The sequence below is a fragment of the Phyllobates terribilis genome, unplaced genomic scaffold, assembly GCF_046119375.1.
Source record: "Phyllobates terribilis strain yellow unplaced genomic scaffold, ASM4611937v1 Scaffold_2__4_contigs__length_985480577, whole genome shotgun sequence".
NCBI lineage: Eukaryota > Metazoa > Chordata > Amphibia > Anura > Dendrobatidae > Phyllobates > Phyllobates terribilis.
Genome location: NW_027362762.1, coordinates 767,413,873 through 768,479,117, shown reverse-complemented (window position 1 = coordinate 768,479,117; position 1,065,245 = coordinate 767,413,873). Strand labels below are relative to the sequence as shown.

Genomic DNA, 1,065,245 nt, shown 5'->3' with positions numbered 1-1,065,245 from the left:
ACCCGCGGGTGTACCCCATCCGGGCCCGGGGATTTGTCAACTTTAGTGATTTTTAGACGCCTCCGTACTTCCTGCTGGGTTAAGCAAGTGACATTTGATGGAGAATTTTTGTTTCCACTGATCATTAGTGTTGAGCGAGTATGTTCTGTCCGAGTATGCTCGCGCAGAGCTCCGAATATTTATAGCTGCTCAGTGATGTGTTTGAATCGCTCCCCTGTGCATGATTTGCAACTGTTTGACAGTTTTATTACATTTGATGAATGTGAAATAAATAGACATTCCTCACATGTAATAAAACTGTCAAACAGTTGTAAATCATGCACACGGGGAGCGATTCAAACACACCACCGAGCAGCTATAAATACTCGGAGCTCAGCCCGAGCATACTCGGCGAAAGGGCTAATAGAACATACTCGCTCAACACTACTGATCATGTTTTCTGTCATGCGATTATCTTGTGTACGGTAAATACCGTTGAAAAAAAATCATTTAGCATATTGGCTTTTTCCTCATCCTCATATACCATTTCACCCAGACTGTTTTTAAGGGTAAAACACTATCATTTTTTAGTTTCTTACTATTTATGTAGTTAAAGAATATTTTGGGATTATTTTTACTTTCTCTGGCAATGCATCTCTCTGTCTCAATCTTTGCTGCCTTGATTTGGTTTTTACAGAATTTATTTAATTTTCTGTATTTATTTAATGCCTCATCACTACCTACTTGCTTTAGTTCTCTAAATGCTTTCTTTTTGCACTTATTGCACCCCTTACAGCTCTATTTAGCCATAGTAGTTTCCTCCTATTTCTAGCATGTTTATTTCAATAGGGTATATATTGTGCACAGGTCCTATTAAGGATGCTAATAAATGTCTCCCACTTGCTTTGTGTAGCTTTATGTCTCAGGATATCGTTCCAGTTTATTGCACTAAGATCATCTCTTAACCATTGGAAATTTGCCTTCCTGAAGATTAGTGTCCTTGCAACCCCTCTGCTACACATCTTATTAAAGGATACATGAAAACTTATTATTTTGTGATCACTATTACCCAAGTGACCCCCAACTCATATATTTGATATGCAGTCTGGCCTGTTGGTTAATATTAGGTCTAGCAGTGCCCCTTTCTTGTTGGGTCCTGAACCAGTTGTGAAAGGTAATTGTATCTCATAGTTGTCAAAAACCTATTACCTTTGCTGAAACTACAGGTTTCTGTTCACCAATGTATTTCAGGGTAGTTGAAGTCCACCATAATAATGACTTCTCTTTGAGTTACTGCTCCATCTATTTGCTTTGAGGATATTCTCTGCTGCTTCCATTATTTTTGCAGACTTATAACAAACCCCTATCAGTAACTTATTATTTTTCCCACCTCCCCTTATCTCCACCCACACGGACTCTACATTTTCATTAGATTCAAATATTTTCTCACGCAAGATGAGTTTTAAGGATGATTTTACATATTAACACACACCCCCATCCTCACTTGTTTGTACGGTCGTTTCTGAACAGACTATAGCCCTGTGAATTAACTGCCCAATCATGGCTCTCGTCCAGCCATGTCTCAGATATCCCCACCATGTCATAATTATTTTCCAACAGAATTAATTCTAATTCCTCCATTTTGTTGGTGAGGCTTCTGGAATTAGTGTACATGCATTTTATGTATTTCTCTGTACCTCTATTCCTTCTTACTATATTGACTGTTCTAATCCCATCCCCAATTTCTTTATTTGTGCCCAGGTCACTATCTGCACTATCTTTCCTACCTATAAAATGAATACCCTCCGCCCCAATCCCTAGTTTAAACACTCCTCCAACCTTCTAGCCATTTTCTCCCCCTGCACAGCTGCACCCTCCCCATTGAGGTGCAACCCTCCTTAGCGTAGAACCTGTAGCCAACTGAGAAGTCGGCCCAGTTCTCCAGGAACCCAAACCCCTCCTTCCTACACCAATTCCTGAGCCACTTATTTATCTTCCTAATCTCCTGTTGCCTTTCTGGCGTGGCACGTGGTGCAGGCAGTATTTCATTGAATGCCACCTTGGAGGTCCTTCCTTTAAGCTTGCAGCCTAATTCCCTGAAATCGTCTTTAAGGACCTTCCACCTATCTCTAACTTTGTCATTTGTTCCAATGTGCACCATGACCGCTGGGTCCTCACCAGCCCCTCCCAGTAATCTGTCAACCCGATCAGTAATGTGCCGGTCTCGAGCGCCAGGTAGGCAGCACACTGTTCGACGATCCCTGTCTTTGTGACAGATTGCCCTATCTGTTCCCCTAATAATTGAGTCACCCACTACCAGCACCTGCCTGACCTGCCCTGCTCTCCTATTTCCCCCCTTACTGGAGATGACACTCCTCCGGCTTTCAGAGGGCATGCCTTGCTGCAACAGTGCTACCCCTGTACTGACACCCCCCTCATCTGCCAACTTTGCAAACTTATTGGGGTGTGTCAGATCAGGACTAGCCTCCCTGGCACTCTTCCCTTTACTCCCCCTTCTAATTGTCACCCACATAGCTGCCTCACTGTCCTGCAGCTCCATACTACCATCCTCCCCCACATCTACCCCAGTGAGCAGCTGCTCAGTGAGCAGCATACTCCTTTCCACATTGTCTATGGATCTCAGTGTTGCCAGCTGCTCATTTAGATCCAGTACTTGGGCTTCCAAACGCACAACGTGCACTCATCTCGCATAGCAGTATGCACCCACGACCAGCTGTTCAAGGATTGCATACATGTGGCAAGATGTACACTGGATAGCATTGTCAATAATGGAGCTCATTTCCTAATGGGGATTGCACTAGACAGAAATGTTAAATAAAAAGAAATGTAAATAATTAATAAAATACAGACAGCAATTCAGCCCAAATTACTCCCTTCCAAACTCCATGAATCCAAAGTCACTGAATCACAAGTCACACACTTACTTCCGTTCGCACCTACTCTCCGGTCACACTCAGCTCATTCACACTCGCTAAGGAAGAAGATTTAAAGAGTTTTTTTTTTTCCATTTAGCAGCAATCCAACCTACAGCTCAATGCACTACCAAAGGACTGGAAGCCCCAACCAGCTGCCACTTATAAACCCTTAATTATGACCCCTAACCCTTAATTAACCCCTTGTGAGTATAGCTACCCCTCAGGATTTAAGTGTAATGTAGTTAACCCTTAACCCCTTTCTGACGTATGACCTAATAGTACTTCATGGTGACCTGGGCCGATTGGACCAATGACGTACTATTAGGTCATACGGCGATCACACCCGCACATAAGCGGTGCAGGGCGGTCGCCGCCGGGTGTCAGCTGACTGTCAAAGCTGACACCCGGTGCTATGTTCTGGGAGCGGTCCCGAATTGCTCCCGGCACATTAACCCCCTCAATGCTGCGATCGAAGCAAGGAGAGCTGTTCGGGATACTCACCACCTCTTCCGGACTCCAGTTCTGTCTGCCGCGGCTTCCCGGATGTTGCCATGATGACCCGATGTCGTCATGGCAACATCCAGGTCACCAGACAGCAGGACGATTCTTTGGTCATGCGCAGTGCATGACCAAACTATCTTCTCCCTGTGCAGCACTGACTGTCTGTATAGCACAGGAATGGTGCTGCATACCTGCACTATACAGGCGATCAGAATAAAAAAAATGCCTCCTGCCAGGTAAAGACGCCGTCCCCCTTTCCACCACGATCCTGCACCGGCATCTTCCGGCCTCCTTGCAGCGGCTGCTGGTACACACAGCTTCCCTGGCTCTGTGTTTAGGGCACGCGCGCTCCCTCCCTCTTAAAGGCGCCGTGCGCCCCGTCCTAAAAAGTCCCCGGCCAATGGCCGAAGGACTTTATAAAAGGCACCTCCTCCAATATGGAGGTGCCCGTGCAAGGTTGTTGCTCTGTTATACTTACTTTGCTTCAGCCCTCAGGTCCTCTGCAAGTCAGTCCTGTCCGCCAGTCTGTTCTTCAGTCCAGTCCGCCAGTCTGACTACTTTCCAGCCCGACAGTCTGCCTACAGTCCAGTCCGCCAGTCTGTCTATGGGCTCTGCCCGCCTGCTTACCTGGAAGCACCTGCCTGTTACCTTCCGTGCCCGCCAGCCTGCTTACCTGGAAGCACCAGCCTGTCACCTGCCGTGCTCGCTTGCCTACTTACCTGGAAGCACCTGCCTGTTACCTGTTGTGCCCACCAGCTTGCCTACCCGGAACACCTGTCTGGCTATCAGCCGAATCAGCCTGACTACCTGGAACACCTGTCAGCCTGCCTGCCGTGCTCTTCCGTTGTATCGGTCAGTTCCTGCCTTCTGACCCGTGGGAGTCACCTGCTCTCATACAAGGTCGGTCCCAAAGTGGCACCTGGTCCCTCTGCTCGGTCCCTCCCTGGTTCACGGAGTCGACTGAGCCGCCGTGCAACCTTGGTCAAGCCGAGTAGATACTTAGTCATGCCCCTCTGTTCTCTCCTTGCACCGCAGCACAGAGGTTACACCGCCCGGATCCGTAACAGTTTGCACGGACCATGGAGCCCTGTGGCACCAGATTCCTTCGCTTTCTGACCTGTACCAGGAGGTTTCTCGTCAGAGATCCCAGCAGGAAACTATCCTGACCTACCTGCGGTCTGTCAACTCCCACCTGGACATGCTGTCCATCCCAACTGTGCCCATCTTGAGCCGAGCGGCACCTGCTCCGGTGGCGCCTCATCCTACTAATGCTATGGCATCCGGCCCTGGTCCCCGGCTCTCTGCGCCTGCACATAGCCTTAGGGGTGATCTTATTACTATGTACAAATATATGAGGGGACAGTACAAAGACCTTTCTACTGATTGTTTTACTCTGAGGCCTTATGCCGGGGTTTTCTAAACCAGTGCACGCTGCACTTTGAACTTCTGGCACATCAGTTTCCCTCTGACCGGGCCAAGGTGGTGTTCATCATGTCTCACTTCACCGGGGAAGGATTGGCATGGTTAAACCCTCTATGGTAGAGAGGGGATCCCCTGGTGTCCGATCTTCCGGCTTTCCTCACTGCCTTCCGGAAAATCTTCGATGAGCCCGGTCGAAAGACTTCTACTGCCTCCACTCTTCTCCGTCTCCGCCAAGGGAGTCTCACCATGGGCCAGTATGCCATACATTTCCGCACTCTCGCATCTGAGCTTGCCTGGAACAACGAGGCCCTGGTGTCCACCTTCTGGGAGGGTCTTTCCGGATGGATCAAAGGTGAGCTAGTCGGTCGGGACATTCCTTCCACCCTGGACGATCTGGTGTCACTAGCTACCCTGATTGACATCCGTTTCTTGGAACGAGTTAAGGAGACTACCCGGGAGAGAAGATTTCCTCGTCTCGCTCCTGTATTCCAGAAACCTGCCTCCCAACCAGCAATTCCCTGGGCACGCTCGCCCGAGCCCATGCAGATTGACCAGACTAAAATGGTCAAGTCTCGCTAAGAGATGCGCCGAGCCGAGGGGAGCTGCTTCTACTGTGGCAGTAAGGAGCATCTGATCCATTCCTGTCTGGTGAAACCGGGAGACTCCATTGTCTAGGACCTCTCGGAGAGGTCGTCCTAGGCAAGAGTAAATCCTCTCCGTCCTTGACTCTATCCGTTTCTATTTCCAGTGGTGAGACCCGCTTCTTTGAGACCGCCCACCTGGATTCCGGAGCCGCTGGGAATCTCATTTCTCAGGCCCTTGTGGAGCAGTATCAGATTCCCACCAAATGTCTGTCTGAACCATTGGCAATCGCTTCCGTGGATGGGAGACTCCTTCCGGAGACCATCTTGCTCGTCATCCTGTAACCCTTCAGGTGGGATTGCTGCACTCGGAGAGGATATCCTTTCATTTGCTATCCGGACTCTCCCACTCCCTTTTGCTAGGTCTACCCTGGATACAGAGACATGAACCCGTCCTGAATTGGCAATCTAGTGAGGTGCTCCGTTGGGGGCAGGATTGCCATGAGACCTGCCTGGTTCCGGTTCGTCCGGCTCGACCTCTGTCTACCCCGGCTAATCTACCTGGTCTACCGGCACCCTACTGGGCCTATGTGCACGCCTTCGACAAGAAGGAAGCTGAGACTCTACCACCTCATAGGCCGCATGATTGCCCCATTGACCTGGTACCTGGTGCCTCTCCTCCCCGCGGGCGAATCTACCCCTTGTCGCTGGCTGATACCCGGGCCATGTCTGAGTACATCAAAGAGAATCTTGCTAGGGGATTCATTCAGAAATCTACTTCCCCGGCTGGAGCAGGATTCTTCTTCTTTAAAAAGAAAGACGGCTCGCTGCGACCATGTATCGACTACAGGGTCCTTAACCAGATTACGATCAAGAATGAGTATCCTCTGCCTCTCATTTCGGAGCTGTTTGACCGCCTTAAAGGCGCGAGGGTCTTCACCAAGCTCGATCTTCGTGGGGCATACAATTTGGTCCAGATCCGCCAGGGAGACGAGTGGAAGACGGCATTGAACACCCGGGCGGTCACTATGAATACCGCATGATGCCCTTTGGTCTCTGTAATGCCCCAGCCGTCTTCCATGAGCTGGTTAATGACATCTTCTGTGATTTCTTGTATTCTTGCATAGTGGTGTACCTGGACGATATCTTGGTCTTCTCTCTGGATCTGCCCACACACCAGAGGAATGTTCGTCAGGTTCTGCTAAGGCTCCGGCAGAATCGTCTCTACGCAAAATTTGAGAAATGTCTCTTCGAGCAGACTCCCCTTCCATTACGTGGATATATTATCTCCGAGACTGGTCTTCGGATGGACCCCGAGAAGGTTTCTGCCGTCTTAGAATGGCCCCGACCGGAGGGGTTGAAGGCGATTCAGCGATTCCTGGGCTTCGCAAATTATTGCTGCCTCTTCATCCCTCATTTCTCCTCCCTGACCGCTCCCATCTCCGCGCTTACCCGTAAGGGTGCAAATCCCAAGGAATGGACTTCCGAAGCGGAGGAGGCCTCCGTCTCCCTAAAACAAGCTTTCTCCTCCACCCCTGTGCTGCTCCGTCCAGATTGCAACAAGCAGTTCTTCCTGGAGGTTGTTGCTGCCTCCTCCGGAGCTGGAGCGGTGCTCACCCAGAAATCCCCGTCCGGGAGAATGGTAACCTGCAGCTTCTTCTCCAAGCTCTTCTCCTCATCCGAGCGCAACTACTCCATAGGAGATCGGGAGCTGCTTGCCATCACACTGGCGCTGGAGGAGTGGCGGTACCTGCTGGAAGGGGCTCTGCACCCGGTGATCATCTACACTGATCACAAAAACCTGGCTTATTTACAAAACGCCCAGAGACTCCGCGTCAGGCCCGGTGGTCTCTGTTCTTTACCCGATTCTGCTTTACTCTACATTACCGCCCAGTGGACAAGAACTTTAAAGCCGAATCTCTATCCCGCTCATTCCTGTCCTCCGACCAAGAGGAGGAGCCTCTGCATATAATCGACCCCTTCAGTGTAATGACTGTGGCCCCGTTTGACCTGTCTTGTCTTCCACCCGGTAAGACTTTTGTAGCTGATTCGGATCGTAAGAAGGTTCTTCTCTGGGGTCATTCGATCAAACTAGCCGGCCATGCAGGCCAGAAGAAGACCTTCCTGCTCATTGCCCGGCATTACTGGTGGCCTTCTCTACGCAAGGATGTTGCGGATTTCCTCTCGGCTTGTTCCTCCTGTGCCCGTAACAAAGTTCCCAGGCATCTTCCCGACGGCCGTCTCCTGCCTCTCCCCGTACCTTCCGCTCTGTGGCAACACATTGCTATGGCCTTTATTACGGATCTCCCTGTTTCTGCCTGTTGTACTGTCATTTGGGTGGTCGCTGACCGCTTTTCTAAAATGGCCCACTTCATCCCTCTGTCTGGTCTCCCATCCACATCTGTGCTGGCTAAGGACTTCATCCATCACATCTTTCGTCTCCACAGCCTACCCCTCCACATTGTGTCTGATCGTGGAGTCCAGTTCACTTCGCGCTTCTGGAGAGCTACGTGTAAGCTACTGGATGTCACCCTGGATTTCTCCTCTGCTTATCATCCTCAGTCCAGTGGTCAAGTGGAACGTATCAACCAGGTCCTTACCAGCTTTCTCTGGCATTTCGTCAATGCCCACCATAACGATTGGGTTGAGCACCTACCTTGGGCCGAGTTCTCCTATAACAACCAAGAGAGTGAGTCTTCTTCCAAATCCCCGTTCTTTGTGGTGTAGGGTCCACACCCCCGGATTCTTTATCCCATCTCCGCTTCTGTGGACAATCCTGCCGTTGAGTCTCTGGTCAGTGAATTTTCAACTATTTGGGAAGACACTAGATCCACACTTCTTCTGTTCTCTGAGCGGATGAAGAAACATGCCGATAAGAGACGTCTGGATCCTCCTCAATTCCATCTGAGAGACAGGGTCTGGCTCTCCTCCAAACATGTTCGGCTCAAAATACCATCGTATAAGTTGGGTCCGCGGTTCATCGGCCCGTTTGAGGTTCTCAAGCAAATCAATCCCGTGGCTTACAAACTAAAACTCCCTGCCACCTTACAGATTCCCAACTCCTTCCACGAATCTCTCCTCAAACCAGTTGTTCATAATTCTTTTTCTGACGATCCAGGTACCACTCCAGCCCCAGTCTCCGCTGAGGACGTCTATGAGGTAGAGAACATTTTGGCCTCCAAAAGGGTAAGAGGAAAAACCTTTTTTCTGATGGATTGGAAGGGGTTTGGCCCGGATGAGAGGTCTTGGGAACCCAGGGAGAACATCCATGCCCCTCTTCTTCTTAAAGAATTTCTTGCTGCCTTAAAAAATAGGGGGTGCAAAGGGTGTACTGTAACATTGGCATCCCCCTTACCTCCGCGGTTCTGCTCCAGCGTCTTCCGGCCTCCCTGCAGCGGCTGGCTCTGTGCTCTGGCTCTGTGCTTAGGGCGCGCGCTCCCTCCCTCTTAAAGGGGCCGAACATGCCATCCTAAAAAGTCCCCAGCCAATGGCTGGAGGACTTTCTCTATAAAAGTCACCTCCTCCAATATGGAGGTGCCCGTGCAAGGTTGTTGCTCTGTTACTTACATTGCTTCAGCCCTCAGGTCCTCTGAAAGTCAGTCCTGTCCGCCAGTCTGTTCTTCAGTCCAGTCCGCCAGTCTGACTACTTACCAGCCCGACAGTCTGCCTACAGTCCAGTCCGCCAGTCGGTCTATGGGCTTTGCCCGCCTGCTTACCTGGAAGCACCTGTCTGTTACCTGCCCTGCCCGCTTGCCTGCTTACCTGGAAGCACCTGCCTGTCACCTGCCGTGCCCGCTTGCCTGCTTACCGAGAAGCACCTGCCTTTTACCTGTTGTGCCTGCCAGCTTGCCTACCCGTAGCACCTGTCTGGCTATCAGCCGAATCAGCCTGCCTGACTACCTGGACCACCCGTCAGCCTGCCTGCCTTGCTCTTCCGCTGTATCGGTCAGTTCCTGCCTTCTGACCCGTGGGAGTCACCTGCTCTCATATAAGGTCGGTCCCAGAGTGGCACCTGGTCCCTCAGCTTGGTCCCTTCCTGGTTCACGGAGTCGACTGAGCCGCCATGCGACCTTGGTCAGGCCGAGTAGATACTTAGTCACGCCCCTCTCGTCCCTCCTTGCACCGCAGCACAGAGGTTCCACCACCCGGATCCATAACAGACACAGAATAAAAGTCCAAAAAGTGTTAAAAAATTTGAAAAAAAATGTAAAAATATTTTAAAAAAATAAAAAAATAATAATCCACCAAAAATAAAAATATAATGTTCCCATCAATAAATATTATTATGAAAAAAAAAGCCAAAAAAACAATAAAAGTACGCATATTTGGTATCGCCACGTCCGGAACGACCTGACCTATAAAACTGTCCCACTAGATAACCCCTTTAGTGAACGCGGTAAAAAAAAAAAAAAAAACGAAGCAAAAAACAATGCTTTATCATCATACTACCAAACAAAAAATGAAATAAAATGCGATCAAAAAGACGAATATAAATAAAAATGGTACCGCTGAAAACGTCATCTTGTCTCGCAAAAAGCAATCCGCCATACAGCTCCATCAGCCGAAAATAAAAAAGTTATAGCTCTCAGAATAAAGCGATGCAAAAATATATTTTTTTCTATAAAATAGCTTTTATTGTGTAAAAGCGCCAAAACATAGAAAAATGATATAAATGAAGAATAACGTGACTCACATGACTCTGTCAGCCAAAATATGGAAAAATTATAGCTCTCAAAATATGGCATTGTAAAAACTAGATTTTGAAAAAAAAAGCGTCTTTTAGTGTGTGAAAGCTGTCAATCATAAAAACCCGATATCATTCTGGTATCGCTGTAATCACACCAACCCGAAGAATAAAGTCGTCTAATCACTTATACCGCACGAGGAATGGCGTAAAAAATAAACTCTAGGGTTAGGGTTAGGGTTGTGTTAGGGTTAGTGTTGTGTTAGGGTTAGGGTTGGGCTAAGGTTAGGGTTGGGCTAGGGATTTTTTTCAAAAGTAAAAAAAAAAAGATAACGATATGGCGACTATTGTTGAGCGCAAGGGCTCGCTACTTGAGTTTGCATCGGGTGCTCGGGTACGCACTGAGTATTGTGGGTGCTCAAGTGACATACTCGAGTCTCTGCCCCATATGCTTCGTGGCCATAAAAACCTCGCGGGGATTGCCTGCCATGCAGGAGCGATCCCCGCATGTTTTTTTTTGGGTGTCTAATAACCATGAAACATGTGAGCGGGGACTCGAGCATGTCACTCGAGCACCCGTGATACATGGTGCATACCCTTGTACCTGATGCAAACTCAGGTAGCGAGCACTTGATCTCAAGACTAATGAAAACGTATTCAATATGATGACCTAATGTTATCAAATTCTGTGTCATACCTCTGGATTCAAAATGTTCCCTATACCCCTTGATAAAATCCTTGAGGGGTGTAGTTTCCAAAATGGGGTCACTTGTGGGGGGGGTATCCACTGTTTAGGCTCGTCAGGGGTCCTCCAAATGCGACCGCTCTCAATTCCAGCCAATTTTGTATTCAAAAAGTCACACAATGCTCCTTCCCTTCTGAACTCTGCCGTGCGCCCAAACACTGTATTTTCCCCCCATACTCAGGAGAAATTGCACAACAGTTTTTGGGGTCCATTTTCTCCTCTTACCCTTGTGAAAATAAAAAAATTGGGGCTAAAACATTATTTTTGTGGAAAAAGTTTGATTTTTTTATTTTCACGGCTCCATGTTATAAACTTCTTTAAAGCACTTGGGGGTTCAGGGTGCTCACCACACATCGAGATAAGTTCCCTGAGGGGTCTAGTTTCCAAAATCGTGTCACTTGTGGGGTTTTTCCCCTGTTTACGCACATCAGGGGCACATCCGCTAAGTATTCAAGCAAATTTTACAATCAAAAAGTCAAATGGCGCTCCTTCCCTTTCGAACCCTTTTTTGTGGGAAAAATGTGAAAATTTTATTTTTACTGCTCAATGTTCTAAACTCCTGTGAAGCACCTGGGGGTTCAAGGTGCTCACCATGCATCTAGATAAGTTCCCTGGGGGGTCTAGTTTCCAAAATGGTGTCACTTGTGGAGGGTTTCCACTGTTTAGCCACATCAGGGGCTCTCCAAACGCAACATGGCGTCCGCTAATTATTCAAGCAAATTTTACATTCAAAAAGTCAAATGGCGCTCTTTCTCTTCCGAGCTCTGCCTTGCACCCAAACAGTGGATTTCCCCCAGGTATGGGGTATCTGCGTGCTCAGGGGAAATTGCACAACAAATTTTGTGGTCCATTTTTTCCTGTTACGACTGCGAAAATAAAAAAAATTGGGTCTAAAGTAACATTTTTATGAAAAAAGTTAAATGTTCATTTTTTTCTTCCACATTCCAAAAATTCCTGTGAAGCACCTGAAGGGTTAATAAATTTCTTGAATGTGATTTTGAGCACGTTCAGGGGTGCAGTTTATAGAATGGTGTCACTTTTGGGTAATTTCTGTCATAAAGATCCCTCAAAGTGACTTCAAATGTGATGTGGTCCCTAAAAAAATGGTTTTGTAAATTTTGTTGGAAAAATGAGAAATCGCTGGTCATCTTTTAACCCTTATAGCTCCCTAATAAAAAAAAAATTGGTTCCAAAATTGTGCTAATATAAAGTAGACATGTGGGAAATGTTATGTATTAACTATTTTGTGTGACATATCTCTCTGATTTAAGGGCATAAAAATTAAAAATTTGAAAATTGCAAAATTTTCAAAATTTTTGCCAAATTTCCATTTTTTTCACAAATAAACGCAAGTGATATCGAAGAAATTTTTACCACTATCGTGAAGTACAATTTATCACAAAAAAACACTCTCAGAATCAGCAGGATCCATTGAAGCGTTCCAGAGTAATTACTTCATAAATTGACAATGGTCAGAATTGTAAAAATTGGCCTGGTCATTAACGTGCAAACCATCCTCGGGGATAAAGGGGTTAAACACACAGGTTGTAAAATAAGAGACTATAAAACTGTAAAGAGAAAATAGGTCTTAAAAAGCCCAATAAAATTAAACAAAGTGCTGGTCTTTTCCTGGACTTTCTGCTTTGAGCTTTTTTGACCGTGCACTAAACATGTGAACTGAACTACAACCTTTTTTCCATTCAGTTGAAATGTATTGTGGCGCAGACACCTGCCAGCTCCTTGCACTTGAATACACACTTCCAACCAATGTGAGGCCAGCAGCAGACGTCGGCATGCCCATCACAGGGAGCTCATGGCAGTGACATCATGCCCCACTTGTGGCAGGCACGGCAAAGTCAGCTGCCGGCCATTGTGCTGTCTTGAAAGAGGACACTGTACATCATGGGATCGGGAGAAGGTAAGAAGAATTGTTTAATTTTTTTTCATAAATGTGCAGGAGAAGAGCAGAGAACATAACTACATGAATTAGCCCAGGATGGAGGACATTATAAAACAAAGGGGCCTAGGATGGTATGCATTATACCAGGAAGGGGCCTAGGATGGTCTTCATTATACCAGAAAGGGCCCAGGATGGGGAACATTATACCAGAAAGGGGCCTAGCATGGGAGATATTATACCAAGAAGGGGCACAGAATGGTGTGCATTATACCCTAAGGGGCCCCGGATGGGGTACATTATACTAATAAGGAGCCCAGGATGAGGGACATTATTACAGGAAGGGGCCCAGCATGGAGGATATTATTACAAGATTGGGCCAGGATGGAGGACATTATACCAGGATGAGAAGGTTATCACATAATGGGGGCGAATATTCATGTCCTTATAGGATATAGAGCACTACAAGAGCCCATACATCCGACCAACATGCATTTGGGGGCCCAGGTCCAAATTTTGTCTTGGGGCCCACCAGACTCTAGTTATGCCATTGCACACGGATGTCAGACACTTCAATGGGCGAGTTTGGTTTGCACAATGGACATTTTCTGCAGCCAATCCACAAATATCCGCACAGAAGACAGCAGAGGCAGATTGGAAAGGAAAGAAAATATGTGTATCTTGCTATAGATTTTCCTGTGGAATAGTATCATGTTTGAAAAAAAAAGATACTACCGGTAATCTCTGCAGGTGAGTCTCCCGTCCCAGCGCATCCAAACCTCCTGTGTTAGCGTTCCATCCTGTGTAATGTCTCTGATTGGCCGTACCTGCCACACAGGACGGAACACCTGTCCAGGAAGCCGGGATGTGATCAGATGGGAGAAATCATGGCAGAGAGGAGAATTATTTTCTTTTTTTAAGTACTTATTTAGATGTCATTGATTTTTCTGGTACGTAAAAAACTGAAGAATTGTCATCAGTTTTTGCTTAGTGTCACAGTTTCATCACTTTTTTTCTGTTTACGATAAGTTTTCTCTGGCTTCTATCAAGCAAACATTAAAATTTGACAGCACACGGATGGCTCAAGGATGGCATGCGAGCTGTCCTTTTTTTTATGGATCTAATCAGTCTACAAAAATACACAGACATGTGAACAGCCCAGTTGACAATAATAAGTATGAGATCTGTACATTAAAGGGCGCAATCAGACTTCCTTATAAATCAGACCGAGGTCGAACCAAAATTCAGGGACTGGCCGGCGGCTTTCCCTACCCGAGCGTAATTGCCTCACATGCGTATCACGCCACAATAATAACCATGTGTCAGGTCATCTAATCAAAAGAGGAGGCATGGATGCCATCAGGTATTTTTTGTCCCACTATGGGACTTTTACAAGTGACATATAAATCATTTAAATATCTATTTATGCCGACGCAATTATTACTTGTCAGCGGAAAACTGATAGGCAACTATAAGGTTAATAGTGTAGTGGCCTACAGTCTATCAGTCCACTGAAAGGGACATTTAACCTTTTAAAGAAGCATATTTAACCCCTTAAGGTTTTCAGGATGAGTTTTAGTTTTGAATGACACCATTAATTCTATCATATAATGTACTGAAAAACGGAGAAAAATTGCATGCATGTGCATATATAGAAACCATGGAGCCCCTTAGCAAAAGTCATAATTGAACCCCCACCCAAAATATATATATATATATATATATATATATATATATATATACACAATACACTGTGTGCAGAATTATTATGCAAGTTGTATTTTAGAGGATTATTTTTATTATTGATCAACAACTATGTTCTCAGTCAACCCAAAAGACTCATAATTATCCAAGCTTAATATTTTTGGAAGTTGGAGTGGGTTTTTTTTAGATTTGGCTATCTTATGAGGATATCTGTTTGTGCACGTAACTATTACTGTGCAGAATTATTAGGCAACTTAATAAAACCAAATATAATCCCATCTCACTTGTTTATTTTCACCAGGTAAACCAATATCAGTGCGCAAAATTTAGAAATAAACATTTCTGACATGCAAAAACAAAAACCCCAAAAATTAGTGATCAATATAGCCTCCTTTCTTTATGATGATACACAACAGCCTTACATTCATAGATTCTGTTAGTTGCTTGATCTGTTTTCGATCAACATGGCGTGCAGCAGCCACCACAGCCTCCCAGACACTGTTGCGAGAGGTGTACTGTTTTCCCTCCCTGTAGATCTCACATTTTATGATGGACCACAGGTTCTCTATGGGGTTCAGACCAGGTGAACAAGGGGGCAATGTCATTATTTTTTCTTCTTTTAGACCTTTACTGGCCAGGCACGCTGTGGAGTAGTTGGATGCATGTGATGGGGCATTGTCCTGCATGAAAATCATGTTTTTCTTGAACGATACCGACTTCTTCCTGTACCACTGCTTGAAGAAGCTGTCTTCCAGAAACTGGCAGTATTTCTGGGAGTTGAGCTTCACTCCATCCTCAACCCGAAAAGGTCCCACAAGTTCATCTTTGATTATACCAGCCCATACCAGTACCCCACCTCCACCTTACTGGCATCTGAGTCGGAGTGGAGCTCTCTGCCCTTTACTAATCCAGCCTCTGGCCCATCCATCTGGCCCATCAAGAGTCACTCTCATTTCATCATTCCTAAAACCTTTGAAAAATCAGTCTTAAGATATTTCTTGGCCCATTCTTGACATTTTATCTTATGTTTCTTGTTCAAAGGTGGTCGTTCTTCAGCCCTCCTTACCTTGGCCATGTCCCTGAGTATCGCACACCTTGTGCTTTTTGATACTCCAGTAATGCTGCAGCTCTGAAATATGGCAAAACTGGTGGCGAATGGCATCTTGGCAGCTTCACGCTTGATTTTCCTCAATTCATGGGCAGTTATTTTGCGCCTTTTTTGGCCAACACGCTTCTTGCGACCCTGTTGGTTATTTGCCATGAAACGCTTGATTGTTCGGTAATCACGCTTCAAAAGTTTGGAAATTTCAAGACTGCTGCATCCCTCTGCAAGACATCTCACAATTTTGGACTTTTCAGAGCCCGTCAAATCTCTCTTCTGACCCATTTTGCCAAAGGAAAGGAGGTTGCCTAATAATTAAGCACACCTTATACAGGGTGTTGATGTCATTAGTCAACACCCCTCCTCATTACAGAGATGCACATCACCAGATTTACTTAATTGGTTGTTGGCTCTCAAGCCTATGCAGCTTGGAGTAGGACAACATGTATAAAAAGAATCATGTGATCAAAATACTCATTTGCCTAATAATTCTGCACACAGTGTATATTCAGCGTCAAAAAATTGCAACTTCAAAAAGGAAAATTCATGTAGCTATGGAAATCACAGGGTCAATAGACATGTTAATGATATGTAAATGAAAAAATGGAAACAAATTTGTTATAACGTCAACACTTATTTAGTATGACGTATGAGTTCCATGTGCAGGTTATTAATGGTTGTCTGGGAAATGTTCTGACATACTGAAAACTCATGGACACTCAAATCATTAAGATTTGTGGATGGCAGCTTCCTTAGCAATTGTCAACCAATGATGTCCAAGAGGTACTTGATGGGAGAGACAACAGGAGATGCTGTAGGCCTTGGTAGCACATTTAAGCCACACAGGCATTGTTGTGTTGAAAAACAGCTTCTGGGACACTTTGGTGAAATGGGCTTAACACTGATATCACCATGAAATCAATGTAACTCCAAGTTGTTAGTGTACCTGGAATGAAGACTAGAGGGGTCCATCTACCATACCATGCCATATCACACCATAATCCCAAGAGCAAGACCAATGTGACATTTCTCAAGAAGGCCATTTCATGTCATTGCTAATGTGGTCTCATACTAATCTCTGGCTATTATTGCAGCCAAGATAAAAGTGGGATTCAATGCAGAAAAGCATAAACCTCCATTGCAGCCTTCATTGCCATCTTGCTCTTCACCATGATAGCATTTAACAACTGTAGTGTGAGGTCAATGAAGAGACTTTTACAAGGAGTCGTCACACCGATCCTATAACCTGGATTATGATGTGTGGTGGCATAATTTAAGGTAAACATTCCCCACCAATCTTTACTACAGATACACTAATAGCTCAATATTACATTGATTTGGTTGTGGAATCAGTGATACGGCTATTTCTCTGAAGTGTCCCAGAAGGCATTTTTCAACATGACAATGCCAGGCTGCATGTTGATTGTTCTACTATAAAAATGTGGCCTAAACATGCTACCATGGCCTACAGCATCTCCAGACTTGTCTCCCATCGAGCACATCTGGGAAATCACTGGTCGGAAATTACAAATGGAGCTGCCCGCAGTCGAATTTTATGATTTTCCCACCCAAATGGCACAACATTCCTCAGACAACCATTAATAATCTCATTAATAGCATGCCGAGGTGTGTTAGCGTGTGTTCTATGTTTCTGCATGTGGCGCTCATACTCGGTACTGAATAAATAGAGTTGTTTAAAAAAATTGGTTTTAATTTTTTTTTTATCTTTTACATAGAAAACTGGCAAAACCTGTTTGATGATTTTTTTCTGGGATCTTAACACAGCCTAGCTCTGTGGTATTATAAATGCAGTAGCTGAGAATCTGGAATTTTGATTTGTATATTCAGATTTCTATGCGTAATTATAGTTTACGCTTTATCTTTCTCTTTAAAGCTTCTCTCCCTTGTGTTTAGGAAAAAAAGAAATCATTTGCATAGATTGTACATGACATGACAAATACTGTGCATATTCAGGTGATACAGGATGGTTTAACCTAATAATCCTTTTCTCTGTGTACCAGCCACAATATTTGCAGTTCTAAATGTCATCTGCTACTCTGTGAAAGGCAATATTGTTGACAGAATAAAATATTTGCCATTCACACACTCAGCTTTAGTTAGATTGTATAAAATAGAATTAAATATATAACGTACAATAAGCCTCATAAAAAAGGTAGCTGAAGGTATTATCTTTAGCAAATAATCAGATTTTAGCTGACATTTCCCAGTGAAGATTGGGAAATGAAAGGGGTTGTCCCACAAAGACCACCTGGGATCAGCTGTTGGGATCATCTGTTATCACTGGTAAAAGCTTTGTTTGACTAAAATATTTCTTTGTAATGCTTGTAATATGCATTATTGACACAATTTTTGTCACTAATTGATGTATAAGAAGATATCACATGGTTTGGAAAGGTCCTGTTACACATTTTTCACTAAGGCACAAAATCAGTGAGGTAAGTGCTATTTGATTCTCATAGGGTTCTAGAGAAAAAATGGTGAATTTTTAAGTGATGTGTCCTTCATTTTCTGACCCAAAGATTTTCAAATATCCAGTCATGTTCTTAAAGGGGTTGTCTTTTCTTCAATCTTCAGGAGCACCCAGCTTCCTGCTTTTTGTCTTGGGATGCACTCCTGCAAATGACCAGAAGCATTGCTGCCCTGCTGTCACGGGTGTGTCGCCACGAAGATCGTCACTAGTACACAGCCTGACTTCTCGCAGCTGACTTGTTGGTGCTTTGTGTTTTTCGGCAATGAGGGAGTTAATTCTCTCTCTCTCTGTGCTAGACGAGGTCCAGCCTCGCCCAGCTGCAATCAATACTGCTGTAGTGAGACTCCTTCAAATGCCTGCTGGTCTGTTTGGGAAGTGTCGGTGAAAGCATTTCATTCAGACTAACAGAGCGGATCGTGGTGTTTGGAGTTTCTGAGATAAGTGTATTTGGAGTGTTTTTTCCCTTCCTCGCTTTATCATTTATCTCCTTTCCCGTTGGTGTTCCCTCTGTTGTAGTTGTGTAGTTGTTGTATGCAAGGTGGTTTTGGTTTTTCCCTTGTACTGTCTCGTTCGTCTAAGTACTGTGTGTGGGCATATTATTACTTGTCCCCTTTTGTTGTGATCGGGGTCCTTCTCAGGACTAGATTACTTAGGTGCAGGGATCCTCAGGAGGTAGGGGTTACGCTGGCGGCCTGGACCTCTGTACCTTTAACAGTACCTCCAGGTTGAGGGACTAGTCAGGGCCCCAGCTTAGGGTCAGCTTAGGCCCCCTACCTCCAGTATACAGAGACAGCGTGACATTTTCACCGACCCACTTAGTTTTTCTCCAGCTACCATGGATCCAGTAGCCGGTCTAGCTCGGCAGTTGCAGAGTTTGTCCATGGAGCTGGCGGACGTTAGGTCCAAGGTTTTGCATCCTCAGGAGCAAGCCGGACCAGAACCTAAAGTATCTCTCCCTGACAGGTTCACTGGGGGGCGGGACAAGTTTTTTGTTTTCCGGGAGGCATGCAAGTTGTACTTTCGGCTGCGGCCTCGGTCTTCGGGGAGTGAAGAACAAAGGGTGGGAATTGTCATCTCGCTCCTACAAGGGGACCCACAATCTTGGGCGTTCTCTCTTCCCCCGGGCTCCCCGGCTCTCCAGTCAGTGGATAGGTTTTTCGCTGCTCTGGGACTCGTATATGATGACCCAGATCGGATCTCCCTTGCTGAGTCTAAGTTACGTAGGATCCAGCAGGGAGATCGTCCGGCAGAGGAATTCTGTTCGGAGTTCCGTAGGTGGGCCACGGACACCCAGTGGAATGACCCGGCTCTTAGGAGCCAGTTTTGTCATGGTTTATCCGACAAATTACAGGATGTGTTGGCACAGTATGACTCTCCCGCGTCACTGGAAGCCGCTATGGCCCTTGCTATTCGCGTTGACAGACGGCTTCGGGAGAGGTGCGGGATAACTCTACCCCCTGTGATGACTCCACCTCCTACAAGGTCCCCTCACATGGTGGTTCCCCTGGTCAGTCCAGAGGAGCCTATGCAATTAGGAGGGACATCATTTCGGGGGAGGGGACCGGTGGTGCGCCATAAGACAGGAAGGTGTTTCTTCTGCGGGAGAAAGGGACATTTTATTGGGGGGTGTCCATCCCATCCCTTGCAGAGTGAAGAGTCGTCGGAAAACTGTTGATCCCAGGTTGTGCGGTGGACGGCAATCTGGGAGTAGGTATTTCGTCCCTAGGTTCGTCTCAGTTTCTCGTACCGGCGGAGGTGGTGGTGGGTACGAGAACTGAGAGGATATCTGTTCTTCTGGATAGTGGGGCCGGGGCTAATCTGGTTGATGCTCGGTTTGCCCGGGTTCAAGGTATGCGATTGAGTGAGTTGGCTAAACCCATCCCCATATTCTCGATCGATGCCAGGCCTCTCGGTCAGGGAAGTTTTTTGCAAGCTGTGCATGACGTAAAACTTCAAGTGGGGGCGATACATAAAGAACTGTTGTCTTGCTACGTGTTGGAGGGTCTTCCCACTCCTATAGTGTTGGGCCTTCCTTGGTTAGCTAAGCATAACCCGGTTATTAATTGGCAAACCAGAGAGATAAGCCAATGGAGTAAATTCTGTAATAAAAACACAAAGCACCAACAAGTCAGCTGCGAGAAGTCAGGCTGTGTACTCGTGACGATCTTCGTGGCGACACACCCGTGACACCTGCTGGCCAGAAATGTATGCTCTCTCATGCTCTATATGAGGTTGCTAATCCTCTGCAGCATTGGAAGAGAGCAGTTTCAGAGCAGCACTGGCAAGCTATATAGCAAAGACCTTGCACGCATTATGCGCCTTGTGTAAGAGACCTGCTACCTCTGCTAGGCTGAAGTAGCTGGTAACTTAAGCAAAAAGGTCTAAATTATACAACTAAAATTCCCTCTGTTCTTGAAGAATTTTTAATAAGAGGTAAACTGCAAAGTTGTTTGAATTTACAAGAGCTTTGCAATATTACACGTTTAAGAAAGCGATAAACTAAACCTTTTTAAAGGCATTATCCAGAACTACCATATTTATGACCTATCTTAGTGTAGGTTACCAATATCAGTCCGATAGAGATCTGACACCTGAATCTCCTTCCGATGAGCCATTAGCAGGTTTCGGGCTGGAGGTTCATAGTATTCAGAGCTGGAACACCACAGCTCCCTACACTGTGTAGTAGCCATTCTTGGGTACTGCATTAAACTTGTGAATAGGAGCTAAGCTTCGGCCCCCAAGAATGGCCAATATGTAGTATGTGGAGCTGTGCTGATTTACCCCATTTACTGTGAGCTACCAGCAGCTGCTCTATCTCTTAAAAACTGAACAATTGGGCTGCAGTTTGATAGATTTCGATATAGTATTCAGGATCTTTCCTAAGTATTAGAGATGAACGGATCACGCAGCCCTGGTCCACAGTCAAAATCAATGCTCTCTGACTTTAGACAGGAGCTGCATGAATTTTTTCTGAACTTCATTTGATCCGCTGGCCTGGCATCATCTGTATGGCATACGACACATATACACTGCTCAAAAAAATAAAGGGAACACTCAAATAACCCATCCTAGATCTGAATGAATGAAATATTCTCATTGAATACTTTGTTCTGTACAAAGTTGAATGTGCTGACAACAAAGTCACACAAAAATCATCAATGGAAATCAAATTTATTAACCAATAAAGGCCTGGATTTGCAGTGACCCACAAAATTTAAATGGAAAAACACACTACAGGCTGATCCAACTTTGATGTAATGTCTTTAAAACAAGTCAAAATGAGGCTTAGTATTGTGCGTGGCCTCCACATGCCTGTATGAGCTCCCTACGACGCCTGGGCATGCTCCTGATGAGGTTGCGGATGGTCTCCTGTGGGATCCCCTCCAGGATGCCACATCAATGCGAGCTGTGGCAAGAAGGTTTGCTGTTTCTGTCAGTGTAGTGTCCAGAGGCTGGAGGCGCTAACAGGAGACATGCCAGTACACCAGGAGAAGTGAAAGGGGCCGTAGGAGGGCATCAACCCAGCAGCAGGACCGCTACCTCCACCTTTGTGCAAGGAGGAACAGGAGGAGCATTGCCAGAGCCCTGCAAAATGACCTCCAGCAGGCCACAAATGTGCATGTCTGCACAAATGGTTAGAAACCGACTCCATGAAGGTGGTATGAGAGCCCGAAGTCCACAGATGGGGGTTGTGCTCACAGCCCAACACCGTGCAGGACGCTTGGCATTTGCCACAGAAAGCCAGGATTGGCAAAGTCGCCACTGGCGCCCTGTGCTCTTCACAGATTAGAGCAGGTTCACACTGAGCACATGTGACAGACGTGATAGAGTCTGGAGACGCTGTGGAGAGCGATCTGCTGCCTGCAACATCCTTCAGCATGACCGGTTTGGCAGTGGGTCAGTAATGGTGTGGGGTGGCATTCCTTTTGAGGGCCCCACAGTCTTCCATGTGCTCGCCAGACATAGCCTGACTGCCATTAGGTACCAATATGAAATCCTCAGACCTCTTTTGAGACCATATGCTGGTTCGGTTGGCCCTGGGTTCCTCCTAATGCAGGACAATGCCAGACCTCACGTGGCTGGAGTGTGTCAGAAGTTCCTGCAAGATGAAGGCATTGAAGCTATGGACTGGCCCGCCCATTCTCCAGACCTGAATCCGATTGAGCACATCTGGGACATCATGTTTCGCTCCATCCACCAATGTCACGCTGCACCACAGACTGTCTGGGAGTTGGCGGATGCTTTAGTCCAGGTCTGGGAGGAGATCCCACAGGAGACCATCCACAACCTCGTCAGGAGCATGCCCAGGCATTGTAGGGAGCTCATACAGGCACGTGGAGGCCACACACATTACTGAGTATCATTTTGACTTGTTTTAAGGACAATACATCAAAGTTGGATCAGCCTGTAGTGTGTTTTTCCACTTTAATTTTGCGGGTGACTCTAAATCCAGGCCTCCATTGGTTAATAAATTTGATTTTCATTGATGATTTTTGTGTGATTTTGTTGTCAGCACATTCAACTTTGTACAGAACAAAGTATTCAATGAAAATATTTCATTCATTCAGATCTAGGATGTGTTATTTGAGTGTTCCCTTTATTTTTTTGAGCAGTATATATATATATATATATATATATATATATATTGTAATGCAGCGGCTTGCGGCATTACTGTAATGGTCCAGGGTGTGTTCAGGCTGACCATGTACCTCTCCCTCAGGTGACTGATCACATGACTGTGACATCAGCACAGGTCCTGTGCACACAGAAGGACTGATCACATGACTGTGACATCAGCACAGGTCCTGTATGCACTGAAGGATATATAAATCTTGGTGCTTTTGAGACAGTGTGAAAGGCGTGAGGCCTGTTCCCTGTGTGTTGGACACCGTTAGCCTGGAGAGGCTTAGTGAGGCCCAGAGAGGCCTGGTGAAGCCTGGTGAAGCCTGAAAGGCAGAGGCTGGATCCTTCTGTGTAAGAGATGCCGGTAGCCTTGGAGGGCAAGAGGCTTGGAAGACAAGAGTCTTGAAAGGCAGAGGCTGGATGTTAGAACCCTCCTGTTAGTTTTTGCTATCTTGTGTTTTGCGGTCATGTGACCAGCTGCCTATATATTCCAGCTCCACCCTTCTGGCTTTGCTGGACTTCAGTGTTTTTTGCCTGTCTCTCTAGCCAGGTGCTTTGGTGCCTATCTCTGTCTAGTTTGCTTGGTCCTCTGGGACCTCTAGTACTTTTTGTCAGTTTGTCTTTTTGCTCTGCAACAACCTCTGTTAGGAGGTGTCCCATTTTTGTCCCAGTCCTTAGTTCTTTTAGGGACCCCATGCCTTTATTCTATAGGTCTCCGTTCAGACTAGCCGAGGACGAAGGCGGGTCTGTTCACAAGGAAGAGGCTGCCCGCTACATCATAGGGATACAAAACACCAGGCAATGTGAACTGAGGTCTAAGATGGTAGACATGCAAGAAATAGGAGCATGTTCACACTAGCAAAAAAGAAACAAAACCTACAAAAACAAAAGACAAAAATATATCTCATACCCTACCATCATTATATATAAATGTAAAGCAAAGTTGCATAATAAATATAGGGTACTTAGTGAACTATTTTTGATCAAAAAAAGTATACAAGCCGTCCCACCAGCGGCAAGGTGACCCTAAATTGGGATGGTACCTATACTGCCTATATTAAAAACCTTACTGTATATCAAAGTTGAAATAATGCATATAAAAGGGTAGACAAATAGGACCGGGTCCCAACTCCAGACCACCCAGGCCCGTGGTAAGCTACATATATACCAGTCAGCTCAACAAAGGGGATGCCACACCCTTAAATTGCACAGAATGCAAACAAGACAAAAAACCAGGCAATGTGAACTGAGGTCTAAGATGGTAGACATGCAAGAAATAGGAGCATGTTCACACTAGCAAAAAAGAAACAAAACCTACAAAAGACAAAAGACAAAAATATATCTCATACCCTACCATCATTATATATAAATGTAAAGCAAAGTTGCATAATAAATATAGGGTACTTAGTGAACTATTTTTGATCAAAAAAAGTATACAAGCCGTCCCACCAGCGGCAAGGTGACCCTAAATTGGGACGGTACCTATACTGCCTATATTAAAAACCTTACTGTATATCAAAGTTGAAATAATGCATATAAAAGGGTAGACAAATAGGACCGGGTCCCAACTCCAGACCACCCAGGCCCGTGGTAAGCTACATATATACCAGTCAGCTCAACAAAGGGGATGCCACACCCTTAAATTGCACAGAATGCAAACAAGACAAAAAAACAGGCAATGTGAACTGAGGTCTAAGATGGTAGACATGCAAGAAATAGGAGCATGTTCACACTAGCAAAAAAGAAACAAAACCTACAAAAGACAAAAGACAAAAATATATCTCATACCCTACCATCATTATATATAAATGTAAAGCAAAGTTGCATAATAAATATAGGGTACTTAGTGAACTATTTTTGATCAAAAAAAGTATACAAGCCATCCCACCAGCGGCAAGGTGACCCTAAATTGGGACGGTACCTATACTGCCTATATTAAAAACCTTACTGTATATCAAAGTTGAAATAATGCATATAAAAGGGTAAACAAATAGGACCGGGTCCCAACTCCAGACCACCCAGGCCCGTGGTAAGCTACATATATACCAGTCAGCTCAACAAAGGGGATGCCACACCCTTAAATTGCACAGAATGCAAACAAGACAAAAAACCAGGCAATGTGAACTGAGGTCTAAGATGGTAGACATGCAAGAAATAGGAGCATATTCACACTAGCAAAAAAGAAACAAAACCTACAAAAGACAAAAGACAAAAATATATCTCATACCCTACCATCATTATATATAAATGTAAAGCAAAGTTGCATAATAAATATAGGGTACATAGTGAACTATTTTTGATCAAAAAAAGTATACAAGCCGTCCCACCAGCGGCAAGGTGACCCTAAATTGGGACGGTACCTATACTGCCTATATTAAAAACCTTACTGTATATCAAAGTTGAAATAATGCATATAAAAGGGTAGACAAATAGGACCGGGTCCCAACTCCAGACCACCCAGGCCCGTGGTAAGCTACATATATACCAGTCAGCTCAACAAAGGGGATGCCACACCCTTAAATTGCACATAATGCAAACAAGACAAAAAAACAGGCAATGTGAACTGAGGTCTAAGATGGTAGACATGCAAGAAATAGGAGCATGTTCACACTAGCAAAAAAGAAACAAAACCTACAAAAGACAAAAGACAAAAATATATCTCATACCCTACCATCATTATATATAAATGTAAAGCAAAGTTGCATAATAAATATAGGGTACTTAGTGAACTATTTTTGATCAAAAAAAGTATACAAGCCGTCCCACCAGCGGCAAGGTGACCCTAAATTGGGACGGTACCTATACTGCCTATATTAAAAACCTTACTGTATATCAAAGTTGAAATAATGCATATGAAAGGGTAGACAAATAGGACCGGGTCCCAACTCCAGACCACCCAGGCCCGTGGTAAGCTACATATATACCAGTCAGCTCAACAAAGGGGATGCCACACCCTTAAATTGCACAGAATGCAAACAAGACAAAAAACCAGGCAATGTGAACTGAGGTCTAAGATGGTAGACATGCAAGAAATAGGAGCATGTTCACACTAGCAAAAAAGAAACAAAACCTACAAAAGACAAAAGACAAAAATATATCTCATACCCTACCATCATTATATATAAATGTAAAGCAAAGTTGCATAATAAATATAGGGTACTTAGTGAACTATTTTTGATCAAAAAAAGTATACAAGCCGTCCCACCAGCGGCAAGGTGACCCTAAATTGGGACGGTACCTATACTGCCTATATTAAAAACCTTACTGTATATCAAAGTTGAAATAATGCATATAAAAGGGTAGACAAATAGGACCGGGTCCCAACTCCAGACCACCCAGGCCCGTGGTAAGCTACATATATACCAGTCAGCTCAACAAAGGGGATGCCACACCCTTAAATTGCACAGAATGCAAACAAGACAAAAAAACAGGCAATGTGAACTGAGGTCTAAGATGGTAGACATGCAAGAAATAGGAGCATGTTCACACTAGCAAAAAAGAAACAAAACCTACAAAAGACAAAAGACAAAAATATATCTCATACCCTACCATCATTATATATAAATGTAAAGCAAAGTTGCATAATAAATATAGGGTACTTAGTGAACTATTTTTGATCAAAAAAAGTATACAAGCCGTCCCACCAGCGGCAAGGTGACCCTAAATTGGGACGGTACCTATACTGCCTATATTAAAAACCTTACTGTATATCAAAGTTGAAATAATGCATATAAAAGGGTAGACAAATAGGACTGGGTCCCAACTCCAGACCACCCAGGCCCGTGGTAAGCTACATATATACCAGTCAGCTCAACAAAGGGGATGCCACACCCTTAAATTGCACAGAATGCAAACAAGACAAAAAACCAGGCAATGTGAACTGAGGTCTAAGATGGTAGACATGCAAGAAATAGGAGCATGTTCACACTAGCAAAAAAGAAACAAAACCTACAAAAGACAAAAGACAAAAATATATCTCATACCCTACCATCATTATATATAAATGTAAAGCAAAGTTGCATAATAAATATAGGGTACTTAGTGAACTATTTTTGATCAAAAAAAGTATACAAGCCGTCCCACCAGCGGCAAGGTGACCCTAAATTGGGACGGTACCTATACTGCCTATATTAAAAACCTTACTGTATATCAAAGTTGAAATAATGCATATAAAAGGGTAGACAAATAGGACCGGGTCCCAACTCCAGACCACCCAGGCCCGTGGTAAGCTACATATATACCAGTCAGCTCAACAAAGGGGATGCCACACCCTTAAATTGCACAGAATGCAAACAAGACAAAAAACCAGGCAATGTGAACTGAGGTCTAAGATGGTAGACATGAAATAGGAGCATGTTCACACTAGCAAAAAAGAAACAAATATAGGCAGTATAGGTACCGTCCCAATTTAGGGTCACCTTGCCGCTGGTGGGACGGCTTGTATACTTTTTTTGATCAAAAATAGTTCACTAAGTACCCTATATTTATTATGCAACTTTGCTTTACATTTATATATAATGATGGTAGGGTATGAGATATATTTTTGTCTTTTGTCTTTTGTAGGTTTTGTATCATAGGGATTCAGCTTAGTCTTACTGTAGGAACAGCTTTTCCCATTCTTTCCTTAGTTTATGTTGCAGATCCTAACAGTAAGTCCAGCCCAAAAAAAAATAAAAGGAAAGAAATTCGGGGATCAATATGGTTTCCGTCCAGGAGTTGGCTCAACGCCTGCAGGGATTGTCTCTGGAGGTGGCCAAGCTTCAGCAATACGTGAGTAGCTGTCCTGGAGCGCATTTTGTGAAACCGAAGGTAGGACTGCCTGATATTTTTTATGGTAAACAGCAAGATTTTTTTTCCTTAAAAAATGCTTGTTTGTTATATTTTCGTTTGAGACCGAGGTCCTCTGGGAATGAATCACAGTGCATTGGTTTTATTATATCACTTTTGCGCAAAGAACCACAGGGGTGGGCCTTTTCTCTCCAACCTAATGATCTGTGTTTAAGTTCAGTTGAGGAATTTTTTTCTGCTATGGGGCTATTATATGACGATCCTGATCGAATCTCATCTGCTGAATCAGAACTTAGACATTTGAATCAGGGGTCAGATGATGTTGAAATTTATTGCACACACTTCAGGAGATGTGCTTCAGAAGTTAAGTGGAATGATTCGGCGCTGAAAAGTTTATTTCTTGCTGGTCTGAGTGAAAGGGTTAAGGATTTGCTAATTGCATTCCCTGCACCTGAGACTCTGCAGGAAGCTATGCAGTTAGCTGTGCGTGTGGACAGGAGAATAAGATCCAGGGTCAATGATGTAAAAACTCCTGTAACTTCAGGTCCTAGTTTCCAGAAAATCTGCTCTGACAGCGGAGAACCAATGGAGGTTGGGGCGATGTCACTCCGCTCTCGAGAAAGAGATCGGAGATTCGCTGAAGGTCTGTGTCTTTATTGTGTTAAAGCTGATCATTTGATTAAGTATTGTGAGCGTCGTTTAAGTAAAGAAAAAAAAAAGGTCAGTTACGCCCGTATAGCTTGTTTACGCTCTGCAGGAGTGTTCCTTTCTGGGTGTACTACTCTGCAGGGAGATTTGATTGAATTTCAGATATTTGTGGATTGTGGTTCAACACTTAATGTGATTGATAAAGGGTTTTTGGAAAAACTTAAATTGAAATCCAAACCTTTGTCATCTCCTATTTCTGTGGTTGCAATTGATAACACTCCTTTGAAATGTATTACTCACAAGACTGCTGCATTTCCTCTCACTATCAATGGTGTTCACCAAGATATTTTGGACTTGGCTGTTTTGGATAATTTGCCCTCTCCAGTTGTTCTAGGATTGACTTGGTTAAAACTGCACAATCCTTTGTTGGACTGGTCTACTAATGTGATTAAGTCTTGGAGTCCGAAGTGCTATGATAAGTGTTGTAATGGTGGCATTGCGGCTGTGGAAAAAGGGGAATTACCAGTACCTATCAAGATTTTTGGAGGGTTTTTTCGGAGGAGGAGTCGCAAGTTTTACCTCCTCATAGGGATTATGATTGCGCCATTGAGTTTGTTCCAGGTGCTACTCTTCCCAAAAGTCGCTTGTTTAATCTTACTATCCCTGAAAGAAAGGCCTTGGAGGAGTACATAGAGACTAGCCTGGCTGCTGGTCACATTAGACCTTCTAAGTCGCCTGTGGCTGTCGGATTCTTCTTTGTTAAAAAAATGACGGCGGTTTACGTCCATGTCTGGATTTTCGTGAACTTAATAAGATTACCGTACGCAATTCCTACCCATTGCCGTTAATTCCTGACTTGTTTAACCAGTTAGTGGGAGCCAAGTGGTTCTCAAAAATTGATCTCCGAGGGGCATACAATTTGTTACGTGTGAAGGAGGGTGATGAATGGAAAACTGCTTTTAACACTCCGGTAGGTCATTTTGAGAATCTGGTGATGCCCTGCGGTCTTACCAATGCACCTGCATTTTTTCAGAACCTTATTAATGACATCCTGAGACCTTTGATTGGTAAGAATGTAGTTGTGTATTTGGATGACATATTGATTTATTCACCAGATTTAGAGTCCCATTGGCAGAGTGTACGTGAAGTATTGCAGTTATTGAGTGATAATTCACTTTTTGCTAAGCTGGAGAAATGTGAGTTCGCTGTGCAGAAAATTAGTTTTTTAGGCTACATTGTCTCCAGCGAGGGCTTTGAGATGGACCCTGTGAAGGTTCAGGCTGTGCAGGAATGGCCTAGGCCTATTGGTTAGATATCTATACAGAGGTTTTTGGGGTTTTCCAATTATTACAGGAAATTCATTAAGAATTTTTCTGTAATTGTTAAACCTCTAACCGATCTCACCAGGAAAGGTGCGAATACGACCCAGTGGACTACTGAAGCCATTGAAGCGTATGAGTATCTCAAAGAGAGGTTCAGTTCTGCCCCTATCCTTATACAGCCTGATGAGACCAAACCTTTTTTTGTCGAGGTCGATGCTTCATCGCTGGGGGTCGGAGCAGTTTTGTCTCAGGAGAACAAGGGTGGAGTACGTCCTTGTGCCTTCTTTTCGAAAAATTTTTCGGAAACCGAACTGAATTATGATGCTGGAAATCGGGAGTTGCTGGCTATTAAACTTGCGTTTGAACACTAGCGTCATTTTTTGGAAGGCGCTAGATTTCCTATTCAGGTTTTCACAGATCATAAGAATTTGATCTATCTGGATGCTGCCAAGCGCTTGAATGCCCGTCAAGCTAGGTGGGCACTTTTTTTTTCTCGGTTTCATTTTTCTGTTACCTATATCCCTGGTACTAAGAATGTTAAAGCCGATGCTTTATCTCGCAGCTTCTCTCCTACGGTCGGTACCGAGGAGGAGGAGAGCATTTTGCAGAAAGGAGTTGTGGTGGCGGCATTGGACTCCAATTTGGAGAATGGGATTCTGAATGCTCAAGATGATGCTCCATCTAACACTCCTCATGGGAGGTTGTTCGTGCCTAGAGCCTTTAGGAGAGATTTGTTTGTGGAGTGTCATGAGTCTCGGTTGGCAGGTCATCCAGGCATTTCGGAGACTAAGAGACTTATCAGTAGCAGTTTTTGGTGGCCTGGATAGCAGAATGAAGTCATCAAGTGGGTGCGTCAGCGTACTGTGTGTGCTAGGTCAAAGGCTTCACATACTCCTGCTGTGGGGTTGCTTTGCCCTCTGGAGGTTCCTAGTGCGCCTTGGACGCATCTCTCTATGGATTTTATTACTGATCTTCCTGTGTCTGAGGGTTTTACTGTCATCTGGGTGGTCGTGGACCGTTTTAGTAAGATGTGTCATTTGGTTCCATTCATTAAGTTGCTCTGCGCCAAGACACTTACTAAGGCGTTTGTTAAGGAGATTGTCAAGCTTCATGGCGTTCCCACGGATATTGTTTCTGATAGAGGACCTCAGTTTGTGGCTCGCTTTTGGCGTGCTTTTTGTGACAGGTTGGGAGTCCATTTGTCATTTTCGTCTGGTTATCATCCTGAGTCTAATGGACAGAATGAAAGAAAGAACCAGGATGTTGAACAGGTTTTGCGTTGTTTTGTGGCGGACAATCAAGAGGTGTGGTCTGCGTTTCTGCCTCTCGCAGAATTTGCTCTGAATAATCGTACATCATCCTCTGCTGGGTGTTCTCTTTTTTTTTGTTGCACTGGGAGACATCCGTCTTTTGGTTCGTTCTCCAAATTGGGGTCGGCAGTGCCGGAGGAGGAGAATTTTTCCGGTGATTTGGAGAGAGTTTGGACTAATGTATATTGTAACCTGCAAGAGGCTAACAAGAAGTCCAAGAAGTATTTTGACAGGAAACATAAAGAGGTTTTGTTTACTGTGGGTGACATGGTTTGGTTGTCCTCGAAGAACTTGCGTTAGAGGATTCCCTCTAAAAAACTGGGTCCTAAGTTTGTGGGTCCATTTAAAGTGCTTCAGGTTGCTAACCCATCTGCTGTCAGGCTGGATGTCCCTACTTCCTGGAAGATTAATTCTGTGTTTCATGTTTCCTTGTTGAAAAAGGCTGATGTTTCTAATAGGGACGCCACTGTCACAGTTCCTCCTGTGGTGGAAGACGGTGAATATGAAATTTCTTGTATTTTGAATTCAAGATGGCATAGAGGGATATTACAGTATCTTGTCTCCTGGAAGGGTTTCGGTCCCGAAGAAAACTCCTGGGTAAGGAGGGATGATGTTTCTGCTCCTAGGCTTGTTAAAGCTTTCCACAGAGGTTTCCTGATAGGCTGGGGCCTGGAGGATCCGGAGGATCCTCATGGAAGAGGGGGTACTGTTAGAACCCTCCTGTTAGTTTTTGCTATCTTGTGTTTTGCGGTCACGTGACCAGCAGCCTATATATTCCAGCTCCGCCCTTCTGGCTTTGCTGGACTTCAGTGTTTTTTGCCTGTCTCTCTAGCCAGGTGCTTTGGTGCCTATCTCTGTCTAGTTTGCTTGGTCCTCTGGGACCTCTAGTACTTTTTGTCAGTTTGTCTTTTTGCTCTGCAACAACTTCTGTTAGGAGGTGTCCCCTTTTTGTCCCAGTCCTTAGTTCTTTTAGGGACCCCTCCCTTTATTCTATAGCTCTCCGTTCAGACTAGCCGAGGATGAAGGCAGGTCTGTTCACAAGGAACAGGCTGCCCGCTACATCATAGGGATTCAGCTTAGTCTTACTGTAGGGATAGCTTTTCCCATTCTTTCCTTAGTTTATGTTACAGATCCTAACACTGGATCCCTGTGTGTGTAAGAGATGCCAGTAGCCTTGGAAGGTACGAGGGCTGGAGACCCCCATCTGGGAAGCTGTAAAGCCACAGCTGTGGCAAAACAAATCTGATGGAAACCGCTAGACCCGGCAAAAGGTAAATGCGGTGCTTTATATGGACATTGATATAGTTACTTTGCTGAAGGCTGTAGCTGGAGTCAAGTGGGCCTGTCTGCCACTTGAAAGGCTCTTTAATGTTATTTGTGTAAACATGCCGATGAGTCACTGAGCTGGACTGTGTGATAAGCAGTTATGAAGTGTAATAAACTGCTGGATTGTGAAATACCGGAAAGACGTTGCATGTGTGCTTTAATTCACCCGGTGAAGCGAGTGTCCCCCAGCGTGATGAATAGCGCTGCCTTACATGTGGTTGGAGAATGCGGGCAACTGCAGCCTGGTTGCTAGGGGCAACTGCAGCCTGGTTGCTAGGGGTAACTGCAGCCTGATTGCTAGGGGCAACTAAAGCATCTTGCTGTAACTCGGCGGGGTTACGAAAATTGTCCTTGCACTCAAACCTGGTTTGCTGTGGCTCGGCGGGGTCACGAAGATTAAAGCATCTGGCTGTAACTCGGCGGGGTTACGAAAATTGTCCTCGCACTCAAACCTGGTTGCTATGGCTCGACGGGGCCACGAAAATTTTCAAGGGGGGGTTGTGAAGTGTCTAGTGTGAATAGTGTACCGCGATGGCTGTGAACGGAGCAGCAAATGAAACTGAAGCTTGAGCAATTAAAGTGCCGGTTAAAACCACAGCAGGTATTTGAGAAACGTCTTTAGGACATGGTGCAGGAACGGCAGGAGCTGTTGGCACCGTATAGAATGGCTGCAGTGGACCATTCTGTGAACTTTCCGGGGACGCCGGTATTGTCCCAGAATGCCCGGGGAGGTGGTAAGAGATGTTGTGAACTGGGTCCTAAGACTATTGCTGCCTTTTTTTGTAAAAATTCCCCTACAGGTGTGGGTGTCCAAAAGGAGGCGGAGTCTCAAAAGGGGGCAGATTTTCAAAAGAACATGGAGTATTGAAATCCAAAATTTGTTACTGGTTGTGGGTTGGTATGGCCTAAAGGTGACTTGTTGGTCCACGACACCATGGGGAGTGACACAGACCCAACAACTGACGGTGACACTATGAAAGTAGAAAGAGAGTTCAGTCAGGAGGGGCTAGACGAAGGGAGAAGTCTCCCTCTCGTCGTCGACGGCGCAAGGGCCACAAAAAGGTTGCTCCTGTAGTCTTTGCTGAAAGTGAAAATAAAGAAAATGTAATGCTGTGTGCCTTTGTTCCAAGTGTGGATCCGCCTTTAAAGCAGAAGAGGAGGTGACGTTGCCAGTAACAACCTCCGGTACAGTACTGAGACAGAAGGATCAGGATCTGACAGCCCTGAAAGAGGAGGTGGCCAGTCAGGACCAAGAGCTGGAGCCTATCAGGCAGCAGTGTCAGAGTGACGTGCAATTACTATGGGAAAACCTCTAGAATGTGTCCTCAGACCAGCGGAGCCTGGAGTCTGAACGGCAGAAAATATACCAGGTTGTGAGGAACTTACAGCGAGAACTGGAGGGAAGCAGCGAGGAAGTTAACCAATGGAAGGAAATGTTCCAGGAAATTAAGGAGGACCAACGCAAAACCAAGGAGGAGGTTTTTCAATTGGAGATTGACAAAGCGGAGTGTGAAGATGAGTTGTGCGAGGTGATAGATTGTTTCACCCTGTACAGTTAGAGCTGTACCAAGTGAAGAAAGAGCTGTGTTAATCCAAGAAGGAGTGTGGTGAACTCAGTGGGGAACTGCAACAAATTAGGAGAGACTATGAGGATCTCCTCAAGGTTAAAGAAAAACTAGAGGATGATAAGGCGGATGCAGACCACATGCGCCAAGTGGTTGAGACTACTCTGCCGGACACACGTGATGAAAATAATGATCTCCGCAGAATGACCCTAGATCTGGAAGCTCAGGTGAAGGAGCTGCAGATGTTCTGTGATAATCTCCAGAGGGCAGAGATGTGCCTTAAGGAAAGAATCAGCAAGATGGAAGCTGAGCGGAAAAAAATGGAGGAGTCTATGGGAGAAGCCACAGACCAGGGCCAGGACTTGGTCACTAGAGATGGAAGGTATGAAACAGATACCTCCTCGAATAATTCGAGCTCGGGTGATTCGGTGGATGGAAGAGCCAAGATCAAGGAGCTCAAGGAGTCGCCACAAGCCTATTTGAAGCTTGAGAGACTGGCTGTTGAGAGCCGAGTGGGCGCATTGGAGACAGGGAAGTCTGAGAGAACTCTACTTTTAAAGGAGCAGTTGAAGCAGGAAGAGCTTCAGACATGGGCTGCTGAGAAGCGAGTAGCTGAGCTAGAGGAAGAAGTTTTCGAGCTCAAAGGTCGCCTAGCAAAGTATCACTCAGTGAACGAGGCCTCCTTGGAGAAAGAAAAGGGCAAACAAGTTGCACTTACTCCTTTATATCATGAGAAGGTGGACCTGAGGAGAGCTAATAGAGTGTTAACAGAAGATAAATATGAAATGGAAGTGGTCAAGACGAAAATTCTTGAATTTGTAGCTGTGAGTCAGCTCAGGGGAAGCATACAGGGTGAAGAAGCTGAAAGTCAGTTGTCCTTGAAACCTGAGCAGGTTGATCGTCTGGAAACCACTGGTGAGACAGAAACGTCTCGGTACAAGTGCCTCATAGATGTACCCGAGGCTTTGAGAGAAGAATGCACCAGTGAGTCCGTGCATGAAGAGTTTAAGAAGGCCGTGGGAGCCTGTAAGGTGTACTCGACCTCAGAAGCTAAACATCTGTTGGTCCTGTCCACGACCGAAGTCACAGTGAAGAGGGTGGCTATCCTAAGTGACATGCACTGGCGATGTATTCGCAAAGAAACATTTTTTTCGGTTGAAGACGGAACAAGCCATTAGAAAACTGGAGCTTATGAGAAAAGCTCAAAGTCTGCGTGAAGAGGTCAACCTGGTGCCTCATGCTCTGGTAAGAAAGCTCATTGGGAGAAATGGCCGAGCCATGCAGATGATGGTAAAGAAGATTGGTGTGATGAAAGTAAGCAGTCCACGTGATCGACAGGACTGGATACCAGATGAAGACGGCATGGTGTCATTCTCCGCTGTAGGAACGGAAGAAAGTCTTGCATATATACACATGTTGATGAAGTACCGAGTGACCTACCTGCGAGATGTAGAACAGTTGAATCTCGCTAGACTGCGAGTGGAAAGACAGAATCGCCTGAGCAGCAGAAGATGGCAGCTGTCTAGAAATTGTGAGACCAGACAGAGAAAGGGCCCTTCAAATAATAGAACGGCTACAGTAGAAGTTAGAGACTTTCTAAGATATCCTGAGGATAGTGGGCGTGGGTTTAGAGGTAATGAGACCTCCAGTAACTCAGCTCTGAGTGGCCCATACAAACGACCGTATAGAATACGGGACAGTACGGAGTCGAACTGGACCTTAGATACCAGGGCATGTGAGTCACACTGCTGTATTGACCGCTGGGAGCGGGGGAGGTCTGACAAGTTTACGACTGACCGCTGGGAGCAAGGGAGGTCTGACAAGATTATGACTGACCGCTGGGAGCGGGGGAGGTCTGACAAGGTTACGACCCGGAAATGTGACTTGACGAAGTCAGTAACAATGACAGATGGTAGGTCCCTAAGGAATGGGCTAATGTCGATGACTAATGTTTCAGGGGCTGAGCAGCGCAATTGTCAAGTACATGGTCTCGGTGTGAACTGTGGGTTATAATGTGATTGTGTAATATTATGTGTTCAACCCCACAAGTTTGAACAGAGGGGGGGATATGTAATACAGTGGCTTGCGGCATTACTGTAATGGTCCAGGGTGTGTTCTGGCTGACCATGTACCTCTCCCTCAGGTGACTAATCACATGACTGTGACATCAGCACAGGTCCTGTGCACACAGAAGGACTGATCACATAACTGACATCAGCACAGGTCCTGTATGCACTGAAGGATATATAAATCTTGGTGCTTTTGAGACAGTGTGAAAGGCGTGAGGCCTGTTCCCTGTGTGTGGGATACCGTTAGCCTGGAGAGGCTTCGTGAGGCCTAGAGAGGCCTGGTGAAGCCTGAAAGGCAGAGGCTGGATCCTTGTGTGTAAGAGATGCCAGTAGCCTTGGAGGGCAACAGGCTTGGAAGACAAGAGTCCTGAAAGGCAGAGGCTGGATCCCTGTGTGTGTGTAACAGATGCCAGTAGCCTTGGAAGGTACAAGGGCTGGAGACCCCCATCTGGGAAGCCGTAAAGCCACAGCTGTGGCAGAACAAATCTGATGGAAACAGCTCGACCAGGCAAAAGGTAAAAGCGGTGCGTTATATGGACCTTGATATAGTTACTTTGCTGAAGGCTGTAACTGAAGCCAAGTGGGCCTGTCTGCCACTTGAAAGGCTCTTGGATGTTATGTGTGTAAACATGCCGGTGAGCAACTGAGATGTACTGTGTGATAAGCAGTTATGAAGTGTAATAAACTGCTGGATTGTGAAATACTGGAAAGATGTTGCATGTGTGCTTTAATTCACACCAGTGAAGCGAGTGTCCCCCAGCGTGATGAATAGCGCTGACGTACTATATATATATTGTAAGGGTGCAGCCGAACAAGTAGTGGACGGGAGGTATGTGTCCCCAAGGTGCCAAGCTTTGGTGATGTAGGACTTGGAAAAGCAGGCTCCAACAAACATAGTGCTGGGAGGCGTTTCATGGGCCCTGATTATTGGACCGGGTTTTATGAGCAGCTGAAAGAGTTGGGGGGGAATCAGCTGCTCACTTACCTCCAGTCCAGGTCTTGAAAGGCCTCATTTGAGACAGTTGTGCCTGTCTCAGTCTGTCTGTGTGTCTTGCAAGGTGAGCAGGGCCTTGCATGTGCTGCTCTGACCTGCTGAAGTCCAGGAAAAGCACTTCATCTAAATGGCTGAGGCCGTGCTGTATATGGACTTGTTATTTTGAGTTTGGTTCTGTTACATCTTTTTGTGCTGGAAAAGGCTGTTTTGTGTTTGCTTAATGAGCATTTTATGTGGTCAAAATAAACCAGCGTGCATTCTCTGACGACCTCAACCGAAGCCGAGTGAGTACAAAACCCTAAAATTGGTGCTAGAAGCATGGGCACAAATCCCAAGGGGCAGTGTGACTGCTACAGAAAACCGTATATGTCCTGGGTGAAGGCCAATAGCCAGCGAGGGTTGTCTGGCAGCATGTAGGAGCTGATAAAGCAACTGGTGCAGGCTAATCTCCAGCAGCATCAGCAGTGGCAGTGGCAACAGCAGCAGCAAAGGCAACAGCAGCAGCAGATGCAGCAGAAGCACAAGCAGCAGATAGAGCTCCTAACCGAGGTGATCTGTGGCAGGGCAGCCTCCCCACCTCCAAGCCGAAGCAACGAGACCCAGGTGAGGAAAACCGTGAGAGGAGCATTGCAAAAGATGTTCCTGCCATGTTTGAGAGGGTGGCAGACCGTGAGAGACTACCACCAGAGCAGTGGGCAGAGCTTTTAGCGCCATATCTAAAACTTAAGGCTGAGATCCTGGCATGGCTAGGTGTAACCCTGGCAGTCAGGGCACAACGAATCCACCTCTGGGACTTCCGCAGGGACAAACCTCCCCAGTCACAAATGTTTGACCTTCTGCACCTGGTCCACAAGTGGCTGCAGCCAGATATTTGTTCCCCAGCCCAGATGGTTGAGAGAGTGGTCATGAATCAGTTTATCCACTCTCTCTCAAAGCCAATTCAGTTCTGGGTTGCCCAGGGAGATCACCAAAATGCAGATGACCTGGTGGGCCTAGTGGACAGATAGCGGGCAGTAGAGGGTTCCCTGAGTGGTCTGGGGTTTCGAAAGGGGGGATGGCTTAAAAAAGAAGGGGACTAAATCCTCACTGGGTGGGCATCCAAAGTCCCAGGAGGCCACTGAATCACAGCTGGGTAATCAGTCCCATTCCATCCTCTGTTGGAGGTGTCATGCCTCTGGCCATATAGCCACCCAATGTACTTTGAACTGTGAACCGATGGACTGCAACATAGGCCGTCGTTGCTTTTATTTTGCCTACCTCGTATGTAGTGCGGTTCCTCAACATGGCGAGGACCATCAGACGTGCTCAGTGTCCGTAGACGGGGTGAAAGTGTCTGGTCTGTTGGACTCAGGAAATTTGGTGACCCTGATAAGGGCCACATTCCCTCATCGGCTAGTTCCTGGGAAGGTGGTGGGTGTCTGGTGTATCCATGGGGACGGTACAAACTATCCTGTTGCCCGGGAGGATGTAAACACGGACTGTGGCACCACAGCTCAGGAAGTGGGGGACGTTAAAGACTTGTTGCACCCGATAATAATTGGATGGCACTGTGCATTATTCTGGGACATGTGGGGGAAAGTGGTGACACCTGGATGCTCGGATGATAGCCAGAATACCCCTGAAGAAACCTCGCCACAGACCGTAACCAACAAGTTTCCCATGTGTGTGTGGGCAACATCCCTGAGCTGGAGGTGTCTGAGGGAAACTTTGGAATTGCCCACCTCCGGGATTTAACTCTTAAAAGGGCTTTGATAATGTGTCTGTACTTAATGGTGTTGCTCAAGAGCCGGGGGTAACACCAGATACCCATAGTTTGCCGTCAATGGGGACTTGCTATACCGAGTCACCAAGGTGAGAGGGGAGCTCGTCGAGCAGTTACTGGTGCTGGGGACATACAGGCGTAAGGTATTAGACATGGCCCATTCACATGTGTTAGGTGGTCTTCTGGGGGTAGAAAAGCGGTAATCTAAACTTACCGGTAATTGTATTTCCAGGAGTCCATCCTGACAGCACTATGGAGGACATCCTCCTAATCCTTCCAGGGACAGGAAACATGAGGGATTAAACCCCCCCACCTCCACCCTCCTGTGTTTTTTCTAAGTACCACACCAGGATGGATGCAACACATTTATTAATCTCTATAAACACATGTTATTTCACAATGCATAGACATTAGTGATGAGCGAGCACTAAAATGCAAATTGGAATGCTCGAGTGCTCGGTCCGAGTAACGAGCCCAATATAAGTCTATGGGAAAATAGAGCATTTTTCTGTCGCCCCCCCTCCACCCCCCGGCGGTCTGCAGAGGGCCTAAAATTTTTCAAATCGATGGGAACAGTGCTCAAATGCCATGGGAACAGCATGGGGAAGACCCTTGGAAGCATTTCTGACCTGTCAACAATGTTGTCAGAGGTATTACGCCACTTTTACGGACTCACAATAAAACATACAAAAACGAAACCGAAATGGATTTTCCTGGGAATATGTTAAGGAACATCCTTTCCAGGGTAATGATTTGTATATAAGGCAAAATAAATATACAAAAACCAAAATGCTCCTCCACACCTTGGGCTATGTTCACACTTACCGTTTTTGATGCGTTTTTGCACTTTTGCAATGCTTTCAACCAAGACAAATGCATTCACCGGGAAATGTCATTTTAACATTTTACAACCTTTTCTGGCCATGTGGTGTGTGACATGGGAACAGCATGGGGAAGACCCCTGGGGCTGGAACCATTTCTCAGTCCCCTGAGTCCCAGGGCACTGCCTAAAACTGTGGTCATCTCATCAGACGTTATCCTATATTACTGCGGTAACAATACAGACAATTTTGGCAACGTGACAAATCTTAAACTCCATTTAAAATGGGCATGGTGTGTGTCAAGGGACGGGGAAGTGGACGTTATGGTGATGGTGATAGTGCACGCAGAGGCCATGGGCAAGATGAAACTGTGCCTGCTGAGGGAGCACAAGAAACACCCACGTCATGTCGAACTACCTTCTTGTCCCAATTTTTAGGGGGCCGCGGAACATCACTATTGAAGCCAGAGCAGTGTGAAAAGGTTGTTGGTTGGATAGCAGATAAAGTTTCCAGTCAGTTTGCCACTACCACCACCCTGTGTTCCACATGATCCAGTCTCAGTAGATGTGAGTCTGGATCACATTATTATTATTATTTTATAGCCATTTATTCCATGGCACGGGAGAAATCTTGTATGCGATTGTGGGAAAAGGAGATAAGAGGGGAGTAGAGAAGGAGATCTTGTGAGGATCGAAGGTTATGTACAGGTAAGTACCGGGAGATTAGATCACAGATGTATGGAGGAGACAGTTTGTAGATAGGTTTGGGTTTTGAACTGGAGTCTCTGGGTAATGGGGAGCCAGTGAAGTGATTGACAGAGAGGAGAGGCCAAGGAATAGCGAGGGGACAGGTGGATTAGTCGGGCAACAGAGTTTAGGATAGATTGGAGGAATGCAAGAGTGTTAGAAGGGAGGCCACAGAGCAGGAGGTTGCAGTCGTCGAGAAGGGAGATGATGAGGGCGTGCACTAGTGTTTTTGTAGATTTGTGGTTGAGGAATGTGCGGATCCATGAGATTTTTTTACTTGGAGTCGGCATCTTCCTCACCCTGCTCCTCCTTCCTCCCACCATTTTGTTTGCCCTGAGACAACTGATCCCACACTTAGACACTTCGACGAGCTGTTTTGTTCATCTTTCCATTTATAGATTTTGGCCTCTGGCTCAGTCCCCTCGGAAGTGGAAAGAGCTTGGACATGTGGTTTGAAGGAGAGATTATAGTCCAGGGTTTCCCTAAGAGCTGTTCACTTTTCCATTTATAAATTTAGGCCTTTCGACCAGCCAGCTTCGAGCTGGGCCACACAAAATCACATGTACCGATTTAAGGAGCCACTGTGGGAAAGTGCAAATACTGTCTCAAGAGGTGGATAATGATGAGACGCAATGGGCAGGAAGTCAGACACAAGGTGGGCAATAGCTTCCGGGACACCAACACGACAGAAGTTGCTAGTACAACTGTTAGGTCTTCCTGAATCTATTTTAAAGACTGTTTAGATAACCCCAAAAAGGCTATTTGCAACATCTGCCAGGCCAGCATCAGCAAGAGCACCAAAACTACCAGCCTGACCACCACCACCATGCTCAGGCACATGACAGTAAAGCACCTGACATGCTGGGCCAAACACCAAGGTCCAGAAATATTGTCTTCGGGTGACACCATTGCCTCTTCTGCTGTTGTGCATGCACGCCAATCCCCTGTCCATAGTGCATGCGAAGATGCCTCCCACCCTGCACCTGTCATTGCAGACTTGCAACCATCACCATCCACGTCCTTGTCCCTTTGCAGTGTTCAGTTGTGCCTGCATTCCCAGAACTGTGTTAAGGACAAGTATACAGCCAGACACCCACCCACCCACAGGCCGCAATACTAAACTGCCACATTACTGGACTGCTTGCACTTGAAATGTTGCTTTTTAGGCTTGTGGAGGCGAAAGCTTTCCAAAACCTCATGGCGGCGGCAGCTGGGTGTCCATACTCGGTCCCCAGCTGCCACTATTTCTCCCAGTATCGTCTCCGCCTTCCACAAGCGCAGATCCCAGAAAATTACCCGTGCCCTCCCCAGTGCACTTACTGGGAAGGACCGCCAATCCACAAACACGTGGACAGGTGAATGTGGTCAGAGACGGTTCAGAGCCAATCCACAGTAAAAAAAAATAACAGCCATAGAGTATCCGGGAACCTTCCTACACACTTTTCTTATCCAGGGCTGCTTCTCGGCAGTGTTGGACGGGCCCACCAGAGAACCGGAGACTCCTTCGGTGGGCCCTTGCTTCTCCATCAGGAGAGTTCATAGTGCCGAGGTGAGGTTGTGATGGTGATAGAGGCCACCATCTCTTTAGCTTGCTACTGGTAATTTTCTATGGGAATCAGCTTGGCTCCAACTAGCCTGGAATATTTCCAGTGAACTATGGCACGACGCCATGGTATTAGCAGTGTCCCCAGTACCAGTAGCGATGCCATCCACAGTTTCCATCTCAGGAATTTTATTTGGTAGACTGAGTGGCTGCCAAAATGCATTAGTTTCTCACAAAGGAGCTGAAGATACTGAGTGGTAGTAGGTGCAAATTTCTCCAGCATGTTAGATAGCAGAGGGAGAAAAGAGAGGGCAGCACAGTGGCTCAGTGATTAGCACTGAACCCTTGCAGCGCTGGCATCCAGGGTTCAAATTTCACCAAGAACAACATCTGCAAGGATTTTGTATGTTCTCCCCATGTCCAGGAACCTTCCCACACACTTTTCTTATCCAGGGCTGTTTCTCGGCAAGGTTGGACAGGCCCATCAGCGAACCAGAGAATCCGGTGGGCCCTGGCTTCTCCTTCAGTAGAGTTCATAGTGCCGAGGTGAGGTCGTGATGATGATAGAAGCCACCGTCTGCTTAGTTTTCTGTTACTTGGAATGCAAGCGCAAGTATGCAGCCAGCCAGACAGGCTGCAATCCTAAACTGCCACATTTCTGCAATGTTTGCACTTGAAATGTTGCCTTTGAGGCTCGTGGCAGCGGCCAGGAATCCATACTCGGTCCCCAGCCGCCACTATTTCTCCCGGTATCTTCTCCGCCTTCCACAAGCGCGAGTCCCAGAACATTACCCATGCCCTCCCCAGTGCACTTAAGTGGGAAGGACTGCCTAACAACAAACACGTTGGCAAGTAAATGTGGCCATGGACAATTCAGCTCACTGATGCATTCCACTGGGTTAATATTGTGAAAGCCAGGACCCAGTGGGACCCTGGGACGGAACACGTCCTCCCGACGCAGAGGATTGCGGGCCCTGGGTCAATCAGGGTTACCCCTACGTTCTACAGCTCTTGCACCACCTCCTCCTCCTCTTCAGCCTCCATCTCCATCACTCGATTCATTTTTTCAGGACATATTCCAGATTATTTACTTAAACTTCGTGTGTGCCAATAACAATAAACAGGACTGTATGCTTAGGCAACAAACCGCACACCGTTGCAGAGTTGTTGAAAGCTATATCAGAGAACCTGGTGTCAGCAAGCTCGCACATGTACCATGCCTGGCCCATGTGCTCAACTTAGTGGTTCAGCAGTTTCTCAAAATCTACACGGATCTGCCAGAGCTGCTTGTGAAAGTATGCCATGTGTGTGCCCATTTCAGAAAATCATCTACAGCTTCCTCCGCCCTGGCAGGGCTTCAGCAGCGTTTGCAGCTTCCAGCTCATTGACTGATGTGCGATTTGACTACGCATTGGAAATCAACGTTGCAGATGTTTGGAATGATTTTGAGCATCAAAGAGCAGTTGTTAAGTACCAGCTCCAACACGTCCGTCGGCATTCAGGTCAGCCTCCGCACATAAGAGCTGATGAGTGGGCATGGATGTCTGACATCTGTGCCCTCCTCCAAAACTTTGAGGACTCCTCCAACATGGTGAGCGGCGATGACGCCATAATTATCGACACCATCCCGCTTCTCTGTGTACTGAAACGCTCGCTGCTCACAATTAAAGAGGAGGCATTGCAGGCGAAGCAAGGAACTGTACAGGGTGATGCTACCCAGCCCAGTCTCATCTCAGCTCGGATTGAGTGATAATGAGGAGGAAGAGGAGGAAGAAAAAATAGACAGTAATACTCTTGGTGAGAACAGGGAAGTCTTGGCTGTTGACAGTCTGGCACACAAGGCCAACTTTATGTTCCCCTGCTTTTACCATGAACATCACGTTGTATGCTTTTTGGGTATTACAGAAAACTGGCATGGCATGAGAGAATTCTTGGAGACAGAGGTGTGAGGTTATGATTAAGGAGGATGTCTGTCTTAGAACAGTTGCAGAACGGAGTGCACAGGAGAGGTGGTACACAGAAATGAGGGAAGAGATATAGGCCGGTGCAGAACTGTGGACAACTTGGTGGGTGAGAGAGATGAGTTTGTATTGTATTTTGTAGTGATTGTTTAACCTAACCTGTGCAATGACTGGCACAGGGAAGAGGCGTCGGTGAAGTGGCTTGAAAGAAATACGACCCTGGCTGCTCCATTCTGAAGGGATTGGAGAGGAGACTGTTTGTTTAGAGGGAGACCATTTAGAAGACAGTTGCACTAGTGAATAAGAGTGACAGTAAGAGTTTTTGCAGTATCAAAGGTGAGAAAAGGTCTACTTCTGGAGAAGTTTTTAAGGTGCATGTGATATGAGCAAGTAAGTGATTTTCCAAGCTGAATAAAGGAAAGTTGTGTGTCAAATATGACTCCAAGATAGCAAGCAGGCCGAGTGGGAGTTATGGTGGCAGCACCTAAAGGAAATTGTAAAGTCAGGTATACTGTAGGTAGGTCAGTAGAGGGAGGAAACTCAAAGGAGTTCATATTTGGAGATATATTTAGTTCAGGCTTTTGTTGAAGAACTATAACAAAAAAAAAATTCCCATCTGACAACACTGGCGGCAGAGGTCACAATCAGACAGTTCATTGGACAACCAAGGAGTACAAACGAGGAAGACCCAAATCAGATGCAGCAGAGGAAGGAGAATGCTGTCAAAGATCTGGAACAGTTTTCTCAGACCCTCACAGCTCCCAGGCCCTGATACACGGGGTACTCTGACAAGGAGGGAAAAGTTTTGAAAGATGCAAGCTGGACACGTGGCATGAACTGTCTTTCTACGCCTTGGAAGTCCTTACCACTAGTGTTTTGTCAGAGATAGTTTTTAGCGCCACTGGGGGCATTATAACTGATAAAACTGATAGGCGCCTCCGCCTGTCAGCTGAAAATGCTGACAGGCTGACTCTTATAAAAATGAACAAGGGCTGAATTGGGCCAGACTTCTCAACACCACCAGATAATAACATAAACTCAAATCTAGTGGTTATTTTTTGGTCGGTCTATTACCATGCACCCCTTCACACCCAGACATCAGGAATTGTTCTATTTTATGTCACCCTCCTCCTTCTCCTCATCCTCCACCACCATATTACCATGGAGACCATGATGGTGCACCCACATATTTTTTTTAATTGTGTTTCTGATGAGAGATGAACAAATATTTCAATATTTGTTTCGGATTACAATCGCCGTTTTTGCAATATTCGCCCATGTAATTGTCGAATATTCACCTAACATTGCTAAACTCCATTGGATTCAATGGGTGCCAAAACCAAACATATACAAGACACCTTCAAACGCGACAAAAAGCTGCCAAAACATATCAGTTTAGGGGCAGTCACAAGGAAAGTTTCATCAATTGACCCAGAGTACAGGTGGTATAATTATTATTATTCATTATTATAGCACCATTTATTCCATTGCGTTTTACATGTGAAAAGAAGTCACTGACTGGTGCTAGAGCAGAGAGGACCCTGCCTGTGAGGGTGCACAAACAGGCAATAAGGGATGGGGGAGGATACAGTAGGTAGGGTACAGCTGTTCGTGCAGCAGTATGGTGGAGCGAGGGTTACTGCAGGTTGTAGGCTTGCCGGAAGAGGTGGGTCTTCAGCTTCCTTTTAAAGGTTTCAACAGTAGGCGAGAGTCTGATATGTTGGGGTACACAGTTCAAGAGTAAAAGGGATGCACAGGAAAAATCTTGTATGCGATTGTGTGAAGAGGAGAGAAGACGGGTGTAGAGAAGGAGATCTTGTGAGGATAGAAGGTTGGGTGCTGGTATGTACCGGGAGACTAGGTCACAGATATATGGAGCAGACAGGTTGTGGATGGCTTTGCATGTCATGGTTACAGTTTTTAACTGAAGTCTCTGGCCAATGGGGAGCCAGTGAAGGGATCATAGATTGCAATCTTATAGATTGCTGGAGCCAGTCCACAGTAAAAAAAAAGCAGCCATAGTGTGTCCAGGAACCTTCCCACACACTTTTCTTAGCCAGGACTGCTTCTCAGCAGGGTTTTACGGGCCCACCAGAGAATCCTTGGGTGGGCCCTGGCTTCTCCATCAGGAGAGTTCATGATAACGCAAACTTTGCAGCTGCTATGAGGCTCTTGAGCAGGGGAGAAAGGTGGGCCCTCAAAATCAAATCCTCTGGTGGGCCCAATGTTTTTCACTGACACTGCTTTTTGGTGAGAGTTGTATTTCACCATAGCCATATTCTTTAGCTCAGTGAAAGCACTGACATAGAGGGAAACCGTATCTACTCCTGTTGTCATTTCTCCGCCACCAGGTTCCGCCAATTGTCACACACAACCATGCCTGGCTGTATGTTCAGCAGTGAGAGCCACAGATCAGGCTGCTGTGTTACAGCTTTCAACAACTCTGCAGCGGTGGGCGGTTTGTCACCTAAGCATTAAGCATATTATCTTTAGCACAGCCTCTTGCCGCTTGGCCAAGGCAGTGCTGCAGTGCTTCCAGCTGTGACTGATGTGGTCATTTTGGAGATGGAGGCCGAACTGGAGGAGCAGGTGCAGGAGCTGAACAATGTGATTACATTGACATTACATTGGTTAGTCTGGTTTTTATACTAAAGGAAGATCCTGCTGTTTTTTTTATTTATTTTTATTTTTTTACGTCTCTTCAAATGTGTATTGGAGTGCGTCCTAATTTTTGGCAGCCCTTGAAATTGTTGCATATGCAATTACAGTATAGGAGACACACCCCTTAATAATGGGAAGTTCAATTCATATAGATTCTATGTTCTAGAATATTAACTGTCTTATCTTAAATTCTTTTACGAGTGAGGTATCGCAGTATGGATAGCGTATTACACCGATCCAGCCAGGTATTATTGCCTTATACTGTTTGCTGCTGGTGCTGCCTCAAAAAAATGAAAATCTATTATATTCCCTATCGATAACGCTGTCAGATACATTTAGAATAGGAACAGGCGCTGCCGCTAGGTGGTATCATCACCAGCTACACATGAGCGTTCATTCTTGTCGCATAAATGTCTTCCACAGTCCATAACTTTTTTTTTTATTTCTTTGGCCTTATAGACAAGTCATTACCCTGGAAAGAATATTTCTTAACATTTTTATCCATTTCAGCTTATTTTTGTATGTTTTTTTTTTTTGTCAGTCAGCAAAAAGTGGCGTAATACTCTGACAACATTGTTCACAGATTTGCTATTTGTCAGCGGTAAAATGAGAATAGGTTTGAACCCTCAACTGCAATACTTTAAATGGAGTGTAATATTTGACACGCTCACAATAATTGCTGGATTATTAGGGCAGTCATATGGGATAACATCTGATGGCCACGGTTTCAGGCAGTTGCCTAATAGTATGGTATTTGTCAGCGACCAAGTGTCAATTGGTCCAACAAAACACAGGTGGCTGACTATAAAAGGAGTGGAAAATTTGGTATGCTCCACAAAATTTCTGCATTATTACGGCATTCATTTGGATCACGTGCATCTGATCATTGAAAAAGTTCCTCTGCTTCCACAATACAGTACTATGAATAAAACTAAAAAAATCTGTCTGTATTCTGCGAACAAGCAAATGTAGCTGTAAAATGGTGTGCACTGACACACTGCTACAATCTATAAATGGAGGACAATATTTTCCACGTTCTCTACAAATGGCTGGATTTGAACCACAGCTATATGTGATACGTCTGACAGAAAACCACTGTTTTAAATAGCAGGCCTGTAATTTATTAATATTATTCTACACAGAGATCTAGTGTGAATAACTTGACTGACACACTGCAACAAAATGAAAATGGAAGAAATGGCTTATTTTGGAACACTCTTATAGGTGATATGTCTGACAAAGAACCACGGTTTTAAATAGCAGGCTTGTAATTTACTAATATTATTCTACATAGAGACCTTGTGTGAATAGCTTGATTGACACACTGCAACAGAATGGAAAAGGAGGTCAATAATTTCCACGTTCAATTTAAATTTATGGATTTTTATCGCTGAAATATGGAACAGATCTGGCTTTATTTTGCAGTGAGAACAAGCAAATGGAGCAGAAAAATGGTGTACTCTGAATTGCTTTTTAAGCAAATAACCAGGATTAAGAAAAAAAATAAATTTGCCCTGCCCCCTGATATCTGGGGCAATGTCTACAAATATCTGTAATAGCAGCAGCAGACAGAACATTCAACGGACCCTCTTGTGCGGTATCATACTCTGCAGTCTGCTACATACACTGCCTGCCTGCCTAGCACTGATTATATGCAGCTGGATTAGTACTCAGAAGTACTGTTAGTTCAGATGGATATACAGTACCGACCAAAAGTTTGGACACACCATCTCATTTAAAGATTTTTCTGTATTTTCATGACTATGAAAATTGTACATGCACACTGAAGGCATCAAAACTATGAATTAACACATGTGGAATTATATACTTAACAAAAAAGTGTGAAACAACTGAAAATATGTCTTATATTCTAGGTTCTCCAAAGTAGCCACCTTTTGCTTTCATGACTGCTTTGCACACTCTTGGCATTCTCTTGATGAGCTTCAAGAGGTAGTCACCGGAAATGGTTTTCACTTCACAGGTGTGCCCTGTCAGGTTTAATAAGTGAGATTTCTTGCCTTATAAATGGGGTTGGGACCATCAGTTGTGTTGTGCAGAAGTCTGGTGGACGCACAGATGATAGTCCTACTGAAGAGACTGTTAGAATTTGTATTATTGCAAGAAAAAAGCAGGTAAGTAAAGAAAAACGAATGGTCATCATTACTTTAAGAAATGAAGGTCAGTCAGTCCGAAAAATTGGGAAAACTTTGAAAGTGTCCTCAAGTCCAGTTGCAAAAACCATCAAACGTTACAAAGAAACTGGCTCACATGAGGACCGCCCCAGGAAATGAAGACCAAGAGTCACCTCTGCTTCTGAGGATAAGTTTATCCGAGTCACCAGCCTCAGAAATCGCAGGTTAACAGCAGCTCAGATTAGAGACCAGGTCAATGCCACACAGAGTTCTAGCAGCAGACACATCTCTTCAACAACTGTTAAGAGGAGACTTTGTGCAGCAGGCCTTCATGGTAAAATAGCTGCTATGAAACCACTGCTAAGGACAGGCAACAAGCAGAAGAGACTTGTTTGGGCTAAAGAACACAAGGAATGGACATTAGACCAGTGGAAATCTGTGCTTTGGTCTGATGAGTCCAAATTTGAGATCTTTGGTTCCAAGCACCGTGTCTTTGTGCGACGCAGAAAAGGTGAACGCATGAACTCTACATGCCTGGGTTCCATCGTGAAGCATGGAGGAGGAGGTGTGATGGTGTGGGGGTGCTTTGCTGGTGACACTGTTGGGGATTTATTCAAAATTGAAGGCATACTGAACCAGCATGGCTACCACAGCATCTTGCAGCGGCATGCTATTCCATCCGGTTTGCGTTTAGTTGGACCATCATTTATTTTTCAACAGGACAATGACCCCAAACACACCTCCAGGCTGTGTAAGGGCTATTTGACCAAGAAGGAGAGTGATGGGGTGCTACGCCAGATGTCTTGGCCTCCACAGTCACCGGACCTGAACCCAATTGAGATGGTTGGAGCTCTTCAAGAGAATGCCAAGAGTGTGCAAAGCAGTCATCAAAGCAAAAGGTGGCTACTTTGAAGAACCTAGAATATAAGACATATTTTCAGTTGTTTCACACTTTTTTGTTAAGTACATAATTCCACATGAGTTAATTCATAGTTTTGATGCCTTTAGTGTGAATGTACAATTTTCATAGTCATGAAAATACAGAAAAATCTTTAAATGAGAAGGTGTGTCCAAACTTTTGGTCTGTACTGTATATATATATACATACATACATACATATATATATACAGTACAGACCAAAAGTTTGGACACACCTTCTCATTTAAAGATTTTTCTGTATTTTCATGACTATGTAAATTGTACATTCACACTGAAGGCATCAAAACTATGAATTAACACATGTGGAATTATATACTTAACAAAAAAGTGTGAAACAATTGAAAATATGTCTTATATTCTAGGTTCTTCAAAGTGGCCACCTTTTGCTTTGATGACTGCTTTGCACACTCTTGGCATTCTCTTGATGAGCTTCAAGAGGTAGTCACCGGAAATGGTTTTCCATTCACAGGTGTTCCCTGTCAAGTTTAATAAGTGGGATTTCTTGCCTTATAAATGGGGTTGGGACCATCAGTTGTGTTGTGCAGAAGTCAGGTGGATACACAGATGATAGTCCTACTGAATAGACTGTTAGCTGCTTTTTTCTTGCCATAATACAAATTCTAAGTAAAGAAAAACGAGCGGCCATCATTACTTTAAGAAATGAAGGTCAGTCAGTCCAAAAAATTGGGAAAACTTTCAAAGTGTTCCCAAGTGCAGTTGCAAAAACCATCAAGCGCTACAAAGAAACTGGTTCACATGAGGACTGCCCCAGGAAAGGAAGACCAAGAGTCACCTTTGCTTCTGAGGATAAGTTTATCCAAGTCACCAGCCTCAGAAATTGCAGGTTAACAGCAACTCAGATTAGAGACCAGGTCAATGCCACACAGAGTTCTAGCAGCAGACACATCTCTTCAACAACTGTTAAGAGGAGAATTTGTGCAGCAGGCCTTCTTGGTAAAAAAGCTGCTAGGAAACCACTAGGCAACAAGCAGAAGAGACTTGTTTGGGCTAAAGAACACAAGGAATGGACATTAGACCAGTGGAAATCTGTGCTTTGGTCTGATGAGTCCAAATTTGAGATCTTTGGTTCCAACCACCGTGTCTTTGTGCGACGCAGAAAAGGTGAACGGATGGACTCTACATGCCTGGTTCCCACCATGAAGCATGTAGGAGGAGGTGAGAAGGTGTGGGGGTGCTTTGCTTGTGACACTGTTGGGGATTTATTCAAAATTGAAGGCATACTGTACCAGCGTGGCTACCACAGCATCTTGCAGCGGCATGCTATTCCATCCGATTTGCGTTTAGTGTACCATTATTTATTTTTCAACAGGACAATGACCCCAAACACACCTCCAGGTTGTGTAAGGGCTATTTGACCAAGAAGGAGAGTGATGGGGTGCTACGCCAGATGACCTGGCCTCCACAGTCACCAGACCTGAACCCAATCGAGATGGTTTGGGGTGAGCTGGACCGCAGAGTGAAGGCAAAAGGGCCAACAAGTGCTAAGCATCTCTGGGAACTCCTTCAAGATTGTTGGAAGACCATTTCCGGTGACTACCTCTTGAAGCTCATCAAGACAATACCAAGAGTGTGCAAAGCAGTCATCGAAGCAAAAGGTGGCTACTTTGAAGAACCTAGAATATAAGACATATTTTCAGTTGTTTCACACTTTTTTGTTAAGTATATAATTCCACATGTGTTAATTCATAATTTCGATGCCTTCAGTGTGAATGTACAATTTTCATAGTCATGAAAATACAGAAAAATCTTTAAATGAGAAGGTGTGTCCAAACTTTTGGTCTGTACTGTATATATATATACATACATATATATATATATATATATATGTGTGTTGTGTAATATCTATACTAACTATAAAGAAGCAAATCTCTCCCTGACACAGCGGCCCCTCTCCCTACTCTGCCTGTTTCCGGGGTACACTGTGACGAGCATAGTGGCGCCAGGTCTTATATAAACCTGACGACGCTGTGCGGCCAGCCAATCACTTTAATGCCCACAGCCAACATGGCTACTGCATTGCTGTGCATGGCAGGCAATCCCTGCATGTTCATTGACTCTCTAAAGAGCACCAAACATGCAGGAAGGGAACCCGAGTTCCCGCCCGAGCAACCCAGAAATACGCGCCAAGCTTGTCGAGCACAGTGATGCTCGGGCGAGTACCAAACAGTGGCGAGCACGTTCGCTCATCACTAATAGACATCAATGAGGAAGGGAAACTAACTGTGCTGTTAGGATGGACTCCTGGAAATAATATTACCGGTAAGTCTAATTACCGCTTTCCAGGACGTACCCCTGACAGCACCATGGAAAATACCAAAGTATTTCCTTATGGTGGGTCTACCGCATGGAGAACCTTCCTGCCAAAAGCTACTCTCTGACCTGCCAGGACATCTAGTTTATAGTGCCTAGAAAAAGTACTCAGACTTGCCCATGTCACTGCAGCGCATATCTGTTCTAAAGTGGCTCCACCTCTCTCTGCCCAAGGAGTAGAAACTGAACTGGTAGAGTGAGCTTTCAACCCTTCTGTGGGACTCTTCCCCTCTGCTGAATAAGTGAGACCTATCGTGGATCTAATCCACCTGGCGATGGTCTTCTTAGATGCTTTTTTACCCTTATTCTTACCCTCATATTGGATGAACAGGTTATGATCTATTCTCCCATCACGAGTGGCCTCAAGATAATTGATGACCAACTGTCTCACATCTAAGGAATGGAAAAACTGTTCTTTTGGATTTTTTGGGAACTGGCAACTCTCGGTTGATATTTTTTGTAGAGACTACCTTGAGTAGAAAACCTGGTTTTAACCTCAGCACGATTCTATTGTCATAAATCTTCAAGTATGGATCTTCCATGAATAATGCCTGTAGTTCCCCCACCCTCTTAGCATTGGTGATAGCAACTAGAAAGACTGTCTTAGGCTATGTGCCCATGATTCATTTTTTAAGCTTTTTTGCAGCTGCAATTCCGCTGCAGAAATGCTTAAAAAACACTTGGCAGAAGGCTTGCCATGTTCCCCAATGATAATCCGCATGTGCTGTGCACATGCTACGGAAATTTCCGTTGCGGATTATCATTGCAAAAGAAAACGCAGCACTACCAATTATTTTGCGGAAATGCTGCGTTTTAGCCGCCATTGACTTGCATTGGATGACGCATCACTGCATCTGTAGATGCGCATTCCATGCGTTTCAATGTGCGGCTGGTACCCGGGTCTGGAGAAAAGGAGACTCTCCTCTGGACCCGGGTACTATAGAACCTGTAAAAAAAATAATAAAATAAAAAATAAATTTTATACTTGCCTTCTGATGGCCCCCGGTGTCCTTGTCTGTGCTTGCCAGCAGATCGCTGTGGACTGAAGGACCTGCCCTGACTTCATTTAGTCACGTGACGGGTCACGAGATGCTGACATTGGCTGTTCCTTCAGTGTAATGCGAGCTGCCGGCAAGCTGAGACGCATTGAATAAAGACACCGGGGGTCATCATAAGGTAAGTATAGATTTATTTTTTATTTTTTAACATTCTTTCGGTCACACTATATAAATCCATGCCGTTTGCATGGATTTATATAGTGTGACCAAGTTGTCAAGCACTTTCCAAGTGATGCTAAAATCACTTGTAAAGCGCTTGTCAATCCCAATGTGGAAATGCATGTGAAGAACACTTCACATCTGCATGTACCTGGCAGGAAAAATGCATGTACAATCCAAATGCGTTTTTTCTGCCAGGGAGATGCAGAAATGCTCAGGAAAAAATCCGGAGCATTTCTGCATCGTGGGCACATAGCCTTAAGGGTAAGATTACTGATATTTATTTCTTCGGCTGGCTCATAAAGCTTCATGCATAGGGGATTAAGCACCAAATTAAGATCCCATGGTGGAACGGATCTTTTTACCCAAGTCCTTAGCCTCTGAACTGCCTTTGCAAACCTGGCTATCCATGGGTGCGAAGCCAGAGTGGTGTGAAAGAATGCATTTAGTGCCAAGATCTGAACTCTTAGAGTGCTTGGCCTCAGACCTTTGTTAAACCCCACCTGCAGAAAATCCAGGATCTTTGGGATATTAGGACTTGTTATATCTCCTGCAGAACTTCCACTTTCTAAACAGAACCTCTTCCAGATTTTCCAATAAATAGCTGAGGTGACTGGTTTTCGACTCGCCTGTAACCTAGTTATAACCTGATCTGACAGCCCTCGGGATCTCAGGATCTGCCTCTCAGGTTCCAAGCCGACAGATGTAGACTGTCCATGTTCTGATATAAGACTGGTCCTTGGAGAAGAAGATTCTTTCTTACCCCTTTAAAGCCCAAGATATATTAATACTTGTCTGTGCCCTGGGCGTTAAGAGCCTGACCAGTATTATTACTTCATAGCGATCGTGCTCGCACACAGGCTGTGCGGGCGTGATCGCCGCCGGGTGTCAGCTGACACCCGGTGCTATGTGCAGGGAGCAGCCCCGCACCGCTCCCGGCACATTAACCCCCGCAATGCTGCAATCGAAGTCGATCGCAGCATTGCGGTGGCTAAGGGGAGGTGATCGCAATACTCACCTCCTCTGCTGGCCTCAGCAGCTTCCCGGATGTTGCCATGACGACCCGATGTCGTCATGACAACATCCGGTTCACCAGAAAGCAGGAAGATTTTTTGGTCATGCGCAGTGCATGACCAAACTATCTTCTCCCTGTGCAGCGCTGACAGCCTGCATAGCACAGGTATGGTGCTCCATTCCTGTGCTATGCAGGCGATCAGAGTAAAAAAAGTGAAAGTCCCATAGTGGGGCAAAGTATAAAAGTAAAAAAACTGTCAGAAAGTGAAATAAAAGATAAAAAAAAAATTGCAAAAATATTTTAAAAAAATAATCCACCAAAAATAAAAATATAATGTACCCATCAATAATTATTATTATGAAAAAAAAAAAAAACAACAATAAAAGTACACATATTTGGTATCGCCGCTTCCGGAGCGACCTGACCTATAACATTGTCCCACTAGTTAACCCCTTCAGGGAACACGGTAAAAAAATAAAAATAAAAAACAAAGCAAAAAACAATGCTTTATCAAACCTCCAAACAAAAAATGGAATAACACGCGGTCAAAAAGACGAATATAAATAAAAATGGAACCGCTGAAAATGTCATCTCGTCCCGCAAAAACCAAGCTGCCATACAGCTCCATCAGCTGAAAAGTAAAAAAGTTATAGCTCTCAGAATAAAGCGATGCAAAAAAATATTTTTTTCTATAAAATAGCATTTATTATGTAAAAGCGCCAAAACATAGAAAAACGATATAAATGTTGTACCGCTGTAAACGTACTGACCCCAATAATAAAGCTACCTTATCTATTTTACCTCACGCGGAGCAGAATAAAATTTTTTTTAAAAAAAAAACAATTCCTGAATTGCTGGTTTTTGTTTATTCTGTCTCCCAAAAATCAGAATAGAAAGTGATCAAAATGTGTCATGTGCCTGAAAATGGCACCAATCAAAACGTCAACTCATTCCGCAAAAAACAAGCCGTCACATGACTCTGTCGGCCAAAATGTGGAAAAATTATAGCTCTCAAAATATGACGATGCAAAAACTAGATTTTACAAAAAAATTCGTCTTTTAGTGTGTGACAGCTGTCAATCATAAAAACCCGATATGATTCTGGTATCTCTGTAGTTGCACAGACACGAATAATAAAGTCGTCTAATCACTTATACCACACGAGGAAAGGCGTAAAAAATAAACTCTCGGGTTAGGGTTGTGCTAGGGTTAGGGTTGGGGTTGGGGTTGGGCTAGGGTTAGGGCAGGGCTAGGGTTGGGACAAGGCTTGGGCTAGGGTTGCGGCTGGGGTTAGGGTTGGGGTTAGGGTTAGGGTTGGGCTAAGGTTAGGGTTGGGATTTTTTTCAAAAGTTAAAAAAAAAAAGATGACGATATGGCAACTAGTGTTGAGCGCAAGTGCTCGCTACTTGAGTTTGCATCGGGTACTTGGGTATGCACTGAGTATCGCGGGTGCTCAAGTGACATGCTCGAGTCTCCGCCCCATAAGCTTCGCGGCCAAAAAAACCTTGTGGGGATTGCCTGTCATGCACGAGCAATCCCCGCATGGTTTTTTTGGGGTGTCTAATAACTGTGAAACATGCGGGCGGGGACTCGAGCATGTCACTCGAGCACCCTTGATACATGGTGAATCCCTGAGTACACGATGCAAACTCAAGTAGCGAGCACTTGCGCTCAAGACTAATGTCAACTTATTCAATATGATGACCTAATGTTATCAAATTCTGTGTCGTACCTCTGGGTTCAAAATGTTCACTGTACCCCTTAATAAAATCCTTGAGGGGTGTAGTTTTCAAAATTAGTCACTTGTGGGGGGTTTCCACTCTTTAGGCACATTAGGGTCTCTCCAAACGCGACATGGCGTCCGCTCTCAATTCCAGCCGATTTTGCGTTCAAAAAGTCACACTATGCTCCTTCCCTTCTGAACTCTCCCCTGCGCCCAAACACTGTATTTTCCCCACATAAGGGGTATTGGCGTACTCAGTACTCAGGAAAAATTGCACAACAGTTTTTGGGGTCCATTTTCTCCTCTTACCCTTGTGAAAATAAAAAAATTGGGGCTAAAACATAGTTTTTGAGGAAAAAGTTTGATTTTTTTTATTTCCACGGCTTCATGTTATAAATAGTGTTGAGCCACCCCCGTAGTGTTCGAGTTCGGTTCGGTTCGTCGAACACCCGTGTGTTCGCCGAACTGTTCGTCGAACTGTTCGTCGAACACCTTCGAACACCGTTAAAACCAATGGCAGGCAAACAAAAACACATAGAAACACATAGAAAACACCTTCAAAGGTGTCCAAAAGCTGACAAACTGCTCAGAAGACATAACTAACACATGGAAAAGTGACAAGTACATATAGTCATGCGAAAATAAAAGAGGTGGAGGAGTAAAAGGAGGGGGAGACACAGATATAGGCATGTCATGCCCTTCTAAAATCCAAAAAGTGAGAAGCCGACACGGCCAGTCCGCTCCTGCCTGTGCCACCTCTGTGTCGCCGGGTTTGTGCCAGAGCCGCAGTGAACCCTGACGGCCAGCCCCCCTCTTCCAATACTGGTGCCTGTCCGCTGGTGGGTCGAGCGAGCCCCCCTGTGGTGGAGGCAGCTCTAAGCTTTTTAATTTAAATTGTCTCTCTAATTTGAATGAATACACTTTAAATCCATTTACAAGGATCTATTGGAGGGCAAGTCTCATGCCAGCAGCCGCGGTAATTCCAGCTCCAGTAGCGTCCACTAAAGCTGCTGCAGTTAAAAAGCTTTTATAAGGATCGAGCTCGGCTGTCCACCGCAAGGCATCCTACTGCCAGTCCCAGCCCCTATGCCTTGGGGTGCCTCCTGATGCTCTTCACTAAGTATCCCATGGTCCCGAAGCATTTCCTTTGAAAAAATTAAGTGTCTAAACTACAGGTGGTGTAGCTTGCTTAACAGCCGGGATAATCCGCTGACTAGCAGACACTGCTACTAGGCACAAAGTATTTCCTGGGCTAGATGCAGTTAAAAATTTGTAATTAGATACTCTCGTTGGATGCTGAGAAAGCATTCCATAGAGTCTCCTGGCACGCCATATATGATTCTCTTAAAAAGCTTGGGGTAGGGGTCTAAGGGACCCTTTTATAGCCAAAATCACGGCCCTGTATCGCAATACGTCACCTAGGCTGAAGATAAATGGAACTGTATTACCCTGAGGGCTCGGTTGCTACAGACGTATTGCACCTCACCCAGAGGTGTGATATCTCACTCTCAGGTAAGGATGGAGTGTGGATCAGGACCCGACACCTGCATGCATTACACCACATTGCCGTGGGGCAGGGCGACCAATATGCCCCTGAGATGGGCACGACAGTCCCTGTCCCTGGTTGGAGTGGGGGAGGGAACACTGAGGAAGGGGAACTCTGTAGTGCAGGAGCAGGGAGGAAGCAGTTCCTGGGTGCATTGAGAAGGGAGTATAAAAGGTGGGCACCATCTTAGTTCAGTGCAGAGAAGTCTGAGCAGAAGTGGCAGGGAGCAGGGGCTCTGCATGAGCTCTGCTCCGGAGGCGGGCCTAGTAACAGAGGCCCAGGCCTGGAAGAGGGAGAAGGAAGGAAGAGGAGCGGAGAAGGCTCCAGGAACGAGGAATGAAGGGATCCCAGGGGTGCGGACGGGCGAGTCGCCACCGCACGCCCGAATCCACCTGCGTGGAGGGGTCAGGCCAAAGGGGGAGACCGGTCCCCGAACTAGTGGAGGCAGGAAACGACCCTCAGCTAGAAACCGGAGGCTCTGACATTTTATGTGGCGCAGCCCCTCGCTACACCCGCTAGGAAGGCACCACATAGGGTCAGGGAAACTGGCGCCAAGTTTACCAAGAGGAGGCCCGAGGCAGCCGGACAGAAGTGTTGGTAAGAAAGGCCAGACAAAGGACACACAAAGGGGGTCCTGTGAAGTGCTCCAAAGTTATCTGGGAGTTGTCTGAGCCCCTCACCTGGTGAGCACAGTACGACGTGGGCAGCCGTTACCTGCAGACGTGGTCTGGATAATAAGAACTGTGAGTAAAGGCCCTGGACTGCATCACTGACTCCGTGTCGTTACTGCTGCTGCCCTGCACCATCACCCCCATCCTCCGCATACACTGCCCTGAGGCTATACTCCTCCCGTGGGGAGTTATGCTACGCTCTGCTGCACCCACAACACCAGCCTCAGCGGTCTGCCCTGTAGCGGCGGTTCACTCTGACCGCAATCCACGGGTGGCGTAGTCGGACATTTAAACATCAAAACCACATAAATAGTTCCGCCACTGGTTTGACCGCCCTGAGCCACGGAACCGGGTCGCCGCCACGAAGACTACAACCACCAGCATCCACCAAAAAGGGTCCGGATCCGGGTGTCCCAAGGCCCAGGGGGTGCGTCAGAACATTTTCATCACCTTTCACAATCACCAATGGGACAAGGCAGGGATGTCCTCTGTCCCCTCTCTTATACATCCTAGTGACGGAGCACCTGCTCTCATCAATTCGCCATAACCCCAATATTAGGTGGATTGAGGTGGGAGGCACCGAGTACAAGTGCTCTCTATTTGCTGATGATGTCCTAGTATATATCACTCAATCACATATATCCATCCCTGCTGTTATGGCTGAAATAGATCACTTTGTTACATGGTAAAATTTTAAAATCAATGCAGCGAAGTCTGAGGCCCTCGATGTCTCCCTCCCCAAATCCATATAGGATTCCATCCAGTCCAACTTTCCCTTTGCCTGGCCCTCACAGGGTATCAAATACTTAGGAATTCCTATTCATAGAGACCTCTCCCATCTATGTTATCTTAATTTTGGGCCCTTTATTGAACAATTCCATACAGACCACGGTTGGCAAGTTAGAACTGTAAGATTCACTAAGTGAACCACTGGTGTTTTGTGGAAAAGCACATGTACACTGCGTTCCAAATTATTATGCAAAAAGTGTTTAGGAGTGATAAGGGAAGAATTTGTTTGTTTGTCAGTTAAACTCATTCATGGTGATGTGTGTCAGGGCTCTTTATATCACTGTAAGCAATTGCAGACACCTGTGCTAATTAGTTTGGCAGGTGTGTCCAATGAAAGGCAAGACTACTTAAGAAGGCTCTCTCACATTATTAAGCAGCCTACATTTTCTGCCAAAATGGGAAAGAAAAAGGATGTGTCGGCTGCTGAGAAGCAACAAATTGTGGAGTGTTTAGGTCAAGGCATGACTACAATCAACATTGTGCGATGATCAGGATGAAGTGTCTTGGCAATCAAGAAGTATGTAGCTGATTCACAGTACACACGTGTGCGTGCTGATAAGGGCAAATTGAGGACTCTTTCCTACAGGCAATTACGTCAGGTTAAAAGAGCAGCGGCAAGAAAGCCTTGTCATAGCAGCAGACAAGTTTTTGAAGCTGCTGGTGCCTCCAACGTCCCCCGAACAACAAGATGCAGGGTCCTTCAGAGGTTTGCAGCTGTGCATACGCCATCCTGTCGACCTCCTCTATCCACTTCACACAAGCAGAAAGGGCTCCAGTGGGCCAAACATTACATGAAGACTGATTTCAAAACTGTTTTGTTCACGGATGAGTGCCGTGCAGCGCTCGATGGTCCAGATGGATGGAGTGGAGGACGGCTGGTTGATGGACACCCCACGCAAACACAGCTACAGCGCCAACAAGGAGGAGGTGGAGTAATGTTTTGGGCTGGAATCATGGGGAGAGAGATTGTCGGCCCCTTTAGGATCCCTGAAGGCGCTAAAGATGAACTCCATAATGTATGTGGATTTTCTCAAACAGCACTTCCTGCCATGGTTCAAGAAGAAGAACCGTGTATTTCACAGCAAGATCATTTTTCTGCATGATAATGCACCATCTCATGCTGCACATAAAACATCTGCATCTCTGGCTGATATGGGCATAAAAGGGGACAAACTTATGGTGTGACCCCCATGCTCCCCTGACCTCTACCCCATTCAGAACCTTTGGAGCATCATTAAAAGGAGTGTCTATGATGGCGGGAGGCAGTTCACATCTAAGCAACAGCTCTGGGAGGGTATTCTGTCCTCATGCAAAACAATTGAAGCAGAAACCATCCAAAACCTGACAAATTCAATGGACGAGAGAGTTCAGAAGCTCCTTTCGAACAAGGGGTCCTATGTGAAAATGTAACATCACCTAGAATAAAGTTTTGAGTTGAAAACTGTTTGATTTCAGTTTCTAACAACCTGCTAATGCTTATAATTTCAAAAATGACCATTTTTTTGGTCTTTATTAAAATGAAAAGGTTGATCGAAAAGTTTGGGGGATCTAAGAGTGTGGCAACCCAGTAGTCATGATTACTTCGAATTCTGACAATATGAGGGTCATGCTGCAGGTAGTGCAGCAAGAAGGCACTTATGTGTCTTGCGCATCTCGGAGCCCCAAAATTATTTTCCGGGCTAGATGCAGCTAAAAATTATTTTTAATTTTAAATCTGGTGGAGCTTATTATAGATGGCCTAATAGGATCAGTGCTGCACACTGCTACAAAGCCCAAATTATTTTCCAGTCAAGATACAGATAAACATGATTAGTAATTTGAAAGCTTAAAACGGTTGGTAGGGTGATTTTAACCAATCATCAAACTTTTACTCTCCCCAGGATGACACAGGGGTAGAAAAGTCGTTTCGGATCCATGATTTGTTCATCTTTATGAACGTGAGTCTGTCTACATTATCAGTGGAGAGCCGCGTGCGCTTATCTGTCAGCACACCACCAGCAGCGCTGAACACACGTTCAGACAGAACGCTGGCTGCGGGGCATGACAAGATCTCCAAGGCGTAAGTGGCTAGCTCCGGCCATTTATCCAGATTGGAAGCCCAAAAAGAGCAAGGGTCCAGTGACACAGTCGTGGCTTCAATGTTTACTTGGAGATACTCCTGTACCATCGTCTCTAGGCGTTGACTATGTGTCAGACTTCTTGTCTCCTGTGGCCTTGCAAAGGATGGGCTAAAAAAGTGGTGAAATGATTCCGCAAAATTGATGTTACCAGCAGATACTGTGGTTCTGTTACGGTTTGAGTGCTGAACACTTGACGGTCCCATGGTTGGCAAGTTGGAACTGTGAGATTCACTACGTGCACCACTGGTATTTTGTGGAAAAGCACATGTAAGATTCTGCAACAGTCTCTGCTGATACTCCTGCATGCGTGCATCCCTTTCTATGGCAGGAATAATTTCTGCAAATTTACTTTTGTACCGGGAATCTAACAGTGTGGCAACCCAGTAGTCAGGATTATTTCTAATTCTCACAATTCGAGGGTCATGTTGCAGGTAGTGCAGCAAGAAGGCACTCATGTGTGTTGCGCATCCAGGAGCACCAAGTCCCTGTTGTGTTGGTGGCTAGGTAACAATCATGCTTCCTTCCTCTGTCCTCTCCCCCCAACCTCGCACAACAGAAATGTGATCAAGGTCTCCCTCATCTGATGAGTCTTCCATCAGTTCGTCCTCCACTTCTTCCTGGGCTACTGCACCTTCCTCACTAGTTTGGCTGCTACCATGCGCCCTGGTAAAACCATCTCCCCCACCCTCACATGCCTGCCGCCTTGGTGCTGCCGACCGTCTGGACCTTGCAGATGTTAGCCCTTCCGCATACAACTCCTCCTCCTTTACTTCCTCCACTTCCTCTTGTGCCACCACCTGACTCCGAATTCTGTTTAACATGTGCTCCAGCATGTAAATCACCGGAATAGTCATGCTGATAATGGCATCGTCAGCACTAAACATCTTCGTCGCCATTTCAAAACTGTGCAGAAGGGTGCATAGGTCCCTGATCTGAGACCACTCCTCCAGCGTGATTTGCCCCACCTCTGAATCTCGTTGGCCCAGGCTATACGTCAGAACGTATTGCACCAGGGCTTGTCGGTGCTGCCACAGTCGCTGCAACATGTGCAGAGTTGAATTCCACCGGGTAGGCACATCGCATTTTAGCCGGTGAAGTGGCAGGCCCAACGACTTCTGTAGAGATGTAAGTCGCTGAGCTGCGGGATGCGAACGGCGGAAGTGCGCACACAGCGACCGTGCCCTCTGCAGAAGGCCATCTAGTCTGGGATAGTGGGCTAAAAATTGCTGGACAACCAGGTTCAACACGTGAGCCATACAAGGCATGTGTGTGACATTGCCCCGGCGAAGGGCCGCACCCAGGTTTGCAGCATTGTCACACACGGCCTTCCCTGGTTTCAGGTCCAGTGGAGACAACCATTCATGAAATTGGTTCTCCAGAGCTGACCACAACTCCTCAGCTGTGTGACTCACATTTCCCAGACATTTCAAAGTAAAAACTGCCTGATGACGTTGAGCCCTACTGCCAGCATAGTAAGGAGGTGTGCAGGATCCCTTCTGCACAGTTAGAAAGCTTGTGGCATGACCAGACAGGCTTTGGGTGCAGGTGGAAGACCGAGAGGAGGTTGAGGAGGCAGAAGCAGTGGAGGAACTTTGACATAAAGAGAATTGACGCACAACTCGTGGGGACGGCAAGACTTGGACAGCAGCCCCTTGTCCTGCTGTCACCATAGTTACCCAGTGCCCAGTCAGCGACATGTAACGCCCCTGTCCATGCCTACTCGTCCAAGTGTCTGTGGTGAAATGCACCCTGTCACACACAGAGTTTCTCAAAGAAGCGGTGATGTTGTGTGCGACATGCTGGTGGAGCGCAGGCACACCTTTCTTTGAGAAGTAGTGCCGACTGGGCATCTGGTACTGGGGCACTGCGACGGACATAAGGTCTCGAAAATCCTCTGTGTCCACCAGGCGGAAAGGCAGCATTTCTGTAGCCAAGAGCTTGCAGATGGTGAAATTCAACCTCTTAGCTTTCTCATGGCTAGGAGGAAATGGTCTTTTACTTGTCCACATCTGAGGGACCGAGGGCTGGCTATTGTGCTTAGACGGGGTTGATAAGGGTGTCCCCGGCAAACTGCCGGTCTGTGAAGAAGATGCAGGCGGACATGTTAGGTTGCCTTGATCCAAAGGTGGTGCTATCGATGTCGGACAGCGCTCAACACCAGCTGGTGTTACCACCTCCAAAGAAAATGATGACCTGCCAATCACGCTGGCTGTTGCGGGTAAAGAGGTGGCAGGTCTGCGCCCCAAAACAGGTGTGACTGCTGTCCCCCCAGTCACAGAGGATGAAGAGGCCGCGGATGCACAAGATATGGCAGACGGTGGTTGGCCCGGCCGGCTAGGCCGCATTGTAGCACACTGAGCTTCCCACTGCAACTTATGCTTCATGTCCATGTGCCGGTTCATGCATGAAGTACTCAAACTATGTATTTTTTGGCCTCTACTTAGATTTTGCTTACAAATGTTACAGATAACACGAGTTGGGTCATCTTTATCGATCTGAAAAAATGCCCAGGCTATGCAAGGCTTAGCACCCATGCGACCTGAAGAGCCACCACGACTTGTGGTGAGAGGCAGAGTTGTGTTTGAGGATGCAGTTGTTGACGTGCTTCCAGTACTACGTCTCTGTCCAGGAAGGTGCAACCTGACCTCGTCGTCACTAGCATCTTCCTCCACCTCCTCTGCTGACCTCATCTCTTGGCTGACTGTGGGTTGACAGTAAGTGGGATCTCCAACGTCATCATCATCACCCTGTGTGTTATCACACCCGTCGTCCTCAGAGCCAACCTGTTCCTGCCCTGACAAAAAACTAAAGTTGTCGCTCCAATCAGGTATTTGAGTCTTATCATCGTCTTCCTCATTGTCTCCACCAACAGGAGTTACAGTTTGGGAATGAGGGTCTACATTATGGTCAGAACCTTCTGCGTCTGGTCCTGGATCCGACTCATAAAGATTCTGGGCATCAGTGCAGATCATTTCCTCGTCTGGATTCACAGAAGCGCTGGAGTCAACCTCAGATTCCCAGGCTATAGTATGAGTAAACAGCTCTGCAGACTCAACCATCTGTTCTACCTCATACTCAGACGGGCAGCTGGAGATTTGGGAGCTGTGAGGAAGCAAGTGCGATTTGGGTGACACCTTTGAGGACTGGAGTATTTGTGATGTTGAAGTTGATGTGGAGGAGAGCCCACTTAAAGGAGCACTTGATATCCGTTGAAGCACCTGCTGTTTTTGTGCCTCATCTGGAATTTGTAGCGATTGGCGTGGCCGTAAGAAAGGGATCCTATCACATTGTCCGCTAAAAGAAGTAGACATTTTAGTTTGGCTGGAAGATGGTCTTTCTTCTGCAGATGTTACTGTTGCTTTAACACCTACCCACGGACACAACCTTTTTTCCCCTTCCCAACACGCCTATTCCCCTTTCCACCAGCAGCAGGCCTTTTTCCACTCATTTTGGTGGTTAACTAATTCACAACTCTGGAGTTGTTTGCACAAAAAAACAATGGATGGTAACCGAGCAGAGCTGAGTGGCCAAACTGTGGTATTAGGCCAAAACTATTGGCTGGGTTAGATGCAGAAAAAAATTATATTCAATTTGCAACCTGATGGAGGTCAGTATAGATGGACTAATACAACAAGTCCCACACACAGCTAGAAGCCCAATATTTTTTCAGAGGTAGATGCAGAAAAAAATATATTCAGTTTGCAACCTGATGGAGGTCAGTATAGATGGACTAATACAACAAGTCCCACACACAGCTAGAAGCCCAAATATTTTTTCAGAGGTACTGTAGATGCAGATAAAAATTATTTTTTATTTGCAACCTGATGGAGGTCAGTATAGATGGACTAATAGAGAAAGTCCGACACACTGCTAGAAGGCCAAATATTTTTTCAGAGCTAGATGCAGAAAAAAATTAGATTCAGTTTGCAACCTGATGGAGGTCTGTATAGATGGATTAATAGAACAAGACCCACACACAGCTAGAAGCCCAATATTTTTTCAGAGGTAGATGCAGAAAAAAATATATTCAGTTTGCAACCTGTTGGAGGTCAGTATAGATGGACTAATACAACAAGTCCCACACACAGCTAGAAGCCCAATATTTTTTCAGAGGTACTGTAGATGCAGATAAAAATTATTTTGAATTTGCAACCTGATGGAGGTCAGTATAGATGGACTAATAGAGAAAGTCCGACACACTGCTAGAAGGCCAAATATTTTTTCAGAGGTACTGTAGATGCAGATAAAAATTATTTTGAATTTGCAACCTGATGGAGGTCAGTATAGATGGAATAATAGAGAAAGTCCGACACACTGCTAGAAGGCCAAATATTTTTTCAGAGGTACTGTAGATGCAGATAAAAATTATTTTTAATTTGCAACCTGATGGAGGTCAGTATAGATGGACTAATAGAGAAAGTCCGACACACTAATAGAAGGCCAAATATTTTTTCAGAGCTAGATGCAGAAAAAAATTATATTCAGTTTGCAACCTGATGGAGGTCAGTATAGATGGACTAATACAACAAGTCCCACACACAGCTAGAAGCCCAAATATTTTTTCAGAGGTACTGTAGATGCAGATAAAAATTATTTTGAATTTGCAACCTGATGGAGGTCAGTATAGATGGACTAATAGAGAAAGTCCGACACACTGCTAGAAGGCCAAATATTTTTTCAGAGGTACTGTAGATGCAGATAAAAATTATTTTTAATTTGCAACCTGATGGAGGTCAGTATAGATGGACTAATAGAGAAAGTCCGACACACTACTAGAAGGCCAAATATTTTTTCAGAGCTAGATGCAGAAAACAATTATATTCAGTTTGCAACCTGATGGAGGTCAGTATAGATGGACTAATACAACAAGTCCCACACACAGCTAGAAGCCCAATATTTTTTCAGAGGTAGATGCAGAAAAAAATATATTCAGTTTGCAACCTGATGGAGGTCAGTATAGATGGACTAATACAACAAGTCCCACACACAGCTAGAAGCCCAATATTTTTTCAGAGGTAGATGCAGAAAAAAATATATTCAGTTTGCAACCTGATGGAGGTCAGTATAGATGGACTAATACAACAAGTCCCACACACAGCTAGAAGCCCAAATATTTTTTCAGAGGTACTGTAGATGCAGATAAAAATTATTTTGAATTTGCAACCTGATGGAGGTCAGTATAGATGGACTAATAGAGAAAGTCCGACACACTGCTAGAAGGCCAAATATTTTTTCAGAGCTAGATGCAGAAAAAAATTAGATTCAGTTTGCAACCTGATGGAGGTCAGTATAGATGGACTAATAGAATGATGCTATGCCCAAAAGATTTTACTTCACTAGGTGCAGTAAAAAAATTGGTATTCTATACACAGGTGGTATATCTTGCAACACAGATAGGCTACTCCACTGACTAACACACTCTGCAATAGGCCAAAAAGGATTAGCTTTGCTAGATTCAGCCAAATGCTGTGAAAAAAACTTGCACAGCACTGGCACAGACCTGCCTGGCAAAAACTGATAGGAACTGATGTAACCTAGTCCTGAAAAGGACTCCAATTACAATTAGTCTTTACTCCCACAACCTATCTATTTAAGAGCACAGACCTGCCTGATAAAAGTCGTAGGAAATGCTGTAACCTAGTCCTTAAAAGGACTGCAATCACAACTATTCCCTACTCCCAAGCTATCTGTATATTTGTGCGAAAATTGGCTTGAAATTAACAAGGTATAGCGCACACAGCAACAGCGGTGCCGTCTAACACGCAGCTGCAGCAGTGAGAAAATGGTGGCGACGGGGAAAATGGCTTGGTCTTATAGGGCAAGGACATGTGACATACACTGCCAATGACACATGCCCTTGCTTGTGTGAAAAAAAGCACTTCGCTCCGTGTGTGCGCTGCTGATAGGCTGACAGATTGCACCTCCCCACTGTAAATGCGGGAAAGAGAAAAAAAAATGGAGATTTTCATTGTTCCTGCAGAGATCCATCCCCTGCCCCTCCCCCCACCCCGCTGTACACTCAAACTGCGTATTAACATTAATTTTCATCATTACTGAGAAAAAATCCAGTTATGATTTTGGTGCACGAACAGTTATCGAACATAACCTCGAACAGCCGAATTTTTCTCAAATTGTTCGTGTTCGCCGAACGGCTCGAACACCGCCCAAAACAGCTCGAATTTGAGATTGGCGAACAGTTCGAGTAGAACAACGCTCATCTCTAGTTATAAACTTCTGTAAAGGACTTGGGGGATCAGGGTGCTCATCACACATCTAGATAAGTTCCCTGAAGGGTCTAGTTTCCAAAATGGTGTCACTTGTCAGGGGTTTCCACTGTTTAGGCACATCAGGGGCTCCCCAAATGCAACATGGCGTCCGCTAATTATTCAAGCAAATTTTACATTCAAAATGTCAAATGGTGCTCCTTCCCTTCCAAACCCTGCCGTGCACCCAAACAGTGGTTTTCCCCCACATATGGGGTATCTGCTTACTCAGGAGAAATTTCACAACAAACTGCATGGTGCAATTTGTCCTGTTACCCTTATGAAGATGCAAAAGTGGGGGCTGAAATACATTTTTGTGGGAAAAATGTGAAAATTTTATTTTTGCGGCTCAATGTTATAAACTTTGGTGAAGAACCTGGGTGTTCAAGGTGCTCACCACACATCTAGATAAGTTCCCTGAGGTGTATAGTTTACAAAATGGTGTCACTTGTCGGGGGTTTCCACTGTTTAGGCACATCAGGGGCTCCCCAAATGCAACATGGCATCCGCTAATTATTCAAGCAAATTTTACATTCAAAAAGTCAAAAGGCGCACCTTCCCTACCGTCCCTGCCGTGCGCCCAAACAGTGTTTTTTCCCCACATATGGGGTATCTGCGTGCCCAGGGGAAATTGCACAACAAATTTTGTGGTACATTTTTCCTGTTACCCCTGCGAAAATAAAAAATTGGGTCTAAAGTAACATTTTTTGTGAAAAAAGTTAAATGTTAATTTTTTTCTTCCACATTCCAAAAATTCCTGTGAAGCACCTGAATGGTTAATAAAGTTCTTGAATGTGGTTTTGAGCACCTTGAGGGGTGCAGTTTTTAGAATGGTGTCACTTTTGCATATTTTCTGTCATAACGACCCCTCAAAGTGACTTCAAATATGATGTGGTCCCTAAAAAAATCTTTTTGTAAATTTTGTTGGAAAAATGAGAAATCGCTGTTCATCTTTGAACCCTTATAGCTCCCTAATAAAAAAAAATTTTGGTTCCAAAGTTGTGCTAATGTAAAGTAGACATGTGGGAAATGTTATTTATTAACTATTTTGTGTGACATATCTCTGATTTAAGGGCATAAAAATTCAAATTTTGAAAATTGCAAAATTTTCAACATTTTCGCAAAATTTCCGTTTTTTTTCACAAATAAATGCAAGTGATATTGAAGAAATGTTACCACAATCATGAAGTACAATATGTCATGAAAAAACAATCTCAGAATCAGGGGGATCCGATGAAGCGTTCCAGAGTAATTACCTCATAAAATGACAGAATTGTAAAAATTGGCCTGGTCATTAACGTGCAAACCACCTTGGGTTGTAAAGGGGTTAAGGGAAGCAGTATTGGATCCTCTAGGGCCATCTTGGACAAAAGGGGAAACCAACTCATTCTTGGCCAGAAGGGGACTACCAGAATTATACTTATCTGATCCTCCTTTATTTTCCTTAGGACCCCCTGAATCAATGGTAAGAAAGGGAGAATTAGTAAGAAAGACTATCTGACCATGCCTGGGATAAAGCATCGATTCCCGTTGGATTGTCCTGGGGATTCAGGGAGTAGAAATTTTTGGCCTTCGCATTTTTCCTCGTTGCGAACAGGTCTATCTGTGGGACATCCCATCGGTGACACAAAGTGTGAAAAACCTCCCCATTTAGCTCCCATTCTGAAAGTAGAACTTCCCGTCTGCTCAGAAAATCTGCTACCTGATTGTGAGCCCCTTTTAAGTGGACTGCCGAGATTGATAGGGACAACTTTTCTACCAAGACAAATATTTTTGGCACCAGACCCTAAAGTATTGTGTGTCTGGAGCCCTCCTGATGTCGCAGAAAAGACACCGTCGTTGTGTTGTCCGACAGTATCTTTATGTGTTTGTTCCGCTCCAGGTGACTGTTGAGCAGAAGAACTTCCCACACGGAACTAAGTTTCCGGTAGTTTGATGACATAGCCTGAACCTCCAGAGACCAAGCCCCTTGAAAATATTTTCTTTCTATGTGGCCACCCCAGCCTGACTGATTTGCGTTGGACGTGATGACTACAACCGGAGAGGTAACCCAGTCTACCCCCAGCTGAAGATCTTCCGGGACTGTCCACCACGCCAGACTCTCTTTTGTTATCCATGACAGGGGCATTAACTTGTCTAGGGACAGTTGCTTTTTGTCCCATAAAGACAGAACTGATTTCTGCAGTTCCCTTGAATGAAATTGACTCCACCTCATGCAAGGAATGCAGGCCATCATTAATTCAAGAATCTTCATTGCTGACCTGATCGAGCAACAACTTTTTGAGAATTAAAGTACCTTGTCTATTATCGCTATTTGTTTCACTGTGGGTAAAAATGAGGTTCTTAGACGGGAGTCTAAAGTAACCCCTAAGAAGACTTTTCTTGTTCCCAGGATTATGTCCGACTTTTCCCAATTTAACCAACCTCGATTTTTGATGGTGGACACTGTAAATCTTATGTGTTTCTGCAGCTCTAGCTGAGAACCGGCCACAAGTAAAAAGTCGTCTAGGTAAGGGACCACAATGACTCCTGTTTTCCTTAGGTAGGCTGCAATTTCTGCTACTAACTCGGTAAAGACCAGTGGGGCAGAAGCTAGGCCGAAGAGTAGGCAACAGAACTGGAAGTGATGAACCTGATCGCCGGATCTGATGGTGAAACAAAGGTACTGTATTTTTGATACGTGTGATGAATGGGGACATGATAGTATGCCTTTCTTGGATCCAGTGTACACATCACTGCATCTTTGTCTATTAGAGGGATAGTTGACTTGATCGACTCCATCTTGAAATGCTTGTATATTTCCCACCGATTTAACGGCTTCAGTTTTATAATTACCCGCGTTTCTCCTGATGGCTTTTTTTATGGAAAACCGTCTAGAGTAGTGACCCTGAAACTGTTCGTTTTGGGGAACCGCAACTATCGCTCCTATTTGCAGAAGATTCTAAACTTCTGACCATATGAGGAAAATTTTTACTGTAGGCTGGGACTCAGTTAAAATGAACCTTTCCGGTGGGTACTGGAAAAACTCTATCCTGTACCCTGAACTCAGAGTTTTTATCACCCACTGATTTTGAGTTATGGCCTGCCTGCCTGAGATGAACTGACTCAGACGTCCCCCTACACGAATGACGTCATTTTTTCCCAGACCCAGAGCAATAGGGAGGGCCTCTACCCCTACTTCATTTTGGGTAACTCCATCTACCAACTTTTCCTTTCCCCTTATACTCTCGCCAGTAGGACGAGGATGAGAAGGGATGAGTTCTATAAAAGGGCTGATATTTGGTCGATTTTTCCTCGGGAAACCCTTTCTTTTTGTCTGTCTGACTCCTTCTCTAGAATATCATCCAGAACAGGCCCAAACACTCTCGCTCCTGAGAAGGGGATTGAACATAGTTTGTTTCTTGATTGACTATCCCCTGATCATGTCTTTAACCAGAGAGCTTGTCTAGTTGCGTTTGATAACGCTCTATTCCTGGCTTCAAATCTGACGGATTCTGCTGAAGCATCAGCCATGAACCCTGTCGCCAGTCTCAGTAAGGGAAGTGATTTTAGGATAGTATCCCTAGGAGTCTTAGATCTTAATTGTTCTTCAAGATCGTCGGCCCACATGAACATAGACCTGGCAACAGAAGTTGCCGCAATATTAGTTTTAATGATAGCTGCTGAAGTCTCCCAGGTCCTTTATAAAACGCCATGCGCCTTCCTGTCCATCGGATCCTTCAGGCTAGAAGAGACCTCAAATGGGATTGAAGACTTTTTAGCTATCTTGGCTACCAGAAGTAAATCTTAGGAATCTCCTCCCATGTCTTAATGTCCTCAGGGTCAAATGGTAGGCGGAGTCTAAAGTCCCGTGGGAAGACTAGTCTTTTTTTGGCGTCTTCCCACTCCTCCAAGATCATAGCCCGGATATGGTTATTAACTGGGAAAACTCTGTTTCGCTGCGACCTGAGGCCTCCAAACATCTCATTTTGTATGGAATAAGATTTCAGAGTCTCTTGCACCTGCATGGTGTTTCTGACAGACTTCAAGAGTTCGTCCGTATAATCTGATGAAAACAGGTATCTCTTTCCTTCTTCTGGTGCATTGGAAGCCGTGTCATCTTCCTCGTCGACTTCAGACCCGTAGGATTGTGGCTCATCCTCTGAACTAAGTTCCATCTCCCACCTCGGCCTCTTTGCTCTGGGCCCTGGTTGGACTGCCTGTGAAAAAACTAGGCCAGAAATGAAGGCTTCAACCTCTTCCCTAATCATGCATCTCATGTCTGCCAGAATGGACGGCTGTTCCTCCCGAACTATCCTGGAAGTGCAGCTCTCACATAAGTATTTTCCATATGCCAGGGACAACTCGGTGTTACAGATGGCACATCTCTTAGTCTTCCCATATCCCTTTCATTTTCCTTTTTAGCTGTCGTTAGTGAATTAGTGGGAACCCTGTCCTATAAAACATAAGGGACATCGAGGAATATATCATTTATTTATGGGGGAAAACTATAGCTAGAATCACCCTGAATATCCTGCTCCATAGGATCATTCCTACTCACGTGCACCACGGAAGGCTCAGATGGGGTCTCAGTTTTACCAGAGTCCTCCATCCTTACAGTCACCAGAACAGCAGATATACAGGACACAGGTAAGCCTTTTATACTACCTGTCTTGGAGTCTTCTCTGCTTCATGCTTTCCAGCCCGGAACGCATGCCGACTGCGCCTTTAAATTTTCAAAAAGTGCGTGCTCCCATGCGTACTGGAAGTCGTCATCGGAAGTGCATCACATCAGTTCCTGGAGGCATTGTGCTCAGGAGAGCTGCACTGGAGCCGAGAGCCCTCGCCGGAGGGAAGTGGCTCCGAGGCCAGGAGCTGCGCTACACTGGCCCAGGCTGAGGAACTCCCCTTGGGTGGAGTCCGCCTGTGGCCATTTTCTCAGGGGGAAGGAGAAGCTGGGCCGCCTGATCCCTCTGGGTTCGCCAGGTGGTAAGATCTTTGGGTCCACGAACCCCTTGCTCCTCTCCTGTTCCTATCCTCCCAGGGACAGAAAAAACACTGTAGGGTGGAGGGGGGGCTTTTTACCTCTCGTGTTTCCAGGCCCTGGAAGGATTAGGAGGACGTCCTCCATGGTGCTGTCAGGGGGACGTCCTGGAAAAACACAGGAAAGAATCCTCCAGAGGTTCTATTGGCCCGGTTGTCATCGAGAAATTGTGAATTATTGTAGGTCATGTCCCACCTGCCAGCTGACCTCCCCAGTGACACACCTTCGGAGCCCCTTAGTGCCATTATCTATCATTGAGGTGCCGTTTGATCGCATAGCCATGGATCTGGTGGGGCCCCTGGTCAAGTCCGCCAGAGGGCATCAGTATATCCTGGTGGTGCTCGACTATGCGACATGGTATCCGGAGGCTGTGCTGGTATGTAACTTCTCCTCCAAGTGTATAGCCCAGGAGTTGGTCAATATTTTTTCTAGAATTGGGTTACCTAAGGAGATCCTAACGGATCAAGTGACCCTATTTATGTCAAAGATGATGAGAGAGTTGTGCAAAACTCTGCCAATCACACAACTACGGACCTCAGTCTACCATCCACAGACGGACGGCTTGGTGGAAAGGTTCAACAAAACCTTGAAGGCCATGTTAAGGAAGGTCATAGAGAAGGACGTCCGAGACTGGGACTGCCTACTGCTGTACCTTCTCTTCTCCATCAGAGAGGTACCACGGTCCTCTACTGGATTGTCACCTTTTGAACTATTGTATGGCCGACACCCCCAAGGACTCCTGGATGTGGCAAAGGAGACCTGGGAGGCAGAGTCTACACCCTACCAGAGTGTAATTAAACACGTGGCCCAAATGCAAGAGAAAATTACCAGGGTGATGCCCTCATGAAAGAGCACCTCCTCAAAGCACAAGAGGCACAATCTAGGGTGTACAATAGATCGGCAAGAGTGAGACATTTGGGGATTGGGTACTGGTTCTGGTATCTACAGTGGAGAGAAAAGTCTGGCGAAGTGGCAGCGCCCCCTTCGAAATAGTTGAAAAGGTTGGCGAGGTCAACTATAAAGTCCACCAGCCAGGGAAAAGGAAGTCCTACCAGGTATACCACGTCCACTTGATTAAGCCATGGCGAGATAGGGAGCCCGTGGAAGCTCCGTGTTTAATGACTGAGGCTGATGCCGATGTGAAAGAAGTCAAGGTGACAGAGTCGCTGTCACGTGCTCAAAAGCAACAGTGCAAAAAGTTGCTACAGCAAAATAAAGACCTGTTTTCGGAGTTGCCAGGACTCACTCAGGTCAGAGAGCATGAGGTGCTTACAGAGCCTCATGTTCACGTTAACCTAAAACCGTATTGGATCCCAGAGGCCCGCAGAGAGGTGATCTCTAAATAAGTGAAGTGGATGCTTAACCTGGGAGTTATTGAAGAGCCCAAGAGTGGCTGGTCCAGTACTATAGTCTTAGTGCCGAAACCAGATGGAGAATGGCGGTTTTGCAACGACTATAGGAAGCTGAACGAGTTCTCGAAGTTTGACGCCTACCCAATGCCTAGGGTAGATGAGCTTATCTAAAGGCTAGGACCCACTTGGTACATCACCACCCTGGACCTCACCAAACTGTACTGGCAAATTCCCCTGTCCAAAGAGGCCAAAGAGAAGATGGCCTTCTCAAAGCCAGACGGATGTTATCAATACGTCTGAATGCCGTTTGGGTTGCAGGGAGCTCCAGCCACCTTCCAGAGAGCCATGGACCGGATCTTAGCACCCCACAAAAAGTATGCAGTGGCCTACCTAGATGACTGGGTCATATTGAGCCAGGACTGGGAAAGTCATCTTGGCAAAGTTCAAGCCATACTTGATGCGTTAAGGAAGGCGGGCTTTACCATCAACCCGAAGAAATGGGCTATGGGGATGGAGGAAGCCAAGTATCTGGGCTACATGTTTGGTAGAGGGGAAATAAAACCACAAATAAATAAGTAACCAAAAGATAGACACATCCACCAAATATAATAATAAAATGTATCACTTTTATTCAATACTTGATAATAAAAACATAGTAAAAACACACAAAAATATTAAAAAAAGGGAAAGGTGATAAAGGCACTCACATACAGAGAACACTTCGAGTAAAATATTATAAACCTATTAATTGGACAGGTATCACATGCGAAAAAATCAAATGTATCTTACGTGTATACATCCACAAAAAAAGTGCACTGTGCCATCCTGAACTGGCCGCAGCCCCTCTCGAAGAAGCAGGTCAGGGCATTTCTAGGCATCATGGGCTACTATCGAAGATTTTTCCCTAACTTTGCCCTGATAGCAGCCCCGCTAACGGATCTTCTGAAAGGGACGAAGTCGGCTATGGCTAAGTGGTCCCCAGAAGCTGAAGCGGCCTTCCAGGAATTAAAACTGGCCCTCTATAAACAGCCAGTCTTGGTGGCGCCCAACTTCTCCAAAAGAGTTTGTGGTCTAGACAGACGCATCAAATTTCGGGCTGGGAGCAGTCTTGTCCCAGGAGATTAACAGAGAGGAACACCCTATAATGTACCTCAGTCGGAAATTGTCCACGTGCGAGAAGAACTACTCCATAGTGGAAAAAGAATGTTTAGCCACCAAGTGGGCGTTGGACACTCTGAGGTATTACCTGTTAGGTAGAAGATTCAGGTTAGTGTTGGAACATGCCTCACTGAGGTAGATGCGAGAAAAGAAGGGGAACAATGCCCGAGTAACTAGGTGGTTCTAAGCCCTACAAGATTTTAGTTTCCAGGTAGAGCATAGGCCTGGGAAACAACATGGGAATGATGAAGCCCTCTCAAGGGTCTATTGTATGGTGGCAGAAGGTGCCAAGCCCCCCCCGGCTTTGGGCAGAGGGGGGGTATGTAAAGTGGCAGCCGGATAGGTCATGGACGGGAGGTATGTGTCCCCAAGGTGCCAAGCCTTGGTGATGTAGAACTCAGAAAAGCAGGCTCCAGCGCACATAGTGCTGAGAAGCATTTAATTGCCCCGGATTATAGGGCTGAATTTTACGAACTGATGACATCTTGTTACTGAGAAAGAAACATGTCAGGAGTCATTTTTTCAGGGGTAAACATCATGAGAGCTATACTAGGGCGGGAGAACATGTATGGGGCACGACAAGGTACATATGTGTGACAATTGATTTTGGCTACCAGTGGAACCCCATGGAAGGTGACATCCCTACAGCTCAAGTGGATGAGAGCTTCACTTTTTTATGCACTATGGCACCATGCATTTGAGGTTTCCTATACCCACACGATATCTACTAACATAGGTTTGTTATTTATTTATGTAGTAATGTAGGCCCTATTTGTGGATCATTGTTGTTGTTCTTGGTCTATTCTGACCTGGAGTATTTCTGATTTTATAGTTATTAATAAAAATTATGTTTTAAGGAATCTTTTTATGCTGTATAGTTCATTTACATGTGAGAATGAGGTCCAAGTGCTGTTTGATAATTGTGGCTCTCTGATTAAACACAGCCGCTTTCGATTACATGGAACTTTGTTGTATTTCCCTTAACAGTAGGTGACCAGTATCACCTCTATGCAGGATATATACTGAAGAGACTTCCGTCCCTTCATTCTCTTAATTTCAAAAGCTCTCAGTATTGAGATGGCCCCTCATGATGATATTACAGCATGATACAGCAATATGCCATAACATTTTAAGATGGTAGTACCTCTTCAATAATAATTTATTCTACAGTTTTCCAAATGGTTACCATGGGAGGATGTTTGAAATCCACGACAACAGATTCTGCATGTGCTACCTTGATACCGTTTTCATTGACAAAATTCCTTAAATGTTTTCAAGAAAATCTTCTGTAACACAATTTAAGCTATCAATCATGAAAAACCATAGTAGAAACTGAATGCATAAACAGCACTCTTACTGCTTCTTTTTGTAGTTCTTTTTGTGTAGCGCTAACTAATAAAATACGCCATTAATTCTTAAAACACTGCAGAGACAGTGTATTTTTATTGATAAATAGTTTTAAGCTTGAATGGAGATACAAGTCATTCTAGTTCAATCTATAACCTAACATGTTGATATAAAGGACGGCAAAAGTCCCATGAGGCAGATGATAACTGACCCATATTAGGGAAATAATTCCTTCTCAACTTCACATATGGCTCTCAGACTATTTTCCTGGATCAATATCCCATCTCCAAGAACAAATATTCATAAACTGTTATATTATATTTTTCAAGAAAGACATCTAAGTCCTTCTTGAATTTATTCAATGAACAGACCATTAAAAAATGGTGCTACAGAGAGTTCCATAGTCTCACTGCTCTTACAATAAAGAATTGTCATCCGTGTTGATGTAGAGAATTATCCTTTGTCATTTTTGCAGTCCAAAGTATAGAAGATATCATAAGAAAGATCTTTATCCTGTCTATTCATATATTTGAACATTGTAATTCCAAACTGAATGAACCACACATTCCCTTGATATAATTGGTCGTTTTCTTTGTATCTGCTCTTGTTCAGCTTCATATACACTGGAGACAAAGATTTTAAATGGTATTTTAAGTGTGCCCTTACTAGTGAATTGTTTAGAGGCAAAAAAAAGTAAAACATCTCCTGAGTTTATATGCTTTCGTAGCATCTGAATAGCAATGGTCACTAAAGTTCAGAGTTCGGTCAACTAATACACCAAAAGTCTTTTTCATTGCCAGTTTTAGCTGGTATTTTACTATTTAGGACATAATTGTACATTTTCTTACCTCTGCCCAAAAGGCATGACCTTATGTCTATCTATGATAAACTTTAGTTGCTGTTTTTCAGCCTATGGCCACTATAGTGACAGTTGGTTAGTGTAACGGGTCTGGGAGGTGGAACCTCTGAGCTACTATACAAAGGGGCAGTCCTTGTAAGGAAGCGGGTGGCTCCCAGGGAAGGCGGGCAGGTAGACACGGCAAGTGACAGGAACAGTCTCTGGGTAGAGGGGCAGGTGGTCACGGCAAGTGACGGGGAAAGTCTCTTGACAAGTGGGTGGTCACGGCAAGTGACAGCAGGGTAAGAGTCTCTAGACAGGCAGGTGGTCACAGCAAGTGACGGCAAAGCCTCCAGGTAGGCTAGCAGGCGGGTAGCAGGTGAGTGCTCCCAGGTGAGCGGGTAAGAGTCTCTCGGCTGGCTGGCAGGTGGTCACGGCAAGTGACGGCAGAGCCTCTAGGTAGGCTAGCTGGCGGGTAGCAGGTGAGCACTCCCAGGTGAGCGGGTAAGAGTCTCTCGGCTGGCTGGCAGGTGGTCTCAGGCAGGTATCAGGCAGGTATCAGGCAGGTATCAGGCAGGTGCTTCCTGATCCGAAGGCGGACTGTTCCATAGACAGACTGGCGGATGCTGGTAGACAGACTGTCGGACCGCAGGGAATGCAAGCAGGTAGACAGAGCTGGAAAACAGACTGGCAACGGGACCTGAGGGCTGAAGCAGAGGTGAAAGGCTTTGCAACAACTTTGCTCAGGCACCTCCATTTTGGGGGAGGTGCCTTATATATGGGAGCTCCACCGGCAATTGGCCGGGGACTCCTTAGGACGGCGCGCACGGCCCCTTCAAGAGAGAGGGAGCGCGCGCGCGCCCTAAGCACAGTGCCCGGGAAGCAGCGAGCGCCGCCAGCAGCGCGGGAAGAGGACACCGAGGACGGAGCAGGGAGGTGAGGGGAACGGCGTCTCTACCTAGCAGGAGGCAGGGACGCCGACGCTACAGTTAGTTAGTTGTTAGGGGTCATAATCATGGATACCTAAGCTACTGCAATGCCCTACACATGGGGTAAGTGACATAATGAATCAGAAGAACTATGCTACATTTAAATACTAAATATTTGCCAATATTATTATTATTACACATACTACATATTAGGATAGGATCTTAGAGATGGGAATACCCCTTTAAATATTAGAAATAATGGTCTATCATGGTAATTAATTCTTGTAGAACTTGGTAGCGTATTTCATTCAGAATTAGTGTTTTGTTTACTTTAGTGTTTTTGAGATGCTGCAGCACTTCTTGCTGGGATGAGCAGATGATGTTTACCCCCTTTGCCCAAAAGCCTGTTTTCACCTTTCTGACCAGGCTAAATTTTATAATTCTGACCAGTGTCACTTTATGTTGTAATTACTCTGGATCTCTTCAATGAATCCCAATGATTCTAGGAATGTTTTTTCGTGACATATTGTACTTTATGTTAGTGGTAAACTTAGGTCAAATTTTTTTGCATTTGTGTAAATATCGGAATTTCGTCAAAAATGTTAAAAATTTCTCAATTTTCAAAATTTTAATTTTTATGTCCTTAAACCAATTAGTCATCAGCATCATTTTTGAAACATAATTTATTTTGTTAGGAAGTTGGAAGGGTTAAAAATTTATCAGCAATTTTTCAAGTTTCCAACAAAGTTGACCAAACCGTTTTTTTAGGGACCACATTATGTTTGAAGTGACTATATGAAAGAAAAAAAACAAAAGTGGAACCATTTTAAAAACTGCACCCCTCAAAGTGCTCAAAACCACATTCAAGATTAACCCTTTTAGGAGCTTCACATTAATTAAAGCAATGTGAAAGGAAAACATTAACATTTTTACCACAAACATGTTCATTTAGTCTCAAATTTTGCCTTTTTTACAAGGTTAACAGAAGAAAGTAGACCATACAATTGGTTGTGCAATTTCTCCTGAGTACCCCGATACCCCATATGTGGTGGAAAACTACTGTTTGGGCGCATAGCAGGGCTCAGAGTGGAAGGAGTGCCATTTGACTTTTGGAGCATAAAATTGGCTGGAATAGATAGCGGACACCTTGTCATGTTTGCAGAGCCCCTGATGTGCCTAAACAATGGAAACCCCCACAAGTGACCCCATTTTGTAAACTACACACTTCAAGGAATTTATCTATGGGTTGGGTGAGCACCTTGAACCCACTGGTGCGTCACAGAATTTTATAATGTTGAGCCATGAAAATGAAAAAATAAATTTTTCCCACAAACATTTTCCTTTTGCCCCCAAATTTTAATTTTCACAAGGGTACCAAGAGAAAATGGGCCATACAATTTGTTGTGCAATTTCGCTTTAGTACAAGGATACCCCCATATGTGGTGTAAAACTACTATTTTGGCACACGGCTGGGCTCAGAAGAGAAGGAGCGCTATTTGACTTTTGGAGCGCAAAATTGGCTGGAATAGATAGCAGAAGCAATATCGCGTTTGAAGAGCCCCTGATGTGCCTAAACAGTGAAACCACCCACAAGTAACCCCATTTTGGAAACTACAACTGTCAAGGAACTTAACTAGAGGTGTAGTGAGCACCTTGAACCCATAGGTGCTTCACAAAATTTTATAATGTTGAGCCGTGAAAATGAAAAAAAAAATATTCCAGGAAAAATGTTGGTTGGACCCCAAACTTTTCATTTTCACAAGGGTAACAGGAGAAAATGGACCATACAATTTGTTGTACGAATTGTTCTGTGTACACCAATACCCAATATGTGGTGAAAAACTACTGTTTGGGCACACAACAGGGCATGAAAGGGATGAAGCGCCTATTGAATTCTGGAGAGCAATTTTGGCTGGAACAGATTCTAGACGCCATGTCACATTTGAAGAGTCCCTGACTATACCTGGAAACTACACCTCTTAATGTAAAATTACCATTTTTTCCACTAAAATGTTACTTTTACCCCAAGTTTTCAAATTTCCAAAGGGATAAAACGAGAAAATGGACCACAAAATATGTTACACAATTTGTCCTGAGTATGCCAATACATCATATTGTAGTGCACATTTTGTTGATGGTTAGAGAGTGCCATGTTACATTGGCAGAGCCACTGAGGTGCCAGAACATCAGAAACCCCAACAAGTGACCCTATTTTGGAAACTACACCTTTTAAAGAATTCATCTAGCAATGTAGTGAGCATTTTTAACCCTCAGGCTGTTCAAAAAATTGTGTAACATTGAGCTGAGTGAATGGAAAATTACCATTTACTCCACTAAAATGTTACTTTGGCCCCAAGGTTTCAATTTTTAAAAGGGATAATAGGGAAAAATTGACCACAAATATGTTACACAATTACTCCTTTTGAGGCACAGTGCAAATCTCAGAATGGAATGGAGCAACATATTGTAGTGCACGTTTTACTGGAATGGTTTGAGGGCACCATGTCACATTGTTGAAGCCCCCAAGGTGCAGGAATTGCAGAACCCCCATAAGTGACCACATTCTTCAAACTACACCACTCAATGAATTCATCTAGGGGTGCATTGATCATATTGACACCACATGTGTGTCACAGAATTTTCTACCATGGTGCGTTGAAGAAAAAATAATTTCATTTTTACCACAAAAATTTTGTTTTAGCCCCGCATTTTACATTGTCACATTGTGAAATATGTAAAATTGCACCAAAATTTGTCACACAACTTCTGCTGAATGTGGCAATACCCCATTTGTGGCTGCACAGTACTGCTTAGCCACATGGCGTGACTCGGAATGGAAGAAGCGCTATATGACTCTTGGAGAGCAAATTGTTGTAGAATAGTTTGCAGACTCTATATACAGAGCACCTAAGTGCCAGAAGAGCAGGATCCCCTCCTCAAGTGCCTTTCCCTTTGAGAATTTACCTACAGATGTAGCAATGATTTGACTCAATTGGTGTTTTCCAGAAACAAGCAACGGTGAATATTTCTGAGGGAAAATTGCAATTCTGCTATTGTAGTGCCCATACATTGCAGTGCCCAGTACATTGTAGTGCCAAGTACTTTTTACCCTGCTCATGCTTTTGACGACATGCACCCTGTAAATTAGGTGGGCTCTAATCGCTACAGAAATGTCAAAAATGTGGATGCTAAATGTGGTTTAGACACACTGGGGCTCAGAAAGGTGGGGGCATTTGGATTTTGGAGTGCAGAATTTGCTGAATTTCTTTTGGGGGGAGCCATGATGCTTTTCCAGAGCCTTTGTACTACCAGTAACATTGGAGCCCCCTATATTTTTGTTAATAGATGACGGACCTGATTGGGAACTTGATTTTTTTTATGGAATGAGTTGAAGCTTTTATTGGGTACATTTTACCTAACATTTTGGATCAAGTTTATCCTGTGCTCTACTCTGAGCACTTACATCGTGGTTTCTATCGATCTCCAAATTATGTGATTCAGATTACATGCCCAATCGCTATAATGAGGCAGCAGAGTTACATTGGACTCCGTCTGGCCTCTATTCAGTGTTGTTATTCTTTTCAGAAGTGCACAAAACTTTGGCCGACTGCACTTTTATGCACACTAAAAAGACGGACACAGCCGGATCATAGACCAGACAGCGTGCACAGTGCCTCAATCTGCCTCACTATAGGCAATCTTCCGTTGGGGATTCCTTCTGAATCACGTATTTCAGAGATTTACACAAAAATTCCAATGTAAGAACTCAGAGTAGAGTGCAGGATAAATATAAGCTGAACCTTACTGAGATCTTTGGGAGGCAGAATGAACAAATCAATAGTAGGTCAAGAATTGGTTTTATTCATTTTTTGCGCCGTTCCTCATGCGTTATAAGTGATTAGATGACTTTATTCTTAAGGTCAGTGCGATTACAGTGATACCAGATTTATATCTTTTTTTTTTCCTGTTAGGCTGCTGTCACACACACTAGAAAATGCTTTTTTTTGCAAAGACAAGTTTTTGCATTGGCTTATTTTGAGAGCTATACGGATCCTATATATCTGCCAACAGAGTCATGTATAAGGGCTTGTTTTTTGCTGGATGAGTTGGCATTTTTATTGGTACAATATTCGGTCACATAACATTTTTTGAGTGCTTTCTATTCCGATTTTTGGGAGACAGAAAAAACAAAAACCAGCAATTCAGGGAGTGTTTTATTTATTTATTTTTTATGCTGTTCCACGTGCTATAAAATTGATAAGGCAGCTTTATTGTTCGGGTCAGTATAATTACAGTGATTCCACATTTATATAATTTTTTTATGTTTTGCCGCTTTAGCACAATAAAAACTAGTTATTATTATTATTTTTCCTCTGATGGAGCTGTATGGTGGCTTTTTTTTTGCGGGACAAAATGTCGTTTTCAGAGAAATCATTTTTATTTACATTCATCTTTTTGATCGCGTTTTATTCAACTTTTTGTTCAGCGGAATGATGAAAAAGAATAGTTTATTGCCTTGTTTTTATTTAGTTGTTAACGGTGTTCTTTGAAGGAGTTAACTAGTTTGACAGTTTATAGGTCAGGTCATTGCAAAAGTGGCGATACCAAATATGTGTATTTTTTTTTACATAAAAATATGTATTTGTGGGTATTATGTATTTTTATTATTATTTTTAAAAAAATAATTTTACAATTTTTTTTACTTTCTTACTTGGTCCCTTTATGAGACTTTAACTTTTTTCACTCTGACCGCTGGTATAATGCATTGCAATGTGCTAGCATTGCAATGCTTTATACCTGTCAGTGCTGCACTAACATAAGCCTTTTAGACCATGCTCTGAGCATGGTCTGACAGGATTTCCATAGCCTGGTGACCCGGATGTCATCATGACAACCTCGGGTGGCCATGGCAACAATCAGACCTTTGCAATGACGTCACGGGGGCGCTGGTCAGACGGGAAAGGGACCCGCTTCCCTCTCCTAGCAACCTAAATGTTTCCATCAATATTGATCACAGCATTTAGGGGGTTTAACAGCCGGGGGTAGTGCGGGCACTGCTCCTGGCTGTGATAACTGGGTCTCGGCTATCATGTAAACTGAACTCCTGGCACAGCCCCTGTGCCCGCACGATAGCCATGATGTACCCATAAGTCCTAGGTCGGGAATCCCTTCCCAACCAGGATGTATGGGTATGTCCAAGGTCATGAAGAGTTATTATTTTTTTATTATTATATATATTTTGTTTATTTTCTGACTTTTAAAAAATATTTTTAAATTTTTTTTTACTTTTTTACTTAGTGCCTCTGTAGTACTTTAACTTTTATTAGTCATATCGCAGGTATAATGTATTGCAATTCCGCCAGTACTGCACTGACAGAAGCCTCTGCATGGGCTAATAGGCTTTCCGTTGCTGGCTGACCCGGAGGTCATCATGACGAATTCGAGTTGCCATGGCAGCGATCTGGCCCTCATGATGATGTCATGGGGGCACCGATCTGAAGGAAGAGGTAGCCCCTCCCTGTCCTAGTGTCACGCACAGTGTAGGAAAGACAAAGTGCAACACGAAGGGATGAAGGGAAGGGAGCCCAGACACTAAGGACAGAGGGGGGGTGGAGATTTGATTTGATATCACCCTGTCCTTCCCTACTGTCCATATATTGGTTGCTCACCAGTCGCCAGGCAGGAACCTAAAACCCATTCTCTCCCTAGAGCTATGGTCTGGCTAGGGAAAGAGGTGGGGAAGAGTGCTAGTCAATCCCCACTAACACTAATGACAGCAAGGGGAGACAGACACAGGGGAAGTAGTTTAACTTGAGTCGACTTCAGAGAGATTGCACACACGTCCTCCTAGCACCAGGGAGGAAGTAAGAACTGCACTTGCTCCAAGCCTTCACAAGAGGTCATGTGAATATCACCGGTGCCTCCCTATTGCAAAGTGAAGGTATTTATACACCCAGGCTAGGGTGTTAATTAGCAAGAGAAAGGGAGCCGCTGGGTCCAAGAGTGATACAGATCTTAGAAGGTGTCTGTAATGCCAAACAAAGAGATCTCCTGCTGCCAACTGCAGGGCGACTGTCTGTCACATCTGACATACCTTCTAAATTCTGCGATCACTATCGATCGTGGCATTTGCGGGTATCACTCGCCATGACATCAATTTACGTCATTTTGCTGGAAACCCTTCCCGACCATGACGTAAGCTTACGTCAAATGTTATTAAGGGGTTAAGTCCAACCAAAGACATTGTGTGCATGCATGAAATTTGTATGTTTTTCCCATGTTTATGTGAGTTTCTTCTAGGTATTCCCATTTTCTAATTATGTATTGATTGGGAATTTAGATTGTAGCCACCATTGGAAACAATGTCTGTAAAGTGGCTTGGAAAATGCTAGCACTATACAAGCAACAGAATAAATAACTATTATAATTTATCTAACCATATCTATATAAATATCTATCTATCCACGTGCGTTAGTTATGCAACACCGACATAATGCCCTATGTAAAACTAAATAACTGGCTCAGCTATATTTTTTTTCCTGAATTTAGTTAAACAATTCTAGCAGAAGCAAAACATGTGCGCTCTGCGTCCTTACTTATTATACCAATTGCAGAATCATTTTCCCTGAGGGAGACAAAATGGCTGAGCATGTCAAAACTGGTTGCTACTAATGATTGTGGGATAGAGGAAAGAATATCTACTAGTATTTCAAAAGTAAATGTCTCTGTCACACATTAGAGCTGTGATATTGTATAAATCAATTATGGCCATTATTTAATTACAATATTAGGAGGATGGATTTGGATGTTTGGATATGGTCGTAGCCTCTTGAATTCAACTTTTTTTTCCTTTGGACAAAATGCATTAAAATAGTGACAATAAATTTCTTGTCAGTGATTGAAACAAGTGAACTTAATTGTGTGTAGCACATGCATTTTGTAATGTCAGAAAGTACTGTAAAGCTTAATGATGGGTACATTTGTGCAGAACGTTCTAATTTACTTTTGGAATTAGTGAAGAGTAATTGGATACACTGATACTGACTCATTCACCAATAAATATAAGTCCTTGGATTGATTTCCACGAATCTAACCCCATTTTATTGCTAAGAAAGAATGGGCAGGCTACAGTATACTGTACATTCCTGTTACTCTAGAAATTCTGTATAGCTTGTAGCCTTGGATTAAACTACCTGAAAAGAAATGTAAGGTATGGGATTTTGAATACATTTCATATTTTATATTTTACGCAGAAAAGAGTACATCTCATGCACATAGAGCTTTAATCGCCATTGCAAAAGCTTAAAGAGTAACAATTGTTTTAATTCTTATTTCTTTCACATAAATCAATAGTTCAAGTGAAAATATTAAACTTTGTAATATATCTTATCAGAGAAATGTACTTCTTTCTCCTTCTGGACTGATCTTTCCTTTTAAAAATTCTCAATTCAGGGATAAAACCTGTATTTAGTGAAGAAAGACTTTCCCATTACTGAGATAGGAGATGGCAGTTATTATTAATTAGATTCTAAGTACAGTAGACGGGGTCATTGCTTCAAGCTCCTTCCCCTTTCCGTCTACTTGAAATTAGGCTGGAGAATCTTTCATAGTAATGTCTTGCTTTCATATGTATTCTAAATTAACTCCTGGACTCTCAAAACAAACAAGACATGTGGGCACCACTAAAACGATACAAACTAAGACGAGAATTTTTTTTTCTCAATTATATACTTTTGCTCCTAAGATAGTCAAGCCTATTGTTATGTACTTCTTCTGGCTAGGCCAGGCTTGTCTCCTTCCCCTATGGCCACCGTTCTTTGCTGTGCTCCACATCAAATTTTACAAGTTAATCCTAGCAAACATTGCTTAAACTAGAGAAAAATATAAGAAGTATATATTTTCTTGAATCAGCAACATGATTTTATTAGAGACACCAAAAGAGACAAGACATATTAAAAAATATGAATAGACATGATTAAAACACATATGATAAAAAAGGATTCCGGTGCCACAACTTCCTGTCACATTGTACTGTGACATGCTGGGGAAGGGTGTGATATGCAAATTAACACAGGAGGCAGACTTTTCTTCCAGGCACCTCACGCCCCAGAGCCTGGAAGAACTAATTAACATAAACGATTAAAAGTCTACTTCTCAACAACAATGTGGCATCCCGGTACCCGTTCTACTACTGCTACATGAGACAGTTGTAGCATTGTATTAGATTTGTTCTATTGTGTGCACTGAATCAGGGAATATAATACATTGCATTGTAAATTGTACTTTCCTGCCATCTGCTGGCCAATGTGTGAATATGAAGTAATGATTATTCTCCTCACAACAAGTGTTGGCCATAGCAACGGCTGTGAGGAGTCTCCCAGCTCAGGGCTCTCACTTTGACTAGAGCGCTGGTACAAACAAGTTGTGGGTGGTTCCTGCTGCCTCAGGAACATTGAAGAGAGACATTATTCTCTCAGAGAAGTTTTTTCAATGCCAGTCTATGCTGAGGGGACATTTTTCCTCACATAATCTCCTTCACAAAAAGAGTGAAGTGTCTTTTAGTCAGGAGAGAGAAAGCTGTACATGGACTCTCCTGCTCTCTGGTTATCCTGATCTCTTCTAGCCAGGACCAGATCCACGTGGCTGCCACGCTACCGACTTTGTTTAAACCTACCCCCTGCAAGAGGGAACAGTGGGATAAAAACTGTGAGTACGTCCACACTTTAGTGTGTTTCCACAGAGAGACAATCTGTGAAGGTCTCTCCATCAGTTTAATATTTCCTGGACTGTGCATAGCATTGCCTCTACTAGCAAGTGAAGAGCACTCTTCTCCAGCCGCCCTGAGCGGCCATAACAATGCTTGTCTCATGAGGAGAAATCCATTACTTCCATATGCACAATATACAGTGAACTTTGCCTTTAAGTGAGACTGTACCCCGTTACCTCCTTCAGTAAAGTTGTTATGTGTACAAGTTCACCTGCGTGTCTGTCTGCGTGAGATTGCACAAACATCACGGGCACTCCAAAACCTGCACCCAGACTCCACCGCTACAGCAGTGCCCCAGGGGGGTCCTATACCATCCACAAGTGCCTCCTCCCACTTTTTAAATTGTTGAGGACACAAGGGAAGCGTTGTGGTGTCCAGAGACCCACTTCAGCTGTTGTGACATCATTATCTGCTGCCAGTAAGGCTACACACCCCAGCTGGCCCTTCTGCAACATCTGGCGCCTCCACAGTGGCCCACCACAACAAGACAGAAGCTATGAGGCATACAGGTAGGACTATTTTAACAATGCTATCACCTGTATGCCCATAGCAATAGCTTCAAAGTGTCCCAGGTGGTGATAGATTCCCTTTAATGCCCAGTTAGAAACACACCCTTATCTTAGTATTGAGACTTAGAGTTCAGTTGTTATTTTGAGTTCTCTACTGTCCATTTACCCTGTGCAGTCATCTTCTGTGACTCCTGCATACCTGAAGTCCTGTTTGTTAACCCTCTGCTTGTTACCTCCAGGTTAACCCGTCTGCTACGGTATATCACAAACTGTTATTGGCTTCTGTTCATATTGTGGATTCATTTTTGCAAAACTCCTGTGATTTTTTTTTCTTCTTCTGTGTCCTGCTTTCTTCTCTTCATTTGCCCTTCTGACTTTGTGGTTTCCAGTATGTTCAAGTCCTCGCTGTTCCACGTGCCCTCCAGCTTGCTGCGCCAATGCCTTGAGATGGTGTGTTCACCATGACCTTCAGATTCTCAAATTCACCTCACTTCAACAGCAATGTTGTATGCTCCCATGTTGTATACTGTATAGAACTTAAAATTTGCAATATTTACAATAAATACCCGAAAGAAAGGAGCAATTTTGGTCTCAAAATTCTCCATTATTCAACTAAAAATATTGCATTCCAACTTCTAAAAAGGGTCCAATATAAGGAGAAATCTTGCGCCCCTGCGAGTCCAGTCGCCACAGAGGTACTGCATCTAAGCCAGAGGTGTGGTACCCCACTCTCGACTAAGGAGGGAGCACTACTCGGGACCCACACACCCACATCCAACACCACATCACTCCAGTAGGGAAGGGCTAGATTGCTCCTGAGGGAGAGCACAGTCCCTCTCCCTGTCTAGAGGAGGGAACTAGGAAGAGGAGGTGGGTGGAGGAAGTAGTTTAGGGGAGCACACAAGCAAGGACTGAAGGTAGAGGGGACCACGTAGAGTGACAGTTTGTGATGTGGGTCACATGGCAGGTAGTATAAAAGGAAAGGTAGAAAGATCTAGAAGGGTCCTAGGAGCAAGAGCGCAGTGAGTGAGGACTGTTGAGGAGTGGGGTCCAGTCAGAGGGTCCCAGTAAGAGAAAGAACGAGAGGAGCAAGGGAGTCAGAGAAAAGGGCTCCAGAGACAGAGAATGGATCTTAGGGGCACGGGAAGTGCGGAGTCCACCCGTGCGCCCAAGTTCACGCCGACCGTGAAGGGATCAGGCCACAGTAGGGGACTGGCCCCAGACTAGTGGAGGACTGCAGGACTCAGCTACCAAACCAGAGGTTGCGGTATCTCTAAATGCCGTAGCTAAAACGACACACATTCACTGAAATGGTGGCCATATAGGACCAAGGTGACTGAGAGAACGTCGCCCGACAAGGCCCGTGGCTACTGGCTCGGGACACTGTGTGTGAGGCGCAGGGCAGGAGAGCGAGAGCCAGCGCAGAGAGATGACCTGGGAAGTGCACCCAAGTTATCTGAGAGTTGGCTGGATCACTTCTGCGGAGGACACAGGACTCGGATGGCTGTAATAACATGGCTAGCAGTTGTAACCTGTAGCACCGTAAAAACTTGAAGACTGCATCCCGCTGTGTCTTTGACTTAATTGCTGCGTCACATTCCTTGCACTACACCACCATCAAAAATTCCTATTTAACTGCCCTGAGGCCTAGCTGAACCATCTCTGCTGCTTCACCAATGGCCCCAGTGGATCTGAACAGAAGTGGCCGCCACCTATATTTGCATACCACGGGTGGCGTCACAAAACTTTATTCCCTTCTGTTCTTTATTTTATTGACCACCCTGGGCCATGGACCAGGTCACGCCACCTTGACTACCCCAATAGAACCGACCGGCCCGGCTTCCGAGTACCCCACGGCCCCAGGGGGCGCGTCAGTAAAATAAGGTGGCATCTTTAGCGCCTCGTAGAATCTCCTCAAACCCAAATAGGGAGTGTCCATTTCCTTACAAATTACTTTCTCACCACCAGTAAAATGACGCAATGGAGTCACACTTAAGAGGCCCCTTTGACTTCCTCAGGCCTCATCCGGGCAGTGGATATTTATTACTATTAGATAAAAAACTGTATCCTATTCGATTTGATTGAAGAATCCAAATTGCTCCATGTAGGTGAATTATTTCTCAAGTCCTTATATTCCATTTATTTCTTTTTTATTTATTACCTCATCTTCACAAATTCAAAATCTATGATGCGACAACAAACAAATCAAACTACCAACAAAGCAGACGTGAAAAAAATCTGCCATACCAAAGTGATGTTATAATATTGTAACCACATTAACACCACTCTACTGATAAATAGTTATGACTAAATCTGATAGGTGAAATTATATTATAATGATAGCCTTGAAAATTAGAAGTTCATTAAACTTTGACTATTAGGTCAGCTATCTTTGCCTGGTTATATGTGTGAAATGTTGAGAATTTAGCATGTTTGAGAAAATCAAAGCAATATGTGGTAGAAAAATAAATGAAGAGGGATAAAGGATGCTGAAATTGCTAATAGGCAAGCCATTTGCATAGAAATCACAAATTACCATTCTTTTCTTTGCAGTAATAGTACTCTTAACTGATGTGTATAAGTTGCTTAAATTAAATCAGTCTACTGAAATTTCCATTAAAAGGAACCTGTCACCTCAGAAAATGATATTTATCTGTAGATAGAGGGCTAATCTTTAGTTATATAGGGTTACAATGCTGGTAGGCCACCTTACTGAAAGAGTGGCTACCGGAAAAAAAAGAATTTATTTTCTCTGTGAACGTCTAACATTCAGTCATGGGAGTGTGCATGAAGCGGCTACTGACAACGCTCACAACACTGTGAGTGGCAGCTGTAAGCACGCCCCGGCGCCAGAACTGATAGAACTTGTGATGAGCTGACTTGTTGACTCCCGATATTTTGCCTGGACGTCTACCTCTTGGCTTTTGTATGGATGGACAGACTTAATTTTGTATTCTTCCAACTGTCATGGCACTCACATGATGAAGTTTGGCAATTTTCATGGCCGAGAGACCACTATCAATGAGCTGGATGATGCTGTTTCTCTTTTCTTGGGAAATCTTCTTCATGGCTGCTCGTCGATTTCAGCCAGTGACCTCTCACTTGGGAATCAACCTATTAACACACTGAGCTATTAGGAGATGTGCGGACAGGTTGTAATTTGTAGTATACCGAAAGAAAAAGATTTTTCCACCACCAGGACCAAGATGATTGTCTATAAAATGAGGGTAGTCTCACATTTGAAGCAGTAGTGGATGGTGACATATGTAGCCTTGAAGTTAAAAGTTCAAAACATTGTTACCCTTTTGCTTGTCAGTGTATAAATAGTTAGCTCACTAGGATGGGGCTACCCACTCTTTCATTAAATTTAAAGGGAAGCCCCAGATTGGTGATAGATACTCACTAATAAGTACTGTGCTATAGACTGTAACTGTTGCTGCTGATGACTGCCTGCTGCTTACTATCAGTAACAAGCAAGCTCTGTGCCTCTACTCTCACTATGCTCTAAAAACCAAGCAATGTGAACTGAGGTCTAAGATGGTAGACATGCAAGAAATAGGAGCATGTTCACACTAGCAAAAAGAAGCAAAACCTACAAAAGACAAAAATATATCTCATACCCTACCAACATTATATATAAATGTAAAGCAAAGTTGCATAATAAATATAGGGTACTTAGTGAACTATTTTTGATCAAAAAAAGTATACAAGCCGTCCCACCAGCGGCAAGGTGACCCTAAATTGGGACGGTACCTATACTGCCTATATTAAAAACCTTACTGTATATCAAAGTTGAAGTAATGCATATAAAAGGGTAGACAAATAGGACCGGGTCCCAACTCCAGACCACCCAGGCCCGTGGTAAGCTACATATATACCAATCAGCTCAACAAAGGGGATGCCACACCCTTAAATTGCACAGAATGCAAACAAGACAAAAAACCAAGCAATGTGAACTGAGGTCTAAGATGGTAGACATGCAAGAAATAGGAGCATGTTCACACTAGCAAAAAGAAGCAAAACCTACAAAAGACAAAAATATATCTCATACCCTACCATCATTATATATAAATGTAAAGCAAAGTTGCATAATAAATATAGGGTACTTAGTGAACTATTTTTGATCAAAAAAAGTATACAAGCCGTCCCACCAGCGGCAAGGTGACCCTAAATTGGGACGGTACCTATACTGCCTATATTAAAAACCTTACTGTATATCAAAGTTGAAGTAATGCATATAAAAGGGTAGACAAATAGGACCGGGTCTGCATTCTGTGCAATTTAAGGGTGTGGCATCCCCTTTGTTGAGCTGATTGGTATATATGTAGCTTACCACGGGCCTGGGTGGTCTGGAGTTGGGACCCGGTCCTATTTGTCTACCCTTTTATATGCATTACTTCAACTTTGATATACAGTAAGGTTTTTAATATAGGCAGTATAGGTACCGTCCCAATTTAGGGTCACCTTGCCGCTGGTGGGACGGCTTGTATACTTTTTTTGATCAAAAATAGTTCACTAAGTACCCTATATTTATTATGCAACTTTGCTTTACATTTATATATAATGATGGTAGGGTATGAGATATATTTTTGTCTTTTGTAGGTTTTGCTTCTTTTTGCTAGTGTGAACATGCTCCTATTTCTTGCATGTCTACCATCTTAGACCTCAGTTCACATTGCTTGGTTTTTTGTCTTGTTTGCATTCTGTGCAATTTAAGGGTGTGGCATCCCCTTTGTTGAGCTGATTGGTATATATGTAGCTTACCACGGGCCTGGGTGGTCTGGAGTTGGGACCCGGTCCTATTTGTCTACCCTTTTATATGCATTACTTCAACTTTGATATACAGTAAGGTTTTTAATATAGGCAGTATAGGTACCGTCCCAATTTAGGGTCACCTTGCCGCTGGTGGGACGGCTTGTATACTTTTTTTGATCAAAAATAGTTCACTAAGTACCCTATATTTATTATGCAACTTTTCTTTACATTTATATATAATGATGGTAGGGTATGAGATATATTTTTGTCTTTTGTAGGTTTTGCTTCTTTTTGCTAGTGTGAACATGCTCCTATTTCTTGCATGTCTACCATCTTAGACCTCAGTTCACATTGCTTGTTTTTTTGTCTTGTTTGCATTCTGTACAATTTAAGGGTGTGGCATCCCCTTTGTTGAGCTGATTGGTATATATGTAGCTTACCACGGGCCTGGGTGGTCTGGAGTTGGGACCCGGTCCTATTTGTCTACCCTTTTATATGCATTACTTCAACTTTGATATACAGTAAGGTTTTTAATATAGGCAGTATAGGTACCGTCCCAATTTAGGGTCACCTTGCCGCTGGTGGGACGGCTTGTATACTTTTTTTGATCAAAAATAGTTCACTAAGTACCCTATATTTATTATGCAACTTTGCTTTACATTTATATATAATGATGGTAGGGTATGAGATATATTTTTGTCTTTTGTAGGTTTTGCTTCTTTTTGCTAGTGTGAACATGCTCCTATTTCTTGCATGTCTACCATCTTAGACCTCAGTTCACATTGCTTGGTTTTTTGTCTTGTTTGCATTCTGTGCAATTTAAGGGTGTGGCATCCCCTTTGTTGAGCTGATTGGTATATATGTAGCTTACCACGGGCCTGGGTGGTCTGGAGTTGGGACCCGGTCCTATTTGTCTACCCTTTTATATGCATTACTTCAACTTTGATATACAGTAAGGTTTTTAATATAGGCAGTATAGGTACCGTCCCAATTTAGGGTCACCTTGCCGCTGGTGGGACGGTTTGTATACTTTTTTTGATCAAAAATAGTTCACTAAGTACCCTATATTTATTATGCAACTTTGCTTTACATTTATATATAATGATGGTAGGGTATGAGATATATTGTTGTCTTTTGTAGGTTTTGCTTCTTTTTGCTAGTGTGAACATGCTCCTATTTCTTGCATGTCTACCATCTTAGACCTCAGTTCACATTGCTTGGTTTTTTGTCTTGTTTGCATTCTGTGCAATTTAAGTGTGTGGCATCCCCTTTGTTGAGCTGATTGGTATATATGTAGCTTACCACGGGCCTGGGTGGTCTGGAGTTGGGACCCGGTCCTATTTGTCTACCCTTTTATATGCATTACTTCAACTTTGATATACAGTAAGGTTTTTAATATAGGCAGTATAGGTACCGTCCCAATTTAGGGTCACCTTGCCGCTGGTGGGACGACTTGTATACTTTTTTTGATCAAAAATAGTTCACTAAGTACCCTATATTTATTATGCAACTTTTCTTTACATTTATATATAATGATGGTAGGGTATGAGATATATTTTTGTCTTTTGTAGGTTTTGCTTCTTTTTGCTAGTGTGAACATGCTCCTATTTCTTGCATGTCTACCATCTTAGACCTCAGTTCACATTGCTTGGTTTTTTGTCTTGTTTGCATTCTGTGCAATTTAAGGGTGTGGCATCCCCTTTGTTGAGCTGATTGGTATATATGTAGCTTACCACGGGCCTGGGTGGTCTGGAGTTGGGACCCGGTCCTATTTGTCTACCCTTTTATATGCATTACTTCAACTTTGATATACAGTAAGGTTTTTAATATAGGCAGTATAGGTACCGTCCCAATTTAGGGTCACCTTGCCGCTGGTGGGACGGCTTGTATACTTTTTTTGATCAAAAATAGTTCAGAAAGTACCCTATATTTATTATGCAACTTTGCTTTACATTTATATATAATGATGGTAGGGTATGAGATATATTTTTGTCTTTTGTAGGTTTTGCTTCTTTTTGCTAGTGTGAGCATGCTCCTATTTCTTGCATGTCTACCATCTTAGACCTCAGTTCACATTGCTTGGTTTTTTGTCTTGTTTGCATTCTGTGCAATTTAAGGGTGTGGCATCCCCTTTGTTGAGCTGATTGGTATATATGTAGCTTACCACGGGCCTGGGTGGTCTGGAGTTGGGACCCGGTCCTATTTGTCTACCCTTTTATATGTATTACTTCAACTTTGATATACAGTAAGGTTTTTAATATAGGCAGTATAGGTACCGTCCCAATTTAGGGTCACCTTGCCGCTGGTGGGACGGCTTGTATACTTTTTTTGATCAAAAATATTTCACTAAGTACCCTATATTTATTATGCAACTTTGCTTTACATTTATATATAATGATGGTAGGGTATGAGATATATTTTTGTCTTTTGTAGGTTTTGCTTCTTTTTGCTAGTGTGAACATGCTCCTATTTCTTGCATGTCTACCATCTTAGACCTCAGTTCACATTGCTTGGTTTTTTGTCTTGTTTGCATTCTGTGCAATTTAAGGGTGTGGCATCCCCTTTGTTGAGCTGATTGGTATATATGTAGCTTACCACGGGCCTGGGTGGTCTGGAGTTGGGACCCGGTCCTATTTGTCTACCCTTTTATATGCATTACTTCAACTTTGATATACAGTAAGGTTTTTAATATAGGCAGTATAGGTACCGTCCCAATTTAGGGTCACCTTGCCGCTGGTGGGACGGCTTGTATACTTTTTTTGATCAAAAATAGTTCACTAAGTACCCTATATTTATTATGCAACTTTGCTTTACATTTATATATAATGATGGTAGGGTATGAGATATATTTTTGTCTTTTGTAGGTTTTGCTTCTTTTTGCTAGTGTGAACATGCTCCTATTTCTTGCATGTCTACCATCTTAGACCTCAGTTCACATTGCTTGGTTTTTTGTCTTGTTTGCATTCTGTGCAATTTAAGGGTGTGGCATCCCCTTTGTTGAGCTGATTGGTATATATGTAGCTTACCACGGGCCTGGGTGGTCTGGAGTTGGGACCCGGTCCTATTTGTCTACCCTTTTATATGCATTACTTCAACTTTGATATACAGTAAGGTTTTTAATATAGGCAGTATAGGTACCGTCCCAATTTAGGGTCACCTTGCCGCTGGTGGGACGGCTTGTATACTTTTTTTGATCAAAAATAGTTCACTAAGTACCCTATATTTATTATGCAACTTTGCTTTACATTTATATATAATGATGGTAGGGTATGAGATATATTTTTGTCTTTTGTAGGTTTTGCTTCTTTTTGCTAGTGTGAACATGCTCCTATTTCTTGCATGTCTACCATCTTAGACCTCAGTTCACATTGCTTGGTTTTTTGTCTTGTTTGCATTCTGTGCAATTTAAGGGTGTGGCATCCCCTTTGTTGAGCTGATTGGTATATATGTAGCTTACCACGGGCCTGGGTGGTCTGGAGTTGGGACCCGGTCCTATTTGTCTACCCTTTTATATGCATTACTTCAACTTTGATATACAGTAAGGTTTTTAATATAGGCAGTATAGGTACCGTCCCAATTTAGGGTCACCTTGCCGCTGGTGGGACGGCTTGTATACTTTTTTTGATCAAAAATAGTTCACTAAGTACCCTATATTTATTATGCAACTTTGCTTTACATTTATATATAATGATGGTAGGGTATGAGATATATTTTTGTCTTTTGTAGGTTTTGCTTCTTTTTGCTAGTGTGAACATGCTCCTATTTCTTGCATGTCTACCATCTTAGACCTCAGTTCACATTGCTTGGTTTTTTGTCTTGTTTGCATTCTGTGCCATTTAAGGGTGTGGCATCCCCTTTGTTGAGCTGATTGGTATATATGTAGCTTACCACGGGCCTGGGTGGTCTGGAGTTGGGACCCGGTCCTATTTGTCTACCCTTTTATATGCATTACTTCAACTTTGATATACAGTAAGGTTTTTAATATAGGCAGTATAGGTACCGTCCCAATTTAGGGTCACCTTGCCGCTGGTGGGACGGCTTGTATACTTTTTTTGATCAAAATAGTTCACTAAGTACCCTATATTTATTATGCAACTTTGCTTTACATTTATATATAATGATGGTAGGGTATGAGATATATTTTTGTCTTTTGTAGGTTTTGCTTCTTTTTGCTAGTGTGAACATGCTCCTATTTCTTGCATGTCTACCATCTTAGACCTCAGTTCACATTGCTTGGTTTTTTGTCTTATTTGCATTCTGTGCCATTTAAGGGTGTGGCATCCCCTTTGTTGAGCTGATTGGTATATATGTAGCTTACCACGGGCCTGGGTGGTCTGGAGTTGGGACCCGGTCCTATTTGTCTACCCTTTTATATGCATTACTTCAACTTTGATATACAGTAAGGTTTTTAATATAGGCAGTATAGGTACCGTCCCAATTTAGGGTCACCTTGCCGCTGGTGGGACGGCTTGTATACTTTTTTTGATCAAAAATAGTTCACTAAGTACCCTATATTTATTATGCAACTTTGCTTTACATTTATATATAATGATGGTAGGGTATGAGATATATTTTTGTCTTTTGTAGGTTTTGCTTCTTTTTGCTAGTGTGAACATGCTCCTATTTCTTGCATGTCTACCATCTTAGACCTCAGTTCACATTGCTTGGTTTTTTGTCTTGTTTGCATTCTGTGCAATTTAAGGGTGTGGCATCCCCTTTGTTGAGCTGATTGGTATATATGTAGCTTACCACGGGCCTGGGTGGTCTGGAGTTGGGACCCGGTCCTATTTGTCTACCCTTTTATATGCATTACTTCAACTTTGATATACAGTAAGGTTTTTAATATAGGCAGTATAGGTACCGTCCCAATTTAGGGTCACCTTGCCGCTGGTGGGACGGCTTGTATACTTTTTTTGATCAAAAATAGTTCACTAAGTACCCTATATTTATTATGCAACTTTGCTTTACATTTATATATAATGATGGTAGGGTATGAGATATATTTTTGTCTTTTGTAGGTTTTGCTTCTTTTTGCTAGTGTGAACATGCTCCTATTTCTTGCATGTCTACCATCTTAGACCTAAGTTCACATTGCTTGGTTTTTTGTCTTGTTTGCATTCTGTGCAATTTAAGGGTGTGGCATCCCCTTTGTTGAGCTGATTGGTATATATGTAGCTTACCACGGGCCTGGGTGGTCTGGAGTTGGGACCCGGTCCTATTTGTCTACCCTTTTATATGCATTACTTCAACTTTGATATACAGTAAGGTTTTTAATATAGGCAGTATAGGTACCGTCCCAATTTAGGGTCACCTTGCCGCTGGTGGGACGGCTTGTATACTTTTTTTGATCAAAAATAGTTCACTAAGTACCCTATATTTATTATGCAACTTTGCTTTACATTTATATATAATGATGGTAGGGTATGAGATATATTTTTGTCTTTTGTAGGTTTTGCTTCTTTTTGCTAGTGTGAACATGCTCCTATTTCTTGCATGTCTACCATCTTAGACCTTAGTTCACATTGCTTGGTTTTTTGTCTTGTTTGCATTCTGTGCAATTTAAGGGTGTGGCATCCCCTTTGTTGAGCTGATTGGTATATATGTAGCTTACCACGGGCCTGGGTGGTCTGGAGTTGGGACCCGGTCCTATTTGTCTACCCTTTTATATGCATTACTTCAACTTTGATATACAGTAAGGTTTTTAATATAGGCAGTATAGGTACCGTCCCAATTTAGGGTCACCTTGCCGCTGGTGGGACGGCTTGTATACTTTTTTTGATCAAAAATAGTTCACTAAGTACCCTATATTTATTATGCAACTTTTCTTTACATTTATATATAATGATGGTAGGGTATGAGATATATTTTTGTCTTTTGTAGGTTTTGCTTCTTTTTGCTAGTGTGAACATGCTCCTATTTCTTGCATGTCTACCATCTTAGACCTCAGTTCACATTGCTTGGTTTTTTGTCTTGTTTGCATTCTGTGCAATTTAAGGGTGTGGCATCCCCTTTGTTGAGCTGATTGGTATATATGTAGCTTACCACGGGCCTGGGTGGTCTGGAGTTGGGACCCGGTCCTATTTGTCTACCCTTTTATATGCATTACTTCAACTTTGATATACAGTAAGGTTTTTAATATAGGCAGTATAGGTACCGTCCCAATTTAGGGTCACCTTGCCGCTGGTGGGACGGCTTGTATACTTTTTTTGATCAAAAATAGTTCACTAAGTACCCTATATTTATTATGCAACTTTGCTTTACATTTATATATAATGATGGTAGGGTATGAGATATATTTTTGTCTTTTGTAGGTTTTGCTTCTTTTTGCTAGTGTGAACATGCTCCTATTTCTTGCATGTCTACCATCTTAGACCTCAGTTCACATTGCTTGGTTTTTTGTCTTGTTTGCATTCTGTGCAATTTAAGGGTGTGGCATCCCCTTTGTTGAGCTGATTGGTATATATGTAGCTTACCACGGGCCTGGGTGGTCTGGAGTTGGGACCCGGTCCTATTTGTCTACCCTTTTATATGCATTACTTCAACTTTGATATACAGTAAGGTTTTTAATATAGGCAGTATAGGTACCGTCCCAATTTAGGGTCACCTTGCCGCTGGTGGGACGGCTTGTATACTTTTTTTGATCAAAAATAGTTCACTAAGTACCCTATATTTATTATGCAACTTTGCTTTACATTTATATATAATGATGGTAGGGTATGAGATATATTTTTGTCTTTTGTAGGTTTTGCTTCTTTTTGCTAGTGTGAACATGCTCCTATTTCTTGCATGTCTACCATCTTAGACCTCAGTTCACATTGCTTGGTTTTTTGTCTTGTTTGCATTCTGTGCAATTTAAGGGTGTGGCATCCCCTTTGTTGAGCTGATTGGTATATATGTAGCTTACCACGGGCCTGGGTGGTCTGGAGTTGGGACCCGGTCCTATTTGTCTACCCTTTTATATGCATTACTTCAACTTTGATATACAGTAATGTTTTTAATATAGGCAGTATAGGTACCGTCCCAATTTAGGGTCACCTTGCCGCTGGTGGGACGGCTTGTATACTTTTTTTGATCAAAAATAGTTCACTAAGTACCCTATATTTATTATGCAACTTTTCTTTACATTTATATATAATGATGGTAGGGTATGAGATATATTTTTGTCTTTTGTAGGTTTTGCTTCTTTTTGCTAGTGTGAACATGCTCCTATTTCTTGCATGTCTACCATCTTAGACCTCAGTTCACATTGCTTGGTTTTTTGTCTTGTTTGCATTCTGTGCAATTTAATGGTGTGGCATCCCCTTTGTTGAGCTGATTGGTATATATGTAGCTTACCACGGGCCTGGGTGGTCTGGAGTTGGGACCCGGTCCTATTTGTCTACCCTTTTATATGCATTACTTCAACTTTGATATACAGTAAGGTTTTTAATATAGGCAGTATAGGTACCGTCCCAATTTAGGGTCACCTTGCCGCTGGTGGGACGGCTTGTATACTTTTTTTGATCAAAAATAGTTCACTAAGTACCCTATATTTATTATGCAACTTTGCTTTACATTTATATATAATGATGGTAGGGTATGAGATATATTTTTGTCTTTTGTAGGTTTTGCTTCTTTTTGCTAGTGTGAACATGCTCCTATTTCTTGCATGTCTACCATCTTAGACCTCAGTTCACATTGCTTGGTTTTTTGTCTTGTTTGCATTCTGTGCAATTTAAGGGTGTGGCATCCCCTTTGTTGAGCTGATTGGTATATATGTAGCTTACCACGGGCCTGGGTGGTCTGGAGTTGGGACCCGGTCCTATTTGTCTACCCTTTTATATGCATTACTTCAACTTTGATATACAGTAAGGTTTTTAATATAGGCAGTATAGGTACCGTCCCAATTTAGGGTCACCTTGCCGCTGGTGGGACGGCTTGTATACTTTTTTTGATCAAAAATAGTTCACTAAGTACCCTATATTTATTATGCAACTTTGCTTTACATTTATATATAATGATGGTAGGGTATGAGATATATTTTTGTCTTTTGTAGGTTTTGCTTCTTTTTGCTAGTGTGAACATGCTCCTATTTCTTGCATGTCTACCATCTTAGACCTCAGTTCACATTGCTTGGTTTTTTGTCTTGTTTGCATTCTGTGCAATTTAAGGGTGTGGCATCCCCTTTGTTGAGCTGATTAGTATTTATGTAGCTTACCACGGGCCTGGGTGGTCTGGAGTTGGGATCCGGTCCTATTTGTCTACCCTTTTATATGCATTACTTCAACTTTGATATACAGTAAGGTTTTTAATATAGGCAGTATAGGTACCGTCCCAATTTAGGGTCACCTTGCCGCTGGTGGGACGGCTTGTATACTTTTTTTGATCAAAAATAGTTCACTAAGTACCCTATATTTATTATGCAACTTTGCTTTACATTTATATATAATGATGGTAGGGTATGAGATATATTTTTGTCTTTTGTAGGTTTTGCTTCTTTTTGCTAGTGTGAACATGCTCCTATTTCTTGCATGTCTACCATCTTAGACCTCAGTTCACATTGCTTGGTTTTTTGTCTTGTTTGCATTCTGTGCAATTTAAGGGTGTGGCATCCCCTTTGTTGAGCTGATTGGTATATATGTAGCTTACCACGGGCCTGGGTGGTCTGGAGTTGGGACCCGGTCCTATTTGTCTACCCTTTTATATGCATTACTTCAACTTTGATATACAGTAAGGTTTTTAATATAGGCAGTATAGGTACCGTCCCAATTTAGGGTCACCTTGCCGCTGGTTGGACGGCTTGTATACTTTTTTTGATCAAAAATAGTTCACTAAGTACCCTATATTTATTATGCAACTTTGCTTTACATTTATATATAATGATGGTAGGGTATGAGATATATTTTTGTCTTTTGTAGGTTTTGCTTCTCACTATGCTCTGCATATCTTTTCTGATATACTCATATGTCACGAAACAATGGCCACTTCTAACAACCCTTTGCAATACATGTCAGCATAACCCTTGTAAGTATGACTCCTTACATTTAACATACCGTGTATATAGAGATGTCAGTGGATGTCAGTAGAGGTTAGCAGTACAGCATACTATTTTGCACTTGCATTTGCACTTTTTACTGTTTTGCACAATTGAGTGGCTGCACTGTATACAAGACCTACACGAATTAGCTTGATAAATGTATTAATGCAGGGGTTAGTTATTTTTCTGGGGAAGTCTCTGTAATTTTATTATGTGACCTTTTTAATATGGATGAAATAAAGATTGATCTATTTTAATAATAGTCTATGATATCTTCCTAAGAAGGACAGCCTTATGAGTGCTATCTTTTGTTGTGGTTATATCTTTTCTGATGTGCTACTGCTTAGCTCTGTGCTTCAGAAATAATGTGTCACCACTAGTGTAGAGCGAGTATGTTCTATTAACCCTTTCGCCGAGTATGCTCGGGCCGAGCTCCGAGTATTTACAGCTGCTCGGTGATATGGTGGGATCCCTCCGTGTGCATGATTTGCAACTGTTTGACAGTTTTATTACATGTGAGGAATGTGTAAGAAATAGACATTCCTCCCATGTAATAAAACTGTCAAACAGTCGCAAATCATGCACACGGGAGCGATTTAACCTTATCACCGAGCAGCTATAAATACTCGGAGCTCGGCCCGAGCATACTCGGACAGAACATACTCGCTCAACCCTAGTCACCACAAAACCTTGTATGATCATTTGTGCTTTCATTGAGAAACTGTACAGTATATTATGGGCTCACCTGGTGAGGTTTATTTTTTAAGTCGCAGATCTAGATAAGTAATACTCATCAGAGGAGAAAGTGCAGAGGAACCGTAGGCCAGATGTGGATCAGTACAGCAGGGTATGCAGGACAGCAGACAAACAAGCAGATGCAGCTCAGATGAAGCAGAGCGAGGAGTGTGTATACACATGGTAACAGTAAGACCACTTGCATGCATCAGTATTTTTGATCAGTATTTCATTAGTATTTGCATGCCAAAACCAAGAATGTCTCCAAAACACAGAACAGGTGTCAATCTTTCAATTATAGCTTTTCTTAGTAAGTTCTGATGAAAAATACTGACATGTGAATGAGGCCTAGCTGTATAGGAAGATAGTATCTTCTGGCACTGAAACAGTTAATCACAGAAATAGCAGAGAAGTAAATGCACTCTGCCATCTTCTAGCAGGGCAATGGTTAATAGAAGCAATGTATGCAAACTGGGACTTGTATCAAGGAAATGGTTAACTGCAGTGAAATATAGGCAACCTGAAGACTCAATTAAAGAAATGTGTTAATTTGAATACAGAGGTCAGTTGTGAACAGGACTAAGAACAATTGAAAGAACTTGGTAACTTGTGTGCTGATTGATAAAGTTCCTTGAAAAAGTATTCATACAGTGTGAAGCTTAGGTTTCCTTCGCAGGTTAGTATTTTCAGTACGTGTGGTATCTTTTTTTTTATGGATGCAGCACATACCCATTATACCTATGCTGCTATGCACACATCCGAGTTTTTCCCTGTCCGTTTTTTTCCAGCAGCACAAATGAAAAGGGCCAATACAATTCTGTGGGTCTGTGAAAAACATGTGCAGCACATGGATGGCTGTACGGGTGCTGACCATGTTTAACATTGCAGAGTGTAGGAGAATCTTTGTAATTTGTTGCTTTCTTTATCCTAAGTGGAAAAACACTGTTGACACACTGATGGTTAAAGAGGAGAAATGGATGATACACTGATAGAAAACACTGATGAGACTGGTACTGTTTTTTCACTTATGTGTTTTATACAGACGTGTGAAGGAGGCCTTAAATGTATTATATTGGTATTTTATGTGATACCTACATGATCTTGACTCTGGGGGGATGAATACAGAATTTTCTTATTTATATTTTTAAATAATAGAAAACTATGTATGTTTAGTTTACCTTTACACTTCACAAATACTTGCTACTTTGTGTTGGTATATCACATAAAATCCCAATAAAATACAAATAAGTTTGGGGGTTTAATGTAAAAAAATGTGAAAATGTTCACGGGGTGTGAATACTTTTTCAAGACACTGTGTGAGCAACCCCTCCCAAGCTGGACTGAGCTTGGAATTGAGACCTCGCTGAAATCAGCATATAACTCAGACGAATGCTATTCAATGTTTCAATTGTTATTCTATGGGGCAGTGGAGATCGGCGTTTTTTTTCTCATGGCATGAGAAAAACATTGCAGCGTGCTGTGAGTGGATCTGCAAATCGGCTGACGCTCACCCATACAAGTCTATGGGGGCGTGTATAACATTGAACTGCACCTGGATGTCATCCAAGTGCAGTCCGATTTCTGCCATCTCAGGAGATGGAGAAATTAAGTTCTCCATCTTCTCCACACCGGTAATACGATTCTCTCATCCGAGAGTATCAGATCACACTAAGCTGACACTCTAATCAAACTTGGAGCAGAGTTTGATCGGAGTGTAATTACAATAATCGATCTGATTCTCAGAAAGAAACATCGCTCTTGTGATCCCGGGCATAGGGTCATTATGTCAGAAAGGTTCATCGAGTTACCCAAGAAATACATTGTGGCCTACCACAAAGGGAGGCAGCCATAGGAGAAGGGAGCAAGGCCCGATGCTGGAGATAGGGGAGGGGAGGAGTCCTGAGGAGATAATTTGCATATTCCCACTGCATTTTGGGGTAAGTGAAGAGTCTCCGCAAGCTCAAAGAACACTGGATTTTGGCTGTTGGAGCTGAAAAGAGGACATCGGTAAACCGCGCGCCTACCGGCGCCCGCATTTTGAAACTTTTTTTTTTTTTAGGTTTTTTTCACTGTTTTCAGAACATTAACAGTAAGAACATGGAAGAGTCCAGGAGCCATTTGGTGAGCTGCATATCCTGCTACATGTTCACAGACTTGCCAGTGGAAAAGCCAAACTTCACATGCCAGAAATGCAAGCTTGTGTCCCTGTTGGAGGAAAAGTTGCGAAATCTAGAAGAGAGGTTAACTACCTTGAAAATCATTAAGGAAGGTGAAGAGTTCTTAGACAGAGCAGAATTATCTCTTCATGATTCAGAAAGAGAAGAAATTCGAACTGCACCTGACGAAACAGAGGAATGGAAGCATGTGACCCAGAGAAGTAGGAGGATTGAGAGGCAGTCAGCACCCATACTGCTCAGGAACCAGTACCAGGCTCTCACGCAGGAGAACCATGAAGAAATACAGCAAAATAAGACTTTGCCAGCAATGAATAACCTTGTAAGCCCTCAGAATCCTCCTGGATGGAGAAAGAAGAATGTTGTGAAGAAAAAACGGAGAGTGGTGGTCATGGGGGATTCCCTGTTAAGAGGAACAGAGGCCGCTATCTGCAGACCAGACATAACCTCAAGAGAAATGTGCTGTCTTCCGGGAGCAAAAATTAAAGATGTGTTTGACAGGATATCAAGACTCCTCAGACCTACAGATAACTACCCATTCCTGCTAATACATGTGGGGACAAATGACACCGCAAGAAAGGACCTGGAAACCATCTGCAGTGACTTTGAAGACTTAGGCAAGAAAGTGAAAGAATTGGGAGCGCAGGTGGTCTTCTCATCCATCATCCCAGTGGATGGCCATGGAACAATGAGGTGGAATAAGATTCTACAGGTGAACAACTGGCTAAGTCGATGGTGCCGTCAACAAGGATTTGGATTTCTGGATCACGGAATGAATTACCTATACGATGGACTACTTCCTAGAGATGGGATGCACCTTACGAAGACTGGAAAACATGTATTTGGAAGTCGCCTTGCTACACTCATCAGGAGAGCTTTAAACTAGAACAATGTGGGAAGGGAAGCAAAAGGCCAGAAAAAGCCATACAGCTGACAAATACTATTGAGATCTCTGCTACTGGAAGTGGAAAGGAAGAACAAAGACAAAACAATTTAAATAATAAAAATATGGGAGGAAGAGAAACCAATCACAAACTAAAATGTTTTTATACAAATGCACAAAGCATGGGCAACAAACAAGGAGAATTGGAACTACTAACGCAGGAAAAGGAATATGATGTTATTGGAATCACTGAAACTTGGTGGGACGATACACATGATTGGAATAAAAGGCTAAAAGGATACAACTTATTTGCAAGAAACAGACTTGATAAACGAGGAGGAGGTGTCGCATTGTATGTTAGAAAAGCGTATATCTGCACAGAGATTGAAGCTTCAGAGACTGGGAGTTCTGTGGAAACTGTTTGGGTAAGAATACAAGGAGAGAACAACGGAAAGGACACCATTGTAGGCATTTACTACAGGCCACCTGGGCAAGCTGAAGATATGGATGAACTCTTTATGTATCAAATGACCAAGTTCTCCAAAAAATATGACGTAGTGGTCATGGGAGATTTCAACTATCCAGACATTTGTTGGGAATCTCTCTCAAGTAAAACTAACAGGTCAAGCAAATTCTTATCCTCTCTTGCTGACAACTTTATCTTCCAAAAGGTAGGGGAGGAAACAAGGGGATCTGCTACTTTGGATCTAATCCTTATAAACAGGGAGGACATGGTTGAGGAGGTAAAGGTGGCTGGGACGCTAGGAGGCAGCGATCATGCTATTATAGAATTTTGGATAACTAGAGGAGGAAGACATGTGAAGACTCAAACTTCAAGGTTAGATTTTAGAAAGGCAGATTTTAAGAGACTCAGAAAGAGAATAGGAGGGATCCAATGGCTGGATGTCCTTAAGGACAAAAATGTCCAGGAAGGATGGGAAATTTTTAAAAAATGAGATTCTCAAAGAACAATCGTTAACAATCCCGAAAAGTAGGAAGAATGGGAAGCATTTAAGGAAACCAGGATTGATGAACACAGAACTTAAACACATGCTAAAAAGAAAGAAAGAAATGTTTATTAAATGGAAAGAGGGAGGCATATCTAAAGAAGATTATAATGCAGTCTGCAGATCCTGCAGGGCACGTATCAGGTTAGCTAAAGCTGACAATGAATTAAGGCTTGCAAGAGATGTCAAAAGCAATAAAAAAGGATTTTGGGGGTATGTCAAAAGTAAAAGAAAAGTCAAAGATGCTATAGTATTTTTACAGGATGAAAATGGAGAAATGGTAAGAGAGGATGTTGAGAAGGCCGAACTTTTTAATTCCTATTTTGCATCTGTTCTCTCTCAGAAAGAAAATGTAACATCAACTGATCTTCACCGTCCTTTTAAAGGAATAGAGGAATCCAAGTTATCTGTAAACAGAAAGATTGTGAGGGAATATTTAGCTAACATAAATGAGTTCAAGTCTCCAGGTCCAGATGAATTACACCCCAGAGTACTGAAGGAGATCATAGAAGAAATTTTAGAACCACTCTCCATAATCTTTGAAAATTCTTGGAGAACAGGAGAAGTCCCAGAAGACTGGAGAAGAGCAAATGTTGTTCCTATCTTCAAAAAGGGGAAGAAGGTGGACCCAGGGAACTATAGGCCGGTGAGTCTGACTTCTATACCAGGAAAGATCTTTGAACAAATTATTAAACAACATGTATGTAAGTACATGGATAAGAATGAAGTGATTAACCAGAGTCAGCATGGGTTTGTAACTAACAAGTCATGTCAGACTAACTTAATTTCCTTCTATGACAGAATCACTGACTGGGTGGATCAGGGAAATGCTGTAGATATAGTATATCTTGACTTCAGCAAAGCATTTGACAAAGTATCTCACACCATCCTTATTGAAAAAATGACCAAGTATGCAATGGACCAGGCAACTGTTAGGTGGATTCATAACTGGCTTAGTGATCGGACTCAAAGGGTGGTTGTAAATGGCTTCACATCCAGCTGGATGAATGTCTCAAGTGGGGTACCACAGGGCTCCGTCCTGGGACCTGTATTGTTCAACATCTTTATCAATGATTTAGATGAAGGAATTGAGGGTAAACTGATTAAATTTGCTGATGACACAAAGCTAGGAGGGATAGCTAATACTAGAGAAGAGAGAGAGGATTCAAAAAGACCTAAATAAACTGGAGCAGTGGGCAGCAACCAACAGAATGGTTTTTAACAGGGAAAAATGCAAAGTACTACATCTGGGCAATAAAAATGAAAAAAGCATATACAGAATGGGAGGAATAGAGCTAAGCAACAGTACATGTGAAAAAGACTTAGGTATACTAATAGATCATAGACTGAACATGAGTCAACAGTGTGATGCAGCAGCAAAAAAGGCAAATACAATTCTGGGATGTATTAACAGAAGCATACAGTCTAGATCACGTGAAGTCATTATCGGTCTTTACTCCTCTTTGGTCAGACCTCATCTGGAATACTGTGTACAGTTTTGGGCACCACATTTTAAAAAAGACATAGACAAACTGGAGCAAGTTCAGAGAAGAGCGACCAGAATGGTGACTGGTCTGCAAACCATGTCCTATGAGGAACGGTTGCAGGATTTGGGAATGTTTAGCTTGCAAAAAAGAAGACTGAGAGGAGACTTAATAGCTGTCTACAAATATGTCAAGGGCTGTCACATTGTAGAAGGATCATCTTTATTCTCATTTGCACAAGGAAAGACTAGAAGCAATGGGATGAAACTAAATGGGAGGAGACACAGATTAGATATTAGAAAAAACTTTTTGACAGTTAGGGTGATTAATGAGTGGAACAGGCTGCCACGAGAGGTGGTGAGTTCCCCTTCAATGGACGTCTTCAAACAGAGGCTGGACAGACATCTATCTGAGATGATTTAGTGAATCCTGCTTTGAGCAGGGGGTTGGACCAGATGACCCAGGAGGTCCCTTCCAACTCTACCATTCTATGATTCTATGATTCTATGATTCTATAGGACAGTTGAATAGCACATTAACCGGAGAGATAGCAGTCACATAGGGCTGAACACAGCAAGCTACTTGTCCTGCTTGTTACCAATACAAATCAATATAGCTGGAAGCCTTTAAAAAGTGATGGTGCACCCAGTTGTTTACCAGGCACTTATCATGGCAGGTTTTACATGTACTTATGGATTATGTTGTATTTCCAAACTGTTGTCCTAAATAGTTTTGCTGAAATCTCTGGAAACATACCTTAATAAATAGACATTTGAAATGAGGAATTAGTTATTTGAGATTTCTGTCATTGGTCTTATTTTAATTACTGTAAATATAAAACTCTGTTTAATACCATTATAAATTTCAGAAGGAGCAATTTCAAGTAGTTTTCTTGTCACATCAAAGTCGATCAGCAGTTTAATTTTTTTTCCCAATTTAATCATGTAAAATAAGAATGATGTAATGCCCTCAGCAACGTGGAATTACTTTGGCAGCCTGAAAATGCATAACAACCCCATTATCAATTGCTATAATCATCAACCATAAAACCAACTTGTCAACAGTTTAAATCTTTTTAGGGAAATAACAGCCGTACTAGTCTAATGATCAAACCATAAATTCCTACTCCTTTGGCCTGAAATTACACGTGATATGAGTCCTCTCTGAAAACTAAAAAAAGTGCTTCCAATTTGTTAATCATTTCTGAATTCAACCATATCCTTGTGGTGTGTTGTACCGAACTCATCATTTATTAAAATGCTCATCATCCATTAAAGACGCTCCTAGAATGAATATCAGACATATAAGCGTAAAGTACTTACTATAAATGAAAATGAATTTGTGTTGGCGTGCAGTATGAGATTTTCCTGGCAATAGGTTCACAGAGAATGGCTGTATAATTAAAAATGATTTGTTGCATGGCATTCTCAAAAATGCTAGTATCATTTGGATCCATTCACTGTAAGCAGGAAAAATAGGTCCTTGTTAAGAACCAATTTGCACAGGATTATATCATGGTAAACAAGTTCATTTTTTTTTTACCCCAGTCATAAAGAAGCACCTGCGCTTCCATATTAATAATCTAGGCCATTGAAAGATCGAGTAGTTATTAACCACTGAAGTTCTTTATAGTCTCTTTTTGTTACAAAGGTTCTGTGATAATCAGCTGTAACCTACTGAGAAATTTAGCTGCAAATGTTCAGTATTCCAACAGCTCCGCCACAGGTGAAATGAAATATTACATTGTTCCCTTTCAACCTGTTTTCTAAAATTGATTAGTTTAAGTTACAAGTCTGCAGTCTATGTGACTGTAGACTTGTGAACCCTCACATCATGCGCACTGTGCTCTGTGAAGAGCCGCCGGTGGAATGAGCGCCATACGCGTGAATGCTAGTATGTGATTTGCATGCATTTGGTCACATGCTGACTAGATGGGTGCAGCCTCGCTCAATGCAAGTGTATTAACTGAGGATGGACAAGTCTACTCAGAATATGGCTGGAAGTGTGCAAATCGCACACTTGTGGTCACTTGACCACCCGCTCCCAGCAATGGCACCAGAGAAACTTCTTAGCATGTAATGCGCATGATGTGAGTATTCACAAGTCTATAGTCACAGTGACGGCAGACTTGTAGCCTAAGGTTGGGCAACCCCTTTAAAGAGGGCCTTCCACTAGTTTTATTCCTACAGGGTGCCTATGAAGCTGCACAGGTTAATATAATATGTACACTATTGCAATAGAAAGCATACCACAGGTCAGATGTTATGCAAGCAAAACACTCATTTGGAGGTAAGAAACCGAACCTAAAATGATCATTTTCAGCAGCCCATCTCCTGTAAACAGGAAATGTGTTACTCACAGTATGAAAATTGCATGGGGACTGGGCCTTTATATTAAGTACTGTCTGGTCCCTGTACAATTTGTGCAAAAGGGCCTTATATTGGGGCATGTTGCCTTATTAAATCATGGATCCGCGCTTGTTATGGACAGAAATCTGTTTTTGTTTAATCATATTAAAAGGAACCTGTCATTTGCATTATGCAGACCGTAGTTCAGAGAATCAGTCTGGCTGCAAAATTGTAGCCTGGTTTGGTTTTCTCTGAAAAGCGTTTAAAGAAAAACATAACTTGAAAAGCTGCCGGCTGACTTTTACTCACCTTGCACCACACTGTAGATAGGGAGAGACCTGTCAATCATTTGGAGCAGTGTGGGAAGAAGCCATCTGGGGCCTCACCAGTCTAGTCAGGTGCCCAACTTTTTTTCAGGCTGTTTTCTCTGAAACATTGCAGCTTGTCAGAGTAAAACAGACCTCACTGCAATCATGCAGCCAGGTTCTGATGAAAGCAAGAATCTGGTGACTCTTGGTCCCTTAACCACTTCGCGCCAGAGCCTGTTTTTGCCTTCGTGACTGGGCCAATTTTTTCAATTCTGACCACTGTCACTTTATGAAGTAATTACTCTGGAACGCTTCAACGTATTCCCCTGATTCTGAGATTGTTTTTTCATGACATATTGTACTTCATGATAGTGGTAAAATTTCTTCGATATAACTTGCGTTTATTTGTGAAAAAATTGGAAATTTGGCAAAAATTTTGAAAATTTTGCAATTTTCAAATTTTGAATTTTCATGCCCTTAAATCAGGGAGATATGTCACACAAAATAGTTAATAAATAACATTTCCCACATGTCTACTTTACATCAACACAATTTTGGAACCAAAATTTTTTTGGGTTAGGGAGCTATAAGGGTTAAAAGTTGACCAGCGATTTCTCATTTTTCCAACAAAATTTACAAAAACATTTTTTTAGGGACCACATCATATTTGAAGTCACTTTGAGGGGTCTTTATGACAGAAAATACCCAAAAGTGACACCATTCTAAAAACTGCACCCCTCAAGGTGCTCAAAACCACATTCAAGAACTTTATTAACCCTTCAGGTGCTTCACAGGAATTTTTGGAATGTGGAAGAAAAAATTAACATTTAACTTTTTTCACAAAAATGTTACTTTAGACCCAATTTTTTTTATTTTCACAGGGGTAACAGGAAAAAGTGGACCCCAAATTTTTTTGTGCAATTTCTCTTGAGCGTGCTGATACCCCATATGTGAGGGAAAACCACTGTTTGGGCGCACTGCAGGGTTCGGAAGAGAAGGAGCGCCATTAGACTTTTTGAATGTAAAATTTGTCTGAATAATTAGCAGACGCCATGTTGCGTTTGGAGAGCTCCTGATGTGCCTAAACAGTGGAAACCCCCCACAAGTGACACTATTTTGGAAACTAGACCCCTTATGGAACTTATCTAGATGTGTGGTGAGCACCTTGTACCCCCAGGTGCTTCACAGAAGTTTATAATATTGAGCTGTAAAAATAAAATGTTCACATTTTTCCCACAAAAACGTTATTCATCCCTTAATTTTGCATTATCATAAGGGTAATAGGAAAAATTGCACCATGAAGTTTGTTGTGCAATGTCTCCTGAACACGCTGATACCCCATATGTGGAGGCAAACCACTGTTTGGGCGCACGGCAGCGTTTGAAAGGGAAAGAGCGCCATTTGACTTTTTGAATGTAAAATTTGTTTGAATAATTAGCGGATGCCATGTCGCATTTGGGGAGCCCCTGATGTGCCTAAACAGTAGAAACCCCCCACAAGTGATGCCATTTTGGAAACTAGACCCCTTAGGGAACTTATCTAGATGTGTGGTGAGCACCTTGAACCCCCAGGTGCTTCACAGAAGATTATAATATTGAGCTGTAAAAATAACATTTTCACATTTTTCCCACAAAACCGTTTTTCATCCCTTAATTTTGCATTATCATAAGGGTAATAGGATAAATTGCACCATGAAATTTGTTGTGCAATTTCTCCTGAACGCGCCGATACCCCATGTGTGGAGGCAAATTACTGTTTGGGCGCATGGCAGGGTTTGAAAGGGAAGGAGCGACATTTGACTTTTTGAATGTAAAATTTGTTTGAATAATTAGCGGACGCCATGTTGCATTTGGGGAGCCCCTGATGTGCCTAAACAGTGGAAACCCCCCACAAGTGACACCATTTTGGAAACTAGACCCCTTAGGGAACTTATCTAGATGTGCGGTGAGCACCTTGAACCCCCAGGTGCTTCACAGAAGATTATAATATTGAGCTGTAAAAATAAAATTTTCACATTTTTCCCACAAAACCGTTTTTCATCCCTTAATTTTGCATTATCATAAGGGTAATAGAATAAATTGCACCATGAAATTTGTTGAGCAATTTCTCCTGAACACGCGGATACCCCATATGTGGAGGCAAATTACTGTTTGGGCGCATGGCAGGGTTTGAAAAGGAAGGAGCGCCATTTGACTTTTTGAATGTAAAATTTGTTTGAATAATTAGCCGACGCCATGTCGCATTTGGGGAGACCCTAATGTGCCTTACTAGTGGAAACCCACCACAAGGGCCACCATTTTGGAAACTAGACCCCTAAGGGAACTTATCTAGATGTGTGGTGAGCACCTTGCACCCCCAGCTGCTTCACAGAAGTTTATAATATTGAGCCGTAAAAATAAAATTTTCACATTTTTCCCACAAAAAAGGTTTTTCATTCCCTAATTTTGTATTATCATAAGGGTAACAGGATAAATTGCACCATGAAATTTGTTGTGCAATTTCTCCTGAGTACGGCGATACCCCATATGTGGGGGAAAACCACTGCTTTGGTGTACGGCAGGGTTCGGAAGAGAAAGGAGCGCTATGTTGGCTGGGATAGGCAGCAGACACCATATCACATTTGAAGAGTCGCTGACATGCCGAAACAGCAGAAACCCCCACAAGTGACCCCATTTTGTAAACTACACCTCTCAAGGAATTCATCTAGGGAAGTAGTGAGTATTTTTTAATTTTTAAATTTATACCATTGGGCAGTGAAAAAGCATAATTATATTTTTACCACAAAAAAATGTTTTACCCTCAGATTTTACATTTTCACACAGGGCAATGTGTAAAAATGGTACCGAAATGAGTCACACAATTTCTTCTAAAAGTGGCAATACCCCATATGTGGCTGTATCGTACCGCTCAGCCATACGGCGAGATCTGGGGGGGACGGAGTGCTATTTGACAATTGGAGAACAAATTATTGTAGAATAGGCATTTGGATTTGGGAGCACAAAATTTTCTGAATTTCTTTTGGGGGGCAAGGGCCATTTTGCTTTTCCAGAGCCTTTCTGCTACCAGTAACTTGGAAGTCCCTTATATTTTTAACAGATGACGGACCTGAGTGGGGACTAGCTTTTTTTGAGGACTGAGTTGAAGCTTTTATTGGGAACATTTTACGTAACATTTATCCGGCGCTCTAGGCTGAGCACTTACATCGGGGTTTCCATCTAAATTTCCAAGTGATGTAATTCAGATGAAACCCCTGCGGGATCCATTCACTGTAATGAGGCAGCAGAGTTACTCTGGACTCCGTCTGGCCTCTGTTTAGCGGTGTCCTTTTTTTCAGAAGTGCACAAAACTGTGGCCAACCGCACTTTTATGCACGCCTAAAACAAATGACACCGTGGGATCACAGGCCAGACGGCATCCACAGTGGCCTATATCTGCCTCATTACAGGGAATCTTCCGTCATGGGTTCCGTCTGAATCACGTATTTCAGAGATTTACACGGAAACTCTGGTGTAAGCGCTTAGCGCAGAGCGCAGGATAAATGTGAGCAGAGCCTTACTGCGATCTTTGGGAGACATAATAAACAAATCAGTAGCAGGTGAAGAATTGGTTTTATTTATTTTTTACGCTCTTCCTCGTGCTGTATAAGTGATGAGATTACTTTATTCTTCGGGTCGGTGCGATTACAGAGATACCAGATTGGCACACACTAAGAGACGCTTTTTTTTGCAAAATCTAGTTTTTGCATCACCATATTTTGAGAGCTATAATTTTTCCCTATTTCGGCCGACAGAGTCATGTGATGGCTTGTTTTTTGCGGGACGAGTTGACATTTTTATTGGTACCATTTTTGGGTACATGACATTTTTTGATCGCTTTCTATTCCGTTTTTTGGGAGGTAAAATTAACAAAACAAACAATTCAGGAATTGTTTTTTGAGGGTTTTTTTATGCCGTTCTGCGTGTGGTAAAAGTGATCAGGCAGCGTTATTCTTCAGGTCAGTACGTTTACTACACTTACTGTATATTTTTTTTATGTTTTGGCGCTTTTACACAATAAAACAATTTTATAGAAAAAATTTTTTTTTTTGCATTGCTTTATTCTGAGCGCTATAGCTTTTTTATTTTTCGGCTGATGGAGCTGTATGGTGGCTTTTTTCTTGCGGAACAAGATGACGTTTTCAGCGGTACCATTTTTATTTCTATTTGTTTTTTGATCGCATTTTTTTCCACTTTTTGTTTGGCGATATGATGATAAAGCATATTTTTTTGCTTCGTTTTTTATTTATTTTTATTACGGTGTGCACAGAAGGAGTTAATTAGTGTGACAGTTTTATAGCTCGGGTTGTTTTGGACGCGGCGATACCAAATATGTGTACTTTTTTTTGGTTTTGTAAAAATATACGGATTTATTGGTTTAATATTTTATTTATTTATTTTTATTTATTTTGTGATTTTTTTAACAGTTTAAAAACTTTTTTTTTACTTTTTTTTACATTTTTACTTAGTCCCTGTATGGGGCATTCATTTTTATTTTTCTGATCACTGATCTCATGTAATGTAATAGACATGTATTACATTACATGAGATCTTCGCTGACTGTTTCACAGTCAGTCTCCTGCCTGGCTTCAGCTGCAGGCTGAGCCAGGCAGGACACCATATATGGCAATGCTGAAGGCGGTCATGTGACCTCCAGCTGCCATAGCAACCCCAGGTCCTGGAAGCTATCAGGGGTCGTCGGAGAGGTAAGTAAGACGACCCCCTCTCCTCCTTCTATCTTCTATATGCCGCGATCACTATAGATCGCGGCATATGGAACATAGCAAAGGGTTAACATCACTGGGACCTGATCCAATCAGGTCCCGATGATCTCCCCTGTCAGAGCTAATGCTCTGCACTGGAATCGCAGCGCTTGCAGGACCCTGGGGGTCCTGAGCGCTGCAAGACCACCCACCATTTTTAAACGTTGGCGCTGCACAGAGCCCAGCAAGCGCCGACGTTTATCTACAGTGGGTGGTCGGGAACCGGTTAAGAGTATGCTTACCTGGAAATTTTTGAGGACTTTTTTTTGCATAAGATCTGCTCCAAAAAAATCATCTAAAGAATCTCTACATAACCTCTTGAAAGACTCTTTCTATTTATTTCTATCTTAAAACCATTTTGCTGTTCATATATTCAGTCTTTTGAGATTTTTTTCTGCTTCAGGTTTTGAAAACTGCTTGATTGGAGAAAATAAAGTGCATGTCACTTCTTGGAAGCAGCTCTTGATGTAATCAGTTCCAAACTAAGTACAGACCTATCAAGGCTAAAAAAAACTGTTTTAGTGAAAAACTCATCCAAAATGCTTTAAAAATGTTCAAAACCATCCTAAAGAACAGTATTTCTTCAAGCAGTTGTCACTAGAAAACTTATCGTTTGTGACCACCTCAAAAAAACCTCTGTGTGCACATATCCTAAGGTGTACTCAGAGTATCCTTTAGGCCACGGCCCGACTGTCAATATGTGGGCAGTATTAGGTCAGTATTTTTTCTCAGGAGTGGGAGCCAAAATCAGGAGTGGGTGATAAATGCTGAACTGGTGACTTGTTTCTATTATACCTTTTCTCTGATTGTTCCTCACCTGGTTTTGGCTCCCTCTCCTGAGAAAAAATACTGAATGGACACTGACCAAATACTGATAGTGTTACCATGTACTTAGTCAAAGCCTTGGAAGTACTCTGACATAACTTACTGTAATATGTAGAACCTAGTGGTAGAATGCTGATTTTACAATGGCTTATTCATTGTTAATACAGTGCATTGTGAAAGTATTTGGCCCCCTTGAACTTTTCTACCTTTTGCCACATTTCTGGCTTCAAACATAAAGATATAAAATTCTAATTTTTGGGGGAAAAATCAACAAGTGGGACACAATCGTGAAGTGGAACCTATTGGAAAACCTATTGGATATTTTAAACTTTTTTAACAAATTAAAAACTGAAAAGTGGGGCGTGCAATATTATTCGACCCCTTTACTTTCAGTGCAGCAAACTCACTCCAGAAGTTCAGTGAGGATCTCTGAATGATCCAATGTTGTCGTAAATGACTGGTAATTACTGTTGAGCGAGCACTAAAATGCTCGGGTGATGGAAGCTCGGGCCGAGCTCGCCGTGATACTCGGGTGCTCTACCCGAGCAACGAGCCCAATGTTAGTCTATGGGAGACTCGAGCATTTTTGCGGTGGCACCCCCGGCAGTCTTTTAAAAGCCTAACAAGTGCCCAAAACGATAGTGACAGTGCTCAAATGACATGGGGACAGCATAGGGATCGCCCCAGGAAGCATTTCTGACCCCCAGGTCACTGCTGTCAACAACGTGGTCAGAGGTATTAAGCCACTTTTACAGGCTCACAATAAAACGAAAGTGAAACTTTTTTCCTGTGAAATATGTTAAGGAACATCCTTTCCAGGGAAAAGACTTGTGTATAAGTTAAAATAAATGACCAAAAACAAAAATACTCCTCCACACCTTCGGCTATGTTCACAAGTAGCATTTTTTATGCGTTTTTGCACTTTTGTATTGCTTTCAACTATGACAAATGCATTCACCGGGAAATGTCATTTTAACATTTTACAACCTTATCTGGCCATGTGCTGTGTGACACATGCATAAAGTGCTGAAAAGACATGGGAACAGCATGGGGAAGACCCCTGGAAGCATCTCTGACTCCCAGGTCACTGTCTAAAAGTGTGCCCATCATAGGTGATCCTTGCCGCATCAGAAGATGCAGACTTGCAACTATCCCCATGCAAGTTCTAGTCCCAGGGCAGTGTTCAATTGTACCTCCCCCATTCCTTGCAATACAAGTGCAAGTATGCAGCCTGCCACCCACCCACCCCCAGGCTGCAATACCATACTGCTTGCTTGCTTGCACTTGAAATTGGGCCTTTTAGGCATGTGGAGGCGGAATCTGGCCACCACGTCATGGCTGTGTTGGCGGGGTGGAATCCATACTCATTCCCCGGCGGCCGGGTGTCCATACTCAGTCCCCAGCCGCCCCGCGCCCGAGTGTCCACACGGTCCCCAGCCGCCTGGGGGCAGTCGGGTGTCCATAAACGGTCCCCAGCCGCCCCCATTTCTCCTTGGAACATCCCCCCACACACTTTTCTTAGCCCGGCCTGCTTTAGGCAGCATTGAACGAGCCCACCAGAGAACCAGACTCCTCCGGTGGGCCCTGACTTCTCCATCGGTGGAGTTGAGAGAGCCAAGGTGAGGAGCATGATGATGATGACCGAAGTTAGCATCTGCTATGTTTTCTTTTAATGCAAGTGAAAGTGTGCAGCTTGCCACCCACCCACCCCCAGACTGCAATTCCATACTGCTAGCTTGCACTTGAAATGGGGCCTTTTAGTTTAGAGGAGGCCAAAGCTGGCCACTACCTCATGGCTGCTTCGGCAGCGAGGTATCCATACTCAGTCCCCAGCCGCCCCTATTTGTCCTGGTGTGCCTTATACATAAGATTAAGCGCGTATACCAAAACATTACCTGTGCCCTCCCCAGTGCATTTAGTGGGAAGGAGAGCCTATTCCGCTGTAGTTTGTGCATGCCAAACCCCTGTTCATGGTACATGCGAAGATGCCTCCCACCTTGCACCTGTCGTTGCAGACTTGCAACTATCCCCATTCAAGTCCTTGTCCCAGGGCAGTGTTCAATTGTACCTCTCCCATTCCTTGCAATGCAAGCGCAAGTATGCAGCCTGCCACCCACCCACCCCCAGGCTGCAATACCATACTGCTTGCTTGCTTGCACTTTAAATTGGGCCTTTTAGGCATGTGGAGGCGGAATCTGGCCACCACGCCATGGTTGTGTCGGCGGCCTGGTATCCATACTCAGTTCCCAGCCGCCTGGTGGCCGGGTGTCCCCGCTTGCTCCCCAGCCTCCAGGGGGTGGCCGGGTGGCCATACTCGGTCCCCAGCCACCCCTATTTGTACCGGTAACCTTTCCCACACTTTTCTTAGCCTGGCCTGCTTTAGGGCAGCATTGGCCGAGCCCACCGGACTATTAGACTCCTCCGGTGGGCCCTGGCTTCTCCATCAGGGGAGTTGAGAGTGCCAAGGTGAGGAGCATGATGAGGATGATAGAAGTTAGCATCTGCTTTGTTTTGTTGTAATGCAAGCGCATGTATGTAGTAGCGGCTAGGCCTGAGGAGGTCAGCGTTTTGGCGCATATCCTACCTCCTCCGAGGATTGCTGGATGTTTTCCTGCTACTATCCAAGTTCTATGACTCCCGTTAAAACAAAGCTTCAGGTGATAAATGATGGATGAGGTAGTGGCAAAGGAGAAAGAGCAGGAGGAACAGGGACCATTCACATCAATATCAGGCCAGTCAACCAGATATGTGTTGTAGGATATGTTTCTGTAACAAAAGGAGCGGTTCGGCTACACAGTTATAGGGCATACAGTGAGTGCAATGCCTACAAAAAATTTCGAGGCACTCCAATGCCCCTTGGAAATGACATGGAGGTCAGTGGGCGTTAACTAAACCTTTTTTTCCATTTATAGCAATTGGATCTCCTGTGCACTGTTGGCCTAAGCAGTGAATGGAATGCTTTCCAAAAATTATGAGGTACTGCAATGCCCCTTACAAGAGCCATGTGTGGCACCCCAGGGGTCTGGTCACCACAGTAATAGAGATTACGTCGGAGAGCAAGTGGGAGGTTTCCTGGTCAGGATCCCTTAAACATTCAACATCCTCCTGCCCCAGTCCTGGGAGGGGAGAATTCTGCCCTTATAAACTGGATCTGGGGTGGGGTTGAGTGAGTCAGAGAACAGTCAGAGTCAGAGTGAGAGCAAGGGAAAGTAACAGCAAGGAGCTCTGTAGGAGCTAGGAGCTAAAGACGAGGGGCAGGAAGCTGAGCAGAGCTCGCCCTGGCAGAAGACAATAGGAACCGGACACAGGAGTCCGAAGCTGTGAGGACTTATATATCCAACAGCAGAAACCAGCCGGCAGGTGATTTCAGGTCCTCTGGCCATAGAAGCCCGGAGGCTCAGTCACAAGCAAGGGACCAGCACCTCCGTCGTGGAGCGGAGGCTAACAGAAGGCCCCAAGTCACCAGCCATACGGGTGAGCACTACACGGTACACTCAGGGACGTCGGCTACTTCTACCCGCTTACAGCAAGGTAGCCAGGAAGAGTGCAGACAGACGGGGAGGCCTACAATCCACCTGGCCAGGGGAACTCCTGCTTTCTCACAGACTGACCAGGCCTCTTATGCTAGCCAGTACTCCCGGGAGGGTCTACCTTATAATCATCAGTAAAGACCCTGAACTGCACTGCAAAGACTCTGAGTCATTCCTGCTGCGCTCGTGCACCATCACCCCCATCATCCACACTCACTGCCCTGAGGCTATACTCCTCCCGAGGGGAGTTATCCCATTTTATGCTGCGCACACAACACCAGCCTCAGCGGTCTGCCTCGCAGCGGTGGTACTCTTTGACCGCAATCCACGGGTGGCGCAGTCAGACAATTAACCTCAAAACCTAAGAAAGATTGCCACTGGTTTGACCAGCCTGAGCCACGGGACCGGGTCACCGCCACGGAGACTACAGACCCCAGATACCCGGCACCGGGTATCCCACACACGTGTACACACGGCCCAGGGTGCGCGTCACATGCAGTACAGCATATTACAAACATAAGTCCCATTATTGGGGAGTGGGTGTCCCATAGTATTTGCTTATGCCTTGCAAGCAAAAGCTGCCAAAAATTAGGACGGAGCAACTTGCAATGCCCCTTACAAGAGCCATGCAGTACAGCATATTACAAACATAAGTCCCATTATTGGGGAGTGGGTCTCCCATAGTATTTGCTTATACTTTCCCAGCAAAAGCTGCCAAAAATTAGGACAGAGCAACTTGCAATGCCCCTTACAAGAGCCATGCAGTACAGCATATTACAAACATAAGTCCCATTATTGGGGAGTGGGTCTCCCATAGTATTTGCTTATGCTTTCCCAGCAAAAGCTGCCAAAAATTAGGACGGAGCAACTTGCAATGCCCCTTACAAGAGCCATGCAGTACAGCATATTACAACATAAGTCCCATTATTGGGGAGTGGGTGTCCCATGGTATTTTCTTATGCTTTCCCAGCAAAAGCTGCCAAAAATTAGGACGGAGGAACTTGCAATGCTGGCACCCTGGTGGTATAGTGGTGGTGGAGGCTGAGGATAAGGAGAAGAAGATTAAACAGCCAAAACGAGGAAGCGTATACCCATGTGTGGGTGTGAAGCGGTGCATGTGAATACACCTCCCGAAATAACACAGTGGATTTGACTTTATGTTTCTCTGCTGTCGTTTGGTGGTGATGAGAAGTCTGGCCCAATCCAGCCCTTGTTCATTTTGATAAGGGTCAGCTTGTCAGCATTGTCAGTTGACAGGCGAGTGCGCTTATCAGTTATAATTCCCCCAGCGGCACTAAAAACACGCTCCGATAACACGCTAGCGGTAGGGCAGGCCAGGACCTCCAAGGCGTACAGAGCGAGTTCTTTCCAAGTGTCCAGCTTGGATACCCAATAATTAAAAGGCACAGAGGAATCACGGAGGATGCTGGTACGATCGGCAAGGTACTCCCTCACCATCTTTTGAAACTTTCCACTCCTTGTGAGAGTACCCCGCGCCTCAGGGCCTGTAAGCTGGGCGGGTGTCATAAAACTGTCCCAGAATGTTGACAGTGTTCCCCTGCCCCTGCTGGATTGGAGTTGCATCTCTCTTGCCTGTACGCCTTGGTTGGGCAACGAACTGTGACCTCTGCCGCTAGCGTGTTCAGATGGGAATTTTTTTAAGAGTTCTGCAGCAAGGGCCTTCTGGTATTGCCCCATTTTTGTAGACCTCTCCACCTCAGGAATAAGAGAGTGAAAGTTCTCCTTGTAGCGGGGGTCTACAAGTGTCACCAACCAGTAATGACTGTCACCCAACATTTTGACAACGCTAGGGTCACGGTTAAGGCAGCGTAACATAAAGTCAGCCATGCGTGCCAGACTGGTAATGGGCAAGATTTCCGTGTCCTCACCAAGATGACGACTGACCATGCTCTCCTCCTCCTCCTCCTCTTCCTCCTCCCCCCTGTCCACAGGCTACCCACGCTGAACCGACGGTATGACACTTGTACAGGTACTACCGTCTACAACGCATAATAGCAGCTCCTGTTCTTCCTCCTCCTCCTCCTCTCCCTCATTGTCCCCCAATGCACGTTATGATGAGATGAGGCTGGGCTGTGTGTAATCGCCCGCTACGGCTTCTTGATCCATCTCATCATACTCTGGCTGCAATGCCTCCTCTTTAATTCTCTGCAGAGAGCGTTGCAAAAGACAGACAAGTGGGATGCTGACACTAATGATGGCGTCATCGCCACTCACCATCTTGATGGCCTCCTCAAAGTTTGTCAGGATGGTACATATGTCAGACATCCAGGTCCACTCCTGAGGTCTTATGTGTGGAGTCTGACCTGAATATCGACGGCCTTGTTGCAGCTGGTACTCCACAACTGCTCTCTTCTGCTCACAAATCCTTTGCAACATGTGGAGGGTAGAGTTCCAACTTGTGGGGACATCACACACCAGTCGGTGTGCTGGAAGCTGCAAATGCTGCTGCAACACAGCAAGGGCGGCGGAAGCTGTAGCCGACTTGCGAAAATGAGCTGACAGGCGGCGTACTTTCACGAGCAGATCTGGCAACTCGGGGTACGATTTAAGAAACCGCTGAACCACGAGGTTAAGCACATGAGCCAGGCATGGTACGTGTGTGATCTCACCTCGCCTCAGAGCCGCCACCAGGTTACGGCCATTGTCACACACGACCATGCTAGGATGTAGGTTCAGAGGTCTCAGTCACAGATCTGCCTGCTCTTTCACAGCTGTCCACAACTCACAAGCAGTGTGAGGTTTATCACCTAAGCTTATGAGTTTCAGCACAGCCTGTTGCCGCTTGGCGGAGGCAGTACTGCAATGCTTCCAGCTTGTAACTGATGTGGTGATATCTGAGATGGAGGCTGAACATGAGGAGGAGGAGGAGGAGGAGGATGCGCAGGAGCTGTACACTGTGGGGGCAACTCTGACTGACATAGGGCCCGCAATCCTAAAAGGCAGCATTTCCAATGCAAGCAGTCGTGAAATGTGCGAATTTAGGACTGTGGCCTGTGGGGCGTTAGCTGCGAATTTCCGCTTTCGTTCAAAGGTCTGGGATATGGACAATTGAACGCTGCGGTGGGACGTGGACGTGGACGTTGATGCTGTTTCTTGAGAAACTGCCATAACAAGTGAAGACTGAGAGGAGGGGGCATCTTTACATGCAGTATGGACAGGGGATTGCCTTGCACACACAACAGGGGGTTCTATTGCACGCACAACAGTGGAAGAAGCAGTGGTGACACCCGCTGACACTAGTCGTGGACCCTGGGTTTCGCCCCACAAAGTCGGGTGCTTTGCTGCCATGTGCCTTATCATGCTGCTGGTGGTCAGGCTGGTAGTTTTGTCACCTCTGCTGATGCTGGCATGGCAGGTGGAACATATGGCCTTTTTGGGGTTATCAGCAGAGTCTTTAAAAAAATTCCAGACTCTGGAAGACCTACCGCTTGTACTGGCAACGTCCCTCGTGTTGGTGTTACGGGGAACGGTTGCCTGCCTTCTGTCTGCGGCCACCACACTGCTTCTTCCTGCCTGTTGGGATACTCTGCCTCCCTCCCCCTGTGTGCTGCTGGCCTCACTCTGCATGTCCTCCTTCCACGTTGGGTCAGTTACTAGATCACCTCTTGTCGACTTACTGTGGCCGTGGCTGTTCAAATATTTGGGCATCGCAACATGGGACTCCTCTTCCACCACTTCAAGCGTATCAGGCGAGGGGCCCAAATATGGAAATGGACCAGTGAACAGCTTTTCAGAGTGTCCAAGTGTGGGATCACTTGCTGTCTGACGACACTCGGCATGGTGGGAGGAAGGAGCATCAGGGTGAGGAGGAGTATGCGGTCGAGACTCACGGCTACTAAGAGTTGACCGTGTGGAAGACAGACCGGAGGTGGTGGTGCCCAGGTAACTGGAAGTATTGTCTGCTATCCAATTAATAACCTGTTCACACTGATCAGTTCTCAATACTGGTGTTGTTCTGTGCTTCCCTAGTAATTCGGTCAAGAAGTGGGAGCGAGAAGATGTGGCTGTTGGTTGTGGCACATTTTCACCTTGGCCACGGCCCCGTCCTCTGCACAAACCATCACCAGAACGTCCACTTCCACATCCCTTGCCACGCGCCTTGCCCATTGTAATTAAAGTAAAATAGCTTAAACTTGCACTATCAATGGAAAAAGGGTAATAGAGAGTAGATTAGAACCGTGGAAGAGGAAAACCACAGTTATTGTTTACTGGGGTATACCACACTTTTTTAAATAGAGATATTTGCGGCTGAACAGTGAGCGACACACTCAAACTGCTTTTTTTTAGATACCAAAGGCCCAAAACTGGATAGTACAGTGATTTGACCCGTTGAACTGCGAAACCACACTGGGATGTCGGGCCTACACAAGACTGTTTTCAACAGATATATTTTTGTGTCACAACAGTCAGGAGACACTACTGTTTTTCTTTACGGAAAAAACTACCAAAACCTGAATAATAGAGATTTTTTACCGTGGAACAGCAAAACCACAGTTATAATTTACTGGTGTATACCAGGCTTTTTAAAATATATATATATTTGCGGCTAAACAGTGAGCGACACACTCAAACTGTTTTTTTTAGATACCAATGGCCCAAAAGTGGATAATAGAGAGGTTTGTACCGTGGAACTGCAAAATCACACTTGTATTTCTCGGGCCTACACCAGACTATTTTCAACAGATATATTTGTGTCTGAAAAATCAGGGAGACACTATTTTTTTTTTTTTTTACAACAAAAAATGCAAAAAGCAGGATTATAGAGATTTTTTACCGTGGAACAGCAAAAACACACTTCTGACTCTCTGGCCTACACCAGACTATTTTCAACAGATATATTTGTGTCTGAAAAATCAGGGAGACACTATTATTATTTTTATACAGCAAAAAATGCCAAAAAACAGGATAATAGAGATGTTTTACCGTGGAACATCAAAACCACAGTAATAATTTACTGGTGTATACCAGGCTTTTTAAAATATATATATATTTGCGGCTGAACAGTGAGCGACACACTCAAACTGTTTTTTTTAGATACAAATGGCCCAAAAGTGGATAATACAGAGGTTTGTACCGTGGAATTGCAAAACCACACTTGTATTTCTCGGGCCTACACCAGACTACTTTCAACAGATATATTTGTGACTGAAAAATCAGGGAGACACTATTTTTTATTTTTTTTTACAGCAAAAAATGCAAAAAGCAGGATAATAGAGATTTTTTACCGTGGAACAGCAAAAGCACACTTCTGTCTCTCTGGCCTACACCAGACTATTTTCAACAGATATATTTGTGTCTGAAAAATCAGGGAGACACTATTATTATTTTTATACAGCAAAAAATGCCAAAAACTGGATAATAGAGATGTTTTACCGTGGAACATCAAAACCACAGTAATAATTTACTGGTGTATACCAGGCTTTTTAAAATATATATATATTTGCGGCTGAACAGTGAGCGACACACTCAAACTGTTTTTTTTAGATACAAATGGCCCAAAAGTGGATAATACAGAGGTTTGTACCGTGGAACTGCAAAACCACACTTGTATTTCTCTGGCCTACACCAGACTATTTTCAACAGATATATTTGTGTCTGAAAAATCAGGGAGACACTATTTTTTTTTTTTTACAGCAAAAAATGCAAAAAGCAGGATAATAGAGATTTTTTACCGTGGAACAGCAAAAGCACACTTCTGTCTCTCTGGCCTACACCAGACTATTTTCAACAGATATATTTGTGTCTGAAAAATCAGGGAGACACTTATTATTTTTATACAGCAAAAAATGCCAAAAACAGGATAATAGAGATGTTTTACCATGGAACATCAAAACCACAGTAATAATTTACTGGTATATACCAGGCTTTTTAAAATATATATATATTTGCGGCTGAACAGTGAGCGACACACTCAAACTGTTTTTTTTAGATACAAATGGCCCATAGAACTGCAAAACCACACTTCTATTTCTCTGGCCTACACCAGACTATTTTCAACAGATATATTTGTGTCTGAAAAATCAGAGGCACACTTTTTTTTTGGGGGGGGGGGCACCAAAAGGTTAATAAGATGGGTATTTGTACATTGTGAAGGAGGAAAAAAAAAAGAGGATTTAGATAAAAAAAAAGGATTTTTCCTGGCTCCCGGGACCTGGAGCTAAGTCCAGCAATTTCAGCAACAGGAGCAGCACACAGGACTGTAATGCAGCGTTTGCTGGTATAACCACTGCGTCTCCTTTACAGCCTGCCTGCCTGCCTGCCTGATATACCTGGGATGGATATTAGTCCTGAGAAGGACTGTTTGTTTTTTTCTGGCAGCCTTTACAGACCCTACACTAACTATTTTGCAGGATATATCTCTCCCTAAATCAGCAGCGCTGTCCCTACACTGTCTGATCCGGAGCGACTGTGTCCAAGATGGCGGCGCCTGGTTTTAAATACTCGAGGTGACGCTGTGCGGCCAGCCAATCACTGTAATGCCCACAAACAACATGGCTGCGGCATTACAGTGACTGGCTGGCAATCCCTGCATGTTCATTGGCTCTGTAAAGAGCGCCAAACATGCAGGGCGGAGACCCGAGCTCCCGCCCGAGTAACCCGGAAATGCTCGGTGCTCGCCGAACATCCCGAGTAGCGTGATGCTCGGGTGAGTACCGACCAGTGTCGAGCATGTTCGCTCAACACTAGTAATGATAAATAGAATCCACCTGTGTGTAATCAAGTCTCCGTATAAATGCACCTGCTCTGTGATAGTCTCATGGCTCTGTTTCAAGTGCAGAGAGCATCATGAAGACCAAGGAACACACCAGGCAGGTCCGAGATACTGTTGTGGTGAAGTTTAAAGCCGGATTTGGATACAAAAAGATTTCCCAAGTTTTAAACATCTCAAGGAGCACTGTGCAAGTGAACATATTGAAATGGAAGGAATATTAGACCACTGCAAATCTGCCAAGACCCAGCCGTCCCTCTAAACTTTCATCTCGAACAAGGAGAAGACTGATCAGAGATGCAGCCAAAAGGCCCATGATCACTCTGGATGAACTGCAGAGATCTACAGCTGAGGTGGGAGAGTCTGTCCATAGGACAACAATCAGTCATACACTGCACAAATCTGGTCTTTATGGAAGAGTGTCAAGAAGAAAGCCATTTCTCAAAGATATCCATAAAAAGTCTCATTTGAAGTTTGCCTCAAGCCACCTGGGAGACACACCAAACATGTGGAATAAGGTGCTCTGGTCAGATGAAATCAAAATCGAAAATCGATGTGCAAAACTGATAGAGACTTACTCCAAGCGACTTGCAGCTGTAATCGCAGCAAAAGATGGCGCTACAAAGTATTAACTCAAGGGGGCCGAATAATATTGCACGCCCCACTTTTCAGTTTTTAATTTGTTAAAAAAAGTTTAAAATATCCAATAAATTTCGTTCCACTTCACGATTGTGTCCCACTTGTTGATTCTTCCCCAAAAAATTACAATTTTAAATCTTTGTTTGAAGCCAGAAATGTGGCAAAAGGTAGAAAAGTTCAAGGGGGCCAAATATTTTCACAATGCACTGTAAGCATTTTTTAAACAGGATATATTTATGGGAAATTTCATAGATTGTAAGCTTGCTGGCAGGGCCCTCACTCCTCTTGGTATCTGTTGAATTACTGTACGTGTTATTCTGTAATGTCTTTTATTGTCTGTACAACCCCACTCTGAAGTGTAAAGTGCTGTGGAATATGTTGGTGCTATAGAAATAAAAAAATATTATTATTATTATTATTATTATTATTTTCAGCACTGCTATGTTATTCTGTCTTGCACAAAATTGTTATGGTATACTTATTTTTCAAATAAAAATCTGAGACTGATATCTGCAAAAGACACTCACAATAAGGACAAATGTACAGTACAGACCAAATGTTTGGACACACGTTCTCATTTAAAGATTTTTCTGTATTTTCATGACTATGAAAATTGTACATTCACACTGAAGGCATCAAAACTATGAATTAACACATATGAAATTATATACTTAACAAAAAAGTGTGAAACAACTGAAAATATGTCTTATATTCTATTTTCTTCAAAGTAGCCACCTTTTGCTTTGATGACTGCTTTGCACACTCTTGGCATTCTCTTGATGAGCTTCAAGAGGTAGTCACCGGAAATGGTCTTCCAACAATCTTGAAGGAGTTCCCAGAGATGCTTAGCACTTGTTGGTAGAGATGAGCGGTGTTCGACTAGAACTGTTCGCCAATCTCAAATTCGAGCTGTTTTGGGCGGTGTTCGAGTTGTTCGACGAACCCGAACGATTTGCAAAAAATTCGGCTGTTCGAGGTTATGTTCGATAACTGTTCGTGCACCAAAAGCGTGTCCTGCATGTCTGGTGCTATTTAGAGCACCAATCATGCAGGGATTGTCTGCCACTCACTGTAATGCCACAGCCATGGTGGTTGTGGCATTACAGTGATTGCCCAAATCGATGGGAACAGTGCCAACAGTGAAACATGAAAAGCCGGCAATTCAGCAGCGGCATACACCTGTACCCGACAATTTAGAACCGAAAGAATAGAGCTTCACACATAGATTAGATAGATATAAACATGTCAGCCACATATATACGAAGTACAGTGAAAGTGCTGCTTACTGTACTTGTCATTTAGCGTAAAGGATTTATCAAAAAAAATAATAGTGTTTTCATGCACCGTCTCTTTAAAAAAGCCGGCCGGCAATTCAGCAGCGGTACCCGACAATTTAGAATAGAAGGAATAGAGAATCACACATAGATTAGATAGATAGAAACATGTCAGTCACATATATAAGAAGTGCAGTGACAGTGTTGATTACTGTACTTGTCATTTAGTGTAAAGGATTTATTTAAAAAAATAATAGTGTTTTCATGCACTGTCTCTTTAAAAAAGCCGGCCGGCAATTCAGCAGCGGTACCCGAAAATTTATAACAGACAGAATAGAGCATCATACATAGATTAGATAGATAGAGACATGTCAGCCACATATATACGAAGTACAGTGACAGTGTTGCTTACTGTACTTGTCATTTAGCGTAAAGGATTTATCAAAAAAAATAATAGTGTTTTCATGCACCGTCTCTTTAAAAAAGCCGGCCGGCAATTCAGCAGCGGTACCCGACAATTTATAACAGACAGAATAGAGCTTCACACATAGATTAGATAGATAGAAACATGTCAGTCACATATATATGAAGTACAGTGATAGTGTTGGTTACTGTACTTGTCATTTAGTATTAAAATAAAGGATTTATTATTAAAAAAATTGGCGTGGGGTTCCCCTTAATTTTAGGCTCTAGCGGAGGTTAAGCAGACGGCTGGGGCAGATGTTTGAAGCCTGGGAAGGGGGTAATACCCACGGAGCTTCCCAGGCTACTAATATCAGCCCCCAGCTGAATACATAGCCTTTACTAGCTATTAAAATGGGGGACCCCCCCAAAAAAATGACGTGGGGTCCCCCCTAATTTAATAGCTAGCAAAGGCTAGGCAGACAGCTGGGGGCTGATATTAATAGCCCAGGAAGGGAGCCATGAATATTGGCCCCCTCCCAGGCTAGAAACACCAGCCGTCAGCCGCCCCAGAAATGGCGCATTCATAGGATGCGCCAATTCTGGCACTTAGCCTCGCTCTTCCACGCTGCCCTGGTGCGGTGGCAGGGGGTAATAGGGTTGGGGTTGATGTCAGCTTATAATGCCAGCTGACATCAAGCCCAGGTTAGTAATGGAGAGGCGTCTATAAGACACCCCCATTACTAACCCCATAGTCAAAGTTAAAAAAAACACAAACACCCAGAATAAAGTCCTTTAATTGAAATAAAGACACAATCCTTTATTGTTCTAAATTAAACCATACTTACCGTCACGCCCATTCCAGCTGAAGCCAACGATCTCCTGCAATAAAAGAAAAATAATAAAGCAACCTCATCCTTACCTTTCCATGGTTCCCACGACAGCTTCAGCTCTGCTACATCGAGATGACAGGCTGGACCGCAGCAGAACGCTGCCATCCAGCCTCTCATCCCGCAGACACTGAGAAGCGCAGGCTTGCTTGCGCTGCTCAGCGTCTCTCTGTGACGACATCCAGATGAGCCGAGTTCATGTCCAATGAACTCAGCTCACCTCATGCACGTCACTGACAGCGTGGGAAAATTCTCAAGCTGAAGCGGTGAGTGCAGGAGAATTCTCCCACGCTGTCAGTGACGTGCATAAGGTGAGCTCATGTCCAATGAACTCAGCTCACCTCCTGCACGTCACTGACAGCGTGGGAGAATTCTCCTGCACTCAGCGCTTCAGTGTGAGAATTCTCCCACGCTGAAGCGCTGAGTGCAGGAGAATTTTCCCACGCTGTCAGTGACGTGCATGAGGTGAGCCGAGTTCATTGGACATTAACTCGGCTCATCTGGATGCCCTCACAGAGAGACACTGTGGAGCGCAAGCAAGCCTGCGCTTCTCAGTGTCTGCGGGATGACAGGCTGGATGGCAGCGTTCTGCTGCGGTCCAGCCTGTCATCTCGATGTAGCAGAGCTGAAGCTGTCATGGGAACCATGGAAAGGTAAGGATGATGTTGCTTTATTATTTTTCTTTTATTTCAGGAGATCGTTGGCTTCAGCTGGAATGGGCGTGATGGTAAGTATGGTTTAATTTAGAACAATAAAGAATTGTGTGTTTATTTCAATTAAAGGACTTTTTTCTGGGTGTTGTGTTTTTTTTAAATACTTTACTAGAAATTCATGGTGGTCATGTCTAATATTGGCGTGACCCCATGAATTTCGGGCTTAGGGCCAGCTGATAATGCCAAGCTGGCCCTAACCCCTTTATTACCCAGTGAGCCACCGCATCAGGGCCCTGGATGAGTTGGGTACAGCGCCAGAAGATGGCGCTTCTATGAACGCGCCATTTTCCGGGGTGGCTGCGGACTGCAATTTGCAGCGGGGGTGGCCCAGAAAGCTTGGGCCTCCCTGCGCTGCGGATTCCAGCCCCCAGCTGCCTAGTTGTACCTGGCTGGACACAAAAACAGGGCGAAGCCCCACGTCAATTTTCTTTAAATTATTTCATGAAATAATTAAGAAAAAAAGGGCTTCCCTATATTGTTGTGTCCGGCCAGGTACAAATAGGCAGCTGGTGGTTGGGGGCAGCCCATTCCTGCCTGCTGTACCTGGCTGGACACAAATATAGTGCGAAGCCCCACGTCAATTTTTTTTAAATTATTTCATGAATTTCCTGAAATAATTTAAAAAAATTTAAGTGGGGCTTCGCACTATATTTGTGTCCAGCCAGGTACAGCAGGCAGGAACGGGCTGCCCCCATCCACCAGCTGCCTATTTGTACCTGGCCGGACACAACAATATAGGGAAGCCCTTTTTTTCTTAATTATTTCATGAATTTCATGAAATAATTAAAAAAAATTGAAGTGGGGCTTCGCACAATATTTGTGTCCAGCCAGGTACTGCAGGCAGGAACGGGCTGCCCCCAACCACCAGCTGCCTATTTGTACCTGGCCGGACACAACAATATAGGGAAGGCCTTTTTTTCTTAATTATTTCATGAATTTCATGAAATAATTAAAAAAAAAGTACGTGGGGCTTCGCCCTATTTTTGTGTCCAGCCAGGTACAACTAGGCAGCTGGGGGCTGGAATCTGCAGCGCAGGGAGGCCCAAGCTTTCTGGGCCCCCCCCCGCTACAAATTGCAGTCCGCAGCCACCCCGGAAAATGGCGCGTTCATAGAAGCGCCATCTTCTGGCGCTGTACCCAACTCATCCAGGGCCCTGGTGCGGTGGCTCACTGGGTAATAAAGGGGTTAGGGCCAGCTTGGTATTATCAGCTGGCCCCAAGCCCAAAATTCATGGGGTCACGCCAGTATTAGACATGACCGCCATGAATTTCTAGTAAAGTATTTTAAAAAAACACAACACCCAGAATAAAGTCCTTTAATTGAAATAAAGACACAATTCTTTATTGTTCTAAATTAAACCATACTTACCATCACACCCATTCCAGCTGAAGCCAACGATCTCCTGCAATAAAAGAAAAATAATAAACCAACCTCATCCTTACCTTTCCATGGTTCCCACGACAGCTTCAGCTCTGCTACATCGAGATGACTGGCTGGACCGCAGCAGAACGCTGCCATCCAGTCTGTCATCCCGCAGACACTGAGAAGCGCAGGCATGCTTGCGCTCCTCACTGTCTCGCTGTGACGGCATCCAGATGAGCCGAGGTCATGTCCAATGAACTCGGCTCACCTCATGCACGTCACTGACAGCGTGGGAAAATTCTCACGCTGAAGTGCTGAGTGCAGGAGAATTCTCCCACGCTGTCAGTGATGTGCATGAGGTGAGCTCATGTTCAATGAACTCAGCTCACCTCCTGCACGTCACTGACAGCGTGGGAAAATTCTCCTGCAATCAGCGCTTCAGCGTGAGAATTTTCCCACGCTGTCAGTGACGTGCATGAGGTGAGCCGAGTTCATTGGACATGAACTCGGCTCATCTGGATGTCGTCACAGAGAGACGCTGAGCAGCGCAAGCAAGCCTGTGCTTCTCAGTGTCTGCGGGATGACAGGCTGGATGGCAGCGTTCTGCTGCGGTCCAGCCTGTCATCTCGATGTAGCAGAGCTGAAGCTGTCGTGGGAACCATGGAAAGGTAAGGATGAGGTTGCTTTATTATTTTTCTTTTATTGCAGGAGATCGTTGGCTTCAGCTGGAATGGGCGTGATGGTAAGTATGGTTTAATTTAGAACAATAAAGGATTGTGTCTTTATTTCAATTAAAGGACTTTATTCTGGGTGTTTGTGTTTTTTTTAACTTTGACTATGGGGTTAGTAATGGGGGTGTCTTATAGACGCCTCTCCATTACTAACCTGGGCTTGATGTCAGCTGGCATTATAAGCTGACATCAACCCCAACCCTATTACCCCCTGCCACCGCACCAGGGCAGCGTGGAAGAGCGAGTCTAAGTGCCAGAATTGGCGCATCCTATGAATGCGCCATTTCTGGGGCGGCTGACGGCTGGTGTTTCTAGCCTGGGAGGGGGCCAATATTCATGGCTCCCTTCCTGGGCTATTAATATCAGCCCCCAGCTGTCTGCCTAGCCTTTGCTAGCTATTAAATTAGGGGGGACCCCACGTCATTTTTTTTGGGGGGTCCCCCATTTTAATAGCTAGTAAAGGCTATGTATTCAGCTGGGGGCTGATATTAGTAGCCTGGGAAGCTCCGTGGGTATTACCCCCTTCCCAGGCTTCAAACATCTGCCCCAGCCGTCTGATTAACCTCCGCTAGAGCCTAAAATTAAGGGGAACCCCACGCCAATTTTTTTAATAATAAATCCTTTATTTTAATACTAAATGACAAGTACAGTAACCAACACTATCACTGTACTTCATATATATGTGACTGACATGTTTCTATCTATCTAATCTATGTGTGATGCTCTATCTTTCTGTTCTAAATTGTCGGGTACCGCTGCTGAATTGCCGGCCGGCTTTTTTAAAGAGACAGTGCATGAAAACACTATTATTTTTTTAAATAAATCCTTTACACTAAATGACAAGTACAGTAAGCAACACTATCACTGTACTTATTATATATGTGACTGACATGTTTCTATCTATCTAATCTATGTGTGAAGCTCTATTCTTTCTGTTCTAAATTGTCGGGTACAGATGCTGAATTGCCGGCCGGCTTTTTTAAAGAGACGGTGCATGAAAACACTAATATTTTTTTTAATAAATCATTTACACTAAATGACAAGTGCAGTAACCAACACTGTCACTGTGCTTCTTATATGTGTGACTGACATGTTTCTATCTATCTAATCTATGTGTGATGCTCTATTCCTTCTTGTCTAAATTGTCGGGTACCGGTGTATGCCGCTGCTGAATTTGCCGGCCGGCTTTTTTAAAGAGAGTGTCTTCTGAGCAGTTTGTCAGCTTTTGGACACCTTTGCAGGTGTTTTCTATGTGTTTCTATGTGTTTTTGTTTGCCTGCCATTGGTTTTAACGGTGTTCGACGGTGTTCTAAGGTGTTCGACGAACAGTTCCTCGAACATCCCGGTGTTCGACGAACCGAACCGAACCCGAACACTACGGGGGTGGCTCAACACTACTTGTTGGCCCTTTTGCCTTCACTCTGCGGTCCAGCTCACCCCAAACCATCTCGATTGGGTTCAGGTCTGGTGACTGTGGAGGCCAGGTCATCTGGCGTAGCACCCCATCACTCTCCTTCTTGGTCAAATAGCCCTTACACAGCCTGGAGGTGTGTTTGGGGTCATTGTCCTGTTGAAAAATAAATGATGGTCCAACTAAACGCAAACCGGATAGAATAGCATGCTGCTGCAAGATGCTGTGGTAGCCATGCTGGTTCAGTATGCCTTCAATTTTGAATAAATCCCCAACAGTGTTACCAGCAAAGCACCCCCACACCATCACATCTCCTCCTCCATGCTTCACGGTGGGAACCAAGCATGTAGAGTCCATCCCTTCACCTTTTCTGCGTCGCACAAAGACACGGTGGTTGGAATCAAAGATCTCAAATTTGGACTCATCAGACCAAAGCACAGATTTCCACTGGTCTAATGTCCATTCCTTATGTTCTTTAGCCCAAACAAGTCTCTTCTGCTTGTTGCCTGTCCTTAGCAGTGGTTTCCTAGCAGCTATTTTACCATGAAGGCCTGCTGCACAAAGTCTCCTCTTAACAGTTGTTGAAGAGATGTGTCTGCTGCTAGAACTCTGTGTGGCATTGACCTGGTCTCTAATCTGAGCTGCTGTTAACCTGCGATTTCTGAGGCTGGTGACTCGGATAAACTTATCCTCAGAACCTGAGGTGACTCTTGGTCTTCCTTTCCTGGGGCGGTCCTCATGTAAGCCAGTTTCTTTGTAGCGCTTGATGGTTTTTGCAACTGCACTTGGTGACACTTTCAAAGTTTACCCAATTTTTTGCACTGACTGACCTTCATTTCTTAAAGTAATGATGGCCACTCATTTTTCTTTACTTAGAATTTGGCAAGAAAAAGCAGCTAACAGTCTATTCAGTAGGACTATCAGCTGTGTATCCACCAGACTTCTGCACAACACAACTGATGGTCCCAACACCATTTATAAGGCAAGAAATCTCACTTATTAAACCTGACAGGGCACACCTGTGAAGTGAAAACCATTTCCGGTGACTACCTCTTGAAGCTCATCAAGAGAATGCCAAGAGTGTGCAAAGCAGTCATCAAAGCAAAAGGTGGCTACTTTGAAGAACCTAGAATATAAGACATATTTTCAGTTGTTTCACACTTTTTTGTTAAGTGTATAATTCCACATGTGATAATTCATAGTTTTTATGCCTTCAGTGTGAATGTACAATATTCATAGCCATGAAGATACAGAAAAATCTTTAAATGAGAAGGTGTGTCCAAACTTTTGGTCTGTACTGTATATCTAAACTTAACGCTCAAAACATAATGTGAAAGGAGCGTAAAAGCCACAATTACATTTATGACCACAGATACATACACATGTATGATAGCAGAGGAATCAGAGCATGGAGCTTGTGTCTGTTGTGCTCGTAGGACGGGTTATGTTTCTATCATCAATGAGAAACACTGATGTATTTTCTTGTCTAATACGACCGCTGTGTACAATTGGCTATGTATGATTGTTTGCTCTGGAAAGTTCAATATACAATAAACAGGCAAAGTTCAATTTTTTCTTGCATGTAGCAAGGTGACATAAAAAAGGTCATTTTCATCTCTTCCTCTATATTCAGAGACAGATATGCCAAAGTCCATTACACTCAAAGATGTTTGCAAAGAATCAACATGTCTGAGTGTGCAGGACGGCAAACAGAAGTGGATATTATACAAATGTGAACAGCACTGCTGCCATTTGGACATACAGGCTAATACAATTTTACTGAAATTAGGCCCATAAGGAAAAAGTTCTCATGGTTTCATTCACTGTTCATACATAAGACCTAAGTTTACAGAGTGATTTCCGACTGAAACATAGCAATGAAAAAATTCACGCACTTCACCAAGGAAGCGAAAAAGAAATGGATACAACTTGTATGGGAGAAAATGATGTGTGAACAAAAGATGGTGCAAATCAATTTGCAGAACACGGTGGGGCGTCCAGGTAAGTAATATGTGGCGTTGAACGAGAGCCATGCAAACTGCCTCTTACCCAATGGGATCTCCAGCTCCTTATATGATTAGGAGGCCTGATGCGATCTCATTGTTGCGGTGTGACAAGCCTGTTATCACACCAGTCTGGCAAGTCAAAAGTATAGCCGGGGTTGACGTGATGAAGTCGGTTGTCAAAGCTCCCGTTCGACAGCCACAGATCAGTGACCTTCCACCCAGACCGTGTTCTGAGAACTGACATCTAGTGGGAACGTGTCTTTAGGCTTTGTTCAGATGTGCCATTTTTTCTGCATATCTTCATTGCAGATTTCCCATTTGCCATATGAAAATTTGGAATGAATTCCAGTATGAGCAAAATCATTAATTTTTTTTTAAAATAAACTGTGCTTTGAATTTTTAAATAACGGAGAGTGACTGTTCTTTTTGTGCTTTTAGCGTTTACTATACTTTTGTTGTTACAGTACTGACAAACATATGCACCTGTCCAATGCAGTCCAGGACAATACATTCTGTAGGCAAACACAAAGCCACGTCTTTATGTAGAAGATTATGCTGGTAAGTAGTTTTTAAGCTGCATTATCATATTGTGTAAAGGGTGCCAACTTACCTTCTGCTATCATATTATGATGATAGCTTTGCCACAATTTTAATTAAAATATATATTTTTTGAAATGATGATAACAAATGCAAAAATCTTGCATGATTTCCGCAATATCTTAAAAACACAGCAGAAAAACACAACTGCAACATGAAAATGCAGGTGTGAAAATAGCTTCATTTATGTGTACATTTTCTTATTATTCTGTCAAACCCAGTAATCATAAAAACAGTAGTGTGCTCACATTGTACAGTTGTTACCCAAGATGAACAGTGCTCTACTCAGCTGGCGCTTAAATTCTCTACCAGAATCAAAAGCACCAAATTTATTTTAAACACATAAAATGTATTTACTACAGATGAACGGATCAATCTGCAGAGGATTGAGTTTGCGTTGAATTTCCTGAAATTTGCGGTTTCACGCAAATTTGAACACTCTGGGATTCGATTTGCAGTTCACAAAAAAAAAAACTTGCTTGGCATCATTTCCCACACCATTGAAACATAAAAGAGCAGTCTAACATAATTATGCATGGCTGCTTCCCCAAAATGCCCTGCATCTATGACATTAACATACCTTGTACAGTGGTGGTCAGTACCTGGACCATCACAGATCAGAGGTTCTCAGTGGAGCACAACTTATATGGCAGAGTCATTTTCTACAGTATCTCCAGAGTCACTGGGTGTCTCTCTCTCCTGTAGAGTGTAAGCTTTTATGATCAGTAGGTTTTTCTCTCTCCTGTAGAGTGTAAGCTCTTATGGTCAGTAGGGTCTTCTTTTTTTCCTGTAGAGTGTAAGCTCCTATAATCAGTAGGCTCTTCTCTCTCCTGCAGAGTGTAAGCTCTTATGATCAGTAGAGTTTTCTCTCTCCTGTAGAGTGTAAGCTCTTATGATCAGTAGGGTCATCTCTATCCTGTAGAGTGTAAGCTCATATGGTCAACAGAGTCCTGACTTTCTATAATCTGCAGTGTGTAAGCTCTTATGATTAATGGGGTTATCTCTCGCTCTCCTCTCCCCCACATGTATTTTCCACATAATTTCAAGCTTTCCAGTATTGAGATTTTCGTGAATTTATTCGCAGAAAATCAAATTGTTTGGAAAAATTTTGTCAAAGCTGGCGAATATGTATCTCAAAATAGCCTCTAAATTTGTGCCAAAATTTTAAATTTGCATCTGTTTGCAATGACAATGAATTTTACAAAAATCTATTCAAAACCACCCCACAGTCTCAGGGGTGATCTTATTACAATGTTCCTATATATGAATGGACTATGCAGAGATCTTTCTAATTGACTTACACCTAGGCCTGTAACAATGACAAGGGGGCATCATCTATGGTTGGAAGCAAGAAAGTTTAATCATCATCACAGGCAGCAATTCTTTACTGTTAGAGCAGTGAAACGCTAAAACATTTTGCCACAACATGTTGAAATGGTTGATTCTCTAAAAAAAAGTTCAAGTTTGGTCTGAATGCTCTTGTTGAAAAAATATTACAGGTCATGTATTCTGGAGATGGAATATTGATCTAGAGAACTAGTCTGAATGCCTTATCTAGAGGCGGGAAGACTATCCCACTTATTAGACTTATTACCAACATTATACGTAATCAACTTAACCCCAAAACATCACGCTAGGTTTGTGAAACATACATCATGCAATTTTGGCAATTTTTGAAATCAGTATGTAATGGCGGAGTACATTGTAAATGACAAATAAATAATGTCTAATCCTCAAAGAGGTTGTCCGGTCTGCAGACACTCTTGGTGACTTCTGAATCCCCCCAGCGCATGCACTGTGTGCTGCGGGGATTCACTGGTTTCTGAGCCGGGACTGGAGGGTATGTATGCATTATACATACTTCCGGCCACAGCCCGTCCAGTAGGCACAGTCTTGCTCCATAAAAGTCAGCCATGCCCACTCAACTGCCACATCAGTAGATGGGGTGTGGCCTTGCTCAATAAAAGTGTATTTAAAAGCCCCCGGAAGAAGCTTGCAGTGAAACGCGCGTCGGGGTGAACGGACGTGGACTTGAGCAGTTATACCGCACCATTTGGAAGCCTCCACTAATAGGTATGTCCTGGGTACTTTGATTTGTGCATCTATATTTGTGGTTCCTCCATAGATTACTACCATAGCAGTGTTGACACTTTGAGATATTCCTGTGTAATAATGTGAAGTATATGGGATTGGTTATATTCACCTGTCACTAGTTAATACCATCAATTTGAGGGTTTTACACAGAGGTAGTGGGGTGGAGACCTCCTTCTATTACATTATTTTGGGATATTCGAGTTGTTACAGTTCTACATTGTACCACCTTAGGAGGACTATTAATATTACATCCTTTATTGATTGTTTTTTATTGTATATTCTAAGAAAAGACAAATTTTCCTATGAGAGAGCTACCTTGCTATATACACTGCTCAAAAAAATGAAGGGAACACTTAAACAACAGAATATAACTCCAAGTAAATCTAACTTCTGTGAAATCAAACTGTCCACTTAGGAAGCAACACTGATTGACAATCAATTTCACATGCTGTTGTGCAAATGGAATAGACAATAGATGGAAATTATTGGCAATTATCAAGACACCCTCAATAAAGGAGTGGTTCTGCAGGTGGGGACCACAGACCACATCTCAGTACCAATGCTCTCTGGCTGATGTTTTGGTCACTTTTGAATGTTGGTTGTGCTTTCACACTCATGGTAGCATGAGACGGACTCTACAACCTACAAAAGTTGCTCAGGTAATGCAGCTCATCCAGGATGGCACATCAATGCGAGCTGTGGCAAGAAGGTTTGCTGTGTCTGTCAGCGTAGTGTCCAGAGGCTGGAGGCGCTACCTGGAGACATGCCAGTACACCAGGAGACGTGGAGGGGGCCGTAAGAGGGCAACAATCCAGCAGCCGGACCGCTACCTTCGCCTTTGTGCAAGGAACAACAAGAGGAGCACTGCCAGAGCCCTGCAAAATGACCTCCAGCAGGCCACAAATGTGCATGTGTCTGCACAAACGGTTAGAAACCGACTCCATGAGGGTGGTATGAGGGCCCGACGTCCACAGATGGGGTTCTGCTCATAGCCCAACACCGTGCAGGATGCTTGGCATTTTCCACAGAACACCAGGATTGGAAAAGTCGCCACTGGCGCCCTGTGCTCTTCACGGATGAAAGCAGGTTCACACTGAGCACATGTGACAGACATGACAGAGTCTGGAGATGCTGTGGAGAGAGATCTTCTGCCTGCAACATCCTTCAGCATGACCGGTTTGGCAGTGGGTCAGTAATGGTGTGGGGTGGCATTTCTTTGGAGGGCCGCACAGACCTCCATGTGCTCGCCAAAGGTAGCCTGACTGCCATTAGGTACCGAGATGAGATCCTCATACCCCTTGTGAGACCATATGCTGGTGCGCTTGGCCCTGGGTTCCTCCTAATGCAGGACAATGCTAGACCTCATGTGCCTGGAGTGTGTCAGCAGTTCCTGCAAGATGAAGGCATTGAAGCTATGGACTGGACCGCCCGTTCCCCAGACCTGAATCCGATTGAGCACATCTGGGACATCATGTCTCGCTCCATCCACCAACATCACGTTGCACCACAGACTGTCCAGGAGTTGGCGGATGCTTTAGTCCAGGTCTGGGAGGAGATCCCACAGGAGACCATCCGCAACCTCATCAGGAGCATGCCCAGGCATTGTAGGGAGGTCATACAGGCACGTGGAGGCCACACATAATACTGAGCCTCATTTTGACGTGTTTTAAGTAGAGATGAGCGTTGTTCTACTCGAACTGTTCGCCAATCTCAAATTCGAGCTGTTTTGGGCGGTGTTCGAGCCGTTCGGCGAACACGAACGATTTGAGAAAAATTCGGCTGTTCGAGGTTATGTTCGATAACTGTTCGTGCACCAAAATCATAACTGGATTTTTTCTCAGTAATGATGAAAATTAATGTTAATACGCAGTTTGAGTGTACAGCGGGGTGGGGGGAGGGGCAGGGGATGGATCTCTGCAGGAATAATGAAGATCTCCATTTTTTTTTCTCTTTCCCGCATTTACAGTGGGGAGGTGCAATCTGTCAGCCTATCAGCAGCGCACACACGGAGCGAAGTGCTTTTTTTCACACAAGCAAGGGCATGTGTCATTGGCAGTGTATGTCACATGTCCTTGCCCTATAAGACCAAGCCATTTTCCCCGTCGCCACCATTTTCTCACTGCTGCAGCTGCGTGTTAGACGGCACCGCTGTTGCTGTGTGCGCTATACCTTGTTAATTTCAAGCCAATTTTCGCACAAATCTACAGATAGCTTGGGAGTAGGGAATAGTTGTGATTGCAGTCCTTTTAAGGACTAGGTTACAGCATTTCCTACGACTTTTATCAGGCAGGTCTGTGCTCTTAAATAGATAGGTTGTGGGAGTAAAGACTAATTGTAATTGGAGTCCTTTTCAGGACTAGGTTACATCAGTTCCTATCAGTTTTTGCCAGGTAGGTCTGTGCCAGTGCTGTGCAAGTTTTTTTTCACAGCATTTGGCGAAATCTAGCAAAGCTAATCCTTTTTGGCCTATTGCAGAGTGTGTTAGTCAGTGGAGTAGCCTATCTGTGTTGCAAGATATACCACCTGTGTATAGAATACCAATTTTTTTACTGCACCTAGTGAAGTAAAATCATTTGGGCATAGCATCATTCTATTAGTCCATCTATACTGACCTCCATCAGGTTGCAAATTGAATATAATTTTTTTCTGCATCTAGCTCTGAAAAAATATTTGGCCTTCTAGCAGTGTGTGGGACTTTCTCTATTAGTCCATCTATACTGACCTCCATCAGGTTGCAAACTGAATATATTTTTTTCTGCATCTACCTCTGAAAAAATATTGGGCTTGTAGCTGTGTGTGGGACTTGTTCTATTAATCCATCTATACAGACCTCCATCAGGTTGCAAACTGAATATAATTTTTTCTACATCTAGCTCTGAAAAAATATTTGGCCTTCTAGCAGTGTGTGGGACTTTCTCTATTAGTCCATCTATACTGACCTCCATCAGGTTGCAAATTAAAAATAATTTTTATCTGCATCTAGCTCTGAAAAAATATTTGGGCTTCTAGCTGTGTGTGGGACTTGTTCTATTACTCCATCTATACTGACCTCCATCAGGTTGCAAATTGAATATAATTTTTTTCTGCATCTAGCTCTGAAAAAATATTGGGCTTCTAGCTGTGTGTGGGACTTGTTGTATTAGTCCATCTATACTGACCTCCATCAGGTTGCAAACTGAATATATTTTTTTCTGCATCTACCTCTGAAAAAATATTGGGCTTCTAGCTGTGTGTGGGACTTGTTCTATTAATCCATCTATACAGACCTCCATCAGGTTGCAAACTGAATATATTTTTTTCTGCATCTACCTCTGAAAAAATATTGGGCTTGTAGCTGTGTGTGGGACTTGTTCTATTAATCCGTCTATACAGACCTCCATCAGGTTGCAAATTGAATATAATTTTTTTCTGCATCTAACCCAGCCAATAGTTTTTGCCTAATACCACAGTTTGGCCACTCAGCTCTGCTCGGTTCCCATCCATTGTTTTTTTGTGCAAACAACTCCAGAGTTGTGAATTAGTTAACCACCAAAATGAGTGGAAAAAGGCCTGCTGCTGGTGGAAAGGGGAATAGGCATGTTGGGAAGGGGAAAAAAGGTTGTGTCCGTGGGGTAGGTGTTAAAGCAACAGTAACATCTGCAGAAGAAAGACCATCTTCCAGCCAAACTAAAATGTCTACTTCTTTTAGCGGACAATGTGATAAGATCCCTTTCTTACGGCCACGCCAATCGCTACAAATTCCAGATGAGGCACAAAAACAGCAGGTGCTTCAACGGATATCAAGTGCTCCTTTAAGTGGGCTCTCCTCCACATCAACTTCAACATCACAAATACTCCAGTCCTCAAAGGTGTCACCCTAATCGCACTTGCTTCCTCACAGCTCCCAAATCTCCAGCTGCCCATTTGAGTATGAGGTAGAACAGATGGTTGAGTCTGCAGAGCTGTTTACTCATACTATAGCCTGGGAATCAGAGGTCGACTCCAGCGCTTCTGTGAATCCAGACGAGGAAATGATCTGCACTGATGCCCAGAATCTTTATGAGTCGGATCCAGGACCAGACGCAGAAGGTTCTGACCATAATGTAGACCCTCATTCCCAAACTGTAACTCCTGTTGGTGGAGACAATGAGGAAGACGATGATGAGACTCAAATACCTGATTGGAGCGACAACTTTAGTTTTTTGTCAGGGCAGGAACAGGTTGGCTCTGAGGACGACGGGTGTGATAACGCACAGGGTGATGATGATGAGGTTGGAGATCCCACTTACTGTCAACCCACAGTCAGCCAAGAGATGAGGTCAGCAGAGGAGGTGGAGGAAGATGCTAGTGACGAAGAGGTCAGGTTGCGCCTTCCTGGACAGAGACGTAGTACTGGAAGCACGTCAACAACTGCATCCTCAAACACAACTCTGCCTCTCACCACAAGTCGTGGTGGCTCTTCAGGTCGCATGGGTGCTAAGCCTTGCATAGCCTGGGCATTTTTTCAGATCGATAAAGATGACCCAACTCGTGTTATCTGTAACATTTGTCAGCAAAAGCTAAGTAGAGGCCAAAAAATACATAGTTTGAGTACTTCATGCATGAACCGGCACATGGACATGAAGCATAAGTTGCAGTGGGAAGCTCAGTGTGCTACAATGCGGCCTAGCCGGCCGGGCCAACCACCATCTGCCATATCTTGTGCATCCGCGGCCTCTTCATCCTCTGTCACTGGGGGGACAGCAGTCACACCTGTTTTGGGGCGCAGACCTGCCACCTCTTTACCCGCAACAGCCAGCGTGATTGGCAGGTCATCATTTTCTTTGGAGGTGGTAACACCAGCTGGTGTTGAGCGCTGTCCGACATCGATAGCACCACCTTTGGATCAAGGCAACCTAACATGTCCGCCTGCATCTTCCTCACAGACCGGCAGTTTGCCGGGGACACCCTTATCAACCCCGTCTAAGCACAATAGCCAGCCCTCGGTCCCTCAGATGTGGACAAGTAAAAGACCATTTCCTCCTAGCCATGAGAAAGCTAAGAGGTTGAATTTCACCATCTGCAAGCTCTTGGCTACAGAAATGCTGCCTTTCCGCCTGGTGGACACAGAGGATTTTCGAGACCTTATGTCCGTCGCAGTGCCCCAGTACCAGATGCCCAGTCAGCACTACTTCTCAAAGAAAGGTGTGCCTGCGCTACACCATCATGTCGCACACAACATCACCGCTTCTTTGATAAACTCTGTGTGTGACAGGGTGCATTTCACCACAGACACTTGGACGCGTAGGCATGGACAGGGGACGTTACATGTCGCTAACTGGGCACTGGGTAACTATGCTGACAGCAGGACAAGGGGCTGCTGTCCAAGTCTTGCCGTCCCCACGAGTTGTGCGTCAATCCTCTTTATGTCAAAGTTCCTCCACTGCTTCTGCCTCCTCAACCTCCTCTCGGTCTTCCACCTGCACCCAAAGCCTGTCTGGTCATGCCACAAGCTTTCTAACTGCGCAGAAGGGATCCTGCACACCTCCTTACTATGCTGGCAGTAGGGCTCAACGTCATCAGGCGGTTTTTACTTTGAAATGTCTGGGAAATGTGAGTCACACAGCTGAGGAGTTGTGGTCAGCTCTGGAGAACCAATTTCATGAATGGTTGTCTCCACTGGACCTGAAACCAGGGAAGGCCGTGTGCGACAATGCTGCAAACCTGGGTGCGGCCCTTCGCCAGGGCAATGTCACACACGTGCCTTGTATGGCTCACGTGTTGAACCTGGTTGTCCAGCAATTTTTAGCCCACTATCCCAGACTAGATGGCCTTCTGCAGAGGGCACGGTCGCTGTGTGCTCACTTCCGCCGTTCGCATCCCGCAGCTCAGCGACTTACATCTCTACAGAAGTCGTTGGGCCTGCCACTTCATCGGCTAAAATGCGATGTGCCTACCCGGTGGAATTCAACTCTGCACATGTTGCAGCGACTGTGGCAGCACCGACAAGCCCTGGTGCAATACGTTCTGACGTATAGCCTGGGCCAACGAGATCCAGACATGGGGCAAATCACGCTGGAGGAGTGGTCTCAGATCAGGGACCTATGCACCCTTCTGCACAGTTTTGAAATGGCGACGAAGATGTTTAGTGCTGACGATGCCATTATCAGCATGACTATTCCGGTGATTTACATGCTGGAGCACATGTTAAACAGAATTCGGAGTCAGGTGGTGGCACAAGAGGAGGTGGAGGAAGTAGAGGAGGAGGAGTTGTATGCGGAAGGGCTAACATCTGCAAGGTCCAGACGGTCGGCAGCACCAAGGCGGCAGGCATGTGAGGGTGGGGGAGATGGTTTTACCAGGGCGCATGGTAGCAGCCAAACTAGTGAGGAAGGTGCAGGAGCCCAGGAAGAAGTGGAGGACGAACTGATGGAAGACTCATCAGATGAGGGAGACCTTGATCACATTTCTGTTGTGCGAGGTTGGGGGGAGAGGACAGAGGAAGGAAGCATGATTGTTACCTCGCCACCAACACAACAGGTGCTTGGTGCTCCTGGATGCGCAACACACATGAGTGCCTTCTTGCTGCACTACCTGCAACATGACCCTCGAATTGGGAGAATTAGAAATAATCCTGACTACTGGGTTGCCACACTGTTAGATCCCCGGTACAAAAGTAAATTTGCAGAAATTATTCCTGCCATAGAAAGGGATGCACGCATGCAGGAGTATCAGCAGAGACTGTTGCAGAATCTTACATGTGCTTTTCCACAAAACACCAGTGGTGCACGTAGTGAATCTCACAGTTCCAACTTGCCAACCGTGGGACCGTCAAGTGTTCAGCACTCAAACCATAACAGAACCACAGTATCTGCTGGTAACATCAATTTTGCGCAATCATTTCACCACTTTTTTAGCCCATCCTTTGCAAGGCCACAGGAGACAAGAAGTCTGACACATAGTCAACGCCTAGAGACGATGGTACAGGAGTATCTCCAAGTAAACATTGAAGCCATGACTGTGTCACTGGACCCTTGCTCTTTTTGGGCTTCCAATCTGGATAAATGGCCGGAGCTAGCCACTTACGCCTTGGAGATCTTGTCATGCCCCGCAGCCAGCGTTCTGTCTGAACGTGTGTTCAGCGCTGCTGGTGGTGTGCTGACAGATAAGCGCACGCGGCTCTCCACTGATAATGTAGACAGACTCACGTTCATAAAGATGAACAAATCATGGATCCGAAACGACTTTTCTACCCCTGTGTCATCCTGGGGAGAGTAAAAGATGGATGATTGGTTAAAATCACCCTACCAACCATTTTAAGCTTTCAAATTACTAATCATGTTTATCTGTATCTTGGCTGGAAAATAATTTGGGCTTTGTAGCAGTGTGCAGCACTGATTCTATTAGGCCATCTATAATAAGCTCCACCAGATTTAAAATTACTAATCATGTTTATCTGTATCTTGGCTGGAAAATAATTTGGGCTTTGTAGCAGTGTGCAGCACTGATCCTATTAGGCCATCTATACTAAGCTCCACCAGATTTAAAATTAATAATAATTTTTAGCTGCATCTAGCCCGGAAAATAATTTTGGGGCTCCGAGATGCGCAATACACATAAGTGCCTTCTTGCTGCACTACCTGCAACATGACCCTCATATTGTCAGAATTCGAAGTAATCATGACTACTGGGTTGCCACACTCTTAGATCCGCCAAACTTTTCGATCAACCTTTTCATTTTAATAAAGACCAAAAAAATGGTCATTTTTGAAATTATAAGCATTAGCAGGTTATTAGAAACTGAAATCAAACAGTTTTCAACTCAAAACTTTATTCTAGGTGATGTTACATTTTCACATAGGACCCCTTGTTCGAAAGGAGCTTCTGAACTCTCTCGTCCATTGAATTTGTCAGATTTTGGATGGTTTCTGCTTCAATTGTTTTGCATGAGGACAGAATACCCTCCCAGAGCTGTTGCTTAGATGTGAACTTCCTCCCGCCATCATAGACACTCCTTTTGATGATGCTCCAGAGGTTCTGAATGGGGTAGAGGTCAGGGGAGCATGGGGGTCACACCATAAGTTTGTCCCCTTTTATGCCCATATCAGCCAGAGATGCAGATGTTTTATGTGCAGCATGAGATGGTGCATTATCATGCAAAAAAATGATCTTGCTGTGAAATACACGGTTCTTCTTCTTGAACCATGGCAGGAAGTGCTGTTTGAGAAAATCCACATACATTATGGAGTTCATCTTTAGCGCCTTCAGGGATCCTAAAGGGGCCGACAATCTCTCTCCCCATGATTCTAGCCCAAAACATTACTCCACCTCCTCCTTGTTGGCGCTGTAGCCGTGTTTGCGTGGGGTGTCCATCAACCAGCCATCCTCCACTCCATCCATCTGGACCATCGAACGCTGCACCGCACTCATCCGTGAACAAAACAGTTTTGAAATGAGTCTTCATGTAATGTTTGGCCCACTGGAGCCGTTTCTGCTTGTGTGAAGTGGATAGGGGAGGTCGACAGGATGGCGTATGCACAGCTGCAAACCTCTGAAGGACCCTGCATCTTGTTGTTCGGGGGACGTTGGAGGCACCAGCAGCTTCAAAAACTTGTCTGCTGCTATGACAAGGCTTTTTTGCCGCTGCTCTTTTAACCTGACGTAATTGCTTGTAGGAAAGAGTCCTCAATTTGCCCTTATCAGCACGCACACGTGTGTACTGTGAATCAGCTACATACTTCTTGATTGCCAAGACACTTCATCCTGATCATCGCACAATGTTGATTGTAGTCATGCCTTGACCTAAACACTCCACAATTTGTTGCTTCTCAGCAGCCGACACATCCTTTTTCTTTCCCATTTTGGCAGAAAATGTAGGCTGCTTAATAATGTGAGACAGCCTTCTTAAGTAGTCTTGCCTTTCATTGGACACACCTGCCAAACTAATTAGCACAGGTGTCTGCAATTGCTTACAGTGATATAAAGAGCCCTGACACACATCACCATCAATGAGTTTAACTGACAAACAAACAAATTCTTCCCTTATCACTCCTAAACACTTTTTGCATAATAATTTGGAACACAGTGTACATGTGCTTTTCCACAAAACACCAGTGGTTCACATAGTGAATCTTACAGTTCTAACTTGCCAACCGTGGTCTGTATGGAGTTGTTCAATAAAGGGCCCAAAATTAAGATAACATAGATGGGAGAGGTCTCTATGAATAGGAATTCCTAAGTATTTGATACCCTGTGAGGGCCAGGTAAAGGGAAAGTTGGACTGGATGGAATCCTATATGGATTTGGGGAGGGAGACATCGAGGGTCTCAGACTTCGCTGCATTGATTTTAAAATTTGACCATGTAACAAAGTGATCTATTTCAGCCATAACAGCATGGATGGATATATGTGATTGAGTGATATATACTAGGACATCATCAGCAAATAGAGAGCACTTGTACTCGGTGCCTCCCACCTCAATCCACCTAATATTGGGGTTATGGCGAATTGATGAGAGCAGGTGCTCCGTCACTAGGATGTATAAGAGAGGGGACAGAGAACATCCCTGCCTTGTCCCATTGGTGATTGTGAAAGGTGATGAAAATGTTCTGACGCGCCCCCTGGGCCTTGGGACACCCGGAGCTGGACCTTTTTTGGTGGATGCTGGTGGTTGTAGTCTCCGTGGCGGCGACCCGGTTCCGTGGCTCAGGGCGGTCAAACCAGTGGCGGAACTATTTATGTGGTTTTGATGTTTAAATGTCCGACTACGCCACCCGTGGATTGCGGTCAGAGTGAACCGCCGCTCCAGGGCAGACCGCTGAGGCTGGTGTTGTGGGTGCATCAGAGCGTAGCATAACTCCCCACGGGAGGAGTATAGCCTCAGGGCAGTGTATGCGGAGGATGGGGGTGATGGTGCAGGGCAGCAGCAGTAACGACACGGAGTCAGTGATGCAGTCCAGGGCCTTTACTCACAGTTCTTATTATCCAGACCACGTCTGCAGGTAACGGCTGCCCACGTCGTACTGTGCTCACCAGGTGAGGGGCTCAGACAACTCCCAGATAACTTTGGAGCGCTTCACAGGACCCCCTTTGTGTGTCCTTTGTCTGGCCTTTCTTACCAACCCTTCTGTCCAGCTGCCTCGGGCCTCCTCTTGGTAAACTTGGCGCCAGTTTCCCTGACCCTATGGGGTGCCTTCCTAGCGGGTGTAGCGAGGGGCTGCGCCACATAAAATGTCACAGCCTCCGGTTTCTAGCTGAGGGTCGTTTCCTGCCTCCACTAGTTTCGGGGACCGGTCTCCCCCTTTGGCCTGACCCCTCCACGCAGGTGGAATCGGGCGTGCGGTGGCGACTCGCCCGTCCGCAGCCCTGGGATCCCTTCATTCCTCGTTCCTGGAGCCTTCTCCGCTCCTCTTCCTTCCTTCTCCCTCTTCCAGGCCTGGGCCTCTTGCTAGGCCCGCCTCCAGAGCAGAGCTCATGCAGAGCCCCTGCTCCCTGCCACTTCTGCTCAGACTTCTCTGCACTGAACTAAGATGGTGCCCACCTTTTATACTTCCTTCTCAATGCACCCAGGAACTGCTTCCTCCCTGCTCCTGCACTACAGGGTTCCCCTTCCTCAGTGTTCCCTCCCCCCACTCCAGCCAGGGACAGGGACTGTCGTGCCCATCTCAGGGGCATATTGGTCGCCCTGCCCCACGGCAATGTGGTGTAATGCATGCAGGTGTCGGGTCCTGATCCACACTCCATCCTTACCTGAGAGTGAGATATCACACCTCTGGGTGAGGTGCAATACCTCTGTAGCAACCGAGCCCTCAGGGTGCTACAGTTCCATTTATCTTCAGCCTAGGTGACGTATTGCGATACAGGGCCGTGATTTTGGCTATAAAAGGGTCCCCTAGACCCCTACCCCAAGCTTTTTAAGAGAATCATATATGGCGTGCCAGGAGACTCTATGGAATGCTTTCTCAGCATCCAACGAGAGTATCTAATTACAAATTTTTAACTGCATCTAGCCCAGGAAATACTTTGTGCCTAGTAGCAGTGTCTGCTAGTCAGCGGATTATCCCGGCTGTTAAGCAAGCTACACCACCTGTAGTTTTGACACTTAATTTTTTCAAAGGAAATGCTTCGGAACCATGGGATACTCAGTGAAGAGCATCAGGAGGCACCCCAAGGCATAGGGGCTGGGACTGGCAGTAGGATGCCTTGCGGTGGACAGCTGAGCTTGATCCTTATAAAAGCTTTTTAACTGCAGCAGCTTTAGTGGACGCTACTGGAGCTGGAATTACGCGGCTGCTGGCATGAGACTTGCCCTCCAATAGATCCTTGTAAATGGATTTAAAGTGTATTCATTCAAATTAGAGAGACAATTTAAATTAAAAAGCTTAGAGCTGCCTCCACCACAGGGGGGCTCGCTCGACCCACCAGCGGACAGGCACCAGTATTGGGAGAGGGGGGCTGGCCGTCAGGGTTCACCGCGGCTCTGGCACAAACCCGGCGACACGGAGGTGGCACGGGCAGGAGCGGACTGAACGTGTCGGCTTCTCACTTTTTGGATTTTAGAAGGGCATGACATGCCTATATCTGTGTCTCCCCCTCCTTTTACTCCTCCACCTCTTTTCTTTTCGCATGACTATATGTACTTGTCACTTTTCCATGTGTTAGTTGTGTCTTCAGAGCAGTTTGTCAGCTTTTGGACACCTTTGAAGGTGTTTTCTATGTGTTTCTATGTGTTTTTGTTTGCCTGCCATTGGTTTTAACGGTGTTCGAAGGTGTTCGACGAACAGTTCGACGAACAGTTCGGCGAACACACGGGTGTTCGACGAACCGAACCGAACTCGAACACTACGGGGGTGGCTCAACACTAGTTTTAAGGACATTACATCAAAGTTGGATCAGCCTCCATTGGTTAATAAATTTGATTTCCATTGATGATTTTTGTGTGATTTTGTCAGCACATTCAACTTTGTACAGAACAAAGTATTCAATGAGAATATTTCATTCACTCAGATCTAGGATGTGTTATTTGAGTGTTCCCTTTATTTTTTTTTTAGCAGTGTATATTTGTCTATTAAGTCTTATGCCCCCTGTTATGGCATTTTGCTTTTTTAATGTGTAATCTTTTTTAATTAATTGTTAATAAAAATTTCAGGATTTTATTATTGATGGATCTCTTCTTAACTCAGAGGTAGGTCTATTTGTTTTTTATGATGATGTATGTATTTGAAGTGCCTCTGTAAATGTTGGTGTACATTTTTGGTGGTTAATATGTATGTACCTAGTCTTTTGACAGTGACTATTATCACAGAAGGGGGTGTGGTAGGATGACTTATGCTAGGATGACTTGGTAGGATGACTTGGTAGGATGACTTATGCATCAGCTAGTCACAGCATTGATAATGTCCTAATGATAACGCCTTCATTGTAAGTAAACAACAGCATATAGCCTGAAAAGTGACACATCTTTGAATTCAGTGTTTGAACCCCTATGGCATGTTGTCCTCAGATTACATAGCAAAAACCTTCTGACAGATTCCCTTTGATCCTTACTTATTGCCACTGCCACGGCATGTACACTGTGAGATATGCTGCACATAGACAATGTGGGACTAATAGGATAGATCACATTTAAGATCTTATACATACTTATACATAATTAATAAAAATAAAATGTAGTTTTGTTTAGTTTTTGTTTTTGGAAAATCAGTGATGCACTTTTCATAGACTTATGTAGTTGTAGCAAAATATTCCTATCTAACTGCTATAAAATCTACAATCATTTATCATTTTACACTGTGATTTTGGCTTCATTTTTTAATAATCAGTGTTAGTATTACGAGTTCTTAAAAAAAGCTAGTGAAGGACTTTAATAAGTGTATCTAACCTGATTGTAAAAAACCCAGTTGGTTCTTTTTTCTGTGTGAAGATACTCATTGATAAGGTGAACGCTGGGAATATAAAAGTTAGCCGCTCTGTAGGCATCAGGAAAAGGTATGCATGCTGTAATATCAAAACAAATCAAAGAATGGGAAGCCTCAGAAATTTCTGTGGCTGAGAAATACAAATGTCTATGGACAAAGAACTGCGAGGCTCATACTATCTGTACCAGTATGAGTTTCAGTATGGAAAACTTTACAGAGATGCGTTATACTGTACAGACATCAGTATATTTAAGAAGTGGAACATCACAGAATATTCATATTTAGGATTTTCTCTTGTCTCTAAAATAATAGAGAAATAATAACTGTTAACTCCATTTAGATGAGAATATATAAAAGAAAACAGATTTACAATGTAAGATTACTTTGGAACTCCAGTTCTGATTAAAGTGTTTGGACACTTAGGGTTTGATTGATCAAAGCTTTTATGCCATGATGCAAGCATAAAAAGCTTTAAAAAGTTGCAAAATATGAGCAATGTCGCACCATTTTTACTCAGTTCTGACAAAGTAGGCAGAGTGAGGGTAAGAAGGGGATTTGGGATTTGGCAACCCCCGCTCATCAAATTCATGATGAGCAGTGGCGTTTCTCATGGCACAAAATATTATGCTTTGCCTTGACTGGAGTAGGATTTGTGGCAAGGCACGCATGGAGACGCACTCCACTTACCAAACTCATCATATTCATTCTTAAAGCATCACTTCAGCAGTTTTTTTCTATTGCAGCGCTGTAGTGGTGCTATTAATCTAAGGTTCCAGCACCTAGACTTATACATACTCACTGCCATCTTTACTTTCAATCTCTGCGGTCGGTCTCCAGCAGTTTGTGACCTGCCAGATTGCTCTAGGATTTGCTGGTACAAGCCGTAGGTGAATTTTCAATTCAAGTTTATGAGAGCCTCATTTTGACTCTCATAGACTTGCATTGAGAGCTTGTGACCATGCGTTCTGACTTCCAGCCAGTCAGACATTGAGGTCACAAGACGGCATCGCGGGTCCGAAGCATCGCCAATAAATGGTGAAGATGATGACAGGTAAGCATAAGACTTCTGTCAGGAACCTTAGATTAGAAGCACCACTGCATTACTGAAAAAAAAAAAAACATCGCAGTGTTAGTTAAAGAAATCAGGAGTCTGACTCTAGCACGTCCCCCTCATCAAAACAGTTTTAAAGAAATAATCCGTGTTTCAGATCCTGAAGATTCAGAGCATGTCCTATTCTCATCTATTTATATAGATCACAGTCAAACATTAAAGGGGTTGTCCCATCAAAGGTGATAAGTCTTCAGTCACTCTGTGTGACTGCAGACTTATGAATCCCCCCAGAGCAGGCAGTGTGCGCTGTGGAGATTCACCGGTTTCAGACTAGGTAACGAAGGGTATGTATACGTTATACATACCCCCGGGCTGCCGGCGTCACCGCGCTCCATACAAGTGTATGGAGAGAGGCCATGCCCCATCTAGTGATGTGGACAGCCAGTGGGCAAGTCCAAATAGAAGGCGTGGCCTCGCTCAATACAAGTTTAAGGAGAGAGAGGGGGTATATATAATATACTGTATAGTGTGACGGAAAGAATGGTAAAAAATAAATATTATACTTACCTACTGATGGCCCCCGATGTCCTTGTCTTGGCTTGCCGGCAGCGCGCGGTAGACTAAAGGACCTGCCGACATCAGCGGTCGCGTGACCCGTCACATGACTAAATGACATCACCGCAGGTCCTTTAGTCTACCGCGAGCTGCCGACAAGCCGAGACAAGGACACCGGGGGGCCATCAGAAGGTAAGTATTATATTTATTTTATTGTTTTTTATGGTACCTGGGTCCGAAGGAGAGTCTCCTCTTCTCCAAACCCGGGTACCGTCCGCACATTGAAATGTATGGAATCCGCATGTACAGATTCAGTGATGCGGATGACATGCGTTCCAATACCAGTCAATGGCGGCGAAAATGCCGCGCTTCCGCAAAATAATTGGGAGTGCTGCGGATTTTTCCGCAATGATAATCCGTAGCGGAAATTTCCACAGCATGTGCACAGCACATGCGGATTATCATTGGGGAACATGGCAGACCTGCTAACAAACATTTTTTAAGCGATTCTACAGCGGAATTGCCGCTGGGGAAACACTTAAAAAACACATAGTGGGCACACAGCCTAATACATTTCTATCAGCAAGTGCCAGAAAATTATATCCCCAACATACTTGTTAACGTAATGATTATATGGCCAATATTCCATAAGAATATTAGGAAGCTTTTAAAATATCACTAAAGTGATAAGTATGACTGACGTCAACTCTGATCTTTCCATTGGCAGAATAAGAAATCCCTTTAGTCTAATTAAGAAACACACATCCAGCCAGCTAGATAGGCCAGGAATTGACATTAAAGAAGCCTTCACTACTGTTACTTTATATCAGAACATATTTCGTCGATATTAATTATCCTGTTGACCTTTACCCCATTGCTAGTTAAATATTTCTATTGTATGTGTATGAGTGAACTTTACTCAGAATAACTGTTGGAATAAAAGAAACACAGGCTAATTAAGGTAATACAACCCTCATAGTTATAACTATTAAATTGAATCCTTCTGTTCATAATTGTACTTGCAAATTTGTACAAGGGTGTAGTAATGAGCATTGCACTGAAAATAAGTTTCATTGCAGAGGTTAAAATATAATCCCGTTTTCTAACTCTTTTTGCAAATGTGCTTTAATTTCAGCCAATACCTATTGGCACAGAGAGTGTATAGGAAAAAATGTGGGATATGGAAAGAGATGTACATAGTTTTTTCAGTTGGATTCCTCATGAGCCCATCATAAATTGTGTTATTTGCCTTCAGAATTCATAAGTACAGAGATATAGGGGCGTGCAAATCTTCTCAGCTCCCGACATTCCCAGCTCTTCATTTCATTTGCTAGGCTGGCGCAACATCGTGTGTGTATGACACCGCAATGATGACATTTCGTCAACTCAGCTAATCAAAAGAAGAGCTGGGAATGTTGGGAGGGGAGGAGATTTGCAGGCTTCTCATCCAGTGGTCATTGATTACTGACCTGGCCAACACACTGGAGTCCTGCGAATCGATTCTCATATCTGTAATTGGAGCACATCTAGAAAAAAGCCTGCATGGCGGTCCTCAGGACTATACGAGCTGTGTAGTTCCATGCACTGCCATTTAAAGGGGTATTCCCATCTCCAAGATCCTATCCCAAAATGTAATAGGTGTAATAATAATAATATTAGCAAATACCTCCAATTAGAAATGTAGTATAGTTTTTCAGATTTGCTATGTCTCTTTTCTCATGTGCAGGCATTGCAGGACCTTAGGTATCCATGGTTACGTCCACTGATATGGTGACAGTTAGTTAGCTAGTTGCTAGTGGTCGTAACCATGGATACCTAAGGTCCTGCAATGTCCTGCACATGAGAAAAGAAACATCTGAAAAACTATACTACATTTCTAATTGGAGGTATTTGCTAAAATTATTAGTATTACACCTGCTACATGTTGAGATAGTATTTTGGAGATGTGGATACCCCTTTAAGCCTTGTGCCAGTGTGCATGAGACCTAATTGTTAAAGTGTATCTATATTTCAAATTGAGGATAAGTGATCAGTTTTGTATGCAGGAGAAATAACACTATTTCAAACCACTTTATGACTCGTATCTGGCATTTGCATCAGTTTTCCTTTCAGTTGACTCTATGGCTATGTTCAAATGTTGCGTTTTTGCTGCATTTTATTCCGCAGGCAAAACTTGCTCTCTTGGAAGTAAAGAAGCAACATCAAAAAAACAGGTTTTGAGGTTTTTGCAGCATTTTTTACTGCATTTTTGTCAGGGTACATTTGTCTTTTGTGCATGCTAATAAAGTTTAGTGCATAAAAAATAACCTGATTCCACTTCCTCTGGTTTTGGCACCAAAAACACAGCAAAACCTGATACCTGCACCTTTTGCTGCGTTTTTGCAGCGTTTTTGCACTACCCATTGCTTTCTATGGGTGAAAAACACGACAAAAACCCTGAAAGAAGTGACACGCTGCATTTTGCAAAAACGCAGTTCTTTGACAAAACAGGATAAAAAAAAAACGTGTGTGAATGAGATTTCTGAAATCTCATACACTTTACGGATACTGTAAAACGCAGGTGAAAATTTGCATAAAAAAAGCTGCAAAAACGCAATGTGTGAACATAGCCTATTTCTGTCAGTTTTCCCATAGCTCATCAACAGGGTGGTGGACACTGGATGCTTTAATGTCTCCAATAGAGTGCACACATAGTAAAAGAGATTCTTTCAATCAGTGGAAGGAGGCTAATTATCAATTTGTTGCCCCTTGATTGTCCCAATCTAGTCATTTCATAATTCTGCAAATAAAACTGTATAAAAATAGTTTTATACTTCATGCCACTTTAATCTTAAGAGGCTTAACTGACCCTATAAAAGAAAGAAGTATATTATATAGAGAAGCTGGATCCTAGATATGTGGCAAGCTTTTGTCTAGGAAACATATCTAAAAATAAATCTCCTAAAATTTTGAATGAAGAAATCCTATGCAATTTTATGGCAGAATAAATGAAACAAGGTCCTAACAGTGGTAAGAAAGTCAGTTGCCTTCTTTTGTAAAGAATTACTTGATGACGCCCAAAGAAATAAACATTATAATAAATGTATTACTTAAAGGGGTTGTTTCTTTTCAATTAAGTTTCTACCTTGATTGCAGTTTGATAGAAAACAACCAAATGTTCTGTATTTTCCTTCACTACGTCCTCCTGCTTTGTCTGACATTTGCTGTGGCGCAGACGTCACTTTTGACAGTGCGGCAGCCAATCAGTGAGCTCAGCCGCTCTGTCAGTGTAGACGTAACGCCCCCTTCAGAGCCGATGAGCTGTAAACGTACTGTCAGCACCACAGCCGATGCAAGGCAGCGGAGACTCACAAGTGGACCCAAGGAAGTAACCCCTTTAAATAGTATTCCCAAAAGGGAAATAGGCAGATAAGTCATCCTTGCCCATATTCAAAAGTAGAAGGTTTTTTTGGGGTGAGGGAAGCTATAAATAAGGCAATAAGAGGAGCTACATTAATTTTCCTCTCATAATTCATAATCCAGAAATTATCATTTCGCTGTACATTCACTTGCTTTGTCACAGTCCAGTAAATCTACTATCAGTAACTAGTGTAGAGCATTCTGATACTGAAATATCGGGTATCGACCGATATTCGCGGTATCGGAGTTCCGATACTGAGTTCCGATACTTTTAGAATATCAAATACCGGTATCGGAAGTTCCCATAATGCCTGCGCTCTGCAGTGTCTCTGAAGGATGACAAGCTGGATGGCAGCGCTCAGCTTACTGTACTTGTCATTTAGTGTTAAAGGATTTATTAAAAAAAATAATAGTGTTTTCATGCACCGTCTAAAAGCCGGCCGGCAATTCAGCATCAGTACCCGACAATTTAGAATAGAAAGAATAGAGCATCACACATAGATTAGATAGATAGAAACATGTCAGTCACATATATAATAAGTACAGTGATAGTGTTGATTACTGTACTTGTCATTTAGTGTTAAAATAAAGGATTTATTAAAAAAAAATTTGGCGTGGGGTTCCACGTAATTTTAGTCTCTAGCGGAGGTTAAGCAGATGGCTGGGGCAGATGTTTGAAGCCTGGGAAGGGGGTAATACCCATTTAGCTTCCCAGGCTACTAATATCAGCCCCCAGCTGAATACCTAGCCTTTACTAACTATTAAAATGGTGGACCACCACAAAAAAATTACGTGGGGTCCCCCTATTTTAATAGCTAGCAAAGGCTAGGCAGCCAGCTGGGGGCTGATATTAATAGCCCAGGAAGGGTGCCATGAATATTGGCCCCCTTCCACCAGGCTAGAAACACCAGCCGTCAGTCGCCCTATTTTTGTGTCCAGCCAGGTACAGCAGGCCGGAACGGGCTGCCCCCAACTCCCAGATGCCTATTTGTACCTGGCTGGAAACAAAAATACAGGGACGCCCTTTTTTTAATTATTTCATGAAATAATTAAAAAAAATTTGCCGTGGGGCTTTGCCCTATTTTTGTGTCGAGCCAGGTACAGCAGGCAGGAACGGGCTGCCCCCAACCACCAGCTGCCTATTTGTACCTGGCCGGACACAACAATATAGGGAAGCCCTTTTTTTTTTAATTATTTCATGAATTTCATGAAATAATTAAAAAAAAAAATACTTGGGGCTTCGCCCTATTTTTGTGTCCAGCCAGGTACAACTAGGCAGCTGGGGGCTGGAATCCGCAGCGCAGGGAGGCCCAAGCTTTCTGGGCCCCTCCCGCTGCAAATTGCAGTCCGCAGCCACCCCAGAAAATGGCGCATTCATAGAAGCGCCATCTTCTGGCGCTGTACCCAACTCAGCCAGGGCCCTGGTGCGGTGGCTCACTGGTTAATAAAGGGGTTAGGCCAGCTTGGCATTATCAGCTGGCCCTAAGTCTGAAATTCATGGGGTCACGCCAATATTAGACATGACCGCCATGAATTTCTAGTAAAGTATTTAAAAAAACACAACACCCAGAATAAAGTCCTTTAATTGAAATAAACAAACAATTTTTTAATGTTCTAAATTAAACGATACTTACCATCACGCCCATTCCAGCTGAAGCCAATGTCTTCTGCAATAAAAGTAGAATAATAAAGCAACCTCATCCTTACCTTTCCATGGTTCCCAGGACAGCTTCAGCTCTGCTACATTCACATGACAGGCTGGATCGCAGCTGAAAGCTGCCATCCAGCTTGCCATGCCACAGACACTGAGAAGCGCAGGCATGCTTGCACTCCTCAGTGTCTGACTGTGATGGCATCCAGATGAGCTGAGTTCATGTCCAATGAACTCAGCTCACCTCATGCACGTCACTGACAGCGTGGGAGGATTCTCCTGCGCATGCGGTGAGCGCAGGAGAATTCTCCCAAGCTGTCAGTGATGTGCATGAGGTGAGCTCATGTCCAATGAACTCAGCTCACCTCATGCACGTCATTGACAGCGTGGGAGAATTCTCCTGTGCTCAGCGCTTGAGCAGGAGAATTCTCCCACGCTGGGATGGCAGTGAGATGACAGACTGGATCGCAGCTGAGCGCTGCCATCCAGCATGCCATCCTTCATAGACACTGCAGTGCGCAGGCATGCTTGCGCTCTGCAGTGTCTCTGAAGGATGAAAAGCTGGATGGCAGCGCTCAGCTGCGATCCAGCCTGTCATCTCAATGCCATCCCAGCGTGGGAGAACTCTCCTGCTGAAGCGCTGAGCGCAGGAGAATTTTCCCACGCTGTCAGTGACGTGCATGAGGTGAGCTAAGTTCATTGGACATGAACTCGGCTCATCTGGATGCCGTCACAGCCAGACACTGAGGAGCGCAAGCATGCCTGCACTTCTCAGTGTCTGCGGCATGGCAAGCTGGATGGCAGCTTTCGGCTGCGATCCAGCCTGTCATATGAATGTAGCAGAGCTGAAGCTGTCCTGGGAACCATGGAAAGGTAAGGATGAGGTTGCTTTATTATTTTACTATTATTGCAGAAGACATTGGCTTCTGCTGGAATGGGCGTGATGGTAAGTATCGTTTAATTTAGAACAATAAAGAATTCTGTGTTTATTTCAATTAAAGGACTTTATTCTGGGTGTTTGTGTTTTTTTTTAACTTTCACTATGGGTTTAGTAATGGGGGTGTCTTATAGACGCCTCTCCATTACTAAACTGGGCTTGATGTCAGCTGGCATTATAAGCTGACATCAACCCCAGCACTATTACCCCACTGCTACCGCTACAGGGCAGTGGGAAGAGTGAGGCTAAGTGCCAGAATTGGCGCATCCTACGGATGCGCCATTTCTGGGCCAGCTTACGGCTGGTGTTTCTAGCCTGGGAGGGGGCCAATATTCATGGCACCCTTCCTGGGCTTTTAATATCAGCCCCCAGCTGACTGCCTAGCCTTTTCTAGCTATTAAAATAGGGGGGACCCCACGTAATTTTTTTTTGGGGTCCCCCATTTTAATAGCTAGTAAAGGCTAGGTATTCAACTGGGGGCTGATATTAGTAGCCTGGGTAGCTCCGTGGGTATTCCCCCCTACCCAGGCTTCAAACATCTGCCCCAGCCGTCTGCTTAACCTCCGCTAGAGACTAAAATTACGGGGAACCCCACGCCAATATTTTTTAAAATAAATCCTTTATTTTAACACTTAATGACAAGTACAGTAATCAACACTATCACTGTACTTATTATATATGTGACTGACATGTTTCTATCTATATAATCTATGTGTGATGCTCTATTCTTTCTGTTCTAAATTGTCGGGTACCGATGCTGAATTGCCGGCCGGCTTTTTTAAAGAGACGGTACATGAAAACACTATTATTTTTTTTTAATAAATCCTTTAACACTAAATGACAAGTACAGTAACCAACACTGTCACTGTACTTATTATATATGTCACTGACATGTTTCTATCTATCTAATCTATGTGTGATGCTCTATTCTTTCTGTTCTAAATTGTCAGGTACCGGTGTATGCCGCTGCTGAATTGTCGGCTTTTCATGTTTCACTGTGAGCATGGTTCCCATCGATTTGGGCAAACACTGTAATGCCACAACCACCATGGCTGTGGCATTACAGTTTGTGGCAGACAATCCCTGCATGATGTGAAAAAATCCAGTTACGCTTTTGGTGCACGAACAGTTATCGAACATAACCTCAAAAAGCCGAATTTTTTGCAAATCGTTTGCGTTCATCGAACGACTCGAACACCGCCCAAAACAGCTTGAATTTGAGATTGGCGAACAGTTCTAGTCAAACACCGCTCATCTCTACTATTTTCAAGCATGCTCTCAAGCTAATTTTTTTTTAATAAGGATATCTGTGATCTCCTTACCTTTATTAGGCATTTGGAGTGATAAAACAAGTCAGCTCATTATAGTGCTTAATCAATTAACTTAGTCTAAAATGGTGATATATCTTAAAATGACGGCAGTTGCAAGGCAAACACCTTCTTATCCCAAAGGATTAACATACTGTATATTCTCTAACACCTAGACATTTTTTTTTTTTATTAGAGAATCAAGGTAACAAAATACTAGATCTTTGTCCTATAGCAGATTTGTTTAAAATAAATTACAGCTGCTCCATATATAGAATTGGATGTTTCTAACTGCCATCAAACAGAGAATTTAATTACCATATTTTTTAGACCATAACACGCACTTTTTTTCCCCAAAATTTGGAAGGAAAATGAGTGGTGCGTCTTATGGTCCGAACGTTACTTTACTTGGAGGAGTGGGATCACAGGGTCCTCCGGCGGCGGCAGAGGTGAGATGCTGTCTGCGGTTAACTAGAGCGGCTGGAGCCTGGGCCTGTACCTGTGCTGGCCGTGGCTGGTGTCGGGTGGTGAAGCAGAGTGGCTGGGGCCTGGACCTGTGCCGGGCTGTGAGTGGCGTCAGGCTGTGCGGCAGAGCAGCGTGTGCGGCTTCCCGTGGTCACAGCTGTGAGCTGTGTAAAGCTGTGATCTACAGGAAAATAGCCGCCGGAGCTCCCCGTCTAAGCATTCGCCGGCTCAGGAGTCCATCTTCCTGTAGATCATGGCCTCAGGAAAATTGCTGCCGCCACCGGAAGCCGCACACGCTGCTCTGCAGCACCGCCCAATGCCGCTCACACCCCGGCAGGCCTTTCTGCTTCACCGCCAGACACCAGCCATGGCCAGCACAGCTCCTAGGCCCCAGACCTCATACACACCCCAGACAGGCCCCAGACTCCAGAAAGGCCACAGACCCCAGAAAGGCCACAGACCCCTGACTCCAGACAGGCACAGGTCTGAGCGCAACACCAGCCAGACCACAGGCCCCAGCCAGACCACCGGCCCCAGCCAGACACTGGCCCGCAGCATCTCACCTCTTCTGCTGCCGCCGGGTTCCTGAGGCAGGGAACGGAGGGCCCTGCGATCAAGCTCCACCACCATGGCAACTCACAGCTGCTGGAGCACCGGCTGCTCGCATCCACGGTCCCCAACATTCCTCCACTTCGGCTGGGCCGGTATCCTGAAGGACCCTGCCTCCTGTTACCCCCGCTCCACCACCCCGCAGGTAAGATACCGTACCTATTCAGACTATAAGACAGACCCCCATCTTATAAAACATATTTTTTTTCCCATTTTCCACCCTTTAATTTGGGGTGCGTCTTATGGTCTAGTGCATCTTACTGTCCGAAAAATACGATAATACATTTTTATCCAAAGTCTCTCACAAAATTACTGTACAAACTTTAACATCAGCTATGAATACTCAAGAAGAAATTGCTTCATTGAAGCCCTAAACTGTAAGCCTCTGACACACCAGAATAGCTTACCAAACTTTATTACATTTAGAACATCACTCTTCTATTTTTTGCCCCATTACACAATACTTTCAAAAAGACCTCATGATGCTCATGGTTTGCATGGGTCACTTTACCTGAATCATGGAAAGAAATGGCAAGACCCTCAAACTTTTTTCCAATTTCATTACTTAGTTCCACCATTATAATACATGCAAACATTTTACTTTCCCACCCAAAAAAACATGAAGGTTCATTAATATAATAATAGTGGCTGAGGTCTCTCAAACATCTTATCCTCTTCTTGCAATCATAGAATTTTAGAGTAGGAAGGGACCTCCAGGGTCACCTGGTCCAACCCCCTGCTCAATGCAGGATCCACTAAACCATCTCAGACAGCTGTCTGTCCAGCCTGTTTGAAGATTTCCATTGAAGGAGAAAGACTTCAATTGAATTGATGCAGATAAGTCATTTGATAAGATTAACTGGGATTATCATCCACACTGGAAAAGGTCAGCTTTCATGGTTTCTTTAAGTCAACTAATATACTTGTGCATTGTATTTCTTCGATCCATCTGCTAAAGTGCTAGCATTAGGCTTCTTCCTGGACATCTTAATGAGTTCAAATGGTATGAGTCAGTAATAACTTATTTTTGTACATCATGAAAAACAACATGGAGCACTTCAGTCGTAAAACATATTTATTACATAAATAAAAGTTCATCTGAGGATGTCAATGGCCTACACCCTGATAACATATTTCTTTGTGCAAAGATCCTTAATTATACATTTAGATTAGCTTGATGATAACTGAAAGAAGTGGAGTAAGTGAGGAGTACACACGAGAGCGGGAGTGGTCTGCATCACTAACGATGAGCTAGTGCTGCTGGGAAATGTAGTTTTAGCAGATTAGTATAGGACCACTCCTTCAGCTATGTTAAGCTGGATGTGCAGAGGAGCAGTTGGACAAGACAAAAGACCAAAGGGTATAAGAAAAAAACTTTTTATTGGGCTTAATCTATGTATAATATACAGTGCCTTGTGAAAGTATTTGGCCCTCTTGAACTTTTCTACCTTTTGCCACATTTCTGGCTTCAAACATAAAGATATAAAATTCAAATTTTTTGGGGAAGAATCAACAACAAGTGGGACAAAATCTTGAAGTGGAATGAAATTTAATGGATATTTTAAACTTTATTAAAAAATTAAAAACTGAAAAGTAGGGCAAACAATATTATTCGGCCACTTTACTTTCAGTGCAGCAAACTCACTCTAGAAGTTCAGTGAGGATCTTTGAATGATCCAATGTTGTCCTAAATGACTGGCTATGATAAATAGAATCCACCTGTGTGTAATCAAGTCTCCGTATAAATGCACCTGCTCTGTGATAGTCTCAGGGTTCTGTTTCAAGTGCAGATAGCATCATGAAGACCAAGGAACACACCAAGCAGGTCCGAGATACTGTTGTGGCAAAGTTTAAAGTTGGATTTGGATGCAAAAAGATTTCCCAAGTTTTAAATATCTCAAGGAGCACTGTGCAAGTGATCATATTGAAATGGAAGGAGTATCAGACCACTGCAAATCTACCAAGACCCGGCCGTCCCTCTAAACTTTCATCTCGAGCAAGGAGAAAGAGTCTGTCCATAGGACAACAATCAGTCGTACACTGCACAAATGTGGCCTTTATGGAAGAGTGGCAAGAAGAAAGCCATTTCTCAAAGATATCCATAAAAAGTCTTGTTTGAAGTTTGCCCCAAGCCACCTGGGAGACACCCCAAACATATAGAATAAGGTGCTCTGGTCAGATGAAACCAAAATCGAACTTTTTGGCCACAATGCGAAACGATATGTTTGCCGTAAAAGCAACACAGCTCATCACCCTCAAAACACCATCCCCACTGTCAAACATGGTGGTGGCAGCATCATGGTTTGGGCCTGCTTTTGTTCAGCAGGGACAGGAAAGATGGTTAAAATTGATGGGAAGATGGACGGAGCCAAATACAGGACCATTCTGGAAAAAAAACTGTTGGAGTCTGCAAAAGACCTGAGACTGGGATGGAGATTTATCTTCCAACAAGACAATGATCCCAAACATAAAGCAAAATCTACAATGGAATGGTTCAAAAATAAATGCATCCAGGTGTTAGAATGGCCAAGTCAAAGTCCAGACCTGAATACAATCGAAAATCTGTGGAAAGAGCTGAAAACTGCTGTTCACAAACACCCTCCATCCAACCTCAATGAGCTCGAGCTGTTTTGTAAGGAAGAATGGGCAAGAATTTCAGCCTCTTGATGTGCAAAACTGATAGAGACATACCCCAAGCGAATTGCAGCTGTAATCGCAGAAAAAAGTGGCGCTACAAAGTATTAACTCCAGGGGGCCGAATAATATTGCACTCCCCACTTTTCAGTTTTAAATTTTTTAAAAATGTTTAAAATATCCAATAAATTTCGTTCCACTTCACGATTGTGTCCCACTTGTTGTTGATTCTTCCCAAAAAAATTACAATTTTATATCTTTATATTTGAAGCCAGAAATATGGCAAAAGGTAAAAAAGTTCAAGGGGGCCAAATACTTTCACAAGGCACTGTATATACATTTACAGTGTCTTGTGAACAATAATGTGATTCTGGAAACAACCCTTTAATGATTAAAAATAACAACAGCATACCTATACAATGTAGACTTAGCAGCAATGAACACAGAATATAACAAGGCTAAATTGTTAAAAACTAAACGCTTTGGTGTGGAACTGTGAATCATATTTCTTAGGAAGAGACTGTAGTTTCTGAAAAGCAATGTGTCCTGAAGTAATTTAATAGAAAAAAAGAAGACGATCAATGTTTCATCAACAATATTTACTTCTCTCAAACGTAAACTTGCAGTTTAAAGTTCTTTGTAGTGACACTGAAAGCAACCCCTGGAGGCTTCTTATGTTTGCTGTAAGGTTATAAATGAGATTAAACAACAGTATCTAGTTCTTTGAAGAAGCGATAGATGGCCAGTTTTGTGTCTTCATAAAAGTCGTCTGAAGATTTTATGTGATGTTAGTTAAAACCACTACATGTTCATTGTTGGGCATAATTCAGCAACTCTGAGCATCTGAGCTCATGGCTATGGAATTAGATGAAAATTCCTTATTGTTTAGGTAAGAATAGAAATGTTAGAGAAAATACTGTATCAGTAATCAGTCACAATATCAAACCAGTATAAAAAGAAAAGAGTAAGAGTTTTGCCTGCAGTATCATACTATAATAAACCACAGGTAATATCAGATGAGCACAGACAGACATAAGCCTATCTATAATGGCTGTGTTTAGGTAGACACAATTCTAATTAGAGACAGATGGATAGAACCCAAACTATGCTGCCGCTAATAACCATTGTCATGGGCATCCTTCCCAACAGATCGGCTCTGACTCAAAACAGATGTGTGGATAGGATTTCAAAAAGTACTGACTTCAGAAATGTTATTTGTCCCAAGAAGAAATTATGCTATAGCAATCCATGAATTCATAAAGTCTACAGCACAAATGCTGGATCACTATTTTTTAAGCTGGCATCAATGTTGATAATGATTTTGATCAGTAGTACTGACTAGTGTTTTATTGAATTGCTTAATCTCTATCTATTTAGTGCCATAATTTAAACTATTTTCAAATATACCTGAACTACAAATTTCATATAATTCCCTAACTACAATATCTAGCTGATTTTCTTTTTTTTCACTTCCTTTTTGATGAGGCTTTGTTTCAGAATCCTAGTGCATGCTGGGATACCCAATCAAAGCGTCATCAAGGGGCAAAGTTGCAGTCACTGCCGCATCCTCTGCCCCCTCCCAGAAGCGAAGCATCATCAGTGATGCTCATTTCAGGGACTGAACTAGTCCCTGCACAATGTGCAATGTGTGATTTTCACAAAGGCAGCGCACTCTCTCACCGGCTCAGATTACCACTGTAAGTGTGCATTATCAGAATATCCAATGTTTATAGACCTAAGCCTCCCCCCACAAGTCACTGGCTTCTGCTCTGCTGATATGAGCCAGCAACAGAGAGTGCACTGTCATTGTGCACATCACAGAGTGCATATCATGCTGGGACTAGCCCAACCCCTGAAACGAGAATCACTAATGCTTTGTTTCAGAGAGGGGGCAGGGGCTGGGTCTGTGACCACAGCCATAGCCTCCTGATGATGCTTCATTTGAGTATCCCAACATGCACTGAGATTCTTAAAGCATCATCAAAAAGGAAGTGAAGAAAAAGAAAAGCAGTTGGATAGTTTAGTTAGGGGAGGATAGGGATTTTTTTTATACAAGTACATTAGAAAATAGTTTAGATTACAGCACTAAATAGATAGGGAATTAGGAGGAAAAATACTTTGGACTTTGGACCAAGCATTTAAGTAAAATGCCATAAAAAAAAATTCCTAGATTTGTTTCAGTGGTCGAGAGCTAATTTGAACTCTGTACAGCAATATACAGATTGTTGATTGGTACATTAATGACAGCAGAAGTTCATATTACCTAGCAGTCTAATAAATTCTTCATTACTGCTGCTGACCTCAAAGCAGAACTTCGAAGCCAACCTTCGCTGATTATCTCTCTTCACTGCTTATTGCTTATCTTTCCCTTGTCTAATGTATTAGTACCTAGCTTTTTTCTTAGTTGTTGTCCTGACTAACCTTTAGAATAATTGTAAGAGGAAACCAAAAAGAGTTTCTTCAAAACTCCCTCAAAGGTAGTTAAATGGCGAAAGTAGTTAGGAATAACTTTAGAATAATTGTGTTGTGAGGGGTAATATGTGGTGTTGAGGGGAAAGCTAATTGAGATCAGACAGTATGGAGATTTCTATGTAGAAGTGGGTGTATATGTACAATCTAGTAGGAGGGGGGGTGGTAAAAATTGAAGTGTAGACGGTAGATGGGTAGATAATTGTGGGTCCATTTATTGGGCAAATGAGGGAATGGCCACTAAGGGAATAAGGTATCAATCACTGACATTATTGCATGATAAAATTTGATTTGCATCATTTACTTCTAGACTGGCACCATTACTTTAGCTCTGATACCATGAAACAGTGATGGCTTAAAAGTGGCTCATACACATTATATGAAAATTGGAAGATTGTTCATTGCCCCAACTTATAACAGTTTATATCTGGACAATAGCTGAGGTTTTTCTTGGCCTACAATGCAGCCAGTTTTGATCATCAGTTTGAAAAGTTCAACTTGCCCAACAAATGTTTTGAAAAATCACTATTGTCCATCGGTCAAAACATATGATTATTTATTTCACTTTTATGTAAGGTACAGGTGCTTCTCACAAAATTAGAATATCGTCAAAAATGTAATTTATTTCAGTTCTTCAATACAAAAAGTGAAACTCATATATTATATAGAGTCATTACAAACAGTGATTTATTTCAAGTATTTATTTATGTTAATGTTGAAGATTATGAATTACAGCCAATGAAGACACAAAGGTCATTATCTCAGTACATTAGAATACTTTATAACATCAGATTGAAAAATGTTTTTAAAAGCAGAACTATTGGCCTACTGAAATGTATGTTCAGTAAATGCACTCAATACTTGGTCGGGGCTCCTTTTGCATCAGTTACTGCATCAAGGCAGCGTGGCATGGAGGCAATCAGCCTGAGGCACTGCTGAGGTGTTATGAAAGCCCAGGTTGCTTTGATAGCAACCTTCAGCTCGTCTGCATTGTTGGGTCTGGTGTCTCTCATCTTCCTCCTGACAATACCTCATAGATTTTCTATGGGGTTAAGGTCAGGCGAGTTTGCTGGCCAATCAAGCACAGTGATACTGTTGTTTTTAAACCAGGTATTCTATCAATGTTTACTTTTGGCAATGTGGACAGGTGCCAAGTCCTGCTGGAGAATGAAATTTCCACCTCCAAAAAGCTTGTTAGCTTAGGGAATCATGGAGTGCTCTAAAATTTCTTGGTAGACGGCTGTGCTGACTTTGGTCTTGATAAAACACAGTGGACCTACACCAGCAGATGACATGACTCCCCAAATCATCACTGATTGTGGAAACTTCACACTAGACTTCAAGCAGCTTGGATTGTGTGCCTCTCCACTCTTCCTCCAGACTCTGGGACCTTGATTTCCTAATGAAATGCAAAATTTATTTTCATCTGAAAACAACACCTTGAACCACTGAGCAACAGTCCAGGTCTTTTTCTCCTTGGCCCAGGTAAGATGCTTCTGGCGTTGTCTATTGGTCATGAGTGGCTTGACACAAGGAATGCGACACTTGTAGCCCATGTCCTGGATATGTTTGTGTGTGATGGCTCTTGAAGCAATGACTCCAGCAGCAGTCCACTCCTTGTGAGTCTCCCCCCAAATTTTTGAATGGCCCTTTCTTAACAATCCTTTTAAGGCTGTGGTTATCCTGGTTGCTTTTGCACCTTTTTCTACCACACTTAACTTTCCATTAATATGCTTGAATGCAGCACTATGTGAACAGCCAACTTCTTTAGCAATGACCTTTTGTGGCATACCCTCCTTGTGGAGTGTATCAATGACTGCCTTCTGGACATCTGTCAAGTCAGCAGTCTTCCCCATAATTGTGGAGCCTACTGAAACAAACTAAGGGACCTTTTTAAATGCTTAGGAAGCCTTTGCAGGTGTTTTTTTGTTAATTATTCTAATTTACTGAGATAATGACTTTTGTGTTTTCGTTGGCTGTAATCCATATTCATAAACATTAACAGAATTAAACACTTGAAATAGATCACTCTGTTTCTAATGACTATATAATATGAGTTTCACTTTTTGTAATGAAGAACTGAAATAAATTAACTTTTTGATGATATTCTAATTTTGTGAGAAGCACTTGTATATATGCTCCATTAGAGTGGATCTTTTGAACACCTTTTAATATTTAGAGTTATATTTAGAATTTTTGATGGATTGTTGGCTGGGAACAAATGAAGGGCTTTTGGAGTTCTTCTGTACATATATGCTCAATAAGTCTTTCCCTATTGCAATTATGATGACCATCTCAACAAAAGTAGCTAATTGTGAAGCGAACCATCATTCCAGTTCATGTTATGTATATCTGTCATTTGAGGTTTCCAATTATTTACAGTAAACTGTAACTATTAGCAATACTCTATGTCCTGGTTACATTTAATTATTAACCACCAATATTTGTCAAAAATTACAATTGATAAACTAGTTATGACTATTACTAAGGCCAATGAACTGTTTCTCTTTTTAAAGGCTCTTTTTAAAGGCTGATAATCAGTCCAATATCAGATCGCTATGCACCGTCTGGCCACACATCTCTTGACCCGATTATCGTTACTTCTTATATTTTTATGAAGCTATCACGCTCGGGTCAGGAGATGTGCGGCCAGCCCGTGCATTGCTATCCGACATTGGACCGATTATCAAGAACATCTAAAACAGCCCTTAACTGTATGAAGGCCAGACTTAATGAGAATAAATATTATTCAAAACTATATGGCAATTTTAATCATATATTTACAACAATTTTTTTTACTTACGAGTAACAATGAGGTATATATGATATAAAAACCATGTGGATAATTAACATCCACATAAACTCATTAGAACAATAAACTTCTATAACACATATTGGAGATTCCACATTATCAGACCAATGTGTGAAATCTAATGACTTGCAACCATAAGGGGGAGTGAAGGGACCCATATGTACATTTTTATAGAGAAGCCCATATAATTTCTGCATATTTCAATCTTGAATTTTGCATAAAAATTAGACTATCTAGCAATTTTGTATTGCTATAGGGTTCATAAGATCATTTGTTTCAGAATACTAGATTATTCTTAATATTTTATCTTTAATGATCACTATAATTTCAATAAATTTATAGTCATATGATGGTCTGTGCAATGACTAACGCAATTGAAAAGTAATTTGTTTATCCAAAAAATCCCTCTAAAGTGCCAGCCATCAGGTGTCTCCCTTTTGTATAATTTGCTATCCTTTGCCTACTGTCAAGTGTAATCCATCTCAAGCAGTATGACTGAGTGTAAAAAGAGTATTTAGAGAGGCACAGATGGTCAGAGGTTCACTAATCTGTGAAAAATTGCATCTAAAAATTGTGGTAAAATTTCAGAAAAGTGTTCTTCAACGTAAAATTTGAAAGATTCAGAGATTCTGGAGAATCTTTGTGCAGAAGGAACAAAGCTGTTGATTAATATTGGATGCTTGTGATCTACGAGCCTTCAGGCAGCACTGCATTAAAACAGACATGAGTTAGTCATATGCAAAAAAATAGAAAAAGTGTAAATTCATCTCACCACTAGTGTGTTGGAGATAATTATCCCAGGAGGCTTCCAGGGTAGACAGTTTGTGGTCTGGTTCTTATGCACGGAGCATGCACTGGTCTGACTTCCAGGTCAAATAGCTCTCAATGGTCCAAAAAGGGATGTTCTCTTGCACCAAAGGAAAGTAGTTTAAACTTAGCTTTTAATCACATAGGATAAAAAATTGGGAGAATGTGCACATATTAAAAAAGAAAATCCATAATGCTTATGTGTTTCGAGTAGAAAAACCAAAACGTGTAAGAATTATGGATTTTCTTTTTAATATGTGCACATTTTCCCAATTATTTTATTCTATATGTGTAGCAGAGATACCAATCCCCTTACTGCCGCAGCCATGGTCTGGCGTCCTCCGCTCCCTTGGCTGTGCGTGCCCGGGGTGCGCGCACCACTCTCAGATCCCTAGGCACTGTGCTTAGGGCGCTCTCGCGCGCGCTCCCTGCTTCTTTAAGGGGCCATGCATGCTGTCCTAATACGTCCCTGGCCAATGGCCAGAGGACAGCTGATATTTAAGGCACCTCCGCCAAAATGGAGGTGCCTGTGCAATGGTGTTGTTTGCTTTCATTAAACTGCCTCTCCAGTTCTCAGGTCCCCCTGCTGCCCGCCAGCCTGTCTATCAGCCGTGCCCGCCAGCCTGTCTACCAGCTGTGCCCACCAGTCTGACTATCAGCCGTGCCTGCCTGCCGGATTTCCAGCTTTTACAGCCTGTCAGTCTTCCTGCGCTGCCAGTCCACCGCTGTGCCTGTCAGCTTCGGCTGACAGCTCCGTGGGAGTCGCCTGCTCTCGCACGAGGTCGGTCCCAAAGTGGCACCTGGTCCACCCTTCCGATTCCTCCTTGGTTCACGGAGTCGACTAAGCTGTCTTGTAGCCAGGGTCGGTTCAGGTGGGCACTTAGTTATGCCCCTCTTGTCCCTCTTTGTACCACGACACAGGGGTTCCAACATCCGGACCCTTAACAATATGATTTAAAGCTACATTTTAACTACCTTCCTTTGGTGCTGAAGAACATATTTTTTGGACCATTGAGAATGATTGAGTCATACAAATCACTGCATAGGTTCAAGAATACTTCCAGAAATCATAGTCTGTCAACACACTTTGCCATGCAATTCACAAATGCAAGACAAAGCTTTTTAATGCAAAGAAAAAGCCAAATATTCACACAATCCATAAACACTACTGTCTTCTCTGGGCCAAAGCTTATTTAAAATGTAAAGCTGTGTTATGGTCAGATGAATCAAAATTTGAAGCTCCTCATGGAAACCATGGATGCCGTGCCCTGCAGACTCATGAGGAGAGGAACCATCCACTTGTTATCACCTCACAGTCCAAAAGTATGCATCTCTGATGGTCCAGGATAGCATGATAGCCTATGGCATGGGCAGCTTACACATCCTGAAAGGCACTATAAAAGCTGTGCATTATATAGAGGTTTTAGAGCAACATATACAGCTATTTCAGCAAGACAATGCTAAACCGTAAACTGCATTCATCACAACAGCATGGCTTCACAGAAAAAAAGTTCAGGTGATGAATTGGCCGCCTAGAGTCCAGACCTCTCACCAATATAAAACATTTGACGAATTATGAAATTAAATATCTGTCAAAGGACTGTTGAGCAGCTAGAATCTTACATCAAATAAAAATGAGGCCGCACTTCTCTCCTCAACATTAAGCCATTGCTTTCACTTCCTAGGCATTTAGAGACTGCTGTAAAAAAAGAAGAGGGAATGCTACACAATAATGAACATGTTCGTGTCCTAACTTTTTTGAGATGCGTTGCTGCCACCAATCTCTAAATGAGATTTTTTTTCAAATGAAATGGAATAATGTCTAACTTTCAACTTCTGATCTGATCCATTCAGGATTTTTTTGTACTTTTAAACCTTAATGTTTATACACTCTAGTATCTTACTATATCATATTTTCCAAAAATATGAAAGATAACAAGCTCATGTCAGGTAAATACAAATGGAATAAATAGTTTTAGGTTTTAGGCTTCCTTTCTGATAAAAATCAGCAATTTTGAATAAGTAGTGTTAAAAGAGGAAGAATATATGTATCTCTATCCACTATCATAAGATATAATAATTAACCTGCTACTTTTTGGATTCTTTATATGACGAGCTTATACTTTCTGCTTTAGGAATGCAATACTGTACCTAAAAGTAAAAAAAAAAGAGTATTGTAAGAAAAGGCCACAAATATATGGAGCCCACTTCCATTCCTATATGACATAGAACTACCTTGCTTGGGCTCTACTACAACCCTTCATGCTTCAGTTGCTCTAAAATTCCATGATTAGTATTCTTGCAGTTGCTCCACGTTACCCTTGACTATTCACCTGATAAGGAAACATTAAGGTTCCACGACAGTTACTGTAACCTATAAGTTTGTTGCAATTTCACTTAACCAAATGTCATTGCAGCCTTATCAACAATTTTAGTTCTTACATTTTTTTTTCTGATTTGCAGTTTATTCCAGGCTGAACCCAATCCTGCTGTGAGTATATTTTAAATTAAAAGATTGAAGTCAATAAGAGAAACAAATAGCAAAAATTATTTTGTAAATCACTGCTTGAATTACACTTCTATGTTCTTACTGCCTTACATATGTCATAATTAGTACGCGCTCAAGCTAACCTGTCACTTTTTGAAGAGTGCAATTCTCACCTTATGCTTCCTGTCTGCAAACCACATGCATAAACATAAAGCTCTGTAATAGCTCCATCATTCTGCAATTATGGAATTAAAACACATTATTTCTTCATGTTAAGCTTGATTTAAAAAGAAAAATGCTTCAGTTATGAGTTGTGAATGGCAAAGTATTTAAAGAAGATTTGACACAGCAGTAGATCTATGAGTTCTAGAGAAAACACAAATGTAATGGCTTGGTCCGTATTACTGTGGAATTGGGTGCCGTCTTTATAATTGATTAAAACGTACCATAATGTTTTCTCCACATGCATTAAATATTTGCTCGACAAATCTGTGTAAATAGAAATTGCCACTTTTATACTCTGCTTCATTATTTACTTGTTTATTTCAGTTTTATCTGCTTACAAACATTAGTTATGTCTTCCTCATAAAATTTGGATTTTTTTTGTTTACAATGACAGTCAGATTCGCCAGGAATATATTACAGTGATTTATAAATCTTTTGAGAAACAAGACAGATGGTATGATCTACAGTGGATAAAAGTGATTTAAAAGGGATAAGATATTCAAAGGGGTTCAAAGGCTGTAAAGCTGTACACCAAATTCCTACAAGTCCATGCTACAATGCCATAGGCTATGTGCCTCCATATAATTAGAAAGATAGCCCAAGTACTACAAATTGAGTGTGGGCAAGGGAACAGAATCCCCCCCGACACCCTCAAATACCGACTCCAAGGCAACATTTTTTTACTAGGAGAAAAACAGAGTCATCATGGTTTTTAAAAAAAAGACACATATTTTATTAGCAATCAGTTAAGACAAGTGTTATAATCAAAAAACAAAAGGAAATTAATAAAAAGCAAGTGAAAAGCAAGGTGGACAATGAAATATCCACATAAGCCCAAACAGACCTGCCTCAATATTAGATGCTTAATCAAAAATAGACACAACTCTTATGACTGGAAAAAAGGGATTTTTCCATAAGAGTAGAAAGACGCTGCACCTAAGATTTTCAACCAATACCGTGAAAATTGCATAAATAATAAGCCAATAATTTATCTCAATGGAATATCAAAATTGAAGAGCTGTCGTTAAACTAAACACCTAGTGGCGCACTATAGTATACTTAAAAAAGAGAACAAGCATCAAAGACAGACCCATCAATTAAGGTGCAGCGTGCATGTTAAAATAAACTATAGAGTTGGACAGATAGAGGAGCATCTCCACATATTCCCTCCCTTCCCCCAATCTCCCACTCCTACAAAATGAAAGGAGGGGAGAGTGACCTCTTAGGCATATTCACATGAAGTGCCAGAAAGGGCATGTCACTCAAATTGGCAGTGGGGGAGATGTGTTCTTACCAGGGGTGGTGGTGGGCAGTCAGTGGGCTTTAGGACAAACCACGTGCGTCCCCGACGCGCGTTTCGCGTCGACTACGGCCGCTTTCTCAAGGGGCGGTGAAGATAATGGGAAGCAGGCACCCTTTTTGAATCATTAGTGCCGGTCACGTGAGCGATCACGTGACCGGTCACATGTGTGATGGGGGCGTGCACTGGTGCCCTAGCGACGCGAAGCTGGCGCATGCGCCCGCCGTAACCCGCGCCAGACCACGCCCCCAGGCCGTCAAGACACCATCGCGCACGCGCGGGCACGCCGCTCAAAGAGCGGAGGTGCCCGACCGTGCGCGGACGTCATACAGACAGCCGGAGGCGCGCCCAACAGCAGGGAGGCCGGCGCATGCGCACCACGTCCCAGGGCTATAGTGCACGCATAGAGGTTACATATACACAGAACCAGGAGAGACAGAGCAGGAATTAAACAGGGAATTTCATATCATGACACCATATCCACGACAATTTGTCCATCAAGCCCTTTTCTTTGTCTTTTTCCATATTTCTGTCATCCCATCCTTAATTTCTATGGAACATCTGCATCACACAATCATTTGGAGTAAATAAAGATTGATCCAATAAGGTGCAAAGAGAGGAGTTATGTTATTATCTGAAAAAAAGCTGAAAAATGTATACAATTAAAAACAAGAATTAAATTAAAACCAACACAAAAACAAAAAAAGGAAAAACGGAAAAAAGAAAAAACAAAATTAACCCCAGACTAGACATATATATCCCTCGGACACAGTGAGGGTAACAAGGAGAGGGTAATTGTATGAATTAAAATTAACCAGAAAAAACCCAACATCACAAGAAGGAGGAAAAAGAGAGGGACTCATTTAGTCCACGGGGCGACAATGTCCCAAGTGTCACTATCCACTTAGCTTCGACCTGCGCCAAAACCTTTTTGACATTGCCGCCCCGTGCACCCAAACGTATCACGTCTATCCCCCGCACTTTGAAACAGAGAGGGTCGCAATTATGGACAGCCCTAAAGTGCCTAGGAATACTTTTGAGTTCGCTAACGTCGGTCGTTGTCCTGGCCGCACCAATGTCGCGCACATGCTCACGCACACGTATTCTCAGTTCCCTAGATGTAAGTCCAATATAGATTAGAGGGCAATCACACATGGCATAATAGATGACATTACTAGTGCCACATGAAATATAGTGTCTTATTTTAAAGAGTCTGTTGCCATCTGAGGACGTAGACGTGTTGCAGCGCGCGACATTGGTGCAGGCAAGACAACGACCGCAGGGAAAAGTTCCAAGGGTCGGTCCACGAGAGCCAAAAAGATTTGGTTGTGTCGGGACATAGTGGCTCAACACTAGAAGGTCTTTAAGATTTTTGGCCCGTCTCGGTGTCATAAGGGGACGATCCCCAAGAATTGGTCCCAGGGAGGGGTCGGTTGCCAAAATGTCCCAATGCTTGGTCATAATCCTCCTCATATTTTCCCACTCATGGTTGTAATCCGAAATATACCGAATTTTTACTTGTCCAGTCTCCGATCCTTTAATAACGTTTGAGTATAGTAAGTTGTTACGTGGGGTCCATCTGGCCCTATCATATCCATGCTTGATACATCTGTTGCTGTACCCTCGTTGTTTAAATCTGAGCCTCAAGTCCACGGCCTGACGCTCAAATCTAAGGTCAGAGGAGCAGATTCGCCTCGCCCTCAGGAATTGCCCGACGGGGACGGCCCTTATAGTGGTGGGATGGTGTGCCGTATCGGCATGTATTAGGGCATTAACTGACGTAGACTTCCTAAAAATGTCGGTCTGGAGGCACCTCCCACCATCAACCTCCAGCTCGACATCCAGGAAGTCAATTTTAGTAGTATGAGATCTATATGTCAGTTTAATGCCCCATGTGTTCTGGTTCAGTTGTGCCATAAATTCATCGAGCACCGTCCCTCGCCAGAAAAACAAAATATCATCAATATAGCGGAGCCAGCATAAAATTTGGTCCGTGGCCCCCGCGCCCTCATCGCCAAAAATATGTCTCTCCCATGCTCCTAGAAAAAGGTTAGCGTACGAGGGCGCGCAGGCCGCCCCCATCGCTGTGCCCCGCCTTTGCAGATATACTGCATCTTTAAACAAAAAATAATTATGGGTCAGGACAAATTGCAAGAGCTCGATGATAAACCCACACAAAGGGCCGCCCAGGTCGGACGCCCCGAGGAAGAGACGGACCGACTCCAGACCAATGGTATGCTCAATGCAGGTGTACAGACTTTCCACATCTGCTGTAACAAGCAATACCCCACTATCCAAAAGGACGCCATCGACCCGCGTAAGGACGTCCGCCGTGTCTCTGATGTACGAGGGCAGGGTCTCAACAATTGGCTTCAAGTAAAAGTCAATAAATCTGCATATGGGTTCACATAGACCACCCAGACCTGACACGATCGGACGTCCCGGCGGGTCGACGGGGTCCTTATGGATCTTGGGTAAAAGGTAAAAGGTCGGTGTTTTTGGAAATCGAACAGTCAGGGCCTCCACCGTTTTCTTATCTACAATCCCACCCTCACAGGCATTGGCCAAAATCACCTGGAGTGCTGCGGAGAAGGAGGTTGTAGGGTTGTAACAGAGTTTGGAGTAAGTATTAGCATCCTTTAGTTGACAGAATGCTTCTTTCTCATATTTCTTGCAGGGCCAAATCACAATATTTCCCCCTTTGTCCGCTGCCTTGATTACAATGTCACTATAGGACTGCAAAGTGCTAATTGCTTTCCGTTGAGATGCTGTAAGGTTATCAAATCTTCTAGAGGTAGACAACCTTCCAAAGTCCTCAGATACGAGCCTAGAAAAAATTTCCACAGCCGGGCACAGGGACAAAGGGGGAAAGCGTGTAGATTTAGGCCTAGAACATGGGGGTAACCCACCTTGTTGGAAAGATCCTTGCTCCTGCAATAGTTCCTCCAAATTTGAAAGTACTTGGGCTATCTTTCTAATTATATTTATTTCTGTGGCTTACACAGTTTATTTCAGGCCCGCTATGGACTTTCGAGCCCGGGACGGAACGTGGCTCTCACAACTTAACGATGCATGCAAGGAGGACAATGATAGTAATGCAGGAGGGGGGGTTCTGTATGAATGAACATACTAATAAATTTAATGTCCTATAGTGACATTGTAATCAAGGCAGCGGACAAAGGGGGAAATATTGTGATTTGGCCCTGCAAGAAATATGAGAAAGAAGCATTCCGTCAACTAAAGGATGCTAATACTTACTCCAAACTCTGTTACAACCCTACAACCTCCTTCTCCGCAGCACTCCAGGTGATTTTGGCCAATGCCTGTGAGGGTGGGATTGTAGATAAGAAAACGGTGGAGGCCCTGACTGTTCGATTTCCAAAAACACCGACCTTTTACCTTTTACCCAAGATCCATAAGGACCCCGTCGACCCGCCGGGACGTCCGATCGTGTCAGGTCTGGGTGGTCTATGTGAACCCATATGCAGATTTATTGACTTTTACTTGAAGCCAATTGTTGAGACCCTGCCCTCGTACATCAGAGACACGGCGGACGTCCTTACGCGGGTCGATGGCGTCCTTTTGGATAGTGGGGTATTGCTTGTTACAGCAGATGTGGAAAGTCTGTACACCTGCATTGAGCATACCATTGGTCTGGAGTCGGTCCGTCTCTTCCTCGGGGCGTCCGACCTGGGCGGCCCTTTGTGTGGGTTTATCATCGAGCTCTTGCAATTTGTCCTGACCCATAATTATTTTTTGTTTAAAGATGCAGTATATCTGCAAAGGCGGGGCACAGCGATGGGGGCGGCCTGCGCGCCCTCGTACGCTAACCTTTTTCTAGGAGCATGGGAGAGACATATTTTTGGCGATGAGGGCGCGGGGGCCACGGACCAAATTTTATGCTGGCTCCGCTATATTGATGATATTTTGTTTTTCTGGCGAGGGACGGTGCAACAGCTCGATGAATTTATGGCACAACTGAACCAGAACACATGGGGCATTAAACTGACATATAGATCTCATACTACTAAAATTGACTTCCTGGATGTCAAGCTGGAGGTTGATGGTGGGAGGTGCCTCCAGACCGACATTTTTAGGAAGTCTACGTCAGTTAATGCCCTAATACATGCCGATACGGCACACCATCCCACCACTATAAGGGCCGTCCCCGTCGGGCAATTCCTGAGGGCGAGGCGAATCTGCTCCTCTGACCTTAGATTTGAGCGTCAGGCCGTGGACTTGAGGCTCAGATTTAAACAACGAGGGTACAGCAACAGATGTATCAAGCATGGATATGATAGGGCCAGACGGACCCCACGTAACAACTTACTATACTCAAACGTTATTAAAGGATCGGAGACTGGACAAGTAAAAATTCGGTATATTTCGGATTACAACCATGAGTGGGAAAATATGAGGAGGATTATGACCAAGCATTGAGACATTTTGGCAACCGACCCCTCCCTGGGACCAATTCTTGGGGATCGTCCCCTTATGACACCGAGACGGGCCAAAAATCTTAAAGACCTTCTAGTGTCGAGCCACTATGTCCCGACACAACCAAATCTTTTTGGCTCTCGTGGACCGACCCTTGGAACTTTTCCCTGCGGTCGTTGTCTTGCCTGCACCAATGTCGCGCGCTGCAACACGTTTACGTCCTCAGATGGCAACAGACTCTTTAAAATAAGACACTATATTTCATATGGCACTAGTAATGTCATCTATTATGCCATGTGTGATTGCCCTCTAATCTATATTGGACTTACATCTAGGGAACTGAGAATACGTGTGCGTGAGCATGTGCGCGACATTGGTGCGGCCAGGACAACGACCGACGTTAGCGAACTCAAAAGTATTCCTAGGCACTTTAGGGCTGTCCATAATTGCGACCCTCGCTGTTTCAAAGTGCGGGGGATAGACGTGATACGTTTGGGTGCACGGGGCGGCAATGTCAAAAAGGTTTTGGCACAGGTCGAAGCTAAGTGGATAGTGACACTTGGGACATTGTCGCCCCGTGGACTAAATGAGTCCCTCTCTTTTTCCTCCTTCTTGTGATGTTGGGTTTTTTCTGGTTAATTTTAATTCATACAATTACCCTCTCCTTGTTACCCTCACTGTGTCCGAGGGATATATATGTCTAGTCTGGGGTTAATTTTGTTTTTTCTTTTTTCCGTTTTTCCTTTTTTTGTTTTTGTGTTGGTTTTAATTTAATTCTTGTTTTTAATTGTATACATTTTTCAGCTTTTTTTCAGATAATAACATAACTCCTCTCTTTGCACCTTATTGGATCAATCTTTATTTACTCCAAATGATTGTGTGATGCAGATGTTCCATAGAAATTAAGGATGGGATGACAGAAATATGGAAAAAGACAAAGAAAAGGGCTTGATGGACAAATTGTCATGGATATGGTGTCATGATATGAAATTCCCTGTTTAATTCCTGCTCTGTCTCTCCTGGTTCTGTGTATATGTAACCTCTATGCGTGCACTGTTGCCCTGGGACGTGGTGCGCATGCGCCGGCCTCCCTGCTGTTGGGCGCGCCTCCGGCTGTCTGTATGACGTCCGCGCACGGTCGGGCACCTCCGCTCTTTGAGCGGCGTGCCCGCGCGTGCGCGATGGTGTCTTGACGGCCTGGGGGCGTGGTCTGGCGCGGGTTACGGCGGGCGCATGCGCCAGCTTCGCGTCGCTAGGGCACCAGTGCACGCCCCCATCACACATGTGACCGGTCACGTGATCGCTCACGTGACCGGCACTAATGATTCAAAAAGGGTGCCTGCTTCCCATTATCTTCACCGCCCCTTGAGAAAGCGGCCGTAGTCGCCGCGAAACGCGTGTCGGGGACGCACGTGGTTTGTCCTAAAGCCCACTGACTGCCCACCACCACCCCTGGTAAGAACACATCTCCCCCACTGCCAATTTGAGTGACATGCCCTTTCTGGCACTTCATGTTAATATGCCTAAGAGGTCACTCTCCCCTCCTTTCATTTTGTAGGAGTGGGAGATTGGGGGAAGGGAGGGAATATGTGGAGATGCTCCTCTATCTGTCCAACTCTATAGTTTATTTTAACATGCACGCTGCACCTTAATTGATGGGTCTGTCTTTGATGCTTGTTCTCTTTTTTAAGTATACTATAGTGCGCCACTAGGTGTTTAGTTTAACGACAGCTCTTCAATTTTGATATTCCATTGAGATAAATTATTGGCTTATTATTTATGCAATTTTCACGGTATTGGTTGAAAATCATAGGTGCAGCGGTGTTTCTACTCTTATGGAAAAATCCCTTTTTTCCAGTCATAAGAGTTGTGTCTATTTTTGATTAAGCATCTAATATTGAGGCAGGTCTGTTTGGGCTTATGTGGATATTTCATTGTCCACCTTGCTTTTCACTTGCTTTTTATTAATTTCCTTTTGTTTTTTTATTATAACACTTGTCTTAACTGATTGCTAATAAAATATGTGTCTTTTTTTAAAAAACCATGATGACTCTGTTTTTCTCCTAGTAAAAAAAAAAAAATATGTGCCTCCATATGTAGTTATCCTCCTTAGAAACATTGCTTCCAGTCAAGATACATTTAAGAATATGACATCTAATGCCAAGGCGTTTTTTTTTCGAAAAAAATATTATATCTGTGTGGCTAACTGAAAAGATGGTAACAAATTGCAAGCTTTCGAAACTACTCAAGTTTCTTCATCAGGCATAGTATAACACAAAAACTAAAGAGTCACATATTTATACACAACAATACACAGAAATAATGCTCCTCAGACCTGTGGGGGCATCACAGCCCCGGACCAGACTTTAATCACAGGATAATAAAACTTTCAAACTCCTTATCTGCGAACTATTCCAAGTATTTATATTCCTCCCCCATAGTTCTGCTTTATGTTACTTATCTCATCCATTACATCATTTCCCTGTCTTGCTGTGTATAAATATGTGTCTCTTCAGATTTTGCGTTATTTTGTGTTATACTATGCCTGATGAAGAAACCTGAGTAGTTTTGAAAGCTTGCAATTTGTTACCATCTTTTCAGTTAGCCATTAGAAGGTATCAACCACTGAGGACTCTCAAATCTAAATATTTTTCTATCTACTGGCTAACACGGTACAAAGATATATATTTTCCTATATATCTATATGCACAGAGGCACAATAGTACCATATAAAAGCTTAAAGGCTCAGAATTTGCAATGAACAGTAATTTGGTCTTCCATATGAATCTAAAATATGAGAAATGTCAATGGGGTTCAACCAATGCTAGCTATTAAGTACATGTAGGATTTTTCCACTTTTGCACTCGTGTTTTCCTACCTTTTTTCCAAGAGCCATAATTTTTTTCTGTTAATATATCAAATATTGAGCTTGAATTTTTATGTGGGAAGTTACAGTTTTGAATTATACCATTCACTTAACCATATAACGCACTGTACTTTGTTTTCATTTCACATTGTTCACGATTAAGCTAAATTGATATGGCAATATGATTCTTAAGTTCAATATAAATATGGAGGAGGCTCAGTTGTGTTTCGGTGGTTCTTTGCTGTAGCTGGCACAGGGTGTCTTAGATCGATGCAAAGTACAATGAAATCTCAAGACCATCAAGGCATTCTGTAGTGAAATGTGCTGCCCAGTGTCAATAAGCTTGGTCTGAGTTGCTGATAATGGGTCCTCCAAACAAGATGATGACTCAAAATAACACAGCTAAAAATATCCAAGAATAGCTAAGAGCAAATCATTGGACTGTTCTGAAGTGGGTTATATGAGTCCTAAATTAAATCCTTATGAATATCTATGGAAGGAGCTGAAGCATGTAATCTGGAAAAGGCACCTTCACACCTGAGACAGTTGGAGCAGCTTCCTCTCAAGGTGTGTGCCAAGATACCTCAAGAGTTACAGATATGGTTTGTTTAAAGTGATTGCATCAAAAGGTTTTGCAACAAAATATTACATTAATAGAGCCAACATTTTTGTCAAGACCATTTTTAATATATATATTTTCTTAATTTTCTGTTGAATCCACAAATCAAAAGCAATGTCTGATTTTCATAACTCGATACTCAGTAAATTGAAGTGGAACATTACTTTTGTCAGATTCAAGATATTTTAGTGATAATTGTGAGTTTCTCTTACTTTAACAGTAGGGTACCAACAATTTTGTCTAAGTATATATATATATATACATACAGTACAGACCAAAAGTTTGGACACACCTTCTCATTTAAAGATTTTTCTGTATTTTCATGACTATGAAAATTGTACATTCACACTGAAGGCATCAAAACTATGAATTAACACATGTGGAATTATATACTTAACAAAAAAGTGTGAAACAACTGAAAATATGTCTTATATTCTAGGTTCTTCAAAGTAGCCACCTTTTGCTTTGATGACTGCTTTGCACACTCTTGGCATTCTCTTGATGAGCTTCAAGAGATAGTCACCGGAAATGGTCTTCACTTCACAGGTGTGCCCTGTCAGGTTTAATAAGTGGGATTTCTTGCCTTATAAATGGGGTTGGGAACATCAGTTGTGTTGTGCAGAAGTCTGGTGGATACACAGCTGATAGTCCTACTGAATAGACTGTTAGAATTTCTATTCTGGCAAGAAAAAGGCAGCTAAGTAAAGAAAAACGAGTGGCCATCATTACTTTAAGAAATGAAGGTCAGTCAGTCCAAAAAATTGGGAAAGCTTTGAAAGTGTCCCCAAGTGCAGTTGCAAAAACCATCAAGCACTACAAAGAATCTGGCTCACATGAGGACCGCCCCAGGAAAGGAAGACCAAGAGTCATCTCTGCTTCTGAGGATAAGTTTATCCGAGTCACCAGCCTCAGAAATCGCCGGTTAACAGCAGCTCAGATTAGAGACCAGGCCAATGCCACACAGAGTTCTAGCAGCAGACACATCTCTTCAACAAGTGTTAAGAGGAAACTGTGTGCAGCAGGCCTTCATGGTAACATAGCTGCTAGGAAACCACTGCTAAGGACAGGCAACAAGCAGAAGAGACTTGTTTGGGCTAAAGAACACAAGGAATGGACATTAGACCAGTGGAAATCTGTGCTTTGGTCTGATGAGTCCAAATTTGAGATCTTTGGTTCTGACCACCGTGTCTTTGTGCGACGCAGAAAAGGTGAACGGATGGACTCTACATGCCTGGATCCCACCGTGAAGCATGGAGGAGGAGGTGTGATGGTGTGGGGGTGCTTTGCTGATGACACTGTTGGGGATTTATTCAAAATAGAAGGCATACTGAACCAGCATGGCTACCACAGCATCTTGCAGCGGCATGCTATTCCATCCGGTTTGCGTTTAGTTGGACCACCATTTATTTTTCAACAGGACAATGACCCCAAACACACCTCCAGGCTGTGTACGGGCTGTTTGACCAAGGAAGAGAGTGATGGGGTGCTACGCCAGATGACCTGGCCTCCACAGTCACCAGACCTGAACCCAATCGAGATGGTTTGGGGTGAGCTGGACCGCAGAGTGAAGGCAAAAGGGCCAACAAGTGCTAAGCATCTCTGGGAACTCCTTCAAGATTGTTGGAAGACCATTTCCGGCGACTACCTCTTGAAGCTCATCAAGAGAATGCCAAGAGTGTGCAAAGCAGTCATCAAAGCAAAAGGTGGCTACTTTGAAGAACCTAGAATATAAGACATATTTTCAGTTGTTTCACACTTTTTTGTTAAGTATATAATTCCACATGTGTTAATTCATAGTTTTGATGCCTTCAGTGTGAATGTACAATTTTCATAGTCATGAAAATACAGAAAAATCTTTAAATGAGAAGGTGTGTCCAAACTTTTGGTCTGTACTGTATATATACAGTATTTTTTATATACAAAGGGATTTTGGGGACTATGTATAGGTTGCTGGACTTCAATAAAGGAGGCATTAATTTTTGTGGCTTTAGCTTATGTTGGGAAAACCTGGAAACATGTTCCATTTAAATAAGTTATATGTATGAATCCATATTTAAATCTTTATAAACATTTACATTCATCATAATTTTCATATACAGTCATGGCGATTCCCATCATTCTAATAATAATATATTTGTATCTGGAGGGCATTGTTAATGAGTCAGTTTCCAAGTAAAAACAACTGAGTGAAAAAATAGGACACCCAAGATGACTTAGCGACAAGGTTATGTAAGGCAGCGCTAGTCATCATACTGGAGGATACTCGCTGCACCAGTTCAATTTGTGCACACCAGCAAAGTCTTTTCAGTATTTCAGAATGCATCAGTTTATTATTTTATCATAAACCGCAGTTCACACATATAATGTCCACCAGCCCCAAGTGGCAGACAGGCCCACTTGGCTCCAGGTACAGCCATAAGCAAGGTAATAATATAGCAATGTCCATATCAATGTCCATATAACGCAGTGTACTACCTTTGCCGGGTTTTTAGCTGCTAAAGTCCATTTGGTTTGCCACCACTGTGGCTTTGCGGCTTCCCAGATGGGGTTCTCTAGCCGTCGCTCCCTCTAAGGCTACTGGTATGTCTTTCACACTTGACATCCAGCCTGCGCCTTTCAGGACTCTTCACCAAGCCGGCTTTCCCTGCAAGGCCACTAGCATCCACACACAGGATCCAGGCTCAACCTTTCAGTCTGCCAGGCTTCACTCGGCCTCACCAGGCCTCACACGAAGGGTGTCCCACACACGGGGAACAGGCCTCACACCTATCACCCTGTCTCAAGACTACCAGGGTTTATATATCCTGTAGGACACACACACATACACAGACAGGACCTTAGCTGATGTCACAGTCATGTGTTCAGACCTTCTGTGTGCAAAAGGACCTGTGTGATGTCACAGTCATGTGACCAGTCAGCTAAGGGGGAGGTACCTGGTCGGCCAAACATACCCTGGACCATACAGTAATGCCAAGCACTGCGCTGCATTACATATCCCCCCCCCTCTGTTCAAACTTGTGGGGTTGAACACATAACATACACAAACCACTATAACCCACAGTTCACACCGAGACCATGTACTTGACATTTGCCTTGTCCAGCCCCTGGAACTTTAGTCATCGACATTAGCCCATTCCTTAGGGACCTACCATCTGTCAATGTCACTGACTTTGTCAGGTCACCTTTCCGAGTTGTAACCTTGTCAGGTCTCCCCCGCTCCCAGCGGTCAGTCATACAGCAGTGTGACTCACATGACCTGGTATCTAAGGTCCGGTTAGACTCCGTACTGTCCTGTACTCTATTGGGTCGTTTGTATGGGCCTCTCAAACCTGAGTTACTGGAGGTCTCACTACCTCTAAACCCATGCCCACTACTCTCAGGACATCTTGAAAGGTCCCTAACTCCAGCTATAGCTGTTCTGTTATTTAGAGGGCCCTTTCTCTGTCTGGTCTCACAATTTCTAGACGGCTGCCCTTTTCTGCTGCTCAGATGATGCTGTCTATCCACTCGCAGTCTAGCGAGATTCAACTGTTCTACGTCTCGCAGGTAAATCACTCACTGCTCTATCAGCATGCTCATATATGCAAGACTTTCTTCCGTTCCTACAGCGGAGAATGACACCATGCCGTCTTCGTCGGGTATCCAGTCCTGACGATCACGTGGACTGCTTACTTTTACCACACCAGACTTCTTGACCATCATCTGCATGGCTCGACCATTTCTCCCGACGAGCTTTCTCACCAGAACATGAGGCACCCGGAAGACCTCTTCCCGCAGACTGTGAGCTTTTCTCATAAGCTCCAGTTGTCTAACAGCTTGTTCCGTCTTCAACCGGAGAACCCGCTTCGTGCGAATACATCGCCATTGCATGTCACTTAGGATAGCCACCCCCTTCACTGTGACTTCGGTCGTGGACAGGACCACCAGCTGTTTAGCTTCTGAGGTCAAGTACACCTTACAGGCTCCCACGGCCTTCTTAAACTCCTCATGCACGGACTCACTGGTGCATTCTTCCCTCAAATCCTCGGGTACATCTACGAGGCACTTGTACCGAGACGTTTCGGTCTCACCAGTGGTTTCCAGATGATCAACCTGCTCAGGTTTCAGGGACAACTGACTTCCAGCTTCTTCTCCCTGTATGCTTCCCCTGAGCTGACTCACAGCTACAAATTCATGAATTTCCTTCCTGACTACTTCCATTTCATATTTATCTTCCGTTAACCCTCTCTTAGTTCTCCTCAGGTCCACCTTCTCATGGTATAAGGGAGTGAGTGCAACGTGGTTGCCCTTTTCCTTCTCCAAGGAGGCCTCGTTCACAGAGTAATACTTTGTCAGGCGACTTTTGAGCCCAGAAACTTCTTCCTCTAGCTCCGTCACCCGCCTCTCAGCGGCTCGTCTCTGATGCTCTTCCTGCTTCAACTGTTCCTTTAACAGTAGAGTTCTATAAGACCTCTCTGTCTCCAATGCGCCCGCTCAGCTCTCAACCGCCAGTCTCTCAAGCTTCTCTTGCTTCCAATGGGTTTGTAGCGACTCCTTGAGCTCCTTGATCTCAGCTCCTACATCCACCGAATCATCCGAGCTCACATCACTCGAGGTATCTGCTTCATACCTCCCATCACCAGTGGCCAACTCCTGGCCCTGGTCTGTGGCTTTTCCGATGGACTCCTCCATCTTTTCCCGCTCAGCTTCAATCTTGCTCAGCCTTTCCTTTATGCATTTCTCTGCCCTCTGGAGATTATCACAGAACGTCTGCAGCTCCTTCACCTGAGCTTCCAGACCTAAGGTCTTTCTGCGGAGTTCACTATTTTCACCACGGGTGTCTTGCAGAGTGGTCTCAACCACTTGGCGCTCTTGCTCTGCATCCGCCTTACCCTCCTCTAGTTTTTCTTTAACCTTGAGGAGATCCTCATAATCTCTCTTAATCTGTTGCAGTTCCTCACTGAACTTTTCATGCCTCTTTTCTGCCTCATGGTCGTGACCAGACACTTCAACTTTTATTGCCTCTTTCAGGGTGGATAGCTCCCGGTCTCACTGGTACAGAGAGCCCTCCAGATGCTCCTTCTCCTGCATTAGAGGCTTTACTTGGTCCTGGAATTGCTGCAGCTCCCTCATGAGTTCACCATACTCCTTTTTGGATTCACACAGCTCCTGGTTGAACTGTTTGCGCAGTCGTTCTAGGTTTTGTTCACTCCCAGAAACTTCATCTTGCTGCGCCTCCTTGAGGGCAGACAGCTCTAACTGTTCCAGAGAGAAGCGACCTTTCACCTCGCACAACTCCTCTTCACCCTCTGCTTTGTCAATCTCCAATTGAAAAACCTCCTCCTTGATTTCGCGGCGGTCCTCCTCTATTTCGTAGAACGCTTCCTTCCATAGGTTAACCTCCTTGTCGCTTCCCTCCAGGTCTCGCTGCCAGTTCCTCACAACCTGGTATACTTTCTGCTGTTCAGACTCCAGGTTCAGCTGGTCTGAGGACACCTTCTCCAGGTTTTCCCTCAGTTGCTGCACATCACTCTGATACTGCTGCCTGACAGGCTCCAGCTCTTGGTCAGGACTGGCCGCCTCCTCTTTCAGGGCTGTCAAATCCTTCTGACTCAGTACTGTACCGGAGGTTGCTACTGGCAACGTCACCTCCTCTTCTGCCTCGGAAGGAGGATCCACCCTTGAAACAACGGCACACAGCATTATATTTTTTTTATTTTCTCTTTCAGCAAAGACTACAGGAGCAACCTTTTTGTGGCCTTTGCGCCGTCTACGAGATGGGGACTCTCTCACCCCGTCTAGCCCCTCCTGACTGACCTCTCCTTCTACTTTCGTAGTGTCACCATCAGCTACTGGGTCTGTGTCACTTCCCATGGTGTGGACAAACAGGTCACCTCCCACTTTGACGTCACCCCCTTCTACTGGAGCTACCCCGTTATCAACGGTCACATTGTCATTTTTAGGAGGCACCAACCCACAAACAGTAACAATTTTCACTTTTCTACACTCCTCACCTTTGGGAAAATCTGCCCCTTTTTTAGACTCCGCCCCCTTTTTAACAACCACACTGTCAGAGTAATTTTTACAAAAAAAATCAGCACTAGTCTTAGGACTCAGTTCACAATATCTCTTACCACCTCTCCGGGCACTCTGGGACAATACTGGCGCCCCTGGAGAGTTCATAGAATGGTCCACTGCAGCCATTCTATATGGTGCCCACAGATCCTGCGGTACCTGCACCATGTCCTGTAAAAGTTTCTCAAATAACTGCTCCGGTTTTAACCGGCCCTTTAATCGCTCAATAGTTTCAGACAAATCTGCTGCTTCGTTCAGAGCCATCGCGGTATGCTGTTCACACTAGAACTTCACCGCTCTCCCCGGAAAATTTTCGTGGCCCCGCCGAGCCACAGCAAACCAGGTTTGAGTGCGAGGACAATTTTCCTAATCCCCGCTGAGGTACAGCAAGATGCTTTAAGCTTCGTGACCCCGCCGAGTCACAGCAAAACCGGATTTGAGTGCGACGACAATCTTCGCAACCCCAACGAGTTGCAGCCAGATGCTTTTATCTTCGTGACCCCGCCGAGCCACAGCAAGATGCTTTATCCACACTCGTCATCCTGTGCCGTTGACCCTAGCAACCGGGCTGCAGTTGCCTCTAGCAACCGGACTGCAGTAGCCCCTAGCAACCGGACTGCAGTTGCCCCTAGCAACCGGACTGCAGTTGACCGCATTCTCCACTACATGTAAGGCAGCTCTAGTCATCATACTGGGGGATACTCGCTGCACCGGGTCAATTAGTGCACACCAGCAATGTCTTTTCAGTATTTCAAAATGCAGCAGTTTATTATTTTATCATAAAACGCAGTTCACACATATAATGTCCACGAGCCCAAAGTGGCAGACAGGCCCACTTGGCTCCACGTACAGCCTTAAGCAAGGTAATAATATAACAATGTCCATATCAATGTCCATATAACGCAGTGTATTACCTTTGCCGGGTTTTTAGCTGCTTCAGTCCATTTGGTTTGCCACCACTGTGGCTTTGCGGCTTCCCAGATGGGGGTCTCTAGCCGTCGCTCCCTCTAAGGCTACTGGTATGTCTTTCACACTTGACATCCAGCCTGCGCCTTTCAGGTCTCTTCACCAAGCCGGCTTTCCCTGCAAGGCCACTAGCATCCACACACAGGATCCAAGCTCGACCTTTCAGTCTGCCAGGCTTCACTCGGCCTCACTAGGCCTCACACGAAGGGTGTTCCACACACAGGGAACAGGCCTCACCCCTATCTCCCTGTCTCAAGACTACCAGAGTTTATATATCCTGGAGGACACACACACATACACAGACAGGACCATAGCTGATGTCACAGACATGTGTTCAGACCTTCTGTGTGCAAAAGGACCTGTGTGATGTCACAGTCATGTGACCAGTCAGCTGAGGGGGAGGTACCTGGTCGGCCAAACATACCCTTAACCATACAGTAATGCCAAGCAAGGCGCTGCATTACAGTTATTAGAAAGTACCACCCAAGGAATGGATACAAATTTAAACCAGTTATTAAAGTGGAAAGGACATGGCTTCTTTATAAACCTGTTGAGGGCATGCTGTGATCGAGGTGGACATTACTGAGAAAGACCATTAAAAGATATATGACTTTTACAATGAAAGACAAAGGGTTGTAGAACTATTATATAAAATAGTGCTATTCCTTAAATGGTCAAGTATGAAGTCATACTGTGTATCACCAGAAAATTAAGGTACATTCAACAATGTTTTAATCATAAGGATTTGGGCATGGATCATACAGATTCGAGAACCATCATCAGATTGTGAATCAGAATGCTTTACATGTGGATGACGTTTGCACAAATCCCATTACATTAATTCAAAATTTTCTATTCAGATTTTTGCTCAACTGTGAAAAAAAAAAACAGTTCGTAAGTAAGTATGATGTTTTTCATTACTTGTTGGCAAGTGGCAAAGGTGAGGATTAGCTACATTGAAGAGAAATTCTCAAGTGGAACAATCCAAAGATTAGTCTTGTTTTTTTCACGTCAAATACACTAAGGATTTCAGGCTGTTATGTGAACATGACCTAGGTGGCTGAAGCCACTTTGACTACAAAGTGGCACAAAACCAGAAAGAGATGATAAGGGTGCATATTCCAATCCTGGAGCTTATTTGTGGTAGCTGTGCTTTTGAAATAATACATACAATAAAAAACATGTCAACTTAACTTTTTATATGTTTCTTAAGGCGTTTGGAGAACAGTTGCCTGTGTGCATCAGTCACATTGATATGAGATGGAGGCAAAAAGAGAAAGGAAATGAGTAAAGCCGCTCACAAGTATAGTAGCTTTTCCCTAGTGTATAGCAAAGATGAATACTACATGAGGCATGATAGGACTAAGAGTCTACTCTTTAGGGTTGAAATATGTAAACAGACTTAACGATTTTCAATTGCTTAGAATAACATTTGGATCTTTTACATCCTGCTGTGCTAGCTTCCTTTTAACTTTTCCACCACTGAAAAAAAACAAATGTGACTTGTCAGCTACAGTTTAACAAAAGGCATATGAGTTTCGGTAAATTTCTGTGTTTTGGCTTAAAGGAGATTCCAGGCCTTTAAGAATGATTATGTAACATACCTGGCGGCGTCCTTGCATGGTGGTCCATCTCCCACTGTGCAAGAGGGCGCACTTGATCTCCTGTCCAGAATGTCTCTCTGGCTTCCCTCCATGCTGTCTGTTTGTGTCTGTTTCTGCTGCTTAAGGGCGGCGCCCGATCACTTCCTGCCTTTTGTACCTGCTGTGGGTCACACCCCTTGTGCGTCCTCAGCCTATTGCTGTCTGTCACTTGGTATATAGCTCAGCAGCTCCCTTCTATCCCTGCCTGAGCATAGTGTTTCCTTCAGTGTGTGCTTGCACTCTGAAGGTGCCAGGTCCCGTCTCTTCCCTCCTGCCTTCTAGGGGCCGATTACCTAGACCCGTTCCTGTATCTTGTCTGACCTGTCTGAACTCGCTCCTTGCCTGTTCCTCTTGCCTTCTAGTGGCCGATTTCCTAGACCCGCTCCTGTGTCTGGTCTGTCCTGTCTGAACACGCTCCTTGCCTGTTCGTTCCGCCTTCTAGTGGCCGATTTCCTAGACCCGCTCCTGCGTCTGGTCTGTCCTGTCTGAACACGCTCCTTGCCTGTTCGTTCCGCCTCTCTGGGGGCCGTATTCCCAGACCCGCTCCTGTATCCCTCTGCAGTGTCGGTCTCCTCCGTACACTCAGTTCCAGTCTGAACTCTCTCCTGTCCTTTACCTGTTTTGCCTCTATGTCCGTTCCCTTCCTTTTTCTGCAGAGTCTGAACTCGTACCTAACTCCTGCTTGTTGTCTCTGCAAGTACTGTGTGAGTATCTGGCTCTGTCTTTCCCTTCCTGTCTGTTCCGTGTGAACAGAGCCCTGTCCTCCCTGCTCAGCCTTGTCTGCACTCTAGCTGTGCTTGCCTGTAACCCTCTGCCTGTATTGTTCCTGAGTCCCGGTGTGTACTGGGTCCTATCCCGCCTGTGTTCCTACCTGCTAGTGCCTCCCTGTCTGCACTCTAGCTGTGCTTGCCTTTACCCCCCTGCCTGCATACCCGCCTGCCTGCATACCAGTCGTGCCTGCCTATACCCACCAGTCTGTGTGCCAGCCTACCAGCCTGTTCCTGTATTCCCCTGTGTGGGTCAACAGCCGTGTCCGGGGTCTGTCCTGGAGTAGCACCTGGTCCCTCTGCTCGGTTCCTCCTTGGTGCACTGGCGTCGTATGCCGTCGTGCGACCCTGGTCGGATCGGGTGAATACTTAGTCACGCCCCTCCAGGCATTCACTCTCCGGCACGGTCCAGTGGAATCACTACCAATCACACGCACACGCCGCTTAGCCCGGGCGTGTGCATAACAGCATGCTCAGGCCATGGTTCACGTTGAGCCCCACGGCCTTCGCTCTTTGAGAAGTTTTTCCAGCGAATACATGCATTAAAATAAAATAAATACATTTTTTTTTCCCCCTTTAGCTGAGTTCCAGGCGAGTTACGCACCCGTCCAGATGGATCTATCAGCCCTCGTTCCTGCGGATCCGCCACGTTACTATGGGGATCCAAGACAGTGTCGTGCATTTGTGGAGCAATGCATGCTACACTTTAAGGCCTACCCTCTCTATTTTCCTTCCGATTGGGCTAAAGTGGCCTTTATGATTGACTACCTAGCGGGTGATGCCTTGAAATGGGTCACCCCCCTATGGGAAGCATGGGATCCTGTCATCCTTGACCTGCAGGCCTTCCTGGTGGCCTTTCGTATGGTCTTCGAGGACCCTAACTCTGAAGCCCCTGCTGAAGCTTCACTTCCCAATATCCCGGAGCAGCCCCGACGGGTAATGTGTGTGGGTAGCGCAATAGTCCTCCAGCCCAATGAGACTACTGCCCACCCAGAATCCTCACAGGGTGACTACGCTTTCCGGAATACTTCTCTCAACCTCAAGAGGCAGTCCAGACGTGCTAGACTTAGAGGCAAGCCGTCACGCCAGGGTCTGTCCTCCCTGAGACCTCCTGACCCCAACCTTGAAGTCCCTACTGAAGCTTCATCTCCCTGTATCCCGGAGAAACCCCAATGGGTAATGTGCGTGGGTAGTGCACCAGTTCTCCTGGCCGAAGAGACTTCTGCCCATCCAGACTCCACACAGGAGAACTTCCTGCACCCGGCATCAGATGCTTCTTTCTCTTTAACCGGTGTGCATGTCCAAGGATGCTCCAAAGTGGTAGTTACCTCCGAGTCTCTACACCCCTCCGACCAGGCGGAGGATCCCCTGTTGCCTCCTGAACCCTCCGGGATACCACTCGATGACAAATGGAGAGAGACTTCTCTACACCCGGTACTCAATACTTTGTCCGCTTCGTCCTGTGAGCCTGACAATGGGTACCCCAAAGTGGTAGTTACCTCCGAGTCTCTACACCCCTCCGACCAGGCGGAGGACCTCCAGTTGTCTCCTGAACCCTTCGGGGTGCTACCTGGTAGCGAAAGGACAGAGACTCTCCTATACTCTGTACCTGATACCTCGCTCGCTTCGTCCAGTGAGTCCAACTTAGTGTACTCCGAAGCAGAGGTTACTCCTGAGTCTCTACACCCCTCCGACCAGGCGGAGGACCTCCAGTTGTGTTCAGAATCCTTCGGGGTGCCACCTGGTGGTGAATGGACAGAGACTTTCCTATATCCTGGATCTGATACCTCGCTTGCTTCGTCCAGTGAGTCCGACCTAGTGTACTCTGAAGCAGAGGTTACCCGTGAGTCTCTACACCCCTCTGACCAGGCGGAGGACCGCCAGCTGTCTCCAGAACCCTTCGGGGTGCCACCTGGTGGTGAATGGACAGAGACTTTCCTATACTCGGTACCCGATACCTCGCCTGCTTCCTCCAGTGAGTCCGACCTAGTGTACTCTGAAGCAGAGGTTACCCGTGAGTCTCTACACCCCTCTGACCAGGTGGAGGTCCGCCAGCTGTCTCCAGAACCCTTCGGGGTGCCACCTGGTGGTGAATGGACAGAGACTTTCCTATACTCGGTACCCGATACCTCGCCTGCTTCCTCCAGTGAGTCCGACCTAGTGTACTCTGAAGCAGTTGTTTTCTCTGAGCCTCTGCACTCTTCTGACCCGGCGGAGGACCTCCAGTTGTTTCCTGAATCCTCTGGGATATCACCAGATAACAAAGAGACAGTGACTTTTCCTCATTATGTACCTGATAACCCGTCTATTTCTTCCTGTGAGCTTGACAAGATGTACCTCGAAGCAGAGATTACCCTTAAGTCTCTGTCCCCCTCCAACCCAGTGAACGACTGGCCCTCGAATTCCCTGCGGAAGATTCTGGCAGGCCTGAAGAAGAGGGGGCGTAAGGGGGGAGGTACTGTAACATACCTGGCGGCGTCCTTGCATGGTGGTCCATCTCCCACTGTGCAAGAGGGCACACTTGATCTCCTGTCCAGAATATCTCTCTGGCTTCCCTCCATGCTGTCTGTTTGTGTCTGTTTCTGCTGCTTAAGGGCGGCGCCCGATCACTTCCTGCCTTTTGTACCTGCTGTGGGTCACACCCCTTGTGCGTCCTCAGCCTATTGCTGTCTGTCACTTGGTATATAGCTCAGCAGCTCCCTTCTATCCCTGCCTGAGCATAGTGTTTCCTTCAGTGTGTGCTTGCACTCTGAAGGTGCCAGGTCCCGTCTCTTCCCTCCTGCCTTCTAGGGGCCGATTACCTAGACCCGTTCCTGTATCTTGTCTGACCTGTCTGAACTCGCTCCTTGCCTGTTCCTCTTGCCTTCTAGTGGCCGATTTCCTAGACCCGCTCCTGTGTCTGGTCTGTCCTGTCTGAACACGCTCCTTGCCTGTTCGTTCCGCCTTCTAGTGGCCGATTTCCTAGACCCGCTCCTGCGTCTGGTCTGTCCTGTCTGAACACGCTCCTTGCCTGTTCGTTCCGCCTCTCTGGGGGCCGTATTCCCAGACCCGCTCCTGTATCCCTCTGCAGTGTCGGTCTCCTCCGTACACTCAGTTCCAGTCTGAACTCTCTCCTGTCCTTTACCTGTTTTGCCTCTATGTCCGTTCCCTTCCTTTTTCTGCAGAGTCTGAACTCGTACCTAACTCCTGCTTGTTGTCTCTGCAAGTACTGTGTGAGTATCTGGCTCTGTCTTTCCCTTCCTGTCTGTTCCGTGTGAACAGAGCCCTGTCCTCCCTGCTCAGCCTTGTCTGCACTCTAGCTGTGCTTGCCTGTAACCCTCTGCCTGTATTGTTCCTGAGTCCCGGTGTGTACTGGGTCCTATCCCGCCTGTGTTCCTACCTGCTAGTGCCTCCCTGTCTGCACTCTAGCTGTGCTTGCCTTTACCCCCCTGCCTGCATACCCGCCTGCCTGCATACCAGTCGTGCCTGCCTATACCCACCAGTCTGTGTGCCAGCCTACCAGCCTGTTCCTGTATTCCCCTGTGTGGGTCAACAGCCGTGTCCGGGGTCTGTCCTGGAGTAGCACCTGGTCCCTCTGCTCGGTTCCTCCTTGGTGCACTGGCGTCGTATGCCGTCGTGCGACCCTGGTCGGATCGGGTGAATACTTAGTCACGCCCCTCCAGGCATTCACTCTCCGGCACGGTCCAGTGGAATCACTACCAATCACACGCACACGCCGCTTAGCCCGGGCGTGTGCATAACAGATTACTTATCCTTATCCATAAACAGTTTGGCGAGAATCCTATCTATACCAATCAACTATTTAAAAGGTCCATGCCACTTAATCCCCTCTATTGTTTCATACATTTTAATGCCACTTTGCTTTGTATCACAGATTGTTTCATTTTATTTGAGTTGATTTTAGTAGCAGTGAGTTTCTGAGCCAGATATATCTGCTTATCATATGTACCGAGCTGTTCCTAGTAAACCGACATCAAGGCTGCTTCAATCAATTGCTCAGTAGGCGTTCTAAGTAAGGATACTTTATCAATATCACAGTCCTAGAAAACCCCTTTAAAGGGAATCTGTCAACAGGTTTTTGGCACCTAATCTGAGAATAGCAAAATATAGAGACAGAGACCTCAATTCCAGCAATGTGTAACTAAGGGTGCTTTCCGGCACACGTTCGGTGACTCTGTTGGGACTTACTTCTGAACCCCCCACAAAATGGGATTCTGACGTATGCGCCTTTGGGTCCCTAGACTATAATAGTGCCAGGAGAGCGAGCATGCGATCTGCCTTAGATCATTTTCGAATGTGTATGCCTACTGTAGGTGGAAATTCAGATAAACAAAACAGAAAATGGCACAACAAGTTGTTTTTCTTAATAATCTATCCAAAAATATTTCATCTAGTATACACTACCGTTCAAAAGTTTGGGGTCACCCAGACAATTTTGTGTTTTCGATGAAAACTCATACTTTTATTTATCAAATGAGTTGCAAAATGATTAGAAAATATAGTCCAGACATTGACAAGGTTAGAAATAATGATTTTTATTGGAAAGAATAATTTTCTCCTTCAAACTTTGCTTTCGTCAAAGAAAGCTCCCTTTGCAGAAATTACAGCATTGCAGACCTTTGGCATTCTAGCTGTTAATTTGCTGAAGAAATCTTGAGAAATTTCACCCCATGCTTCCTGAAGCCCCTCCCACAAGTTGGATTGGCTTGATGGGCACTTTTTACATACCATGCGGTCAAGCTGCTCCCACAACAGCTCAATGGGGTTGAGATCTGGTGACTGCGCTGGCCACTCCATTACAGATAGAATACCAGCTGCCTGATTCTTCCCTAAATAGTTCATCATGCATAATTTGGAGGTGTGCTTTGGGTAATTGTCCTGTTGTAGGATGAAATTGGCTCCAATCAAGCGCTGTCCACAGGGTATGGCATGGCGTTGCAAAATGGGGTGATAGCCTTCCTTATTCAAAATCCCATTTACCTTGTACAAATCTCCCACTTTACCAGCACAAAAGCAACCCCAGACCATCACATTACATCCACCATGCTTGACAGATGGCGTCAGGCACTCTTCCAGCATCTTTTCAGTTGTTCTGCATCTCACAAATGTTCTTCTGTGTGATCCAAACACCTCAAACTTTGATTTGTCTGTCCATAGAACTTTTTTCCAATCTTCCTCTGTTCAATGTCTGTGTTCTTTTGCCCATATTAATCTTTTCCTTTTATTAGCCAGTCTCAGATATGACTTTTTCTTTGCCACTTTGCCCAGAAGGCCAGCATCCCGGATTTGCCTCTTCACTGTAGACGTTGACACTGGCGTTTTGCGTGTACTATTTAATGAAGCTGCCAGTTGAGGAGCTGTGAGACGTCGATTTCTCAAACTAGAGACTTTAATGTACTTGTCTTGTTGCTCAGTTGTGCAGCGGGGCCTCCCACTTCTCTATCTACTCTGGTTAGAGGCTGTTTGTGCTCTCCTCTGAAGGGAGTAGTACACACCGTTGTAGGAAATCTTCAGTTTCTTGGCAACTTCTCACATGGAATAGCCTTCATTTCTAAGAACAAGAATAGACTGTCGAGTTTCACATGAAAGTTCTCTTTTTCCTGCCATTTTGAGAGTTTCATAGAACAAACAAATGTAATACTCCAGATTCTAAACTAGATCAAAGGAAGGTCAATTTTATAGCTTCTCAAATCAGCCAAACCGTTTTCAGCTGGGCTAACATACTTGTGCAAGAGTTTTCTAGGATTTTCTAAACATCCATTAGCCTTCTTACAGAGTTAGCAAACACAATGTACCATTAAAACACTGGAGTGGTGGTTGTTGGAAATGGGCCTTTATACACCTATGTAGATATTGCAATAAAAACAAGACGTTTGCAGCTAGAATAGTCATTTACCACATTAACAATATATAGAGTGTATTTTTCATTCATTTAATGTTAGCTTCATTTAAAAAAAATGTCCTTTTCTTTCAAAAATAATGAAATTTCTAAATGACCCCTGTAAATACTACGTTTGCAGTATATTCACCACTGTGAACAAATCATCCAGACTGTGGTACTTGCTTGAGCAGACTTCCGACTTGCAGACAGAAAATGGGTGTGGGTGATCCCAGTGCAGACTTGCACCTTCATAGATTGAGCAGGAGAGCAGAGAAACTGACCGACGATTAGGGAAACACACCTGTGGCGACGTTTCTGGGGACCTCAGATCCCCAGAAACATCTCTAGCCTTGAGATCTAGATATCTCAAGGCTTGAGAAAGGGGGAGGTCCCCAGAAACATCACCGAAGGTTTGTTTGCCTCATCGTTGGTGGAGAATATTGAGAAATTAAGTTCTCCATCTTCTCCTCACCTGTTCTCCAATTCTTTCATGTGAGAGAATCGGATCACACTAACATGACCATCGAATCACACTCTGACAGAGTTTAAGCTGATTGTCATATATAGCACCATTAATTCCACAGCACTTTAAAGACATTAGTATTCCAATCAATTTATCTCTAGCCATCCTGATTCATGTCATATCAGAGAAAAGCATTAGCATCTTGTCGACCAGTCAGCACAAGCACAAGAAGGTTGAAGTTATAATGCAATTTATTCATTACAGTGATAACTCACTATATTTCCAAACAAGTGACCCCAGCTATGATTGGCTCACTGCAACTTTATTTTTTTAGGCCTATACCTCTGTCCCTTCTTGCATAATACTAGTGGCTGCATAATATGGGACCTAAATGTACTCACTACAAAAAAAGTGTGAATGGTTTCCATTTGTTTACCCAATGCCATGTATGTGGAGGTCCCTTTGATATCACTAGGCTTTTGATAGTGTTAAAGAGCTTGATAAAGGTTGGATACAGTCCAATACTATAGAGTGTTAGAAATATTTTTTTACGACACTTGGATTCACCACATATTCAATTTTAGGGAAAAATTTGACAAAGCTGGGGTATTTTTCAAATTTTGATCATCTATAGCAGGGTTACCCAACTCCAGTCCTCAAGGCCCACCAACAGGTCATGTTTTCAGGATTTCCTTAGTATTGCTTAGGTGATAATTACATCACCTGCACAGGCAATAATTCTATCACCTGTGCAATGCTAAGAAATCCTGAAAACATGATCTGGTGGTTGGCCTTGAGGACTGGAGCTGGGGAACACTGATCTATAGTTACATCCTGATAATGTGTCATTAAAAAAAGGGTCTGGTATAAAAAAAATGGCAACTAATTTGCTCTAAATGGCACTCTACTGTAGAATAGTTCTGCAATATATTGTCAATCCTGGTCCAACTCAGGCCGCACAACTGATTAGCAGCTCACTGTCAATATACAATGTACACATAAATCTGTGGTGTGGGCAGTAGTGTTGAGCCACCCCCGTAGTGTTCGGGTTCGGTTCGGTTCGTCGAACACCGGGATGTTCGAGGAACTGTTCGTCGAACTGTTCGTCGAACACCTTAGAACACCGTCGAACACCGTTAAAACCAGTGGCAGGCAAACAAAAACACATAGAAACACATAGAAAACACCTTCAAAGGTGTCCAAAAGCTGACAAACTGCTCAGAAGACGCTTTCTTTAAAAAAGCCGGCTGGCAATTCAGCAGCGGCATACACCGGTACCCGACAATTTAGACAAGAAGGAATAGAGCCTCACACATAGATTAGATAGATAGAAACATGTCAGTCACATATATATGAAGTACAGTGACAGTGTTGCTTACTGTACTTGTCATTTAGTGTAAAGGATTTATTAAAAAATATAATAGTGTTTTCATGCACTGTCTCTTTAAAAAAGCCGGCCGGCAATTCAGCATCTGTACTCGACAATTTATAACAGACAGAATAGAGCTTCACACATAGATTAGATATTTAGAAACATGTCAGTCACATATATATGAAGTACAGTGACAATGTTGCTTACTGTACTTGTCATTTAGTGTAAAGGATTTATTAAAAAAAATAATAGTGTTTTCATGCACCGTCTCTTTAAAAAAGCCGGCCGGCAATTCAGCATCTGTACCCGACAATTTATAACAGAAAGAATAGAGCTTCACACATAGATTAGATAGATAGAAACATGTCAGTCACATATATATGAAGTACAGTGATAGTGTTGGTTACTGTACTTGTCATTTAGTATTAAAATAAAGGATTTATTATTAAAAAAAATTGGCGTGGGGTTCCCCTTAATTTTAGTCTCTAACGGAGGTTAAGCAGACAGCTGGGGCAGATGTTTGAAGCCTGGGAAGGGGGTAATACCCACGGAGCTTCCCAGGCTACTAATATGAGCCCCCAGCTGAATACATAGCCTTTACTAGCTATTAAAATGGGGGACCCCCCCAAAAAAATGACGTGGGGTCCCCCCTAATTTAATAGCTAGCAAAGGCTAGGCAGACAGCTGGGGGCTGATATTAATAGCCCAGGAAGGGAGCCATGAATATTGGCCCCCTCCCAGGCTAGAAACACCAGCCGTCAGCCGCCCCAGAAATGGCGCATTCATAGGATGCGCCAATTCTGGCACTTAGCCTCGCTCTTCCACGTTGCCCTGGTGCGGTGGCAGTGGGGTAATAGGGCTGGGGTTGATGTCAGCTTATAATGCCAGCTGACATCAAGCCCAGGTTAGTAATGGAGAGGCGTCTATAAGACATCCCCATTACTAACCCCATAGTCAAAGTTAAAAGAAAACACAAACACCCAGAATAAAGTCCTTTAATTGAAATAAAGACACAATTCTTTATTGTTCTAAATTAAACCATACTTACCATCACGCCCATTCCAGCTGAAGCCAACGATCTCCTGCAATAAAAGAAAAATAATAAAGCAACATCATTCTTACCTTTCCATGGTTCCCACGACAGCTTCAGCTCTCCTACATTGACATGACAGGCTGGATCGCAGAAAGCTGCCATCCAGCTTGCCATGCCGCAGACACTGAGAAGCGCAGGCATGCTTGCGCTCTGCAGTGTCTGGCTGTGACGGCATAAAGATGAGACGAGTTCATGTCCAATGAACTCGGCGCACCTCATGCACGTCACTGACAGCGTGGGAAAATTCTCACGCTGAAGCGCTGAGTGCAGGAGAATTCTCCCACGCTGTCAGTGACGTGCATAAGGTGAGCTCATGTCCAATGAACTCAGCTCACCTCCTGCACGTCACTGACAGCGTGGGAGAATTCTCCTGCACTCAGCGCTTCAGCGTGAGAATTCTCCCACGCTGAAGCGCTGAGTGCAGGAGAATTTTCCCACGCTGTCAGTGACGTGCATAAGGTGAGCTCATGTCCAATGAACTCAGCTCACCTCCTGCACGTCACTGACAGCGTGGGAGAATTCTCCTGCACTCAGCGCTTCAGTGTGAGAATTCTCCCACGCTGAAGCGCTGAGTGCAGGAGAATTTTCCCACGCTGTCAGTGACGTGCATGAGGTGAGCCGAGTTCATTGGACATTAACTCGGCTCATCTGGATGCCCTCACAGAGAGACACTGTGGAGCGCAAGCAAGCCTGCGCTTCTCAGTGTCTGCGGGATGACAGGCTGGATGGCAGCGTTCTGCTGCGGTCCAGCCTGTCATCTCGATGTAGCAGAGCTGAAGCTGTCATGGGAACCATGGAAAGGTAAGGATGATGTTGCTTTATTATTTTTCTTTTATTTCAGGAGATCGTTGGCTTCAGCTGGAATGGGCGTGACGGTAAGTATGGTTTAATTTAGAACAATAAAGAATTGTGTGTTTATTTCAATTAAAGGACTTTTTTCTGGGTGTTGTGTTTTTTTTAAATACTTTACTAGAAATTCATGGTGGTCATGTCTAATATTGGCGTGACCCCATGAATTTTGGGCTTAGGGCCAGCTGATAATGCCAAGCTGGCCCTAACCCCTTTATTACCCAGTGAGCCACCGCATCAGGGCCCTGGATGAGTTGGGTACAGCGCCAGAAGATGGCGCTTCTATGAACGCGCCATTTTCCGGGGTGGCTGCGGACTGCAATTTGCAGCGGGGGTGGCCCAGAAAGCTTGGGCCTCCCTGCGCTGCGGATTCCAGCCCCCAGCTGCCTAGTTGTACCTGGCTGGACACAAAAACAGGGCGAAGCCCCACGTCAATTTTCTTTAAATTATTTCATGAAATAATTAAGAAAAAAAGGGCTTCCCTATATTGTTGTGTCCGGCCAGGTACAAATAGGCAGCTGGTGGTTGGGGGCAGCCCGTTCCTGCCTGCTGCACCTGACTGGACACAAATATAGTGCGAAGCCCCACGTCAATTTTTTTTTAATTATTTCATGAATTTCCTGAAATAATTTAAAAAAATTGACGTGGGGCTTCGCACTATATTTGTGTCCAGCCAGGTACAGCAGGCAGGAATGGGCTGCCCCCAACCACCAGCTGCCTATTTGTACCTGGCCGGACACAACAATATAGGGAAGGCCTTTTTTTCTTAATTATTTCATGAATTTCATGAAATAATTAAAAAAAAAATACGTGGGGCTTCGCCCTATTTTTGTGTCCAGCCAGGTACAACTAGGCAGCTGGGGGCTGGAATCTGCAGCGCAGGGAGGCCCAAGCTTTCTGGCCCCCCCCCCGCTGCAAATTGCAGTCTGCAGCCACCCCGGAAAATGGCGCGTTCATAGAAGCGCCATCTTCTGGCGCTGTACCCAACTCATCCAGGGCCCTGGTGCGGTGGCTCACTGGGTAATAAAGGAGTTAGGGCCAGCTTGGTATTATCAGCTGGCCCCAAGCCCAAAATTCATGGGGTCACGCCAGTATTAGACATGACCGCCATGAATTTCTAGTAAAGTATTTAAAAAAAACACAACACCCAGAATAAAGTCCTTTAATTGAAATAAACACACAATTCTTTATTGTTCTAAATTAAACCATACTTACCATCACGCCCATTCCAGCTGAAGCCAACGATCTCCTGCAATAAAAGAAAAATAATAAACCAACATCATCCTTACCTTTCCATGGTTCCCACGATAGCTTCAGCTCTGCTACATCGAGATGACAGGCTGGACCGCAGCAGAACGCTGCCATCCAGCCTGTCATCCCGCAGACACTGAGAAGAGCAGGCTTGCTTGCGCTCCTCAGTGTCTCGCTGTGAAGGCATCCAGATGAGCCGAGGTCATGTCCAATGAACTCAGCTCACCTCATGCACCTCACTGACAGCGTGGGAAAATTCTCCTGCACTCAGCGCTTCAGCGTGAGAATTCTCCCACGCTGTAAGTGACGTGCATGAGGTGAGCCGAGTTCATTGGACATGACCTCGGCTCATCTTTATGCCGTCACAGAGAGACAATGTGGAGCGCAAGCAAGCCTGCGCTTCTCAGTGTCTGCGGGATGACAGGCTGGATGGCGGCGTTCTGCTGCGGTCCAGCCTGTCATCTCGATGTAGCAGAGCTGAAGCTGTCGTGGGAACCATGGAAAGGTAAGGATGATGTTGCTTTATTATTTTTCTTTTATTGCAGGAGATCGTTGGCTTCAGCTGGAATGGGCGTGGCGGTAAGTATGGTTTAATTTAGAACAATAAAGAATTGTGTCTTTATTTCAATTAAAGGACTTTATTCTGGGTGTTTGTGTTTTTTTTAACTTTGACTATGGGGTTAGTAATGGGGGTGTCTTATAGACGCCTCTCCATTACTAACCTGGGCTTGATGTCAGCTGGCATTATAAGCTGACATCAACCCCATCCCTATTACCCCCTGCCACCGCACCAGGGCAGCGTGGAAGAGCGAGGCTAAGTGCCAGAATTGGCGCATCCTATGAATGCGCCATTTCTGGGGCGGCTGACAGCTGGTGTTTCTAGCCTGGGAGGGGGCCAATATTCATGGCTCCCTTCCTGGGCTATTAATATCAGCCCCCAGCTGTCTGCCTAGCCTTTGCTAGCTATTAAATTAGGGGGGACCCCACGTCATTTTTTTGGGGGGGTCCCCCATTTTAATAGCTAGTAAAGGCTATGTATTCAGCTGGGGGCTGATATTAGTAGCCTGGGAAGCTCCGTGGGTATTACCCCCTTCCCAGGCTTCAAACATCTGCCCCAGCTGTCTGCTTAACCTCCGCTAGAGACTAAAATTAAGGGGAACCCCACGCCAATTTTTTTAATAATAAATCCTTTATTTTAATACTAAATGACAAGTACAGTAACCAACACTATCACTGTACTTCATATATATGTGACTGACATGTTTCTATCTATCTAATCTATGTGTGAAGCTCTATTCTGTCTGTTATAAATTGTCGGGTACAGATGCTGAATTGCCGGCCGGCTTTCTTAAAGAGACGGTGCAGGAAAACACTATTATTTTTTTTAATAAATCCTTTACACTAAATGACAAGTACAGTAAGCAACACTGTCACTGTACTTCATATATATGTGTCTGACATGTTTCTATCTATCTAATCTATGTGTGATTCTCTATTCCTTCTATTCTAAATTGTCGGGTACCGCTGCTGAATTGCCGGCCGGCTTTTTTAAAGAGACGGTGCATGAAAACACTATTATTTTTTTTGATAAATCCTTTACGCTAAATGACAAGTACAGTAATCAACACTGTCACTGTACTTCGTATATATGTGGCTGACATGTTTATATCTATCTAATCTATGTGTGAAGCTCTATTCTTTCGGTTCTAAATTGTCGGGTACCGGTGTATGCCGCTGCTGAATTGCCAGCTTTTCATGTTTCACTGTTGGCACTGTTCCCATCGATTTGGGCAATCACTGTAATGCCACAACCACCATGGCTGTGGCATTACAGTGAGTGGCAGACAATCCCTGCATGATTGGTGCTCTAAATAGCACCAGACATGCAGGACACGCTTTTGGTGCACGAACAGTTATCGAACATAACCTCGAACAGCCGAATTTTTTGCAAATCGTTCGGGTTCGTCGAACAACTCGAACACAGCCCAAAACAGCTCGAATTTGAGATTGGCGAACAGTTCTAGTCGAACACCGCTCATCTCTAGTGGGCAGGGTTAGCATTCTGAGCTCTGTTACTTGCTTCATCTAAGCGCTCTGATTGTATCACAACTTCTGCAACCAGTAATCTCAATGACACATTGCTGGAATCAGGGTCTCCTTCTCTACATTATGCTGCTCTCAGATGAGGTAGCAAAAACCTGGTGACTAGTGTTGAGCGAGCATGCTCAACACTGCTCGGTACTCGCCTGAGCATCTCACTACTCGGGATGTTCGGCGAGCACCGAGCATTTTCGGGTTACTTGGGCGGGAGCTCGGGTCTCCGCCCTGCATGTTTGGCGCTCTTTACAGAGCCAATGAACATGCAGGGATTGCCAGCCAGTCACTGTAATGCCGCAGTCATGTTGGTTGTGGGCATTACAGTGATTGACTGGCCGCACAGCGTCACCTCGAGTATTTAAAACCGGGCACCACCATCTTGGACCCAGTCGCTCCAGATCAGACAGTGTAGGGAGAGTGCTGCTGAGCTAAGGAGAGATTTATACTGCAAAATAGGTAGTGTAGGGTCTCTAAAGCCTGCAAAATCAAACAAACAGTCCTTCTGAGGACTAATATCCATCCCAGATATCAGGCAGGCAGGCTGCATAGGAGACGCAGTGGTTATACCAACAAACACTGCATTACAGTCCTGTGTGCTGCTGCTGCTCAATTTGCTAGACTTAGCCCCAGGTCTCAGGGGCCAGGAAAAATCCTTTTTTTTCATCTAAATCCTCTTTTTTTTTTTCCTCTGTCAGACTGTACAAATACCCGTCTTATTAAGCTTTTGGTATTCAACCCCCCCCCCCCCCCAAAAAAAAAATTGAGTGTGTCTGTGAGTGTTCAGACACAAATATATCTGTTTAAAAGGGTCTGGTGAAAGCCAGATAACTAGAACTGTGGATTTGCAGTTCCACGGTTCAAATCTCTGTATTATCCTCTTTTTTGCATTTTTTCCATAAAAAAACAGTTTGAGTGTCTCGCTGACTGTTCAGACACAGATATATCTATTTAAAAAGTCTGGTATATGCTAAGAAATTAGAACTGTGGTTTTCCTGTTCCACGGTTCAAATCTGGGTGTTATCCAACTTTTTGCCCTTTTTACATAAAAAAAAAACAGTTTGAGTGTCTCGCTGACTGTTCAGACACAAATATATCTGTTTAAAATATTCTGCTGCAGGCCAGAGAAATGGAACTGTGGTTTTCCTTTTCCATGGTTCAAATCTGCGTGTTATCCACCTTTTTGCCTTTTTTCCATAAAAAAAGCAGTTTGAGTGTCTCGCTGACTGTTCAGACACAAATATATCTGTTTAAAAGATTCTGTTGTAGGCCAGAGAACCAGAACTGTGGTTTTCCTCTTCCACGGTTCCAATCTGGGTGTAATCCATATTTTTGCCCTTTTTACATAAAAAAAACAGTTTGAGTGTCTCGCTGACTGTTCAGACACAAATACAGTTATATGAAAAAGTTTGGGCACCCCTATTAATCTTAAGCTTAATGTTTTATAAAAATTGGTGTTTTTGCAACAGCTATTTCAGTTTGATATATGTAATAACTGTTGGACACAGTAATGTTTCTGCCTTGAAATGAGGTTTATTGTACTAACAGAAAATGTGCAATCTGCATTCAAACAAAATTTGACAGGTGCATAAGTATGGGCACCTCACCACAAAAGTATATTAATTTTAAAAATATTTAGTAGATCCTCCTTTTGCAAAAATAAAGGCCTCTAGTCGCTTCCTGTAGCTTTTAATGATTTCCTGGATCCTGGATGAAGGTATTTTTGACCATTCCTCTTTACAAAACAATTCCAGTTCAGTTAAGTTTGATGGTCGCCGAGCATGGACAGCCCTCTTCAAATGATCCCAGAGATGTTCAATGATATTCAGGTCTGGGGACTGGTGATGGTGCGTGCAGAGGACGGGGCCATGGCCAAGGTGAAAATGTGCCACAACCAACAGCCACATCTTCTCGCTCTCAGTTCTTGACCGAATTACTAGGAAGCACACAACAACACCACTATTGCGAACTGATCAGTGTGAACAGATTATTAATTGGATAGCAGATAATACTTCCAGTCACCTGGGCACCACCATCTTCGGTCTGTCTTCCACACGGTCAAGTCTTAGTAGCCGTGAGTCTCGACCGCATACTCCTCCTCACCCTGATGCTCCTTCCTCCCACCATGCCGAGTGTCATCAGACAGCAACTGATCCCACAGTTGGACACTCTGAAGAGCTGTTCCCTGGTCCATTTCTATTTGGGCCCCTCGCCTGCTCCGCTTGAAGTGGTCGAAGAGGAGATCCCATGTAGCGATATCCAAACATTTGAACAGCCACGGCCATAAGAAGGCGACGCTGGCAATTTGTCACAAGAGGTGGACAATGACGAGACACAATTGCCACGAAGTGAGGAGGAGGACTGTGGTGTGGAAGTGGAAGAGGAGGAAGTGGTGTATGATCTAGTAACTGAGCCAATGTGGCAGGAGGACATGCAGAGCGAGGCCAGCAGCACACCGGGGGAGGGAGGCAGATTAACCCAATAGGCAGGAAGAAGCAGTGTGGTGGCCACACACAGAAGGCTGGCAACCGTTCCCCGTAGCACCAAAACGAGGGACGTTGCCATTACAACCGGTAGGTCTTCCAGAGTCTGGAATTTTTTTAAAGACTCTGCTGATAACCCCAAAAAGGCCATTTGTACCACCTGCCGGGCCAGCACCAGCAAGGGTGACAAAACTACCAGCCTGACCACCACCAGCATGATCAGGCACATGGCAGCAAAGCACCCAACTTTGTGGGGCGAACCCCAGGGTCCACGACCAGTGTCAGCGGGTGTCACCACTGCTTCTTCCGCTGTTGTGAGTGTAAGAAAACCCCCTGTTGTGCATGCAAGGCAATCCCCTATCCATACTGCATGCAAAGATTTCCCCTCCTCTCAGTCTTCACTTGTTATGGCAGTTTCTCAAGAAACAGCATCAACGTCCACGTCCACGTCCCACCGCAGCGTTCAATTGTCCATATCCCAGACCTTTGAACGAAAGCACAAATTCGGAACCAAAGCCCCACAGGCCACAGTCCTAAATTCGCACATTTCATGACTGCTTGCGTTGGAAATGCTGCCTTTTAGGCTGTTGGAGACGGAATCCTTCCACAACATAATGGAGGTGGCCGTCCCTCGGTACTCGGTCCCCAGCCGACCCTATTTTGCCCAGTGTGCCATCCCCGCACTACACAAACACGTGTCCCAAAACATCTGCCGTGTTCTCAACAACGCAGTTACTGGGAGAGTCCACCTGACAACGAACACGTGGACAAGTGCTTGTGGCCAGGGACAGTATATCTCCCTGACGGCACACTGGGTAAACATCGTGGAAGCCGGGGCCCAGTCGGACCTTGGGACGGAACACATCCTCCCCACACCGAGGATAGCGGGCCCTATGTCATCCAGAGTTGCCCCCATAGTGTACAGCTCCTGCACATCATCCTCTTCCTCCTCCTCATGTTCAGCCTCCATCTCAGATATCACCACATCAGTTACAAGCTGGAAGCAATGCAGTACTGCCTCAGCCAAGTGGCAACAGGCTGTGCTGAAACTCATAAGCTTAGGTGATAAACCTCACACTGAGTTGTGGACAGCTGTGAAAGAGCAGACAGATCTGTGGCTGAGACCGCTGAACCTACTTCCAGGCATGGTCGTGTGTGACAATGGCTGTAACCTGGTGGCAGCTCTGAGGCGAGGCGAGATCACATGTACCTTCCTGACAAACTTTGAGGAGTCCACCAAGATGGTGAGTGGTGATGACACCATCATTAGCATCAGCATCCCACTTGTCTGTCTTTTACAACGCTCTCTGCAGAGAATTAAAGAGGAGGCATTGCAGCCAGAGTATGAAGAGATGGATCAAGAAGCCGTAGCAGGCGATTACACACAACCCAGCCTCATCTCTTCCCAACGTGCATTGGGCAACAATGAGGGAGAGGAGGAGGAGGAGGAAGAACAGGAGCTGGTATCATGCGCTGTAGACGGTAGTACCTGTACAACTGTCATACCGTCGGTTCAGCATGGTTGGCCTGAGGACAGTGGAGAGGAGGAGGAGGAGGAGGAGAGCATGGTCAGTCGTCATCTTGGTGAGGACACGGAAGTCTTGCCCGTTACCAGTCTGGTCGCATGGCTGACTTTATGTTACGCTGCCTTAACCGTGACCCTCGCGTTGTCAAAATGTTGGGTGACAGTCATTACTGGTTGGTGACACTTGTAGACCCCCGCTACAAGGAGAACTTTCACTCTCTTATTCCTGAGGTGGAGAGGTCTACAAAAATGCGGCAGTACCAGAAGGCCCTTGCTGCAGAACTGTTAAAAAAATTCCCATCTGAACACGCTAGCAGCAGAAGTCACAGTTCATTGACCAACCAAGGCATACAGGCGAGAGAGACGCAACTCCAATCCAGCAGAGGCAGGGGAACACTGTCAAAGTTCTGGGACAGTTTTCTGAGACCCTCCCAGCTTACAGGCCCTGAGGCTCAGGGTACTCTCACAAGGAGTGGAAAGTTTCAAAAGATGGTGAGGAATACCTTGCCGACCGTATCAGCGTCCTCCTTGATCCCTCTGTGCTTTTTAATTATTGGGTATCCAAGTTGGACACTTGGAATGAACTCGCCTGTAGGCCTTGGAGGTCCTGGCCTGCCCTGCTGCAAGCGTGTTATCAGAACTTTTTTTTTAGTGCCGCTGGGGGATTTATAAGTGATAAGTGTACTCGCCTGTCAATTGACAATGCTGACAAGCTGACCCTTATCAAAATGAGCAAGGGCTGGATTGGGCCAGACTTCTCATCACCACCAAATGACAGCAGAGTAACATAAAGTCAAATCCACTGTGTTATTTCGGGAGGTGTATTCCCATGCACCGCTTCACACCCACACATGGGTATACGCTTCCTCATTTCGGCTGTTTTTTGCTCTTCTCCTTATCCTCATCCTCCACCACCACTATACCACCAGGATGACCGTGGTCCGTGTTGCCAGCATTGCAAGTTCCTCCGTCCAAATTTTTGGCAGCTTTTTCTTGGAAGGCATAGGCAAAGACTATGGGAGACCCACTCCCCAATGATAGAAATAATGTTTTTAATATGCTGTACTGCATGGCTCTTGTAAGGGGCATTGCAAGTCCCTCCATCCTAATTTTTGGCAGCTTTTGCTTGGAAGGCATAGGCAAAGACTATGGGAGACCCACTCCCCAATAATGGGAATAATGCTTTTAATATGCTGTACTGCATGGCTCTTTTAAGGGGCATTAAAATCGTCTTTTTAAGCTACTGTGACCTCCATGTCTTTTCCAAGGGTCATTGATATTGTCTTTTTATTCCACTGGGACCTCCACATCTCTTCCAAGGGGCATTGATATTGTCTTTTTATTCCACTGTGACCTCCATGTCTCTTCCAAAGGGCATTAAAACCATCTTGTTATGCTACTGTGACCTCCACGTCTCTTACAAGGGGCTTTAAAATCATCTTGTTAAGCTACTGTGACCTCCACGTCTCTTCCAAGAGTCATTGATATTGTCTTTTTATTCCAATGGGACCTCCACCACTCTTCCAAGGGGCATTGATATTATCTTTTTATTCCACTGGGACCTCCATGTCTCTTACAAGGTGCATTAAAACTGTCTTGTTAAATCACTCTGAACGCCACGTCTCTTCCAAGGGGCATTAAAACCATCTTGTTAAGCTACTGTGACCTCCACCTCTCTTCCAAGGGGCATTAAAACCATCTTGTTAAACTACTGTGGCCTCCACGTCTCTTCCAAGAGTATTAAAACCGTCTTGTTAAACCACTCTGAACTCCTCAGCTCTTCCAAGGGGCATTGCATTTCCTCCTAATTTTAGTCAGCTTTTGCTTTTCAATGCAAAGGCGAACACTAAGGGAGACCCACTCCCCAATAATGGGTAGAAGGTTTTTAGTACGCTGTAATCCACATCTGTTTCAAGGGGCATTGCAGTTCCTCTCAATTTTTGGAAAGCCTTCCATTCACTGCTGAGGCCAACAGTGTACAGGAGACCCAGTTGCTATAAATGGAAAAACTGTTTAGTTAAGGCCCTCTGACCTCCATGTCACTTCCAAGGGGCATTGGAGTGCCTCAAAATTTTTGGGAGGCATTGCACTCACTGTAAGCCCTATAACTGTGTAGCCGAACCGCTCCTTTTGGTACAGAAACATAGCCTACAAGACATGTGTGGTTGACTGGCCTGATATTGATGTGAATGGTCCCTGTTCCTCCTGCACTTTCTCCTTTGCCACCACCTCATCCATCATTCATCACCTGAAGCTTTGTTTTAACAGGAGTCATAGAACTGGGATAGTAGCAGGAAAACATCCAGCAATCCTCAGAGGAGGTAGGATATGCGCCAAAACGCTGACTACCTCAGGCCTAAGCGCTACTACATACATGCGCTTGCATTCCAAGGAACAGAAAGCTAAGGAGATGGATGGCCTCATGATCATGAATAATTTACTCGTTGTGTAGGAGGCCGACCACTGCTGCTGTCTACCTTCTGAACTTTGTGTTGAAGCCTGATTGACCCAGGACCCGCAATCCTCTATATCTAGAGGACGTGTTGCATCCCAGTGTCCAACTGTGTCCCGGCTTCCACAATATTAACCCAGTGTGAAGGTGTCAGTGTGATGGACCATCCCTGGCCATATTCACTTGTCCACGTGTCCTTCCCACTAAATGCACTGGGGAAGGCACAGGTAATGTTTTGGTATGCGCGCTTGTGTATAAGGCGCACCGGGACAAATTGGGGCGGCTGGGGACCGTTTGTGGGTACCCGGTCGCCCCCTGGTGGCTGGTGACCAAGCGTGGACACCCGGCCGCCGGGCGGCTGGGGACTGAGAATGGATACCAGGCCGCCGACGCAGCCATGACGTGGTGGCCAGATTCTGCCTCCACATGCCTAAAAGACCCAATTTCAAGTGCAAGCAAGCAAGCAGTATGGTATTGCAACCTTGGGGTGGGTTGGTTTTAGGCTGCATATTTGCACTTGCATTGCAAGGAATGGGGGAGGTACAATTGAACACTGCCCTGGGACAAGGACTTGAACGGGGATAGTTGCAAGTCTGCAATGACAGGTGCAGGGTGGGAGGCATCTTCGCATGTGCCATGAACAGGGGGTTGGCGTGCACACACTACAGCGGAATAGGCTGTCCTTCCCACTAAATGCACTGGAGAGGACACAGGTAATGTTTTGGTATGCACGCTTGTGTATAAGGTGCACTGGGACAAATAGGGGCGGTTGGGGACTGAGTATGGACATCTGGCCGACCCCTGGCAGCTGGGGACCGAGTGTGGACACCTGGCCGCAGGGCGGCTGGGGACTGATTATGGATACCAGGCCGCCGATGCAGGCATGACATGGTGGCCGGCATCTGCCTCCACAAGCCTAAAAGGCCTCATTTCAAGTGCAAGCTAGCAGTATCGTATTGCAGCCTGGGGGTGGGTGGGTGGCAGGCTGCATACTTACGCTTGCATTCCAAGAAAACAAAGCAGATGTTAACTTCTATCATCATCATCATGCTCCTCACCTTGGCACTCTCAACTCCCCTGATGGAGAAGCCAGGGCCCACCGGAGGAGTCTCTGGCTGTCTGGTGGGCTCGTCCAATGCTGCACTAAAGCAGGCCAGGCTAAGAAAAGTGTGGGGAAGGTTACCGGGACAAATAGTGGTGGCTGGGGACTGAGTATGGAGACCTTGCCTCCGACGCAGCCATGAGGTAGTGGCCAGCTTCGGTCTCCTCCAAACTAAAAGGCCCCATTTCAAGTGCAAGCTAGCAGTATAGTATTGCAGCCTGGGGGTGGGTGGGTGGTTGGCTGCATATTTGCGCTTGCATTGCAAGGAATGGGGGAGGTACAATTGAACACTGCCCTGGGACAAGGACTGGCACGAGAATAGTTGCAAGTCTGCATCTTCTGATGCGGCAAGTATCACTTCTGATGGGCACACTTTTAGGCAGTGACCTGGGTGTCAGAGTTGCTTCCAGGGGTCTTCCCCATGCTGTTTCCCTGTCTTTTCAGCATTGTATGCATATGTCACACAGCACATGGCCAGATAAGGTTGTAAAATGTTAAAATTACATTTCCCAGTGAATGCATTTGTCACGGTTGAAAGCAATACAAAAGTGCAAAAATGCATAAAAAATGCTACTTATGAACACAGCCCAAGGTGTGGAGGAGTATTTTTGTTTTTGGTTATTTATTTTACCTTATACACAAGTCTTTACCCTGGAAAGGATGTTCCTTAACATATTTCACAGGAAAACAGTTTCAATTTCATTTTTGAACATTTTATTGTGAGCCCGTAAAAGTGGCCTAATACCTCTGACCACGTTGTTAACAGCAGTGACCTGGGGGTCAGAAATGCTTCCTGGGGCGATCCTCATGCTGTCCCCATGTAATTTGAGCACTGTCACTATCGTTTTGGCCACTTTTTAGGCTTTCTACAGACTGCCGGGGGTGCCGCCACAAAAATGCTCGGGTCTCCCATAGACTAACATTGGGCTTGTTGCTCGAGTCGAGCACCCGAGTATCACGGTGAGCTCGGCCCGAGCTTCGAGCACCCGAGCATTTTAGTGCTCGCGCCACACTACTGGTGACAGATTCTCTTTAAGCTTCAAAAGCTCCTAGTGGCTTCTTCATTGTTGAATGTAGCCTAAATTAAAACGAAGAACGGCAGTAAGAAAGCCAATTCAAAAAATACTGGAAAAATCCAAAAATTGTGAAAAAAAGGCTTGTGAAACGCCCCAAAAAAATGTTGAAAGAGATGCTTCAGAAAAAAACAACGTTATTTCCTGAAACATCTTACTCATGAAAAACTCAGCAGTTTTGCCCTCCTGAAAAAGACATCATGTGCAGATACCCTAAGCTTAAATACTGTTCTTCTGGGTATCTATTGCTCCACATCCTAAGAGAAGCATTTTAATATAAAAATCTAAGAACCTCTTAAACTTCGACGTTGTGTCAACAGCAAGTAGTGGCCTTGGTTGCTATGCAACATCCTGAACATATTCAAGCTGCTGGCTCTTAAATACTATGCTATGGCTAAATAATTATTTACAAGTAAGTTTGAAGGACTCACTAATAGATATTTAAGGAGGAAATTAGTACATTATCCTGTAGTTTCTTTTTAATACTCATGAACCTGAAAATAGTCCTTACTCTTTTAGATTGAAAACGAGAAAGATTGTAGCGTGAGAATTATTGAGTCAATTATAGTATTATGTAGCATAATTGTTTGATGTCACACAAGCCATGGAAAATGTTCAGATTTCTAAGAATTATCTTAACAGAAGCATTAAGTCTATCTTGTGGTGCTTTGAATTTGCACTCTAATTCTAGGAATAATATATATATAATGGGTGAAATAAATACGCAACACATCACCAATTTTCGAAGTAAATATATTTCTTAAGGTGCTATTAATATGAAATTCCCACCAGATGTTGGCAACAACCCATCTAATCCACACAGGCAAAGAAATCAAACCATAGATGTCCATAAATTAATTTATGTGTAATAATGAGAAATGACAAAGGGAAAATGTATTGAACACATGAAGTAAGAGAGGTGCAAAAAGCCATGGAAAGTCATGACACCAGCTGAAATTTATCAGTAATTAGAAAGCAATCGAGTCACTTAGTCAAAATTATCACCTGGTTCAACTGATTGCCTATAAAAAAAGTGTCTCTTTACCGAGGTGCCACACAAGAAACGTCTCATGAAGGGTAAAACCAGTGACCTGTCTGAAGACCTTCACAACCTTATTGTTGCAAAAGATACTGATGACATTGGTTACAGAAAAAAATCTATACTACTGAAGGGACCAGTGAGCACTGTTGGGGCCATAATCCAGAAACTGGAAAGAACATCATTTCACCATAACTCGGCCACGACCAGGTGCTCACCGCAAGATTACAGACAGAGGAGTGAAAAGAATTATCAGAAGAGTTGTCCAAGAGCAAAGGACCACAGTTGTTTCAAAGAAAACAATAAGTAATGCACTCAACTTCCATGTCATGTATGCAAAAAGCATATTCAAGCGCATTTAAAGTTTGCTTAACAACATTTAGACAAGTCTGTGAAATTCAGGGAGAAAGAATATAGTCTGGTCAGATGAGACCAAAATGAAACTCTTTGAATGCCATAATGCAAACCAAAAGGCACTGAATCTCATCCCCAAAACACTATAACAGGGAAGTTCAGAGGTGGGAACATCATTGTGGGGGGCTGTTTTTCAGCATACGGCACTGGCAAACTTTACATAATTGAAGTGAGCATGAATGGACAAATATACTAAGACATTCTTGATAAAGATCTGCTTCCATCTACTAGGATCATGAAGATGAAACAAGGGTGGACCAGCCAATTACCTGACCTGAATCCAATGGAAAATGTATGGAAGGAACTAAAGCTCAAAGTTCATAGAAGGAGCCCATAGAACCTTCAGGATTTGAAGAGTATTTGTGTGGAAAAAAGGGCCAAAATCACACTAAGACAATGCATGTAACTATTTTTTCTATACAAGAGGCGTCTTGATGCAGTGATCACCAATAAAGGCTTTTGTACAAAGTATTAAATAAATTTCAGTAAGAGTGTTGAATACTTTTTCCTGTTTCATTTCTCATTATTACACATAACTTAAATCAAACCATAGATGTCTATAAATTATTTGCCTGTGGATTGGATGGGTTGTTACTGACATCTGGTGAGAATTTCATGTCAATAGCACCTTTAGAAATATATTTACTTAAAAAATTGGTGGCGTGTTCAATACTTATTTCACCCGCTGTATGTATATTTTTCAGCCATGAGTTCATGTCTATGGTTAACATTACTGGCATGAAACTAGGATACTCAAGAAGAAAGAAAGCTACCTTAGGCTATGTGCCCACGATGCAGATTTGAAGCAGAAATTTCCTGAGCATTTCTGCATCTCCTTGGCAGAAAAAACGCATGCGGATTTTACATGCGCTTTTTTCAGCGTTTTTACATGCGTTTATGCATGCGTTTTTTTCAAGCATTTTTCCAAGTGATTTTGAGCATCACTTGGATAAGGGCTTGACAAGTTGGTCACACAATATAAATCCATGCAACTGGTATGGATTTATATTGTGTGACCAACTTAGAGGAAATTTCTACTTCAAATGCTATACCTAAGAAGTAAAAAAAAGAATGAAAAAGTAAAAATAAATTTAAAAAACCTTATATTCACCTGTCCGGCAGCTCCCAGCCGCGTCCTCTCTCCTCGGCGTCCTACGGTGTACTGGCAGGACCTGCGGTGACATAATTTAGTCAGCTGATGGTCACGCGACCGCTGATGTCAGCGGTCAAATGATGCATTAGCAGTTAGCAAGAAGGACTACATTGATCACAAAGTCCCATGGCTTAAATCCACACAATAAAGATTAGAAAGTAATGCCAAAATTAGAGAAAAGCAGATTGATCTGCAGAAGGTCAAGTTTGAGGAATATTTCCTGAAATTTTCACTGCTGAAGCATCAGAAAGCAAGCTAATGCCTTTTGCATGGCCACACAGGCTTCTCCATAATGCACTCCAGCTACGAAATTTTACGGGTTATCATACCTTGTATAGTGGTGGTCAGTACCTGGGCCATCACAGATTAGTGGTTCCCAATGAAGTACAGTCATTTTTGATCTACAAAGTCACTAGGTAAGTCTATATCTTCTGTAGTATGCAAGCTTCTATGATCTACCTCTCCTGTAGAGTGTAAGCTATTATGGTCAGCAGGGTCCTCTCTCCCTCTTTTCTCTCCTGTAGAGTATGAGCTCTTATGATCACTACGTTCTTCTCTCTGTTTTCTATAGTAAGCTCTTATGGTGAGCTAAGTCGTCTCTCTCTCGCCTATAAAGTGTAAGCTCTTAGGGTCAGATGGGTCCTTTCTCTATCGCCAATAAAGTGGAAGCACTAATGGTCAGCAGAGTTCCCTCTCACTCTCTCCTCTCCCCACGTGTATTTTCCAAGTGATTACAAGCTTTTCTGTATTGAAATTTACAGAAATTAATTAAACACAAATTAAATTTTTGTGAAATTTTTGTCAAACCCAGCAAAATCGAATTTTAAAAGATCCACTCATCTCTAGTTAAAATCTGCACTTTGCTTTTATTTTGCATATTTACTTTGATATATTTTGACCAGCATAAACTAAAATGGCAAAAATAATAATAGAAAGGAGTACAAAGTGCCTTGTCTAATGCTGGCATCACATTTGTCAACTCTTCTGTAATGTAATATTGATTTTTGTTTAACTCTTAAATTTTGATGTCTAGGTGGTTACATTTCATCAGAAAACATATATTACACTGAGCTCTGCTAGGCCACCATGGGACCTGCTGTTATCCCCAAAGGAGCTTAGCAAATGAAGTATTATAAAAAAACTTTTACAATTTATTAAATAAAAATGAAATAAAAAACTAATTTCAAATCACCAAACTATTTTCTTTCCTTATTAAAAATAAGGAAATTATAAAATCAAAACATAAATATATTCAATATTGTCACATCCGCAAAAACAAGATCTATCCAATTATATAGGTATTTAAGCTGTATTAGAAAAACTGTAAAGGAAAAAAATAAAAAAGCTAGAATTGTCGTATTTTAGTTGCAGTACTGCTGCAAAAAATGACATTATAACATGGTTAAAATGTTGTATGTGCCCCAAAATGGTAATGTCAGCTCTGCATGCAAAAAATAGCCTTCACACAAAGCTTAATTGTCAAGAAAATAAAAGTAAAACTATGGGACACACAAAAAGGTAACACAAACACCAAGCAACATTTTTTTTTACAAATTTCTGATTTTTTTCAATCTTAAAATAAAAAACTATACCAGAAAAGTATCAAGGTAGTTGTATTTGACCTGAAGAATCATACTGCCAGGTCATTTTACCACACAAAAGACACTCTAAGAATGAAACCACTCCCAAAAAATGGCAGAAAAGCATTTTTAGCGATTTCACTGCAAGTACAAATTTGTTCCTGTTTTCTAGGACATTAAAACATAAAATTAATGTTCCCACCTTGGATATAGAAGGTCAATTCTCTTTTCAGATTTGAAAAAATCTTGCGCTGGGATCCCTCCACCAGAACGGACTTCAATAAAATGATGCCGAAGTGAGGACGCCAACGCCGCGGACGCCATCCCTTCTTCAGCTATATGTGCGTCCTCAGATACATATCCAGCTAAAGTGTATTGCAGCGCACGAACATGCCGGTCTGTGCGCCACAATACACGCTGCTGGCCAAAAGTAATTTTGAATTAATAAATAACTTTTAACCACGCCAAAGGAGTTGAAAAGAAAAGTCTTGAGTGAGGAAAAGAAGGGCTCAATTCTGGCTTTACTAGCAGAGGGATACAGTGAACGTCATGTTGCCTCCATTCTTAAAATTTCGAAGACTGCAGTCCATTACAACTAGATCAAGCAGCAGACATTGGGGACAAGAAAGCTACAGACTGGCAGAGGGCGAAAGCGACTCTCCACTGACCGGGATGACTGTCATCTTATTCAAATGTCACTCAGCAACCGCAGGATGACATCAAGTGACCTACAAAAGGAATGGCAAATGGCAGCTGGGGTGAAGTGCACTGCAAGAACAGTTTGTAACAGACTCCTAGAGGCAGGCCTCAAGTCATGTAAAGCTAGAAAAAAGCCTTTCATCAATGAGAAGCAAAGGAGAGCCAGGCTAAAGTTTGCCAAAGACCATAAGGTTTGGACCATAAAGGACTGGAGTAATGTAATCTTCTCTGATGAGTATAATTTTCAGCTTTGCCCAACACCTTGTCGTCTAATGGTTAGACGGAGACCTAGAGAGGCATACAAGCCACAGTGTCTTGCACCCACTGTGAAATTTGTGGAGCATCGGTGATGATCTGGGGATGCTTCAGCAAGGCTGGAATTGGGCAGGTTAATCTTTGCGAAGGACATATGAATCAGGCCACATACAAGTTTATCCTTGAAAAACACTTGCTTCCTTCTGCTCAGACAATGTTCCCCAACTCTGAGGACTGTTTTTTCCAGCAGTACAATGCCCCATGCCACACAGCTAGGTCAATCAATGTGTGGATGAAGGCGCACCACATCAAGATCCTGTCATGGCCAGCCCCATCTCCAGACCTGAACTCCATTGAAAACCTCTGGAATGTAATCAAGACGAAGATGGATAGTCACAAGCCATCAAACAAAGAAGAACAGCTTACATTGTTGTGCCAGGAGTGGCATAAGGTCACCCATAAGCAGTCTGAAAGACTGCTGGAAAGTATGCCAAGAAGCATGAAAGCTGTGATTAAAAATCATGGTTATTCCACCAAATATTGATTTCTGAACTCTTCCTCAGTTAAAACATGAGTATTGTTGTTTTTAAATGAATAAGAACTTGTTTTCTTTGCATTATTTGAGGTCTGAAAGCACTGTTTCTTTTTTATTATTTTGACGAATTCTCATTTGCTGCAAATAAATATAAAATTTTTACCTTTGAATTTTGGAGACATGTTGTCAGTAGTTTATAGAATAAAACAACAATGTACATTTTACTCAAAAATATACCTATAAAGAGAAAAATCAGAAAAAATGAACATTTTGCAGTGGTCTCTTAATTTTTGCCAGAGCTGTATATATCAGGATGGGGCCAGGATGATGGACATATATATGAGGATGAGGGATATAAATACCAGGTTGGAGGGCATATATATATATTTATATACACTGCTCAAAAAATGCAGATCACTCTCCACGGCGTCTCCAGACTCCATCACGTCTGTCACATGTGCTCAGTGTGAACCTGCTTTCATCTGTAAAGAGCACAGGGCGCCATTGGTGACTTTGCCAATCCTAGTGTTCTGTGGAAGATGCCAAGGGTTCTGCACGGTGATGGGCTGTGAGCACAACCCCCATCTTTGGATGTTGGGACCTCATACCACCCTCATGGAGTCGGTTTCTAACTGTTTGTGCAGACACAAGCATATTTGTGGCCTGCTGGAGGTCATTTTGCAGGGCTCTGGCAGTGCTCCTCCTGTTCCTCCTTTCACAAAGGTGGAGGTAGCAGTCCTACTGCTGGGTTTTTGCCCTCCTACGACCCCCTCCATGTCTCCTGGTGTACTGGTCTGTCTCCTGGTATCGCCTCCAGCCTCTGGACACTATGCTGACAGACACCGCAAACATTCTTGCCACAGCTCACATTGATGTGCCATCCTGGATGAGCTGCACTACCTGAGCAACTTCTGTGGGTTGTAGAGTCCGTCTCATGCTACCACGAGTGTGAAAGCACAACCAACATTCAAAAGTGACCAAAACATCAGCCAGAACGCATTGGTACTGAGATGTAGTCTGTGGTCCCCTCCTGCAGAACCACTTCTTTATTGAGGGTGTCTTGATAATTGCCAATAATTTCCATCTATTGTCTATTCCATATGCACAACAGCATGTGAAATTGATTGTCAATCAGTGTTGCTTCCTAAGTGGACAGTTTGATTTCACAGAAGTTTTATTTACTTGGAGTTATATTCTGTTGTTTAAGTGTTCCCTTTATTTTTTTGAGCAGTGTATATTGTAAGGCGGCGGTGTTCACACCGTGCAGTAACTGAGGCAGTGACCCAAGCAAGTCCAACATAAACAGCTTTATTGAGCTACTCATGGGTAAACAGAAAAGTCCTCCGGTTCGCAGCTAGGTTAACATGAGTCATTAAACATGGGCAACGGCCCCGCCGGGCTGCTCAGAGCCTGACGACGGGTGCAGAGCCTTCCCAGGCATGGGTTCAGCTACTCACAGGCCTGCCAAGCTTTCCTGCTATGTTACTAGCAGTTCCCAACACTGAACAACACTAATCCTTAGTGCAGGGTATTTAAAGGACCTGTGGCAAGAGCCACTGGAAAACAAGGGTTGGAGGGAGGAGGCCGCCCTACATTGCCTTCCTGTAGCCTCCTCCAAGAAATGAAGGCCCTGCCGGATTTTACTAATCTGCCTTAGCCAGATAGCCTGACCAGGTCAATGCTCACCTTAATTCCTGCATTGCAGCCGCAGGAGAGTTTGTGACTGCATTGCACTCCAATAGATTTAATAGGTCTCTGTACACATTCTGGGGGATATACAACGTCCCTCGTATACGATCCCGGTCACTGCCTCACAATATATATATATATATACATATATATATATAAATATATATATATATATATTTCGTAAGGTAGCGCTATTCATCACGCTGGGGTAATCGCTTCACCGGGTCAATTAAAGCACACATGCAATGTTTTTCCGGTAATTCACAGTACAGCAGTTTATTACATCTCATAAATCGCACCTAACATAGTCCATCTCAGTGGTTCGCCGGCATGTTACACATACAACATCCAAGAGCCTTTCCAGTGACAGATATGCCCACTTGGCTCCAGTCACAGCCTTCAGCAAGGTAACAATATCAATGTCCACATCAAGCAGCGTTTTTATTACTTTTGCCGGGTCGTAGCTGCTTCAGTCAGCTCGGTTCTGCCACAGCTGTGGCTTTAAGGCTTCTAAGATGGGGCCTCCGGGCCACGTACCTTCAAAGACTACTGGTATCTCAAACACAGGGGGATCCAGCCTCTGTCTTCCAGGCTAGTGGAGTCCAACTCAGGGACCAGGCCTCTCGCCCTGCAAGGCTACTGGTATCCTAAACACAGGGGGATCCAGCCTCTTCCTTCCAGGCTTCACCAGGCCTCTCTTTCTAGGCCTCACCAGGCCACTCTCTCTCTCTACCTGTTTCAAAACTACCAGGGTTTATATATCCTTTTGTGCACACAGGACCTGTGATGATGTCACAGTCACGTGATCAGTCACCTGAGAGGGAGGTAAATGGTCAGCTAGAGCACACCCCCTGGACATTCTAGCAATTCAGCAAGCCGCGGCATTACATATCCCCCCCCTCTGTTCAAACTTGTGGGGTTGAACACATAGCATACACAATCACATTATAACCCACGGTTCACACAGAGACCATGTACTTGACAATTGCGCTGCTCAGCCCCTGGAACATTAGTCATCAACATTATCCCATTCCTTAGGGACCTACCATCTGCCATTGTCACTAACTTCGTCAAGTCACATATCTGAGTAGTAACATTGTCAGACCTCCCCCGCTCCCAGCGGTCAGTCGTAACCTTGTCAGACCTCCCGCGCTCCCAGCGGTGAATACAGCAGCGTGACTTATTTGCCCTTATATCTACGGTCAGGTCTGACTTCATGCTGTCCCGTACTCTATTGGGTCGTTTGTATGGGCCTCTCAGACCTGAGTTACTGGAGGTCTCACAATTTATAGACGGCTGCCATCTTCTGCTGCTCAGATGATGCTGTCTTTCCATTTGCAGTCTGGCGAGATTCAACTGTTCTACCTCTCACAGGTAGGTCACTCGGTACTCCATCAGCATGCGTATATATGCAAGATTTTCTTCCTTTCCAACAGCAGAGCATGACACCATGCCGTCTTCATATAGTATCCAGTCCTGACGTTCACGTGGACTGCTTACTTTCATCACAACAGACTTCTTTACCATCATTTGCATGGCTTAGCCATTTCTCCCAATGTGCTTTCTTACAAGAGCATGAGGCACCCGGATGACCCCTTCACGCAGACTTTGAGCTTTTCTCATAAGCTCCTGTTGTCTAATGGCTTGTTCCGTCTTCAACCGGACAAACCGCTTTGTGCGAATGCATCGCCAGTGCATGTCACTTAGGATAGTCACCCTCTTCACTGTGACTTCGGCTGTGGACAGGACCACCAGCTGTTTAGCTTCTCAGGTCGAGTACACCTTACAGGCTCCCACAGCCTTCTTAAACTCTTCATGCACTGACTCTCTGGTACATTCTTCTCTCAAATCTTTGGGTACATCTATGAGGCACTTGTACCGAGACGTTTCTGTCTCACCAGTGGTCTCCAAATGATCATCTGGCTCAGGTTTCAGGGACAACTGACTTTCAGCTTCTTCACCCTGTTTGCTTCCCATGAGCTGACTCACAGCTATGAACTCAAGAATTCTCGTCTAGACCGCCCCCATTTCATACTTATTTTCTTTCAACACTTTCTCAGCTTTTCTTCAGGTCCACCCTCTCATGGCCCAAAGGACTGAGCGCAACTTGTTTGCCCTTCTCCTTCTGCAAGGAGGCCTCGTTCACTGATTGGTACTTTGCCAGGCGACCTTTGAGCTCGACAACTTCTTTCTCTAGCTCAGCTATTCACCTCTCAGCAGCCCATCTCTGAAGCTCTTCCGGCTTCAACTGCTCCTTTATCAGCAGAATTTTCTCAGAGCTCTCTATCTCCAATGCGCCCACTCGGCTCTCAACAGCCAGTCTTTCAAGCTTCTCTTGCTTCCAATGGGCTTGTAGCGACTCCTTGAGTTCCTTGATCTTGCCTCTCACATCCACCCAATCACCCAAGCTCGCATTATCCGAAGAGGCATTTGCTTTATACCTCCCTTTTTCGATGGACTCCTCCATCCTGCAGATTCTATCCTTAAGGCACATCTCTGCCCTCTGGAGATCACCACAGAACGTCTGCAGCTCCTTCACCTGAGCTTCCAGACCTGGGATCTGTCTGCGGAGATCATCATTCTCAGCACGGGTGTCCTGTAGAGTAGTCTCAATCACCTGGCGCATGTGCTCTGCATCAGTTTTATCATCCTCTAGTTTTTCCTTAACCTTGTGGTGATCCTCATAGTCTCTCTTGATTTGTTGCAGTTCCCTATTGAACTTTTCATGCCTCTTTTCTGCCTCACGGTGGTGACCAGACACTTCATCTTTTATTGCCTCTTTCAGGGCGGATAGCTCCCGGTCTCGCTGGTACAGAGAGTCCACCAGCCGCTCCTTCTCCTGCATTAGAGGCTTTACTTGGTCCTGGAATTGCTGCAGCTCCCTCATGAGTTCACCATACTCCTTCTTGGAGTCACACAGCTCCCGGTTGAACTGTTCACGCAGTCGTTCTAGGTTTTGTTCACGTCCAGAAACTTCATCCTGCAGCACCTCTTTTAAAGCAGACAGCTCCCTATCCCTCTGGTGTAGTCCCTCATCCAGCTTTTGCTTCACCTGCATCAGCTCTAAGTGTGCCAGGGAGAACCGATCTTTCAACTCACACAGCTCATCTTCAAACTCCGCTTTGTCAAGCTCCAACTGAAAAACCTCCTCTTTACTTTTCTGGAACTTTTCCTTCCAATTGTTGCTTTCCTCCAGTTCTCGCTGTAAGTTCCTCACAACCTGGTTTATTTTCTGCCCTTCAGACTCCAGGCTCAGCTAGTTTGAGGACACGTTCTCCTGTTTTTTTCCTTAGTTGCTGCACGTCATTCTTATAGTGCTGCCTGATAGGCTCCAGCTCTTGGTCATGACTGGCCGCCTCCTCTTTCAGGGCTGTCGGATCCTGATCCTTCTGTCTCAGTACTGTACTGGAGGTTGCTACTGGCAATGTCACCTCCTCTTCTGCTTCTAAAGGAGGATCCACACTCGGAATAAAAGCACACAGCATTACATTTTCTTTATTTGCACTTTCAGCAAAGGCTACAGGAGCAGCTTTTTGGTGGCCCTTGCGCCGTCGACGACGAGAGGGGGACTTTCTCACCTCGTCTAGCTCCTCCTGACTGAACTCTCTTTCTACTTTCGTAGTGTCACCATCAGCTATGGGGTCTGTGTCACTCCCCATGGTGTCGTGGACCAACAAGTCACCTCCCACTTTGACGTCAACCCCTTCTACTTGAGCTACCCCGTTATCAACGGTCAAATTGTCATTTTTAGGCGGTACCAACCCACAACCAGTAACCAATTTTGGTTTCCTATACTCCACGTTCTTTTGAAAATCCGCCCCCTTTTGAGACTCCGCCCCCTTTTGGACATCCACACCTGAAGAGGGTTTTTTTAAAAAAAACACGCGATAGTCTTAGGACCCAGTTCACAACATCTCTTACCACCTCCCCGGGCACTCTGGGACAATACTGGCGCCCCCGGAGAACTCACAGTATGGTCCGCTGCCGCCATTCTATACGGTGCCAACAGCTCCTGCCGTTCCTGCACCATGTCCTGTTGCTGTAATTTTAACAGGTACCTTAACCACTCAGCAGCTACAGTCTCATCAGCTGCTCCCTTCACAGCCATTTTCATCTGCTCCTGCACCTCTTCAGAAAACTCTATTTTACTGAAGAGTGTTTGCAGCCGGTCATCCAACCACTTCTCCATTCCGTCTAGGGATACTGCTCCATTCATAGCCATCGCGGTACGTTGTTAACACTAGACACTTCACAGCGCTCTCCCCGGAAAATTTTCGTGGCCCCACCAAGCCACAGCAAGCCAGGTTTGAGTGCGATGACAATTTTCGTAACCCCGCCGAGTTACAGCAAGATGATTTAATCTTCGTGACCCTGCCGAGCCACAGCAAACCAGGTTTAAGTGCGACGACAATTTTCGTAACCCCACCAAGTTACAGCCAGATGCTTTAATCTTCGTGACCCCGCCGAGCCACAGCAAGATGCTTGCATCCACAATCGTCATCCTGTGCCATTACCCCTAGCAACCAGGCTACAGTTGCCCGCATTCTCCACCACATGTAAGGTAGCGCTATTCACCACGCTGGAGTACTCGCTTCACCGGGTCAATTGAAGCACACATGCAACGTTTTTCCGGTAATTCACAGTATAGCAGTTTATTACACCTCATAAACCGCACCTAACATAGTCCATCTCAGTGGCTCGCCGACATGTTACACATACAACATCCAAGTGCCTTTCCAGTGACAGATATGCCCACTTGGCTCTAGACACAGCCTTCAGCAAGGTAACAATATCATTGTCCACATCAAGCAGCGTTTTTTTTACCTTTGCCGGGTCGTAGCGGCTTCAGTCAGCTCGGTTCTGCTACAGCTGTGGCTTTAAGGCTTCCCAGATGGGGTCTCTGGGCCACGTACCTTCAAAGGCTACTGATATCTCAAACACAGGGGGATCCATCCTCTGCCTTCCAGTCTAGTGGAGTCCCACTCAGTGACCAGGCCTCTTGTCCTCCAAGGCTACTGGTATCCTGAACACAGGGGGATCCAGCCTCTGCCTTCTAGGCTTCACCAGGCCTCTCTTTCTAGGCCTCACCAGGCCACTCTATCTATACCTGTTTCAAAACTACCAGGGTTTATATATCCTTTTGTGCACACAGGACCTGTGATGATGTCACAGTCACGTGATCAGTCACCTGAGAGGGAGGTAAATAGACAGCTAGAGCACACCCCCTGGACATTCTAGCAATGCAGCAGGCTGCTGCATTACAATATATATATACTGTATAATAAGGATGGGGGGGCACGGTCCAAATCTTGCATCAGGGCCTTCAATCTCTAGTTATTCCACTGCCCTAGAGCATCGGTCCCCAAGCTTTCCTATATTAAGTGCCACATATATCTATGAGAAGTGGTCAAGAGCTACATCCAGAGTCCCCTGAGTTATGGCATCCAGTGCCCCCCACAGAGTAGTGACACCAAGATTCACCAATTACCTGTATAATGACAGCGAAAGTTTCCGCACAGAAATTTTAGAATCTTTTTGCCGTCCACCATTTTAGGCTGCATACTAACATCCAGGGATTCCCTCCTTACCCCCATTTGATATTTTCGCATCAAGCACTCTCACCACACTATTGCATCCTCCTTCAAGCACCCTCCTAATTGGCAGTATCATAATAACTGCAGCTTACTATGTGTACTGTATCTCCAGGTCTCCATGAATCTTCCAGTATATGCTTATCCAGATTTACTTTTCTGTGGAGGCTTATTCAGAAAATTGATCATCTGGAGATCTTTTCTGAATAGCTGTTTGCTAAATCTGGTGCTGATGCATCACGCTGGTGTAAAAGGCCCCGACTACTAACGGCGGGGGTAAGATTCAGTTTTGATACAGTGATGCCACTGACAGGACAGATGAGCTTCAAAAGAAAAATGGTGGTAAAACAATAGCAAAATTTATTGTAACAAAATTTGCCCCTGTTTGTATGGGGAAGAAAATTGAATAAAATAAACAGTAAAATTTTTAATCCAACAACTCGTACAAAAGAATTGTGTTTTATTTTTCTTACCAGGACAACATCCACATATCCCTGCTCCCAGTAAGGGGATGTCTTCCCTTGGGCCAATAATGCCACCCCTCTCCCCTAAATGTGTCCGGACTTAAACAGGGCTAGTTCCTAAGGGGAAGCCGTAATATGTGTCTTTTCTCCTGGTTCACAATGTTAATACTATTCCCAATCAATAAACTTTCTGGGATCCCAATATGACCAAACTCAGCTGTACAGCTAGGCGTATTACAGCCCAAGTTCACCTAACAAGAATAACATATAAAATAAACAACCATATTCAATTCCCATTTACAAGAACACAGATGATAGCAAATTCATTTGATTACCATGCTCTGCGGGGAAATCAATCCAGACAGGTGGGTGCCTTGGGAGCTTCACCACGGACTGTGGCCTTTCTGAACTTCGCACCGCGCTATCAACAGTCGTTGACAAGATGAACACAGTTTGTGCCTCACTGACACCATCCCATAGAGACTTGTCATTTAGATTGGCCTCAACACCTAGCTTACCCTAACTAACTCATTGGACAGGTCAGGGAGAATTTAAAATAAGAAGAACATGAGGTACCACATCCTTGTTTAAAGCATAGGGTGCTTTACCCTCCGCGGGCGCCGTGTCACACTTCACAAGATGGCCGGCTCTTTTCAATGTTATCCCACTGTTGCACTTCCCCGCGCTCTTCACTGAACAGAAATAGAGGATTATTGTCCCATACGTCACCAATCACAGGAGCATGAAACTACTGCACTCCAAGGGGGAACCAGGTTCGCCTACTCGGGACCTTCCTTTTTTTCTCATCCACCAGGAGCTCCCAGACCACACTCGTCACGTCCCAGCTCCGTCTCCCTGGCAACCCAACCCCTTTCCACCAAACAAACTTTATCCATCCTCAGCTTGAGTGGCAGAGCAATGATGCAATGAAAGTATTTTATAACTCAAGCAGGAAAGTTGCATTTTCACTGCACAGTTCGTCTATTATTTGCATCGCAGCATTCATAAAATTATTCAAGTATTGTTTTGTTAACACTTAATAAAATTTAGATCAACAGTGAGTGTCACTGACATCAAGTGGTCAGATGTCATAATTACAGGTGTGGCTTCCACTCACAGTCATCACCAACACACATATCTCTATACACCCTCTTACACAGGCATACATCCACAAGTCACAAATTATGGTCTTGAAAGCTACATGTGGCTCCTGAACCATAGGTTGGTGACTTCCACTTCAGAGCAACAAAAAGCAATACAATAAATATGATAATCTCTCAGTTTTTCAAGATGTCACAGCAGAGACAAGGTTCCTTGATTGAACCACATCTTTCCCATTCAGTGTAAGTTAACAGGCTAATTATACGGACCTTATTACATAAGCCTTTTCATTTATATTCTGTTTGGTGCAAACAGTTAGTTCACTCTTAAAGAAGCACTCCAATCAAAATTTTTATCATCACAATATATTGTAATTGTTAGGGGTCTGGGGGGTGGAACCTCTGTGCTACGGTGCAAGGAGGGACCCAGAAGGGCGTAACTAAGTATCAACCCGGACCGACCCTGGTCGTACGGCGGCTAACGACTCCGTGACCAGGGAGGGACCGAGCCGAGGGACCAGGTGCTACTCTGGGGACGACCTTGTAAGGGAGCAGGTGACTCCCACGGTACAGGTGGCAGGGACTGACCGGAATAGCAGGTAGGCACAGCAGGCAGGCTGGCGAGCGGAAGCCTCCAGGTAGGCTATCAGGTAGACACGGCAAATGACGGCAGGAGTCTCTAGGTGGGCTGGCAGGTGGTCACGGCAAGTGACGGCAGGAGTCTCTAGGTGGTCACGGCAAGTGACGGCAGGAGTCTCTAGGTGGTCACGGCAAGTGCTCCCAGGTGAGCGGGCTGGCAGGCACGGCAGGTAACAGGCAGGCAACAGGCAAGTGCTCCCAGGTGAGCGGACACACAGGCACGGCAGGTAACAGGCAGGTAAAAGGCCAGTAACAGGCAAGTGCTCCCAGGTGAGTGGGCTGGCAGGCACGGCAGGTAACAGGCAAGTAACAGGCAGGTAACAGGCTGGCGGGCAAGACTGGTAGTCAGGTTAGCAGCGGGACCTGAGGGCTGAAGCAGAGGTCAGAAACACTGTGCAACAACTTTTGCTCGGGCACCTCCATTATGGAGGAGGTGCCTTATATATGGGAGGACCCTCGGCTATTGGCCGGGGACTCCTTAGGACAGCGCGTGGCCCCTTTAAGAGGGAGGGAGAGCGCACGCGCCCTAAGCACAGTGCCCAGGGAGCTGCGCGCGCCGGCAGCAGGAAGAGGAGCGCTGGTGAACGCAGAGCGGGGAGCGCGGGGAGCGAGGAGGTGAGTGGGACAGCTTCTCTGCCTGGCAGGGGCCAGAGACGTCGATGCTACAGTACCCCCCCTTTACGCCCCCTCTTTTTTTAGGTCAGAAAGGAATTTTTCAAGGAGAAGCGGGGCATGAATATTCTCCCTGGGTTCCCAAGTTCTCTCCTCTGGGCCAAACCCCTTCCAATCCACAAGAAAAAGGGTCTTTCCTCTTACCCTCTTAGTGGCCAGAATGTTCTCTACCTCAAAAACGTCCTCAGCAGAAACTGGAGCAGGGGGAGTACCTAGATTGGAAAAAGAGTTAAACACAACTGGTTTGAGGAGAGATACATGGAAGGAGTTGGGAATCCTTAAGGTGGCCGGGAGTTTTAACTTGTAGGCCACTCGGTTGATTTGTTTGAGAACTTCAAATGGACCGATAAACCGAGGACCCAACTTATAGGAGGGTATTTTGAGTCAGACATGTTTGGAGGAGAGCCAGACTTTATCTCCCGGGCAGAATTGAGGCGGATCCAGACGTCTCTTGTCAGCATGTTTCTTCATCCGCTCGGAGGACTGAAGAAGTGCGGACCTAGTATTTTCCCAAATGGTGGAGAATTCGCTGACAAGAGCCTCCGCAGCAGGGTTGTCCACCGAGGCGGAGATGGGAAACGGAATCCGGGGATGTTGACCGTGGACCACGAAGAACGGGGATTTAGAAGTAGATTGGCTCTCATGGTTGCTGTAGGAGAATTCGGCCCATGGTTGGAGCTCCACCCAATCGGTATGGTGAGTATTAAATTGCCGGAGGTAGCTGGTAAGGATTTGGTTGATACACTCCACTTGGCCATTAGACTGTTGATGGTAGGCGGAGGAGAAATCCAGGGTGACATCCAGTAGCTTACAGGTAGCTCTCCAGAAACGTGAGGTGAACTGAACCCCTCGATCCGATACAATGTGGAGGGGTTGGCCATGGAGACGGAAAATATGATGGAAAAAATCCTTGGCCAACTCCGATGCAGACGGGAGACCAGGCAGAGGAATGAAGTGGGCCATCTTAGAGAAGCGGTCGGCGACCTCCCAAATGACTGTACAACCGGCAGAAACAGGGAGATCAGTAATAAAGTCCATGGCAATGTGCTGCCATGGGGCAGCAGGTACGGGAAGAGGCAAGAGGCGACCGGCTGGAAGATGTCTGGGAACTTTGTTGCGGGCACAGGACGTACAGGCCGAGACGAAGTCTACCACATCCTTGCGCAGGGTAGGCCACCAGTAATGCCGGGTAATGAGTAGGAAGGTCTTCTTTTGGCCAGCATGGCCGGCTAGTTTAGATGAATGACCCCAGTGAAGAACCTTCTCATGATCTGGTACCGCTACAAACGTCTTACCAGGTGGAAGACGAGTCAGATCCAAGGGGGCCACATTCATCACTTTAGAGGGGTCGATGGTGTGCATAGGCTCCTCCTCTTGATCAGAGGACAGGAAGGATCGGGACAAGGCGTTGCCTTTGACATTCTTGTCCGCCGGGCGGAAATGTATGGCGAAGTCGAAACGGACGAAGAACAAAGACCACCGGGCCTGACGGGGATTGAGTCTTTGGGCATTCTGGAGATATGCCAGGTTTTTGTGATCCGTATAGATGATCACTGGGTATAGAGCACCTTCAAGCAGGTAACGCCACTCCTCTAGCGACAATTTAACGGCTAAGAGTTCTCGGTCTCCTATGGAGTAGTTGCGCTCAGACGAGGAGAAGAGTTTGGAGAAGAAGCCGCAGGTTACCTTTCTCCCGGATGAAGATTTTTGGGTGAGCACCGCTCCGGCTCCGGAGGAGGAAGCATCAACCTCCAGGTAGAACTGTTTATTGCTATCCGGACGGTGCAGCACTGGGGCAGAGGAGAAGGCTTGCTTTAAGGAAAGGAAGGCCTCCTCAGCTTTGGGCGACCATTCCTTGGGATTTGCTCCCTTACCGGTGAGCGCAGATATGGGAGCAGTCTGGGAAGAGAAGTGCGGGATGAAGAGACGATAGTAGATGGCGAAACCCAGGAATTGCTGAATCGCCTTCAACACCTCCAGACGGGGCCACTTAAGGACAGCAGAGAGCTTCTCGGGATCCATTTGTAGGCCTGTCTGGGAGATAACATAGCCCAGGAAAGGAAGAGAGGTCTGCTCGAAGAGGCACTTCTCGAACTTTACATAGAGGTGATTCTGCCTCAGCCTAAGCAGGACCTGACGAACATCCCTCCGGAGTGTGGGAAGATCCGGAGAGAAGACCAAGATATCGTCCAGGTACACCACCACGCAAGAGTAAAGAAGATCACGGAAGATGTCGTTGACCAATTCTTGGAAGACGGCAGGAGCATTTCAGAGACTGAAGGGCATCACACGGTATTCATAGTGACTGTCCTGGGTATTGAATGCTGTCTTCCACTAGTCTCCTTGACGGATTCGGACCAGGTTATACGCCCAACGTAGATCTAGCTTGGGAAAGATCCTCGCTCCCTTAAGACGGTCAAACAACTCGGAGATGAGTGGCAGGGGGTATTTGTTCTTTACCGTGATTTGGTTGAGTCCTCTATAGTCAATACAGGGGAGTAATGAATCATCTTTCTTCTTGACGAATAAGAATCTGGCTCCAGCCGGGGAGGTAGATTTCCGGATGAATCCCCTGGCCAGATTCTCCTCGATGTACTCCGACATGGCCTGGGTTTCGGCCGACGACAACGGGTAAATACGCCCACGGGGTGGAGTGGCGCCGGGTACCAGGTCGATAGGGCAATCATATGGCCTATGGGGTGGCAGTGTCTCTGCTTCCTTTTTTACCAAAGACATCTGCATAGAACCAGTAAGGTGCCGGAAGACCGGGTAAATTAGCCGGGATAGGTGGAGGACGAGCTGGGCGAACCGGAACCAGGCAGGTCCTATGGCAGTCCGGCCCCCACCAGAGTACTTCACCGGATTGCCAGTTCAGCACGGGTTCATGTGTCTGAAGCCAGGGTAGACCTAGTAATAGGGAGTAAGAGGGTCCAGACAGCACATGGAAGGAGATCTTCTCAGAGTGAAGCATTCCCACCTGCAGGGTTATGGGTTCAGTGACGAGCAGGATGGTCACCGGAAGGAGTCTTCCATCCACGGATGCAACTGACAATGGTTCAGCCAGAGGTTTGGTGGGATTCCGGTATCTCTCTACTAGTGTTGAGCCACCCCCGTAGTGTTCGAGTTCGGTTCGGTTCGTCGAACACCCGTGTGTTCGCCGAACTGTTCGTCGAACTGTTCGTCGAACACCTTCGAACACCGTTAAAACCAATGGCAGGCAAACAAAAACACATAGAAACACATAGAAAACACCTTCAAAGGTGTCCAAAAGCTGACAAACTGCTCAGAAGACATAACTAACACATGGAAAAGTGACAAGTACATATAGTCATGCGAAAATAAAAGAGGTGGAGGAGTAAAAGGAGGGGGAGACACAGATATAGGCATGTCATGCCCTTCTAAAATCCAAAAAGTGAGAAGCCGACACGGCCAGTCCGCTCCTGCCCGTGCCACCTCCGTGTCGCCGGGTTTGTGCCAGAGCCGCGGTGAACCCTGATGGACAGCCCCCCTCTCCCAATACTGGTGCCTGTCCGCTGGTGGGTCGAGCGAGCCTCCCTGTGGTGGAGGCAGCTCTAAGCTTTTTAATTTAAATTGTCTCTCTAATTTGAATGAATACACTTTAAATCCATTTACAAGGATCTATTGGAGGGCAAGTCTCATGCCAGCAGCCGCGTAATTCCAGCTCCAGTAGCGTCCACTAAAGCTGCTGCAGTTAAAAAGCTTTTATAAGGATCGAGCTCGGCTGTCCACCGCAAGGCATCCTACTGCCAGTCCCAGCCCCTATGCCTTGGGGTGCCTCCTGATGCTCTTCACTGAGTATCCCATGGTCCCGAAGCATTTCCTTTGAAAAAATTAAGTGTCTAAACTACAGGTGGTGTAGCTTGCTTAACAGCCGGGATAATCCGCTGACTAGCAGACACTGCTACTAGGCACAAAGTATTTCCTGGGCTAGATGCAGTTAAAAATTTGTAATTAGATACTCTCGTTGGATGCTGAGAAAGCATTCCATAGAGTCTCCTGGCACGCCATATATGATTCTCTTAAAAAGCTTGGGGTAGGGGTCTAGGGGACCCTTTTATAGCCAAAATCACGGCCCTGTATCACAATACATCACCTAGGCTGAAGATAAATGGAACTGTAGCACCCTGAGGGCTCGGTTGCTACAGAGGTATTGCACCTCACCCAGAGGTGTGATATCTCACTCTCAGGTAAGGATGGAGTGTGGATCAGGACCAGACACCTGCATGCATTACACCACATTGCCGTGGGGCAGGGCGACCAATATGCCTCTGAGATGGGCACGACAGTCCCTGTCCCTGGCTGTAGTGGGGGGAGGGAACACTGAGGAAGGGGAACCCTGTAGTGCAGGAGCAGGGAGGAAGCAGTTCCTGGGTGCATTGAGAAGGGAGTATAAAAGGTGGGCACCATCTTAGTTCAGTGCAGAGAAGTCTGAGCAGAAGTAGCAGGGAGCAGGGGCTCTGCATGAGCTCTGCTCCGGAGGCGGGCCTAGTAACAGAGGCCCAGGCCTGGAAGAGGGAGAAGGAAGGAAGAGGAGTGGAGAAGGCTCCAGGAACGAGGAATGAAGGGAGCCCAGGGGTGCGGACGGGCGAGTCGCCACCGCACGCCCGAATCCACCTCCGTGGAGGGGTCAGGCCAAAGGGAGAGACCGGTCCCCGAAACTAGTGGAGGCAGGAAACGACCCTCAGCTAGAAACCGGAGGCTGTGACATTTTATGTGGCGCAGCCCCTCGCTACACCCGCTAGGAAGGCACCACATAGGGTCAGGGAAACTGGCGCCAAGTTTACCAAGAGGAGGCCCGAGGCAGCCGGACAGAAGGGTTGGTAAGAAAGGCCAGACAAAGGACACACAAAGGGGGTCCTGTGAAGCGCTCCAAAGTTATCTGGGAGTTGTCTGATCCCCTCACCTGGTGAGCACAGTACGACGTGGGCAGCCGTTACCTTTAACCATCAAAACCACATAAATAGTTCCGCCACTGGTTTGACCACCCTGAGCCACGGAACCGGGTCGCCGCCACGAAGACTACAACCACCAGCATCCACCAAAAAGGGTCCGGCTCCGGGTGTCCCAAGGCCCAGGGGGTGCATCAGAAGATTTTCATCACCTTTCACAATCACCAATGGGACAAGGCAGGGATGTCCTCTGTCCCCTCTCTTATACATCCTAGTGACGGAGCACCTGCTCTCATCAATTCGCCATAACCCCAATATTAGGTGGATTGAGGTGGGAGGCACCGAGTACAAGTGCTCTCTATTTGCTGATGATGTCCTAGTATATATCACTCAATCACATATATCCATCCATGCTGTTATGGCTGAAATAGATCACTTTGTTACATGGTCAAATTTTAAAATCAATGCAGCGAAGTCTGAGGCCCTCGATGTCTCCCTCCCCAAATCCATATAGGATTCCATCCAGTCCAACTTTCCCTTTGCCTGGCCCTCACAGGGTATCAAATACTTAGGAATTCCTATTCATAGAGACCTCTCCCATCTATGTTATCTTAATTTTGGGCCCTTTATTGAACAACTCCATACAGACCACGGTTGGCAAGTTAGAACTGTAAGATTCACTACGTGAACCACTGGTGTTTTGTGGAAAAGCACATGTACACTGCGTTCCAAATTATTATGCAAAAAGTGTTTAGGAGTGATAAGGGAAGAATTTGTTTGTTTGTCAGTTAAACTCATTGATGGTGATGTGTGTCAGGGCTCTTTATATCACTGTAAGCAATTGCAGACACCTGTGCTAATTAGTTTGGCAGGTGTGTCCAATGAAAGGCAAGACTACTTAAGAAGGCTGTCTCACATTATTAAGCAGCCTACATTTTCTGCCAAAATGGGAAAGAAAAAGGATGTGTCGGCTGCTGAGAAGCAACAAATTGTGGAGTGTTTAGGTCAAGGCATGACTAAAATCAACATTGTGCGATGATCAGGATGAAGTGTCTTGGCAATCAAGAAGTATGTAGCTGATTCACAGTACACACGTGTGCGTGCTGATAAGTGCAAATTGAGGACTCTTTCCTACAGGCAATTATGTCAGGTTGAAAGAGCAGCGGCAAAAAAGCCTTGTCATAGCAGCAGACAAGTTTTTGAAGCTGCTTGTGCCTCCAACGTCCCACGAACAACAAGATGCAGGGTCCTTCAAAGGTTTGCAGCTGTGCATACGCCATCCTGTCGACCTCCTCTATCCACTTCACACAAGCAGAAACGGCTCCAGTGGGCCAAACATTACATGAAGACTGATTTCAAAACTGTTTTGTTCACGGATGAGTGCCGTGCAGCGCTCGATGGTCCAGATGGATGGAGTGGAGGATGGCTGGTTGATGGACACCCCACGCAAACACGGCTACAGCGCCAACAAGGAGGAGGTGGAGTAATGTTTTGGGCTGGAATCATGGGGAGAGAGATTGTCGGCCCCTTTAGGATCCCTGAAGGCGCTAAAGATGAACTCCATAATGTATGTGGATTTTCTCAAACAGCACTTCCTGCCATGGTTCAAGAAGAAGAACCGTGTATTTCACAGCAAGATAATTTTTCTGCATGATAATGCACCATCTCATGCTGCACATAAAACATCTGCATCTCTGGCTGATATGGGCATAAAAGGGGACAAACTTATGGTGTGACCCCCATGCTCCCCTGACCTGTACCCCATTCAGAACCTTTGGAGCATCATTAAAAGGAGTGTCTATGATGGTGGGAGGCAGTTCACATCTAAGCAACAGCTCTGGGAGGGTATTCTGTCCTCATGCAAAACAATTGAAGCAGAAACCATCCAAAACCTGACAAATTCAATGGACGAGAGAGTTCAGAACCTCCTTTCGAACAAGGGGTCCTATGTGAAAATGTAACATCACCTAGAATAAAGTTTTGAGTTGAAAACTGTTTGATTTCAGTTTCTAACAACCTGCTAATGCTTATAATTTCAAAAATGACCATTTTTTTGGTCTTTATTAAAATGAAAAGGTTGATCGAAAAGTTTGGGGGATCTAAGAGTGTGGCAACCCAGTAGTCATGATTACTTCGAATTCTGACAATATGAGGGTCATGCTGCAGGTAGTGCAGCAAGAAGGCACTTATGTGTCTTGCGCATCTCGGAGCCCCAAAATTATTTTCCAGGCTAGATGCAGCTAAAAATTATTATTAATTTTAAATCTGGTGAAGCTTTAGTATAGATGGCCTAATAGGATCAGTGCTGCACACTGCTACAAAGCCCAAATTATTTTCCAGCCAAGATACAGATAAACATGATTAGTAATTTGAAAGCTTAAAACGGTTGGTAGGGTGATTTTAACCAATCATCAAGCTTTTACTCTCCCCAGGATGACACAGGGGTAGAAAAGTCGTTTCGGATCCATGATTTGTTCATCTTTATGAACGTGAGTCTGTCTACATTATCAGTGGAGAGCCGCGTGCGCTTATCTGTCAGCACACCACCAGCAGCGCTGAACACACGTTCAGACAGAACGCTGGCTGCGGGGCATGACAAGATCTCCAAGGCGTAAGTGGCTAGCTCCGGCCATTTATCCAGATTGGAAACCCAAAAAGAGCAAGGGTCCAGTGACACAGTCGTGGCTTCAATGTTTACTTGGAGATACTCCTGTACCATCGTCTCTAGGCGTTGACTATGTGTCAGACTTCTTGTCTCCTGTGGCCTTGCAATGGATGGGCTAAAAAAGTGGTGAAATGATTCCGCAAAATTGATGTTACCAGCAGATACTGTGGTTCTGTTACGGTTTGAGTGCTGAACACTTGACGGTCCCACGGTTGGCAAGTTGGAACTGTGAGATTCACTACGTGCACCACTGGTGTTATGTGGAAAAGCACATGTAAGATTCTGCAACAGTCTCTGCTGATACTCCTGCATGCGTGCATCCCTTTCTATGGCAGGAATAATTTCTGCAAATTTACTTTTGTACCGGGGATCTAACAGTGTGGCAACCCAGTAGTCAGGATTATTTCTAATTCTCACAATTCGAGGGTCATGTTGCAGGTAGTGCAGCAAGAAGGCACTCATGTGTGTTGCGCATCCAGGAGCACCAAGTCCCTGTTGTGTTGGTGGCGAGGTAACAATCATGCTTCCTTCCTCTGTCCTCTCCCCCCAACCTCGCACAACAGAAATGTGATCAAGGTCTCCCTCATCTGATGAGTCTTCCATCAGTTCGTCCTCCACTTCTTCCTGGGCTCCTGCACCTTCCTCACTAGTTTGGCTGCTACCATGCGCCCTGGTAAAACCATCTCCCCCACCCTCACATGCCTGCCGCCTTGGTGCTGCCGACCGTCTGGACCTTGCAGATGTTAGCCCTTCCGCATACAACTCCTCCTCCTCTACTTCCTCCACCTCCTCTTGTGCCACCACCTGACTCCGAATTCTGTTTAACATGTGCTCCAGCATGTAAATCACTGGAATAGTCATGCTGATAATGGCATCGTCAGCACTAAACATCTTCGTCGCCATTTCAAAACTGTGCAGAAGGGTGCATAGGTCCCTGTTCTGAGACCACTCCTCCAGCGTGATTTGCCCCACCTCTGAATCTCGTTGGCCCAGGCTATACGTCAGAACGTATTGCACCAGGGTTTGTCGGTGCTGCCACAGTCGCTGCAACATGTGCAGAGTTGAATTCCACCGGGTAGGCACATCGCATTTTAGCCGGTGAAGTGGCTGGCCCAACGACTTCTGTAGAAATGTAAGTCGCTGAGCTGCGGGATGCGAACGGCGGAAGTGAGCACACAGCGACCGTGCCCTCTGCAGAAGGCCATCTAGTCTGGGATAGTGGGCTAAAAATTGCTGGACAACCAGGTTCAACACGTGAGCCATACAAGGCACGTGTGTGACATTGCCCCGGCGAAGGGCCGCACCCAGGTTTGCAGCATTGTCGCACACGGCCTTCCCTGGTTTCAGGTCCAGTGGAGACAACCATTCATGAAATTGGTTCTCCAGAGCTGACCACAACTCCTCAGCTGTGTGACTCACATTTCCCAGACATTTCAATGTAAAAACCGCCTGATGACGTTGAGCCCTACTGCCAGCATAGTAAGGAGGTGTGCAGGATCCCTTCTGCGCAGTTAGAAAGCTTGTGGCATGACCAGACAGGCTTTGGGTGCAGGTGGAAGACCGAGAGGAGGTTGAGGAGGCAGAAGCAGTGGAGGAACTTTGACATAAAGAGGATTGACGCACAACTTGTGGGGACGGCAAGACTTGGACAGCAGCCCCTTGTCCTGCTGTCACCATAGTTACCCAGTGCCCAGTCAGCGACATGTAACGCCCCTGTCCATGCCTACTCGTCCAAGTGTCTGTGGTGAAATGCACCCTGTCACACACAGAGTTTCTCAAAGAAGCGGTGATGTTGTGTGCGACATGCTGGTGGAGCGCAGGCACACCTTTCTTTGAGAAGTAGTGCCGACTGGGCATCTGGTACTGGGGCACTGCGACGGACATAAGGTCTCGAAAATCCTCTGTGTCCACCAGGCGGAAAGGCAGCATTTCTGTAGCCAAGAGCTTGCAGATGGTGAAATTCAACCTCTTAGCTTTCTCATGGCTAGGAGGAAATGGTCTTTTACTTGTCCACATCTGAGGGACCGAGGGCTGGCTATTGTGCTTAGACGGGGTTGATAAGGGTGTCCCCGGCAAACTGCCGGTCTGTGAGGAAGATGCAGGCGGACATGTTAGGTTGCCTTGATCCAAAGGTGGTGCTATCGATGTCGGACAGCGCTCAACTCCAGCTGGTGTTACCACCTCCAAAGAAAATGATGACCTGCCAATCACGCTGGCTGTTGCGGGTAAAGAGGTGGCAGGTCTGCGCCCCAAAACAGGTGTGACTGCTGTCCCCCCAGTCACAGAGGATGAAGAGGCTGCGGATGCACAAGATATGGCAGACGGTGGTTGGCCCGGCCGGCTAGGCCGCATTGTAGCACACTGAGCTTCCCACTGCAACTTATGCTTCATGTCCATGTGCCGGTTCATGCATGAAGTGCTCAAACTATGTATTTTTTGGCCTCTACTTAGCTTTTGCTGACAAATGTTACAGATAACACGAGTTGGGTCATCTTTATCGATCTGAAAAAATGCCCAGGCTATGCAAGGCTTAGCACCCATGCGACCTGAAGAGCCACCACGACTTGTGGTGAGAGGCAGAGTTGTGTTTGAGGATGCAGTTGTTGACGTGCTTCCAGTACTACGTCTCTGTCCAGGAAGGCGCAACCTGACCTCGTCGTCACTAGCATCTTCCTCCACCTCCTCTGCTGACCTCATCTCTTGGCTGACTGTGGGTTGACAGTAAGTGGGATCTCCAACCTCATCATCATCACCCTGTGCGTTATCACACCCGTCGTCCTCAGAGCCAACCTCTTCCTGCCCTGACAAAAAACTAAAGTTGTCGCTCCAATCAGGTATTTGAGTCTTATCATCGTCTTCCTCATTGTCTCCACCAACAGGAGTTACAGTTTGGGAATGAGGGTCTACATTATGGTCAGAATCTTCTGCGTCTGGTCCTGGATCCGACTCATAAAGATTCTGGGCATCAGTGCAGATCATTTCCTCGTCTGGATTCACAGAAGCGCTGGAGTCTACCTCTGATTCCCAGGCTATAGTATGAGTAAACAGCTCTGCAGACTCAACCATCTGTTCTACCTCATACTCAGACGGGCAGCTGGAGATTTGGGAGCTGTGAGGAAGCAAGTGCGATTGGGGTGACACCCTTGAGGACTGGAGTATTTGTGATGTTGAAGTTGATGTGGAGGAGAGCCCACTTAAAGGAGCACTTGATGTCCGTTGAAGCACCTGCTGTTTTTGTGCCTCATCTGGAATTTGTAGCGATTGGCATGGCCGTAAGAAAGGGATCTTATCACATTGTCCGCTAAAAGAAGTAGACATTTTAGTTTGGCTGGAAGATGGTCTTTCTTCTGCAGATGTTACTGTTGCTTTAACACCTACCCCACAGACACAACCTTTTTTCCCCTTCCCAACACGCCTATTCCCCTTTCCACCAGCAGCAGGCCTTTTTCCACTCATTTTGGTGGTTAACTAATTCACAACTCTGGAGTTGTTTGCGCAAAAAAACAATGGATGGGAACCGAGCAGAGCTGAGTGGCCAAACTGTGGTATTAGGCCAAAACTATTGACTGGGTTAGATGCAGAAAAAAATTATATTCAATTTGCAACCTGATGGAGGTCTGTATAGATGGATTAATAGAACAAGTCCCATACACAGCTAGAAGCCCAATATTTTTTCAGAGGTAGATGCAGAAAAAAATATATTCAGTTTGCAACCTGATGGAGGTCAGTATAGATGGACTAATACAACAAGTCCCACACACAGCTAGAAGCCCAATATTTTTTCAGAGGTAGAAGCAGAAAAAAATATATTCAGTTTGCAACCTGATGGAGGTCTGTATAGATGGATTAATAGAACAAGTCCCACACACAGCTAGAAGCCCAATATTTTTTCAGAGGTAGATGCAGAAAAAAATATATTCAGTTTGCAACCTGATGGAGGTCTGTATAGATGGATTAATAGAACAAGTCCCACACACAGCTAGAAGCCCAATATTTTTTCAGAGGTAGATGCAGAAAAAAATATATTCAGTTTGCAACCTGATGGAGGTCTGTATAGATGGATTAATAGAACAAGTCCCACACACAGCTAGAAGCCCAATATTTTTTCAGAGGTAGATGCAGAAAAAAATATATTCAGTTTGCAACCTGATGGAGGTCTGTATAGATGGATTAATAGAACAAGTCCCACACACAGCTAGAAGCCCAATATTTTTTCAGAGGTAGATGCAGAAAAAAATATATTCAGTTTGCAACCTGATGGAGGTCTGTATAGATGGATTAATAGAACAAGTCCCACACACAGCTAGAAGCCCAATATTTTTTCAGAGGTAGATGCAGAAAAAAATATATTCAGTTTGCAACCTGATGGAGGTCAGTATAGATGGACTAATACAACAAGTCCCACACACAGCTAGAAGCCCAATATTTTTTCAGAGGTAGATGCAGAAAAAAATATATTCAGTTTGCAACCTGATGGAGGTCTGTATAGATGGATTAATAGAACAAGTCCCACACACAGCTAGAAGCCCAATATTTTTTCAGAGGTAGATGCAGAAAAAAATATATTCAGTTTGCAACCTGATGGAGGTCTGTATAGATGGATTAATAGAACAAGTCCCACACACAGCTAGAAGCCCAATATTTTTTCAGAGGTAGATGCAGAAAAAAATATATTCAGTTTGCAACCTGATGGAGGTCTGTATAGATGGATTAATAGAACAAGTCCCACACACAGCTAGAAGCCCAATATTTTTTCAGAGGTAGATGCAGAAAAAAATATATTCAGTTTGCAACCTGATGGAGGTCTGTATAGATGGATTAATAGAACAAGTCCCACACACAGCTAGAAGCCCAATATTTTTTCAGAGGTAGATGCAGAAAAAAACATATTCAGTTTGCAACCTGATGGAGGTCTGTATAGATGGATTAATAGAACAAGTCTCACACACAGCTAGAAGCCCAATATTTTTTCAGAGGTAGATGCAGAAAAAAATATATTCAGTTTGCAACCTGATGGAGGTCTGTATAGATGGATTAATAGAACAAGTCCCACACACAGCTAGAAGCCCAATATTTTTTCAGAGCTAGATGCAGAAAAAAATTATATTCAATTTGCAACCTGATGGAGGTCAGTATAGATGGACTAATAGAATGATGCTATACCCAAAAGATTTTACTTCACTAGGTGCAGTAAAAAAATTGGTATTCTATACACAGGTGGTATATCTTGCAACACAGATAGGCTACTCCACTGACTAACACACTCTGCAATAGGCCAAAAAGGATTAGCTTTGCTAGATTCAGCCAAATGCTGTGAAAAAAACTTGCACAGCACTGGCACAGACCTGCCTGGCAAAAACTGATAGGAACTGATGTAACCTAGTCCTGAAAAGGACTCCAATTACAATTAGTCTTTACTCCCACAATCTATCTATTTAAGAGCACAGACCTGCCTGATAAAAGTTGTAGGAAATGCTGTAACCCAGTCCTTAAAAGGACTGCAATCACAACTATTCCCTACTCCCAAGCTATCTGTAGATTTGTGCGAAAATTGGCTTGAAATTAACAAGGTATAGCGCACACAGCAACAGCGGTGCCGTCTAACACGCAGCTGCAGCAGTGAGAAAATGGTGGCGACGGGGAAAATGGCTTGGTCTTATAAGGCAAGGACATGTGACATACACTGCCAATCACACATGCCCTTGCTTGTGTGAAAAAAAGCACTTCGCTCCGTGTGTGCGCTGCTGATAGGCTGACAGATTGCACCTCCCCACTGCAAATGCGGGAAAGAGAAAAAAAAATGGAGATCTTCATTGTTCCTGCAGAGATCCATCCCCTGCCCCTCCCCCCACCCCGCTGTACACTCAAACTGCGTATTAACATTAATTTTCATCATTACTGAGAAAAAATCCAGTTATGATTTTGGTGCACGAACAGTTATCGAACATAACCTCGAACAGCCGAATTTTTCTCAAATTGTTCGTGTTCGCCGAATGGCTCGAACACCGCCCAAAACAGCTCGAATTTGAGATTGGCGAACAGTTCGAGTAGAACAACGCTCATCTCTACTCTCTACCAGGGACTGGGAAATTAGGTTTCCAGCAGCTCCAGAATCTAGGTGAGCAATTTCAAAGTGATGGTTCTCTCCCCAGGAGATAGAGACAGACAGTCAGGGACGGAGAGGACTTACTTTTTCCTAGGATAACCTCTCCGAGCGGTCCTAGACACTGGAGTTTCCCGGCTTCTCCGGGAAGGAACGGATGAAGTGCTCCTTACTGCCACAATAGAAACAGCTCCCCTCGGCTCGGCGTGACTCTTGGCGAGATTTGACCATCTTGGTGTTAGAACCTTGCTGTTAGGTTTTTTTTCCTTTGCTGGTCACATGACCTTGTTGGCCTATTTAATCCTGCTCCGCCCTTCTGGCTTTGCTGGACTTCATTGTATATCTACTTTCTAGCTAGCCTGTGCTCTGTATCTAACTCTGTTAGTTTGCTTGGTCTACGGACCTCTATGTTCTATCTATTTTGTTTGTTCGTCTGTCTGCTACTATTTCTGTTAGGAGGTGTCCCATATTCCTCCCAGTCCTTAGTACTTGTAGGGATTCCCTCCCCAAATCTATAGGTCTCCGTACAGATTAGATTAGGACTTTAGCAGGTCTGATCGCAGGATCAGGTTCCCTGTTACATCGTAGGGATTCAGCTGAGTCTTATAGTAGGGACAGATCTCCTCTCTTTCCTTAGCTTTGGTAGCAGAACATAACAGTAAGTCCAGCCTGTAAATTCTCTAAGGAAAGATTTTTTTTTTGTTCCATCATGGTGTCGGTTCAGGATTTGGCTAAACACCTGCAGGGACTCTCTCTGGAAGTGGCCGAGCTCCGTCAGCACGTGAGTAACTGTCCTGGAGCATATTTCTTGGAGCCTAAGGTATGTTTGCCGGATTTATTTTTTGGTGAACATCGAGAATTTTTTTCATTTAAAAATGCTTGCTTATTGTATTTTCGTTTGAGACCCAAGTCCTCTGGGGATGAATCCCAGCGCGTAGGGTTCATAATGTCACTTTTGCGCAAAGAGCCTCAGGAGTGGGCCTTTTCTTTGCAACCTAGTGATACATGCTTCAGATCAGTGGATAGTTTTTTTTCTGCTTTAGGACTATTATATGATGATCCTGACCGTGTGGCATCAGCTGAGACTGAGTTGAGACGTTTAAAACAAGGATCAGGTAATATGGAAAAATATTGTACACATTTTCGTCGTTGGTCCACTCTAACAGGGTGGAACGATTCTGCTCTGAAAAGTCTATTTCTTGCTGGGCTCAGTGAAAAGGTTAAAGACCTGCTAATTGCTTATCCTACACCTGAGGATTTGCAACAGGCTATGCAATTAGCTATACGGGTGGATAGAAGACTGCGTGCTAGGGTTAATGAGAGCAAATCCTCTGCTATGTCAGTTTCTGGTTATGATAATGTGTGTACTAACAGTGGTGAACCGATGGAGATTGGATCGGTGGCACCTTGCTCTCAAGAAAAACACCGTCGTTTTTCAGAAGGCTTGTGTTTCTATTGCGGGAAATCTGGTCATTTGATTAAAGGCTGTGAGCTTCGTATGAAGAAAGAAAAAAAAATGGTCAGTCACGCCCGTATTGCCTGTTTAAATTCCAAGGGTATATTTTTAGCTGCTTCCACGATTGCTCAGGAAAAATTAATGGAATTTCGGGTGTTTGTTGATTGCGGGTCTACACTGAATGTTATTGATGGGGGATTCGTGGAAAAACTCAATTTAAAACCTGAACCTTTATCATCCCCCATTGCTGTGGTTTCTGTGGATGGCTCCCCTTTGAAGAATATTACTCTCAAGGTCTGTGAATTTCCTCTCACTATTAATGGTGTTCACCATGAGAAATTGGATTTGGTAGTGTTGAATAACTTGCCTTCTCCAGTAATATTGGGTTTGCCCTGGTTAAAATTTCACAATCCTGTACTGGATTGGTCTACCAGTGAAATTAAATCCTGGAGCCATAAATGTTATGACAAGTGTTGTAACGGGCGTATTGCAGCTTTGGATAGGGGAGAATTGCCTGTTCCTATTCAGGATTTTTGGAGAGTTTTTTCTGAGAAAGAATCGCAGGTTTTGCCTCCCCATAGAGACTATGATTGTTCTATTGAATTTGTCCCTGGAGCGACTCTTCCTAAAAGTCGTTTATTTAACCTTACTATTCCTGAGAGGAAGGCTTTGGAGGAATACATACAGACAAGTTTGGCCGCCGGTCACATTAGGCCCTCTAAGTCTCCTGTGGCGGTTGGATTTTTTTTTGTAAAAAAAAAGGACGGCGGTTTACGTCCTTGTCTGGATTTTCGTGAGATTAACAAAATTACGGTACGCAATCCTTACCCACTGCCATTGATTCCTGATCTGTTTAACCAGTTATTGGGGGCCAAGTGGTTCTCTAAAATTGACCTTAAGGGGGCATACAATCTGTTGCGCATGAAGGAGGGTGATGAATGGAAGACTGCTTTTAACACTCCTGTGGGTCATTTTGAGAATCTGGTTATGCCTTTTGGTCTTACTAATGCTCCTGCATTTTTTCAGAATCTGATTAATGACATCCTTAGACCTTTGATCGGTAAAAATGTGGTTGTGTATTTGGATGACATTTTGATTTATTCGCCAGATCTGGAGTCTCATTGGCGGAGCGTGCGTGAGGTATTACAGTTATTAATGGACAATTCGCTTTTTGCTAAGCTGGAGAAATGTGAGTTCGCTGTACAGAGAATTAGTTTTTTGGGCTACATTATCTCCAGCAAAGGTTTTGAGATGGATCCGGTTAAGGTTCAGGCTGTGCAGGAATGGCCTAGGCCTATTGGTTTGAAATCGATACAGAGGTTTTTGGGTTTCGCCAATTACTATACAAAATTAATAAAAAAATTTTCTAGTATTGTCAAACCTCTGACTGATCTCACCAGGAAAGGTGCTGATGCGGTTCAGTGGTCTTCTGAGGCCATTGAAGCTTTTGTGTATCTCAAGGAGAGGTTCACCTCTGCTCCCATCCTTATGCAGCCTGATGTTACTAGGCCGTTTTTGGTTGAGGTTGATGCTTCCTCTGTGGGGGTTGGCGCAGTATTGTCTCAGGATAACGGGGATGGATTACATCCCTGTGCATTTTTTTCAAAAAAATTTTCGGAGACTGAATTGAATTACGATATTGGTAATCGGGAATTATTGGCTATTAAACTCGCATTTGAACACTGGCGCCACTTCTTGGAAGGTGCGGAATTTCCCGTTCAGGTTCTTACGGATCATAAAAATCTGATATATCTTGACTAGAGATGAGCGGTGTTCGACTAGAACTGTTCGCCAATCTCAAATTCGAGCTGTTTTGGGCGGTGTTCGAGTTGTTCGACGAACCCGAACGATTTGCAAAAAATTCGGCTGTTCGAGGTTATGTTCGATAACTGTTCGTGCACCAAAAGCGTGTCCTGCATGTCTGGCGCTATTTAGAGCACCAATCATGCAGGGATTGTCTGCCACTCACTGTAATGCCACAGCCATGGTGGTTGTGGCATTACAGTGATTGCCCAAATCGATGGGAACAGTGCCAACAGTGAAACATGAAAAGCCGGCAATTCAGCAGCGGCATACACCTGTACCCGACAATTTAGAACCGAAAGAATAGAGCTTCACACATAGATTAGATAGATATAAACATGTCAGCCACATATATACGAAGTACAGTGAAAGTGCTGCTTACTGTACTTGTCATTTAGCGTAAAGGATTTATCAAAAAAAATAATAGTGTTTTCATGCACTGTCTCTTTAAAAAAGCCGGCCGGCAATTCAGCAGCGGTACCCGACAATTTAGAATAGAAAGAATAGAGAATCACACATAGATTAGATAGATAGAAACATGTCAGTCACATATATATGAAGTACAGTGACAGTGTTGGTTACTGTACTTGTCATTTAGTATTAAAACAAAGGATTTATTATTAAAAAAATTGGCGTGGGGTTCCCCTTAATTTTAGGCTCTAGCGGAGGTTAAGCAGACGGCTGGGGCAGATGTTTGAAGCCTGGGAAGGGGGTAATACCCACGGAGCTTCCCAGGCTACTAATATCAGCCCCCAGCTGAATACATAGCCTTTACTAGCTATTAAAATGGGGGACCCCCCCAAAAAAATGACGTGGGGTCCCCCCTAATTTAATAGCTAGCAAAGGCTAGGCAGACAGCTGGGGGCTGATATTAATAGCCCAGGAAGGGAGCCATGAATATTGGCCCCCTCCCAGGCTAGAAACACCAGCCGTCAGCCGCCCCAGAAATGGCGCATTCATAGGATGCGCCAATTCTGGCACTTAGCCTCGCTCTTCCACGCTGCCCTGGTGCGGTGGCAGGGGGTAATAGGGCTGGGGTTGATGTCAGCTTATAATGCCAGCTGACATCAAGCCCAGGTTAGTAATGGAGAGGCGTCTATAAGACACCCCCATTACTAACCCCATAGTCAAAGTTAAAAAAAACACAAACACCCAGAATAAAGTCCTTTAATTGAAATAAAGACACAATCCTTTATTGTTCTAAATTAAACCATACTTACCGTCACGCCCATTCCAGCTGAAGCCAACGATCTCCTGCAATAAAAGAAAAATAATAAAGCAACCTCATCCTTACCTTTCCATGGTTCCCACGACAGCTTCAGCTCTGCTACATCGAGATGACAGGCTGGACCGCAGCAGAACGCTGCCATCCAGCCTGTCATCCCGCAGACACTGAGAAGCGCAGGCTTGCTTGCGCTGCTCAGCGTCTCTCTGTGACGACATCCAGATGAGCCGAGTTCATGTCCAATGAACTCGGCTCACCTCATGCACGTCACTGACAGCGTGGGAAAATTCTCACGCTGAAGCGGTGAGTGCAGGAGAATTCTCCCACGCTGTCAGTGACTTGCATAAGGTGAGCTCATGTCCAATGAACTCAGCTCACCTCCTGCACGTCACTGACAGCGTGGGAGAATTCTCCTGCACTCAGCGCTTCAGCGTGAGAATTCTCCCACGCTGAAGCGCTGAGTGCAGGAGAATTTTCCCACGCTGTTAGTGACGTGCATAAGGTGAGCTCATGTCCAATGAACTCAGCTCACCTCCTGCACCTCACTGACAGCGTGGGAGAATTCTCCTGCACTCAGCGCTTCAGTGTGAGAATTCTCCCACGCTGAAGCGCTGAGTGCAGGAGAATTTTCCCACGCTGTCAGTGACGTGCATGAGGTGAGCCGAGTTCATTGGACATTAACTCGGCTCATCTGGATGCCCTCACAGAGAGACACTGTGGAGCGCAAGCAAGCCTGCGCTTCTCAGTGTCTGCGGGATGACAGGCTGGATGGCAGCGTTCTGCTGCGGTCCAGCCTGTCATCTCGATGTAGCAGAGCTGAAGCTGTCGTGGGAACCATGGAAAGGTAAGGATGAGGTTGCTTTATTATTTTTCTTTTATTGCAGGAGATCGTTGGCTTCAGCTGGAATGGGCGTGATGGTAAGTATGGTTTAATTTAGAACAATAAAGAATTGTGTGTTTATTTCAATTAAAGGACTTTTTTCTGGGTGTTGTGTTTTTTTTAAATACTTTACTAGAAATTCATGGTGGTCATGTCTAATATTGGCGTGACCCCATGAATTTCGGGCTTAGGGCCAGCTGATAATGCCAAGCTGGCCCTAACCCCTTTATTACCCAGTGAGCCACCGCATCAGGGCCCTGGATGAGTTGGGTACAGCGCCAGAAGATGGCGCTTCTATGAACGCGCCATTTTCCGGGGTGGCTGCGGACTGCAATTTGCAGCGGGGGTGGCCCAGAAAGCTTGGGCCTCCCTGCGCTGCGGATTCCAGCCCCCAGCTGCCTAGTTGTACCTGGCTGGACACAAAAACAGGGCGAAGCCCCACGTCAATTTTCTTTAAATTATTTCATGAAATAATTAAGAAAAAAAGGGCTTCCCTATATTGTTGTGTCCGGCCAGGTACAAATAGGCAGCTGGTGGTTGGGGGCAGCCCGTTCCTGCCTGCTGTACCTGGCTGGACACAAATATAGTGCGAAGCCCCATGTCAATTTTTTTTAAATTATTTCATGAATTTCCTGAAATAATTTAAAAAAATTGAAGTGGGGCTTCGCACTATATTTGTGTCCAGCCAGGTACAGCAGGCAGGAACGGGCTGCCCCCAACCACCAGCTGCCTATTTGTACCTGGCCGGACACAACAATATAGGGAAGCCCTTTTTTTCTTAATTATTTCATGAATTTCATGAAATAATTAAAAAAAATTGAAGTGGGGCTTCGCACTATATTTGTGTCCAGCCAGGTACAGCAGGCAGGAACGGGCTGCCCCCAACCACCAGCTGCCTATTTGTACCTGGCCGGACACAACAATATAGGGAAGGCCTTTTTTGCTTAATTATTTCATGAAATTCATGAAATAATTAAAAAAAAAGTACGTGGGGCTTCGCCCTATTTTTGTGTCCAGCCAGGTACAACTAGGCAGCTGGGGGCTGGAATCTGCAGCGCAGGGAGGCCCAAGCTTTCTGGGCCCCCCCCGCTACAAATTGCAGTCCGCAGCCACCCCGGAAAATGGCGCGTTCATAGAAGCGCCATCTTCTGGCGCTGTACCCAACTCATCCAGGGCCCTGGTGCGGTGGCTCACTGGGTAATAAAGGGGTTAGGGCCAGCTTGGTATTATCAGCTGGCCCCAAGCCCAAAATTCATGGGGTCACGCCAGTATTAGACATGACCGCCATGAATTTCTAGTAAAGTATTTAAAAAAAACACAACACCCAGAATAAAGTCCTTTAATTGAAATAAAGACACAATTCTTTATTGTTCTGAATTAAACCATACTTACCATCACGCCCATTCCAGCTGAAGCCAACGATCTCCTGCAATAAAAGAAAAATAATAAACCAACCTCATCCTTACCTTTCCATGGTTCCCACGACAGCTTCAGCTCTGCTACATCGAGATGACTGGCTGGACCGCAGCAGAACGCTGCCATCCAGTCTGTCATCCCGCAGACACTGAGAAGCGCAGGCATGCTTGCGCTCCTCACTGTCTCGCTGTGACGGCATCCAGATGAGCCGAGGTCATGTCCAATGAACTCGGCTCACCTCATGCACGTCACTGACAGCGTGGGAAAATTCTCACGCTGAAGTGCTGAGTGCAGGAGAATTCTCCCACGCTGTCAGTGATGTGCATGAGGTGAGCTCATGTCCAATGAACTCAGCTCACCTCCTGCACGTCACTGACAGCGTGGGAAAATTCTCCTGCAATCAGCGCTTCAGCGTGAGAATTTTCCCACGCTGTCAGTGACGTGCATGAGGTGAGCCGAGTTCATTGGACATGAACTCGGCTCATCTGGATGTCGTCACAGAGAGACGCTGAGCAGCGCAAGCAAGCCTGCGCTTCTCAGTGTCTGCGGGATGACAGGCTGGATGGCGGCGTTCTGCTGCGGTCCAGCCTGTCATCTCGATGTAGCAGAGCTGGAGCTGTCGTGGGAACCATGGAAAGGTAAGGATGAGGTTGCTTTATTATTTTTCTTTTATTGCAGGAGATCGTTGGCTTCAGCTGGAATGGGCGTGATGGTAGGTATGGTTTAATTTAGAACAATAAAGGATTGTGTCTTTATTTCAATTAAAGGACTTTATTCTGGGTGTTTGTGTTTTTTTTAACTTTGACTATGGGGTTAGTAATGGGGGTGTCTTATAGACGCCTCTCCATTACTAACCTGGGCTTGATGTCAGCTGGCATTATAAGCTGACATCAACCCCAACCCTATTACCCCCTGCCACCGCACCAGGGCAGCGTGGAAGAGCGAGGCTAAGTGCCAGAATTGGCGCATCCTATGAATGCGCCATTTCTGGGGCGGCTGACGGCTGGTGTTTCTAGCCTGGGAGGGGGCCAATATTCATGGCTCCCTTCCTGGGCTATTAATATCAGCCCCCAGCTGTCTGCCTAGCCTTTGCTAGCTATTAAATTAGGGGGGACCCCACGTCATTTTTTTTGGGGGGTCCCCCATTTTAATAGCTAGTAAAGGCTATGTATTCAGCTGGGGGCTGATATTAGTAGCCTGGGAAGCTCCGTGGGTATTACCCCCTTCCCAGGCTTCAAACATCTGCCCCAGCCGTCTGCTTAACCTCCGCTAGAGCCTAAAATTAAGGGGAACCCCACGCCAATTTTTTTAATAATAAATCCTTTATTTTAATACTAAATGACAAGTACAGTAACCAACACTATCACTGTACTTCATATATATGTGACTGACATGTTTCTATCTATCTAATCTATGTGTGATGCTCTATCTTTCTGTTCTAAATTGTCGGGTACCGCTGCTGAATTGCCGGCCGGCTTTTTTAAAGAGACAGTGCATGAAAACACTATTATTTTTTTAAATAAATCCTTTACACTAAATGACAAGTACAGTAAGCAACACTATCACTGTACTTATTATATATGTGACTGACATGTTTCTATCTATCTAATCTATGTGTGAAGCTCTATTCTTTCTGTTCTAAATTGTCGGGTACAGATGCTGAATTGCCGGCCGGCTTTTTTAAAGAGACGGTGCACGAAAACACTAATATTTTTTTTAATAAATCCTTTACACTAAATGACAAATGCAGTAACCAACACTGTCACTGTGCTTCTTATATGTGTGACTGACATGTTTCTATCTATCTAATCTATGTGTGATGCTCTATCTTTCTGTTCTAAATTGTCGGGTACCGCTGCTGAATTGCCGGCCGGCTTTTTTAAAGAGACAGTGCATGAAAACACTATTATTTTTTTAAATAAATCCTTTACACTAAATGACAAGTACAGTAAGCAACACTATCACTGTACTTATTATATATGTGACTGACATGTTTCTATCTATCTAATCTATGTGTGAAGCTCTATTCTTTCTGTTCTAAATTGTCGGGTACAGATGCTGAATTGCCGGCCGGCTTTTTTAAAGAGACGGTGCACGAAAACACTAATATTTTTTTTAATAAATCCTTTACACTAAATGACAAATGCAGTAACCAACACTGTCACTGTGCTTCTTATATGTGTGACTGACATGTTTCTATCTATCTAATCTATGTGTGAGGCTCTATTCCTTCTTGTCTAAATTGTCGGGTACCGGTGTATGCCGCTGCTGAATTTGCCGGCCGGCTTTTTTAAACAGAGTGTCTTCTGAGCAGTTTGTCAGCTTTTGGACACCTTTGCAGGTGTTTTCTATGTGTTTCTATGTGTTTTTGTTTGCCTGCCATTGGTTTTAACGGTGTTCGACGGTGTTCTAAGGTGTTCGACGAACAGTTCGACGAACAGTTCCTCGAACATCCCGGTGTTCGACGAACCGAACCGAACCCGAACACTACGGGGGTGGCTCAACACTAATCTTGACGCTGCCAAGCGCCTGAATGCCCGTCAGGCTAGGTGGGCACTGTTTTTCTCGCGGTTTAATTTCTCCGTTACTTACATCCCTGGTACTAAGAATGTTAAGGCGGATGCCTTGTCTCGCAGTTTTTCTCCCATAGTCGGTGCTGAGAAAGAGGAAACCATTTTACAAGAAGGTGTTGTGATAGCTGCTTTAGACTCCGTTTTGGAAGATGAGATTCTTAAAGCTCAGGAGAATGCCCCATCTAACACTCCTCATGGGAGGTTGTTTGTGCCTGGGACCTTTAGGAGAGATTTGTTTGTTGAGTGTCACGAATCTCGGTTGGCAGGTCATCCCGGAATCTCTGAGACCAAGAGACTGGTGGGTCGCAGTTTTTGGTGGCCTGGATGGCAGAAGGAAGTCATTAAGTGGGTGCGCCAATGTACTATATGTGCTAGATCTAAGCCCTCACATACTCCTGCTGCGGGGTTGCTTTGTCCTTTGGAGGTCCCCTGTGCTCCTTGGACACATTTGGCTATGGACTTTATAACTGACCTTCCCCCCTCTGAGGGTTTTACTGTCATCTGGGTGGTCGTGGACCGTTTTAGCAAGATGTGTCACTTGGTTCCCTTCGTCAAACTGCCCTGCGCTAAAACTCTCGCTAAGGCCTTTGTCAAGGAAATTGTCAGACTTCATGGCGTTCCTACTGACATTGTTTCTGATAGGGGTCCTCAGTTCGTGGCTCGTTTTTGGCGTGCCTTTTGTGACAGGTTGGGAATTCATTTGTCGTTTTCGTCCGGATATCATCCTGAATCTAATGGCCAGACAGAAAGGAAAAACCAGGATGTTGAGCAGTTCTTGCGTTGTTTTGTGGCAGACAATCAAGAGGGGTGGTCTGAGTTTCTGCCACTTGCCGAATTTGCTCTGAACAATCATACATCTTCTTCTGCTGGTTGTTCGCCTTTTTTTTGTTGTTCTGGGAGACATCCGTCGTTTGGGTCGTTCTCCAAGTTGGGATCTGCCGTGCCTGAGGAGGAGAATTTTTCCGGTGATTTGGAAAGAGTTTGGACGGATGTGCGTGGTAATCTTCAGGAGGCCAACAGAAAATCTAAAGACTACTTTGATAGGAAACGACAGGAGGTTTTGTTCGCTGTTGGTGACATGGTTTGGTTGTCCTCTAGGAATCTGCGGTTGAGGATTCCTTCTAAGAAATTGGGTCCCAAGTTTGTAGGGCCCTTTAAGGTGCTTCAGGTTGTTAACCAATCTGCTGTTAGGTTGGAGGTTCCTACCTCCTGGAGAATTAATCCGGTCTTTCATGTCTCTCTGTTAAAAAAAGCTGTTGTGTCGGATGGTGACGCCTCTGCCTCTGTTCCTCCGGTGGTGGAGGACGGGGAATATGAAATTTCTCGCATCCTTGACTCTAGACGGTATAGAGGTAGTTTGCAGTATCTTGTGGCCTGGAAAGGTTTCGGACCCGAGGATAACTCTTGGGTGAGGTCAGATGATGTTTCCGCGTCCAGACTTATCAGAGCGTTTCACAGGAGATTTCCTGATAAGCCTGGTCCTAGGGGATCCGGAGGATCCTCTTAGAAGGGGGGGTACTGTTAGAACCTTGCTGTTAGGTTTTTTTTCCTTTGCTGGTCACATGACCTTGTTGGCCTATTTAATCCTGCTCCGCCCTTCTGGCTTTGCTGGACTTCATTGTATATCTACTTTCTAGCTAGCCTGTGCTCTGTATCTAACTCTGTTAGTTTGCTTGGTCTACGGACCTCTATGTTCTATCTATTTTGTTTGTTCGTCTGTCTGCTACTATTTCTGTTAGGAGGTGTCCCATATTCCTCCCAGTCCTTAGTACTTGTAGGGATTCCCTCCCCAAATCTATAGGTCTCCGTACAGATTAGATTAGGACTTTAGCAGGTCTGATCGCAGGATCAGGTTCCCTGTTACATCGTAGGGATTCAGCTGAGTCTTATAGTAGGGACAGATCTCCTCTCTTTCCTTAGCTTTGGTAGCAGAACATAACACTTGGTCTGGTCGATCTGCATAGGTTCGGGCGAGTGCGCCCGGGGAGTGACTGGTTGAGAGGCAGGTCTCTGGAAAGTAGGAGCAAGGCAAGGAAACTTTCTATCCTGGTTAGTCTCTTTGGTACATTCTTGGAAACGGATGTCAATCCGAGTAGCTAGTGACACTAGGTCATCCAGGGTGGTAGGAATGTCCCGACCGGCTAACTCGTCATTAATCCGACCGGAAAGACCCTCCCAGAAGACGGACACCAGAACCTCGTTGTCCCAGGCAAGCTCAGAAGCGAGGGTACAGAACCGTATGGCATATTGGCCCACGGTGAGACTCTCTTTGCGGAGATGTAGCAGAGAGGAGGCTGAAGAGGATTTTCATCCTGGTTCATCGAAGACTTTCCGGAAAGCAGCGATCAAAGACGATAGATCGGACACCAGGGGATCCCCTCTCTCCCACAGGGGATTTAGCCATGCCAGTGCTTCCCCAGTGAGATGGGACTTGATGAATGCCACCTTGGCCCGATGTGCCAAGAGTTCAAAGTGCAAGGTGCGCTGGTTTATGAAACCTCGAGCTAAGGCGGGGTTGCCAGCAAAACGTGGAGGTGCCGAGAGCCAGGGTCCATAGCCGGACACCATAATAGGACTAGGTTGTGGTGCCGCGGAAGCAGGCGCTGCCTGACCAGAGATGGATCAGACAATGCGCCTAGGCGAGAGTTAACAGACCGCAGGAAGGACAGGACCAACTCCTGTTGAGCCCTCTGACGTAAGACCTCCTGGTGCAGGTCGGAGATTGCGGGGGTCTGGGGGCCACCGGGTTCCATGACCCAAGCAAACTGTTATGGGTCCGGGGGGTGGAACCTCTGTGCTACTGTGCAAGGAGGGACCCAGAGGGGCATAACTAAGTATCAACCTGGACCGACCCTTGTCGTACGGCGGCTAACGACTCCGTGACCAGGGAGGGACCGAGCCGAGGGACCAGGTGCTACTCTGGGGACGACCTTGTAAGGGAGCGGGTGACTCCCACGGTACAGGTGGCAGGGACTGACTGGAATAGCAGGTAGGCACAGCAGGCAGGCTGGCGAGCGGAAGCCTCCAGGTAGGCTATCAGGTAGACACGGCAAATGACGGCAGGAGTCTCTAGGTGGGCTGGCAGGTGGTCACGGCAAGTGACGGCAGGAGTCTCTAGGTGGTCACGGCAAGTGACGGCAGGAGTCTCTAGGTGGTCACGGCAAGTGATCCCAGGTGAGCGGGCTGGCAGGCACAGCAGGTAACAGGCAGGCAACAGGCAAGCGCTCCCAGGTGAGCTGGCTGGCAGGCACGGCAGGTAACAGGCAGGTAACAGGCAAGTAACAGGCAAGTGCTCCCAGGTGAGCTGGCTGGCTGGCACGGCAGGTAACAGGCAGGTAACAGGCAGGTAACAGGCTGGCGGGCAAGACTGGTAGTCAGGCTAGCAGCGGGACCTGAGGGCTGAAGCAGAGGTCAGAAACACTGTGCAACAACTTTTGCTCGGGCACCTCCATTTTGGAGGAGGTGCCTTATATATGGGAGGACCCTCGGCTATTGGCCGGGGACTCCTTAGGACGGCGCGCACGGCCCCTTTAAGAGGTAGGGAGCAAGTGCCCTAAGCACAGTGCCCGGGGAGCTGTGCGCGCCGGCAGCAGGAAGAGGAGCGCTGGTGAACGCAGAGCGGGGAGCGAGGAGGTGAGTGGGACGGCGTCTCTGCCTGGCAGGGGGCAGAGACGCCGATGCTACAGTAATCATCATATAATATAGCACTGTGAAGTACAATTGCTCAGTTTGCCCTTCTACCCAGTTAATTCTTCTGTTTTCTATTAGGTCTATGACATCACTTGTCTGAATCCTTGAAACCTTCTAAGCTCTATGTAAAAACAGGAGGTCAGTTTTCCCTGTGTGACTCACCAGTCACTGCAAAAGTCAATGACAGGGGGGAGGGGCAGAGCAGCTGGGTCAGGAGTTGAAGAGAGGAATGATTTCTGCAGGGACAAGAGACTTCCTGTTTCTACATAGAGCAGAGAAAAGAGAAGAATTAACTTGGCTAAATGAGTAATAGTAAGTACACAGTGCTATGTAATATGATGATTGCAACATCAACATATTTAGAGGATAACAACTCTGATGAAAGGAGGAGGAGTGCTTCTTTAATGAAAACCATGAATAGCACCTAGATTGTATAAACGGAGCTATGTGTTGCAAACACCAATAATTTAATAGTCTGCATGAATGATCAATGAACAAGTATTTTCTTCATTTAGTGATCAGTAGCATTTTTTACTGAGCATTTTTATGAACGTACATTCTTATGAATGTTTATTTGCTGATTATCAGCACATGGAAATATGCCTAAAAGAGGACCTTTCACCATATTTTTTCATGTTGAACTGAACACACAATGTATTAGTGACTTCAGAGCAGAACCAAACATTGTTTTTTTTATTTTACCTCTCCTCTTTGTGGAGATTTTAGCAATCAAAGTATTTGGTACCTAATGAGATAATTTTCGTTAAACCCGTGTGGGTCGTATCAAATAGTTTTCATTGGGGGTGTGTACAACTTCCACCTACTCTTGTGTGAAATGTACTGACAGTCTGCTCTAAACTCAGTGTAGAGTCATTACAAGTTGCTGTGAGTAAAGCAGACATAAGTGCGTTTACTGACATAATTAGCTAATCTCGGGACAGTTAGTGTAGTGGGAGAGAAAGTACAGCAGAGGTAACAGTGCTATGAGAGTCATTGTGATAGATGGATTTGTAATGTGACATAGCTAAACTCAGCTGTGTTGTCCCTACCCCTACATGGACAGCCAGGACATGAAAGGTCAATGGTGTCAGCAATCACTTATATCTACTGTGGTTACTTATAATTGCTGTGCAGTAAGATTAGGCCATATGTCATTATTTCAGTAACACTGCAGGATCCTGTTCTGAGCTATTGTTGGGCGTGTTCTTCTTTTCCTTGAATGTTGCTGCCTGCATATGATTGGTCAACATCATACAGGAGGAAGAAGTACACGCCCTTAGTGAAAACTATGATAACACCCATTTGGACTTAATGAAAATTAACAAATTATCTGTCAAATACTTTGAAGAAAAAAAGGAGCAGCGAAAAAAACATAAAATATTTAATTGTGCTCTCCAGCCACTATTAAATTGTTTGTCCAGTACAACATTAAAAATTTGATGTAAGGTTCTCTTTAAGGGCAATTTCATAAGACATAATTTCATAGCGTAGTTAACCTATCAGTATTTTTTGCAGAGTGGAAGAAAACCAAAGTACCGTATATTGCTGAAACTCACTCAAGATACCGAAAAGCAAATCACAATGGACCATACAGGGCTGGGCCACCTTTCTCCAAGGTCCTCATTGCAGCAACATGAGCTGCCATAATCTCATAGTTGCTCTTGTTAATTGCTCTCTTTGCAAGCAAATATAATAACAACTCAAAGCAGGGTAGCCTGAAGGCAAATTAAAATATTTAAGGGTCTCCATCAGTATTTGATATGATTTAAATGTGATTTAACATTTCGTGCAATTACAATATACAACTCATGTTAATATATTTATGTTATCTTCTAAAACATGTATGCATGAAGTAATTGTTGATGCCATTGCTTATGACTTGTGTATTTTGGCCTTAACAGAGCAAGCATTTCAGGATAAAGTATTCTTTAAATTGTAACATTTCCAAAATAGTAGACATGCTGCAGCATATTAGCGTTGTTTTACATGATGGATTGTTCTGTCTCTGTTTTACTTTATCCTTCATTGCTTTTAATTGTGAAGATCGTAAGTCTTCAATATTCCATAATTAATATTTGTATTGGAAAGATTAACCATATAAAAATAAATTACTATGTGCTGCTCTATACTTTTATATAAAAAATGGAGTGATATCCATTCCTTTTATAACATTTTCATAGCTATTCCATTTTTTTTAATATCTGAAAGAGGACCTTTCACCAGTTTTTGTATGATAAACTGGGCACATTATGGAATAATGGCTGCAGAGCTGAGTAAAATGCAGATTCTATTTAAAAATGTGTCCCCTCTGTTGTGGAGATATTAGCTTAGATAAAGTTTAGGTCATAATTTATGATAGGCCAAACTGGGCATTACCAAATAGTTTTCTCTTGGGGTGTGTATTTCTTCCCTCTGTACCATGTTGACCAATCATAAGCAAGAAGCTGGATACTGGGGAAAAGTAAACACACCTCCACAACAGTTAAGCACAGACTTTTCTTTGTCAGATGTGCAATAATGACAGAGAGTCATCTCTTCTCATTGCAGAGCTGAGTGTGACTACATAGTGCAGGGAACAGGCACAAAGAAAAATGTGACTTCTAACATTTTTTCAGCTTTTATCAGAGCAGCCAGTGTGGATGGAAGGGTCAATACAGAAGAGGTGACAGCACTATGAGAAGCAGAAAATGCTGCAGATCAGCAAACAGTAGGAATAACTAAGGACCCGATACATTAAGACTGGCATTTCATATGCCAGTTAATGATGAGTGTGCAATTATAAAATACAGTTAGGTCCATATATATTTGGACAGAGATGACATTTTTCTAATTTTGGTTCTAGACATTACCACAATGAATTTTAAACAAAACAATTCAGATGCAGTTGAAGTTCAGACTTTCAGCATTCATTTGACGGTATCCACATTAAAATTGGATGAAGGTTTAAGGAGTTTCAGCTCCTTAACATGTGCCACCCTGTTTTTAAAGGGACCAAAAGTAATTGGACAATTGACTCCAGGGCTATTTCATGGACAGGTGTGGGCAATCCCTTCGTTATGTCATTCTCAATTAAGCAGATAAAAGGCCTGGAGTTGATTTGAGGTGTGGTGCTTGCATTTGAAAGGTTTTGCTGTGAAGTAAACATGCAGTCAAAGGAGCTCTCCATGCAGGTGAAAGAAGCCATCCTTAAGCTGCAAAAACAGAAAAATCCCATCCGAGAAATTGCTACATTATTAGGAGTGGCAAAATCTACAGTTTGATACATCCTGAGAAAGAAAGAAAGCACTGGTGAACTCATCAATGCAAAAAGACTTGGGCTCCCACGGAAGACAACAGTGGTGGATGATCGCAGAATAATCTCCATGGTGAAGAGAAACCCCTTCACAACAGCCAACCAAGTACACTCTCCAGGCGGTAGTTGTATCAATATCCAAATCTACCATAAAGAGAAGACAGCATGAAAGTAAATACAGAGGGTTCACTGCACGGTGCAAGCCACTCATAATCATCAAGAATAAAAAGGCTAGACTGGACTTTGATAAAAAAACATCTAAAAAAGCCAGCACAGTTCTGGAAGAACATTCTTTTGACCGATGAAACCATTATCAACCTCTACCAGAATGATGGAAAGAGAAAAGTATGGCGAAGGCATGGTACAGCTCATGATCCAAAGCATACCACATCATCTGTAAAACACGGCGGAGGCAGTGTGATGGCTTGGGCATGCATGGCTGCCAGTGGCACTGGGTCACTAGTGTTTATTGATGATGTGACACAGGACAGAAGCAGCCGAATGAATTCTGATGTATTCAGAGCCATACAGTGTGCTCAGATCCAGCCAAATACAGCCAAACTGATTGGTCGTCGTTTCATACTACAGATGGACAATGACCCAAAACATAAAGTCAAAGCAACCCAGGAGTTTATTAAAGCAAAGAAGTGGAATATTCTTGAATGGCCCAGTCAGGCACCTGACCTCAACCCAATTGAGCATGCATTTCACTTGTTAAAGACTAAACTTCAGACAGAAAGGCCCACAAACAAACAGCAACTGAAAACCACCGCAGTGAAGGCCTGGCAGAGCATCAAAAAGGAGGAAACACAGCGTCTGGCGATGTCCATGAGTTCAAGACTTCAGGAAGTCATTGCCAACAAAGGGTTTTCAACCAAGTACTAGAAATGAACATTTTATTTACAATTATTTAATCTGTCCAATTACTTTTGGTCCCTTTAAAAACAGGGTGGCACATGTTAAGGAGCTGAAACTCCTAAACCCTTCATCCAATTTTAATGTGGATACCCTCAAATGAAAGCTGAAAGTCTGAACTTCAACTGCATCTGAATTGATTTGTTTAAAATTAATTGTGGTAATGTCTAGAACCAAAATTAGAAAAATGTTGTCTCTGTCCAAATATATATGGACCTAACTGTATGTCTAATTAATGAAGGAAATCATAGTACTTGATGAATTAGGTGCATTTACCACTGGCATGCACTTAAATGCACCTCACCAGAAATTGTGTCTACAATCAGAGCTTGGAGTAACATTTCTAGCTTAAATTATGACAACATTTTGGCTTAATTTATGGGGCAGACTTCATCACACCCCATTTCGCCCCCAAAACTTGTGGGAAAACATGAACAGTCCAATTGTTATTGCTCAGCTTTGTGTTATTCAAAAATTTTGTAAAATTTGAAGGTATTTTACATCAGTATTGTTGCAAAAACACCTTCTTGAATTGGGCCTAAATTTTTTGCTTAAAGGAGTTACCCATTACATGTTTTATACTGAAAATAAGTCCTTTGGGGTAATAAAACAAAAAGAATATATACTCACTGGATGTTACCTATTTTAATGCAGCATTACCTGTTTATTCCACCTGTTTCCTGGCATTCATATTACTTCTGAACCATAAGAAATGTAACATACCTGGCGGCGTCCTTGCATGGTGGTCCATCTCCCACTGTGCAAGAGGGCGCACTTGATCTCCTGTCCAGAATGTCTCTCTGGCTTCCCTCCATGCTGTCTGTTTGTGTCTGTTTCTGCTGCTTAAGGGCGGCGCCCGATCACTTCCTGCCTTTTGTACCTGCTGTGGGTCACACCCCTTGTGCGTCCTCAGCCTATTGCTGTCTGTCACCTGGTATATAGCTCAGCAGCTCCCTTCTATCCCTGCCTGAGCATAGTGTTTCCTTCAGTGTGTGCTTGCACTCTGAAGGTGCCAGGTCCCGTCTCTTGTCTCCTGCTTTTTGTTTCAGTTCCCGTGTCTGAACTGAGTCCTGTATGTCTCCTGCTTTGCGGTTTCAGCTCCCGTGTCTGAACTGAGTCCTGTATGTCTCCTGCTTTGCGGTATCAGCTCCCGTGTCTGAACTGTGTCCTTTTTGTGTCGTCTGGTCTGTCCTGTCTGAACACGCTCCTTGCCTGTTCGTTCCGCCTCTCTGGGGGCCGTATTCCCAGACCCGCTCCTGTATCCCTCTGCAGTGTCGGTCTCCTCCGTACACTCAGTTCCAGTCTGAACTCTCTCCTGTCCTTTACCTGTTTTGCCTCTATGTCCGTTCCCTTCCTTTTTCTGCAGAGTCTGAACTCGTACCTAACTCCTGCTTGTTGTCTCTGCAAGTACTGTGTGAGTATCTGGCTCTGTCTTTCCCTTCCTGTCTGTTCCGTGTGAACAGAGCCCTGTCCTCCCTGCTCAGCCTTGTCTGCACTCTAGCTGTGCTTGCCTGTAACCCTCTGCCTGTATTGTTCCTGAGTCCCGGTGTGTACTGGGTCCTATCCCGTCTGTGTTCCTACCTGCTAGTGCCTCCCTGTCTGCACTCTAGCTGTGCTTGCCTTTACCCCCCTGCCTGCATACCCGCCTGCCTGCATACCAGTCGTGCCTGCCTATACCCACCAGTCTGTGTGCCAGCCTACCAGCCTGTTCCTGTATTCCCCTGTGTGGGTCAACAGCCGTGTCCGGGGTCTGTCCTGGAGTAGCACCTGGTCCCTCTGCTCGGTTCCTCCTTGGTGCACTGGCGTCGTATGCCGTCGTGCGACCCTGGTCGGATCGGGTGAATACTTAGTCACGCCCCTCCAGGCATTCACTCTCCGGCACGGTCCAGTGGAATCACTACAATCACACGCACACGCCGCTTAGCCCGGGCGTGTGCATAACAAGAAATAATCTTTCTTCTGGCTTGAATAGAATGTGAAGAATGCTAATTGGCAACAATGGTCTTCTGACTGGCAGGGAACACAGGCAGCAGAGCACTAAGTATATATTAATTTTTGTTTTAATACCCCAATATGGGGTACTCCATATTAGAGAATATAACCCTTTTAATTTAGTTCACAATAAAGTAATGACAACCAGACATTATGCGACATGTGAAATCTTTCCATCAAAACATAGCTAAAAACAAAGTAAAATAAAACATGGAAAACAGCAACTAATCAGAGAAGAAGTTAAATCAGGAGGCGTAGCTTTTAGTTGACTTGAGAATCATGTGGAAATCTATATATCTAACTTTGCATAAATACATTTACTGAAAAGAGATTGCTTTCAAATAATTTTAGAATATGCATGTCATTAATTAATAAGCAATCCTGGAAACAGAGCTAAGCATAAGATATAACAGGGACCAATTCAGGAAGCCCAAGCAACTGACATAAGGTAATTTTTTCGACATCTGCAGATGGAAAGAGAGGCTTAAAGGGGCTGGCCACTTCATCTTTATTTTAACAGACGTGTTGGTGACATAATTGTCTGTTTATTTACTATTATATAAGTATGACAGTTTCTTCCATGCTCTTGTTAGTGCATCTTTTCTTACAAACTGTTCAGCACCACTGTCCATAAAATGGCTGCTGATGGAGGACTTGTCCATTAGCCTCCTCCAATAGAAAAGCAGGTTTCCCATGTGAGGTGTTTGGAGAAGGCTAGTAGACTGGTCTGGTTACGAGTTCCTCCATCACCAGCCATTGTATGGACAGGAGAGCTGTAATGAAAACTGCGGTAGCAATTACAGGGGAAATAAAATTGTCTTATCTATAAAATTGTCTTATCTACTGTATATAATTGTCTTATCTATATAATTGTAAATTTATTCAATATATTTTCTCCAACACATCTGTTACAATAAAGATAAAGTGTTGAACCTGTTTAAACTATAACCTAATCTTGCTCCTTTTTGGGTGTACATATTGGACTATTTTTCCATTTTTCAAATTATTTCCTGAAATGCTCAAAAATAATTTTTGTAAATTTTTTTTACTGAAGTGGTTTTCTGCAGTCTTTTGATTTGAAAATGCCTAGTATGGATGGCACATATTCCATCAAATTCCATGGTCTAATAGGACGTCCACATGTCATTTGTAGTGGTAATGTTTTCTATTGTATCTTTAGATTCAGACATCTTATCTTAGATCATACAGAATTATTAGGCTGAGATCCCATCTGTGTTATTTTTACATTCTGCCATCGTAAAATGACAGAATGGACATCGAGTTATAATGAAAGTCTGAATTTGTTGTATGTTGTAGAGTTCTCATTACGACAGGAAGAAAGAGATATACGCTACACTATTCTTCATGTCAAATATGAATATGTGATGGAGGCTCCAGTGTAGATGTTGACTTGGTATTCGGTAGAGGTGAGATAGGGAAGTGTCTATCTCCATTGAAATTTGTTAGGAGCTACAGGAAAATCACAGCAATAAACTCCTGTACTCCTGATACGTCAAGGTGCCAAAAGTGGGCCCCCACCCTACACACATGGACATTTAGACAAACAGTGTATAAGTTTGGTGCCTTTGTAGGCCACTGTGTTGTCCTCTGGAGTCAATGTTTTTCGGAAAGAATATCTCTTTAACAAAAACCTTACCTCTTTCTTAAAAACTTTATGTGCCACCCTCTAAAATGAGAGGCACAAGCTGGACTTTTATTACAGTTGCAAACATCAGAAATCTGTAATTCCGCTGTGTCATGTATGAAAGAAACATATGGCCACAGTACAGAATAAGGCTGAGTTCAGACGAGCGTATGAAAAATTATCCGGTTTTATTCATTAAAAATTTTCATGATTAAATACAGTTGCCCAGATTAATATTGACAATGATAATATTAATAATAGTGATGTTCCATATGGGATCTGATTTTTTTATGCACCCATAGACTTGAATAGCCAAATCACATCTGTTGTCCTGAAGAGAATAGTGCATGCTGTGATTTTCATCTGAAAAACCCTATTAACATTTGTCCGCGTGCTGTCCGATTTTTATTCAGACAGCACACGTCTGTATAATATGCTCGTTTTAATGAACCCTAAGGTCTTATTCAGACTTTACTGATTTTTTACATACGTAAAAAACTGTTTTGAATTCAATTTCTTCACTGTTTCAGCTTTTACCTTCATTTTTATCAGTAATTTTCTCTCGTGAAAAAATAAATATGTGTATTATAAAACATATCTTATAGATTATAGTGTAAAATCATGGCCAGCTCTTGGATTGTACACTGATACCATCAGTAGCATAGCTACCGGGGGGGCAGGGGGGGGCGGTCGCCCTTGGCCCCGCGCTCTGAGGGCCCACCCGGGGCTACGCTACTGTAACTGTATCGGCGTGCACAGCATGCTCATACAGTTACATTCCGTGCAGAGCAGGGAGACTGGATGTCCCTGTACTGCCCGGCGGCCGATATGCGGCCCTTGAGCAGGAGGGGGGCCAGCATTGGGCTCCCCTGCCCGTCACCGCCGCAAGTTAACTGATGAGAGAAGGAGCGCGACGCTCCCTCTCCCATCAGTTCCCCCTCTGCGTCTGACATCAATGACATCATCCCCTGGCGCCCGGCCACTGTGCTGAAGATGTGTGCGGGCCGGGCAGTGCCCGAGGAGGAGAGGTGAGTATTGTGTTTATTTATTTATTTTTCCTATTGGGGGGGATATTATGCTACATACTTTGCTTATGGGGGGGAGGATATTATACTACAGACTGCCTATGGGGGGAGATTATACCACAGACTGCCAATGGGGGGGATTATACTACAGACTGCCTATGGAGGGAGGAGATTATACTACAAACTGCCTATGGGGGTGGTGATTATGCTGCAGACTGCCTATAGAGGGAGGAGATTATACTACAAACTGCCTATGGTGGGGAGATTATGCTACAGACTGCCTATAGGGGGGAGTAGATTATGCTACAGACTGCCTATGGGGGCAGGATATTATACTACAGACTGCCTAAGGGGGGGATTGTACTACAGACTTCCTATGGGGGGAGATTATACTACAGACTGCCTATGGGGGGAGATTATGCTACAGACTGCCTATGGGGGGAGGAGATTATGCTACAGAATACCTATGGGGGGATATTATACTACAGATTGCCTGTGGGGGAGATTATGCTACAGAATGCCTATGGGGGTGATTATGCTACAGACTGCCTATGGGGGGAGGAGATTATGCTACAGAATGCCTATTGGGGGATATTATACTACAGATTGTCTGTGGGGGAAATTATGATACAGACTGCCTATGGGGGTGATTATGCTACAGACTGCCTATGGGGGGATTATGCTACAGACTGCCTATGGGTGGGAGATTATGCTACAGACTGCCTATGGGGGGGGGATTATGCTACAGACTGCCTATGTGGGGATATTATACTACAGATTGCCTGTGGGGGAGATTATGCTACAGACTGCCTATGGGGGTGAATATGCTACAGACTGCCTATGGGGGGAGGAAATTATACTACACAATGCCTATGGGGCGATATTATACTACAGATTGCCTGTGGGGGAGATTATGCTACAGACTGCCTATGGGGGGATTATGTTACAGACTGCCTATGGGGGGGATTATGCTACAGACTGCCTATGGTGGGGGGATTATGCTATAGACTGACTATGGGGGAGGGATTATGCTGCAGACTGCCTATGGGGGGGAGATTATGCTACAGACTGCCTATGGGGGGATTACACTACAGACTTCCTATGGGGGGAGATTATACTACAGACTGCCTATGGGGGGAGACTATGCTACAGACTGCCTATGGGGGGTGGAGATTATGCTGCAAAATACCTATGGGGGGATATTATACTACAGATTGCCTGTGGGGGAGATTATGCTACAGATTGCCTGTGGGGGAGATTATGCTACAGACTGCCTATGGGGGAGATTATGCTACAAACTGCCAATGGGGGGAGGAGGAGATTATGCTACAGAATGCCTATGGGGGGATATTATAGTACAGATTGTCTGTGGGGAAGATTATGATGCAGACTGCCTATGGGGGTGATTATGCTACAGACTGCCTATGGGGGGATTATGTTACAGACTGCCTATGGGGGGGGGGGATTATGCTACAGATTGCCTTTGGGGGGGGGATTATGCTTCAGACTGCCTATGGGGGGATATTATACTACAGATTGCCTGTGGGGGAGATTATGCTACAGACTGCCTATGGGGGTGATTATGCTACAGACTGCCTATGGGGGGCGGAGATTATGCTACAGAATGCATATGGGGCGATATTATGCTACAGATTGTCTCTGGGGGAGATTATGCTACAGACTGCCTATGGGGGTGATTATGCTACAGACTGCCTATGGGGGGATTATGTTACAGACTGCCTATGGGGGGGGGATTATGCTACAGACTGCCTATGGGGGGAGATTATACTACAGACTGCCTATGGGGGAAGATATGCTACAGACTGGCTATGGGGGGGAGATTATGCTACAGACTGCCTATGGGGGGAGATTATGCTACAGACTGCCTATGGTGGGGAGATTATGCTACAGACTACCTATGGGGGAGGGATTATGCTACAGACTGCCTATGTGGGGATATTATACTACAGATTGCCTGTGGGGGAGATTATGCTACAGACTGCCTGTGGGGGAGATTATGCTACAGACTGCCTATGGGGGAGATTATGCTACAAACTGCCAATGGGGGGAGGAGGAGATTATGCTACAGAATGCCTATGGGGGGATATTATACTACAGATTGTCTGTGGGGAAGATTATGATGCAGACTGCCTATGGGGGTGATTATGCTACAGACTGCCTATGGGGGGATTATGTTACAGACTGCCTATGGGGGGGGATTATGCTACAGATTGCCTTTGGGGGGGGATTATGCTTCAGACTGCCTATGGGGGGATATTATACTACAGATTGCCTGTGGGGGAGATTATGCTACAGACTGCCTATGGGGGTGATTATGCTACAGACTGCCTATGGGGGGCGGAGATTATGCTACAGAATGCATATGGGGCGATATTATGCTACAGATTGTCTCTGGGGGAGATTATGCTACAGACTGCCTATGGGGGTGATTATGCTACAGACTGCCTATGGGGGGATTATGTTACAGACTGCCTATGGGGGGGGATTATGCTACAGACTGCCTATGGGGGGAGATTATACTACAGACTGCCTATGGGGGAAGATATGCTACAGACTGGCTATGGGGGGGAGATTATGCTACAGACTGCCTATGGGGGGAGATTATGCTACAGACTGCCTATGGTGGGGAGATTATGCTACAGACTACCTATGGGGGAGGGATTATGCTACAGACTGCCTATGTGGGGATATTATACTACAGATTGCCTGTGGGGGAGATTATGCTACAGACTGCCTATGGGGGTGAATATGCTACAGACTGCCTATGGGGGGAGGAAATTATACTACACAATGCCTATGGGGCGATATTATACTACAGATTGCCTGTGGGGGAGATTATGCTACAGACTGCCTATGGGGGGATTATGTTACAGACTGCCTATGGGGGGGATTATGCTACAGACTGCCTATGGTGGGGGGATTATGCTACAGACTGACTATGGGGGAGGGATTATGCTACAGACTGCCTATGGGGGGGAGATTATGCTACAGACTGCCTATGGGGGAAGATATGCTACAGACTGGCTATGGGGGGGAGATTATGCTACAGACTGCCTATGGGGGGAGATTATGCTACAGACTGCCTATGGTGGGGAGATTATGCTACAGACTGCCTATAGGGGGGAGTAGATTATACTACAGACTGCCTATGGGGGGAGGATATTATACTACAGACTGCCTATGGGGGGATTACACTACAGACTTCCTATGGGGGGAGATTATACTACAGACTGCCTATGGGGGGAGACTATGCTTCAGACTGCCTATGGGGGGATTAGATTATGCTACAAAATACCTATGGGGGGATATTATACTACAGATTGCCTGTGGGGGAGATTATGCTACAGATTGCCTGTGGGGGAGATTATGCTACAGACTGCCTATGGGGGAGATTATGCTACAAACTGCCAATGGGGGGAGGAGGAGATTATGCTACAGAATGCCTATGGGGGGATATTATACTACAGATTGTCTGTGGGGAAGATTATGATGCAGACTGCCTATGCGGGTGATTATGCTACAGACTGCCTATGGGGGGATTATGTTACAGACTGCCTATGGGGGGGATTATGCTACAGATTGCCTATGGGGGGGGGATTATGCTTCAGACTGCCTATGGGGGGATATTATACTACAGATTGCCTGTGGGGGAGATTATGCTACAGACTGCCTATGGGGGTGATTATGCTACAGACTGCCTATGGGGGGCGGAGATTATGCTACAGAATGCATATGGGGCGATATTATGCTACAGATTGTCTCTGGGGGAGATTATGCTACAGACTGCCTATGGGGGTGATTATGCTACAGACTGCCTATGGGGGGATTATGTTACAGACTGCCTATGGGGGGGGGATTATGCTACAGACTGCCTATGGGGGAAAAAATGCTACAGACTGGCTATGGGGGGGAGATTATGCTACAGACTGCCTATGGGGGGAGATTATGCTACAGACTGGCTATGGTGGGGAGATTATGCTACAGACTACCTATAGGGGGATTATGTTACAGACTGCCTATGGGGGAGGGATTATGCTACAGACTGCCTATGGGGGGGAGATTATACTGCAGATTGCCTATGGGGAGAGATATGCTACAGACTGGCTATGGGGGGGCGGATTATGCTACAGACTGCCTATGGGGAAGATTATACTACAGACTGCATATGGGGGCGATATTATGCTACAGACTGCCTATGGTGTGCAGATTATGCTACAGATTGCCTATGGGGGGGGATTATGCTACAGACTGCCTATGGGGGGATTATGCTACAAACTGCCAATGCGGGGATTATGCTACAGACTGCCTATGGGGGGATTATGCTACAGACTGCCTATGGGGAGAGATTATACTACAGACTTCCTATGGGGGGGATTATGCTACAGACTGCCTATGGTGGGGGGATTATGCTACAGACTGCTCATGGGGGAGGGATTATGCTACAGTCTGCCTATGGGGGGAGATTATACTACAGACTGCCTATGGGGGGGATTATGATACAGACTGCCTATGGCGGGGAGATTATGCTACAGACTGCCTATGGGGGGGAGATTATGCTACAGACTGCCTATGGGGGAGGGATTATGCTACAGACTGCTTATGAGGGAGAGATGATACTACAAACTGCCTATGGGGGGGAGATTATGCTACAGACTGCCTATGGGAGGAAGATTATGCTACAGACTGCCTATGAGGGGGAGATTATGCTACAGACTGCCTATGGGGGGGAGATTATTCTACAGACTGCCTATGGTGGGGGAATTATTCTACAGACTGTTTATGGGGGGGATTATGCTACAGACTGCCTATGGGGGGATTATGCTACAAACTGCCTATGGGGGGATTATGCTACAGACTGCCTATGGGGGAGGGATTATGCTACAGACTGCCTATGGGGGGGAGATTATACTGCAGACTGGCTAAGGGGGAGAAATGCTACAGACTGGCTATGGGGGGGCAGATTATGCTACAGACTGCCTATGGGGGAGATTATACTACAGACTGCATATGGGGGCGATATTATGCTACAGACTGCCTATGGTGTGCAGATTATGCTACAGATTGCCTATGGGGGGGGATTATGCTACAGACTGCCTATGGGGGGATTATGCTACAAACTGCCAATGGGGGGATTATGCTACAGACTGCCTATGGGGGGATTATGCTACAGACTGCCTATGGGGGGAGATTATACTACAGACTTCCTATGGGGGGGGATTATGCTACAGACTGCCTATGGGGGGGGGATTATACTACAGACTGCCTATGGTGGGGGAATTATTCTATAGACTGTCTATGGGGGGGATTATGCTACAGACTGCCTATGGGGGGATTATGCTACAAACTGCCTATGGGGGGATTATGCTGCAGACTGCCTATGGTGGGATTATGCTACAGACTGCCTATGGTGGGGGGATTATGCTTCACTCTGCCTATGCGGGAGATTTTGCTACAGACTGCCTATGGGGGGGATTATGCTACAGACTGCCTATGGGGGGAGATTATGCTACAGACTGCCTATGGGGGGGGGGAGTATGCTACAGACTGCCTATGGGGGGATATTATACTACAGACTGCTTATGGAGGGGGATTATGCTACAGACTGCCTATGGGGGGGATTATGCTACAGACTGCCTATGGGGGGGATTATGCTACAGACTGCCTATGGGGGGATTATGTTACAGACTGCCTATGGGGGGATTATGCTACAGACTCTGCTTATGAGAGGATTATACTATATGAAGGACTATCTGGTCCATTATACTATATGTAGGCTATTTATACAGTGTGGGGATTACAGTTTGTGTCATACAGTGTGGGAGATAATGTGGGGTCTTTGCACTGTGTGGGAGCCATCATACAATGTGGGAAATAATGTGGGGTCTTTGCACAGTGTGGGGGCTTTCATACCGTGTGGGAGATAATGTGGGGTCTTTGTATAGTGTGGGGGCCATCATACAGTGTGGGAGATAATGTGGGGTCTTTCTGCAGTGTGGGGGCCATCATACAGTGCTGGAGCCATCAGTTTGGAGGCTACTAAGGGGTCAGTATACTCTATGAGGTACAAAACAGTGAGTGAGCATTATGCAGTGTATAGGAGAACATCATATTGTGAAGAGGGGAGCTGTACATGGGGAGAAACTCAAGACATTTTTTAATGTTAAGTGGGCAGTTATCGTTATAGGGGAACTCAGGTTATTATGACTGTCAAAGGGGCACACAGAGGGCATTATTACTTTCTAGGGGGCAAAATGTGGGCACTGTTTTCTAGGGCACTTGCACATGGCATTACTATATTCTAGAGGTTTGTTTAACCATCTAGAGTGCGCACAACAGGTGCAGTAATAGGAACACATACGGCAACGGTTCAGTATTGGGGTATCAGCAGGATGAGGAGTTTGGCAGTATTGCAGGTTGCTTGGCAATAGATGGGGATGGAGCCAAAATGTAAGGAGTAGTGATGGGTGACCACTAAAATGCTCGGGTGCTCGGGTTGAGCACATTGGAATACTCGGGTGCTCGACTTGAGAAACGAGCCTAAGTCTATGGGAAACTCAAGCATTTTTCAGGCGGCCCCCCCGGCGGTCTGCATAGGGCCTAAAAATTGCCAAAATCGATGGGAGCAGTGCTCAAATGACATGGGAACAGCATGGGGAAGACCCCTGGAAGCATTTATGTCTCCCAGGTCACTTCTGTCAACAACGTTGTCAGAGGTATTATGCCACTTTTACGGACTCACAATAAAACATACAAAAACAAAAACAAAATGGATTTTCCTGGGAAATATGTTAGGGGATATCGTTTCCAGGGTAATGACTTGTATATAAAGCAAAATAAATAACCAAAAACAAAAATACTCCTCCACACCTTTGGCTATGTTCACACTTAGCGTTTTTGAAGCGTTTTTGCACTTTTGCATTGCTTTCAACCGTGACAAATGCATTCACCAGGAAATGTAATTTTAACATTTTACAACCTTATCTGGCCATGTGGTTTGTGAGATATCATCAGACACATCGTATTTCATTTATGAAGGAGGGACTCTGAAAGTCACAAAGCCTATTTTTATAGGGCCATCAGGCGGCCGTTACTATTCTTAAAGGGCCAGCAGTCGGCCTTCACTATTATTAGAGAGCCATGAGGCGGCTATGTTTTATTGCTCCCATTACTAAAGAGTGGGTCTCCTATACTTTTATTACATATGCAGTGAGTGGCAGGGCTGCCCAAAATTTGGACGCACCCCAATACCTCTTTGAAGAGACTTAGAGGAGGGCCTCCTGAAAACAATGTTCCCATTATTAGGAAGTAGGTCTCCCATTGTGTTTGCCTATGCAGTGAATGCAAGGGCTGCCAAAAATTGGGAGGCACTCCAATGCTCCTTGGAAGAAACGTGGAGGAGGGCCTCATAAAAAATGTTCCCATTAGTAAGAAGCAGGTCTCCTATACTTGTAATGCCCATGCACTAAGTGTATGGGCTGACAAACATTTACCCCTGGGCAGAATACATGAACATACTATATAAAAAAATTTTTTACGGGCATCATAAACACCTTTTAAAAAAATTATGTGGGTATTGCATCACGGACCACGGTCACCCTGGTGATATGGTGGTGGAGGATGAGGAGAAGGAGGAGGACAAGAGCAAATAGCCAAAATCTGGAAGTGTATAACCATGTGTGGGTGTGAAAAGGTGCATGGGAATACACCTCCCAAAAAAAGACACTGGATTTCAGTTTATGTTACGCTGCTATCATTCGGTGGTGTTGAGAAGTCTGGCCCAATCCAGCCCTTGTTCATTATTATAAAACTCAGCCTGTCAGCATTTTCAGTTGACAGGCGGATGCTCTTATCAGTTATAATTCCACCAGCGGCACTAAAAACCCGCTCTGATAAAACGCTGGCGGCAGGGCAGGCCAGGACCTCCAAGGCGTAGAGAGCCACTTCATTCCACCTATCCAGCTTGGATACCCAATAATTATAAGGCACAGGAATCACGGAGGACGTTGGTACGTTCGTATGGTCGGCAAGGTACTCCCTCAGCATCTTCCCAAACTTTGCACTCTTTTTGAGAGTACCCCGCGCCTCAGGGCCTGTGCAATGGAAGGGGCTGAGAAAATTCTCCCAGAACTTTGACAGTGTTTCCCTGCCTCTGCTGGATTGAAGTTGTGTCTCTCTCGCCTGTACTTCTTGGTTGTCCAACGAACTGTGACCTCTGCCACCAGCGTTTTCAGATGGGAATTTTTTATTAGTTCTGCAACAAGGGTCTTCTGGTACAGCCCCATTTTTGTAAACCTGTCCACCTTAGGAATAAGAGATATAAAGTTCTCCTTGTAGCTTGGATCTAGAAGTGTCACCAACCAGTAATGACTGTCACCCAAAATTTTGAGAACGCGAGAGTCATGGGAAAGGTGGCGTAACATAGCAGTCTGGCACACATGACTGAGTTTAACAGGCAAGACTTCCGTGTCCTCATCAAGAGGATGACTTGCCATGCTCTCCTCCTCCTCTTCCTTTCTGTCCTCTGGCCATCCATGCTGAACAGACGGTATGACAGTTGTGCAGGTAGTACCATCTATAGTGCATAAAACTAGCTACTGTTCTTCCTCCACCTCTTCCTCATTGTCACCCAATCCATGTTGGGATGAGATGAGGCTGGGCTGTGTGTAATCACCCTGTATGGTTCCTTGCTCCATCTCATCATGCTGCGCCTGCAATGCATCCTCTTTGATTATGAGCAGAGAGCATTTCAGAAGAAAGAGAAGCGGGATGGTGACGCTAATTGTGGCATCATCGCCGCTTATCATCTTGGTCGCGTCCTCAAAGTTTTGGAGGATGGTACATATGTCTGACACACTGTCCACTCCTGAGGTCTTATGTGTGGAGTCTGAGCTGAATACTGATGGCCTTGTTGATGCTGGTACTCAACAACTGCCCTCTTCTGCTCACAAATCCTTCCCAACATCTGCAGTGTAGAGTTCCATCGCGTGGGGACATCACACACCAGTCTGTGAGCCAGGAGCTGCAAACGCTGCAGAAATACGGCAAAAGGGGCGGAGGCTGTAGGTGACTTTCTAAAATGGGCACACAGGCAGCATACTTTAACAAGCAGATCCGGCAGCTCCGGGTAGGATTTGAGAAACCGTTGAACCACGAGGTTAAACACATGGGCCAGGCATGGTACGTGTGTGAGCTCGCCTCGCCTCAGAGCCGCCACCAGGTTCCGGCCATTGTCACACACGACCATGCCTGGCTGTAGGTTCAGTGATGTGAGCCACAGATCTGCCTGCTCCTTTAGAGCTGTCCACAACTCTGCAGCATTTTGCAGTTTGTCACCTAAGTATATTAGCTTCAGCACAGCCTGTTGCCGCTTGGCCGAGGCAGTGCTGCAGTGCTTCCAGCTTGTGACTGATGTGGTCATTTCAGAGATGGAGGCTGAAGAGGAGGAGGAGGCTGAGGAGGATGAGGTGCAGGAGCTGGAGACTGTGGGGGCAACCCTGATTGACATAGGGCCTGCAATCCTTGATGTTGGGAGGACGTGTTCCATCCCAGGGTCCGACTGGGTCCCGGCTTCCACTATGCTAACCCAGTGTGCCGTCAGCGAGATGTACCATCCCTGCTCACAAGCACTTGTTCACGTGTCCGTGGTTATGTGGACTTTCCCGGTAACTGCGTTGCTGATGGCATGGTTAATGTTTTTGGACACAGGCTTGTGTAATGTGGGGGTGGCACACCGGGAGAAATAGTGGCTGCTGGAGACCAAGTACCGAGGGACGGCCGCCGCCATCAGGTTGCGGAATGCTTCTGTCTCCACGAGCCTAAAGGCAACATTTCGAGCGCAAGCAGTCATGAAATGTGGAAATTTAGTAGTAAGGCCTGACCTTCGTTGGCTGCGTATTTGCTCTTGCGTTCCAAGGACTGGGGTACGGACAACTGAACGCTGTGCTGGGACAAGGACGTGGACTTGCTTCCTGATGCTGCTACTTGAGAGTGTGCAATGGCAGGTGCAAGGCAGAAGTCATCTTCGCATGTAACATAGACAGCGGATTGGCTTGCATGCACAACAGCGGAAGAAGCAGTGGTGCCACCCGCTGACACTGTTCCTGGACCCTGGGGTTCGGCCCAGAAAGTGCTTTGCTGCCATGTTCCTGATCATGCTGGTGGTGGTCAGGCTGGTCGTTTTGCCACCCCTGCTGATGCTGGCCTGGCAACTTTTTGGGGTTATTGGCAGAGTCTTTAAAAAACAACCAGACTCGGGAAAACCTGATAGTTGTACTGGCAACTTCCTTCGTGTTGATGTTACAGGGAATGGTTGCCTGCCTTCTGTCTGCGGCCACCACACTGCTTCTTCCTGCCTGCTAGGGTGCTCTGCCTCCCTCCCCCTGTGTGCTGCTGTCCTCGCTCTGCATGTCCTCCTGCCAGTCTGGGTCATTTACTATATCATTCACCACATAGTTTTCCATTTCCGCACTCTGGTCCTCCTCCTGACTTTCTGTGTCTCATCATCGTCCACCTCTTGTGACACTTTGCCACCGTCGCCTTCTCGTGACCGTGGCTGCTCAAATATTTGGGCATCGCTACATGCGAGCTACTCTTGCCCTGCTTCAAGTGGACTGGGCGAGAGGCCCGAATCTATAAATGGAATTGTGAACAGCTCTTCGGAGTGTCCAAGTGTGGGATCATTTGTCTCCAGGCACTCAGCATGGTGGGAGGAAGGAGGATCAGGGTGAGAAATATGCAGTCCATACTCACAGCTACTGAGACTTGACCTTGTGGAAGACAGGGTGGTGGTGGTGGTGATGGTGGCAAAGTGACTGGAAGCATTATCCGCTATCCAACCAACAAACTTTTGACACTTCTCTGGGTTCAATAGTGGTGTGCTGTGGTCCCCTAGGAATTGGGACAGGAAGGTCGGGCTAGAATATGTGGGTGTTTGTTGTGGCACATTTTCAGCTTGCCCACGGCCTCGGCCTCTGCATGCACCATCACCATCACGTCCAGTTCCCCGTCCATTATCACGCGCCTTGCCCACTTTAAATGGAGGACAATATCTCCCATGCTCACTACAAATGGCTGAATTTGGAGGAAAGTTATATGTAATCTGTGTGACAGAGAACCCACAGTTTTAAATACCTGGCCTGTAGGTAACTATTTTGAACAGCAAACTGGTGTCAATTGCTTCACTGACACACTAAAACAAATTTTTAATGGAGGCCAGAAATGACAGTATTTTCTGAAAGCCTATATGTGATCCGTGTGACAGACAAACTACAGTTTTAAATACGTGGCCTGTAGTTAACTATTTTGAACAGCAAACTGGTGTCAATTGCTTCACTGACTCACTGAAACAAATTTTTAATGGAGGCCAGAAATGGCAGTATTTTCAGCGTAATTATATGTGATCCGTGTGACGGAGAAAACACAGTTTTACATAGCTGGATATTTAGCGCTGTAATATGGAAAGGACCTGGCTGTATCCTGCAGTGCCAACAAGCAAATGGCGCAGAACAATGGTGTTCTCTGGATTGCATTTTAAGCAAATAATGAGGATTAAGATCCAAAAAAAATTATTCCTGGCCCCTGAGACCTGGACCTACTTCTAGAAATATCTAACAGCAGCAGATAAAACTGGAATGGAGCCTCTTGTGCTATGTGCACTGCAGTCTGCTATATACCCTGCCTGCCTGCCTATATACACTGCCTGCCTGATATCTCTGCAGATGGATTAGTCCTCAGAAGGACTGTTTGTTGAGATGGACATGTGTGTCTAATACTAGAAACAAGCAGATCTCTCCCTAGCTCAGCAGCAGCTCTCCCTACACTGTCTGATTCCGCAGTGACTGTGACGAACATGGCGGCATCAGGTCTGATATAGATCTGATGACACTGTGCGGCCTAGCCAATCACTGTAATGCCACAATCAACATGGCTATGGCATTACAGTGAGTGACAGGCAATCCCTGCATGTTCATTGGCTCGGTAAAGAGCGCCAAACATGCAGGGAGGAGACCTGAGTTCCCTCCAAGCAACCCTGGAAATACTCGGTGAGCATTTTGAGCAGTGAGATGCTTGGGCGAGCACCGAGCAGTAGCGAGCATGCTCGCTCATCACTAGTAGGGAGTCAAATGTGTCTTTGCTGTGATCTCTGTAGACCTGAGACTGAGTCCTGGATGGAGGAGTTGTCGTGTCGGTCTGGGCCAGATGGAAAAGACAGGAAAAATGAACAATTTAATCAGAAAGAACATCAGCTGTAAGTTACAATATATAATCGTGCTGTGATCTCTTATATGTTCTGCAGGACGGGCATGAATCAATATATGTCACCATATGGTGGTAGTATCAGTGCTGGTCTTTGTATAGAGATTATTTTTAGTAATATCTGCTGAGGTTTTCCTACATCCACTATCTGGGAGCACCACCATCGTTGTAAATAGGGTTACCTGGTAAGGGGCCCACTGAGAAGTTTTGCCCCCCCCAAACCAAAACCCTAGCTACGTCTCTGGATACCATCCATGTGCTGTGATTCTCACGGACCTATAGACTTTTTTGGGTGATTTTAATCTGTGACTCCAATCAAACACAGACATTTCTCTATGATTTTTTTGCGGATACACGGTGCATAGAAATACATGGACATGTGAACAGCACCTTAGATTTTAAAAGTTACACATTCTTTTCATGAAAAACATTGTTAGAACATGTAGGAGATTCACTGACATCTGAATGAGGCCTGAAGGCTTGCTGACATCCTGCATTTTTTCTGTGCTTTTTTGAAAGGTAAAAAAAACAGTGTTTTACAGTACCAGCAAAGTGAATGAGATTTCAGATATCTCATGCTCATTCTGCTTATTTTTTCCTTGCGGTTTTGACCCATCAAAGCATTTTTTATCTGTAGCATGTCAATTCTTTAAAGAGTAACAATAGTTTTAATTTTTATTTCATCAATTAATAATAAAAGAAAATAAGAAATGTTATAATATATCTTATCAGAGAAATCTGATTCCTTCTCTGCCAGAATTGCTCATTAATTTTCAAAATTCTCACTTCAGGGGTAAAATCTGTATTTAGTGAAGAATGACTTTTACATTACTGCTAAAAGAGATGGCAGCTACTACTGATAAGATTCCATGTAGATTGGAGGGGGTAGGAGGGAGGAGCTCTGTATCTAGCTCCTCCCTCTTCCTCCTCTTCTCTCCCTTCTGCATAGTATCTTATTATTAGGAACTGTAAGTGGCTTAGCTAGAGACTGATGGGCCCCAGTGCAAAATTTGGACCTGGGCCCCCACATACATGTTGGTAAGATGTATGAGCCCTTGTAGCGTTGTAGATCTTATAAGACATATGTATTTGCTCCCCATGTAATAATGTTCCCTATCTTTGGCCCCTTCCTGTAATAATGTCCACCATCCTGTTATAATGTCCTCCATCCTGGCCCATTCTTGGTTTGATGTCCTCCATCCTGGACCTTTTCCTTGTATGATGTCTACCATCTTTGTCCCAACCTGGTATAATGTCCACCATCCTGTGCCTCTTCCTGGCATAATGTACCTCATTCTGGGTCCCTTCCAGTAATAGTGGGTCCCTTCCAGTAATAGTGTTACTTGTTTTTCTCCAATACATTTAAAAAAAAAATAAACTATTTGTGCGGTGTCTTCTTCCATAGCCTGGCAGCTGACTCCGGTGTGCCCACCATGGACCATACATGAAATCACTGCCATTCGCCACCTGTGATGGGCACACAGACATCAGCTTCCGGCCCATAATTGGCTGGTGCCATGTATTGCGGTGTAGCAAGCTGGCTGGTCTCTTTGCTGCAATATTTTTCAGCAGAATGTATGTCCTCAGACGAACCTCCAGGTGAAATAGGTGCAAGTGTGGCGGGCTCCCCTCACACATGGGCCTAGTCCCTGTCACACTCTCTGTGACCGCGGTTGCTACACCCTTGGCAACTGCCATCTCCTATCTCAGTAATGGAAACGCTGGTCTTCACACAATACAGATTTTAACCGTGAATTGAGAATTTGAAAATTAAAGATCAGTCTAGGGACAGAAAGTAGAAAGCAGATTTCTCTGTTACCATATGTTACAAAGTTACTTATTTTCATGGGTACTATTGATTTTTTAAATAAAAATTAAAAGGATGGTTATGGTTTGTGTGTTTTTTGAAGTGTTGTTCACCTATTCAAAACAAATGGAAAAATGCATATAAAAACTAATTTAAAATGCATGTAAAAACGTGTTGAAACCGTGCGCATTTCACTCAGCATTTTTCCTGCTAACCTTCTGGCTTTTGGTGCAGAAAAATCTTCTGCAAATACTCATTGTGTGGATATACCCTTCGGCCATGTTCCCAAGATGAGCTTTTGGTGAGTTTTTGATGCTGCAGATATTCTGCGCCATTTCTGCACCCATTATGTAAATTAGGTTACTTGCAGTTTTTTCATTGCATTTTCAGTGTGTTTTTATTACATTTGTGATGCTGCGGCTTTGTCTCATGTTGCTATGTCATGTTTTAAATAAAGCTGCCTTGTTTTTGAAACTACCTGGTATTTGGCTTGGACAAAACTTCATGTGCATATTACCTGCGTTTTTTGTGCGTTTCCCCAGTGAAAACGCACTAAAAGCACATGTGCATTTTTTACTTGAAATTTTTCTGCATCTAACACAATTCTAAGGGGAAATTCTGCTTCGAAAACTCAACATACCCACAAGAGAAATTGACCTTATGCGTTTTAAGTGTGGTTACGCAGAGTAAACGCATCAAAAACGCATGTAATCCGGATCTAAATATGTCAGTACCTGGAAGTTTCAAAAACAAAGCTGCTTTATTTAAAGCATGACATACCAAACAAAGATCAAAAAAAGTAGACAAAAACGCACAAAAAATGCAATGAAAAATGCACATGTAAACTAAGGTGCAGAAATTCTGCAGCGTTAGACTATGTGCCCACGATGCAGAAATGCTCAGGATGGAAAAAAAAACGCATATGAGCACACAATCATAGATTACCATTAGACCGAATGCAAATCCAATTTTTTATTGGATTGATTTAGTCGGATTTAATCGTAAGTGGGAGCGAGTCCTAATAGTGCAATACTATTCTCAACTACACTTAAAAGGAAACAGAGAAAAAAGAATCTTAGAACGCATAAGACTAAATGTGATGCTTAGCAACAATATCAGGCATTACATGATAAAGGAACCTACAGATCTAAGCAGAACAAATAACAAGGGCTTCATAGGATATTAAAGGGTGTTTTACAGCCAACACAGACAAGGCTTGCCTCGATTTCTTTGCAATCGTAACACTGGCTAGAAAACAAGCCAAAGAGACGTGTTTCCAGATACAAATAACTGCAGGAGCAAAGAGCTGAGTGTAGAAATGCGCTGTAACTTCTGCAGGCTGTCTCGCTTTTCCTGCAAGCTTCCACCAATCACGGCTGTTTAACCATTAACGACAGAAGGCAGGAAGCGATTTGCTTCATGTTGTTTTGAGCCTTGAATTTCAGCACTTTTCTCTCCGCTACAATGAATCAATAACAGCGAAAAAATAAAGCAAACTTGTTCAGGAGCTTAATGAGAGCCTCCGAATAACTGCGGCAGTCTGAGAGCGTTTGTAAAGCTGTCTCTTTGGTAACCGGCCTGTGAATCAGTGACTCACTGGTAAGTGTAATGTGATCTGAGAGAGGGGTGTGTGTGTGAAATACTAGGTAAAAGGCTTGCTGTCAAACTCTGCAGTTCATATTATTGTTATCTGCACTTTCTTTTCAGTGTGAATTACAGTAACATGAAATTTGTATCACGATACTTGAAAGGATACATTTTGTGCCATATATTTTTGCATTGCCCTTTATATTGCTTTATGTCTGCATGAAAGCAGTACTAATTGATCATAACAAATGACTGGTTAATGTTGCATATTTATGCAGAAGGATAATTATACTGTAATTGTATAGAAGTGTGGGTAAAGGGAATGTATGTGCACCGTTGGTTGCTATGCAATTTATGCCTGGTTATGCTGAATAAATTTCATGTATATCTGATAACATTAATTTAAAGGCAATCCATCGCCAGGATCACGGCTCTTGCACGCGACCATAAAAATTTGAATAGTGCTATTCGTAATTATTCAATAAAGCAAAGTCCGAGTTTTTCCTCTGATTCAGTCCAAGCAAAAAATAGTGGCATTCACTTGTTGCTTCCGATAATTGGATGGCATTCGGCCATTCGTGTCTATGGTTGCGTGCAGTGACGTAATTAGAGTCTGATGCGTCCTCCATCCTGGTATATGTGTACCTCATTCTGGTCCCATTCTGGTATATATATCGCTCATTCTGCTGTATGTCCCTTATTCCAGTATATATATCCCCATCCTGGTATATATGTACCCCGTTCTGCTGCTGTTTTTTAATGTATAAACGAAAATAAACTATTATACTCACCAGGTACATAGAAGTCATGGGGCTCCATAGAATAAGTATCATGCACCCCCAATAGTCCTCCATATAGTAAAAGGCATCCCATAGTCCTTCATATAATATACTGCACAGCTCAGAGTCCTCCATAAAGTATAATGCACCCCCATAGTCATCCTTTGTAGTATAATGCACCCACACAGTCATATATAGTAGTATAATACACTCCAGTCATCCTATAAAGTATAATTCACCCCCATAGTCATCCATAGTAGTATAATGCACCCCATTGTCATCCATAGTAGTATAATGCACCCCATATTTAAAAAAAAAAAATATTCACTATTCCTTGGCTCCCGCACCATGCACGTCCTCTTGTGATGCCAGCAGCTGACTCTGGAGTGCGTTAGGAGCATGTTATATCACTGCCATTCATCTTGTCAGTGGTGACTGCTGCGATCGCGGTCATTAAGCCACTGGGTGCATGAAAAACATGGGACCGCACTCGGATGACATCCGATTGTGGTTCGATTTTCACAACCATACTGCATGTAGAAGATGAGGAAACTTTTTTTCCTCCATATGATCACATTCTGATCATACACTAATCAGCATAATTGTACCGATTTTCGTGGTTGAGAAAAAAATGATCATTTGATCCTAGCCTTATGCAGCCTTCTCTTAAGTGCAAAAATCGCAGTGTCTTACAATTTCAGCAGAATGGATGGGATTTTTGGACATATCATGCACAATATTATTTTTTTACCTTGTGTAAACTGATCCACACTGCGTTTTTTAAATCAACATGCCAATTTTTCTTCTCGAGTATGCAGAGTGCATATTTTCACCATAGAATTGCTTTAGATGTAGAAAACCCATAGATGAAAAACCTTATATTTGTTTTTAGTGCACTTCTACTGTGGTCTGTATCATTACAGTTTTGTCAAAGCCAAATACCATGAAGTATTAAAATGTATTTATTTTATACTACATCTTTATTTAAAACATGAAATACCAAATAAAAACTGTTAAAAAGCCACAGTTTCCAAAGTGCAATAAAAACACATGGAAAAAAACACAACGAAAAAAAAAACCCCTCAAGTAAACTAATATAGCTAATGTGCAGAAATGCTTGAGAAAATTTGCAACATCAAAAACTCTTCAAATACTTCTTATAGGAAGGTAGCCTTACTGGATGCAGTTTTCAAAACTAAATTTATGTTGAGGCTGAAACTACACAGGTCATGTTGCCAATGATTGCTGTATGATGTCGCTACATCTCAGCATAAAGTGTATTGCAACACAAAAAGTATCGAAACAAGCCAGTCACAAAAAATTCTACTTGTTCTGACTGACTTGTTGCGGTTGCATTACTTTTAAAGGGAATTTGTCATGTCCCAAAATGCTATTAACCTGCAGATATGGAGTTAATTTGCAGGCTAACAGTTGTATGACTACCGTACTGAAAGCCCACTGCCAGGAAGATATGAGCTTTAGGCCTCGGTCCCAATATCAGTATTTGGTCAGTATTCGGTCAGTATTTTTTCTCAGGAGTGGGAGCCAAAACCTGGAGTGGGTGATAAATGCAGAATTGGCCCTCTTGTTTCTCTGATACCTTTTATCTGATTGTTCCTCACCTGGTTTTGGCTCCCACTCTTGAGAAAAAATACTGACCAAATACTGATAGTGGGGCCATGGCTTTATTCCTCTCGGCATTCTCGGGCTTTCAGTCACAGAAGCGTGGCTTCGGTCACTGCTCAGTACATAGTGAGCAGCGGCTAAAACTAGGTCCGCACACCAACTGACAGCCGATTCAGCAGCATCATATTATTTTATATTATTTTTATCAATTAATATTCAGAAGAATTAAATATGCTGACATCCTGCTATTTACCGTATGAGCCCACATACAGCCCTTATAATAAGTATGAGCCCCCACATGGCCTCCTATACACAGGCACACATTATATATATACAGTACAGACCAAAAGTTTGGACACATCCTCTCATTTAAAGATTTTTCTGTATTTTCATGACTTTGAAAATTGTACATTCACACTGAAGGCATCAAAACTATGAATTAACACATGTGGAATTATATACTTAACAAAAAAGTGTGAAACAACTGAAAATATGTCTTATATTCTAAGTTCTTCAAAGTAGCCACCTTTTGCTTTGATGACTGCTTTGCACACTCTTAGCATTTTCTTGATGAGCTTCCAGAGGTAGTCACCGGAAATGGTTTTCACTTCACAGGTGTGCCCTGTCAGGTTTAATAAGTGGGATTTCTTGCCTTATAAATGGGGTTGGGACCATCAGTTGTGTTGTGCAGAAGTCAGGTGGATACACAGCTGATGGTCCTACTGAATAGACTGTTAGAATTTGTATTATGGCAAGAAAAAAGCAGCTAAGTAAAGAAAAACGAGTGGCCATCATTAATTTAAGAAATGAAGGTCAGTCAGTCCAAAAAATTGGGAAACACTTTGAAAGTGTCCCCAAGTGCAGTTGCAAAAACCATCAAGCGCTACAAAGAAACTGGCTCACATGAGGCCCGCCCCAGGAAAGGAAGACTAAGAGTCACCTCTGTTTCTGAGGATAAGTTTATCCGAGTCACCAGCCTCAGAAATCGCAGGTTAACAGCATCTCAGATTAGAGACCAGGTCAATGCCATACAGAGTTCTAGTAGCAGACACATCTCTACAACAACTGTTAAGAGGAGACTTTGCGCAGCAGGCCTTCATGGTAAAATAGCTGCTAGGAAACCACTGCTAAGGACAGGCAACAAGCAGAAAAGACTTGTTTGGGCTAAAGAACACAAGGAATGGACATTAGACCAGTGGAAATCTGTGCTTTGGTCTGATGAGTCCAAATTTGAGATCTTTGGTTCCAACCAACGTGTCTTTGTGCGACGCAGAAAAGGTGAATGGATGGACTCTACATGCCTGGTTCCCCCCTTGAAGCATGGAGGAGGAGGTGTGATGGTGTGGGGGTGCTTTGCTGGTGACACTGTTGGGGATTTATTCAAAATTGAAGGCATACTGAACCAGCATGGCTACCACAGCATCTTGCAGCGGCATGCTATTGCATCTGGTTTGCGTTTAGTTGGACCATCATTTATTTTTCAACAGGACAATGACCCCAAACACACCTCCAGGCTGTGTAACGGCTATTTAACCAAGCAGGAGAGTAATGGGGTGCTACGCCAGATGACCTGGCCTCCACAGTCACCAGACCGGAACCCAATCGAGATGGTTTGGGGTGAGCTGGACCGCAGAGTGAAGGCAAAAGGGCCAACAAGTGCTAAGCATCTCTGGGAACTCCTTCAAGATTGTTGGAAGACAATTTCCGGTGACTACCTCTTGAAGCTCATCAAGAGAATGCCAAGAGTGTGCAAAGCAGTCATCAAAGCAAAAGATGGCTACTTTGAAGAACCTAGAATATAAGACATATTTTCAGTTGTTTCACACTTTTTTGTTAAGTATATAATTCCACATGTGTTAATTCATAGTTTTGATGCCTTCAGTGTGAATGTTCAATTTTCATAGTCATGAAAATACAGAAAAATCTTTAAATGAGAAGGTGTGTCCTAACTTTTGGTCTGTACTGTAATATATATATATATATATATATATATATATATATATATATTTACACTACCGTTCAAAAGTTTGGGGTCACCAAGACAATTTTGTGTTTTCCATGAAAACTCATACTTTTATTTATCAAATGAGTTGCAAAATGATGATAAAATATAGTCCAGACATTGACAAGGTTATAAATAATGATTTTTATTAGAAGGAATAAATTTCTCCTTCAAACTTTGCTTTCATCAAAGAATGCTCCCTTTGCAGCTATTACAGCATTGCAGACCTTTGGCATTCTAGCTGTTAAATTGCTGAGGTAATCTTGAGAAATTTCACCCCATACTTCCTGAAGCCCCTCCCACAAGTTGGATTGCCTTGATGGGCACTTTTTGAACACCATACTGTCAAGCTGCTTCCACAACAGCTCAATGGGGTTGAGATCTGGTGACTGCGCTGGCCACTCCATTACAGATAGAATACCAGCTGCCTGCTTCATCACTAAATAGTTTATGCATAATTTGGAGGTGTGCTTTGGGTAATTGTCCTGTTGTAGGATTAAATTGGCTCCAATCAAGCGCTGTCCACAGGGTATGGCATGGCATTGCAAAATGGAGTGATAGCCTTCCTTATTCAAAATCCCATTTACCTTGTACAAATCTCCCACTTTACCAGCACCAAAGCAAACCCAGACCATCACATTTCCTCCACCATGCTTGACAGATGGCGTCAGGCACTCTTTCAGCATCTTTTCAGTTGTTCTGCATCTCACAAATGTTCTTCTGTGTGATCCAAACACCTCAAACTTTGATTTGTCTGTCCATAAAACTTTTTTCCAATCTTCCTCTGTCCAATGTCTGTGTTCTTTTGCCCATATTAATCTTTTCCTTTTATTAGCCAGTCTCAGATATGGATTTTTCTTTGCCACTTTACCCTGAAGGCCAGCATCCCGGAGTCGCCTCTTCACTGTAAACGTTGACACTGGCGTTTTGCGTGTACTATTTAATGAAGCTGCCAGTTGAGGAGCTGTGAGGCATCGATTTCTCAAACTAGAGACTCTAATGTACTTGTCGTGTTGCTCAGTTGTGCAGCGGGGCCTCCCACTTCTCTTTCTACTCTGGTTAGAGGCTGTTTGTGCTCTTCTCTGAAGGGAGTAGTACACACGGTTGTAGGAAATCTTCAGTTTCTTGGCAATCTCTCTTCATTTCTAAGAATATGAATAGACTGTCGAGTTTCACATGAAAGTTCTCTTTTTCTGCCCATTTTGAAAGTTTCATAGAACAAACAAATGTAATGCTCCAGATTCTCAACTAGCTCAAAGGAAGGTCAATTTTATAGCTTCTCAAATCAGCCAAACCATTTTCAGCTGTGCTAACATACTTGTGCAAGGGTTTTCTAGGGTTTTCTAAACATTCATTAGCCTTCTTACACAGTTAGCAAACACAAAGTACCATTAAAACACTGGAGTGGTGGTTGTTGGAAATGGGCCTCTATACACCTATGTAGATATTGCAATAAAAATAAGACGTTTGCAGCTAGAATAGTCATTTACCACATTAACAATGTATAGAGTGTATTTCTGATTCATTTAATGTTAACTTCATTGAAAAAAAAAGTGCTTTTCTTTCAAAAATAATGAAATTTGTAAATGACCCCAAACTTTTGAACGGTAGTGTATATATATATGTATATACATATATATATATATACATATATATATACACTGCTCAAAAAGATAAAGGGAACACTTAAACAACACAATGTAACTCCAAGTCGATAACACTTCTGTGAAATCTACCTGTCCAGTTATGAAGCAACACTGATTGTGAATCGATTTCTCCTGCTGTTGTGCAAATGGAACAGACAACTGGTAGAAATGATCGTCAATTAGCAAGATACCCCCTATAAAGGAGTGGTTCTGCAGGAGGTGACCACACACCATTTCTCTGTTCTCATCCTTTTAAGCTGTTGTTTTGGTCACTTTTTCATTTTGCCATTGCTCTCACCCCTAGAGGTACAGTAGCATGAGGCGGTGTCTACAGTACAACCCACAGAATTTGCTCAGGTAGTGCAGTTCATACAGGATGACACATCAGTACGAGTTGTGGCATGAAGGGTAGCTGTGTCTGTCAGCACAGTGTCCAGAGCGTGGAGCAGATACCAGGAGATGTGGAGGGAGCCATAGGAGGGTAACAACCCAGCAGCGGGAACGTTAGCTCCTCCTTTGTGCAAGGTAGAACAGGAGGAGCACTGCCAGAGCCCTGCAAAATGACCTCCAGCAGGCCACAAATGTGCATGTGTCTGTACAAATGGTTAGAAACCGACTCCGTGAGGGTGGTATGAGGGCCCGACGTCCACAGATGGGCGTTGTGCTCACAGCCCAACACCGTGCAGGAAGCTCGGCATTTGCCACAGTCTTCAACAAGGTAACAACACTAATGTCCATATCAAGTACCTTCCTTTACCTTTGCCGGGTCTTAGCTGCTTCTATCAGCTCTGTTCTGCCAAAGCTGTGGTTTAAGGCTCACCAGACGTGGTCTCCAGGCCACGTGCCTTCCAGGGCTACTGGTGTCCCAGACACAGGGATCAGGTCTCTTGCCTTCCTGTATCTCAAACCACCCAGATATATATCTCTTCTGTGCGAACGGGACCTGTTATAATGTCACAGTCATGTGATCAGTCACCTGAAGGGGAGATACGTGGTCAGCCAGAACACACCCCTTCTGACATTTTGCCAATGCAGCGAGTCGCTGCATTACATATCCTCCCACTCTTGTTCAAGCCCATGGTATTGAACACATGATATACTCAATCACATTATAATTCACGGTTCACACAGAGTCCATGTACTTGACGTTTGCACTGCTCAGCCCCTGGAATATTAGTCATCAACACTAGCCCATTCCTTAGGGACCTAACATCTGTCATTGTCACTAACTTCGTCAAGTCATATTTCCGAGTCCTTACCTTGTCAGACCTCCCTCGCTCCGAGCGGTCAATACAGCAGTGCGACCCACTTGCCCTTGTATCTAAGGTCAGGTCCGACTCCATACTGTCTCTCAAAACCACCCGGATATATAACTCTTCTGTGCGCACAGGACCTGTGATGATGTCACAGTCATGTGTTCAGTCACCTGAAGGGGAGGTACGTGGTCAGCCAGAACACACCCAATCTGACATTTTTGCAATTCAGCAAGCCGCTGCATTACAATATATATATATATAGATATATATATCATGACTATGAAAATTGTACATTCACACTGAAGGCATCAAAACTATGAATTAACACATGTGGAATTATATAGTTAACAAAAAAGTGTGAAACAACTGAAAATATGTCTTATATTTTAGGTCCTTCAAAGTAGCCACCTTTTGCTTTGATGACTGCTTTGCACACTCTTGGCATTCTCTTGATGAGCTTCAAGAGGTAGTCACCGGAAATGGTCTTCCAACAATCTTGAAGGAGTTCCCAGAGATGCTTAGCACTTGTTGGCCCTTTTGCCTTCACTCTGCGGTCCAGCTCACACCAAACCACCTCGATTGGGTTCAGGTCTGGTGACTGTGGAGGCCAGGTCATCTGGTGTAGCACCCTATCACTCTCCTTCTTGGTCATGTAGCCCTTACACAGCCTGGAGGTGTGTTTGGGGTCATTGTCCTGTTGAAAAATAAATGATGGTCCAACTAAACGCAAACCGGATGGAATAGCATGTCGCTGAAAGATGCTGTGGTAGCCATGCTGGTTCAGTATGCCTTCAATTTTGAATAAATCCCCAAGAGTGTCACCAGCAAAGCACCCCCACACCATCACACCTCCTCCTCCATGCTTCACTTTGGGAACCAGGCATGTAGAGTCCATCCTTTCACCTTTTCTGCGTCGCACAAAGACACGGTGGTTGGAACCAAAGATCTCAAATTTGGACTCATCAGACCAAAGCACAGATTTCCACCGGTTTAACCCTAGAACGCATACCTGGGGCCTCGCAGGCCCGTCCTGTTAATTGTTTTCTATTTTCTGCAAGATTATTTAGTTAGAATTTTGAAACTCTAGGTATTCCTCAGGTATTTAGTTGTTTGTCATTTTTATTTGATTTATTCCATGTTATTTGCACACGGGCCTAAAAGGCCCCAGGTATGTGAAAGTGTAGATTTTTATGGTCATGCGTTCTAGGGTTAATGTCCATTCCTTGTGTTTTTTAGCCCAAACAAGTCTTCTGCTTGTTGCCTGTCCTTAGCAGTGGTTTCCTAGCAGCTATTTTACTATGAATGCCTGCTGCACAAAGTCTCCTCTTAACAGTTGTTGTAGAGATGTGTCTGCTGCTAGAACTCTGTGTGGCATTGACCTGGTCTCTAATCTGAGCTGCTGTTAACCTGCAATTTCTGAGGCTGGTGACTCGGATAAACTTATCCTCAGAAGCAGAGGTGACAATTGGTCTTCCTTTCCTATGGCGGTCCTCATGTGAGCCAGTTTCTTTGTAGCGCTTGATGGTTTTTGCAACTGCACTTGGGGACACTTTCAAAGTTTTCCCAATTTTTCGCACTGACAGACCTTCATTTCTTAAAGTAATGATGACCACTCGTTTTTCTTTACATAGGTGCTTTTTTTCTTACCATAATCCAAATTCTAAGAGTCTATTCAGTAGGACTATCAGCTGTGTATCCACCAGACTTCTGGGTCATTTGGATGTTTTTTGTTGTCATTAAGATTTAAAAAGAGAAAACAGTAGTTTGACAATAAATGGCTTCACCCAACCAATAACCATGAGTGGAAAAAAAAGTTTTTTGTTATCATTCATATTCTCTGAAACAAGGCCAAGAAAGCAAAAATTATGCTGGCTTATGTACACTTTTGAGCACAACAGTATATAAAACCACCAACAACAACACATACTCAGCTCAGTCACGTTCCCCTGGCGCAGTGCTCCAGTCTCTGGTGAAGGAAGCTCCCCTGGAGCTGAGATTCTATTCTATATTGCCAGCAGCGGAGCTTCAGATTTGGGGCTTAGGCCCAAGGCGTTAGCTCAGATTGCCCTCATTATAATCCATGTATGGTTGTGAATATGTCCCTAACAGTGGCAGCAGGCTATCAACATGGCCACTAGACAAGGGTGCTTCAAATCATTTTACTCAACTCTATTACTTCTCCAGGCTCCAGAAATCTACACGCTAGAGCAAAAAGCTGAACCATGGGATCAGCTCAATTTTACTTCAATGTACTTATCAAACATACTGAATAATGCTTCCAGCAAACAGGTCCGCTTAGATTTTAACAATTTTTAAATGCGTATATTTAAATTCATAAGCACACATCACCAATAACACATACAATGATTAAGGACACATATATGAAATGTGGCCACAAAAACCTAAAGAGATAAATTGGAATATAATTTGGTATGCATGCATGGTTGGCGCATGTTTGACATATGGTAAGGTTTTAATACTAGAGGTTAGGACCATCCCGAATAGGGTCACCTTGACATGGTTGGTGGCTTTTAAGTTTTTTTTTTATCAAAATTTTGTTAACTAAGTACCCTATGTTATTTTCATGGAGTATTGCAACTTATTTAATCACTGCAGGGTATTTGCTCATTTTGTTTTTATCTTAGATTTTATCTGTAAAAATGACAATGTCTGTCCATCTCTGTAAAGGACTTGCTGCACAAGTCTGGTGTGTTTCTAGCAGTATTTTCTTGAAACTAATACCTTATTTATACATAAAAAAGACATTGTGTCACAGCACCTTTTGACCTACATCGTGCTAATAGACTTTGTTAAACCTTTTATGTGCTGTATGACATTGCATAGTAGCCAATTTTATGCCATGCAAAGGTATACAGGAAATAAAAGTACTCAGTGTGGTATACATTTCTTTTTATATGTATACAATAGTGATGGGCGAGCACTAAAATGCTCGGGTGCACGATGCTCGGGTCGAGAACATTGGAATATTCGGGTGCTCGACCCGAGCAATGAGCCCAATGTAAGTCTATGGGAAATTCGAGCATTTTTCAGATGCCTCTCCCCGGCGGTCTGTAGGGGGCCTAAAAATTGCTCAAATTACATGGGAACAGCATGGGGAAGACCCCTGGAAGCATTTCTGACTTCCAGGTCACTTCTGTCAACAACATTGTCAGAGGTATTACGCCACTTTTACGGACTCACAATAAAACATACAAAAACGAAACCAAAATGGATTTTCCTGGGAATTATGTTAAGGAACATCCTTTCCAGGGTAATGATTTGTATTTAAAATTAATAACCAAAAACAAAAATACTCCTCCACACCTTGGGCTATGTTCACACATAGCATTTTTTATGCATTTTTGCACTTTTGCATTGCTTTCAACCGTGACAAATGCATTCACCAGGAAATGTCATTTTAACATTTTACAACCTTATCTGACCATGTGGTGTGTGAGATATCATCAGGCACATCGTGTTTCATTTATGAAGGAGGTACTTTGAAAGTCAAAAAGCCTATTTTTATAGGGCCATCAGGCGGCCCTTACTATTCTGAAAGGGCCAGCAGTCGGCCCTCACTATTCTGAGAGAGCCATCAGCCGGCTATGTTTTATTGTTCCCATTACTAAAGCGTGCGTCTCCTATACTGTTAATGCGTATGCAATGAGTGGCAGGGCTGCCCAAAATTTGGACGCACCCCAATACCACTTTGAACATTTGGACACACCCAAATACCCCTTTGAAGAGACTTAGAGGAGGGCCTCCTGAAAACAATATTCCCATTATTAGGAAGTGGGTCTCCCATTGTGTTTACCTATGCAGTGAATGCAAGGGCTGCCAAAAATTGGGAGGCACTCCAATGCCCCTTGGAAGAGACATGGAGGAGGGCCTCAAAAAATGTTCCCATTAGAAAAGGAGCGGGTCTACTATACTTGTAATGCCCATGCACTAAGTGTATGGGCTGACAAACATTTACCCCTGGGGGGTATACATGAACATACTGTATAAAAACCAATTTTTACAGGCTTCATAAAGACCCTTGAAAAAAATTATGTGGGTGTTGCATCACGGACCACGGTCACCCTGGTGATATGGTGGTGGAGGATGAGGATGAGGAGAAGGAGGAGGACAAGAGCAAATAGCCAAAATAAGTGTATACCCATGTGTGGGTGTGAGGAAGTTCATGGGAATATACCTCCCAAAAAAAGACACTGGATTTGAGTTTGTTACACTGCTATCATTCGGTAGTGTTGGGAAGTTTGGCCCAATCCAGCCCTTGTTTATTTTTATAAGAGTCAGCCTGTCAGCATTTTCAGTTGACAGGTGGATGCGCTTATCAGTTATAATTCCACCAGCGGCACTAAAAACCCACTCTGATAAAACGCTGGCGGCAGGGCAGACCAGGACCTCCAAGGCATAGAGAGCCAGTTCATTCCACATATCCAGCTTGGATACCCAATAATTATAAGGCACAGAGGAATCACAGAGGATGTTGGTACGGTCAGCAAGGTACTCCCTCAGCATCTTCCCAAACTTTGCACTGCGCCTCAGGGCCTGTGCGATGGGAGGGACTGAGAAAATTCTCCCAGAACTTTGACATTGTTCCCCTGCCTCTGCTGGATTGAAGTTGTGTCTCTCTCGCCTGTAGTCCTTGGTTGTCCAACGAACTGTGACCTCTGCCACCAGCGTTTTCAGATGGGAATTTTTTTAATAGTTCCGCAACAAGGGCCTTCTGATACTGCCCCATTTTTGTAGACTTGTCTGCCTCAGGAATAAGAGATATAAAGTTCTCCTTGTAGCGTGGGTCTAGAAGTGTCACCAACCAGTAATAACTTTCACCCAAAATTTTGAGAACGCGAGTTTCATGGGAAAGGCAGCATAACATAAACTCAGCTATGCGTGCCAGACTGCAAACAGGCAAGACTTCCATGCCCTCACCAAGAGGATGACTGACCATGCTCTCCTCCTCCTCCTCCTCCTCTCTGTCCTCTGACCATCCACGCTGAACAGATGGTTTGACAGTTGTGCTGGTAGTACCGTCTATAGCACATGAAACTAGCTCCTGTTCTTCCTCCTCCTCTTCCTCATTGGCACCCAATCCACATTGGGATGAGATGAGGCTGGGTTGTGTGTAATCACCCTGTATGGTTCCTTGCTCCATCTCATCGTGATCGCCTGCAATGCATCTTCTTTGATTGTGCGCAGAGAGCATTTCAGAAGACAGAGAAGCGGGATGTTGACGCTAATTATGGCGTCATCGCCGCTCACAATCTTGGTGGCGTCCTCAAAGTTTTGGAGGATGGTACATATGTCTGACATCCATGTCCACTCCTGAGGTGTTATGTGTGGAGTCTGAACTGAATACCGACGGCCTTGTTGATGCTGGTACTCAACAACTGCCCTCTTCTGCTCACAAATCCTTCCCAACATTTGCAGTGTAGAGTTCCAACGCGTGGGGACATCACACACCAGTCTCCGAGCCGGAAGCTGCAAACGCTGCTTAAACACGGCAAGGCCGGCGGAAGCTGTATGTGACTTTCTAAAATGGGCACACAGGCGGCGGACTTTAACAAGCAGATCCGGCAGCTCTGGGTAGGATTTGCGAAACCGCTGAACCACGAAGTTAAGCACATGGGCCAGGCATGGTACGTGTGTGAGCTCGCCTTGCCTCAGAGCCGCCACCAGGTTCCGGCCATTGTCACACACGACAATGCCTGGCTGTAGGTTCAGGGGTGTGAGCCAAAGATCTGCTTGCTCTTTCAGAGCTGTCCAGAACTCTTCAGCATTGTGCGGCTTGTCACCTAAGCATATTAGCTTCAGCACAACTTGTTGCCACTTGCCCAAGGCAGTGCTGCAGTGCTTCCAGCTTGTGACTGATGTTGTCATTTCGGAGATGGAGGCTGAAGAGGAGGAGGAGGCTGAGGAGGATGAGGTGCAGGAGCTGTAGACTGTGGGAGCAACCGTGATTGACCAAGGGCCCGCAATCCTTGGCGTCGGGAGGACGTGTTCCTTCCCAAGGTCCGACTGGGTCCTGGCTTCCACTCTATTAACCTAATGTGCCGTCAGCGAGATGTACCGTCCCTGCCCACAAGCACTTGTCCACGTGTCCGAGGTTAGGTGGACTTTCCCTGTAACTGCGTTGTTGAGGGCACGGCTAATGTTTTGGGACACGTGTTTTTGTTATACGGGGATGGCACACCGGGAGAAATAGTGGCGGCTGGAGACCAAGTACCGAGGGACGGCCGCCGCCATCAGGTTGCGGAATGCTTCCATCTCCATGAGCCTAAAGGCAACATTTCGAGTGCAAGCAGTCATGAAATGTGGGAATTTTGTAGTATGGCCTGTGGGTCGTTGGCTGCGTATTTGCGCTTGCGTTCCAAGGACTGGGGTATGGACAACTGAACGCTGCTCTGGGACAAGGATGTGGACGTGCTTCCTGATGATGCTACTTGAGAGTGTGCAACGACAGGTGCAGGGCAGGAGGCATCTTCACATGCACCATGGACAGGGGATTGGCTTTCATGCACAACAACGGAAGAATCAATGGTGCCACCCGCAGACACTGTTCCAAGACCCTGGGGTTCGGCCCACAAAGTCGGGTGCTTTGCTGCCATGTGCCTGATCATGCTGGTGGTGGTCAGGCTGCTAGTTTTGCCACCCCTGCTGATGCTAGCCTGGCAGCTGGTGCAAATGTCCTTTTTGGGGTTATTGGCAGAGTCTTTAAAAAACAACCAGACTCGGGAAGACCTAACAGTTGTACTGGCAACTTCCTTTGTGTTGGTGTTACAGTGGCCTGCCTTCTGTCTGCGGCCACCACACTGCTTCTTCCTGCCTGTTGGGGTGCTCTACCTCCCTCCCCCTGTGTGCTGCTGTCCTCGCTCTGCATGTCCTCCTGCCAGGTTGGGTCAGTTACTATATCATCCACCACCTCCTCTTCCACTTCTGCACCCTGATCCTCCTCTTGTTTTCCTGACAGTTGTGTCTCACCATCGTCCACCTCTTGTGACACTTTCCCACCGTCGCCTTCGTGTGACCGTGGCTGCTCAAATATTTGGGCATCGCTACATGCGATGTCCTCTTGCCCTCAGCAAGTGGACCGGTCGAGAGGCCCGAATCTATAAATGGAAAAGTGAACAGCTCTTCAGAGTTTCCAAGTGTGGGATCAGTTGTCTCCGGACACTCAGCATGGTGGGAGGAAGAAGGATCAGGGTGAGGAATATGCAGTACAGACTCATGGCTACTGAGACTTGACCGTGTGCAAGACAGGCTGGTGGTGGTGATGCTGACTAAGTGACTGGAAGCATTACCGCTATCCAACCAACAACCTTTTGACACTGCTCTAGGTTCAATAGTGGTGTGGTGTGGTCCCCTAGGAATTGGAACAGGAAGGTCAGGCGAGAAGATGTGGGTGTTTGTTGTGGCACAATTTCAGCTTGCCCACGGCCTCGGCCTCGGCCTCTGCATGCACCATCACGTCCAGTTCCCCTTCCCTTGCCACGCGCCTTGCCCATTTTAAATGGAGGACAATATCTTCTATGCTCTCGAAAATTGGCTGAATTTGGAGCGAAATTATATGTAGTCCGTGTGATGGAAAAACCACAGTTTTAAATACCTGGCCTGTTGGTAACTATTTTGAACAGCATACTGGTGTCAAAACTTTGCTGACACACTGAAAAAAATTTTGAATGGAGGCCAAAAATGGCAGTATTTTCAGCGCAATTATATGTGATCAATTAAATAGCTGGAGTCTTAGCGCTGTAATATGGAATGGACCTGGCTGTATTCTGCAGTGCCAACAAGCAAATGGCGCAGAAAAACGGTGTTCTCTGGATTGCTTTTTAAGCAAATAATGAGGATTACGATCCAAAAAAAAATATTCCTGAGACCTGGGCCTTTGTCTAGAAATATCTAACATCAGCAGAAGGCAGAACTGGAATAGAGCCTCTTGTGCTATATGCACTGCAGTCTGTTATATACACTGCCTGCCTGCCTATATACACTGCCTGCCTGATATCTCTGCAGATGGGTTAGTCCTCAGAAGCACTGTTTGTTGAGATGGATATGTGTAATGTACTTGTTTTCGCCCTACACTACCTAATACACAACCAAATCTCTCCCTAGCTCAACAGCACCTCTCACTATACTGCCTGATTGTGGAGAAGACTGACAAGCACATCGGCGCCATGTCTGATATAGACCTGATGACGCTGTGCGGCCAGCCAATCACTGTAATGCCACAACCAACATGGCTGTGGCATTACAGTGCGTGGCAGACAATCCCTGCATGTTGATTGGCGCTCTAAAGAGTGCCAAATATGCGGGGAGGGGACCCGAACATCCACCCGAGCTTCTTGCAAGTACTCGGCAAGCTCCGAGCATATCGAGTTTTGGGATGCTCGGGCGAGTACCGAGTACTTGCGAGTATGTTCGCTCATCACTAGTATACAACAAACGCCTATGGATAACATATTTCACAGTATGTCTTTTTCTTTTCCTAAGTACATGTAAAGGGAGGCTCAAAATATGATGTGAACACCAAATTCTCAGCAAACTTGCAGAAGCTTTGTTTCTAGTGGGGATTATAGTGCATGCTGATGTACCATTTGCATGCAGTTAATGCTGGGACATGTTCACATAGCTTTGTACATGAAGCCCAATTAATTTTGTCTTATTACTACAATTAAATCATTGTGAGGTGCATGATATCAATCTTCTTTTCTTGAAATCTAGTCTGAAGAATGATATACTAGAATCTAAGTTAAAAGAATAATGAAACTTTTTTTGAGTGAGTCAGTTCTACTGACTTTGTTGGCAGCTATAGAGAGAGGACACAAGGAGGTGGCTATACACAACACTCTCACTTTGATTTTGTAGGGAACATCTCAGTTTGAAATAGTTTGGAGAATATCTCCTATGTTATCCAGGCCTCATCCACATTAAAAAAATACTTTGTTCTGTTACTAACGTCATACACTATGGGACATCTCAGGGTGCCAAAGAAGGGTGGTTCACTGCGATTGGGGGTTGGCAATGCTTCAGCAGCAATTGCAGTTTCCAGCTCACTGACTGTTGTGCGATGTCACCACACATTGGAAATCAACGTTGCAGATGTTGGGAAGGATTTGTGAGCAGCAGAGGGCAGTTGTTGAGTACCAGCTTCAACACACTAGTCGGAATTCAGGTCAGTCTCCATACATAAGAGCTGTTGAGTTGAGAAAACTGTGTCAGTTTCATTAATGGAGATCTTGAGAAGCCTAAACTGTGGCTTTGCTTATGCAAGTTATTTCTCAAATGCATTGCAGATCAGGCCATTGCCCAATTCTGTAGTCCTGAAATTCAAGGTGCAAAGAAAGATTTTTGTGTGTCGATACACCACCGTGTAGTGTGAGCTGATGTTGGATGGGCTGTCATTGCTTATGGAACAAGCTGCATTACAGGACTTTCCTGGGAAAAATGACAGTGGGAGTAGATATGGTTTCCCTCTATGCCAGTCCTTTCACTGAGCTAAAGAATATGGCTGAGGTGAAATACAATTGTTACCGAGAAGCAGTGTAAGAGTGAAGAACATTGGGCTCACCTGATGTTGCATGGGCTATCATTGCTTATGAAGCCAGCTACATTACAGGACTTTCCTGGGAAAAATGACAGCGGGAGTAGATACAGTTTCCCTCTATGCCAGTCCTTTCACTGAGCTAAAGAATATGGCTGAGCTGAAATACAACTGTTACTGATAAGCTGTGTAAGAGTGAAGAATATTGGGCCCACCAGTGGATTTGATTCTGAGTGCCCACCTTTCTCCCCCGCTTAAGTGCCTCATAGCAACTGCAAGGTTTTCACTATGAATTCTCCTGAAGGAGAAGCCAGGGCCCACCGGAGGACTCTCCTGTTCTCTGGTGGGCCTGTCCAACTCTGCCGAGAAGTAGCCCTGGCTAAGAAAAGTCTTTGTGAAGGTTCCCAGACACTCTATGGCTGCTTTCTTTTTTTCACTGTGGACTGGATCCATCAATCTATAAGATTGCAATCTGTAAAATCACTTTACTGGCTCCCCATTGCTTGGTGACTCCAGTTCAAACTACTAACACTGACGTACAAAGCCTTCCATAACCATTCATCTCTGTACATCTCAGAACTAATCTCCCGATATATTCCCTTACGTAATCTTTGGTCCTCCCAAGACCTCCTTCTCTCCTCCACACTTATTTGTTACTCACACAATCTCCTCCAAGACTTCTACCAAATATCCCCCATCCTCTGGAATTCTGTGCCTCAACACATCCAATTAGCCACCACATTCATATCCTTCAGACAGAACCTAAAAACGTATCTCTTCAAGACAGCATACAGCCTTCTGTTGCTTTGCTGCCATAACAACACCAGAGCTAATGCTGCTCCACAACCTACTGTCTCCTTCTCCACCATCCTGTAGAAGGCCGCAAGTGCTGGGTCTATAAGACTTAAGATGCAATATGGAACCTTGGCTAAGCCCAGTTATGTTCTTCCTCTGATATCTAACAATAACAAGTAGGTCATGCTGGAGAAACTTGCACCTACTGCCACTCAGTTTCTTCAGCTCCTTTGTGAGAAACTAATGTTTGCTCAGCCAGTTTACCAAATAAAATTCCTGAAGTATGGAAATTGTGGATGGCTTTGCTTCTGGTATTGGGTGCTAATACCAAAGCGTGGCGTTCAATTCACTGAATATTCCTGGCTGATTGGAGACAAACTCATTTCCAGAGAAAAGTACCAGCAAACAAAGGAGATGGTGGCCTCTATCATCATGAAAGAGTTTGCTCGTTGTCTAGTAGTCTAGTTTTCATACTAACGATCATATTCATTTTTAAAGTTTAAGTGAGCACACAGAGACCGTGGTTTCTGCAGCAGGGCATCCATGCTGGGATAGTGGTGGAGAAATTGCTGTACAATCAGGTTGAGAATGTGAGCAATTCAAGGCATGTCTGTGAGGTTGCCCAGGTGTAGGGCTGCCACCAGGTTTGCACCATTATCGCACATGACCTTCCCTTGCTCCAGGTTCAGTGGAGACAGCCATTGCTCAAACTCAGCCTGGAGAACTGTCTACAACTCTTCAGCTGTATAACTGCGATCTCCATGGCATATTAATTTTAACACTGCCTGATTGCGGTGAGCCCTGGCTGTGCAGTACGGAGATGGCAGGGATTTTCTCTGCACTGTTGGAATATGTGTCTCATTAAGGCAGAGGTTGAGGGTGCAGGTGGAGGCCCTAGAGGAGGTGGAGGAGGCAGAAGAACTGGAGGAATTGTTAGATACAGAAGTTTGTCCCTTAAGCCTTGGGGATTCCAACACTTGCTGTCTAGTGACACCTTGGTGTCTAGTGGTTTAGATCTCCATCCCCTGGTGTGTAGTAGTTTAGTTCATCAACCCTAGCTGTTTAGTAGGTTAGTTTTCCAACCCCTGTTGTCTTAATAGTTTAGTTCTCCAAGCCCTGTATTCTATTAGTTTAGTTCTCCATGTTCTGGTGTATATTTGTTTCATTCTCCAACCCTAGCTGTTTAGTAGGTTAGTTTTCCAACCCCTGTTGTCTTATTAGTTTAGTTCTCCAAGCCCTGTTATCTATTAGTTTGGTTCTCCATCTTCTGTTGTCTTGTGGTTTAGTTCTCCATCCCCTGGTGTGTAGTAGTTTAGTTCTCCAACTCTAGCTGTATAGTAGTTTAGTTTTCCAACCCCTGTTGTACATCCCAATTACCTTTGTTTTCACCTGTGTCACAACTCTCCAACTGCCCGACTGACCATGTGTGACATGGGTGAAAACAAGGGTAATTGGGATGCCACCTCTGAGGACTGTACTGCTTGTGATTTTAAGGTGGAGGAAGAGGATCAGAGGCCACTTGATGCAGTGCTTGTCATCAACTGGAGCACATGTTCTTCCTGCCCCTGATCTACAAGGTATACTGCTGTGTGACTGCCAAAGAAAGGGAGTGGAGTCCAGTAACAGAAGTTTTCAAAATGCTGCACAATTGCTCACTTCAGCGAAACAAACCTACTTCTCATCTCTCATATCATACGAGTCTCACAACCCTAAACAGCTATTCAGTACTTTCAAGTCCCTCCTCTGTCCACCAGCTCCCCCTCCCTTTCCTCTCCTTTCATCTCAGCTGAAGACTTAGCCTCATTCTTCAAGCAGAAGATTGACAACTTAGAGCAAAGCTTTTGCTTAATGTCCCAACAGCCCCTTCTCATAAATACTCAACTCTCCTCCAAAACTAGCTTCTCCGCCATCATGGAAGATCATCTTTACTCTCCAAATCACATCTCACCACCTGTGAACTTGACCCAATACCATTCCACCTCATTCCAAACCATACCACAGTCTTCATCCCAAGCCTAACCCTCCTCTTGTCACTAACAACTGGCGTCTTCCCCTCATGATTCAAACATACCTCAATCACACCCATCCTCCAAAAGCCCTCCCTTGACCAATGATATGTCTAGCTATTTCCCCACCTCACTTCTCCCCTATGCCTCCAAACTACTGGATCAACACGTCTATTTTGAACTGTCCTCCCACCTCTCTTCCTGCTCCCTCTTTAACCGCTTACAATCTGGCTTCCGAATGCACCATTCTACTGAAACTGCCCTGACTAAAGTCACCAACGACCTAGTAACTGCAAAATCCAAGCAAGACTACTCTGTCCTCCTCCTCCTAGACCTGTTATCTGTCTTTGACACAGTAGACCATTCCCTCTTACTACAGACTCTCATCTCTCAGCATCTCCCACCTCCTCATCTCGCCTCCTATGTGTCTGGGGCCCTAAAGGTTCAGTTCTAGGACCCATGCTCTTCTCCATCTATACCTTCAGCCTGGGACAGCTCATAGTCTCATGGCTTTCAGAATCACCTCTATGCTGATGACATACAGATCTACCTCTCTGGACCTGATATCACCTCCTTACTAACCAAAATTCCACAATGTGTGTCCTCTATTTCATCTTTCTTCTGTGCTAGATTTGTAAAACTTAACATGGATAAAACCGAATGCATCATCTTTCCACGATCTCATTACCCCCCCCCTTAACTGACCTATCTATCCAAGTGAATGGCTGCCCACTCTCCCCAGTCCCGCAAGCTTGAGTCTGATCTGTCCTTCAAACGTCAGATCCAAGCCCTTCCCACTTGCTGCTGACTCCAGCTCCAAAGTATTTCGGGAATTCCCACATTCCTCAACTGTGAATCTAGAAAAACACCAGTGTATGCCCTCATTATCTCCTTCATCAACTACTACAAGATTCTGCTCTGTGGCCTCCCTTCTACCACTCTCACACCCCTCCAATCTATCCTAAACTGCGCTAACCGATTAATCCACCTGTCACCCCGCTATCCCAGGCTTTTCCCCTCTGTCAATCCCTCTGCTGGCTCCCTGTTGCCCAGAGACACCAATTGAAAAGCTCTTCCATACATGTGTGACCTAGTCTCCATGTACTAATTACCTGCACGCAACCTCCCATCCTTCCACCAAGATCTCCTTCTCTACTTCCCTCTTATGTCTTCTTGCCACAATTGCATACAAGATTTGTCCCGTGCATCTCCGCTACTGTGTAACTCTGTACCCCAACACATCACATTGTCGCCTACCTTGGAAACCTTGAAAAGGAAGCTGAAGACCCACTTCTTGTGACAAGCATACAATCTGCGGTAACCCTCGCTGCAGCATACCACTGCATGACTAGCTCTACCCTGACCTACTGTATCCTCACCAATCCCTTGTACATTGTTTGTGCGCCTTCGTGGGAGTGTCTCTCCTCTTGTACTAGTCGGTGACCCCTTTTCACATTTAAAGTGCCATGGAATAAATGTCGCTGTAATAATAATAATTATAGTACTTGTACTCTGGGTCAATTGATGGTACTTTCCAGGTGTCTAACCCTTATTTGATGTGTTTTGGCACATTTGAAGGTGTTTTTTATGTGTTTTTTGCCCCCCCCCATTTTGAATCCTATGGCGTTCGGTAATGTTCGCCGAATATTCGACAAATAAATTCGGCGAATATTGCAAATTCGGTGAACATAATCCCAACCGAATATTGAAACATTCGCTCATCCCTACTTTTCGTCATCAAAGAGTTTGACTTCCAACTAATCTCTACTCCAGCAAAGTGCTTTTGTGCATTCCTGCCTCTGGTACATCAAGATGTCTGCCTGACGATTCAGCTTTGCTATTTCAAGGTGCTGTGTGCACACTCGGCCCTGCTGTTTCAAAGTGCCTGATGACTGATTTAATTCTGCTGTTCCAAGATGCTGACCACACACTCTGTTCTGCTACATCAAGATGCCTTTCTGCTGTTTCAACTCTGCTTCTCACAGATGCTGTGTGCCTGAAGGCTCATTAAGTTCAGCTCTTCCAAACTGCTGTTCCTACACTTGGCTCTGTTAAGTCAAGATGCCTGTCTACTATCTCAGCTCTGCTTTTCTCAGTTGCTGTCCATTCACTTAAGTGTGCTATATCAAGATATTTATTTGTAGGAAAAGGAGATTGACATTTCAGAGTAGACCATGCTACTGTATAAAGGAAGCAGTTCCAAAATGGAATAGCAATTTTGTAGTTTTTATTTTTACACGTTTCGTGCTCGCACCGAGCTTATTTTGAAAACAAACTACTTAGCACAAGGTTTGTTAGAAGTTAATTGTTATCTTGAACCATGGCTCATAGCTAGAATATATGTTCCCATTCTTCACCTGACTGTAAGACTGCAGCACTGATACAGCTCTTGGCTGTCATTGTATTTTCAGCATCATAGACTGTGAATGCAGTTACAGAGTTTATGCAACTCCTACTGGCCAGAGGAAAACAGGGTCCTCAAGTCACCTTTTTTAACATTCAATAGGGGGACTCTTGATTCAAGGGAGACCCCACACCATATATACTAGTTGCCACCTATTCAATAGATAAGTTGTTACTTGCTTGGACTAGAAAATTGGATCAGTTATATTAATCACACTCTGGTCAGACTTTCACAAGAGTGTGATTATAGTGTGATCCGATTCTCTTGGATGAAGAGAAGATGGATAAAAAAAATTCTCCACCTTTTCCATTGTGTCAGTCTGTGGAAATCAGACTGCAGTAACATGTCATCCAAGTACAGTCCGATGGATACAATGGACTCATTGACTTGCATGGCCAAGTGCAATCTAAATACTGGATCAAACTGGGGCACGCAGCGATTTTGTTCCTTGCACACACTCTGTATGAGGAAAAAAATCAGACATGTACATGGCCCCATTGACTAACATTAGTCCGAGTGGTATGTATTGTTTTGTCGGATCGCACCTAGCCCAATCGGACATCTGCACGAGGGATATTTTTAATTCAGAAAACTCATTCAAATACTTCATTACAGATTTTAATTTATAGAGGGATGAGTTATTATAAAGAATTGGGGATGTCACTCAGAATGACCTGGCATATTCATGATTTTGATTTCTTCTAGAAGCAGTGGTACAACCCCTGGCAAAAATTATGGAATCACCGGGCTCGGAGGATGTTCATTCAGTTGTTTAATGTTGTTGAAAAAAAGCAGATCACAGACATGGCACAAAACTAAAGTCATTTCAAATGGCAACTTTAGGGCTTTAAGAAAAACTAAAAGAAATCAAGATTAAAAATGTGGTACTCAGTAAGGGTAATTTTTTTCAGATCAAGCAGATGGAAAAAATTATGGAATCACTCAATTCTGAGGAAAAAATTATGAAGTTGACGCGCCCCTGGGCCTTCTGTGTCGTGCGGCATCGCGTGCACGGGGGCTTACCCGGAGCCGGATCAGATGGGGGTAGTAGTCTCGTGGCGGTGACCCGGTCCGTGCCCAGGGAGTCAAACTAAGTGGCGAGTCTATTAGCAGTAGATGTTGGATGACTACGCCACCCGTTGAATGCAGCTTTGGAGCTGCCGCTGCAGGGCAGACCGCTGAGGCCGGTGGAAGGATGGTGCAGCGGGGATGGTATAACCCCCAACGGGAGGGGTATGGCCTCAGGGCAGCCGAAGTGGATGATGGGGGTAGCAGGAACCACTCAGAGACGATGCGTGTAGTTCAGGGTCTTTACTGGTGACAAAGATAGACCCTCCCGGAGTACTTGCTAGCGATCGGGGCCTGGTCAGTCCTTGAGCAGATGGGATCTCCCCTGGCCAGGTGGAGTTGTAGGCTTTCCCAGCTAACTGTACTCTTCTGGCTACCTTGCTAGAGGCGGGTAAAAGTAGCCCACGTCCCTGAGTGTACCGTGTGGTGCTCACCCGTATGGCCGGTGACTCGGGGCCTTCTAATGGCTTCCGCTCCACGATGGTGGTGCTGGTCCCACGCGTGTGACCGTGCCTTCGGGTTTCTGGGCCAGAGGACCTGCAATCCCCTGCCGGTCGGTTTCTGCTGTTGGGTAAGGATTAGTCCCCACAGCCTCGGACTCCGGGTCCGGTGATAACTTCTCAGTCAGGGCGAGCTCTGCAGCTGCCAGCCCCTGACTCCTTGTAGCACTGCTCCCACAGAGCTCCTGTTGTTTCTTCCTATGCTGCTTCTCTTCTCTACTCTTGTTCTCTCTCTCTCAACCCTGCCTCAGCCCCAGGTTTTTATAGGGGAAGTTCTTCCCCTCCCAGGACTGGGCAGGAGGTGTGGCATGCATAAGATCCCTGACCAAGAGACCTCCCACCTGCTCTCAGACATAATATTGCTATTATTGTGGAGACCAGACCCCTGGGGTGCCACATTCCCCCCTAGTGAAATTTAGTACTCCGGGACTAAACATATTTTACAAAAACATAACAGGGTATAACAACAACAATAAAATACAATAAGGAAACACATAAAGATGGTCACGGTGTGTCCGCAACCGGGTGCAGTCTTTGAAGAAAACAAAGGTGTCCATTTCACCAAAACAGGGAGACGTAACCAGGTAGGGGTCTGTCCTGCCCCGAGTCCTTAACAGTCTTTAGTCCGTCCTGGGTTACGCTCCAACTATACACAAAGGATTCCCGGTAAATCCACCAAAGACTCCTGTAAATAACTAGAAACACAAAATTATACACAAGCAACAATAACAGATAAACATTAATAAAATAACTTAAACACTTAGATCCTCCACCGTACGGGCAGCTGGCCTCTAGTGACCCTAGTGGACCTACGAAGCTGGTTGACTGGTCCTGAGCTACAGGGTATAGGAGCTGTCAAGGGTAAACTGGGCAGCCGTCTACGGACCCTTTGGCTCACTAGGGGTATGGCAGGCTCACTATAAGCAGAGGGTTGATCCTCCTGGTCTGCTTGTGTGGAGTCTTCTGCCTCCTGGACCGGCTGTTCTTCCAGCTCTACCGGTTGCTCTGTAAGTACTTGGGATTCTGGTTGGAGGAACGTGAGGACGGGTACCACAACTGCACCATTGACTTGAGTCCAGGACCGAGGGAAGTCTCCGAGCACAGTACTAACCATATCTTTCCCTTCCTCTATGGGTCGAGGGTCTTCTTGTTCCTCTTCAGGGTTCCGTAGCTGTTCGGGACACTTCTTCAGGTGATCCCGGGATACAATGGTTGTGGTTTCCCCTCCGTCTTTGCTGATGGTACAGACCTTCGGGTTGTCGTGGCTTGAGGGCAGTACGGTGTACGGGTCCTTCTCCCACTGGTCGTCCAACTTATGGAGCCGTCTTTTCCTCTTCAAGACCTGCTCTCCGGGCACCAGGGGAACAGCGGGAGCATACTGGTTGTAAGTTTTCTCTTGTCTTTCCCTAGCTTGACAGAGACTACGCTCCACGCTCTCCTGTACTTTCCGGTACTGCTGCTGCCTCTCTGTGTCCCAGTCTGCTTCTGGTGAAGTGTCCTCGGGTGTCAGGACTCCCATCTCCAGGTCAACAGGTAGCTTACCAGGTCTTGCCCTCATCAGGTAAGCCGGGGTACAGTTAGTGGAACCTACCGGGATGTGGTTGTATAGGTCCACTAGGTCGGGCAACCTCTTGGGCCACAGACTGCGTTCTTCCAGGGGCAATGTTTTTAGAAGATCTATCACCACCTGGTTCATTTTCTCACAAAGTCCATTAGTTTGCGGATGATAGGGTGTCGTCCTTATCTTCCGGCAGCCATACAGAGTGCAGAATTCTTGGAAGACCTCCGCTTCAAAGGCAGGTCCCTGATCCGTCAACACTTGGTCCGGGTACCCGTGTGGACGGCAGAAATGCTGCTGGAAGGCTCTAGCTGCTGTTCGAGCTGTTAAGTCCTTGACGGGGATGACAACCAAGAACCGGGAGTAGTGATCCACGATGGTTAGTGCGTAGACGTAGCCACTTCTGCTTGGGGTCAGTTTTACATGATCCAAGGCTACCAGTTCCAACGGCTGCCGGGTGACGATGGATTGCAGGGGAGTCTTCTGGCTGGCACGGTCCTTCCTTCTTAGGTTGCACGGGCCACAGTCTCTGCACCACCTCTCGATGGTTCCTCTCATGCCCACCCAATGGAACCGCCCGCGCAGCAAGAACTCCAGCTTCTTCCATCCGAAGTGCCCAGCTCCGTCGTGGTATGCCTCCATCACCATAGCTGCGTCTCTTCTTGGCACCACTACTTGCCAGATTAATTCATGCGTCCGGGAGTTAACCATTCTGCGGCACAACTTCCCCTTGTAAAGGAACAGTCGACTCTTCTCAGCCCACAGTTGCTTGGCTTCCTCCGGAGCGTCTGGGTCAAGGCGTGCATCTGGCCGAGTCAGCATCTCCTTTACCAGTCGGACGGCAGGGTCACTGTCTTGCGTCTCCGTCCAGTTGTAATGAGGTAAAGGGTTGAACGTAGCGGATTTACTCCTTACACGGTGGGAATACTGGATAGTCCCATGACGGTGGAATGCGGGGAGTTCAACTTCTTCCAGTCCCTCTGAGTCTTCCCCTACGTCCGGTAGATTTGGCATCCTGGACAGGGCGTCCGCGTTGGTATTGGAGCGTCCTGCCCGGTATTTGATTGTAAACTCATAGTTGGACAAACGGGCCATCCATCTCTGCTCTAGGGCACCGAGTCTTGCTGTGTCCAGGTGTGTCAACGGGTTGTTATCCGTGTACACGGTGAACCGGGAAGAAGCGAGGTAGTGCTTAAAGCGTTCGGTGACTGCCCACACCACTGCCAGGAACTCTAGCTTAAATGAGCTGTAATTTTCAGGGTTTCTTTCGGTGGGTCGCAGTTTTCGGCTGGCGTAAGCAATTACCCGTTCTTTCCCCTGCTGAATCTGGGACAGTACGGCTCCTAGCCCGATGTTACTGGCGTCGGTGTAGAGGATAAAGGGTTGGCTGTAATCAGGGTACGCCAGGATTTCATCCCCCGTGAGGGCCATCTTCAGCTGGCGGAAGGACTCTTCTTCCAGCTTCTCCCATCTGAAGGGTGGCTTCTGGTTCTTGGCCTTCCTGGACTGGCCTATCAGGAGGTCCTGCATAGGAGCTGCCTTTCTGGTGAAACCGGGAATAAACCTTCGGTAGTAGCCTACCAACCCGAGGAACTGCCTCACTTCCTTTACGCTGGAGGGGCTTGGCCATTCCTTAATTGCGGTGATCTTATCAGGGTCAGGAGCCACTCCGTCAGCACTCACCACGTGTCGCAGGTACTGCACCTTTGGCTTCAGGAGGTGACACTTAGAGGGTTTCACCTTCAGGCCATAACTTGCCAGGGCTTCGAACACTTCCGCCAGGTGTTTCAGGTGGTCCTCATAAGTCTTGGAGTAGACGATGACATCGTCCAGGTATAACAGGACCGTCTCAAAGTTCCGGTGTCCCAGACAGCACTCCATCAGTCGCTGGAAGGTTCCTGGTGCGTTGCAGAGTCCAAACGGCATGCAGGTAAACTCGCTAAGTCCCATCGGGGTGGTGAATGCGGTCTTCTCCCGGTCCGCCTCTGCTACAGGAACCTGCCAGTACCCGCTAGTGAGATCCAAGGTGGAGAAGAAGTTAGCAGATTTTAAAGCAGCCAAAGACTCCTCTATTCTTGGTAAGGGGTACGCATCTTTGTGTGTGATACGGTTAATATTCCGGTAATCTACACACATTCTCATGGTGTTGTCTTTCTTTTTGACTAAGACTAGTGGGGCTGCCCAGGGGCTACAGCTATCCTTGATTACCCCAGCCTCCTTCATGTCTCTAAGCATCCCCTTGGCGTGTTGGTAGTGTGCAGGGGGTACGGGTCGATACCTCTCTTTTATGGGAGGATGGTCTCCCGTGGGGATGTGGTGTTCCACCCCCTTGACTCGCCCGAAGTCTAACGGGTGTTTACTAAACACTCTCTCGTACTCTTGAACCACCCGATAGACTCCCTGTTTCTGATGGGAGGGAGTGGAGTCAGTACCCAAATGTAGTTGCTGACACCAATCCTCCATTATTTTCTTAGAGCCGTTACCTTCCTCCGGGTGAGATGGAGGCAAGGGTTCCACAGACTGTATAGAATTTTGGTTGATGGTGTATAATTTGGCTAGCGTGGCATACCTGGGTAGGTACACTTCCCTCTTCCCGATATTTATTATGCGAACGGGCACCCTCCCATGGCGTACATCAACCACCCCCCGGGCTGTCAAAATGGTGGGCCTACTGTCTGAATAGGCTGGTTCTACCATTGCTTGGTAATCTCTACCTCTCAGACCAATAGCTGCCCGACACCAAATCATCATTTCACTTTTCGGGGGCATGGCAATAGGGAAAGGGTCACACATTCTTACGCTACCAATCTCACCGCCGGAGAGTTCCACTTGTTGCCGTCGCATCAGTGCCCGGATCTCTTTCTGGAGCACTCGCTGCTGGCCGGAGCTGGCGTTCTTGGCAACCTGCTGTAAAATGAAAATCACCTCTGCAAGACAATTTTCAATCACATTAGTTCCTAGAGTTATCTTTGGGTGACTCTCGCGCTTGTCAATGTCCACAATGATCAGTCCCTGTGCTGCCAGTTCGACTCTACCGATTTTAATGGTCACCTCTTTGAATCCGATCAGTGGCACGGGTTGACCATTGCTGGCAATGATACTCAAGTCGTCGTCAGGGTAGCGGGTTATATCCGAGTCATTCCAGTACTGCTTGAAGAGCACGTACGGGATGGTGGTGACCTGTGACCCGGTGTCAAGTAGGGCACTCATAGCAATGCCATCCAGTACCACAGGCAAGACTGGACGTCCTCCCACATATCTGTCGTGCCAGTTCGATGGGCCTGGTGATCTTTTTCCTGGGGGTTGGCCCTCTACCCCAGGTTGTGCCAGTTTAAAGGACAGTACCTTGCCATATGTCCGGGTTGATTGCAGCGGCGGCAGATGGGTTGTCCGTCCTCGTTGTATCGGTCGCTGGGTCTTCCTCTGGCCGGTGGGGTCCTACTTGGTCGGCACCACGGGATGTCCTCCGGTCCGGATGCCAGCTGGATCTTCCCTGGAGTGGAAACCTGTAAAGACTGCACAGTTCGGGTTAGCGCAGCAACGCTTTTAGCTAGCTCTTGGACCTGATGGTGCAGGTCTGGAGCCGGGTCATTGTTCAAAGCCTGCGCATCAGCCCCCACAGGCCCTGCTGACAAGGGCGCCGCCTCCTGGTGGTAAGTGATAGCTGGGCGCCTGTGGGTCACAACGCCACCCGGTGCCGGTTCTCGGAGCACCCGGATGGCTCTGTCCTTGAACTGTGCAAAGTCCAGATGAGGATCCTGTAAGGCTATGGCCCGCAACTGGGTTCGGTGGACATTGCAATATAGTCCCTCTATAAATTGTTCGGTCAACAGCCTGTCCTCGTTTCCCACGGTGTCGGGGTCGGTCTGCTTAATGGCTCTCAGGGCCTCTTGTAGGTTTAGTGCATAGTCCCTTATACTCTCATGTGCTCGCTGCTTGCACCCATAGAATTTAAGCTTAATCTCGGCTGAGGTGCGGGTATCAAAGGTGTCCCTCAGCCGGGTTAGTATCCCCGCGACAGTCCTCCTCCCAGGTGGCCAGGACTTTACCTCCCTTTGGGCTGCCCCGGTTAGTTGGGCCACCAGGATGCTCACTTTTTGCTCTTCTGTGAGGGGGTACACCTGGAAGAGGCTATCCAGCTTTTCTCTAAAGTCATTCAGGGTATGTGACTCCCCTGAGAATTGGGGTAGCCAGGCTGCTCCCGGGATATAGGGCATGGTAAAAGGCATGACTGCAGCAGCGCTGGCGCTGGCGGGGGTTGAGGCAGTGAAGCTCTCCTCCGTATCCGACATCTTCCTCCCCCCTAGTGGACCGTGGCCTACCTTGCGATGATCCTCTTCCGTAGGCCGCGGCTCCGCAGTGGATCGTCAGGGTTGAGGACCTTCCGTCGCGCTCCTGTAACATCAGCGTCTGCTGGGCTCCTTCCAGGACCTTACGCAACGTCCGGACGTGAGGCGGGGCTTCAGTTCTCGCGCGCCTTCGGAGTCCACGCCCCTCTTCTTCCCGCGCGGCGTCTTCAAGATGGCGTCCAACGGCGGGAAAACTCCACGGATGGCGGGAAGAAGGCAGAAGATGGTGCCGGATGGCGGGAAAACTTCGCGGATGGCGGGAAGAAGGCAAAAGATGGCGCCGGATGGCGGGAAACTTCACCACTGGTAAGTTTGAACAGTCTTTTTCAGGCACGCAGTACCCGGTGGTTGCGGGCACGAGATCCTGCCGACTACGCCAAAAGTTGACGCGCCCCTGGGCCTTCTGTGTCGTGCGGCATCGCGTGCACGGGGGCTTACCCGGAGCCGGATCAGATGGGGGTAGTAGTCTCGTGGCGGTGACCCGGTCCGTGCCCAGGGAGTCAAACTAAGTGGCGAGTCTATTAGCAGTAGATGTTGGATGACTACGCCACCCGTTGAATGCAGCTTTGGAGCTGCCGCTGCAGGGCAGACCGCTGAGGCCGGTGGAAGGATGGTGCAGCGGGGATGGTATAACCCCCAACGGGAGGGGTATGGCCTCAGGGCAGCCGAAGTGGATGATGGGGGTAGCAGGAACCACTCAGAGACGATGCGTGTAGTTCAGGGTCTTTACTGGTGACAAAGATAGACCCTCCCAGAGTACTTGCTAGCGATCGGGGCCTGGTCAGTCCTTGAGCAGATGGGATCTCCCCTGGCCAGGCGGAGTTGTAGGCCTTCCCAGCTAACTGTACTCTTCTGGCTACCTTGCTAGAGGTGGGTAAAAGTAGCCCACGTCCCTGAGTGTACCGTGTTGTGCTCACCCGTATGGCCGGTGACTCGGGGCCTTCTAATGGCTTCCGCTCCACGATGGCGGTGCTGGTCCCACGCGTGTGACCGTGCCTTCGGGTTTCTGGGCCAGAGGACCTGCAATCCCCTGCCGGTCGGTTTCTGCTGCTGGGTAAGGATTAATCCCCACAGCCTCGGACTCCGGGTCCGGTGATAACTTCTCAGTCAGGGCGAACTCTGCAGCTGCCAGCCCCTGACTCCTTGTAGCACTGCTCCCACAGAGCTCCTGTTGTTTCTTCCTATGCTGCTTCTCTTCTCTACTCTTGTTCTCTCTCTCTCAACCCTGCCTCAGCCCCAGGTTTTTATAGGGGAAATTCTTCCCCTCCCAGGACTGGGCAGGAGGTGTGGCATGCATAAGATCCCTGACCAAGAGACCTCCCACCTGCTCTCAGACATAATATTGCTATTATTGTGGAGACCAGACCCCTGGGGTGCCACAGAATCATGAAAAACAAACACACAAAAGAAAACTCCAATACATCATTAGTATTTTGTTGCACCACCTCTGGCTTTAATAACAGCTTGCAGTCTCTGAGGCATGGACTTAATGAGTGACAAACTGTACTTTTCATAAATCTGGCTCCAACGTTCTCTGATTGCTCTTGCCAGAGCAGCTTTGCAGATTGGAGCCTTGTCATGGATCATTTCCTTCAACTTCCACCAAAGATTTTCAATTGGATTGAGATCCGAACTATTTCCAGGCCATGACTTGGACCTTATGTGTCTTCTTTCAAGGAATGTTTTCACAGTTTTTGCTCTATGGCAGGATGCATTATCATCTTGAAAAATGATGTCATCATCCCCAAACATCCTTTCAATTGATGGGATAAGAAAGCTGTCAAAATTATCAATGTAAACTTGGGCATTTATTGAAGATGTAATGACAGCCATCTCCCCAGTGCCTTTACCTGACATGCAGCCCAATATCATCAATGACTGTGGAAATTTGCATGTTCTCTTCATGCCGTCATCTTTATAAATCTCATTGGAACGGCACCAAACAAAAGTTCCAGCATCATCACCTTGCCCAATGCAGATTTGCAATTCATCACTGAATTTGCTTTCATCCAGTCATCCACAGTCCACGATTGCTTATCCTTAGCCCATTGTAACCTTGTTTTTTTCTGTTTATGTTTTTGATGGCTTATGTTTAGCTTTTCTGTATGTAAATCCCATTTCCTTTAGGCGGTTTCTTACAGTTCAGTCACAGACATTAACTTCAGTTTCCTCCCATTCGTTCCTCATTTGTTTTGTTGTGCATTTCCTGTTTTGGAGACCTATTGCTTTAAGTTTCTGGTCTTGATGCTTTGATGTCTTCCTTGGTCTACCAGTATGTTTTCCTTTAACAACCTTCCCATGTTGTTTGTATTTGGTCCAGATTTTAGACACAGCTGACTGTGAACAGCCAACATCTTTTGCAACATTGCTTGATGATTTACCTTCTTTTAAGAGATTGATAATCCTCTCCTTTGTTTCAATTGACATCTCTCGTGTTGGAGCCATGATTCATGTCAGTCCACTTGGTGCAACAGCTCTCCAAGGTGTGATCACTCCTTTTTAGATGCAGACTAACGAGCAGATCTAATTTGATGGAGGTGTTAGTTTTGGAAATGAAAATTTACAGGGTGATTCCATAATTTTTTCCTCAGAATTGAGTGATTCCATAATTTTTTCCATCTGCTTGGTCTGAAAAAAATTACCCTTACTGAGTACCACATTTTTAATCTTGATTTCTTTTAATGTTTCTTAAAGCCCTAAAGTTGCCATTTGAAATGACTTTAGTTTTTTGCCATGTCTGTGATCTGCTTTTTTTCAATGACATCAAACAACTGAATGAACATCCTCCGAGCCCGGTGATACCATAATTTTTGCCAGGGGTTGTATATTTGTCTACAGATTCTGTTTGGTAATGCAGCTTTGTCACATTCACTTCAAGGAAGCAAACTTGGAATGAAAATCTCATGAGCAAACATGGTGGTGTTTCTGGAGGAAGCAGCCATTTTATAAAGTTTATACAACCTCTAATTGTAATGTAAGGAAATTTGTAAAGGTTTTATTTACATTGTGAAGACAAGACCAGTTGTATTTGGAGGAAGCCTTACGTCCCTATTCACTAATGAAGATAGCTGAGCATCTTTGTGTATGTTCAATTTTCCACACCAATCCACTCTGCAGTTTTTGTGGGCAAGGGTAACCCAGTGTAGTATAGATTTAAAGAAGTCTGATAGTGCATGCTACTCATGTAATGATTATGGGATATATGTCCAGGATTATTATAAGGTTCTTGTGTCCTTTTGGGCCTTCCCTAGGCACTAGGGCCCGGATGTAACTGCAAACTCCTTTATCCACTATATTTATGCCCCTCTTTGTAACCCCTGTGATGGAACATTGAAATAGGAGGCTACATATGTGCACTGCTCTTTACATTATAGTCTATAAGATGCTATTATATGCAGTAGATTGTGTCTTTTTTATTCTTTTATTTAACGTTAACCATTTTCAGGCATTATTTTGAAATCAACTTTTAGCTGCAAAGACTCTCGAGAGCATAATGGATGAGTGTGTTTAAGTTGTTCTCATTTTAACAAAGTGCTTCTACTCGTTAATTTCCTTTGACCCTTGATGCCTTAGAAAACCCACTCGAATGTATCTGAAGGCAGTGTAGGAGCAAAGATGCTTGATCCACTAATTATACGTCAAGCATTCTAGTGCATCTTCTTGAGCACTGATCTTGGTAATACAGTATTGTTGCTTTGCAATACTATTTGTCCCTGGTAATTTGTTTACGTGCATTCTTTTTGTTAGTACGTGTATGGTTTCCCAAGAAACCACACTTGTTACTGAGGTAACATCTCATGTAATTCTAATATATAAAATGATGTGCAACAGTGCTACGATTCATCACTATATAATTGTTCTTTGTGTTCACGAAGGCCATAATGGAAAAACACATTCACTCTGCAAAACAAAATTCTACACACACTTATAAATACTGACCGCTCATCAAAAAAGTAATTGAATTTAAAAAAAATCGGAGCACTGATGTAGCGCCGGCGTCCCTGCCCTCTGCTAGGCAGGGACGCTGTTCCCCTCACCTCTCTGCTCCGTGCCCGGCGTCCTCCTCCCGCTCTGCTGGCAGCGCACGCTCCTTCCCGGCCACTGTGCTTAGGGCGCGCGCGCTCTCCCTCCCTCTTAAAGGGGCCGCGCGCGCCGTCCTAAGGAGTCCCCGGCCAATGGCCGGAGGACTTCACCATATATAAGGCACCTCCTCCAAAATGGAGGTGCCCGAGCAATGTTGTTGCACTGTTCACTACTCTGCTTCAGCCCTCAGGTCCCGTTGCCAGTTACCTGCCAGATACCTGCCAGATTCCTGCCAGCTTGCTGTCTTATTCCTGCCTGATATGCTGCTACCTGCCTGCTAGCCTGAGGTCCGACGGTCTGCCTTACAACTCCTGTCAGTCTGTCTAAGGACCAGCTTGCCCGCTCACCTGGGAGCACACATTAGCTACCTGCCTGCTTGCCTGAGGTCCGACGGTCTGCCTTCCAACTCCTGTCAGTCTGTCTATGGACCAGCTTGCCCGCTCACCTGGGAGCGCACATCTGCTACCTGCCTGCTAGCCTACCTGGAGGCTCCGCCGTCACGTGCTGTGACCACCTGCCTGTCCAGTGACTCCTGCCCGCTCACCTGGGAGCGCTCATCTGCTGCCTGTCTGCTAGCCTACCTGGAGGCTCTGCCGTCACGTGCTGTGACCACCTGCCTGTCCAGAGACTTCTGCCCGCTCACCTGGGAGCGCTCATCTGCCGCCTGTCTGTTGGTCTTCCTGGAGGCTCCGCCGTCACATGCTGTGACCACCCTTTTATCCAGAGACTCTCGCCTGCTCACCTGGGAGCTCACGTCTACCATCAGCCGCCACAGGTCATACCAACCCTTTACCCAGAGACTGCCCCGGTCACTTGCCGTGACCATCTGCCCGTTTATCCAGAGACTGCCCCGGTCACTTGCCGTGACCTCCTGCCCGTTCTTCCAGAGACTGTCCCGGTCACCTGCTGTGACTGCCTGCCTGGTCGCCACCCGCTCCCTTACAAGGACCGCCCCCTTGTATAGTAGCTCAGAGGTTCCGCCTCCCAGACCCGTTACAGTTTGCTCGGGCCATGGAACCCGGTGGCACCCAAGCTCCCTCGCTCTCGGACCTGTGTCATGAACTGTCCCGTCAGAGGTCCCAACAGGAGTCCATCCTGGGTCACCTGCGGAATGTCAATTCTCGCCTGGACACTCTGACTGCTCCGCCAGCAACCTCTGCCAGTGCCATGACTCGCAATCCGGCAGCTCCGCTGCCCACTAATACCATGGTATCCTACCCCGGACCCCGGCTTTCTGCACCTCCTCGCTTCGGAGGCGACTCCGCCCAGGCTCGGGGCTTCATAAATCAGTGCACCCTGCACTTTGAACTCCTGTCCCACCAGTTTAACTCCGACCGGGCCAAAATTGCCTTCATCATGTCCCATCTCACCGGGGAGGCCCTGGCCTGGCAAAATCCTCTATGGGAGAGAGGAGACCCCCTGGTGTCCGACTTGCCTGCCTTTCTTACGGCTTTCCGGAAAGTCTTCGACGAACCCGGACGGAAGACCTCATCCGCATCATCACTGCTACGCCTCCGTCAGGGAAGTCTCACCGTGGGCCAATATGCCATACGGTTCCGTACGCTTGCCTCGGAGCTGGCCTGGGATAACGACGCTCTGGTATCCGTCTTCTGGGAGGGTCTGTCCGGCCGTATTAAAGATGAACTTGCCGGTCGGGACATTCCTACCACTCTCGATGACCTAATAACTCTTGCCACCCGGATTGACCTACGGTTCCAGGAGCGTGCCAAAGAGGTCACCCGTGAGAGGAGGTTTCCACGTCTAGCTCCTACTTTTCAGAAACCCGTCACTCCCTCCGTCTCTCCCCAGGTACACTCTCCTGAGCCTATGCAGGTCGACCAGACCAAGATGGTCAAAACCCGTCAGGACTTACGCCGTGCCGAGGGGAGCTGCTTCTACTGTGGCAGTAAGGAGCACCGGATCCGTGCCTGCCCGGAGAGGTCGGGAAACGCCTGTGTCTAGGTTCGCTCAGAGAGGTCAACCTAGACAAGAATAAATCCTCTCCATCTCTACTGCTGTCAGTCTCAATCGTCTGCGGGGAGAACCGTTATTTCGAACTAGCCCAACTTGACTCTGGAGCAGCCGGGAATCTTATTTCACAGTCCCTGGTAGAGAAATACCGCATCCCCACCAAACCTCTGGCTGTACCCTTGTCTGTTGCTGCCGTGGATGGGGGTCTCTTACCACGCCCCATCCAACTCATCACCGAATCCATTACTCTGCAGGTGGGAATGCTGCATTCTGAGAGTATCTCCTTTCATGTTCTGCCTGGACTCTCTCACGCCCTCTTGCTAGCTCTACCTTGGCTCCAGAGACATGCACCCGTGCTTGACTGGCAGACCGGGGAAGTCCTTCGCTGGGGACAGGACTGCCATAAGACCTGTCTGGTTCCCGTCCATCCCGTCCGTCCTTCTCCTACCCCAGCTAATCTACCTGGACTTCCGATTCCTTATTGGTCTTATGCTGATGTCTTTAATAAAAAGGAGGCAGAGACACTACCCCCTCATAGACCATACGACTGCCCTATCAACCTGTTACCCGGTACTACTCCTCCCCGTGGGCGTATTTATCCATTATCCGCTGCTGAGACCCGGTCGATGTCCGAATATATTGAGGAGAATCTGGCCAGGGGATTCATCCGCAAATCTACCTCCCCGGCGGGAGCAGGCTTCTTTTTCGTCAAAAAGAAGGACGGCTCTCTCCGTCCCTGTATAGACTATAGAGGCCTTAACCAGATCACGGTGAAGAATAAGTACCCCCTTCCGCTCATTCCGCAGTTATTTGATCGTCTGAGGGGGGCTAGAATCTTCACCAAACTGGACCTCCGTGGGGCGTACAACCTGGTTCGTATCCGTCAGGGGGATGAATGGAAGACGGCATTCAACACCCGGGACGGCCACTATGAATATCTGGTAATGCCCTTTGGTCTCTGTAACGCTCTTGCCGTCTTTCAAGAGTTGGTCAATGACATCTTCCGGGACCTTCTCTACTCCTGCGTAGTGGTGTACCTGGACGACATCTTGGTCTTCTCTCCGGATCTCCAGACTCACCGGAGGGACGTTCGTCAGGTCCTGCTCAGGCTCAGGCAGAATCACCTCTTCACTAAATACGAGAAGTGCCTCTTTGTGCAGACCTCGCTTCCGTTTTTGGGCTACATTATTTCTCAGACCGGCCTACGAATGGATCCAGAGAAACTGTCTGCCATCGAGAAATGGCCTCGACCGGAGGGGTTGAAGGCCATTCAGCGGTTCCTGGGCTTCGCCAACTACTACCGCCTCTTCATACCACACTTCTCTTCCCGGACTGCCCCAATTTCCGCGCTCATCCGTAAGGGTACTAATCCCAAAGAGTGGCCGCCCGAAGGAGAGGAGGCCTTTCTTTCCTTAAAACAGGCCTTCTCTTCCGCCCCGGTGCTGCATCGCCCGGACGGCAACAAGCAGTTCTTCCTGGAAGTTGACGCCTCCTCCTCTGGAGCCGGAGTGGTACTTACTCAAAAATCATCTTCCGGGAGGATGGTAACTTGCGGCTTCTTCTCTAAACTCTTCTCCTCAGAGCGCAATTATTCCATAGGAGACCGAGAGTTATTGGCCATCAAACTGGCATTGGAGGAGTGGCGTTACCTGCTCGAGGGGGCTCTTCACCCGGTAATAATTTACACTGACCACAAGAACTTGGCTTACCTCCAGCATGCCCAGAGACTTAACCCGCGCCAAGTCCGGTGGTCCTTGTTTTTTGCTCGCTTTGATTTTGTTCTTCATTTTCGCCCGGCTGACAAAAACGTCAAGGCGGACGCCTTGTCTCGATCCTTTCTGGTGTCTGATCTCGAGGAAGATCCGAAACACATCATCGATCCCGCCAGAGTAATGCAGGTGGCTCCCGTGAGTCTAAATCGTCTCCCTCCCGGAAAGACGTTAGTATCAGTACCTGATCGGGAGAAGATCCTTCACTGGGGTCACTCGTCTAAACTGGCTGGCCACGCCGGTCAGAAAAAGACCCTCCAGCTTATTACCCGGCACTACTGGTGGCCTACCCTGCACAAGGATGTAATAGACTTTGTTTCTGCCTGTGTGTCCTGCGCCCGCAACAAGGTTCCGAGACATCTGCCAGCCGGTCGCCTCCTTCCGCTTTCTGTACCTGCTGCCCCCTGGCAGCATATAGCAATGGACTTTATAACTGACCTCCCAGTCTCTGCCGGTTGTACGGTCATTTGGGTGGTCGCTGACCGCTTCTCCAAGATGGCTCATTTCGTTCCCCTGCCAGGCCTCCCGTCTGCACCCGAGCTAGCTAAAGACTTTATTCGTCACATCTTTCGTCTTCATGGCCTGCCCCTCCACATCGTGTCAGATCGTGGGGTACAGTTCACCTCACGCTTCTGGAGAGCCACTTGTAAACTGCTAGACGTCACAATGGACTTCTCTTCCGCTTACCACCCACAGTCCAATGGTCAAGTGGAGCGGATCAATCAGAACCTGACCAGTTACCTCCGGCACTTCGTTAATGCCCATCATTCAGACTGGGTGGATCTCCTACCATGGGCCGAGTTCTCTTATAACAATCACGAGAGCGAATCCTCCTCCAAATCCCCGTTTTTTGTAGTCTTCGGTCAGCATCCTCGGATTCCTTTTCCTGTCTCCACCTCTGTGGACAACCCGGCTGCGGAATCTCTCGTTAGCAAATTTTCCTCCATTTGGGAGAGTACCCGATCCGCACTCCTTCAGACGTCCGAACGGATGAAAAGACACGCTGACAAAAAACGCCTGGATCCTCCACAATTTCGTCCTGGAGATAAAGTCTGGCTCTCATCTAAATATGTCCGACTCAAGATACCTTCTTTCAAGTTAGGGCCTCGGTTCATCGGTCCTCTGGAGGTCATCAGTCAGATCAACCCGGTGGCCTATAAATTGAAACTCCCGGCCAACTTACGGATCCCTAACTCCTTCCATGTATCTCTCCTCAAACCTGTGGTACTTAACTCTTTTTCCAAGTCTACAGGTATGCCTCCTGCTCCGGTTTCTGCTGAGGACGAGTTTGAGGTAGAGAACATTCTTGCCACCAAAAGGGTAAGAGGAAAGACCTTTTTTCTAGTAGATTGGAAGGGGTTTGGTCCTGAGGAGAGAACTTGGGAGCCCCGGGAGAACATCCATGCCCCTCTTATCCTTGCTAAATTTCTGTCTGGCCTAAAAAAGGGGGGGCCTAAAGGGGGGGGTACTGTAGCGCCGGCGTCCCTGCCCTCTGCTAGGCAGGGACGCTGTTCCCCTCACCTCTCTGCTCCGTGCCCGGCGTCCTCCTCCCGCTCTGCTGGCAGCGCGCGCTCCTTCCCGGCCACTGTGCTTAGGGCGCGCGCGCGCGCTCTCCCTCCCTCTTAAAGGGGCCGCGCGCGCCGTCCTAAGGAGTCCCCGGCCAATGGCCGGAGGGCTTCACCATATATAAGGCACCTCCTCCAAAATGGAGGTGCCCGAGCAATGTTGTTGCACTGTTCACTACTCTGCTTCAGCCCTCAGGTCCCGTTGCCAGTTACCTGCCAGATACCTGCCAGATTCCTGCCAGCTTGCTGTCTCATTCCTGCCTGATATGCTGCTACCTGCCTGCTAGCCTGAGGTCCGATGGTCTGCCTTACAACTCCTGTCAGTCTGTCTAAGGACCAGCTTGCCCGCTCACCTGGGAGCGCACATCAGCTACCTGCCTGCTTGCCTGAGGTCCGACGGTCTGCCTTCCAACTCCTGTCAGTCTGTCTATGGACCAGCTTGCCCGCTCACCTGGGAGCGCACATCTGCTACCTGCCTGCTAGCCTACCTGGAGGCTCCGCCGTCACGTGCTGTGACCACCTGCCTGTCCAGTGACTCCTGCCCGCTCACCTGGGAGCGCTCATCTGCTGCCTGTCTGCTAGCCTACCTGGAGGCTCTGCCGTCACGTGCTGTGACCACCCGCCTGTCCAGAGACTTCTGCCCGCTCACCTGGGAGCGCTCATCTGCCGCCTGTCTGTTGGTCTTCCTGGAGGCTCCGCCGTCACATGCTGTGACCATCCGTTTATCCAGAGACTCTCGCCTGCTCACCTGGGAGCTCACGTCTACCATCAGCCGCCAGAGGTCGTACCAACCCTTTACCCAGAGACTGACCCGGTCACTTGCCGTGACCATCTGCCCGTTTATCCAGAGACTGCCCCGGTCACTTGCCGTGACCTCCTGCCCGTTCTTCCAGAGACTGTCCCGGTCACCTGCTGTGACTGCCTGCCTGGTCGCCACCCGCTCCCTTACAAGGACCGCCCCCTTGTATAGTAGCTCAGAGGTTCCGCCTCCCAGACCCGTTACAACTGAGACTTTTTGTATTCCTTATCCCAACCAACTGATCTAAATATGAAAGGTCACTTGTAGGCTACTTCATACAATGAGCTAAAAAATGTTCTCCCACACCAGTGGAGGAGTAATAGTGCTTCCACCCAGGAAAAATGGTTCTCCTCTCTCTTCAAAGGATAGAGGACATGATTACCCTATTGACAACTATTATAGATAAGCTTTGAACAATATGGAAGGACTGAATAGACTTTCAAGAACCTGATGCCTGTTACTTAGCCCCAAATTGATGCGTTTTCATCTTCTCCAGGCAATGACCCGGGTTTGTTTGCCCTTTCGCACGTAATTCTGCCTTTGCTCACACCGATGAACAAACATGAATAGTCTATAAACCCTCTTTCTGACTATACAGTTGTTATGATCTGCTACAGGGACTAAGGAAAGACAGGAGAACTGTCCCTACAATAGAACTAAACTAGATCCCTACGATGTAACGGGGAACCTGATCCTGCGATCAGACCCGCTAAAGTCATCGGCTAGTCTGAACGAAGACCTATAGATGTGAGGGAGGGATCCCTACAAGAACTAGGGACTGGGATAAGTTGGACAACTCCTAGCAGAAATAGTAGCAGTCAAAGACAAACACACAACAAAAAGCATAGAGGTCAGAAGACCTAGCAAAACTAACAGAGAACGGCAACAGAGCACCAAGCTAGCTCAAGAGTAGTAAATACAATGAAGTCCAGCAAGACCAGGAGGGCGGAGCCGGATTAAATAGGCAAAAATGGTCATGTGACCAGCAAACTAAAAAAAACCTAACAGGAGAGTTCTAACAGTACCCCCTCTTCTAAGAGGATCCTCCGGATCCCCTAGGCCCAGGCTTACCAGGAAACCTCCTGTGAAACGCTCTGACAAGTCTGGAAGCAGAAACATCATCCGCCCTCACCCATGAGTTATCCTCAGGTCCGAAACCCTTCCAAGCGACGAGATACTGCAAACTCCCTCTATACCGTCTAGAATTTAGGATGCAGGAAATTTCATATTCCCCGTCCTCCACCACCGGAGGAACAGTGGCAGAGGCGTCACCATCAGACACATCAGCTTTTTTCAACAGAGAAACATGAAACACCGGGTTAATCTTCCAGGACGTAGGAACCTCCAACCTAACAGCAGATTGGTTAACTATCTGAAGCACCCTAAAGGGCCCTACGAACTTGGGACCCAATTTTTTAGAAGGAATCCTCAATCGCAGATTCTTAGAGGACAACCAAACCATGTCACCAACAGCAAACAAAACCTCTTGCCGTTTCCTATCAAAGTACCTCTTAGATTTTTTGTTAGCCTCCTGAAGATTACCACGCACATCCGTCCAAACTCTCTCCAAATCACCGGAAAAACTCTCCTCCTCAGGCACAGCCGAAACCAATTTGGAGAATGACCCAAAAGACGGATGTCTCCCAGAACAACAAAAAAAGGCGAACACCCAGCAGAAGAGGATGTATGGTTGTTAAGAGAAAATTCAGCAAGTGGCAGAAACTTAGACCACCCCTCTTGATTGTCTGCCACAAAACAACGCAAGAACTGCTCAACATCCTGGTTCTTCCTTTCTGTCTGGCCGTTAGACTCAGGATGATATCCAGATGAAAACGACAAATGAACTCCCAACCTGTCACAAAAGGCACGAAAAAAACGAGCCATGAACTGAGGTCCCCTATCAGAAACAATGTCAGTAGGAACACCATGTAGTCTGACAATTTCCTTGACAAAGGCCTTAGCAAGTGTCTTAGCGCAAGGCAATTTGATGAAGGGAACCAAGTGACACATCTTGTTAAAACAGTCCACAACCACCCAGATGACCGTGAAACCTTCAGAGGGGGGAAGGTCAGTAATAAAGTCCATAGCCAGATGTGTCCAAGGTGCACTAGGAACCTCCAGAGGGCAAAGCAACCCCGCAGCAGGAGCATGCGAAGACTTGGATCCAGCACACACAGTACATTGGCGCACCCACTTAATGACTTCCTTCTGCCATCCAGGCCACCAAAAACTGCGACCCACAAGACTCTTGGTCTCAGAAATTCCTGGATGACCTGCCAACCGAGACTCATGACATTCAACAAACAAATCTCTCCTAAAGGTCCTAGGCACAAACAACCTCCCATGGGGAGTGTTAGATGGGGCATTCTCCTGAGCTTTAAGAATCTCATCCTCCAAAACGGAGTCCAAAGCAGCTATCACAACACCTTCTTGTAAAATGCTCTCCTCTTCCTCCTCAACATCGACCATGGGAGAAAAGCTGCGAGACAAAGCATCCGCTTTAACATTCTTGGTACCCGGGATGTAAGTAACGGAAAAATTAAACCGCGAGAAAAAAAGTGCCCACCTAGCCTGACGGGCATTCAAGCGCTTGGCAGCATCAAGATAGATCAGATTTTTATGATCAGTGAAAACCTGAATGGGAAATTCAGCACCTTCCAAGAGGTGACGCCAGTGTTCAAATGCGAGTTTAATCGCCAGCAATTCCCGATTACCAATATCGTAATTAAGTTGAGTCTCAGAAAATTTTTTTGAAAAAAAGGCACAGGGATGTACTCCATCCTTGTTTTCCTGAGACAACACCGCACCGACCCCCACCGAAGAAGCATCAACCTCAACCAAAAACGGCTTAGTCACATCAGGCTGCATAAGGATGGGAGCAGAGGTGAACCTCTCCTTTAGAAACACAAAAGCTTCAATGGCCTCAGAAGTCCACTGAACCGTATTAGCACCTTTCCTGGTGAGATCGGTCAGCGGTTTGACAATACTAGAAAAATTTTTTATGAATTTTCTGTAATAATTGGCGAAACCCAAAAACCTCTGTATCGATTTCAAACCAATAGGCCTAGGCCATTCCTGCACAGCTTGAACTTTAACCGGGTCCATCTCAAAACCTTCACTGGAGATAATGTAGCCCAAAAAACTAATTCTCTGTGCAGCGAACTCACATTTCTCCAGCTTAGCAAAAAGCGAATTGTCCATTAATAACTGTAATACCTCACGTACGCTCCGCCAATGAGACTCCAGATCAGGTGAATAAATCAGAATGTCATCCAAATACACAACCACATTTTTGCCGATTAAAGGTCTAAGGATGTCATTAATAAGATTCTGAAAAAATGCTGGAGCATTGGTAAGACCAAAAGGCATAACCAGATTCTGAAAATGACCCACAGGAGTGTTAAAAGCAGTCTTCCATTCATCACCCTCCTTCATGCGCAACAAATTGTATGCCCCCCGGAGATCAATTTTAGAGAACCACTTGGCCCCCACTAACTGGTTAAATAAATCAGGAATCAATGGCAGTGGGTAAGGATTGCGTACAGTAATTTTATTAATCTCACGAAAGTCCAGACAAGGACGTAAACCGCCATCTTTTTTTTTTACAAAAAAAAATCCAACAGCCACAGGAGACTTGGAAGGCCTAATGTGACCGGCGGCCAAGCTTGTCTGTATGTATTCCTCCAAAGCCTTTCTCTCAGGAATAGTAAGATTAAATAAACGACTTTTAGGAAGAGTCGCTCCAGGGACAAATTCAATGGTACAATCATAGTCTCTATGGGGAGGCAAAATTTGTGACTCCTCCTCAGAAAAAACTCTCCAAAAATCCTGAATAGGTACAGGCAATTCCCCTTTATCCACAGCAGCAATATGTCCGTTACAACACTTGTCATAACACTTAGGGCTCCAGGACTTAATTTCATTGGTAGACCAATCCAGTACAGGATTGTGCAATTTTAACCAGGGTAACCCTAATATTACTGGAGAAGGCAAATTATCCAATACCACCAAATTCAAATTTTCTTGGTGAATACCATTAATAGTGAGGGGAAATTCACAGACCTTATGAGTAACACTCTTCAAGGGAGAGCCATCAACAGAAACCACAGCAATAGGGGATGACAAAGTTTTAGGTTCTAATCTAAGTTTTTCCAAGAATCCCCCATCAATCACATTCAGAGTAGAACCACAATCCACAAATACCCGAAATTCAATTAATTCATCCTGAGCAGCAGTAGTGGCAGATAGGAATACTCCCTTAGAATTTAAACAGGCAATACGGGCATAACTGACCATTTTTTTTCTTTCTTCAAACGAAGCACACAGTTCTTAATAAAATGACCAGAATTTCCGCAATAGAAGCACAAGCCTTCAGAAAGCCTGCGATCTTTTTCCTGAGAGCGGGGTGGCATTGGCCCAATCTCCATTGACTCTCTATTGTCAGCACAGACCCTCTCAAGACTCGGAGCTGACATAGCAGAGGATTTGCTCTCATTAACCCTTGCACGCAGTCTCCTGTCCACCCGTATAGCTAATTGCATAGCCTCCTGCAAGTTTCCAGGTGTGGGATAAGCAATCAGTAAATCCTTAACCCTTTCACCTAGCCCTGCAAGAAACAAGCTTTTCAAAGCTGAATCGTTCCACCCCACCTGGGCAGACCACCGACGGAAGTGAGAACAATATTTTTCCACATTACCTGATCCCTGCCTCAAACGTCTCAATTCAGACTCAGCAGATGAGACACGATCAGGATCATCATACAACAAACCCAAAGCAGAAAAAAAACTATCCACTGATCTAAAGCACGGATCACTAGGTTGGAGAGAGAAGGCCCATCCCTGAGGATCTTTGCGCAAAAGTGACATTATGAACCCTATGCGCTGTGATTCATCACCAGAGGATCCGGGTCTCAAACGAAAATACAATAAACAAGCATTTTTAAAAGAAAAAAAATCTTGTTGTTCGCCAAAAAATAAATCAGGCAGACGTACCTTTGGTTCCACAAAATGTGCTCCAGAACAGCTACTCACGTGTTGTTGGAGCTTGGCCACCTCCAGAGAGAGTCCCTGCAAGCGTTGAGCCAAATCTTGAACCAAGACCATGATGGAAAACTGGAGGTATTTCCTTAGAGAAATTTTTTTTTTCTTTTAGGGCTGGACTTACTGTTATGATCTGCTACAGGGACTAAGGAAAGACAGGAGAACTGTCCCTACAATAGAACTAAACTAGATCCCTACGATGTAACGGGGAACCTGATCCTGCGATCAGACCCGCTAAAGTCCTCGGCTAGTCTGAACGAAGACCTATAGATGTGAGGGAGGGATCCCTACAAGAACTAGGGACTGGGATAAGTTGGACACCTCCTAGCAGAAATAGTAGCAGTCAAAGACAAACACACAACAAAAAGCATAGAGGTCAGAAGACCTAGCAAAACTAACAGAGAACGGCAACAGAGCACCAAGCTAGCTCAAGAGTAGTAAATACAATGAAGTCCAGCAAGACCAGGAGGGCGGAGCCGGATTAAATAGGCAAAAATGGTCATGTGACCAGCAAACTAAAAAAAACCTAACAGGAGAGTTCTAACAACAGTAGATGCTGTTGTACAGTCTTTTCTTTAATCCCATATTTTTCCCAACCCTTATTAAACAATTCTGTTTAGTAGAATATGTATGTTATTTTCGGTTTTCTTAATTTGTGTATGTGTATTATAAAATCTGAATCAAAATTGAATTGGAATAAAAAAATCAGAGCTCTAGGTCTTATAATCAAAAAGAAATCAAGTTGTGCCTCAAAGTTAAATGGCCACTTTTAATCATGTTATTTTAAGGTCCAACAATCTGTACAGGTTCATTTCCTAACATGTTTTATAGCGATCAGAGGTTCATTGCTCTAATACAGAGTTATAAATCCTTTGCACAAAAGTGTCTTCAGTTTCTCAGAATATTTTATTTTGAAAAGGGTTGTCTCATGATATTAATCTTTGTGCTTCTAGACTAGTAGGAACATGGATTTCAGAGATGGATCCACTGCTTGAGACGCACCTCTATTTGCTTAAATGGAAACCTCTTGTGGGCCTAAAGTATCTGCCACATGGAAAGCCATGTCTACAATCCTACATTTCCCATGCAAAACCTTCAATAATGTAATAATATTGTATGCTTGATGCAGGAGAACTGGAGTCTTGCATCTGAAAAAAAGACCTCTGACTGATAAAAATCCTTTCCTAGCATTTGAAGTATCTGTACATCATAATGGTGAAGGTGTTCCCACAAATTCACATACACATACGTCATGGTAGTACCCGCACCATACTCAGTCGGAGCTCAACTTAACCGGTTGGGCTTACGTGAGAGCTAAGCTATTGCAGTAACAGTAAGAGCTGAAGCTAGCATCAATCCAGGCTGCTGTTTAATCCTCTATATGCCATGGTCAGTAGCAGCCGTTAAATGGTTGTGAAAGGTGCTCCCTTGGTAAACCGATTGATTCCCCCATGTCGAAGACCGCTGACTCTAACGGGTACAGTAACCTACTATCAGTGTAAAACTGACAAATCTTACATGCTGCAATACATATGTATTCCAGCATTTTAGACCAGCAATCAGAGTTTTTGAGAGTCAAAGTTTATTAGTGTGACAAAGTAAAAAATAATTCTAAAAATATGCAAAAATACACAAAATAAACTACAAAAAAAAATCCTGAAAAATAGTTTTGCCATTCTAAAATGCAATTTTTAGGTGAAAATCAAAGATAACCAAAAAAAGAAAAAAAAAGAACGCATAATGGGTACCATCACATCGGGAACAACCCAAGAGATAAAACTGTCATACTATTTGTACTCTACAATGAACACCGATAAAAACAATTTTGTGCTGTGTTTTTATTTTTTTTTATCCCCAAACCAATGCGCAGAAAATTAAATAAACCCCGATTAAAAAGTTGCATTTAAAAAATAATGATATCACTGAAAATATTATTTTGTCCTTGAAAATCAAACCCTCACATGACTAAGTTGACGGAAAAGCAAAAAAGTTATAGCTCTCAGAATATTGTGATACAAAAAACGATTGTCATTTGTAAAAAAAATGTTCTTAGTGTGCAAAAGTAATAACATTTTTAAAAATAAACAGCTATGTAAATCTGGCATCACTGTAATTGTAATGACACAAGGAATAAAGCTGACTTATCACTTTTACCACATGGTTAGCCATGTAAGAAACTAAATGAAAACCATTTGTGCATCGTTGTTTGTTGGTCATCTTGCGTCAGAAAAGAAGGTAATCACAAAACGTTATGCCCCAGGAAATGGTACCAATAAAAACTTCAACTCATCAGCAAAAGCAAACCCTCATATAGCTCTTTCAGCTGAAAAAAAAAGTTATAGGTCTCATAATATGGTGGTGGAATAGTAAGTTTAAAAGTGTTTTATAGTGTGCAAAAGCAGCAAATCATAAAAAAAACTATGTCAATCTGGTATCACTGTAATCGCACAGATCAGAGGAGTAAAGCTGTCTTCTCACTTTTTTTCAATTTATCTTTATTATTTTATAAAAGCAACAAAGGAGTACAATCACAAGACACTAGCTAACTTTTCTTGTAAACAGGCAACACCCATCCGCTCTTTCTAGAGCAGATTTAGTAGGATGGATTGTTCCTCAGGACTATGTAAGCCTTAGACATTTAAAGAACCCACTGTTAGCTAAGAGAAACGCTCTGATGACATACTTAAAAATGGCTGGGGAGGGCGGTGGAAAAATTAGGAAGTGAGATGGGGGTAGAGCGAAGATCTAGAAAAAGAAGAAAGTTAAGAGAGAACAGAAAGAAAGGAAAGGAAAAGAAGAACAAAGCTAATGCTAATTTCTCAGGGGATATACCTGTGCAGCCTCCAAACTCTAGGAAGTTGGGGGAGCTATCACAAGATGGAGTGCCGTAGGGCACCAGACACCTGTTTAAAGAGCAGTAACAATAACCACATTCCCAGGTCCAGTACAGGAAAGCCTCCTGCAGGACGGAGGGAGGTATATCCACTTATTAGTGTAATAGCATTGCAGTAATATACTCAGGTCTGTCTTCTTACTTGAACCACACGGTAAATTGCATCCAGTATCCGTAAAAATCACTGCTGACACTCTGATGGTAAAGAAGGACACATCATACACTGATGACACATTGATTCAAAACACTGATATCGCTGGTACTATTTTTTCACAAATCTGTTTAAACACAGATATGTGAATGAGGTCTAAGACTAGGTCCACACAAGATAATAAAAAGTAGTCTGATTTTCCAAAAAAGCAGACATTTTTTTCATCTGTATTTTTATCAGTATGAAATCCATATGGCATCCAATTTTATGCATCAACAGTTATTAAAATTTAAAAGATCAAATACAGTTTGTATGTTAATATATCCATATAAATCAGATACTATATGGTTGATCTCTATGAGTTCTGTTTTTTATTTTTGCCACTCATACACTAGTCTTGTCAAGTAAAGTCTATGCTGCAATTTTTTTTTCACCATAGACATTTGGTCCGTGAAAAATATATGGTCATCTGAAAATCACTATTGAATAACATTGGTCCGAGTGCTTGTTTATTTTCACGGACAGCACTCAGACCAAAAATACAGTCATGTGAATGTACAGTAGACTAAAGCTGATTCTATCCAGAGTGCTATGATGAGCACTTATATTGGAGTTTCTGTATGAATCTCAAAAAAACATGATTTAGATGAAACCCCTGACAGAATCATTCAATATTATGAGACAGACAGAGTCATTTTAGTTTCCATATGGCCTTTGTCTTGGCGGTGTCATATCTTTTTAGCATGCACAAAAACATAAATGGCCATGTTTTTCTTTACCTGTTAAAACATAGACACTACGAAACAGAGGTCAGATGACTCTGGCTGTTTTTTACTGATTTAGATGGAAACCTTAACAAAAGTGTTCACCGTTGAGCACAGGATAATTGTTAAATGATCCTTAAGTGCAATACAAAATATTATTCCCCCCCCCAAAATAGTATCAATAAAAACTTCAGCTCATCCCACTCAAGTTTGTCATCTATCAATGAAAATATCGGAGATGTCCACAATATTAGTAGCTTAAAGACTCCAGCCCCCTACCCTCCACCCCAAAAAAAACAAAAACATCAAAAAGGTGCTCGCTCTCCCTTCTGAGCGCTGCAAGCCACAGTTAGCATACGCATGTTTGGACTTGCTGTAACAGAAAGAATGCACTTAACAATTTCCAGCATGCAAGAGAGGCACCAGTTGGGCATAATGAATAGGGTACTCAAATTGTATATTTTCATTCTGCAACATACACTGTGTGCTTATTTCTGTGTGATACAAAACTACACTCAAAGATAAATTCCCAGAGGTGTGTAATTGCAAAAATTGGGTCACTTTTGTGAATTTCTGATATTCCAGCTCCATGGGGGCTCTGCAAATGGTGCATCCAAACTATACTAGGAAAAACTGTGCTTCAAAAGTCCAGTAGCGCTCCTACTTTACAAACCTTGTCATCTAGCCCAAAAAAAAGTTTCTGACAACATATGGAGTATTGTCACATTTGAGAGAAATTGGGTAACAAATTATGCAGTGCACTTTTTTAATCGACTGGCCCAATGGTATGACATTTTGTGAAACACCTCTGGTGTCAAGATGCTAACTACACCATTGGATAATTTAATTTAGTCTAGTTTATCAAATAGTGTACATTTTTTTAGTTCTGCTATTCTTGGGCTCTACTTATCCGACATGGCACACACAATTCACTCCAGCAACATCTGTACTCTAATGTGATTCTCCTTCCCTTCTGAGCTTTACAGTGTCTGGAAAGTAGTTTTTGAAAAAAAATAGGAGGTATTGACATATTCATTAGAAATTGAATTAAAAATTATGTTGTCCCTTTTCTCTTGTAAACCCAAGAAAATCAACACTGTATCTAAAGCAATATTTTAGTGGAAAACAATTTAATTTGTGGGTTCAAAATGCTTACTACAAACTAAAACAAATTTTTGAATGGTGTAATATCCAAAATGAGGTCACTATATGGTATATTTCTGCCTCTTCAGCATCTCAAGGACTCTGAAAATGCTACATGATGCCCACAATCAATTCCAACCAAAATGTTGTGTCCAAAAACAAATGACGCTCTTTAATTTCTTATTTCTGCCGTATGCCCAAACAGTAACTTCCAACCACATATGGAGTTTAGTAGAATTTGCGTAACAAAATAATAGATCCAATTTCTTATATTACACCTTGTGAAAATGAAAGATTTGGGCTACATCAACATTTTAGTGGGTCCAAAAAGCAAAAAGTGTACCAGTTAACTGGGTGCAGATAGGCTTTAGCCAAGGCATGGACCATGATCCTGTATAGCATTCTGATGAAAATCCAAAAATGCATCTTTAATTAAGCCACATGGATAGAGTATAAAATCTTCTCTTTTGAATATTGAGTAAAAATATGTTGTAACAGAGCATAATATGAAGTTCTGATTGTAGGCATTTAGCGCAGTTAACGCGCTCTCAACCATGGCAACATTTTAGTGGGAATTATGTAATTTTTTTGTTTCCACCTCCCAGTGTTGCATAATTTAAAAAGCCTCTCCAAATCCCTAGTTATATGACGTAAGTTGTGTAGTTTCCTAGATTAAGTCACCTTTCTTTTTTTTATGTGACATGTTGTCCGCAATCTAATCCAGCCAAAATTGCACTCCAAAAGTCAAATACTGCTTATTCATATCCTTGTGACTGAACATTTAGTTTCTGACTACATATGAGGCATTTCTGCTGTCAGAAGAATTTGCAAAAGAAATTCTGTGTTCCATTTACTAAATATTACCCCTTGTGAAACTAAAATCAGCATTTTAATGCAAAAAATTGAACTTTTCATTTTGATGGCCCAAAGTTGCAAAACTGCTGTGGGACCACCTGTGGACTCAAAATTCTCACCGCAACCCTAAACAAATCCCTATGTAGGGTGTCGTTTCCAAAATGGGGTCACTTCTGAGGGCTTTCTGCTGTTTTGTAACCTGAGAAGCTCTGCAAATGCGACATGGCATGGCAATTTATTCCAACCTAATTTACGTTCCAAAAGACAAATAGCACTCCTACCATATTGATACCTGTCGTTTTCTCAAACTGTAATTTTTAACTACATATGGATTATTTTGGTAATTGAAAAATAAAAAGCAAAAAGTCACAACATTTTTTCGCAACTCGAGGCTGTTCTACAATTTTGTAACTATTGTTGTTTTTACGCCATTTTCACCAAGCTACGACAAAGAGAGGGAAGCTGAGGAGAGGTGGTGGCTTGGCTACCACTGCATGTCAAATTCATGACAAGTGTTGACGTTTGCAATGTTACAAGTATTTCTCTAGCAAGGACTGGAGTAGGTTTCATGGTGAGGCACACATTGAGGTTACGCCACTTGTCCACTTCCTCATGAATCTGGAGACTGCAGAATATCTCCTCATCAAGACTGGTGCGAATAATATCAGTCTGGATGAATCAGGTCCAATGCGTTTCGAAAAACGTACTTGAAAAATGAAAAATTGTTGATAAATTTTTAAGCCTTATAACAACTTAACAAAGTAAAATGATGTTTCAAAAATGATCCTGACATAAAGTAGACGTATACTACAAAACAGTCACAAAATCAATGTATATGTAAAAGCATTCCAAACTATTTACAACATAAAGTGACACTTGTAAGGTTTGAAAAATCTGTCTTTGCCAGGAAGATGAAAACTGGCTGCTACAGGAAGGGGTTAACAAACTATTATCAGCAAATGTTTTCATGGGTTGCGGTATAGGTTGCATATGCCTATAATAACTAAATGGAGAGGAAGTCACTTGTAGGAGCCACCACCGTCATGTACATTAAATATTATTAACAGTTCCATATAGAATATGCATCCAATGAAGTAGTTAATCCATTAAAGCCAAAAATAATATAAACAATATGCAAAACAACAGATAGAGCATGTGCTTATATTGTTACCCCAAGCAAGTGTAAGATGCATTAAAGACTTTCTGCACCTTCTTCTATAGGCCACATGTAAGAAAGGTGCTTTAACTCTACTATAGTCAGAAACATATATTTATATGCAAGGAAATGTTTTTATAGGTATAATTGTGTTCATTTTTTACTTTTCATCATGTCCAAACATATCTCAAGATGTGATGTGTGTTTTATCAGCTTTTCAAAACAAGATGATTTCACGATGTGATGCCACAATATGCCAATGACTATGTGTTTATGTGGCCACACAGGGGTTGTGATGAGTATTGCAATCAGGCAAACATTTTGCTAGCATGTTGCTATAGTGTATTGCATTTGTTTTGTCATGGACTGGAAACCCAAGCAATAAAAAACTAATTAATAAAATGTATAGGGTGGGGCTGTGATACGGTGGCAGCCCAGATAATAGCAGCATGATTATGAAACCAAATTGGGTAGAAATTGGCCACTGTGGTGGCATGCAGCCAGCTGAACTGGCTAACCTTAACTTAACTCCTCATTCAGATATAAGTAATGCTTTTGGAACACAAAAAAACTCTAGTTTTTATCAGTGTTTTGGATCAGATTTTCATCAGTGATTGCTTTACTTTTGCCATCAGTGTTTCATTAGTGATTTTTTCATATTGGAAAAAAAATGCATAGTTTCTCCTACCCACTACAAAGTTAAAGATGACCGCAAACAGATATAACACAAACCAATTGTGTATGTGGTTTTTATGAGTCACTGAGATCAAAATCGGCCATGTCTCTGTGATTTTTTACACCATTAAGTGGTCCACGAAAGAGCACGCACATGTGAACAGCTTCATAGACTATAATTGGTCCATGCACTATCAGTGATAAGCAATTCTAGAACATGTACAATGGTGTGAAAAATTGTTTGGCTTCTTCCTTATTTCTTATTCTTTTGCATGTTTGTCACACTTAAATTCTTCAGATCACAAAGCAAATTTAAATATTAGACAAAGATAACACAAGTAACACAAAATGAACTTTTTTAAATGAAGGTCTTTGCTATTAAGGTAAAAAGAAATCTGAACCTACAGGGTCCTGTGTGAAAAAATGATTGCCCCCTAAACCTAATAAATGGTTGGGCCACCCTTAGCAGTAACAACTGCAATCAAGCATTTGTGATAACTGGTAATGAGGCATTTTCAATGCTCTGGAGGAATTTTGGCCCACTCACCTCTGCAAAGTTGTTGCAATTCAGCCACATTGGTGGGTTTCCGAGCATTAACCGCCTTTTTAAGGTCATGCCACAGCATTTCAATCGGATTAAGGTCAGCCTTTGACTAGGCCACTCCAAAGTGTTAATTTTGTTTTTCTTAAGCCATTCTAAGACTTGCTTGTGTGTTTTGGACTATTGTCCTGCTTCATAACCCAATTGTGCTTCAGCTTGAGGTCACAAAACTGATGGTCAGACATTCTCCTTCAGGCGTTTTTGGTAGAGAGCAGAATTCATGGTTCCATTTACCACAACAAGTCTTCCAAGTCCTGAAGCAACAAAACAGCCCCAGACCATCACACTACCACCACCATATTTTACTGTTGGTATGATGTTCCTTTTATAACATGCTGTGTCACTTCTATGCCAGATGTATTTGGACATACACCTTCCAAAATGTTCAACTTTTGTCTCATCAGTCCACAGTGTATTCTCCCCAAAGTCTTGGCAATCATCAAGATGTTTTCTGGCAAAACTGAGATGAGCCTTTGTTTTTTTTTGCTCAGCAGTGTTTTTTGTCTTGTAACTCTGCCATGCATGCCATTTTTGCCCAGTCTCTTTCTTATATTGGAGCCATGAATACTGACCTTAACTAAGGCAAGAGAGGCCTGCAGTGTTTTGGATTTTGTTGTGGGGTCTTTTGTGACCTCCCGGATAAGTCATCGCTGTGCTCTTGGGGTAATTTTGGTTGGCTGGCCACTCCTGGGAAGGTTCACCACTCTTCCATGTTTTTGCCATTTTGGATAATGGCTCTCACTGTGGTTTTCTGGAGTCCCAAAGCTTTAGAAATGTCTTTATAATCTTTTCCAGTCTGATAGATCTCAATTACTTTGTTTCTCATTAGTTCCTGAATTTCTTTGGATCACAGCACAATGTCCAGCTTTTGAGGATCTTTTGTTCTACTTCACTTTGTCAGGCAGGTCCTATTTAAGTGATTTCTTGATTGAGAACATGTTTGCAAGTAATCCGGCCTGCTTCCCAAACATGTCATAAACCACAGTTATTTTATGTTTTAAGGGGGGTGACAATCAATTTTTCACACAGGGCCCCGTAGGTTTGGATTTCTTGATAATAAAGACCTACATTTAAAAACAGCATTTCTATTTACTTGTGTTATCTTTGTCTAATATTTAAATTTGTTTTGTGATCTGAAACATTTAAGTGTGACAAACATGCAAAAGTATAAGAAATTAGGAAGAGGGCAAACACTTTTTCACACCATTGTACTTGAAAAACGAACATCTGAATGAGTGCTAAAATGATCTTGTTAATCTAGTCCAGCTATAAAAAATGAGTGACATGTTCTGGCTATGCCTATGGTAAAAAAACTGGCCAACACAGCAGTGTACTGGGCAAACGTCACCAATAAAACAGCTTCACACCCACATGCACATCTGCATTTACAAAGGAGGGAACTAAGGAGGTGAACACTTTTGTTCAGCTGAACTATAAAAACTTATTTTTTTTTCTAAATAAACTTTATCAAACTTTATTTTTTTTTTAGTCTTACTAAGGGACTTCTATTTTGCTTTGTTATGCTAGTTATTTCAAAGCAGTTTTGTAGATTAATAATAAAAAGACATAAGTAGATTCAATGGTACAATCATAGTCTCTATGGGGAGGCAAAATTTGTGACTCCTCCTCAGAAAAAACTCTCCAAAAATCCTGAATAGGTACAGGCAATTCCCCTTTATCCACAGCAGCAATACGTCCGTTACAACACTTGTCATAACACTTAGGGCTCCAGGACTTAATTTCATTGGTAGACCAATCCAGTACAGGATTGTGCAATTTTAACCAGGGTAACCCCAATATTACTGGAGAAGGCAAATTATCCAATACCACCAAATTAAAATTTTCTTGGTGAATACCATTAATAGTGAGGGGAAATTCACAGACCTTATGAGTAACACTCTTCAAGGGAGAGCCATCAACAGAAACCACAGCAATAGGGGATGACAAAGTTTTAGGTTCTAATCTAAGTTTTTCCAAGAATCCCCCATCAATCACATTCAGAGTAGAACCACAATCCACAAATACCCGAAATTCAATTAATTCATCCTGAGCAGCAGTAGTGGCAGATAGGAATACTCCCTTAGAATTTAAACAGGCAATACGGGCATAACTGACCATTTTTTTTTCTTTCTTCAAACGAAGCACACAGTTCTTAATAAAATGACCAGAATTTCCGCAATAGAAGCACAAGCCTTCAGAAAGCCTGCGATCTTTTTCCTGAGAGCGGGGTGGCATTGGCCCAATCTCCATTGGCTCTCCATTGTCAGCACAGACCCTCTCAAGACTCGGAGCTGACATAGCAGAGGATTTGCTCTCATTAACCCTTGCACGCAGTCTCCTGTCCACCCATATAGCTAATTGCATAGCCTCCTGCAAGTTTCCAGGTGTGAGATAAGCAATCAGTAAATCCTTAACCCTTTCACCTAGCCCTGCAAGAAACAAGCTTTTCAAAGCTGAATCGTTCCACCCCACCTGGGCAGACCACCGACGGAAGTGAGAACAATATTTTTCCACATTACCTGATCCCTGCCTCAAACGTCTCAATTCGGACTCAGCAGATGAGACACGATCAGGATCATCATACAACAAACCCAAAGCAGAAAAAAACTATCCACTGATCTAAAGCACGGATCACTAGGTTGGAGAGAGAAGGCCCATCCCTGAGGATCTTTGCGCAAAAGTGACATTATGAACCCTATGCGCTGTGATTCATCACCAGAGGATCCGGGTCTCAAACAAAAATACAATAAACAATCATTTTTAAAAGAAAAAAAATCTTGTTGTTCGCCAAAAAATAAATCAGGCAGACGTACCTTTGGTTCCACAAAATGTGCTCCAGAACAGCTACTCACGTGTTGTTGGAGCTTGGCCACCTCCAGAGAGAGTCCCTGCAAGCGTTGAGCCAAATCTTGAACCGAGACCATGATGGAAAACTGGAGGTCTTTCCTTAGAGAAATTTTTTTTTTCTTTTAGGGCTGGACTTACTGTTATGATCTGCTACAGGGACTAAGGAAAGACAGGAGAACTGTCCCTACAATAGAACTAAACTAGATCCCTACGATGTAACGGGGAACCTGATCCTGCGATCAGACCTGCTAAAGTCCTCGGCTAGTCTGAACGAAGACCTATAGATGTGAGGGAGGGATCCCTACAAGAACTAGGGACTGGGATAAGTTGGACACCTCCTAGCAGAAATAGTAGCAGTCAAAGACAAACACACAACAAAAAGCATAGAGGTCAGAAGACCTAGCAAAGCTAACAGAGAACGGCAACAGAGCACCAAGCTAGCTCAAGAGTAGTAAATACAATGAAGTCCAGCAAGACCAGGAGGGCGGAGCCGGATTAAATAGGCAAAAATGGTCATGTGACCAGCAAACTAAAAAAAACCTAACAGGAGAGTTCTAACAACAGTAGATGCTGTTGTACAGTCTTTTCTTTAATCCCATATTTTTCCCAACCCTTATTAAACAATTCTGTTTAGTAGAATATGTATGTTATTTTCGGTTTTCTTAATTTGTGTATGTGTATTATAAAATCTGAATCAAAATTGAATTGGAATAAAAAAATCAGAGCTCTAGGTCTTATAATCAAAAAGAAATCAAGTTGTGCCTCAAAGTTAAATGGCCACTTTTAATCATGTTATTTTAAGGTCCAACAATCTGTACAGGTTCATTTCCTAACATGTTTTATAGCGATCAGAGGTTCATTGCTCTAATACAGAGTTATAAATCCTTTGCACAAAAGTGTCTTCAGTTTCTCAGAATATTTTATTTTGAAAAGGGTTGTCTCATGATATTAATCTTTGTGCTTCTAGACTAGTAGGAACATGGATTTCAGAGATGGATCCACTGCTTGAGACGCACCTCTATTTGCTTAAATGGAAACCTCTTGTGGGCCTAAAGTATCTGCCACATGGAAAGCCATGTCTACAATCCTACATTTCCCATGCAAAACCTTCAATAATGTAATAATATTGTATGCTTGATGCAGGAGAACTGGAGTCTTGCATCTGAAAAAAAGACCTCTGACTGATAAAAACCCTTTCCTAGCATTTGAAGTATCTGTACATCATAATGGTGAAGGTGTTCCCACAAATTCACATACACATACGTCATGGTAGTACCCGCACCATACTCAGTCGGAGCTCAACTTAACCGGTTGGGCTTACGTGAGAGCTAAGCTATTGCAGTAACAGTAAGAGCTGAAGCTAGCATCAATCCAGGCTGCTGTTTAATCCTCTATATGCCATGGTCAGTAGCAGCCGTTAAATGGTTGTGAAAGGTGCTCCCTTGGTAAACCGATTGATTCCCCCATGTCGAAGACCGCTGACTCTAACGGGTACAGTAACCTACTATCAGTGTAAAACTGACAAATCTTACATGCTGCAATACATATGTATTCCAGCATTTTAGACCAGCACTCAGAGTTTTTGAGAGTCAAAGTTTATTAGTGTGACAAAGTAAAAAATAATTCTAAAAATATGCAAAAATACACAAAATAAACTACAAAAAAAAATCCTGAAAAATAGTTTTGCCATTCTAAAATGCAATTTTTAGGTGAAAATCAAAGATAACCAAAAAAAGAAAAAAAAAGAACGCATAATGGGTACCATCACATCGGGAACAACCCAAGAGATAAAACTGTCATACTATTTGTACTCTACAATGAACACCGATAAAAACAATTTTGTGCTGTGTTTTTATTTTTTTTTATCCCCAAACCAATGCGCAGAAAATTAAATAAACCCCGATTAAAAAGTTGCATGTAAAAAATAATGATATCACTGAAAATATTATTTTGTCCTTGAAAATCAAACCCTCACATGACTAAGTTGACGGAAAAGCAAAAAAGTTATAGCTCTCAGAATATTGTGATACAAAAAACGATTGTCATTTGTAAAAAAAATGTTCTTAGTGTGCAAAAGTAATAACATTTTTAAAAATAAACAGCTATGTAAATCTGGCATCACTGTAATTGTAATGACACAAGGAATAAAGCTGACTTATCACTTTTACCACATGGTTAGCCATGTAAGAAACTAAATGAAAACCATTTGTGCATCGTTGTTTGTTGGTCATCTTGCGTCAGAAAAGAAGGTAATCACAAAACGTTATGCCCCAGGAAATGGTACCAATAAAAACTTCAACTCATCAGCAAAAGCAAACCCTCATATAGCTCTTTCAGCTGAAAAAAAAAGTTATAGGTCTCATAATATGGTGGTGGAATAGTAAGTTTAAAAGTGTTTTATAGTGTGCAAAAGCAGCAAATCATAAAAAAAACTATGTCAATCTGGTATCACTGTAATCGCACAGATCAGAGGAGTAAAGCTGTCCTCACTTTTTTTCAATTTATCTTTATTATTTTATAAAAGCAACAAAGGAGTACAATCACAAGACACTAGCTAACTTTTCTTGTAAACAGGCAACACCCATCCGCTCTTTCTAGAGCAGATTTAGTAGGATGAATCGTTCCTCAGGACTATGTAAGCCTTAGACATTTAAAGAACCCACTGTTAGCTAAGAGAAACGCTCTGATAACATACTTAAAAATGGCTGGGGAGGGCGGTGGAAAAATTAGGAAGTGAGACGGGGGTAGAGCGAAGATCTAGAAAAAGAAGAAAGTTAAGAGAGAACAGAAAGAAAGGAAAGGAAAAGAAGAACAAAGCTAATGCTAATTTCTCAGGGGATATACCTGTGCAGCCTCCAAACTCTAGGAAGTTGGGGGAGCTATCACAAGATGGAGTGCCGTAGGGCACCAGACACCTGTTTAAAGAGCAGTAACAATAACCACATTCCCAGGTCCAGTACAGGAAAGCCTCCTGCAGGACGGAGGGAGGTATATCCACTTATTAGTGTAATAGCATTGCAGTAATATACTCAGGTCTGTCTTCTTACTTGAACCACACGGTAAATTGCATCCAGTGTCCGTAAAAATCACTGCTGACACTCTGATGGTAAAGAAGGACACATCATACACTGATGACACATTGATTCAAAACACTGATATCGCTGGTACTATTTTTTCACAAATCTGTTTAAACACAGATATGTGAATGAGGTCTAAGACTAGGTCCACACAAGATAATAAAAAGTAGTCTGATTTTCAAAAAAAGCAGACATTTTTTTCATCTGTATTTTTATTAGTATGAAATCCATATGGCATCCAATTTTATGCATCAACAGTTATTAAAATTTAAAAGATCAAATACAGTTTGTATGTTAATATATCCATATAAATCAGATACTATATGGTTGATCTCTATGAGTTCTGTTTTTTATTTTTGCCACTCATACACTAGTCTTGCCAAGTAAAGTCTATGCTGCAATTTTTTTTTCACCATAGACATTTGGTCCGTGAAAAATATATGGTCATCTGAAAATCACTATTGAATAACATTGGTCCGAGTGCTTGTTCATTTTCACGGACAGCACTCAGACCAAAAATACAGTCATGTGAATGTACAGTAGACTAAAGCTGATTCTATCCAGAGTGCTATGATGAGCACTTATTTTGGAGTTTCTGTATGAATCTCAAAAAAACATGATTTAGATGAAACCCCTGACAGAATCATTCAATATTATGAGGCAGACAGAGTCATTTTAGTTTCCATATGGCCTTTGTCTTGGCGGTGTCATATCTTTTTAGCATGCACAAAAACATAAATGGCCATGTTTTTCTTTACCTGTTAAAACATAGACACTACGAAACAGAGGTCAGATGACTCTGGCTGTTTTTTACTGATTTAGATGGAAACCTTAACAAAAGTGTTCACCGTTGAGCACAGGATAATTGTTAAATGATCCTTAAGTGCAATACAAAATATTATTTCCCCCCCCAAAATAGTATCAATAAAAACTTCAGCTCATCCCACTCAAGTTTGTCATCTATCAATGAAAATATCGGAGATGTCCACAATATTAGTAGCTTAAAGACTCCAGCCCCCTACCCTCCACCCCAAAAAAAACAAAAACATCAAAAAGGTGCTCGCTCTCCCTTCTGAGCGCTGCAAGCCACAGTTAGCATACGCATGTTTGGACTTGCTGTAACAGAAAGAATGCACTTAACAATTTCCAGCATGCAAGAGAGGCACCAGTTGGGCATAATGAATTGGGTACTCAAATTGTATATTTTCATTCTGCAACATACACTGTGTGCTTATTTCTGTGTGATACAAAACTACACTCAAAGATAAATTCCCAGAGGTGTGTAATTGCAAAAATTGGGTCACTTTTGTGAATTTCTGATATTCCAGCTCCATGGGGGCTCTGCAAATGGTGCATCCAAACTATACTAGGAAAAACTGTGCTTCAAAAGTCCAGTAGCGCTCCTACTTTACAAACCTTGTCATCTAGCCCAAAAAAAAGTTTCTGACAACATATGGAGTATTGTCACATTTGAGAGAAATTGGGTAACAAATTATGCAGTGCACTTTTTTAATCGAATGGCCCAATGGTATGACATTTTGTGAAACACCTCTGGTGTCAAGATGCTAACTACACCATTGGATAATTTAATTTAGTCTAGTTTATCAAATAGTGTACATTTTTTTAGTTCTGCTATTCTTGGGCTCTACTTATCCGACATGGCACACACAATTCACTCCAGCAACATCTGTACTCTAATGTGATTCTCCTTCCCTTCTGAGCTTTACAGTGTCTGGAAAGTAGTTTTTGAAAAAAAATAGGAGGTATTGACATATTCATTAGAAATTGAATTAAAAATTATGTTGTCCCTTTTCTCTTGTAAACCCAAGAAAATCAACACTGTATCTAAAGCAATATTTTAGTGGAAAACAATTTAATTTGTGGGTTCAAAATGCTTACTACAAACTAAAACAAATTTTTGAAGGGTGTAATATCCAAAATGAGGTCACTATATGGTATATTTTTGCCTCTTCAGCATCTCAAGGACTCTGAAAATGCTACATGATGCCCACAATCAATTCCAACCAAAATGTTGTGTCCAAAAACAAATGACGCTCTTTAATTTCTTATTTCTGCCGTATGCCCAAACAGTAACTTCCAACCACATATGGAGTTTAGTAGAATTTGCGTAACAAAATAATAGATCCAATTTCTTATATTACACCTTGTGAAAATGAAAGATTTGGGCTACATCAACATTTTAGTGGGTCCAAAAAGCAAAAAGTGTACCAGTTAACTGGGTGCAGATAGGCTTTAGCCAAGGCATGGACCATGATCCTGTATAGCATTCTGATGAAAATCCAAAAATGCATCTTTAATTAAGCCACATGGATAGAGTATAAAATCTTCTCTATTGAATATTGAGTAAAAATATGTTGTAACAGAGCATAAAATGAAGTTCTGATTGTAGGCATTTAACGCAGTTAACGCGCTCTCAACCATGGCAACATTTTAGTGGGAATTATGTAATTTTTTTGTTTCCACCTCCCAGTGTTGCATAATTTAAAAAGCCTCTCCAAATCCCTAGTTATATGACGTAAGTTGTGTAGTTTCCTAGATTAAGTCACCTTTCTTTTTTTTATGTGACATGTTGTCCGCAATCTAATCCAGCCAAAATTGCACTCCAAAAGTCAAATACTGCTTATTCATATCCTTGTGACTGAACATTTAGTTTCTGACTACATATGAGGCATTTCTGCTGTCAGAAGAATTTGCAAAAGAAATTCTGTGTTCCATTTACTAAATATTACCCCTTGTGAAACTAAAATCAGCATTTTAATGCAAAAAATTGAACTTTTCATTTTGATGGCCCAAAGTTGCAAAACTGCTGTGGGACCACCTGTGGACTCAAAATTCTCACCGCAACCCTAAACAAATCCCTATGTAGGGTGTCGTTTCCAAAATGGGGTCACTTCTGAGGGCTTTCTGCTGTTTTGTAACCTGAGAAGCTCTGCAAATGCGACATGGCATGGCAATTTATTCCAACCTAATTTACGTTCCAAAAGACAAATAGCACTCCTACCATATTGATACCCGTCGTTTTCTCAAACTGTAATTTTTAACTACATATGGATTATTTTGGTAATTGAAAAATAAAAAGCAAAAAGTCACAACATTTTTTCGCAACTCGAGGCTGTTCTACAATTTTGTAACTATTGTTGTTTTTACGCCATTTTCACCAAGCTACGACAAAGAGAGGGAAGCTGAGGAGAGGTGGTGGCTTGGCTACCACTGCATGTCAAATTCATGACAAGTGTTGACGTTTGCAATGTTACAAGTGTTTCTCTAGCAAGGACTGGAGTAGGTTTCATGGTGAGGCACACATTGACGTTACGCCACTTGTCCACTTCCTCATGAATCTGGAGACTCCAGAATATCTCCTCATCAAGACTGGTGCGAATAATATCAGTCTGGATGAATCAGGTCCAATGCGTTTCGAAAAACGTACTTGAAAAATGAAAAATTGTTGATAAATTTTTAAGCCTTATAACAACTTAACAAAGTAAAATGATGTTTCAAAAATGATCCTGACATAAAGTAGACGTATACTACAAAACAGTCACAAAATCACTGTATATGTAAAAGCATTCCAAACTATTTACAACATAAAGTGACACTTGTAAGGTTTGAAAAATCTGTCTTTGCCAGGAAGATGAAAACTGGCTGCTACAGGAAGGGGTTAACAAACTATTATCAGCAAATGTTTTCATGGGTTGCGGTATAGGTTGCATATGCCTATAATAACTAAATGGAGAGGAAGTCACTTGTAGGAGCCACCACCGTCATGTACATTAAATATTATTAACAGTTCCATATAGAATATGCATCCAATGAAGTAGTTAATCCATTAAAGCCAAAAATAATATAAACAATATGCAAAACAACAGATAGAGCATGTGCTTATATTGTTACCCCAAGCAAGTGTAAGATGCATTAAAGACTTTCTGCACCTTCTTCTATAGGCCACATGTAAGAAAGGTGCTTTAACTCTACTATAGTCAGAAACATATATTTATATGCAAGGAAATGTTTTTATAGGTATAATTGTGTTCATTTTTTACTTTTCATCATGTCCAAACATATCTCAAGATGTGATGTGTGTTTTATCAGCTTTTCAAAACAAGATGATTTCACGATGTGATGCCACAATATGCCAATGACTATGTGTTTATGTGGCCACACAGGGGTTGTGATGAATATTGCAATCAGGCAAACATTTTGCTAGCATGTTGCTATAGTGTATTGCATTTGTTTTGTCATGGACTGGAAACACAAGCAATAAAAAACTAATTAATAAAATGTATAGGGTGGGGCTGTGATATGGTGGCAGCCCAGATAATAGCAGCATGATTATGAAACCAAATTGGGTAGAAATTGGCCACTGTGGTGGCATGCAGCCAGCTGAACTGGCTAACCTTAACTTAACTCCTCATTCAGATATAAGTAATGCTTTTGGAACACAAAAAAACTCTAGTTTTTATCAGTGTTTTGGATCAGATTTTCATCAGTGATTGCTTTACTTTTGCCATCAGTGTTTCATTAGTGATTTTTTCATATTGGAAAAAAAATGCATAGTTTCTCCTACCCACTACAAAGTTAAAGATGACCGCAAACAGATATAACACAAACCAATTGTGTATGTGGTTTTTATGAGACACTGAGATCAAAATCGGCCATGTCTCTGTGATTTTTTACACCATTAAGTGGTCCACGAAAGAGCACGCACATGTGAACAGCTTCATAGACTATAATTGGTCCATGCACTATCAGTGATAAGCAATTCTGGAACATGTACAATGGTGTGAAAAATTGTTTGGCTTCTTCCTTATTTCTTATTCTTTTGCATGTTTGTCACACTTAAATACTTCAGATCACAAAGCAAATTTAAATATTAGACAAAGATAACACAAGTAACACAAAATGAACTTTTTTAAATGAAGGTCTTTGCTATTAAGGTAAAAAGAAATCTGAACCTACAGGGTCCTGTGTGAAAAAATGATTGCCCCCTAAACCTAATAAATGGTTGGGCCACCCTTAGCAGTAACAACTGCAATCAAGCATTTGCGATAACTGGTAATGAGGCATTTTCAATGCTCTGGAGGAATTTTGGCCCACTCACCTCTGCAAAATTGTTGCAATTCAGCCACATTGGTGGGTTTCCGAGCATTAACCGCCTTTTTAAGGTCATGCCACAGCATTTCAATCGGATTAAGGTCAGCCTTTGACTAGGCCACTCCAAAGTGTTAATTTTGTTTTTCTTAAGCCATTCTAAGACTTGCTTGTGTGTTTTGGACTATTGTCCTGCTTCATAACCCAATTGTGCTTCAGCTTGAGGTCACAAAACTGATGGTCAGACATTCTCCTTCAGGCGTTTTTGGTAGAGAGCAGAATTCATGGTTCCATTTACCACAACAAGTCTTCCAAGTCCTGAAGCAACAAAACAGCCCCAGACCATCACACTACCACCATCATATTTTACTGTTGGTATGATGTTCCTTTTATGACATGCTGTGTCACTTCTATGCCAGATGTATTTGGACATACACCTTCCAAAATGTTCAACTTTTGTCTCATCAGTCCACAGAGTATTCTCCCCAAAGTCTTGGCAATCATCAAGATGTTTTCTGCCAAAACTGAGATGAGCCTTTGTTTTTTTTTGCTCAGCAGTGTTTTTTGTCTTGTAACTCTGCCATGCATGCCATTTTTGCCCAGTCTCTTTCTTATATTGGAGCCATGAATACTGACCTTAACTAAGGCAAGAGAGGCCTGCAGTGTTTTGGATTTTGTTGTGGGGTCTTTTGTGACCTCCCGGATAAGTCATCGCTGTGCTCTTGGGGTAATTTTGGTTGGCTGGCCACTCCTGGGAAGGTTCACCACTCTTCCATGTTTTTGCCATTTTGGATAATGGCTCTCACTGTGGTTTTCTGGAGTCCCAAAGCTTTAGAAATGTCTTTATAATCTTTTCCAGTCTGATAGATCTCAATTACTTTGTTTCTCATTAGTTCCTGAATTTCTTTGGATCACAGCACAATGTCCAGCTTTTGAGGATCTTTTGTTCTACTTCACTTTGTCAGGCAGGTCCTATTTAAGTGATTTCTTGATTGAGAACATGTTTGCAAGTAATCCGGCCAGCTTCCCAAACATGTCATAAACCACAGTTATTTTATGTTTTAAGGGGGGGTGACAATCAATTTTTCACACAGGGCCCCGTAGGTTTGGATTTCTTGATAATAAAGACCTACATTTAAAAACAGCATTTCTATTTACTTGTGTTATCTTTGTCTAATATTTAAATTTGTTTTGTGATCTGAAACATTTAAGTGTGACAAACATGCAAAAGTATAAGAAATTAGGAAGAGGGCAAACACTTTTTCACACCATTGTACTTGAAAAACGAACATCTGAATGAGTGCTAAAATGATTTTGTTAATCTAGTCCAGCTATAAAAAAATGAGTGACATGTTCTGGCTATGCCTATGGTAAAAAAACTGGCCAACACAGCAGTGTACTGGGCAAACGTCACCAATAAAACAGCTTCACACCCACATGCACATCTGCATTTACAAAGGAGGGAACTAAGGAGGTGAACACTTTTGTTCAGCTGAACTATAAAAACATATTTTTTTTTCTAAATAAACTTTATCAAACTTTATTTTTTTTTTAGTCTTACTAGGGGACTTCTATTTTGCTTTGTTATGCTAGTTATTTCAAAGCAGTTTTGTAGATTAATAATAAAAAGACATAAGTAGATTTAAGGCAGCGGCACAGCTTAGTAGAAGTTTGTGCTTGAGGAAAGGATGTTTGTCCTGTGTAATGGTAACAAGCACCTCAGCAATGAAGAAGACAACAAGAGTAGTGAATCTTGCTAAATTAATTTTTATTTTTTATTTTGATCTGCTACCAATGGATAAGACAAAACAGATATTGTCTGAGGTTTAAAGACCAATGTATGGTCTCTATCCAGGACAAAGACCACAAGTTGGTTGAAATGTGGGACAATACTTGTTTTGCCTTATCCATTGGTGCCTGATCAAAATAAAAATAAAAATGAATTTAATAAAAGGCAGGAATTCTACTTGGCTATGCCATGTATTCATACTTTTACTAATTATCTAAGGGTAAAAAAACATATGTCCAAAAAATAAGTGTCTATCTCATTGCCATAGAGCTTTTTCCTTTTTTTCTGATCTGAAGCATCTCTAATAGTAAACATTAATAATAATATAGCCATCGCAGTTGTGGGAGTCTTCGTTAGACCACTAGCTGTCATGACAACCCATTGATTTGCGTTACAAAAAAGCTATTGACCGCTACATCTAAGCAGTAGAATGGCCAGGACCTTTGCTGACAGTGGGTGCACAGCTCCTGTGCTCAGGTCAAGCTTGTGTATGAGAAATGAGCCCAAACCATGACGTACACTTATATATATAGAAAAGGCTTAAATAGTGTTGAATTAAGTCAAATAATGAAATTTTTTTTATTTAATTATAATTTGCTTTATTAGATGAATATACCAATTGGAAAATCTAGATATTTTTATACATGAGCTCACAATGTAATATTTTCTATGACTAATTCCTGCTTCTTCTACACAGCAGCCTTCAGAACAGCCATTTATATTGATGATGCATTCCAGTTAGTAAACTTGGCTCTTCTCTGTGAATGTTAAAAGCCATTACCATGAACTCAGGTGGTTATTTTCAGTATATGAAATGAGCTGTGACCTTGATTCAGAAGCTGATTGATTGCTGTTCTCACTAATGAATTGTCATGTTTGGTCTATATTTCCTTGGAAAAGAAGATTTGTTGGACTCAACAAGGGCTAATTATTTTTGTAACTGTATAATAAAGTGTCAGCATTGTAGAACCTGAACTGTAAAGCTTTATACTGTTCTTCCTTCATTAAAAGTGCCAATTTAGTCATTGTTTTTTAGTTAAACACTTCATTTTACTGACTTGAAAGGTTCTTGAGAATGATTGGCTATCATTTAGCCAGGTCGTGTGGTCTGCTATTATTTTCAACTGAAAAGCCATACTTATTGAGTTCCCATGTAGTAAACAAATCCATGCAAAGCAATCTTGAAAAGAGAAATTGTCAATGACTCATTAAAGTTATTTAAATGCTTTTTAAAAGAACCTATAAAAGCTTCCTCCATTACTCGAAGGTCCTGCACGCAGACCCTTTCATTCATTTATTCATTTTTCATTAACGTCCTTAAAGCTGCTGTTTAATGAAAAGTTTTAAGGCAAAAAAGGAAGAAAAATATGTTCTTCTGCTTTATTACTAGATTTTATTACAGATCTTGCATTTGGAACATGGAGTTCTTTTTAATTTTGAGATCAGCATTGGCAAATCGTAGATAACAGTGGGTAAAAATGATCAGTACAGTCAGTATATACCGTTGTTTCAAAAAGCTATGTCTTGCATCCATCACGGTGAAAATTGTAGATAATCAGCAATGTTATTTTAATAACTGCTCAAAAAGTTGATCCAAGGAAATCTATAATTTTAAACGTGACCGCGGGCTGGATATTCTAGATCAAAAAGAGCTATGCAGGTTTGTTTTTTGGGAAAAAATCCTTAAAACCTGTAATTTGTTGTTAAAAATCTTTCACATTCTGGGTTATGAGTCCAGTGGGTCAAGTAACTAAATGATTGACAGCCTCTCTGTCACGGGTTTACATCGACAGAGAGGGGCCAGAAGACCATGGTGTCTGATTTCACGTACTTCTGCACTGATTTGAAGCACTTCACCATCGTATTAAACTGTGCAGGTTTCTGTTAGCAGTGTAAGGAGTTAATATGTGCACTTGAGAGCTTCTGGAGCTTTCCTGCTTTGATGATCTCAGCTGTTAAGTGCTGGACACTCCCCTCAGCTATATATACTCACCTCTGGCAATTAGGGATTGCCAGTGTTAGTTTCATATTTCCTGGTTCTGGAGTTGGAGGTGTTGGTTGTTTTAGAAAGCATTTTGAAGTGTTGTCCTGAAGACTGTTGCTTAGTGATTAGTCTGTGTGCATATCCTCATCCTCTCCTATTTGGCTTTTCCTTCCTTCACTTCCCAGTATTCCACTCTGTTTATGAGTGCATATATGTATGATTGGAATTTTCATTTATCCCTGTACGACTTCCCTTGTTTGTCTGGTTTGTGTATTCTTATTAGAGATGAGCGGTGTTTGACTGAAACTGTAAGCCAATCTCAAATTCGAGCTGTTTTTGGCGGTGTTCGAGCCGTTTGATGAACCCGAACGATTTGCAAAAAATCCGGCTGTTCGAGGTTATGTTCCATAACTGTTCTTGCACCAAAATCGTAACAGGATTTTTTAACAGTAATACTGTTAATCAATGTTAATAGTTTCAGTGTAGAGTGGGCGGGGGGAGGGACAGGGGATGGATCTCTGTAGAAATAATGCCGATCTCCATTTTTTTTTTCTTTCCCGCATTTACAGTGCGGAGGTGCAGTCTGTCAGCCTATCAGCAGCGCACACATGCAGCGAAGTGCTTTTTTTTCACACAAGCAAGGGCATGTATCATTGGCTGTGTATGTCACATGTCCTTGCCCTATAAGACCCAGCCATTTTCCCCGTCATCACCATTTTCTCACTACTACAGCTGAGTGTTAGACGGCACCGCTGCTGCTGTGGGCGCTATACTTTGTAACTGTGTGAATTGCAAGCGAATTTGCTCTTAAATAGACAGGTTTAGGGAGTAGGGACTAGTTGTAATTGCAGCCCTTTTGAGGGCTGGGTCACAGCAGTTCATGGCACTTTTTGCCAGGCAGGTCTGTGCCAGTGCTGTGCAAGTGTTTTTCACAGCATTTGGCTAAATCTAGCTAGCCAATCCTTTTGGGCCCTAGCAGTGTGTGTTAGTCAGTGGAGTAGCCTATCTGTGTTGCAAGCTACACCACCTGTGTATCTAATACCAATTTTTTACCACACCTAGCCAAGGAAAACCTTTTGGGCATAGTAGCAGTGTCTGTTACTCATTGTAGTAGCCCATCTGTACCAAGCTACACCACCTTTGTATTTAATAACAATTTTTTTACTGCATCTAGCCCAGTAAATACTTTTGGGCCTGTAGCAGTGTCTGTTACTCATTGTGGTAGTCCATCTGTACCAAGCTACACCACCTTTGTATTTAATAACAATTTTTTACTGCACCTAGCCAAGTAAAACCTTTTGGGCACAGTAGCAGTGTCTGTTACTCATTGGAGTAGCCCATCTGTATGGATATGCAGCGATACTAAATAACCAATGGTGCACAAGCTTATGGCCTCCTTATTGGGCAGAGTAAGTGCTGACAAAAAAACAGACACTCCTGGAACTCTTCCCAATAGTGGTAGCAATAGAAATATGGGGTGCGCGCCTGGCTAACAAAAATATTTGCTTCATAACAAAAAACACCAGCCTAGCGCACTGCATTAATAAGATGGCATCATCGTCTCTCCCAGTGCTAGGCCTACTACACCGGCTAGCATTCCTGTGCCTTAAACACAATGTATGGGTCCACGCTAGCCACGATGCTGAGGGGTCTAACGCTGCTGCTAACGCTTTATCACAATTCAATTGGCAGATTTTCACAGAGCTCCTCCCCAACGCCCACGCATTGGGCAACAGTTGTCCACCCTCCCTTTGGGATCTAGTGGCGAATAGTTGATGCCATTAATCAGAGCGTCAGTTGCCCCGTTGACATGGAAAGCATACGGTAAGGCATGGGAAGAGTGCACACGACTAGTAGCAGGCAGACCGGTTGACCAATGTGAACAAGCCAGATTACAAGTCACCATAGAATTTCTCCACCAGCTAATGATGAGGGGCATATCAGGGGCGTCAGCGCAGCGGTGTCTGACTGGAGTAGCATTTCACTTCCAACTACTGAATTGGGAGATGTGACAAAGAGATTCATCATCAGACAATCCATAAAAGGGTGGAAAAGGGGTCAGCCAAGTCAGTAGTGTAGACGTCCCGTCCCGTGTCACTAAAACTGATTTCTCACATCATATCCCTAACACCATTAACATGACACTCACAATTTGAAGCAACACTACTGTCTACTGCATTTGCGATTGCCATCTTCGGGGCGCTATGCATAAGCGAATTAGTCCCTCAATCTAAAATTACCACCAGTGGAGGCTTATTACACCAGGACGTAGTCATAGCCAAAATGCAATAAGTCTACGCATACGCAAATCGAAAATGGTTCCAGTGGACAGGGGCACTTGGGCACTTCTACAACCCACAAACGGTACACTGAGTTGGGTAACAATAGTAAAAACATATATAACCATAAGATCACAAAGTAATTTCTTCCTATCACACATTGATGGAACGCCATTATCAAGATACCAGTTCCAAGCTATATTTAATAAATGCCTAACATCGGCAGGGAACCATCCCAAAGATTACGGGACACACTCATTCCGCATAGGTGCGGCCACGGAAGCAGCAAGAGCAGGACTGTCAGAAACGGAAGTTCAGAGGATAGGGAGATGCCGATCCACGTGTTTGGCGAGATACATAAGACTGGACTTGCTATCCTAACGTGGTTTGTTTCTTTTACATGTGACACTAAGCCAACATTGTGGGTGATAGGCCACTCGTATATATATTGGGCAGAAAAAAGGGCGAAAGTCCACCCAGGCGGGAGGAAATTAGAGTTTCATAACACATATTTCAACTGGAGAGGTATTAGAGGCCTGCAATGGCCACAGGTACTAATGGAGGTAATCAAGGTAGGGAGAGAGGCAAGAGGTCTGGTCATCTTAGTTATACAGGCCGGGGGAAACGACCTAGGTCATCACAAGAGCGCATAACTAATGGCAATAATGAAACTAGACACTGAGCGCTTCAGAGAATTTTTCACAAAACTAACTATAGTATGGTCAGAGATTGTGCCGATAGTGGTATGGCAAGGTGCGCGAGACATCACAGCCATCGAACGGACAAGGCGGGTAATAAATATTCGGATGGCAAAATTTACAAGAGACAGAGGTGGTGCAGCGATACGACACCGACAACTGGAAGGAGATAAAGCAGGCCTCATACGGCCCGACTGTGTTCACTTAATGGATATTGGACTGGACATATTCCTGTCAGGACTCCTGGACGGAGAGGAACAAGCATTAAGAGTGATGGATGGGGGTCAGAGTCCTGCATACGAGTACGTAGGATCCTCCGTGGCCTGGAAATAGAAAGGACTTGTTGGAGAGTTACACTTGTTGGCCAACTTGCCGGTGTGGAGACACAGGGCATGCTGCAACAAGCTGAATTATTTTAGAAATAAAATGCCTTTCTAATGGAATGAGTATAAAGAGTTAATAAAGCTGTGACCGATCCTCACCCATCCAGTTGTAAGAGTTACATCATTGTATTGTCAAGGAAATGGGGGCGGTAGGGGGGCTGAGCATCTGGGTTTGGTTGGGGGTCCCCACAGTCTGCCTATACTAGATGCAGTTAAAAATTCTTATTAGATACACAGGTGGTGCAGCTTGCTTCGCAGCTGGGCTACTATGCTAACTAGCAGACACTGAAGCTTTGGAGCAGAACTCTGAGTTAACAGCTCTTCAGACTCAACCATCTGTGTTACCCCAAGCCATAGTGTATGTAGTTTCTTATGGTTAAAAGGGGGGGGGAGCGACCCAACCCACCTGGAATTGACGATGCCAACGTCACGTAAAACACAGCATGGGGACTTTAAAAAGAGTTTCCATTTTTCCAAAAATTGTGGCACAGACACCCTTAAGTGGCATCAATTACCCCAGAGTTGCTTAAAACGGTTGGTGAGGTGATTTTACCAAATCCTCGAGCTTTTAGTCTCCCGAGGATGACACAGGGGTAGAAAAGTCCTTGCGGATCCATGATTTGTTCATCTTTATGAACGTGAGTCTGTCTACATTCTCAGTGGACAGCCGCGTGCGCTTATCTGTCAGCACACCACCAGCAGTGCTGAACACGTGTTCAGAGAGAACGCTGGCTGCAGGACATGACAAGATCTCCAAGGCATGAGTGGCGAGCGCCGGCCATTTTTCCAGATTGGAAGCCCAAAATGAGCAAGAGTCCAGTGACACAGTCATGGCTTCGATGTTCACTTGGAGATTCTCCTGTACCATCCTCTCTAGGTGTTGACTATGTGTCAGACTTCATGTCTCCTGTGGCCTTGCAAAGGATGGTCTAAAAAAGTGGTGAAACGATTTCACAAAATTGCTGTTACCAGCAGATACTGTGTTACTGTTACGGTTTGAGTGATGAAGACTCGACAGTCCCACGGTTGGCAAGTTAGAACTGGGAGATTCACTATGTGCACCACTGGTGTTTTGTTGAAAAGCACATGTAAGATTCAGCAACAGCCTCTGCTGATACTCCTGCATGCGTGAATCCCTTTCTATGACAGGAATTATTTTGGCAAATTTACTTTTGTACCGGGGATCTAAGAGTGTGGCAACCCAGTAGTCGGTATTACTTTGAATTCTGACAATCCGAGGGTCATGTTGCAGGTAGTGCAGCAAGAAGGCACTCATGTGTCTTGCGCATCCAGGAGGTCCAAGTCCTTGTTGTGTTGGAAGCAAGGTAAGAATCATGCTTCCTTCCTCTGCCCTCTCCCCCCAACCTTGCACAACAGAAATGTGATCAAGGTCTGCCTCATATGATGAGTCTTCCATGCCCATCGCCAGTTCGTCCTCCACTTCTTCCTCGGCTCCTGCACCTTCCTCAACAGTTTGGCTGCTACCATGCGCCCTGATTTATCCCTCTCCCCCACCCTCCCATGCCTGCCGCATTGGTGCTGCCGACCGTCTGGACCTTGGAGATGTTATCCCTTCCGCATACGACTCCTCCTCTACTTCCTCCACCTCCTCTTGTCCCACCACCTGACTCCGAATTCTGTTTAATTTGTGCTCCAGCATGTAAATCACCGTAATAGTCATGCTGATAATGGCATCGTCAGCACTAAACATCTTCGTCGCCATTTCAAAACTGTGCAGAAGTGTGCATAGGTCCCTGATCTGAGACCACTCCTGCAGCATGATTTGCCCCACCTCTGGATCTCGTTGGCCCAGGCTATACGTCAGAACGTATTGCACCAGGGCTTGTCGGTGCTACCACAGTCGCTGCAACATGTGCAGAGTTGAATTCCACCGTGTCGGCACATCGCATTTCAGCCGGTGAACTGGCAGGCGCAACGACTTCTGTAGAGATGTAAGTCGTTGAGCTGCAGGATGCGAATGACGGAAGTGAGCACACAGCGACCGTGCCCTCTGCAGAAGGCCATCTAGTCCGGGATAGTTGGCTAAAAATTGCTGGACAACCAGGTTCAACACGTGAGCCATACAGGGCACATGTGTGACCTTGCCCCGGCGAAGGGCCACACCCAGGTTTGCAGCATTGTCGCACAAGGCCTTCCCTGGTTGCAGGTCCAGTGGAGACAACCATTCATGAAACTGGGTCTCCAGAGCTGACCACAACTTCTCAGCTGTGTGACTCACATTTCCCAGACATTTCAAAGTAAACACCGCCTGATGCCGTTGAGCCCTGCTGCCAGCATAGTAAGGAGGTGTGCAGGATTCCTTCTGCGCAGTTAGAAAGCTTGTGGCATTACCAGACAGGCTTTGGCTGCAGTTGGAGGACTGAGAGGAGGTTGAGGAGGCAGAAGCAGTGGAGGAACTTCTAGATAAAGAGGATTGACGCACAACTCGTGGGGACGGCAAGACTTGGACAGCAGCCCCTTGTCCTGCTGTCACCATAGTTACCCAGTGCCCAGTCAGCGACATGTAGCGCCCCTGTCCATGCCTACTCGTCCAAGTGTCTGTGGTGAAATGCACCCTGTCACACACAGAGTTTCTCAAAGAAGCGGTGATGTTGTGTGCGACATGCTGGTGTAGCGCAGGCACACCTTTCTTTGAGAAGTAGTGCCGACTGGTCATCTGGTACTGGGGCACTGCAACGGACATAATGTCTTTAAAATCCACGGTGTCCACCAGGCGGAAAGGCAGCATTTCTGCAGCCAACAGCTTGCAGATGGTGAAATTCAACCTCTTAGCTTTGTCATGGCTAGGAGGAAATGGTCTTTTACTTGTTCACATCTGAGGGACCGAGGGCTGGCGGTTGTGCTTAGACGGGGTTGAGTAGGGTGTCCCCGGCAAACTGCCGGTCTGTGAGGAAGATGCAGGCGGAAAAGTTAGGTTGCCTTGATCCAAAGGTGGTGCTCTCGATGTCAGAGAGCGCTCAACACCAGCTGGTGTTTCCACTTCCAAATGAAATGATGACCTGCCAATCACACTGGCTGTTGCGGGTAAAAAGGTGGCAGGTCTGTGTCCAAAAACAGGTGTGACTGCTGTCCCCCCAGTCACAGAGGATGAAGCAGCCGTGGATGCACAAGATGGGGCAGACGGTGGTTGGCCCGGCCCGCTAGGCTGCATTGTAGCACAGTGAGCTTCCCACTGCAACTTATGCTTCATATCCATGTGACGGTTCATGCATGAAGTACTCAAATTATGGATTTTTTGGCCTCTACTTAGCTTTTGGTTACAAATATTACAGATAACACGAGTTGGGTCATCCTTATAGATCTGAAAAAATGTCCAGGCTATGCAAGGCTTAGAGCCCATGCGACCTGAAGAGCCACCACCACTTGTGGTCAGAGGCAGAGTTGTCGTTGAGGATGAAGTTGTTGACGTGCTTCCAGTACTCCGTCTCTGTCCAGGAAGGCGCAACCTAACCTCGTCGTCAATAGCATCCTCCTCCACCTCCTCTGCTGACCTCATCAACTGGCTGACTGTGGGTTGACAGTAAGTGGGATCTCCAACTTCGTCATCATCACCCTGTGTGTTCTCACACCCTTCGTCCTCAGAGCCAACCTCTTCCTGCCCTGACCAAAAAGTCAAGTTGTCTCTCCAATCAGGTATTTCAGTCTCATCATCGTCTTCATCATTGTTTCCACCAACAGGAGTTACAGTTTGGGAACGAGGGTCTACATTATGCTCAGAACCTTCTTCATCTGGTCCTGTATCCGACTCATAAAGATTCTGGGCATCAGTGCAGATCATTTCCTCGTCTGGATTAACAGAAGCTCTGGAGCAGACCTCCATTTCCCAGGCTATAGAATGAGTATACAGCTCTGCAGACTCAACCATCTGTGTTACCCCATACTCAGACGGGCAGCTGGAGACTTGGGAGCTGTGAAGAAGCAAGTGCGATTGGGGTGACACCTCTGAGGACTGGAGTATTTGTGATGTTGAAGTTGAGGTGGAGGAGAGCCCACTTGAAGGAGCACTTTATATCCATTGAAGCACCTGCTGTTTTTGTGCCTCATCTGGAATTTGTAGCGATGGGCGTGTCTGTAAGAAAGGGATCGTATTACATTGTCCACGAAAAGAAGTAGACATCTTAGTTTGGCTGGAAGATGGTCTTTCTTCTGCAGATGTAACTCCCCCCCCCCACTGCGGGGGGGGCTCAACCCACCAGCGGACAGGCACCAGTATTGGGAGAGGGGGGCTGGCCGTCAGGGTCCACCGCGGCTCTGGCACAAACTCGGCGACACGGAGGTCGCACGGGCAGGAACGGACTGGCCGTGTCGACTTCGCACTCCAGCGTAGTCCCTCGGCCTGCTCGCACCTGTAACCTCAAAGGGATGCGCAAGCGGCTATTCTTCCCAGGGCTGTTCCCCGCCCAGCAGGAACGTGGGGGAGCTCATTTCGGCCTTCCACTGTACTCCCTTACCTCCCTCGCCCTCTCTCCTTCTTCCGTTCTCCATCTAACCCCTCGGCTCTGTGGCATCCGGTCTCCCTCCAGCTCTCTCCTTCTCACAGGTGGACTACTGCGTGTATTCACACTGTTGCGAATCTTTTGGGCCGAGGCATAAGAAGTTGTCGAGGTAATGGATATTATGTGCCCCTTTAGAAACGTCCATTAAAACCCATTCAAGGAAGCAACTAAACACCTCAAATAATGAGCAGGATCTGGACCACCCCATGGGCAAACAACGATCTATATATTATGCTCCTTCCCAGAAGCAGCCCAATAGGTGGACACTATTCGGAGGCACAGGTAGTAAGTAACCGGAACCCCGCATCAATGTCTGTTTTGGCCATTAGGGTGACCCTTCCCAACTTTTTGATCCGCCTGATTGCCTTGTCAAAGGATGTACAGTATATACTACTGTACTTTGTTCTGCGTCGATGTTGTCGTTTACTGACCTGCCCCTTGGATATGACAAATGGTGGATTAGTCCGAATGTATTGGGTTCCGTTTTTTGGCACAACTCACAACGGGGATACCACTACGTCTTGTAAGGAAAGTGTTCTGAATGGAACCGCCATTCTACCTAAAGATATTTCTTTTTTTAATTTTCTTGTCACGACGTCTGGGTGTTGGTAGGCTGATTTTAGATTATTACTCCAGCCTTTCTTGATTTTAGAAGGGCATGACATGCCTATATCTGTGTCTCCCCCTCCTTTTACTCCTCCACCTCTTTTCTTTTCACATGATTATATGTACTTGTCACTTTTCCATGTGTTAGTTGTGTCTTCTGAGCAGTTTGTCAGCTTTTGGACACCTTTGAAGGTGTTTTCTATGTGTTTCTATGTTTTTTGTTTGCCTGCCATTGGTTTTAATGGTGTTCGACGAACAGTTCGGCGAACATACCGGTGTTCGACGAACCGAACCGCACCCGAACACTACGGGGGTGGCTCAACTTTAATTCTTATACACTACAACTCTCCCCTTCCCTGGGTGGGGGAGAGGAAAGGTAATGGTTGATTTAGGAGCTCGGCAAGGCACATGGCCCTGGTGTTTTCACCATCACAATTAATCCAGTGAGCAGGGATAGCTAGGGCACCCCTAGCTTTAGGGATAGGAAAGGAGACCCTAGTCCCGGGATATCCTACAACATAGACATGACACTCTCCTGTTTGCGAGTGCATGCTCAGATAGATATCAATTGTTGAGTAAGACCATCTGCTGAACATATTAGTCAAAAGTGAGTAAGGATTTATCAATGTATACCAAATATTCACCTTAAAATTTTACATTAATCTGCTTAAGCTTCATGACACTGTGGACAGCATGTTTAATAATTGGTCAACTTTAAGAATTGTTGAGTTGTGAATTATATAAGCATATTTTCACTAAGGCTATCGTGCGCTTTATAAGCTGCTGAACAACCACCCTCCCACCCTTTGAGCATGTGTGCGAATTGTCGTTGGTTCTAGTTTCATGTTTGTGTTTTGCATCATCTATTATAAATGATATACAGGTTGGCATGTCCTTGAAATGTATTGAAATGTAAAGACCTTTGGTTGTGGAGTGATTTTTACAATCAAGGATGGCAAAATATTGCAGGCCTGCCCAGTTGGCAATTGAAGACCATTACTCAAAAGAGTCAAGGAGCTTGATAGTTTCATTAGTCTTATATGAAGCAACATTCCCTGAATAGAAGTAGACAGTTGACACTTGGTTTATACTTGCTTCAATATCCTTGAACTTTCCTCAACAGCAGCTGTCACTTTGCAACAGACTCTGACTGTCTCACTTCAGTTGTGCAGCACACTCTCTCACAGTGCTTATAAACCCTCTCATTGTCTGCTTTTTTGACAGCATACTCCTGCAAAAGCTTGTTTTGTGCTTTATGCAGCACAATCCCTCACACATCTCTTTTCTAGTTCACTCTAACATGGCAGTCATCTTTACACTTCGTCACCTTCCAGACTCCTATGGTATGACTACTCCTCAATTCTCAGAGACTATCTTACTATCAAAGTAAAAATGTTCTGCTGTAAATCTTGCCCATTTAATGGTGACTTGTCAATGGTGCTGGTGGGTTGGTCTATTTCTTTTGAGACAGACCTCAAACTGGAGTTTTTCATGCTCTTTGGTGGTCCTAGGGAGGCACACCATAAGGCCTCCTTCACACGTCCATGTTTCAAATGCATGTGAAATACGTTTTCTTCATGGTTACCACACATACCCATTATAATCTACTTTTGCTATGAACTTGTCCTTGTTTTTACAACAAAACATAGACTTGTCCATTTTTTCTGGCAGCACGGATGACAAGGAATAATACAAGTCTCTGGGTCTGTGAAACACATGTACAGCACATGGATGGCATCTGTGTGCCATCCGTGTTCTATCCGTGTTTAACCCATTTCTGACGTGATCAGTAATAGTACATCTCACTGGCCTGGGCCTACAAGCGGTATAGGGCGATTGGCGCCTTTTGTCAGCTGATAGCACCGGGTGTCAGCGGTGACAATGTGGAAGGAGTGGTCCCATACCGCTCCCGGCACATTAACCCACAAAATGCTGTGATCGAAGTCGATCACAGCATTGCAGGAGCAAGGGGGGGTAACCACCGCTTACTTACCTCCTCTCCGGCGTCCCGCGCTGTCTGTGCTGGGTACCGGAATTTGTCATGACGACATCTGGGTCACCAGGCAGCAGAAAGTTCCTTTTGATCACGGAGAGTGCGCGATCAAATTAACTTCTGCATGCAGGCTGAGAGCCTGTATAGCATAGAGATGCTGCTGCTACTTCTCTATGCTATATAAGTGATCAGCCTGCTAAAGGTGAAAGTCCCATAGTGGGACAAAGTGTAAAAGTAAAAAAAGTATCAGAAAGTGAAAAAATAAATAAATTGTAAAAATATAAAAAAAATGTAAAAAATAATCCCCAAAAAATAAAAATATACTGTACCCATATATAAATATTATTATGAAAAAAAGCAAAAAAAACAACAAAAGTACACATATTTGGTATTGCTGAATCCGGAACGACCTGACCTATAATATTGTCCCACCAGTAAACCCTTTAGTGAACACGGTAAAAAAATAAATAAAAAACTTAGCAAAAAACTATGCTTTATCATCATTCAACAAAAACAAACAAAAAATTAAATAAAAATCGATCAAAAAGACAAATGTAAATAAAAATGATACCGCTGAAAATGTCATCTTGTCATGCAAAAAAGAAGCCACCATATAGCTCCATCAGTCGAAAAATAAAAAAGTTATAGCTCTCATAATAAAGCGATACAAAAAAAAATATTTTTTCTATAAAATAGTTTATATTGTGTAAAAGCACCAAAACATGAAAAAGCAATATAAGTGTGGTACCACTGTAAATGTACTGACCCAAATAATAAAGATGCCTTATCAATTTTACCACATGTGGATCGGCATAAAAAAAAAAAAAAAAATTCTTGAATTGTTGGTTTTTGTTTAATCTGAATCCCAAAAATTGGAATAGAAAGCGTTCACAAAATGTCACGTGCCCAAAAATGGTAACAATAAAAACGTCAACTTGTCCCGCACAAAACAAGCCATCACATGACTCCGTCGGCCTAAATATGGAAAAATTATTGCTCTCAAAATACGGTGATGCAAAAAAAAGCATCTTTTAGTGTATGACAGCTGTCATTCATAAAAACCCGATATGAATCTGCCATCGCTGTAATCGCACCGACCCGAAGAATAAAGTCGTCTAATCACTTATAACGCACGAGGAACGGCGTTAAAAATTAACTCTAGGTTTAGAGTTGTGCTAGGGTTAGGGTTGTGCTAGTGTTAGTGTTGTGTTACGGTTAGGGCAGGGACACACTGCCGTATTTCTCGTCCGAGGATCACTTCATAATCCACGTACTGGCCTGCACCTCTCCTGATCTGAGCTTGACAGCTGCATAGAAATCCATCATGCTGTCATGCTCAAGTCAGGAGAGGTGCTGGCCAGTCCGTTCAGTGCGATCCGATCATTGCACAAGTTTTATGGCTGTGTATCCCTGTCCTTAGGGTTGTGCTAGGGTTAGGGTTAGGGTTGTACTAGGGTTAGTGTTAGGATTGTACTAGGGACAGGGGTTAGAGTTGTGTTAGGGTTAGGGTTGTGTTGGGGTTGGGATGATGATATGATGATGATATGGCGACTAGTGTTTAGAGCAAGTGCTCGCTAATTGAGTTTTCATCGGGAGCTTGGGTATGCACTAAGTATTGTGGGTGCTCGAGTAACATGCTCGAGTCTCCGCTCCATATGCTTTGCGGCCCAAAAAACCTTGCGGAGATTGCCTGCCATGCACGAGTGATCCCCGCATGGTTTTTATGGGGGTCTAAAAACCGTGAAACTTGCAGGGCGGGGACTCGAGCATGTCACTTGAGCACCCGCAATAAGTGGTGCATGCTCAAGTACCTGATGCAAACTCAAGTAGTGTGCACTTGTGCTCAAGACTAATGACAGCTTATTCAATATAATGACCTAATGTTATCAAATTCTGTGTCGTATCTCTGGGTTCAAAATGTTTACTATACCCCTTGATAAAATCCTGGAGGGATCTAGTTTCCAAAATGGGGTCACTTACTTATGGGAGGTTTCCACTATTTAGGCATTTCAGGGGCTCTCAAAACACGACATGGTGTCCCCTCAATTCCAGCCAATTTTACGTTCAAAAAGTCAGACAGTGCTCCTTCCCTTCTGAACCCTTCTGTGCACCCAAACAGTGGTCTTTCCTCACATTTGGGGTATTGGCGTACTCAGGTAAAATCACATAACAGTTTCTGCGGTCCATATTCTCCTCTTATCTTTGTGAAAATAAAAAATTTGGGGCTAAAAGATAATTTTTGTGCAATAAGTTTGATTTTTTTATGCTCCATGTTATAAACTTTTGTGAAGCACCTGGGGGTTCAGGGTGCTCACCACAGATATAGATAAGTTCACTGAGGGGTCTAGTTCCAAATTGGTATCATTTGTGGGGGGTTTCCACTGTTTAGGCACATCAGGGGCTCCCCAAACGCAACATGGCGTTTGCTAATTATTCAAGCAAATTTTACATTCAAAATGTCAAATGGGGCTCCTTCCCTTCCAAACCCTGCCGTGCACCCAAACAGTGGTTTTTCCCCCATATATGGGGTTTTGGCTTATTGAAGAGAAATTGCAAAACAAATTGCATGGTGCAATTTCTCCTGTTACCCTTCTGAAAATGGAAAATTGGAGGCTAAAAACATTTTTGTGGGAAAAATGTGAAAATTTTATTTTTACGGCTCAATGTTCTAAACTATTGTGAAGCACCTGTGGGTTCAAAGTGCTCACCACACATCTAAATAGATTCCCTAAGGGGTCTAGTTTCCAAAATGGTGTCACTTGTGGGGGTTTCCACTGTTTAGGCACATCAGGGGCTCCCCAAATTCAACATTGCGTCCGCTAATTATTCAAGTAAATTTTACATTACAAAAGTCAAATGGTACTCCTTCCCTTCCGAACCCTGCCGTGTTCACAAACAGTGGTTTCCCCCCTCATATGGGGTATCGGTGTGCTCAGGAGGAATTTCACAATAAATTTTGGGGTCCATTTTTTCCTGATACCCTTGGAAAATTAAAAAAATTGGGGTCTAAAATAACATTTTTGTGAAAAAGTTGAATGTTCATTTTTTTCTTCCACATTCAAAAAATTCCTGTGAAGTGCCTGAAGGGTTAATAAACTTGGTGTCACTTTTGAGTATTTTTTGTCATAAAGGCCCCTCAAAGTCACTTCAAATGTGATGTGGTCCCTAAAAAAATGGTTTTGTAAATTTTGTTGGAAAAATGAGAAATCGCTGGTCAACTTTTAACCCTTATAACTTCCTAACAATAAAAAATGTTGGTTCCAAAATTGTGCTGATGTAAAATAGACATGTGGTAAATGTTATTCATTAGCTATTTTGTGTGACATATCTCTCTGATTTAGGGCATGAAAATTCAAAGTTTGAAAATTGCTAAATTTTCAAAATTTTTGCCAAATTTCCGATTTTTTCACAAATGCAAGTCATATCGAAGAAATTTTACCACTCTCATGAAGTACAATATGTCATGAAAAAATTGACTCAGAATCAGTGAGATCCATTGAAGCGTTCCAGAATTATTACTTTATGAAGTGACAGTGGTCAGAATTGTAAAAATTGGCCTGGTCATTAACGTGCAAACCACTCTCGGGGGTAAAGGGGGTTAATATTGCTAAATATAGGAGAAACGTTGTGTTTTTTTTTTCTTTACCCATACCAGAGAAACACTGATGATACACTGATGGTAAACATGGACACACTGATGGAAAACATTGAGGACACCAGTAATGTTTATACGAGTACAGTACAGACCAAAAGTTTGGCCACACCTTCTCATTTAAAGATTTTTCTCTATTTTCATGACTATTAAAATTGTACATTCACACTGAAGGCATCAAAACTATGAATTAACACATGTGGAATTATATACTTAACAAAAAAGTGTGAAACAACTGAAAATAGGTCTTATATTGTAGGTTCTTCAAAGTAGCCACCTTTTGCTTTGATGACTGCTTTGCACACTCTTGGCATTCTCTTGATGAGCTTCAAGAGGTAGTCACTGGAAATGGTTTTCACTTCATAGGTGTGCCCTGTCAGGTTTAATAAGTGGGATTTCATGCCTTATAAATGGGGTTGGGACCATCAGTTGTGTTGTGCAGAAGTCTGGGGGAAACACAGCTGATAGTCCTACTGAATAGACTGTTAGAATTTGTATTATGGCAAGAAAAAAGCAGCTAAGTAAAGAAAAACGAGTGGTCATCATTAATGAAGGTCAGTCAGTCCGAAAAATTGGGCAAACTTTGTAAGTGTCCCCAAGTGCAGTTGCAAAAACCATCAAGCGCTACAAAGAAACTGGCTCACATGAGGACCGCCCCAGGAAAGGAAGACCAAGAGTCACCTCTGCTTCTGAGGATAAGTTTATCCGAGTCACCAGCCTCAGAAATCGCAGGTTAACAGCAGCTCAGATTAGAGACCAAGTCAATGCCACACAGAGTTCTAGAAGCAGACACACCTCTACAACAACTGTTAAGAGGAGACTGTGCAGCAGGCCTTCATGATAAAATAGCTGCTATTAAACCACTGCTAAGGACAGACAACAAGCAGCAGAGACTTGTTTGGGCTAAAGAACACAAGGAATGGACATTAGACCAGTGGAAATCTGTGCTTTGGTCTGATGAGTCCAAATTTGAGATCTTTGGTTCCAACCACCGTGTCTTTGTGTGACGCAGAAAAGGTGAACGGATCGACTCTACATGCCTGGTTCCCACCATGAAGGATGGAGGAGAAGGTGTGATGGTGTGGGGGTGCTTTGCAGGTTACACTGTTGGGGATTTATTCAAAATTGAAGGCATACTGAACCAGCATGGCTACCACAGCATCTTGCAGCGGCATGCTATTCCAACCGGTTTGCGTTTAGTTGGACCATCATTTATTTTTCAACAGGACTATGACCCTAAACACACCTCCAGGCTGTGTAAGGGCTATTTGACCAAGAAGGAGAGTGATGGGGTGCTACACCAGATGACTTGGCCTCCACAGTCACCAGACGTGAACCCAATCGAGATGGTTTGGGGTGAGCTGGACTGCAGAGTGAAGGCAAAAGGGCCAACAAGTGCTAAGCATCTCTGGTAACTCCTTCAAGATTGTTGGGAGACCATTTCTGGTGACTACCTCTTGAAACTCATCAAGAGAATGCCAAGAGTGTGCAAAGCAGTCATCAAAGCAAAAGGTGGCTACTTTGAAGAACTTGGAATATAAGACATATTTTCAGTTGTTTCACATGTTTTTGTTAAGTATATAATTCCACATGTGTTAATTCATAGTTTTGATGCCTTCAGTGTGAATGTACAATTTTCATAGTCATGAAAATACAGAAAAATCTTTAACTGAGAAGATGTGTCCAAAGTTTTTGGTCTGTGCTGTACGTGTTTTAATACAGATGTGTTTAGGAGGCCAATAATGAGTACTTACTGACCCCTAAGTCTACAGTACCCACCTAAAGACATTGGTGCTCCTCAGACCCAATCTCCATCTGCACTTGTCAGTGCCTCTACTGGCAATAATGTGTTTACTTTTATACTATGAATACATGCAATAATTTCTTAGATTCCATTCTCACGCTGCTTTCAACTTTCTGTATAATGCTGTCAACTCATAAGTCTAAACATATTGATTATGCTACAGTGCCTTGTGAAAGTATTTGGCCCCCTTGAACTTTTCTACCTTTTGCCACATTTCTGGCTTCAAACATAAAGATATAAAATTCTAATTTTTGGGGGAAGAATCCACAACAAGTTGGACACAATCGTGAAGTAGAACGAAATTTATTGGATATTTTAAACTTTTAAAAAAAAAATAAAAAATGAAAAGTGGGGAGTGCAATATTATTCGGCCCCTTTACTTTCAATGCAGCAAACTCACTCCAGAAGTTCAGTGAGGATCACTGAATGATCCAATGTTTTCCTAAATGACTGGTAATGATAAATAGAATCCACCTGTGTGTAATCAAGTCTTTGTATAAATGCACCTGCTCTGTGATAGTCTCAGGGTTCTGTTTCAAGTGCAGAGAGCGTCATGAAGACCAAGGAACACACCAGGCAGGTCCGAGATACTGTTGTGGCCAAGTTTAAAGCTGGATTAGGATACAAAAGGATTTCCCAAGTTTTAAACATCTCAAGGAGCACGGTGCAAGTGATAATATTGAAATGGAAGGAGTATCAGACCACTGCAAATCTACCAAGACTCGGCCGTCCCTCTAAACTTTCATCTCAAACAAGGAGACGATTGATCAGAGATGCAGCCAAAAGGCCCATGATCACTCTGGATGAACTGCAGAGATCTACAGCTGGTGTGGAAGAGTCTGTCCATAGGGCAACAATCAGTCGTACACTGCACTAATCTGGCCTTTATGGAAGAGTGGCAAGAAGAAAGCCATTTCTCAAAGATATTCATAAAAAGTCTCATTTGAAGTAAGCCACAAGCCACGTGGGAGACACACCAAACATGTGGAATAAGGTGCTCTGGTCAGATGAAACCAAAATTGAAATTTTTGGCCACAATGCAAAACGATATGTTTGGCGCGAAAGCAACACAGCTCATCACCCTCAAAACACCATCCCCACTGTCAATCATGGTGGTGGCAGCATCATGGTTTGGGCCTGCTTTTCTTCAGCAGGGACAGGGAAGATGGTTAAAATTGATGGGAAGATGGATGGAGCCAAATACAGGTCCATTCAGGAAGAAAACCAGTTGGAGTCTGCAAAAGACCTGAGACTGAGACGGAGATTTATCTTCCAACAAGACAATGATCCCAAACATAAAGCAAAATCTACAATGGAATGGTTAAAAAAATAAACGTATCCAGGTGTTAGAATGGCCAAGTCAAAGTCCAGACCAGAATCCAATCGAGAATCTGTGGAAAGAGCTGAAAACTGCTGTTCACAAACGCCCTCCATCCAACCTCAATGAGCTCAAGCTGTTTTGCAAGGAAGAATGGGCAAGAATTTTCGCCTCTCGCTGTGCAAAACTGATAGAGACCTACCCCAAGTGACTTGCAGCTGTAATCACAGCAAAAGGTGGTGCTACAAAGTATTGACTTAAGGGGGCCGAATAATATTGCACGCCCCAATTTTCAGTTTTTAATTTGTTAAAAAAGTTTAAAATATCCAATAAATTTCTTCCACTTCACGATTGTGTCCCATTTGTTGATTCTTCCCCCAAAAAGTACAATTTTATATCTTTATATTTGAAGCCAGAAATGTGGAAAAAGGTAGAAAAGTTCAAGGGGGCCAAATACTTTCACAATGCACTGTATGTTATAGAATATATAATTCAGATTTTTTTGCTCTTGAAAGGTTCGTTGCCTGTTTTTTTTTTGTTAATGAAAAGTGCTGTCAATCTACAGTTGAAACCAGAAGTTTACATACACTGTATAAAAAGACACATATGCATGCTTTTTTCAATATCTGACACGAAATCAGAATAAACCTTTCCCATTTTAGGTCAATTAGGATTACAAAAATTCTTAATATTTGCCAAATGCCAGAATAATGAGAGAGAGAAAATGTTTAAAGGCATTTTTATTACTTACTGCAAAGTTAAAAGTTTACATACATTTCATTAGTATTTGGTACCTTTGCCACTAAACTGAATGTCTTGGGTCAAACATTTGGGATATCCTTCCACAAGCTTCTCACAATAGTTGGTTGGAATTTTGGCCCATTCCTTATGACAATACTGGTGTAACTGATCAAGGTTTGTAGGTCGCCTTGCTCGCACCTGCCTTTTCAGCTTTGCCCATATATTTTCAATAGGATTTAGATCAGGGCTTTGTGATGGCCACTCCAAAACATTGATTTTGTTATCCTTACGCCACTTTGTTATCATTTTGGCAGTATGATTCAGGTCATTGTCCATTTGGAATACCCATTTTCACCCAAGCTTTAACTTCCTGGCTGATGTCTTGAGATGTTGCTTCAGCATTGCCACATAATCTTCTATTCTCATGATGCCATCTATTTTGTGAAGTGCACCAGTCCCTCCTGCGGCAAAACAACCCCACAACATGATGCTGCCACCCCCCATCTTTCACAGTTGGGATGGTGTTCTTAGGCTTCCAAGCTTCTCCCTTTTTCCCCCAAACGTAACGATGGTCCGTATGCCCAAAAAGTTCAATTTTAGTTTCATCAGACCACAGGACATGACTCCAAAAATTAAGGTCTTTGTTCCTGTGTGCATTTGCAAACATTAATCAGTTTTTTTTATGTTTCTTTTGGAGTAATGGCTTCTTCCTGGCAGAGTGGCCTTTCAGCCCATTTTGATACAGTACTCGTTTCACTGTGGTTACTGACACAATCTTATCAGCTTCCACCATCATCTTCGCAAGGTCTTTTGCTTTTGTCCTTGGGCTAATATGCACATGTCTACCAAAGCACATTCAACTCTGGGACACAGAACCCGTCTCTTTCCTGAGCGGTATGATGGTTGGAGATTCCCATCTTGTTTTTACTTGCGTATAATTGTTTGTACTGATGAACGATGCACCTTCAGTTATCTTAAAATTGTACCCAAGGATGAGACAGACTTGTGTAAGTCCATAATTCTCTTCCTGATATCTTGGCTGATTTCTTTAGACTTTCCCATAATGCTACACAAAGAAGCAGTGTGTTTCAGGTGTGCATTAAAATACATCCACGGGTGTGTCACTAATTAATTCAGATGTTGCCAAAAAACCTGTTAGAAACTTCGAAAAACAGGACATCATCATATGGGCAGTCCAGAATTGTTTAAAGGCATAGACATCTTAGTGTATGTAAACTTTTGACTTTGCAGTAAGTAATAAGAATGCCTTGAAACCTTCTCTCTCTCTCATTATTCTGGCATTTATCTCATAAACTTCTGGTTTCAACTGTATCTATCTATCTATCTATCTATCTATCTATCTATCTATCTATCTTAGGTTGTAGTTTCCATATAACATATTGACTTCTTTCTTTCCATAGAGATGAAGCTTCTGTTGCCACTGACATTTTTGCTCAATATTAATATTCTCTGTGCTACGAAGTCAAAGCCCAACTTTGTTCTGATAATGGTTGATGACCTTGGAATTGGAGATGTGGGATGTTACGGGAACAAAACACTCAGGTTTGATGATGTTTCTTTTCATCTATGTAACCTTTTGAATAGATTACTCAAAAACAACCAAAAGATTATATTAAAATAATAATATAGATGTTTTCTGGTTAATCTATTATACATTTGTAAACTATGGTTGCTTTCTTTGGTAAAGTAAATGGCTTCATGCCACTCATTAAGTGGTTGAATAATGAAGAGCAGGCCTATTATATTTACGGGAAGAGGGTATGTAAATTCTACTTTTCTTTTTTTTTTTTTTTTTTTTCAGAACACCAAATATTGATAGAATAGCTGCAGAAGGAGCCAAGCTTACACAACATATAGCAGCATCTCCATTATGTACACCTAGCCGCGCTGCATTCTTAACGGGCAGATATCCTGTGAGATCAGGTATGCAATGGTATTTACTTTATATTCTCTAAAATAATTTTAGGAAAATATGTTCCATCGTTATTATTGTCATCTTAGCAGAAGGCAACCTGCCATTTAAAGAGTCTGTCACCCGCAAAATGCTTTTAAAAAGGCTATATACTGTGGTAGGGCAATTAACACCTATAAAAATCATACTAGCACTCTAGCAGTTGCTGAAACAGTGTCAGAAAATATATTTGAAGTTTTATGCAAATGATGGGTCTATGGTGCACCCCTGGTGTGGCCAAGAGTTTGGTACAATGTAACACCTCCTCATCTGAATATTGATTGCAGTGTCTGAATGCTGCTGGCATGTGTGCACATTCTCACTGACACTGCCTGTGCATGGACATGCGCGCACATAGTGTCACAGAGCATTCTACTCCTGTCTTCCTTTTGCTGATACCACTCGCAACACTGATACACACGAAAGTGTAGAGAGCAGCTACAGAGAAGAGGGAAGGGCGGACAGCAAATACATGCATCTCCTGAGTTTACTCCATCATTGAATTGAAGGTGATTTGATTATGTCCATTGTCACAAATGATAAAGGCAGAAGTGGGGGATGGCCTTTCAACTGAATGGGTAAGTCTTGCAATTGGACCACGGAAAGGCAATTATTGGAGAGTTCATTGCAACCTGACTACAGTAGAGGTTGATGTGAAGTGTATAAGCAACGTGTGTGTTCTTGTTTTTCTGGTATCTATTAGATGTTGGCTCCCAGTGCCAGATCAGGAAGCTGTTTGACTTCTTTCGTTAGACAAGTCTACCGTGGTGGAACTATTTAGGCTCTTTTGCAGAATGTGATTGGCCAATAGATATATGAATCAATAATTCGCATAAAGCATGGGAGATCAAATTGCTCTTGATCAAATGATCAGGTGATAATGTGGTTGTTGCTAATTCATCCATTGCATGGGTACACAACCTGCACCCTGAGTGCTAGATGCTTGCCTTGATACCTTTCTGTGCGGCCCCCAACTATATGATAACAAACATGCATAAAGGTAGTGTCTGGGGGCTTCTGATTTGTATTTTCCATGTTAGAAAGTAGAGGAGTGTAAGGTAGCACCTTATGAATTGGTGACTATTTCACTGGTGACTGGTACAATGTATGACCCTGTCATTACGGTGACAAAGAATAGATAATTTAGAAAGGTGGCTATGCATAAATCTGCCATAATCATTGCACTTTATTGGAGAAGGGAATCTCAACTGTGTCAGCGCTCCGCATAAGCTGCAATGGAGAAAGCTGAATCCATGGTTTCTTCTTTTCTGGATCGTGAAAAAGAGGGGAGAGGACATCTATCCTCCTGATAGGTAGGAATCCTTAAAATGGAACCAACACTTATTAGATATTTATGCTGTGATGTTTATGATGTTTTATTGTGTCCATAGGGTATGTTCATTATGAAAATGTGTCCTTAAGACTAAAAAAATTGAGGGGATTTGATCTATGGACTTTATTTGTTCAGGGTCTTGTGAGCTAGTTTGGGTCTCTAAAGAGAACCTGACAACTGATACATAATGCGTTATCCACAGAAACCCTGTATCGGACACTGGCCGCATAATTTCAGCCATATATGTTTAACGTAGTTTAATAGCTGATGGGGAATGAACTGTACTGATGACTAGTTGGACAGGCGAGTCCCCGGTGTCTTCCACGTGTTACCAGGGACCCGCCTGTCCAACTTATCTATCATGTGTTTCGGTCCCTGGTGGCTGTTAAATTATGTGTTTTTTTTAAACACAGCAGTGCTACAGAGTTAAATACATTCGGCTGAAATCATGCAGCCAGCATCTGATACATGCTGCCCGTAGATCTGGTTTCCATTAAAGGCGTTATCTACTATTTTTAAAAGCTTTCTCAATGTGCCCAGGAAGGCTTCCAAAATGAAAAATGTGTCCACAGTAGAAAAAGAAGGAGAGAGAAACAAAGAGCACACCGATCTAAATGTAGCTGCTTCGCTAAGATGGGTGCATACAAATCAATATTGTACTCATCTATTTATGGATCTTGCAGTCTTGCATATCGATCCTTAAAGATCACAATAGTGGGTTTTCCTTTACTGCTGGTCTACTGCCCGTTCCTGATAGCTATTGAGAACCCCTTCAGAGTTGTCATAGGAATGTATTGGACATCGATTTCTCTCCAGGCTAAATGTGCTCCCAATAATCGATATTACAGGTAAATATAGGCAAATATTATTTCCTGTACAATTTTTATTTCACCATACAACGCGTTTCGACATAAAATAGTCTTCATCAGAATAAACGATAAATAATTCCAGGGTTTATCAGATTTAAATGTTTCTGACATATATAAAAAATATATTTTTAATAAGATTTTATTTATATGTGTTTTATGTATAAGAAAAATATTTTTTATCTGCATGTTGATGTTTGCGGTTTAATATGAATATTAACATAAGCAGCTATACGTACAGTACAGACCAAAAGTTTGGACACACCTTCTCATTTAAAGATTTTTCTGTATTTTCATGGCTATGAAAATTGTAAATTCACACTGAAGGCATCAAAACTATGAATTAACACATGTGGAATTATATACTTAACAAAAAAGTGTGAAACAACTGAAAATATGTCTTTTATTCTAGGTTCTTCAAAGTAGCCACCTTTTGCTTTGATGACTGCTTTGCACACTCTTGGCATTCTCTTTGTTAGAACCTTGCTCTTAGGTTTTTTCCTTTGCTGGTCACATGACCTTGTTGGCCTATTTAATCCTGCTCCGCCCTTCTGGCTTTGCTGGACTTCATTGTATAACTACGTTTTAGCTAGCCTGTGCTCTGTATCTACTCTGTTAGTTTGCTTGGTCTACGGACCTCTATGTTCTATATATTTTGTTTGTTCGTCTGTCTGCTACTATTTCTGTTAGGAGGTGTCCCATTTTCCTCCCAGTCCTTAGTACTTGTAGGGATTCCTTCCCCACATCTATAGGTCTCCGTACAGACTAGCTTAGGACTTTAGCAGGTCTAATCGCAGGATCAGGTCCCCTGTTACATCGTAGGGATAAAGCTGAGTTCTATCGTAGGGACAGATCTCCTCTCTTTCCTTAGCTCTGGTAGCAGAACATAACAGTAAGTCCAGCCTGCAAATTCTCTAAGGAAAGATTTTTCTGTTCCATCATGGTGTCGGTTCAGGATTTGGCTCATCGCCTGCAGGGACTCTCTCTGGAGGTGGCCGAGCTCCGTCAGCACGTGAGTAACTGTCCTGGAGCACATTTCTTGGAGCCTAAGGTATGTTTGCCGGATTTATTTTTTGGTGAACACCGAGAATTTTTTTCATTTAAAAATGCTTGCTTATTGTATTTTCGTTTGAGACCCAAGTCCTCTGGGGATGAATCCCAGCGCATAGGGTTCATAATGTCACTTTTGCGCAAAGAGCCTCAGGAGTGGGCCTTTTCTTTGCAACCTAGTGATACATGCTTCAGATCAGTGGATAGTTTTTTTTCTGCTTTGGGACTATTATATGATGATCCTGACCGTGTCACATCAGCTGAGACTGAGTTGAGACGTTTGAAACAGGGATCAGGTAATGTGGAAAAATATTGTACTCATTTCCGTCGTTGGTCTACTCAAACAGGGTGGAACGATTCTGCTCTGAAAAGTCTATTTCTTGCTGGGCTCAATGAAAGGGATAAAGACCTGCTAATTGCTTATCCTACACCTGAAGATTTGCAACAGGCTATGCAATTAGCTATACGGGTGGATAGGAGACTGCGTGCAAGGGTTAATGAGAGCAAATCCTCTGCTATGTCAGTTTCTGGTTATGAGAATGTGTGTACTAACAGTGGTGAATCGATGGAGATTGGAGCGATGGCACCTCGCTCTCAAGAAAAAGATCGCAGATTTTCTGAAGGCTTGTGTTTCTATTGCGGAAAATCTGGTCATTTGATTAAAGGCTGTGAGCTTCGTATGAAGAAAGAAAAAAAAATGGTCAGTCATGCCCGTATTGCCTGTTTAAATTCCAAGGGTGTATTTTTAGCTGCTTCCACGATTGCTCAGGAAAAATTAATGGAATTTCGGGTGTTTGTTGATTGTGGGTCTACTCTGAATGTAATTGATGGGGGATTCTTGGAAAGACTCAATTTAAAACCCGAACCTTTATCATCCCCCATTGCTGTGGTTTCTGTGGATGGTTCCCCTTTGAAGAATATTACTCTCAAGGTCTGTGAATTTCCTCTCACTATTAATGGTGTTCACCATGAGAAATTGGATTTGGTAGTTTTGAATAACTTGCCTTCTCCAGTAATATTGGGATTGCCCTGGTTAAAATTTCACAATCCTGTACTGGATTGGTCTACCAGTGAAATTAAATCCTGGAGCCATAAATGTTATGACAAGTGTTGTAACGGGCATATTGCAGCTTTGGATAGGGGAGAATTGCCTGTTCCTATTCAGGATTTTTGGAGAGTTTTTTCTGAGAAGGAATCGCAGGCTTTGCCTCCCCATAGAGACTATGATTGTTCTATTGAATTTGTCCCTGGAGCGACTCTTCCTAAAAGTCGTTTATTTAACCTTACTATTCCTGAGAGGAAGGCTTTGGAGGAATACATACAGACAAGTTTGGCCGCCAGTCACATTAGGCCCTCTAAGTCTCCTGTGGCGGTTGGATTTTTTTTTGTAAAAAAAAAGGACGGCGGTTTACGTCCTTGTCTGGATTTTCGTGAGATTAACAAAATTACTGTACGCAATCCTTACCCACTGCCATTGATTTCTGATCTGTTTAACCAGTTAATGGGGGCCAAGTGGTTCTCTAAAATTGACCTTAAGGGGGCATACAATCTGTTGCGCATGAAGGAGGGTGACGAATGGAAGACTGCTTTTAACACTCCTGTGGGTCATTTTGAGAATCTGGTTATGCCTTTTGGTCTTACTAATGCTCCTGCATTTTTTCAGAATGTTATTAATGACATCTTTAGACCTTTGATCGGCAAAAATGTGGTTGTGTATTTGGATGACATTTTGATTTATTCGCCGGATCTGGAGTCTCATTGGCGGAGCGTACGTGAGGTATTACAGTTGTTAATGGACAATTCGCTTTTTGCTAAGCTGGAGAAATGTGAGTTCGCTGTACAGAAAATTAGTTTTTGGGTTACATTATCTCCAGCGAAGGTTTTGAGATGGACCCGGTTAAAGTTCAAGCTGTACAGGAATGGCCTAGGCCTATTGGTTTGAAATCGATACAGAGGTTTTTAGGTTTCGCCAATTATTACAGAAAATTCATAAAAAATTTTTCTAGTATTGTCAAACCTCTGACCGATCTCACCAGGAAAGGTGCTGATGCGGTTCAGTGGTCTTCTGAGGCTATTGAACCTTTTGTGTATCTCAAGGAGAGGTTCACCTCTGCTCCCATCCTTATGCAGCCTGATGTGACTAAGCCGTTTTTGGTTGAGGTTGATGCTTCCTCTGTGCGGGTTGGCGCAGCATTGTCTCAGGATAACGGGGATGGATTACATCCCTGTGCCTTTTTTTCAAAAAAATTTTCGGAGACTGAACTGAATTACGATATTGGTAATCGGGAATTATTGGCTATTAAACTCGCATTTGAACACTGGCGCCACTTCTTGGAAGGTGCGGAATTTCCCGTTCAGGTTCTTACGGATCATAAAAATCTGATATATCTTGATGCTGCCAAGCGCCTGAATGCCCGTCAGGCTAGGTGGGCACTGTTTTTCTCGCAGTTTAATTTCTCCGTTACTTACATCCCTGGTACTAAGAATGTTAAGGCGGATGCCTTGTCTCGCAGTTTTTCTCCCATAGTCGGTGCTGAGAAAGAGGAGAACATTTTACAAGAAGGTGTTGTGATAGCTGCTTTGGACTCCGTTTTGGAAGATGAGATTCTTAAAGCACAGGAGAATGCCCCATCTAACACTCCTCATGGGAGGTTGTTTGTGCCTGGGACCTTTAGGAGAGATTTGTTTGTTGAGTGTCACGAATCTCGGTTGGCAGGTCATCCCGGAATCTCTGAGACCAAGAGACTGGTGGGTCGCAGTTTTTGGTGGCCTGGATGGCAGAAGGAAGTCATTAAGTGGGTGCGTCAATGTACTATATGTGCTAGATCTAAGTCCTCACATACTCCTGCTGCGGGGTTGCTTTGTCCTTTGGAGGTTCCCAGTGCTCCTTGGACACATTTGGCTATGGACTTTATTACTGACCTTCCCCCCTCTGAGGGTTTTACTGTCATCTGGGTGGTCGTGGACCGTTTTAGCAAGATGTGTCACTTGGTTCCCTTCGTCAAACTGCCCTGCGCTAAAACTCTCGCTAAGGCCTTTGTCAAGGAAATTGTCAGATTTCATGGCATTCCTACTGACATTGTTTCTGATAGGGGTCCTCAGTTCGTGGCTCATTTTTGGCGTGCCTTTTGTGACAGGTTGGGAGTTCATTTGTCGTTCTCGTCCGGATATCATCCTGAATCTAATGGCCAGACAGAAAGGAAAAACCAGGATGTTGAGCAGTTCTTGCGTTGTTTTGTGGCAGACAATCAAGAGGGGTGGTCTGAGTTTCTGCCACTTGCTGAATTTGCTCTGAACAATCATACATCTTCTTCTGCTCGTTGTTCGCCTTTTTTTTGTTGTTCTGGGAGACATCCGTCGTTTGGGTCGTTCTCCAAGTTGGGATCTGCCGTGCCTGAGGAGGAGAATTTTTCCGGTGATTTGGAGAGAGTTTGGACGGATGTGCGTGGTAATCTTCAGGAGGCCAACAGAAAATCTAAAGACTACTTTGATAGGAAACGACAGGAGGTTTTGTTCGCTGTTGGTGACATGGTTTGGTTGTCCTCTAGGAATCTGCGGTTGAGGATTCCTTCTAAGAAATTGGGTCCCAAGTTTGTAGGGCCCTTTAAGGTGCTTCAGGTTGTCAACCAATCTGCTGTTAGGTTGGAGGTTCCTACCTCCTGGAGAATTAATCCGGTATTTCATGTCTCTCTGTTAAAAAAAGCTGTTGTGTCGGATGGTGACGCCTCTGCCTCTGTTCCTCCAGTGGTGGAGGACGGGGAATATGAAATTTCTCGCAATCCTTAACTCTAGACGGTATAGAGGTAGTTTGCAGTATCTTGTGGCCTGGAAAGGTTTCGGACCCGAGGATAACTCTTGGGTGAGGTCAGATGATGTTTCCGCGTCCAGACTTATCAGAGCGTTTCACAGGAGATTTCCTGATAAGCCTGGTCCTAGGGGATCCGGAGGATCCTCTTAGAAGGGGGGGTACTGTTAGAACCTTGCTCTTAGGTTTTTTCCTTTGCTGGTCACATGACCTTGTTGGCCTATTTAATCCTGCTCCGCCCTTCTGGCTTTGCTGGACTTCATTGTATAACTACTTTCTAGCTAGCCTGTGCTCTGTATCTACTCTGTTAGTTTGCTTGGTCTACGGACCTCTATGTTCTATATATTTTGTTTGTTCGTCTGTCTGCTACTATTTCTTTTAGGAGGTGTCCCATTTTCCTCCCAGTCCTTAGTACTTGTAGGGATTCCTTCCCCACATCTATAGGTCTCCGTACAGACTAGCTTAGGACTTTAGCAGGTCTGATCGCAGGATCAGGTCCCCTGTTACATCGTAGGGATAAAGCTGAGTTCTATCGTAGGGACACATCTCCTCTCTTTCCTTAGCTCTGGTAGCAGAACATAACACTCTTATTGAGCTTCAAGAGGTAGTAACCGTAAATGGTCTTCCAACAATCTTGAAGGAGTTCCCAGAGATGCTTCGCACTTGTTGGCCCTTTTGCCTTCTCTCTGCGGTCAAGCTCACCCCAAACCATCTCAATTGGGTTCAGGTCTGGTGACTGTGGAGCCCAGGTCATCTGGCGTAGCACCCCATCACTCTCCCTCTTGGTCAAATAGCCCTTACACAGCCTGGAGGCGTGTTTGGGGTCATAGTCCTGTTGAAAAATAAATGATGGTCAAACTAAACACAAATCGGATGGAATAGCATGCCGCTGCAAGATGCTGTGGTTGCCCTGCTGGTTTAGTATGCCTTCAATTTTGAATAAATCCACAACATTGTCACCAGCAAAGCACCCCCACACCATCACACCTCCTCCTCCATGCTTCACGTTGGAAACCAGGCATATAGAGTACATCCGTTTACCTTTTCTGCTTCGCACAAAGACACTGGTTGGAACCAAAGATCTCAATTTTGGACTCATCAGAACAAAGCCCAGATTTCCACTGGTTTAATGTCCATTCCTTGTGTTCTTTAGCCCAAACAAGTCTCTTCTGCTTGTTGCCTGTCCTTAGCAGTGGTTTCCTAGCAGCTATTTTACCATGAAGGCCTGCTGCACAAAGTCTCCTCTTAACAGTTGTTGAAGAGATGTGTCTGCTGCTAGAACTCTGTGTGGCATTGACTTGGTCTCAAATCTGAGCTGCTGTTAACCTGTGAATTCTGAGCCTGGTGACTCGAATAAACTTATCCTCAGAAGCAGAGGTGACTCTTGGTCTTCCTTGGTCCTCATGTGAGCCAGTTTCTTTGTAGCGCTTGATGGTTTTTGCAACTGCACTTGGGGACACTTTCAAAGTTTTCCCAATATTTCGGACTGACTGACCTTCATTTTTTAAAGTAATGATGGCCACTCGTTTTTCTTTACCTAGCTGCTTTTTTCTTGCCATAATGCAAATTCTAACAGTCTATTCAGTAGGACTATCAGCTGTGTATCCACCAGACTTCTGCACAACACAACTGATGGTCCCAACCCCATTTATAAGGCAAGAAATCCCACTTATTAAACCTGACAGGGCACACCTGTGAAGTGAAAACCATTTCCGGTGACTACCTCTTGAAGCTCATAAAGAGAATGCCAAGAGTGTGCAAAGTAGTCATCAAAGCAAAAGGTGGCTACTTTGAAGAACCTAGAATATAAGACCTATTTTCAGTTGTTTCACACTTTTTTGTTAAGTATATAATTCCCCATATGTTAATTCATAGTTTTAATGCCTTCAGTGTGAATGTACCATTTTCATAGTCATGAAAATACTGAAAAATCTTTAAATGAGAAGGTGTGTCCAAACTTTTGGCCTGTACTGTATATCTACACTGCTCAAAAAAATATAGGGAACACTCAACTAACACATCCTAGATCTGAATGAATGAAATATTCCCATTGAATACTTTGTTCTGTACAAAGTTTAATGTGCTGACAACAAAATCACACAAAAATCATCAATGGAAATCAAATTTATTAACCAATGGAGGCCTGGATTTGTAGTCACCCCCAAAATTAAAGTAGAAAAACACTCTACAGAGTGATCCAACTAAGATGTAATGTCCTTCAAACAAGTTAAAATGAGGCTCAGTATTGTGTGTGGTCTCCACGTGCCTGTATGACCTCCCTACAATGCCTGGGCATGCTCCTGATGAGGTTGCGGATGGTCTCCTCTGGGATCTCCTCCCAGACCTGGACTAAAGTATCCGCCAACTCCTGGACAGTCTGTGGTGCAACGTGACGTTGGTAGATGGAGCGAGACATGATTTCCCAGATGTGCTCAATTGGATTCAGGTCTGGGGAAAGGGCGGGCCAGTCCATAGATTCAATGCCTTCATTTTGCAGGAACTGCTGACACACTCCAGCCACATGAGGTCTGGCATTGTCCTGCATTAGGAGGAATCCAGGGCCAACCGCACCAGCATATGGTCTCACAAGGAGTCTGAGGGATCTCATCTTGGTACCTAATGGCATTCAGGCTACCTCTAGCAAGCACATGGAGGGCTGTGCGGCCCTCCAAAGAAATGCCACCCCACACCATTACTGACCCACTGCCAAACTGGTCATGCTGAAGGATGTTGCAGGCAGCAGATCGCTCTCCACAAGTGACAGACGTGACAAAGTCTGGAGACGTCGTGGAGAGCGATCTGCTGCCTGCTGTCATCAAGATAGGCTGCGGCATACTTCTTATGTGGGGCTAGGATTTGATCCATAGCCCTCTGGAAAGTGGCTGGGGCCCCCTGTAATCCGAACGGCATCCGAGTGTATTGAAAGCACCTCTCAGGTGTCGAGAAAGCCATCTTCTCCTTGGCTGTCTGGAACATGGGATCTGCCAATAGCCCTTCATCAGGTCGAGGGTGGTAATATACTTCACCGGTTCCAGCCTCTGGATGAGCTTGTCAACACGGTGCATTGGGTATGCGTAGCACTTGGACACCTCATTCAGCTGGCAGTAGTCATTACAAAACCTCCACATTCTATTCGGTTTTGGCACGAGGACGATGGGGCTCAACCATCTTTGACTACTCTATCACACCGAGGTCTAACATCCTCTTCACCTCAGCCGAGATCACCTCACATGTTCCACCACCAGGGTATGCCCCGGCAACTATGAGAACAAGTACCGATTCTGCTGGAGCAGTTCTGTACACTGTTGCTTCTGGGCAGGTGAAAGGGTCTCCACTATCATGACATCTTCCACCTGGCCTTCAGGAGTGGCTCCCAGGCAAGGAGTTCCCACAGGTTCCCAATCTCTCCACGGCTTGAGCAGGTTTACATGGTACACCTGGTGTGGCTTTCTTTGGCTAGGCTAGTGGACTCTGTAATTCACTTCACTAAGTTTCTCCACCACCTCATATGGGCCTTGCCACTTGGCCAGGAGCTTACTTTCGACAGTGGGAATGAGAACCAGAACACGATTCCCAGGCTGGAACTGTCTCGGTCTTGCCGACTGGTTATACACCCTCGCCTGGGCTTTCTGTGCCTGGAGGAGATTTTCCTTCATGATGGGCATCACCTTCGCCATTCTCTCCTGTAACTGAGCGACATGTTCGATGATGCTCCAGTTGGGCATGACCTCGGCCTCCAAGGTTCTTTGATGATGTCTAGGAGACCTCTTAGATGCCGCCCATATAGGAGCGCAAACAGAGAGAAGCCAGTGGAGGCTTGAGGCACTTCTCTGACCGAGAAAAGTAGAAATGGAAGTAGGTAGTCCAGGCTCACTCATCCTTTTCAACGACCCTCCTGAACATCGCCTTTAAGGTCTTGTTGAAGCATTCCACTAGGCCGTTCAACTGCGGATGGTAAACTGAGGTCTGAATCTGGGCAATCTGAAGGACTCTACATAGCTCCTTCATCATCTTGCTTATGAAGGAAGTTCCTTGGTCTGTCAAAATCTCTTTTGGCAGACCCGTCCGAGCAAAAATATTGGCCAGCTCTCGGGCTATACTTTTACTGGACGAGTTCCTTAGGGGTACCGCTTTGGGGTACCGGGTTGCATAGTCCAAGACCACCAGGATGTATTGGTGGCCCTGGGTTGATTTAACTACGGGACCCACGAAGTCCATGCCAATCCTTTCAAAGGGAACCTCTCTCACAGGTAGTGGAACTAATGGATTGCGGAAGTGGGAGGAGGGCCCAGTTATCTGGCAGGTGGGGCAGGACCTACAATAGTTTAAGATTTTGCGGTAACATCCTGGCCAATAGAACCTCCTCATTATTCTCTTCTGGGTTTTCTCAACCCCTAGGTTCCCATCCAGAATATGTGAGTGGGCCATGTCCACTTCCGATGTCGAGCGTGGTATTTCTCTAGGGCCCTGACTTTTGCACACGTGACTCAGACTGTATCCCTTCCCCAACAAGTTCCAGAATAAGGGAAAATTGCGCCCCAATATGATGGGATTTATCACGTCCTTGACCACCCCGACCTCGTGGACTGTCACTCTGGCCACTGGGTAGTTCTTGATGTCCTCATATATGCAGTGGACACCCACAGATTTGGTAGGGATCAGCTGGTGGGGAAGTTGGCACTGATTAAGGTTACCAGACTCCCTGAGTCCAACAGCCCCAGGACCATCACTCCGTTAACAGATACAGCACATACCTGTGGGCCCTCGCTGGGTTGACATGGTATTTCTCTAGGGTCCTGACTGTTGTACATGTGACTCAGACTGTATCCCTTCCCCAACAAGTTCCAGAACAAGGGAAAATCGCGCCCAAATATGACGGGATGTATCATGTCCTTGACCACCCCAACCTCGTGGAATTGGGCACTACAGTCTGTTCCGACTGTCACTCTGGCCACCGGGTAGTTCTTGGCTTCACCATATATGCAGTGGACACCCACAGATTTGGTAGGGATCAGCTGGTGAGGAAGTTGGCACTGATTAAGGTTACCAGACTCCCTGAGTCCAACAGCCCCAGGACCATCACTCCATTAACAGATACAGCACACGCCTGCGGGCCCACACTGGGTTGACAGTCCACACTGCAGGCTGAGTAAGCATAATATGAACATCGTCTGCCTAGGCTGCAGTCCATTGGCTCAGCAGACATATGACACTGGGCGGCTATGTGTCCCGGATTGTGACACCGCCAACAAACCACATCCTTAACAACAGTCCTTCTGGCACCTTCAGTGGAAGTGGGACGCCCCCCCAGTTGTGTCTCTGAACCCCTTCCCTGGTGAATCTGCCCCCTTTTGGATACTCCAGTACGGGGAGGTGACTGTTGGGTCACCCTAGGGATTTTTCGACCACTTGGTACCTCTCTACCAGGCACATGAGGTCATCTGTGTTCCGAGGATCACCCTGGGCAACCCAGGTCTGCATCGGCCTGGGTAGGAAATGGATGAACCTGTTCATCACCACACGCTCAACCATCTGGGCGGGAGAGGAAGACTATGGCTGCAGCAACTTCTTGACTAGATGTAGCAAGTCAAAGATATGTGAGTGTGGAGGTTTGTCGCCAGCATATGCACAGTAGTGGACCCTTTGTGCTCTGACAGACATAGTCACTTCTGAGCGTGACAATATCTAAGTTTTTAATTTGCCATATTGATTTGCGTCTTGTAAAGTCAGATTGTAATAGGCCTTCTGCGGCTACCCGGTCAAATATGACTCCAGAACCTCCACCCACTGCTCCAGTGGCAATCTCTCCCATTCTGCCACCCTTTCAAAAACAGTCAGGAGCGCCTCAACATCATCCCCCGGGGTCATCTTCTCCAACGCTCTCCTTACCGTCTTCCTGAGGTGTGCATCATCACCTGGACTTGTCGGAGCCTTGTCCTTGCCACTGACCGCCTCTGCAAGTAACTCAGTCTGCTGCTGCTGTTGACGATGCTGATTCTGTTGCTGCTGTTTCTGGAGCTGGATCTGTTGCATCACCAGCTTATTGGTCTCTTGTTGCTGCTGTAGCTGCTTTCAGTGCCGCTGCTGCATGCTCTGCTGGCTCTGCAAGTGCTGTTGCTGCATACTCTGCACCAGGTGCTTAATTAGCTCTTCCATGCTACCTGATTTCTCCTGCTGGCTGACAGCCTTCACCCAGGACATCCACTGGTCTCTGTTGCAGGTACACGTGTTCCTGGAATCTTGTCCGCACTTTCGCATCAACTGTAGTAAGACAACTCACTCATCCGGGTTTTCTCTGCAGGCTTTATTGTATTGTGTAACGGGTCTGGGAGGCGGAACCTCTGAGCAACTATACAAGGGGGCGGTCCTTGTAAGGAAGTGGTTGGCGCCCAGGGAAGATGGGCAGGTAGTCACAGCAAGTGACCGGGGCAGTCTCTGGGTAAACGGGCAGGAGGTCACGGCAAGTGACCGGGACAGTCTCTGGGTAACGGGCAGGTGGTCATGGCAAGTGACCGGGACAGTCTCTGGGTAAACGGGCAGGAGGTCACGGCAAGTGACCGGGACAGTCTCTGGAAAATGGGCAGGTGGTCACGGCAAGTGACCGGGACAGTCTCTGGGTAACGGGCAGGTGGTCACGGCAAGTGACCGGGGCAGTCTCTGGGTAAAGGGCAGGTACGACCTGTGACGGCTGAGCCTCCAGGTAGGCTAGCAGGCGAGTAGCAGATGTGTGCTCCCAGGTGAGCAGGCGAGAGTCTCTGGACAGGCAGGTGGTCACAGCACGTGACGGCGGAGCCTCCAGGTAGGCTAGCAGGCGAGTAGCAGATGTGTGCTCCCAAGTGAGCAGGCGAGAGTCTCTGGACAGGCAGGTGGTCACAGCACGTGACGACGGAGCCTCCAGGTAGGCTAGCAGGCGAGTAGCAGATGTGTGCTCCCAGGTGAGCAGGCGAGAGTCTCTGGACAGGCAGGTGGTCACAGCACGTGACGGCGGAGCCTCCAGGTAGGCTAGTAGATGAGCGCTCCCAGGTGAGCGGGCAAGAGTCTCTGGACTGGCAGGTGGTCACAGCACGTGACGACGGAGCCTCCAGGTAGGCTAACAGGCAGGTAGCAGATGAGCGCTCCCAGGTGAGCGGGCAAGCTGGTCCATAGACAGACTGACTGGTGTCGGAAGGCAGACCGTCGGACCTCAGGCTAGCAAGCAGGTAAGAGGATAACAGGCAGGAAACAGACAGCAAAATGGCAGGAAACTGGCAGGTAACTGGCAGGTAACTGGCAGGTAACTGGAAACGGGACCTGAGGGCTGAAGCAGAGTAGTGAACAGTGCAACAACATTGCTCGGGCACCTCCATTTTGGAGGAGGTGCCTTATATATGGAGGGATCCTCCGGCCATTGGCCTGGGACTCCTTAGGGCGGCGCGCGCGGCCCCTTTAAGAAAGGGGGAGCGCGCGCGCGCGCCCTAAGCACAGTGACCGGGGGAGAGCCCGCGCTGCAAGCAGAGCGGGAGGAAGCCGCCGGGCACGGAGCAGAGAGGTGAGGGGAACAGCGTCCCTGCCTAGCAGGAGGCAGGGACGCCGACGCTACAGTACCCCCCCTTTAGGCCCCCCCTTTTTTAGGCCAGACAGAAATTTACCAAGGATGAGAGGGGCATGGATGTTCTCCCGGGGCTCCCATGTTCTCTCCTCAGGACCAAACCCCTTCCAATCCACTAGAAAAAAGGTCTTTCCTCTTACCCTTTTGGTGCCCAGAATGTTCTCTACCTCAAACTCGTCTTCAGCAGAAACCGGAGCAGGGTGCGTACCTGTAGACTTGGAAAAGGAGTTAAGTACCACGGGTTTGAGAAGAGATACATGGAAGGAGTTAGAGATCCGTATGTTGGCCGGGAGTTTCAATTTATAGGCCACCGGGTTGATCTGTTTGATAACCTCCAGTGGGCCGATGAACCGAGGCCTTAACTTATAGGAAGGAATCTTGAGCCGGACATATTTGGATGAGAGCCAGACTTTATCTCCGGGACGAAATTGTGGGGAATCCAGGCGTTTTTTGTCGGCGTGTCTCTTCATCTGCTCGGACGACTGAAGGAGTGCGGATCGGGTACTCTCCCAAATGGAGGAAAATTTGCTAACGAGAGATTCCGCAGCCGGGTTGTCCACAGAGGTGGAGACAGGAAAAGGGATCCGAGGATGCTGACCGAAGACTACAAAAAACGGGGATTTAGAGGAAGATTCGCTCTCGTGATTGTTGTAAGAGAACTCGGCCCATGGTAGGAGATCCACCCAGTCTGAATGGTGGGCATTAACGAAGTGCCGGAGGTAACTGGTCAGATTCTGATGGATCCGCTCCACTTGACCATTGGACTGTGGGTGGTAAGCGGAGGAGAAGTCCAGGGTGACGTCGAGCAGTTTACATGTGGCTCTCCAGAAGCGTGAGGTGAACTGAACCCCATGATCCGACACGATGTGGAGAGGCAGACCATGGAGACGGAAGATGTGGCGGATAAAGTCTTTAGCTAGCCCGGGTGCAGACGGGAGGCCTGGCAGGGGAATGAAATGAGCCATTTTGGAAAAGCGGTCAGCGACCACCCAAATGACCGTACAACCAGCAGAGACGGGGAGATCTATTATGAAGTCCATAGCTATATGCTGCCACGGGGCAGCAGGTACTGGCAGAGGGAGAAGGTGGCCGGCAGGCAGGTGTCTCGGAATTATGTTGCGGGCGCAGGACACACAGGCAGAAACAAAGTCTATTACGTCCTTGTGCAGGGTAGGCCACCAGTAGTGCCGGGTAATAAGCTGGAGGGTCTTTTTCTGACCGGCGTGCCCAGCTAGCTTAGACGAGTGACCCCAGTGTAGAATCTTCTCCCGATCAGACACCGTTACGAACGTCTTACCGGGAGGGAGACGATTTAGACTCACGGGGGCTACCTGCATTACTCTGGCGGGATCGATGATGTGTTTAGGCTCCTCCTCAAGATCAGACACCAGAAAGGATCGGGACAGGGCGTCAGCTTTGATGTTTTTGTCAGCCGGGCGAAAATGAAGAATGAAATCAAAGCGGGCAAAAAACAAGGACCACCGGCCTTGGCGCGGGTTAAGTCTCTGGGCGCTCTGGAGATATGCCAAGTTCTTGTGGTCAGTGTAAATTATTACCGGGTGAAGAGCCCCCTCGAGCAGGTAACGCCACTCCTCCAGTGCCATCTTAATGGCCAACAATTCTCGGTCTCCTATAGAATAGTTGCGCTCAGAAGAGGAGAAAAGTTTGGAGAAAAAGCCGCAGGTTACCTTTCTTCCGGAAGATGACTTTTGGGTAAGTACCGCCCCAGCTCCGGAGGAGGAGGCGTCAACTTCTAGGAAGAATTGTTTGTTGCCGTCCGGACGATGCAGCACCGAGGCGGAGGAGAAGGCCTGTTTTAAGGAAAGAAAGGCCTCCTCTGCTTCGGGCGGCCATTCTCTGGGGTTCGTACCTTTACGGGTGAGCGCAGAGATAGGGGCGGTCCGGGAAGAGAAGTGCGGTATGAACAGGCGGTAATAGTTGGCGAAGCCCAGGAACCGCTGAATAGCCTTCAACCCCTCTGGTCGGGGCCACTTCTGGATGGCAGACAGTTTCTCAGGATCCATTTGTAGACCTGTCTGAGAGATTATGTAGCCCAGAAATGGAAAAGAGGTCTGCTCAAAGATGCACTTCTCATATTTAGCGTAGAGGTGGTTCTGCCTGAGCCTGAGCGGGACCTGACGAACGTCCCTCCGGTGAGTCTGGAGATCCGGAGAGAAGACCAAGATGTCGCCCAGGTACACCACGCAGGAGTAGAGAAGATCACGGAAGATGTCATTGACCAACTCTTGAAAGACGGCAGGAGCGTTACAGAGACCGAAGGGCATCACAAGGTACTCATAGTGGCCGTCCCGGGTGTTTAATGCCGTCTTCCACTCATCCCCCTGACGGATACGGACCAGGTTATACGCCCCACGGAGATCCAGTTTGGTGAAGATTCTAGCCCCCCTCAGACGGTCAAATAATTCAGGAATGAGCGGAAGGGGGTATTTATTCTTCACAGTAATCTGGTTTAGGCCTCTATAGTCTATACATGGACGGAGTGAGCCGTCCTTCTTTTTGACAAAGAAGAAGCCTGCTCCCGCCGGGGAGGTAGATTTCCGGATAAATTCCCTGGGCCAGGTTCTCCTCAATATATTCAGACATGGACCGGGTCTCTGCAGCGGACAAAGGGTAGATTCGCCCACGGGGAGGAGTAGAGCCCGGCATCAGGTCGATTGGGCAGTCGTATGGTCTATGAGGAGGTAAAGTCTCTGCCTCTTTTTTATTGAAGACATCCGCATAAGACCAATAGGGAACCGGAAGACCGGGCAGATTGGCTGGGGTAGGAGAAGGACGGGCAGGACGAACGGGAACTAGACAAGTCTTATGGCAGTCCTGTCCCCAGCGAAGGACTCCTCCGGTCTGCCAGTCAAGCACGGGTGCATGTTTCTGGAGCCAAGGCAGGCCAAGCAATAGTGCGTGAGAGAGTCCAGGCAGAACATGAAAGGAGATGCTCTCAGAATGCAGCATTCCCACCTGTAGAGTCAGAGATTCGGTGATGAGTTGGATGGGATGTGGTAAGATGCCCCTATCCACGGCGGCGACAGATAAAGGTACGGCCAGAGGTTTGGTGGGAATGCGGTATTTTTCTACCAGGGATTGAGAGATGAGATTTCCAGCAGCTCCTGAGTCAAGTTGAGCCAGTTCAAAATATCGGTTCTCTCCGCAGAAGATAGAGACAGACAGCATCAGGGATGGAGAGGGTTTACTTTTGTCTAGGGCGACCTCTCTGAGCGATCCTAGACACAGGCGTTTCCCGACCTCTCTGGGCAGGAATGGATCCGGTGCTCCTTACTGCCACAGTAGAAACAGCTCCCCTCGGCACGGCGTAAGTCTTGACGGGTCTTGACCATCTTGGTCTGGTCGACCTGCATAGGTTCAGGTGAGTGTGCCTGGGGAGTAACAGAGGGAGTGACGGGTCTCTGGAAGGTAGGGGCTAGACGTGGAAACCTTCTCTCACGGGTGACCTCCTTGGTGCGCTCCTGGAACCGGATGTCAATCCGGGTGGCAAGTGTAATTAAGTCGTCGAGAGTGGTAGGAATGTCCCGACCGGCGAGTTCATCTTTAATACGGCCGGACAGACCCTCCCAGAAGACGGACACCAGGGCATCGTTATCCCAGGCCAGCTCCGAAGCAAGGGTACGGAACCGTATGGCATATTGGCCCACGGTGAGACTCCCTTGGCGGAGGCGTAGCAGAGATGAGGCGGATGAGGTCTTCCGTCCGGGTTCGTCGAAGACCTTCCGGAAAGCCGTGAGAAAGGCTGGCAGGTCGGACACCAGGGGATCTCCTCTCTCCCATAGAGGATTTAGCCAAGCCAGTGCCTCCCCCGTGAGATGGGACATGATGAAGGCTACCTTGGCCCGGTCGGAATTAAACTGGTGGGACAGGAGTTCAAAGTGCAGGGTGCACTGGTTTATGAAGCCCCGAGCTTGAGCGGAGTCGCCTCCGAACCGAGGAGGTGCAGAAAGCCGGGTTCCGGAGCAGGATAGCATGGTATTGGTCGACAGCGGAGCAGCCGGGCTGCGAGTCATGACACTAGCGGTGGTTGCTGGCGGAGCAGTCAAAGTGTCCAGGCGAGAATTGACATTCCGCAGGTGACCCAGGATGGACTCCTGTTGGGACCTCTGTCGGGACAGTTCATGACAAAGGTCCGAGAGCGAGGGAGCTTGGGTGCCAACGGGTTCCATGGCCCGAGCAAACTGTAACGGGTCTGGGAGGCGGAACCTCTGAGCAACTATACAAGGGAGCGGTCCTTGTAAGGAAGCGGGTGGCGCCCAGGGAAGATGGGCAGGTAGTCACAGCAAGTGACCGGGGCAGTCTCTGGGTAAACGGGCAGGAGGTCACGGCAAGTGACCGGGACAGTCTCTGGGTAACGGGCAGGTGGTCACGGCAAGTGACCGGGACAGTCTCTGGGTAAACGGGCAGGAGGTCACGGCAAGTGACCGGGACAGTCTCTGGAAAACTGGCAGGTGGTCACGGCAAGTGACCGGGACAGTCTCTGGGTAACGGGCAGGTGGCCACGGCAAGTGACCGGGGCAGTCTCTGGGTAAAGGGCAGGTACGACCTGTGACGGCTGAGCCTCCAGGTAGGCTAGCAGGCGAGTAGCAGATGTGTACTCCCAGGTGAGCAGGCGAGAGTCTCTGGACAGGCAGGTGGTCACAGCACGTGACGGCGGAGCCTCCAGGTAGGCTAGCAGGCGAGTAGCAGATGTGTGCTCCCAGGTGAGCAGGCGAGAGTCTCTGGACAGGCAGGTGGTCACAGCACGTGACGGCGGAGCCTCCAGGTAGGCTAGCAGGCGAGTAGCAGATGTGTGCTCCCAGGTGAGCAGGCGAGAGTCTCTGGACAGGCAGGTGGTCACAGCATGTGACGGCGGAGCCTCCATGTAGGCTAGCAGGCGAGTAGCAGATGTGTGCTCCCAGGTGAGCAGGCGAGAGTCTCTGGACAGGCAGGTGGTCACAGCACGTGACGGCGGAGCCTCCAGGTAGGCTAGCAGGCGAGTAGCAGATGTGTGCTCCCAGGTGAGCAGGCGAGAGTCTCTGGACAGGAAGGTGGTCACAGCACGTGATGACGGAGCCTCCAGGTAGGCTAACAGGCAGGTAGCAGATGAGCGCTCCCAGGTGAGCGGGCAAGCTGGTCCATAGACAGACTGACTGGTGTCGGAAGGCAGACCGTCGGACCTCAGGCTAGCAAGCAGGTAAGCGGATAACAGGCAGGAAACAGACAGCAAACTGGCAGGAAACTGGCAGGTAACTGGCAGGTAACTGGAAACGGGACCTGAGGGCTGAAGCAGAGAAGTGAACAGTGCAACAACATTGCTCGGGCACCTCCATTTTGGAGGAGGTGCCTTATATATGGAGGGATCCTCCTGCCATTGGCCGGGGACTCCTTAGGGCGGCAAGCGCGGCCCCTTTAAGAGAGGGGGAGCGCGCGCGCCCTAAGCACAGTGACCGGGGGAGAGCGCGCGCTGCAAGCAGAGCGGGAGGAAGCCGCCGGGCACGGAGCAGAGAGGTGAGGGGAACAGCGTCCCTGCCTAGCAGGAGGCAGGGACGCCGACGCTACATATTGCATTAAACCCCGCAGCTTCAGCAAAAATAAACACGGCCTTAATGGCAAAAAGACAAAACAAAAGATAAACTATAGAACAGTCCATAGGAGTGTGGGGTTTGCCCACACAGGTTGTAGCACAGTCTTCATCTCCTTCCTGAGCTATGGCTTCCCAGTCTGGAGACCTTGCCTCTCCAAACACAACAAGAGAAAAAAAAAATAGTGACTGAGCATTTAAGCTTGCCCAGCCACACCCTGAGGGGAGGTATGGTGAATGAAATCCCACCCAATCTCTGTTATTCACACAAAACCACACCCTTCAAAATGGTGATTACACCCCCAGCACATAACAAGCTAGGGAAAAAGTTCTAGATTCAGTTCACACAGTCTAACAGCCATAGTGACACTGTCACGCAAGGTGTGGGAAAGACTTAGTGCAACACAAAGGGAAGAAGGAAAGGGAGACAAGACTTTAGGGAAAGGGGAAAATGGAGACCTCCTAGGCTGATCTAATATCACCCTGTCTCCACTAACGTGCCTGTATTGGATCTTCACCAATCGCTGCTGGCGAACCCCGCCCTGTGTTTCCCTGGTGATGGGCCCTGGCTAGAGAAGGGAGGGGAATGAGCGCTAGTCGATCCCCACTGACCACTAAAGACAACAAGGGGGAACAAACAAGGGAAGATAGCTTAACTTTTAGTCGACTTCAGAGAGATGAACACCCTTCCTCATAGCTCCAGAGAGGATGAAGTAATGCACTTGCTCCGAGCCTTCACAAAGGGTAATGTGAGTATCGCCGGCACCTCCCTCAAGCAGACACCAGGTATTTATACACCCAGGCAAGGGTGTTAATTAGCCAGAGGAAGGTAGCCGCTGGGTCCGAGAGAGACAGCCTCTAAGAAGGTGTCTGCAATGCCAAACATAGAGATCTCCTGCAACCAACTGCAGGGCGACTGTCACTTCTGACACACACGTCACAGACACATACCTCCCCTCACATATAACACCAGCGACTCTGTCACAACATATATATATATATATATATATATATATATATACAGTGCCTACAAGTAGTATTCAACCCCCTGCAGATTTAGCTGGTTTGATAAGATGCAAATAAGTTAGAGCCTTCAAACTGCAAATGAGAGTAGGTTTTATGAACAGAAGCATAAATCTTACAAACCAAAAAGTTATGTTGCTCAGTTGAATTTTATTAAATTTTAAACATAAAAGTGTGGGTCAATTATTATACAACCCCTATGTTTAATATTTTGTGGAATAACCCTTGTTTGCAATTACAGCTAATAATCATCTTTTATAAGACCTGATCAGGCCGGCACAGGTCTGTGGAGTTATCTTGGCCCACTCCTCCATGCAGATCTTCTCCAAGTTATCTAGGTTCTTTGGGTGTCTCATGTGGACTTTATTCTTGAGCTCCTTTCACAAGTTTTCAATTGGGTTAAGGTCAGGAGACTGACTAGGCCACTCCAACACCTTGACTTTTTCCCTATTGAACCAGACCTATGTTTTCTTGGCTGTGTGCTTTGGGTCGTTGTCTTGTTGGAAGATGAAATTACGACCCATCTTAAAATCCTTGATGGAGGAGCGGAGGTTCTTGGCCAAAATCTCCAGGTAGGCCGTGCTATCCATCTTCCCATGGATGCGGACCAGATGGCCAGGCCCCTTGGCAGAGAAACAGCCCCACAGCATGATGCTGCCACCACCATGCTTGACTGTAGGGATGGTATTCTTGGGGTCGTATGCAGTGCCATCCAGTCTCCAAACGTCACGTGTGTGGTTGGCACCAAAGATCTCGATCTTGGTCTCATCAGACCATAGAACCTTGAACCAGTCTGTCTCAGAGTCCTCCAAGTGATCATGAGCAAACTGTAGACGAGCCTTGACATGACACTTTGAAAGTAAAGGTACCTTACGGGCTCGTCTGGAACGGAGACCATTGCGGTGGAGTACGTTACTTATGGTATTGACTGAAACCAATGTCCCCACTGCCATGAGATCTTCCCGGAGCTCCTTCCTTGTTGTCCTTGGGTTAGCCTTGACTCTTCGGACAAGCCTGGCCTCGGCACGGGAGGACACTTTCAAAGGCTGTCCTGGCCGTGGAAGGCTAACAGTAGTTCCATAAGCCTTCCACTTACGGATGATGCTCCCAACAGTGGAGACAGGTAGGCCCAACTCCTTGGAAAGGGTTTTGTACCCCTTGCCAGCCTTGTGACCCTCCACGATCTTGTCTCTGATGGCCTTGGAATGCTCCTTTGTCTTTACCATGTTGACCATGTCTGAGTGCTGTTCACAAGTTTGGGGAGGGTCTTAAATAGTCAGAAAAGGCTGGCAAAAGAGATCTTTAATCCACACATGTGAAGCTCATTATTCTTGGTGCCTGAACTACTTCTTAATACTTTAGGGGGACCAAACAGAATTCTTGTGGTTTGAGGGGTTGAATAATAAATGACACTCTGAATTAACTTTTTACGTTTTAAAAAAACAAACAAAAAAAAAACAAAAACAAAATTAGCTGCAGTGCATTTCCCACTTCCAGGCTGATCTACAGTACAAATGTCACAATGCCAAGTTAATTCCGCATGTGTCAACCAGCTAAATCTGCAGGGGGTTGAATACTACTTGTAGGCACTGTATATATATATATATATATATATATATGTATATATATATATAATGTATTCTGTGCAGGCTAGTATTGAACAGGTCATCAATTTTATAAGTAAATACATTTCTAAAAGTACTTTTAACATGAAATTCTCACCAGATGTCGATAACAACCCACCCAATCCACACAAAGAAATCAAACCATAGATGTCAATAAATTAATTTATATGTAGTAGTGAGAAATGCCACAGAGAAAAAGTATTGAACACGGTTATTGAAATGTAACTAATACGTCATAACAAATCGTTTGTTGGTGATGACAGTTTCAAGATGTGTACTGTATAGAGAAACTAGTTGCAGGCATTGCTCAGATGATATTTTAGCCCATCCTTTCACACAAACACTCTTCAAATACTGAAGGTTTTGTGGGCTCCTTCTATGAACTATGAGCTTTAGTTCCTTCCATAAATTTTCTATTGGATTCAGTTCAGGTAATTGGCTGGGCCATTCTAGCAGCTTTAATTTATTTTTATGAAACCAATTGAGACTTTCTTTGGCTGGGCGTTAGGGATCATTACCTTGCTGAAATGTCCACCCTCTTTTCATCTTCATCATCCTTGTAGATGGCAGCAGATTTTTTTCAAGAATGTCTCGGTACCTTTGTCCATTCATCCCTTTTTAATAAAATGATGTTTGCTAGTGCTGTATGCTGAAAAACAGCCCCACACTTAGATATTTCCACCTCCAAACTTCACTATTGGCATAGTGTTTGTGGGGTGATATGCAGTGCCTTTAGCCTCCAAACATGGTATGTATTATGACTTCCAAAGAGTTACATTTGGGTCTCATCTGACCAGAATATATTCTCCCAGTATTTCATAGTCTTGTTTAAATTTTGTTGAGCAATCTATGGTTTGATCTCTTTGCCTGTGTGGATTGGATGGATTGTTACCAACATCTGGAGAGAATTTCATGTCAATAGCATTATTAGAAATATATTTACTTAGAAAAGTTGTGATGTGTTCAATATTTATTTCACCCTCTGTATATTTTGTAAAGTTCATGTTTTTTTAAAGTATATCATAGCTTTAGTATAAATATTTTACAAATATAGAAATACTGTATTGCTTCTGCGCACAGTGACTGTTCTATACTATTACTGGGTCTTATAGATAGAGGTCAACTGTCCAAACAGTTGATGTAGGTGGTGTGACGGCATAGGTAATAATTCTTCTTGATGGCACTATGACTTTGATAGTCATATGGATAAAAGGCTCAGAATTCTCTCAGAGAAGGATTCATTACAGCTTGTAGGGGCTGAAAACAAGAGATATCTTCTGTCCTCCGGCTATATAACAAAAAACTGCTCACAGTTTGATTGGAAGGTGTTGCAGAAAATTTATTTGCAGGATTTATCAAGACAGATGATTCACAGATTGTTTCCACTGTAACTTTAGTTGGTGAGTGATTCATCGCTTGAAACAACAAAGTCATTAGTTATATTAGCATTCTTGGTAACTGCATGAAGGGAGATTGGTTGTTATGTAGAAGCCTAGCTGACAGCTATCTAAAAATAGGATTATTTATTGCATTCCTAATGGATGACAACTCCTGCTTTTAGTGCCTGAAAATATTATTCAGAATGCTATTCAATGAAACAATATTGAAAATGATGGTTATTTGTTATTTACCATAATAAAGAGATATTTTGGATGTTAATGATTTATGATGTGTTGTCATCTATCTTATCATCTACATATATCTGGAGTTCAGATGATTTGTTTGATAAGTTCATCAGTAAAAAACATTTATATGTTTCTAACCTTCCACTACAAAATAGAATTTACTTGTCCTGTTACTAAATAAAGAAACATGTAAACTGCCAGATTTTATTTAAAATTCATGTTTAATTTGACCTTTCTCAATAATTAAACCTGCTGATTAGATAGCAAAATGCGAAAAATAATGAGAATAATCAGAATAACTTAGATAAATGGCAAAATATAGCTTCAAATTTGGTTCACACTTTTATTTGCTGTTCTACATATAAAATGTTGCCATCAGTTTACAAAGGCACATCAATACAAAATTAGATAATAGTAATAATGGCACTACAATTGCTTCCACTAGCACCAATAACATAGTGTTGTATGTCCCAGTGAAAAGTAGTGGGTGTCGATAGGGCATAAATGCATACAGTTATATGCAGGTCAGACAAGGCTGCATCTTGTCACCATCTCTCTTTAATTTATATACAGAAGCTATTTTCAGGAAGACTAACCAAAAAAGAAGAAAGAATCAAAATTGCTTGAAGAATCATCATCAGCAATCTTAAATACATAGACGATACAACAATGATAGCCACAAGCTTAGATGGAATGAAGGACTTACTATGGAGTGTCAAGCTGGAAAGCATGAATATGAGACTGCTACTCAACACAAAAAAGACAAAGATATTAACTACTGCCAGGTATGACCAGGTCACATTTGAAATGGATGGCAATGAACTGGAAGTTGTAAAGGACTTCCACCTACTCGGATCAATGATCACTCAAGATACAACAATGAAAAAATAAATCAATAGGAGAATAGTTATGGACAAATCAACAATGAAATCACTAGACAAGGTCTTCAAATCGAGAATCTTTTCACTAGCGATGAGGACACTGCTCGTACATAGTCTGATCTTTTATGTGGTAACATACAGATGCAAAACTGGATGATAAACAGACATGACAAAAGAAGAATCAACGCCTTCGAAATGTGGTGCTGGAAAAGGATGTTGTCAGTATCATGAATGGCAAGAAGAACAAATAAATCAATTTTGGAACAAATCAAGTTAGACTTGTCACTCAAAGCAAGGATCATCATGCTTCAGCTTGCCTACTTTGGACACATTATATGAAGAGAGCTATCACTGGAGTAGAACATCATGATCTGCAGAATAGAAGGAACAATGTGAAGAGAAAGACCAGCAACTCAATGGCAGAAGACTCAGGTGGACCTATCTAAACTTGGATAAGATCGATCTTCCTACAGATCATTCATCCATAAAGTCGCCATGGTATGGGATCGAGCCAAGGCCGAAAAAAAACAAAAAAACACCCAATTGGCAGCATTCTGATATTTTTCAGGAGAGCTAGTCTGCACACAAGAGTCATGTCATCATTGAAGTTACATGATCCTGAACTACTACGTTTTTTAGTCATATATTTTATGCATGATATTTTCAGAAAGGCTCACTCTCATAAAAGGCTGGACTGCCCATAATCTGCTCCTCCTACACCATAGACAGAAATGTCTATATTTTTTGAGAATTGTGTTTCATGTGATAACTCTTAGTAAGACTAATCAGTAAGTGATTGTAAAAATGTAATTGATAAAAGGAACCTGTACTAAAAGTATGGCACCCATGAGAAAATTAACTAATTCTCATGTGAGCTGTCGACTTTCAGTCATGCAGGCATGCCGGTGCAGCTTCAGCCACAGCTCACTATAATGTGAGCGGCAGCTGTGAACACGCGCCGCTCATAGTATAGACTGACAGACGGTGCTGTACTGATGCACTACGGAGCCAGCTGTTAGTCAAAGTGTCTCAGGTATCTTCAGGTTAATAGTGTTATTCAACATAGTGTTATCTATAGTGTTATCTGTCTGCTGGTACACAACAGATGATGGATACAGCTCTGTCTTACTAAAAATGGAGCAGACTCTTCATGCCACTTTTGATGAATTGGGGCCTTAGATTGTGTTTATACAACATTTTTGCATCACAATAAAACAAATCACTGATAAGGCACATAACAATGTTGAATACCTTAACATTTCTGAACATTTTTAAAACACACCTCAAACAAATGCGATCACTCAATATTGAGAAGAAAAATGTGGAATCACTTTGTAAATTGCAAATGTAAAAGTACACGAGTACAGGATATGACTATAATGGTCAAGTTCCACATCAGAGTAAAGTGAAGAACAGGTGGACAGTCCACAAATGCATATATTAAAAACAATATTGCAGGTTCTTATAGGAATACGTTTACAGTACATCAGGTGTCAGTAATCACCTTATAAGTTTACAAAAGGATAATGGATTTTTCCTTACTTCAACTAGGCAGTTTCTGTGTAATTCTGTTTTTATCTCTTTAAATTGAACAAATCTCCCTACTCCCAGTTAAGAGTTGATAGTTTTATTCCATATGTTCACTATCATGGAGCTAAAAGTGCTTATCTATACACATAAAAGTACAAGCCAGCTGGATTCTGCCCGACCCTGGATTTTGCCTCATTATAAGCCGATAACGAAGCCCCACTGTTTGTGACAGAACTGTAAGAAAGCAGCCAAATGAAATGCGATTTACATGTAGAAAAGCAAACGAATAACTGCAATAAAACCTTCACAGAAGAAAACAAGGATACAATGAGCTAATCAGAAGAAATCATGGAGTGTGGACAATTAGATGACGTGTTAAGGCCCCGTCACACTAAGCGATGCAGCAGCGATCCCGACAACGATACGACCTGTCAGGGATCGTTGCTGCGTCGCTAATACATGGCTAGTGAGCTGTCAAACAGGCAGGCTCACCAGCAATCAGGGGAGCAGCGACATCGTGGAAAGATCCTTTCCACGATGTCCTGCTCCCGGTTACCAGCCTGCTGCTGAAGCAGGACCAGGCTCTTAACCATGATAAGCAGCGGGTTACTAAGTGCGCGTGTGCCCCTAGTAACCCGCTGTTTACCATGGATACCACTCTGCTACGGTGCGCGGGAGGTTACCGTTCACCTTAGCAGAGTCATATCCATGGTAAACATCGGGTTACTAGGGGCACACGCGCACTTAGTAACCCGATGTTTATCATGGATACGACTCTGCGAAGGTGAACGGTAACCTCCCGCGCACCGTAGCAGAGTGGTATCCATGGTAAACAGCGGGTTACTAAGTGTGCGCGTGCCCCTAGTAACCCGATGTTTACCATGGATACCAGCCTGATCGTTGGTCCCGCTGGTCACACACAGCGATGTGTGCTGACCAGCGGGAGGCCAATGACCAAAAAATGGTCCAGGACACTTTTCAGCGACCAGCGACCTCACAGCAGGGGCCTGATCGCTGCAAAGTGTCACACATAGTGACATCGCTGGTGAGGTCGCTGTTGTGTCACCAAAACCGCGACACAGCAGCGATCTTGCTAGCGATCTCGCTATGTGAGACGGGGGCTTTATTCAAAGACGAAGCACCAATCTGCATTAGCCACGACAACAATGCTGGGACCTGGCCTATTTTTTCAGGTGCTGACCTAGTGAAACATTTAAAAACATTGTTGGCAAAAAAAATCAAATGATTTTATATGATTTGATATTGGGTTGAGTGACAAGTAAAGTTTTATACATGCATCAACACACTGTGATTAATGAATATAAAATCTCCAGTATTACTAAACATGTTAAAAACATAAAGTTCTTAGTTAACATTTTTTGATCAAAAAGTGCAGAAGCCATCCAACCATGTCAAGGTTTACCTTTTATGTGGATGGTCTCAATCATTTGTGTCTTACCTCAGTATGTGCCAACTAGAGATGAGTGGTGTTCGACTCGAACTGTTCGCCAATCTCAAATTCGAGCTGTTTTGGGCGGTGTTCGAGTCGTTCGACGAACTTGAACGATTTGCAAAAAATTCGGCTGTTCGAGGTTATGTTCCATAACTGTTCGTGCACCAAAAGCGTAACTGGATTTTTTCACAGTAATACTGTTAATTAGTGATGAGCGAGCATGCTCGCCACTGCTCGGTACTCGCCCGAGCATCTCAGTACTCGAGATGCTCGGAGCTCGCCGAGTACTTTCGAGATGCTCGGGCAGGAGCTCGGGTCCCCGTCCTGCATGTCTGGTGCTATTTAGAGCACCAATCATGCAGGGATTGTCTGCCACTCACTGTAATGCCACAGCCATGGTGGTTGTGGCATTACAGTGGTTGCCCAAATCGATGGGACCAGTGCTCCCAGTGAAACATGAAAAGCCATGGCTGTGGCATTACAGTGAGTGGCAGACAATCCCTCCATGATTGGTGCTCTAAATAGCAGATTTCACATAGATAGTCCAAGTATATAAAGAAATGAAAGTACTCCCAATATCACTTATATATACAAATTTTTACAAAGATGTGCGGTAATCACCAAGTAAAGAAAGGAGTAACAAAAAGAATATTAAAATGAATATTTTATTTGAGACATATGTATAAAAAGATAAATAAAAGGGAAAGGTACCAATCAAAGGAAGACACAATAGGAGCTATTTAGTGCTTGGGAGGATATTAGATGAAAAAAATAATGTAAATAGGGCTAAGGGTGTCCGTAATCAAAATTTCATGGTAAAAAATATCTGCTCAGCAGCACTCTTTGTGAATATAATCCATGACATTCCAAAATGATTTAATTAGTCCAATGAAGAACAAAGAAGCACCCAAAGTTGACCTATATGTTCCACATAACGGGGCAAATCACCGACAGCAGCATATCAGGTGAGGGAAACTGCAGTGCTATCGTGCCTTAAACACATAAAATGACACGGCCAAGGGATACAAAGTTCCCCTCTAACCGATATGCCAATTGCCAAAGCGAGTCCTCCAATGAAAAGTGGAATATCAAACATAAGTATCAACATCAGATAGATAATTCACAATAAAGTCACCCAAAAATATATCCCATACCAATGTGAAAGCTCCTGCTTCCTGCCCCGACGCGCACGTTTCGCATTAGCTTCTTCTGGAGGCGTGTCAAAGTGGGGGGGCGTGTGTGTTTTTATGTGACTCAGGCCCAATCAGACGGTGATGGGCGGGGAGAAAAGTAGAGTGACGCAACCATATGGATCCAATGGCGCATGAGTGGGTGGAGGCTGCTGCTAATGAATGAGTCCCGATACCAGCGGTCACGTGCTGAATGATGCGCTGACCTCCAGCTGACAAGCGGAAGCGAGGCGTGAACAGCACTAACAAACCACGGTATACGGGACTTAGCATTGCGACAACCCGCGCATGCGCGCCGACCACATGAGAGAGAGGGACAGCGCTAGCCGGTCATCTCCCGGCTGCTCGCAGCGGAAGTACCCGCACAGGCAGCGCTGCTCCCCGGTCCTCACTAGCTAGCTGGTCATGCTAGCCGGTCATCTCCCGGCTTTACGCAGCAGAAGTACCCCGACCGGCGGCCTCGCTCCCCGCTCCTCCCTTCACACTTGCCGCATGGTCAGCGATGTTGTCACAAGCAGTATTGACAACATGACGTAATTACAAAATTCATAAGGGGCCCCGGGGGGATACATTGGGGGGTTAATTTAAAGTAGTGCACAACCCATTTAAACACTGCTTCGCTAATTAGTAGCGCCCGGTTGGCCGCATACATATTCTAGAATACCCGATGCGTTAGAATTGGCCCACACTAATGACCGCTTCATTGTGAACAATGCCCTTTGCAACCACATGATGAATGCCATACTACTCCTGTCACAATTAAGGGAGGTGAGAGGCACCCAAGTGTCATGTCAGACCATTCAAAACTGTTTACATCAGCGTGGTCTGCTAGACGACCTGAAAGGGTACTTGACCAAAGCACCAGGCACAGGCATCATCATCTTGCATGGGCCAGGGAGCACCTACACTGGACGAGGGACCAGTGGGCCACTGTGCTATTCACTGATGAAAGTCGATTCACACTGAACGGAAATGATTGCAGCCAATGATGTTGGAGACGTCAAGGAGAGCGCTAAGCATCAGCCAATGTTGTCACCAGACAAGTCTTTAATGGTGGTAGTGTTACAGTGTGGGTAGGTGTGTCTAGTCAATACAGAACTGCTGGTACTAATTGAATATCATCATTAATCCTGTCATTGTGCCTGTGCTTGAACAACACATTCCTAATTTCATCTTAATGGAAGACAATGCTCCAGCTCATCGAGGTTGCATCACTAGAGAATGGCTGCTGGAGACTGGGATGCCTCAAATAAAGTAGCCTGCATTTTCTCGAGATCTGAATCCAATAGAAAACCTATGGGATCAGCTGAGTCGCAGTGTAGAGGCTCGTAGCTCTGTACCCCAAAACTTCAATGACCGGAGGGCCTCCCTTCAAGAAGAGTGGGATGCTATGCCAAAGCAGACTATAGCTCAACTTATGAACAGTGTGATATGTCATTGTCCAGCTGTAATTGATGCTCAACACCACATGACAAGTTATTGAGACTTTTACATTTTTGCGGTGGTATACCCACCACTGTTGTTAGCTTTTGTTTCAATTAATTATTTGAGATGAGAAAATCAATATTACATTGATCTACTTAAATGCCATACTTTCATGATAACAAACCAAAGAGCAGAAAAAAATAGCCATTAAAAAATAACTTTTAATTTAGCATTTTAAAATGTGTACAAAATAGTACAGTTAGGACAAACTACACATATTGAGATGAGATATTTAATAATAAGGGGATGGTGGGGATAGTCATATAGCAATCAAAAAATTAACCCTGAATGACCCTGGTAGAGGAACTCTCCCTACCTGACAGCGGAGTGTTTTCACCCTAAGGGTTAAAGTGGTGCCCCCACTCCACGACGGCTGTCCCTCACCTGTCCCTAAATATCCCTACTCAAACACACAATAAAACACACAAAATGACCAGTAACTTCCTAATTGCCAAACTAGATATGTATCAAGCACACAATAATTATGTCAATAGGGATAGTAAATAAATACGTAGACAATAGAAAGGATCGCCTAAAAAATTGGGGCAATCCTTAAAAGACAATAACCAATTGTAACATATAAGGTCAAAAATTGTATAATTTCAAAAATATATAGCAATGGACTTTTTCTTATTCAAATCTTTCTGAGGTAACAACTGGTATTAAGGCAAATATCCCCTTCAGACCCAGAAAAATATGTGGCTGTTTGAACCAGGTCCAAAAAGTACTCCCAGCAAAACACGTTCACTTCAAAAACACATCAGGTGCCCTTAATAACGGTCCCTTAGGCAGGTATAGAATCACCAGCAGGTGACATGTCTCTTAGATATAGTCCCAAAATCATCAAAGGATCAGAAAAGTCCCAAATAATCTCAATGATTTCAAAAATTATATAACAATGGACTTATCTTATTCAGATCCTTCTGAGGTTTCGGCTGGTGTTCAGACAATTATCTCCTTCAGACCCAACGAGTGTGTAGCTGTATGAACTCGGTCAAGGAGGTAGTCCCAGCAAAACATATAAGCAGGTTACTTCAGGAGCACACCAGGTACCCTTACTAGTGGTCCCTCAGGCTGGTATAGAATCATCAGCAGGTAACATGCATCTTAAATATAGTCCCAAAATCGTCAACGGATCAAAAAGTCCCTTCAGGGTAGTCTCATAGTCCCTACGCGTTTACCCCCCCCCTCATTAATGCGGGGCTCATCAAGGGACAAATTGTATTAGAGGAGAAAGGTGCACTGATAATAAGTGCTACCAAACAGGAGTTCAGTCACACGTGAACTAAACAGGACCTTGTCTTTATACCTCCCTCCACGTGCAGTACGCCGTGGGATTAGACCCACCTGTGATTACTTACACAGTCACCATGATTCTGGAGCGCAAGCTGCATTCCACGATCCCCCCATCACGTGTGATCAGTTCCGGTAGTTACGTTAAACGTCATTTCCGCTTGCGTAAGTGCCAATCTTGACTAGGGAGGTTACGCAAACTGCGTACTGATTAACTATTTAGTACGATCCTCACAACAACAGTTAACTAACGCAAAAACTGACACTACGTGGAACTATCACACGGGGGGAGCAACCGACCTAAAGTATATAGTGACGGTATAATCAGAATCTCCACAGAGGGCCAAACATAAATAAATATAAGCTTATAGATAAATACAAAGATATATTATATCCCTGTGTCATAATAATAGATTATAACATACACTAGAAAAAGCTTTTATATATACAAGCAACAATGTTAATACACAATAAAGGAGGTAGAAAAAAGACAAAATAATGTGAAATATGCTGAAGGCTCTGTCATAGACAGGCAAAAATCCGAGCTACCCATAAGATATACATGAGCAGCATAAAATCCATTAGCAATCAGTCAAGATTGTCCCAAAATAGACCAGTATACATTTTTACAAATACTGGAACCTAATCATGTATATATAAACCCTTAATCGGGAAAGAGGGGCTGATATTGATTTTTGAATAAAGGCTAATAAAAATATTAAATAAATAAATAGAGAGGGCTAGACAAAACTACAAAAATTCAGCTGTTCATTTTTACCACCAGGGTTCAAGGATTCCAGCCAAAAAATCCATCTGGATTCCCGCTGTAGAATTTTCCTATCCCAATCACCCTAGCGATAATGTGGGTTAACAAACACTATTGAGCTAAACGTGATGGAGTTTAAATCACCTCCATGATGTATATTCACATGTTTCGCCTGAGGTGTATCTCTCTTGTTTCGAATATCCCCCAAATGTTCACCAATTCGGACCTTCAATTGTCTTCTTGTTTTTCCCACATAGTCTTTGGGACATGTACACGTGCAAATGTAGATGACACCCATAGTTTTACAGTTAGCAAAATATTTATTTTTGTAGGTGCGTCCAGTTGCCGAACTAGTAAAGGTATCCGAGATTGAAACATATCTACAGAAAGTACATTGTCCACACCTAAAAGTGCCTACAGACCTTCTATCCAACCAAGTCCCTTCTCTCTTAGGGGGAACAAAATGACTATGCACCAAATTATCTTTTACAGATTTGCCCTCCATTGAAAGGGAGACCAATTGTTTCCGGTGTGGATGCGCTGAGTCAAAATTCGAGTATATACCTTGATCAGATACTTAGGCCCTTTGTTACAGCCTTCCCGTATTATTTGAGGGATAAAACTGACTTACTAACAAAACTAGATGATGTTACAGTTGACCCAGGGACTATTTTAACATCAATTGATGTTGAAGCCCTTTATTCTAGTATACATCATGTAGCTGGCATTTCGGCAGTGGAATTTTTTCTTAAATCAAGAGGAAACCATTTGATTCCGCATAATGACTTTATTCTCCAATTACTTCATTATGTCCTGACTAGAGATGAGCGGTGTTCGACTCGAACTGTTCGCCAATCTCAAATTCGACCTGTTTTGGGCGGTGTTCGAGCCGTTTTGCGAACACGAACGATTTGAAAAAAATTCGGCTGTTCGAGGTTATGTTCGGTTAACTGTTCGTGCACCAAAATCATAACTGGATTTTTTTCTCAGTAATGCTGAAAATTAATGTTAATACACAGTTTGAGTGTACAGCGGGGCGGGGGGGGAGGGGCAGGGGATGGATCTCTGCGGGAATAATGAAGATCTCCATTTTTTTTTCTCTTTCACGCATTTACATGGGGAGGTGCAATCTGTCAGCCTTTCAGCAGTGCACACACGGAGCGAAGTGCTTTTTTTCACACAAGCAAGGGCATGTGTCATTGGCAGTGTATGTCACATGTCCTTGCCCTATAAGACCCAGCCATTTTCCCCGTCGCCACCATTTTCTCACTGCTGCAGCTGCGTGTTAGACGGCACCGCTGTTGCTGTGTGCGCTATACCTTGTTAATTTCAAGCCAATTTTCGCACAAATCTACAGATAGCTTGGGAGTAGGGAAGAGTCATGATTGCAGTCCTTTTAAGGACTAGGTTACATCATTTCCTATGACTTTTATCAGGCAGGTCTGTGCTCTTAAATAGATAGGTTGGGAGTAAAGACTAATTGTAATGGCAGTCCTTTTCAGGACTAAGTTACATCAGTTCCTATCAGTTTTTGCCAGGCAGGTCTGAGCCAGTGCTGTGCACGTTTTTTTCACAGCATTTGGCTAAATCTAGCAATGCAAATCCTTTTTGGCCTATTGCAGAGTGTGTTAGTCAGTGGAGTAGCCTATCTGTGTTGCAAGCTACACCACCTGTGTATAGAATACCATTTTTTTTAATGCACCTAGAGAAGTAAAACCTTTTGGGCATAGCATCATTCTATTAGTCCATCTATACTAACCTCCACCAGGTTGCAAATTCAATATAATATTTTTCTGCATCGAGCTCTGAAAAAATATTTGGGCTTCTAGCAGTGTGTGGGACTTGTTCTAATAGTCCATCTATACTAACCTCCATCAGGTTGCAAATTCAATATAATTTTTTTCTGCATCTAGCTTTGAAAAAATATTTGGGCTTCTAGCAGTGTGTCGGACTTGGTCTATTAGTCCATCTATACTGACCTCCATCAGGTTGCAAATTCAATATAATTTTTTTCTGCATCTAGCTCTGAAAAAATATTTCGGCTTCTAGCAGTGTGTGGGACTTGGTCTATTAGTCCATCTATACTAACCTCCACCAGGTTGCAAATTAAAAATAATTTTTATCTTCATCGAGCTCTGAAAAAATATTTCGGCTTCTAGCAGTGTGTGGGACTTGTTCTATTAGTCCATCTATACTGACCTCCATCAGGTTGCAAATTCAATATAATTTTTTTCTGCATCTAGCTCTGAAAAAATATTTGGGCTTCTAGCAGTGTGTGGGACTTGGTCTATTAGTCCATCTTTACTAACCTCCACCAGGTTGCAAATTAAGAATAATTTTTATCTGCATCGAGCGATGAAAAAATATTTTGGCTTCTAGCAGTGTGTGGGACTTGTTCTATTAGTCCATCTATACTGACCTCCATCAGGTTGCAAATTCAATATAATTTTTTTCTGCATCTAGCTCTGAAAAAATATTTGGGCATCTAGCAGTGTGTGGGACTTGTTCTATTAGTCCATCTATACTGACCTCCATCAGGTTGCAAATTCAAAATATTTTTTTTCTGCATCTAGCTCTGAAAAAATATTTGTTCTTCTAGCAGTGTGTGCGATTTGGTCTATTAGTCCATCTATACTAACCTCCACCAGGTAGCAAATTAAAAATCATTTTTATCTGCATCGAGCTCTGAAAAAATATTTGGGCTTCTAGCAGTGTGTGGGACTTGTTCTATTAGTCCATCTATACTGACCTCCATCAGGTTGCAAATTCAATATAATTTTTTTATGCATCTAGCTGTGGGTAAATATTTGGGCTTCTAGCAGTGTTTGGGACTTGGTCTATTAGTCCATCTATACTGACCTCCATCAGGTTGCAAATTCAATATAATTTTTTCTGCATCTAGCTCTGAAAAAATATTTGGGCTTCTAGCAGTGTGTGAGACTTGGTCTATTAGTCCATCTATACTAACCTCCACCAGATTGCAAATTAAAAATAATTTTTATCTGCATCTAGCTCTGAAAAAATATTTGGGCTTCCAGCAGTGTGTGGGACTTGGTCTATTAGTCCATCTATACTGACCTCCGTCAGGTTGCAAATTCAATATATTTTTTTTCTGCATCTAGCTCTGAAAAAATATTTGGGCTTCTAGCAGTGTGTGGGACTTGGTCTATTAGTCCACCTATACTAACCTCCACCAGGTTGCAAATGAAAAATAATTATTATCTGCATCTAGCTCTGAAAAAATATTTGGGCTTCTAGCAGTGTGTGGGACTTGGTCTATTAGTCCATCTATACTGACCTCCATCAGGTTGCAAATTCAATATAATTTTTTTCTGCATCTAGCTCTGAAAAAATATTTCGGCTTCTAGCAGTGTGTGGGACTTGTTCTATTAGTCCATCTATACTACCCTCCGCCAGGTTGCAAATTCAATATCATTTTTATCTGCATCTAACCCAGACAATACTTTTGGCCTAATACCACAGTTTGGCCACTCAGCTCTGCTCGGTTACCATCCATTGTTTTTTTGTGCAAACAACTCCAGAGTTGTGAATTAGTTAACCACCAAAATGAGTGGAAAAAGGCCTGCTGCTGGTGGAAAGGGGAATAGGCATGTTGGGAAGGGGAAAAAAGGTTGTGTCCGTGGGGTAGGTGTTAAAGCAACAATAACATCTGCAGACGAAAGACCATTTTCCAGCCAAACTAAAATGTCTACTTCTTTTAGCGGACAATGTGATAAGATCCCTTTCTTACGGCCACGCCAATCGCTACAAATTCTAGATGAGGCACAAAAACAGCAGGTGCTTCAACGGATATCAAGTGCTCCTTTAAATGGACTCTCCTCCACCTCAACTTCAACATCACAAATACTCCAGTCCTCAGAGGTGTCACCCCAATCGCACTTCCTTCCTCACAGCTCCCAAATCTCCAGCTGCCCGTCTGAGTATGGGGTAGAACAGATGGTTGAATCTGCAGAGCTGTTTACTCATACTATAGCCTGGGAATCAGAGGTCGGCTCCAGAGCTTCTGTGAATCCAGACGAGGAAATGATCTGCACTGATGCCCAGAATCTTTATGAGTCGGATCCAGGACCAGACGCAGAAGGTTCTGACCACAATGTAGACCCTCATTCCCAAACTGTATCTCCTGTTGGTGGAGACAATGAGGAAGACGATGATGAGACTCAAATACCTGATTGGAGCGACAACTTTAGTTTTTTGATGATGATGAGGTTGGAGATCCCACTTACTGTCAACCCACAGTCAGCCAAGACATGAGGTCAGCAGAGGAGGTGGAGGAGGAAGCTAGTGACGACGAGGTCAGGTTGCGCCTTCCTGGACAGAGACGTAGTACTGGAAGCACGTCAACAACTGCTTCCTCAAACACAACTCTGCCTCTGACCACAAGACGTGGTGGCTCTTCAGGTCTCATGGGTGCTAAGCCTTGCATAGCCTGGGCATTTTTTCAGATCGATAAAGATGACCCAACTCGTGTTATCTGTATCATTTGTCAGCAAAAGCTAAGTAGAGGCCAAAAAATACATAGTTTGAGTACTTCATGCATGAACCGGCACATGGACATGAAGCATAAGTTGCAGTGGGAAGCTCACGGTGCTAAAATGCGGCCTAGCCGGCTGGGCCAACTGCCGTCTGACCCATCTTGTGCATCCGCGGCCTCTTCATCCTCTGTGACTGGGGGGACTGCAGTCACGCCTGTTTTGGGACGCAGACCTGCCACCTCTTTACCCACAATAGCCAGCGTGATTGGCAGATCATCATTTTCTTTGGAGGTGGAAACACCAGCTGGTGTTGAGCGCTGTCCGACATCGATAGCACCACCTTTAGATCAAGGCAACCTAACATTTCCGCCTGCATCTTCCTCACAGACCGGCAGTTTGCCGGGGACACCCTTCTCAACCCCGTCTAAGCACAACAGCCAGCCCTCGGTCTCTCAGATGTGGACAAGTAAAAGACCATTTCCTCCTAGCCATGAGAAAGCTAAGAGGTTGAATTTCACCATCTGCAAGCTCTTGGCTACAGAAATGCTTCCTTTCCGCCTGGTGGACACAGAGGATTTTCGAGACCTTATATCCGTCGCAGTGCCCCAGTACCAGATGATCAGTCGGCACTACTTCTCAAAGAAAGGTGTGCCTGCGCTCCACCAGCATGTCGCACACAACATCACCGCTTCTTTGAGAAACTCTGTGTTTGACAGGGTGCATTTCACCACAGACACTTGGACGAGTAGGCATGGACAGGGGCATTACATGTCGCTGTCTGGGCACTGGGTAACTATGGTGACAGCAGGACAAGGGGCTGCTGTCCAAGTCTTGCCATCCCCATGAGTTGTGCGTCAATCCTCTTTATCTCAAAGTTCCTCCACTGCTTCTGCCTCCTCAACCTCCTCTCGGTCCTCCACCTGCACCCAAAGCCTGTCTGGTCATGCCACAAGCTTTCTAACTGCGCAGAAGGGATCCTGCACACCTCCTTACTATACTGGCAGCAGGGCTCAACGTCATCAGGCGGTTTTTACTTTGAAATGTCTGGGAAATGTGAGTCACACAGCTGAGGAATTATGGTCAGCTCTGGAGAACCAGTTTCATGAATGGTTGTCTCCACTGGACCTGCAACCAGGGAAGGCCGTGTGCGACAATGCTGCAAACCTGGGTGTGGCCCTTCGCCGGGGCAATGTCACACACGTGCCTTGTATGGCTCACGTGTTGAACCTGATTGTCCAGCAATTTTTATCCCACTATCCCGGACTAGATGGCCTTCTGCAGAAGGCACAGTCGCTGTGTGCTCACTTCCGCCGTTCGCATCCCGCAGCTCAGCGACTTACATCTCTACAGAAGTCGTTGGGCCTGCCACTTCACCGGCTAAAATGCGATGTGCCTACCCGGTGGAATTCAACTCTGCACATGTTGCAGCGACTATGGCAGCACCGTCAAGCCCTGGTGCAATACGTTCTGAGGTATAGCCTGGGCCAACGAGATCCAGAGGTGGGGCAAATCACGCTGGAGGAGTGGTCTCAGATCAGGGACCTATGCACCCTTCTGCACAGTTTTGAAATGGCGACGAAGATGTTTAGTGCTGACGATGCCATTATCAGCATGACTATTCTGGTGATTTACATGCTGGAGCACATGTTAAACAGAATTCGGAGTCAGGTGGTGGCACAAGAGGAGGTGGAGGAAGTAGAGGAGGAGGAGTTGTATGCGGAAGGGCTAACATCTGCAAGGTCCAGACGGTCGACAGCACCAAGGCGGCAGGCATGTGAGGGTGGAGGAGATGGTTTTACCAGGGCGCATGGTAGCAGCCAAGCTTGTGAGGAAGGTGCAGGAGCCCTGGAAGAAGTGGAGGATGAACTTATGGAAGACTCATCAGATGAGGGAGACCTTGATCACATTTCTGTTGTGCGAGGTTGGGGGGAGAGGACAGAGGAAGGAAGCATGATTGTTACCTCGCCACCAACACAACAGGGACTTGGTGCTCCTGGATGCGCAAGACACATGAGTGCCTTCTTGCTGCACTACCTGCAACATGACCCTCAAATTGTGAGAATTAGAAATAATCCTGACTACTGGGTTGCCACACTGTTAGATCCCCGGTACAAAAGTAAATTTGCAGAAATTATTCCTGCCATAGAAAGGGATGCACGCATGCAGGAGAATCAGCAGAGACTGTTGCAGAATCTTACATGTGCTTTTCCACAAAACACCAGTGGTGCACGTAATGAATAGAGATGAGCGTTGTTCTACTCGAACTGTTCGCCAATCTTAAATTCGAGCTGTTTTGGGCAGTGTTCGAGCCGTTCGGCGAACACGAACAATTTGAGAAAAATTCGGCTGTTCGAGGTTATGTTCGATAACTGTTCGTGCACCAAAATCATAACTGGATTTTTTCTCAGTAATGATGAAAATTAATGTTAATACGCAGTTTGAGTGTACAGCGGGGTGGGGGGAGGGGCAGGGGATGGATCTCTGCAGGAACAATGAAGATCTCCATTTTTTTTTCTCTTTCCCGCATTTGCAGTGGGGAGGTGCAATCTGTCAGCCTATCAGCAGCACACACACGGAGCGAAGTGCTTTTTTTCACACAAGCAAGGGCATGTGTCATTGGCAGTGTATGTCACATGTCCTTGCCCTATAAGACCAAGCCATTTTCCCCGTCGCCACCATTTTCTCACTGCTGCAGCTGCGTGTTAGACGGCACCGCTGTTGCTGTGTGCGCTATACCTTGTTAATTTCAAGCCAATTTTCGCACAAATATACAGATAGCTTGGGAGTAGGGAATAGTTGTGATTGCAGTCCTTTTAAGGACTAGGTTACAGCATTTCCTACGACTTTTATCAGGCAGGTCTGTGCTCTTAAATAGATAGATTGTGGGAGTAAAGACTAATTGTAATTGGAGTCCTTTTCAGGACTAGGTTACATCAGTTCCTATCAGTTTTTGCCAGGCAGGTCTGTGCCAGTGCTGTGCAAGTTTTTTTCACAGCATTTGGCTGAATCTAGCAAAGCTAATCCTTTTTGGCCTATTGCAGAGTGTGTTAGTCAGTGGAGTAGCCTATCTGTGTTTCAAGATATACCACCTGTGTATAGAATACCAATTTTTTTACTGCACCTAGTGAAGTAAAATCTTTTGGGCATAGCATCATTCTATTAGTCCACCTATACTGACTTCGATCAGGTTGCAAATTCAAAATAATTTTTTGTATGCATCTAGCTCTGAAAAAATATTTGACCTTCTAGCAGTGTGTGGGACTTTCTCTGTTAGTCCATCTATACTGACCTCCATCAGGTTGCAAACTGAATATAATTTTTTTCTGCATCTAGCTCTGAAAAAATATTTGGCCTTCTAGCAGTGTGTCGGACTTTCTCTATTAGTCCATCTATACTGACCTCCATCAGGTTGCAAATTAAAAATAATTTTTATCTGCATCTACAGTACCTCTGAAAAAATATTTGGGCTTCTAGCTGTGTGTGGGACTTGTTGTATTAGTCCATCTATACTGACCTCCATCAGGTTGCAAACTGAATATATTTTTTTCTACATCTACCTCTGAAAAAATATTGGGCTTCTAGCTGTGTGTGGGACTTGTTGTATTAGTCCATCTATACTGACCTCCATCAGGTTGCAAACTGAATATATTTTTTTCTGCATCTACCTCTGAAAAAATATTGGGCTTCTAGCTGTGTGTGGGACTTGTTGTATTAGTCCATCTATACTGACCTCCATCAGGTTGCAAACTGAATATATTTTTTTCTGCATCTACCTCTGAAAAAATATTGGGCTTCTAGCTGTGTGTGGGACTTGTTGTATTAGTCCATCTATACTGACCTCCATCAGGTTGCAAACTGAATATATTTTTTTCTGCATCTACCTCTGAAAAAATATTGGGCTTCTAGCTGTGTGTGGGACTTGTTGTATTAGTCCATCTATACTGACCTCCATCAGGTTGCAAACTGAATATATTTTTTTCTGCATCTACCTCTGAAAAAATATTGGGCTTCTAGCTGTGTGTGGGACTTGTTGTATTAGTCCATCTATACTGACCTCCATCAGGTTGCAAACTGAATATATTTTTTTCTGCATCTACCTCTGAAAAAATATTGGGCTTCTAGCTGTGTGTGGGACTTGTTGTATTAGTCCATCTATACTGACCTTCATCAGGTTGCAAACTGAATATATTTTTTTCTGCATCTACCTCTGAAAAAATATTGGGCTTCTAGCTGTGTGTGGGACTTGTTGTATTAGTCCATCTATACTGACCTCCATCAGGTTGCAAATTGAATATAATTTTTTTCTGCATCTAACCCAGCCAATAGTTTTGGCCTAATACCACAGTTTGGCCACTCAGCTCTGCTCGGTTACCATCCATTGTTTTTTTGTGCAAACAACTCCAGAGTTGTGAATTAGTTAACCACCAAAATGAGTGGAAAAAGGCCTGCTGCTGGTGGAAAGGGGAATAGGCGTGTTGGGAAGGGGAAAAAAGGTTGTGTCCGTGGGGTAGGTGTTAAAGCAACAGTAACATCTGCAGAAGAAAGACCATCTTCCAGCCAAACTAAAATGTCTACTTCTTTTAGCGGACAATGTGATAAGATCCCTTTCTTACGGCCACGCCAATCGCTACAAATTCCAGATGAGGCACAAAAACAGCAGGTGCTTCAACGGATATCAAGTGCTCCTTTAAGTGGGCTCTCCTCCACATCAACTTCAACATCACAAATACTCCAGTCCTCAAAGGTGTCACCCCAATCGCACTTGCTTCCTCACAGCTCCCAAATCTCCAGCTGCCCATCTGAGTATGAGGTAGAACAGATGGTTGAGTCTGCAGAGCTGTTTACTCATACTATAGCCTGGGAATCAAAGGTCGACTCCAGCGCTTCTGTGAATCCAGACGAGGAAATGATCTGCACTGATGCCCAGAATCTTTATGAGTCGGATCCAGGACCAGACGCAGAAGGTTCTGACCATAATGTAGACCCTCATTCCCAAACTGTAACTCCTGTTGGTGGAGACAATGAGGAAGACGAAGATAAGACTCAAATACCTGATTGGAGCGACAACTTTAGTTTTTTGTCAGGGCAGGAACAGGTTGGCTCTGAGGACGACGGGTGTGATAACGCACAGGGTGATGATGATGAGGTTGGAGATCCCACTTACTGTCAACCCACAGTCAGCCAAGAGATGAGGTCAGCAGAGGAGGTGGAGGAAGATGCTAGTGACGACAAGGTCAGGTTGCGCCTTCCTGGACAGAGACGTAGTACTGGAAGCACGTCAACAACTGCATCCTCAAACACAACTCTGCCTCTCACCACAAGTCGTGGTGGCTCTTCAGGTCGCATGGGTGCTAAGCCTTGCATAGCCTGGGCATTTTTTCAGATCGATAAAGATGACCCAACTCGTGTTATCTGTAACATTTGTCAGCAAAAGCTAAGTAGAGGCCAAAAAATACATAGTTTGAGTACTTCATGCATGAACCGGCACATGGACATGAAGCATAAGTTGCAGTGGGAAGCTCAGTGTGCTACAATGCGGCCTAGCCGGCCGGGCCAACCACCGTCTGCCATATCTTGTGCATCCGCGGCCTCTTCATCCTCTGTGACTGGGGGGACACCTCTTTACCCGCAACAGCCAGCGTGATTGGCAGGTCATCATTTTCTTTGGAGGTGGGAACACCAGCTGGTGTTGAGCGCTGTCCGACATCGATAGCACCACCTTTGGATCAAGGCAACCTAACATGTCCGCCTGCATCTTCCTCACAGACCGGCAGTTTGCCGGGGACACCCTTATCAACCCCGTCTAAGCACAATATCCAGCCCTCGGTCCCTCAGATGTGGACAAGTAAAAGACCATTTCCTCCTAGCCATGAGAAAGCTAAGAGGTTGAATTTCACCATCTGCAAGCTCTTGGCTACAGAAATGCTGCCTTTCCGCCTGGTGGACACAGAGGATTTTCGAGACCTTATGTCCGTCGCAGTGCCCCAGTACCAGATGCCCAGTCGGCACTACTTCTCAAAGAAAGGTGTGCCTGCGCTCCACCAGCATGTCGCACACAACATCACCGCTTCTTTGAGAAACTCTGTGTGTGACAGGGTGCATTTCACCACAGACACTTGGACGAGTAGGCATGGACAGGGGCGTTACATGTCGCTGACTGGGCACTGGGTAACTATGGTGACAGCAGGACAAGGGGCTGCTGTCCAAGTCTTGCCGTCCCCACGAGTTGTGCGTCAATCCTCTTTATGTCAAAGTTCCTCCACTGCTTCTGCCTCCTCAACCTCCTCTCGGTCTTCCACCTGCACCCAAAGCCTGTCTGGTCATGCCACAAGCTTTCTAACTGCGCAGAAGGGATCCTGCACACCTCCTTACTATGCTGGCAGTAGGGCTCAACGTCATCAGGCGGTTTTTACATTGAAATGTCTGGGAAATGTGAGTCTCACAGCTGAGGAGTTGTGGTCAGCTCTGGAGAACCAATTTCATGAATGGTTGTCTCCACTGGACCTGAAACCAGGAAAGGCCGTGTGCGACAATGCTGCAAACCTGGGTGCGTCCCTTCGCCGGGGCAATGTCACACACGTGCCTTGTATGGCTCACGTGTTGAACCTGGTTGTCTAGCAATTTTTAGCCCACTATCCCAGACTAGATGGCCTTCTGCAGAAGGCACGGTCGCTGTGTGCTCACTTCCGCCGTTCGCATCCCGCAGCTCAGCGACTTACATCTCTACAGAAGTCGTTGGGCCTGCCACTTCACCGGCTAAAATGCGATGTGCCTACCCGGTGGAATTCAACTCTGCACATGTTGCAGCGACTGTGGCAGCACCGACAAGCCCTGGTGCAATACGTTCTGACGTATAGCCTGGGCCAACGAGATTCAGAGGTGGGGCAAATCACGCTGGAGGAGTGGTCTCAGATCAGGGACCTATGCACCCTTCTGCACAGTTTTGAAATGGCGACGAAGATGTTTAGTGCTGACGATGCCATTATCAGCATGACTATTCCGGTGATTTACATGCTGGAGCACATGTTAAACAGAATTCGGAGTCAGGTGGTGGCACAAGAGGAGGTGGAGGAAGTAGAGGAGGAGGAGTTGTATGCGGAAGGGCTAACATCTGCAAGGTCCAGACGGTCGGCAGCACCAAGGCGGCAGGCATGTGAGGGTGGGGGAGATGGTTTTACCAGGGCGCATGGTAGCAGCCAAACTAGTGAGGAAGGTGAAGGAGCCCAGGAAGAAGTGGAGGACGAACTAATGGAAGACTCATCAGATGAGGGAGACCTTGATCACATTTCTGTTGTGCGAGGTTGGGGGGAGAGGACAGAGGAAGGAAGCATGATTGTTACCTCGCCACCAACACAACAGGGACTTGGTGCTCCTGGATGCGCAACACACATGAGTGCCTTCTTGCTGCACTACCTGCAACATGACCCTCGAATTGTGAGAATTAGAAATAATCCTGACTACTGGGTTGCCACACTGTTAGATCCCCGGTACAAAAGTAAATTTGCAGAAATTATTCCTGCCATAGAAAGGGATGCACGCATGCAGGAGTATCAGCAGAGACTGTTGCAGAATCTTACATGTGCTTTTCCACAAAATACCAGTGGTGCACGTAGTGAATCTCACAGTTCCAACTTGCCAACTGTGGGACCGTCAAGTGTTCAGCACTCAAACCGTAACAGAACCACAGTATCTGCTGGTAACATCAATTTTGCGGAATCATTTCACCACTTTTTTAGCCCATCCTTTGCAAGGCCACAGGAGACAAGAAGTCTGACACATAGTCAACGCCTAGAGACGATGGTACAGGAGTATCTCCAAGTAAACATTGAAGCCACGACTGTGTCACTGGACCCTTGCTCTTTTTGGGCTTCCAATCTGGATAAATGGCCGGAGCTAGCCACTTTCGCCTTGGAGATCTTGTCATGCCCCGCAGCCAGCGTTCTGTCTGAACGTGTGTTCAGCGCTGCTGGTGGTGTGCTGACAGATAAGCGCACGCGGCTCTCCACTGATAATGTAGACAGACTCACGTTCATAAAGATGAACAAATCATGGATCCGAAACGACTTTTCTACCCCTGTGTCATCCTGGGGAGAGTAAAAGCTTGATGATTGGTTAAAATAACCCTACCAACCGTTTTAAGCTTTCAAATTACTAATCATGTTTATCTGTATCTTGACTGGAAAATAATTTGGGCTTTGTAGCAGTGTGCAGCACTGATCCTATTAGGCCATCTATACTAAAGCTTCACCAGATTTAAAATTAAAAATAATTTTTAGCTGCATCTTTCCCGGAAAATAATTTTGGGGCTCCGAGATGCGCAAGACACATAAGTGCCTTCTTGCTGCACTACCTGCAGCATGACCCTCATATTGTCAGAATTCGAAGTAATCATGACTACTGGGTTGCCACACTCTTAGATCCCCCAAACTTTTCAATCAACCTTTTCATTTTAATAAAGACCAAAAAAATGGTCATTTTTGAAATTATAAGCATTAGCAGGTTGTTAGAAACTGAAATCAAACAGTTTTCAACTCAAAACTTTATTCTAGGTGATGTTACATTTTCACATAGGACCCCTTGTTCGAAAGGAGCTTCTGAACTCTCTCGTCCATTGAATTTGTCAGGTTTTGGATGGTTTCTGCTTCAATTGTTTTGCATGAGGACAGAATACCCTCCCAGAGCTGTTGCTTAGATGTGAACTGCCTCCCGCCATCATAGACACTCCTTTTAATGATGCTCCAAAGGTTCTTAATGGGGTAGAGGTCAGGGGAGCATGGGGGTCACACCATAAGTTTGTCCCCTTTTATGCCCATATCAGCCAGAGATGCAGATGTTTTATGTGCAGCATGAGATGGTGCATTATCATGCAGAAAAATGATCTTGCTGTGAAATACACGGTTCTTCTTCTTGAACCATGGCAGGAAGTGCTGTTTGAGAAAATCCACATACATTATGGAGTTCATCTTTAGCGCCTTCAGGGATCCTAAAGGGGCCGACAATCTCTCTCCCCATGATTCCAGCCCAAAACATTACTCCACCTCCTCCTTGTTGGCGCTGTAGCCGTGTTTGCGTGGGGTGTCCATCAACCAGCCATCCTCCACTCCATCCATCTGGACCATCGAGCGCTGCACGGCACTCATCCGTGAACAAAACAGTTTTGAAATCAGTCTTCATGTAATGTTTGGCCCACTGGAGCCGTTTCTGCTTGTGTGAAGTGGATAGAGGAGGTCGACAGGATGGCGTATGCACAGCTGCAAACCTCTGAAGGACCCTGCATCTTGTTGTTCGGGGGACGTTGGAGGCACAAGCAGCTTCAAAAACTTGTCTGCTGCTATGGCAAGGCTTTTTTGCCGCTGCTCTTTCAACCTGACGTAATTGCCTGTAGGAAAGAGTCCTCAATTTGCCCTTATCAGCACGCACACGTGTGTACTGTGAATCAGCTACATACTTCTTGATTGCCAGGACACTTCAACCTGATCATCGCACAATGTTGATTGTAGTCATGCCTTGACCTAAACACTCCACAATTTGTTGCTTCTCAGCAGCCGACACATCCTTTTTCTTTCCCATTTTGGCAGAAAATGTAGGCTGCTTAATAATGTGAGAGAGCCTTCTTAAGTAGTCTTGCCTTTCATTGGACACACCTGCCAAACTAATTAGCACAGGTGTCTGCAATTGCTTACAGTGATATAAAGAGCCCTGACACACATCACCATCAATGAGTTTAACTGACAAACAAACAAATTCTTCCCTTATCACTCCTAAACACTTTTTGCATAATAATTTGGAACGCAGTGTACATGTGCTTTTCCACAAAACACCAGCGGTTCACGTAGTGAATCTTACAGTTCTAACTTGCCAACCGTGGTCTGTATGGAGTTGTTCAATAAAGGGCCCAAAATTAAGATAACATAGATGGGAGAGGTCTCTATGAATAGGAATTCCTAAGTATTTGATACCCTGTGAGGGCCAGGCAAAGGGAAAGTTGGACTGGATGGAATCCTATATGGATTTGGGGAGGGAGACATCGAGGGCCTCAGACTTCGCTGCATTGATTTTAAAATTTGACCATGTAACAAAGTGATCTATTTCAGCCATAACAGCATGGATGGATATATGTGATTGAGTGATATATACTAGGACATCATCAGCAAATAGAGAGCACTTGTACTCGGTGCCTCCCACCTCAATCCACGTAATATTGGGGTTATGGCGAATTGATGAGAGCAGGTGCTCCGTCACTAGGATGTATAAGAGAGGGGACAGAGGACATCCCTGCCTTGTCCCATTGGTGATTGTGAAAGGTTATGAAAATGTTCTGACGCACCCCCTGGGCCTTGGGACACCCGGAGCCGGACCCTTTTTGGTGGATGCTGGTGGTTGTAGTCTTCGTGGCGGCGACCCGGTTCCATGGCTCAGGGCGGTCAAACCAGTGGCGGAACTATTTATGTGGTTTTGATGTTTAAATGTACGACTACGCCACCCGTGGATTGCGGTCAGAGTGAACCGCCGCTACAGGGCAGACCGCTGAGGCTGGTGTTGTGGGTGCAGCAGAGCGTAGCATAACTCCCCACGGGAGGAGTATAGCCTCAGGGCAGTGTATGCGGAGGATGGGGGTGATGGTGCAGGGCAGCAGCAGTAACGACACGGAGTCAGTGATGCAGTTCAGGGCCTTTACTCACAGTTCTTATTATCCAGACCACGTCTGCAGGTAACGGCTGCCCACGTCGTACTGTGCTCACCAGGTGAGGGGCTCAGACAACTCCCAGATAACTTTGGAGCACTTCACAGGACCCCCTTTGTGTGTCCTTTGTCTGGCCTTTCTTACCAACGCTTCTGTCCAGCTGCCTCGGGCCTCCTCTTGGTAAACTTGGCGCCAGTTTCCCTGACCCTATGTGGTGCCTTCCTAGCGGGTGTAGCGAGGGGCTGCGCCACATAAAATGTCAGAGCCTCCGGTTTCTAGCTGAGGGTCGTTTCCTGCCTCCACTAGTTCGGGGACCGGTCTCCCCCTTTGGCCTGACCCCTCCACGCAGGTGGATTCGAGCGTGCGGTGGCGACTCGCCCGTCCGCACCCCTGGGATCCCTTCATTCCTCGTTCCTGGAGCCTTCTCCGCTCCTCTTCCTTCCTTCTCCCTCTTCCAGGCCTGGGCCTCTGTTACTAGGCCCGCCTCCGGAGCAGAGCTCATGCAGAGCCCCTGCTCCCTGCCACTTCTGCTCAGACTTCTCTGCACTGAACTAAGATGGTGCCCACCTTTTATACTCCCTTCTCAATGCACCCAGGAACTGCTTCCTCCCTGCTCCTGCACTACAGGGTTCCCCTTCCTCAGTGTTCCCTCCCCCCACTCCAGCCAGGGACAGGGACTGTCGTGCCCATCTCAGGGGCATATTGGTCACCCTGCCCCACGGCAATGTGGTGTAATGCATGCAGGTGTCGGGTCCTGATCCACACTCCATCCTTACCTGAGAGTGAGATATCACACCTCTGGGTGAGGTGCAATACCTCTGTAGCAACCGAGCCCTCAGGGTGCTACAGTTCCATTTATCTTCAGCCTAGGTGACGTATTGTGATACAGGGCCGTGATTTTGGCTATAAAAGGGTCCCCTAGACCCCTACCCCAAGCTTTTTAAGAGAATCATATATGGCGTGCCAGGAGACTCTATGGAATGCTTTATCAGCATCCAACGAGAGTATCTAATTACAAATTTTTAACTGCATCTAGCCCAGGAAATACTTTGTGCCTAGTAGCAGTGTCTGCTAGTCAGCGGATTATCCCGGCTGTTAAGCAAGCTACACCACCTGTAGTTTAGACACTTAATTTTTTCAAAGGAAATGCTTCGGGACCATGGGATACTTAGTGAAGAGCATCAGGAGGCACCACAAGGCATAGGGGCTGGGACTGGCAGTAGGGTGCCTTGCGGTGGACAGCCGAGCTCGATCCTTATAAAAGCTTTTTAACTGCAGCAGCTTTAGTGGACGCTACTGGAGCTGGAATTACGCGGCTGCTGGCATGAGACTTGCCCTCCAATAGATCCTTGTAAATGGATTTAAAGTGTATTCATTCAAATTGGAGAGACAATTTAAATTAAAAAGCTTAGAGCTGCCTCCACCACAGGGGGGCTCGCTCGACCTACCAGCGGACAGGCACCAGTATTGGGAGAGGGGGGCTGGCCATCAGGGTTCACCGCGGCTCTAGCACAAACCCGGCGACACGGAGGTGGCACGGGCAGGAGCGGACTGGCCGTGTCGGCTTCTCACTTTTTGGATTTTAGAAGGGCATGACATGCCTATATCTGTGTCTCCCCCTCCTTTTACTCCTCCACCTCTTTTATTTTCGCATGACTATATGTACTTGTCACTAGAGATGAGCGGTGTTCGACTAGAACTGTTCGCCAATCTCAAATTCGAGCTGTTTTGGGCGGTGTTCGAGTTGTTCGACGAACCCGAACGATTTGCAAAAAATTCGGCTGTTCGAGGTTATGTTCGATAACTGTTCGTGCACCAAAAGCGTGTCCTGCATGTCTGGCGCTATTTAGAGCACCAATCATTCAGGGATTGTCTGCCACTCACTGTAATGCCACGGCCATGGTGGTTGTGGCATTACAGTGATTGCCCAAATCGATGGGAACAGTGCCAACAGTGAAACATGAAAAGCCGGCAATTCAGCAGCGGCATACACCTGTACCCGACAATTTAGAACCGAAAGAATAGAGCTTCACACATAGATTAGATAGATATAAACATGTCAGCCACATATATACGAAGTACAGTGACAGTGCTGCTTACTGTACTTGTCATTTAGCGTAAAGGATTTATCAAAAAAATAATGGTGTTTTCATGCACCGTCTCTTTAAAAAAGCCGGCCGGCAATTCAGCAGCGGTACCCGACAATTTATAACAGAAAGAATAGAGCATCACACATAGATTAGATAGATAGAAACATGTCAGTCACATATATATGAAGTACAGTGATAGTGTTGGTTACTGTACTTGTCATTTAGTATTAAAATAAAGGATTTATTATTAAAAAAATTGGCGTGGGGTTCCCCTTAATTTTAGGCTCTAGCGGAGGTTAAGCAGATGGCTGGGGCAGATGTTTGAAGCCTGGGAAGGGGGTAATACCCACGGAGCTTCCCAGGCTACTAATATCAGCCCCCAGCTGAATACATAGCCTTTACTAGCTATTAAAATGGGGGACCCCCCCAAAAAAATGACGTGGGGTCCCCCCTAATTTAATAGCTAGCAAAGGCTAGGCAGACAGCTGGGGGCTGATATTAATAGCCCAGGAAGGGAGCCATGAATATTGGCCCCCTCCCAGGCTAGAAACACCAGCCGTCAGCCGCCCCAGAAATGGCGCATTCATAGGATGCGCCAATTCTGGCACTTAGCCTCGCTCTTCCACGCTGCCCTGGTGCGGTGGCAGGGGGTAATAGGGTTGGGGTTGATGTCAGCTTATAATGCCAGCTGACATCAAGCCCAGGTTAGTAATGGAGAGGCGTCTATAAGACACCCCCATTACTAACCCCATAGTCAAAGTTAAAAAAAGCACAAACACCCAGAATAAAGTCCTTTAATTGAAATAAAGACACAATCCTTTATTGTTCTAAATTAAACCATACTTACCGTCACGCCCATTCCAGCTGAAGCCAACGATCTCCTGCAATAAAAGAAAAATAATAAAGCAACCTCATCCTTACCTTTCCATGGTTCCCACGACAGCTTCAGCTCTGCTACATCGAGATGACAGGCTGGACCGCAGCAGAACGCTGCCATCCAGCCTGTCATCCCGCAGACACTGAGAAGCGCAGGCTTGCTTGCGCTGCTCAGCGTCTCTCTGTGACGACATCCAGATGAGCCGAGTTCATGTCCAATGAACTCGGCTCACCTCATGCACGTCACTGACAGCGTGGGAAAATTCTCAAGCTGAAGCGGTGAGTGCAGGAGAATTCTCCCACGCTGTCAGTGACGTGCATAAGGTGAGCTCATGTCCAATGAACTCAGCTCACCTCCTGCACGTCACTGACAGCGTGGGAGAATTCTCCTGCACTCAGCGCTTCAGCGTGAGAATTCTCCCGCTGAAGCGCTGAGTGCAGGAGAATTTTCCCACGCTGTCAGTGACGTGCATAAGGTGAGCTCATGTCCAATGAACTCAGCTCACCTCCTGCACGTCACTGACAGCGTGGGAGAATTCTCCTGCACTCAGCGCTTCAGTGTGAGAATTCTCCCACGCTGAAGCGCTGAGTGCAGGAGAATTTTCCCACGCTGTCAGTGACGTGCATGAGGTGAGCCGAGTTCATTGGACATTAACTCGGCTCATCTGGATGCCCTCACAGAGAGACACTGTGGAGCGCAAGCAAGCCTGCGCTTCTCAGTGTCTGCGGGATGACAGGCTGGATGGCAGCGTTCTGCAGCGGTCCAGCCTGTCATCTCGATGTAGCAGAGCTGAAGCTGTCATGGGAACCATGGAAAGGTAAGGATGATGTTGCTTTATTATTTTTCTTTTATTTCAGGAGATCGTTGGCTTCAGCTGGAATGGGCGTGATGGTAAGTATGGTTTAATTTAGAACAATAAAGAATTGTGTGTTTATTTCAATTAAAGGACTTTTTTCTGGGTGTTGTGTTTTTTTTAAATACTTTACTAGAAATTCATGGTGGTCATGTCTAATATTGGCGTGACCCCATGAATTTCGGGCTTAGGGCCAGCTGATAATGCCAAGCTGGCCCTAACCCCTTTATTACCCAGTGAGCCACCGCATCAGGGCCCTGGATGAGTTGGGTACAGCGCCAGAAGATGGCGCTTCTATGAACGCGCCATTTTCCGGGGTGGCTGCGGACTGCAATTTGCAGCGGGGGTGGCCCAGAAAGCTTGGGCCTCCCTGCGCTGCGGATTCCAGCCCCCAGCTGCCTAGTTGTACCTGGCTGGACACAAAAACAGGGCGAAGCCCCACGTCAATTTTCTTTAAATTATTTCATGAAATAATTAAGAAAAAAAGGGCTTCCCTATATTGTTGTGTCCGGCCAGGTACAAATAGGCAGCTGGTGGTTGGGGGCAGCCCGTTCCTGCCTGCTGTACCTGGCTGGACACAAATATAGTGCGAAGCCCCACGTCAATTTTTTTTAAATTATTTCATGAATTTCCTGAAATAATTTAAAAAAATTGAAGTGGGGCTTCGCACTATATTTGTGTCCAGCCAGGTACAGCAGGCAGGAACGGGCTGCCCCCATCCACCAGCTGCCTATTTGTACCTGGCCGGACACAACAATATAGGGAAGCCCTTTTTTTCTTAATTATTTCATGAATTTCCTGAAATAATTAAAAAAAAGTACGTGGGGCTTCGCACTATATTTGTGTCCAGCCAGGTACAGCAGGCAGGAACGGGCTGCCCCCATCCACCAGCTGCCTATTTATACCTGGCCGGACACAACAATATAGGGAAGCCCTTTTTTTCTTAATTATTTCATGAATTTCATGAAATAATTAAAAAAAATTGAAGTGGGGCTTCGCACTATATTTGTGTCCAGCCAGGTACAGCAGGCAGGAACGGGCTGCCCCCAACCACCAGCTGCCTATTTGTACCTGGCCGGACACAACAATATAGGGAAGCCCTTTTTTTCTTAATTATTTCATGAATTTCATGAAATAATTAAAAAAAAAGTACGTGGGGCTTCGCCCTATTTTTGTGTCCAGCCAGGTACAACTAGGCAGCTGGGGGCTGGAATCTGCAGCGCAGGGAGGCCCAAGCTTTCTGGGCCCCCCCCGCTACAAATTGCAGTCCGCAGCCACCCCGGAAAATGGCGCGTTCATAGAAGCGCCATCTTCTGGCGCTGTACCCAACTCATCCAGGGCCCTGGTGCGGTGGCTCACTGGGTAATAAAGGGGTTAGGGCCAGCTTGGTATTATCAGCTGGCCCCAAGCCCAAAATTCATGGGGTCACGCCAGTATTAGACATGACCGCCATGAATTTCTAGTAAAGTATTTAAAAAAAACACAACACCCAGAATAAAGTCCTTTAATTGAAATAAAGACACAATTCTTTATTGTTCTAAATTAAACCATACTTACCATCACACCCATTCCAGCTGAAGCCAACGATCTCCTGCAATAAAAGAAAAATAATAAACCAACCTCATCCTTACCTTTCCATGGTTCCCACGACAGCTTCAGCTCTGCTACATCGAGATGACTGGCTGGACCGCAGCAGAACGCTGCCATCCAGTCTGTCATCCCGCAGACACTGAGAAGCGCAGGCATGCTTGCGCTCCTCACTGTCTCGCTGTGACGGCATCCAGATGAGCCGAGGTCATGTCCAATGAACTCGGCTCACCTCATGCACGTCACTGACAGCGTGGGAAAATTCTCACGCTGAAGTGCTGAGTGCAGGAGAATTCTCCCACGCTGTCAGTGATGTGCATGAGGTGAGCTCATGTCCAATGAACTCAGCTCACCTCCTGCACGTCACTGACAGCGTGGGAAAATTCTCCTGCAATCAGCGCTTCAGCGTGAGAATTTTCCCACGCTGTCAGTGACGTGCATGAGGTGAGCCGAGTTCATTGGACATGAACTCGGCTCATCTGGATGTCGTCACAGAGAGACGCTGAGCAGCGCAAGCAAGCCTGCGCTTCTCAGTGTCTGCGGGATGACAGGCTGGATGGCAGCGTTCTGCTGCGGTCCAGCCTGTCATCTCGATGTAGCAGAGCTGAAGCTGTCGTGGGAACCATGGAAAGGTAAGGATGAGGTTGCTTTATTATTTTTCTTTTATTGCAGGAGATCGTTGGCTTCAGCTGGAATGGGCGTGATGGTAAGTATGGTTTAATTTAGAACAATAAAGGATTGTGTCTTTATTTCAATTAAAGGACTTTATTCTGGGTGTTTGTGTTTTTTTTAACTTTGACTATGGGGTTAGTAATGGGGGTGTCTTATAGACGCCTCTCCATTACTAACCTGGGCTTGATGTCAGCTGGCATTATAAGCTGACATCAACCCCAACCCTATTACCCCCTGCCACCGCACCAGGGCAGCGTGGAAGAGCGAGGCTAAGTGCCAGAATTGGCGCATCCTATGAATGCGCCATTTCTGGGGCGGCTGACGGCTGGTGTTTCTAGCCTGGGAGGGGGCCAATATTCATGGCTCCCTTCCTGGGCTATTAATATCAGCCCCCAGCTGTCTGCCTAGCCTTTGCTAGCTATTAAATTAGGGGGGACCCCACGTCATTTTTTTTGGGGGGTCCCCCATTTTAATAGCTAGTAAAGGCTATGTATTCAGCTGGGGGCTGATATTAGTAGCCTGGGAAGCTCCGTGGGTATTACCCCCTTCCCAGGCTTCAAACATCTGCCCCAGGCGTCTGCTTAACCTCCGCTAGAGCCTAAAATTAAGGGGAACCCCACGCCAATTTTTTTAATAATAAATCCTTTATTTTAATACTAAATGACAAGTACAGTAACCAACACTATCACTGTACTTCATATATATGTGACTGACATGTTTCTATCTATCTAATCTATGTGTGATGCTCTATCTTTCTGTTCTAAATTGTCGGGTACCGCTGCTGAATTGCCGGCCGGCTTTTTTAAAGAGACAGTGCATGAAAACACTATTATTTTTTTAAATAAATCCTTTACACTAAATGACAAGTACAGTAAGCAGCACTATCACTGTACTTATTATATATGTGACTGACATGTTTCTATCTATCTAATCTATGTGTGAAGCTCTATTCTTTCTGTTCTAAATTGTCGGGTACAGATGCTGAATTGCCGGCCGGCTTTTTTAAAGAGACGGTGCATGAAAACACTAATATTTTTTTTAATAAATCCTTTACACTAAATGACAAGTGCAGTAACCAACACTGTCACTGTGCTTCTTATATTGTGACTGACATGTTTCTATCTATCTAATCTATGTGTGAGGCTCTATTCCTTCTTGTCTAAATTGTCGGGTACCGGTGTATGCCGCTGCTGAATTTGCCGGCCGGCTTTTTTAAAGAGAGTGTCTTCTGAGCAGTTTGTCAGCTTTTGGACACCTTTGCAGGTGTTTTCTATGTGTTTCTATGTGTTTTTGTTTGCCTGCCATTGGTTTTAACTGTGTTCGACGGTGTTCTAAGGTGTTCGACGAACAGTTCGACGAACAGTTCCTCGAACATCCCGGTGTTCGACGAACCGAACCGAACCCGAACACTACGGGGGTGGCTCAACACTACTTGTCACTTTTCCATCTGTTAGTTATGTCTTCTGAGAAGTTTGTCAGCTTTTGGACACCTTTGAAGGTGTTTTCTATGTGTTTCTATGTGTTTTTGTTTGCCTGCCATTGGTTTTAACGGTGTTCGAAGGTGTTCGACGAACAGTTCGACGAACAGTTCGGCGAACACACGGGTGTTCGACGAACCGAACCGAACTCGAACACTACGGGGGTGGCTCAACACTAGTAATGAATCTCACAGTTCCAACTTGCCAACCGTGGGACCGTCGAGTGTTCAGCACTCAAACCGTAACAGAAACACAGTATCTGCTGGTAAAATCAATTTTGCAGAATCATTTCACCACTTTTTTAGCCCATCCTTTGCAAGGCCACAGGAGACAAGAAGTCTGACACATAGTCAACGCCTAGAGACGATGGTACAGGAGTATCTCCAAGTAAACATTGAAGCCATGACTGTGTCACTGGACCCTTGCTCTTTTTGGGCTTCCAATCTGGATAAATGGCCGGAGCTAGCCACTTACGCCTTGGAGATGTTGTCATGCCCTGCAGCCAGTGTTCTGTCTGAATGTGTGTTCAGCGCTGCTGGTGGTGTGCTGACAGATAAGCGCATGCGGCTCTCCACTGATAATGTAGACAGACTCACGTTCATAAAGATGAACAAATCATGGATCCGAAATGACTTTTCTACCCCTGTGTCATCCTGGGGAGAGTAAAAGCTTGATGATTTGTTAAAATCACCTCACCAACCGTTTTAAGCTTTCAAATTACTAATCATGTTTATCTGTATCTTGGCTGGAAAATAATTTGGGCTTTGTAGCAGTGTGCAGTACTGATTCTATTAGGCCATCTATACTAAGCTCCACCAGATTTAAAATTAGTAATCATGTTTATCTGTATCTTGGCTGGAAAATAATTTGGGCTTTGTAGCAGTGTGCAGTACTGATTCTATTAGGCCATCTATACTAAGCTCCACCAGATTTAAAATCACTAATCATGTTTATCTGTATCTTGGCGGGAAAATAATTTGGGATTTGTAGCACTGTGCAGTACTGATTCTATTAGGCCATCTATACTAAGCTCCACCAGATTTAAAATTACTAATCATGTTTATCTGTATCTTGGCTGGAAAATAATTTTTGCTTTGTAGCAGTGTGCAGTACTGATTCTATTAGGCCATCTATACTAAGCTCCACCAGATTTAAAATTAATAATAATTTTTAGCTGCATCTAGCCCGGACAATAATTTTGGGGCTCCTAAATGCGCAAGACACATGAGTGCCTTCTTGCTGCACTACCTGCAACATGACCCTCAGATTCTCAGAATTCGAAGTAATCCTGACTACTGAGTTGCCACACTCTTAGATCCCCCACACTCTTCGATCAACCTTTTCATTTTAATAAAGAACAAAAAAATGGTCATTTTTGAAATTATATGCATTAGCAGGTTATTAGAAACTGAAATCAAACAGTTTTCAACTCAAAACTTTATTCTAGGTGATGTTACATTTGCACATATGACCCCTTGTTCGAAAGGAGCTTCTGAACTGTCTCACCCATTGAATTTGTCAGGTTTTGGATGGTTTCTGCTTCAATTGTTTTGCATGAGGACAGAATACCCTCCCAGAGCTGTTGCTTAGATGAGAACTGCCTCCCGCCATCATAGACACTCCTTTTGATGATGCTTCAGAGGTTCTGAATGGGGTAGAGGTCAGGGGAGCATGGGGGTCACACCATAAGTTTGTCCCCTTTTATGCCCATATCAGCCAGAGATGCAGATGTGTTATGTGCAGCATGAGACGGTGCATTTTCATGCATGAAAATGATCTTCTGTGGAATACACGGTTCTTCTTCTTGAACCATGGCAGGAAGTGCTGTTGGAGAAACTCCACATACATTATGGCGTCAATTTTTACCCCTTCAGGGATCCTAAAGGGGCCGACAATCTCTCTCCCCATGATTCCAGCCCAAAACATTACTCCACCTCCTCCTTTTTGGCGCCGTAGCCGTGTTTGCGTGGGGTGTCCATCAACCAGCCATCCTCCACTCCATCCATCTGGACCATCGAGCGTTGCACGGCACTCATCCATGAACAAAACAGTTTTGAAGTCAGTCTTCATGTATTGTTTGGCCCACTGGAGCCATTTCTGCTTGTGTACAGTGGATAGAGGAGGTCGACAGGATGGCTTACGCACAGCTGCAAACCTCTAAAGGACCCTGCATCTTGTTGTTCGGGGGACGTTGGAGGCACCAGCAGGTTCAAAAACTTGTCTGCTGCTATGACAAGGCTTTTTTGCCGCTGCTCTTTTAACCTGACGTAATTGCCTGTAGGTAAAGAGTCCTCAATTTTCCCTTATCAGCACGCACACGTGTGTACTGTGAATCAGCTACATAATCCTTGATTGCCAAGACACTTCATCCTGATCATCGCACAATGTTGATTGTAGTCATGCCTTGACCTAAACACTCCACAATTTGTTGCTTCTCAGCAGCCGACACATCCTTTTTCTTTCACATTTTGGCAGAAAATGTAGGCTGCTTAATAATGTGGGACTGCCTTCTTAAGTAGTCTTGCCTTTCATTGGACACACCTGCCAAACTAATTAGCACAGGTGTCTGCAATTGCTTACAGTGATATAAAGAGCCCTGACACACATCACCATCAATGAGTTTAACTGACAAACAAAAAAATTCTTACCTTATCACTCCTAAACACTTTTTGCATAATAATTTGGAACACAGTGTACATGTGCTTTTCCACAAAACACCAATGGTTCACGTAGTGAATCTTACAGTTCTAACTTGCCAACCATGGTCTGTATGGAGTTGTTCAATAAAGGGCCCAAAATTAAGATAACATAGACGGGAGAGGTCTCTATGAATAGGAATTCCTAAGTATTTGATACCCTGTGAGGGCCAGGCAAAGGGAAAGTTGGAATGGATGGAATCATGTATGGATTTGGGGAGGGAGACATCGAGGGCCTCAGACTTCGCTACATTGATTTTAAAATTTGACCATGTAACAAAGTGATCCATTTCAGCCATAACAGCATGGATGGATATATGTGATTGAGTGATATATACTAGGACATCATCAGCAAATAGAGAGCACTTGTACTCGGTGCCTCCCACCTCAATCCACGTAATATTGGGGTTAAGGCGAATTGATGAGAGCAGGTGCTCCGTCACTAGGATGTATAAGAGAGGGGACAGAGGACATCCCTGCCTTGTCCCATTGGTGATTATGAAAGGTGAAGAAAATGTTCTGATGCGCCCCCTGGGCCTTGGGACACCCGGAGCCGGACCCTTTTTGATGGATGCTGGTGGTTGTAGTCTCCGTGGCGGCGATCCGGTTCCGTGGCTCAGGTCGGTCAAACCAGTGGCGGAACTATTTATGTGGTTTTGATGTTTAAATGTCCGACTACGCCACCCATGGATTGCGGTCAGAGTGAACCGCTGCTGCAGGACAGACCACTGAGGCTGGTTTTGTGGGTGCAGCAGAGCGTAGTATAACTCCCCACAGAAGGAGTATAGCCTCAGGGCAGTGTATGCGGAGGATGGGGGTGATGGTGCAGGGCAGCAGCAGTAACAACACGGAGTCAGTGATGCTGTCCAGGGCCTTTACTCACAGTTCTTATTATCCAGACCACTTCTGCAGGTAACGGCTGCCCACGTCGTACTGTGCTCACCAGGTGAGGGGCTTAGACAACTCCCAGATAACTTTGGAGTGCTTCACAGGACCCCCTTTGTGTGTCCTTTGTCTGGCCTTTCTTACCAACGCTTCTGTCTGGCTACCTCGGGCCTCCTCTTGGTAAACTTGGCGCCAGTTTCCCTGACCCGATGTGGTGCCTTCCTAGCGGGTGTAGCGAGGGGCTGCGCCACATAAAATGTCACAGCCTCCGGTTTCTAGCTGAGGGTCGTTTCCCGCCTTCACTAGTTTTGGGGACCGGTTTCCCCCTTTGGCCTGACCCCTCCACGCAGGTGGATTCGGGCGTGCGGTGGCGACTCGCCAGGCCGCACCCCTGGGATCCCTTCGTTCCTCGTTCCTGGAGCCTTCTCCGCTCCTCTTCCTTCCTTCTCCCTCTTTCAGGCCTGGGCCTCTGTTACTAGGCCCGCCTCCGGAGCAGAGCTCATGCAGAGCCCCTGCTCCCTGTCACTTATGCTCAGACTTCTCTGCACTGAACTAAGATGGTGCTCACCTTTTATACTCCCTTCTCAATGCACCCAGGAATTGCTTCCTCCCTGCTCCTGCACTACAGGGTTCCCCTTCCTCGGTGTTCCCTCCCCCCACTCCAGCCAGGGACAGGGACTGTCGTGCCCATCTCAGGGGCATATTGGTCGCCCTGCCCCACGGCAATGTGGTGTAATGTATGCAGGTGTCGGGGTCCTGATCCACACTCCATCCTTACCTGAGAGTGAGATATCACACCTCTGGGTGAGGTGCAATACCTCTGTAGCAACCGAGCCCTCGGGGTGCTACAGTTCCATTTATCTTCAGCCTAGGTGACGTATTGCGATACAGGGCTGTGATTTTGGCTATAAAAGGGTCCCCTAGACCTCTACCCCAAGCTTTTTAAGAGAATAATATATGGCGTGCCAGGAGACTCTTTGGAATGCTTTCTCAGCATCCAACGAGAGTATCTAATTACAAATTTTTAACTGCATCTAGCCCAGGAAATACTTTGTGCCTAGTAGCAGTGTCTGCTAGTCAGCGGATTATCCCAGCTGTTAAGCAAGCTACACCACCTGTAGTTTGGACACTTAATTTTTTCAAAGGAAATGCTTCGGGACCCCGGGATACTCAGTGAAGGGCATCAGGAGGCACCCCAAGGCATAGGGGCTGGGACTGGTGATAGGACGCCTTGCGGTGGACCGCCGATCTCGATCCTTATAAAAGCTTTCTAACTGCAGCAGCTTTAGTGGACGCTACTGGAGCTGGAATTACGTGGCTGCTGGCATGAGACTTGCCCTCCAATAGATCCTTGTAAAAGGATTTAAAGTGTATTCATTCAAATTAGAGAGACAATTTCAATTAAAAAGCTTAGACCTGCCTCCACCACAGGGGGGCTCGCTCGACCCACCAGCGGAGAGGCACTAGTATTGGGAGAGGGGGGGCTGGCCGTCATTGTCCTCCGCGGCTCTGGCACAAACCTGGCGACACGGAGGTCGCACGGGCAGGAACAGACCGGCCGTGTCGGCTTCTCACTTTTTGGGCTTTAGAAGGGCATGACATGCCTATATCTGTGTCTCCCCCTCCTTTTACTCCTCCACCTCTTTTCTTTTCGCATGACTATATGTACTTGTCACTTTTCCATGTGTTAGTTGTGTCTTCAGAGCAGTTTGTCAGATTTTGGACACCTTTGAAGGTGTTTTCTATGTGTTTCTATGTGTTTTTGTTTGCCTGCCATTGGTTTTAGCGGTGTTTGATGGTGTTCGACGAACAGTTCGACTAACAGTTCGGCGAACACACGGGTGTTCGACGAACCAAACCGAACTCGAACACTACGGGGGTGGCTCAACACTAGTCCTGACGCATAATTTCTTTTTGTTCCATGGGAATTTTTACTAACCTGCTCCTGGGCTGGTGGGAAGACACGATAGTATTCGGGGACAGGGGTGTCGTCGGGGGCCCATACATTCAGTTTTGGGGCCGTTATATCGACGATATCCTCGTCCTCTGGACGGGAGATGAGGCATCCTTTATTGGGTTTATTCAACGTCTAAATATTAATGATCTGGGCCTTAAGTTCACCTACGAGTTAGGAGGCAAAAAAATCGCTTTCTTGGATGTTGAGATATCCATTGATGAATCGGGTACTTTGACGTCATCCATCTTCAGAAAACCTACGGAGGCTAATAGTCTTTTAAAATGGGGGAGTTATCATCCTGTCCCCCTGAAACAAGGGATCCCTAAAGGTCAGTTCTTGAGATTGCGGAGAAATTGCTCCTCTACTTCTGATTTTTTTAGGAAGGCTAAGGACCTAAAGGATCGATTTAAGGATCGTGGTTAGCCAACCAAGGTGGTTAATAAAGATTTAATTTTGCCCTGCAACAGGATAGGTCTAAATTACTTGTACCTCGAGACAGGTCTGAACAGACCCCCCTGACCAGACTTATTGGAACATTTGATGACCAGCATCCAAAAATCATGGCAGTTTGGAAGAAATATTGGGGCATTTTAAGAACTGATCCGGATATCTCTAAGTGGATTACTGACTATCCATCCGTAACTTTTAGGAGAGGCAAATCTGTAAAAGATCATTTGGTGCATAGTCATTTTGTGCCCCCTAAGAGAGAATGGACTTGGTTGGATAGAAGGTGTGGACAATGTACTTTCTGTAGATATGTTTCAATCTCGGATACCTTTACTAGTTCGGCAACTGGACGCACCTACAAAATTAAACATTTTGCTAACTGTAAAACTATGGGTGTCATCTACATTTGCACGTGTACATGTCCCAAAGACTATGTGGGAAACATAAGAAGACAATTGAAGGTCTGAATTGGTGTACATTTGGGGGATATTCGAAACAAGAGAGATACACCTCTGGCGAAACATGTGAATATACATCATGGAGGTGATTTAAACTCCATCACGTTTCGCTCAATAACGGTTGTTAACAACCATTATCGCCAGGGTGATTGGGACAGGAAAATTCTACAGCGGGAATCCAGATGGATTTTTTGGCTGGAATCCTTGAACCCTGGTGGTATAAACGAACAGCTGAATTTTTCTAGTTTTGTCTAGCCCTCTCTATTTATTTATTTAATATTTTTATTAGCCTTTATTCAAAAATCAATATCAGCCCCTCTTTCCTGATTAAGGGTTTATATATACATCATTATGTTCTAGATTGCTAATGGATTTTATGCTGCTCATGTATATCTTATGGGTAGCTCGGATTTTTGCTTGTCTATGACAGAGCCTTCAGCATATTTCACATTATTTTGTCTTTTTTCTACCTCCTTTATTGTGTCTTAACATTGTTGTTTGTATATATAAAAGCTTTTTCTAGTGTATGTTATAATCTTTTATTATAACACAGGGATATAATATATCTTTGTATTTATCTATAAGCTTATATTTATTTATGTTTGGCCCTCTGTGGGGATTCTGATTATACCCTCACTATATACTTTAGTGTGGTTGCTCCCCCCGTTTGATAGTTCCACGTAGTGTCAGTTTTTGCGTTAGTTAACTCTTGTTGTGAGGATCGTACTATATAGTTAATCAGTACGCAGTTTGCGTAACCTCCCTAGTCAAGATTGGCACTTACGCAAGCGGAAATGACGTTTAACGTAACTACCGGAACTGATCACACGTGATGGGGGGATCGTGGAACGCAGCTTGCACTCCAGAATCATGGCGACTGTGTAAGTAATCACAGGTGGGTCTAATCCCACGGCGTACTGCACGTGAAGGGAGGTATAAAGACAAGGTCCTGTTTAGTTCACGTGTGACTGAACTCCAATTTGGTAGCACTTATTATCAGTGCACCTTTCTCCTCTAATACAATTTGTCCCCTGATGAGCCCCGCATTAATGAGGGGGGGGGTGAAACGTGTAGGGACTATGAGACTACTCTGAAGGGACTTTTTGATCCGTTGACGATTTTGGGACTATATTTAAGATACATGTTACCTGTAGAGATGAGCGTTGTTCTACTCGAACTGTTCGCCAATCTCAAATTCGAGCTGTTTTGGGCGGTGTTCGAGACGGTCGGCGAACACGAACAATTTGAGAAAAATTCGGCTGTTCGAGGTTATGTTCGATAACTGTTCGTGCACCAAAATCATAACTGGATTTTTTCTCAGTAATGATGAAAATTAATGTTAATACGCAGTTTGAGTGTACAGCGGGGCGGGGGGAGGGGCAGGGGATGGATCTCTGCAGGAACAATGAAGATCTCCATTTTTTTTTCTCTTTCCCGCATTTGCAGTGGGGAGGTGCAATCTGTCAGCCTATCAGCAGCGCACACACGGAGCGAAGTGCTTTTTTTCACACAAGCAAGGGCATGTGTGATTGGCAGTGTATGTCACATGTCCTTGCCCTATAAGACCAAGCCATTTTCCCCGTCGCCACCATTTTCTCACTGCTGCAGCTGCGTGTTAGACGGCACCGCTGTTGCTGTGTGCGCTATACCTTGTTAATTTCAAGCCAATTTTCGCACAAATATACAGATAGCTTGGGAGTAGGGAATAGTTGTGATTGCAGTCCTTTTAAGGACTAGGTTACAGCATTTCCTACGACTTTTATCAGGCAGGTCTGTGCTCTTAAATAGATAGATTGTGGGAGTAAAGACTAATTGTAATTGGAGTCCTTTTCAGGACTAGGTTACATCAGTTCCTATCAGTTTTTGCCAGGCAGGTCTGTGCCAGTGCTGTGCAAGTTTTTTTCACAGCATTTGGCTGAATCTAGCAAAGCTAATCCTTTTTGGCCTATTGCAGAGTGTGTTAGTCAGTGGAGTAGCCTATCTGTGTTGCAAGATATACCACCTGTGTATAGAATACCAATTTTTTTACTGCACCTAGTGAAGTAAAATCTTTTGGGCATAGCATCATTCTATTAGTCCATCTATACTGACCTCCATCAGGTTGCAAACTGAATATAATTTTTTTCTGCATCTAGCTCTGAAAAAATATTTGGGCTTCTAGCAGTGTGTGGGACTTGGTCTATTAGTCCATCTATACTGACCTCCATCAGGTTGCAAATTAAAAATAATTTTTTTATTCATTTAGCTCTGAAAAAATATTTGGGCTTCTAGCAGTGTGTGGGACTTGTTCTATTAGTCCTTCTATACTGACCTCCAGCAGGTTGCAAATTGAATATAATTTTTTTCTGCATCTAGCTCTGAAAAAATATTTGGGCTTCTAGCGGTGTGTGGGACTTGGTCTATTAGTCCATCTATACTGACCTCCATCAGGTTGCAAATTAAAAATAATTTTTTTCTGCATCTAGCTCTGAAAAAATATTTGGGCTTCTAGCAGTGTGTGGGACTTGGTCTATTAGTCCATCTATACTGACCTCCATCAGGTTGCAAATTGAATAAAAAAAATTTCTGCATCTAGCTCTGAAAAAATATTTGGGCTTCTAGCGGTGTGTGGGACTTGGTCTATTAGTCCATCTATACTGACCTCCATCAGGTTGCAAATTAAAAATAATTTTTTTCTGCATCTAACCCAGCCAATAGTTTTGGCCTAATACCACAGTTTGGCCACTCAGCTCTGCTCGGTTACCATCCATTGTTTTTTTGTGCAAACAACTCCAGAGTTGTGAATTAGTTAACCACCAAAATGAGTGGAAAAAGGCCTGCTGCTGGTGGAAAGGGGAATAGGCGTGTTGGGAAGGGGAAAAAAGGTTGTGTCCGTGGGGTAGGTGCAGAAGAAAGACCATCTTCCAGCCAAACTAAAATGTCTACTTCTTTTAGCGGACAATGTGATAAGATCCCTTTCTTACGGCCACGCCAATCGCTACAAATTCCAGATGAGGCACAAAAACAGCAGGTGCTTCAACGGATATCAAGTGCTCTTTTAAGTGGGCTCTCCTCCACATCAACTTCAACATCACAAATACTCCAGTCCTCAAAGGTGTCACCCAAATCGCACTTGCTTCCTCACAGCTCCCAAATCTCCAGCTGCCCGTCTGAGTATGAGGTAGAACAGATGGTTGAGTCTGCAGAGCTGTTTACTCATACTATAGCCTGGGAATCAGAGGTCGACTCCAGCGCTTCTGTGAATCCAGACGAGGAAATGATCTGCACTGATGCCCAGAATCTTTATGAGTCGGATCCAGGACCAGACGCAGAAGGTTCTGACCATAATGTAGACCCTCATTCCCAAACTGTAACTCCTGTTGGTGGAGACAATGAGGAAGACGATGATAAGACTCAAATACCTGATTGGAGCGACAACTTTAGTTTTTTGTCAGGGCAGGAACAGGTTGGCTCTGAGGACGACGGGTGTGATAACGCACAGGGTGATGATGATGAGGTCGGAGATCCCACTTACTGTCAACCCACAGTCAGCCAAGAGATGAGGTCAGCAGAGGAGGTGGAGGAAGATGCTAGTGACGACGAGGTCAGGTTGCGCCTTCCTGGACAGAGACGTAGTACTGGAAGCACGTCAACAACTGCATCCTCAAACACAACTCTGCCTCTCACCACAAGTCGTGGTGGCTCTTCAGGTCGCATGGGTGCTAAGCCTTGCATAGCCTGGGCATTTTTTCAGATCGATAAAGATGACCCAACTCGTGTTATCTGTAACACTTGTCAGCAAAAGCTTAGTAGAGGCCAAAAAATACATAGTTTGAGTACTTCATGCATGAACCGGCACATGGACATGAAGCATAAGTTGCAGTGGGAAGCTCAGTGTGCTACAATGCGGTCTAGCCGGCCGGGCCAACCACCGTCTGCCATATCTTGTGCATCCGCGGCCTCTTCATCCTCTGTGACTGGGGGGACAGCAGTCACACCTGTTTTGGGGCGCAGACCTGCCACCTCTTTACCCGCAACAGCCAGCGTGATTGGCAGGTCATCATTTTCTTTGGAGGTGGTAACACCAGCTGGTCTTGAGCGCTGTCCGACATCGATAGCACCACCTTTGGATCAAGGCAACCTAACATGTCCGCCTGCATCTTCCTCACAGACCGGCAGTTTGCCGGGGACACCCTTATCAACCCCGTCTAAGCACAATAGCCAGCCCTCGGTCCCTCAGATGTGGACAAGTAAAAGACCATTTCCTCCTAGCCATGAGAAAGCTAAGAGGTTGAATTTCACCATCTGCAAGCTCTTGGCTACAGAAATGCTGCCTTTCCGCCTGGTGGACACAGAGGATTTTCGAGACCTTATGTCCGTCGCAGTGCCCCAGTACCAGATGCCCAGTCGGCACTACTTCTCAAAGAAAGGTGTGCCTGCGCTCCACCAGCATGTCGCACACAACATCACCGCTTCTTTGAGAAACTCTGTGTGTGACAGGGTGCATTTCACCACAGACACTTGGACGAGTAGGCATGGACAGGGGCGTTACATGTCGCTGACTGGGCACTGGGTAACTATGGTGACAGCAGGACAAGGGGCTGCTGTCCAAGTCTTGCCGACCCACGAGTTGTGCGTCAATCCTCTTTATGTCATTTTTCCTCCACTGCTTCTGCCTCCTCAACCTCCTCTCGGTCTTCCACCTGCACCCAAAGCCTGTCTGGTCATGCCACAAGCTTTCTAACTGCGCAGAAGGGATCCTGCACACCTCCTTACTATGCTGGCAGTAGGGCTCAACGTCATCAGGCGGTTTTTACATTGAAATGTCTGGGAAATGTGAGTCACACAGCTGAGGAGTTGTGGTCAGCTCTGGAGAACAAATTTCATGAATGGTTGTCTCCACTGGACCTGAAACCAGGGAAGGCCGTGTGCGACAATGCTGCAAACCTGGGTGCGGCCCTTCGCCGGGGCAATGTCACACACGTGCCTTGTATGGCTCACGTGTTGAACCTGGTTGTCCAGCAATTTTTAGCCCACTATCCCAGACTAGATGGCCTTCTGCAGAGGGCACGGTCGCTGTGTGCTCACTTCCGCCGTTCGCATCCCGCAGCTCAGCGACTTACATCTCTACAGAAGTCGTTGGGCCTGCCACTTCACCGGCTAAAATGCGATGTGCCTACCCGGTGGAATTCAACTCTGCACATGTTGCAGCGACTGTGGCAGCACCGACAAGCCCTGGTGCAATACGTTCTGACGTATAGCCTGGGCCAACGAGATTCAGAGGTGGGGCAAATCACGCTGGAGGAGTGGTCTCAGATCAGGGACCTATGCACCCTTCTGCACAGTTTTGAAATGGCGACGAAGATGTTTAGTGCTGACGATGCCATTATCAGCATGACTATTCCGGTGATTTACATGCTGGAGCACATGTTAAACAGAATTCGGAGTCAGGTGGTGGCACAAGAGGAGGTGGAGGAAGTAGAGGAGGAGGAGTTGTATGCGGAAGGGCTAACATCTGCAAGGTCCAGACGGTCGGCAGCACCAGGGCGGCAGGCATGTGAGGGTGGGGGAGATGATTTTACCAGGGCGCATGGTAGCAGCCAAACTAGTGAGGAAAGTGCAGGAGCCCAGGAAGAAGTGGAGGACGAACTGATGGAAGACTCATCAGATGAGGGAGACCTTGATCACATTTCTGTTGTGCGAGGTTGGGGGGAGAGGACAGAGGAAGGAAGCATGATTGTTACCTCGCCACCAACACAACAGGGACTTGGTGCTCCTGGATGCGCAACACACATGAGTGCCTTCTTGCTGCACTACCTGCAACATGACCCTCGAATTGTGAGAATTAGAAATAATCCTGACTACTGGGTTGCCACACTGTTAGATCCCCGGTACAAAAGTAAATTTGCAGAAATTATTCCTGCCATAGAAAGGGATGCACGCATGCAGGAGTATCAGCAGAGACTGTTGCAGAATCTTACATGTGCTTTTCCACAAAATACCAGTGGTGCACGTAGTGAATCTCACAGTTCCAACTTGCCAACCGTGGGACCGTCAAGTGTTCAGCACTCAAACCGTAACAGAACCACAGTATCTGCTGGTAACATCAATTTTGCGGAATCATTTCACCACTTTTTTAGCCCATCCTTTGCAAGGCCACAGGAGACAAGAAGTCTGACACATAGTCAACGCCTAGAGACGATGGTACAGGAGTATCTCCAAGTAAACATTGAAGCCACGACTGTGTCACTGGACCCTTGCTCTTTTTGGGCTTCCAATCTGGATAAATGGCCGGAGCTAGCCACTTACGCCTTGGAGATCTTGTCATGCCCCGCAGCCAGCGTTCTGTCTGAACGTGTGTTCAGCGCTGCTGGTGGTGTGCTGACAGATAAGCGCACGCGGCTCTCCACTGATAATGTAGACAGACTCACGTTCATAAAGATGAACAAATCATGGATCCGAAACGACTTTTCTACCCCTGTGTCATCCTGGGGAGAGTAAAAGCTTGATGATTGGTTAAAATCACCCTACCAACCGTTTTAAGCTTTCAAATTACTAATCATGTTTATCTGTATCTTGACTGGAAAATAATTTGGGCTTTGTAGCAGTGTGCAGCACTGATCCTATTAGGCCATCTATAATAAGCTTCACCAGATTTAAAATTAAAAATAATTTTTAGCTGCATCTAGCCCGGAAAATAATTTTGGGGCTCCGAGATGCGCAAGACACATAAGTGCCTTCTTGCTGCACTACCTGCAGCATGACCCTCATATTGTCAGAATTCGAAGTAATCATGACTACTGGGTTGCCACACTCTTAGATCCCCCAAACTTTTCGATCAACCTTTTCATTTTAATAAAGACCAAAAAAATGGTCATTTTTGAAATTATAAGCATTAGCAGGTTGTTAGAAACTGAAATCAAACAGTTTTCAACTGAAACCTTTATTCTAGGTGATGTTACATTTTCACATGGGACCCCTTGTTCGAAAGGAGCTTTTGAACTCTCTCGTCCATTGAATTTGTCAGGTTTTGGATTGTTTCTGCTTCAATTGTTTTGCATGATTACAGAATACCCTCCCAGAGCTGTTGCTTAGATGTGAACTGCCTCCCGCCATCATAGACACTCCTTTTAATGATGCTCCAAAGGTTCTGAATGGGGTAGAGGTCAGGGGAGCATGGGGGTCACACCATAAGTTTGTCCCCTTTTATGCCCATATCAGCCAGAGATGCAGATGTTTTATGTGCAGCATGAGATGGTGCATTATCATGCAGAAAAATGATCTTGCTGTGAAATACACGGTTCTTCTTCTTGAACCATGGCAGGAAGTGCTGTTTGAGAAAATCCACATACATTATGGAGTTCATCTTTAGCGCCTTCAGGGATCCTAAAGGGGCCGACAATCTCTCTCCCCATGATTCCAGCCCAAAACATTACTCCACCTCCTCCTTGTTGGCGCTGTAGCCGTGTTTGCGTGGGGTGTCCATCAACCAGCCATCCTCCACTCCATTCATCTGGACCATCGAGCGCTGCACGGCACTCATCCGTGAACAAAACAGTTTTGAAATCAGTCTTCATGTAATGTTTGGCCCACTGGAGCCGTTTCTGCTTGTGTGAAGTGGATAGAGGAGGTCGACAGGATGGCGTATGCACAGCTGCAAACCTCTGAACGACCCTGCATCTTGTTGTTCGGGGGACGTTGGAGGCACAAGCAGCTTCAAAAACTTGTCTGCTGCTATGACAAGGCTTTTTTGCCGCTGCTCTTTCAACCTGACGTAATTGCCTGTAGGAAAGAGTCCTCAATTTGCCCTTATCAGCACGCACACGTGTGTACTGTGAATCAGCTACATACTTCTTGATTGCCAAGACACTTCATCCTGATCATCGCACAATGTTGATTGTAGTCATGCCTTGACCTAAACACTCCACAATTTGTTGCTTCTCAGCAGCCGACACATCCTTTTTCTTTCCCATTTTGGCAGAAAATGTAGGCTGCTTAATAATGTGAGAGAGCCTTCTTAAGTAGTCTTGCCTTTCATTGGACACACCTGCCAAACTAATTAGCACAGGTGTCTGCAATTGCTTACAGTGATATAAAGAGCCCTGACACACATCACCATCAATGAGTTTAACTGACAAACAAACAAATTCTTCCCTTATCACTCCTAAACACTTTTTGCATAATAATTTGGAACGCGGTGTACATGTGCTCTTCCACAAAACACCAGTGGTTCACGTAGTGAATCTTACAGTTCTAACTTGCCAACCATGGTCTGTATGGAATTGTTCAATAAAGGGCCCAAAATTAAGATAACATAGATGGGAGAGGTCTCTATGAATAGGAATTCCTAAGTATTTGATACCCTGTGAGGGCCAGGCAAAGGGAAAGTTGGACTGGATGGAATCCTATATGGATTTAGGGAGGGAGACATCGAGGGCCTCAGACTTCGCTGCATTGATTTTAAAATTTTACCATGTAACAAAGTGATCTATTTCAGCCATAACAGCAGGGATGGTTATATGTGATTGAGTGATATATACTAGGACATCATCAGCAAATAGAGAGCACTTGTACTCGGTGCCTCCCACCTCAATCCACCTAATATTGGGGTTATGGCGAATTGATGAGAGCAGGTGCTCCGTCACTAGGATGTATAAGAGAGGGGACAGAGGACATCCCTGCCTTGTCCCATTGGTGATTGTGAAAGGTGATGAAAATGTTCTGACGCACCCCCTGGGCCTTGGGACACCCGGAGCCGGACCCTTTTTGGTGGATGCTGGTGGTTGTAGTCTTCGTGGCGGCGATCCGGTTCCGTGGCTCAGGGCGGTCAAACCAGTGGCGGAACTATTTATGTGGTTTTGATGTTTAAATGTCTGACTACGCCACCCGTGGATTGCGGTCAGAGTGAACCACCGCTACAGGGCAGACCGCTAAGGCTGGTGTTGTGGGTGCAGCAGAGCGTAGCATAACTCCCCACGGGAGGAGTATAGCCTCAGGGCAGTGTATGCGGAGGATGGGGGTGATGGTGCAGGGCAGCAGCAGTAACGACACGGAGTCAGTGATGCAGTTCAGGGCCTTTACTCACAGTTCTTATTATCCAGACCACGTCTGCAGGTAACGGCTGCCCACGTCGTACTGTGCTCACCGGGTGAGGGGCTCAGACAACTCCCAGATAACTTTGGAGCGCTTCACAGGACCCCCTTTGTGTGTCCTTTGTCTGGCCTTTCTTACCAACACTTCTGTCCGGCTGCCTCGGGCCTCCTCTTGGTAAACTTGGCGCCAGTTTCCCTGACCCTATGTGGTGCCTTCCTAGCGGGTGGAGCAAGGGGCTGCGCCACATAAAATGTCAGAGCCTCTGGTTTCTAGCTGAGGGTCGTTTCCTGCCTCCACTAGTTCGGGGACCGGTCTCCCCCTTTGGCCTGACCCCTCCACGCAGGTGGATTCGGGCGTGCGGTGGCGACTCGCCCGTCCGCACCCCTGGGATCCCTTCATTCCTCGTTCCTGGAGCCTTCTCCGCTCCTCTTCCTTCCTTCTCCCTCTTGCAGGCCTGGGCCTCTGTTACTAGGCCCGCCTCCGGAGCAGAGCTCATGCAGAGCCCCTGCTCCCTGCCACTTCTGCTCAGACTTCTCTGCACTGAACTAAGATGGTGCCCACCTTTTATACTCCCTTCTCAATGCACCCAGGAACTGCTTCCTCCCTGCTCCTGCACTGCAGGGTTCCCCTTCCTCAGTGTTCCCTCCCCCCACTCCAGCCAGGGACAGGGACTGTCGTGCCCATCTCAGGGGCATATTGGTCGCCCTGCCCCACGGCAATGTGGTGTAATGCATGCAGGTGTCGGGTCCTGATCCACACTCCATCCTTATCTGAGAGTGAGATATCACACCTCTGGGTGAGGTGCAATACGTCTGTAGCAACCGAGCCCTCGGTGCTACAGTTCCATTTATCTTCAGCCTAGGTGACGTATTGTGATACAGGGCCGTGATTTTGGCTATAAAAGGGTCCCCTAGACCCCTACCCCAAGCTTTTTAAGAGAATCATATATGGCGTGCCAGGAGACTCTATGGAATGCTTTCTCAGCATCCAACGAGAGTATCTACTTACAAATTTTTAACTGCATCTAGCCCAGGAAATACTTTGTGCCTAGTAGCAGTGTCTGCTAGTCAGCGGATTATCCCGGCTGTTAAGCAAGCTACACCACCTGTAGTTTGGACACTTAATTTTTTCAAAGGAAATGCTTCGGGACCACGGGATACTTAGTGAAGAGCATCAGGAGGCACCCCAAGGCATAGGGGCTGGGACTGGCACTAGGATGCCTTGCGGTGGACAGCCGAGCTCGATCCTTATAAAAGCTTTTTAACTGCAGCAGCTTTAGTGGACGCTACTGGAGCTGGAATTACGCGGCTGCTGGCATGAGACTTGCCCTCCAATAGATCCTTGTAAATGGATTTAAAGTGTATTCATTCAAATTAGAGGGACAATTTAAATTAAAAAGCTTAGAGCTGCCTCCACCACAGGGGGGCTCTCTCGACCCACCAGTGGACAGGCACCAGTATTGGGAGAGGGGGGCTGGCCGTCAGGGTTCACCGCGGCTCTGGCACAAACCCGGCGACACGGAGGTGGCACGGGCAGGAGCGGACTGGCCGTCTCGGCTTCTCACTTTTTGGATTTTAGAAGGGCATGACATGCCTATATCTGTGTCTCCCCCTCCTTTTACTCCTCCACCTCTTTTCTTTTCGCATGACTATATGTACTTGTCACTTTTCCATGTGTTAGTTGTGTCTTCTGAGCAGTTTGTCAGCTTTTGGACACCTTTGAAGGTGTTTTCTATGTGTTTCTATGTGTTTTTGTATGCCTGCCATTGGTTTTAACGGTGTTCGAAGGTGTTCGACGAACAGTTCGACGAACAGTTCGGCGAACACACGGGTGTTCGACGAACCGAACCGAACTCGAACACTACGGGGGTGGCTCAACACTAGTTACCTGCTGATGATTCTATACCTGCCTGAGGGACCACTATTAAGGGTACCTGGTGTGCTCCTGAAGTAATCTTCTTATATGTTTTGCTGGGACTACCTCCTGGACCGAGTTCATACAGCCACACACTCGTTGGGTCTGAAGGAGATATTAGTCTGAACACCAGCCGGAACTTCAGAAGGATCTGAATAAGATAAGTCCATTGTTATATAATTTTTGAAATCATTGAGATTATTTGGGACTTTTCTGATCCTTTGATGATTTTGGGACTATATCTAAGAGACATGTCACCTGCTGGTGATTCTATACCTGCCTAAGGGACTGTTATTAAGGGCACCTGATGTGTTTTTGAAGTGAATGTGTTTTGCTGGCAGTACTTTTTGGACCTGGTTCATACAGCCACATATTTTTCTGGGTCTGAAGGGGATATTTGCCTTCACACCAGTTATGACTTCATAATCTGCCTGAGGGACCACTACTAAGGGTACCTGGTGTGCTTCTGAAGTAACCTGCTTATATGTTTTGCTGGGACTATCTCCTGGACCGGGTTCTTACAGCCACACACTTGTTGGGTCTGAAGGGGATATTTGCCTGAACACCAGCCGGAACCTCAAAAGTATCTGAATAAGATAAGTCCATTTGCTATATAATTTTTGAAATCATTCAGACTATTCGGGACTTTTTTGATCCTTTGATGATTTTGGGACTTTATCTAAGAGACATGTTACCTGCTGGTGATTCTATACCTGCCTAAGGGACCGCTATTAAGGGCACCTGATGTGTTTTTGAAGTGAATGTGTTTTGCTGGGAGTACTTTTTGGACCTGGTTCAAGCAGCCACATATTCTTTGGGTCTGAAGGGGATATTTGCCTTAATACCAGTTGGTACCTCAGAAAGATTTGAATAAGAAAAAGTCCATTGCTATATATTTTTGAAATTATACAATTTTTGACCATTATATGTTACAATTGGTTATTGTCTTTTAAGGATTGCCCCTATTTTTTTGGCGATCCTTTCTATTGTCTACGTATTTATTCACTATCCGTATTGACATAATTATTGTGTGCTTGATACATATCTAGTTCGGCAATTAGGAAGTTACTGATCATTTTGTGTGTTTTATTGTGTGTTTGAGTAGGGATATTTAGGGACAGGTGAGGGACAGCCGTCGTGGAGTGGGGGCACCACTTTAACTCTTAGGGTGAAAACACTCCGCTGTCAGGTAGGGAGAGTTCCTCTACCAGGGTCATTCAGGGTTAATTTTTTGATTGCTATATGACTATCCCCACCATCCCCTTATTATTAAGTATCTCATCTCAATATATTTAGCTTGTCCTAACTGTACTATGTTTGTACACATTTTAAAATGCTAAATTAAAAGTTATTTTTTAATGGGTATTTTTTTCTGCTCTTTGGTTTGTTAGTTAGCTTATATACCCTGTTGTTGGATATTTTTCTGGTATACTTTCATGATAAAATATCACTGTTGCGTGAACTATTTCCATTTTCCATAAATTTCATCCCAAAGCTAAATATCCTTAACTTTGAGTAGTGTATATTGTTAATATAGTCACCAAAAACTGAATATGTAAACCTATAAGAATAACTACCACAAACAAAATATAATACTGCAATAAAGATTGATTATTTTTATTAGTTCTATGATTAAAATCAATAAAAATATGTAGGAGGATGAGGAGGAACAGAAGCTGGTTTCCTATGCTACAGACGGTACTGCCCACACTTCATTCATACCGTCTGTTCAGCGTGGATGGCCTGAGGAAAGGGAGAATGAGGAGGAGGAGGATGAGGAGTAGAGCATGGACAGGAATCCTCTTGTTCAGGGCAGGGAAGACTTGGCTGGTGGCAGTCTGGCACACACGGCTGACTCTATGTTCCGCTGTCTTTCCCATGACTCTCATGTTGTAAGCATTTTGGCCAACAGTAATTACTGGTTGGTTACACTTCTAGACTCGCGCTACAAGTATGAACTTTTTATCTCTTCTTTGCGTGGCAGAGAGGTCTAGTAAATTGTTGCAATACCAGAAGGCTCTTGTTGCGGAATTATTAAAAAAATTCTGATCTGATAGCGCTGGTGGCAGAGGTCACAGTTCCTTGGACAACCAAGGAATACAGGCAAGGGAGAAACAAATTTGACGCAGCAGAGGCAGGGGAAAACTGTCAAAGGTGTGGGACATTTTTTTTCCATCCCGCCCAGTGCACAGGCCCTGATGTGTGGGGTAGTCAGACAAGGTAGGAAAAGTTTTGAAAGATGCTGAAGAAGTACCTTGCTGACCGTACCAACATCCTGCGTGATTCCTCTGTGCCTTACTATTACTGGGCATCCAAGCTGGACACGTGGCAAGAACTGACTCGCTACACCTTGGAGGTCCTGCCCTGCCACTAGCATTTTGTCAGAGCAGGTTTTTAGTGCCCCCGGGAGCATTATAACTGAAAGGTGCAACTGAACAAGCTGACAGACTGACTCTTATAAAAATGAACAAATTGTGGATTGCACCAGACTTCTCATCACCACCAGATGATAGCAGTGGAACATAAAGTCAAATCCAGTGGCTTTTTTTTTGGAGGGGTCTATTCCCATGCACCTCTTCACACCCAGACATGGGTATAGTTTTCCTTCTTTTGTCTATTTTCTGTTGTCCTCTTCCTTCTCCTTCTCCTTATCCTCCACCACCATATCACCAGAGTGACCGTGATACAATACCCACATAATTTTTTTGTAAGGGTGATTACGATACCCAAAGGAAATTTTTTAGAGGCCTACCTCTAACATTCTGTATGCTATACAGTATGTTCTGTTCATGACCCCCCCAGGGGTAAATGTTTTCCAGACCACGCACTTAGTGCATGGGCATTACCAGTATAGGAGACCCATTCCTTAACAATGGTAACAGTTTTTTACTGAGGACCTCCTCTACGTCTCTTCAAAGGGGTATTGGAGCGCGTTCAATTTTTGGCCAGTCTTTGCAGTCACTTTGCAGTCACTGTATGTGCGTTACCAGTATAAAAGACCCACTTCTTTATAATGGGAACATATTTTTTGCTGAGGCCCTTCTCTATGTATCTTCAAATGGGTATTGGAGGGCGTTAAATTTTTGGCAGCCCTTGCAGTCACTGCATACTCAATAACAGTATAGGAGACCCGCTCCTTCATAATGGGAACATTTTTGTTTTACTGAGGCCCTCCTCTATGTCTCTTCAAAGGGGCATTGGAGTGAATCCTAAATTTTGGCAGCCCTTACAGTCACTGCATGGGCATTACAAGTATAGGATACCCACTCCTTGATAATGGGTACATTTTTTTTACTGAGACCCTCCTCAATGTCTCTTCAAAGGGGTATTGAAGTGCGTCCTAATTTTTGGCAGCCCTTGCAGTCACTGCATATGAAATAACACCCCCTGACGAAGGACGTGTGTCCGAAACGCGCGTCGGAGTTGGCCGCGAGGTGTCTTTCACACTAGCTGCTTTACATACAGGTATGTCATTCATCTTCGGATTGGTTGTTTGCTGTCACCTTTGATATACAGTATTGGTTGTCCAGAGGTATTGGAGATTTGGTCATAATTATTGTACCCATGGTACCTTTACTCTATATATATTAGTTGACCATCCATCTGCTAGATACTATGGACCTTTAGGTGACCCGTACGATACGTGATATGTATACCCATTAATACTGCTTGGTATACTCACCTGTTGTCCTACTACTATAGATTTTATTGTGCAGCACAAAATGCAACTATTATTGTGTGATTTATTGTTGTGTTTGGACATTGCAATGCGGCTCTCCTTCTGCATGTAGTGACACTTTTTACCTAAACACTAATAAAGGCTATTTATTCATATCCCTTGTCTCATTGGACCTATCATTCGGTGGTTCTCTCTTGTTATATGCAATAACAGTATAGGAGACCTGCTCCTTAATAATGGGAACAGCAAAGCATAACCAGCTGATGGCCCTCTAACAATAGTGAGGGCCGACAGCTGGCTCTTTAACAATAGTAAGAGCTGCCTGATGGCCCTATAAAAATAGGTTTTGTGACTTTCAGAGTCCCTCCTTCATAGTAAAAGGTAGTAAAATTTTAAAATGACATTTACCAGTACAGATATTTTTCACTGTTGAAAGCAATGCCAACGTGCAAAAATGCATCAAAAACACAAAGTGTGAACATAGGCCAAAGTGTGGAGGAGCAGTTCTTTTGGGGGGGTATTTATTTTGCCTTATATACATGTCATTCCCCTGGAAAGAATGTCCCTTTAACATTTTTTTACAGGAAAATCCATTTTGGTTTGGTTTTTGTATGTTTTATTGTGAGTAGTGTTGAGCCACCCCCGTAGTGTTCGGGTTCGGTTCGGTTCATCGAACACCGGCATGTTCGTTAAACGGTTCGTTGAACACCGTCAAACACCGTTAAAACCAATGGCAGGGATTGTCTGCCACTCACTGTAATTCCACAGCCATGGTGGTTGTGGCATTACAGTGGTTGCCCAAATCGATGGGAACAGTGCTCTCAGTGAAACATGAAAAGCCGGCAATTCAGCAGCGGCATACACCGGTACCCGACAATTTTGAACAGAAAGAATAGAGCATCACACATAGATTAGATAGATAGAAACATGTCAGTCACATATATAATAAGTATAGTGACAGTGTTGGTTACTGTACTTGTAATTTAGTGTTAAAGTATTTATTAAAAAAAATAATAGTGTTTTCATGCACCCGTCTCTTTAAAAAAGCCGGCCGGCAATTCATCATCGGTACCCGATAATTTAGAACAGAAAGAATAGAGCATCACACATAGATTAGATAGATAGAAACATGTCAGTCATATCTTCAGTCCCGTCTGTCTGTCCGTCCAGGAAATCCCGCGTTGCTGATTGGTCCGTCCACGGCCAATCAGTGACGCGGGATCTCAGAACAAGATGGCGGCCGTTAGCGGCTCATCTGCCGCACGGAGGTCAGCAGTGATGCAGCTGGGAGATGACCGGCGCTAGACGGTCATCTCCCGGCTGCTCGCAGCAGAAGTACCCCGATCGGCAGCCTAGGCGGTGCCGCTCCCCGTTCTTCCCTTCACACTAGCCGCTGATCTACCGACGGTAGCCGCATGGAGGTCAGCGGTGATGCAGCCTGGAGATGACCGGTGCTAGCCGGTCATCTCCTTGCTGCTCTCAGCGGAAGTACTCGCACAGGCAGCGCCGCTCCCCGGTCCTCACTAACACAGTTCGCTGATGGGCCGCGACCAATCGTCGATATTGGTGCCAAATTTAAACACCACTCTCCGGCCAATTGACGCCGGATTTAAAATAAGTACGCCACTGTCGTGAGTTAGCAGGGCTGACTCTGTCCATGTGGTCATGTGACTCACCAACTGCCCATGACGTACTGAACATGTTTTGTCAGTCACAGTGTGTGATGTACTTCTGTTACGTTTAATGAATACATTCTGTCAGTCACAGTGCGACATAGTTCAGTCACGTTTACTAAACACGGTCAGTCACAATGTGACGCACTTCTGTCACGTTTACTGAACACATTCTGTCAGTCACAGTGTGACGTACTTCTGTCACGTTTACTGAACACATTCTGTCAGCCACAGTGTGACGTACTTCTGTCACGTTTACTGAACATGTTCTGCCAGTCACAGCGCGCTGACAGATACTTCTTTACTGCACGTTATCACGATTTACGCTTCCTGTCTTCTAATGGGTCGTAAGTAGTGTTGAGCGAGCATGCTCTACACTGCTCGGTACTCGCCCGAGCATGTCGCTACTCGGGATGTTCGGCGAGCACCGAGTATTTCCGGGTTACTCTGGCGGGAGCTCGGGTCTCCGCCCTGCACGTTTGGCGCTCTTTACAGTCACTGTAATGCCGCAGCCATGTTGTTGGTGGGCATTACAGTGATTGGTTGGCCGCACAGCGTCACCTCGAGTATTTAAAACCGGGCGCCGCCATCTTGGACACTGTCGCTCCAGATCAGACAGTGTTGGGAGAGTGCTGCTGATTTAGGGAGAGATATATAGTGCAAAATAGGTAATGTAGGGTCTCTAAAGCCTGCAAAATCAAACAAACAGTCCTTCTCAGGACTAATATCCATCCCAGATATCAGGCTGGCAGGCAGGCTATATAGGAGATGCAGTGGTTATACCAGCAAACGCTGCATTACAGTCCTGTGGGCTTCTGCTGGTCAAATTGCTAGACTTATCCCCTGGTCTCAGGGGCCAGGAAAAATCCTTTTTTTTTTCATCTAAATCCTGTATTTTCTTTTCCCTCAGTCAGACTGTACAAATACGTGTCTTATTAACCTTTTGGTATTCCCCCCCCCCCCCAAAAAAAAAAATTGCGTGCGTCTGTGACTGTTCAGACACCAATATATCTGTTTAAAAGAGTCTGGTGTAGGCCAGATAACTAAAACTTTGGTTTTGCAGTTCTACGGTTCAAATCCCTGTATTATCCTGCTTTTGGCATTTTTACCGTAAAAAAAACAGTAATAGTGTCTCACTGACTGTTCAGACACAAATATATCTGTTTAAAAGAGTCTGGTGTAGGCCAGATAACTAGAACTGTGGTTTTGCAGTTCCACGGGTCAAATCTCTGTATTATCCTGCTTTTGGCATTTTTTCCGCAAAAAATAAAAAAATTGAGTGTCTCGCTCAGTGTTCAGACACAAATTTATCTGTTTAAAAGATTCTGGTGTAGGCCAGAGAAATAGAATTGTAGTTTTCCTCTTCCACGGTTCTAATCTCCTTTTTCTTACCCTTTTTCCATTGATAGTGCGAGTGTAAGCTATTTTACTTCATTTACAATGGGCAAGGCGTGTGGCAAGGGACGTGCAACTGGACGTTCTGGTGATGGTGCGTGTAGAGGACGGGGCCGTGGCCAAGGTGAAAATGTGCCACAACCAACAGCCACAGCTTCTCGCTCCCACTTCTTGACCAAATTACTAGGGAAGCACACTACAACACCAGTATTACGAACTGATCAGTTTGAACAGGTTATTAAATGGATAGCAGATAATACTTACAGTCACCTGGGCACCACCACCTTCGGTCTGTATTACACATGGTCAAGTTTTAGTAGCCGTGAGTCTCGACCGCATACTCCTCCTCACCCTGATGCTCCTTCCTCCCACCATGTCGAGTGTCGTCAGACAGCAACTGATCCCACACTTGGACACTCTGAAGAGCTGTTCACTGGTCCATTTCCATATTTGTGCCCCTTGCCTGCTCCGCTTGAAGTGGTGGAAGAGGATATCCCATGTAGCGATGCCCAAATATTTGAACAGCCAAGGCCAGAGGAAGTCGACGCTTGCAATTTGTCACAAGAGGTGGACAATGATGAGAGACAATTGCCACGAAGTGAGGAGGAGGATCGTGGTGCGCAAGTGGAAGAGGAGGAGGTGGTGGATGATCTAGTAACTGACCCAACATGGCAGGAGGACAAGCAGAGTGAGGCCAGCAGCACACAGGGGGAGGGAGGCGGAGTACCCCAACAGGCAGGAAGAAGCAGTGTGGTGGCTGCACACAGAAGGCGGGCAACAGTTCCCCGTAACACCAACATGAGGGATGTTGCCAGTACAACGGATAGGTCTTCCAGAGTCTGGAATTTTTTTAAAGACTCTGCTGCTAACCACAAAAAGGCCATTTGTACCACCTGCCATGCCAGCATCAGCAGGGGTGACAAAACTACCAGCCTGACCACCACCAGCATGATCAGGCACATGTCAGCAAAGCACCCGACTTTGTGGGGCGAACCCCAGGGTCCACGACCAGTGTCAGCGGGTGTCACCACTGCTTCTTCCACTGTTGTGCGTATAATAGAACCCCCTGTTGTGCGTGCAAGGCAATCCCCTGTCCATACTGCATGCAAAGATGCCGCCTCCTCTTCTCTTTCTTCACTTGTTATGGAAGTTTCTCAAGAAACAGTATCAACGACCATGTCCACGTCCCACCGCAGCGTTTAATTGTCCATATCCCAGAGCTTTGAACGAAAGCGCAAATTCAAAGCCAACGCCCCACAGGCCACAGTCCTAAGTTCGCACATTTCACGACTGCTTGCGTTGGAAATGCTGCCTTTTAGGCTGGTGGAGACCGAATCCTTCCGCAACATTATGGCATTGGCCGTGCCTCAGTACTTGGTCCCCAGCCGACACTATTTTGCCTGGTGTGCTATCCCAGCACTACACAAGCACTTGTCCCAAAACATCTGCCATGCCCTCAACAACGCAGTTACTGGGAGAGTCCACCTGACAACGGACACGTGGATAAGTGCTTGTGGCCAGGGACAGTACATCTCCCTGACGGCACACTGGGTAAACATAGTGGAAGCCGGGACCCAGTCAGGCCTTGGGATGGAACACATCCTCCCCACACCGAGGATTGCGGGCCCGATGTCAGTCAGAGTTGCCCCCACAGTGTACAGCTCCTGCGCATCATCCTCCTCCTCCTCCTCATGTTCAGCCTCCATCTCAGATATCACCACATCAGTTACAAGCTGGAAGCACTGCAGTACTGCCTCAGCCAAGCGGCAACAGGCTGTGCTGAAACTCATAAGCTTAGGTGATAAACCTCACACTGCTTGTGAGTTGTGGACAGCTGTGAAAGAGCAGGCAGATCTGTGGTTGAGACCGCTGAACTTACATCCAGGCATGGTCGTGTGTGAAAATGGCCGTAACCTGGTGGTGGCACTGAGGCAAGGCGAGATCACACACGTACCATGCCTGGCTCATGTGCTTAACCTCGTGGTTCAGCGGTTTCTTAAATCGGACCCCGAGTTGCCAGATCTGCTCGTCAAAGTACGCCGCCTGTCAGCTCATTTTCGGAAGTCGGCTACAGCTTCCGCCGCCTTTGCTGTATTGCAGCAGCGTTTGCAGCTTCCGGCACACTGACTGGTTGGTGATGTCCCCACATGTTGGAACTCTACCCTCCACATGTTGCAAAGGATTTGTGAGCAGAGGAGAGCAGTTGTGGAGTATCAGCTGCAACAAGGTCATTGATATTCTGGACAGACTCCACACATAAGACCTCAGGAGTAGACCTGGATGTTTGACATATGCACCTTCCTAACAAACTTTGAGGAGTCCACCAAGATGGTGAGTGGCGATGACGCCATCATTAGCATCAGCATCCCACTTGTCTGTCTTTTGCAACGCTCTCTGCAGAGAATTAAAGAGGAGGCATTGCAGCCAGAGTATGATGAGATGGATCAAGAAGCCGTAGCGGGCAATTACACACAGCCCAGCCTCATCTCATCCCAACGTGCATTGGGGAACAATGAGGGAGAGGAGGAGGAAGAGGTGGAGTAAGAACAGAAGCTGGTATCATGCACAGTAGATGGTTGTACCTGTACAATTGTCATACAGTTGGTTCAGCGTGGGTGACCTGAGGACAGGGGGGAGGAGGAGGAGGAGGAGAGCATGGTCAGTCGTCATCTTGGTGAGGACACGGAAGTCTTGCCCATTACCAGTCTGGCACGCATGGCTGACTTTATGTTACTCTGCCTTAAACGTTTCCCTCGCGTTGTCAAAATGTTGGGTGACAGTCATTACTGGTTGGTGACACTTTTAGACCCCCGCTACAAGGAAAACTTTCACTCTCTTATTCCTGAGGTGGAGAGGTCTACAAAAATGGGGCTGTACCAGAAGGCCCTTGCTGCAGAACTGTTAAAAAAATTCCCATCTGAACACGCTAGCGGCAGAGGTCACAGTTTGTTGCCCAACCAAGGCGTACATGCGAGAGAGACGCAACTCCAATCCAGCAGAGGCAGGGGAAAACTGTCAACGTTCTGGGACAGTTTTCTGAGACCCACCCAGCTTACAGGCCCTGAAGAGCGGGGTACTCTCACAAAAAGTTTCAAAAGATGGTGAGGGAGTACCTTGCCGACCGTACCCGCATACTCCGTGATTCCTCTCTACCTTTTAATTATTGAATATCCAAGCTGGACACTTGGAATGAACTCGCTCTGTACGCCTTGGAGGTCCTGGCATGCCCTGACGCTAGCTTGTTATCGGAGCGTGTTTTTAGTGCCGCTGGGGGAATTATAACTGATAAGCGCACTCGCCTGTCAACTGACAATGCTGACAAGCTGACCCTTATCAAAAAGAACAAGGGCTGGATTGGGCCAGACTTCTCATCACCACCAAATGACAGCAGAGTAACATAAAGTCAAATCCACTGTGTTATTTCGGGAGGTGTATTCCCATGCACCACTTCACACCCACACATGGGTAAACGCTTCCTCATTTTGGCTGTATTTTGCTCTTCTCCTTATCCTCAGCCTCCACCATCACTATACCACCAAGTTGACCATGGTCCGTGTTGCCAGCATTGCAAGTTCCTCTGTCCTAATTTTTAGCAGCTTTTGCTTGGAAGACATAGGCAAAGACTATGGGAGACCCACTCCCCAATAATGGGAATAATGTTTTTAATATGCTGTACTGCATGGCTCTTGTAAGGGGCATTAAAACCGTCATGTTAAGCTACTGTGACCTCCACCACACTTCAAAGGGGCATTAAAACCATCTTGTTAAACCACTCTGACCTCCACGTCTCTTCCAAGGTGCATTAAAACTGTCTTGTTAAGCTACTGTGACCTCCACCACTCTTCCAAGGGGCATTAAAACTGTCTTGTTAAGCTACTGTGACCTCCACCACTCTTCCAATGGGCATTAAAAATGTCTTGTTAAGCTACTGTGACCTCCACCCCTTTTCCAAGGGGCATTAAAACCGTCTTGTTAAGCTACTGCGACCTCCACCACTCTTCCAAGGGGCATTGATATTGTCTTTTTATTCCACTGCGACTTCCACCATTCTTCCAAGGGGCATTAAAACTGTGTTGTTAAGCTACTGTGACCGCCACTTCTCTTCCACGGGGCATTGATATTGTCTTTTTATTCCACTGTAACCTCCACCACTATTCCAAGGGGCATTAAAACCGTCTTTTGAAACCACTCTGACCTCCACGTCTCTTCCAAGGGGCATTAAAACCATCTTGTTAAGCTACTGCGATTTCCACCACTTTTCCAAGGGGCATTAAAACCATCTTGTTAAGCTACTGTGACCTCCACCACTCTTCCAAGGGGCATTGATATTGTCTTTTTATTCCACTGAGTCCTCCACCACTCTTCCATGGGGCATTTAAACCGTCTTGTTAATCTACTGTGACCTCCACCACTCTTCCAAGGGGCATTAAAACCATCTTGTTAAGCTACTGCGACCTCCACGTCTCTTCCAAGGGGCATTAAAACCGTCTTGTTAAGCTACTGCAACCTCCACCACTCTTCCAAGGGGCATTAAAACCGTCTTGTTAAGCTACTGCAACCTCCACCGCTCTTCCAAGGGGCATTGATATTGTCTTTTTATTCCACTGCGACCTCCACCACTCTTCCAAGTGGCATTTATATTGTCTTTTTATTCCACTGCGACCTCCACCACTCTTCCAAGGGGCATTGATATTGTCTTTTTGTTCCACTGTGACCTCCACGTCTCTTCCAAGGGGCATTTAAACTGTCTTGTTAAGCTACTGAGACCTCCACCACTCTTCTAAGGGGCATTAAAACTGTCTTGTTAAGCTACTGCAACCTCCATGTCTCTTCCAAGGGGCATTAAAACCGTCTTGTTAAGCTACTGCGACCTCCACCACTCTTCCAAGGGGCATGAAAACCGTCTTGTTAAGCTACTGCGACCTCCACCACTCTTCCAAGGGGCATTAAAACCGTCTTGTTAAGCTACTACGACCTCCACCACTTTTCCAAGGGGCATTACAACCATCTTGTTAAGCTACTGTGACTTTCACCACTCTTCCAAGGGGCATTGATATTGTCTTTTTATTCCACTGCGACTTCCACCACTCTTCCAAGGGGCATTTATATTGTCTTTTTATTCCACAGTGAACTCCACGTCTCTTCCAAGGGGCATTTAAACAGTCTTGTTTAGCTACTGTGACCTCCACCTCTCTTCCAAGGGGCATTAAAACCGTTATGTTAAGCTACTGCGACATCCATGTCTCTTCCAAGGGGCATTAAAATCGTCTCGTTAAACTACTGCGACCTCCACATCTCTTCCAAGGGGCATTAAAACCGTTTTGTTAAGCTACTGCGACCTCCACCACTTTTCCAAGGGGCATTAAAACCATCTTGTTAAACCACTCTGAACTCCGCTGCTCTTCCAAGGGGCATTGCATTTCCTCCTAATTTTAGTCAGCTTTTGCTTTTCAATGCATAGGCGAGCACTAAGGGAGATCCACTCCCCAATAATGGGTTGAAGGTTTTTAGTATGCTGTAATCCACGTCTGTTTCAAGGGGCATTGCAGTTCCTCATAATTTTTGGAAAGCCTTCCATTCACTGTTTAGGCCAACAGTGTACAGGAGACCCAGTTGCTATAAATGGAAAAAACGGTTTAGTTAAGGCCTTCTGACCTCCATGTCACTTCCAAGGGGCATTGGAGTACCTTGAAATTTTTGGTAGGCATTGCACTCACTGTATGCCCTATAACTGTGTAGCTGAACCACTCCTTTAGGTACAGAAACATATCCTACAAGACATGTGTGGTTGACTGGCCTGATATTGATGTGATTGGTCCCTTTCCTCCTGCTCTTTCTCCTATGCCACCACCTCATCCATCATTCATCACCTGAAGCTTTGTTTTAACGGGAGTCATAGAACTGGGATAGTAGCAGGAAAACATCCAGAAATCCTTGGAGGAGGTAGGATATGCGCCAAAACTCTGACCACCTCAGGCCTATCTGCTACTACATACATGCACTTGCGTTCCAATGAACAGAAAGCTAAGGAGATGGATGGCCTCATGATCATAATTTACTCGTTGTGTAGGAGGCCGACCACTGCTGCTGTCTACCTTCTGAACTTTGTGTTGAAGCCTGATTGACCCAGGACCCGCAATCCTCTATGTCTGGAGGACGTGTTGCATCCCAGTGTCCAACTGTGTCCCGGCTTCCACAATATTAACCCAGTGTGAAGGCGTCAGTCAGATGGACCATCCCTGGCCACAATCTCTTGTCCACGTGTTTGTGGTTAGGCTGTCCTTCAGATAGGGGCGGCTGGGGACCATTTATGGACACCCGGACGCCCCCAGGCGGCTGGGGACCGTGTGTGGGCACCCGGCCGCGGGGCGGCTGGGGACCGAGTATGTACACCCGGCCGCTCCCTGGCGGCTGGGTACCGAGTGTGGACACCCGACCGCGGGGCGGCTGGGGACCGAGTATAGACACCCAGTCGCCCCCTGTCGTCTGGGTACCGAGCGTCGACACCTGGCCGCCGGGTGGCTGGGGACTGAGTATGGATACCGGGCCACCGACGCAGCCATGATATGGTGGCCGGCTTCTGTCTCCACATGCCTAAAAGGGCCAATTTCAAGTGCAAGCAAGCTAGCAGTATGGTATTGTAGCCTAGGGGTGGGTGGGTGGCACGTTGCACACTTACGCTTGCATTCCAAGAAAACAAAGCAGATGCTAACTTCTATCATCATCATCTTCCTCCTCACCTTGGCACTCTCAACTCCCCTGATGGAGAAGCCAGGGCCCACCGGAGGAGTCTTGTTCACTGGTGGGCTCGTCCAATGCTGCCCTAAAGCAGGCCAGGCTAAGAATAGTGTGGGGGAAGTTCACAGGAGAAATAGGGGCGGCTGGGGACCGTTTATGGACACCCGGCCGCCCCCAGGCGGCTGGTAACCGTGTGTGGGCACCCGGCCGCGGGACGGCTGGGGACCGAGTATGGACACCTGGCCACCCCCTGGCGGCTGGGGACCGAGCGTGGACACCCGGCCGCGGTACGGCTGGGGACCAAGTATGGACACCCGGCCGCCCCTTGGCACCTGGGGACCGAGCGTGGACACAGCCTGGGGGTGGGTGGGTGGCAGGCTGCATACTTGCGCTTGCATTGCAAGCAATGGGGGAGGTACAATTGAACACTGCCCTGGGACAAGGACTTGCACGGGGATAGTTGCAAGTCTGCATCTTCTGATGCGGCAAGGATCACTTCTGATGGGCACACTTTTAGGCAGTGACCTGGGTGTCAGAGATGCTTCCAGGGGTCTTCCCCATGGTGTTCCCATGTCTTTTCAGCACAGTATGCATGTGTCACACAGCACATGGCCAGATAAGACTGTAAAATGTTAAAATGACATTTCCCGGTGAATACATTTGTCACGGTTGAAAGCAATACAAATGTGCAAAAACGCATAAAAAATGCTACTTGTGAACATAGCCCAAGGTGTGGAGGAGTATTTTTGTTTTTACTTTTTTATTTTACCTTATACACAAGTCTTTAACCTGGAAAGGAAGTTCATTAACATATTTCACAGGAAAAGTGTTTCAGTTTAGTTTTTGAACGTTTTATTGTGAGCCCGTAAAAGTAGCTTAATACCTCTGACCACGTTGTTGACAGCAGTGACCTGGGAGTCAGAAATGCTTCCAGGGGCGATGCCCATGCTGTCCCCATGTATTTTGAGCACTGTCACTATCGTTTTGGGCACTTTTTAGGCTTTCTACAGACTGCTGGGGGTGCTGCCGCAAAAATGCTCTGGTCTCCCATAGACTAACATTGGGCTCGTTGCTCGGGTCGAGCACCCGAGTATCACGGTGAGCTCGGCCTGAGCTTCGAGCACCCGAGCATTTTAGTGCTTGCTCAACACTAGTCGCAAATGAAAATACGCCACTGAGGATGACAGAAAAGCAGCCAAAGCAGCAAGGAAACGACAACGTCGAGAGCAACAGACACCACAACAAACTGCTGCCACACAAGCCCAGAATGCAGAATCTCAATTCGTTAGGGGCCCCGAGGGGATACATTGGGGGGGTTAATTTAAAGTAGTGCACAACCCATTTAAACACTGATTCTCTGATTAGTCGCGCCCGGTCGGCCACATACATATTTTAGAATACCCGATGCGTTAGAATCGGGCCACCATCTAGTATATAATAAGTACAGTGATAGTGTTGATTACTGTACTTGTCAATTAGTGTTAAAATAAAGGATTTATTAAAAAAAAAAATTGGCTTGGGGTTTCCCGTAATTTTAGTCTCTAGCGGAGGTTAAGCAGACGGCTGGGGCAGATGTTTGAAGCCTGGGAAGGGGGTAATACCCACGGAGCTTCCCAGGCTACTAATATCAGCCCCCAGCTGAATAACTAGCCTTTACTAGCTATTAAAATGGGGGACACCCCCAAAAAAATGAAGTGGGGTCCCCCCTATTTTAATAGATAGCAAAGGCTAGGCAGAGAGCTGGGGGCTGATATTAATAGCCCAGGAAGGGTGCCATGAATATTGGCCCCCTAACAGGCTAGAAACACCAGCCGTCAGCTGCCCCAGAAATGGCGCATCCATAGGATGCGCCAATTCTGGCACTTAGCCTTGCTCTTCCCACTGCTTTGTACCGGTGGCAGTGGGGTAATAGGGCTGGGGTCGATGTCAGCTTATAATGCCAGCTGACATCAAGCCCAGGTTAGTAATGGGGAGGCATCCATAAGACACCCCCATTACTAACCCCATAGTCAAAGTTAAAAAAACTCTAACACACAGAATAAAGTCCTTTAATTGAAATAAAGACACATTCCTTTAATGTTCTAAATTAAACCCTCCTTACCGTATCGCCCATTCCAGCTGAAGCCAATGTCTTCTGCAATAAAAGTAAAATAATAAACCAACCTCATCCTAACCTTTCCATGGTTCCCAGGACAGCTTCAGCTCTGTTACATTGACATGACAGGCTGGATCGTAGCAGAACGCTGCCATCCTGCTTGCCATGCCGCTGACACTGAGAAGCTCCTCAGTGAAGCTCCTCAGTGTCTGGCTGTGACAGCATCCAGATGAGCCGAGTTCATGTCCAATGAACTCAGCTCACCTCATGCACGTCCCTGACAGGGTGGGAGAATTCTCCTACGCTCAGCGCTTGAGCAGGAGAATTCTCCCACGCATGCTTGCGCTCAGCAGTGTCTATGAAGGATGGCATGCTGGATAGCAGCGTTCAGCTGCGTTCCAGCCTGTCATCTCAATGCCATCCCAGCGTGGGAGAATACTCCTGCGCTCGGCGCTTGAGCAGGAGAATTTTCCCATGCTGGGATGGCATTCTGATGACAGGCTGGATCACAGCTGAGCGCTGCCATCCAGCTTGTCATCCTTCAGAGACACTGCAGAGCGCAAGCATGCCTGCGCTCTGCAGTGTCTATGAAGGATGGCATGCTGGATGGCAGCGCTCAGCTGCGATCCAGCCTGTCATCTCAATGCCATCCCAGCGTGGGAGAATTCTCCTGCTCAAGCATTGAGCGCATGAGAATTCTCCCACGCTGTCAGTGACGTGCATGAGGTGAGCTGAGTTCATTGGACATGAACTCGGCTCATCTGTATGCCTTCACAGCGAGACACTGAGGAGCTTCACTGAGGAGCTTCTCAGTGTCTGCGGCATGGCAAGCTGAATGGCAGCATTCTGCTGCGATCCAACCTGTCATGTCAATGTAGCAGAGCTGAAGCTGTCCTGGGAACCATGGAAAGGTAAGGATGAGGTTGGTTTATTATTTTACTTTTATTGCAGAAGACATTAGCTTCAGCTGGAATGGGCGATACGGTAAGTAGGGTTTAATTTAGAACATTAAAGGAATTTGTCTTTATTTCAATTAAAGGACTTTATTCTGGGTGCTTGTGTTTTTTTTAATTTTGACTATGGGGTTAGTAATGGGGGTGTTATATAGACGCCTCCCCATTACTAAACTGGGCTTGATGTCAGCTGGCATTATAAGCTGACATCAACCCCAGCCCTATTACCCCACTGCCACTGCTACAGGGCAGTGGGAAGAGCAAGGCTAAGTGCCAGAATTAGCACATCTTATGGATGCGCCATTTCTGGGGCGACTGACGGCTGATGTTTCAAGCCTGGGAGGGGGCCAATATTCATGGCACCCTTCCTGGGCTATTAATATCAGCCCCCAGCTGTCTGCCTAGCCTTTGCTAGCTATTAAAATAGGGGGGACCCCACTTCATTTTTTTGGGGGTCCCCCATTTTAATAGCTAGTAAAGGCTAGGTATTCAGCTGGGGGCAGATATTAGTAGCCTTGGAAGCTCCGTGGGTATTACCCCCTTCCCAGGCTTCAAACATCTGCCCCAGCCATCTGCTTAACCTCCGCTAGAGACTAAAATTACGGGGAACCCCACGCCAATTTTTTTTTAATAAATCCTTTAACACTAAATGACAAGTACAGTAACCAACACTGTCACTATACTTATGAAATATGTGACTTACATGTTTCTATCTATCTAATCTATGTGTGATGCTCTATTCTTTCTTTTCTAAATTGTCGGGTACCGGTGTATGCCGCTGCTGAATTGCCGGCTTTTCATGTTTCACTGTGAGCACTGTTCTCATCGATTTGGGCAACCACTGTAATGCCACAACCACCATGGCTGTGGCTTTACTGTGAGTAGCAGACAGTCCCTGCATGATTGGTGCTCTAAATAGCGCCAGACATGCAGGACGGGGAACCGAGCTCCCGCCCAAGCATCTCAAAAGTATTATTGTGAAAAAATCCAATTACTCTTTTGGTGCACGAACAGTTAGTGAACATAACCTCGAACTGCTGAATTTTTTGCAAATCGTTCGAGTTCGTCGAACGACTCAAACACCTCCCAAAACAGCTTGATTTTGAGATTGGCGAACAGTTCGAGTCGAACACCGCTCATCTCTAATTGTGAGTCCTTAAAAGTGGCATAGTACTCTGACAACATTGTTTACAGCATTGACTTGGAAGTCAGAGATGCTTCCAGGGGTATTTCCCCATGCTGTTCCCATGTCATTTGAGCACTGTTCCCATTGATTAGAGCAAATTTTAGGCCTCCGGCACACTTCCGGGAGGGAGCGGGGGGGCGCTGTTAAAATGCTCAAGTTTCCCATAGACTTGTGAGGGTCTCAGGGTGGCAGTGGTGGCAAGGGACTACTGCTGTATTCCCACACCCTGGCTCCCTGACAAAGACAATTGTCCCAATTCTCCTGTGTTGTGCGTGTGGTGCATTATATACATGTTTTGGTCTCTGCTGTCTTCGGTTTTTCTACGTCAGGAACCGCAGCACACACATTTTGAACTTTCACTCCATTTTATAAAAAAGAACTTTACTTAAATGTCAAAATTCAACATGGAGCAGTGGAGCATGCAGTATTAGGTACATACTTCTCCAGGTTCAATGTCCATTGCACAGCATGTATTGATGTTCACTGTTCGCTTCTCCTGTGCTATCCCTTCCATAGTCGACCTATTTGGCCTCGCAGTTTTAAGAGTCCTGTACTGTCTTCTCTGTACTACTCCCTGTCTGACTTCCCTTCTTGGAAGATTTTGAGATGAGATTCTCTGCTGGCTTCTGTGGACCGTAGGCCCCGAACATTAAGGGAAAGTCTATTTCAGAGTTCCTGACTGATGTTCTTTTGCTGCTGGACAGGCTGTTGTACTGGTGCCACCTGGACTTACAACAACTGCTCTTGTCACATCTCTCCCTCTGACTGACTCTCTCTGCAATCAGGAAGTCACCCAGTTCTTCCTTGTCCTGCTCCTTCCACACTGGAGCAGCTCCTGAACCCCTTAACTGTTTCCTGACTAACAACTAAATACTTCTTATGCTATAGTGCCCACCTCTGCACTATCCCATTCCTAATCTAATACTGACCCTGTAGCTAACAGATCAGACAGTAGGTCATATACATAAGCACAGAATACAACATTATGTGCAGTAAGAGGGAAAAGGCACAGGTCGAGCATCACAATTTGCTCAACCCGAGCAACGAGCACCTGAGCATTTTAGCGTTCGCTCATCACTATTGTCAACTACTCATTAAAAAAACTTAGAAACAGCTTGATGTAGAATTTGGTTTACCATTAATAAACTCCATATCTTAAATAATTCAGGTCATAAAAATTTAGGAGAGGAGTAAAAAAGTACTAAAATATTTTTATTGTTGTTAATTTCACCATTTTTCCCTCTATTAGGGAAACATATGCTATTAATCAAAATTACAGACTTTGCATTATTCAGGTTATGTTTTGTAAAGCTAGAATGTTCAACTTCTAAATAAAACATAGGGATAAGCTCATCAAGACTGGCATATCATGCACTAAATTCATTAGCACACTCCATCATTTTTTTTTACATTTACTGCAGCACTAGAGTCATGCTAGTAATGTAAGTTCTCTGTCCTTAGTCTTATACTCTCCGGCTGTTGTCTTCATATTCTGTCTGTGCTGCTTCAGTGGGTCTCCAGCAGTTTATGACCTGCCGGATCACTCCAATGTTTCTTTGTATCGAGCCATAGGTCACTTTTTTGAATGAATGAGGCTCTCATAGACTTACATTGAAAGCTGTGACAGCTACCTCTGACTTCCGGTCAGTCAGAAGTTGTGGTCACAAGAAGACGGATCTGGACCGAAGCAATGCTGGAAAGTGCTAAAGATGCCAGGTGGTGAGCATAATATTAGGTGCAGGGACCTTACATTACTAGCAAGACTCCAGTGTTGCAATAAAAAAAAAACACTGGAGTGGTGCATTAAGATACGGTTGCCTTTTAATAAAATGCCTCACAAAATTTTTGTGAGGCATTGTGCATGGCTGACTGTTGAGGATCATCCTCAGATTAAACATGTCATACACTAATGACATTTTTATTAATGTCTCCAATTTGTTCCCAAGTAATTATATGAAAGGTTTTAATAATAAAGGCTTATAAACCTGAGGCTTGAAATATATCCCTCAGGCAGCAGACATAAGGCTAGAACATATTTTAAATTCAGAACATCCTTTATTGTTGCATTTCAGTGTTAATATGTTTCCATAGAATGTGTTACTTGTTGGTTCTTCATATGATGATTAAGAAATTTACACACTGTCCATTATGTTACCATTTTATACGTTTCCTGATTTCTCTATAAGGCTTATTGTGCTCAAAATCATGAATGATCAACACAAAGCAATGCTGGGAGGATTGCATTGTGAATTCATTCAAAATAGGACAATGAAACTCCCATCACACTCCAGAAATACATTCTCTACACGTCTTCATTCTTTTTCTTTTATCATTTAGGCATGGCTGCTGAGTTCATCGTGGGAACTTTCATATTTTCAGCATCTTCTGGTGGACTTCCAGAATATGAAATTACTTTTGCTGAAATATTGAAAAAAGAAGGTTACGCTACAGGAATTATAGGTAAGCATTTTTTTATGTATATGTTTTGCGAAAAAGCCAGGTAGGACAGGGTTAAATCCTAGCACTGCAGGGTTTGATTAGAGGCACCTGCCTAGTTTTTTTTTACTAGAACCAGGGAATAGGCTCACTTGGTGTTAAGTGTGCTGGAGAACAGAGCAGTGTATGAATTCTACTGGGAGTTGAAGAGTAGTGATGAGCAAATATGTTCGAAATCCGATCTCCAAACTTAAGTTCGACAGAAATGTGGTACATTCGGATTCGTGATCGGAAAGGCGAGCATTTTTACTTAAAATCGGCACCGTTCGGTGCCGTGAACGTGATTGCGGGACAACTACAGCGTTTTTAACAGTTTTGCTAGCATAGTGCTTGTGTATGATGAGCTGGGGGATGTGGTAAATGAGTTTGGGGCTGGTGATGGCTCAGAACTGGTCAGATCAGCGGCGCACTTTTTTTTTTTTTTCTCTGTAACTTTAAGTGAGGAAAGTGCGGCTAGCCTATCACCGCGCAGGAAGCATCCACACTGTCCAGACATAAGGGCTTCTGCCACTGGCTGTTGAAATCAGATGTCCTTTCTATATAAAAAGTGGCCATGTTCCCTCAGCGCCGTTTTATTCATGTCACTGCTGGAGACAGACGCTGCTCAGTGTTCTCCTGTGTAATGAGAGATATTAGCTAGATAGATGGGTGCTTGTGTGGAAGTCAGATAGTGTAGATAAGTCCTCTGCTGTGTACCTTTTCAATCGACCATGCAGCACTTTTTTTTTTCTTGTGAACTTACTGACATTCAGAGAGAAAGAGCAGCAGAACCCATGCCATAGAACAGTGTTGTGCACGGGTTGTATTGTGCTATATGCACGAGTATAGCTTGAATCTATTTTTGCACTTGCTTATGTGATAAAGAAAGCAAGCCCTTGTAGGCCACTTTTTGATTTCATGGGGTTGAAATTCAGCTGTTTTCAGACTCTGCAGAGCTTCTGTGTGCAGAGCAGAAAACCCTTTTTTTTTATTTGCCTGCATTAGAACGCAGCATTTTGAATGCAGTGAAAATACTCACCCTGGGACCGACAGTAATCCAAGGGTTAGGGTATGTGCACACGATCCGGACAGGTAGCGTTTTGGACGCAGCATACTTTATGCTGCATCCAAAGTGCTGCGTTCTATTGAACGCTGGTGAATGCACATGTGTTCATTGAACCATGCGGATTCATTTCATTCAGTACATAGTACTGATCAGATTTCTCTTGCGGAAACTAGCGACTCCGCAAGAGAAATTGACATGGTGCAGTCTTGAAAGACACGCTGCATGTCTGTTTCCGCGGGTGATCTGCAGGCACACATGAACGAATATTGGACATGAGATTTCTACAAATCAAATTCTCTATGCTGTGTGGCAAGACGACTCGCTCGGCTCTCCCAGAGCCAGAATCAGGACACACGTTCTCAGGTTACCTTCCTGCTGGTTTATTATATGGCATAAACTCATGCAGGGTTCCACAGAAAAAAATAAACAAGACCCCTCTGGGTTAAACGGGAAAGCAAAACAAAATGTAGCTCAGTCTATAGGTGAGTGGGCTCCGCTAGCACAAACTGCATAGGCAGAGTCCTTGTAAAAAGCTCTGCAGCTTCCACAACACTGTCTGGAGACTTCACTCTCCAGACCACACTCCAGAGGAAAAAAAAAGGGGGACTGAGCTTTTACACATTGCTCAGCCACACCCTGAGGGGAGGTAGGTGAATGGCGTCCCGCCCTCTTTGCCATTCCCATAAAACTGCACACCCTTTTACAGAGTAAACCCACCAGCATATAAAATGCTGTCAGAAATAAAGTAGGTCTTAGTTCACACAGGAGAGCATCCTGAGTGACACATACCTCCCCTCACATATGAAACCAGTGACACTATCACAGCTGTAACATCTGGGGCTGCCGATTTCACTTCGCATAAGCACCCAGCATCAAACCTGCAGCGGCTCCTGATCGTGTGCACATACCCTTAAAGCAATGACCAACGTTTATTTTTTCAAATATCTTTTTTTTTTGTAAATTCTTTATTTTAGAATGTTGTGGCAGGTAACAAACATACGCACACATGAAAAACAACCAATCTATACATATGGGCATTACAACTGAGAGAAACAACATTCATTTTATATTAGGGAGACAATAATAGGGAAGAACTAGAAGAGGTGGGAAGCGAAGGGGAATATCAAACTGGGAGGGAGAGTTAGAAGGGGAAGGTAAGGGAGAAGTCCTATTGAGAGTAGGCGAAACTTTACATTTGTGGTGAAAAATTAAAGACAAGTATAGGTAAATATAGCACAAACATGATTAATTGCTTAATTCCATGGGCTATAATATAATTCTATTTTGATATTCATACCATTGACGCCAATTTTCAAGGAGTTTGTTCTGTTTGGGGTGGGTCAATCTATTCTTTTCGAATAGATATATACTATTGGCCTCATTGACCAATTCTGAAAGGGAGGGAGGATCAGTGTCTTTCCAATGTCTTGCAATAAGACCTTTGGCTGCATTGAGAAGATGAAATGTTATAATGTAAATGTTAGGATGTTGACATTGGGAATGGAGATTGAGGGGTTAAAGGGAATGATACGTTAAGGGCTCTTTTTATATGTTTATGTATTGTATTCCAGAAAGGTGTGATTTGGTAAGGCGTTCCAGGAGCTGCATTGTACCTCCAGTAGATAGATGAATTGGTTTTATTTATTTTATTGAGAATATCTGGGGTTTTATACCATCTGGATATAATTTTGTAGTTTAATTCTTGATATTTAACTGAGGGGGAGATAAAGTGTATATCCTTTAGTAGTTTTGAAATTTCTTCTGGTTCGTGAGTTATGTTTAATTCCTTCTCCCATTTGCTAATAAATTGGGGAGTTTCTCCTGAGTCACAGAGAATTTTGTATATTTTAGAGATTACACTCTTGTGTTTGTTCGCCTTGATAAAGATATTTAGTATTGTGCTATTGGTTTGGTCATTGGCGATATCTGGTAAGTTAATTCTAGCTGTTTCCTTGAGAATCTCAAGTTCAGGGTCTGTCAATTTTTTCAAATATCTTTATTTAGCTCCAAAAACCATTCATTGCTGTACAAAAACGCATGCAAAATACGCATGCAAAAACACATCAAAAACTTTGCAGCAAAGTGAATGAGAAATGTGAAGTGTCATGCACACGTTGAGTATTTTTTGACTTGCAGATTTAGTGCAGAAAATAATCATCAGCATGTCAATTCTCTGTTCGTTTTTGCCACATTTTTTGCCTGCGTTTTTTCAGTGCATTCAGTTAGTGAGTGTAAAACGCACCAAAAGCACAATAGAAAATAATCTTCAGCATGTCAATTCTCTGTGCATTGAAAGCACGGAAAAAACGCAGGCAAAATCGGGAAAAACGAAGGCAATAACACGCATCAAAATTGCAGTAAAATCGCAGAAAAAACGTAGGAAATAAGCAGAAAATAAAACCCATCAAAATCATGGTAAAATCGAGGCAAAAATGCAGGCAATAGCACGCATCAAAATCATAGTAAAAGCGCTGCAAAAACGCAGGCAATGAAACATATCAATATCGCTGTAAGGCTATGTTCACAGGTGTTGGGTTTTGCAGCGTATTTTGCTGCAGATTTTTATGCAAATTTTCAGCTGCATTTTGCACTACCAGCAAAGTCTATGAGAAACCAGAATTCTCTGTTCACACATGTTGTTTTTTTTTTTTTGCTGCATATTTTGTGACTTGGTTGTGTTTTGAGAAAATAGAGCTTGTCACTTCTTTCAGCGTTTTTGCAGCAGAAAACGCACCTGCTTTTTTGCTGCGTATTTGCAGCATTTTTTCACCTATAGGAAGTAATCAATGGTCCAAAAACCGCAGCAAAAACGCAACAAAAATACACCAAAACCTTCATTTTTAACAGCAGATTTCCTGCCAGAGAAAAGTTAGCAGATTTGCAGCAGAAAACTTAGCCTTACACGCATCAAAATAGCTGTAAAATCACAGCAAAAATGCAGGCAATAACACGCATCAAAATTGCGGTAAAATCTAAGCAAAATAGAGGGAAAAATGCAATGTGTGAACATAGCCCTTTTCTGCAAAAAAACATGCAAAGCACAAAATCCTGATCATGTGTGCATGGGATTTCTGGAATCTCATAGACTTTGCGGGTACTGTAATTGTATGTGTACACGGTGTGTTTGTTATGTGCTTTTGCTGCGGAAAATCCGCGCGGATTTGGCATCAAAAATGCATTGCAAACCTTATCCCAGCATTTTCTGGGATTTTGGAAGATCTGTGCACATGATCAGGAATTTTCCAGACAGGATTTCATGTGCAGAAAGAGAAGCAGCATGTTCATTCTTTGTGCGGATTTGTCTGCTTTTTTCCTATACAGTGCATTGGAAAAAACAAATGGCAAATCTGCAGGCAAAAACGCACATAAAATGCATGTAAATGCAAAAAAATGCATCAAAAGCACGCAGAATTTCCGCAGCGTTTTTGATGCAAAGTGGTGCAAAACCTTGCAGGAACGCTGCAGAAATTTCTGCAAGCAATTCTTAATCGTGCGCACATAACCTAAAACGCAGCAAAGTGTTGTTGTCGCATTTTTTTCTGAAGCAAATCCTGAAGTCTTGCCAAGAAGGTTTGTTCAGGATTTTTCTTGCTTTTTTGGTGCTTTTTTTCAGCATTTTTTGATGCATTTTTTTCACTGTCCTTTTGTCTCTTTATGCATGCACTCTAAGTTCAGTGAAAAAAAAATCTCATCAGGTTTTGGCACAAAAAACACTGAAAAAACATCTGCATTTTTGGTGCTTTTTCCAACTTTTTTTCACCACCCATTATTTCTAATGAAATAGTGGTGAAAAAACGCTTGAAGAAGTGACATGTTCCCACATTGTGGTTTTTTTTTTCAGCATTTTTTCAGTCCTTTTTTTATGCTAATTATCTGCTGCGTTTTACAGTAAGTGTCTATGAGAATCCAGAAATCTCTTGCACACATTTTTTTTTATCAGGAATTTGTGCTTTGCATGTTTTTTTTGCAGAATAGGGCTATGTTCACACATTGCGTTTTTGCAGTGATTTTACCGTGTTATTGATGTGTTTTATTGCTTATGTTTTTGCAGCGATTTTGATGTGTTTTTTCAGTGCATTCAATGCACAGAGAATTTACATGCTGTAGATTATTTTCTATTTTGGCTTTTGGTGCGTTTTGCCTGCGTTTTTCACCCATTGAATACACTGAAAAAATGCAGGCAAAAAATGCAGCAAAAACGCACAGAGAATTGACATGCTGATAATTATTTTCTGTACTAAATCTGCAAGTCAAAAAATACTCCACATCTGCAAGACACTTCACATTTCTCATTCACTTTGGAGAGTTTTTGATGCGTTTTGCAGGTGTTTTTGTAGAGCAATGAATGGTTTTTGGAGCTAATTAAGGATATTTGAAAAAAGAAATGTGGGGGGCTTGGCCTGGACGCAGGAGATGTAGGAAATTGGAGTTTGGAGCTCTGTGAAGGCTACACAGAAAACCTATGCACACACCTACAAAAAGAAGATTTTCTTACAAGATTTATTATGGACACACTCCTTAGAGTCTCAGGATTCTTTTGAGGCAAAGAACAAGAAATTTGGACCTATACAGCCTGAGCTACATCATCTTGAAGTCGGCATGGCAACGGAGCTGCAGTCAGGGCATTTCCCCTCCCTTGTTTACCTCAGCAGAGGACCGCTTTTTGTGGCGCTCGCAGCCATCTTTGTCCCCCTGGAGCTGGCACCCTGCTGCAGTCGGATCCTGTCAGACCAGAGGACATCCATGACCAGCTGATCGCCCGGAGCCAAGGACTGACAGGAGCCCCAGTGGATCAGCTGACTAACCTGCGGCTCTGCGGGGAAGCGCGACTTTGTTTCTCCTCTGCACCAGCTGAGGCCTGGACAAGAGGTACAGGCTCAGGACACAGCTGCAACAGGGTAAGATCGCCCACCTAAGTGTCCCTAGTCCCCATCTTGCATTCTGAGGTGGCACAACTGAGATCCCCATTGGAATTATCGGCGGGACCGTGACTCAGCTGTTCCTCAGACACTGCGGGCGGGACTTTGCTGACAGCTGCTGCTGTGGCGAGCAAGGATTACCGGATCTATTACAGCAAACCCTGCAACAGCTATTTACATACTTACCTTCGCTTGGGATCCCTTAAGATTCCTCCTGGACTTCAGGAATCGGACCACAGGAAAAGACTAGGAGAAGTACCGGCGGGACCGCGATACCCTAACTCTCCGGCGCGCACCTGAGAAGCACAGAAGAAAAAAGACAGCGTCAGCAGAATTGCCATAGGTGACCACAGGTTTACTATAAAGCCTTATTAAAAGCTACAGTCACCCCTAAACTTTGTCAGAGGCTGTGACAGAAGAACAGTGCCGGCATAAATCTCTCAGCGGAGCGCATAGCATCAGCTGGTACCAAATCCTCACCGGAGAGTCGGTTACCCATTGGAGCTGTACAAGTCTTGTGAAAAATCCCCTTTGGAGTAGACATCAATTCCCCCTTCTACACTCCTGTGGCACAGGTATGAGTTACCTTCCGGAGGCTGGCTTACCATACACAGGAACACATTCATATAGCTGGAAGGGGTGAGTGCTTAAACGGGAACTTCCTTGTTATGTGTCAGTGTCATTGCCTGGGGCTGCTTGAGTCCCTGCGGGGTATGCACTGTTAAACAGATTATTGTCAGTGAAATTTGCAGAGACTCCTTGTGAGGATTGCTTGAGGGGTTTTCTGCAACCTCCCTCACTTCACTTTTGAAGAGTTGTATCAGTGAGGGGATCAAAGTGAAGTTACTATCTTCAACGCCTACAATAAAGGCACAAATTAATATCAATGGGAAATCTACGGAAGGCAACAGACTCTCACAACCATCCATCCATCTATATTTTTCAAGTTGGGAACTGGCAACGTGTCTGTTATCTGATATCTGAGATCTAAATGGTGGAAAGGTTTCTGTTTATACATTTTATGCTCATAGGACCCTAAAGGTTCTTTATTCTTACCATTGTATCCATCATTTATTTGTCTATATTCATATCACCATATCTGATATATTTGACATATTCTCTATATATTGTATGCTATACAATAATCAGAAAGTTATTTCATAATATAACTTCGCTATTAAGTCACTTTATTGTAACATCTGCTTAGCAATTGTTCTACTATACACATCTATCAGCCTTGAGTTCGTCGTTAGGGCTTGTACAAAAGTCTTAAGATACATCGTTATTGCAAATCTGACTTTTATATATAAAGTTACAAACTTATTATTGGGACTCAACTCTAACTCTCTGTTTAACAAATAATATCTTATGATGGCTTCTAAAAATAAAAATACTTCCTCAACGTTACATAAATCTTCTGAATCCATTAATAAACCTAAAGTTCAAAAGGACAAATCTTCTCACCATCACTCCTACTCCAACACCTCAGTAAATTCGCCCAACCTTTTGAGTCCTATCAAGTCAAGATCCCCCCTTAAAAAGGTGGATGACAAAGTAAATCCTAAGAAGTCTAATATGCCGCTTTCCTATAGTAAAGAGGCTAAAAATGAAGCTTCACAAAAACCCATATAAATACTCCCTCCACAAACACTTCAACCAAAGACACTAATTCTCTACCAGCCAAAAAGGGAGAAGAAGAGATGGATCTTTGTATCTCTGTCAAAAGAAGGGAGCCTGGAGATTGGGGCAATAAAAGCTCAATACCCTCAGAAGACTCAGAGGATGACTTTGTCGACTCATCTCCTAAATTAAGCCCAGATAGAAGGCGCTCTAAAAGCGATTCACCCCCTCCTAACAGTGGGAAAGAAATCTACGAAACAATTAGTTTAGCAGATCCCTCTTTGTCTGAATTTAAAGATATTGGAATCCATTTGAATAATCTTACTAAAACAATTGATAAAAATATGAAAATTGGTTTTAGTCAAGTGGAGATAATTCAATCTTCCCTCAATGCTTTTGGCCAAAAATTAGAAGACAATGCTAAAAGACTTACATTAATGGAGGAAAAAACTGAAAAAATGATTATTGAAAACCAGGATAACAAATCAGAAATCAGAAAACTGAAAATCAAACTAGCGGACTTAGAAGACCAAAGCCGCAGAAACAATTTAAAGATTAGAGGAATCTCAGAAAGCATTGCACCCTCTAATTTATCTGAATACATTAAAATATGATTTTAAAAAAACATTCCTTCACTAACTAATGTTGAATAAAATATAGACAAAATTCACCGTCTTCAACGCCCTTCGTCAATCCCTGCCGACAAGCCTAGAGATACTCTATTATGCATACAATTCTTTAGCACCAAAGAAAAAATTCAAAATTATATAAAAGAGGAGAAAACATTCCCTGAACCCTACGCCCACTTAAAAGTTTTCGCGGATCTTTCCAAGGAAACAATGGAAGCTCAGAAAACATTTAAAGAGATAGCAACCTCCTTGAGAAGCTTGGGAATTCAATATATATGGGGACATCCTCTAAAGCTTCTTGTGTTCTTTAAGGGGAAAGCCATCCCTCTATTTACCCTGGAAGAGGGCCTTAATTCATCTCTCCTCTAAAGGACAATTCCCCTTTGGTGACAATATATCCTAAACGTTGAACAACTAGTCTCACGAACAATGTTCTCTTATTTACACACACAATTTTTCTCAAAATAGATCTTTTTGGTCTCATAACAAAGAAGTACTCAAATGATCTTTGTATTTTTTTTTTACCCTTTTGTCAAATCACTAAATTGTTATAAGGTTTATTGGTTTTATGATATGAGACAATGTAATTTCTTGACATTTGTATTTTATTCTATTCCTCTTTGAATTGTTTCCGTGAATTCTTCTATACTGACGGCCTTCACGGTCTTTATCCACAAACTTTTTCCCCAAAAAAAGGAGAACCTCGGTTGAATAAGGTTCCTTTTGGAAGACTTTGGATAAAAGCACTGTTATATGTACAACACTGTTTTTGTATAAATAACCTATTGTATAGTGACTAATTGTTAAGTTTAACTTTATTAATTATTCTATCCTGTTTAATTGTCTCATTCTTTCTCATTTAAGAGCTACTCACACACTTTGCATCCCATCTTAAAAAATTGCATTCACCAAGTTTATTGCAACCGTAAATCTCTAAGTACCCACACATGTCCATCAAACTCCTATCTTACAACGTAAGAGGTTTAAATAGTCCCAATAAGAGGTTCACGTTGTGGAAAGAACTAAATAATTACCAGGTAGACCTAGCATGCATCCAAGAAACCGAGTTTGCAAAAGAGAAACACCCCAATTTTAATCACAAAAACTTTCCCCATAATTATGAATCAGTAAATGGAAAAAAAAAGAGAGCAGGAGTAGCTACAATTATAAAAAAAACTCCATACCGTTTGAATTTCTGGAGGAGCTTAAAGATACACAGGGAAGGTTTCACATTCTTATTTGTAATCTGAATAACTATAAGTGCAACACAGTAGATGTCTACACTCCATATAAAAAACACAGCATGTTCTTGGAGAAATTAATGAAAAAAGTAGAAAAGATTAGGAAAGGAGAATTAATTGTTAGGAGAATTCAACATAGTCCCAGATGGGCACTTAGATTCTTCCTCTGTTACTCGCCACCTTTCTGCCACATTAAACAATTGGCTTTTCAAAAAATAACTATTCGATGTTTTTAGGTGCCTGAATACTACTTCTAGGGAATACTCCCACTTTTCGGAAGTACATCAATCTGCATCGCGTATTGATCTAATCTTGACAGATGTTTTTTCATTTACTAAATTTAAAAAAGTTTCTATAGGCGCAAAATCTATTTCTGACCACGCCCCAGTCAGAGGTGAAATTTCCCTAGGCCCGCTCCTAAAAAACAACTTTTTATGGAAATGCAATTCCTCACTCTTATTCACTCCCAAACATAAAGTGGAAATTGAGAAAGCTATTATCAATTATTTTAAAGAGAATAGCTCGGAACCAACCAATCCTTTCACAAAATGGAATGCACATAAGGCCGTCTTGCAAGGCATAATTATGCAAATCTCTTCTAGACAAAAGAAAGAAAACAGGGCTAAAATAACCAAACTTCAATCCATAATCAGAGAAAAAGAGCAAATGCAAATTAGCCTTCCTTCTCCGTCAATAATAATTCAAAAAGAGTTATTAAGTTTAAGACAAGAATTGAAATCAGAGATTTTTGCATCTTTCGACTCGGTCATTAAAAACTCCAAGTTCAAACAATACTCTGCACTAAATAAACCCACTCGCTTTATGGCATGGCGTATAAAACAAAAAATAATTTTTAACAGAATAGACAAAATTACAGCCCAAGATGGAACTACCTACTCCCACCCCAAAGACATTGCAAAACAATTCGCTAATTACTATAAAAGCCTATACAATCTAATTCTAAACTCTTCCTCTCCACAACCAGATAAAGAGATCATCAATACATTTCTTTCCTCTATTAGCCACCCTAAAGAAAACTCTTCAGATTTAGAATCTCTAAACGCCCCCTTTACTACAGAAGAAATTTTAAATACTATTCACCAATTAAAACTTTTACAAATCTCCAGGCACAGATGGATTCATTAATGAATATTATAAAATTTTTAACCAACATCTCATCCCCCATTTAACCCCAATTTTCAACTCAGCTTCTTCATTAGGATCCTTCCCTGCAGAAATGCTTGAGGCCACCATCATTCTAATACCCAAACCCAAAGGAGAGCTAGACAATGTTAAAAACTACAGACCCATTTCATTAATTAACTCTGACGTTAAAATATATTCAAAAACTTTAGCCAACCGACATAAAAATATTCTCCCATACCTGATCAATAATGATCAAATTGGATTCGTAGAAGGAAGACAACCCACAGAAGGCACAAGAAGAATATTAAACATCATCAAACTGATTAACTCTTCAAAACTCCCAGCAATCCTTTTAGCGTTAGATGCAGATAAAGCCTTTGACAGGTTAAATTGGAATTATTTAGAACTTTCACTTCTCAAATTTGGCTTTAACAACCAATTTCATCCATTATGGTACTTTACTCGAACCCAAGTGCCAAAGTGTATGTCAGCAATCATCTATCAAACCCAGTACTTATCTCCAATGGCACAAGGCAGGGATGTCCTCTTTCCCCTTTACTCTTCATAATCGCAATGGAGCCCCTTGCTCAAAAAATAAGGGAAAATCAAAAAATTAAAGGTTTGTCTACTCCATCTCGCCACTACAAATAAGTTTATTTGCAGATGATATCATGATAACCCTTTTGGATCCTGCCAACTCTGTAAAATTTGGGATTCTTTTTCAGAAGTATCATTTTAAAATTAATAACGATAATTCTAAACTGTTACGCTTTAATATAAGCGACTGCACTACAAACATATTAAAAATAGCTCTTCCTTTGGATGGGCCAAGAATGGTATTACATACTTAGGGATATCTATTTCTAAAGATATTAACACCATTATTCTACCAATTTGGAATCCACAATTGATAATTTATGTAGAGAAATCCTTGGATACAAAGATCAAGACCTTTCATGGTGGGGCAAGATACTAACAATTAAGACGTTTATCCTCCCAAAAATCTTATATATAATTAGGAATCTCCCTTTCATTATTCCTCACCCATTCCTTCTTAGATGACAAAACTTAATAAACACTTTTGTATGAAATAACAAAAGAGCTAGGATTTCCACAAATATTCTTTACAAAAATAAATCTAATGGCGGACTGGGGTTACTGAATATTGTAGCTTATTATTTAGCCAATCTTGTTAATCAAAGTACATACTGGTTTAACCAAGAAAATGCACCAGCTTGGATTGACCTTGAATTTTCAATCAACGACAACCCCCCCCCCCCCCACGAGATTTACTCTACAAACATTTATTTAAAAAATTACCACATTCCAGCTCATCCAATCTTTCAGGCTGTTATATTTGCCTGGAAAATCTATCAAAACAAAAACAAACACACAAAAAAGATTTAAACAAATTTAACTACTTAAAGAATTTTTCACTTTCTTTCATAGCCTCTCTCTACAAAACATCAATTCCTACCTTCTGGGAAAGTCAGGGGTTAAAGAAAATAAAGGACTTACAAGATGGAACTAATTTTATTCCATTTAACCCCTTAACAACATTTGACGTACTAATACGCGTCTGTGCCCTGGGACTTAAGAGCCAGACCCGTATTAGTACGTCATGGCGATCGCGCGCGCACACAGGCTGTGCGGGCGCGATCGCCGCCGGGTGTCAGCTGATTGTCACAGCTGACACCCGGTACTATGTGCAGGGAGCGGTCACGCACTGCTCCCAGCACTTTAACCCCCGCGAAGCTGTGATCGAAGTCAATCGCAGCATTTCGGTGGCAGGGGGAGGTGATCGCAGATACTCACCTCCTCTTCCGGCTTCCAGCGCTGATTGCCGTGGCTTCCAGGATGTTGCCATGACGACCCGATGTCGTCATGACAACATCCGGGTCACCAGACTGCAGGAAGATTTTTTGGACATGCGCAGTGCATCTCCAAACAATCTTCTCCCTCTCCAGCGCTGACAGCTTGCATGGCACAGGGATGGTGCTGCATTCCTGTGCCATGCAGGCGATCAGAGAAAAAAAAGTGAAAGTCCCATAGTGGGACAAAGTAATAAAGTATAAAAACTATCAAAAAGTGAAAAAAAAAAAAAAATTGTAAAAATATTTAAAAACTAAATAAATAAAATAATCCACCAAAAATAAAAATATAATGTACCCATCAATAAATATTATTAGAAAAAAAAACAAAAAAAAACAATAAAAGAACACATATTTGGTATCGCCGCGTCCGGAACCACCTGACCTATAAAACTGTCCCACTTGTTAACCCCTTCAGTGAACACGGTAAAAAAATCAAATAAAAAACGAAGCAAAAAACAATGCTTTATCACCTTACCGCCAAACAAAAAATGGAATAACACGCGATCAAAAAGACAAATATAAATAAAAATGGTACTGCTGAAAACATCATCTCATCCCGCAAAAAACAAGCCGCCATACAGATCCATCAGCCGAAAAATAAAAAAGTTATAGCTCTCAGAATAAAGCTATGCTAAAAAATAATTTTTTTCTATAAAAGTGCTTTTATGTAAAAGTGCAAAACATAGAAATACGATATAAATGTGGTACCGCTGTAAACGTACTGACCCGAAGAATAAAGCTGCCTTATCAATTTTACCACACGCGGAACAGAATAAAAAAAAAAAAAAAAAACAATTCCTGAATTGTTGGTTTTTGTTTATTCTGCCTCCCAAAAATCGGAATAGAAAGCGATCAAAAAATGTCACGTGCCTGAAAATGGCACCAATAACAACGTCAACTCATCCCGCAAAAAACAAGCCATCAAATGACTGTCTGCAAAAATCTGGAAAAATTGTAGCTCTCAAAATATGGCGATGCAAAAACTAGATTTTACAAAAAATGCGACTTTTAGTGTGTTACAGCTGTCAGTCATAAAAACCCCATATGATTCTGGTATCACTGTAATCGCACCGACCCGAAGAATAAGGTCGTCTAATCACTTATACCGCATGAGGAATGGCGTAAAAAATAAACTCTCAGGTTGGGGTTGTGCTAGGATTAGGGTTGTGCTAGGGTTAGGGTTGTGCTAGGGTTAGGGTTGTGCTAGGGTTAGGGTTGTGCTACGGTTAGGGTTGTGTTAGGGTTAGGGCTGGGGTTGGGGTTAGGATTTTTTTCAAAAGTAAGAAAAAAAGATGACGATATGGCGACTAGTGTTGAGCGCAAGTGCTCGCTACTTGAGTTTGCATCGGGTGTTCTGGTATGCATTGAGTATCGTGGGTATTTGAGTGACATGCTCAAGTTTCCGCCCCATATGCTTCACGGCCCAAAAAACTTTGCAGGGATTGCCTGCCATGCACGAGCGATCCCCGCATGTTTTTTTTTTGGGTGTCTAATAACCGTGAAACATCCGGGCGGGGACTTGAGCATGTCACTCGAGCACACGCAGTACATGGTGCATACCTGAGTACCCAATGCAAACTCAAGTAGCGAGCACTTGCGCTCAAGACTAATGACAACTTATTCAATATGATGACCTAATTTTATCAAATTCTGTGTCGTACCTCTGGGTTCAAAATGTTCACTATACACCTTAATAAAATCCTTGAGGGGTATAGTTTCCAAAATGTGGTCACTTGTGGGGGAGCTCCAGTGTTTGGGCACACAGGGACTCTCCAAATGCAACATGGAGTCCGCTAACAAATTGTCGACTCAAATTGTTAGCGGACACCATGTTGCGTTTGGAAAGCCCCTGTGTGCCCAAACATTGGAGCTCCCCCACAAGTGACCCCATTTTGGAAACTAGACCCCCCAAGGCACCTATCTAGATGCATAGTGAGCACTTGGAACCCCCAGGTGCTTCACAAATTGATTCATAAAAATGAAAAAGTGTTTTTTGTTTTTCACTTTTTCATTTTTACAAATCAATTTGTGAAGCACCTGGGGGTTCCAACTGCTCACTATGCATCTATATAGGTGCCTTGGGGGGTCTAGTTTCCAAAATGGGGTCACTAGTGGGGGAGCTCCAATGTTTGGAGAGCCCCTGTGTGCCCAAACACAGCATGGCGTCCGCTAATTATTCAAGCAAATTTTACAATCAAAAAGTCAAATGGCGCTCTTTCCCTTCCGAGCCCTGCCGTGCACCCAAACAGTGTTTTTTCCCCACATATGGGGTATCTACGTGCCCAGGGGAAATTGCACAACAAATTTTGGGGTCAATTTTTTCTTGTTACCCCTGTGAAAATAAAAAAAATTGGGTGTAAAGTAACATTTTTGTGAAAAAATTTAAATGTTCATTTTTTTCTTCCACATTCCAAAAATTCCTGTGAAGCACCTGAAGGGTTAATAAACTTATTGAATGTGGTTTTGAGCACCTTGAGGGGTGCAGTTTTTAGAATGGTGTCACTTTTGGGTATTTTCTGTCATAAAGACCTCTCAAAGTGACTTCAAATGTGATGTGGTCCCTAAAAAAAATGGTTTTGTAAATTTTGTTGGAAAAATGAGAAATCGCTGGTCAACTTTTAACCCTTATAGCTCCCTAACTAACTGACATAAAGTAGACATGTGGGAAATGTTATTTATTAACTCTTTTGTGTGACATATCTCTCTGATTTAAGGGCATAAAAATTCAAATTTTGAAAACTGCAAAATTTTCAAAATTTTCACCAAATTTCCATTTTTTCCACAAATAAACGCAAGTGATATCGAAAAAATTTTACCACAATCATGAAGTACAATATGTCACGAAAAAACACTCTCAGAATCAGGGGGATCCGTTGAAGCGTTCCAGAGTAATTACCTCATAAAGTGACAGTGGTCAGAATTGTAAAAATTGGCCTGGTCATTAACGTGCAAACCACCCTCGGGGGTTAAAGGGTTAAAACCGTTAAAAACAAAATTTAATTTAACCTCATCAGACTTTTTCCAATATTCAAGCATGAAAGAATTTATCCACAAATTTCTCATAAATAAACCGTCAATTTCAGAATCAGCATCAAACCTTATCTGCAATTATAACCATAAAATTTTCTGGAGTTTAAAAAATATATACAATGGGTTTAACAACAATTCACAATTTACAAAAAACTTGTATATGATAAAGTGGGAAATAGACCTAAAGGACTCCTTTCATATTGAACAATGGGAGAATGCATTAGCATTTACATACGCGTCTAATATTTCTATGCCTCTTCAGGAATCATATTATAAACTGCTATTAAGGTGGTACTATATGCCAACTAGGCTTTTTCACATTAACCCCAATAACTCCCCCTTGTGCTGGAGAAATTGTGGCCAAAGGGGTAGCATTTTACATTTGTTTTGGAGCTGTCCCAAGATTCAAAAATTATGGGCAGAAACATTCAATCTCATTAACAGCTTTCTGAACAGGTCTATAGTCATTTCTCCTCAAATGGCCCTACTCTCAATTGGTATGAGTTTCTAGCTCATCAGAAAGACTCATCTTAATCCAAATTTTTTTAGTCATTAAAAACGCAATAGCATTTCACTGGAAAAATCCGGCTATACCTTTATCAACAGATATTATAGAAAGAATAAATCTACATAGGTCATACGAATAAAGATTCGCTACTATTAATAATTGCTTTGATACATTTTTTAAAAAATGGGACAAATGGACTGTTAAATTTCCATATGAGCTTAGTATAACCACATTTTTTACTCTATAAAAGCTAATATCTGCAACATGTCGATGAATTTTTTGTTTGTTATATTATATGTAACATTATTTTGTTATATTTTTGCTTGTTTCAAGTTCTTCCTCCTGATTCCCCCCCCCCATTGTCCCACATCATCCCACTTTCTTTTCCCTACCCCCTTATACTCCTTCCTTCCCCCTTATTCTGATTAAAAATGTTTCAATAAAAATTATTGAAAAAGAAAAAAGAAATGTGGGACATCACTTTAAGGGTATATGCACACGATCAGGAGCCGCTGCAGGTTTGACACTTTGTGCTTATGAAACATCAAACCCGCAGCGCCAGATGTTACAGCATAGTGGATGGGATTTGTAGAAATCCCATGTACACTATGCGTTCATGTGTGCCTGCGAATTACCTGTGGACATGGGCATGCGGCGTGTCTTTCTAGACCACACCAAATCAATTTCAATTGGGGAGTTGCTAGTTTTTGCAAGAGAAATCTGATCAGTAGAATGCATTGAATGCGGTGAATCCACATGGTTCAATGAACACATGCGGATTCACCTGCATTCAATAGAACGCAGCACTTTGAACACAGCATGAAGTATACTGTGTCCAAAGCGCTGCTTGTCCGGATCATGTGCATATACACTAAGGCTTGGATTATCGTCAGACCAGGGGTGAGTATTTTCACTGCATCCAAAATGCTGCCTTCTAATACAGCACTTGTTTTGTCAGTACATGCGGATACACAGCATGTAATGACATTTCAAACAGTCAAAATCTGCAGCAGAGAGTTTCGTCTCTGCTGCAGAAATTGACATGCTGCGGGTGAGTTTACGCAGTGTCAAAAACAAGCACAGTGGGCATGGGATTTCTTATAAATGAAATAAAATGAAGAATTAAATAAAAGAAATGGCTTGGGCTCATTTTCATAACCAGAAGAGGGAAAGCCAAATGCTGGGGGCTGATATTAGTAGCCGGGGAAGGGGGGCCATTACCAAAAATATTCCCTGGCTATTAATAAAAGCTCACAGCTGTTTGCTTAGCCTTTACTAGCTAAATTACAGGGGTACCCCAGAAAAAAATTGACAGAGTCCCCCTATAAAATCTAACCAGCAAAGGCTAAACAGACAGCTGTGGGCTGATATTAAATAGCCAGGGAAGGGGCCATGGATCCTGGCCCCTTCCGAGGCTAATAATTTCAGTCCTCAGCAGACCCAGAAATGGCACATCCATAAGATGCACCAATTCTGATGCTTAGCTTCGCACTTCCCACTGCTGTGTAGCAGTGGCGAGTGGAGCAAGAGGGTGTGGTTCACGTCAGCCTTGTATTGGCGGCTGACATGAAGCCCAGGTTAGTAATGGAGGGCGTATAAAAGATGCCCCCATTTCTAACCCCATAGTAAGGTTAACAAAGTTTTTTTCAATAAAGACACAGCCAGAATAAAGTCTTTTATTTAAATAAAATTCCACACGGTTTTAAGAATGTATTTATTATTCTCCTAATCACTGAATCCCTCGTCTCCTTTGAAAAAAATAAAAATAAAAAACAACCATATCCCTCACGTGTCCACCGTCATGACATAATCCGAGTGTTCCACGGCGATCCGGGTCACTTCTACAGTAGCCACATCAATTACTGGTGTGACTGCTGTAGAAGACAACATTGTACACTGACAGGAGTGGAATCACAGTGTAATTTCTTAATTACATTTCAAACTGAGGAAAGGGCAACTTGAAAGCACTTTGCTTTCTTCTTATAGCCTTCTTTTGCTTTGTGGGCTGCCACCATTTTCATTTTCAGAGTACTAGACAGCTGCTTAGAAGAACCCATGGCTGCTGTTTTTGGCACAAGGTTAGAGGAGGCTGGGTTTTTATAAAGCTGGGAAATTTGCATCACTTGGCCTTTCCTAACAATGATAGTGAACAAGCCATAACCTAAACGGGCCAATTAAGGTTTGAAACCTTGGTAAAAGTTATCTGAGCACACAAATCTTCAAGGGTGTCCAAACTTTAGCATCGGTCCATTTTCCTTTTAGTAAATTTTAAAATGTAAAAAAATGATAATACAAAGGAATAGTGTCATCTTTAACTTAATGCCTTTTAGAGATCATTTCCTCTTCAATTTGCTTAACCATTTACAATAATAGTAATTTTGATAAGGGGTGCCAGAACTTTTACATACCATTTTAAGTGCTTTTGTGTTTTCATTGGCTGTAAGTCACAATCATCAACATTAACAGAAATAAACACTTTAAATAGATCACTTTTTTTGCAATGACTATAATATGAGTTTCACTTTGTATTGAAGAACTGAAATTAACTTTTTGATGATATTCTAATTTAGTGAGATGCACCTGTATGTCCAACCCCTTTCAATCCTTTTACCACAAACAAAGCCTTAGAAATATCAAATTGACCTCAACATGCAGTATATGGCTATGGGTACATGGGTAATTTACTATCATGCTGTCACACACGATCTGTAAAGTTTATTTAAAGTTTCATGGCTTTCTATCCCTATCTGTATTGCCAAGCTGTTAGCTGTGACCTCATCTCACTATGCAGTGTCACCACAAAATGACTGCTACATTCCCTCCTTCTGCTTTTATACTGTTTATAATAGTCCCTCCTGATTGTCTGTGCTATATCATGTAATATATTATATTATGGGGAAGCTCAAAGTCATGTGTGTCTTCTGTCCCAGATGCAACCTTCTGCAATGTGTATAAAATGGCTGGTTGCCGTCATTTTAAGTGATTTGTTTGAAGCAAATTGTTCAAATTTGCTGGTTCAGAAAATTACTAAGAATTCAACACTAATTGAATTGGCGTCAAATCAATTGGCTTACCTCTAATCGAAATTCAACAAATTCCTTATGAATGTTATTGCTTTAAAAACGTATGAACAGAGCTTTATTTCATTCATCTTCTGCTTCAGATAACTGCTCTTTTAATATTTGTTTGTTAAAAAGCACTGGTTCAATATTTACATCAGATTCACACTCTTGACAATAATTTGTCATTCTCTTTCTTACCTGATTGCATACAAACTGTTTGAGTCACTTTGATTTTATTTGCAAGGTAGAACGCTGACAAAATAACAATTTTATATTTAGCAATTAAGAATTCACTCTTGCATATGTATGATGCTATTCATCATGATTTGAAAGCTGCTTCTGAATATGTATGGTATTATTTAACTGGATAAAGTATGATTTCTGAATGTTGTATTCAAATGTTGGCTGTACTACTGTGCATGTAAAACATCTTCGGTTTAACATCTACATATTCTTTATGTTCTTTTGTTTTGTACTGGTTAATAAATACTTTGACACATTAGGGCATCCCCCATCCATATGCTGTATTAGAGCATATTAATGTCATAAAGGGGTACTCCTGTGCATACCTCCCTTTTAAAATTTCCAAATTAACCTCAATTTGGAAATTTTAATGGACATTAATGCAAACTTTAGTATTAAAGATGTTATAATGATAAATTAGGTCTCTGTTTGATCACACAGCACATACAGTTATATATATATGTTATGGTGATTCTTGGTGATCTTTCTCTCTGTCCACCTTATATGCCCAGTGGTAGGCAGAGGGTGTTTATATTGTACCTAGAGAGTTTCACTATTGAATAGTGATGAGGACTTAAACCAATACTCCAGCTTTTTTTTTATTTTAGCACTGGAGTGGTGTCTCTAATCTAAGTTCCTGCCCCTACTATTATACTTACCAGATGTCGTTTTCTTCTGTTATTGGCACCGCACTGATCAGTCTTCTGCAGATTGTGACCTGCTGGATTGCGCTCCACTGTTTGCTGGGTGAGCCTGAGGTCACTACTCAATGTTAGTCTATAAGAGCCAGAACTAGGCCAGAATTAATCTCTCTAAGACTTGCATTGAGAGCTAATGACTGTTACCTCTAACTAACTTCCAGTCAGTCATAAGTTACATTCACAAAATGGTGAAACAGGATCGGAGCTGCGCTGGGAAGAGCTGAAGATGGTGGCTGGTGGTTGTAATATTAGGGCCAGGGAACTTACATTAGTGGCATCACGCCAGCACTGAAATTAAAAAAAAATGCTGGAGTGGTGCTTTAAAAATTATTAATCATAAAATAATTTAAAATTCCTCTATGTCCAAAATTAATTGTTTTGGCAGCTGAGGAATTGGACTGTGAATAACACTAACTCAAGCTGATAGTGTTGCTGACAGAGGCTATATTTCATCCTGCTGTGACTGAGATGAGCATTATAACATACAGGTGCTTCTCATAAAATTAGAATATCATCAAAAAGTTAATTTATTTAAATTCTTCAATGCAAAAGTGAAACTCATATATTATATACCACACTTTCCTTTCACTCAACTTTCCATTAATATGCTTGGATACAGCACTCTGTGAACAGCCAGCTTCTTTAGCAATGACCTTTTGTGGATTACCCTCCTTGTGGAGTGTGTCAATAACTGCCTTTTGGACATCTGTCAAGTCAGCAGTCTTCCCCAAGATTGTGGAGCCTACTGAAAAAGACTAAGGGACCTTTTTAAATACATCAGAAGCCTTTGCATGTGTTTTTTGTTAATTATTATAATTTACTGAGATGATTTTTGTGTTTTCATTGTTTGTAAGCCATAATCATCAACATTAATAGAAATAAACACTTGAAATAGATCACTTTGTTTCTAATGACTCTATATAATACGAGTTTCACTTTTTGAATTGAAGAAATGATATAAATTTACTTTTTGATGATATTCTAATTTTGTGAGAAGTACCTGTATATATTCCACTACACCCATTACTTCCTCTACATTAATGTGATTTGCAGTGGTATAGTACTCCAATTGTGACCTGCGTTTCATACTGCTACCTGTGTGATAGTTCCTGCCACAACTATCGGTAGTGCTTTTACTAGCAATTACGACATTTTTTGCAGTGGCATGTGTAGTTTTTCTCTCATGGTACCATGTCCTTTGTTAGTGCCCTATTTTGGTTTAACATACATTTTGGACACAAGTATAATTTTTAAGTCATTTCCCAAAATTTGTAACCAGTCACACCCAGGGCCCACTCCAGGTTTTCGTGGGCCCCAGGCGAGTCTCAGTGGGCCCCTTTTTATCACGTACCACAATTCATGATGCAATGATACACCAGAGAAATATAAATATAGTACAATGCCAAAGATTTCACTGACTTCTTACATTACATGAGTGATAGCTATTGTAAATTCTACAATAGCTCAAAAATCGGTGAATCCTTGCAGTGCGCAGTGCAGACCGGAAAGTATAGTCCTCCATACAGTATTATGGGCACCACATAGTCCTCCATGCAGTGTTATGGGCACCACATAGTCCTCCTTACAGTATTATGGGCACCACATAGTCCTCCTTACAGTATTATGGGCACCACATAGTCCTCCATACAGTATTATGGGCACCACGTAGTTCTCCATACAGAATAATGGACCCCTTATAATGTTCCATGCAGACTACTGGCCCCCATGTAATGCTATTTGCGGTATGGGCCCCATATAAATGTTCCATGCTGTATGGGCCCCATATAAATGTTCTATGCAGGATGGCCCCATATAAATGCTCCCTACATAATGGGTCTATATAATGCCCCATGCCTGCATACATAAAAAAATAAAAAGATCAAACACTCACCTCTACTGCTGCTGCTGCTGCTCTGCTCCGGACTTCTCAGCTTCGCCTTCTTCCCGCTCTCTGCACTGTGACTGCTGAGATTACCAATGCGCTAACAGGATGCAGCAGACCGCCATGATAAAGGCGGGGGCAGCACAGGTGCAAAATATTGATGCGACGGCCACCCCCACCATGAATTGACAGATATGTGAGTGGCTTTGTAGTATTAAAAATGCACACTGAGGGAGCTTGCATAGGACGCCGGTCACACAGGTAGGTGTGATGCACAGTGTCTGACTTGCAACCTATTAGTGACGCCCATAATTTTAAATAAAGCGGTTTGCCCAGCACTATATATGTGCATCCCACATGACAGACGCCCCAATTCACCCAACCAACACTAAAGGGCCTAGCTGCATCCTGAAAAAATGGAAAATGTGCAAAATACATTACCTCATGTAATGTATTTCTTATACATTATTTTTCATATTTTTTGCATATTTTCCAATTTTTGCAGGATGCAGCCAGGCCCTTTAGTGTTGGTTGGGTGAATTGAGGGGTCTGTCTTTATGCTGCATAAACAAAATCCAAAAAACTATTGAGGCGGAATTGAGCTTTTTTTGCAATTTTGCTGCACTCAGTATTTTTTCCCAGTTTTCAGTACATCACATGATACAAATAATAGTTTTATTTAAGAGCACAACTCATTCTACAAAGTACAAGCCATATGGCTATGTCAACAGAAGAAAAAAAGTTAGAGCTCTTGGAAGAAGAGTAGGAAAAAACAAAAGGGCAAAAAAAGAAAAAATGCCTGGTTGGAAAGGGGATAAAACACTGATACACCTGCTGCTAATTTTTTTTATTAAGGAACGATATAAATTTTGTTAGGTACAAGCACGGTAGGTGATTTGAGACAACGGCTGGCATTTTTGATCTGGCGCATACGGGAGTTAAATTTGACTATTAAAACAATGCTAAAACCTTTTTTTTAACATGAGCGAACATGCTTGCCACTACTTGGTACTCGCCCAAGCATCACTGTGCTTGACAAGCTCGGCGCTCAGCTAGTATTTCCAGGTTGCTCAGGCGGGAGCATGTTCGCCACTCTTTAGAGAGCCAATGAACATGCAGCGATTGCTTGCCACGCACTGCAATGCCATAGCCATGTTGGTTGGGGCATTACAGTGATTGCCTGGCCACATAGCGTCATCGGGTCTATTTAAAACCTGGTTGTAAAGATGTGCTGTTGTGGATTTTAATAATCACCTAGGCAGGTTATCGATGCAATTAGTTTTATTCCTTCCGACCACGGTGAACAGCAATTCCAGGTAAATGTCCAACAGGCAATTCTCTTAGTCCTTGAGTTTCCAACCTGGGATCAGTAGTTCCACTACCCCGTACTAGGTAATACACACTGTCCCCCAACTTTTGGTTGGCCCACAGCTTTTTGTATCTCCCGCTGGCATATTGGCAGTCACAGCATATGCTCCTTCGGATGATGGATATCACGACCGCAGCCCGTGATACCACCCAGCTCTCAGTCCGACTAGCAATGAATCTTCCCTTTCTCCTGTACGGGGTTCAGCCCCGAGAATCGGCAGAAGTGCTCACCCCTCCCTCCCCCAGCTAATTGTGCCTTAGTGGAGATATTTTCTCAGGTGGAATCCATCCCCTGGGTTTGCATGTGAGACTACCTGTGGTGACGGAGAGAACAATGGCCCAAGGTCTCGGAGATATGGTCACTGAGTGGAATAGATACCTGAGGTTGAACTGATGAGCAAAAAAATCACTAACAAAACACAGCAAGCAAATTTCTAACAAAACACAAAATTAAGATTGACAAAAAAAGGCGTGCTCAGTGCTGGAAAAGTATTTAGAAAGTGGCCAGGTCCTCACACTGGTGATATTAGATTCATCACAGTCTACCCCGGAAACAGGCAGAGTAGGGAGAGCTGCTGCTGAGTCAGGGGGAGATTTGCTTGTTTATAGTTGGTAAATGTAGTCCACAGCATATCTATATATCCATCTGAACTAACAGTCCTGAGGACTAATCCAGCTGCATATGTTCAGTGGTGATAGCAGGAGTTAGTAAGGCAGGCAGGGTTTGTGGCAGACTGCAGTGCATATAGCACAAGAGGGTCCATTGCACGTTCTGACTGATCCTGCTCTGACAGATATTTGTAGACATAGCACCAGATATCAGGGACCAGGGCTAATTTTTTTTAAATCTTAATCCTGATTATTTGCTTAAAAAGCAACCCAGAGTACACCATTTTTCTGCTCCATTTGCTTGTTAACATTGAAGAATAGTAGAAATATTGGCCTTCACTTCCAGTTTGTTGGAGTGTGTCAGTGAAGCTATTCACACGTGGTCGCTGTGAAGAATAGTAACCTACAGGCCCGCTATTTAAAACCGTGTTTGTCCATCAGACGTATCACATATACAGTAACTGCGGTCCAAATTCAGCCATTTTTGGCCTCCATTTACATTTTGTTGCAGTGTGCCAGTGAAGCTAGTCACACGAGGTCGCTGTGAAGAATAGTATTAGTAAACTACAAGCCCGCTATTTAAAACAATGGTTGTTCGTCAGACATACCACATATAATTGCGGTCCAAATTCAGCCATTTCTGGCTTCCATTTACATTTTGTTGCCGTGTGTCTGTGAAGCTATTCACACGAGGTCGCTGTGAAGAATACTAACCTACAGGCCTGCTACTTAAAACCATGGTTGTCAATCAGATGTATCACATATCACTGAGGTTCAAACCCAGCCTTTTGTAGTGAACGTTGAAAATATTGTACACCTTTTAAAATGGGCAAGGCACGTCTTAAATGACGGGGAAGTACACCTGATGGTGATGGTGCATGCAGATGCCGAGGCGAGTGGCAAGCTGAAATTGTGCCACAACAAACACCCACATCTTGTCACTCGACCTTCCTGTCCCAATTACAAGGGGACTGCAGAAAACCACTATTGAACACTGTTACGGATCGGGGTGGTGGAACCTCTGTGCTGCGGTGCAAGGAGGGACCCAGAGGGGCGTAACTAAGCATCAACTCAGACCGACCATGGTCATACGGCGGCTAACGACTCCATGACCAGGGAGGGACCGAGCAGAGGGACCAGGTGTTACTCTGGGGACGACCTTGGAAGAGAGCAGGTGACTCCCACAGGTCCGATGGCTGAGACTGACCGATACTGCAGATGGGCACAGCAGGCAGGCAGATGAGAGGTCCGGGTAGGTGAACTGGCAGAGACAGCAGGCGACAGGCGGGAGCCTCTAGGTAGGCTGTCAGGTGGTCACGGCAAGTGACAGGTGGGAGCCTCTTGGTAGGCTTTCAGGTGGTCACGGCAAGTGACGGGCAGGAGCCTCCGGGTAGGCAGACAGGTGGTCATGGCAAGTGACAGGCGGGAGCCTCTAGGTAGGCTGACAGGTGGTCACGGCAAGTGACGGGCAGGAGCCTCCGGTAGGCAGACAGGTGGTCATGGCAAGTGACAAGCGGGAGCCTCCAGGTAGGCTGACAGGTAACAGGCAGGTGCTCCCAGGTAAGCAGGCGGGCGAAGCCCATAGACAGACTGGCGGACTGAACGGAAGACAAACTGTCAGGTGGGAGAGTAGTCAGGCTGGCGGACTGGACTGATAGTCAGGCTGGCGGGCAGGACTAGTAGTCAGGCTAGCAGCGGGACCTGAGGGCTGAAGCAGAGGTAAGTACACTGTGCATCAACTATTACTCGAGCACCTCCATTTTGGAGGAGGTGCCTTATATATGGAAGGACCTCTGGCAATTGGCCGGGGACTCCTTAGGGCGGCGCGCGCGGCCCCTTTAAGAGGGAGGGAGCGCGCGCCCTAAGCACAGTGCCCGGGAAACTGCACGTGCCGGCAGCAGAAGCAGGAAGAGGAGCTCTGGAGGACACCAGGCAGGGAGCGCGGCGGTGAGAGGGACGGCGTCTTTGCCTGGTAGGGGGCTGAGACGCCGATGCTACAAACACATAGCAGTGTCAAAAGGTTGTTGGTTGGATAGCAGATAATGCTTCCAGTCACTTAGCCACCTCCACCACCCTGTCTTCCGCACAGTGAAGTCTCAGTAGCCATGGGTCTGGACCACATATTTCTCACCCTGATCCTCCCCCCTCCCACCAGGCCGAGTGCCCGGAGACAACTGATCCCACACTTGGACACTCAGTAGAGCTGTTCACTTATCCATTTATAGATTCAGGCCTATTGCACGGCCAGCTTCAAGCGGGTCGAGAGGAGAACGCGTGCAGCGATGCCCAAATATTTGAGCAGCCATAGTCACACAAAGGCAATGGTGGGAAAGTGAAATTACAGTCTCAAGAAGTGGATGATGATGAGAGACACAATTGCCAGAAAGTCAGGAGGAGGACCAGGGTGTGGAAGTGGAATACGAGGTGGTGGATGATATAGTGACTGACCCAACCTGGCTGGGGGCCATGCAGAGCGAGGACAGCAGAACACAGGGGGAGGAAGGCATAGCATCACAACAGGCAGGAAGAAGTCGTGTTGTGGCCACAGACAAAAGGCGTGGAAGCGTTCCCCATAACACCAAGATGACGGAAGTTGCCAGTACAACTGTTAGGTCTTCCTGAGTCTGGTTGTTTTATAAAGACTCTGCAGATAACCCTAAAAGGCCATTTTCACCACCTACAAGGCCAGTATCAGCCGGGGTAGCAAAACTATCAGCCTGACCACCACCAGCATGATCAGGTACATGGCCGCAAAGCACCCGACTAAGTGGGACGAACTCCAGGGTCCAGAAACAGTGTCTGCGGGTGACAACACTGCTTCTTTCGCTGTTGTGCATGCACGCCAATCTCCTGTCCATGGCACATGAGAAGATGCCTACCATCCCGCACCTGTCGTCGCACACTCTCATACTAGAACCATCAGCAAGCATGTCCACATCTTTGTCCCAGCGCAGCGCAGAGTTGTTTTTACCCTAGTCCTTGGAACGCAAGCGCAAATAAGCAGTCAATGCCCCACAGGCCAAACTACTAAATTCACACATTTCATGAATGCTTACGCTCGAAATGTTGCCTTTTAGGCTTGTGGAGACGGAAGTTTTCCGCAACCTGATGGCGGCGGTCATCCCTCAGTACTCGCTCCCCAGCCGCCACTATTTCTCCCGGTGTGCCGTCCCCGCATTACACAAGCACGTGTCCCACAACATTAGCTGTGTTCTCAACAACGCAGTTACTGGGAATGTCCACCTAACTATGAACACGTGGACAAGTGCTTGTGGGCAGGGACGGTACATCTCGCTGACGGCACACTGGGCTGATATAGTGGAAGCCGAGACCCAGAAGGATCTTGGGATGGAACACGTCTTGCCGACCCCGAGAATTGCAGGCCCTGAGTCAATCAGGATTGTCCCCACATTCTACAGCTCCTACACCTCCTCCTCCTCTTCAGCCTCTATCTCCAAAATGACCACATCAGTCACAAGCTGGAAGCACTGCAGCACTGCCTCGGCCAAGCAGCAACAGGCTTTACTGAAGCTACTATGCTTAGGTGACAAACCGCACAAGGCTGAAGAGTAGAGATGAGCGGTGTTCAACTCGAACTTTCGCCAATCTCAAATTCGAGCTGTTTTGAGCGGTGTTCGAGCCGTTCGGCGAGCACGAACGATTTGAAAAAAATCCGGCTGTTCGAGGTTATGTTCCATAACTGTTCGTGCACCAAAATCATAACTGGATTTTTTCACAGTAATGCTGATAATCAATGTTAATACGCAGTTTGAGTGTACAGCGGGGTGGGGGGAGGGGCAGGGAATGGATCTCTGCAGAAATAATGAAAATGTCCATTTTTTTTTCTCTTTCCCGCATTTACAGTGGGGAGGTGCAATCTGTCAGCCTATCAGCAGCGCACACACGGAGCGAACTGCTTTTTTTCACACAAGCAAGGGCATGTGTCGTTGGCTGTGTATGTCACATGTCCTTGCCCTATAAGACCCAGCCATTTTCCCCGTCGCCACCATTTTCTCACTGCTGCAGCTGAGTGTTAGATGGCACTGCTGCTGCTGTGTGCGCTATACTTTCAGTGTTAATTTCAAGCCAATTTTCTCCGATATATACAGATAGCTTGGGAGTAGGGAATAGCTGTGATTGCAGTCCTTTTGAGGACTAGGTTACAGCATTTCCTATGACTTTTAGCAGGCAGGTCTGTGCTCTGAAATAGATAGGTTGGGAGTAGGGACTAATTGTAATTGCAGTCCTTTTGAGGACTATTTTACAGCTCTAGCTAGGACTTTTTGCCAGGCAGGTCTGTGCCAGTGCTGTGCAAGTGTTTTTTTACAGCATTTGGCTAAATCTAGCTAAGCAAATCCTTTTTGGCCTCTTACAGTGTGTGTTAGTCAGTGGAGTAGCGTATCTGTGTTGCAAGCTACACCACCTGTGTATAGAATACAATTTTTTTACTGCACCTAGCCAAGTAAAACCTTTTGGACATAACATCATTCTATTAGGCCATCTATACTAAGCTCCACCAGATTGCAAATTAGTAATAATTTTTATCTGCATCGAGCTTGGAAAATAATTTTGGGCTTGTAGCAGTGTGTCGGACTTATTCTTAGTCCATCTATACTAAGCTCCACCAGCTTTCAAATTACAAATAATTTTTAACCGCATCTAGCTCGGAAAATAATTTTGGGCATAGTAGCAGTGTGTGGTACTCATTGTATAAGACCATCTATACCAAACTCCACCAGCTTTGAAATTAATAATAATTTTTAGCTGCATCTTGCCTGGAAAATAATTTTGGGCATAGTAGCAGTGTGTGGTACTCATTGTAATAGGCCATCTATACCAAGCTCCACCAGCTTTGAAATTAATATTAATTTTTAGCTGCATCTTGCCTGTAAAATAATTTTGGGCATATTAGCAGTGTGTGGTACTCATTCTATTAGGCCATCTATACTAAGCTCCACTAGCTTTCAAATTACTAATAATTTTTAGCTGCATCTTGCCTGGAAAATAATTTTGGGCATAGTAGCAGTGTGTGGAACTCATTCTATTAGGCCATCTATACCAAGATCCACCAGTTTTGAAATTAATAATAATTTTTAGCTGCATCTTGCCTGTAAAATAATTTTGGGCATCGTAGCAGTGTGTGGTACTCATTGTATTAGGCCATCTATACCAAGCTCCACCAGCTTTGAAATTAATAATAATTTTAGCTGCATCTTGCCTGGAAAATAATTTTGGGCATAGTAGCAGTGTGTGGTACTCATTGTATTAGGCCATTTATACCAAGCTCCACCAGCTTTGAAATTAATAATAATTTTTAGCTGCATCTTGCCTGGAAAATAATTTTGGGCATATTAGCAGTGTGTGGTACTCATTGTATTAGGCCATCTATACTAAGCTCCACCAGCTTTCAAATTACTAATAATATTTAGCTGCATCTTGCCTGTAAAATAATTTTGGGCATATTAGCAGTGTGTGGTACTCATTGTATTAGGCCATCTATACTAAGCTCCTCCAGCTTGCAAATTACAAATAATTTTTATCTGCATCTAGCTCGGAAAATAATTTTGGGCTTGTAGCAGTGTGTGGGACTCATTCTATTAGTCCATCTATATTAAGCTCCACCACCTGTGTATGTAATAAAATTGTTTTACTGCATCTAACCCAGCCAATCCTTTTGGGCTAATACCACAGTATGGCCACTCAGCTCTGCTCGGTTCCCATCCATCGTTTTTTGTGCAAACAACTCCAGAGTTGTGAATTAGTTAACCACCAAAATGAGTGGAAAAAGGCCTGCTGCTGGTGGAAAGGGGAATAGACATGTTGGGAAGGGAAAAAAAGGTTGTGTCCGTGGGGTAGGTGTTAAAGCAACAGTAACATCTGCAGAAGAAAGACCATCTTCCAGCCAAACTAAGATGTCTACTTCTTTTAGCGGACAATGTGATGCATTCCCTTTTTTACGGCCACGCCAATCACTACAAATTCCAGATGAGGCACAAAAACAGCAGGTGCTTCAATGGATATCAAGTGCTCCTTTGAGTGTGCTCTCCTCCACCTCAACTTCAACATCACAAATACTCCAGTCCTCAGAGGTGTCACCCCAATCGCACTTGCTTCATCACAGTTCCCAAGTCTCCAGCTGCCTGTCTGAATATGGGGTAGAACAGATGGTTGAGTCTGCAGAGCTGTTTACTCATACTATAGCCTGGGAATCAGAGGTCGGATCCAGAGCTTCTGTGAATCATGACGAGGAAATGATCTGCATTGATGCCCAGAATCTTTATGAGTCGGATCCAGGATCAGACGCAGAAGGTTCTGACCATAATGTAGACCCTCATTCCCAAACTGTAACTCCTGTTGGTGGAGACAATGAGGAAGACGATGATGAGACTTAAATACCTGATTGGAGCGACAACTTGAGTTTTTTGTCAGGGCAGGAAGAGGTTGGCTCTGAGGACGACGCGTGTGAGAACACACAGGGTGATGATGACGAGGTTGCAGATCCCACTTACTGTCAACCCACAGTCAGCCAATCGATGAGGTCAGCAGAGAAGGTGGAGGAGGATGCTAGTGACGACGAGGTCAGGTTGCGCCTTCCTGGACAGAGACGTAGTACTGGAAGCATGTCAACAACTGCATCCTCAAACACAACTCTGCCTCTGACCACAAGTCGTGGTGGCTCTTCAGGTCGCATGGGTGCTAAGCCTTTCATAGCCTGGGCATTTTTTCAGATCAATAAGGATGACCCAACTCGTGTTATCTGTAACATTTGTCACCAAAAGCTAAGTAGAGGCCAAAAAATCCATAGTTTAAGTACTTCATGCATGAACCGTCACATGGATATGAAGCATAAGTTGCAGTGGGAAGCTTACTGTGCTACAATGCGACCTAGCGGGCCGGGCCAACCACTGTCGGCACCATCTTGTGCATCCGTGGCCTCTTCATCCTCTGTGACTGGGGGGACAGCAGTCACATCTGTTTTGGGATGCAGACCTGCCACCTCTTTACCCGCAACAGCCAGCGTGATTGGCAGGTCATCATTTTCTTTGGAGGTGGAAACACCAGCTGGTGTTGAGCGCTCTCTGACATCGAGAGCACCACCTTTGGATCAAGGCAACCTAACATGTCCGCCTGCATCTTCCTCACAGACCGGCAGTTTGCCGGGGACACCCTTCTCAACCCCGTCTAAGCACAACAGCTAGCCCTCAGTCCCTCAGGTGTGGACAAGTAAAATACCATTTCCTCCTAGCCATGAGAAAGCTAAGAGGTTGAATTTCACCATCTGCAAGCTCTTGGCTACAGAAATGCTGCCTTTCCGCCTGGTGGACACAGAGGATTTTTGAGACCTTATGTCCATTGCAGTGCCCCAGTACCAGATGCCCAGTCGGCACTACTTCTCAAAGAAAGGTGTGCCTGCGCTCCACCAGCATGTCACACACAACATCACCGCTTCTTTGAGAAACTCTGTGTGTGACAGGGTGCATTTCACCACAGACACTTGGACGAGTAGGCATGGACAGGGGCGTTACATGTAGCTGACTGGGCCCTGGGTAACTATGGTAACAGCAGGACAAGGGGCTGCTGTCCAAGTCTTGCCGTCCCCACAAGTTGTGCGTCAATCCTCTTTATCTCGAAATTCCTCCACTGCTTCTGCCTCCTCAACCTCCTCTCGGTCCTCCACCTGCACCCAAACCTGTCTGGTCATGCCACACGCTTTCTAACTGCGCAGAAGTGATCCTGCACACCTCCTTACTATGCTGGCAGCAGGGCTCAACGTCATCAGGCGGTTTTTACTTTGAAATGTCTGGGAAATGTGAGTCACACAGCTGAGGAGTTGTGGTCAGCTCTGGAGAACCAGTTTCATGAATGGCTGTCTCCACTGGACCTGCAACCTGGGAAGGCCGTGTGCGACAATGCTGCAAACCTTGGTGCGGCCCTTCACCGGGGCAATGTCACACACGTGCCTTGTATGGCTCACGTGTTGAACCTGGTTGTCCAGCAATTTTTAGCCCACTATCCCGGACTAGATGGCCTTCTGCAGAGGGCACGGTCGCTGTGTGCTCACATCCGCCATTCGCATCCCGCAGCTCAGCGACTTACATCTCTACAGAAGTCGTTGGGCCTGCCTCTTCACCGGCTAAAATGCGATGTGCCTACCCGGTGGAATTCAACTCTGCACATGTTGCAGCGACTGTGGCAGCACCGACAAGCCCTGGTGCAATACGTTCTGACGTATAGCCTGGGCCAACGGGATCCAGAGGTGGGGCAAATCACGCTGGAGGAGTGGTCTCAGATCAGGGACCTATGCACCCTTCTGCACAGTTTTGAAATGGCGACGAAGATGTTTAGTGCTGACGATGCCATTATCAGCACGACTAATCCGGTGATTTACATGCTGGAGCACATGTTAAATAGAATTCGGAGTCAGGTGGTGCGACAAGAGGAGGTGGAGGAAGTAGAGGAGTAGGAGTTGTATGCAGAAGGGCTAACATCTGCAAGGTCCAGACGGTCGGCAGCACCAAGGCAGTAGGCATGTGAGGGTGGGGGAGATGGATTTACCAGGGTGCATGGTAGCAGCCAAACTAGTGAGGAAGGTGCTGGAGCCCAGGAAGAAGTGGAGGACAAACTGATGGAAGACTCATCAGATGAGGGAGACCTTAATCACATTTCTGTTGTGCGAGGTTGGGGGGAGAGGGCAGAGGAAGGAAGCATGATTGTTACCTCGCCACCAACACAACAGGGACTTGGTGCTCCTGGATGCGCAAGAAACAATAGTGCCTTTTTGCTGCACTACCTGCAACATGACCCTCGAATTGTCAGAATTCAAAATAATCCTGACTACTGGGTTGCCACACTCTTAGATCCCCAGTACAAAAATAAATTTGCCAAAATAATTCCTGCCATAGAAAGGGATGCACGCATGCAGGAGTATCAGCAGAGACTGTTGCAGAATCTTACATGTGCTTTTCCACAAAACACCAGGGTGCATGTAGTGAATCTCACAGTTCTAACTTGCCAACCGTGGGACTGTCGAGTGTTCAGCACTCAAACCGTAACATAAACACAGTTCCTGCTGGTAACAGCAATTTTGCGGAATCATTTCACAGCTTTTTTAGCCCATCCTTTGCAAGGCCACAGGAGACAAGAAGTCTGACACATAGTCAATGCCTAGAGACGATCGTACAGGAGTATCTCCAAGTAAACATCGAAGCCATGATTGTGTCACTGGACCCTTGCTCTTTTTGGGCTTCCAATCTGGATAAATGGCCGGAGCTCGCCACTTACGCCCTGGAGATCTTGTCATGCCCTTCAGCCAGCTTTCCCTCTGAACGTGTGTTCAGCGCTGCTGGTGGTGTGCTGACAGATAAGCGCACGCGGCTGTCCACTGAGAATGTAGACAGACTCACGTTCATAAAGATGAACAAATCATGGATCCGCAAGGACTTTTCTACCCCTGTGTCATCCTGGGTAGAGTAAAAGCTTGAGGATTTCATAAAATCACCTCACCAACCGTTTTAAGCTTTCAAATTACTAATAATTTTTAGCTGCATCTTGTCTGGAAAATAATTTTGGGCCTGTAGCAGTGTGCGGTACTCATTCTATTATGCCATCTATACTAAGCTCCACCAGCTTGCAAATTACTAATAATTTTTAGCTGCATCTTGTCTGGAAAATAATTTTGGGCATAGTAGCAGTGTGTGGTACTCATTCTAACCAACCGTTTTAAGCAGCTCTGGGGCAATTGATGCCACTTAAGTGGTGTCTGTGCCCCAAATTTTTGGAAAAAATGGAGACTCTTTTTGGAGTCCCCTTGCTTTGTTTTACGTGACGTTGCCATCGTCAATTAGAGGTGGGTTGGGTCTCCCCCCCCCCCCCTTTTAACCGTAAGAAAATACATACACTATGGCTTGGGGTAACACAGATGGTTGAGTCTGAAGAGCTGTTTACTCAGAGGTCTGCTACAAATCTTCAGTGTCTGCTAGTCAGCGTAGTAGCCCAGCTGCGAAGCAAGCTGCACCGCCTGTGTATCTAAAAATGATTTTTAAATGCATCTAGCCTAGGCAGACTGTGGGGACCCCTAACCAAACTCAGACGCTCAGCCCCCTAATTCCCCCTTTCATTGACAATACAATCATGTTACTCTTACAACTGGATGGGTGAGGATCGGTCACAGCTTTATTAACTGTTTATACTCATTCCATTAGAAATGCATTTTATTTCTAAAATAATTCAGCTTGTTGCAGCATGCCCTGTGTCTCCAGTCTCCACAACAGCAAGTTGGCCAACAAGTGTAACTCTCCGACATGTCCTTTCTATTTCCAGGCCACGGAGGATCCTGCTTACTCGTATGCAGGACTCCGACCCCCATCCATCACTCTTAACGCTTGTTCCACTCCGTCCTGGAGTCCTGACAGGAATATGTCCAGTCCAATATCCATTAAATGAACACCGTCGGGCCGTATGAGGCCTGCTTTATCTCCTTCCAGTTGTCGGTGTCGTATCACTACACAGCCTCTGTCTCTTATAAATTTTGCCATCCAAATATTTATTACCTGCCTTGTCCGTTCGATGGCCGTGATGTCTCACGCACCTTGCCATACCATTCTCGGCACAATCTCTGACCATACTATAGTTAGTTTTGAGACAAATTCTCTGAAGCGCTCAGTGTCTAGTTTCATTATTGCCATTAGTTATGCACTCTTGTAATGAGCTATGCCATTTCCCCCGGCCTGTATAACTAAGATGACCGGACCTCTTGCCTCTCTCCCTACCTTGATTACCTCTATTAGTACCTGTGGCCATTGCAGGCCTCTAATACCTCTCCAGTTCAAATATGTGTTATGAAACTCCAATTTACTCCCGCCTGGGTGGACTTTCATCCTTCTTTCTGCACAATATATATACGAGTTCTTAATCATTGCATAGCAAAAAAACAGCAAGGAAGTGGTATTTATATGTCATGTCCTGCTATGCACCTGTTCAAGGGTGAGTTAATCAGAAATTTTAACACACATACCATGTTAAAATCGTATAGCATAGAAACAATGCATATAAATGTAAATAATCAAAAAGAAAAAGGTAAGAAGAAAAAAGGAACATATATAATAATAATCTATAAATGATCACTCATAATGATACATCAAATCATGTCTGATGTTTAAACCCGCTGGTACACGTGTATTTAAAGTATAAATCCACCAACTTTCTCTATTAAGGAGCTTTCTCCTATAATCATCCACCAAATCTCCACCAATCGCCACGGCCCACGGAGGGGCCACCACAGTCAGTGAATCCTTCCTTATTTAGTATAGAGTCTACCAATACTTTGAGCGTATTAGCCCAGCTGCGAAGCAAGCTGCTCCGCCAGTGTATCTAATGAGAATTTTTAACTGCATCTAGCCTAGGCAGACTGTGGGGACCCCCAACCAAACCCAGACGCTCTGCATCTAACCCAGCAAATCATTTGATAGTATTGCTAGTAGCAGAGTCGCATGGGCTCTAAACCTTGCATAGCCTGAGCATTTTTTCAGATCGCTAAGGATGACCCAACTCGTGTTATCTGTAACATTTGTCACCAAAAGCTAAGTAGAGGCCAAAAAATCAATAGTTTGAGCACTTCATGCATGAACCGTCACATAGATATGAAGCATAAGTTGCAGTGTGAAGCTCACTGTGCTACAATGTGGCCTAGCAGGCAGGGACAACCACCATCTGCCCTACCTGTGTCATCCAGGGGAGACTATAAGCTACTGCGTAGTCTTTTCCAAAAATTTGAGGGAATTACCATGGGAATGGTTTGGAAGAGGTATAAGAGTTTAGGTAGGACGTTCATTTTTAGTATACTTATTCTGCCGAACCAGGAAAAATCCTTCACCGTCCAAGAAGTAAGATCTTTATGGAGTTGTTCAATAAAGGGCCCAAAATTAAGATAAAATAGACGGGAGAGGTCTCTATGAATACGCATTCCTAAGTATTTGATACCCTGTGAGGGCCAGGCAAAGGGAAAGTTGGACTGGATAGAATCCTGTATGGATTTGGGGAGGGAGACATCGAGGGCCTCAGACTTCGCTGCATTGATTTTAAAATTTGACCATGTACCAAAGTGATCTATTTCAGCCATAACAGCAGTGATGAATATATGTGGTTGAGTGATATATACTAGGATATCATCAGCAAATGCAGAGCACTTGTACTCGGTGCCTCCCACCTCAATCCACCTAATATTGGGGTTATGGCGAATTGATGAGAGCAGGTGCTCCATCACTAGGATGTATAAGAGAGGGGACAGAGGACACCCCTGCCTTGTCCCATTGGTGATTATGAAAGGTGATGAAAATGTTCCATTTATCTTCAGCCTAGCTGACGGATTGCGATACAGGGCCATGATTTTGGCTCTAAAAGGGTCCCCTAGACCCCTACCCCAAGCTTTTTAAGAGAATACTATATGGCATGCCAGGAGACTCTGTGGAATGCTTTCTCAACATCCAACTAGAGTATCTAATTACAAATTTTTAACTGCATCTAGCCCAGGCAATACTTTGGGCCTAGCAGCAGTGTCTGCTAGTCAGCGGATTAACCCAGCTGTTAAGCAAGCTACATCACCTGTAGTTTGGACTCTTAATTTTTTCAAAGGAAATGGTTCAGGCCCCCAGGACACTCAGTGAAGAGCATCAGGGAGGCACCCCTAGGCACAGGGGCTGGGACTGGTGGTAAGACGCCTTGCGGTGGACTGCCAAGCTCGATCCTTATAAAAGCTTTTTAACTGCAGCAGCTTTAGTGGACGCTACTGGAGCTGGAATTCCCATGGCTGCTGGCATCAGACTTGCCCTCCAATAGGTCCTTGTAAAAGTATTTAAAGTGTACTCATTCAAATTACAGAGACAATTTAAATTAAAAAGCTTAGACCTGCCTCCACCGCAGGGGGGCTCGCTCGACCCACCAGCGGACAGGCACCAGTATTGGGAGAGGGGGGCTGGCTGTCAGGGTCCACCGCAGCTCTGGCACAAACCCGGCGACACGGAGGTCGCACGGGCAGGAACGGACTGTTCGTGTCAGCTTCGCACTTTTTTGGTTTTAGAAGGGCATGACATGCCTATATCTGTGTCTCCCCCTCCTTTCACTCCTCCACCTCTTTTCTTTTTGCCTGACTATATGTACTTGTCACTTTTCTGTGTGTTAGTTGTGTCTTCTGAGCAGTTTGTCAGCTTTTGGACACCTTTGAAGGTGTTTTCTATGTGTTTCTATGTGTTTTTGTTTGCTTGCCATTGGTTTTAACGGTGTTCGAAGGTGTTCGACGAACAGTTCGACGAACATTTCAACGAACATATGGGTGTTCGACGAACCAAACCGAACTCGAACACTACGGGGGTGACTCAACTCTACTGAAGAGTAGTGGACATCTCTGAAAGAGCAGGCAGATCTGTGTCTGACTCCGCTGAACCTACAGCCAGGCATGGTCATGTGTGACAATGGCCAGAACCTGGTGGCGGCTCTGAGACGAGGCGAGCTCACATACATACCATGCCTGGCCCATGTGCTTAACCTCGTGGTTCAGCGGTTTCTCAAAACCTACCCGAATCTGCCAGATCTGCTTGACAAAGTACACCGCGCGTGTGCCCATTTTAGAAAGTCAGCTACAGCTTCCGTCTCCCTTGCTGTGCTTCAGCAGCATTTGCAGCTTCCAGCTCATTGACAGGTGTGCAATGTCCCCATGCTTTTGAACTCTACATTGCAGATGTTTGGAAGGATTTGTGATCAGAAGCGTGCAGTTGTTGACTACCAGCATCAATAAGGCTGTCGGTATTCAGATTAGACTCCACACATAAGACCTCAGGAGTGGAAATGGATGTCAGACATTTGTACCATCATCCAAATCTTTGAGGACTCCACCAAGATGGTGAGCGGTGATGACGCCATAATTAGCATCACCATCCTGCTTCTCTGTCTTCTGAAATGCTCTCTGCTCACAACTAAAGAGGATGCATTGCAGGCGGAGAACGATGAGATTGAGCAAAGGAACCATACAGGGTGATTCCACACAGCCCAGCCTCATCTCATCCCAATGTGGATTGGGTGACAATGAGGAAGAGGAGAAGGAAGAACATGAGTTAGTTTCCTGCGCTATAGATGGTACTACTTGCACAACTGTCATTCCGTCTGTTCAGCATGGATGGCCTGAGGACAGGGAGGAGGAGGAGAAGGAGGAGGAAGTGGATGAAGAGGAAAGCATGGTCAGTCGTCCTCTTGGTGAGGACACGGATGTCTTGCCTGTTAGCAGTCTGGCACACATGACTGAGTTTATGTTACCCTGTCTTTCCCACGACCCAAGCGTTGTCCAAATTTTGGGTGACAATCATTACTGGTTGGTGACACTTCTAGACCCATGCTACAAGTAGAACTTTATATCTCTTATTCCCGCGACGGACAGGCCTAATAAAATGGGGCAGTACCAGAAGGCCCTTGTTGCGGAATTATTAAAAAAATTCCCATTTGTAAACGCTGGCGACAGATGTCACAGTTCATTGGACAACCCAGGAGTACAGGCGATAATCAAAAGTCCAATCCAGCAGAGGCAGGGGAGCACTGTCAAAGTTCTGGGACAGTTTTCTCAGACCCTCCCATCGCACAGGACCTGATGTGTGGGGTACTCTTACAAGGAGTGCAAAGTTTCGGAGGATGGTGAGTATCTTGCCGACCGTACCAACATCCTCCGTGATTCCTCTGTGCCTTATAATTATTGGGTATCCAAGCTGGACACGTGGCATAAACTGACTCTCTTCGCCTTGGAGGTCCTGGCCTGCCCTGCCGCTAGCGTTTTTTCAGAATGGGTTTTTAGTGCTGCTGGTGGAATTATAACTGATAGGCGCTTCCGCCTATCAACTGAAAATGCTGACAGGCTGACTTATAAAAATGAACAAGGGCTGGATTGGGCCAGTCCTCTCAACACCACCGAATGACATCAGCGTAACATAAACTCAAAACCAGTGTCTTTTTTTGGGAGGTCTATTCCCATGCACCTCTTCACTCTAAGACATGGGTATACGCTTCCTGATTTTGTCTATTTGCTGTTGTCCTCCTCCTTCTCCTCATCCTCCATCACCATATCATTCACCACCATATCTACCATATCACCTTTTTTATGTCTCTTGCACGGGGCATAGTAATGCCTCCAAATTTTTGGCAGCCTTTGCATTCACTGCATAGGCAAACAGTATGGGAGACACACTTCCTAATAATGGGAACATTGTTTTCAGGAGGCCCTCCTCTATGTCTCTTGCAAGGGGCATTGCAGTGACTCCAAATTTTTGGCAGCCATTGCATTCACTGCATACTCTAGAACAGTTTGGGAGACCTGCTCCTTTCTAATTGGAACATGTCGTTACTGAGGCCCAGCTCTATATGTCTTTAAATTGTATTTGTTTTTTTCCCCAAATTTTGGCAGCCGTTTTACTCACTGCATACGCTATAGCTGCATAGCAGACCCGCTCCTTTCTAATGGGAACATGTCGTACTCGTTAATGAGGCCCACCTCTGTGTGTCTTTAAATTATTAGGGTTTTTCCTAAATTTTGGCAACTCTTGCTGTCACTGCATGGTCATTACCATTATAGGAGACCCACTCCTTTGTAATGGGAACATTTTTTTTAACTGAGGCCCTCTTCTATGTCTCTTCAAAGGGGAATTGGGATGCTTCCAAATATTTGGCAGCCCTTGCAGTCACTGCATATGCTATAACAGTATAGGAGACCCAGTCTTTATTAATGGGAACAACAAAGCATAGCCGACAGATGGCCCTCTAACAATATTGAGGACCGACTTCTGGCCCTTTAAGAATAGTAAGGGTCACTTGATGGTCCTATAAAAATAGTCTTTGTCACTTTCAGAGTCCCTCCTTCATAAATCAAACAGGATGTGTCTGATCATGTCTCACACACCACATGGCCAGCTAAGGTAGTAAAATGTTAAAATGACATTTACCGGTAAATATATTTTTCATCGTTGAAGCAAATGCAAAAGTGCAAAAACCATCAAAAACGCTACGTGTGAACATAGCCCAAGGTATGGAGGAGCATTTTTGTTTTTGTATATTTATTTTGCCATATATATGTCATTACCCTGGAAAGGATGTTCCTTACCATATTTCCCAGGAAAATCCATTTTGGTTTAGTTTTTGTACAGTACAGACCAAAAGTTTGGACACACCTTCTCATTTAAAGATTTTTCTGTATTTTCATGACTTTGAAAATTGTACATTCACACTGAAGGCATCAAAACTATGAACTAACACATGTGGAATTATATACTTAACAAAAAAGTGTCAAACAACTGAAAATATGTCTTATATTCTAGATTCTTCAAAGTAGCCACCTTTTGCTTTGATGACTGCTTTGCACACTCTTGGCATTCTCTTGATGAGCTTCAAGAGGTAGTCACCGGAAATGGTCTTCCAACAATCTTGAAGGAGTTCCCAGAGATGCTTTGCACTTGTTGGCCATTTTGCCTTCACTCTGCGGTCCAGCTCACCCCAAACCATCTCGATTGGGTTCAGGTCTAGTGACTCTGGAGGCCAGGTCATCTGGCGTAGCACCCCATCACTCTCCTTCTTGGTCAAATAGCCCTTACACAGCCTGGAGGTGTGTTTGGGGTCATTGTCCTGTTGTAAAATAAATGATGATCCAACTAAACGCAAACCGGATGGAATAGCATGCCGCTGCAAGATGCTGTGGTAGCCATTCTGTTTCAGTATGCCTTCAATTTTGAATAAATCCCCAACAGTGTCACCAGCAAAGCACCCTCACACAATCTCACCTCCTCCTCCATGCTTCACGGTGGGAACCAGGCATGTAGAGTCCATCCGTTCACCTTTTCTGCGTCGCACAAACACACGCTGGTTGAAACCAAAGATCTCAAATTTTGACTCATCAGACCAAAGCACAGATATCCACTGGTCTAATGTCCATTCCTTGTGTTCTTTAGCCCAAACTTGTGTCTCCTGCTTGCTGCTTGTCCTTAGCAGTGGTTTCCTAGCAGCTATTTTACCATGAAGGCCTGCTGCACAAAGTCTCCTCTTAACAGTTGTTGAAGAGATGTGTCTGCTGCTTGAACTCTGTGTGGCATTGACCTGGTCTCTAATCTGAGCTGCTGTTAACCTGCAATTTCTGAGGCTAATGACTCGGATAAACTTATCCTCAGAAGCAGAGGTGACTCTTGGTCTTCCTTTCCTTGGGCGGCCAGTTTCTTTGTAGCGCTTGATGGTTTTTGCAACTACACTTGGGGACAATTTCAAAAGTTTTCCAAATTTTTTGCACTGACTGACCTTCATTTCTTAAAGTAATGATGGCCATTCGTTTTTCTTTACTTAGCTGCTTTTTTCTTGCCATAATACAAATTCTAACAGTCTATTCAATATGACTATCAGCTGTGTTTCCACCAGATTTCTGCACAACACAACTGATGGTCCCAACCCCATTTATAAGGCAAGAACTCCCACTTAATAAACCTGACAGGGCACACCTGTGAAGTGAAAACCATGTCCGGTGACTACCTCTTTAAGCTCATCAAGAGTGTGCAAAGCAGTCATCAAAGCAAAAGGTGGCTACTATGAAGAACCTAGAATATAAGACATATTTTCAGTTGTTTCACACTTTTTTGTTAAGTATATAATTCAACATGTGTTAATTCATAGTTTTGATGCCTTCAGTGTGAATGTACAATTTTCATAGTCATGAAAATACAGAAAAATCTTTAAATGAGAAGGTGTGTCCGAACTTTTGGTCTGTACTGTATGTTTTGTTGTGAGTCCATAAAAGTGGCATAATACTCTGACAACATTGTTGACAGCATTGACCTGGGAGTCAGAAATGCTTCCATGGGTCTTCCCCATGCTGTTCCCATGTTATTTAAGCACTGTTCCTATCGATTTGGGCAATTTTTAGGCCCTCTGCAGACCGCTGGGGGGGGCGCCGGAAAAATGCTCGAGTTTCCCATAGACTTACATTGGGCTTGTTGCTCGGGTCAAGCACTCGAGCATTCCAATGTGCTCTACTCGAGCAACGAGTACCAGAGCATTTTAGTGCACGCTCATCACTAATAATTATATTTGTAAAATTAAATTGCACCACGCTACTTTCCCAGAGAATAAATAACAGAGAATAAAAGAGAATAAATAGCAACAAACAAAAAATTGGGTAAATTTATAATATATATTTAAGCACAAATATATGTGCTCTATTAATAAAAATAGTAAGTACATAACCCAACTGATGACCAAACATAGAAGACGGAGGACAATCGAAGAAAAATATGAGAACAAAAGGCAAAGAAAAAACCTCGAAAAAAAGTCCAATATTGATAGTGGAATAACTTTATTCTTCTATTAATTGTGAATGACCACACAGAAAAACAGACAAGGGTATTTAAACAATGACAGAAAAAGGGGGCGCCACTGCAGGAAGTGTGAAGGGAAGCTGGCATCCCGATTGCTCAGGATCTTATATACTATGATGACCTTAACACAATGTATATCTATTCCATAAATTGTAAGGTACTGAGTGCCTTTAATATATCAAAAAATGTACATAATTGCTTTAAGATGCATAATATAAAGTGCGTCAGCAATAAATAATTATAAATATATGGCTTTATATTGATGCAAAGTATGATCATGCTTAAGAAAATGGCATAGCATATAGCTCAATGAGATAGATCATGAATAGTCAAAGAAACAGCCACATAATGTGGAATAGGTAATGTAATAATGTAAAATATTATCATGCTCTGGAAGCATAGCATAGTATATAGCTCAATAAGATAAATAAATGATCAAAAGCAGCCACATAGTGTGATATAACAACCTAAGGGATTCATGTGATACTCACAGCTTAAGGTAATGGCTCCTGCTACACAATGGCGCCCACCTCGACGCGTGTTTCGGCATCCAGCCTTCGTCAGGGGATGGCATCATTGAGTTGTGCCAGGGGTTAAAAAGCAGAAGGGGCCAATGGGGAAGCAGGGGTATGTGCCATATCCACCAATGATACTGGGAGGATGTGATATAGCGCATTTGGCCAGGGGGGTCAATGGAAAAAACGGGAGTAGGTGTCGCGTCTACCAGTAATACTTGAGGGGTGTGGTATGACGCATGACACACAACGGTGCTTTCAGGCAACCGCAGCAACTGGTTTTTCCCAAAAAAGACCAGAACAAGAAAACTTGTAAATTTAGCCTCCCAAAAGTGAACACCTGCACTAGGCCTCTGTATTTGAGTGTATAAGTCTAATAATAGGCAACTACAACAAAGAAGTGCACAAAATATTTCAGGATTCTGGAAAGTTGTGATTTGTGTTTAGAAAAAAATGTGTGTCTATATATGTACAGTGGCTGGGTCTTCCACCAAGACAATGACCCAAAACATACAGCCATGGCAACAAAGGAGTGGCTCAAAAAGAAGCAAAGTAAGGTCATGGAGTGGCCTAACCAGTCTCCAGACCTTAATCCCATAGAAAACTTATGGAGGGAGTTAAAGCTCTGAGTTGCCATGCGACAACCTCAAAATCTTAATGATTTAGAAATGATCTGCAAAATTCCTCCTGACATGCGCGCAAACCTCATCATCAACTACAAAAAACATCTGACTGCTGTGTTTGCCAACAAGGGTTTGCCACCAAGTATTAAGTGTTGTTTGCCAGAGGAATCAAATACTTATTTCTCACAGCAAAATGCAAAAAAAATTATCTAATTTATACAAAGTGATTTTCTTGATTTTTTGGGGGGGATATTCTATCAGTCAATGTTTAAATTAACCTACCCTTAAAATTATAGACTGTTCATGTCTTTGTCAGTGGGCAAACTTACAAAAACAGCAAGGGATCAAATACTTATTTACCCCCACTGTATATATCTATAATATAACGCTACACGCGTCCCTCTGTCTGAATCCTTTATAGACTGCGCAAGCGCGACATGCCTGCGCAGTCTGGCTCCAGACAGAAGAACGCATGGAGCCGTTACAGATAAGAGGAGTGTGTATGGCGCCGGAGATCATGGCATGCGTAGACACTGAACGCATACCGCAATCTCCGGCGCCATACTTACATACTTACCTGACTGGGAGGAGCGTTGCCTCGGCGCGTCTCTTCTTGACGGAGATCGGGGCAGGAGTAAAGGCGTCGGAATCAGCGCATGCGCATAGCATTATCAGGCACCATTTTACTGCAAATGTGTCTTCAGCAAAATGGCGCCAGACAGCATTCCGCACTCCTCCCCCAGCCTCCGGCAAAACAGGGCGCGGCAGCGCTAGAGCACAGGGAAGAAAAGTGAATATAAGTGATTTTTTTGTGTGCAGCATGAAAGGGATGAGGGGTGCCATACATACCAGGATTGGTGCGTGAGGGGGCCACACATACCAGGATGGTGGGATGAGGGGGCCACACATACCAGGATTGGGGGATTAGGGGTACCATACATACCAGGATTGAGGGGTGAAGAGTACCATGCATACCAGGTTTGGGGGGTGAGGGGACCATGCATACCAGGATTGGGGAGCGAGGGGACCATGCATACCAGGATTGGGGGATGAGGGGTGCCATGCATACCAGAATAGGGATGAGAGGTACCATGCATACCAGGATAGGAATGTGGGATATTATGCATACCAGGATGAGGGATGGGGTGCCATACATGCCAGGATGAGGGGTACAATGCATACCAGAATAGGGATGAGGGGTAACATGCATACCAGGATTGGGGGATGAGGGGTACCATGCATACCAGGATTGGGGATGAAGGGGCCATGAATACCAGGATTGGAATGAGGGGTGCCATGCATACCAGGATAGGGATGAATTGGCCATGCACACCAGCATTGGGCATGAGGAGTGCCATGCATACCAGGATTGGGGGATGAGGGGTGCCATGCATACCAGAATAGGGATGAGAGGTACCATGCATACCAGGATAGGAATGTGGGATATTATGCATACCAGGATGAGGGATGGGGTGCCATACATGCCAGGATGAGGGGTACAATGCATACCAGAATAGGGATGAGGGGTAACATGCATACCAGGATTGGGGGATGAGGGTTGCCATGCATACCAGGATTGGGGATGAAGGGGCCATGAATACCAGGATTGGAATGAGGGGTGCCATGCATACCAGGATAGGGATGAATTGGCCATGCACACCAGCATTGGGCATGAGGAGTGCCATGCATACCAGGATTGGGGATGAGGGGTGCCATGCATACAAGGATTGGGGGTGAGGGGTGCCATGCATACCAGAAATGGGAATGAGGGGTGCCATGCATACCAGGAATGGGGATGAGGGGTGCGATGCATACCAGGATTGGGGATGAGGGGTGCCATGCATACCAGGTTTGGGGATGAGGGGTGCCATACATACCAGCATGAGAGATGGGATGCCATGCATAGCAGGATTGGGATGAGGGGTGCAATGCATACCAGATTTGGAATGAGGGGTGTCATGCATACCAGGATTGGCGATGAGGGGTGCCATGCATACCAGAATTGGGGATGAGGGGTGCAATGCATACCAGGATTGGGGATGAGGGTTGCCATGCATAGCAGGATGGGGGATAAGGGTTGCTATGCATACAAGGATTGGGGATGAAGGGGCCATGCATACCAGGATAGGGATGAATTGGCCATGCATACCAGGATTGGGGATGAGGAGTGCCATGCATACCAGGATTGGAGATGAGGAGTGCCATGCATATCACGTTGAGGGATTGGGTACCAAACATACCAGGATTGGGGGATGAAGTATGCCATACATACCAGGATGAGAGATGGGATGCCATGCACACCAGGATTGGGATGAGGGGTGCGATGCATACCAGGATTGGGGATGAGTGGTGCCATGCATACAAGGATTGGGGGTGAGGGGTGCCATGCATACCAGGATTGAGGATGAGGGGTGCCATGCATACCAGGATTGGGGATGAGGGGTACCATGCCTACCAGGATAGGGATGAATGTGCCATGCATACCAGGATTGGAGATGAGGAGTGCCATGCATATCACAATGAGGGATTGAGTACCATACATACCAGGATTGGGGGATGAAGTGTGCCATACATACCAGGAAGAGAGATGGGATGCCATGCATACCAGGATTGGGATGAGGGGTGCAATGTATACCAGATTTGGATTGAGGGGTGCCATTCATAGCAGGATTGGGATGAGGCGTGCCATGCATACCAGGATTGGGGTTGAGGGGTGCTATGCATAGCAGGATGGGGGATAAGGGGTGCTATGCATACAAGGATTGGGGATGAAGGGGCCATGCATACCAGGATAGGGATGAATTGGCCATGCATACCAGGATTGGGGATGTGGAGTGCCATGCATACCAGGATTGGAGATGAGGAGTGCCATGCATATCACGATGAGGGATTGGGTACCAAACATACCAGGATTAGGGGGTGAAGTGTGCAATGCATACCAGGATGAGAGATGGGATGCCATGCATACCAGGATTGGGATGAGGGGTGCAATGTATACCAGATTTGGAATGAGGGGTGCCATACATACCAGGATTGGGGATGAGGGGTGCTATGCATACAAGGATTGGGGGTGAGGGGTGCCATGCATACCAGAATTGGGAATGAGGGGTGCCATGCATACCAGGAATGGGGATGAGGGGTGCGATGCATACCAGGATTGGGGATGAGGGGTGCCATGCATACCAGGATTGGGGATGAGGGGTGCCATACATACCAGCATGAGAGATGGGATGCCATGCATAGCAGGATTGGGATGAGGGATGCAATGCATGCCAGATTTGGAATGAGGGGTGTCATGCATACCAGGATTGGCGATGAGGGGTGCCATGCATACCAGAATTGGGGATGAGGGGTGCAATGCATACCAGGATTGGGGATGAGGGTTGCCATGCATAGCAGGATGGGGGATAAGGGGTGCTATGCATACAAGGATTGGGGATGAAGGGGCCATGCATACCAGGATAGGGATGAATTGGCCATGCATACCAGGATTGGGGATGAGGAGTGCCATGCATACCAGGATTGGAGATGAGGAGTGCCATGCATATCACGATGAGGGATTGGGTACCAAACATACCAGGATTGGGGGATGAAGTATGCCATACATACCAGGATGAGAGATGGGATGCCATGCACACCAGGAGTGGGATGAGGGGTGCGATGCATACCAGGATTGGGATGAGGGGTGCCATACATACCTGCATGAGAGATGGGATGCCATGCATAGCAGGATTGGGATGAGGGGTGCAATGTATACCAGATTTGGAATGAGGGGTGCCATGCATACCAGGATTGGGGATGAGTGGTGCCATGCATACAAGGATTGGGGGTGAGGGGTGCCATGCATACCAGGATTGGGGATGAGGGGTGCCATGCATACCAGGAATGGGGATGAGGGGTGCCATGCATACCAGGATTGAGGATGAGGGGTGCCATGCATTCCAGGATTGGGTATGAGGGGTGCCATGCTATCCAGGATTGGGGATTAGGGGTGCCATGCTATCCAGGATTGGGGATGAGGGGTACCATGCATACCAGGATAGGGATGAATGTGCCATGCATACCAGGATTGGAGATGAGGAGTGCCATGCATATCACGATGAGGGATTGAGTACCATACATACCAGGATTGGGGAATGAAGTGTGCCATACATACCAGGAAGAGAGATGGGATGCCATGCATACCAGGATTGGGATGAGGGGTGCAATGTATACCAGATTTGGATTGAGGGGTGCCATTCATAGCAGGATTGGGATGAGGGGTGCCATGCATACCAGGATTGGGGTTAAGGGGTGCTATGCATACCAGGAATGGGGATGAGAGGTGCGATGAATAGCAGGAATGGGGATGAGGGGTGCCATGCATACCAGGATTGGGGATAAAGGGTGCCATGCATACCAGGATTGGGGATGAGGGGTGCCATGCTAGCCAGGATTGGGGATGAGGGGTACCATGCATACCAGGATAGGGATGAATGTGCCATGCATACCAGGATTGGGGATGAGGAGTGCCATGCATACCAGGATTGGGGATGAGTAGTGTCATGCATATCAGGATGAGGGATTTGGAACCATACATACCAGGATTGGGGGATGATGTGTGCCATGCATACCAGCATGAGAGATGGGATGCCATGCATAGCAGGATTGGGATGAGGGGTGCAATGCATCCCTGATTTGGAATGAGGGGTGCAATGCACACCTGGATTGGAGATGAGGGGTACCATGCATACCAGGATTGGGGATAAGGGGTGCTATGCATACAAGGAATGGGGATGAGGGGTGCCATGCATACCAGGATTGGGGATGAAGGGGCCATGCATACCAGGATTGGGATTAGGGGTGTCATGCATACCAGAATAGGGATGAAGGGACCATGCATACCAGGATTTGGGATGAGGAGTGCCATGCATATCAGGATGAGGGATTGGGTACCATACATACCATGATTGTTGGATGAGGTGTGCCATACATACCAGGATTAGAGATGGAATGCCATGCATATCAGGATTGGGATAAGCGGTGCAATGTATACCAGATTTGGAATGAGGTCAGCTATACATACCAGGATTGGGGATGAGAGGTGCCATGCAAACCAGGATTGGGGATGAGGGGTACCATGCATACCAGGATTGGGGATGAAGGATGCCATGCATACCAGGATTGGGGATGAGAGGTGCCATGCATACCTGGTTTGGGATGAGGTGTGCCATACATACCAGGATGAGAGATGAAATGCCATGCATATCAGGATTGGGATGAGCGGTACAATGTATACCAGATTTGGAATGAGGTCAGCTATACATACCAGGATTGGGGGTGATGGGTGCCATGCTTACCAGGATTGGGGATGAGGGGTGCCATGCATACCAGGATTGGGGATGAACGGTACCATGCATTCCAGGATTGGGGATGAGAGGTGCCATGCATACCAGGTTTGGGATGAGGTGTGCCATGCATACAAGGGTTGGGGATGAGGGGTTCCATGCATACCAGAATTGGGGATGAAGGATACCATGCATACCACGTTAGGGATGTGGGGAAGCTATGCATACCAAGATTCTGATGAGGGGCCATGCATAAAAGGATAGGAGTGAGGGTTACCATGCATACCAGGATTCGGATGAGTGGCCATACATACCAGGATTGGGATGAGGGGTACCATACATACCAGTATGAGGGATGGTGTGTCATGCATACCAGGATATGGATGAGGGATATCTTCCATACCAGGATGAGGGGTACCATACATACCAGGATAGGGATGAGGGATGGTGTTCCATGCATACCAGGATGGGGGTGAGGGAACCATGCATACCAAGATAAGGCTGAGGGGCTATGCATACAAGGATTGGGTATGAGTGAGCCATCCATACCAGGATTGGGGGATGAGGATGCCTTGCATACCAGAATTGCGATGAGGGGTGCCATGTATACCAGGATGAGGGGTACCATACATACCAGGATAGGGATGAGGGGTACCATGCATACCAGGATGAGGGTTGGGGTGCCATGCATACCAGGATTGGGGGATGAGGAGGCCATACATACCAGGATTGGGGGATGAGCGGTGCCATACATACCAAAATTGGGATGAGGGCTACCATGCATACCAGGATGAGGGATGGTTTGCCATGCATACCAGGATGAGGGGTACCATACATACCAGGATGAGGAGTGGGTTGCAATGCATATCAGGATGAGTGATTGGGTACTATACATACCAGGATTGGGGATGATGTGTGCCATGCATATTAGGATTGGGGATGAGGTGTGCTATGCATACCAGGATTGGGGATGAGGGGTACCTTGCATACCAGGATTGGGGATGAGGGGTGCCATGCATACAAGGATTGGGGATGAGGGGTGCCATGCATACCAGGATTGGGGATGAAGGAGCCATGCATTCCAGGATAGGGATGAAGGGGCCATGCATACCAAGATTTGGGATGAGGAGTGCCATGCATATCAGGATGAGGGATTGGGTACCATACATACCATGATTGTGGGATGAGGTGTGCCATACATACCAGGATGAGAGATGGGATGCCATGCATTCCAGGATTGGGATGAGCGGTGCAATGTATACCAGATTTGGAATGAGGCGTGCTATACATACCAGGATTGGGGGTGAGGGGTGCCATGCATACCAGGATTGGGGATGAGGGGTGCCATGCATACCAGATTGTGGGTGAGAGGTGCCATGCATACCAGGATTGGGGATGAGGGGTGCCATGCATACCAGGATTGGGAATGAGGGGTGCCATGTATACCAGGATTGGGGATGAGAGGTGCCATGCATACCAGGATTGGGGATGAGGTGTGGTGTGCATACAAGGTTTGGGGATGAGGGGTGCATTGCATATCAAAATTGGGGATGAGGAATACCATGCATACCACGATAGGGATGTGGGGATGCCATGCATACCAGGATTCTGATGAAGAGCCATGCATACCAGGATTGGGATGAGGGGTACCATTCATACCAGGATGAGGGATGGGGTGCCATGCATACCAGGATAGGGATGAGGGGTACCATCCATACCAGGATAAGGGGTACTATACATACCAGGATAGGGATGACGGATGGTGTTCCATGCATGACAGGATGTAGGTGAGGGACCCATGCCTACCAGAATAAGGCTGAGGGGCTATGCATACCATGATTGGGTATGAGTGAGCCATGCATTCCAAGATGAGGGGGATGTGGGGCGCCATGCATGCCAGAATTGGGGGTTAGGGGTGCCATGCATACCAGGATTTGGGGGGTCAGGGGACCATGCATGCCAGCATTGGGGGATGAGGGGTTATCATGCATACCAGGATTGGGGCATGAGGGTTACCATGCATACCAGGATTGTGGGATGAGGGGTACCATACAGTCATATGAAAAAGTTTGGGCACCCCTATTAATCTTAAGCTTAATGTTTTATAAAAATTGGTGTTTTTGAAACAGCTATTTCAGTTTGATATATGTAATAACTGTTGGACACAGTAATGTTTCTGCCTTGAAATGAGGTTTATTGTACTAACAGAAAATGTGCAATCTGCATTCAAACAAAATTTGACAGGTGCATAAGTATGGGCACCTCACCAGAAAAGTGACATTAATATTTAGTAGATCCTCCTTTTGCAAAAAGAACAGCCTCTAGTCGCTTCCTGTAGCTTTTAATGAGTTCCTGGATCCTGGATTAAGGTATTTTTGACCATTCCTCTTTATAAAACAATTCCAGTTCAGATAAGTTTGATGGTCGCCGAGCATGGACAGCCCTCTTCAAATGATCCCACAGATGTTCAATGATATTCAGGTCTGGGGACTGGGATGGCCATTCCAGAACATTGTAATTGTTCCTCTGCATGAATGCCTGAGTAGATTTGGAGCGATGTTTTGGATCATTGTCTTGCTGAAAGATCCATCCCCTGCGTAACTTCAACTTTATCACTGATTCTTGAACATTATCGTCAAGAATCTGCTGATACTGAGTAGAATCCATGCGTCCCTCAACTTTAACAAGATTCCCGGTGCCGGCATTGGCCACACAGCCCCAAAGCATGATGGAACCTCCACCAAATTTTACTGTGGGTAACAAGTGTTTTTCTTGGAATGCTGTGTTTTTTTGCCGCCATGCATAACACCTTTTTGTATGACCAAACAACTCAATCTTGGTTTCATCAATCCACAGGACCTTCTTCCAAAAAGAAATTGGCTTCTCCAAATGTGCTTTTGCATACCTCAGCCGACTCTGTTTGTGGCGTGCTTGCAGAAACGGCTTCTTTTGCATCACTCTCCCATACAGCTTCTCCTTGTGCAAAGTGCGTTGTATAGTTGACCGATGCACAGTGACACCATCTGCAGCAAGTTGATGCTGCAGCTCTCTGGAGGTGGTCTGAGGATTGTCCTTGACTGATCTCACCATTCTTCTTCTCTGCCTTTCTGATGTTTTTCTTGGCCTGCCACTTCTGGCCTTAACAAGAACTGTCCCTGTGTTCTTCCATTTCCTTACTATATTCCTCACAGTGAAAACTGACAGGTTAAATCTCTGAGACAGCTTTTTGTATCCTTCCCCTGAACAACTATTTTGAATAACCTTTGTTTTCAGATCATTTGACAGTTGTTTTGAGGAGCCCATGATGCCACTCTTCAGAGGAGATTCAAAAAGGAGAACAACTTGCAAGTGGCCACTTTAAGTAGCTTTTCTCATGATTGCATACACCTGGCTATGAAGTTTAAAGCTCAATGAGGTTACAAAACCAAAAAAAGTGCTTTAGTAAGTCAGTAAAAAGTAGGTAGGAGTATTTAAAACAAGAAAATGATAAGGGTGCTCATACTTATGCACCTGGCAAATTTTGTTTAAATGCAGATTGCACATTTTCTGTTAGTACAATAAGCCTCATTTCAAGGCAGAAACATTACTGTGTCCAACAGTTATTACATATATCAAACTGAAATAGCTGTTGCAAAAACACCAATTTTTATAAAACATTAAGCTTAAGATTAATAGGGGTGCCCAAACTTTTTCATATAACTGTACTTACCAGGATTGGGGGTGAGTGGGCCATGCATGCCAGGATTGAGGATGAGGGGTGCCATACTTACCAGGATTCGGGGGTGAGGGGTGCCATGCATACCAGCATTGGGGATGAGGGGTGCCATGCATACCCGTATAGGGATGAGAGGTACCATGCATACCAGCATAGGAATGTGGGGTACTATGCATACCAGGATGAGGTATGGGATGCTATGCATACCAGGATGAGGGGTACCTTGCATACCATAATAGGGATGAGGGGTACCATGCATACCAGCATTGGGGGATGAGGGGTACCATGCATACCAGAATAGGGATGAGGGGCACCATGCATACCAGGATTGGGGTGTAAGGGGACCATGCATACCAGGTTTGGGGGTGAGGGGACCATGCATACCAAGATAGGGGAGGAGGGGTGCCATATATACCAGAATTGGGGGATGAGTGGTGCCATGCATACCAGCATTGGGGATGAAGGGTGCCATGCATGCCAGCATTGGGGATGAGGTGTACCATGCCTACCAGAATAAGGATGAGGGGTGCCATGCAGACCAGGATAAAGGATGGGGTGCCATGCATACCAAGATAAAGAATGGGGTGCCATGCATACCAGGATTGGGGATGAGGGGTGCCATGTATACCAGGATGAGAGAAACCATACATACCAGTATACGGATAAGGGCTACCATGCATAGCAGGATGAGGTATGGGGTGCCATGCATACCAGGATGAGGGCTACCATACATACCAGGATAGGGATGAGGAGTATCATACATACCAGGATGAGGGGTGGGTTGCTATGCATATCAGGATAAGTGATTGGGTACGATACATACCAGAATTGGGGATGAGGTGTGCCATGCATACCAGGATTGGGGATGAGGTGTGCCATCCATACCAGGATTGGGGATGAGGGGTGCCTTGCATACCAGGATTGGGGATGAGGGGTGCCATGCATACCAGGATGGGAATGAGGGGTGCCATGCATACAAGGATTGGAAATGAGGGATGCCGTGCATACCAGGATTGGGGATGAAGGAGCCATGCATTCCAGGATAGGGATGAAGGGGCCATTAATGCCAGGATTGGGGATGAGGAGTGCCATGCATATCAGGATGAGGGATTGGGTACCATACATACCATGATTGTGGGTTGAGGTGTGCCATACATACCAGGATGAGAGATGGGATGCCATGTATTCCAGGATTGGGATGAGCGGTGCAATGTATACCAGATGTCCAGATGACTTTCCCAGTCCTGGCTAAATATGACGATATCATCTAGGTAGGCCGCTGCATACTTTTTGTGGGGTGCTAAGATCCGGTCCATGGGTCTCTGGAAGGTGACTGGAGCTCCCTGCAACCCAAACAGCATCCTGACATATTGATAACATCCATCTGGCGTCGAGAAGGCTGTCTTCTCCTTGGCCTCTTTGGACAGGGGAATGTGCCAATATCCTTTGGTGAGGTCCAGAGTGGTGATGTACCGAGGTGGTCCTAGCCTTTCGATAAGCTCATCTACTCTAGGCATTGGGTAGGCGTCAAACTTCGATACCTCGTTCAGCTTCCTATAGTCGTTGCAAAACCGCCATTCCCCATCTGGTTTCGGCACTAAGACTATAGGACTGGACCATCCACTTTTGGACTCTTCAATGACTCCCAGGTTAAGCATCCGCCTCACTTCTTTTGAGATCACCTCTCTGCAGTCCTCGGGGATACGGTATGGTTTTAGATTGACGCGAACATAAGGCTGTGTGAGAACCTCATGCTCTATGACCTGAGTGAGTCCTGTAAACTCTGAAAACAGGTCTTTATTTCACTGTAGCAACTCTTTTCACTGTTGCTTTTTGGCACGTGACAGTGACTCTGCCATCTTGACCCCTTTCACATCGGTCTCAGCCTCAGCTACTAAACAGGGAGCTTCCACGGACTCTCTATCTTGCCATGGCTTAATCAAGTTAACATGATAAATTTTATAGGGCTTCCTCTTCCCCGGTTGGTGGATTTTATAGTTGACTTCCCCCACTTTCTCTACCACCTCATAGGGTCCCTGCCACTTGGCCATGAACTTGCTCTCCACTGTGGGCACTAGCCCAAGCACTCGATCTCCTGGGTTGAATGGCCTCACCCTGGTCGACCTATTATACACCCTGGACTGTGCCTCTTGTGCCTTGAGGAGGTGCTCCCTCCCAATGGGCATCAGGTGGGCAATCCTCTCTTGCATTTGGGCAATGTGCTCCACCATGCTCCTATAGGGAGTGGTCTCAGCTTCCCAGGACTCTTTTGCCACATCCAGGAGTCCTTGAGGGTGTCGTCCATAGAGTGGTTCAAACAGGGAGAAACCTGTGGAAGCTTGGGGAACTTCCCTAATGGCGAACAACAGATAGGGATGCAGACAATCCCAGTCTCGGCCATCCTTTTCCACTGCTTTCCTCAACATTGCTTTTAAGGTTTTGTTAAACCCCTCAACCAGTCCGTTAGTCTGTGGATGGTACACGGAGGTTCTTAGTTGTGCAATCTGCAATGTCTTGCACAATTCCCTCATGACCTTCAACATAAATAGAGTTCCTTGGTCTGTTAGGATCTCCTTAGGCAACAAAGTGCCTTCCTCTGCCTGGACTGGAGGTAAGTGAGCAGCTGTCCCCCCCCTGCAGCTCTTCCAGCTGCTCGTAAACCTGGCCCTGTAATCTGGGCCCATTAAATTCCTCTCAGCACTATGTGTGCTTGAGCCTGCTTCTCCGGGTCCTACATCACCAAAACTTGGCAATTCGGGGACACATACCTCCCGTCCGCGACCTGATAGTGGTAGAACGCTCACTCAGTTGCACATGGGGGTAGACACAGGTATGCTGTCCCTTTAACCCCTTCCCGGCATGCGCCTTTCATGTATTGCTCTGCGGGAGTTTCATTCCCGCAAAGAGCAGTATATGTACGGCGCAGTGATCGGACGGGCTCACGCTGAGCACCACTGCGATCACATACAGGTGTCAGCTCTGTGTGAGAGCTGACACCCTATAGCACCGCCCACGATCGGTGCTAGCACCTTTCACGGGTGTTTAACCCCTTTGATGCCGCTGTCAGTAGTGATAGCTCCATTGCCTGGCATTGCAGAGGGAGTGGGCTCCCTCTGTAATCCCATCAGCACAACATGATCGCGTTCAGTTGATGGTCTCTATAGTTACCTCCGGTTCCAAGATGGCCGTGGGGTCCTTCAGGGTCCTGCAGGAAGGTGGCCACTCAGCGCCTGCTCAGAGAGCAGGAGCTGAGACGACTCCTTCCTGCCTGTCAGACACTGCTCTGATGCTCTGCAGTGGAGATACATTGCAAAGCGACAGATCAGTGATCTGAAAGTTTGAAAATGATGTCCCATCCTCGGACAAAGTAAAAAAGTAAAAAAAATAATACAAATTTATAAAAAAAATTTTGTTTAAAAATCACAAAATAAAGAAGAATAAAGAAATATATGAATCTAATAAATATATTTATCTGTGTAAAAAAAAAAATAAAAAATAAAGTACACATATTTGATATTGCTGTGTCCGTAATGACCCGACCTATAAAACTGTCTCACTAGTTAACCCCTTCAGTGAGCACCGTAAAAAAAAAAAAAAAAGCCAAGGCAAAAAACTATGCTTTATCATCATACCGCCAATCAAAAAGTGGAATAAAACGCGATCAAAAAGCCGCCTGTAAATAAAAATGGTACCGATGAAAACGTCATCTTGTCCCGCAAAAAAAAAACGTGCCATACAGCTCCATCAGCCAAAAAATAAAAAAGTTACAGCTCTCAAAATAAAGCAATGCCAAAATAATTATTTTTTTCTATTAAATAGTTTTTATTGTGTAAAAGCGGCAAAACATAAAAAAAATATATAAATGTGGTATCTCTGTAATCATACTGACCCAAAAAATGAAGCTGCCCTATCAATTTTACCACATGCGGAACAGTATAAAAAAAATGCCCTAAAAACAATTCCTGAATTGATGGTTTTTGTTCATTCTGCCTCCCAAAAAGCGGAATAGAAAGTGATCAAAAAAAGTCACGTGCCCGAAAATGGTACCAATAAAAACGTAAACTCAACCGTCAAAAAACAAGCCCTCACATGACTGTTGGACAAAATATGAAAAAATGATAGCTCTCAAAATAGGGCGGTGCAAAAACTTGTTTTTACAATAAAAAGCGTACTTTAGTATGTGACAGCTGTCAATCATAAAAACCCAATATAAATCTGGTATCGCTGTAATCGCACCGACCCGAAGAATAAAGTCGTCTAATCAATTATATTGCATGAGGAAAGGCTTAAAAAATTAAGAAAACAAATTATTTTCCTGCTGCTTATTTGTTCATTCTGCCTCCCAAAGATCGCAGTAAGGCTCTGTTAACATTTACCCTGTGATCTGCGCTGAGCGCTTACACCGGCGTTTCCATGTAAATCTCTGAAATACGTGATTCAGATGGAACCCACGGCGGAAGATTCTCAGTAATGAGGCAAATGGAGGCACTGTGGACGTCATCTGGCCTGTGATCCCACGGTGTCCGTTTTTATTAGGTGTGTGTAAAAGTGCCGTCGGCCACAGTTTTGTGCACTTTTGAAAAGAAGGACACCCCTGAACAGAGGCCAGATGGAGTCCAGAGTAACTCTGCTGCCTCATTATAGCGAATGGATCGCTTGAGGATTTCATCTGAATCACGTCTGTGATGCACACGCCCGGACTGACTGGCGTGTGCGTGTATATGTAGTGATTCCACTGGACCGTACCGGAGAGTGAATGCCTGGAGGGGCGTAACTAAGTATCCACCCGATCAGACCAAGGTCGCACGAAGGCATATGACGCCAGTGCACCAAGGAGGAACCGAGCAGAGGGACCAGGTGCTACTCCAGGTCAGACCCCGGACACGGCTGTTGACCCACACCGGGGAATACAGGAACAGGCAGGTTAGGCTGGCACACAGACTGGTGGGTATAGGCAGACACGGCTGGTATGCAGACGGGTGGATGCAGGCAAGCACGACTGGTATGCAGGCAGGGAGATACTGGCAGGTACGACAGGTTGGAGCACAGAGTGGATAGGACCCAGCACAGACTGGGACTCGGGAACAGAACCGCAGATGCGGTGGACAAACACAGCAGAGGCCGCCCGGAGCGGCGAGCAAGAGTAGAGCAGGACGAGGCTGCCAGGAGCGGTGAGCGAGAGTGGAGCAGGACAAGACTGCCGGAGAAGAGAGCAAAGGGTCAGAGCAGAGCGGGACTGCCGGAGCAGTGAGCAAAGGGTCAGAGCACAGTGAGACTGCCGGAGCAGTGAGCAAAGGGTCAGAGCAGAGTAAGACTGCCGGAGCAGTGAGCAAAGGGTCAGAGCAGAGCGAGACTGCCGGAGCAGTGAGCAAAGGGTCAGAGCAGAGCAAGACTGCCGGAGCAGTGAGCAAAGGGTCAGAGCAGAGCAAGACTGCCGGAGCAGTGAGCAAAGGGTCAGAGCAGAGCGAGACTGCTGGAGCAGTGATCAAAGGGTCAGCAGAGTGAGACTTCCAGAGCAGTGAGCAAAGGGTCAGAGCAGAGCGAGACTGCCGGAGCAGTGACCAAAGGGTCAGAGCAGAGCGAGACTGCCGGAGCAGTGAGCAAAGGGTCAGAGCAGAGCAAGACTGCCGGAGCAGTGAGCAAGGCAGAGCAGGCAAGAACCGCCAGAGCAGTGAGCAAGGCAAAGCAGGCAAGAACCGCCGGAGCGGTGAGCAAGGCAGAGCAGGCAAGAACCGCCGGAGCGGTGAACAAGGCAGAGCAGGCAAGATTCGCCGGAGCGGTGAGCAAGGCAGACCGGGCAGAAACCGCCGGAGCGGCGAGAAAGGCAGGGCAGAGGGGCAGGGCTCAGTTCACACGGAACAGACAGGAAGGGAAAGGCAGAACCGGATACCCACAGGGTACTTGCAGTGAAGTAGCGAGTGGACCACGAACTCACAAACAGAAGTTCAGTGACAATGAGCAGGAGTTAGGTACGAGTAGGAATTAGGTGCAGGTTCAGACTCTGCAGAAAAAGGGAAGGTACGGACATACAAAAAAACAGGAGACAGGTTAGGAGACAGTTCAGACAGGAACTGTTACTGCAACAAATACAGGAACGAGCCAAGGTAAAGCCAAGTGCTGGTTCTGACAATGCAGGAGAAAGGGAAGGTACGGACATAGAGAAAAACAGGAAGCAGGTTAGGAGACAGTTCAGACAGGAACTGTTACTTAAGCGAGATACAGGAGCGAGTCAGGGTATGCGGCCCCCAGAGGGCGGGACGAACAGGCTAAGAGCGTGTTAACACGGGCCAGGAAATACAGCCTCCAGGAAAGGCAGAAAGACAGCTGGCTAGAGTGCACAGACAGGACACAGTTCAGACACAGGAACTGATACCGCAAGGCAGGAAACATAGACAGGACCTGGCACATCAGTGACTAGAAGCCAACTGACAGAACAAGATGCTCAGGCAAGGATTCCAAGGAGGAGCTGGTTTAAATACCAGGGGACAGACAGCAATAGGCTGATAACGCATAAGGGGTGTGTCTGCAGCAGATACAAAAAACAGGAAGTTTGGCGGGTGACGCCCTAAGCAACCAGAGCAGAGCAAAGCAAGCAGTATGGAAAGAAGCCAGAGTGGCAGTCTGGACTGGAAATCAAGTGCGTGCTCTTGCACAGTGGGAGATGGACCACTATGCAAGGACTCCGCCAGGTATGTTACAACGTCACTTGGAGATTTCGATGGAAACCCCGATATAAGTGCTCAGCATAGAGCGCAGGATAAACATGATCCAAAATGTTATGTAAAATGTTCCCAATAAACGTTTCAACGCCATTCACAAAAAAAGCAAGTCCCCACTCAGGTCCATCATCTGTTAACAATAATATAGGGGCTTCCACATTGCTGATAGCACAAAGGCTCTGGAAAAGCTAAATGGCTCCTCGCCCTCCAAAAGAAATCCAACGAATTCTACGCTTCCCAATGTCCCCCTCCCTTCTGAGCTCCAGTGTGTGTCTAAACCGCAGTTAGCATCCACATGCTTGGCATTTCTGTAGCATTGAGAGCCTGCCTAATTTACGAGTGCATGTCTCCAGAAGCACCAGCTGGGCATAATGTACTGGTAACCACAATGTACTGGGCACTACAACATACTGGTCACTACAATGGCAGTTTGCAATCTTCACTTAGCAACATCAACTGCTGCTTGTTTGTGGAAAACACCCATGTCAAAATCATCACTACACCTGTAGATAAATTCACAAAGTGGTAAAATGTACAAAATGGGGTCACTTGAGGGGGAATTCTTCTCCTCTAGCACGTAGGGTCTCTGTATATGGAGTCCGCAAACTATTCTAGGAAAATCTGCGCTCCAGGAGGCAAATAGCGCTCCGTCCCTCCCGAGTCTCACCGTGTGGCTAAGCAGTACTGAACAGCCACATATGAGGTTTTTCTAAATTCAGCCGAAATTTTGGGACAAATTTTGGTGCCATTTTTACCCATTTTCCAGTGTGAAAATGTAAAATCTGGGGCTGAAACAAAATTTCCGTGTTAAAAATGTAATTATTTTTTCTTCACTGCTCAATGGTATAAAATTATGTGACCCACCTGTGGTGTCAATATGATCACTGCACCCCTAAATGAATTCAATGAAAGGTGTAGTTTGTAAAATTGGGTCACTTATGGGGGGTTCAGCTGCTCTGGCACCTCAGGGGCTCTACCAATGTAACATGGCACCCTCAAACCAGTCCAGCAAAATCTGAACTCCAATATGGCGCTTCTTCCCTTCTTAGCTTTGCACTATGCCTCAAAAGTAGTTTTCGACCTCATACGGGATATCTGCATACGCAACAGAAATTGAACAATACATTTTGGGGTCCATTTTCTCCTGTTATCCTTGTGAAAATGTAAAATTTTGTGCTAAAAAACATTCTTGCGGGAAATTTTTTATTTTTATTTTCACTGTTCAATGTTGTAAACTTATGTGAAGCACTTGGGGGTTCAAGGTGCTCACCACACATCTAGATAAGTTCCCTGAGGGGTCTATTTTCCAAAATGCTGTCACTTGTGGGTGGTTTCCACTGTTTAGGCACATCAGGGGCTCTCTAAACGCAACATGATGTCCGCTAATTATTCAAGCAAATTTTACATTCAAAAAGTCAAATTGCGCTCCTTCCCTTCCGATCCCTGCCGTGCTCCCAGATAGTGGTTTTCTCCCGAATATGGGGTATTGGCCTACTTTTAACCCTTATAACTTCCTAACAAAAAAAAATCTTGGTTCTCAAATTGTGCTGATGTAAAGTAGACATGTGGGAAATGTTATTTAAGGGCATAAAGATAAAAATCTTGAAAAAAGCTAAATTTTCAAAATTTTCACCAAATTTCAAATTTTTTCACAAATAAATGTAAGTCATATCAAATCAATTTTACCACTATCATAAAGTACAATATGTCATGAAAAAGCAATCTCAGAATCAGTGGGATCTGTTGAAGCGTTCCAGAGCTATTACCTCATAAAGTGTCGGTGGTCACAATTGTAAAAATTGGCATGGTCAGGAAGGTGAAAACAGGCTTCGGCGTGAAAGGGTTAAACTTCTGGTTGGTTTATTAAAATGCAGCATAAACCAACACTGAGTCCATAAAAGAAAACATGGCCCTTTAGGCAAAACATGAAAAACAACTCAAAATGGTGGCACAAAAGCACAGTCATTGTGGTAGCAGGGATCCGCTTGCTCAGAGTTTAGCAACTCCACGTGGTTCAGGATAGCTCCACACAAACACATCTGAAGTTACTCTCTCCAGACCTACTGAACATCCAATGCCTCTACAGGCCGAGTATTTAAACCCCAGACCACACCCTGGGGTCAAGATATAATGAATGGCCTCCCACCTGCACTATTGCCATTCACAAAAAACTGGCCCATTTAAATATGGCTGATTAACCCTCTCAGCACATACTATGGAGGAGAAGATTTCGATTTTCACATCACTGAAGCTAATAGCCTCAGTGAAACATATCTCCCCTCTGACACTCTGCCAGTGACTCTGTTACAATATATACTGTGACAAAGTCACTGGCAGAATACTAGAGGGGAGATATGTGTCTGTGAGACTTTTTGCTTCAGTGATGTAAAACATGGAGATTTCTCCTGCACATTAGGTGCAGAGAGGGTTAATAGCCAGAGTTACAAGGGCATGCTTTACATGTGGATAGCTAAGTGCTGGGAGGGAAGCTATCCACCCTATTGACGTGCCCCCTGGGCCATGGGGTACTCGGTAGCCGGGCCGGTCCTTTTCTATTGGTGTTGTGCCGTTGGCAGTGACCCGGTCCATGGCCCAGGGTGGTCAATAAAATAAAGTGAAGAGTCAATTGGGGCAATAAAGATTTGGGGATAATGTTCGTGATGCCACCAGATCCACTGGGGCTGATGATGACGCAGCAGAGATAGTGCAGCTCTCTGCGGGCAGAGCTAAGCCCCAGGGCAGTATATAGGACTTGATGAGGTAGATGTTGTTGTCAGGGACCGTGTAGTGCAGAGCCAGTGACGCAGCAATAAATCGAGGACACAGTGGGGTGCAGTCTTCAGGCTTTACTCACAGTTCATAGGCAGTTCCAGGTTATCACTGCAGCCAGTTATAACCGCCCACGTCGCCCTGTGTTCTCCAAGGAAGGGATCCAGCCAACTCCCAGGCAGTTCAGGTACACTTAGTCGGGATCCCCTTCTTAAATGCCTTCTGGCCGTCTCCCTGCGCTGGCTCTCGCCCTCCTGCCCTGCGCCTCACAATCAGCGTCCCAAGCCAGTTGCCTCAGGCCTTGTCGGGCGACTTACCCTCAGTCCCCTGGACCCTATGTGGACACCTTTTCAGCAATGTAATTGTGGATTTTGGCTGCACCACCTTGAAAATGCTGCAGTTTGCTAGCTAGCTGAGCCTGGTTGTTCTCCACTAGTCTGGGGCCAGTCCTATTCTGCGGCCTGGTCCCTCCACTCGACGGCGGTTGGGTGGTTGCGGGTCCCATGGAGAGCGTTTGCGCTCCTGTGCCCCTGAGACCCCCTCTGTCTCTTCTTCCTTCTTCTGGGCCCCTTACTCTGGGCCCCCTCCTGTCTGGACCTGTCACAAGCAGAACCTCCCTCCTGGGCTTACAGCCCTGACTGAACCCCTTCTAGAAGGTTCCCCTTCTTCTTATACCCTCTGCTAGGGTGCTCCTCTTTGCTGCTTCCTCCACCCACACCCACTACATGGTTCCCTCTCCTTTGGTTCCCCTCGCCCCTCCAGCCAGGGACAGGACGCAGCCATGACCAAGTGCATCTTGCCCCGTCTGCTGGTCTGGAGTGGTGTATTGCTGGATGCAGGTGTGTGGGTCCTGGGTAGTGTTCCTTCCTTACCTGGGAGTGGGTACCACACATCTGGGTGAGGTGCAGTACCTCTGTGGCAACTGGACCCCCAGGGGCGCCACACTATCTCCACTCCAGGGCGTGGTTTAGGGGCTATAAAAAGCCAGCCTTTTGATTCAGGAGGTGGTCAATATCTGGAGGCCAGCTTCAGAGAGAGGAGCGTGTATTTGTTCCTGCTTACCCTGAACCGTGTGGTTTTCTTTTTGCTTACCCGGAGTGGCTGGACCCCGGCTGGTGCATGGACTTTGCTGGACTGTTCTTATTTTGTTTGCTGTTAGGCTGATTACTTTTAAAGGGAATCTGTCATCAGAATTTCACACCACAAGCTATTTATATGTGCATTTAGCTCTTTCAAAGACAAGTCCAGGAGTACATTTACCTAGACAGACAGTTCCTCAATTATTGAGAAATTAGCACTTGAATTGATATGCAATGAGGCTGTAGATCCAGTTCTATTCCCTGCCAGTGCTGCCTTCTATGGCTTGACTCATGGCTCCTTCTCATGAAGTCACTCAATATAGAGGTTAGTTAACCCTCCGTCACATACAATATCGGTTCTAACGAGTTCACATACAATGTGACTGTCAGGCGCAGGCTAGAAAAATACCTATAATATCTAATATTTGCAATTTCAGTGCTCTAAAAGTGATCAGTGACCTTAATAGGGATGTAATAAAAGAGACTACACATCATCAGGTGCAATAAAAAACATTTACTTAACATAAAACTAATAACTCTGAAATACAAACATTTCAAAACTCCCGCCAAATAGTCCCCAGTTCGACTCTGTCAAAAAACTCTACAAAGAAAATTTATGGAAGCAAACTTAATTTTAAGGTACCTTAAGTACTATTAAACACATATTCAATCAGAATTAGATCCTGAAGTTTCCCCAGAAAAATTACACTTGCAGAGCAAAGAGCAAGAATTACACATCATTTTTGCATGTGTCAGGCAGATTGCATTATGACATTTGTGACATTCATAATTAGAAAGCCTTCTGATTCCGCATTCCGTGGTGCAGGTGGTGCATCTCCTTCTTTTGGGAGGTGGTGCAGGTGGTGAATTTTCAATATCATCTTCTGGGTGGAATCTTTTGAGCTGAACTTGAAGGCGAGAGGGGATACCGATTGTTTTTATACTTCTCCTGCGTAGCTCTCCAAGCACTAGTTCATGGGCCAATTTTTTCAGATAGAATCGTCTACGGAGTGGTTCAAGCTTGTTTTCAAGGTAAATGACTTGTGAATTTATACCACCCAAATTCAACATAGCAAAAAATATGACCATTGGCCAGCGTTTGGTGTTTCTGCTGACGTTGAAAGTTGAGCACATCTGATCAGCTGTATCAACACCCCTTTGGTTGCATTATAAAATGTAATTATCTCCGGGGTTTTTTGTGCCTCAGTCCCGGGATCGATGGCATCATCATCATGAAGTGTTGATAGAAGAAGTACAATTTTTTTTGCTTGTGGTACATAGGAAACCAAAACCTTTCCATTATGCAATGCAAACATACTGCTGTACTGTTGTCTCCCTTTCACACTTACAAACTGTGTAGGCAATTCTTTTTTATTTTTTCTTACAGTTCCGACATATGAAAGCTTCTGCATTTTCAGATAATCAATCAGATCACAATTTGAAAACCAATTGTCAGCTGTTATATTGCGACCCGATCCAAATAAGGGCTCAGCCAGTCTTTTTACAACATCACTGGGTTTGTTGCTGACACAGTAAGGACCTTCTGGTTGTTTTCCTGCATAAACTTCCAGGTTGTAAGTGTAGGTCTTACTGGCATCAACAAGGGCATACATTTTGATTCCATATTTGTTAGGCTTTGATGGAATATATTGACGAAAGGCACGTTTACCACGAAAACCAGGGAGCATTTCGTCAATAGTGAGATTCTCCCCAGGGCAATAGCATTTTTTACAGTTTTCAACAAATTTTTGGAATATATCACGAGTTGGAGCAAGTCGGTCATGTGTTTTACATTCGGTTCGGGTAGTTCTGTCGTCAAACCGAAGGCAACGAATTAGAAGCTTGAATCTGTTTATGGACATAACAAGGCCAAATTTTTCAACTCCATCCCCATCTTTACTCCAAAGTTCCTCCAAACTTTGTCTATTTGCCCTATAAGCTCCTGCAAGGTATAATAATCCAAAAAAAGCACGCAGTTCTATTTCATCTGTGGCCTTGATGGTTCTGTTGCAGATGAACTTGTCCTTTATAATGTCTATATATTGGTTGGTATATGTGACAATAGAGTCCTGAATGTCATCTGTGAATAAACTATTCCAGCATTCAACTGCAGTTTTTGCATTACTTGCAGTTCCTATAACTGCAGGAAGGTGAGTAATAATGTTTTGAGGTTCCCTACGTTTTTTCTGGAGTGGCTTCTTGTTCCATTGGTTTTTTTTATCTTTTCCCATATAATAAGATTCTACATCTTCATCCTCATCACTGTCACCATCTTGCTCTGTTTCAGAATCCACTTCACATACTTCCACCTCATCATGAGAATCAATCTCACTTTCCTCTCCTAAATCCTCATTCAGTGTGGGGTCTGCATCATCTAACAGCATGTTTGTTACTTCCTCAGCATCAAGGTTTTTTGATAAATTGTACATTTTCCTCTCCATTTCAGCAGATAATCTGAAGCAAGAGAAGGAATATGTGTTAGGGAACTACAGTATATGCCTGAGCAGCACACTTTCTTTTTTAATCTGCCTTATTTCTATGAAATATCCTCACACTTTGTGCTATGCATTCATAAAACAAGCTAAATAAACAATTGTGATGAATAAAAACATAAAATACCAACCTTATTGAGTGTGACGTGTTCACATACAATGAGCCTGAGAGATTAGCGCAGTTATATCTGTCCTCCTGAAGCTCTGCAATCCAACTGTGGTATGAGGTTTCACAGAGCTGCTAGAGACAGGAGACTACCTGGAGGGAGAGGATTTCCTCACAATCTGGTGAGGAAGGAGAAATGAAAGTAAAAGAGATGTGCCTGTCAGGCCTATTGTATATGACGGAGGGTTAAGCAGGAAGAGGTGGTGCTTGGCGGGTGATAGAGCTGGAGTGACAAAGTCTTCAGATGCACAGCCTTGTTTGCATATCAATTCAAATGCTGATTTATCAGGAATGGCGGAACTGATTGCACATAAAAATAGTATGGGGAGCGAAATTCTGATGACAGATCTTTCATTTGCCTTACTTTCTGTGGTATCTCTTTTAGCTTTAGCACATCATGAGTTCTATGTGACATTAGGGCTGTATGTCCCTCTGCTTCCAGTTACACAGTCTCTGGTATGCATCTGTAATTCTCTATCAGTCTGTCTGGAACTTTGCAACCTGCCCAAAACTAACTGTGGACAGTTAATAGACTGGCTCTATGTATCTGCTCAGTTTCAAAGCTATAGCTCATTGCACTGCTCTCTATCCTGTTAAACAAAAAATATTCCCCTTTATATTGTGTGTTCTACAGGGTAGTGTTGTGCTACATAATTCCTGACAAACCATTTGAACCTAAACTTAATTTTATTTTACCTACCTAATATCATGTAGCGTTAACTTTGGTAAGCAGTAAATCCAGAGATCAGTTTGGGTTATTGCTGTCAGTTATGAAGCTGTAAATTGACCCTTTAACAATGGTAGTTTCCAATAACAATTTTATGAAATGTGACATATAATTGGCTAAAGACAATATGAAAAGTGATAGTATTTCGAATGGCAGAAACTATGCAAAATAAATGAGCAGATTCTGACACCATTTTCAATTAACGAGTTATTTCTGTCTTCAACCAGGAAAATGGCATCTTGGACTGAATAAGGAAGAGAGAGATGACTTTTACCACCATCCTCTTAATCATGGGTTTGATTATTTTTATGGAACAACAATGACACATTTACGAGACTGCATCCCAGGAAATGGCAGTGTATTTGTTGCTGGAGCTGCTCAGTATCTAAAGCAGTCATTTCTAATCGCTTTTTTAACAATCCTTACACTTATTTTCCTTAACTATATCCGGCTTCTCAATATACCCAAGAAAGTATTTGGCTACATTCTTTTATGCATCATTATTTTTGTGGGACCAATGGTTTTCTTTTTTTGGAAATTTCAATATTTGAATTGTATTTTGATGAGAAATTACCAGGTTATCCAACAACCATTAATATATGAGAATCTGACCCAAAGGATGACAAGTGAGGCTGTCCATTTTATACAAAGGTGAGTTCTGAAAGTATTTTGTGTATTTAATGGAATTCTAAGCAGCTTTTGGGAAAAAAAATTATATAAACACATTTATAACAGTATGAAAAACTCTGCATTCAGAGGTATGCAGTTGAAGTGAGAAAAAAGTTTATTCATGCAATCCAATGTTTGTTCGAAGCAATATTGATGTTTCTATCCTACATCCGGAACTTCATCAGAATGATGCTGTGTAAATTATAGAACAGTAGTATAAGTGACAGGGTGTACAATATAAAGAAGAATAAGGGTTAAGATAGTAAACTGCAATATATAATGCCAGAAAAATATGGATACTTCTATTAAGTAAACTAGAGGTGAATAAGTCATGCATAAATAATGCATAAAAATCATCATGAGCAGATATAAAGGTACAGATGAAACAGGCAACCTGTATTTATAACATTTTATGTATATTATATGATACAGACAGTAGGTAGGTTGTAATGGGAATATTTGGAGACATAGCCTGGTGGAAAAGCAAATACAGTTTTAGTCTATAAAAGCCCTCTATCTTCTATGCGCATAAAGACCACTTGGTGATCCTAATACCACTAATTAAATACACAAAATGCATAAAAAAACATAAGCCTGGTAGCTAGGAGATGTGAACAGCCATGAACATTTATGTATTTTTGCTGGATTGCTAAAGAAAAGATGTTAGATGCTAAAGGTAAAGATGTAAGTGCAGCGCTATAGGACATGTGTCTGCCGTCTCTGGTGGTGTAGCATTATGTGAGATGTGTCACTTACCATCTTAAAAAATGTGTGGCAGAATAGTTTCTGGCACAAAGTGGATCTGTGTTAGAGGGGGCATGTACCCTTGGTGTCAGGTATCAGCCGCATCGTATCTCATCACCGGAGGCTGAGTTTGCGTGGCGTATGATTCCAGTGCTCTCAGCGTGTGTGAGGAACCGCACTTCCCTGTTGTGTAAACCTTTATAGGGTGCAAGTCAAGGCTCCGTTGTGAGTATCTAGTGATACCCAGTATAAGAGGATATGTGAATTACGCATGGTGGCTCAATAGCTAGTACTGCTGCCTTGCAGCATTGAGGTCCTTAGGTATCCATAGTTATGACCACAAGCAGCTAGCTAACTAATTGTCACTATATCAGTGGTTGTAACTAGAGATGAGCGATGTTCGACTAGAACTGTTCGCCAATCTCAAATTCGAGCTGTTTTGGGCGGTGTTCGAGTTGTTCGACGAACGCGAACGATTTGCAAAAAATTCGGCTGTTCGAGGTTATGTTCGATAACTGTTCGTGCACCAAAAGCGTGTCCTGCATGTCTGGCGCTATTTAGAGAATAAATCATGCTGGGATTGTCTGCCACTCACTGTAATGCCACAGCCATGGTGGTTGTGGCATTACAGTGGTTGCCCAAATCGATGGGAACAGTGCTCACAGTGAAACATGAAAAGCCGGCAATTCAGCACCAGTACCCGACAATTTAGAATCGAAAGAATAGAGTATCACACATAGATTAGATAGAAAGAAACATGTCAGTCACATATACAATTAGTACAGTGACAGTGTTGGTTACTGTACTTGTCATTTAGTGTTAAAATAAAGGATTTATTAAAAAAAAAATTGGCGCGGGGTTCCCCGTAATTTTAGTCTCTAGCGGAGGTTAAGCAGACGGCTGGGGCAGATGTTTGAAGCCTGGGAAGGGGGTAATACCCACGGAGCTTCCCAGGCTACTAATATCAGCCCCCAGCTGAATACCTAGCCTTTACTAGCTATTAAAATGGGGGACCCCCAAAAAAATGAAGTGGGGGCCCCCCTATTTTAATAGCTATCAAAGGCTTGGCAGACAGCTGGGGGCTGATATTAATAGACCAGGAAGGTTGCCATGAATATTGGCCCCAATGAACTCGGCTCACCTCATGCACGTCACTGACAGCGTGGGAAAATTCTCAGCGCAAGCATGTCTGTGCTTCTCAGTGTCTGCGGCATGGCAAGCTGGATGGCAGCGTTCGGCTGCGGTCCAGCCTGTCATGTGAATGTAGCAGAGCTGGAGCTGTCGTGGGAACCATGGAAAGGTAAGGATGATGTTGCTTTATTATTTTACTTTTATTGCAGGAGGTCGTTGGCTTCAGCTGGAATGGGCGTGACGGTAAGTATGGTTTAATTTAGAACAATAAAGAATTGTGTGTTTATTTCAATTAAAAGACTTTATTCTGGGTGTTTGTGTTTTTTGTAACTTTGACTATGGGGTTAGTAATGGGGGTGTCTTATAGACGCCTCTCCATTACTAACCTGGGCTTGATGTCAGCTGGCATTATAAGCTGACATCAACCCCAACCCTATTACCCCACTGCCACCACTACAGGGCAGTGGGAAGAGCGAGGCTACGTGCCAGAATTGGCGCATCCTATGGATGTGCCATTTCTGGGCCGGCTGGTGTTTCTAGCCTGGGAGGGCGCCAATATTCATGGCACCCTTCCTATTAATATCAGCCCCCAGCTTTCTGCCTAGCCTTTGCTAGCTATTAAAATAGGGGGGACCCCACGTCATTTTTTTTGGAGTCCCCCATTTTAATAGCTAGTAAAGGCTAGGTATTCAGCTGGGTGCTGATATTAGTAGCCTGGGAAGCTCTGTGGGTATTACCCCCTTCCCAGGCTTCAAACATCTGCCCCAGCCGTCTGCTTAACCTCCGCTAGAGACTAAAATTACGGGGAACCCCACGCCAATTTTTTTTTAAATAAATCATTTATTTTAACACTAAATGACAAGTACAGTAATCAACACTATCACTGTACTTATTGTAAATGTGACTGACATGTTTCTATCTATCTAATCTATGTGTGATGCTCTATTCTTTCTGTTATAAATTGTCGGGTACAGATGCTGAATTGCCGGCCGGCTTTTTTAAAGAGACAGTGCATGAAAACACTAATATTTTTTTAAATAAATCCTTTAACACTAAATGACAAGTACAGTAACCAACACTGTCACTGTACTACTTATATATGTGACTGACATGTTTCTATCTATCTAATCTATGTGTGATGCTCTATTCCTTCTTGTCTAAATTGTCGGGTACCGGTGTATGCCACTGCTGAATTGCAGGCCGGCTTTTTTAAAGAGAGTGTCATCTGAGCAGCTTGTCAGCTTTTGGACACCTTTGAAGGTGTTGTTTATGTGTTTTTATGTGTTTTTGTTTGCCTGCCATTGGTTTTAACGGTGTTCGACGGTGTTCTAAGGTGTTCGACGAACAGTTCCACGAACATCCCGGTTTTCGACGAACCGAACCGAACCCGAACGCTACGGGGGTGGCTCAACACTAGTCGTAACCATGAATACCTAAGGTCCTGCAATGCCTGCACATGAGGAAAGAGACATAGCGAATCAGAAAAACAATACTGCATTTCTAATTGGAGTTATTTGCTAATATTATAATTATTATTATTACACCTACTACATATTGATATAGGATCTTGGAGAAGGGAATACCCCTTTAAATTAAAAGAAAACTAGCGGTGTTGCATTGTCTATTTAAACCCTTGGATTCCAGAGTCTGGAGTGTTTAGATACAGTATGCTTCTCTCTTTTTGAGCTGCTTGGGTTCTGCTCCAGGATCTGAAGTTTGAGTTGGGCTATGGTGTGATTTTTGAAATGGAAATTGTTTGGAAAAGGTAGATGGTTTCTTTTACACATTATGTTGATAACTTATGAAATAGCTTAGTAAGGGCTGATGTGGGTTCCAAACTATCTAGTCCCAAATATGAATTTGACTATAGGCCAAGGGGAGTAAGGCAGGGCCCTGCCTCAAACTAGTCATCCGAGATGCATAGTCCCCAACCGGATTTTCAAAATATGTTTTCTCTTAAACACTTCAGCTTTTCAGAGTAAAATGTACAGGGCTACAATGACTGCAATTGTCTAAACCTCATGTCATGTTCTTTTTAATTGTATGCATCTCTGTAACTAAAGAGAAGCTGTTAAACAGAATTTCATATGGCAAGGATGACAGCAACAAATGCTATAAACCAAAAAATCATACACACAAAAGAGATGGCAAATAATGTTAATGTGTTTCTTTGGGGAAAAAAATGTGAATGTGTTTAATATGTTTTTAATTAATACCATTCAGCATAAATGCTATGTTGTCTTTATTTTATCGGTTAGTACAATTACAACTGCATATTTTAAGGTGTTTTTTAAAATCTTTTGCTAACTATCCTTTACTACCTCCATACGTTTTTTAAACCAGGACATTTGGCCTGTCGAATCAGTTGATCACCTGTACCAAATACTTGAGTCCACCAATAATTGTAGTTAAAACTATTCACAGACTAGTTGAATATTGTTGACCTCAACTTTGGATTCTTTAGAGTTTTATGTATTTTCACCTTGAGCCTTTGAATTCAGTTTTTTTGTTTTTCAAGTTTTTACGAGCTGGCGTTTTTTGGACATGTTTGGGAACCATTTCTGCAGTGCACCTGTCACTCAAGATGTCTTATCATTTCTAAAGACTCTTTCCTAAAGATTGATATGTGATTCAAAAAACAGGATTCAGATAAACAGTGATTAACTCTTAAGGTCTTGGGTTGTTAAAGATTTGTCCTCTTTAGAATCCTCGACCATTTGCCAGTACAGAGATTTACTACACAGAGCTTTTCTCACTTTCCTCAACTCTTCTCAAAGAAAACTTTGTAAAGGGCTGCATGCAGAGAAGAGAAAAGTCATTTGAACTTGCTGATTTTTACAGGACAGATTAGCTATCGTAAGTGTTTGGGGGCCCCCGTCTCTGCCCCCACAAATTATGTTTAATTTCATAATCCTTTCATTTCTATGTGAGATAAGCTTTTGCTAGAGCTACAGTATCTGGCAGCAGCTCACTTTCTTCTCAGTGAGAAAACATGTCTTTGGGGGAGAAGAGGTGAAGGAATAGAGGCTTGCTAAATAAGTGTGACATCTGCACCAGTGCCTACACTTCCTGACTCTGCTTCTGTCACCAGGTGGCACTGCACGCTCATTGCGAGTGATGTGGGGTGAAAATTGTAGTTCTTTGTTCTCTAGGACTTGTAATTCCATCTATACTGAGAAACCTAACGTTAATTGCTATGTGGTTTGGGTGAGACTGAAAGCTACTTAAGATCCTGAAATCCTGCTGTCCACTGCCTGTTATATTCTGACCTGCTTCAGTGTAACTTGCCTTGCTTTGTCACAATGGACAGCCCTGACTTTTGACCTAGGCTTGCTTTTTTGATTATTTTGATTCTGAATCCGGCTTGAATTTTGACTACCCCTTTGCTTCCTGATTTTGTCATTGATGAGACTTCTCAACTTTTAGCCTACTTGGTGACCTTTCCTGCCCTTCCCTAGTAGCTATCCAATGGATCCAGCTGTGAAACAGATCCCTGTATAGGGGTTAATGGGTATCGGTGATTCTCTGGAATCTGCCAGAACGAGTGGCTTGTGCCAAGTCTGTCTGAGGTAGCCATTTTGAGCCTGTGGCCTCTGACAGATGTAACAATAATACAAACAGTAAAATTAAATATCTTCTGCTCGGTTCTTCCATATTGTAGAAATTTTCATTTTGGAACATGTATGGCTGTGATGGATTGTCCAGAATGAAGATCACATTTAAGGTAATGTATTTCTTACTGATTTTAATGCAAATGCAACTAATTGGTCCCACCAAGAAAAGCTTCCAGTTGCAAAATGTTTTAAAGCTTTATTTCCCCCATCTTTTTTTCTTAAATAGGTTACCTCTTAAGTTTTTTTCAATTCAATTTGCTTTCAGGAGCAAACAGTTTAGTTTTTCATTATCATTTACGTTATCAAACAAATAAGCAAAGCAATGTACAGAGACATCAATCTGTAAGACTCTGATGAAGATTCACACAGCTCAATGACCACTGGAATTAAATGAGCAATTTTGTCTGCCCGTTAATTGTAAATAGATTAAGTGTTCTCCTCTTTTTTGCTGTCGCACAGAGAAAAAGAAAATCAATACACATTTCTTAGGCTGTCCAGACTCTTTTATACATATTACAAATAAAGTGGAAATATCATGCACTGCAGGTGCCTTATAGCAATGAAATACTGGAACATTAATTGATTGACAGGTTAGTTAGGGGTTGTATAGCTTGTAATTACCCAACCATGTTACTTCCATTAATTTACTCTCTAGGAGTTTTACAATAATATAAAATGTGAATGGATAGTAATTAATGCACTTTAAATTTTAATACATTTATTGCTTAAGTCTTCGCAATAAATGGCCTAATTTGCAGACACTTCAGATTTCATAAAGGTCAGGAAATGCCATGCTTAACCTTTAGAATTAGCAAAGCATGTATCATGCACTTGTTCACTTGAAAACGGTGCTTTCTTCAAAGTCAAAGGGCTTTATTTTCCAGTTATGAGAGGCTATTAATGCTCATTGGCTATGGCAGACTCACTAATCATAATTTTTAATGCAGTGCAAAATAGAAGTAATGAAATGTTTTGAAATAAAGCATATAAAAATCACATTTTCATTCTTATTAAGCCAGATTTTAATAATCCTTTGTGAAGAAGAATTTGTTCTCACTACAATGTAAAATAAATAGTTTTTATGGCCTTCTCTCGGGCTGCATTTTGTATGTCATTAATATGGTAACCTGATGTTTAGTAGGAACAACAGTGCATAGTGACCTTTTGCTACTAAACCATGAGTATTTTAAGCTTCATTAGTAGTGTGGTTACTATAAGGAAATCTCTTCCTTCCCTCTTCTTCTCCCCTTCCCATGGAAGTACAGCCACAGCATTGCTAAGTCCTATTAACATTGTAAAGAGATAGCTGTCTATCTTTCCCAAGTTGACAGAGCACTAATGTATTTTTATTGGGGGGATTGTAGAGATTTTTATTGGTATTGGCTTATTCTGCTTTAAAAATATGATCCAGTGTTGAAATTTCAAGTGCCCTATTCTTCTCTTCCCCTACATTATTTGTAGGGGAAAAGTTGGGAGATCTTTAAAAACACCAGATGATCAGTCGTTCCTGCTGAAATGGTTTAGCAGTGTTCTCCAACTCTTGTCCTCAAAAGCCACCAACAGGATTTCAGGATTTTATGTTATGTACCTTGCTGGCCCAAGTCTCTTGTTCAGCTCAGTGACACGCAGCATCAGATATGCGTCGAACTTGGAGACTTCTTTCAGCTTCCGAAAATCATTACAGAATTTCCATTCTATATCGGGTTTTGGATCAAGGACAATCGAGTTAGACCACTCGCTCTTAGATTCCTCAATGACTCCGAGATTCAGCATACACTTCATTTCCTTAGAGATCAGTTCTCTGCGGATCCTCTAATTCAGTAGGGCTTCAAATTCACCTGCACATGGGGTACAGTCAGAAACTCGTGTTCTATGACATCTGTACTAGAGATCAGCGTTGTTCGACTCGAACTGTTCGCCAATCTCAAATTCGAGCTGTTTTGGGCGGTGTTCGAGCCATTCGGTGAACACGAACGATTTGAAAAAAATTCGGCTGTTCGAGGCTATGTTCGATAACTGTTCGTGCACCAAAATCATAACTGGATTTTTTCTCAGTAATGATGAAAATTAATGTTAATACGCAGTTTGAGTGTACAGCGGGGTGGGGGGAGGGACAGGGGATGGATCTCTGCAGGTATAATGAAGATCTCCATTTTTTTTTCTCTTTGCCGCATTTACAGTGGGGAGGTGCAATCTGTCAGCTTATCAGCAGCGCGCACACGGAGCGAAGTGCTTTTTTTCACACAAGCAAGGGCATGTGTCATTGGCAGTGTATGTCACATGTCCTTGCCCTATAAGACCCAGCCATTTTCCCCGTTGTCACCATTTTCTCACTGCTGCAGCTGCGTGTTAGACAGCACCGTTGTTGCTGTGTGCGCTATACCTTGTTAATTTCAAGCCAATTTTCTCACAAATCTACAGATAGTTTGGGAGTAGGGAATAGTTGTGATTACAGTCCTTTTAAGGACTAGGTTACAGCATTTCCTACGACTTTTATCAGGCAGGTCTGTGCTCTTAAATAGATAGGTTGTGGGAGTAAAGAATAATTGTAATTGCAGTCCTTTTCAGGACGAAGTTACATCAGTTCCTATCAGTTTTTGCCAGGCAGGTCTGTGCCAGTGCTGTGCAAGTTTTTTTCACAGCATTTGGCTAAGTCTAGCAAAGCTAATCCTTTTTGGCCTATTGCAGAGTGTGTTAGTCAGTGGAGTAGCCTATCTGTGTTGCAAGCTACACCACCTGTGTATAGAATACCAATTTTTTTACTTCACCTAGTGAAGTAAAACCTTTTGGGCATAGCATCATTCTATTAGTCCATCTATACTGACCTCCATAAGGTTGCAAATTGAATATAATTTTTTTCTGCATCTAGCTCTGAAAAAATATTTGGCCTTATAGTTGTGCGTGGGACTTGTTGTATTAGTCCATCTATACTGACCTCCATCAGGTTGCAAACTAAATATAATTTTTTTCTGCATCTACCTCTGAAAAAATATTTGGGCTTCTAGCTGTGTGGGACTTGTTCTATTAGTCCATCTATCCTGACCTCCATCACGTTGCAAATTGAATATAATTTTTTTCTGCATCTAGCTCTGAAAAAATATTTGGCCTTTTAGCAGTGTTTGGGATGTGTTCTATTAGTCCATCTATACTGACCTCCATTAGGTTGCAAATTGAATATAATTTTTTTCTGCATCTAGCTCTGAAAAAATATTTGGGCTTCTAGCAGTGTGTGGGACTTGTTCTATTAGTCCATCTATACTGACCTCCATCAGGTTGCAAATTGAATTTAATATTTTTCTGCATCTAGCTCTGAAAAAATATTTGGCCTTCTAGCAGTGTGTGGGACTTGTTCTATTAGTCCATCTATACTCTCTCCATCAGGTTGCAAACTGAATATAATTTTTTTCTGCATCTACCTCTGAAAAAATATTTGGGCTTCTAGCAGTGTGTGGGACTTGTTCTATTAGCCCATCTACACTGTCCTCCATCAGGTTGAAAACTGAATATAATTTTTTTCTGCATCTACCTCTGAAAAAATATTTGGGCTTCTAGCTGTTTGTGGGACTTGTTCTATTAGTCCATCTATACTCTCTCCATCAGGTTGCAAACTGAATATAATTTTTTTTCTGCATCTACCTCTGAAAAAATATTTGGGCTTCTAGCAGTGTGTGGGACTTGTTCTATTAGCCCATCTACACTGTCCTCCATCAGGTTGCAAACTGAATATAATTTTTTTCTGCATCTACCTCTGAAAAAATATTTGGGCTTCTAGCAGTGTGTGGGACTTGTTCTATTAGTCCATCTATACTGACCTCCATCAGGTTGCAAACTGAATATAATATTTTTCTGCATCCACCTCTGAAAAAATATTTGGGCTTCTAGCTGTGTGTGGGACTTGTTCTATTAGTACATCTATACTGACCTCCATCAGGTTGCAAATTGAATATAATATTTTTCTACATCTAGCTCTGAAAAACTATTTGACCTTCTAGCAGTGTGTGGTACTTGTTCTATTAGTCCATCTATACTGACCTCCATCAGGTTGCAAACTGAATATAATCTTTTTCTGCATCTACCTCTGAAAAAATATTTGGGCTTCTAGCTGTGTGTGGGACTTGTTCTATTAGTCCATCTATACTGACCTCCATCAGGTTGCAAATTGAATATAATTATTTTCTGCATCTAGCTCTGAAAAAATATTTGGCCTTCTAGCAGTGTGTGGGACTTGTTCTATTAGTCCATCTATACTGACCTCTATCACGTTGCAAACTGAATATAATTTTTTTCTGCATCTAGCTCTGAAAAAATATTTGGGCTTCTAGCAGTGTGTGGGACTTGTTCTATTAATCCATCTATACTGACCTCTATCAGGTTGCAAATTGAATATAATTTTTTTCTGCATCTACCTCTGAAAAAATATTTGGGCTTCTAGCAGTGTGTGGGACTTGTTCTATTAGTCCATCTATACTGACCTCCATCAGGTTGCAAAACTGAATATAATTTTTTTCTGCATCTACCTCTGAAAAAATATTTGGGCTTCTAGCTGTGTGTGGGACTTGTTCTATTAGTACATCTATACTGACCTCCATCAGGTTGCAAATTGAATATAATATTTTTCTACATCTAGCTCTGAAAAACTATTTGACCTTCTAGCAGTGTGTGGGACTTGTTCTATTAGTCCATCTATACTGACCTCCATCAGGTTGCAAACTGAATATAATCTTTTTCTGCATCTACCTCTGAAAAAATATTTGGGCTTCTAGCTGTGTGTGGGACTTGTTCTATTAGTCCATCTATACTGACCTCCATCAGGTTGCAAATTGAATATAATTATTTTCTGCATCTAGCTCTGAAAAAATATTTGGCCTTCTAGCAGTGTGTGGGACTTGTTCTATTAGTCCATCTATACTGACCTCTATCACGTTGCAAACTGAATATAATTTTTTTCTGCATCTAGCTCTGAAAAAATATTTGGGCTTCTAGCAGTGTGTGGGACTTGTTCTATTAATCCATCTATACTGACCTCCATCAGGTTGCAAACTGAATATAATTTTTTTCTGCATCTACCTCTGAAAAAATATTTGGGCTTCTAGCTGTGTGTGGGACTTGTTCTATTAGTACATCTATACTGACCTCCATCCGGTTGCAAATTGAATATAATATTTTTCTACATCTAGCTCTGAAAAACTATTTGACCTTCTAGCAGTGTGTGGGACTTGTTCTATTAGTCCATCTATACTGACCTCCATCAGGTTGCAAACTGAATATAATCTTTTTCTGCATCTACCTCTGAAAAAATATTTGGGCTTCTAGCTGTGTGTGGGACTTGTTCTATTAGTCCATCTATACTGACCTCCATCAGGTTGCAAATTGAATATAATATTTTTCTACATCTAGCTCTGAAAAAATATTTGGCCTTCTAGCAGTGTGTGTTACTTGTTCTATTAGTCCATGTATACTGACCTACATCAGGTTGCAAACTGAATATAATTTTTTTCTGCATCTAGCTCTGAAAAAATATTTGGGCTTCTAGCAGTGTGTGGGACTTGTTCTATTAGTCCATCTATACTGACCTCCATCAGGTTGCAAATTGAATATAATTTTTTTCTGCATCTAGCTCTGAAAAAATATTTGGCCTTCTAGCAGTGTCTGGGACTTGTTCTATTAGTCCATCTATACTGACCTCCATCAGGTTGCAAACTGAATATAATTTTTCTGCATCTACCTCTGAAAAAATATTTGGGCTTCTAGCTGTGTGTGGGACTTTTTCTATTAGTCCATCTATACTGACCTCCATCAGGTTGCAAATTCAAAATAATTTTTATCTGCATCTAGCTCTGAAAAAATATTTGGCCTTCTAGCAGTGTGTGGGACTTGTTCTATTAGTCCATCTATACTGACCTCCATCAGGTTGCAAATTGAATATAATTATTTTCTGCATCTAGCTCTGAAAAAATATTTGGCCTTCTAGCAGTGTGTGGGACTTGTTCTATTAGTCCATCTATACTGACCTCTATCACGTTGCAAACTGAATATAATTTTTTTCTGCATCTAGCTCTGAAAAAATATTTGGGCTTCAAGCAGTGTGTGGGACTTGTTCTATTAATCCATCTATACTAACCTACATCAGGTTGCAAATTGAATATAATTTTTTCTGCATCTAGCTCTGAAAAAATATTTGGCCTTCTAGCAGTGTGTGGGACTTATTCTATTAGTCCATCTAAACTCACCTCCATCACGTTGCAAACTGAATATAATTTTTTTCTGCATCTAGCTCTGAAAAAATATTTGGGCTTCTAGCAGTGTGTGGGACTTGTTCTATTAATCCATCTATACTGACCTCCATCAGGTTGCAAATTGAATATAATTTTTTCTGCATCTAGCTCTGAAAAAATATTTGGCCTTCTAGCAGTGTGTGGGACTTGTTCTATTAGTCCATCTATACTGACCTCCATCACGTTGCAAATTGAATATAATTTTTTTCTGCATCTAGCTCTGAAAAAATATTTGGGCTTTTAGCAGTGTGTGGGACTTGTTCTATTAGTCCATCTATACTGACCTCCATTAGGTTGCAAATTGAATATAATTTTTTTCTGCATCCAGCTCTGAAAAAATATTTGGGCTTCTAGCAGTGTGTGGGACTTGTTCTATTAGTCCATCTATACTGACCTCCATCAGGTTGCAAACTGAATATAATTTTTTTCTGCATCTACCTCTGAAAAAATATTTGGGCTTCTAGCAGTGTGTGGGACTTGTTCTATTAGTCCATGTATACTGACCTCCATCAGTTTGCAAACTGAATATAAATTTTTTATGCATCTACCTCTGAAAAAATATTTGGGCTTCTAGCTGTGTGTGGGACTTGTTCTATTAGTACATCTATATTGACCTCCATCAGGTTGCAAATTGAACATAATATTTTTCTACATCTAGCTCTGAAAAAATATTTGGCCTTCTAGCAGTGTGTGTTACTTGTTCTATTAGTCCATGTATACTGACCTCCATCAGGTTGCAAACTGAATATAATCTTTTTCTGCATCTACCTCTGAAAAAATATTTGGGCTTCTAGCTGTTTGTGGGACTTGTTCGATTAGTACATCTATACTGACCTCCATCAGGTTGCAAATTGAATATAATATTTTTCTACATCTAGCTCTGAAAAAATATTTGGCCTTCTAGCAGTGTGTGTTACTTGTTCTATTAGTCCATGTATACTGACCTCCATCAGGTTGCAAACTGAATATAATTTTTTTCTGCATCTAGCTATGAAAAAATATTTGGCCTTCTAGCAGTGTGTGAGACTTGTTCTATTAGTCCATCTATACTGACCTCCATCAGGTTGCAAATTGAATATAATTTTTTTCTGCATCTAGCTCTGAAAAAATATTTGGGCTTCTAGCAGTGTGTGGGACTTGTTCTATTAGTCCATGTATACTGACCTCCATCAGGTTGCAAACTGAATATAAATTTTTTCTGCATCTACCTCTGAAAAAATATTTGGGCTTCTAGCTGTGTGTGGGACTTGTTCTATTAGTACATCTATATTGACCTCCATCAGGTTGCAAATTGAATATAATATTTTTCTACATCTAGCTCTGAAAAAATATTTGGCCTTCTAGCAGTGTGTGTTACTTGTTCTATTAGTCCATGTATACTGACCTCCATCAGGTTGCAAACTGAATATAATCTTTTTCTGCATCTACCTCTGAAAAAATATTTGGGCTTCTAGCTGTTTGTGGGACTTGTTCGATTAGTACATCTATACTGACCTCCATCAGGTTGCAAATTGAATATAATATTTTTCTACATCTAGCTCTGAAAAAATATTTGGCCTTCTAGCAGTGTGTGTTACTTGTTCTATTAGTCCATGTATACTGACCTCCATCAGGTTGCAAACTGAATATAATTTTTTTCTGCATCTAGCTCTGAAAAAATATTTGGCCTTCTAGCAGTGTGTGAGACTTGTTCTATTAGTCCATCTATACTGACCTCCATCAGGTTACAAATTGAATATAATTTTTTTCTGCATCTAGCTCTGAAAAAATATTTGGCCTTCTAGCAGTGTGTGGGACTTGTTCTATTAATCCATCTATACTGACCTCCATCAGGTTGCAAATTGAATATAATTTTTTTCTGCTTCTAGCTCTGAAAAAATACTTGGCCTTCTAGCAGTATGTGGGACTTGTTCTATTAGTCCATCAATACTGACCTTCATCAGGTTGCAAATTCAAAATAATTTTTATCTGCATCTAGCTCTGAAAAAATATTTGGGCTTCTAGCAGTGTGTGGGACTTGTTCTATTAGTCCATCTATACTGACCTCCATCAGGTTGCAAATTGAATATAATTTTTTTCTGCATCTAGCTCTGAAAAAATATTTGGCCTTCTAGCAGTGCGTGGGACTTGTTCTATTAGTCCATCTATACTGACCTCTATCACGTTGCAAACTGAATATAATTTTTTTCTGCATCTAGCTCTGAAAAAATATTTGGGCTTCTAGCAGTGTGTGGGACTTGTTCTATTAGTCCATCTATACTGACCTCCATCAGGTTGCAAATTGAATATAATTTTTTTCTGCATCTAGCTCTGAAAAAATATTTGGCCTTCTAGCAGTGTGTGGGACTTGTTCTATTAGCCCATCAACACTGTCCTCCATCAGGTTGCAAACTGAATAGAATCTTTTTCTGCATCTAGCTCTGAAAAAATATTTGGGCTTCCAGCTGTGTGTGGGACTTGTTCTATTAGTCCATCTATACTGACCTCCATCAGGTTGCAAATTGAATATAATATTTTTCTACATCTAGCTCTGAAAAAATATTTGGCCTTCTAGCAGTGTGTGTTACTTGTTCTATTAGTCCATCTATACTGACCTCCTTCAGGTTGCAAACTGAATATAATTTTTTTCTGCATCTAGCTCTGAAAAAATATTTGGCCTTCTAGCAGTGTGTGGGACATGTTCTATTAGTCCATCTATACTGACCTCCATCAGGTTGCAAATTGAATATAATTTTTTTCTGCATCTAGCTCTGAAAAAATATTTGGCCTTCTAGCAGTGTGTGGGACTTGTTCTATTAGTCCATCTATACTGACCTCTATCAGGTTGCAAATTCAAAATAATTTTTATCTGCATCTAGCTCTGAAAAAATATTTGGCCTTCTAGCAGTGTTTGGGACTTGTTCTATTAGTCCATCTATACTGACCTCCATCAGGTTGCAAATTGAATATAATTATTTTCTGCATCTAGCTCTGAAAAAATGTTTGGCCTTCTAGCAGTGTGTGGGACTTGTTCTATTAGTCCATCTATACTGACCTCTATCACGTTGCAAACTGAATATAATTTTTTTCTGCATCTAGCTCTGAAAAAATATTTGGGCTTCTAGCAGTGTGTGGGACTTGTTCTATTAATCCATCTATACTGACCTCCATCAGGTTGCAAATTGAATATAATTTTTTCTGCATCTAGCTCTGAAAAAATATTTGGCCTTTTAGCAGTGTGTGGGACTTGTTCTATTAGTCCATCTAAACTGACCTCCATCACGTTGCAAACTGAATATAATTTTTTTCTGCATCTAGCTCTGAAAAAATATTTGGGCTTCTAGCAGTGTGTGAGACTTGTTCTATTAATCCATCTATACTGACCTCCATCAGGTTGCAAATTGAATATACTTTTTTCTGCATCTAGCTCTGAAAAAATATTTGGCCTTCTAGCAGTGTGTGGGACTTGTTCTATTAGTCCATCTATACTGACCTCCATCAGGTTGCAAACTGAATATAATCTTTTTCTGCATCTACCTCTGAAAAAATATTTGGGCTTCTAGCTGTGTGTGGGACTTGTTCTATTAGTAGATCTATACTGACCTCCATCAGGTTGCAAATTGAATATAATATTTTTCTACATCTAGCTCTGAAAAACTATTTGACCTTCTAGCAGTGTGTGGGACTTGTTCTATTAGTCCATCTATACTGACCTCCATCAGGTTGCAAACTGAATATAATCTTTTTCTGCATCTACCTCTGAAAAAATATTTGGGCTTCTAGCTGTGTGTGAGACTTGTTCTATTAGTCCATCTATACTGACCTCCATTAGGTTGCAAATTGAATATAATTTTTTTCTGCATCCAGCTCTGAAAAAATATTTGGGCTTCTAGCAGTGTGTGGGACTTGTTCTATTAGTCCATCTATACTGACCTCCATCAGGTTGCAAACTGAATATAATTTTTTTCTGCATCTACCTCTGAAAAAATATTTGGGCTTCTAGCAGTGTGTGGGACTTGTTCTATTAGTCCATCTATACTGACCTCCATCAGGTTGCAAAGTGAATATAATTTTTTTCTGCATCTACCTCTGAAAAAATATTTGGGCTTCTAGCTGTGTGTGGGACTTGTTCTATTAGTAGATCTATACTGACCTCCATCAGGTTGCAAATTGAATATAATATTTTTCTACATCTAGCTCTGAAAAACTATTTGACCTTCTAGCAGTGTGTGGGACTTGTTCTATTAGTCCATCTATACTGACCTCCATCAGGTTGCAAACTGAATATAATCTTTTTCTGCATCTACCTCTGAAAAAATATTTGGGCTTCTAGCTGTGTGTGAGACTTGTTCTATTAGTCGATCTATACTGACCTCCATCAGGTTGCAAAGTGAATATAATTTTTTTCTGCATCTACCTCTGAAAAAATATTTGGGCTTCTAGCTGTGTGTGGGACTTGTTCTATTAGTAGATCTATACTGACCTCCATCAGGTTGCAAATTGAATATAATATTTTTCTACATCTAGCTCTGAAAAACTATTTGACCTTCTAGCAGTGTGTGGGACTTGTTCTATTAGTCCATCTATACTGACCTCCATCAGGTTGCAAACTGAATATAATCTTTTTCTGCATCTACCTCTGAAAAAATATTTGGGCTTCTAGCTGTGTGTGAGACTTGTTCTATTAGTCCATCTATACTGACCTCCATCAGGTTGCAAATTGAATATAATATTTTTCTACATCTAGCTCTGAAAAAATATTTGGCCTTCTAGCAGTGTGTGTTACTTGTTCTATTAGTCCATCTATACTGACCTCCATCAGGTTGCAAACTGAATATAATTTTTTTCTGCATCTAGCTCTGAAAAAATATTTGGCCTTCTAGCAGCGTGTGGGACTTGTTCTATTAGTCCATCTATACTGACCTCCATCAGGTTGCAAATTGAATATAATTTTTTTCTGCATCTAGCTCTGAAAAAATATTTGGCCTTCTAGCAGTGTGTGGGACTTGTTCTATTAGTCCATCTATACTGACCTCTATCAGGTTGCAAATTCAAAATAATTTTTATCTGCATCTAGCTCTGAAAAAATATTTGGCCTTCTAGCAGTGTGTGGGACTTGTTCTATTAGTCCATCTATACTGACCTCCATCAGGTTGCAAATTGAATATAATTATTTTCTGCATCTAGCTCTGAAAAAATGTTTGGCCTTCTAGCAGTGTGTGGGACTTGTTCTATTAGTCCATCTAAACTGACCTCCATCACGTTGCAAACTGAATATAATTTTTTTCTGCATCTAGCTCTGAAAAAATATTTGGGCTTCTAGCAGTGTGTGAGACTTGTTCTATTAATCAATCTATACTGACCTCCATCAGGTTGCAAATTGAATATAATTTTTTCTGCATCTAGCTCTGAAAAAATATTTGGCCTTCTAGCAGTGTGTGGGACTTGTTCTATTAGTCCATCTATACTGACCTCCATCACGTTGCAAATTGAATATAATTTTTTTCTGCATCTAGCTCTGAAAAAATATTTGGGCTTTTAGCAGTGTGTGGGACTTGTTCTATTAGTCCATCTATACTGACCTCCATTAGGTTGCAAATTGAATATAATTTTTTTCTGCATCCAGCTCTGAAAAAATATTTGGGCTTCTAGCAGTGTGTGGGACTTGTTCTATTAGTCCATTTATACTGACCTCCATCAGGTTGCAAACTGAATATAATTTTTTTCTGCATCTACCTCTGAAAAAATATTTGGGCTTCTAGCAGTGTGTGGGACTTGTTCTATTAGTCCATCTATACTGACCTCCATCAGGTTGCAAAGTGAATATAATTTTTTTCTGCATCTACCTCTGAAAAAATATTTGGGCTTCTAGCTGTGTGTGGGACTTGTTCTATTAGTAGATCTATACTGACCTCCATCAGGTTGCAAATTGAATATAATATTTGTCTACATCTAGCTCTGAAAAACTATTTGACCTTCTACCAGTGTGTGGGACTTGTTCTATTAGTCCATCTATACTGACCTCCATCAGGTTGCAAACTGAATATAATCTTTTTCTGCATCTACCTCTGAAAAAATATTTGGGCTTCTAGCTGTGTGTGAGACTTGTTCTATTAGTCCATCTATACTGACCTCCATCAGGTTGCAAATTGAATATAATATTTTTCTACATCTAGCTCTGAAAAAATATTTGGCCTTCTAGCAGTGTGTGTTACTTGTTCTATTAGTCCATCTATACTGACCTCCATCAGGTTGCAAACTGAATATAATTTTTTTCTGCATCTAGCTCCGAAAAAATATTTGGGCTTCTAGCAGTGTGTGGGACTTGTTCTTTTAGTACATCTATACTGACCTCCATCAGGTTGCAAATTGAATATAATTTTTTTCTGCATCTAGCTCTGAAAAAATATTTGGCCTTCTAGCAGTGTGTGGGACTTGTTCTATTAGCCCATCAACACTGTCCTCCATCAGGTTGCAAACTGAATAGAATCTTTTTCTGCATCTAGCTCTGAAAAAATATTTGGGCTTCTAGCTGTGTGTGGGACTTGTTCTATTAGTCCATCTATACTGACCTCCATCAGGTTGCAAATTGAATATAATATTTTTCTACATCTAGCTCTGAAAAAATATTTGGCCTTCTAGCAGTGTGTGTTACTTGTTCTATTAGTCCATCTATACTGACCTCCTTCAGGTTGCAAACTGAATATAATTTTTTTCTGCATCTAGCTCTGAAAAAATATTTGGCCTTCTAGCAGTGTGTGGGACTTGTTCTATTAGTCCATCTATACTGACCTCCATCAGGTTGCAAATTGAATATAATTTTTTTCTGCATCTAGCTCTGAAAAAATATTTGGCCTTCTAGCAGTGTGTGGGACTTGTTCTATTAGTCCATCTATACTGACCTCTATCAGGTTGCAAATTCAAAATAATTTTTATCTGCATCTAGCTCTGAAAAAATATTTGGCCTTCTAGCAGTGTGTGGGACTTGTTCTATTAGTCCATCTATACTGACCTCCATCAGGTTGCAAATTGAATATAATTATTTTCTGCATCTAGCTCTGAAAAAATGTTTGGCCTTCTAGCAGTGTGTGGGACTTGTTCTATTAGTCCATCTATACTGACCTCTATCACGTTGCAAACTGAATATAATTTTTTTCTGCATCTAGCTCTGAAAAAATATTTGGGCTTCTAGCAGTGTGTGGGACTTGTTCTATTAATCCATCTATACTGACCTCCATCAGGTTGCAAATTGAATATAATTTTTTCTACATCTAGCTCTGAAAAAATATTTGGCCTTTTAGCAGTGTGTGGGACTTGTTCTATTAGTCCATCTAAACTGACCTCCATCACGTTGCAAACTGAATATAATTTTTTTCTGCATCTAGCTCTGAAAAAATATTTGGGCTTCTAGCAGTGTGTGAGACTTGTTCTATTAATCCATCTATACTGACCTCCATCAGGTTACAAATTGAATATAATTTTTTCTGCATCTAGCTCTGAAAAAATATTTGGCCTTCTAGCAGTGTGTGGGACTTGTTCTATTAGTCCATCTATACTGACCTCCATCAGGTTGCAAACTGAATATAATCTTTTTCTGCATCTACCTCTGAAAAAATATTTGGGCTTCTAGCTGTGTGTGGGACTTGTTCTATTAGTAGATCTATTCTGACCTCCATCAGGTTGCAAATTGAATATAATATTTTTCTACATCTAGCTCTGAAAAACTATTTGACCTTTTAGCAGTGTGTGGGACTTGTTCTATTAGTCCATCTATACTGACCTCCATCAGGTTGCAAACTGAATATAATCTTTTTCTGCATCTACCTCTGAAAAAATATTTGGGCTTCTAGCTGTGTGTGAGACTTGTTCTATTAGTCCATCTATACTGACCTCCATTAGGTTGCAAATTGAATATAATTTTTTTCTGCATCCAGCTCTGAAAAAATATTTGGGCTTCTAGCAGTGTGTGGGACTTGTTCTATTAGTCCATCTATACTGACCTCCATCAGGTTGCAAACTGAATATAATTTTTTTCTGCATCTACCTCTGAAAAAATATTTGGGCTTCTAGCAGTGTGTGGGACTTGTTCTATTAGTCCATCTATACTGACCTCCATCAGGTTGCAAAGTGAATATAATTTTTTTCTGCATCTACCTCTGAAAAAATATTTGGGCTTCTAGCTGTGTGTGGGACTTGTTCTATTAGTAGATCTATACTGACCTCCATCAGGTTGCAAATTGAATATAAAATTTTTCTACATCTAGCTCTGAAAAACTATTTGACCTTCTAGCAGTGTGTGGGACTTGTTCTATTAGTCCATCTATACTGACCTCCATCAGGTTGCAAACTGAATATAATCTTTTTCTGCATCTACCTCTGAAAAAATATTTGGGCTTCTAGCTGTGTGTGAGACTTGTTCTATTAGTCCATCTATACTGACCTCCATCAGGTTGCAAAGTGAATATAATTTTTTTCTGCATCTACCTCTGAAAAAATATTTGGGCTTCTAGCTGTGTGTGGGACTTGTTCTATTAGTAGATCTATACTGACCTCCATCAGGTTGCAAATTGAATATAATATTTTTCTACATCTAGCTCTGAAAAACTATTTGACCTTCTAGCAGTGTGTGGGACTTGTTCTATTAGTCCATCTATACTGACCTCCATCAGGTTGCAAACTGAATATAATCTTTTTCTGCATCTACCTCTGAAAAAATATTTGGGCTTCTAGCTGTGTGTGAGACTTGTTCTATTAGTCCATCTATACTGACCTCCATCAGGTTGCAAATTGAATATAATATTTTTCTACATCTAGCTCTGAAAAAATATTTGGCCTTCTAGCAGTGTGTGTTACTTGTTCTATTAGTCCATCTATACTGACCTCCATCAGGTTGCAAACTGAATATAATTTTTTTCTGCATCTAGCTCTGAAAAAATATTTGGCCTTCTAGCAGTGTGTGGGACTTGTTCTATTAGTCCATCTATACTGACCTCCATCAGGTTGCAAATTGAATATAATTTTTTTCTGCATCTAGCTCTGAAAAAATATTTGGCCTTCTAGCAGTGTGTGGGACTTGTTCTATTAGTCCATCTATACTGACCTCTATCAGGTTGCAAATTCAAAATAATTTTTATCTGCATCTAGCTCTGAAAAAATATTTGGCCTTCTAGCAGTGTGTGGGACTTGTTCTATTAGTCCATCTATACTGACCTCCATCAGGTTGCAAATTGAATATAATTATTTTCTGCATCTAGCTCTGAAAAAATGTTTGGCCTTCTAGCAGTGTGTGGGACTTGTTCTATTAGTCCATCTAAACTGACCTCCATCACGTTGCAAACTGAATATAATTTTTTTCTGCATCTAGCTCTGAAAAAATATTTGGGCTTCTAGCAGTGTGTGAGACTTGTTCTATTAATCAATCTATACTGACCTCCATCAGGTTGCAAATTGAATATAATTTTTTCTGCATCTAGCTCTGAAAAAATATTTGGCCTTCTAGCAGTGTGTGGGACTTGTTCTATTAGTCCATCTATACTGACCTCCATCACGTTGCAAATTGAATATAATTTTTTTCTGCATCTAGCTCTGAAAAAATATTTGGGCTTTTAGCAGTGTGTGGGACTTGTTCTATTAGTCCATCTATACTGACCTCCATTAGGTTGCAAATTGAATATAATTTTTTTCTGCATCCAGCTCTGAAAAAATATTTGGGCTTCTAGCAGTGTGTGGGACTTGTTCTATTAGTCCATTTATACTGACCTCCATCAGGTTGCAAACTGAATATAATTTTTTTCTGCATCTACCTCTGAAAAAATATTTGGGCTTCTAGCAGTGTGTGGGACTTGTTCTATTAGTCCATCTATACTGACCTCCATCAGGTTGCAAAGTGAATATAATTTTTTTCTGCATCTACCTCTGAAAAAATATTTGGCCTTCTAGCAGTGTGTGGGACTTGTTCTATTAGTCCATCTATACTGACCTCTATCAGGTTGCAAATTCAAAATAATTTTTATCTGCATCTAGCTCTGAAAAAATATTTGGCCTTCTAGCAGTGTGTGGGACTTGTTCTATTAGTCCATCTATACTGACCTCCATCAGGTTGCAAATTGAATATAATTATTTTCTGCATCTAGCTCTGAAAAAATGTTTGGCCTTCTAGCAGTGCGTGGGACTTGTTCTATTAGTCCATCTATACTGACCTCTATCACGTTGCAAACTGAATATAATTTTTTTCTGCATCTAGCTCTGAAAAAATATTTGGGCTTCTAGCAGTGTGTGGGACTTGTTCTATTAGTCCATCTATACTGACCTCTATCAGGTTGCAAATTCAAAATAATTTTTATCTGCATCTAGCTCTGAAAAAATATTTGGCCTTCTAGCAGTGTGTGGGACTTGTTCTATTAGTCCATCTATACTGACCTCCATCAGGTTGCAAATTGAATATAATTATTTTCTGCATCTAGCTCTGAAAAAATGTTTGGCCTTCTAGCAGTGTGTGGGACTTGTTCTATTAGTCCATCTATACTGACCTCTATCACGTTGCAAACTGAATATAATTTTTTTCTGCATCTAGCTCTGAAAAAATATTTGGGCTTCTAGCAGTGTGTGGGACTTGTTCTATTAATCCATCTATACTGACCTCCATCAGGTTGCAAATTGAATATAATTTTTTCTGCATCTAGCTCTGAAAAAATATTTGGCCTTTTAGCAGTGTGTGGGACTTGTTCTATTAGTCCATCTAAACTGACCTCCATCACGTTGCAAACTGAATATAATTTTTTTCTGCATCTATCTCTGAAAAAATATTTGGGCTTCTAGCAGTGTGTGAGACTTGTTCTATTAATCCATCTATACTGACCTCCATCAGGTTGCAAATTGAATATAATTTTTTCTGCATCTAGCTCTGAAAAAATATTTGGCCTTCTAGCAGTGTGTGGGACTTGTTCTATTAGTCCATCTATACTGACCTCCATCATGTTGCAAATTGAATATAATTTTTTTCTGCATCTAGCTCTGAAAAAATATTTGGGCTTTTAGCAGTGTGTGGGACTTGTTCTATTAGTCCATCTATACTGACCTCCATTAGGTTGCAAATTGAATATAATTATTTTCTGCATCCAGCTCTGAAAAAATATTTGGGCTTCTAGCAGTGTGTAGGACTTGTTCTATTAGTCCATCTATACTGACCTCCATCAGGTTGCAAACTGAATATAATTTTTTTCTGCATCTACCTATGAAAAATATTTGGGCTTCTAGCAGTGTTTGGGACTTGTTCTATTAGTCCATCTATACTGACCTCCATCAGGTTGCAAACTGAATATAATTTTTTTCTGCATCTACCTCTGAAAAAATATTTGGGCTTCTAGCTGTGTGTGGGACTTGTTCTATTAGTCCATCTATACTGACCTCCATCAGGTTGCAAACTGAATATAATTTTTTTCTGCATCTAGCTCTGAAAAAATATTTGGCCTTCTAGCAGTGTGTGGGACTTGTTCGATTAGTCCATCTATACTGACCTCCATCAGGTTGCAAATTGAATATAATTTTTTTCTGCATCTAGCTCTGAAAAAATATTTGGCCTTCTAGCAGTGTGTGGGACTTGTTCTATTAGTCCATCTATACTGACCTCCAACAGGTTGTAAATTCAAAATAATTTTTAACTGCATCTAGCTCTGAAAAAATATTTGGCCTTCTAGCAGTGTGTGGGACTTGTTCTATTAGTCCATCTATACTGAACTCCATCTGGTTGCAAACTAAATATAATTTTTTTCTGCATCTAGCTCTGAAAAAATATTTGGACTTCTAGCAGTGTGTGGGACTTGTTCTATTAGTCCATCTATACTGACCTCCATCAGGTTGCAAACTGAATATAATTTTTTTCTGCTTCTACCTCTGAAAAAAATTTTGGGCTTCTAGCTGTGTGTGGGACTTGTTCTATTTGTCCATCTATACTGACCTCCATCAGGTTGCAAATTGAATATAATATTTTTATCTGCATCTAGCTCTGAAAAAATATTTGGCCTTCTAGCAGTGTGTGGGACTTGTTCTATTAGTCCATCTATACTGACCTCCATCAGGTTGCAAATTGAATATAATTTTTTTCTGCATCTAGCTCTGAAAAAATATTTGGCCTTCTAGCAGTGTGTGGGACTTGTTCTATTAGTCCATCTATACTGACCTCTATCACGTTGCAAACTGAATATAATTTTTTTCTGCATCTACTTCTGAAAAAATATTTGGGCTTCTAGCAGTGTTTGGGACTTGTTATATTAGTCCATCTATACTGACCTCCATCATGTTGCAAATTGAATATAATTTTTTTCTGCATCTAGCTCTGAAAAAATATTTGGGCTTTTAGCAGTGTGTGGGACTTGTTCTATTAGTCCATCTATACTGACCTCCATTAGGTTGCAAATTGAATATAATTATTTTCTGCATCCAGCTCTGAAAAAATATTTGGGCTTCTAGCAGTGTGTAGGACTTGTTCTATTAGTCCATCTATACTGACCTCCATCAGGTTGCAAACTGAATATAATTTTTTTCTGCATCTACCTCTGAAAAATATTTGGGCTTCTAGCAGTGTTTGGGACTTGTTCTATTAGTCCATCTATACTGACCTCCATCAGGTTGCAAACTGAATATAATTTTTTTCTGCATCTACCTCTGAAAAAATATTTGGGCTTCTAGCTGTGTGTGGGACTTGTTCTATTAGTCCATCTATACTGACCTCCATCAGGTTGCAAACTGAATATAATTTTTTTCTGCATCTAGCTCTGAAAAAATATTTGGCCTTCTAGCAGTGTGTGGGACTTGTTCGATTAGTCCATCTATACTGACCTCCATCAGGTTGCAAATTGAATATAATTTTTTTCTGCATCTAGCTCTGAAATAATATTTGGCCTTCTAGCAGTGTGTGGGACTTGTTCTATTAGTCCATCTATACTGACCTCCAACAGGTTGTAAATTCAAAATAATTTTTATCTGCATCTAGCTCTGAAAAAATATTTGGCCTTCTAGCAGTGTGTGGGACTTGTTCTATTAGTCCATCTATACTGAACTCCATCTGGTTGCAAACTAAATATAATTTTTTTCTGCATCTAGCTCTGAAAAAATATTTGGACTTCTAGCAGTGTGTGGGACTTGTTCTATTAGTCCATCTATACTGACCTCCATCAGGTTGCAAACTGAATATAATTTTTTTCTGCTTCTACCTCTGAAAAAAATTTTGGGCTTCTAGCTGTGTGTGGGACTTGTTCTATTTGTCCATCTATACTGACCTCCATCAGGTTGCAAATTGAATATAATATTTTTATCTGCATCTAGCTCTGAAAAAATATTTGGCCTTCTAGCAGTGTGTGGGACTTGTTCTATTAGTCCATCTATACTGACCTCCATCAGGTTGCAAATTGAATATAATTTTTTTCTGCATCTAGCTCTGAAAAAATATTTGGCCTTCTAGCAGTGTGTGGGACTTGTTCTATTAGTCCATCTATACTGACCTCCATCAGGTTGCAAACTGAATATAATTTTTTTCTGCATCTACCTCTGAAAAAATATTTGGGCTTCTAGCAGTGTGTGGGACTTGTTCTATTAGTCCATCTATACTGACCTCCATCAGGTTGCAAAGTGAATATAATTTTTTTCTGCATCTACCTCTGAAAAAATATTTGGGCTTCTAGCTGTGTGTGGGACTTGTTCTATTAGTAGATCTATACTGACCTCCATCAGGTTGCAAATTGAATATAATATTTTTCTACATCTAGCTCTGAAAAACTATTTGACCTTCTAGCAGTGTGTGGGACTTGTTCTATTAGTCCATCTATACTGACCTCCATCAGGTTGCAAACTGAATATAATCTTTTTCTGCATCTACCTCTGAAAAAATATTTGGGCTTCTAGCTGTGTGTGAGACTTGTTCTATTAGTCCATCTATACTGACCTCCATCAGGTTGCAAAGTGAATATAATTTTTTTCTGCATCTACCTCTGAAAAAATATTTGGGCTTCTAGCTGTGTGTGGGACTTGTTCTATTAGTAGATCTATACTGACCTCCATCAGGTTGCAAATTGAATATAATATTTTTCTACATCTAGCTCTGAAAAACTATTTGACCTTCTAGCAGTGTGTGGGACTTGTTCTATTAGTCCATCTATACTGACCTCCATCAGGTTGCAAACTGAATATAATCTTTTTCTGCATCTACCTCTGAAAAAATATTTGGGCTTCTAGCTGTGTGTGAGACTTGTTCTATTAGTCCATCTATACTGACCTCCATCAGGTTGCAAATTGAATATAATATTTTTCTACATCTAGCTCTGAAAAAATATTTGGCCTTCTAGCAGTGTGTGTTACTTGTTCTATTAGTCCATCTATACTGACCTCCATCAGGTTGCAAACTGAATATAATTTTTTTCTGCATCTAGCTCTGAAAAAATATTTGGCCTTCTAGCAGTGTGTGGGACTTGTTCTATTAGTCCATCTATACTGACCTCCATCAGGTTGCAAATTGAATATAATTTTTTTCTGCATCTAGCTCTGAAAAAATATTTGGCCTTCTAGCAGTGTGTGGGACTTGTTCTATTAGTCCATCTATACTGACCTCTATCAGGTTGCAAATTCAAAATAATTTTTATCTGCATCTAGCTCTGAAAAAATATTTGGCCTTCTAGCAGTGTGTGGGACTTGTTCTATTAGTCCATCTATACTGACCTCCATCAGGTTGCAAATTGAATATAATTATTTTCTGCATCTAGCTCTGAAAAAATGTTTGGCCTTCTAGCAGTGTGTGGGACTTGTTCTATTAGTCCATCTAAACTGACCTCCATCACGTTGCAAACTGAATATAATTTTTTTCTGCATCTAGCTCTGAAAAAATATTTGGGCTTCTAGCAGTGTGTGAGACTTGTTCTATTAATCAATCTATACTGACCTCCATCAGGTTGCAAATTGAATATAATTTTTTCTGCATCTAGCTCTGAAAAAATATTTGGCCTTCTAGCAGTGTGTGGGACTTGTTCTATTAGTCCATCTATACTGACCTCCATCACGTTGCAAATTGAATATAATTTTTTTCTGCATCTAGCTCTGAAAAAATATTTGGGCTTTTAGCAGTGTGTGGGACTTGTTCTATTAGTCCATCTATACTGACCTCCATTAGGTTGCAAATTGAATATAATTTTTTTCTGCATCCAGCTCTGAAAAAATATTTGGGCTTCTAGCAGTGTGTGGGACTTGTTCTATTAGTCCATTTATACTGACCTCCATCAGGTTGCAAACTGAATATAATTTTTTTCTGCATCTACCTCTGAAAAAATATTTGGGCTTCTAGCAGTGTGTGGGACTTGTTCTATTAGTCCATCTATACTGACCTCCATCAGGTTGCAAAGTGAATATAATTTTTTTCTGCATCTACCTCTGAAAAAATATTTGGCCTTCTAGCAGTGTGTGGGACTTGTTCTATTAGTCCATCTATACTGACCTCTATCAGGTTGCAAATTCAAAATAATTTTTATCTGCATCTAGCTCTGAAAAAATATTTGGCCTTCTAGCAGTGTGTGGGACTTGTTCTATTAGTCCATCTATACTGACCTCCATCAGGTTGCAAATTGAATATAATTATTTTCTGCATCTAGCTCTGAAAAAATGTTTGGCCTTCTAGCAGTGCGTGGGACTTGTTCTATTAGTCCATCTATACTGACCTCTATCACGTTGCAAACTGAATATAATTTTTTTCTGCATCTAGCTCTGAAAAAATATTTGGGCTTCTAGCAGTGTGTGGGACTTGTTCTATTAGTCCATCTATACTGACCTCTATCAGGTTGCAAATTCAAAATAATTTTTATCTGCATCTAGCTCTGAAAAAATATTTGGCCTTCTAGCAGTGTGTGGGACTTGTTCTATTAGTCCATCTATACTGACCTCCATCAGGTTGCAAATTGAATATAATTATTTTCTGCATCTAGCTCTGAAAAAATGTTTGGCCTTCTAGCAGTGTGTGGGACTTGTTCTATTAGTCCATCTATACTGACCTCTATCACGTTGCAAACTGAATATAATTTTTTTCTGCATCTAGCTCTGAAAAAATATTTGGGCTTCTAGCAGTGTGTGGGACTTGTTCTATTAATCCATCTATACTGACCTCCATCAGGTTGCAAATTGAATATAATTTTTTCTGCATCTAGCTCTGAAAAAATATTTGGCCTTTTAGCAGTGTGTGGGACTTGTTCTATTAGTCCATCTAAACTGACCTCCATCACGTTGCAAACTGAATATAATTTTTTTCTGCATCTATCTCTGAAAAAATATTTGGGCTTCTAGCAGTGTGTGAGACTTGTTCTATTAATCCATCTATACTGACCTCCATCAGGTTGCAAATTGAATATAATTTTTTCTGCATCTAGCTCTGAAAAAATATTTGGCCTTCTAGCAGTGTGTGGGACTTGTTCTATTAGTCCATCTATACTGACCTCCATCATGTTGCAAATTGAATATAATTTTTTTCTGCATCTAGCTCTGAAAAAATATTTGGGCTTTTAGCAGTGTGTGGGACTTGTTCTATTAGTCCATCTATACTGACCTCCATTAGGTTGCAAATTGAATATAATTATTTTCTGCATCCAGCTCTGAAAAAATATTTGGGCTTCTAGCAGTGTGTAGGACTTGTTCTATTAGTCCATCTATACTGACCTCCATCAGGTTGCAAACTGAATATAATTTTTTTCTGCATCTACCTATGAAAAATATTTGGGCTTCTAGCAGTGTTTGGGACTTGTTCTATTAGTCCATCTATACTGACCTCCATCAGGTTGCAAACTGAATATAATTTTTTTCTGCATCTACCTCTGAAAAAATATTTGGGCTTCTAGCTGTGTGTGGGACTTGTTCTATTAGTCCATCTATACTGACCTCCATCAGGTTGCAAACTGAATATAATTTTTTTCTGCATCTAGCTCTGAAAAAATATTTGGCCTTCTAGCAGTGTGTGGGACTTGTTCGATTAGTCCATCTATACTGACCTCCATCAGGTTGCAAATTGAATATAATTTTTTTCTGCATCTAGCTCTGAAAAAATATTTGGCCTTCTAGCAGTGTGTGGGACTTGTTCTATTAGTCCATCTATACTGACCTCCAACAGGTTGTAAATTCAAAATAATTTTTAACTGCATCTAGCTCTGAAAAAATATTTGGCCTTCTAGCAGTGTGTGGGACTTGTTCTATTAGTCCATCTATACTGAACTCCATCTGGTTGCAAACTAAATATAATTTTTTTCTGCATCTAGCTCTGAAAAAATATTTGGACTTCTAGCAGTGTGTGGGACTTGTTCTATTAGTCCATCTATACTGACCTCCATCAGGTTGCAAACTGAATATAATTTTTTTCTGCTTCTACCTCTGAAAAAAATTTTGGGCTTCTAGCTGTGTGTGGGACTTGTTCTATTTGTCCATCTATACTGACCTCCATCAGGTTGCAAATTGAATATAATATTTTTATCTGCATCTAGCTCTGAAAAAATATTTGGCCTTCTAGCAGTGTGTGGGACTTGTTCTATTAGTCCATCTATACTGACCTCCATCAGGTTGCAAATTGAATATAATTTTTTTCTGCATCTAGCTCTGAAAAAATATTTGGCCTTCTAGCAGTGTGTGGGACTTGTTCTATTAGTCCATCTATACTGACCTCTATCACGTTGCAAACTGAATATAATTTTTTTCTGCATCTACTTCTGAAAAAATATTTGGGCTTCTAGCAGTGTTTGGGACTTGTTATATTAGTCCATCTATACTGACCTCCATCATGTTGCAAATTGAATATAATTTTTTTCTGCATCTAGCTCTGAAAAAATATTTGGGCTTTTAGCAGTGTGTGGGACTTGTTCTATTAGTCCATCTATACTGACCTCCATTAGGTTGCAAATTGAATATAATTATTTTCTGCATCCAGCTCTGAAAAAATATTTGGGCTTCTAGCAGTGTGTAGGACTTGTTCTATTAGTCCATCTATACTGACCTCCATCAGGTTGCAAACTGAATATAATTTTTTTCTGCATCTACCTCTGAAAAATATTTGGGCTTCTAGCAGTGTTTGGGACTTGTTCTATTAGTCCATCTATACTGACCTCCATCAGGTTGCAAACTGAATATAATTTTTTTCTGCATCTACCTCTGAAAAAATATTTGGGCTTCTAGCTGTGTGTGGGACTTGTTCTATTAGTACATCTATACTGACCTCCATCAGGTTGCAAACTGAATATAATTTTTTTCTGCATCTAGCTCTGAAAAAATATTTGGCCTTCTAGCAGTGTGTGGGACTTGTTCGATTAGTCCATCTATACTGACCTCCATCAGGTTGCAAATTGAATATAATTTTTTTCTGCATCTAGCTCTGAAATAATATTTGGCCTTCTAGCAGTGTGTGGGACTTGTTCTATTAGTCCATCTATACTGACCTCCAACAGGTTGTAAATTCAAAATAATTTTTATCTGCATCTAGCTCTGAAAAAATATTTGGCCTTCTAGCAGTGTGTGGGACTTGTTCTATTAGTCCATCTATACTGAACTCCATCTGGTTGCAAACTAAATATAATTTTTTTCTGCATCTAGCTCTGAAAAAATATTTGGACTTCTAGCAGTGTGTGGGACTTGTTCTATTAGTCCATCTATACTGACCTCCATCAGGTTGCAAACTGAATATAATTTTTTTCTGCTTCTACCTCTGAAAAAAATTTTGGGCTTCTAGCTGTGTGTGGGACTTGTTCTATTTGTCCATCTATACTGACCTCCATCAGGTTGCAAATTGAATATAATATTTTTATCTGCATCTAGCTCTGAAAAAATATTTGGCCTTCTAGCAGTGTGTGGGACTTGTTCTATTAGTCCATCTATACTGACCTCCATCAGGTTGCAAATTGAATATAATTTTTTTCTGCATCTAGCTCTGAAAAAATATTTGGCCTTCTAGCAGTGTGTGGGACTTGTTCTATTAGTCCATCTATACTGACCTCTATCACGTTGCAAACTGAATATAATTTTTTTCTGCATCTACTTCTGAAAAAATATTTGGGCTTCTAGCAGTGTTTGGGACTTGTTATATTAGTCCATCTATACTGACCTCCATCAGGTTGCAAACTGAATATAATTTTTTTCTGCATCTAGCTCTGAAAAAATATTTGGCCATCTAGCAGTGTGTGGGACTTGTTCAATTAGTCCATCTATACTGACCTCCATCAGGTTGCAAACTGAATATAATTTTTTTCTGCATCTACCTGTGAAAAAATATTTGGGCTTCTAGCAGTGTGTGGGATTGTTCTATTAGTCCATCTATACTGACCTCCATCAGGTTGCAAACTGAATATAATTTTTTTCTGCATCTACCTCTAAAAAAAATTTGGCCTTCTAGCTGTGTGTGGGACTTGTTCTATTAGGCCATCTATACTGACCTCCATCAGGTTGCAAATTGAATATAATATTTTTCTGCATCTAGCTCTGAAAAAATATTTGGCCTTCTAGCAGTGTGTGGGACTTGTTCTATTAGTCCATCTATACTGACCTCCATCAGGTTGCAAACTGAATATAATTTTTTTCTGCATCTAGCTCTGAAAAAATATTTGGGCTTCTAGCAGTGTGTGGGACTTGTTCTATTAGTCCATCAATACTGACCTCCATCAGGTTGCAAACTGAATATAATTTTTTTCTGCTTCTACCTCTGAAAAAAAATTTAGGCTTCTAGCTGTGTGTGGGACTTGTTCTATTTGTCCATCTATACTGACCTCCATCAGGTTGCAAATTGAATATAATATTTTTCTGCATCTAGCTCTGAAAAAATATTTGGCCTTCTAGCAGTGTGTGGGACTTGTTCTATTAGTCCATCTATACTGACCTCCATCAGGTTGCAATCTGAATATAATTTTTTTCTGCATCTAGCTCGGAAAAAATATTTAGCCTTCTAGCAGTGTTTGGGACTTGTTCTATTAGTCCATCTATACTGACCTCCATCAGGTTGCAAATTGAATATAATTTTTTTCTGCATCTAGCTCTGAAAAAATATTTGGCCTCCTAGCAGTGTGTGGGACTTGTTCTATTAGTCCATCTATACTGACCTCCATCAGGTTGCAAATTCAAAATAATTTTTATCTGCATCTAGCTCTGAAAAAATATTTGGCCTTCTAGCAGTGTGTGGGACATGTTCTATTAGTCCATCTATACTGACCTCCATCAGGTTGCAAATTGAATATAATTTTTTTCTGCATCTAGCTCTGAAAAAATATTTGGCCTTCGAGCAGTGTGTGGGACTTGTTCTATTAGTCCATCTATACTGACCTCCATCAGGTTGCAAACTGAATATAATTTTTTTCTGCATCTACCTCTGAAAAAATATTTGGGCTTCTAGCAGTGTGTGGGACTTGTTCTATTAGTCCATCTATACTGACCTTCATCAGGTTGCAAACTGAATATAATCTTTTTCTGCATCTACCTCTGAAAAAATATTTGGGCTTCTAGCTGTGTGTGGGACTTGATCTATTAGTCCATCTATACAGACCTCCATCAGGTTGCAAATTGAATATAATATTTTTCTACATCTAGCTCTGAAAAAATATTTGGCCTTCTAGCAGTGTGTGTTACTTGTTCTATTAGTCCATCTATACTGACCTCCATCAGGTTGCAAACTGAATATAATTTTTTTCTGCATTTAGCTCTGAAAAAATATTTGGCCTTCAAGCAGTGTGTGGGACTTGTTCTATTAGTCCATCTATACTGACCTCCATCTGGTTGCAAATTGAATATAATTTTTTTCTGCATCTAGCTCTGAAAAAATATTTGGGCTTCTAGCAGTGTGTGGGACTTGTTCTATTAGTCCATCTATTCTGACCTCCATCAGGTTGTAAATTGAATATAATTTTTTTCTGCATCTAGCTCTGAAAAACTATTTGGCCTTCTAGCAGTGTGTGGGACTTGTTCTATTAGTCCGTCTATACTGACCTCCATCAGGTTGCAAATTGAATATAATTTGTTTCTGCATCTAGCTCTGAAAAAATATTTGGCCTTCTAGCTGTGTATGGGACTTGTTCTATTAGTCCGTCTATACTGACCTCCATCAGGTTGCAAACTGAATATAATTTTTTTCTGCATCTAACCCAGACAATAGTTTTGGCCTAATACCACAGTTTGGCCACTCAGCTCTACTCGGTTCCCATCCATTGTTTTTTTGTGCAAACAACTCAAGAGTTGTGAATTAGTTAACCACCAAAATGAGTGGAAAAAGGCCGGCTGCTGGTGGAAAGGGGAATAGCCGTGTTGGGAAGGGGAAAAAAGGTTGTGTCCGTGGAGTAGGTGTTAAAGCAACAGTACCATCTGCAGAAGAAAGACCATCTTCCAGCAAAACTAAAATGTCTACTTCTTTTAGCAGACAATGTGATAAGATCCCTTTCTTACGGCCACACCAATCGCTACAAATTCCAGATGAGGCACAAAAACAGCAGGTGTTTCAACGGATATCAAGTACTCCTTTAAGTGGGCTCTCCTCCACATCAACTTCAACATCACAAATACTCCAGTCCTCAGAGGTGTTACCCCAATCACACTTGCTTCCTCACAGCTCCCAAATCTCCAGCTGCCCGTCTGAGTATGAGGTAGAACAGATGGTTGAGTCTGCAGAGCTGTTTACTCATACTATAGCCTGGGAATCAGAGGTCGGATCCAGCGCTTCTGTGAATCCAGACGAGGAAATGATCTGCACTGATGCCCAGAATCTTTATGAGTCGGATCCAGGACCAGACGCAGAAGGTTCTGACCATAATGTAGACCCTCATTCCCAAACTGTAACTCCTGTTGGTGGAAACAATGAGGAAGACGATGATGAGACTCAAATACCTGATTGGAGCGACAACTTTAGTTTTTTGTCAGGGCAGGAACAGGTTGGCTCTGAGGACGACGGGTGTGATAACACACAGGGTGATGATGATGAGGTTGGAGATCCCACTTACTGTCAACCCACAGTCAGCCAAGAGATGAGGTCAGCAGAGTAGGTGGAGGAGGATGCTAGTGACAACGAGGTCAGGTTGCGCCTTCCTGGACAGAGACGTAGTACTGGAAGCACGTCAACAACTGCATCCTCAAACACAACTCTGCCTCTGACCACAAGTCGTGGTGGCTCTTCAGGTCGCATGGGTGCTAAGCCTTGCATAGCCTGGGCATTTTTTCAGATTGATAAAGATGACCCAACTCATGTTATCTGTAACATTTGTCAACAAAAGCTAAGTAGAGGCCAAAAAATACATAGTTTGAGTTCTTCATGCATGAACCGGCACATGGACATGAAGCATAAGTTGCAGTGGGAAGCTCACTGTGCTACAAAGCGGCCTAGCCGGCAGGGCCAACCACCGTCTGCCCCATCTTGTGCATCTGCGGCCTCTTCATCCTCTGTGACTGGGGGGACAGCAGTCACACCTGTTTTGGGACGCAGACCTGCCACCTCTTTACCCGCAACAGCCAGCGTGATTGGCAGGTCATCATTTTCTTTGGAGGTGGTAACACCAGCTGGTGTTGAGCGCTGTCCGACATCGATAGCACCACCTTTGGATCAAGGCAACCTAACATGTCCGCCTGCATCTTCCTCACAGACTGGCAGTTTGCCGGGGACACCCTTATCAACCCCGTCTAAGCACAACAGCCAGCCCTCAGTCCCTCAGATGTGGACAAGTGAAAGACCATTTCCTCCTAGCGATGAGAAAGCTAAGAGGTTGAATTTCACCATCTGCAAGCTCTTGGCTACAGAAATGCTGCCTTTCCGCCTGGTGGACACAGAGGATTTTCGAGACCTTATGTCCGTCGCAGTGCCCCAGTACCAGATGCCCAGTCAGCACTACTTCTCAAAGAAAGGTGCGCCTGCGCTCCACCAGCATGTCGCACACAACATCACCGCTTCTTTGAGAAACTCTGTGTGTGACATCGTGCATTTCACCACAGACACTTGGACGAGTAGGCATGGACAGGGGTGTTACATGTCGCTGACTGGGCACTGGGTAACTATGGTGACAGCAGGACAAGGGGCTGCTGTCCAAGTCTTGCCGTCCCCACGAGTTGTGTGTCAATCCTCTTTATGTCAAAGTTCCTCCACTGATTCTGCCTCCTCAACCTCCTCTCGGTCCTCCACCTGCACCCAAAGCCTTTCTGGTTATGCCACAAGCGTTCTAACTGGGCAGAAGGGATCCTGCACACCTCCTTACTATGCTGGCAGTGGGGCTCAACGTCATCAGGCGGTTTTTACTTTGAAATGTCTGGGAAATGTGAATCACACACCTGAGGAGTTGTGGTCCGCTCTGGAGAACCAATTTCATGAATGGTTGTCTCCACTGGACCTGAAACCAGGGAAGGCCGTGTGTGACAATGCTGCAAACCTGGGTGCGGCCCTTCGCCGGGGCAATGTCACACACGTGCCTTGTATGTCTCACATGTTGAACCTGGTTTTCCAGCAATTTTTAGCACACTATCCCGGACTAGATGGCCTTCTGCAGAGGGCACGGTCGCTGTGTGCTCACTTCCGCTGTTCGCATCCCGCAGCTCAGCGACTTACATCTCTACAGAAGTCGTTGGGACGGCCACTTCACCAGCTAAAATGCGATGTGCCTACCCGGTGGAATTCAACTCTGCACATGTTGCAGCGACTGTGGCAGCACCGACAAGCCCTGGTGCAATACGTTCTGACGTATAGCCTGGGCCAACGGGATCCAGAGGTGGGGCAAATCACGCTGGAGGAGTGGTCTCAGATCAGGGACCTATGCACCCTTCTGCACAGTTTTGAAATGGCGACGAAGATGTGTAGTGTTGACGATGTCATTATCAGCATGACTATTCCGGTGATTTACATGCTGGAGCACATGTTAAACAGAATTCAGAGTCAGGTGCTGGCACAAGAGGAGGTGGAGGAAGTAGAGGAGGAGGAGTTGTATGCAGAAGGGCTAACATCTACAAGGTCCAGACGGTCTGCAGCACCAAGGCGGCAGGCATGTGAGGGTGGGGGAGATGGTTTTACCAGGGCGCATGGTAGCAGCCAAACTAGTGAGGAAGGTGCAGGAGCCCAGGAAGAAGTGGAGGACGAACTGATGGAAGACTCATCAGATGAGGGAGACCTTGATCACATTTCTGTTGTGCGAGGTTGGGGGGAGAGGACAGAGGAAGGAAGCATGATTGTTATCTCGCCACCAACACAACAGGGACTTGGTGCTCCTGGATGCGCAAGACACATGAGTGCCTTCTTGCTGCACTACCTGCAACATGACCCTCGAATTGGGAGAATTAGAAATAATCCTGACTACTGGGTTGCCACACTGTTAAATCCCCACTACAAAAGTAAATTTGCAGAAATAATTCCTGCCATAGAAACGGATGCACGCATGCAGGAGTATCAGCAGAGACTGTTGCAGAATCTTACATGTGCTTTTCCACAAAACACCACGTAGTGCACGTAGTGAATCTCACAGTTCCAACTTGCCAACCGTGGGACTGTCGAGTGTTCAGCACTCAAACCGTAACAGAAACACAGTATCTGCTGGTAACATCAATTTTGCGGAATCATTTCACCACTTTTTTAGCTCATCCTTTGCAAGGCCCCAGGAGACAAGAAGTCTGACACATAGTCAACGCCTAGAGACGATGGTACAGGAGTATCTCCAAGTAAACATTGAAGCCATGACTGTGTCACTGGACCCTTGCTCTTTTTGGGCTTCCAATCTGGATAAATGGCCGGAGCTCGCCACTTACGCCTTGGAGATCTTTTCAGGCCCCGCAGCCAGCGTTCTGTCTGAACGTGTGTTCAGCGCTGCTGGTGGTGTGCTGACAGATAAGTGCACGCGGCTCTCCACTGATAATGTAGACAGACTCACGTTCATAAAGATGAACAAATCATGGATCCGAAACGACTTTTCTACCCCTGTGTCATCCTGGGGAGAGTAAAAGCTTGATGATTGGTTAAAATCACCTCACCAGCCGTTTTAAGCTTTCAAATTAGTAATCATGTTTATCTGTATCTTGGCTGGAAAATTATTTGGGCTTTTTAGCAGTGTGCAGTAATGATTCTATTAGGCCATCTATACTAAGCTCCACCAGATTTAAAATTACTAATCATGTTTATCTGTATCTTGGCTGGAAAATTATTTGGGCTTTGTAGCAGTGTGCAGTAATGATTCTATTAGGCCATCTATACTAAGCTCCACCAGATTTAAAATTAATAATAATTTTTAGCTGCATCTAGCCCGAAAAATAATTTTGGGGCTCCGAGATGCGCAAGACACATAAGTGCCTTCTTGCTGCACTACCTGCAACATGACCCTCAGATTGTCAGAATTCGAAGTAATCCTGACTACTGGGTTGCCACACTCTTAGATCCCCCACACTCTTCGATCAACCTTTTCATTTTAATAAAGAACAAAAAAATGGTCATTTTTGAAATTATAAGCTTTAGCACGTTATTAGAAACTGAAATCAAACAGTTTTCAACTCAAAACTTTATTCTAGGTGATGTTACATTTGCACATAGGACCCCTTGTTCGAAAGAGCTTCTGAACTCTCTTGTCAATTGAATTTGTCAGGTTTTGGATGGTTTCTGCTTCAATTGTTTTGCATGAGGACAGAATACCCTCCCAGAGCTGTTGCTTAGATGTGAACTGCCTCCCGCCATCATAGACACTCCTTTTGATGATGCTCCAGAGGTTCTGAATGGGGTAGAGGTCAGGGGAGCATGGAGGTCACACCATAAGTTTGTCCCCTTTTATGCCCATATCAGCCAGAGATGCAGATGTGTTATGTGCAGCATGAGACGGTGCATTATCATGCATGAAAATGATCTTGCTGTGGAATACACGGTTCTTCTTCTTGAACCATGGCAGGAAGTGCTGTTTGAGAAACTCCACATACATTATGGAGTTCATTTTTACCCCTTCAGGGATCCTAAAGGGGCTGACAATCTCTCTCCCCATAATTCCAGCCCAAAACATTACTCCACCTCCTCCTTGTTGGCGCTGGAGCCGTGTTTGCGTGGGGTGTCCATCAACCAGCCATCCTCCACTCCATCCATCTGGACCATCGAGCTTTGCACGGCACTCATCCGTAAACAAAACAGTTTTGAAATCAGTCTTCATGTAATGTTTGGCCCACTGGAGCCGTTTCTGCTTGTGTGCAGTGGATAGAGGAGGTCAACAGGATGGCGTACGCACAGCTGCAAACCTCTGAAGGACCCTGCATCTTGTTGTTCGGGGGACGTTGGAGGCACCAGCAGCTTCAAAAACTTGTCTGCTGCTATGACAAGGCTTTTTTGCCACTGCTCTTTTAACCTGACGTAAATGCCTGTAGGAAAGAGTCCTCAATTTGCCCTTATCAGCACGCATACGTGTGTACTGTGAATCAGCTACATACTTTTTGATTGCCAAGACACTTCATCCTGATCATCGCACAATGTTGATGGTAGTCATGCCTTGACCTAAACACTCCACAATTTGTTGCTTCTCAGCAGCCGACACATCCTTTTTCTTTCCCATTTTGGCAGAAAATGTAGGCTGCTTAATAATGTGGGACAGCCTTCTTAAGTAGTCTTGCCGTTCATTGGACACACCAGCCAAACTAATTAGCACAGGTGTCTGCAATTGCTTACAGTGATATAAAGAGCCCTGACACACATCACCATCAATGAGTTTAACTGACAAACAAATTCTTCCCTTATCACTCCTAAACACTTTTTGCATAATAATTTGGAACACAGTGTACATGTGCTTTTCCACAAAACACCAGTGGTTCACGTAGTGAATCTTACAGTTCTAACTTGCCAACCGTGGTCTGTATGGAGTTGTTCAATAAAGGGCCCAAAATTAAGATAACATAGACGGGAGAGGTCTCCATGAATAGGAATTCCTAAGAATTTGATACCCTGTGAGGGCCAGGCAAAGGGAAAGTTGGACTGGATGGAATCCTGTATGGATTTGGGGAGGGAGACATCGAGGGCCTCAGACTTCGCTGTATTGATTTTAAAATTTGACCACGAAACAAAGTGATCTTTTTCAGCCATAACAGCCTGTTGATGGATATATGTGATTGACATCATCAGCAAATGCAGAGCACTTGTACTCGGTGCCTCCCACCTCAATCCACCTAATATTGGGGTTATGGCGAATTGATGAGAGCAGGTGCTCCGTCACTAGGATGTATAAGAGAGGGGACAGAGGACATCCCTGCCTTGTCCCATTGGTGATTATGAAAGGTGATGAAAATGTTCTGACGTGCCCCCTGGGCCTTGGGACATAGCCTCAGGGCAGTGTATGTGGAGGATGGGGGTGATGGTGCAGGGCAGCAGCAGTAACGACACGGAGTCAGTGATGCAGTCCAGGGCCTTTACTCACAGTTCTTATTATCCAGACCACTTCTGCAGGTAACGGCTGCCCACGTCGTACTGTGCTCACCAGGTGAGGGGCTCAGACAACTCCCAGATAACTTTGGAGCGCTTCACAGGACACCCTTTGTGTGTCCTTTGTCTGGCCTTTCTTACCAACCCTTCTGTCCGGCTGTCTCGGGCCTCCTCTTGGTAAACTTGGCGCCAGTTTCCCTGACCCTATGTGCTGCCCTCCTAGCGGGTGTAGTGAGTGGCTGTGCCACATAAAATGTCACAGCCTCCGGTTTCTAGCTGAGGGTCGTTTCCCGCCTCCACTAGTTTCGGGGACTGGTCTCCCCCTTTGGCCTGACCCCTCCACGCAGGTGGATTCGGGCGTGCGGTGGCGACTTGCCCGTCCACACCCCTGGGATACCTTCGTTCCTCATTCCTGGAGCCTTCTCCACTCCTCTTCCTTCCTTCTCCCTCTTCCAGGCCTGGGCCTCTGTTTCTAGGCCCGCCTCTGGAGCAGAGCTCATGCAGAGCCCCTGCTCCCTGTCACTTCTGCTCAGACTTCTCTGCACTGAACTAAGATGGTGCCCACCTTTTATACTCCTTTCTCTATGCACCCAGGAACTGCTTCCTCCCTGCTCCTGCACTACAGGGTTCCCCTTCCTCAGTGTTCCCTCCCCCCACTCCAGCCAGGGACAGGGACTGTTGTGCCCATCTCAGGGGCATATTGGCTACCCTACCCCATGGCAATGTGGTGTAATGCATGCTGGTGTCGGGTCCTGATCCACACTCCATCCTTACCTGAGAGTGAGATATCACACCTCTGGGTGAGGTGCAATACCTTTGCAGCAACCGAGCCCTCGGGGTGCTACAGTTCCATTTATCTTCAGCGTAGGTGACGCATTGCGATACAAGGCCGTGATTTTGGCTATAAAAGAGTCCCCTAGACCCCTACCCCAAGCTTTTTAAGAGAATAATATATGACGTGCCAGGAGACTCTATGGAATGCTTTCTCAGCATCCAACGAGAGTATCTATTTACAAATTTTTAACTGCATCTAGCCCAGGAAATACTTTGTGCCTAGTAGCAGTGTCTGCTAGTCAGCAGATTATCCCAGCTGTTAAGCAAGCTACACCACCTGTAGTTTGGACACTTAATTTTTTCAAAGGAAATGCTTAGGGACCACGGGATACTCAGTGAAGAGCATAAGGAGGCACCCCAAGGCATAGGGGCTGGGACTGGCGGTAGGATGCCTTGCAGTGGACAGCCGAGCTCGATCCTTATAAAAACATTTTAACTGCAGCAGCTTTAGTGAACTCTACTGGAGCTGGAATTACGCGACTGCTGGCATGAGACTTGCCCTTCAATAGATCCTTGTAAAAGGATTTAATGTGTATTCATTCAAATTAGAGAGACAATTTAAATTAAAAAGCTTAGAGCTGCCTCCACCACAGAGGGGCTCGCTCAACCCACCAGCGGACAGGCACCAGTATTGGGAGAGGGGAGCTGGCCGTCAAGGTCCACCGCGGCTCTGGCACAAACGGAGGTGGCACGGGCAGGAACGGACTGGCCGTGTCGGCTTCTCACTTTTTGGATTTTAGAAGGGCATGACATGCCTATATCTGTGTCTCCCCCTCCTTTTACTCCTCCACCTCTTTTCTTTTCGCATGACTATATGTACTTGTCACTTTTCCATGTGTTAGTTATATCTTCTGAGCAGTTTTTCAGCTTTTGGACACCTTTGAAGGTGTTTTCTATGTGTTTCTATGTGTTTTTGTTTGCCTGCCATTGGTTTTAACGGTGTTCGAAGGTGTTCGACGAACAGTTCGACTAACAGTTCGGCGAACACAAGTGTGTTTGACGAACCGAACCGAACTCGAACACTACAGGGGTGGCTCAACACTAATCTGTACACCACGGCAAATCTGAGAACAGGTCCCTGTTTTGTTGCCACAAGTCCCGACATTGTTGTTTTTGGGCCTTCAATAGCGTCTCCGCTATTGTGACGTCTTCAATGTCCCCTTCTGGCTTTACCAGCAAACATGGAGTTTCAATGAGGTCCCTTTCTTACCATGCCTTGATGGGTAGTGGCACGAATGGATTACATAAGTGAGAGGTGGGAGTGATTTAATGACAGTTGGGATAAGACTTGTAATACTTTAGGATTTCCAGGTGACAGCCAGGCCAGTAGAACCTTCGCCAGACTCGTTCTTGTGTTTTGTCGACATCCAGATGGCAACCCAAGACTTGTGAATGGGCCTTATCCAACACCCTCCATCTATAGGGTCCTGGTACCAACAATTGATCCACTATTTCCTCTCTGACCTTAGTAACCCGGTAAAATAAGTCCCCACTTATCATAAAATAAGGAAATCTGGTGTTGGCCCCCAGCTCCAGTGTTATGCTGCTTCTAACAGTTACAGTATTGAACGCTTCTTTTAGAGTTAGGTCCCCATGTTGGACAGACACAAAATTTTCTCTAGTCATCCCTATCTCAGGAATATAGGCTTCCGGGGATAACTACCTTCTCAACTCCCACCATTACACAAAGGAAAACCAATCGGGTTTTGGGGTTGGTGAGCACTGAAAGTCTTGGCTCCTACCCCACAAGTCCCAAAACAACACAGTCGCGGCCTATGATAATTGGATGAAATAAATCCTGGACAATGCTGACCTCATGGGACTCAGTACCTCGTGCCATCTCAATGACCACTCTGATCACAGGATAGTCTTTAGCATCCCTGTAAATGCAGCGGACACCAACCTTCTTCCCAGGGATCAATTGGAGAGGGAGTGTGGCCCTCACGAGGGTCACCAAACTCCCTAAGTCTAGTAGTCCAGTCATTTGCAGACCATTCACTTTTACAGGACAAGCTTGGGGCCCCACGCTGTGTGAACAGTCCACATTGCAAACCGGATATGCGTAGAATGAACAGGTCAGGGGACAATGGGCAGCCAGATGACCTGGACCGTGACATCTCTAGGAAATTACATCCCCCGATGAGGCCTTCGGCATGAGGTCCCCTGCCACCTTGGACTTTGGACACCCCACCCCCTTTTAACTTCCGCCCCCAGTATGGAATGGGTTGCTTCCCCAAGGAACCATTGACCCCCTGACAACTTTCGACCAGTCTGACCAAGTTATCAGCATTCTGGGGATCTCCCTGGGCAACCCAAATCTGCATTGCGCTTGGAAGGGAGTGCACAAACAAGTCCATTACCATCTACTCTACCATCTGTGCTGGAGTAGAGAACTCTGGCTGCAAACTTTTAGAAGAGGTGCAGCAGATCAAAAATTTGGGAGCGAGTGGACTTTTCATGGTGATATGCCCAGCAGTGGACCCATGGAGCCCAGACAGACATCCCTATCTCAGGAATATAGGCTTCCAGAGATTCTACCTTCTCATCTCCCACCATTACACAAAGGGAAACCAATCAGGTTTTGGGGTTGGTGAGCACTCAAAATCTTGGCTCCTACCCCACAACTCCCAAACCAACACAGTTGCGGCCTATGATAAGTGGATGAAATAAATTCAGGACAATGCTGACCTCATTGGACTCAGTACCTTGTGCCATCTCAATGACCACTCTGATCACAGGATAGTCTTTAGCATCCCTGTAAATGCAGCGGACACCAACCTTCTTCCCAGGGATCAATTGGAGAGGGAGTGTGGCCCTCACGAGGGTCACCAAACTCCCTAAGTCTAGTAGTTCAGTCATTTGCAGACCATTCACTTTTACAGGACAAGTTTGGGGCCCCACGCCGGGTGGACAGTCCACATTGCAAACCGGATATGCGTAGAACGAACAGGTCAGGGGACAATGGGCAGGCAGATGACCTGGACTGTGACATCTCTAGAAAATTACATCCCCCGATGAGGCCTTCGGCATGAGCTCCGCTGCCACCTTGGACTTTGGACACACCACCCCCTTTTAACTTCCGCCCCCCAGTATGGAATGGGCTGCTTCCCAAAGGAACCGTCGACCCCATGATAACTTTCGACCAGTCTGACCAAGTTATCAGCATTCTGGGGATCTCCCTGCGCAACCCAAGTCTACATTGTGCTTGGAAGGGAGTGCACAAACCAGTCCATTACCATCTACTCTACCATCTGTGCTGGAGTAGAGAACTCTGGCTGCAAACTTTTAGAAGAGGTGCAGCAGATCAAAAATTTGGGAGCGAGGGGACTTTTCATGGTGATGTGCCCAGCAGTGGACTCATGGAGCCCTGACAGACATAGTCACCCCCAATTGCGCCAAAATTTCCATTTTCAATTTTGCATATTCTTTGGCAATCCTGTATTGATAGATCATAGTAGGCCTTTTTTGGCTCCCCCATAAAATATTGCACCAGGACTTCTGCCCAAATTCTCTGGTGGGAGCTTCTCCCTATAGGTAACCCTTTCAAAAATGATTAAAAAGGCCTCTATATCTTCTCTCGGGATCAATTTATGCAAGGCTTTCCTCACCGCCTTCCAGATTGAAAAATCATCAGCTGACCTTTGAGTTGGAGCTGCTGCCATTCCATGAACCACCTTTTTGAGTAATTCAATCTTCTGCTGCTGTTGTTGGCTCTGCTGCTGTTGCTGGAGCTGTAGCATCAGCAGCTCACTTGTCTCCTGTTGTGCCAGCTGTTGCTGGTGCTGCTGCAGCTGTTGCTGATGCTGCTGCTGGGCTTACACCCGGTGATTAATCATGTCCTTCATGCTGTCTAACATTGCTCGCTAGCTCTTAGCTGTCTTTATCCACAACTTGCAGTACCTATGTAACAGTCACACATGTTCCCTGGGAACACTGCTGGCACTTCTAACACCAAATATAACAATGCTACTCACCATGGAGCGATCGTAGGTATGACAGGAACCATTTCTATTTAAAGTCCGACTTCTTATTTCAGTCCTCCTAAACCACATCACTGGAAACTTAAATACAGTCCTTTTCCAGCATAAAATAAAATATATTTTGCTGTCATATTTTGCTGGAGCTGTTGCATAAGCAGCTTACTTCTCTCATCTTGTGCCAGCTGCTTCTGGTGCTGCTGCCATTGGGGGTGCTGCTGCAGCTGCTGCTGTACTTGCTGCTTCTGGTCTTGCTCCAGGTGATTCATCAGGTCCTCCATGCTGTCTGAGATTGCTCTCTGGCTCATAGCTGTCTTCACTCACGACATGCAGTACTTCTGTACCAGTCACCCATATTCTCAGGGAACTCTGCCCGCACTTCTAACACTAAATCTAACAATGCTATTCACTTAGGAGAGATCGTAGGTATGACAGGAACCGTTTCTATTTAAAGTCCGGCTGGTTTATTTCAATCCTCATAAACCACATCACAGGAAACTCAAATACAGCCCTTGTTTGGCATAAAATAAAACAAAAAGCAACATGACTATGCAATTGTGCTGGTTAGGCCGCTGTCACGCAAGGTGTGGGAAAGACTTAGTGCAACACAGAGGGAAGAGGGAAAAGGAGCCCAGACACTAGGGAAAGGGGGGAGTGGAGACCTCCTAGTCTGGTCTAGTGTCACCCTGTCTCAACTACCGTCAAACAGTTGACAAATAGGGGGGAATTGCTTAGCTTTAGACGACTCCAAACAAATGCGAAAACGGCCTCAAGCTCCAGAGAGGACGAAATACTGCTCTTGCTAAAGCCTAACTAGTAGTAATGAATATCGCTGGCACCTCCATCTCAGACACACCAGGTATTTATACACCCATGCCAAACAACAGTTTTGACCTCAAGGCTGTGGGGTCTAAAAGATAGGGGGAGGTCGAGAAACAAGCGCAGATCTAAGTGTAGATTTTCTATATAGATTAGGAAAAGAAAAAGGTTTTAAGCTCACCTTTAAATTATCTTGTAATACTGCATGTCGACCTCACGGTCTTGTTTCAGTGTCCAACTCCTCTGGTATGCAGCTTAATCATGGGTGTGACAGGATCTCTCAGCCAGGGATCCGTAGGATAGGATTCAGAATGAAATACCCGATAGGACAAGCGCTCCCAAACTTGCAAGGATTGGAAAATTAACTCTTTATCTTCAAAAGATTTATTTCACTCTGTTTTCACAATATAGTATATATTACAACAATAAAACAACGCGTTTCGGCTATAAAATAAAACATAGCCTTCTTCAGGTATGAATATATCTTAGAATATATGAGAGTTATATAGTCTTCACAATTGCACCTGGTTATGTTAATTGGATTAGATTAACCATATAGACACCAAGTATTGTTTCAGTCATGTCAGCTGTTTTTCTGTACATATATATGTGCAGGTTCAAAAACTTTTTTTTTTCTATTTTTTTATTTTTACTTTCAAGTTATCATACATTATCTATATAATAATGAATGAAATGAAACCAGTATGTGATGATATTGATCTAGGAACTAAAAAAAACATTAGAGATATTTTTTATAACTTTGAAAAAAGCATGAAGATAGAGATCCGACATCATCTGGATGCTGAATTTTTAGACATATGTACTAAATATAAAATTATACCAAAAGGTTTACAGATTCATTTTAACAGTACTTTTCCTATGGATACAAATTTTTCGAGCAGATGGCAAGAAATTTTGGATACTTGTTCATACAGTAGTATCAATGTTGTGAAGAAAAAACGGAGAGTGGTGGTCATGGGGGATTCCCTGTTGAGAGGAACAGAGACCGCTATCTGCAGTCCAGACATAACCTCAAGAGAAATGTGCTGTCTTCCAGGTGCAAAAATTAAAGATGTGTCTGACAGGATATCAAGACTCTTCAGACCTACAGATCACTACCCATTCCTGCTAATACATGTGGGGACAAATGACACCGCAAGAAAGGACCTGGAAACCATCTGCAGTGACTTTGAAAACTTAGGCAAGAAAGTGAAAGAATTGGGAGCGCAGGTGGTCTTCTCATCCATCCTCCCAGTGGATGGCCATGGAACAATGAGGTGGAATAAGATTCTACAGGTGAACAACTGGCTACGTCGATGGTGCCGTCAACAAGAATTTGAATTTCTGGATCACGGAATGAATTACCTATATGATGAACTACTTGCTAGAGATGGGGTGCACCTTACGAAGACTGGAAAACATGTATTTGGAAGTCGCCTTGCTACACTCATCAGGAGAGCTTAAACTAGAACAATGTGGGAAGGGAAGCAAAAGGCCAGAAAAAGCTATACAGCTGACAAATACTATTGAGATCTCTGCTATTGGAAGTGGAAAGAAAGAACAAAGACAAAAAAATCTAAATAATAAAAATATGGGAGGAAGAGAAACCAATCACAAACTAAAATGTTTTTATACAAATGCACAAAGCATGGGCAACAAACAAGGAGAATTGGAACTACTAACGCAGGAAAAGGAATATGATGTCATTGGAATCACTGAAACTTGGTGGGACGATACACATGATTGGAATACAAGGCTAAAAGGATACAACTTATTTGCAAGAAACAGACTTGATAAACGAGGAGGAGTTGTCGCATTGTATGTTAGAAAAGCGTATATCTGCACAGAGATTGAAGCTTCAGAGACTGGGAGTTCTGTGGAAACTGTTTGGGTAAGAATACAAGGAGAGAACAATGGAAAGGACACCATTGTAGGCATTTACTTATGGCCAACTGGGCAAACTGAAGATATGGATGAACTCTTTATGTATCGAATGACCAAGTTCTCCAAAAAATATGACGTAGTGATCATGGGAGATTTCAACTATCCAGACATTTGTTGGGAATCTCTCTCAAGTGAAGCTAACACGTCAAGCAAATTCTTATCCTCTCTTGCTGACAACTTTATCTTCCAAAGGGTAGGGGAGAAAACAAGGGGATCTGCTACTTTGGATCAAATCCTTATAAACAGGGAGGAAATGGTTGAGGAGGTAAAAATGGCTGGGACCCTAGGAGGCGATCATTCTATTATAGAATTTTGGATAACTAGAGGAGGAAGACATGTGAAGACTCAAACTTCAAGGTTAGATTTCAGAAAGGCAGATTTTAAGCAACTCAGAAAGAGAATAGGAGGGATCCAATGGCTGGATGTCCTTAAGGACAAAAATGTCCAGGAAGGATGGGAAATTTTTAAAAATGAGATTCTCAAAGCACAATCGTTAACAATCCCGAAAAGTAGAAAGAATGGGAAGCATTTAAGGAAACCAGGATGGATGAACACAGAACTTAAACACATGCTAAAAAGAAAGAAAGAAATGTTTATCAAATGGAAAGAGGGAGGCATAGCTAAAGAAGATTATAATGCAGTCTGCAGAACCTGCAGGGCACGTATCAGGTTAGCTAAAGCTGACAATGAATTAAGGCTTGCAAAAGATGTCAAAAGCAATAAAAATGGATTTTGGGAGTATGTCAAAAGTAAAAGAAAAGTCAAAGATGCTATAGGATTTTTACAGGATGAAAATGGTGAAATGGTAAGAAAGGATGATGAGAAGGCCAAACTTTTTAATTCCTATTTTGCATCAGTTTTCTCTCAGAAAGAAAATGTAACATCAACTGATCTTCACTGTCCGATTAAAGGAATAGAAGAATCCAGGTTATCTGTAAACAGAAAGATTGTGAGGGAATATTTAGCTAACATAAATGAGTTCAAGTCTCCAGGTCCAGATGAATTACTCCCCAGAGTACTGAAGGAGATCGTAGAAGAAATTTTAGAACCACTCTCCATAATCTTTGAAAATTCTTGAAGAACAGGAGAAGTCCCAGAAGACTGGAGAAGAGCAAAGGTTGTTCCTATCTTCAAAAAGGAGAAGAATGTGGACCCAGGGAATTATAGGCCGGTGAATCTGACTTCTATACCAGAAAATATCTTTGAACAAATTATTAAACAACATGTATGTAAGTAACTGGATAAGAATGAAGTGATTAACCAGAGTCAGCATGGGTTTGTAACTAACAAGTCATGTCAGACTAACTTAATTTCCTTCTATGACAGAATCACTGACTGGGTGGATCAGGGAAATGCTGTAGATATAGTATATCTTGACTTCAGCAAAGCATTTGACAAAGTATCTCACACCATCCTTATTGGAAAAATGACCAAGTATAGAATGGACAAGGCAACTGTTAGGTGGATTCATAACTGGCTTAGTAATCGGACTCAAAGAGTGGTCGTAAATGGCTTCACATCCAGTTGGATGAATGTCTCAAGTGGGGTACCACAGGGCTCTGTCCTGGGACCTGTATTGTTCAACATCTTTATCAATGATTTAGATGAAGGAATTGAGGGTAAACTGATTAAATTTGCTGATGAGACAAAGCTAGGAGGGATAGCTAACACTAGAGAAGAGAAAGAGAGGCTTCAAAAAGACATAAATAAACTGGAACAGAGGGCAGCAACTAACAGAATGGTTTTTAACAGGGAAAAATGCAAAGTACTACATCTGGGCAATAAAAATTAAAAAAGCATATACAGAATGGGAGGAATAGAGCTAAGCAACAATACATGTGAAAAAGACTTAGGTATACTAATAGATCATAAACTGAACATGAGTCAACAGTGTGATGCAGCAGCAAAAAAGGCAAATACAATTCTGGGATGTATTAACAGAAGCATACAGTCTAGATCACGTGAAGTCATTATCGCACTTTACTCCTCTTTGGTCAGACCTCATCTGGAATACTGTGTCCAGTTTTGGGCACCACATTTAAAAAAGACATTGACAAACTGGAGCAAGTTCAGAGAAGAGCGACCAGAATGGTGACTGGTCTGCAAACCATGTCCTATGAGGAACGGTTACAGGATTTGGGAATGTTTAGCTTGCAAAAAAGAAGACTGAGAGGAGACCTAATAGCTGTCTACGAATATCTCAAGGGCTGTCACATTGTAGAAGGATCATCGTTATTCTCATTTGCACAAGGAAAGACTAGAAGCAATGGGATGAGACACAGATTAGATATTAGAAAAAAACTTTTTGACAGGGTGATCAATGAGTGGAACAGGCTGCCACGAGAGGTGGTGAGTTCTCCTTCAATGGACGTCTTCAAACAGAGGCTGGACAGACATCTGTCTGAGATGGTTTAGTGAATCCTGCTTTGAGCAGGGAGTTGGACCAGATGACCCAGGAGGTCCCTTCCAACTCTACTATTCTATGATTCTATGATTCTATCATTTACGGACATTCTATAATTCCAGATTAGCAAAAAATACTGCATATAAACCCTTGAGATATACAGGTGCAATACCCAAAAAAACATATGTAAATCATTCCACTCCGGATTACAAACATAAATATGATCTAGAAAGTTTCCCCTTGATTATTAATAATAAAAATTCCCACCTGGCAAATAATAAAGATAAAAACAAGGATAATAATAGTCCTATAAAATTAATGCCACCTGCACCGAACCCAGGATTACCCGCTTTGGATAAGCCTATAATCCGGGGTGATATACAACAGATTATTCTACCCAATTTGAAAAAATCTATAGATATTTTGGGCAATACTGCTAATGGAATTTCAGATGTTAAAAATTGCTTCTTTGATTTGAATCATCTGAAAACATATAGCAATGAAGATACCCCATCCACTCTTGTTACAATGGTACAAGCATCCACCTCGTCGCCCACTTCCCTTAGTTCACAGATATCTTTTTTAGAGATTGGTCCTATGCGCCCCCTACCACTAGTGGAGACAATAGTACCATCAATATTGAGCCAGTCCAATCTAGCTCCCACCATGATTCCATCCATGCCTATCTCCCCATCGCAATCACAGATCACCAAATCACCCCACTAATAACTACCTTAAGAAAAAGAAAAGGAGGCCCCGAGGGACTAGAGGAGGCAGAAGCTCTGAAAAAAATATAAAAAAATCCCACAATTTCGGACATAAAAAAGAAATAGTAATAAAAACAAATCCGAAAATATCTCCTATATGTGCACTAGAGGAAAGGTCAACACAGGATAGAGATTCTCCTAAAAAAATAATCTTCAATCTATCTAAATACAATCTTAAAGCGGCAGAGGATATTAATAAAGGGATTTAATTTTTCCCCAGTCAAGAGGCGAAAAATTTTGATCTCATCCTTGGCTTAAATGGATTTGTGAGACATCTGACCCTCACAAGACATTTTGCACTTCAGAAGAGAAATAATGATAAACAGATTCTTAAAACTAAAATAAGTACACCAATAGCTACAGGTACTGAAATGGTAGAGGATACTAATATACATATGGAAGTGCAAACTCGCTCCAATTGTAATCCTATACACCATAGGGGGAGCTATATAGAAACTTTTCTTGCTCTAATGGGTGGGGAATTTCTTTCTATGAAAAATAAAAAAGGTGTCAAAACATCTTTTAGAAAAACCACTAAAATAATGACTAAACAAAATGGAAGATACAAAACAAATATTACAGCTGAAGAAAAAACAGCGATAACTAATTTAAAAAATAATAGAGAAATTCTGATTCGTGAAGCGGACAAAGGGGGGGGGGGTCGTATTATTGGATAGAGATGCCTATCTCAAAGAGGCATCAAATATCCTATCAGATCCTAAATATTATGAAAAATTAAGTACAGATCAATCAAAAACCTTTTCTAAGGAATATCACACCATGATTAATAATGCTTTTATGGAAAGAATCCTGACCAAAAAAGAAAGAAATTTTTTGATTATCAAAGAATTTTCCATGGCTTTTTTCTATTATTTACCAAAACTACATAAGGATCCGAATACCCCCCCCCCAGGTCGTCCTATCATCTCGGGGATCAACTCATTCGCTAGTTATTTATCCCATTTTCTTGATCTCTATCTCCAGGAACATGTTAAAACATTACCCTCTTTTTTAAAAGATTCTACACAGCTTATTCATGATTTAAATACTCTGGAATGGGGGGAGGATTATCTAATCCTGACACTTGATGTGAATGCATTATATTCAAATATTGATCAGAATTTAGGCATAGATGCAGTCAAATTCTACCTAGAGAAAAATGGAAATATGCCAGGGAAATAGATCAAATTTCTCTTAAAAAGCCTTGAATTTATCCTCAAGCACAATATTTTTGAATTTGAGGGCCAGCTTTATCTGCAGAGACATGGCACCGCGAAGGAGACTCAGGTAGCCCCAAGTTTTGCTAATTTATTTATGGGGCTATTCGAGTCCCAATCGCCCCTTTGCTCATCTGAGTATACTGATAGGATTGTACTCTACAAACGATATATTGATGAACTGTTTGTCGTGTGGAAAGGAGGGATTAGTGAGGCAGAAACGCTGGTAAAAGAACTCAATAGTAATAACTGGGGAATTTCTTTTGTGGCTAACATTGAAAAGGAAAGAGACATTTTCCTAGATTTGGAAATTGCACATGAAAATATAAAAATTATTACCAAAACACATTTTAAAAAAGTGGATGTTAATGGTTATCTTGATTATCAAAGTGCCCATTACCTCAAATGTAAGAAAAATATTCCATTTAGTCAATTTTTTCGTATTAGAAAAAATAATACTAAAGAATCTGATTATGTTCTGCAATCTCAAATACTAAAGAAAAGATTTTCAGAAAAAAAGTATCCAAAGCATTTAATAAATGAGGCGTATCAGATAAATCTGAAAAAAACTCAAGATGACTGTCTAATAATGAAAACACTGGAAAATGAAGCGAAAGCAAATAGAAACGACAAATCAATAATTAATGCACATTCAGGTAAAAATATGATGGAGGGTAACAAAAAATTGCATCAAAATTGTATTACTTTATTTAATAAAGATAATGTATGGATTAGAGAGGTTTTACAAAGACATTTGCATATTTTATTACAGGACCCCCTCCTACGTGATACTCTGCCGAATAGACCAGGTATCACATTTAGAAGAGGAAAAACGCTGAGAAATATCATCGCACTAAGTCGCTTGAAAAGACAATACACAAAAGAACTGACAGATAATTTTAAAAACAATATTATAGGGTATGTTCCGATCAATCAAAATGGCACCTTTAAGTGTTTACAAAAAAAATGCCAGTGTTGTCAATCTATTACACATGGGCACCAATCTATAAAATCAAATAGTACAGGTGAGATCTTTCCTATTCAAAGCCATCTTACATGTACCAGCTGCTATGTTATTTATGTGATCACGTGTGAATGTGGGTTTCAGTATGTCGGTCGGATAACACAGATGGTCATATCACGCTTGAACGCACACAGGCATAATGCCAAGTTCAGACTCCTAACGCATAGTCTATCAAGACATCTTTTAACAACTCATGATAAGAAATTTGTAGTGAAAATAACGCCAGTGGAGGAGATTCCTTCAGATAAACCTGATAGAATCCATCAATTGAATAGGAAAGAGGCCTTCTGGATATATAGGCTACGCTGTCTATACCCAGACTGCCTCAATGATAACATCGAAAACGTGTAAAAAATGTTATATTTTTTAATACATTTTTTTTTTAATTTTTATTTTTATTTTTCAAAAAAAAATTTTTTATTTATTTTTTATTTTTTGATCATACTATGCATTCAATGGCAATTCTAATGCTACATACTGAGAACCAATTGGATATTGAAATATTAGAGATACCTATATAAGCTTCCTAAAGAAAAGAAAGGAAAGGTAGGGAGGGGGAATAATGGAATAATAAAAAGAAAATACATTTTATAGATAATGTATGATAACTTGAAAGTAAAAATAAAAAAATAGAAAAAAAAGGAAGAAAAAAAAAAGTGTTTGAACCTGCACATATATATGTACAGAAAAACAGCTGACATGACTAAACTGAAACAATACTTGGTGTCTATATGGTTAATCTAATCCAATTAACATAACCAGGTGCAATTGTGAAGACTATATAACTCTCATATACTCTAAGATATGTTCATATCTGAAGAAGGCTATGTTTTATTTTATAGCCAAAACTCATTGTTTTATTGTTTTAATATATACTATATTGAGAAAACAGAGTGAAATAAATCTTTTGAAGATAAAGAGTTAATTTTCCAATCCTTGCAAGTTTGGGAGCACTTGTCCTATCGGGTATTTCATTCTGAATCATACACCCATGTCAGGGAGCTAATTAGCCAGAGGGAGGAAGGCGCTGGGTCCTAGAGACAGCCAGCATATAGAAAGATGTTTGTAATGCCAAACGTAGAGATCTCCTGCAACCAACTGCAGGGCGACTGTCTGTCACCTCTGACACACCCATAACAGTACTCCCCCCCCCCTCTACGAGTGGCCTCTGGTTAGCTCATTTCACATCTCTTTTCCTGAGATACCTGAATCCCACATCCTCTCCTCTGGACCAAAGCCTTTCCAGTGCACCAAGTATTGTAGAGAATGCAGTTGGAGATGAGAATCTACAATCCTTGAAATCTGAAACTCCAGATTACCATCAACCATTACTGGGGGGCGGTGTTAGAGGCGAGGGCTCAAGAGGTTCCACATAATTTTTAAGTAAGGACCTATGGAACACCTTGTGGACTTTAAGGGCCTGAGAAAGTTCAAGACCAAACGCTGCTGGGTTAATGAAGGCGGTTATTTTATAGGGACCAATAAAACTAGGTCCCAGCTTCCAAGAAGGAAAATTCAATCTTATATTCTTGGCAGACAACCACACAATGTCATTCACATTCAGGTCCGGACCTGGCAAGCATTTTCTGTCATCCATACGCTTATAGTTAAGGCAAACTAGAAAAACTGGAAAGACAAAAAGCGCAATAGGGTCTTATCTGGTAAACAGGTGGTGTGAGCTGTTAAAAGTGCGCTCACCTGATAGGATTGTGCCAGTCACAACTCCTATAGAGGCATATAAGGGCTGCTGCAGGACCACCAAAAAGATCTGTTGCACTAAATGTGGAATACGGTTGTTTCAAAATCCGTTCTGCCAATAGTTCAACCACCGTATTCCACATTTACTGCAACATACGCTTATACTTGTCTCCCATGATCTTTAAAATACTCAGCACACCCTGCTGAAGCAAACCGTTCCTCCTCAGAACTTCTGAAGCTACTCCCCCACTAGAGGTACCAAACTCTGGGTGATGCACCATATGCACCGAAGAAGGGTGACCTGTCAGTGGATTCTTGATGATGATTATCAATGGCAAATTCTGCCAGCGGTAGGTAGGATGCCCAATCCTCCTGATTTTTAGAAACGAAACACCTGAGGTAGGTCTCCAAATTCTGATTGACACGCTCGGTCTGTCCATTAGACTGAGGGTTGAAGGCAGAGGAAAAGGACAGCTGCACCCCCAATAGAGAACAGAATGACTTCCAAAACTTAGAAACAAACTGGGTCCCCCGATCTGACACCACATCGGAGGGAACCCCGTGAAGCTTCACGATCTCATTTATGAACACCTGAGCAAGTGTCTTGGCATTTGGAAGTGCAGGCAATGCGTCAAAATAAACCATTCTAATGAACCTATCTACTACTACCAGAACCACCGTTTTACCTGCAGAAACTGGTATGTCAGTAATAAAATCCATGGACAAGTGTGTCCATGGCCCACTAGGAATAGGTAGCGGAAGAAGAGTACCAGACGGACGGGTATGCAAAACCTTAGAACACGCGCAAATACTGCAAGCAACTACATGTTCAAATACATCCCGATGCAACCCCGGTCACCAAAAATGACGAGAGAGGAGGTCCGCGGTTGCCTTACCACCAGGATGCACAGCAAGCACAGAGTTATGATGTTCCCTAATTACTTTGCGGCGCAGATAAGATAGTACAAACAACTTTCCTGAATGGCAGGAGGCAGGGCATGTCCCTGAGCCTGCAACACCTCACCCTCCAGTTCAGGATAAAGTGCCGAAATGACTACCCCTTTCAGTAATGTCGGGGCAGGGTTCTCATGGTCACCACCACCAGGGAAGCTCCGGGACAAAGCATCAGCCTTAACATTTTTGACCCCTGGACGAAAAGTGACAACAAAATTGAACCTAGTAAAAAGCAGGGACCGTTTGGCTTGCCTAGGGTTGAAACGTTTAGCTGACTAAAGATATGACAGGTTCTTATGGTCAGTAATAACAGTAATAGGATGGAAAGCCCCCTCCAATCTATGTCGCCATTCCTCGAATGCCAATTTGATCGCCAAAAGTTCCATATTACTCAAGTCATAATTTCTCTTAGCCGAAGACAATTTTTTTTAGAAAAGAAGGTGCATGGACGCCAACACAGCCCCAACTCCGACATCTGACACATAAGCCTCCACAATAAAGGCTTGAGAAACATTGGGTTGACTGAGTATAGGTGCAGTGGCAAATGATTCTTTAAGGAGTCAAAAGCCTGGAGGGAAGCATCCGACCATTTGGAAAAATCAGATCCCTTCTTAGGCATGTCAGTAAGGGGTTTCACTATAACAGAGTAATTTTGGATGAATTTCCTGTAAAAATTAGTAAAGCCCAAAAAACGCTGTAGAGCCTTCAGGTACTCGGGACGTTCCCAGTCAAGAACTGCACAGATCTTCTCCAGATCCATCCGAAAACCCGAAGATGACAACAAATACCCCAAAAACTGCACCTCCTGAACAGCAAAAGCACATTTTTCTAGTTTGGCATAAAGTTTGTAATCCCTTAATATCTGGAGCACTTGCTTAACATGCCCCCGATGAGTCTCAAAATCAGGTGAGTAAACCAAAATATCATCCAGATAGACCACCACAAACCTCCCCACTAAATGATGGAAAATGTAATTTATGAAATGCTGGAATACCTCAGGTGCATTAGTCAAACCAAAAGGCATAACCAGATTCTCAAAATGTTCTTGCGGGGTATTGAATGCTGTTTTCCATTCGTCCCCTTCTCTGATTCTAACCAGGTTATAGGCTCCCATTAAATCCAACTTTGAGAATACCTTCGCTCACAAAACCTGGCTGAACAAATCAGGAATCAGAGAAAGAGGGTATGGATCACGGATGGTAATTTTATTTAATTCCCGTAAATCTAAACAGGGACGTAGACCGCCATCTTTTTTCTTCACAAAGAAAAACCCTACCACCATGAGCGAAGATGAGGGTCTAATATGTCCCTTCTCAAGACATTCCGCAATGAAATCCTTCATGACTTGTCTCTCAGGGCCAGAAAGATTATACAGTCTGGACTTTGATAGTTTATCTCTGCGGGTCCGGTTAATAGGACAGTCATAAGCACGGTGAGGAGGCAAATCTTGACACCCCCTCTCAGAAAAAAAGCCCTCAAGACCAGACAGAAAAGCAGGTAATATTTCTGTAGAGACAATAGCAAGCGAAATATCTAAACAGTTCTCAAGGCAGTAATCTCCCCATTCAATAATCTCCCCGGCTTGAAAATCAACCAACGGATTATGTTTAACAAGCCAAGGGATACCCAAGACAATCGGTGTGGGAAGATTGTCAGAACATAGCAAGGGATTATTTCAGAATGAACGGACACCACCCTCAGTTTTACACCATGTACAATCTGAGTAAATGCTTTCTGTGCAAGTGGCGCCGAGTCAATGGCGAAAAAGGAAATAGGTTTATCTAAAGTACAGCAAGCAAGTCCATGAGTTTTTACAAACTCAGCATGCACCATGCTGACTCCGGCTCCACTGTCAACAAACACAGAAATTTTCTCGGCTTTGCTCTCCAGCACCACCTCTGCTGTCAGGACAAAGTGGAAACTGCAGTTTGGCCACAAATTCACCCCTTGTTTATCCAACTTCAGACTACAAAGAGTTAATAGAGTCTCCATTTGTTTAGGAATTGAAGGACAGGTCCCAACAAAATGTCCCTTTTTCCAACAAAAAACATACTCCTTTTTTCTTGCGAATCTTCAGGGAGATGTATGATGCAGACACATCCCCCAACTGCATGGGTTCCTCCACCTCCGCCAGTACTGGTTCACCCCCAGACCGCTCCCCTGGCAGAGGTACACAACCCCAACAAGAAGGCCTCTGAGAAGGTGACCTGTCTGTCCCGGAGGTGTCTATCAAGACGTATGGGCAAAGACATGGCAGCCTTCAAGGACTGAGGGGTTTCATATACTGCCAAGGCATCTTTTAACCTTTCAGTAAGCCCCTAACAAAATTGACTCCTAAGGGCTGAGTCATTCCATTTGGAATCTGTTGCCCATCTACAGAATTCCAAACTGTACGTCTCCATTGACCAATTCCCCTGCGACATAGCCTAGACTCAGCCCAGGGTCATCATAGATAAGGGCCAGAGCCCTGAAAACCCCCCCCACAGTCTGGAGACAAACCTAGTCCTGTTGTAAAGAAAACACCCAGGATTGAGGATCGCCCTGCAGTAGAGAGATCACAATTCCAACCCGTTGCTCCTCATTTCCGGAGGAATAGGGATGAAGTTTAAAATACAATTTGCAGGCCTCCTTGAATACAAAAAAACTTGTCCCTACCTACAGAAAACCTATCCAGGAGGGCAATCTTGGGTTCAGGCTGTGCAGGCCTCCCTGCAGAGACCCCCATATTGGCGACCTGTAGCCACTGATGCTGCTGCTGTACCTCACCGTGGAGGTCATTCACCTCCAGAGACAGTCTGTGCAGCCAGTCTGCAAGCTCTGCAACTGGACCCATACCAAAGGAAAAAGGAAAAAAAAAAGGTTCATGCCCAAAATCACACAGAGAAAAAAAAAAATTTCAGTTTTCTTTTTATTTTTCCCTTTTCAAAACATGCTCGGCCGCCGATAATGTCACACAAGGTGTGGGAAATACTTAGTGCAACACAGAGGGAAGGGAAGCCCAGACACTAGTGAAAGGGGGAGAGGAGACCTCCTAGTCTGGTCTAGTATCACCCTGTCTCAACTACCATCCCTATATTGGCTCTTCACCAATCGCCACACACGTGCCTTGCCCTAACTTTCCCTGGCGTATGGCTAAGGCTAGGGAACGAAGAAGATGAGAACTAGTCAATCTCCACTAAACTCTATAGACAACAAAGGTAGACAAACAGGGGGAATTGCTTAGCTTTAGACGACTCCAAACAAATGCGCACACGGCCTCAAGCTCCAGAGAGGCCTCAAGCCAAACAAGTAGTAATGAATATCGCCGGCACCTCACTCTCAGACACACCAGGTATTTATACACCCATGCCAGGCAGCTAATTAGCCAGAGGGAGGTAGCCACTGGGTCCTAGAGACAGCCAGCCTCTAGGAAGATGTTTGTAATGCCAAATGTAGAGATCTCCTGCAACAAACTGCAGGGCGACTGTCTGTCACCTCTGACACACTCTTGACAGCCACCTGGCTTAGAGTCCAGCTTTTTAGTCCTTTAGCAAAGGCAATCACTCCAGGAGATTTTTCATACCTCCATATACACAGCCCATCTGTGAGAAAAACTGGTCTCATTTTGCACAGTAAGCCCCATACAAGGGTGGAGATATGGTGAGCTGTCGTTCAGCTTCTCATAACCAACCTATCATGGCCGATTAGCCTCTTTTAGTCCTATATGCACTAAAGCATTACTTCAGGTTGGTCTCCCATTCACCATGTGTCTAACAGCCACCTTACATCATTAACAGTTTAGTTTAATCGTCTTCAATGTTCTCAATAGGTTCATTTTTTTATATTGACTTACACAACACAATTATTAATTCAATAGTCATTACTGTGACAGTATTATACATTAGTCTCATGAGAAAAAAATGAACCTTTATGCTGCACACCTTATAGTGCATCTTGGTCCATTTATACTGCCCGATTATTGTGAATGAATGTTCCAAGGCACATGCAGTCTAAACTGGCTATAAATCACCTGACAAATAAGCAAAACGCTCATTCATTGGGTGAAATGATCTTTTGGACTGCACAAAAGATCATTGTCTTGTGTAAACTGGACCCATACTGCTGAGAAAAATAACAGCCAATAGGCACTAAACAATCTATTACTGATCTTTCAGTACACATCTAAAGTGTGTAAACGGGCTTTTAAACAACTGCTGATTAGCGCCTCTCGCACTGAAATCCTCTGGACTCTCACACTAGAAAAGAACTTTTGGCACTGATGAGGAATAGAAGGATTCTGCAGATGTGGGCATAATGTCATGGCACATGCCATGACGTTGTGAACTTCACGCACTTGCGCAGAACTCTCCCATACATCAGCAGAGCTGGAAATCCCAGACTAGAATAAGAGACCCGGGGATTATAATACTTGTGTTGACAGTAAGTAGATGTGGTGAGGACCAGATGGGTATAGAGCAAAGATGAGCAGTGAGGTGAATATATACTTATTTTTTAGTTTTTACATCTTACTTTTTGAATGCTCTGGGATCTGCAAACACCCCAAAACATAAGAGATGTGTAATTCAAGGAGAATAACCTGTCTTCTAATTGAATTTCCTGGAAAAATCTACACGAACAGGCAAATTCAAATTATGATGGATCTGCTCATCTCTAATTCTTAGTGGTAAAATGACAAATGATCACGTACTTGTTTGTCATTGATCACATCTTTTTATGCAGACAGAAAAGAGGAGCGGGGAAACCGACTATCTTAAAGTCAGTTTATCTACCCATGTAAAGGGACTGCTAGGTTTTATTAAAACGACCCTATTGGTTTTAGTTTGTTGTATACAGTGGCAAATGCAATCACAAAACTATGCAATTGAATTTCCATTGCACATGTTTTGCCTCTAGATTCACACAAATGAAGAAATGTACATGGCATAAATGTTTTTGCACTGAAAAGTGATGGAAACTATTCTTTTCAGTACAGGGTATATATCTGGCCAGGGGGTTCCTATCCTACATTTGTCTTTTGCACAGTCAGAATTCTCTAGTATATATGTAAAACGTAAACCAAGAGCATGATGTGAGGAGCCTATCCTTAGGAATATAAGTATGGTGATAAATGACCATGTCATTATTCATGTAATTTATTTATTTTACTCACTTATACAGAGCCATTAATTCCATAGCGCTTTATAGATATGATCATCCCTGTCCCCATTAGGCCTCACAATCTAGATTCCCTATCACTATATCTTTGGAGTGTGGGAGGAAACTGGGGAAAACCCACGCAAACATGGCAAGAACATACAAACTCCTTGCAAATGTTGTCTTTGGTGGGATTTGAACCCAGGACCCCAGTGCTAAAAGGCTGCAGTGCTAATTACTGAGCCACTGCGAGTTAACCAATAAAAATAAGCATTTTAGATGTAAATGTTCATGCTGTACTTATATGCATTTCCGTTCACTTTATATCTAAGTTGTTACATGGTTGTTGCTTTTTTATGGAGTGAGCTATCTCCTATATCTAGATGGTGATTTATCCAAATATGGCAGAGAAGTAAAGACATTAGAATCAGATTGTAATCTCCTGAACATACTGTAATATGGACTTTATAATGTCTTCAGAGCTTAGTTGTATCCTTGATCTGTAATGGGAGTTTTTCTCTATTGAAGGCTATACCTGTTCTGATTGTAGACTATAAGTACCTATTTATGTATCCTAGATGATTTTGCTGTATTTCATGATATACATGTAAATAAGCATTTCTTCACCACAGCCTAACCAATTCACAGTGATTATTTGAAGATAGGGAGAAACATTGAAACTAATTTCCATATATTGTACACAACAGCCTCCAGCATGTGCAGGCATGTACAAGTAAAGTTATTTATGACTATCAATCAAGAGCCTAACGCACCATAAAAGGTCACACATCAGGCAGCTGAATAAGAGATTTTTATAGTATAAATCTAAGGACTTCTGTACAAGCTGTTTTATGGTCATATTTAATGCTTTGCTATAAAGTTATTTATTGTATTCAGTTATATGTGTTAATTTTGCTTCAGTATTTTTCCAAAAATGTTGATATTATATGGAGAAGTATGTACTGTATATAAATTAGAGAATGTAAATGTTTTCTTTTGTTTGTTACATAGCTACTTGTAGATGAAAATGTGCTTCTTTAAGTAAAATATCTTTTAAAATTATTTACAATATAGTTTTTATTTTTGTTGTCATTATCTTTATTTAAAATTGTGACATTTGTACAATGGCCAAATAGTCCCATAATAGACTAATGCTTGCTGTTCTGTAGAAATTACCTTACAAAGGTCTTCTCGTTACCACACAATAATGATTTTGCTACAGAGAGAAAAACACGTGATTTATACTAAATTGAACGTGCCAATTCCAAATATGAGCTCTGAATTTACCTGACACATCTAGATTTCAAGTTATACATTCACAGCCTATTCACTTATAATATTAATGCATTATATATTGGAAATATTGCAATGGACATGCCCGGACCTGTCCAGACACGCTCAGACAGGTCTATCAGCTGATGTCAACATTAAATATATAAGGAAAGCTTGACAGAGTTCAATCCTATCCCAATATGTAGTAGGTGGAATAATATTATTATTAGCAAATACCTCCAATTAGAAATGTAGTATACTTTTTCTCATTCGCTATATCTCTTTCCTCATGCGCAGGAGCATTGCAGGACCTTAAGTATCCATAGTTACAACCATTAGCAACTAGCTAACTGTCACTATATCATTGTTGTAACCATGGATACCTAAGGTCCTGCAATGCCTGCACATGAGGAAAGAGACATAGCGAATCAAAAAAATCATACTACCTTTCTAATTGGAGAGATTTGCTAATATTATTATTACTACATATTGGGATAGGAACTTGGAAATGGGAATACCCCTTTAAGATGGAAAGATGCAAATGTGTTAACAATCCAGATAATTTCTGCTACATATGTGGCAAATACACTACTTAGAATCAACACAAGAATATGACAAAGCAAATGCGTATTGCTTATAAGTATTACTTTGACTGTCAAATTGGAGATCAAGAGAAAAGCTGGGCACCTCATGTTTGTTGCACTGTGTGTTAATCTGGACTAATGCAGTGGTTGAATGGTAAAAGGAAAGGAATGGCTTTTGCAGTGCCGATGGTTTAGCGTGACCAGAAAAATCACCATTCAGACTGCTATTTTTGCATGAGTAAAATCGCCAGATATTCAAAGAGAAACATGTAATAAATTGTGTATCCTGACTGTGAGTCTGCTCTTAAACCAGTACCACACGATGTAGAGAATCCAATGCCTTCCCCTCCCGCAGCAGGAACGGCAATAGAAACTGATGGTTCTGATCCTGATGATGGAGAAATGTTGATTGTCATGATGTTTTTCTTGATCCAGTACAACCAGAGGGTCAGCCGCACTTGCTGAGCCAATCAGATTTAGATGATCTATAAGAGATATATCTTTATCTAAAGAAAAGTCCAAACTGCTAGGCTCTAGACTTTGGGAATGGAATTTACTACAACGAGGCTCCACAACTTCACACTTTCGTCATGGACACACCAAGTTAGCTGCATACTATACAATGAAAAGCAATGTCTGTTCTGTACCAATGTAAATGGTCTTATGATGGAGTTAGATGGTACACATGTTGATGAATGGAAGCTATTCACAGACTCTAGCAAAACGAGTTTGAAAGCCGTCTTGTTGCACAATGGTAACGAAAAACCATCTGTTCCATTGGCTTAGGCGGTTAGAATAAAAGAGACCTATGCTTCTATGGAGTTCATTTTGAAAATGGTCAAATACTCAGAACAGTACTCAGAAAGTGGTAGCACTCCTGCTTGGCCTACAGTTAGGGTACACAAAGCATATGTGTTTCTTGTGCCTATGGAACAATCGTGATGACAGCAATCATTACAAAATGATACAGATGCCTCTAAGTCGAACACACAGTTAGTCACTACAATGCACAACACAAATCACTTCAAATTTATCTTCCACCATTTCACATTAAACTTGGTATAATAAAAAATTTGGTATTTGCAATTGATCGTGATGGAAATGGTTTCCAGTATTTGAAGGAGAAGTTTAGCACACTGAAAACTGTGGCTAAAATAAAGGTCCACATTTTTATTTGCCCCAAAATCGACAAACTAATGCATGATGACACATTCAGCACAAAACTCAACCCTCTGGAACTTGCACCTTGTGATGCATTTGTGCTAGTAGTGCAGAACTTCCTTGGGAATAGACGAGCTGGAAGCTAGGTTGAACTAGTAGACAACATGCTTAAAGCATAGGAACAACTTAGCTGCCAAATGCCTTTAAAAATGCATTTCTTACATTCCAATCTTGACTTTTTTGCACCCATGTTGAGACACGTAAGTGGAGAGAGGTTCTACAATGGAGAACAGATATCAAGGCCACTGGTTTCCCAACATGTTGGGTGACTACTGGCGGTTTTTGCAACGGGCTCATATGACCTCTTACAAGCGCAAAAGCAGTTACCTGAAGCACTTTTACCAGTATTGGACCTTGCTCAAGTAAAACTTTTATACTGGAATACAAGACTTTTTGAAATGTTGTTATTCCATTACATTTTCATATATTGAAAACGTCATGTAGATCTGATAATTGTTATAACTTGATAACTTGTTCTGTACAAAATTATTCAATGCTTTTCAAGTGCTTAATTAATTTGGGCAAACTTATGAATAACAAAATTTTCTGACGTGTTACAACAATTCTGACTTCGGAATTTGGAATATGCACACTCAATTTATTATAGGGCACATGGTTCTTGCCCAGTAGCAGACATTTTTTTTGTTTTGCTGTGTTATCATCACAGACATGATCACAATACTTACAAAAAGATGATGAGGATAGCTGACCTCCTCCCCCTTCCTGCACAGTGGCCTATGCCAGAGCCCATATTCTTATGATGCTAAAATTTCATTTCATTTGAACTGAGGAAGATACGGATGTTACATCTATAATATTGATGCTGAAATGCACGCATGTTATGGGCATATGATAATTGTTCTTATAAAAGTTTGGATTTGCTAGAAATTTCAAAAGTCTGAATACCCCTGTTATACAACACAAATGTTGTTCATTGTTTTACTTTCAATATACAGTAATCTATTTTTTTTCTAATGAAATTATATTGCTATCTTCTTATATATTTTCTATTGTTGAGATAGAATCTCCAATTTACTGATATGTAGAACAAATATTATATTGGCCAGGGGTGGAGTATGCTATGCAGGCACTTCTATGTATTTTCAGCTTATGCGTCCATAAAATAATACGATAGGTAATTTGCTAATCCCTTAACACATAAAAACGATGGCATTATTCCCTCTTCGCCGTTTTAAAATGGCGATCGGGAATATGGTAATAGCGCCACCAAAGAGTCCAAAAATCTGGGGGTAGCTGAGACCCTGATGAACATGATCAGGGCCGGTTTTTCTGGTCCTCAATCACGTGATCGCCGTTATTCAATTAATAACATCGATCACGTAAAAGAAAAAGTGATATCCGGTGTAAAAATCACTTCCTTTTCTTCTGACATGATATAACATGTCAGAGGTAAGAGAAATGGTGTCCCCGGCCCTCCATGGTACCTTAATACAGGATTTGCAATTCTCCAGCCCTCCTATTCTTTGTCCTGAAGTAAAATGACAGGTGCATGGTCATCCCCCTAGTCAGATAAAGAATTTAATTTTTTTTATTTTATCATTGTTTTTTCTTTTATTCTTTGCAATTAGGGTTAGGCATAGGCTTAGGGTTAGACTAAGGCCATGGCCCCACTATCAGTATTTGGTCAGTATTTTTTCTCGGTAGTGGGAGCCAAAACCAGAAGTGGGTTATAAATGCAGAATTAGTGCACTTGTTTCCATTATACTTTTTCTCTTTTTGTTCCTTACCTAGTTTTAGCTCCCACTCCTGATAAAAAATACTGACCAAATACTGATAGCAGGGCTGTGGCTTAGGGTTAAGCTTAGGGACAGGGTTTTTTCAAAAGTTACAAAAAAATGATGATGATATGAAAATATATTCAGTATAACGACCTAATATTTTCAAATTCTGTGTAGAACCCTTGGGTTTAAAATGCTCACTATACCTCCAGATAAAATCCTTGAGGGGTGTTTTTTCAAAAATGTGGCCACTGGTGTACTGCTGTGGGCCCTTAGGGGCCCTGCAAATGTGCCATCTCTTTCAGCCAATTTTGTTTTCCAAAATTCAAATATTGCTACTTCCGTTCCGAGTCCTGCCAGTTGTCCAAACAGAACTGTTTGACTACATGTGGGGTATCACTGCGCTCGTAAAAAAGTAGGTAACAAACTGTGGGTCCACTTTTTGGTTTACCTCTTGAAAAAAATGAAAAAATTGGGGCTAAAGCTAGATTTTAGAGGTTAAATTTAATTTTTTTTTTTTTTAATTCTACTTTGCATTAATGTTTTATTTTGTTAGCATCTTAGAAGGTTTAAAAATGTAGCAGTAATTTTTCATTTTTTTCAAGGAAATTTACAAAACATTTTTTTATATAGACCTATTCAGTTTTGAAGTGACTTTGGGGGTCCTATATATTGGAAATCCCGAAAAGTGATAACATTTTAAAAAACGCAGCCCTCAACCTATTAAAAATTGTTTTCAGGTAATTCATTAACCCTTCAGGTGCTTTTCAAGAATTAATACAAAGTGGCATGACAGGAATGAAAAATTTTATTTTTGCCACGTAAATTTTGATAACTTCTAAACAGGCCGCTATAGCCGGCAGAGTCTAAGGCCTTTATTTGGCCATGAGCTGCCATGGCAAACATCAGGACCACACAATCAAGATCTCAGGGTGCCAATGGGGTTAAAGAGGAAACCCCCACACTGTGTTAACTATTTAGATTCTGTAGTCACTAGTGAAAATAGCATATAAGGGGTTAAACAACCATGGTCGGTGCCAACACTGATCGTGGCTGATGCAGCAAGTTGTCAGCTATAGTGCACAGCTGACAGCTACAGGATTTTCACTTGTTGAGGGATGCTAGTCTCTTAAATCGCAGGTCCGTAAAAAGATGTATTGATGGTCACTAACGGGTTAAGGATATGAAGATTTAAATTTTGAAAATTGCAATTTTTTGGTTTTCAAAATTCTTGGCAAAATTTTGATATTTTGACAAATAAATGCAAGTCATTATGAACTAATTTTACCACTAACAAGAAGTACAAGATAAAATCAGAAACGATTCGCACGGACTATAGGTTGTGCTCAGAAGGAAAGAATAGTATATACAATACATACCTTCAGCACAATAAAGAGAAAAATAGTAGGATGCCAAAAAAAGATTTTTATTCAGAGCGACCCAGAGAGACAATAATATCCAATGTTTCGGCTATTGCCTTTATCAAGGTTATCTAGAGATAAAGAACATTCAGATGTGGGGTCATGAATATATACAAAGGTGAGTATATGAACAAGTGCACAAAAAACAAACTCATTAAGACATTAATGAACAATGTTTTAGCCAATATGAAGCTGATGGAATGACATTGTAGAAACTAAAAGACAAAAAATAAAAATGTGACACATAAGAAATCATTATAATCAGGAAAGCTGAGATCATGGGTTAAGCATCTACCTACATAGAAATCCCAAGTAAGTGACAAAGTTTATGAATATAAGCCTATACAGTGGCCAGAGAGACATCAGAAATCTTATCAAAAAGAGACAGAATAATAGCATATAGATAATTACCTTGGCTGGTACTCGGTGCTCAAAAAACCATGTGGTGTTGTTAATGCATGCTGTGCATGCCTGCTTGTGGGGAAACAATATCCTCATCGCAGTTAAGTACACGTGCGAGGAGGTGGGGCGGAAGTACCAGTTAACCACGTTCTCTATGAATGCGTTCCATATGGAGGAAGTGACGTATCATGCATTTGAAAGCGAGGCTTGGGTAATACGCCGTATTGCGCATGCGCGATTTGCATTTCGACAGAGTAGCTGTGGAGAGAGACTAAAAATGTATGTATGATGCATATTTTCCTTGTATAAACAGAAGAAAGAAATAAAAAGAATAAAGAGGGAAAAAAAGAAAAAGGAAAAAGAATAAAAAAGGAAAACAGTATCCAGAGAGAATCACAGGCAGGTAGATAACAAATACCTCATGAGACCCTATGGTGACTGTAATAACGAAGAAAAGAAAATGAATAATAAAAATTTATTATGCAAATATCTATACAAGAGTCACTTCAGCTAGAGTACAGTATATTAAGAATATCAATATAGAACACTATATACAGTCCATATCAAATTATATAATATATTATCACGAAAGGTATATCATCTCAGAAACCAAAGATGAAAATGGTCCTAATATAGAATATCATATTCACGATTAAGGCCATTAGGCTCCAATGTATTAAGGTGAAAAATCCAAAAGGCTTCCCTTTCTTATAATTTTAATATTCTATTTTCACACCGTCTGGGATGTGGTATTGTCTCAATTATCTGAAAACGAAATTGAGAGACATTATGTCCAGCTGACACAAAATGAGCTGGAATAGGAAGGACCGTTCTTTTACATCTTATGGTGGATTTATGTTGAGAAATGCGGTCTCGGATATGTTGGGTAGTCTCGCCAACATATCCGAGACCGCAGGGACACTTGATCATATAGACTGCAAATGAGGAGTCACATGTATAAAATCCATGAGTTGGAAATTTCTCACCCATCCTGGGGTGGGTAAAATGGTCACGCTTAATGATGTTAGAGCACTGCGGACAGTGTAAACAGGGGAAAGTGCCCTTCCTGGGGGTTGCCAAAAAAGTTTGAGAATCCTTTGGGCCGATGTCTGCTCTAACCAATTGATTCCTGAGATTCCGGGCCTTTTTGTGACAAATAAGGGGAGGTGACATAAATTCTGGAATATCTGGATAGGATCTACCAAGCAATGGCCAATAGTGTTCAGCATTCCGATACTGTAATATCGGGTATCGGCCGATATTCGCGGTATCGGAATTCCGATACTTAATTCCGATACTTTTACAATATCGGATACCGGAATCGGAAGTTCCCATAATGCCTGCGCTCTGCAGTGTCTGTGAAGAATGACAAGTTGGATGGCAGCGCTCAGCTGAGATCCAGCCTGTCATCAGAATGCCATCCCAGCGGGGGAGAATTCTCCTGATTGTTTAAAAGCCGGCGCGTGGTAAAAAGCCGCCGGCTTTTAAACAATCACACAGCCCCATACTGCTTCCCCGCAGCCTCCCACCCCGATCCTCCGCTCCCCTCGCCACCTCCCATCCCGATCGTAAATTAGGACCGGGCGGGGAGCGCAGCACCAAGGAGCGAAGGACCCGGGCGGGGAAGCCGGCAGTGAAAAGACTTCACCGCCGGCTTTCCCGTTCTGTGCTGCGCTTTCCCGCCGGTTATTTCAAATGAACAGCTGAGGTATCAGGTGATGCCGATCAGCTGTTCATTTGAAGTCGCCGCGGTGCCCTCAGAGGGTTCATGTGAGTTCATGCTTGACTGCATGAACTCACATGAACTTTCCCACGGCCGCACAGGTCAGCCTCACCTCCCAGACGATCAGACCCATCATGATTAGTGTGTGTGCGGGGTGTGTGTGCAGGGTGTCTGTGCGATGTGTGCGGGGTGTGTGTGCGGGGTGTGTGTGCGGGGTGTGTGTGCGGGGTGTGTGTGCGGGGTGTCTGTGCGATGTGTGCGGGGTGTGTGTGCGGGGTGTATGTGTGCGGGGTGTGTGTGCGGGGTGTGTGTGCGGGGTGTCTGTGCGATGTTTGTGCGGGTGTGCGCGGTGTCTGTGCGTGCAGGCAGACATAGGCCGATGTGACACTACTACTCCCATCGGCCTATGTCTGTCCCCCGTCCACTCCTGCCAGCAGGATCAGCTCGATGGGAGCAGTAGTTCCCATCAGCCTGATCCTGCTATTTAAATTGCCCTACTGTGTCCCCAATAAATGTTAAATACATGTCATTGGTGGCCAGTGGTTACCTAAAAGAAATTAGTTTATACATTACCTGTCCCCGCCGATCGCCACCTAAAATAAAGTAAAAAATAAAAAACTACAGCTATACTCACCTAGACACCTAATTCCCCGAAGCCATCGATCTCCTGTAATAAAATATAAAATAATAAACCACAACCTTATCCTTACCCCTCCGGAGTAGTCCACGAGTGTCCCACAAAGATCTCCAGTTCAGAGCAGCCACATAGAATGTGACCGCTCTGAACCGCTGCCGCCTCTAGAATGACGGGGCCGTAAGGGTTCACCGGAGTTCAGGCAGCGCTGCTCCGGTTAGCTCCTTTACGGCCCTGCTGTATCGTGAGAAATTCCCACGGTACAGCAGTGCGGTAAAGGAGGTCTCCGGAGCTGCGCTGCCTGAATGCACTCCGGTGACCTCAGTCAGTGGCTCCCGCTGCCGGGAGCGGACGTGTTCCCGGCAGCGTGAGCTTACAGCAGCCATGACAGCTGTCACCATCTCCAGATGTGACAGCTGTGCATGGGAGATCAGCGCAGGAACATGGACAGGTAACTATTATTTTTAGTAAACTAAGAATTAAATAAAATTGTGTGTTTTATTTCAAATAAATTATTTTTTTCTGGGTGTAGTGTGTGTTTTTTCTTTTTAACACTTTGTAGGTTAGTAATGGGGGTGTCTTATAGACGCCCATCATTACTAACCTGGGCTTCATGGCAGCTGGCGCTGACATGAACCCCACCACTATTACCCCCTGCCACCGCACCAGGGCAGCGTGGAAGAGCGAGGCTAAGTGCCAGAATTGGCGCATCCTATGGATGCGCCATTTCTGGGGCGGCTGACGGCTGGTGTTTCTAGCCTGGGAGGGGGCCATTATTCATGGCACCCTTCCTGGGCTATTAATATCAGCCCCCAGCTGTCTGCCTAGCCTTTGCTAGCTATTAAAATAGGGGGGACCCCACGTCATTTTTTTTGGGGGGGTCCCCCATTTTAATAGCTAGTAAAGGCTAGGTATTCAGCTGGGGGCTGATATTAGTAGCCTGGGAAGCTCCGTGGGTTTTACCCCCTTCCCAGGCTTCAAACATCTGCCCCAGCCGTCTGCTTAACCTCCGCTAGAGACTAAAATTATGGGGGATCCCACGCCATTTTTTTTTTAAATAAATCCTTTATTTTAACACTAAATGACATTTGAGGAGTTAATAAAGATGCAGTCCCTAAATTATTATTTATTTTTTAATTAATTTTTACCAAAACTTTTGACGTGGGCTTCGCCATATTTTTGTATGCCAGCCAGGTACAGCATCCAGCTTCTATGAACGCGCCATTTTCCGGGGCGGCTGCAGACTGCAATTTTCAGCGGGGGGGCAGAAAGCTTGGGCCTCCCTGTGCTGCAGATTCCAGCCCCCAGCTGCCTAGTTGTACCTGGCTGGACACAAAAATAGGGAGAAGCTCCACGTTTTGTTTTTTTTAATTATTTCATGAAATTCATGGAATAATTAAGAAAAAAAGGGCTTCCCTATATTGTTGTGTCCAACCAGGTACAAATAGGCAGCTGGTGGTTGGGGGCAGCCCGTTCCTGCCTGCTGTACCTGGCTGGACACAAATATAGTGCAAAGCCCCACGTCAATTTTTTTTTAATTATTTCAGGAAATTCATGAAATAATTAAAAAAAAATTATGTGGGGCTTCGCCCTATATTTGTGTCCAGTCAGGTACAGCAGGCAGGAACGGGCTGCCCCCAACCACCAGCTGCCTATTTGTACCTAGCCGGACACAACAATATAGGGAAGCCCTTTTTTTCTTAATTATTCCATGAATTTCATGAAATAATTAAAAAAAAAAATGCGTGGGGCTTCGCCCTATTTTTGTGCCCAGCCAGATACAACTAGGCAGCTGGGGGCTGGAATCCGCAGCGCAGGGAGACCCAAGCTTTCTGGGCCACCCCCGCTGCAAATTGCAGTCCGCAGCCGCCCCAGAAAATGGCGCGTTCATAGAAGCGCCATCTTCTGGCGCTGTACCCAACTCATCCAGGGCCCTGGTGCAGTGGCTCACTGGGTAATAAAGGGGTTAAGGCCAGCTTGGCATTATCAGCTGGCCCTAAGCCCGAAATTCATGGGGTCACGCCAATATTAGACATGACCACCATGAATTTCTAGTAAAGTATTTAAAAAAACACAACACCCAGAATAAAGTCCTTTAATTGAAATAAACACACAATTCTTTATTGTTCTAAATTAAACCATACTTACCATCACGCCCATTCCAGCTGAAGCCAACGATCTCCTGCAATAAAAGTAAAATAATAAAGCAACCTCATCCTTACCTTTCCATGGCTCCCACGACAGCTTCAGCTCTGCTACATCGAGATGACAGGCTGGACCGCAGCAGAACGCTGCCATCCATCCTGTCATCCCGCAGACACTGAGAAGCGCAGGCATACTTCCACTCCTCAGTGTCTGGCTGTGACGGCATCCAGATGAGCCGAGGTCATGTCCAATGAACTCAGCTCACCTCATGTACGTCACTGACAGCGTGGGAAAATTCTCCTGCACTCAGCACTTCAGCGTGAGAATTTTCCCACGCTGTCAGTGATGTACATGAGGTGAGCTGAGTTCATTGGACATGACCTCGGCTCATCTGGATGACGTCACAGAGAGACACTGAGGAGCGCAAGCATGTCTGCGCTTCTCAGTGTCTGCGGGATGACAGGCTGGATGGCGGCGTTCTGCTGCGGTCCAGCCTGTCATCTCGATGTAGCAGAGCTGGAGCTGTCCTGGGAACCATTGAAAGGTAAGGATGATGTTGCTTTATTATTTTTCTTTTATTGCAGGAGATCGTTGGCTTCAGCTGTAATGGGCGTGATGGTAAGTATGGTTTAATTTAGAACAATAAAGAATTGTGTGTTTATTTCAATTAAAGGACTTTATTCTGGGTGTTTGTGTTTTTCTTTAACTTTGACTATGGGGTTAGTAATGGGGGTGTCTTATAGACGCCTCTCCATTACTAACCTGGGCTTGATGTCAGCTGGCATTATAAGCTGACATCAACCCCAGCCCTATTACCCCCTGCCACCGCACCAGGGCAGCGTGGAAGAGCGAGGCTAAGTGCCAGAATTGGCGCATCCTATGGATGCGCCATTTCTGGGGCGGCTGACGGCTGGTGTTTCTAGCCTGGGAGGGGGCCAATATTCATGGCACCCTTCCTGGGCTATTAATATCAGCCCCCAGCTGTCTGCCTAGCCTGTGCTAGCTATTAAATTAGGGGTGACCCCACATAATTTTTTTTGGGGGGTTCCCCCATTTTAATAGCTAGTAAAGGCTAGGTATTCAGCTGGAGGCTGATATTAGTAGCCTGGGAAGCTCCGTGGGTATTACCCCCTTCCCAGGCTTCAAACATTTGCCCCAGCTGTCTACTTAACCTCCGCTAGAGCCTAAAATTAAGGGAACCCCACGCCATTTTTTTTTTAAATAAATCCTTTATTTTAACACTAAATGACAAGTACAGTAATCAACACTATTACTGTACTTCATATATATGTGACTGACATGTTTCTATCTATCTAATCTATGTGTGAAGCTCTATTCTGTCTATTATAAATTGTCGGGTACAGATGCTGAATTGCCAGCCGGCTTTCTTAAAGAGACGGTGCACGAAAACACTAATATTTTTTAAAATAAATCCTTTACACTAAATGACAAGTACAGTAAGCAACACTGTCACTGTACTTCATATATATGTGACTGACATGGTTCTATCTACCTAATCTATGTGTGAAGCTCTATTCTTTCTGTTGTAAATTGTCGGGTGAATGCCGCTGATGAATTGCCGGCTTTTCATGTCATTCTACATTATTCTTAGTTGTTTTACTTCATGTAGAATTAACCTACAAGGAAAGAAAGGGTTTATTTTCATTCCGATATTTGTGTCCCATTGACTTGCATTGGTTTCCGGTATCGGAATCGGCGATATCCGATACTTTTTGGGTATCGGCCCGATCCAATCCGATACGATATTTCCTGATATCGGAAGGTATCGCTCAACACTAATGGCCAATGATTTTGAATAATTTGATGAAATAGATGTATAAATGGGTGATATGTATTAGTAAGGGCTACCCTTGGACCCTGGAAATGTCGTGTCTGACATGAAGGTCGTGGGTATGATAGTAAACGGTCTGGATATCCCCTATGTCTAAATTTTAACCTCATTTCTTCCATCCTGGATTTATTTATATCGTTATTACTAACTATGCGACCCACTCTACATAGCTGTGAAAATGGTAGTGCCTCATTAATATGACGAGGATGACTACTAGAGAAGAGAAGTAAACTATTTTGATTCCTTGGCTTAACATATAGGTCAGTAGATATGGACCCATCGGTATTGAGTATGACCTCAGTGTCCAAGAAATTGATATGATGTTCATCATAGTAGGCAGTGAATTTTATTTCAGGAGTACTACTATTGATGTCTTCCACAAAATTCAACAATGACTCTGAATCACCACTCCAAATCAAAAAGACATCATCTATGTATTTTTTCCAAAATAATTGGCATCTCGAAAAGTGCATTATTGTAAATGTAAGATGACTCAAATTGGGCCATAAAAATGTTAGTGTAAGGGGGGGCTACATTTGAGCCCATCGCAGTTTCGGTGTTCTGAATATTGAACTTGTCTTCAAACAAAAAGAAATTCTTAGTTAGCACAAAAGTGAGTAGTGTCAGACAAAAATTCATTTGCGACTCAGAGAAATTGTTTTTATCCAGGAATGAGCGAACAGCTGATATGCCCTTCTGGTGGTTAATGCTGGTATAAAGATTATTAACATCTAGTGTAAGTAAGCAATGAGGGCGTATATGACCAATATTTCTTAGGCATTCCAAAAAATGGGACTTATCCTTAAGAAAAAAAGGTATATCAGAAATCAGTGATGTCAGAATTTTTTCAAGGGTCCTTGCCAGTGGGGAAAGTAATGAATTTGTTGAAGCAACGATTGGACGACCAGGGGGGTTATTTAGAATCTTGTGAATTTTAGGAAGAACATTGAAAACTGGGATTACAGGGTGAGTGTTAATAAGAAAATCACCTAGTTTTTTATCAATAACCCCCTGGCTCTTAAAACTATCAACCATCTTATGAATCTCCTCAGACATTTCATGTGTTGGATCTTTACTCAAAGGTGTATAAGTAGATGCATTATTAAGCTGTGAATGGATTTCAGCCATATAGATACGTTTGTCCATGACGACAATTGACCCTCCCTTATTGGCAGGTTTTATTATAATGTTTTTGTTCTCGCTCAGATTGCTTAAGGCTCGCTTTTCTTCCAGTGTACAATTATGTTGAATTTTATGTTTACCTTTTTTGATGTCCTCTAACAAAGCCGTGATGTCCTTTTTAACTAGGGAAATGTATGTTTCCACTGGATGATATGAATGACGAGGGTTAAACGTGCTAGGTGGAAATAGCCCCAACTTAGTCGAAGAAAAACAAGGTACAACTGTGGACTCTGAAATGCTGCCTGAACCATTATGTGCCCCCAATGGTTCTCTTAGAGTTAATCTACCAGTAGTTTGTTTAGATTTTAGTTCATGAAAATGAGCTTTTAGTCTCAGAGTTCTATAAAATCTGTGCAGTTCCTGATCCAGATTAAAGTCATTAAAATTCAGTGTGGGACAAAATGAAAGGCCCTTTTGTAGTACAGCGAGTTCGGCTGGTGATAGTATGCAGGATGAAATTTTATAGACTATGGGTTCCATCGTACCTGTGAATGAGTCTGCATTCTTCCTGGAATTATGTTGGTTCCTCCTACTGCCCCTCCTTGTCGATGACGTGGTCCGTTTCCGCGTTTGCTTCAACAAATTCATTACTTTCCCCACTGGCAAGGACCCTTGAAAAAATTCTGACATCACTGATTTCTGAAATACCTTCGTTTCTTAAGGATACGTCCCATTTTTTGGAATGCCTAAGAAATATTGGTCATATACACCCTCATTGCTTACTTGTTACACTAGATGTTAATAATCTTTATGCCAGCATTAACCACCAGAAGGGCATATCAGCTGTTCGCTCATTCCTGGAAAAAAACAATTTCTCTGAGTCTCAAATGAATTTTTGTCTGACACTACTCACTTTTGTGCTAACTAAGAATTTATTTTTGTTTGAAGACCAGTTCTATATTCAGAACACCAGAAGTGCGATGGGCTCAAATGTAGCCCCCCCTTACGCTAACATTTTTATGGCCCAATTTGAGTCGTCTTACATTTACAATAATGTACTTTTCCAGAGATACCAATTATTTTGGAAAACATACATAGATGATGTCTTTTTGATTTGGAGTGGTGATTCAGAGTCATTGTTGAATTTTGTGGAAGACATCAATAATAGTATTCCTGAAATAAAATTCACTGCCCACTATGATGAACATCATATCAATTTCTTGGACACTGATGTCATACTCAATACCGATGGGTCCATATCTACAGACCTGTATGTTAAGCCAACGGATCAAAATAGTTTACTTCTCTTCTCTAGCAGTTATCCTCGTCATATTAAGGAGGCACTACCATTTTCACAGCTATGTAGAGTGGGTCGCATAGTTAGTAATGACGATATACTTAAATCCAGGATGGAAGAAATGAGGTTAAAATTTAGACATAGGGGATATCCAGACCATTTACTATCATACCCACGACCATCATGTCAGACAAGACATTTCCAGGGTCCAAGGGTAGCCCTTACTAATACATATCACCCATTTATACATGTATTTCATTAAATTATTCAAAATCATTGGTCATTACTTGGTAGATCCTATCCAGATATTCCAGAAATTATGTCACCTCCCCTTATTTGTCACAAAAAGGCCCGGAATCTCAGGAAATAATTGGTTAGAGCAGACATCGGCCCAAAGGCACGAGTAGATTCTCAAACTTTTTTGGCAACCCCCAGGAAGGGCAATTTCCCCTGTTTACTCTGTCCGCAGTGCTCTAACATCATTAAGGGTTACCATTTTACCCACCCCAGGACGGGTGAGAAATTTCCAAATTTCCAATTCATGGATTTAAACATGTGACTCCTCGTTTGCAGTCTATATGATCAAGAGTCCCTGCTGTTTTGGATATGTTGGCGAGACTACCCAACATATCCGAGACCGCATTTCTCAACATAAATCCACCATAAGATGTAAAAGAATGGTCCTTCCTATTCCAGCTCATTTTGTGTCAGCTGGACATAATGTCTCTCAACTTCGTTTTCAGATAATAGAGACAATACCACATCCCAGATGGTGTAGAAATAGAATATTAAAATTAAAAGAAAGGGAAGCCTTTTGGATTTTTTGCCTTAATACATTGGTGCCTAATGGCCTTAATCGTGAATATGATATTCTATATTAGGACCATTTTCATCTTTGATTTCTGAGATGATATACCTTTTGTGATAATATATTATATAATTTGATATGGACTGTATATAGTGTTCTATATTGATATTCTTAATATACTGTACTCTAGTTGAAGTGACTCTTGAATAGATATATGCATAATACATTTTTATTTTTCATTTTCTTTTCTTCGTTATTACGGGCACCATAGGGACTCATGAGGTATTTGTTATCTACCTGCCTGTGATTCTCTCTGGATACTGTTTTCCTTTTTTATTCTTTTTCCTTTTTCTTTTTTTCCCTCTTTATTATTTTTATTTCTTTCTTCTGTTTATACACAGAATATATGCATCATACATACATGTTTAGTCTCTCTCCAATGCTACTCTGTTGAAACGCAAATCACGCATGCGCAATACCGCGTATTACCAAAGAATCGCTTTCAAATGCATGATACGTCACTTCCTCCATATGGAACGCTCATGGAACGCACTCATAGAGAACGTGGTTAACTGGTACTTCCGCCTCACCTCCTCGCACGTGTACTTAACAGCGATGAGGATATTATTTCCCCACAAGCAGGCATGCACTGCATGCTTTAACAACACCACATGGTTTTTTGAGCACCGAGTACCAGCCAAGGTAATTATCTATATGCTATTATTCTGTCCCTTTTTGATAAGATTTCTGATGTCTCTATGATTTCTTATGTGTCACATTTTTATTTTTTGTCTTTTAGTTTCTACAATGTCATTCCTTCTGCTTCATATTGGCTAAAACATTGTTCATTAATGTCTTAATGAGTTTGTTTTTTGTGCACTTGTTCATATACTCACCTTTGTATATATTCATGACCCCACATCTGAATGTTCTTTATCTCTAGATAACCTTAAGAAGTACAAGATGTCATGAAAAAACAATCTCAGAATCGCTGGGATATGTTGAAGTGCTGCAAAGTTATTACCACATAAAATGACACTGGTCAGATTTTTATAATTTGGCATGGTCATTAACCCCTTTATTCACGTGTTGATGATTAATTCGTTTATTCCACAACTCACAAGACGTTTCAGCCTGTCCAAGGCTTTTTTCAATTGTCAATTGAAAAAAGCCTTGGACAGGCTGAAACGTCTTGTGAGTTGTGGAACAAACAAATTAATCATCAACACGTGAGTGCCGGGATTTGCTTTTCCTGGAAACACTGTTTTCTACGTGCACCACCCCAGCTGCATGGAGTGCCGACTAGGTTCTTTTGATATTAACCCCTTTATGACCTTGGACATAACCAGTACATCACGGTTGGGAAGTGTTTCTAAACGCGACATGACATCCGCTAATGATTCAGGCAAATTTTACATTCCAAAAGTCAAATAATGCTCCTTTCCTTCCAAGCCCTGCCATGAGCCCAAACAGTAATTTTCCTCCACATATTGAGTATCAGCGTACTCCAGAGAAATTGCACAACACATTTTAAGGTGCATTTTTTTCTATTAATCTTGGGAAAATAAAAAGTTTGGGGCTAAATTTAAATGTTTGTGAAAAAAAGTCAAATGTTCATTTTTTCCTTCCACATTCCATTAATTCCTGTGAAGCACCTGAAGGGTTAATATAATTCTTGAATGTGGTTTTGAGGACTTTGAGGGGTGGAGATTTTAGAATGGTGTCACTTTTGGGTATTTTAAGTCATATAGGCCCCCAAAGTCACTTTAAATGAGATGTAGTCCCTTAAAAAATGGTTTTGTAAATTTTGTTGGAAAAATGAGGAATTGCTAATCAACTTTTAACCCCTCTAACATTCTAACAAAAAAAAAATAAAAAAAATGATGTAGATGTAATGTAGACATGCGGTAAATGTTATTTATTAACTATTTTGTGTGACATAACCCACACACTGGTTTAAGGGCATAAGAATTAAAAAAATTAAAATTTTTGCCAAATTTCCAATATTTTCACAAATTAACGCTAGTCATATAGAACAAATTTTACCACTATCATGAAGTACAATATGTTACAAAACAAATTCTCAGAATCAGTGTGTTCCGTTGACGTGTTCCAGAGTTACACTGTATTATCTCATAAAGTGGCACTGGTCAGAATATTTTAAAGAAGGGGTTAAATAAATGTGATCCTGCTTTGGTCTGTATATCATGCATTAAGTGTATTTTGCCAAGCACTGATCTTGTGAGGGGGCCCAACGAGGAATTCACCTGTTCCCCTATGGGCCAGTCCTAGCCTGTAATGATGAATATGTTTAGTTAAAAAAAGCTGACTTATTCTCTAAATCCCTTCTTAATCAATGCCAGTTCCCACCTTTTAATATACTACCTTTCCCCATTCTAGTAATCAAGCTTCAACCTGTTCATACATTGTGATGTACTGTAAGCATCAAGCTATTAGCAAAGCCTTGCTATACATTGATCAACAGGATTTACCATGTGTGGTTTGCACCTGTGAAAGTAGTAGAAATCTGAAGTTCCTATGAAATCATAACATTTTTTGGAAATCATTTGTCTCTGTTTTACAAGTCCTCAAGCACCAAAACCATGATTCTTAAAAAATAGAATCCATTTTTTTTTTTTTTTGACATAATCACAATAGTTTTCAAAGATTTTGCTGCCATATTCCAAGCTAATTTCTCCATTATTCTGTATTTTTAATTTTGCAATATGATGTAATGTATCTTTTGCTTAATATTAATATAATACAGAAATATTTTTTTTTTTACAGAAACCAAAACAAGCCCTTCCTATTATTTATGTCATACGTTCAAGTGCACACAGCTCTTTATGCTTCTGCTGAATTTAAAGGTAAAAGCAAACATGGAATTTATGGGGATGCTGTTGAAGAAGTGGACTGGAGTGTAGGTGAGTTCATATTTATCTAGAAATATTAAAATCTCTACCCCACAAGGAATTGGAGGGGCAAAAATAGCTGACAGTCAGAGTCAGACTGATACAAAGGGCATTCACCCCACCCTTCTCCTCTCCTCTCTTTGTTGCAGTACAAAAAGGGCTTGCAATCCCAAAATGTATTGTAGTAGTTGAATTACACAGTTTAACATATAGGAAATTAGATGTAACTGAAAAGCTACCCATCCTAATTGACATGCGAGAGCTCCTTTTAGGACCAAAGACCCCAGCGGTACTAACGAGGACATCTATTGTGCATAGACAAAGAGTTATAGTTTGGACAGGAAAATGAGTCAGGGGAAGTCTTTTTAAAGGGTTGGACAGAAAAGGAAACAGACACAGAAGTCGAAGAAGCCCATTAAGATATGAATAGTTAACCATTCAAGTCCTTTTGAAGCCCAAGTGCCAACGAAGATGCCTTTTGTGTGACAGACTGAGATGTATAGAATAGGCAGGAAAAGCTTCTTCAGTTCTGAAAGGAATGAAGCGAATTTTTGACACCTGATAGAGATAGCTATTTTTCATGCAGGATGCATATTTCCTTCATAACCACATCTCTAGCAGACTTAATGTCTCCGAAATAAAATATTGAATATCGAAGTTTGTATAAAAGTGATATTGATGAGACATAAATTTTTAGCGTCAAGGTGAATCAGGGAAGAAGATGTATATTTTCTCATAACTGTAACCTCTGTCTTTAAGCCATAAATCAATAGTGTGCAGACCAGTGACAACATCCAGGTCATGTTTGGTCTCTGGTAATGGTAAAATCTCAATAAAAGATATGGCGGCGATCTCAAACTATCTGAAGAGAAGTTATGGCATAAGTTGAAAATCCCATAAAATCCTGAAGGGCTGGGAACAACCCACAACTCGGCCCCCGTGAGGTTATCATAGGGTAGGTGTGTGGGTGTAACTCAGGTGCTGATATAAAGAACAAGCTGAATTATGATCTTGGTTCTAGTAGGGAGTTACACACATTGTGTATGCATGAAGCCCATTCCCTGAACGTCCCCAAGCAAAGCGCTCACTTTCGGCTAAGCCGACTCATCTCTGTGAGCGGCATAGTAAGTTCTTTTGTTAATCCCTTTTATTTTCTGTAATTGTATATGCTGTATTGTTTTGTCCCCTTTGTAAAATCTTTTGCATATTTTTCATAAACACTGCCTCATTTTGGATTAAATATAAAATGTAGCAGTTCTATTCCTTTAGTTATGTAAATCACACCTCAAAGACATACGCTACCTACCAGGCCTCCAGTCAGCCTGTAAAAAATGATTGGTGATGGCAGCTAATAATATTTCTTGGGTTATCAAGGAGTTAGCAGTAGTGTTGAGCCACCCCCGTAGTGTTCGAGTTCGGTTCGGTTCGTCGAACACCTTCGAACACCGTTAAAACCAATGGCAGGCAAACAAAAACACATAGAAACACATAGAAAACACCTTCAAAGGTGTCCAAAAGCTGACAAACTGCTCAGAAGACATAACTAACACATGGAAAAGTGACAAGTACATATAGTCATGCGAAAATAAAAGAGGTGGAGGAGTAAAAGGAGGGGGAGACACAGATATAGGCATGTCATGCCCTTCTAAAATCCAAAAAGTGAGAAGCCGACACGGCCAGTCCGCTCCTGCCCGTGCCACCTCCGTGTCGCCGGGTTTGTGCCAGAGCCGCGGTGAACCCTGACGGCCAGCCCCCCTCTCCCAATACTGGTGCCTGTCCGCTGGTGGGTCGAGAGAGCCCCCCTGTGGTGGAGGCAGCTCTAAGCTTTTTAATTTAAATTGTCTCTCTAATTTGAATGAATACACTTTAAATCCATTTACAAGGATCTATTGGAGGGCAAGTCTCATGCCAGCAGCCGCGGTAATTCCAGCTCCAGTAGCGTCCACTAAAGCTGCTGCAGTTAAAAAGCTTTTATAAGGATCGAGCTCGGCTGTCCACCGCAAGGCATCCTACTGCCAGTCCCAGCCCCTATGCCTTGGGGTGCCTCCTGATGCTCTTCACTAAGTATCCCATGGTCCCGAAGCATTTCCTTTGAAAAAATTAAGTGTCTAAACTACAGGTGGTGCAGCTTGCTTAACAGCCGGGATAATCCGCTCACTAGCAGACACTGCTACTAGGCACAAAGTATTTCCTGGGCTAGATGCAGTTAAAAATTTGTAATTAGATACTCTCGTTGGATGCTGAGAAAGCATTCCATAGAGTCTCCTGGCACGCCATATATGATTCTCTTAAAAAGCTTGGGGTAGGGGTCTAGGGGACCCTTTTATAGCCAAAATCACGGCCCTGTATCGCAATACGTCACCTAGGCTGAAGATAAATGGAACTGTAGCACCCTGAGGGCTCGGTTGCTACAGACGTATTGCACCTCACCCAGAGGTGTGATATCTCACTCTCAGGTAAGGATGGAGTGTGGATCAGGACCCGACACCTGCATGCATTACACCACATTGCCGTGGGGCAGGGCGACCAATATGCCCCTGAGATGGGCACGACAGTCCCTGTCCCTGGCTGGAGTGGGGGGAGGGAACACTGAGGAAGGGGAACCCTGTAGTGCAGGAGCAGGGAGGAAGCAGTTCCTGGGTGCATTGAGAAGGGAGTATAAAAGGTGGGCACCATCTTAGTTCAGTGCAGAGAAGTCTGAGCAGAAGTGGCAGGGAGCAGGGGCTCTGCATGAGCTCTGCTCCGGAGGCGGGCCTAGTAACAGAGGCCCAGGCCTGGAAGAGGGAGAAGGAAGGAAGAGGAGCGGAGAAGGCTCCAGGAACGAGGAATGAAGGGATCCCAGGGGTGCGGACGGGCGAGTCGCCACCGCACGCCCGAATCCACCTGCGTGGAGGGGTCAGGCCAAAGGGGGAGACCGGTCCCCGAACTAGTGGAGGCAGGAAACGACCCTCAGCTAAAAACCGGAGGCTCTGACATTTTATGTGGCGCAGCCCCTCGCTACACCCGCTAGGAAGGCACCACGTAGGGTCAGGGAAACTGGCGCCAAGTTTACCAAGAGGAGGCCCAAGGCAGCCGGACAGAAGTGTTGGTAAGAAAGGCCAGACAAAGGACACACAAAGGGGGTCCTGTGAAGTGCTCCAAAGTTATCTGGGAGTTGTCTGAGCCCCTCACCTGGTGAGCACAGTACGACGTGGGCAGCCGTTACCTGCAGACGTGGTCTGGATAATAAGAACTGTGAGTAAAGGCCCTGAACTGCATCACTGACTCCGTGTCGTTACTGCTGCTGCCCTGCACCTTCACCCCCATCCTCCGCATACACTGCCCTGAGGCTATACTCCTCCCGTGGGGAGTTATGCTACGCTCTGCTGCACCCACAACACCAGCCTCAGTGGTCTGCCCTGTAGCGGCGGTTCACTCTGACCGCAATCCACGGGTGGCGTAGTCGGACATTTAAACATGAAAACCACATAAATAGTTCCGCCACTGGTTTGACCGCCCTGAGCCACGGAACCGGGTCGCCGCCACGAAGACTACAACCACCAGCATCCACCAAAAAGGGTCCGGCTCCGGGTGTCCCAAGGCCCAGGGGGTGCGTCAGAACATTTTCATCACCTTTCACAATCACCAATGGGACAAGGCAGTGATGTCCTCTGTCCCCTCTCTTATACATCCTAGTGACGGAGCACCTGCTCTCATCAATTCGCCATAACCCCAATATTAGGTGGATTGAGGTGGGAGGCACCGAGTACAAGTGCTCTCTATTTGATGATGATGTCCTAGTATATATCACTCAATCACATATATCCATCCATGCTGTTATGGCTGAAATAGATCACTTTGTTACATGGTAAAATTTTAAAATCAATGCAGCGAAGTCTGAGGCCCTCGATGTCTCCCTCCCCAAATCCATATAGGATTCCATCCAGTCCAACTTTCCCTTTGCCTGGCCCTCACAGGGTATCAAATACTTAGGAATTCCTATTCATAGAGACCTCTCCCATCTATGTTATCTTAATTTTGGGCCCTTTATTGAACAACTCCATACAGACCACGGTTGGCAAGTTAGAACTGTAAGATTCACTACGTGAACCACTGGTGTTTTGTGGAAAAGCACATGTACACTGCGTTCCAAATTATTATACAAAAAGTGTTTAGGAGTGATAAGGGAAGAATTTGTTTGTTTGTCAGTTAAACTCATTGATGGTGATGTGTGTCAGGGCTCTTTATATCACTGTAAGCAATTGCAGACACCTGTGCTAATTAGTTTGGCAGGTGTGTCCAATGAAAGGCAAGACTACTTAAGAAGGCTCTCTCACATTATTAAGCAGCCTACATTTTCTGCCAAAATGGGAAAGAAAAAGGATGTGTCGGCTGCTGAGAAGCAACAAATTGTGGAGTGTTTAGGTCAAGGCATGACTACAATCAACATTGTGCGATGATCAGGATGAAGTGTCTTGGCAATCAAGAAGTATGTAGCTGATTCACAGTACACACGTGTGCGTGCTGATAAGGGCAAATTGAGGACTCTTTCCTACAGGCAATTACATCAGGTTGAAAGAGCAGCGGCAAAAAAGCCTTGTCATAGCAGCAGACAAGTTTTTGAAGCTGCTTGTGCCTCCAACATCCCCCGAACAACAAGATGCAGGGTCCTTCAGAGGTTTGCAGCTGTGCATGCGCCATCCTGTCGACCTCCTCTATCCACTTCACACAAGCAGAAACGGCTCCAGTGGGTCAAACATTACATGAAGACTGATTTCAAAACTGTTTTGTTCACGGATGAGTGCCGTGCAGCGCTCGATGGTCCAGATGGATGGAGTGGAGGATGGCTGGTTGATGGACACCCCACGCAAACACGGCTACAGCACCAACAAGGAGGAGGTGGAGTAATGTTTTGGGCTGGAATCATGGGGAGAGAGATTGTCGGCCCCTTTAGGATCCCTGAAGGCGCTAAAGATGAACTCCATAATGTATGTGGATTTTCTCAAACAGCACTTCCTGCCATGGTTCAAGAAGAAGAACCGTGTATTTCACAGCAAGATCATTTTTCTGCATGATAATGCACCATCTCATGCTGCACATAAAACATCTGCATCTCTGGCTGATATGGGCATAAAAGGGGACAAACTTATGGTGTGACCCCCATGCTCCCACGACCTCTACCCCATTCAGAACCTTTGGAGCATCATTAAAAGGAGTGTCTATGATGGCGGGAGGCAGTTCACATCTAAGCAACAGCTCTGGGAGGGTATTCTGTCCTCATGCAAAACAATTGAAGCAGAAACCATCCAAAACCTGACAAATTCAATGGACGAGAGAGTTCAGAAGCTCCTTTCGAACAAGGGGTCCTATGTGAAAATGTAACATCACCTAGAATAAAGTTTTGAGTTGAAAACTGTTTGATTTCAGTTTCTAACAACCTGCTAATGCTTATAATTTCAAAAATGACCATTTTTTTGGTCTTTATTAAAATGAAAAGGTTGATCGAAAAGTTTGGGGGATCTAAGAGTGTGGCAACCCAATAGTCATGATTACTTCGAATTCTGACAATATGAGGGTCATGCTGCAGGTAGTGCAGCAAGAAGGCACTTATGTGCCTTGCGCATCTCGGAGCCCCAAAATTATTTTCCGGGCTAGATGCAGCTAAAAATTATTTTTAATTTTAAATCTGGTGAAGCTTTAGTATAGATGGCCTAATAGGATCAGTGCTGCACACTGCTACAAAGCCCAAATTATTTTCCAGTCAAGATACAGATAAACATGATTAGTAATTTGAAAGCTTAAAACGGTTGGTAGGGTGATTTTAACCAATCATCAACCTTTTACTCTCCCCAGGATGACACAGGGGTAGAAAAGTCGTTTCGGATCCATGATTTGTTCATCTTTATGAACGTGAGTCTGTCTACATTATCAGTGGAGAGCCGCGTGCGCTTATCTGTCAGCACACCACCAGCAGCGCTGAACACACGTTCAGACAGAACGCTGGCTGCGGGGCATGACAAGATCTCCAAGGCGTAAGTGGCTAGCTCCGGCCATTTATCCAGATTGGAAGCCCAAAAAGAGCAAGGGTCCAGTGACACAGTCGTGGCTTCAATGTTTACTTGGAGATAGTCCTGTACCATCGTCTCTAGGCGTTGACTATGTGTCAGACTTCTTGTCTCCTGTGGCCTTGCAAAGGATGGGCTAAAAAAGTGGTGAAATGATTCCGCAAAATTGATGTTACCAGCAGATACTGTGGTTCTGTTACGGTTTGAGTGCTGAACACTTGACGGTCCCACGGTTGGCAAGTTGGAACTGTGAGATTCACTACGTGCACCACTGGTATTTTGTGGAAAAGCACATGTAAGATTCTGCAACAGTCTCTGCTGATACTCCTGCATGCGTGCATCCCTTTCTATGGCAGGAATAATTTCTGCAAATTTACTTTTGTACCGGGGATCTAACAGTGTGGCAACCCAGTAGTCAGGATTATTTCTAATTCTCACAATTCGAGGGTCATGTTGCAGGTAGTGCAGCAAGAAGGCACTCATGTGTTTTGCGCATCCAGGAGCACCAAGTCCCTGTTGTGTTGGTGGCGAGGTAACAATCATGCTTCCTTCCTCTGTCCTCTCCCCCCAACCTCGCACAACAGAAATGTGATCAAGGTCTCCCTCATCTGATGAGTCTTCCATCAGTTCGTCCTCCACTTCTTCCTGGGCTCCTGCACCTTCCTCACTAGTTTGGCTGCTACCATGCGCCCTGGTAAAACCATCTCCCCCACCCTCACATGCCTGCCGCCTTGGTGCTGCCGACCGTCTGGACCTTGCAGATGTTAGCCCTTCCGCATACAACTCCTCCTCCTCTACTTCCTCCACCTCCTCTTGTGCCACCACCTGACTCCGAATTCTGTTTAACATGTGCTCCAGCATGTAAATCACCGGAATAGTCATGCTGATAATGGCATCGTCAGCACTAAACATCTTCGTCGCCATTTCAAAACTGTGCAGAAGGGTGCATAGGTCCCTGATCTGAGACCACTCCTCCAGCGTGATTTGCCCCACCTCTGAATCTCGTTGGCCCAGGCTATACGTCAGAACGTATTGCACCAGGGCTTGTCGGTGCTGCCACAGTCGCTGCAACATGTGCAGAGTTGAATTCCACCGGGTAGGCACATCGCATTTTAGCCGGTGAAGTGGCAGGCCCAACGACTTCTGTAGAGATGTAAGTCGCTGAGCTGCGGGATGCGAACGGCGGAAGTGAGCACACAGCGACCGTGCCCTCTGCAGAAGGCCATCTAGTCTGGGATAGTGGGCTAAAAATTGCTGGACAACCATACAAGGCACGTGTGTGACATTGCCCCGGCGAAGGGCCGCACCCAGGTTTGCAGCATTGTCGCACACGGCCTTCCCTGGTTTCAGGTCCAGTGGAGACAACCATTCATGAAATTGGTTCTCCAGAGCTGACCACAACTCCTCAGCTGTGTGACTCACATTTCCCAGACATTTCAATGTAAAAACCGCCTGATGATGTTGAGCCCTACTGCCAGCATAGTAAGGAGGTGTGCAGGATCCCTTCTGCGCAGTTAGAAAGCTTGTGGCATGACCAGACAGGCTTTGGGTGCAGGTGGAAGACCGAGAGGAGGTTGAGGAGGCAGAAGCAGTGGAGGAACTTTGACATAAAGAGGATTGACGGACAACTCGTGGGGACGGCAAGACTTGGACAGCAGCCCCTTGTCCTGCTGTCACCATAGTTACCCAGTGCCCAGTCAGCGACATGTAACGCCCCTGTCCATGCCTACTCGTCCAAGTGTCTGTGGTGAAATGCACCCTGTCACACACAGAGTTTCTCAAAGAAGCGGTGATGTTGTGTGCGACATGCTGGTGGAGCGCAGGCGCACCTTTCTTTGAGAAGTAGTGCCGACTGGGCATCTGGTACTGGGGCACTGCGACGGACATAAGGTCTCGAAAATCCTCTGTGTCCACCAGGCGGAAAGGCAGCATTTCTGTAGCCAAGAGCTTGCAGATGGTGAAATTCAACCTCTTAGCTTTCTCATGGCTAGGAGGAAATGGTCTTTTACTTGTCCACATCTGAGGGACCGAGGGCTGGCTATTGTGCTTAGACGGGGTTGATAAGGGTGTCCCCGGCAAACTGCCGGTCTGTGAGGAAGATGCAGGCGGACATGTTAGGTTGCCTTGATCCAAAGGTGGTGCTATCGATGTCGGACAGCGCTCAACACCAGCTGGTGTTACCACCTCCAAAGAAAATGATGACCTGCCAATCACGCTGGCTGTTGCGGGTAAAGAGGTGGCAGGTCTGCGCCCCAAAACAGGTGTGACTGCTGTCCCCCCAGTCACAGAGGATGAAGAGGCCGCGGATGCACAAGATATGGCAGACGGTGATTGGCCCGGCCGGCTAGGCCGCATTGTAGCACACTGAGCTTCCCACTGCAACTTATGCTTCATGTCCATGTGCCGGTTCATGCATGAAGTACTCAAACTATGTATTTTTTGGCCTCTACTTAGCTTTTGCTGACAAATGTTACAGATAACACGAGTTGGGTCATCTTTATCGATCTGAAAAAATGCCCAGGCTATGCAAGGCTTAGCACCCATGCAACCTGAAGAGCCACCACGACTTGTGGTGAGAGGCAGAGTTGTGTTTGAGGATGCAGTTGTTGACGTGCTTCCAGTACTACGTCTCTGTCCAGGAAGGCGCAACCTGACCTCTTCGTCACTAGCATCTTCCTCCACCTCCTCTGCTGACCTCATCTCTTGGCTGACTGTGGGTTGACAGTAAGTGGGATCTCCGACCTCATCATCATCACCCTGTGCGTTATCACACCCGTCGTCCTCAGAGCCAACCTGTTCCTGCCCTGACAAAAAACTAAAGTTGTCGCTCCAATCAGGTATTTGAGTCTTATCATCGTCTTACTCATTGTCTCCACCAACAGGAGTTACAGTTTGGGAATGAGGGTCTACATTATGGTCAGAACCTTCTGCGTCTGGTCCTGGATCCGACTCATAAAGATTCTGGGCATCAGTGCAGATCATTTCCTCGTCTGGATTCACAGAAGCGCTGGAGTCGACCTCTGATTCCCAGGCTATAGTATGAGTAAACAGCTCTGCAGACTCAACCATCTGTTCTACCTCATACTCAGACGGGCAGCTGGAGATTTGGGAGCTGTGAGGAAGCAAGTGCGATTTGGGTGACACCTTTGAGGACTGGAGTATTTGTGATGTTGAAGTTGATGTGGAGGAGAGCCCACTTAAAGGAGCACTTGATATCCGTTGAAGCACCTGCTGTTTTTGTGCCTCATCTGGAATTTGTAGCGATTGGCGTGGCCGTAAGAAAGGGATCTTATCACATTGTCCGCTAAAAGAAGTAGACATTTTAGTTTGGCTGGAAGATGGTCTTTCTTCTGCAGATGTTACTGTTGCTTTAACACCTACCCCACGGACACAACCTTTTTTCCCCTTCCCAACACGCCTATTCCCCTTTCCACCAGCAGCAGGCCTTTTTCCACTCATTTTGGTGGTTAACTAATTCACAACTCTGGAGTTGTTTGCACAAAAAAACAATGGATGGTAACCGAGCAGAGCTGAGTGGCCAAACTGTGGTATTAGGCCAAAACTATTGGCTGGGTTAGATGCAGAAAAAAATTATTTTGAATTTGCAACCTGATGGAGGTCAGTATAGATGGACTAATACAAATAGTCCCACACACAGCTAGAAGCCCAAATATTTTTTCAGAGGTACTGTAGATGCAGATAAAAATTAGTTTTAATTTGCAACCTGATGGAGGTCAGTATAGATGGACTAATAGAGAAAGTCCGACACACTACTAGAAGGCCAAATATTTTTTCAGAGGTAGATGCAGAAAAAAATATATTCAGTTTGCAACCTGATGGAGGTCAGTATAGATGGACTAATACAAATAGTCCCACACACAGCTAGAAGCCCAAATATTTTTTCAGAGGTACTGTAGATGCAGATAAAAATTATTTTTAATTTGCAACCTGATGTAGGTCAGTATAGATGGACTAATAGACCAAGTCCCACACACTGCTAGAAGCCCAAATATTTTTTCAGAGCTAGATGCAGAAAAAAATTATTTTTAATTTGCAACCTGATGGAGGTCAGTATAGATGGACTAATAGACCAAGTCCCACACACCGCTAGAAGCCCAACTATTTTTTCAGAGCTAGATGCAGAAAAAAATTATATTCAATTTGCAACCTGCTGGAGGTCAGTATAGAAGGACTAATAGAACAAGTCCCACACACTGCTACAAGCCCAAATATTTTTTCAGAGCTAAATGAAGAAAAAAATTATTTTTAATTTGCAACCTGATGGAGGTCAGTATAGATGGACTAATAGACCAAGTCCCACACACTGCTAGAAGCCCAAATATTTTTTCAGAGCTAGATGCAGAAAAAAAATATTTTTAATTTGCAACCTGATGGAGGTCAGTATAGATGGACTAATAGAATGATGCTATGCCCAAAAGATTTTACTTCACTAGGTGCAGTAAAAAAATTGGTATTCTATACACAGGTGTTATATCTTGCAACACAGATAGGCTACTCCACTGACTAACACACTCTGCAATAGGTCAAAAAGGATTAGCTTTGCTAGATTCAGCCAAATGCTGTGAAAAAAACTTGCACAGCACTGGCACAGACCTGCCTGGCAAAAACTGATAGGAACTCATGTAACCTAGTCCTGAAAAGGACTCCAATTACAATTAGTCTTTACTCCCACAACCTATCTATTTAAGAGCACAGACCTCCCTGATAAAAGTCGTAGGAAATGCTGTAACCTAGTCCTTAAAAGGACTGCAATCACAACTATTCCCTACTCCCAAGCTATCTGTATATTTGTGCGAAAATTGGCTTGAAATTAACAAGGTATAGCGCACACAGCAACAGCGGTGCCGTCTAACACGCAGCTGCAGCAGTGAGAAAATGGTGGCGACGGGGAAAATGGCTTGGTCTTATAGGGCAAGGACATGTGACATACACTGCCAATGACACATGCCCTTGCTTGTGTGAAAAAAAGCACTTCGCTCCGTGTGTGCGCTGCTGATAGGCTGACAGATTGCACCTCCCCACTGCAAATGCGGGAAAGAGAAAAAAAAATGGAGATCTTCATTGTTCCTGCAGAGATCCATCCCCTGCCCCTCCCCCCACCCCGCTGTACACTCAAACTGCGTATTAACATTAATTTTCATCATTACTGAGAAAAAATCCAGTTATGATTTTGGTGCACGAACAGTTATCGAACATAACCTCGAACAGCCGAATTTTTCTCAAATTGTTCGTGTTCGCCGAACGGCTCGAACACCGCCCAAAACAGCTCGAATTTGAGATTGGCGAACAGTTCGAGTAGAACAACGCTCATCTCTAGTTAGCAGTAGTGATGAGCGGATGTGTTCAAAATCCGATCTGAAAAATTTAATTTGGTACGAATGTGGCATATTCGGATTCCTGATAGGAAAGGCGAGCATTTTTAATAAAATTTGGAAAAATCGGCATCGTTCGGTGAATAAGTGCGGGAACGTGATTGCAGGGCAACTACAGCATTTTTTACAGTTTGGCAAGCATAGTGCTTGTGTATGATGTGTGGGGGGATGTTTTAGATGAGTGAAGGGCCTGGTGAGATCTCTGAACAGGTCTGATCAGTGGCGCGCTTGTAATCTTTTTTTTTTTCTTTAATTTTAAGTGCGGAAAGCGCGGCTAGTCAATCCGAGCGCAGGAAGCATCCACACTGTCCAGACACAAGGGCTTCTGCCATTGGCTGCTGAAATCACATGTCCTCTATGTATAAAGTGCGGCCATCTTCTCTCAGAGCCATTTTATGCATGTCACTTTTGATAGATGCTGCTCCTGCACCCTGCTCTTGTTTAATAAGAGATATTGGCTATATAAATGGGCACTTGTTTGGAACTCAGATAGTGTAGATAAGTCCTCTGCTGTGTACCTGTGAAATCGACCTTGCAGCACATTATTTTTTTCTTGTGCAATTACTGAGATTCAGACAGAAACAGCAGGGCCCAAGGCATAGAACTGTGTTTTGCACTGCTTGAATTGTGCTGTATGCACGAGTATCCCTTCAATCTATTTTTCACTTGCTAATGTGATAAAGCAAGCAAGCCCTTGTAACCCACCTTTTGATTTTGTGGGGTTGAAATTCAGCTGTCTGCAGACTCTGCGGAGCTTCTCAGTGCAGAGCACAAAAAAACTTTTCTTTTTATTTGCTAATGTGATAGTGCAAGCTGCAGTAGCCCACTTTGTCATTTTTGGTGAATAAATTACAGCTGTATGCACTGTAAAAAATATATATAATTTTTTGTGTTAGTAGGCAGAGTCCACAAAAGGTTTCTTTGTGTCGCAAACGTGATACACTCTGCTAAAAGCCACCTACTTCTTTAGTGGCATTGAACTTCAGCTGTTTTCAGAGTAAAAAAATAGATTTTTTCTGGTGCTAGCCAGAGTCCACAAAATATTTCTCTCACAAACTTGTTACACTCTACTGTAAGCTACCTAGTCCTTTAGTGGCATTGAAATTCAGCTGTATGCAGAGCTTATGCAGAGTAAAACAATTTATTTTTTGCTGTTCCTACCGCGATACAGCAGGCTAGATCTCAGTTTGAAATATCTTGGAGCATATATTCTATGTTATACAGGTCTCATCCACAGTAAAAAAAATACTTTCTGCTGTTCCTAACGTGATACAGCAGGGGAAATCTCAGTTTGAAATTGTTCGTAGCATATCTCCTATGTTCTACAGGCCTTATCCACAGTAAAAATAATACTTTGCTCAGTTCCTAACATTATACATCAGGGGACATCTCAGTTTGAAATAGTTTGGAGAATATCTTGCATGTTATACAAGCCTCATCCACGCAAAAAAAATACCTTCTTCTGTTAGTAACATTATACAGCAAGCCATATCTTGCCATGTCATTTAGTGCCTCTGAAATTCAGGTGTGTGCAGAGCTGTTGCAGAGGAAAAAATCCATTTTCTTTTGCTAATAGAGTGTACCCACCACATTATCTGAGCAACATGAGGGGAAAAAGAGAGGTTGTGGTGGAAGGAGGAATAGGCTTGGTGTTCAAGGTATACGTGGGGTAGGAGGTAATGATAGTGTAAGCACTAGGGAACCAACACTGTCATGTCCTATCTGAAGATAACTGACAACTTCTGTTAATGGATACGCCTTGTTGATAACGGCCAGAAAGAGCAGGTGCTCCAGTGCGCTGCTTCAAGTGGCCTCTCCTCTTCTTCCTCCACCTCAACATCACACACAGTACAGTCCACAGAGGTGGCACCCCAATTACCCTGGCTTCCCCCCTCATCACAACTGTCTATCTGCCCAACTGACTGTAGCAAACCACAGATGGGCGAGTCTGTAGAACTGTTCACCCATTCTATACAATGGGTATCAGGAGTGTACTCCAAACATTCTTAGAGCCAAGAAGAGAAGGAAAGCATCTGCACCGATGCCAAATTTTTTTTCGGTTGGATTCGGGACAGGACGGAGTAGAGTCCGAGCAGCTTCCTGACCCTCATCACCAGACATTAACCACCGTGGTGGGAGGTGATCCTTATGAGACTCAGATACCTGAGGCTCATGTGGACTGTACTGCACTGTCAGGGCAACAAGAAGAGAAGGGTCACTCTGAGGGCAAGAAATGGGATAACACATTGGATGATGACGAGGTTGAAGATCCTACTTGGTGTGAACCCAGAGTCACGCAGCCGAGAAGCTCATCTGAGGAGGTGGAGGAGGAAGACGAGGAAATTATGTGTCACCCTACAGCGCAAATAATGAGTGATGCAAGCATGAGGAGCACTGCATCCTTAGCCACAACTTTGGCTGTGGCCAGCAGCGGTTGCGGGTCTGCAGCTCGCAGGGGCAGCAAGGGTTGCCTAGCCTGGGCCTTTTTTGAGACCGCAAAGGAAAGGCCAACTCATGTTATATGCACTCTTTGCGATATAAAACTCAGTAGAGGGAAAAAGTGCAATAATTTGGCTACTACATGCATGAAACTTCACATGTGCACACAACATGCGTTACTCTGGCAATCTCACTGTTCTGAAATGCAGACCAGTGGACCTCAACAACCATCAGCTGCTCCATCAACTGCATTCCCTGCTTCTTCCTCCTCCTCTGTTACCGTGCCAAATAGTGTCACGCAGGAACCTCCAGTTCTCTACCTGCTCCAATCAGGCTGAGTGAGGACCCGTCTGCTGAAATGGAAGCAGATATGCTTGCTGTGTTTGTTTCAACAAGCAAACCACATGTTTCTCAATCCACAATAACATCTGCACCTGTACCTCTCTCACGGTCCACCAGTTTGTCCAGTTCACCGTACTCCGCCCTCTCTCAGCACTGCAGCTAGCCTTCGGTCCCACAGTTGTGGTCACTAGTTATGGGTTATCACTAAATGCTCTGGTGCTCGTTCCTCTGGTTGAGCGCAATGGAATACTCGGGTGCTCGACCCGAGCAACGAGCCCAATGTAAGTCAATGGGAAACTCGAGCATTTTTCAGGTGGCTCCCTCCGGCGGTCTGCAGTGTTATGTTCTGCAACTTAGAACTAAGGAATAGGAGGGAAAAGCTGTCCCTGCACTGAGACTCTGCTCAAACCCTACGCTGGGGTTGATGCCCTATTACTTGTGAATAGTCCCACCGACGATCCTGCACTAAGCTCAAACGAAGACGTCAAGGAAGGGAAAAGGGTGTCCCTAAGAGATCTAAGGACTGGGAGCAAAAACAGGTGACTTCCTAAAAGAAAACTTAGTTGCCGAAACAAAGATTAAAGGAAACAAAACTGGTGGAACAAGAAGTCCCAGGATATCAATTGTCCTAGGCACTAAGAACTAATAAGGCAACTTAGCCAGAGCACAAGAGTAACAACACTGATGTCCAGCAAGGAATGGGAGACAGGTGCTGAGTGATAAAGAGTGAGGAGATCACGTGACCAAGACACCCAGCACAAGAGGAAAAGACTAGAAGCCAGCTAACCACAAAAAGATGGCTGATAGTAAAACAACATGCAGAGGGCCTAAAAATTGCCCAAATCGATGGGAATAGTGCTCAAATGGCATGGGAACAGCATGGGGAAGACCCCTGGAAGCATTTCTGCCTCCCAGATCACTGCTGTCAACAATGTTGTCAGATATATTACGCCACTTTTACGCACTCGCAATAAAACATACAAAAACGAAACCAAAATGGATTTTCCTGGGAAATATGTTAAGGAACATCCTTTCCAGGGTAATGACTTGTATATAAAGCAAAATAAATAACCAAAAACAAAAATACTCTTCTACAACTTGGGCTATGTTCACACGTAGTGTTTTTGATGCGATTTCTCACTTTAGCATAGTTTTCAACCGTGACAAATGCGTTCACCGGGAAATGTCATTTTAACATTTTACATCCTTATCTGGCCATGTGGTGTGTGAGACATGATCGGACACATCCTGTTTCATTTATGAAAGAGGTACTCTGAAAGTCACAAAGCCTATTTTTATAGGGCCATCAGACGGCCTTTACTACTCTTAAAGGGCCACCAGTCTATTCGTAGAGAGCCATAAGCCAGCTATGCTTTGTTGTTCCCATTACTAAAGATTGGGTCTCCTATACTTTTATTGCGTATGCAGTGAGTGGCAGGTCTATCCAAAATTTGGACTTACCCCAATACCCCTTTGAAAATGTGGACGCACCCCAATACCCCTGTGAAGAGCTGTAGAGGAGGGCCTCCTGAAAACAATGTTCCCATTATTAGGATGCGGATCTCCCATACTGTATGCCTATGCAGTGAATGCAAGGGCTGCCAAAAATCTGGACCTACTCCAATGCCCCAAGGAAAAGACAAGAAGGTCAGAGGGCCTACTAAAAACAATGTTCCCATTATTAGGAAGTGGGTCTCCCATTGTGTTTGCCTATGCAGTGAATGCAAGGGCTGCCAAAAATTGGGAGGCACTCCAATGTCCCTTGGAAGAGACGTAGAGGGCCTCATGAAAAAATGTTCCAATTATTAGGAAGTGGGTCTCCCATAGTGTTGGCCTATGCAGTGAATGCAAGGGCTGAAAATAAAATTGGGAGGCACTCCAATGCCCCTAGTAGAGACGTAGAGGGCCTCATGAAAAAATGTTCCCATTATTAGGAAGTTGGTCTCCCATAGTGTTTGCCTATGCAGTGAGTGCAAGGGCTGCCAAAAATTGGGAGGCAATACAATGCCCCTTGGAAGAGATGTGTAAGAGGGCCTCATAAAATGTTGTTCCCATTGCAAAGGAGCGGGTCTCCTATACTTGTAATGCCTATGCACTAAGTTTATGGCTGACAAACATTTACCCCTTGGGGGTATACATGAAAATACTGTATAAAAATTTTTTTTACGGCATCATAAAGACCCTTTAAAAAAATTCAGTGGGTGTTGCATCACGGACCACGGTCACCCTAGTGATATGGTGGTGGAGGATGAGGAGAAGGAGGAGGACAAAAGCAAATAGACAAAATCAGGAAGAGTATACCCATGTGTGGGTGTGAAAAGGTGCATGGGAATACACCTCCCAAAAAAAGACACTGGATTTGAGTTTATGTTACGCTGCTATTATTCGGTGGTGTTGAGAAGTCTAGTCCAATCCTGCCCTTGTAAATTTTTATAAGGGTCAGCCTGTCAGCATTTTCAGTTGACAGGCGGATGCGCTTATCAGTTATAATTCCACCAGTGGCACAAAAAACCTGCTCTGATAAAACGCAAATGGCAGGGCAGGCCATCCACGCTGAACAGATGGTATGACAGTTGTGCAGGTAGTACCGTTTATAGCACATGAAACTAGCTCCTGTTCTTCCTCCTCCTCTTCCTCATTGTCACCCAATCCATGTTGGGATGATATGAGGCTGGGTTGTGTGTAATCACCCTGTATGGTTCCTTGCTCCATCTCATCGTGCTCCGCCTGCAATGCATCCTCTTTGATTGTGAGCAGAGAGCATTTCAGAAGACACAGAAGCGGGATGGTGTCACTAATTATGGCGTCATCGCCGCTCACCATCTTGGTGGAGTCCTCAAAGTTTTGGAGGATGGTACAGATGTCTGACATCCATGTCCACTCCTGAGGTCTTATGTGTGGAGTCTGAACTGAATACCGATGGCCTTATTGATGCTGGTACTCAACAAGTGCTCACAAATTCTTCCCAACATCTGCAGTGTTTAGTTCCAACGCGTGGGGACATAACACACCAGTCTGTGAGCCGGAAGCTGCGAATGCTGCTGAAACCCGGCAAAGGCGGTGGAAGCTATAGGTGACTTTCTAAAATGGGCACACAGATGGCGTACTTTAACAAGCAGATCCGACAGCTCTGGGTAGGATTTGAGAAACCGCTGAACCACAAGGTTAAGCACATGGGCCTGGCATGGTACGTGTGTGAGCTCACCTCAGAACCGCCACCAGGTTCTGGTCATTGTCACACACGACCATGCCTGGCTGTAGGTTCAGCGGTGTGAGCCACAGATCTGCCTGCTCTTTCAGAACTGTCCAGAACTCTTCAGCATTGTGCGGTTTGTCACCTAAGCATATTAGCTTCAGCACAGCCTGTTGCCGCTTGGTCGAGGCAGTGCTGCAGTGCTTCCATTTTGTGACTGATGTGGTCATTTCGGAGATGGAGGCTGAGGAGGATGAGGTGCAGGAGCTGTAGACTGTGGGGGCAACCCTGATTGACCTAGGGCCCGCAATCCTTGGTGTCGGGAGGACGTGTTCCATCCCAAAGTCCGACTTGGTCCTGGCTTCCACTATGTTAACCCAGTGTGCCGTCAGCGAGATGTACCATCCCTGCCCACAAGCACTTCTCCACTTGTCCGTGGTTAGGTGGACTTTCTCGGTAACTGCGTTGTTGAGGGCACGGCTAATGTTTTTGGACACGTGCTTGTGTAATGCGGGCATGGCACACGGGGACAAATAGTGGCGGCTGGGGACCGAGTACCGAGAATGCTTTCATCTCCACGAGCCTAAAAGGCAACATTTAGAGCGCAAGCAGTCATAAAATGTGGGAATTTAGTAGTGTTGGTGGCATATTTGCGCCTGCGTTCCAAGGACTGGGGTGTGGGCAACTGGACGCTGTGCTGGGACAAGAACGTGGACATGCTTGCTGATGGTGCTATTTGAGAGTGCGCAATGACAGGTGCAAGGCAGGAGTCATCTTTGCATGCACCTTGGACAGGGGATTGCCTTGCATGCACAACAGCGGAAGAAGCAGTGGTGCCACCTGCAGACACTGTTCCTGGACCCTGGGGTTTGGCCCACAAAGTCGGGTGCTTTGCTGCCATGTGCCTGAACATGCTGGTGGTGGTCAGGCTGATAGTTTTGCCACCCCTATTGATGCTGGCCTGGCAGGTGGTGCAAATGGCTTTTTTGGGGTTATCGGCAGAGTCTTTAAAAAATAACCAGACTCAGGAAGTCCTAACAGTTGTACTGGCAACTTCCTTCGTGTTGGTGTTACGGGGGACGGTTGCCTGCCTTCTGTCTCCAGCCACCACACTGCTTCTTCCTGCCTGTTGGGGTGCTCTGCCTCCCTCCCCCTGTGTGCTGCTCTCCTCACTCTGCATGTCCCCCTGCCAGGTTGGGTGAGTTACTATATCATCCACCTCCTCGTCTTCCACTTCTGCACCCTGATCCTCCTCCTGACTTTTTGCCAATTATGTCTCATCATCGTCCACCTCTTGGGACACTTTCCCACCATCGCCTTCATGTGATCGTGGCTGCTCAAATATTTTGGCATCGCTACATGCGATCTCCTCTTGCCCCACTTTATGTGGACCGGGCGAGAGGCCCGAATCTATAAATGGAAAAGTGAACAGCTCTTCGGAGTGTCCAAGTGTGGGATCAGTTATCTCTGGGCACTCCGCATGGTGGGAGGAAGGAGGATCAGGGTGAGGAATATGCGCTCCAGACTCACGGCTACTGAGACTTGACCGTGTGGAAGACAGGGCGGTGGTGGTGCTGGCTAAGTGACTGGAAGCATTATCTGCTATGCAACCAATAAACTTTTCACACTGCTCTGTGTTCAATAGTGGTGTTCTGCGGCCGCTATTAATTGGGACACGATGTTTGAGCGAGACGATGTGGGTTTTTGTTGGGGCACAATTTCAGCTTGCCCACGGCCTTACCCTCTGCATGCACCATCACCATCACGTCCAGTTCCCCATCCCTTGCCACGTGCCTTGCCCATTTTAAATGGAGGACAATATCTTCCACGCTCACTACAAATGGCTGAATTTGGAGCAAACTTATACAGTACAGACCAAAAGTTTGGACACTCCTTCTCATTTAAAGATTTTTCTGTATTTTCATAGTCATGAAAATTGTACATTCACACTAAAGGCATCAAAACTATGAATTAACACATGTGGTATTATATACTTAACTAAATAGTGTGAAACAACTGAAACTATGTCTTATATTCTAGGTTCTTCAAAGTAGACACCTTTTGCTTTGATGACTGCTTTGCACACACTTGGCATTCTCTTGATGAGCTTCAAGAGTTACTCATCGGAAATGGTCTTCCAACAATCTTGAAGGAGTTCCCAGAGATGCTTAGCCCTTGTTGGCCCTTTTGCCTTCACTCTGCGGTTCAGCTCACCCCAAACCATCTCGATTTGGTTCAGGTCTTGTGACTGTGGAGGCCAGGTCATCTGGCATAGCACCCCATCACTCTCCTTCTTGGTCAAATAGCCCTTACACAGCCTGGAGGTGTGTTTGGGGTATTTGTCCTGTTGAAAAATAAATGATAGTCCAACTAAACGCAAACCTGATGGAATAGTATGCCCCTGCAAGATGCTGTGGTAGCCATGCTGGTTCAGTATGCCTTCAATTTTGAATAAATCCCCAACAGTGTCACCATCAAAGCACCCACACACAATCACACCTCCTCCTCCATGCTTCACGTTGGGAACCAGGCATGTAGAGTCCATCCGTTCACCTTTTCTGCGTCACACAAAGACACACTGGTTGGAACCAAAGATCTCAAATGTGGACTCATTAGACCAAAGCACAGATTTCCACGGGTCTAATGTCCATTCCTTGTGTTCTTTAGCCCAAACAAGTGTCTTCTGCTTGTTGCCTGTCCTTAGCAGTGGTTTCCTAGCTGCTATTTTGCCATGAAGGCCTGCTGCACAAAGTCTCCTCTTAACAGTTGTTAAACAGATGTGTCTGCTGCTAGAACTCCGTGTGGCATTGACCTGGTCTCTTATCTGAGCTGCTGTTAACCTGCGATTCCTGAGGCTGGTGACTCGGATAAACTTATCCTCAGAAGCAGAGGTGACTCTTGGTCTTCCTTTCCTGGGGCGGTCCTCATGTGAGCCAGTTTCTTTGTAGCAATTGATTGTTTTTGCAACTGCACTTGGGGACACTTTCAAAGTTTGCCCAATTTTTCAGACTGACTGACCTTCATTTCTTAAAGTAATGATGGCCACTCGTTTTTCTTTACTTAGCTGCTTTTTTCTTGCCATAATACAAATTCTAACAGTCTATTAAGTAGGACTATCAGCTGTGTATCCACCTGACTTCTGCACAACACAACTGATGGTCCCAACCCCATTTATACGGCAAGAAATCCCACTTATTAAACTTGACAGGGCTCACCTGTGAAGTGAAAACCATTTCCGGTTACTACCTCTTGAAGCTCATCAAGAGAATGCCAAGAGTGTGCAAAGCAGTCATCAAAGCAAAAGGTGGCTACTTTGAAGAACCTAGAATCCAAGACATATTTTTAGTTGTTTCACACTTTTTTGTTAAGTATATAATTCCACATGTGTTAATTCATAGTTTTGATGCCTTCAGTGTGAATGTACAATTTTCAAAGTCATGAAAATACAGAAAAATCTTTAAATGAGAAGGTGTGTCCAAACTTTTGGTCTGTACTGTATGTGTTCCCTGTGATGGAGAAAGCACAGTTTTAAATACCGGGCCTGTAAGTAACTATTTTGAACAGCAAACTGGTGTCAATAGCTACACTGACACACTGAAACAAATTTTAATGGAGGCCAGAAATGGCAGTATCTTCTGTAAAGGTTGTGAGGCAGTGACTGGGATCGTATACAAGGGACATTATATATCCCGCAGAATGTGTACAGAGACCTATTAAACCTGTTGGAGTGCATTACAGTCACAGACACAGCTGCGGCTGCAATGCAGGACTGAAGGTGAACATTGACCTGGTCAGGCTATCTGGCTAAGGCAGATTAAGTAAAACCCGGCAAGGCCTTCATTTCTTGGAGGAGGCTACAGTAAGTCAGTGGGACAGACTCCTCCCTCCAACCCGGGTTTTCCAGTAGCTCTTGCCACAGGTCCTTTAAAAACCCTGCATTAAGGATTAGTGTTGTTCAGTGTTGGGACCTGCTAGGAGCATAGCAGGAAAGCTTGGAAGGCCTGTGTGTAGCTGAATCCATGCCTGGGAAGGCTCTGCACCCGTCAGGCTCTGAGCGGCCCGGCGCGGACATTGCCCACGGCAACCGTTGTTATGGACTTATCTTAGCCCGGCTGCGAACCGGAGGACTTTCTATTTTACCCGTGAGTTGCTGAATAAAAGATGCTTATGTTGGACTTGCTTGGGTCACTGCCTCAGTTACTGCACGGTGTGAACACCGCCACCTTACAGCTTGGTGGAGAATGCGGGCATTGTGACTGAGGCATACCCCACTGGCAGCTGCAGGACCAGAATCCTAAATGCCACCTTTCAGCTCAAACCCGTGGTCAAAATGGAGGAGCTGTTAAGGCAATTGATCCTCATGCAGAGACCGCAGCAGGAGCTTATCATGCAGCAGCTAACAGCTCTGCGGGAGACGCCGACGGCACCAGCCCTGGAATGTCGAGAGGCCCGGGACAAGCTTCGCTCAGCGTTGAGGAAGATGGGACCGGAGGACGATGTAGAAGCCTACCTTACCATCTATGAACACACATCAGAGCGGGAAAACCTACCAAGCCGGCCAGTGGGCGGAAGTTGTGGCTCTGTTTTTGGTTGGCGATGCCCAGAAGGCATACTTTGACCTCAGTCGGGAGAACGCCCAGGACTGCCAGAGGCTCAAAGGTGAGATCATTGCCCAACTGGGGGTCAATACATATGTGAGAGCTCAGCACGTGTTTTCATGGGCCTTTGTGGAGACCCGACCCGCCCGGTCTCAGGCTGATGACATTCTGCAGCTGGTAAAGAAGTGGCTCCAGCCTGAGACTTTGACTCCAGCCCAGATGGTGGAGAGGGTGGTCGGCAACCGGCTGGTGAGTACTCTGCCGGTTGCTATCCAATGTTGGGTGGGGCAAGGGTACCCCGGCACCCTCGACCAGGTGGTCAGCCTAGTCGAGCGGTACTTGGCCACTCAGGACTTTATAAGGGACTCTGCCCCCTCGCGGCTGTCACACCGGACCCTGCCAACCCATGAACTGGAAAAGGGGTCGCATCCCTCTGCTGAGGACAGTCAGCATCATACCCGTGCTGAAGGGGTACCCCGAAGTGAGAGTGGCAGGAGACCGGTTCCCTCCCAAATGGTCACAAGAACTAACAGTACCTCCACCATTAGGTGCTGTCGATTTCAGGGGCCGGGACATGTGGTTGCTAACTGCCCCCTGACTACAGACCCCATGGACTGCGAGTATAACCGCGGGGTCTCACTGTACACCCAGATCATCTGCACTGTGAGTGCCGACCCCCCAGACAGTGAATCCCAACTGTGCCAGATACTGGTTAATGGGTACCCAACGGAGGCCCTCTTAGACTCAGGAAGCCTAGAGACTTTGGTACATGAGTCACTGATGGCAGGAGACAACCCCAGTGGACGGACAGTGGGGGTTATGTGTATCCATGGGGACCTCCGAGAATACCCAACCATGGACGTAGCTTTGTCCACGCCATGTGGGGACATGAAACATGTGGTGGGGTGGTAAAAACTCTTCCCTATGGGACTGTGTTGGGAAGAGACTTGCCCCTGTTCTGAACTCTGTGGAAAAACAAAAAACACTCTTCCCTGGTAAAATTTATTACGGGCGCTATACCCAAAGAACCCGAGTCAAGGGTACTGTTATGTTCTGCTACCAGAGCTAAGGAAAGAGAGGAGATCTGTCCCTACGATAGAACTCAGCTGAATCCCTACGATGTAACAGGGAACCTGATCCTGCGATCAGACCTGCTAAAGTCCTAAGCTAGTCTGTACGAAGACCTATAGATGTGGGGGAGGAATCCCTACAAGTACTAAGGACTGGGAGGAATATGGGACACCTCCTAACAGAAATAGTAGCAGACAGACGAACAAACAAAATATAAAGAACATAGAGGTCAGTAAACCAAGCAAACTAACAGAGCAAGACACAGAGCACAGGCTAGCTAGAAAGTAGATATACAATGAAGTCCAGCAAAGCCAGAAGGGCGGAGCAGGATTAAATAGGCCAACAAGGTCATGTGACCAGCAAAGGAAAAAAAACCTAACAGCAAGGTTCTAACAGTATCCCCCCTTCTAAGAGGATCCTCCGGATCCCCTAGGACCAGGCTTATCAGGAAATCTCCTGTGAAACGCTCTGATAAGTCTGGACGCGGAAACATCATCTGACCTCACCCAAGAGTTATCCTCGGGTCCGAAACCTTTCCAGGCCACAAGATACTGCAAACTACCTCTATACCGTCTAGAGTCAAGGATGCGAGAAATTTCATATTCCCCGTCCTCCACCACCGGAGGAACAGAGGCAGAGGCGTCACCATCCGACACAACAGCTTTTTTTAACAGAGAGACATGAAAGACCGGATTAATTCTCCAGGAGGTAGGAACCTCCAACCTAACAGCAGATTGGTTGACAACCTGAAGCACCTTAAAGGGCCCTACAAACTTGGGACCCAATTTCTTAGAAGGAATCCTCAACCGCAGATTCCTAGAGGACAACCAAACCATGTCACCAACAGCGAACAAAACCTCCTGTCGTTTCCTATCAAAGTAGTCTTTAGATTTTCTGTTGGCCTCCTGAAGATTACCACGCACATCCGTCCAAACTCTTTCCAAATCACCGGAAAAATTCTCCTCCTCAGGCACGGCAGATCCCAACTTGGAGAACGACCCAAACGACGGATGTCTCCCAGAACAACAAAAAAAAGGCGAACAACCAGCAGAAGAAGACGTATGATTGTTCAGAGCAAATTCGGCAAGTGGCAGAAACTCAGACCACCCCTCTTGATTGTCTGCCACAAAACAACGCAAGAACTGCTCAACATCGTGGTTTTTCCTTTCTGTCTGGCCATTAGATTCAGGATGATATCCGGACGAAAACGACAAATGAATTCCCAACCTGTCACAAAAGGCACGCCAAAAACGAGCCACGAACTGAGGACCCCTATCAGAAACAATGTCAGTAGGAACGCCATGAAGTCTGACAATTTCCTTGACAAAGGCCTTAGCGAGAGTTTTAGCGCAGGGCAGTTTGATGAAGGGAACCAAGTGACACATCTTACTAAAACGGTCCACGACCACCCAGATGACAGTAAAACCCTCAGAGGGGGGAAGGTCAGTTATAAAGTCCATAGCCAAATGTGTCCAAGGAGCACTGGGGACCTCCAAAGGACAAAGCAACCCCGCAGCAGGAGTATGTGAGGACTTAGATCTAGCACATACAGTACATTGGCGTACCCACTTAATGACTTCCTTCTGCCATCCAGGCCACCAAAAACTGCGACCCACCAGTCTCTTGGTCTCAGAGATTCCGGGATGACCTGCCAACCGAGATTCGTGACACTCAACAAACAAATCTCTCCTAAAGGTCCCAGGCACAAACAACCTCCCATGAGGAGTGTTAGATGGGGCATTCTCCTGAGCTTTAAGAATCTCATCTTCCAAAACGGAGTCTAAAGCAGCTATCACAACACCTTCTTGTAAAATGTTTTCCTCTTTCTCAGCACCGACTATGGGAGAAAAACGGCGAGACAAGGCATCCGCCTTAACATTCTTAGTACCAGGGATGTAAGTAACGGAGAAATTAAACCGCGAGAAAAACAGTGCCCACCTAGCCTGACGGGCATTCAGGCGCTTGGCAGCGTCAAGATATATCAGATTTTTATGATCCGTAAGAACCTGAACGGGAAATTCCGCACCTTCCAAGAAGTGGCGCCAGTGTTCAAATGCGAGTTTAATAGCCAATAATTCCCGATTACCAATATCGTAATTCAATTCAGTCTCCGAAAATTTTTTTGAAAAAAAGGCACAGGGATGTAATCCATCCCCGTTATCCTGAGACAATACTGCGCCAACCCCCACAGAGGAAGCATCAACCTCAACCAAAAACGGCCTAGTAACATCAGGCTGCATAAGGATGGGAGCAGAGGTGAACCTCTCCTTGAGATACACAAAAGCTTCAATGGCCTCAGAAGACCACTGAACCGCATCAGCACCTTTCCTGGTGAGATCAGTCAGAGGTTTGACAATACTAGAAAAATTTTTTATGAATTTTCTATAGTAATTGGCGAAACCCAAAAACCTCTGTATCGATTTCAAACCAATAGGCCTAGGCCATTCCTGCACAGCCTGAACCTTAACCGGATCCATCTCAAAACCTTTGCTGGAGATAATGTAGCCCAAAAAACTAATTCTCTGTACAGCGAACTCACATTTCTCCAGCTTAGCAAAAAGCGAATTGTCCATTAATAACTGTAATACCTCACGCACGCTCCGCCAATGAGACTCCAGATATGGCGAATAAATCAAAATGTCATCCAAATACACAACCACATTTTTACCGATCAAAGGTCTAAGGATGTCATTAATCAGATTCTGAAAAAATGCAGGAGCATTAGTAAGACCAAAAGGCATAACCAGATTCTCAAAATGACCCACAGGAGTGTTAAAAGCAGTCTTCCATTCATCACCCTCCTTCATGCGCAACAGATTGTATGCCCCCTTAAGGTCAATTTTAGAGAACCACTTGGCCCCCAATAACTGGTTAAACAGATCAGGAATCAATGGCAGTGGGTAAGGATTGCGTACCGTAATTTTGTTAATCTCACGAAAATCCAGACAAGGACGTAAACCGCCGTCCTTTTTTTTTACAAAAAAAAATCCAACCGCCACAGGAGACTTAGAGCGCCTAATGTGACCGGCGGCCAAACTTGTCTGTATGTATTCCTCCAAAGCCTTCCTCTCAGGAATAGTAAGGTTAAATAAACGACTTTTAGGAAGAGTCGCTCCAGGGACAAATTCAATAGAACAATCATAGTCTCTATGGGGAGGCAAAACCTGCGATTCCTTCTCAGAAAAAACTCTCCAAAAATCCTGAATAGGAACAGGCAATTCTCCCCTATCCAAAGCTGCAATACGCCCGTTACAACACTTGTCATAACATTTATGGCTCCAGGATTTAATTTCACTGGTAGACCAATCCAGTACAGGATTGTGACATTTTAACCAAGGCAATCCCAATATTACTGGAGAAGGCAAGTTATTCAACACTGCCAAATCCAATTTCTCATGGTGAACACCATTAATAGTGAGAGGAAATTCACAGACCTTGAGAGTAATATTCTTCAAAGGGGAGCCATCCACAGAAACCACAGCAATGGGGGATGATAAAGGTTCAGGTTTTAAATTGAGTTTTTCCACGAATCCCCCATCAATTACATTCAGTGTAGACCCGCAATCAACAAACACCCGAAATTCCATTAATTTTTCCTGAGCAATCGTGGAAGCAGCTAAAAATATACCCTTGGAATTTAAACAGGCAATACGGGCGTGACTGACCATTTTTTTTTCTTTCTTCATACGAAGCTCACAGCCTTTAATCAAATGACCAGATTTTCCGCAATAGAAACACAAGCCTTTCGAAAAACGACGGTCTTTTTCTTGAGAGCGAGGTGCCACCGATCCAATCTCCATCGGTTCACCACTGTTAGTACACACATTATCATAACCAGAAACTGACATAGCAGAGGATTTGCTCTCATTAACCCTAGCACGCAGTCTTCTATCCACCCGTATAGCTAATTGCATAGCCTGTTGCAAATCCTCAGGTGTAGGATAAGCAATTAGCAGGTCTTTAACCCTTTCACTGAGCCCAGCAAGAAATAGACTTTTCAGAGCAGAATCGTTCCACCCTGTTTGAGTGGACCAACGACGAAAATGTGTACAATATTTTTCGACATTACCTGATCCTTGTTTTAAACGTCTCAACTCAGTCTCAGCTGATGCGACACGGTCAGGATCATCATATAATAGTCCTAAAGCAGAAAAAAAACTATCCACTGATCTGAAGCATGTATCACTAGGTTGCAAAGAAAAGGCCCACTCCTGAGGCTTTTTGCGCAAAAGTGACATTATGAACCCTACGCGCTGGGATTCATCCCCAGAGGACTTGGGTCTCAAACGAAAATACAATAAGCAAGCATTTTTAAATGAAAAAAATTCTCGATGTTCACCAAAAAATAAATCCGGCAAACATACCTTAGGCTCCAAGAAATGTGCTCCAGAACAGTTACTCACGTGCTGATGGAGCTCGGCCACTTCCAGAGAGAGTCCCTGCAGGCGATGAGCCAAATCCTGAACCGACACCATGATGGAACAGAAAAATCTTTCCTTAGAGAATTTGCTGGCTGGACTTACTGTTATGTTCTGCTACCAGAGCTAAGGAAAGAGAGGAGATCTGTCCCTACGATAGAACTCAGCTGAATCCCTACGATGTAACAGGGAACCTGATCCTGCGATCAGACCTGCTAAAGTCCTAAGCTAGTCTGTACGAAGACCTATAGATGTGGGGGAGGAATCCCTACAAGTACTAAGGACTGGGAGGAATATGGGACACCTCCTAACAGAAATAGTAGCAGACAGACGAACAAACAAAATATAAAGAACATAGAGGTCAGTAAACCAAGCAAACTAACAGAGCAAGACACAGAGCACAGGCTAGCTAGAAAGTAGATATACAATGAAGTCCAGCAAAGCCAGAAGGGCGGAGCAGGATTAAATAGGCCAACAAGGTCATGTGACCAGCAAAGGAAAAAAAAACTAACAGCAAGGTTCTAACAGGTACCTGCCGTAGGGGTGTCCAACCTAGAGACAGAGAGTGACCCCGATAGGTTTCCCCTAGTGGTGCTGGCAGGAGAGGTCGAGGAGACCCCATCAATCCCCGAGCTGGAAGTGTCCCGGGACACGTTTGGGACAGCTCAGCTACAGGATCCTACCCTGACTCGTGTGCGGGAAATGGTGTTAGAGGTAAATGGTGTAGCTCAACAGCCCGGTGCAGATACTGTGTTTCCACGCATGGTGGTCAAGGGTGAGTTGCTCTATAGGGTAAACAAAATCAGGGATGAGGTCATGGAACAGTTAGTGGTACCTCAGTCTTACCGTCGGGCGGTTCTGGAGATGGCACACACCTGCTTGATGGACACTTAGGGGTAAAAAAGACGCAAGAGTGTATCTTGCAGCGGTTCTTTGGGCCGGGGATTTACGCAGAGGTCCAAAACTACTGCTAATCCTGCCCATGAATGTCCGCTGACCACACCCAATGCAAGTTTCCGTAGCCCATTGGTACCTCTGCCAGTGATAGAGGTACCTTTTGAACGGATTGCAATGGACTTTGTAGGGCCCATTGTAAAATCCGCTCGTGGCCACCAACATATACTGGTGGTCGTCGACTATGCCACCCGGTACCCGGAGGCTATACCACTACGCCACACCTCGGCGAAACTGATTGCACGGGAGCTGTTTGCCAAGTTCTGTCGCCTTGGGCTACCTAAGGAGATCCTGACGGATCAAAGGACTCCTTTTATTTCCAAGGTGACGAGGGAATTGTGCAAACTGCTAAAAGTAAAACAATTGCGCACCTCAGTGTACCACCCTCAAACTGATGGGCTAGTAAAACGGTTGAATAAATCCCTCAAGTCCATGTTTAAAAAGGTAGTTTCTAATGACGGAAGGGACATGTTGCTATCCTATTTGATGTTCACTGTCCGTGAGGTACCCCAGGCTTCCACAGGGTTCTCTCCCTTTGAGTTACTGTACGGCAGACACCCTAGGGGTCTGTTGGTAGTAGCCAAAGAGACGTGGGAACAAGAGCCGACTCCACATAGGAGTATAATTGAACATGTGGCTAGTATGCAGGACCGGATCACGGCGGTCATGCCCATAATGAAAGAACATCTGTTAGATGCCCAGGCAGCACAGAGGTGTATATATAATAAAAGAGCCACGGTCAGGTCTTTTAACAAGGGCTATCGGGCGGTAGTATTGGTGCCCACAGCCAAGAGTAAGCTCATGGCCAAGTGGCAAGGGCCATATGAAGTTCGAGAAAAGGTGGTGGAGGTAAATTACCGGGTGTATCGGTCCGGAAGGAGGAAACCTGAGCAGCATTATCATGTAAACCTGCTAAAACCTTGGAAGATCGAGAGTGTTTAGTTACAGATGTCACTCCGGGCATGCCGCCAGAGAGTTCTCTACCTTCAGCCAGGTATGCATCCGGGGGAGAGGTCAGGATAAGTGATGCTCTCACTAAACAGCAGTGATGGGAGCCTCACTCGCTGGTGCAGCAGAATACCAACGTGTTCTCATAGCTACCGGGTAGGACTACGGTTCTCCAACATGACATTGTCATCGAACCTGGGGTAAGGGTACAAATGAGACCATATCAGGTACCCAAAGCCCGGAGGCAAGCCATCATGGCTGAGGTAAAACAAATGCTCCAGTTAGGCGTCATCAAGGAATCACGGAGTGGGCTAGCCCCATCGTACTGATCCCAAAACCAGACGGATTGTTACGCTTCTGTAACGATTTCTGGAAATTAATTGAAGTGTTGAAGTTGGACCTTTATCCAATACCCAGGGTGGATGAGCTGATTGAGAGACTGGGGAAGGCCCAGTACTTTACCATGCTCGATCTCACCAAGGGTTACTGGCAGGTACCTCTCATGAAATCAGCAAAGGAAAAGACCGCCTTCATAACTCCGGAGGGTCTATATCACTATGTGGTCTTACCTTTTGGGTTACATGGGGCCCCGACTAAATTTCAGAGGCTGATTGATATAGTGCTCAAGCCCCATCAGGAGTATACCTCCCCATATCTAGATGATATCATCTTTAGCACCGACTGGCATACGCACCTATCCCAGGAATAAGCGGTGCTGGATTCTCTCAGAGCCACGGGGTTAACGGCAAATCCAAAAAAATGTGCGACAGGGATAGAGGAAGCCCAATATTTGGGGTATGTGATTGGCTGAGGAGTTATCAAGCCCCAAATCAATAAAACTGAGGCCATTAAAGTTTACTGGCCTAAACTGTCAAGTACTGAACAGATGTTCCTTGGCATCCTTGGGTATTACTGCCGATTTATACCTAATTTTTCTGGGAGAATGGTGGCCCTGACTGATCTCTTGAAAGGAAAAAAATCGGTAATGCTTTGGTGGAACCCTCAGGCAGAAGAAGCGTTTCAGTCCATGAAATTGGCCCTGTGTGCACTTCAAGGAAACCTTCATTGTACAGACAAATGCCTCGGAGGTAGGCCTAGGGGCGGTATTGTCACAAAAAGGAAATGGTGAAGAGCACCTGGTCACCTACTTGAGTAGAAAGCTTAACCCGGTAGAGAAAAACTATAGCTTGGTGGAGAAGGAGTGTTTGGCTATTAAATGGGCCTTGGAATCGCTACGTTGTCATTAGCTCTGGCATCAGTTCCGCTTGGTGATGGACCACTCACCCTTGGTATGGATGAGGAACGCCAAGGAGAGGAAGGCGCGAGTCACCAGGTGGTTTCTGTCACTGCAAAATTTTAGTTTCTCTGTAGAACATCGCGCTGGGAAGTCTCAGGCAAACGCGCATGCCCTGTCCCGGGCACCCTGTATGGTGACAAATGTTCAACCCAACAAGTTTGAACAGAGGAGGGGGATATCTGAGGCAGTGGCTGGGATTGTATGTGAGGGACGTTATATATCCCCCAGAATGTTTGCAGAGACCTATTAAACCCGTTGGAGTGCATTACAGTCACAGACACAGCTGCAGCTGCAATGCAGGAATGAAGGTGAGCACTGACCTGGTCAGGCTATCTGGCTAAGGCAGATTAAGTAAAACCCGGCAAGGCCTTCATTTCTTGGAGGAGGCTACAGGAAGGCAGTGGGGCCCTCCAACCCGGGTTTTCCAGTAGCTCTTGCCACAGGTCCTTTAAAAACCCTGCATTAAGAATTAGTGTTGCTCAGTGTTGGGACCTGCTAAGAGCATAGCAGGAAAGCTTGTCGGGCCTGTGTGTAGCTGAACCCATGCCTGGGAAGGCTCTGCACCCGTCAGGCTCTGAGCGTCCTGGCACGGCCATTGTTGTTATGGACATATGTTAACCCAGCTGCGAACCGGAGGACTTTCTGTTGAGGGTCACTGCCTCAGTGTTACGGATCCGGGTGGTGGAACCTCTATGCTGCGGTGCAAAGAGGGACCAGAGGGGCGTAACTAGGTATCATCTCGGACTGACAAAGGTCGCACGGTGGCTCAATCGACTCCGTGAACCAGGGAAGGACCGAGCAGAGGGACCAGGTGCTACTCTGGACCAGTCCTTGTATGAGAGCAGGTGACTCCCATGGGTCAGAAGGCAGGGACAGACCGGTACAGCAGAAGAGCACAGCAGGCAGGTTGACGGGTGATCCGGGTAGACGGACTGGCAGACACCACGGGTAACTGGCTGGAGACTCCAGTTAGGCTGGCTGGTAGGCATGGCAGGTAACTGGTATGTTCTCCGGGTAGGCAGGCAAGACTTGCCTATAGACAGACTGGTGGGTTTGGACCGTAGGCAGACCATCGGGCTGGAGAGTGTACTTGCTGGCGGAGACAGGTAGTCAGGCTGGCGGACTGGACTGGTAGTCAGGCAGGCGAACTGGACTGGTAGTAAGGCTGGCGGACTGGACTGGTAGTCAGGCTGGCGGACTGGACTGGTAGTCAGGCTGGTGGACTGGACTGGTAGTGAGACTAGCAGCGGGACCTGAGGGCTGAATCAGAGTTTAGAACACAAAGCTACAACCTTGCACGGGCACCTTCATTTTGGAGGAGGTGCCTTTTATATGAGAAGTCCTCCGGTCATTTGCCTGGGACTCCTTAGGACGGCGTGAGCGGCCCCTTTAAGAGGGAGGGAGCGCGAGCACAGTAACCGGGAAGCTGCACATGCTGGCAGTAACAGCAGCAGGAGAGCCGGAAGACGCCGGGTGGGAAGCGCGGCGGTAAGAGGGACGGCGTCTCTGCCTGTCAGGGGGCAGAGACGCCGATACTACACTGAGTTACTGCACGGTGTGAACACCGCCACCTTACAGCGTATATGTGATCCGTGTTAAATATCTGGCCTGTAGGTAACTATTTTGAACAGCAAACTGGTGTCAATAGCTTCACTGACACACTGAAACAAATTTTTAATGGAGGCCAGAAATGGCAGTATTTTCAGCGCAATTATATGAGATTCCGGAGTGACTGTGACGAGCATGGTGGCGCCAGGTCTGATATAGACCTGATGATGCTGTGCGACCAGCCAGTCACTGTAATTCCACAACCAACATGGCATTACAGTGAGTGGAAGACAATCCCTGCATGTTAATTGGCTCTGTAAAGAGCGCCAAACATGCAGGGAGGGAACCCAAGCTCCCGACGAGCAACCCCGGAAATACTCACCGAGTCCCGAGCATCTCGAGCAGTGAGATGTTCGGGCGAGCACCGAGCAGTAGCGAGCATGCTCACTCATCACTATTGGTCACTTAAAAGATTGTTTCATCCTACGCATGACAAAGCTAAGAGGTTGAACTCAACCATCTCCAATCTGTTGGCCATGAAAATGCTGCTTTTCCGCCTGGTAGATACAGGTGGTTTCCGAAAGCTGATGGCCATCGCAGTCCCCCAGAATCAATTGCCCAGTCGCCTTTACTTCTCTAAGAAAGTTGTACCTGCGCTACACCAGCATGTCACAGACAACATCACCCATTGATTGACTAAATCTATGTCTGCCAGTTTGCATTTCAGCACAGACACCTGGATGAGTAAGCATGGCCAAGGGAGTTACATCTCACTGACTGGGCACTGGGTGACTCTTGTCCACAAATCTTGGAATCCCCAAGGATGGCAGAACAAACCTCTTTATTTCCCACTTCCTCCACTGTTCTGCCTCCTCCATCTCCTCTAGGGCCTCCACCTCTGCACTGAACCTCTGCCTTAATGAGACTATAGTACAGAATGAATCCACACCACCTCTGTGCCTTGGAGATCACAGTCATACAGCTGAAGAGTTGAGGACAGCTCTCCAGGCTCAGTCTGAGCAATGGCTGTCTCCGCTGAACCTAGATCCAGCGAAGGCAGTGTGCAATAGTGGTGTGGACCTGTTGGCGGTCCTACGCCGAGGTAAGCTTACACACGTGCCTTGCATGGCTCATATCCTCAACCTGGTGGTGCACCGATTTTCTCCGCCACTATCCTGGTCTGGATGAGCTGCTTCAGAAAGCGCGGAAGCTGTGTGCTCACTTCCGCTGTTCACACCCCTCATGTCATTGACTTGCATCGACACAGACGTCTTTGTCCATGCCAGTTAACAGCTTGATATGCGATGTGCCGACACGGTGGAATTCCACTCTGCACATGTTGCAGCAACTGTGGCAGCAGCAACGAACTCTGACACAGTATGTCATGTTGTACAGCCTTGGCCAATGCAGTACGGACGTGGAGCATATCACGTTTATGGAGTGGAGACAGATTAAAGACCTCTGCACCCTTCTGCACAGTTTTGAAATGGCTACTAAAATGGTTATCGCTGATGATTCCGTCATCAGCATCACTATTTTGGACATCTACCTTCTGGAGCAGGCTTTGAATAGCCTGCTCCTGGAGGTGGTTGTCCCAGAAGAAGAGGAGGATGCAGAAGGGATAAAAATGTCTCAATGTTCCAGACTGTCGCCACACAGGTATATGCCAAGTGATGGTGGATCGAGGGGGGTTGGTGACACCAGACAAACTGTTAGTGAAGGTGCAAGAGCCGAGGAACAAATAGAGGAGGAAGAGGTGATGGGCGAGCAACAGTCAGAAGATGAACAGAATAATCATCCCCTCTCTGTTGAACGTAGTTTTTGGCAGGATTTAACGGAGAAAACAAGCATCAGTGTAACTCATTAGCAGATTAAATGGCAAAAGCAATTTCTGTGAGTCCTATCACACTTTTTTTAGACAAGATCGTGCACCAACACAACAGAATACAAGTCTGACACGTGGTGAATGACTGGAGAGGATGGTGCTGGAGTATCTAGTGCTAAATATGAATACCATCAGGGAGGATGTGGACCCCTTTACATTTTGGTCTTCAAAATGGATGAAAGCCTGTGCTCGCCTGTCACGCCTTGGAGGTTTAATCATGCCCGGCAGACAACATTCTCTCAGAACGTGTCTTCAGTGCTGCTGGTAGTGTCCTGACAGATAAGCCCAACCAGCTGTCCCATGAAAGTGTAGACTGACTAACTTTCATCAAGATGAACAAGTCATGGATCTCCAATCTCCAATGACTTTTTTACCCCCCAATAGCAGACTGTACAGACTAGGCAATGTTGTAGTTTTTAGTGTGTTGCATTGGTCTTGCGGAATTGCAGTCTACTATACTACTGCTCTTACTGCCGCTGCAGGTTTTAGGCCCTAATTTTTTTAAATGTGAGCACTCCTGATTGAGTCTCAATCTATTGGGTTGGCTGTAGTGGAAGAGGTGTCATTCCTAATTCTACTATTTGTACTGTAGTGAAATTGATGCCACTTTGCTGGTGTCTGCCACTAATTTTTGGAAATGTGGAAATTAATGCCACTTTGGTGGTGTTAGGCCCTAATTTTTGGAATTGTGAAGAATCCTGATTGGGTCTCAATCAATTGGGTTGGCTGTAGTGGAAGAGGTTTTGGTCTCCATTAAACTACTTCTGCTCTGGTGAAATTGATGCCACGTTGGTGGTGTTCGGCCCTAATTTAAGGAAATGTGAACACTCCTGATTAAGTCTCCATCTACTGGGTTGGCTGCAGTGGAAGAGGTGTTCATCCCAATTATAATAGTTATACTTCGGGGCAAATATTGTTCTCTATACATGAGAAAAAAAGAAGAAGTTAAGTCCAAGCAGCTTCTTGACCATAGTAGACCAGACATTAACCCCTGAGTGTCTGGGGGGGTGATCCTGAAGAGACTCAGATACCTGAGGGTCAGGCGGACTGTACAAGAGCAAGAAGAGGAGGAGGGTGACTGTCGGGGCGAGGATGGGATAAAACATTGAATGATGTTGAGGTTGAAGATCCTACTTGGTGAGAACCCAGAGGCACTCAGCTGAGTAGGTCATGTGAGGAAGTGGAGGAGGAAGAAGATGAGGAGGTTACGTTGCATCCTACGGCGCACACACAAAGTGATGCAACCGCGACAAGCACTGCATCCTTAGCCACAACTGTCGCTGTGGCCAGCAGCGGTCGCGGGTCTGCAGCTCGCAAGTACAGCAAAGGTTGCCTAGCCTGGGCCTTTTTTGAGACCACAAAGGATGAGCCAACTCAAGTTATCTACAAACTTTGCGATAAAAAACTCAGCCGAGGGAAAAAGTGCAATAAATTGACTGCTACATGCATGAACCTTCACATGCGCAATCAACATGCGTTACTCTGGCAATCTCACTACGATAAAATGCGGACCTCATCAACCATCAGCCATATCTGCTGCTGCTTCTTCCTTCTCCTCTGTTACCTTGCCAAGTATTGTCACGCAGGACTCTAACCGTAGAAGCAACGGTTGTATACCCGCTCCAGTCACACTAAGTGAGAGCCCGTCAGCTGTAACGGAAGCATAAATGCCTGCTGTTTTTGACCGATCTCAGAAAATGAGCACACCACAACTTTATCGATCCATCATAATATCTCTCCTGCTTCTCACTCACAGTCCAGCAGATTGTCTGGTTCACTGTGACCTGCTGTGCTGGCTGCCCCCTCTCTGCACAGCAGCCAGCCCTCAGTCCCGTAGTTGTGGTCACGTAAAAAGTTAAGAGGTTGAACTCCACCATCTCCAATCTGTTGGCCACGGAATTGGTGGTGTCAAGCCCTAATTTTTTTAACTGTGAACACTCCTGTATGGCTGCTTTTTTATTGAGAAGGAAACTGGAGAACCGGGGGGAAACCCCCGCAAACACGGTGAGAACCTACAAACTACTTACAGATCTTGTCCTTGGTGGAATTTGAATCCAGGACTACAGCGATGCAAGTCTGCAGTTCTAACCACTGAGCCACCGTGCTGCTCTCTCTGTTCTCCTGGCTCTGATATCTAACATGCTGGAGAAACTTGCACCTACTGTCATTCAGTGTCTTCAGCTCTTTTGTGAGAAACTAATGTTTGGGCAGCCACTCAGTCTACCAAATAAAATTCCTGAGAAGGAAATTGTGGATGGCTTCGCTTCTGGTACTGGGTGCACTGCTAATACCATGGAGTTGTGCCATAATTTACTAGAAATATTCCAGGCTGGTTGGAGATGAGCTCATTCCCACAAAAAAGTACCAGCAGCAACTTTAGAGATGGTGGCCTTTATCATCATATAGGAGTTAGCTCGTTGTCTAGGAAACAGACCACTGCTGCTGTCTACCTTGTGAACATTGTGTTGAACATTGCAAGGTGTCATGGGTTTACTGTGACAGAGAAGAGACAGGAGACAGCAGCGTCTGATTCCTCCCACTCCTGCAGTCATTAGAAGCCTTTCACCTTTATAATAATTGGTGCAGGGGTTACTCTGCTCAGTTGTGCGCTCCTGGAAGCTTACTATGATTTAAGCTCTCAGCAGATTTGTCCCGTGCATCTCACCTACTGTGTAACCTCTATACCCCAACACATCATACTGTCGCCTACCGTGGAAACCATGAAAAGGAAGCTGAAGGCCCAATTCTTCTGACAAGCGTACAATCTGCAGCAACCCTCTATCCAGCATACCGTTGCACGACTAGCTGTACCCTGACCTACTGTATCCTCATCTATCCTTTGTAGATTGTTTGTGCACCCTCGCAGGCAGGGTCCTCTCTAGAGATGAGCGTTGTTCTACTCGAACTGTTCGCCAATCTCAAATTCGAGCTGTTTTGGGCGGTGTTCGAGCCGTTCGGCGAACACGAACGATTTGAGAAAAATACGGCTGTTCGAGGTTATGTTCGATAACTGTTCGTGCACCAAAATCATAACTGGATTTTTTCTCAGTAATGATAAAAATTAATGTTAATACGCAGTTTGAGTGTACAGCGGGGTGGGGGGAGGGGCAGGGGATGGATCTCTGCAGGAATAATGAAGAACTCCATTTTTTTTTCTCTTTCCCGCATTTACAGTGGGGAGGTGCAATCTGTCAGCCTATCAGCAGCGCACACACGGAGCGAAGTGCTTTTTTTCACACAAGCAAGGGCATGTGTCATTGGCAGTGTATGTCACATGTCCTTGCCCTATAAGACCCAGCCATTTTCCCTGTCGCCACCATTTTCTCACTGCTGCAGCTGCGTGTTAGACGGCACCGCTGTTGCTGTGTGCGCTATACCTTGTTAATTTCAAGCCAATTATCGCACAAATCTACAGATAGCTTGGGAGTAGGGAATAGTTGTGATTGCAGTCCTTTTAAGGACTAGGTTACAGCATTTCCTACGACTTTTATCAGGCAGGTCTGTGCTCTTAAATAGATTGTGGGAGTAAAGACTAATTGTAATTGCAGGTTACATCAGTTCCTATCAGTATTTGCCAGGCAGGTCTGTGCCAGTGCTGTGCAAGTTTTTTTCACAGCATTTGGCTGAATCTAGCAAAGCTAATCCTTTTTGGCCTATTGCAGAGTGTGTTAGTCAGTGGAGTAGCCTATCTGTGTTGCAAGATATACCACCTGTGTATAGAATACCAATTTTTTTACTGCACCTAGTGAAGTAAAATCTTTTGGGCATAGCATCATTCTATTAGTCCATCTATACTGACCTCCATCAGGTTGCAAATTGAATATAATTTTTTTCTGCATCTAGCTCTGAAAAAATATTTGGGCTTCTAGCAGTGTGTGGGACTTGTTCTATTAGTCCATCTATACTGACCTCCATCAGGTTGCAAACTGAATATAATTTTTTTCTGCATCTAGCTCTGAAAAAATATTTGGCCTTCTAGCAGTGTGTGGGACTTGTTCTATTAGTCCATCTATACTGACCTCCATCGCGTTGCAAATTCAAAATAATTTTTTGTCTGCATCTAGCTCTGAAAAAATATTTGGCCTTCTAGCAGTGTGTGGGACTTTCTCTATTAGTCCATCTATACTGACCTCCATCAGGCTGCAAATTAAAAATAATTTTTATCTGCATCTACCTCTGAAAAAATATTTGGGCTTCTAGCTGTGTGTGGGACTTGTTCTATTAGTCCATCTATACTGACCTCCATCAGGTTGCAAACTGAATATAATTTTTTTCTGCATCTAGCTCTGAAAAAATATTTGGCCTTCTAGCAGTGTGTGGGACTTTCTCTATTAGTCCATCTATACTGACCTCCATCAGGTTGCAAATTAAAAATAATTTATATCTGCATCTAGCTCTGAAAAAAGATTTGGCCTTCTTGCAGTGTGTGGGACTTTCTCTATTAGTCCATCTATACTGACCTCCATCAGGTTGCAAATTAAAAATAATTTTTTGTCTGCATCTAGCTCTGAAAAAATATTTGGCCTTCTAGCAGTGTGTGGGACTTTCTCTATTAGTCCATCTATACTGACCTCCATCAGGCTGCAAATTAAAAATAATTTTTATCTGCATCTACCTCTGAAAAAATATTTGGCCTTCTAGCAGTGTGAGGGACTTGTTCTATTAGTCCATCTATACTGACCTCCATCAGGTTGCAAATTGAATATTATTTTTTTTCTGCATCTACTTCTGAAAAAATGTTTGGGCTTCTAGCAGTGTGTGGGACTTGGTCTATTAGTCCATCTATACTGATCTCCATCAGGTTGCAAATTAAAAATAATTTTTATCTGCATCTAGCTCTGAAAAAATATTTGGCATTCTAGCAGTGTGTGGGACTTGTTCTATTAGTCCATCTATACTGACCTCCATCAGGTTGCAAATTGAATATCATTTTTTTCTGCATCTACTTCGGAAAAAATATTTGGTCTTCTAGCAGTGTGTGGGACTTGGTCTATTAGTCCATCTACACTGACCTCCATCAGGTTGCAAATTAAAAATAATTTTTATCTGCATCTAGCTCTGAAAAAGTATTTGGGCTTCTAGCAGTGTGTGGGACTTTGTCTATTAGTCCATCTATACTGACCTCCATCAGGTTGCAAATTGAATATCATTTTTTTCTGCATCTAGCTCTGAAAAAATATTTGGGCTTCTAGCAGTGTGTGGGACTTGTTCTATTAGTCCATCTATACTAACCTACACCAGGTTGCAAATTCAATATAATTTTATTCTGCATCTAGCTCTGAAAAAACATTTGGGCTTCTAGCAGTGTGTGGGACTTGTTCTATTAGTCCATCTATACTGACCTCCATCAGGTTGCAAATTGAATATCATTTTTTTCTGCATCTACTTCTGAAAAAATGTTTGGGCTTCTAGCAGTGTGTGGGACTTGGTCTATTAGTCCATCTATACTGATCTCCATCAGGTTGCAAATTAAAAATAATTTTTATCTGCATCTAGCTCTGAAAAAAATATTTGGGCTTCTAGCTGTGTGTGGGACTTGTTCTATTAGTCCATCTATACTGACCTCCATTAGGTTGCAAACTGAATATCATTTTTTTCTGCATCTACCTCAGAAAAAAAATTTGGCCTTCTAGCAGTGTGTGGGACTTGTTCTATTAGTCCATCTATACTGACCTCCATCAGGTTGCAAATTGAATATAATTTTTTTCTGCATCTACTTCTGAAAAAATATTTGGGCTTCTAGCAGTGTGTGGGACTTGGTCTATTAGTCCATCTACACTGACCTCCATCAGGTTGCAAATTAAAAATAATATTTATCTGGATCTAGCTCTGAAAAAATATTTGGGCTTCCAGCAGTGTGTGGGACTTGGTCTATTAGTCCATCTATACTGATCTCCATCAGGTTGCAAATTAAAAATAATTTTTATCTGCATCTAGCTCTGAAAAAATATTTGGCATTCTAGCAGTGTGTGGGACTTGTTCTATTAGTCCATCTATACTAACCTACACCAGGTTGCAAATTCAATATAATTTTATTCTGCATCTAGCTCTGAAAAATATTTGGGCTTCTAGCAGTGTGTGGGACTTGTTCTATTAGTCCATCTATACTGACCTCCATCAGGTTGCAAATTGAATATCATTTTTTTCTGCATCTACTTCTGAAAAAATGTTTGGGCTTCTAGCAGTGTGTGGGACTTGGTCTATTAGTCCATCTATACTGATCTCCATCAGGTTGCAAATTAAAAATAATTTTTATCTGCATCTAGCTCTGAAAAAATATTTGGGCTTCTAGCTGTGTGTGGGACTTGTTCTATTAGTCCATCTATACTGACCTCCATTAGGTTGCAAACTGAATATCATTTTTTTCTGCATCTACCTCAGAAAAAAAATTTGGCCTTCTAGCAGTGTGTGGGACTTGGTCTATTAGTCCATCTATACTGATCTCCATCAGGTTGCAAATTAAAAATAATTTTTATCTGCATCTAGCTCTGAAAAAGTATTTGGGCTTCTAGCAGTGTGTGGGACTTGGTCTATTAGTCCATCTATACTGACCTCCATCAGGTTGCAAATTGAATATCATTTTTTTCTGCATCTAGCTCTGAAAAAATATTTGGGCTTCTAGCAGTGTGTGGGACTTGTTCTATTAGTCCATCTATACTAACCTACACCAGGTTGCAAATTCAATATAATTGTATTCTGCATCTAGCTCTGAAAAAATATTTGGGCTTCTAGCAGTGTGTGGGACTTGTTCTATTAGTCGATCTATACTGACCTCCATCAGGTTGCAAATTGAATATCATTTTTTTCTGCATCTACTTCTGAAAAAATGTTTGGGCTTCTAGCAGTGTGTGGGACTTGGTCTATTTGTCCATCTATACTGATCTCCATCAGGTTGCAAATTAAAAATAATTTTTATCTGCATCTAGCTCTGAAAAAATATTTGGGCTTCTAGCTGTGTGTGGGACTTGTTCTATTAGTCCATCTATACTGACCTCCATTAGGTTGCAAACTGAATATCATTTTTTTCTGCATCTACCTCAGAAAAAAAATTTGGCCTTCTAGCAGTGTGTGGGACTTGTTCTATTAGTCCATCTATACTGACCTCCATCAGGTTGCAAATTGAATATAATTCTTTTCTGCATCTACTTCTGAAAAAATATTTGGGCTTCTAGCAGTGTGTGGGACTTGGTCTATTAGTCCATCTACACTGACCTCCATCAGGTTGCAAATTAAAAATAATTTTTATCTGCATCTAGCTCTGAAAAAATATTTGGGCTTCCAGCAGTGTGTGGGACTTGGTCTATTAGTCCATCTATACTGATCTCCATCAGGTTGCAAATTAAAAATAATTTTTATCTGCATCTAGCTCTGAAAAAGTATTTGGGCTTCTAGCAGTGTGTGGGACTTGGTCTATTAGTCCATCTATACTGACCTCCATCAGGTTGCAAATCGAATATCATTTTTTTCTGCATCTAGCTCTGAAAAAATATTTGGGCTTCTAGCAGTGAGTGGGACTTGTTCTATTAGTCCATCTATACTGACCTCCATCAGGCTGCAAATTGAATATAATTTTTTTCTGCATCTTGCTCTGAAAAAATATTTGGGCTTCTAGCAGTGTGTGGGACTGGGTCTATTAGTTCATCTATACTGACCTCCATCAGGTTGCAAATTAAAAATAATTTTTATCTGCATCTAGCTCTGGAAAAATAATTGGGCTTCTAGCAGTGTGTGGGACTCATTGTATTAGGCCATCTATACCAAGCTCCACCAGCTTTGAAATTAATAATAATTTTTAGCTGCATCTAGCCCTGAAAATAATTTTTCCCAATAGTGGTAGCAATAGAAATATGGGGCGCGCGCCTGGCTAACAAAAATATACGCTTCATAATACAAAACACCAGCCTAGCGCACTGCATTAATAAGATGGCATCATCGTCTCTCCCAGTGCTAGGCCTACTACGCAGGCTAGCATTCCTGTGCCTAAATCACAATGTATGGGTCCGCGCTAGTCACTATGCTGAGGGGTATAAAGCTGCTGCTAACGCTTTATAACAATTCAATTGGCAGATTTTCACAGAGCTCTTCCACAACGCCCACCCATCGGGCAACAGTTGCCCACCCTCCCTATGGGATCTAGTGGCGAATAGTTGATGTCATTAATCAGAGCGTCAGTTGCCCCGTCAACGTGGCAAGCATACGGTAAGGCATGGGAAGAGTGGACACGACTAGTAGCAGGCAGACGGGTTGACCAATGTGAACAAGCCAGATCACCAGTCACCATAGAATTTCTCCACCAGCTAATGATGAGGGGCATATCAGGAGCGTCAGCGCAGCGGTGTCTGACCGGAGTAGCATTTCACTTCCAACTACTGAATTGGGGAGATGTGACAAAGATTCATCATCAGACAATCCATAAAAGGGTGGAAAAGGGGTCAGCCAAGTCAGGAATGTAGACGTCCCGTGTCACTAAAACTGATTTCTCACATCATATCCTTAACACCATTAACATGACACTCACAATTTGAAGCAACACTAATGTCTACTGCATTTGTGATCACCTTCCTCGGGGCGCTATGTATAAGCGAATTAGTCCCTCAATCCAAAATTACCACCAGTGGAGGCTTATTACACCAGGACGTAGTCATAGCCAATAATGCAATACGTCTACGCATACACCAATCGAAAACGGTTCCAGCGGGCAGGGGTACTTGGGTACTTCTACAACCCACAAACGGTACACTGAGTCGGGTAACAATAGTAAAACCATATCTAACCATCAGATCACAAAGTAATTTCTTCCTATCACACATTGATGGAACGCCATTATCAAGATACCTGTTCCAAGCTATATTTAATAAATGCATAACATCGGCAGGGAACCACCCCAAAAATTACGGGACACACTCATTCCGCATAGGTGCGGCCACGGAAGCAGCAAGAGCAAGACTGTCAGAAACGGAAGTTCAGAGGATAGGGAGATGGCGATCCACGTGTTTGGTGAGATACATAAGACCGGACTTGTTATCCTAACGTGGTTTGTTTCTTTTACAGGTGACGCTAAGCCAACAGTGTGAGTGATAGGCCACTCGTATATATATTGGGCACAAAATGGCGAAAGTCCGCCCAGGCGGGAGGAAATTAGAGTTTCATAACACATATTTCAACTGGAGAGGTATTAGAGGCCTGCTATGGCCACAGGTACTAATGGAGGTAATCAAGGTAGGGAGAGAGGCAAGAGGTCTGGTCATCTTAGTTATACAGGCCGGGGGAAACAACCTAGGTCATCACAAGAGCGCATAACTAATGGCAATAATGAAACTAGACACTGAGCGCTTCAGAGAATTTTTCACAAAATTAGCTATAGTATGGTCAGAGATTGTGCCGATAGCGGTATGGCAAGGTGCGCGAGACATCACGGCCATCGAATGGAGAAGGCGGGTAATAAATATTCGGATGGCAAAATTTAGAAGAGACAGAGGCGATGTAGTGATATGACACCGACAACTGGAAGGAGATAAAGCAGGCCTCATACGGCCCGACGGTGTTCACTTAATAGATATTGGACTGGACATATTCCTGTCAGGACTCCAGGACGGAGTGGAACAAGCATTAAGAGTGATGGGTGGGGGTCAGAGTCCTGCATACGAGTACGCTGGATCCTCCGTGGCCTGGAAATAGAAAGGACATGTTGGAGAGTTACACTTGGCCAACTTGCCGGAGTGGGGACCCAGGGCATGCTGCAACAAGCTGAATTATTTTAGAAATAAAATGCCTTTCTAATGGAATGAGTATAAAGAGTTAATAAAGCTGTGACCGATCCTCACCCATCCAGTTGTAAGAGTTACATTATTGGGTTGTCCATGAAAGGGGGGCGGTAGGGGGGCTGAGCGTCTGGGTTTGGTTGGGGGTCCCCACAGTCTGCCTAGGCTAGATTCATTTAAAAATTCTTATTAGATACACAGGCGGTGCAGCTTGCTTCGCAGCTGGGCTACTACGCCCAAAGTATTGCCTTGGCTAGATGCAGTTAAAAATTCTACGCTGACTAGCAGACACTGAAGATTTGGAGCAGACCTCTGAGTAAACAGCTCTTCAGACTCAACCATCTGTGTTACCCCAAGCCATAGTGTATGTAGTTTCTTACAGTTAAAAGGGGGGGGGTGCGACCCAACCCAACTGGAATTGACGATGCCAACGTCACATAAGACACAGCAAGGGGACTCCCAAAATTGTGGCACAGACACCACTTAACCCTAGAACGCATACCTGTGGCCTTGCAGGCCCGCCCAGTTAATTGTTTTCTATTTTCTGCAAGATTACTTTAGTTAGAATTTTGAAACTCTAGGTATTCTTCATGTATATAGTTGTTTGTCATTTGAGTTTGAGTTATTCCATGTTATTTGCACACGGGCCTAAAGGGCCCCAGGTATGTGGAAGTGTAGATTTTTATGGTCATGCGTTCTAGGGTTAAGTGGCATCAATTGCCCCACTGTTGCTTAAAACGGTTGGTGAGGTGATTTTACCAAGTCCCCAAGCTTTTAGTCTGCCAAGGATGACACAGGGGTAGAAATGTCCTTGCGAATCCATGATTTGTTCATCTTTATGAACGTGAGTCTGTCTACATTCTCAGTGGACAGCCGCGTGCGCTTATCTGTCAGCACACCACCAGCAGCGCTGAACACACGTTCAGAGAGAACGCTGGCTGCATGGCATGACAAGATCTCCAAGGCGTGAGTGGCGAGCTCCGGCGATTATTCCAGATTGGAATACCAAAATGAGCAAGGGTCCAGTGACACAGTCATGGCTTTGATGTTCACTTGGAGATTCTCCTGTACCATCCTCTCTAGGCATTGACTATGTGTCAGACTTCTTGTCTCCTGTGGCCTTGCAAAGGATGGTCTAAAAAAGTGGTGAAACGATTCCACAAAATTGCTGTTACCAGCAGATACTGTGTTACTGTTACTGTTTGAGTGATGAAGACTCGACAGTCCCACCGTTGGCAAGTTAGAACTGTGAGATTCACTACATGCACCACTGGTGTTTTGTGGAAAAGCACATGTAAGATTCTGCAACAGCGTCTGCAGATACTCCTGCATTAGTCAATACCTTTTTATGGCAGGAATTATTTTGGCAAATATACTTTTGTACCGGGGATCTAAGAGTGTGGCAACCCAGTAGTCGGGATTACTTCGAATTCTGACAATCCGGGGGTCATGTTGCAGGTAGTGCAGCAAGAAGGCACTCATGTGTCTTGCGCATCCATAAGTACCAAGTCCTTGTTGTTTTGGTAGCGAGGTAAGAATCATGCTTCCTTCCTCTGCCCTCTCCCTCCAACCTCGCACAACAGAAATGTGATCAAGGTCTCCCTCATCTGATGAGTCTTCCATGCCCATCGCCAGTTCGTCGTCCACTTCTTCCTCGGCTCCTGCACCTTCCTCAACAGTTTGGCTGCTACCATGCGCCCTGGTTAATCCCTCTCCCCCACCCTCCCATGCCTGCCGCCTTGGTGCTGCCAACCGTCTGGACCTTGGAGATGTTATCCCTTCCGCATACGACTCCTCCTCTACTTCCTCCACCTCCTCTTGTCCCACCACCTGACTCTGAATTCTGTTTAATGTGTGCTCCAGCATGTAAATCACCGGAATAGTCATGCTGATAATGGCATCGTCGTCAGCACTAAACATCTTCGTCGCCATTATAAAACTGTGCAGAAGGGTGTGTGGCGCCCCTGAGGATTCAGTCGCCACAGAGTTACTGCATCTCACCCAGAGGTGTGGTATCTCACCCTCAGGTAAGGAAGGCGTATGGCTCGGGACCCTGACTCCTGCATCCAACACATACCCGCAGTGGGGGTAGGGCGAGATTGCTCCTAAGGGAGAGCACAGTCCCAGGTCCCTAGCTGGTTTGAGGGTCCTATGTAGTGGGTGCTTAGGGGAGCAGCTTAGGGGAGCACATGACAAGGAGAGTATAAATAGGAAGCCATCTTAGAAAAAGCAAGCCAGACAGAGGAGGAAAAGTGACAGGAGCAGAGACTAGGCATGAGCTCTGCTCCGGAGGCGGGCCTAGCCTGGGAGGCCCAGGACTGAAGGAGAGAAGAGAGGAGTGGGAGCTGGAAGGCTCCAGGAACCGAAGGGACCCTACGGCTACGGGCCGTGCAGAAGGCCACCCGTACTCCCGCTGCTACCAGGAGGTAGAGGGGTCAGGCCAGATAAGGGGAACCGGTCCCTCAACTAGCGGAGAAACAGCAAGGCTCAACTAGAAACCGGAGGCTGCTGCATTTCATGTACTGCAGGCCAAAGTCCACACCAGTCTCACTAAGAAGGTAGCCACATAGGACCCAGGGGACGGAACACACGTCACCTGCCAAGGCCCGAGGATACCGGATAGAAGTGTCACTGGGTGTGAGGTGCAGGGAGAAGGCCAGAGAAAGGACACACAGAAGGTGGTCCTGCTAAGTACTCCGGAGCTATCTGGGGGTGGACTGAGCCCCTCACTGAGTATGCACAGCACGACGGGGGAGATTGCTCTGGTACCTGTAATCTGGACTACAACAACTGTGAGTAATATCTTGAGACGGCATCACACGGATTCTGTGTTCATTACTGACTCCCTGCACTACAACCACCATCATCCACCCACACTGCCCTGAAGCTACACTCTTCCTGTGGTGAGTAATAATACCGTTGCTGCAAAACCACCAGCTTCAGAGGACTGTTCCGCAGCGACGGCCCCTTTGGCCGCACTCCACAGGTGGCGTAGTCAGACATTATAAAATCCATATATACAAATTACCCTTGGATTGACCGCCCTGGGTCACGGACTGGGTCACCGCCACAGTGACTACAACCCCCAGCGTCTACCGGCCCGGCTCAGGGTACCCCATGGCCCAGGGGGCGCGTCAACTTCATAGGTCCCTGATCTGAGACCACTCCTGCAGCGTGATTTGCCCCACCTCTGGATCTCGTTGGCCCAGGCTATACGTCAGAACGTATTGCACCAGGGCTTGTCGGTGCTGCCACAGTCGCTGCAACATGTGCAGAGTTGAATTCCACCGTGTCGGCACATCGCATTTCAGCCGGTGAACTGGCAGGCCCAACGACTTCTGTAGAGATGTAAGTCGTTGAACTGCGGGATGCGAACGGCGGAAGAGAGCACACAGCGACCGTGCCCTCTGCATAAGGCCATCTAGTCCGGGATAGTGGGCTAAAAATTGCTGGACAACCAGGTTCAACACGTGAGCCATACAAGGCACGTGTGTTACATTGCCCCGGCGAAGTGCCGCACCCAGGTTTGCAGCATTGTCGCACATGGCCTTCCCTGGTTGCAGGTCCAGTGGAGACAACCTTTCATGAAACTGGGTCTCCAGAGCTGACCACAAGTCCTCAGCTGTGTGACTCACATTTCCCAGACATTTCAAATTAAACACTGATGCCGTTGAGCCCTGCTGCCAGCATAGTAAGGAGGTGTGCAGGATTCCTTCTGCGCAGTTAGAAAGCAGGTGGCATTACCAGACAGGCTTTGGGTGCAGGTGGAGGACCGAGAGGAGGTTGAGGAGGCAGAAGCAGTGGAGGAACTTCGAGATAAAGAGGATTGACGCACAACTCGTGGGGACGGTAAGACTTGGACAGCAGCCCCTTGTCCTGCTGTCACCATAGTTACCCAGTGCCCAGTCAGCGACATGTAGCGCCCCTGTCCATGCCTTCTCGTCCAAGTGTCTGTGGTGAAGTGCACCCTGTCACACACAGAGTTTCTCAAAGAAGCGGTGATGTTGTGTGCGACATGCTAGTGGAGCGCAGGCACACCTTTCTTTGAGAAGTAGTGCCGACTGGGCATCTGGTACTGGGGCACTGTGACGGACATAAGGTCTTGAAAATCCTCTGTGTCCTCCAGGTGGAAAGGCAGCATTTCTGTAGCCAACAGCTTGCAGATGGTGAAATTCAACCTCTTAGCTTTCTCATGGCTAGGAGGAAATGGTCTTTTACTTTTCCACATCTGAGGGACCGAGGGCTGGCTTTTGTGCTTAGACGGTGTTGAGTAGGGTGTCCCCGGCAAACTGCCAGTCTGTGAGGAAGATGCAGGCGGACATGTTAGGTTGCCTTGATCCAAAGGTGGTGCTCTCGATGTCGGAGAGCGCTCAACACTAGCAGGTGTTTCCACTTCCCAATGAACTGACGACCTGCCAATCACACTGGCTGTTGCGGGTAAAGAGGTGGCAGGTCTGCGTCCAAAAACATGTGTGACTGCTGTCCCCCCAGTCACAGAGGATGAAGAGGCTGCGGATGCACAAGATGGGGCAGATGGTGGTTGGCCCAGCCGGCTAGGCCGCATTGCAGCACAGTGAGCTTCCCACTGCAACTTATGCTTCATATCCATGTGACGGTACATGCATGAAGTACTCAAACTATGGATTTTTTGGCCTCTACTTAGCTTTTGCTGACAAATATTAGAGATAACACAAGTTGGGTCATCCTTATCGATCTGAATAAATGCCCAGGCTATGCAAGGCTTAGAGCCCATGTGACCTGAAGAACCACTACGACTTGAGGTCAGAGGCAGAGTTGTGGTTGAGGATGCAGTTGTTGACGTGCTTCCAGTACTCCGTCTCTGTTCAGGAAGGCGCAACCTAACCTCGTAGTCAATAGCATCTGTGATGCCCCGCTGCGCTTGGTATCACAGATCCTAGAAGAGTGCATTGATGGAATCCTCCACAAGAGGCCCCCATAAACATTCACACATCTCCACCTTCCACCTCAGACCAGCAGAGGGAGCCCGTTAGGGATATAAATAGGGAAGGTGGAGCTAGGCAGTTCAGTTCCTGTGAAGAGTTCCTGCAGTAGAGAAGCCTAAGAGAGGTCAGTCTGCAGTGGAGCTCAGTCTAGTCTAGAGAACGCAGTTAATAGTTCAGCAGTGGAGCACGAGGCTCCTGCTTGCTAGATTCAGGGAGCCCAGATAGAGCTTAAGGTGTGCCGGTGCCGTAAGATCAGTGAAGCGCGGCAAGCTGCCGTTAGTGTGTATAGCCTAGTGAGGGCCCAAGTAGGCCGAAGGCGAGTGGCGAGTTAGTACATAAGGGGCAGAGGAGCTTAACCAGCTCACCCCGAAGCATTTACCGGACACAGGATCCGAGCTTACCGGTATCTCTATGACCCAGTAAGGCATAACCGGAATCCCTGGAGAACTACAAGTCCCAGGATCGCTAAGGTGCTGATATGTAACAGAGCCAGGAGACGCTTAGGCCCCGCATACTGGGAGCGTGAACTCCAAGAGAAGGCCCTACCACAAGGTCAGCCAGCGCAGGACAGAGACAAAGTTAGGCCTAGCTCTAGGCAGGTCAGAAACTTACTACGCAGAGGCAAGAAACAGGAGGCCCTACACCCGCTCATTGGGGAGGATCCTGATATGCACCCTTCACCCTACAGTGCTCCGGGATGTGCCTGAATTTCCACCAGTAAAAGGTACTGAAGTGACTACCGTGTCCGTTCCCGTTCTTGCTCTGACCCAGCTGGGTCTCGCCTGTCCTGCATTCCCCCTGCATACGCTGCCCTGAGACCTAGGTCCACCTGTGGGGAGCTATACCATCGAGCTGCCTTATCACCGGCCTCAGTGGACTGCTGCAGCGCTGGTGCTTGTCACCAGATACCACAGGTGGCATCATGAACTCTTATAAAATTAACAATTATCCACCCTTTTAAAGAGAGACCCCAGGGTACGGGGCCAGGGAGCCGACCACCGCGACATCCCCAAGGCCAGGCAAATGCCCGGGTACCGAGTCATCCCCATCCCCAGGGCTAGTCACATCCTCCTCCACCTCCTCTGCTGACCTCATCGACTGGCTGACTGTGGGTTGACAGTAAGTGGGATCTCCAACCTCGTCATCATCACCCTGTGTGTTATCACACCCGTCGTCCTCAGAGCCAACCTCTTCCTGCCCTGACCGAAAAGTCAAGTTGTCGCTCCAATCAGGTATTTGAGTCTCATCATCGTCTTCATCATTGTCTCCACCAACAGGAGTTACAGTTTGGGAACAAGGGTCTACATTATGCTCAGAACCTTCTTCATCTGGTCCTGGATCCGACTTATAAAGATTCTGGGCATCAGATCAGATTATTTCCTCATCTGGATTAACAGAAGCTCTGGAGCAGACCTCCGTTTCCCAAGCTATAGTATGAGTAAACAGCTGTGCAGACTCAACCATCTGTGCTACCCCATACTCAGACGGGCAGCTGGAGACTTGGGAGCTGTGAGGAAGCAAGTGCGATTGGGGTGACACCTCTGAGGACTGGAGTATTTGTGATGTTGAAATTGAGGTGATGGAGAGCCCACTTGAAGGAGCACTTGATATCCGTTGAAGCACCTGCTGTTTTTGTGCCTCATTTAGAATTTGTAGCGATGGGCGTGTCCGTAAGAATGGGATCGTATCACATTGTCCACGAAAAGAAGTCGACATCTTAGTTTGGCTGGAAGATGGTCTTTCTTCTGCACATGTTACTCCCCCCCCACCGTGGGGGGCCTCGACCCACCGGCGGACAGACACCAGTATTGGGATAGGGGGGCTGGCCGTCAGGGTCCACCGTGGCTCTGGCACAAACCCGGCGACACAGAGGTGGCACGGGCAGGAACGGACTGGCCGTGTCGGCTTCTCACTTTTTGGATTTTAGAAGGGCATGACATGCCTATATCTGTGTCTCCCCCTCCTTTTACTCCTCCACCTCTTTTCTTTTCGCATGACTATATGTACTTGTCACTTTTCCATGTGTTAGTTGTGTCTTCTGAGCAGTTTGTCAGCTTTTGGACACCTTTGAAGGTGTTTTCTATGTATTTCTATGTGTTTTTGTTTGCCTGCCATTGGTTTTAACGGTGTTCGAAGGTGTTCGACGAACAGTTCGACGAACAGTTTGGCGAACACACGGGTGTTCGACGAACCGAACCGAACTCGAACACTACGGGGGTGGCTCAACACTAGTCCTCTCTCCTCTTGTACCAGGCGGTCAGTCACCGACGGTGACCCATTTTCACATCTAAAGCGCCACAAAATAAATGTAATAATAATAATTATAGTACTTGTACTCTAGGTCAATTGATTGCACTTTCCAGGTGTCTACCCCTAATTTGATGTGTTTTGAAAGCTTTTGGGCCCGTTTTAAGGTGTTGTATATGCATTTTTTTTTGCCCCCCACAGAATCCTATGGCATTCGGTAATGTTCGGCAAATATTCAATGAATTAATCGGTGAATGTTTCAGATTCGACGATCGTAATCTGAACCGAATATTGAAACATTCACTCATACCTCGTTAGCATTGACCGAACGGGGGTATATACATATTTCACGCTTTCGGACGTGTATATACAGTACCATACGCTCACTGTTAGTTTCCCAATAACCGAACTATAAGTGGTCACAGCCTGCGGACTCCTTCGTTAATCGTCAGCCAATCGTGTAATTGTCTGGACGATAGGGGGCAGCAAAGAACTGTTCAAATTAAAGATCACAGCTGGTGGTTCTGCATGACCTTCCCGGGCTGCGATCCTTGAAACATTAATATAAGAAATGCTATATTTTGTAATGTTGAAAGCACAAATTTCCTGATGATATTTGTATTTTTGTCTTTTAAAATGTATACTGTATGTGATACATCTCTATGTAATTTTTTAATGTTTTGACCAATGAAACCATAAAGTAGAACAAAAAATGTGTAACATAACCAATTGAATTTGTTTACTCTCAACTCTCTTGCTGTTCTAAAAACTATAAAAAATAGCTTTCAGCTCTGGTGTATTGCAATAATGGAAAACTGCTCAATGCCCATGGCTCAGGGAGCAGCCATGGCCTGATTTCTCAATAGGTGTCAATAATACGGATCTAAGGAAGGCTTCCTGTAGCTCTGCTGCCTGATTTATGAAATTATTGTCTATCTTATGGATGCAGATTTTGCGTGTACAGTGGGAAAAATAAGTATTTGATACACTGCCAATATTGAAAGCTTTCCCACCTACAAAGAATGGGGAGGTCAGTATTTTTTATCATAGGTACACTTCAACTGTGAGAGACAGATTCTAAAAAAACAATCCAGAAGATCACATTGTATGATTTTTACATAATTAATTAGTATTTTATTGCATGAAATAAATATTTGATACAATAGAAAAACAGAACTTAATACTTGGTACAGAAACCTTTGTTTGCAATTACAGAAGTCAGACGTTTCTTGTAATTCTTGACCAGGTTTGCACACAGTGTAGCAGGGATTTTGGCCCTTAGCTCCATACAGATCTTTTCCAGATCTTTCAGGTTTTGGGGCTGTTACTGGGCAACATTGAGTTTCAGCTCCGTCCAAAGATTTTCTATTGGGTTCAGGTCTGGAGACTGGCTAGGCCACTTCAGGACCTTGAAATTCTTCTTTCGGAGCCACTAGTTAGTTGCTATGTGTTTCGGGTCATTATCATGCTGAAGACCCAGCCACAACCCATGTTCAATGCTCTTACTGAGGGAAGGAGGTTGTTGGACAAAATCTCCCGATACATGTTCCTATCCATCCTCTCCAATATGGTGCAGTTTTTCTGTCCCTTTTGCAGAAAAGCACCCCAAAATATGATGTTTCCCCCTTCATGGTTAGAACGGTGTTTTTGGGGTTGTACTAATACGTCTTCCTCCAAACACAGCGAGTGGAGTTGATACCAAAAAGGTCTATTTTGGTGCCATCTCACCACATGACCTTCTCCTATGCCTCCCCGGCTCATTTAGATGGTCATTGGGGAATTTCAAATGGGCCTGGATATATGCTGGTGTGAGCAGGGGGACTTTGTGTACCCAAAAGGATTTTAATCCATGACGGCGTAGTGTGTTACTAATGGTAATGTTTGAGACTGTGGTCCCAGCTCTCTTTAGGCCATTGACCAGGTCCACCAGTGTAGTTCTGAGCTATTTCTTGACCTTTCTCATTATCTTCCTTACCCCATGAGGCGAGATCTTTCATAGAGCTCCAGACTGAGGAAGATTGACAGCTATCTTGTATTTCTTCCATTTTCTAATAATTGTGCCTACAGTTATTACCTTTTCAACAAACCTCTTGCCTATTGTCCTATAGCCCATCCCAGTCTTGTGCAGGTCTACAATGTTGTCCCTGGTCCCTGGTGTCCTTATACAGCTCTTTCATCTTAACCATGGTGGAGAGGTTGGAGTGTCATTGATTGTGTAGACAGGTGTCTTTTATACAAGTAATGAGTAGTGTTGAGCGAGCACTAAAATGATCGGGTGCTCAAAGCTCGGGCCGAACTCACCGTGATACTCGGGTGCTCGACCCAAGCAACGAGCCCAATGTTAGTCTATGGGAGACCCGAGCATTTTTGCGGCGACACCCCCGGCAGTCTGTAGAAAGCCTAAAAAGTGCCCAAAACGATAGTGACAGTGCTCAAATGACATGGGGACAGCATAGGGATCGCACCAGGAAGCATTTCTGACCCCCAGGTCACTGCTGTCAACAACGTGGTCAGAGGTATTAAAACACTTTTATGGGCTCACAATAAAACGTTCAAAAACTAAACTAAAACTGCTTTCCTGTGAAATATGTTAAGGAACATCCTTTCCAGGGTAAAGACTTGTGTATAAGGACAAATAAATAACCAAAAACAAAAATACTCCTCCACACCTTGGGCTATGTTCACGAGTAGCATTTTTTATGCATTTTTGCACTTTTGTATTGCTTTCAACTGTGACAAATGCATTCACCGGGAAATGTCATTTTAACATTTTACTACATTATCTGGCCATGTGCTGTGTGACACATGCATACAGTGCTAAAAAGACATGGGAACAGCATGGGGAAGACCCCTGGAAGGATCTCTGACACCCAGGTCATTGCCTAAAAGTGTGCCCATCAGAGGTGATCCTTGCCGCATCAGAAGATGCAGACATGCAACTATCCCCGTGCAAGTCCTTATCCCAGGGCAGTGTTCAATTGTACCTCCCCTACTCCTTGCAATGCAAGCCCAAGTATGCAGCCTGCCACCCACCCCCCCCAGGCGGCAATACCATACTGCTTGCTTGCTTGCACTAGAAATTGGGCCTTTTAGGCATGTGGAGGCGGAATCCGGCAACCACGTCATGGCTGCGTCGGCGGCCTGGTATCCATACTCAGTCCCCAGCTGCCCAGCAGCTGGTTGTCCACGCTTGGTCCCCAGCCACCAGGGGGACGGCTGGGTGTCCATACTCGGTCCCCAGCTGCCCCGTGGCCGGGTGCCCACACACGGTCCTCAGCCACCTGGGGGCAGCCGGGTGTCCATAAACGGTCCCCAGCCGCCCCTATTTGAAGGACAGCCTAACCAGAAACATTTGGACAAGTGAATGTGGCCAGGGATGGTCCATCTGACTGACGCCTTCACACTGGGTTAATATTGTGGAAGCCGGGACACAGTTGGACACTGGGATGCAACACGTACTACAGACATAGAGGATTGCGGGTCCTGGGTTAATCAGGCTTCAACACAAAATTCAGAAGGTAGACAGCAGCAGTGGTCGGTCTCCTACACAACAAGTAAATTATTCATGATCATGAGGCCATCCATCTCCTTAGCTTTCTGTTCCTTGGAATGCAAGGGCATGTATGTAGTAGCAGCTAGGCCTGAGGTGGTCAGCGTTTTGGCGCATATCCTTCCTCCTCCGAGAATTGCTGGATGTTTTCCTGCTACTATCCCAGTTCTATGACTCCCGTTAAAACAAAGCTGCAGGTGATGAATGATGGATGAGGTGGTTGCAAAGGAGAAAGAGCAGGAGGAACAGGGACCATTCACATCAATATCAGGCCAGTCAACCACACATGTCTTGTAGGATATGTTTCTGTACCAAAAGGAGAGGTAAGGCTACACAGTTATAGGGCATACAGTGAGTGCAATGACTACCAAAAATTTTGAGGCACTCCAATGCCCCTTGGAAGTGACAAGGAGGTCAGAGGGCCTTAACTAAACCATTTTTTCCATTTACAGAAACTGGGTCCCCTGTACACTGTTGGCCTAAGCAGTGAATGGAAGGCTTTCCAAAAATTGCGAGGAACTGCAATGCCCCTTGAAACAGATGTGGATTACAGCGTACTAAAAACCTTCTACCCATTATTGGGGAGTGGGTCTCCCTCAGTGTTCGCCTATGCATTGAAAAGCAAAAGCTGACTAAAATTAGAAGGAAATGCAATGCCCGTTGGAAGAGTCGTGGAGGTTAGAGGTGATTAAAAACATCATTTCAATGCCCCTTGGAAGAGCTGTGGAGTTCAGAGGGGTTTAACAAGATGGTTTTAATGCTCCTTGGAAGAGACATGGAGGTCAGAGTGGTTTAACAAGATGGTTTTAATGCTCCTTGGATGAGACGTGGAGGTTAGAGTGGTTTAACAAGATGGTTTTAATGCCCCTTGGAAGAGACGTGGAGGTCACAGTAGCTTAACAAGATGGTTTTAATGCCCCTTGGAAGAGACGTGGAGTTCAGAGTGGTTTAACAAGACGGTTTTTATGCCCCTTGGAAGAGACGTGGAGTTCAGAGTGGTTTAGCAAGATGGTTTTAATGCCCCTTGGAAGAGACGTGGAGTTCAGAGTGGTTTAACAAGACGGTATTAATGCCCCTTGGAAGAGTGGTGGAGGTCGCAGTGGAATAATAAGACAATATCAATGCCCCGTGGAAGAGACGTGGAGGTCACAGTAGCTTAACAAGACGATTTTAATGCCCCTTACAAGAGCCATGCAGTACAGCATATTAAAAACATTATTTCCATTATTGGGGAGTGGGTCTCCCATAGTCTTTGCCTATGCCTTCCAAGCAAAAGCTGCCAAAAATTAGGACGGAGTAACTTGCAATGCCCCGTACAAGAGCCATGCAGTACAGCATTTTAAAAACATTATTCCCATTATTGGGGAGTGGGTCTCCCATAGTCTTTGCCTATGCCTTCCAAGCAAAAGCTGCTAAAAACTAAGACGGAGGAACTTGCAATGCTGGCAACACGGACCACGGTCACCCTGGTGGTATAATGGTGGTGGAGGCTGAGGATAAGGAGAAGAGCAAAAAACAGCCAAAATGAGGAAGCGTATACCCATGTGTGTGTGTGAAGTGGTGCATGGGAATACACCTCCCAAAATAACACAGTGGATTTGACTTCATGTTACTCTGCTGTCATTTGGTGGTGATCAGAAATCTGGCCCAATCCAGCCCTTGTTCATTTTGATAATGGTCAGCTTGTCAGCATTGTCAGATGACAGGCGAGTGCGCTTATCAGTTATAATTCCCCCAGCAGCACTAAAAACACGCTCCGATAACACGCTAGCGGCAGGGCAGGCTAGGACTAGTGTTGAGCCACCCCCGTAGTGTTCGAGTTCGGTTCGGTTCGTCGAACACCCGTGTGTTCGCCGAACTGTTCATCGAACTGTTCGTCGAACACCTTCGAACACCGTTAAAACCAATGGCAGGCAAACAAAAACACATAGAAACACATAGAAAACACCTTCAAAGGTGTCCAAAAGCTGACAAACTGCTCAGAAGACACAACTAACACATGGAAAAGTGACAAGTACATATAGTCATGCGAAAAGAAAAGAGGTGGAGGAGTAAAAGGAGGGGGAGAAACAGATATAGGCATGTCATGCCCTTCTAAAATCCAAAAAGTGAGAAGCCGACACGTTCAGTCCGCTCCTGCCCGTGCCACCTCCGTGTCACCGGGTTTGTGCCAGAGCCGCGGTGAACCCTGACGGCCAGCCCCCCTCTCCCAATACTGGTGCCTGTCCGTTGGTGGGTCGAGCGAGCCCCCCCTGTGGTGGAGGCAGCTCTAAGCTTTTTAATTTAAATGGTCTCTCTAATTTGAATGAATACACTTTAAATCCATTTACAAGGATCTATTGGAGGGCAAGTCTCATGCCAGCAGCCGCGTAATTCCAGCTCCAGCAGCGTCCACTAAAGCTGCTGCAGTTAAAAAGCTTTTATAAGGATCGAGCTCGGCTGTCCACCGCAAGGCATCCTACTGCCGGTCCCAGCCCCTATGCCTTGGGGTGCCTCCTGATGCTCTTCACTGAGTATCCCGTGGTCCCGAAGCATTTCCTTTGAAAAAATTAAGTGTCCAAACTACAGGTGGTGCAGCTTGCTTAACAGCCGGGATAATCCGCTGACTAGCAGACACTGCTACTAGGCACAAAGTATTTCCTGGGCTAGATGCAGTTAAAAATTTGTAATTAGATGCTCTCGTTGGATGCTGAGAAAGCATTCCATAGAGTCTCCTGGCACGCCATATATGATTCTCTTAAAAAGCTTGGGGTAGGGGTCTAGGGGACCCTTTTATAGCCAAAATCACGGCCCTGTATAACAATACGTCACCTAGGCTGAAGATAAATGGAACTGTAGCACCCTGAGGGCTCGGTTGCTACAGAGGTATTGCACCTCACCCAGATGTGTGATATCTCACTCTCAGGTAAGGATGGAGTGTGGATCAGGACCCGACACCTGCATGCATTACACCACATTGCCGTGGGGCAGGGTGACCAATATGCCTCTGAGATGGGCACGACAGTCCCTGTCCCTGGCTGGAGTGGGGGGAGGGAACACTGAGGAAGGGGAACCCTGTAGTGCAGGAGCAGGGAGGAAGCAGTTCCTGGGTGCATTGAGAAGGGAGTATAAAAGGTGGGCACCATCTTAGTTCAGTGCAGAGAAGTCTGAGCAGAAGTGGCAGGGAGCAGGGGCTCTGCATGAGCTCTGCTCCGGAAGCGGGCCTAGTAACAGAGGCCCAGGCCTGGAAGAGGGAGAAGGAAGGAAGAGGAGCGGAGAAGGCTCCAGGAACGAGGAATGAAGGGATCCCAGGGGTGCGGACGGGCGAATCGCCACCGCACGCCCGAATCCACCTGCGTGGAGGGGTCAGGCCAAAGGGGGAGACCGGTCCCCGAAACTAGTGGAGGCAGGAATTGACCCTCAGCTAGAAACCGGAGGCTGTGACATTTTATGTGGCGCAGCCCCTCGCTACACCCGCTAGGAAGGCACCACATAGGGTCAGGGAAACTGGCGCCAAATTTACCAAGAGGAGGCCCGAGGCAGCCGGACAGAAGGGTTGGTAAGAAAGGCCAGACAAAGGACACACAAAGGGAGTCCTGTGAAGCGCTCCAAAGTTATCTGGGAGTTGTCTGAGCCCCTCACCTGGTGAGCACAGTACGACGTGGGCATCCGTTACCTGCAGACGTGGTCTGGATAATAAGAACTGTGAGTAAAGGCCCTGGACTGCATCACTGACTCCGTGTCGTAACTGCTGATGCCCTGCACCATCACCCCCATCCTCCGCATACACTGCCCTGAGGCTATACTCCTCCCGTGGGGAGTTATGCTACGCTCTGCTGCACCCACAACACCAGCCTCAGCGGTCTGCCCTGCAGCGGCGGTTCACTCTGACCGCAATCCACAGGTGGCGTAGTCGGACATTTAAACATCAAAACCACATAAATAGTTCCGCCACTGGTTTGACCACCCTGAGCCACGGAACCGGGTCGCCGCCACGAAGACTACAACCACCAGCATCCACCAAAAAGGGTCCGGCTCCGGGTGTCCCAAGGCCCAGGGGGTGCATCAGAACATTTTCATCACCTTTCACAATCACCAATGGGACAAGGCAGGGATGTCCTCTGTCCCCTCTCTTATACATCCTAGTGACGGAGCACCTGCTCTCATCAATTCGCCATAACCCCAATATTAGGTGGATTGAGGTGGGAGGCACCGAGTACAAGTGCTCTCTATTTGCTGATGATGTCCTAGTATATATCACTCAATCACATATATCCATCCATGCTGTTATGGCTGAAATAGATCACTTTGTTACATGGTCAAATTTTAAAATGAATGCAGCGAAGTCTGAGGCCCTCGATGTCTCCCTCCCCAAATCCATATAGGATTCCATCCAGTCAAACTTTCCCTTTGCCTGGCCCTCACAGGGTATCAAATACTTAGGAATTCCTATTCATAGAGACCTCTCCCATCTATGTTATCTTAATTTTGGGCCCTTTATTGAACAACTCCATACAGACCACGGTTGGCAAGTTAGAACTGTAAGATTCACTACGTGAACCACTGGTGTTTTGTGGAAAAGCACATGTACACTGTGTTCCAAATTATTATGCAAAAAGTGTTTAGGAGTGATAAGGGAAGAATTTGTTTGTTTGTCAGTTAAACTCATTGATGGTGATGTGTGTCAGGGCTCTTTATATCACTGTAAGCAATTGCAGACACCTGTGCTAATTAGTTTGGCAGGTGTGTCCAATGAAAGGCAAGACTACTTAAGAAGGCTGTCTCACATTATTAAGCAGCCTACATTTTCTGCCAAAATGGGAAAGAAAAAGGATGTGTCGGCTGCTGAGAAGCAACAAATTGTGGAGTGTTTAGGTCAAGGCATGACTACAATCAACATTGTGAGATGATCAGGATGAAGTGTCTTGGCAATCAAGAAGTATGTAGCTGATTCACAGTACACACGTGTGCGTGCTGATAAGGGCAAATGGAGGACTCTTTCCTACAGGCAATTACGTCAGGTTGAAAGAGCAGATGCAAAAAAGCCTTGTCATAGCAGCAGACAAGTTTTTGAAGCTGCTGGTGCCTCCAACGTCCCCCAAACAACAAGATGCAGGGTCCTTCAGAGGTTTACAGCTGTGCATACGCCATCCTGTCGACCTCCTCTATCCACTTCACACAAGCAGAAATGTCTCCAGTGGGCCAAACATTACATGAAGACTGATTTCAAAACTGTTTTGTTCACGGATGAGTGCCGTGCAGCGCTCGATGGTCCAGATGGATGGAGTGGAGGATGGCTGGTTGATGGACACCCCACGCAAACACGGCTACAGCGCCAACAAGGAGGAGGTGGAGTAATGTTTTGGGCTGGAATCATGGGGAGAGAGATTGTCGGCCCCTTTAGGATCCCTGAAGGCGCTAAAGATGAACTCCATAATGTATGTGGATTTTCTCAAACAGCACTTCCTGCCATGGTTCAAGAAGAAAAACCGTGTATTTCACAGCAAGATCATTTTTTTGCATGATAATGCACCATCTCATGCTGCACATAAAACATCTGCATCTCTGGCTGATATGGGCATAAAAGGGGACAAACTTATGGTGTGACCCCCATGCTCCCCTGACCTCTACCCCATTCAGAACCTCTGGAGCATCATCAAAAGGAGTGTCTATGATGGCGGGAGGCAGTTCACATCTAAGCAACAGCTCTGGGAGGGTATTCTGTCCTCATGCAAAACAATTGAAGCAGAAACCATCCAAAACCTGACAAATTCAATGGACAAGAGAGTTCAGAAGCTCCTTTCGAACAAGGGGTCCTATGTGAAAATGTAACATCACCTAGAATAAAGTTTTGAGTTGAAAACTGTTTGATTTCAGTTTCTAATAACCTGCTAATGCATATAATTTCAAAAATGACCATTTTTTTGGTCTTTATTAAAATGAAAAGGTTGATCGAAAAGTTTGGGGGATCTAAGAGTGTGGCAACCCAGTAGTCATGATTACTTCGAATTCTGACAATATGAGGGTCATATTGCAGGTAGTGCAGCAAGAAGGCACTTATGTGTCTTGCGCGTCTCGGAGCCCCAAAATTATTTTCCGGGCTAGATGCAGCTAAAAATTATTATTAATTTTAAATCTGGTGGAGCTTAGTATAGATGGCCTAATAGGATCAGTGCTGCACACTGCTACAAAGCCCAAATTATTTTCCAGTCAAGATACAGATAAACATGATTAGTAATTTTAAATCTGGTGGAGCTTATTATAGATGGCCTAATAGAATCAGTGCTGCACACTGCTACAAAGCCCAAATTATTTTCCAGCCAAGATACAGATAAACATGATTAGTAATTTGAAAGCTTAAAACGGTTGTTAGGGTGATTTTAACCAATCATCAAGCTTTTACTCTCCCCAGGATGACACAGGGGTAGAAAAGTCATTTCAGATCCATGATTTGTTCATCTTTATGAACGTGAGTCTGTCTACATTATCAGTGGAGAGCCGCGTGCGCTTATCTGTCAGCACACCACCAGCAGCGCTGAACACACGTTCAGACAGAACGCTGGCTGCGGGGCATGACAAGATCTCCAAGGCGTAAGTGGCTAGCTCCGGCCATTTATCCAGATTGGAAGCCCAAAAAGAGCAAGGGTCCAGTGACACAGTCATGGCTTCAATGTTTACTTGGAGATACTCCTGTACCATCGTCTCTAGGCGTTGACTATGTGTCAGACTTCTTGTCTCCTGTGGCCTTGCAAAGGATGGGCTAAAAAAGTGGTGAAATGATTCCGCAAAATTGATGTTACCAGCAGATACTGTGGTTCTGTTATAGTTTGAGTGCTGAACACTTGACGGTCCCACGGTTGGCAAGTTGGAACTGTGAGATTCACTACGTGCACCACTGGTGTTTTGTGGAAAAGCACATGTAAGATTCTGCAACAGTCTCTGCTGATACTCCTGCATGCGTGCATCCCTTTCTATGGCAGGAATAATTTCTGCAAATTTACTTTTGTATCGGGGATCTAACAGTGTGGCAACCCAGTAGTCAGGATTATTTCTAATTCTCACAATTCGAGGGTCATGTTGCAGGTAGTGCAGCAAGAAGGCACTCATGTGTGTTGCGCATCCAGGAGCACCAAGTCCCTGTTGTGTTGGTGGCGAGGTAGCAATCATGCTTCCTTCCTCTGTCCTCTCCCGCCAACCTCGCACAACAGAAATGTGGTCAAGGACTCCCTCATCTGATGAGTCATCCATCAGTTCGTCCTCCACTTCTTCCTGGGCTCCTGCACCTTCCTCACTAGTTTGGCTGCTACCATGCGCCCTGGTAAAACCATCTCCCCCACCCTCACATGCCTGCTGCCTTGGTGCTGCCGACCGTCTGGACCTTGCAGATGTTAGCCCTTCCGCATACAACTCCTCCTCCTCTACTTCCACCACCCCCTCTTGTGCCACCACCTGACTCCGAATTCTGTTTAACATGTGCTCCAGCATGTAAATCACCGGAATAGTCATGCTGATAATGGCATCGTCAGCACTAAACATCTTCGTCGCCATTTCAAAACTGTGCAGAAGGGTGCATAGGTCCCTGATCTGAGACCACTCCTCCAGCGTGATTTGCCCCACCTCTGGATCTCGTTGGCCCAGGCTATACGTCAGAACGTATTGCACCAGGGCTTGTCGGTGCTGCCACAGTCGCTGCAACATGTGCAGAGTTGAATTCCACCGGGTAGGCACATCGCATTTTAGCCGGTGAAGTGGCAGGCCCAACGACTTCTGTAGAGATGTAAGTCGCTGAGCTGCGGGATGCGAACGGCGGAAGTGAGCACACAGCGACCGTGCCCTCTGCAGAAGGCCATCTAGTCTGGGATAGTGGGCTAAAAATTGCTGGACAACCAGGTTCAACACGTGAGCCATACAACTAACGTGTGTGACATTGACCCGGCGAAGGGCCGCACCCAGGTTTGCAGCATTGTCGCACACGGCCTTCCCTGGTTTCAGGTCCAGTGGAGACAACCATTCATGAAATTGGTTCTCCAGAGCTGACCACAACTCCTCAGCTGTGTGACTCACATTTCCCAGACATTTCAAAGTAAAAACCGCCTGATGACGTTGAGCCCTACTGCCAGCATAGTAAGGAGGTGTGCAGGATCCCTTCTGCGCAGTTAGAAAGCTTGTGGCATGACCAGACAGGCTTTGGGTGCAGGTGGAAGACCGAGAGGAGGTTGAGGAGGCAGAAGCAGTGGAGGAACTTTGACATAAAGAGGATTGACGCACAACTCGTGGGGACGGCAAGACTTTGGACAGCAGTCCCTTGTCCTGATGTCACCATAGTTACTCAGTGCCCAGTCAGCGACATGTAATGCCCCTGTCCATGCCTACTCGTCCAAGTGTCTGTGGTGAAATGCACCCTGTCACACACAGAGTTTCTCAAAGAAGCGGTGATGTTGTGTGCGACATGCTGGTGGAGCGCAGGCACACCTTTCTTTGAGAAGTAGTGCTGACTGGGCATCTGGTACTGGGGCACTGCGACGGACATAAGGTCTCGAAAATCCTCTGTGTCCACCAGGCGGAAAGGCAGCATTTCTGTAGCCAAGAGCTTGCAGATGGTGAAATTCAACCTCTTAGCTTTCTCATGGCTAGGAGGAAATGGTCTTTTACTTGTCCACATCTGAGGGACCGAGGGCTGGCTATTGTGCTTAGACGGGGTTGATAAGGGTGTGCCCGGCAAACTGCCGGTCTGTGAGGAAGATGCAGGCGGACATGTTAGGTTGCCTTGATCCAAAGGTGGTGCTATCAATGTCGGACAGCGCTCAACACCAGCTGGTGTTACCACCTCCAAAGAAAATGATGACCTGCCAATCACGCTGGTTGTTGCGGGTAAAGAGGTGGCAGGTCTGCGCCCCAAAACAGGTGTGACTGCTGTCCCCCCAGTCACAGAGGATGAAGAGGCCGCAGATGCACAAGATATGGCAGACGGTGGTTGGCCCGGCCGGCTAGGCCGCATTGTAGCACACTGAGCTTCCCACTGCAACTTATGCTTCATGTCCATGTGCCGGTTCATGCATGAAGTAATCTAACTATGTATTTTTTGGCCTCTACTTAGCTTTTGCTGACAAATGTTACAGATAACACGAGTTGGGTCATCTTTATCGATCTGAAAAAATGCCCAGGCTATGCAAGGCTTAGCACCCATGCGATCTGAAGAGCCACCACGACTTGTGGTGAGAGGCAGAGTTGTGTTTGAGGATGCAGTTGTTGACGTGCTTCCAGTACTACGTCTCTGTCCAGGAAGGCGCAACCTGACCTCGTCGTCACTAGCATCTTCCTCCACCTCCTCTGCTGACCTCATCTCTTGGCTGACTGTGGGTTGACAGTAAGTGGGATCTCCAACCTCATCATCATCACCCTGTGCGTTATCACACCCGTCGTCCTCAGAGCCAACCTGTTCCTGCCCTGACAAAAAACTAAAGTTGTCGCTCCAATCAGGTATTTGAGTCTCATCATCATCTTCCTCATTGTCTCCACCAACAGGAGTTACAGTTTGGGAATGAGGGTCTACATTATGGTCAGAACCTTCTGCGTCTGGTCCTGGATCTGACTCATAAAGATTCTGGGCATCAGTGCAGATCATTTCCTCGTCTGGATTCACAGAAGCGCTGGAGTCGACCTCTGATTCCCAGGCTATAGTATGAGTAAACAGCTCTGCAGACTCAACCATCTGTTCTACCTCATAATCAGATGGGCAGCTGGAGATTTGGGAGCTGTGAGGAAGCAAGTGCGATTGGGGTGACACCTTTGAGGACTGGAGTATTTGTGATGTTGAAGTTGATGTGGAGGAGAGCCCACTTAAAGGAGCACTTGATATCCGTTGAAGCACCTGCTCTTTTTGTGCCTCATCTGGAATTTGTAGCGATTGGCGTGGCCGTAAGAAAGGGATCTTATCACATTGTCCGCAAAAAGAAGTAGACATTTTAGTTTGGCTGGAAGATGGTCTTTCTTCTGCAGATGTTACTGTTGCTTTAACACCTACCCCACGGACACAACCTTTTTTCCCCTTCCCAACACGCCTATTCCCCTTTCCACCAGCAGCAGGCCTTTTTCCACTCATTTTGGTGGTTAACTAATTCACAACTCTGGAGTTGTTTGCACAAAAAAACAATGGATGGGAACCGAGCAGAGCTGAGTGGCCAAACTGTGGTATTAGGCCAAAACTATTGGCTGGGTTAGATGCAGAAAAAAATTATATTCAATTTGCAACCTGATGGAGGTCAGTATAGATGGACTAATAGAACAAGTCCCACACACAGCTAGAAGCCCAAATATTTTTTCAGAGGTAGATGCAGAAAAAAATTGTATTCAGTTTGCAACCTGATGGAGGTCAGTATAGATGGACTAATAGAACAAATCCTACACACAGCTAGAAGCCCAAATATTTTTTCAGAGGTAGATGCAGAAAAAAATATATTCAGTTTGCAACCTGATGGAGGTCAGTATAGATGGACCAATAGAGAAAGTCCCACACACTGCTAGAAGGCCAAATATTTTTTCAGAGCTAGATGCAGACAAAAAATTATTTTTAATTTGCAACCTGATGGAGGTCAGTATAGATGAACTAATAGAGAAAGTCCCACACACTGCTAGAAGGCCAAATATTTTTTCAGAGCTAAATGCAGAAAAAAATTATATTCAGTTTGCAACCTGATGGAGGTCAGTATAGATGGACTAATAGAACAAGTCCCACACACAGCTAGAAGCCCAAATATTTTTTCAGAGGTAGATGCAGAAAAAAATTATATTCAGTTTGCAACCTGATGGAGGTCAGTATAGATGAACTAATAGAGAAAGTCCCACACACTGCTAGAAGGCCAAATATTTTTCAGAGCTAGATGCAGAAAAAAAAATATTTTTAATTTGCAACCTGATGGAGGTCAGTATAGATGGACTAATAGAGAAAGTCCCACACACTGCTAGAAGGCCAAATATTTTTTCAGAGCTAGATGCAGATATAAATTATTTTTAATTTGCAACCTGATGGAGGTCAGTATAGATGGACTAATAGAGAAAGTCCCACACACTGCTAGAAGGCCAAATATTTTTTCAGAGCTAGATGCAGATATAAATTATTTTTAATTTGCAACCTGATGGAGGTCAGTATAGATGGACTAATAGAGAAAGTCCCACACACTGCTAGAAGGCCAAATATTTTTTCAGAGCTAGATGCAGACAAAAAATTATTTTTAATTTGCAACCTGATGGAGGTCAGTATAGATGGACTAATAGAGAAAGTCCCACACACTGCTAGAAGGCCAAATATTTTTTCAGAGCTAGATGCAGATAAAAATTATTTTTAATTTGAAACCTGATGGAGGTCAGTATAGATGGACTAATAGAGAAAGTCCCACACACTGCTAGAAGGCCAAATATTTTTTCAGAGCTAGATGCAGAAAAAAATTATATTCAGTTTGAAACCTGATGGAGGTCAGTATAGATGGACTAATAGAACAAGTCCCACACACAGCTAGAAGGCCAAATATTTTTTCAGAGGTAGATGCAGATAAAAATTATTTTTAATTTGCATCCTGATGGAGGTCAGTATAGATGGACTAATAGAGAAAGTCCCACACACTGCTAGAAGGCCAAATATTTTTTCAGAGCTAGATGCAGAAAAAAAATTATTTTGAATTTGCAACCTTATGGAGGTCAGTATAGATGGACTAATAAAGAAAGTCCCACACACTGCTAGAAGGCCAAATATTTTTTCAGAGCTAGATGCAGATAAAAATTATTTTTAATTTGCAACCTGATGGAGGTCAGTATAGATGGACTAATAGAGAAAGTCCCACACACTGCTAGAAGGCCAAATATTTTTTCAGAGCTGGATGCAGACAAAAAATTATTTTTAATTTGCAACCTGATGGAGGTCAGTATAGATGGACTAATAGAGAAAGTCCCACACACTGCTAGAAGGCCAAATATTTTTTTCAGAGCTAGATGCAGATAAAAATTATTTTTAATTTGGATCCTGATGGAGGTCAGTATAGATGGACTAATAGAGAAAGTCCCACACACTGCTAGAAGGCCAAATATTTTTTCAGAGCTAGATGCAGAAAAAAATTATATTCAGTTTGCAACCTGATGGAGGTCAGTATAGATGGACTAATAGAACAAGTCCCACACACTGCTAGAAGCCCAAATATTTTTTCAGAGCTAGATGCAGAAAAAAATTATATTCAGTTTGCAACCTGATGGAGGTCAGTATAGATGGACTAATAGAACAAGTCCCACACACTGCTAGAAGCCCAAATATTTTTTCAGAGCTAGATGCAGAAAAAAATTATATTCAATTTGCAACCTGATGGAGGTCAGTATAGATGGACTAATAGAATGATGCTATGCCCAAAATATTTTACTTCACTAGGTGCAGTAAAAAAATTGGTATTCTATACACAGGTAGTATATCTTGCAACACAGATAGGCTAGTCCACTGACTAACACACTCTGCAATAGGCCAAAAAGGATTAGCTTTGCTAGATTCAGCCAAATGCTGTGAAAATAACTTGCACAGCACTGGCACAGACCTGCCTGGCAAAAACTGATAGGAACTGATGTAACCTAGTCCTGAAAAGGACTGCAATCTTTACTCCCACAATCTATCTATTTAAGAGCACAGACCTGCCTGATAAAAGTCATAGGAAATGCTGTAACCTAGTCCTTAAAAGGACTGCAATCACAACTATTCCCTACTCCAAAGATATCTGTAGATTTGTGCGAAAATTGGCTTGAAATTAACAAGGTATAGCGCACACAGCAACAGCGGTGCCGTCTAAAACGCAGCTGCAGCAGTGAGAAAATGGTGGCAACGGGGAAAATGGCTTGGTCTTATAGGGCAAGGACATGTGACATACACTGCCAATGACACATGCCCTTGCTTGTGTGAAAAAAAGCACTTTGCTCCGTGTGTGCTCTGCTGATAGGCTGACAGATTGCACCTCCCCACTGTAAATGCGGGAAAGAGAAAAAAAAATGGAGATCTTCATTATTCCTGCAGAGATCCATCCCCTGCCCCTCCCCCCATCCCGCTGTACACTCAAACTGCGTATTAACATTAATTTTCATCATTACTGAGAAAAAATCCAGTTATGATTTTGGTGCACGAACAGTTATCGAACATAACCTCGAACAGCCGAATTTTTCTCAAATCGTTCGTGTTCGCCGAACGGCTCGAACACCGCCCAAAACAGCTCGAATTTGAGATTGGCGAACAGTTCGAGTCGAACAACGCTCATCTCTAGCCAGGACCTCCAGGGCGTACACAGCGAGCTCATTCCAAGTATCCAGCTTGGATAGCCAATAATTAAAAGGCACAGAGGAATCACGGAGGACGCTGGTACGGTCGGCAAGGTACTCCCTCACCATCTTTTGAAACTTTCCACTCCTTGTGAGAGTACCCCGTGCCTCAGGGCCTGAAAGCTGGGCGGGTCTCAGAAAACTGTCCCAGAACGTTGACAGTGTTCCCCTGCCTCTGCTGGATAGGAGTTGCGTCTATCTCGCCTGTACACTTTGGTTGGGCAACGAACTGTGACCTCTGCCGCTAGCGTGTTCAGATGGGAATTTTTTTAACAGTTCTGCAGCAAAGGCCTTCTAGTACTGCCACCAACCAGTAGTGACTGTCACCCAACATTTTGACAATGCGAGGGTCACGGTTAAGGCAGTGTAACATAAAGTCAGCCATGCGTGCCAGACTGGTAATGGGCAAGACTTCCGTGTCCTCACCAAGGTGACGACTGACCATGCTCTCCTCCTCCTCCCTGTCCTCAGGCCACCCACGCTGAACCGATGGTATGACAGTTGTACACGTGCTACCATCTACAGCGCATGATACCAACTCCTGTTCTTCCTCCTCCTCCTCCTCCTCGTCCTCTCCCTCATTGTCCCCCAATGCACGTTGGGATGAGATGAGGCTGGGCTGTGTGTAATTGCCTGCTACGGCTTCTTGATCCATCTCATCTTACTCTGGCTGCAATGCCTCCTCTTAAAATCTCTGCAGAGAGCGTTGCAAAAGACAGACAAGTGGGATGCTGACGCTAATGACGGCGTCATCGCCACTCACCATCTTGGTGGACTCCTCAAAGTTTGTCAGGATGGTACATATGTCAGACATCCAGGTCCACTCCTGAGGTCTTATGTGTGGAGTCTGACCTGAATATCGACGTCCTTGTTGCAGCCGGTACTCCACAACTGCTCTCTTCTGCTCACAAATCCTTTGCAACATGTGGAGGGTAGAGTTCCAACCTGTGGGGACATCACACACCAGTCAGTGTGCTGGAAGCCGCAAACGCTTCTGCAACACAGCAAGGGCGGCGGAAGCTGTGGCCAACTTGCGAAAATGAGCTGACAGGCGTCGTACTTTGACAAGCAGATCTGGCAACTCGGAGTACAATTTAAGAAACTGCTGAACCACGAGGTTAAGCACATGAGCCAGGCATGGTACATGTGTGATCTCGCGACACCTCAGAACCGCCACCAGGTTACGGCCATTGTCACACACGACCATGCCTGGATGTAGGTTCAGCGGTCTCAGCCACAGATCTGCCTGCTCTTTCACAGCTATCCACAACTCACAAGCAGTGTGAGGTTTATCACCTAAGCTTATGAGTTTCAGCACAGCCTGCTGCCACTTGACTGAGGCAGTACTACAGTGCTTCCAGCTTGTAACTGATGTGGTGATATCTGAGATGGAGGCTGAACATGAGGAGGAGGAGGAGGATGCGCAGGAGCTGTACACTGTGTGGGCAACTCTGACTGACATAGGGCCCGCAATCCTCGGTGTGGGGAGGATGTGTTCCGTCCCAAGGTCCGACTGGGTCCCGGCTTCCACTACGTTTACCCAGTGTGCCGTCAGGGAGATGTACCATCCCTGGCCACAAGCACTTGTCCACGTGTCTGTTGTCAGGTGCACTCTCCCGGTAACTGCATTGATGAAGGCACGGCAGATGTTTTGGGACACATGCTTGTGTAGTGCGGGGATGGCACACCGGGCAAAATAGTGTCGGCTGGGGACCGAGTACCAAGGGATGGCCACCGCCATAAGGTTGCGGAAGGATTCGGTCTCCTCCAGCCTTAAAGGCAGCATTTCCAATGCAAGCAGTCGTGAAATGTGCGAATTTAGGACTGTGGCCTGTGGGGCGTTGGCTGCGAATTTGCGCTTTCATTCAAAGGTCTGGGATATGGACAATTGAACACTGCGTTGGGACGTGGACATTGATGCTGCTTCTTGAGAAACTGTCATAACAAGTGAAGACTGAGAGGAGGGGGCATCTTTGCATGCAGTATGGACAGGGGATTGCCTTGCACGCACAACAGGGGGTTCTCTTACACGCACAACAGCGGAAGAAGCAGTGGTGACACCCGCTGACACTGGTCGTGGACCCTGGGGTTCGCCACACAAAGTCGGGTGCTTTGCTGACATGTGCCTGATCATGCTGGAGGTGGTCAGGCAGGTAGTTTTGTCACCCCTGCTGATGCTGGCCTGGCAGGTGGTACAAATGGCCATTTTGGGGCTATCAGCACAGTCTTTAAAAAAAATTCCAGACTCTGGAAGACCTACCAGTTGTACTGGCAACGTCCATCGTGTTGGTGTTACGGGGAACGGTTGCCCGCCTTCTGTCTGCGGCCACCACACTGCTTCTTCCTGCCTGTTGGCGTAGTCTGCCTCCCTCCCCCTGTGTGCTGCTGGCCTCGCTCTGCGTGTCCTCCTGCCACATTGGGTCAGTTGCTAGATCATCCACCACCTCCTCCTCTTCCACTCCCGCACCACGGTCCTCCTCCTCACTACGTGGCAGTTGTCTCGTCATCGTCCACATCTTGTGACAAATTACCAGCGTCGCCTTCCTGTGGCCATAGCTGTTCAAATATTTGGCCATTGCTACATGGGATCTCCTCTTCCACCACTTCAAGCGGAGCAGGTGAGGGGCCCAAAAATGGAAATGGACCAGTGAACAGCTCTTCAGAGTGTCCAACTGTGGGATCAGTTGCTGTCTGACGACTCTCGTCATGGTGGGAGGAAGGAGCATCAGGGTGAGGAGGAGTATGCAGTCGAGACTCATGGCTACTAACACTTGACCGTGTGGAAGACAGACCGGAGGTGGTGGTGCCCAGGTGACTGGAAGTATTATCTGCTATCCAATTAATCACCTGTTCACTCTGATTAGTTTGCAATAGTGGTGCTGTTGTGTGCTTCCCTAGTAATTTGGTCAAGAACTGGGAGCCAGAACATGTGGCTGTTGGTTGTGGCACATTTTCACCTTGGCCACGGCTCTGTACTCTGCACGCACCATCACCAAAACGTCCAGTTCCACATCCCTTGCCACGCGCCTTGCCCATTGTAAATGTAGTAAAATAGCTTACACTCGCACTACCAATGGCAAAAGGGTAATAAAAAGGAGATATGAACCGTGGAAGAGGAAAACCACAGTTCTAGTTCTCTGGCCTACGTCAGAATCTTTTAAACAGATATATTTGTGTCTGAACAGTCAGCGAGACACTGAAACTATTTTTTTATGCAAAACGGTGGATTAAACCCAGATTTGAGCCGTGGAAGAGGAAAACCACAGTTCTAGTTATCTGGCCTACACCAGAATCTTTCAAACAGATATATTTGTGTCGGAACAGTCAGCGAGACACTCAAAATGTTTTTTTTTTTATTGAAAAAAGGCACAAAAGTGGATAACACAGAGATTTGAACCGTTGAAGAGGAAAACCACAGTTCTAGTTATCTGGACTACACCAGACTCTTTTAAACAGATATATTTGTGTCTGAACAGTCAGCGAGACACTCACAATGTTTTTTTTTATTGAAAAAAGGCAAAAAAGTGGATAATACAGAGATTTGAACCATGGAACTGCAAACCACAGTTCTAGTTATCTGGCCTACACCAGTATCTTTTAAACAGATATATTTGTGCCTGAACAGTCAGCGAGACACTCAAAATGTTTTTTTTATGCAAAATGGTGGATTACACCCAGATTTGGACCGTGGAAGAGGAAAACCACAGTTCTAGTTATCTGGCCTACACCAGAATCTTTTAAACAGATATATTTGTATCTGAACAGTCAGCGAGACACACAAAATGTTCTTTTTTATGCAAAAAAGGCAAAAAAGTGGATAATACAGAGATTTGATCCGTGGAACTGCAAAACCACAGTTCTAGTTATCTGGCCTACACCAGACTCTTTTAAACAGATATATTTGTGTCTGAACACTCACAGACACACTCAATTTTTTTTTTTTGGGGGGGGGATACCAAAAGGTTAATAAGACAGGTATTTGTACAGTCTGACTTAGGGGAAAAAAAAAAAGAGGATTTAGATGAAAAAAAAAGGATTTTTCCTGTCCCCTGAGACCTGGGGCTAAGTCTAGCAATTGGAAAAGCAGCACACATGACTGTAATGCAGTGTTTGTTGGTATAACCACTGCTTCTCCTATACAGCCTGCCTGTCTGCCTTATATCTGGGATGGACATTAGTCATGAGAAGGACTGTTTGTTTGATTTTGCAGGCTCTAGAGACCCTACACTACCTATTTCGCAGTATAAATCTCTCCCTAACTCAGCAGCACTCTCCCATAACGTCTGATCCGGAGCGACTGTGTCCAAGATGGCGGCGCCCGGTTTTAAATACTCGAGGTGACGCTGTGCGGCCAGCCAAGCACTGTAATGCCCACAACCAACATGGGTGCGGAATTACAGTGACTGGCTGGCAATCCCTGCATGTTCATTGGCTCTGTAAAGAGTGCCAAACATGCAGGGCGGAGACCCGAGCTCCCGCCCGAGTAACCGGGAAATGCTCGGTGCTCGCTGAACATCCCGAGTAGTGAGATGCTCGGGCGAGTACCGAGCAGTGTCGAGCATGCTCGCTCAACACGATTATCCACTAAAAACACCAAACTGAAGATTCTTTCTGTTAAGGGCTCGGGTTTATTTGTCTATATGAAATAATTTATGTCATTTATCCAATACCCTTCCATTTGAAACTTCCTCCTTCAGGATTCTATGGAACGCTCTCTCTGTCTGCAACAAACTTTCCTTCATCCACGATCTTTTCATTACAAACAAACTCTCCTTCCTCGCTATCACCGAAACATGGCTCACCCCCTCTGACACAGCCTCCCCAGCTGCCCTTTCATATGGCGGATTCCACCTTTCCCACACCCCCCGCCCCAATGGCAAACATGGTGGAGGCATAGGTTTCCTCCTATCAGAACTCTGCGCTTTCACCCAAATCCCACTGCCACCCTCCATTACACTCCCCTCTATTGAGGTGCACTGTGTGCGCATCTATTCCCCCTCCAACCTCCAACTGGCCGTCGTTTACCGACCCCCAGGGCAAGCCACCACCTTCTTAGACCATTTCACCACCTGGCTGCTTCACTTCCTTTCCACTGACATCCCCACTATCATAATGGGTGACTTCAACATCCCCATTGACACTTCCCACTCATCTATCTCTAAGCTCCTATCCCTCACTTCCTCCTTTGGACTCACTCAATGGTCTTCCACACCCACCCACAAAGATGGCCACACACTGGACCTCATCTTCACCCGCCTCTGTTACCTATCTAACCTCTCTAACTCACCACTCCCTCTCTCTGACCATAACCTCCTCACATTCTCTACCCTCTCCTCTCGGGGTGCACAATCCCCACTCCACAAACTCACACACCCTCGCAGAAATCTCAAACACCTTGACCTGCACTCTCTCTCTGAATCCCTCCTTCCTCTCACAGACATAAATTCCTTACACGATGCAGACGTTGTTGCTGCCTCATATAACACCACAATAGCTTCAGCTCTAGACTCGATCGCCCCTCTCACACACGCCACACCTCGCACATTCAACAGGCAACCCTGGCACACTAAACTTACCAAAGAACTGCGCCGGGCCTCCAGGGTTGCGGAGCGGAGATGGAAAAGGTCTCACTCCATCGAGCACTTCATCGCATTCAAGCAATCCCTCACTAATTTCAAGTCCGCACTCACTACAGCAAAGCAAACCTACTACTCATCTCTCATATGCTCCATATCTCACAACCCTAAACAGCTATTTAACACTTTCAACTCTCTCCTTCGTCCCCCAGCACCTCCTCCCTCTTCTCTCATCTCAGCCGACGACTTTGCCTCATTCTTCAAACAGAAGATTGACACCACCAGACAAAACTTTTGCCTAAAGTCCACACAACCCCTCCTCATATTTACTCAACCCTCCTCCTCCAAACCCCACTTCTCCACCATTACAGAAGGTCAAGTCTCCTCTTTACTCTCCAAATCACACCTCACCACCTGCGAACTTGACCCAATCCCATCCCAACTCATCACTAACCTTACCACAGTCTTCATCCCAACCCTAACCCACCTCTTCAATCTGTCACTAACAACCGGAGTCTTCCCTTCATGTTTCAAACATGCCGCAATCACACCCATCCTCAAAAAGCCCTCCCTTGACCCTTCCTCTCTGACTAGCTACCACCCCATATCACTCCTCCCCTTTGCCTGAAAACTTCTAGAACAACATGTCCACCTTGAACTGTCCTCCCACCTCTCCTCCTGCTCCCTCTTCGACCGCCTGCAATCTGGCTTCCGACCGCATCACTCGACTGAAACTGCCCTGACCAAAGTCACCAACGACCTACTAAATGCCAAATCCAAGCAACACTACTCCATCCTCCTCCTTCTGGACCAGTCATCTGCCTTTGACACAGTGGACCATTCCCTCTTACTCCAGATTCTCTCATCTCTTGGCATCACGGACTTGGCTCTATCTTGGATCTCCTCATACTTAACAGACAGGACATTCAGCGTCTCCCACTCACGCACCACCTCCTCATCTCGCCCCCTATCTGTCGGTGTCCCCCAAGGTTCAGTTCTAGGACCTCTGCTCTTCTCCATCTACACCTTTGGCCTGGGACAGCTCATAGAGTCTCACGGTTTTCAGTATCACCTCTATGCTGACGACACACAGATCTACCTCTCTGGACCTGATATCTCCTCCCTACTAACCAGAATCCCACAATGTCTGTCCGCCATCTCATACTTCTTCTCCGACAGATTTCTAAAACTCAACATGGATAAAACAGAGTTCATCATCTTTCCACCCTCTCATTCACATCCCCCATCCGACCTATCCATCAACGTCAATGGCTGTTCACTCTCCCCAGTCCCACTAGCTCGCTGCCTTGGAGTAACCCTGGACTCTGATCTCTCCTTCAAGCCACATATCCAAGCCCTTTCCACCTCCTGCCGACTCCAACTCAAAAACATCTCCCGGATCCGTGCATTCCTCAGCAAAGACTCTGCAAAAACACTAGTGCATGCCCTCATCATATCCCGCCTCGACTACTGCAACCTCCTGCTCCGTGACCTCCCTTCCAACACTCTTGCGCCTCTCCAATCTATCCTAAACTCTGCTGCTCGACTAATCCACCTGTCCCCCCGCTATTCCCCGGCCTCTCCTCTCTATCAATCCCTTCACTGGCTCCCCATTGCCCAGAGAATTCAGTTCAAAACCCTAACCATGGCATACAAAGCCATCCACAACCTGTCTCCCCATACATCTGTGACCTAGTCTCCCGGTACTTACCTGCACGCAACCTCCGATCCTCACAAGATCTCCTTCTCTACTCCCCTCTTATCTCCTCCTCCCACAATCATATACAAGATTTCTCCCGTGCTTCCCCTCTACTCTGGAACTCTCTACCCCAACATATCAGACTCTCGCCGACCGTGGAAACCTTCAAAAGGAACCTGAAGACCTACCTCTTCCGACAAGCCTACAACCTGCAGTAAACACCACTGCACGACCAGCTCTACCCTCACCTACTGTATCCTCACCCATCCATTCTAGAATGTGAGCCCTCTCGGGCAGGGTCCTCGCTCCTCCTGTACCAGTCGCTGACTCATCTTGTTAAGATTATGTAAATGCTTTTGTTATGTATATCCCTATCACATGTAAAGCGCCATGGAATAAATGGCGCTATAATAATAAATAATAATAATAATAATACTAAATGTGTTTCACAAATCCCTTCTTAAAATACACTGTTCGCTAGTTTTCCCTGTTAGAAATTCTTTCCTCCTGTGTTGGTGTGCTGCAATCTAGAATATGGAGTAAAAAAACATAGATTTCTAGGTAGTAAGAGCGTCCTTACAGCATCTTGTACATTTGAAAATTATGGGCCATAGTAGAAATCTTACTAACATCTATGCTGACAACTTGCTCAGTAAATTGCATTTGTCATTTCCTGATAAATCTGGTTCTAAGGGTTTGTCAGACCCCCTTAAAAGGGAAGTTTTTGTAACATCAATAGCTGAATTCACCCATACTACCTATGCGTCTGTCTTTAGGTGGTGCCACATTTTGATTACAGGCAACACAGGGTGAAACAAGATCAGTGTGTTGGGTGATTTCTTTTTTTTTTTCTTCTTTTGGGTTTATACCTTATCATTGTTCAAATTATTATTTTCTTTCTATGATCCTTTTGTGGGCCACACTCTACTTTAACCCCCAGCATCTACTACAAGTTGCTAGATATAGTTTACCACCCTAGTCTTTTGCTTTGTCTTATCCTTAATCTCCTTTTGTTCCTGACCATGACTCATTTTTCTTTTTACTCCACTGACTCACGATTCTGTCCCTGAATTTGAATCCTTGTTAACTACCAGCTCATTCCACCAGCCATCAGTCACTATGTTGATGTAACCCAGGTGGCCCTGCATATGTCTAGAACCCTGTATAAGGGGTTAAAGGGTGAAGACCAGGGTTCTCCTGGAATCTGCTATATATAGAGTGGATTATGCAAAGTGTACCATGAAGGATCTATTTAGAGCTGCCAGGCTGCCATGAATAGAGCTTCATTATACCAGAACTCAGCAATAGAATAACTGGTTATAAAATATGAAATTATACAGGGTTAATCAATATTTTGGTTCCTATACATCCTGAACATTGGATTATTCATATGTAAACCCAATATTCCAATGCTAGAATGCAAAATAAATTTCTATTCACTAAAGGTGCCTTTTTGCAGATGATATTTTACTTTTTGCAATATTTCGATGGCAATAATACTCTGCTTTGCTCTTGCTGCAATTTTTCAGTGCAGCACATCTGATTCAGTGTGTAAATATAGCCTGAGGTGCATTGTCTCCAAAAATTTCTACAACTAGAGCTAGGCAAATTTCTCCTAGTGAAACTGAATTCTTCTCAAATTTTAAAAGCATTCTCCAAAATGCTGATTTCTTGTAATTTGCTATGTGCAAATTCAGTAGTTGGCTGGCCGCCATTTTGCAAACCTATAGAGGGTAACCTAAAAGTTTAAAAAAATGTGATGCTCATCTCACCACTCACCTTTCTATTCACATCCGCTGCTTGCACTCCCTCATATGGTCCTTAGCGCCTCTTCTTACCACTGCCACTCGCTGAAACCCTGGGTTTCTTCATAATAGCCTAGGACTCCTCTGCGCATGCGCATCATAAGGTCGCAGTTGAAAGAAGAGGCACTTTAAATGTAAGGGTGACAGTTTTCTGTAGGAAGTGAGTAGTGAGGTGAGTATTAGTTGTTTTTTTTTCTACATTTTATATTTAGAATGCTTTGGGGTCTCTGCAAAGCATTATATGTGTGTCTGTGAAAGTAAAAATAGAAGTGACTCCAATTTTTTTATACAGTGTGATTTTGGGCTCATTCAGACAGGCATATTTTTCATCTGTGTATTATTTGTATGCACAATGGACAGCGCATTAACCAATATTATAGGAGCTGTCCACCATTGGACAACCCTACCTTAGTCACTTCAGGGTCTTATTTAAAATGAAAACAGTCAATTCTAACCTCACACAGCTCCACCAGTTCTGAGATTCTGTGCTGCTGTTCTCAGTGGGTCATGTTACATTGTTGTGTCAAAGGTCCGCTGATTGTATGTAGCTCATCGATATTTCATCATAGAAGATGTCAGCTTTAATTAAATATTAAAGGCTGTGGCCAACTAGCGGCCACTGATCGCCTGCAGTAGACCTGTAAAACAACAATTTCACAGGACTCTCCTGGAATAGCAGCGCTGACATCTTTGGAATGGTGTCCCTGTGAGAGGTGAGTGTTCACTTTTTTTATTTTTATTGGGGCCCTGTGGTTGTCCAGTAGTGGTGAGTGAGTGATACACATGGTTCATATGAAAGAAAAACAACAGGAATTATTTTGCATGAAATAAAAGGAAGCATTTGCACCTGATGGCGGTGGGATGGGCACTCGGACCTACGTATCGAGCTAATCACATCTGCAATTTGAATACATGACTGGCCCTTTTTTTAACTGCAGTCTTTTGAACCCAGCGTTAGACTACATAACATCATTAAAATCTAAAAAAATATTTTGAATATTAATGGAGGCCTGTGGTTTACTACGAACATCATCACTCCAGGAAATTAAGCGAAGATAGGCAGGGACCAACTGACCCAACTGGAGAGCACCAGCACAGAGGCAGTGGGGGATTTAAAAGGTGAATATAGTTTTTATTTTATAATATGTGACTGTGTGACTTAGTTTCAAAAAGGTTGTCCAAAAGTTTAAAAAATTAAACTATCTTTAAAATTATAGGTTATACCATTATGCCAGAAAGTGTATGCTATGTTTGTTTTTTTTCCTAATACAAAAACAGACCTATGAGAATGTGTTTAAAAGTGCATTTGTTAACTGTTAGACAAGTCAAATTATTGAACTGTGATATGGGAAAAATGAAACCATATATTTGACCTTGTCAAAAGCTGAAAGCAGATGATACAGGTGATAATAATACAGGAAAGAATGAGTGAACACGAGAATCAGAAGAAATATATCTAACCTTGTCTGCTTGACTGACATGTCACCAAATTGGATTGCTTAGTGACATGTTGATGCAGAAAAAAAATGAGATAATTTGGGCTGGTGGCAACAGAGATGCTTTATTGTATACCTATGAGTAATTGTGATGCATAGGCAGATGTGCGGAGCTATCAGAGCTTTTATGTGAACTATTATTTACATAGTAATTGGCTGAAGAGGGTTAAATTGTATGGATGGATTTATCATTCTTCCATTACTTTCCAGAGAAAACATAACACATAGTGAATTATGATGATATTAGCTATCTCTAAACTTGGCAATGAAAATAACTCCCTATTCTCAAGTATTATGGTCTTTATAATAGTAAATTCCATCAAAATTTAAACCAAATAACCACTTAATGACCAGGCCTATTTGGTATTTTGGTTTTAAAGCATTTAAAGACCAGGTATTTTTTTTCAGTTTCTCTTTGTTACATTCAAAGATTCATAAATATTTTAATTTGTATAATGTTTTGGAAATGTAATGCACTTAAACAGTAATTACCCATCTGTTATTTGCATTGTTTTCTTTTTCTCTGCTGTTTAGTACAAACCAAATATGTGTGTATATGTATGACTCGCCCTCTGGGCCGTGGGGCACTCGGAGCCGGGCAACAGGAAATGATGGGGGTAGTGGTGGCGACCCGGTTCCGTAGCTCAGGGTGGTCAGACCAGTGGTAGTCTACAATGTGCTGTAGATAATGTCCGACTACGCCACCCGTGGATTGCGGTCATGGCTAACTGCCGCTGCAGTGCAGACCGCTGGGGCTAATATAAATGTGCAGCACTGAATAGTTCTACTCCCCACGGGAGGAGTATGGCCCCAGGGCAGTATATATAATGGATGATGGAGTGGACGATTCCGACTGCGATAGCCAGTAAACAGAGGCCTCTTAAGCAGTTCAGGGTCTTAATTAGAACAGGTAAAATGACCCAGAAACAGGACCGGCTAGGAGGGGGCCTGGATGTCTGAGAACAAGTGGGAAGCTGACCCTGGTCAGGGTGAGGGGGTAGGCCTACCGTGTTCTCTGTGCTCCTTCTGGCTATTTCCCTCCTTGTAGTGTAACAGCCCACGTTCCCGAGCTCACCGTGTCCTCTCGCCCGTATGGCTTGCAACTTGGGTACCTTTCTACTCCCGGCCAGGTACGGCTTTGCTGGTCCCTTCTGTTGTGGCAGAGCCTCCGGGCTTCTTAGGCCAAGAAACATACAGTCCCCTGCAGACTGGTTATCTGCTGTAGGACTTGGAATCCTCCCAGCCTCAGACACCAAAGTCTGGTAGATTAGTTTCTTTGTCTGCCAGGACAGGCTCACTTCGCCTCTTGTCCCTGTCTCGTGGCTCTTCTACTGCCACACGTCCTCTTAGGCTGCAACACATTTGTCTGTCCCTGCTCTGGGACACCTCTCAATCCAGAGACAGGTTGTCCAGTTCTCCCTAACCCTGCCCCCAGCTCCAGCTTTTATAGGGGCAGCCTGCTCTCCCTACTGGTCTGGGACAGGAGGTGCTGCGTGCTAATGGTCCTTGACTAGAGGACCTCCCCCTTGCTCTCAGACACAGCTTTATTATATTTGTGGCATCCAGGCCAGGGTGACACATGTATATACACTGCTCAAAAAAATAAAGGGAACACTCAAATAACACATCCTAGATCTGAATGAATGAAATATTGTCATTGAATACTTTGTTCTGTACAAAGTTGAATGTGCTGACAACAAAATCACACAAAAATCATCAATGGAAATCAAATATATTAACCAATGGAGGCCTGAACTTGGAGTCACCTCCAAAATTATAGTGGAAAAACACAATACAGGCTGATCCAACTTTGATGTGATGTCCTTAAAACAAGTCAAAATGAGGCTCAGTATTGTTTGTGGCCTCCACGTGCCTGTGTGACCTCCCTACAATGCCTGGGCATGCTCCTGATGAGGTTGTGGATGGTCTCCTGTGGGATCTCCTCCCAGACCTGGAATAAAGCATCCGCCAACTCCTGGACAGTTTGTGGTGGATGAAGCGAGACATGATGTTCCAGATGTGCTCAATTGGATTTAGGTCTGGGGAACGGGCAGGCCAGTCCATAGCTTCAATGCCTTCATCTAGCAGGAACTGCTGACACATTCCAGCCACAAGAGGTCTGGCAATGTCCTGCATTAGGAGGAACCCAGGGCCAACCACACCAGCATATGGTGTCACAAGGGGTCTGAGGATCTCATGTCGGTACCTAATGGCAGTCAAGCTATCTCTGGCAAGCACATGGAGGGCTGTGCGGCCCTCCAAAGAAATGCCACACCACACCATTACTGACCCACTGCCAAACCGGTCATGCTGAAGGATATTGCAGGCAGCAGATTGCTCTCCACGGGATCACCAGACTCTGTCACGTCTGTCACATGTGCTCAGTGTGAACCTGCTTTCATCTGTGAAGAGCATAGGGCACAACTGGCAACTTTGCCAATCCTGTTGTTGAGTGGCAAATGCCAAGTGTCCTGCACGATTTTGGGCTGTGAGCACAACCCCCATCTGTGGATGTCGGGCCCTCATACAACCCTCATGGAGTCTGTTTCTAACAATTTGTGCAGACATATGCACATTTTTGGACTGCTGGAGGACATTTTGCAGGGCTCTGGCAGCGCTCTTCCTGTTCCTCCTTGCACAAAGGTGGAGGTAGCGGTCCTGCTGCTGGGTTGTTGCCCTTCTACAGCCCACTCAACGTCTCCTGGTGTACTGGCCTGTCTCCTGGTAGCACCTTCAGCCTCTGGACACTATGCTGACAGACTCAGCAAACCTTCTTTCCACAGCTCGCATTGATGTGCCATCCTGGATGAGCTGCACTACCTGAGCAACTTCTGTGGGTTGTAGAGTCCATCTCATGCTGCCACGAGTGTGAAAGCACAACCATAACATTCAAAAATAACCAAAACATCAGCCAGAAAGCATTGGTACTGAGATGTGATCTGTGGTCCCCACCTGCAGAACCACTCCTTTATTGAGTGTGTCTTGATAATTGCCAATAATTTCCATCTATTGTCTATTCCATTTGCACAACAGCATGTGAAATGGATTGTCAATCATTGTTGCATCCTAAGTGGACAGTTTGATTTGACAGAAGTTTTATTTACTTGGAGTTATATTCTGTTGTTTAAGTGTTCCCTTTATTTTTTTGAGCAGTGTGTATATACACTACTGTTCAAAAGTTTTGGGTCATTTAGAAATTTCATTATTTTTGAAAGAAAAGCTCATTTTATTTTCAATGAAAATAACATTGAATGAATCAGAAATACACTCTGCTGAAAACGTCTTGTTTTTTCCAATATCTACATAGTTGTATAGAGGCCCATTTCCAACAACCACCACTCCAGTGTTTTAATGGTACATTGTGTTTGCTAACTGTGTAAGAAGGCTAATGGATGTTTAGAAAACCCTTGCACAAGTAAGTTAGCCCAGTTGAAAACGGCTTGGCTGATTTGAGAAGCTAAAAAATTGACCTTCCTTTGAGCTAGTTGAGTATCTGGAGCATTACTTTTCTTTGTTCTATGAAACTCTCAAAATGGCCAGAAAAAGAGAACTTTCATGTGAAACTCGACAGTCTATACTTGTTCTTAGAAATGAAGGCTATTCCATGCGAGAAATTGAGAAGAAATTGAAGATTTCCTACAAAGATGTGTACTACTCCCTTCAGAGGAGAGCACAAACAGGCTCTAACCAGAGTAGAAAGAGAAGTGGGAGGCTCCGCTGCACAACTGAGGAACAAGACAAGTACATTAGAGTCTCTAGTTTGAGAAATCGATGCCTCACAGCTCCTCAACTGGCAGCTTCATTAAAGAGTACACGCAAAACGCCAGTGTCAACGTCTACAGTGAAGAGGCGACTCTGGGATGCTGGCCTTCAGGGCAAAGTGCCAAAGAAAAAGCCATATCTGAGACTGGCTAATAAAAGAAAAAGATTAATATGGGCAAAAGAACACAGACATTGGACAGAGGAAGATTGGAAAAAAGTGTTATGGACAGACGAATCAAAGTTTGAGGTGTTTGGATCACACAGAAGAACATTTGTGAGATGCAGAACAACTGAAGAGATGCTGGAAGAGTGCCTGACTCCATCTGTCAAGCATGGTGGAGGTAATGTGATGGTCTGGGGTTGCTTTGGTGCTGGTAAAGTGGGAGATTTGTACAAGGTAAATGGGATTTTGAATAAGGAAGGCTATCACTCCATTTTGCAACGCCGTGCCATACCCTGTGGACAGCACTTTATTGGAGCCAATTTCATCCTACAACAGGACAATGACCCAAAGCACACCTCCAAATTATGCATGAACTATTTAGGGAAGAAGTAGGCAGCTGGTATTCTATCTGTAATGGAGTGGCCAGTAGTGTTGAGCCACTCTCGTAGTGTTCGAGTTCGGTTCGGTTCATCGAACACCCGTATGTTCGCCGAACTGTTCGTCGAACTGTTCGTCGAACACCTTCAAACACCGTTAAAACCAATGGCAGGCTAACAAAAACACATAGGAACACATAGAAAACACATAGAAAACACTTCAAAGGTGTCGAAAAGCTGACAAACTGCTCAGAAGACACAACTACCACATGTAAAAGTGACAAGTACATAGAGTCATGCGAAAAGAAAAGAGGTGGAGGAGTAAAAGGAGGGGGAGACACAGATATAGGCATGTCATGCCCTTCTAAAACCAAAAAAGAGCGAAGCCGACACGGCCAGTCCGTTCCTGCCTGTGCGACCTCCGTGTCGCCGGGTTTGTGCCAGAGCTGCAGTGGACCCTGACGGCCAGCCCCCCTCTCCCAATACTGGTGCCTGTCTGCTGGTGGGTCGAGCGAGCCCCCCTGCGGTGGAGGCAGGTCTGTGCTTTTTAATTTAAATTGTCTCTCTAATTTGAATGAGTACACTTTAAATCCTTTTACAAGGATCTATTGGAGGGCAAGTCTGATGCCAGCAGCTGCGGTAATTCCAGCTCCTGTAGCGTCCACTAAAGCTGCTGCAGTTAAAAAGCTTTTATAAGGATCGATCTTGGCGGTCCACCGCAAGGCGTCCTACCACCTGTCCCAGCCCCTGTGCCTTGAGGTGCCTCCCAATGCTCTTCACTTAGTGTCCCGGGGCCCGAAGCATTTCCATTGAAAAAATTAAGTGTCCAAACTACAGGTGGTGTAGCATGCTTAACAGCTGGGATAATCTGCTGACTAGCAGACACTGCTACTAGGCACAAAGTATTTCCTGTGCTAGATGCAGTTAAAAATTTGTAATTAGATACTCTCGTTTAATGCTGAGAAAGCATTCCATAGAGTCTCCTGGCACGCCATATATTATTCTCTTAAATAGCTCGTGGTAGGGGTCTAGGGGACCCTTTTATAGCCAAAATCACAGCCCAGTATCGCAATACGTCACCTAGGCTGAAGATAAATTTAACATTTTCATCACCTTTCATAATCACCATTGGGACAAGGCAGGGATGTCCTCTGTCCCCTCTCTTATACATCCTAGTGACTGAGCACCTGCTCTAATCAATTTGCCATAACCCCAATATTAGGTGGATTGAGGTGGGAGGCACTGAGTACAAGTGCACTGCATTTGCTGATGATGTCCTATTATATATCACTCAATCACATATATCCATCCCTGCTGTTATAGCTGAAATAGATCACTTTGTTACATGGTCAAATTTTAAAATCAACGCAGCGAAGTCTGAGGCCCTCGATGTCTCCCTCCCCAAATCCATACAGGATTCCATCCAGTCCAACTTTCCCTTTGCCTGGCCCTCACATGGTATCAAATACTTAGGAATTCATATTCATAGAGACCTCTCCCGTCTATGTTATCTTAATTTTCGGCCTTTTATTGAACAACTCCATACAGACCACGGTTGGCAAGTTAGAACTGTAAGATTCACTACGTGAACCACTGGTGTTTTGTGGAAAAGCACATGTACACTGTGTTCCAAATTGTTATGCAAAAAGTGTTTAGGAGTGATAAGGTAAGAATTTTTTTGCTTGTCAGTTAAACTCATTGATGGTGATGTGTGTCAGGTATCTTTATATCACTGTAAGCAATTGCAGACACCTGTGCTAATTAGTTTGGCAGGTGTGTCCAATGAAAGGCAAGACTACTTAAGAAGGCTGTCCCAGATTATTAAGCAGCCTACATTTTCTGCCAAAATGGGAAAGAAAAAGGATGTGTCGGCTGCTGAGAAGCAACAAACTGTGAAGTGTTTAGGCATGACTACAATCAACATTGCCAAGACACTTCATCCTGATCATCGCACAATCAAGAAGTATGTAGCTGATTCGCAGTACACACGTGTGCGTGCTGATAAGGGAAAATTGTGGACTCTTTCCTACAGGCAATTACGTCAGGTTAAAAGAGCAGCGGCAAAAATGCCTTGTCATAGCAGCAGACAAGTTTTTGAAGCTGTTGGTGCCTCCAATGTCCCCCGAACAACAAGATGCAGGGTCCTTCAGAGGTTTGCAGCTGTGCGTAAGCCATCCTGTCGACCTCCTCTATCCACTGTACACAAGCAGAAATGGCTCCTGTGGGCCAAACAATACATGAAGACTGACTTCAAATCTGTTTGGTTCACCGATGAGTGCCGTGCAACGCTCGATGGTCCAGATGGATGGTGTGGAGGATGGCTGGTTGATGGACACCCCATGCAAACTTTGCTACGGCGTCAACAAGGAGGAGGTGGAGTAATGTTTTAGGCTGGAATCATGGGGAGAGAGATTGTCGGCCCCTTTAGGATCCCTGAAGGGGTAAAGATGAACTCCATAATGTATGTGGAGTTTCTCAAACAGCACTTCCTGCCGTGGTTCAAGAAGAAGAACCGTGTATTCCGCAGCAAGATCATTTTCGTGCATGATAGTGCACCGTCTCATGCTGCACATAACACATCTGCATCTCTGGCTGATATGGGCATAAAAGGGGACAAACTTATGGTGTGACCCCCATGCTCCCCTGACCTCTACCCCATTCAGAACCTTTGGAGCATCATCAAAAGGAGTGTCTATGATGGCGGGAGGCAGTTCACATCTAAGCAACAGCTCTGGGAGGGTATTCTGTCCTCATGCAAAACAATTGAAGCAGAAACCATCCAAAACCTGACAAATTCAATGGACGAGAGAGTTCAGTAGCTCCTTTCGAACAAGGGGTCCTATGTGCAAACGTAACATCACCTAGAATAAAGTTTTGAGTTGAAAACTGTTTAATTTCAGTTTCTAATAACCTGCTAATGCTTATAGATTCAAAAATGACCATTTTTTTGTTCTTTATTAAAATGAAAAGGTTGATCAAAGAGTGTGGGGGATCTAAGAGTGTGGCAACCCAGTAGTCAGGATTATTTCGAATTCTGACAATCTGAGGGTCATGTTGCAGGTAGTGCAGCAAGAAGGCACTCAGGTGTCTTGTGCATCAAGGAGCCCCAAAATTATTTTCCAGGCTAGATGCAGCTAAAAATTATTATTAATTTGAAAGCTGGTGGAGCTTAGTATAGATGGCCTAATTGAATCAGTACTGCAAACTGCTACAAGGCCCAAATAATTTTCCAGCCAAGATACAGATAAACATGATTAGTAATTTTAAATCTGGTGGAGTTTAGTATAGATGGCCTAACAGAATCAGTACTGCAAACTGCTACAAGGCCCAAATTATTTTCCAGCCAAGATACAGATAAACATGATTAGTAATTTTAAATCTGGTGGAGTTTAGTATAGATGGCGTAATAGAATCAGTACTGCAAACTGCTACAAGGCCCAAATTATTTTCCAGCCAAGATACAGATAAACATGATTAGTAATTTTAAATCTGGTGGAGTTTAGCATAGATGGCTTAATAGAATCAGTACTGCAAACTGCTACAAGGCCCAAATAATTTTCCAGCCAAGATACAGATAAACATGATTAGTAATTTTAAATCTGGTGGAGTTTAGTATAGATGGCTTAATAGAATCAGTACTGCAAACTGCTACAAGACCCAAATTATTTTCCAGCCAAGATACAGATAAACATGATTAGTAATTTGAAAGCTTAAAACGGTTGGTGAGGTGATTTTAACAAATCATCAAGCTTTTACTCTCCCCAGGATGACACAGGGGTAGAAAAGTCCTTTCGGATTCATGATTTGTTCATCTTTATGAACGTGAGTCTGTCTACATTATCAGTGGAGAGCCGCGTGCGCTTATCTGTCAGCACACCACCAGCAGTACTGAACACACGTTCAGACAGAACGCTGGCTGCGGGGCATGACACGATCTCCAAGGCGTAAGTGGCGAGCTCCGGCCATTTATCCAGATTGGAAGCCCAAAAAGAGCAAGGGTCCAGTGACACAGTCATGGCTTCAATGTTTACTTGGAGATACTCCTGTACCATCGTCTCTAGGCATTGACTATGTGTCAGACTTCTTGTCTCCTGTGGCCTTGCAAAGGATGGGCTAAAAAAATGGTAAAATGATTCCGCAAAATTGATGTTACCAGCAGATACTGTGTTTCTGTTATGTTTTGAGTGCTGAACACTCGACGGTCCCACGGTTGGCAAGTTGGAACTGTGAGATTCACTGCGTGCACCAGTGGTGTTTTGTGGAAAAGCACATCTAAGATTCTGCAACAGTCTCTGCTGATACTCCTGCATGCGTGCATCCCTTTCTATGGCAGGAATAATTTCTGCAAATTTACTTTTGTACCGGGGATCTAATAGTGTGGCAACCCAGTAGTCAGGATTCTTTCTAATTCTCACAATTCGAGGGTCATGTTACAGGTAGTGCAGCAAGAAGGCTCTCATGTGTCTTGCGCATCCAGGAGCACCAAGTCCCTGTTGTGTTGGTGGCGAGGTAGCAATCATGCTTCCTTCCTCTGCCCTCTCCCCCCAACATCGCACAACAGAAATGTGATCAAGGTCTCCCTCATCTGATGAGTCTTCCATCAGTTCGTCCTCCACTTCTTCCTGGGCTCCTGCACCTTCCTCACTAGTTTGGCTGCTACCATGTGCCCTGGTAAAACCATCTCCCCCACTCTCACATGCCTGCCTCCTTGGTGCTGCCGACCGTCTGGATCTTGCAGATGTTAGCCCTTCCGCATACAACTCCTCCTCCTCTACTTCCTCCACCTCCTCTTGTGCCACCACCTGACTCCGAATTCTGTTTAACATGTGCTCCAGCATGTAAATCACCAGAATAGTCATGCTGATAATGGCATCGTCAGCACTAAACATCTTCGTCGCCATTTCAAAACTGTGCAGAAGGGTGCATAGGTCCCTGATCTGAGACCACTCCTCCAGCGTGATTTGCCCCACCTCTGGATCTCGTTGGCCCAGTCTATACGTCAGAACATATTGCACCAGGGTTTGTCGGTGCTACCACAGTCGCTGCAACATGTGCAGAGTTGAATTCCTCTGGGTAGGCACATCGCATTTTAGCCGGTGAAGTGGCAGGCCCAACGACTTCTGTAGAGATGTAAGTCGCTGAGCTGCGGGATGCGAACGGCGGAAGTGAGCACACAGCGACCGTGCCCTCTGCAGAAAGCCATCTAGTCCGGGATAGTGGGCTAAAAATTGCTGGACAACCAGGTTCAACACGTGAGCCATACAAGGCACGTGTGTGACATTGCCCCGGCGAAGTGCCGCACCGAGGTTTGCAGCATGGTCGCACACGGCTTTCCTTGGTTTCAGGTCCAGTGGAGACAACCATTCATGAAACTGGTTCTCCAGAGCTGACCACAACTCCTCAGCTGTGTGAGTCACATTTCCCAGACATTTCAAAGTAAAAACCGCCTGATGACGTTGAGCCCTGCTGCCAGCATAGTAAGGAGGTGTGCATGATCCCTTCTGCGCAGTTAGAAAGCTTGTGGCATGACCAGACAGGATTTGGGTGCAGGTGGAGGACCAAGACGAGGTTGAGGAGGCAGAAGCAGTGGAGGAACTTCGAGATAAAGAGGATTGACGTACAACTCGTGGGGACGGCAAGACTAGGACAGCAGCCCCTTGTCCTGCTGTCACCATAGTTACCCCTTGCCCAGCAGAAAGCGACATGTAACACCCCTGTCCATGCCTACTTGTCCAAGTGTCTGTGGAGAAATGCACCCTGTCACACACAGAGTTTCTCAAAGAAGCGGTGATGTTGAGTGCGACATGCTGGTGGAGCACAGGCACACCTTTCTTTGAGAAGTAGTGCCGACTGGGCAACTGGTACTGGCTCACTGCGACGGACATAAGGTCTCAAAAATAATCTGTGCCACCAGGCGGAAAAGCAGCATTTCTGAAGCCAAGAGCTTGCAGATGGTGAAATTCAACCTCTTAGCTTTCTCATGGCTAGGAGGAAATGGTCTTTTATTTGTCCTCATCTGAGGGACCGAGGGCTGGCTGTTGTTCTTAGACGGGGTTGAGAAGGGTGTCCCCGACAAAGTGCCGGTCTGTGAGGAAGATGCTGGCGGACAGGTTAGGTTGCCTTGATCCAAAGGTGGTGCTATCGATGTCGGACAGCCCTGAACACCAGCTGGTGTTTCCACCTTCAAAGAAAATGATGACCTGCCAATCACGCTGGCTGTTGCGTGTAAAGAGGTGTCAGGTCTGTGTCCCAAAACAGGTGTGACTGCTGTCCCCCCAGACACAGAGGATGAAGAGGCCGCGGATAGACAAGATGTGGCAGACAGTGGTCGGCCCGGCCGGCTAGGCCACATTGTAGCACAATGATCTTCCCACTGCAACCTATGCTTCATATCCATGTGACGGTTCATCTATGAAGTACTCAAACTATGTATTTTTTGGTCTCTACTTAGCTTTTGCTGACAAATGTTACAGATAACACGAGTTGGGTCATCCTTATCGATCTGAAAAAATGCCCAGGCTATGCAAGGCTTAGCACCCATGCGACATGAAGAGCCACCACGACTTGTGGTCAGAGGCAGAGTTGTGTTTGAGGATGCAGTTGTTGACGTGCTTCCAGTACTACGTCTCTGTCCAGGAAGGCGCAACCTGACCTCGTCGTCACTAGCATCCTCCTCCACCTCCTCTGCTGACCTCATCGACTGGATGACTGTGGGTTGACAGTAAGTGGGATCTCCAACCTCGTCATCATCACCCTGTGTGTTATCACACCCGTCGTCCTCAGAGCCAACCTCTTCCTGCCCTGACAAAAAACTCAAGTTGTCGCTCCAATCAGGTATTTGAGTCTCATCATCGTCTTCCTCATTGTATCCACCAACAGGAGTTACACTTTGGGAACGAGGGTCTACATTATGGTCAGAACCTTCTGTGTCTGGTCCTGGATCCGACTCATAAAGATTCTGGGCATCAGTGCAGATCATTTCCTCGTCTGGATTCACAGAAGCTCTGGAGCCGACCTCTGATTCCCAGGCTATAGTATGAGTAAACAGCTCTGCAGACTCAACCATCTGTTCTACCCCATACTCAGACGGGCAGCTGGAGACTTAAGAGCTGTGAAGAAGCAAATGCGATTGGGGTGACACCTCTGAGGACTGGAGTATTTGTGATGTTGAAGTTGAGGTGGAGGAGAACCCACTTAAAGGAGCACTTGATATCCGTTGAAGCCCCTGCTGTTTTTGTGCCTCATCTGGAATTTGTAGTGATTGGCGTGGCCATAAGAAGGGGATCTTATCACGTTGTCCGCTAAAAGAAGTAGACATCTTAGTTTGGCTGGAAGATTGTTTTTCTTCTGCAGATGTTACTGTTGCTTTAAAACCTACCCCACGGACACAACCTTTTTTTCCATTCCCAACACGCCTATTCCCCTTTCCACCTGCAGCAGCCCTTTTTCCACTCATTTTGGTGGTTAACTAATTGACTACTCTGGAGTTGTTTGCAAAAAAACAATGGATGGGAACCGAGCAGAGCTGAGTGGGCAAACTGTGGTATTAGCCCAAAAGTATCTGCTGGGTTAGATGCCGTAAAACAATTTTACTACTTACACAGGTGGTGGTGGTTAGTATAGATGGACTAATAGAACAAGTCCCACACACTGCTTCATGCCCAAATATTTTTTCAGAGCTAGATGCAGATAAAAATAATTTTTAATATGCAACCTGGTGGAAGTTAGTATAGATGGACTAATAGAACAAGTCCCACACACTGCTACAAGCCCAAATATTTTTTCAGAGCTAGATGCAGATAAGAATTATTTTTATTTTGCAACCTGGTGGAGGTTAGTATAGATGGACTAATAGAACAAGTCCCACACACTGCTACAAGCCCAAATATTTTTTCAGAGCTAGATGCAGATAAAAATTATTTTTAATTTGCAACCTGGTGGAGGTTAGTATAGATGGACTAATAGAACAAGTCCCACACACTGCTACAAGCCCAAATATTTTTTCAGAGCTAGATTCAGATAAAATTTTTTTTAATTTGCAACCTGGTGGAGGTTAGTATAGATGGACTAATAGAACAAGTCCTACACGCTGCTACAAGCCCAAATATTTTTTCAGAGCTAGATGCAGATAAAAATTATTTTTAATTTGCAACCTGGTGGAGATTAGTATAGATGGACTAATAGAAAAGGTCCGGCACACTGCTACAATCCCAAATATTTTTTCAGAGCTAGATGCAGATAAAAATTATTTTTAATTTGCAACCTGGTGGAGGTTAGTATAGATGGACTAATAGAATGATGCTATGCCCAAAAGTTTTGCTTGGCTAGGTGCAGTAAAAAAAGTTGTATTCTATACTCACGTGGTATAGCTTGCAACACAGGCTACTCCACACTGCAAGAGGTCAAAAAGGATTTGCTTAGCTAGATTTAGCCAAATGCTGTGAAAAAAACTTGCAAAGCACTGGCACAGACCTGCCTGGCAAAAAGTGATAGGAACTGATGTAACCTAGCCCTCAAAAGGACTGCAATTACAATTAGTCCCTACTCCCAACCTATCTATTTAAGAGCACAGACCTGCCTGATAAAAGTCATAGGAAATGATGTAACCTAGCCCTCAAAAGGGCTGCAATCACAACTATTCCCTACTCCCAAGCTATCTGTAGATTTGTGCGAAAATTGTCTTGAAATTAACACTCAAAGTATAGCGCACACAGCAACAGCGGTGCCGTCTAACACGCAGCTGCAGCAGTGAGAAAATGGTGGCTACGTGGAAAACGGCCGGGTCTTATAGGGCAAGGACATGTGACATACACTGCCAATGACACATGCCCTTGCTTGTGTGAAAAAAAACAGTTCGCTCCGTGTGTGCGCTGCTGATAGGCTGACAGATTGCACCTCCCCACTTTAAATGTGGGAAAGAGAAAATAAAAATGGAGATCTTCATTATTTATGCAGAGATCCATCCCCTGCCACTCCCCCCGCCCCGCTGTACACTTAATCTGCGTATTAACATTAATTTTCAGCATTACTGAGAAAAAATCCAGTTATGATTTTGGTGCACGAACAGTTATCGAACATAACCTCAAACAGCCGAATTTTTTTCAAATCGTTCGTGTTCGCTGAACGGCTCGAACACCGCCCAAAACAGCTCGAATTTGAGATTGGCGACCAGTTCGAGTCAAACATCACTCATCTCTAGTGGCCAGCACAGTCACCAGTCACCTGAGCTGTTGTGGGAGCAGCTTGACCGTATGGTGCGCAAAAATGCCCATCAAGCCAATCCAACTTGTGGGAGGGGCTTCTGGAAGCATGGGGTGAAATCTCTCAAGATTACCTCAGAAAATTAACAGCTAGAATGCCAAAGGTCTGCAATGCTGTAATTGCTGCAAAGGGAGCATTCTTTGACTAAAGCAAAGTTTGAAGGAGAAAATGATTCTTTCAAATAAAAATCTTTATTTCTAACCTTGTCAATGTCTGGACTATATTTTTGATTCATTTTACAACTGATTTGATAAATAAAAGTATGAGTCTTCATGGAAAACACAAAATTGTCTGGGTGACCCCAACCAAACTTTTGAACGGCAGTGTGTGTGTTTTTTTCAATAATCATGTTTCTATTGTATGTATATATATATATATATATATATATATATATATGTATACATACAATAGAAACATGATTATTAAAAAAAAAAGAAATTGTTGTGACACTCCATCCTGACATAGCTGTATAAGGCTTGCTTTCTGATGGAAAAATTGTAGTCAGTATTGGAACCATTTTGGGATACATATAATATCTTTTGTGACAAGTTTAATTTTTCTGTGGCACCAAATATGTGTATTTATTTTTGTTGTGGAACGCTTAAAAAATAAATCAAAACAAAACTAAAACAATTTTTACATGTTTGATCTTGGGCACATTTTATGAAACTTTATTGGCTAGAATTTTTCTTCTTGTCCAAAAGAGAACTTTATTTTCTTGTGTAATAGTTAGAAATGCATAGTATGCCAAAGCATTATCAGTTGTACCTCAAATGAAAACTCATTAGGACACATGTTATGATCTTTACACTGAAAGATAATTGTGAACAAGCTTTGTTTAAAATGTTTGTTTCCCATTTATTTTGCTGAGTTATCAGGCTGCAGATCACACGATGAAAAAGCATTTTGAAATGATCTTTTATGCAGGATAAAAAAATCATCTTTCTTGGCAGTGCATCATCCTGTGTAAACAGGACACTTACTATAAAGAATGATGGCAGCCTATGTACCTCAAGTAATCTAGCATAGATTTCTCAGTGCACATCGTTTTCTTTTGTCTGCCAGTGTAAACAGTCATTCAAATGATTGCCATTCAGTAAACGTTTACCTATCAATGGTCATATCGTGCCGCCACTCGGTCTGTGTAAATGTACTAAAATACATAGTAACATAGTTTTTAAAGTTGAAGGAAGACTAAGTCCATCTATTTCAACCCATAGCCTAACCTGTTGATCCAGAGGAAGGAAAAAAAACCCATGTGGCAAACACTAAGCTCCACATTGGGGAAAAAAATTCCTTCCTAACTCCACATACGACAATCAGACTAGTTCCCTGGATCAACGCCCTATCAAGGAGTCTAGTATATATAACCTGTAATATTATACTTTTCAAGAAGGCATCCATGCCCTTCTTAAATTTTAGTAGTGAATCACTCATTACAACATCATGTGGCAAAGAGTTCCATAGTCTCACTGCTCTTACAGTAAAGAATCCCCGTCTGTGATTATGATTAAACCTTCTTTCCTCCAGACATAGAAGATGCCCCCTTGTCCCCGTCTTAGGCCTCAGAGTAAAAAGATCAGTAGAAAGGTCTTTGTACTGTCCTCTCATATACTTGTACATAGTAATAAGATCACCCCTAAGCCTTCAATTTTCCAAACTAAATAACCCCAAGTGTAATAACCTGTTTTGGTATTGCAGACCCCCCAGTCTTCTAATAACCTTGGTCACTCTTCCCTGCACCCGCTCTAATTCAGTTATGTCTTTCTTATACATCGGAGACCAGAACTGTACACAGTATTCTAAGTGTGGTCGCGCTAGTGACTTTTATAGAGGTAAAATTATGTTCTCCTCATGAGCATATATGCCTCTTTTAATGCATCCCAATATTTTATTTGCCCTTGTAGCAGCTGCCTGACACTGGCCACGAAATGTGAGCTTGTCGTCCACCAATACTCCCAGGTCTTTTTCAGTTACAGTTTTGCCCAGTGTTTTACAATTAAGCATATAATTATACATTTTATTTCCTCTGCCCTAGTGCATTACCTTACATTTATCCCCATTAAAGCTCATTTGCCATTTATCAGCCCAAGCTTCTATTTTACATAGATCCTCCTGTAATATAAAATTGTCCTGCTCTGTGTTGATTACCCTGCAGAGTTTAGTGTCATCTGCAAATATTTAAATACTACTCTGTATGCCCCCTACAAGGTCATTAATAAAATATGTTAAAAAGAAGCTGGCTCAATACTGTCCCCTGTGGTACCCCACTGTTAACTGTGACCCAGTCTGAGTGTGTTCCATTAATAACCACCCTTTGTTTCCTATCACTGAGCCAGTTCTTAACCCACTTACATATATTTTCCCCTATCCCCATTGTTCTCATTTTATGTATCAACATTTTGTGTGGAACCGTATCAAAAGCTTTTGAAAAGTCCATATACACAACGTCCACTGCATTTCCTTGGTCCAGTCTGGAACTTGCCTCCTCATAAAAGCTGATCAGATTAGTTTGACAGGAACGGTCCCTCATAAACCCATGTTGATATTGGGTCATGAGATTATTCTTCTTCAGATACTCTAGTATAGCATCTCTTAGGAAACCCTCCAGGATTTTACCCACAGTAGAGGTTAAGCTTACTGGCCTATAAATTCCAAGTTCAGTTTTTGTCCCCTTTTTGAATATTGTCACCACATTTGCTATACGCCAGTCCTGTGGTACAGACCCTGTTATTATGGAATCTTTAAAGTTTAAAAATAATGGTCTACCTATGACGTTACTTAATTCCTGCAGTGCTCGCGCGTGTATCCCATCCGGGCCTGGGGATTTAAAATAGGCATATACTGATGAAGACTTAGGGAAATTTTTTGGCTCCTGGTTGTTATTATAATCCATGATCGACCAAACAAAAAATCCCCTACATCTGTCAAACACTTAAGTTGCTGTAGTTGCTGTGGAATATAGAATCTAAGGTGGTTAAATTGCGAAGATCAGATGTTACTCTGATGCCAGCAGTTGTGGCACTAGTCTAGCTCTGTGCATTACAACTACACTGTGAGCTGTATTCATGAGATCATTATGATATTTATATTCATAATTGTGTGGGAATGAGCATCCTGCTCATGATTGACATATAGCCAGGGGATGTTAAGGTGCTAAATGTAATTATGAGTAATCTGTAATTGGATGTTACCTTGTGGCTTGTAAACTTAACACTTTGAAAATATTTTCAGTGTCTGAATTCCAGTTTACCTTATATATTATAGAATTATACAATAAAGATTTCTTGGCCTTAGAAATTGTTACTGAACTGCAGCTGTAAGTCAGTAAGTCATGGCAAAAACACAGCATGTATAAAAACATTGAAAGTAGAATGCACTGTTGCATAAAAACTACGTACATGTCATGTGCATTAACAAAAAAGTAGGCACTTTGTTTGCTTATGGCACCTGTCATATGAGGCTTCTGCAAAGCTCCATATTCTTACCTAAAAGCAATGTTTCCTTGTAATTTACCAAGTAGAAAATATGCTCCAATTTTAATCATGGGTACAAAAAGAATTTTTCAGAACGGAAACTTCTGCCATCATATGAAATTGGAGGAAATAAAAATGCTTAGCAACCTGTGGTATATCAGAAGAGTGTGATTTTGACATATCTTTAAATTGACTAAATTTTTTTTCTACTCTATCTTGAGAACATTTTTCAATTACTCTATAGTTCTTTCCATCCACCCAAGAACTGACTGCAAACTTCGGACCACTAGGTGGAAATTAGAAATCTGCAGTCACACAGTGACTGCAGACTTATCGGTTTGTACCAGACAACCCCTTTAACCATGCCTGCTTTTGCTGCTTGAGAAGGACCATGCCTAGCAGGTAGTAGACTAGTGAGACCCCCTAGTGGTCTGGAGTTTGCAGCCAGATCTTGGGTGGATGGAAAGAAAAATTTACTAAAAAGAAATTTGATCATTAGACCCCTTCCTAAGAAATTAAGCAAACATACAGTCACTTGGAAATAGATATATAGTAAATTAGAGCCTCCCAATTTACTTTGGCTATCTGAATGTGATTTACTATGCAAATAGACAGCATGTCTGAAACTCTTTCTTAACATGTCAGGATGACAATCAGAATGTCAGACATTAAAAGTAAAACATCACCGTAGTTTGTGTACTAACCAGCAAAGAAAAAAATGTTTCTTCTGCTCCTGGGATTTGTATCCAGAAGCTCCACTCTATGAGGTTGAAGCTTTACCATTTAGCCATAGGGTCAAGTCATAATGGCTGATATTTTTTCTTGGCTTATGGGATCAACCATGAAAATACTCAGGGTGTCTAAAAGTCATTGTGATTCTGACTCTGATGTTTGAAAAAAGTCAGATAACAGAGTCACATTTACACTGAGTGTATAGCTCAATAGTAAGTGTACTGGCTTCTAGACATAGTGTTTTGGGTTCAAGTCCCAACAGCAGACAGTGAACTTTTTTTTTTTTATTATTATTATCAGTTGTAAAAGTCACATGTCAAAGTCACATGTCAAAGTCACATATCTAAGTCAGTTCTCAGACAGGGTATTTAGCCTCAAACTCACATTATTCTGATGTTTGACTTTGATATGTGATCATGTCCTAAAATTGACACTGTACGTATGCCATTTTTCAGACGCATCTGATCTATTAAGAGGTGTGTGCCTTTTAATAAATCAGGCACATCTGACTCTAACACAGCACCTCATCAAAACCGGAATGAACAATGTCGGCATTGATAAATCAATGAAAGAAGGAAAAAACCTGATGAAGAGGACTGACCATCCTTGAAACGCGTAGTGGAATAAAAGGATTTTATCCTACCCAGATAATTTTGATTAAAATATTTGACTAGGATAAATGCCAAATCGCCTAATGTAGTCAATTACAAATGTTCAGAACTTTCCATGCTGGACAGAATAATGAAATAAAAAAGAATATTTTGCTACTTTTAGAAATCACAATTTATGTAGATTACTTTAATTCTACTTGTTTAAACCCAGTTGTAATTAAGATTTTACACAGGTTTTATTAGTACAATGATAAAATGAATGGATTTTTTCAATGGTTATTTTTTTATGTGTCTCAAGTGGATTGAGTGTTACCTTGAACACAATAATCTTAGGACTTCACCACAACATGAGTTTGCCTACAATTATATATGTTTTTTTCGATTTTGTATAATGTCACGCAGTGAAAACACGTATATAGAAAATTTCACTTTTGCACCAAGAAATTTTCCAGTTAATGACTGATGTTGGCTCTGCATCACTTTAACACCTAGTCTGAACAGAACAAACACATTTCCAATATGTAATCTATTATTTAATTTTCATTTCCAACTGAAAAAGAGTTGTTGCAGCCCATTCACTAATCTCAGAAATTAAATAATTTTTAAGATTTCTTTAAAGAGGTATTTCCATTTTTGGACATTACCTGATCCTGAGAACTAAAGAGACCATGGTGATGACTCATTAAAGTATCTTCTTCACAAGAGAACTTCAGTGCAGCTCCATTAAACCTAACAGGGTTTGTAGCAATTTCCTGTACAACTGGCTGACTTGAAGTATTTGTGTGTGGATCATAACAGTGAAGGGGCCACAGCACTTAATCATCACTCTGGAACCCTCCTTCAAAGACTCAATGTGTATCCCAGAGTTTGGGCTTCCAAACATCAAAAAGGAACTGTACTTTCAAGAAAATTTGCTTACTTCAATAAAGCTGGTGATTGTAAGTGACTTTGTAATGTATCTTATAAGAAAATTCAGCTTCGATTCCCACTTATTGGACATTTCTTCAATGCCCTTGCCAATTGAACTTGTCATCCACTGTGAAAAATCAGCTGTAGTCTGTCTTGCTTTATGGAGATGGCTGCAGGTGTCCTTTGACACAGCCTATTTATTATCCTTTATAGAGAGCTTAGAGGGGAGGAGGAATGCAGAACATGAAATGGAGCAGGTAGGAGACAGAAAACATTGTGCAGGACTCTATAACAAGTGTTTTACCTCACATCAGAGCTTAATTTAGAACTAGACAGCTCAGCTCTGCTGTGTAATGTCCTCTATGCTGCTGCAGCTTGTCTCTATGAGCTAAAAAGATGAAGAGTAAGCATTCCCCTCTGTGCTGTGCTGTATACAGGAGAGATCATTACAGCTTCTACCCTTAGCAAACAGTAGTTTAGAAATAGAGCATGCAGAAGTTAAACTGGCGGGAATGTAGGATATATGTCACATAATGGCCAGAAATTATGCTATTCTTCAAGCCTACACAGGGCATCTTATTAAGTAAAATTAGTTGAAAGCACAGTTATCTTTTAAGTAATGCTATAGCCTAGTGATATTACATAATTTGTTTTCATCCCTTTTAATTTGTGTATTTTACAAAAACTTTATTCAAAATTAAAAGTAAAATAGATTGAATAGTATTTTATTATATAGAAAGTAAATTTAGCTCATTTTACTTTTAAGCTCCTTGACTGGCCCTTATCTACAAGATACAAATATTTTAATATCTATAAAACAGGCAAAAAAAATAATAATAATAATTTTACTTTGTTTTTACAATTTGATAAGTATTGTTCTCTTGTTATTACTCACAACAGCAGTATTAAGTTTTCTTTGCTTAATGTGTGATTCCTTTGAGAGCCAGTCACAGCATGACCTATATTTTCATCAACAATAAAGTGAATATTTCTTTATCGGTTGTCTCTCTCTGGTGATGCCAAGTATGCTGTAGGTGTTACTGTAAATGTCATATAGTATTAGCAAATCAAATCACTTGGGATTTTACATGTTAGAAAAAAATATTTGTCATTACGGAAGAATGACTATATTTTCCACATTAGTAAAACATTAATAATTTTTGTAGGACTAAGTTAAGAAACTTAGTATAAAATGTAATGTATTCTACAAATATGTATTTTAACCACTCATTCCTTGTCCTTCATTATACTAATTGAAAGACACTAGAAACTTGAAAACTCATAAAATGCCAGACCCAAAACTGAAGTGCTCTGAATATGAGTAGTTGCCAGTTACCACCATTTTAGTGCTAAGTACTGTAGTGCTCATTCCTCTTCCTGAATTAGATTTGTTGATTTGGCAAGGTCCTTCCTTATATTCTCCAGCTCAACATATCCCAAGATGTGTAACCCACAGTGACTAGCTTCAAAGAGAACTTGTCACCTGATTCATGCTGCCCAAACTGCAGGCATGTATCAGATCCTGGCTGCAAGATTAAGAGAAAATGTACTTTAAAGGCCTTCACGGACTTAAAATAATAAGAATTCTAAACTGGTGAAGGATTCATGTTTTTTAGAAACCAGTGAATATGTTGCTAATGCACTTGATGTGATAAATGCATTAATTTAATGGAAATGAAGAATTTGGGAATACATTAAATATAATCAGAAAAAAAGTGTTTTGTGTATTTTTTCTTTAATTGGCTACAAAGATCTGACTGGGGACAATAGCCAGAGATGAGACAAGTGAGGTGCTGCCCCCGGTCGGCTTCTCCCAGCACTATTGCCAGAGGTTGACAGATCTCTGGCTATGTACACATATGGGAGACCTGTATATCACCTCTACCAGGGCTGGGAAGAGCCAGATGGGGGGGCAGCTGCACTAGTCTCATCTCCTGCTATGATCACCAGCCAGATATTTCACGAATATTTTCTCTGAAACACTTTAGAGTTTCAGAGAAAAATATACTTGGTAACCGAGGTTTTGGCCCCATGAATCAGATGTCATGTTCCCTTTAAAGAAAAAAATGATTTCATGACATTACTTAAGTGACATTTTTGTTAAAAATTGAGGTCCAGGTATATATAGTAATTACAGAATTGTTTGCAGCACATTACTATGAGGAATACAGTTAACTCTTTTTCCCATTTTTAGTACCACTTGTATATAACGTTTGGTTTGTGACAGGAAGCTTGATTTTTTGGGATGATGGATAAATTGTAGGCATAAAGTGGAGTGATCTTTAAGGTGATGCAGAATGTCTGAACTTTAATGTGACATATGAGAATTGGTTATGCTTATCTACACTTAGTAGTTTCCAATCTAATTATTATTATTATTATTTATTATTATAGCACCATTTATTCCATGGCGCTTTACATGTGAAAAACTGTGTATACATAGCAAAAAACACTTACAATAAACTTAACAAAACGAGTCAGCGACTGGTACAGGGGGAGAGAGGACCCTGCTCGCGAGGGCTCACAATCTACAAGGGATGGGTGAGAATACAGTAGGTGAGGGTAGAGCTGGTCGTGCAGCAATGTGGTGGAGCAATGGTTATTGTAGGTTGTTGGCTTGTCGGAAGAGGTGGGTCTTCAGGTTTCTTTTGAAGGTTTCCACGGCAGGCGACAGTCTGATATGTTGAGGTAGAGTGTTCCAGAGTAGGGGGTAGGGGGGATGCACGGGAGAAATATTGTATGCAATTGTGGTAAGAGGAGATAAGCGGGGAGTAGAGAAGGAGATCTTGTGAGGGTCGGAGGTTGCGTGCAGGTAAGTACCGGCAGACTAGGTCACAGATGTATGGAGAAGACAGGTTGTGGAGGGATTTGTATGCCGATGTTAGGGTTTTGAACTGGAGTCTCTGGGCAATGGGAAGCTAGTGAAGGGATTGACAGAGTGGAGAGGCCGGGGAATAGCAGGGGGTTGACAGGTGGATTAGTCGGGCAGCAGAGTTTAGGATAGATTGGAGGGGGGTGAGAGTGTTAGAAGGGAGGCCACAGTGCAGGATGTTGTAGTAGTCAAGGCTGGAGATGATGAAGGCATGCACTAGTGTTTTTGCAGAGTCTTGGCTGAGGAATGTGCAGATCCAGGAGATATTTTTGAGTTAGAGTCGGCAGGAAGTGGAAAGGGCTTGGATATGTGGTTTGAAGGAGAGAACAGAGTCCAGGGTTACCCCGAGGTAGCGAGCTTGTGGGACTGGAGAGAGCGGGCAGCCATTAACTTTGATGGATAGGTCAGATGGGGGGGGTTGAGTGAGGGGGGGGGGAATGGTGAATTCAGTTCTTTTCATGTGAAGTTTTAGAAATTGCCAGCAATCCTAGTAATAATAAATTAAACAGTGATGTGAATGTTCAACCACCAATCCATTTAGATGTGGCTTAGTAAAGATCCACTTTTTAAATCAGTCAGAATCCCAGTGGTTGCTCTCCAAGTGATCAGTAAGCAATCACCTATTCTATGGATAGTTGATAACTTACTAACTCGGGACAATCCCTTATCACAAAATGAGCGTCTGTGGAGGGAGCTCTGAAGCTGAGTTTCCTGCATATTTGGTAGATGCCAGCTATTTTATATAGCTCATCTGCAATCACGACTGTTAACCATTTAGATGACGATATCAATCTCTGAGAGGTTGACCGTGTGTGCAAGCATCAGCTCCCATTGTCCCACTTGACATGATCATGTGGCAAAGATGAATTAGAATGGCAATGGATGATCTTCTGAAGGCCCCTGTTGTTGCCATCCTAATTTTCCTATGAAGCTCAGTCATAGACTAGGTTTGATAGGAAACCAAGATTTGCACTATATACTGAAACATCCCCACTATCAGATGATCACATAAAGGGATTAAAAAAGAAAGTAATACAATAAAGTATTACATAAATCACCTAGATCTACATTTGAAAAAGTAGAACTGGATCTTCTAACTATTTTTCTCTAAAATGCTGAAGCATTTAAGAGACAAATATAACTAGCTGAAATTGTACAACCAAGCTCTGATTCATGCTGACCATAGTTTGGGCATCAAGAATTGTGTGACAATTTTTCTTTAATAAGTATAAAAATTTGAATCACCCACTTTATTCCCAATAAAACTGAAGAAATAAATTTAAATAAAAAATAAATACTGTGTATTTGGTATTGCCACATCTGTAACAGTCCACTCTATCAAGAAATAAAATTAATGAACCCATGTGCTAAATACGATGAGGACTAAGGAGTAAAATTCCAAAATTGTGGGGTTTTTTGGTCACCACAACCACTAAGAGACAGTCTGATTCAAAAGTACAGCTCATCCCTACAAAAATAAGCTCCGATATTGTCTGATTCAAAACTACTGCTCATCCCGCAAAAGCAAGCACTGATATGGCGATGAGTCAATGAAAAAAATAAAAAAAAGTTATGGCACTTGGAAAAAGGGAAGGGAAAAACATAAAAATTAAAATTGCCTGTGGAAACCAGGGATTTAAACTAATGTAGGAAGATATTTATAAAATTGTCATGAATTCCCGGCTCTAAATCTTTTTTTTTTTTTCCTTTTTCTTAGGAAATATTATTAATGAGTTGAACAAAAATAAACTGCACTCCAATACATTGATATATTTTACTTCTGATAATGGAGCACACCTGGAGGAAGTCTCCTCTTCTGGTGAAATTCATGGAGGATACAATGGAATCTTCAAAGGTAATACAGTCTAGAGAAAATACTGCAGCTGTCAATTATATTGTTAACCCTGACATTTTCACATTATAGTAGCACTATTACTATGCGTTAAATGTATATTTCATGAATGTTTTGTAGTCTAATTTTTCTTTCTTGTTTTTTAAATGGATGGAACATAAAGGTATTGTCTAATACTCAGACAACACCTTCTCTATTACTATACTCCCTCATGTAAATTAAAAACAGTTTATGCTAAGCTCTGCTCCTGTCACCATTCCAAGGATGTTGACACAGGATCTCCAGTGGCTCACATGAACTGTTACATATGTCCCATGAGCCATGCAGCCAATCAGCGGCCACTCAGATTAAACTGACAGTTGGAGGAAGTTAAAACTGCTGATGTTCTCTCACTTAATTGTAAAGAGCATGGAATATGCTGGCGCTATATAAATAAAATTATTATTTTTATTACTTCCTCTGGATGTCAGTTTTCTCCTAAGGAAGTATGAGTTAAGTGGTCCATTAGCATCCACTGTCTGGCTGCAGGGCTCATGTGACATTGTTATGGCATTTGAGCCCTGGGAGCCATCTCCGGAAGCCATCAGCACTGCAAGTGCTTACACGCTGTTTTTATTTTACATAGGGGAACATAGTAATTGAGGAGGGGTTGTCCAAGTAGTAGACAATCCCTTTAATAGGAAACCATTTTATAAATAAATATTCTTTATTACTTGTCCTACAATCTTATGAATTCTTTTCTCGAATTCCCAGTTTCCAACTATTCTTTCATCTTTTTCATATATTTTTTTTAATGAATACATACATGATTGTGGACTTTTTGACTTTACAGACTCTTGCTACCCATCTTGGGTTTTGATTATTTTTATGGCATGTAGTATAAATTTAAATTTATAAAAAGTTATTTTTCCGTTACCTTTAAAGGAGGTAAAGCGACTAACTGGGAAGGAGGAATACGTGTGCCTGGACTTCTAAATTGGCCCGGAGTTATAAAACCTGAGACAGTTATTAATGAACCAACAAGTAACATGGACATATTCCCCACAATTGTAAAGCTCAGTGGTGCAGATGTTCCACAGGACAGGTAATTATTGCAAAAATGTCCCATTTATAGATAATTTATATAATTTGAATTGTCCTTTAATCTGACTATTGTGTTATAAACCTGTTGTGTGTATCTCTTATGGTATTTCTTTCTTTTGCTTCATCAATGGTTGACCAAAGTGGAATTTTACAGCAGTAGCTAGTTTTTTGTTTTTTTTTAGAATAAAATTTTGTGTAAGAAGTTTTTTTTTTTTAAGTGAATGTTCTACTTGCAATATTGCACCTCAGTCCAACATTCTATGCTGGTTAGTTTGTATGTCTTTATAGCAGTGTAAGTTCCATTTTTCTTATACAAAGCAACAAATATTCAGCAAAGGCTATCGCAGTGATTCAGCTTTTGTGTTTTTTTATGTCACTTTTCCTTTTTGACTTATGTTAATCGCTAATTGAGAGGTTCTCATGCCAAAAACTGGTGAAAATACAATGATCAATTGGGCCCATAGTGTATTGTTTTGACCAATGAAATGAAATTTTAAAAATAAGTTAGACTGGGGAAAGAGGCTACGGAATTTTCGTATTCCAATAAAGAAGTATTTAGTTTAGTAATTGGATTACCAAATTGTGGTCCCCAAAATAGTAAACAATTGGCAATGGTTGTGCTTAGAATTACTTGTAGAGGAATAATGTGCATAGTTAGGGTTTGTCAACAGAAAAGCAGTCAGGATGCTTCAAGATGAATGCTGATGCAGAATTGTATTCATAAGATAGGCCAGGAATTGAACCACAAATGCTGCACATCAAATCCAAAAGGATGAGATAGGGTGAATCCAAAACACAAGGCCAAGGTGTCAGGAACAGAGTGTTGCATCGGCGTCTCTGCCTCCTGCTAAGCAGAGACGCCGTCCCTCTCACCTTCCTGCCCAGCGTGCGGCGTCCTCCTGCGCTCCTTCCCTCGCTGTTGCCGGTGGGCGCTCCTTCCCGGACACTGTGCTTAGGGAGCGCGCGCTCCCCCTCTCTGAAAGGGACCGCGCGCGCCATCCTAAGGAGTCCCCGGCCAATAGCCGGAGGACTTCCCATATATAAGGCACCTCCTCCAAAATGGAGGTGCCCGAGCAAAGTTATTGTAAAGCATACTCACCTCTGCTTCAGCCCTCAGGTCCCGTTGCCAGCTTGACTTCCAGTCCTGTCTGCCTGCTTGTCTTCCCTTCAGCCCGACAGTCTGTCTCCTGCATCCGCCAGTCTGTCTATGGGCAAGTCCACCTGTGGAGCAGGAAGCACCTGCCAGTTACCTGCCTGCTACCTGCCATACCTGCTAACCCGCTCACCTGGGAGCGCTCACCTGCTACCCGCCTGCTAGCCTACCTGGAGTCTCCGCCGTCACTTGCCGTGACCACCTGCCTGCCAGCCAAGAGACTCTTACCCACTCACCTGGGAGCGCTCACCTGCTACCCGCCTGCTAGCCTACCTGGAGGCTCCGCCGTCGCTTGCCGTGACCACCTGCCTGCCAGCCAAGAGACTCTTACCCGCTCACCTGGGAGCGCTCACCTGCTACCCGCCTGTTAGCCTAACTGGAGGCTCCGACGTCACTTGCCGTGACCACCCGCCTGCCAGCCAAGAGACTCTTACCTGCTCTTCCGTCACTTCCCGTGACCACCCGCCTGCTCACCCAGAGACTGCCATCTACCTGTTGTGTCCACCCGCTACTCCGGTCAGTCCCAGCTATCTGACCCGTGGGAGCCACCTGCTCTAATACAAGGTCATCTTCAGTATAACACCTGCCCCTCGGGGTCCCTCCTTGTTCCAGGGCACAGAGGTTCCACCACCCGGCCCCTTAACAGTTTGCTCGGGCCATGGAATCCGGTGGCGCCCAAGCTCCCTCGCTCTCTGACCTGTTCCACGAAGTCTCCCGTCAGAGATCCCAACAGGAATCCATCCTGAACCACCTGCGTAATGTCAACTCCCGCCTGGACACACTGACTGCTCCACCTGGACCTGCCTCCAGTCGTACGACTCACGTCCCGGCAGCACCGCTACCCATCAATGCCATGGTTCCCAGTCCGGGTCCCCGGCTCCCTGCACCGCCTCTTTTTGCTGGAGATCCCGCCTTGGCTCGAGGCTTCATTAACCAGTGCACCCTGCATTTTGAACTCTTGGCACATCACTTTACCACCGACCGGGCCAAAGTGGCTTTCATCATGTCCCATCTCACTGGGGAAGCACTGGCTTGGCTAAATCCCCTGTGGGAGAGAGGGGATCCCCTGGTATCCAACTTGTCAGCTTTCCTCACTGCTTTCCGGAATGTCTTCGATGAACCGGGACGAAAGACCTTGTCAGCCTCCTCTCTGCTACGTCTCCGCCAAGGGAGTCTCACCGTAGGCCAATATGCCATACGGTTCCGTACCCTCGCTTCTGAGCTTGCCTGGGATAACGAGGCCCTGCTCTCCATCTTCTGGGAGGGTTTTCCGGTCGGATTAAAGATGAACTTGCCGGTCGGGACATCCCTACCACCCTAGACGACCTGGTGTCACTTGCTACCCGGATTGACATCCGGTTCCAGGAACGTACCAAGGAGACCACCCATGAGAGAAGGTTTCCCCGCCTTGCTCCTAACTTCCAGAGACCTGTCTCTTCTTCAGTCACTCCCCGGCCGCACTCACCCGAGCCCATGCAGGTCGACCAGACCAAGTTGGTCAAATCCCACCAGGAGTCACGCCGGGCCGAGGAGAGCTGTTTCTATTGTGGCAGTAAGGAGCACCTGATCCATTCCTGCCCGGAGAGGCCGGGAAACGCCGCTGTCTAGGATCACTCGGAGAGGTCGTCCTAGACCAAAGTAAGTCCTCTCCCTCGCTGACTTTGTCTGTCTCTCCTGGGGAGAAGATCAGCACTTTGAAATCGCCCACCTGGACTCTGGAGCTGCTGGGAACCTCATCTCCCAGTCCTTAGTAGAGAGATACCATATTCCCACCAAGCCTCTCTCTGAACCTTTGTCAGTTGCCTGCGTGGATGGTAAACTTCTTCCAGCGCCCATCCTGCTCATCACTGAACCCTTAACTCTGCAGGTGGGAATGCTGCACTCTGAGAAGATCTCCTTCCATGTGCTATCCGGACTCTCTCACTCCCTGTTGCTAGGTCTACCTTGGCTCCAGACACATGAACCCGTATTGAACTGGCGATCCAGTGAAGTACTCCGGTGGGGTCCAGACTGCCATAAAACCTGCCTGGTTCCGGTCCGTCCAGCTCGCCCTCCGCCTACTCCAGCTAATCTACCCGGTCTCCAGGCTCCATACTGGCCCTATGCGGATGTCTTCGGTAAAAAGGAAGCAGAGACATTACCACTCCATAGGCCATATGACTGCTCGATCGACCTGGTACCTGGCGCCACTCCTCCCCTTGGGCGTATCTACCCGTTGTCTGCGGCCAAAACCCGGGCCATGTCAGAATACATTGAAGAAAATCTGGCTAGGGGATTTATCCAAAAATCTACCTCCCCGGCTGGAGCCGGATTCTTCTTTGTCAAAAAGAAAGACGGTTCGCTACGTCCCTGTATAGACTACAGAGGACTCAATCTAATCACTGTAAAAAGCAAATACCCCCTGCCGCTCATCTCCGAATTGTTTGACCGTCTCAAGGGCGCTAGGATCTTCTCCAAGCTGGATTTACGAGGAGCATATAACCTGGTCCGTATCCGTCAAGGAGACGAGTGGAAGACAGCATTCAATACCCGTGACGGTCACTATGAGTACCTTGTGATGCTCTTTGGTCTCTGTAACGCCCCCGCTGTCTTTCAAGAGCTGGTCAACGACATCTTCCGTGACCTCCTGTACTCCTGCGTAGTGGTATACCTGGACGATATCTTGGTCTTCTCTCCGGATCTCCCCACACACCGGAGGGATGTTCGTCAGGTCCTGCTTAGGCTTCGGCAGAACCACCTCTATGCCAAATATGAGAAGTGCCTCTTCGACCAGACCTCCCTTCCATTCTTGGGCTACATTATCTCCCAGACAGGTCTGCAAATGGATCCCGAGAAGCTCTCTTCTGTTCTTAAATGGCCCTGTCCTGAAGGTTTGAAGGCGATACAGCGATTCTTGGGTTTCGCCAATTACTATCATCTTTTCATCCCACACTTCTCGTCCCGGACTGCCCCCATATCTGCGCTTACCCGTAAGGGGGCAAATCCCAAAGTATGGTCGCCTGAAGCCGAGGAGGCCTTCCTTTCCTTAAAGAGAGCCTTCGCCTCTGCCCCCGTCCTGCACCGTCCGGACTGTAATAAGCAATTCTACCTGGAGGTTGATGCCTCCTCCTCCGGAGCCGGAGCGGTACTCACCCAAAAATCTTCTACCGGGAGAATGATAACCTGCGGCTTCTTCTCCAAACTCTTCTCCTCGTCTGAGCGCAACTACTCCATAGGAGACCGTGAATTGCTAGCCGTCAAATTGGCATTGGGGGAGTGGCGCTATCTGCTTGAAGGGGCTCTTTACCCGGTAATCATCTACATGAATCACAAAAACCTGGCATATCTCCAAAATGCCCAGAGACTCAATCCTCGCCAGGCCCGTTGGTCATTGTTTTTTGCCCGCTTCGACTTCATTCTTCATTTCCGCCCGGCGGACAAAAGAACGTCAAAGCTGATGCTTTGTCACGGTCCTTCCTGTCCTCCGATCAAGAGGAGGAGCCTACGCACATCATTGACTCCTCCAAGGTGATGAATATGGCCCCCTTGGATTTGACTCGTCTTCCACCCGGTAAGACGTTTGTAGCAGTACCAGATCGGGAGAGGGTTCTTCACTGGGGACATTCTTCTAAACTAGCTGGCCATGCTGGCCAAAAGAAGACCTTCCAGCTCATTACCCGGCATTACTGGTGGCCTACCTTGCGTAAGGACGTTGTAGACTTCGTCACGGCCTGTTCATCCTGTGCCCGTAACAAAGTTCCCAGACATCTACCAGCTGGCCATCTCCTGCCCCTGCCCGTACCTGCTGCTCCATGGCTGCACATTGCTATGGACTTTATCACCGATCTTCCTGTTTCTGCCGGTTGTACAGTCATTTGGGTGGTCGCTGACCGCTTTTCTAAAATGGCCCATTTCATTCCCTTGCCTTGTCTCCCATCTGCACCCGAGCTGGCTAAAGACTTTATCCGCCACATCTTCCATCTCCATGGCCTAACCCTCCACATCGTGTCGGATCGTGGGGTTCAGTTCACCTCACGCTTCTGGAGAGCCACATGTAAGCTGCTAGACGTCACCCTTAATTTCTCCTCCGCTTACCACCCAGAGTCCAATGGTCTAGTGGAGCGGATCAATCAGATCCTGACCAACTACCTCCGGCACTTCGTTAATGCCCACCATTCGGATTGGGTGGATCTCCTACCATGGGCCGAGTTTTCTTATAATAACCATGAGAGCGAACCCTCTTCCAAATCCCCGTTCTTTATAGTCGGTGGCCAACTTCCCCGGATTCCAGTTCCTGTCTCCGCTTCTGTGGACAACCCTGCCGCGGAGTCTCTTGTCAGCGAATTTTCTACTATTTGGGAGAGTACCAGGTCCGCTCTTCTTCTGTCCTCCGAGCGGATGAAGAGATATGCTGATAAGAGACGTCTGGATCCACCTCAATTCCGTCCGGGAGACAAGGTTTGGCTCTCTTTCAAACATGTGCGGCTCAAAGTACCCTCCTACAAGTTGGGCCCTCGGTTCATCGGACCCTTCGAAGTCCTCAGCAAATTAACCCAGTGGCCTACAAATTAAAACTCCCGGCCACCCTACGCATTCCCAACTCCTTCCACGTATCCCTACTCAAACTCGTTGTCCTTAACACATTTTCAGACAATCCAGGTGCTCCTCCTACTCCGGTTTCTGCTGATGACGTCTTTGAAGTGGAGAATATCCTGGCCACCAAGAGGGTAAGAGGGAAAACCTTTTTTCTGGTGGATTGGAAAGGGTTTGGTCCTGAGGAAAGAACTTGGGAACCCAGGGAGAACATCAACGCTCCGCTTCTCCTTGAGAAATTTCTCTCCGGCCTAAAAAAGGGGGGGCCTAAAGGGGGGGTACTGTTGCATCGGCGTCTCTGCCTCCTGCTAAGCAGAGACGCCGTCCCTCTCACCTTCCTGCCCAGCACGCGGCGTTCTCCTGCGCTCCTTCCCTCGCTGCTGCCGGCGCGCGCTCCTTCCCGGGCACTGAGCTTAGGGCGCGCGCGCGCGCGCTCCCCTCTCTTAAAGGGACCGCGCGCGCCGTCCTATGGAGTCCCCGGCCATTAGCCGGAGGACTTCCCATATTTAAGGCACCTCCTCCAAAATAGAGGTGCCCGAGCAAAGTTGTTGCAAAGCATACTCACCTCTGCTTCAGCCCTCAGGTCCCGTTGCCAGCTTGGCTTCCAGTCCTGTCTGCCTGCTTGTCTTCCCTTCATCCCGACAGTCTGTCTCCTGCATCCGCCAGTCTGTCTATGGGCAAGTCCACCTGCGGAACAGGAAGCACCTGCCAGTTACCTGCCTGCTACCTGCCGTACCTGCTAACCCGCTCACCTGGGAGCGCTCACCTGCTACCCGCCTGCTAGCCTACCTGGAGGCTCCGCCGTCACTTTCCATGACCACCTGCCTGCCAGCCAAGAGACTCTTACCCGCTCACCTGGGAGCGCTCACCTGCTACCCACCTGCTAGCCTACCTGGAGGCTCCGACGTCACTTGCCGTGACCACCCACCTGCCAGCCAAGAGACTCTTACCTGCTCTTCCGTCACTTCCCATGACCACCTGCCTGCTCACCCAGAGACTGCCATCTACCTGTTGTGTCCACCCGCTACTCCGGTAAGTCCCAGCTATCTGACCCGTGGGAGCCACCTGCTCTAATACAAGGTCGTCTTCAGTATAACACCTGCCCCTCGGGGTCCCTCCTTGTTCCAGGGCACAGAGGTTCCACCACCCGGCCCCGTTACACAGAGTCACAAATAGCACATTAAAAATGACCAAACAAATGATAGAATTTGATCTGCAACTACAAAGGCGACTCTGAAGGGCCTCTTTGAATAGGCCATCAGGCCAACCTCATGAAGGAGGAAAAGTCACTATAGCAAACTGATCTGTCTGGAACTTTAGAGAAAATGTGTGGCAATCAGCTGAGGGCATGGTTGCAGAGGAGAAGTAAGGTACCTAGCCTCCATTACATCCAGTGACTCAAACTTTGGCATCTCATCTGGAATCACTGATTGAGGCAGGCTGGTAACACTGAGTTAAAAGAAAATATTTTAGCAAGCTGAACACGTAAAGGAGCTTAGAAGCTTACTGTATGTTGATATTTTTGTTGCAATCAGTGCAAAGACAGTAGGCAATTAGCTTTCTCAAGTGGTTGATGCAGGTATCTACAGGTTTATTAGTTAATTCAGTCATTGTACTAGATTAGGACATTGATATCAGAGCCCCAACTGCTATAAAAACATTTAAAAACAATATTCTGCACAAACTTTCGGACTCATTCAAATCACTTAAAAGTATGCAAACAAATTCTCCTACAGAAATAAACCCAACCAAGACATCCATTTCTGGTTTGTCTGATATCCCTTAACTTGTTTTTGAGGTATTTAACCCTCTCACTCCTGGGCAATTTTGCGTTTTTCCCTCCACTTCTTACAAGAGCAATAACTTTTTTATTTTTCCGCTAATATAGCCGTATAAGGGCTTGTTTTTTGCAAGACAAGTTGTACTTTTGAATGACACCATTGATTTTTCTATATAGCTTACTGGAAAACAGGAAAAAAATTCCAATGGAGGTGAAATTACAAAAAAAGTGCAATTCCACAATTGTTTTTTGGGTATTTTATTTACCATTTTCAATAAATGCTAAAATTGACAAGCCAATGTTTTTTTCCAGGTCATTTCGAGTACGCAGAACCAAAGATGTATAGGTTCTTTTTTATTTAAGTGGTGAAAAAAATCCGAAGTTTGTAAAAAAAAATAAATAAATAAAAATTTGCTTATGTCACCATTTTCCGAGACTCATAGCGTCTCCATTTTTGTGATCTGGGGCAGTGTAAGGGCTACTTTTTTGAGCTGACATTTTTATTGATACCATTTTGGGGTAGATACAATGTTTTGAACTGTTGCATTTTATTGGAATGTTGCGGCTGCCAAAAAACATAATTTTTATGTTTAGATTTTTCTCTCATTACGTCATTTACTTTATATTTTGATAGATCGGACATTTCTGAATGCAGAGATAACAAATATGTGTATTTTTTATTTTTTTTCAATCGTTTTATTTTGAATGGAGCAAAAAGAAGGGTGATTTGAATTTTTGTGGGTTTTTTTATATTTTTAAAACTTTTTTTTTTACTGTTTACTGGCTTCAATTGTCCATTAGGAGACGTGAAGCTACGATCATCCAGTTGCCTGAGCTACACATAGCAAGGCTTCAGCCCTTCTATGTGTAGCAGAAATCATGATCTTCCATGAATGCCGGCCACGTGCCATCATTCATAGTAGATTTACAATAACAGTCACAGGGGTCTTCCACAGACCCCTGGCTGTAATAACAACCCATCGGCGCCTCGCCATCACGTGACTGGGGCGCCGATGGCGTGTCTTGTGATGCGCTTTTGGCCAGCGTGTGTTAAATGCCGCTGTCAGAGATTGACAGCAGTATTTAACTTGTTAACAGCCGAGGGTGGATCGTGAATCCACCCACAGCTGTCAGCCCCGGAGCCCGCATCAAAAGCAGGGACACTACCGAAGACGTTGCTATACGTCCAAGATTGTGAAGGGGTTAAATGATTCGTCATTGACTTAGAACATAAATTCTTAGAGCTTTTTTACTTCTAAAAGAGCTGTTCTTCATATAGGAAAAAACATTTTAAAATTTATAATAATTTGTCTTACATTAATTTGTGTTTTTTGATCCATTTATTATTTCCTAGATCCATATATACTCATTCATGTATAATATCCAAATAATGAAAGTGGTGTATATTTGTTTATGTATTAAAAAAAACAACAACCTTGTAAATTGAAAGCCATATATTAAGTCAGCCTGGCAAGGAAAATTAAGATCTTTGTAGTGATAAGAAACGCTGGAAGGTGATTTATTTAGTCTATTGTTCCATATAAAGATCATTCTATTAAGGATCTAATTAAAATCTGTATAATTATATTTTGCACTACAGAAATTTTAATATGAATGTATGCACTGTAAAGAGCATGGCATGCGCTAAACACCAGTGAGGCGGCTTGTCTGATTTTTTATCACTTAGTATCTGTACAAATGCATTTTCAGAAAACATTGCTCGATAGCACTATATTTTCAGACGTGAAGCTTCATTTAAATTGCAGAACATTTGCAACAAAAGGTATAAATCAATTACTTATTTAAAAGTTGTTTAAGTGTAAGAGCAACTTTTGTAACTTTCTAATCTATGTCTTCCTCTCAGCCAAGTGGTAAAAGAAAGCCAAGCACTTTAAAACTTGACCTGCTTTACCCTCCCAATTTAAAGTTAAGTTAATTTGTAGTTGAATTAGTTCATCAAAGTGCATTAGAGCATTTTCTTAGCATTCTAAATGTTAAGTTGCTATCAACAGTAGGGTCACTTTTAATTTTGTGCAGGAGGATTGGAGCATCATCTGACAGACAGTAACTTCTGCCCAAGTGCAATGAAGAGGCACTCCAAAGTTTATGATTTATTGAATGCTTTTAGGAAAGTCGATGCAAAGTAACAGTACTAAGCACATTATTCAGAATATTTTTTAAAGAAATGCTGCTGAAAACTTGTAGCCAAATTTAAAGGCAAATCTTTTCTTTTTTATTAACTTTAATTTTAAACTCATAACGACTATCACAATTTAGATTATTAACCACTGTGTTTTTTTGCTGCTAAATTTAACGCTGTACGCTATGTGCATATTTCATAATCCTTTATTTAATGCAATTATTGTGATATCAAATCTATAATATAACCGGGGATGCGTGTCTCTGTCTGAAGCCTTTATAGACTGCGCATGCTCGACGCGCAGTCTGGCTCCAGACAGAAGCAGACATCCAGCCGTTACAGGTAAGAGGAGTGTATGGCGCCAGAGATCTTGGTATGCGTAGACACTAAATGCATACCGCGATCTCCAGTGCCATACTTAGATACGTACCTGATCTGGAGGAGCATTGCCACGGCGCCTCTCTTCGCTGGAGACTGAGGCAGGAGTGAGGTGTCAGATTGGTGCATGCGCATAGCACTATGGATGAGGGATGGGGTGCCATGCATACCAGGGTGAGGGGTACCATACATACCAAGATAGGGATGAGAGGCACCATGTATACAAGGATGGGGATGAGGAGAGCCATGCATACCAGGATAGGGATGAGGTGTGCCATGCATACCAGGATTGGGGATGAGGGGTACCATTTATACCAGGATTGGGGATGAGGGAGCCATGCATACCAAGATTGGGGATGAGGTTGCCATGCACACCAGGATTGGGGATGAGGGGTGCCATGCATACCAGGATTGGGGATGAGGGTGCCATGCATACCAGGATTGGGGATGAGGGTGCCATGCATACCAGGATAAGGGATGAGGGAGCCAAACATACCAGGATTGGGGATGAGGGAGCCATGCATAACAGGATTGGGAATGAGGGGTGCCATGCATACCGGGATTGGGGATGACTGGTGCCATGCATACCGGGTTTGGGGATGAGGGGTGCCATGCATACCAGGATTGGGGATGAGGGACGACATACATACCGGGATTGGGGATGACTGGTGTCATGCATACTGGGATTGGGGATGAGGGGTGCCATGCATACCGGGATTGGGGATAAGGGGTGCCATGCATACTGGGATTGGGGATGAGGGGTGCCATGCATACCGGAATTGGGGGTGAGGGGTGCCATGCATACCTGGATTGGGGTTGCGGGGTGCCATGCATACCAGGATGAGGGATACCATACATACAAGGTTAGAGATGAGGGATGGGGTACCATGCATACCAGGATAGGGATGAGGAATACCACACATACCTGGATAGGGATGAGGAGTACCACACATACCAGGATTGGAATGAGGGGGCCATGTATATGTGGATTGGGGGTGAGGGGTGTCATGCATACCAAGATGGGGATAAGGGGTGTCATGCATAATAGGATAGGATGGTGGGGACAGAATGGGGGCAGCACAAATACCAAGATGGGGGCAGCACATACCAGCATGGGAGACCATATACCAATAAAAATGCTCACCACCCGGGAGTAGAATGGGTTCAATAGCTAGTACACTATATAGATAATAGTAGTGATCTTAACTAGTGATGAGCGAGCATGCTCGCTATTTCCGGGGTTGCTCGGAGAGGAACTCGGGTCTCCTCCCTGCATGTTTGGCGCTCTTTACAGAGCAAATGAACATGCAGGGATTGCCTGCCACTCACTGTAATGCCGTAGCCATGTTGGTTCTGGCATTACAGTGATTGGCTGGCCGCACAGCGTCATCAGGTCTATATCAGACCTGGTGCCACCATGCTCCTCACAGTCACTCCGGAATCAGACAGTGTAGGGAGAGGTGCTGCTGAGGTAGGGAGAGATTTGCTTGTTTCTAGTTAGTGTAGGTGTACCCAACTATATTAGAGACACATATCCATCTCTACAAAGAGTCCTTCTGAAGACTAATCCATCTGCAGAGAGAGCAGGCAGGGTATATAGCAGACTGCAGTGCACATACAGTAGCTAGTGTTGAGCGAGCACTAAAATGCTCAGGTGCTCGAATCTCAGGCCGAGCTCGCCGTGATACTCGGGTGCTCGACCCGAGCAACGAGCCCAATGTTAGTCTATAGGAGACCCGAGCATTTTTGGCGCTTCACCCCCGGCAGTCTTTTAAAAGCCTAACAAGTGCCCAAAACGATAGTGACAATGCTCAAATGACATGGGGACAGCATGGGGATCGCCCCAGGAAGCATTTCTGACGCCCAGGTCACTGCTGTCAACAGCGTGGTCAGAGGTATTAAGTCACTTTTAAGGGCTCACAATAAAACGTTCAAAAACGAAACTGAAACTGCTTTCCTGTGAAATATATTAAGGAACTTCGTTTCCAGGGTAAAGACTTGTGTATAAGGTAAAATAAATAACCCCCCCAAAAAAATACTCCTCCACACCTTGGGCTATGTTAACAAGTAGCATTTTTTATGCATTTTTGCACTTTTGTAATGCTTTCAACCGTGACAAATTCATTCACCGGGAAATGTAATTTTAACATTTTACAACCTTATCTGGCCATGTGCTGTGTGACACATGCATACAGTGCTGAAAAGACATGGGAACAGCATGGGGAAGACTCCTGGAAGCATCTCTGACACCTAGGTCACTGCCTAAAAGTGTGCCCATCAGACGTCATCCTTGCCGCATCAGAAGATGCAGACTTGCAACTATCCCCGTGCAAGTTCTTGTCCCAGGGCACGGTTCAATTGTACCTCCCCCATTCCTTGCAATGCAAGCACAAATATGCAGCCTGCCACCCACCCACCCCCAGGCTGCAATACCATACTGCTTGCTTGCTTGCACTTGAAATTGGGCCTTTTAGGCATGTGGAGGCGGAATCTGGCCACCACGTCATGGCTGCGTCGGCGGCCTGGAATCCATACTCAGTCCCCAACCGCCCGATGGCCGGGTGTCCACACTCGGTCCCCAGCCACCTGGGGGCGGCCGGGTGTCCATTCTCGGTCACCAGCCGCCCTGTGGCCGGGTGTCCACACACGGTCCCCAGCCGCCTGGGGGCAGCCGGGTGTCCATAAACTGTCCCAAGCCGCCCCTATTTGTCCGGTCAACTTCCCCCCACACTCTTTTCTTAGCCCTGACTGCTTTAGGGCAGCATTGGACGAGACCACCAGAGAACCAGACTCCTCTGGTGGGCCCTGGCTTCTCCATCAGGGGAGTTGAGAGTGACAAGGTGAGGAGCATGATGATGATGATAGAAATTAGCATCTGCTTTGTTTTCTTTTAATGCAAGCATAAGTGTGCAGCCTGCCACCCACCCACCCCCAGGCTGCAATGCCATGCTGCTAGCTTGCACTTGAAATGGGGCCTTTTAGTTTGGAGGAGGCCGAAGCTGGCCACTACCTCATGGCTGCTTCGGCAGCGAGGTATCCAAACTCAGTCCCCAGCCGCCCCTATTTGTCTCGGTGTGCCTTATACATAAGATTAAGCGCGTATACCAAAATATTACCTGTGCCCTCCCCAGTGCATTTAGTGGGAAGGACAGCCTATTCCGCTGTAGTGTGTGCATGCCAAACCCCTGTTCATGGTACATGCGAAGATGCCTCCCACCCTGCACCTGTCGTTGCAGACTTGCAACTATCTCTGTTCAAGTCCTTGTCCCAGGGCAGTGTTCAATTGTACCTCTCCCATTCCTTGCAATGCAAGGCAAGTATGCAGCCTGCCACCCACCCACCCCCAGGCTGCAATACCATACTGCTTGCTTGCTTGCACTTGAAATTGGGCCTTTTAGGCATATGGAGGTGGAATCTGGCCACCACGTCATGGTTGTGTTGACGGCCTGGAATCCATACTCAGTCCCCAGCCACCCGGCGGCCGGGTGTCCACACTCGGTCCCCAGCCACCTGGGGGCAGGCGGGTTTCCAAAAATGGTCCCCAGCCGCCCCTATTTCTCCTGTCAACTTCCCCCCACACACTTTTCTTAGCCCGGCCTGCTTTAGGGCAGCATTGGACGAGACCACCAGAGAACCAGACTCCTCTGGTGGGCCCTGGCTTCTCCATCAGGGGAGTTGAGAGTGCCAAGGTGAGGACCATGATGATGATGATACAAGTTAGCTTCTGCTTTGTTTTCTTGGAATGCAAGCGCATGTATGTAGCAGCGGCTAGGCCTGAGGTGGCCAGCGTTTTGGCGCATATCCTACCTCCTCCAAGGATTGCTGGATGTTTTCCTGCTACTATCCCAGTTCTATGACTCCCATTAAAACAAAGCTTCAGCTGATAAATGATGGATGAGGTAGTGGCAAAGGAGAAAGAGCAGGAGGAACAGGGACCATTCACATCAATATCAGGCCAGTCAACCACATATGTCTTGTAGGATATGTTTCTGTAACAAAGGAGCGGTTCGGCTACACAGTTATAGGGCATACAGTGAGTGCAATGCCTACCAAAAATTTTGAGGCACTCCAATGCCCTTTGGAAATGACATGGAGGTCAGAGGGCCTTAACTAAACAGTTTTTTCCATTTATACCAACTGGGTCTCCTGTACACTGTTAGCCTAAGCAGTGAATGGAAGGCTTTCCAAAAATTATGAGGAACTTGCAATGCCCCTTACCAGAGCCATGCAGTACAGCATATTACAAACATAAGTCCCATTATTGGGGAGTGGGTCTCCCATAGTATTTGCTTATGCCTTCCAAGCAAAAGCTTCCAAAAATTAGGACGGACCAACTTGCAATGCCGCTTACAAGAGCCATGCAGTACAGCATATTACAAACATAAGTCACATTATTGGGGAGTGGGTCTCCCATAGTATTTGCTTATGCCTTCCAAGCAAAAGCTTCAAAAAATTAGGAGGAATTACAGTGCCCGTTCGAAGACTCGTGGAGGTCCAAGTAGCTTAACAAGACGGTTTTAATGCCCCTTACAAGAGACGTAGTGGTCAGAGTAGTATAACAAGACGCTTTTAATGCCCCTCAGAAGAGATGTGGAGGTCAGAGTGGTATAACAAGATGCTTTTAATGCCCCTTACAAGAGACGTGGAGGTCAGAGTGGTATAACAAGACGCTTTTAATGCCCCTTACAAGAGACGTGGAAGTCAGAGTGGAATAACAAGATGCTTTTAATGCCCCTCAGAAGAGACGTGGAGGTCAGAGAGGTTTAGCAACATGCTTTTAATGCCCCTCAGAAGAGACGTGGAGGTCAGAGTGGTATAACAAAATGCTTTTAATGCCCCTTACAAGAGACGTGGAGGTCAGAGTGGTATAACAAGAAGCTTTTAATGCCCCTCAGAAGAGACATGGAGGTCAGAGTGATATAACAAGACGCTTTTAATGCCCCTCAGAAGCGACATGGAGGTCAGAGTGGTATAACAAGACGCTTTTAATGCCCCTTACAAGAGACGTGGAGGTCAGAGTGGTATAACAAGATGCTTTTAATGCCCCTCAGAAGAAACGTGGAGGTCAGAGTGGTATAAAAAGACGCTTTTAATGCCCCTCAGAAGAGACGTGGAGGTCAGAGTGGTATAACAAGACGCTTTTAATGCCCCTTACAAGAGACGTGGAAGTCAGAGTGGAATAACAAGATGCTTTTAATGCCCCTCAGAAGAGACGTGGAGGTCAGAGAGGTTTAGCAACATGCTTTTAATGCCCCTCAGAAGAGACGTGGAGGTCAGAGTGGTATAACAAAATGCTTTTAATGCCCCTTACAAGAGACGTGGAGGTCAGAGTGGTATAACAAGATGCTTTTAATGCCCCTCAGAAGAAACGTGGAGGTCAGAGTGGTATAACGACGCTTTTAATGCCCCTCAGAAGCGACGTGGAGGTCAGAGTGGTATGACAAGACGCTTTTAATGCCCCTTAGAAGAGACATGGAGGTCAGAGTGGTATAACAAGACGCTTTTCATGCCCCTCAGAAGAGACGTGGAGGTCAGAGTGGTATAACAAGATGCTTTTAATGCCCTTACAAGAGCCATACAGTACAGCATCTTAAAAATATTATTCCCATTATTGGGGAGTGGGTCTCCCACAGTCTTTGCTTATGCCTTCCAAGCAAAATCTGACAAAAATAAGGACGGAGAAACTTTCTATAATGGCAACACGGACCACGGTCACCCTGGTGGTATAGTGGTGGTGGAGGCTGAGGAAAAGGAGAAGAACATAAAACAGCCAAAAATAGGAAGCGTATACCCATGTGTGGGTGTGAAACGGTGCATGGGAATACACCTCCCGAAATAACACAGTGGATTTGACTTTATGTTACTCTGCTGTCATTTGTTGGTGATGAGAAGTCTGGCCCAATCCAGCCCTTGTTCATTTTGATAAGGGTCAGCTTGTCAGCATTGTCAGTTGACAGGCGAGTGTGCTTATCAGTTATAATTTCCCCAGCGGCACTAAAAACACGCTCCGATAACACGCTAGCGGCAGGGCAGACCAGGACCTCCAAGGTGTACAGCGCGAGTTCATACCAAGTGTCTAGCTCTATAACCAATATTTTTATGGCCTTTTGGGAAAAACAGTACATTTTTTCTGACTCTGGTCCTTTCTCCTCCCATATCAGGTGGTATGGTCGATACGTAGATGACCTGCTCCTGATATGGGACGGGACAAGGTCAGAGGCGGGTGAATTTTTTAATTTCATTTCTGATAATTCTATGAATCTTAAATTCACCCATAATATACAATCTAATTTGATTGATTTTTTAGATATTACTTTGACTCTGACTGATCACACTGTAACTATTACACCCTATAGAAAAAGTTTATCAAGAAATTCTACCTTACTGGCTTCCTCTTGTCATAATAAAAAGACTATAATTAATATACCAGTAGGAGAATTAATATGAACAAAAAGCAACCCACGACAATATGAGATTGAAGCATAAAAAGTCCTAGATAGATTATCAGCTAGACATTACCCCAAATGGACTTTAAAAAGAGCATACAATATAGTTAGCTCTAAAAACAGGAGTGATATGATTGGGCCCAAATTCATCAATTACCCTTCAGATGGTGTGAATGGATCCAACCAGGTCACCTTTGTCTCTCAGTATAGCCCCCAATTTTCTGTGATCAAAAATATTATCTACAAATATCTTCCTATGCTTTCTACAGATCCCAAATTGAGGGAAGTACTACTAACACCAGTTAGGTTTACAGCTCATAAGGCACCCACTTTGGGTGATCTTTTATCCCCTAGTCTTTTTCTCAAACAAGATTCTTCCAATTCTAGTACCTGGTTACACACAACTGATTTTTATAAATGTGGTCTCTCCATTTGCACTTGCTGCAGCCATGTTAAAAATGCAGCGACTTTTACATCTTTTTCTACCAATAGAAAATATAACATAAAATTTTTTATTAATTGTAATACTACTTATGTTATATATATTATTTCATTCAGTGCGTGCTGTCTCCAATACGTGGAATGTACGTGTACTCCCTTGAAAAAACGCATCAGACAGCATTTATCAGATGCACATAATAAATTAAGTATCAGATGTTCTGCTGCATCAAGACATTTTTCGTTATGCCATAATGGAGATACTTCAACATTTATAGTAACGGGCATAGAAAAATTTTTGAAACCTCATAGGGGGGTGATCATAGGAGAAAACTCCTTAATAGAGAAAGTTGGTGGATTTATACTTTAAATACACGTGTACCAGCGGGTTTAAATATCAGACATGACTTGATGTATCATTATGAGTGATTATTTATGGATTATTATTATGTTTATGTTCCCTTTTTTCTCTTGGATTATTCACAGTTATAGGCATTGTTTCTATGCTATACGATTTTAATATGGTATGTGTGTTTACATTTCTGATTAACCTAGCTCTGAACAGGTGCATAGCAGGACATGACATATAAATACCACTTCCTTGCTGTTTTTTTGCTATGCAATGATTAAGAACTTTTAGTTCGAAACACATTTGCTGTTCTTCTCCATGGTGGACTTTTAAAATATTTTTTGCATGACCCAATAAAATATGGATTTTAGAAGATTTGTTCAGCTGGATCTTCCTGGTTCCTCATTGTTCGTCTGGTAGCACTCCTGGCTCCGTGCTGTTGATCTTCTAGGTGGGTGAGCTGATTTTTTCCTTTCTTTTTCATTTTGATAAGGGTCAGCTTGTCAGCATTGTCAGTTGACAGGCGAGTGCACTTATCAGTTATAATTCCCCCAGCGGCACTAAAAACACACTCCTATAACACGCTAGCGGTAGGGCAGACCAGGACCTCCAAGGCGTACAGAGCGAGTTCATTCCAAGTGTCCAGCTTGGATACCCAATAATTAAAAGGCACAGAGGAATCACAGAGGACGCTGGTATGGTCGGCATGGTACTCCCTCACCATCGTTTGAAACTTTCCACTCCTTGTGAGAGTACCCCGCGCCTCAAGGTCTGTCCGAAGGGAGGGTCTGAGAAAACTGTCCCTGAACGTTGACAGTGTTCCCCTGCCTCTGCTCAATAGGAGGTGCCTCTCTCTCGCTTGTACGCTTTGGTTGGTCAACGAACTGTGACCTCTGCCGCTAGCGTGTTCAGATGGGAATTTTTTTAACAGTCCTGCAGCAAGGGCCTTCTGGTACTGGATCATTTTTGTAGACCTCTCCACCTCAGGAATAAGAGAGTGAAAGTTCTCCTTGTAGCGGGGGTCTACAAGTGTCACCAACCAGTAATGACTGTCACCCAACATTTTGACTACGCGAGGGTCACGGTTAAGGCAGCATAACATAAAGTCAGCCATGCGTGCTAGACTGGTAATGGGCAAGATTTCCGTGTCCTCACCAAGATGACGACTGACCATGCTCTCCTCCTCCTCCTCCTACTCCTCCCCCCTGTCCTCAGGCCACCCACGCTGAACCGACGGTATGACACATGTACAGGTACTACCGTCTACAGCGCATGATAACAGCTCCTGTTCTTCCTCCTCCTCCTCCTCCTCTTCTCCCTCATTGTACCCCAATGCACGTTGGGATGAGATGAGGCTGGGCTGTGTGTAATCGCCCACTACGGCTTCTTGATCCATCTCATCATACTCTGGCTACAATGCCTCCTCTTTAATTCTCTGCAGAGAGCGTTGCAAAAGACAGACAAGTGGGATGCTGACACTAATGATGGCGTCATCGCTACTCACCATCTTGGTGGCCTCCTTAAAGTTTGTCAGGATGGTACATATGTCAGACATCCAGGTTCACTCATGAGGTCTTATGTGTGGAGTCTGACCTGAATATCGACGGCATTGTTGCAGCTGGTACTCCACAACTGCTCTCTTCTGCTCACAAATCCTTTGCAACATGTGGAGGGTAGAGTTCCAAAGTGTGGGGACATCACTCACCAGTCGGTGTGCCGGAAGCTGCAAATGCTGCTGCAACACAGCAAGGGCGGCGGAAGCTGTAGCCGACTTGAGAAAAAGAGCAGACAGGCGGTGTACTTTCACGAGCAGATCTGGCAACTCGTGGTACGATTTAAGAAACCGCTGAACCACGAGGTTAAGCACATCAGCCAGGCAATGTACGTGTGTGATCTCGCCTCGCCTCAGAGCCGCCACCAGGTTACAGCCATTGTCACACACGACCATGCCTGGATGTGGGTTCAGCGGTCTCAGCCACAGATCTGCCTGCTCTTTCACAGTTGTCCACAACTCACAAGCAATGTGAGGTTTATCACCTAAGCTTATGAGTTTCAGCACAGCATGTTGCCGCTTGACTGAGGCAGTACTGCAGTGCTTCCAGCTTGTAACTGATGTGGTGATATCTGAGATGAAGGCTGAACATGAGGAGGAGGAGGATGATGCGCATGAGCTGTACACTGACTGACATAGGACATAGGACCATAGGACCCGCAATCCTTGGTGTGGGGAGGATGTGTTCCGTCCCAAGGTCCGACTGGGTCCCGGCTTCCACTATGTTTACCCAGTGTGCCGTCAGGGAGATGTACCGTCCCTGGCCACAAGCACTTGTCCACGTGTCCGTTGTCAGGTGGACTCTCCCGGTAACTGCATTGTTGAGGGCACGGCAGATGTTTTGGGACACGTGCTTGTGTAGTGCGGGGATGGCACACCGGGCAAAATGGTGTCGGCTGGGGACCGAGTTCCGAGGTACGTCCACCGCCATAAGGTTGCGGAAGGATTCTGTCTTCACCTGCCTAAAAGGCAGCATTTCCAACGCAAGCAGTCGTGAAATGTGCGAATTTAGGACTGTGGCCTGTGGGGCGTTAACTGCGAATTTAAGCTTTCGTTCAAAGGTCTGGGATATGGACAATTGAATGCTGCGGTGGGACGTGGACGTTGATGCTGTTTCTTGAGAAACTGCCATAACAAGTGAAGAGTGAGAGGAGAGGGCATCTTTACATGCAGTATGGACAGGGGATTGGGGACAGGGGATTGCCTTGCACACACAACAGGGGGTTCTATTGCACGCACAACAGCGGAAGAAGCAGTGGTGACACCCGCTGACACTGGTCGTGGACCGTGGGGTTCGCCCCACAATGTCTGGTGCTTTGCTACCATGTGCCTGATCATGCTGGTGGTGGGGAGGCTGGTAGTTTTGTCACCCCTGCTGATGCTGGCATGGCAGGTGGTACAAATGGCCTTTTTGGGGTTATCAGCGGAGTCTTTAAAAAACTTCCAGACTCTGGAAGACCTACCGCTTGTACTGGCAACGTTCTTTGTGTTGGTTTTACAGGGAACAGTTGCCCGCCTTCCCTCTGCAGACACCACACTGCTTCTTCCTGCCTGTTGGGATACTCTGCCTCCCTCCCCCTGTGTGCTGCTGGCCTCACTCTGCATGTCCTCCTGCCACGTTGGGTCAGTCCCCCACCTCCTCCACTTCCACTTGCGCACCACGATGCTCCTCCTCACTTCCTGGCAATTGTGTCTCGTCATCGTCCACCTCTTGTGACAAATTGCCAGCGTCGACTTCCTGTGGCCGTGGCTGTTCAAATATTTCGCTACATGGGATCTCCTCTTGCACCACTTCAAGCGGAGCAGGCGAGGGGCACAAATATGGAAATGGACCAGTGAACAGCTCTTCAGAGTGTCCAAGTGTGGGATCAATTGCTGTCTGACGACACTCGGCATGGTGGGAGGAAGGAGCATCAGGGTGAGGAGGAGTATGCGGTCGAGATTCATGGCTACTAAGAGTTGACCATGTGGAAGACAGACCAGAGGTGGTGGTGCCCAGGTAACTGGAAGTATTATCTGCTATCCAATTAATAACCTGTTCACACTGATCAGTTCGCAGTACTGGTATTGTTCTGTGCTTCCCTAGTAATTCGGTCAAGAAGTGGGAGCGAGAAGATGTGGCTGTTGGTTGTGGCACATTTTCACCTTGGCCACGGCCCCATCCTCTGCACGCACCATCACCAGAACGTCCAGTTCCACGTCCCTTGCCACGCACCTTGCCCATTGTAAAGGAAGTAAAATAGCTTACACTCGCACTATCAATGGAAAAAGGGTAATAAAATGTAGATGAGAACCGTGGAAGAGGAAAACCACAGTTCTATTTTTCTAACCTACACCCGACTCTTTTAAACAATCAGAACAATCAGGGAGAAACTATTACTGTTTTTTCTTACAGAAAAAATACCAAAACCTGAATAATAGAGATTTTTTACCGTGGAGTGGCAAAACCACAGTTACTGTTTACTGATGTATACCAGACTTTTTAAAATATATAGATTTGCGGCTGAACAGTGAGCGACACACTCAAACTGTTTTTTTTTTAGATACCAAAGGCACAAAACTGGATACTACACAGATTTTACCCGTTGAACTGCAAAACCACACTTCTGTTTCTGTTGCCTATACCAGACTCTTTTCAACAGATATATTTGTGTCTGAAAAATCAGAGATACACTTTTTTTTTTTTTCGGGGGGGGAACACCAATAGGTTAATAAGACGGTTATTTGCACAGTGTGTAGGAGGAAAAAAAAAAGAGTATTTAGATGAAATAAAATGATTTTCACTGGCCCCCGAGACCTGCAGCTAAGTCCAGAAATTTCAGAAACAGGAGCACTCAGGACTGTAATGCAGCATTTGCTGGTATAACCACTTTGTCTCCTATACAGCCTGCCTGCCTGCCTGATATCTGGGATGGATATTAGTCCTGAGAAGGAATATTTGTTTGTTCTTGCAGCCTTTACAGACCCTACACTAACTATTTTGCAGAAAAAATCTCTCCCTAGCTCAGCAGCGCTCTCCCTACACTGTCTGGTCCGGAGCGTCTGTGTCCAAGATGGCGGCGCCCGGTTTTAAATACTCGAGGTGACGCTGTGCTGCCAGCCAATCACTGTAATGCCCACAAACAACATGGCTGCGGCATTACAGTGACTGGCTGGCAATCCCTGCATGTTCATTGGCTCTGTAAAGAGCGCCAAACATGCAGAGCGGAGACCTGAGCTCCCGCCCGAGTAACCCGGAAATGCTCGATGCTCGCCGAATATCCTGAGTAGCGTGATGCTCGGGCGAGTACCGAGCAGTGTCGAGCATGCTCGCTCAACACTACACATAGCACAAGAGGCTCCATTCCAGTTTTGTCTGCTGCTGCTCTTAGATATTTCTAGAAATAGGCCCAGGTCTAAGGGGACAGGAATAATTTTTTTTATCTTAATCCACATTATTTGCTTAAAAAGCAATCCAGAGAACAACGTTGTTCTGCGTCATTTGCTTGTTGGCACTGCAGAATACAGCCAGGTCCTTTCCATATTACAGCAATAAAAATCCAGCTATTTAAAACTGTGGTTTGTCCGTCACATGGATCACATATAATTGCGCTGAAAACACTGCCATTTCTGGCATCCATTAAAATTTAGTTTTAGTGTGTCTGTGAAGCTATTGACACCAGTTTGCTGTTTAAAATAGTTACCAACAAGCCAGGTATTTAAAACTGTGTTTTCTCCATCACACGGCTCACATATACGTTTTCAGAAAATACTGCCATTTCTGGCCTCCATTAAAAATTTGTTTCAGTGTGTCAGTGAAGCAGTTGACACCGGTTTGCTGTTCAAAATAGTTACCTACAGGCCAGGTATTTAAAACTGTGGTTTCTCCGTCACACTGGCTGCATATAACTTAGCTTCAAATTCAGCCATTTGTAGTGAGTGTAGAAGATATTTTCCTCCATTTAAAATGGGCAAGGCGCGTGGCAAGGGACGGGGAACTGGACATAATGGTGATGGTGCATGCAGAGGCCGAGGCCGTGGGCAAGCTGAAATTGTGCCACAATAAACACCCATATTTTCTCTCTCGACCTTCCTGTCCCAATTCATAGGGGACCACAGCACACCACTATTGAACCCAGTGCAGTATCAAAAGGTTGATGGTTGGATAGCGGATAATGCTTCCAGTCACTTTTCCACCACCACCACCCTGTCTTCCACATGGTCAAGTCTCAGTAGCCATGAATCTGAACTGCATATTCCTCACCCTGATCCTCCTTCCTCTCACCATGCCGAGTGCCCGGAGACAACTGATCCCACACTTTGACACTCCGAAGAGCTGTTCACTTTTCCATTTATAGATTCAGACCTCTTGCCCGGTCAACTTGGTGCTGGGCAAGAGAAGATCGCATGTAGCAATACCCAAATATTGAGCAGCAACGGTCACACAAAGGCGATGGTGGGAAAGTGTCACAAGAGATGGACGATGATGAGATACAATTGCCAGAAAGTCAGGAGGAGGACCAAGGTGCGGAAGTGGAAGATGAGGTGATGGATAATATAGTAACTGACCCAACCTGGCAGGAGGACATGCAGAGTGCGGACAGCAGCACACAGGGGGAGGGAGGCAGAGCACCCCAACAGGCAGGATGAAGCAGACAGAAGGCAGGCAACCGTTCCCGTAACACCAACAAGAAGGAAGTTGCCAGTACAAATGTTACATCTTCCCGAGTCTGGTTGTTTTTAAAAGACTCTGCCGATAACCCCAAAAAGGCCATTTGCACCACCTGCCAGGCCAGCATCAGCAGGGGTGGCAAAACTAGCAGCCTAACCACTACCAGCATGATCAGGCCCATGGCAGCAAAGCACCCGACTTTCGGGGCCGAAACCCAGGGTCCAGGAACAGTGTCAGCGGGTAGCCCCACTGCTTCTTCCACTGTTGTACATGCAAGCCAATCCCCTGTCCATGGTGCATGCGAAGATGCCTCCTGCCCTACACCTGTTGTTGCACACTCTCAAGTAGCAGCATCAGGAAGCACATCCTTGTCCCAGCGCAGCGTTCAGTTGTCCATACCCCAGTCCTTGGAATGTAAGCACAAATACGCAGCCAATGCCCCACCGGCCACACTACTAAATTCCCAAATTTCACGACTGCTTGCTCTCGAAATGTTGTCTTTTAGGCTCGTGTAGACATAAGCATTCCGCAACCTGATGGCGGTGGCTGTCCGTCGGTACTCAGTCCCCAGCCGCCACTATTTCTCCCTGTGTGCGGTCCCTGCATTACACAAGCTCATGTCCCAAAACATTAGCCATGCCCTCAACAACGCAGTTACCGGGAAAGTCCACCTAACCACCGACACGTGGACCAGTGCTTTTGGGCAGGGACAGTACATCTCGCTGATGGCACACTGGGTTAACATAGTGGAAGCCGGGACCCAGTCAGAACTAGGGACGGAACACATCCTGCTGATGCCAAGGATTGTGGGCTCTACACTGCAGATGTTGGGAAGGATTTGTGAGCAGAAGAGGGCAGTTGTTGAGTACCAGCATCAACACGGCCGGCAGTATTCAGTTCCACACATAAGACCTCAGGAGTGGACATGGATGTCAGACATATGTACCATCCTCCAAAACTTTGAGGACTCCACCATGATGGTGAGCAGCGATGATGCCATAATTAGTGTCACCATCCCGCTTCTCTGTCTTCTGAAATGCTCTCTGCTCACAATCAAAGAGGATGCATTGCTGGCGGAGCACGATGAGATGGAGCAAGGAGCAATAGAGGGTGATTTCATACAGCCCAGCCATGGATTGGGTGACAATGAGGAAGAGGAGGAGGAGGAAGAACAGGAGCTAGTTTCATGCACTATAGACAGTACTACCTGCGCAACTGTCATACCATCTGTTCAGCGTCGATGGCCAGAGGACAGAGAGGAGGAGAAGGCGAGCATGGTCAGTTGTCCTCCTGGTGAAAACACGGAAGTTTTGCCTGTTAGCCATCTGGCACGCAAGGCTGAGTTTATGTTACGCTGCCTTTCCAATGACCATCTCATTCTCAAAATTGTGGGTGGTTGGTTACACTTCAAAACCCATGCTACAGGGAGAACTTCATATCTATTACTCCTGAGGCGGACAGGTCTACAAAAATTGGGCAGTACCAGAAGGCCCTTGTTGCGGATCTATTAAAAAAATTCCCATCTAAAAACGCTGGCGGCAGAGGTCACACTCCGTTGGACACCCAAGGAGTACAGGCTAGAAAGACACAACTTCAATCCAGCAGAGGCAGAGGAACACTGTCAAAGTTCTGGGAGAATTTTCTCAGCCCCTCCCATCGCACAGGCCCTGAGGCGCAGGGTACTCTCACAAGGAGTGCAAAGTTTGGGAAGATGCTGACGGAGTACCTTGCCAACTGTACCAACGTCCTCCGTGATTCCTCTGTGCCTTTTAATTATTGGGTGTCCAAGCTGGATACGTGGAATGAACTGGCTCTCTATACCTTGGAGGTCCTGGCCTGCTCTGCCGCCAGCATTTTATCAGAGCAGGTTTTTAGTGCCGCTGGTGGAATTATAACTGATAAGCGCATTCGCCTGTCAACTGAAAATGCTGACAGGCTGACTCTTATAAAAATGAACAAGGGCTGGATTGAGCCAGACTTCTCAACAACACCAAATGATAGCAGCGTAACATAAACTCAAATCCAGTGTCTTTTTTGGGGGGTGTATTCCCATGCACCTCTTCACACCCACACATGGGTATACGCTTCCTGATTTTGGCTATTTGCTCTTGTCCTCTTTCTTCTCCTCATCCTCATCCCTCACCACCATATCACCAGGGTGACCGTGGTCCGTGATGCAACACCCACAAAAAATTTTTAAAGGATGTTTATGATGCCTGTAAAAATAAAATGTATACAGTATGTTCATTTATACCCCCCAGGGGTAAATGTTTGTGAGCCCATACACTTAGTGCAAAGGCATTACAAGTATTGGAGACCCGCTCCTTTCTAATGGGAACATTTTTTATGAGGCCCTCTTTTACATCTCTTCCAAGGGGCATTGGAGTGCCTCCAAATTTTTGGCAACCCTTGCATTCACTGCATAGGCAAACACAATAGGAGACCCAATTCCTAATAATGGGAACATTGTTTTTAGGAGGCCCTCTGACCACTCACTGCATACGCAATAACAGTATAGGAGTAATGGGAACAATAAAACATAGCCGGCAGATGGCTCTCTAAGAATAGTGAAGGCCAACTGCTGGCTCCTTAAGAATAGTAAAGGCTGCCTGATGGCCCTATAACATTAGGCTTTGTGACTCTCAGAGTCCCTCCTTCATATATGAAACACGATGTGTCTGATGATATATCACACACCACATGACCAGATAAGGTTTTAAAATGTTAAAATCACATTTCCTGGTGAATGCATTGGTCACGGTTGAAAGCAATGGAAAAGTGCAAAAATGCATCAAAAGAGCTAAGTGTGAACATAGCCCAAGGTGTGGAGGAGTATTTTTGCTTTTGGTTATTTATTTTGCTTTATATACAAGTCATTACCCTGGAAAGGATGTTCCTTAACATATTTCCCAGGAAAATCCATTTTGTTTTTGTTTTTGTATGTTTTATTGTGAGTCCGTATAAGTGGCGTAATATCTCTGACAATGTTGTTGACAAAAGTGACCTGGGAGTCAGAAATGCTTCCTGGGGTCTTCCCCATGCTGTTCCCATGTCATTTGAGCACTGTTCCCTTCGATTTGGGCAATTTTTAGGCCCTCTGCAGACCGCCGGTCTCATTCAGTCTCATGTGTTCTAGGAGATTATTTTGCCAAGCAGTTGCATGCAAGTCTTACATCACAATGATAAGCATTGGATGGAGTAGTGTAAAGGATGTCACCACTGTCACCACATGTCACACTGTAGCGAAGTATAAATTTGCTCTGTTGTGTAAAGAATCATACTTCTCTGATGGATGAGTCTGAGATTACTAAACCCTAGGAAAGCCTTACCTGCCTGACTCCAGTAAGTCTCTTTTCTGTTCCAGTGTACAAAGCATAGTCCATGAAGGCATGGTTGGATATGTTTAGTGTGGAGAATTGGACTAGCTCTGCATAAAGCCCTGAGCACAACCCCATTGAACTATTTTTGGAAGAGATAAAAGGGAGATCATGAACCAAGCTCTGTAGTCTAACATCAGTTTGTTACATCACAAAATTATATCTTAGATGAATGGGCAAAAAATCCCACAGACACACTTTAGAATCTTGAAGAAATCCTTCCTTTAAGGTCTATTGGAGATGACCTCTTTTTCAGTCCAAGTGCGATCTGGCAAAACATCGGATTGCACTCGGACCAATGTTATTTTATGGAGTCATGCACATGTCCGATTTTTTTTAATCGACCAGAGGAATTGCACAATGCCTGATTTGCATTTGGAAATCGAATCACACTAAGCCATGCAAGTCAATGGGTCCGTCAAAAAACTTGGACTGCACTTAGATGACATCTGAGGGCCGTCCGATTTCCATGAACTAGCAGAATAGAAAAGATGGAGAATTTTTTTTCCCATCTTCTCTTCATACTAAAAAATTGGATCAAAATATGCTCACTCTTTGATCAAACTTTGATCAGAGTTTGACCAGAGTATGATAAGCATAATCATCCCGATTCTCTCGAATGAAAGAAAAGATTATGATGTGACCCTAGCCTTTGTGTGGTAGCAGAAAGGGTGGACCATCTCCATATTAATTACTATGGATTTAGAATAGGATTTCATAAAAGCTTCTGTAGATATAATGTATAGATGTCCCAATACTTTTGTTAATATAATGTACAGTTACAGTGGTGGCCAAAAGTCAGATAATACTCAGTTTCTTCCAGAAAATGATTGCAATCACAAATTCTTTGGTATTATTATCATTTAATTTGTCTTCAATGAAAAAACACAAAAAGAATTGTCCTAAAGCCAAATTGGATATAATTCCGCACCAAACCTAAAAAAGGGGGTGGACTAAAGTATTGGCACTGTTTGAAAAATCATGTGATGCTTCTATAAATCGTGTAATTAACAGCACCTGTAACTTACCTGTGGCACCTAACAGGTGTTGGCAATAACTAAATCACACTTGCAGCCAGTTAACATGGATTTAAGTTGACTCAACTTCTGTCCTGTGTCCTTGTGTGTACCACATTGAGCATGGAGAAAAGAAAGAAGACCAAAGAACTGTCTGAGGACTTGAGAAACCAAATTGTGAGGAAGCATGAGCAATCTCAAGGCTACAAGTAAATCTCCAAAGACCTGAATGTTCCTGTGTCTTCCGTGCGCAGTGTCATCAAGAAGTTTAAAGCCTATGGCACTGTGGCTAACCTCCCTAGATGTGGACGGAAAAGAAAAATTGACGAGAGATTTCAACGCAAGATTGTGCAGATGGTGGATAAAGAACCTCGACTAACATCCAAACAAGTTCAAGCTGCCCTGCAGTCCGAGGGTACAACAGTATCAACCCGTACTATCCGTCGGCGTCAGAATTAAAATGGACTGTATGGTAGGATACCCAGGAAGATCCCACTTCTTACCCCGAGACATAAAAAAGCCAGGCTGGAGTTTGCCAAAACTTAGCTGAGAAAGCCTAAAACGTTTTGGAAGAATGTTCTCTGGTCAGATGAGACAAAAGTAGAGCTTTTTGGGAAAAAGCATCAACATAGAGTGTACAGGAAAAAAAAGCATTCAAAGAAAAGAGGACGGTTCCTACAGTCAAACATGGCGGAGGTTCCCTGATGTTTTGGCGTTGCTTTGATGCCTCGGGCACTGGACTGCTTGACCGTGTGCATGGCATTATGAAGTCTGAAGACTACCAACAAATTTTGCAGCATAATGTAGGGCCCAGTGTGAGAAAGCTGGATCACCCTCAGAGGTCATGGGTCTTCCAGCAGGACAATGACCCAAAACACACTTCCAAAAGCACTATAAAATAGTTTGAGAGAAAGCACTGGAGACTTCTAAGGTGGCCAGCAATGAGTCCAGACCTGAATCCCATAGAACACCTGTGGAGAGATCTCAAAATGGCAGTTTGGAGAAGGCACCTTTCAAATATGAGGGACCTGGAGCAGTTTACCAAAGAAGAATGGTCTACAATTCCAGCAGAGCATTGTAAGAAACTCATTGATGGTTACCGGAAGCAGTTGTTCGCAGTTATTTTGGCTAAAGCTTGTGCAACCAAGTATTAGGCTGAGGGTGCCAATACTATTGTCTGGCCCATTTTTGGAGTTTTTTGTGAAATGATCAATGATTTGATTTTTGCTTCATTCTCTTTTGTGTTTTTTCCTTGCAAGCAAATTAAATGAAGATAATAATACCAAAGAATTTGTGATTGCAATGATTTTCAGGAAGAAACTGAGTATTATCTTACAGAATTGCAGGTGTGCCAATACTTTTGGCCACCACTGTAGGTCCATATATATTTGGACAGAGACAACATTTTTCTAATTTTGGTTCTAGACATTACCATAATGAATTTTAAACAAAACAATTCAGATGCAGTCGAAGTTCAGACTTTCAGCTTTCATTTGACGGTATCCACATTAAAATTGGATGAAGGGTTTAGGAGTTTCAGTTCCTTAACATGTGCCACCCTGTTTTTAAAGGGACCAAAAGTAATTGGACAGATTAAATAATTGTAAATAAAATGTTAATTTCTTGTACTTGGTTGAAAGCCCTTTGTTGGCAATGACTGCCTGAAGTCTTGAACTCATGGACATCACCAGACGCTGTGTTTCCTCCTTTTGATGCTCTGCCAGGCCTTCACTGCGGTGGTTTTCAGTTGCTGATTGTTTGTGGGCCTTTCTGTCTGAAGTTTAGTCTTTAACAAGTAAAATGCATGCTCAATTGGGTTGAGATCAGGTGACTGACTTGGCTATTCAAGAATATTCCACTTCTTTGCTTTAATAAACTTCTGTGTTGCTTTGGCTTTATATTTTGGGTCATTGTCCATCTGTAGTATGAAACGACGACCAATCAGTTTGGCTTCATTTGGCTGGATCTGAGCACACAATATGGCTCTAAATACATCAGAATTCATTTGGCTGCTTCTATCCTGTGTCACATCATCAATAAACACTAGTGACCCAGTGCCACTGGCAGCCATGCATGTCCAAGCCATCACACAGCCTACGCCGTGTTTTACAGAGAATGTGGTATGCTTTGGATCATGAGCTGTACCACGCCTTCGCCATACTTTTCTCTTTCCATCATTCTAGTAGAGGTTGATCTTGGTTTCATCTGTCCAAATAATGTTCTTCCAGAACTGTGCTGGCTTTTTTAGATGTTTTTTAGCAAAGTCCAGTCTAGGCTTTTTATTCTTGATGCTTATGAGTGGCTTGCACCGTGCAGTGAACCCTCTGTATTTACTTTCATGCAGTCTTCTCTTTATGGTAGATTTGGATATTGATACGCCTACCTCCTGGAGAGTGTTGTTTACTTGGTTTGCTTTTGTGAAGGGTTTTCTCTTCACCATGGAGATTATTCTGCGATCATCCACCACTGTTGTCTTCCGTGGGCACCCAAGTCTTTTTGCATTGATGAGTTCACCATTGCTTTCTTTCTTTCTCAGGATGTACCAAACTGTAGATTTTGCCACTCCTAATATTGTAGCAATTTCTCAGATGGGTTTTTTCTGTTTTTGCAGCTTAAGGATTGCTTGTTTCACCTGCATGGAGAGCTCCTTTGACTGCATGTTTACTTCACACCAAAACCTTCCAAATGCAAGCACCACACCTCAAATCAACTCCAGGCCTTTTATCTGCTTAATTGAGAATGACATAATGAAGGGATTGCCCACACCTGTCCATGAAATAGCCTTGGAGTCAATTGTCCAATTAGTTTTTGTCCCTTTAAAAACAGGGTGGCACATGTTAAGGAGCTGAAACTGCTAAACCCTTCATCCAATTTTAATGTGGATTCCCTCAAATGAAAGCTGAAAGTCTGAACTTCAACTGCATCTGAATTGTTTTGTTTAAAATTCATTATGGTAATGTCTAGAACCAAAATTAGAAAAATGTTGTCTCTGTCCAAATATATATGGACCTAGCTGTATGTATAGGCTTTTTTATATATTCTTTTAAGTTTTGTATAATAGTAGCATATTTTATAGGAAAAATAGTGTTTTGCTCCTGTATTCCAAGTCACATGTAGACTTGCTTCTTTTGCTGTATAAGTCATAATTTCTAATAAAAACATTTTAAGATACTGTACACAAGTACTATAACAATATTTTTATAACTAGTGTTGAGCGAATTAGTTCGGCGAATGTTCAAAATTTTCAAATTCGGCACGAATATGGCACATTCGGATTCGTGATCACAAAGGCGATAAAATTTTCTTAAAATCAGAAAAGTTTGACGAATTTGCGCAGGACTGCAAATACAGGGCAACCATGGCGTTTTGTTAGCATAGTGCAAGTGTATGATGAGCGGTGACATGTGCCAGGAGAGTGTGGGGGCTGTGGAGAGCTTAGAACAGGTCCGATCAGCGGTGCACTGTTTTTTTTTTTTTCCTCTGGGCTGTAACTGAGGAAAGCGCAGCCAGCCAATCACAGCACAGGAAGCAACTACACTGTCCAGACATAAGGTCTTCTGCAATTGGCTGCAGAAATCACATGTCCTCTAAGTATAAAAAGCGACCATGTTCCCTCAGTGCCATTATATCCATGTCACTGCTGGAGACAGACGCAGCTCAGTGTTCTCTTGGTTAATGAGAGATATTAGCTAGATGGATCGGTGCTTGTGTGGTAGTCAGATAGTGTAGATAATTCCTGGCCTGTGTACCTCTGCAACCACTGGTGCAGCACATTTTTGGTGTTCTTGTGCAAGTACTGAGATTCTGACAGAAACAGAGGGCCCATGCCAAACAATAGTGCTGTGCACTGCTGGTATAGAACTCCATGTCTCAGTATACCTTGAATCTTTTTTTGCTCTTGCTAATGTGATCAAGCAAGCACAGTGCACCTTTTCATTTAGTGGGGTTGAAATTGTTCTCTGCACAGTCTGCAGAGCTTCTTATTGCAGAGCACAAAATCCTTTTTTTCTGTTATTGTGATATTGAAAGCTGTGTGCACTAAAGTTTTTTTTTGTGTCAGATACTATTTTAGTGGAGTTGAATTTCAGGTGTAAAGTTGGAGTTGAACTTTGAGAGTAAAAAAATATTTTTTTTCTCTTGCTACGCCCAGTCCAAAAAATATTTTTTCTTGTGCCAAAAGTCATATAGTGCTATAAGCCAGTTACTACGTCAGTGGAGGTCAAAGTCAGCTGGACGCAGACCTTGTGCAGAGTAACCCAAAACTATTTTTTGCTCTGAGTAAAGTGATACAGCTGACTAGATCTGAGTTTGAAATATTTTGGAGCATATATTCTATGTCATACTGGCTTCATCCACATTCAAAAAAAAGTTTCTTCTGTTCCTAAAGTAATACAACAGGGGACATCTCAGTTTGAAATTGTTTGGAGAATATCTCGTAGGTTTTATCGGCCTCATGCACACTAACAAATTTATTTTGTCTGTAAGTAACGTTTTATGGCAGGCCATATCTTACCTTGTCATTTAGTGTCGCTGAAATTCAGGTGTGTGCTGAGCTATTGCACAAGAAAAAAACATATTTTTCTTTAATTAATTGCGTTCTCCTACCACTGTATCTGACCAACATGAGTGGGAAAAAGAGAGGGCTTGGTGGAAGGGGAAATAGGCTTGGTGTTCAAGATGTACGTGGGGTATGTGGTAATGTTAGTGAAAGCACTAGTAAACCAACACAAACAGGTCCTATCCAAAGACAACTGACACCATATGTTAGTGTACGGCCTACTGCAGTCCCTTCCTTTGGCAGCCGCACAGCAATATGTCTTCTTGATAAGACCCAGAAAGAGCAGGTGCTCCAGTGGATGGCAAGCCCTGCTTCCAGTGGCCTCTCCTCTTCTTCCTCCACCTCAACATCACACGCAGTACAGTCCACAGAGGTGGCACCCCATGCTTCCCCCCGAGTCACAACTGGCCAACTGTCCAACTGACTGTGTGGAAGTTTCACCAATTTAAAACACACTAGGCAACTGATCTCCTCCAAATTAAAAATGTCCGATTGCATGCAGAGAAGCTAATTAGCCAAATCTGCTAATCTGGTTGAAAAACTTCACTCAGAGACTGAACCAGCCAAATGGCATATTTTATTACGTAGACATGGGGTTAAATAGTATTCTCCTTCTAGGTGGGATTAGTAAAATGTATTGCTCTTTTCTGATAACTCGGCACACTGTAATTTGTTCATCCATGTATCTTTTGACCTTAGTAACGGCTTAGGAATACCGATGGGAGGGGGTGAGTTTGTCTCACAGCGCCATCTTTGCCAACTCGACATGAATCTCTCTGTTATCAGCCATGCACATGCATACGTCATTCCCAGGAAATCATTTAGTTTTTCGTGTCTACAATAAGAATAGAAGCTGTTAGTTATATATTTATTAACTAGAAACACAATCCATGTGCATATACATTTGCATACATACATACACATAGATTATTCCATCATCTCTATATTGATTCACACTGATTAGGTAATTTATTAAAAGAAACTAATTGATTTTCTATAATATACAGTACAGACCAAAAGTTTGGACACACCTTCTCATTTAAAGATTTTTCTGTATTTTCAAGACTTTGAAAATTGTACATTCACACTGAAGGCATCAAACCTATGAATTAACACATGTGGAATTATATACTTAACAAAAAAATGTGAACCAACTGAAAATATGTCTTATATTCTAGGTTCTTCAAAGTAGCCACCTTTTGCTTTGATGACTGCTTTGCACACTCTTGGCATTCTCTTGATGAGCTTCAAGAGGTAGTCACCGGAAATGGTCTTCCAACAATCTTGAAGGAGCTCCCAGAGATTCTTATCACTAGTTGGCCCTTTTGCCTTCACTCTGCAGTCCAGCTCACCCCAAACCATCTCGATTGGGTTCAGGTCTGGTGACTGTGGAGGCCAAGTCATCTGGCGTAGCACCCCATCACTCTCCTTCTTGGTCAAATAGCCCTTACACAGCCTGGAGGTGTGTTTGGGGTCATTGTCCTGTTGAAAATAAATGATGGTCCAACTAAACGCAAACCGGATGGAATAGCATGCCGCTGCAAGATGCTGTAGTAGCCATGATGGTTCAGTATGCCTTCAATTTTGAATAAATCTCAAACAGTGTCACCAGCAAAGCACCCCCACACCATCACACTTCCTCCTCCATGCCTCACGGTGGGAACCAGGCATGTAGAGTCCATCCGTTCACCTTTTCTGCGTCGCACAAAGACACGGTGGTTGGAACCAAAGATCTCAAATTTGGACTCATCAGATGAAAGCACAGATTTCCACTGGTCTAATGTCCATTTCTTGTGTTCTTTAGCCCAAACAAGTTTCTTCTGCTTGTTGCCTGTCCTTAGCTGTGGTTTCCTAGCAGCTATTTTACCATGCACAAAGTCTCCTCTTAACAGTTGTTGTAGAGATGTGTCTGCTGCTAGAACTCTGTGTGGCATTGATCTGTTCTCTAATCTGAGCTGCTGTTAACCTGCGATTTCTGAGACTGGTGACTTGGATAAACTTATCCTCAGAAGCAGAGGTGACTCTTGGTCTTCCTTTCCTGGGGCGGTCCCCATGTGAGCCAGTTTCTTTGTAGCGCTTGATGGTTTTTGCAACTGCACTTAGGGACACTTTCAAAGTTTGCCCAATTTTTCAGACTGACTGACCTTAATTTCTTAAAGTAATGATGGCCACTCGTTTTTCTTTACTTAGCTGCTTTTTTCTTGCCATAATACAAATTCTAACAGTCTATTCAGTAGGACTATCAGCTGTGTATCCACCTAACTTCTGCACAACACAACTGATGGTCCCAACCCCATTTATAAGGCAAGAAATCCCACTTATTAAACCTGACAGAGCACACCTGTATATATATATATATATATATATATATATGACCTTGACAGACCCCCCTAAAATCAATTATTTGCTTTTAATATCCATATGCTAAAAATCAGAGGGGGAGAAGAATTGACCCTATGTTAAGGCTATTCTGGAACCCTACGATGTGACTGGCGCCCCGTCCCTTTTAGATGGACCCACCGATGTACCTAAATCTAACTCATACGAAGACCTACAGGAAAGGGGTGGAGACCCTAAAAGATCTAGTGACTGGGTAATCGAGGGCCACCCCTAACACAGAAATATGGATATTAACTTTACAAACTCATTTACTTCCGGTAATCTCTCTGGTACAACACTTTTGTTCTAAGGGGAACTGTTTGTTCATAGATTTTGAGAGCCTTAGTAACTTTCCCTGCGGGGCCGGTATTGTCTAGGATATAAGTACAACATTGCTCACCTATCATTTTGCATACCCCTCATTTTCTGCAAGTAACATATCCAGAGCTATTCTGTTTTGGAAGGCCATGGTAGATGTGGGTGCTAGTTGGTTAGTTATCCCTTGTAAGGCATCTTTGGTGTAATTGACAAATCTTTGCTGGTTATAATATATGTAATTTATCCAATCTACGTTATTGTTAATGGTTATTATGGGTATTATTAACTAAAATCCTGCCTTCACTTGGTCTCGGGCCTTAAATTCGTCTGGCACCCCCCTAAGCACTCCGAGAACATCAATATATATATATATATATGTGAGTCAAAACTGCCTTTGGGGTTAATTTCACTCTTGGCCCTGTATGTACCAGAAAACTGGAATATCATTCTCTTTAGTAATAATTGTTTGGAATGCACATGTTACTGTAACAAAGGCTTCCCCCCCAGCTACTGTGATCAGAAAAATGAACCTCAGGGTTGTTGGTCTGAGACCGCCTTCTTGCAGTGGGATGCATGGACCCATGATGTTCGGCCTTCGACCTTCACAGTCGTAGGTGATGTAAGCAACACTTAGTAGGGCCCTTCAAATCCGGCATCCAGTGTGCCTCGCACGTGATTCTTTATTCAGACAAAATCTCTAGGCTGGATGCTGTGAGTACCTGGTTCAAGATCTAAGTCTGGAATAGAAGAGTAAACTGTAGCATGTGTTAATTTTAACTCATTAGCAAGTCCGACAACAAAATTCACAAGCTTATCATTCCCTGAACTAAGCTGCTCTGGGTAATTTTAACCCATTCTAGGTGGCCCCCCAAACAAGATCTCATATGGTGTGAGCCCTGTGGGTTGTCTTGGGGTATTTCGGACTGAGTATAGGGCAAAAGGCAGCACCTCTGGCCTTGGAAGTGACAATTCTTTACTGGCTATAAGAATTTTGTTTTTTAAAGTGCCATTCATCCTTTCAACTTGGCCGCTACTTTGAGGATGATAAGGAGCATGCAGGCCCAAATCCTCCTCAATCATCTCCCAGATTGATTTGGTAACTTCTGCAGTGAAGGCGGATCCTTGATCACTTTCAATCACTTCTGGAATCTCAAATCTGCAGATAAGTTCTGCCAGAAACCTTTTCACTGTAGTTCTAGCAGTCATGTTGGTTACTGGGTATGCTTCTGTCCAGCCGGAAAACATATCCACCACCACCAGAACATATTCATATCTTCCACTCTTGGGTAATTACATATGATCAATTTGGATTCTCTGGAAAGGATACTGTGACTTTGCCAGCTTCTTCTTTGGCACATGATCTGTTCTTCCAGGATTACAAGTGTAACAAATCTCACAGCTCCTAGTATAGTTTGTAACAAGAGCTGAGATCTCGGGTGCAATATAGAGTTTATTGATAGCTGAAATCATCTGATTCTGCCCTCTATGCACCTTTCCATGAGCCCGCTGAACCACTGCAGGATACAGTGCTCTTGGCAGACATATTCTTCTTCCCACTCTCCTGATTCCGTCCTTACAAAACGTTCCTCCCCGTCCGATCCATCCTTGTTTTTCTTCTTATGTTACTGCATTCTGCCGGTCCACTAAAGTCCTGTGTGTCTGATTCTCTTCCAGTCTTTGCTCCTCTTCATCTTTCTCCTCTTCTTCTTCCAACCTCAATTTTCTCATTCCCATTTCTTCCTCACCCCCTCGTTGTCTCTGACTTCTGGTGAGCACAAACACCTCCGTACCCCCCGACACCTCTGCTTCCTCTGGAAATATTGGTTCCATAGCGGCTGCTTTTGCTGTAATGTCATCCAGATGATTCCTCTTGGTTTCCTCTGAATTCAGTTTCACATGAGCCTTAATTTTGATCACAGCCACTTGCCTAGCTAACTTCAGAGCTTCTAGCAGACTTCTCACTGCCGCTGCATTCCGGATTGGAGCTCCACTGGCTTTCTTGTAGCCCCTCAGGGCCCATATCAGGCCAAAGTCGTGGGCAATTCCGAATCTGTACCTCGAGTTCATGTAGATATTGGCCACTCGACTCTCTGCGCACTTGCAGGCTTCAGTCGGAGCATACAGTTCGGCCTCTTCAGCTGACATATAAGATGGCAGTGGTCCAGCTGAAACAACCGTTGGTGGAGACACCACCGCATATCCAGTAAGGTAATTTCCATATTCATCTGCATATCTGGACCCGTCAGTATACAGTATCAGATCCGCTTCAGGCAGTGGCTGCTCAGAGTCAAGTAGGTAGGTGAGAGGTTTCTGCCTTCATGACCTCAAGGCAATCATGGTCACTCAAATCAGGGTATTCATGGTCTTCTGAAGACCCCCTAAGTCTTCAGAGCAGTCCCCCCTTGACAGAGGAAGCAGAGTGGAGGGGTTCAAGACAGTACATCGCAGAAGAGCTATATTTTCTGGTAAAAGAAGCTCACATTGGATTCTGACATGACGTTGCTTAGATAGATGGTGGTGCTGGTTTTGTGCAAGGATAGCTTTTAAATCATGAGGGGCCAGTATAGTTGTAGCATGGCCAAGTACAACATCTGCTGTTCTGTGGAGGAGTTCTGTGGCTGCTAGCACTGCTTTGAGACATGTTGGACCTGTTTGCGCCACCGGATCCAATTTACTGGAATAATATACGATGGGTCTCATGTGGCCTCCATGTTTTTGTGCCAGAACTCTTGAGGCATGGCCACACGCTGCAGAGACAAATAGAAAGAATGGGAATTCATAGTTGAGAATCCCCAGTGCAGGGGCGGAAATGATGAGTTCTTTCAACTGGTCCATTGCATCTTCAGCTTCTTGGTCAAAATGCAGGTCAAGCTCAGAAGAGTGGACCCAATCATATAGAGGTTGCGTGAGAACTGACGCGTTAGGGATCCACTGCCTGCAGTATGTGACCATTCCCAGGAAAGCTTGGAGTTGTTTGACAGTTCTCGGGTATGGGATGTCTTGGATGGCAGTTTTCTGCTCTTAAGTGAGATGCTTGGTACCTTGGGATATGCAATTACCCAAAAACACAACTTTGGTACAACACCATTGTAGCTTTTGCAGAGTAACTTTGCATCCGATGGTGGCCAGAAATTTTAGCAAAGAATAGCTGAACCTGTGGCAAGTTTGGTCGTCGGGACAACAGAGGAGTAGATCATCGACATATTGTATCAATGTGACTTCAGGGTTCTCACTCTTCAAGGGTTGGAGACAGGTAGTTAAGGCCAGTGAGAAGTGATGAGGAGAGTTCTGAGCTCCTTGAGGCATAACAGTCAAGGTGTACTGTACTCCTCTATCTGTAAAAGCAAAAAGATACTGACAGTCTGGATGAAGAGGCACACTGAAGAAGGTGTTTGCCAAGTCGATTACTGTAAAATGCGTTGCCGCAGGGGGAATTTCACTGAGTAATGTATGTGGATTTGGCACCACTGGGGTCTCCAGGATTGTAAATGCATTCACAGCTCTCAGATCTTGCACCATCCCGAATTTATCCGGTTCTCCTCTTGCAGTTTTCTTCTTCACTGGAAACAATGGAGTATTAGCAGGAGAAACACAGGGAATTATTGCTCCTTCCTTCAGTAATTCTTGGATCTGGGCATCTAATGTCGTTTCTTGGGCTGCTTTCAGTGGGTACTGTGGGAGTCTGGAAATCCGTGCACCTTCTTTCTAGAAAACTTGGACTGGCGTGACAGGCAGCCGGCCTATATCATCAGGACCTTGAGACCAGAGTTCAGGTTTTATCCCGTCAAGATAATGCTGTGGTATGGCGGTTGTTGCAAATTGGATGACACACAATGGGAGGGCATGTACCTTTGCTTGTTCTTCTAATGGTAACGGAGAAGAGACATCTAGATGCATTCCAGTCTCATCATGTGATATCTGAGCATTTAATTTCTGGAGTAGATCTGCTCCCAACAAATTAAGCGGGCAGGTGTCTGAAATGACCAATCTGGCCAGCAGCTTCAGTTCTTTCCCAATAGGCAATGGAAATGTTAGTCGGGATGAGTGTGGTTTTCGATCCACTCCCACACATGAAAGGAAATCATCAGATATAAGTAGTGTTGAGCGATACCTTCCGCTATCGGGAAATATCGGATCGGATTGGATCGGACCGATACCCAAAAAGTATCGGATATCGCCGATTCCGATACCGGAACCCAATGCAAATCAATGGGACAGAAATATTGGAATAAAATAAACCCTTTCTTTCCTTGGAGGTTAATTCTACATGAAGGAAAACAACTAAGAATAATGTAGAATGTATTGGGGGAGGTGGGGGAGACAATAAAGGCATAGAGGTTTAGCCCAATCAAATGGAATAGCAGGAATTAATATTTTTTTTAAGACGTTCTGAGTTACGGAAATATTGACTATGTTAAGTTTTTTTATATTTTGTCAGATATTTATGTTTCACTACTTCCATGCTCTTCACCTTCTTTTTTACTTCTCCCACACTTTCTCCTTCATCATCCTCAGCATCAGCATCTTTTTCATCAACTTCTTCTTCACCTTCTTCATCTTCTTCTTCACCTTCTTCATATTATTCTTTTTTTTTACATTCTTCATATTCTTCTTATTCAACTATTATTCTTCTTCATATTCTACTTCTTCATCTTCTTCATATACTTCTTCTTCATCATATTCTTATTTGTGACAGGCATTCCTGTAGTTGTTATCTATAAAAGTTTGAACATTACACCTTTCGTTCTGCCCGTCACAAAAGATTTACAACAGGATTTGACCGCATTCAGTTTGGCCTGCAGCAGCAGGTCTTTTCCAGGGGCACCACGAGGAGGAACGGACTCACCCCCATACACTGCTTAGTCATCTTCTGCTTATAATTTAGATAATATCTTTTGCTCTGATTTTTAGTCTTATGCTTAATGTTCTTCCGCTTTTTGTTCTGCAGCTTCTTGTTCTTCTGCTTCTTGGTTTCTGTCTCTTGTTCTTCTGTATCTTGGTGGTTGTCTTCTTGTTCTTTGTCCTCTTGGTCATCTTCTTCAGGGTCATCTTCTGGGTGGTCTTCAGGGTCGTCGTCTTCAGGGTCGTCGTCTTCGGGGTCCTCGTCTTCTTCGGGGTGGTCTTCAGGGTCCTCGTCTTCAGGGTTGTCATCTTCGGGGTCCTCGTCTTCTTCGGGGTGGTCTTCAGGGTCGTCGTCTTCAGGGTCATCGTCTTCGGGGTGGTCTTCAGGGTCGTCGTCTTCAGGGTCCTCGTCTTCAGGGTCGTCTTCTTCGGGGTGGTCTTCAGGGTCGTCGTCTAAAGGGTCGTCATCTTCGGGGTCCTCGTCTTCTTCGGGGTGGTCTTCAGGGTCCTCGTCTTCGGGGTCTTCGTCTTCTTTGGGGTGGTCTTCACGGTCATCGTCTTCAGGGTCGTCGTCTTCGGGGTCTTCGTCTTCTTCGGGGTGGTCTTCACGGTCGTCGTCTTCAGGGTCGTCGTCTTCGGGGTCCTCGTCTTCTTCGGGGTGGTCTTCAGGGTCCTTGTATACAGGGTCCTTGTCTTTGGGGTCCTCGTCAGCTTTGGGATGGTCTTCAGGGTCCTCGTCAGGGAGATTCAGAGTGATTACCAAGAACCATTTCAAAAAGCTTGAACTTGGAAATGTAGAAGAAGGTACAAGAAGGCTGAGGAACTGCCGAGAGCCAGCTGACGGTACTGGAACCCGGATGGATAGCAGAAGATACAAGAGCCATTAGAACTACCGAGGACCAGCTGACGGTACTGGAACCCGGTTACTAAGCAAGAGGTACCTGTGCCAGAAAGCACTACCAAGGACCAGCAGAAGTTGGTGGAACTTGGATACCAAGAAGGATGCACCTAAGCCAAAGGCACTGCCGAGAACCAGCTGACGGTGCTGGAACCCGGATGGGTAGCAGAAGGTACCCATGAAAAAAAAAGCTGCAAGGCCGCGAGCCGGCCGCAGTTACCGAAACCCACAGTCCTACAGGGGGTGCTTGTCTTATTGGCACTATGGAACCAACATTCATTGCCAGATCCCGCAGCCCACATAGGAGTCACCTAAACTACAGGCACCATAGAGTTGGCTAACCCGACCGCAACACGACAGGACAGCGCATTGGAGGCAAAGTGACGTTGACACTACCTGGAAACAGCTGGCGTGCTGTAACCCGGCTGGGCAGGAGCGAGTACCCGTGCCAAAGACACTGCTGGGAAACAGCTGGCAGTGCTGGAACCCAGGGTAAATACTAAAAACAGAGTGGAGCCAGAGGCCTAATTGGAGCAAGTTTAAAATCTGTAGTAGTGTGAATGTGGACAGAGCAGGAGAAATTGCCGTACACACAGCAGGGGAACAGCTGACGTTACTGAACCCCAATAACACGGCAGCAAGTGTTGACTGTACAGACGGCACTTCTGAGTGCCAACTGTCGGTGTTGGAGCTCAGGGATAATACTGAAAACAGAGGAGCCAGAGGTGTAATTGGAGCAACTTTAAAATCTGTAGTACAGTGGATGAGGACAGAGCAAGAGAATTTGCCGGACACACTGCTGGGGATCAGCTGACGGTACTGAACCCCAATAACACTGGAGCAAGCGTTGACTGTGCAGATGGCACTTCTGAGTGCCAACTGGTAGTGTTGGAGCTCAGGGATAATACTGAAAACAGAGGAGCCAGAGGTGTAATTGGAGCAACTTTAAAATCTGTAGTACAGTGGATGTGGATAGAGGAAGAGAATTTGCCGGACACACAGCAGGGGATCAGCTGACGTTACTGAACCCCAATAACACGGCAGCAAGTGTAGACTGTGCAGACGGCACTTCTGAGCGCCAACTGGCGGTGTTGGAGCTCAGGGATAGTACTGAAAACAGAGGAGCCAGAGGTGTAATTGGAGCCACTTTAAAATATGTAGTAGTGTGAATGTGAACAGAGCAGGAGAATTTGCCGGACACACAGCAGGGGATCAGCTGACGTTACTGAACCTCAATAACACGGCAGCAAGTGTTGACTGTGCAGACGGCACTTCTGAGCGCCAACTGGCGGTGTTGGAGCTCAGGGATAATACTGAAAACAGAGGAGCCAGAGGTGTAATTGGAGCCACTTTAAAATCTGTAGTAGTGTGAATGTGAACAGAGCAGGAGAATTTGCCGGACACACAGCAGGGGATCAGCTGACGTTACTGAACCCCAATAGCATGGCAGCAAGTGTTGACTCTGCAGACGGCACTTCTGAGCGCCAACTGGCGGTGTTGGAGCTCAGGGATAATACTGAAAACAGAGGAGCCAGAGGTATAATTGGAGCAACTTTAAAATCTGTAGTACAGTGGATGTGGACAGAGCAAGAGAATTTGCCGGACACACAGCTGGGGATCAGCTGACTTTACTGAACCCCAATAACACTGGAGCAAGCGTTGACTGTGCAGATGGCACTTCTGAGCAGCAACTAGCGGTGTTGGATCCCAGGGTAAATACTAAAAGCAGAGGAGCCATAGGTGTAATTGGAGCAAGTTTTAAATCTGTAGTACAGTGGATGTGGACAGAGCAGGAGAATTTGCCGGACACACAGCTGGGGATCAGCTGACATTACTGAACCCTAATAACATGGCAGCAAGCATTGACTGTGCAGATTGCACTTCTGAGCAGCAACTGGTGGTGTTGGAGCTCAGGGATTACAGTTCAGGTGGTAGAAACATGAACACAACAGGAGACCTGGATACTGTTGCCAATCAATTATTTATTCTGGAAGAGGACTGGCAAATTCATGCGAGATCCAGGCCTTGTTCATTTTCAGAAAAGTAAGCCGGTCAACGTTATAGGAGGATAGGCGCATGCGACGGTCTGTTAGTACACCACCTGCGGCACTAAAGACGGGTTCCGATAATACACTAGCAGGAGGGCTAGCCAGCACCTCCAATGCATATTGGCTAAGCTCTGGTCATGTATCCAGCTTAGAGACCCAAAACTTGAAGGGGGAAGAGCCATCTGGGAGTACACCGAGAGGGCAAGACATGTAGTCTGTCACCACCTGACGGAAACGTTGCCTCCTGCTGACTGGAGCCGTCTGTGATGATGTAGACATTTGTGGCTGCGGGGACACAAAACTTTGCCACATTTGGGCCATACTGGTCTTGCCTTGTGCTGAGCTTCCTCCACTGCCTCGACGCACTGAGCTGCTTTGTAAAGCACTAGCAGCACTGCTCTCGGTTGGAATGGAGCACATGATGGAATGCACCAGTGCGTCTTGATACTCCCGCATTTTATGCTCCCGGTTGAACGGCGTTATGAGGCTTTGTAAGTTGTCCCGGTAGCGAGGATCTAGGAGGGTGCACACCCAATAATCAGCCGTGTTGAGAATGTGGGTGATGCGGCCGTCGTTTCTCAGGCACTGCAGCATGAAATCAACCATGTGCTGCAGACTGCCAACTGGCCAAGAAACGCTGTCCCCTGCTTGAGGCGTGATCTCTGCCTGCTCTGCATCACCCCACCCTCGCTCTAGATACTGACTACTAGAGCATTGTGTACCTCCCTCCTCTGGACAGATGTCTTCCTCCTCCATTGACTCCTCCTCATCCTCCTCACAAAGTGTCCCCTGCCTAGGCCTTTGTGAGGAACCACGTTGCGCAGACTGTACAGAAGCAGATGGCATTTGTGATGGCATCCTCCACCTCTTCCAAAACCTCCTCCCTTAGTGCTTGCAGTGTTTTTTCCAGTAGGCAGATAAGGGGGATAGTCATGCTGACTAGTGCATCATCTGCACTCGCCATCCGCGTTGAATAATCGAATGCACACAAAATGTGGCAAATGTCCTTCATAGAGGCCCACTCAGTGGTGGTGAAGTGTGAAACGGCGCGCACTGCGACTTGTTTGCGCCTGCTGCAGCTGCTGGTACTCCTTTACTGCTGCCTGATGCTCACACAACCTCTCCAACATATGTAACGTTGAAGGTCACATATGATGCGATATTCCGGAAGACTTAATAGGCGCTGCAGAGCTGCAATGCGCAATCTTGCGTTGCTGGAATGCCGCAAGTGAGCTCACTCTATGTGGACCTTGTGAAGCAGTGCATCAAGATGCGGATAGTCCCTCAAAAATCTCTGCACGACCAAGTTTGGCACATATGCCAGACATGGGATGTGAGTGAGGTTGCCTAGGCACAGAGCTGCCACCAGATTTCGGCCATTGTCACACACTACCATGCCTGGCTGGAGATTCGCTGGCACAAACCACACGTCGTTCTGCTGCTTGATGGCATTCAAGAGTTCCTGCGCTGTGTGGCTTCGATTCCCCAAAGAAATTAATTTTAATACGGCCTGTTGACGTTTGGCCATGGCTGTGCTCATATCGGTCATCATAACAGGTAACCGTTCATGGGTCGATGTGGAGGTAGACCGTGACGGCTCCTGCAGCGCTGATTCAGAGGAACTGGAGTATGAGGAGGAGTCCATGTGTCCAGACTGGAGTCCAGCAAACCTTGGAGTTCGCAGAACACGTACAGCGCCACTCTCAAGATCTGTACCCGGCTCCACAACATTTACCCAATAGGCAGTGAGGGAAGGGTATCGTCTCTGTCCATGCTTACTGGTCCACGCATCGGTGGTCAGGTGGACCTTGCTACTGACGGCGTTTTGTAGCGCATGTTTAATTTTTCCCTCCACATGCTGTTGCAGGGCAGGGATGGCTTGCCTGCTGAAATAAAAGCGGCTGGGCATGTTGTATTGTGGGACTGCCCATGCCATAAAGGTGTCAGTCTCCACCAGCCTGAATGATAGCATTTCAAGGGCCAGTAGTTTAGCAATACCAGCATTCAGAGCCTGTGCTCGGGGGTGGTTTGCCGAGTATGGGCGCCTTTTTTCCCATGCCTGTGCTAACGATGGCTGTAGACTGGCCTGGGAGTGTGAGGATGACAGGGAAAGTGGTGCTGTGGGTGGAATTACACTGTGTCTCTGTACAACAGTGCCAGAGGTTCTTCCATGGCGATCCTGTGAGGAAGCCGAACCAGCTGTGTGTGAGCTGGAGGAAATGGCTACAACACGAGTTGAAGAGGTTATAGGTGGCGGTGTAGGTTGGCCTAGGTCTTCAGTGTGTTTTTGTAACTCCACCACGTGCTTGGTCCGCATATGTTTCCACATATTTGTGGTATTGAGGTTGCTGACACTTTTCCCTCTTTTCACCTTCTGATTACACAGCTTGCATTTGACAAAGCATACGTCATCTGCAACTGTGTCAAAAAAGGACCAGGCACTGCAAGTCTTGGGAGCGCCCCTTTGGATTTTGGAAGAGCCATGCTCCTAATGGGTGCCAAAGTGGAGGCTACAGGCAACCAAGTCTGCCTCCTCCCTCTCCCTCCTTTTTGGGCCATTCGGGGAATCTCTTCCTCAGAGCTTCTCCCACCACCTTCCTGTCCCTCATGCCATGATGGGTCAAGGACCTCATCATCTACACCACCCTCTTCAAACAACTGCTTCTCCTGGGTAGTCTCGACAGCACAGTACGCACCAGAAAGTGGCACCTGAGTGTCATCATCCGATGCTTACTGAGGTGTGCTGCTGACCATAGGCACTGGCCCACCCGCCTCTTCAGATTCAGAGACACAAAATGGTTGTGCATCACTGCATACTACCTCTTCAAATTCTAGAATTCTGCTTGGCTGGCCCCCTCTTTCCAAGCTAAGAGATTCAGAGAACAGAAGTAGAGATGGCTCCTGTCCAGGGCTCTCTGACTGCCTGGGCAATTTGGCAGGTGGTGAAGAGACAGATGGGTGCTCTTCAGTGCTCAGGACCTGAGAGGATCTGGAACTAATTGAAGTCGATGCGTTAGCTGCTATCCATTTGACAATGGCTTCAATTTGGTCCTCCCGTAGTGGGGTACGGCTAGCTCCTACAAAGCTGCGCATAAAGGACTGTTCCGTGGTAAAACTGGGGGATGCTGAGTCACTGGTGCCCACAGCAGGCACAGAATCCCCATGTCCTCTCCCTGCAGGCACAGAATCCTCACGTCCTCTCCCTGCAGAAACTCCACGCCAACGCCCACGACCACATGCCTTACTCCCTGCCTTCTTCATCTTGGTAGACTGATAAAGATAGGCAGAAAAGTACTAAGGGCTTAGTGTGTTATTCCTGAACAGCTGCTAACAGGTATAAGAAACACTAATTTTATAAAGTGTGGACTAGACTTTAATATGAGCTAATGTGGCCTACACAACTGTAAAGTGGAGTGTTTGGTGAACTTTATTTAGGTTTTTTTTGTCACAAAAAGACACTGGATGTGCCCAAAGATGTAATACCGATAGTATCACAAACTATTTGTAGCTATTACAATGCAGGAAGGTAACCTACAGTACAATGCAATATATGAGGCTACTAAAAATAGGCTAATAATAATCTGGCTGGGGCTGCAGGGCACAATGCTGCAGAAAGGCTCCTCTATCTACTCCTATATAGTGTGTTTGGAACCAATGTAGCTGAATACGGATGGAACCACCACACTAATAGGAGAAATCAGGAAAAATGATCAGTTAGCAAAAAAGGACAATGTATGAGGCAGTGACGCACATTGAGCGCACTGCAACCAGACGTGGCTGAAGCACACACTTCAGCGTGAGCTGTACTCACACACAGAGACCTTGCAGACAGGCGTGAACAGTGCAGATGTAGAGCACTGTGCACTAGCGCTGCAAGACAAAAAAAAAATTCTCTATCTACTCCTATATAGTGTGTTTGGAACCAATTTAGCTGAATACGGATGGAACCACCACATTAATAGGAGAAATCAGGAAAAATGATCAATTAGCAAAAAAGGACAATGTATGAGGCAGTGATGCACGCTGAGCGCACTACAACCAGGCTTGGCTGAAGCACACACTACAGCGTGAGCTGCACTCACACACAAAGACCTTGCAGACAGCGGTGAACAGCACAGAGAACTGTGCACTAGCGCTGCAAGGCACAGCGATTTATAAAGTAGCTTGGGTAAAGCAGAATAGAGCAAATAGGTAGCTAAACCTGTCCCTCAGAACAACAGCGTCCTATCCCTATTCACAGCAGAGTGAGCTCAAAAATGGCGGCGGCGGCTTTTATAATGCATCATGACATCATTTCAGCAGTCAATAACAGCCATGCCATTAGTTAACATGCCTACATGCCTAACAGGATGTGCCCACACTTCTTAGGATCCTCATTGGCTGAATAAAATGAAACTGGCTCATTGCATTATGGGAACTTCCGATTCGGGTATACGATATTCTAAAAGTATCGGAATTAAGTATCGGAATTCCGATACCGCGAATATCGGCCGATACCCGATATTTCAGTATCGGAATGCTCAACACCAGATATAAGTGATTCATAGGGTAAATCTCTTGACCATATTACTGATCTGTCTGCACCCGTGTCTACTAGGAAAGGTAAAGTTCTGTCCTCTACATCAATTTTGACAGTAGAAACCAGTCCAGATTTAGTGGGGACTTTTTCAACTGAGGTCAAGATGAGAACGGGTTTGCCTCTGTCCTTTGCAGGGTAATTCTGGTCTTCCCCCGCAAACCGGCGTGGTGGGTCCCTGTTATTTTGGTACATCTGTTGTGGTGGCTGGTCTCTGTAATTCAGCACAGGTTTTCTTGGCGTTGTCTCATACTCTCTCTGTGGTGGCTGCCGTGATGGCTGTCTATACTCAAGGTGGGAGTACAGTGGATTTCCTTGGTAGCGTGGAGAATCTCTTCTTTTAAATTGCGGGTTGTAGGAGAGTGGCATCGAGCCATAGAAAGGATTCCCTCTTTTCTCTGGACATCCTCTTCTCAAATGACCTGGTTGGTTACAACGGTAACAGATTGGTTCCTTAAGTTTTAAACTCGGTCCTGTACATTTGTTGAGGACCCATCCATTGTGGGGTTGAGCGGTATAGTTGTTGTGGGTATCCTGGGGCATATGGCATCTGTTATTGTTGATTATCTGCAGGTTGATAAACAGCTAGAGCAGCTGGAGCAGGAGCAGGAACAGGAGTCGTGCAGGGGTTGGAGCAGGCTCTAGAGCAGGCCTTGAATGAGGCCTTGGTACAGCATTCAATTGTTTCTCCATAGCTTTAGCAATGAGGAGTACCTTTCACGGGGACATGTCCACATATTCTGGTCAGTAGTCTGTAAGCTTCGCTGAGATTTCCTCTCTGAGTCCCCTAACAAATGAAGTGACTAGCAGACTCTGTTGGATCCTCTGACCTTCTTCAAACCCTTGATCCTTTAACAGAGTATGGATTCTGGTGTAAATTTTTTTTGACATTCTCCCCTGATTATTGAGTGCAGTCCGATATACTGGTAGATGTGTCTGTGAGCTGCTCCTTGGCCCATTGCTGAAGTTGTTGACAAAAAGCTCCTCCTGATTGGTAAGTCTCCTTGTCTGTCACTTGGCTGTCATTCAGAGCTACTTGAATTATTAGCCAGAAGGGATCTCCCGCTTTAATGCTAGTGATTTCATGAAGATCTTTCCAAGTGGCTGAATAAGTTTGTTGAATTTTCCTGATTCTTCTGTAGAACGCCATAGGGTTTCTGTCTGGGTCAGGTAGTTATCTAATCGCTCGATAAACTTGGAAAGTGTGAATGCCACATATCTATTATGGTAATCTGGCACTGGAGATTCTGACTGAGAAGATATTGTGGGAAATAATGGCAACATAGCAACAGGAGGAGGGCTAGTTTGTCCAGGAAATAGTTTATTTGGGTTATCTTCTGAGGTCATCTGGCAGCTGAGTAAGTCTGATCTAGCTGTGGCACTTTCCACAGCTCGGGTGAGAATTTGAGATTTATGATAGTCATTGCTGATTAGTCTTATCTCCTCCAACATAGTTAATCTTCTATACTCCCGTTTAGCTTGGATTATCGTTTGGGCACAGGCTTGCATAGGAAATCCATACATTCCAGAACTTATAGCAAGAAGAGCAATAGAAGTAAGGTTTCTTGTTCCAACATAGCTCAGAATATTGTTGATTGTAGCTCTAAGTTGTGTCACACACTGATCACGATGATCTTCATCATACACATTCCGGGTGTAGTGTGTATTGCTGCCTGTATTCCGGGTGCGCCAAGATGGCCTCCACCGGAAGGAAGCACACTACAGGAAGGGTGCGCCAAGATGGCCGCCACCAAAGGGATATCTGGTCAGAGGCCAGAGGTGATGCAATTGGTGTAGCAACATGGCCGCTGCAGGATGAGGATGGGGCACTATGAGTGGCTTGGGTAGTAGCCAGGGGTGGGCCTCTTGGACGGGGCGCGTAACATGCAACACAATAATCTGCTGACAATGGATACCACTGGCCACAATTAGAACACACCCAACAACAATTCATTGCGCCGCCATTATAGGGCGGTGGCAGAGGCATGGTGTGGGGAGGGGAGGAACAGTGTGAGGTCTGGGATGTGGTATCCCGCATGCAAGACAAATATCTCTATTATCAGGATTCTGCTGACTGCAATTTGTACAGGTCCACCCCCCCCCCCGTCCGCCATTATCGGGCGGTGGCTGGTGAGCAGTATCTTTGTAATACACATAACATGGCATCTTCCCCTTATTGTCTGTATTTTCTTCCTGCACCCACCCTTCTTTTGACAAATTCTCGGCTTTTCTATACCAAGCCAAAGCTGTTTGTAACAATCCTTTATCTTTTAGCTTGCCCTTTTTCTTCTTCATAATTTCTTGCTATTCTAGCAGCTGTAACCGGCCCTTATCTGGTAGCTCGCATATTTTAGTTAACTGTTTAAGTTTCTGCACATACTTTTTCCCTTCTTTCGATAAACTCAGTGAAGCCTTTTTCCACATGTATTCACTTTGCAACAACCCATTATCTTCCAGTTTTCCCGTTTTCACAAATTGCTGCATTCAACATCTCGTACTGTAATCTACCCCCCCCCGGGAACAACCCACACAATGACATTACTTTTTCGGTTTTCTCTACATATTTCCTTCCTTCTCTTCGAGAAACTATATCTTTGGGGTCCTGTCGCTGCTGATCGAGCGACCCCTTCAACACAAACAATGTCTTTAGTTTTTTCATGATTTTGGCTCCAGGCGTCCAGTCCCCTTAGACTTATGATCAGACCAGGCAGCTGATACACAAGTAGAATTGTAACACACCCGCGTCCTAGTGACGTCTTAATATAATACTTAATGATGCAGTTGGCTCCACTGCGTATTCCACGTCTTAATAGAGGATTGGTTAACCCCGCGTGCCTGCGTCCTGACGAAGTCTTAATACACGACTTATCAGTAACTTCACTCCTCGCGTGTCCCACGACTTAATAGAGGATTGGTTGGCCCCGTGCGCCCGCGTCCTAATCACGACTTAATACACGACTTATCAGCAACAACATCACTCCCCGCGTGCCCGCGTTTTAACCACAGAAATTTTCCTAAATTCTCAAGTGTATACGTGTATGCCCCTGGGGTACAAAGATCGTTCTAATGGGGCGGGACCCCTAAGATACCACAGAGCAGCAGTTAGCCAGGAGCGACTACACACCAGAGTTCTTGGAATCACACAGCGGGGACCCACCCAGTCACGCGGGGCTGTCCCTAAGGGCCAATCTAGACACCACAAACTCACCAGAGACTGCTCAAAATACGAGTAAGCACTACGGATTCATTAAATCTGCAGACTTACCGTATTCAGTGATGAGAGTTAATCAGGCTCTCGCTTTGAGCAGTTCCGGCTCATCCGTAGGTGGTCTGGTGATGGGCACCCCGAGACCTAGAGTTCCCCGTGAGTGTGATCTGAGTCACGGCACCATTTGTGGAGGTTTCACCAATTTAAGATACACTTGGTAACTGCTCTCCTCCAAATTAAAAATGTCCGAGTGCATACAGAGAAACTAATTAACCAAATTTGCTAATCTGCTTGAAAAACTTCTCTCAGAGACTGAACCATGCAAATGGCATACTTCATTACGTAGGCATGGGGTTAAATAGTATTCTCCTTCTAGGTTCGATTAGTAAAATTTATTGCTCTTTTCTGATAACTCGACACACTGTAATTTGTTCATCCATGTATCTTTTGACCTTAGTAATGCCTTAGGAATTACGATGGGAGTGGGTGAGTTTGTCTGTCAGCGCCATCTTTGCCAACTCAACATGAATCTCTCTGTTATCAGCCATGCACATGCATACGTCATTCCCAGGAAATCATTTAGTTGTTCGTGTCTACAATAAGAATAGAACCTGTTAGGTATATATTTATTAACTATTAACATAATCCATGTGCATATACACATTTGCATACATACATACACATAGATTATTCCATCATCTCTATATTGATTCACACTGATTAGGTAATCTATTAAAAGAAACTAATTGATTTTCTATAATATACTGTTTATATTTTACCTTGACAACTGTAGCGAACCACAGATGGGCAAGTCTGTAGAAATCTTCACCCATTCTACACCATGGGCATCAGAAGTGTACTCCAAACAGTCACAGAGTCAAGGGGAGGAAAGCATCTGCACTGATGCCCAAAATTTTTTTAGCTTGGATTCGGGGCAGGACGAAGTAGGGTCCGAGCATGTTCCTGACCCTCGTCACCAGACATTAACCGCAGGTGAGGGAGGTTATCCCGACGAGACTCAGATACCTGAGGCTCATGCGGACTGTACTGTGCTGTCTGGGCAACAAAAGGAGAGGGGTCACTCTGAGGGCGAGGAATGGGATAACACATTAGATGATGGTGAGGTTGATGATCCTACTTGGTGTGAACCCAGAGTCACGCAGCCAAGTAGCTCATCTGAGGAGGTGGATGTGGAAGACGAGGAGGTTACATTTCGTCCTACCGTGCAAACACGGAGTGATGCAAGCTCGAGGAGCACTGCATCCTTAGCCACAACCGTAGCTGTGGCCAGCAGCAAGGGTTGCCTAGCATAGGCATTTTTTGTCACTGCAAAGGCTGAGCAAACAAACATTATTTGCAAACTTTGCGATAAAAAACGCAGTGGAGGGAAAAACTGCAATGTTTTGACTACTACATTCATGAATGTTCACATGCTCAAACAACATTCTTTACGCTGTGAATCTTACCACGCTAAAATGCGGACCAGCGCACATCAACAACCATCAGCTGCCCCATCATATGCATCCGCTCTTTCTTCCTCCTCTTCTTTTACCATGCCAAGGATTGTCACGCAGGTCACCCATCGCAGAAACTCCAGTTCTTTACCCGCTCCAGTCAGGCTGAGTGACAGCCCGTCAGCTGTAACGGAAGTGGACACGCCTGCTGTGTTTGTTTCACCGAGCACACTGCATGTTTCTCAATCCACCGTAACATCTGCACCTCACTCATGCTCCACCAGTTTTTCCGGTTCATCATACTCTGCCCACTCTCAGCACCTTAGCCAACCCTTGGTACCGCAGTTGTAGTCACGTAAAAGATTGTTTCATCCTACGCATGACAAAGCTAAGAGGTTGAACTCCACCATCTCCAATCTGTTGGACGCGGAAATGCTGCCTTTCCACCTGGTAGATACAGATGGTTTCCGAAAACTGATGGCCGTCGCAGTCTCCCAGTACCAGTTGCCCAGTTGCCATTACTTCTCTAAGAAAGCTGTGCCTACGCTACACCAGCATGTCGCAGACAACATCATCCGTTCCTTGCCTAAATCTACGTGTGCCAGGGTGCATTTCACCACAGACACCTGGACAAGTAAGCATGGCCAAGGGCGTTACATCTCGCTGACTGGGCACTGGGTGACTCTGGTGGCTGTGGGGGCAGGTGGGGAAGGGGCTGCTCCACAAATCTTGGAATCCTCAATGCTTGCAGAAGAAACCTCTGTATTTTTCACTTCCTCCGCTTCTTCTGCATCCTCCACCTCATCTAGGGCCTCCACCTGCTCACTCAATCTCTGCGTTAACGAGACACGAGTTCCAAGGGTGCGGAGCGAATACACACCACCTCCATACTGTGCAGTCAGGGCTCACTGTAATCAGGCAGTCTTCAAATGAATATGCCTTTGAGATCGCAGTCGTACAGGTAAAGAGTTGTGGGCAGCTCTCGAGGCTCAGTTTGAGCAATGGCTGTCTCGGTTGAACCTAGAGCCAGGAAAGGCCGTGTGCGATAATGGTGCGACCCTGTTAGCGGCCCTAGGCCGAGGCAAGCTCGCACATGTGCCTTGCATGGCTCACGTCCTCAGCCTGGTGGTACAGCGATTTCTCCGCCACTATCCTGGCCTGGATGAGCTACTTTACAAAGTATGGAAGCTGTGCGCTCACTTCTACCATTCAAACCCCTCATGTCATCGACTTGCATCGATGCAGAGGTCTTTGTCTTTGCCAGTTAACAGGTTGATCTGCGATGTGCCGACGCGGTGGAATTCCACTCTGCACATGTTGCAGCAACTGTGCCAGAAGCAACGAGCTTTGACTCAGTATGTCATGATGTATAACTTGGGGCAACGCTTTGCGGACTTGGGACATATCACGTTTGCGGAGGGGGTACAGATTAAGGACCTCTGTACCCTTCTGCACGGTTTTGAAATGGGTACTAAACTGGTTAAGGCTGACAATGTCATTATCAGCATCACTATTCCGGTCAGATACATGCTAGAGCAAACTTTGAATAACCTGCGGCAATAGGTGGTGGCCCCAGAAGAAGATGAGGAAGCGGAAGTGATACCAATGTCTCAAATTTCCAGACTGTCGTCACACAGGCGGATGCCAAGTGATGGTGGATTACAGCGATCGAGGGGGTTTGGTGATACCAGGTAAACTGTTAGTGAATGTGCAAGAGCCGAGGAACTAATGGAGGAGGAAGAGGTGATGGGTGAGCAGCTGTCAGAGGATGAAGAGGATATTCATCCCCTCTCGTTTGAACGTGGTTGGCAGGAGGGGACGAAGGTAAAAAGCATTAGTGTTACACAGCCCAAAATTAAACCTGGCTTTGGACCTCCTGGAAGAGCCCAACATATGAGTGCCTTCTTAGTGCACTGCAACATGATCCCCGTATAGTTAGGATTCAAAATAATGCTGACTACTGGGTTGCTACTCTGTTAGATCTACGTTATAAGAGTCAATTTTGCCAGATGCTTCCGGCCCTGGAAAGGGACCAGCTTATTTTGGAGTATCGAAACAAGCTTTTAAGAAACTTTATTAGAGGTTTTCCCCAAGATAACAGTGAGGCACACAGTGTGCATCGTCACTGTAGTCTTTCAACCTCCAGCATGTCAGTTCCTCAACGCCAAAATATTAGCAGCAGAGTAAGTAGCAGAAGAAATTTATGGGAGTCCTTTCACACAGTTTTTTGCACCAGCTCATGCACCAGCACAACAGAGTACAAGTCTGACACGTGGTGAACGACTGGAGAGGATGGTGGAGGAGTATCTAGAGCTTAATATGAATACCATCAGGGAGGATTTTGACCATTTTACGTTTTGGTCTTAAAAAATGGATGAATGGCTTGAGCTCGCCTCTCATGCCTTGGAGGTTTTATCATGCCCAGCAGCCAGTGTTCTCTCTGAACGTGTCTTCAGCGCTGCTGGTAGTGTCTTGATGGATAAGCGCACCCGGCTGTCCCTTGAAAGTGTAGACCACCTAACTTTCATCAAGATGAACAAGTCATGGATCTCCAAGGACTTTTGCTCCCCAATAGTGTTGAGCCACCCCCGTAGTGTTCGAGTTCGGTTCGGTTCGTCGAACACCCGTGTGTTCGCCGAACTGTTCGTCGAACTGTTCGTCGAACACCTTCGAACACCGTTAAAACCAATGGCAGGCAAACAAAAACACATAGAAACACATAGAAAACACCTTCAAAGGTGTCCAAAAGCTGACAAACTGCTCAGAAGACATAACTAACACATGGAAAAGTGACAAGTACATATAGTCATGCGAAAATAAAAGAGGTGGAGGAGTAAAAGGAGGGGGAGACACAGATATAGGCATGTCATGCCCTTCTAAAATCCAAAAAGTGAGAAGCCGACACGGCCAGTCCGCTCCTGCCCGTGCCACCTCCGTGTCGCCGGGTTTGTGCCAGAGCCGCGGTGAACCCTGATGACCAGCCCCCCTCTCCCAATACTGGTGCCTGTCCGCTGGTGGGTCGAGCGAGCCCCCTGTGGTGGAGGCAGCTGTAAGCTTTTTAATTTAAATTGTCTCTTTAATTTGAATGAATACACTTTAAATCCATTTACAAGGATCTATTGGAGGGCAAGTCTCATGCCAGCAACCGCGTAATTCCAGCTCCAGTAGCGTCCACTAAAACTGCTGCAGTTAAAAAGCTTTTATAAGGATCGAGCTCGGCTGTCCACCGCAAGGCATCCTACTGCCAGTCCCAGCCCCTATGCCTTGGGGTGCCTCCTGATGCTCTTCACTGAGTATCCCATGGTCCCGAAGCATTTCCTTTGAAAAAATTAAGTGTCTAAACTACAGGTGGTGTAGCTTGCTTAACAGCCGGGATAATCCGCTGACTAGCACACACTGCTACTAGGCACAAAGTATTTCCTGGGCTAGATGCAGTTAAAAATTTGTAATTAGATACTCTCGTTGGATGCTGAGAAAGCATTCCATAGAGTCTCCTGGCACGCCATATATGATTCTCTTAAAAAGCTTGGGGTAGGGGTCTAGGGGACCCTTTTATAGCCAAAATCACGGCCCTGTATCACAATACGTCACCTAGGCTGAAGATAAATGGAACTGTAGCACCCTGAGGGCTACAGAGGTATTGAACCTCACCCAGAGGTGTGTTATCTCACTCTCAGGTAAGGATGGAGTGTGGATCAGGACCCGACACCTGCATGCATTACACCACATTGCCGTGGGGCAGGGCAACCAATATGCCTCTGAGATGGGCACGACAGTCCCTGTCCCTGGCTGGAGTGGGGGGAGGGAACACTGAGGAAGGGGAACCCTGTAGTGCAGGAGCAGGGAGGAAGCAGTTCCTGGGTGCATTGAGAAGGGAGTATAAAAGGTGGGCACCATCTTAGTTCAGTGCAGAGAAGTCTGAGCAGAAGTGGCAGGGAGCAGGGGCTCTGCATGAGCTCTGCTCCGGAGGCGGGCCTAGTAACAGAGGCCCAGGCCTGGAAGAGGGAGAAGGAAGGAAGAGGAGCGGAGAAGGCTCCAGGAACGAGGAATGAAGGGATCCCAGGGGTGCGGACGGGCGAGTCGCCACCGCACGCCCGAATCCACCTGCGTGGAGGGGTCAGGCCAAAGGGGGAGACCGTTCCCCGAAACTAGTGGAGGCAGGAAACGACCCTCAACTAGAAACCGGAGGCTGTGACATTTTATGTGGCGCAGCCCCTCGCTACACCCGCTAGGAAGGCACCACATAGGGTCAGGGAAACTGGCGCCAAGTTTACCAAGAGGAGGCCCGAGGCAGCCGGACAGAAGGGTTGGTAAGAAAGGCCAGACAAAGGACACACAAAGGGGGTCCTGTGAAGCGCTCCAAAGTTATCTGGGAGTTGTCTGAGCCCCTCACCTGGTGAGCACAGTACGACGTGGGCAGCCGTTACCTGCAGACGTGGTCTGGATAATAAGAACTGTGAGTAAAGGCCCTGGACTGCATCACTGACTCCGTGTCGTTACTGCTGCTGCCCTGCACCATCACCCCCATCCTCCGCATACACTGCCCTGAGGCTATACTCCTCCAGTGGGGAGTTATGCTACGATCTGCTGCACCCACAACACCAGCCTCAGCGGTCTGCCCTGCAGCGGCGGTTCACTCTGACCGCAATCCACGGGTGGCGTAGTCGGAAATTTAAACATCAAAAACCACATAAATAGTTCCGCCACTGGTTTGACCACCCTGAGCCACGGAACCGGAACCGGGTCGCCGCCACGAAGACTACAACCACCAGCATCCACCAAAAAGGGTCCGGCTCCGGGTGTCCCAAGGCCCAGGGGGTGCATCAGAACATTTTCATCACCTTTCACAATCACCAATGGGACAAGGCAGGGATGTCCTCTGTCCCCTCTCTTATACATCCTAGTGATGGAGCACCTGCTCTCATCAATTCGCCATAACCCCAATATTAGGTGGATTGAGGTGGGAGGCACCGAGTACAAGTGCTCTCTATTTGCTGATGATGTCCTAGTATATATCACTCAATCACATATATCCATCCATGCTGTTATGGCTGAAATAAATCACTTTGTTACATGGTCAAATTTTAAAATCAATGCAGCGAAGTCTGAGGCCCTCGATGTCTCCCTCCCCAAATCCATATAGGATTCCATCCAGTCCAACTTTCCCTTTGCCTGGCCCTCACAGGGTATCAAATACTTAGGAATTCCTATTCATAGAGACCTCTCCCATCTATGTTATCTTAATTTTGGGCCCTTTATTGAACAACTCCATACAGACCACGGTTGGCAAGTTAGAACTGTAAGATTCACTACGTGAACCACTGGTGTTTTGTGGAAAAGCACATGTACACTGCGTTCCAAATTATTATGCAAAAAGTGTTTAGGAGTGATAAGGGACGAATTTGTTTGTTTGTCAGTTAAACTCATTGATGGTGATGTGTGTCAGGGCTCTTTATATCACTGTAAGCAATTGCAGACACCTGTGCTAATTAGTTTGGCAGGTGTGTCCAATGAAAGGCAAGACTACTTAAGAAGGCTGTCTCACATTATTAAGCAGCCTACATTTTCTGCCAAAATGGGAAAGAAAAAGGATGTGTCAGACTGATTTCAAAACTGTTCTGTTCACGGATGAGTGCCGTGCAGCGCTCGATGGTCCAGATGGATGGAGTGGAGGATGGCTGGTTGATGGACACCCCACGCAAACACGGCTACAGCGCCAACAAGGAGGAGGTGGAGTAATGTTTTGGGCTGGAATCATGGGGAGAGAGATTGTCGGCCCCTTTAGGATCCCTGAAGGCGCTAAAGATGAACTCCATGATGTATGTGGATTTTCTCAAACAGCAGTTCCTGCCATGGTTCAAGAAGAAGAACCGTGTATTTCACAGCAAGATCATTTTTCTGCATGATAATGCACCATCTCATGCTGCACATAAAACATCTGCATCTCTGGCTGATATGGGCATAAAAGGGGACAAACTTATGGTGTGACCCCCATGCTCTCCTGACCTGTACCCCATTCAGAACCTTTGGAGCATCATTAAAAGGAGTGTCTATGATGGCGGGAGGCAGTTCACATCTAAGCAACAGCTCTGGGAGGGTATTCTGTCCTCATGCAAAACAATTGAAGCAGAAACCATCCAAAACCTGACAAATTCAATGGAAGAGAGAGTTCAGAAGCTCCTTTCGAACAAGGGGTCCTATGTGAAAATGTAACATCACCTAGAATAAAGTTTTGAGTTGAAAACTGTTTGATTTCAGTTTCTAACAACCTGCTAATGCTTATAATTTCAAAAATGACCATTTTTTTGGTCTTTATTAAAATGAAAAGGTTGATCGAAAAGTTTGGGGGATCTAAGAGTGTGGCAACCCAGTAGTCATGATTACTTCGAATTCTGACAATATGAGGGTCATGCTGCAGGTAGTGCAGCAAGAAGGCACTTATGTGTCTTGCGCATCTCGGAGCCCCAAAATTATTTTCCGGGCTAGATGCAGCTAAAAATTATAATTAATTTTAAATCTGGTGAAGCTTTAGTATAGATGGCCTAATAGGATCAGTGCTGCACACTGCTACAAAGCCCAAATTATTTTCCAGCCAAGATACAGATAAACATGATTAGTAATTTGAAAGCATAAAACGGTTGGTAGGGTGATTTTAACCAATCATCAAGCTTTTACTCTCCCCAGGATGACACAGGGGTAGAAAAGTCGTTTCGGATCCATGATTTGTTCATCTTTATGAACGTGAGTCTGTCTACATTATCAGTGGAGAGCCGCGTGCGCTTATCTGTCAGCACACCACCAGCAGCGCTGAACACACGTTCAGACAGAACGCTGGCTGCAGAGCATGACAAGATCTCCAAGGCGTAAGTGGCTAGCTCCGGCCATTTATCCAGATCGGAAGCCCAAAAAGAGCAAGGGTCCAGTGACACAGTCGTGGCTTCAATGTTTACTTGGAGATACTCCTGTACCATCATCTCTAGGCGTTGACTATGTGTCAGACTTCTTGTCTCCTGTGGCCTTGCAAAGGATGGGCTAAAAAAGTGGTGAAATGATTCCGCAAAATTGATGTTACCAGCAGATACTGTGGTTCTGTTACGGTTTGAGTGCTGAACACTTGACGGTCCCACGGTTGGCAAGTTGGAACTGTGATATTCACTACGTGCACCACTGGTATTTTGTGTAAGATTCTGCAACAGTCTCTGCTGATACTCCTGCATGTGTGCATCCCTTTCTATGGCAGGAATAATTTACTTTTGTACCGGTGATCTAACAGTGTGGCAACCCAGTAGACAGGATTATTTCTAATTCTCACAATTCGAGGGTCATGTTGCAGGTAGTGCAGCAAGAAGGCACTCATGTGTGTTGCGCATCCAGGAGCACCAAGTCCCTGTTGTGTTGGTGGCGAGGTAACAATCATGCTTCCTTCCTCTGTCCTCTCCCCCCAACCTCGCACAACATAAATGTGATCAAGGTCTCCCTCATCTGATGAGTCTTCCATCAGTTCGTCCTCCACTTCTTCCTGAGCTCCTGCACCTTTCTCACTAGTTTGGCTGCTACCATGCGCCCTGGTAAAACCATCTCCCCCACCCTCACATGCCTGCCGCCTTGGTGCTGCCGACCATCTGGACCTTGCAGATGTTAGCCCTTCCGCATACAACTCCTCCTCCTCTACTTCCTCCACCTCCTCTTGTGCCACCACCTGACTCCGAATTCTGTTTAACATGTGCTCCAGCATGTAAATCACCGGAATAGTCATGCTGATAATGGCATCGTCAGCACTAAACATCTTCGTCGCCATTTCAAAACTGTGCAGAAGGGTGCATAGGTCCCTGATCTGAGACCACTCCTCCAGCGTGATTTGCCCCACGTCTGAATCTCGTTGGCCCAGGCTATACGTCAGAACGTATTGCACCAGGGCTTGTTGGTGCTGCCACAGTCGCTGCAACATGTGCAGAGTTGAATTCCACCGGGTAGGCACATCGCATTTTAGCCGGTGAAGTGGCAGGCCCAGCGACTTCTGTAGAGATGTAAGTCGCTGAGCTGCGGGATGCGAACGGCGGAAGTGAGCACACAGCGACCGTGCCCTCTGCAGAAGGCCATCTAGTCTGGGATAGTGGGCTAAAAATTGCTGGACAACCAGGTTCAACACGTGAGCCATACAAGGCACGTGTGTGACATTGCCCCGGCGAAGGGCCGCACCCAGGTTTGCAGCATTGTCGCACACGGCCTTCCCTGGTTTCAGGTCCAGTGGAGACAACCATTCATGAAATTGGTTCTCCAGAGCTGAACACAACTCCTCAGCTGTGTGACTCACATCTCCCAGACATTTCAATGTAAAAACCGCCTGATGACGTTGAGCCCTACTGCCAGCATAGTAAGGAGGTGTGCAGGATCCCTTCTGCGCAGTTAGAAACCTTGTGGCATGACCAGACAGGCTTTGGGTGCAGGTGGAAGACCGAGAGGAGGTTGAGGAGGCAGAAGCAGTGGAGGAACTTTGACATAAAGAGGACTGACGCACAACTCGTGGGGACGGCAAGACTTGGACAGCAGCCCCTTGTCCTGCTGTCACCATAGTTACCCAGTGCCCAGTCAGCGACATGTAACGCCCCTGTCCATGCCTACTCGTCCAAGTGTCTGTGGTGAAATGCACCCTGTCACACACAGAGTTTCTCAAAGAAGCGGTGATGTTGTGTGCGACATGCTGGTGGAGCGCAGGCACACCTTTCTTTGAGAAGTAGTGCCGACTGGGCATCTGGTACTGGGGCACTGCGACGGACATAAGGTTTCGAAAATCCTCTGTGTCCACCAGGCGGAAAGGCAGCATTTCTGTAGCCAAGAGCTTGCAGATGGTGAAATTCAACCTCTTAGCTTTCTCATGGCTAGGAGGAAATGGTCTTTTACTTGTCCACATGTGAGGGACCGAGGGCTGGCTATTGTGCTTAGACGGGGTTGATAAGGGTGTCCCCGGCAAACTGCCGGTCTGTGAGGAAGATGCAGGCGGACATGTTAGGTTTCCTTGATCCAAAGGTGGTGCTATCAATGTCGGACAGCGCTCAACACCAGCTGGTGTTACCACCTCCAAAGAAAATGATGACCTGCCAATCACGCTGGCTGTTGCGGGTAAAGAGGTGGCAGGTCTGCGCCCCAAAGCAGGTGTGACTGCTGTCCCCCCAGTCACAGAGGATGAAGAGGCCGCGGATGCACAAGATATGGCAGACGGTGGTTGGCCCGGCCGGCTAGGCCACATTGTAGCACACTGAGCTTCCCACTGCAACTTATGCTTCATGTCCATGTGCCGGTTCATGCATGAAGTACCCAAACTATGTATTTTTTGGCCTCTACTTAGCTTTTGCTGACAAATGTTACAGATAACACGAGTTGGGTCATCTTTATCGATCTGAAAAAATGCCCAGGCTATGCAAGACTTAGCACCCATGCGACCTGAAGAGCCACCACGACTTGTGGTGAGAGGCAGAGTTGTGTTTGAGGATGCAGTTGTTGACGTGCTTCCAGTACTACGTCTCTGTCCAGGAAGGCCCAACCTGACCTCGTTGTCACTAGCATCTTCCTCCACCTCCTCTGCTGACCTCATCTCTTGGCTGACTGTGGGTTGACAGTAAGTGGGATCTCCAACCTCATCATCATCACCCTGTGCGTTATCACACCCGTCGTCCTCAGAGCCAACCTGTTCCTGCCCTGACAAAAAACTAAAGTTGTCGCTCCAATCAGGTATTTGAGTCTTATCATCGTCTTCCTCATTGTCTCCACCAACAGGAGTTACAGTTTGGGAATGAGGGTCTACATTATGGTCAGAACCTTCTGCGTCTGGTCCTGGATCCGACTCATAAAGATTCTGGGCATCAGTGCAGATCATTTCCTCGTCTGGATTCACAGAAGCGCTGGAGTCGACCTCTGATTCCCAGGCTAGAGTATGAGTAAACAGCTCTGCAGACTCAACCATCTGTTCTACCTCATACTCAGACGGGCAGCTGGAGATTTGGGAGCTGTGAGGAAGCAAGTGCGATTGGGGTGACACCTTTGAGGACTGGAGTATTTGTGATGTTGAAGTTGATGTGGAGGAGAGCCCACTTAAAGGAGCACTTGATATCCGTTGAAGCACCTGCTGTTTTTGTGCCTCATCTGGAATTTGTAGCGATTGGCGTGGCCGTAAGAAAGGGATCTTATCACATTGTCCGCTAAAAGAAGTAGACATTTTAGTTTGGCTGGAAGATGGTCTTTCTTCTGCAGATGTGAAAGTGAAATTGGTAAGACATTGCTAGTATCTGCCACTAATTTTTTAATTGTGCAGACTCATGATTGGGTCTCCATCTATTGGGTTGACTGTACCCATCAGGTTGCAAACTGAATATATTTTTTTCTGCATCTAGCTCTGAAAAAAAAGGGCTTCTAGCTGTGTGTGGGACTTCTTCTATTAATCCATCTATACTGACCTCCATCAGGTTGCAAATTGAATATAATTTTTTTCTGCATCCAGCTCTGAAAAAATATTGGGCTTCTAGCTGTGTGTGGGACTTGTTCTATTAATCCATCTATACAGACCTCCATCAGGTTGCAAACTGAATATATTTTTTTCTGCATCTACCTCTGAAAAAATATTGGGCTTCTAGCTGTGTGTGGGACTTGTTCTATTAATCCATCTATACAGACCTCCATCAGGTTGCAAACTGAATATATTTTTTTCTGCATCTACCTCTGAAAAAATATTGGGCTTCTAGCTGTGTGTGGGACTTGTTCTATTAATCCATCTATACAGACCTCCATCAGGTTGCAAACTGAATATATTTTTTTCTGCATCTACCTCTGAAAAAATATTGGGCTTCTAGCTGTGTGTGGGACTTGTTCTATTAATCCATCTATACAGACCTCCATCAGGTTTCAAACTGAATATATTTTTTTCTGCATCTACCTCTGAAAAAATATTGGGCTTCTAGCTGTGTGTCTGACTTGTTCTATTAATCCATCTATACAGACCTCCATCAGGTTGCAAACTGAATATATTTTTTCTGCATCTACCTCTGAAAAAATATTGGGCTTCTAGCTGTTTGTGGGACTTATTCTATTAATCCATCTATACAGACCTCCATCAGGTTGCAAACTGAATATATATTTTTTTTTCTGCATCTACCTCTGAAAAAATATTGGGCTTCTAGCTGTGTGTGGGACTTGTTGTATTAGTCCATCTATACTGACCTCCATCAGGTTGCAAACTGAATATATTTTTTTCTGCATCTACCTCTTCATTTAGGGCAATGTGAACACTCTTTGTTAGGTCTCCATCTCCTTGATTGGCTGTACTGGAAGAGGTGTGGGTCTTATTTACACTATTTCTACAGTAGTGAAATTGGTAAGACATTGCTAGTATCTTCCACTAATTTTTTAATTGTGCAGACTCATGATTGGGTCTCCATCTATTGGGTTGACTGTAGTGGAACTTCCCTGTTCTGCAGTCTAAGTTGTGTAAGGTTGTCCTTGCTGCACTCCTGATACAGACTCTGCCTGCTGCACTCCTGATACAGACTCTGCCTACTGCACTCCTGATACTGACTCTGTCTGCTGCACTCCTGATACAGACTCTGTTTACTGCACTCCTGATACAGACTCTGTCTGCTGCACTCCTGACACAGACTCTGCCTGCTGCACTCCTGATACAGACTCTGCCTGCTGCACTCCTGATACAGACTTTGCCTGCTGCACTCCTGATACAGACTCTGCCTGCTGCACCATCTAGTCTGTCCTACTGAGTCCAGCTGCCGCACGTCCGTTGGTCTGTCCTGGAGTGGCACTTGGCGTTCATCGGGAGCCAAGTCTAACCTCACCATCAGAGGCTCTAGTGAACAGTCCGGTGCTCGCTTAGTCACGCCCCGCCAGGGTCTCCAGGGTCCGTGGCACAGTGGTTCCACAAACCACGTCCATGACAGTGCGCCCTCACAGGCAGTCGGTGACCCCTTTTGACATGTAAAGCACAACTGAATAAATGTTGCTGTCACAGTAATAATAATTATAGTACTTGTACTCTGGTTCAGTTGATGGCACTTCCCTGGTGTCTACAGCTAATTTGATGTGTTTCAGCAGCTTTTGGTCCCATTTATAGGTGTTGTCTATGCATTTTTTTGGTCCCCCCATTGACTCCTATGGGATTTGGAAATGCTCGACGAACATTCAGCGAAAAAAATAGGCAAATATCACTTTGTTCGGTGAACTTTTCCGAACCAAACATTGAAATGTTCACTCATGCCTAATTATAACCAACAATAATCTTTCATCAACTTTGTCTTGAATGAATAGAAAAAAAACCTGCCATTTACAAGCCCATGTGGCTGCCCTCCCACCAAAAATAAAACAGCATGTCAATCTTCTTTGAGGCATTTCTGCTGGAAAAGCACTCCGGATTGGATAACTAATTCAGTGAAGCAGAAAAAAGTGTCACATGCATAAAAACTTGCAAAAAAAACACAACAAAATGTACCTTGAGTACCTGTCAGGCGATTCATGGTACCCAAAATGCAAGCAGTATACATCACAGCCTGGCTGCAAAATTGTAGGCAGGAATATTATTATATATGATGATCACTTTTTAGGGTATTTTTGGGGTATGTATGACGCGCCCCCTGGGCCGTGTGTGTAGGGGAATACCCGGAGCCGGGTCTCTGTGTAATATCAGGGGTTGTAGTCTCCGTGGCGGCGACCCGGTCCCGTGGCTCAGAGTGGTCAAACCAGTGGCAGATCTATTTCTTTGGTTTTGCAATGTTTAAATGTCCGACTACGCCACCCGTGGATTGAGGTCACTGAGAACCGCCGCTGTGGGGCAGACCGCTGAGGCTGATGTTGTGTACGCAGCAGAGGGTAGTATAACTCCCCACGGGAGGAGTATAGCCTCAGGGCAGTGAGTGCAGATGGTGGGGGTGATGGTGCGCAGGAGCAACAGTAGTGACTCAGAGTCCAGTGATGCAGTCCAGGGTCTTTGCTCACAGTTTTACACTCCAAGCCACTTCTGCAGGTAGTGGCTGCCCACATCGTGCTGTTCTCACCAGGTGAGTGGCTCGGCCAAATCCCAGGTACCTTTGGAATGCTTTTCAGGACCCCCTTCATGTGTCCTTTCTCTGGCCTGTCATACCCTACAATTGACTATGTTTCTGTCAAGCTGCCTCGGGCCTTGGCGGGCAAATGTATGTTCCATTTCCCTGGGTCCTATATGGTGCCTTCCTAATGGGTGCAGTGAGGGGCCGTAACACGTACAATGCCACGGCCTCCGGTTACTAGCTGAGGGTAGTTGCTCTCCTCCACTAGATGAGGGATCCGGTTCCCTTTCTTGGCCTGACCCCCCTACTCTGGTAGCGGCGGGCGTGTGGTGGCGGCTGGCCGGTCCGCACCCCTGGGGTCCCTTCACTCCACTCCTGGAGCCTCCTCCGTTCCTCTCCTTTCCTTCCTTCTCCTCCAGGCCCAGGCCTTAAGACTTAGCCTGCCTGTGGAGCAGAGCCCATGCAGGGCCTCTGCTCCCAGCCTCCTTCTCTCTCTGCTCTCTCCCACTTTCTACTCTTCTCTCCTGACTCTAAGATGGTGCCCACCATATATACTCCCCTATATAGTGCACCCAGGATCTACTCTCCCCACCCACACACTACCGGGTTCCCCCTTTCTAGGTGTTCCCTCCCCCCACTCCAGCCAGGGACAGGGGCAGTTGTGCTCACTCTTGGGAGCATTGTCGCCCTGTCCCCCGGAAATGTGGTGTAGTGCATGTGGGTGTTAGGGTCCTGAGCCACACTCCATCCTTACCTGGAAGTGATATATCACACCTCTGGGTGAGATGCAATACCTCTGTAGCGACCGAACCCTCGGGGCGCTACATGTACACATGGTGTTTTTGAGACAACGGTGAACATGCATAGTTTTTAAAGCAGAAAACACTTAAAGGGAAACTTTCAGGTTCCCCATACCCTCCAACCCAGTGGCATTCGCATATTTATGAGCAAACCCCCACCTAACCAGCCCTGTATAAAGTTTTGCTGTAAAAATGAGGTTTAAAAATGCATTCATATTGTCCACGTTTCCTATGCTAATTCCAACTTTGACTAGTCTATGGGGCTTTAGTTGCCCCAAACTAGTCGGCCCTCTTTCCATGTTATCACACTGCTGTGGGCGTGATAACATCATTTGCAGGGGCTGTCACCATCGCCAGCCCCTGCAAATCTCACACACGCACTCCACACATTTCGGCAGCTAAACTACACCTCTGCAGCCAGGTGTATGCTTCCCAGCTTCAGAGGCAAACTGCATATGGCTGGAAGCCATGTTCTGAACTTCCAGTCATGTGTCTCTGAAGCCGGGAAGCGTACACTTGGTTGCAGAGGTGCAGGAATGCTGCCAAAATATGTGGTTCGCGTGCGATGAGATTTGCATGAGGTGGCAATGACGACATCTCCTGCAAATTATGTTATCATGTCCACAGGAGTGTGATAACATGGAAAGAGGGCTAACTAGTCTGGGGCAACTAATGCCCCATCGAATAGTCTAAGTCTTAATTAGCATATGAAAGGGGGACAATATAAATGCTTAATTTAAGCCTAATTTTTGAAGAAAAACGTTATACAACAATGGTTAGGCAGGGAATTTATTCATAAAAAAGTGAATACTACTGGGTTGGAGGGCACAGGGGACCTGATAGGTTCCTCTTAAGGAAAATACCTAACTGTACTTTTCCTAAAGCAACGTCTTTGTCGTCTTATTAGCCTCTTTTACGGTGGCTTTACCACTGGCATCTATTTAAATTTATATATGAAATAGTATCGGGCTCCAAGCGGAAGTTGCTTTAAGAATGATCACTTCTTTTTGCTGCTTCATGATTTTCAAAGCCTGAAACGAGTAAAAGAAGCTAAAAAAGACAGAACATATGCTCAGCATGTCTACTGTATTTGACATTGTTGTACCTGTGTAGAGTATTTTTTTAACATTTATTGAGTTCTTTCTTATTCAAAAAAGACAACATGTTTTCAAAAACCCTTAAATAGTAACTAAACGTTCACAATATTTCTTCATACTTTCAGCAGTTTAATTGATTGCAGATTGGAGGTGGAGGTGGGTGATGTCTGAGTGCTAAGACACTTACCGTTCATTCAGTAGTCCTCAAGAAGTGCACAGCTTATGATACAGGAGCTCCTGTCTGAGTGCACATAAAGAGTATAGTATGGATTCAATAGAAAGCATAGGTCACTTACTTGCTCAAAAAAGAAAAAAGTAGTAGTAGTGCGCATCTCAGGAGACTGTAAAGTGCTCCCTCTTGAGCGTGCACACAGTGACAAGTTCGGATTTCATAGAAAGCATAGTCTTCATAGCCATATCCATAAAGATCTATGCTTCACTCTTAACTTATTGGCATTTCATAGAAAAACAAATTTAAAATCGCAACTAGGTGACTAGTCCAAGTGGGAGGTCCCAGCTGACTTTTACTTACCCACTCCACTACACTGACAAATCTCTCCCTTTAAACATACATATAGGGAAAAGCCCTTCAGACTTGCAGAGCTAATATATATAATCTGACAGGAACCTGCCTCATAGACTAATTGCCTTATCCCTGATCACTAGAGATGAGAAGATAATTTTAATGTGATTCCAATTGAGTTGAATTTTATGAAATTTGATGGTTTGACATGATCTTAGGTGCGACAATGCGGGCTTCCCCATTATTCCTTGCAAATGATATAGCACTGTTAATTATGAGGGGCTATCAAAGCCTGCAAAAAAGCATAGGCAAGTAATGCAATAGCCATTTTAGAGTGATTTAGAATAGTGAGAAGACATTAAAGCTCACAGCTCAGCAATAGTGGTGGGCAAGGAATGTTTGATAGTGTTGGACAAATATTCCAGACAGTAATGTGTTGTTCAAAAGCTGTACTAAACAAGATGTGTAGTATTCTGTGAATAACACAGAGATTAAATTGATAAGGGAGAGAATATGAGAGATTCTAGGCAATAGTAGTGACAGACTTAGTGTGATTGGGCAGTGATATGTTTAGCTGGCATTTTTCCTGCTGTATTTAAATTAAAATTACTCATTTATTTTTCTTCATTCAAAAAAGCACTAGAACGAAGCAGCAAAGCAGCACAATATTTTTTTGCAGAAAAAAACAACTGAAATTAGTGGCAGTGAGATATGATGTGCTTGCTGGTCACAAGTGACAGTATTGCGCTTTTGCATTTCTTATGCAATCTTTTTTGTGAAGTGCTGAATGATTGTTTATTGAAAAAGAAAATTCCCCAAAATCCAGCTATTTAACTGTGACTGCCCAGTTCACAAAGTGTGCGTGTCACAAACAATTTTTTTTGCACATCTGTTTAACTAATCGAATATAACATCTGTACAATACACAACAAAATAGCACTCTCTAGCAGGTGTTGGCATTTTGAATGTATGTCTACCTAGGATTTCTTATCACATAATTGTGGAAAAATGCTTAAAGTTTGTTAAAGAGTAACTAAAATTTGTCTTTTTCCTATTTTATTGCCTTTATAATTACAAGCATATTTATGAGGGTCTGGGTCCTGAGGTCCCCACAGATCACTCATGACTCCCTACTGGAGGTTTGCAGCTTAGGAGATAGGAGTGTATGTGTTGATTTCACAGATGTAGTCAACAACTAATCTTTGGACATGACAGGGTTCAGAAGAGAATTTAGACAATTAGTTTTTGGTGAGCAAATTTGGCTGGAATAGATTTCAAATGCCACTTCTTATTTGTATAGTCCCTGAGATGCCAAGACAGCAGAAACCTCCCACAGTAAACAACATTCAAAAATAAAGACCCCTCAAGAAATAAATTAGGGGTATGGTAAGCATCTTTAATCCACGGGTGCTTCACAGATCTTAATAAAATTAAAATGTGAAAAAAAAAATGTTTCCAGCAATTTTATTTTAGCCCCAGATTTGTCATTTTCAAAAGGAGTAAGAGGAGAAAATGAAACAGACAAACAAATAGGACAAACACCATTTGCTATATAATAGAGGTTTTATTTGAGCAGATTGTGTGAGCCATTTGCATTGTTCCAAGTGTTCCAGAACTGATAAATCTCCTACATGTTACCCTATTTTGGAAACTATATTGCTCAATGAATTCAACTAGTGGTGTTGTGAGTATTTTGAACCCATAGGTTACTCACATAATTTAATAGCATTGTATATTTTCATTTTCTCGTCTCAATCTTATAAAATTTTGTGAGGCACATGTGGGTTCAAAATATCCACTACGCCTCTCAATAAATTCATTGAGATGTGTAGTTTCCAAAATGGTGTAATTTGTGATTTGCTGTTATGGTATTCACTGGTTATGCTATCGTTGCCCACTGTCTATTCAATCAAAATCTGCATTCCAAAGGCCAAATTGTGCTCCTTCCATTTAAGCCCAAACATGTGATCAAACAGTAGTTTACGACCACATGTGGGGTATCACCATGTTTCGGAAAAAATACTTTGCTTTGGGTCCATTTTCTCCTATTACCCCTTGTAAAACTGAAAATTTTTCAGTTGTAATTTTTTTTTCACAACCCATTTTACCACTAAAATGTTATATTAGCTGCAGTTTTTCCACTTTTACTAGGAAAAATAGGAGAAAATGGACCCCATTATTTGTTAAGCAATTTCACCAATATGTGTGTTACTGTAGTGAGCTGGCAGGCTCTGGCTGTTCTGTGATAATTGAGATAGAGCCTGTGACAGAAATGATAACGCATGATGGTGTTGCCACCTTGTGGCCAGAGGTTGCACCTGCGCAGGATGTAATGACAGAGAAAAAGACTGAGTCTCCTGGGTCCCTCCCTGGAGAGTCACGTGAGCAAAGTGAAAAAAAAGCAAAAGCGCGCGAAGAGTCTGAGGTGGTCTGTGAAAGGAACCAGGACGGTGTGCAGGTCCTCGTGTGTGCCGTAGAGGATACTCTCAACGTGGTTTCTGTTATCTGACACCTTATCCTCAGAGTTTTCCCCAGCTTCCGCACTGCTGAAGGATTCAGCTGTTACACTCCCCGCTACTGGAGTGTGAACCACATAAGGGAATCCACAAGAGCTACTACCCGGATCAGAGAGACTGTAAGCGGGACCTCTGGCGAGAGGCCGAAGTATTCCTTCCTTTCAGCGAAGTCTGCTGTTCCTGTTTTCTTCGGCTGAGACGCCTTCCTGCAAAGACAGGCAGGCCTGCAACGGGGGACACATCCTTCTGGAGTAAAGGACTGGTAACGTGTGAGTAGGGACAGTGAGGGTCAGCTTATAAGTACACGTTATTGCTGTGAACATTTACGGTTGTCATTTATTGTGTTCTGCTGTGTTAAAAATGTATACAAGTAAAGATACGGTTATCAAGGTATAGTCTGTGTGTGGGGATCTTGCTGGGCCAGATCATGGATATCAACGCGCGGCCTTGCCCACGGTCACTTCATCTGGCGTAGTCGGCAGGATCTGTGACTAGCAAGATTCCCACCCAGGCCACGTGTACAGTCAAAAAGGCCCGCCGGTGTCTATTGTGAATCAGGTCAGGAAATTTGGTGGACGAAACTACCCTGTACCAGAGTGGGCGGAACAAGTCCGGATACTGGGGGAAATGTATAATATTGACCCTAAGACCTTGGCAGAAATGGCGGTACTGACGCTAGAAGGGGAGGCATGGACGACAGTCAGACTGGAGATGGTCAGGGGCCAGCGTACAGTGGATGATTTGGTGCGGGTGCTGGAGAACACCTATGGGCCAACTACATACCCAGGAACACTGTGACACATGTTCTTTAGACGGACGCAGCTTGAATGGGAGGATATTCCCCAATATGCGAACGCCCTTCAGGTACTCCTTGAACAAGCCTGTGGAAAAGGGGAACAACTAGCTGGTATGGCTCCTCGTGACCTGGTACTGAGAGACCAATTTGTAATAGGACTGAGAGACCAGTATCTTAACCGCACGTTACAGGACTTGATCCGGATGATGCCGACTCTTACTTTTGCTGAAGTCAAACAGGAAGCCATAGAACGTTCAACGGGACCCGTCATGGATGTCAGGATTCAAGGTGCTGCGTGCAGATCCATATCTGACATTAAAAATCTGAACAGTGACACGGAAGACCTGAAACAGATGGTAGCAGACTTACAGAAACAGATATTACAGTTAACATTAGACCGACAGGGAGACCAGCGAAGACAGCCTAGCCGTCCCGTGGGACAGTGTTGGTCATGCGGTGATCCTCGCCATAGGGCAAATCGTTGTCCTCAACACTTCCCTCCGCAAAAACCTCCGTTGCACCAACGAACAAACCCTCAGTAACCCCAGCCATATCCACAAGCAGAGCTACCATGCCAGGCCTCACCACAATGGCCACCGTTAAACTAGACACCCCTGCAGTTGAGGCTCGCACAGCAGGGGAGGCCAAAGAGAGGGGTGTGGAAAAACAGAGCCGACGGCGGAGTGCTCTTGCCTCGAGTAGCCCGACACTTGAAGTTGTCCTGGAAGGAATTGCCGTACAGGGACTGATGGACACTGGGTCACAAGTGACCACGATCTCTGAACAGTTTTATGAAAATTACCTCAAACCAAGAACTGCTTGTGACCCAGACACCGCCATTAAGATTATTGCGGCTAATAATCTACCCATTCCAGTGACCGGAGTTGCTTGGATGGACACAAAGGCCTGCGGACAGGGCTTAGGGAAACGAGGGATCGTCATCGTCAAGGAAGGTTTCGGCTCCGAGACCCCAGTGATAGTTGGAATGAACATCTTGAAAGACCTGGATCTTATGCTGTTGACAAGAAAAGGACCCAAATACTGGCAGAAAGTCACCAAACATAAGCCGACTCGTCTGGCTTTCCAGCGCGTAATCCGGACAGTTGGACTTCAACAGATGGCAGAGGAACAACTGCCCCTAGCCGCCATTACGGTGCCATGCCATACCCGGATTACTTTGCCCGCTGAAAAAGAGACAGTCATTTCCTTACCCCTTAACACCGACCGACAACTTGAGGGGGTTGAAGTGTTGATCGAGCCGAGGACCCCAAGTGGGGGTAAGCTAAACCCACTAGTTGCTCGCTCTCTGGCCGTCGTGAGGAACGGGAGAGTCCCTGTCAGGCTAAACAACACCGCAGACGTAGGCCTAGCCCTTGAAGCCGGCACTCAACTTGCCCGGGTATATGCTCTACCCATGGAAGTGAATCCCATTGGACCCCTAAAATTCACCCCGTCTACAGAAGGCGACTGCACGGTAACCGTCTCAGCCATAAACGCTCAAGTAGACGATGAAGACATTGGGCGAAAACTACGGGAAAAAGTACAGCTAGACACGTCTCAATACACCAAACAAGAAGTGTCTCAAGTAGAGGAACTCCTACGGGAACACCAAGACTCCTTTGCAAAGCATGACACAGACTTTGGGTGTACCACCAGTATCCAGCACGAGATACCCACTTGCGATACCCCCCCTATCCACGAGAGGTACCGGCTGATACCACCTCAACAATACCAGGAGGTGAAAAGCCTATTAGAATCCATGCTACACGCTGGAGTGGTACGTGAAAGCCAGAGCCCGTGGGCTGCACCCGTGGTGAGAGTCAAAAAGAAAGATGGTTCCCTGAGATTTTGCGTAGACTACCGTAGGCTGAACGCTTGCACTATCCGGGACTCATATCCACTTCCCCGGATCGAAGAGTCACTGACCGCCCTGAGGAAGGCAAAATATTTTTCGTCCCTAGACCTGGCCAGTGGATATTGGCAGGTTCCAATGAGTGAGAAGGACAGAGAAAAGACCGCCTTCATCCTTCCCATGGGCCTGTATGAGTTTGACCGGATGCCGTTCGGCTTGAATAACGCACCAGGGACCTTTCAGAGACTGATGGAACGCTGTTTTGGGAGATTTCAACTTTGAGTTTACGCTGATATACCTTGACGACATCGTGGTATACTCCGCCACCTTTGAGGATCATTTTCACAAGCTTGGCCAAGTGTTCCAGCGCTTGAGGGGACACGGCTTGAAGTTGAAGCCCAGCAAGTGCCGTCTGTTCCAGCAGGAAATCGACTACTTGGGTCACCGGATCTCTTCCGAAGGTGTCCAGCCCTCTCCGGAGAAGATAGCAGCCGTTCAAGAGTGGCCGCAGCCAACTACCATCAAAGAAGTCCGGGCTTTTCTGGGGCTGGCAGGCTGCTACCGTCGGTTTGTCAAGGACTTTGCTCGGCTTGCTGAACCACTGCATGAGGTTCTCCGAGGGACCGCGAACAGTCCCAGAGGACGACGCATCAGTTGGGGGCCTGACCAAGAAAAATCCTTTCAGGCACTTAAGGCTGCTCTAACATCACCCCCTTTTCTGGCGTATGCAGATTACACATTACCATTCCAGTTGCACACCGACGCCAGCCTTCAAGGTCTAGGGGCGGTCCTCTCTCAAGTTCAAGATAATAAAGAACGCGTAATAGCCTATGCCAGTAGGTCTCTCCGTGACACCGAAAAGAATCCCGTCAACTACAGCTCCTTCCGCTTGGAACTCTTGCCTCTGACTTGGGCTATGACGAGAAATTTGCTGGCTATCTGACAGGAGCGGAGGTGCTGGTCATGACGGACAACAATCCTCTCGCCCACCTAGAGAATGCCAAACTAGGGGCAATGGAACAGGGCTGGATGGCCAGGCTCTCTAGATTCCAGTACAAAATTAAATACAGAGCAGGGAATGAGAATCAGAATGCTGACAGCCTGTCTAGAGTGACATCATCCCCGCCAGTGGGGGACCGGGATGAAGAGTTGGAGGAAGATGAGATGCCTGACTTTGCCCGGCTCGCAAAGCAAATAGAAGATAGCCACCAGTATGGAGGGATTGAAGCCGTAGTGGGATCTCCCCTGTCCCAGCAAGAATGGGCCAAGCTTCAAGATCGAGATCCCGAGCACGTCTTACTGAAACGGTATGCGAATAAACAAGAGAAACCGCCCTCCGAAGTGAGAGCCCGACTATCGACCGGAGCTTTGACTCTGCTTTCCCAATGGGATCGGCTGATCATGAAAGATGGAGTCCTGTATCGCAGGGCTCTTTTATCCCATATGCTGGAGGAGTGTTTGCAGATTGTCGTCCCGGTGCAGTTGGCCCATGAGATGGTGGGCGAAGCTCACAGGAGAAACGGCCACTTCGGCATAGACAAGACCCTCCGGTGGACCCAGCAGTTCATTTTTTGTCTGGGGCTCTGTAAGCTGGTTGAAAGCGTCTGTCAAGAATGCCGTACCTGTGAATTCCTCAAGTCCGCTGAACAGCGTGCACCCGTCCAGACTATTAGGACGTCGAGGCCCCTCGAGCTGTTGATGGTGGACTATCTGTTGATCGGAACGGCGAATAGTGGCTACCAGTACTGTCTGGTGATGGTGGACCACTTCACGAAATTCGCCGTCGCTGTTGCCACCAAGGATCAGACTGCCGAATCAGCTGCACAGGCCATCTGTCAACAGTTCGTTCGGGTCTACGGATGTCCGGAGCGGCTGCACTCTGATCAGGGGGCTTATTTCGAAGGGCGAGTCATTGAAGAACTCCAACGGATGTATGGAATCAAGAAGTCCAGGACCACCCCTTACCATCCTCAAGGGAATGGCGCGTGTGAACGCTTTAACCGGACCCTCTTACAACTGATCCGGACACTGGCTGAAGACAAAAAGCCCGACTGGCCTCGATTCCTCCCAGAACTGCTGTGGGCCTATAATAATCAAGTCCATTCCGTCACCGGATACACCCCATACACCCTTCTCTTTGGCCGTCCAGGCAAAGACATCCATGAGTTGCAACTGTCTAACTCCGAAGAAGATACCTGTGGTACCTATCCTTCCTGGCTACAAACACACCGCCAGAGAATGGAGACTGTCTACTGGCTAGTAGGCCGACAAATCCAGGATCAAGTGCACGCTGACCCACTTCCGGTACAAGAGGACTCACTGAATGTAGGTCAACTGGTCCTAGTCCGTATAAAGAAACCGCAAGGGAAACTCCGGCCCAAGTGGGAGACCGAAGTCTATCGAGTAATTGGACACCCGTACCCCAGTGGCCCCGTCTATCGAGTGCAAGGCAAAGACAGCGGCAGCATCCGTACTTTACACCGTAATATGTTGCGCCCCTGTCGCTCCCAGCCTGACTCCCCTACTGTGATACCTAGAGAGATGGATATCACTAATACTGTCGGAGACACTGACCCCGGGGATGTAGAAATTGAATGCATGCCTACCCCTGTCCGTCTGACTGACGCACTTGAACCGATTACCTCCTCTACTGACATGTCGACTGGGAAAGAGAGTGGGGTGACTGATAGGAGAGAGGGGATCAAACCCGTTAGGCGGACAACGAGGACCACTGCAGGGGTACCTCCAGGACAGTCCTACAGAGACCAATATGTGTGGCCCTCTTCCCAGCCGCCCCCTGTAACAACCACAGCCATCGCCGCCCTGGAGCCGGTCGTTGGCAGGGACTGCCAAACTTTGAGTGGTGGGGCGTGTAGTGAGCTGGCAGGCTCTGGCTGTTCTGTGATAATTGAGATAGAGCCTGTGACAGAAATGATAACACAGGATGGTGTTGCCACCTTGTGGCCAGAGGTTGCACCTGCGCAGGATGTGATGACAGAGAAAAAGACTGAGTCTCCTGGGTCCCTCCCTGGAGAGTCACGTGAGCAAAGTTAAAAAAAAGCAAAAGCGCGCGAAGAGTCTGAGGTGGTCTGTGAAAGGAACCAGGACGGTGTGCAGGTCCTCGTGTGTGCCGTAGAGGATACTCTCAACGTGGTTTCTGTTATCTGACACCTTATCCTCAGAGTTTTCCCCAGCTTCCGCACTGCTGAAGGATTCAGCTGATACACTCCCCGCTACTGGAGTGTGAACCACATAAGGGAATCCACAAGAGCTACTACCCGGATCAGAGAGACTGTAAGCGGGACCTCTGGCGAGAGGCCGAAGTATTCCTTCCTTTCAGCGAAGTCTGCTGTTCCTGTTTTCTTCGGCTAGGACGCCTTCCTGCAAAGACAGACAGGCCTGCGACGGGGGACACATCCTTCTGGAGTAAAGGACTGGTAACGTGTGAGTAGGGACAGTGAGGGTCAGCTTATAAGTACACATTATTGCTGTGAACATTTACGGTTGTCATTTATTGTGTTCTGCTGTGTTAAAAATGTATACAAGTAAAGATACAGTTATCAAGGTAGAGTCTGTGTGGGGATCTTGCTGGGCCAGATCATGGATATCAACGCGCGGCCTCGCCCGCGGTCACTTCAATACCACAAAGGTCGGTGAAAACTACTGTTTGGCTACACAGCAGGGCTCAAAAAAATGGAGTGTTAGCTCACTTTCAAAACACAGATTTTGTAAGAACAGTTTGCAGAGCCCCTAACAAGCCAGATAAAAAAAAAAAAACCTCAATTACCCACTTTTAGAAACTTGACTCCTTTATAAATTAATCTATAGGTACATGGATCATTTTTACCCGACAGGTGTTTTAAAGAATAAAGAAAGCAGTGGATGTTGCAAAGTTAACAAAAGACCAGCCACGATGGGGGCCATTATTACAAGGGATCAATATGGGGGCCATAATTAGAGGAGAGGGCCAGGACGTCGCAGTTAATATAGAAAGGGCCCAGGATGGGGGATATTATTACAGGACTGGGGAATTACTACAGGATAGGAGCCAGTATGGAGGACATTATTACAGGGACCCATAGATTTGACCAACATGCTGATGGGGACCATGGTCCAAATTTTTCACCTGTTGAATAGGCATGAGCGAACATTTCAATGTTCGACTCGGAAAAGCTTGCCGAATAAATTTATATTCGCCAAATTTATTTCCTGAATGTTCGTCGAACATTTCCGAATCCCATAGGAGTCAAGGGGGACTAAAAAAATGCATATACAACACGTAGAAACGGGACAAAAAGCTGCCAAAACACATCAAATTAGGTGTAGACTAGTGATGAGCGAGCATGCACGCCACTGCTCGGTACTCGCCCGAGCATCTCAGTACTCGAGATGCTCGGAGCTCGCCTAGTACTTGCGTGATGCTCGGGCGGGAGCTCGGGTCCCTGTCCTACATGTTTGGTGCTATTTAGAGCATCAATCATGCAGGGATTGTCTACCACTCACTGCAATGGCACAGCCATGGTGGTTGTGGCATTACAGTGATTGCCCAAATCGATGGAAACAGTGCTCACAGTGAAACAAGAAATGTCGGCAATTCATCAGCGGCATACACCGGTACCCGACAATTTAGAACAGAAAGAATAAAGCATCACAAATAGATTAGATAGATAGAAACATGTCAGTCACATATATAATAAGTACATTGGCAGTGTTTGTTACTGTACTTGTCATTTAGTGTTAAAATAAAGGATTTATTAAAAAAAAATTGGCGTGGGGTTCCCCGTAATTTTAGTCTCTATCGGAGGTTAAGCAGACAGCTGGGGCAGATGTTTGAAGCCTGGGAAAGGGGTAATACCCACGAAGCTTCCCAGGCTACTAATATCAGCCCCAAGCTGAATACCTAGCCTTTACTAGCTATTAAAATGGGGGACCAAAAAAATAAATGACGTGGGGTCCCCCCTATTTTAATAGCTTGCAAAGGCTAGACGGACAGCTGGGGGCTGATATTAGTAGCCCAGGAAGGGTGCCATGAATATTGGCCCCCTCCCAGGCTAGAAACACCAGCAGTCAGCCGCCCCAGAAATGGCGCATCCACAGGATGCGCCAATTCTGGCATTTAGCCTCGCTGTTCCCACTGCCCTGTAGCGGTGGCAGTGGGGTAATAAGGTTAGGGTTGATGTCAGCTTATAATGCTTGCTTGCTTGCACTCTGCAGCGTCTCTGAAGGATGACAAGCTGGATGGAAGCATTCTGCTACCATTCAGCCTGCCATCTCAATGCCGTCTCAGTGTGGGAGAATTCTCCTGCTCAAGCGGTGACGTCATTTTCCGGCACCGTATGCGCAGGAGAATTCTCCCACGCTGTCAGTGATGTGCATGAGGTGAGCTGAGTTCATTGGACATGAACTCGGCTCATCTGGATGCCATCACAGCCAGACACTGAGGAGCTTAACTGAGGAGCTTCTCAGTGTATGTGGCATGGCAAGCTGGATGGCAGCGTTCTGCTACGACCCAGCCTGTCATGTCAATGTAGCAGAGCTGAAGCCGTCCTTGGAACCTTGAAAAGGTAAGGATGAGGTTGGTTTATTATTTTACTTTTATTGCAGGAGATCGTTGGCTTTAGCTGGAATGGGCGTGACGGTAAGTAGAGTTTAATTTAGAACATTAGAGAATGTGTCTTTATTTCAATTAAAGGACTTTATTCTAGGTGTTTGTGTTTTTTTAACTTTCACTATGGGTTTAGTAATGGGGGTGTCTTATAGACGCCTCTCCATTACTAACCTGGGCTTGATGTCAGCTGGCATTATAAGCTGACATCAACCCCAACCCTATTACCCCACTGCCACCGCTACAGGGCAGTGGGAAGAGCGAGGCTAAGTGCCAGAATTGGCGTATCCTATGGATATTCATGGCACCCTTCCAGGCTATTAATATCAGCCCCCAGCTGTCTGACTAGCCTTTGCAAGCTATTTAAATAGGGGGGACCCCACATCATTTTTTTTCTGGGTCCCCCATTTTAATAGCTAGTAAAGGCTAGGTATTCAGCTGGGGGCTGATATTAGTAGCCTGGGAAGCTCCTTGGGTATTACCCCTTTCCCAGGCTTCAAACATCTGCCCCAGCCGTCTGATTAACCTCCGCTAGAGACTAAAATTACGGGTAACCCCACGCCAATTTTTTTTTTAATAAATCCTTTATTTTAACACTAAATGTCAAGTACAGTAACCAACACTGTCACTGTACTTATTATATATGTAACTGACATGTTTCTATCTATCTAATCTATGTGTGATGCTCTATTCTTTCTGTTCTAAATTGTCGGGTACCGAGTAGAGATAAGTGGTGTTCGACTCGAACTGTTCGCCAATCTCAAATTCGAGCTGTTTTGGGCGGTGTTAGAGCCGTTCGGCGAACCCGAACGATTTGAAAAAAATTCGGCTGTTCGAGGTTATGTTCGATTACTGTTCATGCACCAAAATCATAACTGGATTTTTTCTCAGTAATGCTGAAAATGAATGTTAATACGCAGTTTGACTGTACAGCGAGGCGGGGGGAGGGGCAGGGGATGGATCTCTGCAGAAATAATGAAGATCTCCATTTTTTTTCTCTTTCCCGCATTTACAGTGGGGAGGTGTAATCTGTCAGCCTGTCAGCACTGCACACACGGAGCGAACTGCTTTTTTTCACACAAGCAAGGGCATGTGTCATTGGCAGTGTATGTCACATGTCCTTGCCCTATAAGACCCAGCCATTTTCCCCGTCGCCACCATTTTCTCACTGCTGCAGCTGCATGTTAGACGGCACTGCTGTTGCTATGTGTGCTATACTTTGTTAATTTGAAGCCAATTTTCGCACAAATCTACAGATAGCTTGGGAGTAGGGAATAGTTGTGATTGCAGTCCTTTTAACGACTAGGTTACATCAATTCATACGACTTTTATCAGGCAGGTCTGTGCTCTTAAATAGATAGGTTGGGAGCAAAGACTAATTGTAATTGCAGTCCTTTTCAGGGCTAGGTTACATCAGTTCCTATCACTTTTTGCCAGGCAGGTCTGTGCCAGTGCTGTGCAAGTTTTTTTCACAGCATTTGGCTAAATCTAGCAAAGCAAATCCTTTTTGTCCTCTTGCAGTGTGTGTTAGACTGGGGAGAAGCCTATCTGTGTTGCAAGCTACACCACCTGTGTATAGAATACAATTTTTTTTACTGCACCTAGTGAAGTAAAACCTTTTGGGCATAGCATCATTCTATTAGTCCATCTATACTAACCTCCACCAGGTTACAAATTCAAAATAATTTTTATATGCATATAGCTCTGAAAAAATATTTGGGCTTCTGCTTGTAGCAATGTGTGGGACTTGTTCTATTAGTCCATCTATACTAACCTCCATCAGGTTGCAAATTCAATATAATTTTTTTCTGCATCTAGCTCTGAAAAAATATTTTGGCTTGTAGCAGTGTGTGGGACTTGTTCTATTAGTCCATCTATACTAACCTCCAGCAGGTTGCAAATTCAAAATAATTTTTATCTGCATCTAGCTCTGAAGAAATTTTTCGGTTTGTAGCAGTGTGTGGGACTTATTCTATTAGTCCATCTATACTAACTACCATCAGGTTGCAAATTCAATATAATTTTTTTCTACATCTAGCTCTGAAAAATTATTTCGGCTTGTAGCAGTGTGTGGGACTTGTTCTATTAGTCCATCTATACTAACCTCCAGCAGGTTGCAAATTCAAAATAATTTTTATCTGCATCTAGCTCTGAAAAAATATTTCGGCTTGTAGCAGTGTGTGCGACTTGTTCTATTAGGACATCTATACTAACCTCCATCAGGTTACAAATTCAATATAATTTTTTTCTGCATCTAGCTCTGAAAAAATATTTCGGCTTGTAGCAGTGTGTGGGACTTGTTCTATTAGTCCATCTATACTAACCTCCATCAGGTTGCAAATTCAATATAATTTTTATCTGCATCTAGCTCTGATAAAATATTTCGGCTTGTAGCAGTGTGTAGGACTTGTTCTATTTGTCCATCTATACTAACCACCATCAGGTTGCAATTTCAAAATAATTTTTATCTGCATCTAACCCAGCCAATCCTATTGGGCTAATACCACAATTTGGCCACTCAGCTCTGCTCGGTTCCCATCCATTGTTTTTTGTGCAAACAACTCCAGAGTTGTCAATTAGTTAACCACCAAAATGAGTGGAAAAAGGCCTGCTGCTGGTGGAAAGGGGAATAGGCGTGTTGGGAAGGGAAAAAAAGGTTGTGTCCGTGGGGTAGGTGTTAAAGCAACAGTAACATCTGCAGAAGAAAGACCATCTTCCAGCCAAACTAAGATGTCTACTTCTTTTTGCGGACAATGTGATAAGATCCCTTTCTTACGGCCACGCCAATCGCTACAAATTCCAGATGAGGCACAAAAACAGCAGGCGCTTCAACGGATATCAAGTGCTCCTTTAAGTGGGCTCTCCTCCACCTCAACTTCAACATCACAAATACTCCAGTCCTCAGAGGTGTCACCCCAATCGCACTTGCTTCCTCACAGCTCCCAAGTCTCCAGCTGCCCGTCTGAATATGGGGTAGAACAGATGGTTGAGTCTGCAGAGCTGTTTACTCATACTATAGCCTGGGAATCAGAGGTCGGCTCCAGAGCTTCTGTGAATCCAGACGAGGAAATGATATGCACTGATGCCCAGAATCTTTATGAGTCGGATCCAGGACCAGACGCAGAAGGTTCTGACCATAATGTAGACCCTCGTTCCCAAACTGTAACTCCTGTTGGTGGAGACAATGAGGAAGATGATGATGAGACTCAAATACCTGATTGGAGTGACAACTTTAGTTTTTTGTAAGGGCTGGAAGAGGTTGGCTCTCAGGACGATGGGTGTGATAACACACAGGGTGATGATGACCAGGTTGGAGATCCCACTTACTGTCAACCCACAGTCAGCCAAGAGATGAGGTCAGCAGAGGAGGTGGAGGAGGATGCTAGTGACGACGAGGTCAGGTTGCGCCTTCCTGGACAGAGACGTAGTACTGGAAGCACGTCAACAACTGCATCCTCAAACACAACTCTGCCTCTGACCACAAGTCGTGGTGGCTCTTCAGGTCGCATTGGTGCTAAGCCTTGCATAGCCTGGGCATTTTTTCAGATCTGTAAAGATGACCCAACTCGTGTTATCTGTAACATTTGTCAGCAAAAGCTAAGTAGAGGCCAAAAATACATAGTTTGAGTACTTCATGCATGAACCGGCACATGGATATGAAGCATAAGTTGCAGTGGGAAGCTCACTGTGCTACAATGCGGCCTAGCCGGCCGTGCCAAACACCGTCTGCCACATCTTGTGCATCCACGGCCTCTTCATCCTCTGTGACTGGGGGGACAGCAGTCACACCTGTTTTGGGACTCAGACCTGCCACCTCTTTACCCACAACAGCCAACGTGATTGGCAGGTCATCATTTTCTTTGGAGGTGGAAGCACCAGCTGGTGTTCAGCGCTGTCCGACATTGATAGCACCACCTTAGGATCAAGGCAACCTAACATGTCCACCTGCATCTTCCTCACAGACCGGCAGTTTGCCGGGGACACCCTACTCAACCCCGTCTAAGCACAACAGCCAGCCCTCGGTCCCCCAGATGTGGACAAGTAAAAGACCATTTCCTCCTAGCCATGAGAAAGCTAAGAGGTGGAATTTCACCATCTGCAAGCTCTTGGCTACATAAATGCTTCCTTTCCGCCTGGTGGACACAGAGGATTTTCGAGACCTTATGTCCATCGCAGTGCCCCAGTACCAGATGCCCAGTCGGCACTACTTCTCAAAGAAAGGTGTGCTTGCGCTACACCAACATGCCGCACACAACATCACCGCTTCTTTGAGAAACTCTGTGTGTGACAGGGTGCATTTCACCACAGACACTTGGACGAGTAGGCATGGACAGGAGCATTACATGTCGCTGACTGGGCACTGGGTAACTATGGTGACAGCCGGACAAGGGGCTGCTGTCCAAGTCTTGCCATCCCCACGAGTTGTGCCTCAAACCTCTTTATCTCAAAGTTCCTCCACTGCTTCTGCCTCCTCAACCTCCTCTCGGTCCACCACCTGCACCCAAAGCCTGTCTGGTCATGCCACATGCTTTCTAACTGCGCAGAAGGGATCCTGCACACCTCCTTACTACGCTGGCAGCAGGGCTCAACGTCATCAGGCGGTTTTTACTTTGAAATTTCTTGGAAATGTGAATCACACAGCTGAGGAGTTGTGGACAGCTCTGGAGAACCAGTTTCATGAATGGTTGTCTCCACTGGACCTGAAACCAGGGAATGCCGTGTGCGACAATGCTGCAAACCTCGGTGCGCCCCTTCGCCGGGGCAATGTCACACACGTGCCTTGTATGGCTCACGTGTTGAACCTGGTTGTCCTGCAATTTTTAGCCCACTATCCTGGACTAGATGGCCTTCTGCAGAGGGCATGTTCGCTGTGTGCTTACTTCCGCCATTCGCATTCCGCGACTTACATCTCTACAGAAGTCGTTGGGCCTGCCACTTCACCGGCTAAAATGCGAAGTGCCTACCCGGTGGAATTCAACTCTGCACATGTTGCAGCGACTGTGGCAGCACCGACAAGCCCTGGTGCAATACGTTGTGACGTGTAGCCTGGGCCAACGAGATCCAGAGGTGGGGAAAATCATGCTGGAGTAGTGGTCTCAGATCAGGGACCTATGCACCCTTCTGCGCAGTTTTGAAATGGCGACGAAGATGTTTAGTGCTAACGATGCCATTATCAGCATGACTATTCCGGTGATTTACATGCTGGAGCACATGTTAAACAGAATTCGGAGTCAGGTGGTGGCACAAGAGGAGGTGGAGGAAGTAGAGGAGGAGTTGTATGCGGAAGTGCTAACATCTGCAAGATCCAGACGGTCGGCAGCACCAAGGCGGCAGGCATGTGACGGTGGGGGAAATTGTTTTACCAGGGCGCATGGTAGCAGCCAAACTAGTGAGGAAGGTGCAGGTGCAGGTGCCCAGGATGAAGTGGAGGACGAACTGATGGAAGACTCATCAGATGAGGGAGACCTTGATCACATTTCTGTTGTGCGAGATTGGGGGGGAGAGGGAAGAGGAAGGAAGCATGATTGTTACCTCGCCACCAACACAACAGGGACTTGGTGCTCCTGGATGCGCAAGACACATGAGTGCCTTCTTGCTGCACTACCTGCAACATGACCCTCAAATTGTGAGAATTAGAAATAATCCTGACTACTGGGTTGCCACACTGTTAGATCACCGGTAAAAAAGTAAATTTGTAGAAATTATTCCAGCCATAGAAAGAGATGCACGCATGCAGGAGTATCAGCAGAGACTGTTGCAGAATCCTACATGTGCTTTTCCCCAAAACAATAGTAGTGCACGTAGTGAATCTCACAGTTCCAACTTGCCAATCGTGGGACCGTTGAGTGTTCACCTCTCAAAATGTAACAGAAACACAGTATCTGCTGGTAACATCAATTTTGCAGAATCATTTCACCACTTTTTTAGCCCATCCTTTGCAAGGCCACAGGAGACAAGAAGTCTGACACATAGTCAACGCCTAGAGACGATGGTACAGGAGTATCTCCAAGTAAACATTGAAGCCATGACTGTGTCACTGGACTCTTGCTCTTTCTGGGCTTCCAATCTGGATAAATAGCCGGAGCTCGCCACTTATGCCTTGCAGATCTTGTCATGCCCCGCAGCCCGCGTTCTGTCTGAACGTGTGTTCAGCGCTGCTGGTGGTGTGCTGACAGACTCAAGTTCATAAAGATGAACAAATCATGGATCCGAAATGACTTTTCTAACCCTGTGTCATCCTGGGGAGAGTAAAAGCTTGATGATTTGTTAAAATCACCTCACCAACCGTTTTAAGCTTTCAAATTACTAATCATGTTTATCTGTATCTTGGCTGGAAAATAATTTGGGCCTTGTAGCAGTGTGCAGTACTGATTCTATTAGGCCATCTATACTAAACTCCACCAGCTTTCAAATTAATAATAATTTTTAGCTGCATCTAGCCCAGAAAATAATTTTGGGGCTCCAAGATGTGCAAGACACATGAGTGCCTTCTTTCTGCACTACCTGCAACATGACCCTCAGATTGTCAGAATTCGAAGTAATCCTGACTACTGGGTTGCCACACTCTTAGATCCCCCACACTCTTCGATCAACCTTTTCATTTTAATAAAGAACAAAAAAATTGTCATTTTTGAAATTATAAGCATTAGCAGGATATTAGAAACTGAAATCAAACAGTTTTCAACTCAAAACTTTATTCTAGGTGATGTTACATTAGCACATAGGACCCCTTGTTCGAAAGGAGCTTCTGAACTCTCTCGTCCATTGAATTTGTCCGGTTTTGGATGGTTTCTGCTTTAATTGTTTTGCATGAGGACAGAATACCCTCCCAGAGCTGTTGCTTAGATGTGAACTGCCTCCCGCCATCATAGACACTCCTTTTGATGATGCTCCAGAGGTTCTGAATGGGGTTGAGTTCAGGGGAGCTTGGGGGTCACACCATAAGTTTGTCCCCTTTTATGCCCATATCAGCCAGAGATGCAGATGTGTTATGTGCAGCATGAGACGGTGAATTATCATGCATGAAAATGATCTTGCTGCGGAATACATGGTTCTCCTTCTTGAACCATGGCAGGAAGTGCTGTTTGAAAAACTCCACATACATTATGGAGTTCATCTTTACCCCTTCAGGGATCCTAAAGGGGCCGACAATCTCTCTCCCCATGATTCCAGCCCAAAACATTACTCCACCTCCTCCTTGTTGGCGCTGTAGCCATGTTTGCGTGGGTTGTACATCAACCAGCCATACTCCACTCCATCCATCTGGACCATCGAGCGTTGCACAGCACTTATCGGTGAACAAAACAGTTTTGAAGTCAGTCTTCATGTATTGTTTGGCCCACTGGAGCCGTTTCTGCTTGTGTGCAGTGGATAGAGGAGGTCGACAGGATGGCTTACGCACAGCTGCAAACCTCTGAAGGACTCAGCATCTTGTTGTTCGGGGGACGTTGGAGGCACCAGCAGCTTCAAAATCTTGTCTGCTGCTAAGACAAGGCTTTTTTGCCTCTGCTCTTTTAACCTGACGTAATTGCCTGTAGGAAAGAGTCCTCAATTTTCCCTTATCAGCATGCACACGTGTGTACTGAGAATCAGCTACATACTTCTTGATTGTGCAATGATCAGGTTGAAGTGTCTTGGCAATGTTGATTGTAGTCATGCCTTGACCTAAACACTCCACAATTTGTTGCTTCTCAGCAGCCAACACATCCTTTTTCTTTCCCATTTTGGCAGAAAATGTAGGCTGCTTAATAATGTGGGACAGCCTTCTTAAGTAGTCTTGCCTTTCATTGGACACACCTGCCAAACTAATTAGCACAGGTGTCTGCAGTTGCTTACAGTGATATAAAGAGCCCTGACACACATCACCATCAATGAGTTTAAATGACACAAAACACCAGTGGTTCACGTAGTGAATCTTACAGTTCTAACTTGCCAATCCGTGGTCTGTATGGAGTTGTTCAATAAAGGCCCCAAAATTAAGATAACATAGACGGGAGAGGTCTCTATGAATACGAATTCCTAAGTATTTGATACCCTGTGAGGGCCAGGCAAAGGGAAAGTTGGACTGGATGGAATCCTGTATGGATTTGGGGAGGGAGACATCGAGGGCCTCAGACATCGCTGCATTGATTTTAAAATTTGACCATGTAACAAAGTGATCTATTTCAGCCATAACAGCAGGGATGGATATATGTGATTGAGTGATATATACTAGGACATCATCAGCAAATGCAGAGCACTTGTACTCGGTGCCTCCCACCTCCATCCACCTAATATTGGGGTTATGGCGAATTGATGAGAGCTGGTGCTCCGTCACTAGGATGTATAAGAGAGGGGACAGAGGACATCCCTGCCTTGTCCCATTGGTGATTATGAAAGGTGATGAAAATGTTCCATTTATCTTCAGCCTAGGTGACGTATTGCGATACAGGGCCGTGATTTTGCCTATAAAAGGGTCCCCTAGACCCCTACCCCAAACTTTTTAAGAGAATAATATATGGCGTGCCAAGAGACTCTATGGAATGCTTTCTCAGCATCCAACGAGAGTATCTAAGTACAAATTTTTAACTGCATCTAGCCCTGGAAATACTTTGTGCCTAGTAGCAGTGTCTGCTAGTCAGCGGATTATCCCAGCTGTTAAGCAAGCTACACCATCTGTAGTTTGGACACTTAATTTTTTCAAAGGAAATGGTTCGGGCCCCCGGGACACTCAGTGAAGAGCATCGGGGAGGCACCCCAAGGCTTCGGGGCTGGGACTGGAGGTAGGACGCCTTGCGGAGGACCTCCGAGCTCGATCCTTATAAAATCTTTTTAACTGCGGCAGCTTTAGTGGATGCTACCGGAGCTGGAATTACGCGGCTACTGGCATGAGACTTGCCCTCCAATAGATCCTTGTAAAAGGATTTAAAGTGTATTCATTCAAATTAGAGAGACAATTTAAATTAAAAAGATTAGACCTGCCTCCACCGCATTAGGGCTCGCTCGACCCACCAGCGGACAGGCACCAGTATTGGGAGAGGGGGGCTGGCCGTCAGGGTCCACCGCGGCTCTGGCACAAAGTCGGCGACATGGAGGTCGCACGGGCAGGAACGGACTGGCCGTGTCGGCTTCACACTTTTTTGGTTTTAGAAGGGCATGACATGCCTATATCTGTGTCTCCCCCTCCTTTTACTCATCCACCTCGTTTGTTTTCGCATGACTATATGTACTTGTCACTTTTGTGTTAGTTGTGTCTTCTCAGCAGTTTGTCAGGTTTTGAACACCTTTGAAGGTGTTTTCTATGTGTTTCTATGTGTTTTTGTTTGCCTGCCATTGGTTTTAACGGTGTTCGACGGTGTTCGACGAACAGTTCGACGGTGTTCGACGAACAGTTCGGCGAACAGTTCGGCGAACACACGGGTGTTCGACGAACCGTACTGAACTCGAACACTACGGCGGTGGCTCAGCACTAGTACCGAGGTATGCCACTGATGAATTCCCTGCCGGCTTTTTTAAAGAGACAGGTGAATGAAAATCGTAGGACACTAGTGTGTTCCAAGTGCCCTGCTATGTTTTTCATGCACCCTCCTATATACCCTGCCTGCCTGTCTGCCTATATATTCTGCCTTCTTGATGTTTAATTGAGCACTGTTCCCATCGATTTGGGCAATTTTTGACCTTCTGCAGACCGCCGGGGGGGGGGGGGGACCGCCAGAAAAATGCTTGAGTTTCCCATAGACTTACATTGGGCTCGGTTCTAGCACCCGAGTATTCCAATGTGCTCGACCCGAGCTTCGAGCACCCAAGCATTTTAGTGCTCGCTCATCACTAGTGTAGACACCAGGGAAGTGCCATCAACTGAACTCGAGTACAAGTAATATAATTATTATTACTATGACAGCGACATTTATTCAGTTGTGCATTACATGTCAAAAGGGGTCACCGACTGTTACAACAGGAGAGCGGACACTTCCTGCGATGGCGCACTGTCACGGATGTGGTTTGTGGAACCACTGTGCCACGGACCCCGGACAGACTGGAGGGGCGTGACTAAGTGAGCACTGGACGGTTCACTAGAGCCTCTGATGGTGAGGTTAGACTTGGCTTCCGGTGAATGCCAGGTGCCACTCCAGGACAGACCAATGGACTCGTAGCAGCTGGACCCAGTAGGACAGACTAGATGGTGCAGCAGGCAAAGTCTGTATCAGGAGTGCATCAGGCAGAGTCTGTATCAAGAGTACAGCAGGCAGAGTCTGTATCAGGAGTGCAGCAGGCAGAGTCCTTATCAGTAATGCAGCAGGCATAATCTGTATCAGGAGTGTAGCAGGCATAGTCTGTATCCGGAGTACAGCAGGCAGAGTCTGTATCAGGATTGCAGCAGGCAGAGTCTGTATCAGGAGTGCAGCAGGCAGAGTCTGTATCAGGAGTGCAGCAGGCAGAGTTTGTATCAGGAGTGCAGCAGGCAGAGTCTGTATCAGGAGTGCAGCAGGCAGAGTCTGTATCAGGAGTGCAGCAGGCAGAGTCTGTATCAGGAGTGCAGGAGGCAGAGTCTGTATCAGGAATGCAGGAGGCAGAGTCTGTATCACGAGTGCAGCAGGCAGAGTCTGTATCACGAGTGCAGCAGGCAGAGTCTGTATCACGAGTGCAGCAGGCAGAGTATGTATCACAAGTGCAGCAGGCAGAGTCTGTATCACAAGTGCAGCAGGCAGAGTCTGTATCAGGAGTGCAGCAGGCAGAGTCTGTATCACGAGTGCAGCAGGCAGAGTCTGTATCACGAGTGCAGCAGGCAGAGTCTGTATCACGAGTGCAGCAGGCGGAGTCTGTATCAGGAGTGCAGCAAGGACTGAATGAGTGCAGCTCATTCAGGCCAGTATAGTGGCAGAGAAATGGCTGTACCACCAGGTTGAGGACGTGAGCCATGCAAGGCACGTGTTCGAGCTATCCTCAGCCTAGGGTTCGCACCGTTATCGCACACGGCCTTCCCTGGCTATAGGTTCAGCGTAGTCAGCCATTGCTCAAACTGAGCCTGGAGAGCTGCCTATAATTCTTCACCTGTATGACTGCAATCTCAAAGCATATTAATTTAAAGACTGCCTGATTACGGCGAGCCCTGACTGCGCAGTACAGAGTTGGTGTGTATTCGCTCCACACACTTGGAACGCGTGTCTCGTTAAGGCAGAGGTTGAGTGCCCAAGTGGATGCCCTAGATGAGTTGGAGGATGCAAAAGAAGCAGAGGAAGTGAGAAATACAGAGGTTTCTTCTGCAAGCCTTGGGGATTCCAAGATTTGTGGAGCAGCCCATTCCCCGCCTGCCCCCACAGCCAACAGAGTCACCCAGTGCCCAGTCAGCGAGATGTAGCACCCTTGGCCATGCTTACTCGTCCAGGTGTCTGTGGTGAAATGCACCGTGGCACACGTAGATTTAGACAAGGAATGGGTGATGTTGCCTGCGACATGCTGGTGTGGCACAGCGTTCGTAGAGAAATAATGGCTATTGGGCAACTGTTACTGGGGTACTGCGACGGCCATCAGTTTTTGGAAACTGTCTGTATCTACCAGACGGAAAAGCAGCATTTCTGTGGCCATCAGATTAGAAATGGTAGAGTTCAACCTCTTAGTTTTGTCATGTGTAGGATGAAACAATCTTTTACGTGACCACAATTGTGGGACCGACGGCTGGCTAAGGTGCTGAGAGAGGGTGGAGTATGGTGAACCGGAAAAACTGGTGGAGCGTGAGTGAGGTGCAAATGTTACGGTGGATTGAGAAATATGCGGTGTGCTCTGTGAAACAAACACAGCAGGCATGTCCACTTCCGTTAGAGCTGAAGGGCTGTCACTCAGCCTGACTGGAGCGGGTAGAGAAACGGAGTTTATACGATGGGAGATCTGCGTGACAATACTTGGAAAGGTAACAGAGGAGGAGGAAGAAAGAGCGAATGCGTTTGATGGGGCTGCTGATGGTTATGTGAGGTGTGCTGGTCCGCATTTCAGCGCGTTAAGATTCCCAGCGTAAAGAATGTTGTTAGAGAATGTGAATGTTTATGCATGTTGTAGTCAAATTATTGCAGTTTTTCCCTCTACTGAATTTTTTATCGCAAAATTTGCAGATAACGTAATTTTGCAGTGCCAAAAAAGGCCCATGCTAGGCAACCCCTGGTACTCCTGTGAGCTGCAGACCAGTGACCACTGCTGGTCACAGCCACGGTTGTGGCTGAGAATGCAGTGCTCCTCGTGCTTGCATCACTCCATGTTTGCGCCGTCGGGCGAAATGTAACCTCATTGTCTTCCTCCTCCACTTCCTCAGATGAGCTACTCGGCTGCGTGACTCTAGGTTCACACCAAGTAGGATCTTCAACCTCATCATCATCCAATGTGTTATCCCATTCCTTGCCCTCAGAGTGACCCCTCTCCTCTTGTTGCCCTGACAGCACAGTACAGTCTGCATGAGCCTCAGGTGTCTGAGTCTCATTGGGATAACCTCCCTCCCCTGTGGTTATTGTGTGTTGACGAGGGTCAGGAACCTGCTCGGACCCTACTTCATCCTGCCCCAAATCCAAGCTAAAAAAAATGTGGGCCTCGGTGCAGATGCTTTCCTCCCCTTGACTCTGTGACTGTTTGGAGTACACTTCTGATGCCCATGGTGTAGAATGGGTGAAGAGTTCTACAGACTTTCCCATCTGTGGTTCGCTACAGTCAGTTGGGCAGTTGGCCAGTTGTGACGCGTGTGGAAGCATAGGTAATTGGGGTGCCACCTCTGTGGACTGTACTGCGTGCTGCGTGTGATGTTGAAGTGGAGGAAGAAGAGGAGAGGCCACTGGAAGCAGAGCTTGCCATCCACTGGAGCACCTGCTCTTTCTGTGCCTTATCAACAAGGCGTATCGCTGTGCGGCTGCCAAAGGAGGTAGTGCCGAAGGCCGTGCACTAACATAAGTTGTCAGTTGTCTTTGGATAGGACCTGTTTGTGTTGGTTCACTAGTGCTTTCACTAACATTACCACGTACCCCACGTACATCTTGAACACCAAGCCTATTCCCCCTTCCTCCACGCCCTCTCTTTTTCCCACTCATGTTGGTCAGATACAGTGGTAGGAGAACGCAATTAACTAAAGAAAAATATGTTTTTTTCTTGTGCAATAGCTTAGCACAAGAAAAATATGTTTTTTTCTTGTGCAATAGCTCAGCACACACCCTGTTGCCCACTGTTAATACCGCTGTCACAGATTGACAGCAACGTTTATCAAATTAACAGCTTTGCTTCACCCGCAGCTGTTAAGGGCAGATAATGGCTGAATATTTCAGCCATTGTCTGCTTGGAAAGATGCAGGCTCTGTGTGCAAGCCTGTATCAAAGGCAGGGAGATGACTTTTGATGGACATAGTACATCATAAGTCGTTAAGGGGTTAAGACTCCTTAATAAACCTCATACAAAGATGTATCTCTTGTCATTTGAATTATATTTGCTTGTTATTTTAGTTACACTTTGAACAAAGTCGAATATTATTTTTTCCATAGAGCCAAAAGTACAAATTTTTACATGAGATGTCCTTATTAATGTGAGACTATATTTATATGTGTATAAGTTATGGAAAACTCTTCTGTGGATATGTGTCACGGAAGGTGTGAGAAAGCCTAAGTGCAACACAAAAAGAGGAGCCCAGGGAGCCCAGACTCTAGGGAAAGAGGGGAGTGGAAACCTCCTAGGCTGATCTAGTGTCACCCTGTCTCCACTAATGTCCCTATATTGGTTCTTCACCAATCACCGCACGCATTCCTTGCCCTGTCTTTCCCTGGCATTAGGTTCAGGCTAGGGAAGGGAGGGGATGAGCACTAGTCGATCCACACTGAACACTAAAGACAACAGGGGGCGGGAAACAAGGGAAAATCCCTTAGCTTTAGTCGACTCCAGACAAATGCACACACGTACTCTAGCACCAGAGAGGAAGAAGTACTGCTCTTGCTCAAGCCTTCACAAGGGGTAATGAATATCGCTGGAACCTCCCTCTTGCACACAGCAGATATTTATACACCCAGGCCAGGGTGTTAATTAGCCAGAGGAAGGTAGCCACTGGTTCCCAGAGATACAACTTCTAAGAAGTTGTCTGTAATGCAAAACAAAGAGTTCTTCTGCAACCAACTGCAGGGTGACTGTCACTTATGACACACCCGTGACAATACGATTGCATTGGAACAATGTTAACAGCTATCATTTTGAATCCACCACCATATTTTCCTCATGTATCGAATGACTCTAACTACTAGAATAATTGTTGGCTTCACAAAAAAACACTTACATGAAAACACTATATTAAAACAGAAATTTATTTATGTTAATTCACAACAAATGAATAAATGTTTTCCTACCTCTTCTCATTATCTCTTATGCTTTCTTATATTTTCTTTTTATTTAAGGTTTATTGATGGATTGGACTTGATGCCCTTAATTCAAGGGAAAAGTGTTATATCTGAACATGAATTCCTCTTCCATTACTGTAATGCATATTTAAATGCAGTAAGGTGGAATCAAAGAAACAGTAAGTCAACTTTTATGTTTCTAAATAAAATATTTATATCTTAAGTAAATAAAATGGTCATGCTTTAAACAATAAGAAAAATGCCACTCTACCTTGTGTTAAAACCTCAAAACCTCACTGTTAGTTTTATTGTTAACATTGTCTTAAAATATCCTATTTTTTCTGTCGGTTAGCTACTCATGACTGGACACTTCCATTTTGCAGAGTATTATCCTTAAGCCATGTTTAAATGCAGAACTGTGGTCTGAGAACCACAAAAGACTAGTGCCACTGTGGTATTTTCACTTCTCTTCTGCAGAATCACACAACTTTGCAGGGAAGCAGCTGCACAGAGCTGGTGTGGTTGGCACTGGAGGAAACTGCTATGGGGGATACTGCCTTTGTTGTGTTAGACTACATAGAAATCAATGTTAACCATATATAATATGACCATAGGCTATGTTCACATCACGTTTTAGCCTATGGCGCCTTTGGTTCTCACATCTGAAGCAATGGAAAATGGGATTCAAACATATGCACTGACAGGGCTATTGGGTGGAAGGCTTTGCTCACATCGTGTTTCAGCCTATGGTCAATGTCTCTATTGTGGCCTATGTCCGAAGCTATTGACTGTAATGATGCAGATGGAGTCACATGTTCTATAGGACATCATTTTCAGCAGTTTAAGCCTATCTGAGGTGTGCACAAAAATGCTATCAACCACATCTTGGAGCCCACCTCAAATGGCCAGAAATAATGTCCAACAAAGTTCATAGTGACTCCTTCTATATTTTTACAGTCAATGGCCCTGTGAGTGCATACAACATGTGAACGTAGTTTTAGGGCTTCTATGTCTAATATTCACATGCTCCTGATGAGAACACCCTCAAAAACACAAGAATATTATCTCATACATTTTTTCAATCATTCAAACATGTATTTCAATTTCAGTTCCATTATTATGTATAAGAATTTTCCTTGCAATTTTAGATTCAATGCATAAGGATAGCATAAAATAATGACTGAAAAGTCAATCTTTTGGGGGGGAAATTCAACAAAATTGGTAAATTTAAATTTCAAGAAGTTCACTCACCTGTAGTACTTAAAACATTGTTGTCTTTCTAACAATCAGGAAGCTATAAGAGTGTTAATTGTGATACAATGGTCTACAATTATTAATGTATGCTATGCACCAAAGAAACTAAAGGGTGAAGTAAGAAAAAAATTCAATAGACAGATATTGATGGTAGACCTGTAGACCATTATTAGGTTGTAATGGTAAACCATTGACAATCTACAATCACCTCCCACTGTCAAGCACTTTAAATGCTGCGATCAAATATTGACCATGGGCAATACCTACAAGATCATCATGACAGGTATATTTTCATAATGTGGGAATTATCACTTGATTATGATAGATATATTAATCAGCAATCATTAAAGGGTTCAGTTAATCCCTTTGTGACCAATAGACGTATTTTTACTGACCTGAGATATAAGAGACTAGCGTTCCCCGACAGGTGACAATCCTGTAACTATCACACGTACACTATAGATTACAACTTGCTGCATCAGCCAAGATTAGTGTTGGCACCGACCATGGACATTTAACCCCTTAGATTCTGCTGTCAATAGTGACTACAGAATCTAAATAGTTAACAGAGTGTGGGGGGCTCCGTCTTAAACCTCATCTGCACCCCGAGATCTTAATAATGTGATCCTGATGTTTGCCTTGGCAATTCATGGCCAAATAATGGCCTTAGAGACTGCTGGCTTTAGCAGGCAGTTCAGAAGTTATCAAAATTTAGGTGGTAAAAATAAACTTTTTCATTCCTGTCTCGCCCCTTTCCATTATTTCCTGAAAAGAACCAGAAGGGTTAATGAACTACCTGAAAGCAGTTTTAAATACATTGAGGGGTACAGTTTTTAAAATGGTATGACTTTTTAGTGGTTTCCAATATATAGGACCCCCAAAGTCGCTTTAAAACTGAACTGGTGCCTATAAAAATGCGTTTTGTAAATTTCCTTGAAAAAATGAAAAATTACTGCTTTATTTTTAAACCTTCTAAAATGTTAACAAAATAAAACAACACTTTACAAATGGTGCTGATGTAAAGCAGACACGAGGGAAATGTTATTTATTAATTTTTTTGTGTGCTATGACTATTGGGATTAAAGGGATAATCATTCAAAGTTTGAAAATTGCAATTTTTAAAACATTTTTGTCAAATTTCTGATATTTTTATAAATAAACGCAAAACATATTAACCTAAATTTAGCATTATTATAAAGTATCATATGTCACAAAAAACAATCTCAAAATCAATGGGATATGATGAAGCGTTCCAGAGTTATTACTCCTCAAATTGACACTGGTCAGATTTAAAAAAATTGGTCCGATCACTAAGGGGATAAGCTGAGATACAGAAACAGACAGCAATACCAGAAATATCTATGGACAACAGTGGCGGGGGTTTCTGTTTAAATTTTTTTTTATATATATAAAAATAAATAAATATATATATATTTATATACATATACATACAGTTGGGGAAATAAGTAATTTATCCCTTGCTGTTTTTGTAAGTTTGCCCACTGACAAAGACATGAACAGTCTATAATTTTAAGGGTCTGTTAATTTTAACATTGAGAGATAGAATATCCCAAAAAAAATCAAGAAAATTACATTGTATTAATTCAATATTTTTTTTTCCATTTTGCAGTGAGAAATAAGTATTTGATCCCTCTGGTAAACAACACTTAATACTTGCCAAAACCCTTGTTGCAAGCACAGCAATCAGACGTTTTTGTAGTTGATGATGAGGTTTGCGCACATGTCAGGAAGAATTTTGGTCCATTCCTTTTTGCAGATCATCTCTAAATCATTCAGATTTTGAAGCTGTCGCTTGGCAACTTGGAGTTTCAACTCCTTCCATAAGTTTTATATGGGATTAAGGTCTGGAGACAGGCTAGGCCACTCCATGACCTTAATGTGTTTCTGTTTGAGCCACTCATTTGTTGCCTTGGCTGTATGTTTGGGTCATTGCCTTGCTGGAAGACACAGCCACGACTCATCTTCAATGCTCTTACTGAGGGAAGGAGGTTATTTGCCAAAATCTCACGATACATGACCACATCCATCTTCACTTCAGTATGGTGCAGTCATCATGTCCCCTTTGCAGAAAAGCACCCCCAAAGTACAATGTTTCCCCCACCATGCTTCATGGTTGGGACAGTGTTCTTAGGGTGGTACTCATCCTTTTCTTCCTCCAAACATGGAGCGTTAAGTTAATGCCAAAGAGCTCAATTTTTGTCTTATCTGACCACAGCACCTTCTTTCAATAACTCACAGAATCATCCAGGTATTCATTGGCAAACTTCAGACTGACCTGCACATGTGCCTTCTTGAGCAAGGGGTCCTTGCGGGCACTGCAGGATTTTAAACTTTTAAGGCGTAATGTGTTATTAATGGTTTTCTTGGTGACTGTGGTTCCAGCTTTCTTGAGATCATTGACAAGTTCCCCCTGTGTAGTTTTAGGCTGATCTCTCACCTTTCTCATGAACAAGGATACCCCACGAGGTGAGATTTTGCATGTTGCCGCAGATCGATGTCGATTGACAATCATTTTGTATTTCTTCCATTCTCTAGGAAGAAATACAAAATTCCATTCTTTCTTACTATTGCACCAACAATTGTCTCCTTCTCACCAAGGGTCTTACTTATGGTTTTTAAGCCCATTCCAGCTTTGTGCAGGTCTATGATCTTGTCCCTGACATCCTTAGAAAGCTCTTTGGTCTTGCCCATGTTGTAGAGGTTAGAGTCTGACTGATTAATTTGAGTCTGTGGACAGGAGTCTTTTATACAGGTGACTATGTAAGACAGCTGTCTTTAATGCAGGTAACAAGTTGATTAGGAGCATCTAACTGGTCTGTAGGAGCCAGAACTCAATAGTTTGTAGGGGATCAAATACTTATTTCTCACTGCAAAATGTAAAAAAAAAATTATTTAATTTATACAATGCGATTTTCTTGATTTTTTGGGATATTCTATCTCTCAATGTAAAAATGATCCTATCCTTAAACTTATAGACTGTTCATGTCTTTGTGAGTGGGCAAACTTGCAAAAATAGCAAGTGATCAAATGCTTATTCCCCCCACTGTATATATATATTTTGTTTTTTTCTCTAACCATCATGGTCCTCCTTATCTCTGTACAAGTCTTTCCCTCATTCACTTTGTGCATATTATATACATAATTTTTGTTTTTTGTTATATAATGTACATCAACCTTTATTTCATATAACAACTCCCTGGAATGATGAGGGCGATGATGATGATAACAGTAGCAATAATAATATTAATGCAACATTTTTACCCTGTGTTTTCATGAGTAATACTGTATATTTAATGACATTTAATATTCTCTGCAATTTCCTGTACATGTAACATTTACTATCAATCTTTTTATCTATTTATGAAATTCCATATACTGTATAAGTCTTACTCCATTTTGCTCTTTTAATTTATCCTTCATTTCCCAGTGTGTATCCCCAAGTCCATTTTTAGGCTTGTTTTTTGCTATTGGTATTCTTGTTATTTCGGTGTTTCAGTAAATGAATACAAGTCTTGATGAAAATATAACATTTTTATGCTGTTATGAATATTCAAATTTAATATTTCAATTTTATGCTTCCCATTAGCTTGCAACATTAAAATGTAATGGCATATGTTACAATATTTATTATATGCTAGATTACAATCCACTTGTTTCAATCCTTAAAAGGCTATAGCTTTCTAAAATGATTGTTCTATCCTTTGCTGCAATTTTGCTGTCTAGAAATATTGTGATTTCAAACCATTCAGAAGTGTATTTTTCCCACTTTTTTATTCACTGGTGACAGTGACTGTTTAGCCCAGTGTCCCTTCCAAAAACTGAACTGTATAAATGTCCATTTGTGGAAAAGCCAGGAGCAATCAAAATGTGCTGACTGTCATATGGATTAAAGATGGACAATCTTTTCAATCACTTTTGTTGTGTATGATGCTTTTATTTCCTTCCATAGCAGTCATTATACTTTCAGAAAAAGTTTTATTTAAGATCTTAGATGTGATTTTAGGGTTAGTTGGCCAAAGAATATATAACATTTATATTTTGTCATATATAATAGTATAATAGAATATACCAGAATAAAATCAAATAAAATACAAACACAAACTACCTATCTATAGAAATTCTAAAAATGTATTGTCCAAAATCTATTTAACTCATTATAAGGAAAATATACAATGTATAGAATTTTTTTTATTTTACATTAAGTTGTATAATAATATTAACCCCTTTACAACTTTAGACGTATGAGTACGTCCAAGGTCGCATCCCCCTCTTTGGCGCGGGCTTCAGCGATGATCTGATCAGCTGTCATGTGGCCCTAACAGCAGCGGGTGGAATCGTGATCCACTCACCACTGTTAACATGTTAAATGCCACTGTCAATCTCTGACAGCGGCATTTAATATGCACGCACCGGAAGTTTGTCATAAGAACCACCCATTGGTGCGCCTGTCACATAATCACGAGTCACCAATGGGTTGCCATGGCAACGCAGGGCCTGCAGAACCAGCAGTCAGCGCTCACAGCATATGAGCACTTTTGTTGCACATAGCAGGGTTGAAGCACAAGAGATAAAGCAAAAAATTTTTTTCAAAAAATATTAAAAAAATAAAAAATATTAAAGTTCAAATCACCCCCTTTTTTCCCTATTCAAAATAAAACAATTAAGAAACAATAAAAATACACGTTTGGTATCTCAGCGTTCAGAATCGGCCGATCTATCAATATAAAAAGAAAATTCATCCGATCGGTTATCGGCGTAATGAGAAAAAAAATCAAAATGCCAGAATTACGTTTTTTCATCGCTGCAACATTGCATTAAAATGCAATTACAAGCGACTAAAACATTGTATCTACCCCAAAATGGTACCAATAAAAATGTCCACTCAGCACAAAAAAAAAATAAACCCTCACTGAGCCCCAGATCATGAAAAATGGAGATGCTACGGGTCTCGGAAAATGGCACATTTTTTTTTTTTACAAATTTTGGATTTTTTTTTCACCACTTAACTAAAAAAGAACCTATACATCTTTGGTATATACAAACTCATAATGACATGGAGAATCATAATACCAGGTCAGTTTTAGCATTTAGTGAACATGGTAAAAAAAAAAAAAACTATTGTTGAATTGCACTTTTTTTTGCAATTTTACCGCACTTGGATTATTTTTCCCATTTTCCAGTACATGATATGGTAAAACCAATGGTGTCGTTCAAAAGTACAACTTATCCTGCAAAAAAGTAAGCCCTGCAGTGGCCATATTGACCAAAAAATAGAAAAGTTATTTCTCTGGGAAGAAGGGAAGCAAAAAACAAAAACGGAAAAACCCGAGATGGTAGAGGAGCTAAATAGAGATGAGCGTACTTTTTCAAATTTGAATTTACAAGATTCAACAATTTTTCCCCACAAAACTTATTCACGGTGAATAAATTTGCATGAATGTCAATAATGGAAAGCTTGAAATAGATCTGAAAATATCAGTTGGGAGAGATGAGAAAGAAATCATAGCTTATACCCTACAGGAGTGAGAAGGAGAGAGGACACCGATGATCATAACAGTGTCTACTCCATAGAACAAAGAATGAAAGGGGACCCTGTTGACCCTAAGAAATTACATAGATAGAGAGAGAGGACCCCGCTGACTGTCAGGCTATGTGCCCACAATGCATAAATGCTCCGGATTTTTCCTGAGCGTTTCTGCCTCTTCCTTTTGCGTTTTACATGTGTTTTTCCTGCCCGGGACAAGCGTAATTGAAGCGTTTTGCACATGTGATTTCGCATGCGGGTTGTCAATCACTTTTCAAGCAATTTTAGCATCACTTGGAAAGTGCTTGACAACTTGGTCACACTATATAAATTCATGCAACCGGCATGGATTTATATAGTGTGACCGTAAAAGAATGGTAAAAATTAAAAAATAAATATTATACTTACCTTCAGATGGCCCCCGGTGTCCTTACTCGAAGCGTCCAGTCTCCCCGGTGTCTCGCGGTTGTGTAAAAGGACCTGCCATGACGTAATTTAGTCATGTGACGGGTCACGCGACCGCCGACGTCAGTGGTCCTTTTAGACCATCGCGACCTGCCGGGAAGCCAGGACGGATCACTGAGGAGACCGGGGGCCATCAGCAGGTAAGTAAAATGTATTTATTTTATTTTAATTCTTTTTTTAAAGGTACTATGGTAACTGGGTCTGGAGGAGTCTCCTCTTCTCCAAATCCGGGTCCCACACATTGAATCGCATAATAGCCACATGGGCACATGTAGTAATGTGGATATTATGAGATTCAATGCAAGTCAATGGTGGTGAAAACTACGCGATTCCGCAAAATAATTGATAGTGCTGTGGATTTTTCCGCAATGATAATCCGCAGCAGAAACTTCCTCAGCATGTGCACAGCACATGCAGATTATCATTGGGGAAAATGGCAGACCTTCTACCATGCGTTTTTTAAGCATTTCTGCAGCAGAATTGCCACTGCGGAAACGCTTAAAAAACGCATAGTGGGCACACAGCCTAAGAGCTTACATTCTATAGAAGAGAGAGGCATACGCAGCGACTCTGGAAATGGAAAATGATTCAGCGGTACAAAATGTGCTCCACTGGGAACCTCTGATTTGTGATGGCCCAGGTACTGACAACACTGTACGAGGGATGATAATCTGCTATATGTCATACCTGTAGGGCATTATAGGAAAACCACTATGGCAATGCAAAATTACATTTGTCCGCTCTCTGATGCTTCAGCATTGAAGGAAATGATGCTGAGCAAATGTTTTTTTTTGCAAACCGCAAATCAAATCTTAAAATTTTCAAATTTGCATGAAACCACAAATTTCAGGAAATTTGAAGCTAACTCAATCCTCCTCTAATCGATCTGCTCATTTCCATTATTAAATTTATGTAGAATGTAAAAATTCTCTGTGACCATTCTTGACTGGCCCATCCAGAGCCCTGACCAAAACCCAATTGAATATCTCTGGGGAGACCTGAAAATGGCTGTCCACCAATGTTCACCGTCCAAAATGATGGAAATGGAGAGGATCTGCAAGGAAAAATGGCAGAGGATCCCCAAATCCAGGTGTGAAAAACTTGTTGCATCCTTCCCAAGAGGACTCATGGCTGTACTTACGGCCATGTGATAATTCAGTTTTTCTTTTTTAATAAATTTGCAAAAATTTCTACATTTCTGTTTTTTTTCTGAGGAGAATGTTAACTCCAACTGATCGTGATCCACTGTTAGAGGATACATTATGCTGCTGTGATTGAGATGAGTGATGTGACATACAATCTATTATGCCCTCCATTTCCTCCTCACTAATGCGCTTGCTAGAGTTTGCAAAGAAGGTCAAATATGACTTGCGACTGCCGGGACAATTGCTGCCAGCACTACTGCTAGTGTTGGAATGGCTTCAAGCGACAACCACATTGTTATCCATGATATTAGTTTTTTGTCTTCTATCGCCCTTCCATGTCAGTTGCTCATAATATATTTGGGTTTAAGATCTATTTTGGACAAATGTATAAAGGTTAATTTGTTTCTAAACTAAATTTAAAAAATTTTTAGTTTAACATTCTCCCACTCTTGACAAAAAAAGCTTATCCCTTAAAAGTACAGTGTTAGCACAATAGGCAATGGGAGAATAAGCTAAGTGAAAAAAGCATATCTATACCTCTTACTGTACAAAGTGACACGTGTAGCGGTTTTTTAATGCAATTTGAGAAAAGAATTGTGTCACATTCTATCTATTAAATCTGTTCATGTATTTGTGTGTTCATATGAATATATATTATATATATATAAATATATATATATATATATACACATACATATATATATATATATATATATATATACATTTACATACACAGTAGGGTGACAATGCGTTCTATAGAAAAAATATAAATTAGTTTTACTCAAAGTCTTACCCCTGTAAGGTGGCTAATGATCACGTAGTCAATGTTAAATCGGCTCGTGGGCATCAATATATATTGGTCATCCTAGACTATGCCACACGCTATCCTGAAGCAATTCTCCTGAGAAACTCTTCCGCAAAGAGTATAGCCCGTGAGTTGGTCCATGTTTTTTCCCAGACATGTTTACCAAAGGAGATCCTGACCAACCAAGGAACACCTTTTATGAGTAAGGTGATGAGGGAGTTATGCAAAGTCCTGCAAATCTCCCAGTTGAGGACTTCAGTGTATCATCCTCAGACAGATGGCCTTGTGGAAAGGTTTAATAAAACGCTGAAGAGCATGCTGAGGAAAGTCATAGAAAAGGACGGTAGAGACTGGAACTGTCTCCTACCATATCTGCTGTTCTCCAACCATGAGGTTCCACAGGCCTCTATGGGGTTCTTGCCTTTCAAACTTCTGTATGGCCGACATCCGCGGGGTCTCCTGGATATAGCCAAGGAAACCTGGGAAGCCGAAGTCACGCCCCCCAGAAGCGTCATCGAGCATGTGGCACTGATGCAGCAGAGGATTGCAAAGGTAATGCCTATCGTAAGAGGACATCTCTTTGAGTCACAAGAAGCTCAGGCCAGAGTCTACAACCGGTCAGCCAGAGTGAGGCAGTACAATCCGGGAGACTGATTCCTTGTGCTAATTCTTACTTTGGAGATCAAATTCTTGGCCAAATGGCAAGGGCCGTTTGAGGTGGTGGAGAAGCTTGGTTATCTGAACTATAGGATTCATCAAGCAGGAAGACGGAAACCATGGCCAAGGTCCAGGCAGTGTTTGGTGCTCTAAGGAAGGCGGGGTTTTCAAAAAACGCGAAGAAATGTGTCATGGGGAAGGAAGAAGCCAAATACCTGTTTTATGTAGTGGGTAGAGGCGAGATCAAACCTCAAATCAGTAAAGTGGAGGCAATCCAAACCTGGCAGAAACCGCTGTCAAAAAAACAGGTTAGAGCCTTCCTGGGTATCATGGTATACTACAGGAGGTTCATCCGAAACTTCGCCATGATGGCCGCACCCCTGAGGGACCTCCTTAAGGGGACAAAATCGGCAATAGCCAAATGGTCTGAAGAGGCAGAGACAGCCTTTAAAGAAATGAAAGGGGCTCTGTGTAAGCAACTGATCCTGGTGGCCCCCGACTTTAAGAGTTTATACTCCAAATGGACACCTCAGATGTTGGTATAGGATCAGTCCTTTCCCAGGAGATACACAGGGAGGAGCACTCTGTTCTCTACCTAGGTAGGAAGCTGTCCTCATGTGAGAGGAACTATTTGGTCATAGAGAAGGAGTGCTTGGCCATAAAGTGGGCAGTGGACACATTGCGGTACTATCTGGTAGGATGTAAGTTTAGATTGGTATCCGACCATGCGCCACTCAGATGGTTGAGGGAAACAAAGGGTAGAAATTCTAGGGTCACCCGTTGGTTCTTAGCCCTACAAGATTTCAACTTCCATGTAGAGCATAGAGCAGTGAAGCTACATGGTAATGCCGATGCACTATCGAGAATCCCCTGTCTGTTAGTAGAAAGTGCCAAGCCCCACGGCATTAAGCAGAGGGGGAGGTATGTAAGGTGGCTAATGGTCTCATAGTCAATTGGAGGTATGACTATGATGACTGGTCTCTGTGATGTAACCCGGAGTATATTCTCTAGTGTACACATGAACTAATAGGACTAATTGGTGCACCTGGGACCAGATTACAGGTAGTTTGAGAGATAGACGGGTCTTGCTACCCACATACCTCACCTCTGGGTGTTGTTAACAGCCTATTTAATGGAGGCTGCTGTTTGGCACATGGTCTGTGTGTTTGTAGGGAGAAGGTCTCCTGTGTATGTTTGTCTCTAGACCGAGCAAGGATACTGGAGGCTACCCCAGCCTGTCTGCCACACAGGCCTCAGTGAGCAGAGGACATTTTTCTTTGTTTTCCTGATCTAAAGGCTGTTGGCTTTTCTGTTTGGCTTCTAGGTTTTTTATGTAATAAACCCACATAAACTTTTAAAGGAATAAACTTCCGGTTTTCCTACCGTCGCACCCAAGTGAGTAAAACCCCTACACCCCCTATAATTGTGAAACATAATGATCTGTAATATCATGTAAAAAAATATTTCTTTTGGTTGTATATAAATGGTGGCTCAATATTAGCCCTTGAACAATTAATAGCCGTTTCCACACAATGTCCCCACGGTGACCAGCCACACGGACATGCATGACAGTGGATCATCCTCTTATATACATTACATATCTCCAGTACAATTTTCATAATGATGTTTAACAAAGACCCAGGATTGGGTCAAAATGTTATGATGTATTGCTTTACTTATCATCGCTTATTTTATTACCCAATGGTGTGGTGAATAAAATTTATTCAAGTTAATAAATCAATCACTATTTGCAAACATCTGAGAGTGCGGCTGTTTATTGTGTATTTGGATCATTGGAATTGTCCAGTCCAGCCAGGACCATCTAATTTGCTCAGTGCGCACCTTTTCTACTGCTTATGAGAGAATTACAGGTTGAGAAATGAAGAGAAAAGGGAACTGAGCGAGTTCAACAGTCGACAGCATCGACTGAACTTTGCAGTAGTAGTAGCAGTAGCAGAGACAATGGTGCTTCCATAAACGATAGTGATGAGGGTGAAGGGAATTTTAGTTCTAAGAAACATAAATCGGTAAGACCTGTAAACATTGTGACTCTGGAAATTGCTGCAGCTCTAGAAAGAAATAATACCAGTGATAGAAAATTGACCTACCTGCTTGCTGCTGCTTCTCAGTCTCTTGGCCATGATCCAGAAAGTCTCAAGTTGAATAGGGAATCTATCAGACAGACTCATTGCCAGCATCGAGAGATTGCAGTAAATTCTATCAAAGCTTTGAGAGCAGTGGTTCACTGACTGTACACTGAAACGGGAAAAGGTTTGCAAGCTAGACCCCCAATGAAGCTGCTGAGCGACTGGCAGTACTAGTGTCAGGAGGAGGAAATGAGAAGTTGCTGTTGGTCCCAGACATAACTAGAAGCGCAGGGCTGCACAATCTAAGGCTGTCTGCAAGGTTCTGCAGGATTGGCACCTCTTTGATAAAGTGAAGTTTATTTCATTCAACACAATCAGTAGTACCACTGGTACAAAGACTGGTGCGTTCTTTCTCTTGCAACGGAAACTGCAGAAAGAACTACTGAGTTTGCCATGTAGGCACATTTACAAGCTAATTAGTGCAGGTGTGTTTGATATAGTGTGGCCTGCATCGACAGGTCCAAATATAAAGTTATTCGGGAGATTTTCAGCTGCTTGGAATTAACTGGACAAAACCAAGTTTTTGGCTGGAATGGAAGATGACAAAATTTCAACTGAGCTAGGTCCTCTTAAGGAGAGTCTAGTTGAATTTTGCACCAACCAGCTTCCACAATACCATCCAAGAGATGATTACAAGGAATTTTTAACACTGGCACTGTTAGAACCCTCCTGTTTGTTTTTCCATCTTGTGTTTTGCGGTCAAGTGACCACCAGTGTAGCATCGGCGTCTCTGCCCTCAGCCAGGCAGAGGCGCCATCCCTCTCACCGCCGCGCTCCCTGCCCAGCGTTCTCCAGCGCTCCTCTTCCTGCTTCTGCTGCCGGCACGCACAGCTTCCCGGGCACTGTGCTTAGGGCGCGCGTGCGCTCCCTTCCTCTTAAAGTGGCCGCTCGCGCCGCCCTAAGAGTTCCCGGCAAATTGCCGGAGGTCCTCCCATATATATGGCACATCCTCCAAAATGGAGGTGCCCGAGCAATAGTTGATGCACAGTGTACTTACCTCTTCTTCAGCCCTCAGGTCCCGCTGCTAGCCTGACTACTACTCTTGCCCACCAGCCTGACTTTCAGTCCAGTCCGCCAGCATGACTACTCTCCAGCCTGACAGTCTGTCTTCCGTTCAGTCTGCCAGTCTGTCTATGGGATTCATCCGCCTGCTTACCTGGGAGCACCTGCCTGTTACCTGTCAGCCCACCTGGAGGCTCCCGCCTGTCACTTGCCATGACCACCTGACTGCCTACCTAGAGGCTCCCGCCTGTCACTTGCCATGACCACCTGTCTGCCTACCCGGAGGCTTCTGCCTGTCACTTACTGTGACCACCTGTCTGCCTACCCGGAGGCTCCTGCCTGTCACTTGCCGTGACCACCTGACAGCCTACCTGAAGACTTCCGCCTATCACCTGCTGTCTCTGCCAGTTCATCTACCCGGACCTCTCGTCAGCCTGCCTGCTGTGCCCATCTGCAGTATCGGTCAGTCTCAGCCATATGACCCGTGGGAGACACCTGCTCTCTTACAAGGTTGTCCCCAGACTAGCACCTTGTCCCTCTGCTCGGTCCCTCCCTGGTCACAGAGTCGTTAGCCGCCGTACGACCAAGGTCGGTCCGGGTTGATACTTAGTTATGCCCCTCTGAGTCCCTCCTTGCACCGCAGCGCAAAGGTTCCACCACCCGGATCCGTAACAGTTTGCTCTGGCCATGGAACCCGGTGGCCCCCAAGCCCCCTTGGTCTCTGACCTGTACCAGGAGGTTTCTCGTCAGAGATCCAAACAGGAAACCATCCTGAACTACCTGCGGAGTGTCAACTCCCGCCTGGACATGCTGCCTGTTCCACCTGTGTCCGCCTAGAGTCGTGCGACTCCCTCTCCGGCAGCGCCACTGCCCACCAATACCACGGCATCCAACCCAGGTCCCCGGCTTTCTGCACCTCCTTGTTTTGGATGCGACCCCGCTCTAGCTCGGGGTTTCATAAACCAGTGCACCCTGCACTTTGAACTTTTGGTTCATCAGTTTCCCTCCGACCGGGCCAAGGTGGCGTTCATCATGTCTCACCTCACTGGAGAAGCACTGGCATGGCTTAATCCCCTGTGGGAGAGAGGGGATCCCCTGGTGTCCGATCTTTCGTCTTTCCTCGCTGCTTTCCAGAAAGTCTTCGATGAACCAGGACGAAAATCCTCTACTGCCTCCTCTTTGCTCCGTCTCCGCCAAGTGAGTCTCACCGTGGGCCAGTATGCCATACTGTTCCATACCCTCGCTTCTGAACTTGCCTGGGACAACAAGGCTCTGGTGTCCATCTTCTTCGAGGGCCTTTCCGGACGGATTAAGGATGAGTTGGCCGGCCGGGACATTCCTACTACCCTGGATGACCTGGTGTCGCTAGCTACCCGGATTGACATCCTTTTCCTGGAACGTGCTAAAGAGACTACCCGGGAGCGAAGATTTCCTCGCCTTGCTCCAACTTTCCAGAGACCTGTCTCTCAATTAGCTACTCCCCGAGCACGCTCGCCCGAACCTATGCAAGCCGACCAGACCAAGATGGTCAAATTTCGCCAAGAGTCACGCCGAGCCGACGGGAGCTGTTTCTATTGTGGCAGTAAGGAGCACTTCATCCGTCCTGCCTGGTGAAGCCGGGAAACGCCAGTACCTAGGACCACTGGGAAAGGTCGTCCTAGGCAAAAGTAAACCCTCTCCTTCCCTGACTTTGTCTGTCTCCATCTCCTGGGGAGAGAACCGCTTCTTTGAAATTGCACACGAAGATTCCGGAGCTGCTGGGAACCTCATTTCCCAGTCCCTGGTAGAGAAATATCACATTCCCACCAAACCTCTGGCTGAACCATTGGCAGTCACCTCCGTAGATGGAAGACTCCTTCCGGTGACCATCCTGCTCATCACAGAACCTATAACCCTGCAGGTGGGAATGCTGCACTCTGAAATGATCTCCTTCCATGTGCTTTCCGGTCTCTCTCACTCCCTATTGCTAGGTCTACCCTGGCTTCAGAGACATGAACCCATACTGAACTGGCAATCCGATGAAGTTCTCCGTTGGGGGCAGGATTGCCATGAGACCTGCCTGGTCCCGGTCCACCCGGTTCGTCTGCCCCTCACCCCGGCTAATCTACCCAGTTTACCTGCACCTTACTGGTCCTATGCAGATGTCTTTGACAAAAAAGGAAGCAGAGACACTGCCACCTCATAGGCCATATGATTGCCCGATCAACCTGGTACCCGGTGCCACTCCACCCGTTGTCGTCTGCCGAAAACCGGGCCATGTCAAAATACATCAAGGAGAATCTAGCTAGGGGATTCATACGGAAATCTACCTCCCCAGCTGGAGCCGGATTCTTCTCCATCAAGAAGAAGGATGGTTAACTATGCCCCTGTATAGACTATCGAGGTCTTAACCAAATCACGGTCAAAAACAAATACCCCCTGCCACTCATCTCCGAGTTGTTTGACCGCCTTAAGGGCGCTAGGATATTTTCCAAGCTGGATCTATGTGGGGCGTATAACCTGGTCTGGATCCTTCAAGGAGACGAGTGGAAGACGGCATTCAATACCCGGAACGGTCACTATGAATACCGTGTAATGCCCTTCGGTCTCTGCAATGCCCCCGCCGTCTTCCAAGAATTAGTCAATGACATCTTCTGTGATCTTCTATATTCCTGCGTGGTGGTGTACCTGGACGACATCTTGGTCTTCTCTCCGGACCTTCCCACACACCGGAGGGATGTTGATCAGGTCCTGCTTAGGCTCAGGCAGAATCACCTCTATGACAAATTTGAGAAGTGCCTCTTCGAGCAGACCTCCCTTCCATTCCTTGGTTATATTATCTCCCAGACAGGTCTACGAATAGACCCCGAGAAGTTCTCTGCCATCTTAAAATGGCCCCATCCGGAGGGGTTGAAGGCGATTCAGCGATTCCTAGGCTTTGCCAACTACTACCGTCTCTTCATCCCACACTTCTCTTCTCGGACTGCTCCCATCTCTGCGCTCACCCGTAAGGGAGCAAATCCCAAGGTATGGCCTCCCGAAGCTGAGGAGGCCTTCCTTTCCTTAAAGCAAGCTTTCTCCTCTGCCCCAGTGCTGCACCGTCTGGACTGCAACAAACAGTTCTTCCTGGAGGTTGATGCTTGCCGTGACCACCTGTCTGCCTACCCGGAGGCTCCTGCCTGTCACTTGCCGTGACCACCTGACAGCCTACCTAGAGACTTCCACCTATCACCTGCTGTCTCTGCCAGTTCATCTACCCGGACCTCTCGTCAGCCTGCCTGCTGTGCCCATCTGCAGTATCGGTCAGTCTCAGCCATCTGACCCGTGGGAGTCACCTGCTCTCTTACAAGGTTGTCCCCTGACTAGCACTTGGTCCCTCTGCTCGGTCCCTCCCTGGTCACGGAGTTGTTAGCCGCCGTACGACTAGGGTCGGTCCGGGTTGATACTTAGTTACACCCCTCTGGGTCCCTCCTTGCACCGCAGCACAGAGGTTCCACCACCCGGATCCGTAACAACCTGCCTTTACATTCCAGCTCCGCCCTTCTGGCTGTGCTGGACTTTAGTGTTGTTTGACTGTCTTTCTAGCCAGGTGCTTCGGTGCCTATCTCTGTCAGTTCGCTTGGTCATTCTGGGACCTCTAGTACCTTTTTGTCTGCTTGTCTTTTTGTGTTCTGCAACAACTTCTCTGTTTAGGAGGTGTCCCATTTTTGTTCCAGACCTTAGTTCTTTTAGGGACCCCTCCCCTTATGCTATAGGTCTTCGTTCAGACTAGTCGAGGACTAAGGCGGGTCTGTTCGCAAGGAACAGGCAGCCCGCTACATCGTAGGGATTCAGCTTAGTCTTACTGTAGGGATAGCTTTCCCCTTTCTTTCCTTAGTACTTGTTGCAGATCATAACAATAAGTCCAGCCCAAAAAAAAAAACTAAAGGAAAGAAATTCGGGGATCAGTATGGCTTCCGTTCCAGTTTTTGCTCAACCCTTGCAGAGATTGTCTCTGGAGGTGGCCGAGCTCCAGTAACACGTGAGTAGCTTTTCTGGAGCGCATTTTGTGGAACCCAAGGTAGGTCTGCCAGATGTTTTTTATGGTAAACAGCAAGCTTTTTTTTCCTTTAAAAATGCTTGTTTGTTATATTTTCTTTTGAGACAAAGGTCCTCTGGGAATGAATCACAGTGCATTGGTTTTATTATGTCACTTTTGCGCAAAGAACCACAGGGCTGGGCCTTTTCTCTCCAACCTAATGATCCATGCTTAAGGTCTGTAGAAGAATTTTTTTCGGCTATGGGTCTAGTATATGACGATCCTGATTGAATCTCATCTGCTGAGGCAGAACTCAGGCATTTGAATCAGGGGTCAGGTGATGTTGAAAATTATTGCACACACTTTAGAAGATGGGCTTCAGAATAGTGTTGAGCCACCTCCCGTAGTGTTCGGGTTCGGTTTGGTTCGTAGAACACCGGGATGTTAATGGAACTATTCGTCGAACACCTTAGAACACGGTCGAACACGGTCGAACACCGTTAAAACCAATGGCAGGCAAACAAAAACACATAGAAAACACTTTCAGAGGTGTCCAAAAGCTGACAAACTGCTCAGAAGACACTCTCTTTAAAAAAGCCGACCGGCAATTCAGCATCGATACCCGACAAGCTTGCGCTCCTCAGTGTCTGGCTGTGACGGGATTCAGATGAGCCGAGTTCATGTACAATGAACTCAGCTCACCTGATGCACGACACTTACAGCGTGGGAAAATTCTCCTGCACTTGCGGTGAGCGTGAGAGAATTATCCTGCGCTCACGGCAAGCGCAGGAGAATTTTCCCACGCTGTCAGTGACGTGCATGAGGTGAGCTGAGTTCATTGGACATGTCCATGCCGTGAGCGCAGGAGAATTCTCTCACGTTCACCGCATGCGCAGGAGAATTCTCCCACGCTGTCAGTGACGTTCATCAGGTGAGCTGAGTTCATTGGACATGAACTCGGCTCATCTGGATGCCGTCACAGCGAGACACTGAGGAGCGCAAGTGTTATGTTCTGCTACCAGAGCTAAGGAAAGAGAGGAGATCTGTCCCTACGATAGAACTCAGCTTAATCCCTACGATGTAACAGGGGACCTGATCCTGCGATCAGACCTGCTAAAGTCCTAAGCTAGTCTGTACGGAGACCTATAGATGTGGGGAAGGAATCCCTACAAGTACTAAGGACTGGGAGGAAAATGGGACACCTCCTAACAGAAATAGTAGCAGACAGACGAACAAACAATATATATAGAACAAAGAGGTCCGTAGACCAAGCAAACTAACAGAGTTAGATACAGAGCACAGGCTAGCTAGAAAGTAGTTAAACAATGAAGTCCAGCAAAGCCAGAAGGGCGGAGCAGGCTTAAATAGGCCAACAAGGTCATGTGACCAGCAAAGGAAAAAAAACCTAAGAGCAAGGTTCTAACAGTACCCCCCCTTCTAAGAGGATCCTCCGGATCCCCTAGGACCAGGCTTATCAGGAAATCTCCTGTGAAACGCTCTGATAAGTCTGGACGCGGAAACATCATCCGAACTCACCCAAGAGCTATCCTCGGGTCCGAAACCTTTCCAGGCCACAAGATACTGCAAACTACCTCTATACAGTCTAGATTTAAGGATGCGAGAAATTTCATATTCCCCGTCCTCCACCACCGGAGGAACAGAGGCAGAGGCGTCACAATCCGATACAACAGCTATTTTCAACAGAGAGACATGAAATACCGGATTAATTCTCCAGGAGGTAGGAACCTCCAACCTAACAGCAGATTGGTTGACAACCTGAAGCACCTTAAAGGGCCCTACAAACTTGGGACCCAATTTCTTAGAAGGAATCCTCAACCGCAGATTCCTAGAGGACAACCAAACCATGTCACCAACAGCGAACAAAACCTCCTGTCGTTTCCTATCAAAGTAGTCCTTAGATTTTCTGTTGGCCTCCTGAAGATTACCACGCACATCCGTCCAAACTCTCTCCAAATCACCGGAAAAATTCTCCTCCTCAGGCACAGCAGATCCCAACTTGGAGAACGACCCAAACGACGGATGTCTCCCAGAACAACAAAAGAAAGGCGAACAACCAGCAGAAGAAGATGTATGATTGTTCAGAGCAAATTCAGCAAGTGGCAGAAACTCAGACCACCCCTCTTGATTGTCTGCCACAAAACAACGCAAGAACTGCTCAACATCCTGGTTTTTCCTTTCTGTCTGGCCATTAGATTCAGGATGATATCCGGACGAGAACGATAAATGAACTCCCAACCTGTCACAAAAGGCACGCCAAAAACGAGCCACGAACTGAGGACCCCTATCAGAAACAATGTCAGTAGGAACGCCATGAAGTCTGACAATTTCCTTGACAAAGGCCTTAGCGAGAGTTTTAGCGCAGGGCAGTTTGACGAAGGGAACCAAGTGACACATCTTGCTAAAACGGTCCACGACCACCCAGATGACAGTAAAACCCTCAGAGGGGGGAAGGTCAGTTATAAAGTCCATAGCCAAATGTGTCCAAGGAGCACTGGGAACCTCCAAAGGACAAAGCAACCCCGCAGCAGGAGTATGTGAGGACTTAGATCTAGCACATATAGTACATTGACGCACCCACTTAATGACTTCCTTCTGCCATCCAGGCCACCAAAAACTGCGACCCACCAGTCTCTTGGTCTCAGAGATTCCGGGATGACCTGCCAACCGAGATTCGTGACACTCAACAAACAAATCTCTCCTAAAGGTCCCAGACACAAACAACCTCCCATGAGGAGTGTTAGATGGGGCATTCTCCTGTGCTTTAAGAATCTCATCTTCCAAAACGGAGTCCAAAGCAGCTATCACAACACCTTCTTGTAAAATGTTCTCCTCTTTCTCAGCACCGACTATGGGAGAAAACTGCGAGACAAGGCATCCGCCTTAACATTCTTAGTACCAGGGATGTAAGTAACGGAGAAATTAAACCGCGAGAAAAACAGTGCCCACCTAGTCTGACGGGCATTCAGGCACTTGGCAGCATCAAGATATATCAGATTTTTATGATTCGTAAGAACCTGAACGGGAAATTCCGCACCTTCCAAGAAGTGACGCCAGTGTTCAAATGCGAGTTTAATAGCCAATAATTCCCGATTACCAATATCGTAATTCAGTTCAGTCTCCGAAAAATTTTTTGAAAAAAAGGCACAGGGATGTAATCCATCCCCGTTATCCTGAGACAATACTGCGCCAACCCCCACAGAGGAAGCATCAACCTCAACCAAAAACGGCTTAGTCACATCAGGCTGCATAAGGATGGGAGCAGAGGTGAACCTCTCCTTGAGATACACAAAAGCTTCAATGGCCTCAGAAGACCACTGAACCGCATCAGCACCTTTCCTGGTGAGATCGGTCAGAGGTTTGACAATACTAGAAAATTTTTTTATGAATTTTCTGTAATAATTGGCGAAACCTAAAAACCTCTGTATCGATTTCAAACCAATAGGCTTAGGCCATTCCTGTACAGCTTGAACTTTAACCGGGTCCATCTCAAAACCTTCGCTGGAGATAATGTAACCCAAAAAACTAATTCTCTGTACAGCGAACTCACATTTCTCCAGCTTAGCAAAAAGCGAATTGTCCATTAATAACTGTAATACCTCACGTACGCTCCGCCAATGAGACTCCAGATCCGGCGAACAAATCAAAATGTCATCCAAATACACAACCACATTTTTGCCGATCAAAGGTCTAAGGATGTCATTAATAAGATTCTGAAAAAATGCAGGAGCATTAGTAAGACCAAAAGGCATAACCAGATTCTCAAAATGACCCACAGGAGTGTTAAAAGCAGTCTTCCATTCGTCACCCTCCTTCATGCGCAACAGATTGTATGCCCCCTTAAGGTCAATTTTAGAGAACCACTTGGCCCCCATTAACTGGTTAAACAGATCAGGAATCAATGGCAGTGGGTAAGGATTGCGTACAGTAATTTTGTTAATCTCATGAAAATCCAGACAAGGACGTAAACCGCCGTCCTTTTTTTTTACAAAAAAAAATCCAACCGCCACAGGAGACTTAGAGGGCCTAATGTGACCGGCGGCCAAACTTGTCTGTATGTATTCCTCCAAAGCCTTCCTCTCAGGAATAGTAAGGTTAAATAAACGACTTTTAGGAAGAGTCGCTCCAGGGACAAATTCAATAGAACAATCATAGTCTCTATGGGGAGGCAAAACCTGCGATTCCTTCTCAGAAAAAACTCTCCAAAAATCCTGAATAGGAACAGGCAATTCTCCCCTATCCAAAGCTGCAATACGCCCGCTACAACACTTGTCATAACATTTATGGCTCCAGGATTTAATTTCACTGGTAGACCAATCCAGTACAGGATTGTGAAATTTTAACCAGGGCAATCCCAATATTACTGGAGAAGGCAAGTTATTCAAAACTACCAAATCCAATTTCTCGTGGTGAACACTATTAATAGTGAGAGGAAATTCACAGACCTTGAGAGTAATATTCTTCAAAGGGGAACCATCCACCGAAACCACAGCAATGGGGGATGATAAAGGTTCGGGTTTTAAATTGAGTCTTTCCAAGAATCCCCCATCAATAACATTCAGAGTAGACCCACAATCAACAAACACCCGAAATTCCATTAATTTTTCCTGAGCAATCGTGGAAGCAGCTAAAAATACACCCTTGGAATTTAAACAGGCAATACGGGCATGACTGACCATTTTTTTTTCTTTCTTGATACGAAGCTCACAGTCTTTAATTAAATGACCAGATTTTCCGCAATAGAAACACAAGCCTTCAGAAAATCTGCGATCTTTTTCTTGAGAGCGAGGTGCCATCGCTCCAATCTCCATCGGTTCACCACTGTTAGTACACACATTCTCATAACCAGAAACTGACATAGCAGAGGATTTGCTCTCATTAACCCTTGCACGCAGTCTCCTATCCACCCGTATAGCTAATTGCATAGCCTGTTGCAAATCTTCAGGTGTAGGATAAGCAATTAGCAGGTCTTTAACCCTTTCACTGAGCCCAGCAAGAAATAGACTTTTCAGAGCAGAATCGTTCCACCCTGTTTGAGTAGACCATCGACGGAAATGAGTACAATATTTTTCCACATTACCTGATCCCTGTCTCAAACGTCTTAACTCAGTCTCAGCTGATGAGACACGATCAGGATCATCATATAATAGTCCCAAAGCAGAAAAAAAACTATCCACTGAACTGAAGCGTGTATCACTAGGTTGCAAAGAAAAGGCCCACTCCTGAGGCTCTTTGCGCAAAAGTGACATTATAAACCCTATGCGCTGGGAATCATCCCCAGAGGACTTGGGTCTCAAACGAAAATACAATAAGCAAGCATTTTTAATTGAAAAAAATTCTCGGTGTTCACCAAAAAATAAATCCGGCAAACGTACCTTAGGCTCCAAGAAATGTGCTCCAGGACAGTTACTCACGTGTTGACGGAGCTCAGTCACCTCCAAAGAGAGTCCCTGCAGGTGTTTAGCCAAATCCAGAACCGACACCATGATGGAACAGAAAAAATCTTTCCTTAGAGCATTTGCTGGGCTGGACTTACTGTTATGTTCTGCTACCAGAGCTAAGGAAAGAGAGGAGATCTGTCCCTACGATAGAACTCAGCTTAAGCCCTACGATGTAACAGGGGACCTGATCCTGCGATCAGACCTGCTAAAGTCCTAAGCTAGTCTGTACGGAGACCTATAGATGTGGGGAAGGAATCCCTACAAGTACTAAGGACTGGGAGGAAAATGGGACACCTCCTAACAGAAATAGTAGCAGACAGACGAACAAACAATATATATAGAACAAAGAGGTCCGTAGACCAAGCAAACTAACAGAGTTAGATACAGAGCACAGGCTAGCTAGAAAGTAGTTAAACAATGAAGTCCAGCAAAGCCAGAAGGGCGGAGCAGGCTTAAATAGGCCAACAAGGTCATGTGACCAGCAAAGGAAAAAAAACCTAAGAGCAAGGTTCTAACAGCAAGCATGCCTACGCTTCTCAGTGTCTGCGGCATGGCAAGCTGGATGGCAGCTTTCTGCTGCAATCCAACCTTTCATGTGATTGTAGCAGAGCTGGAGCCGTCCTGGGAAACATGGAAGAGTGAGGATAAGGTTGGTTTATTATTTTACTTTTATTGCAGGAGATTGTTGGCTTCAGCTGGAATGGGCGTGACGGTAAGTATGGTGTAATTTAGAACATTAAAGAATTGTGTGTTTATTTCAATTAAAGGACTTTATTCTGGGTGTTTGTGTTTTTTTTTAACTTTAACTATGGGGTTAGTAATGGGGGTGTCTTATAGACGCCTTTCCATTACTAACCTGGGCTTGATGTCAGCCGGCATTATAAGCTGACATCAACCCCAGCCCTATTACCCCACTGCCACCGCTACAGGGCAGTGGGAAGAGCGAGGCTAAGTGCCAGAATTGGCGCATGCTATGGATGCACCATTTCTGGGGCTGCTGATGGCTGGTGTTTCTATCCTGTAAGAGGGCCAAAATTCATGGCACCCATCCTGGGCTATTAATATCAGCCCCCAGCTGTCTGCCTAGCCTTTGCTAGCTATTAAAATAGGGGGGACTTCACGTCATTTTTTTGGGGGGTCCCCCATTTTAATAGCTAGTAAAGTCTAGGTATTCTGCTGGGGGCTGATATTTGCAGCCTGGGAAGCTCCATGGGTATTACCCCTTTCCCAGGCTTCAAACATCAGCCCCAGCCGTCTGCTTAACCTCCGCTAGAGACTAAAATTACAGGGAACCCCACGCCATTTTTTTTTTAATAAATCCTTTATTTTAACACTAAATGAGAAGTACAGTAATCACCACTATCACTGTAATTATTATATATGTGACTGACATGTTTCTATCTATCTAATCTATGTGTGATGCGCTATTCTTTCTGTTCTAAATTGTCGGGTACTGATGCTGAATTGCCGGCCGGTGTTTTTAAAAAGGCTGTGCATGAAAACACTATTATTTTTTTTAATAAATCCTTTAACACTAAATGACAAGTACAGTAACCATCACTGTCACTTTACTTCTTATATATGTGACTGACATGTTTCTATCTATCTAATCTATGTGTGGTGCTCTATTCTTTCTATTCTAAATTGTTGGGTACCGGTGTATGCCGCTGCTGAATTGCCGGCTATTCATGTTTCACTGTGAGCACTGTTCCCATCGATTTGGGCAACCACTGTAGTGCCACAACCACCATAGCTGTGGCATTACAGTGAGTGGCAGACAATCCCTTCATGATGTGAAAAAATCCAGTTAAGCTTTTGGTGCACAAACAGTTATCGAACATAACCCCGAACAGCCAAATTTTTTGCAAATCGTTCGCGTTCATCGAACAACTCGAACACCGCCCAAAACAGCTCGAATTTGACATTGGCGAACAGTTCTAGTCGAACACCGCTCATCTCTACTTCAGAAGTCAAATGGAATGATCCTTTTCTGAAATGTCTATTTCTTGCAGGTCTGAGTGAAAGGGTTAAGGATTTGCTGATTGCATTCCCCGCACCTGAGACTCTGCAGGATGCCATGTATTTAGCTCTTCATGTGGATAGGAGGCTGAGATATAGGTAGAATGACTTAAAGGCTCCTGTAATGCCAGGTCGTAGTCCCCAGAAAATCTGCTCTGATGGTGGAGAACCGATGGAGGTTGGGGCAAAGTCGCTCTCCTCTCAGGAAAGAGACGGGAGGTTCGCCGAGGGATTGTGTCTTTATTGTGGTAAAGCTGACCATTTGATTAAGTATTGTGAGCTTTGTTTAAGTAAAGAAAAAAAAAAGGTCAGGTACGCCCGTATAGCTTGATTACGCTCTGCTGGAGTATTTCTTTCTGGGAGTACTACTTTGCAAGAAAATTTGATTGAATTTCAGGTATTTGTGGATTGTGGTTCAACACTTAATGAGATTGATAAAGGGTTTTTGGAAAAACTTAAATTGAGATCCAAACCTTTGTCATCATCTATTTCTGTGATTGCAATTGATAACACTCCCTTGAAATGTATTGCTCACAAAGTTGCTGCATTTCCCCTCACTATCATTGGAGTTCACCAAGAAATTTTGGACTTGGTTCTATTAGATAATTTACCCTCTCCGGTCATTCTAGGTTTGCCTTTGTTAAAACTGCACAATCCTTTACTGGACTGGTCTACTAATGTGATTAAGTCTTGGAGTCCGAAGTGCTATGATAAATGTTGTAATGGTAGCATTGCGGCTGTGAAAAAAGGGGAATTACCGGTACCTGTTCAAGATTTTTGGAGGGTTTTTTCGGAGGAGGAGTCGCAAGTTTTACCTCCTCATAGGGATTATGATTGCGCTATTGAGTTTGTTCCAGGAGCTACTCTTCCCAAGAGTCGCTTGTTTAATCTGACTATCCCTGAAAGAAAAGCCTTGGAGGAGTACATAGAGACTAGCCTGGCTGCTGGTCACATTAGACCTTCTAAGTCGCCTGTGGCAGTTGGATTTTTCTTTGTTAAAAAAAAGGACGGCGGTTTACGTGCATGTCTGGATTTTCGTGAAATTAATAAGATTACCGTATGCAATTCCTACCCATTGCCGTCAATTCCTGACTTGTTTAACCAGTTGGTGGGGGCCAAGTGGTTCTCTAAAATTGATCTCTGGGGGGCATACAATTTGTTACGAGTGAAGGAGCGTGTGGAATGAAAAACTGCTCTTAACACTCCGGTAGGTGATTTTGAGAATCTGGTGATGCCTTTTGGTCTTACCAATGCACCTGCATTTTTTCAGAACCTTATTAATGACATCCTGAGACCTTTGATTGGTAAGAATGTGGTTGTGTATTTGGATGACATTTTGATTTATTCACCAGATCTAGAGTCCCATTGGCAGAATGTCAGTGAAGTTTTGCAGTTATTGAGTTTTAATTCACTTTTTGCTAAGCTGGAGAAATTTGAGTTCGCTGTGCAGAAAATTAGTTTTTTGGGTTACATTGTCTCCAGAGAGGGCGTTGAGATGGACCTGGTGAAGGTTCAGGCTGTGCAGGAATGGCCTAGGCCTATTGGTTTGAAATCTATACAGAGATTTTGGGGTTTTGCCAATTATTACAGGAAATTCATTAAGAATTTTTCTGTAATTGTTAAGCCTCTAACTGATCTCACCAGAAAAGGTGCGAATACGGTCCAGTGGACTACTGAGGCCATTGAAGCGTTTGAGTGTCTCAAAGAGAGGTTCATTTCTGCCCCTATCCTTATGCAGCCTGAGGAGACCAAGCCTTTTTTGGTCGAGGTCGATGCTTCATCGGTGGGGGTCGGAGCAGTTTTGTCTTAGGAGAACAGGGATGGAGTACATCCTTGGGCCTTCTTTTCGAAAAAAATTTCGGAAACTGAACTGAATTATGATGTTGGAAATCGGGAGTTGCTGGTTATTAAACTCACGTTTGAACATTGGCATCATTTTTTGGAAGGCGCTAGATTTCCTATTCAGGTGTTCACAGATCATAAGAATTTGATCTATCTGGATGCTGCCAAGCGCTTGAATGCCCGTCAAGCTAGGTGGGCACTTTTTTTATCTCGGTTTCATTTTTCTATATCCCTGGTACTAAGAATGTTAAAGCCGATGCTTTATCTCGCAGCTTCTCTCCTATAGTCGGTGCCGAGAAGGAGGAGAGCATTTTACAGAAAGGAGTTGTGGAGGCGGCATTGGACTCCGTTTTGGAGAATGGGATTCTGAAAGCTCAAGATGATGCTCCATCTAACACTCCCCATGAGAGGTTGTTCGTGCCTAGAACCTTTAGGAGAGATTTGTTTGTGGAGTGTCATGAGTCTCGGTTGGCAGGTCATCCAGGAATTTTGGAGACTAAGCGACTTATCAGTCGCAGTTTTTGATGGCCTGGATGGCAGAAGGAAGTCATCAAGTGGGTGCGTCAATGTACGGTGTGTGCTAGGTCAAAGGCTTCACATGCTCCTGCTGCGGGGTTTCTTTGCCCTCTGGAAGTTCCTAGTGCACCTTGGACGCATCTCACAATGGATTTTATTACTGATCTTCCTGTGTCCGAGGGTTTTACGGTCATCTGGGTGGTCGTGGACCGTTTTAGTAAGATGTGTAATTTGGTTCCATTCATTAAGTTGCCCTGCGCCAAGACACTTGCTAAGGCATTTGTTAAGGAGATTGTCAAGCTTCATGGCGTTTCCTCGGATATTGTTTCTGATAGAAGACCTCTGTTTGTGGCTCGCTTTTGGAGTGCTTTTTGTGACAGGTTGGGAGTCCATTTGTCATTTTCGTCTGGGTATCATCCTGAGTCTAATGGACAGACTGAAAGAAAGAACCAGGATGTTGAACAGTTTTTGCGTTGTTTTGTGGCGGACAATCAAGAAGTGTGGTCTGAGTTTCTGCCTCTTGCAGAATTTGCTCTTAACAATCATACATCCTCCTCTGCTGGGTGTTCTCCTTTTTTTTGCTGTACTGGGAGACCTCCGTCTTTTGTTTCGTTCTCCAAATTGGGGTCGGCGGTGCTGGAGGAGGAGAATTTTTCCGGTGATTTGGAGAGAGTTTGGACTAATATACGTTGCAACCTTCAAGAGGCTAACAAGAAGTCCATGAAGTATTTTGACAGGAAACGTAACAAGGTTTACTGTTGGTGACATGGTTTGGTTGTCCTCAAAGAACCTGCGGTTGAGGATTCCCTCTAAAAAACTGGGTCCTAAGTTTGTGGTCTGCAGTTAGGTTGGATGTCCCAACTCCTCCAGGTCAGATAAGTATGTAAGTATGGCGCCAGAGATCGCGGTATGCGTTCAGTGTCTACGCATACCACGGTCCGGCGCCATACACTCCTCTTACCTGTAACGGCTGGATGTGGTCTTCTGTCTGTATCCACACTGCGTGTCATGCATGTGCAATCTATAAAGGCTTCAGACAGAGACACGCTTAGCCGTGTGTGTGTGTGTATATAAACAGTACAGACCAAAAGTTTGGACACTCCTTCTCATTTAAAGATTTTTCTTGTATTTTTCGGACTGACTGACCTTCATTTCTTAAAGTACTGATGGCCACTCGTTTTTCTTAACTTAGCTTCTTTTTTCTTGCCATAATACAAAATTCTAACAGTCTATTCAGTAGGACTATCAGCTGTGTATCCACCAGACTTCTGCACAACACAACTGATGGTCCCAACCCCATTTATACGGCAAGAAATCCCACTTATTAAACTTGACAGGGCTCACCTGTGAAGTGAAAACCATTTCCGGTGACTACCTCTTGAAGCTCATCAAGAGAATGCCAATAGTGTACAAAGCATTCATCAAAGCAAAAGGTGGCTACTTTGAAGAACCTAGAATATAAGAGATATTTTCAGTTGTTTCACACTTTTTTGTTAAGTATATAATTCCACATGTGTTAATTCATAGTTTTGATGCCTTCAGTGTGAATGTACAATTTTCATAGTAATGAAAATACAGAAAAATCTTTAAACGGGAAGGTGTGTCCAAACTTTTGGTCTGTACTGTATAAATATATATATATATATATACATATATATATATATATGTACACAAATACGCACACACAGGTTTTTTAATATTTTACCATATAGTTTAAACTAACACCTTTTCAGTGTTCATAGTTTTGGCTGCTGATGAAAAAAAATGGAACAAAAATGCAACTGAAAAACATGTTAAAAGTCTTTTACTGTAGATAATTATCTTGAGTTTAGCCTACACTAATAAGTATTTTCTGTAGTTTAGTTTTGTCACATCTCAACCAATTTTTTTTTATCCCCAGAAAACCCCTTTAAGTATGTGTGAAAACACTTTATGGTACGTTGCCTCATGTGTGAAAACAGATGGTCCTACTTGAATCATTAGGCAAACAAAGCTGTTTTTAGGTTGTTTGAAAATAGCTATGGATGTGTTTTGCTCTGATGTATCATAGTTTAATTAACTTGTCAATGAATCGGTTCTCTTAGCTTAATACAGAGATTTGTTAGTAACCGTTTAACAGATTGGTATAGACCTGAATACTTAAATTTCCATTTAAACAGCTCAAAAGCTTGCTCTGGATTAAAGTGCATGCCCTCTATTGTGAAATACTTGACATTGTGGGAAATATATTGGCATGTATTAGCAGTACCTATATTGTCTAAACTTGGGTGTTTTTTATCTATGCTGCTTGTTTCTCCTGCTTATACATAGATAATATAGTAGTAAATATATTGGAGCAATTATTCTAAAACCAAATTCTATCGGCATATATACAGTAAATAAAAAAGAGACATTGAAATTGGATTTTGTTTACTAAAAGAAAAATCTGGTTTCTTTATTGTGTGGTCAAAAACTATGTCATTAATAAGAGTATAAAATATGCTGTATTTTTGTTTTTAATTGTGTAGTCCATATTTAAATGAGAATTCTTATCCAATGTATGAAAAATTAAGAAAATTAACATATAAAAGAAAATTCTAAATCTAAAATACTTTAATGCATAAAAATGCCTAGACAAGAATTCCCATGAATCCAAGATTTCCTTGATATTTTTAGAAAAGGGAAGACAAATTGATTTCAGTATGCTAAAAAGTGCTTTTAAAATAATTAAGCTATTTTGAGCCCAATTGTAGCAGGGGACAGGAATTATAGAATAACGCTATAGATGAGCGAATCTGCCAAAATTGGAATTTAGCAGATTTGCTCTAATTTGGTTGAGATTTTTGATTCACATTAAATTGAATGTGCCATGAGGGTTACTAAAATGGTAAAATATTATTGCCTATCCCATCACAAGTTTCATCGCAAGGCTCCCTCCTTTTGGCTTCAGTCTGCTTTTCTTCCGTCCTCACTCTTGTAGGTCTCCTACTTTGACTAGGCCTCACTTATGCATACTGAAGAAAAGAAGACTGGAGCCAGAGGGAAAGAAACAGTGGAGGACTTGGCAGGAATCTTCAATGTGACAGATGATTTTTGACATGTAAAGCGCCATGGAATAAATGGCTCTATAATAATAAATAATAATTATAATAATAATGATGTTAGAGTTGACATTGAGTATAATATTCTTTAATTTAATGCTCTTCCCATCCCTAAAAAGTGTCCTGAAAAATGATTGCCAGATGCCATTTTGCTGGATTCAAGTGAATCAAACTGCAAAAAAAAAATTAATTCTAGAGAATTAAATTTTTTTTGTGAAATTTGCAGCAAATGTGATTAGCTTTTAATCAATTGGCTCATCTCTATTCTATACCTTTTGTTTTTAGAATTGTAGCATCCAGTCTTTGTGGATATGTTGTTTTAGCTTTAAACTATGAACATAATGCATTTTCACTATTATACTTTGCAATTTTTTTCTGCTAAGTTGGAACTTTTTTTAGCTCACAATGTATATCAAAACACACCACAGTCATTCAATAGAAACTCTAATTTTTTTTCCCACAGCATTGAAATTAGTCTTGGTTTTTAATGGATTCACAGGTAGCTCAGGTTGTTTAAAGGGATATGATAGTTTTACAGCATTTTACAAGTTCTTTTCATCCTGGAATTAAACAATGAAAGTTTTATTAATTGATTTATTATAAAATAACTCAAATGATCATTATGAAATTACTAACATTTCCATACAGAAACTTGAACATCATAACTCTTACTTGTTCACACGAAAATATTAATATTATTGTCTACATGCCTTTCCAATGTAGATTTGACTAGATTACATTCATCATCCGTGTTGCAGTTCTTCTGCAGACTACAGCAGATTTTCATTAAAAAAATCCCATTGTTTGCATTTTTTTAAACAACCCCAGTCAAGATTGTTCTTTCTTTTATACTATATGGTTTATACTCATTTTAAATTTTGAAAGATCCACTTATCTGTATTATGTAATAAAAGTAGCATTAAAATGTTGGCATTTTTTCTGCATCTTGATGAAGTTTCTCAAGGACTGTAATGATTTATTTCTGCATACACAATGTATTAAATAGATTGCTAATAGGCTATATCACACACTGATGTCACAGTTTAGCAGTGTAAGTTATCTTTCAAAACAGTCTTACATTCTAAATTAGGTGGCAGGAAAATTCTGTAAGACAAATAACTGAGCTTTGAAAAAATGCTTCACACTGAGACTGCAGTGAGAGTTTTACTGAATTTTCATTTTAATTTGGTACATATTAGGTAGAGATGGGTAAAATTTATTTGAGGTGTGTATGTTTTTTTTTTCTTCAACCTTTGGCAGGTCGCTTTCTTATCCAGTCTCTTGTTAATCCTTGCCTGCTGTGCCTTCGTGCCTCTGTCTTAACCAGTCTCCGGCCCAGTGTTCATTCTAGGCTAGGGCATGAGGCGTGTGCTCCGGGAGCCTATTTGTACCCGGAAGTGCTGGACTAGAAAGATTATAGTTAACACCAGCATCTGCATGTGGACAGAAGTCTCTGACTCGAGTGAAAACTTACCTGCAAGCCTGTAGGAATCACTGCACGATACTACGGTGACCAGCCAGCACCACATCCGTATCACTCAGCTCATTCTTCATCACGTGGATTGTGGACACATACACTCCAAGAGTGCATCAAAGATTTGGACACACAGACACACATTCCAGTACCCGGTATAACATGACAGACTTTTTTTGGCATTTTGCCAGGATCTCTATTGAGCAAAGTGCAACGTTCTGCAGGACAGTTCATTTGGAGCAAACAAAGGAATCATCATATGGATATATCCATAGGAATTATCATATGGCACAGATCAATAGTGCCAGAAGATAACAAAAGGTATTTAACACCGTTTTTTGGAACCTTTATCTAATTATCCAATTGGTTTATATTCATATGAAAAACCAATATTATTTTTATATTTTAGTTTTGGATTTACTTCTTAGCGCAGCTCTAACTTTATACATTAATAATGGAAAGCTGCTGATTGGAGTTTGTTACAAACCTCTTAATATAGCTGAACTGGTAGAGGATGAAATGCTGCAACAAATTAAAAATGCAGAAAATAATAATAGGGTCCTTATTATGGGGAATTTTAACTATCCAGATATTCAATGGGACAAAGAATCTTCCAGTTGTGCTAAAAACTGCAAGTTCTTATTCACAATTACCTCTCTCAGCTGGTAGACGTACCAACCAGGGGAGGTAATCTGCTGGATCTGGTTCTGTCAAGTAAACCAGATGCAATTTCAAATTTACAGGTCCGGGAGCGTTTGTGAAGCAGCGACCATAATATAGTAAGTTTCAATGTAAAATGCAAAAATCTAGAACTTTAGGAAAGCTGATTTAAAAAAATTAAGGGAAGAGCTTAATAGAGTAGACTGGGATCATCTCATGGTAACTGGGATACCGAATGTAAATGGGGCATGTTTAACCCCTTTCTGGCCCAAGGCAAACTAATACGTATCTGCGCACTGGGACTTAAGAGCCTGATATGTATTCATACGCCCTAGCTTTAATGCAGTCCCGCAACCAAAGTCGCGGTGATCGCATTAAATTTCCGGTGCCATCTTACCTCAGGGTAGATGGCGCCATCATCCCGGGTGGTGTCGCCGCCCCCCGCACCAACAATCGCTGTGATTGGCTGTTCAATTCTGAACAGCCAATCACAGCATTTCTCACTATTTCCGGCAATCAGATTGCCAGAAAGAGTGATGTGCAGCCTAGGATCGGTGCTCCTGTGTGCACCAATCCTAGGCTGATGCTAAGTGACCCCATCCCTCTCTCCAACCCTCTATGATCGGTGTACCTCAGGGTACACTCACAAGTTTGCAGTTTATGAAGGGAATGACTTCCAGATTTAACCCCCTGAATGCCCCCCTGTATGGGAGTGAGTGGGAAAATTGTGTGGGACTTGGTGCATCCACTGCTGGATAAAGGTTATCACCTGTACGTGGATAAGTTTTATGCCAGCATCCCTCTCTTCAAGTCCCTCTCTGCGCAATGTACCGCAGCCTGTGGTACTGTCTGCAAAAATCAGAGAGGCCTCCCAAAGCCGCTAATTGGGCAGCTGCTCAGAAAGGGTGAGTGCAGAGACCAATGTAGCGACCACCTGCTGGTGATCAAGGACAAGAGGGATGTACTTTTCTTGACCACCATACATGGTGGTGACAGCACCCTCAGCACTGTACGAGGTTCCACTACACAGGTTGTCAAACCAGACTGTGTAGTGGGGTACAACAAGTACATGGGGGAGTTGATCTCTCTGATCAAGTCCTCCAGCTGTACAGTGCTTTGAGAAAGGCCAGAGTGTGGAACAAGAAGCTGGCAGTGCACATCGTTCAGATGGCAATGCACAATGCTTTCCTTCTGTCACGATTAGAGATGAGCGGTGTTCGAATCGAACTGTTCGCCAATCTCAAATTCGAGCTGTTTTGGGCGGTGTTCTAGCCGTTCGGCCAACACGAACGATTAGAAAAAAATTTGGCTGTTCGAGGCTATGTTTGATAACTGTTCGTGCACCAAAATCATAACTGGATTTTTTCTCAGTAATGCTGAAAATTAATGTCAACATGCAGTTTGAGTGTGCAGCGGGGCGGGGGGGGGGTTTAGGGGATGGATCTCTGCAGAAATAATGAAGATCTCCATTTTTTTTTCTCTTTCCCGCATTTACAGTGGGGAGGTGCAATCTGTCAGCCTATCAGCAGCGCACAAACGGAGCGAACTGCTTTTTTTCACACAAGCAAGGGCATGTGTCATTGGCAGTGTATGTCACATGTCCTTGCCCTATAAGACCCAGCCATTTTCCCCGTCGCCACCATTTTCTCACTGCTGCAGCTGCGTGTTAGACGGCACCGCTGTTGCTGTGTGCGCTATACTTTGTTAATTTCAAGCCAATTTTCGCACAAATCTACAGATAGCTTGGGAGTAGGGAATAGTTGTGATTGCAGTCCTTTTGAGGACTAGGTTTCATCATTTCCTACGACTTTTATCAGGCAGGTCTGTGCTCTTAGATAGGTTGGGAGTAAAGACTAATTGTAATTGCAGTCCTTTTGAGGGCTAGGTTACATCAATTCCTATCACTTTTTGCCAGCCAGGTCTGTGCCAGTGCTGTGCAAGTTTTTTTCACAGCATTTTGCTAAATCTAGCAAAGCAAATCCTTTTTGACCTATTGCACTGTGTGTGTGGAGTAGCCTCTCTGTGTTGCAAGCTACACCACCTGTAGAATACCAATTATTTTACTGTACTTAGTGAAGTAAAACCTTTTGGGCAGAGCATCATTCTATTAGTCCATCTATACTAAGCTCCACCAGGTTGCAAATTCAATATAATTTTTATATGCATCTAGCTCTGAAAAAATATTTTGGCTTCAAGCAGTGTGTGGGACTTGTTCTATTAGTCCATCAGTACTAATCTCCACCAGGTTGCAAATTCAATAATGATTTTTTTCTGCATCTAGCTCTGAAAAAATATTTCGGCTTGTAGCAGTGTGTGGGACTTGTTCTATTAGTCCCTCTATACTAACCTCTACCAGGTTGCAAATTCAATCTAATTTTTTTCTGCATCTAGCTCTGAAAAAATATTTTGGCTTGTAGCAGTGTGTGGGACTTGTTCTATTAGTCCATCTATACTAACCTCCACCAGGTTGCAAATTCAATATAATTTTTTTCTGCATCTAGCTCTGAAAAAATATTTCGGCTTGTAGCAGTGTGTGGGACTTGTTCTTTTAGTCCATCTATACTAACCTCCACCAGGTTGCAAATTCAATATAATTTTTTTCTGCATCTAGCTTTGAAAAAATATTTTGGCTTGTTGCAGTGTGTGGGACTTGTTCTATTAGTCCATCTATACTAACCTCCACCAGGTTGCAAATTCAGTATAATTTTTTTCTGCATCTAGCTCTGAAAATTATTTTAGGCTTGTAGCAGTGTGCGGGACTTGTTCTGTTAGTCCATCTATACTAACCTCCACCAGGTTGCAAATTCAAAATAATTTTTATCTGCATCTAGCTCTGAAAAACTATTTTGGCTTCTAGCAGTGTGTGGGACTTGTTCTATTAGTCCATCTATAGTAACTTCCACCAGGTTGCAAATTCAATATAATTTTTATCTGCATCTAGCTCTGAAAAAATATTTTGGCTTGTAGCAGTGTGTGGGACTTGTTCTATTAGTCCATCTATACTAAGCTCCACCAGGTTGCAAATTCAGTATAATTTTTTTCTGCATATAGCTCTGAAAATTATTTTAGGCTTGTAGCAGTGTGTGGGACTTGTTCTATTAGTCCATCTACACTAACCTCCACCAGGTTGCAATATCAATATCATTTTTTTCTGCATCTATCTCTGAAAAAATATTTTGACTCGTAGCAGTGTGTGGGACTTGTTCTATTAGTCCATCTATACTAACCTCCACCAGGTTGCAAATTCAAAATCATTTTTATCTGCATCTAACCCAGCCAATACTTTTGGGCTAATACCACAGTTTGGCCACTCAGCTCTGCTCGGTTCCCATCCATTGTTTTTTGTGAAAACAACTCCAGAGTTGTGAATTAGTTAACCACCAAAATGAGTGGAAAAAGGCCTGCTGCTGGTGGAAAGGGGAATAGGCGTGTTGGGAAGGGAAAAAAGGTTGTGTCCGTGGGGTAGGTGTTAAAGCAACAGTAATATCTGCAGAAGAAAGACCATCTTCCAGCCAAACTAAGATGTCTACTTCTTTTAGCGGACAATATGATAAGATCCCTTTCTTACGGCCACGCCAATCGCTACAAATTCCAGATGAGGCACAAAAACAGAAGGTGCTTCAACGGATATCAAGTGCTCCTTTAAGTGGGCTCTCCTCCACCTCAACTTCAACATCACAAATACTCCAGTCCTCAGAGGTGTCACCTCAATCGCACTTGCTTCCTCACAGCTCCCAAGTCTCCAGCTGCCCGTCTGAGTATGGGGTAGAACAGATGGTTGAGTCTGCAAAGCTGTTTACTCATACTATAGCCTGGGAATCAGAGGTCGGCTCCAGAGCTTCTGTGAATCCAGACGAGGAAATGATCTGCACTGATGCCCAGAATCTTAATGAGTCGGATCCAGGACCAGACGCAGAAGGTTCTGACCATAATGTCGACCCAAGCTCCCAAACTATAACTCCAGTTGGTGGAGACAATGAGGAAGACGATGATGAGACTCAAATACCTGATTGGAGCGACAACTTTAGTTTTTTGTCAGGGCAGGAAGAGGTTGGCTCTGAGGACGACGGGTGTGATAACACACAGGGTGATGATGACGAGGTTGGAGATCCCACTTACTGTCAACCCAAAGTCAGCCAGTCGATGAGGTCAGCAGAGGAGGTGGAGGAGGATGCTAGTGACGTCGAGGTCAGGTTGCACCTTCCTGGACAGAGAGGTTGTACTGGAAGCACGTCAACAACTGCATCCTCAAACAAAACTCTGCCTCTGACCACAAGTCGTGGTGGTTCTTCAGGTCGCATGGGTGCTAAGCCTTTCATAGCCTGGGCATTTTTTCAGATCGATAAAGATGACCCAACTCGTGTTATCTGTAACATTTGTCAGCAAAAGCTAAGTTGAGGATAAAAAAATCCATAGTTTGAGAACTTCATGCATGAACCGGCACATGGATATGAAGCATAAGTTGCAGTGGGAAGCTCACTGTGCTACAATGTGTCCTAGCCGGCCGGGCCAACCACCGTCTGCCACATCTTGTGCATCTGTGGCCTCTTCATCCTCTGTGACTGAGGGGACAGCAGTCACACCTGTTTTGGGATGCAGATCTGCCACCTCTTTACCCGCAACAGCCAGCGTGATTGGCAGGTCATCATTTTCTTTGGAGGTGGAAACACCAGCTGGTGTTCAGCGCTGTCCGACATCGATAGCACCACCTTTGGATCAAGGCAACCTAACATGTCCGCCTGCATCTTCCTCACAGACCGGCAGTTTGCCGGGGACACCCTTCTCAACCCCGTCTAAGCACAACAGCCAGCCCTCGGTCCCTCAGATGTGGACAAGTGAAAGACCATTTCCTCCTAGCCATGAGAAAACTAAGAGGTTGAATTTCACCATCTGCAAGCTCTTGGCTACAGAAATTCTGCCTTTCCGCCTGGTGGACACAGAGGATTTTTGAGACCTTATGGCCGTCGCAGAGCCCCAGTACCAGATGCCCAGTTGGCACTACTTCACAAAGAAAGGTGTGCCTGCGCTCCACCAGCATGTCGCACACAACATCACCGCTTCTTTGAGAAACTCTGTGTGTGACAGGGTGCATTTCACCACAGACACTTGGACGAGTAGGCATGGACAGGGGCGTTACATGTCGCTAACTGGGCACTGGGTAACTATGGTGACAGCAGGACAAGGGGCTGTTGTCCAAGTCTTGCCGTCCCCACGAGTTGTGCGTCAATCCTCTTTATCTCAAAGTTCCTCCACTGCTTCTGCCTCCACAACCTCCTCTCGGTCCTCCACCTGCACCCAAAGCCTGTCTGGTCATGCCACAAGCTTTCTAACTGCGCAGAAGGGATCCTGCACACCTCCTTACTATGCTGGCAGCAGGGCTCAATGTCATCAGGCGGTTTTTACTTTGAAATGTCTGGGAAATGTGAGTCACACAGCTGAGGAGTTGTGGTCAGCTCTGGAGAACCAGTTTCATGAATGGTTGTCTCCACTGGACCTGAAACCAGAGAAGGCCGTGTGCGACAATGCTGCAAACCTGGGTGCGGCCCTTCGCCGGGGCAATGTCACACACATGCCTTGTATGGCTCACGTGTTGAACCTGCTTGTCCAGCAATTTTTACCCCACTATCCCGGACTTTATGGCCTTCTGCAGAGGGCACGGTCGCTGTGTGCTCACATCCGCCATTCACATCCAGCAGCTCAGTGACTTACATCTCTACAGAAGTCGTTGGGCCTGCCACTTCACCAGCTAAAATGCGATGTGCCTACCCAGTGGAATTCAACTCTGCACATGTTGCAGCGACTGTGGCAGCACCGACAAGCCCTGGTGCAATACGTTGTGACGTATAGCCTGGGCCAACGAGATCCAGAGGTGGGGCAAATCACGCTGGAGGAGTGGTCTCAGATCAGGGACCTATGCACCCTTCTGCACAGTTTTGAAATGGCGACAAAGATGTTTAGTGCTGACGATGCCATTATCAGCATGACTATTCCGGTGATTTACATGCTGGAGCACATGCTAAACAGAATTCGGAGTCAGGTGGTGGCACAAGAGGAAGTAGAGGAGGAGGAGTTTTATGCGGAAGGGCTAACATCTGCAAGGTCCAGATGGTCGGCAGCACCAAGGCAGCAGGCATGTGAGGGTGGGGGAGATGGTTTTACTAGGGCGCATGGTAGCAGCCAAACTAGTGAGGAAGGTGCAGGAGCCCATGAAAAAGTGGAGGACGAATTGATGGAAGACTCATCAGATGAGGGAGACCTTGATCACATTTCTGTTCTGCGAGGTTGGGGGGAGAGGACAGAGGAAGGAAGCATGATTGTTACCTCGCCACCAACACAACAGGGACTTGGTGCTCCTGGATGCGCAAGACACATGAATGCCTTCTTGCTGCACTACCTGCAACATGACCCTTGAATAGTGAGAATTAGAAATAATCCTGACTACTGGGTTGCCACACTGTTAGATCCCCAGTACAAAAGTAAATTTGCAGAAATTATTCCTGCCATAGAAAGGGATGCACGCATGCAGGAGTATCTGCAGAGACTGTTGCAGAATCGTACATGTGCTTTTCCACAAAGCACCAGTGGTGCACGTAGTGAATCTCACAGTTCCAACTTGCCAACCGTGGGACCGTCGAGTGTTCAGCACTCAAACCGTAACAGAAACACAGTATCTGCTGGTAACATCAATTTTGCGGAATCATTTCACCACTTTTTTAGCCCATCCTTTGCAAGGCCACAGGAGACAAGAAGTCTGACACATAGTCAACGCATAGAGACGATGGTACAGGAGTTTCTCCAAGTAAACATTGAAGCCATGACTGTGTCACTGGACCCTTGCTCTTTTTGGGCTTTCAATCTGGATAAATGGCCGGAGCTCGCCACTTACGCCTTGGAGATCTTGTCATGCCCCGCAGCCAGCGTTCTGTCTGAATGTGTGTTCAGCACTGCTGGTGGTGTGTTGACAGATAAGCCCATGCGGCTCTCCACTGATAATGTAGACAGACTCACGTTCATAAAGATGAACAAATCATGGATCCGAAATGACTTTTCTACCCCTGTGTCATCCTGGGGAGAGTAAAAGCTTGATGATTTGTTAAAATCACCTCACCAACCGTTTTAAGCTTTAAAATTACTAATCATGTTTATCTATATCTCGGCTGGAAAATAATTTGGGCTTTGTAGCAGTTTGCAGTACTGATTCTATTAGGCCATCTATACTAAGCTCCACCTGCTTTCAAATTAATAATAATTTTTAGCTGCATCTAGCCCGGAAAATAATTTTGGGGCTCCTAGATGCGCAAGACACATGAGTGCCTTCTTGCTGCACTACCTGCAACATGACCCTCAGATTGTCAGAATTAGAAATAATGCTGACTACTGGGTTGCCACACTCTTAGATCCCCCACACTCTTCGATCAACTTTTCATTTTAATAAAGAACAAAAAAATGGTCATTTTTTAAATTCTAAGCATTAGCAGGTTATTACAAGCTAAAATCAAACAGTTTTCAACTCAAAACTTTATTCTAGGTGATGTTACATTTGCACATAGGACCCCTTGTTCGAAAGGAGCTTCTGAACTCTCTCGTCCATTGAATTTGTCAGGTTTTGGATGGTTTCTGCTTCAATTGTTTTTCATGAGGACAGAATACCCTCCCAGAGCTGTTGCTTAGATGTGAACGGCCTCCTGCCATCATATACACTCCTTTTGATGATGCTCCAGAGGTTTTCAATGGGGTTGAGGTCAGGGGAGCATTGGGGTCACACCATAAGTTTGTCCCCTTTTATGCCCATATCAGCCAGAGATGCAGATGTGTTATGTGCAGCATGAGACGGTGCATTATCATGCATGAAAATGATCTTGCGGCGGAACACACGGTTCTTCTTCTTGAACCATGGCAGGAAGTGCTGTTTGAGAAACTCCACATACATTATGGAGTTCATCTTTACCCCTTCAGGGTTCCTAAAGGGGCAGACAATCTCTCTCCCCATGATTCCAGCCCAAACATTACTCCACCTCCTCCTTGTTGGCTCTGTAGCCGTGTTTGCGTGGGGTGTCCATCAACCAGCCATCCTCCACTCCATCCATCTGGACCATTGAGCATTGCACGGCACTTATCTATGAACAAAACAGTTTTGAAGTCAGTCTTCATGTATTGTTTGGCCCACTGGAGCCGTTTCTGCTTGTGTACAGTGGATAGGGGAGGTCGACAGGATGGCTTACTCACAGCTGCAAACCTCTGAAGGACCCTGCATCTTGTTGTTCGGGGGACGTTGGAGGCACCAGCAGCTTCAAAAACTTGTCTGCTGCTATGACAAGGCTTTTTTGCCGCTGCTCTTTTAACCTGACTTAATTGCCTGTAGGAAAGAGTCCTCAATTTTCCCTTATCAGCACGCACACGTGTGTATTGTGAATCCGCTACATACTTCTTGATTGTGCGATGATCAGGATGAAGTGTCTTGGCAATGTTGATTGTAGTCATGCCTTGACCTAAACACTCCACAATTTGTTGCTTCTCAGCAACCGACACATCCTTTTTCTTTCCCATTTTGGCAGAAAATGTAGGCTGCTTAATAATGTGGGACAGCCTTCTTAAGTAGTCTTTCCTTTCATTGGACATACCTGCCAAACTAATTAGCACAGGTGTCTGCAATTGCTTACAGTGATATAAAGAGCCCTGACACACATCACCATCAATGAGTTTAACTGACAAACAAAAAAATTCTTACCTTATCACTCCTAAACACTTTTTGCATAATAATTTGGAACACAGTGTACATGTGCTTTTCCACAAAACACCAGTGGTTCACGTAGTGAATCTTACAGTTCTAACTTGCCAACCGTGGTCTGTATGGAGTTGTTCAATAAAGGGCCCAAAATTAAGATAACATAGACGGGAGAGGTCTCTATGAATACGAATTCCTAAATATTTGATACCCTGTGAGGGCCAGGCAAAGGGAAAGTTGGACTGGATGGAATCCTGTATGGATTTTGGGAGGGAGACATCGAGGGCCTCAGACTTCGCTGCATTGATTTTAAAATTTGACCATGTAACAAAGTGATCTATTTCAGCCATAACATCAGGGAAGGATATATGTGATTGAGTGATATATACTAGGACATCATCAGCAAATGCAGAGCACTTGTACTCGGTGCCTCCCACCTCAATCCACCTAATATTGGGGTTATGGCGAATTGATGAGAGCAGGTGCTCCGTCACTAGGATGCATAAGAGAGGGGACAGAGGACATCCCTGCCTTGTCCCATTGGTGATTATGAAAGGTGATGAAAATGTTCTGACGTGTGTAGCATCGGCGTCCCTGCCCCCTGCTAGGCAGGGACGCCGTTCCCCTCACCTCTCCGCTCCGTGCCCGGCGGCTTCCTCCGGCTCTGCTGGTTTCCCGTCTCTGCCTCTGTGGACAACCCTGCCGCGCAGTCTCTTGTCATCGAGTTTTCTACCATTTGGAAGAGTACCAGGTCTGCACTTCTTCAGTTCTCCGAGCGGATGAAGCGATATGCTGATAAGAGACGTCTGGATCCGCCTCAATTCCGTCCGGGAGACAAGGTTTGGCTCTCTTCCAAACATGTACGGCTCAAGATACCCTCCTACAAGTTAGGTCCTCGCTTCATCGGTCCTTTCGAAATCCTCAGGCAAATTAATCCAGTGGCCTACAAATTAAAACTCCTGGCCACCTTACGGATTCCCAACTCCTTCCACGTATCTCTCCTCAAACCCGTTGTCTTTAACTCTTTTTCCAACAATCCAGGTACTCCTCCTGCTCCGGTTTCCGCTGAAGACGTCTTTGAGGTAGAGAGTTTTCTGGCCACTAAGAGGGTAAGAGGAAAGACTTTTTTTTTGGTAGATTGGAAGGGGTTTGGTCCTGAGGAGAGAGCATGGGAGCCCCGGGAGAACATCCATGCCCCTCTCATCCTTGCTAAATTTCTCTCTGGCCTAAAAAAGGGGGGCCTAAAGGTGGGGGTACTGTAGCGTCGGCGTCCCTGCCTAGGCAGGGACGCCGTTCCCCTCACCTCTCCGCTCCGTGCCCGGCGGCTTCCTCCCGCTCTGCTGGCAGCACGCACTGCTTCCCGGCCTCTGTGCTTAGGGCGCGCGCGCGCTCCCCCTCTCTTAAAGGGGCCACGCGCGCCGTCCTAAGGAGTCCCCGGCCAATGGCCGGAGGACCTCTCCATATATAAGGCACCTCCTCCAAAATGGAGGTGCCCGAGCAATGTTGTTGCAAAGCCTTCACTCTGCTTCAGCCCTCAGGTCCCGTTACCAGTTACCTGCCAGTCACCTGCCAGATTCCTGCTAGTTACCTGCCAGTCACCTGCCAGTTTCCTGCTTGATACCTGCCTGATATCCGCTTACCTGCTTGCAAGCCTGCGGTCCAACGGTCTGCCTTCCGACACCTGTCAGTCTGTCTATGGACAAGCCTGCCCGCTCACCTGGGAGCGCTCACCTGCTACCTGCCTGCTAGCCTACCTGGAGGCTCTGCCGTCACTTGCCATGACCACCTGCCTGTCCAGAGACTCTTGCTCGCTCACCTGGGAGCGCTCACCTATTACCTGCCTGCTAGCCTACCTGGAGGCTCTGCCGTCACTTGCCGTGACCACCTGCCTGTCCAGAGACTCTTGCCCGCTCACCTGGGAGCGTTCACCTGCTACCTGCCTGCTAGCCTACCTGGTGGCTCTGCCGTCACTTGCCGTGACCACCTGCCTGTCCAGAGACTCTTGCCCGCTCACCTGGAAGCGTCCACCTGCTACCTGTCTGCTAGTCTACCTGGAGGTTCTGCCGTCACTTGCCGTGACCACCTGCCTGTCCAGAGACTCTCGCCCGCTCACGTGGGAGCACTCACCAGCCACCTGTCTGCTGCCCTTCTACCCAGAGACTGTCCCTGTCACTTGCTGTGACTACCTGCCCTTCTACCCAGAGACTGTCCCTGTCACTTGCCGTGACTACCTGCCCTTCTACCCAGAGACTGTCCCTGTCACTTGCCGTGAGTACCTGCCCGTCTTCCCCGGGAGCCACCCGCTTCCTTACAAGGACTGCCCCCTTGTATAGTTGCTCAGAGGTTCCACCTCCCAGACCCATTACAACGTGCCCCCTGGGCCTTGGGACACCCGGAGCCAGACCCTTTTTGGTGGATGCTGGGGGTTGTAGTCTCCATGGCGGTGACCCGGTTCCGTGGCTCAGGGCGGTCAAACCAGTGGCGGAACTATTTATGTGGTTTTGATGTTTAAATGTCCGACTATGCCACCCGTGGATTGCTGTCAGAGCGAACAGCCGCTGCAGGGCAGACCGCTGAGGCTGGTGTTGTGGGTGCAGCAGAGCGTAGTATAACTCCCCACGGGATGAGTATAGCCTCAGGGCAGTGTATTCGGAGGATGGGGGTGATGGTGCAGGGCAGCAGCAGTAACGACACAGAGTCAGTGACGCAGTCCAGGGCCTTTACTCACAGTTCTTATTATCCAGACCACTTCTGCAGGTAACGGCTGCCCACATTGTACTGTGCTCACCAGGTGAGGGGCTCGGCCAACTCCCAGATAACTTTGGAGCGCTTCACAGGGCCCCCTTTGTGTGTCGTATCTCTGGCCTTTCTTACCCCACCAGTGACCACGCTTCTGTCCGGCTGCCTCGGGCCTCCTCTTGGTAAACTTGGCGCCAGTTTCCCTGATCCTATGAGGTGCCTTCATAGTGGGTGTAGCGAGTGGCTGCGCCACATAAAATGTCGGTTTCTAGCTGAGGGTCGTTTCCCGCCTCCACTAGTTTCGGGCACCGGTCTCCCCCTTTGGCCTGACCCCTCCACGCAGGTGGATTCGGGTGTGCGGTGGCGATTCGTCCGTCCGCACCCCTGGGATCCCTTCGTTCCTCATTCCTGGAGCCTTCTCCACTCATCTTCCTTCCTTCTCCCTCTTCCAGGCCTGGGCCTCTGTTACTAGGTCCGCCTCCGGAGCAGAGCTCCTGCAGACCCCCAGCTCCCTGTCACTTCTGCTCAGACTTCTCTGCACTGAACTAAGATGGTGCCCACCTTTTATACTCCCTTCTCAATGCACCCAGGAACTGCTTCCTCCCTGCTCCTGCACTACAGGGTTCCCCTTCCTCAGTGTTCCCTCCCCCCACACCAAACAGGGACAGGGACGGTCGTGCACATCTCAGGGGCACATTGGTTGCCCTGCCCCACGGCAATGTGGTGTATTGCATGCAGGTGTCGGGGTCCTGATCCACACTCCATCCTTACCTGAGAGTGAGATATCACACCTCTGGGTGAGGTGCAATACCTCTGTAGCAACAGAGCCCTCGGGGTGCTACAGTTTCATTTATCTTCAGCCTAGGTGACATATTGTGATACAGGGCCGTGATTTTGCCTATAAAAGGGTCCCCTAGACCCCTACCCCAAGCTTTTTAAGATAATAATATATGGCGTGCCAGAAGACTCTATGGAATGCTTTCTCAGCATCCAACGAGAGTATCTAATTACAAATTTTTAACTGCATCTAGCCCAGGAAATACTTTGTTCCTAGTAGCTATGTCTGCTAGTCAGCGGATTATCCCAGCTGTTAAGCAAGCTACACCACCTGTAGTTTGGACACTTAATTTTTTCAAAGGAAATACTTCAGGCCCCCATGATACTCAGTGAAGAGCATCGGGAGGCACCCCAAGGCACAGGGGCTGGGACTGGCGGTAGGACGCCTTGCGGTGGACCGCCAAGCTCGATCCTTATAAAAGCTTTTTAACTGCAGAAGCTTTAGTGGACGCTACAGGAGCTGGAATTCCCGCAGCTGCTGGCATCAGACTTGCCCTCCAATAGATCCTTGTAAAAGGATTTAAAGTGTACTCATTCAAATTAGAGAGACAATTTAAATGAAAAAGCTTAGACCTGCCTCCACCGCAAGGGGGCTCACTCGACCCACCTGTGGACAGGCACCAGTATTGGGAGAGGGGGGCTGGCCGTCAGGGTCCACCGCAGCTCTGGCACAAACACGGCGACACGGAGGTCGCACGGGCAGGAACGGACTGGCCGTGTCGGCTTCGCACTTTTTTGGTTTTTGAAGGGCATGACATGTCTATATCTGTGTCTCCCCCTCCTTTTACTCCTCCACCTCTTTTCTTTTCGCATGACTATATGTACTTGTCACTTTTCCATGTGTTAGTTGTGTCTTCTGAGCAGTTTGTCAGCTTTTGGACACCTTTGAAGTGTTTTCTATGAGTTTTCTATATGTTGCTATGTGTTTTTGTTTGCCTGCCATTGGTTTTAACGGTGTTCGAAGGTGTTCGTCGAACAGTTCAACGAACAGTTCGTCGAACATATGGGTGTTCGACGAACCGAACCGAACTCGAACACTACGGGAGTGGCTCAACACTAGTCACGATGTGCAGGCCAAACTTCTGCGTCGTACCTTCAGTTCCAGAGGGTAGTGATCAAGGCCCTGATATTTGGCAGCAGTGACGGAGCGGTCCCCAGTACTTCTGGAACTGAAGGACCTTGAATTGTACCAGGCCAGCATTTCCCGGGGCAGATCCCTCACAGCGGAAAAAAAGGTAAGTCACAAAAGAAGTGCCGAGTGTGTTATAAAAGGGGAATACACAAGGACAATATTTATCAATGTGACACCTGCCCCGACAAACCTGGCCTGTGCATAAAATAATACTTCAAAAGGTACCATACGTCCATGGACTAGTAAATTAATTTCTGACGTATGACAACCCGACAGACTCTACACAACTGATGTAGTGTTCGTCAGGTTGTCCTACGTCGTTTGTGTAGTGTTCGTCAGGTTGTCCTACACAACTGACATATGACACTACCTTATAAACTTCAAAAATCAGGTATCAGTTCCAAAAAGGGGGCACTTATTGGGCATTTCCACTGTTTAGGCACATCAGGGGCTCTGTGCACGTGACATGACACCCAAACACAATTCAATCAACGTCTGCATTCCAAAGAGTCACTCCTTCCCTTCCAAGCCCTGCCGTTTGCCCAAACAATGGCTTTCCCCCACATATGGAGTATCAGCGTACTCAGGAGAAATTGCAAAACAACTTTTGCAGTCCAATTAATCCTGGTATCCTCGTGAAAATAAAAAAATTGCGGCCAAAAATTGTTTTTATGGGAAAAAATGATTTTCTTTTCACGACTCTACGTCATAAACTTTTGCGAAACACTTGGTGGTTCAAAGTGCTCACCACATATCTAAATAAGTTCCTTAAGCGGTCTAGTTTCCAAATTTGGGTCACTTGTGGGGGAGTTCCACTATTTAGTTACATCAGGGGCTCTCCAAACGTGACATGGGGTCCGCTGTCAACTCCAGCGAGTTTTGCATTGAAAATGTCAAATGGCGCATCTTCCCTTCCAAGCCCTGCCGTGCTTCAAAACAATGACTTTCCCCCACATATGGGGTATCAGCGTACTCAAGAGAAATTGCACAACAACCCTTGGGGTCCAATTTCTCCTGGTACCCTTGTGAAAATAGTGAAAAAAGTTAAATGTTCATTTTTTTCTTTCACGCTTAATTAATTGTTGTGAAGCATGTGAAGGTTTAATACACTCCTTCAATGTGGTTTTGATCACCTTGAGGGGTGCAGTTTTTAGAATGGTGTCACTTTTGGGTATTTTCTGTCATAAAGACCCCTCAAAGTGACTTCAAATGTGGTGTGGACCCTAAAAAAAATGGTTTTGTAAATTTTGTTGTAAAAATGAGAAATTGCTGGTCAACTTTTAACCCGTATAGCTCCCTAACAAAAAAAAATAGTTTCAAAAATTGTGCTGATGTAAAGTAGGGAAATGTTATTTATTAACTATTTTGTGTGACATATCTCTCTGATTGAAGGGCATGAAAATTCAAAGTTTGAAAATTGTGAAATTTTCAAAATTTTCTCCAAATTTAATTTTTTTGACAAATAAACGCAAGTGATATCGAATACATTTTACCAGTATCATGAAGTGCATTATGTCGCGAAAAAAAATCTCAGAAACAGGGGGATCGGTTGAAGCGTTCCAAAGTTCTTACCTCATAAAATGACAGTGGTCAGAATTGTAAAAATTGGCCTGGTCATTAATGTGCAAACCACCCTGGTAGGTAAAAGGGTTAAGGAAATACTACCAGAATCCTGTAGAAAATGTATTCCTTCTGGTAATAAAATGTCCAGGAATAAAAATAAATCATTATGGATAAATAAGACAGTACAAAATTTAATAAGACAAAAATAAAGATCATTAAAAATCTTGAAGGCCGAGAATACAAAAATAGCATTTCAGGAGTATGTTCCTGGGCAGAAAGATGTGGAGGAAAAAGGGAAAGAGAGTGCTACCTATGCGTAGTAAGTAGAGACTAAAAACTTTAAGAGAATAAAAAATCTTTTATGCTCACCTGAGCAAGTTGTGCTGATAGGCACAACTCTATTTGAGGAATTTGTCCATTATTAAGATTCTCAGACCACGGTTTGCAGCTCTTCCAAAGACGCTGGTGGTATGTATATTTGTCCTACCCGACAGACAGCAACCACGTGAACAAATTGAGACAAATGGATTCTGAAGGCGCTGCCGTGGAAGAAAGAGTAACCAAAAAATTGTTGAATCTTCCAAATATGGTGCAATCACATGGAGGATATTCCACAAGGGATTAATAATCGTAGGTTTATTAAAAAATCATACACAAATAACACAAATGTGATCCTTTTAAAGACCCCCTTCTCCCTCCCTTTTTTGTATATCCATGGCCCTTATGTGTATTCATGGTTTTATGAATTTTTAATAAACCTACAAGTATTAATCTCTTGTGGAATATTCTCCATGTGATTGCACCATATTTGGAAGATTCAACAATTTTTTGGTTACTCTTTCTTCCACAGCAGCGCCTTCAGAATATATTTGTCTCAATTTCAGGGGTATTAAGATCTAAATAACAATTTTAAAAAAGAAATCAAGCTAGCAAAGTTATCTACAGAGTAAAAAATCACCAGCGACATTAAAGTAAATCCCAAATTTTTTTATAAGTACATTAATGAGAAAAGGAAAAAAACAGATGTTATTGGTCCCTTAAAAGACGATAATAAGATAATTATAAAGGGCAAAGAAAAGGCTAAGATATTAGACAGGCACTTTTCATCCATGTTCACCAACAAACCATCTGTTTCTGGGATCTTTTAACAGGGTAAAAATCAAAGTTCACCACCTTATATAAGTTTAAAACAAAAGAAGTACGCCTGCATCTGAGCAAATTAAACATTGACAAATCCACTGGCCCAGATGGTATTCATCCACAGATATTGAGGGAATTAAGCTCAGTTATTGACAAACCACTGTATTTCATATTCTTAGACTCTCTGGTAACAGGGGTAGTGCCACAGGATTGGAGGATAGCCAATGTGGTACCAATATTTAAGAAAGGTAAGAAGGTGGATCCAGATAACTACCGGCCAGTAAGTCTGACATCGGTAGTGTGCAAAGTTTTTGAGGACATCAAAAGAGATGACCTGCAGAGTTATATCTCAGAGAATAATATAATAAATGATAATCAGCATGATGTTATTTCACTATTCTTTTGTATGGAGGCTTCCTGGCCAATATATGGTTAACTGTATGTCATTTCCTTCCTCCCCCCACTTTTAATTTTCCTCCACACTACTCTATAAATCAACCATATGTGGCAGACTCTATATGCAAGATTCTGAAAAAGAACTATTTTTAAGTTCTAAACGCATTGTCATTTGCATACATCTGACCTAGCGCTCTTTTTAATCATACACATTTTTAATCAATATGGAATAAAGGTTGATTTTTTAACTCTTTCTGAATTTTTCCATACATTTGGTGTTGGACTAATTCTTACCTACATTAAATTGGAGTACACTCGGGTCTACAGAAGAGAAGGACTTGGATATTCTGGCTACAAGTAACCTGTGCAGCAGTACTCAATGTCAAGCAGCAGCCGCAAAAGCAAACACGATTTTACGATGTATAAAAAGAGAAATAACATCCCACAATCCCAACGTACTGTTGCCCCTTTATAAATCACTCATCATGCCACATCTGGAATAAGGGATCCAGTTTTGGGCTGCAGATTTTAAAAAGGATATTCAGAAGTTCTAGTGACTTCAAAGGAGGGCAACTAGATCATTACAAGGGATGGAAGGGCTCTCATATGATCAGAGGTTGAAAAAGTTGAGCTTGTTTAGCTTAGAAAAATGATGCCTCAGAGGGGATCTCATTTACATGTATAAATATATGTGTGGTCAGTACAAAGGACTAGCTCATGAGTTATTCCTTCAAAAGACCATATTAAGGACCAGGGGCACTTATTATGGGTGGAAGAAAGGCGATTCCAGCATCTAAACAGGAAAGGGTTCTTTACAGTCAGAGCAGTCAGACTGTGGAATTCCCTACCACAAGAGGTAGTGATGGCAGACACTATAACAGCTTTCAAAATAGGGTTGGATGATTTTCTCAATGTAACATACCTGGCGGCGTCCTTGCATAGTGGTCCATCTCCCACTTTGCAAGAGCGTGCACTTGATCTCCAGTCCAGATTGTCTCTCTGGCTTCCCTCCTTGCTGTCTGTTTGTGTCTGTTTCTGCTGCTTAAGGGCGGTGCCCGATCACTTCCTGCTTTTTGTACCTGCTGCAGGCACACCCCTTGTGCGTCCTCAGCCTATTGCTGTCTGTCACCTGGTATTTAACCCAGCTGCTCCAATCAATCCCTGCCTGAGCATTGTGTTTCATTTAGTGTGCTCTTGCACTCTGAATGTGCCAGGTCCCTTCTGTGTTCTCTTGTCTGCCTATCCTGGAGGCTGTATTTCCAGGCCTGTCTGAACACGCTCCTAGCCTGTTCCTACCGCCCTCTAGGGGCTGCATTCCTAGACCCGCTCCTGTATCCAGTCTGTCCTGTCTGAACACGCTCCTAGCCTGTTCCTCCCGCCTTCTAGGGGCTGCTACCTAGACCCGCTTCTGTATCTTGCTACTGTGTCTGTTCTTGTCTGTATTCTCTTCTAGCCTGTTTCCCGTGTTTCTCTTTGTCCGTACCTTTCCTTTTTCTGCAGTCTGAACTCGTACCTAACTCCTGCTCGTTGTCACTGTACTCCCGTTTGTGAGTTTGTGGTCCACTCGCTACTTCACTGCAAGTACCCTGAGGGTATCTGGTTCTGACTTTCCCTTCCTGTCTGTTCCGTGTGAACAGAGCCCTGTGTCCCCTGATCTGCCTTTGCTCACCTCTCCGGCGGTTCTAGCCTGCTCTGCCTTTGCTCACCGCTCCGGCTGTTCTAGCCTGCTCTGCCTTTGCTCACCGCTCCGGCGGTTCTAGCCTGCTCTGCCTTTGCTCACCGCTCCGGCGGTTCTAGCCTGCTCTGCCTTTGCTCACCGCTCCGGCGGTTCTAGCCTGCTCTGCCTTTGCTCACTGCTCCGGCGGTTCTAGCCTGCTCTGCCTTTGCTCACCGCTCCGGCGGTTCAAGCCTGCTCTGCCTTTGCTCACCGCTCCGGCGGTTCAAGTCTGCTCTGCCTTTGCTCACCGCTCCGGCGGTTCTAGCCTGCTCTGCCTTTGCTCACCGCTCTGGCGGTTCTAGCCTGCTCTGCCTTTGCTCACCGCTCCGGCGTTTCTAGCCTGCTCTGCCTTTGCTCACCGCTCTGGCGGTTCTAGCCTGCTCTGCCTTTGCTCACCGCTCTGGCAGTTCTAGCCTGCTCTGCGTTTGCTCACCGCTCCGGAGGTTCTAGCCTGCTCTGCGTTTGCTCACCGCTCTGGCGGTTCTAGCCTGCTCTGTCATTGCTCACCGCTCCGGCGGTTCTAGCCTGCTCTGCCTTTGCTCACCGCTCCGGCGGTTCTAGCCTGCTCTGCCGTTGATCACCGCTCCGGCGGTTCTAGCCTGCTCTGCCTTTGCTCACCGCTCCGGCGGTTCTAGCCTGCTCTGCCTTTGCTCACCGCTCCGGCGGTTCTAGCCTGCTCTGCCTTTGCTCACCGCTCCGGCGGTTCTAGCCTGCTCTGCCTTTGCTCACCGCTCCGGTGGTTCTAGCCTGCTCTGCCTTTGCTCACCGCTCTGGCGGTTCTAGCCTTCTCTGCCTTTGCTCACCGCTCCGGCAGTTCTAGCCTGCTCTGCCTTTGCTCACTGCTCCGGCGGTTCTAGCCTGCTCTGCCTTTGCTCACCGCTCTGGCGGTTCTAGCCTGCTCTGCCTTTGCTCACTGCTCCGGCGGTTCTAGCCTGCTCTGCGTTTGCTCACTGCTCCCGCGGTTCTAGCCTGCTCTGCCTTTGCTCACTGCTCCGCCGGTTCTAGTCTGCTCTGCCTTTGCTCACTGCTCCAGCGGTTCAAGCCTGCTCTGCCTTTTGCTCACCGCTCCGGCGGTTCTAGCCTGCTCTGCCTTTGCTCACCGCTCCAGTGGTTCTAGCCTGCTCTGCCTTTGCTCACCGCTCTGGCGGTTCTAGCCTGCTCTGCCTTTGCTCACTGCTCCGGCGGTTCTAGCCTGCTCTGCGTTTGCTCACTGCTCCAGCGGTTCTAGCCTGCTCTGCCTTTGCTCACCGCTCTGGCGGTTCTAGCCTGCTCTGCCTTTGCTCACCGCTCCAGCGTTTCTAGCCTGCTCTGCCTTTGCTCACCGCTCCGGCGTTTCTAGCCTGCTCTGCCTTTGCTCACCGCTCCGGCGGTTCTAGCCTGCTCTGCATTTGCTCACCGCTCCGGCGGTTCTAGCCTGCTCTGCGTTTGCTCACCGCTCTGGCAGTCCTAGCCTGCTCTGCCTTTGCTCACCGCTCCGGCTATTCTAGCCTGTTCTGCGTTTGCTCACTGCTCCGGCGGTTCTAGCCTGCTCTGCTTTTGCTCACCGCTCCGGCGGTTCTAGCCTGCTCTGCCTTTGCTCACCGCTCCAGCGGTGCTAGCCTGCTCTGCCTTTGCTCTCTGCTCCGGCAGTCTCGCTCTGCTCTGACTCATTTGCTCACTGCTCCGGCAGTCTCGCTATGCTCTGACTCCTTTGCTCACTGCTCCGGCAGTCTCGCTCTGCTCTGACTCCTTTGCTCACTGCTCCGGTAGTCTCGCTCAGCTCTGACCCTTTGATCACCTTTCCAGGCGGCCTTGTCCTGCTCTTCTCTTGCTCACCGCTCCAGGCGGCCTTGTCCTGCTCTACTCTTGCTCACCGCTCCAGGCGGCATTGTCCTGCTCTACTCTTGCCCACCGCTCCAGGCGGTCTCGTCCTACCCTGCTCTCGCTCACCTCTCTGGGCGGCCTGACTGTGCTGTGCTTGTCCGCCACATCGTGTGGTTCAGTTCCTGAGTCCCAGTGTGTACTGGGTCCTATCCCGCCTGTGTTCCTACCTGCTAGTGCCTCCCTGTCTGCACTCTAGCCGTGCTTGCCTGTACCCCCCTGCCTGCATACCCGCCTGCCTGCATACCAGTCGTGCCTGCCTATTCCCACCAGTCTGTGTGCCAGCCTAACCAGTCTGTTCCTGTATTCCCCTGTGTGGGTCAACAGCCGTGTTCGGGGTCTGTCCTGGAGTAGCACCTGGTCCCTCTGCTCGGTTCCTCCTTGGTGCACTGGCGTCGTATGCCGTCGTGCGACCCTGGTCGGATCGGGTGAATACCTAGTTACGCCCCTCCAGGCATTCACTCTCCGGCAAGGTCCAGTGGAATCACACGCACACGCCGCTCAGCCCGGGCGTGTGCATTACACTCAATACACATAACATTGTGGGTTACAGTTAAATTAGACAAAATGTTAAACTATAGCAGTGCATTTAGTACGGTAATAGTAATTACATAACTAGTAACATAATTAGGTTTGATCCAGGGTTTTAGGACTGATCGCCTTTTCTCGGGGTCAAGAAGGAATTTTTCCCCTGTGACACAAATTGGCTGAAGGTGTCCTGGGGTTTTTGCCTTCTTCTGGATCAACAATGCAGGCATAGGTTAGTATTAGTAGTGATAGGAAAGTTAGACTAATACTGTAATAAGATAGCAGGATGTTAATAATAGTAACAATATCAAATAGTTACATTTATAAAAATAACAAATTAAAATAACTGTAGTAGTGCAATAAGTAGTGTAATACTACATATATAACTAGTAATAATATAATTAGGTTTGATCCAGGGTTCTTTCTCAGGGTCAATAAAGAATTTTTCCCCTGTGACACAAATTGGCTGAATGTATCCTGGGGTTTTTGCCTTCTTCTGGATCAACAGATTTATGCATAGGGATTTTAGTATTACCATTATTAGAATCACAAGAGTAATACAAAATATAAAACTAATTTAAAAAAATAAATTATAAACATGTACATTTTAATTGTGATAGTACAGTAATAATAAAAGTGGTAATAATAATAATAATAATAATAATAATAATAATACATTTGTGAGGCCTAGTCCCAGTTATTTAGTAAGTTCGTGTAGTGTTAGTGTAAGGAGTACAATTGGAGGAGGAAGGTTAAACTTGGTGAACCTAGGTCTTTATTCAACCTACGTAACTATGTAAAAAGAAAAAGTCCTGAAAATATGAAAATCACATGATCGATAGACATGATAATAATATGCAAATAATGAAAAAATAGAAACATTTTCAAAATATCTTGATTTATTTTGTATTGAGTATGAGTGACAAGTACAGAAATTTATGCACTTATATGACTTGACATGGTGTAAATAGAGTTATTAATGGTTGTCTGAAAAATGTTCTGCATTGCAGAATGCACTTGGGCATGCAAATAATCAAAATTTATTGCTTGAAGCTCCCTTTGCACTTGGCAACCAATGATTGATGTCCCTGATATGTTTGATGGGAGACAAGTCTGGAGACGCTGCAGGCGTAGCATGTTTATGCCATGCAGGCTGCTCACGATGTCCCCTCATAAAAGCCTCTTTATGGTGTTGCCCATGTTATTTTATCAGATTAGAAGAATGGTGTGTAGTGATCTACTGTGAACTGCAAGTCAAATTAGACCATACTAAGTTTCAGGCGTTAAACTGTGCATACTTAAGCCACCAGAAGGCATTCATATGACATTGGGCTACAAAGAAGATGGCAATGCCATTAGGAGGCATTCACGAGAGAAAATAAGAGTATAACAGAAGCTGTTTTTCAACATGACAACTCAAAGCCGCATGTTGTTGGCACTATGAAGGCAGTTTGTGAGATATAAACGTGGTTCCATGGCCTGCAGTGTCTCTGAACTTGTCTCCCATTGAGCACATCAGGAATGTTATTGTTCAGTGATTGCAAAGGGAGCTGCCAGAAGTGGATCTTGATGTTGTTTTGGACCCAAGTGCATTCAGCATGCAGATCATTCCTCCGACAACCAATAATAAACTCATTGATAGCATGCCAAATCATGTAAGTGCATGCATGATTAAATGAAAATGTTTTACAATTGTGTTTCCATTTATTTCATGATTTGCATATTAACAAGTGTTAACAAGCCTGTGATTTCCATAATTTCATGAGTTTTCTTTACTGGTGTTGCAATTTCAGAGTGTCAGATGATCATAGATCTACTGTATTTAGTTTGCAATATATTATAATATGTTTTTGTTATTAAAAGTTTAAAACTAATATGGGGCAACATTTATGTTATTTTTTTCTGTCTCTTTAAGAAAATTTAAAAACTTTGATGTAAGACAACAGGAGGTAATAACCTTGAAATCAGAGCTAGCTGTATTTGGTAGATTACATTTGAAGTATTACCTTTGCTATGGTATAGAGCTGCAAATTATAGGTTTAATTCAGTATTGACTTTTGTAAACATCCAACATACCTGTGCTATATTTTATACATTAGCACTTCCACTGTGCAGAGATGGAACAATTTGAAATTTGTGGGCTACTTAATGTTTTTTTTTAACCAAACTATTTATAGTTTCCCATTTAGACACAGCAGATCAGAAGAAAAGAAAATGCTCTGCGACAATGAGCTAGACATTTTCAGACCTAAACCTACTTAATTTTTTTTCCATTCATGGTTACAATATTTATCAGGTATCTATTGACAGATAATAATGCTTTATATACTAAAGCATTATATAAGTGATTAACAGCTTGCATTGTGAAGTCTGTAAAGAGGTTTCAATAAGAGGAACTTTAAGTTTATTAAATATGGCATTTATTATTATTAATTTATTTATTTTAGACCACCATTGATTCCATGGTGCTTTACATGAGACCTCCATATAAAATTATGGAGCCACCAACACCGTCTCTGTTGCTCTTTTCATAAACTTTGACACTCCAGTTGCTCAGTCTTTAAAATGTTATATTTAATAATAATTAAGGAATTAATTTGATTCATCTGTCGTTTAATCAAAAAGTTTTCCATAATAAAATATCACCTTTATTTACCACAAATAAAACGAAAATATCACAAAAGTTCCTGAAATATTCAAATATTGTTGGCCTGAGTGGTATTGTTACCCACTACTATGTCAAATAAGCTATTAGATTGAGTAGATCAGGATAGAGGGAAATTAAAGCATCTGATAATTTCCCTAAAGGATACCCTACCTGACCGCAAAGGTTGGCACCCTAGATTGAAGCATACAAGATTGGTGCCCCCATTTACCATCATCTAGCCATAGGAAATCCTAGGGAGCTCTGTAATCAAAGTCACCCCTCATCTGGATGAATTTAAAAAAAAGACAGAATATCCATAAATATGGACAAAGTGACTATCAAGGTAATATGTAGTTAATTGTAGATGAGATACATGAATCCCATATAGATGCTGTGAATATTTACTGCCACACCTTAATAACATAAAAATGTTGTGAATACTCACTGCCATAACTTAAACAGGGTTGTATGATCAGTGCTCATACCCTGGGGGTGAATAGAATACAACCTTGGAAGGACACAGAGAGATACTATATGATAGAGTTCCAGTGCAGATAATAAAACATGATAATATCACAATTAATGTTCAAATAGTGCTAAGGTTATGAGGGCACCTGGTTACAGTAAATGACCCTTGCTAGATCCAATGTGCAGCTATGCAGCATCACATGATCAAATGGAATATAAGTAAATCAATTAGTGAAGGACCACACGTATCAACCAGTTCACTGCAACCTAAACACATTTCCTGATCCTTGACATTGGTTCATCAAGAAGTATTAGAGCATAGTCCAAACAGTATCTTGGAGTCATGATGACTAAATAAAAGCATGTCTGTCTGTGGGAAAGGGAGCCTTTTAAATATGCCCTCATGTCAATAAACAGGCATGAGGAGCAAAAAGAACCCGGTAGTGCTTGTCTTCAGGGTGTAGTAAAGCATATTTATCTGTGATAGAGATCCATTCAATGGGAACAAATGTCTCCACAGTATACATCTGTGTTGAGGTCGCAGTGAACCCATCAAGGTGACAGTGAACTTGTAGCTTTGTGTGGTCCTTTACTAATACATTGACTTATATTCAGTTTGATCGTGCAGTGCTATTCTGATGCCCATCGTATCTATTATTATTAGTATTATTTATTTATATAGCGCCATTGATTCCATGGTGCTCTACATAAGGAGGGGTTACATACCAAATACATATATCACTTACAGTAAACAAACTAACAATCATAGACTGATACAGAGGGAAGAGGACCTGCCCTTGTGGGCTTACATTCTACAGGAATGGGGAAGCAGACAGCAGTTTGGGGGGTTGCGGTAGCTCCGGTGTTGTTGAAGTGGCAGCAGGCAAGGTCATGGCAGGCTGTAAGCTTGTTTGAAGAGATGGGTTTCAGGTTCTGCGAGAAGGATAAAAGTGTGGCGAATATTCGGATATGTTGGGGCACAGAATTCCATAGGATGGGGGATGTTCGGGAGAAATCTTAGAGGCTATTTGGCGAGGAATGAATAAGTGTGGAGGAGAGAAGGAGGTCTTGGGAGGACCTGAGATTATGTAAGGGAAAGTATCGGGAGTAGTGTTGAGCCACCCCCGTAGTGTTCGAGTTCGGTTCGGTTCGTCGAACACCCGTATGTTCGCCGAACTGTTCGTCGAACTGTTCGTCGAACACCGTCGACCACCGTTAAAACCAATGGCAGGCAAACAAAAACACATAGAAAACACCTTCAAAGGTGTCCAAAAGCTGACAAACTGCTCAGAAGACACAACTAACACATGGAAAAGTGACAAGTACATATAGTCATGTGGAAAGAAAAGATGTGGAGGAGTAAAAGGAGCTGGAGACACAGATATAGGCATGTTATGGCCTTCTAAAACCAAAAAAGTGCGAAGCCGACACGGCCAGTCCGTTCCTGTCCGTGCGACCTCCGTGTTGCCGGGTTTGTGCCAGAGCTGCGGTGGACCCTGACGGCCAGCCCCCCTGTCCCAATACTGGTGCCTGTCCGCTGGTGGGTCGAACGAGCCCCCCTGCGGTGGCGGCAGGTCTAAGCTTTTTAATTTAAATTGTCTCTCTAATTTGAATGAATACACTTTAAATCCTTTTACAAGGATCTATTGGAGGGCAACTCTCATGCCAGCAGCCATGTAATTCCAGCTCCAGTAGCGTCCACTAAAGCTGCTGCAGTTAAAAAGCTTTTATAAGGACCGAGCACGGCGGTCCACCGCAAGGTGTCCTATCGCCAGTCCCAGTTCCTATGCCTTGGGGTGCCTCCCCGATGCTCTTCACTGAGTGTCCCGGGGGCCCGAACCATTTCCTTTCAAAAAATTAAGTGTCCAAACTACAGGTGGTGCAGCTTGCTTAACAGCTGGGATAATCCGCTGACTAGTAGACACTGCTACTAGGCACAAAGTATTTCCTGGGCTAGATGCAGTTAAAAATTTGGAATTAGATTCTCTCGTTGGATGCTGAGAAAGCACTCCATAGAGTCTCCTGGCATGCCATATATTATTCCCTTAAAAAGCTTGGGGTAGGGGTCTAGGGGACCCTTTTATAGGCAAAATCACGGCCCTGTATCGCAATACGTCACCTAGGCTGAAGATAAATGGAACATTTTCATCACCTTTCATAATCACCAATGGGACAAGGCAGGGATGTCCTCTGTCCCCTCTGTTATACATCCTAGTGACGGAGCACATGCTCTCATCAATTCGCCATCACCCCAATATTAGGTGGATTGAGGTGGGAGGCACCGAGTACAAGTGTTCTGCATTTGCTGATGATGTCCTAGTATATATCACTCAATCACATATATCCATCCCTGCTGTTATGGCTGAAATAAATCACTTTGTTACATGGTCAAATTTTAAAATCAATGCAGCGAAGTCTGAGGCCCTCGATGTCTCCCTCCCAAAATCCATACAGGATTCCATCCAGTCCAACTTTCCCTTTGCCTGGCCCTCACAGGGTATCAAATACTTAGGAATTTGTATTCATAGAGACCTCTCCCGTCTATGTTATCTTAATTTTGGGCCCTTTATTAAACAACTCCATACAGACCACGGTTGGCAAGTTAGAACTGTAAGATTCACAACGTGAACCACTGGTGTTTTGTGGAAAAGCACATGTACACTGTGTTCCAAATTATTATGCAAAAAGTGTTTAGGAGCGATAAGGTAAGAATTTTTTTGTTTGTCAGTTAAACTCATTGATGGTGATGTGTGTCAGGGCTCTTTATATCACTGTAAGCAATTGCAGACACCTGTGCTTATTAGTTTGGCAGGTGTGTCCAATGAAAGGCAAGACTACTTAAGATGGCTGTCCCACATTATTAAGCAGCCTACATTTTCTGCCAAAATGGGAAAGAAAAAGGATGTGTCGGCTGCTGAGAAGCAACAAATTGTGGAGTGTTTAGGTCAAGGCATGACTACAAACAACATTGCCAAGACACTTCATCCTGATCATCGCACAATCAAGAAGTATGTAGCTGATTCACAGTACACATGTGTGCATGCTGATAAGGGAAAATTGAGGACTCTTTCCTACAGGCAATTACGTCAGGTTAAAAGAGCAGCGGCAAGAAAGCCTTGTCATAGCAGCAGACAAGTTTTTGAAGCTGCTGGTGCCTCCAACGTCCCCCGAACAACAAGATGCAGAGTCCTTCAGAGGTTTGCAGCTGTGCGTAATTCATCCTGTCGACCTCCTCTATCCACTGCACACAAGAATAAACGGCTCCAGTGGGCCAAACAATACATGAAGACTGACTTCAAAACAGTATTGTTCACCGATGAGTGCCGTGCAACGCTCGATGGTCCAGATGGATGGAGTGGAGGATGGCTGGTTGATGGACACCCCACTCAAACACGGCTACGGCGCCAACAAGGAGGAGGTGGAGTAATGTTTTGGGCTGGAATCATGGGGAGAGAGATTGTCTGCCCCTTTAGGAACCCTGAAGGGGTAAAGATGAACTCCATAATGTATGTGGAGTTTCTCAAACAGCACTTCCTGCCATGGTTCAAGAAGAAGAACCGTGTATTCCGCAGCAAGATAATTTTCATGCATGATAATGCACCGTCTCATGCTGCACATAACACATCTGCATCTGTGGCTGATATGGGCATAAATGGGGACAAACTTATGGTGTGACCCCCATGCTCCCCTGACCTCAACCCCATTCAGAACCTCTGGAGCATCATCAAAAGGTGTGTCTATGATGGCGAGAGGCAGTTCACATCTAAGCAACAGCTCTGGTAGGGTATTCTGTCCTCATGCAAAACAATTGAAGCAGAAACCATCCAAAACCTGACAAATTCAATGTATGAGATTGTTGAGAAGCTCCTTTCGAACAAAGGGTCCTATGTGCAAATGTAACATCACCTAGAATAAAGTTTTGAGTTGAAAACTGTTTGATTTCAGTTTCTAATAATCTGCTAATGCTTTTAATTTCAAAAATGACCATTTTTTTGTTCTTTATTAAAATGAAAAGGTTGATCGAAGAGTGTGGGGGATCTAAGAGTGTGACAACCCAGTAGTCAGGATTACTTCGAATTCTGACAATTTGAGGGTCATGTTGCAGGTAGTGCAGCAAGAAGGCACTCATGTGTCTTGCGCATCTAGGAGCCCCAAAATTATTTTCCGGGCTAGATGCAGCTAAAAATTATTATTAATTTGAAAGCTGGTGGAGTTTAGTATAGATGGCCTAATAGAATCAGTACTGCACACTGCTACAAGGCCCAAATTATTTTCCAGCCAAGATACAGATAAACATGATTAGTAATTTAAAATCTGGTGGGGCTCAGTATAGATGGCCTAATAGAATCAGAACTGCACACTGCTACAAGGCTCAAATTATTTTCCAGCCAAGATACAGATAAACATGATTAGTAATTTTAAAGCTTAAAACGGTTGGTGAGGTGATTTTAACAAATCATCAAGCTTTTACTCTCCCCAGGATGACACAGGGGAGAAAAGTCATTTCGGATCCATGATTTGTTCATCTTTATGAACGTGAGTCTGTCTACATTATCAGTGGAGAGCCGCGTGCGCTTATCTGTCAGCACACCACCAGCAGTGCTAAACACATGTTCAGACAGAACGCTGGCTGCGGGGCATGACAAGATCTCCAATGCATAAGTGGCGAGCTCCGGCCATTTATCCAGATTGGAAGCCCAAAAAGAGCATGGATCCAGTGACACAGTCATGGCTTCAATGTTTACTTGGAGATACTCCTGTACCATCGTCTGTAGGCGTTGACTATGTGTCAGACTTCTTGTCTCCTGTGGCCTTGCAAAGGATGGGCTAAAAAAGTGGTGAAATGATTCCGCAAAATTGATGTTACCAGCAGATACTGTGTTTCTGTTACATTTTGAGAGCTGAACACTCGACGATCCCACGGTTGGCAAGTTGGAACTGTGAGATTCACTACGTGCACGACTAGTGTTTTGGGGAAAATCACATGTAAGATTCTGCAACAGTCTCTGCTGATACTCCTGCATGCGTGCATCTCTTTCTATGGCAGGAATAATTTCTGCAAATTTACTTTTGTACTGGGGATCTAACAGTGTGGCAACCCAGTAGTCAGGATTATTTCTAATTCTCACAATTCGAGGGTCATGTTGCAGGTAGTGCAGGAAGAAGGCACTCATGTGTCTTGCGCATCCAGGAGCACCAAGTCCCTGTTGTGTTGGTGGCGAGGTAACAATCATGCTTCCTTCCTCTGCCCTCTCCCCCCAAACTCACACAACAGAAATGTGATCAAGGTCTCTCTCATCTGATGAGTCTTCCATCAGTTCGTCCTCCACTTCTTCCTGGGCTCTTGCACCTTCCTCACTAGTTTGGCTGCTTCCATGCGCCCTGGTAAAACCATCTCCCCCACCCTCACATGCCTGCTGCCTTGGTGCTGCCAACCGTCTGGACCTTGCAGATGTTAGCCCTTCCGCATACAACTCCTCCTCCTCTACTTCCTCCACCTCCTCTTGTGCCACCACCTGACTCCGAATTTTGTTTAACATGTGCTCCAGCATGTAAATCACCGGAATAGTCATGCTGATAATGGCATCGTCAGCACTAAACATCTTCGTCGCCATTTCAAAACTGTGCAGAAGGGTGCATAGGTCCCTGATCTGAGACCACTCCTCCAGCGTGATTTGCCACTCCTCTGGATCTCGTTGGCCCAGGCTATACGTCACAACGTATTGCACCAGGGCTTGTCGGTGCTGCCACAGTCGCTGCAACATATGCAGTGTTGAATTCCACCGGGTAGGCACATCGCATTTTAGCCGTTGAAGTGGCAAGCCCAACGACTTCGGTAGAGATGTAAGTCGCTGAGCTGCGGGATGCAAACGGCGGAAGTGAGCACACAGAGACCGCGCCCTCTGCAGAAGGCCATCTAGTCCGTGATAGTGGGCTAAAAATTTCTGGACAACCAGGTTCAACATGTGAGCCATACAAGGCACGTTTGTGACATTGCCCCGGCGAAGGGCCGCACCCAGGTTTGCAGCATTGTCGCACACGGCCTTCCCTGGTTTCAGGTCCAGTGGAGACAACCATTCATGAAACTATTTCTCCAGAGCTGACCACAACTCCTCAGCTGTGTGACTCACATTTCCCAGACATTTCAAAGTAAAAACCGCCTGATGACATTGAGCCCTGCTGCCAGCATAGTAATGAGGCATGCAGGATCCCTTCTGCGCAGTTAGAAAGCTTGTGGCATGACCAGACAGTCTTTGGGTGCAGGTGGAGGACCGAGAGGAGGTTGAGGAGGCAGAAACAGTGGAGGAACTTTTAGATAAAGAGGATTGACGCACAACTCGTGGGGACGGCAAGACTTGGACAGCAGCCCTTTGTCCTGCTGTCACCATAGTTACCCAGTGCCCAGTCAGCGACATGTAACGCCCCTGTCCATGCCTACTCGTCCAAGTGTCTGTGGTGAAATGCACCCTGTCACACACAGAGTTTCTCAAAGAAGCGGTGATGTTGTGTGAGACATGCTGGTGGAGCGCAGGCACACCTTTCTTTGAGAACTAGTGCCGACTGGGCATCTGGTACTGGGGTACTGCGAAGGACATAAGGTCTCGAAAATCCTCTGTGTCCACCAGGCGGAAAGGAAGCATTTCTGTAGCCAAGAGCTTGCAGATGGTGAAATTCAACCTCTTAGCTTTCTCATGGCTAGGAGGAAATGGTCTTTTACTTGTCCACATCTGAGGGACCGAGGGGCTGGCTGTTGTGCTTAGACGGGGTTGAGAAGGGTGTCCCCGGCAAACTGCCGGTCTGTGAGGAAGATGCAGGTGGACATGTTAGGTTGCCTTGATCCAAAGGTGGTGCTATCGATGTCGGACAGCGCAGAACACCAGCTGGTGTTTCCACCTCCAAAGAAAATGATGACCTGCCAATCACGCTGGCTGTTGCGGGTAAAGAGGTGGCAGGTCTGCGTCCCAAAACAGGTGTGACTGCTGTCCCCCCAGTCACAGAGGATGAAGAGGCCGCAGATGCACAAGACGTGGCAGACGGCGGTTGGCCCGGCCGGCTAGGCCGCATTGTAGCACAGTGAGCTTCCCACTGCAACTTATGCTTCATATCCATGTGCCGGTTCATGCATGCAGTACTCAAACTATGTATTTTTTGGCCTTTACTTAGCTTTTGCTGACAAATGTTACAGATAACACGAGTTGGGTCATCTTTATCGATCTGAAAAAATGCCCATGCTATGCAAGGCTTAGCACCCATGCGACCTGAAGAGCCACCACGACTTGTGGTCAGAGGCAGAGTTGTGTTTGAGGATGCAGTTTTTGACGTGCTTCCAGTACTACGTCTCTGTCCTGGAAGGCGCAACCTGACCTCTCTCCTTTTTTTCCCTTCCCAACACGCCTATTCCCCTTTCTACCAGCAGCAGGCCTTTTTCCACTCATTTTGGTGGTTAACTAATTCACAACTCTGGAGTTGTTGGCACAAAAAACAATGGATGGGAACCGAGCAGAGCTGAGTGGCCAAACTGTGGTATTAGCCGAAAAGTATTGGCTGGGTTAGATGCAGATAAAAATTATTTTGAATTTGCAACCTGCTGGAGGTTAGTGCAGATGGACTAATAGAACAAGTCCCACACACTGCTAGAAGCCGAAATAGTTTTTTAGAGCTAGATGCACAGAAAAATTATATTGAATTTGCAACCTGATGGAGGTTAGCATAGATGGACTAATAGAACAAGTCCCGCACACTGCTAGAAGCCAAAATAGTTTTTCAGAGCTAGATGCAGAAAAAAATTATATTGATTTTGCAACCTGCTGGAGGTTAGTATAGATGGAATAATAGAACAAGTTCGGCACACTGCTACAAGCCGAAATAGTTTTTCAGAGCTAGATGCAGAAAAAAATTATATTGAATTTGCAACCTGCTGGAGGTTAGTATAGATGGACTAATAGAACAAGTCCCACCCACTGCTACAAGCCGAAATAGTTTTCAGAGCTAGATGCAGAAAAAAATTATATTGAATTTGCAACCTGATGGAGGTTTGTATAGATGGACTAATAGAACAAATTCCACACACTGCTTCAAGCCGAAATATTTTTTCAGAGCTAGATGCAGAAAAAAATTAGATTGAATTTGCAATCTGGTGTAGGTTAGTATAGATGTACTAATAGAACAAGTCCCACACACTTCTACAAGCCGAAATATTTTTTCAGAGCTAGATGCAGAAAAAAATTAGATTGAATTTGCAACCTGGTGGAGGTTAGTATAGATGGACTAATAGAACAAGTCCCACACACTGCTACAAGCCGATGCCCAAATATTTTTTCAGAGCTAGATGTAGAAAAAAAATATATTGAATTTGCAACCTGCTGGAGGTTAGTATAGATGGACTAATAGAACAAGTCCCACTCACTGCTCGAAGCTGAAATAGTTTTTCAGAGCTAGATGCAGAAAAAAATTATATTGAATTTGCAACCTGATGGAGGTTTGTATAGATGGACTAATAGAACAAGTCCCACACACTGCTAGAAGCCGAAATATTTTTCCAGAGCTAGATGCAGAAAAAAATTATATTGAATTTGCAACCTGATGGAGGTTAGTATAGATCGACTAATAGAACAAGTCCCACACACTGCTAGAAGCCGAAATAGTTTTTCAGAGCTAGATGAAGAAAAAAATTATATTGAATTTGCAACCTGATGGAGGTTAGTAGAGATGGACTAATAGAACAAGTCCCACACACTGGTAGAAGCCTAAATATTTTTTAAGAGCTAGATGCAGAAAAAAATTATATTGAATTTGCAACCTGCTGGAGGTTAGTATAGATGGAATAATAGAACAAGTCCCCCACACTGCTAGAAGCCAAAATATATTTTCAGAGCTAGATGCAGAAAAAAATTATATTGAATTTGCAACCTGATGGAGGTTAGTATAGATGGACTAGTAGAACAATTCCCACACACTGCTAGAAGCCGAAATAGTTGTTCAGAGCTAGATGCAGAAAAAAATTATATTGAATTTGCAACCTGATGGAGGTTAGTATAGATGGACTAATAGAATGATGCCCAAAAGGTTTTACTTCACTAGGTGCAGTAAAAAAATTGTATTTTATACACAGGTGGTGTAGCTTGCAACACAGATAGGCTTCTCCATTGACTAACACACACTGCAAGAGGACAAAAAGGATTAGCTTTGCTATATTTAGCCAAATGCTGTGAAAAAAACTTGCACAGCACTGTCACAGACCTGCCTTGCAAAAAGTGATAGGAACTGATGTAACCTAGCCCTGAAAAGGACAGCAATTACAATTAGCCTTTACTCCCAACCTATCTATTTAAGAGCACAGACCTGCCTGATAAAAGTCATAGGAAATGATGTAACCTAGTCCTTAAAAGGACTGCAATCACAACTATTCCCTACTCCCAAGCTATCTGTAGATTTGTGCGAAAATTGGCTTGTAATTAACAAAGTATAGCGCACACAGCAACAGCGGTGCCGTCTAACACGCAGCTGCAGCAGTGAGAAAATGGTGGCGACGGGGAAAATGGCTGGGTCTTATAGGGCAAGGACATGTGACATACACTGCCAATGACACATGCCCTTGCTTGTGTGAAAAAAAGCAGTTCGCTCCGTGTGTGCGCTGCTGATAGGCTGACAGATTGCACCTCCCCACTGTAAATGCGGTAAAGAGAAAATAAATTGGAGATCTTCATTATTTCTGCAGAGATCCATCCCCTGCCCCTCCCCCCGCCCCGCTGTACACTCAAACTGCGTATTAACATTAATTTTCAGCATTACTGAGATAAAATCCAGTTATGATTTTGGTGCACGAACAGTTATCGAACATAACCTCGAACAGCCAAATTTTTTTCAAATCGTTCGTGTTCGCCGAACGGCTCGAACACCGCCCAAAACAGCTCGAATTTGAGATTGGCAAACAGTTCGAGTCGAACACCGCTCATCTCTAATCGGGAGATTAGTTCAGAGATATATGGAGGAGAGAGGTAATGAATGGCTTTGTAGGTCAATGTTAGCAGTTTGAACTGGATACGCTAGGCAATTGGGAGACAATGAAGGGATTTGCAAAGGAGGATAGCAGAGGCGTAGCGAGGCGAGTGATTAATCGCGCAGCAGAGTTAAGGATGGACTGGAGGGATGTGAGAGTGTTAGCAGGAAGGCCACAGAGGAGGATGTTGCAGTAGTCGAGGTGGGAGATGATGAGGGCATGCACAAGCAGTTTAGTAGATTGAGGGTTGAGGAAAGCATGGATTCTTGAAATATTTTTGAGCTGGAGGTGACAGGAGGTGGCGAGAGCTTGGATGTGGGGTTTGAAGGACAGGGCAGAGTCAAGGGTTCCTCCGAGGCAGCGGATTGCCGGTACAGGGGAAAGTGTAATGTAATTTATTGTGATAGAAAGGATAGGTGGGGAAGATATGCGTGATGGGGAAAGATGATGAGTTCAGTTTTGTCCACATTGAGCTTGAGGAAGCGGGAGGAGAAGAAGAAGGATATGGCTGGTAGACATGCTGGGCCAAAAAGATAGATCTGGATGTCATCAGTGTACAGATGGTGCTGGAAGCCATGGGATTTTATGAGCTGTCCCAGGTCAATGGCATAGATTGAGAAGAGTAGAGTTCCCAGGACAGAGCCTTGAGGGACACCAGCAGAGGGCGCAGGTGAAGAGGTAGTGTGGGAGTAGGAGATGCTAAATATGCAGTTAGAAAGGTATGAGGAGATCCAAGATAGGGCAAGGTTTTTTACGCCAAAGGAAGAGAGGATCTGTAATAGGAGGCTGTGGTCAACTGTGTTGAAAACAGAGGAGAGGTCAAGAAGGAGTACAGAGAATTGTCTGTTAGTTTTGGCTGCAAGTAAGTCAATGGTGATTTTGGTAAGGACAGTTTCAGTGGAATGGTGGGAGCGAAAGTCAGATTGTCAGTTGTCTAAGAGAGAGTTAGATGAGAAGTTAGAGGAAAGTTCAGTGTGAACGTGTTGCTTAAGGAGTTTGGAGGCAAATGGGAGCAGCGATATGGGGTGATAGCTGGACAAGGCGGCTGGGTCGAAGGATGGATTTTTGAGTGATGATTGTGATTGTGGCATGTTTGAAGGCTGCAGGGAAGGTACCAGAAGTAAGTGATAGGTTGGAAAGATTGGTTAGGGATGGGATGAGTGTGGGGGTGAGGTTGGGGAGGAGGTTGGATGGGATGGGGTCAAGTGCACAAGTGGTGAGGTGTGATTTGGAGAGGTGACGAGTAAGGTCTCCTTTCGTGATGTTGGGAAGGGAGGATATGGGGGAAGGGCAATGGTCTGGAAAACAAAGGGGTTATGGTGGTTGGACAGTAAAGGCTTGCCTTGTTTGGTCAATCTTGTTTTTGAAGTGTGTGGCAAACTCCTCAGCAGAGATGACGGAGGTCGGTGGGGGCAGTGGAGGGCAGAGGAGAGATTTAAAAGTGTTTAATAGCTGTTTGGGGTTTTAGGATAAGGAATATATGAGAGTTGAGAAGTAGGCCTGTTTAGCAGAGGTGAGGGCTGATTTGAATGCGAGTGTTGATTGTTTGAATGTAGTGAAGTCATCTTGAGAATGTGTTTTTTTCCAACGCGGCTCCACCACCTTGGACGCTTGTCGAAGCTGTTTAGTGAAGTTGTTGTCCCAGGGTTGCCTATTGACTCGTCGTGTTGTGCCATGCATAAGAGGGTTGACCGAGTCAATAGCTGATGCAAGAGTGGCACTGTAGAAAGCAGTGGCGCTGTCTGTCTTGTGGATTGAAGATATCGATGTCAGTGGTAGAATAGAGTCAGAGAGTGTGTGAGTGTCTAGATGTGCAAGGTTTCTGTGGGGGTGTACTAGTTGCTGAACATGAGTGACAGGTGAGGACAGGGATGAGAATGTGAGTAGATGATAGTCAAATAGGAGTAGGGGGGAGGTTGTAATTTTTTTTTTATTTTTTTATTTTCACAAGGGTAACATTAGAAAATGGACTATACAATTTGTTGTGCAATTTCTCCTGAGCATGCTGATACCCCATATGTGGGGGAAAACTACTGTTTGGGCGCACGGCAATGCTCGGAAGGGAAGGAGTGCCATTGACAGTTTGCCGGAACGCAGCTCTTGCAGTGCCTTGCATAAACGGCTCATGTCGGGAAGGTGTTAATGTGCCTGCTTGTGACACATCACTGCTAAATTTGATTACTATTGGCTATAATTTGAGGTCACACAAAATATTTAAATAGACCCATATTGCGTAACCCTATGAGATAGTTCTTGACTGGTTCAGGTGTAGCCTATATAGTTTTATTCTCCATGTCTCAGTATTTGAGATTTTGTGTATGCTATCCATTTATTAGGAATAATATTTGTATATACATACTTTTAATAAAAAAAGTGTTTAAATAATAGGATATTATAATTTATTCAAATAATATTAGACCTGAAGCCTACTGTTGTTTAAACATGTCTTATATACAAATAGTAGTTTAAAAAAATACATTTGATTTTTTTTTTAATAATTCTTTATTTAACTTTCAAAAAGATAAATTGTGCATCAATACTTAAAAAAATATAGTTACCATGGCTGACCCTGGGACAAAATATGTATAAAGTGCTGGTATAGGAGAAGAAAATAAATAATATATTAAATAAAGAAATGAAAGGTAAATAATTAAATAACTGCACATAACAATGCACTATTAGCAAGAAATGGATGAGAGAATAAAGGCAGTTAGAAGCTAGGCTACTTTTACATGTCCAGTAATCATCAGTTAGAACAGATCCAGCAGCAATCAGTTATCAAAAAAGTTGTGCAGGCTCAACTTTTTTGTCCGTCTTTAAATAAGTGATCTCTGCTCAATCCGTTTTTTTTTTTTAACATTAAAGTCTATAGGAAACATCTGTTGAATAGCCAGTCAGTTTTTCTTTCATTGGAAAATTATCCATTTTTTTGCTTACTGGGTCAGTTTCAAATGGAACAAAACTGATAGCTATTTCGATATAATTCAATGTTAACAAAACAGATGCAGCTGAAATCAACTCTTTGTTAGAATGAATCCAGCAGCAATCAGTTATCAGATGACTACTTGACATGTGAACAAAGAATTTCAATGGTCAATATGCATAATCAGAAGGCCAAACATTAAGTAGAGCCATCACATGTCATGGTATAGACGATGGAGATGAAATAGAAGGGCTACTCTAGGGGGACATGCAGCAATGTGGTACTGTTCAATAGACATTTGATGCAAGACGATTAGTCAACAAATGTGTTTGCGATGATTATGACAAAGAGAGCCATGATTTAACAAAGCATGTATGCATGTGACTTTCCTAGCTAGAAGACATTTAATTTTTAACTGTTTTTTGTTTGATTTTATTTTTTAAAATAATCTAAGATCAGTCGTCATATAATATTATTACTTTGAAGTATCGTATATGTAGACTGTGAACCCTCGCGGGCAGGGTCCTCTCTCCTCCTGTAACAGTTGCCATCACGTTTTGTTCAAGATTATTGTAATTGTTTACCCCTTTTTCACATGTAAAGCGCCATGGAATAAATATCTTTATAATAAATAATAATAAAATGCATTCAAACTCCACAAAATTAAAAAAAACATTCAAATGTATCATTTAATGATAAAAGGTATTCTACCTCACCTTTGCATAGTTTAGTATAAACCAAAGACCAAATCACTAGTGTTTTTATGTCATGCTAAGTTGAGCTGCAATGAAATCTAATTAAACTACAAGAGGCATGGGTAACGTACAGTGACCATTACAGCAATATGCTTCTCAGAGTACATGAACTGTGAAATGTCCATAGTCATTTGCAACAAAGCAAAAAGAACGTTTTAAGATAAATCTACTTTTAAACTAACAGCCTTGCAATAGCTGTTCTACTCCAGCTACAATCTGTTTCTGAAAGAATGTTTTTTTCACAGTATATTTTGGGAGACATTATTGTGTAATTTATTTTTCACTTTAATTTTAAACTTTCTGAATGGATCCTACAAGATAAAGTTCGCTCAGCAATAAATTACATATTGCTTAAAATTAGTTTTTATGCCAGATATATTTTTCAAAAAGCTTTTTTAAATAAACTATTTTTTGATACTAAATTAAAAAATTCTTTTAATCTTATGTTAAGGCAGTTTCCAGTAATCTCAGTAACAGCACAGGCAGAATTACAATGATAGGTAACACATCTTTTATAAAGCTGGAGTCAGATAAAGATTCACAGCATTAAAATTAGTTGATACAGTCCAGTTTACACAAGAGATCGACTGAGATTCAAATTCAGAAAATCACGGGAATTTTACAAAGAAATTAAATTCACAGCAGAGTTATTCAATGCAAATATAATGTTTCTTTCTATTTTCTGTGATCATTTTAGACCCCAGAGCATAAAAAATGAACGATGTAAAAATAAGAAAATTAATTCTGACCTCACTACTCACCTGTCCCGCCTTTCCCACAGCATGCCATCTGGTCCTCCAAGCTTCTTTTTTTTCCAATTCCCCCCCAGGCCAGAGCCATTACGCCTCTAATGTCTCTGCGCCATGCTGTCACATGTACATTTTGCATCATAATGTTGAAATATAGCAGCAAGTATTGCTATGGCATGATGTGCAGGGAGGTCAGAGGCCTAGTCATGCTAGAAGTAGTGGCCTGGAATTAAAAGCCAGAAGAGGAGACTTGTGACTCTTAAAGGAGTAAAGAAGAGGTAAATAGAACCAAATGGCGACTGTGTGGGGAGAGGGTCAGGTGAGCATTCAGGTGAGTATTATTTATTTATTTTTCAATAATTTTGCTGGCCCTCTATGACATGGCAATATGGTGGCAGCTGGTGGCCACTATTTTGCTAAAGTTAGATAGAGCAAATTACAAAATAAAATCCATATTATAGAGAATACAAAATTTAGTAAAATTCGAAAAGAGTCAGTAGACTCGCAGCAATGTACAGTTCCTTGAAAAAGTATTCATACCTCGTGAGATTTTCTACATTTATTCATGTTAAACACACAAACTTAAATGTATTCTAATAGTATTTTATGTGAGATATCAACACTAAGTAGTAAGTATTTGTGAAGTGTAAAAGAAATATTACAAGATTTTCTAATTATTTTAAATAAATTGGAAAATTGTGATGTGCATCTGTATTCAGTCCCCTTGAATCAAGACTTTGTATGACCACTCTTTGCTGGAATTACTGCTGCAAGTCTTTTGGAGTAAGTCTCTACCAGCTTTGCACATTCATGTTTTTTTTCTGGAAAAATGCAAATATACCAGCTTAGTGCCCACACATTTTGCCCAGCTTATGGTTCTGGAGACACCCACCTGGTTCATTTTAAAGTGGGCTCTCTTTACAACAGCAATGCCAAGCATGTGACCATAAACCGTGGTTTTGGCACAATGAGGCACAGAAAGAGGTGGGGCATTTGGGAGCGCAGATTTCACTGGATTTTATTTGGTGAGGGTGGGAGCCATGTCATTTCTCCAGAGCCTTTGTTCTACTAGTAATATGTGAACTCCCAATAATTACAATGGCAGATGATGGACTTGAGTGGGGGGCTAGTTTATAACTGGATAAGTTAAAGTCATTGGTAACATTTTTTGATCGTTTTCAGTATAAGGCTGGGATCACATTCTTGTGTCGGGATTTCTGTGTAAATTCCCCCAAAAAAATATTCAGACAAAACCCCTGACATAGCCACTCACTTTAATGGGGCAGATGGAGACACTTTGGACTCCGTCTGGCCTCTGTTACAGCAGTTTCCCGTCTTTATAGGCATGCAAACATCTGTTGTCAATGACTCTTTTGTGCGCTAAAAAGACACCTAAAGTGATTGGACACTGTAGATACAGGTGCCAGGTGAACTTCAAATTGATTCCATGTGCATCAATATACTCATTTGGAGGTTTTATCTGAATTGCATTTTTGGGGAATTTACAAGTAAGCCCTGGCATAAGCACTCAGTTGAGAGCACAGGATAATTGTGAACGGAGCTTTATTATGATTTTTCACAGTTAGAATAATCAAATATAGATTACATCAAGAATTGTTTTCATTATATGTTTTTGCACTCATCATGAGGTGTAAGTGATAAAATGGTTTTATATAAATCCGGTATCGCTGTAATCATACTGAGCTGAAGAATAGTTTTTTTTTAGGTTTTGCTATTTTTAAACACTTTTACACAGTAAAAATGCTTTTTTATTTAAAAATTGCTAATGCATTGCTATATATAGCTCAAGCGATCAGACGATTGCAGCTTTAAAATTTAGTCAGTTGCTTTATATTCAATATATACAATGTTTGCAGTTTGCTTCTAAGCTCCCACAGAGGTCACTAGAAAGTATTGAAAGTATTACATTTTTTTTAAATATATGGATTTACATAGGAGCTAGGCTAAATAGCATTATGAAAAAATTTAAGGCAGCTGTGGAAAATCTACTGCAAATTAAAAATGCTTTAAAAAATAGAAGCCCTAATGGTATACTTTGATTTAGCAAAACATAAAGTGAATGAACGAAAGACCAATCTAAATCAAATTGATATTTGGTGTAACCAGCTTTGCCTTGAAAGCATTTTCAAAGCATGAATTATTTTAGGTATACTTGCACACCACTTTTATAGAAACTCAGCAGGGAGGTTGTTTCAAATATCTTGAGTTACTAACAACAGATATTCTGTGAATTAGGCAGGTAGTATACAAATCCATCAGTCTCTTCATGTAGTCCTAGACAGATTCGATGATGTTGAGTTCAGGGCTTTGTAGAGGCCATATCATTACTTTCAGGACTCCTTTTTTACATTACAATGAAGATGCTATAGTTTTTAACCCCTTAATGATGTATGCCCCACGTCATCACCCCGTTTAGCGAGGTCTCTGGCGCTGAGCCCACAGTAAGCAGGGCACATGTCAGCTGATTTATACAGCTGACATGTGCCCGCAACAGCCGTGGGTGCAATCGCGATCCACCTGCGGCTGTTAACCAGTTAAATGCCACTGTCAATCTCTTACAGCAGCATTTAACATCGCCGCGCCGGAAGCGTGTCATTGGCCCCGCCCATCAGTGATCCTGTCACATGTTCACGGGTCACCGATGGGTTGGTATGACAACCCAGGGTCTGCAGCAGACCCCTGTGGTTGTCATGTCCAGATTGCTATGAGCTCCGCCCAGTGGTCGGCGCTCATAGCAAGTGAGCAAATCTGCTACATACAGGTGATCTGCTAGAAACACAAAAACTGCCACAAAATAAGTGCAGCTTCAACAGGAAAACATAAAACTTATGACTTAAAAGTATAATTTTTATTTAGAAATGCAAATAAAAGCCAACACGAATAAAAAAATTGGTAAAAAAGCAGGAACCCTTGAGTTCCCTACATAACAGCTCGCTCAACCGTGCGATAATTGTACTAAATCCAATATTTGGGTATAAACATATCCCCCTGCAAGTAATTGTCATAAACAATAAAAGTCCAAATACTGAAAAATAGCAATATTTAAGTACCATTAAATATATAAGGTGCTAGTGCATGTAGAAAATGATCTTAACTAATATAAGCAAAAAAAACAGTTAAATAAGGTAAACAAGTAATAGGATTAGCATAGACCAGGTGGTAAGTCATAGTGCTTCCAAGGAAAAAGTAGTATTGTGTATAAAGATACAAGTGTATATAAAGATCCAAAGGTTAGGGTATATTACTTGCAAAGGGAGAGAGCTTGTAGGGAACCAACCCCGACGACGCCGTTTCGCGAGTGCTTCTTCAGAGGGGCGTGTGAATCTGGTGATCTGCTCATTACCTGTATGCAGTAGAGCTGATCAGGCAAGTGATGCTTCTAGTCTTCCATGGAGACTATAGAAGCAAGCAAAAAGTAAAAAAAATGTTTTTAAAAATATTTAAAAAATAAAAAAAATATGAAAGTTTAAATTAGCCCCCTTTCGCCCCATTCAAAATAAAACAGTAAAAAAAAAAAACACATACACATGTTTGGTATTGCCATGTTCAGAATTGCCCGATCTATCAATATAAAAAAATAATTAATCCACTTGGTAAACGGCGTAATGAGAAAAAAATTCTAAACGCCAGAATTACATATTTTTGGCCGCCGCAATAAATGCAATAACGGGCGATCAAAACATTGGATCTACCCCAAAATAGTATTAGTAAAAATGTCACTCAAAAAATAAGCCATCACCTGGCCCCAGATCAGGAAAAATGGAGACTCTATGGGTCTCAGAAAATGGCGCCTTTTTTTTATTTTCTTTTTAAACAAACTTTGCATTTTTTTTCACCACTTAAATAAAAAAGAACCTATACATGTTTTGGTGTCTACGAACTCGTAATGACCTGGAGAATAATAATAGCAGGTCAGTTTTAGCATTCAGCTAACGTGGTAACAAAAAAAAAAAACTACGGAATTGCATTTTTTTTGCAATTTCACGGCACTTGGAATTTTTTTCACGTTTTCCAGTACACAATATGTTAAAACCAGTGATGTCGTTCAAAAATACAACTTGTCCCGCAAAAAGTAAGCCCTCACATGGCATATTGATCAAAAAATAAAAAAGCTATGGCTCCAGGGACAAGGGGAGAAAAAAATGAAAATGCTCTGGTCATTAAGGGGTTAAAGGGAATCTGTCACCTGAAAAAAAACACTATTAACCAGCAGATATGGGGTTAATCTACAGGTTAGTAGCATTGCGAACCCGCCCTGCGCCGGCACTTTAAGCCCCACTGCCGGTTGGAAATTAACTTTATTCCTCCCGGTGGCATTCCAGTTTCAGTTTTGGAGGTGTCGCCGTCACGGGTGTGGCTGCAGACTTGCGTGTCAAACCTGGACAACCCATTTAACTATTTAAAAGTATAATAGGAATAAAATCTGCACAGATACATATTGTTTTATGTTACTTCACTTTATAATGCATAGGTGTCATAAATCAACAGATGACATACAGTTTATTTAGAGAGCTCTCCCTATTCCATTTGAATTCTCAAACCTCAAGAAATTAGCATGAGGATGAACTACATTACTTTAAGCATAAAATTTGTATGAGGGATAATATGACATTAGGATTACCTACTATCACTAATTAAGTTGTAAGAAATAAACTTAAATTTAACTGCAGCTTTAATTATTATTTTTAATTTGCACAATAATTCTGCTAATAACAGAAATACTGTAGTAGCCCATATTTATCAAATAGTTTACATCAGATTTGTGCAACATTTAACAACGTGTTTGCTAAAGGTTGAAAAAGTGGTTGTGCAGTATTTGGAGCAAAGAACTTTATTTTTTATAAAGATTTGCTAAGTTTTAGGCCACAAGATTTGGTTCAAATGTTTAACTTAGGATTTCAGGGCACTTTTCAATTATACCACTCACAGTTGATCATGTAATATTTAGAAGGAAAGAAATTTCACGAGCTGACTTGTTGCATCCTACTATAGTACATTGCTCAAGTTTAGTGAAATCTTTAAAATCACAAAAGTTTGTATAGGCCAACTTCATACACATGTGACTAACTCAGAATTCTAGGTTTGAAGATAAATGTACGAGAAAGAATTGGAATTATACATTTGTTCTTTTTCATTGAGGGCTTTATTACTGATTTTGTAGTGGATAGATACGGAGTGAACTTTAGGAAACCTAGGAGAGTCTTGTTGAAATTGTTACATTGTATTTTGACAATAGTACACAAAAGAGCTATAGAATTTGTTGACATTCTACTGTACAAAGAAAAAATATAGCCATCACAACAAGCCTCTGATTGCCCTGAAAAATGTTTGTAATAGTCTGAAGTCTCCTAGGACTGTATTGAGCCTCCTTTTGAGGTTTTTAATGCAAACATAGCCTTGAAATATCAAAATGATCTCAACATATCTTGCTATGAGTAAATGGATGGTAACCGGTCATAACTAACAGCCTGAATAATATCACACTGCACTGTGAGTGTTTTTATGCTTTATTGCATAAAAAAAATTAAAAATGATCCCATTTGGTGTTTTGTCATGAGGCACACCTCTTTGTTGCTGCTTATAAGTCCACTTGAATGACTAAAATTTTTTGAAGGTGGCTAACTAAGAATTCACCTGCTTGGACCTCTGATCTCTGCCCAAACTGGTTGACAATTCATTTTATAAACTATGTAAGTCCTGACTTGGTGACAGCCATCCATTCTTGTGCCAGTGATAGTGTGGGTATGTCCTGTCAACTTTACATGGTACTTTCTTTGGATATCATAGTGTCCGGACCACATTCAACAAAGACTCAGGGTTCTATTCCTTTACTGATCACCCTCTTGTTTATGTGACTTTGTGTAAACAAATTATACAACTGAATGAAGAAACTGTATTAGCTGAATAACAAGGCTGACTGCATGTAATTCCTTTCCAAAAGGAAGTACAATCCAGGAAGTTTGTTATCAGTTCATCATGAACTTGGACATGAGGGAGTTCAGTTTCCACACAAACAGATGGCTAGACTCACATTTTTTGGAAAGCAAGCAGTAGATAAGGTTGTTAATGGTGACAATGACACTTCTGGATGCAAACTAGCTACCTGAAAGAAGATTGATAGGAGAAGGACAACAGCTTAATCATTGCTCATATTGCTGATTAGTTTCCTTTCCACTTTTGAGCATGGGATGACTTTTCATTTGTTGACATAGAAATTAAGTTTCTAGCCGATTTGTTTAAGAATGTCCATAACTTATAAGTTGGTCCTCTGCAAAGTGTAAATGAATTTCCATAATTGAATGCTCAAACAGAGGATGTGCCACTACCATCAAAGCACTGTTGAACTTCCTACACTAACTTCATTTGCAGAATCACATGCTCAGGAGATGATCGTAGAAGAGTCAGATCTAGCCCCAGAAATCTCTTGGCCAGACAACACTTCCACTGTAGTGACAGCACCTCTTTGGTACCCCTATCAGCTTCCCAAACAACATCAGTATTAACTATGATTTGGCTAACAGTAGAGTTAGTGTAGAAAAAGGGCAGAGCTCCTAGCACCCATGCCTGATTCCAATCTTCTAGATATTCCCTGGCTCACAGTGCCACTACTGGTGCCAGTGGTTCCACCACAACAGTTGACAGAGCTAGAAACACAGCCAAGCATTTTAATTGTGTCCTCCAGCTCTTTTCCCTAAATGTAATCTGAATAAAAAGGCTGACTGTTCATTTTATCCAATAAATGATCTGGAAGATAGTTAGATGTTATTGATGCAATTTATGTAGTAAAGATGGGATAGCAAATTTTAAACTTTATGCTATCTTTACTACATGATTATCCTTTGTGGGTTTGCAGCATTTGATTATTAAACCATTACAGCAGTTGTGTCTTACACAACTCTATCAGGTGAGCAACTCCTGCACTTCAAATAATCTCATCATACTTCGATAAGACCCTATTGTGCTTTACGTTTTCTCTCCAGCATAATGATGCAATTTGAAGTCACCTATGTAAAAGACTAGGTGTTATGGCTGTGGAGGAGGTAGACAGTGCGGAACATTGACTCAAACTAGCTGGGAAACTGTCAGAGGAAACCTCATCCTACTGTGACTAAGATGAGTTATGTGCAATATATTCTCTTAATCCTTACACTTCTTCCCTAAAAACGAACTTGCTGAAGGCAAAGTAGGGCAATTATGACCTGCATATTGTAGTACTACTGCCCAGGTGACTGGTGACAGGTGTGCTGCTGCTATTATGCTGACATGCTTAGCCATGATATGTTTTTTTTCTGTCACACAAATATGTTCGTTGCCAAGGCCACGTCTTTTACCATACATTTAGTACACTTATACAGTTTACAATATTGTTTACCTACTAGTGATAAGCGAACGCGCTCGCCACTACTCGGAACTCACCCGAGCATCATGGTGCTCGACAAGCTCGGTGCTCTGCGAGTATTTCCTGGTTGCTCGGGCGGGAACTCAGGTCCCCTCCCTGCATGTTTGGCTCTCTTTAGAGAGCCAATGAACATGCAGCATGCAGGGATTGCCTGTCATGCACTGTAATGCCGTAGCCATGTTGGTTGTGGGCATTACACTGATTGGCTGGCCGCACAGCGTCATCAGGTCTATATAAGACCTGGCACCGCCATGCTCATCACAGTCAATCCGGATCGAACAGTGTAGGGAGAGCTGCTGCTGTGTCAGGGAGAGATTTAATCGTATATTAGGTAGTGTAGGGAGAAAAAACGTACATTAGACATATCCATCTTAACAAACAGTCCTTTTGAGGACTAACTAATCCATCTGCAGAGATATCAGGCAGGCAGTGTATATAGGCAGGCAGGCAGGGTATATAACAGACTGCAGTGCACCTAGGACAAGAGGCTCCATTCCAGTTCAGCCTTCTGTTGTTGTTATATTTCTAGAAATAGGAACAGGTCTCAGGGGCCAGGAATAATTTTTTTTGCATCTTAATCCTCATAATTTGCTTAAAAAGCAATCCAGAGCACACGTTTTTGCGGCACCATTTGCTTGTTGGCACTACAGAATACAGCCTGGTCCTTTCCATATTACAGCGCTAAAAATCCAGCTATTTGAAATTGTGTTTTCTCCGTCACACGGATCACATATACGTTTTCAGAAAATACTGCCATTTCTGGCCTGCATTAAATTTTTTTTTCAGTGTGTCAGCAAAGTTTTTGACACTGGTTTGCAGTTCAAAACAGTTACCTACAGGCCAGGTATTTAAAACTGTGTTTTGTCCATCACACGGATTACATATATGTTTTCAGAAAATACTGCCATTTCTGGCCTTCATTACAAAAATTTTCAGCGTGTCAGTGAAGCAATTGACACCAGATTGCTGTTCAAAATAGTTACCTACAGGCCAGGTATTTAAAACTGTGTTTTCTTCGACACACGGCTCACATATACATTGTCAGAAAATACTGCAATTTCTGGCCTCCATTATAAATCTACTTTAGTGTGTCAGTGAAGCAATTCACATCAGTTTGCTGTTTAAACTACTTACCTACAGGCCAGGTATTTAAAACTATGTTTTCTCCGTCACACGGACTACATATACGTTTTCTGAAAATACTGCCATTTCTGGCCTCCATTAAAAAAAAAATTCAGTGTGTCAGTGAAGCAATTCCCAGCAGTTTGCTGTTCAAACTACTTACCTACAGGCCAGGTTTTTAAAACGGTGTTTTCTCCATCACACGGCTCACATATACGTTGTCAGAAAATACTGCCATTTGTGGCCTGCATTAAAAATTTCTTTCAGTGTGTCAGCAAAGTTTTTGACACTGGTTTGCTGTTCAAAACAGTTACCTACAGGCCAGGTATTTAAAACTGTGGTTTCTCCGTCAAACAGCTCATATATAAGATCGCTCCAAATTCAGTCATTTGTAGTCAGCGTGGAAGATACTGTCCTCCATTTAAAATGGGCAAGGCACATGGCAAGGGACGGGGAACTGGACGTGATGGTAATGGTGCATGCAGAGGCCAAGGACAAGGCCGTGGGCAAGCTGAAATTGTGCCACAACAAACACCCACATCTTCTCACCTGACCTTCCTGTCCCAATTTTGAGGGGACCGCAGCACACCACTATTGAACCCAGAGCAGTGTCAAAAGGTTGTTGGTTGGATAGTGGATAATGGTTCCAGTAACTTAGCCACCACCACCACCACCCTGTCTTCCACATGGTCAAGTCTCAGTAGCCATGAGACTGGACCACATATTCCTCACCCTGATCCTCCTTCCTCCCACCATGCCGAGTACCCAGAGACCACTGACCCCATACTTGGACACTCTGAAGAGCTGTTCACTTTTCCATTTATAGATTTGGGCCTTTCGCCCGGTCCACTTGAAGCGGGGCAAGAGGAGATCGCGTGTAGCGATGCCCAAATATTTGAGCAGCAACGGTCACACGAAGGCGACGGTGGGAAAGTGTCACAAGAGGTGGACGATGATGAGACACAATTGCCAGAAAGTCAGGAGTAGGACCAGGGTGAGGAAGTGGAAGACGAGGTGGTGGACGATATAGGAACTGACCCAATCTGGCCGGAGGACATGCAGAGCAAGGACAGCAGCACACAGGGGGAGGGAGGCAGAGCACCCCAACAGGCAAAGAGGAAGCAGTGTGGTGGCCGCAGACAGAAGGCAGGCTACCGTTCCCCGTAACACCAACACAAAGGAAGTTGCCAGTACAACTGTTAGAAACACAAAGGAAGTTGCCAGTACAACTGTTAGGTCTTCCTGAGTCTGGTTGTTTTTTAAAGACTCTGCCGATAACCCCAAAAAGGCCATTTGCACCACCTGCCAGGCCATCATCAGCAGGGGTGGCAAAACGACCAGCCTGACCACCACCAGCATGATCAGGCACATGGCAGCAAAGCACCCTAATTTGTAGGTCGAACCCCAGGGTACAGGAACAGTGTCTGCGGGTGGCACCATTGCTTATCCCGCTGTTGTGGATGCAAGCCAATCCCCTGTCCATGGTGCTTGCGAAGATGCCTCCCGCCCTGCACCCGTCGTTGCACACACTCAAGTAGCAGCATCAGGAAGCACGTCCATGTCCTTGTCCCAGATCAGCGTTCAGTTGTCCAAAACCCAGTCTTTGGAACGCAAGCGCAAATATGCAGCCAACACCCTACATGCCAAACTACTAAATTCTCACCTTTCACGACTGCTTGCGCTTGAAATGTTCCATTTTTGGCAACCTGATGGCGGCGGCCGTCCCTCGGTACTCAGTCCCCAGCCACTACTATTTCTCCCGGTTTGCTGTCCCCACATTACACAAGCACGTAGTGGAAGCCGGGACCAAGTCGGACCTTGGGACTCCAAGGATTGCGGGCCCTAGGTCAATCAGGTTTGCCCCCATGGTCTACAGTACCTGCACCTCATCCTCCTCAGCCTCCTCCTCCTCTTCAGCCTCCATCTCAAAAATGACCACATCAGCCACAAGCTGGAAGCACTGCACCACTGACTCGGCCAAGCGACAACAGGCTGTGCTGAAGCTAATGTGCTTAGGTAAAAAACCGCACAATGCTGAAGAGTTGTGGACAGCTCTGAAAGAGCAGGCAGATCTGTGGCTCACACCGCTGAACCTACAGCCAGGCATGGTCATGTGTGACAATGGCCGGAACCTGGTGGCGGCTCTGAGGCGAGGCGAGCTCACACACGTACCATGCCTGGCCCATGTGCTTAACATCGTGGTTCAGCAATTTCTCAAATCCTACCCGGAGCTGCCGGATCTGCTTGTTAAAATTCGTCGCCTGTGTGCCCATTTTAGAAAGTCAGCTACAGCTTCCGCCCCCCTTGCAGTGTTTCAGCAGCATTTGCAGCTTCCGGCTCACAGACTGGTGTGTGATGTCCCCACGCGTTGGAACTCGACACTGTAGATGTGGCGAAGAATTTGTGAGCAGAAGAGGGCAGTTGTTGAGTACCAGCATCAACAAGGCCGTCGATATTCAGTTCAGACTCCACACATAAAGACCTCAGGAGTGGACATGGATGTCAGACATATGTACCATCCTCCAAAACGTTGAGGACTCCACCAAGATGGTGAATGGCGATGACGCCATAATTAGCGTCACCAACCCGCTTATCTGTCTTCTGAAACACTCTCTCCTCACAATCAAAGAGGATGCATTGCAGGCGGAGCACGATGAGATGGAGCAAGGAACCATACAGGGTAATTACACACTGCCAGCCTCATTTCATCCCAGCGTGGATTGGGTGACAATGAGGAAGAGGAGGAGGAGGAAGGACAGGAGCTAGTTTCATGCACTATAGACGGTATTGCCTGCACAGCTGTCATACCATCTGTTCAGCGTGGATGGCCAGAGGACAGAGAGGAGGAGGAGGAGGAGAGCATGGTCAGTCATCCTCTTGGTGAGGACACGGAAGTCTTAACTGTTAGTAGTCTGGCATGCATGGCTGAGTTTATGTTACAATGCCTTTCCCATGACCCTCGCGTTCTCAAAATTTTGGGTGACTGCCATTTCTGGTTGGTGACACTTCTAGACCCAAGCTACAAGGAAAACTTTATATCTCTTATTCCTGAGGCGGACAGGTCTACAAAACTGGGGCTGTACCAGAAGGCCCTTGTTGCGGAACTATTAAAAAAATTCCCATCTGAAAATGCTGGTGGCAGAGGGCGCACTTCGTTGGACAACCAAGGCGCACAGGCAAGAGTGACACAACTTCAATCCAGCAGAGGCAGGGGAAAACTGTCAAAGTTCTGGGAGAGTTTTCTCAGACCCTCCCATCGGACAGGCCCTGAGGAGCGGGGTACTCTCACAAGGAGTGCAAAGTTTGGGAAGATGCTGAGGGAGTACCTTGCCGACCGTACCAACGTCCTCTGTGATTCCGCTGTGCCTTATAATTATTGGGTATCCGAGCTGGATAACTTGGAATGAACTGGCTCTCTATGCTTTGGAGGTCCTGGACTGCCCTGCCGCCAGCGTTTTAACTGAGCGGGTTTTTAGTGCCGCTAGTGGAATTATAACTGATAAGCGCATCCGCCTGTCAGCTGAAAATGCTGACAGGCTGACTCTTATAAAAATGAACAAGGGCTGGATTGAGTCAGACATCTCAACACCACCGAATGGTAGCAGCGTAACATAAACTCAAATCCAGTGTCTTTTCTTGGGAGGTGTATTCCCATGCACCTTTTCACACCCAGACATGGGTATATGCTTCATGATTTTGGCTATTTGCTCTTGTCTTCCTTCTTCTCCTCATCCTCCACCACCATATCACCAGGGTGACCATGGTCACTGATGCAACGCCCACCTAATTTTTTTAAAAAGTGTTTATGATGCCCGTAAAAAAAAGTTTTGATACAGTATGTTCATGTATACCCCCCAGGGGTAAATGTTTGTCAGCCCATACACTTAGTGAATGGGCATTACAAGTATAGGAGGCCCACTCCTTTCTAATGGGAACATTTTTTTATGAGGCCCTCCACCACGTCTCTTCCAAGGGGCATTGAAGTGCCTCCAAATTTTTGGCAGCCCTTGCATTCAATGCATAGGCAAAAAAATGGGAGACTCTCTCCTTTCTAATGGGAATTTGTCGTTACTGTGGCCCTGCTCTATGAGTCTTTAAATTCTTAGTGGGGTTTTTCTTAAAATTGTCAGCCGTTGGACTCACTGCATACCCTATAACTGTATAGCAAACTCTCTCCTTTCTAATGGGAACATGTCGTACCTTGTTACTGTGCCCCTGCTCTGTGTGTCTTTAAATTCTTAGTGGGGTTTTTCCTAAAATTGTCAGCCATTGGACTCACTGCATACCCTATAACTGTGTAGCAGACTCTCTCCTTTCTAATGGGAACATGACGTACCTTGTTACTGTGACCCTGCTCTGGGTGTCTTTAAATTCTTAGTGGGGTTTTTCCTAAAATTGTCAGCCGTTGGACTCCCTGCATACCCTATAACTGTATAGCCGACTCTCTCCTTTCTAATGGGAACATGTCCTACCTTGCTACTGTGGCCCTGCTCTATGTGTCTTTAAATTCTTAGTGGGGTTTTTCCCAAATTTTGGCAGCCCTTGCAGTCACAGCATGGGCATTGCCTCTTATAGGAGACCCGCTCCTTTATAATGGGAACATTTTTTTTACTGAGACGCTCCTCTATGTCTCTTCAAAGGGGTATTGGGTTGCGTCCAAATTTTTGGCAGCCCTTGCAGTCACTGGATATGCAATAACAGTATAGGAGGCCCACTTGTTAATAATGGGAACAACAAAGCATAGCCGGCTGATGGCTCAATAACAATAGCTAGGGCCGACTGCTGGCCTTTTAAGAATAGTAAGGGCCGTCTGATGGCCCTATAAAAATAGGCTTTCTGACTTTCAGAGTCCCTCCATCATAAATAAAACAGGAAGTGTCTGATGATGTGTCACACACCACATTGTCAGCTAAGGTTGTAAAATGTTAAAATGACATTTCCCGGTGAATGCATTTGTCTTAAAAAAAAAACTTAAAAAAAGCAAAACAATAGGATCTTTCTTTAGTATAAAAAACAGCATCACCAATTTAACAACAATGTAATCACATTGTTCAGCTCATGCACCTCCTCCTCCATCTCCTAAATCACCACATCAGTCACAAGCAGACAGCACTGCAGCACTGCCTTGGCCAAGCGGCAACAGGCTGTGCTGAAGATAACATGCTTAATGCTTAATTTACAAACTGCCCAGTGCTGCAGAGTTGTTGAAAGCTGTAACACAGCAGCCTGATCTGTGGCTCTCACCGCTGAAGATACAGCCAGGCATGGTCGTGTGTGACATTGGGCGGAACATGGTGACGGAGAAATGACAGCCGGGGTAGATACAGTTTCCCTCTATGCCAGTCCTTTCACCCAGCTAAAGAATATGGCTGTGGTGAAATACAACTCCCACTGAGAAGCTGTTTCAGAGTGAAAAACTTTGTGCCCACCAGAGGATTTGATTCTGAGGGCTAACCTTTCTCCCCCGCTCAAGAGCCCCATAGCAGCTGCAAAGTTAGCGCTATCATAAACTCTCCTGAGGTAGAAGCCAAGGCACACCAGAGGATTCTCTGGTGGGACCGTCCAACCCTGCCGAGAAGCAGTCCTGGCTAAGAAAAGTGTGTGGAAAGGTTCCCGGACACTCTTTGGCTGCTTTTTTAATGTGGATAGGCCATGCTTATGCATGCTATTTCTCAAACCGCATTAAAGATCAGGCCATTGTCCAACTCTGTATTCAAGAAATTAAATGCGCAAAGAACGATGTGTGTGTGTCAAAGCACCACCGACAAGGGCGAGTTGATGTTGGACGGGCTGCCATTGTTTCTGCAACAAGCTGCATTACAGGACTTCCTGTGAGAAATGACAATCAGGAGAGATAGGGTTTCCCTCTATGCCAGTCCTTTCACTGAGCTAAATTCAACTGTCAGCAAAAAAAAGTTGTGGACTGGCTCCGTACCGTCCCTGGCCACATTCACCTGTCTACGTGTTTGTGGTTAGGTGGTCCTTCCGAGTAAGTGCACTGGGGAGGGCACGGGTAATGTTGTGGGACCCGTGCTTGTGGAAGGCAGAGGCGATACCGAGAAATATAGTGGTGGCTGGGGACCGAGTATGGACACCCGGCCGCCGCCGGCATGAGGTTGTGAAAAGCTTCCGCCTCCACGAGCTTAAAAGGCCATATTTCAATTGCAAAAACTGCCCAGAAATCTGGCAGTTTAGTGTTGCAGCCTGTGGGTGGGTGGCTGGCTGCATACTTGCACTTGCATTCCAAGTAACAGAAAACTAAGCAGATGGTGACCTCTATCATCATCATGGCCTCACCTCGGCACTATGAACACTCCTGAAGGAGAAGCTAGGGCCCGCCGGAGGAGTCTCCGGTTCTCTGGTGGGCCCGACCAACCCTGCTGAAAAGCAGCCCTGGCTTAGAAAAGTGTGGGGGAAGGTTCCCAGGCACTCTATGGCTGCTCTTTTAATGTGGATCGGCCATGCTTATGCATGTTATTTCTCAAACCGCATTACAGATCAGGCCACTGTCCAACTCTGTATTCAAGAAATTAAATGCGCCAAGAAAGATGTGTGTGTCAAAGCACTGCCGACAACGGTGAGTTGATGTTGGACGGGCTGACATTGCTTCTGCAACAAGCTGCATTACAGGACTTCCTGTGAGAAATGACAATCAGGAGAGATAGGGTTTCCCTCTTTGCCAGTCCTTTCATAGAGCTAAATACAACTGTCAGCAAAAAAAAGTTGTGGACTGGCTCGGTACCGTCCCTGGCCACATTCACCTGTCCACGTGTTTGTGGTTAGGCGGTCCTTCCCAGTAAGTGCACTGGGGAGGGCACGGGTAATGTTGTGGGACCCGCGCTTGTGGAAGGCGGAGGCGATACCGGGAAATAAAGTGGCGGCTAGGGACCACGTATGGACACCCGGCCGCCGTCGATGTGAGGTTGTGAAAAGCTTCCGCTTCCACGAGCTTAATAGGCCACATTTCAAGTGCAAGCAGCTGTCAAAAATTTTGCAGTATAGTATTGCAGCCTGTGGGTGGGTGAGTGGCTGGCTGCCTGCATACTTGCGCTTGCATTCCAAGGAATAGGGTAATGACAACTGAACGCTGCAGTGGGACAAGGAAGTGGATGGTGATTGTTGCAAGTCTGCAATGACAGGTGCATGGCGGGAGGCATCTTCGCATGCGCCAAGGATCACTTATGATGGGCACACTTTTAGGCAGTGAACTGGAAGTCAGAGATGCTTCCAGAGGTCTTCCCCATGCTGTTCCCATGTCTTTTCTGCACTGTATGCATGTGTCTGATGATGTGTCACACACCACATGGCCAGATAAGGATGTAAAATGTTAAAATTACATTTCCTGGTGAATGCATTTATCTTGGTTGAAAGCAATGCAAAAGTGCAAAAACGCATCAAAAACACAATGTGTGAACATAGGCCAAGGTGTGGAGGAGTATTTTTGGTTTTGGTTATTTATTTTGCCTTCTATACAAGTCATTACCCTGGAAAGGATGTTCCTTAACATATTTCCCAGGAAAATCCATTTTGGTTTCGTTTTTGTATGTTTTATTATGCGTCCGTAAAAGTGGCATAATACTCTGACACCGTTGTTAACAGCAGTGACCTGGGAGTCAGAATTGCTTCCAGGGGTCTTCCCCATGCTGTTCCCTTGTCATTTGAGAACTGTTTTCATCGATTTGGGCAATTTTTTGGCCCTCTGCAGACCCCTGGGGGGAGCCGCCTGAAAAATGCTCAAGTTTCCCATAGACTTACATTGGGCTCGTTGCTCGGGTCGAGCACCCGAGTATTCCAATTTGCTCCACCCGAGCAACGAGTACCCCAGCATTTTAGTGCTCACTCAACACTATTACCTACACTTATCCAATTCTTGAAAAATATAGAATTAGCCAGAAATGCTAGGTGGGGTACACATGATATCCAGAAAGGTTAATGAATCAACAGAATACCTGTTGTTTTGTTGTGGCTTGTATGTGTCTCTGATTTGTTAACTGAAACAGCTGTGCCAAAACAGACCTACACAGGCAAATCTTGATTTAATGTAATTTCTTTTTAGACTTTTTTGTTAAGCAAGTAAAATACCCCTGCACAAAAAATTACATAAATGACAGGTTATAGTACACAGCCCCAAAGCCAAATGCGACACCATTAGTGATGAGCGAGCACTAAAATGCTCGGATCCTCATTGCTCGAGTCAAGCAAATAGTAATTCTTGAGAGCTCAACCCGAGCAACGAGCTTAATGTAAGTCAATGGGAAACTCGAGCATTTTTCCGGCGGCCCCCCCTTGGAGGTCTGCAAGGAGCCTAAAAATTGCCCATGTCATTTCAGGAAACTTGCTGAAATAACATGGGAACAGCATGGGGAAGACCCCTGGAAGCATCTCTGACTCCCAGGTCACTGCTGTGAACAATGTTGTCAGAGTATTACTCCACTTTTACGGACTCACAATAAAACATACAAAAACGAAACCAGAATGGATTTTCCTGGAAAAAAAAATGTTAAAGAACATTCTTAATAGGGTAATGACTTGTATATAATGCAAAATAAATAACCTCCCCCCAAAAAATGCTCCTCCACACCTTGGGCCATGTTCACACGTAGCGTTTTTGATGCATTTTTGCACTTTTGAACTGCTTTCACCGGTGAAAAATACATTCACCAATAAATGTCATTTTAACGTTTTACTACGTTATCTGCCCATTTGGTGTGTGAGACATGATCAGATACATCCTGTTTCATTTATGAAGGAGGGACTCTGAAAGTCACAAAGCCTATTTTTATAGGGCCATCAGGCGGCCCTTACTGTTCTTAAAGGGCCAGAATTCGGCCCTCGCTATTGTTGGAGAGCCATCAGCTGGCTATGCTTTGTTGCTCCCATTATTAACGAGTGAGTCTCCTATATTGTTATTGCTTATGCAGTGACTTGAAGGGCTTCCAAAAATTTGGACACACCCCAATACCCTTTTAAAGAGACATAGAGTAGAACCTCAGTAAAAAAATGTTCCCATTATAAAGGAGTGGGTCTCCTATAGTGGCAATGCCCATGCAGTGACTGCAAGGGCTGCCTAAATTTGCGAAATACCACAATACCAACTTAAAGACGCATAGAGGTGGGCCTCAATAATGACATGTTCTCAATAGAAAGGAGCAGTTCTGCTATACAGTTCTATGGTATGCAGTGAGTACAAAGTCACAATGTCTATTTTTACAGTGCCATCAGGCGGCCCTTTGAGGGCCATCAGCCGGTATGCTTGGTTGATCCCATTATTAAGTAGTTGGTCTCCTATACTGTTATTGCATATGCAGTGACTGCAATGGCTGCTAAAAATTTGGAAAAACTCCAATACCACTTTGAAGAGACATAGAGGAGGGCCTCAGTAAAAAAAAACTGTTCCCATTATAAAGGAGCGGGTCAGCTATACTGTTATTGCGTATTCAGAGCCTGCAAGGGCTGCCAAAAATTGTTACACACCCCGCTATCCCTTTGAAGAGACATAGAGGAGAGCCACAGTAAAAAAGAATGTTCCCATTCTTAAGGAGTGGGTTTCCTATAGTGGTAATGCCCATGCAGTGACTGCAATGGCTGCTCAAAAAATGAATGCACTCCAATGCCCTTTTGAAGAGATGTAGAGGAGGTCCTCATTACAAAAATTGTTACCATTTACCATCAAGTTCAGAAGAAACTCATGCTGTCCATGCCTCAGAGACTGCAAGCTGTTTTTAAAGCCAGAGGTGGTGCAACAAAATACTAGTGATGCATTGGAGTGTTCTTTTGTGTGTTTGTTTTTTATGATTCCATAATTTTTTCCTCAGAATTGAGTGATTCCATAATTTTTTCCCTCTGCTTGGTCTGAAAAAAATTACCCTTACTGAGTACCACATTTTTATTCTTGATTTCTTTCAGTGTTTCTTAAAGCCCTAAAGTTGCCATTTGAAATAACTTTAGTTTTGTGCCATGTCTGTGATCTGCTTTTTTTCAACAACATTAAACAACTGAATGAACATCCTCCGAGTTACCTACAGGCCAGGTATTTAAAACTGTGGTTTCTCCATCAAACGGATTACATATAACTTTGCTCTAAATTCCGCCATTTGTAGTGAGTGTGGAAGATATTGTCCTCCATTTAAATGTGCAAGGCACTTGGCAAGGGACGGGGAACTGGACATGATGGTGCATGCAGAGCCCGAGACAGTGGGCAAGCTGAAATTGTGCCACAACAAACACCCACATCTTCTCGCCCGACCTTCCTGTCCCAATTCCTAGGGGACCACAGCACACCACTATTGAACCCAGAGCAGTGGCGAAAGGTTGTTGGTTGGATAGTAAATAATGGTTCCAGTCACTTAGCCACCACCACCACCACCCTGTCTTCCACATGGTCAAGTCTCAGAAGCCATGAGTCTGGACCACATATTCTTCTCCCTGATCCTCCTTCCTCCCACCCTGTCGAGTGCCCGAAGATCACTGATACCACATTTGGACACTCTGAAGAGCTGTTCACTTTTCCATTTATAGATTCAGTCCTCTCGCCCGGTCGACTTGAAGCGGGGCAAGAGGACATCGCATGTAGCATTGCCCAAATATTTGAGCAGCCACAGTCACTGGAAGGCAACGGTGGGAAAGTGTCACAAGAGGCGGACGATGATGAGACACAATTGCCAGAAAGTCAGGAGGAGGACCAGGGTGAGGAAGTGGAAGACGAAGTGGTGGATGACATAGTAACTGACTCAACCAGCCAGGAGGACATGCAGAGCGAGGACAGCAGCACACAGTGGGAGGGAGGCAGGGCACCCCAACAGGCAGGAAGAAGCAGTGTGGTGACTGCAGACAGAAGGCAGGCAACCGTTCCCCGTAACACCAACACGAAGGAAGTTGCTAGTACAACTGTTAGGTCTTCCCGAGTCTGGTTGTTTTTTAAAGACTCTGCTGATAACCCCAAAAAGGCCATTTGCACCACCTGCCAGGCCAGCATCAGCAGGGGTGGCAAAACGACAAGCCTGACCACCACCAGCATGATCAGGCACATGGCAGCAAAGCACCCGACTTTGTGTGCCAAACCGCAGGGTCTAGGAACAGTGTCTGCGGGTGGCACCATTGCTTCTTCCGGTGTTGTGCATGCAAGCCAATCCCTGTCCATGGTGCATGTAAAGATGCCTCCCGCCCTGCACCTGTCGTTGAACACTCTCAACTAGCACCATCAGGAAGCACGTCCTCATCCTTGTCCCAGCGCAGCGTTCAGTTGTTCATACCCCAGTCCTTGGAATGCAAGCGCAAATACGCAGCCAACACCGCACAGGCCACAGTACTAAATTCCCACATTTCACGACTGCTTGCGCTCAAAATGTTGCCTTTTAGGCTCATGGAGACGGAAGCATTCCGCAACCTGATGGCAGTGGCCGTCTGTCGTTACTCGGTCTCCAGCCGCCCCTATTTCACGCGGTGTGCCGTCCCCGCATTACACAAGCACATGTCCCAAAACATTAGCTGTGCCCTCAATAACAAAGTTACCGGAAAGTCCACCTAACCACGGACTCATGGACAAGTGCTTGTGGGCAGGGACAGTACATCTCGCTGATGGCACACTGGGTTAACATAGTCGAAGCCGGGACCAAGCCGGACCTTGGGACGCCAATTATTGCGGGCCCTAGGTCAATCACTTTTTCCCCCACAGTCTACAGCTCCTGCACCTCATCCTCCTCAGCCTCCTCCTCCTCTTCAGCCTCCATCTCCAAATTGACCACATCAGTCACAAGCTGGAAACACTGCAGCACTGCCTCAGCCAAGCGGCAACAGGCTGTGCTGAAGCTAATATGCTTTGGTGACAAACCGCCCAATGCTAAAGAGTTGTAGACAGCTCTGGAAGAGCAGACAGATCTGTGGCTCACACCTATAAACCTACAGCCAGGCATGGTCATGTGTGACAATGGCTGGAACCTGATGGGGGGTCAGAGGTGACGCGAGCTCACACACTTATCATGCCTGGCCCATGTGCTTAACCTCATGGTTCAGCGGTTTCATTAATCCCACCCAGAGCTGCCAGATATGCTTGTTAAAGAAAGCAGCCTGTGTGCCAATTTTAGAAAGTCACCTACAGCTTCCGACGCCCTTGCTGTCTTTCAGCAGTGTTTGTTTTCAGGACTCCACCAAGATGGTGAGCGGCGATGACGCCATAATTAGCATCACCATTCTGCTTCTCTGTCTTCTGAAATGCTCTCTGCTCACAATCAAAGAGGAGGCATTGAAGGCGCACGATGAAATGGAGCAAGGAACCATACAGGGTGATTAAACACAGCCCAGCCTCATCTCATCCCAATGTGGATTGGGTGACAATGAGGAAGAGGAGGAGGCGGAAGAACAGGAGCTCGTTTCATGCGCTATAGACGGTACTACCTGCACAGCTGTCATACCGTCTGTTCAGCGTGGATGGCCAGAGGACAGAGAGGAGGAGGAGACGGAGGAGGAGAGCATGGCTAGTCATCCTCTTGGTGAGGACACAGAAATCATGCCTGTTAGTAGTCTGGCATGCATGGCTGATTTTATGTTACGCTGCCTATCCCATGATCCTCGCGTTCTCAAAATTTTGGGTGACAGTCATTACTGGTTGGTGACACTTCTGGACCCACGCTACAAGGAGAACTTTATATCTTTTATTCCTGAGGCAGACAGGTCTACAAAAATGGGGCTGTACCAGAAGGCCCTTGTTGCGGAACTATTAAAAAAATTCCCATCTGAAAATGCTGGCGGCAGAGGTCACAGTTCATTGGACAACAAAGGAGTACAGGCGAGAGAGACACAACTTTAAGCGAGCAGAGGCAGGGGAACACGGTGTACTCTCACAAGGAGTGCAAAGTTTGGGAAGATGCTGAGGGAGCACCTTGCCAACTGTACCAATGTCCTCCGTGATTCCTCTGTGCCTTATAATTATTGGGTATCCAAGGTGGATACGTGGAATGAACTGGCTATCTATGCCTTGGAGGTCCTGGCCTGCCCTGTCGCCAGCGTTTTATCAGAGCGGGTTTTTAGTGCCGCTGGTGGAATTATAACTGATAAGCGCATCCGCCTGTCATCTGAAAATGCTTACAGGCTTACTCTTATAAAAATGAAAGAGGGCTGGATTGGGCCAGACTTCTCAACACCACCGAATGATAGCAGCGTAACATAAACTCTAATCCAGTGTCTTTTTTTGGGAGGTGTATTTCCATGCACCTCTTCACACTCACACATGGGTATGTGCTTCCTGACTTTGGCTATTTGCTCTTGTCCTCCTCCTTCTCCTCATCCTCATCCTCCACCACCATATCACCAGGGTGACCGTGGTGCTTGATGCAACACACACATCATTTTTTTAAAGGGTGTTTATGATGCCCGTAAAAAAAAAATTTATACTGTATGTTCATGTATACCCCCTAGGGGTTTATGTTTGTCAGCCCATACACTTAGTGCATGGGCATTACAAGTATAGGAGTCCCGCTCCTTTCTAATGGGAACAATTTTTATGATGCCCTCCTCCATTTCTCTTCCAAGGGGCATTGAAGTGAATCCAAATTTTTGGCAACCCTTGCATTCCCTGCATAGGCAAACACAATAGGAGACCTACTTCCTAACAATGGGAACATTGTTTTCAGGATGCCCTCTGACCTCCACGTCTCTTCCAAGGGGCATTGTAGTGCTTCCAAATTTTGGGCAGCCCTGCCACTCACTGCATACGCAATAACAGTATAGGAGACCCATTCTTTAGTAATGGGAACAATAAGACATAGCCAGCTGATGGCTGTCTAAGAATAGTGAGGTCCGACTGCTGGCCATTTAAGTATAGTAAAGGCTGCCAGATGGCCCTATAAAAATAGGCTTTGTGACTTTCAGAGTCCCTCTTTCATAAATGAAAATAATGTGTCTGATGATATCTCACACACATCATGGCCAGATAAGGTTGTAAAATGTTAAAATGACATTTCCTACTGAATGCATTGGTCACGGTTGAAAGCAATGCAAAAGTGAAAAAACACATCAAAAACGCTATGTGTGAACATAGCCCAAGGTGTGAAGGAGCATTTTTGTTTTTGGCTATTTATTTTGCTTTATATACAAGTCATTACCCTGGAAAGGATGTTCCTTAACATATTTCTCAGGAAAATCCATTTTGTTTTTGTTTTTGTATGTTTTATTGTGAGTCCGTAAAAGTGGCATAATACCTCTGACAACGTTGTTGACAGAAGTGACCTGGGAGTCACAAATACTTCCAGGGGTCTTCCCCATGCTGTTCCCATGTAATTTGAGCACTGTTCTTATCGGTTTTGGCAATTTTTAGGCCCTCTGCAGACCGCCGAGGCAGCCGTATGAAAAATGCTCAAGTTTCCCATAGACTTACATTGGCCTCGTTGCTCGGGTCGAGCACCCAAGTATTCCAATGTGCTCGACCCAAGCTTAGAGCACCAGAAAATTTTAGTGCTCGCCCATCACTACACATCATTCTACTGTTTACCGAAACCGGAATGAGGCCTACAAAGAAAAGAACACAGTACCTACTGTCAAACATGGTGGAGGTTCAAAGATGTTTTGGGTCATTTTGATGCCTCTTTGACTGGGTGCCTAGACTGTGTGCAAGTCATTGTGAAAGCTGAAGATTATCAAAAGTTTTTGGGTATCAATGTAGTGCCCAGTGTAGGAAAACTGGGTTTGTTTCCTACGTCATGGGTGTTCCCACTGTTCCTGCAGAACATTGACCCTAAACATACTTCAAGAAGCACCCAGAAATAGCTGGAAGCAAAGGGCTAAAGAGTTCTGTAGTGGCCAGCAATGAGTCCGGATCAAAATCCCATTAAACACCTGAGGAGAGATCTTAAAATTGCTGTTGGGAGAAGACACCTTTCAAATATAAGAGACCTTGAGCAGTTTGCAAAAGGAAGCGTGGACCAAAATTCCAGATGAGAGCTGTAAAAGCTTGTTGATGGCTATAGGAAGCATTTGATTGCATTTATTCATTCCAAAGGGTGTTCAATTAAACATTAAGTTGAGGTTGCAAACAATTTTGACTGGTCTAATTTTGGGGTTATGTGTGAAATTATGTCCAATTTGCCATTTTTTCCTTTTTTTGTGTTCTAATACACATAAAGGAAATAAACGTGTATAACAAAATGTGTGATTTCAATAATTTTCTCAAGAAATACTTCATTTTCTGGAACAATTTCAATGGTGCCAACCCTTTCGGCCAAGACTGTACATATGTTTTCTATTGTATAATAACTTTCATTGTGATTTAAGATGTCTTACTTGCAATATATTATAATGTAGGGATACAGTATTATTGTTAATTCAGGTTACACTTGCAGACATCAGCATTATCATCTTCTAACAGTTGCAAAAGAATCTCTGTACAGCTTATTCAGCATCCCTTCCGTCTACCCATCATACCAGCTATTTGTGTCTTTTCCTATTGTGCTGAAAATTCTTCACTGAAATTAGAGGCATCCTGATTGAACTGTGACAAAATGTCAGGTTTGAATGGTTAGAAAGGAGCATTGAAATCTTTAAGAGAGTAGTTCTATCTTATTTCAACATATGGTTATTGGGATATCGTCACACCTTGACACAGCTAAAACATTAAAAGACAAGCCTTAAGGGAAATGCAATTCATATAATTTACAGCATGTCTTTTAAAAAAAACAAACTAACTGTAAATGAAGACATATTAAAAAAAATGCCTGTTCTGAAATGAACAGCAGGTAAATTAGCACTCAAAAATGTAGGAAAGAAAACTTTATTTTCTTCCCAAAGCTGATCTGACTTTTTGCTTAATGACTCTTATAAAAACTGGAGCTAACAATCCCTAGAGCATTCCACTTCTAAAAATAACTAATTTCCAGTTTTGTTTACTATTGGAGATATTATCAGAGTACACTTGTGTGAATGAACAGTATGCTTTCAGTATTATATCACTTGTATATTTTAGAACATATAGAAAAGTCTGTACTGGAATATGCACTTTTTATTGTTATTATTACTCTTAAAAATTATATTCACAAAGATATTAAGATGCAAAACTATTTACAGTATGTAAAGCTTGATAAACTTTTTGTCTAAAAGTATAAATGTGAATATACAGGGTGGGCCATTTATATAGATACACCTAAATAAAACGGGAATGGTTGGTGATATCAACTTTCTGTTTGTGGCACATTAGTATATGGGAGGGGGAAAACTTTATTTTTTGCAATGGTAAGAGAGTCATGTGAAACATCAAACTTATTGAGAATTTCATAAGAAACACAATGGTGTGCTTGGTTTTAACATAACTTTATTCTTTCATGAGTTATTTACAAGTTTCTCTTTGCTTACAATCATTGACATGTCGCAGAGGTTAATACGTGAGGAGCAGATAGAAATTGTGTTGATGTTTGGTGAACGCAGTACCCGGGTAATTGCAGCCGATTTCAATACAAGACACCTTACGAGACCACCCATCTCTCATGCTAGAGTTAGCAAACTGCTTGCCAAATTTCTTGAAACAGGTTCGGTGTTGGATTAGCCAAAATGTGGACGCAAGAAAATTGTCACTAATGAAGAAACCTCAGTGGCTGTCCTAGCTTCATTCAGCAAGAGCCCACAGCATAGCACTCGCCTCATGTCACTGGAGAGTGGCATCAGTCAAACATCCCTTCGGCGGATATTAGCTACTCATAAATGGCACCCTTACAAAATCCAGCTGCTGCAGCATCTCAATGGGGATGACCAAGATCGGCAGACTGAATTTGCAGAATGGGCAAAACAAAAATTGGAACGGGACGCTCAGTTTACACAGAACATTACACAGTGTTCCAAATTATTATGCAAATAATATTTTCTCAGATTTTCCCAAATTACCTATATGAATTGCAGTCATTGTAATTTTCCAGTCAAATAACTATTAGAGTACAAATGAAAGGTTTTAGTACAAACTGCCTATGATAACAGTATATTTTTAAAAAAATAAAAAACTCAAACTGCACTCAAAATGCATGTTCCAAATTATTATGCGCAGCAGAGTTTTCAACCTTTTCATTTTAATAAAGAACAAAAAAATGGTCATTTTTGAAATTATAAGCATTAGCAGGTTATTACAAACTGAAATCAAACAGTTTTCAACTCAAAACTTTATCCTAGGTGCTGTTACATTTGCACATAGGACCCCTTGTTCGAAAGGAGCTTCTAAACTCTCTCTTCCATTGAATTTGTCAGGTTTTGGATGGTTTCTGCTTTAATTGTTTTGCATGAGGACAGAATACCCTCCCAGAGCTGTTGCTTAGATGTGAACTGCCTCCCGCCATCATAGACACTCCATTTGATGATGCTCCAGAGGTTCTCAATGGGGTTGAGGTCAGGGGAGCATGGGTGCCACACCATAAGTTTGTCCCCTTTTATGCCCATAGCAGCCAGAGATGCAGATGTGTTATGTGCAGCATGAGACGGGGCATGAGACGAACACTAGGTGTACCGTACGGATCCCGGACTTTACTGTTTGGGTTCGCCCATCATTAGTCTTGCATGGAGGCCATATTTGTCCAGGTGCCTCTGAACAGTAGAACAATGTACCACAACTCCAAAGTCTACTAAATCTTTCTGAGGGTCTTTTTCTGTTAAGCAGGAGTTCTGATTTGCCTCTCTTGCAATCCTATGAGCAGCTCTCACTGAAATTTTGCTTGGTCTTCCAGACCTTATCTTGACCTCCATTGTTCCTGTTAACTGCTATTTCTTAATTACATTTTGAACTGAGGAAAGGGCAACTTGAAAATGCTTTTCTATCTTTTTATAGCTTTCTCCTACTTTGTGGGCCAATTCCATTTTAATTTTCAGAGTTCTAGGCAGCTGCTTAGAAGAACCCATGGCTACTGTTTTTGGTACAATATTAGAGGAGGCTGGGTTTTTATAAAGCTGGGAAATTTCCATCACCTGGCCTTTCCTAATAATGATAGTGAACAAGCTATAACCCTAAGAGGCTAATTAAGGTCTGAAATCTTGGTCAATGTTATCTGATTACACAAATCTCTAAGGGTGACCAAACTTTGCATCGGCTCATTTTCCTTTTTGTAATATTTAAAATGTAAAAAAATGACAATTTTTTTTTTTACTAAAATACAAAGGAAATGTGTCATCTTACCTTTAGCCCTTTTAGAGATCATTTCATCTTCAACTCGTTTAACTGTTCACAATAACAGTAATGTTGACCAGGGGTGCCCAAACTTTTACATGCCACTGTATGTGGTATCACCGTTTTCACAAAAGTCTGATCTATCCAAATATAAAAATTATTGACTGGATCAGTTAACACCATCAGCTAAAAAAATTCAAGAATGCCAAAATTAAGTTTTTTTTAGTTGCTACAACAACTTTGACTGAAAAGTGAAAATATTATGGGTCTCAGAAAATTGTGACGCAACCCCCAATTTTTTTTTTCAAACTTATGATTTTTTTTCACCACAAAAATAATTTAAAAAACTGGATATGTTTGGTATTACTGTAATCATACTATTGAGAAAAATCATACTGCAAGGTCATTTTTGCCACAAAATGTACACTGTAAAAACAATTCCCAAAAAACAATGTCAGAATTGCATTTTTTTCACAATTTCTCCCCACTTGGAATTTTTTTTCCCACTATGTGGTAAAATGAATTGGGTCATTCAAAAGTACAGCTCGTCCCAGAAAGAACAAGTCCTCATATGTCTTTGTGGACAGAATAAAAAAAGGTAAGGCTCTGGGAAAAGGTGAGGGAAAAAACGAAAAAGCAAAAAAGGAAATTGACTGCATTGTGAACCACTTAACATGCACAGACAAGAAGTGAGGAACCATATTTTGCAACTAAGCATGTTTGGCAAACAATACAATAGAAAGCATGTTGCCAAAGAACCATATTTATTAGAAAAATTTGATTTTTTATAACTTTCTTGTGAGTGTCCATACAGGATACATACACTGCGTTCTTGTATTGTCTTTATTGACACAACTGTTCTAGATTATTACAATCTACAATCTCTTGAAACCAAGGACTAAAGACTACCATACACAGCTATCTCTCCCAGACCCCCCATTTACCCTCTTACACAGGAATACTCAGTCATTGACACACTCCACAAGGTCCCAGAGTTCCAATTATTTTCATTTGGAAGTCAAGGTCCCAGAGTCTGGAGGAAGAGTGGAGAGGCACACAATCCAAGCTACTTTAGGTCATGTGTGAAGTTTCCACAATCAGTGATAGTTTGGGGAGCCATGTCATCGGCTGGTGTAGGTCCTCTGTGTTTTATCAAGACCAAAGTCAGCAGAGCCATCTATCGGGAAATTTTAGAGCACTTCATGCTTCCCTCTGCCGACAAGCTTTTTGGAGATTGAAATTTCATTCTCCAGCAGGAATTGGCACCTGTCTACACTGAAAAAAGTAACAATACCTGGTTTAAAAACAACAGTATCACTGTGCTTGATTGGCCAGCAAACTCGCCCGACATTAACCCCATAGAGAATCTATGGGGTATTGTCAAGAGGAAGGTGAGAAACACCAGACCCAACAATGCAGATGAGCTGAAGGCTGCTGTAAAAGCAACCTGGGCTTCCATAACACCTCAGCAGTGCCACAGGCTGATTGCCTCCATGCCATACTGCTTTGATTCAGTAATTGATGCAAAAGGAGCCCCGACCAAGCATTGAGTGCATTTACTAAACATACATATCAGTCGGCCAACATTTCAGATTTTAAAAACATTTTTCAAGCTGTTGTTATAAAGCATTCTAATTTACTGAGATAATGACTTTTGTGTATTTCATTGGCTGTAAGCCATAGTCATCAACATTAACAGAAATAAACCCTTGAAATAGATCACTGTTAGTAATGACTCTATATAATATATGAGTTTCACTTTTTGTATTGAAAAACTGAAATAAATTAACTTTTTGATGATATTTTAATTTAGTGAGATGCACCTGTATGTTAGTTGCCCTGTGCAAAGGGATGAAGTTCCTTTTGTTATTGTGTTCACTGGTCTCAGCAGCATAGTTGCTGGAGAAGGCATTCTCAGGTTTGTCTTATGTGTGTTCCGATTATAGGATACTACAAGAATTCGTCTATGCACAGGCACAGTACACTTGTACTGAGAAGTTTGGAAGCATATCATTAGTGAGAAAAATATTGAATTAAAGATTTATACAAAAGTAAATAGTTTAGAAGAATCTTACCTTAATTTTTTCCAAATAGTCCAAAAATTAAGTTAGGAAAAAACTAAAGCTACTGTGCATTGATGATTGAATATTTTTGAGTGTAATTGAATTCTCCTTGATTCTTACAAAAATCTGCATTTTCAATCATTCATAATTTTTTGCCAATCTGGTGGCCATTTTGCTGTGCCATAAAGACCATCAATAGGTTAAAAGCTAAAAAAAAGTTTAGGCTGTGTGCCCATGGTTAGGAACAGTAGCATTTTGAGTACAGAGTATTTTCACTACTTCCAAAACGCTGCATTGTACAGTACAAGCACAGTGGATGGGATTAATAGTAATCCCATGCCCACTGTGCTTTTTTACACTACATAAACTCACCTGTGGTGTGGGTTTCCGAGCTGAAGCAGGTCAATTTCTCTTGCGGGAACGCTCAGTTTTCTGTGCAGACTTTCCCCATAGACTTGCATTAGATGTGGTAAATCCGCAGTAATAAAAAAAAGAACATATATTGTAAAGTGCACTTACGCCGCACAAATGCACCCAAAAAAAACATCTATATCATACATAAATAATATAAAAAAATGACGTGGGGTCCCTCCTATTTTTTGATAACCAGCCCAGGTAAAGCAGACAGCTGCGGGATTATATTATCTGGCTGGGAAGGTCCATGGTTATTTGGCTCTTCACAGCCTAAAAATACAAGCCTGCAGCTGCTCCCAAATTTGCGCATCCATTAGATGTGCCAATTCTGGCACTTTGCGTGGCTCTTATCGATAGCACTGGTGCAGTGGCAATTGGCGTAATAGTTTATGGGGTTGATGTAAGCTTTGTAGTGTCAGCTGGCATCAAACACAGTGTTAGTAATTAAGAGATGTCTATCAGACACCCCCATTACTAACCCAGAGATAAAAAAAACACACAAACACAGAAAAAAATATTTTAAAAAACACTCCCCCTCACCTCATTTACCAATTTATTAAACAGCAAACAAATAAACATGGCATTCCGAAACAGAAGTAGTCCAAAAAATGTAAACCAGGAGGACATAAAAAGAGAGAGTTAAAGAATTAAAAATAAGAGACAGTTCCTCACTCACCAATTTATTATTTAAACAAATCCCGGCAGCTGCGATGTAATCCATGCTGTTCCAACGACGTCCAGCAATTCTTTATAGCAGCCTATGCAGTGCCGTTCTGAGACTCGGCATGGTTGTGATGGCTGTGGAAGTGCCCACAGCCAAAAAAACTTGTTGATTGGCTGCGCTGCAGCCTTTCAAAAAGCTTTATTGTGCATCCAAATTTAGCACACTAAAGCAGACTTCCGGGAGAAGTCCGTATTCAGAGTTCAGCAACAAACACTAGGTGTCCGGTACGAACCCCGAACTTTTTAGTTCAGGTTCGCTCATCTCTATTTATAATTGGGTTTAACTGCAATCAAACTGAACTACTTCTCAATGGTGATGTACATTGTACAGTTTTTAAGGGAATGTATATAATAAAAAAAAACATACAGGGTGATTTAACAAAGTGTTTACACCAGTTTTCTGTCACAAAACACAGAAATGTTGCACATTTTTGAGAAAATTAAGTGATTTTTTTTTGGTTGCGATGGGTCATCACTGTGCTACCCGTCAAATTCATTAAAACTGATGGTGTTTCTTTTGCCAGTAATTCTACTCCAGTCCCTGCTGGATTCACACCCCATAGCAAAGATGAGCTGAACTCATTAAGGGACATGTCCTCTTTATGATTTAGGCACATTGTATTACAATGAGCTCTAAATTAAGATAGGGGTGCTCAATGCCAGTCTTAAACAATCAGCCCTATAATATTTAATTTGCAAATGTTCTTAGACTAAAAAGTTAATTTCAGTAATATTATTAATTTAGAGCCCCACACAAAGATTTGACTTATTTTATGTCAAAATAAAATAAAGACAATTATAATTATATTTTGGTCACTTAGGTTATTCCTGGTACTTTCAGCCTTTTTACAGAATTAGATATGTACATTCCTACATATGTTCCAGAAGCAGCATTTAGATACCCCAAAATACTGTACAAGAGCATAAAGCCAAGTGACTGAAAGCCAGGCTCTAGCTATAATGGCCAAGGTTGGGGATAACTGTGGGATGATAATGGGTTACTACAGAACCCGGCCCTAACCATAGACTTGAGTTCTACCATCATAGCACACCTTTTACTGAATTATTGCAAGATATTTCATGTAAGATGAAGTGATCATATGCATATGTTTCATAGAGGGGTTAAAGTATGTGTAAAAAAGTGTTATTATATGTTAAAGAATGCTACATGGTTAGCACCTTAAAATAAGCAAACATACCAATCCAAAACTAAATAAATAATGGAAAACATACCCCAGAATATTACAAATAAAAAGTACAACTCATCACACAAAAGCGAGTCTTCACTCAGCTTTCTCTTTGGATAAACAAAAATGTTATGGGTCTTTAAATGCTGAGACACAAAAATAATTATAATTTTTGGTATGAAGAAAGTATTTATGTTGTTTCAAACTAAAAAAGAATAATAAACTATATACATTTTGTAAGTCCATAATTATACTCAATCACAGAATAAAATTAACTGCAGATTGATGGGTTTCTTGGTCTGAGACCTCAATGATTGCTCATATAGCTGCTCCTATACATGCAGCTTGTCAAAATAACGCGCTCAGCTCTGCTGGAGAGTGAATGCACAAAGCAGATACAGCCACAATAGAAAGTCTATATGCCTGTCCACAGAGTGGAGTACATTCTCAGTGACTTTCTATTGAATCTGTACATCACTTTGTGAGGGAGGTAAACGATCCTGCATAGCAAGCTTCACATTTCAGAGCAGCTTTTGGATCGATCAGTGGTGGTTTCAGGGCTTGGACGTGCATTGGGAACATGCACAGCTGAAACCAGAAGTTTTATACATTATATAAAAAGACACACATGAATGTTTTTCTCAATATCTGACATAAAATCATAATAAACCTTTCCCGTTTTAGGTAAATTAGGATTACCATAATTTTTAACATTTGTCAAATGACAGAATAATGAGAGAAAGAGAATGTTTTAAGGCATTTTTATTACTTTCTGCAAAGTCAGTAGTTTACATACACCAAGATTACTATGCCTTTAAACAATTCTGGACTGCCCATATTATGATGTCATGTGTTTGGGAGCTTCTGATGTTTTGGCAACATCTGAGACACACCTGTGGATGTATTTTAATGCACACCTGAAACACAAGGCTGATTTATTTAGACTTCCCCATGATGCTACACAAGGAAGCAAAGATATCAGGAAGAGAATTGTGGACTTCCACAGATCTGGCTCATCCTTGAGTACAATTTCAATATACCTGAAAGTGCCTCATTCATCTATGCAAACAATTATACACAAGTACAAACAAGATGGCAATGTAGAGCCATCATATAGTTCAGAAAGGAGACAGGTTCTGTGTCCCAGAGATGAACATGCTTTAGTCCGACATGTGTATATCATCCCAAGGACAAAAGCAAAAGACCTTGTGAAGAGTACAACAAGTTACTAATCATTTGACATAAACTCCTTTAGCATTGGAATGATTTGTTCATCTCTAATTGTCACAGAGGAAACAGCCAGAAGCAGCTGTAGTTTGGAAACTCTAAAGTTAACAGAAAAGAAAGGCAGCACGAAAAGTTTTTTAATGTACAACTTGGAAACTCAAAAATTGCATGATTTCTTCTTATTTGAAGGCAGCTTTCCATTACATGAAAATTTATATAGTAAACATGCAGTGACTGCTACAGTGTTACCGAGGCACAATGATAAATTACAATTTCACCACTACTGATGATCTGTATTTGAAATGTACCCTGTGGGTTAAGCTTGAATGAGTTACATGATACTGCTTATTATAGATAAAAGTTTAAATATGTAATGTAATTAAGAAGAATAAATGCATTTTTCACTTGATGGTATAACAGAGACTGGTTCAGTAATAATTGCAAATGTCTGAAATTGAGTTCTAGTTCTTAACCATACATAATCTGTAATCATGATGTGATCAAAATTTTCAAATACATCACAGCTATCACTGAGGAACAGGGAGAGGGAAAAATGAATACTAGAACAAGAAATCTTGCTCTGAAGCTAAACTTCAAAGAACTAGATTTATCAAAGGGTGTAATGTTAGGACTCCTTATCTCTCATGCAAGTAAATGGGAGATAAGGAGTGCACAACCTTAATGCTCTTTGATATATCTAGGCCACTAACTTTTGAATGAAAATATTGTGAGATGCACTTTATGTTGCTTTTTTTTGTTTCTTTATATGAATTATTTGATTTGAGTCAGAAATGTAAAGTTTTCTTCCATTCCACTTTTTCTATAATGAGCAGGTATGATACAGTCTAATAAGGCCAAAACTTTGGTCATTTTGCTTAGTTAATACATGTTATAAACATGACGTGATAAAGATGAACATTCACTTTAAAAGTATTGTTTGCTAGGAAAATATGTAGAGCAGAATGTGATGAAGAAGATGCAAAGGTATAGAGAGCTACATTGGTGCTTGAAAGTTTGTGAAACCTTCAGAATTTTACATATTTCTTCATAAAAGTAACGTAAAACTATATCAGATTGTCATACAAGTCCTAAAAATTGATGAAGAGAACACCATAACAAAATTTTAATAAGATTAGATTTTGTCCTTTATATTTTGATGAAATTGATCCTACATCACGTCTGCTAGTGCAAAACGAAGTGAAACTTTTACTCTCAGTATCAAGTGTGACGGCCTTCTGCAGCATCTAAACGTTTCCAGTAATTGTTGATGAGTCCTGCACATTGGCTTGGAAGAATTTTAGCCGATTGTTCTCTACAAACAGCTTCAACTTTGTTGTTATCTCAGTTGTTTAAACCAGAGATTTTCATTTGCCAGCAAACTATAGTGATACATACAGTATGTGTTCATTAAAGCAGTAATAGGGCTGAGCGGGATCATCAATGGTAATCCAACATACTATACTAGAAAGTGTAAACTTAATTTTTAATTGTATTTATATTTTTATTTATTTTAGATATCAAGTTCTATGATTATCAATTTTCTTATTATAATTGGAGCTTTTTTATGACAAAGTGCTTGAAACCTTCTTTTTCCCTTACAATCATTTAAAAGATTCTTCCAGCAGTCTAACATATTCTGGGGAAGATCACTGTCCATGGATTTATAAAGTATTTAAAATGTTTGAACGTACTGTATATAGAGTATATAGTTGTAGCCCTCAAATGATGAATGCTGGCAGATATGTTGTCAAAAATGTCAGCAAAACCCGAGGGCTGTATTATATGCATGCATTTATGTTGTGTGTGCACGGGAAGGGGCTGGGTATAAAGCATGTAACCCTGCTATGTCTATGTACCTGGTTATACGAGAATAAATGAAAAGTAGTACATTTGCTTTATTGGAATCAAGCAAACCTGCAAGACTCAGCACTTAAAAAGGATTTGCTTTCCAAAATATGGTATTTATGTGTATGTATCACTATAGCTAGATAGATATACTGGACTACTGATAATAAATTAATTAGGAACTGGCTACATTTTGGAGTACATTGCTGCTGTGTCCTCTATGAAAGAATAGAATGTACACAATATTTTACATAGTGACCTATGAGTAAATTGAATTTTACATCAAATGATCTATATTCAACTTTGACTTTTTGGAGTGATTAGCCTTACTCACGTATTTTCTTTCAGCTAGACAATTGCACAATCAGGACTGCAGGCTAAACTGCAAACTGAACTATGGAATATATGCAACAATTACTCCAAAGTTGGCACCTCTGAAAGCAATCCTTGGCATTGCTGGTGTCTTGCCTCAGAATAAAATCTGGCGGTCCTGTGCTCTTCTGTCGGCGTCTCTGTCCACTGAGCCACAGCAGGTCAGAGTGCTGATTACCTTTTGCTTTTGTCCATTTTTTTTGGACAGGAGATGTTTTTCATTTGTTATCTAGCCTGTAAAACTGCAGGTGCTTCTATTTAAACCTTCCCATTGCTGGTCTTCTCTGCTTGTAATAGTCTTTAGTAGAGATGAGCGAATGTTTCAATGCTCAGTTCGGATTACGATCATGAATTTGCAATATTCGCCGATTTATTTGTTGACTATTCACTGAACCCCATAGGATTCAATGGGGTGCAAAAACAAACGCATACACAACATCTTCAAAAGGGCCCAAAAGCTGCAAAAATACATCAAATAGGGGTAGACATCAGGAAAGTGCCATCAATTGACCCAGAGTACAAGTACTATAATTATTATTATTACAGCAACATTTATTCCTTGGTGCTTTACATGTGAAAAGGGGTCACCGACTGGTACAAGAGGATAAAGGACCCTGCCTACGAATCTACAAAGGATGGGTGATGATACAGTAGGTCAGGGTACAGCAAGTCATGTAGCAGTATGTTTGAGTGAGGGTTACCGCAGATTCAGATTGTACGCTTGTCAGAAAAAGTGGTCTTCAGCTTCCTTTTCAAGGTTTCCACGGTAGGTGAGAGTCTGATGTGTTGGGGTACAAAGTTACACAGTAGGGGAGATTCACGGGACAAATCTGCTGAGAGCCTAAATTAAGGTAAGCTTCCTAGAGTTCTCAATTGAGCAGATTAACCCCTGCACCAATTAATATGAAGGCGAAAGGCTTATAATGACTGCAGGAGTGGGAGGAATCAGATGCTGCGGTCTTCTGGCTACTCTCTATAATGGTAAACCCATGACACCTTGCAAGCTTCAACACAATGTTCACAAAGTAGACAGCAGCGGTGGCCGGTCTCTTAAACAGCAATCCAGCTCCTTTATGATGATAGAGGCCACCATCTCCTTAGCTTGCTGATGGTACTTTTCTGTTGGAATGAGCTTTCCTCCAACCAGCCTGGAATATTTTCCGTAAATTATGGCACGCCATGGTGTAAGCAGTGCACCAAGTACCAGAAGAGAAGCCATCCACAATTTTGTTCTCAGGAATTTTATTAGGTAGACTGAGTGGCTGCCCAAACATTACTTTCTCACAAAGGAGCTGAAGACACTGAGTGGCAGTAGGTGCAAGTTTCTTCAGTATGTTGGATATCAGAAGGAGAACATAGAGAGCAGCATGGTTACTCAGTGGTTAACACTGCAGCTTTACAGCGCTGGGTTCCTTTGTTCAAATCCCACCAAGGACAACATCTGCAAGTAGTTTGTATGTTTTCCATGTGTTTGTGGGGGATTCCCCCAGGTTCTCTGGTTTCCTCCTCAGTAAAAAATCAGCCATACAATGTCTGGGAACCTTCACACAGACTTTTATTAGGCAGGGCTGCTTCTTGGCAGGGTTAGATGGGCCCACCAGAGAACCAGAGATGACTCCAGTGGGCCCTGGCTTTTCCTTCAGGAGAGTTCATAGTGCAAACCTTGCAGCTGCTATGGAGCTCTTGAGCAGGGGATGAATGTGTGCTCTCAGAATCAAATTGTCCCATCCTCTGGTGGGCCCAATGTTCTTCAGTCTGACACTGCTTCTCAGTGACAGTTGTATTCCACCTCAGCCATATTCTTTAGGTCGGAGAAAGGACTGGCATAGAGGGAAACCGAATCTACTCCAGCTGTCATTTTTCCTAGGAAGTAGAGATGAGCGGTGTTCGACTATAACTGTTCGCCAATCTCAAATTCGAGCTGTTTTGGGCGGTGTTCGAGTCGTTCAACGAACCCGAACGATTTGCAAAAAATTCGGCTGTTCGAGGTTATGTTCGATAACTGTTCGTGCACCAAAAGCGTGTCCTGCATGTCTGGTGCTATTTAGAGCACCAATCATGCAGGGATTGTCTGCCACTCACTGTAATGCCACAGCCATGGTGGTTGTGGCATTACAGTGATTGCCCAAATCGATGGGAACAGTGCTCACAGTGAAACATGAAAAGCTGGCAATTCAGCAGCGGCATACACCGGTACCCGACAATTTAGAACAGAAAGAATAAAGCATCACACATAGATTAGATAGATAGAAACTAGTGTTGAGCGAACATGCTCGACACTGCTCGGTACTCGCCCGAGCATCACGCTACTCGGGATGTTCGGCGAGCACCGAGCATTTCCGGGTTACTCGGGCGGGAGCTCGGGTCTCCGCCCTGCATGTTTGGCGCTCTTTACAGAGCCAATGAACATGCAGGGATTGCCAGCCAGTCACTGTAATGCCGCAGCCATGTTGTTTGTGGGCATTACAGTGATTGGCTGGCCGCACAGCGTCACCTCGAGTATTTAAAACCGGGCGCCGCCATCTTGGACACAGTCGCTCCAGATCAGACAGTGTAGGGACAGCGCTGCTGATTTAGGGAGAGATATATCCTGCAAAATAGTTAGCGTAGGGTCTGTAAAGGCTGCCAGATCAAACAAACAGTCCTTCTCAGGACTAATATCCATCCCAGGTATATCAGGCAGGCAGGCAGGCTGTATAGGAGACGCAGTGGTTATTCCAGCAAACGCTGCATTACAGTCCTGTGTGCTGCTCCTGTTGCTGAAATTGCTGGACTTAGCTCTAAGTCCCGGGGGCCAGGAAAAATCCTTTTTTTTAATCTAAATCCTCCTTTTTTTTTCCTCCTTCACAATGTACAAATACCCATCTTATTAACCTTTTGGTGCCCCCCCCCCAGAAAAAAAAGTGTGCCTCTGATTTTTCAGACACAAATATATCTGTTGAAAATAGTCTGGTGTAGGCCAGAGAAATAGAAGTGTGGTTTTGCAGTTCTATGGGCCATTTGTATCTAAAAAAAACAGTTTGAGTGTGTCGCTCACTGTTCAGCCGCAAATATATATATATATTTTAAAAAGCCTGGTATACACCAGTAAATTATTACGGTGGTTTTGATGTTCCATGGTAAAACATCTCTATTATCCTGTTTTTGGCATTTTTTGTTGTATAAAAATAATAAGTGTCTCCCTGATTTTTCAGACACAAATATATCTGTTGAAAATAGTCTGGTGTAGGCCAGAGAGACAGAAGTGTACTTTTGCTGTTCCACGGTAAAAAATCTCTATTATCCTGCTTTTTGCATTTTTTGCTGTAAAAAAAAAAAAAATAGTGTCTCCCTGATTTTTCAGACACAAACATGTCTGTTGAAAATAGTCTGGTGTAGGCCCGAGAAATACAAGTGTGGTTTTGCAGTTCCACGGATCAAAGCTCTGTATTATCCACTTTTGGGCCATTTGTATCTAAAAAAAACAGTTTGAGTGTGTCGCTCACTGTTCAGCCGCAAATATATATATATTTTAAAAAGCCTGGTATACACCAGTAAATTATTACTGTGGTTTTGATGTTCCACGGTAAAACATCTCTATTATCCTGTTTTTGGCATTTTTTGCTGTATAAAAATAATAACAGTGTCTCCCTGATTTTTTAGAAACAAATATATTTTTTGATAATAGTCTGGTGTAGGCCAGAGAGACAGAAGTGTGCTTTTGCTGTTCCACGGTAAAAAATCTCTATTATCCTGCTTTTTGCATTTTTTGCTGTAAAAAAAAAAAAATAGTGTCTCCCTGATTTTTCAGACACAAATATATCTGTTGAAAATAGTCTGGTGTAGGCCCGAGAAATACAAGTGTGGTTTTGCAGTTACACGGTACAAACCTCTGTATTATCCACTTTTGGGCCATTTGTATCTAAAAAAAACAGTTTGAGTGTGTCGCTCACTGTTCAGCCGCAAATATATATATATTTTAAAAAGCCTGGTATACACCAGTAAATTACTACTGTGGTTTTGATGTTCCACTGTAAAACATCTCTATTATCCTGTTTTTGGCATTTTTTGCTGTATAAAAATAATAATAGTGTCTCCCTGATTTTTCAGACACAAATATATCTGTTGAAAATAGTCTGGTGTAGGCCAGAGAGACAGAAGTGTGCTTTTGCTGTTCCACGGTAAAAAATCTCTATTATCCTGCTTTTTGCATTTTTTGCTGTAAAAAAAAAAATATAGTGTCTCCCTGATTTTTCAGACACAAATATATCTGTTGAAAATAGTCTGGTGTAGGCCCGAGAAATACAAAGTGTGGTTTTGCAGTTCCACGGTACAGACCTCTGTATTATCCACTTTTGGGCCATTTGTATCTAAAAAAAACAGTTTGAGTGTGTCGCTCACTGTTCAGCCGCAAATATATATATATTTTAAAAAGCCTGGTATACACCAGTAAATTATTACTGTGGTTTTGATGTTCCGCGGTAAAACATCTCTATTAACCAGTTTTTGGCATTTTTTGCTGTATAAAAATAATAATAGTGTCTCCCTGATTTTTCAGACACAAATATATCTGTTGAAAATAGTCTGGTTTAGGCCAGAGAGACAGAAGTGTGCTTTTGCTGTTCCACGGTAAAAAATCTTTATTATACTGCTTTTTGCATTTTTTGCTGTAAAAAAAAAAAATAGAGTCTCCCTGATTTTTCAGACACAAATATATCTGTTGAAAATAGTCTGGTGTAGGCCCGAGAAATACAAGTGTGGTTTTGCAGTTCCACGGTACAAACCTCTGTATTATCCACTTTTGGGCCATTTGTATCTAAAAAAAACAGTTTGAGTGTGTCGCTCACTGTTCAGCCGCAAATATATATATATTTTAAAAAGCCTGGTATACACCAGTAAATTATAACTGTGGTTTTGCTGTTCCACGGTAAAAAATCTCTATTATTCAGGTTTTCGTAGTTTTTTCCGTAAAGAAAAACAGTAGTGTCTCCTAACTGTTGTGACACAAAAATATATCTGTTGAAAATAGTCTTGTGTAGGCCCGACATCCCAGTGTGGTTTCGCAGTTCCACGGGTCAAATCGCTGTACTATCCAGTTTTGGGCCTTTGGTATCTAAAAAAAAGCAGTTTGAGTGTGTCGCTCACTGTTCAGCCACAAATATCTCTATTTAAAGAAGTGTGGTATACCCCAGTAAACAATAACTGTGGTTTTCCTCTTCAACGGTTCTAATCTACTCTTTATTACCCTTTTTCCATTGATAGTGCAAGTGTAAGCTATTTTACTTCATTTACAATGGGCAAGGAGCGTGGCAAGGGACGTGGAAGTGGACGTTCTGGTGATGGTTCGTGCAGAGGACGGGGCCGTGGCCAAGGTGAAAATGTGCCACAACCAACTGCCACATCTTCTCGCTCCCACTTCTTGACCGAATTACTAGGGAAGCACAGAACAACACCTGTATTGAGAACTGATCAGTGTGAGCAGGTTATTAATTGGATAGCAAACAATACTTCCAGTTACCTGTGCACCACCACCTCCGGTCTGTCTTCCACACGGGCAAGTGTTAGTAGCGGTGAGTCTCGACCGCATACTCCTCCTCACCCTGATGCTCCTTCCTCCCACCATGCCGAGTGTCGTCAGACAGCAAGTGATCCCACACTTGGACACTCTGAAGAGCTGTTCACTGGTCCATTTCCATATTTGGGCCCCTCGCCTGATATGCTTGAAGTGGTGGAAGAGGAGATCCCATGTTGCGATGCCCAAATATTTGAACAGCCACGGCCACAGGAAGTCGACGTTGGCAATCTGTCACAAGAGGTGGACGATGACGAGACACAATTGCCAGGAAGTGAGGAGGAGGATCGTGTTGCGCAAGTGGAAGAGGAGGAGGTGGTGGATGATCTAGTAACTGACCCAACGTGGAAGGAGGACATGCAGAGTGAGGCCAGCAGCACACAGGGGGAGGGAGGCAGAGTACCCCAACAGGCAGGAAGAAGCAGTGTGGTGGCCGCAGACAGAAGGCAGGCAACCGTTCCCGTTAACACCAACACGAGGGACGTTGCCAGTACAAGCGGTAGGTCTTCCAGAGTTTTTTTAAAGACTGCTGATAACCCCAAAAAGGCCATATGTTCCACCTGCCATGCCAGCATCAGCAGGGGTGACAAAACTACCAGCCTGACCACCACCAGCATGATCAGGCACATGGCAGCAAAGCACCCGACTTTGTGGGGCGAAACCCAGGGTCCACGACCAGTGTCAGCGGGTGTCACCACTGCTTCTTCCACTGTTGTGCGTGCAATAGAACCCCCTGTTGTGTGTGCAAGGCAATCCCCTGTCCATACTGCATGTAAAGATGCCCCCTCCTCTCAGTCTTCACTTGTTATGGCAGTTTCTCAAGAAACAGCATCAACGTCCACATCCACGTCCCACCTCAGCGTTCAATTGTCCATATCCCAGACCTTTGAACGAAAGTGGAAATTCGCAGCTAACGCCCCACAGGCCACAGTCCTAAATTTGCACATTTCACGACTGCTTGCATTGGAAATGCTGCCTTTTAGTCTGGTGGAGACGGAATCCTTCTGCAATCTTATGGCGGTGGCCGTCCCTCGGTACTCGGTCCCCAGCCGACACTATTTTGCCCGGTGTGCCATCCCCGCACTACACAAGCACGTGTCCCAAAGCATCTGCCGTGCCCTCAACAACGCAGTTACTGGGAGAGTCCACCTGACAACGGACACGTGGACAAGTGCTTGTGGCCAGGGACGGTGCATCTCTCTGACGGCACACTGGGTAAACATAGTGGAAGCCGGGACCCAGTCGGACCTTGGGACGGAACACATCCTCCCCACACCGAGGATTGCGGGCCCTATGTCAGTCAGAGTTGCCCCCACAGTGTACAGCTCCTGCACATCCTCCTCCTCCTCCTCCTCCTCATGTTCAGCCTCCATCTCAGATATCACCACATCAGTTACAAGCTGGAAGCATTGCAGTACTGCCTCCGCCAAGCGGCAACAGGCTGTGCTGAAACTCATAAGCTTAGGTGATAAACCTCACACTGCTTTTGAGTTGTGGACAGCTGTGAAAGAGCAGGCAGATCTGTGGCTGAGACCGCTGAACCTACATCCCGGCATGGCCGTGTGTGACAATGGCCGTAACCTGGTGGCGGCTCTGAGGCGAGGTGAGATCACACACGTACCATGCCTGGCTCATGTGCTTAACCTTGTGGTTCAGCGGTTTCTTAAATCGTACCCCGAGTTGCCAGATCTGCTCGTGAAAGTACGCCGCCTGTCAGCTCATTTTCGCATGTCGGCTACAGCTTCCGCCACCCTTGCTGTGTTGCAGCAGCGTTTGCAGCTTCCGGCACACCAACTGGTGTGTGATGTCCCCACACGTTGGAACTCTACCCTCCACATGTTGCAAAGGATTTTTGAGCAGAAGAGAGCATTTATGGAGTACCAGCTGCAACAAGGCCGTCGATATTCAGGTCAGACTCCACACATAAGACTTCAGGAGTAGACCTGGATGTCTGACATATGTACCATCCTGACAAACTTTGAGGAGGCCACCAAGATGGTGAGTGGCGATGACGCCTTCATTAGTGTCAGCATCCCACTTGTCTGTCTTTTGCAACGCTCTCTGCAGAGAATTAAAGAGGAGACATTGCAGCCAGAGTATGATGAGATGGATCAAGAAGCTGTAGCGGGCGATTACACACAGCCCAGCCTCATCTCATCCCAACGTGCATTGGGGGACAATGAGGGAGAGGAGGAGGAGGAGGAAGAACAGGAGCTGCTATCATGCGTTGTAGACGGTAGTACCTGTACAAGTGTCATACCGTCGGTTCAGGGTGGGTGGCCTGAGGACAGGGGGGAGGAGGAAGAGGAGGAGGAGGAGGAGAGCATGGTCAGTCGTCATCTTGGTGAGGACACGGAAATCTTGCCCGTTACCAGTCTGGCACGCATGGCTGACTTTATGTTACGCTGCCTTAACCGTGACCCTCGCGTTGTCAAAATGTTGGGTGACAGTCATTACTGGTTGGTGACGCTTGAAGACCCCCGCTACAAGGAGAACTTTCACTCTCTTATTCCTGAGGTGGAGAGGTCTACAAAAATGGGGCAATACCAGAAGGCCCTTGCTGCAGAACTCTTAAAAAAATTCCCATCTGAACACGCTAGCGGCAGAGGTCACAGTTCGTTGCCCAACCAAGCCGTACAGGAGAGAGAGATGCAACTCCAATCCAGCAGAGGCAGGAGAACACTGTCAACGTTCTGGGACAGTTTTCTGACACCCGCCCAGCTTACAAGCCCTGAGGCGCGGGGTACTCTCACAAGGAGTGGAAAGTTTCAAAAGATGGTGAGGGAGTACCTTGCTGATCGTACCAGCGTCCTCCGTGATTCCTCTGTGCCTTTTAATTATTGGGTATCCAAGCTGGACACTTGGAATGAACTCCCTCTGTACGCCTTGGAGGTCCTGGCCTGCCCTGCCGCTAGCGTGTTATTGGAGCGTGTTTTTAGTGCCGCTGGGGGAATTATAACTGATGAGCGCAGTCGCCTGTCAATTGACAATGCTGACAAGCTGACCCTTATCAAAATGAACAAGGGCTGGATTGGGCCAGACTTCACATCACCACCAAATGACAGCAGAGTAACATAAAGTCAAATCCACTGTGTTATTTCGGGAGGTGTATTTACATGCACCGCTTCACACCCACACATGGGTATACGCCTCCTTGTTTCCGCTGTTTAATCTTCTTCTCCTTATCCTCAGCCTCCACCACCACTATACCACCAGGGTGCCAGCATTGCAAGTTCCTCCGTCCTTATTTTTGGCAGCTTTTGCTTGCAAGGCATAAGCAAATACTATGGGACACCCACTCCCCAATAATGGGACTTATTTTTTGTAATATGCTGTACTGCATGACTCTTGTAAGGGGCATTGCAAGTTGCTCCGTCCTAATTTTTGGCAGCTTTTGCTTGGAAAGCATAAGCAAATATCATGGGACACCCACTCCCAAATAATGGGACTTATGTTTGTAATATGCTGTCCGGCATGGCTCTTGTAAGGGGCATTGCAAGTTGCTCCGTCCTAGTTTTTGGCAGCTTTTGCTTGGAAAGCATAAGCAAATACCATGGGACACCCACTCCCCAATAATGGGACTTATGTTTGTAATATGCTGTACTGCAAGGCTCTTGTAAGGGGCATTGCAAGGTGCTCCGTCCTAATTTTTGGCAGCTTTTGCTGGGAAAGCATAAGCAAATACTATGGGACACCCACTCCCCAATAATGGGACTTATGTTTGTAATATGCTGTACTGCATGGCTCTTGTAAGGAGCATTGCAAGTTGCTCCGTCCTAATTTTTGGCAGCTTTTGCTTGGAAAGCATAAGCAAATACTATGGGACACCCACTCACCAATAATGGGACTTATGTTTGTAATATGCTGTACTGCATGGCTCTTGTAAGGGGCATTGCAAGTTGCTCCATCCTAATTTTTGGCAACTTTTGCTTGGAAAGCATAAGCAAGTACCATGGGACACCCACTCCCCAATAATGGGACTTATGTTTGTAATATGCTGTACTGCATGGCTCTTGTAAGGGGCATTGCAAGTTGCTCCGTCCTAATTTTTGGCAGCTTTTGCTGGGAATGCATAAGCAAATACTATGGGACACCCACTCCCCAATAATAGGACTTATGTTTGTAATATGCTGTACTGCATGGCTCTTGTAAGGAGCATTGCAAGTTGCTCCGTCCTAATTTTTGGCAGCTTTTGCTTGGAAAGCATAAGCAAATACTATGGGACACCCACTCCCCAATAATGGGACTTATGTTTGTAATATGCTGTACTGCATGGCTCTTGTAAGGGGCATTGCAAGTTGCTCCGTCCTAATTTTTGACAACTTTTGCTTGGAAAGCATAAGCAAATACCATGGGACACCCACTCCCCAATAATGGGACTTATGTTTGTAATATGCTGTATTCCATGTGACGCGACCCTGGGCCGTGTGTACACGTGTGTGGGATACCCGGTGCCGGGTCTCTGGGGTCTGTAGTCTCCGTGGCGGTGACCCGGTCCCGTTGCTCAGGCTGGTCAAACCAGTGGCAGTCTTTCTTAGGTTTTGAGGTTAATTGTCCGACTGCGCCACCCGTGGATTGCGGTCAGGGAGTACCACCGCTGCGAGGCAGACCGCTGAGGCTGGTGTTGTGTGCACAGCATAGAATGGGATTACTCCCCTCGGCAGGAGTGTAGCCTCAGGGCAGTGAGTGTGGATGATGGGGGTGATGGTGCACGAGCGCAGCAGGAATGACTCAGAGTCTTTGCAGTGCAGTTCAGGGTCTTTACTGATGATTATAAGGTAGACCCTCCCGGGAGTACTGGCTAGCATAAGAGTCCTGGTCAGTCTGTGAGCAAGCAGGAGTTCCCCTGGCCAGGTGGAGTTGTAGGCCTCCCCGTCTGTCTGCACTCTTCCTGGCTACCTTGCTGTAAGCGGGTAGAAGTAGCCCAAGTCCCTGAGTGTACCGTGTAGTGCTCACCCATATGGCTGGTGACTTGAGGCCTTCTGTTAGCCTCCGCTCCACGACGGCGGTGCTGGTCCCTTGCTTGTGACTGAGCCTCCGGGCTTCTATGGCCAGAGGACCTGAAATCTTCTGCCGGCTGGTTTCTGCTGCTGGATATTTAAGTCCTCACAGCTTCGGACTCCTGTGTCCGGTTCCTATTGTCTTCTGCCAGGGCGAGCTCTGCTCAGCTTCCAGCCCCTGGTCTTTAGCTCCTAGCTCCTACAGAGCTCCTTGCTGTTACTTTCCCTTGCTCTCACTCTGACTCTGACTGTTCTCTGACTCACTCAACCCCGCCCCAGATCCAGTTTATAAGGGCAGAATTCTCCCCTCCCAGGATTGGGGCAGGAGGATGTTGCATGTTTAAGGGATCCTGACCAGGAAACCTCCCACTTGCTCTCTGACGTAATATCTCTATTACTGTGGTGGCCAGACCCCTGGGGTGCCACACATGGCTCTTGTAAGGGGCATTGCAGTTCCTCATAATTTTTGGAAAGCCTTCCATTCACTGCTTAGGCCAACAGTGCACGGGAGACCCAGTTGCTATAAATGGAAAAAAAGGTTTAGTTAACGCCCTCTGACCTCCATGTCATTTCCAAGGGGCATTGGAGTGGCTCGAAATTTTTGGTAGGCATTGCACTCACTGTATGCCCTATAACTGTGTAGCCGAACCGCTCCTTTTGTTACAGAAACATATCCTACAAGACATATCTGGTTGACTGGCCTGATATTGATGTGAATGGTCCCTGTTCCTCCTGCTCTTTCTCCTTTGCCACTACCTCATCCATCATTTATCACCTGAAGCTTTGTTTTAACGGGAGTCCGAGAACTTGGATAGTAGCAGGAAAACATCGAACAATCCTCGGAGGAGGTAGGATATGCGCCAAAACGCTGACCACCTCAGGCCTAGCCGCTACTACATACATGCGCTTGCATTACAACAAAACAAAGCAGATGTTAACTTCTATCATCCTCATCATGCTCCTCACCTTGGCACTCTCAACTCCCCTGATGGAGAAGCCAGGGCCCACCGGAGGAGTCTGATAGTCCGGTGGGCTCGGCCAATGCAGCCCTAAAGCAGGCCAGGCTAAAAAAAGTGTGGGAAAGGTTACCGGGACAAATAGGGGTGGCTGGGGACCGAGTATGGACACTCGGCCACCCCCTGGAGGCTGGGGAGCAAGCGGGGACACCCGGCCACCAGGCGGCTGGGGACTGAGTATGGATACCAGGCCGCCGACACAGCCATGGCGTGGTGGCCAGATTCCGCCTCCACATGCCTAAAAGGCCCAATTTAAAGTGCAAGCAAGCAAGCAGCATGGTATTGCAGCCTGGGGGTGGGTGGGTGGCAGGCAGCATACTTGAGCTTGTATTGCAAGGAATGGGGGAGGTACAATTGAACACTGCCCTGGGACTAGAACTTGCATGGGGATAGTTGCAAGTCTGCATCTTCAGATGCGGAAAGGATCACTTATGATGGGCACACTTTTAGACAGTGACCTGGGAGTCAGAGATGCTTCCAGGGGTCTTCCCCATGCTGTTCCCTTGTCTTTTCAGCACTGTATGCATGTGTCACACAGCACATGGCCAGATAAGGTTGTAAAATGTTAAAATGACATTTCACGGTGAATGCATTTGTCATAGTTGAAAGCAATACAAAAGTGCAAAAACGCATAAAAAATGCTACTTGTGAACATAGCCGAAGGTGTGGAGGAGTATTTTTGTTTTTGGTCATTTATTTTAACTTATACTCAAGTCTTTTCCCTGGAAAGGATGTTCCTTAACTAGTGTTGAGCATTCCGATACTGAAATATCGGGTATCGGCCGATATTCGTGGTATCGGAATTCCGATACTTAATTCCGATACTTTTACAATATCGAATACCGGAATCGGAAGTTCCCATAATGCCTGCGCTCTGCAGTGTCTCTGAAGTTTGACAAGATGGATGGCAGCGCTCAGCTGAGATCCGGCCAGTCATCAGAATGCCATCCCAGCGTGGGAGAATTCTCCTGATCGTTTAAATGCCGGCGGGCGGTAAAAAGCCGCCGGCTTTTAAACAATCACACAGCCCCATACTGCTTCCCCGCAGCCTCCCACCCCAATCCTCCACTCCCCTCACCAACTCCCATCCCGATCGTAAGTTAGGACCGGGCGGGGAGCGCAGCACCAAGGAGCGTGGAGCGAAGGACCCGGGCGGGAAGCCGGCAGTGAAAAGACTTCACCGCCGGCTTTCCCGTTCTGTGCTGCGCTTTCCCGCCGGTTATTTCAAATGAACAGCTGAGGTATCAGGTGATGCTGATCAGCTGTTCATTTGAAGTAGCCGCGGTGCCCTCAGAGGGTTCACGTGAGTTCATGCTTGACTGCATTGCATGAACTCACATGAACTTTCCCACAGCCGCACAAGTCAGCCTCACCTCCCAGACGATCAGCCCGTCATGATTGGTGTGTGTGGGTGTCTGTGCGTGTGTCTGCGAGTGTGTGCGGGGTGTCTGTGCATGTGTCTGCGAGTGTGTGTGGGGTGTCTGTGCGATGTCTGTGGGTGTGTGCGATGTCTGCGGGTGTGTGCGGTGTCTGTGCGATGTGTGCGGGTGTGTGTGGTGTGCACGGTGTCTGTGCGATGTCTGCGGTGTCTGTGCGATGTCTGCGAGTGTGTGTGGTGTCTGTGCGATGTCTGCGGGTGTGTGCTGTGTCTGTGCGATGTTTGCGAGTGTGTGCGGTGTCTGTGCGATGTCTGCGGGTGTGTGCGTGCAGGCAGACATAGGCCGATGTGACACTACTACTCCCATCGGTCTATGTCTGTCCCCCGTCCACTCGTGCCAGCAGGATCAGCTCAATGGGAGCAGTAGTTCCCATCAGCCTGATCCTGCTATTTAAATTTCCCTACTGTGTCCCCAATAAATTTTAAATACATGTCATTGGTGGCCAGTGGTTGCCTACAATAAATTAGTTCATACATTACCTGTCCCCGCCGATCGCCACCTAAAATAAAGTAAAAAATAAAAAATTACACCTATACTCACCTAGACACCTAATTCCCCGAAGCCATCGATCTCCTGTAATAAAATATAAAATAATAAACCACAACCTTATCCTTACCCCTCCGTAGTAGTCCACGAGTGTCCCACGATGATCTCCAGTTTAGAGCAGCCACATAGAATGTGACCGCTCTGAACCGCTGCCGCCGCTAGAATGGTGGGGCCGTAAAGCAGCCCCGTCATTGCATAAGCGGGTTCGCCGGAGTTCAGGCAGAGCTGCTCCGGTTAGCTCCTTTACGGCCCTGCTGTATCGTGAGAAATTCCCACAGTACAGCAGTGCCGTAAAGGAGGTCTCCGGAGCTGCGCTGCCTGAATGCACTCCGGTGACCTCAGTCAGTGGCTCCCGCTGCCGGGAGCGGACGTGTTCCCGGCAGTGTGAGCTTACAGCAGCCATGCACAGCTGTCACAATCTCCAGATGTGACAGCTGTGCATGGGAGATCAGCACAGGAACGTGGGCAGGTAACTATTTTTTTTTAGTAAACTAAGAATTAAATAAAATTGTGTGTTTTATTTCAAATAAATTATTTTTTTCTGGGTGTAGTGTGTGTTTTTTCTTTTTAACACTTTGTAGATTAGTAATGGGGTGTCTTATAGATGCCCATCATTACTAACCTGGGCTTCATGGCAGCTGGCGCTGACATGAACCCCAACCCTATTACCCCCTGCCACCGCACCAGGGCAGCGTGGAAGAGCGAGGCTAAGTGCCAGAGTTGGCACATCCTATGGATGCGCCATTTCTGGGGCGGCTGACGGCTGGTGTTTCTTGCCTGGGAGGGGTCCAATATTCATGGCACCCTTCCTGGGCTATTAATATCAGCCCCCAACTGTCTGCCTAGCCTTTGCTAGCTATTAAATAGGGGTACCCCACCTCATTTTTTTGGGGGGTCCCCCATTTTAATAGCTAGTAAAGGCTAGGTATTCAGCTGGGGGCTGATATTAGTAGTTTGGGAAGCTCCGTGGGTATTACCCACTTCCCAGGCTTCAAACATCTGCCCCAGCCGTCTTCTTAACCTCCGCTAGAGCCTAAAATTATGGGGGATCCCGCTTCAATTTTTTTTTTAATAAATCCTTTATTTTAACACTAAATGACATTTGAGGAGTTAATAAACATGTAGTCCCTAAATTGTTATTTACTTTTTAATTAATTTTTCCCAAAAATTTTGACGTGGGCTTTGCCATATTTTTGTATGCCAGCCAGGTACAGCATCCAGCTTCTATGAACGCGCCATTTTCCGGGGTGGCTGCGGACTGCAATTTGCACCGGGGGGGGGCAGAAAGCTTGGGCCTCCCTGCGCTGCAGATTCCATCCCCCAGCTGCCTACTTGTACCTGGCTGGACACACAAATAGGGAGAAGCCCCACGTATTTTTTTTTTTAATTATTTCATGAAATTCATGAAATAATAAAGAAAAAAAGGGCTTCCCTATATTGTTGTGTCCGGCCAGGTACAAATAGGCAGCTGGTGGTTGGGCGCAGCCCGTTCCTGCCTGCTGTACCTGGCTGGACACACCAATATAGGGAAGCCCTTTTTTAAAAAAAATATTTCATGAAATAATTTAAAAAAAATTGACGTGGGGCTTCGCCCTATATTTGGGTCCAGCCAGGTACAGCAGGCAGGAACGGGCTGCGCCCAACCACCAGCTGCCTATTTGTACCTGGCCGGACACAACAATATAGGGAAGCCCTTTTTTTAAAAAATTATTTCATGAAATAATTTAAAAAAAATTGACGTGGGGCTTCGCACTATATTTGTGTCCAGCCAGGTACAGCAGGCAGGAACGGGCTGCCCCCAACCACCAGCTGCCTATTTGTACCTGGTTGGACCCAACAATATAGGGAATAGAGATGAGCGTTATTCTACTCGAACTGTTCGCCAATCTCAAATTCGAGCTGTTTTGGGCGGTGTTCGAGCCGTTCGGCGAACACGAACAATTTGAGAAAAATTCGGCTGTTCGAGGTTATGTTCGATAACTGTTCGTGCACCAAAATCATAACTGGATTTTTTCTCAGTAATGATGAAAATTAATGTTAATACGCAGTTTGAGTGTACAGCGGGGTGGGGGGAGGGGCAGGGGATGGATCTCTGCAGGAACAATGAAGATCTCCATTTTTTTTTTCTCTTTCCCGCATTTACAGTGGGGAGGTGCAATCTGTCAGCCTATCAGCAGCGCACACACGGAGCGAAGTGCTTTTTTTCACACAAGCAAGGGCATGTGTCATTGGCAGTGTATGTCACATGTCCTTGCCCTATAAGACCAAGCCATTTTCCCCGTCACCACCATTTTCTCACTGCTGCAGCTGCGTGTTAGACGGCACCGCTGTTGCTGTGTGCGCTATACCTTGTTAATTTCAAGCCAATTTTCGCACAAATCTACAGATAGCTTGGGAGTAGGGAATAGTTGTGATTGCAGTCCTTTTAAGGACTAGGTTACAGCATTTCCTATGACTTTTATCAGGCAGGTCTGTGCTCTTAAATAGATAGGTTGTGGGAGTAAAGACTAATTGTAATTGGAGTCCTTTTCAGGACTAGGTTACATCAGTTCCTATCAGTTTTTACCAGGCAGGTCTGTGCCAGTGCTGTGCAAGTTTTTTTCACAGCATTTGGCTGAATCTAGCAAAGCTAATCCTTATTGGCCTATTGCAGAGTGTGTTAGTCAGTGGAGTAGCCTATCTGTGTTGCAAGATATACCACCTGTGTATAGAATACCAATTTTTTTACTGCACCTAGTGAAGTAAAATCTTTTGGGCATAGCATCATTCTATTAGACCATCTATACTGACCTCCATCAGGTTGCAAATTGAATATAATTTTTTTCTGCATCTAGCTCTGAAAAAATATTTTGCTTCTAGCTGTGTGTGGGACTTGTTGTATTAGTCCATCTATACTGACCTCCATCAGGTTGCAAACTGAATATATTTTTTTCTGCATCTACCTCTGAAAAAATATTGGGCTTCTAGCTGTGTGTGGGACTTGTTCTATTAATCCATCTATACAGACCTCCATCAGGTTGCAAACTGAATATATTTTTTTCTGCATCTACCTCTGAAAAAATATTGGGCTTCTAGCTGTGTGTGGGACTTGTTGTATTAGTCCATCTATACTGACCTCCATCAGGTTGTAAATTAAAAATAATTTTTATCTGCATCTACCTCTGAAAAAATATTTGGGCTTCTAGCTGTGTGTGGGACTTGTTCTATTAATCCATCTATACAGACCTCCATCAGGTTGCAAACTGAATATATTTTTTTCTGCATCTACCTCTGAAAAAATATTGGGCTTCTAGCTGTGTGTGGGACTTGTTGTATTAGTCCATCTATACTGACCTCCATCAGGTTGCAAACTGAATATAATTTTTTTCTGCATCTAGCTCTGAAAAAATATTTGGCCTTCTAGCAGTGTGTGGGACTTTCTCTATTAGTCCATCTATACTGACCTCCATCACGTTGCAAATTCAAAATAATTTTTTGTCTGCATCTAGCTCTGAAAAAATATTGGGCTTCTAGCTGTGTGTGGGACTTGTATTAGTCCATCTATACTGACCTCCATCAGGTTGCAAATTAAAAATAATTTTTATCTGCATCTACAGTACCTCTGAAAAAATATTGGGCTTCTAGCTGTGTGTGGGACTTGTTCTATTAATCCATCTATACAGACCTCCATCAGGTTGCAAACTGAATATATTTTTTTCTGCATCTACCTCTGAAAAAATATGTGGCCTTCTAGCAGTGTGTGGGACTTTCTCTATTAGTCCATCTATACTGACCTCCATCAGGTTGCAAACTGAATATAATTTTTTTCTGCATCTAGCTCTGAAAAAATATTTGGCCTTCTAGCAGTGTGTGGGACTTTCTCTATTAGTCCATCTATACTGACCTCCATCACGTTGCAAATTCAAAATAATTTTTTGTCTGCATCTAGCTCTGAAAAAATATTGGGCTTCTAGCTGTGTGTGGGACTTGTTGTATTAGTCCATCTATACTGACCTCCATCAGGTTGCAAATTAAAAATAATTTTTATCTGCATCTACAGTACCTCTGAAAAAATATTTGGGCTTCTAGCTGTGTGTGTGACTTGTTCTATTAGTCTATCTATACTGACCTCCATCAGGTTGCAAATTGAATATAATTTTTCCTTGCATATAGCTCTGAAAAAATATTTGGCCTTCTAGCAGTGTGTGGGACTTTCTCTATTAGTCCATCTATACTGACCTCCATCAGGTTGCAAATTAAAAATAATTTTTATCTGCATCTACCTCTGAAAACATATTTGGGCTTCTAGCTGTGTGTGGGACTTGTTCTATTAATCCATCTATACAGACCTCCATCAGGTTGCAAACTGAATATATTTTTTTCTGCATCTACCTCTGAAAAAATATTGGGCTTCTAGCTGTGTGTGGGACTTGTTGTATTAGTCCATCTATACTGACCTCCATCAGGTTGCAAACTGAATATATTTTTTTCTGCATCTACCTCTGAAAAAATATTGGGCCTTCTAGCAGTGTGTGGGACTTTCTCTATGAGTCCATCTATACTGACCTCCATCAGGTTGCAAATTCAAAATAATTTTTTGTCTGCATCTAGCTCTGAAAAAATATTGGGCTTCTAGCTGTGTGTGGGACTTGTTGTATTAGTCCATCTACACTGACCTCCATCAGGTTGCAAATTAAAAATAATTTTTATCTGCATCTACAGTACCTCTGAGAAAATATTTGGCCTTCTAGCAGTGTGTGGGTCTTGTTCTATTAGTCCATCTATACTGACCTCCATCAGGTTGCAAATTGAATATAATTTTTATCTGCATCTAGCTCTGAAAAAATATTTGGCCTTCTAGCAGTGTGTGGGACTTTCTCTATTAGTCCATCTATACTGACCTCCATCAGGTTGCAAATTGAATATAATTTTTATCTGCATCTAGCTCTGAAAAAATATTTGGCCTTCTAGCAGTGTGTGGGACTTTCTCTGTTAGTCCATCTATACTGACCTCCATCAGGTTGCAAATTAAAAATAATTTTTATCTGCATCTACCTCTGAAAAAATATTTGGGCTTCTAGCAGTGTGTGGGACTCATTGTATTAGGCCATCTATACCAAGCTCAACCAGCTTTGAAATTAATAATAATTTTTAGCTGCATCTAGCCCTGAAAATAATTTTTCCCAATAGTGGTAGCAATAGAAATATGGGGCGCACGCCTGGCTAACAAAAATATACGCTTCATAACACAAAGCACCAGCCTACCGCACTGCATTAATAAGATGGCATCATCGTCTCTCCCAGTGCTAGGCCTACTACGCAGGCTAGTATTCCTGTGCCTAAAACACAATGTATGGGTCCGCGCTAGCCACTATGCTGAGGGGTATAAAGCTGCTGCTAACGCTTTATAACAATTCAATTGGCAGATTTTCACAGAGCTCTTCCACAACGCCAACCCATCGGGCAACAGTTGCCCACCCTCCCTATGGGATCTAGTGGCGAATAGTTGATGCCATTAATCAGAGCGTCAGTTGCCCCGTCAACGTGGCAAGCATACGGTAAGGCATGGGAAGAGTGGACACGACTAGTAGCAGGCAGACGGGTTGACCAATGTGAACAAGCCAGATCACAAGTCACCATAGAATTTCTCCACCAGCTAATGATGAGGGGCATATCAGGGGCGTCAGCGCAGCGGTGTCTGACCGGAGTAGCATTTCACTTCCAACTACTGAATTGGGGAGATGTGACAAAGATTCATCATCAGACAATCCATAAAAGGGTGGAAAAGGGGTCAGCCAAGTCAGGAATGTAGACGTCCCGTCCCGTGTCACTAAAACTGATTTCTCACATCTTATCCCTAACACCATTAACATGACACTCACAATTTGAAGCAACACTAATGTCTACTGCATTTGTGATCGCCTTCTTCGGGGCGCTATGTATAAGCGAATTAGTCCCTCAATCCAAAATTACCACCAGTGGAGGCTTATTACACCAGGACGTAGTCATAGCCAATAATGCAATACGTCTACGCATACACCAATCGAAAACGGTTCCAGCGGGCAGGGGTACTTGGGTACTTCTACAACCCACAAACGGTACACTGAGTCGGGTAACAATAGTAAAAACATATCTAACCATCAGATCACAAAGTAATTTCTTCGTATCACACATTGATGGAACGCCATTATCAAGATACCTGTTCCAAGCTATATTTAATAAATGCATAACATCGGCAGGGAACCACCCCAAAGATTACGGGACACACTCATTCCGCATAGGTGCGGCCACGGAAGCAGCAAGAGCAGGACTGTCAGAAACGGAAGTTCAGAGGATAGGGAGATGGCGATCCACGTGTTTGGCGAGATACATAAGACCGGACTTGTTATCCTAACGTGGTTTGTTTCTTTTACAGGTGACGCTAAGCCAACAGTGTGAGTGATAGGCCACTCGTATATATATTGGGCACAAAAAAGGGCGAAAGTCCGCCCAGGCGGGAGGAAATTAGAGTTTCATAACACATATTTCAACTGGAGAGGTATTAGAGGCCTGCTATGGCCACAGGTACTAATGGAGGTAATCAAGGTAGGGAGAGAGGCAAGAGGTCCGGTCATCTTAGTTATACAGACCGGGGGAAACAACCTAGGTCATCACAAGAGCGCATAACTAATGGCAATAATGAAACTAGACACTGAGCGCTTCAGAGAATTTTTCACAAAATTAGCTATAGTATGGTCAGAGATTGTGCCGATAGCGGTATGGCAAGGTGCGCGAGACATCACGGCCATCGAATGGACAAGGCGGGTAATAAATATTCGGATGGCAAAATTTAAAAGAGACAGAGGCGGTGTAGTGATACGACACCGACAACTGGACGGAGATAAAGCAGGCCTCATACGGCCCGACGGTGTTCACTTAATAGATATTGGACTGGACATATTCCTGTCACGACTCCAGGACGGAGTGGAACAAGCGTTAAGAGTGATGGGTGGGGGTCAGAGTCCTGCATACGAGTACGCTGGATCCTCCGTGGCCTGGAAATAGAAAGGACATGTTGGAGAGTTACACTTGTTGGCCAACTTGCCGGAGTGGGGACCCAGGGCATGCTGCAACAAGCTGAATTATTTCAGAAATAAAATGCCTTTCTAATGGAATGAGTATAAAGAGTTAATAAAGCTGTGACCGATCCTCACCCATCCAGTTGTAAGAGTTACATTATTGGGTTGTCCATGAAAGGGGGGCGGTAGGGGGGCTGAGCATCTGGGTTTGGTTGGGGGTCCCCACAGTCTGCCTAGGCTAGATTAATTTAAAAATTCTTATTAGATACACAGGCGGTGCAGCTTGCTTCGCAGCTGGGCTACTACGCCCAAAGTATTGCCTAGGCTAGATGCAGTTAAAAATTCTACGCTGACTAGCAGACACTGAAGATTTGTAGCAGACCTCTGAGTAAACAGCTCTTCAGACTCAACCATCTGTGTTACCCCAAGCCATAGTGTATGTAGTTTCTTACAGTTAAAAGGGGGGGGTGCGACCCAACCCACCTGGAATTGACGATGCCAACGTCACGTAAGACACAGCAAGGGGACTCCCAAAATTGTGGCACAGACACCACTTAACCCTAGAACGCATACCTGTGGCCTTGCAGGCCCGCCCAGTTAATTGTTTTCTATTTTCTGCAAGATTGCTTTAGTTAGAATTTTGAAACTCTAGGTATTCTTCATGTATATAGTTGTTTGTCACTTGAGTTTGAGTTATTCCATGTTATTTGCACACGGGCCTAAAGGGCCCCAGGTATGTGAAAGTGTAGATTTTTATGGTCATGCGTTCTTGGGTTAAGTGGCATCAATTGCCCCACTGTTGCTTAAAACGGTTGGTGAGGTGATTTTACCAAATCCCCAAGCTTTTAGTCTCCCAAGGATGACACAGGGGTAGAAATGTCCTTGCGATTCCATGATTTGATCATCTTTATGAACGTGAGTCTGTCTACATTCTCAGTGGACAGCCGCGTGCGCTTATCTGTCAGCACACCACCAGCAGCGCTGAACACACGTTCAGAGAGAACGCTGGCTGCATGGCATGACAAGATCTCCAAGGCGTGAGTGGCGAGCTCCGGCGATTTTTCAAGATTGGAATACCAAAATGAGCAAGGGTCCAGTGACACAGTCATGGCTTCGATGTTCACTTGGAGATTCTCCTGTACCATCCTCTCTAGGCATTGACTATGTGTCAGACTTCTTGTCTCCTGTGGCCTTGCAAAGGATGGTCTAAAAAAGTGGTGAAACGATTCCACAAAATTGCTGTTACCAGCAGATACTGTGTTACTGTTACTGTTTGAGTGATGAAGATTCGACAGTCCCACCGTTGGCAAGTTAGAACTGTGAGATTCACTACGTGCACCACTGGTGTTTTGTGGAAAAGCACATGTAAGATTCTGCAACAGATACTCCTGCATTCGTCAATACCTTTTTATGGCAGGAATTATTTCGGCAAATATAATTTTGTACCGGGGATCTAAGAGTGTGGCAACCCAGTAGTCGGGATTACTTCGAATTCTGACAATCCGGGGGTCATGTTGCAGGTAGTGCAGCAAGAAGGCACTCATGTGTCTTGCGCATCCAGAAGGACCAAGTCCTTGTTGTGTTGGTAGCGAGGTAAGAATCATGCTTCCTTCCTCTGCCCTCTCCCTCCAACCTCGCACAACAGAAATGTGATCAAGGTCTCCCTCATCTGATGAGTCTTCCATGCCCATTGCCAGTTCGTCCTTCACTTCTTCCTTGGCTCCTGCACCTTCCTCAACAGTTTGGCTGCTACCATGCGCCCTGGTTAATCCCTCTCCCCCACCCTCCCATGCCTGCCGCCTTGGTGCTGCCAACCGTCTGGACCTTGGAGATGTTATCCCTTCCGCATACGACTCCTCCTCTACTTCCTCCACCTCCTCTTGTCCCACCACCTGACTCCGAATTCTGTTTAACATGTGCTCCAGCATGTAAATCACCGTAATAGTCATGCTGATAATGGCATCGTCAGCACTAAACATCTTCGTCGCCATTTCAAGACTGTGCAGAAGGGTGCATAGGTCCCTGATCTGAGACCACTCCTCCAGCGTGATTTGCCCCACCTCTGGATCTCGTTGGCCCAGGCTATACGTCAGAACGTATTGCACCAGGGCCTGTCGGTGCTGCCACAGTCGCTGCAACATGTGCAGAGTTGAATTCCACCGTGTCGGCACATCGCATTTCAGCCGGTGAACTGGCAGGCCCAACGACTTCTGTAGAGATGTAAGTCGTTGAACTGCGGGATGCGAACGGCGGAAGTGAGCACACAGCGACCGTGCACTCTGCAGAAGGCCATCTAGTCCGGGATAGTGGACTAAAAATTGCTGGACAACCAGGTTCAACACGTGAGCCATACAAGGCACGTGTGTGACATTGCCCCGGTGAAGTGCCGCACCCAGGTTTGCAGCATTGTCGCACATGGCCTTCCCTGGTTGCAGGTCCAGTGGAGACAACCTTTCATGAAACTGGGTCTCCAGAGCTGACCAAAACTCCTCAGCTGTGTGACTCACATTTCCCAGACATTTCAAAGTAAACACTGATGCGTTGAGCCCTGCTGCCAGCATAGTAAGGAGGTGTACAGGATTCCTTCTGCGCAGTTAGAAAGCAGGTGGCATTACCAGACAGGCTTTGGGTGCAGGTGGAGGACTGAGAGGAGGTTGAGGAGGCAGAAGCAGTGGAGGAAGTTCGAGATAAAGAGGATTAACACACAACTCGTGGGGACGGTAAGACTTGGACAGCAGCCCCTTGTCCTGCTGTCACCATAGTTACCCAGTGCCCAGTCAGCGACATGTAACGCCCCTGTCCATGCCTTCTCGTCCAAGTGTCTGTGGTGAAGTGCACCCTGTCACACACAGAGTTTCTCAAAGAAGGGGTGATCTTGTGTGCGACATGCTAGTGGAGCGCAGGCACACCTTTCTTTGAGAAGTAGTGCCGACTGGGCATCTGGTACTGGGGCACTGTGATGGACATAAGGTCTTGAAAATCCTCTGTGTCCTCCACGTGGAAAGGCAGCATTTCTGTAGCCAACAGCTTGCAGATGGTGAAATTCAACCTCTTAGCTTTCTCATGGCTAGGAGGAAATGGTCTTTTACTTTTCCACATCTGAGGGACCGAGGGCTGGCTGTTGTGCTTAGACGGTCTGTGAGGAAGATGCAGGCGGACATGTTAGGTTGCCTTGATCCAAAGGTGGTGCTCTCGATGTCGGAGAGCGCTCAACACTAGCAGGTGTTTCCACTTCCCAATGAACTGACGACCTGCCAATCACACTGGCTGTTGCGGGTAAAGAGGTGGCAGGTCTGCATCCAAAAACATGTGTGACTGCTGTCCCCCCAGTCACAGAGGATGAAGAGGCTGCGGATGCACAAGATGGGGCAGACGGTGGTTGGCCCAGCCGGCTAGGCCGCATTGTAGCACAGTGAGCTTCCCACTGCAACTTATGCTTCATATCCATGTGACGGTACATGCATGAAATACTCAAACTATGTATTTTTTGGCCTCTACTTAGCTTTTGCTGACAAATATTACAGATAACACGAGTTGGGTCATCCTTATCGATCTGAATAAATGCCCAGGCTATGCAAGGCTTAGAGCCCATGTGACCTGAAGAGGCACTACGACTTGTGGTCAGAGGCAGAGTTGTGGTTGAGGATGCAGTTGTTGACGTGCTTCCAGTACTCCGTCTCTGTTCAGGAAGGCGCAACCTAACCTCGTCGTCAATAGCATCTGTGATGCCCCGCTGCGCTTGGTATCACAGATCCTACAAGAGTGCATTGATGGAATCCTCCACAAGAGGCCCCCATAAACATTCACACATCTCCACCTTCCACCTCAGACAAGCAGAGGGAGCCCGTTAGGGATATAAATAGGGAAGGTGGAGCTAGGCAGTTCAGTTCCTCTGAAGAGTTCCTGCAGTAGAGAAGCCTAAGAGAGGTCAGTCTGCAGTGGAGCTCAGTCTAGTCTAGAGAACGCAGTTAATAGTTCAGCAGTGGAGCACGAGGCTCCTGCTTGCTAGATTCAGGGAGCCCAGATAGAGCTTAAGGTGTGCCGGTGCCGTAAGATCAGTGAAGCGCGGCAAGCTGCTGTTAGTGTGCATAGCCTAGTGAGGGCCCGAGTAGGCCGAAGGCGAGTGGCGAGTTAGTACATAAGGGGCAGAGAAGCTTAACCAGCTCACCCCGAAGCATTTACCGGACACAGGATCCGAGCTTACCGGTATCTCTATGACCCAGTAAGGCATAACCGGAATCCCTGGAGAACTACAAGTCCCAGGATCGCTAAGGTGCTGATATGTAACAGAGCCAGGAGACGCTTAGGCCCCGCATACTGGGAGCATGAACTCCAAGAGAAGGCCCTACCACAAGGTCAGCCAGCGCAGGACAGAGACAAAGTTAGGCCTAGCTCCAGGCAGGTCAGAAACTTACTACGCAGAGGCAAGAAACAGGAGGCCCTACACCCGCTCATTGGGGAGGATCCTGATATGCACCCTTCACCCTACAGTGCTCCGGGATGTGCATGAATTTCCACCAGTAAAAGGTACTGAAGTGACTACCGTGTCCGTTCCCGTTCTTGCTCTGACCCAGCTGGGTCTCGCCTGTCCTGCATTCCCCCTGCATACGCTGCCCTGAGACCTAGCTTCACCTGTGGGGAGCTATACCATCGAGCTGCCTTATCACCGGCCTCAGTGTACTGCTGCAGCGCTGGTGCTTGTCACCAGATACCACAGGTGGTGTCATGAACTCTTATAAAATTAACAATTATCCACCCTTTTAAAGAGAGACCCCAGGGTACGGGCCAGGGAGCCGACCACCGCGACATCCCCAAGGCCAGGCAAATGCCCGGGTACCGAGTCATCCCCATCCCCAGGGCTAGTCACATCCTCCTCCACCTCCTTTGCTGACCTCATCGACTGTCTGACTGTGGGTTGACAGTAAGTGGGATCTCCAACCTCGTCATCATCACCCTGTGTGTTATCACACCCGTCGCCCTCAGAGCCAACCTCTTCCTGCCCTGACCGAAAAGTCAAGTTGTCGCTCCAATCAGGTATTTGAGTCTCATCATCATCTTCATCATTGTCTCCACCAACAGGAGTTACAGTTTGGGAACAAGGGTCTACATTATGCTCAGAACCTTCTTCATCTGGTCCTGGATCCAACTTATAAAGATTCTGGGCATCGGATCAGATCATTTCCTCATCTGGATTAACAGAAGCTCTGGAGCAGACCTCCGTTTCCCAGGCTATAGTATGAGTAAACAGCTGGGCAGACTCAGCCATCTGTGTTACCCCATACTCAGACGGGCAGCTGGAGACTTGGGAGCTGTGAGGAAGCAAGTGCGATTGGGGTGACACCTCTGAGGACTGGAGTATTTGTGATGTTGAAATTGAGGTGATGGAGAGCCCACTTGAAGGAGCACTTGATATCCGTTGAAGCACCTGCTGTTTTTGTGCCTCATCTAGAATTTGTAGCGATGGGCGTGTCCGCAAGAATGGGATCGTATCACATTGTCCACGAAAAGAAGTCGACATCTTAGTTTGGCTGGAAGATGGTCTTTCTTCTGCAGATGTTACTCCCCCCCCCACCGTGGGGGGCCTCGACCCACCAGCGGACAGGCACCTGTATTGGGATAGGGGGGCTGGCCGTCAGGGTCCACCGCGGCTCTGGCACAAACCCGGCGACACAGAGGTGGCACAGGCAGGAACGGACTGGCCGTGTCGGCTTCTCACTTTTTGGATTTTAGAAGGGCATGACATGCCTATATCTGTGTCTCCCCCTCCTTTTACTCCTCCACCTCTTTTCTTTTCGCATGACTATATGTACTTGTCACTTTTCCATGTGTTATTTGTGTCTTCTGAGCAGTTTGTCAGCTTTTGGACACCTTTGAAGGTGTTTTCTATGTGTTTCTATGTGTTTTTGTTTGCCTGCCATTGGTTTTAATGGTGTTCGAAGGTGTTCGACAAACAGTTCGACGAACAGTTCGGCGAACACACGGGTGTTCGACGAACCGAACCGAACTCGAACACTACGGGGGTGGCTCAACACTAATAGGGAAGTCCTTTATTCCTTAATTATTTCATGAATTTCATGAAATAATTAAAAAAAAAAATACGTGGGGCTTCGCCCTATTTTTGTGTCCAGCCAGGTACAACTAGGCAGCTGGGTGCTGGAATCCGCAGCGCAGGGAGGCCCAAGCTTTCTGGGCCCCACCCGCTGCAAATTGCAGTCCGCAGCCACCCCGGAAAATGGTGCGTTCATAGAAGCGCCATCTTCTCTTTCTGTACCCAACTCATCCAGGGCCCTGGTGCGGTGGCTCACTGGGTAATAAAGGGATTAAGGCCAGCTTGGCATTATCAGCTGGCCCTAAGCCCAAAATTCATGGGGTCACGCCAATATTAGACATGACCACCATGAATTTCTAGTAAAGTATTTAAAAAAAACACAACACCCAGAATAAAGTCCTTTCATTTAAATAAACACACAATTCTTTATTGTTCTAAATTAAACTATACTTACCATCACGCCCATTCCAGCTGAAGCCAACGATCTCCTGCAATAAAAGAAAAATAATAAAGCAACCTCATCCTTACCTTTCCATGGTTCCCAGGACAGCTTCAGCTCTGCTACATCGAGATGACAGGCTGGACCGCAACAGAACGTTGCCATCCAGCCTGTCATCCCGCAGACACTGAGAAGCGCAGGCATGCTTGCGTCATCTGTGTCAGGCTGTGACGGCATCCAGATGAGCCGAGGTCATGTTCAATGAACTCAGCTCACCTCATGCACGTCACTGACAGCGTGGGAAAATTCTCCTGCGCTCAGCGCTTCTGCAGGAGAATTCTCTCACGCTCATCGCATGCGCAGGAGAATTCTCCCACGCTGTCAGTAACATGCATGAGGTGAGCTGAGTTCATTGTCGGCTCATATGGATGCCGTCACAGCCAGACACTGAGGAGCGCAAGCATGCCTGCACTTCTCAGTGTGTGCGGCATGGCAAGCTGGATGGCAGCTTTCTGCTGCGGTCCAGCCTGTCATCTCGATGTAGCAGAGCTGGAGCTGTCCTGGGAACCATCGAAAGGTAAGGATGATGTTGCTTTATTATTTTTCTTTCATTGCAGGAGATCGTTGGCTTCAGCTGGAATGGGCGTGATGGTAAGTATGGTTTAATTTAGAACAATAAAGAATTGTGTGTTTATTTCAATTAAAGGACTTTATTCTGGGTGTTTGTGTTTTTTTTTAACTTTGACTATGGGGTTAGTAATGGGGGTGTCTTATAGACGCCTCTCCATTACTAACCTGGGCTTGATGTCAGCTGGCATTATAAGCTGACATCAACACCAACCCTATTACCCCACTGCCACCGCTACAGGGCAGTGGGAAGAGCGAGGCTAAGTGCCAGAATTGGCGCATCCTATGGATCCGCCATTTCTGGGACGGCTGACAGCTGGTGTTTCTAGCCTGGGAGGGGGCCAATATTCAGGGCACCCTTCCTGGGCTATTAATATCAGCCCCCAGCTGTCTGCCTAGCCTTTGTTAGCTATTAAAATAGGGGGGACCCTACGTCATTTTTTTGGGGGGTCCCCCATTCTAATAGCTAGTAAAGGCTAGGTATTCAGCTGGGGGATGATATTAGTATCCTGGGAAGCTCCATGGGTATTACCCCCTTCCCAGGCTTCAAACATCTGCCCCAGCCATCTGCTTAACCTCCGCTAGAGACTAAAATTACGGGGAGCACCACACCAATTTTTTTTTTAATAAATCCTTTATTTTAACACTAAATGACAAGTACAGTAACCAACACTGTCACTGTACTTCTTATATATGTGACTGACATGTTTCTATCTATCTAATCTATGTGTGATGCTCTATCTTTCTGTTCTAAATTATCGGGTACCGCTGCTGATTTGCCGGCCGGCTTTTTTAAAGAGACGATGCATGAAAGCACTAATATTTTTTTTAATAAATCCTTTACACTAAATGACAAGTTCAGTAACCAACACTGTCACTGTACTTCTTATATATGTGACTGACATGTTTCTATCTATATAATCTATGTGTGATGCTCTATTCCTTCTTGTCTAAATTGTCGGGTACCGGTGTATGCCGCTGCTGAATTGCCGGCCGGCTTTTTTAAAGAGAGCGTCTTCTGAGCAGTTTGTCAGCTTTTGGACACCTTTTGGAAGGTGTTTTCTATGTATTTCTATGTGTTTTCTGTTTGCCTGCCATTGGTTTTAACGGTGTTTGACGGTGTTCTAAGGTGTTCGATGAACAGTTCGAAGAACAGTTCCTCGAACATCCCGGTGTTCGATGAACTGAACCAATCCCGAACACTACGGGGGTGGCTCAACACTACTAGGAAGTCCTCTAATGCAGCTTGTTCCATAATCAATGCCAGCCTGTCCAACATCATCTCACACTTCTCGGTGGTGCATAGTCACACACAAAGATCTTTCTTTACGGCTTTAATTTCATGACTACAGAATTGGGAAATAGCTTGATCTTCAATGCATTTTGAGAAATAACATGCATAAGCAAAGCCACGGTTAACGCTTCTGAAGGTTATCATTAGGCGAAACTTATACAGCTTTCCCGCAGACTGAAAGGGGGTTTCAAGACTTCCAATACAACCAAGACTTCCCTGTCATCACCAAGATGATGACTGTCCATGTTTTCCTTCTCATCCTCCTCCTCCTCATTATCACCCAATCTGCGTTGAAAAGAGATGAGGCTGGGCTGCATAGTTCATTGCTCCGCCTGCAATGCCTCCTCTTTAACAGTGAGCAGCAAGCATTTCAGTAGACAGAGAAGTGGGATGGTGACACTAATTATGGGATCATCACCACTCACTATCTTGGTGGAGTCCTCAAAGTTTTGGAGGACGGCACAGATGTCAGACACCCATGCCCACTCATCAGCTCTTATGTGCGGAGGCTGACCTGAATTCCAATGTGTGTTTTGAAGCTGGTAGTCCACAAATGCCCTCTGCTGGTCACAAATCCTTCTCAACATCTGCAACATTGATTTCCAATGTGTGGTCACATCGCACACCAGTTGGTGAGCCGGAAGCTGCAATTGTTGCTGAAGCACTGCCAGGGTGGAGGACACTGTAGCCAGAGCAGCATACTTTCACAAGCTGCTCTGGCAGATCTGGGTAGGGTTTGAGAAACCACTGAACCACTAAGTTGAGCACATTTAGTGCTCGTTTATCACTATTGTGTACCCCTGTATGGAGAACAATATCAGCACCAAAGAATTAAAAGATGAAATGTAGCCAGCTTTATATACCACGGTAATAAAAAAATCAATTTTGATTATATCATGTGTACCCCTGTGACAACAATATCTGCACCAAAGAATTAATTTCACTAGAGTAGAACTAGTATAATGGGGACCAACAGCTCTTCCACTACAGCCAACCCAGCAGATGGAGGCCCAACCAGAAGTGTTCACATTTCAAAAAATTAGGGCCTCACACCACCATTTCTGTGGCCAATAGATTGGAGATGGTGGAGTTCAATCTCTTAGCTTTGTCATGTGTAGGAGGAAAAAATCTTTTACGTGGCTACAACTAATGGACCGAGGGCTGGCTGCAGTGCTGAGAGAGGGCAGAGTACGGTGAACCGGACAAACTGCTGGACCGTGAGATGCAGGCAGAGATTTTACAATTGATTAATAAAGTTGTGGTGTGGTCGTTCTCTGAGATCAGTCAAAAACAGCAGGCATGTCTTCTTCTGTTACAGCTGACGGACACTCACTCAGCCTGACTGGAGAGGGTAAAGAACCAAAGTTTCTGCGGTGGGAGACCTGCATGACAATACTTGGCACAGTAACAAAGGAGGAGAAGGAAGAAGCAGCAGATGTGGTTGATGGGCCGGCGGATGGTTGTTGAGGTCCGCATTTTATCGCAGTGAGAATGCCAGAGTAATGCATGTTGATTGCGCATGTGAAGGTTCATGCATGTAGTAGTCAAATTATTGCCCTTTTTCCTTCTACTGACTTTTTCTTGCTAAGTTGCCAGATAATGTGGGTTGGCTCATCCTTTGCGGTGTCAAAAAAGACCCAGGCTAGACAATCCTTGCTGCCCCTGAGAGCTGCATACCCATGACCATGGCTAAGGATGCAGTGCTCGTCGTTGCATCACTCCGTGTCTGAGCCATAGGATGCAATGTAAACTCCTCATCTTCCTCCTCCTCCACCTCCTCAGATGAGCTACTTAGCTGTGTGCCTCTGGCATCACACCAACCTCATCATCATCCAATGTGTTATCCCATTCCTCACCCTGAGAGTAACCCTCCTCCTCTTCTTTCCCTGACAGCACAGTATAGTCCGCAGTCTGAGTCTCATCAGGATCACCTCCAACTGGGGATTAACATCTGGTGACGAGGGTCAAGAAGCTTCTCAGACCCTACTCCCCCCCCCCCTGTATGGTGAACAATATTTGCACCAAAGATTTTTAAGCTGAGATGTAGCCTGCTTTATATACCACGGTAGTAAGACAACCAATTTTGAGTTTATCATGTCTGTGTACACCCATAATGAGAACAAAATGTTCACCAAAAAATTAATTTCGCTAGAGTATAAATTAGAGATGAGCGTTGTTCTACTCGAACTGTTCGCCAATCTCAAATTCGAGCTGTTTTGGGCGGTGTTCGAGCCGGTCGGCGAACACGAACAATTTGAGAAAAATTCGGCTGTTCGAGGTTATGTTCGATAACTGTTCGTGCACCAAAATCATAACTGGATTTTTTCTCAGTAATGATGAAAATTAATGTTAATACGCAGTTTGAGTGTACAGCGGGGCGGGGGGAGGGGCAGGAGATGGATCTCTGCAGGAACAATGAAGATCTCCATTTTTTTTTCTCTTTCCCGCATTTGCAGTGGGGAGGTGCAATCTGTCAGCCTATCAGCAGCGCACACACGGAGCGAAGTGCTTTTTTTCACACAAGCAAGGGCATGTGTGATTGGCAGTGTATGTCACATGTCCTTGCCCTATAAGACCAAGCCATTTTCCCCGTCGCCACCATTTTCTCACTGCTGCAGCTGCGTGTTAGACGGCACCGCTGTTGCTGTGTGCGCTATACCTTGTTAATTTCAAGCCAATTTTCGCACAAATATACAGATAGCTTGGGAGTAGGGAATAGTTGTGATTGCAGTCCTTTTAAGGACTAGGTTACAGCATTTCCTATGACTTTTATCAGGCAGGTCTGTGCTCTTAAATAGATAGATTGTGTGAGTAAAGACTAATTGTAATTGGAGTCCTTTTCAGGACTAGGTTACATCAGTTCCTATCAGTTTTTGCCAGGCAGGTCTGTGCCAGTGCTGTGCAAGTTTTTTTCACAGCATTTGGCTGAATCTAGCAAAGCTAATCCTTTTTGGCCTATTGCAGAGTGTGTTAGTCAGTGGAGTAGCCTATCTGTGTTGCAAGATATACCACCTGTGTATAGAATACCAATTTTTTTACTGCACCTAGTGAAGTAAAATCTTTTGGGCATAGCATGATTCTATTAGTCCATCTATACTGACCTCCATCAGGTTGCAAATTAAAAATAATTTTTTTCTGCATCTAGCTCTGAAAAAATATTTGGGCTTCTAGCAGTGTGTGGGACTTGGTCTATTAGTCCATCTATACTGACCTCCATCAGGTTGCAAATTAAAAATAATTTTTTTCTGCATCTAGCTCTGAAAAAATATTTGGGCTTCTAGCAGTGTGTGGGACTTGGTCTATTAGTCCATCTATACTGACCTCCATCAGGTTGCAAATTGAATAAAAAAATTTTCTGCATCTAGCTCTGAAAAAATATTTGGGCTTCTAGCGGTGTGTGGGACTTGGTCTATTAGTCCATCTATACTGACCTCCATCAGGTTGCAAATTAAAAATTATTTTTTTCTGCATCTAGCTCTGAAAAAATATTTGGGCTTCTAGCAGTGTGTGGGACTTGGTCTATTAGTCCATCTATACTGACCTCCATCAGGTTGCAAATTAAAAATAATTTTTTTCTTCATTTAGCTCTGAAAAAATATTTGGGCTTCAAGCAGTGTGTGGGACTTGTTCTATTAGTCCTTCTATACTGACCTCCAGCAGGTTGCAAATTGAATATAATTTTTTTCTGCATCTAGCTCTGAAAAAATATTTGGGCTTCTAGCAGTGTGTGGGACTTGGTCTATTAGTCCATCTATACTGACCTCCATCAGGTTGCAAATTAAAAATAATTTTTTTCTTCAATTATCTCTGAAAAAATATTTGGGCTTCTAGCAGCGTGTGGGACTTGTTCTATTAGTCCATCTATACTGACCTCCATCAGGTTGCAAATTAAAAATAATTTTTTTCTGCATCTAGCTCTGAAAAAATATTTGGGCTTCTAGCGGTGTGTGGGACTTGGTCTATTAGTCCATCTATACTGACCTCCATCAGGTTGCAAATTAAAAATTATTTTTTTCTGCATCTAGCTCTGAAAAAATATTTGGGCTTCTAGCAGTGTGTGGGACTTGGTCTATTAGTCCATCTATACTGACCTCCATCAGGTTGCAAATTAAAAATAATTTTTTTCTTCATTTAGCTCTGAAAAAATATTTGGGCTTCAAGCAGTGTGTGGGACTTGTTCTATTAGTCCTTCTATACTGACCTCCAGCAGGTTGCAAATTGAATATAATTTTTTTCTGCATCTAGCTCTGAAAAAATATTTGGGCTTCTAGCAGTGTGTGGGACTTGGTCTATTAGTCCATCTATACTGACCTCCATCAGGTTGCAAATTAAAAATAATTTTTTTCTTCAATTATCTCTGAAAAAATATTTGGGCTTCTAGCAGCGTGTGGGACTTGTTCTATTAGTCCATCTATACTGACCTCCATCAGGTTGCAAATTAAAAATATTTTTTTTCTGCATCTAGCTCTGAAAAAATATTTGGGCTTCTAGCAGTGTGTGGGACTTGGTCTATTAGTCCATCTATACTGACCTCCATCAGGTTGCAAATTAAAAATAATTTTTTTCTTCATTTAGCTCTGAAAAAATATTTGGGCTTCTAGCAGTGTGTGGGACTTGTTCTATTAGTCCTTCTATACTGACCTCCATCAGGTTGCAAATTGAATAAAAAAAATTTCTGCATCTAGCTCTGAAAAAATATTTGGGCTTCTAGCGGTGTGTGGGACTTGGTCTATTAGTCCATCTATACTGACCTCCATCAGGTTGCAAATTAAAAATAATTTTTTTCTGCATCTAACCCAGCCAATAGTTTTGGCCTAATACCACAGTTTGGCCACTCAGCTCTGCTCGGTTACCATCCATTGTTTTTTTGTGCAAACAACTCCAGAGTTGTGAATTAGTTAACCACCAAAATGAGTGGAAAAAGGCCTGCTGCTGGTGGAAAGGGGAATAGGCGTGTTGGGAAGGGGAAAAAAGGTTGTGTCCGTGGGGTAGGTGCAGAAGAAAGACCATCTTCCAGCCAAACTAAAATGTCTACTTCTTTTAGCGGACAATGTGATAAGATCCCTTTCTTACGGCCACGCCAATCGCTTCAAATTCCAGATGAGGCACAAAAACAGCAGGTGCTTCAACGGATATCAAGTGCTCCTTTAAGTGGGCTCTCCTCCACATCAACTTCAACATCACAAATACTCCAGTCCTCAAAGGTGTCACCCAAATCGCACTTGCTTCCTCACAGCTCCCAAATCTCCAGCTGCCCGTCTGAGTATGAGGTAGAACAGATGGTTGAGTCTGCAGAGCTGTTTACTCATACTATAGCCTGGGAATCAGAGGTCGACTCCAGCGCTTCTGTGAATCCAGACGAGGAAATGATCTGCACTGATGCCCAGAATCTTTATGAGTCGGATCCAGGACCAGACGCAGAAGGTTCTGACCATAATGTAGACCCTCATTCCCAAACTGTAACTCCTGTTGGTGGAGACAATGAGGAAGACGATGATAAGACTCAAATACCTGATTGGAGCGACAACTTTAGTTTTTTGTCAGGGCAGGAACAGGTTGGCTCTGAAGACGACGGGTGTGATGACGCACAGGGTGATGATGATGAGGTCGGAGATCCCACTTACTGTCAACCCACAGTCAGCCAAGAGATGAGGTCAGCAGAGGAGGTGGAGGAAGATGCTAGTGACGACGAGGTCAGGTTGCGCCTTCCTGGACAGAGACGTAGTACTGGAAGCACGTCAACAACTGCATCCTCAAACACAACTCTGCCTCTCACCACAAGTCGTGGTGGCTCTTCAGGTCGCATGGGTGCTAAGCCTTGCATAGCCTGGGCATTTTTTCAGATCGATAAAGATGACCCAACTCGTGTTATCTGTAACATTTGTCAGCAAAAGCTAAGTAGAGGCCAAAAAATACATAGTTTGAGTACTTCATGCATGAACCGGCACATGGACATGAAGCATAAGTTGCAGTGGGAAGCTCGGTGTGCTACAATGCGGCCTAGCCGGCCGGGCCAACCACCGTCTGCCATATCTTGTGCATCCGCGGCCTCTTCATCCTCTGTGACTGGGGGGACAGCAGTCACACCTGTTTTGGGGCGCAGACCTGCCACCTCTTTACCCGCAACAGCCAGCGTGATTGGCAGGTCATCATTTTCTTTGGAGGTGGTAACACCAGCTGGTCTTGAGCGCTGTCCGACATCGATAGCACCACCTTTGGATCAAGGCAACCTAACATGTCCGCCTGCATCTTCCTCACAGACCGGCAGTTTGCCGGGGACACCCTTATCAACCCCGTCTAAGCACAATAGCCAGCCCTCGGTCCCTCAGATGTGGACAAGTAAAAGACCATTTCCTCCTAGCCATGAGAAAGCTAAGAGGTTGAATTTCACCATCTGCAAGCTCTTGGCTACAGAAATGCTGCCTTTCCGCCTGGTGGACACAGAGGATTTTCGAGACCTTATGTCCGTCGCAGTGCCCCAGTACCAGATGCCCAGTCGGCACTACTTCTCAAAGAAAGGTGTGCCTGCGCTCCACCAGCATGTCGCACACAACATCACCGCTTCTTTGAGAAACTCTGTGTGTGACAGGGTGCATTTCACCACAGACACTTGGACGAGTAGGCATGGACAGGGGCGTTACATGTCGCTGACTGGGCACTGGGTAACTATGGTGACAGCAGGACAAGGGGCTGCTGTCCAAGTCTTGCCGTCCCCACGAGTTGTGCGTCAATCCTCTTTATGTCAAAGTTCCTCCACTGCTTCTGCCTCCTCAACCTCCTCTCGGTCTTCCACCTGCACCCAAAGCCTGTCTGGTCATGCCACAAGCTTTCTAACTGCGCAGAAGGGATCCTGCACACCTCCTTACTATGCTGGCAGTAGGGCTCAACGTCATCAGGCGGTTTTTACATTGAAATGTCTGGGAAATGTGAGTCACACAGCTGAGGAGTTGTGGTCAGCTCTGGAGAACCAATTTCATGAATGGTTGTCTCCACTGGACCTGAAACCAGGGAAGGCCGTGTGCTACAATGCTGCAAACCTGGGTGCGGCCCTTCGCCGGGGCAATGTCACACACGTGCCTTGTATGGCTCACGTGTTGGACCTGGTTGTCCAGCAATTTTTAGCCCACTATCCCAGACTAGATGGCCTTCTGCAGAGGGCACGGTCGCTGTGTGCTCACTTCTGCCGTTCGCATCCCGCAGCTCAGCGACTTACATCTCTACAGAAGTCGTTGGGCCTGCCACTTCACCGGCTAAAATGCGATGTGCCTACCCGGTGGAATTCAACTCTGCACATGTTGCAGCGACTGTGGCAGCACCGACAAGCCCTGGTGCAATACGTTCTGACGTATAGCCTGGGCCAACGAGATTCAGAGGTGGGGCAAATCACGCTGGAGGAGTGGTCTCAGATCAGGGACCTATGCACCCTTCTGCACAGTTTTGAAATGGCGACGAAGATGTTTAGTGCTGACGATGCCATTATCAGCATGACTATTCCGGTGATTTACATGCTGGAGCACATGTTAAACAGAATTCGGAGTCAGGTGGTGGCACAAGAGGAGGTGGAGGAAGTAGAGGAGGAGGAGTTGTATGCGGAAGGGCTAACATCTGCAAGGTGCAGACGGTCGGCAGCACCAAGGCGGCAGGCATGTGAGGGTGGGGGAGATGATTTTACCAGGGCGCATGGTAGCAGCCAAACTAGTGAGGAACGTGCAGGAGCCCAGGAAGAAGTGGAGGATGAACTGATGGAAGACTCATCAGATGAGGGAGACCTTGATCACATTTCTGTTGTGCGAGGTTGGGGGGAGAGGACAGAGGAAGGAAGCATGATTGTTACCTCGCCACCAACACAACAGGGACTTGGTGCTCCTGGATGCGCAACACACATGAGTGCCTTCTTGCTGCACTACCTGCAACATGACCCTCGAATTGTGAGAATTAGAAATAATCCTGACTACTGGGTTGCCATACTGTTAGATCCCCGGTACAAAAGTAAATTTGCAGAAATTATTCCTGTCATAGAAAGGGATGCACGCATGCAGGAGTATCAGCAGAGACTGTAGCAGAATCTTACATGTGCTTTTCCACAAAATACCAGTGGTGCACGTAGTGAATCTCACAGTTCCAACTTGCCAACCGTGGGACCGTCAAGTGTTCAGCACTCAAACCGTAACAGAACCACAGTATCTCCTGGTAACATCAATTTTGCGGAATCATTTCACCACTTTTTTAGCCCATCCTTTGCAAGGCCACAGGAGACAAGAAGTCTGACACATAGTCAACGCCTAGAGACGATGGTACAGGAGTATCTCCAAGTAAACATTGAAGCCACGACTGTGTCACTGGACCCTTGCTCTTTTTGGGCTTCCAATCTGGATAAATGGCCGGAGCTAGCCACTTACGCCTTGGAGATCTTGTCATGCCCCGCAGCCAGCGTTCTGTCTGAACGTGTGTTCAGCGCTGCTGGTGGTGTGCTGACAGATAAGCGCACGCGGCTCTCCACTGATGATGTAGACAGACTCACATTCATAAAGATGAACAAATCATGGATCCGAAACGACTTTTCTACCCCTGTGTCATCCTGGGGAGAGTAAAAGCTTGATGAGTGGTTAAAATCACCCTACCAACCGTTTTAAGCTTTCAAATTACTAATCATGTTTATCTGTATCTTGACTGGAAAATAATTTGGGCTTTGTAGCAGTGTGCAGCACTGATCCTATTAGGCCATCTATAATAAGCTTCACCAGATTTAAAATTAAAAATAATCTTTAGCTGCATATAGCCCGGAAAATAATTTTGGGGCTCCGAGATGCGCAAGACACATAAGTGCCTTCTTGCTGCACTACCTGCAGCATGACCCTCATATTGTCAGAATTCGAAGTAATCATGACTAGTGGGTTGCCACACTCTTAGATCCCCCAAACTTTTCGATCAACCTTTTCATTTTAATAAAGACCAAAAAAATGGTCATTTTTGAAATTATAAGCATTAGCAGGTTGTTAGAAACTGAAATCAAACAGTTTTCAACTCAAAACTTTATTCTAGGTGATGTTACATTTTCACATAGGACCCCTTGTTCGAAAGGAGCTTCTGAACTCTCTCGTCCATTGAATTTGTCAGGTTTTGGATGGTTTCTGCTTCAATTGTTTTGCATGAGGACAGAATACCCTCCCAGAGCTGTTGCTTAGATGTGAACTGCCTCCCGCCATCATAGACACTCCTTTTAATGATGCTCCAAAGGTTCCGAATGGGGTAGAGGTCAGGGGAGCATGGGGGTCACACCATAAGTTTGTCCCCTTTTATGCCCATATCAGCCAGAGATGCAGATGTTTTATGTGCAGCATGAGATGGTGCATTATCATGCAGCAAAATGATCTTGCTGTGAAATACACGGTTCTTCTTCTTGAACCATGGCAGGAAGTGCTGTTTGAGAAAATCCACATACATTATGGAGTTCATCTTTAGCGCCTTCAGGGATCCTAAAGGGGCCGACAATCTCTCTCCCCATGATTCCAGCCCAAAACATTACTCCACCTCCTCCTTGTTGGCGCTGTAGCCGTGTTTGCGTGGGGTGTCCATCAACCAGCCATCCTCCACTCCATTCATCTGGACCATCGAGCGCTGCACGGCACTCATCCGTGAACAAAACAGTTTTGAAATCAGTCTTCATGTAATGTTTGGCCCACTGGAGCCGTTTCTGCTTGTGTGAAGTGGATAGAGGAGGTCGACAGGATGGCGTATGCACAGCTGCAAACCTCTGAAGGACCCTGCATCTTGTTGTTCGGGGGACGTTGGAGGCACAAGCAGCTTCAAAAACTTGTCTGCTGCTATGACAAGGCTTTTTTGCCGCTGCTCTTTCAACCTGACGTAATTGCCTGTAGGAAAGAGTCCTCAATTTGCCCTTATCAGCACGCACACGTGTGTACTGTGAATCAGCTACATACTTCTTGATTGCCAAGACACTTCATCCTGATCATCGCACAATGTTGATTGTAGTCATGCCTTGACCTAAACACTCCACAATTTGTTGCTTCTCAGCAGCCGACACATCCTTTTTCTTTCCCATTTTGGCAGAAAATGTAGGCTGCTTAATAATGTGAGAGAGCCTTCTTAAGTAGTCTTGCCTTTCATTGGACACACCTGCCAAACTAATTAGCACAGGTGTCTGCAATTGCTTACAGTGATATAAAGAGCCCTGACACACATCACCATCAATGAGTTTAACTGACAAACAAACAAATTCTTCCCTTATCACTCCTAAACACTTTTTGCATAATAATTTGGAACGCGGTGTACATGTGCTTTTCCACAAAACACCAGTGGTTCACGTAGTGAATCTTACAGTTCTAACTTGCCAACCGTGGTCTGTATGGAATTGTTCAATAAAGGGCCCAAAATTAAGATAACATAGATGGGAGAGGTCTCTATGAATAGGAATTCCTAAGTATTTGATACCCTGTGAGGGCCAGGCAAAGGGAAAGTTGGACTGGATGGAATCCTATATGGATTTAGGGAGGGAGACATCGAGGGCCTCAGACTTCGCTGCATTGATTTTAAAATTTTACCATGTAACAAAGTGATCTATTTCAGCCATAACAGCAGGGATGGATATATGTGATTGAGTGATATATACTAGGACATCATCAGCCAATAGAGAGCACTTGTACTCGGTGCCTCCCACCTCAATCCACCTAATATTGGGGTTATGGCGAATTGATGAGAGCAGGTGCTCCGTCACTAGGATGTATAAGAGAGGGGACAGAGGACATCCCTGCCTTGTCCCATTGGTGATTGTGAAAGGTGATGAAAATGTTCTGACGCACCCCCTGGGCCTTGGGACACCCGGAGCCGGACCCTTTTTGGTGGATGCTGGTGGTTGTAGTCTTCGTGGCGGCGATCCGGTTCCGTGGCTCAGGGCGGTCAAACCAGTGGCGGAACTATTTATGTGGTTTTGATGTTTAAATGTCCGACTACGCCACCCGTGGATTGCGGTCAGAGTGAACCGCCGCTACAGGGCAGACCGCTAAGGCTGGTGTTGTGGGTGCAGCAGAGCGTAGCATAACTCCCCACGGGAGGAGTATAGCCTCAGGGCAGTGTATGCGGAGGATGGGGGTGATGGTGCAGGGCAGCAGCAGTAACGACACGGAGTCAGTGATGCAGTTCAGGGCCTTTACTCACAGTTCTTATTATCCAGACCACGTCTGCAGGTAACGGCTGCCCACGTCGTACTGTGCTCACCAGGTGAGGGGCTCAGACAACTCCCAGATAACTTTGGAGCGCTTCACAGGACCCCCTTTGTGTGTCCTTTGTCTGGCCTTTCTTACCAACACTTCTGTCCGGCTGCCTCGGGCCTCCTCTTGGTAAACTTGGCGCCAGTTTCCCTGACCCTATGTGGTGCCTTCCTAGCGGGTGGAGCAAGGGGCTGCGCCACATAAAATGTCAGAGCCTCCGGTTTCTAGCTGAGGGTCGTTTCCTGCCTCCACTAGTTCGGGGACCGGTCTCCCCCTTTGGCCTGACCCCTCCACGCAGGTGGATTCGGGCGTGCGGTGGCGACTCGCCCGTCCGCACCCCTGGGATCCCTTCATTCCTCGTTCCTGGAGCCTTCTCCGCTCCTCTTCCTTCCTTCTCCCTCTTGCAGGTCTGGGCCTCTGTTACTAGGCCCGCCTCCGGAGCAGAGCTCATGCAGAGCCCCTGCTCCCTGCCACTTCTGCTCAGACTTCTCTGCACTGAACTAAGATGGTGCCCACCTTTTATACTCCCTTCTCAATGCACCCAGGAACTGCTTCCTCCCTGCTCCTGCACTGCAGGGTTCCCCTTCCTCAGTGTTCCCTCCCCCCACTCCAGCCAGGGACAGGGACTGTCGTGCCCATCTCAGGGGCATATTGGTCGCCCTGCCCCACGGCAATGTGGTGTAATGCATGCAGGTGTCGGGTCCTGATCCACACTCCATCCTTATCTGAGAGTGAGATATCACACCTCTGGGTGAGGTGCAATACGTCTGTAGCAACCGAGCCCTCGGTGCTACAGTTCCATTTATCTTCAGCCTAGGTGACGTATTGTGATACAGGGCCGTGATTTTGGCTATAAAAGGGTCCCCTAGACCCCTACCCCAAGCTTTTTAAGAGAATCATATATGGCGTGCCAGGAGACTCTATGGAATGCTTTCTCAGCATCCAACGAGAGTATCTAATTACAAATTTTTAACTGCATCTAGCCCAGGAAATACTTTGTGCCTAGTAGCAGTGTCTGCTAGTCAGCGGATTATCCCGGCTGTTAAGCAAGCTACACCACCTGTAGTTTGGACACTTAATTTTTTCAAAGGAAATGCTTCGGGACCACGGGATACTCAGTGAAGAGCATCAGGAGGCACCCCAAGGCATAGGGGCTGGGACTGGCACTAGGATGCCTTGCGGTGGACAGCCGAGCTCGATCCTTATAAAAGCTTTTTAACTGCAGCAGCTTTAGTGGACACTACTGGAGCTGGAATTACGCGGCTGCTGGCATGAGACTTGCCCTCCAATAGATCCTTGTAAATGGATTTAAAGTGTATTCATTCAAATTAGAGGGACAATTTAAATTAAAAAGCTTAGAGCTGCCTCCACCACAGGGGGGCTCTCTCGACCCACCAGCGGACAGGCACCAGTATTGGGAGAGGGGGGCTGGCCGTCAGGGTTCACCGCGGCTCTGGCACAAACCCGGCGACACGGAGGTGGCACGGGCAGGAGCGGACTGGCCGTCTCGGCTTCTCACTTTTTGGATTTTAGAAGGGCATGACATGCCTATATCTGTGTCTCCCCCTCCTTTTACTCCTCCACCTCTTTTCTTTTCGCATGACTATATGTACTTGTCACTTTTCCATGTGTTAGTTGTGTCTTCTGAGCAGTTTGTCAGCTTTTGGACACCTTTGAAGGTGTTTTCTATGTGTTTCTATGTGTTTTTGTTTGCCTGCCATTGGTTTTAACGGTGTTCGAAGGTGTTCGACGAACAGTTCGACGAACAGTTCGGCGAACACACGGGTGTTCGACGAACCGAACCGAACTCGAACACTACGGGGGTGGCTCAACACTAGTATAAATATTATAATGGAGACCAACACCTCTTCCAGTACAGCCATCCCAGCAGATGGAGACCCAATAAGGAGTATTCACATTTAAAAAAATTAGGGTCTCGTCATCATCCAATGTGTTATCGCATTCCTCGCACTCAGAATAACCCTTCTCTTCTTGTAGCCCTGACAGCACAGTACAGTCCGCATGAGCCTCAGGTATCTGTGTCTCAACAGGATCACCTCCCTCCCTGGTGGTTAACATCTGGTGACAAGGGTCAAGAACCTGCTTGGACCCTACTTCTTCCTGCCCCGAATCCAACCTAACAAATTTTGGTTTTCTCCTCTTGATTCTGTGAATGTTTGGAGTACACTTCTGATGCTCATGGGATAGAATGGATGAACAGTTCTTTAGACTCGCCCATCTGTGGTTCGCTAGAGTCAGTTGGGCAGTTGGACAGTTGTGACACAGGGGGATGCAAGGGTAATTAGGGTGCCACCTCTGTGGACTGTACTGTGTGTGATGTTGAGGTGGAGGAAGAAGAGGAGAGGCCACTTGAAGAAGCGCTTGCCATCTACTGGAGCTCCTGCTCTTTCTGACACTTATCAACAAGGCGTATCACTGTGCAGCTTCCAAAGAAAGGGAGTGGAGTAGCCCGTCCAGTAACAGAAGTTGTCAGTTGTCTTTGTATATGACATGACGGTGTTGGTTCAGTAGTGCTTTCACTGACATTACCACCTACCCCACATATACTTTGAACACCAAGCCTATTCCCCCTTCCACCATGACCTCTCTTTTTCCCACTCATTATATTATAATTATAATTATATTTTTTCCTCTACAACAGCTCTGCACACAGCTGAATTTCAGTGGTACTAAATGGCAAAGTAAGATATGGCTTGCTGTATAATGTTAGTAACAGAAGAAAGTATTTTTTTAGTGTGAATGAGGCCTGTATAACATACCCGATATTCTCCAAACTATTTCAAATTGAGATGTCTCCTACTGTATCACGTTAGTAACAGAAGAAAATATTTTTTTAGTGTGGATGAGGCCTGTATAACACAGGATATCTGCTACCAACAATTTCAAACTGAGATGTGTCCTGCTGTTTAATGTTAGGAAAAGAAGAGAGTATTTTTTTCCTGTGGATGAGGCCTGTATAACAGTAGATATGCTGCGAACAATTTCAAACTGAGATGTCCCCTACTGTATCACGTTACTAACAGAAGAAAATTTTTTTATGTGTGGATGAGGCCTGTATAACATACAAGATATTCTCCAAACTATTTCAAACTGATATGTCCCACGCTGTATATCATTAGGAACAGAAGAAAGTATTTTTTTACTGTGGATGATGCCTGTATAACATACGAGATATTCTCCAAACTATTTCAAACTGAGATGTCCCATGCTGTATAACATTAGGAACAGAAGAAAGTATTTTTTACTGTGGATGAGGCTTGTATAACATAAAATATATGCTCCAAGATATTTCAAACTCAGATGTAGCCTGCTGTATCACCTTAGTCACAGCAAAAAAAAAATATTTTTTTTACTCTGCATAAGCCCTGCATACAGCTGAATTTCACCGCCACAAAAGGACTAGGTGGCTTATGGCAGACTTTATCACATTTGTGACAGAAAAAATATTTTTTGTAGTCTGGCTAACAACGGGAAAAATATATTTTTTTACTCTGAAAATAGTTTAATTTCACCACCACTAAAGGACTAAGTGGCTTATAGCAGAATGTATCATGTTTTCGACTGAAAAAAAATATTTCTTTGACTCTGCCTAGCAACAGAAAAAATATAATTTTTTTTTCTCTGCATATAGCTGAATTTCACCCCCAAAAAATGACAAGGTGGGCTACTATAGCTTGCGCTATCACATTAGCAAATGAAAAAACACAGTTCTTTGACATGGGCCCTGGTGTTTTTGTCTGAACCTCTGTAATAGCACAAGAAAAAAAAATCTGCTGCAAGGTCGATTTCACAGGCACACAGGAGATATTATCTAAACTATCTGTCTTCCAAGCAACTGCCTAACTATTTAGCTAATATCTCTCATTACACAGGAACAGGATGTAGGAGCAGCGTCTGTGTCCAGTGACATGCATAAAATGGCGCTCGGGGAACATGACCATTCTTTATATAGAGAGGACGTGTGATTTCAGCAGCCAATGGCAGAAGTCCTTGTGTCTGGACAGTGTGGATGCTTCCTGCGCTTTGATTAGCTAGCCGCAATTTGCACATTTAAAGTTACAGAAAAAAAAAGAAAAAAAGATTACAAGAGCCGCTCGTATGAGCTTTTCTGAGCTTCCGCCAGCACCTCCCCTCATCAAACATGTCCCCCGGCTCATCATACACAAGCAGTATGCTAGCCAAACTGTTAAAAACACTGTAGTTGCACAGCAATAATTTTTCTGCCATTGTTCGCCGAATGTTGACGATTTTTGATAATTTAAAAAAAAATGCTCGCGTTTCTGATCACAAATACGAATGTCTCATATTTGTGTCGAATTTAACTTTTGAGATCAGAATTCGAACATATTCGCTCATCACTAGTCTTTAGTGAATTATGCTTGGAGTTCTAGTCCTACTTCTGAGCATGTAGGCCAGTCAGATAAGTGTACTGCTGGGGTTTCTTACTTATACTGCACTTCCCCTTGATTCATTAGCAGTTATGTGATACACTTGACAGCCTTTTATGGAGCCAGGTCTGAGTTGTCTTGTCTAGATTTTACCTTCAAGGTTTATCCAGGTCGCGCTGAAGCCACTAAAGCCAGCATTACTGGATACTATAGTCTGTACATGAACTGGGTGGGGTTTTTTCATAATTAAATCCTTTATTCCATTCCCATGTTTATTACTACATGTGCATAACAGTTGGAGTGTGGCTTAAATGTCAAGATTCTGTTAAAATGTTGGTAAGTACAGATGATAACTTTTTTACATTCTGGCTGTAAATTATTAAATCAACTGCATATATAGCCTAATGGCTATCATTTTTCCAACTTAATTTAATGATACATGGAGACATGGCATTTTCCATAATTATCCATAATGATATAGTTCAGATCTTCATGTATTTTTGTTTGCTTTACAACATGATGTCCCCAGTACTTACAGTTAGTATCTTCTCATTGAACAGAATGTAAGATATAGTGATGTCTATTAAGGTAAATGATCCAGCAAGTCATCTACATACAAAACTTAAGTCTTTCTGAAATCTTTTCTCATCTGTTATAGATGCTTTAATGTCCTTTACGGATGTTCCCTTACATCTTTGTATTACATTTAAATATTTCGGAGCATCTAAATTTCTAAATGTTTTAAACATTAATACAAGTATCTTTCCTTGCCTCGAATCATTTAAATAGCAAATGTATTTTTATGCAACACGTGTAATTCAGATCTCTGTTGCGGTGTTCATTTTGTATTCATTGCTGTCTCCCTACTACTCGGTGTACGGTATATTTCATAGCTCATATTTCACGCTTTTGGTTTCTAACTACAGAAGGAAAAATGTATAACCATCATTAAATGTCATTGGCACAGTATATGTTGGCATACTGTTAATAATGATATAGTGGGTGCTTCTCCGTAGTAGCAATTTAATAAATAAAAATTACTGGAAGTAGCAATGTATTTACATGCAACATCAATTTATTTAGAATATAAATTGACTCATAATACATTTTACATTATTGTTATATTTTGTGATCCTTTTCTTAAAGGGTTTCCCACTGATGAAAACCCCAAATGTAATAAATTGAGGACTTATATAAAATGAAAAGAGCAGCACCATTATAGGGGTACCGCTGTTGGTGTCCCTAGACATGATGTCACATTGTTCTGTCACAGACCTGCTGCGGCCAATAAGTGGTTGCTAATTAGCTCCAGCTCATCAATATTTTGTCAGCTCTGACTTTCACTCTTAAGAAATAGACAACCCCTTGAGTAAAACATATTTATTTTATTTAAAGGAATATTTAAAGCTGAGCCAACAATAGAAAAGAAGTTCCTTTTATAGACCATGACCGCCATCACAATCATTTTATGTGTTATATTGCATCTTACTTAAAAAAAAACAAGAGCCTAAAGGCCTCCATACACATTAGAAAAATGTTTCAGCTCATGGTTTGGTTGACAGCCATCTCAGCCACCTCTTCGATACACAGGAAGGAGTGCTTATTTGGTCATGCACTCCTGTGTTCTCTATGAGAAAGCCGCCGTCTGGTACATTGGCAGGGAGAATAATGTAATTCGCAGTTACAAATTGGACTTGTCTTATTGACATCTCCCATGACCACCAGTTGGCCAGCACCCTCAAACACATTAGATTGTAATCAAAACCCTTCAATATCGGCAGGTTTGGCTGCCATTATGCTATTATACGTGGTGGCCTTAAGAAAATCATCTTAAATAAAAATGTCCTATTGTTTGGTGTCTACAGCTCTTATCCTGAACTATATACTATACAATATTTACATAGTAAAAGACAGCAAACAAACCCTATATAGTCTGACCCTGCAGTTTTATTGCCTTCATCGATTTACTAGTATAATTTTAGTAGATAAAGAAGAAGGAGCAGAAGGATTATGTTCTAAATTGCCATTGCTTGCAGTTACTGAATGGTAAAATCTTGCCATGTCGTGATATAAAAGTTTTGATTCTCAATTTTATAACTTTACACTTATTATCGCTCTTAGTCTTTATTTAAGTGGGAATGAATCCTACTAGAACTTCACAAAAATTCTGGAGAATATGGATTTTTTTATAATTTCCCTGGAGAAATTTCAGCAAAATGGTGCATAGCTGTCTCCACCATCTTACTGAACAGTAAAGGGCTAGCAGAAGGTTAAAAATAAAAAAAGAATCATACTCTTCTCACTGTTCACATCTCTATCCACCTCTGATGCTCCCTGTACCTTGTCCATTGTCTGGTTTACTGTGCCTCGAGAGATACGGTGCGACAAATGTGCAAAGAACCGGACAGAGGGCACAAAGCAGCAGGGGTGGCCGGATATGTGAATGTCAAGACAAATGAGGGTTTTCTTTTATTTCTTATGCTTTGGGGTCAGAGGAGATTCAGGAGCATAATAGAGAACATTCAATTCATGAGAAGAACTTTGCTGCTAATCAAATTTCCCAGTGAAATCTGCACAATTTGATAAATTTGAATTTTGTCAAACTCGCTCATGTCTAATAAGTACACATGTAGATAAATATAGATATTACACTTTACATCAGTTGAGAAGGTTAAATATTTTGATTGGCAAAGGGAGAAATCTGAGATGAAAATTTAGGGACATTTCCACAAAAGAATGAGCATATTCTATCTTTAAAAGACTGCAGCATGCTTTGAATTCTACATTGAGATTGAAAACCTCATCAACATGTATTGTATTGTACATGTATTGTACTGAAAGTACTTTGGAATTTCTTTGCAGAATTGGCACAGGTTGTCTGCAGAATTTCTGATACATCTTAATGTGTCCTACTAGTTTTACTTACCAAGGTCTTTACAGAGTACATGTATTCAATTCAAGTAATTTATTATATGCTACGTGGGCAAAATACCAAAACTATGGGAGAGATGTTTGATTGAGGAAAAAGTAATACTGTCTTCTGCAACACATCCGAGTCATGTTAATTTAGAAATTTAGACATTTATTTTTTAAAATCCGTAAAAAATTTAAATATGTATATGTACTATTGAAGAACAATATGGATTCATGATAGCTTTAGGAGTTATCCCTTTCGACAAAGATGGGGGTGAAACTGACAAATCTTTGAACAGTCTCTTTGAAAAAATATAATGTATGACCTTTGTATAACTCCTATTATAGAATTTAAGGGTTTGGACCTTGTTTCTAGGTGACTCTTATGGAAACCATCTCGTTTACCTTTTGCCATGTTGATTAATGTACTTAAGGTTACAGAAAATGTATCAATTTTCCTAATATTTTGACAAGTTTATTCCTGATGAACCAAATGCCTTCAATCACTAAACAAATATGGAGGACATGCATAGATTATGACTTCTGATGTTTAATTAATTTTTTTTTTAATGGTTGTCCATATTAGGAAAACTCATTTCTTTATGCTTTATTAAATAAATTTTAATTATGAAGATGGAACATTTTTATTTAAGATCCTAATCTCTTAGCTAGCGAAGTAGCTAAAAAGGTTGTAATAAAATACCCATCTCTGTAAAGAGCTTCTGTATATATTTGTGCTTAATGATCAATAGGAAATAAGTAGGAATGGAGCAGGCAACCAGTCCCAGAGAATGTAAAAAGATTGATTCCAGTATTCATCCCAAGTTTAAAAAAAAAGTCTCAAAATTGACTTATTTCATCCAGTTAAAATGTCATAATTTTATTAATATTTTACTAAAAAGGAAACAACACAGTTCTCGGACAGATACATCAATAATAATAATTAAGATGTAGTATCTATTCAATGGGCAAGGTATTTATATAAATGCTCAAATGAAATGCTGCATATATACCCAGGATTATATTATGTTGCTCAGTAGGGTTGAAATTATAGAAACACAGCAAGGCGGAAAAAAGTCAGGGACCATGGTCTATTTTCTTTCCCTCATTTTCTTCCCTAATAGACACTCCTGCCTTGCCGCAGAGGTTGGCACCCTAGATGCCCGCAAGTTTATGATGCCCCTGCTCACCGCCGTCTTGCCATAGTTTGCCCTGAGTGACTCTAAATACTAGATACCCCTCATGGGAGGAAATACTCCAATGAGCAACAGACCATAATCCCTATTTGGGTTAACAGAGTGTTGGTATCTACTCAAAGGGTAAAGTATAAATGTAAATGTACTCAAAATGCCACATATATACCCAGGATTTACTCAATAGGGTTAAAGTTATTTAGACATAGCTGGGCGGAGAAAGAGCCACACTATGTATCCTGACAGGATGAATATTGGCTGTATCACTCTACAAACTGTGGGGGTATATTTAGAGAGCCATTTTTGAAGAATTGCCATGCTGAAAAATGAGCATCATGGATGAGTGAATCTGCAGCAGTTTACCAAATGTCTGAAATAGCCACTTTTTAGAAAACCTTCGGATGAACCATAAAAAAGGATGGGAAAACACATTGAGGTTGTGGTGATCTGATAGCTATGTGAGGTTTTACCCTTTGTAATGAAGCAGAGAGTTATGACATTGCTTAGATATGATAAGATACAGTAATTGTCTATAGTCTGTATTATCATATTAATCATACTATGTTTAGAGCACTTCAGCACTAACAGCACTTTAAGCAATATTATTATGCCTTATTTGTATAACGATTGGGATCAATTGGGACCCTCTTTTTCCTGAATATATTGTGCAGTACATACTGTGGTTCTGTCATATTTAACTAACTCCTGTGTTATGGATTTTAACACTAATCTTTTGCCACAGGAATTTGTGTCATATATGAATTATTGTACTGACATATATGCACGCTTTTTATATCATATTGCATGTGTAAGCATATATATTTATATAAGTTATTCTTATTTTATTGCATCTTATACAGTGCTTCGGATATTTATAGCCTGCCTATGAGGTCCTTTAAAAACAGGGAATCTCCTCTTTATCTGTGGAAATACAGACCATTGTATCAGTCTATATGTATAACTTTTTTCAACTGCTTTGTCACTTGTCTTTTGCATCCCAAAATAGGGATTATTTTCTGTTGCTTTTTGGAGTATTTTCTCCTATGAGGGGAATCTAGCATACACCTTGCTGTGTCTCTATAATTACAACCCCACTGAGTAACATAAATATAACCCTGTGTATATATGCAGCATTTCATTTCTTCATTTATATAAATACGCTATCCTCTGAGTAGATACGACAGCTCTGTTATTATTATTGTCTGTGACCAAGAACTGGGTTGTACCCTTTTTAGTAATATATTGATAAAATTAGGACTTTTAACTGGATGAAATAAGCCAATTGTGAGACATTTTTGAACCCTCTCCACTTTACTTATACTTTGTTAGTCTATTTGCTTAAAAAAATTGCCATCAATTAGATATATTTAAAATCCTATGGAGCAATAGTATGAAAAAAATATTTGTGCATAAGCTGTTACATGTTTCAAAGCCTAGTCCCTGGAATCTTAATCATAACTCAAGAATCTTGGGGTGCTGGATATATCTTTTCTACATTTAGTGGTACTTGAAGGTATATGAACCCTTTTGAATTTTTCATATCTATGAAACATTTGACCTAAAACTGTATCCAATTTTTACACAAATAGATAGCGAACCGAATAAAAAAACGAGTAAAGAAAAGTTGATATTTTCATATTTTAAATAAAGAAAACTATCAAATATCAAATGTCTTTGAGTGGCAAAACTATGTGAACCTTTGAAAAAGGGGTGTAGGAAAAAGCAGGTACAACCACTTTTAAAAATTAAACAATTTTCTTTATTCGTTATCCATAAAAAAAGGTTTCTGATAGTTCATCAACACATCTCTTGATGCTTTTCCAGCATTTAACTACGCCCTTAGTTATAGGGCATAGTTTAATGACGGAAAATGTCAGAGAGGTGTTAATGAACTATCAGAAACCTTTTTAATGGATACCGAATAAAGAGAATAGTCTAATTTTTATAAGTGGTTTTACCTACTTTTTCCTGCACCACTTTTTGTTAGATATTTCTGCTGGCCATCAGAGCAAGCAGGTCCCAAACGATAAACGGCGTCCTACATATCCTGCGTGGTGAGTTCATGAAACAAATATATTTTTTACTGCTATCTGAACCTTTGCTTTCAGTATCTGTTAAGAACATTCATCCTCCCTTGTGCAGCAATGACTACATCTAAATATTTCGGATATTTATTAATTAATCCTACACTTCGGCTTAGGTGAATTTTATTCCATTCCTCCCTAGAAAATATCTTGCAATCTGTTATTTTGGGGAGTTTTCTCCCATAAGCTGCTTGCTTTAGGGACAATGCTGTTCTCCCATGAACGGCATTTCTTTAGGATTAAGGTCAAGACTTGGCCATTCCACAACTTTAACTTTGTATTTCTTTAACCATTTTTGGAAAACAATTTGTATGCTTTTGTCACTGTCTTGCTGATATACATTCTGGAGAGATTCAGCTCAGGGGCAATGGTCCTTAGAAACTCCTTTCAAATTTGCTTATAAAATTTAGAATTCATTGTTCCACAAATGATAGCCAACCAACCTGGTCAAAATGCAGGAACACAGGCTCAAACTATGATACTAGCACTACTCTTTTTCATAGATAGTAAGAAATTTTATTATGTGATACAGTGTTACTCTTCCAAACGTAATCCTTATCATGTTAAAAAAAGCTCTATTTTTGTCTCATTTGTCAATAAAACATTGTTCCAATAGCAGAGATGAGCAAATCTTTTAAAATTTGAATTTGCCAAGTTTGCCCAAAAATTTGATTCTTAGCAAAATGATTTGCACAAATCTCAACATGTGGGGGAGATGAAAGAACCTTGCTCACAATAAGAGCTTACACACAACAGAAGAGAGCACTCTGCTGACCTTAATAGCTTACACTGTAAAGGAGAGTGAGAGAAAGAACCCCACTTATCACAGGAGCATGCAATTTACATGTGATAGAGAAAGAAGACCATCAACTTTACACTCTACAGGAGAGAAAGACTTACCTTGTGATTCTGGAGATGGAAAACAATTCTGCCATACAAACTATGCTATTCTAGGAACCGCTAATCTATAATGGCTCAGGTACCTCTGCTCAAGCTATAATAACCCGTAAAAATGTCATAGTTGCAGAACATTATGGGGAAGCCCGAACAGTAATGCAAAATGACATTAACCCACTTTCTGATGCTTCAGCAGTGTGGGAAATGTTACTGGACAATTTTCTTTTTTGTGAACCGTGAATCTAATCTCAAATGTTTGAATTTACGTAAACCTCAAACTACAGTTAATAGAAGTCGAATTTGATCCTCCTTGGATCGATCCGCTTGTCTTTAATACTAGATACCAATACTAGATACCAGAGTCTGAGCCTGGCCCTAGTAGATAATAGATACCTTGCAGATAATAGTTGTGACACTTTAAAAGTTGAAGATAGAGCAGAGTTAATAACCTGTTAAATTCAGCTGCCAAACTGTGAAAGCAGCATTTACATTTGACCAGCATGGGGGGCACCTATGGGTTGCTTTGGCAGTTGGGCGACTGCTGAACATCCCCATGCCTGCCATCATGGTGATCCATTGAAACCCAGCATATGGAAGTCATGATTTTTTTATTTGTTAAGTGTCCTCCTGATGGTGGGTCATGAAAATTAGCATTAGCTAAAGTGAGAGACACATTTAGTTGCTTAGAGGTTACCTTGGGTTCCTCGTGAACTGTTATACATATGACTTGATCTTGAAAAGAAATTTGTTAGTTGACCACTTCTGAGGAGGGTAATAATAGTCTTAAATTTTCTCCATTTGTACATAATCTTTCTGACAGTGGATTGGTGAAGTTCAAACTCTGTATGGATGATTTATTTCACTTTTTTCAGCCTAATGAACATCAACTACTCTTCTGACATACTCAGAAATCTCGTCTATTCATGCCTTGATATACTTGTACTAACGTTTGTTGTGTAGATCAGACTTTGATACATACCTGTTCTTTAAATAAAAGGGTCACTCATTCACACCTGATTGTTATCCCATTAATTGAAAACTCCAGACTCTTGATTTCACCTTCAAATTATCTGCTAATCCTAAATGTACTGTTGCCACTCACAGACATATCAAGTGATATTGAATTGTTTTCTCATTTAAAAAAATGACAGTCTATTAGTTTTTACTCTTTTGTTTTCTTTAGTTCTCTTTATCTACTTTTATGACTTCTTTTAACCCTTTCACCCGCGGGCCATTTTCTGTTTTTGAACTTTCAATTTTTGCTCCCTTTTTTACCAGAGCCATAACTTTTTTATTTTTCCATCAATATGGGCATATTGTATTTTTGAACAACACCATTGATTTTACCATATAATGTACTGAAAAATGGGAAAATAATCCCAAGTGTGGTGAAATTGCAAAAAAGTGCAATTCCACAATTGTTTTTTTTTTTTATTTTCCATGTTCACTAAATGCTAAAACTAACCAGCCATTATTATTCTCCAGGTGATTAGGAGTTTGCCGAAGGCAAACATGTATAGGTTATTTTTTAATTAAGTAGTAAAAAAATCCAATGTTTGGCAAAAAAAAATGTCGCCATTTTACGAGACCTGTAGCATCTCCATTTTTCAGGATCTGGGGCTGGGTGAGGGCTTTATTATTTTCATGCCAAGCTGACGTTTTTATTGATATCATTTTGGGGAAGGTATGATGTTTTATCGCCCACTGTTGGAATGTTGCGACAGCCAGACAAAACACAATTCTGGCGTTTTGATTTTTTTCTCACTACGCCGTTTACAGTTCGGATACATTATTTTTATATTTTGATAGATTGGATGTTTCTGAACGTGGCGATACCAAATATGTGTATTTATTTGTTATTATTGTTTTATTTTGAATGTGGTAAAAGGGGGTGATTTGAACTTTTATACTTCTTAATTTTTTTTATATATTTAAAAAAGTTTTTTTTTTTTTTTACTTTTCACAAGCTTAAATAGTCTCCTTAGGAGACTTGAAGCTGTGATCATCTGATTGCTTGTGCTACAAATAGCAGGGCTGCAGCCCTGCTATGTGTAGCAGAATTGATCATCTGCTATGAGCGCCGGCCATGGCCATGAAGCTAGTGACACTCACCTGGTTTGCGCGAGTTGAATGTCTCTGTCAGAGATTGACAGTGGCATTTAACTAGTTAACAGGAATCGCGATCCACCCCTGGCTGTTAGGGGCAAATGTTAGCTGATCAAATCAGCCTGAAATGATGCAGCTTCAGCATGGAGCCTGCCTCAAATGGGGAGACACGACGTATGACATAACTATATGTCATATGTTGTGAAGGGACGTAAAATTTGATGTAATTTTTTGATCAAATACATGCAGAAATATGGAAAAGTCTGAAGGTTTCACAAATTTTTATGTATCACTGTAATAAATATTACTATGAATTTTAAAATCTTAATCAAATTCTCAATTCTGACAAATTGAATATTTAGTAACCTTTTTTAAATTTCTCACGTGACCTTTCTTTTTTTTTTGTACTTTTAGGTTCATCTGTTTGGAAGGCTTTTTTCTTTTCTCCTATCTTTAATCCAGAAAAATCCGAAGCCTGTTTCAATAGTCATGTCTGTCCTTGCTGTGGACGTCTTGTCGCCCAACATGATCAACCATTACTTTTTGATTTGTCGAAAGACCCCGGTGAAAAGAATCCTCTCACACCACAAACTGAACCTAATTTTTATAAAATTCTTAAAACAATAGAAGGAGAAACGGCAAATCATAAAAAAAATATTCCAGTGGTAGATAATCAGTTAACATTGAATAATGTCATTTGGAAGCCATGGCTTCAAATTTGCTGCTCATCCTGGCTTGATCTTTGTTATTGTGACTATGATAAATAATTTGTTTTGGAAAGATCCTCCCAAATATATAAATAAATAAGAAAGTGAAGTCTGTCTTGAATACTGGATTTTATGTCCCTGAGAAAAAAAAAAGTTGAAGCATTATCTCCTTTGTCTGCTTAGATGTATGAATTGCATGCTTTGTAGGTGGCGATTTGATTTAAAAAACACACCTTAGGCTGTAACTTACACATTTCATCACATTTTTCTAGATTCGGTGAGACCTTCTAACATACATCAGTTTTATAATACCGCATGCCAGTTTTATGTATTTACCCTGCAGCATGTGCACTTATATTTTGTTACTATCCTTCTGTCAGGGATATGATTCTCTTTGGCACATCAGATGCTAAGACATACATCAGTGTTCTATAAATGTGTGTGATGTTTGAGAACAAAATATTACTTTCTTTCTGCTACACTAAACCAGAAAACAATCTTCCAGATGTCTTTTGTCTTTCAGGAAGAAAGTCTACTTTGACCAAAGTAATGAACAAATTAAAGCACAGCGTGTATTCCGATATTCTTGATAAAATAGTGTAAAAAAAATAGTAGTTTTTGCATAACAAAGACTTGCAGCGGAAATATGTAATTGTCATTCTTTTACTCTTACATAAAGCTGAAAACACACTGGAACATTTTGAACATCAAGTAAACATATGTTAGAATTTTCTTTCGATAAAAACAATAGAAATATACATTGCTCTTCATTTAATTTTCTGTGATATTTTTACTACTTTGTTGGTTATGGCTCAAATAAATGTAAAGGTTATAACTAGTTAAATATGACAATGCACACATAGGGAAAAGCTGACTGGTCTGAACTACAGAAAGATGCATTGAAGAATTTTTTTTAATCAATTTTTGATAGACTCATATCAAAGGCTGATGGTAGCACTTTCCATGCTTAAACATGTATGTGAAAAAAAGCTATCAATGTCAACAGTGTTTTGATTCGTGTGTCTGTTTTTACCATCAGTGTAGCATCAGTGATCTTCATGGATGGATAACTAAATTAGTTTCAAAGTTTCTCCTATCCTTTGCATTGTTAAAAAGAGTCAGCACACAAATGCCATCCATGTGCTGTACATGTTTTTACCAGACCCATGGATTTGCATTGACCCTTTTCATCCATGCCGCCAGAAAAAAAATGAACATGTCCTTGTGAGTTTTGCACAAGCATGCGGTCCATGAAAAAACATGGACATGTAAACAACCTCATAGATTATAATGGGTATGTGTTCTATCAATGAAAAAAACAGATAGTACAAATACATGCAACTCGGACAGCTCAATGAGACCTATGTAAAACAATTACACTATCTTTACAAGTACTGTAACTGTTGAACCTTGGGTGGTTTTAACTTTGGATGCCACCCAAAGCCACACAACAATTTCACCATAAAATCTTTAATTGGAGGCCTGAAGTTTTAACCCCTTTTTGACGTGGGGCACCGCTCCCAGCACAGTAACCCCCATTAATCCCCGAAATGCTGCGATCGAAGTTGATTGCAACATTTCCAGTCAGAGCACACGTCTTACCTCTATCCGGCGTCACACGCTGTGTATGCCGGGTCCGGATAGTTGCTATGGTGACACGATGTTGTCATGACAACATCCAGGTCACCATGCATCAGCAAGATAGGGAGATAGCGCTCAGTGCACAGTCTACCTAACTTGTGTCTGCAGGGGCTGCAGCCTGCACAGCATAGGGGATGATGCTTCATCCTTATGCTATGCAAGCGGTCAGCCTGCAAAAAATGAGACACAGTGTAAAAGTAAAAAAAAAAAAAAAAGTGTCAGAAAGTGAAAAAAAAAATTAAAATATTTCAAAAAAGTGAAAAAATTATCCCAAAAAAAATACATACTGCACCCATAAATAAATATTATAATGAAAAAAAAAGCAACAACAATAGAAGTTAACATATTTGGTATTGCCCCGTCCTTAACAACCTGACCTTTAAAACTGTCTCACCAGTTAACCCCTTTAGTGAACACGGCAAAAAAAATTAGAAAATGAAGCAAAAAATGATGCTTTATCATCATATTGCCAAACAAAAAATGGAATAAAATGTGATCAAAAAGACGAATGTAAATAAAAATGGTACCGCTGAAAACGTCATCTTGTCCCACAAAAAACAAGCTTCCATACAGCTCTATCAGCCAAAAAAGCCAAAAAATAAAAGTTATATCTCTTAGAATAAAGCGAAGCAAAAAATATTCTTTTTTCTATAAAATAGTTTTTATTGTGTAAAAGCGCCAAAATATAAAAAAGGATATAAATGTGGTACCTCTGTAAACATACCTACCCGAAGATTAACGCTGCCTTATCAATTTTGCCCCAACGCGGAATGGCTTAAATAAAAAAAAAAAAAGACAATTTCTGAATTGTTGGCTTTTGCTTATTCTGCCTCCCAAAAATCAGAATAGAAAGCGATCAAAAAATGTCACGTGCCCCAAAAATGATACCAAGATAAGCGCAAAAAGCTAGCCCTTACATGACTCTGTTGGACGAAATATGGAAAAATTATAGCTCTCAAAATATGGCGATACAAAAACTACTCTTTGCAAATAAAAGGGTTTTTAGCATAAAGTCGTCTAATAACTTATATCGCACAAGGAGCAGCGTAAAAAATAAACTCTAGGTTTAGGGTTGTGCTAGGGTTTGGGTTGTGCTACGGTTAAGGTTATGCTAGGGTTAGGGTTATGCTAGGGTTAGGGTTATGCCACTCTTAGGGTTTTTCTAGGATTAGGCTTTTGCTAGTATTAGAGTTGTGCTAGGCTTAGGGTTGTGCTAGGCTTAGGGTTGTGTTAGGGTTAGGGTTGTGCTATGGTTATGGTTAGGAATGTGCAAGGGTTAAGGTTGTGCTAGAATTAGGGTTGGGGTTAGGGTTGTTTTGGGGTTGGGATCTTTTCAAAATTAAAAAAAAGAAAAATGATGACAATATGGCGACTAGTGTTGAGTACAAGTGCTCGCTACTTGAGTTTGCATCGGGTGCTCGAGTATGCACCAAGTATTGCGGGTGCTTGATTGACATGCTCGAGTCTCCCCACATATGTTTCGTGGCTTTTATACAGCCAAAAAAAACATGCCAGGATTGCCTGCCATGCACGGGCAATACTCACATGAATTTTTTGGGTGCCTAACAACCATGAAACATGCACGACGAGGACTCGAGCATGTCATTCGAGCACCCGCTATACTTGGGGTACTCGAGTGACATGCCCGAACACCTGATGCAAACTCAAGTAGCGAGCATCTGCGCTCAAGACTAAAGACAACTTATTCAATATGATGACCTAATTTAATCAAATTCTGTGTCGTTCCTCTGGATTCAAAATGTTCACTCTACCCCTTGATAACATCCTTGAGGGGTCTAGTTTCCAAAATGGGGTCACTTTTGGGGGTTTACACTGTTTAGGCACATCAGAGGCTCTCCAAATGCAACATGTTGTCCGCTCGATTCCAGCCAATTTTGCTTTCATAAAGTCTGAACCCTGTCGTGTTTTTTCCCCACATATGGGGTATCAAAGTACTCAAGAGAAATTGCACAACAAATTATATGATGCAATTTCTCCTGTTACCCTCCCTTATAAAAATGCAAAATTGGGGGCTAAAAAACATTTTTATGAGAAAAATTTGAAAATTTTATTTTTACGGCTGAATATTATAAACTTCTATGAAGTACCTGGGGGTTCAAGGTGCTCACTACACATCTCGAGAAGTTCCCTGATGGGTCTAGTTTCCAAAATGGTGTCACTTGTGGGGGGCTTCCACTGTTTAAGCACATCAGTGGCTCCCCAAACGCGACATAGTGTCCCCTAATTATTCAAGCAAATTTTACATTCAAAAAGTCAAATGGTGCTCCTTCCCTTCCAAACCCTGCCGTGCACCCAAACAGTAGTTTTCTACCATATATGGGGTATCGGCTTATTCAGAAGAAATTGCTCAACAAATTTTAGGGTCCATTTTTTCCTGTTACTGTTGCTAAAATAAAAAAAATTGGGTCTAAAGTAACATTTTTGTGAAAAAAAAAAAAATGTTCATTTTTTTCTTCCACATTCCAAAAATTCCTGTGAAGCACCTGAAGGGTTAATAAACTTCTTGACTGGATTTTGAGCACCTTGAGGGGTGAAGTTTTTAGAATGGTGTCACTTTTGGGTATTTTCATAAAGGCCTCTCAAAGTCACTTCAAATGTGATGTGGTCCCTAAAAAAATGGTTTTGCAAATTTTGTTGGAAAAAATGAGTAATTGCTTGTCAACTTCTAACCCTTATAACTTCTGTGACAGAGTCACTGGTATTGTATGCGAGGGGAGGTATGTGTCACGCAAGTTGATGGTCTTTGTGAATTAAAACCAATAGATTTTCTGCCAGAATATTATATTCTGGGGGTTACATTTTTAAAAGGGTGTGGTTTTATGGGAATGACGTAGAGATGGGAGGGAAGTGATTCCCCATACCTCTCCTCAGGGTAAGGCTGAGGGGAGGTAAGTGTTCAGTCAGTTTGTTTCCTGGTTGGACTGGAGATTGAGGTCTCCAGGCTGTGTGTGTGGCTGACACCAGAGAGCAACACCGGAGGACTGGTGTTGATGACACTTCAAAGGACTATCGGCTGCTGGCAAAGGCCTTGCTGGCTAAGAGGACTCTGTTATATTTTCATCTTGTGTTTCCCCGTTAACCCCAAGAGGGACTGTTTATTTTACTGAGATGCTGCTGGAGTTTATGCCACACAATAAACCCGCAGGAAGCTTACCCAAACCGTGTGTCCTGTGTCTGCTTCCAAAGAGCCAAAGGAGTTGTCTTGTCACACTTCCTAACCAAAAAAAAATGTTCTTCCAAAATTGTGATGATGTAAAGTAGACATGTGGGAAATGTTATTTATTAACTATTTTTTATGACATACAGTGAAGTAAATAATTATTTGATCCCTTGCTGCTTTTGTAAGTTTGCCCACTGACAAAGACATGAACAGACTATAATTTTAAGGGTAGGTTAATTTTAACATTGAGAGATAGAACATCCCAAAAAAAAATCATATTGTATCAATTAGATAAATTTATTTGCATTTTGCTTTGAGAACTAAGTATTTGATTCCTCTCGTGAACAACACATAATGCTAGGTGGCAAAACCCTTGCTGGCAAGCACAGCAGTCAGACATTTTTTGTAGTTGATGAATAGGGTTGCACACATGTCAGGAGGAATTTTGGTCCACTCTTCTTTGCAGATCATCTCTAAATCATTCAGATTTTGAGGCTGTCGCTTGGAAACTCAAAGCTTCACCTCCCTTCATAAGTTTTCTATGGGATTAAGGTCTGGAGACTGGCTAGGGCACTCCATGACCTTACTGTGCTTCTTTTTGAGACACTTTTTTGTTGCCTTGGCTGTATGTTTTGGGTCATTGTCTTGCTGAATTGCAGAACATTGCAATTGAGCACATCAGACTTCTCGGGTGCAAACAATGGGGACCCAAACTTTTGAGTTGGAAAATTTTCTCTCTCTCTCTAAAAATAAAACTCAAAAAACAATGGTGAAATTGTAGTTTTTTCACAATTACTCTCTATCTCAATTTCTCCCCCTTTTCCAGTACATGATATGATAAATTTAATGATGTCATTCAAAATTACACCTGGTCCCACAGAAAACAAACCCTGATATGCTATATCAATGAAAAAATCTATAAATTATGACTTTTTGTAACAGAGGAACAAAAAAACTAAAGCTCAAAAATGAAAAATTACCAAATCCTGAAGGGATAAAAGATCAAGAAAACCCTAGAGAAGCACTTTAGCAACTACTGTTTTGAAATAAATTGTTTTGTTATTCGTATAAGTAGTAAAATCAATATAAACTTGGGGGCGGGGCTTGGCTGGAGATGTGACGAGACACACAGAGCAAGAGCTCTGGGAATGCCTGCTTGTCTGTGCTTCAACTGGGCCCTCAGGCTAGCACAAAATGTCTAAGATCCATCTGCACACTCCGGTAATAAGACGATTGCCAGAAGAACAGCTATAATCAGAGAGACATGACGGGGAGTGCTGCAAGAGAAAACCAAAATGTTGCCAATGTGCCTTTAACTGGTACGAGGGCATGAAGAGTGGCGGCGGTTAGTACAGTGGGGAGACTTGCTGGCTTTACTAAAAATGCTTTGAATTGCCACAGGATTCCAGGGGAGGAGACTTTACTCTCTTCACTAAACTCATGGAGGAAAGAGACCCCCCAGGATTCTTCTAATTTGGATGATCTCACTTTCCTGCAACCTCACTTAGAGGTAAACCCTCTTGCCATTACCTCAGAACAGCCAGTTACAGAACCACACTGAAGGATGTGTTTATGGTTCTGACACAATGCAGCCCAGCAATCTCCCCACTCTCTGCACATATAGGCCAGCTAAAAGATGATACCTAGTGATGGGCAAGCATTCTCGCACTGCTTGATACATGATCAAGCATTTGAGCGCTTGATCGAGTACTGAGCAGTAGTGTTGAGCCACCCCCGTAGTGTTCGAGTTTGGTTCGGTTCGTCGAACACCCGTAAGTTCGCCGAACTGTTCGTCGAACTGTTCGTCGAACACCTTCGAACACCGTTAAAACCAATGGCAGGCAAACAAAAACACATAGAAGCACATAGAAAACACCATCAAAGGTGTCCAAAAGCTGACAAACTACTCAGAAGACACAACTAATATAGTCATGCGAAAAGAAAAGAGGTGGAGGAGTAAAAGGAGGGGGAGACACAGATATAGCATTTTCTAAAACCAAAAAAGTGCGAAGCCGACACGGCCAGTCCGTTCCTGCCCGTGCGACCTTCGTGTCGCTGGGTTTGTGCCAGAGCTGCGGTGGACCCTGACGGCCAGCCCTCATTTCCCAATACTGGTGCAAGTCCGCTGGTGGGTCGAGCCATCCCCCCTGCGGTGGAGGCAGGTCTAATCTTTTTAATTTAAATTGTCTCTCTAATTTGAATGAGTACACTTTAAATCCTTTTACAAGGATCTATTGGAGGGCAAGTGTCATGCCAGCAGCTGCGGTAATTCAAGCTCCAGTAGCGTCCACAAAAGCTGCTGCAGTTAAAAAGCTTTAATAAGGATCGAGCATGGCGGTCCACCACAAGGCGTCCTACCGCCAGTCCCAGCCCCTGTGCCTTGGGGTGCCTCCCCGATGCTATTCACTGAGTGTCCCGGGGGCCCGAAGCATTTCCCTTGAAAAAATTAAGTGTCCAAACTACAGGTGGTGTAGCTTGCTTAACAGCTGGGATAATCCGCTGACTAGTAGACACTGCTACTAGGTACAAAGTATTTCCTGGGCTAGATGCAGTTAAAAATTTGTAATTAGATATTCTCGTTGGATGCTGAGAAAGCATTCCATAGAGTCTCCTGGCACGCCATATATTATTCTCTTAAAAAGCTTGGGGTAGGGGTCTAGGGGACACTTTTACAGGCAAAATCACGGCCCTGAATCGCAATACATCACCTAGGCTGAAGATAAATGGAGCATTTTCATCACCTTTCATAATCACCAATGGGACAAGGCAGGGATGTCCTCTGTCCCCTCTCTTATAAATCCTAGTGATGGAGCACCTGCTCTCATCAATTCGCCATAACCCCAATATTAGGTGGATTGAGGAGGGAGGCACCGAGTACAAGTGCTCTGCATTTGCTGATGATGTCCTAGTACATATCACTCAATCACATATATCCATGTCTGCTGTTACGGCTGAAATAGATCACTTTGTTACATGGTCAAATTTTTAAATCAATGCAGCGAAGTCTGGGGCCCTCGATGTCTCCCTCCCCAAATCCATACAGGATTCCATCCAGTCCAACTTTCCCTTTGCCTGGCCCTCACAGGGTATCAAATACTTAGAAATTCGTGTTTATAGAGACCTCTCCCATCTATGTTATCTTAATTTTGGGCCCTTTATTGAACAACTCCATTCAGACTACTTTTGGCAAGTTAGAACTGTAAGATTCACTACGTGAACCACTGGTGTTTTGTTTAAAAGCACATGTATACTGTGTTCCAAATTATTATGCAAAAAGTGTTTAGGAGTGATAAGGTAAGAAATTTTTTGTTTGTCAGTTAAACTCATTGATGGTGATGTGTGTCAGGGCTCTTTATATCACTGTAAGCAATTGCAGACACCTGTGCTAAATAGTTTGGCAGGTGTGTCCAATGAAAGTCAAGACTACTTAAGAAGGCTGTCCCACATTATTAAGCAGCCTACATTTTCTGCCAAAATGGGAAAGAAAAGGGATGTGTCAGCTGCTGAGAAGCAACAAATTGTGGAGTGTTTAGGTCAAGGCATGACTACAATCAACATTGCCAAGACACTTCATCCTGATCATCGCACAATCAAGAAGTATGTAGCTGATTCACAGTACACACGTGTGCATGCTGATAAGGGCAAATTGAGGACTCTTTCCTACAGGCAATTACGTCAGGTTAAAAGATCAGCTGCAAAAAAGCCTTGTCATAGCAGCAGACAAGTTTTTGAAGCTGCTGGTGCCTCCAACGTCCCCCGAACAACAAGATGCAGGGTCCTTCAGAGGTTTGAAGCTGTGCGTAAGCCATCTTGTCAACCTCCTCTATCCACTGTACATATGCAGAAATGGCTCCAGTGGGCCAAACAATACATGAAGACTGACTTCAAAACAGTTTTGTTCACCGATGAGTGCCGTGCAACGCTCGATGGTCCAGATGGATGGAGTGGAGTATGGCTGGTTGATGGACACCCCATGCAAACACGGCTACGGCGCCAACAAGGAGGAGGTGGAGTATTGTTTTGGGCTGGAATCATGGGGAGAGAGATTGTCGGCAGCTTTAGGATTCCTGAAGGGGTAAAGATGAACTCCATAATGTATGTGGAGTTTCTCAAACAGCACTTCCTGCCATGTTTCAAGAAGAAGAACCGTGTATTCCGCAGGAAGATCATTTTCATGCATGATAATGCACAGTCTCATGCTGCACATAACACATCTGCATCTCTGGCTGATATGGGCATAAAAGGGGACAAACTTATGGTGTGACCCCCATGCTCCCCTGACCTCAACCCCATTCAGAACCTCTGGAGCATCATCGAAAGGAGTGTCTATGATGGCGGGAGGCAGTGCACATCTAAGCAACAGCTCTGGGAGGGTATTCTGTCCTCATGCAAAACAATTGAAGCAGAAACCATCCAAAACCTGACAAATTCAATGAACGAGAGAGTTCAGAAGCTCCTTTCGAACAAGGGGTCCTACGTGAAAATGTAACATCAACTAGAATAAAGTTTTGAGTTGAAAACTGTTTGATTTCAGTTTCTAATAACCTGCTAATGCTTATAATTTCAAAAATGACCATTTTTTTGTTCTTTATTAAAATGAACAGGTTGATCGAAGAGTGTCGGGGATCTAAGAGTGTGGCAACTCAGTAGTCAGGATTATTTCGAATTCTGACAATCTGATGGTCATGTTGCAGGTAGTGCAGCAAGAAGGCACTCATGTGTCTTGCGCATCTAGGAAACCCAAAATTATTTTCTGGGCTAGATGCAGCTAAAAATGATTATTAATTTGAAAGCTGGTGGAGCTTAGTATAGATGGCCTAATAGAATCAGTACTGCAAACTGCTACAAGGTCCAAATTATTTTCCAGCCAAGATACAGATAAACATGATTAGTAATTTTAAATCTGGTGGAGTTTAGTATAGATGGCCTAACAGAATCAGTACTGCAAACTGCTACAAGGCCCAAATTAATTTCCAGCCAAGATACAGATAAACATGATTAGTAATTTTAAATCTGGTGGAGTTTAGTATAGATGGCCTAATAGAATCAGTACTGCACACTGCTACAAGGCCCAAATTATTTTCCAGCCAAGATACAGATAAACATGATTAGTAATTTTAAATTTGGTGGAGTTTAGTATAGATGGCCTAATAGAATCAGTACTGCACACTGCTAAAAGGCCCAAATTATTTTCCAGCCAAGATACAGATAAAAATGCTTAGTAATTATAAAACTGGTGGAGTTTAGTATATATGGCCTAATAGAATCAGTACTGCAAACTGCTTCAAGGCCCAAATTGTTTTCCAGCCAAGATTCCGATAAACATGATTAGTAATTTTAAATCTGGTGGAGTTTAGTATAGATGGCCTAATAGAATCAGTACTGCAAACTGAAACAAGGCCCAAATTATTTTCCAGCCAAGATACAGATAAACATGATTAGTAATTTTAAATCTGGTGGAGTTTAGTATAGATGGCCTAATAGAATCAGTACTGCAAACTGCTACAAGGCCCAAATTATTTTCCAGCCAAGATACAGATAAACATGATAAGTAATTTTAAATCTGGTGGAGTTTAGTACAGATGGCCTAATAGAATCAGTAATGCACACTGCTACAAGGCCCAAATTATTTTCCAGCCAAGATACAGATAAACATGATTAGTAATTTTAAATCTGGTGGAGTTTAGTATAGATGGCCTAATAGAATCAGTACTGCAAACTGCTACAAGGCCCAAATTGTTTTCCAGCCAAGATTCAGATAAACATGATTAGTAATTTTAAATCTGGTGGAGTTTAGTATAGATGGCCTAATAGAATCAGTACTGCAAACTGCTACAAGGCCCAAATTATTTTCCAGCCAAGATACAGATAAACATGATTAGTAATTTTAAATCTGGTGGAGTTTAGTATAGATGGCCTAATAGAATCAGTACTGCAAACTGCTACAAGGCACAAATTATTTTCCAGCAAAGATACAGATAAATATGATTAGTAATTTTAAATCTGGTGGAGTTTAGTATAGATGGCCTAATAGAATCAATACTGCAAACTGCTACAAGGCCCAAATTATTTTCCAGCCAAGATACAGATAAACATGATTAGTAATTTTAAATCTGGTGGAGTTTAGTTTAGATGGCCTAATAGAATCAGTACTGCAAACTGCTACTAGGCCCAAATTATTTTCCAGCCAAGATACAGATAAACATGATAAGTCATTTTAAATCTGGTGGAGTTTATTATAGATGGCCTAATAGAATTAGTACTGCACACTGCTACAAGGCCTAAATTATTTTCCTGCCAAGACACAGATAAACATGATAAGCGATTTTAAATCTGGTGGAGTTTAGTATAGATGGCCTAATAGAATCAGTACTGCACACTGCTACAAGGCCCAAATTATTTTCCAGCCAAGATACAGATAAACATGATTAGTAATTTTAAATCTGGTGGAGTTTAGTATAGATGGCCTAATAGAATCAGTACTGCACACTGCTACAAGGCCAAAATTGTTTTCCAGCCAAGATACAGATAAACATGATTAGTAATTTGAAAGCTTAAAACGGTTGGTGAGGTGATTTTAACAAATCATCAAGCTTTTACTCTCCCCAGGATGACACAGGGGTAGAAAAGTTGTTTCGGATCCATGATTTGTTCATCTTTATGAACCTGAATCTGTCTACATTATCAGTGGAGAGCCGCATGCGCTTATCTGTCAGCACACCACCAGCAGCGCTGAACACACCTTCCGACAGAACGCTGGCTGCGGGGCATGACAAGATCTCCAAGGCGTAAGTGGCGAGCTCCGGCCATTTATCCAGATTGGAAGCCCAAAAAGAGCAAGGGTCCAGTGACACAGTCATTGCTTCATTGTTTACTTGGAGATACTCCTGTACCATCGTCTCTAGCCGTTGAATATGTGTCAGACTTCTTGTCTCCTGTGGCCTTGGAAAGGATGGGCTAAAAAAGTGGTGAAATGATTCCCCAAAATTGATGTTACCAGCAGATACTGTGTTTCTGTTACGGTTTGAGTGCTGAACACTCGACGGTCCCACAGTTGGCAAGTTGGAACTGTGAGATTCACTACGTGCACCACTAGTGTTTTGTGGAAAAGCACATGTAAGATTCTGCAACAGTCTCTGCTGATACTCCTGCATGCGTGCATCTCTTTCTATGGCAGGAATAATTTCTGCAAATTTACTTTAGTACCGGGGATCTAACAGTGTGGCAACCCAGTAGTCAGGATTATTTCTAATTCTCACAATTCGAGGGTCATGTTGCAGGTAGTGCAGCAAGAAGGCACTCATGTGTCTTGCGCATCCAGGAGCAACAAGTCCCTGTTGTGTTGGTGGCGAGGTAACAATCATGCTTCCTTCCTCTGCCCTCTCCCCCGAACCTTGCACAACAGAAATGTGATCAAGGTCTCCCTCATCTGATGAGTCTTCCATCAGTTCGTCCTCCACTTCTTCCTGGGCTCCTGCACCTTCCTCACTAGTTTGACTGCTACCATGCGCCCTGGTAAAACCATCTCCCCCACCCTCACATGCCTGTCACATTGGTGCTGCCGACCGTCTGGACCTTGCAGATGTTAGCCCTTCCGCATACAACTCCTCCTCTTCTACTTCCTCCACCTCCTCTTGTGCCACCACCTGACTCCGAATTCTGTTTAACATGTGCTCCAGCATGTAAATCACCGGAATAGTCATGCTGATAATGGCATCGTCAGCACTAAACATCTTCGTCGCCATTTCAAAACTGTAAAGAAGGGTGCATAGGTCCCTGATCTGTGACCACTCCTCCAGCGTGATTTGCCCCACCTCTGGATCTCGTTGGCCCAGGCAATACGTCAGAACTTATTGCACCAGGGCTTGTCGCTGCTGCCACAGTCGCTGCAACATGTGCAGAGTTGAATTCCACTGGGTAGGCACATCGCATTTTAGCCGGTGAAGTGGCAGGCCCAACGACTTCTGTAGAGATGTATGTCGCTCAGCTGCGGGATGCGAACGGCGGAAGTGAGCACACAGCGACCGTGCCCTCTGCAGAAGGCCATCTAGTCCGGGATAGTGGGCTATAAATTGCTGGACAGCCAGGTTCAACACGTGAGCCATACAAGGCACGTGTGTGACATTGCCCCGACGAAGGGTCGCACCAAGGTTTGAAGCATTGTCGCACACAGCCTTCCCTGGTTTCAGGTCCAGTGGAGACAACCATTCATGAAACTGGCTCTCCAGAGCTGACCACAACTCCTCAGCTGTGTGACTCACATTTCCCAGACATTTCAAAGTAAAAACCGCCTGATGACGTTCAGCCCTGCTGCCAGCATAGTAAGGAGGTGTGCAGGATCCCTTCTGCGCAGTTAGAAAGCTTGTGGCATGACCAGACAGGCTTTGGGTGCAGATGGAGGACCGAGAGGAGGTTGAGGAGGCAGAAGTAGTCGAGGAACTTCGAGATAAAGAGGATTGACGCACAACTCGTGGGGACGGCAACACTTGGACAGCAGCCCCTTGTCCTGCTGTCACCATAGTTACCCAGTGCCCAGTCAGCAACATGTAATGCCCCTGTCCATGCCTACACGTCCAAGTGTCTGTGGTGAAATGCACCCTGTCACACACAGAGTTTCTCAAAGAAGCGGTGATGTTGTGTGCGACATGCTGGTGTAGCGCAGGTACACCATTCTTTGATGAGTAGTGCCGAAAGGGCATCTGGTACTGGGGCACTGCGACGGACATAAGGTCTCGAAAATCCTCTGTGTCCACCACACGGAAAGGCAGCATTTCTGTAGCCAAGAGCTTGCAGATGGTGAAATTCAACCTCTTAGCTTTCTCATGGCTAGGAGGAAATGGTCTTTTACTTGTCCACATCTGAGGGACCGAGGGCTGGCTGCTGTGCTTAGACGGTGTTGAGAAGGGTGACCCCGGAAAACAGCCGGTCTGTGAGGAAGAAGCAGGCGGACATGTTAGGTTGCCTTGATCCAAAGGTGGTGCTATTGATGTCGGACAGCGCTGAACACCTGCTGGTGTTTCCACCTCCAAAGAAAATGATGACCTGCCAATCACTCTGGCTGTTGAGGGTAAAAAGGTGGCAGGTCTGCATCATAAAACAGGTGTGACTGCTGTCCCCCCAGTCACAGAGGATGAAGAGGCCGCGGATGCACAAGATGTGGCAGACGGTGGCTGGCCTGGCTGGCTAGGCCGCATTGTAGCACAGTGAGCTTCCCACTGCAACTTATGCTTCATATCCATGTGCCGGCTCATGCCTGAAGTGCTCAAACTATGTATTTTTGGCCTCTGCTTAGCTTTTGCTGACAAATGTTACAGATAACACGAGTTGTGTCATCCTTATCGATCTGAAAAAATGCCCAGGCTATGCAAGGCTTAGCACCCATGCGACCTGAAGAGCCACCCCGACTTGTGGTCAGAGGCAGAGTTGTGTTTGAGGATGCAGTTGTTGACGTGCTTCCAGTACTACGTCTCTGTCCAGGCAGGCGCAACCTGACCTCGTCGACACTAGCATCCTCCTCCACCTCCTCTGCTGACCTCATCGACTGGCTGACTGTGGGTTGACAGTAAGAGGGATCTCCATCCTCGTCATCATCACCCTGTGTGTTATCACACCCATCGTCTTCAGAGCCAACCTCTTCCTGCCCTGACAAAAAACTAAAGTTGTCGCTCCAATCAGGTATTTGAGTCTCATCATCATCTTCCTCATTGTCTCCACCAACAGGAGTTACAGTTTCAGAACGAGGGTCTACATTATGGTCAGAACCTTCTGCGTCTGGTCCTGGATCCGACTCATAAAGATTCTGGGCATCAGTGCAGATCATTTCCTCGTCTGGATTCACAGAAGCTCTGAAGCCGACCTCTGATTCCCAGGCTATAGTATGAGTTAACAGCTCTGCAGACTTAACCATCTGTTCTACCCCATACTCAGACGGGCAACTGGAGACTTGGGAGCTGTGAGGAAGCAAGTGCGATTGGGGTGACACCTCTGAGGACTGGAGTATTTGTCATGTTGAAGTTGATGTGGAGGAGAGCCCACTTAAAGGAGCACTTGGTATCCGTTGAAGCACCTGCTGTTTTTGTGCCTCATCTGGAATTTGTAGCGATTGTCGTGGCCGTAAGAAAGGGATCTTATCACATTGTCCGCTAAAAGAACTAGACATCTTAGTTTGGCTGGAAGATGGTCATTCTTCTGCAGATGTTACTGTTGCTTTAACACCTACCCCACGGAAACAACCTTTTTTCCCTTACCAACACGCCTATTCCCCTTTCCACCAGCAGCAGGCCTTTTTCCACTCATTTTGGTGGTTAACTAATTCACAACGCTGGAGTTGTTTGCACAAAAAACAAAGGTTTGGAACCGAGCAGAGCTGAGTGGCCAAACTGTGGTATTAGCCCAAAAGTATTGGCTGGGTTAGATGCAGATAAAAATTATTTTGAATTTGCAACCTGATGGAGGTTAGTATAGATGGACTAATAGAACAAGTCCCACACTCTGCTACAAGCCCAAGCCCAAATATTTTTACAGAGCTAGATGCAGATAAAAATTATTTTGAATTTGCAACCTGGTGGAGGTTAGTATAGATGGACTAATAGAACAAGTCCCACACACTGTTACAAGCCCAAACCCAAATATTTTTTCAGAGCTAGATGCAGATAAAAATTATTTTGAATTTGCAACCTGGTGGAGGTTAGTATAGATGGACTAATAGAACAAGTCCCACACACTGCAACAAGCCGAAGCCCAAATATTTTTTCAGAGCTAGATGCAGATAAAAATTATTTTGAATTTGCAACCTGGTGGAGGTTAGTATAGATGGACTAATAGAACAAGTCCCACACACTGCTACAAGCCCAAGCCCAAATATTTTTTCAGAGCTAGATGCAGATAAAAATTATTTTGAATTTGCAACCTGGTGGAGGTTAGTATAGATGGACTAATAGAACGAGTCCCACACACTGCTACATGCCCAAGCCCAAATATTTATTCAGAGCTAGATGCAGATAAAAAATATTTTGAATTTGCAACCTGGTGGAGGTTAGTATAGATGGACTAGTAGAACAAGTCTCACACACTGTTACAAGCCCAAGCCCAAATATTTTTTCAGAGCAAGATGCAGATAAAAATTATTTTGAATTTGCAACCTGGTGGAGGATAGTATAGATGGACTAATAGAATGATGCTATGCCCAAAAGGTTTTACTTCACTAGGTGCAGTAAAAAAAATTGTATTCTATACATAGGTGGTGTAGATTGCATCACAGATAGGCTACTCCACTGACTAACACATACTTCAAGAGGCCAAAAAGGATTTGCTTTGCTAGATTTAGCCAAATGCTGTAAAAAAAACTTGCACAGCACTGGCACAGACCTGCCTGGCAAAAAGTGATAGGAACTGATGTAACCTAGCCCTCAAAAGGTCTGCAATTATAATTAGTCTTTACTCCCACCCTATTTAAGAGCACCGACCTGCCAGATAATAGTCGTAGGAAATGATGTAACCTAGTCATCAAAAGGACTGCAATCACAACTATTCCCTACTCCCAAGCTATCTGTAGATTTGTGCGAAAATTGTCTTGAAATTAACACTGAAAGTATAGCGCACACAGCAACAGCGGGAATTCCCGGCTTCAGTGATGTACGAGGCTCAGATTCAAATTAGATTATTACAGGGACCAGAGGATCTCTCTTCTACTCGGCCATCGATTACAGGTCTCATGGAAATATGACTTGAATCCTTTATTGACTGACATTATGCTCAGTTCTTGAGACGAGCACCTGAGCAGTCCAATGTGCTCGATTCAAATAAAGAGCACCCAAACAGTTTACTGCTTTATCATCATTAATGATATCTCATTCATGGGGCAAGGTCTGCAAAAAGTTACTGACCGCAGTGCAGCAGCAGAGGGCAGGATCAGTGACCTAGAAAATAAACTACCACAGTTGACGCATAACTCAAATAGATATGAGCAGCAAATCCTAGCCATATTATCCAAAACAGATGACCTGGAAAACAGGCTGAGGAGAAATAATATACAGGTGATTGGTATCTGGGAAAGGACCAAGGGCAATAATTCCACAAAACATTTTGAAAAATGGCTGCACACTATATTTGCAGACACCATGTCACCTCTCTACAATGTGGAGAGTACTAACCAGGCCACTTCCTCCAGGATCCCCACCACAACCTGTTCTAATAAAATTGCTCCATTATCAGGACAGAGATGCTATGCTTAAAGCTGCACATAACAAAGGGGTTATACAGTCATGGCCAAAAGTGTTGGCACCATTTTTCCAGAAAGTGAAGTATTTCTCCCAGAAAATAATTGCAATTACATATGTTTTATTATACACTTCTTTATTTCCTTTGTGTGTTTTCGAACAACACAAAAAAAAAAAACTGAGAAAAATGCAAATTGGTCATAATTTCACACAAAGCCCCAAAAATATTGACACCTTTCCAAAATTGTGGGTAAATAAATTTGTTTCAAGGATGTAATGTTCTTAAACTCACCTGTGGAAAGCTAAATGAAAATCACACCTGAAACTAGATAAAAAGACAATGTAGAAAAAAGCTGGGTTTGCATCCTAGGATGTGGGTCTCCCAGCAGGACAATGACCCTAAAAATCCTTCAAGTAGCACCAAGAAATGGATGGAAACAAAGCAGTAATAAGTCCGGATCTAAATCCCATTGAACACCTGTGGAAAGATCTTTAAATTGCTGTTGGGAGAAGTCACCGTTCAAATATGAGTGACCTGTAGAAGTTTGTGAGGTGTAAGATGCTTGTTGACGGTTAAAGGAAGCGATTGATTGAAGTTATGTATTCCAAAGGTGTGCAACCAAATTTTAAGTTGAAGATGCCCACAAGTTTAACCTGCCCATTTTGAGAGTTTTGTGTGAAATGATGTACAATTTGCCTTTTTTTCTCAGTTTTTTTCTGTTGTTTCAATACACACAAAGGAAATATACACATGTTTAGCAAAACATGAGTAGTTTCAATCATTTTCTGGGAGAAATACTTCATTTTCGGGAACAATTTCAAGTATGCCAACACTTGCGTCCATGGCTGTATAATGTAGCGGTTAAAAAATATCTTTCTTCCTTGACTGCTCAATCGATGTCTCAAAACAGCTCATTTTCTGGACATAAAATTTCAGATATGCTATTTACAAATGTATTACTGCATGCTTTATCAGGCAAGGCTCAGAGTGGTATCTCTGGGTGAGATTTTTTTCTTTGAACATCCGAAAGATGCAGTTCGCTGGCTAGATGTGAAAGAGCAAAGAGAATGTAGCAGCCCTGCAACGCTGAGGTTTGAGAATCCTAAATCTAGCTAAGTAAATGGGGAATTTACTACTAGAGATGAGAGAACATTTCAAAGAATGGCTCTGAATTGTTCGCCGAATATTTAGACATTCGTCAAATTTATTCGGCACACCTATTATTCAAAACACCTTCAAATGAGCCCAAAAGCTGCCAAAACATGTCAAATTAGTTGTAGACACAAGGAAAGTGCAATCAATTGACCCTGAGTACAAGTACTATAATTATTATTGCTTTTACAGTGACATTTATTCCGTGGCGCCTTACATGTGAAAATGGGTCATCGACTGGTACAAGAGGAGAGAGGACCCTGCCCGCGAGGGCGCACAAACAATGTAGAAGGGATGGGTGAGGGTACAGTAGGTGAGGGTACAGCCAGTCGTGCAGCGGTATGCTTGAGCGAGGCTTACCACAGATGGTACGCTTGTCACAAGAAGAGGGACTTCAGCTTCCTTTTCAAGGTTTCCATGGTAGGCGACAGTCAGATGTGTTGGGGTACAGCGTTACACAGTAGGTGAGATGCACGGGAGAAATATTGTATGTGATTTTGACAAGAACAGATGAGAGGCAAGTAGAGAAGGAGTTCTTGGAAGGATGGGAGGTTGTGTCCAGGTAACTAGTACAGGGAGACTAGGTCACACATGTATGGAGGAGACAGGTTTTTGATGGCTTGGTATGCCAAAGTTAGGCTTTTCAACTGGAGTCTCTGGGCAACAGGGAGCCAGCACAGGGATTGACAGAGGGGTGAAGCCTTAGAATAGTGGGATGACAGGTCGATTAATCAGTCAGGACAGTTTAGGATAGATAGGAGGGGTGCGAGAGTGGTAGAAGTGAGACCACAGAGCAGGAGCTTGTAGGAGCGAGAGATAATGAAGGCGTGTACTGGTGTTTTTCTAGATTAATGGTTGAGGAATGTGTGGATCCCAGAGATACTTTGGATCTAGAGTCAGCAGCAACTGGAAAGGGCATGGATCTGACGTTTGAAGGACAGATCAGAGTCAAGCTTGCGGGACTGGGGAGAGTGGGCAGCCATTCTCTTTGATGATAGGTTTGTTAGGGGGGTGAATGAGATGGTGGAAAGATTATGCATTCTGTTTTATCCATGTTAATTTTTACAAATCTAGCAGAGAAGAAAGATGAAATACAGGACACAAATTCTTTGATCATGGTTAGGTAGAAGGTGATATTAGGTCCAGTTAAGTAGATCTGTGTGTCATCAGCATAGAGGTGATACTGAAAGCCGTGAGACTATGAGCTGTCCCAGGCCGAAGGTGTATATGGAGAAGAGCCTGGGTCCTAGAACTGAACCATGGGGTACACTGACATGTAGGGGTTGAGATGAGGAGGTGGTGTGTGAGTGGGAGACACTGAGTGTCCTGTCGGTTAGGTATGTAAAGATCCAAGACAGGGCCAAGTCTGTGATGCAGAAAGATGAGAGTCTGTAGTAAGAGGGTATGGTCTACTGTGTCGAAGGCAGATGCCAGGTCTAGGAGGAGGAGGAAAGAATAGTCTTGCTTGGATTTGGCTGTAGGTCATTGTTGACTTTAGTCAGGGCAGTTTCAGTGGAATGGTGAGGTTAGAAGCAAGATTGTAAGCGGTTAAAGAGGGGGCAGGAGGAGAGGTGGGAGGACAGTTCAAAATAGACGTGTTGATCAAGTAGTTTGGAGGCATATGGGAGAAGTGAGATGGGGCGATAGCTTAACATAGGATGAGTCAAGGGAGGGCTTTTGGAGGATGGGTGTGATAGAGGTATGTTTGAATCATGAGGGGAAGACGCCAGTTGTTAGTGACAGGTTGAAGAGGAGGGTTAGGCTTGGGATGTGGTACGATTTGGAATGAGGTGGGATGGTATTGGGTAAAGTTCACAGGTAGTGATATGTGATTTGGAGAATAAAGATGATCTTCCGTGATGGCAGAAAAGCTGGTTTTGGAGTAGGAGAGTTGAGTCATTATGAGAAGGAGCTGTTGGGACTTTAAGCAAAAGCTTTTCCCTATGTTGCCAATCTTCTGCTTGATGAATGCGGTTAAGTCTTCAGCTGAGATGAGAGGAGAGGGAGGGGGAGCTGGTGAACAGAGGAGGGATTTGAAAGTTCTGAACAGTTGTTTAGGGTTGTGAGACACGTTCGATATGAAAGATGAGAAGTAAGTTTGTTTTGGTGCAGTGAGAAATTGTGCTGCATTTTGAAAACTTCTGTTACTGGACTCCACCCCCTTTCTTTGGCAGTCGCACAGCAGTACGCCTTGAAGAATAGGGGCAGGAAGAACGTGCTCCCGTGGATGACAAGCGCTGTATCAAGTGGTCTCTGATCCTCTTCCTCCACTTTAACATCACACCCAGTACAGTCCTCAGAGGTGGCACCCCAATTACCCTTGTTTTCATCCACGTCACAACTCTCCAACTGGCCAACTGACTGTGGGGAAGCACGGATGGGTGAGTCTGAAGAGCTGTGCACAAATTTCTATTCCGAGGCATGAGAGGTCTGATTAAAAACTTCACAGACTCAAGAGGGGGAAAGCATGTGTAGCAATACCCCAAATTTTTTTCAGTTGATCCAGGTGCAGACTAACTAGGGTCCGAGAAGAATCCAAACCCTTGTCACCAGACATTAACCCCTGCAGGTGGGCATGGATGGATTGGAGAAAGAAATAAATATACACCAGAACATGGAGAACTAAACTAATGTACAACAGGGGTTGGAGAACTAAACTGCTAAACAGCTAAGGTTGGAGAATGATAGAAATACACACCTGAACATGGAGTACGAAAATAATAGAAAAGAGGGGTTGGAGAACTAAACTAATAAGACAACAGGGGTTGGAAAACTAACCTACTAAACAGCTAGGGATGGAGAACTAAACCACTAGACATCAAGGCGTCATAAAACAGCAAGTATTGGAATCCCCAAGGCTTGCGGGACAAACATCTGTATCTAACACTTCCTCCAGTGCTTCTGTATCCTCCACCTCCTCTAGGGCCTCCAACTGTGCCCTCAACCTCTGCCTTAATGAGACACATGTTCCAACAGTACAGAGAGAATCCCCCCACCTCCGTACTGTGCAGCCAGGGCTCACCACAATCAGGCAGTGCTAAAATTAATATGCCTTGGAGATTGAAGTCATACAGCTGAACTGAATAGTTGTGGACAGCTCTCCAGGGTGAGTTTGAGCAATGGTTGTCTCCACTGAACCTGGAGCAAGGGAAGGCCATGTCTGATAATGATGCAAAACCCGGTGGCGGTCCTACGCTGGGGCAACCTCACACAAGTGCCTTGCATGGCTCACATCCTCAACCAGATGGTACAGCAATTTCTCCGCCACTATCCTGGCCTGAATGTGCTGCTGCAGAATCCATGGTCTTTGCTTGCTCACTTAAAACTATAAAAATGAGCAGGATCTTTAGTATAAAAACCAGACTATTAGACAATGAGCTAACTCCTTCATGAAGATAGAGGCCACCATCTCCTAAGCTTACTGGTACTTTTCTGGGGAACCACGCCCATAGCCCATCACTCACCATGAACACAGCACTGAGTCACGCCTGGCTGCATCCGGAACTTGACGTGAAATCAGTGGATGAAAGGGCCGTCTGCAGCCGGGGTCAGATGATGACTGTGAGCGGCCAGCTACCGCACAGCTCACAGGCAAGAAAAACAACCAAAGGTATTTGCAAAAACACTTGTGGGCACAGGGTGAATACATTAGGGAGATAATAAAAAGTACTGGACAACTCCTTTATGTCTAATAGATTCTGCACTTGTGCCCTTATTTTCTACAGGATGGTGGGGAAGGAGACAGTAGGTTGTGGAGTAGATTTAGCTTCGGTGGTGTTGAGGTGGCAACAAGGTAATGGTAGGCTGTAGGCTGTCTTGAAGAGATGGGTTTTCAGGTTGTGTCTGGTGAATTGTACCTTTATAACGTGGATCTAACAGAGAGGCAACCCAGTAGTCAGCACTATAACTTTCATAACTATACGGGGATCATGTTGCAGATAGTACAGCAAGAACACACCCAGTCAGACCTTGGGACAGAACACATCCTCCCCACACCGAGGATTGCGGGCCCTATGTCAGTCAGAGTTGCCCCCACAGTGTAGAGCTCCTGCGCATCCTCCTCCTCCTCCTCCTCATGTTCAGCCTCCATCTTAGATATCACCACATCAGTTACAAGCTGGAAGCACTGCAGTACTGCCTCAGCCAAGCGGTAACAGGCTGTGCTGAAAATCATAAGCTTAGGTGATAAACCTCACACTGCTTGTGAGTTGTGGATAGCTGTGAAAGAGCAGGCAGATCTGCGGCTGAGACCGCTGAACCTACATCCAGGCATGGTCGTGTGTGACAATGGCTGTAACCTGGTGGCGGCTCTTAGGCGAGGCGAGATGACACACGTACCATGCCTGGCTCATGTGCTTAACCTCGTGCTTCAGCGGTTTCTTAAATCGTATCCCGAGTTGCCAGATCTGCTTGTCAAAGTACGCCGCCTGTCAGCTCATTTTTAGAAGTCAGCTACAGCTTCCGCCACCCTTGCTGTGTTGCAGCAGCGTTTGCAGCTTCCGGCACAACAACTAGTGTGTGAGGTCCCCACACTTTGGAACTCTACCCTCCACATGTTGCAAAGGATTTGTGAGCAGAAGAGAGCAGTTGTGGAGTACCAGCTGCAACAAAGCCGTCGATATTCAGGTCAGACTGCACACATAAGACCTCAGGAGTGGACCTGGATGTCTGACTTATGTACAATCCTGGCAAACTTTGAGGAGTCCACCAAGATGGTGAGTGGTGATGACGCCATCATTAGCATAAGTATCCCATTTGTCTGTCTTTTGCAACGCTCTCTGCAAAGAAATAAAGAGGAGGCATTGAAGCAGAGTATGATGAGATGGATCAAGAAGACGTAACGGGCGATTACACACAGCCCAGCCTCATCTCATCCCAATGTGCATTGGGGGACAATGAGGGAGAGGAGGAGGAGGAGGAAGAACAGGAGCTGGTTTCATGCGCTGCAGACTGTAGTACCTGTACAACTGTCATACCGTCGGTTCAGCGTGGGTGGTCTGAGGACAGGGGGGAGCAGGAGGAGGAGGAGAGCATGGTCAGTCATCATCTTGGTGAGGACACGGAAGTCTTGCCCGTTACCAGTCTGGCACGCATAGCTGACTTCATGTTACACTGCCTTAACCATGACCCTCACGTTGTAAAAATGTTGGGTGACAGTCATTACTTGTTGGTGACACTTTTAGACCCCCGCTACAAGGAGAACTTTCATTCTCTTATTCCTGAGGTGGAGAGGTCTACAAAAATGGGGCAGTACCAGAAGGCCCTTGCTGCAGAACTGTTAAAAAAATTCCCATCTGAACACGCTAGCGGCAGAGGTCACAGTTCATTGACCAACCAAGGTGTACAGGCGAGAGAGACGCAACTCCAATCCAGCAGAGGCAGGGGAACACTGTCAACATTCTGGGACAGTTTTTTGAGACCCGCCCAGCTTACAGGCCCTGAGGCGCGGGGTACTATCACAAGGAGTGGAAAGTTTCAAAAGATGGAGAGGGAGTACCTTGCCGACCGTACTAGCATCCTCCGTGATTCCTTTGAGCCTTTTAATTATTGGGTATCCAAGCTGGACGCTTGGAATGAACTCGCTCAGTACGCCTTGGAGGTCCTGGCCTGCCATGCCTCTAGCGTGCTATTGGAGTGTGTTTTTTTTGCCGCTGGGGGAATTATAACTGATAAGCACACTCGCCTGTCATCTGACAATGCTGACAAGCTGACCCTTATCAGAATGAACAAGGGCTGGATTGGGCCAGATTTCTTATCACCACCAAATGACAACAGAGTAACATAAAGTCAAATCCACTGTGTTATTTTGGGAGGTGTATTCCCATGCACTGCTTCACACCCACACATGGGTACACGCTTCCTCATTTCGGCTGTATTTTGCTCTTCTCCTTATCCTCCGCCTCCACCACCACTATACCTCCAGGGTGACCATGGTCCATGTTGCCAGCATTGCAAGTCCATCCATCCTAATTTTTGGCAGCTTTTGCTTGGAAGGCATAGGCAAAGACTATGAGAGACCCACTCCCCAATAATGGGAATAATGTTTTTAATATGCTGTACTGCATGGCTCTTGTAAGGGGCATGAAAACTGTCTTGTTAAGCTACTGTGACCTCCACGTCTATTCCAAGGGGCATTAAAACCATCTTGTTTAGATACTGTGGCCTCTACCTCTCTTCCAAGGGGCATTAAAACTGTCTTGTTAAGCTACTGTGACCTCCACCAATCTTCCAAGGGGCATGAAAACCATCTTGTTAAACCACTCTGAACTCCACAGCTCTTCCAAGGGGCATTAAAACTGTCTTGTTAAGTTACTGTGACCTCCACGTCTCTTCCAAGGGGCATTAAAACCATCTTGTTAAACCACTCTGAACTCCACTGCTCTTCCAAAGGGCATTAAAACCGTCTTGTTAAGCTACTGTGACCTCCACCACTCTTCGAACGGGCATTGATATTGTCTTTTTATTCCACTGCGACCTCCACCACTCTTCCAAGGGGCATGAAAACTGTCTTGTTAAGCTACTGTGACCTCCACGTCTCTTCCAAGGGGCATTAAAACCATCTTTTTAGACCACTCTCACCTCCACGTCTCTTCCAAGGGGCATTAAAACTGTCTTGTTAAGCTACTGTGACCTCCACCACTCTGCCAAGGGGCATTAAAACCGTCTTGTTAAACCACTCTGTACTCCACAGCTCTTCCAAGGGGCATTAAAACCGTCTTGTTAAGCTACTGTGACCTCCACGTCTCTTCCAAGGGGCATTAAAACCATCTTGTTAAGCTACTGTGACCTCCACCACTCTTCCAAGGGGCATTAAAACCATCTTGTTAAACTACTGTGACCTCCACCACTCTTCCAAGGGGCATTAAAACCGTCTTGTTAATCCACTCTGAACTCCACAGATCTTCCAAGGGGCATTAAAACTGTCTTTTTAAGCTACTGTGACCTCCACCACTCTTCCAAGGAGCATTGATATTGTCTTTTTATTCCACTGCGACCTCCACCACTCATCCAAGGGGCATTAAAACTGTCATGTTTAGCTACTGTGACCTCCACGTCTCTTCCAATGGGCATTAAAACCATCTTGTTAAGCTTCTGTGACCTCCACCACTCTTCCAAGGGGCATTAAAACCATCTTGTTAAGCTACAGTGACCTCCACCACTCTTCCAAGGGGCATTAAAACCGTCTTGTTAAGCTACTGTGACCTCCACCATGCTTCCAAGGGGCATTAAAACCATCTTGTTAAACCACTCTGAACTCCACAGCTCTTCCAAGGGGCATTAAAACCGTCTTGTTAAGCTACTGTGACCTCCACCACTCTTCCAAGGGGCATTGATATTGTCTTTTTATTCCACTGCGACCTCCACCTCTCTACCAAGGGGCATAAAAACTGTCTTGTTAAGCTACTGTGACCTCCACGTCTCTTCCAAGGGGCATTAAAACCGTCTTGTTAAGCTACTGTGACCTCCACGTCTCTTCCAAGGGGCATTAAAACCGTCTAGTTAAACCAATCTGAACTCCACAGCTCTTCCAAGGGGCATTGAAATGTTGTTTTTATTACCTCTAACCTCCATGACTCTTCCAACGGGCATTGCATTACCTCCTAATTTTAGTCAGCTTTTGCTTTTCAATGCATAGGCGAACACTAAGGGACACCCACTCCCCAATAATGGGTAGAAGGTTTTTAGTACGCTGTAATCCACGTCTGTTTCAAGGGGCATTGCAGTTCCTCATAATGTTTGGAAAGCCTTCCATTCACTGCTTAGGCCAACAGTGTAAAGGAGACCCAGTTGCTATAAATGGAAAAAACGGTTTAGATAAGGCCCTCTGACCTCCATGTCACTTCCAAGGGGCATTGGAGTGCCTCGAAATTTTTGGTAGGCATTGCACTTACTGTATGCCCTATAACTGTGTAGCCAAACCGCTCCTCTTGGTACAGAAACATATACTACAAGACATGTGTGGTTGACTGGCCTGATATTGATGTGAATGGTCCCTGTTCCTCCTGCTCTTTCTCCTTTGCCACCACCTCATCCATCATTCATCACCTGAAGCTTTGTTTTAACGGGAGTCATAGAACTGGGATAGTAGCAGGAAACCATCGGCAATCCTCGGAGGAGGAAAGATATGCGCCAAAATGCTGACCACCTCAGGCCTAGCTACTACTACATACATGTGCTTGCATTCCAAGGAACAGAAAGCTAAGGAGATGGATGGCCTCATGATCATGAATAATTTACTCGTTGTGTAGGAGGCCGTCCACTGCTGCTGTCTACCCTTGTGTTGAAGCCTGATTGACCCAGGACCCGCAATCCTCTATGTCTGGATGATGTGTTGCATCCCAGTGTCCAGCTGTGTCCCGGCTTCCACAATATTAACCCAGTGTGAAGGCGTCAATCAGATGGACCATCCCTGGCCACATTCACTTGTCCACGTGTTTCTGGTTAGGCTGTCCTTCAAATAGGGGTGGCTGGGGACTGTTTATGGACTGAGTATGGATACCAGGCCGCCGACGCAGCCATGACGTGGTGGTCAGATTCCGCCTCCACATGCCTAAAAAGCCCAATTTTCAAGGGCAAGCAAGCAGTATGGTATTGCAGCCTGGGGGTGGGTGGGTGGCAGGCTGTATACTTGCGCTTGCATTGCAAGGAATGGGGGAGGTACAATTGAACACTGCCCTGGGACAAGGACTTGCACGGGGATAGTTGCAAATCTGCATCTTCTGTTGCAGCAAGGATCACTTGTGATGGACACACTTTTAGGCAGTGACCTGGGAGTCAGAGATGCTTCCAGGGGTCTTCCCCATGCTGTTCCCATGTCTTTTCAGCACTGTATGCATGTGTCACACAGCACATGGCCAGATAAGGTTGTAAAATGTTAAAATGACATTTCCCGGTGAATGCATTTGTCACGGTTGAAAGCAATACAAAAGTGCAAAAATGCATAAAAAATGCTTCTTGTGAACATAGCCCAAGGTGTGGGGGAGTACTTTTGTTTTTGGTTATTTATTTTACCTTATACACAAGTCTTTACCCTGGAAAGGAAGTTCCTTAACATATTTAACAGGAAAACCGTTTCAGTTTAGTTTTTGAACGTTTTATTGTGAGCCCGTAAAAGTGGCTTAATACCTCTGACCACTTTGTTGACAGCAGTGACCTGGGGGTCAGAAATGCTTCCTGGGGCGATCTCCATGCTGTCCCCATGTCATTTGAACACTGTTACTATAGTTTTGGGCACTTTTTAGGCTTTCTACAGACTGCCGGGGGTGCCGCCGCAAAAATGCTCGGGTCTCCCATAGACTAACATTGGGCTCATTGCTTTGGTCGAGCACCCGAGTATCACGGTGAGCTCGGCCTGAGCTTCGAGCACCCGAGCATTTTAGTGCTCGCTCAACACTAAAAATAACCTATACATGTTTCGTATCTCGGAACACAAAATGACCTGGAGAATCATAATGGCAGGTCAATTTTAGCATTTAGTGAACATGGTAAAAAAATATAAAAAACAATTGTGAAATTGCACTTTTTTTGCAATTTCATTGCATTCGGATTTTTTTTCCCGTTTTCCAGTACACAATGGTGTCGTTCAAAAGTACAACTCGTCCCTCAAAAAACAAAAAGCCATATTGACTGAAAAATAAAAAAACTATGGCTTTGGGAAGAAAGGGAGCAAAAAACAAAAATGCAAAAATGAACAAATCCATATGACATAATAAATAATCCTTAGTCCAAAATAATTATGTCTCTGCTTTAAGATCTTGTAAAAAAAAAGTATACACTGTATTAGTAAAAATATGTCAAGCTCTCATTACATTATATACATTTTCCCCTGGGACTTTTGGTGCATGAATTCCATTCATGTGACCTTTTTATCTTACCATCACATTCCCAGGATTGCAAAACATAAACTGAGTACTGGTCTCATACTGTTTTCCTTTTCAAATTGAGCCAATGATCAGACCCCTATGTACTTCATTCATTCGTGTATGTCCTTTTACTCTGAATTGTATTACAATTTTACATCATGTGAGTCAAACTAAATTTTTTCTGCTTCATAAAACTTAGATTGATATCTTTTGATTTTAATTTTCTTCACTTAGCCATTTTACATAGAGGATAATCTGCTCTTATATGCAAATCTAATGTGCTCTTACAGTGGACTTGAAGGGACTGTCTGAAAAATACACTTTTTTTAAAAAGCTATCAAAATGCTTAAAATGGGGTTAAAAAAAAAAAAAAAAGATAGTGCAATACTAATTTAATTTCTCACTATTTCTATTTCGATGGTGCATACACCCCTGACAGTTTTTACTTATCACTGCAGAAATGATGACTTGGCACTGGGACATGTGATATTTGTAGCCAATTCTTGGGTATCAGATCATAAATGTGGCCAGTGATGTCCCTTAGATGGATGTTATTGCTGCATAAGGATGAGACTTGCAGGGGACTGGGACATCTTGGAACACAATTGGGGAATGGTAAAGTAAGTTTATTTTTAATTTATTTACTTTATACCCCATTTTTTTACATTTTGTTAAAAATCAATTATTTATAGTAGGCTATGATTAACATGACACAGATTATTAAATATGTTAACGAAATGAGTAAATGTGAGTGTTTGTGAAAAGCCTGGAATCTCCTCCTAAATATGTAATAAGTATTATGTAATTGTTCATTTTAAAAGGTGTTTTTAGCATGTTCTCAATAGTTTTATTGCTGCTAGCTGTATTGAAAATATAAAACTTTGAATACAGTCATTTTCTTCAAAGCACTTGCTCGTTGAAAATTGTACAGATATATTGTATTGTCAGAATTATTTAGGAACAGGCCAGTGAAACACTTTGAATAAAAAGAAAAATGGATGACCTTCCTCTTTATGCACCACTTACTGAGCTCAGAGCGAAGACTTTAAAGATGATTGTGAGATTTGATGCTGCAAGTAGCTCAGAAAATAAACTTTCAGCTTAATTCAACACTCAAGGTCACTACAGCTATATTATCAAAAAGCTATACACGTATAATAAGAAACAGCTCGACCCCTGATAGCATGAATCTGTGAAGGATGAAAAAAAATTGCATAAGGCTATTCATAGGTAATTGCTTTTTGTCCATTTCCTTTTGTTTTATTGATGGAATTGTTCTTTAAAACTTGATAACTAGGGAGTTTGTATAGGGTTAAGAAAAACAACTTGTCATCAAGTGCAATGTGCCAATTGCCCTATGGTAGTCCATCTTATGCTGCTATCTTACATTATGTATTGGAAGTCATTTGATTAATGCTCCTGTCCAACTAACTGCTTAAGCTCTGGGGAGATTGTTAGAGCAGGATGTTCAGATACTAACACCTTACTGTCTAGCAAAGATGAAAGGGACAGTAAATCGGTGTCATGTCATCATTCACTTTGTTTTCTTTTTCTTTTTAAGACATGTAGCCAGACACATCAAGAGGATTTTTCCTATTATTTTTATATCTTTTTACTTGTACAATTTTCTATAGGCTTCTGCGATGATGCTTTCTGGTGATAAAAGGAGTTCCTTACTGCAGTGTTAAGATTTATGTCTGCGAACAACAGCCCTCTTTAATTATCTCTCAATGAGATTCAGTCAGGAGAGGTGATCCCTAGCAGCTAGATTGCATTGTGCCCTTTCGTAAAATTAATGACAATGACAGAGCCATTCTACGATACATAGAACGCTGCAGTGATATCTACCTTTTGACTACTGCAGATACTTAGCTTAGCCTATTAATTTTAAGTACTCCATATTACAAGTGTTTCTGCTGCATGAAGAATATACCTAAGGAATAGGATACCTTATAACAAAAAGGTACATTATTATAATTAACAAGTAATCTCTACAGAGATAAAATGTACAAAGTGCATTAAGGAAAATAAACATATAAACTGCACGTAAGGTATATTTAAATATTTCAGTGACCCCTATATGAAATTCCCAGGTTGCTAATAAGGTTACTAGCACTTAGAGATGAGTGAATCATTTAAATTTGAATTTGCAAGCTGCGACAAATTTTCCTCAAAAATTTGATTTGCAGCCATCAAATTCATTTGACCACATTATTGCTGAGGTCTATTGAGAATTTATTTAACATTTTTTGAGCTTTTTATTGCAAAAGCAGCCTTATGTCAAAGATACGCATGTCTTGTCTCCTCCTTTTGTGCAGGCTCAGCACCAGGGCGCCCATGAGAGCTGATCTGAACAGCTATCATTTGACCCCAACAACCGCAGGTGAAATCGAAATTCACCCACGGCTGTTGACATGTTAAATGCTGCTGTCAATCTCTGACAGCGGCATTTAACATGATCGCTCTGGAAGCACATCACTGGCTCCACCCATCCGCAACCACATCACATGATCGCGGATTGCCGATGGATTGGCATGACAACCCTGGGTCTTCAGGAGACCCCTGTGGTTGTCAAAGCCAATCTGCTATGAGCGCCACCCAGCGGTCGGCGTTCATAGCAGATGAGCACTTTTTCTACATGTAGCTGGGCTAAAGCTCTGCTATGTGTAACACAGGTAATCAGAAGATCGCAACTTCAAGCCTCCAAAGGAGACTATTGAAGCAAGTCAAAAGTAGAAAAAAAATGTTTTTAAAAATATAAAAGTTTAAATCACTCCCCTTTCGCCCCATTCAAAACAATAAAAAAAATCAAATATACACATATTTGGTATCGCCGCGTTCAGAATCACCCAATCTATCGATATAAAAATAGAATTAATCGGATCGGTAAATCACATAACAAAAAAAAATCTAAACGCCAGAATTGCGTTTTTTTGGTCACCGCCACATTGAATTAAAATGCAATCAAAGGCAATCAAAAGATTGTATCTACACCAAAATGGTATCAATAAAAACTTCAGCTCGGTGTGCAAAAAATAAGTCCTCACCCGCCACTAGATCCCAAAAAATGGAGACGCTACGAGTCTCGGAAATAAATGGCGCCTTTTTTTTTTTTTTTTTTTATTTAACAAACTTTGTTGTTTTTTTTTTCACCACTCGAATAAACAAGAACCTATACATGTTTGGTATCTACGAACTCGTAATGACCTGGAGAATCATAATAGCAGGTCAGTTTAAGCATTACACATTAAACAATTGTGGAATTGCACTTTTTTTGCAATTTCACTGCACTTGGATTTTTTTTCCAGTACACAATATGGTAAAATCAATGGTGCTATTAAAAAGTGCAATTCGTTCCACAAAAAACAAGCCCTCACATGGCCATTTTGATGGAAAAATATAAAAGTTCTGGCTCTGGGAGGAAGGGATGCAAAAAACGAAAGCGCAAAAACAGAAAAGGACTGCAGCGTGAAGGGGTTAGCCTATATGGCTAGGAGAAAAAGGATGGTAACCTGTAATACCCAAAAGCCAATTTAACAACACACTGCAAACAGACTTTTTAAGCTACTTAAATTGTAAAAATGACAAAAATTTCCCCTTTTTGGTGTCAGATGATTGCTTTGCTGGTGTTTATGCACAGGTGTTTACAATGGAATTTATCTTTTAAATCCGTGGTGGTGCAAAAATGATCACTCTTTGGTAAGTATCAAGAACTTTGTTCTTTGATAAATGAAGAAGCGATAACTTTTTTACAAGCTTCCGAAAAATGATCCCTTTATTTAGTGAGTAAAGGCAGGGGAATTGTTTTGAATCTAAAGAAGTACTGGCTTCTTAACTAGTATTGAAAAAGTTATTCTTTATTTGAAATCCACAACAGATTTACTATTCAAAGTGATTAAACAAGTACAAAGGCTTTTCATTAAGTCGTCAAAAAATGATTCCTTTTCTTAGAGTGTAAGAACAGGATAGTTTTCAAAATGAAAAACAATGAAGCAAGCCGTGAAAAAAATTAGCTACATTTTTGCAGCTGTTTCATATTTTTGTACCCGAAGGGGAAGCTTTCTAACAGTAGTACATATTGACACTCTAAAACACATTGGACAGCCATAAGTCAGAGAATTATGAATTATGCAAGGAAATGTCTGGCAGTGTAGGTTCAGCAATGCCAACCACTGCAGCAGCAGTACTACATTTATAAATGACATGATGGGTAGAAGTAGATTCCTGGCTGAGCATGAGCCAACAGACCTGGTGGCACATGAACGGGATAGCAGACAGACAAGCATGCCAATTATATAAACTGATCCATGCCTGATTAATTTTGACAAATGTAAGGTTTTCCACACTTGCAGCGGATAATCTGATCCACTTGGGTGCGACAAAGCCTTCGGCTGTGACAAATCCCCTCTGTGACTGTTCACTGGAGGCTTGACTTGACATTACACTATTAGTAAAGTATGGCAATTCTTGCCACTAGTACAATCTGTCGAGCCATAAGTCCTTCGATTTGGACTCAGAAGTAACTGCCTGAGAAAAGAGACAGTGCATAATGGTGCCACTCTGCAGATGTGCAACAGGTTGATGTAGAGGCAGATAAACCTGGGACATCATATCATATATACAAGAATTTCTGATGAAACTTTTTTTGTAGCTGTAGTGTTGGCACACATGGGGAGTGCCGCCCAAATTAATCATTCACAATTTCAACAAAAATTAAAAATGTTGTTAATTAAACTTGCAATACAGAATTGAAAGTATTTTAGTTTGAACATTTACAACAATTTTGCTTGTTGTACCTTTGCTCTGTGCAGTGGCCAGATACCTAGATAAAGTATTAACTGAAGGGAAATAAGGGGTGCGGTCAGAGATGCGGTTATTAGCTATGCGAAAGCTTCACCAAGCAATGAACATAGCTTACATGTGGAATTTACCAACTGATCCGCCTCAAAAAATCATTAAAGAGGTATTCTTAAGTTATTAAATTGTTTTAGTTTGCAAATGACTAGCTTTTTCTGTCTGCTGTTATTCTCCTGCAATGAAAGTTTTATCTTTCACAGTGTACAGCTGGTTTCCATGGAACTTAGCCACCAGTGCTCGCTTGGTCCATGACCGAGTGTGCCCAGTAGCTACATTCCAGGAGAGAAATTAACTTCTAACATACCAGCCACTCTCCTCATCCTCTCAGCTCCTGATAAGCTGCTGTTATAAATCTTGCAAAATCATCAACAGCTTCACCCATAGCAGTTCTCCAAATCACAGCTCTCACTTGTAATTTTTAAAAAAGAAAGTTACATTTACAAAAGTCCAACATTTATTTTTATTTGATAAGTTGCAACAATTTTGCCCTTTATACCCTGTCTTGTGCATGGGTCTAATCATGCACAGGGTGCTACTAAGGATAGTCAATCCCAGCACAATCAAATTTGGTTTTACCAAAAATAACAAGAAGAGAAGTTTTGAAAATGTAATGCTTGGAAAAAAATAAATGCTGTTTTGGTAAAAATGTTGCATTTTGTGCAAAAATCTGGTAGACATACAGGCATAATTTTTTCATAAATCAAAGGCAGCTAAGTGTCTTCTGTTGAGACTGAAAGCTTGTAATTCTTTAAAAAATGACAGTACAATCCAGGTGGTACAGCATTGTTTGTGGTGAACTTGTAAATGTGGGAATTTATATTCCACTTAGGTGACTGAACGCATGTTTCTAGAGGATCTTTTATCTGCTCTCTGCCTGTGCTGTGTATTGCTGAATCAATAGCCTTCCATTGTGATGACATATCCCTCCTTGGCATTCCTGGCTTATTCTCAAGTTTTGTCCTCTAAAAGAATCATCATCATCATCATTGTCATCCATGATTTGCCTAACGGTGGCCTCTGTGCTCTATCTGGCTTGAGTTATTGCCTGTTGCCTGATTTCCAACTCGAGATTTGTCCTGGCTCAGAGTTCTACTACCTCTGCCAGTGTCCATACCTGTATAAATGTCAGAGACCGTGATACGTCTTGGCTTTAGAATCTTGTCCTCCATCTCTTCTGGTCCTATATCATCCTAGTACAAATGTTGACTGTTCATCTCTTAATAAAATGACTGGAAGATGTTGTTCGGGTGTTGTATGTTCCTTAGTGCCTGCAGTGCTATGGGTTGGGGAATTATGGGGCAGAACAGAAACAGGTTGAAAGAAAAAAATTCTGCTCTGTATAGCATTAAGTGTTGGGGCAGCAGAGGCGATGGACTGAGTAGAACAGAGCTTTGACTTTAGTGGATGGTGTTGCTGTTAGAGGCTACATCATCCTGCTGTTACTCAGATAAGTAATTTGAAATATAACCTATTACACCATCTGCTTCCTCCCCATGATACACTTTGCATTTTCAATTGTGACCTACATTTGGTACTAACACTACTGCCAGGATGGTGTCTTTTAGCAGCGTCGGTGGTGCTGCTACTGCTAGCGACTCACACATTTTTTTTTCTGTAGTATGTTCTCTTTAGGCAACACTGCCATGTCCATTACCAATGCCACATTTTATTTTAGAAACATTTTGGACACAGAATTAACATTTAATTTGTTTCAAAACACTTTTTACCACTTGTCACCGTCATATCGAGCATAGGAGCATGACTTCACAATGAATTGTGAATCAGGGCAATGAGAATAAGAGATAACAATCTGTTCCTTCCATTTGTTCTACCTCACCCCGCTGAGCAGAGGGTCTGTGATGCAGCCACCTCCTTTGTTGTGGACAGTATGAATATGAAACAACTGGTTTGTGTGGTGACACTTTGCTGTTCCTTTGTAATTAGGCTCTTCCAGACTTCAAAGCAACATGGCCAATGTCCAAGACTTGGTGGGGCCACGTTACCCAATATGAATATTGGGTTTTCAGTGACAGGTGTAGTTTCTATAGATATGGGAGACACATTTTTGGCATCATGGTGCAGTGCCAAACGAAACACATTCACCTGCATCCCTGTGCCATTAGGCCATTAGGCCAGAATTAATATTAGCTAGATGGATAAAGTTATATATGCTATGCCTCATAAGTATAGAAAGTTAAAATTGAGATATGAAATATGGTGTTAATATCTTTGCTTAGGACCTCTAAGGAGGTAGAATCCTCAAGATCAAGGATCTCATAATTTTTAGTGCTGAACCTGCATATTATTTACCAGCCCCTACCTGAGATTACATGGAAAGGTAGGTGGGAGTGGCTGGTGCCTGGTAAAAGCAGGTTCTGGCCTAGAACCCATGTTAAGTGCTGGGAGATACAGAATTCAAATCAACAGGAGGCGCATGTGCAGTACCCTGCGGCAGCCACTACAAGTAGACGGCCAGCTCCAAAAGTAAGTACCTTCTGCCTGCAGTCGCCGCTGACGCCGATAACAGCTCATCGGCAGGGTTGCTGGGTGTCAGATCCCAGCCGATCAGACATTGATGTCCTATCTTAAGAATAGGCCATCAATGTAAAAGTAGAAGACAACCTCTTTAAGCTGTGAAACAGAAATATCCTTCATTTTTAAATAATAGGTTTAGGAGCAAATTTGTGACATCTTTCATTTTATGCAACACTGGAAAATCCTATGATTTGATCCTATTCTAAAAAAAAACATTATTCCCCATAAACTCCTGATCACATCCAGGAGAGGAAAAACATAATTTCTGTTTTTTGCACTGAGGCATCTAAAAATAGGAGCCATTGAGAAGAAACATAAGATGATTAGTTTATTCCCAAATTTAAAAGTGGCATATAAATGTCAACAATTGCCTTTGTTGTTAACATATTTCTCACAAAGTTAAAATCTATAAATCTATAACTGGGGAAATATATTCAATAAAAAATTTTTGTAAGTGCAGCACCTCATATCTTCAATGCTAATGGGAGCATAGAATGATGTGCCCCCCATGCATGTCCAATTATATAATCACTTATCAATGGCAATTTAATCCTCAATGTAATTTGTGGCAACAGCCAGCAGTATTTTTCTGGCACTTAACAACTTAAATTCCTTTGGTAAAACAGTTGCAAAACGTTAACCAATTTTTGTATTATCTTTTCTTTTGTGTTTGTTTGTCTCGCTTTTTTTTTAATTATACCCCTTTGAACCAGACTGTAACCCTAAAATGCAATTACAAAGTAGCTACAAGTAGGTTCACAACTGTATACTAACATGTAACAGTATACAGTATGATTGTGGGGTGTATGATTGCTTGCTAAATTGGACAATTAAAACAGATATTTTAAAAAGTGCTCTTTCTTTATAATATTTAAAAGCAAACAAAAAAAAAACAGAACAAAAAAAACTAGACAGGTTCATATCCCGAAAGTGAGCAGCTGCAGTAAGCCGCTGTTCTTCAGGTTGTATGTACAGGTCTAATATTGGACTACTTGAACACAAAATGTGCAAAAAATAAATAAATATATTAGGAAATTAGAAACAGCATTATCACAGTCTGGGCTCCAAAAATTGGCAGCACTCCTCCATTATGTGGATAAAATATGTACCTTTTTAGTGCACATCCAATAGCATTGTTCAGCTCCTTCTGGAACATTTATCAAGCAGTCATTAGGTGCAAAGGAGTGACTTTAAATAGTATTTTACAGACGTAATATCACAATTGGATGTTAACCAATTTTATTGAATAGGGAATGATGAAACTGTGCTCAAATGCACTTTTTGACTTCGGGTGACGTCTCTGCTTGATTGGCCTTTTGCCCTATAATGTGATGGACAACATTAACGTTCAATCACCCCCCTTTTGACCCATTAAAAATAAAACAATTAAATAAATAAAAATGCACATTTGTTATCCCTGCAGTTATGGCTCTTGGAAGGAGGGACGGAAAAATGCTGAGGGGTGTATATAATCGACAGCCACACTGACCATACAGGTACAAATCTCCTTATATCAGTTAAATATTTGGATTATTATTCACAGACTGATACTAGCACTCCCATGTTCAATGTGCTTCACCACTGCAGTGTTACACCACAATCAGAATTGGACTTTTACTATCTCTATGTGGAATGAGCTGTGCTTTCTGACATCTTCCCTTTGCTGTAAAAGCCTACAATAAGATTCTTGGCCAGATACCATTTTTAATAGTCCTTGTGATAGCCCCCTTGACAAGGTTTTCTAGAGCATGTGAAAAGATAGGTAGGGATTATGGGGAAGCCTGCCCTACCATGCCTAACACCATTAGCCCACTCTCTGACTCTTAAGCAGAGTGAGAAATGATGCAGAGCTTTTCTTTTATCGAATAAAATTCACAAGGACATTTGAATTTGAGGAAATTAGACTTAAAGTCAATCTGCAATAGAATAATCTGCTTGTCTCTACTAGAAATAAATCCTAAATTCCTACTAGAATACGATGGCCAGAAGGTGATTATTAACATCAGCATTGAAAAACAAAACTTTTCCAATATTGGATTCACTGATTTTACAACATGGCCTTTTTATTTCATATCGGACTATCTGTAATCTCTTTTTCAAGCTTCAATTAGGCATAGTAGCAATTTGGCATTTTGCACAACTACTTTAAGACAAGAGACTCTACTGTTCTGTTACGTGGGGCTCCGAGGTTTTAATACAAATTGCTGTTGGATAGTTTCTTTATGAGATACCAATGCACATACAACCTCTTACACCTTCTAACATTTAATTAAAATTTAAAGTTGTGAAATGTCATGTTAATGGAAAGGCAATGAGTTTCAAGGTTTTACTCGTGTCCACCAGCAAGAATTATGAGAACATAGAATGATAACATTTCGTAACCTATTAAAGTTTTTTTTCTTGCATAATTAAGTATAATTATTTCTTGTCTGTACACTCAAATCTTCAAATTAGAAAACTCAAAGAAAGGGACGTTATATCTTATTATAACTCTGTCCACACAGAAATGATCATTAAAAAAATGTTGTTTAAGGAGAGGTCACAGGAAGATTATAGATGTTTAATATTGTGATGAGTAGGTAGTCATCACCAGCTCTATCACATATGCTTCAGTAAAGCATAGAGTGATTTGATTTATGAGGTCATTTCACTGTGTGTTATAGGAGTATTCAACCTATGACCCTTTGTACAATCCTTCAGAGGCTTAAATGAGTGTGAAACCATTCTGCAACCTAATCTGCACTCCTTCCAGGGCTCATGTGGACAATAATCATAAAGTAATAGGCAAACACATACATACACAGGTAACACTGAAGTCTAATGACTTAATAGTCAAAGGCCTGTTTTATATCAAATCATTGCTTTTATTCACAAGAGTAATATTCAAAAGAACAGGACAGTCTCAGATCATCTGTTCATCAAAAGTGTTTTCCTACCAGTAAATAAATATCATATAAAGAACAATATTTGTCATTCAGATGTTGAATTACTATCCAGGAAAGTTATGATATTTACTTGCATAGTATGGTACTAATTGGAGGTTAAGCAGAGTACACATCCACCTAATGAGCGGAGCACTGACAGACATGCATGCACAGTAATACTCTACACAGCCAGGTCTTTGCAGAACAATTTTCTGGTTACTGTAGAGCAGTCGATAGAAAAAGTTTTTGTCTCTAGGTAGTTTCTAATGAATACTGTGAATGTCCCACAGTAGATACTGTCACTACGTTATATCTCAAATTATTTATATGCAAGTAAATTAGGAAGGGAATATATTGCTCAATTGCCAAATATTGGAGGAGAGTGAATCTGTTTAGAGCCCAACCCTACCATCACAAATAACCTGCAGCACCGAGATGGACAAAAGGAAGTAAAACATTTTTTTAGTAATGTATGTTCTTGTTAAACTGCAAATTGCTTAAAAACAGCAATTTACAATCTTTTAGGAATTTACATTAAGCATGAACTAATCTGATGAAATTCAAATTGAACAGATTCACAGGGGTCCTGGGTTCAAAACCCACCATGGATAACATCTGCAAACAGTTTGTATGTTCTCCCCGTGTTTGTGTATGCTTCCTCAAGGTTCTCCGGTTTCCTCCCACATTCCAAAGACATACTGATAAGGAATTTAGATTTTGAGCTCCAATGGGAACAGTCTGTATAGTAATCTGGAATTAATGGCATTATATTAGCATGTAAAATAAATAAATTCCTCCAGGAAATCAATTTAAATCAAATTTATTCAGTGCAAATTACATGTGTCACTGTTGCCATTACAAAAAAGTCATTTATTTTGGGGTCTACAGATCCCAAAACACAATAACTTCTACCAGATAACTTATTGGAAGTGATGAACACTCAGCATTTGTATTTGGATGACATTGTATTGGAGGAGATAGAAGACACAATTCTAATGCCAAGATGCATAGCTGACACTGAGAGCCATATCAGTGGTATAATGTTGCACAAGGGCAAATCTCAAGGTGAGAATCAGGCAAGGTGGAGGGAAGCAAGAGCTCAGGCCATTTCCCACACCAAGTCAACCGTCAGTTGAATTAAGGATGATTACAATGATGATAATGATTCTGTGGTGGACCAGACCTGGGAACCAGACATGGTTTCCGGATAGGTGATGGCATCAAAAGAGGAGAGTGTTAGCTTTCTATACACAGCACCTGAAATATGCAGCTAAAAAAACTTCAGATCTTCAGCACCTTGTCTTTATGGTGGCTAGTCGTACATGTGAACATCTTGTGTGTGGAAGTTCAATTGCACATTGGCGCTAGATGATTCTTTGGCAGTCCGGTACCTCTCCAACAAAATAAGTTGTAAACTGGCTCGTGTAAGCTAGGAGCTACAGCTCTACATGAGCACATGAAGCAACATCACCTGACCATTTGGGAAAAGATGTCAGTCAGGCTGCACCCTTAAGTGTTACCTGGTTGGTGTCATCTTGACCAACATAACTATCATTCACCACTACTTTTTGATGCATTTTACATACACCTTCTCCATCACACCGGCAGATATCCATCACTGATTGGTGAAAAGAGGTATATGACCCCAGTCATCCACTTCTATACAAACAAAACAAAACTCTCACCTGATCAAGTTGCTAGTGGGTCCAGAAGCTGTTATAACACCTTTTGGAGTCTGCTGCTTTTGGAGAAATAATGGCCTGCCTCGTCATATTTTTTCTATTTCATTATTTACCTTATGGCTTCAGCTGCATCTACTGCCACAGTTTAGCCATGCTAGCCACAGATCTGGTAGCTGTGTTAAATAATAGTGTTATATTGTGCTGTCAATATTGGGCTTGTGCAGTTATTGGCCCTAGCCTGCCAGACATCGTACCTGCCCTATATTTTCTTTCTACCTTGCAGCTTTTATGTCTGCCACTGCCATTGCACAGCCATACCATCCACACCTGTTTAGACTGCCAGGGCTGCTTCTGTTGGCCCTACGCTGTCAGACATCTCCTTACATGTCCTGTTTTATTTATTCATTCTTTTGGTTTCTGCTACTGTCACTGGAATTTTTTTTCTTGTCTTCTCAATACAATTTATCTTAAAATAAATGGTTTAGTTTAAAACTATAATTCTTCTTGAAAAAATAAGCCACAACATGTTTATGTCAATGTATAAATAAAAAAGTTCTGACTCTTGGAAGAAGGAGAGAAAAAAAGACAAAAGTGCAAAAATGGTAAACATTGCCTGAGAGTTAGGGGGTTAAAGCTGTGGGTTACATTTGTGTCTCATGTAACATATAATAGAAAATTCAGTGTTTGAAAAACTACAAGGACTTTTACCTAGAAAAGAAATGTAATTTAAATGGGATTGTTTCAATATCATTTAGTTTAATATTTATATTAAATTATAGTTTAATAAAACAAATTATATTTAATTCGGCAAATTGCTTAAATACCTCTCTTTAAATGAAGCAGCTATGAATGTAAATAATAGAACATTTCAGAATTGATTTATTGACAACATCTAAGTAATAGCTAGTGATAGATATGTCAAGCAATTCAATTTAAGGTCATGCTAATCATTTTGTCATGCCAGGATGCCAACATTTTAATTATTGTAATTATATGGGTTTTCCAATTAGAATGAGGTTGTAACAAGAGTAAATTAAAATCTTCTTTTAATTTAAATTATCTTGCTAATCTCAATTAAAAGGTGTGAGGTAACATATGGGTCTAGCTTAAGTTTAGTGTGAGACCAGTGACAGATTGCTTTAGTGTACATTATGGATATCTCTGGCTTCCCACACATCTAATAAAACATAAATGTGTGATTTATAGAGCTTTGCTATAGAATCCTGATATAATTATGGCATCATTTAGTCTCCAGTTTGCGGATTAATTGGCTGTTTTTTCACAATTCAGTCATCACGAGGAGTTTTTTTTCAGTAATATTTGTTTGTATGCCTTGTTGATGATAGGCTAATCTTTATTTAGTGAATAACAGCACATAAGTATTATTGCATATTTACTTCTCTCTACTTTATAACTCGGAAAATTATTTATGCAAATGAGAAGAAATGAAATTGCCCAGGTTGACGTACATTAGACATAGGACTGCAATGCTTTCATAACCACGTACCCTATTTCACATTAAGTGCTCCATTGAACTCCTTATGTAAAGAGCTACAGAAGTTTTGCTTATACAAAAAAAAAACAATACCTTCGGCATACACAATGGAACATTTTTACCAAATAAATTTACATAAAGGTACAGAAAAGGCCTCATGTACTTCTGTCTCACCGTAATTGTAATGATTCCACCACTCAGTACTGAGCTGTTTGTGCAGTAATTGGAAGCTCAGTGGTCCAGTCTGATGCAGGGGAATGCTGAGCTCTCTGTGTTTTTATTGACAGCTCGGCCAAACAATCTGAGACTAGGAGGTGCTGAGCTCTCGTCAGGTGCTCCCTGTTCCCTTGATTATTCAGCTACTTAACTGAGCTGGTAGTCCGAGATAGCTGTCAGCCGTAGCTTCAGCTAACTGTGGTTGGTTTACTTTGTGCCTTGTATTTTGATTGTTGATGTATCGCTGCCTGAACTTCGACCTTGTTCTGACCTCCGTCTGTTTAACACCTGTGATCTGATCTGCTATGCTCCTGGTATTTTGACCTTGGACCGTTATCTGACTACAACTTTATCTCTTTATTCTATTTATAACGTACACTTCTGGCTATTGACCTCGGACTCCTCGACTATCCCAACTCACGGCTTGTCTGTGAGAAATGACTCAGTGTCACAATAATATAGACAAGAGTTTGTGTTCCAAGAGTGTTCTCATGTATAACTGTTGTTTCTGAACAGACCTTTTTGGACTGAGACAGACATATATAATATATCTAATGCTTGCAACTCATACAGTGTTTTTCCCTCAAATCTGGAGCAGACCAACAGGTACAAAATTGAACTCATCGAAAACTTTACAATTTGATTTGTCATCAGTTTCTCTGCAAGAAGCATGTATGCAGGGCTCTATGGGTGATTAAATTGTGTCCAGTTGAGTGGGATTGATATCAATCGTCCTGCACAATTATTAATTGTAACTACTCATAAAATAATTATGTTGATAAAATTTTGCCATTAATTAAGGTAGGTGTATAAAAGTGCAGCTATGAATTATTGGAATTGCTTATGCAAATTGCCTTTTCAGAAGTGAAGAGGACTTGAACTCTATTTCGCCACCCATTGGAGCAGCAATCCAACCAGTCACAATCGACCCTTTAACGAGTTTTGCAATATGCCTTAGGATAATAGCCAAATCAGAATCTCAATTTTCAGACATGGTGCTTCAGGCTATTGGTACTCATCAGTGCAAAGTATGAGAACTGATTTGGCTAGGAGAGAGGCTCTGGACTGACGTCTAAGGGGTATAATTTCTCATAGTGGAGACTGATATACTGGCTCTGGCATGCCTAGGTAAGGATGCTTATTCGCCATGCAATGCACCTCTGGGAAATTTAATATGCAAGTTGCCACTTCAGAGATGAAGAGGACTTGAACTCTAAAGCGTCACCTATTGGAACCAGCAATCCAACAAGTCACAATCGACCCTTTAGGAATTGCTTACTAATTTAATAATAAATTGCATTATCTATGGTTACTCAGTTGAGTCATTATGCAAAGAAATGAAAAGGAATAAACTAGCTAACCAAATTATAATGAATGTAAGGATTCAAAAGTCAGTCAAACAAGTGAAGAAACCCTTATTATTAAAAGACAATTGGTATACATTAAACTATGTGAAGTGAGAAAAAAAATGATAAATAATAATCCAATAAGGGTACATAAAAAAGGGGGGAAATGTGGCAAAATAACCACTACATTATCCCTATACGGAGTTGACACATAGGCATCAAGTATGTTATGGAGTTATGCTGGTCCATCTTTCCCAGCCTCCTGATGAACCTTATCCAGGAGGGAAACGCATCGGGAGCCACGATTATGGACACCTATTAAGGGAAGTACATCTATCTCTCCAATTGTTTTACAATGCAGTTTAGTCAACGCCATATATTGATATACACCTGCAAATCCTGTATATGCATCTAAAACCATAGCATCTGAACAGGCTGCATTTATACACATGTATGGTACCCCTTTTCACACAGCTTATTGTAACGGGTCTGGGAGGCGGAACCTCTGAGCTACTATACAAGGGGGCGGTCCTTGTAAGGGAGCGGGTGGCGACCAGGGAAGACGGGCAGGAAGTCACAGCAGGTGACCGGGACAGTCTCTGGATGAACGGGCAGATGGTCACGGCGAGTGACCGGGGCAGTCTATGGATGAACGGGCAGATGGTCACGGCAAGTGACCGGGGCAGTCTCTGGGTAAAGGGTTGGTATGACCTGTGGCGGCTGATGATAGACGTGAGCTCCCAGGTGAGCAGGCGAGAGTCTCTGGATGAACGGGTGGTCACAGCATGTGACGGCGGAGCCTCCAGGAAGACCAACAGACAGGCGGCAGATGAGCGCTCCCAGGTGAGCGGGCAGAAGTCTCTGGACAGGCGGGTGGTCACAGCACGTGACGGCAGAGCCTCCAGGTAGGCTAGCAGACAGGCAGCAGATGAGCGCTCCCAGGTGAGCGGGCAGGAGTCACTGGACAGGCAGGTGGTCACAGCACGTGACGGCGGAGCCTCCAGGTAGGCTAGCAGGCAGGTAGCAGATGTGTGCTCCCAGGTGAGCAGGCAAGCTGGTCCATAGACAGACTGACAGGAGTTGGAAGGCAGACCGTCGGACCTCAGGCAAGCAGGCAGGTGGCTGAAGTGCGCTCCCAGGTGAGCGGACAGGCTGGTCCTTAGACAGACTGACAGGAGTAGTAAGGCAGACCGTCGGACCTCAGACTAGCAGGCAGGTAGCAGATAATCAGGCAGGAATAAGACAGCAAGCTGGCAGGAATCTGGCAGGTATCTGGCAGGTAACTGGCAACGGGACCTGAGGGCTGAAGCAGAGTAGTGAACAGTGCAACAACATTGCTCGGGCACCTCCATTTTGGAGGAGGTGCATTATGTATGGTGAAGTCCTCCGGCCATTGGCCGGGGACTCCTTAGGACGGCGCGCGCGGCCCCTTTAAGAGGGAGGGAGAGCGCGCGCGCGCGCCCTAAGCACAGTGGCCGGGAAGGAGCGCGCGCTGCCAGCAGAGCGGGAGGAGGACGCCGGGCACGGAGCAGAGAGGTGAGGGGAACAGCATCCCTGCCTAGCAGAGGGCAGGGACGCCGGCGCTACAGTACCCCCCCCTTTAGGCCCCCCCTTTTTTAGGCCAGACAGAAATTTAGCTAGGATAAGAGGGGCATGGATGTTCTCCCGGGGCTCCCACGTTCTCTCCTCAGGACCAAACCCCTTCCAATCTACTAGAAAAAAGGTCTTTCCTCTTACCCTTTTGGTGGCAAGAATGTTCTCTACCTCAAACTCGTCCTCAGCAGATACCGGAGCAGGAGGCGTACCTGTAGACTTGGAAAAAGAGTTAAGTACCACAGGTTTGAGGAGAGATACATGGAAGGAGTTAGGGATCCGTAAGTTGGCCGGGAGTTTCAATTTATAGGCCACCGGGTTGATCTGACTGATGACCTCCAGAGGACCGATGAACCGAGGCCCTAACTTGTAAGAAGGTATCTTGAGTCGGACATATTTTGATGAGAGCCAGACTTTATCTCCAGGACGAAATTGTGGAGGATCCAGGCGTTTTTTGTCAGCGTGTCTTTTCATCCGTTCGGACGACTGAAGGAGTGCGGATCGGGTACTCTCCCAAATGGAGGAAAATTTGCTAACGAGAGATTCCGCAGCCGGGTTGTCCACAGCGGTGGAGACAGGAAAAGGAATCCGAGGATGCTGACCGAAGACTACAAAAAACGGGGATTTAGAGGAGGATTCGCTCTCGTGATTGTTATAAGAGAACTCGGCCCATGGTAGGAGATCCACCCAGTCTGAATGATGGGCATTAACGAAGTGCCGGAGGTAACTGGTCAGGTTCTGATTGATCCGTTCCACTTGACCATTGGACTGTGGGTGGTAAGCGGAAGAGAAGTCCAGGGTGACGTCAAGCAGTTTACAAGTGGCTCTCCAGAAACGTGAGGTGAACTGTACCCCACGATCCGACACGATGTGGAGGGGCAGGCCATGAAGACGGAAGATGTGGCGGAAAAAGTCTTTAGCCAGCTCGGGTGCAGACGGGAGGGCTGGCAGGGGAATAAAGTGAGCCATCTTGGAAAAGCGATCAGCGACCACCCAAATGACCGTACAACCGGCGGAGACGGGGAGATCAGTTATGAAGTCCATAGCAATATGCTGCCAGGGGGCAGCAGGCACAGGAAGCGGAAGGAGGCGACCGGCTGGCAGGTGTCTCGGGACTTTGTTGCGAGCGCAGGACACACAGGCAGAAACAAAGTCTATTACGTCCTTGTGCAGGGTAGGCCACCAGTAGTGCCGGGCAATAAGCTGCAGGGTCTTTTTCTGACCGGCGTGGCCAGCTAGTTTAGACGAATGGCCCCAGTGTAGGATCTTCTTCCGATCAGGTACTGAAACAAACGTCTTACCGGGAGGGAGACGATTTAGACTCACGGGAGCCACCTGCATTACTCTGGCGGGATCGATGATATGTTTAGGTTCTTCCTCGAGATCGGACACCAGAAAGGATCGGGACAAGGCGTCTGCTTTGACGTTTTTGTCAGCCGGGCGAAAATGAAGAACAAAATCAAAGCGGGCAAAAAACAAGGACCACCGGGCTTGGCGCGGGTTAAGTCTCTGGGCATGCTGGAGGTAAGCCAAGTTCTTGTGGTCAGTGTAAATTATTACCGGGTGAAGAGCCCCCTCGAGTAGGTAACGCCACTCCTCCAACGCCAGCTTGATGGCCAATAACTCTCGGTCTCCTATGGAATAGTTGCGCTCAGAAGAGGAGAAGAGTTTGGAGAAGAAGCCACAAGTTACCATTCTCCCGGAAGATGATTTTTGAGTAAGTACCGCTCCGGCTCCAGAGGAGGAGGCGTCAACTTCCAGGAAGAACTGCTTGTTGCCGTCCGGGCGATGCAGCACCGGGGCGGAAGAGAAGGCCTGTTTTAGGGAAAGAAAGGCCTCCTCTGCTTCGGGCGGCCACTCTTTGGGATTAGTACCCTTACGGGTGAGCGCGGAAATTGGGGCAGTCCGGGAAGAGAAGTGTGGTATGAAGAGGCGGTAGTAGTTAGCGAAGCCCAGGAATCGCTGAATGGCCTTCAACCACTCCGGTCGAGGCCATTTCTCGATGGCAGACAGTTTCTCTGGATCCATTCGTAGGCCGGTCTGAGAAATAATGTAGCCCAAAAACGGAAGCGAGGTCTGCTCAAAGAGGCACTTCTCGTATTTAGCGAAGAGGTGATTCTGCCTGAGCCTGAGCAGGACCTGACGAACGTCCCTCCGGTGAGTCTGGAGATCCGGAGAGAAGACCAAGATGTCGTCCAGGTACACTACTACGCAGGAGTAGAGAAGGTCCCGGAAGATGTCATTGACCAACTCTTGAAAGATGGCAGGAGTGTTACAGAGACCAAAGGGCATTACCAGATATTCATAGTGGCCGTCCCGGGTGTTGAATGCCGTCTTCCATTCATCCCCCTGACGGATACGGACCAGGTTGTGCGCCCCACGGAGGTCCAGTTTGGTGAAGATTCTAGCCCCCCTCAGACGATCAAATAACTCCGGAATGAGCGGAAGGGGGTACTTATTCTTCACCGTGATCTGGTTAAGGCCTCTATAGTCTATACAGGGACGGAGAGAGCCGTCCTTCTTTTTGACGAAAAAGAAGCCTGCTCCCGCCGGGGAGGTAGATTTCCGGATGAATCCCCTGGCCAGATTCTCCTCAATATATTCGGACATCGACCGGGTCTCAGCAGCGGACAATGGGTAAATACGCCCACGGGGAGGAGTAGTACCGGGTAACAGGTCGATAGGGCAGTCGTATGGTCTATGAGGGGGTAGTGTCTCTGCTTCCTTTTTATTAAAGACATCAGCATAAGACCAATAAGGAATCGGAAGTCCAGGTAGATTAGCTGGGGTAGGAGAAGGACGGACGGGATGGACGGGAACAAGACAGGTCTTATGGCAGTCCTGTCCCCAGCGAAGGACTTCTCCGGTCTGCCAGTCAAGCACGGATGCATGTCTCTGGAGCCAAGGTAGGCCTAGCAAGAGGGCGTGGGAGAGTCCAGGCAGAACATGAAAGGAGATACTCTCAGAATGCAGCATTCCCACCTGCAGAGTAATGGATTCGGTGATGAGTTGGATGGGGCGTGGTAAGAGACCCCCATCCACGGCAGCAACAGACAAGGGTACAGCCAGAGGTTTGGTGGGGATGCGGTATTTCTCTACCAGGGACTGTGAAATAAGATTCCCGGCTGCTCCAGAGTCAAGTTGGGCTAGTTCGAAATAACGGTTCTCCCCGCAGACGATTGAGACTGACAACAGCAGAGATGGAGAGGATTTATTCTTGTCTAGGTCGACCTCTCTGAGCGAACCTAGACACAGGCGTTTCCCGACCTCTCCGGGCAGGTACGGATCCGGTGCTCCTTACTGCCACAGTAGAAGCAGCTCCCCTCGGCACGGCGTAAGTCCTGACGGGTTTTGACCATCTTGGTCTGGTCGACCTGCATAGGCTCAGGAGAGTATACCTGGGTAGAGACGGAGGGAGTGACGGGTTTCTGAAAAGTAGGAGCTAGACGTGGTAACCTCCTCTCACGGGTGACCTCTTTGGCACGCTCCTGGAACCGTAGGTCAATCCGAGTGGCAAGAGTTATTAGGTCATCGAGAGTGGTAGGGATGTCCCGACCGGCAAGTTCATCTTTAATCCGGCCGGACAGACCCTCCCAGAAGACGGATACCAGAGCGTCGTTATCCCAGGCCAGCTCCGAGGCAAGGGTACGGAACCGTATGGCATATTGGCCCACGGTGAGACTTCCCTGACGGAGGCGTAGCAGTGATGATGCGGATGAGGTCTTCCGTCCGGGTTCGTCGAAGACTTTCCGGAAAGCCGTGAGAAAAGCAGGCAAGTTGGACACCAGGGGGTCTCCTCTCTCCCATAGAGGATTTAGCCAGGCCAGGGCCTCCCCGGTGAGATGGGACATGATGAATGCAATTTTGGCTCGGTCGGAGTTAAACTGGTGGGACAATAGTTCAAAGTGCAGGGTGCACTGATTTATGAAGCCCCGAGCCTGGGCGGAGTCGCCTCCGAAGCGAGGAGGTGCAGAAAGCCGGGGTCCGGGGTAGGATACCATGGTATTAGTGGGCAGCGGAGCTGCCGGATTGCGAGACATGGCACTGGCGGAGGTTGCTGGTGGAGCAGTCAGAGTGTCCAGGCGAGTATTGACATTCCGCAGGTGACCCAGGATGGACTCCTGTTGGGACCTTTGACGGGACAGTTCATGACACAGGTCCGAGAGCGAGGGAGCTTGGGTGCCACCGGGTTCCATGGCCCGAGCAAACTGTAACGGGTCTGGGAGGCGGAACCTCTGAGCTACTATACAAGGGGGCGGTCCTTGTAAGGGAGCGGGTGGCGACCAGGGAAGACGGGCAGGAAGTCACAGCAGGTGACCGGGACAGTCTCTGAGTGAACGGGCTGGAGGTCACGGCAAGTGACCGGGGCAGTCTCTGGATGAACGGGCAGATGGTCACGGCAAGTGACCGGGGCAGTCTCTGGGTAAAGGGTTGGTACGACCTGTGGCGGCTGATGATAGACGTGAGCTCCCAGGTGAGCAGGCGAGAGTCTCTGGATGAACGGGTGGTCACAGCATGTGACGGCGGAGCCTCCAGGAAGACCAACAGACAGGCGGCAGATGAGCGCTCTCAGGTGAGCGGGCAGAAGTCTCTGGACAGGCGGGTGGTCACAGCACGTGACGGCAGAGCCTCCAGGTAGGCTAGCAGACAGGCAGCAGATGAGCGCTCCCAGGTGAGCGGGCAGGAGTCACTGGACAGGCAGGTGGTCACAGCACGTGACGGCGGAGCCTCCAGGTAGGCTAGCAGGCAGGTAGCAGATGTGTGCTCCCAGGTGAGCAGGCAAGCTGGTCCATAGACAGACTGACAGGAGTTGGAAGGCAGACCGTCGGACCTCAGGCAAGCAGGCAGGTGGCTGAAGTGCGCTCCCAGGTGAGCGGACAGGCTGGTCCTTAGACAGACTGACAGGAGTAGTAAGGCAGACCGTCGGACCTCAGACTAGCAGGCAGGTAGCAGATAATCAGGCAGGAATAAGACAGCAAGCTGGCAGGAATCTGGCAGGTATCTGGCAGGTAACTGGCAACGGGACCTGAGGGCTGAAGCAGAGTAGTGAACAGTGCAACAACATTGCACGGGCACCTCCATTTTGGAGGAGGTGCCTTATATATGGTGAAGTCCTCCGGCCATTGGCCGGGGACTCCTTAGGACGGCGCGCGCGGCCCCTTTAAGAGGGAGGGAGAGCGCGCGCGCGCGCCCTAAGCACAGTGGCCGGGAAGGAGCGCGCGCTGCCAGCAGAGCGGGAGGAGGACGCCGGGCACGGAGCAGAGAGGTGAGGGGAACAGCGCCCCTGCCTAGCAGAGGGCAGGGACGCCGGCGCTACACTTATCAAGTTATTTTGATTGGGATTGTTGTTCTTGTGGTTATTTATTTATCTATTTTTTTGTGGAGGTGCACGTATTTTGGACACTATCAATTTAACATCTTTTACTTGTACCCATATGATGCTTCTATTGCCACATAAGGAGATTACTGTTTTGTTATGTCTTAAAGACTATTATGTCTGTGTTTATTGTAGTAGAATCTGTGCTCTAGGGGTAAAGCACCTATCTAGAGTCATCATAAGGGCTCTAAGGGCTAGACGACAAGGATCGAGGGCACCTTCACTTGCGCTGTCTATTAGGGTATCATTCTCCACAGATAGGTAGGTAGGGCTCATGATTTAAGGCCTTATAGAGCTATTGCACTGGTTATTTTGCGACATTCTCACCTTTTTTATGTACCCTTATTGGATTGTTATTAGTGATGAGTGAGCACTAAAATGCTCGGGTACTAGTTGCTCGGGTCCAGCAAATTGGAATGCTCGAGTGCTCGGTCCGAGTATCGAGCCCAATGTAAGTCTATGGGAAACTCGAGCATTTTTCCAGCGTCCCCTCCCACACCCCGGTGGTCTGCAGAGGGCCTAAAAATTGCCCAAATCGATGTGTTCAAATGACAAGGGAACAGCATGGTGATGAACCCTGTAAGCATCTCTGACTCTCAGGTCACTGTTGTCAACAATGTTGCCAGAAGTATTACACCACTTTTATGGACTCACAATAAAACGTACAAAAACAAAACCAAAATGGATTTTCCTGGGAAAAATGTTAAGGAACATCATTTCAAGGGTAATGACTTGTATATAAGGCAAAATAAATATACAAAATCAAAAATGCTCCTCCACACCTTGGGCTATGTTCACACTTAGCGTTTTTGATGGGTTTTTGCACTTTTGCATTGGTGAAAAATACATTCACTGGTAAATGTGATTTTAACATTTTACTACCTTATCCGGCCATGTGATGTGTGAAACATGATCAGACACATCCTGTTACATTTATGAAGGAGGTACTCTGAAAGTTACAAAGACTATTTTTATTGGGCCATCAGGCGGCCCTTACTATTCTTAAAGGGCCAGCAGTCGGCTATGCTTTGTTGTTCATATTATTAAAGAGTTGGGCTCCTATACTTTTATTGGCAGTGTAGTGACTGCAAGGGCTGCCAAAAATTTGGACACACCCCAATACCCCTTTGAAGAGACATAGAGGAAGGCCTCAGCAAAAAAAATGTTACCATTATAAAAGAGTGGGTATCTTATAGTGGCAATGCCCATGTAGTGACTGCAAGGGCTGCCAAAATTTAGGAAAAGTCCCAATACCAATTTAAAGACACATAGAGCTGGGCCTCAGAAATGACATGTTCCCATTAGAAAGGAGTGGGTCTTCCATACTGTTATTGCTTATGCAGTGACTGCATTGGATGCCAAAAATTTGGAGGAAATCCAATTCCCCTTGCAGGAAATGTAGAGGTAGGAGTGCCCCGTGAAAACAATGTTCCCATTATTAAGAAGTGGGTCTCCCATACTGTTTACCTATGCAGTAAATGCTATGGCGGCCAAAAATTTGGAGGAACTTCAATGCCCCTTGAAAGGTAGATATGGTGATATGGTAGATATTGTGGTGATATGGTGATGGAGGATGAGGAGGAGGAGGAGGAGGACAATAGCAAATAGAAAAATTCAGGAAGCGTATACCCATGTCTGGGTGTGAACACAGACGTGCATGGGAATAGAGTTAGACCACCCAAAAAAAGACACAGTATTTGAGTTTATGTTACGCTGCTATCATTCGGTGCTGTTGAGAAGTCTAGCCCATTCCAGTCCTTGTTCATTTTTAAAAGAGTCAGCCTGTCAGCATTTTCAGTTGACAGGTGGATGCGCCTATCAGTTATAATTCCACCAGCGGCACTAAAAACTCGCTATGACAAAACGCTAGCGGCTGGGCAGGCCAGGACCCCCAAGGTGTAGAAAGCCAGTTCATGCCATGTGTCCAGCTTGGATACCCAATATTTATAAGGCATAGAGGAATCATTGAGGACGTTGGTACGGTAAGCAAGGTACTCTCTGAGCATCTTCCAAAACTTTTCCCTCCTTGTGAGAGTACCCCGCGCCTCAGGACCAGTGCGATCGGAGGGTATGAGAAAACTGTCCCAGAACTTTGACAGTGTTCCCCTGCCTCTGCTGGATTGCATTTGTGTCTCTCTCGCCTGTACTCCTTGGTTGTCCAAAGAACTGTGACCTCTGCCGCCAGCGTTTTCAGATGAGAATTTTTTTTATTAATTCTGCAACAAGGGCCTTCTGGTACTGCAACATTTTATTAGTCCTGACCGGCGTGGGAATAAGAGACAGAAAGTTCTCTTTGTAGCGTGGGTCTGGAAGTATCACCAACCAGTAATGACAATCACCCCAAATTTGGACATTGCGACGGTCACGGTAAAAGCAGCGTAGCATAAACTCAGCCATGTGTGCCAGACTGCTAACAGACAAGACTTCAGTGTCCTCACCAAGAGGACAACTGACCATGCTCTCCTCCTCATCCTCCTCCTCCTCCCTGTCCTCAGACCATCCATGTTGAACAGATGGTATGACAGTTGTGTAGGTAACCAGCTCCTGTTCTTCCTCCTCCTCCTCTTCGCCATTGTCACTCAATCTATGTTGGGATGAGATGAGTCTGGGCTGTATGAAATCACCCTGTATGGTTCCTTGCTCATTGAGCTCTGTCTGCAATGCATCCTCTTTAATTGTGAGCAGAGAGCATTTCAGAAGACAGAGAAGCGGGATGTTGACGCTAATTATAACATCATCGCCGCTCACCATCTTGGTGGAATCCTCAAAGTTTTGGAGGATTGTACATATGTCTAACATCCATGTCCACTCCTGAGGTCTTATGTGTGGAGTTTGACATGAATACCAATGGCCTTGTTGATGATGGTAGTCAACAACTGCCCTCTTCTGCTCACAAATCCTTCGCAACATCTGCAATGTAGACTTCCAACGTATGGGGACATCGCACAACAGTCGGTCAGCTGGAAGCTGCAAATGCTGCTGATGCACGGCAAGGTCGGTGGAAGCTGTTCATGACTTTCATATTTTGGTGAAAACATGCGGCGCACTTTGACCAGCAGATCTGGCAAATCCAGGAAGGTTTTGAGAAACCGCTTAAACATGAGGTTAAACACATGGGCCAGGCATGGTACGTGTGTGAGCTCGCCCATCCTCAGAGCCGCCACCAGGTTCCAGCCATTGTCACACATGATCGTGCCTGGTTGTAGGGTCAGCGGTGTCAGCCAAAGATCTGCCTGCTCTTTCAGAGCTGTCCACAACTCTTCATCATTGTGCGTTTTTTCACCTAAGCATATTAGCTTCAGCACAGCCTGTTACCGCTTGGCTGAGACAGTGCTGCAGTGCTTCCAACTTCTGACTGATGTGGTCATTTTGGAGATGGAGTCTGAAGAGGAAGAGGAAGAGGTGCAGGAGCTGTAGAATGTTGGGGGAAACCCTGATTGACCCAGGGCCCGCAATCCTCGGCGTTGGGAGAACGTGCTCAGTCCCAAGATCCGACTGGGTCTCGGATTCCCCTATATTAACCAAGTGTGCCTTCAGCAAGATGTACCGTCCCTGCCCACAAACCCTTGTCCACGTTTCTGTGGTTAGGTGGACTTTCCCAGTAACTGCGCTGTTGAGGGCACGGCTAATGTTGTGGGACATGTGCTCGTGTAATGCGGGGACTGCACACTGGGAGAAATAGTGGCGACTGGGCATTCAGTACTGAGGGATGGCCGCCACCATCAGGTTGCAGAAAACTTCCATCTCCAAGACGCTGAAAGGGTCATATATTAGTGAAAATATTTCACAACATGCTGTATGTACTATATGTGTGTATGTACTGTGTATGTATGTATATATATATATATATATATATATATATATATATACAGTGCTGGCCAAAAGTATTGGCACCCCTGCAATTCTGTCAGATAATACTCAGTTTCTTCCTGAAAATGATTGCAATCACAAATTCTTTGATATTATTCTCTTCATTTAATTTGTCTTCAATGAAAAAAACACAAAAAGAATTGTCCTAAAGCCAAATTGGATATAATTCCACACCAAACCTAAAAAAGGGGGTGGACAAAAGTATTGGCACACTTTGAAAAATCATATAATGCTTCTCTAATTCGTGTAATTAACAGCACCTGTTACTTACCTGTGGCACCTAACAGGTGTTGGCAATAACTAAATCACACCCCTGATTGGCTGTGCTACACCATGTGATTGGATTGCTGCAGGACATTGTGAAGAAGCATGCGCTGCCATGCCCGTCACTATCGTTCACTGAGTGTGCAGAATGTGTGCAATGGCGCTCAGAATTTATTTTTTTAATTACGAGCTGTAAATCGTATCTTAGATTGTTCTCAGATTTAAGGAAATTCGTTTTAAAAATGATCCTCCGAGGATCGGTCCGCTCATCTCTGCTAGTGGCTGACTAGCTAGAGTGAATTAAAATTGTCCTGCCAATGATTGTGTTTGGTGAATCCCCCAATTAGGGCAACCAGTCTGTGGATCATTTTCTTAGTTTGCTGCAACCTGTGCCATTTATTGGGTTTTTTCTTGTCACAGAAAGATGTCAGATTGCAAAAAGATGTGATTGGACTCTCAAAGCCAAAAAATCCATTTTACATGTTAATTAAGGTGTAGAGTTACACTTCTCGGCAACAAATTGTTTTGCTGCATTATGTTATGTGTGTTAGATTTAGAAACGCTACACCTGCATGTTCTCTTCTACGTCCATGTGACACGACCATTTAACCCATCTGACATGCAAAAAAATAACAGAAATACCAGCCTGTGCCTGCAATATGGCACCTTTATGATTTTTTTAAAATAAAAATAGCTACAATGTTAAAAAATGATAAATTATTTCTATCCAGATATATTTCTGATTTACAAAACTAAAGATTAAACATCAAAAATTCCCTGAATTATGGCATGTAAAATTTGCACTTTTTTTCTATGTTTCATTCTTTCATTTACATTACTTTCAATATAAAATATTCAGAATGTACAGCTGTGAATCTTCATTTGAGTCTTTAATCAATAGACTGAAGCAGAGCATTACTGTACAGTGTAACCAGGAAATGGATCTCAATGCACCATACCAATGGACTCTTGGTATCATAACCCTTCCAAACATTGAATGTACTGGTATGTCCAATATTTATCCTTGTTTTTGATGCAAGCTCAGAATCTGAGACTGCATCATACCTGACATGGGATGGCTGTGTTTCACAGCCAGTATCTGCCTATAAGGCCACGGCCCCACTATCAGTATTTGGTCAGTATTCGGTCAGTATTTTTTCTCAGGAGTGGGAGCCAAAACCAGGAGTGGGTGATAAATGCAGAATTGGCAACACGTTTCTTTTATACCTTTTCTCTGATTGTTCCTCACCTGGTTTTAGCTCCCACTCCTGAGAAAAAATACTGACTGAATACTGACCAAATACTGATAGTGGGGCTGTGGCCTAAAAGCAGTAATCAGCACTAATCGTCAAGTGCCGCTGTTAACTCCTTAATTACCACAATCTCTGACAGCATTTAAAGTACATGGTGTGGGGAGTGACCTGTTCCACATGCCCACGATAATGTGGTAAGTACATTGCAAAAGCAATCAATCACAGGTTTAAGATCCAAAAGTGAATAACAAAATGATGCAGAAAGAAAATGGTTAAAAAAATAAGAAATAACAAAAAAATGACAAACACATGGTATTGCTGAGTCCTTCAAAGTCTGGTCTATCAAAATATAAATGTAATTAACCCAGTTGGTAAACTCTGTAAAGTAAACAAATCCATTCAAATTCTAGAAGTGCAGTTTTTCGGTTGGTTCAATGCTGTAAAAAATGAAATAAGAAGATATCAACATGTCATATCTACCCAAAAATTATATCAATAAAATGTGAACTCACCACTTAATGGTGTCATTCAAAATATCATCTCATTTCATCTCAAACAAGCTCTCATGTCTATATTGATGGAAAAATAAAAAAAAGTTGTGGCTCTTCAACAGTACAAGTGATTATAATATGTATAATATACAATATCTTGGGGATCTGGGAATTTCAGCTTCTTCACTCAGTATAAACCCCTTCTTCCTCTTCATCCTTAATTTATTGTCCATTCTGAACAACCAGATCTACCTTATCTTGTTCAGTACAAAAGGGACTGCTATGATGTTGAGGTGTTAGATTGTACCTCCTATTATTTCCTATGAGTAGGGGGTGGGGAGGTGGATTCACATTTACACTGCTCAGTAGAGCTGTAAAATTTTTACTATGCTGCTGCTGCTTCTGTCTGTGTGCTAACTAAGGAATGAAAAGCTGGAATATCTTTCTGTGTCCGGTGTTGTGCATTAAAAACAGGATGCAAGATCTATAATGGCCAGAGATTATTATGAAGCCTTTAACCCCTTAGTAACCAAGCTAATTTTGACCTTAATGACCAGGCCAAATTTTAGAAATCTCACAAGTATTATTTTATGTGGTAATTGTAGTCAAGATTGTGGGGAGCAAAATACGTGCAAATAGGGTCCTAGCTGGTAAAATAAAAGTGATAAAATAGGGGAGAATTATGATCACCTGATGAGATTGCACATTTGCAACATTTCAACAGCATAAATTAGCTGCTGTTAGAATATGTCCTGAGGAAGAAGTCCTGTGTGACTTCGAAATACGTTGACTTTTAACCTGTTGAAATAAAATTCATTTGAGAACACATCGACATCCTGGAATATTCATCAGCAGTGCAGGTATATACACATTGTGCCTGGAACACAATGCAACGCTTCAAGGTATTCCTGTGATTCTGACATTGTTTTTTCCTGACATATTGTACTTCATAATAGTGGTAAAATTTGCTCTAAATGACTTGCGGTTATTTGTGAAAAGATTGCAATTTTGGCAAATATTTAGATTTTTTTTTTCAAACTTTCAATCTTTATATTCTTAAACCAGTTAGTCAATCTGTACAAAATAATTAATAATTTTTCAGCAAATTTACAAAACCTGTTTTTTTAGGGACTTATTCAGATTTCAATGGATTTTGAGGGGCCTATATATTGGAAACTCCCCAAAAGTGATAACATTTTAAAAAACGCACTTCTCATGTACTTCAAAGCTGCTGTCAGGATTTGTTTTAACCCTTCAGGTGCCACACAGGAATTAATTCAAATTGGAAGTCATTTGACGACTTCTTTGAATAACATTATTCATTTTACCATATATTGTATTGAAAAACAATTCTAAGTATAATGAAATTGTTTAAAAAATACTAAATTTCTTCATTATTTTCTAGGGTATAGTTTTATGACATAAGTTTTGTTGCAAATCTGACCAAGCCTTATGTTGTTTTCAGGTCAATGCGATTATAGTGATAACAAATCATACATTTTTTTTTATATTTCAGTGATTAAAAATAATTCATAACCTTATAAAAATCAATTGGTTGTGTCATCATTTTCTGGGACCTGTAGCAATTTATTTTTCCATTCATGAAGCATGGTTTTTTTTGCAGGCTGAGCTCATGTTTTTATTCAAACCATTTGGGTTACTCATCACCTTTTTATCGCAATTGCAATTATAAAATATGTTTTTTTTTTAGGTTTTACTAATATTATTTTTAAAGGCAAAAAGGGGTGTGATTTAAACTTTTATGTTTATTTTATATATTTGTGAAAACTTTTTTATTTTTATTTTATTTTATAGTCCCCTTAAGGAACTTGAACTTGTGATCATTTGATCACTTATATAGTGATTGATGGAGGCCCAGTGCTATCGCTTCGGGTGGGCAGGCTTTGTAGCGTTGAGAATCTCTCCCTCCATGTGCTCACCCACCTATTCACTGTCTCTTTCCCCCATGTGCTGACTTCTCCCTTCTGTGCTCTCTTCTTTGACCTGTCTACCCCATGTGCTATCCCCCTTGTCTGCTGTCTCTCTAATTCCTGTGCTGTGTTCTCCCCTCATGTGCTGTCCCTTTTGAGCTGTCTCCCCCCCTGTTCTCTGTTTCTCTCCCACCTGTGTGCTTTCTCTCTCCCCCATCTGCTGTCTTCTCCTCTTATGTGATCTCTTCTTTGACCTGTGTACCCCATGTGCTCTCCCCCTTGTCTGCTCTCTCTCTACCCCTGTGCTGTCTTCTACCCTCATGTGTTCTCTCATTTGAGCTGGCTCCCCCCTGTGTGTTCTCTTTCCTATGTGCACTCACCCCTCCCCCTGTGTTAAAATGAAAGCAAAGTAAGAAAAGGTACTGTCACACTTAGCGACGCTACAGCAATCCCGACAATGATACGACCTGGCAGGGATCGTTGCTGCATCGCTATATGGTCGCTGGTGAGATGTCAGTCAGATCTTCCCAACGACGCTGCAACGATACGGCGACCCATAGCGACCTGTATAATGATGTCGTTGGTCGTTGGGACCCTGTCACATAGCAGCTACTCTGACGATTCAGACCACGATGAGGGACATACTGTGTGACGTTGTAGTCACACAGGCGTGCATTTGCATTGCCTTTTCCACGCCCATTCAGCTCCGATTGGAGAATAGTTAAATCGATGTGGAGTCGCAGCCCAGAGAACTCTACTACGATCTGCAAACCAGCTTGCAGTCAGGAACAAAGGACAAAGCACTACTATGTTGCCTTCTATTAAGGCAAGGCCGCCCAATCAGAATGCAGTAGCGACCACCAATCAGAGCTGAGGGGTGCAGAAAAGGCAACGCAAATGCAATCCTATGTGTCTCATTTCTGAGTCGCCTACTAGGTCGTTGGTACAGTGTCAAACGCACTGATGCATGCTACCCAGCGGGATTTCAACGATCAAAGAAAGGTACAGACCATTCCGACACGACCAGTGATTTCACAAGCAGGGGCCTCGTCGCTGCTACGTGTTACACTAAGCGAGATCGCTGCTGAGGTCGCTGTGGCATCACAGAACTTGTGACTCAGCAGCAATCTCGCTAGCGATCTCGCTTAGTGTGACGGGGCCATAAGGCTATGTGCCCATAATGCGGAATTGAAGCAGAAAATTTCCGCAGCATTTCTGCATGTCCTTGCCAGTAAAAACGCATGCGGAGTTTAACACATGTTTTTGAAGCGTTTTTGAAGCGTTTTTACATGCGTATTTGCCATGCGTTTTTCAAATGCATTGAGTAGGCAAATCCGCATGCGGAAACGCACAAATAATGGACATGCTGCTGATTTTTCAGCACAGAAAATCCGCTGCAGAAAATTCCGCAGCTTGTGCACAGAACATGCGGATTGTCATTGGGAACCATGGGGCACTTATTACCAGGTGTTTTAAAAGCGTATCCACTGCGGAAATTCCGCAGCAAAAACGCTTGAAAAACGCATCGTGGGCACGCAGCCTAAAGGTAACATTTTATTAACATGGAAAACTTTATGACAAAGGTGCTTTAATTTACATTGTATCCACATAAGGACAAAAAAACAATTTTTTTTCTCTAATCTATGTCTTCTTAGGTCCGTGACATGCTGTAACGTGTTTTTTTTGGTCCGTGACACGCTGTAATGTATTTTTTTTTGTCCGTGACACACTGCAGCATGTTTTTTTAAGTCCTTGACATGCTGTAACATGTTTTTCTTTAAGTCCTTGACACGCTGTAACATGATTTTTTAGGTCTGTGACACGCTGTTTTTTTTTCTTTCTTTTTCTTTCTTTATAATTTTCACCTATTCATTTCATTCAAATTTTAACTGATGTAGTTGATTCTTATGTTCACCGACTGAGGCTGCTGGCAGGCTGCCGGCGCATCACTGCATCTGTCAAACACTGACGTTGCTGTGACGTAGTTCAAAAATTAACAAATTAACTGTGCAAGTGCCCTCTTTTTCACACATGTGCAGTTTATGTGACTGGCTTCCTCTGCCTGTAGACACGTCGCGCATCTGCCGCCGGGATCAGTCAAAGATTCACTGCGCCTGCGCGGAATTTGCACAGGTGCAGTAAATCAGACCGCCGCCATCTATGTGCAGGCAGATAGCGGCGGTCACATTAAAACTGCGCATGCGCTCATCCTATACAAAGATGACGACGGTCAGTGAATCATCCGGCTGATGCCAACGGCGGCGTGCACAGTGTGTTCGCGATGGTGTTCCGCTGGTGGTACCACCAGCGGTTTCCATATTGAGACACCCATCACTTGGGTGTCCCAATATGGCTGTCGACGAAATTCCGCCACTTGGAATTCTGGGATCCGGACACATCACAAGGTAAGTATATATTAAGATAACATAGTATTGCACTAGGCAAGGAAATTATTGTTTTTTCTATGAAGCTGAGCCTGTAGCTGAGCTTCACAGGAGCACAAAGATGGCAGTTACTTGGGCCTCTGGCAGGCTCCTGACTGACATGATAAGAGTGTCATTTTGATCTTATGCTGTTATCAGGGATTTAAATACTTTGCAGTAATCGAACCTAGCAAGCTCTGGTTGCTACGCTTACAGGCAGATGCCAGCAATGTAACATAGATCGCATCAGCCAAGTATGAAGCATGCTCAGCTTTAAGTCATCTTCATAAAGGTTATGATGAAAATTCATGTCATAAGTCATTAAATTTTTAAACAAGTACAAACATATACCAGATTATTCTGAAAAAAGTTACTTGATAGTATGGTTACACTTTAAAAACTCAGGGAAAAAGATTTATTAGATATTATGCCATAAATGAATCCTGTTAGAAATATGGCTGCAACTTTTGATTACATTTAGCTCATAACAGTGTAAAACTAATAAAAATAGTCCACAAAATTATGGCAAGGATAAACCATACAAGATGGAAGAAATAGGATGTTATATTGCTTTTAATACAAAGCAGATGATCTCATTCATTTTTGGCTGTATTATCAGAAATGTTACGGTAGTCAGAAAGTGTTATGCTAGACTTCCACCTGCTAATAGATGAATGTGAATGTATCCAGCTCTGCTAACATGAATTGATATGGTTATGTTATCTGAAGTAATCAAAACTGGCTTTGCAATAAATTACTAATAGTCTAATAGTCTACAGTTTAAATGTATTTTATGCAATAACCTCTTCAGAACATTGTTCCTGTTTAGGCATGTCCATACTGTTATATTCGGTTTACAGAAAACTCCAAAGATAGCTTCTATATAGGTCTGTGGAGCCATAATACATCTCTGCTTTACTCCAATTTCATACTGATGCATACATCTATAATATAATGCTGCAAGCGTCCCTCTATCTGAAGCCTCTATAGACTGCGTGTGCGCTATGCGCAGTCTGGCTCCAGACAGAAGAACGCATGGAGCCGTTACAGGAAAGAGAAGTGTATGGCGCCGGAGATCGCGGTATGCATAAACACTGAATGCATACCGAGATCTCCGGCGCCATACTTACATACTTACCTGACCGGGAGGAGCGTTGCCACGGCTCCTCTCTTCTTGCTGGAGACCGGGGCAGGAGTGAAGGTGTCGGAGTTGGCGCATGCACATAGCGCTATCCGGCGCCATTTTACTGAAGACACATTTGCAATGTGTCTTAAGCACAATGGCTTCAGACAGCGCGGTATGGGCACGCGCGTACTCCGGCGCCACACTCCTCCCCCGGCCTCTGGCAGAACAGGAAACCGCAGCGCTGGAGCACAGGGAAGAAAGGTGAGTATAAATGTTTTTTGGGCATGTGTGCAGCGTGAAAGGGATGTCATACATACCAGGATTAGGGGGTGAGGGATGCACACATACCTGGATTGAGGGATGAGGGGGCCACACATACCAGGATTGGGGGATGAGGAGTACTGTAGCATCGTCGTCTCTGCCTCCTGCCGGGCAGAAACGCCTTTCCCCTCACCGCCGCGGTCCCGATCCGGCGTCTTCCTGCTCTCCTGCTGCTAAGGCGCGCACTGCGCGCAACTTCCTGGGCACTGTGCTTAGTGTGCGAGCGCGCTCCCTCCCTCTTAAAGGGGACATGCGCGCCACCGTAAAGAGTCCCTGGCCAATGACCGGAGGACTGCCCCTATATTAAGCACCTCCTCCAAAATGGAGGTGCCTGTGCAAGGTTGATGTTTGTGTGCTAACACTCTCTTCAGCCCTCAGGTTCCTTGCCCGCCAGTCTGTCTATCAGCCGTGCCTGCCAGTTTGCCTATCTGCCGTGTCCGCCAGCCTGCCTGCCAGATTACCAGCCGTGCCGTGCCAGTCTGCTCGTTTACCCAGAGAACCTGTCTAGGTATCCATCGTACCCGCCTGCTTGTCTACCCAGATCACCCGCCAGCCTACCAGCCGTGCTCATCCGCTGTACCTGTCAGCTCCTGTCATCTGACCCATGGGAGTCACCTGCTCTCACACAAGGTCGGTCCCAAAGTAGCACCTGGTTCACCTGCCCGGTCCCTCCTTGGTTCACGGAGTCGACTAAGCCACCTTGTGACCTGGATCGGTCGGAGTAGGCACTTACTTACGCCCCTCTGGTCCCTCCTTGCATCAAAGCACAGAGGTTCCACCACCCGAACCCGTAACAGTTTGCACAGGCCATGAAATTTGGTGGCTCCCAGGCTCCTTCGCTCTCTGACTTGACCAGGAGGTCTCTCATCAGAGATCCCAACAGGAAACTATTCTGTCCTATCTGCGGACAGTCAACTCCCGCCTGGACACGCTGTTCACGCCGTTGGTGTCCGTCTCTAATCAAGCGGCACCTACTCCGGCGGTACCTTAAACCAGTGGTGCTGTGGCACCCAGCTTTGGACCCGACTTTCTGCTCATCCACGTTTCAATGGCGACCCAGTCCTATGTCGGGGCTTCATAAATCAGTGCACGCTGCTCTTTGAACTTCTGGCACACCAGTTCCGACTGGGCCAAGGTGGCATTCATCATGTCTCACCTCACCAGAGAGGCGTTGGCGTGGCTTAACCATTTGTGGGAGAGAGGGGATCCTCTGGTGTCTGATCTCCACGCATTTCTCGCGGCTTTCCAGAAAGTGTTCAATGAACCTGGACGAAGATCTTCTACTGCCTCCTCACTTCTCCGACTACATCAAGGCGGTCTCACTGTGGGACAGTATGACGTGCGTTTCCACACTCTCACATCTGAACTGGCCTGGAACAATGAGGCACTGGTGTCCACCTTTTGGGAGGGCGTTTCCGGATGGATTAAGGATGAGCTAGCCGGCCGAGACATACCTCCTACCAAGGATGACCTGATGTCTTTAGCTACCCGGATCGACATCCGCTTTCTGGAATGTGCTAAGGAGACGACCCGGGAGAGAAGACCTCCGCGTCTCGCTCCAACCTTCCAATGGCCTGTCTCGCAACCAGCAATCCCCCGGGTATCTTCGCCAGTGCCAATGCAGATTGACCAAGTTAAGATGATCAAGTCTCGCCAGGAGACACACCGCGCTGAGGGGAGTTGCTTCTACTGTGGCAGTATAGAGCATCTGATCCGTTCCTGCCCCATGAGACCGGGAAACTCCAGTGTCTAGGACCTCTCGGAGAGGTCGTCCTAGGCAAGAGTTCTTCCTCTCCATCCTTGACTCTATCCATTTCTGTCACCAGTAGTGAGACCTGCTTCTTCGAGACTGCCTTTCTGGATTCCGGAATCGCAGGGAATCTCATTCAATAGGTCGTTGTGGAGCATTATCAGATTCCTACCATACGTCTGGCTAAAACTTTGTCGGCTTCCTCAGTGGATGGGAAGCTTCTCCCGGAGACCATCTTGCTGGTCACTGAGCCTGTAACTCTTCAGGTGGGAATGCTGCACTTGGAGAAGATCTCCTTTCATGTGCTGTCCGGTCTCTCTCATCCCCTCTTGCTTGGCTTGCCCTGGCTACAGAGACATGAGCCGTCCTGAAATGGAGATCTTTTGAAGTGCTCTGTTGGGGGTCAGGAATGCCATGAGTCCTGTCTGGTTCCGGTTCGTCCTGCTAGACCCCGTCTACGCTGGCTAACCTACCTGGCCTGCCGGCACCCTGCTGGTCCTATGTGGAGGAGGCTGAGACACTACCACCTCACAGGCCGTATGATTGCCCCATCGACCTAATACCTAGTGCTTCACCTCCTCGCGGGTGAATCTGCCCCTAGTCATTGGCCGAGACCCATGCTATGCCTGAGTACATTGAGGAGAATCTTGCTAGGGTATTTTCCCATAAATCCACCTCTCCTGCTGGAGCAGGATTCTTCTTAGTCAAGAAGAAAGATGGCTCTCTTCGTCCTTGTACAGACTATAGGAGTCTAAACCAGATTACCATCAAAAATAAGTAACCCCTGCCTCTCATCTCAGAATTGTTTGACCGCCTAAAAAGCACAAAGATCTTCACCAAGGTCGATCTTCGGGGGGCATACATTCTGGTCCGGATTCATCAGGTAGACGAGTGGAAGACGGCATTCAACACCCGGGACGGTCACTACGAATACCACGTGACGCCCTTCAGTCTCTGTAATGCACCAGCTTTCTTCCAGGAGCTAGTTAATGACATCATCCGAGATCTCCTGCATTCCTGTGTGGTGGTGTACCTGGACGACATCTTGGTGTTCTCCCCGGATCTGCCCTCACACCGGAGGGATGTTCGTCAGGTTCTGCTGAGGCTCCGGAAGAATCGCCTGTATGCTAAATATGAGAAATGCCTCTTTGAGCAGACCTCCTTGCCATTTCTTGGTTATATCATTTATGAGACCGGTCTGTGGATGGATCCCGAGAAGGTGTCTGCCGTCTTAAAGTGGCCCCGACCGGAAGGATTGAAGGCGATTCAACGGTTTCTGGGTTTCGCAAACTATTACCGCCTCTTCATTCCTCATTTTTCCTCCCGGACTGCTCCCATCTCTGCTCTCACCTGCAAAGGAGCAAATCCTAGGGAATGGTCTTACGAAGCGGAGAAAACCTTTGTCTCCCTTAAACAAGCCTTCTCCTCCGCTCCAGTGCTACACCATCTGTAACAAGCAGTTGTTCCTGGAGGTTGATGCCTTCTCCTCTGGGGCCGGAGCAGTGCTCTCCCAGAAGTCCTCATCTGGGAGAATGGTAACCTGTGGCTCCTTCTCCAAGCTCTTCTCCTCATCCGACCGCAACTACCCCATAGGAGATCAAGAGCTGCTGGCCATCAAATTAGCGCTGGAGGAGTGGCACTACCTGCTGGAGGGGGCTCTGCACCCGGTGGTCATCTAAACTGACCATAAAAGCCTCGCTTATTTGCAGAATGCCCAAAGACTAAACCCGTGTCAAGCCAGATGGTCACTATTCTTTGTTCTATTCTGCTTTACTCTCCACTACCGCCCGGCAGACAAGAACATTAAAGCTGACGCTCTTTCCCATTCATCTTTGTCTACTGACCAGGAGGAGGAGCCTATACATATCATTGACCCCTCCAAAATAATGACTGTTGCTCCATTTGACCTGTCTCATCTACCTTCCGGTAAGACCTTTGTAGCGGTTCAGGATCGGAAGAAGGTTTTACTGTGGGGTCATTCGTCCAAACTGGCTGGTCACTCTGGCCAGAGGAAGACATTTCTGCTCATTGCCCGACATTATTGGTGGCCCACCCTGCGCAAGGATGTTGCAGAATTTGTCACTCTTGTTACTCTTGCGAACGTAACAAGATCGGCAGGCACCTCCCTGCCGGCCGTCTCCTTTCTCTTCCCGTGCCTTCCGCTCCGTGGCAACATATTGCTATGGACTTCATCACGGATCTCCCTGTTTCTTCAGATTGTACTGTCATTTGGGAGGTCGCCGACCGCTTTTCTAAGATGGCGCACTTCATCCCCCTGCCTGGTCTTCCATCTGCACCAGTGCTGGCTAAGGACTTCATCCATCACATCTTCCATCTTCATGGCTTATCCCTCCAAATTGTCTCAGATCGCGGAGTTCAATTCACTACGCGTTTCTTTAGAGCCACGTGGAAGCTGCTGGATGTCTCTTTGGATTTTTCTTCGGCCTATAATCCTCAGTTCAATGGCCAAGTGGAACGCATCAATCAAATCCTCACCAGTTTTCTACGACACTTTGTCAACGCTCACTATAGCGATTGGGTTGAGCTCCTGTCCTGGGCTGAGTTTTACTATAGCAACCATGAGAGCTAAAACGCCGTTTTTTGTGGTCTACGGTCGACACCCCCGGATTCCGTCTCCCGTCTCCCGTCTCCTCTTCAGTGGACAATCCTGCCTCGGAGTCTCTCGTCAGTGAATGTTCTGCAATTTGGGAAGATACTAATTCCGCGCTTCTTCAGTCCTCGGAGCGGATGAAGAAGCATGCTCATAAGAGAAGTCTGTTCCGTCCGGGAGACAAGGTCTGGCTTTCTTCCAAAAATGTTCGTCTCAAGATACCTTCTTACAAGTTGGGTCCACGGTTCATCGGTCCGTACGAGGATCTGAACCAAATTAATCCAGTGGCTTACAAGCTGAAACTCCTGGCCTACTTACGGATTCCTAACTCCTTTCACATGTCTCTCCACAAAACGGTTGTCCTTAATTCTTTCTCTGATGATCCAGGTACCTCCCCAGCTCCAGTCTCCACTGAGGACGTCTTTGAGGTATAAAACATTTTGGCCATCAAGCGGGTAAGAGGAAAGACTTTTTTTCTTGTGGATTGGAAGGGGTTTGGTCCTGAGGAGAGGTCTTGGGAGCCCAGGAAGAACATTCATGCTCCTCATCTTCTAGAAAAATTTCTCGTGGCCTTAAAAAAGAGGGGGGCGTAAAGGGGGGGTACTGTAGCATCGGAGTCTCTGCCTCCTGCCGAGCCGAGATGCCATTCCCCTCACCGCCGCGGTCCCGATCCGGCGTCTTCCTGCTCTCCTGCTGCTAAGGCCCGCACTGCGCGCAGCTTCCCGGGCACTGTGCTTAGGGCACGCACTCCCTTCCTCTTAAAGGGGCCGCGCGCTGTCCTAAAGAGTCCCTGGTCAAAGGCCGGAGGACTGCCCCTATATTAAGCACCTCCTCCAAAATGGAGGTGCCTGTGAAAGGTTGTTGTTTGTGTGCTAACACTCTCCTCAGCCCTCAGGTTCGTTGCCTGCCAGTCTGTCTAACTGTCCTGCCCGCCAGTTTGTCTATCAGCCATGCCCGCCAGTTTTCCAATCTGCCATGTCCGCCAGCCTGCCTACCTGGAGCACCTGCCAGAAAACCAGCCGTGCCCGCCAGTCTGCCAAATCGGAGCACCTGCCAAGAAATGTGCCGTGCCCACCTGTTTGCCTACCCAGAGCACCTGCCAAGTTACCAGCTGTGTCAACCTGTCTGGCTATCCGCCGTACCCGCCTGCTTGTCTACCCGGATCACCCGCCAACCTACCAGCCATGCTCATCCACTGTACCGGTCAGCTCCTGTCATCTGACTTGTGGGAGTCACCTGCTCTCACACAAGGTTGGTCCTAGAGTGGCACTTTGTTCACCTGCCCGGTTTCTCCTTGGTTCACGAAGTCGACTAAGCCGCCTTGTGACCTGGGTCGGTCTGAGTAGGCACTTAGTTACGCCCCTCTGATCCCTCCTTGCATCAAAGCACAGAGGTTTCACCACCCAGACCCGTAACAAGTACCATACATTCCAGGATTGAGAAATGAGGGGTACCATACATTCCAGGATTGGGGGATAAGGGGTACCATACATACCAAGATTGGGGGATGAGGGGTACCATGCATACCAGGATTGAGGGGTGAGGGGACCATGCATACCAGGATTGGGAGGTGAGGGGACCATGCATACCAGAATTGGGGATGAGGGTCCATGCATACCAGGATTGGGAGATGAGGGGTACCATGCATACCAGGACTGGGGGATGAGGGGTACCATGCATACCAGGATTGAGGGGTGAGGGGTGCCATGCATACCAGCATTGGGGATGAGGAGTACTATGCATACCCGGATAGGAATGCATGGTACCATGCATATCAGGATGATGGATGGGGTGCCATGCATACCAGGACCATGCATACCAGGATTGGGGGTGAGGGAACCTTGCATACCAGGACTAGGGGATGAGGGGTACCATGCATACCAGGATTGGGGGATGAGGGGTGCCATGCATACCAGGTTTGGGGGGTGAGGGATGTCCTGAATACCAGCATTGGGGATGAGGAGTACCATGCATGCCAGGATAGGAATGCGGAGTACCATATATTCCAGGATGATGGATGGGGTGCCATGCATACCAGGATGAGGGGTACCTTGCATACCAGAATAGGGATGAGGGGTACCATACATACTAGAATAGGAATATGTGGTTCCATGCATACCAGGATTAGGGGATGAGGAGTGCTATGCATACCAGGATAGGGATGAGGGGCCATACATAACAGGATTGGGTATGAGGGAGCCATGCATACCAGGATGAGGGGTCGGGTGCCATGCATATCTGGATTGGGGGATGAGGAGGCCATCCATACCAGGATTGGAGGATGAGATGTGCCATACATACCAGAATTTGGTTGAGGGGTGCCATACATACCAGAATTGGGATGAGGGGTGCCATGTATACGAGGATGATGGGTACCATACATACCAGAATAGGGATGTGGGGTACCATGCATACCAGGATGAGGGATGGGGTGCCGTGCATACCAGGATGAGGGATGGGGTGTAATACATACCAGCATGAGGGGTCCCATGCATACCAGAATAGGGATGAGGGGTTCCATGAATACCAGGATATGACTGCGGGGTACCATGCATACCACGATTGAGGGATGAGGAGGCCATACATACCAGAATTGGGATGAGGGGTGCCATGTATACCAGGATGAGGGATGGAGTGTGTAACGGGTCTGGGAGGCGGAACCTCTGGGCTACTATACAAGGGAGCGGTCCTTGTAAGGGAGCGGGTGGCGACCAGGCAGGCAGTCACAGCAGGTGACCGGGACAGTCTCTGGGTGTACGGGCAGGAGGTCACGGCAAGTGATCAGGGCAGTCTCTGGAAGAACGGGCTGGAGGTCACGGCAAGTGACCGGGGCAGTCTCTGGAAGAACGGGCTGGAGGTCACGGCAAGTGACCGGGGCAGTCTCTAGGTAAGGGGTAGGTACGACCTGTGATGGCTGAACCTCCAGGTAGGCTAGCAAGGCAGATGGAGGATGTGTGCTCCCAGGTGAGCAAGCGAGAGTCTCTGGAATAGCAGGTGGTCACAGCACGTGACGGCGGAGCCTCCAGGTAGGCAAGCAGGCAGGTAGCGGAGAAGCGCTCCCAGGTGAGCGGGCAAGAGTCTGGAATAGCTGGTGGTCACAGCATGTGACAGCGGAGCCTCCGGGCAGGCAAGCAGGCAGGTAGCGGAGAAGCGCTCCCAGGTGAGCGGGCAAGCTGGTCCATAGACAGACTGACCGGAGTTGTAAGGCAGACCGTCGGACCTCAGGCAAGCAGGCAGGTAGCTGATGTGCGCTCCCAGGTGAGCGGGCAAGTTGGTCCTTAGACAGACTGACCGGAGTTGTAAGGCAGACCGTCCGACCTCAGGCAGGCAGGCAGGTAACAGGAAATCAGGCAGGATTAGGACAGCAAGCTGGCAGGAATCTGGCAGGTAACTGGCAGGTAACTGGCAACGGGACCTGAGGGCTGAAGCAGAGTAGAACGGTGCAACAACATTGCTCGGGCACCTCCATTTTGGAGGAGGTGCCTTATATATGGTAAAGTCCTCCGGCCATTGGCCGGGGACTCCTTAGGACGGCGCGCGCGGCCCCTTTAAGAGGGAGGGAGGGCGCGCGCGCGCGCGCCCTAAGCACAGTGGCCGGGAAGGAGCGCGCGCTGCCAGCAGAGCGGGAGAGGGACGCCGGGCACGGAGCAGAGCGGTGAGGGGAACAGCGTCCCTGCCTAGCAGAGGTCAGGGACGCCGGCACTACAGTACCCCCCCCTTTAGGCCCCCCCTTTTTTAGGCCAGATAGAAATTTAGCTAGGATGAGAGGGGCATGGATGTTCTCCCGGGGCTCCCACGTTCTCTCCTCAGGACCAAACCCCTTCCAATCTACCAGAAAAAAGGTCTTTCCTCTTACCCTTTTGGTGGCAAGAATGTTCTCTACCTCAAACTCGTCCTCAGCAGAAACCGGAGCAGGAGGCGTACCTGTAGACTTGGAAAAAGAGTTAAGCACCACGGATTTGAGGAGAGATACATGGAAGGAGTTAGGGATCCGTAAGTTGGCCGGGAGTTTCAATTTATAGGCCACTGGGTTGATCTGACTGATGACCTCCAGAGGACCGATGAACCGAGGCCCTAACTTGTAAGAAGGTATCTTGAGTCGAACATATTTAGATGAGAGCCAGACTTTATCTCCTGGAAGAAATTGTGGAGGATCCAGGCGTTTTTTGTCAGCGTGTCTTTCATACGCTCGGATGACAGAAGGAGTGCGGACCGGGTACTCTCCCATATGGAGGAAAATTTGCTAACGAGAGATTCCGCAGCCGGGTTGTCCACAGAGGTGGAGACAGGAAAAGGAATCCGAGGATGCTGACCAAAGCCTACAAAAAACGGGGATTTGGAGGAGGATTCGCTCTCGTGATTATTATAAGAGAACTCGGCCCATGGTAGGAGATCCACCCAGTCAGAATGGTGGGCATTAACGAAGTGCCGGAGGTAACTGGTCAGGTTCTGATTGATCCGCTCCACTTGACCATTGGACTGTGGGTGGTAAGCGGAAGAGAAGTCCAGGGTGACATCTAGTAGTTTACAAGTGGCTCTCCAGAAACGTGAGGTGAACTGTACCCCACGATCTGACACGATGTGGAGGGGCAGGCCATGAAGACGGAAGATGTGGCGGATAAAGTCTTTAGCCAGCTCGGGTGCAGACGGAAGGCCTGGCAGGGGAATAAAGTGAGCCATCTTGGAAAAGCGGTCAGCGACCAGCCAAATGACCGTACAACCGGCAGAGACGGGGAGATCAGTTATAAAGTCCATTGCTATATGCTGAAATGGGGGCAGCAGGTACAGGAAGCGGAAGGAGGCGTCCGGCTGGCAGATGTCTCGGGACTTTGTTGCGGGCGCAGGACACACAGGCAGAAGAAAAGTCTATTATGTCCTTGTGCAGGGTAGGCCACCAATAGTGCCGGGCAATAAGCTGGAGGGTCTTTTTCTGACCGGCGTGGCCAGCTAGTTTAGACGAATGGCCCCAGTGTAGGATCTTCTCCCGATCAGGTACTGAAACAAACGTCTTACCGGGAGGGAGACGATTTAGACTCACGGGAGCCACCTGCATTACTCTGGCGGGATCGATGATATGTTTAGGTTCTTCCTCGAGATCGGACACCAGAAAGGATCGGGACAAGGCGTCTGCTTTGACGTTTTTGTCAGCCGGGCGAAAATGAAGAACAAAATCAAAGCGAGCAAAAAACAAGGACCACCGGGCTTGGCGCGGGTTAAGTCTCTGGGCATGCTGGAGGTAAGCCAAGTTCTTGTGGTCAGTGTAAATTATTACCGGATGAAGAGCCCCCTCGAGTAGGTAACGCCACTACTCCAACGCCAGCTTGATGGCCAATAACTCTCGGTCTCCTATGGAATAGTTGCGCTCAGAAGAGGAGAAGAGTTTGGAGAAGAAGCCACAAGTTACCATTCTCCCGGAAGATGATTTTTGAGTAAGTACCGCTCCGGCTCCAGAGGAGGAGGCGTCAACTTCCAGGAAGAACTGCTTGTTGCCGTCCGGGCGATGCAGCACCGGGGCGGAAGAGAAGGCCTGTTTTAGGGAAAGAAAGGCCTCCTCTGCTTCGGGCGGCCACTCTTTGGGATTAGTACCCTTACGGGTGATCGCGGAAATTGGGGCAGTCCGGGAAGAGAAGTGCGGGATGAAGAGGCGGTAATAGTTGGCGAAGCCCAGGAACCGTTGAATAGCCTTCAACCCCTCTGGTCGGGGCCATTTCTCGATGGCAGACCGTTTCTCAGGATCCATTTGTAGGCCGGTCTGAGAGATAATGTAGCCCAGAAACGGAAGCGAGGTCTGCTCAAAGAGGCACTTCTCATATTTAGCGTAGAGATGGTTCTGCCTGAGCCTGAGCAGGACCTGACGAACATCCCTCCGGTGAGTCTGGAGATCCGGAGAGAAGACCAAGATGTCGTCCAGGTACACCACTACGCAGGAGTAGAGAAGGTCCCGGAAGATGTCATTGACCAACTCTTGAAAGACGGCAGGAGCGTTACAGAGGCCAAAGGGCATTACCAGATATTCATAGTGGCCGTCCCGGGTGTTGAATGCCGTCTTCCATTCATCCCCCTGACGGATACGAACCAGGTTGTACGCCCCACGGAGGTCCAGTTTGGTGAAGATTCTAGCCCCCCTCAGACGATCAAATAACTCTGGAATGAGCGGAAGGGGGTACTTATTCTTCACCGTGATCTGGTTAAGGCCTCTATAGTCTATACAGGGACGGAGAGAGCCGTCCTTCTTTTTGACGAAAAAGAAGCCTGCTCCCGCCGGGGAGGTAGATTTCCGGATGAATCCCCTGGCCAGATTCTCCTCAATATATTCGGACATCGACCGGGTCTCAGCAGCGGATAATGGATAAATACGCCCACGGGGAGGAGAAGTACCAGGTAACAGGTCGATAGGGCAGTCGTATGGTCTATGAGGGGGTAGTGTCTCTGCCACCTTTTTATTAAAGACATCAGCATAAGACCAATAAGGAATCGGAAGTCCAGGTAGATTAGCTGGGGTAGGAGAAGGACGGACTGGATGAACGGGAACCAGACAGGTCTTATGGCAGCCCTGTCCCCAGCGAAGGACTTCTCCGGTCAGCCAGTCAAGAACGGGTGCATGTTTCTGGAGCCAAGGTAGGCCTAGCAAGAGGGCGTGAGAGAGTCCAGGCAGAACATGGAAGGAGATACTTTCAGAATGCAGCATTCCCACCTGCAGAGTAATGGATTCGGTGATGAGTTGGATGGGGTGTGGTAAGAGCCCCCCATCCACGGCAGCAACAGACAAGGGTACAGCCAGAGGTTTGGTGGGGATGCGGTATTTCTCTACCAGGGACTGTGAAATAAGATTCCCGGCTGCTCCAGAGTCCAGTTGGGCTAGTTCGAAATAACGGTTCTCCCCGTAGACGATTGAAACTGACAACAGCAGGGATGGAGAGGATTTATTCTTGTCTAGGTGGACCTCTCTGAGTGAACCTAGACACAGGCGTTTCCCGACCTCTCCGGGCAGGCACGGATCCGGTGCTCCTTACTGCCACAGTAGAAGCAGGTCCCCTCGGCACGGCGTAAGTCCTGACGGGTCTTGACCATCTTGGTCTGGTCGACCTGCATAGGCTCAGGAGGGTGTACCTGGTTAGAGACAGAAGGAGTGACGGGTTTCTGAAAAGTAGGAGCTAGACGTGGTAACCTCCTCTCACGGGTGACCTCTCTGGCACGCTCCTGGAACCGTAGGTCAATCCGGGTGGCAAGAGTTATTAAGTCATCGAGAGTGGTAGGAATGTCCCGACCGGCAAGTTCATCTTTAATACGGCCGGACAGACCCTCCCAGAAGACGGAAACCAGAGCGTCGTTATCCCAGGCCATCTCCGAGGCAAGGGTACGGAACCGTATGGCATATTGGCCCACGGTGAGACTTTCCTGACGGAGGCGTAGCAACGATGATGCGGATGACGTCTTCCGTCCAGGTTCGTCGAAGACTTTCCGGAAAGCCGTGAGAAAAGCGGGCAAGTTGGACACCAGGGGGTCTCCTCTCTCCCATAGAGGATTTAGCCTGGCCAGGGCCTCCCCGGTGAGATGGGACATGATGAATGCAATTTTGGCTCGGTCGGAGTTAAACTGGTGGGACAATAGTTCAAAGTGCAGGGTGCACTGATTTATGAAGCCCCGAGCCTGGGCTGAGTCGCCTCCGAAGCGAGGAGGTGCAGAAAGCCGAGGTCCGGGGTAGGATATCATGGTGTTAGTGGACAGCGGAGCTGCCGGATTGCGAGACATGGCACTGGCGGAGGTTGTTGGTGGAACAGTCAGAGTGTCCAGGCGAGTATTGACATTCCGCAGGTGACCCAGGATGGACTCCTGTTGGGACCTTTGACGGGACAGTTCGTGACACAGGTCCGAGAGCAAGGGAGCTTGGGTGCCACCGGGTTCCATGGCCCGAGCAAACTGTAACGGGTCTGGGAGGCGGAACCTCTGGGCTACTATACAAGGGAGCGGTCCTTGTAAGGGAGCGGGTGGCGACCAGGCAGGCAGTCACAGCAGGTGACCGGGACAGTCTCTGGGTGTACGGGCAGGAGGTCACGGCAAGTGATCAGGGCAGTCTCTGGAAGAACGGGCTGGAGGTCACGGCAAGTGACCGGGGCAGTCTCTGGAAGAACGGGCTGGAGGTCACGGCAAGTGACCGGGGCAGTCTCTAGGTAAGGGGTAGGTACGACCTGTGATGGCTGAACCTCCAGGTAGGCTAGCAAGGCAGATGGAGGATGTGTGCTCCCAGGTGAGCAAGCGAGAGTCTCTGGAATAGCAGCTGGTCACAGCACGTGACGGCGGAGCCTCCAGGTAGGCAAGCAGGCAGGTAGCGGAGAAGCGCTCCCAGGTGAGCGGGCAAGAGTCTGGAATAGCTGGTGGTCACAGCACGTGACAGCGGAGCCTCCGGGCAGGCAAGCAGGCAGGTAGCGGAGAAGCGCTCCCAGGTGAGCGGGCAAGCTGGTCCATAGACAGACTGACCGGAGTTGTAAGGCAGACCGTCGGACCTCAGGCAAGCAGGCAGGTAGCTGATGTGCGCTCCCAGTTGAGCGGGCAAGTTGGTCCTTAGACAGACTGACCGGAGTTGTAAGGCAGACCGTCGGACCTCAGGCAGGCAGGCAGGCAACAGGAAATCAGGCAGGATTAGGACAGCAAGCTGGCAGGAATCTGGCAGGTATCTGGCAGGTAACTGGCAACGGGACCTGAGGGCTGAAGCAGAGTAGAACGGTGCAACAACATTGCTCGGGCACCTCCATTTTGGAGGAGGTGCCTTATATATGGTAAAGTCCTCCGGCCATTGGCCGGGGACTCCTTAGGACGGCGCGCGCGGCCCCTTTAAGAGGGAGGGAGGGCGCGCGCGCGCGCCCTAAGCACAGTGGCCGGGAAGGAGCGCGCGCTGCAAGCAGAGCGGGAGAGGGACGCCGGGCTCGGAGCAGAGCGGTGAGGGGAACAGCGTCCCTGCCTAGCAGAGGGCAGGGACGCCAGCACTACAGAGTGCCATGAATACCAGGATGAGGGGTACCATACATATCAGGATAGGGATGAGGAGTGCAATGTATACCAGGATTGGGGATGAGGGGTACCATACATACCAGGATTGGGGGATGAGGGGCACCATACATACCAGGATTGGGAGAAGGGTTGCCATTTATATCAAATTTGGGATGTAGGGGCCATGCAAACCAGGATTGGTGATGAGAGGTGCCATGCATACCAGGTTTGCAGATGAGGGGTGCCAGGCATACCAGGATTTGGGATGAGGGGTGCCATGCATACCAGGATAGGGATGAGGGGTACCATGCATACCAGGATAGGGATGAGGGGTACTATGCGTACCAGGATAGGGATCTGGGGGGCCATGCATACCAGGATTCAGATGAGTGGCCATGTATACCAGGATAGGGATAAGGGGTACCATGTATATCAGGATGAGGAATGGGGTGCCATGCATACCAGGATAGGGATGAGGGATACCATGCATACCAGGATGAGGGGTACCATACATACCAGGATAGGGATGAGGGATGGGGTACCATGCATACAAGGGGGATTGGGTATGAGGGAGCCATGCATACCAGGATGAGAGGTGCCATGCATGCCAGGATTGGGGTTGAGGGGCGCCATGCATACCAGGATTTGGGATGAGGGGTGCCATGCATACCAGGATTGGGGGTGATGGGTGCTGTGCATACAGGATTGGGGGTGAGGGGTGCCATGTACACCAGGATTGGGGATGAGGGTTGCAATGCATACAAGGATTGGGGATGAGGGGTGCCATGCATACCAGGATGGGGGATGAGGTGTGTCATGCACACCAGGATTGTGGATGAGGGGTGCCATACATACCAGGATTGGGGATGAGGGGTGCCATGCATAATAGGATTGGGGGTGAGGGGTGCCATGCATATCAGGATTGGGGGTGAGGGGCACCATGCATACCAGGATTAGTGGTGAGGGGTGCCATGCATACCAGGATAGGGATGAGGGCAGCACATAAAAGGAGGAGGAAAAGGATTGGGGTGCACAAATTCCTGGATGGGGGCAGGCTCAAATTCCTGGATGGGGGCAGCACAAATGCCAAGATGGGGGCAGCACATACCAGCATGGGATACCATATACCAATAAAAAATGCTACCCACCCGGGCGTAGAAAGGGCTCAATAGCTAGTATATATATATATATATATATATATATATATATATATATGTATATATATATATATATATCTGACATGAAATCAGAATAAACCTTATCTGTTGTTGGTCAATTAGGATTAGCATAATTTTTAATATTTGCCAAATGGCAGAATAATGAGAGAGAGAATGTTTTAAGGCATTTTTATTACTTACTGCAAAGTCAAACGTTTACATACATTTCATTGGTATTTGGTACCATTGCCCTTAAACTGAATGACTTGGATCAAACGTTTGGGATATCCTTCTACAAGCTTCTCACAATAGTTGGTCAGAATTTGGAACCATTCCTCCTGACAAAACTGGTGTAATTGATCCAGGTTTGTAGGTCGCCTTGCTCGCACCTGCCTTTTCAGCTTTGCCCATAAATTTTCAATAGGATTGAGATCAGGGCTTTGTGATGGCCACTCCAAAACATTGACTTTGTTATCCTTAAGCCACTTTGTTACCATTTTGGCAGTATGCTATGGGTCATTGTCCATTTTCAAGACCCATTTCCGCCCAAGCTTTAACTACCTGGCTGATGTCTTGAGATGTTGCTTCAGTATTGTCTCACAGTCTTCTTTTTTCATGATGGCATCTATTTTGTGAAGTGCGCCAGTTCCTCCTAAAGCAAAACAACCCCACGACATGATGCTGCCACCCCCATATTTCACAGTTGGGATGGTGTTTTTAGACTTCCAAGCTTCTCCCTTTTTCCTCCAAACGTAACAATGGTTATTATATCCAAAAAGTTAAATTTTAGTTTCATCAGACCATAGGACATGTCTCCAAAAACTAAGGTCTGTGTTCCTGTGTGTATTTGCAAACATTAATCTGGAATTTTTATGTTTCTTTTGGAGTAATGGCTTCTTTTTGGCAGAGTGGCCTTTCTGCCCATCCTGATATAGTACTTGTTTCACTGTGGTTATTGACACAATCTTACCAGCTTCCTCCATAATCTTCACAAGGTCTTTTGCTTTTGTCCTTGGTGTGATATGCACATGTCGGACCAAAGCACGCTCATTTCTGGGGCACAGAACCCACCTCCTTCCTGAGCGGTATGATGGCTGGACATTCCTATCTTGTTTGTACTTGTGTACAATTGTTTGTGCAGATGAATGAGCCACCTTCAGGTATCTTGAAATTGTACCCAAGGATGAGCCAGGCTTGTGCAAGTCCACAATTATCTTCCTGATATCTTGGCTGATTTCTTTTGACTTTCCCATGATGCTACACAATGAAGCAATGTGTTTCAGGTGTGCATTAAAATACATCCACAGGTGTGTCTCTAATAAACTTAGAAGCTTACAAACACTTGACATCACCATATGGTCAGACCAGAATTTTTTAAAGCCATAGAAATCTTAGTGTATGTAAACTTTTAATTTGCAGTAAGTAATACAAATGCCTTAAAACATTCTCTCTCATTATTCTGGCATTTGGAAAATATTAAAAATTATGGTAATCCTAATTGATCTAATTGATCTAAAATGTGAAACGTTTATTCTCATTTTATGTTCGATATTGAGAAAAACATGCATTTGTGTCTTTTTAAATAGTGTATGTTAACTATCTATAGCTATCTGACATGAAATCAGATGCAACCTTTCCAATTTTAGGTTAATTAGGATTACCATAATGTTTAATACTTGCCAAATGCCAGAATAATGAGAGAGAGACCTTGTGAAGATGATGGCCGAAGCTGGTAAGATTGTGTCATTATCCACAGTGAAACGAGTACTGTATCAACATGGGCTGAAAGGCCACTCTGCCAGGAAGAAGCCATTACTCCAAAAGAAACATAAAAAGCCAGATAAATGTTTGCAAATGCACACAGTAGCAAAGACCTTAATTTTTTGGAGACATGTCCTGTAGTCTGAGGAAAATTAAACTGAACTTTTTGGGCATAATGACCATTGTTACATTTGTAGGAAAAAGGGAGATGCTTGGAAGCCTAAAAACACCACTCCAACTGTGAATCACGGGGGTGGCAGCATCATGTTGTGTTTTTGCTGCAGGAGGGACTGTTGCACTTAACAAAATAGATGGCATCATGAGAAAAGGCAGGTGCGAGCAAGGCGACCTACAAACCTGGATCAGTTACACCGGTTTAGTAAGGAGGAAGTCCGATTTAGTAGGACAATATTCACAAAGGTGGAAATCACCAATTAGATACTCAGTAAAAAAAAAGAGGGAGAAAGGGAAAGGGGGGAAAAGAAATGTGAATAAAAATTTACTTTTATTGATTGAGTAAAATCTCTATTAAAATATCAACTAAACCATACATCCTATTGAGGATGTATATAGGGTCACAGAACACTTGAAATAGATCACTCTGTTTGTAATGACTCTATATAATATATGAGTTTCACTTTTTATATTGAAGAGCTGACATAAATTAACTTTTTGATGATATTCTAATTTAGTGAGACGCACCTGTATATAAATTACACAGCTCTGACCTTCTAAGTCCTGGAACACATGGGACAGCAAGAAAATTAAATGGTTCCACAACCCATGTCCTGCGGCGGCAGAGATTCCTGACCCCGCATGATCGGTACACGGGATCGCACAAGCACAGGTGTGATCCCTACCAGTGTAATGCCGGCTCCTATCTATTAGCACTGTTATAATAAGTAGTGGGGCTATAGGTGTATAAATTATAGCAATCCACAGGCATCACCTGACCTGTATATGAGGATTGTGGTGGGTATGGTTATTATTATGCTCAGCCTCCTGCGTTGTCAGTGTGGATGCCAGCTGTATCCAACACACAATACTGATGTAGTACCAGTATAATCTGAGATTCCTAGTCATGGAGATATATTATCCAACCATTCAATTGTATTTAGTTGATATTATTTAATAGAGATTTTACTCATTCAATAAAAGTCAATTTTTACTTACATTTCTTTTCCCCCCTCTCCCTTTCTCCCCTTTTTGTACAGAGTAACTTTTTAGAATAACATATCCTGTGAGTGTACTTGAAGAATATTATTATTTTTGACTATTACATGTCTTGTATTCTGCAATTTCACCAGTTTTCCGAACCACAGCCTATATCTCTAATTTTCAGTTGTGTATCAGCTAGTACATTGAGACTAGCTATTATCATGTTTTCTATACATGGAACCCACAGATAGATGGACACCTCCTCTTCTTGATCTGTAGCTTAGACAGAAGTGACTCGCCCCCTGGGCCGTGGGGCACTCGGATCCGGGCAATAGAGGAACGATGGGGGTAGTAGTGGCGACCCGGTCCATGGCTCAGGGTGGTCAGACCAGTGGTAGTCCCTTTATGAGTTTTAAGTGATGTCTGAATACGCCACCCGTGGATTGCGGTTATTAGGAACCGCCGCTGTAAGGCAGACCGCTGGGGCTGATGATGTATGCAGCTGGGATAGTGTGACTCCCCACGGGAAGAGTGCGGCCCCAGGGCAGTATAATGGAAGATGGGGGTGATGGTGTAAGGCGTCCCAGTACTGTTAGTGCTGGAGGAGCAATGAGCACGCAGACAACAGGTTGCAGTCCAGGGTCTTTACTAGAACAGGTGAACTGACTCACAAACAGTCCCGGCTAGGAGGGGACCTGGATGTCTGAGAGCAATTGGGAAATTGGCCCTGGTCAGGGTGAGGGTGTAGGCCTACCGTGCTCTCTGCTCTCCTTCTGGCTATCTCCTCCTGGTAGGGTAACAGCCCACGGTCCGAGCTCACCGTGTATTTTCGCCTGTATGGCCTGCAACGTGGGTCCCTTTCTACTCCCGGCCTGGTACGGCTTTGCTGGTCCCTTCTGTTGTGGCAGAGCCTCCGGGCTTCTCAGGCCAAGGAACATACAGTCCCCTGTGGACTGGTTATCTGCTGCCGGACATGGAATCCTCACAGCCTCAGACACCAAAGTCTGGTAAAATGGAGTTCTTTGTCTGCCAAGACAGGCTCACTTTGCCTCTTGTCTCTGGCTTGTGGCTCTCCTACTGCCACACTTCCTCTTAGGGTGCAATACAACTGTCCCTCACTGCTCTGGGACAACTGCCCCTAGTTCCAGCTTTTATAGGGGCAGCCTGCTCCCCCTACTGGCCTGAGACAGGAGGTATTGCATGCTAATGTTCCCCTGACTAGAGAACCTCCCCCTTACTCTCAGACACAGCTTTATTATATTTGTGGCATCCAGGCCAGGGTGACACATTCCCCCCTAGTAAAATTTAGTACTCCAGGACTAAACAGTAAACAAAGACAATTTACAGTACATGACTATAAAACATTGTCAGGAAAGTGACGCACAGATTGAGTTCTTAAGGTCACAGTGTGGTCTGTGACCGGGTGTCCATATCACCAACACAACAGGGAGCCTTAACCAGGTGGGGGTCTGTCCTACCCCAAGTCCTTTACAGTCTTAGTTCATTCCTTGGTTAGGCTCCAAACACAGTCCATACAAAGTCCCGGTTATTAAAAGTCCATAACCTTAGAGGCCGTACGGTAACTGCAAGAAACTGAAATACACTATTAATAATCATGCAGGTAACTTGGCAAACATTTCAACATTTGGCAACATGGTTATTTACAATTTTAGTGCACCCTATATTCTCCAGCGAGCGGGTATCTGCCCCTTTGTGCTCCTGGTTGACCTCCTTAACCCACTGTCTGGTGGTGGACCGACCTGGCTTTCCCCACTAGCGTTAGGGGTACAGCTACCAGCTGGGTGTACAAGTAGGGCAGGCAGCTGTCTGCGGGTCCTTTGGCTTACCGCAGGCATGGCAGCCTCACTGTCAGCAGAGGGTTGACCCTCCTGGGCTGCTGGTACAGGCTCTTCTGCCTCTGGAACTGCTGGCTCCTCTTCACCTTCCGGCTCTGGTGCAGGTTGTTGCTCAGTCGGTTGCAGGAAATGCAGGACGGGTACCCCTATTGGATCATTCATTCGAGTCCAGGACTGAGGGAACTCTCCGAGAATGGTGCTGATCATTTCTTCCTTGTTCTCTGCGGGTTCAAGGTCACTTTGATCCTCTCCTGCACTACGGAGTTGCTCGGGGCACCTTTTTAGGTGGTCTCTGGAGATGGTACTAGTGGTTTCTCCTCCGTCCTTGGTGATCACGCACACCTTCGGGTTGTCGTGGTCAGACTGCAGTACGGTGTAGGGTTCCCTTTCCCACTGGTCATCCAACTTGTGAAGCCTTCTCTTTCGCTTCAGGACCTGGTCACCAGGTTCTAGGGGACCAGCAGGGGCGTGTTGGTTGAAGAGTCTTTCTTGCCTCTCTCTCACCTGGGCCAGGCTCTTCTCCACACTCTCCTGTACCTTCTTGTACTGCAGTTGCCTTTCCATATACCAGTCCGCATCCGGGGAGGTGTCTTCAGGTGTTAGGACTCCCATCTTCAGGTCTACGGGCAGCTTACCTGGTCTAGCTCGCATCAGGTAAGCCGGGGTGCAGTTTGTAGCATTCACCGGGATATGGTTGTACAAGTCTATTAGGTCCGGCAGTTTTTCTGGCCACAGGTTGCGTTCCTCCAGGGGCAATGTCTTCAGGAGATCAATGACTATATTGTTCATTTTCTCACACATCCCGTTGGTTTGTGGGTGGTAAGGCGTTGTCCGAATCTTCTTACAGCCATAGAGGTTGCAGAACTCTTGGAAGATTTCAGCCTCGAACGCTGGACCCTGGTCTGTCAGGACCTGTTCTGGATACCCGTGTGGACGGCAGAAGTATTGCTGGAAGGCTCTGGCCGTTGTTTGGGCTGTCAAGTCCTTTACCGGGACCACCACTAGAAAATGGGAATAGTGGTCCACGATTGTCAGGGCATAGATGTATCCTGACTGGCTTGGAGCCAATTTGACGTGGTCCAGAGCTACCAGCTCAAGAGGCTGCATGGTGACGATGGGCCTCAAGGGTGTCTTCTGGCTGGCACGGTCCTTCCTCCTTAGGTGACAAGGGCCACAGTCTCTGCACCACTTTTCTACAGCCCCTCTCATGCCGACCCAAAAGAACCGTCCTCTTAGCAGGAACTCCAGTTTCTTCCAACTGAAGTGCCCCGCTCTATCATGGTAAGCCCCCAGGACCATAGCTGCATCCCGCCTTGGGACCACGACTTGCCAGGTCAGCTCATGTGTCCGATGGTTGTCAATCCTTCTACACAGCTTTCCTTCGTAGAGGAACAGCTGGCTCTTCTCCTTCCATAGCTGCTTGGCTTCCTCTGGAGCATCCGGACCTAAGCGGGCGTCTTCCTGGGTCAGCAGATCTTTCACCAGGCGGATTGCAGGGTCACTATCTTGGGTCTCGGCCCAGCTGTGGTGAGGTAGGGGATTGATCATAACGGTGGTTAAATCTTCCTCCTTCACGCGGTGGGAGTATTGAGCGGCTCCGTACCGGTGAAACGCGGGGAGTTCTACCTCCTCCAGCTCTTCTGGGTCTTCGTCACCTTCAGGTAAGTGAGGCATTCTCGATAGGGCGTCAGCATTGGCATTGGTTTTGCCTGCCCGGTACTTGATCACGAAGTCATAATTGGAGAGACGGGCCATCCACTGCTGTTCCAGGGCACCAAGTCTTGCACTGTCTAGGTGTGTTAACGGGTTGTTGTCCGTGTACACAGTGAACTTTGCGGAGGCCAGGTAATGCTTGAAACGTTCCGTTACGGCCCACACCACCACCACGAATTCTAGCTTGAAGGAGCTGTAATTCTCCGGGTTCCTCTCGGTGGGCCTCAGCTTACGGCTGGCGTATGCGATCACCCTTTCACTGCCCTGTTGGTTTTGTGACAGTACGGCTCCCAGTTCCACATTACTGGCGTCTGTGTGGAGAATAAAAGGCTGGCCATAATCAGGGTAGGCCAAGATCTCATCCCCTGTGAGGGCCATCTTCAACTGGCGGAAGGACTCCTCTTCCGGTTTATCCCACTTGAAGGGTGGCTTTTGGCTTCTGGACTTAGACTGTCCTATCAGGAGGTCCTTTATAGGAGCTGCCATCTTAGTGAACCCGGGGATGAACCTTCGGTAGTAGCCTACCAACCCGAGGAACTGCCTTACTTCTTTGATGTTCGAGGGACTTGGCCAACTCTTGATTGCCGTGACCTTGTCAGGGTCGGGGGCCACTCCTTCCACACTTACCGCGTGCCCTAGGTACTGGACCTTTGGTTTCAGCAGGTGACACTTCGATGGTTTCACCTTCAGGCCTTAGCCTGCCAGAGCTTCGAACACCTCGGCCAGGTGCTTTAGATGATCCTCGTAAGTCTTTGAATAGACGATCACATCGTCCAGGTAAAGGAGGACCGTCTCGAAGTTTGGGTGCCCTAGACAGCATTCCATCAGCCTCTGAAGGTCCCTGGTGCATTGCAGAGCCAGAAGGGCATACAGTTGAACTCACTCAGTCCCATCGGGGTGGTGAAGGCGGTCTTCTGCTTGTCAGCCTCTGCCACAGGAACCTGCCAGTACCCGCTAGTAAGGTCCAAAGTAGAAAAGAAGTTAGCTGATTTTAGTGCGGCTAAAGACTCCTCTATTCTAGGCAGCGGATATGCGTCTTTGTGGGTGATACGGTTGATTTGTCTATAGTCCACGCACATTCTCATGGTGCCATCTTTCTTTTTTACCAGAACCAAGGGGGCTGCCCAGAGGCTACAGCTATCTCTAATGACCCCAGCTTCTTTCATTTCCCTCAGCATACCCTTGGCTTTCTGATAATGTGGAGGGGGGGGAAGGTCTGTGTCTCTCTTTTATTGGTGGGTGGCTCCCTGTGGGGATGTGGTGTTCTATCCCTTTTACTCTGCCGAAGTCTAGCGGGTGCTTACTAAAGACTCTCTCGTACTCCTGTACCACCCGGTAGACTCCTTGTTTTTGGTGCAGGGGAGTGGAGTCAGCACCCACGTGGAGTTTCTGGCACCAGTCCTCATTTTGTTTCTGGGAGCCATTACCCTCCGCCTGAGGATATGGAGGCAAAGGCTCCACGGCCCTGATAGCTTTGTGTTCGACAACAAACAGTTTGGCAAGTGTAGCGTACCTGGGTAAGTGTACCTCTCTCTCCCCAATGTTGAGGATGCGAACGGGCACCCTCCCATGATGGACATCAACCACTCCCCGGGCTGTCAAAATGGTGGGCCTGCTGTCCGAGTACACGGGTTCTACCATGGCTTGGTAGTCTCTACCTCTCAACCCGATTGCAGTCCGACACCAGATCATCATTTCACTTTTGGGAGGCATGGAAATGGGGAATGGGTCACTCAGTCTTACGCTACTGATCTCACCACCAGACTGTTCTACCTGCTGCCGTCTCATCAGGGCTTTTATCTCCTTGTTGAGGACTCTCTGTTGGCTGGAACTAGCATTCACCGCCACCTGTTGTAGAATTACAATTACCTCTGAAAGACAATTTTCAATCACGTTAGTACCCACAGTTATTTTAGGGTGACTTTCACGACGGTCAATGTCCACAATAATCACTCCCTGTGCCGGTAGTTCAACTTTACCAATTTTAATGGTCATCTCCTTGAACCCCATCTGCGGCACGGGTAAGCCATCACTGGCGATGATGCTCAAGTTACTGTCTGGATACCGTGTGATATCAGCATCAGTCCAATACTGCTTAAAAAGTACATAAGGGATAGTGGTTACTTGCGACCCAGTATCCAGCAAGGCGCTCATGGGGATACCGTCCAGCACCACGGGTAAAACCGGGCGCCCCCCAACGTACTTATTACGCCAATTGTAAGGGCCTGGTGACCTTATGCCTGGGGGTTGGCCCTCACCCCTGGTTGGACCCGTTTAAATTACAGCACCTGGAAATGTGTCCGGGCTGGTTGCATCGATGGCAAATGGGCTGTCCATCCTCTGCGTAGCGGTCTGTGGGCCTCCCTCGGAACGACGGGATCCTCCTCTGTCGACGCCACAGGACATCCTCCGGACTTGAAGCCAGCTCGATGGGTCTTGATGGGTCCACTTGTAACGCCTGGACGGTCCTGGTCAACGCCGCTACGCTCTTGGTCAGCTCCTGGACTTGGTGATGCCGATCTTCGACGGGGCTTGGTTCAGGGCCTGTGCATCGGCCCCCACAGAGTCCATAGAGTAGGGCGCCGCCTCCTGGTGGTAGGTGAGAGCAGGGCGCCGGGGGTTTATACCGCCACTTGTTGCGGGTTCACGGAGCCCCCTAATGGCCCTTTCCTTAAATTGGGCAAAGGTCAGATCAGGGTTCTGAAAGAACATGAGGCGCAGCTGGGTCCTCTGGGTGCTAGACAGCAGACTTTCTATAAACTGTTCTGTTAGTAGCTTATCCGTATCCTGCACGCTGCCAGGGTCAGCTTGTTGGATGGCCCTCAAGGCTTCCTGCAAATTTAGGGCATAGTCTCTGTTGCTGTCCTGTGCCCACTGCTTACATCCATAGAACCTCATTTTAATTTCAGCGGAGGTACGTGTGTCAAAGGTACCCTGCAGCCGGGCCAGAATACCCTTCACAGTTCTTTTCTCCTCAGCGGGCCATGACTTTACCTCCCTTTGGGCTGCGCCAGTTAACTGCCCTGTTAGTATGCTAACCTTCTGTTCCTCTGTCAGGGGGTAGACTTGGAACAAACTGTACAGCCTTTCCTTAAAGTCAGTTAAGGCATGGGGCTCCCCTGAATACTTAGGCAGCCAGGCCGCTCCAGGGATGTAAGGCAGGGAAAATGGCATCACCGCTGCTGCAGCTGCGCTGGTGGTAGTGGGCGCCTCCGTGTCCCACATCTTCCTCCCCCCTAGTTAAGCGTGGCCTACCTTCCGACGATCCTCCGGCTCTGCTGGTGCTGGTCTGGACGAGGACCTTGCGTCGCGTCCTGGTGACGTCAGCGTCTCTCTCTCTCCCTTCCAGGACCTTGCGCAGCGTCAGTGCGTGGGGCGGAGCTTCGGGTCTCGCGCGGTATGGACGTCCACGCTCCTCTTTTTCCTGCGCGGCGTCCTGAAGATGGCGTCTGATGCGGGGAAAACGGCTGAAGATGGCGGGAACCAACAGAAGATGGCGGGAGACGGCTGAAAATGGCGGGAAACAGCTCCGGATGGCGGGAAACCTCTTTTCAGGTGCGTGTACAGTCTTATTTTTTTTCCAGGCACGCAATACCCGTTTGTGGCTGGTTGGTTACTATCCTGCCGACTACGCCAAAGCTGACTCGCCCCCTGGGCCGTGGGGCACTCGGATCTGGGCAATAGGGGAACGATGGGGGTAGTAGTGGCGACCCGGTCCGTGGCTCCGGGTGGTCAGACCAGTGGTAGTCCCTTTATGAGTTTTAAGTGATGTTCGACTACGCCACCTGTGGATTGCGGTTATTTGGAACCGCCGCTGCAAGGCAGACCGCTGGGGCTGATGATGTATGCAGCTGGGATAGTGTGACTCCCCACGGGAAGAGTGCGGCCCCAGGGCAGTATAATGGAAGATGGGGGTGATGGTGTAAGGCGTCCCAGTACCGTTAGTGCTGAAGGAGCAAGGAGCACGCAGACAACAGGTTGCAGTCCAGGGTCTTTACTAGAACAGGTGAACTGACCCACAAACAGTCCCGGCTAGGAGGGGACCTGGATGTCTGAGAGCAATTGGGAAATTGGCCCTGGTCAGGGTGAGGGTGTAGGCCTACCGTGCTCTATGCGCTCCTTCTGGCTATCTCCTCCTGATAAGGTAACAGCCCACGGTCCGAGCTCACCGTGTATTCTCGCCTGTATGGCCTGCAACTTGGGTCCCTTTCTACTCCCGGCCTGGTACGGCTTTGCTGGTCCCTTCTGTTGTGGCAGAGCCTCCGGGCTTCTCAGGCCAAGGAACATACAGTCCCCTGCGGTCACTACAGTCACTGCTCTGGGACAACTCTCAATCCAGAGACAGGTCGTCCAGTTCTCTCTAACCCTGTACCCAGTTCCAGCTTTTATAGGGGCATCCTGCTCCCCCTACTGGCCTGAGACAGGAGGTATTGCATGCTAATGTTCCCCTGACTAGAGAACCTCCCCCTTGCTCTCAGACACAGCTTTATTATATTTGTGGCATCTAGGCCAGGGTGACACAGAAGCAGCAGCAGAGATGACATTATGCAGTAAACTAGCTGCAAGGCAGTGAATCCAGCAATAAAGTGAACTAAATTTTGTACAAGTGGCACAACTATCTGCTTGTCTCTGCCTGTGATAGTCTTTTCATTGTGTGGTGTGCTCATGAATCCTCCTGTACCTTCACTATAGAGTTTAATAGTAGCTGTGACCTAAAACTTCTGTGAGCTGTTAGTTTTTTTTTACTTTGGCCAAGCCAGATCTGAGATCAGCTGGATGGTGAGTTCAGGGTTCAGAAGTGTAGAAAGAAGCACATTTTTTATAAGACATATTATAAAGTTTTTTATATTCACTTTTACTCTTGCTCTATTAAAAGTTTATTGAAAAAACAATGAACATTTTAGGTTTTGTGTTCTGGTTTCAATAAACAACTCATCTCACTTAATTTTCATGAAACAAACTTACGGTATTTTTCGGACCATAAGACGCACTTTTTTCCCCCCAAATTTGGGATGAAAATGGGGGGTGCATCTTATGGTCCGAATGTTGTGTACCTGCGGTGGTGGTGGAGTGGGAACTCCCTCCTTTAAGGTGGCGGTGGCTGCAAAGGAGGAGGAGGTGAGATGCTGCGGGTATCTGCCTGGGGCTGCAGGTGTCTGGCTGGGGGCCAGCGCGGGTTGGACTGAATGCGGGCAGTGTCTGACTGTGGGCCGGGGCGGTGAGCAGCGCATGTTTCCGGTATGTGCGGTCACTTCCTGAAGCTGTGATCCACAGGAAAATGCCCGCCCGAGCCAGTGCATGCGCTAACTTGTAGCTCTGGCGGCCATTTTCCTGTAGAACACAGCTTCAGGAAGATGGCCGCACACACCAGAAACCTGCGCCGCTCACCGCCCCGGCCCGCAGTCAGACACTGCTCGCATCCATTCTTACCCCAGTCAGACACCCGCGGCCCCGAGCCAGTCACCCGCAGCACCTCACCTCCTCCTCCTTTGCTGTTGCCGCCACAACCACCACCGCCACCAGCCCCGGTCCCCAGGCAGGCCTCGGCGGCACGCAGCCAGATACCAGTCCCTGCCCTCGGGCAGGCCCCTATCGCCAAACACTGGCCCAAGCCCTCAGGCAGGGCCCGGCCCCCAGCCATGCACCGGGCCTCAGCCAGGCCCCCAGCCATGCACTGGGCCTCAGCCAGGCCCCAGCCCCCAGCCAGGCCCCAGCCCCCAGCCAGGCCAGGGCCCCCAGCCTGGCATCGGGCCCCAGCCTGGCATCGGGCCCCAGTCATCTCTTCTTCTGCAGCCACCAGGTTCCTGAGGGAGGGAACGGAGGGCCCTGCAATCCTGCTCCACCGCAACTCCCCGCTGCTGGAGCACCGGATACCTGAAGGACCCTGCCTCCTGTGACCCTCGCTCCACCGACCCCCAGGTAAGATACTGTACCTATTAAAAATATAAGATGGACCCCATCTTATAAAAATATTTTTTTTTTTCTATATTCCACCCCAAAATTTGGGGTGCGTCTTATGGTCCGGTGCGTCTTATAGTCCGAAAAATACAGTATATCATCATTAAACCCTAAGTTCAGTTTAGGTCAGTAAAGCCACAATAGTGTTTATCTTGCATTTGTATCATAATATCAGCCTTAAAATGTTGTTAAACTTGCCTAGATTCAAATTTTTCTGAATTTGCACAAGAAATACCATATTTTGCAGACTATAAGATGCACCAGACCATAAGATGAACCCCAAATTTTGAGGCGGAAGATAGCAATTTTTTTTTTCATGTGTCAAATGGGAGTGCATATTATAGTCTGAATTTAGATTACCTGGGTGATGACGGTGGTGGAGCTGGGTAACAGCAGGCAGAGTCACTGCTGCAGTAGTGTGGCAATGCTGCGGGCTCTGGGCTGGGAGGAGGGGGTGTCCTGGTGGTGGATTTCAAGAAAATGTCAGCAGTGCAGACCGGAGTGGATTCCCAGCTCTTCACATTGAACTCCTGGCCACCGTAGGCAGAGCATGTGCAGTTTTAGATCTCGGCTCGTCATTGAGCCAAGATCTAAATCTGTGCGTGTGCCACCTCAGGTGGCCAATTTACTGAAGCCCACCACTGGGAGATCATTGGACTCTGCACCTGCCTTGCTTGCACCGCCAACATTCATTTTCTTGAACTCCACCTCCGGGACACACCCTCCTCCCAACCCAGGGCCCGCAACATCACCCCACTTCTGACACTGCTGGTTTCCTGCAGTCGCAACCCTGCCTACTGTGACTCCATTCTGCCGCTGCCGTCACCCCCTCTGGTAAGCTACATGTGGACTAAAAGACGCACCCTCATTTCCTCCCAAATTTAGGGAAAAAATGTGTCTTGTAGTCCGCAAATACTGTATTTGCTTCAACCCCTGGCAAAAATTATGGAATCACCGGGCTCGGAGGATGTTCATTCAGTTGTTTAATGTTGTTGAAAAAAAGCAGATCACAGACATGGCACAAAACTAAAGTCATTTCAAATGGCAACTTTAGGGCTTTAAGAAACACTGAAAGAAATCAAGATAAAAAATGTGGTACTCAGTAAGGGTCATTTTTTTTCAGACCACGCAGAGGGAAAAAATTATGGAATCACTCAATTCTGAGGAAAAAAATTATGGAATCAGGAAAAACAAACACACAAAAGAACACTCTAATACATCATTAGTATTTTGTTGCACCACCTCTGGCTTTAATAACAGCTTGCAGTCTCTGAGGCATGGAGTTAATGAGTGACAAACAGTACTCTTCATCAATCTGGCTCCAACTTTCTCTGATTGCTGTTGCCAGATCAGCTTTGTAGGTTGGAGCCTTGCCATGGACCATTTTCTTCAACTTCCACCAAATATTTTCAATTGGATTTAGATACGGACTACTTGCAGGCCATGATATTGATCTTATGTGTCTTTTTTCAAGGAATGTTTTCACAGTTTTGCTCTATGGCAGGGCAGGATGCGGGTCGAGCACATTGGAATACTCAGGTGCTCAACCCGAGCAATGAGCCCAATGTAAGTCTATGGGAAACTCGAGCATTTTGCAGGCGGCTCCCTCTGGCGGTCTGCAGAGTGCCTAAAAATTGCCCAAATCGATGGGAACTGTGATAAAATGACATGGGAACAGCATGGGGAAGACCCTTGGAAGCATTTATGACTCCCAGGTCACTTCTGTCAACGCCACTTTTATGGACTCACAATAAAACATACCAAAACGAAACCAAAATGGAATTACCTGGGAAATATGTTAAGGAACATCCTTTCCAGGGTAATGACTTGTATATAAAGCAAAATAATTAACCAAAGACAAAAATGCTGCTCCACACCTTGGGCTGTGTTCACGCATAGCATTTTTTTCACTTTTACATTGCTTTCAACCGTGACAAATGCATTCACCAGGAAATGTCATTTTAACATTTTACAACCTTATCTGGCCATGTGGTGTGTGAGATATCATCAGACACATCCTGTTTCATTTATGAAGGAGGGACACTGAAAGCCACAAAGCCTATTTTTATGGGCCATCAGGCGGCCTTTACTTTTCTTAAAGGGCCAGCAGTCGGCCCTCACTATTATTAGAGAGCCATCAGCCGGCTATGTTTTATTGTTCCCAATACTAAAGAGTGGGTCTCCTATACTGTTATTGCGTATGCAGTGAGTGGCAGGGCTGCCCAAAATTTGGACGCACCCCAATACCACTTTGAAAATTTGGATGTACCTCAATACCCCTTTGAAGAGACTTAGAAGAGGGCCTCCTCAAAACAATATTCACATTATTAGGAAATAGGTCTCCCATTGTGTTTGCCTATGCAGTGAATGCAAGGGTTGTCAAAAATTTGGAGGCACTCCAATGCCCCTTGGAAGAGACATGGAGGTCACAGGGCCTCCTGAAAACAATGTTCCCATTATTAGGAAGTGGGTCTCCCATTTTGTTTGCCAATGCAGTGAATGTAAGGGTTGCCAAAAATTTGGAGGCACTCCAATGCCCCTTGGAAGAGTCATGGAGGTTAGAGGACCTCCTGAAAACAATGTTCCCATTATTAGGAGGTGGTCTCCCATTGTGTTTGCCTATGCAGTGAATGCAAGGGTTGCCAAAAATTGGGAGGCACTCCAATGCCCCTTGGAAGAGACGTGAAGGAGAGCCTCATAAAAAAATGTTCTCATTAGAAAGGAGTGGGCCTCCTATACTTCTAATGCCCATGCATAAGTGTATGGGCTGACAAACATTTACCCCTGGGGGGTATACATGAACATACTGTCTAATTTTTTCTTTACTGGCATCATAAAAACCCTTTAAAAAAATTATGTGGGTGTTGCATCACGGACCATGGTCACCCTGGTGATACGGTGGTGGAGGATGAGGAGAAGGAGGAGGACAAGAGAAAAAAGCGAAAATCAGTAAGCGTATACCCATGTCTGGGTGTGAAAGGGTGCATGGTAAGACACCTCCCTAGAAAAGACACTGTATTTGAGTTTATGTTACGCTGCTATCATTCGGTGGTGTTGAGAAGTCTGGTTCAATCCAGCCCTTGTTCATTTTTATAAGAGTGAGCCTGTCAGCATTTTCAGTTGACAGGCGGATGTGCTTATCAGTTATAATTCCATCCGCGGCACTAAAACCCCGCTTTGATAAAACGCTGGTGGCAGGGCAGGCCAGGACCTCCAAGGTATAGAGAGCCAGTTCATTCAACGTATTCATCTTGGATACCCAATAATTATAAGGCACAGAGAAGTCACGGAGGATGTTGGTACGGTTGGCAAGGTACTCCCTCAGCATCTTCCCAAACTTTGCAGTCTTTGTCATAGTAACCCGTGTCTCAGGGTCTGTGCGATGGGAGGGGCTGAGAGAACTTTCCCAGAATTTTGACAGAATTCCCTTGCCTACGATTGATTGAAGTTGTGTCTCTCTCGCCTGTACTCCTTGGTTGTCCAACAAAGTGTGCTCTCTGCCGCCAGCATTTTCAGATGGGAATTTTTTTAATATTTCCGCAACAAGGGCCTACTGGTACAGCCCCATTTTAGTAGACCTGTCCGCCTCAGAAATAAGATATATAAAGTTCTCCTTGTAGCGTGGGTCAAGAAGTGTCACCAACCAGCAATGACTGTCACCCAAAATTTTGAGAACGCGAGTGTCGTGGGAAAGGCAGTGTATCATAAACTCAGCCATGCGTGCCAGACTACTAACAAGCAAGACTTCCGTGTCCTCACCAAAAGGATGACTGACCATGCTCTCCTCCTCCTCCTCCTTCTCTATGTCCTCTGGCCATACACGCTGAACAAACGATATGACAGCTGTGCAGGTAGTACCGTCTATAGCGTATGAAACTAGCTAATGTCCTTCCTCCTCCTCCTCCTCTTCCTCATTGTAACCCAATCCACGTTGGGATGAGATGAGGCTGGGCTGTGTTGAATCGCCCTGCATGGTTCCTTGCTCCATCTCATCATGCTCCGCCTGCAATGCATTCTCTTTGATTGTGAGCACAGAGCGTTTCAGAAGACAAAGAAGTCGGATGGTGAAGCTAATTATGGCATCATCGCCGCTCACCATCTTGGTGGAGTCCTCAAAGTTAGGGAGGATGGTACATATGTCTGACATCCATATCCACTCCTGAACTCTTATGTGTGGAGTCTGAACTGAATACCAACGGCCTTGTTGATGCTGGTACTCAACAACTGCCCTCGTCTGCTTACAAATCCTTCCCAACATCTGCAGTGTAGAGTTCCAACGCGTGGGGACATCACACACCAGTCCGTGAGCCGGAAGCTGCAAACGCTGCTGAATCACGGCAAGGGCGTCGGAAGCTGTAGCTAACTTTCTAAAATGGGCACAAAGGCGGCGTACTTTAACAAGCAGATCCGGCAGCTCCGGGTAGGATTTGAGAAAGCGCTGAACCACGAGTTTAAGCACATGGGCCAGGCATGGTACCTGTGTGACCTCGCCTTGCCTCAGAGCTGCCACCAGGTTCTGGCCATTGTCACACACGACCATGCCTGGCTGTAGGTTCAGCTGTGTGAGCCACAGATCTGCCTGCTCTTTCAGAGCTGTCCTCAGCTTTTAATCATTGTGCGGTTTGTCACCAAAGCATATTAGCTGTTATGCTCGTGCCCAGACTGACTGGCTTGAGTGTGATTAGTGATCCCACTGTACCATGAACCGAGGAGTGCCTGGAGGGGCGTAACTAAGTATCAACCCCATCTGACCAAGGTCGCACGGCGGCTAAGGAGGAACCGAGCAGAGGGACCAGGTGCGACTCCAGGTCTGAGCCCGGTCACAGTTGTTGACCCACACCGGGGAAAGCAGGAACAGGCAGGTTAGACTGGCATACAGGCAGGTGGGTATTGGCAAGTACGGCTGGTATGCAGACAGGTGTGTACTGGCAAGTACGGCTGGTATGCAGACAGGAGGGCACTGGCAAGCACGGCTGGTATGCAGACAGGTGGGCACTGGCAAGCACGGCTGGTATGCAGACAGGTGGGCACTAGCAAGCACGGCTGGAGTGCAGACAGGGAGATACTGGCAAGCACGGCAGGAGTGCAGACAGGGAGGTACTACCAGGTTGGATTGCAGACTGGATAGGATCCAGTACAGACTGGGAGACAGGTACAGAGCCGCAGATGCGGTAGACAAGCAGAGTAAAATGAAACCGTGGGAGCGGAGGACAAGGCAGAACAGAGAGGAACTGCAGGTGCGGTGAGCAAGCAGAGCGGAGCGAAAATGGCAGGTGTGGTGGGCAAGTCAGAGCAGAGTGAAACTGCCGGAGCGGTGGACAAGGCAGAGCAGAGAGAAACCGCCAGAGCGGTGGGTAAGTCAGAGCAGAGAGAAAACGCTGGAGCGCTGGGTAAGTCGGAGCAGAGAGATACCGCCGGAGCATTGGGCAAGACAGCGGAGCGAAACCGCATGTCCGGTGAACAAGGCAGAGCAGAGGGGAACCACCTGAGCGGTGGGTAAGTCAGAGCATAGAGAAACCGCCGGAGCGGTGGGCAAGTCAGAGCAGAGAGAAACCGCTGGAGCGGTGGGCAAGACAGAGCGGAGCGAAACCGCAGGAGCGGTGGACAAGGTAGAGCAGAACAGGGCTGAAGGTGCAGGCAGAGAGGACAGGGCTCTGTTTTCATGGAACAGACTGGAAAATACGGAGGAAGGGAAAAGGGACAAGCAGAACCAGATACACACAAGGTACTTACTATGAAGTAGCGAGTGGACACAAAACTCACAAACACAAGTACAGAGACAATGAGTTGGAGTTAGGTGCAGGTTCAGATACTGCAGGAAAAGGGAAGGTACGGACATAGAGATAAACAGGTAACAGGCTAGGATACAGTTCAGACAGGAACTGCTACTGCAATGAGATACAAAAACAAACCTGGGAATACAGTCCCAAGAGTGGCGGAAACAGACTAGAAGTCACAGGTAACAGGCCTGGGAATACAGCCACCAGAGTAGCGGAAACAGACTAGAACTCAGAGATAACTGGTCTGGGAATGCAGTCCCCAGAGTGGCGGAAACAGACTAGAAGTCAGAGATAACAGGACTGGACCTGGCAATACAGTTGCAAAGACAAACTGAGTGAAGGTGTTGCTCAGGCACCTCCTACTGGGTGGAGGGGGTTCAAGTATCCAGTGACTCACAGCAATTGGCTGGAGATGCATTAGGGGTGCGCCCACAGCAGCCCACAGTCAGTAAAGAGGCATGCACATGAACTGGAGCAAGATTAGCAGGATGGACTGACAGGTAAGATTGCGATCTTGCATAGTGGGAAGTGGTGCACAATGCCAGCACGCCACCAGGGATGTTACAGCACCCCCCCTTTAAGTCCCCTCTTCCTCAAGCCTGCAAGGGCCTTCTGCAGAGAATTTGGAGGCAATCCTTCTCTTCAAGAGGATTACCTCTTCTGTCCATTAGAGGAAACGAAATTGATCTCATCATCTTGGTGACTAGGATGCTTCCTCCTTTCAAGCCATCCTCAGCAACAGATGAAGTGAGTAAAGTACCAGGAACAGCACACAGGAAAGTCTCTCTCCGTTTGTTATCAGGTAGCACCCTGGTGGACTCAGGAGACAACTGGAGGTCCTCCGCCTGGTTGGAGGGGTGCAGAGACTCGGGGGTAACCACCGCCTTGACGTTCACTTTGCCAAGCTTACTGGATGAAGTGGACAGCGTACCAGGTACCGTGTGTAGGAAAGTCTCTCTCCGTTTAACAGGTAGCACCCCAGGGAATTCAGGAGACAACTGGAGGTCCTCCGCCTGGTTGGAGGGGTACAGAGGCTCGGGGGTAAACACCGCCTTGATGGACGTAGGACCAGATTTATTAGAGACGGAGGGTCCATGCTTTAGGACCATCTTCAGACTGGTTTCAGAGATGACTTGTCTGTAAGGCGGGACGGTACCTGAGGCCAGATCATTGGTACAATCGTCGAGACTGTGTGGGGACAACGCCTCCGCTTCTCTTCCTTCGGAGACTTCAGCGCACAGCGAGTCAGCGACTAGCAGATCTGGTGAAGAAGAAGAAGAAACTGCTGACTGTCCTGAAGATGTGGGGACTGGACACCCCTTGTACCTTAGCAGTCCCCCATGATACACTATGCAGGATCTCCAGACCTGAGCGGGAACTAGATCTCTCGGCTCTGGACGACCTGTGGGTAAGCCAGTCAGCACCTGGAATGTTAATTTCTTCATATGTAATGCTCCAATCTGAAGCTTAATTTGTACAGACATATTTTGACTGTTTCTGAGTAGGGCTCGTCCTTCTGCTGAGAATGCCCAAACTGGCTTCTGGAGTTGTCGGACGGGAATCAGACATCGACTCTTCAAGGCTTTAAGCCCGAAACTTCCGGTAAATCCGAGGCCTTCACTTGCCACGGAGACAGTTATGGTCATCTGTGAAGAGGAAACACTAACGCCAAGGGCAGCCTCTCCTACAGGCCTAATGTCTTGGGATTCTCCAACCTTCACTGGAAAAAGACCGTCAGGGAGTCCCAAACCACCGCAACGGGACTGCAATCCGATTTTGTGACTGAGTTCTGGCTTCTGCTTTGCCTGACGAACATAGTCATCCTTCATGAATTCTGTGCGGAAAGCTGCCTCTACAGGCCGGGGAACAGGAGGTCTTTGGGAGGACAGAACCTGGTGTGATGGTTTACCTCTACGCGTTGCACGTCTGGACTGCCTCTTGAGGTTGGGAAGAGAAGTATTCTGTGGAGCATAGTCATCCTGTGTGGATTCTGAGTGGGCAGCAGTCTCTTCAGGCTGAAGGACTGGTAGGCTACCTACACACATTTCCCATCGGGGCTGCTCCGGGATATTGGGAAGGGAAGCTTTAGCAGAGGCTTCAGGATTAGGGTCATCAAAGACCATTAGAAAGGCCACCAGGAAGGCCTGCAGGTCAAAGATAATAGGATCCCATGCTTCCCATAGGGGGGTGATCCATTTCAAGGCATCACCGGCTAGGTAGGACATCATGAATGCTACTTTAGCCCGATCAGTAGGAAAATAGTGAGCATGGAACTTGTAATGCAGCATGCATTGCTCCACAAATGCACCGCTTCGTTTAGGATCCCCATAGGACTGTGGTGGATCCACAGGAACGAGTGCTGATAGATCCATTTGGGCTTGTGCATAAATCGCCTGGGCCATAGCTTGAGAAAAAAAAATTTCTTGGTGTACGTATTCGCCAGACCAGGATTCAAAATGTCTCTGTGAGCGAATGGCCATGGGGCTCAACGGGAACGATGGCCTGAGCAAATTGTTATGCTCGTGCCCGGACTGACTGGCGTGACCGTGATTAGTGATCCCACTGTACCATGAACCGAGGAGTGCCTGGAGGGGTGTAACTAAGTATCAACCCGATCCGACCAAGGATACACGGCGGCTTAGTCGACTCCATGGACCAAGGAGAAACTGAGCAGAGGGACCAGGTGCGACTCCAGGTCCGACCCCGGTCACATTTGTTGACCCACACCGGGGAATGCAGGAACAGGCAGGTAAGACTGGCATACAGGCAGGTGGGTATTGGCAAGTACGACTGGTATGCAGACAGGTGGGCACTGGCAAGCATGGCTGGTATGCAGACAGGTGGGCACTGGCAAGCACGGCTGGAGTGCAGACAGGGAGATACTGGCAAGCACGGCTGGAGTGCAGACAGGGAGATTCTGGCAAGCACAACTGGAGTGCAGACAGGGAGGTACTAGCAGGTTGGAGCGCAGGCTGGATAGGGTCCAGTACAGACTGGGAGACAGGTACAGAGCCGCAGATGCGGTAGACAAGCAGAGTAAAACGAAACCGCCGGAGCGGAGGACAAGGCAGAGCAGAGAGGAACTGCTGGTGTGGTGAGCAAGCAGAGAGGAGCAAAAACCACAGGTGTGGTGGGCAAGGCAGAGCAGAGCGTAACCACCGGAGCGGTGGACAAGGCAGAGCAGAGAGAAACCACCGGAGCGGTGGTTAAGTCAGAGCAGAGAGAAACCGCCGGAGCGGTGGGAAAATCAGAGCAGAGAGAAACCGCCGGAGTGGTGGGCAAGACAGAGTGGAGCGAAACCGCAGGAGCAGTGGACAAGGCAGAGCAGAGTGGAACCGCCGGAGCGGTGGGTAAGTCAGAGCAGAGAGAAACCGCCGGAGCGGTGGGCAAGACAGAGCGGAGCGAAACCGCAGGTGTGGTGGACAAGGTAGAGCAGAACAGGGCTGAAGGTGCAGGCAGAAAGGACAGGGCTCTGTTCACATGGAACAGACTGGAAAATATGGAGGAAGGGAAAAGGGACAAGCAGAAACAGATACACACATGGTACTTAATATGAAGTAGCGAGTGGACACAAAACTCACAAACACAAGTACAGAGACGAGTTGGAGTTAGGTGCAGGTTCAGATACTGCAGGAAAAGGGAAGGTACGGACATAGAGATAAACAGGTAACAGGCTAGGATACAGTTCAGACAGGAACTACTACTGCAATGAGATACAAAAACAAACCTGGGAATACAGCCCCCAGAGTGGCAGAAACAGAGTAGATGTCACAGGTAACAGGCCTGGGAATACAGCCACCAGATTAGCGGAAACAGACTAGAAGTCAGAGATAACAGGTCGGGGAATGCAGCCCCCAGAGTGGCGGAAACAGACTAGAAGGCAGAGATAACAGGACAGGACCTGGCAATACAGTTGCAAATACAAACTGAGTAAAGGTGTTGCTTAGGCACCTCCTACTGGGTGGAGGGGGTTCAAATATCCAGTGACTCACAGCCATAGGCTGGAGACGCATTAGGGGTGCGCCCACAGCAGCTATAAGAATCAGGAAGAAACCGGGCTGCCGCCCTAAGCCGTCAGTCAAGAGGCATGCACACAGCATGAACTGGAGAAAGATTAGCCGGCTGGACTGACAGGTAAGATTGCGGTCTTGCATAGTGGGAAGTGGTGCACTATGCAAGCACGCCACCAGGGATGTTAAATTAGCCTCAGCACAGTCTGTTGCCGCTTGGCAGAGGCAGTGCTGCAGTGCTTCCAGCTTGTGACTGATGTGGTCATTTTGGAGATGGAAGCTGAAGAGGAGGTGAAGGCTGAGGAGGATGAGGTCCAGGAGCTGTAGACCGTGGGGGAATCCCTGATTGACCAAGGAACCGCAATCCTTGGCTTCGGGAGGACATGTTCCGTCCCAAGGTCTGACTGGGTCCCGGCTTCCACTATGTTAACTCAGTGTGCCGTCAGCGAGATGTACCATCCCTGCCCACAAGCACTTGTCCACGTGTCGGTGGTTAGGTGGACTTTCCCGGTAACTGCGTTGTTGAGGGCACGGCTAATGTTTTGGGACACGTTCTTGTGTAATGCGGGGATGGCACACCGGGAGAAATAGTGGCGGCTGAGGACCGAGTACCAAGGGATGGCCGCCGCCATCAGGTGGCGAAATGCTTCCGCCTCCACGAGACTAATAGGCAACATTTTGAGAGGAAGCAGTCGTGAAATGTGAGAATTTAGTAGTGTGGCCTGTGGGGCGATGGCTGCGTATTTGGGACAGGGAATTGGCTTGCATGCACGACAGCGAAAGAAATAATGGTGCCACCCACAGACACTGTTCCTGGACCCTGGGGTTCAGCTCACAAAGTCGGGTGCTTTGCTGCCATGTGCCTGATCATGCTGGTGGTGGTCAGGCTGGTCGTTTTGCCACCCCTGTTGATGCTGACCTGGCAGGTGGTGCAAATGGCCTTTTTGGAGTTATCGGCAGAGTCTTTAAAAAACAACCAGACTCTGGAAGGTCTAACAGTTGTACTGGCAACTTCCTTCGTGTTGGTGCTACGGGGAATGGTTGCCTGCCTTCTGTCTGCGGCCACCACACTGCTTCTCTCTGCCTGCTGGGGTGCTCTGCTTCCCTCCCCCTGTGCACTGCTCTTCTCGCTCTGCATGTCCTCCTGCCAGGTTGGGTTAGTCACTATGTCATCTATCACCTTGTCTTCCTCTTCCGCACCCTGGTCCTCCTCCTGTCTTTCTGGCAATTGTGTCTCATCATCGTCCACCTCTTGTGACACTTTCCCACCATCGCCTTCGTGTGACTGTGGCTGCTCAGATATTTGGGTATCGCTACATGCGATCTCCTCTTGCCACACTTCAAGTGGACTGGGCGAGAGGCCCGAATCTATAAATGGAAAACTGAACAGCTATTCAGAGTGTCCAAGTGTGGGAACAGTTGTCTCTGGGCACTCGGCATGGTGGGAGGAAGGAGGATCAGGGGGAGGAATATGCGGTCCAGACTCACGGCTACTGAGTAGAGATGAGCGTTGTTCTACTCGAACTGTTCGCCAATCTCAAATTCGAGCTGTTTTGGGCGGTGTTCGAGCCGGTCGGCGAACACGAACAATTTGAGAAAAATTCGGCTGTTCGAGGTTATGTTCGATAACTGTTCGTGCACCAAAATCATAACTGGATTTTTTCTCAGTAATGATGAAAATTAATGTTAATACGCAGTTTGAGTGTACAGCGGGGCGGGGGGAGGGGCAGGGGATGGATCTCTGCAGGAACAATGAAGATCTCCATTTTTTTTTCTCTTTCCCGCATTTGCAGTGGGGAGGTGCAATCTGTCAGCCTATCAGCAGCGCACACACGGAGCGAAGTGCTTTTTTTCACACAAGCAAGGGCATGTGTGATTGGCAGGGTATGTCACATGTCCTTGCCCTATAAGACCAAGCCATTTTCCCCGTCGCCACCATTTTCTCACTGCTGCAGCTGCGTGTTAGACGGCACCGCTGTTGCTGTGTGCGCTATACCTTGTTAATTTCAAGCCAATTTTCGCACAAATATACAGATAGCTTGGGAGTAGGGAATAGTGATTGCAGTCCTTTTAAGGACTAGGTTACAGCATTTCCTACTACTTTTATCAGGCAGGTCTGTGCTCTTAAATAGATAGATTGTGGGAGTAAAGACTAATTGTAATTGGAGTCCTTTTCAGGACTAGGTTACATCAGTTCCTATCAGTTTTTGCCAGGCAGGTCTGTGCCAGTGCTGTGCAAGTTTTTTTCACAGCATTTGGCTGAATCTAGCAAAGCTAATCCTTTTTGGCCTATTGCAGAGTGTGTTAGTCAGTGGAGTAGCCTATCTGTGTTGCAAGATATACCACCTGTGTATAGAATACCAATTTTTTTACTGCACCTAGTGAAGTAAAATCTTTTGGGCATAGCATCATTCTATTAGTCCATCTATACTGACCTCCATCAGGTTGCAAACTGAATATAATTTTTTTCTGCATCTAGCTCTGAAAAAATATTTGGGCTTCTAGCGGTGTGTGGGACTTGGTCTATTAGTCCATCTATACTGACCTCCATCAGGTTGCAAATTAAAAATAATTTTTTTCTGCATCTAGCTCTGAAAAAATATTTGGGCTTCTAGCAGTGTGTGGGACTTGGTCTATTAGTCCATCTATACTGACCTCCATCAGGTTGCAAATTAAAAATATTTTTTTTCTTCATTTATCTCTGAAAAAATATTTGGGCTTCAAGCAGCGTGTGGGACTTGTTCTATTAGTCCATCTATACTGACCTCCATCAGGTTGCAAATTAAAAATATTTTTTTTCTGCATCTAGCTCTGAAAAAATATTTGGGCTTCTAGCAGTGTGTGGGACTTGGTCTATTAGTCCATCTATACTGACCTCCATCAGGTTGCAAATTAAAAATAATTTTTTTCTGCATCTAGCTCTGAAAAAATATTTGGGCTTCTAGCAGTGTGTGGGACTTGGTCTATTAGTCCATCTATACTGACCTCCATCAGGTTGCAAATTGAATAAAAAAAATTTCTGCATCTAGCTCTGAAAAAATATTTGGGCTTCTAGCGGTGTGTGGGACTTGGTCTATTAGTCCATCTATACTGACCTCCATCAGGTTGCAAATTAAAAATAATTTTTTTCTGCATCTAGCTCTGAAAAAATATTTTGGCTTCTAGCAGTGTGTGGGACTTGGTCTATTAGTCCATCTATACTGACCTCCATCAGGTTGCAAATTAAAAATAATTTTTTTCTTCATTTAGCTCTGAAAAAATATTTGGGCTTCTAGCAGTGTGTGGGACTTGTTCTATTAGTCCTTCTATACTGACGTCCAGCAGGTTGCAAATTGAATATAATTTTTTTCTGCATCTAGCTCTGAAAAAATATTTGGGCTTCTAGCGGTGTGTGGGACTTGGTCTATTAGTCCATCTATACTGACCTCCATCAGGTTGCAAATTAAAAATAATTTTTTTCTGCATCTAGCTCTGAAAAAATATTTGGGCTTCTAGCAGTGTGTGGGACTTGGTCTATTAGTCCATCTATACTGACCTCCATCAGGTTGCAAATTAAAAATAATTTTTTTCTGCATCTACCTCTGAAAAAATATTTGGGCTTCTAGCAGCGTGTGGGACTTGTTCTATTAGTCCATCTATACTGACCTCCATCAGGTTGCAAATTAAAAATAATTTTTTTCTGCATCTAGCTCTGAAAAAATATTTGGGCTTCTAGCAGTGTGTGGGACTTGGTCTATTAGTCCATCTATACTGACCTCCATCAGGTTGCAAATTGAATATAATTTTTTTCTGCATCTAGCTCTGAAAAAATATTTGGGCTTCTAGCGGTGTGTGGGACTTGGTCTATTAGTCCATCTATACTGACCTCCATCAGGTTGCAAATTAAAAATATTTTTTTTCTGCATCTAGCTCTGAAAAAATATTTGGGCTTCTAGCAGTGTGTGGGACTTGGTCTATTAGTTCATCTATACTGACCTCCATCAGGTTGCAAATTCAAAATAATTTTTTTCTGCATCTAGCTCTGAAAAAATATTTGGGCTTCTAGCAGCGTGTGGGACTTGTTCTATTAGTCCATCTATACTGACCTCCATCAGGTTGCAAATTAAAAATAATTTTTTTCTGCATCTAGCTCTGAAAAAATATTTGGGCTTCTAGCAGTGTGTGGGACTTGGTCTATTAGTCCATCTATACTGACCTCCATCAGGTTGCAAATTGAATATAATTTTTTTCTGCATCTAGCTCTGAAAAAATATTTGGGCTTCTAGCGGTGTGTGGGACTTGGTCTATTAGTCCATCTATACTGACCTCCATCAGGTTGCAAATTAAAAATAATTTTTTTCTGCATCTAGCTCTGAAAAAATATTTGGGCTTCTAGCAGTGTGTGGGACTTGGTCTATTAGTCCATCTATACTGACCTCCATCAGGTTGCAAATTAAAAATAATTTTTTTCTGCATCTAGCTCTGAAAAAATATTTGGGCTTCTAGCAGTGTGTGGGACTTGGTCTATTAGTCCATCTATACTGACCTCCATCAGGTTGCAAATTAAAAATAA

At 44.5% G+C, this 1,065,245-nt stretch overlaps 1 protein-coding gene across 3 annotated transcripts; it reads left to right on the top strand.

Annotated features, from left to right (window-relative positions):
* The first annotated feature begins 135,345 nt into the window (after window positions 1–135,345).
* Window positions 135,346–965,138, top strand: STS (steroid sulfatase). Of its 3 annotated transcripts, none has more exons than XM_073667339.1 (11): window positions 135,346–135,430; window positions 171,598–171,625; window positions 366,449–366,590; window positions 366,850–366,971; window positions 460,319–460,441; window positions 527,097–527,520; window positions 606,448–606,584; window positions 709,001–709,138; window positions 710,060–710,219; window positions 802,968–803,089; window positions 961,899–965,138. In XM_073667339.1, the coding sequence occupies exons 3-11, from the start codon at window positions 366,451–366,453 to the stop codon at window positions 962,249–962,251; spliced, it is 1,719 nt and encodes a 572-aa protein (XP_073523440.1). In that variant the 5' UTR covers window positions 135,346–135,430; window positions 171,598–171,625; window positions 366,449–366,450; the 3' UTR covers window positions 962,252–965,138. The 3 variants fall into 3 exon arrangements, with proteins under 3 accessions (XP_073523440.1, XP_073523439.1, XP_073523441.1); XM_073667340.1 differs by lacking the exons at window positions 135,346–135,430; window positions 171,598–171,625 and adding exons at window positions 278,790–279,239; window positions 937,973–938,122 and having other exon boundaries at window positions 961,899–962,016; XM_073667338.1 differs by lacking the exons at window positions 135,346–135,430; window positions 171,598–171,625 and adding an exon at window positions 278,786–279,239 and having other exon boundaries at window positions 961,899–965,137.
* Window positions 965,139–1,065,245: the final 100,107 nt, after the last annotated feature.

What these genes read in the sequence shown, in the direction of transcription:
- STS (XM_073667339.1), top strand. Translation starts at nt 366,451, where the DNA reads ATGAAGCTTCTGTTGCCACTGACATTTTTGCTCAATATTAATATTCTC. An exon ending in AGAAGTGGACTGGAGTGTAG is followed by an intron (nt 606,585 to 709,000) that starts GTGAGTTCATAT and finishes CCTTTTTCTTAG; the next exon opens with GAAATATTATTAATGAGTTG. An exon ending in AAGGTGGAATCAAAGAAACA is followed by an intron (nt 803,090 to 961,898) that starts GTAAGTCAACTT and finishes TTGTACTTTTAG; the next exon opens with GTTCATCTGTTTGGAAGGCT.